Source organism: Hyperolius riggenbachi, chromosome 11 (genome assembly GCF_040937935.1).
Source record: "Hyperolius riggenbachi isolate aHypRig1 chromosome 11, aHypRig1.pri, whole genome shotgun sequence".
NCBI classification, from domain to species: domain Eukaryota; kingdom Metazoa; phylum Chordata; class Amphibia; order Anura; family Hyperoliidae; genus Hyperolius; species Hyperolius riggenbachi.
The window spans coordinates 149,520,475-150,673,907 of record NC_090656.1 but is presented as its reverse complement, the minus strand read 5'-3'; the positions used below and the strand labels follow the sequence as shown (position 1 = coordinate 150,673,907).

General features: G+C 45.0%; 2 protein-coding genes across 17 annotated transcripts; one reads left to right on the top strand and one right to left on the bottom strand.

Moving 5' to 3' along the window:
* Window positions 1-241,274: 241,274 nt before the first annotated feature.
* Window positions 241,275-1,119,535, bottom strand: FLRT1 (fibronectin leucine rich transmembrane protein 1). Of its 16 annotated transcripts, XM_068260000.1 has the most exons (10): window positions 1,119,343-1,119,535; window positions 949,042-949,124; window positions 622,843-623,032; window positions 614,267-614,389; window positions 444,436-445,022; window positions 410,690-410,878; window positions 398,461-398,617; window positions 398,175-398,326; window positions 396,854-396,905; window positions 241,275-243,807 (listed from the first exon to the last, which is right to left on the bottom strand). In XM_068260000.1, exon 10 carries the CDS (start codon window positions 243,746-243,748, stop codon window positions 241,715-241,717), a length of 2,034 nt encoding a protein of 677 aa, XP_068116101.1. In that variant the 5' UTR covers window positions 243,749-243,807; window positions 396,854-396,905; window positions 398,175-398,326; window positions 398,461-398,617; window positions 410,690-410,878; window positions 444,436-445,022; window positions 614,267-614,389; window positions 622,843-623,032; window positions 949,042-949,124; window positions 1,119,343-1,119,535; the 3' UTR covers window positions 241,275-241,714. The 16 variants fall into 16 exon arrangements, with proteins under 16 accessions (XP_068116101.1, XP_068116100.1, XP_068116102.1 ...); XM_068259999.1 differs by lacking the exon at window positions 396,854-396,905; XM_068260001.1 differs by lacking the exons at window positions 396,854-396,905; window positions 398,175-398,326; window positions 398,461-398,617; window positions 410,690-410,878 and adding an exon at window positions 1,025,272-1,025,428.
* Window positions 1,013,630-1,032,152, top strand: LOC137537891 (uncharacterized). The gene is made up of 2 exons (XM_068259835.1): window positions 1,013,630-1,015,322; window positions 1,031,783-1,032,152. The coding sequence occupies exons 1-2, from the start codon at window positions 1,013,656-1,013,658 to the stop codon at window positions 1,032,150-1,032,152; spliced, it is 2,037 nt and encodes a 678-aa protein (XP_068115936.1). The 5' UTR covers window positions 1,013,630-1,013,655.
* Window positions 1,119,536-1,153,433: the final 33,898 nt, after the last annotated feature.

Genomic DNA, 1,153,433 nt, shown 5'->3' with positions numbered 1-1,153,433 from the left:
AGGTAATGGCCCCTAAACTATGTTCTGGGATGAAAAATACAGCTTCAGTGAAATCCGTTTGCAAATCGGAGTGATAGATTAGAATCTAGAGCCAACGGTAAGTTTTCTATGTTAAACCATTACACCATTGAAAAACTGGTTACGTTTGCAATCGAAAGAAAAATGACTATAGTTGAAGAGGTAATGGCCCCTAAACTATGTTCTGGGATGAAAAATACAGTTTCAGTGAAATCCGTTTGCAAATCGGAGTGATAGATTAGAATCTAGAGCCAACGGTACGTTTTCTATGTTAAACCACTACACCATTAAAAAACTGGTTACGTTTGCAATCGAAATAAAAATGACTATAGTTGAAGAGGTAATGGCCCCTAAACTATGTTCTGGGATGAAAAATACAGCTTCAGTAAAATCCGTTTGCAAATCGGAGTGATAGATTAGAATCTAGAGCCAACGGTACGTTTTCTATGTTAAACCATTACACCATTGAAAAACTAGTTACGTTTGCAATCGAAAGAAAAATGACTATAGTTGAAGAGGTAATGGCCCCTAAACTATGTTCTGGGATGAAAAATACAGCTTCAGTGAAATCCGTTTGCAAATCGGAGTGATAGATTAGAATCTAGAGCCAACGGTAAGTTTTCTATGTTAAACCATTACACCATTAAAAAACTGGTTACGTTTGCAATTGAAAGAAAAATGACTATAGTTGAAGAAGTAATGGCCCCTAAACTATGTTCTGGGATGAAAGTTACAGCTTCAGTGAAATCCGTTTGCAAATCGGAGTGATAGATTAGAATCTAGAGCCAACGGTACGTTTTCTATGTTAAACTATTACACCATTGAAAAACTGGTTACGTTTGCAATCGAAAGAAAAATGACTATAGTTGAAGAGGTAATGGCCCCTAAACTATGTTCTGGGATGAAAAATACAGCTTCAGTGAAATCCGTTTGCAAATCGGAGTGATAGATTAGAATCTAGAGCCAACGGTACGTTTTCTATGTTAAACCATTACACCATTGAAAAACTGGTTACGTTTGCAATCGAAAGAAAAATGACTATAGTTGAAGAGGTAATGGCCCCTAAACTATGTTCTGGGATGAAAGTTACAGCTTCAGTGAAATCCGTTTGCAAATCGGAGTGATAGATTAGAATCTAGAGCCAACGGTAAGTTTTCTATGTTAAACCATTACACCATTAAAAACTGGTTACGTTTGCAATCGAAAGAAAAATGACTATAGTTGAAGAGGTAATGGCCCCTAAACTATGTTCTGGGATGAAAGTTACAGCTTCAGTGAAATCCGTTGCAAATCGGAGTGATAGATTAGAATCTAGAGCCAACGGTACGTTTTCTATGTTAAACCATTACACCATTGAAAAACTGGTTACGTTTGCAATCGAAAGAAAAATGACTATAGTTGAAGAGGTAATGGCCCCTAAACTATGTTCTGGGATGAAAGTTACAGCTTCAGTGAAATCCGTTTGCAAATCGGAGTGATAGATTAGAATCTAGAGCCAACGGTAAGTTTTCTATGTTAAACCATTACACCATTGAAAAACTGGTTACGTTTGCAATCGAAAGAAAAATGACTATAGTTGAAGAGGTAATGGCCCCTAAACTATGTTCTGGGATGAAAGTTACAGCTTCAGTGAAATCCGTTTGCAAATCGGAGTGATAGATTAGAATCTAGAGCCAACGGTAAGTTTTCTATGTTAAACCATTACACCATTAAAAACTGGTTACGTTTGCAATCGAAAGAAAAATGACTATAGTTGAAGAGGTAATGGCCCCTAAACTATGTTCTGGGATGAAAGTTACAGCTTTAGTGAAATCCGTTTGCAAATCGGAGTGATAGATTAGAATCTAGAGCCAACGGTACGTTTTCTATGTTAAACCATTACACCATTGAAAAACTGGTTACGTTTGCAATCGAAAGAAAAATGACTATAGTTGAAGAGGTAATGGCCCCTAAACTATGTTCTGGGATGAAAGTTACAGCTTCAGTGAAATCCGTTTGCAAATCGGAGTGATAGATTAGAATCTAGAGCCAACGGTAAGTTTTCTATGTTAAACCATTACACCATTAAAAACTGGTTACGTTTGCAATCGAAAGAAAAATGACTATAGTTGAAGAGGTAATGGCCCCTAAACTATGTTCTGGGATGAAAGTTACAGCTTCAGTGAAATCCGTTTGCAAATCGGAGTGATAGATTAGAATCTAGAGCCAACGGTACGTTTTCTATGTTAAACCATTACACCATTGAAAAACTGGTTACGTTTGCAATCGAAAGAAAAATGACTATAGTTGAAGAGGTAATGGCCCCTAAACTATGTTCTGGGATGATAAATACATCTTCAGTGAAATCCGTTTGCAAATCGGAGTGATAGATTAGAATCTAGAGCCAACGGTAAGTTTTCTATGTTAAACCATTACACCATTGAAAAACTGGTTACGTTTGCAATCGAAAGAAAAATGACTATAGTTGAAGAGGTAATGGCCCCTAAACTATGTTCTGGGATGAAAAATACAGCTTCAGTGAAATCCGTTTGCAAATCGGAGTGATAGATTAGAATCTAGAGCCAACGGTAAGTTTTCTATGTTAAACCATTACACCATTGAAAAACTGGTTACGTTTGCAATCGAAAGAAAAATGACTATAGTTGAAGAGGTAATGGCCCCTAAACTATGTTCTGGGATGAAAAATACAGTTTCAGTGAAATCCGTTTGCAAATCGGAGTGATAGATTAGAATCTATAGCCAACGGTACGTTTTCTATGTTAAACCACTACACCACTGAAAAACTGGTTACGTTTGCAATCGAAAGAAAAATTACTATAGTTGAAGAGGTAATGGCCCCTAAACTATGTTCTGGGATGAAAAATACAGCTTCAGTAAAATCCGTTTGCAAATCGGAGTGATAGATTAGAATCTAGAGCCAACGGTACGTTTTCTATGTTAAACCATTACACCATTGAAAAACTAGTTACGTTTGCAATCGAAAGAAAAATGACTATAGTTGAAGAGGTAATGGCCCCTAAACTATGTTCTGGGATGAAAAATACAGCTTCAGTGAAATCCGTTTGCAAATCGGAGTGATAGATTAGAATCTAGAGCCAACGGTAAGTTTTCTATGTTAAAGCATTACACCATTGAAAAACTGGTTACGTTTGCAATTGAAAGAAAAATGACTATAGTTGAAGAGGTAATGACCCCTAAACTATGTTCTGGGATGAAAGTTACAGCTTCAGTGAAATCCGTTTGCAAATCGGAGTGATAGATTAGAATCTAGAGCCAACGGTACGTTTTCTATGTTAAACCATTACACCATTGAAAAACTGGTTACGTTTGCAATCGAAAGAAAAATGACTATAGTTGAAGAGGTAATAGCCCCTAAACTATGTTCTGGGATGAAAGTTACAGCTTCAGTGAAATCCGTTTGCAAATCGGAGTGATAGATTAGAATCTAGAGCCAACGGTAAGTTTTCTATGTTAAACCATTACACCATTAAAAACTGGTTACGTTTGCAATCGAAAGAAAAATGACTATAGTTGAAGAGGTAATGGCCCCTAAACTATGTTCTGGGATGAAAGTTACAGCTTCAGTGAAATCCGTTTGCAAATCGGAGTGATAGATTAGAATCTAGAGCCAACGGTACGTTTTCTATGTTAAACCATTACACCATTGAAAAACTGGTTACGTTTGCAATCGAAAGAAAAATGACTATAGTTGAAGAGGTAATGGCCCCTAAACTATGTTCTGGGATGATAAATACATCTTCAGTGAAATCCGTTTGCAAATCGGAGTGATAGATTAGAATCTAGAGCCAACGGTAAGTTTTCTATGTTAAACCATTACACCATTGAAAAACTGGTTACGTTTGCAATCGAAAGAAAAATGACTATAGTTGAAGAGGTAATGGCCCCTAAACTATGTTCTGGGATGAAAAATACAGCTTCAGTGAAATCCGTTTGCAAATCGGAGTGATAGATTAGAATCTAGAGCCAACGGTAAGTTTTCTATGTTAAACCATTACACCATTGAAAAACTGGTTACGTTTGCAATCGAAAGAAAAATGACTATAGTTGAAGAGGTAATGGCCCCTAAACTATGTTCTGGGATGAAAAATACAGTTTCAGTGAAATCCGTTTGCAAATCGGAGTGATAGATTAGAATCTAAAGCCAACGGTACGTTTTCTATGTTAAACCACTACACCACTGAAAAACTGGTTACGTTTGCAATCGAAAGAAAAATTACTATAGTTGAAGAGGTAATGGCCCCTAAACTATGTTCTGGGATGAAAAATACAGCTTCAGTAAAATCCGTTTGCAAATCGGAGTGATAGATTAGAATCTAGAGCCAACGGTACGTTTTCTATGTTAAACCATTACACCATTGAAAAACTAGTTACGTTTGCAATCGAAAGAAAAATGACTATAGTTGAAGAGGTAATGGCCCCTAAACTATGTTCTGGGATGAAAAATACAGCTTCAGTGAAATCCGTTTGCAAATCGGAGTGATAGATTAGAATCTAGAGCCAACGGTAAGTTTTCTATGTTAAACCATTACACCATTGAAAAACTGGTTACGTTTGCAATTGAAAGAAAAATGACTATAGTTGAAGAGGTAATGGCCCCTAAACTATGTTCTGGGATGAAAGTTACAGCTTCAGTGAAATCCGTTTGCAAATCGGAGTGATAGATTAGAATCTAGAGCCAACGGTACGTTTTCTATGTTAAACCATTACACCATTGAAAAACTGGTTACGTTTGCAATCGAAAGAAAAATGACTATAGTTGAAGAGGTAATGGCCCCTAAACTATGTTCTGGGATGAAAGTTACAGCTTCAGTGAAATCCGTTTGCAAATCGGAGTGATAGATTAGAATCTAGAGCCAACGGTACGTTTTCTATGTTAAACCATTACACCATTGAAAAACTGGTTACGTTTGCAATCGAAAGAAAAATGACTATAGTTGAAGAGGTAATGGCCCCTAAACTATGTTCTGGGATGAAAGTTACAGCTTCAGTGAAATCCGTTTGCAAATCGGAGTGATAGATTAGAATCTAGAGCCAACGGTACGTTTTCTATGTTAAACCATTACACCATTGAAAAACTGGTTACGTTTGCAATCGAAAGAAAAATGACTATAGTTGAAGAGGTAATGGCCCCTAAACTATGTTCTGGGATGAAAAATACAGCTTCAGTGAAATCCGTTTGCAAATCGGAGTGATAGATTAGAATCTAGAGCCAACGGTAAGTTTTCTATGTTAAACCATTACGCCATTGAAAAACTGGTTACGTTTGCAATCGAAAGAAAAATGACTATAGTTGAAGAGGTAATGGCCCCTAAACTATGTTCTGGGATGAAAGTTACAGCTTCAGTGAAATCCGTTTGCAAATCGGAGTGATAGATTAGAATCTAGAGCCAACGGTACGTTTTATATGTTAAACCATTACACCATTGAAAAACTGGTTACGTTTGCAATCGAAAGAAAAATGACTATAGTTGAAGAGGTAATGGCCCCTAAACTATGTTCTGGGATGAAAGTTACAGCTTCAGTGAAATCCGTTTGCAAATCGGAGTGATAGATTAGAATCTAGAGCCAACGGTACGTTTTCTATGTTAAACCATTACACCATTGAAAAACTGGTTACGTTTGCAATCGAAAGAAAAATGACTATAGTTGAAGAGGTAATGGCCCCTAAACTATGTTCTGGGATGAAAAATACAGCTTCAGTGAAATCCGTTTGCAAATCGGAGTGATAGATTAGAATCTAGAGCCAACGGTAAGTTTTCTATGTTAAACCATTACACCATTGAAAAACTGGTTACGTTTGCAATCGAAAGAAAAATGACTATAGTTGAAGAGGTAATGGCCCCTAAACTATGTTCTGGGATGAAAAATACAGCTTCAGTGAAATCCGTTTGCAAATCGGAGTGATAGATTAGAATCTAGAGCCAACGGTACGTTTTCTATGTTAAACCATTACACCATTGAAAAACTGGTTACGTCTGCAATCGAAAGAAAAATGACTATAGTTGAAGAGGTAATGGCCCCTAAACTATGTTCTGGGATGAAAGTTACAGCTTCAGTGAAATTCGTTTGCAAATCGGAGTGATAGATTAGAATCTAGAGCCAACGGTACGTTTTCTATGTTAAACCATTACACCATTGAAAAACTGGTTACGTTTGCAATCGAAAGAAAAATGACTATAGTTGAAGAGGTAATGGCCCCTAAACTATGTTCTGGGATGAAAAATACAGCTTCAGTGAAATCCGTTTGCAAATCGGAGTGATAGATTAGAATCTAGAGCCAACGGTAAGTTTTCTATGTTAAACCATTACACCATTGAAAAACTGGTTACGTTTGCAATCGAAAGAAAAATGACTATAGTTGAAGAGGTAATGGCCCCTAAACTATGTTCTGGGATGAAAGTTACAGCTTCAGTGAAATCCGTTTGCAAATCGGAGTGATAGATTAGAATCTAGAGCCAACGGTACGTTTTCTATGTTAAACCATTACACCATTGAAAAACTGGTTACGTTTGCAATCGAAAGAAGAATGACTATAGTTGAAGAGGTAATGGCCCCTAAACTATGTTCTGGTATGAAAAATACAGCTTCAGTGAAATCCGTTTGCAAATCGGAGTGATAGATTAGAATCTAGAGCCAACGGTACGTTTTCTATGTTAAACCATTACACCATTGAAAAACTGGTTACGTTTGCAACCGAAAGAAAAATGACTATAGTTGAAGAGGTAATGGCCCCTAAACTATGTTCTGGGATGAAAGTTACAGCTTCAGTGAAATCCGTTTGCAAATCGGAGTGATAGATTAGAATCTAGAGCCAACGGTACGTTTTATATGTTAAACCATTACACCATTGAAAAACTGGTTACGTTTGCAATCGAAAGAAAAATGACTACAGTTGAAGAGGTAATGGCCCCTAAACTATGTTCTGGGATGAAAAATACAGCTTCAGTGAAATCCGTTTGCAAATCGGAGTGATAGATTAGAATCTAGAGCCAACGGTAAGTTTTCTATGTTAAACCATTACACCATTGAAAAACTGGTTACGTTTGCAATCGAAAGAAAAATGACTATAGTTGAAGAGGTAATGGCCCCTAAACTATGTTCTGGGATGAAAGTTACAGCTTCAGTGAAATCCGTTTGCAAATCGGAGTGATAGATTAGAATCTAGAGCCAACGGTACGTTTTATATGTTAAACCATTACACCATTGAAAAACTGGTTACGTTTGCAATCGAAAGAAAAATGACTATAGTTGAAGAGGTAATGGCCCCTAAACTATGTTCTGGGATGAAAAATACAGCTTCAGTGAAATCCGTTTGCAAATCGGAGTGATAGATTAGAATCTAGAGCCAACGGTAAGTTTTCTATGTTAAACCATTACACCATTGAAAAACTGGTTACGTTTGCAATCGAAAGAAAAATGACTATAGTTGAAGAGGTAATGGCCCCTAAACTATGTTCTGGGATGAAAGTTACAGCTTCAGTGAAATCCGTTTGCAAATCGGAGTGATAGATTAGAATCTAGAGCCAACGGTACGTTTTCTATGTTAAACCATTACACCATTGAAAAACTGGTTACGTTTGCAATCGAAAGAAAAATGACTATAGTTGAAGAGGTAATGGCCCCTAAACTATGTTCTGGGATGAAAAATACAGCTTCAGTGAAATCCGTTTGCAAATCGGAGTGATAGATTAGAATCTAGAGCCAACGGTACGTTTTCTATGTTAAACCATTACACCATTGAAAAACTGGTTACGTCTGCAATCGAAAGAAAAATGACTATAGTTGAAGAGGTAATGGCACCTAAACTATGTTCTGGGATGAAAGTTACAGCTTCAGTGAAATCCGTTTGCAAATCGGAGTGATAGATTAGAATCTAGAGCCAACGGTACGTTTTCTATGTTAAACCATTACACCATTGAAAAACTGGTTACGTTTGCAATCGAAAGAAAAATGACTATAGTTGAAGAGGTAATGGCCCCTAAACTATGTTCTGGGATGAAAAATACAGCTTCAGTGAAATCCGTTTGCAAATCGGAGTGATAGATTAGAATCTAGAGCCAACGGTACGTTTTCTATGTTAAACCATTACACCATTGAAAAACTGGTTACGTTTGCAATCAAAAGAAAAACGACTATAGTTGAAGAGGTAATGGCCCCTAAACTATGTTCTGGGATGAAAAATACAGCTTCAGTGAAATCCGTTTGCAAATCGGAGTGATAGATTAGAATCTAGAGCCAACAGTAAGTTTTCTATGTTAAACCATTACTCCATTGAAAAACTGGTTACGTTTGCAATCGAAAGAAAAATGACTATAGTTGAAGAGGTAATGGCCCCTAAACTATGTTCTGGGATGAAAAATACAGCTTCAGTGAAATCCGTTTGCAAATCGGAGTGATAGATTAGAATCTAGAGCCAACGGTACGTTTTCTATGTTAAACCATTACACCATTGAAAAACTGGTTACGTTTGCAATCGAAAGAAAAATGACTATAGTTGAAGAGGTAATGGCCCCTAAACTATGTTCTGGGATGAAAGTTACAGCTTCAGTGAAATCGGTTTGCAAATCGGAGTGATAGATTAGAATCTAGAGCCAACGGTACGTTTTCTATGTTAAACCATTACACCATTGAAAAACTGGTTACGTCTGCAATCGAAAGAAAAATGACTATAGTTGAAGAGGTAATGGCCCCTAAACTATGTTCTGGGATGAAAGTTACAGCTTCAGTGAAATCCGTTTGCAAATAGGAGTGATAGATTAGAATCTAGAGCCAACGGTACGTTTTCTATGTTAAACCATTACACCATTGAAAAACTGGTTACGTTTGCAATCGAAAGAAAAATGACTATAGTTGAAGAGGTAATGGCCCCTAAACTATGTTCTGGGATGAAAAATACAGCTTTAGTGAAATCCGTTTGCAAATCGGAGTGATAGATTAGAATCTAGAGCCAACGGTAAGTTTTCTATGTTAAACCATTACACCATTGAAAAACTGGTTACGTTTGCAATCGAAAGAAAAATGACTATAGTTGAAGAGGTAATGGCCCCTAAACTATGTTCTGGGATGAAAAATACAGCTTCAGTGAAATCCGTTTGCAAATCGGAGTGATAGATTAGAATCTAGAGCCAACGGTACGTTTTCTATGTTAAACCATTACACCATTGAAAAACTGGTTACGTTTGCAATCGAAAGAAAAATGACTATAGTTGAAGAGGTAATGGCCCCTAAACTATGTTCTGGGATGAAAGTTACAGCTTCAGTGAAATCGGTTTGCAAATCGGAGTGATAGATTAGAATCTAGAGCCAACGGTACGTTTTATATGTTAAACCATTACACCATTGAAAAACTGGTTACGTTTGCAATCGAAAGAAAAATGACTATAATTGAAGAGGTAATGGCCCCTAAACTATGTTCTGGGATGAAAAATACAGCTTCAGTGAAATCCGTTTGCAAATCGGAGTGATAGATTAGAATCTAGAGCCAACGGTACGTTTTCTATGTTAAACCATTACACCATTGAAAAACTGGTTACGTCTGCAATCGAAAGAAAAATGACTATAGTTGAAGAGGTAATGGCCCCTAAACTATGTTCTGGGATGCAAGTTACAGCTTCAGTGAAATCCGTTTGCAAATAGGAGTGATAGATTAGAATCTAGAGCCAACGGTACGTTTTCTATGTTAAACCATTACACCATTGAAAAACTGGTTACGTTTGCAATCGAAAGAAAAATGACTATAGTTGAAGAGGTAATGGCCCCTAAACTATGTTCTGGGATGAAAAATACAGCTTTAGTGAAATCCGTTTGCAAATCGGAGTGATAGATTAGAATCTAGAGCCAACGGTAAGTTTTCTATGTTAAACCATTACACCATTGAAAAACTGGTTACGTTTGCAATCGAAAGAAAAATGACTATAGTTGAAGAGGTAATGGCCCCTAAACTATGTTCTGGGATGAAAGTTACAGCTTCAGTGAAATCCGTTTGCAAATCGGAGTGATAGATTAGAATCTAGAGCCAACGGTACGTTTTATATGTTAAACCATTACACCATTGAAAAACTGGTTACGTTTGCAATCGAAAGAAAAATGACTATAGTTGAAGAGGTAATGGCCCCTAAACTATGTTCTGGGATGAAAAATACAGCTTCAGTGAAATCCGTTTGCAAATCGGAGTGATAGATTAGAATCTAGAGCCAACGGTAAGTTTTCTATGTTAAACCATTACACCATTGAAAAACTGGTTACGTTTGCAATCGAAAGAAAAATGACTATAGTTGAAGAGGTAATGGCCCCTAAACTATGTTCTGGGATGAAAGTTACAGCTTCAGTGAAATCCGTTTGCAAATCGGAGTGATAGATTAGAATCTAGAGCCAACGGTACGTTTTCTATGTTAAACCATTACACCATTGAAAAACTGGTTACGTTTGCAATCGAAAGAAAAATGACTATAGTTGAAGAGGTAATGGCCCCTAAACTATGTTCTGGGATGAAAAATACAGCTTCAGTGAAATCCGTTTGCAAATCGGAGTGATAGATTAGAATCTAGAGCCAACGGTACGTTTTCTATGTTAAACCATTACACCATTGAAAAACTGGTTACGTCTGCAATCGAAAGAAAAATGACTATAGTTGAAGAGGTAATGGCACCTAAACTATGTTCTGGGATGAAAGTTACAGCTTCAGTGAAATCCGTTTGCAAATCGGAGTGATAGATTAGAATCTAGAGCCAACGGTACGTTTTCTATGTTAAACCATTACACCATTGAAAAACTGGTTACGTTTGCAATCGAAAGAAAAATGACTATAGTTGAAGAGGTAATGGCCCCTAAACTATGTTCTGGGATGAAAAATACAGCTTCAGTGAAATCCGTTTGCAAATCGGAGTGATAGATTAGAATCTAGAGCCAACGGTACGTTTTCTATGTTAAACCATTACACCATTGAAAAACTGGTTACGTTTGCAATCAAAAGAAAAACGACTATAGTTGAAGAGGTAATGGCCCCTAAACTATGTTCTGGGATGAAAAATACAGCTTCAGTGAAATCCGTTTGCAAATCGGAGTGATAGATTAGAATCTAGAGCCAACAGTAAGTTTTCTATGTTAAACCATTACTCCATTGAAAAACTGGTTACGTTTGCAATCGAAAGAAAAATGACTATAGTTGAAGAGGTAATGGCCCCTAAACTATGTTCTGGGATGAAAAATACAGCTTCAGTGAAATCCGTTTGCAAATCGGAGTGATAGATTAGAATCTAGAGCCAACGGTACGTTTTCTATGTTAAACCATTACACCATTGAAAAACTGGTTACGTTTGCAATCGAAAGAAAAATGACTATAGTTGAAGAGGTAATGGCCCCTAAACTATGTTCTGGGATGAAAGTTACAGCTTCAGTGAAATCGGTTTGCAAATCGGAGTGATAGATTAGAATCTAGAGCCAACGGTACGTTTTCTATGTTAAACCATTACACCATTGAAAAACTGGTTACGTCTGCAATCGAAAGAAAAATGACTATAGTTGAAGAGGTAATGGCCCCTAAACTATGTTCTGGGATGAAAGTTACAGCTTCAGTGAAATCCGTTTGCAAATAGGAGTGATAGATTAGAATCTAGAGCCAACGGTACGTTTTCTATGTTAAACCATTACACCATTGAAAAACTGGTTACGTTTGCAATCGAAAGAAAAATGACTATAGTTGAAGAGGTAATGGCCCCTAAACTATGTTCTGGGATGAAAAATACAGCTTTAGTGAAATCCGTTTGCAAATCGGAGTGATAGATTAGAATCTAGAGCCAACGGTAAGTTTTCTATGTTAAACCATTACACCATTGAAAAACTGGTTACGTTTGCAATCGAAAGAAAAATGACTATAGTTGAAGAGGTAATGGCCCCTAAACTATGTTCTGGGATGAAAAATACAGCTTCAGTGAAATCCGTTTGCAAATCGGAGTGATAGATTAGAATCTAGAGCCAACGGTACGTTTTCTATGTTAAACCATTACACCATTGAAAAACTGGTTACGTTTGCAATCGAAAGAAAAATGACTATAGTTGAAGAGGTAATGGCCCCTAAACTATGTTCTGGGATGAAAGTTACAGCTTCAGTGAAATCGGTTTGCAAATCGGAGTGATAGATTAGAATCTAGAGCCAACGGTACGTTTTATATGTTAAACCATTACACCATTGAAAAACTGGTTACGTTTGCAATCGAAAGAAAAATGACTATAATTGAAGAGGTAATGGCCCCTAAACTATGTTCTGGGATGAAAAATACAGCTTCAGTGAAATCCGTTTGCAAATCGGAGTGATAGATTAGAATCTAGAGCCAACGGTACGTTTTCTATGTTAAACCATTACACCATTGAAAAACTGGTTACGTCTGCAATCGAAAGAAAAATGACTATAGTTGAAGAGGTAATGGCCCCTAAACTATGTTCTGGGATGCAAGTTACAGCTTCAGTGAAATCCGTTTGCAAATAGGAGTGATAGATTAGAATCTAGAGCCAACGGTACGTTTTCTATGTTAAACCATTACACCATTGAAAAACTGGTTACGTTTGCAATCGAAAGAAAAATGACTATAGTTGAAGAGGTAATGGCCCCTAAACTATGTTCTGGGATGAAAAATACAGCTTTAGTGAAATCCGTTTGCAAATCGGAGTGATAGATTAGAATCTAGAGCCAACGGTAAGTTTTCTATGTTAAACCATTACACCATTGAAAAACTGGTTACGTTTGCAATCGAAAGAAAAATGACTATAGTTGAAGAGGTAATGGCCCCTAAACTATGTTCTGGGATGAAAAATACAGCTTCAGTGAAATCCGTTTGCAAATCGGAGTGATAGATTAGAATCTAGAGCCAACGGTACGTTTTCTATGTTAAACCATTACACCATTGAAAAACTGGTTACGTTTGCAATCGAAAGAAAAATGACGGGGGCGCTGTTGCAGTGCCACAGAGTGAGGATGTGTGCTCTGTGAGCTCTGCTTTCCAAGGGCTATCACCGCAAAAATATCAGCTCAATCTGGGACATATATACATCGCTGGAAAGCTTAACTTCTAAGCTATGAGAAGATCGTCATCTGGTTATCCTCTGAGAAGTAAATCAGAAGCTAGACCCCTTCTTTCGCCGCTGAAATTCAAGAGGAGATTCTCTAAAATGGCCGACCAGGCCCAAGCAAAAGCCTCCAGGACCAGCGCTGTTTCCCAACAGGCTCATGCCGCCTACCAGGCACCAAAAGGGGCGGCCGGAAAACAGACAGGCTCACCTCCGCATCGCCCAGCCACCTCACCACCGATGGCCGCCGCTGGGAACTTCAGGCAGCACCCGCAGCAGGTAGGCGCCCACTCCCCAACCCAATCAGCCATGCCAGAGGCCGGAACGGGTCCCTTCACCACACCGCATGGGGCAATGCGAACGGCGGGGGCTAACGCGACCGTTAGTTCGCATGCCCATTCGCCTCCAGCGTCGCATAGAAATTCGCCTCCCTCTCCTTCACAATTCGCATCCACCTCCGCTAACGCGACCAAAAATTCGCATGGAGAGTCGCATAGCGATCCACATACCAATTCGCATGCAGGCATGCAAGGGGAGTTACAAGGCCATGAATTTTCGCATGAAAATACGCATGATGCACCTATCAGAAGCCCCCATGCGAATACATCACACGCAACGAGTACCATGACAAACGAAGAACTACTCGGAGCAATTACTCGCATTTTTAGGTCAGAATTACGCGAGGCGGTAAATGAACTTAACGTTAAAATCGATGACCTAGGAGAGCGAGTCCATCTTCTGGAGGGACAGTCAGATGACCTATTGTCTGCAGTCCAAATCGACAAAGCTCAAATTGACTCTCAAGATGTTCGTATTACCACGGTTGAGGAAAAAATGGAGGACTTGGAGAACAGATGCAGGCGTGCTAACATTAGAATTAGGGGCCTCCCTGAGTCTTACGACGATCTTGAACAAATAGCCGCCAACATGTTTTCTGAGCTACTACCAAACATTGATCCGTCCCTAAGGCGCATAGTGAGAATCCACAGAGCCTTTGCCCGCCCACGAAACCCTGAACTACCCAGGGACATTATTGCTAAAATAGCGTCCGAAGATGCCAGGGACATGATACTGCTAGCAGCTCGCGATCGTGAACATCTACCGGGGGTCCCACAACCGGTCCAGATCTTCGCCGACCTGGCGCCTACTACCATTACTAAGAGAAGGGCGCTGAGACCGTACACGATAGCCCTCCAGAAGGCTCAAATAAGATACCGCTGGAGATTTCCATTTATGATTTCTTTCTCCGTATCTAGCAAACAGTACAACTGTAAAACTCCAGACGAAATGGCCGCAGCTCTGGATGAAGCGAACATCCCATACACATTGCCTCCCCCCAACAATCAGCAGGCGAGACAGCAGAGATCTCCTAGGAGACGAAGAAATTGGGATACGGCCACCCGATCGCACTTCCAGCCACGGGCCCTTGAATTTCACCCCCATGGTCCATCACAAGACGGCTGATAAGCTCTGAGGATACATCACTACATCTTGTAAAATTCCTGCACTGAGCAGGCCTCATCTATTCATGACTATTTGCTTAAGCAAGGAATATGTTGAGGACAACTGGTCCAGTCCCCTTTATGATGCGGGATGGACTCCATAGCGTATAAGTTCCGTTGCAACTTGAAATCATTACTGGGTTTTTGCCGAAGCGCCCCGAAATAGATCCCCCTTTATGATGTGGGGACAAAATTTCTATGGCTATATACACAGTCCGCTTCCTCGGGCATATTATAAGCTCGTGCGACATACATTGGACTTATCTTACACAGCGGGCCTACTTGAGTACACCTGGCCCCCCTTTATGATGTGGGGGCCATGGTTATCGGGAGTTTCCGGAGAAGCCCCCGCAGAACTATCCCAGGAAAAGCTTATCTCCTGTGGACTGATAGTCGCATAAGGTTTTCTGATAAGCATATTCCTTTCTCAACAGGTGGTTATAAATACTGTTCTGTTAGAATTTATTTTGGTTATATGTCCCGGATGGGCTCCACCTTAGCCTAACATTTTATGAACCAGGTGGATAGCCCTGGAGTTATATGCTCCCCCCTACTCCGATGTCCTGGTCGTGGCTCTTTACTATTATGGGCCATGTACCGGATATCTTTTCTGCCCTACTGGGTAGTTTGCTGGCATTTTGCCAGCTTTATCCTAACTTTCTTGTCCTCTCACTTTACATTCGTTTGTCTTATGTTATTATTAAGGTACCACTGATTTCTGCCCTGATGACCAAGCTATACTTGAAAGAGACTTCCACCCTGGATTATGGCTAACAAACCGATTATAGTGTTGTCACACAATCCTAGAGGCCTAAATTCCCCCATGAAGCGTAATAAGGCCTTTAAAGAATATCATAAACATGCCCCGGATATCCTATGCCTTCAGGAGACACACTTCACCCAAAATTCTCACCCCAAATTCTTCCATAGAAATTATCAACGATTTTACATATCCAATTTTTCAACTAAGCGCCGAGGGGTGGCAGTCTTTTTTTCTGATAGCTTCCCATATGAAGTAACTTCTAAGACCATAGATACGGAGGGAACATATGTTATTCTGACAGGTGACTTTCAAGGTAAAGTGTTATGTATTGTGAACGTTTATGCTCCCCCTGAAAAAGCTGCAACCGTTATAACAAAGGTCTCCGACATTCTGCTTACATTGAAATACGATTCCATGATATGGGCCGGAGACTTCAATATAGTTCCCAACGATAACCTTGATCGCACTACCCCGACACGACCCTCCGATGCGAAAAAGCACAAACTCCTTTTTGACAACTTATTTAGACAGCTGTCTCTGGTAGATTCATGGCGGGAGTATAACGGCAACAAACGAGGATATACATACCTCTCAGCACCACACAACTCGTACTCCAGAATCGATTTGATTCTTCTATCGGCCTCTTGTACTCCCCTTATGGCCTACTCCAGACACCTGCTCACCCCGTGGTCAGATCATGACCCCGTGCTCACTGCTCTAACCTCACCTATCCCCCGCTCCCAACCATCACCATGGAGACTCAATGATTCCCTGTTGCTTAATACGGAAATACATGATAAAATAGACACTTGCATCACTAACTATTTTGCTGACAACATCACGCCTGATGTTTCACCAGGCATATGTTGGTTGGCACACAAAACAGTTATAAGAGGGGAAATTATTAAACTTTCTTCAGCCTATAAAAAATCCAAAAACATTATCCAATCTAACTTAGAACACAAAATTCGGACCCTATCCTTAATTAATCAAACCAACCCTACTAGATTTCTCCTAAAACAAATACGGGATACACAATTACAACTAAATATAATCTTAAATACAGAAGCAGAAAAGGCCCTTAGATGGTGTAAGGCCATTTCATACGAGCAGCTAAATAAACCTAACCGATGGCTGGCGAAGAGACTGAGAAATCAGCAGACCCTCAACAAAGTTTTAAGAATTAGGGATTCCAAAGGCTCAGTAACGTCTAATCCAGACAGAATTTATAACACCTTTCAAGACTTTTATAAGAAATTATATGCAGACCAATCCCCCCTCACTAACTCCAAACCACAAACGGATTTCCTAGAAAATAACATGCACTCTACAGTACCCCCAGCAATATCAACTGCTTTAAATAGCGAAATCTCGTTGGAAGAAATACACGAGGCCATCAAAAAACTTAAAAGACCAAAAGCCCCGGGCCCAGATGGCCTTACGGCATCATACTATAAAAAGTTCGAACACCAGTTAGCCCCACATATGCTTAAATTTTTTAATACAATTCTTAAAGGGACTGTCCCCCCCCCAGAATTTTTAGCCTCCTCACTTATTGTCATTCCGAAACCGAATAGGGACCCTCTTCAAGTTAAAAATTATCGCCCCATCTCCCTTCTAGGGATTGATTATAAGATTCTCACCTCAATATTAGCCTCTAGACTTAACCTAGCTCTCCCCCTTCTAATTAATAAAGACCAAGTGGGATTTATCCCTTTTCGCCAGGCATCAGATAATATCCGAAAAATAATAGATATACAACATTACTGTAAACGGCTGAACATCAATCTTGCATTATTAGCACTAGACATGGAAAAGGCCTTCGATTTAGTGAAGTGGCCTTACATGAAGGCAGTTCTGAGAAAATTTGGCTTCTCAGGCAGATTTCTCAATGCGATTAACGCCCTATACTCCACTCCCACAATGACACTTAAAATGCCCTCTCCCAACAAAAGCTCTTTTCCAATATATCGCGGTACCAGACAGGGGTGCCCCTTATCCCCTGGAATTTTCGCACTTATGATGGAACCATTGGCCAACGCCATCAGGCAGTCTCATGATGTTCAAGGTGTTCGTATTGGCAACAAAGAGCATAAAATTAGTCTTTTCGCAGACGATATTTTCCTGACACTGAAATCCCCCCATACCTCTATACCAAATACTTTAAATATTATTCAACATTTCTCATCATTTTCAGGGTTCAAACTCAACCTCGATAAGTCAGATCTTATGCTCACCAGATCCCCATATACAGTAACTTCCAATCTAGCTTCAACACTAGGTATCCAGCCCCAACCCAAACAGATTAAATATCTCGGGATAAATCTTACCCGTGATCCGGTCCTTTTATATGATAACAATTATCCATCCCTATATAGAAAACTTCAGTCTGACCTACAAAATTGGAATGATCTCCCTATCTCACTATCAGGTAGAATTACCGCGTTAAAAATGACACTTCTCCCTCGCCTTTTATACTTATTCAGAGTCCTTCCCATTCCTATTAAGAAATTCGCGATCCATAATCTCCAGAAGCAGATGCAGAAATTTATATGGAAACAGCGCAAACCACGCATCAAATATACCACCCTAACAAGACCCAAAGACAAAGGAGGACTGGGAGCGCCAGACCTCTGGCTCTATTATGTTGCTGCCCATATCACCCAATTAGCAGTGGTCAATGCTGGAACTGTAGCACCATTGTGGGTAGACCTAGAAACACAATTAGTACTACCACTGTCTATGCCAGCTATCATGTGGGCAACTAAAATCCCATACCAAGCCATTAATAAGGTATCCCCCACCTCTGCGCACTCCTTTAAACTCTGGCAGAAACATAGATATGCTTACGGATTGCAAGCCCCAGTATCATGCATGACACATATATTAAGAAATCCAGATTTTCCTCAGGGCCACAACACGAGCTTATTCAAATGGTGGTATAATAAAGGTTTAGTTTTTTTCGGCAAATTTATGAGTGCATTTAAGTTAATGTCTATACCAGCCTTCCATGAAAAGAATATAGTCCCACAGACGGAGCATTTCAGAACCAATCTGATCTTTAACTTTCTAAAATCGCTCGACAAGGACAACGAAACTTTGGTGTATACCCCTTTTGAAGTTAGGTGCAGAGGACGCTCACTAGATAAGGGATTCATCTCTGAAATTTATTCTATCATGATATACCATGATATGACTTCCAAGCTTAAGTGTCAGACAGACTGGGAAAGGGACTGCTCTGTAGACCTATCGGATGCAAAATGGTCACATTGCTTCACACAGTTAACTAAGAACAGTCTCTTCTACTCATCAATAGAGACCTCTATTAAATTACTGCACAGGGTATATTATACCCCCGATAAAATTCACTTAATCTCGGCATCACAACCAGACATGTGCTTTAGAGGTTGCTTGGTCAAGGGCAATATATGGCACATATGGTGGGACTGCCCGAGGGCTATGGCCTACTGGAGGAGAATATGGGACAAGCTGGAATTAATAATCGGCAAATCTATACCATTTGAACCCACCATAGCACTTCTAGGTAACAAACCCACTGGCTTACCTTTTGCTACCCATAAATTCATTCAATTCACTATGGCTCAGGCCAAAAGACACTTAGCGTCAAAGTGGAGGACGTCATCTTTACAAGTAAATGCAGTTTTCCAGTCCCTAAACGATACCATGCAATCAGAGCACATTCTTGCCAAGCTGTATGATAGGATGGACAATTTCTTTAAGATCTGGGATAATTGGATCACATGGCAAGATAACCAAGGTCTCTCTTACACCTTACACTCATTCTAGGCTTCAGGACGTGGACAACACTTATTTGTATCTTATTATGGTCATCAGGGTACCTAGTATTAGGACAAGTACTGTTATTATGTTCAATTAGCAGTTATATGTTTTTCCCCATTCCCCTGTCCCATTATCCCTATTTTTCCCCCTCTGCTCCCCATTGTTAGCCCAGTCCGGGGTCGTTTGGTATGATGTGGAATCCCCACCCACGGCCCTGACTGTCCTGACATTCCTTCTTTCCTCTCCTTTCCTGTATTCCCTTCCTCCCCCATATACACAAAGGAAGATCCACGTGGTTATATATGTTACAGTTTGTTAACCTATGCTGTTTACTAAGGTTTTCCATATGCTATTTTTGATTGCTAACACGCTATCTCCCCCAAGCGGGGTACATGCTGTTGATTGCTGTCATAATTTTTTGTATTGTGCATTTTCCTTTCAATAAACACCCTTGAAACGAAAGAAAAATGACTATAGTTGAAGAGGTAATGGCCCCTAAACTATGTTCTGGGATGAAAAATACAGTTTCAGTGAAATCCGTTTGCAAATCGGAGTGATAGATTAGAATCTAGAGCCAACGGTACGTTTTTTATGTTAAACCACTACACCATTGAAAAACTGGTTACGTTTGCAATCGAAATAAAAATGACTATAGTTGAAGAGGTAATGGCCCCTAAACTATGTTCTGGGATGAAAAATACAGCTTCAGTAAAATCCGTTTGCAAATCGGAGTGATAGATTAGAATCTAGAGCCAACGGTACGTTTTCTATGTTAAACCATTACACCATTGAAAAACTAGTTACGTTTGCAATCGAAAGAAAAATGACTATAGTTGAAGAGGTAATGGCCCCTAAACTATGTTCTGGGATGAAAAATACAGCTTCAGTGAAATCCGTTTGCAAATCGGAGTGATAGATTAGAATCTAGAGCCAACGGTAAGTTTTCTATGTTAAACCATTACACCATTAAAAAACTGGTTAAGTTTGCAATTGAAAGAAAAATGACTATAGTTGAAGAAGTAATGGCCCCTAAACTATGTTCTGGGATGAAAGTTACAGCTTCAGTGAAATCCGTTTGCAAATCGGAGTGATAGATTAGAATCTAGAGCCAACGGTACGTTCTCTATGTTAAACTATTACACCATTGAAAAACTGGTTACGTTTGCAATCGAAAGAAAAATGACTATAGTTGAAGAGGTAATGGCCCCTAAACTATGTTCTGGGATGAAAAATACAGCTTCAGTGAAATCCGTTTGCAAATCGGAGTGATAGATTAGAATCTAGAGCCAACGGTACGTTTTCTATGTTAAACCATTACACCATTGAAAAACTGGTTACGTTTGCAATCGAAAGAAAAATGACTATAGTTGAAGAGGTAATGGCCCCTAAACTATGTTCTGGGATGAAAGTTACAGCTTCAGTGAAATCCGTTTGCAAATCGGAGTGATAGATTAGAATCTAGAGCCAACGGTAAGTTTTCTATGTTAAACCATTACACCATTAAAAACTGGTTACGTTTGCAATCGAAAGAAAAATGACTATAGTTGAAGAGGTAATGGCCCCTAAACTATGTTCTGGGATGAAAAATACAGCTTCAGTGAAATCCGTTTGCAAATCGGAGTGATAGATTAGAATCTAGAGCCAACGGTACGTTTTCTATGTTAAACCATTACACCATTGAAAAACTGGTTACGTTTGCAATCGAAAGAAAAATGACTATAGTTGAAGAGGTAATGGCCCCTAAACTATGTTCTGGGATGAAAGTTACAGCTTCAGTGAAATCGGTTTGCAAATCGGAGTGATAGATTAGAATCTAGAGCCAACGGTACGTTTTATATGTTAAACCATTACACCATTGAAAAACTGGTTACGTTTGCAATCGAAAGAAAAATGACTATAATTGAAGAGGTAATGGCCCCTAAACTATGTTCTGGGATGAAAAATACAGCTTCAGTGAAATCCGTTTGCAAATCGGAGTGATAGATTAGAATCTAGAGCCAACGGTACGTTTTCTATGTTAAACCATTACACCATTGAAAAACTGGTTACGTCTGCAATCGAAAGAAAAATGACTATAGTTGAAGAGGTAATGGCCCCTAAACTATGTTCTGGGATGAAAGTTACAGCTTCAGTGAAATCCGTTTGCAAATAGGAGTGATAGATTAGAATCTAGAGCCAACGGTACGTTTTCTATGTTAAACCATTACACCATTGAAAAACTGGTTACGTTTGCAATCGAAAGAAAAATGACTATAGTTGAAGAGGTAATGGCCCCTAAACTATGTTCTGGGATGAAAAATACAGCTTCAGTGAAATCCGTTTGCAAATCGGAGTGATAGATTAGAATCTAGAGCCAACGGTACGTTTTCTATGTTAAACCATTACACCATTGAAAAACTGGTTACGTTTGCAATCGAAAGAAAAATGACTATAGTTGAAGAGGTAATGGCCCCTAAACTATGTTCTGGGATGAAAGTTACAGCTTCAGTGAAATCGGTTTGCAAATCGGAGTGATAGATTAGAATCTAGAGCCAACGGTACGTTTTATATGTTAAACCATTACACCATTGAAAAACTGGTTACGTTTGCAATCGAAAGAAAAATGACTATAATTGAAGAGGTAATGGCCCCTAAACTATGTTCTGGGATGAAAAATACAGCTTCAGTGAAATCCGTTTGCAAATCGGAGTGATAGATTAGAATCTAGAGCCAACGGTACGTTTTCTATGTTAAACCATTACACCATTGAAAAACTGGTTACGTCTGCAATCGAAAGAAAAATGACTATAGTTGAAGAGGTAATGGCCCCTAAACTATGTTCTGGGATGAAAGTTACAGCTTCAGTGAAATCCGTTTGCAAATAGGAGTGATAGATTAGAATCTAGAGCCAACGGTACGTTTTCTATGTTAAACCATTACACCATTGAAAAACTGGTTACGTTTGCAATCGAAAGAAAAATGACTATAGTTGAAGAGGTAATGGCCCCTAAACTATGTTCTGGGATGAAAAATACAGCTTTAGTGAAATCCGTTTGCAAATCGGAGTGATAGATTAGAATCTAGAGCCAACGGTAAGTTTTCTATGTTAAACCATTACACCATTGAAAAACTGGTTACGTTTGCAATCGAAAGAAAAATGACTATAGTTGAAGAGGTAATGGCCCCTAAACTATGTTCTGGGATGAAAAATACAGCTTCAGTGAAATCCGTTTGCAAATCGGAGTGATAGATTAGAATCTAGAGCCAACGGTACGTTTTCTATGTTAAACCATTACACCATTGAAAAACTGGTTACGTTTGCAATCGAAAGAAAAATGACTATAGTTGAAGAGGTAATGGCCCCTAAACTATGTTCTGGGATGAAAAATACAGTTTCAGTGAAATCCGTTTGCAAATCGGAGTGATAGATTAGAATCTAGAGCCAACGGTACGTTTTTTATGTTAAACCACTACACCATTGAAAAACTGGTTACGTTTGCAATCGAAATAAAAATGACTATAGTTGAAGAGGTAATGGCCCCTAAACTATGTTCTGGGATGAAAAATACAGCTTCAGTAAAATCCGTTTGCAAATCGGAGTGATAGATTAGAATCTAGACCCAACGGTACGTTTTCTATGTTAAACCATTACACCATTGAAAAACTAGTTACGTTTGCAATCGAAAGAAAAATGACTATAGTTGAAGAGGTAATGGCCCCTAAACTATGTTCTGGGATGAAAAATACAGCTTCAGTGAAATCCGTTTGCAAATCGGAGTGATAGATTAGAATCTAGAGCCAACGGTAAGTTTTCTATGTTAAACCATTACACCATTAAAAAACTGGTTACGTTTGCAATTGAAAGAAAAATGACTATAGTTGAAGAAGTAATGGCCCCTAAACTATGTTCTGGGATGAAAGTTACAGCTTCAGTGAAATCCGTTTGCAAATCGGAGTGATAGATTAGAATCTAGAGCCAACGGTACGTTCTCTATGTTAAACTATTACACCATTGAAAAACTGGTTACGTTTGCAATCGAAAGAAAAATGACTATAGTTGAAGAGGTAATGGCCCCTAAACTATGTTCTGGGATGAAAAATACAGCTTCAGTGAAATCCGTTTGCAAATCGGAGTGATAGATTAGAATCTAGAGCCAACGGTACGTTTTCTATGTTAAACCATTACACCATTGAAAAACTGGTTACGTTTGCAATCGAAAGAAAAATGACTATAGTTGAAGAGGTAATGGCCCCTAAACTATGTTCTGGGATGAAAGTTACAGCTTCAGTGAAATCCGTTTGCAAATCGGAGTGATAGATTAGAATCTAGAGCCAACGGTAAGTTTTCTATGTTAAACCATTACACCATTAAAAACTGGTTACGTTTGCAATCGAAAGAAAAATGACTATAGTTGAAGAGGTAATGGCCCCTAAACTATGTTCTGGGATGAAAGTTACAGCTTCAGTGAAATCCGTTTGCAAATAGGAGTGATAGATTAGAATCTAGAGCCAACGGTACGTTTTCTATGTTAAACCATTACACCATTGAAAAACTGGTTACGTTTGCAATCGAAAGAAAAATGACTATAGTTGAAGAGGTAATGGCCCCTAAACTATGTTCTGGGATGAAAAATACAGCTTTAGTGAAATCCGTTTGCAAATCGGAGTGATAGATTAGAATCTAGAGCCAACGGTAAGTTTTCTATGTTAAACCATTACACCATTGAAAAACTGGTTACGTTTGCAATCGAAAGAAAAATGACTATAGTTGAAGAGGTAATGGCCCCTAAACTATGTTCTGGGATGAAAAATACAGCTTCAGTGAAATCCGTTTGCAAATCGGAGTGATAGATTAGAATCTAGAGCCAACGGTACGTTTTCTATGTTAAACCATTACACCATTGAAAAACTGGTTACGTTTGCAATCGAAAGAAAAATGACTATAGTTGAAGAGGTAATGGCCCCTAAACTATGTTCTGGGATGAAAAATACAGTTTCAGTGAAATCCGTTTGCAAATCGGAGTGATAGATTAGAATCTAGAGCCAACGGTACGTTTTTTATGTTAAACCACTACACCATTGAAAAACTGGTTACGTTTGCAATCGAAATAAAAATGACTATAGTTGAAGAGGTAATGGCCCCTAAACTATGTTCTGGGATGAAAAATACAGCTTCAGTAAAATCCGTTTGCAAATCGGAGTGATAGATTAGAATCTAGAGCCAACGGTACGTTTTCTATGTTAAACCATTACACCATTGAAAAACTAGTTACGTTTGCAATCGAAAGAAAAATGACTATAGTTGAAGAGGTAATGGCCCCTAAACTATGTTCTGGGATGAAAAATACAGCTTCAGTAAAATCCGTTTGCAAATCGGAGTGATAGATTAGAATCTAGAGCCAACGGTAAGTTTTCTATGTTAAACCATTACACCATTAAAAAACTGGTTACGTTTGCAATTGAAAGAAAAATGACTATAGTTGAAGAAGTAATGGCCCCTAAACTATGTTCTGGGATGAAAGTTACAGCTTCAGTGAAATCCGTTTGCAAATCGGAGTGATAGATTAGAATCTAGAGCCAACGGTACGTTCTCTATGTTAAACTATTACACCATTGAAAAACTGGTTACGTTTGCTATCGAAAGAAAAATGACTATAGTTGAAGAGGTAATGGCCCCTAAACTATGTTCTGGGATGAAAAATACAGCTTCAGTGAAATCCGTTTGCAAATCGGAGTGATAGATTAGAATCTAGAGCCAACGGTACGTTTTCTATGTTAAACCATTACACCATTGAAAAACTGGTTACGTTTGCAATCGAAAGAAAAATGACTATAGTTGAAGAGGTAATGGCCCCTAAACTATGTTCTGGGATGAAAGTTACAGCTTCAGTGAAATCCGTTTGCAAATCGGAGTGATAGATTAGAATCTAGAGCCAACGGTAAGTTTTCTATGTTAAACCATTACACCATTAAAAACTGGTTACGTTTGCAATCGAAAGAAAAATGACTATAGTTGAAGAGGTAATGGCCCCTAAACTATGTTCTGGGATGAAAGTTACAGCTTCAGTGAAATCCGTTTGCAAATCGGAGTGATAGATTAGAATCTAGAGCCAACGGTACGTTTTCTATGTTAAACCATTACACCATTGAAAAACTGGTTACGTTTGCAATCGAAAGAAAAATGACTATAGTTGAAGAGGTAATGGCCCCTAAACTATGTTCTGGGATGATAAATACATCTTCAGTGAAATCCGTTTGCAAATCGGAGTGATAGATTAGAATCTAGAGCCAACGGTAAGTTTTCTATGTTAAACCATTACACCATTGAAAAACTGGTTACGTTTGCAATCGAAAGAAAAATGACTATAGTTGAAGAGGTAATGGCCCCTAAACTATGTTCTGGGATGAAAAATACAGCTTCAGTGAAATCCGTTTGCAAATCGGAGTGATAGATTAGAATCTAGAGCCAACGGTAAGTTTTCTATGTTAAACCATTACACCATTGAAAAACTGGTTACGTTTGCAATCGAAAGAAAAATGACTATAGTTGAAGAGGTAATGGCCCCTAAACTATGTTCTGGGATGAAAAAAACAGTTTCAGTGAAATCCGTTTGCAAATCGGAGTGATAGATTAGAATCTAGAGCCAACGGTACGTTTTCTATGTTAAACCACTACACCACTGAAAAACTGGTTACGTTTGCAATCGAAAGAAAAATTACTATAGTTGAAGAGGTAATGGCCCCTAAACTATGTTCTGGGATGAAAAATACAGCTTCAGTAAAATCCGTTTGCAAATCGGAGTGATAGATTAGAATCTAGAGCCAACGGTACGTTTTCTATGTTAAACCATTACACCATTGAAAAACTAGTTACGTTTGCAATCGAAAGAAAAATGACTATAGTTGAAGAGGTGATGGCCCCTAAACTATGTTCTGGGATGAAAAATACAGCTTCAGTGAAATCCGTTTGCAAATCGGAGTGATAGATTAGAATCTAGAGCCAACGGTAAGTTTTCTATGTTAAACCATTACACCATTAAAAACTGGTTACGTTTGCAATCGAAAGAAAAATGACTATAGTTGAAGAGGTAATGGCCCCTAAACTATGTTCTGGGATGAAAGTTACAGCTTCAGTGAAATCCGTTTGCAAATCGGAGTGATAGATTAGAATCTAGAGCCAACGGTACGTTTTCTATGTTAAACCATTACACCATTGAAAAACTGGTTACGTTTGCAATCGAAAGAAAAATGACTATAGTTGAAGAGGTAATGGCCCCTAAACTATGTTCTGGGATGATAAATACATCTTCAGTGAAATGCGTTTGCAAATCGGAGTGATAGATTAGAATCTAGAGCCAACGGTAAGTTTTCTATGTTAAACCATTACACCATTGAAAAACTGGTTACGTTTGCAATCGAAAGAAAAATGACTATAGTTGAAGAGGTAATGGCCCCTAAACTATGTTCTGGGATGAAAAATACAGCTTCAGTGAAATCCGTTTGCAAATCGGAGTGATAGATTAGAATCTAGAGCCAACGGTAAGTTTTCTATGTTAAACCATTTCACAATTGAAAAACTGGTTACGTTTGCAATCGAAAGAAAAATGACTATAGTTGAAGAGGTAATGGCCCCTAAACTATGTTCTGGGATGAAAAATACAGTTTCAGTGAAATCCGTTTGCAAATCGGAGTGATAGATTAGAATCTAGAGCCAACGGTACGTTTTCTATGTTAAACCACTACACCACTGAAAAACTGGTTACGTTTGCAATCGAAAGAAAAATTACTATAGTTGAAGAGGTAATGGCCCCTAAACTATGTTCTGGGATGAAAAATACAGCTTCAGTAAAATCCGTTTGCAAATCGGAGTGATAGATTAGAATCTAGAGCCAACGGTACGTTTTCTATGTTAAACCATTACACCATTGAAAAACTAGTTACGTTTGCAATCGAAAGAAAAATGACTATAGTTGAAGAGGTAATGGCCCCTAAACTATGTTCTGGGATGAAAAATACAGCTTCAGTGAAATCCGTTTGCAAATCGGAGTGATAGATTAGAATCTAGAGCCAACGGTAAGTTTTCTATGTTAAACCATTACACCATTAAAAACTGGTTACGTTTGCAATCGAAAGAAAAATGACTATAGTTGAAGAGGTAATGGCCCCTAAACTATGTTCTGGGATGAAAGTTACAGCTTCAGTGAAATCCGTTTGCAAATCGGAGTGATAGATTAGAATCTAGAGCCAACGGTACGTTTTCTATGTTAAACCATTACACCATTGAAAAACTGGTTACGTTTGCAATCGAAAGAAAAATGACTATAGTTGAAGAGGTAATGGCCCCTAAACTATGTTCTGGGATGATAAATACATCTTCAGTGAAATCCGTTTGCAAATCGGAGTGATAGATTAGAATCTAGAGCCAACGGTAAGTTTTCTATGTTAAACCATTACACCATTGAAAAACTGGTTACGTTTGCAATCGAAAGAAAAATGACTATAGTTGAAGAGGTAATGGCCCCTAAACTATGTTCTGGGATGAAAAATACAGCTTCAGTGAAATCCGTTTGCAAATCGGAGTGATAGATTAGAATCTAGAGCCAACGGTAAGTTTTCTATGTTAAACCATTACACCATTGAAAAACTGGTTACGTTTGCAATCGAAAGAAAAATGACTATAGTTGAAGAGGTAATGGCCCCTAAACTATGTTCTGGGATGAAAAAAACAGTTTCAGTGAAATCCGTTTGCAAATCGGAGTGATAGATTAGAATCTAGAGCCAACTGTACGTTTTCTATGTTAAACCACTACACCACTGAAAAACTGGTTACGTTTGCAATCGAAAGAAAAATTACTATAGTTGAAGAGGTAATGGCCCCTAAACTATGTTCTGGGATGAAAAATACAGCTTCAGTAAAATCCGTTTGCAAATCGGAGTGATAGATTAGAATCTAGAGCCAACGGTACGTTTTCTATGTTAAACCATTACACCATTGAAAAACTAGTTACGTTTGCAATCGAAAGAAAAATGACTATAGTTGAAGAGGTAATGGCCCCTAAACTATGTTCTGGGATGAAAAATACAGCTTCAGTGAAATCCGTTTGCAAATCGGAGTGATAGATTACAATCTAGAGCCAACGGTAAGTTTTCTATGTTAAACCATTACACCATTAAAAACTGGTTACGTTTGCAATCGAAAGAAAAATGACTATAGTTGAAGAGGTAATGGCCCCTAAACTATGTTCTGGGATGAAAGTTACAGCTTCAGTGAAATCCGTTTGCAAATCGGAGTGATAGATTAGAATCTAGAGCCAACGGTACGTTTTCTATGTTAAACCATTACACCATTGAAAAACTGGTTACGTTTGCAATCGAAAGAAAAATGACTATAGTTGAAGAGGTAATGGCCCCTAAACTATGTTCTGGGATGATAAATACATCTTCAGTGAAATCCGTTTGCAAATCGGAGTGATAGATTAGAATCTAGAGCCAACGGTAAGTTTTCTATGTTAAACCATTACACCATTGAAAAACTGGTTACGTTTGCAATCGAAAGAAAAATGACTATAGTTGAAGAGGTAATGGCCCCTAAACTATGTTCTGGGATGAAAAATACAGCTTCAGTGAAATCCGTTTGCAAATCGGAGTGATAGATTAGAATCTAGAGCCAACGGTAAGTTTTCTATGTTAAACCATTTCACAATTGAAAAACTGGTTACGTTTGCAATCGAAAGAAAAATGACTATAGTTGAAGAGGTAATGGCCCCTAAACTATGTTCTGGGATGAAAAATACAGTTTCAGTGAAATCCGTTTGCAAATCGGAGTGATAGATTAGAATCTAGAGCCAACGGTACGTTTTCTATGTTAAACCACTACACCACTGAAAAACTGGTTACGTTTGCAATCGAAAGAAAAATTACTATAGTTGAAGAGGTAATGGCCCCTAAACTATGTTCTGGGATGAAAAATACAGCTTCAGTAAAATCCGTTTGCAAATCGGAGTGATAGATTAGAATCTAGAGCCAACGGTACGTTTTCTATGTTAAACCATTACACCATTGAAAAACTAGTTACGTTTGCAATCGAAAGAAAAATGACTATAGTTGAAGAGGTAATGGCCCCTAAACTATGTTCTGGGATGAAAAATACAGCTTCAGTGAAATCCGTTTGCAAATCGGAGTGATAGATTAGAATCTAGAGCCAACGGTAAGTTTTCTATGTTAAACCATTACACCATTAAAAACTGGTTACGTTTGCAATCGAAAGAAAAATGACTATAGTTGAAGAGGTAATGGCCCCTAAACTATGTTCTGGGATGAAAGTTACAGCTTCAGTGAAATCCGTTTGCAAATCGGAGTGATAGATTAGAATCTAGAGCCAACGGTACGTTTTCTATGTTAAACCATTACACCATTGAAAAACTGGTTAAGTTTGCAATCGAAAGAAAAATGACTATAGTTGAAGAGGTAATGGCCCCTAAACTATGTTCTGGGATGATAAATACATCTTCAGTGAAATCCGTTTGCAAATCGGAGTGATAGATTAGAATCTAGAGCCAACGGTAAGTTTTCTATGTTAAACCATTACACCATTGAAAAACTGGTTACGTTTGCAATCGAAAGAAAAATGACTATAGTTGAAGAGGTAATGGCCCCTAAACTATGTTCTGGGATGAAAAATACAGCTTCAGTGAAATCCGTTTGCAAATCGGAGTGATAGATTAGAATCTAGAGCCAACGGTAAGTTTTCTATGTTAAACCATTACACCATTGAAAAACTGGTTACGTTTGCAATCGAAAGAAAAATGACTATAGTTGAAGAGGTAATGGCCCCTAAACTATGTTCTGGGATGAAAAATACAGTTTCAGTGAAATCCGTTTGCAAATCGGAGTGATAGATTAGAATCTAGAGCCAACTGTACGTTTTCTATGTTAAACCACTACACCACTGAAAAACTGGTTACGTTTGCAATCGAAAGAAAAATTACTATAGTTGAAGAGGTAATGGCCCCTAAACTATGTTCTGGGATGAAAAATACAGCTTCAGTAAAATCCGTTTGCAAATCGGAGTGATAGATTAGAATCTAGAGCCAACGGTACGTTTTCTATGTTAAACCATTACACCATTGAAAAACTAGTTACGTTTGCAATCGAAAGAAAAATGACTATAGTTGAAGAGGTAATGGCCCCTAAACTATGTTCTGGGATGAAAGTTACAGCTTCAGTGAAATCCGTTTGCAAATCGGAGTGATAGATTAGAATCTAGAGCCAACGGTACGTTTTCTATGTTAAACCATTACACCATTGAAAAACTGGTTACGTTTGCAATCGAAAGAAGAATGACTATAGTTGAAGAGGTAATGGCCCCTAAACTATGTTCTGGTATGAAAAATACAGCTTCAGTGAAATCCGTTTGCAAATCGGAGTGATAGATTAGAATCTAGAGCCAACGGTACGTTTTCTATGTTAAACCATTACACCATTGAAAAACTGGTTACGTTTGCAATCGAAAGAAAAATGACTATAGTTGAAGAGGTAATGGCCCCTAAACTATGTTCTGGGATGAAAGTTACAGCTTCAGTGAAATCCGTTTGCAAATCGGAGTGATAGATTAGAATCTAGAGCCAACGGTACGTTTTATATGTTAAACCATTACACCATTGAAAAACTGGTTACGTTTGCAATCGAAAGAAAAATGACTATAGTTGAAGAGGTAATGGCCCCTAAACTATGTTCTGGGATGAAAAATACAGCTTCAGTGAAATCCGTTTGCAAATTCGGAGTGATAGATTAGAATCTAGAGCCAACGGTAAGTTTTCTATGTTAAACCATTACACCATTAAAAACTGGTTACGTTTGCAATCGAAAGAAAAATGACTATAGTTGAAGAGGTAATGGCCCCTAAACTATGTTCTGGGATGAAAGTTACAGCTTCAGTGAAATCCGTTTGCAAATCGGAGTGATAGATTAGAATCTAGAGCCAACGGTACATTTTCTATGTTAAACCATTACACCATTGAAAAACTGGTTACGTTTGCAATCGAAAGAAAAATGACTATAGTTGAAGAGGTAATGGCCCCTAAACTATGTTCTGGGATGATAAATACATCTTCAGTGAAATCCGTTTGCAAATCGGAGTGATAGATTAGAATCTAGAGCCAACGGTAAGTTTTTTATGTTAAACCATTACACCATTGAAAAACTGGTTACGTTTGCAATCGAAAGAAAAATGACGATGTTGGGCAGATGCCGTGATTATAATTTCATACTGGACTAAGTAGAGGCCCCACATCTGTTATAGAATGGGCAGCATCCGGCTGCTGTGAGTTTGGGAACAGAGACACCTGAGTGCATCGCACAGTACTTTTGCCTCTGCCAGATGCATTGGATGCCCCATGATTGTTTTATAGTTATCTTGCTAATATGCCATTAGGTTAGACATTCGGTTAATATGTCTGGACTTTTTAGACCTTAACATAGGAAGGTTTATATTGCGGGTTCGCTGTGTTTGGATCCGTGTGGTTATAATTGTTGTTAATTATATTAGATATCTATGCAGTCAGATGTGATACACTGTGGCTGTTCCCCCCTTGTTAGATGGTGCCTGGAGTTAGGCGGGCGCTTTTTGCGCGGGCCCGACCCCAACCACCATCATCGCACGCTTGTGCTGTCCCCCCCCTGATAGGTCAAGAAGACACACGGGGTGCGGTGTGTTTCAGCACCAGCCCCCTCCTTACAATGTTCAGAATAGACAAGAATCCAAGCCAGACTTGTTCAGCTGTCCTTTTAGCTTTCCAATATTTCATGAGAATCTTCCCATTTATTCCACCATGAGCAATAAACCCTGCAACATTGTTACCCATAATGTAAGAGGCCTGAACTCCCCCCATAAACGAAAGAAGGCACTTGTTGAGCTGGCCCGATCTTCCCCAGACGTGATCTGTCTCCAGGAGTCCCACTTCACTAATAAATCATATCCTAAATTCTTTCATCCCAAATATAAAAGAGCATTCTGTTCAAACTACACCCAGAAAAAAAGAGGAGTGGTTATTCTCTTGGCGAACTCGTTTCCTTTTGAGGTAAGCTCTTGCCTCACTGACTCCGAGGGAACACATTGTATTCTCCTTGGTCAGTATCAAAACAAAACACTTTGCATTACAAACATTTACGCCCCCCCCTGACCGGACCACGGAGGTTATTTCCGGAGTATCGGACATTCTTTTAACTTTGAAGTTTGATACTTTGATCTGGGCGGGAGACTTTAATATTACCCCAAACAATAATTTAGACAGAACGCACCCGCAGAGATCAACGGAAGCTAAAAGAGCGAAAGCTATCTTTGAAAAAATACTTAAGCTTCATTCTTTGGTGGACTCCTGGAGGGAGAGCAATGGCAAACAAAGAGGTTACACATATATGTCGGCCCCCCATAATTCATACTCCAGGATCGATTTCATACTTATATCACTCACTAGTCTTCCCTCCCTGATTTACGCCAGAAATCTGCTGTGTCCGTGGTCGGATCATGACCCCCTTCTTATAGCTCTAAATTCATTGACACCTAAAACATCCAGAGCCCCCTGGCGTCTGAATGAGGCCCTTCTATATAATTCAGATATTAGTAGTGGAATCGAGAATACGATCTCTGAATACTTTCGTATAAACGATACAGGAGACATATCCCCGATGACAGTGTGGCTAGCGCATAAGGCGGTAGTGAGAGGTGATCTGATCCAGGCAGCCTCCAAATTCAAGAGAGATAGAAATAAGATTATTTCCGATATTGAATTTAAACTGCATAAGCTTCATATGGTTAACACGCTGCAGCCATCAAGATTCCTTCTAAAACAAATTCAAGATTTGCAATTACAGGCTGATGCCCTTCTCAACTCAGAAACAGAAAAGGCTCTTAGATGGACTGCTGCGGCCTCATACGATCAGCTAAATAAACCTAAAAGATGGCTAGCAGCCAAACTTCGGACCCAACAGACCGTCAACCGAATCCTTAAAATTAGGGGCAAGGATGGAAATGTTACTTCCAATCCAGATACGATATATGAAATATTCTCTGACTATTATAAGGAGTTATATAGCGATAAAGATGATAATACCTACGCTCAGAGCAGACAAAATTTTTTAGACTCCACTATTAAAAAGACCCTGACCGCGGACACAGTTAAGATGTTGAATGCTGACATAACCCAGGAGGAAATTCACTTGGCAATTAAGAAGCTTAAAAGAGCAAAAGCCCCTGGACCCGATGGTTTCTCCCCCATATACTATAAAAAGTACGAGGCCCTTTTATCCCCCCACCTCCAAAAATGCTTTAATTATTTGATGCAGGGAAATATACCCCCCACAGACTTTCTGTCCTCAGCAGTTGTGATGATTCCTAAACCACAAAGAGATTTATTACTCCCCAAAAATTATCGCCCCATATCCCTCCTGGGGGTAGATTATAAATTATTTACGGCTATACTAGCGGAGCGACTTAATAACATCCTGCCGGCTTTAATCCACAGAGACCAGGTTGGTTTTGTGCCAAAAAGGCAAGCCCCTGACAACATCCGTAAGATTGTTACCCTGCAACATTATTGTAAGCAGACCGCCACATGTGTGGCCATCTTGGCTCTTGATATGGAGAAGGCATTTGACCTGATACGATGGCCATACATGGAGGCGGTCCTGCAAAAATATGGGGTGCACGGAAATTATTTGAAGGCCATCTCGGCACTATATTCACGGCCTACTGCCACCCTGAAGATGCCCTCCATCACTAAACGATCATTCTCAATCCAGAGGGGCACACGGCAGGGATGTCCCTTATCGCCGGGATTATTTGCACTTATGATGGAACCTTTGGCAGAAAAGATCCGACGGAACCCCGAAATAGTGGGGGTGAGGGTGGGGTCCAGGGAATATAAAACATCACTATTCGCTGACGATGTCCTCTTGACCCTTACCTCGCCCCATGACTCGATCCCAAAGTTGTTGGAGGAGATTGAAAACTTCTCGCCCTTCTCTGGGTTCCGTTTAAATTTAGATAAATCTGAACTTATGATTTCAAAAATGGACCGGACAGACGCGGCACTTTTGGCCAAGCGATATGGGCTGCAATTTCAATCTCAATTTATCCAATACCTGGGCATCAAGCTAGCAGCGGACCCCTCTAACCTCTATAAATTAAATTATCCCTCAATGTATTCTAGATTGACTCATGATTTGGAGAGCTGGGAGGACTATCCCCTGTCCATGCTCGGACGGATTTCAGCCGTCAGGATGACGCTCCTACCTAGGTTGCTGTACTTATTCCGAACTATCCCCGTAGCTGTAACGAAAGGCCGGTTCAGCACTTGCAAACGCTGATACAAAAGTTTATATGGAGGAAGCGGAAGGCCAGAATAAAATATCTTACGCTAGCCAGGCCCAGAGACCTTGGAGGACTTAATGCTCCACTTTTATTTAATTATTATAAAGCGGCCCAGATAGCTCAGTTAGCAACAGCGAATGCCAACCCACTGATAGCCCCATTATGGGTGGAAATTGAATCACAGCTAGTGTCTCCCCTATCTCTAGCAGGTTTGATGTGGGCCAAGAAGATCCCGATTGCTAAAATTAGGAAGCTCTCCCCAGTCTCAGCCCACTCACTTAGCCTGTGGTCTAAAATTAGATTTGTTATGCGATTGCAATCCACACCCTCGTGTATGACCCAAATATTCCGCAACCCGGACTTTGTACCGGGCCAATCCATGAACCAATTCAAATGGTGGTATACGAAAGGATTTCAGACTGTGGGGAAATTTCTATGTTCTTTCAAAATCTCCACTCCCGCCCAGTTTATTAAGAACCATAGTGTCCCCAGGGAAGAGTTGGGTAGGCTGGACCTAATATTTAAGTATTTGTCCACTCTGGATCCTAAAAGAGAAGTCCTGACGTACTGTCCCTTTGAAGTCAGGTGCAAGAATGGGCCCATGGACAGAGGCTTTATCTCAGAACTATATGCAATCCTCTCTTACCCCACGATTGATGGCAAGCTTAAAGCCCAGATTGATTGGGAGAAGGACAGCGGGATGGAGATTTCTGAGTCCAAGTGGACCCATTGTTGCACATCACTGACACGAGGTTCCTTATTCTATTCGTCTATAGAGACATCATTCAAATTACTCCACAGAATTCACCTCACCCCCGTCAAATTGCATATCTTCAACTCAACGGCCTCTCCATATTGTTTCCGGAAATGCGGACAGATTGGGTCCTTGTGGCACATCTGGTGGGCTTGCCCTAAGGCACACACATTCTGGTCAGGGATCTGGAGTAAAATTCAACTAATCACTGGTATACAATCTGATATGGATCCTTCTGTGATTTTACTAGGTAACCGCCCTAAATCCGTGAAATATGCCACACATAAACTGGTCCAATTCGCACTTTCACAAGCTAGAAGACACCTGGCCTCCAAATGGAAATCAACTGGGCTGTCAGTGGACGAGGTCTTTCGCAATCTTAATAACACCATGACTTCTGAGCATATTAGAGCTAAGATTTTCGATACAACTGAAATTTTTTTTAAAGTATGGGATCCATGGATTGAGAGGCAGGACAATGCCGGCCTTTCATACGTCCTCCACTCCTTCTAGGATAGCTCCATCCCCCGGGTCTCTGACCATATACTTATTGGGTAACGACATACATGCTAGTTTGGCAGTTGAACATGTGAGATATCTCATACTCTATGTCTTTTATAGCTCATTCTGAACACGAAAGCTTATCAAAGTACCGGCTGGGTGGGTGCACGCTCCACCCCCTATGACCTATCCCTCCCCTCCTTCCCCCCCCCACCACCACACCCTTTCCTCCCTATCCTACTGGGTGTACCATTGGCATGATGTGGAGTCCCCACCCATGGTCCATCCTTTCACCCCCTACCCTTCCCCCCCTTAGCCACCCCCTTATTCCCACCCCCCCTACCCCCCTTACTATATTGCAAGTATGTTAAGATGTTTTGGATATATCTTTGTATTATTTGTACGCATTTTTGTATGTTTTTGGCTCTCAAGAAAAACATCTGTTTTATGTGACCCTGATTATCTGTTCTGTAAGATATTCCCCACATGTGGGGAAATTTTGATATTTTGACTCGTTTGTTAACTGAATCATATCTTAATAAACACCCTTGGAACGAAAGAAAAATGACTATAGTTGAAGAGGTAATGGCCCCTAAACTATGTTCTGGGATGAAAAATACAGCTTCAGTGAAATCCGTTTGCAAATCGGAGTGATAGATTAGAATCTAGAGCCAACGGTAAGTTTTCTATGTTAAACCATTACACCATTGAAAAACTGGTTACGTTTGCAATCGAAAGAAAAATGACTATAGTTGAAGAGGTAATGGCCCCTAAACTATGTTCTGGGATGAAAAATACAGTTTCAGTGAAATCCGTTTGCAAATCGGAGTGATAGATTAGAATCTAGAGCCAACGGTACGTTTTCTATGTTAAACCACTACACCACTGAAAAACTGGTTACGTTTGCAATCGAAAGAAAAATTACTATAGTTGAAGAGGTAATGGCCCCTAAACTATGTTCTGGGATGAAAAATACAGCTTCAGTAAAATCCGTTTGCAAATCGGAGTGATAGATTAGAATCTAGAGCCAACGGTACGTTTTCTATGTTAAACCATTACACCATTAAAAAACTAGTTACGTTTGCAATCGAAAGAAAAATGACTATAGTTGAAGAGGTAATGGCCCCTAAACTATGTTCTGGGATGAAAAATACAGCTTCAGTGAAATCCGTTTGCAAATCGGAGTGATAGATTAGAATCTAGAGCCAACGGTAAGTTTTCTATGTTAAACCATTACACCATTGAAAAACTGGTTACGTTTGCAATTGAAAGAAAAATGACTATAGTTGAAGAAGTAATGGCCCCTAAACTATGTTCTGGGATGAAAGTTACAGCTTCAGTGAAATCCGTTTGCAAATCGGAGTGATAGATTAGAATCTAGAGCCAACGGTAAGTTTTCTATGTTAAACCATTACACCATTGAAAAACTGGTTACGTTTGCAATCGAAAGAAAAATGACTATAGTTGAAGAGGTAATGGCCCCTAAACTATGTTCTGGGATGAAAGTTACAGCTTCAGTGAAATCCGTTTGCAAATCGGAGTGATAGATTAGAATCTAGAGCCAACGCTACGTTTTCTATGTTAAACCATTACACCATTGAAAAACTGGTTACGTTTGCAATCAAAAGAAAAATGACTATAGTTGAAGAGGTAATGGCCCCTAAACTATGTTCTGGGATGAAAAATACAGCTTCAGTGAAATCCGTTTGCAAATCGGAGTGATAGATTAGAATCTAGAGCCAACGGTACGTTTTCTATGTTAAACCATTACACCATTGAAAAACTGGTTACGTTTGCAATCGAAAGAAAAATGACTATAGTTGAAGAGGTAATGGCCCCTAAACTATGTTCTGGGATGAAAAATACAGCTTCAGTGAAATCCGTTTGCAAATCGGAGTGATAGATTAGAATCTAGAGCCAACGGTACGTTTTCTATGTTAAACCATTACACCATTGAAAAACTGGTTACGTTTGCAATCGAAAGAAAAATTACTATAGTTGAAGAGGTAATGGCCCCTAAACTATGTTCTGGGATGAAAGTTACAGCTTCAGTGAAATCGGTTTGCAAATCGGAGTGATAGATTAGAATCTAGAGCCAACGGTACGTTTTATATGTTAAACCATTACACCATTGAAAAACTGGTTACGTTTGCAATCGAAAGAAAAATGACTATAGTTGAAGAGGTAATGGCCCCTAAACTATGTTCTGGGATGAAAAATACAGCTTTAGTGAAATCCGTTTGCAAATCGGAGTGATAGATTAGAATCTAGAGCCAACGGTAAGTTTTCTATGTTAAACCATTACACCATTGAAAAACTGGTTACGTTTGCAATCGAAAGAAAAATGACTATAGTTGAAGAGGTAATGGCCCCTAAACTATGTTCTGGGATGAAAAATACAGCTTCAGTGAAATCCGTTTGCAAATCGGAGTGATAGATTAGAATCTAGAGCCAACGGTAAGTTTTCTATGTTAAACCATTACACCATTGAAAAACTGGTTACGTTTGCAATCGAAAGAAAAATGACTATAGTTGAAGAGGTAATGGCCCCTAAACTATGTTCTGGGATGAAAAATACAGTTTCAGTGAAATCCGTTTGCAAATCGGAGTGATAGATTAGAATCTAGAGCCAACGGTACGTTTTCTATGTTAAACCACTACACCATTAAAAAACTGGTTACGTTTGCAATCGAAATAAAAATGACTATAGTTGAAGAGGTAATGGCCCCTAAACTATGTTCTGGGATGAAAAATACAGCTTCAGTAAAATCCGTTTGCAAATCGGAGTGATAGATTAGAATCTAGAGCCAACGGTACGTTTTCTATGTTAAACCATTACACCATTGAAAAACTAGTTACGTTTGCAATCGAAAGAAAAATGACTATAGTTGAAGAGGTAATGGCCCCTAAACTATGTTCTGGGATGAAAAATACAGCTTCAGTGAAATCCGTTTGCAAATCGGAGTGATAGATTAGAATCTAGAGCCAACGGTAAGTTTTCTATGTTAAACCATTACACCATTAAAAAACTGGTTACGTTTGCAATTGAAAGAAAAATGACTATAGTTGAAGAAGTAATGGCCCCTAAACTATGTTCTGGGATGAAAGTTACAGCTTCAGTGAAATCCGTTTGCAAATCGGAGTGATAGATTAGAATCTAGAGCCAACGGTACGTTTTCTATGTTAAACTATTACACCATTGAAAAACTGGTTACGTTTGCAATCGAAAGAAAAATGACTATAGTTGAAGAGGTAATGGCCCCTAAACTATGTTCTGGGATGAAAAATACAGCTTCAGTGAAATCCGTTTGCAAATCGGAGTGATAGATTAGAATCTAGAGCCAACGGTACGTTTTCTATGTTAAACCATTACACCATTGAAAAACTGGTTACGTTTGCAATCGAAAGAAAAATGACTATAGTTGAAGAGGTAATGGCCCCTAAACTATGTTCTGGGATGAAAGTTACAGCTTCAGTGAAATCCGTTTGCAAATCGGAGTGATAGATTAGAATCTAGAGCCAACGGTAAGTTTTCTATGTTAAACCATTACACCATTAAAAACTGGTTACGTTTGCAATCGAAAGAAAAATGACTATAGTTGAAGAGGTATTGGCCCCTAAACTATGTTCTGGGATGAAAGTTACAGCTTCAGTGAAATCCGTTTGCAAATCGGAGTGATAGATTAGAATCTAGAGCCAACGGTACGTTTTCTATGTTAAACCATTACACCATTGAAAAACTGGTTACGTTTGCAATCGAAAGAAAAATGACTATAGTTGAAGAGGTAATGGCCCCTAAACTATGTTCTGGGATGATAAATACATCTTCAGTGAAATCCGTTTGCAAATCGGAGTGATAGATTAGAATCTAGAGCCAACGGTAAGTTTTCTATGTTAAACCATTACACCATTGAAAAACTGGTTACGTTTGCAATCGAAAGAAAAATGACTATAGTTGAAGAGGTAATGGCCCCTAAACTATGTTCTGGGATGAAAAATACAGCTTCAGTGAAATCCGTTTGCAAATCGGAGTGATAGATTAGAATCTAGAGCCAACGGTAAGTTTTCTATGTTAAACCATTACACCATTGAAAAACTGGTTACGTTTGCAATCGAAAGAAAAATGACTATAGTTGAAGAGGTAATGGCCCCTAAACTATGTTCTGGGATGAAAAATACAGTTTCAGTGAAATCCGTTTGCAAATCGGAGTGATAGATTAGAATCTAGAGCCAACGGTACGTTTTCTATGTTAAACCACTACACCACTGAAAAACTGGTTACGTTTGCAATCGAAAGAAAAATTACTATAGTTGAAGAGGTAATGGCCCCTAAACTATGTTCTGGGATGAAAAATACAGCTTCAGTAAAATCCGTTTGCAAATCGGAGTGATAGATTAGAATCTAGAGCCAACGGTACGTTTTCTATGTTAAACCATTACACCATTGAAAAACTAGTTACGTTTGCAATCGAAAGAAAAATGACTATAGTTGAAGAGGTAATGGCCCCTAAACTATGTTCTGGGATGAAAAATACAGCTTCAGTGAAATCCGTTTGCAAATCGGAGTGATAGATTAGAATCTAGAGCCAACGGTAAGTTTTCTATGTTAAACCATTACACCATTGAAAAACTGGTTACGTTTGCAATTGAAAGAAAAATGACTATAGTTGAAGAGGTAATGGCCCCTAAACTATGTTCTGGGATGAAAGTTACAGCTTCAGTGAAATCCGTTTGCAAATCGGAGTGATAGATTAGAATCTAGAGCCAACGGTACGTTTTCTATGTTAAACCATTACACCATTGAAAAACTGGTTACGTTTGCAATCGAAAGAAAAATGACTATAGTTGAAGAGGTAATGGCCCCTAAACTATGTTCTGGGATGAAAGTTACAGCTTCAGTGAAATCCGTTTGCAAATTGGAGTGATAGATTAGAATCTAGAGCCAACGGTACGTTTTCTATGTTAAACCATTACACCATTGAAAAACTGGTTACGTTTGCAATCGAAAGAAAAATGACTATAGTTGAAGAGGTAATGGCCCCTAAACTATGTTCTGGGATGAAAGTTACAGCTTCAGTGAAATCCGTTTGCAAATCGGAGTGATAGATTAGAATCTAGAGCCAACGGTACGTTTTCTATGTTAAACCATTACACCATTGAAAAACTGGTTACGTTTGCAATCGAAAGAAAAATGACTATAGTTGAAGAGGTAATGGCCCCTAAACTATGTTCTGGGATGAAAAATACAGCTTCAGTGAAATCCGTTTGCAAATCGGAGTGATAGATTAGAATCTAGAGCCAACGGTAAGTTTTCTATGTTAAACCATTACACCATTGAAAAACTGGTTACGTTTGCAATCGAAAGAAAAATGACTATAGTTGAAGAGGTAATGGCCCCTAAACTATGTTCTGGGATGAAAGTTACAGCTTCAGTGAAATCCGTTTGCAAATCGCAGTGATAGATTAGAATCTAGAGCCAACGGTACGTTTTATATGTTAAACCATTACACCATTGAAAAACTGGTTACGTTTGCAATCGAAAGAAAAATGACTATAGTTGAAGAGGTAATGGCCCCTAAACTATGTTCTGGGATGAAAAATACAGTTTCAGTGAAATCCGTTTGCAAATCGGAGTGATAGATTAGAATCTAGAGCCAACGGTACGTTTTCTATGTTAAACCACTACACCACTGAAAAACTGGTTACGTTTGCAATCGAAAGAAAAATTACTATAGTTGAAGAGGTAATGGCCCCTAAACTATGTTCTGGGATGAAAAATACAGCTTCAGTAAAATCCGTTTGCAAATCGGAGTGATAGATTAGAATCTAGAGCCAACGGTACGTTTTCTATGTTAAACCATTACACCATTGAAAAACTAGTTACGTTTGCAATCGAAAGAAAAATGACTATAGTTGAAGAGGTAATGGCCCCTAAACTATGTTCTGGGATGAAAAATACAGCTTCAGTGAAATCCGTTTGCAAATCGGAGTGATAGATTAGAATCTAGAGCCAACGGTACGTTTTATATGTTAAACCATTACACCATTGAAAAACTGGTTACGTTTGCAATCGAAAGAAAAATGACTATAGTTGAAGAGGTAATGGCCCCTAAACTATGTTCTGGGATGAAAGTTACAGCTTCAGTGAAATCCGTTTGCAAATCGGAGTGATAGATTAGAATCTAGAGCCAACGGTAAGTTTTCTATGTTAAACCATTACACCATTAAAAACTGGTTACGTTTGCAATCGAAAGAAAAATGACTATAGTTGAAGAGGTAATGGCCCCTAAACTATGTTCTGGGATGAAAGTTACAGCTTCAGTGAAATCCGTTTGCAAATCGGAGTGATAGATTAGAATCTAGAGCCAACGGTACGTTTTCTATGTTAAACCATTACACCATTGAAAAACTGGTTACGTTTGCAATCGAAAGAAAAATGACTATAGTTGAAGAGGTAATGGCCCCTAAACTATGTTCTGGGATGATAAATACATCTTCAGTGAAATCCGTTTGCAAATCGGAGTGATAGATTAGAATCTAGAGCCAACGGTAAGTTTTCTATGTTAAACCATTACACCATTGAAAAACTGGTTACGTTTGCAATCGAAAGAAAAATGACTATAGTTGAAGAGGTAATGGCCCCTAAACTATGTTCTGGGATGAAAAATACAGCTTCAGTGAAATCCGTTTGCAAATCGGAGTGATAGATTAGAATCTAGAGCCAACGGTAAGTTTTCTATGTTAAACCATTACACCATTGAAAAACTGGTTACGTTTGCAATTGAAAGAAAAATGACTATAGTTGAAGAGGTAATGGCCCCTAAACTATGTTCTGGGATGAAAGTTACAGCTTCAGTGAAATCCGTTTGCAAATCGGAGTGATAGATTAGAATCTAGAGCCAACGGTACGTTTTCTATGTTAAACCATTACACCATTGAAAAACTGGTTACGTTTGCAATCGAAAGAAAAATGACTATAGTTGAAGAGGTAATGGCCCCTAAACTATGTTCTGGGATGAAAGTTACAGCTTCAGTGAAATCCGTTTGCAAATCGGAGTGATAGATTAGAATCTAGAGCCAACGGTACGTTTTCTATGTTAAACCATTACACCATTGAAAAACTGGTTACGTTTGCAATCGAAAGAAAAATGACTATAGTTGAAGAGGTAATGGCCCCTAAACTATGTTCTGGGATGAAAGTTACAGCTTCAGTGAAATCCGTTTGCAAATCGGAGTGATAGATTAGAATCTAGAGCCAACGGTACGTTTTCTATGTTAAACCATTACACCATTGAAAAACTGGTTACGTTTGCAATCGAAAGAAAAATGACTATAGTTGAAGAGGTAATGGCCCCTAAACTATGTTCTGGGATGAAAAATACAGCTTCAGTGAAATCCGTTTGCAAATCGGAGTGATAGATTAGAATCTAGAGCCAACGGTAAGTTTTCTATGTTAAACCATTACACCATTGAAAAACTGGTTACGTTTGCAATCGAAAGAAAAATGACTATAGTTGAAGAGGTAATGGCCCCTAAACTATGTTCTGGGATGAAAGTTACAGCTTCAGTGAAATCCGTTTGCAAATCGGAGTGATAGATTAGAATCTAGAGCCAACGGTACGTTTTATATGTTAAACCATTACACCATTGAAAAACTGGTTACGTTTGCAATCGAAAGAAAAATGACTATAGTTGAAGAGGTAATGGCCCCTAAACTATGTTCTGGGATGAAAGTTACAGCTTCAGTGAAATCCGTTTGCAAATCGGAGTGATAGATTAGAATCTAGAGCCAACGGTACGTTTTATATGTTACACCATTACACCATTGAAAAACTGGTTACGTTTGCAATCGAAAGAAAAATGACTATAGTTGAAGAGGTAATGGCCCCTAAACTATGTTCTGGGATGAAAAATACAGCTTCAGTGAAATCCGTTTGCAAATCGGAGTGATAGATTAGAATCTAGAGCCAACGGTAAGTTTTCTATGTTAAACCATTACACCATTGAAAAACTGGTTACGTTTGCAATCGAAAGAAAAATGACTATAGTTGAAGAGGTAATGGCCCCTAAAATATGTTCTGGGATGAAAAATACAGCTTCAGTGAAATCCGTTTGCAAATCGGAGTGATAGATTAGAATCTAGAGCCAACGGTACGTTTTCTATGTTAAACCATTACACCATTGAAAAACTGGTTACGTCTGCAATCGAAAGAAAAATGACTATAGTTGAAGAGGTAATGGCCCCTAAACTATGTTCTGGGATGAAAGTTACAGCTTCAGTGAAATTCGTTTGCAAATCGGAGTGATAGATTAGAATCTAGAGCCAACGGTACGTTTTCTATGTTAAACCATTACACCATTGAAAAACTGGTTACGTTTGCAATCGAAAGAAAAATGACTATAGTTGAAGAGGTAATGGCCCCTAAACTATGTTCTGGGATGAAAAATACAGCTTCAGTGAAATCCGTTTGCAAATCGGAGTGATAGATTAGAATCTAGAGCCAACGGTAAGTTTTCTATGTTAAACCATTACACCATTGAAAAACTGGTTACGTTTGCAATCGAAAGAAAAATGACTATAGTTGAAGAGGTAATGGCCCCTAAACTATGTTCTGGGATGAAAGTTACAGCTTCAGTGAAATCCGTTTGCAAATCGGAGTGATAGATTAGAATCTAGAGCCAACGGTACGTTTTCTATGTTAAACCATTACACCATTGAAAAACTGGTTACGTTTGCAATCGAAAGAAGAATGACTATAGTTGAAGAGGTAATGGCCCCTAAACTATGTTCTGGTATGAAAAATACAGCTTCAGTGAAATCCGTTTGCAAATCGGAGTGATAGATTAGAATCTAGAGCCAACGGTACGTTTTCTATGTTAAACCATTACACCATTGAAAAACTGGTTACGTTTGCAATCGAAAGAAAAATGACTATAGTTGAAGAGGTAATGGCCCCTAAACTATGTTCTGGGATGAAAGTTACAGCTTCAGTGAAATCCGTTTGCAAATCGGAGCGATAGATTAGAATCTAGAGCCAACGGTACGTTTTATATGTTAAACCATTACACCATTGAAAAACTGGTTACGTTTGCAATCGAAAGAAAAATGACTATAGTTGAAGAGGTAATGGCCCCTAAACTATGTTCTGGGATGAAAAATACAGCTTCAGTGAAATCCGTTTGCAAATCGGAGTGATAGATTAGAATCTAGAGCCAACGGTAAGTTTTCTATGTTAAACCATTACACCATTGAAAAACTGGTTACGTTTGCAATCGAAAGAAAAATGACTATAGTTGAAGAGGTAATGGCCCCTAAACTATGTTCTGGGATGAAAGTTACAGCTTCAGTGAAATCCGTTTGCAAATCGGAGTGATAGATTAGAATCTAGAGCCAACGGTACATTTTCTATGTTAAACCATTACACCATTGAAAAACTGGTTACGTTTGCAATCGAAAGAAAAATGACTATAGTTGAAGAGGTAATGGCCCCTAAACTATGTTCTGGGATGAAAAATACAGCTTCAGTGAAATCCGTTTGCAAATCGGAGTGATAGATTAGAATCTAGAGCCAACGGTAAGTTTTCTATGTTAAACCATTACACCATTGAAAAACTGGTTACGTTTGCAATCGAAAGAAAAATGACTATAGTTGAAGAGGTAATGGCCCCTAAACTATGTTCTGGGATGAAAGTTACAGCTTCAGTGAAATCCGTTTGCAAATCGGAGTAATAGATTAGAATCTAGAGCCAACGGTACGTTTTATATGTTAAACCATTACACCATTGAAAAACTGGTTACGTTTGCAATCGAAAGAAAAATGACTATAGTTGAAGAGGTAATGGCCCCTAAACTATGTTCTGGGATGAAAAATACAGCTTCAGTGAAATCCGTTTGCAAATCGGAGTGATAGATTAGAATCTAGAGCCAACGGTAAGTTTTCTATGTTAAACCATTACACCATTGAAAAACTGGTTACGTTTGCAATCGAAAGAAAAATGACTATAGTTGAAGAGGTAATGGCCCCTAAACTATGTTCTGGGATGAAAGTTACAGCTTCAGTGAAATCCGTTTGCAAATCGGAGTGATAGATTAGAATCTAGAGCCAACGGTACGTTTTCTATGTTAAACCATTACACCATTGAAAAACTGGTTACGTTTGCAATCGAAAGAAAAATGACTATAGTTGAAGAGGTAATGGCCCCTAAACTATGTTCTGGGATGAAAAATACAGCTTCAGTGAAATCCGTTTGCAAATCGGAGTGATAGATTAGAATCTAGAGCCAACGGTACGTTTTCTATGTTAAACCATTACACCATTGAAAAACTGGTTACGTCTGCAATCGAAAGAAAAATGACTATAGTTGAAGAGGTAATGGCCCCTAAACTATGTTCTGGGATGAAAGTTACAGCTTCAGTGAAATCCGTTTGCAAATCGGAGTGATAGATTAGAATCTAGAGCCAACGGTACGTTTTCTATGTTAAACCATTACACCATTGAAAAACTGGTTACGTTTGCAATCGAAAGAAAAATGACTATAGTTGAAGAGGTAATGGCCCCTAAACTATGTTCTGGGATGAAAAATACAGCTTCAGTGAAATCCGTTTGCAAATCGGAGTGATAGATTAGAATCTAGAGCCAACGGTACGTTTTCTATGTTAAACCATTACACCATTGAAAAACTGGTTACGTTTGCAATCAAAAGAAAAATGACTATAGTTGAAGAGGTAATGGCCCCTAAACTATGTTCTGGGATGAAAAATACAGCTTCAGTGAAATCCGTTTGCAAATCGGAGTGATAGATTAGAATCTAGAGCCAACGGTACGTTTTCTATGTTAAACCATTACACCATTGAAAAACTAGTTACGTTTGCAATCGAAAGAAAAATGACTATAGTTGAAGAGGTAATGGCCCCTAAACTATGTTCTGGGATGAAAAATACAGCTTCAGTGAAATCTGTTTGAAAATCGGAGTGATAGATTAGAATCTAGAGCCAACGGTAAGTTTTCTATGTTAAACCATTACACCATTGAAAAACTGGTTACGTTTGCAATCGAAAGAAAAATGACTATAGTTGAAGAGGTAATGGCCCCTAAACTATGTTCTGGGATGAAAAATACAGCTTCAGTGAAATCCGTTTGCAAATCGGAGTGATAGATTAGAATCTAGAGCCAACGGTACGTTTTCTATGTTAAACCATTACACCATTGAAAAACTGGTTACGTTTGCAATCGAAAGAAAAATGACTATAGTTGAAGAGGTAATGGCCCCTAAACTATGTTCTGGGATGAAACTTACAGCTTCAGTGAAATCGGTTTGCAAATCGGAGTGATAGATTAGAATCTAGAGCCAACGGTACGTTTTATATGTTAAACCATTACACCATTGAAAAACTGGTTACGTTTGCAATCGAAAGAAAAATGACTATAATTGAAGAGGTAATGGCCCCTAAACTATGTTCTGGGATGAAAAATACAGCTTCAGTGAAATCCGTTTGCAAATCGGAGTGATAGATTAGAATCTAGAGCCAACGGTAAGTTTTCTATGTTAAACCATTACACCATTGAAAAACTGGTTACGTTTGCAATCGAAAGAAAAATGACTATAGTTGAAGAGGTAATGGCCCCTAAACTATGTTCTGGGATGAAAAATACAGCTTCAGTGAAATCCGTTTGCAAATCGGAGTGATAGATTAGAATCTAGAGCCAACGGTAAGTTTTCTATGTTAAACCATTACACCATTGAAAAACTGGTTACGTTTGCAATCGAAAGAAAAATGACTATAGTTGAAGAGGTAATGGCCCCTAAACTATGTTCTGGGATGAAAAATACAGCTTCAGTGAAATCCGTTTGCAAATCGGAGTGATAGATTAGAATCTAGAGCCAACGGTAAGTTTTCTATGTTAAACCATTACACCATTGAAAAACTGGTTACGTTTGCAATCGAAAGAAAAATGACTATAGTTGAAGAGGTAATGGCCCCTAAACTATGTTCTGGGATGAAAAATACAGTTTCAGTGAAATCCGTTTGCAAATCGGAGTGATAGATTAGAATCTAGAGCCAACGGTACGTTTTTTATGTTAAACCACTACACCATTGAAAAACTGGTTACGTTTGCAATCGAAATAAAAATGACTATAGTTGAAGAGGTAATGGCCCCTAAACAATGTTCTGGGATGAAAAATACAGCTTCAGTAAAATCCGTTTGCAAATCGGAGTGATAGATTAGAATCTAGAGCCAACGGTAAGTTTTCTATGTTAAACCATTACACCATTAAAAAACTGGTTACGTTTGCAATTGAAAGAAAAATGACTATAGTTGAAGAAGTAATGGCCCCTAAACTATGTTCTGGGATGAAAGTTACAGCTTCAGTGAAATCCGTTTGCAAATCGGAGTGATAGATTAGAATCTAGAGCCAACGGTACGTTCTCTATGTTAAACTATTACACCATTGAAAAACTGGTTACGTTTGCAATTGAAAGAAAAATGACTATAGTTGAAGAGGTAATGGCCCCTAAACTATGTTCTGGGATGAAAAATACAGCTTCAGTGATATCCGTTTGCAAATCGGAGTGATAGATTAGAATCTAGAGCCAACGGTACGTTTTCTATGTTAAACCATTACACCATTGAAAAACTGGTTACGTTTGCAATCGAAAGAAAAATGACTATAGTTGAAGAGGTAATGGCCCCTAAACTATGTTCTGGGATGAAAGTTACAGCTTCAGTGAAATCCGTTTGCAAATCGGAGTGATAGATTAGAATCTAGAGCCAACGGTACGTTTTCTATGTTAAACCATTACACCATTGAAAAACTGGTTACGTTTGCAATCGAAAGAAAAATGACTATAGTTGAAGAGGTAATGGCCCCTAAACTATGTTCTGGGATGATAAATACATCTTCAGTGAAATCCGTTTGCAAATCGGAGTGATAGATTAGAATCTAGAGCCAACGGTAAGTTTTCTATGTTAAACCATTACACCATTGAAAAACTGGTTACGTTTGCAATCGAAAGAAAAATGACTATAGTTGAAGAGGTAATGGCCCCTAAACTATGTTCTGGGATGAAAAATACAGTTTCAGTGAAATCCGTTTGCAAATCGGAGTGATAGATTAGAATCTAGAGCCAACGGTACGTTTTCTATGTTAAACCACTACACCACTGAAAAACTGGTTACGTTTGCAATCGAAAGAAAAATTACTATAGTTGAAGAGGTAATGGCCCCTAAACTATGTTCTGGGATGAAAAATACAGCTTCAGTAAAATCCGTTTGCAAATCGGAGTGATAGATTAGAATCTAGAGCCAACGGTACGTTTTCTATGTTAAACCATTACACCATTGAAAAACTAGTTACGTTTGCAATCGAAAGAAAAATGACTATAGTTGAAGAGGTAATGGCCCCTAAACTATGTTCTGGGATGAAAAATACAGCTTCAGTGAAATCCGTTTGCAAATCGGAGTGATAGATTAGAATCTAGAGCCAACGGTAAGTTTTCTATGTTAAACCATTACACCATTAAAAACTGGTTACGTTTGCAATCGAAAGAAAAATGACTATAGTTGAAGAGGTAATGGCCCCTAAACTATGTTCTGGGATGAAAGTTACAGCTTCAGTGAAATCCGTTTGCAAATCGGAGTGATAGATTAGAATCTAGAGCCAACGGTACGTTTTCTATGTTAAACCATTACACCATTGAAAAACTGGTTACGTTTGCAATCGAAAGAAAAATGACTATAGTTGAAGAGGTAATGGCCCCTAAACTATGTTCTGGGATGATAAATACATCTTCAGTGAAATCCGTTTGCAAATCGGAGTGATAGATTAGAATCTAGAGCCAACGGTAAGTTTTCTATGTTAAACCATTACACCATTGAAAAACTGGTTACGTTTGCAATCGAAAGAAAAATGACTATAGTTGAAGAGGTAATGGCCCCTAAACTATGTTCTGGGATGAAAAATACAGCTTCAGTGAAATCCGTTTGCAAATCGGAGTGATAGATTAGAATCTAGAGCCAACGGTAAGTTTTCTATGTTAAACCATTTCACAATTGAAAAACTGGTTACGTTTGCAATCGAAAGAAAAATGACTATAGTTGAAGAGGTAATGGCCCCTAAACTATGTTCTGGGATGAAAAATACAGTTTCAGTGAAATCCGTTTGCAAATCGGAGTGATAGATTAGAATCTAGAGCCAACGGTACGTTTTCTATGTTAAACCACTACACCACTGAAAAACTGGTTACGTTTGCAATCGAAAGAAAAATTACTATAGTTGAAGAGGTAATGGCCCCTAAACTATGTTCTGGGATGAAAAATACAGCTTCAGTAAAATCCGTTTGCAAATCGGAGTGATAGATTAGAATCTAGAGCCAACGGTACGTTTTCTATGTTAAACCATTACACCATTGAAAAACTGGTTACGTTTGCAATCGAAAGAAAAATGACTATAGTTGAAGAGGTAATGGCCCCTAAACTATGTTCTGGGATGATAAATACATCTTCAGTGAAATCCGTTTGCAAATCGGAGTGATAGATTAGAATCTAGAGCCAACGGTAAGTTTTCTATGTTAAACCATTACACCATTGAAAAACTGGTTACGTTTGCAATCGAAAGAAAAATGACTATAGTTGAAGAGGTAATGGCCCCTAAACTATGTTCTGGGATGAAAAATACAGCTTCAGTGAAATCCGTTTGCAAATCGGAGTGATAGATTAGAATCTAGAGCCAACGGTAAGTTTTCTATGTTAAACCATTTCACAATTGAAAAACTGGTTACGTTTGCAATCGAAAGAAAAATGACTATAGTTGAAGAGGTAATGGCCCCTAAACTATGTTCTGGGATGAAAAATACAGTTTCAGTGAAATCCGTTTGCAAATCGGAGTGATAGATTAGAATCTAGAGCCAACGGTACGTTTTCTATGTTAAACCACTACACCACTGAAAAACTGGTTACGTTTGCAATCGAAAGAAAAATTACTATAGTTGAAGAGGTAATGGCCCCTAAACTATGTTCTGGGATGAAAAATACAGCTTCAGTAAAATCCGTTTGCAAATCGGAGTGATAGATTAGAATCTAGAGCCAACGGTACGTTTTCTATGTTAAACCATTACACCATTGAAAAACTAGTTATGTTTGCAATCGAAAGAAAAATGACTATAGTTGAAGAGGTAATGGCCCCTAAACTATGTTCTGGGATGAAAAATACAGCTTCAGTGAAATCCGTTTGCAAATCGGAGTGATAGATTAGAATCTAGAGCCAACGGTAAGTTTTCTATGTTAAACCATTACACCATTAAAAACTGGTTACGTTTGCAATCGAAAGAAAAATGACTATAGTTGAAGAGGTAATGGCCCCTAAACTATGTTCTGGGATGAAAGTTACAGCTTCAGTGAAATCCGTTTGCAAATCGGAGTGATAGATTAGAATCTAGAGCCAACGGTACGTTTTCTATGCTAAACCATTACACCATTGAAAAACTGGTTACGTTTGCAATCGAAAGAAAAATGACTATAGTTGAAGAGGTAATGGCCCCTAAACTATGTTCTGGGATGATAAATACATCTTCAGTGAAATCCGTTTGCAAATCGGAGTGATAGATTAGAATCTAGAGCCAACGGTAAGTTTTCTATGTTAAACCATTACACCATTGAAAAACTGGTTACGTTTGCAATCGAAAGAAAAATGACTATAGTTGAAGAGGTAATGGCCCCTAAACTATGTTCTGGGATGAAAAATACAGCTTCAGTGAAATCCGTTTGCAAATCGGAGTGATAGATTAGAATCTAGAGCCAACGGTAAGTTTTCTATGTTAAACCATTACACCATTGAAAAACTGGTTACGTTTGCAATCGAAAGAAAAATGACTATAGTTGAAGAGGTAATGGCCCCTAAACTATGTTCTGGGATGAAAAATACAGTTTCAGTGAAATCCGTTTGCAAATCGGAGTGATAGATTAGAATCTAGAGCCAACTGTACGTTTTCTATGTTAAACCACTACACCACTGAAAAACTGGTTACGTTTGCAATCGAAAGAAAAATTACTATAGTTGAAGAGGTAATGGACCCTAAACTATGTTCTGGGATGAAAAATGCAGCTTCAGTAAAATCCGTTTGCAAATCGGAGTGATAGATTAGAATCTAGAGCCAACGGTACGTTTTCTATGTTAAACCATTACACCATTGAAAAACTAGTTACGTTTGCAATCGAAAGAAAAATGACTATAGTTGAAGAGGTAATGGCCCCTAAACTATGTTCTGGGATGAAAAATACAGCTTCAGTGAAATCCGTTTGCAAATCGGAGTGATAGATTAGAATCTAGAGCCAACGGTAAGTTTTCTATGTTAAACCATTACACCATTGAAAAACTGGTTACGTTTGCAATCGAAAGAAAAATGACTATAGTTGAAGAGGTAATGGCCCCTAAACTATGTTCTGGGATGAAAGTTACAGCTTCAGTGAAATCCGTTTGCAAATCGGAGTAATAGATTAGAATCTAGAGTACGTTTTCTATGTTAAACCATTACACCATTGAAAAACTGGTTACGTTTGCAATCGAAAGAAAAATGACTATAGTTGAAGAGGTAATGGCCCCTAAACTATGTTCTGGGATGAAAGTTACAGCTTCAGTGAAATCCGTTTGCAAATCGGAGTGATAGATTAGAATCTAGAGCCAACGGTACGTTTTCTATGTTAAACCATTACACCATTGAAAAACTGGTTACGTCTGCAATCGAAAGAAAAATGACTATAGTTGAAGAGGTAATGGCCCCTAAACTATGTTCTGGGATGAAAGTTACAGCTTCAGTGAAATCCGTTTGCAAATCGGAGTGATAGATTAGAATCTAGAGCCAACGGTAAGTTTTCTATGTTAAACCATTACACCATTGAAAAACCGGTTACGTTTGCAATCGAAAGAAAAATGACTATAGTTGAAGAGGTAATGGCCCCTAAACTATGTTCTGGGATGAAAAATACAGCTTCAGTGAAATCCGTTTGCAAATCGGAGTGATAGATTAGAATCTAGAGCCAACGGTACGTTTTCTATGTTAAACCATTACACCATTGAAAAACTAGTTACGTTTGCAATCGAAAGAAAAATGACTATAGTTGAAGAGGTAATGGCCCCTAAACTATGTTCTGGGATGAAAAATACAGCTTCAGTGAAATCCGTTTGCAAATCGGAGTGATAGATTAGAATCTAGAGCCAACGGTAAGTTTTCTATGTTAAACCATTACACTATTAAAAACTGGTTACGTTTGCAATCGAAAGAAAAATGACTATAGTTGAAGAGGTAATGGCCCCTAAACTATGTTCTGGGATGAAAGTTACAGCTTCAGTGAAATCCGTTTGCAAATCGGAGTGATAGATTAGAATCTAGAGCCAACGGTACGTTTTCTATGCTAAACCATTACACCATTGAAAAACTGGTTACGTTTGCAATCGAAAGAAAAATGACTATAGTTGAAGAGGTAATGGCCCCTAAACTATGTTCTGGGATGATAAATACATCTTCAGTGAAATCCGTTTGCAAATCGGAGTGATAGATTAGAATCTAGAGCCAACGGTAAGTTTTCTATGTTAAACCATTACACCATTGAAAAACTGGTTACGTTTGCAATCGAAAGAAAAATGACTATAGTTGAAGAGGTAATGGCCCCTAAACTATGTTCTGGGATGAAAAATACAGCTTCAGTGAAATCCGTTTGCAAATCGGAGTGATAGATTAGAATCTAGAGCCAACGGTAAGTTTTCTATGTTAAACCATTACACCATTGAAAAACTGGTTACGTTTGCAATCGAAAGAAAAATGACTATAGTTGAAGAGGTAATGGCCCCTAAACTATGTTCTGGGATGAAAAATACAGTTTCAGTGAAATCCGTTTGCAAATCGGAGTGATAGATTAGAATCTAGAGCCAACTGTACGTTTTCTATGTTAAACCACTACACCACTGAAAAACTGGTTACGTTTGCAATCGAAAGAAAAATTACTATAGTTGAAGAGGTAATGGCCCCTAAACTATGTTCTGGGATGAAAAATACAGCTTCAGTAAAATCCGTTTGCAAATCGGAGTGATAGATTAGAATCTAGAGCCAACGGTACGTTTTCTATGTTAAACCATTACACCATTGAAAAACTAGTTACGTTTGCAATCGAAAGAAAAATGACTATAGTTGAAGAGGTAATGGCCCCTAAACTATGTTCTGGGATGAAAAATACAGCTTCAGTGAAATCCGTTTGCAAATCGGAGTGATAGATTAGAATCTAGAGCCAACGGTAAGTTTTCTATGTTAAACCATTACACCATTGAAAAACTGGTTACGTTTGCAATCGAAAGAAAAATGACTATAGTTGAAGAGGTAATGGCCCCTAAACTATGTTCTGGGATGAAAGTTACAGCTTCAGTGAAATCCGTTTGCAAATCGGAGTGATAGATTAGAATCTAGAGCCAACGCTACGTTTTCTATGTTAAACCATTACACCATTGAAAAACTGGTTACGTTTGCAATAGAAAGAAAAATGACTATAGTTGAAGAGGTAATGGCCCCTAAACTATGTTCTGGGATGAAAAATACAGCTTCAGTGAAATCCGTTTGCAAATCGGAGTAATAGATTAGAATCTAGAGCCAACGGTACGTTTTCTATGTTAAACCATTACACCATTGAAAATCTGGTTACGTTTGCAATCGAAAGAAAAATGACTATAGTTGAAGAGGTAATGGCCCCTAAACTATGTTCTGGGATGAAAGTTACAGCTTCAGTGAAATCCGTTTGCAAATCGGAGTGATAGATTAGAATCTAGAGCCAACGCTACGTTTTCTATGTTAAACCATTACACCATTGAAAAACCGGTTACGTTTGCAATCGAAAGAAAAATGACTATAGTTGAAGAGGTAATGGCCCCTAAACTATGTTCTGGGATGAAAAATACAGCTTCAGTGAAATCCGTTTGCAAATCGGAGTGATAGATTAGAATCTAGAGCCAACGGTACGTTTTCTATGTTAAACCATTACACCATTGAAAAACTGGTTACGTTTGCAATCGAAAGAAAAATGACTATAGTTGAAGAGGTAATGGCCCCTAAACTATGTTCTGGGATGAAAAATACAGCTTCAGTGAAATCCGTTTGCAAATCGGAGTGATAGATTAGAATCTAGAGCCAACGGTAAGTTTTCTATGTTAAACCATTACACCATTGAAAAACTGGTTACGTTTGCAATTGAAAGAAAAATGACTATAGTTGAAGAAGTAATGGCCCCTAAACTATGTTCTGGGATGAAAGTTACAGCTTCAGTGAAATCCGTTTGCAAATCGGAGTGATAGATTAGAATCTAGAGCCAACGGTAAGTTTTCTATGTTAAACCATTACACCATTGAAAAACTGGTTACGTGGGCGCTAGTGAGGCGCTGCAGGGTGAAGACGTGTCCCCTGTGAGCTCCTGCTTTCCAGCCAGACTGTGACTCTCATAGAAGACTGATTGGGGCATGAAGCACCTTCCCTGAAAGAGCTGCACCCCAGCAATGAGCAAATCCTCCCAGCAATACCCTCTGAGAAGTCGTGAGACCGTGAGACCTCTTCATACCCCTCTTAAGTTCAGGAGGAACTTTTCAAAGATGGCCGCCCAGGCCCAACGCGGATCTCCACCACCGCCGCCTCCAGCTACCTCGCCAGACCAGAGACCCATGAGCGAGGCCACCCGGACCTTTAGCAGCCAGGAACCCCCCAGGCAGACATCTTCGCCAGCGTCGCCAACCTCGGGCCTCGCCATTACAGGTATGTCAGCGGAGGAACTGTTGGCGCTAATGCAGCAAATGTTCCGTACGGAACTCCGTGTTGCCGTTACGGAATTGACTCAGCAAATTACGGAAATTGGCCAAAGGGTCAATACGTTAGAGACCCAGGCAGACGAGTTTGTGGGGGCACTTAATGCTGATAGAGCTGTCATAGATGATCATGATGATCGCTTAGATGCCCATGAAGCTAAACTCGAAGACTTGGAGAACCGAAGCAGGCGAGCGAATATCCGCATACGAGGCCTCCCTGAGTCTTGTCCTGATTTTGAGGTGGTGGCAACCAAGCTGTTTGAAACTTTAATCCCACCAGAAGATGCACCAGCATTGCGGATTGTGCGTATACATCGGGCAATAGCTAAGCCCCGCAATCCGGATTTGCCAAGAGATATTATTGCTAAACTCTCTGCGGAGGACTTCCGCGATAAGATTTTACTAGCTGCACGTGACATTGAACATTTGCCCGGAGTACCTGCCTCTGTGCAATTATATGCAGACTTAGCCCCATCTACTATTGCAAAGAGAAGGGATATGCGACCCTATACACTGGCTCTACAAAAGAAAGGTATTAGATACAAATGGGGGTTTCCCTTTCTCCTCTCATTCAAGCTTGGCGGCAAGCTTTATAATTGCAAAACTCCACCGGAAGCAGCGGCAGCACTAAATGAGGCAAATATCCCATACACTCTGCCTCCACCTTTAACTCAAGCCCCTAAAGATCAGAGGCCGCGGAGACCAACTAAGACCTGGAACACTGCAGGAGGATCAAGATTCCGTCCAAGAGCTCTTGCCATTGAGATGGGACAGCCAACCTGAAGGGCAACATTTTAACATTATAGACTCCCCTCATTAAGGTCTGGTTATTCAGTCTAACTTTGTGCTTGAGGGATGGAGGTCCACTTTATGATGATGGACCTCCCTACAACCCCTTCGCTCCCTGACGTACCCACCTCAGGGTGGTTTCATGTTTTGAAGTGGTACGGGCCCCTTTATGATGTTGGGTCCACCACGGAATCCTTACCATGGGATACCAGAATCGGCTCCCTTATGATGCTGAGCCCACTCTCCTGAAGAATGGGATCCCCTCTCTGGAACTGGTCGCCCTGAGCGGATATAGGACATTATATATCCTACTAAAGTTTACATGTTTATGGCTTTTATATCGGTTTATCCCTATGTTCCTTATATGTTTTTAATGTGATATATGCTTTGCAATTGAGTGTTAGTTCTTAGTGTTTTATGCTAATACCAAGCTTAATAGGAAGTTTTGTAAATGCTATGAGTCAATTAACTCTTAAGAAATATATAGCAACCATTATGCTCCCCCAACCAGTCCTTCATTAGCATTTCCCTTTTTTAAGCTATCTCAGGGTCTGGCTTTGGAAATCATAGTTGTCCCCCCTTTACGGATGCTAGTGGGAGAGCCTAGCCCCCTGATTTGGGCTTTCTCGCTCGCATTCATTCTGCACCATTGTGCAGCGTATCCTGTTCAGTATTCATCTAACTTAGATAAAAGAGTTCTGGACCCACCTGGTGAGAAGGGTCCGCCACACGTTTTTCTACCTCCATATAAACCACTTTGTAATAACACACAGGGGGGTCCTGTTCCCCCAGGCGCCGAGATCATGCACCCTAGTTACCAACTACTAGTCATATGGCTACCAGACCACTTAACGTAGTATCGCATAATGTCAGGGGACTTAATTCCCCACAAAAGAGGCAAAAGGCTTTCACCTTTTACACAAAATCCTCTCCTGATATACTGGCAATACAGGAAACTCATTTCTCTAATAAATCGTCTCCAAAATTTTTCCATAAAAATTATACTCGGGTATTCATGTCCAGCTATCATAAAAAACAAAGAGGAGTGGCTACATTTTTGGCTAACTCCTTTCCTTTAGAAGTCTCTACTCATCTTTCCGATGACCAAGGGACTTATAATATTATACTAGGTAAACTCCAGACCGGAGTTCTCTGCATAGTCAACGTTTATGCCCCCCCAAACATGGTCAGGGAAACCATAAATAAGATCTCTGAGATTCTACTAGAATTGAAATTTGATTCCCTGATCTGGTTGGGAGACTTTAACTTAGCCCCTAACGATAGCCTGGATAAGACCATTCCTGCTCGCCCCTCTGACGCCAAGAAAAATAGAGACTACTTTGACAATTTACTAAAACAACACTCGTTAGTGGATTCCTGGCGGGAGTATAATGGTGGTAGGACGGGTTACTCATACTATTCTGCTCCCCACAACTCTTATTCCAGAATCGACTTGATCCTGATATCCTCCAGCTGCGTCTCTAATATGGCCTACTCAAGGCACCTGTTGTGCTCCTGGTCTGATCATGATCCAATAATGATCTCTATGACCTCCCTAATTCCAAAGACCCAAAGGGCCCCGTGGAGGCTTAATGAAACTCTCTTATATAATCCTGAGGTGTGTGGCAAGATTGATGAAGCCTTGGATGCCTATTTCGCGATAAATGATATCCCAGAGACCACTCCTGCAATTTGTTGGATGGCACATAAGGCAGTAACACGAGGGCATTTCATCAAAATTGCCGCCAAACATAAAAGGGAAAGAGGGATTGTGATTTCAAATTTAGAGCACAAAATTGCCACGCTACATAATCTTAACCAAAACAACCCCTCGAGGTATCTTAGCAAACAAATTTACGACCTGAATACGCAGCTGGAGGCGATTTTGAATCGGGAGAGTGAAAAGGCCCTTAGCTGGACCAATGCTAAAGCCTACGATCAGATTAACAGACAGTCAACAGAATAACAAAAATTAGGGACCCCAACAATAAAATAACCTCTAACCCTGATAAAATCTACGAGACCTTTTTGAAATATTATCAACAGCTATACAAAGATAACGACCCAGATAGCGCCCCTGAGGAGAAAGTGAAATTCTTAGACCATACAATCCATAAAACAATATCACCACTAACTCTTACACAACTTAATCAGAACATTACAGCAGAGGAACTGAGACAGGCCATTAAAAAAACTAAAAACGCTAAATCCCCGGGTCCAGATGGTTTAACAGCATTATATTACAAAAAATTTGAACACACCTTAACTCCGTATATGCTTAAATTTTTCAATACTATACTGAAGGGCCATGCCCCTCCTCAAGAATTTCTGGCCTCTTCAATCGTCACGATTCCAAAACCCCAACGAGATCCCCTTCTGGCGAAAAACTATCGACCTATCTCACTATTAGGGGTAGATTACAAATTGTTCACGGCTATCCTAGCCTCCAGGCTTAACAATATCCTACCTGCCCTGGTACACCGCGACCAGGTGGGGTTTATTCCCTTCAGGCAGGCCTCGGACAACATACGTAAAATTGTAAATATACAGCACTTCTCCAGTAGGTCTTCTTCATGTCTGGCTGTTTTGGCCTTGGACATGGAGAAGGCCTTTGATCTCATTAAATGGCCCTACATGATTTCGGTCCTTCAGAAGTTTGGCTTTAGTGGCAATTATCTTAATGCGATCAGAGCACTCTATTCATCTCCTACTGCTTCTCTCAAAATGCCGGCGGTCAGCAGGGTGTCGTTCCCAATTCAGAGGGGCACGAGGCAGGGGTGCCCTCTATCACCTGCAATTTTTGCTCTAATGATAGAACCCCTTGCCGAGATGATTCGTAGAATTCCTGATATCCAGGGAGTCACCATAGGTAAACGAGAGTACAAATTATCTTTGTTTGCGGACGACATCCTGCTGACTCTATATTCACCTAAGACCTCTATTCCGGCCTTGTTGAAAGTTATAGATGAATTTTCCCTTTTCTCAGGTTTTAAATTAAATCTGGACAAATCAGAATTGATGTTGTCCAACACCTCTACTAAAGCTGGACAAAATTTGGCCCAATCTTTTGGCCTACAATATCAACCTAGATATTTAAAGTACCTAGGTATAAATTTAACCATTGATCCGTCCAAATTATACGATCAGAATTACCCCTCAATGATCAGGAAATTGACCAATGACCTAGATATATGGAACAATTACCCCATTTCTCTTCTTGGAAGGGTTACCTCAGTTAGGATGACACTGTTGCCACGTATCCTTTATTTATTTAGAGTTTTGCCTGTCTCAGTTAAAAAGGGCACACTGGGTCGTCTCCAGAGACAAATACAACAATTTATCTGGCGAAAGCGCAAGGCACGCATAAAATATGCAACCCTGGCGAGACCTAGAGACATGGGAGGCCTGAATGCTCCGATCATTATAAATTACTATTATGCAGCTCAGATAGCGCAATTGGCAATGGCAAATTCAAAATTTAATGTTCCCATATGGGTAGAGATAGAGTCGGAGCTCCTCGGTCCTTCCTCTCTCACAGGTTTGATGTGGTCTAGATCAATTCATACTAATGCTATAAGAAAAAAAGCACCAGTTGCTGCTCACTCTTTAGGGCTATGGTCACGCCTGAGATTTCTACATTCCCTACAGTCCCCAACCTCATGTCTGACAAACATATTCAAAAACCCGGAATTTCCAAAGGGTCTCCAAACTCAAAACTTCAAATGGTGGATTAAGAAAGGATATCTCACCTTAGGTAAATTTATGTCCCACTTTAAATTGGCCTCACCGGCACAATTTGGCAAAGAGAACAATGTCCCGTTTGAAGAATTAAATAATATGTCTCTAATATTTAAATTTCTGCAAACCTTGGACAGAGGCAGTGAGATCCTAATCTATACCTCCTTTGAGGCGAAGTGCAAAAATGGTGCCTTGGATAAGGGCCTCATTTCTGACCTATATACGACTATTTGCCATACCAATCTTATTCCTAAACTGAAGGTTCATGAGATGTGGGAGCGAGAGTGCAATATTTCCCTCTCGGAGGAAAGATGGGCCCATTGTTGTTCTATTCTTACGAGAGGATCACTATTCTTCTCATCAATTGAAACCTCCCTAAAACTATTCCATAGAACCTACTTTACTCCTTCTAAATTGCACCAATTTTTCCCTGATACACCTAACCTTTGTTTCAGGCATTGCCACCAGAAAGGAGATCTATGGCACGTTTGGTGGGATTGCCCAATAGTACAGCACTACTGGAAGGCAATTTGGAATAAATTGTGTCTAATGCTAGGCAAACAGATCCCCCTAGACCCGTCTGTTGCCCTCTTAGGAAACAGGCCCAAGTCTGTGTTACACCCTACCCATAAACTAATACAGTTTGTGATGGCGCAAGCCAAGAGACACATTGCCTCTCATTGGAAACAACCCCTCTTGTCTGTGGATGGTATGTTTAGAGACCTCAATAAGACGATGCTATCTGAACATATCAGAGCCAAGGTTTTTGATAGGTTAGAAAATTTCTTTAAAATCTGGGACCCATGGATATTGCATCAAGACAAAGTTGGGCTGAGCTATACCTTACATACATTTGAGTTCCCCTGACTCTATTTGTCTCTTAGGTATTACGAGTAGATTTTGGTGGCCTGGGGTGGGAGTGGTTCCCCTCCCATACGTAATTGAATATTGAGGTAAATTCTGAATAAAAGCATTTTTCTCACCATTCTGCCCCTTATCCCCTTGCTCCCAGCTGTTCCCTTCCTATCCGTGGGCTTGATCCATTGGCATGCTGTGGCTCTGTCCACTCATGGATCATCCCCTATACCCTCCCATTCCCTTTTCCATCCTATTTTTCCCTTTCCTTCTTTCCTTGCCTTTCCCGTTACCCCCCATATCCCCTACTCTGAGCAATTAGAATGCTACGGTTACCTTATTTCATATTATATCAGAGTTTACGATATAATAACCTTGATGTTTTATAGTACCTATTTGAATGTTTTAATTTGCATTACCCCTTGCGTGGGGATATCCTGTTATTCTTGTATGTATACGTTTTACTCTTAATAAAAACCCTTGAAACGAAAGAAAAATGACTATAGTTGAAGAGGTAATGGCCCCTAAACTATGTTCTGGGATGAAAGTTACAGCTTCAGTGAAATCCGTTTGCAAATCGGAGTGATAGATTAGAATCTAGAGCCAACGCTACGTTTTCTATGTTAAACCATTACACCATTGAAAAACTGGTTACGTTTGCAATCAAAAGAAAAATGACTATAGTTGAAGAGGTAATGGCCCCTAAACTATGTTCTGGGATGAAAAATACAGCTTCAGTGAAATCCGTTTGCAAATCGGAGTAATAGATTAGAATCTAGAGCCAACGGTACGTTTTCTATGTTAAACCATTACACCATTGAAAAACTGGTTACGTTTGCAATCGAAAGAAAAATGACTATAGTTGAAGAGGTAATGGCCCCTAAACTATGTTCTGGGATGAAAGTTACAGCTTCAGTGAAATCCGTTTGCAAATCGGAGTGATAGATTAGAATCTAGAGCCAACGCTACGTTTTCTATGTTAAACCATTACACCATTGAAAAACTGGTTACGTTTGCAATCAAAAGAAAAATGACTATAGTTGAAGAGGTAATGGCCCCTAAACTATGTTCTGGGATGAAAAATACAGCTTCAGTGAAATCCGTTTGCAAATCGAAATAATAGATTAGAATCTAGAGCCAACGGTACGTTTTCTATGTTAAACCATTACACCATTGAAAAACTGGTTACGTTTGCAATCGAAAGAAAAATGACTATAGTTGAAGAGGTAATGGCCCCTAAACTATGTTCTGGGATGAAAAATACAGCTTCAGTGAAATCCGTTTGCAAATCGGAGTGATAGATTAGAATCTAGAGCCAACGGTAAGTTTTCTATGTTAAACCATTACACCATTAAAAACTGGTTACGTTTGCAATCGAAAGAAAAATGACTATAGTTGAAGAGGTAATGGCCCCTAAACTATGTTCTGGGATGAAAGTTACAGCTTCAGTGAAATCCGTTTGCAAATCGGAGTGATAGATTAGAATCTAGAGCCAACGGTACGTTTTCTATGTTAAACCATTACACCATTGAAAAACTGGTTACGTTTGCAATCGAAAGAAAAATGACTATAGTTGAAGAGGTAATGGCCCCTAAACTATGTTCTGGGATGATAAATACATCTTCAGTGAAATCCGTTTGCAAATCGGAGTGATAGATTAGAATCTAGAGCCAACGGTAAGTTTTCTATGTTAAACCATTACACCATTGAAAAACTGGTTACGTTTGCAATCGAAAGAAAAATGACTATAGTTGAAGAGGTAATGGCCCCTAAACTATGTTCTGGGATGAAAAATACAGCTTCAGTGAAATCCGTTTGCAAATCGGAGTGATAGATTAGAATCTAGAGCCAACGGTAAGTTTTCTATGTTAAACCATTACACAATTGAAAAACTGGTTACGTTTGCAATCGAAAGAAAAATGACTATAGTTGAAGAGGTAATGGCCCCTAAACTATGTTCTGGGATGAAAAATACAGTTTCAGTGAAATCCGTTTGCAAATCGGAGTGATAGATTAGAATCTAGAGCCAACGGTACGTTTTCTATGTTAAACCACTACACCACTGAAAAACTGGTTACGTTTGCAATCGAAAGAAAAATTACTATAGTTGAAGAGGTAATGGCCCCTAAACTATGTTCTGGGATGAAAAATACAGCTTCAGTAAAATCCGTTTGCAAATCGGAGTGATAGATTAGAATCTAGAGCCAACGGTACGTTTTCTATGTTAAACCATTACACCATTGAAAAACTAGTTACGTTTGCAATCGAAAGAAAAATGACTATAGTTGAAGAGGTAATGGCCCCTAAACTATGTTCTGGGATGAAAAATACAGCTTCAGTGAAATCCGTTTGCAAATCGGAGTGATAGATTAGAATCTAGAGCCAACGGTAAGTTTTCTATGTTAAACCATTACACCATTAAAAACTGGTTACGTTTGCAATCGAAAGAAAAATGACTATAGTTGAAGAGGTAATGGCCCCTAAACTATGTTCTGGGATGAAAGTTACAGCTTCAGTGAAATCCGTTTGCAAATCGGAGTGATAGATTAGAATCTAGAGCCAACGGTACGTTTTCTATGTTAAACCATTACACCATTGAAAAACTGGTTACGTTTGCAATCGAAAGAAAAATGACTATAGTTGAAGAGGTAATGGCCCCTAAACTATGTTCTGGGATGATAAATACATCTTCAGTGAAATCCGTTTGCAAATCGGAGTGATAGATTAGAATCTAGAGCCAACGGTAAGTTTTCTATGTTAAACCATTACACCATTGAAAAACTGGTTACGTTTGCAATCGAAAGAAAAATGACTATAGTTGAAGAGGTAATGGCCCCTAAACTATGTTCAGGGATGAAAAATACAGCTTCAGTGAAATCCGTTTGCAAATCGGAGTGATAGATTAGAATCTAGAGCCAACGGTAAGTTTTCTATGTTAAACCATTACACCATTGAAAAACTGGTTACGTTTGCAATCGAAAGAAAAATGACTATAGTTGAAGAGGTAATGGCCCCTAAACTATGTTCTGGGATGAAAAATACAGTTTCAGTGAAATCCGTTTGCAAATCGGAGTGATAGATTAGAATCTAGAGCCAACTGTACGTTTTCTATGTTAAACCACTACACCACTGAAAAACTGGTTACGTTTGCAATCGAAAGAAAAATTACTATAGTTGAAGAGGTAATGGCCCCTAAACTATGTTCTGGGATGAAAAATACAGCTTCAGTAAAATCCGTTTGCAAATCGGAGTGATAGATTAGAATCTAGAGCCAACGGTACGTTTTCTATGTTAAACCATTACACCATTGAAAAACTAGTTACGTTTGCAATCGAAAGAAAAATGACTATAGTTGAAGAGGTAATGGCCCCTAAACTATGTTCTGGGATGAAAAATACAGCTTCAGTGAAATCCGTTTGCAAATCGGAGTGATAGATTAGAATCTAGAGCCAACGGTAAGTTTTCTATGTTAAACCATTACACCATTGAAAAACTGGTTACGTTTGCAATTGAAAGAAAAATGACTATAGTTGAAGAAGTAATGGCCCCTAAACTATGTTCTGGGATGAAAGTTACAGCTTCAGTGAAATCCGTTTGCAAATCGGAGTGATAGATTAGAATCTAGAGCCAACGGTAAGTTTTCTATGTTAAACCATTACACCATTGAAAAACTGGTTACGTTTGCAATCGAAAGAAAAATGACTATAGTTGAAGAGGTAATGGCCCCTAAACTATGTTCTGGGATGAAAGTTACAGCTTCAGTGAAATCCGTTTGCAAATCGGAGTGATAGATTAGAATCTAGAGCCAATGCTACGTTTTCTATGTTAAACCATTACACCATTGAAAAACTGGTTACGTTTGCAATCAAAAGAAAAATGACTATTGTTGAAGAGGTAATGGCCCCTAAACTATGTTCTGGGATGAAAAATACAGCTTCAGTGAAATCCGTTTGCAAATCGGAGTAATAGATTAGAATCTAGAGCCAACGGTACGTTTTCTATGTTAAACCATTACACCATTGAAAAACTGGTTACGTTTGCAATCGAAAGAAAAATGACTATAGTTGAAGAGGTAATGGCCCCTAAACTATGTTCTGGGATGAAAGTTACAGCTTCAGTGAAATCCGTTTGCAAATCGGAGTGATAGATTAGAATCTAGAGCCAAGGGTACGTTTTCTATGTTAAACCATTACACCATTGAAAAACTGGTTACGTCTGCAATCGAAAGAAAAATGACTATAGTTGAAGAGGTAATGGCCCCTAAACTATGTTCTGGGATGAAAGTTACAGCTTCAGTGAAATCCGTTTGCAAATCGGAGTGATAGATTAGAATCTAGAGCCAACGGTAAGTTTTCTATGTTAAACCATTACACCATTGAAAAACTGGTTACGTTTGCAATCGAAAGAAAAATGACTATAGTTGAAGAGGTAATGGCCCCTAAACTATGTTCTGGGATGAAAAATACAGCTTCAGTGAAATCCGTTTGCAAATCGGAGTGATAGATTAGAATCTAGAGCCAACGGTACGTTTTCTATGTTAAACCATTACACCATTGAAAAACCGGTTACGTTTGCAATCGAAAGAAAAATGACTATAGTTGAAGAGGTAATGGCCCCTAAACTATGTTCTGGGATGAAAGTTACAGCTTCAGTGAAATCCGTTTGCAAATCGGAGTGATAGATTAGAATCTAGAGCCAACGGTACGTTTTCTATGTTAAACCATTACACCATTGAAAAACTGGTTACGTTTGCAATCGAAAGAAAAATGACTATAGTTGAAGAGGTAATGGCCCCTAAACTATGTTCTGGGATGAAAAATACAGCTTCAGTGAAATCCGTTTGCAAATCGGAGTGATAGATTAGAATCTAGAGCCAACGGTAAGTTTTCTATGTTAAACCATTACACCATTGAAAAACTGGTTACGTTTGCAATTGAAAGAAAAATGACTATAGTTGAAGAAGTAATGGCCCCTAAACTATGTTCTGGGATGAAAGTTACAGCTTCAGTGAAATCCGTTTGCAAATCGGAGTGATAGATTAGAATCTAGAGCCAACGGTACGTTTTCTATGTTAAACCATTACACCATTGAAAAACTGGTTACGTTTGCAATCGAAAGAAAAATGACTATAGTTGAAGAGGTAATGGCCCCTAAACTATGTTCTGGGATGAAAGTTACAGCTTCAGTGAAATCCGTTTGCAAATCGGAGTGATAGATTAGAATCTAGAGCCAACGCTACGTTTTCTATGTTAAACCATTACACCATTGAAAAACTGGTTACGTTTGCAATCAAAAGAAAAATGACTATAGTTGAAGAGGTAATGGCCCCTAAACTATGTTCTGGGATGAAAAATACAGCTTCAGTGAAATCCGTTTGCAAATCGGAGTAATAGATTAGAATCTAGAGCCAACGGTACGTTTTCTATGTTAAACCATTACACCATTGAAAAACTGGTTACGTTTGCAATCGAAAGAAAAATGACTATAGTTGAAGAGGTAATGGCCCCTAAACTATGTTCTGGGATGAAAGTTACAGCTTCAGTGAAATCCGTTTGCAAATCGGAGTGATAGATTAGAATCTAGAGCCAACGGTACGTTTTCTATGTTAAACCATTACACCATTGAAAAACTGGTTACGTCTGCAATCGAAAGAAAAATGACTATAGTTGAAGAGGTAATGGCCCCTAAACTATGTTCTGGGATGAAAGTTACAGCTTCAGTGAAATCCGTTTGCAAATCGGAGTGATAGATTAGAATCTAGAGCCAACGGTAAGTTTTCTATGTTAAACCATTACACCATTGAAAAACTGGTTACGTTTGCAATCGAAAGAAAAATGACTATAGTTGAAGAGGTAATGGCCCCTAAACTATGTTCTGGGATGAAAAATACAGCTTCAGTGAAATCCGTTTGCAAATCGGAGTGATAGATTAGAATCTAGAGCCAACGGTACGTTTTCTATGTTAAACCATTACACCATTGAAAAACCGGTTACGTTTGCAATCGAAAGAAAAATGACTATAGTTGAAGAGGTAATGGCCCCTAAACTATGTTCTGGGATGAAAAATACAGCTTCAGTGAAATCCGTTTGCAAATCGGAGTGATAGATTAGAATCTAGAGCCAACGGTACGTTTTCTATGTTAAACCATTACACCATTGAAAAACTGGTTACGTTTGCAATCGAAAGAAAAATGACTATAGTTGAAGAGGTAATGGCCCCTAAACTATGTTCTGGGATGAAAGTTACAGCTTCAGTGAAATCCGTTTTCAAATCGGAGTGATAGATTAGAATCTAGAGCCAACGGTACGTTTTCTATGTTAAACCATTACACCATTGAAAAACTGGTTACGTCTGCAATCGAAAGAAAAATGACTATAGTTGAAGAGGTAATGGCCCCTAAACTATGTTCTGGGATGAAAGTTACAGCTTCAGTGAAATCCGTTTGCAAATCGGAGTGATAGATTAGAATCTAGAGCCAACGGTACGTTTTCTATGTTAAACCATTACACCATTGAAAAACTGGTTACGTTTGCAATCGAAAGAAAAATGACTATAGTTGAAGAGGTAATGGCCCCTAAACTATGTTCTGGGATGAAAAATACAGCTTCAGTGAAATCCGTTTGCAAATCGGAGTGATAGATTAGAATCTAGAGCCAACGGTACGTTTTCTATGTTAAACCATTACACCATTGAAAAACTGGTTACGTTTGCAATCGAAAGAGAAATGACTATAGTTGAAGAGGTAATGGCCCCTAAACTATGTTCTGGGATGAAAGTTACAGCTTCAGTGAAATCCGTTTGCAAATCGGAGTGATAGATTAGAATCTAGAGCCAACGGTACGTTTTCTATGTTAAACCATTACACCATTGAAAAACTGGTTACGTTTGCAATCGAAAGAAAAATGACTATAGTTGAAGAGGTAATGGCCCCTAAACTATGTTCTGGGATGAAAAATACAGCTTCAGTGAAATCCGTTTGCAAATCGGAGTGATAGATTAGAATCTAGAGCCAACGGTAAGTTTTCTATGTTAAACCATTACACCATTGAAACACTGGTTACGTTTGCAATCGAAAGAAAAATGACTATAATTGAAGAGGTAATGGCCCCTAAACTATGTTCTGGGATGAAAAATACAGCTTCAGTGAAATCCGTTTGCAAATCGGAGTGATAGATTAGAATCTAGAGCCAACGGTACGTTTTCTATGTTAAACCATTACACCATTGAAAAACTGGTTACGTCTGCAATCGAAAGAAAAATGACTATAGTTGAAGAGGTAATGGCCCCTAAACTATGTTCTGGGATGAAAGTTACAGCTTCAGTGAAATCCGTTTGCAAATCGGAGTGATAGATTAGAATCTAGAGCCAACGGTACGTTTTCTATGTTAAACCATTAAACCATTGAAAAACTGGTTACGTTTGCAATCGAAAGAAAAATGACTATAGTTGAAGAGGTAATGGCCCCTAAACTATGTTCTGGGATGAAAGTTACAGCTTCAGTGAAATCCGTTTGCAAATCGGAGTGATAGATTAGAATCTAGAGCCAACGGTACGTTTTCTATGTTAAACCATTACACCATTGAAAAACTGGTTACGTTTGCAATCGAAAGAAAAATGACTATAGTTGAAGAGGTAATGGCCCCTAAACTATGTTCTGGGATGAAAGTTACAGCTTCAGTGAAATCCGTTTGCAAATCGGAGTGATAGATTAGAATCTAGAGCCAACGGTACGTTTTCTATGTTAAACCATTACACCATTGAAAAACTGGTTACGTTTGCAATCGAAAGAAAAATGACTATAGTTGAAGAGGTAATGGCCCCTAAACTATGTTCTGGGATGAAAGTTACAGCTTCAGTGAAATCCGTTTGCAAATCGGAGTGATAGATTAGAATCTAGAGCCAACGGTACGTTTTCTATGTTAAACCATTACACCATTGAAAAACTGGTTACGTTTGCAATCGAAAGAAAAATGACTATAGTTGAAGAGGTAATGGCCCCTAAACTATGTTCTGGGATGAAAAATACAGCTTCAGTAAAATCCGTTTGCAAATCGGAGTGATAGATTAGAATCTAGAGCCAACGGTACGTTTTCTATGTTAAACCATTACACCATTGAAAAACTAGTTACGTTTGCAATCGAAAGAAAAATGACTATAGTTGAAGAGGTAATGGCCCCTAAACTATGTTCTGGGATGAAAGTTACAGCTTCAGTGAAATCCGTTTGCAAATCGGAGTGATAGATTAGAATCTAGAGCCAACGGTACGTTTTCTATGTTAAACCATTACACCATTGAAAAACTGGTTACGTTTGCAATCGAAAGAAAAATGACTATAGTTGAAGAGGTAATGGCCCCTAAACTATGTTCTGGGATGAAAAATACAGCTTCAGTGAAATCCGTTTGCAAATCGGAGTGATAGATTAGAATCTAGAGCCAACGGTAAGTTTTCTATGTTAAACCATTACACCATTGAAAAACTGGTTACGTTTGCAATCGAAAGAAAAATGACTATAGTTGAAGAGGTAATGGCCCCTAAACTATGTTCTGGGATGAAAAATACAGCTTCAGTGAAATCCGTTTGCAAATCGGAGTGATAGATTAGAATCTAGAGCCAACGGTAAGTTTTCTATGTTAAACCATTACACCATTGAAAAACTGGTTACGTTTGCAATCGAAAGAAAAATGACTATAGTTGAAGAGGTAATGGCCCCTAAACTATGTTCTGGGATGAAAGTTACAGCTTCAGTGAAATCCGTTTGCAAATCGGAGTGATAGATTAGAATCTAGAGCCAACGCTACGTTTTGTATGTTAAACCATTACACCATTGAAAAACTGGTTACGTTTGCAATCAAAAGAAAAATGACTATAGTTGAAGAGGTAATGGCCCCTAAACTATGTTCTGGGATGAAAAATACAGCTTCAGTGAAATCCGTTTGCAAATCGGAGTGATAGATTAGAATCTAGAGCCAACGGTACGTTTTCTATGTTAAACCATTACACCATTGAAAAACTGGTTACGTTTGCAATCGAAAGAAAAATGACTATAGTTGAAGAGGTAATGGCCCCTAAACTATGTTCTGGGATGAAAGTTACAGCTTCAGTGAAATCCGTTTGCAAATCGGAGTGATAGATTAGAATCTAGAGCCAACGGTACGTTTTCTATGTTAAACCATTACACCATTGAAAAACTGGTTACGTTTGCAATCGAAAGAAAAATGACTATAGTTGAAGAGGTAATGGCCCCTAAACTATGTTCTGGGATGAAAGTTACAGCTTCAGTGAAATCCGTTTGCAAATCGGAGTGATAGATTAGAATCTAGAGCCAACGGTACGTTTTCTATGTTAAACCATTACACCATTGAAAAACTGGTTACGTCTGCAATCGAAAGAAAAATGACTATAGTTGAAGAGGTAATGGCCCCTAAACTATGTTCTGGGATGAAAGTTACAGCTTCAGTGAAATCCGTTTGCAAATCGGAGTGATAGATTAGAATCTAGAGCCAACGGTACGTTTTCTATGTTAAACCATTACACCATTGAAAAACTAGTTACGTTTGCAATCGAAAGAAAAATGACTATAGTTGAAGAGGTAATGGCCCCTAAACTATGTTCTGGGATGAAAAATACAGCTTCAGTGAAATCCGTTTGCAAATCGGAGTGATAGATTAGAATCTAGAGCCAACGGTACGTTTTCTATGTTAAACCATTACACCATTGAAAAACTGGTTACGTTTGTAATCGAAAGAGAAATGACTATAGTTGAAGAGGTAATGGCCCCTAAACTATGTTCTGGGATGAAAGTTACAGCTTCAGTGAAATCCGTTTGCAAATCGGAGTGATAGATTAGAATCTAGAGCCAACGGTACGTTTTCTATGTTAAACCATTACACCATTGAAAAACTGGTTACGTTTGCAATCGAAAGAAAAATGACTATAGTTGAAGAGGTAATGGCCCCTAAACTATGTTCTGGGATGAAAAATACAGCTTCAGTGAAATCCGTTTGCAAATCGGAGTGATAGATTAGAATCTAGAGCCAACGGTAAGTTTTCTATGTTAAACCATTACACCATTGAAAAACTGGTTACATTTGCAATCGAAAGAAAAATGACTATAATTGAAGAGGTAATGGCCCCTAAAACTATGTTCTGGGATGAAAAATACAGCTTCAGTGAAATCCGTTTGCAAATCGGAGTGATAGATTAGAATCTAGAGCCAACGGTACGTTTTCTATGTTAAACCATTACACCGTTGAAAAACTGGTTACGTCTGCAATCGAAAGAAAAATGACTATAGTTGAAGAGGTAATGGCCCCTAAACTATGTTCTGGGATGAAAAATACAGCTTCAGTGAAATCCGTTTGCAAATCGGAGTGATAGATTAGAATCTAGAGCCAACGGTACGTTTTCTATGTTAAACCATTACACCATTGAAAAACTGGTTACGTTTGCAATCGAAAGAAAAATGACTATAGTTGAAGAGGTAATGGCCCCTAAACTATGTTCTGGGATGAAAGTTACAGCTTCAGTGAAATCCGTTTGCAAATCGGAGTGATAGATTAGAATCTAGAGCCAACGGTACGTTTTCTATGTTAAACCATTACACCATTGAAAAACTGGTTACGTTTGCAATCGAAAGAAAAATTACTATAGTTGAAGAGGTAATGGCCCCTAAACTATGTTCTGGGATGAAAGTTACAGCTTCAGTGAAATCCGTTTGCAAATCGGAGTGATAGATTAGAATCTAGAGCCAACGGTACGTTTTCTATGTTAAACCATTACATCATTGAAAAACTGGTTACGTTTGCAATCGAAAGAAAAATGACTATAGTTGAAGAGGTAATGGCCCCTGAACTATGTTCTGGGATGAAAAATACAGCTTCAGTGAAATCCGTTTGCAAATCGGAGTGATAGATTAGAATCTAGAGCCAACGGTAAGTTTTCTATGTTAAACCATTACACCATTGAAAAACTGGTTACGTTTGCAATCGAAAGAAAAATGACTATAGTTGAAGAGGTAATGGCCCCTAAACTATGTTCTGGGATGAAAAATACAGCTTCAGTGAAATCCGTTTGCAAATCGGAGTGATAGATTAGAATCTAGAGCCAACGGTAAGTTTTCTATGTTAAACCATTACACCATTGAAAAACTGGTTACGTTTGCAATCGAAAGAAAAATGACTATAGTTGAAGAGGTAATGGCCCCTAAACTATGTTCTGGGATGAAAGTTACAGCTTCAGTGAAATCCGTTTGCAAATCGGAGTGATAGATTAGAATCTAGAGCCAACGGTACGTTTTATATGTTAAACCATTACACCATTGAAAAACTGGTTACGTTTGCAATCGAAAGAAAAATGACTATAGTTGAAGAGGTAATGGCCCCTAAACTATGTTCTGGGATGAAAAATACAGCTTCAGTGAAATCCGTTTGCAAATCGGAGTGATAGATTAGAATCTAGAGCCAACGGTAAGTTTTCTATGTTAAACCATTACACCATTGAAAAACTGGTTACGTTTGCAATCGAAAGAAAAATGACTATAGTTGAAGAGGTAATGGCCCCTAAACTATGTTCTGGGATGAAAGTTACAGCTTCAGTGAAATCCGTTTGCAAATCGGAGTGATAGATTAGAATCTAGAGCCAACGGTACGTTTTCTATGTTAAACCATTACACCATTGAAAAACTGGTTACGTTTGCAATCGAAAGAAAAATGACTATAGTTGAAGAGGTAATGGCCCCTAAACTATGTTCTGGGATGAAAAATACAGCTTCAGTGAAATCCGTTTGCAAATCGGAGTGATAGATTAGAATCTAGAGCCAACGGTACGTTTTCTATGTTAAACCATTACACCATTGAAAAACTGGTTACGTCTGCAATCGAAAGAAAAATGACTATAGTTGAAGAGGTAATGGCCCCTAAACTATGTTCTGGGATGAAAGTTACAGCTTCAGTGAAATCCGTTTGCAAATCGGAGTGATAGATTAGAATCTAGAGCCAACGGTACGTTTTCTATGTTAAACCATTACACCATTGAAAAACTGGTTACGTTTGCAATCGAAAGAAAAATTACTATAGTTGAAGAGGTAATGGCCCCTAAACTATGTTCTGGGATGAAAAATACAGCTTCAGTAAAATCCGTTTGCAAATCGGAGTGATAGATTAGAATCTAGAGCCAACGGTACGTTTTCTATGTTAAACCATTACACCATTGAAAAACTAGTTACGTTTGCAATCGAAAGAAAAATGACTATAGTTGAAGAGGTAATGGCCCCTAAACTATGTTCTGGGATGAAAAATACAGCTTCAGTGAAATCCGTTTGCAAATTGGAGTGATAGATTAGAATCTAGAGCCAACGGTAAGTTTTCTATGTTAAACCATTACACCATTGAAAAACTGGTTACGTTTGCAATTGAAAGAAAAATGACTATAGTTGAAGAAGTAATGGCCCCTAAACTATGTTCTGGGATGAAAGTTACAGCTTCAGTGAAATCCGTTTGCAAATCGGAGTGATAGATTAGAATCTAGAGCCAACGGTACGTTTTCTATGTTAAACCATTACACCATTGAAAAACTGGTTACGTTTGCAATCGAAAGAAAAATGACTATAGTTGAAGAGGTAATGGCCCCTAAACTATGTTCTGGGATGAAAGTTACAGCTTCAGTGAAATCCGTTTGCAAATCGGAGTGATAGATTAGAATCTAGAGCCAACGGTACGTTTTATATGTTAAACCATTACACCATTGAAAAACTGGTTACGTTTGCAATCGAAAGAAAAATGACTATAGTTGAAGAGGTAATGGCCCCTAACCTATGTTCTGGGATGAAAAATACAGCTTCAGTGAAATCCGTTTGCAAATCGGAGTGATAGATTAGAATCTAGAGCCAACGGTAAGTTTTCTATGTTAAACCATTACACCATTGAAAAACTGGTTACGTTTGCAATCGAAAGAAAAATGACTATAGTTGAAGAGGTAATGGCCCCTAAACTATGTTCTGGGATGAAAGTTACAGCTTCAGTGAAATCCGTTTGCAAATCGGAGTGATAGATTAGAATCTAGAGCCAACGGTACGTTTTCTATGTTAAACCATTACACCATTGAAAAACTGGTTACGTTTGCAATCGAAAGAAAAATGACTATAGTTGAAGAGGTAATGGCCCCTAAACTATGTTCTGGGATGAAAGTTACAGCTTCAGTGAAATCCGTTTGCAAATCGGAGTGATAGATTAGAATCTAGAGCCAACGGTACGTTTTCTATGTTAAACCATTACACCATTGAAAAACTGGTTACGTTTGCAATCGAAAGAAAAATGACTATAGTTGAAGAGGTAATGGCCCCTAAACTATGTTCTGGGATGAAAAATACAGCTTCAGTGAAATCCGTTTGCAAATCGGAGTGATAGATTAGAATCTAGAGCCAACGGTACGTTTTCTATGTTAAACCATTACACCATTGAAAAACTGGTTACGTCTGCAATCGAAAGAAAAATGACTATAGTTGAAGAGGTAATGGCCCCTAAACTATGTTCTGGGATGAAAGTTACAGCTTCAGTGAAATCCGTTTGCAAATCGGAGTGATAGATTAGAATCTAGAGCCAACGGTACGTTTTCTATGTTAAACCATTACACCATTGAAAAACTGGTTACGTTTGCAATCGAAAGAAAAATGACTATAGTTGAAGAGGTAATGGCCCCTAAACTATGTTCTGGGATGAAAGTTACAGCTTCAGTGAAATCCGTTTGCAAATCGGAGTGATAGATTAGAATCTAGAGCCAACGGTACGTTTTCTATGTTAAACCATTACACCATTGAAAAACTGGTTACGTTTGCAATCGAAAGAAAAATGACTATAGTTGAAGAGGTAATGGCCCCTAAACTATGTTCTGGGATGAAAGTTACAGCTTCAGTGAAATCCGTTTGCAAATCGGAGTGATAGATTAGAATCTAGAGCCAACGGTACGTTTTATATGTTAAACCATTACACCATTGAAAAACTGGTTACGTTTGCAATCGAAAGAAAAATGACTATAGTTGAAGAGGTAATGGCCCCTAAACTATGTTCTGGGATGAAAAATACAGCTTCAGTGAAATCCGTTTGCAAATCGGAGTGATAGATTAGAATCTAGAGCCAACGGTAAGTTTTCTATGTTAAACCATTACACCATTGAAAAACTGGTTACGTTTGCAATCGAAAGAAAAATGACTATAGTTGAAGAGGTAATGGCCCCTAAACTATGTTCTGGGATTAAAGTTACAGCTTCAGTGAAATCCGTTTGCAAATCGGAGTGATAGATTAGAATCTAGAGCCAACGGTACGTTTTCTATGTTAAACCATTACACCATTGAAAAACTGGTTACGTTTGCAATCGAAAGAAAAATGACTATAGTTGAAGAGGTAATGGCCCCTAAACTATGTTCTGGGATGAAAAATACAGCTTCAGTGAAATCCGTTTGCAAATCGGAGTGATAGATTAGAATCTAGAGCCAACGGTACGTTTTCTATGTTAAACCATTACACCATTGAAAAACTGGTTACGTCTGCAATCGAAAGAAAAATGACTATAGTTGAAGAGGTAATGGCCCCTAAACTATGTTCTGGGATGAAAGTTACAGCTTCAGTGAAATCCGTTTGCAAATCGGAGTGATAGATTAGAATCTAGAGCCAACGGTACGTTTTCTATGTTAAACCATTACACCATTGAAAAACTGGTTACGTTTGCAATCGAAAGAAAAATGACTATAGTTGAAGAGGTAATGGCCCCTAAACTATGTTCTGGGATGAAAGTTACAGCTTCAGTGAAATCCGTTTGCAAATCGGAGTGATAGATTAGAATCTAGAGCCAACGGTACGTTTTCTATGTTAAACCATTACACCATTGAAAAACTGGTTACGTTTGCAATCGAAAGAAAAATGACTATAGTTGAAGAGGTAATGGCCCCTAAACTATGTTCTGGGATGAAAGTTACAGCTTCAGTGAAATCCGTTTGCAAATCGGAGTGATAGATTAGAATCTAGAGCCAACGGTACGTTTTCTATGTTAAACCATTACACCATTGAAAAACTGGTTACGTCTGCAATCGAAAGAAAAATGACTATAGTTGAAGAGGTAATGGCCCCTAAACTATGTTCTGGGATGAAAGTTACAGCTTCAGTGAAATCCGTTTGCAAATCGGAGTGATAGATTAGAATCTAGAGCCAACGGTACGTTTTCTATGTTAAACCATTACACCATTGAAAAACTGGTTACGTTTGCAATCGAAAGAAAAATTACTATAGTTGAAGAGGTAATGGCCTCTAAACTATGTTCTGGGATGAAAAATACAGCTTCAGTAAAATCCGTTTGCAAATCGGAGTGATAGATTAGAATCTAGAGCCAACGGTACGTTTTCTATGTTAAACCATTACACCATTGAAAAACTAGTTACGTTTGCAATCGAAAGAAAAATGACTATAGTTGAAGAGGTAATGGCCCCTAAACTATGTTCTGGGATGAAAAATACAGCTTCAGTGAAATCCGTTTGCAAATCGGAGTGATAGATTAGAATCTAGAGCCAACGGTACGTTTTCTATGTTAAACCATTACACCATTGAAAAACTGGTTACGTTTGCAATCGAAAGAAAAATGACTATAGTTGAAGAGGTAATGGCCCCTAAACTATGTTCTGGGATGAAAGTTACAGCTTCAGTGAAATCCGTTTGCAAATCGGAGTGATAGATTAGAATCTAGAGCCAACGGTACGTTTTATATGTTAAACCATTACACCATTGAAAAACTGGTTACGTTTGCAATCGAAAGAAAAATGACTATAGTTGAAGAGGTAATGGCCCCTAAACTATGTTCTGGGATGAAAAATACAGCTTCAGTGAAATCCGTTTGCAAATCGGAGTGATAGATTAGAATCTAGAGCCAACGGTAAGTTTTCTATGTTAAACCATTACACCATTGAAAAACTGGTTACGTTTGCAATCGAAAGAAAAATGACTATAGTTGAAGAGGTAATGGCCCCTAAACTATGTTCTGGGATGAAAGTTACAGCTTCAGTGAAATCCGTTTGCAAATCGGAGTGCTAGATTAGAATCTAGAGCCAACGGTACGTTTTCTATGTTAAACCATTACACCATTGAAAAACTGGTTACGTTTGCAATCGAAAGAAAAATGACTATAGTTGAAGAGGTAATGGCCCCTAAACTATGTTCTGGGATTAAAAATACAGCTTCAGTGAAATCCGTTTGCAAATCGGAGTGATAGATTAGAATCTAGAGCCAACGGTACGTTTTCTATGTTAAACCATTACACCATTGAAAAACTGGTTACGTCTGCAATCGAAAGAAAAATGACTATAGTTGAAGAGGTAATGGCCCCTAAACTATGTTCTGGGATGAAAGTTACAGCTTCAGTGAAATCCGTTTGCAAATCGGAGTGATAGATTAGAATCTAGAGCCAACGGTACGTTTTCTATGTTAAACCATTACACCATTGAAAAACTGGTTACGTTTGCAATCGAAAGAAAAATGACTATAGTTGAAGAGGTAATGGCCCCTAAACTATGTTCTGGGATGAAAGTTACAGCTTCAGTGAAATCCGTTTGCAAATCGGAGTGATAGATTAGAATCTAGAGCCAACGGTACGTTTTCTATGTTAAACCATTACACCATTGAAAAACTGGTTACGTTTGCAATCGAAAGAAAAATGACTATAGTTGAAGAGGTAATGGCCCCTAAACTATGTTCTGGGATGAAAGTTACAGCTTCAGTGAAATCCGTTTGCAAATCGGAGTGATAGATTAGAATCTAGAGCCAACGGTAAGTTTTCTATGTTAAACCATTACACCATTGAAAAACTGGTTACGTTTGCAATCGAAAGAAAAATGACTATAGTTGAAGAGGTAATGGCCCCTAAACTATGTTCTGGGATGAAAGTTACAGCTTCAGTGAAATCCGTTTGCAAATCGGAGTGATAGATTAGAATCTAGAGCCAACGGTACGTTTTCTATGTTAAACCATTACACCATTGAAAAACTGGTTACGTTTGCAATCGAAAGAAAAATGACTATAGTTGAAGAGGTAATGGCCCCTAAACTATGTTCTGGGATGAAAAATACAGCTTCAGTGAAATCCGTTTGCAAATCGGAGTGATAGATTAGAATCTAGAGCCAACGGTACGTTTTCTATGTTAAACCATTACACCATTGAAAAACTGGTTACGTCTGCAATCGAAAGAAAAATGACTATAGTTGAAGAGGTAATGGCCCCTAAACTATGTTCTGGGATGAAAGTTACAGCTTCAGTGAAATCCGTTTGCAAATCGGAGTGATAGATTAGAATCTAGAGCCAACGGTACGTTTTCTATGTTAAACCATTACACCATTGAAAAACTGGTTACGTTTGCAATCGAAAGAAAAATGACTATAGTTGAAGAGGTAATGGCCCCTAAACTATGTTCTGGGATGAAAGTTACAGCTTCAGTGAAATCCGTTTGCAAATCGGAGTGATAGATTAGAATCTAGAGCCAACGGTACGTTTTCTATGTTAAACCATTACACCATTGAAAAACTGGTTACGTTTGCAATCGAAAGAAAAATGACTATAGTTGAAGAGGTAATGGCCCCTAAACTATGTTCTGGGATGAAAGTTACAGCTTCAGTGAAATCCGTTTGCAAATCGGAGTGATAGATTAGAATCTAGAGCCAACGGTACGTTTTCTATGTTAAACCATTACACCATTGAAAAACTGGTTACGTCTGCAATCGAAAGAAAAATGACTATAGTTGAAGAGGTAATGGCCCCTAAACTATGTTCTGGGATGAAAGTTACAGCTTCAGTAAAATCCGTTTGCAAATCGGAGTGATAGATTAGAATCTAGAGCCAACGGTACGTTTTCTATGTTAAACCATTACACCATTGAAAAACTGGTTACGTTTGCAATCGAAAGAAAAATTACTATAGTTGAAGAGGTAATGGCCTCTAAACTATGTTCTGGGATGAAAAATACAGCTTCAGTAAAATCCGTTTGCAAATCGGAGTGATAGATTAGAATCTAGAGCCAACGGTACGTTTTCTATGTTAAACCATTACACCATTGAAAAACTAGTTACGTTTGCAATCGAAAGAAAAATGACTATAGTTGAAGAGGTAATGGCCCCTAAACTATGTTCTGGGATGAAAAATACAGCTTCAGTGAAATCCGTTTGCAAATTGGAGTGATAGATTAGAATCTAGAGCCAACGGTAAGTTTTCTATGTTAAACCATTACACCATTGAAAAACTGGTTACGTTTGCAATTGAAAGAAAAATGACTATAGTTGAAGAAGTAATGGCCCCTAAACTATGTTCTGGGATGAAAGTTACAGCTTCAGTGAAATCCGTTTGCAAATCGGAGTGATAGATTAGAATCTAGAGCCAACGGTACGTTTTCTATGTTAAACCATTACACCATTGAAAAACTGGTTACGTTTGCAATCGAAAGAAAAATGACTATAGTTGAAGAGGTAATGGCCCCTAAACTATGTTCTGGGATGAAAGTTACAGCTTCAGTGAAATCCGTTTGCAAATCGGAGTGATAGATTAGAATCTAGAGCCAACGGTACGTTTTCTATGTTAAACCATTACACCATTGAAAAACTGGTTACGTTTGCAATCGAAAGAAAAATGACTATAGTTGAAGAGGTAATGGCCCCTAAACTATGTTCTGGGATGAAAGTTACAGCTTCAGTGAAATCCGTTTGCAAATCGGAGTGATAGATTAGAATCTAGAGCCAACGGTACGTTTTATATGTTAAACCATTACACCATTGAAAAACTGGTTACGTTTGCAATCGAAAGAAAAATGAATATAGTTGAAGAGGTAATGGCCCCTAAACTATGTTCTGGGATGAAAAATACAGCTTCAGTGAAATCCGTTTGCAAATCGGAGTGATAGATTAGAATCTAGAGCCAACGGTAAGTTTTCTATGTTAAACCATTACACCATTGAAAAACTGGTTACGTTTGCAATCGAAAGAAAAATGACTATAGTTGAAGAGGTAATGGCCCCTAAACTATGTTCTGGGATGAAAGTTACAGCTTCAGTGAAATCCGTTTGCAAATCGGAGTGATAGATTAGAATCTAGAGCCAACGGTACGTTTTCTATGTTAAACCATTACACCATTGAAAAACTGGTTACGTTTGCAATCGAAAGAAAAATGACTATAGTTGAAGAGGTAATGGCCCCTAAACTATGTTCTGGGATGAAAAATACAGCTTCAGTGAAATCCGTTTGCAAATCGGAGTGATAGATTAGAATCTAGAGCCAACGGTACGTTTTCTATGTTAAACCATTACACCATTGAAAAACTGGTTACGTCTGCAATCGAAAGAAAAATGACTATAGTTGAAGAGGTAATGGCCTCTAAACTATGTTCTGGGATGAAAGTTACAGCTTCAGTGAAATCCGTTTGCAAATCGGAGTGATAGATTAGAATCTAGAGCCAACGGTACGTTTTCTATGTTAAACCATTACACCATTGAAAAACTGGTTACGTTTGCAATCGAAAGAAAAATGACTATAGTTGAAGAGGTAATGGCCCCTAAACTATGTTCTGGGATGAAAGTTACAGCTTCAGTGAAATCCGTTTGCAAATCGGAGTGATAGATTAGAATCTAGAGCCAACGGTACGTTTTCTATGTTAAACCATTACACCATTGAAAAACTGGTTACGTTTGCAATCGAAAGAAAAATGACTATAGTTGAAGAGGTAATGGCCCCTAAACTATGTTCTGGGATGAAAGTTACAGCTTCAGTGAAATCCGTTTGCAAATCGGAGTGATAGATTAGAATCTAGAGCCAACGGTACGTTTTCTATGTTAAACCATTACACCATTGAAAAACTGGTTACGTCTGCAATCGAAAGAAAAATGACTAAAGTTGAAGAGGTAATGGCCCCTAAACTATGTTCTGGGATGAAAGTTACAGCTTCAGTGAAATCCGTTTGCAAATCGGAGTGATAGATTAGAATCTAGAGCCAACGGTACGTTTTCTATGTTAAACCATTACACCATTGAAAAACTGGTTACGTTTGCAATCGAAAGAAAAATTACTATAGTTGAAGAGGTAATGGCCCCTAAACTATGTTCTGGGATGAAAAATACAGCTTCAGCAAAATCCGTTTGCAAATCGGAGTGATAGATTAGAATCTAGAGCCAACGGTACGTTTTCTATGTTAAACCATTACACCATTGAAAAACTAGTTACGTTTGCAATCGAAAGAAAAATGACTATAGTTGAAGAGGTAATGGCCCCTAAACTATGTTCTGGGATGAAAAATACAGCTTCAGTGAAATCCGTTTGCAAATTGGAGTGATAGATTAGAATCTAGAGCCAACGGTAAGTTTTCTATGTTAAACCATTACACCATTGAAAAACTGGTTACGTTTGCAATTGAAAGAAAAATGACTATAGTTGAAGAAGTAATGGCCCCTAAACTATGTTCTGGGATGAAAGTTACAGCTTCAGTAAAATCCGTTTGCAAATCGGAGTGATAGATTAGAATCTAGAGCCAACGGTACGTTTTCTATGTTAAACCATTACACCATTGAAAAACTGGTTACGTTTGCAATCGAAAGAAAAATGACTATAGTTGAAGAGGTAATGGCCCCTAAACTATGTTCTGGGATGAAAAATACAGCTTCAGTGAAATCCGTTTGCAAATCGGAGTGATAGATTAGAATCTAGAGCCAACGGTAAGTTTTCTATGTTAAACCATTACACCATTGAAAAACTGGTTACGTTTGCAATCGAAAGAAAAATGACTATAGTTGAAGAGGTAATGGCCCCTAAACTATGTTCTGGGATGAAAAATACAGCTTCAGTGAAATCCGTTTGCAAATCGGAGTGATAGATTAGAATCTAGAGCCAACGGTAAGTTTTCTATGTTAAACCATTACACCATTGAAAAACTGGTTACGTTTGCAATCGAAAGAAAAATGACTATAGTTGAAGAGGTAATGGCCCCTAAACTATGTTCTGGGATGAAAGTTACAGCTTCAGTGAAATCCGTTTGCAAATCGGAGTGATAGATTAGAATCTAGAGCCAACGGTACGTTTTATATGTTAAACCATTACACCATTGAAAAACTGGTTACGTTTGCAATCGAAAGAAAAATGACTATAGTTGAAGAGGTAATGGCCCCTAAACTATGTTCTGGGATGAAAAATACAGCTTCAGTGAAATCCGTTTGCAAATCGGAGTGATAGATTAGAATCTAGAGCCAACGGTAAGTTTTCTATGTTAAACCATTACACCATTGAAAAACTGGTTACGTTTGCAATCGAAAGAAAAATGACTATAGTTGAAGAGGTAATGGCCCCTAAACTATGTTCTGGGATGAAAGTTACAGCTTCAGTGAAATCCGTTTGCAAATCGGAGTGATAGATTAGAATCTAGAGCCAACGGTACGTTTTCTATGTTAAACCATTACACCATTGAAAAACTGGTTACGTTTGCAATCGAAAGAAAAATGACTATAGTTGAAGAGGTAATGGCCCCTAAACTATGTTCTGGGATGAAAAATACAGCTTCAGTGAAATCCGTTTGCAAATCGGAGTGATAGATTAGAATCTAGAGCCAACGGTACGTTTTCTATGTTAAACCATTACACCATTGAAAAACTGGTTACGTCTGCAATCGAAAGAAAAATGACTATAGTTGAAGAGGTAATGGCCCCTAAACTATGTTCTGGGATGAAAGTTACAGCTTCAGTGAAATCCGTTTGCAAATCGGAGTGATAGATTAGAATCTAGAGCCAACGGTACGTTTTCTATGTTAAACCATTACACCATTGAAAAACTGGTTACGTTTGCAATCGAAAGAAAAATGACTATAGTTGAAGAGGTAATGGCCCCTAAACTATGTTCTGGGATGAAAGTTACAGCTTCAGTGAAATCCGTTTGCAAATCGGAGTGATAGATTAGAATCTAGAGCCAACGGTACGTTTTCTATGTTAAACCATTACACCATTGAAAAACTGGTTACGTTTGCAATCGAAAGAAAAATCACTATAGTTGAAGAGGTAATGGCCCCTAAACTATGTTCTGGGATGAAAGTTACAGCTTCAGTGAAATCCGTTTGCAAATCGGAGTGATAGATTAGAATCTAGAGCCAACGGTACGTTTTCTATGTTAAACCATTACACCATTGAAAAACTGGTTACGTTTGCAATCGAAAGAAAAATCACTATAGTTGAAGAGGTAATGGCCCCTAAACTATGTTCTGGGATGAAAGTTACAGCTTCAGTGAAATCCGTTTGCAAATCGGAGTGATAGATTAGAATCTAGAGCCAACGGTACGTTTTCTATGTTAAACCCTTACACCATTGAAAAACTGGTTACGTTTGCAATCGAAAGAAAAATGACTATAGTTGAAGAGGTAATGGCCCCTAAACTATGTTCTGGGATGAAAAATACAGCTTCAGTGAAATCCGTTTGCAAATCGGAGTGATAGATTAGAATCTAGAGCCAATGGTAAGTTTTCTATGTTAAACCATTACACCATTGAAAAACTGGTTACGTTTGCAATCGAAAGAAAAATGACTATAATTGAAGAGGTAATGGCCCCTAAACTATGTTCTGGGATGAAAAATACAGCTTCAGTGAAATCCGTTTGCAAATCGGAGTGATAGATTAGAATCTAGAGCCAACGGTACGTTTTCTATGTTAAACCATTACACCATTGAAAAACTGGTTACGTCTGCAATCGAAAGAAAAATGACTATAGTTGAAGAAGTAATGGCCCCTAAACTATGTTCTGGGATGAAAGTTACAGCTTCAGTGAAATCCGTTTGCAAATCGGAGTGATAGATTAGAATCTAGAGCCAACGGTACGTTTTCTATGTTAAACCATTACACCATTGAAAAACTGGTTACGTTTGCAATCGAAAGAAAAATGACTATAGTTGAAGAGGTAATGGCCCCTAAACTATGTTCTGGGATGAAAGTTACAGCTTCAGTGAAATCCGTTTGCAAATCAGAGTGATAGATTAGAATCTAGAGCCAACGGTACGTTTTCTATGTTAAACCATTACACCATTGAAAAACTGGTTACGTTTGCAATCGAAAGAAAAATGACTATAGTTGAAGAGGTAATGGCCCCTAAACTATGTTCTGGGATGAAAAATACAGCTTCAGTAAAATCCGTTTGCAAATCGGAGTGATAGATTAGAATCTAGAGCCAACGGTACGTTTTCTATGTTAAACCATTACACCATTGAAAAACTAGTTACGTTTGCAATCGAAAGAAAAATGACTATAGTTGAAGAGGTAATGGCCCCTAAACTATGTTCTGGGATGAAAAATACAGCTTCAGTGAAATCCGTTTGCAAATTGGAGTGATTGTTAGTGGAAACTAACATCCTCCAAGTGGTAGATAGGTCATGTGTATGCTCATTGTGTATTTGAATCCCATGAGTGGGGTGTGCACTTTTTTGCAGGTAAGCACTCATCTGTTTTTAAGTAGCGCTGTTCATTTCTTTGCTATGTTTGATTGATTTATTTCTGGTCAGCTGCTCCCACTTAATAGTTTTCCTTTGGTGTATATGCAGAGCCTCTGTTTGGGTTCAAGGTGCGTTTGCAGTTTCTGGCGGGGCTCAGCGCATCTCTGAGCTGAGGCCATTCAGAGGTGGCCTGGTGATGCGCTGATCCCACTTTTTTGCGCAATTCTCAATTTTACTGGTAGCACGCCCAGGCTATGCATATGCATAGGTAGAATTTAGTTAGTGTTAGGTCCCCTCCCAAGGAGGAAAGACTTCTTCGATAGTGGGAGGGACGAGTACCTAACAAATTGCAAATTGTTAGTGGAAACTAACATCCTCCAAGTGGTAGACAGGTCATGTGTATGCTCATTGTGTATTTGAATCCCATGAGTGGGGTGTGCACTTTTTTGCAGGTAAGCACTCATCTGTTTTTAAGTAGCGCTGTTCATTTCTTTGCTATGTTTGATTGATTTATTTCTGGTCAGCTGCTCCCACTTAATAGTTTTCCTTTGGTGTATATGCAGAGCCTCTGTTTGGGTTCAAGGTGCGTTTGCAGTTTCTGGGGGGGCTCAGTGCATCTCTGAGCTGAGGCCATTCAGAGGCGGCCTGGTGATGCGCTGATCCCACTTTTTTTGCGCAATTCTCAATTTTACTGGTAGCGCGCCCAGGCTATGCATATGCATAGGTAGAATTTAGTTAGTGTTAGGTCCCCTCCCAAGGAGGAAAGACTTCTTCGATAGTGGGAGGGACGAGTACCTAACAAATTGCAAATTGTTAGTGGAAACTAACATCCTCCAAGTGGTAGACAGGTCATGTGTATGCTCATTGTGTATTTGAATCCCATGAGTGGGGTGTGCACTTTTTTGCAGGTAAGCACTCATCTGTTTTTAAGTAGCGCTGTTCATTTCTTTGCTATGTTTGATTGATTTATTTCTGGTCAGCTGCTCCCACTTAATAGTTTTCCTTTGGTGTATATGCAGAGCCTCTGTTTGGGTTCAAGGTGCGTTTGCAGTTTCTGGGGGGGCTCAGCGCATCTCTGAGCTGAGGCCATTCAGAGGCGGCCTGGTGATGCGCTGATCCCACTTTTTTGCGCAATTCTGTATTTTTAAATTGTTTGAAAGTTTAGATGGTTGTATTTTTAAATTGTTTAAAAGTGTATCCATTCTTCCTCCCCCCAGCCACGAACAATACCATGGGAACGTGGAGCAGCAGAAGCCCCCTGTTGTTCTCTGCTGCTTGTCTTTTGAGGGGTGCTTCTTTTCCTCAGGTGTTCTTGCCATAGCTGTTTGTGCCTTCTCTCCAGGTGCCTTCGTAAAGCACTTGTCCCTACGTGACAGTTGGCCTTTCCACGGCTCAATTTTTGCTGGCAGAGACAACAGATGGCTTTGCTCCGATCTGAGACACACACGTGAAAACATTTCCAAACCGCTGAGCCCCCCTGGGGTGATGGCGCTACGGTGGCATCAGCAGCAGCTGACGTTGAAGGGCATGTGTGCTCCCTGGCCATAGCTGGCGATACATGGCACCGGACACTGCCCCCAGCTGTTTCTGAGGACAAGCTCCCTCTGCTTCTATCATGGAGTCGTCTCCTCCTACTCCTCTCTGACTCCTCCTCTGAACTGTCCCCCTGGTCATCTCCTCTACCGGGAACATATGTGGTATCCGTATAATCGTCATCATAATCCTCCTGGCCAGCTGCGCTTTCCTCAGACACCTCCTCAAGTGCACCAACTTCAGGTGGTCCACCATCATCCCCATCCACACACGTTACGTCCATACTATCGCCACCTAACTCAGATGTATGAGGTGGTGTACCTGCGCCTTCTTGTTGTTGTTGCAGTAGTGGCTGGGAATCAGTGATTTCACCACCACCACCAAATAACTCCTGCGAAGTGTCAAATGCAGCGGATGTGGTGCTTGTTGTAGCGCTGGTGGCTGCGGGATATGAGGTGTTCTGTGTTAGATACTCAATCACCTCCTCACGATTTTGGGAAGTGATGGCACGTGCCTTCTTCTGAGCACTGTATTTTGGGGCAGGTCCGCATGAAATCACAGCAACACCACCTCGCACAGCCACAGACCTGTCGGTGCCTGGTGGCCTTCCTCTGGGTCTGCCTCTACCTCTTCCTCTACCTGGTTTGTCCATTTTGTCCATCTCGGGGGTATGCTATCTATATGCAGTGAGGTGGGTTCTCACTCAACACAACAGGTAGTTAGATGCAGTGAGGTGGCCAGGTGGGTTCACACTCAACACAACAGGTAGTTAGATGCAGTGAGCTGGGTTCACTCAACAGTAAAGGTACTTAAGATGCAGTGAGGTGGGTTCTCACTCAACACAACAGGTAGTTAGATGCAGTGAGGTGGCCAGGTGGGTTCACACTCAACACAACAGGTAGTTAGATGCAGTGAGCTGGGTTCACTCAACAGTAAAGGTACTTAAGATGCAGTGAGGTGGGTTCTCACTCAACACAACAGGTAGTTAGATGCAGTGAGGTGGCCAGGTGGGTTCACACTCAACACAACAGGTAATTAGATGCAGTGAGCTGGGTTCACTCAACAGTAAAGGTACTTAAGATGCAGTGAGGTGGGTTCTCACTCAACACAACAGGTAGTTAGATGCAGTGAGGTGGCCAGGTGGGTTCACACTCAACACAACAGGTAATTAGATGCAGTGAGCTGGGTTCACTCAACACAAGGCTAGGTATATGCAGTGATGAGGTGGGTTAAGTAAACACAACAGGTACTGGGTAGTTAGATGCAGTGAGCTGGGTTCACTCAACAGTAAAGGTACTTAAGATGCAGTGAGGTGGGTTCACACTCAACACAACAGGTAGTTAGATGCAGTGAGGTGGCCAGATGGGTTCACACTCAACACAACAGGTAGTTAGATGCAGTGAGCTGGGTTCACTCAACAGTAAAGGTACTTAAGATGCAGTGAGGTGGGTTCTCACTCAACACAACAGGTAGTTAGATGCAGTGAGGTGGCCAGGTGGGTTCACACTCAACACAACAGGTAGTTAGATGCAGTGAGCTGGGTTCACTCAACAGTAAAGGTACTTAAGATGCAGTGAGGTGGGTTCTCACTCAACACAACAGGTAGTTAGATGCAGTGAGGTGGCCAGGTGGGTTCACACTCAACACAACAGGTAGTTAGATGCAGTGAGCTGGGTTCACTCAACACAACGCTAGGTATATGCAGTGATGATGTGGGTTAAGTAAACACAACATGTACTGAGTAGTTAGATGCAGTGAGCTGGGTTCACTGAACAGTATACAGTAAAGGTACTTAAGATGCAGTGAGGTGGGTTCTCACTCAACACAACAGGTAGTTAGACTTAGATGCAGTGAGCTGGGTTCACTCAACACAACGCTAGGTATTTGCAGTGATGAGGTGGGTTAAGTAAACACAACAGGTACTGGGTAGTTAGATGCAGTGAGCTGGGTTCACTCAACACAAAGCTAGGTATATGCAGTGATGAGGTGGGTTAAGTAAACACAACAGGTACTGGGGTATATGCAGTACTGGGTAGTACAATGTGCAGCTCCCTGTCACACACACAGGCAGTCAGTCACTGAATGTGCTGGGCTGCTGGCAGTGGCACACACACTATCAATTAGCAAGGCTGTGCATGCAACAAAAGTGTCAGAAAAAAAATGTACAGGTTGAGCTCTGAAAAGAGCTGTTGCTGGGTGCTTTAAAAGCAATATTAATCAGTCAGGAACAAGCAAAGCAGCCTAGAACCTAACTAATCTGTCCCTAAGAGAAAAAGTCTGCAGCAGCTGTCCCTTTCCTCTCTCTAGCAGGCACACGAGTGACTGTAATGGCCGCCGGAGGCTGCCTTATATAAGGGGGGGTGGGGCTCCAGGGCTTACTGTAGCCTGAATGGCTACAATGTGCCTGCTGACTGTGATGCAGAGGGTCAAAGTTGACCCTCATAGTGCATTATGGGGCGAATCAGCTGCTCCCACTTAATAGTTTTCCTTTGGTGTATATGCAGAGCCTCTGTTTGGGTTCAAGGTGCGTTTGCAGTTTCTGGGGGGGCTCAGCGCATCTCTGAGCTGAGGCCATTCAGAGGCGGCCTGGTGATGCGCTGATCCCACTTTTTTTGCGCAATTCTCAATTTTACTGGTAGCGCGCCCAGGCTATGCATATGCATAGGTAGAATTGAGTTAGTGTTAGGTCCCCTCCCAAGGAGGAAAGACTTCTTCGATAGTGGGAGTGACGAGTACCTAACAAATTGCAAATTGTTAGTGGAAACTAACATCCTCCAAGTGGTAGACAGGTCATGTGTATGCTCATTGTGTATTTGAATCCCATGAGTGGGGTGTGCACTTTTTTGCAGGTAAGCACTCATCTGTTTTTAAGTAGCGCTGTTCATTTCTTTGCTATGTTTGATTGATTTATTTCTGGTCAGCTGCTCCCACTTAATAGTTTTCCTTTGGTGTATATGCAGAGCCCCTGTTTGGGTTCAAGGTGCGTTTGCAGTTTCTGGGGGGGCTCAGCGCATCTCTGAGCTGAGGCCATTCAGAGGCGGCCTGGTGATGCGCTGATCCCACTTTTTTTGCGCAATTCTCAATTTTACTGGTAGCGCGCCCAGGCTATGCATATGCATAGGTAGAATTTAGTTAGTGTTAGGTCCCCTCCCAAGGAGGAAAGACTTCTTCGATAGTGGGAGGGACGAGTACCTAACAAATTGCAAATTGTTAGTGGAAACTAACATCCTCCAAGTGGTAGACAGGTCATGTGTATGCTCATTGTGTATTTGAATCCCATGAGTGGGGTGTGCACTTTTTTGCAGGTAAGCACTCATCTGTTTTTAAGTAGCGCTGTTCATTTCTTTGCTATGTTTGATTGATTTATTTCTGGTCAGCTGCTCCCACTTAATAGTTTTCCTTTGGTGTATATGCAGAGCCTCTGTTTGGGTTCAAGATGCGTTTGCAGCTTCTGGGGGGGCTCAGCGCATCTCTGAGCTGAGGCCATTCAGAGGCGGCCTGGTGATGCGCTGATCCCACTTTTTTTGCACAATTCTGTATTTTTAAATTGTTTGAAAGTTTAGATGGTTGTATTTTTAAATTGTTTAAAAGTGTATCCATTCTTCCTCCCCCCAGCCACGAACAATACCATGGGAACGTGGAGCAGCAGAAGCCCCCTGTTGTTCTCTGCTGCTTGTCTTTTGAGGGGTGCTTCTTTTCCTCAGGTGTTCTTGCCATAGCTGTTTGTGCCTTCTCTCCAGGTGCCTTCGTAAAGCACTTGTCCCTACGTGACAGTAAAGGTACTTAAGATGCAGTGAGGTGGGTTCTCACTCAACACAACAGGTAGTTAGATGCAGTGAGGTGGCCAGGTGGGTTCACACTCAACACAACAGGTAGTTAGATGCAGTGAGCTGGGTTCACTCAACAGTAAAGGTACTTAAGATGCAGTGAGGTGGGTTCTCACTCAACACAACAGGTAGTTAGATGCAGTGAGGTGGCCAGGTGGGTTCACACTCAACACAACAGGTAATTAGATGCAGTGAGCTGGGTTCACTCAACACAAGGCTAGGTATATGCAGTGATGAGGTGGGTTAAGTAAACACAACAGGTACTGGGTAGTTAGATGCAGTGAGCTGGGTTCACTCAACAGTAAAGGTACTTAAGATGCAGTGAGGTGGGTTCTCACTCAACACAACAGGTAGTTAGATGCAGTGAGGTGGCCAGGTGGGTTCACACTCAACACAACAGGTAGTTAGATGCAGTGAGCTGGGTTCACTCAACAGTAAAGGTACTTAAGATGCAGTGAGGTGGGTTCTCACTCAACACAATAGGTAGTTAGATGCAGTGAGGTGGCCAGGTGGGTTCACACTCAACACAACAGGTAGTTAGATGCAGTGAGCTGGGTTCACTCAACACAACGCTAGGTATATGCAGTGATGATGTGGGTTAAGTAAACACAACAGGTACTGGGTAGTTAGATGCAGTGAGCTGGGTTCACTGAACAGTATACAGTAAAGGTACTTAAGATGCAGTGAGGTGGGTTCTCACTCAACACAACAGGTAGTTAGACTTAGATGCAGTGAGCTGGGTTCACTCAACACAACGCAAGGTATTTGCAGTGATGAGGTGGGTTAAGTAAACACAACAGGTGCTGGGTAGTTAGATGCAGTGAGCTGGGTTCACTCAACACAAAGCTAGGTATATGCAGTGATGAGGTGGGTTAAGTAAACACAACAGGTACTGGGGTATATGCAGTACTGGGTAGTACAATGTGCAGCTCCCTGTCACACACACAGGCAGTCAGTCACTGAATGTGCTGGGCTGCTGGCAGTGGCACACACACTATCAATTAGCAAGGCTGTGCATGCAACAAAAGTGTCAGAAAAAAAATAAAAATGTACAGGTTGAGCTCTGAAAAGAGCTGTTGCTGGGTGCTTTAAAAGCAATATTAATCAGTCAGGAACAAGCAAAGCAGCCTAGAACCTAACTAATCTGTCCCTAAGAGAAAAAGTCTGCAGCAGCTGTCCCTTTCCTCTCTCTAGCAGGCACACGAGTGACTGTAATGGCCGCCGGAGGCTGCCTTATATAAGGGGGGGTGGGGCTCCAGGGCTTACTGTAGCCTGAATGGCTACAATGTGCCTGCTGACTGTGATGCAGAGGGTCAAAGTTGACCCTCATAGTGCATTATGGGGCGAATCGAACTTCCGGAAAAGTTCGCCTGGCGCAGGCGAACACGAACCCCCAATGTTCGCCTGGAACCGTTCGCCGGCGAACCGTTCGGTACACCTCTAAATATGAGGCCAAAGCATCAACTATTTGGTTGGGGTGATATACTTCTGTATTAGTTCTAGGGTCTCTAATTTTAACAATTCTCTGGTATATTCTCCTACCTTTTATCTTTTGGGCCATAGCTTTCCCTGCTTTATTTTTTTCATAATACCATGATTCTTTTAACATAAATTGCCACCTGTCATATGGTACATGCAGTCTGCCAATTCTTGACGAGTTTCCTCTAAAGTAGGGATTAATTCTAATTTATATTTTCCAAAAATATCCAATTCTAACTTTTTGATTTTATTTAAGAGGGAATTCGTTTTTTCTTTAATTTTTTTCTTTTGAATCGAGCCTTGTTTTATAAACACTCCTCTCATGTATGCCTTGTGTGCATTCCATAACACAATTTTTGATACTTCATTATTGTTATTAATTTTAAAGTATTCTTCTAGTTCCTTTTTTATATGGGGAGATGTGTGTTCAGAATTTAGAATGCATTTGTTAAGTCTCCAAATATTTGCGTTTAATTGGGGGTTTTGTAATTGTATTCTAATCAATAATGGGGAATGGTCTGACCATATTCTTGAGCCTATTTCTACTCCTGAGATCCATGGTAGAGTGAACCTATCAGTCAGGCAAAGATCAACTCTGGTAAACGACTTGCGGACAGGAGAATAATATGAATATTGTTTTTCATTGGGGTGTAAGCATCTCCAGGTGTCATAAAGTTCTGATTTGATTAAGGATGATTGAATTGTTGAAGATGCTCTTCTACTTTGGGTGGTTGAATCTATTTGGGGGTCTACTATTGCATTAAAATCGCCTACAATTATTAAACGTCCTTTCGATATATTTTGTATTTTTTTAAGTTTTTATTAATATAATTGGTTTGGTGGAAATTTGGGGCCTATATATTTGCAATGGTTATTTCTTCAGAGTTGATCTTTCCCGTGACTACCACTAATCTACCATCAGGACTACAAATTTTTTTTTCTACAACCATACCCAGGGAGTCTTTAATAGCTATCAAAACTCCACATTTCTTTTTCTTTTGTAAAGTTGAGTGAAATATATTGGCACATTGAAACATTTTTAATTTAGAGGCCCCCAGTTTATTTAGATGTGACTCTTGAACACAAATAATATCTGCATTTTCTTCCTTAATCAGTTTTTGGAGTAAATAACGTTTTCTATAGGAATTCAAACCTCTCACATTAAATGAGATTAGTTTGAGTTCCCTAGCCATTGTCTATATGTAGAATGCTAAACAGTAGGATTAACTTAAGCACATTAACCTCATGAATAGAACAATACACACTTACAGTCCAGAGGATGTATCTGAGCAGATGGTTCCAGTTCTTTGCTATGTTTGCAAAACAAAAGAGAGACAGATCGGAATGCATGTTTAACAAACAATAGTGATCAATGTTCCAAGGGAAACCTAGACATTGGGAATAAAAAGTTAAGGCAGCGACAATAGTAGCATAAACTTTTGCTACTGTCACTAATAAAAACAAAAACAAGAATTTTTAGGGAAGAGTTACGCGATGCGGTGGATGAGCTCTCACAACAGATTCATGACATAGGTCAGAGGGTGGACGCTCTGGAAAGACAAAATGATGACATCATTCTAGCTGTCAATCAAGACAGGAAACAGATAGAAGTACATGACGACAGGCTTGACGCTCATGAAGCTAAGCTAGAGGACCTAGAGAACCGTAGCAGGAGGGCTAATGTAAGAATAAGGGGACTCCCTGAAGCCTTTGAAGATCTCGAAGCAGTGACGGCTAACCTGTTTGGGACTCTCCTTCCTCAGGTGGACCCAACACAATTGAGAGTAGTACGGGTTCACCGTGCCCTAACAAAGCCGAGAAACCCCGAACTTCCTAGGGACATTATCGCCAAGGTTGCATCAGAGGACATACGTGACAAACTCTTGCTGGCAGCTCGGGACCTCACTGCCCTCCCTGGGGTCCCGGCCTCGGTTCAACTCTTTGCGGACCTTGCACCGGCCACTATAGCAAAAAGAAGAGAAATTAGGCCCTACACCTTGGCTCTACAGCAAAAATCCATTCGCTACCGGTGGAGTTTCCCCTTTATGTTAACGTTCAAAATCAATTCAAAGGTATACAATTGCAGACGCCCGGAGGAAGCTGCCCAAGCTCTTAATGAAGCATCCATCCCATTCACCATTCCGAAGCCTCCTCAACCTCCCCCTGGGGAGCAACGGCAGCGAAGGCTTCATAGGACCTGGGATTCCGCAAGAGGATCATCCTTTCGACCTAGAGAGCTCGACATGGATGCTGCTTAAGCTTACACGGAGGCCTACCATTTCATGCTATTACCTCAGGTGAACATATGATTCCCTAATCTCTTTGAACGCTCTTTCCCTTTATGATGTGGAAGGTGCGTCAACACTAAAGTCTTTTCCAGCATTTTTCCGGAGGATCGTACACTGCCTACTCCCTACCTTGTGTAGAGAGTTGGTTTATATGTAAGGCCTACAAGTTATTATAAAGCCTGCTTCGACCCCTTTATGATGTTGGGTTGCAGCGGGCGCAGACTTTCCCCATTGCAATTTCAGCCCTTGTAGTGCCTTTAACCTAACAGTTTCTGAAACATGGTTGTTTTTCCTTAGAATCTTGGCTTCCTCGTTTAGATTGCAAAACTTGATGCAAACTACAGTTGTTACTAATTGGAAGATCCGGGATTTCCCAACAACCTGCAAAATTAAAGCATTTTCCGTTTACATGTTACTTTAATAACTTTCTGATATGTCTGTGTTGACTCCGGTTAACCGAGTCTAATTTAGAGCTATTTTACTAGTTTTATTTTATGCAGTCAGTCGTGATACACTGTTGCTGTTCCCCCACTGGAAATGGCGCTTGGAGTCAGGCGGGCGCTTATAGCGCAGGCCAGGCCTCAACCATTAAGGCACGATTGTGCTACCCTCATTTTTTATATTATTGTTTTTCTAACTTTTGCCGAGCTTATCAATGCTCCTTTATGTGTTTTCACTGGTCTCTATCGTGGAACTGTCTCTCTCCTTCCCTCCGGGACGCCTATCTCTAGGGTTATGGTCATCTCAATATGGGTACAAGGCCATATCACGTAATCTCACATAATGTGCGAGGACTCAACTCCCCTCAAAATAGAGCCAAGGCTTTTAAGGATTATCTTAAACACTCTCCTGACATTTTGTGCCTACAGGAGACTCATTTTTCTACGAATTCTTTCCCCAAACACTTTCACAACAATTACAAACGATTTTATATGTCCAATTTCCACAGAAAACAAAGAGGAGTTTTAACACTCTTGGCCGATTCTTTCCCTATTGAGATCACTAAGCACATAGATGATGCAGAAGGAACATTTCATATTATAATTGGTACTTTTCAGGCTCAATCTCTATGTATTGTTCGAGACACCATTACCAAAATTTCCAACCTATTATTATCCCTACAGTTTGATACATTGATCTGGTCGGGAGACTTTAACCTCTCCCCTAATGACAATCTGGATAGGACGCACCCGTCCCGCCCTTCCGATTCCAAAGTTAACAAAATGTTCTTCGATGATCTCCTTAGACTCCATTCTTTGGTGGACGCTTGGAGGGATCATAATGGAACAAGATGAGGCTATTCATTTTATTCAGCACCTCACAACTCCTATTCCAGGATAGATCTCACTTTGATATCGGTCAGATGTAGTGGTGCTCAAATACCCCTTTTTAAAATTCGAGTTTGGTCGAATTCGAATAGTAAATTATTCGAGGTCAGTCGAATATTCGAGTCGAATAATTTTTACTATTCGATTCGACCTCGGACTTCGAGCTCACTATTCGAGTCGGTATTCGAGCTCATTATTCGAGCTGACTATTCGAATAGGCCTTAAATAGCTTCCAACACTTGTTTTAAGGGTGAATGATGCAAGAAACATCTTTTTTTCCAAGTAACAACAGCAAGTGATTATGTGGGGATGTTCCTTTAAAAAAAAAAAGGTGAAAAGAGAAGTTGTGTCCAGAATTTTGTTCAGTACTGTATATACTTCTTCTTCTTCTTCTTCTTCTTCTTCTTCTTTATCTTCTATCTTCTTCTTCTTCTATATCTTCTTCTTCTATATCTTCTTCTATATCTTCTTCTTCTTCTATATTGTCTTCTTCTTCTTCTTCTTCTTCTTCTTCTTCTTCATCTTCTTCATCATCATCTTCTTCATCTTCTTCATCATCATCTTCTTCTTCTTCTTCATCATCTTCTTCTTCTTCATCTTCTTCATCTTCTTCATCTTCTTCTGCATCTTCTTCATCTTCTTCTTCTTCATCTTCTTCATCTTCTTCTTCATCTTCTTCATCTTCTTCATCTTCTTCTTCTTCTTCATCTTCTTCTTCTTCTCCTTCTTCTTCTTCTTCTTCATCTTCTTCTTCTTCATCTTCTTCATCTTCTTCTTCATTTTCTTCTTCTTCATCTTCTTCTTCTTCTCCTTCTTCTTCTTCTTCTTCATCTTCTTCTTCTTCATCTTCTTCATCTTCTTCTATATCGTCTTCTTCTTCACTTATTTCTCTTTTCAAATTTTTTTTTACAGAAATGCAGCTATTTTTGAGCGTAACAAATAGCTGGTGGCGCACGCATGTTGGAAGCGCCATTGTATGTTCTCCTTGGCAGTGGAAACACACAGACAGCAGGAGGTAAATTCAGCAGCAGGAGGAGGAGGATGAGTGTGTGGCAGCAGGCAGTCAATGAGGCAGGCAGCGTGACATAATAGCCCTGGTACCTAGCGGTGATACCAGGGCTGTAAATAAACACAACAGGAGGTCCCAGACAGCGGTCGTGCAGCCCACATCATGTCCAATACACAACTGGGACAACACAGTTTTCAACCCGGGCACCTCAGAAAAATTAAACCTTTTTTTTTTTTATGGTTTTTTGGTTTTGTTTGTACAACCAATTACACAGATATATAGCTATTGTTTGACGTAATAGCTGGTGGCAGAGTGGCAGCAGAATGTAATTCTGTGTACCCTGGCAGTGGGAAACACAGACCAACAGCAGCAGCAGCAGGAGAAATGGAGGAGTAATGTGAGCAGCTATTGTTTGACGTAATAGCTGGTGGCAGAGTGGCAGCAGAAGGTAATTCTGTGTACCCTGGCAGTGGGAAACACAGACCGACAGCAACAGCAGCAGGAGGAATGGAGGAGTAATGTGAGCAGCTATTGTTTGACGTAATAGCTGGTGGCAGAGTGGCAGCAGAAGGTAATTCTGTGTACCCTGGCAGTGGGAAACACAGACAGACAGCAGCAGCAGGAGGAATGGAGGAGTAGTGTGAGTGTGGCAGCAGGCAGGCAGCGTGACATAATAGCCCTGGTACCTAGCGGTGATACCAAGGCTGTAAATAAACACAACAGGAGGTCCCAGACAGCGGTCGTGCAGCCCACATCGTGTCCAATACACAACTGGGACAACACAGTTTTCAACCCGGGCACCTCAGAAAAATTAAACTTTTTTTTTTTTTTTAGGGTTTTTTGGTTTTGTTTGTACAACCAATTACACAGATATATAGCTATTGTTTGACGTAATAGCTGGTGGCAGAGTGGCAGCAGAATGTAATTCTGTGTACCCTGGCAGTGGGAAACACAGACCGACAGCAGCAGCAGCAGGAGGAATGGAGGAGTAATGTGAGCAGCTATTGTTTGACGTAATAGCTGGTGGCAGAGTGGCAGCAGAAGGTAATTCTGTGTACCCTGGCAGTGGGAAACACAGACCGACAGCAGCAGCAGCAGGAGGAATGGAGGAGTAATGTGAGCAGCTATTGTTTGACGTAATAGCTGGTGGCAGTGTGGCAGCAGAAGGTAATTCTGTGTACCCTGGCAGTGGGAAACACAGACAGACAGCAGCAGCAGGAGGAATGGAGGAGTAGTGTGAGTGTGGCAGCAGGCAGGCAGCGTGACATAATAGCCCTGGTACCTAGCGGTGATACCAGGGCTGTAAATAAACACAACAGGAGGTCCCAGACAGCGGTCGTGCAGCCCACATCGTGTCCAATACACAACTGGGACAACACAGTTTTCAACCCGGGCACCTCAGAAAAATTAAACCTTTTTTTTTTTTTATGGTTTTTTGGTTTTGTTTGTACAACCAATTACACAGATATATAGCTATTGTTTGACGTAATAGCTGGTGGCAGAGTGGCAGCAGAATGTAATTCTGTGTACCCTGGCAGTGGGAAACACAGACCGACAGCAGCAGCAGCAGGAGGAATGGAGGAGTAATGTGAGCAGCTATTGTTTGACGTAATAGCTGGTGGCAGAGTGGCAGCAGAAGGTAATTCTGTGTACCCTGGCAGTGGGAAACACAGACCGACAGCAGCAGCAGCAGGAGGAATGGAGGAGTAATATGAGCAGCTATTGTTTGACGTAATAGCTGGTGGCAGAGTGGCAGCAGAAGGTAATTCTGTGTACCCTGGCAGTGGGAAACACAGACAGACAGCAGCAGCAGGAGGAATGGAGGAGTAGTGTGAGTGTGGCAGCAGGCAGGCAGCGTGACATAATAGCCCTGGTACCTAGCGGTGATACCAAGGCTGTAAATAAACACAACAGGAGGTCCCAGACAGCGGCCGTGCAGCCCACATCGTGTCCAATACACAACTGGGAAAACACAGTTTTCAACCCGGGCACCTCAGAAAAATTAAACCTTTTTTTTTTTTTTTTAATGGTTTTTTGGTTTTGTTTGTACAACCAATTACACAGATATATAGCTATTGTTTGACGTAATAGCTGGTGGCAGAGTGGCAGCAGAATGTAATTCTGCAATTTCTGTGTACCCTGGCAGTGGGAAACACAGACCGACAGCAGCAGCAGCAGGAGGAATGGAGGAGTAATGTGAGCAGCTATTGTTTGACGTAATAGCTGGTGGCAGTGTGGCAGCAGAAGGTAATTCTGTGTACCCTGGCAGTGGGAAACACAGACAGACAGCAGCAGCAGGAGGAATGGAGGAGTAGTGTGAGTGTGGCAGCAGGCAGGCAGCGTGACATAATAGCCCTGGTACCTAGCGGTGATACCAGGGCAGTAAATAAACACAACAGGAGGTCCCAGACAGCGGTCGTGCAGCCCACATCGTGTCCAATACACAACTGGGACAACACAGTTTTCAACCCGGGCACCTCAGAAAAATTAAACCTTTTTTTTTTTTTTATGTTTTTTTGGTTTTGTTTGTACAACCAATTACACAGATATATAGCTATTGTTTGACGTAATAGCTGGTGGCAGAGTGGCAGCAGAATGTAATTCTGCAATTTCTGTGTACCCTGGCAGTGGGAAACACAGACCGACAGCAGCAGCAGCAGGAGGAATGGAGGAGTAATGTGAGCAGCTATTGTTTGACGTAATAGCTGGTGGCAGTGTGGCAGCAGAAGGTAATTCTGTGTACCCTGGCAGTGGGAAACACAGACAGACAGCAGTAGCAGGAGGAATGGAGGAGTAGTGTGAGTGTGGCAGCAGGCAGGCAGCGTGACATAATAGCCCTGGTACCTAGCGGTGATACCGGGGCTGTAAATAAACACAACAGGAGGTCCCAGACAGCGGTCGTGCAGCCCACATCGTGTCCAATACACAACTGGGACAACACAGTTTTCAACCCGGGCACCTCAGAAAAATTAAACCTTTTTTTTTTTTTTAATGGTTTTTTGGTTTTGTTTGTACAACCAATTACACAGATATATAGCTATTGTTTGACATAATAGCTGGTGGCAGAGTGGCAGCAGAATGTAATTCTGTGTACCCTGGCAGTGGGAAACACAGACAGACAGCAGAAGGGCCGTACACAGCAGCCCACTGTAGGTGTAAAATGTGTGGCTGCAGGCGACGTAATAGTCAAACTGAACCAGGCTGGCTTAGTGAGCAGGAGCCAGGAGGTGGTAAAGGGTGGTAAGGCACATTAACGATGGTTCTTAGCCAGTTCATGTCCCCCTCTCGCCGACAACAGGGGCCAGGAACTCGCCTTCCACCCACGCCTGGTTCATCTTGAGAAACGTCAGTCTGTCCACAGACTTGTGAGACAGACGTGAGCGTTTCTCGGGGACCACGCCACCAGCTGCACTGAAGCAGCGCTCGGACAGCACGCTGGAAGGGGGGCAGGACAGCACTTCCAGGGCGTACTGCGCCAGCTCGCTCCAGATCTCCAGGCGCTTGACCCAATACTCCATGGGATCAACAGGGGCATCGCTGTCAAGCCCGCTGTAGGACCCCATGTAGTCAGCCACCATGCGGGTCAGGCGCTGGCTGTGACCGGAGGAGGATGCTGCTGCATCATGCACCTCCTCTCTAGTCACTGCTGCCGGAGCCTCTACAGTCCTGTAGAGCTCGTGGCTGAGAGACAGCAGGTCTGTGGGGCGCTTGTTGCTGGATGCAGGCACCTGCTGCTGCCTCTGTGCTGGCTGCTGGACAGTGGGGGTGGAAGGCTGGGGGAAGGCTTCCTCCAAGCGCTCAACAAGGGCCTGCTGCAAGCTCCTTATTTGTTGCGCTGGGTCTCCTCCTGCAGGTGGCAGGAACTGGCTCAACTTCCCCTTGAGGCGTGGGTCCAACATCATGCTGATCCAGATGTCCTCCCTCTGCTTCATCTGGATCACCCTGGGGTCCTTGTGCAGGCACGCCAGCATGTGCGCTGCCATTGGGAAGAGGCGGGCCACGTGTGCTGGCACATCGACGGCAGTGCTGTCCTCCTCATCCTCCTCCTCTGCCGCCTCATCCTCTCTCCACCCCCGCACCAACTCAGCTGCGCTGTGCTGATCCCCCTCATCAGCAGCAAGGTCAGGGACCTCCACCAAGTCCTCCTCCCCCTCAGAGGTGGACTGTGCAGCTGCTTGCCGCTCCTGCTGGTCCAAGGCTGCCGCTCCCTGTTCCAGCAAAGCATCGAGGGCCCTGTTCAGCAGACAAACCAGGGGCACCCACTCGCAGACCATAGCATGGTCCCTGCTCACCATGTTAGTGGCCTGCAGAAAGGGAGCCAGCACTAAGCACACCTGCTGCATGTGCCTCCAGTCATCATCGGGGACGATGGACGGGATGTTGCTGGTCTTGTCCCTTCTCCGAGCGGCGGAAACAGTGGCCAGGGCAAGGTACTGGTTGACAGCGTGCTTCTGTTCAACCAGACGCTCCAACATCGCCAGGGTGGAGTTCCAGCGAGTCGGAACGTCAAGGATCAGCCGATGGCGTGGCAGCTCCAGCTCCTTTTGCACGTCTTCCAGGCCCGCACAGGCTGCAGCCGAGCGCCGGAAGTGACGCACAACGTTCCTTGCCGTTTCCGGCAGTTCGCCCATCCCCTGGTAGGTGCGCAAGAACTTTTGCACCACCAGGTTCAGCACGTGGGCAAGACAGGGGATGTGGGTCAGGTTTCCCCTGTCTATTGCGGCAACCAGATTGGCCCCATTGTCGGCCACCACCTCTCCGACTCTGAGGCCTCTGGGGGTCAGCCAAATCCTCTCCTGCTCCTGGAGTTTGGCCAACACATGGGTTGCCGTCAGCTTGGTCTTCCCAAGGCTGACCAAGTGCAGCAGCGCTTGGCAGTGGCGGGCCTTCACGCTGCTGCTGAGGCGGGGGGTTTGGCCAGGTGTGCCGGAGGATGGCAGAGGATCGGAGGAACCTGCTGCAGTTCCCCTGACCCTGTGGGGGGGCACCACCCACTGTGTTGCTGCTGCTGTGCCCGCTGCTGCTCTCCCATCCTCACCCCCTTCCACCAAGCTGACCCAGTGGACAGTGAAGGACAGGTAGCGGCCTGTCCCGAAGCGGCTGCTCCAGGAGTCCATGGTGACGTGGACCCTTTCACCAACCGCGTGCTCCAGCCCTTGCTCCACATTGGCCATCACAAAGCGGTGCAGTGCAGGAATGGCCTTGCGGGCGAAGAAGTGTCTGCTGGGGAGCTGCCAGTCTGGGGCTGCGCAAGCAAGCAGCGCACGCATGTCGCTCCCCTCCTGCACAAACGTGTACGGCAGGAGTTGGGAGCACATGGCCCGTGCCAGCAAGCCGTTCAGCTGCCGCACGCGACGGCTGCTGGGAGGCAGAGCCCTAACCACCCCCTGGAAGGACTCACTCAAAAGGCTCTGGCGTGGCCTTTTGCTGGCACGGGAATCAGCAGACACAGCAGAGGAGGCCACTGAGGACTGGCTGCCAGAACAGGCCTCAGTGTCGGCGGCAGGAGTTGCAGAGGGGGGAGGAGCAGTGCGTTTCCGCACTCCTGCTGGTGCTGCTGGAGGAGCAGGAGGGCGGGTGGCTGCTATTGCTGCTGCTGCTGCTGCTGAAGGCTGTGCAGTGATGGGTGTGGTGCAACTGCCAGCACCAGATGCCTTCAGCCTCTGGAACTCCTCATGCTGGTGGAAATGTTTTGCAGCAAGGTGGTTGATGAGCGAGCTCGAGCTGGTGCTGAACTTTAAGGGGTCTGCACCTCTGCTCAACTTCCGCTGACAGTGGTTGCAAGTGGCGTACTTGCTGTACACTGTGGGCATGGTGAAAAAACGCCAGATTGGTGACAAAAACGACCCCCTACGGCATGGAACCGCTGCTGCCTGTCTCCCTGTGGTGGTTGGGGGGGGGCTTGGGTGCGGCTGGTGGTGGTACTGGCAGATGCTGCTGCTGCTGCTGCTGAGCCTGAGACACCAGCAGGCTGTGGGACCTGCCTACTGCTGCCAATGCTTGCAATGATGCGCCTCCTTGCAAGGCCCACAAGCGCATCCTCCTCCTCCTCCTCAGAGCTGCTGAGGACGACATCCCCTGGAGGTGGTGGCACCCAGTCTCTGTCTGTCACCGTGTCATCATCATCCTCCCCCTCCTGAAACATGTCCTGCTGGGATGATGACCCCCCAAACTCCTCTCCTGATGCATGGATGGGCTGCTTGACTGTCGCCACAGTCTTGCTGTCCAATCCCTCATCCCCCAAAGTGCCCATCAGCATCTCCTCCTCAAGATCGCCAACAACAACAGACAATTTACTCATGATGCCTGGGGTCAAAAGACTGCTGAATGACAGGTCGGCGAGTGACGGTGAACTGGCCTCCTCCCCAGGCCCTGCTGGGCGGCTGCTGCGAACAGGGGTGGTGGTGGTGGTGGTGGTGAGGGTGGAGGCCTCGGATGCAGAGCTGATGGCGGGCTGCTCATCCTCCGTCATCAGTTGCACCACAGTGTCTGCATCCTTTTCCTCAATGGGACGTTTCCGACCCGGCTGGAGGAAAATCGGAGCAGGTGCTACACGCTGCTGCTGCTGCTGTGTCTCTGCAGCGTGAGTTGCAGATGCTCCTGCTGGGCGGCGCCCAAGGCGTCCACGGCCAGTGGCTATGGGAGGAATGTTAGCCACTGACGCTGCTGCTGCGGAACTGTGCATGGTGGCACGCCCGCGCCCGCGGCTTGCCACAATGCTGCTCCCTCTCCTCCTGATTCCCTTGCTGCCCTTTCCCTTGCCCAAACCGTGCTGGCTGCCACTTCCAGACATCTTCGATGTTTTGGGCGTAAACACAAAAGTTTTTGAAAAGGGCGGGTGAAAAGTGAGGTACTTTAATGGAGTGGGTTGGTGGGTGAGGTGACTGAGTGAGTGTCCCGACTCTCTAGTACAGTAAGTAAGTAGTAACAGTCAGGAAGTACAACTAGCAGTTACAATAATCAGTAGTAATCACAAGGAAATAGAGTGTGTGTACACTACAGACAGTGAGTGCACGCACGCGCAAACACGCGCAGGAGCTGGCCTATGAACAGAGAGTGAGTGAGTGTCCCTAGTACAGTAAGTAAGTAGTAACAGTCAGGAAGTACAACTAGAAGTTACAATAATCAGTAGTAATCACAAGGAAATAGAGTGTGTGTACACTACAGACAGTGAGTGCACGCACGCGCAAACACGCGCAGGAGCTGGCCTATGAACAGAGAGTGAGTGAGTGTCCCTAGTACAGTAAGTAAGTAGTAACAGTCAGGAAGTACAACTAGAAGTTACAATAATCAGTAGTAATCACAAGGAAATAGAGTGTGTGTACACTACAGACAGTGAGTGCACGCACGCGCACACACGTGCAGGAGCTAGCCTATGAACAGTGACTGAGTGAGTGTCCCTACTACAGTAAGTAAGTAGTAACTGTCAGGAAGTAGAATTTACAATAATCAATCAGTAATCAGAAGGAAATAGAGTGTGTGTACATTACACAGACAGTGAGTGCACACACACACGCAGGAGCTAGTAGCCTATGAACAGTGACAGTGAGTGTCCTAGTACAGTTACAGTATATAACTATTCAGAAGGAAATAGAGTGTGTGTACTACACAGACAGTGAGTGCAAGCACACGCAGGAGCTAGTAGCCTATGAACAGTGACAGTCAGTGAGTGTCCTAGTACAGTTACAGTATATAACTATTCAGAAGGAAATAGAGTGTGTGTACAGAGACAGTGAGTGCAAGCACACACAGGAGCTAGCCTATGAACAGTGACAGTCAGTGAGTGTCCTAGTACAGTTACAGTATATAACTATTCAGAAGGAAATAGAGTGTGTGTACACAGACAGTGAGTGCAAGCACACGCAGAAGCTAGCCTATGAACAGTGACAGTCAGTGAGTGTCCTAGTACAGTTACAGTATATAACTATTCAGAAGGAAATAGAGTGTGTGTACACAGACAGTGAGTGCAAGCACACGCAGGAGCTAGCCTATGAACAGTGACAGTCAGTGAGTGTCCTAGTACAGTTACAGTATATAACTATTCAGAAGGAAATAGAGTGTGTGTACAGTACACAGACAGTGAGTGCAAGCACACGCAGGAGCTAGCCTATGAACAGTGACAGTCAGTGAGTGTCCTAGTACAGTTACAGTATATAACTATTCAGAAGGAAATAGAGTGTGTGTACACAGACAGTGAGTGCAAGCACACGCAGGAGCTAGCCTATGAACAGTGACAGTCAGTGAGTGTCCTAGTACAGTTACAGTATATAACTACAATACAAAATACAATCACTAAGTAGTAGAGGACAGCAGAAATACTGTCTAATACTATCTAATACTGTCTAAATACTAATGAGAAATAAACTAACAGAGGACAGGAGGACAGCTGCCCACACAGGCAAGGCCCTGAGGCCTAAAGCTGTAAGCCTGCAGCAGCTGTCTGAGTCTCTCTCTATGTAACACAAAAGCTACTAACTAAAATACAATGTCTATCTAACTAACAACAATATAGGTGTGTATAGGAGGTGTATGTGAGCAAAAACGCTAGGTAAATGACCACAATAGAGCTCTTGCTAAGCCAAAGCACAAAGGAGCAACTCTCTCTCTATGCAAGTCTCAGGCAAGGACGGAGAAACGGAACATGGCGGCCGCTATTTATAGGGTAGGGGCTGGCCAGGGTCCCCCTCTGTGATTGGCTGCCGTCAGAGGGCCTGGGAGCCCTCTGATTGGCTCTAAGGACATCAATCTGGGCTATGACGCTATTCGAGCTCTGTATTCGAGCTCGAATAGCGCCGTTTGCTCGAATAGCTTGAATAGTGAATGGGCTATTCGCGTTTACTCGAATAGCCCATTCAAATAGCTGCAGCTATTCGGAGCTCGAATACCGAGCTCGAATAGCTGAAAAAGAGCTCGAATATTCGAGCTACTCGAATATTCGAGCTCTGCTGAGCACCACTGGTCAGATGTGCCTCCTCCTTAGCATATTCACGACATCTCCTCTGCCCATGGTCAGATCATGATCCATTACTCACCTCTTTAACCTCTCTGATTCCCAAGTTTCAAAGACCTCCCTGGCGTTTAAATGAGTCTCTAATTATCAATCCCGACACCTACGACCAGATTGAGACATCCCTTACTAATTATTTTAATGAAAACACCACCCCTGAGGTCAACCCAGGAATATGCTGGATGGCCCATAAAACGGTTATCAGGGGGAAATTAATACAAATTTCTTCTAAACTCAGGAGGGAAAAATCGGTCATAACTTCCAATCTTGAGCATAAATTGGCCACTCTCCTTTCCTTAAATCAATCACGACCTTCACGCTTTCTCCAGAAACAGATTAGGGATTTGCAACTCCAACTAGGTGTTATCCTGTCATCTGAAACTGAGAAGGCCTTGAGATGGACAAAAGCCGTCGCATACTCCCAACTTAATAAGGCTAATAGATGGCTGGCAAGGAAGCTACGCAATCAACAAACAATCAATAGGATCCTGAGGATAAGAGGCCCTGACGGTAAGATCACTGCGAACCCTGACAAAATATACTCCACTTTCACTGATTATTATAAATCCCTCTATCATAACGATCTACCCCCTAATAAGGAAAAGGATAGGGAGTCCCTCCTAGACTCAAATATAAAACTAAAGCTGGCCCCCGACACTTTGAAAGTTATGAACAGTGACATATCGTACGAAGAACTTCACGAGGTCATAAAGAAAACCAAAAGAGCCAAAGCCCCGGGTCCGGATGGACTTACCGCCCTTTATTGTAAGAAATTCGAATCCACTTTGGCTCCCCACATGCTTAAATTCTTTAATTACATACTAAAAGGTAACACCCCCCCCCCCCACCCGAATTTCTCTCTTCATTTATAGAAGTCATCCCTAAGCCACAAAGAAACCTTCTCCTCCCGAAAAACTATAGGCCCATATCCCTACTAGGAGTCGATTATAAACTTTTCACTGCAATTCTTGCCAATAGATTAAATAGAATTCTTCCCGCACTGGTCCACAGAGACCAAGTCGGATTCATCCCTACACGTCAGGCTCCAGACAACATCAGGAGAATAATAGACATTCAGCACTATTGCCTCCGAGTCCATACTCGCCTAGCTCTTCTATCACTGGATATGGAAAAGGCCTTCGATAGAATCGATTGGTCATATATGCTGGCAGTATTAAAGAAATATGGATTCTCGGGCAACTTTCTGAATGCTATTACAGCTCTCTACTCTCAACCATCTGCCTCCCTGAAATTGCCATCTACCCTTAGATCCTCTTTCTCGATAGAAAGAGGCACAAGACAGGGGTGCCCCCTGTCCCCGGCTATATTCGCCCTAGTTATTGAGCCTTTGGCGACACAAATCCAAAACTCCCAGGAGGTCCGAGGAGTTCGTATAGGATCCCACGACTATAAATTATGCCTATTCGCGGACGACGTCCTACTAACCTTAACGTCACCACACACATCAATACCAAATGTCTTAAAAATAATCACACAATTCTCGGCCTTCTCAGGATTCAAACTGAACCTCAACAAATCAGAACTAATGCTCACCCAAACCCCTCCCATTGAAGCCCAACAATTAGCGCTATCTCTCGGTTTACAATATAAGCCAAAATTTATTAAATATTTAGGCATCAACCTTTCCCTAAACCCATCTAACCTTTATCAAGACAATTACCCCCTCATGCTTAGAAAACTAGCCACGGACCTTGAGGTTTGGAATGAATATCCTATCTCATTATCAGGTAGGGTGACCTCGGTTAAGATGACCTTGCTCCCTAGGATCTTATATCTTTTTCGCGTTCTTCCAATTCCAGTCAAGAAGGGCCCCATAAAACCCCTACAATCCCTAATACAGGCCTTCATCTAGAGAAAGCGTAAGGCTAGAATAAAGTACACATCCTTGGCTCGTCCCAAAACAGCAGGAGGCCTAAATGCCCCATTGCTTTTTCAATACTATCAAGCTGCTCGTCTATCTCAGTTGGCTCCCATTAATGCCAAAGGCAATGCCCCCCTGTGGGTTGAAATTGAATCCCACCTCTTGTACCCAGGGCCGGTTTAAGCAACAATGGGGCCCCAGGGCAAAATAAACCTGGGGGCCCCCCCCCAACATATACCCCGGAACAAAAATCGGCATTAGGGGACCTTTTTTGCAGCTGGTATAGTCAGGGTGTGAAGCCCCAATCGGTCAGAGCTCCACATTCTGGCTATCCCAGCCTGCATGGGGGGCAAGGGGTTAAAAAGTTTCAGGAGGGGGGACCCCACATAATTAAAAAAAAAAAATTCCCACACTTTAAACATTAAAAAAAATTGGGAAAATAGGAAAAAATGCCAGGGATCTTCATACAGCCATATTGCGGCTGTATAGCGATCCCTGGCCAAAGCGCTGCGGCTGCGTATAGACCCCCTGGAAACCCCATCAGGAAATTTATCGCTCTTTCTTTTGATGCATGTAAAATTACACTACCGTTAGGTTTGCTACTAAAAGTGGCATTTACCGCATTTAAAAGTATATTTTTTTCCTTCTAAACTTTAAAATCAATTTTCTCAAAAACTATAAGGTCTTTTTGAAAAATTATTTTTTCCTCTTATTCCTAATGATCTCCTTAACATATCCTGAAAATTTAGGGTTTCTAGCATTTAAGGTGGATTTGCTATTAATTATTAAAGTCGGCAGGTTTTTAAATGTGTTTTTTTTTTCCTTTGAAACTTTAAAATCGATTTTCTCAAAAACTATAAGGCCGATTTGAAAAAAAATTTTTCCTCTTGTAGCCACTGGGGGCCCCTACAAGCTCTGGGGCCCTGGGGCAGCTGCCTCCTTTGCCTTAATGGTAGCGCCGGCCCTGCTTGTACCCCCTTTCACTGCCAGGTATAATGTGTGCCCGTAAAATCCCCATTAACCAGATAAGGAAACTGTCACCTGTATCCGCCCACTCCATGTCTATATGGGTGAAGCTGAGATTTGCCCACCACCTTCAGTCACCTGTTTCACGGTTGACTCATATCTTTCGCAGTCCTGACTTCAGAGCAGGACAAAATACTCGGCTCTTTTCATGGTGGCTCTATAAAGACCTCATCACATTAAATAAATTTACCTCTGGATTTAAGCTGGCTCCTCGGGGGCAATTTGGAAACGATCAGGATGTCCCGGTGGAGGAGATCCCTCGAATGCAGTTGATTTTTGATTTCTTACAGGTTCTGGATAACTCTAATGACATATTACTGTACACCTCATTCGAGGTTAGATGTAAGAACTGTCCCTTGGATGGTGGCTTAATAACTGATCTGTACGGTGTACTCACCGAACATATATCCTCTAATAAGCTGAAAGTGCAATTGGATTGGGAAAGAGATTGCAACCTTACCCTCTCAGAACCAAAATGGGCCCACTGTTGTTCCTCCTTGACCAAGGGCAGCCTGTTTTTCTCCTCCATTGAGACATCACTTAAGTTGTTCCACCGTGTTTATTATACACCAGTAAAATTACATTTATTCTCACCCCTTAACTCAGATTTGTGTTTCAGGGGATGCCAACAAAGAGGTACCATGTGGCACATATGGTGGGAATGCCCTAAAGTCTATTCTCTCTGGACTACAATATGGTCAAAACTCTCTCTCATGTTGAACATTCAGCTATCCTTAGAACCTGCCACAGCTATCTTGGCCAATCGACCACATTCTATGCCATTTGCAGCCCACAAGTTGGTGCAATACTTTATGGCCCAAACTAAAAGACACATTGCCCATCAATGGAAAACCCCTGACTTATCTGCAGACACGGTACTCCAGGAGATCAACAAAACGATCCTAGCCGAGCATATCAATGCCAAAATTATGGATAGGCTTGATAGTTTTCTTAATGTGTGGACGCCATGGATTGAGTGGCAAGACAACCAAGGTTTGACCTACACTTTACACACGTTTTGAGTTCCTCGCCCCCCGAATGCCTTCTGTCTTACCCATTTTATGTCTATTGTGTTCTGGAGTGGGATAGGATTGAGAGACAGTTCTCTGCAATAGCGGGTTCTCCCCCGGGCCCGCTAGCTTGGGCCCGCGGGACTTATTATGAGCATTAAAAGTTATCGGCATATTGCTATTATTTAAAATTACCCTTATTCCCTCCTTTCCTTCCCTACTTCCTCCGGGTGCCCCCATCGGAATGATGTGGGATTACCACCCATGGTGGCATCCTTGTATCCCCTTCCCCCCACCCCTTCCTTTTCCTTACCCTTAACTTTCCCCCCTTTCCCCTGCGCACTCCTTACCTCATGGCGAAGCAATTGAGTTCCACTTTGCGCTGTTTCATTATATTTTTATTCTGAAACAAATTATGTTTCTAGCAATTATTTCTGTTTCCCCACATGTGGGGTATGTTGTGCATTTGATATTTGTGTAATGCTTATTGCTTCTAATAAACACCCTTGAAACGAAAAACAAAAACAAAAATAAAACAACAAAACAGTTCAGTTTCTGAGGTCCAATTAGGCTCATTCCAGCTGAGCCTAATGACAGACAGTTCCCTTTGGTATACATGTATCCTCAGGGAAAAGTCTTTTGGGGGAAAAAACAGTTGTGGCAAAGCACCACTCATTTTGCAGATCCTGCAGAAGCCTCTGCAGATTTATCTTTCTCCTTCTCTTTCTCCAGTTGTTCATGTGACCATTCCATTTGCTGTTGTTCTTCCTGTTGAGCTCTTTGTGTGGGTCTATCTGGTTTGGGTAGGTTGGCAGGGATGCCCATTTCCTTCAGGAGTTCATAGCCTTCTTCTACGCTCTTTATGACATGTGTGTAACCTTGATTGGTGATCCTCAGGCATGTGGGGAAACCCCACGCATATGGGATGCCTTTCTGTCTGAGGGCAGTAGTTACAGGACCAAAGGTTTTCCTTGCTTTCAATGTAGCCTGTGACAAATCAGCGTACAAAACCAGTTTTGAGAAAGGTTCAGGGAGCTTCTGCCCTTTCCTAGTTGTTGCTAAAAACCTTTCTTTTATATAAAAAAGTGTATTCTGAGAATCACATCTCTGGGCAAATGATCTGCTATGAAGCTTGGTTTAGGGAGTCTATGAACTCGGTCCACTATCAGTTCATTTTCTTTAATGTCAGGCAAAGTAGCTTTAATCATATCTTTCACATAGTCCATCAATGCTTCAGTTTTAACTGTCTCAGGGATCCCTCTAATCTTCACGTTGTTTTGTCTATTTCTGTCCTCTGAGTCAGTCATTTTTTCTTTCAGCCACCTCACTTGCCTGCAGCTCTTTGTGTGAATCCACCAGCTCGTTATACGCTGTTGTAATATCAGCCACTTTCTTTTCTGCCTTGCTAACACGCTGATCAGTTTCCCATGTATGCTGTGACACATGTCCTGCTAAAAGTCTCATGTCTGCTCTGATCTCCGCCATGCTTCCCTGTATGAGTCCGCTGAAGGACATCATAAATTCTTTAAAAACATTTTGGGATATGGGCTCATCGGTGGCTGGGATGTCCGCAAAGGGGTCTTTAATGGCTGATACTGGAGGGGAAAAGTAAGGAACTTGTCCTACCTGAGGTCTGAGAGTTTCTCTCCGGGCTGGCTGAGGCATTTCCTGAGGTGGCTTCAGAGGGCTGCGATCTCTCTTGTTATTGTCATCATCATCATCCCCTTCGCTTTCTTCAAATAAATCTTCATTATTATTCCTGCGATATGGGGTGGATAAAGGAGCATATCTATTTCTTTGTGTTAGAGGAGTGTGTGGAGATGCAAGCTCCGGGTTCTCTGTCTGCTGTGAGCGGTATCCATCTTGTCCAGGCACATGTTGTTGTTCAGAGTGGGCGCCATCTTGCCTGCAGTCCTCACAGTACTCACTCAGCTTTCTGGGGACAGGAGAGCTTTTCTTGTTCTTATAATCCGCTTTTCTCCACTCCATGATGGTCAGCAAGTGTTCACACACGTTTTAAGGTCCTTTTAGAGGCTTCTTAGGCGCTTGTACTCACTGTTTTAGGTGCTTTCAGAGCAGAGCTACAGGCTCACGCTGCCATACTGCTCCGCTTCCAAGCCACGCCCCCTTTCTATGTTAAACCAATACACCATTGAAAAATTGGTTACGTTTGCAATTGAAAGAAAAATGACTATAGTTGAAGAGGTAATGGCCCCTAAACTATGTTCTGGGATGCAATTTACAGCTTCAGTGAAATCCGTTTGCAAATCGGAGTGATAGATTAGAATCTAGAGTCAACAGTAAGTTTTCTATGTAAAACCAATACACCATTGAAAAACTGGTTACGTTTGCAATTGAAGGAAAAATGACTATAGTTGAAGAGGTAATGGCCCCTAAACTATGTTCTGGGATGCAATTTACAGCTTCAGTGAAATCCGTTTGCAAATCGGAGTGATAGATTAGAATCTAGAGCCAACAGTAAGTTTTCTATGTTAAACCAATACACCATTGAAAAACTGGTTACGTTTGCAATTGAAAGAAAAATGACTGGAGTGCGCATGAGCGGCGCCACAGGACACAAGCTGGCACTGTGAGCTCCGCATTGCAGGCGTATATACTGCCGCTATAACGCACAGATCCGGGCATGCTATACACCATCTGAAAGCTAAAGATTCAAGCTATGCAGCGATCCCCCCTGGGATACCCAATTCGCAGCAGAATCAACTACACACCGCTTCGTTCTCCCCTGCGCTTCAATAGGAGATTCAGCAAGATGGCCGCCACAGCACAACAACAAGAGGTAGGCCTCAGCCCGCTACAGACCACGGAGGAAGACTTGGCAAAAAGATCACCACCTGCGCCAGTGCTAGCCTCCCACACCTCCTCCAAACAAGGTACGTTGGCCGCTGAATCGTGGGCTTCCCCCCCCCAAACAGGATCCCGCTGGCTCCCCCGTGCAGACCAGTGACGAACTTTCCCGCCGATGCGTACAAAAGGCCGCATGGCCCCATACCCCATGCGTACAAAACGCTGACCCAACTTTCGCAAAATACGCATCCAACCCATACTCAGACGTACAATCGGACGCATCATACTCCGCAACAACACACGGCTCAGGCGTAACTTTCAAAGCTTCAATACCTACATCAATCCCTGGCCAATGCGTATCTCCAGACGCATCACATGCGACCTTGGCACATGACCCAGGCACTTCCCCTGGACCTGACAATTCTGGGAGAGACCTAGGAGTACTGATAGGCGGGATGTCTGCAGAACAACTGATCACAACCATCACAAAGATCTTCAGAGCTGAACTTAAAACTGAACTGAAATTAGCGGTCACTGAACTCTCCGACCGTATAAGTGAGATTGGAGACAGGGTTGCCACACTTGAAAACCAAGCCGACGACCTCGTACTGGTAACTAATGCTAACACTGCAACGCTGGAGGTCCATGATGAGAGGCTAGATGTGGTGGAAGACAAATTAGAGGACCTTGAGAATAGGAGCCGGAGGGCAAATGTGAGAATAAGAGGTGTCCCAGAAGCAGTAGAAGACCTACGAGCATTGGCAGCAAACCTATTTCATGCTCTTCTACCCCAGATAGACCCCTCCAGACTGGGGGTGGTCAGAATTCACAGGGCATTAGTCCGACCTAGGAATACCGCACTACCGAGAGACATCATCGCAAAGCTCAGCAGCGAAGATATCAGGGATAAAATCTTGCTAGCAGCACGAGACTTACAATGCCTCCCAGATCAACCACAATCCGTGCAACTGTTTGCAGATCTGGCTCCTATAACAATACAAAAGAGGAGAAACATGAAGCCATATACAAGTGCACTACAGCAGGCCTCCATCAGGTACAAGTGGGGGTTCTCTTTTGCCCTCATATTCAGGAAAAACAATAAACAATTTGTATTCAAGACACCTGACGGGGCAGCAGAAGCCTTAACCGAAGCAAATATCCCCTTTGTTGTACCAGACCCAAAGCAACCACAAGAGAGACAATCTCCAAAACCAAGGAGAGAACTACGACAGAACAGGGCATGGTCCTCATCAAGGAACCTCGCTTTGAGAAGAAACTCACCTGACCAAGGCCCAACGGGAGAGTGATTTGTAGGTTTTGTCCTACACTCTTAGCTCATTCATTAACGTTACTTGAATGTTAGGGCACATATATGCCTTCTATATTTCAGGAAAACTATCCTGACCCAGGAGGGTCGTCTTGCGGCTTGTTTATGGATATACCAATATACTACCGTCTTGCTATATCTTTTGCTAGTTAATAACCATTTATTTTTCAGGTCTCTTCATATATGGACTGATATATGATATAAAGATAAGTTTACATATAATGTTTATTCCGTTAGCCATGTTCAACCTTCTGAAAATCTAAGCTAAATATATAGTTCGGATCCGTTTAACCATAGCTATCTTTAAATTTAAGTTAGGCAGTTAAGTCTGCATTTCATGTTGTACTCCACATGAGAAGTGTTTGGTGGCTGATCTTTTATTTATGGACAGCTACCCACTTGCTTTGCTTAGTGACATTCTCTGTGTTCACTAAGGTTCTTTGCCATTGTGAGAATATGAAAAGCCCCAGTTACATTTTGTTGAAACCTACCTATTCACTATGCCCACTCCACCTCTCCCTGGTGACTTTTATGATAGTGCTTCTTTGGGGAAGGCACCAAGAGCTGCAACTTCATTGAACATCTCAGTTAATGGTTTTATTAAAATAAAGCCGAATTTCTTATAATACTCATTTACAAATCCATCCGCTCCTGGTGCCTTATCCTTCTTTAAATCTCTAATGGCCTCCTCTACTTCTTGCTGACGAAAGGGTACATCTATTTGTTTTTTGCTCGAATTCAGACAGGGAGGGTAAGGTGATATCTTTTAAATAATTATCAATCTCTGAATTTGATGGAACATGTGTTTTTGTATTTTTTTCTAGATTATACAGATTCTCATAATATGAGGCCAAAGCATCAACTATTTGGTTGGGGTGATATACTTCTGTATTAGTTCTAGGGTCTCTAATTTTAACAATTCTCTGGTATATTCTCCTACCTTTTATCTTTTGGGCCATAGCTTTCCCTGCTTTATTTTTTTCATAATACCATGATTCTTTTAACATAAATTGCCACCTGTCATATTGTTGGTACATGCAGTCTGCCAATTCTTGACGAGTTTCCTCTAAAGTAGGGATTAATTCTAATTTATTTTTTCCAAAAATATCCAATTCTAATTTTTTGATTTTATTTAAGAGGGAATTAGTTTTTTCTTTGAATTTTTTCTTTTGAATCGAGCCTTGTTTTATAAACACTCCTCTCATGTATGCCTTGTGTGCATTCCATAACACAATTTTGATACTTCATTATTGTTATTAATTTTAAAGTATTCTTCTAGTTCCTTTTTTATGTGGGGAGATGTGTGTTCAGAATTTAGAATGCATTTGTTAAGTCTCCAAATATTTGCGTTTAATTGGGGGTTTTGTAATTGTATTCTAATCAATAATGGGGAATGGTCTGACCATATTCTTGAGCCTATTTCTACTCCTGAGATCCATGGTAGAGTGAACCTATCAGTCAGGCAAAGATCAACTCTGGTAAACGACTTGCGGACAGGAGAATAATATGAATATTGTTTTTCCTTGGGGTGTAAGCATCTCCAGGTGTCATAAAGTTCTGATTTGATTAAGGATGATTGAATTGTTGAAGATGCTCTTCTACTTTAGGTGGTTGAATCTATTTGGGGGTCTACTATAGCATTAAAATCGCCTACAATTATTAAACATCCTTTCGATATATTTTGTATTTTTTTAAGTTTTTATTAATATAATTGGCTTGGTGGAAATTTGGGGCCTATATATTTGCAATGGTTATTTCTTCAGAGTTGATCTTTCCCGTGACTACCACTAATCTACCATCAGGACTACAAAATTTTTTTTCTACAACCATACCCAGGGAGTCTTTAATAGCTATCAAAACTCCACATTTCTTTTTCTTTTGTAAAGTTGAGTGAAATATATTGGCACATTGAAACATTTTTAATTTAGAGGCCCCCAGTTTATTTAGATGTGACTCTTGAACACAAATAATATCTGCATTTTCTTCCTTAATCAGTTTTTGGAGTAAATAACGTTTTCTATAGGAATTCAAACCTCTCACATTTAATGAGATTAGTTTGAGTTCCCTAGCCATTGTCTATATGTAGAATGCTAAACAGTAGGATTAACTTAAGCACATTAACCTCATGAATAGAACAATACACACTTACAGTCCAGAGGATGTATCTGAGCAGATGGTTCCAGTTCTTTGCTATGTTTGCAAAACAAAAGAGAGACAGATCGGAATGCATGTTTAACAAACAATAGTGATCAATGTTCCAAGGGAAACCTAGACATTGGGAATAAAAAGTTAAGGCAGCGACAATAGTAGCATAAACTTTTGCTACTGTCACTAATAAAAACAAAAACAAGAATTTTTAGGGAAGAGTTACGCGATGCGGTGGATGAGCTCTCACAACAGATTCATGACATAGGTCAGAGGGTGGACGCTCTGGAAAGACAAAATGATGACATCATTCTAGCTGTCAATCAAGACAGGAAACAGATAGAAGTACATGACGACAGGCTTGACGCTCATGAAGCTAAGCTAGAGGACCTGGAGAACCGTAGCAGGAGGGCTAATGTAAGAATAAGGGGACTCCCTGAAGCCTTAGAAGATCTCGAAGCAGTGACGGCTAACCTGTTTGGGACTCTCCTTCCTCAGGTGGACCCAACACAATTGAGAGTAGTACGGGTTCACCGTGCCCTAACAAAGCCGAGAAACCCCGAACTTCCTAGGGACATTATCGCCAAGGTTGCATCAGAGGACGTACGTGACAAACTCTTGCTGGCAGCTCGGGACCTCACTGCCCTCCCTGGGGTCCCGGCCTCTGTTCAACTCTTTGCGGACCTTGCACCGGCCACTATAGCAAAAAGAAGAGAAATTAGGCCCTACACCTTGGCTCTACAGCAAAAATCCATTCGCTACCGGTGGGGTTTCCCCTTTATGTTAACGTTCAAAATCAATTCAAAGGTATACAATTGCAGACGCCCGGAGGAAGCTGCCCAAGCTCTTAATGAAGCATCCATCCCATTCACCATTCCGAAGCCTCCTCAACCTCCCCCTGGGGAGCAACGGCAGCGAAGGCTTCGTAGTACCTGGGATTCCGCAAGAGGATCATCCTTTCGACCTAGAGAGCTCGACATGGATGCTGCTTAAGCTTACACGGAGGCCTACCATTTCATGCTATTACCTCAGGTGAACATATGATTCCCTAATCTCTTTGAACGCTCCTTCCCTTTATGATGTGGAAGGTGCGTCAACACTAAAGTCTTTTCCAGCATTTTTCCGGAGGATCGTACACTGCCTACTCCCTACCTTGTGTAGAGAGTTGGTTTATATGTAAGGCCTACAAGTTATTATAAAGCCTGCTTCGACCCCTTTATGATGTTGGGTTGCAGCGGGCGCAGACTTTCCCCATTGCAATTTCAGCCCTTGTAGTGCCTTTAACCTAACAGTTTCTGAAACATGGTTGTTTTTCCTTAGAATCTTGGCTTCCTCGTTTAGATTGCAAAACTTGATGCAAACTACAGTTGTTACTAATTGGAAGATCCGGAATTTCCCAACAACCTGCAAAATTAAAGCATTTTCCGTTTACATGTTACTTGAATAACTGTCTGATATGTCTGTGTTGACTCCGGTTAACCGAGTCTAATTTAGAGCTATTTTACTAGTTGCAGTCAGTCGTGATACACTGTTGCTGTTCCCCCACTGGAAATGGCGCTTGGAGTCAGGCGGGCGCTTATAGCGCAGGCCAGGCCTCAACCACCATTAAGGCACGATTGTGCTACCCTCATTTTTTATATTATTGTTTTTCTAACTCTTGCCAAGCTTATCAATGATCCTTTATGTGTTTTCACTGGTCTCTATCGTGGAACTGTCTCTCTCCTTCCCTCCGGGACGCCTATCTCTAGGGTTATGGTCATCTCAATATGGGTACAAGGCCATATCACGTAATCTCACATAATGTGCGAGGACTCAACTCCCCTCAAAATAGAGCCAAGGCTTTTAAGGATTATCTTAAACACTCTCCTGACATTTTGTGCCTACAGGAGACTCATTTTTCTACGAATTCTTTCCCCAAACACTTTCACAACAATTACAAACGATTTTATATGTCCAATTTCCACAGAAAACAAAGAGGAGTTTTAACACTCTTGGCCGATTCTTTCCCTATTGAGATCACTAAGCACATAGATGATGCAGAAGGAACATTTCATATTATAATTGGTACTTTTCAGGCTCAATCTCTATGTATTGTTAACATGTATGCCCCTCCCTCCCAAGCTCGAGACACCATTACCAAAATTTCCAACCTATTATTATCCCTACAGTTTGATACATTGATCTGGATGACAATCTGGATAGGACGCACCCGTCCCGCCCTTCCGATTCCAAAGTTAACAAAATGTTCTTCGATGATCTCCTTAGACTCCATTCTTTGGTGGACGCTTGGAGGGATCATAATGGAACAAGATGAGGCTATTCATTTTATTCAGCACCTCACAACTCATATTCCAGGATAGATCTCACTTTGATATCGGTCAGATGTGCCTCCTCCTTAGCATATTCACGACATCTCCTCTGCCCATGGTCAGATCATGATCCATTACTCACCTCTTTAACCTCTCTGATTCCCAAGTTTCAAAGACCTCCCTGGCGTTTAAATGAGTCTCTAATTATCAATCCCGACACCTACGACCAGATTGAGACATCCCTTACTAATTATTTTAATGAAAACACCACCCCTGAGGTCAACCCAGGAATATGCTGGATGGCCCATAAAACGGTTATCAGGGGGAAATTAATACAAATTTCTTCTAAACTCAGGAGGGAAAAATCGGTCATAACTTCCAATCTTGAGCATAAATTGGCCACTCTCCTTTCCTTAAATCAATCACGACCTTCACGCTTTCTCCAGAAACAGATTAGGGATTTGCAACTCCAACTAGATGTTATCCTGTCATCTGAAACTGAGAAGGCCTTGAGATGGACAAAAGCCGTCGCATACTCCCAACTTAATAAGGCTAATAGATGGCTGGCAAGGAAGCTACGCAATCAACAAACAATCAATAGGATCCTGAGGATAAGAGGCCCTGACGGTAAGATCACTGCGAACCCTGACAAAATATACTCCACTTTCACTGATTATTATAAATCCCTCTATCATAACGATCTACCCCCTAATAAGGAAAAGGATAGGGAGTCCTTCCTAGACTCAAATATAAAACTAAAGCTGGCCCCCGACACTTTGAAAGTTATGAACAGTGACATATCGTACGAAGAACTTCACGAGGTCATAAAGAAAACCAAAAGAGCCAAAGCCCCGGGTCCGGATGGACTTACCGCCCTTTATTATAAGAAATTCGAATCCACTTTGGCTCCCCACATGCTTAAATTCTTTAATTACATACTAAAAGGTAACACCCCCCCACCCGAATTTCTCTCTTCATTTATAGAAGTCATCCCTAAGCCACAAAGAAACCTTCTCCTCCCGAAAAACTATAGGCCCATATCCCTACTAGGAGTCGATTATAAACTTTTCACTGCAATTCTTGCCAATAGATTAAATAGAATTCTTCCCGCACTGGTCCACAGAGACCAAGTCGGATTCATCCCTACACGTCAGGCTCCAGACAACATCAGAAGAATAATAGACATTCAGCACTATTGCCTCCGAGTCCATACTCGCCTAGCTCTTCTATCACTGGATATGGAAAAGGCCTTCGATAGAATCGATTGGTCATATATGCTGGCAGTATTAAAGAAATATGGATTCTCGGGCAACTTTCTGAATGCTATTACAGCTCTCTACTCTCAACCATCTGCCTCCCTGAAATTGCCATCTACCCTTAGATCCTCTTTCTCGATAGAAAGAGGCACAAGACAGGGGTGCCCCCTGTCCCCGGCTATATTCGCCCTAGTTATTGAGCCTTTGGCGACACAAATCCAAAACTCCCAGGAGGTCCGAGGAGTTCGTATAGGATCCCACGACTATAAATTATGCCTATTCGCGGACGACGTCCTACTAACCTTAACGTCACCACACACATCAATACCAAATGTCTTAAAAATAATCACACAATTCTCTGCCTTCTCAGGATTCAAACTGAACCTCAACAAATCAGAACTAATGCTCACCCAAACCCCTCCCATTGAAGCCCAACAATTAGCGCTATCTCTCGGTTTACAATATAAGCCAAAATTTATTAAATATTTAGGCATCAACCTTTCCCTAAACCCATCTAACCTTTATCAAGACAATTACCCCCTCATGCTTAGAAAACTAGCCACGGATCTTGAGGTTTGGAATGAATATCCTATCTCATTATCAGGTAGGGTGACCTCGGTTAAGATGACCTTGCTCCCTAGGATCTTATATCTTTTTCGCGTTCTTCCAATTCCAGTCAAGAAGGGCCCCATAAAACACCTACAATCCCTAATACAGGCCTTCATCTAGAGAAAGCGTAAGGCTAGAATAAAGTACACATCCTTGGCTCGTCCCAAAACAGCAGGAGGCCTAAATGCCCCATTGCTTTTTCAATACTATCAAGCTGCTCGTCTATCTCAGTTGGCTCCCATTAATGCCAAAGGCAATGCCCCCCTGTGGGTTGAAATTGAATCCCACCTCTTCTTGTACCCCCTTTCACTGCCAGGTATAATGTGTGCCCGTAAAATCCCCATTAACCAGATAAGGAAACTGTCACCTGTATCCGCCCACTCCATGTCTATATGGGTGAAGCTGAGATTTGCCCACCACCTTCAGTCACCTGTTTCACGGTTGACTCATATCTTTCGCAGTCCTGACTTCAGAGCAGGACAAAATACTCGGCTCTTTTCATGGTGGCTCTATAAAGACCTCATCACATTAAATAAATTTACCTCTGGATTTAAGCTGGCTCCTCGGGGGCAATTTGGAAACGATCAGGATGTCCCGGTGGAGGAGATCCCTCGAATGCAGTTGATTTTTGATTTCTTACAGGCTCTGGATAACTCTAATGACATATTACTGTACACCTCATTCGAGGTTAGATGTAAGAACTGTCCCTTGGATGGTGGCTTAATATCTGATCTGTACGGTGTACTTACCGAACATATATCCTCTAATAAGCTGAAAGTGCAATTGGATTGGGAAAGAGATTGCAACCTTACCCTCTCAGAACCAAAATGGGCCCACTGTTGTTCCTCCTTGACCAAGGGCAGCCTGTTTTTCTCCTCCATTGAGACATCACTTAAGTTGTTCCACCGTGTTTATTATACACCAGTAAAATTACATTTATTCTCACCCCTTAACTCAGATTTGTGTTTCAGGGGATGCCAACAAAGAGGTACCATGTGGCACATATGGTGGGAATGCCCTAAAGTCTATTCTCTCTGGACTACAATATGGTCAAAACTCTCTCTCATGTTGAACATTCAGCTATCCTTAGAACCTGCCACAGCTATCTTGGCCAATCGACCACATTCTATGCCATTTGCAGCCCACAAGTTGGTGCAATACTTTATGGCCCAAACTAAAAGGCACATTGCCCATCAATGGAAAACCCCTGACTTATCTGCAGACACGGTACTCCAGGAGATCAACAAAACGATGCTAGCCGAGCATATCAATGCCAAAATTATGGATAGGCTTGATAGTTTTCTTAATGTGTGGACGCCATGGATTGAGTGGCAAGACAACCAAGGTTTGACCTACACTTTACACACGTTTTGAGTTCCTCGCCCCCCGAATGCCTTCTGTCTTACCCATTTTATGTCTATTGTGTTCTGGAGTGGGATAGGATTGAGAGACAGTTCTCTGCAATAGCGGGTTCTCCCCCGGGCCCGCTGGCTTGGGCCCGCGGGACTTATTATGAGCATTAAAAGTTATCGGCATATTGCTATTATTTAAAATTACCCTTATTCCCTCCTTTCCTTCCCTACTTCCTCCGGGTGCCCCCATCGGAATGATGTGGGATTACCACCCATGGTGGCATCCTTGTATCCCCTTCCCCCCACCCCTTCCTTTTCCTTACCCTTAACTTTCCCCCCTTTCCCCTGCGCACTCCTTACCTCATGGCGAAGCAATTGAGTTCCACTTTGCGCTGTTTCATTATATTTTTATTCTGAAACAAATTATGTTTCTAGCAATTATTTCTGTTTCCCCACATGTGGGGTATGTTGTGCATTTGATATTTGTGTAATGCTTATTGCTTCTAATAAACACCCTTGAAACGAAAAACAAAAATAAAACAACAAAACAGTTCAGTTTCTGAGGTCCAATTAGGCTCATTCCAGCTGAGCCTAATGACAGACAGTTCCCTTTGGTATACATGTATCCTCAGGGAAAAGTCTTTTGGGGGAAAAAACAGTTGTGGCAAAGCACCACTCATTTTGCAGATCCTGCAGAAGCCTCTGCAGATTTATCTTTCTCCTTCTCTTTCTCCAGTTGTTCATGTGACCATTCCATTTGCTGCTGTTCTTCCTGTTGAGCTCTTTGTGTGGGTCTATCTGGTTTGGGTAGGTTGGCAGGGATGCCCATTTTCTTCAGGAGTTCATAGCCTTCTTCTACGCTCTTTATGACATGTGTGTAGCCTTGATTGGTGATCCTCAGGCATGTGGGGAAACTCCACGCATATGGGATGCCTTTCTGTCTGAGGGCAGTAGTTACAGGACCAAAGGTTTTCCTTGCTTTCAATGTAGCCTGTGACAAATCAGCGTACAAAACCAGTTTTGAGAAAGGTTCAGGGAGCTTCTGCCCTTTCCTAGTTGTTGCTAAAAACCTTTCTTTTATATGAAAAAAGTGTAATCTGAGAATCACATCTCTGGGCAAATGATCTGCTATGAAGCTTGGTTTAGGGAGTCTATGAACTCGGTCCACTATCAGTTCATTTTCTTTAATGTCAGGCAAAGTAGCTTTAATCATATCTTTCACATAGTCCATCAATGCTTCAGTTTTAACTGTCTCAGGGATCCCTCTAATCTTCACGTTGTTTCGTCTATTTCTGTCCTCTGAGTCAGTCATTTTTTCTTTCAGCCACCTCACTTCTGCCTGCAGCTCTTTGTGTGAATCCACCAGCTCGTTATATGCTGTTGTAATATCAGCCACTTTCTTTTCTGCCTTGCTAACACGCTGATCAGTTTCCCATGTATGCTGTGACACATGTCCTGCTAAAAGTCTCATGTCTGCTCTGATCTCCTCCATGCTGCCCTGTATGAGTCCGCTGAGGGACATCATAAATTCTTTAAAAACATTTTGGGATATGGGCTCATCGGTGGCTGGGATGTCTGCAAAGGGGTCTTTAATGGCTGATACTGGAGGGGAAAAGTAAGGAACTTGTCCTACCTGAGGTCTGAGAGTTTCTCTCCGGGCTGGCTGAGGCATTTCCTGAGGTGGCTTCAGAGGGCTGCGATCTCTCTTGTTATTGTCATCATCATCATCCCCTTCGCTTTCTTCAAATAAATCTTCATTAATATTCCTGCGATATGGGGTGGATAAAGGAGCATATCTATTTCTTTGTGTGAGAGGAGTGTGTGGAGATGCAAGCTCCAGGTTCTCTGTCTGCTGTGAGCGGTATCCATCTTGTCCAGGCACATGTTGTTGTTCAGAGCGGGCGCCATCTTGCCTGCAGTCCTCAAAGTACTCACTCAGCTTTCTGGGGACAGGAGAGCTTTTCTTGTTCTTATAATCCGCTTTTCTCCACTCCATGAGGGTCAGCAAGTGTTCACACACGTTTTAAGGTCCTTTTAGAGGCTTCTTAGGCGCTTGTACTCACTGTTTTAGGTGCTTTCAGAGCAGAGCTACAGGCTCACGCTGCCATACTGCTCCGCTTCCAAGCCACGCCCCCTTTCTATGTTAAACCAATACACCATTGAAAAATTGGTTACGTTTGCAATTGAAAGAAAAATGACTATAGTTGAAGAGGTAATGGCCCCTAAACTATGTTCTGGGATGCAATTTACAGCTTCAGTGAAATCCATTTGCAAATCGGAGTGATAGATTAGAATCTAGAGTCAACAGTAAGTTTTCTATGTAAAACCAATACACCATTGAAAAACTGGTTACGTTGGAAATTGAAAGGAAAATAACTATAATTGAAGAGGTAATGGCCCCTAAACTATGTTCTGGGATGCAATTTACAGCTTCAGTGAAATCCGTTTGCAAATCGGAGTGATAGATTAGAATCTAGAGCTAACAGTAAGTTTTCTATGTTAAACCAATACACCATTGAAAAACTGGTTATGTGTGCAATTGAAGGAAAAATGACTATAGTTGAAGATGTAATGGCCCCTAAACTATGTTCTGGGATGCAATTTACAGCTTCAGTGAAATCCGTTTGCAAATCGGAGTGATAGATTAGAATCTAGAGCCCACAGTAAGTTTTCTATGTTAAACCAATAAACCATTGAAAAACTGGTTATGTTTGCAATTGAAAGAAAAATGACTATAGTTGAAGAGGTAATGGCCCCTAAACTATGTTCTGGGATGAAAGTTACAGCTTCAGTGAAATCCGGTTGCAAATCGGAGTGATAGATTAGAATCTAGAGCCCACAGTAAGTTTTCTATGTTAAACCAATAAACCATTGAAAAACTGGTTATGTTTGCCATTGAAAGAAAAATGACTATAGTTGAAGTGGTAATGGCCCCTAAACTATGTTCTGGGATGAAAGTTACAGCTTCAGTGAAATCCGTTTGCAAATCGGAGTGATAGATTAGAATCTAGAGCCCACAGTAAGTTTTCTATGTTAAACCAATAAACCATTGAAAAACTGGTTATGTTTGCAATTGAAAGAAAAATGACTATAGTTGAAGAGGTAATGGCCCCTAAACTATGTTCTGGGATGCAATTTACAGCTTCAGTGAAATCCGTTTGCAAATCAGAGTGACAGATTAGAATCTAGAGCCAGCAGTACGTTTTCTATGTTAAACCAATACACCATTGAAAACTGGTTACGTTTGCAATTGAAAGAAAAATGACTATAGTTGAAGAGGTAATGGCCCCTAAACTATGTTCTGGGATGCAATTTACAGCTTCAGTGAAATCTGTTTGCAAATCGGAGTGATAGATTAGAATCTAGAGCCAACAGTATATTTTCTATGTTAAACCAATACACCATTGAAAATCTGGTTACGTTTGCAATTGAAAGAAAAATGACTGAGTGCGCATGAGCGGCGCCACAGGACACATGCTGGCACTGTGAGCTCCGCATTGCAGGCGAAAATACTGCCGCTAGATCGCATCAATCCGGACATGCCATACATCGATTGAAAGCTAAGGACTTAAGCTATGCAGCGATCCCTTCGGATATACCCGATCAGAAGTAGAACCAGCTATATCCCTCTTCGTTCTCTGCTGCGCTTTGACAGAAAATTCAGCAAGATGGCGGCCGCACAGGAAGCAGGCCTCAGCCCTTCACAGAGCACAAAGGAGACCACGGAGAAAAGAGCTCCACCTTCACCGGTCCTCGCCGGCTTCCACACACCTCCTCAAGGTATGTCTGCCGATCGGCAGTGGTCCCCTTCACCTGGGCCAAATCTCGCCGAAGCTCCCGCTCAGACCTATGACGGAGGTGAACGCCGATGCGTACAATCGGCCGCATGGTCACAGGGCCCATGCGTACAAACAGCGGAACTAAGAGGCGCAGATTCCGCATCACCCCATCCACAAGGCATACATTTTGACGCATCAGCGGCCACATTATCTCAGGATACAGACGTACTCCTGGACGCAAACTCTGATATTTCAAGCCAGAGTTTAGGAGTACAAATTGGAGGGATGTCGGCTGAACAATTGCTTACAACAATCACAAATATATTCAGAGCAGAACTGAAGACAGAGCTCAAGCTGGCTGTTACAGAACTTGCAGATCACATTAGTGACATTGGAGAAAGGGTAACATCATTAGAGAATCAAGCAGACGACTTAGTACTTGTCTCCAATGCCAACTCTGCGGTAATAGAGAAACACGATGAACGGCTAGATCTTGTGGAAGATAAGCTGGAAGATCTAGAGAATAGGAGCAGAAGGGCTAATGTTAGGATACGAGGCGTCCCAGAAGCTGTGGAAGACTTGACTGCTCTGGCAGCTAATTTGTTTCACGCTCTTCTACCCCAAGTTGATCCATCTAGACTGGGAGTGGTTAGAATCCACAGGGCCTTAGTTCGCCCAAGAAACACCGCCTTGCCTTGGGATATAATAGCTAAGCTCAACTCGGAGGACATCAGGGACAAAATCCTCCTAGCAGCCAGAGATCTCCAGTGCCTCCCTAACCAACCTCAGTCGGTGCAACTCTTTGCTGATTTAGCACCTATAACAATTCAAAAAAGACGGAACATGAAGCCCTTCACAATGGCACTACAACAGGCTTCTATCAGATATAAATGGGGATTCCCCTTTGAACTCATTTTCTGCAAAAACAATAAACAATATGTCTGTAAAACCCTGGAAGGGGCAGCTGAGGCCCTATCTGAAGCAAATATTCCTTTCAAGATCCCGGATCCACAACAGCAACCAGAAACACTGTCCCCAAAGCCTAAAAGGGAACTCAGAAGAAATAGAGCCTGGTCTTCTTCAAGGAATATCCCTCCGAGGCAAGATCCCACTGACTCAACCCCATCTGACACCTGATCTTCAATGGATGACTATCCAGTTTAGCTCTAACTGAAGTCCCTTTATAGTGAAGAGGATAACCATATTTCCTTTTGGCTGATTTCCATCCCGGATTTTTGTTTTTGTTTCTTCCTTCCTTTGAGAAAGGATATTGTGAGTTTTTTCTTCTTCTTTTTCCTCATATAGAGACTACTATATGATGTTCAACAACTTAGCTAAATCCTATAGAGATACCCCTTTTTTTTATTCTATTGATGGAACCTGGACATACGGACTTATGGTCCATTTAACTATCGGTTATAGGTACAAGTTCACTTTGTATAAGTCCATGATTGTTTGCACTTTATTATGATGTTCATGTCTATTTGTAAGGCAGTTAAGCTTGCAACTAATGCTGTACTCCACATGAGAAGTGTATGGTGGCCTGTCTCTTATTTTATGACAGCCACCCTCTTACTCTCCTTAGTGGTGCATGGTAGACCCACTAAGTCTTTAGGCTATAAAGCTCCCCAAAGTAGTCTTTCATTATTATGTTACTTATCCACTTTAGAATTTTTGACCGCCAAGTCCCAATTCTCCTACTTTTCTTATTACAATTGTCATCACCCTATCATTCAGCCCAATTAATATCCTGACACACAACGCCAGAGGTTTAAATTCTCCGGCTAAAAGGAATAAGGCATTTAGGGCCTATACTAAACATTCCCCAGATGTCCTCTGTATCCAGGAGTCTCACTTCTCTCCTAAGAATCCCCCCAAACATTTCCATAAAAAATACAGTAGATCCTTTCTATCGTCTTACAAAAATAGACGTCATGGGGTCATCACCTTATTATCTGATAAGTTTCCAATAGATATCACAGACCATATGGAAGATGAATCAGGGACCTATGTCATTCTTATTGGAACATACGAGTCGAAAACTCTATGCATCGTTAATTTATATGCACCCCCAGAGAACCCTCATCCCCTTATCTCTAAGGTTTCAGAAATTCTACTCACTCTAAAATTTGATAGCCTCATTTGGGTAGGAGACTTTAATGTTTCCCCTAATGATCAAATAGATAGAGCACATATACCTAGGCCATCAATTTTAAAAAAGAACAAAACCCTTTTCCAAGACCACTTTAAGACACATGCTTTAATAGACTCCTGGAGAGAGCACAATGGGGCTAAATGTGGATACTCATGTTTTTCTGCACCACACGACTCATATTCTCGAATTGACTTGATATTAATTCCTTCCCTCTGTGCCTCCTCCGTGGCATACTCTAGAATGATCCATTGCCCATGGTCAGACCATGATTTACTATTGACTGCTATGACAGCACCAATCCCTAAAACATTAAGGGCTCCATGGAGATTTAATTAGTCGCTTCTGATTAATCCAGATATATGCACAAATATTGAAAGCAGCCTGAATGATTATTTTGCTGATCATGCCACGGAGGGCGTTTCTGAAGGGATATGCTGGATGGCCCATAAGGCTGTTATAAGAGGTGAACTTATGAGACTCTCGGCCAAAACTAAGAGAGAGAAAGGGGCTTTTATTACTAACTTAGAGTGGAAAATTACTATGCTTCATACACTAAATCAGAGCAACCCCTCAAGGTATCTTCAGAGACAAATTATGGAATTCCAATTACAGCTTGATACGATTTTGGGTCAGGATGTCAAAAAAGCTATGAGATGGACGGACACCCTTGCCTATGAACAACTAAATAAACCCAATAGATGGTTAGCCAAAAAACTTAGAGCAAAACAAGTCTCAAATAAGATTATTAAAATTCGGGACAACACAGGCAAAATTTCGTCCAACCCAGACAAAATATACCAAACTTTCTTAAATTATTACCAAAAACTTTATAGCAATGAGGACCCAAATTTAGACTCAGCCAAAAAAGAAGTATTTCTAAAAGATAATATAGGGATTAGACTTTCTGAAGACTCGGCAAAGGCCCTGAATGTTCAGATCACTGAGGAAGAGCTACACGACGCCATCAAAAAATTGAAAAGGTCCAAGGCCCCGGGACCGGATGGTTTTCTCTCACTCTATTATAAAAGATTTGAGGCGGGGCGGAGTCAGCCATGAGCGGGTTAAGACGTGCCGGAGCTGAGCTCCCCGCTCTACAAAGCCTTACACCCTAGAAAACACTAGAATGTTCAGATCACTGAGGAAGAGCTACACGACGCCATCAAAAAATTGAAAAGGTCCAAGGCCCCGGGACCGGATGGTTTTCTCTCACTCTATTATAAAAGATTTGAGGCGGGGCGGAGTCAGCCATGAGCGGGTTAAGACGTGCCGGAGCTGAGCTCCCCGCTCTACAAAGCCTTACACCCTAGAAAACACTAGATTATCTCGGCGAAAATACATCAGAGTATGGCTACTGCTTCCAAGAAGAGAAACACGCAAGCAGGAGACCCAAAAAAGGATCCCACGGTACAGCAACCGGTCACCAAATATCTCAGGTCTACGGAAAAGACTCAACCAAAGATGGCAGACACTGCTGCTGTTGCCACCACGAGCGAGAAGGCCTCAGACACTACGCAGCAAGAAGCCACGGCTCGTTCACTGAATGAAATCCGAGACTACCTACACAGCCTGCCTACAAAAAGCGACCTAACAGATCTAGCCGAAAGAATAACAGCCGCACGAGAGCAGACCTGCAGACACTCAGAGCGGAGGTAACAACGCACGATACCAGGTTGGTAGCTCTAGAGGCAGACATGGCAAGCGTAAAAGCGGATCTGGCAAAACTACAGGCAGCGCACTCTCAGCAACAAACACTAAACACGCACCTGAGAGTAGGATTAGAAGATATGCAGAACCGAAGCAGGCGCAATAATATACGCCTGCGAGGCTTGCCCGAATCCGTAACCTCACAACAGCTACTTAGTACCGTTACCGCCATTTTCAACGGCCTTTTGGGAAACAGGGCAGAAGAGGCGATGGAGATAGACAGAATCCATCGTTCCCTCAAATCCATGCCAAAGGAGGGCGACCCGCCGTGTGATGTTATATGTAGGCTGCACTATTTCGGTGTAAAAGAATGCATAATGAAGGCAGCGAGAAATCGAGTAGCAATACACCACGATGGGCATCCACTCACCTTTTTTCAAGACCTGGCACCAAGCACCCTTGCCCAACGCAGAGCCCTACAGCCACTCCTGAAACTTCTGCATGAAAATGAGGCCTCCTACCGTTGGGGGTTTCCATTCCAGGTAATCATCACAAAGGGAGACAAGTCCTTCACCTTGAAAAACCCAGCTGAACTGCCAGACCTGTTTCAGTCCCTGGATCTCCCTGAGGTGGAAGTGCCAGAGTGGATCCCCGAGCAGCTGGCTATAGGCCTTCCACAACGACCGAAAAAGCAGAAGCAAAATCGGAGGAAATCGCACGAGGAAATGTAAGCAAACCATCGACCACCCATATCCCCATCGGATACCAGATAAGTTTATTTTTCCTTTTTATTATACTGGTCTATATTTGCTGGCATAAAAAGGGCTTGGTACCCCCCATACCTACATGAATCATATACAACCCCCTACCAGGAGCCACACTCTATGGAGGCACTATCTTAGGCCTAAACCTGGAGGACCTGACCTTACATGGAGTGATATATGGGGGAATGGTTTAATTATATACGTAAGAGCTCCTACCCGCCGGAACAGCTAAGAGCGATAAAGGGACATTACCTTTAGCATTAGAGCCCATATTCCGCCCGATTTTGCGCACCTATTCGTACACAGGGCTCCAGCATAGGTTGGGTGGGCTAGGGATTACCTGCCTCGCTTTGACTCTAATCTGGAGGTCTCCATACCTGTGGACGACCAACAGGAATCATACAAGGACATTGTGCTCCTGGGTACCTAACACAATATGTGACAGTGCATGAACGGTCTCCGTATCCAAGACGGAAATAGACATGATCAACTATCGCACAACACAGTCAGTGATCCGGAGCATACTTTGAAATGATCATACTTGGCTGTTGGTACTGCGGGATATGACTTTTAGTTTACTGAACTTAGCTACTTGTCCAGCCTATATCTGCCTATTGTTTGCATGCAACTAGAACATATATATAAAAGGCTAGCAAAATGATCTACTGCTGCGCGCTCTGGGTATCTGGGGTATATGGGGGCAAGAGAAGAGGAATCTATAATGTAGTCTCTCAATGCATATAATTATACTTTTGCAACACCTGGATTGTCTGGTGGGGGACAGGGAACTCTCAAATTAGGGGCTTCCTATGTTCAACCATCAGCCCTAGGTTAATTCCATTGCAGAATGCAAACGGTGACCTGAAATCGCTGCCCCCTGTTCTCGGATGGGCTGGAGCATGCAGATGACTGTATGTGCAGTGTAAGATATATCATACACGCTCCGATAGGACATAGGCACCATGTAAAAAGAGATAGCCACAGGATAGTAAGCAAAGAGAAAATCCATTATGGGGAACACTACTGGAAATAATAGGCCATAGGGAAGGGGAAAGATCAGAGGGGGGAGGGGGGGGGATTAAAGGCCCTATACTTATGCTAATTTTCACATACTGCCACGCAAAGCTAGAGAAGATGGGAATACCGGTCTAGGGTGAGAACATGAAAAACCTTACAACGCTAGTGGAGCGGGGAGGGAAGGTTCGGAGAGAAGTCTTGCCTTCAATGGTTCCTTCTTTCCCACATAGGTCAGTCCTTGCGACTGTGAACGCTTATGCTATCACACTCTACAGTACCATGTTACAACGTACGTTATGTAAAATTCTACATAACATGTTCATTGTTTTTACTTCTGTTCAAAAACTTGATTTAAAGTTATACTATGGGTCCAAGTGTATTCCAGCTTCAAATGCCACTAATCGGTTTAACAGATGGCACAAATAAAGGTTCTATCTATAAACACCAGGGGGTTAAATTTACCAGAAAAGAGGACAGCCCTGTTAAATGATGTGTGGAAACAAAGGGCCACGGTAATCTTGCTACAGGAGACACACTTCAGAGGTGAGGATACACCACGTTTAACCAATAAACGCTTCCCACATATATATACGAGCAATTCACCTGACTCAAAAACAAAAGGTGTGGCAATCCTGCTGAGTAACAACCTACCATTAGAAAATGTAGAGGTGCTGGGGGATGGCCGGGGCAGATTCGTCATGATCAAAGGCCTCATACTAGGGCGCAAATATACAATATGCTCTATTTATGCCCCAAACCTGGAACAAACGTCCTTTTTAATACACTTTCTGGACACGTTAGACACCTTTGCTGAGGGTAATGTTATAATCGGAGGAGACATTAATGTCACGCTAAATCCTGAACTGGATTCTTCCCAGGGCAAATCATATTTGTCCTTCTCCAAAATAAATAAGATTAAGAAGGCATTTCATGAAAGGCAGCTAATAGATGTCTGGAGATTGCTCAACCCAACTACCAAAGATTACACATTCTATTCTGGGGTGCACAATTCTTATTCCAGAATAGATGTTATCCTGATATCGCATAACCTCCTTTCAGAAACCCTTAAAGCAGGCATCGGTATAATTTCCTACTCTGATCACGCCCCAGTGGTACTGGATCTCAACTGCGCACACAAAACAAACACACCGTTCAGCTGGAGACTTAATTCTTCAATGCTCTCTGACAAAGACACTGCACGTAAAATAGAGGCAGAAATTGAATCATATTTCCAGCTGAATGTCATGGAAGAAGTGCCAGCTACCACAGTTTGGGAGGCACACAAATGTGTTCTGAGGGGATTTTTAATCCAATTGGGTTCGAGACTAAAGAGAGAAAAAGAAAAAGATCTTACTGAACTACTACGGAAAGTCCATGAACTCGAACGAAGACATAAGCGCTCCGGGGACTCACAGACATTTGAACAGCTGCAAAAGGCTAGGGAGGGGATAAGAACTATAATGAGAGATAAAACGCTAAAGGCGGCCTTTCGATGTAAATCCGCGTTTTATATGTCAGGGAATAAGCCAGGGAAGTTATTGGCCCGGGCCTTAAAACAGCAACAGCAACGGAATTACATCCCCCAAGTTGTAGACTCACGCAACCAAAAACATATACGAAGTGAATCCATTGCAAATACCTTTAAACTGTTTTATCATAAATTATATAACTTGCTACCAGGTCAAACAGATAATCGGAAGGTGACTCATGGGAAGGCTATGAGGGACTATATAAGGGAAGCTGGTATGCCCCAGTTACAACCTGAAATGATACAAGCTTTGGAAGAAGATATCTCCCCGCTAGAAATTGCACAGGTAATTACCCAGATTAAAGCGGGCAAGGCTCCAGGGCCAGACGGCCTGCCGATCGAATATTATAAAAGGTTTAGACATCTTCTGATTCCCCATATGTGCACCGCCTTTAACAACATACTAGACCCAGATAAAGGGGAATTCTTCCCGACCCAGACACTTGAATCCCACATATCAGTTATGCACAAGCAGGGAAAAGACCCAGCAGCTTGTACGAGCTACAGGCCCATCTCTCTGCTAAACCTGGATTTAAAAATCTTCTCAAAAATCCTTGCCAATAGATTGGCAGAGTGGATGGGCCACCTAGTACACTGGGATCAAGTGGGATTCATCCCAAAACGAGAGGGGAGGGATAAAGACATAAAGACATTGAATATTGTGCAGTCGGCCCGGTCAAGCAACACCCCGTTGATGCTGTTATCCACCGACGCTGAAAAAGCGTTTGACCGGGTTGACTGGACATGGATGCTTGAAGTGTTAGGTCACATTGGATTTGGCGGAAAAATGCTAAATGGGGTCCGAGCACTTTACTCCCGCCCTACTGCACGGATAAGAGTTAATGGGATTGTATCAGAGGCCCTACAAATTTCGAACGGAACGAGGCAAGGATGCCCTTTCTCACCGCTCATATTTGCCCTGGCCTTGGAGCCTTTCCTGTGCAAAATTCGTAAAAACAGGGACATCTCTGGTTTCTGCATTAATGGTCAAACTCATAAAATTGCTGCCTACGCAGACGATCTGCTGTTCTATATCTCCAACCCAATGATTACGTTACCCAACTTGCTGTTAGAATTTAATGCCTTCGGTAGTCTCTCACTCTTTAAAATTAACCTATATAAATGTGAGGCGCTCAATATTTCCTTACCAAATGAAACCCAGACCGCCCTGAACACGTCCTTCCCCTTTAAATGGAACAAAGACTATATCACGTACCTGGGCACCAAAATTACCCCGAGATTAGCAGATTTATTCCACAAAAACTTCCCACCCCTATTAGACACTCTCAATGCTGACCTGAAAAACTGGGATCGACCACAATTCTCCTGGATGGGTAGGATAGCGATCATAAAAATGAATGTAATGCCTAGGCTATTATATCTGTTCCAAACCCTCCCTATTTCTATACCCACAGCATTCCTGAGAAAGGTGCAGAGGACATTTAATAGCTACATCTGGAAGGGGAAGCCACCCAGGATAAATAGAAATGTACTGTACAGACCCAAACCTCTAGGAGGACTGGCCGTCCCTGACGTTCAAAGGTATTACCAAGCTGCAGTCCTGACCAGACTGGTCGACTGGCATAGACATGGTCATATCAAACAATGGGTTGGAGTGGAGCAGTCTCTTACTCCGTTCCCCTTGGCGAATCTGCCCTGGTCGTCCCGGGCTCCAAAGACTCACTGGTCAACCTCAGAGCTGGTAGGTAATACCCTGAAGGTGTTCTCCAAAACACGGGCACTGCCCAATTTCTCGCCATGGCCGTCCCCATTAATTCCACTTATAGGCAATCCTGAATTTACAATGGGATGTTCAAATGCCCCTCTTAGAAATTGGAAGCTCAATACACCACTGAGGGCAAAAGATTTCTGTACAGCAAGAGAGTGGCACTCTTTAACCGCTCTGAGAGTTAATGTAGGAGAACCCAGACTTGATTGGTGGGGATACCTACAATCTAGACATCTGCTATACTCACTGGGTGTCCGACCTTCAGATATGCGCGACCTAGCGGAATTTGAGCGGATATGTCAAGCCACTGAGCCCATGGAGAAAACCTTGTCACTTATCTACTCCATGCTTGTTACCCAAGATATGGATAACATACCATATTTTGGTGCCTGGGAAAAAGAACTAAACATCACATTCACTGAAGCCCAGAGGTCAAAAATGTGCATATACGCCCATAAAACATCTACCACGTCGCGAATCCAGGAACTAAACTACAAAATATTAGCGAGATGGTACTACACCCCAGCCAAGCTGGCCAGAATATTTCCTGAAAGAGATTCCTCCTGCTGGAGATGTACAGCTCACACGGGCTCTTTACTCCATATTTTATGGAATTGTCCAGCTTTGACACAATTATGGAAAACAGTGGAAAAATTGATAAAGGAAATGACCAATAGACCTCTGGACTTCAATCCCCAAACCTACTTACTTAATCTAAATAATTGGAGTATGAGGGCCTACAAGGGTTCAGTGGTGCGCCATATACTTAATGCCACCAAAACTATAATTGTAAGGAAATGGGGTACCACAGAACTCCCAACAATGTGCGAACTGGTAAAAGAGTTGGATATAATATATGACCTAGAGCGCATAGTATATAATACACAAGGGAGAGATGAGAAGTTCTTAAAAATTTGGCGCCTCTGGATGGTATACCGATATTCGGAAGAATTTACACAGATGCTGGTCTAAATCCCACTCCCACATAGCACTGACCCCCCTAGGTGTTGAACCATTTTGTGCAAGGAAGGATTATTAGCCTGGAAACCTTGGACCCAATTGGTTTAATGTTCGTTTATACTTTATTGTTTAGAAGTATTATACACACTCAATGCTGTCATGAAAACTCGGGAGCATATACCGTCTCTCATGCTAACGGTAGATACCCACATGACACTACTCTTGAAGCAATCTTCACTGTAGCAAGTCACTAAGGTTTTCTGTGCCTGCTAAACCCGATTTCATGTTGGATTTATATACCTAAGAATTGCATTTGCCTTTAAACTGCTCATCTTTATATCAAGAGCTTCTATTTTCATAAATGAAAGCCACTGCATTTCTAATTGTACACTGTATTAATACTTCAATAAAAGAATTTGAAAAAAAAAAAATAAAAGATTTGAGGCGATACTAAGCCCACATTTATTGACATTTTATAATTCACTTTTAAAAGGTAAGACCCCCCTGGAGTTTCTGGCTTCGGCCATATGCATTATACACAAGCCCCCAAGGGATCCCCTTTTAACGAAGAATTACAGGCCAATCTCTCTGTTAGGAGTAGACTACAAGATCTTCACCTCAATTCTCGCAAACAGATTGAATGTGGTCCTACCGGCTCTTGTCCACAAGGATCAAGTTGGGCTTGTTCCCCAGAGGCAGGCACCTGATAATATTAGAAAAGTCCTGGATGACCAATATCATTGCCTTAAATCTTCACAAACCTTGGCCCTACTCTCTTTAGACATGGAAAAGGCCTTTGATAAGATCAAGTGGACCTACATGCTCTCAGTTCTCCAAAAATTTGTTTTTTGTGGCGAATTTCTCAACGCTATTAAAATATTATATTCCCTCCCCTCAGCATATTTAAAGTTACCCTCATATACCCAAACGAGATTCCCGATATGTAGAGGTACAAGGCAGGGATGTCCTCTATCCCCAGGAATCTTTGCTTTAGTTATAGAGCCCCTAGCTAATAAGATCCGAAGGTCCTCAGAGGTATTAGGTATTAAAATCGGAGCCCGGCAATATAAATTGAATCTATTTGCCAATGATGTCCTCCTTACCCTCTCATCCCCACACACCTCTATCCCAAACCTGCTAAATATAATCCAGGACTTCTCTACTTTCTCGGGCTTTCAGTTGAATAAGGACAAATCGGAGCTGATGATCTCTAAAATGGCTGCCAAGAGTGCTAAGATTTTGGCCGAGTCCTTGGGGTTACAGCACCAGCCAAAATGTATTAAATACCTTGGTATCAACCTTCCAAATAATCCTAATTCACTGTATGATGTAAATTACCCAACTATGTATAGAAAGTTATCTGCAGACCTCGTTACTTGGGCTAAACTTCCATTGTCATTGTTAGGCAAAGTTCACGCAGTAAAGATGACTCTCTTCCCGAGACTCTTATATTCGTTTCGAGTATTACCCATCTTCATAAAAGCGTCTCATGTAAGGGAATTCCAAAAACAGATACACAAGTTTATCTGGTCCAATAAAAAAGCTAGAATTAAATATTTAACTCTGGCCAGGACTAAGGATAAAGGAGGACTGAGACTTCCGGTCCTTTGGACCTACTACAAGGCGGCTAGACTATCCCAGCTGGTCCTAGTAAATACAGGAAATATGTCCCCTCTTTGGGTCGATATTGAAAATAGACTAATTCATCCATTCACTACAGTTGGTGTTATGTGGGCCAGGAAAATCCCAATAAAGAAAATACAGTCACTTTCCCCCGTATTTGGTTTTTCTCTTAGGCTGTGGTTGAATGTCAGATACCTTTATAAATTACAGTCCCCACTTAGCTTAATGTCCTCGCTTTTTGGTAGCCCAGACTTCCTTCCAGGATTAAACGCACATGACTTCTCATGGTGGATCTCTAGGGGATATACGAGATTAAGAAAACTCACATCTGCATTCAAACGGATGAACAAGAGACAATTTTTTGCTGAAAGAGAGGTACCTCCCCAGGAAATTTCAAGAGCTGCACTCATCTTTGACCATATAGATAATATAGATAAAGAGAAAAATGCTAATATATATACACTGTTTGAAACTAGGTGTAGGAATGGTCCTCTAAACAAGGGACTCATTTCAGACATCTATTTCATGCTAACGAGAGATGAATTAGAAGAAAAATTTAAATTCCAGTTAGACTGGGAAAGAGATACTGGCAGGATAATGTCAGCAAGCAAATGGAGCCACTGTTGCTCTACTATGTTGAAAAATAGCTTATTCTATTCATCAATAGAAACTTCTCTCAAACTCCTACATCGAACGTATTATACTCCAACAAGGATTCACGCTTTCTGCCCATCTCAATCAGAATTATGCCCTAGGAGATGCGGTCAAAAGGGAACACTATGGCATATGTGGTGGCAATGCCCAGTTGTAACAGCCTTTTGGCAAAATATTTGGAGACGTACCTCTCTAATGCGTAAAATTAGCTCTCCTCTAGACCCAACCATAGCTCTATTGGGAAATAGACCTCATAAACTTTCACCCACAAGTAACAAACTTTTACACCACGTGATGGCACTAGCAAGGAGACATATAGCCTTTAACTGGAAGTCAAGTCGCCTAGATGATAACCTGTTTTTTCTGAACACATTCTTGCAAAAGGTTCATGATACCCTGGACTCATTTTCTGCCACGTGGTCCCCATGGATAGAGGTACAAAATAATGAGGGACTACAATATGTCTTGCATGTCTTTTGAGAGGATTTTCTACCCTGGTGTTGTTGTGTCTTACCTGTTCTATTCAGTAACAGGTGAATACTGGTACTGGTACTGGTACTGGACGGCATCAAATGTGTAATTCAAGATGTTTTTCTTTTTATGTTTTGGCATGATTGAGAGTCTGCTTATGTTTTAAATTAGCTCTCTCTACCAACCCGCCCATTTCCCCCACCTCTCCCCACACTCACCCCTCTTTTCCCTACCTAGTTATCTTCCTTTTAGATGTGTCTCACACCCATTCTCTCCCTCCCATCCCCTCTCCTTCTCCCCCTCTTTTTCCCTTGCTCTTCCTTTCCCCTGTCCTTTATAAAGTTGGAAACTTGGGTTGATTTTTCAGCCATTTATATGCAAAAATTGTTTAATCTGTGTTATAATATTTTGATGTTCCCCTAAGGGGGCTTTCAATTTGGCATTTCTCTGCTATTATTGTGAACCTGTTTTTCACTTAATAAACACCCTTGAAATGAAAAAAAAAGACTATAGTTGAAGAGTTAATGGCCCCTAAACTATGTTCTGGGATGCAATTTACAGCTTCAGTGAAATCCGTTTGCAAATCGGAGTGGTAGATTAGAATCTAGAGCCAAAAGTAAGTTTTCTATGTTAAACCAATACACCATTGAAAAACTGGTTGCGTTTGCAATTGAAGGAAAAATGACAATAGTTGAAGAGGTAATGGCCCCTAAACTATGTTCTGGGATGCAATTTACAGCTTCAGTGAAATCCGTTTGCAAATCGGAGTGATAGATTAGAATCTAGAGCCAACAGTAAGTTTTCTATGTTAAACCAGTACACCATTGAAAAACTGGTTACGTTTGCAATTGAAAGAAAAATGACTATAGTTGGAGAGGTAATGGCCCCTAAACTATGTTCTGGGATGCAATTTACAGCTTCAGTGAAATCCGTTGGCAAATCGGAGTGATAGATTAGAATCTAGAGCCAACAGTAAGTTTTCTATGTTAAACCAATACACCATTGAAAACTGGTTACGTTTGCAATTGAAAGAAAAATGACTATAGTTGGAGAGGTAATGGCCCCTAAACTATGTTCTGGGATGCAATTTACAGCTTCAGTGAAATCCGTTTGCAAACCGGAGTGATAGATTAGAATCTAGAGCCAACAGTAAGTTTTCTATGTTAAACCAATACACCATTGAAAACTGGTTACGTTTGCAATTGAAAGAAAAATGACTATAGTTGAAGAGGTAATGGCCCCTAAACTATGTTCTGGGATGCAATTTACAGCTTCAGTGAAATCCGTTTGCAAATCGGAGTGATAGATTAGAATCTAGAGCCAACTGTAAGTTTTCTATGTTAAACCAATACACCATTGAAAAACTGGCTACGTTTGCAATTGAAAGAAAAATGACTATAGTTGAAGAGGTAATGGCCCCTAAACTATGATCTGGGATGCAATTTACAGCTTCAGTGAAATCTGTTTGCAAATCGGAGTGATAGATTAGAATCTAGAGCCAACAGTAAGTTTTCTATGTTAAACCAATACACCATTGAAATACTGGTTACATTTGCAATTGAAAGAAAAATGACTATAGTTGAAGAGGTAATGGCCCCTAAACTATGTTCTGGGATGCAATTTACAGCTTCAGTGAAATCCGTTTGCAAATGGGAGTGATAGATTAGAATCTAGAGCCAACAGTACGTTTTCTATGTTAAACCAATACACCATTGAAATACTGGTTACGTTTGCAATTGAAAGAAAAATGACTATAGTTGAAGAGGTAATGGCCCCTAAACTATGTTCTGGGATGCAATTTACAGCTTCAGTGAAATCCTTTTGCAAACCGGAGTGATAGATTAGAATCTACAGCCAACAGTATGTTTTCTATGTTATGTTTGCAATTGAAAGAACATTCTGGTTACGTTTGCAATTGAAAGAACGTTCTGGTTACGTTTGCAATTGAAAGAACATTCTGGTTACGTTTGCAATTGAAAGAAAAATGACTATAGTTGATGAGATAATGGCTCCTAAACTATGTTCTGGGATGCAATTTACAGCTTCAGTGAAATCCGTTTGCAAATCGGAGTGATAGATTAGAATCTAGAGCCAACAGTATGTTTTCTATGTTAAACCAATACACCATTGAAAAACTGGTTACGTTTGCAATTGAAAGAAAAATGACTATAGTTGAAGAGGTAATTGCCCCTAAACTATGTTCTGGGATGCAATTTACAGCTTCAGTAAAATCCGTTTGCAAATCGGAGTGATAGATTAGAATCTAGAGCCAACAGTATGTTTTCTATGCTAAACCAATACACCATTGGAAAACTGGTTACGTTTGCAATTGAAAGAAAAATGACGGGGGCGCTAGTGAGGCACTTACTGGAGAAGATGTGCCTTCAGTGAGCTCCTGCTTCATATCCAGATTGCATTTGATCTCCCCCACGGATCCGGACGGGTGATACCTTGAAACGCAGCTAAAGGCCCCAGGAATGTACAGGAGCCCTCAACAATACCCTTTGAGAAGCCGCAAATCAGCAAGACCCCTGCTTTCTCCACTTCGTTTCAAGAGAATTTTTTCCAAGATGGCCGACAGGGCCTTGTCTGAAAATGCAGCCCAGCTTCTCCCTGCGGCATCCTTGCTCTCCACAGATGAGCCAGCCCACACTGGGGACCGGTACCCTGGACCCCCGCAGGGATCACCACCAGGTTAGTCTCCCAGATCGCCGTATTCTGCACTAGCTGCGTCACAGCCGCCACCGCCACTTATGCATGCCGCTATGCATAGTACACATGAAAATACACATGCCCCATTGCAATCAATGGAGGAAAATACTTATGAAAATACGCATCGCGGACATGCCGGTATGCAACACCATGCGGAAGATACGCGTGAGCATGCGCATCAGACCCCGCCTGGACGTACGCAACAAACTACGCATAGAACACCCGAACGCGTACAATCCCAACAAGAGCGTACGCATCAGAATACGCGTGGTACACATGAGGACACGCATCAGGCCACGCAATTGCAGGGCATGTCAACAGAAGACTTAATGCGTACGATGAGGCGTATTTTTAAGGAGGAATTACGCGAAGCAGTGGATGAACTCTCTCAGCAAATAAATTATATCGGGCAAAGAGTTGATGTCTTGGAGAAGCAAACCGATGATTTAGTTACAGCCATTAATCAAGACAGAAAACAGCTCGACGAACATGATGATAGGCTGGACGCACATGAGGCAAAATGAGAAGATCTGGAGAATCGCAGTAGAAGAGCAAACGTGAGAATCCGAGGACTCCCTGAGTCTTTTGAAGACCCAGAAGCGATAGACATCAATCTTTTTGCAACTCTTCTCCCCCAAGTTGATCCAGCTCATTGGAGGGTGATTCGCATCCACCAGGCCTTAACCAAGCCAAGAAACCCAGATCTTCCGCGTGATGTTATCGCCAAGCTGGCCTCAGAGGATGCGCATGACAAACTTCTGTTGGCGGCAAGGGACCTCACAGCACTCCCAGGAGTCCCGGCTTCAGTTCAACTATATGCCGACCTTGCACCAGCCACTATCGCAAGACGGCGAGAAATGAGACCATACACGTTGGCCCTCCAACAGCATTCCATCAAATACCGATGGGGCTTCCCATTCCTGCTGACCTTCAAGATTAATGGCAAACTATACAATTGCAAGCGGCCGGAGGAGGCGCCTCAGGCCCTCAATGAGACATCTATTCCCTTCTCCATTCCGAAGTCGGGCCAACCACCTCCCAAGACCCAACGCTCTGGGAAACCACGCAGGGTATGGAACACGGCTGGAGGCTCCTCATTTCGCCCACGGCAGCTGGACATGGATGCGGCCTGATGCCCTGAATGGATTCTCTATCCTAATGACCTATAGTGGTTTACAACACCTATCGGTGATCCAAACATGTCAATCCCCTTTATGATGCGGGTGACATGTCATCATGAGCAATTCCCCTAATTGACTCATTGGTTTTGTTTGGCCTCTGCATGCGCCATTACCCTTTGGTTTTGTTTGGCCTCTGCATGCGCCATTACCCTTTATGATGTGGGTGGCGTGAAGGCACAGTCCATTTTTTTGATGAAGCCTTAAGACCCATGGGCAACTTTAGGCCTGGAGTTAGCTTGGCCGGCTGAAATAGGCCTGGCATACTATTTTTGCATTGCCCCTTTATGATGTTGGGCGGATGCCGTGATCGTAACTTCACACAAGACTAAGCTGAGGCCATACATCTGTTTTGGCATGGACGGCATCCTGTTGCTGTGAGTTCATGAACTGTGGCACCTGAGTGCTTCGCACAATACTTTTGCTTCTACTGGACGCATTGGATGCCCCACGGTTGTCTTATAATTACCCTGTTAATGTGCTGTTAGGTTAGATATTTAGTTAATATGTTTGGACTTTTTAGTCCTCAGCATAGGAAGTTTTATATTGCGGGTTCGCTGTGTTCGGATCCGTGTGATTATAATTGATGTAAGTTATATTAGCTATCTTTGCAGTCAGATGTGATACACTGTGGCTGTTCCCCCCTTGTTAGATGGTGCCTGGAGTTAGGCAGGCGCTTTCTGCGCCGGCCCGACCTCAACCACCATCGTTGCACGCTTGTGCTGTTCCTCCCCCGATAGGCCTAGATGACACATGGGGTGTGGTGTGTTTCAACACTAGCCCCTTCCTCAGAATGTTCAGAATAGACAAGAGTCCAAGCCAGACTTTTTCAGCTGTCCTTTTAGTTCTTCAGCATTTTATAAGAGTCTTCCCTTTCATTCCACCATGAGCAATAAACCATGCAACATTGTTACCCATAACGTAAGAGGCCTGAACTCCCCCCATAAACGGAAGAAAGCACTTGTTGAACTGGCCCGATCTTCCCCAGACGTGATCTGCCTCCAGGAGTCTCACTTCATTAATAAATCATATCCTAATTTTTTTCACCATAAATATAAAAGAGTATTCTGTTCAAATTACCACAAAAAAACAGAGGGGAATGGTTACTCTTGCGAATTTGTTTCCCTTTGAGGTAAGCTCCTGTGTTACTGATCCCAAGGGTATGCATTGTATTCTCCTTGGACAATACCAAAATAAAATACTCTGTATCACAAACATTTATGCTCCCCCTGATCGGACCAAGGAGGTTATCTCTGGAGTATCAGACATTCTTTTGACTCTGAAGTTTGATACCTTGGTCTGGGCGGGGGACTTCAATATTACCCCAAACAATAATTTGGACAGAACGCACCCGCAAAGACTAACAGAGGCTAAAAAATCTAAAATCCTCTTTGAAAAAATTCTTAAAGAGAATCTGTATTGTTAAAATCGCACAAAAGTAAACATACCAGTGCATTAGGGGACATCTCCTATTCCCCTCTGTCACAATTTCGCCGCTCCTCGCCACATTAAAAGTGGTTAAAAACAGTTTTTAAAAGTTTGTTTATAAACAAACAAAATGGCCACCAAAACAGGAAGTAGATTGATGTACAGTATGTCCACACATAGAAAATACATCCATACACAAGCAGGCTGTATACAACCTTCCTTTTGAATCTCAAGAGATCATTTGTGTGTTTCTTTCCCCCTGCAGCTATCTTCCACTGAAGTGTCAGGCTGTTTCTTCCTGCAGAGTGCAGACAGCTCTGCCTGTATGTAATTCCTCAGTATGTGAAAGCCCAGCCAGCTCAGAGGAGGATTTATCCAGCTTGTAAAAGATAATAGAGCAGAGTGAAGCTGCACTAATCTAAATAATACACAGGCAGTGTGCAGAGAGGGGCCTGGAGGGGGGAGATGCATCACAGAACCACAACACTGAAGAACTTGGCAGCCATCCAGACACAGGCCTGACAAGTCTGACAAGAGAGAGATAAGTTGATTTATTACAGAGATGGTGATAGTAGAACGTGCTGCAGTAAGTCAGAACACATTAGAATTGCTTTTGGAACTTGTAGGATGATAAAAAACAGGATGCAATTTTTGTTACGGAGTCTCTTTAAGCTTCATTCTTTGGTGGATTCCTGGAGGGAGAGCAACGGCAAGCAAAGGGGTTATACATATATGTCGGCCCCGCACAACTCATACTCCAGAATTGACTTTATACTTATTTCACTCACTAGTCTTCCCTCCTTGATTTACGCCAGAAATCTGCTGTGTCCGTGGTCAGATCACGACCCCCTTCTTATAGCTCTAACCTCACTGACCCCTAAAACATCTAGAGCCCCTTGGCGTCTGAATGAGGCCCTTCTGTATAATTCGGATATTAGCAGCAGAATTGAATACAAGATTTCTGAATACTTTCGTATAAACGATACTGGAGACACATCCCCGACGACGGTGTGGCTCGCGCACAAGGCGGTAGTGAGAGGCGATCTGATTCAGGCTGCTTCCAAATTCAAGAGAGACAGAAGTAAGATCATCTCTGATATCGAATTCAAATTGCATAAGCTTCACATGGTTAAAATGCTGCAACCATCGAGATTTCTTTTAAAACAAATTCAGAACCTGCAATTGCAGGCTGATGCCCTCCTCAATTCAGAGACAGAGAAGGCCCTTAGATGGACTGCAGCTGCTTCATATGACCAGCTAAATAAACCTAAAAGGTGGTTAGCAGCCAAACTTCGGGCCCAACAGACCGTTAATCGAATCCTCAAAATTAGGGGCAGTGATGGAAACATTACTTCCAACCCAGATAAAATATATTAAATATTCTCTGATTATTATAAGGAGTTATATAGCGATAAGGACACTAATGGCTATGCCCAGAGAAGACAAGATTTTTTAGATGACACTATTAAAAAGACCCTGACCACGGACACAGTTAAGATGTTAAATGCTGATATAACTCAGGAGGAAATTCACCTGGCAATTAAGAAGCTTAAAAGGGCAAAGGCCCCCGGACCCGATGGTTTTTCCCCCATATACTAAAAAAAGTATGAGGCCCTTTTATCCCCTCACCTTCAAAAATATTTTAACCATTTGATGAAGGGAAATATGCCCCCCCCCCCCGACTTCCTGGCCTCAGCAGTTGTGATGATTCCCAAGCCCCAAAGAGACTTATTGCTCCCCAAAAACTATCGCCCTATATCCCTCCTGGGGGTTGATTATAAGATATTTACGGCTATACTAGCGGAGCGACTCAATAACATCCTGCTGGCTTTAATCCATAGAGACCAGGTTGGTTTTGTGCCCAAGAGGCAAGCTCCAGATAACATTCGTAAGATAGTTACCTTGCAGCATTATTGTAAGCGAACCGCCACATGTGTGGCCATCCTGGCTCTGGATATGGAAAAGGCATTTGACCTGATACGATGGCCATACATGGAGGTGGTCCTCCAGAAGTACGGATTGCAAGGAAATTATTTGAAGGCCATCTCGGAATTATATTCGCGCCCCACAGCCACCCTGAAGATGCCTTCCACTGTCAGACGCTCATTTTCAATTCAGAGGGGCACGCGGCAAGGATGCCCCTTATCGCCGGGATTATTTGCACTTATAATGGAACCCTTGGCAGAAAGGATCCGGCGGAATCCCGAGATCGTGGGTGTTAGGGTGGGGTCTATGGAATAAAAGATATCACTATTTGCTGATGATATCCTCTTGACCCTCACCTCACCCCACGACTCGATTCCAAAGCTGTTGGAGGAGATAGATAGTTTTTCACCCTTCTCTGGGTTCCGTTTAAACCTAGAAAAATCGGAACTTATGATTTCAGGAATGGACCAGACAGACGCGGCACTTCTGGCCAAGCGACACGGCTTACAATTTCAATCCCAATACATCCAATATTTGGGCATCAAGCTTGCCGCGGACCCTTCTAACCTTTATAAATAAAATTATCCCCCTATGTATTCTAGACTGATTCATGACCTGGAGAGTTGGGAGGACTATCCCTTGTCCATGCTTGGATGGATTTCAGCCATCTGTAACAAAAGGCCCAGTTCAACACCTACAAACATTGATACAAAAGTTTATATGTAGGAAGCGTGAGGCCAGAATAAAATATCTTACGTTAGCTAGGCCCAGAGACCTTGGAGGACTTAATGCCCCACTCTTATTCAATTACTATAAAGCGGCCCAGATAGCTCAGTTAGCAACTGTTAACGCCAACCCACTGATAGCTCCACTTTGGGTGGAAGCTGAATCACAGTTATTGTCTCCCCTATCCCTGGCAGGATTGATGTGGACCAAGAAGATCCCCATTGCCAAAATCAGGAAGCTCTCCCCAATCTCAGCCCATTCGTTCAGTCTGTGGTTTAAAATCAGATTTGTCATGCGGTTACAATCTACACCCTCGTGCATGACCCAAATATTCCGCAACCCAGACTTCGTACCGGGCCAATCCATAAACCAATCTAAATGGTGGTATACCAAGGGATTCCAGACAGTGGGGAAAATTTTTATATTCCTTTAAAATTTCCACCCCCACTCAGTTTATCAAAAGCCATAACGTCCCCAAGGAAGAGTTGGGAAGGTTGGATTTAATATTTAAATACTTGTCCACTCTAGACCCTAAAGGAGAAGTCCTGACCTACTGTCCTTTTGAGGTCAGGTGCAAAAATGGGCCCATGGATAGGGGTTTTATCTCAGAACTATATGCAATCATCTCTTACCCTACAATTGACGGTAAGCTTAAAGCCCAGATTGATTGGGAGAGGGATAGTGGGATGGAGATTTCTGAGACCAAGTGGACCCATTGCTGCACATCACTGACACGGGGTTCCCTTTTCTATTCGTCTATAGAGACATCATTCAAACTACTCCATAGAATACACCTCACCCCCGCCAAACTGCACCTTTTTAATCCATCGTGTTCTCCACATTGCTTCCGGAATTGTGGCCAAATTGGGACTCTTTGGCACATCTGGTGGGCTTGTCCTAAGGCACAAACATTTTGGTCGGGGATCTGGAGTAAGATTCAATTAATCACTAGTATACAATCCAACATGGATCCCTCTGTGATTTTACTGGGTAATCGCCCTAAATCAGTAAAATTTGCCACACATAAATTAGTACAATTCGCACTCTCGCAGGCGAGGAGACACTTAGCCTCTAAATGGAAAACAAATGTACTGTCAGTGGATGAGGTATTTTGCAGCCTGAACAATACTTCAAAACAAAACTTCTGAGCACATTAGAGCTAAGATCTTTAATACAACCGAGATATTCTTTAAAGTCTGGGACCAGTGGATTGAGTGGCAGGACAATGTAGGTCTTTCCTATGTCCTACACTCATTCTAGAATAGCTTCACCTCCCAGGGCTCCGCCTACATATTCAACTGGGTAATGATCTATATGCCATCCCGGCAGCTGAACATACGAGACTCTTCATACTTTATATCATTTATAGTCTATCCTGAAAGTACATGCCTACCTTGGAGCTGGCTGGGCAGGCGCACTCCCCACCCCCTATGACCTATCTTATCCCCTCCTCTCCCCTCCTACCCCTGCCCCACTCCCCCCCCCCCCACCCCACTGGGTGTACCATTTGCATGACGTGGAATTCCCACCCATGGTCCATCCTTTCATCCCTCACCCTCTCCCCCCTTAGCCCCTGCCTTTTCCTATTTCTTCTCCTCCCCATGTCCCATCGCAAGTAGGATCAAGATGGTTTGGTTATGCTTCTGATTCATTTGTATATAATATTCCATGCTTCTGGTTTTTAAGCCAAACATCTGTTCTATATAACTTTGTTTATTTGTTCCAAGAGATACTCCCCACATGTGGGGAACTTTTGATATTTTGGCTCGTTTGTTAACTGAATTATACTTTAATAAACACCCTTGGAACGAAAGAAAAATGACTATAGTTGAAGAGGTAATGGCCCCTAAACTATGTTCTGGGATGTAATTTACAGCTTCAGTGAAATCCGTTTGCAAATCGGAGTGATAGATTAGAATCTAGAGCCAACAGTAAGTTTTCTATGTTAAACCAATACACCATTGAAAAACTGGTTACGTTTCCAATTGAAAGAAAAATGACTATAGTTGAAGAGGTAATGGCCCCTAAACTATGTTCTGGGATGCAATTTACAGCTTTAGGGAAATCTGTTTGCAAATCGGAGTGATAGATTAGAATCTAGAGCCAACAGTAAGTTTTCCCTGTAAAACCAATACACCATTGAAAAACTGGTTACGTTGGAAATTGAAAGAAAAAGAAATATAGTTGAAGAGGTAATGGCCCCTAAACTATGTTCTGGGATGCAATTTTACAGCTTCAGTGAAATCCGTTTGCAAATCGGAGTGATAGATTAGAATCTAGAGCCAACAGTAAGTTTTCTGTGTTAAACCAATACACCATTGAAAAACTGGTTACGTTTGCAATTGAAAGAAAAATGACTATAGTTGAAAAGGTAATAGCCCCTGGGATGGAATTTACAGCTTCAGTGAAATCCATTTGCAAATCGGAGTGATAGATTAGAATCTAGAGCCAACAGTAAGTTTTCTATGTTAAACCAATACACCATTGAAAAACTGGTTACGTTTGCAATTGAAGGAAAAATGACTATAGTTGAAGAGGTAATGGTGCCTAAACTATGTTCTGGGATACAATTTACAGCTTCAGTGAAATCCGTTTGCAAATCGGAATGATAGATTAGAATCTAGAGCCAACAGTAAGTTTTCTATGTTAAACCAATACACCATTGAAAAACTGGTTACGTTTGCAATTGAAGGAAAAATGACTATAGTTGAAGAGGTAATGGCCCCTGGGATGCAATTTACAGCTTCAGTGAAATCCATTTGCAAATCGGAGTGATAGATTAGAATCTAGAGCCAACAGTAAGTTTTCTATGTTAAACCAATACACCATTGAAAAACTGGTTACGTTTGCAATTGAAGGAAAAATGACTATAGTTGAAGAGGTAATGGTGCCTAAACTATGTTCTGGGATACAATTTACAGCTTCAGTAAAATCCGTTTGCAAATCGGAGTGATAGATTAGAATCTAGAGCCAACAGTAAGTTTTCTATGTTAACTTACTGCAAATCTATCTATCATGCAAATCTATCTATCATGAGTGACGTGGTTCACACAGCATGCTGCTCAAAAAAGTAGCAGACCCATGCAGAGTCAGCAAGAGGTCTCCTGATTCACACAGCAATATGCTGCATAAGCCAGCAGACTTCCACATGGAATACACTATCATTCACCCTTGCAAGATCTATTCATTAGTTTTAATACAAAACATAAAGCCAAAGTGCCTTACCTTAGCTCTAGTTTCCTATGTGCTCATGCAAACTCCATTGTTGTGACAAACACATGTGTGTTTGGAATGAAGCATTAAAACATAGAGACCACTCCCATTAGCATGATGCAGGCAGCAGCCGACCCAACCCACATAGCTTGCTGCCTCTCAAGGGATCATGGGATCACTATCAATCCATATTAATGCAAATCTGCCTATCATGAGTGACCTGGTTCACACCGTGCACAGTTCAAACCAGCAGCAACCCCATGCAGAGTCTGCAAGCAATCACCACAAGGTAGCCTGATTCACACAGCAGTATGCTGCTTTTGCCAGCAGACTTCCACATGGAATATACTATCATTAACCCTTGCAAGCTCTATTCAATAATGTAAGTACATAAACCAAAGTACCTTACCTTACCTCTAGTTTCCTAGGTGCTCATGTGGATGCCATTTTCGTAACAAACACATGTGTGTTTGGAATAATGCATTAAGACATGAAGGCCTCTCCCATCAGCATGATGCTGGCAGCAGCCTACCCAATCTACATAGCCTGCCATCTCTCAAGGGATCATGGGATCACTATCAATTCATAGTAGTTCAAATCTATCTATCACGAATGACCTGGTTCACACAGTGCACTGCTTAAACTAGCAATAATCCCAAGCAGAGTCTGCAGGCAGGCAGTCACCACAAGGTAGCCTAATTCACACAGCAATATGCTGCATAAGTCAGCAGACTTCCACATGGAATACTCTTTAATTCACTCTTACAAGCTCTATTTAATAGTACTAGTGCCAAGCATAAAACCAGAGTACTTTACCTTAGCTCTAGTTTCCTATGTGCTCATGCAGACGCTATGATTGTAGCAAATACGTGTTTGAAATGATGCATTAAAACATAAAGACCCCTCCCATTAGCACGGGGAAGACAGTAGGCTATCCAAATTACATGCAAAAATATAGAGCACCAATTCCCAGTTATGGCCAGGTAACATAACATTTAGGGATCAGTCTTATATAGTGGTACATATTTTTCATAACACGTGCATGGGGTTGCTGCTGGTTTGAGCAGCGTGCTGTGTGAACCAGGTTACTCATGATATATAGATTTGCATTAATATGGATTGATAAGAGTTGATTGTTTTTTAGCCATTGGTATGTTTTTTTTAATGAAGTTTGCTGGCTCACCCAGCATTATACTAGGAGAGCTGGGACACTTTTAGTGGATAGAAAGTGATAGTATCACAGTCACTTCTGCGCAGGCCCCTGATAAGACATATTCTGTCAAAACTTGTAGGGCGGAACTAAAGTGAATTTAAGATGGTGGAGAGCTGTGGACAGGGTCGGCGCTACCATTAAGGCAAAGGAGGCAGCTGCCCCAGGGCCCCAGAGCTTGTAGGGGCCCCCAGTGGCTACAAGAGGAAAAAAAATTCAAATCGGCCTTATAGTTTTTGAGAAAATCGATTTTAAAGTTTCAAAGGAAAAAAAAAAGCACATTTAAAAACCTGCCGACTTTAATGGTTAATAGCAAATCCACCTTAAATGCTAGAAACCCTAAATTTGCAGGATATGTTAAGGAGATCATAAGGAATAAGAGGAAAAAATAATTTTTCAAAAAGACCTTATAGTTTTTGAGAAAATTGATTTTAAAGTTTAGAAGGAAAAAAATATACTTTTAAATGCAGTAAATGCCACTTTTAGTAGCAAATCTAACGGTAGTGTAATTTTACATGCATCAAAAGAAAGAGCAATAAATTTCCTGACGGGATTTCCAGGGGGTCTATACGCAGCCGCAGCGCTTTGGCCAGGGATCGCTATACAGCCGCAATATGGCTGTATGAAGATCCCTGGCATTTTTTCCTATTTTCCCAATTTTTTTTTAATGTTTAGAGTGTGGGAATTTTTTTTTTTTTTAATTATGTGGGGTCCCCCCTCCTGAAACTTTTTAACCCCTTGCCCCCCATGCAGGCTGGGATAGCCAGAATGTGGAGCTCTGACCGATTGGGGCTTCACACCCTGACTATACCAGCTGCAAAAAAGGTCCCCTAATGCCGATTTTTGTTCCGGGGTATATGTTGGGGGGGCCCCCAGGTTTATTTTGCCCTGGGGCCCCATTGTTGCTTAAACCGGCCCTGGCTGTGGAAGTTTTGTAGGAGTATCCCTAAGTCGGCCCCAGGCGACTGTAAGAAACGATATGTTTCTATTGGCAACACACCTTTATTCCGGCACCAGCAACTCATTAGTAAGAGCTGCAAACACGACTCTTATCACAGCAAAACAGCATAGGAGATAGAACTTCTTTAGGCGTCTTCCAAGTTCCAAAATGTTTATTTAGTAAACAGATATACAGATACAGTCCTGTAACGAAAAATCCGCAACGCCGGATGGATTGCGGAAATATGGTCGCATCCAATCCGGCAAGCGGACTTTCCAACGCAGGATGCGGAAATTCGTCTGCATCCGCTGCGCAAACCCGTCCGAGCACTCTGCTCCAAACTCACCCGCATGCTGCTCACCAGGGCTCTGCCATCTTGCCTCTAGGGGGCGGGCGCACACAACAGACACGCCTTTATACTCTTAGAAAGCGTGTCAGCTGACCTGGAGGTCAGCTGACATTTTAGCCTGCTCTGATTGGTTGCTGCCTGGGATGGAGACTTCTCTCCCAGGCAGTATATAAGGAAGTGCTTTTCAGTCACACTTCGTCTGTGTTTGCGATACCCTGTGTCAGCACTCAGACCTAGTCAGCCTTGTCTCTAATTTTGTGTTATATATTGGTTTATCGCCAATATATACACATGTTATACTGTTTGATTTATCGTGTATGATTCTGTGCCTGTCTTGACTACTCTTCTGCTTCCTGATTCTGTACTTCGCCAGCCCGTACTGTTATCGACTATTGGTTTGGTTTCCGAATATTCTCTTGTCTCACGTTTCTGTACTGCTGCCGCCTGATCTGTTGCCGAACCTCATTTTGTCTGACCTTTCTCCCTTCAGTGGAACGTCTCCCACTGTAGGGTTCTATCAGAGGCTTGCCTCAGACGACCGCCACTCGCAAACCCTTGCTGCTAGAGGCCGAGACTCCTCCACTCCGTCCTTTGGAGGGTCTCACACACAGGGTTCCCATTCAGAGGTAACCACACCTCTGAGGAATTACGGTGTGGTGGATATTTCCACAGACTTGAATTTACACTGTATATTATTATTGTTGTCTGCTGTTCAAGCTTGCTGGAGGTTGTATCTCTGTGCCCTATAGAGATACTCTATTGTACCAAGCACCCTCTTGCATACAATTGTATCGTGTCACGCTATACTTGCATTATTGGTGATTCTGCAGATCACCATATAATCAGGTATAGCATCTGTATTATTGGTGATACTGCAGATCACCAATAATCAGAATAGCGGTGCTTGCTGACACCAATTGTTAGAAGTCTGTTACATCTTAGCAAAGCAGATTCTTCTGTAGTAAGTCCGTTGTGTTACAGCTTCTTGATTACCATACTGTTGAATGGTAATCAGGTCATCTTCTGTCTATACTATGTTACTGTTCTGCCCCAAGGACATAAAGCTCAGAAATTAAGAGTAAAATGTTCTGCAAAGATGTAATGTGAGTTATTGACATATATGAAAATACGATATATCCTGCATGTATGTTTAGAGTTGATGGTTATAGAGTTATAGCTCACCGAGCCCCCTAGTGGTCAGTCTTTATATTATTAGTAAACTGCAAGGGTTCTTGGGATAGAAAGTTGAACAGCATTGTGGGATTGATTCCACCATTTTAGAACCCTGTCTGTGAACTGTGAGGAAGCACTATCCACCATATCTTCTCTTGTGGCAGCATTCTTGGTGAGTGACTTATTGTTTCTCACACCTAGTTATTGCTACAGCATCTACTCATAACAGAGACACTCTGTAGTATGTTTCTGCATTGTTAGATTACCCTGTGCTGTATTCTTATACTGTCTGTCAGGAGCCTGAATGAGCACATGTATAATGCTAAACTGCAATATTGTTTATTCATGTACTGATTGTTGTAATCATTATATCTACTATGAGAGCCTTATTATACATTCATCTGTTTTCTAGTTTCACCGCCTGTGATTTCAATAAATACAAGACTACTTCAATCAGTCTCACTTATTGGGAGCCAGGAAGGTTTAGCTGCATGTCTTAGCTACACATAGGTCACGTGTGTAGGGACAGAACAGTTACATCTAACTACCATGCCCTGAGGCCTATATAATATATACAGCATACGTTATATCAGATTACTTAAATAAAGGAAAGTAATTAGGGTTCCAGTCAGTAGATAGAGAGCGTGAAAGCAAGAGTGATCTCCGTTGGCCCATCATGAACCTTAACCTCCCTGGCGGTGCATTTGTGTCTGGAATTATGAGTCAAAAGCGGTACATTTTTTTCTAGAATTTTCGGCCTCCAATTCTTAAGTCATAATTTACTAAAATATGACAGAATAAAAGCCTGGTAGACATTCTGCATATAAATAAAAGCATAGAACACAAATTTTGTGAATTAATTAAATTTATGAAGACACTTAAAAATTTTGCAACTGTACAAATAAGAGAGTAGTCAAAATCAGGGCAGAGGTCGATGCAGGCAGCAGGCAGAAAGTAGCCAAAATCAGGGCAAAAATAGGTAACAGTATGGCAGAAGCACTTAGCTCAGAAGCAGTTGGGAACCAAATGGCTATATTGTTACTATCCTGTGCTTTCAAATAAGCTTTTCTGCCATCTCTGCCATGGCAGTCAGGTGACACAGGGGAGAGATCAAATTACATCTTGTGATTAGAGACAAATGAGGCTAAACTCTCTCTACATATACACAAGTACATACAAACATGTACGTACATACACATACGTACAAACATGTACGTACATACACGTACGTACGTATGTACGTACATACATACATATAGGTACATGCATACATGATTGTACATACATACATACACGTACATACATGAATGTACATACATGTATATATATATTACGGTCCTGAACATCGTATCTCACAGCATAGGAGCTCTGTCAGGACAGTGAGTTCTGATCTTCCAGTAGCAAAACACTGGAGGGAAGCTGGACATAGAGACATGGACCTAAAATATATGGTTATAGATTATATTCCAAAACCTAGACGCGGGGGTGACAGGATCTTAATGTTAAAACGCTGTTAAGTTATGTGGATTCACAAGTTAGGTAGCTTACATCCAGGTGGCCTAAATAAGGATTTCGACTTACACCTGTTTCTATAATTTTTCCCTCTCTTAGGGTTATATAAGGAAATTGACTGTAACACTGGTTGAGAGAATACTACTACACGATTTGGATCATGGACTGATTAATGATTAAGGAGATAAGTGTATATGATTAACACTTCCTGTATTATTTGTTTACCACTGCTTGGTGATGGAACTAAGGGGTGGATCCCATTTTGCCATGATGTCATTTCCTGTTGAGGCGGGTATATATATGACCATGCTTTCATTTGTTATTTGGCATTGATAAAGGTCGGGGACGACCGAAACTGTTTGTTATTGCTGTTTGCAAATTTTTGCTCTAAATAAAGAAAAGAGCTGTGTGCTGCAACTCCCTGTCCTTTTTTTGTATACTCTAAGGGGTTTGGGCACCCCCAGTTGCGAACACCTTCAACCTCCAGCTTGTGATAGCTGCTGACCCCCCCTGGACTATGTTTGATTGCCCTGGGTCAGCGTGCTAAACGCCTGATTACATGGAGCCTCCATCTGCTACTCCTACCAGTGGAATATTCTCTTATACTAAAGAGGAGACAACTAAGATACACACTGAAGTGTTGGGTTCCCGTGATTTCCTTACCCAGAGGACCCCTACTGTGAATACTAGAGCTTTGGAAAAGCTCTTAAAACGACAATTAGCGTTGGAGTTACACTGTATCACCTTAGCAGAGTATCACCGGGTCCGCCATATCCCACGTGGCTTGAGGGTGAGACTCACACCAACTCTTTTTGCGGACCCGGAGGAGTATAAGAGTCTGTTTGGACAAATCCTTAATAAGTGCTCGTTTGACATTATCACCTTAACCATCTCACATATCCAAAAGGAGTTACCGGTGTTACAAACACGGACTGCGGAAGTGGAGGCGGAGTTACGTAACATACTCTCGCCAGAGGAGTTCGCTAGCACCAAAGAACGCGTGGAGAAGACGCTCAAGGACCTGCGCTACGTCATTCAGGAACGTAAGCGCACAAAGTTTGAACGCGACCAGGAAGACTATCGTCGCAACGAGGTCTATCACTGGAGCGCGACTGGTGGGCGGACCTGGCGTGCCTCGCGCACTGAACGTGCGCCATCCTCCTCCTCTATCCCAACATCCGGCTCTTCCTCTCCATTAACAGGCCGTTTTTTAGGCCGGGGCCAACGCCGATTCAGGTACCGACCAAGACGGGGCAGAGGCACTACAAACACAGAGCCGGGCGGAAACACAGGAGAGGCCGCTTCAGTACCTCCAACAACACACGATCCTCCGGAACGCCGGGTGACACGCAGCCAAAGACGATGACTACCATAATGAACCTTTCGGATGCACAGTTATCGCAAGATGAGGTATGTGTCCTTGAAAAGGGACTTGGCTTTGCTCCTAAGTCCTCTATGGACACCTTTACTCTTAAACAAGATGTCTATAGACTTTACAGACAGATCAGACTAAAGGCTCATTTCCTATTACGCCCTGCTGTGACTATGTCCTCCACACCTGTCATGTTGAACAGTAAACAGTTTAATTTATTCCCTAAAAGTCGATTTGTTCCCCCAACTACTTATACTGGGGTAGAAATGTTTATTGAGAAAGTGAATGGGGACATTAATCGTTTACTTGATTCAGGAAAAAAGGACTATGTGGGTAATAATTTGAGCCTGGGAGAAAAGACTGCTCTTTATAACTTGAGCCAACGCAGGGACATTACTTTGAAACCTGCAGATAAAGGCGGGGCCCTGGTAGTCATGAACACAAAAGACTATGAAAATGAGATTATGTCGCAATTAGCTGATACAAATGTATATAAAAAACTACCAGGGAACCCCGCCCCTCAATTGAAGACTGCACTACGCAGCATTCTTGATCAAGCAGTATATTCTAAAGTAATTACCAGGGATTTGTCTGATTATCTTTTTGTACCACACCCAATTACACCGGTTATATATGCTCTGCCAAAGGTGCATAAACATGCTACCAGACCACCTGGTCGTCCAATAGTGGCTGGCATCGGGTCAGTGTTTACTCCCTGTGCCACACTATTGGACAAGGTTTTATCACCCCTGGTAAAGAATATACCTTCATACATCAGAGACACCTCTGATTTCCTTGAAAAGATCTCTACATTGAAAATTGATCCTGCTGATGAGACATGGTTAGTAAGTTGGGACGTTTCGTCATTATATACGTCCATACCGCAAAGTGAGGGTATCAAAGCGTGTATTGATTTAATCCAAAACAGTGAAGAGTATAGTATGGCGCAAGTGAGCTTCTTTGAAACTCTATTCCACTTTGTTTTGGATAACAATTATTTCTTGTTTAAAGATGTCTTTTATCTCCAAAAACGGGGTACAGCTATGGGATCCAATGTCGCTCCGTCCTTTGCGGGTGCTTTTATGCACCACTTTGAGAGCACGCATGTGTACGTCAGTGAGGCGTTTTTCAGACACTGTGGGGTCTGGTGGCGCTTCATTGACGACGTGTTTGCCGTGTGGCGGGGCGACATTGGATCCCTAATGGCATTTCATGATGAACTCAATCGGTTTCATCCTAATATTAAATTTGAGATTACCCATGATCGTGAGGAGATAAACTTCTTGGATACTACTATTAGAAAACAGGCTGGTTCCCTCACATCAGATTTTTACAAAAAACCAACTGATCGCAACCAACTCCTACGTTTCGAGAGCTTCCACCCACCTGCTGTCTTCCGTTCCATACTGAGGAGTCAATTACTCCGGGTAGAGAGAATTGTTTCAGATCCTAATAGGATTGAGATGAGAAGACGGCAGATGGTTGCTAAGCTCTCGGAACGTGGATATCCAGATACCTTACTTCAGGCAGAGGCTACTACAATATTATCCGGAGAACAGAGTAGGAGGAATAAAAGTGAATTTGAGGGTCCTCGCCTGCCCTTTGTGTGCCAATTTCATGGACTCTCGGGGAGAGTGATGTCTTGTATCAAGAAACATTGGCACATTTTGGGCAGTGCCTACCCTGCAATTCCGGAATTCCGAACACCGCCAATCCCTGCTTACAGAAGGAATGAAACCTTAGGTAGCAGATTGGTGAGGGCTGATACCCCACCAACACAAACACATACTGAGACCTTTCTGGGTTCAAAAAGGTTGGGGTCATACCCATGCCTCACATGCAGTGAATGTCCCTATGTGATTAAGGGGTCCACATTTGGTGATGGATACAAGATCAAATATTTTCTTACCTGTCAGAGCTCCTATGTTGTCTATTTACTGATTTGCCCCTGTGGGCTGTTTTATGTGGGAGAAACCACTCAAAAGGTACGGGATCGTATCTCACAGCATAGGAGCTCTGTCAGGACAGTGAGTTCTGATCTTCCAGTAGCAAAACACTGGAGGGAAGCTGGACATAGAGACGTGGACCTAAAATATATGGTTATAGATTATATTCCAAAACCTAGACGCGGGGGTGACAGGATCTTAATGTTAAAACGCCGTGAAGTTATGTGGATTCACAAGTTAGGTAGCTTACATCCAGGTGGCCTAAATAAGGATTTCGACTTACACCTGTTTCTATAATTTTTCCCTCTCTTAGGGTTATATAAGGAAATTGACTGTAACACTGGTTGAGAGAATACTACTACGCGATTTGGATCATGGACTGATTAATGATTAAGGAGATAAGTGTATATGATTAACACTTCCTGTATTATTTGTTTACCACTGCTTGGTGATGGAACTAAGTGGTGGATCCCATTTTGCCATGATGTCATTTCCTGTTGGGGCGGGTATATATATATGACCATGCTTTCATTTGTTATTTGGCATTGATAAAGGTCGGGGACGACCGAAACTGTTTGTTATTGCTGTTTGCAAATTCTTGCTCTAAATAAAGAAAAGAGCTGTGTGCTGCAGCTCCCTGTCCTATATATATATATATATATATATATATATATATATATATATATAAATATATATATATATATATATATTTATATATATATATAGTATATTTATATATATATATATATATATATATATACATATATATATATATATATATATATATATATATATATATATAGTGTATATATATATATACATACACACTATATATATATATATATATATATATATATATATATATATATATATATATATATATTACGGTCCTGAACATCTTCAGGTCCACTTTAAAATTTAGCCCCGCCCCCAGCGCGTGACGTCACGACGCCCCTGCCGCCGCCGCTAACTGATTGGCTGCCGGGTCCCCGGAAGAATAGAGGGGACTTGGGGATCCCGGCAGCTGAAAAACTTATAAAAAAGGTTAGAGGGGGAAACCTGGGTCCCGCTGGCAGCGCTGATCGTGCACGGGACCCAGGTAAACACAGCACGCGGCAGATTCTTCACAGCCCGACCTGAGCACGGGCTTACCGCTGTGCACATAGAAATCACAGCCCGTGCTCAGGTCGGGCTTACCGTCAGGGAGGCTATTACTGACCAGTAAAGAGTTAACTGTGTCATCATCTGAACCATCCCCCTAAACCTATAATTTGTTCAGATCCCTCATAGGGTAATGACACACACCTATTCAATTAATATTCCAAGTACTTCTTTACCCTACATACAAGAATGTTATGTTTGGTAAATATGGCCTATGTTGATTGTTCCCGTAGTCTATCTGTCTGGGGCAGTGTAGGCCTAAGCCTTGTACTAGGAACATCTTCTCAGTATCTGCTTGCATCATCTCTTCTGAGAGAAACTCTACTTAAAGGTATACTCTGCGAACAAGCCTTTTACCTAAAACTCAGTCCAAATAACTGAGGCCTACTTAAATTATAACAACCCCCCCAAAAATGGCTTGATCCGCAGATCCCTGCTTCTGAACGCAACAGTACCTGGTGTCTTTTCTTTATGTTTCACTTTTCGATGCTCGTGCTCACACACCTTCTCTGCTCTAGGTGGTTATCCCTGGGAGAGAGGGCAAGACCTCTTGGTCTTCCTGTAACCAGGCTCTCTGAGGATGCCCTACTTCTAAGTCCCTCTATACCACATTCTCAGCATTTTCGGCACTTGCGTATCACTTACACACTTGCATGATCACAGAAAAGTGAAACGTGGTTTGTCTGTTAAACAACAGGGCAGTATAGACTAATGCAATCTCAGAGAGGCAAAAAAATTCTGAAAAATATTTATTGACACATATAGAAAAATATCAAAAACACATGATTCTTCAGTATCACAGTGATTGGTCTTAGGGATACATAAGGTTGATTTGAGTTGACAAATAGTTGTAGCTTTACGGGTATTTCACTTCAAGGCAACGACACATGTTCGTTTCGGGCTTTTATGTAAAATTGTGTGCGCCCTTCATCAGGCCGTGATACCCAATTCTAAAAATGAAGACAATACATGACAACACATTAAAATCACAAAATACAATTCATCAAGTGCAACAAGAGAACTGTCGCACAAGAAAGAGACCACCACCTAAAAAAGTTCATAGCATGTACACCAGGTTCAATCCAAAAACCTACATGCATAGATCAGACCAGAAATTTGTGAAGAAATTATAGAAGAACGTGTCAAAATGAGAATAAGATAGGTAAAGAAAGGGATAAGAACCTAAGAACAAAGTAAACCACAGTAAACCAACTTCCTGGGGACTAGTAAATATCAGTCCCCATATTCATAAGTTGGTCACCAAAAAGAAGTGTAGAGTATATAGTACATAGATTGTGACTGGACCAGAGATTTTGATATAAAAAATGGAAGAGATCAACAAACCTGTGTAGCTCAACCGAAAGGGGGAGACCAATCAGGCAACAAAGGACGAATGCTGGGGGGCGGGGGGGGGGCGTCTGAACTCACCAGACACACAAAATCTAAAGTAAAAAATGTAGAAAAAATGTAGAAAAAATGTATCGAAACTCAGCAAAGCTCATCTCAATATGGTAAAAGTGCCCAAGCATGTAACACACAGCCATGCCTCCTATACACCAAAAAAGGAAGGATCCTGTCATATGTATAGTCAAATAATCAAGTCTTAGTGTAATACTCAACATGTGAGCACACATATAGGCTCACACAGAAACATGGCCCAAAGTCAAACAGCCATAAATGTACAAAGACCAACAGCGTCTCTATATAAATACCTATTTCCGTATATTGTATCTATGCATATTCCTACCTGGGACGACACACATAGATTGTGCATCAAATAAAGAGATCTTAATCATAAGCACAAGCACAATTATGTATGCAGGGTTCCACTAAACTTAAAAACATATAGGTAATGTACACGAAGCTTCATACAACCACTATATACAGCGCAAGGCAGGCCATCGGCATTGAGTATCCATGACAAAAAGAACAGCTAATCAACAAAATGAATAAAAAATAAAAGATATATGAACAGATTTACCTTCCCAACGGCTGGAAACAAATGCTGCAAAGCGGGAACCCAGCTAAAAACGGCATCCCCTGCCATTTAAATATCCCACCAGGCACTGTTGTCTATTAGGGGTCAACCAATCCAGAGCTAGCAAAAGCGGAACCACCCTGGAGCGCATCTCCGGCCCGGACATAAAGTCCACGTGAACAGAGTGGCTCATAAGGAGTAATGGAGAGGACGCTGCCCCCTCTCACCGGAAGCAGAGTCTGACGCTGCTTCCGGTGAGAGGGGGCGGCGTCCTCTCCATTACTCTTTATGAGCCGCTCTGTTCACGTGGACTTTATGTCCGGGCCGGAGATGCGCTCCAGGGTGGTTCCGCTTTTGCTAGCTCTGGATTGGTTGCCCCCTAATAGACAACAGTGCCTGGTGGGATATTTAAATGGCAGGGGATGCCGTTTTTAGCTAGGTTCCCGCTTTGCAGCATTTGTTTCCAGCCGTTGGGAAGGTAAATCTGTTCATATATCTTTTATTTTTTATTCATTTTGTTGATTAGCTGTTCTTTTTGTCATGGATACTCAATGCCGATGGCCTGCCTTGCGCTGTATATAGTGGTTGTATGCAGCTTTGTGTACATTACCTATATGTTTTTAAGTTTAGTGGAACCCTGCATACATAATTGTGCTTGTGCTTATGATTAAGATCTCTTTATTTGATGCACAATCTATGAGTGTCGTCCCAGGTAGGAATATGCATAGATACAATATACGGAAATAGGTATTTATATAGAGACGCTGTTGGTCTTTGTACATTTATGGCTGTTTGACTTTGGGCCATGTTTCTGTGTGAGCCTATATGTGTGCTCACATGTTGAGTATTACACTAAGACTTGATTATTTGACTATACATATGACAGGATCCTTCCTTTTTTGGTGTATAGGAGGCATGGCTGTGTGTTACATGCTTGGGCGCTTTTACCATATTGAGATGAGCTTTGCTGAGTTTCTATACATTTTTTCTACATTATTTCTTCATTTTTCACTTTAGATTTTGTGTGTCTGGTGAGTTCAGACGCCCCCCCCCCCCCCCCCCAGCATTCGGCCTTTGTTGCCTGATTGGTTTCCCCCTTTCGGTTGAGCTACACAGGTTTGTTGATCTCTTCCATTTCTTATATCAAAATCTCTGGTCCAGTCACAATCTATGTACTATATACTCTACACTTCTTTTTGGTGACCAACTTATGAATATGGGGACTGATATTTACTAGTCCCCAGGAAGTTGGTTTACTGTGGTTTACTTTGTTCTTAGGTTCTCATCCATTTCTTTACCTATCATATTCTCATTTTGACACATTCTTCTATAATTTCTTCACAAATTTCTGGTCTGATCTATGCATGTAGGTTTTTGGATTCTTGTGCGACAGTTCTCTTGTTGCACTTGATGAATTGTATTTTGTGATTTTAATGTGTTGTCATGTATTGTCTTCATTTTTAGAATTGGGTATCACGGCCTAATGAAGGGCGCACACAATTTTACATAAAAGCCCGAAACGAACATGTGTCGTTGCCTTGAAGTTAAATACCCGTAAAGCTACAACTATTTGTCAACTCAAATCAACCTTATGTATCCCTAAGACAAATCACTGTGATACTGAAGAATCGTGTCAATAAATATTTTTCAGAATTTTTTTGCCTCTCTGAGATTGCATTAGTCTATATAGTCCTCTTCTAAAGTCATAAATAAGTGTTGGTGGGTAAGGTGGATTACCCTGAAAAAGGACTGTGTTTTTGATCCTTCACAATATAAAGGATTGTACCTCTAGATTTTTTGACAAAGATTATAGAATCCTCCGGGTACTTTTTTTCATTAAAGCTATGCTGTGATTCGAGAATTACTTCTTTGCCCAATTTTTCTTTTTTCATTTTGAGAGTAATATAAATGTCAACAAACGGGCTATCCCCTCTTACAGAGGAAAATGTGCAATCTGGCAATATTTCCATTTTTTCATATTTAGATGAGGATATCAAACGTATTCTGAGTAACGTTGATGGCTGCTGTAAGATCCTAGACGATATTGATAGTACAACCGCTGATTGGAAAGATCTTGAAAGAATTGAGAAATATATTATAGACTTGGAGCTTCATGGACAGACACTTGCTGAATACTACAAAAACAAGAAGATCCCTAGAGGTGTCAGGTCACATATTCGCCCCAATCTCTTTACTGATGACCGTGAGTTCCTGTGTCGGTTTGAGGGTATACTAAACAAATCTTCATTTGATATTATCTTACTGTATGTAGAGTGGATCTATAAGAACTTTAAACTGTGAATTGCAGCTTGCGCCAATTGGTTTAATTCAGCAGCTGATTGGACCAGGCGATCCCCAAAAACCTCAATATTAAATAGTTATGAAAATGTCCACAGCGCTTAAAAGATAAATGTCTTTAATAATCCAAATACATAAAACAATGATAATTGATCCTAGGCCACAAGAAAACTTATAGCACCTTCCCCACTCTAAACAAACATTCAACTCTCACACCACTCGCTCTGTCTCACTGCAGTGAGTGCGTGCAAAAATGCCGTAAAAAATAGGGATCCCAGTAAAGAATCAAAAAAACCAAAGTTCCACAGGCACATGAATAAAAGGTTCAAATTATAGGCGTCGCACTGATTCCAATGCAAGTTCCAGTCAGCCTGCCTGCCCAGCAGTAGCTGACCCAAAGTTCAATCTTCAATCAAATTGGCAATATTGTTGCTCATACGTTACCCTCCTGAATTGGGGCAAGATCACGGCTCCACGTTCTGCCTCAATCCGTCACCCGTTTGGCCAGTTACGTGGTTGCGGAGAGGCTAGTTGTATAGCACTGTCGGGGCTAGATTCCGAATAGATGCGGAAGTGAAACGCTCCACAGCGGTGGATTAGTTTTCAGTGACGTCACTCTAACATGCGGCGCAGGGTTGCTGACGTTTCAAGGGGTACGCCCCTCTTCCTCAGAGCTGTCCATTCGCCGCCAGTCCACCGCTTATGAGCGTCCACTCCTCCTCAGAACTCCGCCCCTTCACCATGGAGATTAATCAGCATATTATGACTTCCTCATTCCTCTATTAGCACGCAGGATAACCCCTCTGCATTACACATAGGTAATCACTGATGTTTGTTTGATACTTGGCATTTACTCAGCATTTCTCCGGCATTCTCAACGTTTCTTAGCATTTTTTCAGCATTTTCTCAGCATTTATATAGCCTTTTTATGGCGTTTTTCGTCAGTTAGTGGAATCGCATTCTTTGTTTAGTGTCATGTTAATGACATAATGTATAGGTGAAAAACCCGCCTATAAATTCATTTATTCCAGTCTAATTCTCACAGGGAGACTGTTCTAATCCTCTTACTTTGTCATAAAATTTGATTGTAACAATAATTGTAAAAATATTTATAAAAATACATATGATCATACTAAAATCCACATGTCCACAATTTTCACAACAATCTTCAAGCACTCCTCCTTCATTTTCAACAGATGGCCTAAAAAACACATTTGATTGGCATCAGCCTAAAAAAGCATACATTTCAAAATCACAATTTAACCCTTTTGGAGTCATAGTATCCATTTTAAAAATCCATGCAGATTCTATACGGGATAATTTTTTGATATAATCCCCTCCTCTCCATTCTCTTTCTACCTTCTCCACACCACAGAAAGAGGAGCCCCGTATTTGGCAGTTATGTACCCTCTTATAATGCATAGATAACGGATGTTTTTCATAACCTCTTGATACATTATAAAGGTGCTCCCCCATTCTTTTCTTCAATGTACGTTTTGTGCGCCCTATATACTGCTTATTGCACGGGCAGCTGATCATATAAATCAACCCCTTAGTGGAGCAAGAAAAATTGCCCTTAATCGGAAATGTTTCTCCAGTATGTAATGAAGTGACCTCCTGTGTCACTCTTAAGCCTCCAGCTGCCTCGCACATCCCACAATCTCCACATCTTCTAAATTTACCTCCCCTACGGTTGGACGGACAAGGGGGGTTGGGCACTGTAGGTGCTATTATTTGCCCCACATTGGTACTCCTCCTGTAAATAATTCTAGGAAACTCCTCCAAATGTTCATTTAATAACTCATCCTCTTTTAGTATTCCCCAATATTTGTTAATAATTTTCTTGACCTTCCCGGCCTGTTCACAGTAATCCATAAGGAGGGCTGGGCAATGATCTAGTCCTGTAACTGGGCCCTTCTTTCCTGTCAAAAGTACCTCTCTGTTCAGCGTATCAGTTTCTTTTAAAGCTGTTTCTAACAGATTATCATCATACCCCTTTTCCCTGAAACGTTCACTTAGGACACCTGTTTCCTGCATGAAATCTTCTGGCCTGGAACAGTTACGTTTAAGACGGAAAAATTGACCTTTAGGTACATTTGTAAGCCACCTGGATAGGTGACAACTGTCAATATTAATAAAACTATTGCAGTCTACTGGCTTGAAAAAGGTTCGCGTATGGAGCAAATCTGCTTCTATAAAGACGGTAAGATCCAAAAAATTAACCGATAATTCGCTATATTCAACCGTAAATCTAAGATTGTACGTGTTAATCCCAATCTCGTTTAAAAAAATCTCCAAAGATGGGGCTCCACCCCTCCAGATAAAAAATACGTCATCAATAAAACGTCGCCAGAATACGAGGCCCGCGCCGGAGCACACAGCCCACCGGTCAAGGGTATACGCCTCCCAGTGGGCCATGTACAGATTAGCAAACGCCGGCGCGAACCTCGTACCCATGGCTGTTCCAGTGCGTTGAAGATAAAATGCGCCATCAAAGTAAAAATAATTATGTTTCAGAATAAACAACATACTTTCTAGTATAAACCTCACTTGTTCGTCTTTCAACCTTTCATCTCTCCGAAGAAAATATTCTGTTGCCAATATGCCCATATCATGCTCTATGACCGTGTATAAAGAACTCACGTCCAGAGTGCATAATATGTCACCTCTAATCCATTCGACCTTCGCCAACTCCCTTAAAAAGTGGCCCGTATCTTTCAGATAGGCCGGGGTTAACACTACCTGTTTTTGTAAAAAACCATCTACATATTTCGAAAGATTGGCAGTCAGAGACCCTATGCCCGATATAATCGGGCGACCGGGAGGGTTTATCAATTGTTTGTGCACCTTGGGGAGGTGGTAATATATTGGTATTCTGGGATTATCGTTCATTAAAAACTCATATTCTTTTCTATTTAATATCCCCACCTCCTTCCCCCTGTCTAATAAATTCTTTAATTCCCTCTTGTATTGATTGGTTGGATCCCCTTTCAGGGATTTATAAGTACCTTTATCTGCAAGTTGCCTCTCGGCCTCAGTCATATAGTCTTCCAACCCCTGAATAACCACCCCACCCCCTTTGTCTGCAGGTCGTATTACTATGGAATCATCTTCTCTCAATAATTTCATAGCCCTTCTCTCTGTATTAGTTAGATTATCCTGTATTCTGTCCTTAGTGTTTATTCTTTTGAGGTCTCTTACAACCATTGTTTCGAAAGTCGTCATAGCTTTGCTATATTCATGGCTGGGAAAAAAATACGATTGTGGTTTTAGATTTGAATGGCAGAAATACGATTCATTATTGGTGCTCTCCGCACCTTTAGCTTGTTTCATGAAATGTTTCTTTAGGCATAATTTCCTCATATACCTTTTTATATCGATAAAAGTACTAAACTTATTGACCTTCGATGAGGGGGCAAACTTCAAACCCTTCCCTAATATAGTGATTTCAGGCTCTGTGAGAACCCTATTACTTAAATTGTAAATCCCCATGGATACAGGATCTATTGTGGGAGAAAGTTTAGAGGATATTACTCTTTTGATTTTTTTGGAGTGCTTACCTCCTCTCCGCCCTCTAACGTGTTTCTGTTTCTTTTGCCCTTCCCTAAAAAAGGCAACATAGTGGTCTGATTTGTTCCCTCTTTATCACTCAATTTCTGTTTTTCTCTGTTCTTACTGCTGCCTCCTAGTGAGCTTCTTGACGGTTTTTCTTTTAATCCTAATATTCCACCAATCTCTTGATTGGGGGAACCCAACATTAAAGTAGTCCTGTAGTCCAGAAATTGGGGTTTGGTTTTTCGTATTTTTGGGGTTTTTGGGCTCGTTGTCTTTTTTGGAAGGGTTCCCACTGACAATGCTGAATATTTATTTTGTAATTTAATTGTATTGGTACTGCTTGCTTTTGGAATAGCCCCCTCTAGATGTTTATCTCTCGGGGGATTCTGTATTACATCTAGTGCCTCCTTCTCTCGTTTGGAGCGGTTTTCTAGAGACACTTCCTCCCTTTGAACTGTCTGAACTTCCAAGGGCTCAGTTCCCGTGGCCTGCAGGCGGGGTACAGACCCAGACGGACCTCCTAAAATATTTACGTCCATCTCGGTCTGCGACCTCACCAAATCACAGGCCAAGTCGAGCTGCACCTCCGGATCCACCTGAGAGGATCCAAAGCTCACAGCTGCGCCCCCAGTTGTCAAACCTGGCGGATTGTTGTTCTCAATTACATCCACCCTGGATGGCAACCCGAGGGCGATATTAGCTGATTGCTCTGTCACCCCCCCAGTGACCCCCTCCCCATCCTTAATCGTAGCTGTCTTTACCGTCTTTATAGAAGCAGATTTGCTCCATACGCGAACCTTTTTCAAGCCAGTAGACTGCAATAGTTTCATTAATATTGACAGTTGTCACCTATCCAGGTGGCTTACAAATGTACCTAAAGGTCAATTTTTCCGTCTTAAACGTAACTGTTCCAGGCCAGAAGATTTCATGCAGGAAACAGGTGTCCTAAGTGAACGTTTCAGGGAAAAGGGGTATGATGATAATCTGTTAGAAACAGCTTTAAAAGAAACTGATACGCTGAACAGAGAGGTACTTTTGACAGGAAAGAAGGGCCCAGTTACAGGACTAGATCATTGCCCAGCCCTCCTTATGGATTACTGTGAACAGGCCGGGAAGGTCAAGAAAATTATTAACAAATATTGGGGAATACTAAAAGAGGATGAGTTATTAAATGAACATTTGGAGGAGTTTCCTAGAATTATTTACAGGAGGAGTACCAATGTGGGGCAAATAATAGCACCTACAGTGCCCAACCCCCCTTGTCCGTCCAACCGTAGGGGAGGTAAATTTAGAAGATGTGGAGATTGTGGGATGTGCGAGGCAGCTGGAGGCTTAAGAGTGACACAGGAGGTCACTTCATTACATACTGGAGAAACATTTCCGATTAAGGGCAATTTTTCTTGCTCCACTAAGGGGTTGATTTATATGATCAGCTGCCCGTGCAATAAGCAGTATATAGGGCGCACAAAACGTACATTGAAGAAAAGAATGGGGGAGCACCTTTATAATGTATCAAGAGGTTATGAAAAACATCCGTTATCTATGCATTATAAGAGGGTACATAACTGCCAAATACGGGGCTCCTCTTTCTGTGGTGTGGAGAAGGTAGAAAGAGAATGGAGAGGAGGGGATTATATCAAAAAATTATCCCGTATAGAATCTGCATGGATTTTTAAAATGGATACTATGACTCCAAAAGGGTTAAATTGTGATTTTGAAATGTATGCTTTTTTAGGCTGATGCCAATCAAATGTGTTTTTTAGGCCATCTGTTGAAAATGAAGGAGGAGTGCTTGAAGATTGTTGTGAAAATTGTGGACATGTGGATTTTAGTATGATCATATGTATTTTTATAAATATTTTTACAATTATTGTTACAATCAAATTTTATGACAAAGTAAGAGGATTAGAACAGTCTCCCTGTGAGAATTAGACTGGAATAAATGAATTTATAGGCGGGTTTTTCACCTATACATTATGTCATTAACATGACACTAAACAAAGAATGCGATTCCACTAACTGACGAAAAACGCCATAAAAAGGCTATATAAATGCTGAGAAAATGCTGAAAAAATGCTAAGAAACGTTGAGAATGCCGGAGAAATGCTGAGTAAATGCCAAGTATCAAACAAACATCAGTGATTACCTATGTGTAATGCAGAGGGGTTATCCTGCGTGCTAATAGAGGAATGAGGAAGTCATAATATGCTGATTAATCTCCATGGTGAAGGGGCGGAGTTCTGAGGAGGAGTGGACGCTCATAAGCGGTGGACTGGCGGCGAATGGACAGCTCTGAGGAAGAGGGGCGTACCCCTTGAAACGTCAGCAACCCTGCGCCGCATGTTAGAGTGACGTCACTGAAAACTAATCCACCGCTGTGGAGCGTTTCACTTCCGCATCTATTCGGAATCTAGCCCCGACAGTGCTATACAACTAGCCTCTCCGCAACCACGTAACTGGCCAAACGGGTGACGGATTGAGGCAGAACGTGGAGCCGTGATCTTGCCCCAATTCAGGAGGGTAACGTATGAGCAACAATATTGCCAATTTGATTGAAGATTGAACTTTGGGTCAGCTACTGCTGGGCAGGCAGGCTGACTGGAACTTGCATTGGAATCAGTGCGACGCCTATAATTTGAACCTTTTATTCATGTGCCTGTGGAACTTTGGTTTTTTTGATTCTTTACTGGGATCCCTATTTTTTACGGCATTTTTGCACGCACTCACTGCAGTGAGACAGAGCGAGTGGTGTGAGAGTTGAATGTTTGTTTAGAGTGGGGAAGGTGCTATAAGTTTTCTTGTGGCCTAGGATCAATTATCATTGTTTTATGTATTTGGATTATTAAAGACATTTATCTTTTAAGCGCTGTGGACATTTTCATAACTATTTAATATTGAGGTTTTTGGGGATCGCCTGGTCCAATCAGCTGCTGAATTAAACCAATTGGCGCAAGCTGCAATTCACAGTTTAAAGTTTTTACTATTTCCTCTAGTACAGCTTTGCAGCCAAATGGAAGGACCCATAGCCATTAGTGCAAATCTATGGCAATACAGACGTGATAGATATTCACGTCTGGAACAATTTTTTGCACAGGATTCACTTACTATTCAAAACAGTGGCTTTGAAGCAGAAACTATCAAGTACCAATGCAGATCTTTAGAGAAATTACTCATGGCAGAAACAAGAAATCTTTGGGAAATTCATACACTTGATCAATATATTCAGAATGACAAATGTCCGGTTGGTTTGGCCCTATACAGAAATTTATCCTTAGATTTGCAATATGGTGATAATCAGAGAGAATGGGACAAGATGTTTCATGGTTTTTCTATGCAGGTTTTGGGGTTCCTATCGGAAGTGCGTAGGATTCAATTACTGGAGTCCGGGGAGGCCATTAGGAAAGCATATACAGATTTAGAACAATATCAGGAATCTGAAGTATATAAGACCATGGAAACTAATATTCAAGTGAGGTTAACATTGCTGGAGGAGGATATTATTAAGAGGAAAACTAAGAAATTTCAACGAGACGGGATGATGAGTGAGAGGGTGGAAGAATCCAACCCCCTGGAGGATATTGTTGAAACAGCTACGATTAAGGATGGGGAGGGGGTCACTGGGGGGGTGACAGAGCAATCAGCTAATATCGCCCTCGGGTTGCCATCCAGGGTGGATGTAATTGAGAACAACAATCCGCCAGGTTTGACAACTGGGGGCGCAGCTGTGAGCTTTGGATCCTCTCAGGTGGATCCGGAGGTGCAGCTCGACTTGGCCTGTGATTTGGTGAGGTCGCAGACCGAGATGGACGTAAATATTTTAGGAGGTCCGTCTGGGTCTGTACCCCGCCTGCAGGCCACGGGAACTGAGCCCTTGGAAGTTCAGACAGTTCAAAGGGAGGAAGTGTCTCTAGAAAACCGCTCCAAACGAGAGAAGGAGGCACTAGATGTAATACAGAATCCCCCGAGAGATAAACATCTAGAGGGGGCTATTCCAAAAGCAAGCAGTACCAATACAATTAAATTACAAAATAAATATTCAGCATTGTCAGTGGGAACCCTTCCAAAAAAGACAACGAGCCCAAAAACCCCAAAAATACGAAAAACCAAACCCCAATTTCTGGACTACAGGACTACTTTAATGTTGGGTTCCCCCAATCAAGAGATTGGTGGAATATTAGGATTAAAAGAAAAACCGTCAAGAAGCTCACTAGGAGGCAGCAGTAAGAACAGAGAAAAACAGAAATTGAGTGATAAAGAGGGAACAAATCAGACCACTATGTTGCCTTTTTTAGGGAAGGGCAAAAGAAACAGAAACACGTTAGAGGGCGGAGAGGAGGTAAGCACTCCAAAAAAATCAAAAGAGTAATATCCTCTAAACTTTCTCCCACAATAGATCCTGTATCCATGGGGATTTACAATTTAAGTAATAGGGTTCTCACAGAGCCTGAAATCACTATATTAGGGAAGGGTTTGAAGTTTGCCCCCTCATCGAAGGTCAATAAGTTTAGTACTTTTATCGATATAAAAAGGTATATGAGGAAATTATGCCTAAAGAAACATTTCATGAAACAAGCTAAAGGTGCGGAGAGCACCAATAATGAATCGTATTTCTGCCATTCAAATCTAAAACCACAATCGTATTTTTTTCCCAGCCATGAATATAGCAAAGCTATGACGACTTTCGAAACAATGGTTGTAAGAGACCTCAAAAGAATAAACACTAAGGACAGAATACAGGATAATCTAACTAATACAGAGAGAAGGGCTATGAAATTATTGAGAGAAGATGATTCCATAGTAATACGACCTGCAGACAAAGGGGGTGGGGTGGTTATTCAGGGGTTGGAAGACTATATGACTGAGGCCGAGAGGCAACTTGCAGATAAAGGTACTTATAAATCCCTGAAAGGGGATCCAACCAATCAATACAAGAGGGAATTAAAGAATTTATTAGACAGGGGGAAGGAGGTGGGGATATTAAATAGAAAAGAATATGAGTTTTTAATGAACGATAATCCCAGAATACCAATATATTACCACCTCCCCAAGGTGCACAAACAATTGATAAACCCTCCCGGTCGCCCGATTATATCGGGCATAGGGTCTCTGACTGCCAATCTTTCGAAATATGTAGATGGTTTTTTACAAAAACAGGTAGTGTTAACCCCGGCCTATCTGAAAGATACGGGCCACTTTTTAAGGGAGTTGGCGAAGGTCGAATGGATTAGAGGTGACATATTATGCACTCTGGACGTGAGTTCTTTATACACGGTCATAGAGCATGATATGGGCATATTGGCAACAGAATATTTTCTTCGGAGAGATGAAAGGTTGAAAGACGAACAAGTGAGGTTTATACTAGAAAGTATGTTGTTTATTCTGAAACATAATTATTTTTACTTTGATGGCGCATTTTATCTTCAACGCACTGGAACAGCCATGGGTACGAGGTTCGCGCCGGCGTTTGCTAATCTGTACATGGCCCACTGGGAGGCGTATACCCTTGACCGGTGGGCTGTGTGCTCCGGCGCGGGCCTCGTATTCTGGCGACGTTTTATTGATGACGTATTTTTTATCTGGAGGGGTGGAGCCCCATCTTTGGAGATTTTTTTAAACGAGATTGGGATTAACACGTACAATCTTAGATTTACGGTTGAATATAGCGAATTATCGGTTAATTTTTTGGATCTTACCGTCTTTATAGAAGCAGATTTGCTCCATACGCGAACCTTTTTCAAGCCAGTAGACTGCAATAGTTTCATTAATATTGACAGTTGTCACCTATCCAGGTGGCTTACAAATGTACCTAAAGGTCAATTTTTCCGTCTTAAACGTAACTGTTCCAGGCCAGAAGATTTCATGCAGGAAACAGGTGTCCTAAGTGAACGTTTCAGGGAAAAGGGGTATGATGATAATCTGTTAGAAACAGCTTTAAAAGAAACTGATACGCTGAACAGAGAGGTACTTTTGACAGGAAAGAAGGGCCCAGTTACAGGACTAGATCATTGCCCAGCCCTCCTTATGGATTACTGTGAACAGGCCGGGAAGGTCAAGAAAATTATTAACAAATATTGGGGAATACTAAAAGAGGATGAGTTATTAAATGAACATTTGGAGGAGTTTCCTAGAATTATTTACAGGAGGAGTACCAATGTGGGGCAAATAATAGCACCTACAGTGCCCAACCCCCCTTGTCCGTCCAACCGTAGGGGAGGTAAATTTAGAAGATGTGGAGATTGTGGGATGTGCGAGGCAGCTGGAGGCTTAAGAGTGACACAGGAGGTCACTTCATTACATACTGGAGAAACATTTCCGATTAAGGGCAATTTTTCTTGCTCCACTAAGGGGTTGATTTATATGATCAGCTGCCCGTGCAATAAGCAGTATATAGGGCGCACAAAACGTACATTGAAGAAAAGAATGGGGGAGCACCTTTATAATGTATCAAGAGGTTATGAAAAACATCCGTTATCTATGCATTATAAGAGGGTACATAACTGCCAAATACGGGGCTCCTCTTTCTGTGGTGTGGAGAAGGTAGAAAGAGAATGGAGAGGAGGGGATTATATCAAAAAATTATCCCGTATAGAATCTGCATGGATTTTTAAAATGGATACTATGACTCCAAAAGGGTTAAATTGTGATTTTGAAATGTATGCTTTTTTAGGCTGATGCCAATCAAATGTGTTTTTTAGGCCATCTGTTGAAAATGAAGGAGGAGTGCTTGAAGATTGTTGTGAAAATTGTGGACATGTGGATTTTAGTATGATCATATGTATTTTTATAAATATTTTTACAATTATTGTTACAATCAAATTTTATGACAAAGTAAGAGGATTAGAACAGTCTCCCTGTGAGAATTAGACTGGAATAAATGAATTTATAGGCGGGTTTTTCACCTATACATTATGTCATTAACATGACACTAAACAAAGAATGCGATTCCACTAACTGACGAAAAACGCCATAAAAAGGCTATATAAATGCTGAGAAAATGCTGAAAAAATGCTAAGAAACGTTGAGAATGCCGGAGAAATGCTGAGTAAATGCCAAGTATCAAACAAACATCAGTGATTACCTATGTGTAATGCAGAGGGGTTATCCTGCGTGCTAATAGAGGAATGAGGAAGTCATAATATGCTGATTAATCTCCATGGTGAAGGGGCGGAGTTCTGAGGAGGAGTGGACGCTCATAAGCGGTGGACTGGCGGCGAATGGACAGCTCTGAGGAAGAGGGGCGTACCCCTTGAAACGTCAGCAACCCTGCGCCGCATGTTAGAGTGACGTCACTGAAAACTAATCCACCGCTGTGGAGCGTTTCACTTCCGCATCTATTCGGAATCTAGCCCCGACAGTGCTATACAACTAGCCTCTCCGCAACCACGTAACTGGCCAAACGGGTGACGGATTGAGGCAGAACGTGGAGCCGTGATCTTGCCCCAATTCAGGAGGGTAACGTATGAGCAACAATATTGCCAATTTGATTGAAGATTGAACTTTGGGTCAGCTACTGCTGGGCAGGCAGGCTGACTGGAACTTGCATTGGAATCAGTGCGACGCCTATAATTTGAACCTTTTATTCATGTGCCTGTGGAACTTTGGTTTTTTTGATTCTTTACTGGGATCCCTATTTTTTACGGCATTTTTGCACGCACTCACTGCAGTGAGACAGAGCGAGTGGTGTGAGAGTTGAATGTTTGTTTAGAGTGGGGAAGGTGCTATAAGTTTTCTTGTGGCCTAGGATCAATTATCATTGTTTTATGTATTTGGATTATTAAAGACATTTATCTTTTAAGCGCTGTGGACATTTTCATAACTGGATCTATAAGAAGCTTTCTGGTTTCAAATCAGAGGCAACTGAAATCCGGAGAAAACTCTGTGAGAAGGCCAATAAGGAGGCTTATGATTTCCAAATAGCATTACTGGAGGACGCCTTGGAAAGATATAAAAAGGAAACCTTACAAAATAAAAAGGAGAAGTACCAGAGAGATTGCCGGGACTATACATCAGGCTACGTATATAGATGGCAACAAAAAAATGCCCCAGTAACCCCAGGAGGGGGGAGGGGTTCACGAAAACCGAGACGCAGATTTCCCAGACAAGATCTAGAACCGCCAAATTCTCCGGCACCATCTACTGGCTCTTCTGCGTCGGAGTCATCTTCTTTTTTAGGGGCAACAGGGCCTTCATCAACTCGGCCCCCCAAGAGACGACAACCGAGGCAGATGCCGAGACGGGAATATTACTTTCGAGACCGCACGTGACCTCTGAGCTACCAGTGAAGGGGTTGGATCTTTCACCAGTGATTAACATCTCTACCCATCAATTGTCCCCTGATGAACTGTCTGTATTATCAAAGGGACCTTCGTTCAGCCCAACGGCCACCCCCGACTTTTTTTCTTTGGATATCGAATTTGAAAAAATCTTTAATCAACTTAGATGGAAAAGCTTTTTCTCTAGACAAACCACTGTTTTAAGGAGCACTCCTAACTTAGCTTTGTATGACGCAAAGGAACTCAATCTTTTTTTTCCCACAGGTAATAGAGCACCTGAAGGTAACGAACAAGTAGAGGCATACATTAAAGTAGTGAAACGAGATATTGCTAAATTGGAGTTAGAATTTAAAAGAGGGCATACTCCCTATGTGAAACACAATCTCATTCGAGCTGAGAAGGAGGCGCTGTTTAATCTTAAGAAAAATTCCTCTATTGTTGTAAAACCAGCTGATAAGGGTGGGGCTGTTGTGGTGATGAATAGAGATGACTATGTGTCAGAAATTTTAAGACAGCTTAATGATGAGAGTGTGTATCGAAAGTTAGATGTGGACCCAACATGTGTGTTTCTGGAGGAGCTTAAAGTTATCTTGTGTGATGCACTGGACAGCAATATTATTGACCAAAAATTATTTGAATATCTCTACAATGACAAACCTGTCACACCAGTCATCTATTGCTTGCCCAAAATCCACAAGAGACTTGATCAACCACCTGGGAGACCCATTGTAGCTGGGTGTGATTCAGTGTTTAGCCATACTGCTATTTTTCTGGATAAGGTACTGAGAAAGTACATGCTCAACCAGAAATCGTACATTAGGCACACATCGGACTTTATTAACCAAATGAGTGAGTTAATTCTACCACATGAGAACTGCTTACTCATTACGCTTGACATTGAGTCACTCTACACATGTATCCCACACACTGAAGGCAAGGCAGCCATACGACAGTCCCTTTTAGGTGACCTTACGGTTGGCGGATTACAGGTTGAATTTATTATGTCCCTTTTAGAGTTGGTACTTGAGAGGAATTTTTTCCTCTTTCAAGATACATTCTATCTTCAACAAAGAGGATCCTCGATGGGTTATAATGTGGCCCCTGTATATGCCAATCTATTTGTGGGGAGGTTCGAGGAGGATTGGGTATACCGCAATGATCTTTTTAAAAAACACGCCTGTATTTGGCGTAGATATATTGATGATATCTTTTTGATCTGGGCGGGGCCCCGATCCTCCTTCGACCTCTTCTACAATGAGCTCCAGGGAGCTTCTACTGCCTTGAAATTTACCTTCAGTGTCGATACGTCACAGATTGCGTTTCTTGATGTGAATGTATGTAGACGGGGTCGGCTATTGTCGTTTGACCTATTCTCTAAACCTACGGACCGCAATACCCTTTTAGACTTCCATAGCTTTCATCCTAGATCTCTAAGAGAGTCATTACCCAAGTCACAGCTTATGCGGGTACGTCGAATTGTTAGCGATGAACAACAAGTAGAAAGACGTATGTCCGGGATGACATCTACATTTATTGATAGACATTACCCTAAAAAATTGGTTGAACGCATCAAAAGAGACGTAATGAAACGTGAACGAACTGAACTGTTGAAAAAATCCCGGAAAAATATGGGTAATGACAAGCAGGAACGTATGATTTTAGCTATGTCCTTTAGTACATTGTCCTCCGGGGTTGCGGATGTGGTCAAGCGACACTGGCCCATCCTGCGGTCTATTAGTGCCGAAATACCGGCATTTAAACAGACACCTATGGTGGCCTATAAGAGGGCGCAGTCGATAAGGGACCATTTAATTAGGGCGGATATGGGATCCTGTAAAGTTGGGACTCAGAGACTTCTGGCACCTGTGCGCAAGGGTACGTTCCCGTGTTTACACTGTTCATGTTGTCAATTAGTCTTAAAGGGGAAAAGTATTAACCACCCCATGAAAGGGTTCCCAGTTAAATTTTCCCATTATGCCACATGTGATACTGAATATGTGGTATATGGTATTAAATGCCCATGTGGCAAGATGTATGTAGGGGAAACCACTCGATCTGTTAAGGAGTGCATTATTGAGCACAGGTCCAGAATCAATGTTGCTCTGAGGTGCAATTTAGATCCATCTCAGATTGATTCCCCGGTGGCCCAGCACATTGTCTCCATGGGCCATTCGGCGAATCAGCTGAGATTCTGCATCCTAGATATTTCCCCCCCCCCCCCCCCAAGAAGGGGTGGAAATAGAGAATTAATTTTACTACATAAAGAGGCCTGCTGGATCAAATTCTTACAGACACTGATTCCAGCTGGACTCAATGCTGAATATAGACCATTATAGATTATCATGCCCATCTGGACACGACTTCATTCTATATGCCTGTCTGCTTGAAATGAACTGTATCTATTTGAAAGTTCTGTGTTGAAATGCTCCTTGTCTCTCTCTTTTACAGCTTCCTTTCTTAGAAGCAATCTGGACCATGGATTATTGATCAATACTACCATCGTGGGCTCATCCGATACCCTGGGGTTCCGGATCTCCATCTTTGGTGTAGGTGCCCAGGCATTTGACATATTACATAGCCTCCATTTTTGGTCTTTTTAGTGTTTGATACTGGTGGGACCTTTATGTGTGATGGGATGGCCTATATTGTGACATTGAAGTAATTTTGACATGTCCCTTTAAACGAGTTTTCTTAGTGATGTTTTTGTTTTTCAATCCCTTTTCTTTTGTTCTACTTATGTAACATTTATGGATATCCCTGTTGTGTCAGCGTTTTGTTTTTATGATTAGATGTTATATGGGACCTTTTTCCCTATATACATACCTCTCTCTGCGCTCCTGCCTGGTTATGAGTGGTTTATTATATAGTACATCCCTATCGGTATCTCTAGCGTATACTTACTTCCTCTTGCGCTCCAGCGTGGTTACGAGCTGCATCTCTATTGGTGCCTGTGGATTTTGACATACTCACTTCCTCCTGCGCCCCAGCGTGGTCACTAGCTGCATTCCTATTGGAGTCGGACATACTTACTTCCTCCTGCGTTCCAGCATGGCCACTAGCCGCATCCCTATTGGTGCTTGGGGAGTCTGACGCTGCTTCCGGTGAGAGGGGGCGGCGTCCTCTCCATTACTCCTTATGGGCCGCTCTGTTCACGTGGACTTTATGTCCGGGCCGGAGATGCGCTCCAGGGTGGTTCAGCTTTTGCTAGCTCTGGATTGGTTGACCCCTAATAGACAACAGTGCCTGGTGGGATATTTAAATGGCAGGGGATGCCGTTTTTAGCTGGGTTCCCGCTGTGCAGCATTTGTTTCCAGCCGTTGGGAAGGTAAATCTGTTTGTATATCTTTTATTTTTTATTCATTTTGTTGATTAGCTGTTCTTTTTGTCATATTCACACTATGGGTCTGAGTATAAAGTCAAGGTGCTTCCTTAGAGTCTAAGACTCAAAATGTACATATTACTCACTTGTGAAAAAGGAAGAAGAACAAGTATATAAAAATATATATCATTTATTATAGATCACTACATATATAAAAAATATAGATTCCATTAAAAACCAGAGCCCTATCTCCTAGCAACCGGGGGGTAAAAACTTGACCAATGCAAACCATATGGCAACAGATGTTCCAAAAAACATTTTAGCTGGAGCTCTCAGCATAAAAATTCAGTTCCATGTGGATCAAGATACTGTTCACAGTTCCCAAAGTAGTTATTAGTCACAGTGAATGGAGGATCCTGGATATTAGATACTTCCGTACGTATTGCAGATAGAACAAACACTTCCGTAAGTATTGCAGATAGAACAAACACTTATTGAGATTGCAATATAAGGATGCTCGCATCAACTTCTACCCAAGCAAAGACATTGCTAGTAGATGTAATGTTCATCAGGTAATTGGCCCCTCATTAGATCTTCAATCATAAATCACAAATGTCCATCAAACATACTGTTTACGTGACCACCGATAACTTAGCTTCAATAGATTGATGTTCAGAGAAATCACTTGCTATAAACATTCAGTGATAAGTCCGCCAGGGCTTAGCCCTTATGCAGGCCTCCGATAATGGGTCAGTCACGTGATGGAGAAACAAAATGGTGTGAGCTCCGTGGTGGGTAGATTTTCCTGCAATATGAGTGCACTCAGCCTATATATATTGGTGTTACAGAGGCAGTCCATCCGCATTCATTGCAAATTGTATATGGTACAGGTATAAGGATACTCATCCATCCAGTGTGGTTTCTTATCAGGATGCTTGGTCAAGGAGTGTCCCCGGGTGGAGATGGGCTTCTAGTAGGCAATGAGCCCTGGTTTGCCGACCGGTTTCTCTGGCAAAGTCGCCAGCATCATCAGGGCAGGCTCATAGGGAGTTCCTGTACATGCGAACGCCGGCCTATAATGGCGCCCGGCGGCCCCAGGGAGCCACGCCGCACCCAGACACGCCCCACGTCACCGCGCCACGCTCACTGCGCACGCCGACGCCTGGAGCGCATCAGGGACGGCATTAGAGACGCGCACCACCCGCAAACGGAACTAGCACCATCTAGCGGCTGAGATGGATATTGCCGCTGTGGAGCTGAAATCAGCTCTTGTGCTTATCCGCAGCGGGACGGCGCGCGACTCAGGGCGGAGATGTAAGTCCACCCTAGTAAGCGCCCCGGGGCCGCCTTGGCCCCATACCTCTGGGGGCCCAGTCACCCATCAAACCGCCATCCCCGGGGCACCACGCGGCTCGGACCAAGGGCCCGGAGGGAGACCACACCAATAGAATTAAATACCTAAAGTATACAAAATACATGCAAACCCTTAGAAAGTTCACTCACATATAGGGAGCATGTCAATAGTACTCTCAGGCGTGGTACTCCCCCCGGCCATCAAGCCGAGCCACACAGACACCCCATACCAGGGAAAGAGGGAGGGGACAAAGGCAAGGACCCCAGGGGGCCATAACGATCACACCACAGGGAACCCACCACATTGTCAATATAGTACTAATAAAATAAAACAAGAAACAGAATACATCCATTATCCTATAAATTCATTAGTTGACTAACATCATGTGCAGCAACCAATTATCATTCACATTTCTAATAAATGGTGACAATAACCTACAACACTATCCCTACATGTGGGCAGTTGTTCTTGGTATACAAATAAATGAAAACCATAAGTCTCGTTCTGGTTGCATCCATGGGGCCAGCGGGGTACCATCCCCGATCCCCCATAAGGGGAGACAGCAGTCCTAGCCATGCAACCGCCAAACCTCAGGCAAGGTGGCACAACAGAGCTTGCCCAAACAGGAGGACAAGATCATCTATTTGTATCTATAAGAAGGGGTTACAGGCAGTGAGATCAGATTCTAAATGACATCTAAAATAGATGTCATCATAAGAATGGAGCATAATCAATGCCTTCATTTAGGCCAGGTGCCCGGAAGGCCTTTAGTTTATATATCCAAAAGGCCTCACACTGGAGAAGCTTGCCATCCCAGTCGCCACCCCTAGGGTCAGAATGCACTCTATCGAGTCCAAAAAACCGTACCCTGGCTGGGTTGGCATTCTGGCATCTGGCAAAGTGCCGAGCCACTGGTGTGTCATGGGATTCACTAATCCCATAAGTATGTTCATAGATGCGTCTTCTGAGGGCTCTGCCCGTCTTGCCCACATAGAAAGCTCCACATGGGCAAGTAAGCAGATAGATAACGCCCTCAGTTCCACAATTGGTATAATGTCTGGTAGTCAAAATTTTGTCTCGGGCTATGGGCCAAGCATACAAATGGAACTCACAAAGACCAAAACCTAATCCCCGCCCACAACCTACACCTTCCCTTCCTAACAAACCCAGTCAGCCTAGACCCACTAAACCTAACACTAACCCCAGAATTCCCAAACCTTTACCCAACCAATCACCCAGCTCATCTATTTCCTCACTGAGTGAAAATAATCTGGGTGGACCTACCCCAGCTCCTAAAAAATTCAAACAATCACTTCAAGATGTTTCACAAACACATTTCAACATTTTTTCACCTAAAAGAAAGGGAGCCCCCTCGGCATCCTCTTTAGAGTCACTTTTATCGACTATATCACAGAATGAACCCTTATCCTCTCCCAATATGAGCTCTCAATCTTCCTTGTCATCTGCAACATCATCCTCTTTTTTAGGAGTGGGCCAGCCAGACCTGAGAGACAGGGGAGGTACACAGAAGACCTCCAAATTGAAGGACAAACAGGGTCATCATCGCAAATGAACCAACCAACATCGTTGAATGCAATATCTGTTACTTACATCACTGATGAATCTTGTGAAAAACAAATTATTAATTTATCTGAATTTGTGGACTCGATAGAGTGCATTCTGACCCTAGGGGTGGCGACTGGGATGGCAAGCTTCTCCAGTGTGAGGCCTTTTGGATATATAAACGAAAGGCCTTCCGGGCACCTGGCCTAAATGAAGGCATTGATTATGCTCCATTCTTATGATGACATCTATTTTAGATGTCATTTAGAATCTGATCTCACTGCCTGTAACCCCTTCTTATAGATACAAATAGATGATCTTGTCCTCCTGTTTGGGCAAGCTCTGTTGTGCCACCTTGCCTGAGGTTTGGCGGTTGCATGGCTAGGACTGCTGTCTCCCCTTATGGGGGATCGGGGATGGTACCCCGCTGGCCCCATGGATGCAACCAGAACGAGACTTATGGTTTTCATTTATTTGTATACCAAGAACAACTGCCCACATGTAGGGATAGTGTTGTAGGTTATTGTCACCATTTATTAGAAATGTGAATGATAATTGGTTGCTGCACATGATGTTAGTCAACTAATGAATTTATAGGATAATGGATGTATTCTGTTTCTTGTTTTATTTTATTAGTACTATATTGACAATGTGGTGGGTTCCCTGTGGTGTGATCGTTATGGCCCCCTGGGGTCCTTGCCTTTGTCCCCTCCCTCTTTCCCTGGTATGGGGTGTCTGTGTGGCTCGGCTTGATGGCCGGGGGGAGTACCACGCCTGAGAGTACTATTGACATGCTCCCTATATGTGAGTGAACTTTCTAAGGGTTTGCATGTATTTTGTATACTTTAGGTATTTAATTCTATTGGTGTGGTCTCCCTCCGGGCCCTTGGTCCGGGCCGCGTGGTGCCCCGGGGATGGCGGTTTGATGGGTGACTGGGCCCCCAGAGGTATGGGGCCAAGGCGGCCCCGGGGCGCTTACTAGGGTGGACTTACATCTCCGCCCTGAGTCGCGCGCCGTCCCGCTGCGGATAAGCACAAGAGCTGATTTCAGCTCCACAGCGGCAATATCCATCTCAGCCGCTAGATGGTGCTAGTTCCGTTTGCGGGTGGTGCGCGTCTCTAATGCCGTCCCCGATGCGCTCCAGGCGTCGGCGTGCGCAGTGAGCGTGACGCGGTGACGTGGGGCGTGTCTGGGTGCGGCGTGGCGCCCTGGGGCCGCCGGGCGCCATTATAGGCCGGCGTTCGCATGTACGGGAACTCCCTATGAGCCTGCCCTGATGATGCTGGCGACTTTGCCAGAGAAACCGGTCGGCAAACCAGGGCTCATTGCCTACTAGAAGCCCATCTCCACCCGGGGACACCCCTTGACCAAGCATCCTGATAAGAAACCACACTGGATGGATGAGTATCCTTATACCTGTACCATATACAATTTGCAATGAATGCGGATGGACTGCCTCTGTAACACCAATATATATAGGCTGAGTGCACTCACATTGCAGGAAAATCTACCCACCACGGAGCCCACACCATTTTGTTTCTCCATCACGTGACTGACCCATTATCGGAGGCCTGCATAAGGGCTAAGCCCTGGCGGACTTATCACTGAATGTTTATAGCAAGTGATTTCTCTGAACATCAATCTATTGAAGCTAAGTTATCGGTGGTCACGTAAACAGTATGTTTGATGGACATTTGTGATTTATGATTGAAGATCTAATGAGGGGCCAATTACCTGATGAACATTACATCTACTAGCAATGTCTTTGCTTGGGTAGAAGTTGTTGCGAGCATCCTTATATTGCAATCTCAATAAGTGTTTGTTCTATCTGCAATACTTACGGAAGTGTTTGTTCTATCTGAAATACGTACGGAACTATCTAATATCCAGGATCCTCCATTCACTGTGACTAATAACTACTTTGGGAACTGTGAACAGTATCTTGATCCACATGGAACTGAATTTTTATGCTGAGAGCTCCAGCTAAAATGTTTTTTGGAACATCTGTTGCCATATGGTTTGCATTGGTCAAGTTTTTACCCCCCGGTTGCTAGGAGATAGGGCTCTGGTTTTTAATGGAATCTATATTTTTTATATATGTAGTGATCTATAATAAATGATATATATTTTTATATACTTGTTCTTCTTCCTTTTTCACAAGTGAGTAGTATGTACATTTTGAGTCTTAGACTCTTAGGAAGCACCTTGACTTTATACTCAGACCCATAGTGTGAATAGTTCTTTGCTAGGGTGGAAGCACCCATTCTTAGGTGGGTCAGATGTGGATCTCTATTAAAGGATTTAGTTTGTTTTGCTATATTGTATATATAGTCTCGTTGGCTGCTCCTGTGGGGCCAGTGGGGGCCCCCCCTTTGGTGGTCGCCATGGCTGCCGCCCTGGGTTGGGATGACATGGTGGAGCGGATACAGGCAGAGAGTACCAGTATACAATCCACACGTAGGATTGAGGTTGAGATCTCTCACTATTTTTTTAAACTACAAAAGCTTTATGAAATTAAATCCAAAAAGTGGTGGGACATCACTTATTTGAATAAATATATAAAAGCCAAATTTGCCCCAATGGGCATGCGTGTCCAAATATTTCCACAATCTAAACAACTGACCCCGGCCTTTCAAGAGAGGTGGGAAATGAACTTTGAGGGCTGTTCCAAGATTATGATGACACTGATGATAGAACTACATCAGGTGGAAATCACCTGTGTTGATGAACAAATTAAAGATTTTAAAACCAAACTGGAACCCTTCAGAGATCACCCATTTTTAGCACAGAGGAAGGATAAACTCAAAAAACATCTGGAGAATTACAATAGGGGTATAGTGGATATGAAAGAAAGGAAATTTGAACGTGATAGATTGGCCTATGCTATGGGCCAAGCATACAAATGGAACTCACAAAGACCAAAACCTAATCCCCGCCCACAACCTACACCTTCCCTTCCTAACAAACCCAGTCAGCCTAGACCCACTAAACCTAACACTAACCCCAGAATTCCCAAACCTTTACCCAACCAATCACCCAGCTCATCTATTTCCTCACTGAGTGAAAATAATCTGGGGGGACCTACCCCAGCTCCTAAAAAATTCAAACAATCACTTCAAGATGTTTCACAAACACATTTCAACATTTTTTCACCTAAAAGAAAGGGAGCCCCCTCGGCATCCTCTTTAGAGTCACTTTTATCGACTATATCACAGAATGAACCCTTATCCTCTCCCAATATGAGCTCTCAATCTTCCTTGTCATCTGCAACATCATCCTCTTTTTTAGGAGTGGGCCAGCCAGACCTGAGAGACAGGGGAGGTACACAGAAGACCTCCAAATTGAAGGACAAACAGGGTCATCATCGCAAATGAACCAACCAACATCGTTGAATGCAATATCTGTTACTTGCATCACTGATGAATCTTGTGAAAAACAAATTATTAATTTATCTGAATTTGCGTTAAATGATGACCATGTTAGAGTCCTCAATTTAGGTTTGGGCTATGCAATTACTACTAATTTGGACAAGTTTGAATTGGTGCGAGATTTACACCTTTTTTGTAGACGTGTGGCACTTAAGGTTATGTTTGGGGGTGACACTGGGGATGTCCCCAGTCTGACCACCCAACAGGATCAACAGGCATTGCGAGATCTGGCTGGCTTACAGGGTGAATGTCTTCCCACAAGTGAGGTTGTTGACAGAGATTTGATCTCATCAGGCTCTGATGTTGATCCACCTGACAGCACCAGAGTCAGACCTAAGTCTCGATTCTTTCCAGCCCTATCGACGGTTCCCTCCTTACAAATTTTGGCTTTATCTGTTATGCGAGATCGTGAAACACTTCCTTTTGACCGTGGACCTAGTCCTAATTTATCCCCTGATTTGCACAGAGCTCTTGATGACCTTTCATCGGCTCCGAATTTGGTGATTAAACCCTCGGACAAGGGCGGCAACATAGTCCTCATGACCAAGGGTCGATATGAACAGATGTGTTATGAGATCTTAAACAATCGTGACTGGTATGAGAGGGTCTCGATGTCGAGGGTGGAGGCCAGCACGGGTGAGTTTAAAAGATTGTTGGATGACAATCTGGCATTAAGTTTGATATCTAGGAAGACACATCGGTTCCTATGGAACCCAAATCCTAGAATTCCCACGTTCTATGCATTACCAAAGACACATAAGTCGGTTACTAGTCCGAGTGGGAGACCTATCATCTCAGGATGTGGCTCCCTAACAGCTAATGCTAGTATTTATGTGGACACGCATCTTCAGCCCCATGTTAGAGCACTCCCCTCATATGTGCGGGACACCTCCCATCTATTAACCATCTTGGATGGCATGAGTGTCCCGCCAGGAGCCTGGTTGGTCACCCTTGATGTCGAGGCCCTCTATTCCAGCATACCGCACGAGGAGGACCTTGAGACCATTAGATCGGTATTAACCAGTCTGCCGATTGATAGCATCCCACATAATATCTTTCTTTTGAAGTTGTTGCGGTTCATTCTGACAAACAATTTTTTTACATTTGACTCCGCCCACTACCTCCAGGTGCAGGGCACAGCGATGGGGACAACATGTGCCCCGTCCTATGCGTGCCTGTACCTGGGGGAGTGGGAAAGATGTATTTTTGCAGATGAAGATCTAAGTGACTTGTTACAATATATACTCACCTGGCATCGTTTTATTGACGACATATTTTTAATATGGACAGGCACAGAGCAAGATCTGACCAGATTGGTGGGACTGCTCGGAGTCAACCTTTTCAATTTAAAATTTACGATGTCTAAGGATCGGTATAGCATCCCGTTTCTAGATGTAACAATCTGAATTGATGAGACTGGTATGCTTCAGACCAAATTATACAGAAAACCCACTGCTGCTAACTCCCTATTACATGCCGGGAGTTTTCACCCTACACACCAGATACGAGGTATTCCGATTGGTCAATACCTTCGTGTACGACGTAATTGTTCTGAGGATCTGGATTTCCAATCCTCAGCAAATGATCTGCAACAACGTTTCAAAGCTAGGGGTTATCCCAAAAGATATCTTAAAAAGGCCTATCACAGAGCGAGTAACACATCGAGATCAGAACTTTTATATAGGTCTACAGAGCCTAGGACTCGATTGGATAGAGGCCTATCTTTCATCACAAAATTCTGTAGTGAACATCATCAGATTAGATCTTTACTTCACAAACATTGGCCCTTGTTAACGGTGGATCCTAAGGTTGCCGCCCTTGTTCCAGAGTCACCTATGCTCACTTTCAAGCGGGCACCGACGATAGGAGATAGGCTGACACGTAGCCACTACCCAGGACAAAGTGGAGCAGGTAAACTATGTAAATGTACGGCATTGGGTACATATCCATGCCATTCTTGCAACCAATGTCGTTACATTCTTGTGGGCAGACAGTGCACCCTGGGAGCCCGAGACAAAATTTTGACTACCAGACATTATACCAATTGTGGAACTGAGGGCGTTATCTATCTGCTTACTTGCCCATGTAGAGCTTTCTATGTGGGCAAGACGGACAGAGCCCTCAGAAGACGCATCTATGAACATACTTATGGGATTAGTGAATCCCATGACACACCAGTGGCTCGGCACTTTGCCAGATGCCAGAATGCCAACCCAGCCAGGGTACAGTTTTTTGGACTCGATAGAGTGCATTCTGACCCTAGGGGTGGCGACTGGGATGGCAAGCTTCTCCAGTGTGAGGCCTTTTGGATATATAAACGAAAGGCCTTCCGGGCACCTGGCCTAAATGAAGGCATTGATTATGCTCCATTCTTATGATGACATCTATTTTAGATGTCATTTAGAATCTGATCTCACTGCCTGTAACCCCTTCTTATAGATACAAATAGATGATCTTGTCCTCCTGTTTGGGCAAGCTCTGTTGTGCCACCTTGCCTGAGGTTTGGCGGTTGCATGGCTAGGACTGCTGTCTCCCCTTATGGGGGATCGGGGATGGTACCCTGCTGGCCCAATGGATGCAACCAGAACGAGACTTATGGTTTTCATTTATTTGTATACCAAGAACAACTGCCCACATGTAGGGATAGTGTTGTAGGTTATTGTCACCATTTATTAGAAATGTGAATGATAATTGGTTGCTGCACATGATGTTAGTCAACTAATGAATATATAGGATAATGGATGTATTCTGATTCTTGTTTTATTTTATTAGTACTATATTGACAATGTGGTGGGTTCCCTGTGGTGTGATCGTTATGGCCCCCTGGGGTCCTTGCCTTTGTCCCCTCCCTCTTTCCCTGGTATGGGGTGTCTGTGTGGCTCGGCTTGATGGCCGGGGGGAGTACCACGCCTGAGAGTACTATTGACATGCTCCCTATATGTGAGTGAACTTTCTAAGGGTTTGCATGTATTTTGTATACTTTAGGTATTTAATTCTATTGGTGTGGTCTCCCTCCGGGCCCTTGGTCCGGGCCGCGTGGTGCCCCGGGGATGGCGGTTTGATGGGTGACTGGGCCCCCAGAGGTATGGGGCCAAGGCGGCCCTGGGGCGCTTACTAGGGTGGACTTACATCTCCGCCCTGAGTCGCACGCCGTCCCGCTGCGGATAAGCACAAGAGCTCCACAGCGGCAATATCCATCTCAGCCGCTAGATGGTGCTAGTTCCGTTTGCGGGTGGTGCGCGTCTCTAATGCCGTCCCCGATGCGCTCCAGGCGTCGGCGTGCGCAGTGAGCGTGACGCGGTGACGTGGGGCGTGTCTGGGTGCGGCGTGGCGCCCTGGGGCCGCCGGGCGCCATTATAGGCCGGCGTTCGCATGTACGGGAACTCCCTATGAGCCTGCCCTGATGATGCTGGCGACTTTGCCAGAGAAACCGGTCGGCAAACCAGGGCTCATTGCCTACTAGAAGCCCATCTCCACCCGGGGACACTCCTTGACCAAGCATCCTGATAAGAAACCACACTGGATGGATGAGTATCCTTATACCTGTACCATATACAATTTGCAATGAATGCGGATGGACTGCCTCTGTAACACCAATATATATAGGCTGAGTGCACTCACATTGCAGGAAAATCTACCCACCACGGAGCCCACACCATTTTGTTTCTCCATCACGTGACTGACCCATTATCGGAGGCCTGCATAAGGGCTAAGCCCTGGCGGACTTATCACTGAATGTTTATAGCAAGTGATTTCTCTGAACATCAATCTATTGAAGCTAAGTTATCGGTGGTCACGTAAACAGTATGTTTGATGGACATTTGTGATTTATGATTGAAGATCTAATGAGGGGCCAATTACCTGACGAACATTACATCTACTAGCAATGTCTTTGCTTGGGTAGAAGTTGATGCGAGCATCCTTATATTGCAATCTCAATAAGTGTTTGTTCTATCTGCAATACTTACGGAAGTGTTTGTTCTATCTGCAATACGTACGGAACTATCTAATATCCAGGATCCTCCATTCACTGTGACTAATAACTACTTTGGGAACTGTGAACAGTATCTTGATCCACATGGAACTGAATTTTTATGCTGAGAGCTCCAGCTAAAATGTTTTTTGGAACATCTGTTGCCATATGGTTTGCATTGGTCAAGTTTTTACCCCCCGGTTGCTAGGAGATAGGGCTCTGGTTTTTAATGGAATCTATATTTTTTATATATGTAGTGATCTATAATAAATGATATATATTTTTATATACTTGTTCTTCTTCCTTTTTCACAAGTGAGTAGTATGTTCTTTTTGTCATGGATACTCAATGCCGATGGCCTGCCTTGCGCTGTATATAGTGGTTGTATGCAGCTTTGTGTACATTACCTATATGTTTTTAAGTTTAGTGGAACCCTGCATACATAATTGTGCTTGTGCTTATGATTAAGATCTCTTTATTTGATGCACAATCTATGTGTGTCGTCCCAGGTAGGAATATGCATAGATACAATATACGGAAATAGGTATTTATATATTATTATTATTATTATTTAGTATTTATATAGCGCCGACATATTACGCAGCGCTGTACAGTGTATATATATCTTGTCACTAACTGTCCCTCAAAGGAGCTCACAATCTAATCCCTACCATTGCCATATGTCTATATTATGTAGTGTAAGTACTGTAGTCTAGGGCCAATTTTAGGGGGAGCCAATTAACTTATCCGTATGTTTTTGGAATGTGGGAGGAAACCGGAGTGCCCGGAGAAAACCCACGCAGACACGGAGAGAACATACAAACTCTTTTGCAGATAGTGCCCTGGCTGGGATTCGAACCAGGGACCCAGTGCTGCAAGGCGAGAGAGCTAACCACTACGCCACCGTGCTGCCCAAATATAGAGACGCTGTTGGTCTTTGTACATTTATGGCTGTTTGACTTTGGGCCATGTTTCTGTGTGAGCCTATATGTGTGCTCACATGTTGAGTATTACACTAAGACTTGATTATTTGACTATACATATGAGTATCTATAAATTTTTTACTTTAGATTTTGTGTGTCTGGTGAGTTCAGACACCCTACCCCCCCCCCCCCCCCAGCATTCGGCCTTTGTTGCCTGATTGGTCTCCCCCTTTCGGTTGAGCTACACAGGTTTGTTGATCTCTTCCATTTTTTATATCAAAATCTCTGGTCCAGTCACAATCTATGTACTATATACTCCACACTTCTTTTTGGTGACCAACTTATGAATATGGGGACTGATATTTACTAGTCCCCAGGAAGTTGGTTTACTGTGGTTTACTTTGTTCTTAGGTTCTTATCCCTTTCTTTACCTATCTTATTCTCATTTTGACACATTCTTCTATAATTTCTTCACAAATTTCTGGTCTGATCTATGCATGTAGGTTTTTGGATTGAACCTGGTGTACATGCTATGAACCTTTTTAGGTGGTGGTCTCTTTCTTGTGCGACAGTTCTTTTGTTGCACTTGATGAATTGTATTTTGTGATTTTAATGTGTTGTCATGTATTGTCTTCATTTTTAGAATTGGGTATCACGGCCTGATGAAGGGCGCACACAATTTTACATAAAAGCCTGAAACGAACATGTGTCGTTGCCTTGAAGTTAAATACCCGTAAAGCTACAACTATTTGTCAACTCAAATCAACCTTATGTATCCCTAAGACAAATCACTGTGATACTGAAGAATCATGTGTTTTTGATATTTTTCTATATGTGTCAATAATATTTTTCAGAATTTTTTTGCCTCTCTGAGATTGCATTAGTCTATATAGTCCTCTTCTAAAGTCATAAATAAGTGTTGGTGGGTAAGGTGGATTACCCTGAAAAAGGACTGTGTTTTTGATCCTTCACAATATAAAGGATTGTACCTCTAGATTTTTTGACAAAAACAACAGAGCAGTGCCAGGTGCCACTGCCTTCTAAAAGAGCACCTTTAAACAATCAGCTCCATCATAGGCACTGCTAAACCTTATACCTGTAACCCTGTATATCCCTTAATTTGAAAATATTAGTTTATGAGATTGTTTATGAGGCACCAATCTCTTAACCGTGTTAATTTGTTTGCGTAATTTCACTCACAAACTCACCTGTATAATGATTCCCAAGATTGCCACCCCCATCACTACAACCAGTGGATGTAGGAAGAAATTTTGAATTGTAGAGGCCCAGTCCGAGTGTCCCTGGAATATCGCCAGAAACCTTTTCCACCAGGTCAGACTGGAACTCACCTGATTATATTTGTGTTCAATCTCTTTAAGATCACCTTGATCATGATGAAATATCACCTCTAGTTTAGCGTTCTGTTTGTTTAACTGTTTTAACAAAGTGTGATCTTGTGTCAAAACCTGTACCCATTTGTCCCATGGCGTGTTTTCCTTTAGGATGGGCACTTCCTGTGGAGCTTTGAACTTTAGAGTTCTCCTAACAATTTGAGGAATAACGTAGTCAAACCTTGATGACTTGATCCATATGGGATCTCCGCTCACACAATATGTTCCCCTTGAAAGATCAACCTTATCGGAACAATTATGAAAATGTAGCATGAATGTGTCATTAGACCTCATGTTTAAAAAAACAAACTTTTCCTTCCTCCACCGGAGATATTGGTTTCTGGTCAGCTGCTCCCACTTAACAGTTTTGCCTTTGGTGTATATGCAGAGCCTCTGTTTGGGTTCAAGGTGCGTTTGTAGTTTCTGGGGGGGCTCAGCGCATCTCTGAGCTGAGGCCATTCAGAGGCGCCCTGGTGATGCGCTGATCCCACTTTTTTGCGGAGATATTGGTTTGGCTTTAGGAGGGATCTTTTGGATGGCAGCTGTACATTCTGTGTTATTGAGCCAGCAGGCTTCCTCACTAAATCGGACTTGCCCTGGCAAACACAGGTACCTCTCTGAGAATTGCCAGCATGATGACAAATCTACTTGTTTCACCTCCCCGTCTAGCACCAAAAAATGTTGACCTCTCAGCTCATGGTGTAAGACATGTGTTGAGGAAACAGGTGTACCCAGGGATACTACTGGAAAAACGACCTGGGTTTCTCCACCGGTAGGAACTAAGAAAGTAGCGGTGCAAAAAAAAACTGTCGCACCCTATCCATTTGTTTATCCACACCTCTCTGTGTCTCCATGCAAAAGATCCTTCCCCCGGAAAATCGACAAATCGCTCCTTGTCAAGTCTCAGCTGTAAAGGAGTTTTACCTCCTGAAAAGGCTTGAGCCATTATCTTAAAATCTGCTGTTAACTCGGTCTGCATTGACAGGCATGCTGTCTCCCATGCAGTACCCTTAGCATGTGCAATCATCTTCAGAAGAATTATTTGAATGTGCCTTTGAGTGTACCCCTGAACTTTATAGGTGTTGTGCGTTAACTGTTCCAAAACCAAGTTCAGATGATGTTGGGTACCCACATTCTGTTGTCCCAATGTGCCTAATTGTTGAATGACCTCTGTCATACCTTCTATGCCTACACTGTTTGCTACCCCCATTCCAGCGCCCATGCCTCCCAAGAGTGTATCTACTAAATCCCAGGAGCTTCTTCTGGCTACACTATTCCTTGTGGAATGTGCCCATGACATAAATGCCTGTACCAGGGTGGCAGTGACAGTGCTGCAGTTAGGGTAGATATTAGATATTACCCACTCTTCTAAGTTAATCTGCCAAGTGATCAATTGAAGCTGGGCCTCCATGATAACTGGAGTCGCCCTCAGTTGATTTAACTGAAAAGGGCCACTTTTTACAACTTGATGTGTATCACATGACGGTAGGTAGGGTTCCTAGGTAGTCACTGGCAGGGTGACTACCTGAGCTTTAGGAGTTGTAGGAACACCCAACCCACTTTTACTGTCATGGGTTCCCCTTCTCATTATGCAAGATCTATTTGGACCTTTAAACTCTAGGGACTGTGGGATGCAAAAACCGTATGTCCATGGTCTTTCATCCTCCCGGACTAAGGGCGCTATTTTTAAACTCCCCTGTTTTAGTCCCATCACCCTTCCATCATAGAGAGTCACCGGGTTCTACTTGATGTATCCCAGGATTCTACCTCTCTACTCCAAAAAGTCCCCTGATCCATTAAACCCACGTCCCATGCTAACCCTTGTGGCCCTCCCCAGAAGAATACGGTTGGTACTCTTTCTTCTGGGAAATTGATTAGCATCTCAATGACAAAAGATGTCCCCAACTGTCCTGATTGGACCTTTGCCCGCTTATGTCCTGAGGCAAAATGCGTACCTTAGGGCGGGAAGAATGTACTCTCTGCCATCTTTCAATTAAGAGTACATCCTCACTTACCCATCTAGCATGAGGATAAGTGCTTGAATAGGGACTGTGTGGTATTGTCTCGTATTGTGACCCGTGTAGTGAGGATGTTACCTGTGTGGACACTCCCTTGCTCGGCATTGCTCTCCCCACCCTCTTGGTCACCTGAAACTGTGGCTGGATCTCGATTTTTACTTCTTGTTTCGAGAACCACAAACCCTCGGCTTTCCAGCCTTTACGTGTGTATAGTTGTCTCAGAGACACTCTCTGTTGGTAGCTCCAGAGTGTGATGTTGTCCCCTGCGTCTCTCCTGTAGGAGAAGTGACGCTTACTGCTCGTTCCTCTCCAATCTAGAACCATCTCACTCTGGATAACCAAGACAAGGTAATCCTGAACAATGCACTCCACCTTTTGTATGTACCCATTGTACTGCAATGTACCTTTTAACAAAACTTTGCATTGGTGCATTGGTTCCGGGAGTGTGACATGCCAGAGCATAGTTGCGCTGCCGTTCACCTCACCCATCCAGCACACCTGACCCTTCATACCTTTCACCAACATTGTGCCAACAAATTTGTTTGCACCTGGCACTAGTGATCTATTCCTCCTTCCCTGCTTGGTCCCCACGTGCCAATCAGAGGGAAGTGGAAGAGGATCAGCCTCTTTTTTTCCAAACATTATCATGCTTGAGCCTGGTGTTCTCATTAACCTCCTTGGGAAAGAAAAACATTAGCAATTTGCATTATGCTTTGCTCAGTCAGTTTTTTTAGTCTCTTTCCGATCTCAGAAATCTCGCTGTTCTCCAAACTCGGATTGGCATCTGGAACCTTTTGCTTATCCGACTGACATCTCTGTCTCGGCTGCTAGCACCTCAGCTTTCTTGCTTGCATATTGCCAAACTCCTGAAATCGAAATACAAACAAATCAATTCTTATTAATGATTTGGGTTTCGCCCTGCAGCTTGTACTCTGTACACTTTAGATTGATCAATATATACCGTAATTGATCTCGTTGCTTTATGGTTCGCATGAACTCTGTTTACTCTTTTTGGTAGACTGGAGCTAAGTACTGACTTAAGTACTTACCTGTTCAAAATATGCTCCCGCAGACTTCCCCTTTGGAAGCTCTCACCTCATTGCAAGCTCTCCCCACATCCCCCCTTCTGTACATACTCGGCCGTAGTATGCACAGAGTACGGATGCCACACACCTGTTGCTGCTTTGCAGGTGAGCCTGCAATGCTCTTACTCATTTTCACATTTACTTACCTAGAACTTCATTGAGCACTACCAGCTCTGCTAGAAGTCCTGTTTGTTGTACCACCTGACCAATGTTTGCCAATGCTACTACCTCCAGACTGCAAGAAATGGCTGCCTCCCCGTAGGAAGGTGTGCTTCGCACTTTAACTACCCAGGGCGCAGGGCTAAGCATTCCAGCTTCATATGCCTGTATGTGGATCCCTGAATGCCCACTTGGTAGGTAGTAAAGTAGATTGAACTTCCGGAGGTTCCTGGGGAGCGATCAGAGTTGTGCTACGTATAGTTGGTGCAGCTCTCAATTTCCGTGCAGGACGGCTAGGATATATGGAGACAAAGTGGGAGAAAGCGCACTCAGTGTGTGGATTATGAAAAGTGGCCAGCCGACCGTAGAATGATCTCACCTCAGTGTAGTGCTGGTTAGCCCATATGGGTGTACTAGCTCGCAGGCTTTGTCCCTTTGAGCCAGGGACCAGGCTCCTGGCAACCGGGATTCCTTCATTCCTCTCCTCTCGCAGCTGTGGATAGCACCACTCGCCTTGCAGTCACCAGCGTTCTGCACTATGCAGGTGCTCAGTGGCCATGGCGGGCGCCAATTGTACGAGTATAATCCCTATATGAAAAGTGTACGGCTCTTGGGCACTACTTTTAGTGGATAGAAGGTGATAGTATCACACTCACGTGTTAGAAAGAAAAAATTTGGTCATAAGACCAGCAGATAAGGGGGGAGGGGTGGTTGTGCTCAGTAAAGAAATGTATGGGAGGGAGCTAGACAAGCTAGTAAATGACGTACACACCTACAGTGGGTTGCAGAAGTATTCGGCCCCCTTGAAGTTTTCCACATTTTGTCACATTACTGCCACAAACATGCATCAATTTTATTGGAATTCCACGTGAAAGACCAATACAAAGTGGTGTACATGTGAGAAGTGGATCGAAAATCATACATCATTCCAAACATTTTTTACAAATAAATAACTGCAAAATGGGGTGTGCGTAATTATTCGGCCCCCTGAGTCAATACTTTGTAGAACCACCTTTTGCTGCAATTACAGCTGCCAGTCTTTTAGGGTATGTCTCTACCAGCTTTGCACATCTGGAGACTGAAATCCTTGCCCATTCTTCTTTGCAAAACAGCTCCAGCTCAGTCAGATTAGATGGACAGCGTTTGTGAACAGCAGTTTTCAGATCTTGCCACAGATTCTCGATTGGATTTAGATCTGGACTTTGACTGGGCCATTCTAACACATAGATGTTTTGTTTTAAACCATTCCATTGTTGCCCTGGCTTTATGTTTAGGGTCATTGTCCTGCTGGAAGGTGAACCTCCGCCCCAGTCTCAAGTCTTTTGCAGTCTCCAAGCTCTCCCAGTATAATACCGGGTGAGCCAGCAAACTTAATAAAAAAAAACATACCAATGGCTAAAAAACAATCAACTCTTATCAATCCATATTAATGCCAGGTGCTCTGGTCAGATGAGACCAAAATGGAACTTTTTGGCCAAAATGCAAAACGGTTTGTGTGGCGGAAAACTAACACTGCACATCACTCTGAACACACCATCCCCACTGTCAAATATGGTGGTGGTAGCATCATGCTCGGGGGGTGCATCTCTTCAGCAGGGACAGGGAAGCTGGTCAGAGTTTATGGGAAAATGAATGGAGCCAAATACAGGGCAAACTTGGAAGAAAACCTCTTGGAGACTGCAAAAGCTTTGAGACTGGGGAGGAGGTTCACCTTCCAGCAGGACAATGACCCTAAACATAAAGCCAGGGCAACAATGGAATGGCTTAAAACAAAACATATCTATGTGTTAGAATGGCCCAGTCAAACTCCAGATTGAAATCCAATCGAGAATCTGTGACAAGATCAGAAAACTGCTGTTCACAAACGCTGTCCATCTAATCTGACTGAGCTGGAGCTGTTTTGCAAAGAAGAATGGTCAAGGATTACAGTCTGAAGATGTACAAAGCTGGTAGAGACATACCCAAAAAGACTGGCAGCTGTAATTGAAGCAAAATTTGGCTCTACAAAGTATTGACTCAGGGGGCCGAATAATTAAGCACACCCCACTTTGCAGTTATTTATTTGTAAAAAATGTTTGGAATCATGTATGATTTTCGATCCACTTCTCACATGTACACCAATTTGTATTGGTCTTTCACGTGGAATTCCAATAAAATTGATTCATCTTTGTGGCAGTAATGTGACAAAATGTGGAAACCGTCAAGGGGGCCGAATACTTTTGCAACACACTGTCTATGCAACTGATGTGGATACCTTTCTACAGCACTTCAGTGATGTCAACACATGTCCTTACACTCCAGCATGCTCTGTTGCACCAAATAGCTAGTATTAGGTGACCTAGACGAACAAGAAGTTAGGACATGCATATGAGTATTGTGATTTTTTTGGAGAGGAATGATTACAATAGTTAGAAAAAGGTATGCACAAATTCCTCCAACTAATTATGTGTGCTGATGTACACGTCTGTAGTTTTGCTATTTTGTAATTAAATTTTGCTAACTGCGTTTGAATAAATACAATGCACTGTGTTCTCCCCAGCTTCTTTTAGGCGGGGGATCCACCCTACTACAATTGGTGACCAACCAGCTGTCAGCGAGTCACCTCCTCACCTCCTCGTATGCTGTAAGCACAGTTGCCCTGCATTTCTAACTTTCCCCACCTGGCTACTTGTTCATGCCACCTGGCTAATATTTAATAGCACCCGGTATTAAAAAAAATCTGGGGAGAACACTGCAATCTTCTTATTTGTAGTATTCAGAACAAAGCGAAGTTTTATTGAACTGTGATTGATTATTTATCCACTTTATTTACTATTGTAGAGTTATATTTTTTCCCATTTTTTTATTTATTTTGTTATCTACAGTTTTTTTTTTTTTGGCTTACTGCAGACAACATTGTGACTGATACTGAGAAACAGAGGTGGGTTCTAACAATGCTATCAGCACACAGAAGTTGAGTCCTGTACTTACTTCACAGGCGCTATTATTATCGCTATTCCTCCTTAAGTTCACAAGGTGTTCTGCTATTACCACATAAATCATCAGTTGCCCCGCCTCCTCCATAACTAACTCACATTTCCGTGACCCATCTCTCTCCGCTGATTGGATGTATGGGACACAGACGGGTAAGGTACATATGGAGTGGACGGTGGATCACCGACACTGACAGCTGCAGATGTAAATGCACGCTTGAGACCCACTGTAAGTCGACCGGGGGGTTTTATGATTTATGGCTTAATACCAGAACACATGATAAACTTAAGCTGGGATCGAGGTAGTAATTGAGGCAGGGCAGTATACACAGAACCACCGTCTGTCTGCAGATAATATTGTTAAAAGACACCTCTTGTTGTCTTAACCTGCTGAGCGGTCTGGACGAGCTCAGCTCGTCCAACACCGCCAGAGGCTGCCGCTCAGGCCCTGCTGGGCCGATTTTAGTCAAATAAAAAGCAGCACACGCAGCCGGCACTTTGCCAGCCGCGTGTGCTGCCTGATCGCCGCCGCTCTGCGGCGATCCGCCGCGAGCAGCGGCGAAAGAGGGTCCCCCCAGCCGCCTGAGCCCAGCGTAGCCGGAACAAAAAGTTCCGGCCAGCGCTAAGGGCTGGATCGGAGGCGGCTGACGTCAGGACGTCGGCTGACGTCGATGACGTCACTCCGCTCGTCGCTATGGCGACGATATAAGCAAAACAAGGAAGGCCGCTCATTGCGGCCTTCCTTGTTTATTCTGGGCGCCGGAGGCGATCGGAAGATCGCCTCCGGAGCGCCCTCTAGTGGGCTTTCATGCAGCCAACTTTCAGTTGGCTGCATGAAATAGTTTTTTTTTTATTTAAAAAAAACCCTCCCGCAGCCACCCTGGCGATTTAATCAGAACGCCAGGGTGGCTAAAATGTGCTGACCTTATTACAAGTACAGGGTTTGCTCCAGTTTAGTAGTAAACCTTTTTGAAAACTGAAAGGAATACTGTAGGAGGGTCGGGGGAAAAGGATTTGAACTCACCGGGGCTTCTAATGGTCCCCCGCAAACAACCTGTGTACGCACAGCCACTCACCGATTCTTCGGCCCCGCCTCCAGTTCAGTTTTTAGAGTTTCAAACTTAAAAGTTTGAAAACCACTGCGACTGCGTTGCCGTTTCCTCGCTCCCGCTGATGTCACCACGAGCGTACTGCGCAGGCACAGACCATACTGGGCCTGTGCAGTGCTCTCCTGGTGACATCAGTGGAAGCGAGTATCCGGCTACTCAGGCGCTGTGGTTTTCAGAATTTACAGTGTGAAATGCAAGAAGTTAACTGGAGTCAGGGGCGAGCATAGGTGAGTGGCTGTTCGGACACAGGATGTCTGCGGGGGACCATTACATGCCCCGGGTGAGTTCAACTCATTTTCCCCCGACCCGCTACAGTATCCCTTTAAAATATCAAAAATTGACTATGAGTCAATTTGTTGTGGATAGTGTTGTGAATACTAATTTGGCTTCCACAGCCCTATGGTGTAAACATGGTGATTTGCCTCTTGCCCTACAGACGTTGTTGAGATACTTATTTACTATTCCTGCTTCAGCTTCCTCAGAGTAATGGCTGGACTTTACTAGCTTGGTGGAAGTAGGGGAGCGCTAACCGTCTGTTACACTAGGCAAACGCAACTCTCCAAAATGGCATTGATCTATTTCCAAATATATCCCTGCTGCAAGCCGCCAATGCGTTCCCAAATGTATTCAGTGATGGTGATTGTTTTGATGTTGTCAGCCTTGAGTACCATGTATCACTGGAGATTTTAGGTTAGCCATCGCTGTATTGCATGTAGTTGCAACGGAGGATAAAGCCTCATTGACACCACACATGTGAAATTATATACAGGGTTATTGTAATCTCTCAATACACCTTTTTGCAACTTTATTGGTACAATAACTCTCTTAATTAAACTGTCATTCAACCTGAAATTTTGCACACTATGTTACATAATCTTTATCACAATCTTTTCTTGTCAGATTTCAGATGTTTTTGGAAAGAATAGAACAGCATACAACTATATCCGACGTTTCCAGGACTGCAGGGTAAAAGTGCGGCGGATGATGGAAAACTACAAAAAGGATGGTATTACATTGAAGTCATGGCAGAAACTGTTAATGAAAACCATTTGCAAGCATCCAGAAATTGGAAAAAGACAAGGTACATGTAGTGTTTTCATAATTTTTAAAGCTCAGGTCAATATTTTCAAACAATTACCATTGTAATCAACGGCTTTAGGTTCCGGGTTTTTTTTTTTTCTTTTTTACATAATTTTTTTTCGTCATTTTTGAGAAATAAGGTAATTGTATCACTCTTCTACCTACAGCATTGCGGATGGTTGTTCCGCCTGACTGATCTGCATGACTACCCACCAAAAATGATTCCCTCTCTTTAATGCTAATTAGACAGCAGAAGCAATTTTGTCAGTGCATCGAGCTACTGTCACTCCTGAAATTTATCTCTGCCCTCCTCCTAAGCTCTGATCTCTCTGCTCTGTTATCTCTGTTGAATGTTAAGATAGATCATCGGTTCCTCCTCCTGTACTGTATCCATCCTGCCAGCATGCACTTCGTGTGTGTGTGCTTGTGTGTGTGTGTGTTTGTTTATGTGTGTGTGTGTCTGTCACAGTGGATGCAGATAATGAAGTAGTGGTCATGAACCTCTGCCCCCGCCAAATAAAGATTCACAATGCTTGAACCTTTCATCATCATGCTTAGCCTGCCTTGCAAAGGATGTCATGACAATATCTCTTAAAATAGTAGCTGATGGCCTGGCCTTGCCTGGGTAAGTATTCGGCTGTTGTTGCCTACCATCTTTTTGTAACCATAACCCAAACAAACTCAATGACCAAGGATTTGGGCTTTGTCTTCAATAATGTGTATACTCCCATCTACATTGACAAATTCACATTTGCTGTGTGTGACTGCCCCTTTCCAGGATTTGAACAGCTATTAGCCAATGACCAACTTGAGCAGGTTTGAGGCATGTGAGATTAGCAATGTAACAATTGTATCAATTTAAATATTCACTTTGAAAATCAACGGGCAATTTTTTTAATTTTTTTTTTTTTTGCTACACACATTACTGTGATTTTTAATTCCAATCACCAATAGACCATCTGTTAAAATTCTGAGATCATCTGTAATTAACAGTGAAGAATAACTGCATTTTATATTTAAAAAAGGATTTTTTTTAATCCATTCACTTCTTGCAACCTTGACACACAGTAACCCGCTTACCTAGTTTGAAAACGTTGTGGTTCCTGGCATCAACATTGTGTGAATGGAAGTAGTTTATCCATCAAAGCAATCTTATTTGCTGTTTGTGACTCTACACCTTTATTTAAAGGGGCACTACAGCAAAAAGCTGTAAAATTTGAAATATGTGCAAACATATACAAATAAGAAGTACATTTTTTCCAGAGTAAAATGAGCCATAAATTACTTTACTCCTATGTTGCTGTCACTTACAGTAGGCAGCAGAAATCTGACAGATGTGACAGGTTTTGGACTAGTCCATCTCTTTATAGGGGATTCTCAGGGATATATTTATTTTCAAAAGCACTTAGTGAATGGCAGTTGCTCTGTCCAACTGCCAAAAAACTGTGTAGCAAGCAGGGAAGCTGGCCAGCATCTTTGTTTAATCCTTTTTTGGGAATATCTCTATAAAGAATAAAAGTCTTGCTGAGAATCCCCTACGAAGAGATGAACTAGTCCAAAACTTGTCACTTGTCAGATTTCTACTGCCTACTGTAAGTGACAGCAACATAGGAGAAAAGTAATGTATGGCTCATTTTACTCACTTAAAAAATGTACTTCTTATTTGTATATGTTTGCACATATTTTAAATTTTACAGTTTTTCGCTGTAGTGCCCCTTTAATTTGAACACCAGTCGATTAATGACCAACTGTGGCAGGGTTGAGGCCTCTGCCATTAACATTGTAGGAATGGCAAAAGTTTCAATACTCCCCTGTACAATCAATAGGTGAACTTTGATTAGCTCTTTTACTCTACCTAATTTCCGGAATTTTGAACCTTAATCATCTGGCGAATAAGTCTGCCAAGTTTACTTGGCACACAAACCAACATCTTTACTGTTAAAAGTAATCTGTTATTTTTTGTGTATATCCAACAATAATCTGTACACTGCATATACAGTGGTTTTTCATGCCATTTGGCACCATTACAGTGTTGCACATGCTGTCATACTCTGGTGAAACATCAAAATGTACAGTCCACTGCGCTCTACCCAGGTCCTACAAGATAAAAAGTTCACATACCTTAAAGAGACTTTGATGAGAAAACAAAATTATGATATTATGATATGTATGTGTAGTACAGCTAAGAAAGAAAACATTAAGATCAGATACATCAGTCTCATTGTTTCCAGTACAGGAAGAGCTAACAAACTCCAATTGTTATCTCTATACAAAAAAGCCATTAAGCTCGACAACTTTCGAAGTCGTGCAGAGGGCTGTCCTCTGACTTTTATTATCTCATGTGTAAGTGAACTATTCACTTTTCCTCTGCCAGAGGAGAGGTCATTAGTCACAGAATGCTTTGAAAGAATCATTTTGAATGCTGAGTGTTGTGTAATCTGCACATATTATAGAATGATGCAATGTTAGAAAAAACACTATATACCTGAAAATAAAAAGATGAGAATATTTTCTTTGCTGCTGCGCGGTTTAATCGCGCATGCGCCGTGCTGTCACGCCGGCCGCCGTCATGACGCGTGGCGGCCGGCGTGTGACGTCATTCGTGACGTATAGGGAAGAAGAAGGCCCGACACTCGCCAGGGAGAAGAGCCAGGAGGCCGGCGTGGGACGTCCCGACCAGGGCTGGGATGGAGAAAGCCCCAGGTAAGTTCAAATTTTATTTTTACTCTGAGCTCGGAGTCACTTTAATGTTCCTACTTGATCGTTGGATGAATCATCTACAGAACCTTCTAATTTCATATCTTCTTTCCTGTAAGAGCATTTTAAAATGTAAGCTAGCATGAAACCGGTATTTACATTTTAGTTCTATATTTTTATTACAGCTAAAGGAAAGAAAATACCAAACAACAGACCAATAGCATCAACATCGTCCACACCCGAAGACGGCTGTAGAGGTGAATTACTTTTGAGATATCATGAACAGTGTGTGGGTAAGGTGAATACAAAGGCGAGAAACATTGAAAAAAGAGATCAGAAATTACAAAATCATATAGAACATCAAAGCAATGACATGAGTTCTTCCACTGCAAACTCAAGAGAGGTCCATGGGGAGACAGCTACAACTCCTAGAAAAAGCACATACAAGCGAGATTTGAGAAAGCAGTTTGCAACCGTAGGCCAGGATAAACAGTCAAATTACTTAAATACAGAAACTGAACAGCAAATAGATTTCAGAACAGTTTCAGCATCTAACAGTGTCAAAATATGCAAAGCAAATAATTATGGGTCAGATGTGGTGTCAAATACTAAAGTACATATTGATTTGGTAACTCCACCCAAACAAACACTGTACCACAACTTGCAAAGTAATAATGTGTTTAGTGGTGAAAAAAATAAAATAACCCCCCGTGACAATATACCAACCCCATCAACAGCAAAGGTTGTACATTACTACAACAGTCCAGGACCGACAAACAGTGTAGAACTAGGAAATGACAGCTACTTACAAGAAAATACAGACGACTTACCTTCAAATTGTGATGACAGTTTACAGTATCAAGACTTTAATCAAGACAATATCAGCATACATACAGTTACCTCTTTAACAACACCACAAAAACCAGAGGAAGGAAATTTTGTTCATGTACAAAGTTCTAATTGGCATAATGCGGTACAGGCCCTAAGAAATAGGGAGGTCAGATTTGTGGAACAAAACATTGAATATTCAGAAAGAACTTTTCTAATGATGTCACTAATGCGAGATTCTCAATATGAGATCCTGCAAAATCAGAAAGAAATGCTCAGATTAATGAAAGGGGAAAGTTAGGATTGGAAACCACTGTCAAACTAAATGTACGTAATGTAACAGAGTCCTACTTCTGTTACCATTGGTATTGGTAAATATTGAGAAACAGTTAATATTGTTAAAGGGACACTGTAGATGGGGTCAGGGTAAAATTAGTTGAAGTTACCCAGGGCTTCTAATGTTCCCCCACAGACATCCTGTGCTCGCGCAGCCAATCTCCAATGCTACTGCCCCACCTCTGGTTCACTTCGGGAATTTCAGACTTTAAACTCTGAAAAACACTGCGCCTGTGTTCCCGTGTCCTCGATCCCGCTGATGGCACCAGGGGCGTACTGCACAGGCCCAGTATGGTCTGTTCCTGTGCTGTGCAATACTGGTGACATAAGGGGAAGCAAGGACACAGCAAGGCAGGCACAGTTGTTTTAAGACTTTTAATTCTGATATTACAGAAGTGAACCGTAGGCGCTGCCAGGGCATCGGTGAGTGGATGCGCAGGCACAGGATGAAAGCGGGCGACCATTAAAAGCCACCGGGTAACTTCAACTCATTTTCCTGCCAACCCACTACAGTATTCCTTTAACTGAGGTTGAATATTTTCCAACGGGTACTTTCGTTACAATCAGAAATTAAAAAGTTGTAATGGACTTCAAAAGATGTAGCCTATATACAACTTTAAAAAAATTAAAGAAAAATCATAAAGTACTAATTTGAAGGCCCACTCCTTTGAACATGTAGTAACAAATACCCAAACACATGTAATACATATGTAAAAAAGTCAATTTGCAAAGTTACTCCCCCCCTTCCCCCCCCCCAAAAAAAAATAAAAGGTTCATACGTTGCTGTCTCCTGCAGTTGGTATTACAGATGGAACAAAAGTGAGTCTTTTTGCCCTAGTACTTTTTCCAAACCGATATCATCGTTTCATCCTCCAATTTTCTTTTGTTTCACACCTATTATTAACCAACATTAAAATAACATATGGTCAGATATTCACCTAAGCAGAATTAATGCTCGGTCTTATTAAGCCTTCCCTCTCCTCTCTCGGTGCACTCAGTGCTGCACTGGCTCCTCCATTTGAATCCACCTTGGAGAGGACTTGCGTAGTCCTCATGAGCCGAGTCCTTCCGAGCACGGCCGGCTCCATACTACGCAAAAGACATTGTGTCATTAGAGGGCGCTCTTACGTCTGCAGTGTACAGCAACCCGTCTTCGGGAGCATTCTGGCTCCAAAAGAATTTCAAAATCAAAAAGCCTTTTTTCACAGAAACGGTTGAATACCGCTACAGGGGAGCAAGCGCAAAGAACAGGAGCAGGAAAGGAGAGTGAAAGCTGTATGGGTCACAGAGCCTCCCTTTCCTTAGGTGATTACCTGACCTTTTTAATTCAATATGTGTTCCCATTACCTTTAAAGAGAACACTGGATGGATTGTAACAGTGTTATCTGAAAAAAGAGGCTACATCTGCATATACTACACACCCTCTGTAGCTATGGCAATCACCTCTAAGTTGCTTCTATGCTCTGGTAATCCACCATCAATCGTAAGCCAAGCTGTCAACAGACAGTGTGTCGCAGCCGGTTGTTGTACTTCTGTAATTTTCAGTCTGCCTGATCCAACACCTCCTCTATAGGCAAGGTCCACGCCTGCTTCCCTTCCCTCTCAGCCGATTGTAGGGAAGGAACGCGGGCAGGGACTGATGCTATGGATGAGGCAGAGGAGAAACAAAACTCACACTAACAGAAGTCATCTGCCTGCTGCGACGGACACGCTGTGTGTCCACAGCTCAGCAGATGATTTCTGGGGCCTTAGCAGAGAGCAGGGGGAAGTTAGGGGGGAGTGGCATAGCAACAGAGGCTGTGCAGTATATGCAGACCCAGTATCTGTGTTCTGATCACATTGTTAGAACCCACCTTGGGTTCTCTGTAATGTTATGTAATATTGTTTTGACAAATTTAGACTCTCTACCTACCCTGTTAGTTAACCATGTTTTAGAAAATGTTGTGCTGTTTAAAAACCATTATGCCTTGTTAAGAATGAGGATGTGTACTGTAGCATTGAAAGAAAACTTAACAGTATTATTCACCTGCACAGACTGTTACGAGAGTGTGAAGCATATATATCAATGTTCCCCAATACTCTCAGCAAGGCCCACCAGCATTTCAAGCTTTCTAGAAATGAACATATGAAGGTAATTGTCAACAATGACATATTATGTACCTCAAGGGTGCATTTCAATACTTTATTCACGCATATATAGTTTTAAATGTGGGCGTTCACTAGATTGAGATGTGAAACAGGACTGTTTATGAAAAGTAGCCTTCCATCTTCTTACTACCATTTTGTGTAAGTGAGAACGCAATTATAACATAGAAAGTTTAGAGAAGTTAAATACTTTATTTTTGATACATTTTTGGATACTTATCCGTTAGCCGGACGTATCCGGCAGCTGGCGCTGTTGTTCCTAATTTCATTCGTACTTAATTCATGTAGTAATATGTGAATGGAAACACAGCAGTTGGCGCTAATTACATTTATACGTAACATAACAATACAGAGTGTAAAGTCAACTAATAGATTGTCTTTTAACTGGACGAAAACTGTCACTTAATTGAATTAAAATGAAGGTGGCGGCGATGTAACAGATGATGCCGCCTTCGTCTGTTTTTCTTCTTCCCCTTTTGCCCTCTCGCTTCGATACAATGTTGGCACCCTGCGGGGAGATGCGTGTCCCCCCAGAGTCGTTCGTCGCGGTAGGGAATGCGGCTTGTTTGCTTGCCACGAACGAATGTGGCGGGAAACGCATTTACCCCCCAGCTGGCAGTGTTCTATACTTGAGAGAGGGCAGAGAGAGGCTGCCACCATTGCCGCCACCTTCATTTTAATTCCATTAAGTGACAGTTCTGGCCACTTGAAAGACAATCTATTAATTGACATTAAACAATGTATTGTTACGTTCCGTAGAAATGTAATTAGCGCCACCTGCCGCGCTTCCATTCGCACACTACTACGTGAAGTAAGTATGAATGAAATTAGGAAAAACAGCGCCGATTGCTGGATGCGCCCGGTTAACGGATAAGTACCCTTTTTTTTTTTTAGTACTGTTAGGCCTCTTGCACACTGCAAGCGATTCCGATTCAGATTTCGCTTTTTAATCAGTTTTTACATCCGATTCAGATTCTGATTTGCAGTTTGCTCCCTGCACACTACAAATCGGAATCTGAATCGGATGTAAAAACTGATTAAAAAGCGGAATCTGAATCGGAATCGCGTGCAGTGTGCAAGAGGCCTTAGAGTGAACAAAAATCTAAACACTCTCATGTATGTTTCCATGCATGTCTGTGAAAAATGTTGTGAAAACACCTACCCAGCTATCAGTTTCAGTCTTCTCTTTTTAGCTACATTTCTAATAGCCCAGGTGAAAATAACAACTGAGCTTTCAATCTGGCTGTGCTTAGGAATCATTACACCTGAGTCATTATAGCAAAAGAAGACTGGATGCTCTGGCAGGGATTTTATCATGGATGATAGTAAGCAACCTGTAAAGGACCAAAATAAACTGAACACTGGGGAAATAGTTTTTATAATATTACCACAGTTATATATTTTAACATGCATGAAGGTTCTTCTTCTCTGAATCAATGTTAGGTGTATTAAAAAAATAGAAGAGGAGAGTACAGAAAAATGATGGTTGCAATTAGACACATTTCAATGATGCTCTTGTTTTCATAACACTGTTGCTATCCAGTTTGGAGTGTACATTTTCCATGTGTGAAACAAGGAAAGTTTGTAATTGTACATTGCAGAAGGCTAACTCTTTTTTTTGTTTTTATACAAAGCAATTTGTTTACATTTCTTGGCTTTTATACCACAAATAGTGTTTTGTTAAATATGTATCTTGTGTAATTTACAATAACTAGCTTGCATGTAAGTATAACTTTTAAATTTGTACGGTTGTTCATAATTAAAACGATTGAATGGTTCATACACAATGTGTCCATTGTTACTTCAATACCTATAGCATGATGTTGCATGTACAAACTAATAATAAATACACATGAATAAATATTGATATTTGACATTAAACTTTACAGACAGTAGTGTATATATTCAGATAATACAATTCCATGTGCCTAAGTGTACAACAGCATTGTAGCCTCATAAGATAACATTCGGACATTATTAGCTTCAGGAAAAAAAAAAATTCGAATTTTATTTTCCTCACATACATGGACACGCTAATTTCAGTTTCATCGGGTAATAGACTTCACATTTTACTAACATCCATGACATTAGTAATGAATAAACAAAAAACAGGGGTGTAAACATGATGTAAGTGATTATCCTGATGGCACAGGCAACCGAGGTGTGTAGTTAAATAGAGAGGTTATGCCTGAAGTATGCCATGACCTGGCTTTAGGCCTCACCTCTCTGGGATTAGTGTGATTGTTGTTCAGATGTTAATAATGTGATAGGTGGTGACATTCCAATAATAAAAATAAAAGAAAAATGTCCTGATGTTAACATCAATAGCGCACAAATATAATGGCAACTGGCAACTGCATCTACAAATGTGGACATGTAATGAATAGTGACATGTCAGCTGCAATGGATAACAGTACCACCGCAGCTGATTCTGGTTCTCTGCATGCCAGTCTCCCCGCACCTCCGGTGTATAGCACGACTAGGACGTGTGTGTGGAATAGCCACATGTTAGTGGCAGTGGATGGTGGGTCCACCGCGGACTTTGATGGATCCCTGCCTGCTCGAGTCTCCATGTCTTGTGCATGTAGCACGCCGAGGATGCGTGTCTCTGCTGTTCTCAAGGGGACATTAGCGCGTGCGCACCGACAGGATCTTTATGCCAGGAGGAGGCGCGTCAGCTGACCGGGTGGTCGTCTGATGTCAGAGGACGCGCTCACCGCTCCTGATTGGACGAGGGCGGTGGGCGTGCCTTGGGGGTCTCCTCCGCTTCTTACGTCATTCTGCTTCACTTAAAATTTGTCTGCTGTTACGAATACTTCATGTTAGCGCTCAGACCTTACTCAGTTCCCTAGTGTGTTCTAACCAGCAGGAGCTGGGAATTCACACTAAGTTAGAATCGGCTTGCTAGCTTATTATTACTAAAAATGTTGATTATCTGTGTATGACTCTGGCTACTTCTGACCAATCGTACTCTCAATGATTCTGTACCTTTGCCTATCTGATCCTGTTGCCAAACTTAGCCTGATTACTGTTCTGTCTCTGTCTCCTGATTTTGTACCTCTGCCCATCTGATTCACTTGCCAACCCGGCCTGATATATGTTTTGCCTCTGTCTGTCGATTCTGTACCTTACCTGTCTGTCTGTTGCCGAATTGATCGGTCTGACCACTCCACTCTCACCATAGAGCCCTTGTCTCTGGTGAGAGGTACAGTACTGGTAGTACCCACCAGCTCCTCTGGTGAGGTATTTGAAAAACTATCAGTACTTACTATTGCACCAATCACTTCACTGAGTGCATTAAAGTGTGACTAGGTCACGTTACTTCTTGGAGTTAATATAGCATTGCTAGCTAACACATCAGTTATCTATATACCTGTATTGTTGTTGATTCTGCAGATCATCATATAGTCAGGTATATATCTCCATTGTAGGTGATACTGCAGATCATCTGATAATCAGAACTCTGTTCTTGGCAACACCGATCGTTACAGTACACTCTTGGATGAATATATGACACATTTGTAAGGAAAAAAAAAATGTTAAGGTGAAAAAGGCAACAAAGATGGCCAGGTAAATAAAAATTAAATGCCTTACACGACCATGTGGAGTACAATACACAATACTGCATTGATCTGTTGTTGGTGTGCACTTTCTGCTCTGAACAATTTGTCATTTTGTATATACTACTAGTACAACAGGTGGATGTATCATGAAAAACTGGGAGTTCACTCATTACTTCAGCTTGTGATTTGCTTACTCCATATTTAACATGCTGTACTTTTCATCAACATAACTATACAATAAAGAAAATTTAGTTTTCACGCATGCAATAAATTGAAATGTGAATGTCATCCTATATAATAAAAGCCCTGTGTCACTGCGTCCAGTAATTTAGCAGCGTCCCTATGTCCCTTGTAATTTGTGCCGGACCTGACAGTTTGTTGTCTGTGGTTCACAGAGGTTTTCATTGTATTATTTAGGAAATAAAAGCTTTTTCCAACTACCAACCAGGCAGCTCCCTGGGCTCGATTCACAAAGCAGTGCTAACTTAGTTATCACACCATAAAAGCCCATAGCATGGCTAAAGTAACTAATGACGCGCTAATTTTTGCGTGCTAAGTTAGCGAGCGCAAACTTTAGCACCGCGCAATACGCGCGCAGCGGCGCACCGGATGCGTCTGAAACGTTGCATTGGGTGCACCTTTAACGTTGCACCGGTGGCACCTCAATTATCGCCCCATGCAACGTTTTACACACATCGGGGCCCCACTTTGCAAGTGACGCTTAAAATTTCTACACGATAAATACAAGCTTTGGCTGTGCTAACTACTTAGCACTATACTTAGCACGCACAAAGCTTTTAAGTGTGCTAACTCACTTAGCACTGCTTTGTGAATCGAGCCCCCTGTATGCATATACTTCAGACAGTGGTGGGGAACGAGCAGGCAGGACGCGTATATGCACGCATTGTTGTGGGGAGTGGTTGTGAACTAAAGCCCGTTTTGTAACGGGCGGTCCTTTGTACTATTAAGCTATAATATACACATACAACATGCAGACAGGTAAAATATACAAGATCATGCACAGTACTGTTCGTTGTCCAACACAAAAATAGAGAAAAAATATTGAGAATTTCAAACCACCAGAAAATGATAATGAAAGGGAGGATCAAACGGCTCACAATGTTGAACACATAGTAAATAACAGTCAAAGTGAATGGTGAATCGATAAGTTCTTGTCGTTTTGATTTTGCACGTGGAAATTTGATGTAGGAGTGGTTGAAAAAAAAAATTTGGATTATTAGTTTGCTGTTATACAGGGTGGGGATGAGCAAGGTAGGAAGTAAAAGAGATTCAGTGGCGGTCACAGACAGCAGTGGGCCCCTGCGCAAAATCCCAATTGCCTGGCCCCATGGCCCGCATAGAAAAAGGTGCGCTGCATCAAAAAACAGTTGTTAACACAACCTACAGGCCACACAGCTTTACGCGGAAAAACATGGGTGTGTCAGTAACCGGATGAGGGCGGAGCTAATTTTCATTTAAAGTGAACACGGGGTGGGTGAAAGTGATTATGGATGCGGCCATATTTATTTCCTGTACAACAATTGTAGTTGCCTGGAAGCCCTGCTGATGTATTTGGCTGCAGTAATGAACTGAATTACAAGAGTAACAATCATGCAGGTAATCTTGTGAGTTCTGACAATATTGTCAGAAACCCCTGACCCTGCTGCATGGTTGTTCAGGGTGTATGGTTGAAATAATATGAGGCATCGGACCAGCACGCCAGCCAGGCAATTTTGATTTCTAAAAAAGAGATAACTACAGCAGCATCAATATTATTCTCACCTCAAGTTCATTTTCAAATTGCAACGCTAAGATAGTGGGCCAAAGTGTTTGTTACCACTTCCTCAGAAAATTAACAAAACTGTGCAGGTTTTCATAAGAAAATACACATAATGTAAGCAGATTTGACAAGACAATACATAAAATCATGTCGTATATTTGAGCTGAAAACACGTTCAATCATGTGTACTAATATGCCCAGAAAATAAATGCAATCATGTGGCAGACCTGCCCAGAACATACACCTGCTAATATACATTACAAAAAAAAAAAATGAACTCACCTGCAGCCTCACACCTCCTGTCCCAGCCTCCGTGACTCGTGCAGCTCCCATGGGTGGGTGGGTATGTAGGTAGCCTGGTGGGTGGCTAGGTAGGTAGCCGGGTGACTACAATCCTCCCTCCCTCACATCAGGGGCCCCCCCTCCCGTGACGCGTGGCGTCAGAACCAGAGGGTGGCAAATATAGTAATTCTACATTGGGTACAGCCGGCACAAGACGTTCTGCCGCCTGGTATAAACTGTCTCCTCTACTCTATATGTCGCTCGCTAACTCCTGGTTCAGTAGCGAGCGACATACAGAGGACAGTAGACAGTGCACACCAGGCATCTGAACCTCTTGCGCCTGCTGAACCCAACGTAGACTTCCTATATTTGCCGCTCTTCCGCCGCATGTGGGCGGGGGCCCCGAGGGGAAGGGGGGGGTGCAAGAGTCGGGGACACCAGAGGAAAAAGGAAATAAAAAAATACCCAGTGAAAATGTATGTGCCCCTGAAGCACTGAGCACTACAGCCCGGAGGATGGCCGATGAGGTCAGCGCGCCCCCATGAGGTGCACATTGGAGTGCAGAAGAGCACAACCTGGCAGCCGGCCTGGCCAGTTCGAGTCGTCCAACAGAGACCACCGGGAGCCTGCGGACTGGCGGCAATGGCAACTCTTGCCTGCCATGGGCTGGAGGAAGCAACAGGTAAGTGGATATGGATTTGTTTTTTTCCCACTCCCTGAACCTTCCCTTTACACATGCAGTGGTCTGAGTGGATAAAAAAGGCTCTGGCCCTTATAAACACTTAACGAGCACCTAACGCCGATAGGTCATAAGTGGTTTTCCATGGAAATGGCTGCTCGTTCCGGCGGACGTTCGATGTCAGTTCACAGTGGGTGTCTCCGTGAACAGACTGCGAGCCACCAATCGCAGCTCGCAGGCTAAATGTGAACAAGCGGGGAAGAAATCCCCAGTGTTTACATCGCACGGTGCTGCTGCGCAGCAGCGCCGTAAAGGAGATTGGCGATCCACGGCCTATGATTGGTAATGCCCATGGGAAGGAGGGGAGGGAAAAAGAGGGAGGTGAAATATCGCTGCGGAGGGGGGCTTTCAGGAGCCCCCCCCCCCGCTACACGCAGATAGCCGCCGGCGATCAGAACCCCCCAGCAGGACATCCCCCTAGTGGGGAAAAAAGAGGGTGAAGTCTGGTCGCCCCGGCTGCAAGGTGAATTGTGCTGTGGGCTGGAGAGCCCACGCAGCACAGATCATGGAAAACAAGCACGGTCCTTAAGTGGGTAAGGGGCGACACAACTGTGGTCCTTAAGTGGTTAAAGATACTCACAATCAGCCAGTGATGAAAGACCAAGTATCTGATTCAAAATGCAGACTGATGAAGGTGACTAGGCAAGACTCCAAGGTACAAAGAATAAAGATTATTTCATGATCCACTTAAAATCCAATCAATCATTTCATTGAAATGAATAATTAATCTTTCTTGAATCAATTCGTTGAAATGAACCAATGTAATGAAATGAACCAAACTTTGATTAACATAAGCATCGTTCAATATCAATAACATAGTGATTTAGTAGTATGGGCTATATCTACTAGGCTAAATACCCGGACAGTGACGTATGGGCAACTGATCATTAATGTATGATTTTAGATCATGAGGAAGATTTTGGAATATGGGGTACGAAACAAGTAATTGCAGACGAATGTATATTATGGGCTATTCTTTATGCTAAGGACTTGGGTAACGTTTTTGAACAATATGCATTTTTCATTGACTAAGTTGGCAAATAAGGGCTACAGTTGTAGCCTGTTTGTAGGCATAATGTATGTGGGAAAAACATTTTTAGGCTACACCGGGCGCTTTCTGTAGCCGAGTTGATGTTACATGGGCTACAACGAACCACTATATGCATCCGAAAATAACAGATGTGGTCTACAAAATAGACTATTTTCATAGCACCGGAGGGACCGTTTATGGGCTACACAAGGAGTACCCTTTTTTGTAGATGGATCGGCTAAAAAAAATTTGTATGTTTTGGTAGCTTAAATTAATATATAAAGGTTACAAAATTTAACTTTTTATAGTGTAAGGTAAGATATATAGGCTACAGAAGAAGCCCTATTACACGCCATATCCATACATGGGCAACAATAAAACCCCATTTCTGTAGCCGAAATTAATAGATATGGGCTACAAAAAAAGATCACTTTTATAAGCGAAGGTATTGTATAGGCTAAACCAGCATAGCCGCCTTTATCACATATGGGCTATAAAACTGGATCCCTTTCATAACCGAAGAGAATATGTATGGGAAAAACCATGCGCCCTGTTTAATAAACGAAGTACAAATATATGGGCTAACAAAACGGATCCCTTTTTTAACCAGTTAAGACAAATGGGCTATCCGGGGGCGTTTGAAGCCCATATTCTATGGGCTACATTACATGCCCTCCATATAGCCGATGTTATGATAACTATAAAAACTCGGGCGCCCTTTTCAACACCTATTTGCCGATATTTTCTAATTTAACATTGAGGTCTATGGAGGCGCCCTTTTCATACAGGCATGCCGGGCGTCCTTTTCAAATAGACCCAGGGCTGCAAGAAATCACGACAGCGCGACCTCGAACAGACCTGCCAGGTGGCCTGCCTCTGGCTCTGCCTTTTGTTTTGTCCATATTGGGGGGGATGAAGTGAAAGGTATGCACTGACTTGACTAATACAATGTACGTTTACACAGGTGCAGTGAACAGGCTGCAGTGACTGGTATTACAAATGTGCTGCTGCCTGTCACACACACACACACAGGTACCCTGAACAGGTGCAATGACTGGTGGTATTAACAATGTGTGCACTCACGTAGGTATAGGTAGGTGCACTGAACAGTGAACAGGTGCAGTGATTGGGATTACAAATGTGCAGCTGCCTGTCACACACACGGACTGCAATGACAGGTGCAATGACTGGTGGTATTAACAATGCGTGCGCTCACGTAGATGCACTGAACAGTGAACAGGTGCAGTGATTGGGATTACAAATGTCCAGCTGCCTGTCACACACACAAGTAGTCACTGAATATGCTGGGCCTGGCAGTGGCACAGTAGGAATTAAGGTGCCAAAGGCCAGCTGCGACTGACTGACAGGGCTGTATATAATGCAAGTGGGCCACACAAAAACAAAAAAATAGATCACAAAAACAACATTAGCTCTCAAAAAGAGCTGTTGGGGGGTGCTTTTTTAGCAATAAGAATCAGCAAGGAGCAAGCTAACAAGCCTACAAGAGCCTAACTAAGCTTTCCCTATAGCTCTCTCTGCAGCAGCTATCCTTTCCCTAATTACTGCAGCCACACGAGTGAGTGAAAAGGCTAAAAATACATATATCCAGGCACATCACCTCTAGTTAGGACATTAAATAAGTTATTAAGGAAAGGGCGGTGCTGAAGGGGGTGTGGCTAGAATACAGCAAAAATCAATTAACCCTTCGCACTCTCGCATGCAAATGTTCAAACAAATGCATTCACAGATTCACTCATCCAGGCACAACAGGTTATCCCTACAGCTAAGTTAAAAGTCGGGGTTTTAATTCACAGAAGAATGCATTCTTATGCTTAGTCACCTATACTGCGCAGAAGTACCCAGGTAAACATAGGTGTCCTAACTCTGGCCCTGTAACATGCATAGTGCAGACATGCAAACACATTCATTGCATCAAACCTATCAATGGATTAGGTGCACACATCCCGACGTCCTCTCCTGGGACAGTGCATCTTACCAATCGCACAAGGGAGCTAACGTTATGTGTCCATGTGCACCATGCACATACACCAGCATAAGCTGTGTGCATGCTGACAAACACATACAGGGGAAGGAGGGAGTGCACTGAATTAGACCCTAGCCACAGGGGTCAGTAACAAGAAAAAAATACATATCTCCAGGCACATCGCCTCTAGTTAGGACATTAAATAAGTTATTAAGGAAAGGGAGGTGCTGAAGGGGGTGTGGCTAGAAAACAGCAAAAATCTATTAACCTTTTAGCACTCTTGCATGCAAATGTTCAAACAAATGCATTCACAGATTCACTGATCCAGGCACAACAGTTATCCCTACAGCTAAGTTAAAAGCCGGGGTTTTAGTTCACAGAAGAATGCATTCTTATGCTTAGTCACCTATACTGCGCAGAAGTACCCAGGTAAACATAGGTGTCCTAACTCTGGCCCTGTAACATGCATAGTGCAGACATGCAAACACATTCATTGCATCAAACCTATCAATGGATTAGGAGCACACATCCCGACGTCCTCTCCTGGGACAGACAGTGCATCTTACCAATTGCATAAGGGAGCTAACGTTATGTGTCCATGTGCACCATGCACATACACCAGCATAAGCTGTGTGCATGCTTACAAACACATACAGGGGAAGGAGGTAGTGCACTGAATTAGACCCTAGCCACAGGGGTCAGTAACAAGAAAAAAATACATATATCCAGGCACATCACCTCTAGTTAGGACATTAAATAAGTTATTAAGGAAAGGGAGGTGCTGAAGGGGGTGTGGCTAGAAAACAGCAAAAATCTATTAACCCTTCGCATTCTCGCATGCAAATGTTCAGACAAATGCATTCACAGATTCACTCATCCAGGCACAACCGTTATCCCTACAGCTAAGTTAATAGCCGGGGTTTTAGTTCACAGAAGAATGCATTCTTATGCTTAGTCACCTATACTGCGCAGAAGTACACAGGTAAACATAGGTGTCCTAACTCTGGCCCTATAACATGCATAGTGCAGACATGCAAACACATTCATTGCATCAAACCTATCAATGGATTAGAAGCACACATCCCGACGTCCTCTCCTGGGACAGACAGTGCATCTTACCATTTGCACAAGGGAGCTAACGTTATGTGTCCATGTCAGTGGTGTACCTAGGGCATTTGGCACCCGGTGCTGGGTATTAAAAGACCCCCCCCTTTAAAAAGGGCGTGGCCACAACCAGCAAAAAATTGGGCGTGGTCATGACCGGATGAGGGCAGAGCTAACTGTAATTTAAAGTATTAGCTAGTATAGTTGCCCCCAGTATAGCTGCCCCCAGTATAGCTAGTATAGTTGCCCCAGTATAGCTAGTATAGCTGCCCCCAGTATAGCTAGTATAGCTGCCCCCAGAGCTGCCCCAGTATAGCTAGTATAGTTGCCCCAGTATAGCTAGTATAGTTGCCCGCAGTATAGTTGCCCGCAGTATAGTTGCCCCCAGTATAGCTAGTATAGTTGCCCCAGTATAGCTGCCCCAAGTATAGCTAGTATAGTTGCCCCAGTATAGCTAGTATAGCTGCCCCCAGAGCTGCCCCAGTATAGCTAGTATAGTTGTCCCAGTATAGCTAGTATAGTTGCCCGCAGTATAGTTGCCCCCAGTATAGCTAGTATAGTTGCCCCAGTATAGCTAGTATAGTTGCCCTAGTATAGCTAGTATAGATGCCCCCAGTATAGCTAGTTTAGTTTCCCCCAGTATAGTTGCCCTAGTATAGCTAGTATAGATGCCCCCAGTATAGTTGCCCCCACTATAGCTAGTATAGTTGCCCCCAGTATAGCTTCCTTCAGTATATCTAGTATAGCTGCCCCCATGTATAGCTAGTATAGTTGCCCCAGTATAGCTAGTATAGATGCCCCCAGTATAGCTAGTTTAGATGCCCCCAGTATAGTTGCCCCCACTATAGCTAGTATAGTTGCTCCCAGTATAGCTAGTATAGCTGCCCCCATTATAGCTAGTATAGCTGCCCCCACTATAGCTAGTATAGATGCCCCCAGTATAGCTAGTATAGTTGCCCCAGTATAGCTAGTATAGATGCCCCCAGTATAGCTAGTTTAGTTGCCCCCAGTATAGTTGCCCCAGTATAGCTAGTATAGATGCCCCCAGTATAGTTTCCCCCACTATAGCTAGTATAGTTGCCCCAGTATAGCTGCCCCCATTATAGCTAGTATAGCTGCCCCCATTATAGCTAGTATAGATGCCCCCAGTATAGCTAGTATAGTTGCCCCGAGTATAGCTAGTATAGCTGACCCCATTATAGCTAGTATAGATGCCCCCAGTATAGCTAGTATAGATGCCCCCGTATAGCTAGTTTAATTGCCCCCCGTATAGCTAGTTTAGTTGCCCCCAGTATAGCTGCTCCAGGAGGGGGGAAGCAGCGCTAGAAGGAGGGGCAATTGGGGCAGCGGCGGGGAGGGGGGAAAGATCCCCCCCTCCCTCACCTGGGACCCCTTCTTCTGCCTCTCTCCCCCTCCAAATAACAGCATAGGCAGCGGGCAACTTACAGGCAGGGCGGGCGGGCAGAGACTACTTACTTTACTTCTGCGTTCCAGCAGCTGGAGCGCTCCGTCGCCGTCACGTGCCTCTTCTCCGCCTCCAATGCTGTGACACGCGTTGGAGGCGGAGAAGAGGCACGTGATGGCGACCCAGCGTTCCAGCTGCTGGAATGCAGAAGTAAAGTGAGTAGTCGTCTCTGCCCGCCCGCCCTGCCTGTAAGTTTCCCGCTGCCCCCGCTGTCATTTAGAGGGGAAGAGAGGCAGAAGGAGGGGACCCAGGTGAGGGAGGGGGGAATCTTTCCCCCCTCCCCGCCGCTATCCCTGTCACCCCTCCTTCCAGCGCTGCTCTTCCCCTCCTGCACTGTTGCAACAATGGGGGGACGTGGCGACACCCCGCTGGCTGGCTGTCACCCGGTGCGCCACGCCCCCCTGCGCCCTATTGTAGGAACGCTACTGGTCCATGTGCACCATGCACATACACCAGCATAAGCTGTGTGCATGCTGACAAACACATACAGGGGAAGGAGGGAGTGCACTGAATTAGACCCTAGCCACAGGGGTCAGTAACAAGAAAAAAATATCGCCTCTAGTTAGGACATTAAATAAGTTATTAAGGAAAGGGAGGTGCTGAAGGGGGTGTGGCTAGAAAACAGCAAAAATCTATTAACCCTTCGCACTCTCGCATGCAAATGTTCAAACAAATGGATTCACAGATTCACTCATCCAGGCACAACCGTTATCCCTACAACTAAGTTAAAAGCCGGGGTTTTAGTTCACAGAAGAATGCATTCTTATGCTTAGTCACCTATACTGCGCAGAAGTACCCAGGTAAACATAGGTGTCCTAACTCTGGCCCTGTAACATGCATAGTGCAGACATGCAAACACATTCATTGCATCAAACCTATCAATGGATTAGGAGCACACATCCTGACATCCTCTCCTGGGACAGACAGTGCATCTTACCAATCGCACAAGGGAGTTAACGTTATGTGTCCATGTGCACCATGCACACACACCAGCATAAGCTGTGTGCATGCTGACAAACACATACAGGGGAAGGAGGGAGTGCACTGAATTAGACACTAGCCACAGGGGTCAGTGACAAGTTAAAAATATCGCCTTTAGTTAGGACATTAAATAAGTTATTAAGGAAAGGGAGGTGCTGAAGGGGGTGTGGCTAGAAAACAGCAAAAATCTATTAACCCTTCGCACTCTCGCATGCAAATGTTCAAACAAATGCATTCACAGATGCACTCATCCAGGCACAACCGTTATCGCTACAGCTAAGTTAAAAGCCGGGGTTTTAGTTCACAGAAGAATGCATTCTTATGCTTAGTCACCTATACTGCGCAGAAGTACCCAGGTAAACATAGGTGTCCTAACTCTGGCCCTGTAACATGCGTAGTGCAGACATGCAAACACATTCATTGCATCAAACCTATCAATGGATTAGGAGCACACATCCCGATGTCCTCTCCTGGGACAGACAGTGCATCTTACCAATCGCATAAGGGAGCTAACGTTATGTGTCCATGTGCACCATGCACATACACCAGCATAAGCTGTGTGCATGCTGATAAACACATACAGGGGAAGGAGGGAGTGCACTGAATTAGACCCTAGCCACAGGGGTCAGTAACAAGAAAAAAATACATATATCCAGGCACATCGCCTCTAGTTAGGACATTAAATAAGTTATTAACCACCCTGGCGTTCTATTGAGATCGCCAGGGCGGCTGCGGGAGGGTTTTATTTAAATTAAAAAAAATCTATTTCATGCAGCCAACTGAAAGTTGGCTGCATGAAAGCCCACTAGAGGGCGCTCCTGGAGCATAATTCCGATCGCCTCCGGCGATCAGAATTAACAAGGAAGGCTGCAATGAGCAGCCTTCCTTGTTTGGCTTTCCTCGTCGCCATGGCGACGAGCGGAGTGACGTCATGGACGTCAGCCGACGTCCTGACGTCAGCCGCCTCCGATCCAGCCCTTAGTGCTGGCCGGAACTATTTGTTCTGGCTGCGCAGGGCTCGGGCGGCTGGGGGGACCCTCTTTCGCCGCTACTCGCGGCGGATCACCGCAGAGCGGCGGCGATCGGGCAGCACACGCGGCTGGCAAAGTGCCGGCTGCATGTGCTGCTTTTTATTTGATTCAAATCGGCCCAGCAGGGCCTGAGCGGCACCCTCTGGCGGTAATGGACGAGCTGAGCTCATCCATACCCCTAAGGTGGTTAAGGAAAGGGAGGTGCTGAAGGGGGTGTGGCTAGAAAACAGCAAAAATCTATTAGCCCTTCGTACTCTTGCATGCAAATGTTCAAACAAATGCATTCACAAATTCGGTCATCCAGGCACAACCGTTATCCCTACAGCTAAGTTAAAAGCCGGGGTTTTAGTTCACAGAAGAATGCATTCTTATGCTTAGTCACCTATACTGCGCAGAAGTACCCAGGTAAGCATAGATGTCCTAACTCTGGCCCTGTAACATGCATAGTGCAGACATGCAAACACATTCATTGCATCAAACCTATCAATGGATTGGGAGCACACATCCCGACGTCCTCTCCTGGGACAGACAGTGCATCTTACCAATCGCACAAGGGAGCTAACGTTATGTGTCCATGTGCACCATGCACATACACCAGCATAAGCTGTGTGCATGCTGACAAACACATACAGGGGAAGAAGGGAGTGCACTGAATTAGACCCTAGCCACAGGGGCCAGTAACAAGAAAAAAATACATATATCCAGGCACATCGCCTCTAGTTAGGAAATTAAATAAGTTATTAAGGAAAGGGAGGTGCTGAAGGGGGTGTGGCTAGAAAACAGCAAAAATCTATTAACCCTTCGCACTCTTGCATGCAAATGTTCAAACAAATGCATTCACAGATTCACTCATCCAGGCACAACCGTTATCCCTACAACTAAGTTAAAAGCCGGTTTTAGTTCACAGAAGAATGCATTCTTATGCTTAGTCACCTATACTGCGCAGAAGTACCCAGGTAAACATAGGTGTCCTAACTCTGGCCCTGTAACATGCATAGTGCAGACATGCAAACACATTCATTGCATCAAACCTATCAATGGATTAGGAGCACACATCCCGATGTCCTCTCCTGGGACAGACAGTGCATCTTACCAATCGCATAAGGGAGCTAACGTTATGTGTCCATGTGCACCATGCACATACACCAGCATAAGCTGTGTGCATGCTGACAAACACATACAGGGGAAGGAGGGAGTGCACTGAATTAGACCCTAGCCACAGGGGTCAGTAACAAGAAAAAAATACATATATCCAGGCACATCGCCTCTAGTTAGGACATTAAATAAGTTATTAACCACCCTGGCATTCTATTGAGATCGCCAGGGCGGCTGCGGGAGGGTTTTTTTTAAATTAAAAAAAATCTATTTCATGCAGCCAACTGAAAGTTGGCTGCATGAAAGCCCACTAGAGGGCGCTCCTGGAGCATAATTCCGATCGCCTCCGGCGATCAGAATTAACAAGGAAGGCTGCAATGAGCAGCCTTCCTTGTTTGGCTTTCCTCGTCGCCATGGCGACGAGCGGAGTGACGTCATGGACGTCAGCCGACGTCCTGACGTCAGCCGCCTCCGATCCAGCCCTTAGCGCTGGCCGGAACTATTTGTTCTGGCTGCGCAGGGCTCGGGCGGCTGGGGGGACCCTCTTTCGCCGCTACTCGCGGCGGATCACCGCAGAGCGGCGGCGATCGGGCAGCACACGCGGCTGGCAAAGTGCCGGCTGCGTGTGCTGCTTTTTATTTGATTCAAATCGGCCCAGCAGGGCCTGAGCGGCACCCTCTGGCGGTAATGGACGAGCTGAGCTCATCCATACCGCTAAGGTGGTTAAGGAAAGGGAGGTGCTGAAGGGGGTGTGGCTAGAAAACAGCAAAAATCTATTAGCCCTTCGTACTCTTGCATGCAAATGTTCAAACAAATGCATTCACAAATTCGGTCATCCAGGCACAACCGTTATCCCTACAGCTAAGTTAAAAGCCGGGGTTTTAGTTCACAGAAGAATGCATTCTTATGCTTAGTCACCTATACTGCGCAGAAGTACCCAGGTAAGCATAGATGTCCTAACTCTGGCCCTGTAACATGCATAGTGCAGACATGCAAACACATTCATTGCATCAAACCTATCAATGGATTGGGAGCACACATCCCGACGTCCTCTCCTGGGACAGACAGTGCATCTTACCAATCGCACAAGGGAGCTAACGTTATGTGTCCATGTGCACCATGCACATACACCAGCATAAGCTGTGTGCATGCTGACAAACACATACAGGGGAAGAAGGGAGTGCACTGAATTAGACCCTAGCCACAGGGGTCAGTAACAAGAAAAAAATACATATATCCAGGCACATCGCCTCTAGTTAGGAAATTAAATAAGTTATTAAAGAAAGGGAGGTGCTGAAGGGGGTGTGGCTAGAAAACAGCAAAAATCTATTAGCCCTTCGCACTCTCGCATGCAAATGTTCAAACAAATGCATTCACAGATGCACTCATCCAGGCACAACCGTTATCCCTACAGCTAAGTTAAAAGCCGGGGTTTTAGTTCACAGAAAAATGCATTCTTATGCTTAGTCACCTATACTGTGCAGAAGTACCCAGGTAAACATAGGTGTCCTAACTCTGGCCCTGTAACATGCATAGTGCAGACATGCAAACACATTCATTGCATCAAACCTATCAATGGATTGGGAGCACACATCCCGACGTCCTCTCCTGGGATAGACAGTGCATCTTACCAATCGCACAAGGGAGCTAACGTTATGTGTCCATGTGCACCATGCACATACACCAGCATAAGCTGTGTGCATGCTGACAAACACATACAGGGGAAGGAGGGAGTGCACTGAATTAGACCCTAGCCACAGGGGTCAGTAACAAGAAAAAAATACATATATCCAGGCACATCGCCTCTAGTTAGGACATTAAATAAGTTATTAAGGAAAGGGAGGTACTGAAGGGGGTGTGGCTAGAAAACAGCAAAAATCTATTAACCCTCTGCACTCTCGCATGCAAATGTTCAAACAAATGGATTCACAGATTCACTCATCCAGGCACAACCGTTATCCCTACAACTAAGTTAAAAGCCGGGGTTTTAGTTCACAGAAGAATGCATTCTTATGCTTAGTCACCTATACTGCGCAGAAGTACCCAGGTAAACATAGGTGTCCTAACTCTGGCCCTGTAACATGCATAGTGCAGACATGCAAACACATTCATTGCATCAAACCTATCAATGGATTAGGAGCAAACATCCTGACCTCCTCTCCTGGGATAGACAGTGCATCTTACCAATCGCACAAGGGAGCTAACGTTATGTGTCCATGTGCACCATGCACATACACCAGCATAAGCTGTGTGCATGCTGACAAACACATACAGGGGAAGGAGGGAGTGCTCTGAATTAGACCCTAGCCACAGGGGTCAGTAACAAGAAAAAAATACATATATCCAGGCACATCGCCTCTAGTTAGGACATTAAATAAGTTATTAAGGAAAGGGAGGTGCTGAAGGGGGTGTGGCTAGAAAACAGCAAAAATCTATTAACCCTTTGCACTCTCGCATGCAAATGTTCAAACAAATGGATTCACAGATTCACTCATCCAGGCACAACCGTTATCCCTACAACTAAGTTAAAAGCCGGGGTTTTAGTTCACAGAAGAATGCATTCTTATGCTTAGTCACCTATACTGCGCAGAAGTACCCAGGTAAACATAGGTGTCCTAACTCTGGCCCTGTAACATGCACAGTGCAGACATGCAAACACATTCATTGCATCAAACCTATCAATGGATTGGGAGCACACATCCCGACGTCCTCTCCTGGGACAGACAGTGCATCTTACCAATCGCACAAGGGAGCTAACGTTATGTGTTCATGTGCACCATGCACATACACCAGCATAAGCTGTGTGCATGCTTACAAACACATACAGGGGAAGGAGGGAGTGCACTGAATTAGACCCTAGCCACAGGGGTCAGTAACAAGAAAAAAATACATATATCCAGGCACATCGCCTCTAGTTAGGACATTAAATAAGTTATTAAGGAAAGGGAGGTGCTGAAGGGGGTGTGGCTAGAAAACAGCAAAAATCTATTAACCCTTTGCACTCTCGCATGCAAATGTTCAAACAAATGGATTCACAGATTCACTCATCCAGGCACAACCGTTATCCCTACAGCTAAGTTAAAAGCCAGGGTTTTAGTTCACAGCAGAATGCATTCTCATGCTTAGTCACCTATACTGCGCAGAAGTACCCAGGTAAACATAGGTGTCCTAACTCTGGCCCTGTAACATGCATAGTGCAGACATGCAAACACATTCATTGCATCAAACCTATCAATGGATTAGGAGCACAAATCCCGACGTCCTCTCCTGGGACCGTGCCTCTTACCAATCGCACAAGGGAGCTAACGTTATGTGTCCATGTGCACCATGCACATACACCAGCATAAGCTGTGTGCATGCTGACAAACACATACAGGGGAAGGAGGGAGTGCACTGAATTAGACCCTAGCCACAGGGGTCAGTAACAAGAAAAAAATACATATATCCAGGCACATCGCCTCTAGTTAGGAAATTAAATAAGTTATTAAGGAAAGGGAGGTGCTGAAGGGGGTTTGGCTAGAAAACAGCAAAAATCTATTAACCCTTCGCACTCTTGCATGCAAATGTTTAAACAAATGCATTCACAGATTCACTCATCCAGGCACAACCGTTATCCCTACAACTAAGTTAAAAGCCAGGGGTTTAGTTCACAGAAAAATGCATTCTTATGCTTAGTCACCTATACTGTGCAGAAGTACCCAGGTAAACATAGGTGTCCTAACTCTGGCCCTGTAACATGCATAGTGCAGACATGCAAACACATTCATTGCATCAAACCTATCAATGGATTGGGAGCACACATCCCGACGTCCTCTCCTGGGATAGACAGTGCATCTTACCAATCGCACAAGGGAGCTAACGTTATGTGTCCATGTGCACCATGCACATACACCAGCATAAGCTGTGTGCATGCTGACAAACACATACAGGGGAAAGAGGGAGTGCACTGAATTAGACCCTAGCCACAGGGGTCAGTAACAAGAAAAAAATACATATATCCAGGCACATCGCCTCTAGTTAGGACATTAAATAAGTTATTAAGGAAAGGGAGGTACTGAAGGGGGTGTGGCTAGAAAACAGCAAAAATCTATTAACCCTTCGCACTCTCGCATGCAAATGTTCAAACAAATGGATTCACAGATTCACTCATCCAGGCACAACCGTTATCCCTACAACTAAGTTAAAAGCCGGGGTTTTAGTTCACAGAAGAATGCATTCTTATGCTTAGTCACCTATACTGCGCAGAAGTACCCAGGTAAACATAGGTGTCCTAACTCTGGCCCTGTAACATGCATAGTGCAGACATGCAAACACATTCATTGCATCAAACCTATCAATGGATTAGGAGCAAACATCCCGACCTCCTCTCCTGGGACAGACAGTGCATCTTACCAATCGCACAAGGGAGCTAACGTTATGTGTCCATGTGCACCATGCACATACACCAGCATAAGCTGTGTGCATGCTGACAAACACATACAGGGGAAGGAGGGAGTGCACTGAATTAGACCCTAGCCACAGGGGTCAGTAACAAGAAAAAAATATATATATCCAGGCACATCGCCTCTAGTTAGGACATTAAATAAGTTATTAAGGAAAGGGAGGTGCTGAAGGGGGTGTGGCTAGAAAACAGCAAAAATCTATTAACCCTTTGCACTCTCGCATGCAAATGTTCAAACAAATGGATTTACAGATTCACTCATCCAGGCACAACCGTTATCCCTACAACTAAGTTAAAAGCCGGGGTTTTAGTTCACAGAAGAATGCATTCTTATGCTTAGTCACCTATACTGCGCAGAAGTACCCAGGTAAACATAGGTGTCCTAACTCTGGCCCTGTAACATGCATAGTGCAGACATGCAAACACATTCATTGCATCAAACCTATCAATGGATTGGGAGCACACATCCCGACGTCCTCTCCTGGGACAGACAGTGCATCTTACCAATCGCACAAGGGAGCTAACGTTATGTGTCCATGTGCACCATGCACATACACCAGCAGAAGCTGTGTGCATGCTTACAAACACATACAGGGGAAGGAGGGAGTGCACTGAATTAGACCCTAGCCACAGGGGTCAGTAACAAGAAAAAAATACATATATCCAGGCACATCGCCTCTAGTCAGGACATTAAATAAGTTATTAAGGAAAGGGAGGTGCTGAAGGGGGTGTGGCTAGAAAGCAGCAAAAATCTATTAACCCTTTGCACTCTCGCATGCAAATGTTCAAACAAATGGATTCACAGATTCACTCATCCAGGCACAACCGTTATCCCTACAGCTAAGTTAAAAGCCAGGGTTTTAGTTCACAGAAGAATGCATTCTCATGCTTAGTCACCTATACTGCGCAGAAGTACCCAGGTAAACATAGGTGTCCTAACTCTGGCCCTGTAACATGCATAGTGCAGACATGCAAACACATTCATTGCATCAAACCTATCAATGGATTAGGAGCACACATCCCGACGTCCTCTCCTGGGACAGACAGTGCATCTTACCAATCGCACAAGGGAGCTAACGTTATGTGTCCATGTGCACCATGCACACACACCAGCATAAGCTGTGTGCATGCTGACAAACACATACAGGGGAAGAAGGGGAGTACATTTGAAATCGGCGCCGATAGACTTGGGCGCAGGATACAGTCGGTAGATGGCTGATCCTGCTTCTGCACAAGTCCAGGCCGTTTTAATTACTATTCCCCCTCCAGGCCGCCATGGATAGTGGGGGCATGAAATAATTCGGTGTTTTTTAAGCAACCTCGGCTCCGTCTTCTGACGGAGTCAACGTTACTTACTGAGCGCTGCAATAGGAATGATTCCTATTGTAGTCTATGGAGGCGCCGGCTGCGCCCAAATCTAGCAGCACTGAAAAGCACTGCTCCAAAGGAGGGAGTGCACTGTCTAATTCAGTGCACTTCCTCCTTCCCCTGTATGTGTTTGTCAGCATGCACACAGCTTATGCTGGTGTATGTGCATGGTGCACATGGACACATAACGTTAGCTCCCTTGTGCGATTGGTAAGTCTGTCCCAGGAGAGGACGTCGGGATGTGTGCTCCTAATTCATTGATAGGTTTGATGCAATGAATGTGTTTGCATGTCTGCACTATGCATGTTACAGGGCCAGAGTTAGGACACCTATGTTTACCTGGGTACTTCTGTGTAGTATAGGTGACTAAGCATAAGAATGCATTCTTCTGTGAACTAAAACCCCGGCTTTTAGCTTAGCTGTAGGGATAACGGTTGTGACTGGATGAGTGAATCTGTGAATGCATTTGTTTGAACATTTGCATGCGAGAGTGCGAAGGGTTAATAGATTTTTGCTGTTTTCTAGCCACACCCCCTTCAGCACCTCCCTTTCCTTAATAAGTTATTTAATGTCCTAACTAGAGGCGATGTGCCTGGATATATGTATTTTTTTCTTGTTACTGAACCCTGTGGCTAGGGTCTAATTCAGTGCAGTCCCTCCTTCCCCTGTATGTGTTTGTCAGCATGCACAAAGCTTATGCTGGTGATCGCACAAGGGAGCTAACGTTATGTGTCGATGTGTACATGGACACATAACGTTAGCTCCCTTGTGCGATTGGTAAGATGCACTGTCTGTCCCAGGAGAGGACGTCGGGATGTGTGCTCCTAATCCATTGATAGGTTTGATGCAATGAATGTGTTTGCATGTCTGCACTATGCATGTTACAGGGCCAGAGTTAGGACACCTATGTTTACCTGGGTACTTCTGCGCAGTATAGGTGACTAAGCATAGGAATGCATTCTTCTGTGAACTAAAACTCCGGCTTTTAACTTAGCTGTAGGGATAACGGTTGTGCCTGGATGAGTGAATCTGTGAATGCATTTGTTTGAACATTTGCATGCGAGAGTGCGAAGGGTTAATAGATTTTTGCTGTTTTCTAGCCACAACCCCTTCAGCACCTCCCTTTCCTTAATAACCTATTTAATGTCCTAACTAGAGGCGATGTGCCTGGATATATGTATTTTTTTCTTGTTACTGACCCCTGTGGCTAGGGTCTAATTCAGTGCACTCCCTCCTTCCCCTGTATGTGTTTGTCAGCATGCACACAGCTTATGCTGGTGTATGTGCATGGTGCACATGGACACATAACGTTAGCTCCCTTGTGCGATTGGTAAGATGCACTGTCTGTCCCAGGAGAGGACGTCGGGATGTGTGCTCCTAATCCATTGTTAGGTTTGATGCAATGAATGTGTTTGCATGTCTGCACTATGCATGTTACAGGGCCAGAGTTAGGACACCTATGTTTACCTGGGTACTTCTGCGCAGTATAGGTGACTAAGCATAAGAATGCATTTTTCTGTGAACTAAAACCCCGGCTTTTAACTTAGCTGTAGGGATAACGGTTGTGCCTGGATGAGTGAATCTGTGAATGCATTTGTTTGAACATTTGCATGCGAGAGTGCGAAGGGTTAATAGATTTTTGAGTGAAAAGGCTGACGCTGCCTGCCTTTTATAAGGGGGTCGGTCTCCAGGAGGGAGTGTAGCCTGATTGGCTACAATGTGCCTGTTGACTGTAATGTAGAGGGTCAAAGTTGACCCTAATCATGCACTATGGAGGCGAATCGAACTTCCGCAAAAGTTTGCGGTTCTCCGTGAACGCGAACCACGGAAGTTCGCCGGGAAACGTTTACCGGCGAACAGTTTGGGCCATCTCTCTCTATATATAGGTTCTTTATAATTTTTTACTTGCGTATTGTTATGGTTATTAGTAGGTTTTCTCCTCCACTTGTTTGTCTCCTTCTTCTTTTTTGTTCTTTACTACCTTTTGGTGGGGTTGTACTATACTCTAACTGTTTTATTTTTATTTGTTGCATCTGTTCTGTCCACTCTGACTCAAAATATTCATATGCTAGACACTAGATGGTGCTGTGGCGGCAAATCTGCACCTTTCTACCAAGTATGGCCTATTCAGGCCACCGTAGTTAGAAGGCTCACAGCACATTAGTGTTGCATAGCAATGCTACGTAGCTGGAGCCGCGTGGCCACGCTGCAGACCGCCCCCACCTCTTCCCTCCCTTCTCTTTGATCGCCGAACATAACAGTATTCAATGGAGCCGCGCTGGTTGTTTTATTAGCTTTGAGGAAGCCGTTGTGCAGCGAATCGCAATAGCTGAGGTAAGGGCTCCTGGGGCCCTTACTGGAGGGATCTTGTTACACCTTCCTTTCATCTGCTCACTCTCACTGTTCCCTGCTTTGGAATACTACATTTGCATACTGTGGTTCTGTCACTTTTCCTGCTTATTTGCACATGGTTTCATTGTTTAGCACTGTACTTTTTATATTGTGTGTATAGTCACCATACTGTGGTGGCTTTTGTTGCACTCCCATTTCTCCTCTTATCTTTTTCAATGCTGTATTGTACTATTTCATTGTTCACCTATGTATTGCAATAGGCAATTATCCGCACTATGCACTTTATATTATTGACACTTTATTCCCTCACTGAGAGTCCTCCATATATTATTTTTATTTGATATAATTCAGGTATTATGCCCTACCTCCTTGATATGTTCAATTTTAAGTGTTTTTATGTGAGTTTTCAATAAAGATATAATATTTCTGGACTATCAGTTTGGTGCGGTTCATTGAGGTGGTCTTTTTCCCAGTTGTTGCAGTCCTTTTTCCACCATTCTGCACACTCTGAGTGATACAATAGGCTATATTATTTACTGATATTTAAGTCATATAATTTACCCTTACCTATTCTTGTGTATTATATATGGGATGTTGCTTACCCATTTTGGAATGTGACAGCACTTCAATAAAAAGAGATTCAAACAGGGGCAGCACAGTGGCGTAGTGGTTAGCTCTCTCGCCTTGCAGCGCTGGGTCCCTGGTTCGAATCCCAGCCAGGGCATTATCTGCAAAGAGTTTGTATGTTCTCTCCGTGTCTGCGTGGGTTTCCTCCGGGCACTCTGGTTTCCTCCCACATTCCAAAAACATACAGATTGGCTCCCCCTAAAAAATTGGCCCTAGACTACAGTACTTACACTACATAATATAGACATATGGCAATGGTAGGGATTAGATTGTGAGCTCCTTTGAGGGACAGTTAGTGACAAGATATATTTATACACTGTACAGTGCTGCGTAATATGTCGGCGCTATATAAATACTAAATAATAATAAATACTAAATAATAATAATAATAATAAACAGTAGAGGCCAAAATCAATCTAGACGATGGTCCTACAATGCATCCAGGGGTAAATCATCTTTTCTGTTTAATAAATCGAAGGATACCCCTGCCAAGAAGCAGGATAAATGATGATTCCCTTCCGGTTGGGGGGAGACTGATGGCCTTTTTTCCAGCCTGGCAAAAGATATCCAGCAGCCAATTTATTCTGGATGTAATCCATAATGGCTACAGGTTGGAATTCAGGTCCACACCTCCTCCCAACCGGTTGATTACAGGGACACTCAGAGACCCGGAGAAGACTCAGGCTTTAATAGACTCTGTAAATACTTTACTTCTGCAGAGGGTAATAGAGCATGTACCTATAGAACAACATATCAGAGGTTTTTACTCAAAGGTGTTAATTATCCGCAAACCTTCAGGAAAGTTTTGCATGATTCTAAACCTGAAGCACTTTTGGATGGAAAGCATTGCCTCAGTGAGAAATTTGTTATGGCCAGATGCTTATATGGTGACGCTAGAACTTCAGGATGCGTATTTGCATGTTCTGATTCATCCGCGGTATCTGAAGTTTCTCCCATTTGCGGTTCGAATAGGCGAGTCGGTCTGTCATTACCAATATTGGGCTCTACCATTCGGGATTTCCTCACCACCGAGAATATTTACAAAGGTTGTGGCCAAGGCAGTGTCTTTCCTCCATCTCTACAATGTGAGGGTTCTTCTGGATGACTTCCTGTTCCTTGCAGATACGGTGGAAGACTAGCAGAAGGATCTCAATTTTTCATTCAGGTCTTGTCAGATCTGAGATGGATCATAAGTAAGGAGAAGTCAAACCTTCTCCCATCTCAGAGCTTGACGTTTCTAGGTCTAAGATGGGATATGATCCACCGGATCCTGAATGGCAGATCCTAAGGGGGCAGGGGCTTTAAGAACTGTAGAAAGCCTAGTACGAGCCGTATTTATGGCAAGTTTTGGAAGGTATGTTGTTCATGGAAGGAAAGAAACAATATAGCTTCAGGTGAGTTATGTTTTATTTTGGATTTTCTCCAGGACGGAGTGGATTTAGGTTTAGCCGTTAGTACCTTGCGTGTGCATGTTTCGGCATTATCAGTTTTTTTTACATAGACCTTTATCATCAGAAATTCATATCAGAAATTTCTTAAGGTCAGTTTCGTGTTCCCAGCCTTCTCGTTCTAAGCTTGTGCCCCCCTGGGATCTGTCTAAAGTTCTTAATTTTTTGACAAGTAGTACATTTGAACCATTAAAAGAGACTTCTTTAAAAAATGTGACCCTTTAGGTAGCTTTTTTAATCGCTGTTACCTCTGCCAGAAGAGTTAGCGATATTCAAGCTTTATCCATTAAGGATCCATATATGACTATTAATGATGACAAAATTATATTTAAACTGGATCCAACTTATTTACCTAAGGTGTCGACAGATTTTCACCGTTCACAGGAAATTGTCCTACCTTCTTTTGTTAATGATCCTAAAAATGTGAAAGAGAGAGTTCTCAGTACTCTAGATGTGAGAAGAGCCATCTTACTGTATCTAGAAAGAACTCAGCCTTGGAGAAAGAGTAGCCAATTGTTACTAGCATTTGCAGGTAAAAGGAAAGGCTTTCAGGTTTCAAAGAATTCTATATCCACATGGATTAGAGAATTGATAGCTTGGGCTTATTGGGAGTCAGGTGTTGATACCCCAATGAGCATCAATGCACACGCTACCAGAGCTATATCTACATCCTGGGCTGCAAGATCGGGAGCATCATTTGAACAAAGATGCAGAGCGGCAACATGATCAAGCCACAGAACATTTGTCAAGCATTACCGAGTGGAACTCCTGTCGAGTTAGGATCAAGCATTCATGCGCAAGGTGCTCCAAGTGGTCATCCCTCCCTAAAAGGTAATTTGTCGCTGGTCTCAGGAGGAGCCGTCCTGGAGGACGATGAGTGAAAAGCCCAGCTACCTACCGGTAGAAGGGTTTCGGCGAGTCCTCCAGGACGGCTACCTTTTTTCCCTACCCTAGATTACAATGTTACTGTATACTGTAAACATATGGGTGTAGTGTGTTCTCTTATCAAACTGATGAGGAGTATATGGGAGGGTCTTATATAGGTGTGCATATTCAAATGTGTTCTGTTGTTTCTGGGTGGGGTGGGATTGATATTCTCTCAGAAGGAGCCATCCTGGAGGACTCGCCAAAACCCTACTACCGGTAGGTAGCTGGGCTTATACAAGCAACAAAAGGAACAAGTCAAGAAAGAAGATAAAATTATTGCCACATTGGGAACAGCTTTCTCATTTTTGTTTGCTTGTTCTGCAACATAAAGTGGCAACTTTATACAATAGTAAAGAAGCTTTAGCACAGATGTGGTGTATTAAGGTGGGGTGGACAACTTAGCCACTTGATGGCAATGACAGAAGAAAGAATTTGTGAATGAAACTTAGCCAACATGATTTCTTTGCTGCTATTCAGTCCATCTCGGAGTCTACAGGAAATGATCAGTATGTATTAAAATGGAAATGTAAACTCCAGACTTGGAAAACATAGTCATGACCACATCAGTTTAATTCAATAACTTATCTCACACCAAAATACCAAATTGCTGGTTATGAATAAGGTCTTACTATTCTTTAATGCAAGGCTGACTATATTTACATTCTGTACAGGTGGAAATACCAAACGCTAACATTTGTAAAGGATCATTATGTATTCACATAATAATACAATTAAATATTATCCTGAATTAATGCATAATGTTCTTAAACAACTGAAATAACTGAATTGCCATGATATCTGTAGTTGATTTCCCAAAAATAATAATAAAGTCCAATATTTTAGTGCACAATTATTACAGAAACAATTGATATATATGTTACGGCCAGAACCCGAAGTGTGGCCACTTCTAGTTCTGGCCGGCCACTTCGGGTTCTGGCCGGCCAATGCGCGAAGTGGCCGCAGCGCAGCGGCCAATGTTAGAAATGGAATGTTTCCTTTTAATATGAATGTAGTTTTCCTGGCCGTCTCTGGCCAAATGTAGCAAAAAAAACCAGTTCGTTCATTGAATGAAATGAAGCCGCCCGGCTTCTGCTCCGCCTCCTCTCCTCCGCCCCTGCCTCTCTCTCTCTCTCTCTCTCTCTATCTTCTTCGGGCAGCCGGCGGGGACACGCGTGTCCCCGAGAGTCGTTCGTGGCGCCAGGAAAGCAGAGCGGGGAGGCTGCAGACATTGCTTCTGCCAGCCCCCGCTCTGCAGGGACGAACGACAGGATTGCCTGCCGCGACGAACGACTCTGGAGGGGACACGCATGTCCCCCGCTGCCAGTGTCGGGGAGAAGAGAGAGAGAGAGAGAGGCAGGGGCGGAGGAGAGGAGGCGGAGCAGAAGCCGGGCGGCTTCATCTCATTCAATGAACGAACTGGTTTTTTTTGCTACATTTGGCCAGAGACGGCCAGGAAAACTACATTCATATTAAAAGGAAACATTCCATTTCTAACATTGGCCGCTGCGCTGTGGCCACTTCGCGCATTGGCCGGCCAGAACCCGAAGTGGCCGGCCAGAACTAGAAGTGGCCACACTTCGGGTTCTGGCCGTAACATATATATATATATATATATATATATATATATATATATATATATATATATATATATATATATATATATATACTGTATAGTAAAAGTACCAGAGGTTGCAGCACACTAGCTCTCTTTTATTTAGGAGAAAATTAAGTTTTGTTTACAGCAACAGTTTCGATCGTCCTCGGTCCTTATCAAGCTGTATCATACAATAAAATCAAACATCAATATATTCCATTTCCCCCGGAAATGACATCATTAGCCCCTCCCACAGGAAGTGAACGAAAAACAAATTGCAAATTGCATTCAAACTCAACAAACATAAAGGTGTATAGCACTCTTATCTGAAAAGATAAAGATAGTGTGCTGCAACTTCTGGTACTTTTGTTTATATTGATGGAGGTGAGGATCCCACCAGTTGCGTGCACCCCTTAACGTGTGCAGTGGTGCTGCCATGCCCTTGTGGACTTTATATATATATAGATATATATATATATATATCGTAGCAGGAAAAAATGTTGCACAGCTGCGCTACACCATTATGGCGCCACCATTCAGTTTAACGTAAAACGCTATTTAATGTTTTCCAACAGCAACATTAGGGTGCATGGCCATTTTCATGCTGGAGAGAGAAATAATGGTACTGGGAAATACACCGCTGATTGTTAAATAGTGTTTTAACACAGTGGTAAGGAAACAGACTGGGATAGTGTTTTGTGCTGGTTCGAATCCAGTCAATGCTACTATTTAACCACTTAAAGAGAGTCTGAAGCGAGAATAAATCTCGCTTCAGACCTCATAGATAGATGAATATAATAAAAACTAAAAATCACTGCAGCAATCAAATAGCACCAAAAGAAAGCTGTATTAGTGACAAGAAAATGAGATAAAATTCATTTAGATAGTAGGTTGTATGACCGAGCAATAAACTGTTAACGCTGCAGTGGTCTGAATGGAAAAAAGTGTCTGGTCCTTAAAGGACTTACGAGGCCAAGTCCATCAAAAAAAATAAAAAAAAGTTAGCTACCTTGCTCAGCTTGTAAGGCACGGAGGACGCCGTCCGCGCCCTCCGTGCCGTTCCGCCTGGTCCCCGCCGCTGCACAGCCCCCCGAACGGTCCCCGACCGCGCGGCCCGGGTCGGGCTCCCCAGCCCTTACCAAGATGGCCAGCGGAGCTGGCCGCGGCTGCGCAGTCCGCATAGCCGCCAGTGCGGCTGCGCAGCTCTAAGGCCAACCCCCCGATCCACGCAACAGTAGCGTGGATCGGGGGGTTGGCCTTAGAGCTGCGCAGCCGCACTCGTGGCTATGCGGACTGCGCAGCCGCGGCCAGCTCCGCCGGCCATCTTGGTACAGGCTGGGGAGCCCAACCCGGGCCGCGCGGTCGGGGACCGTTCGGGGGGCTGTGCAGCGGCGGGGACCAGGCGGAACGGCACGGAGGGCGCGGACGGCGTCCTCCGTGCCTTACAAGCTGAGCGAGGTAGCTAACTTTTTTTTTTTTTTTTTGATGGACTTGGCCTCGTAAGTCCTTTAAGGACCAGACACTTTTTTCCATTCAGACCACTGCAGCTTTAACAGTTTATTGCTCGGTCATACAACCTACTATCTAAATGAATTTTATCTCATTTTCTTGTCACTAATACAGCTTTCTTTTGGTGCTATTTGATTGCTGCAGTGATTTTTAGTTTTTATTATATTCATTAAAAAACACATGAATTTTGTCAAAAAATGATTTTTTTAAGTTTCTGTGCTGACATTTTTCAAATAAAGTAAAATTTCTATATACATTTTTGTCTACATGTATTGTGCTACATGTCTTTGATCAATAAATAGACACTTATTGGATTTTTTTTTGTTTGGGTAAAAGTTACAGTGTTTACAAACTATGGTGCAAAAAGTGAATTTCCCCAGTTTGAAGCATCTCTGACTTTTCTGAGCACCTGTCATGTTTCATGAGGTGCTAGAATTCCAGGATAGTATAAATACCCCCCAAATGACACCATTTTGGAAAGAAGACATCCCAAAGTATTCACTAAGAGGCATGGCGAGTTCATAGAAGATCTTATTTTTTTGGCACAAGTTAGCCGAAAATGAAACTTTGTGACAAAAAAAAGTAAATAAAAAAAAGTTTCCATTTCTGCTAACTTGTGACAAAAAAATGAAATCTGCCAACGACTCACCATGCCCCTCTCTGAATACTTTGGGGTGTCTACTTTACAAAATGGGGTCATTTGTGGGGTGTGTTTACTGTCCTGGCATTTTGGGGGTGCTAAATTGTAAGCACCCCTATAAAGCCTAAAGGTGCTCATAGGACATTGGGCCCCTTAGCGCACCTAGACTAGAAAAAAGTGTCACACATGTGGTATCGCCGTACTCAGGAGAAATAGTATAATGTGTTTTGGGGTGTATTTTTACACATACCCATGTTGGGTGGTAGAAATATCTCTGTAAATTAGAATTTTTTTATTTTTTTTTACACACAATTGTCCATTTTTTCAATTGCCCAGATATTTCTCCCACCCAGCATGGGTATGTGTAAAAATACACTCCAAAACACATTATACTACTTCTCCTGAGTACGGCGATACCACATGTGTGACACTTTTTTTGCAGCCTAGGTGCTCTATGGGGCCCAAAGTCCTATGAGTACCTTTAGGATTTCACAGGTCATTTTGAGGCATTTGGTTTCCAGACTACTCTTCACGGTTTAGGGCCCCTAAAATGCCAGGGCAGTATAGGAACCCCACAAGTGACCCCATTTTAGAAAGACAACACCCCAATGTATTCTGTTAGGAGTATGGTGAGTTCATAGAAGGTTTTATTTTTGTCAAAAGTTAGCGGACATTGATTTTTATTGTTTTTTTTCACAAAGTGTCATTTTCCACTAACTTGTGACAAAAATATAAAACCTTCTATGAACTCACCATACACCTAACAGAATACCTTGGGGTGTCTTCTTTCTAAAATGGGGTCACTTGTGGGGTTCCTATACTGCCCTGGCATATTAGGGGCCTAAAACCGTGAGGAGTAGTCTGGAAACCAAATGCCTCAAAATGACTGTTCAGGGGTATAAGCATATGCAAATTTTGATGACAGGTGGTCTATGAGGGGCTGAATTTTGTGGAACCGTTCATAAGCAGGGTGGTCTCTTAGATGACAGGTTGTATTGGCACTGAAGTGCAGAAAGTGCAGGATGTTCTCAAATCGTGACCTGGACATGGCAGCAGAGAACATGGGTATGTGATGTATCGGGTGCGTAGACCAATAAGACCGCAATACATTATTTTTGACTAGACCCATGTTAAGGAGAAAGCCCAAAAAAATGTTAAGTTTGGAAACTTGGAGTGGTTTCCATCGAAAAGGCTTTGCATGGTAGCTTCTCGGATTGGCGGTTGCATATTGTGTGGTCTCCGCCACAATTAAGTCGTAGAGATCCAGGGTGCAGAACAGATGAAAAAAGTCTAGGGCCGATCCTAGATTATCTGTCTCCACCTGGACTCCCGACTGGGCGGTGAAAAGGGGGCAGTACGGGTGCGGCGGAACCAGGGGATTGCCAATTGGGATTTGCCAGCACCTCTGGGAGACTATGGGTAGTACAGTCCTGTTTTTCTGGTGGCTGCAACTCGGGTCTTAATGCACGTGCGTGTGAGTCTGATCCTGCGCCACCTGCGGTCCAGTGACATGGGGTGTGGTACGCCTGGCTCTAGCTGGGACCTCAACCTCGTCATTGCTATCGGTCAGAGAGCCAGTGCTGTTCACCGGTTCATATTCTGACCCGGATGATTCATCGGATGAGGCTTCCCAATCGCACTCACCCCACTAGGCCAGAATCTCGGCGGCCTCTTCAGCGGAATACCCCTGTTTTGCCATGGTGGACTGCTAAATTTAGGGAGTATTCCTCTGAGACTACCCAGGAAAAAGAGCACCTACCTAGTAAAAGGGAGTACTTGTGAAGTAGAAAGCTGTGGTCACTGAGTTTTGATAAAAAAAAAATCAAAACTGATCTTTACAGCGCCACAGCTATTGTACAGTGTTTTTTGCAGTGATCAGAAAAAAAAATTCTGTCACTGCGGTGGGGCGGGCTGAACGCAAGTGCAGGCGAACGATCAAGCCTGATCGGTTAAACACTGCGTTTTTAGTGTATCCTAGTGACCCTAATATAGATCTGACTACGATCAGTAATGATCACTTACGGATACTATATAGTAGCAATGCTGATTAGCGACAGTGATGATGCTAATCAGCAACTAATTAGTGACTGCGGTGTGGTGGGCTGGGTGCTAACTGATGCTAACTACCCAACGATGGGCCCTAGCTAAATAACTGGCCTAACTGTTAACACTAGTGATACTAAAAATGTGTGTCTTCATTTATCACTGTTTTTAGATCACTAGGATAGTGACAGGGGGATTATTGGGGGGGGGGGGGGGTCTGAGGGTGTGGGGGGGGGGGGGTGATCAGAATCCCGCAGGGGGCAGATTAGGGCCTGATCTGATGGGTAGGAGTGCTAGGGGGTGACAGGTGGTGACAGGAGGTGATTGATTGGTGTCTCAGGGGGTGATTAGAGGGGAGAATAGATGCAATCAATGCAATGGGGAGGGGATCGGGGGGGGGGGGGGTCTGAGGGGTCTCTGAGGGTGTGGGTGGGTGTTTGGGTGCCCGCAAGGGGCAAATTAGGGTCTCATCTGATGGGTAGCAGTGACAGGTGGTGACAGGACGTGATTGATGGGTGATCAGTGGGTGATTAGAGGGAAGAACAGATGTAAACAATGCACTTGGGAGGTGATCTGAGGGCAGGTCTGTGGGCGATCTGAGGGTGTGAGCGGGTGATCAGGTGCCCGCAAGGGGCAAGTTAGGGTCTGATCTGATGGTTGGCAGTGACAGGTGGTGATTGATGGGTGATTGACAGTTGATCAGTGGGTGATTACAGGGGAGAATAGATGTATACAGTACAAAAGGGGGGGGGGTTTGGGGAGGATCTGAGGGTGTGTGTGTGTGGGGGGGTGATCAGGAGCCCCTAGGGGGCTGATTAGAACCTAATCTAAAATATAGCGTTGACAGTGACAGGGAGTGATTGATGGGTGATTGGGTGCAAACAGTGGTCTGAGGAGGTGATCAGGGGGGGGGTCTGAGGGGTGCTGTGGATGATCAGGGGGTGGGATCAGTGTGCTTGGGTGTTTACATTCACAGCTGCCTCCTCCCTTGGTGGTTGCTCGATCACTGGGACCATCAGGGGAGGAGGCAGCCAGTATAATACACTTTGTTAGCTTAACAAAGTGTATTATACATTAGTAACGGCGAGATCGGAGGGTTAACAACCCGCCGGCGCTGCTAAATGGCCGGCGGGTTGATGTTGCGGGTGGGCGGGGCCTAATGCCCGCGGATGCCCGTGCATACGCGATCCCCGGTTAATTAGTCCCCCAGGTGCTGCCACCGATCGGCGTTATGCTGCCCTGGGGGAGCCACCTTGCCGCCGCCCATAGGTAGTGGGCGGTCGGCAAGTGGTTAAATTATTATTTATTGGCAGATGCACTGCTATCTATCTAGTAATAAAATATTAGTTTAAAAATACTTTTATGAAATTAAAGTTTTATGCTGTAAATATCACAACTGCATAACTTTATGCAAGGTTAGAAAGGAAGTGGGAATGCAGAATAAGGATAAGAGACAAGGAATTACTGACTGCAAACTGACGATACTGTAAATAGCGGTAGTGATTAGTCAAAGAGAAGAGATTTCTTTTTGACTAATCACTATCACTATTTATAATTACCGTAGTTTGCAGACAGTAATTCCTTGTCTCTTATCCTTATTCTGTATTCCCACTTCCTTTCTAGCCCTGCATACGTTATGCAGTTGGGTTATTTACAGCACAAAAGTTTTACTTCATAAAAGTATTTTTTAAAGTAATCTTTTATTACTCCATAGATAGCAGCTCATCTCTATCAATTCTCTATCAATTAAACAAGGGGAAAAAAAGTAAAGTGGAACAGATTCAAACCTGCAACAATCATTTACAAGACATTGAACTTACCATTGTGCTATACAACTTCATGTTAGATAGCTCTGATAATACTTTTTTACTGGCTAGTATAAGTAATAGCAATAACACCATCTAGTGTTAAGACTGCCTTTAACAACTTCATAATGCTAAATAGCTTTTTAAAATGTTCAGATACTGGCATAGCATTTTAAGTGAATGGGTTATTTGCGCAAGACTTTAAAATGCTAAATAGCGTTTTAAGCACTTCACCATTTTTTCCTGGCGCCTCTTTTGGCTGCATATATATATATATATATATATATATATATATATATATATATATATATATATATATATATATATATATATATATATTATGAAAGTATTGCACCTTTGCTCCCCTCTACATTTGAGAAAATGTAACAAACCTCCCCCCACATAAAAAAAAATGAAAAAAAAAAACTTTTTTTGTTTACAAAAAACAAAAGTCATATAATGTGCTCAGTGTAAAACAGATGAGTATTAATTGCTGTTCAGAAGTGTCCACACTAAAGCCTCATCTACACAGTACAATTTCCCATAAGACAGCTCTATAAGATAGATCTAGATCTTAGATAGACCTAATAAGAAATTGCCTTGTGTGTAGATGTCCAAATTGTTTCAGATCAATTTTGTGATAGATTTTGCTTTGATAAGTACCCAAAATCTATTGCAACATCTAACGTAATCTGACTGGATCGGTTGAAAATGATCTAATAGATCCGTCTGATAGATCCGATCTGACCGAAAATTGTACCATGTAGATGAGGCTTTAAGACTCAAGTGTTGTAGTGGTAATCCACTAATGTAGTGCTTAAAGGCAGGTCAAGGAAAGTGAACACTCCTCAGGTTCAACCTTGTTTAGGGATTTAGCAAACACAATCAGATGATACCTTAAAGGGATACTGTAGGGGGGTCCGGGGAAAATGAGCTGAACTTACCCGGGGCTTCTAATGGTCCCCCGCAGACATCCTGTGTTGGCGCAGCCACTCCCCAATGCTCTGGCCCCGCCTCCGGTTCACTTCTGGAATTTCTGACTTTAAAGTCAGAAAACCACTGCGCCTGCGTTGCCGTGTCCTCGCTCCCGCTGATGTCACCAGGAGTGTACTGTGCAGACACAGACCATACTGGGCCTGCGCTGTGCGCTCTTGATGACATCAGCGGGATCGAGGACACAGCAACGCAGGCGCAGTGGTTTTCTGACTTTAAAGCCAGAAATTCCAGAAGTGAACCGGAGGCGGGGCCGGAGCATCGGTAAACGGCTGCGCGGGCACAGGATGTCTGCGGGGGACCATTAGGAGCCCCGGGTAAGTTCAGCTCATTTTCCCCCGACCCCCCTACAGTATCCCTTTAAGTAAAGCAGATGGGGTGCTCTTCTCACCTACTCCATTCATATGCTATACATGTAAGATGTGTTATGGTGGGAATACACGATGCGTTTCTGCCATTCGATTCTCCGCTCGATCGTTTTTTTTCTGCTCAATCCGCCACTCGATTCTCTTATGTTCTGCTCGTTTTTCTTATCTTTTTCCATTTACTTCTATCAGAAATCGAGCAGCAAAATGATCAAACGTGAGATTGGACATGTCGGAAATTATCTATCGAACCCATCTATCTGCTGCAAAAATGCATCGTGTATTTCCAGCATTAGATAACAAAGTTGAGAATATTTGACCTGGAGTTTGTTTTTACTAGATTCTGCAATTGTTATTTACAATTTCATGTAATAACAGACTATTCTCTAGCCAGACCACACTGAAAGTAGTATAATCCCTTTTCTGACTCCAGAGTCACAATTCAATTTTTAGACTATATAATTAAAACATAATATAATGCACATGGTGTTGCCAGTGGACCTCAAAGCAGTTAAAGTTTTTTTTTTCATCCTTTGAAAAACTGAACCTTTACTAATGGTCTCTATATACTGTATATTTATATTTTTATTATATGCTGTAAATATATTTATTTTTTGGTATAATCATTTATAGTTATTAGTCAAAAGTGCAAATAAAGTATCTGTGCTGTAAAACTGCAAACCTTACTAAAAATTTGACTTTCAATTTTAAAAATCCTTCTGTTTCAAAAAAGCTGGTTTCCCAAATTGAGAAGGGTCTGCAATGCACTGTCTAATGCTGCATACACACTTGAGATAAGTCTTTGGAAAAGGCAAGATCACAGACCAATTTTACCCCATTCCATGTAGTATGAGAGCCATACTCTACACAGTCTATTCTATGGAGCTGCACTTCCCATCAGATAAAATCTTTGTAAGATGCTGCACACAAAGATGCCCGTACACATTCAAAAGATCGTTATCTGCAAAAGATCTCTTCCTGCAAAAGATCCATTCCTGCAAAATGCATTCATAGTCTATGAGATCTGCAGATCCTCATACACACCTTGTTTAACAGACTTCATCTGCATATCTGGCAATCATCTGCAGATCTGAAAATCCATCCTGGTGGATCTGATCTACAGATGATCTGCAGATGATTGCCTGTTAAACAAGGTCTGCAGATCTCATAGACTATGAATGCATTTTGCAGGAATGGATCTTTTGCAGGAACAGATCTTTTGCAGATAATGATCTTTTGAATGTGTACGGGCATCTGTGTGTGCAGCATCTTGCAAAGATTTTATCTGATGGGGAGTTCAGCTCCATAGAATAGACTGTGTCGAGTATGGCTCTCATACTACATGGAATGGGGTAAAATTGGTCTGTGATCTTGCCTTTTCCAAAGACTTTTATCTCAAGTGTGTATGCAGCATTAGAGACCTGCCATGATTAATCTAGTCATCTGTAGTGTATGATACACCGAGATACTGAAGACGAACTCTATATATTACTATTACACGCTATAAATATCTGCTACAGATATGAGTGTCAATAAAAGTTTCCACAGAGACTGAATAAAAAGTGTATTGTATATACCGTAGTCTATAATTAGTAGCATTTCAACTTTACAACTATTTTTCATCACTGAATGGAAACTAACATTTCAGAAATTCAATTACATTTCATTGTAGTAACTGTAAAAACAAATTTGCAACAAAAATAATCTCAAATTTGCACAATAATTTCCCTTCTTTTCATTTATTTTCACAAGTAATTAAACAACTTGAAAAAGAAAGAAGAGACAAAAAATAAGTTCTATTGGTGACAGATGTTAAACAAACATTCATTGTACCTTGTGTTTGTTGTTGCCCTGAATTAAACAGAAGGGAAAAGAGAACAAGAAAGAAACCCTCTGGTTTTATGTAAATTTTAGACAAGTACTTCCATCTATTAATTCATTTTTCTTGTTCTAAAATTAGTTCAATTACTGTATTACATGTCACCTTCCCTGTGACCCCCATTAACTTGCTGTGTATCTACTACTTTGACTTTTCTTACTTATACTTAGGTGCTGAGATTATATTGGTAATTTTACTCCTCTACAAAATATCCCCTTTCAGTCGTGTTTCCTTTTCTGTCTCACAGCTTAAGTTTATTGATTTGCTACACGTTTTGTTCCCACTTTCTATCATGGACACCATAAGAAACAGAATTTCATTATGGGAAAGTATCTGGTCAGTCCACAAAATAATCATTCATCATGTGTAAGAGTAGTCTGTGTCGGGGATTCCACCATCTCTATATCCCCTATGAGTGCCATAACCTATCGTATGGGTACTTTTGTAAAGACTTGTGCCGTTAGATGGAAATATTGTATGGATTACATACTCCTCCTTGGCTCTGTGCGCGTTTATTGGTAACATTTGAAGGCCTGGACCTCTAATCTCCAATATAGAGTTATCTTTCTTGGTGCCAGACTCAATGTAATCATCCTTTTTACGGCTGCCACGTGTGCAGCCTCTTTCTCTTGTTAACAGCTGTCCTGCCCGATGAACATACCAACAAATAGATGCAAGGATAAGAAAAAGGAAGACAAGTGTTACTGCACCTCCAATTATACCAGCCAGAGGCAGTCCAGCTAGAGCATCTGCATTTTGCTCTCGATTAAGTGTAGTTGTAGGACCATAAATATCCCCTGTCTCTGCCTTGGCGCATACAGGGGACTCATCTGCAAGGTAGTTGTTCCCTGTTTCCATGGTTACCATACAGATTATATAGGTAGATCTAGGCTCCAAGGCAGTAAGCAAATACTCTGTTTTGTCTCCTTGAACTAACGTTTCTGTAATAGAACCAACAGCTGGGCTATGTCCTAATCTCAACCAACTTAATCTAAAGGAACTAGCTGAAACAGAGGATTTCCAGGTAATTCGAATGCTGTCAGCTGTCAGTGGCTTAACATTGATCACCAAAGATTTGGTTGCTGCACCGGTTTCCATAGGGTAGTCCAAATTAGAATCTGGAAGCCGAATACCTGGTCTTTTAGATTTAAGTGTAAAAAGAGAACCTTGGGGTGGGGTTGTGACTGAAGGAACTGCAAGAGTTGCATGTGCAGATGCAGCATTGTTCTGAGGAATCCCGTCAAAGCATTCATCCATTTCATGTGTAATATCTTTAATAGCCATTCCCCGAACTTTGTCAGGACCCTGACACATCAGACCACGTACATTAACAACAGATGCTCTTGCTTTTACCCAGTCTCGCAGCCACATTAAACTGCAGCCACAATACCAAGGATTATTCCTGAGCAGAAGCTGACTCAGGTTCTCAAGGTCATCAAAAAGGCCACGTGGGAGTACAGTAAGATTATTGTTAGACAGATCCAATCTTTGTAGTTGTTTCATTTTAGACAGTGTATTATAGGGGATATGAGTAATAGCATTGTCCTGTAAATACAACTTTTGAAGATGAACACTAGGTAAATTCAGAGGTGGTGCTGCGAGTGAATTTCTAACTAGAGATAGCTCAGTCAGATTTTGAAGGCGAATAAATGTGTCATCAGCGATGCGTTGGTTAGCCAGTAGATTTCCATCAAGTACCAATCTTCGCAAATTAGTAAGTCCTTTGAAAGCATGAAGTGGAATGGTTGAAATGCGGTTATCATCTAGTCTCAGCTCTTCCAAAGTGTGTGGTAAACCATTAGGAATGCTGCTGAGATGGTTGCGTGAAAGGAAAAGCAGTCGAAGTTGCCTTGTATCTAAAAAAGCATCATCTTCGATACTGACAGTTGAGACAGAATTGTCATCTAGGTGAAGTTTTTCAACAAGTGGTATACGAGACAGGGCATCCCGTGTAATACTGCGTATATTGTTATCTTGAAGGTGGAGCTCTTTTAGTGATTGAGGCAAATTGAGTGGGAATTCATCTAAGTCATTTTCATACAGGTAGATTACTCGAACATTTGTCTTGGTTTTCAGTTCAGGTGGCACCCCCGCATTGTTTATCTGGTTATTCTGGAGGTAGAGAGTAGTTGCATCATCTGGAATCTCAGCTGGGATAGAGGTTAATCCTCGGTCATTGCAGTAGATGAAACCATTATCACAACGGCATACATATGGGCAGTTGGTGCTATCTATCACCTCTGTCAAAAATGCAATAAGTCCATAACACAAAAACAACCAATCACGCAAATCTAAGGTAGCTGTGGTCATAGCAACTGTTGTAGCAGCTGCTGTGGATGTGGCAACAGTGGGGGAAGTTGCCGCAGTGCTTGTAGTAGTAGTTGTGGCCACCATGTTGCTGTGTCTTGTTAGTCAAGTCTTTATTGTAGTATTCTAAATAATCTGATTATGTTCTGAAAGAAAAAAAAACACAGATTTAGAATTGTATAAACAATACTTTCATCTAAATTCTTAATGGCTATTTTTCACAAGCTCAAAGTTCAATTTTCAATATTTCTTGAATTCTATATCACTATCCTGACACACATAGGGTCTGATTTACTGTGGTATGTCCAGTGACTGCTGTGGGAATAATATGGTATATGATCCATCAAACTTACACTGCAATTAAAACTTGCTGTTTACCCTAAGGCTACATGGATGGAGTGACTGATATGCCACGGGGCAGCGGGACCACTAAAACTATGAATTTTAGAAAAGCAAAGTTCAATCAAATTAGGCAGGCACTAAGTTTGGTGAACTGGTATAATGTACTACAAGGGGAGGACACTGAAGGAAAATGGCAAGCTTTTAAACTAATTCTCAATCAATATTGTAGTATGTATACCCCATATGGAAACAAAATGTCTAGGAATAAAAAAAGGCCTCTATGGATGAATAGAAAGGTTAGGGATAAAATGAAGAGGAAAAAGAATGCCTATAAGGACCTAAAACAGGAGGGGACCGAGGCTGCAATAAGCAATTATAAGGAGTGCAATACAAATTGTAAAAAATAAATTAGGCTGGCAAAGATCGAAGCTGAAAATCAAATCGCTAGGGATATCAAATCTAACCCAAAAAAGTTTTACAAGTACATCAACTCTAAAAAAAGAAAGGTTGACTGTATAGGACTCCTAAAGGATGAGGGTGGGAACTCAATGGTGGATGACAAAGGTAAGGCAGAGTTATTAAATGCTTTCTTTGCTTCTGTATTCACAAAGGAAACAGCACTGTTGCAAATTACAGAGGCAGAAGAGTCTCAATCTTCTAACTGTAATATTAAATACTTAACGCAGGAAGAAGTGAAGGCAAGACTAAATAAATTAAAAATAGACAAGGCACCTGGCCCGGATGGCATGCATCCTCGGGTCCTAAGGGAATTAAGTTCAGTTATAGATAAACCCCTTTAGCTTATCTTTTGTGACTCTCTTTCAACTGGCAGAGTCCCAGTGGATTGGCGTACAGCCCACGTTTTCCCATTATTTAAGAAGGGCAAAAAATCAGATCCAGGAAATTATAGACCTGTAAGCTTAACATCAGTTGTATGCAAACTATTTGAGGGGTTACTAAGAGATACTATACAAGACTTCATAGTAGAAAATAATCTTATTTCTCAGCATCAACATGGGTTTACTAAAGACAGGTCCTGTTTGACTAACATGCTCAGCTTTTATGAGGTAGTGAACGCTAATATGGATATTGGGAATGCTGTAGATGTGATATACTTGGACTTTGCAAAGGCCTTCGACACTGTTCCCCACAAAAGTCTGGTGCAATAGTTGAGGATGCAAGGACTGGGGAAGAGTCTGTGTGCATGGATAGGGAACTGGCTAATGGACAGAAAACAAAGAGTTGTGGTGAATGGATCGTACTCAAAATGGGAGACTGTTAGCAGTGGGGTCCCACAGGGGTCTGTACTGGGTCCAGTGCTCTTCAATTTATTTATTAATGACCTAGTAGATGCAGTAGTGAGCAATGTTGCTATTTTTGCAGATGATACAAAATTGTGCAGAATCATCAACTCTAGGGAAGATAGTGTCATATTGCAACAGGATGTGGATAGGATGGCTATATGGACACATACATGGCAGATGAAATTCAATGTTGAAAAATGTAAAGTCATGCATTTTGGTCGTACCAATGGTCTAGCACCATACAAAATAAATGGGATACAGTTGGGGACATCAAACTTGGAGAAGGACTTAGGAGTACTCATCGACAACGAGTTAAATAAACGTACTCAATGCCAAGCCGCTGCAGCTAAAGCTAACAAAATTTTGGGATGCATTAAAAGGGAAATAAAAACTCGAGATGCTAGCATAATATTGCCCCTGTTTAACTCTCTAGTAAGGACACATCTGGAATATGGAATTCAGTTCTGGGCACCACATTACAAAAAAGATATTGCAGTTTTAGAGCAGGTGCAGAGACGAGCAACAAAATTGATACGTGGGATGGAAGGTCTCACTTACCAAGAAAGGTTAGATAAACTGGGTTTATTTAGTCTAGAGAAAAGACGCCTTAGAGGGGATCTAATTAACATGTATAAATACATCAGAGGGCAATATAATAGCTTGGCGGATGAGCTTTTTGTCCCTAGGCCTTCTCAAAGGACTAGAGGACATGATCTGCACATGGAGGAAAAACGTTTTAGCCATTTATTTAGGAAAGGGTTCTTTACAGTAAGAGTGATTAAGATGTGGAATGCATTGCCACAGGAAGTCGTTATGGCAATCTCTATACTTGCATTTAAAGGGGGCTTAGATGCTTTCCTTGCGTTGAAAGACATCCATGGCTACAATTACTAGGTAATGCCTAATGATGTTGATCCAGGGATTTTATCTGATTGCCATCTGGAGTCGGGAAGGAATGTTTCCCTTTTGGGGCTAATTGGACCATGCCTTGTAAGGGTTTTTTCACCTTCCTCTGGATCAACAGGGATATGTGAGGGAGCAGGCTGGAGTTGTACTTTGTACTGGTTGAACTCGATGGACGTATGTCTTCTTTCAACCAAAATTACTATGTAACTATGTAACTATGGATGATATTTAATAACTCAGTTGAGGAATTAAAACCTCTTGACATCATTGCATGTATAACATAGATTTAAAGTGAACCGAACATTGTTTTTAACACCCAGGGCAGCTCTATAGCAAATTAAAAATGCATTCTAAAAATGTGGTTTATTATTAAAAAAAACTTTCATTTTACCTCATCTTTTTACATTTAAGGGTTAAAATAGGCACCCCTCCCATCCGTAAAAGGACTTGCGGATGCAGAAGCAAGAAGATGGAAGGCAGATAAGAAATCACCTCATTAGACCACACCTGAGCCTTCCCCACTGTACTTCAAATAGAAAACATTAGTCACACTTGAAGAATTTCACACCTAGCCTGGATAATGGCAGTGGAAAAGTAGCAGGGAGTTGAACTTCTCAAACATGGCAGCCCTTTCAGCTATTTGAAGCCAGGAGCTGCTTAGATCCCTTTAAAAGACACCTGAAGTAAAAGGAATATGGAGGCTGCCATATTTATTGGTGTCCTGCTGAGTTGCCTGGTGTCCTGTTGATATTTCCTGCATCAGTAGCAACCCCATTTCTAGGGCAGTGATAGAGGGGGGAGGCGTGGCCACACTGGAACTCAGCCACAGGGAGGGGGGGTCCAACTTCTCCCTTCCTCTTCCCCGGGGACCCCCTCTGTGCTCCCCCCTCCACTGCAGAGTAACCTCAAAAACAACTCACCTCCTTCCCGACTCCAGGCGCTGTTTACTTGAGCCAGGCTCCTCTGTTTGCAGTGCCGCTTAGCTACTCTCTCTACTTCATCATTAACAGGAAGTAAAAAGAGTAAGCGGCACTCCAGACAGAGGAGCCCAGTTCAAGTGAACATTGTTCAAGTGAACATTGCTTAAGTGAACATTGCCTGGAACCAGGAAGGAGGTGAGTTGTTTTTACAGGATTCTGTTGTGATAACTCTGCAGTGGAGGGGGGAGCAGGGAGGCGGGCCCCAGGGAAAGGTAAAAATTGGGCCCCCCTCCCCGTGGCTGAGTGCTAGTGTGGTTGTGGCTCCCCCTTCCATCACCTATATTGGGGCACCGATACCTAGCTAACCTATACTGGGGGCACCTACAGCTGGTTACTTATACTGGGGTCACTTATGCCTGGCTAACCTATACTGGGAACACCTTGAGCTAGCTACCTATACTGGGGCACCTATGCCTGGCTACCTATACTGGGGGCACCCATGTCTGGCTAACTATACTGAGGGCACCTATGTCTGGCTACCTATACTGGGGGAACCCATACCTGACTACTTATACTGCGATCCATGATTGGCCGGCACACCGCTGCTAATAATCCAAGATGCTTTTATTCCATTATAAAATGCACAATATGACAATTGTTTCGGGGCCGCGGAGGGTCCCCTTCATCAGATACAGTGCAGACATAAACGTGATGTGTGATGCAAACTCAATTAAATAACCTGTGACCCATTCCCAGGCATCAGAAGCACCTCCCCCTCATAATATGCAAATCATTACTAATGCAAACTTATTTGATAAGCATCACCAGGTTAGGCATAAATGTTTACTGACCCATATTTGCTGTATATCCAGCGCTGTCATGATGATATGTCACCTTTGCGATCCAAAGTCACCACTTAGCTGCTGCTTGGAAACAAACTGCATAATTGCAGTCTGTAACTACAAATCTCGCGCCAATCGCCGCCTGCTCGAATGACTCAGCCGTTAGGCTGATCGAGCGAGTCACCGGGTGGTTCACATAGCAACCTGACACACAAGTTGCTGCACCCAATCAGATCGAGGCATGGGTGTGTCTATGCACCATCACCGTCGCTGTGTGGATAGTGCTAACGCAGAAGCCGGACGGAGGTGGGCGTGGTTGAAAAGACAACTCAGCCCACTCAGGCCAACTGGCTCTCGATTGGCTGGGGGGCGCGGCTAAGCGTGCTCTCTCCCTGCCTGCCCGTCTGCGAGTGTTGTAACCAAGGTTACACTCGTAATTTGACAACAGTTTGTGGGACAGTAGAGCGCACAAGGACATACATATAATACCACTAGGAATCCATGCTATCACTACATAGGGCCCTTCCTTGTTCCTGGGTCACTGAAAAGCACATATAGAGTGGGAAAAGTAAGGAGAGAAACGAATAAAAGACACAGAGGGGAGAACACAGACAACACAAACGAAATACAAACAAAGGAGGGGGACAGGGAGAGGAGGAAAAAGGGGGGTAAGGAGATAAGAAAGGAAGGATGCCTAAAGCCCTGTGAAATAAAAACAGTGCAGCATGTAAATATTTCTTAACGCAGACTGGGTGGTCCACATCAAATAATCCCACAAGCTCAACTAACGATAAGGGCAGCATATTATAGCCTAAATCAAGCAAGCATATTACTCCAATACTCAATAACCACTACTCCTAAAAAACAAACAATAGATGTTAGTATATTATAATCATCGATCGTCAAGGAAACAAGTCAATGGGTTAATTTGATTCAAGCCCTTCGGTTGCAATGTTTCTAACGTATAAATCCAGTATGCTTCTCTTTGTAAGAGCAATTTGTCCCTGTCTCCGCCTCTCCTTGGTTTTTTTCACCTGGTCGATTACCAGTCCTCTTAGTTCAGTGACCCGGTGTCCCCTCTCAACAAAGTGTATCGCAACCGGTTTTGTGACATCCAACGGTTTATTTTTCACTTTCGCTTCAATTGCCAGCTTGATGTCACTTCTATGGTGTTGGAATCTGACTTTAAAAGCGCTTGTTGTTTTGCCCACATAGCCCATGCCACATGGGCATTTTAGCATGTATGTGCAATACTCAGTATTGCAATTATAGTAGTCATGCATGTAATATTTCTTTCCACTACTTGGATGCACAAAATATTCTCCTGTAATTAGGGAATTACATACATTACAGTTCTGGCAACGGTAACAACCTTTCCTGTCAGAAAATTTAAACGATGAGCCACGGTATTTCTCATATGGATCAGCTTGAACAAGCATATCCCTCAAGGTTTTGCTGGATCTGTAGGAAAACAGACTACTTATACTGGGGGCGTAGTATAGGTTTGCAAGTCCAGGCGGGGAGCAATTTTTACACCCCGCCCTGTGTGCATTTTAGCCTAGAAACTGCCCAGATCAGTAGTATCTGACTCACACACCTGATATAACAATGCAGCAAATCCAGTCAAACTTTAGTTAGAAACATCATATCTTAGACTTAGGGTCTATGGCTAATAGTATAAAGGCGCGTACACACGCCTGATTTATTCAAATGATGGGTCGTCAGACTCGCCCGCAGGGTGACCGTTCTAGCGACAGTTTTCCTGTGTGTACAGTCTGTCGGCAGGCTGATAAGGCTGGTTTTGACAGGGAAACTGTCGCTAGAACGGCCGCCCCGCGGGCGGGTCTGACGACCCGTCGTTTACTGGAATCTGGTGTGTGTAGGCACCTTTAGAGGCAAGTGATAAGCAGGGAAGTAAGGCAATTTGCATTGTTTGTTTGCAGGTTATAAATAAGACAGCCTCCATATCACATTCACTTCAGGTGTCCCTTAAATGAAATCTGCTACAAAAGAAATTTATGTCTCACAACTGATTAACTTATCTCCATTCATTGCTCGGCGTCCTAAGTCAGAAAATATTTAATATTGTAGGTACAGCGCTTAGTGAATTTCACAAGACTTATTTAACCACTTCAGGATTCTGCGTACGCATAAGTACGCCCCTGAATCCTGAAGCGGTTTCCATGGAAATGGCCGCTCGAATGAGCGGCCGTTCCATGTCAGTTCACGGAGGGTGTCTCGGTGAACACCCTGCGAGCCTCCGATCGCGTCTCGCAGGGTAAATATAAACAGGCGGGGAAGATCTTCCCCGCTGTTTACATACATACGGCGCTGCTGCGCAGCAGCGCCGTGACGGAGATCGGCGATCCCTGGCCTCTGATTGGCCAGGAATCGCCAGCATCTGATAGGCAAAAGCCTATCCGGCGCAGGACGGCTTTCCGTCCTGCGCCGCACACAGAGGACGGGAGAGGGAGGGAAGGAGGCAGAGGGAGGACTAGTGCTGCGGAGGGGTCTTTGAGGAGCCCCCCCCCCCGCTAGGCACAGCAGCACGGCGGCGATCAGACCCCCCCAGCAGGACATCCCCCTAGTGGGGAAAAAAGGGGGGAAGTCTGATCGCCCTGCCTGATTTCTGATCTGTGCTGCGGGCTGAAGAGCCCCCACAGCACAGATCAGCCAAACCACCCGGATCCGGAAGTGGTTAAACTGCTAAAAAGCTCCTCCAGTAGAACTAAAAAACATTATTATCCCTGAAATTTTTTGATAAGCATCTGAGATTAACCCTCTGGGGACCGGCTGCCTAACTCCCCTTAAAGACCAGGGCATTTTACCTTGGTCTTGGTTAAGTGGTCAAAATGCCATATGCCATGATCTGGATTATATCAGATCATATTAAGGTTTGTGAAGTATATTTTTTTAAAATAAATCCAGGACAGGAAAGTTTTATTTTAAATGTTCAATTTCAGGTGTTTACATGAGATTGCAGTGACTCACTAATTTACTAACTTTTCATCCAACTTGACTATGCTCAACTCTGATCCAGATGAGGGTTTCAAATGTTCCCACCTACTATTAGACATATCCAGTCCTGGATATGTACTGGACATAGAGTCCAGTCCAGTATATATACTTAAAGTAGATTATCCCTAAGGCCTCTTTTCCACGTTGTTAAGCAGTTCAGCCTTCCAGCTGTGAGCCCCAAACGCCATTCAGCTTGCAGCCAAATGGAAGCTTTTGTTAACACCACACATATCAAGTCTGACATGCAGCAGCATTACCTGGTGGTGGAAAACTATCTCATGTCAGGTCTGAGCATGACAGCTCAGAACATGAGTACATGAGGGGACTGCTTGTCCACTGCCCGTGCCAAGTGGAGTGCCTAGTCGGTGGATTGGCGCAGCTGACAGGTGGTGAATTCAAAGCCTTCAGCTGCTCGTGGAGGAGGCCTAATAAAGATCCCTAGGAAAGCATGGAGAGGTCTTAGATAATCTGGAAAATAATGTTATTATATTTGTGAAAATAATGTACTATTTTTATTTGCCATATTTTGCATACGTGTACTTATTTATAGAATTTTATTACACACAAAAACATATATAAAAAATAAATTATGCGTGTATTCTATAAAATCTTTAACCATACATATTTTCTTGGGTATAACTTCTCTTAGGGCCCGTTTCCACTAGAACGGTTTCCGCTCCGAATCCGCAGAGTTTCCCTGCACACAAATCGCACGGGGAAACTCTGCCATAGGATACTATGGTGCCACCGGCCGAATCGCTTGCGCTACCGATTCGTCTGAAACTGCCCACAGTTTTTGCGCGGGAGGCTGCGAATCCCATAGCCATGCATGGCAAGGCTTTTGGGATTCGCATACATCAAGTATGACGTCACATATTAATTCACACACCGGTAGCCATGATGACGCGAGGCAGCCGACGTGTGAAGTCATACGTGACGTATGCAGAAGAAGGAGCCGACACTCGGTCCAGTGTCGCCAAGCTTGCGACCGGGAGCCGCCGGGCAGCTATTTCAGCACATGCTTTGGGAGAAGAGCCAGGACGCCGCCGGGGGACCTCCCGACCTACTCTGGGCTACAGAAAGCCCAAGGTGAGTACTAATTTTGTTTTTATTTTGAGCTCAGAGTCCCTTTAAGAACATAATTGTAAAATCAAGTCCATCATTTGACTTACGCAGTAGCTTCCTAGAGTGATCTCAGCTAGGAGATTAGAACCCTTGTCATCGACATTATTCTGGAAATCACATACTGATAATGATATAGCACTTCTCAGGCCCTCTAATGCTAGGTACACATCATACAATTTTATGGCAGATTTACCTGCCAGATCGATTATTTCCAACATGTCCGATCTGAATTTCAATTGATTTTTTTTATTTTCCGATCTTTTTTCAATCCTTTTTTAATCGATTTTCTGTCAAATCTATGAAAATCAATCAAAAAAACGACTGAAAAAAAATAATTTAGAAAACGATTGGAAAATCGATTGGTATTCAGATCAGACAAGTTGGAAATAATCGATCTAGCAGTTAAATCTGCCAGAAAATTGTATGGTATGTACCTAGCATTAGATCTGCACAACATAACTTTTTTCCCAATACATTGGTTCCTTGCCAAAGTAAATCAGCTACTACTATGTTTATTTAGAGAGTTTACAACTTAATTACGTTGAATGGAATGGAAATTTAACTCTTTATATACACTAGCAGAAGGATCAGTATGTCATTGTCTTTTATACAATAATTGCAAACACAGGCAACATTTTCTTGATGCAGCTTAGGAGAAATTCTTAAAGGACAACTGTAACGAGAGTGATATGGAGGCCTCCATATTTATTTCCTTCTAAACAATACCAGTTGCCTAGCTATCCTGCTGATCCTCTGCTTGTAATACTTTTATCCATAGACCGTGAACAAGCATGCAGCATATCAGGACCCATATGCAATTAACTTATTCTCCTGAGTTTTCTTCAAGGAGATATTTTCAAATGTGTCAATAAAATGCCTTTTAGGGCACGTTTCCACTATCGTGAATCCGCATGCGTTGTCTGCATGCGGATTCGCATAGCCAATACAAGTGGATTGCCCTGTTTCCACTTGTCAGTAATCCTGAGAGTTTTTCTGTGCGGGAGAAATCTGCACGGAAGAGCCCTCAAAATTTGCACCCTGCACACCGCTATGCGAATTGCCGCTAATGTATTTAATAGGGAAATCGCATGCGGTTTTGGCATGTGTTTTTTACCGTGAGTTTGCATGCGATTTCACATAGAAACTTATGTTAAATTACACAGGCAGGGACATGGTTAAAATCGCATAAATACTAACCTATGCAAAATCACATGCGAAATCGCGGTAAAAACGCATGTGGAATCGTACCCGCATGCGATTTTGTCAGCGGGGAATCAACGGCGATTCTGCAACGCACAAGTGGAAACGGGCCCTTAAACTACCAGCAAGCAAGACAAAATAAAAGATAATAAAAATGTTGACAGTACTTTTTCACCTAGTATTTGGTACTTTTTCCATTGCAGTACCTTTTCACCTACTTTTTGGTACTTTTTCCATTGCAAAGCTCTGAAAATGTATTCCAAATCGAAGATGAAAAATGATCTCCAGGAGAAAATTCAAGAGAAAAATGTAATTGCATATGACCCTAGAGATGGCCCGAACTATTTGCCCAGCGAATAGTTCTTGGCGAAGAATGGGTGTTCGAGACCGCCCGTCAGGCCAAAACATGGTGAGTTTGAGCCCCCTACACATCACTCCCTCCTGGACCTCCCGCACCCAATAAAAAATACTATTTCTGTGGCTGTTATTGGTGAGAGAAGGGACAGAGCATTACTGCAGATAGGGAAAGTGTTAGGCAGACCATCATAGCCTTTCTAGCTGTTTGTACAGCGTCCTGAGCAGGCAAAGAGCCCTTCTGAGGTCTGGTACTGGTATATAGGTGTACTTACTATTGTGCTTCCACAGTTCTGTGTACCTCACCACATGCACACTAATAGTGCTGCTGCCTGTTACAGTAGGTTGCACATTTACACCCCATCATAAGTGCTATTCTTGTTGTATTTTTATTTTGTTATACCACAGGTCTCATGTCCAGTCACTGTCCAGTGCAGTGTATATTGAGCTGCACGGCGTAGACATGCGCACACTCCTAGTGACTCCTGGTACAGTAGCATGTCAAACATTACACCCCAACCTCATAAGTGCTGTTCTTGTTATATAGAGAGAGTGTGCAGGTGCTCAACATCATCAGTGGGTCATCTCAAAATAAATCCACATCAGCAGCAATGTCCAAACAGGGTACTCTCACCATAAGAGATGGTTGATTGTATGATAAATCAGCATATGCACATATCAACAGTATCCTGTGAGCATGTATCTTCAATCAGAACTGGATCTGGAACTCAAAAAGCAAATATGCATAGCGTAAATCCGTTCAGGAGAGTGTTAGGTTAAATCACACTACCCTGGTAAATCAGCATATGCACATATTAACAGTATCCTGTGAGCACAACTACCCCACAAGTGAACCAAGCATGTGAATCACCCTCCACCAACACATGAATGGTAATAGTAGCCGCTCACCAGATGTAGCTGCTGATCACAGTGTCAGACCAGCATCAGCGCTTTTATAATAGAGATCTTCACAGGCAACCTGCAGATACTGCAACCCTATGAACTTGAAACAAACGCTAACATGGCGTAATACCGTTTTAATAAATAGTTTAAAATTATGCCAGTGCACTCACATTTCCAATGAAAACAATGCGCATTGTACAATAATCAGAATTATATAACAAAAAATGTATATATTATAAATATCCCCAAACTAAGAAAATAGAAGTGACCCTCATCTCGCGTCACATTAAGGTAATGCACATGCATGCCACAATCAGGGCCGGATTTCTGGGAAGGCCACAAAGGTCAAGGCCTAGGTCGATAAAATTCAGCAGGGCGCAGGACTTGGAGAGATAAGAGGTCACATGTCAAAGTAAATCACTTCTGCTTTGCTCTATTCTGCCTGAATTCCAGAGATCCCTTCATCTCTCTCACCGCAGAGTGTGTGTGATGACACTCAGCATCTGTTGCCATCTGAGGATCTTGTCCAGTATAATGAGTGGGGACATACAAGCTACTGTGAGAAGAAAAATATATGTGCTCAAGTAGTAGAACTTTTGAGTTCAGATTAGTTTCTTTATGCAGCACGCATTCACGGACAGGAATTATCAGCTCTCCTCTCCCCCTGACTGATATTTATTACTTGGTCAGAGCTGTTAAAGACCTGAGACGTGTTCAATTTATGGTTTGTTTTTCTTTCCTAGGGAATGACAGCAACATTCTTTGTGTTACAGTTTAACTCTTTCCTGACATGTTTTAGAAGCAGCAAAGCATTGTACTGTGTTAGCCATCAGTGAAAGCAAGATGTTTTGAAACAGAATGACAACTGTATTACATTTATTTATATTTACAAAACAATGTATACATCTCCTGCTGACTGCATATATAGCTGTGTTCCCTAACATCCTGTATACTGGAACAAAGTCTGAAGATGGCTCATTAGCCAAAGGCTCACTGTTTTCTTTTGGTTAGCAAATAAATATCATTCTATTACAAAACTTAAAAAGTTCCTGCTGACTTAAGATCTGTCTTAACTTGCCCTAAGTGCTAAATTGTCACTGTGTAAAGTACACCTGAGCTTATGCTAGGTACACATGATGAAATTTTCTTAGAGATTTACTGTCAGATCGACTATTTCCAACATGTCCAATCTGCTATCCGATAGATTTTCTAATTGATTTTTTCATAGAAATGAACGGAAAATCGATTGAAAAATTGATCGGAAATCAGATCAGACATGTTGGAAATAATCGATCTGACAGTAAATCTGTCAGAATTGCATTGTGTGTACCTAGCATTACACTACATCTATGCCAGTGTGTATAGTTTGGGATCATTCTACTTACCTGGTCTCTGGTTTGGATGGGCTTCTCTCCTTTGCACTGCCCTGTCACCTATTTGTGGCTCTGACTGCAGCTAGTCGCACAGAGGATAAAGAAACAGTGCATACTCTGTCCTCTCTGGCTTCTTGTAATTACGCACTCCTGTATGCATGTGCACAGCAGCCGAAGCTGGGAGTGTTATGGGTATGCGTACTTGAGAAGTGCTGCTCATACATGAGCATCATTTCTGAATTATGCATGCCCAGAACACAATCGGCTGCTGTGCATCCAGGCAGGAGTGCAAAATTACATGAAGTGGCCAGAGCATGCACTGCTTCTTTGTTGAATGGGGGGGGGGGGGCAAAGCAGTAAAACAGAGGGGAGCCCATTTAACCCAGTGATCACTAGTTAGAGTTGGACAGAATGGGGGTGGGGGGCGGTTGGTGACAGCCAGCCTAGGGTGCTGGAAAGTACAAATCCGGCCCTGGCCACTATGCATGCCTACGCTCAGGGGCGTAGCAATAGGCCCTGCAGCGCCTGCGCCCTCGGGGGAGCCCGGCCCCCCCCTGGGGCCCGCTCGGGGCCGTTTTTTGGGGGCTGGAGGGGTGGCAGCATGAGGGGAAAGCCTTGCCCACAGTCGGCGGGGAGAGGGGAAGTTCCCCCCTCTCCCTCACCTCGGGGCTCTCCCCTCTGCGCTCCCCTCCAGCTAGTGAATGTGTGTGGGCAGCGGGCAGCGGGCAGCGGCGGCGGGATACATACCTTCTTCCTTGCGTTCCATCGCCGCCTTCTCGCTCTAGCGGCTGACGTCACTTCCGGAAGCGGAAGTGACGTCAGCCTCTAGAGCGAGAAGGCGGCGATGGAGCGCAAGGAAGAAGGTATGTATCCCGCTGCTGCCCGCTGCCCACTGCCCACACACATTGAAATACTGCAGGGGGATTTTCAGGTGTCTGCTGCCCACATTATGATTTTCAGGTGCCTGCTGCCCACATTACGATTTTCAGGTGTCTGCTGCCCACATTACGATTTTCTGGTGACTGCTGCCCACATTACGATTTTCAGGTGCCTGCTGCCCACATTACGATTTTCAGGTGTCTGCTGCCCACATTACGATTTTCTGGTCACTGCTGCCCACATTGCGATTTTCTGGTCACTGCTGCCCACATTGCGATTTTCAGGTGTCTGCTGCCCACATTACGATTTTCAGGTGCCCGCTGCCCACATTACGATTTTCAGGTGTCTGCTGCCCACATTACGATTTTCTGGTCACTGCTGCCCACATTGCGATTTTCTGGTCGCTGCTGCCCACATTACGATTTTCAGGTGTCTGCTGCCCACATTGCGATTTTCAGGTGCCTGCTGCCCACATTACGATTTTCAGGTGTCTGCTGCCCACATTACGATTTTCTGGTGACTGCTGCCCACATTACGATTTTCAGGTGCCTGCTGCCCACATTACGATTTTCAGGTGTCTGCTGCCCACATTACGATTTTCTGGTCACTGCTGCCCACATTGCGATTTTCTGGTCACTGCTGCCCACATTGCGATTTTCAGGTGTCTGCTGCCCACATTACGATTTTCAGGTGTCTGCTGCCCACATTACGATTTTCAGGTGTCTGCTGCCCACATTGCGATTTTCAGGTGTCTGCTGCCCACATTACGATTTTCAGGTGCCTGCTGCCCACATTACGATTTTCATGTGCCTGCTGCCCACATTACGATTTTCAGGTGTCTGCTGCCCACATTACGATTTTCTGGTCACTGCTGCCCACATTGCGATTTTCTGGTCACTGCTGCCCACATTACGATTTTCAGGTGTCTGCTGCCCACATTGCGATTTTCAGGTGCCTGCTGCCCACATTACGATTTTCAGGTGTCTGCTGCCCACATTACGATTTTCTGGTGACTGCTGCCCACATTACGATTTTCAGGTGCCTGCTGCCCACATTACGATTTTCAGGTGTCTGCTGCCCACATTACGATTTTCTGGTCACTGCTGCCCACATTGCGATTTTCTGGTCACTGCTGCCCACATTGCGATTTTCTGGTCACTGCTGCCCACATTGCGATTTTCAGGTGTCTGCTGCCCACATTACGATTTTCAGGTGCCTGCTGCCCACATTACGATTTTCAGGTGTCTGCTGCCCACATTACGATTTTCTGGTCACTGCTGCCCACATTGCGATTTTCTGGTCACTGCTGCCCACATTACGATTTTCAGGTGTCTGCTGCCCACATTGCGATTTTCAGGTGCCTGCTGCCCACATTACGATTTTCAGGTGTCTGCTGCCCACATTACGATTTTCTGGTGACTGCTGCCCACATTACGATTTTCAGGTGCCTGCTGCCCACATTACGATTTTCAGGTGTCTGCTGCCCACATTACGATTTTCTGGTCACTGCTGCCCACATTGCGATTTTCTGGTCACTGCTGCCCACATTGCGATTTTCAGGTGTCTGCTGCCCACATTACGATTTTCAGGTGTCTGCTGCCCACATTACGATTTTCAGGTGTCTGCTGCCCACATTGCGATTTTCAGGTGTCTGCTGCCCACATTACGATTTTCAGGTGCCTGCTGCCCACATTACGATTTTCAGGTGTCTGCTGCCCACATTACGATTTTCAGGTGTCTGCTGCCCACATTACGATGTTCAGGTGTCTGCTGCCCACATTACGATTTTCTGGTGTCTGCTGCCCACATTACGATTTTCAGGTGTCTGCTGCCCACATTACGATTTTCTGGTGTATGCTGCCCACATTAGGATTTTCTGGTGACTGCTGCCCACATTGCGATTTTCTGGTGACTGTTGCCCACATTGCGATTTTCTGGTGACTGCTGCCCACATAAGGATTTTCTGGTGACTGCTGCCCACATTAGGATTTTCTGGTGTGTGCTGCCCACATTATGATATTCTGGTGACTGACTGCTGCCCACATTAGGATTTTCTGGTGACTGCTGCCCACATTACGATATTCTGGTGACTGCTGCCCACATTAGGATTTTCTGGTGACTGATGCCCACATTGCGATTTTCTGGTGACTGCTGCCCACATGGCGATTTTCTGGTGACTGCTGCCCACATTGCGATTTTCTGGTGAACTCTGCCCACATTACGATATTCTGGTGAACGCTGCCCACATTACGATTGTCTGGTGAATGCTGTCCACGTTACAATTTTCTGGTGACTGCTGCTCACGTTACGATTTTCTGGTGAACTCTGCCCACATTATGATTTTCTGGTGAACTCTGCCCACATTATGATTTTCTGGTGAACGCTGCCCACATTACGATTGTCTGGTGAATGCTGTCCACGTTACAATTTTCTGGTGACTGGTGCCCACATTACGATTTTCTGGTGAACTCTGCCCACATTATGATTTTCTAAAGGCCCACATTACGATTTTCTGGTGAACTCTGCCCACATTACGATTTTCTGGCCCACATTACGATTGTCTGGTAAAATGCTGCCCACTTTACAATTAATTTACAGTGAAACGCTGCCCCATTATGATTATTTGGCACCTATGGGGGGGGGGCTCATCCAAATATTCGCAGGGGGGCCCAGTGATTTCTAGTTACGCCCCTGCCTACGCTAAAAAAAGGGGTGAGAGAAGAAGGGAAAAAAAATTATAATCCCCATATATAGAACCCAGTATGGGAAAAATAATTAATTATACGAAATATGTGATACATAAATTCACTGTACATTTATAATTAAAGTAACTGTGTGCAATAAGTGATCAAATGTATTCCTGAGCCGGAAATTTAGAGTAAATTAAAAATTAAATAAACTAGAAAGATTAAAACATAAGAAAAATAAATGCTAAAATTAATATTAATAACTACAGAAGCTGTATGTGTATCCCAAATGCCTAGCATAAAAACACATTTTAATCATCTGATATATAGCAATTAAGATCCAGCTCCACATTTAACCCACCCAGGACCATGGTTTTAAAGGTGTATCCATTTTGTTTCCATACGGGAAATCTCCTTGATCTTATGGCAACTATGCCATCTTCTGGTTAGCTTCTGTAATGCACAGAAGCGCATAACACTTGGATCCTGTCCATGTTTTTCTGCAAAGTGCTTGGAAAGATTGTGGCTTGTAAAGCCCTTTTTTATATTATTAACATGTTCATTTATCCGACTTTTCAGGGATCTCTTGGTCCTGCCAATATATTGGAGTCCACACAGGCACTCCACAATACACACAACAACAGTGTACTATTGCATGTGATGAACTCCTTGATTTTGTGAGTTTCTCCCGTGACATGCGACACATTTTGTTGTTGTTTTTGAGCCTGTGTAATTTGGCAGGGGTTGCATTTCCTACATGGAAAAAAACCTGATTGTCCCCACATATCTTTATCGTTAGATTTTGGCTCATCAATACACGGTTTAACAAGATATTTCTGCAGATATTTTGGCTCTCCTATAGATAAACTTTGGTGCTAGTGGTATATGAGATTTTAGAATTGGGTCATTTAGCAGAATACTCCAATACCTCTTAATAATCTGATCAACATCCTTGTACTGTACATTAAAATCCAAACAGATTGCATAATCAGCACCTTCCCTTTTTCTCTCGGTTGCACAATTAGTCAGAAGTGTATTCCGATCACACCCTTTAATCCCTTCCATCTCTCTCCTTAAAGGTGTTCGTTGGTGCCCTTTCTCAGTGAACCTTTGAAGTAAAATCTCAGCTTGTGTGGAGTAATCCTGATCATCGGTACAATTTCTTCTAATCCTAGTAAATTGACTCCTGGGGACACTTTTTAACCAGGTTTTATGGTGGCAACTTTTGATCGGAATATATTAATTCCTATCTGTTGTTTTTGTTGCCAATTTAGTGTCCTTCTTCATAATAACCACGTCTAAAAACTCAATTTCAGTTTTGTCCTATTTTGCAGATAACTTGATTCCTCTCTGGTTGTCATTCAACCACAAGATATACTGCTCAAGATCTGGTTCTGGGCCTCTCCATATCCATATCAGGTCATCTATATATCGATGCCATGTGACCACATTCTTACTATTAGGGTGTGCCAATACTTGAATTTCCCAGTCGTCCATAAAAATATTGGCGACACTGGGAGCAAATTTCGCATGGCACATCCCAGCATCTGTAAATAGAATTTGCCACCATACCAAAATTAATTATGAGTAACCAGAGCCGGGACAAGGTCCTTCAGCACCCAAGGCTGAGACAGCAAAGTGCGCCCCTCCATCCCTCCCACCCCAGCCGTCACACAATGATTGCTATTAAACTAAGAGGCGCCCCAGGGCCCCTAACAACCCCAACACCTTAATCTCTAGTTATCTGGCTTGTAGTCACTGCTATGTATGTCCTTTTCTTATTTCTTTGTGCTTCAAACACAATTGGGAATGACAGCTGAATGAATTGTGCGCCCCTCCTACACTGCGCCCTGAGGCTGGAGCTTCTTCAGCCTCTGCCCCGGCCCGGTCCTGCGAGTAAGTGTAAAAGTCAGGAGTGATACAATGAATTCGATTTGTTCTCCCTGAGGGCCTGTTTCACCGTTCTAATAGCTTCAGAGTGTGGGATTATGGTATAAAGAGCTGCTACATCAGCCGTAACCAAAAGGTCATCATTTTGAACTTCCAGAATATTTACTGTTTGTAGAAGCTGTTTTGTGTCTTTTAACAGGAGTGCCAATTTTGAGACCACAGGTTGCAAGAAGCGGTCAATATACTCCCCTACCCTCTGGTTTAAAGACCAAATCCCACTCACGATTGGTCTACCAGGGAGTTGTGATATATCCTTATGTATTTTGGGGTTATCCACTTTTTTGTTTAACGGTCTTGTATTTAGGTTTTTATAGTTGACTTTTAGAGAGGAGCGCCATTAAGCCACTCTTGGCATTAGTTTTGTTTTGGTATTTTGTGGCTCGGCAGCATACTCAGTTTTACAATGGAGATGTTTAATATTCGCAGTAGAGGAATTATAGATTTAGATCGTATTTTCCTCAAGGAGTTCATCACATGCAATAGTACACATGTTTTGTATATTGTGGAGTGCCCGTGTGGACTCCAATATATTGGCAGGACCAAGAGATCCCTGAAAAGTCTGATAAATGAACATGTTAATAATTTCACTTTATATTACTCTATTATATGTAAATACTGGCCGCAATGTTAGCATGATAAGGCTGTGTTTTAAAATTCCCGCTGGCACACAGCGTGACACGCGGAAGTAATTTGCATACAACAAGGTTGATAGTGTCTCCCAGACACGCTGGAGGCCAGCTTCTGATGAGTCATTCGTGACGAAACTAGTAAGGCGGGACCTCTGGCGTGGAGCAAGCTGGGAGACGTGATTGTGTGAGCTGGTCCAGACTGCCAAGGATTTTATAGTACAATGCGCATTGTTTTCATTGGAAATGTGAGTGCACTGGCATAATTTTAAACTATTTAATAAAACTATATTACGCCATGTTAGTGTTTGTTTCAAGTTCATAGGATTGCAGTATCTGCAGGTTGCCTGTGAAGATTTCTATTATAAAAGCGATGATGCTGGTCTGACACTGTGATCAGCAACTACATCTGGTGAGCGGCTACTATTACCATTCATGTGTTGGTGGAGGGTGATTCACATGTTTGGTTCACTTGTGGGGTAGTTGTGCTCACAGGATACTGTTGATATGTGCATATGCTGATTTACCATACAATCAGCTATCTCTTATGGTGAGAGTACCCTGTTTGGACATTGCTGCTGATTTGGATTTATTTTGTGATGACCCACTGATGATGTTGAGCGCCTGCACACTCTCTCTATAAACTGTGTTAGGGTGGATACCCCCCCAAGTGTGTGACGATCCATATCAATTGGACATTTGTTCTATCCACTTTTTTGTTTAACTGTCTTGTATATTAAAGAAAACCTGAACTGAAAATAAAAAGTAAAAATAAACATGCACAAGTCATACTTACCTCCTGTGTAGTCTACTCCTCAATCTCTTTCTCCTTTCCCGCGTCCTGTTTGTCCACTGTGATAAAGAAAATTCACCGTCCTCCATTTTGAAAATGGCCATTACCCCATTACAGTTTCCTGGTCAGCACACTGTTAAACTGTACATCGCCCACTTGAGCCATAGGGAAACATGGACATTACCTGGCACATCAGTTGTCTTCTCAGCTATAACTGACAACAACTGATGTATAACTGACAGCAACATATATATTTCCGTTCTGACAAAATGTTGTCAGAACTGGAAGGGATCATTGTGAGAAGAAAATGGTAAGCTTCTGAGATTAACTGATGGCAAGGTAACTATGTAATGGTCATTGGAAGTTACCTCATGTGTTTATTTTAAATAATTTTACTCAGTTCAGGTTCCCTTTAAGGTTTTTATAGTTGACTTTTAGAGAGGAGCGCCATTAAGCCACTCTTAGCATTAGCTTTTCTTGTTATATTTTGATTTTGTTATATCACAGATCTCTGTGTCCAGTTAAGTGTATATTGAGCTGCACATCACAGACTTGCGCACACTCCTAGAGACTCCTGATACAGTAACACAATACACCTACCACCATAAGTGCTATTCTTGTTGTATTTTGGTTTTGTTATATTACAGATCTCTGCACCCAGTCACTGTCCAGTGCAGTGTATATTGAGCTGCATGTCACAGGCGTGCACACACTTCTAATGACTCCTGGTACAGTAGCACAATACACCCCACATCATAAGTGCTATTCTTGTTGCATTTTGATTGAGCTGCACATCAAAGACGTACATACACTCCAAGTGCCTCCTTTGTACAGTAGTACAATCACACCACCATCCAAAGTGTTATTCTTGTTGTATTTTGATTTTGTTATATCACAGATCTCTGCATCCAGTGCAGTGTATATTGAGCTGTACATAACAGACGTACGCACACTCATAGTGACTCCTGATACAGTAGCACAATACACCCGAGCATCATAAGTGCTATTCTTGTTGTATTTTGATGTTGCTATATCTTAGATCTCTGCATTCATTCACTGTTCAGTGCAGTGTATATTGATATTTAAAAGAAGAAGGAGTGCTCCATAGTGTATTATCATAAGTATAATTTTAATTCACAAGATAGTTTGGTACTCACAAAATTAGCAATGAAATTCACATATCAGCGGTGAGGCCAACAGCTTCACTCCCAGGCAGTGGGTGCACACGTGCTGTGGCCAGGAGCACGGTCTCCAGTAGGTTTGGAACTCATCTCGCGCGTCTCGCTGTGGGGTGTGCGGGGCCTCACTGCTGGCCACAGCGTGTGTGCACCCACTGCCTGGGAGTGAAGTGGTTGGCCTCACCGCTGATATGCAAATTTCACTGCTAATTTTGTGAGTACCAAACTATCTGGTGAATTAAAACTATACTTATGATAATGCACTATGGAGCGCACCTTCTTTTAGATATCTTTCATTTCCCTACATTGGAGCAGCGCATTGCATAACAGATAGTATAAGGAGAAAACTTGTGGAAGTGTTTGTGTGCCTCTGGACTGTGAGCGTAAGGATTCTTCTTTTTTGTTTTGCAGTGTATATTGAGCTGCACATCACAGATGTGCACACACTCCTAGTGACTCCTGGTACAGTAGCACAATACACCCCACCATCATAAGTGCTATTCTTGTTGTATTTTGATTTTGTTATATCACAGATCTCTACATCCAGTCACTGTCCAGAGCAGACTGTCCAGAGCAGACGTGTGCTCACTCCCAGTGGTGGCTGGATGGTGTAATGGTTAAGGGCTCTGCCTCTGACACAGGAGACCTGGGTTCGAATCCCGGCTCTGCCTGTTCAGTAAGCCAGCAGCTATTCAGTAGGAGACCTGAGGCAAGACTCCCTAACACTGCTACTGCCTATAGAGCGCGTCCTAGTGGCTGCAGCTCTGGCGCTTTGAGTCCGCCAGGAGAAAAGCGCGATATAAATGTTCTGTGTTTGTTTGTTGTTGTTTGTAAGTGACTCCTGGTACAGTAGTACAATACACCCCACCATCATAAGTTCTATTCTTGTTGTATTTTGATTTTGTTATATCACTGACCTGTGTGAAATGATCCAGTTCCTCCTCACTGGCAGGGTATTTTCTTTGTATTTTTTAATATTATGTAAAAAACAAATGAAATGCAGAGGCCGGCCACACCACAGGGGTCATGATGGTGTGATTTCCTGTGGTGCTAGAATGATGCCCAGTGTCCAGGGGCCACATACCATGAACTCCCAAAATGCTGAGGAAGTAGTTGATTGGTTTACACAGAAAACCCCATCTTCTACTGCTTCCTCTCGGAACCTTGACACACCTTCCGGAACCTTGACACACCCCACGACTTACCACTCACCCCACCACCACCACTTGCACCACAGCCACTTCACTTGATGTGACAGAGGAGTAATTCCCACATCAGTTTGAGGAAATTAGTGATGTGCAAGCATTATTGCTAGAAGATGAAGGAGATAAGGATGTTTCACCCCATGGAACCTCAGTCAGGTGTCATTACACACATGGATGTAAGGTGTGCATTATTGCCAAAAGATGAAGGCAATAAGGATGTTACACCACCTGATATGTCTCAGTCAGGCGTCATTACACACATGGACATAAGGTGTGATGATGATGATGATGATGATGTAACAGCTGCCTATTGTGAGTTGTAAGAAACAAGTGAAGCAGCTGATGATGTTGATGTGTCCATGGATGTGACGTGGTTGCCCACAAGAAGAGATGAAGAGAGGGAGAGTTCAGATGGGGAGACAGTGAGGAGGAGCGGGGAGCTCATCGCAAGGAGCTAGTGGCACACAGCATGTATCTGCACTTGAGGTCAGTCAGCCAACATGCCTGCCAACTTCTGCTGTTACCGCCACCAGAATGCCATCTTCCCAAAGCTCAGTGTGGAAATTTTTTTGTGTGTATTTCTCTCACAACAGGAAAGCCCTTTGCAACCTGTGCCACAAGATTCTCAGTTATGGGAAGTCCAACACCCACCTAGGTGCCACTGTTTTGAGAAGGCACTTGAGCTCCAAACACCCATACCAATTGGAGCAACACATGAGCATAAGCAGCACCCAAAGTCAAAGCCATCCTCCTCCTGGTCTAGCTTCTTTAGCCACGTCACCCTTTGCTGTCCTTGTCCTTTCACCCTCCACTCCGCCCCTCAGTTCTTGCTCATCTGCCCACACTCAGGTTTCTATCAACGATATTTTTGAGCAGTAGAAGCCAATGTCTCCGAGTCACCCACTTGCCCGGCATGTGACAGCTGGCTTGTCGGAACTGTTAATCCACCAGCTGTTACCACACAAGCTGGTGGACTCTGAGGCCTTTAAAAAAATTGTTGCGATAGTTTTCCAAAAAGGCAATCCCCAACCTGTACCGTAATGTGGAAAGCCAAGTCACCACATCTCTGGAACGTAGTGCTGGGGCAAGGGTCCATCTAACCACTGACCTGGTCTGCAAAGCATGGTCAGGGCGGGTACAGTGGGATGCAAAAGTTTGGGCAACCTTGGTAATCATCATGATTTTCCTGTATAAATCGTTGGTTGTTACGATGAAAATGTCAGTTAAATATATCATATAGGAGACACACACAGTGATATTTGAGAAGTGAAATGAATTTTACTCGATTTACAGAAAGTGCGCAATAAAAAAAAAAAAATAGGCAGGTGCATAAATGTGGGCACTGTTGTCATTTTATTGATTCCAAAACCTTTAGAATTAATTATTGGTACTCAAATTGGCTTAGTAAGCTCAGTGACCCCTGACCTACATACTCAGGTGAATCCAATTATGAGAAAGAGTATTTAAGGGGATCATTTGTAAGTTTCCCTGCTCTTTTAATTTTCTCTGAAGAGTAGCAACACGGGGTATCAAAACAACTCTCAAATGACCTGAAGACAAAGATTGTTCACCATCATCGTTTACGGGAAGGATACAGAAATCTGTCTCAGAGATTTCAGTTGTCTGTTTCCACAGTTAGGAACATATTGAGAAAATGGAAGAACACAGGCTCAGTTCAAGTTAAGGCTCGAAGTGGCAGACCAAGAAAAATCTCGGATAAACAGAAGCCACAAATGGTGAGAACAGTCAGAGTAAACCCACAGACCAGCACCAAAGACCTACAACATCATCTTGCTGCAGATGGAGTCACAGTGCATCGTTCAACCATTCGGTGCACTTTACACAAGGAGATGCTGTATGCGAGAGTGATGCAGAGGAAGCCTCTTCTCCACCCACAGCACAAACAGAGCCGCTTGAGGTATGCTAAAGCACATTTGGACAAGCCAGCACTTATTTTGGAATAAGGTGCTGAGGACTGATAAAACTAAAATTGAGTTATTTGGGCATAACAAGGGGCTTTATGCATGGAGGAAAAACAACACAGCATTCCAAGAAAAACACCTGCTACCTACAGTAAAATATGGTGGTGGTTCCATCATGCTGTGGGGCTGTGTGGCCACTGCAGGGACTGAGAATATTGTCAAAGTTGAGGGACGCATGGATTCCACTCAGTATCAGCAGATTCTGCAGACCAATGTCCTGGAATCAGTGACAAAGCTGAATCTGTGCCGTGTCTGGATCTTTCAACAAGAGAACGACCCTAAACACTGCTCAAAATCCACTAAGGCATTCATGCAGAGGAACAAGTACAATGTTCTGGAATGGCCATCTCAGTCCCCAGACCTGAATATAACTGAAAATCTTTGATGCGAGTTAAAGAGAGCTATCCATGCTCGGAAGCCATCAAACTGAATGAACTAGAGATTTTTTTGTAAAGAGGAATGGTCCAAAATACCTTCAACCAGAATTCAGACTCTTATTGGCACCTACAGTGACTTGCAAAAGTATTCGGCCCCCTTGAAGTTTTCCACATTTTGTCATGTTACTGCCACAAACATGAATCAATTTTATTGGAATTCCATGTGAAAGACCAAAACAAAGTGGTGTACACGTGAGAAGTGGAACGAAAATCATACATGATTCCAAACATTTTTTACAAATCAATAACTGCAAAGTGGGGTGTGCGTAATTATTTGGCCCCCTGAGTCAACACTTTGTAGAACCACCTTTTGCTGCAAATGCAGCTGACAGTCTTTTAGGGTATGTCTCTACCAGCTTTGCACATCTAGAGACTGAAATATTTGCCCATTCTTCTTTGCAAAAGTGCTCCAGCTCAGTCAGATTAGATGGACAGCGTTTGTGAACAGCAATTTTCAGATCTTGCCACAAATTCTCGATTGGATTTAGATCTGGACTTTGACTGGGCCATTCTAACACATGAATATGTTTTGTTTTAAACCATTCCATTGTTGCCCTGGATTTATGTTTAGGGTCATTGTCCTGCTGGAAGGTGAGTTTAGGTGGATGGCCTTGTCTTGGTAGGTTTACAGTTGTGCCATACTCCTTCCATTTCCGAATGATTGCTTGAACAGTGCTCCATGGGATGTTCAAGGCTTTGGAAATCTTTTTGTAGCCTAAGCTTGCTTTAAATTTCTTAATAACTTTATCCCTGACCTGTCTGGTGTGTTCTTTGGACTTCATGGTGTTGTTGCTCCCAATATTCTCTTAGACAACCTCTGAGGCCGTCACAGAGCAGCTGTATTTGTACTGACATTAGATTACACACAGGTGAACTCTATTTAGTCATTAGCACTCATCAGGCAATTTCTATGGGCAACTGACTGCACTCAGACCAAAGGGGGCTGAATAATTACGCACACCCCACTTTGCAGTTATTGATTTGTAGAAAATGTTTAGAATCATGTTTGATTTCCGTTCCACTTCTCACGTGTACACCACTTTGTGTTGGTCTTTCATGTGGAATTCCAATAAAATTGATTCATGTTTGTGGCAGTAATATGACAAAATGTGGAAAACTTTAAGGGGGCTGAATACTTTTGCAAGCCACTGTATAGTAAGCATTTAGAGGCTGTAATTCCTGCAAAAGGAGGATCTGCTAAATATTGATTTCATTTATTGTTTGTGGTGCCCAAATTTATGCACCTGCCTAATTTTGTTTAAACAATTACTGCACACTTTCTGTAAAACCAAAAACTTCATTTTAGTTTTCAAATATCACTGTGTGTGTCTCCTATATGATATAGTTAACTGACATTTTTTATCGTAACAACCAACGACTTATACAGGAAAATCATTACGATTAACAAGGTTGCCCAAACGTTCGCATCCCACTGTATATCACCTTTAATGTACATTGGGTAAACCTGCTGACAAGCATGGGATGCGTGGCTCTGCAGTGGAGTTGGTGAAACCACCACAAATGGCAGACAGGCCTTCTGCCACCTCCTCTTCTCCTCCTACTCCTCCTACTCCTCCTCCATCCTCTTCACTATCGTCCTCGGCTGAGTCTTCCTCTACTGCTGCTGCTGTGCCATCCTCTACAACTGCACAACCCCAGCTCCCCAGGGCCTATTCTTCATCCCAGGTACAATGGTGTCATGCTGTCCAGGAGATGACTTGTCTGAAAACCTAGATTCACACCGGAAAAGCACTCCTGGCTGCTTAGAACTCACAGGTGGATCAGTGGCTATCCCTGCACCAAATGGAGATTGACAAAGTGGTGTGTGACAACGGAAGCAATCTGTTGGTGGCATTGAATTTTGACAAGTTAACACATTTGCCCTGCATGGCACATGTTTTGAATATTATTATACAATGCTTTGTGTCTAAGTACCCAGGTTTACAGGACATCCTCAGATGGTCCAGGAAGGTGTGCGGCCATTTTAGGCATTCTGCAGACGCTTTACAGAGATTCAGTGGTAAAAGACCCTGCCAGTGAGGCGCTTGATTTGTGACAGCCCGACTCATGTTTAAACACCTGCTCAAACAAGGAAAAGCCATCATTGAGTATCTGTCTTACCTGAGTGGTAAGACAGGATCACCGGAGCTGGGGATTTTTTTGCCGCATTACTGGATGCTCATGCGCAATGCCTGCAGGCTCATGCATCCTTTTGAGGAGGTGACAAACCTGGTCAGTCACACTTAAGGCAGCATCAGCGACCTCATCCCATACACATACTTCATGGAGTGTGCTCTGCAAAGAATGCTGGATCAGGCCGTAGATGCAGGAGTCCCAGGGGCCCTGTGGTCACCTTTCATGGACCCTTGGTGTTATTCATGGCTGGGTGGAGGAGGAGACCTTCAATGACATCAGTGAGGATAAGGAATGGGACATGTCTACCTCGACATGCACAAAGTGGTGGAAATGTTACCAAATTACCATAAGTCAGAAAGGATGCAACAGTTGCACAACAGGCTGGAAAGTATGCTTTACACTGCATGTAAGGGTGATGTCACAGCATGATGGGAATCTAACAGGGCAAGAGGTGCCAGTAATCCTCCTCCTCCCACAGCCGTGGTGGCAAGGACAGGATGCTGTTCCGTTGTGATGGTGACATCGGACATGCGTAGTTTCTTTAGTCCAACGCATCGCCACAGCCCTATGGGATCCACCCTCAACCGACAGGTAGTGGACTACCTTGTCTTAACTGCGGATATCAACACTCTCTGAGGAGCGAAGAACCCCTGGACTATTGGGTGTGCAGTCTTGACCTGTGGCCAGAGCTGTCAAAACTTGCCATTAAACTTCTGGCTTGCCCCGCCTCAAGCGTCCTGTCAGAAAGGACCTTTAGCGCAGCAGGAGGGATTGTCACTGACGAGAAGTCACCTAGGTCACCAAAGTGTTGACTACCTGACCTTTTATTAAGATAAATATGGCATGGATCCCGGTTGGTTACTGCATGCCAGAAGACTTGTGACTCAGTCCCCACACAGCTGTCTTTCCTCTTTGCACATTGCATAACTTACTTGACTACCGCAAACATCTGTCCTTCTCCGCCACCACCAACTAGGGTCCAAGAAGCAATGGTTTTCTTTTTTACATTTTCTACAGGTAAATCCTGAATTTTTAAGGCCGCTGCTATAGCAGCGGCTGCTACAACACCTAATTTTTCTGGCATGTAATTGTACGTGCCAAATTTTTCTGTCCTCTGGTGCTACACAGTGGCTGCAACAACAAAAAAAAAAGCCATGTACATGTCAATTCCCCTTTGTGATCGTTGCCTTGTCAGAGTGAAGGGGCTTTCATATCTCAATGAAGCAATGACCATCTTGGCACACCCAAGATGATAAGGTCATTGCTTCATTGTGGACTGACCAAATTCAATCGACTGGATACGTTTTGGCAAAACCTGTTTTTTCTATGGTCACCTCAAGTGATCAATAAAGCCTGCTAGGCCAACACTGGGCCCACACTGCAGAATCATTGTATTTCTGGTCACTTTACTGTCACTAAACTACCTCTACCTGAGCATAGGGGCTGGAAAACTGCCATCGCCTGCACTCTTGCAAAACACTACACAAAGATTGTCACCGAGAGGACTAACATTTATGTCCTGTGGGTGTCAACTATTGTCAAAGCTCTTCATTTGCGGTGCATTAAACAGGGAGTTTGGTCTGTCAGTGTGAAGCGGGCCTAGGCCTTACACTACCTGATCGCCATGTACATACACACGCCACACATTTTGAATTTTTGTCTGTAAACCTGTACCAGGTAGATACATCAATCAGCACAATGTGCATCAAAGGTAAAAAAGCTTTATTGTGAAGGCTTTCATTCATTCGCTAAAATGCAGTTAGCCGTCATCAACATGTATTGCAAGTAAACATACCATACCCTTCTCAGCTTGAAGTTGGGCCGTTGGGGGTGGCGGCCCACCTGACGATTGTTTCACTTGTTAAAGCGTCTTCAGAGGTAGTGTGTCAAAGATCGGGTTAAAAAAAATGCTGCTATATAGTCCTGTCGCAGCTAGCGTGCGTCATCCCATCATACGCCCACCCCTTCCACATACGATCTATGTACGCATAAAAAGCAATGCGTCACACGCGGAAAAAAGATGCATGCCACTCTGGTTATGCCGTATATAAATACAGATAATATGGACAAAAATGCATGAAAGGTCATATAATATGGCAACTCTATCAAGTAAATGCTACTAAAGTACATTGGATAGTATATTAAAAGTATTACACGTATCTATGGGATCAAATCTATAAAGGCACAGTGTCACGATCTTACCTCTAGGGATTCAGTGATGCGGCTCTCCCCGCTGAGACTCCATCACTCAATGACACTTTTGGGTGTTCGCGCCTCTCGCGCACTCGCTGCAGGCCTAGCGACCCTAGCAAAAGAAGCGGGCGCATGCATCCTGTCAGAAAGGAAGGACGGACACGGCTGGGTAAGCATCTGTCCTATACTGCTAGGAAATGAGTGGTAAGTGTCAGCTGACAGTGCTAGTCAGCTGACACATAGGCAGGGCTCTGATTGCCACTCAGGATTGGATGCTTGATGTCTGGCCGGCCACTGATTGGAAAATGCATGCTTTTTAAAGCGGATCCGAGATGAAAAACTAACTATAACAAGTAACTTGTCTATATATCTTAGCTAAAGTTTAGATCGTTTATACAGCTTATCTAGCTGCAAACAGCTTTAATAGAATAAGAATATTTATTCCTGTGATACAATGACAGCAGACATGTTGTTTGTAAACATTACACAGAGGCAGGCTTATCTGCATCTTGAGCAAAGAAAACTAATCCCCCCTCCTACTCCCTCCTCCCCTCTGCCTCTGAAATCTCTGGCTAGTAATACCTCCCCCTCCTCCTGCCCAGACTGAGCTCCCATGAGCCCTGGCTACTGTCTGAAAGTGCCTAGGCTCTCTGAAAAATTGTGGGAGTGGTTTATTTAGTTTATAGGGAATTAGAGCATTAAAACAAAAAAGTATTTGGCTTGAGGAATGCCCTATAAACAATAGGAAAGGAACACAATTATGCAATGAGTAAAAGTTTGTCTCCGATCCACTTTAAACCTGTTGTGTGTACTGACAAATTGCCTGTGATAGCGTTGGTTTACTGACTGCTGGGTGTTATCTTGCCACTGTTTACTGGACTTCCCTTGCCTGCTGCCTGCATTGACCTTAGCCTGTTTCTGGCCCTCTCTTGATCGCTGCCTGGACTGACCTTTGTAATGAGATTGACCTGAGTTGCCTTATGCTTGTCTGTACTGCGTTTGATCGGATTCCTGTGTATGACCTTGGACTGTTGTTGACTATTCTTCTGTGGCTTTGCTGAGTCATTTGTTCTGCTCTACGATCAGCATTTATACCTTGCACCATTAAAGGCCTGGGTGTAACCATAGTCAGGCAGGTGTTACTTCCTCACCTCCTGTTCAAGCGGGGATGTGCCACATAGGGTGAAGATGGTGGATATAGATTGGGGCATAGGTGCTGATCTGCGGGTAAAATAACTTGACAAGCCTCACACACAGAGCTTATTGGTATAGGGGGCTATAAAACATATAGTAACGCCCACATGTATACACTTTAGCAACCATCCAGGCTATATTAATGTGCCAATCCCCTACATCACTAAAGTATACACACAGATAATTAAAACCTACAAGAAGTAAAACATGTTGGGTTTAGTGACCTAGCAAAAAACTATTCTCAATATGGGTAAGTAATTGAGGCTCTAGGGAACAAGACAATTCTAGATGGTCATTTAGACCTAGTGGGCCCATAGCATCACTTCTTATAATCCACATATTTTCCTTTTTCATAAGCAGACGTTCTCTATCTCCCCCTCTGGAAGGTACTGTTAAATAATCTAAACCTGAAACCCACGGGTTCGCGTGTGTGGCAGACGGATGCACACACATGCCCACTAATACGCAGTGGTGTCACAAGAGACCTAGAGACTGTTTTTAAATTTCTCTGTTGAATCTGGACATAAAGGTTTTTGCAAAAATTTTAGTGGAAAGAATTAAGCCTTGGCTGGGTTCGATAATACATTTTGACCAGGTGGGGTTTGTACCTGGGCAGGAGGGGAGAGATAATATATCTAGAGCAATGGCCTTGTTTAAGTGGTCCTCTTTGAAGGGTGTTCCTCTGATGTTGTTATAAACGGATGCAGAGAAGGCGTTCAACAGTATGAATTTGGATTTTATTATGTTGACATTTAAGTATGTGGGATTGTAGTCTAATATTTTAAAGTGGATTGGTTCTCTATATTCTAACCCTACTGCTCGAGTTAGAGCGAATGGAGCCCTGTCGGACGCCTTCTCCCTGTCTAATGGCACAAGGCAGGGTTGCCCCGTCGCCAATTATATTTATTTTGACTTTAGAAGGTTTTTTTTTGCTCTATTAGAAAAGAAGGAAATATTTGTGTTAAAGGGGAACTGAAGTAAGAGGCATAAGGAGGCTGCCATATTTATTTCCTTTTAATCAATACCAGTTGCCTGGCAGCCCTGCTGATCCTCTACCTCTAATACTATTAGCCATAGCCTCTGAAAAAGCATGCAGCAGATCAGGTGTTTCAGACTTTAAAGTCAGATCTGACAAGACTAGCTGCATGCTTGTTTCTGGTGTTATTCAGATACTACTGCAGAGAAATAGACCAGCAGGGCTGCCAGGCAACTGGTATTGATTAAAAGGATATAAATATGGCAGCCTCCATATACCTCTTATTTCAGTTCCCCTTTAAGGTGGGAGAGGTGGAGAATAAGTTGTCGGCTTTTCCAGACAATATTTTGTTTTATGTCTCTGATCCATGTATATCCCTAAAAAATGTACTTGAACAATTTGAGAGATGTTTAAGTAATTTGGCCAAGATGGCGTGCTGAACAGTCTAGCTTTTCAGAGCTCCGTTGCCCGGCTACTGCAATCTATAACCATCGGTTCACTACCAGCCCTTTCTCTGCGCTGTTCCTAACTCTCGGCACAGGCTTAACACCCTGCCTCACTCTAGCTTCAGACACAATGTTCTCTGGAATACCATGTAATCGAACAATATGCTCAATAAATAATTCTGCCAACTCCTTCGAAGAAGGCAATTTACATAGAGGAACGAAATGAGCCATCTTATTGAATCGGCCCACGACTACTCAAATGATGCTCATACCACTGAAAGAAGGCAAATCTACTACAAAATCCATAGCAATATGTGTCCAGGGGACCTGGGCTATAGACAAAGGCATCAGATTCCCTCTAGGGGCGCTCCTAGAGGCCTTACTTCTGGCAAAGATATTGCATTCACCAACAAAGTTTACAATCTATCTTCATAGTTGGCCACCAAACATGACGAGCCAATAGTTCCAGAGTTTTTGTCTCACCAGGATGTCCTGCCAGTTTGGTATCATGAAATTGATGAAGTACCTGTAGACGTAGATGAATTGGTACATAATATACGTCTGACGGTTTCCCAGGTGGGCAATTTTCCTGAAAAGAGGACAATAATTTAGGTAAGTTTAAGGAATTCTGAGTGTCCGTAGCAGCGACCACACAATGTTTGGGAATTATAGAAACTGGAGCCTCAGGCTGCACAACCTCTGAATCAAAACATCTGGACAGAGCATCAGCTTTTACATTTTTACTTCCCGACTTGTAAGTCATAGTAAAATTGAAACGTGAAAAAAATAGTGCCCATCGAGCCTGTCTGGGATTAAGTCTATTCGCTTTTTCCACATACTCAAGGTTCTTATGATCAGTGTACATAGTGACAGGATGCTCAGCGTCCTCCAACCAATGCCTCTATTCCTAAAAAGCCATCTTAACTGCCAAGAGTTCCCTGTTTCCTATATCATAATTACGTTCTGCTGGTAAAAACTTTTTAGAAAAGAAAGCACAAGGGTGCAAATGTCCAGGCTGACCTGAGTACTGAGAAAGAACTGCCCCAACGCTTACTTCAGAGGCATCAACTTCTACACAGAACAGTAATGCGACATTGGAATGCATCAAGATGGGGGCAGAGTAAAAAGCTGTTTTCAAAGAAGCAAAAACCTTGCAGGCCGAAGATGGCCAATTAGAAGGATCAGCCCCTTTTTTTGTGAGATCTGTTATTGGTGCCACCAGAGTGGAATTTATTTTAATGAATTTTCTATAGTAATTGTCAAAGCCCTAAAACTGTTGCAATGCCTTAAGGTCTCCCGGCTGTGGCCACTCCAAAACTACAGAAACTTTATTTTTGTCCATAGGCAAACCAGAGTCTGAAATCACATATCCCAAGAAAGCTACCTCAGTAACCTCAAACATACATTTTTCTAATTTAGCAAATAAAGACTTGGAATAAACTAGGATATCATCCAAATAGACCACCACATATTTGCCCAGAACATCTCTAAATACATTATTGACGAAATCCTGGAAGATGGCTGGGGCATTACAAAGGCCAAAGGGCATCACGAGGTATTCATAATGCCCGTCCCGAGCGTTAAAAGCAGTCTTCCATTCATCCCCCTGTCAAATCCTGATCAAGTTATATGCTCCCCTCAGGTCTAACTTACTGAAGATTTTTGCCCCAGACACTTGAAAAAATAGATCATCAATAAGAGGAAGTGAATATCTGTTCTTTATAGTGATCTTGTTCAAACTTCTGTAGTCAATGCATGGACGTAGTCCACCATCTTTTTTTTTCTAAAAAAACCAACCCTGCCCAGCTGGAGAAGTAGATGGTCGAATAAAACCTTTTTCCAGATTCTCTTCAATATAGTCTTTCATAGCCTGCTTCTCAGGACCAGAAAGACTATATAAATGTCCCCGGGAAGGCATAGTACCAGGCAATAAATCGATGGGGCAGTCATAGGACCTGTGTGGGGGAAATTTATCCGCAGACCAAGGAGAAAAAACATCAGCGAATGATGACATGGCAATTTATCAGACAAGATCTCAACATTATGTAGTGAAATTTTCCTTAAACATCTCTAGGTGCACTGAGTCGACCAGTTAGGAAGCTGACCAGAACACCAATCAATAAGTGGATTGTGTGTCTGCAACCACAGAAGGCCTAAAACCAAGAGACTGGAGGGCATTCTGAGAATGAACAACTGAATTTTCTCAAAATGCAATACTCCAATCTGTAAAGACACTTCCGATGTGATAGCAATAGACTGGCCACTTTGCAGAGGAGAGTCATCAAAAGCTGTGACATAAAGCTTATTCTGTAAAGGCAAGGCTGCAATTCCCAAACTCGCCACAAACTCAGAATCAATGAAATTACCTGCTGCCCCAGAATCAACAAAGGCTTGCGCAGGACTAGAAAAATTATTCCCAAAAATATTAACTGGCAACAGTATCTTTTTTACTGAAAGGGGAGAAACCTGCTCGCCCAAGTGATATTCCCCAGCTACGCCTGGGCGCGGGAGTTTTCCTTCCTGCTTCTTTACAGAACAATTTTGAACAAAATGCCCTTTCTCACCGCAATACATACATAACCACTAATGCCGTCTCCTGAGCTTTTCAGAAGGGGGTAGCTTAGAATACCCCAACTGCATTGGCTCTTCGCCAGAGGACGTAGTAGCACCCCCTACCCGTGAAGCGGCTGACCGCAGGAATCAGCTAACACACTTCAGACACGAATACAGTTTCTAAATGAAAGTGGCAAAAAATAGAGGGACATGTGTGTCTGCTTTTTGTTTATATATATATATACATAAGAAATATGTCAGCTATTATATGCTCGAAAGGACTGCTCAAACTCATGTATACAGAAAATATAAAATAGATTACTTTATTCAACAAATACAAAAAGAGTGCTTAAAAACAACATGGGATGGCCACCCCGCCACAGACAACCATACTCCGCATATACCTACACACATACACACCACGGCCGTGATATTGTGCACGCCAGGGACTGTTCAAGTATCAAGTAAAGCGCTCATAAAGTACAGTCTCCGGACCAGTTCAACAGAAAAAGTATTCCTCCACAATGCAAGGGTTAGTCCTGCAAGCTCGGTTAGTGGTTTCAGCACAGCAAGTCAGGGAAGCAAACAAGCCTTATGCAGTAAGAGCTCGTAGCACAAAAGTGGCAGTCACCACAACAGCTGACATAAGCATTCCCATATGCATGACACAGTCAATGAAATCTCACCACACCGGATCTTAATGGCTGGAGCTGATATTGGAGGCCGCTAGTACTGGCATACGTGTGGTGCGCTGGAACGATGTCCACCAGGAGCGTGGATAGAGCGGAGCGGCCTGAAGCAATGGGTCCTGCCACGAATGCCCAGTTAGCTACGCTGGGCCGGGTGCAAAGCGGATGGAAAGCGCCTGCTGGATCCTGCTGCTAGGTGGCTGGGGCGGTGTGGCGTCCCATGTGGGAGAGGGAAGGCGCTCCCAACAGTTTCGCCAGGCTTCTGGCTTCCTCAGGGGGGCGTGGCTAACACTTCAGACATGCCTCCTTAACCTATAAAGGCAGTTCTGAGCTGTGCGCGTCCTCCTAGAGAGACTGCCAGAAACAACACGTTGACCCACATCTACAGGGGAGCCGGGGATGCAAACATGCTGACTCACGTCTACAGGGGAGCCAGGGATGTGACCGTACGAAGAGGAAGCTTCCTCCAGCTGCTCAGAGCAGCCTCCAGAGTCAACACCAGGTAAGTTTGTTACAATTCCGAACTTTTCAGAAGACACTACTGCTTCTCTGGATAAGGCCATCACGTTGGAAGAAGTACAACTGGCTATCTCTGAATTGAAGCCAAACAAATCCCCTGGCCCTGATGGACTCCCTGCTGAATTTTACCACACTTATTCCAGTCTGCTAGCAGATAAACGCTGCTTATTATTTAACAGGGTTTTGGAGGGAGACGATCTACAATCCTCATTTAATGAAGAAATGATAATAGTAATTTTAAAGCCTAATAAAAACCCTAATGATTGTGGTTTTTAGAGACCCATTTCACTACTTAATTCAGATTAAAAAATCCTTGCAAAAATCCTAGCAAATAGACTGAAAGCTGTCATCACAGAGGTGGTGCATTGTGATCAAACTGGTTTCATGCCAGGGCGCAGCACTGATATCAACATACATAGACTTTTCACTAATATATCTCTACCCCCGCACGAATCCGGTATGCGTACTATTGCTTCATTGGATACAGAAAAAGCTTTTGATTCAGTGGAATGGCCTTATCTATGCCAATTATTGGGTCTTTTTGGGTTTGGTAATCATTTTATAACCTGGGTAAAAGCGCTATATCAGCTCGTATCAAAACTGGTGGCACTATCTCATGTCCTTTTCCGCTATCTCGGGGTACCCGCCAGGGATGCCTGTTATCCCCTTATTTATTTGCACTGGCTATTGAACCACTAGCAATTCTATTAAGAGATACAGCTGCGGTTAAGGGCATATTGGTGGGCTGACTTGTAGAAAAAGTTTCAATGCATGCAGAAGGTACCTTGCTATACCTGGGAGATCCGGAGGCCTCTCTTACAGCAGCTCTTCACTAGAGATGTGGCGAATTGTTCGCCCGGCGAACATCCCTGTAGCTCTTACTACTTACGGGTCGCACTGACCCGGAGTAGTACGCCTGCGCTGCCCGGCAGAGTGCGTCCAAGATCGCGCTCCTGTTGCCGGGCACTCTATGTGCATGAGCGTGACGTCGTTCATGACGTCACGCACACGCGCAGAAAGTGCACAGCAACAGGAGCGCGATCCAGGATGCGCTCCGCCGGGCAGCGCAGGCGTACTACTCCGGGTCAGTGCGACTCGGAAGTAGTAAGAGCCCCAGGGATTTGGAGATGTTCGCCGGCGAACAGTTTGGGAACCGTTCGCCACATCTCTTCTCTTCACATAATAAATACATTTGGAGACTTCTCTGGTCTTAGGGTTAATTGGGGGAAATCCGTACTAATGCCCCTAGACAGTTTTGACACTAATTGTTACCCCAGTCCACTACAATGGGATACACAATTTAAATACCTAGGCATTTACATTACTAAACACTTAACAGATTTCTATAACCTCAACATACAGCCTGCCGTTGACAAATTTAAGCAAAAAACTTTAATATGGAAGACTTAATAGGTAGAATCAATATATTAAAAATGGTATTTTTATCTAAATTTCTATATATCTTCCGTCAAAAGCCAAAAACCATTTCTAAAGCCTTTTTTAAGAAACTGAATTCCTTGATTTCCAGCTTTATATGGGGTAAAAATGTGCCTAGGGTGAGCCTTTCTACTTTGCAACTCCCAGCGGACCAAGGCGGCCTTGCCCTACCCAATATGTATCTTTACTACTGTGCTGCTGTTCTGGTTACCATAAGATGGTGGTTTTCCCAAGACAAGTACAATGCTGCTGTTGCGGTTGAAGCAGCAAGATTGGGCTCACGTGAGAGACTTACCCTGTTGGCTTTTAGAGGGGTTAAATGTGACGCTAGGTGTACAATTCCCATGGCTACCACAGTTAGAACTTGGAAAGATATGCTTAAATATACAGGAGGGGCTGACAAACTGTCTCCCCATACCCCTATCCGGGATAACCCCTTTCTGGCACACTTTTCACAAATTCCGGATCCTGGTATATGGGCTTGCCGGGGTATAAAAGCCATACAACACATAATAGGAGCTGAGGGTCTTCTGTCCTTTAAATATGGTGCTTTAAATATGCTGGCTGTGGCTGCTAGGGCCAATCAGAAGTGTCTGGCAGGCGTGGGTGGGCGGGGTTTGGCACCAAGTTAACCGATCCAGCAGCCAATAGGCTGCTGACAGCTGTGTAAATATAGTTGATGCGCCGAAAACGGCGCACTACGTGGTGATATTCAGGGTGCATGTGCCGATCTAGCATCATGGCAACAGATACAGCAGCCAATAGGCTGCGAGTGGGCGTGTATCACGGTAGGTGCGCCGAAAATGGCACACCCTTGGGTAATAGCAAGGTGCGTGCGCTGATAGAGGCGCACCACTTGGGGACCAATCACGCAGGCACCATAGACACCATTACGGTGGCCTGCCGTGGAAGTGAAGTTTGGAGACGCGCATGCGCAACAAGGACGGCTGACGTCTAGACGGCCCTATTAAAGTGAAGGGACGTCTGGTAGAATCCTTACCAGAAATTCGGCAATAGCACGTATAGCGCCTTTGTACTGATGTGAGGACGCTTGGTGCTTTAAATATGTCCTTATACCAAATACCCCATATGTTAGCATCAATGTCATAAAAAAATCTCTCGGCATCAGTATACTGTGGATTTGTACATGCTTTTATGAATTTGTCTAAATGGCTATAACCACAACTTGTACTGATATGCGACTAACATAACACTTTAATTCCATTTAATTTAATGTATACAATTTTTCTATTACTATTCAGTTCAATTGTACAATGTTTATTGTTGATTTTATGCGGTTTACTAATGATACTTTGATTTCTGATCATGTATTATATATAGATCATTGCTGAGTTGATCACAATCACAAATGCTATTCTCGTTTTTTTCCACATGATGGCAGCAGATTATCCTGGTCTGTTCAGATAAACCATTGTAACCACTGTTACACACCTTCGTTTTGTATTCTCAATCAAATAATGCATATACGAGCGTATGCGCGCGCAGGACAGTGATGGCCGCATAACCTAGCCTCTGCGCTATAATCGGGGCAATTCTTCAGCTTATCACTGGTCACAGCTTCCCCTCCCTCCTGCTTTAACCTGGCATAGCTGTGTGAACCCCTGGGGGTCATTCCAACAACAAAGGCTAACAACAAAAAGCCCATATCAAGCCAGAGAAGAGGTAAATCCTCGGGCTCCGACAAGACACGCGGTACCCAGCAGCCATAACGGACTACCTAGCCGACACGGGTCTAGAAGACTATGGTTCGGACGAAAGCAGAGAACAGTCTGACATCGAGAGACCACCGCCTCGTCCTAAACAGGACTTACTCCTAAAAGTACGGGAGATCGTCCGCAAGGAAATCACTGCCGCAACAAGGCAGCTCAGTAGTGATATTTTGCGGGAGATGAGGATCTTATCACAGCGTACGGCAGGTCTTGAGAGCCGGATGGACAATGCCACAACCGTACTAGAGGGGCATGAAGAAGACATCTACAAACTCCAAAATGAGGTTGACCACTTAAAAATGCAGGCAGAGGACAGCGAAAATTGCTCTAGAAGGGGCTACCTTCGGATCAGAGGAATCCCCGAATCGGTAACTGACTTACCAGGCACTATGACGGCACTACTCCAAGAGTTAGTTCCTGAGATCCCAGTAGAACGCTTGGAGCTGGAACGAGTCCACAGAGCCCTCACTCGGCGTCTAGAAAACAGCCCCCAAGAGACATTATAATGAAGTTTCTTTATTATAAAACCAAAGAAGCAGTTCTTGCAGCTGCGCAGGCCGCTTCCTCACTCAAGTTCCAGGAACACTCCTACCAAGTTTATGGTGACCTTTCCCAAGTGACACTCCTGAGGAGAAAAGAAATGAAACCCTTTCTCCAAGTACTTTGGGACCGTCAAGTTAAATATCGTTGGGGGTTCCCCTTTGCTCTCATCTTCTCCGTGGACAACCAGCAGTTCTCCGCCACATCTATCAGGGAGATCCAAGATCACTTTCAAGTCCTGGACTTCCCAGCTCCAGTCCTGTCTTCTTCTCCGCAGAAACCAGCTTCACCTCCGCCCTCCCAATGAAGCAACCAAAGCGGCCCCTTACTTTTTTCAGAAAGCCCTAAGGAGCAGCGCCAGAAAAAGAGAAGATCCGTTGCTCTTCGTGAACTTTCCTCCCAAGTCTTCCTCCCGGCTACCTGACCAGATAAGTCTCCCTTACTTTAGGATCATACTCCCGATTTAAATCTTTAATCCTTTCCCTGATCTGGGCTCGGTTAACTAGACGGTTTAGCCTTTATCCAAGGCTAGTTACGTTTTTTGTGGCTCCCATATAGGATCAGTTAACTGTTTTTGTTTGATCATTTCGTTGTCTTAACTTTTGATATAATAAAATGGCCACGGACGGACAGTTGGCCTTCCCGCCCTTTCCAGAGTACTCTGTACACCTGTGACATCTGAAAACTCCCGCCCAGTTTGTCACTGTTCAGATGATCCTTCCCCGCCCTTTAGATACTCTTCATACACTTCAGTTCTGGACACTTGTCCTGCGACAGTTCGCATCTACTGCAAGTTGCCTTTGGCTGAATTTAATTTTCCCTCCTCGACAGCTGCTCGGATTTTGCTATAGTTATCCTTTCGTATGTTTATTATTTTACAATCACCTTGCTTATTTCATATGTTTACCCTCGTTTCTGTATGATTAGGGTTCCGTTTTATGCTGATTTACTCAACCTTAATGTTAATTACTGTAGTATGTTAAGTCTCACCATGATCTTTCCTTATAAATGCTACCTTTGTAATGTATATAATCTATAGAGATGTAGCGAATGGTTTTTCGGAAGTTCGATTCGCCCCATAATGCACTATGAGGGTCAACTTTGACCCTCTGCATCACAGTCAGCAGGCACATTGTAGCCATTCAGGCTACACTAAGCCCCGGAGCCCCCCCCCCCCCCCCCTTATATAAGGCAGGCTCGCTGGCCATGACATTCACTCGTGTGCCTGCTGCAAATAGACAGACTAGGGAGAGCTGCTGCAGATTTTTTCTCATAGGGAAAGATTAGTTAGGCTCTTGGCTTGCTCCTGGCTGATTGTTATTGCTAAAATAGCACCCCTCAACAACTCTTTTGAGAGCTAATGTTTTCCTGATGTGTTTTTTTTGTGTGTGTTGCTCACTGACATTATACAGCCCTATCTGTTGCAGCTGGACCTTGGTAATTGTTATTACTGTGCCAGCCAGGCCCTGCTAACTAACTATATTGGGACACCTACCTATGCCTACCTAACTACTGGGGCACCTACTTACCTATACGGGGACACCTACCTACCTATACTAGGGGACCTACCTATGCCTACCTACCTATACTGGGTCTCCTACCTATGCCTAGCTAACTACTGAGGCACCTACCTACCTATACTGGGTCTCCTACCTTTGCCTAGCTAACTACTAAGGCACCTACCTACCTATACTGGGTCTCCTACCTATGCCTAGCTAACTACTGGGACACCTACCTATGCCTACCTACCTATACTGGGTCTCCTACCTATGCCTAGCTAACTACTGAGGCACCTACCTATGCCTACCTATACTGGGACTCCTATCTATGCCTACCTACATACAAGAAGATAATAATGTTGTTGCTTCATTGTGGACAGACCAAATTTGATCAGCTGGACAGTCACTGTTCTATCATTGAGCTACCACAGCCCGGCGACCATATGGGCTGGAAAACTGCCACGGCCTGCACTCTGGCCATGTTGCGCATCAGTCCAGCACGGCCGTCACTACACAAACAGCTGTTTGCGGTGCGTTACACAGTGAGTTTGGTGTGTCAGTGTGAAGCAGAACTCTAATTACACTCCCTGATTGATGTATACCCATGCAAGATGTTTTAAAGCACTTTAGGCCTGCAATTTAGCATTCAATGTGATTTCTGCCCTTAAAACGCTGCTTTGCGTCAAATCCAGATTTTTCCCCGGGACTTTGGGCATGTATCCCACTCCGCCATGCCCCCCTCCAGGTGTAAGACCCCTTGAAACATCTTTTCCATCACTTTTGTGGCCAGCATAATTTTTTCTATTTTTCAAAGTTCGCATCCCCATTGAAGTCTATTGCGGTTTGCGAACCTTTCCGCGAACCGAACTTTCCGTGAAGGTTTGCGAATCGGGTTCGCGAACCGAAAATCAAAGGTTCGCGACATCTCTAATAATCTATAGATATGCTCAGCGAATCTCCCTTAACCTCTCTGCTTTAATACATATGTTACATTATTGTTACACTGTGAATGGAGCTCCGCTGATCTTTTTATCTGCTTTGGAGTCCACTAGAGGGCGCCAAAGACCTATATACGCGTTATGGATGTCTGAAAGCTTTCACCTATGTTAAAGGAATACTATCTATTCACATATTTTTTTCAATTGACACAGGAATTGTTTGGGAAGTGCTGCTAAGTACTGGTGTATACATTTTAGTAGCAACTTCTTTGTTTACTGTTAGCAAAATACATTCAAAGTTTACTGACGCCAAAACTGACGGCTCACTGAGCCATGAGGAGAGGGGAAATTCCCCTCACACTTGATCAGTTAACTCTATGTGTAGCTCTGTGTGTGACAGAGAGAGACAGGACACAGGAGCTGCAGCTGTTGGGAGCTCTGTTTCTGACTGAAGTGTCTAAAGAGAGCAGAGGAAATGTAACTAATTGTCACAGCTTTTTCATATTGTTTTTGCTTTCAGAGTTTGATATGTTTGATATTTGCTGTCTGTAGTCTGATATGCAACTCTGGCTGTGCATTGAAGCAGACACCCCTTCTGCAATTGATTTGTCCCAATATAGCTAAATCCTACCCTCAATAAATTACAGCTTTTGCCTCTGATATTTAACATGAAAAGTAGGAAAATGTTTACACAGCTACTTAGACATTATTTGTAAATTGTCATTTTAGAACACTTGGGTATCGATAGTATTCCTTTAAGTTAAATCAGAACCTCGCTCGGGCTTCTGACAATTAATTCAAACTTTGTTTAAGTTTAAACTCCCTATCCTTTCCATTACCCTACCCATCCCTATCCATATGCCTATACCCCGGTCTCCTGCTAGGAGTCCCCATCACTGGGCCCCTTTTCCCTCTTTCCCTTATTCGTTGCTTGTAAGTTGTGATTTAAAAGGTTTAGACTAAGTCATTATAGGTCCCCTGTCTCGCTATCCACAGGTCCATTTATGTTTTATTTATTGCTAAATTAACTATTTCTATATTGAAGTGTTATAGATGCCTCTCTGTTAACGTGTAGGGGTTTTATGTATTAGGGAGCCTCCACATGGTTTCCCTTTTGTATTTTGCACTCCTTTGATTTAGGTTCACCCTTTTTAGCCTTATCCTTTGCCTCCCTTATGCATTTATTGCTGTACATACAGAGAAGCACCTCATAGCTCTATGTTTGTATAACGGAACCCTGTGTCAGATTACTAATCTTTCGCTCATGCAAAGTAAACTAGAGTTTGCCTAGGTTCCTGGCATTTAGCCTGTATATTACCCAAACCTTTTATCCCCTCCTTTACCCTACCCAACCCTGGCCAGATGCCTATACCTCGGTCTCCTTCATTGAGACCCCGTCACTGGGCCCCTCATCCCTCTCTCCCTTACTTGTTCCCGGCAAAATATGACCTAAAAGGATAAGGCTATGCCATTATAAGACCCCTATCTCATCATTCTCAGGGCTAATACATATCTCGTTTGCTGCAAATTTTGTTATTTCCAAATGGTTGTGTTATAGAATCCTTTCTGCTATTGTTTAAATTGCCTCAATTGTTATGGTGCCTCCATATTTTCTCCTATTTATAGTTCACACACCAATGTTGTGAATTCAGCTATTAATATACTATCCCACACATCTCTTATATAATTGTTATTTATTTAGTGGAGTGCCCCTCACTTCTTATAATTACTGTGTACAGTGATGAGCCCTATTTTACCTCTTTTCCTTCTGTTTTCCTCTCCCCTCCCTATCCATTTGCCCATACCCCGGTCTCTTTGTCTAGAGGCCCCGTCACTGGCCCCCTCCTCCCTCCTTCCCACTCCTCTCTTCTCCCTGTCTAAATCAGCTCTTGATATGTACACTGTGACCCAGGTATAATTTCAATCATAGCTTGATTGCCCCGTACTATGCTCATGCCTCCCTTTTACTCCCTTACTGAGATTGCGATCCTTCTAGGGAATCTGATACCTAGTCACCCTAGGGTGTCTACGTACTTGATTGAGGGTAGCTCTTATGTCAGTTCTATACCGTTTGTTTTCTCTTACTTGCTGCTTACTCTTTTTCCTCTTCTCTTTTCTTTGTCGTTGTTTCTTCTCTTTCCTTTCCCTCTGTCCCATGGTACGAGGAGAGCCCAACGCTTTTACAACTTTAAACCACCATGATTCCCTCAATCAAATTTGCTTCCATTAATGCCCAGGGCCTTAACTCTCCTCTAAAAAGAACCAAAGCATTCCAACAGTTTAACCCTCCTGGCGGTTTGCTAAAAAATCGCCAGGGGGCAGCAAATCTTTTTAAATTTTTTTTTTTTTTTCATGTAGCGAGACAAAGTCTCGCTACATGATAGCCGCTGCTCAGCGGCATCCCCCCAGCCCCTCTGATCGCCGCCGGCGATCGGTGATCAGGAGATCCCGTTCAAAGAACGGGATCTCCTGGAGGGCTTCCCCCGTCGCCATGGCGTCGTGACGTCATAGGGGATTCCGATCCACCCCATAGAGCTGCCTGGCACTGATTGGCCAGGCAGCGCACGGGGTCTGGGGGGGGGGCGGCTGTGGCGCGATGGATAGCGGCGGATCGGCGGGTAGCGGTGGCGATTGGGCACTGCACGCAGCTAGCAAAGTGCTAGCTGCGTGCAGCAAAAAAAAAAATTATGCAAATCCTCCCAGCGGGGCCTGAGCGGTGCCTTCCGGCGGCATAGCCCGAGCTCAGCTCGGGCTTACCGCCAGGAAGGTTAAGAGGCTGAATATTGACATTGTATGTATACAGGAAACACACCTGGTTGCTAACAAGGAGTCAAACTTTCTTCATAAAGACTACAGACAGGTGTTCTTTGCAAGTGCGCAGGTTAAAAAAAGGAGGGTATTAATCGCCTTCAGGAATTCCACAAATGTTACGCTCTCTAAATCTATTGCGGACCCTGAAGGCAGATATATCCTTTTAATTGGCAAAATTCAGGATGCACCAATTTCTATAATGTCATACTATGCTCCCAATGCAATGGGATACCAACCACTGCTTGAACCCATTTTGGGACAGGCAGCCTTCAGGTAATCCTGCATCGGATTCATCACAAAAACAAACGAATAACATTATAGCCGCATTTCAATCCCTCAATTTAATTGATGTGTGGAGAGAGCTTAACCCCCTTAAAAAAGGGTTCACCTTTTATTCCAACCCCCATGCATCCTTCTCACGGATCGACCATTGTTGGGTCTCCTCATCATTGCTGCCTTTAGTTAAAACAGCTGTTATTCACCCTACCCCCTGGTCTGATCATGATATGTACATTATATCCTTCTCATCCTTGATTCAACGCCCTTCCGCGATAAGATGGGTATTGAATCAATATTTACTAACCAATGAGGACACAATTCAATTGATTAAAGCTAAATTAACAGAGTACTTTGAATTGAATGTCCCAGACGACGAACTCTCTGATCTCACCATATGGGAGGCCCATAAGGTGGTAATCAGGGGAATATTGATTCAATTGGCCTCTAAGCACAAAAAATAGAAACAGCAACTACTTCAAAAACTTGAATCCGATTATTAAGAAACACATACTAATTTTCAGAACAATCCAACCCCCAAAAACAGAAGCTTACTTTTAAGCGCAGAGACTGCCCTTAATCTAGGGCTAACCGAGTCTGCTGAAAGGCAACTTTCCAACACCAAACTCAAATTTTTTCTTAAAGGCAATAAGCCAGACACACTCTTGGCCAGACGTCTCCGTCAGTCTGACCTTTCCCACAAACCTATTACTTTACAATCAGAGCAGGATCCACCCTCCTCCAATCCAAACAAAATAGTAGATATTTTCCACCAAAATCTGGAAAAACTCTATATTTCCCCGGATCCCTCTTCCCCTGATCAGTTATCTAGTTTCCTTTCAGAAATTCCCTTTCCGGACCTTCCTGCAGGTTTTAGAGAACTGCTAGAACGTGAAATCTCACTGGCAGAAATCCAGCTGGCAATCAAACAGCTTAAACTGAATAAACAGCCTGGGCCGGATGGATTTAGGGCCATATACTATAAAAAATTAAGTGACGTTCTTGCCCCTAAACTAGTATGCGCTCCTTTCTAGTGACACGGCTGACTTGTCACACAAATAGATATGATCTGTGCAGCTTTCCATTGGCCTGAACACGCTCTCGTCAGACAGTCTTCAGGCCAATGGAAAACTGCAGAGACCAGATCCATTTATGTGGCCGTTGCATCACGTGCAAAACTAGGAATAAGGAGAAGGAGATTGTTCAGTGCTCTGCTCTAATCACACTGAGGAATCAGTCAGGTAGTTATGGGATCTAAGTTAAACAACTACCCTTGCACCTAAAAATGGGTACACAAGTTTTCCGCTTCACTACTTCACTTTATAGAGGGGCAGGGGCAGAGATTGACCATTGTGGGGGGGGGGGGGGGTACTGTTGGTCATGGGGTGGCTAGTTATAGTTGGCCTAGGGCAGTAAAAAGTACAAATCCGGCCCTGATTGCCAGCGGTCACCAAGTTTACCCAATGTGCGGTTTAGGTAATATACCTGCCCTGACTGTGCTTTGCAGTCCAGGTATCAGTGTCAGATGGACCCTTGCCCCAACACTGTGTGCCAGAGATGCGCTGACTTGGCTTTGCACATGATGGTGCAGGTTTACACATACAAATTTAATTTGAGAAAAATACATTAGTTTTGCTTAGTTTTGCAAGACAATGTTGCATCCTGGTAAGTGACACTAACAAGAGAGGCGTTGACTTGGTTGTGCACATGATCGTGCAGAGACCAGAACAATGTTGTCATGGCATATACATTTTATAAAAGAAAAAAGTATTGTTTTTTGGAGAAAAGAGAAAAAATATATATATATATGTTGCAGCTGCAGTGATACTGGCTGACAAGAGACTTGGCTCTGCACATGATGGATGGTACAGTTTCACATACAAAAATGAAAAAAAAAGTGCGTCGTGTACATGGCGATCAGGTAGTGTAAGGGCTGGGGCCGCTTCACATTGACAGACCAAACTCCCCGTTTAACGTATCGCAAACAACCGCAAAGAACATTGTCAATAGTTGACACCCTCAGGACATAAATGTTAGTCCTCTCAGTGGCAATCTTTCTATAGTTTTGGCCGTGCTTGTGCGCAAGTCTGTGGGAGTGCAGGCGATGGCGGTTTTCCAGCCCCTATGGTCGGGCTGAGGTAGTTCAATGATAGTAAAGTGAGCAAAAAACACTGATTCTTCAGTGTGGGCCCACAGGATTAACCTGTACAAAATGCTATCCTACATTGCTTCTTGGACCCTAGTTAGTAATGGCGAAGAAGGACAGCTGTGTGGGTAGTCAAGGTATCCATCTGCCGTGCAAAAAGGAAAGGCAGCGGTGTGGGGACTGCCTCACAAGTCTTCCTGCGTGCAGTAACCCTCCGGGATCTATGCCTCATTCATCTTAATAAAGGTCAGGTAATCAACACTTTGTGGTAACTAAAGTGACTTCTCTTGTCAGTGACAATCCCACCTGATGCGCTGAAGGTACTTTCTGACAGGATGCTTGAGGCAGGGCAAGGCAGAAGTTCAATGGCAAGTTGTGACAGCTCTGGCCACAGGTCAAGCCTGTACGCCCAATAGTCCTGGGGTTTTTCGCTCCTCAGGGTGTCGATATCCACAGTTAAGGCAGTTAGTCCACTACCTGTCTGTCGAGGCGTTCTCTGGATCCCGAAGGGCTGTGGCAATGCATCAGACTAAAAAAACTGTGCATGTCCGATGTCACCAATCACATCGGAACAGCTTCCTGTCCTTGCCGGCGTTGTCCTTAAGCCTTTTTATACAGGGTCCCTCAACAGGCAGGACAGCATGAAAGACCCCACTTTCACAAGGATGTTCCATTCCTCCTCCTTACTGACATCATGGAAGGTCTGTTTTTCCCCCCAGTCACAAGCCCCCTAGGGCGCCTGCTAACTCTTCTTCCTTAGATGACTCCACTCTCTGCGTTGCCGCAGGTACAGCAGGTGTCGACGACCAGGCAGGTTCTGGTGGTGATGGCACCCAAAACTCTTCCTCTTCCTGGTCACGGTCATCTACGGCCTGATCCACCACTCTTCGCAGGCCACACTCCAGGAAGATAGCGTATGGGATGATGTCGCTGATGGGGCCTTTGCTTCAACTCACCAGGTTTGTCACGTCCTCAAAAGGATGGATAAGCCTGCATTGCTCATGAGAGTCCAGTAATGCGGCTAAAAAATCCCCAGCTCTGCACGGCCTGTCCTAGCACAATGCTTGTACAGATACTCATATATTACTTTTTCTTGTTGGAGCAGGTTGTCAAACATTAGCAGGAAGCATGGTTGAATTCCAGCGAGTCGGGCTGTCGCAAATCAAGCACCTCACTGGCAGGTTCTTTTGCCGCTGAACATCTGTAAGGTGCGCCATGGCCATGTAGGAACGCCTGAAATGGCCACACACCTGCCTGGACTGCTTGAGGACCTCCTGTATGTCTGGGTACTTACACACAAAAGCGTTCTGTAATAGGATTTAAAACATGTGCCATGCAAGGCACATGTATCAACTTGCCCAAATTTAATACTGCCAACAGATTGCTTCTGTTCTTACACAACACTTTTCTGATCTTCAGTTGATGCGGGGTGAGCCCCTGATCCACCTCTGATTTCAGAGTGGCCAGAAGTGCTTGTCCGGTGTGACTCTCGGCTTTTAGACAAGTCATCCCCAGGATGGCATGACACCATCACAATCAGAATCAGAATCAATTTATTTTTGCCAAGTGTAACGATCGGTGTCAGCACACAGAGAGAATCTGATTAATGGTGATCTGCAGTATCACCAAGAATACAGATATATACCTGATTATTGATGATCTGCAGAATCACCAACAATCCAAGTATAACTAACCTCTGAACACCTAGATAGTGTGAGTGGTTGGTGCAACAGTAATGACTTTGAGTGGGACCACCCGAGGAGCAGGTGGTCCTTGGCAGTATGGGAAATACCTCCTCTGCACAGTATAGACAGAGCTGTTCTGTTTTTCTGCGATTCTGCTCCACCCTGGACAATTTTGACCGACCAATCTGCATTGGTTCCGGCGGTGGTGAAACAGGTGGAGGAGAGGCGTAGGAAACATATCTCACATTGTTCCTACTCCGAGTCTGTTTCTGGTAGCGTAGACGACGATCAACCCTGACTGCTAATGAAATGGCCTCATCAATAGACTTCGGCTCAGGATGACCCAGCATCAGATCAGAGACCGCGTCTGACAACCCTTACAAAAAACAGTCCAGAAGTGTGAATGACCCCCATCTAGCTGAAACTGCCCATTTCCTGAACTCAGCTGCGTAAATTTCAACCGGATCCTTGCTTTGCCGCAAAGCTTTGAGCTTCCGCTCAGCGGTACAGGCAATGTCCGGATCATCATAAATTATAGCCATAGCTTTAAAAAAATTCCTCAACCGAGGTTAGGGCCTCATGCCCTGTCTGGAGACTATATGCCCAGGTCTGGGAATCCCCTGACAGCAGAGTCTTAATAAATGTGATTCTCTGTGCCACGGTTCCTGATGAATTAGGCCTCAACTCAAAGTACGATAACACTCGATTTCTAAAATTCTGAAAGTCAGATCTGTGACCAGAAAACCTTTCGGGCACAGGAGGAGATCGCACTATATTCACAGCCGTCTGTAGGACTTGTGCAGATCCAGACAAAGCATTGATCTGGGTTTGATGACTGTCCAGCACTTGGATGAAATTTTCCACCGAAGTGGTGAGTGCAACAAGACGGCTGTTAAGTGCGTCCATTTGGTTTTGGTCTGCCGTTCTGTAACGATCGGTGTCAGCACACAGAGAGAATCTGATTATTGGTGATCTGCAGTATCACCAAGAATACAGATATATACCTGATTATTGATGATCTGCAGAATCACCAACAATCCAAGTATAACTAACCTCTGGACACCTAGATAGTGTGAGTGTTTGGTGCAACAGTAATGACTTTGAGTGGGACCACCCGAGGAGCAGGTGGTCCTTGGCAGTATGGGAAATACCTCCCTCTGGGAAGTGCAAAACCTTCCAGCAGCCTGAGACATCCAAAGGGGTGGAGCCCCAGGCTGGATAGCAGGAAGGACCTGTGGCTGAGTGACACCTGGAAGGTGGGTGTCACGAGCAGGTCTGGAGACTAATCTCTCAATGGAGAGAGATAGCTCTCAAGGTCGGGCTAGCCAGGTCGGCAACACACGGACAGACAAGGTACAGAGAAAGAAGGCTGATTCGGTAACCAAGGGCAGGCAGGGTTGGCAACAGGTAATCAGATATGTCGTAGGTACCGAATCAGAAAGCAGAGGAATAGTCAGACATGCAATAGGTCATAACAGATATCAGACAATGCCTAGTCTTGGGTGTGACGTCCGTGGTCTCAACACCCTGGAACTAGTCTGAAGTATAATATGATGGTACACAGTATCCATAGTCTTAGGTGTGAGGTCCGTGGTCTCGACACCCTGGAACTAGTCTGAAGTATAACTGTAACGATCCGCTCAGCTGCCTGCGCAGGCAGGCAGCCTTTTGATCATTATTCAGGTCTGCATGCTGCAGGACTCTGGAAAGAAGACCTTCTGTCAGTTTTGCAGCTTGTGCTTGCTGAGGAATTTGCATACGTTGTCATGCAAATTGCCTGGCCACATTCATTGGAGGCGTGTACTATAAGTACTATGTGTGTCCCACAATGCTTCGCTGCTCATAGAGGTTTGTTCCTGCTGGACTCACCTGGAGTGTCAGCCACTGCTATCTTAGTATAGTTAATTCTTGGGGAGTGCTCCTTGCATTCCTAGTTAGTGCAGTCAGTTTGTGTATAATTTGTCAATAGATAGATCAAACACAGGAGAAAGAAAGACAGGAGTTTAGAGCATGTAAGTCGATAAGACCGTTTCCAGTTGCACCTGGATCAGCAATAGACATTTTTCAGAATCAGATAGAGAGTGATCTGAAGGCTTTGAAATATAAGGAAGTAAAATCTAATTTGAGTAGAGATGATGAGAGAGCTTTGAAGTGGTTCAAGGATAGACCGAATTTAGTGTTGAAAAAGGCAGATAAAGGTGGAGCGTTGGTGGTATGACATCACAACAATACAAAGAAGAAGCGATGAGGCAATTGCAAGATGAAGAGACCTACAAACCCCTAAAGGGAAATCCCACACTAAGATTTATGGGAAGTTTAAGATCACTATTAAGGAGGGGGGTAGAAAAAGGCTTCCTGTCAGAAAAATTAGCGAATGATTTGATACCACAATTCCCCAAACGTCCAATATGGTACCATCTACCTAAGGTGCACAAGTCCCGGACCAGTCCACCGGGACGACCGATAGTCTCCGGTATAGGATCTCTAGCCGAGAGACTGTCTAGGTATCTGGACCATCTCCTGAGGCCATTGCTCTGACTGGTGCCATCCTATCTACAGGACACCCTGGATGTGCTGAGAAGCATAGAAAGGGAACCTTGGAGCGACGGCGATGCAATTGTGATGGTTGACGTGGTCAGCCTGTACAATCGGATTCCCCATAAAGCAGGGGTGGAAGCTGTGAGGTTTTTCCTCCTAAAAGCCAACAAAGATGTAAATTACGCGGATTTCCTATGTGAATGTCTAATGTATGTGCTTACTCACAATGCCTTTACTTTTGACGGAAGGTGGTATTGGCAACAGTCGGGCACAGCCATGGGGACGTCGGTGTCATGCACGTATGCCAATCTTTTTTTGGCTTGGTGGGAGGAGAAGTACGTGTATGCCGCCGATGTCCCACATGGCGGTTGCCTCGGGAGATGGTCTAGATTTGTCGACGATATCCTGGTGTACTGGTCCGGGACCCGTCTTGCTTGGGAGAAATTCTATCAATAATTAAATGATGGAAAAGAAAATATGCAATTTACTTATGAATACAGTACGGAGAAAGTCGTCTATCTGGACCTGGAGCTATTTATCAAGGAAGGGAAGGTATTATCTAAAGGCTATAAGAAACCGATTAGCGGCAATCTTTTACTGCATAAGGAGAGCTACCATCCGGAACACACCTTCAAATCACTCCCATATGGACAGTTCCTAAGACTGAGACGGAATAACACTCAGGAAAAGGACTTTATGGAACAAGCAACCAAACTGAAACTGGATTTAGAGAAAAGAGGTTATGAACCAGAATTATTAGAAGAAGCCCTAGAAAGAGCTTGGAGTAAAGATAGGAGGGAGTTGATAATGAGAAAGAAAGAAAAAAGAGGACAGGGAAAGGCAGGTGACGAGAATAGACTGACTTTCTCTTTTGACTATACCCCCATGCACAAGGAAATAAAACAAAGTATCCTCAAGAATTGGAAGGTGGTCCAGAGAGATCCAGTCCTAAGAGAAATATATAAGCAACCCCCTCTAGTAACTTTTAAAAGAGCATCCACCTTAGGCAATAGGTTAATGCCATCAGAATTTAAAACACCCAAAGAATCTACATGGTTGGAGAAACTGCAACAAAAAGGAAATTACAGATGTGGCCGATGCTCACTGTGCCCACAAATGCAACCAGGAAAATACTTGAAAGTTGGACCCATAGAGAATAGAACCAAGGATTTTATAACCTGTAGAACTAAATATGTGGTCTATATTATCTGGTGCCCCTGCCATAGATTTTACATTGGAATGACAACGAGAGAGATGAGAGAGCGCATTCAGGAACATATTAAATCAGTGAGGACAGGAAGAGGTTGCAGTAGACTGATTGAACACTGTAGAAAAGAACATGATTGGGATGCAACATGTTTATCTTATGCAGGTCTAGAGGTAGTTCCAATCCCAACCAGGGGGGGGCAACAGAGAACAGTGTTTATTGAGGAGAGAAAGTAGGTGGATAGTGAATAGTGATGCTATGGGACCGTTGGGCCTAAATGATCATTTAGATATGCAATGTTTCCTGGATCCATAATCTATGAGAGTTGAGTTTTCTATTATTATTATTTGTTGTCCAATAATACCTTAAGAATTGTTTTTAACAGAGACATTAATGCATAGATAAATGGGAGAATGTGGGGGTTATACACATATCGTTGGTGCGGAAACATCCAGAAAAGGACTAATAAAGTAGATACTATGTGCTAGGAATGCAATAGATTACGCCCCATATACCCCACTATTTTTTGATCCCAAAAAGAATTAAGGAAGATAAGAAAAATACACCGATTAAATAAATATATATGCATTATTGATGATATAGCTTTAACTATATATATTTTAGTGAATAGTTTTTAATCAAATGTTGAAGTAAAGATGTGTTTTTACAAAACTATCAGTAGCTCTAAATGACATATATAGATTTGGTCCTCTCCTGCATGTTTTTTAGCACCATCTTGTGGAAGTATTTGGGACTTGGATAGTTTTTCCTTGAGTCCCAGATATCGTATCTGGACGCACTTTCTCTCCCCTATACGTAGATACGCCTGTTTGCGTCACGTGGTACGTGTGCACGCGACCACGACGCGGACGGGAGTTGGTGCGAGCCAGTGTGGAACGCATTGGCTTCCTGTTGGTACGTACGCGTGACACGCGTCAGTATGTACGCGTGCCCGCGCTTGACGTGGACAGGAAGTGATGCGGAGCGGCGTCACGTGCCCGGAACACGAAACTACGGCTTGCCAGTATAAAGATCCCCGTTATGGGAAGTGTTGTGCGCACGGAGCCTCAGAGGAAGCTCATTGGAGCGAAACGGTCGTCAGGCGGCACGCTGCCACCCCCACATTGCCCCACAGCCAGGACCTCAACAGGGTATGTCAGTTACATTTGCCTGTCTATGAGAAACGTGTATGTTTTATGGATGAAGATTTAAACTGACGTAGTTACAATAAAGAAGAGCCTTGGAGCAGTGCAGGATCGCTTTCTTCTTTTGTTCATTACATAATCTACCTAGTTCATTGATCTGTGCATGCAAGAGGCTATACCCTGCACCCCAATACCGTGTTGGAAACCCAACCCCCCCCCCCCCCCTAAGGCTTTTACCCACAGTGCCAGCCTCTTTGATTCTATCTATTGACTATATTGACTGTGTTTATGGCGTGTGCACGTGGGGGCAGAGGCATGGAGGAGGAGGAAGACTTTACAATAGAAGGTTTGGAGGAGGAGTCCAGTTCCGGCAGTGGTAGTGATTTAGAGGAAGATATTGAAGCTGGAAGAGCCGATGCAGAGAATCTGTTTGATAACCCAGCTACCTCAACCATCAGGAACAAGGCTGTGGGAGCAAGAGTGGTGGAGCTGAAACTGGAGAGGCTCTGTGAGAAAGAGATTAAGGTATTTTGGACAAAAACTACCCTTAGGAAATATAAAAGTAAACAAATTACGGCAAGAGGGTTCAGACTCTACTATGAACCAGCCGAATATCAGAACGATTCAAAGTTTATGGAGAAATGGAGAGAGGCCCATGCGAGACAGGCGGTCATTCTACAAACTATTGTATTGGAACGAACAGAAGAAGAGCATGAGAAGCTCTTAGAAGAGATTAAGAGGTTGAAAGAGCAATACAAATCCTTAGTAGAGGAGGACCGCTATCACAGAACACTGAAAAAGATCGAGAAAAAACAAGTACCCATCCAGGAGGGAATCAAACAAAGGAAAGTAAATAAATACATGAGAGATATGGACGATTACAAACAAGGGACTTTGTTTAATTAGAACACAACTAAACCAAACCTCAGTAGACCAAGAGAGGGACTAGGGAAGAAACCAAGGAGAGGATACTGGACAACAGATACTGAATCAAGTGGAGAGGAGACCAATGGCAAAAATGGAGGAACACTACAAAAACAACAAAATAAGGAGAATAAGGAGTCAAAAAACGACCAGCAAAGAAAAGGATACGCAGGGGGAGGGGCAAGATCAAAAGAGAGAGGAGGGAAGCAAGTCAGTTGGAAGGGAGATCGAGGGGAATGGGATCAAGACAAACAGAGATCCAAGAAAAGGAAGTTCTTCAGGAGGAACAACCCTTAGAAATTATAAATATAAGTGAGGAGCCCCTACCCATAGAGTGTTGTAACCTTTTAAGGAAGGGTCTGAATTTTTCTTGCACACAAAAGTTTGATTTTTGCAATTTTAAAGTGGATCTATATAAGGGAGTGAGGAGAATGAACATTAGAAATCATTTTGAAAAAATAAGACTGCTAAACCAGCATTTAGAAAAAGAATAGCAGAAAAGAATAGGCCCCATAGGTTTCATACCAAGCACAGATTGGAACTCAGAGGATAGAGAAATTTTGAAAACACTGGAGGAACTATGGTCCGAAAGTAATGAGCACGAGGAACAAGAACCAGATCAAACACAGGAGAAAGAAAGACAGGAGTTTAGAGCATGTAAGTCGATAAGACCGTTTCCAGTTGCACCTGGATCAGCAATAGACATTTTTCAGAATCAGATAGAGAGTGATCTGAAGGCTTTGAAATATAAGGAAGTAAAATCTAATTTGAGTAGAGATGATGAGAGAGCTTTGAAGTGGTTCAAGGATAGACCGAATTTAGTGTTGAAAAAGGCAGATAAAGGTGGAGCGTTGGTGGTATGACATCACAACAATACAAAGAAGAAGTGATGAGGCAATTGCAAGATGAAGAGACCTACAAACCCCTAAAGGGAAATCCCACACTAAGATTTATGGGAAGTTTAAGATCACTATTAAGGAGGGGGGTAGAAAAAGGCTTCCTGTCAGAAAAATTAGCGAATGATTTGATACCACAATTCCCCAAACGTCCAATATGGTACCATCTACCTAAGGTGCACAAGTCCTGGACCAGTCCACCGGGACGACCGATAGTCTCCGGTATAGGATCTCTAGCCGAGAGACTGTCTAGGTATCTGGACCATCTCCTGAGGCCATTGCTCCGACTGGTGCCATCCTATCTACAGGACACCCTGGATGTGCTGAGAAGCATAGAAAGGGAACCTTGGAGCGACGGCGATGCAATTGTGACGGTTGACGTGGTCAGCCTGTACAATCGGATTCCCCATAAAGCAGGGGTGGAAGCTGTGAGGTTTTTTCTCCTAAAAGCCAACAAAGATGTAAATTACGCGGATTTCCTATGTGAATGTCTAATGTATGTGCCATTACTTTTGACGGAAGGTGGTATTGGCAACAGTCGGGCACAGCCATGGGGACGTCGGTGTCATGCACGTATGCCAATCTTTTTTTGGCTTGGTGGGATGAGAAGTACGTGTATGCCGCCGATGTCCCACATGGCGGTTGCCTCGGGAGATGGTCTAGATTTGTCGACGATATCCTGGTGTACTGGTCCGGGACCCGTCTTGCTTGGGAGAAATTCTATCAATATTTAAATGATGGAAAAGAAAATATGCAATTTACTTATGAATACAGTACGGAGAAAGTCGTCTATCTGGACCTGGAGCTATTTATCAAGGAAGGGAAGGTATTATCTAAAGGCTATAAGAAACCGATTAGCGGCAATCTTTTACTGCATAAGGAGAGCTACCATCCGGAACACACCTTCAAATCACTCCCATATGGACAGTTCCCAAGACTGAGACGGAATAACACTCAGGAAAAGGACTTTATGGAACAAGCAACCAAACTGAAACTGGATTTAGAGAAAAGAGGTTATGAACCAGAATTATTAGAAGAAGCCCTAGAAAGAGCTTGGAGTAAAGATAGGAGGGAGTTGATAATGAGAAAGAAAGAAAAAAGAGGACAGGGAAAGGCAGGTGACGAGAATAGACTGACTTTCTCTTTTGACTATACCCCCATGCACAAGGAAATAAAACAAAGTATCCTCAAGAATTGGAAGGTGGTCCAGAGAGATCCAGTCCTAAGAGAAATATATAAGCAACCCCCTCTAGTAACTTTTAAAAGAGCATCCACCTTAGGCAATAGGTTAATGCCATCAGAATTTAAAACACCCAAAGAATCTACATGGTTGGAGAAACTGCAACAAAAAGGAAATTACAGATGTGGCCGATGCTCACTGTGCCCACAAATGCAACCAGGAAAATACTTGAAAGTTGGACCCATAGAGAATAGAACCAAGGATTTTATAACCTGTAGAACTAAATATGTGGTCTATATTATCTGGTGCCCCTGCCATAGATTTTACATTGGAATGACAACGAGAGAGATGAGAGAGCGCATTCAGGAACATATTAAATCAGTGAGGACAGGAAGAGGTTGCAGTAGACTGATTGAACACTGTAGAAAAGAACATGATTGGGATGCAACATGTTTATCTTATGCAGGTCTAGAGGTAGTTCCAATCCCAACCAGGGGGGGGCAACAGAGAACAGTGTTTATTGAGGAGAGAAAGTAGGTGGATAGTGAATAGTGATGCTATGGGACCGTTGGGCCTAAATGATCATTTAGATATGCAATGTTTCCTGGATACATAATCTATGAGAGTTGAGTTTTCTATTATTATTATTTGTTGTCCAATAATACCTTAAGAATTGTTTTTAACAGAGACATTAATGCATAGATAAATGGGAGAATGTGGGGGTTATACACATATCGTTGGTGCGGAAACATCCAGAAAAGGACTAATAAAGTAGATACTATGTGCTAGGAATGCAATAGATTACGCCCCATATACCCAACTATTTTTTGATCCCAAAAAGAATTAAGGAAGATAAGAAAAATACACCGATTAAATACATATATATGCATTATTGATGATATAGCTTTAACTATATATATTTTAGTGAATAGTTTTTAATCGAATGTTGAAGTAAAGATGTGTTTTTACAAAACTATCAGTAGCTCTAAATGACATATATAGATTTGGTCCTCTCCTGCATGTTTTTTAGCACCATCTTGTGGAAGTATTTGGGACTTGGATAGTTTTTCCTTGAGTCCCAGATATCGTATCTGGACGCACTTTCTCTCCCCTATACGTAGATACGCCTGTTTGCGTCACGTGGTACGCGTGCACGCGACCACGACGCGGACGGGAGTTGGTGCGAGCCAGTGTGGAACGCATTGGCTTCCTGTTGGTACGTACGCGTGACACGCGTCAGTATGTACGCGTGCCCGCGCTTGACGTGGACAGGAAGTGATGCGGAGCGGCGTCACGTGCCCGGAACACGAAACTACGGCTTGCCAGTATAAAGATCCCCGTTATGGGAAGTGTTGTGCGCACGGAGCCTCAGAGGAAGCTCATTGGAGCGAAACGGTCGTCAGGCGGCCCGCTGCCACCCCCACATTGCCCCACAGCCAGGACCTCAACAGGGTATGTCAGTTACATTTGCCTGTCTATGAGAAACGTGTATGTTTTATGGATGAAGATTTAAACTGACGTAGTTACAATAAAGAAGAGCCTTGGAGCAGTGCAGGATCGCTTTCTTCTTTTGTTCATTACATAATCTACCTAGTTCATTGATCTGTGCATGCAAGAGGCTATACCCTGCACCCCAATACCGTGTTGGAAACCCAACCCCCCCCCCCTAAGGCTTTTACCCACAGTGCCAGCCTCTTTGATTCTATCTATTGACTATATTGACTGTGTTTATGGCGTGTGCACGTGGGGGCAGAGGCATGGAGGAGGAGGAAGACTTTACAATAGAAGGTTTGGAGGAGGAGTCCAGTTCCGGCAGTGGTAGTGATTTAGAGGAAGATATTGAAGCTGGAAGAGCCGATGCAGAGAATCTGTTTGATAACCCAGCTACCTCAACCATCAGGAACAAGGCTGTGGGAGCAAGAGTGGTGGAGCTGAAACTGGAGAGGCTCTGTGAGAAAGAGATTAAGGTATTTTGGACAAAAACTACCCTTAGGAAATATAAAAGTAAACAAATTACGGCAAGAGGGTTCAGACTCTACTATGAACCAGCCGAATATCAGAACGATCCAAAGTTTATGGAGAAATGGAGAGAGGCCCATGCGAGACAGGCGGTCATTCTACAAACTATTGTATTGGAACGAACAGAAGAAGAGCATGAGAAGCTCTTAGAAGAGATTAAGAGGTTGAAAGAGCAATACAAATCCTTAGTAGAGGAGGACCGCTATCACAGAACACTGAAAAAGATCGAGAAAAAACAAGTACCCATCCAGGAGGGAATCAAACAAAGGAAAGTAAATAAATACATGAGAGATATGGACGATTACAAACAAGGGACTTTGTTTAATTAGAACACAACTAAACCAAACCTCAGTAGACCAAGAGAGGGACTAGGGAAGAAACCAAGGAGAGGATACTGGACAACAGATACTGAATCAAGTGGAGAGGAGACCAATGGCAAAAATGGAGGAACACTACAAAAACAACAAAATAAGGAGAATAAGGAGTCAAAAAACGACCAGCAAAGAAAAGGATACGCAGGGGGAGGGGCAAGATCAAAAGAGAGAGGAGGGAAGCAAGTCAGTTGGAAGGGAGATCGAGGGGAATGGGATCAAGACAAACAGAGATCCAAGAAAAGGAAGTTCTTCAGGAGGAACAACCCTTAGAAATTATAAATATAAGTGAGGAGCCCCTACCCATAGAGTGTTGTAACCTTTTAAGGAAGGGTCTGAATTTTTCTTGCACACAAAAGTTTGATTTTTGCAATTTTAAAGTGGATCTATATAAGGGAGTGAGGAGAATGAACATTAGAAATCATTTTGAAAAAATAAGACTGCTAAACCAGCATTTAGAAAAAGAACAGCAGAAAAGAATAGGCCCCATAGGTTTCATATCAAGCACAGATTGGAACTCAGAGGATAGAGAAATTTTGAAAACACTGGAGGAACTATGGTCCGAAAGTAATGAGCACGAGGAACAAGAACCAGATCAAACACAGGAGAAAGAAAGACAGGAGTTTAGAGCATGTAAGTCGATAAGACCGTTTCCAGTTGCACCTGGATCAGCAATAGACATTTTTCAGAATCAGATAGAGAGTGATCTGAAGGCTTTGAAATATAAGGAAGTAAAATCTAATTTGAGTAGAGATGATGAGAGAGCTTTGAAGTGGTTCAAGGATAGACCGAATTTAGTGTTGAAAAGGGCAGATAAAGGTGGAGCGTTGGTGGTATGACATCACAACAATACAAAGAAGAAGTGATGAGGCAATTGCAAGATGAAGAGACCTACAAACCCCTAAAGGGAAATCCCACACTAAGATTTATGGGAAGTTTAAGATCACTATTAAGGAGGGGGGTAGAAAAAGGCTTCCTGTCAGAAAAATTAGCGAATGATTTGATACCACAATTCCCCAAACGTCCAATATGGTACCATCTACCTAAGGTGCACAAGTCCCGGACCAGTCCACCGGGACGACCGATAGTCTCCGGTATAGGATCTCTAGCCGAGAGACTGTCTAGGTATCTGGACCATCTCCTGAGGCCATTGCTCCGACTGGTGCCATCCTATCTACAGGACACCCTGGATGTGCTGAGAAGCATAGAAAGGGAACCTTGGAGCGACGGCGATGCAATTGTGACGGTTGACGTGGTCAGCCTGTACAATCGGATTCCCCATAAAGCAGGGGTGGAAGCTGTGAGGTTTTTTCTCCTAAAAGCCAACAAAGATGTAAATTACGCGGATTTCCTATGTGAATGTCTAATGTATGTGCCATTACTTTTGACGGAAGGTGGTATTGGCAACAGTCGGGCACAGCCATGGGGACGTCGGTGTCATGCACGTATGCCAATCTTTTTTTGGCTTGGTGGGATGAGAAGTACGTGTATGCCGCCGATGTCCCACATGGCGGTTGCCTCGGGAGATGGTCTAGATTTGTCGACGATATCCTGGTGTACTGGTCCGGGACCCGTCTTGCTTGGGAGAAATTCTATCAATATTTAAATGATGGAAAAGAAAATATGCAATTTACTTATGAATACAGTACGGAGAAAGTCGTCTATCTGGACCTGGAGCTATTTATCAAGGAAGGGAAGGTATTATCTAAAGGCTATAAGAAACCGATTAGCGGCAATCTTTTACTGCATAAGGAGAGCTACCATCCGGAACACACCTTCAAATCACTCCCATATGGACAGTTCCCAAGACTGAGACGGAATAACACTCAGGAAAAGGACTTTATGGAACAAGCAACCAAACTGAAACTGGATTTAGAGAAAAGAGGTTATGAACCAGAATTATTAGAAGAAGCCCTAGAAAGAGCTTGGAGTAAAGATAGGAGGGAGTTGATAATGAGAAAGAAAGAAAAAAGAGGACAGGGAAAGGCAGGTGACGAGAATAGACTGACTTTCTCTTTTGACTATACCCCCATGCACAAGGAAATAAAACAAAGTATCCTCAAGAATTGGAAGGTGGTCCAGAGAGATCCAGTCCTAAGAGAAATATATAAGCAACCCCCTCTAGTAACTTTTAAAAGAGCATCCACCTTAGGCAATAGGTTAATGCCATCAGAATTTAAAACACCCAAAGAATCTACATGGTTGGAGAAACTGCAACAAAAAGGAAATTACAGATGTGGCCGATGCTCACTGTGCCCACAAATGCAACCAGGAAAATACTTGAAAGTTGGACCCATAGAGAATAGAACCAAGGATTTTATAACCTGTAGAACTAAATATGTGGTCTATATTATCTGGTGCCCCTGCCATAGATTTTACATTGGAATGACAACGAGAGAGATGAGAGAGCGCATTCAGGAACATATTAAATCAGTGAGGACAGGAAGAGGTTGCAGTAGACTGATTGAACACTGTAGAAAAGAACATGATTGGGATGCAACATGTTTATCTTATGCAGGTCTAGAGGTAGTTCCAATCCCAACCAGGGGGGGCAACAGAGAACAGTGTTTATTGAGGAGAGAAAGTAGGTGGATAGTGAATAGTGATGCTATGGGACCGTTGGGCCTAAATGATCATTTAGATATGCAATGTTTCCTGGATCCATAATCTATGAGAGTTGAGTTTTCTATTATTATTATTTGTTGTCCAATAATACCTTAAGAATTGTTTTTAACAGAGACATTAATGCATAGATAAATGGGAGAATGTGGGGGTTATACACATATCGTTGGTGCGGAAACATCCAGAAAAGGACTAATAAAGTAGATACTATGTGCTAGGAATGCAATAGATTACGCCCCATATACCCCACTATTTTTTGATCCCAAAAAGAATTAAGGAAGATAAGAAAAATACACCGATTAAATAAATATATATGCATTATTGATGATATAGCTTTAACTATATATATTTTAGTGAATAGTTTTTAATCGAATGTTGAAGTAAAGATGTGTTTTTACAAAACTATCAGTAGCTCTAAATGACATATATAGATTTGGTCCTCTCCTGCATGTTTTTTAGCACCATCTTGTGGAAGTATTTGGGACTTGGATAGTTTTTCCTTGAGTCCCAGATATCGTATCTGGACGCACTTTCTCTCCCCTATACGTAGATACGCCTGTTTGCGTCACGTGGTACGCGTGCACGCGACCACGACGCGGACGGGAGTTGGTGCGAGCCAGTGTGGAACGCATTGGCTTCCTGTTGGTACGTACGCGTGACACGCGTCAGTATGTACGCGTGCCCGCGCTTGACGTGGACAGGAAGTGATGCGGAGCGGCGTCACGTGCCCGGAACACGAAACTACGGCTTGCCAGTATAAAGATCCCCGTTATGGGAAGTGTTGTGCGCACGGAGCCTCAGAGGAAGCTCATTTTGTGTCATGAAATGTTATTAATTTCATTGCTTGCACACTGTTAGACATTTATACATTTTAGTCATCATGTTAAATCAAATTGTAATCAGCAGTGCTGTATCTTGTATCCGTGTTCATATTTGATGTATATCATTGCCTGTATCATTATGTATCCCTTGTTTGTTTTCTTACATTGTACAGCGCCACGGAATATGTTGGCGCTTTATAAATAATAATAATAATAATACTTTGCACATGGTGTCTTTATCTGACACCGCACGTGTTCTCTCTGTTCTCACCTTTTCTATTCTTTGTGGTGTTTTTTTCCACCTAGAGGTTTTTATATTTTATATAATTATATATTTTTGTATCATTATATTTATTATTCACTGTATCATCTTGCCTACCGTAAATGGTTAACACTATGCAATTAGCACTTTGACACTTTATTCCCTTTTTTGGGACCCTGTATGGATTATTGTTTATTGACTATGTATTGTTATATGTGCCCTGCCTCCACATACAATTGTTTTTAAGTGTTTTTATGCAACTTAACAATAAAGATGTGATACACAGTGGCTTGCAAAAGTATTCTGCCCCCTTGAAGTTTTCCACATTTTGTCATATTACTGCCGCAAACATGAATCAATTTTATTGGAATTTCACATGAAAGACCAATACAAGGGGCTTGATTTACTAAGAGGTGCTAACCTACTTAACACGTCTAAAGTCTTAAGGCATGCTAACCAGGGTGCTAAGTAGGTTAGCACCGGATTTCTCAATCAGATTGCGCGCAAAGTTTTGCACGCAAAGTTCTATGTGCGCGCTAAGTCCCATAGGCTTTAATGGGCACTTCGCGCGGAGCGCCCTGCTCTCTGTGCAGTGCGCGCGCAAAATTTTGCACGCGGTACTTTGCGCACGATCACTACTTCTCACATTTCAACTGAGTTTAGACGTGCTAAGGGCCAGTGCTAAAGTTAGCACCGTTTTGTAAATCAAGCCCAAGGTGGTGTACACGTGAGAAGTGAAATGAAAATCATACATGATTCCAAACATTTTTTACAAATAAATAACTGCAAAGTGGGGTGTGCGTAATTATTCAGCCCCTTTGGTCTGAGTGCAGTCAGTTACCCATAGACATTGCCTGATGAGTGCTAATGACTAAATAGAGTGCACCTTTGTGTAATCTAATGTCAGTACAAATACAGCTGCTCTGTGATGGCCTCAGAGGTTGCCTAAAAGAATATTGATAGAAACAACACCATGAAGTCCAAAGAACACACCAGACAGGTCAGGGATAAACTTATTGAGAAATTTAAAGCAGGCTTAGGCTACAAAAAGATTTCCAAAGCCTTGAACATCCCACAGAGCACTGTTCAAGCGATCAGTCAGAAATGGAAGGAGTATGGCACAACTGTAAACCTACAAAACTTGTTTAAACTGTAAACAAGGCCGTCCACCTAAACTCACAGGCCGAACAAGGAGAGCGCTGATCAGAAATGCAGTCAAGAGGCCCATGGTGACTCTGGACGAGCTGCAGAGATCTACAGCTCAGGTGGGGAAATCTGTCCATAGGACACTGCACAAAGTTGGCCTTTATGAAAGAGTGGCAAGAAGAAAGCCATTGTTACCAGAAAAGCATAAGAAGTCCCGTTTGCAGTTTGCCACAAGCCCTGTGGGGGATACAGCAAGCATGTTGAAGAAGGCGCTCTGGTCAGATGAGACCAAAATGGAACTTTTTGGCCAAAATACAAAATGCTATGTGTGGCAGAAAACTAACACTGCACATCACTCTGAACACACCATCCCCACTGCCAAATATGGTGGTGGCAGCATCATGCTCTGGGGGTGCTTCTCTTCAGCAGGGACAGGGAAGCTGGTCAGAGTTGATGGGAAGATGGATGGAGCCAAATACAGGACAATCTTGGAAGAAAACCTCTTGGAGTCTGCAAAAGACTTGAGACTGGGGTGGAGGTTCACCTTCCAGCAGGACAACGACCCTAAACATAAAGCCAGGGCAACAATAGAATGGTTTAAAACAAAACATATCCATGTGTTAGAATGGCCCAGCCAAAGTCCAGATCTAAATCCAATCGAGAATCTGTGGCAAGATCTGAAAACTACTGTTCACAAATGCTGTACATCTAATCTGACTGAGCTGGAGCTGTTTTGCAAAGAAGAATGGGCAAGGATTTCAGTCTCTAGATGTGCAAAGCTGGTAGAGACATACCCTAAAAGACTGGCAGCTGTAATTGCAGCAAAAGGTGGTTCTACAAAGTATTGACTCAGGGGGCTGAATAATTACGCACACCCCACTTTGCAGTTATTTATTTGTAAAAAATGTTTGGAATCATGTATGATTTTCGTTCCACTTCTCACGTGTACACCACTTTGTATTGATCTTTCATGTGGAATGCCAATAAAATTGATTCATGCTTGTGGCAGTAATGTGACAAAATGTGGAAAATTTCAAGGGGGCCCGAATACTTTTGCAAGCCACTGTACTTTGGCCTTTATCAGTTTGGTGCGGTTTATTGGTGGTCTTTCCTTCGCTAGTAGTTTGTTTTCCACCATTCTGCACATCCTGAATGTACTTAGAGGCTTTATTGCTTATATTTGTGTTATTTGACCCATGTGGTCTTACCCCCCTATTTTTTGCAATGATGGTGCTTGCCCATACCAGTGTGTCTCTTGAACTAGGACTTTACGATGCCCGTGTGTCTGGCAGTATCTCAGTTGTGTGAGCACTTAGTAAACAAAGGGTCTTATCTGTTTGTAATAACAACCTCTGACACTATTTTGGATGTTTTGTTTCAAGGATGGCAGCATAATGATATGTATTTATGTTTCCTAAAAAATCCATGTATCCCCTTTAATGTTGCATGTATAAAGCTGTTGTATAAGCACACAGGATTCATTCTGATGAAGGCCCAAGGGCCGAAAGCTTACTCTTATACAATACAATACAATAACATTTCTTCAGCGGTTTTCTCCCATAGGACTCAAAGCGCTTAGGCTCTCTCAGATTCAGTAATTGGTAGTAGGATGAAGTATTCACACACAAAGGTTATATTTCTGCAAATGCCAAACAGAACAGGTGGGTTTTCAGTCTGGATTTAAACACGTCCAGGGATGGAGCTGTCCTGATCTGTTGAGGTAAGGGGTTCCAAAACGTAGGGGCAGCATGACAGAAGGCTCTGGGACAAAAAGTTTCCAAGTGGACTCTGGGTATGACTAGATTATTAGAACCTGTGGATCTGAGAATGTGGGGATTGCTACGCAGCTGCAACATATCTTTCATGTATCCAGGGCCCAGATTATTCAGGGATTTAAAAGTCAGTAGGCCGATCTTGAATAGGACCCTCCATTCTATAGGTAGCCAGTGAAGGGAGTGCAGGACTGGCGTTATGTGGCAGTGACGGGGTTGGTTGGTTAGCAGTCTGGCAGCAGTATTCTGTATCAGCTGTAGGCGGTACAAGACCTTTTTTGGAAGGCCAGTGTAGAAAGCATTACAGTAGTCCAGTCGGGATGTAATGAAGGCATGGACTAAGGTTGGCAGATCTTCTGGGGGGATGAGGTGCTTGATGTTTGCAATGTTCTTCAGGTGAAAATAGAATGATTTCACCACAGCAGAGATTTGAGTTCTGAAGTTTAAATCCCCATCAATTAGAACTCCCAGGCTACGCACATGATCAGAGCTGTGTAGATCCGTGCCTCCTATTCCCAGTGGTGAAGACTGCAAGTTAAGTTACATAGTTACATAGTTATTTTGGTTGAAAAAAGACATACGTCCATCGAGTTCAACCAGTACAAAGTACAATTCCAGCCCGTCCCCCACATACCCCTGTTGATCCAGAGGAAGGCAAAAAAAACCCCACAAGGCATGGTCCAATTAGCCCCAAAAGGGAAAAATTCCTTCCTGACTCCAGGTGGCAATCAGATAAAATCCCTGGATCAACATCATTAGGCATAACCTAGTAATTGTAGCCATGGATGTCTTTCAACGCAAGGAAAGCATCTAAGCCCCCTTTAAATGCAGGTATAGAGTTTGCCATAACGACTTCCTGTGGCAATGCATTCCACATCTTAATCACTCTTACTGTAAAGAATCCTTTCCTAAATAAATGGCTAAAACGTTTTTCCTCCATGCGCAGATCATGTCCTCTAGTCCTTGTTGTTTTGTTGTCATGCGCTGCCCTCCGATCAGAAGGACTTCAGTTTTGTCTGCATTCAGTTTCAGCCAGTTGTCATTCATCCATTGCTGTAGTTCACGTAAGCAGGCATTTTTAGTTAGAGTTGGGTCAGTCACACCAGGCTTGAAGGAAAGATATAATTGGGTGTCGTCTGCATAGCAGTGGTATGTTAGGCCATGTTTTTGGATTAGTTTTCCAAGCGGTAACATGTAAATCGTGAAAAGCAGGGGAGAGAGGATTGAGCCCTAGGGCACCCCATACTTAAGTGGTACAGGGGTGGACAGGAAGAGCCCCATAGACACGTTTTGGGTTCTGCCACTCAAGAAGGATTGGGACCACTGAAGAACTATGCCATCAATGCCACAGTATTCCTGTAGCCTGTTTATCAAGATGTCATGGTCAACTGTATCAAAGGCTGCAGAAAGGTCTAGCAGTATGAGGATCAAGCACTCTCCTCTGTCTCTTGCCATGAGCAGGTGGTTGCATATTTGGATGAGGGCAGTTTCCGTGCTGTGGTGTGTCCTTATGCCAGACTGGAATGGGCCATAACTGTTGTTTTGTAGGATTTTGGCTTCTAGCTGGAGGTACACAGCTTTTTCAATTATCTTACCCAGAAAGGGAAGGTTAGAGACAGGTCTGTAGCTGGTCATTGCATCTGGGTCCAGGGAGGGTTTTTTGAGGAGAGGCCTAATGATTGCTTCCTTCAGTAAAGCAGGAAATATCCCTGATTGTAAGGAACAGTTAACAATTTTGAGGAATACCGATACAAACAGGTCGGGGCAGTTCAACATGAACTGTGTTGGGCCAGGATCCAGGATCTGAGCTATATTAGGCTCAGATGCTGTAAGTTGGATGGCGGACCTTATAGCGGAGACTTTGTCTGTAAAGAAATGGGCAAATTGGTTACAGAGGTCCTTTGAAGACTCGATATTAAGTTTTTGACATGCCGGGTTGCAGAGTTTTTCCACTGTGCGGAACAGTTGGGCTGGTTTGTTAACTGCATTTGCAATCTCTTGTGATAGAAAGGATGATTTTTTCCCCATGATTACCATTTGGTAGTTCTTCAAGTGGAGGATTACGGCATGTTTGTCTTCTGAGGACTGAGATTTGCGCCATAGTCTCTCAAGTTTTCGGCCTTGTCTTTTCAGCTCTTTTATAGAGTTATCAAACCACTGTGCATGATGGTGTGGAGTAAGATATTTGGTGCACAGAGTAGTGTTGGGCGAACATCTAGATGTTCGGGTTCGGGCCGAACAGGCCGAACATGGCCGCGATGTTCGGGTGTTCGACCCGAACTCCGAACATAATGGAAGTCAATGGGGACCCGAACTTTTGTGCTTTGTAAAGCCTCCTTACATGCTACATAACCCAAATTTACAGGGTATGTGCACCTTGGGAGTGGGTACAAGAGGAAAAAAAATTAGCAAAAAGAGCTTATAGTTTTTGAGAAAATCGATTTTAAAGTTTCAAAGGGAAAACTGTCTTTTAAATGCGGGAAATGTCTGTTTTCTTTGCACAGGTAACATGCTTTTTGTCGGCATGCAGTCATAAATGTAATACATATAAGAGGTTCCAGGAAAAGGGACCGGTAACGCTAACCCAGCAGCAGCACACGTGATGGAACAAGAGGAGGGTGGCGCAGGAGGAGAAGGCCACGCTTTGAGACACAACAACCCAGGCCTTGCATGAGGACAAGAAGCGTGCGGATAGCAATTTGCATTTTGTCGCCATGCAGTCATAAATGTAATACAGATGAGAGGTTCAATAAACAGGGACCGGAAACGCTAACCCATCACAGATGTTCATTGTTCATGTTACTTGGTTGGGGTCCGGGAGTGTTGCGTAGTCGTTTCCAATCCAGGATTGATTCATTTTAATTTGAGTCAGACGGTCTGCATTTTCTGTGGAGAGGCGGATACGCCGCCGATCTGTGACGATGCCTCCGGCAGCACTGAAACAGCGTTCCGACATAACGCTGGCTGCCGGGCAAGCCAGCACCTCTATTGCGTACATTGCCAGTTTGTGCCAGGTGTCTAGCTTCGATACCCAATAGTTGAAGGGTGCAGATGGATTGTTCAACACAGCTACGCCATCTGACATGTAGTCCTTGACCATCTCCTCCAGGCGATCGGTGTTGGAGGTGGATCTGCACGCTTGCTGTTCTGTGTGCTGCTGCATGGGTGTCAGAAAATTTTCCCACTCCAAGGACACTGCCGATACCATTCCCTTTTGGGCACTAGCTGCGGCTTGTGTTGTTTGCTGCCCTCCTGGTCGTCCTGGGTTTGCGGAAGTCAGTCTGTCGGCGTACAACTGGCTAGAGGAGGGGGAGGATGTCAATCTCCTCTCTAAAGTCTCCACAAGGGCCTGCTGGTATTCTTCCATTTTGACCTGTCTGGCTCTTTCTTCAAGCAGTTTTGGAACATTGTGTTTGTACCGTGGATCCAGAAGGGTATAAACCCAGTAATTGGTGTTGTCCAGAATGCGCACAATGCGTGGGTCGCGTTCAATGCAGTCCTAGGCCGAAGAGGTCATAGCCTAGGGTCCACAAAACCTGTTTATTGGGCAATTTCAATGGTGGCGAGTCTGACGTACATAAATCGCAGCAATGGCCGTTAGCAACGTCTGAATCTCACGAAATGTCTCATGCAGGTAGAAGACATATTGTTAGACTTGGGCTCCAAAGATGGGTTCCCTACATCTCTGCAAACCAGAGTTACAGGGGTCCAAAATTGGTAAAATCCCCCATAGGATTTCATTGGCTCCCTATTTCACTTTCCAAAATCTCACATCTTTTCAAAGGGCAATTACTCAGCAGTGGCAAATTTTCTAGCATTGTAGGGACCCTTAGGGGGAACATGACTGGTGAGTTTCGGGCCCCTAGGCCAAAGAGGTCATAGCCTAGGGTCACAAAAACCTGTTTATTGGGGCTATTTCAATGGTAGTGATGGTGACGTACATAAATCGCAGCAATGGCCGTTAGCAAAGTCTGAATCTCACAAAATGTCTCATGCAGGTAGAAGACATATTGTTAGACTTGGATTCCAAAGATGGGGTCCCTACATCTCTGCAAACCAGAGTTACAGGGGTCCAAAATTGGTAAAATCCCCCATAGGATTTCATTGGCTCCCTATTTCACTTTCCAAAATCTCACATCTTTTCAAAGGGCAATGGCTCAGCAGTACCAAATTTTCTAGCATTGTAGGGACCCTTAGGGGGAACATGACTGGTGAGTTTCGGGCCCCTAGGCCGAAGAGGTCATAGCCTAGGGTCACAAAAACCTGTTTATTGGGGCTATTTCAATGGTAGTGATGGTGACGTACATAAATCGCAGCAATGGCCGTTAGCAAAGTCTGAATCTCACGAAATGTGTCATGCAGGTAGAAGACATATTGTTAGACTTGGATTCCAAAGATGGGGTCCCTACATCTCTGCAAACCAGAGTTACAGGGGTCCAAAATTGGTAAAATCCCCCATAGGATTTCATTGGCTCCCTATTTCACTTTCCAAAATCTCACATCTTTTCAAAGGGCAATGGCTCAGCAGTACCAAATTTTCTAGCATTGTAGGGACCCTTAGGGGGAACATGACTGGTGAGTTTCGGGCCCCTAGGCCGAAGAGGTCATAGCCTAGGGTCACAAAAACCTGTTTATTTGGGCTATTTCAATGGTAGTGATGGTGGCGTACATAAATCTCAGCCATGGCCGTTAGCAACGTCTGAATCTCACGAAATGTCTCATGCAGGTAGAAGACATATTGTTAGACTTAGATTCCAAAGATGGGGTCCCTACATCTCTGCAAACCAGAGTTACAGGGGTCCAAAATTGGTAAAATCCCCCATAGGCTTTCATTGGGCCTCCTATTTACCGTTCCAAAATCTCACACCATTTCAAAGGGCAATGGCTCAGCAGTGGCAAAACTCACCAGTTATGATCCCCCTAAGGGTCCCTACAATGCTAGAAAATTTGGTACTGCTGAGCCATTGCCCTTTGAAAAGATGTGAGATTTTGGAAAGTGAAATAGGGAGCCAATGAAATCCTATGGGGGATTTTACCAATTTTGGACCCCTGTAACTCTGGTTTGCAGAGATGTAGGGACCCCATCTTTGGAATCCAAGTCTAACAATATGTCTTCTACCTGCATGACACATTTCGTGAGATTCAGACTTTGCTAACGGCCATTGCTGCGATTTATGTACGTCACCATCACTACCATTGAAATAGCCCCAATAAACAGGTTTTTGTGACCCTAGGCTATGACCTCTTCGGCCTAGGGGCCCGAAACTCACCAGTCATGTTCCCCCTAAGGGTCCCTACAATGCTAGAAAATTTGGTACTGCTGAGCCATTGCCCTTTGAAAAGATGTGAGATTTTGGAAAGTGAAATAGGGAGCCAATGAAATCCAATGGGGGATTTTACCAATTTTGGACCCCTGTAACTCTGGTTTGCAGAGATGTAGGGACCCCATCTTTGGAATCCAAGTCTAACAATATGTCTACTACCTGCATGAGACATTTCGTGAGATTCAGACTTTGCTAACGGCCATTGCTGCGATTTATGTACGTCACCATCACTACCATTGAAATAGCCCCAATAAACAGGTTTTTGTGACCCTAGGCTATGACCTCTTCGGCCTAGGGGCCCGAAACTCACCAGTCATGTTCCCCCTAAGGGTCCCTACAATGCTAGAAAATTTGGTACTGCTGAGCCATTGCCCTTTGAAAAGATGTGAGATTTTGGAAAGTGAAATAGGGAGCCAATGAAATCCTAAGGGGGATTTTACCAATTTTGGACCCCTGTAACTCTGGTTTGCAGAGATGTAGGGACCCCATCTTTGGAATCCAAGTCTAACAATATGTCTACTACCTGCATGAGACATTTCGTGAGATTCAGACTTTGCTAACGGCCATTGCTGCGATTTATGTACGTCACCATCACTACCATTGAAATAGCCCCAATAAACAGGTTTTTGTGACCCTAGGCTATGACCTCTTCGGCCTAGGGGCCCGAAACTCACCAGTCATGTTCCCCCTAAGGGTCCCTACAATGCTAGAAAATTTGGTACTGCTGAGCCATTGCCCTTTGAAAAGATGTGAGATTTTGGAAAGTGAAATAGGGAGCCAATGAATCCTATGGGGGATTTTACCAATTTTGGACCCCTGTAACTCTGGTTTGCAGAGATGTAGGGACCCCATCTTTGGAATCCAAGTCTAACAATATGTCTACTACCTGCATGAGACATTTCGTGAGATTCAGACTTTGCTAACGGCCATTGCTGCGATTTATGTACGTCACCATCACTACCATTGAAATAGCCCCAATAAACAGGTTTTTGTGACCCTAGGCTATGACCTCTTCGGCCTAGGGGCCCGAAACTCACCAGTCATGTTCCCCCTAAGGGTCCCTACAATGCTAGAAAATTTGCCACTGCTGAGTAATTGCCCTTTGAAAAGATGTGAGATTTTGGAACTGTAAATAGGAGGCCCAATGAAAGCCTATGGGGGATTTTACCAAATTTGGAGCCCTGTAACTCTGGTTTGCAGAGATGTAGGGAACCCATCTTTGGAGCCCAAGTCTAACAATATGTCTTCTACCTGCATGAGACATTTCGTGAGATTCAGACGTTGCTAACGGCCATTGCTGCGATTTATGTACGTCAGAGTCGCCACCATTGAAATTGCCCAATAAACAGGTTTTGTGACCCTAGGCTATGACCTCTTCGGCCTAGGACTGCATTGAACGCGACCCACGCATTGTGCGCATTCTGGACAACACCAATTACTGGGTTTATACCCTTCTGGATCCACGGTACAAACACAATGTTCCAAAACTGCTTGAAGAAAGAGCCAGACAGGTCAAAATGGAAGAATACCAGCAGGCCCTTGTGGAGACTTTAGAGAGGAGATTGACATCCTCCCCCTCCTCTAGCCAGTTGTACGCCGACAGACTGACTTCCGCAAACCCAGGACGACCAGGAGGGCAGCAAACAACACAAGCCGCAGCTAGTGCCCAAAAGGGAATGGTATCGGCAGTGTCCTTGGAGTGGGAAAATTTTCTGACACCCATGCAGCAGCACACAGAACAGCAAGCGTGCAGATCCACCTCCAACACCGATCGCCTGGAGAAGATGGTCAAGGACTACATGTCAGATGGCGTAGCTGTGTTGAACAATCCATCTGCACCCTTCAACTATTGGGTATCGAAGCTAGACACCTGGCACAAACTGGCAATGTACGCAATAGAGGTGCTGGCTTGCCCGGCAGCCAGCGTTATGTCGGAACGCTGTTTCAGTGCTGCCGGAGGCATCGTCACAGATCGGCGGCGTATCCGCCTCTCCACAGAAAATGCAGACCGTCTGACTCAAATTAAAATGAATCAATCCTGGATTGGAAACGACTACGCAACACTCCCGGACCCCAACCAAGTAACATGAACAATGAACATCTGTGATGGGTTAGCGTTTCCGGTCCCTGTTTATTGAACCTCTCATCTGTATTACATTTATGACTGCATGGCGACAAAATGCAAATTGCTATCCGCACGCTTCTTGTCCTCATGCAAGGCCTGGGTTGTTGTGTCTCAAAGCGTGGCCTTCTCCTCCTGCGCCACCCTCCTCTTGTTCCATCACGTGTGCTGCTGCTGGGTTAGCGTTACCGGTCCCTTTTCCTGGAACCTCTTATATGTATTACATTTATGACTGCATGCCGACAAAAAGCATGTTACCTGTGCAAAGAAAACAGACATTTCCCGCATTTAAAAGACAGTTTTCCCTTTGAAACTTTAAAATCGATTTTCTCAAAAACTATAAGCTCTTTTTGCTAAAAATTTTTTTCCTCTTGTACCCACTCCCAAGGTGCACATACCCTGTAAATTTGGGTTATGTAGCATGTAAGGAGGCTTTACAAAGCACGAAAGTTCGGGTCCCCATTGACTTCCATTATGTTCGGAGTTCGGCCATGTTCGGCCCGAACCCAAACACCTAGATGTTCGCCCAACACTACACGTGACCTGTTCGGCCAATCACAGCGCTAGCCGAACGTTCGGGTAACGTTCGGCCATGCGCTCTTAGTTCGGCCATATGGCCGAACAGTTTGGCCGAACACCATCAGGTGTTCGGCCGAACCCGAACATCACCCGAACAGGGTGATGTTCTGCAGAACCCGAACAGTGGCGAACACTGTTCGCCCAACACTAGCACAGAGGAGCAATGGTCTCAAAGGTGGAGGACACACATTTGTTGTATTTAAACACCAGAGTATCAGGGTCCAAGCTGGAGTCAGTCAATTCATCAAAGCTAAGGTTATCTCGGATATGTTGAGGTGTTAGCCCTTTTAAGCAACGATATTTTATTTGATTCTTGAACTGGTGTTTGACAGCTGTTATTGAGAGGGAGAAGTGGATAGTGTGATGGTCTGACCAGGCAACAGGATTAATTTCCACATTGGCTATTGACAGCCCAGTATGGAATATAAGGTCCAGAGTGTGACCTTTCCTGTGAGTAGCAGAGCTGGTTGATTGGAAGAAGCCCAGTTCATATAAGGCATGAGGTAGCTCTATTCCAAATTGTGAAGAGGAGTCATCCACCCATGTATTGAAATCTCCAAGAACAATCCATCTGGGGTGTTCCAGTGTTAAGTTGCATAGGAGATCTACAAATTCCTTAAGGAAGTCCGAGTACTTTTCTGGTGGGCGGTAGATCAGCAATATGTTAATGTTTTTCTCAGCTGAAAGTTGCACCCCCAAGCATTCAAACGAGTCCTACAGTAAGTGGTCTGATTTTCAAAGCTGATCTAAAGCAAAGTGCAACCCATCCACCCCTGCGTACTTTCCTGTTGCAGTATATCACGGAATAGTTTGTTGGCACGGCTGCCGCCAGGGTGGGGCCAACTGGTTCAGAAAGCCAGGTTTCAGTCAGGCAGGCCAGATCAGAAGACTCTATTAGATCATGTATGATTGCTGTTTTGTTGTTTATCGATCTGACGTTACAGAGGACAGCCTTGATGGGGCTACCCCGGGAGCTAGGGTCTGAGATTGAGGACTCCAGGACAGAACAGTCTCCAGATGTGTGGCTGTCATCTCTGCTGGATTGTGCTGGAGCAATTAGGGTTATTTTGGTTCTGCAGTGAAGAACGTCTTTTCCCACGTCCTCTGAATCCTCTTTTTGTCTTTCTGAAGATTCCAACAGACTTAAGTAGAATTATTGTTGATTTGTCAATTGGATAAACATTTCGTGGTTGGTATACAGCGAGAAGTGTCTCTGCTGAATATTGATGTTTACACATTAGAATGGACAAGAGACAGCTCAGGGCTCCTGCAGAGAAAGGCCCTATTTAGAGTCAAGGGGCTTGATTCACAAAGCCGTGCAAACTGTTTAGCACGGGCGTGCTAAACAGTTAGCACGTGAAGTGCCATTCGCGGACTTTTGCGCGCAAAGTGCCGCGATTCGCGCGATTGCGGACTTTTGCGCGCGCAAACTGCTGGCGAATCGCGGAACCTTGCGCGCACAAGAGTCCGCGAACGGCACTTCACGTGCTAAATGTTTAGCACACCCGTGCTAAACAGTTTGCACAGCTTTGTGAATCAAGGAGAGAGAAAAAGGAACAATCGAGAGCCCCCAATAGTGTATTATTGTAGATCAGTTGATATAAAGAATAAATAATAGTAAATTATACTCACAAGTGTGGGTTGCCGAGATTAGGCAACCACTTGTATCACAGACGGGGAGATTAGACCTGTCCCCGCTCAGGTTAAGAAGTCGCTCTCTGTGGAGAAGAAAAGGGTGTCCACACCCATCCACCAGGTGGATAATAGCGTAAATAAAAAAACAGAGGCGCCAATAGAATAAAAATAGTGCCAATTTAAAAACCATAAAATTGCGGGTGGCAATGGTGGACTTGCCAACCCTACAAGCAATAAAGGACCACTTTGTATGGTAAAACAAATTTAATCAATTTAGTACTCCAAATGAAAAAAACAGTTTACAACGCGTTTCACGGGACACAAGCCCGCTTCCTCAGGCAAAAACAATTACAAGCAGGAGCAACCAAGCAGTGATCTGTACTGGCGTGGCACCTCTGAGGTGCAACGCCAGTACAGATCACTGCTTGGTTGCTCCTGCTTGTAATTGTTTTATTTGTAACTAGCCGACCCGCGGCGTAGCATACGCCACATAAGAGGGTAGAGGGCAGGAAGGGGGTATTGGGCACAGTGGCGAGGAGGGGTTGAACCCCCCCCCCCCCTCAACTGGGTCCCCCATGTGCGCTCCCCCTCCTGCTTAAGCACAGTAGCAGCCGCCACTATTAGTAAGAGGCAGCGGGCGGGGATGACTCACCTCTTCCGTGTTCCATCATGCGTTCCACTGTCGTCACTTCCTGCAATGCCACACACTGTATTGGTGTAATTTGCCTTTTTAAAACAAAAGTAAATATGCAATAATTCAGCTATAAGTGAACATGTGTGGTTACCCACAATGCACTGCTACTAAATATGCAAATAATTCCTCTTTACCCTTAGTAAGCCAAGCAAGCATCCAGAACCACTGGTGTATAGCAAGCCTATAGCTTTAAATTTTACACAGCCATATCAAACCCACATGTGACAGCCTGTTTCAGACTTTTGGTCCTCATCTGTACATGGCAAGGATTTATATGGCTATATGAGATAGGGCTTGGACCAGTACAACAGAGTAACTAAGCAGCTCAGGGTGACCCAAACCACTCAGAATGTATAGGGGAATAAAAGGGACCAAAAAGACCTCCTACTAAAAAAAAAAATCAAAGCTTGGTGTAATTTGCCTTCCTAAAACAGAAGAAAATCTGCAATAATTCAGCTATAAGTGAACATTTGTGGTCACCCACAATGCACTGCTACTAAATATGCAAATAATTCCTTTTCACCCTTAGTAAGCCAAGCAAGCATCCAGAACCACTGCTGTATAGCAAGCCTATAGCTTTAAATTTCATACAGCCATATCACACCCACGTATAACAGCCTGTTTCAGACTTTTTATCCTCATCAGTAAATGGCAAGGATTGATATGGCTATATGAGATAGGGCTTGGACCAGTAAAACAGAGTAACAAAGCAGCTCAGGGTGACCCAAACCACTCGGAATGTATAGGTGGATAAAAGGGACCAAAAAGACCTTCTACTAAAAAAAATCAAAGCTTGGTGTAATTTGCCTTCTTAAAACAAAAGAAAATCTGCTATAATTCAGCTATAAGTGAACATTTGTGATTACCCACAATGCACCGCTACTAAATATGCAAATCTTTCCTTTTCACTAGTGTTGTCCGGATCATGAACGATTCGGATCGTTGAATCCGAATCTCTTTTGTGAGTCGAATCATCCAAATCATCAAAATGAGTGATTTGGATCACAAAGGGGGCGGGGCCAGGAGCGGCACGCCCCTCTCTCAGCAGGCAGCGGGGTCCTAGAAGCAGAGCAGAGATGGATCGCTCTGTTGGAGGGGAGCCAGCCTTGCAGGGACAGGTAGATCAGAGAGAGGGGACATCGGTGCCACTGCCAGATATGTGTAGAGCACACATACTGGCTATACTATGCTGCTGATTATAGGCTGTCTGTTCCGTAGTTGTGCACAGTGAACAAATTGGACATTTTTGGCTCAGAAGCACAGCTCAGTAACTTTGTAGACAGCGTGCTGGGCTAGAAGGGCAGGCACTGTGATTGCAGTGCAATATGATCCTCCTGCACTGCTCTAAACAGCTGCACTTCACTTCTGGGAATGCTTTGGGGAATGCTTTCTTTCACTGTGCGACATTTGCATTCAAAGTATACAGATGAACATATACAGGAAATATATGTAAAGCACATGATTGCAGCATGTGGGTATTGTGTGCAAACAAACATTTCTGCTCTCTGCTCGTCCCTCCTCCCTTCTCTGTCCACCATCTCCCCTTCTCTGTCCACCACAGGGAAAGTCCTGTCTTGCTAATCATTTCACCCCCAAATGCTTCCCTAGTAAAATGATCTGAGATTTGGATCAAAGATCCGGATCTTTTCAATGAGCCTATTTGAATCATCCGAATCATTTAAAAAATTCAAACTTCCTATCTCTACTTTTCATACTTGGTCAATCAAGCAAGCCTACAGCTTCAAGTTTTAGACAGCCTATTTCAGACATTAGGACCTCATCAGTACATAGCAGGGATTGATAAGGCTGTATGAGATCGGGCTTGGACCAGAACAACAGAGTAACCAAGCAGCTCAGGGTGACCCAAACTACTAAGAATGTATAGGAGGATAAAGGAGACCAAAAAGCCCTCCTACTAAAAAAAAAGCAAAGCTTGGTGTAATTTCCCTTCTTAAAACAGAAGCAAATCTGCAATAATTCAGCTATAAGTGAACATTTGTGGTTACCCACAATGCACTGCTACTGAATATGCAAATTATCCCTCTTTGCCCTTGGTTTGATATGACACTACTTCTTCTTCTTGCTTGGACCAGCCCCTTCTTCTTGCTTGGACCGGCCCTGGGGGCAGGGCGCTACTTCTTCTTCTTGCTTGAAGGTTGAGGCACTTACTCTATTATATATATAGATTAAAATTTATGTAATTAAAAATTATGTAATTACTGTATTTATTTTGCTTGATGTATACTACCCTGATATCTTTATTATCTCTATTGTGTGTCCTTTCCTGTATTAAAGCCCTGTTTTGTGCCAAGACCAATTCCGGGCAAGACCCAGTCGTGCTTGGCGAAAATAAAAATGATTCTGATTCTACTGCTATTTACTGGAGAACAGCCTAATTAGGACATGGCACACAGTGACAGTGGAGATATTGTCCCAGTTAGGGATGGTCCGCCCATGATACCACCTGAAACACATGCATCAGGCAGTGTCATGCATCAGGTGGCATCCTTCTTCCCTCATTCCCCGGCTACCGCTCATTTACCTTCTTGAAACAAGCGATGGCTGCAGCAGGAAAGTCTGCTTCCTCTCAGACCTCATATAAGCGGCAACCCGCAGTGCCACAGTGAAGAGAGGAGAGCAGTTTCATAGCACCACATATACCAAAAGTTACGCTGCTGGTAAGAGGTCTGAAAGGGAGCAGGCGAAGGGGAGCCGTCAAGACTGTCCTGCTGCAGGAGGCGGCCACCGCTTGTTTCAAGAAGGTAAACAAGCACGGCCAGGGAGGGAGGGGGGCAGGCTGGCTATACTGAGGAAAACTACTTGGCTAAATGATACTGGGGGAACCTACCTGGCTAACCTATACTGGAGAAACCTAACTGGCTAACTTATACTGGGGAAATCTACCTGGCTAACCTATACTGGGGGCATCTATAGCTTATATATAGAGAAGGACCGTGCGCTCCTAACCATAAACTCATACAATATTTATTTACAATGCAGTTCACAGCTTTGTTTGGATCGCCTAATGCCAAAGCATGTGTATCTCTATGTAGTTTACTATTAATATGAAAATGGCATGACGCTCAACAACACAATTTTAAGAGGTAGTGCTTCACACTGCTCAAAATCTTAAAAAGTCTCCAGCTCACATTAATGTCAAAGTCCCATACAGTTTCCCTGACGATAAACCTCAGAGCCTTAAGGAGCGGAGGAGACGCCAAGCAGGAGATTATTTTATGCGCATATATGATGAAAGATTGTAAGTGCACTCGATTTTATATTTTAAGCAATAAAAATGGAATTACGCTATGTCCAGCCTGTTTTGAGTCTGTAGAAGCTGTGCATCCGAGGAGAGGATCTCTATGGATTATATGAAGCGCTCATATGCTGGTCTGTGCTAGGTCAATAAATGCATTTGGTGAAAGGCTTGATTATACATTGTGTGAAGAACTCCCATAAGCTTGAGCACTAACATTTTTACTCCAGCTCTAGGCTAAGTACAGAAAGCTATCAGTAATCAGAAAAAAAAGTACCCTCACTGAGCTGCAACCAAATATCACACTATGGGCTTCATTCACAAAAGGGTGCTAACTTAGTTAGCACGCCTAAAAGCCCCTTAGCACGCCTAAAGCCGTTTAGTACGTGCAAAGTTTCGCGCAAAGGTTAGCGCTGCGCGGTGCGCGCGAAACGTTGCACCGGATGCGACTAACGTTGCACCGAGTGCCTCTAAAACGTTGTGTTAGGAATCCGGCTCTGTGTGGTTGCACCTGCTGGTGGCACTTGGTTTCGGGACTGTGCTAACATCTATCACCAGCAGGTGGCATTGTGCAGCATGTCATGGACATTTCTTTGCCTGCAGTTTCCTGGTTCACCTGCTGGTGGCTCTCTGCATCTGGACAGTAGTAATTCTATCATTCACCAGCAGGTGGCCCTCATGCTATCTATCCTGGACAATTATGCATCATCTGATGGGATTTGCATTTAAGGACTCCACCCGCCTCAGAACCTTGCCAGAACCTCAGTTCAGCTTGGCTGTCCTGATCGCTGTGTTCTGTGCTCCCTGCTCTGAGAAGCTCTGTTCTGATCTGATCTCCTGGTTTATGTTCTTTGCTTACTCTGACTCTGATTTGCCTTGCCCTTGTCTGCTGTTCCGCCTGGTCTGTAAATATTTCTGTATATTGTTGTATAGTTAGTTAGTTAGGATTGCTGTGTTTATGTGGGTTGCACTGTGGGATTTACCATTTGCTAATTTGTATATAATTGCACTGATTGACAATAAAACTGTTTATTTCACATTCATTGGTTTCCGTCTCAGTTCTGCTGCACATTGTGATCTATCAAGTCTGCTGCTAAGAGCAGCCGTAACAGTAGGTTCTGGCCACACACTGATCACAGCAGCAAGCCTGAGTTTTGGAAATGTATCCCAATCAGGTGCAATATTATGCATTGTTAGCAAAGGAAAATGAGTTTTCCTGCAGGAAGTTTTTCTCTGATCATCCCAGAGAATCTTTGCTGGCGTTAGTTGATCTGGTGCATGGCTTTGTAGCCCAAGGAATATTTTGTAGTCAGGAAGTAGAATCTTTAATTAAAATATGGGTAGATTTAGCACTGTCCAATTTGCCTTCAGATGATTTCTCGGCACCCCTACAGCCAGTCCAAATCCAATCATTATTGTATTTATTAGAAGAGGATCCAGTATATTTTGAGGAACAATATTTGGGGAAAGGTAATGAAGCAATGTTGGAGTGTATAGAATCTGCATATTCTCTTGTTTGTCAGGGTTTGTGTATCTATGAAGATGCTCTTACTTTAATCTCTGTCTGGCAAAGACTGCTTTCTGCCTCTTCCACTCCTCAGTCTACTTCCTTACCTTCTTTTTCTGCTGATCAGAGCTTGCAGCACACAGCCTCAGTAAGCCCAGAAAATAATTTGGTCTCTTATACAGCAGGCCCCACAGTTGCTAAAAGAAAGGGGAGATCAAAGCATAAAAGAAAATATGTTCCCACTGCCTCCATTCAGCATGTACTGCCTATTGAACCTGGGTCTGCAACACCTGCAGCACTTGATCTGTCTCCATCCCTGACTATACAATCAGTTGCTCATTTTCCAGTACAGCCTGCAGACTCTTGCCTCCAGATGCCTGCAGACTCTTGCCTCCAGATGCCTGCAGACTCTTGCCTCCAGATGCCTGCAGACTCTTGCCTCCAGATGCCTGCAGACTCTTGCCTCCAGATGCCAGCAGACTCTTGCCTCCAGATGCCTGCAGACTCTTGCCTCCAGATGCCTGCAGACTCTTGCCTCCAGATGCCTGCAGACTCTTGCCTCCAGATGCCTGCAGACTCTTGCCTCCAGATGCCTGCAGACTCTTGCCTCCAGATGCCTGCAGACTCTTGCCTCCAGATGCCTGCAGACTCTTGCCTCCAGATGCCTGCAGACTCTTGCCTCCAGATGCCTGCAGACTTTTGCCTCCAGATGCCTGCAGACTCTTGCCTCCAGATGCCTGCAGACTCTTGCCTCCAGATGCCTGCAGACTCTTGCCTCCAGATGCCTGCAGACTCTTGCACCCAGCCGCATGCAGAACTTTGCATCCAGCCATCTGCAGACACTTGCATGCAGCCTACAGAGACTTTGTTTCAGCCTGCAGAACATTGTACTCATCTTGCAGACGCTTGCATCCAGCCCGCAGACGCTTGCATCCAGCCCGCACAGGCTTGCATCCAGCCCGCACAGGCTTGCATCCAGCCCGCACAGGCTTGCATCCAGCCCGCACAGGCTTGCATCCAGCCCGCACAGGCTTGCATCCAGCCCGCACAGGCCCTGCTCCAACCCGCACAGGCCCTGCTCCAGCCCGCACAGGCCCTGCTCCAGCCCGCACAGGCCCTGCTCCAGCCCGCACAGGCCCTGCTCCAGCCCGCACAGGAAGGTGCTCAGCCAACGGCCCAGCCAGGTGCTCAGCCAACGGCCCAGCCAGGTGCTCAGCCAACGGCCCAGCCAGGTGCTCAGCCAACGGCCCAGCCAGGTGCTCAGCCAACGGCCCAGCCAGGTGCTCAGCCAACGGCCCAGCCAGGTGCTCAGCCAACGGCCCAGCCAGGTGCTCAGCCAACGGCCCAGCCAGGTGCTCAGCCAGCTGTCAACCAGTCTAATGCCCTCCCAACTGCCTACCAGTCTGTTGCCATGCCTGTTGCCAACCAGTCTGTTGCCATGCCTGTTGCCAACCAGTCTGTTGCCATGCCTGCTGCCAACCTGTCTGTTGCCCTGCCTTCTGCCAACCGGTCTGTTGCCCTGCCTGCTGCCAACCGGTCTGTTGCCCTGCCACAAGAGACTTCTGCTTCTGCCGCCCAGCCTCAAGAGACTTCTGCTTATGCTGCCCAGTCTCAAGAGACTTCTGCTTATGCTGCCCAGCCTCAAGAGACTTCTGCTTATGCTGCCCAGCCTCAAGAGACTTCTGCTTATGCTGCCCAGCCTCAAGAGACTTCTGCTGCCCAGCCACAAGAGACTTCTGCTGCCCAGCCACAAGAGACTTCTGCTGCCCAGCCACAAGAGACTTCTGCTGCCCAGCCACAAGAGACTTCTGCTGCCCAGCCACAAGAGACTTCTGCTGCCCAGCCACAAGAGACTTCTGCTGCCCAGCCACAAGAGACTTCTGCTGCCCAGCCACAAGAGACTTCTGCTGCCCAGCCACAAGAGACTTCTGCTGCCCAGCCACAAGAGACTTCTGCTGCCCAGCCAAAAGAGACTTCTGCTGCCCAGCCACAAGAGACTTCTGCTGCCCAGCCACAAGAGACTTCTGCTGCCCAGCCAAAAGAGACTTCTGCTGCCCAGCCACAAGAGACTTCTGCTGCCCAGCCACAAGAGACTTCTGCTGCCCAGCCACAAGATACTTCTGCTGCCCAGCCACAAGAGACTTCTGCTGCCCAGCCACAAGAGACTTCTGCTGCCCAGCCACAAGAGACTTCTGCTGCCCAGCCACAAGAGACTTCTGCTGCCCAGCCACAAGAGTCTTCTGCTGCCCAGCCACAAGAGACTTCTGTTGCCCAGCCACAAGAGTCTTCTGCTTCTGCTGCCCAGCCACAAGAGACTTTTGTTTCTGCTGCCCAGCCACAAGAGACTTTTGTTTCTGCTGCCCAGCCACAAGAGACTTCTGCTGCCCAGCCACAAGAGACTTCTGCTGCCCAGCCACAAGAGACTTCTGCTGCCCAGCCACAAGAGACTTCTGCTGCCCAGCCACAAGAGACTTCTGCTGCCCAGCCACAAGAGACTTCTGCTGCCCAGCCACAAGAGACTTCTGCTGCCCAGCCACAAGAGACTTCTGCTGCCCAGCCACAAGAGACTTCTGCTGCCCAGCCACAAGAGACTTCTGCTGCCCAGCCACAAGAGTCTTCTGCTGCCCAGCCACAAGAGTCTTCTGCTGCCCAGCCACAAGAGACTTCTGCTGCCCAGCCACAAGAGACTTCTGCTGCCCAGCCACAAGAGACTTCTGCTGCCCAGCCACAAGAGTCTTCTGCTGCCCAGCCACAAGAGTCTTCTGCTGCCCAGCCACAAGAGTCTTCTGCTGCCCAGCCACAAGAGTCTTCTGCTGCCCAGCCACAAGAGTCTTCTGCTGCCCAGCCACAAGAGTCTTCTGCTGCCCAGCCACAAGAGTCTTCTGCTGCCCAGCCACAAGAGTCTTCTGCTGCCCAGCCACAAGAGTCTTCTGCTGCCCAGCCACAAGAGACTTCTGTTGCCCAGCCACAAGAGTCTTCTGCTGCCCAGCCACAAGAGACTTCTGTTGCCCAGCCACAAGAGTCTTCTGCTTCTGCTGCCCAGCCACAAGAGACTTCTGCTGCCCAGCCACAAGAGTCTTCTGCTTCTGCTGCCCAGCCACAAGAGACTTTTGTTTCTGCTGTCCAGCCACAGGAGACTTCTGCTGCCCAGCCACAAGAGACTTCTGCTGCCCAGCCACAAGAGACTTTTGTTTCTGCTGCCCAGCCACTAAGGACTTCTGCTGCTGCTGTCCAGCAATTACAGTCTTCCGCTGCTGTTCCTCTGGGTGGTTCCCAGCCTGCTCCTATTCCTGATGGCATCCAGTCTGCTCCTCCTCCTGAGGTGATCCTGCCTGCCGCCCAGCCTGAGGTGATCCTGCCTGCCGCCCAGCCTGAGGTGATCCTGCCTGCCGCCCAGCCTGAGGTGATCCTGCCTGCCGCCCAGCCTGAGGTGATCCTGCCTGCCGCCCAGCCTGAGGCGATCCTGCCGGCCCAGCCTGAGGCAATCCTGCCTGCCGCCCAGCCTGAGGCGATCCGGCCTGCCGCCCAGCCTGGGGTGATCCGGTCTGCTGCCCAGACTGAAGGGATCCAGTTCACTGCTGCCCAGACTGAGGGGATCCAGTTCACTGCCTGGCCTGATGTTCCACCTGTTAGCCTCTTGTCTGTGGTCCTGCCTGACATTTTCCATCCGTCTTCTATTAAGACTTTTCAGTTTCCTGTCATCCAGTTTTCAAATACTCCTGTCACCCAGCCGGATCCGGTAATATTTATTTTTGAATTATTTCCCTCCCTGCCCACCCAGTCTTGGCATTTGCTGCTTATTTTATTTCCTGCTGTTTTTTGTGATTCTGGCGGAGGATTTGTAAGAACATTGTAGAGCGTCCTGAGGCCGCTCCTAAAGGGGGGGGTTATGTTAGGAATCCGGCTCTGTGTGGTTGCACCTGCTGGTGGCACTTGGTTTCGGGACTGTGCTAACATCTATCACCAGCAGGTGGCATTGTGCAGCATGTCATGGACATTTCTTTGCCTGCAGTTTCCTGGTTCACCTGCTGGTGGCTCTCTGCATCTGGACAGTAGTAATTCTATCATTCACCAGCAGGTGGCCCTCATGCTATCTATCCTGGACAATTATGCATCATCTGATGGGATTTGCATTTAAGGACTCCACCCGCCTCAGAACCTTGCCAGAACCTCAGTTCAGCTTGGCTGTCCTGATCGCTGTGTTCTGTGCTCCCTGCTCTGAGAAGCTCTGCTCTGATCTGATCTCCTGGTTTATGTTCTTTGCTTACTCTGACTCTGATTTGCCTTGCCCTTGTCTGCTGTTCCGCCTGGTCTGTAAATATTTCTGTATATTGTTGTATAGTTAGTTAGTTAGGATTGCTGTGTTTATGTGGGTTGCACTGTGGGATTTACCATTTGCTAATTTGTATATAATTGCACTGATTGACAATAAAACTGTTTATTTCACATTCATTGGTTTCCGTCTCAGTTCTGCTGCACATTGTGATCTATCAAGTCTGCTGCTAAGAGCAGCCGTAACACGTTGCACAGGGCGTTTTCGCACGCACTGCGCAGCGCTAACCTTTGAGCGCAATGAATTAAAGTAGGGAAGAATTGTGCGATCCATGGTATAGTTGCCCGCAGTATAGGTACCCAGGCATAGGTGCCCGCAGTATAGGTAGCTAGGTAAAGGTGTCTTCAGTATAGCTAACAAGGTATAGGGGCCTTCACTATAGGTTGCAAGGTATAGGGGCATTCAGTATAGGTTGCAGGGTATAGTGGCCTTCATTATAGGCAGCAGGGTATAGTGGCCTTCAGTATAGGCAGCAGGGTATAGTGGCCTTCAGTATAGGCAGCAGGGTATAGGGGCCTTCAGTATAGGCCGCAGGGTATAGGGGCCTTCAGTATAGGCAGCAGGGTATAGGGGCCTTCAGTATAGGCAGCAGGGTATAGGGGGCTTCAGTATAAGCAGCAGGGTATAGGGGCCTTCAGTATAGGCAGCAGGGTATGGGGGGCTTCAGTATAGGTAGCAGGCTATGGGGGGCTTCAGTATAGGTAGCAGGCTATTGGGGGCCTCAGTATAGGTAGCACGCTATGGGGGACTTCAGTATAGGTAGCAGGCTATGGGGGGATCAGTATAGGTAGCAGGCTATGGGGGGATCAGTATAAGTAGCAGGCTATGGGGGGATCAGTATAGGTAGCAGGCTGGGGGGATCAGTATAGGTAGCAGGCTGGGGGGATCAGTATAGGTAGCAGGCTATGGGGGGATCAGTATAGGTAGCAGGCTGGGGGGATCAGTATAGGTAGCAGGCTATGGGGGGATCAGTATAGGTAGCAGGCTATGGGGGGATCAGTATAGGTAGCAGGCTGGGGGGCTCAGTATAGGTAGCAGGCTGGGGGGCTCAGTATAGGTAGCAGGCTGGGGGGATCAGTATAGGTAGCAGGCTGGGGGGCTCAGTGTAGGTAACAGGCTGGGGGGCTCAGTATAGGTAGCAGGCTGGGGGGCTCAGTATAGGTAGCAGGCTGGGGGGCTCAGTATAGGTAGCAGGCTGGGGGGCTCAGTGTAGGTAGCAGGCTGGGGGGCTCAGTATAGGTAGCAGGCTGGGGGGCTCAGTATAGGTAGCAGGCTGGGGGGCTCAGTGTAGGTAACAGGCTGGGGGGCTCAGTATAGGTAGCAGCTGGGGGGCTCAGTATAGGTAGCAGGCTGGGGGGCTCAGTGTAGGTAACAGGCTGGGGGGCTCAGTATAGGTAGCAGGCTGGGGCACTCAGTATAGGTAGCAGGCTGGGGGGCTCAGTATAGGTAGCAGGCTGGGGGGCTTAGTGTAGGTAGCAGGATGGGGGGCTCAGTATAGGTAGCAGGCTGGGGGACTCAGTATAGGTAGCAGGCTGGGGGGCTCAGTGTAGGTAACAGGCTGGGGGGCTCAGTATAGGTAGCAGGCTGGGGGGATCAGTATAGGTAGCAGGCTGGGGGGATCAGTGTAGGTAGCAGGCTGGGGGGCTCAGTGTAGGTAACAGGCTGGGGGGCTCAGTATAGGTAGCAGGCTGGGGGGCTCAGTGTAGGTAGCAGGCTGGGGGGCTCAGTGTAGGTAGCAGGCTGGGGGGCTCAGTATAGGTAGCAGGCTGGGGGGCTCAGTGTAGGTAGCAGGCTGGGGGGCTCAGTGTAGGTAGCAGGCTGGGGGGCTCAGTGTAGGTAGCAGGCTGGGGGGCTCAGTGTAGGTAGCAGGCTGGGGGGCTCAGTATAGGTAGCAGGCTGGGGGGCTCAGTGTAGGTAGCAGGCTGGGGGGCTCAGTGTTGGTAGCAGGCTGGGGGGCTCAGTGTAGTTAGCAGGCTGGGTGGGCTACCTTACCTACACTGCAGTAGGTAGCTGGGTCATATCCTCCTCCTCCCGCTCCCCGCAGCCTCCTCCGCTCGCCCCCCTGCATAAATAAGCAGAAGCAGCCTCTCACCTCCAGCGTGGAGTGCAGTGCAGCAGACTTCACTTCCTAGTTCCCCCTAGTGGCCGCCTGACCGGCTCTTACTGATGACGTAGTAAGAGCCAGTCACTAGGGGGAATAAGGAAGTCTGCAGGAGGTCTGCCGCTCCGGAGTCCGGGCTCCACGCTGGAGGTGAGAGAGGCTGCTGCTTCTTATTTATGCAGCGGGCGAGCGACACTTGCGAGCGGGGGAAGCGGCGGATGCGCGGCGATGCAGCGTCGGGATTCGGCGGATTCGGCGAGCGGAAAATGGTGTCGGGATTCGAGTCCACGAATCTCGAATATTTCCTAATATTCGAGGGATTCGTGGATTCGCCAGATTCGTCGTCCCATCACTAAATTAAAGCTTTAGTTAGCATGCCCAAAGCTTTTAGGCGTGTTAACTGAATTAGCACCCTTTCGTGAATTAAGCCCTATAGGTGAAGTTGCAAAAGTTCAAATTTTACTATTGTTCCAAAAACACGAACATACATTAAAAACAATTTAAAAAGTCCTCCAAACACTGATTATAATCAGGCATCCTGAAAAATTACCCCTAATATTATATGTCACTTGTAATACACATGATACAATACTCAATAGTTTGCCATATACAGTGGGATGCGAAGGTTTTGGCAACGTTGTTAATCGTCATGATTTTCCTGTATAAATCGTTGGTTGTTACGATGAAAAATGTCAGTTAAATATATCATATAGGAGACACACACAGTAATATTTGAGAAGTGAAATGAAGTTTATTGGATTTACAGGAAGTGTGCAATAATTGTTTAAACAAAATTAGGCAGGTGCATACATTTAGGCACGACAAAAAAAGAAATTAAATCAATATTTAGTAGATATTTGCAGAAATTACAGCCTCTAAACGCTTCCTGTAGGTTCCGATGAGAGTCTGAATTCTGGTTGAAGGTGTTTTTGACCATTCCTCATTACAAAACATCTCTAATTCATTCAGGATTGATAGCTTCCGAGCATGGAAAACTGTCTTTAATTCACACCACAGATTTTCAATTATATTCAGGTCTGGGGACTGAGATGGCCATTCCAGAATGTTATACTTGTTCCTGTGCATGAATACCTTAGTGGATTTTGAGCAGTGTTTAGAGGCGTTGTCTTGTTGAAAGATCCAGCCCCGGCGCAGCTTCAGCTTTGCCACTGATTCATGGACATTGGTCTCCAGAATCTGCTGATACTAAGTGGAATCCATGCGTTCCTCAACTTTGACAAGATTCCCAGTCCCTGCACTGGCCACACAGCCCCACAGCATGATGGAACCACCACATTTTACTGTAGGTAGCAGGTGTTTTTCTTGGAATGCTGTGTTGTTTTTCCTCCATGCATAACAACCCTTCTTAAGCACAAATAACTCAATTTTAGTTTCAGCAGTCCACAGCACCTTATTCCAAAATGAAGCCGGCTTGTCCAAATGTGCTTTAGAATACCTCAAGCGGCTCTGTTTGTGAGGTTTCCTTTGCATACAGCATCTCCTTGTGTAAAGTGCACCAAATGGTTGAACGATGCACAGTGACGTTATCTGTAGAGATGTCGCGAACCTCCGATTTTCGGTTCGCGAACCGGGTTCGCGAACTTTCGCGGAAGGTTCGGTTCGCGGAAAAGTTCGCGAACCGCAATAGACTTCAATGGGGAGGCGAACTTTGAAAAATAGAAAAAATTATGCTGGCCACAAAAGTGATGGAAAAGATGTTTCAAGGGGTCTAACACCTGGAGGGGGGCATGGCGGAGTGGGATACATGCCAAAAGTCCCGGGGGAAAATCTGGATGTGACGCAAAACAGCGTTTTAAGGGCAGAAATCACATTGAATGCTAAATTGCAGGCCTAACGTGCTTTCAAACATCTTGCATGTGTATACATCAAACAGGGAGTGTAATTAGAGTACTGCTTCACACTGACACACCAAACTCACTGTGTAACGCAACGCAAACAGCTGTTTGTGTAGTGACGGCCATGCTGGACTACTGCGCAACATGGCGTGATTGCTCTTCCTCACTCAGTGATGTCAGGTAATGTGTGACTTCCTTCTCAACTTTCCATGGCATTGTTAAAAAGCTTAAGTTTTGTTTTTAAATTACATTTTCTACTTGCTGTGTACTTGTTCAGTACCGCTACAATGAGAATCCTGTGGAGGCGGGAAAGTCTGCCATTGTGACCCCGGGTAATGGCCGGGGAATGAGGGGTTTGAATCCGGTGTGGAGCTTGAGCAACGGCTACCACTACACATCCAAGCAGGGCAGCGGGCAGGCATGAGTGGGGAGCTGGCAGGACCACTATGCTTCAAACAGCATGGTTGCAATTGCGTGCTCTGGTATAGGAAATAGTAATGCTGTACAACAAAAGGAGAGAGAGGAGAGGAGACCGGCACTGCAATCGACTTATTTATTCCATGCTGTAAAAGGTGCATACAAAAAGTCACATTCTCAGTGCAAAATAGTAGACATACCAGGTAGATGAAGCAATATGGGTGACGGTGGGTGCTGGGCACTGTGGGCCTGACGGCCGCTTCGCGCAGACGTGCGCTTCAACTGAGGCTCTAATGCGGGCTGGGTGCTGGCCGGGAGTTAAATACATACCGGGGTCAGCATTCGGCGTGTCCACACCGATAGAAACCGCCCACTTCCTCCTACGGTCTCCAATCCCGTGCTGGAATGCATCTGCACTCCAGCTGGGACTTCCTGGAGGGCGGCACTTCCCCTCTACGGTTGCCTGAGCAGTCCACACTTATTAGGTGGCTGCTGAATGCTATTGCATATAAGCGGCAATCCAAGAGCGGATGTGCGCCATCTTGTGGCCAATGTTGAGAAGGCAGTGCAAATAAGAAAATTGAATAAAACAGCTCCCCACTCAAGATTGTACACCTGCTGCAGTGCCAACCTGCACACCTTTTTTCGCTACAACTTCCTAATCACATAAATAGGTTAGAGCACGCAGCATGTCTATGAGTGTTGCTTAAGACTGCGACATCCACTCAGAATCTGATACTGTAAGTTCGGACAGTGGAGATGAATCGGGAGCGGCTGCAGTAGCAACTGGCAGGAATGACGTCAAGAGCTTCTTCTAGAGCTCTTCATCATCGTCACTATCCAACAAACGGTGGGTGCTAGGGTTGCAGAGACCAGTTTGGAGAGATTGAGCGAGAAGGAGATAAAATTATTCTGGATTGTAATGGCATCACAACAATATAAGGACGACCAGATAACAGCAAGAGGTTTCAGACGGTATGTTGAACAATCTGAACATCAAGAGGACGAGGAATTCATTAAGAGGTGGAAAATGGCCTTCCTAGAGCATGCGGCAGGACCCCAGGACACTGTCTTAGATCGATCTGGACAGGAACATGCCAAAACGGTCAAGGAAATAGAAGCCGTTATACTCCATTACCAGGAGTTGGTGGATCGAACTCAGTATACAAAAACACTGAAGGCTAATAGGCTATGTCTCCAATGTGAATACTTATTATTATTTTTTTTGTGCTTGTATTTCCTCTTGTGTTTTCAACATAGTGCCACTGTACCAGTATTTATAATAATATTTATATTGTCCCTTTATCCAGGAGTTCCCTCTCTCATTCTACCTCTCCCAACTTTTTAATCATAGTAAGCGCAGCTTATCGCTGTCCTTATTTTTAGCCACTACCTCCACTTGACACGCCATTAATGAGTACACAGTCTGCAATATATTTAACAATTCACGTATTACGTGCACCTGATAACGTTATTCTTACACTTAAGTCACCAAGTTGCTATAATATGTTATTCATGTATGAGTTCAGTGTCACATAGGCTGATTCCTGCCCTTAATCACCATATGTTGGATCATGTTTTATTCAATTTTCTTATTTGCACTACCTTCTCAACATTGGCCACAAGATGGCGCACATCCGCTCTCGGATTGCCGCTTATATGCAATAGCATTCAGCAGCCACCTAATAAGTGTGGACTGCTCAGGCAACCGTAGAGGGGAAGTGCCGCCCTCCAGGAAGTCCCAGCTGGAGTGCAGATGCATTCCAGCACGGGATTGGAGACCGTAGGAGGAAGTGGGCGGTTTCTATCGGCGTGGACACGCCGAATGCTGACCCCGGTATGTATTTAACTCCCGGCCAGCACCCAGCCCGCACTAGAGCCTCCGTTGAAGCGCACGTCTGCGCGAAACGGCCGTCAGGCCCACAGTGCCCAGCACCCACCGTCACCCACATTGCTTCATCTACCTGGTATGTCTACTATTTTGCACTGAGAATGTGACTTTTTGTATGCACCTTTTACAGCATGGAATAAATAAGTCGATTGCAGTGCCGGTCTCCTCTCCTCTCTCTCCTTTTGTTGTACAGCATTACTATTTCCTATACCAGAGCACGCAATTGCAACCATGCTGTTTGAAGCATAGTGGTCCTGCCAGCTCCCCACTCAAGATTGTACACCTGCTGCAGTGCCAACCTGCACACCTTTTTTCGCTACAACAACAGGTACTGGGTAGTTAGATGCAGTGAGCTGGGTTCACTGAACAGTAAAGGTACTTAAGATGCAGTGAGGTGGGTTCTCACTCAACACAACAGGTAGTTAGATGCAGTGAGGTGGCCAGGTGGGTTCTCACTCAACACAACAGGTAGTTAGATGCAGTGAGCTGGGTTCACTTAACACAGCGCTAGGTATATGCAGTGATGAGGTGGGTTAGGTAAACACAACAGGTACTGAGTAGTTAGATGCAGTAAGCTGGGTTCACTGAACAGTAAAGGTACTTAAGATGCAGTGAGGTGGGTTCTCACTCAACACAACAGGTAGTTATATGCAGTGAGGTGGCCAGGTGGGTTCTCACTCAACACAACAGGTAGTTAGATGCAGTGAGCTGGGTTCACTGAACAGTAAAGGTACTTAAGATGCAGTGAGGTGGGTTCTCACTCAACACAACAGGTAGTTAGATGCAGTGAGGTGGCCAGGTGGGTTCACACTCAACACAACAGGTAGTTAGATGCAGTGAGCTGGGTTCACTCAACACAACACTAGGTATATGCAGTGATGAGGTGGGTTAAGTAAACACAACAGGTACTGGGTAGTTAGATGCAGTGAGCTGGGTTCACTGAACAGTAAAGGTACTTAAGATGCAGTGAGGTGGGTTCTCACTCAACACAACAGGTAGTTAGATGCATTGAAGTGGCCAGGTGGGTTCTCACTCAACACAACAGGTAGTTAGATGCAGTGAGCTGGGTTCACTCAACACAACGCTAGGTATATGCAGTGATGAGGTGGGTTAGGTAAACACAACAGGTACTGGGTAGTTAGATGCAGTGAGCTGGGTTCACTGAACAGTAAAGGTACTTAAGATGCAGTGAGGTGGGTTCTCACTCAACACAACAGGTAGTTAGATGCAGTGAACTGGGTTCACTCAACACAACGCTAGGTATATGCAGTGATGAGGTGGGTTAAGTAAACACAACAGGTACTGGGTAGTTAGATGCAGTGAGCTGGGTTCCCTCAACACAAAGCTAGGTATATGCAGTGATGAGATGGGTTAAGTAAACACAACAGGTACTGGGGTATAAGCAGTACTGGGTAGTACAATGTGCAGCTCCCTGTCACACACACAGGTAGTCACTGAATGTGCTGGGCTGCTGGCAGTGGCACACACAATAGCAAGGCTGTGCATGCAACAAAAGTGTCAGTTTAACACACAGAAAAAAAATGTACAGGATGAGCTCTGAAAAGAGCTATTGCTGGGTGCTTTGAAAGCAATAATAATCAGTCAGGAGCAAGCAAAGCAGCCTAGAACCTAACTAATCTGTCCCTAGGAGAAAAAGTCTGCAGCAGCTGTCCCTTTCCTCTCTCTAGCAGGCACACGAGTGAGGCTAATGGCCGCCGGACCCTGCCTTATATAAGGGGGGGGGGGGGGGGGGCTCCAGGGCTTAGTGTAGCCTGAATGGCTACAATGTGCCTGCTGACTGTGATGCAGAGGGTCAAAGTTGACCCTCATAGTGCATTATGGGGCGAATCGAACTTCCGCAAAAGTTCGCCTGGTGCAGGCGAACGCGAACCCCCTAAGTTCGCCTGGAACCGTTCGCCAGCGAACCGTTCGCTACATCTCTAGTTATCTGCAGCAAGATGATGTTATAGGTCTTTGGTGCTGGTCTGTGAGTTGAATCTGACTGTTCTCACCATTCATCGCTTCTGTTTATCTGAGATTTTTCTTAGTCTGCCACTTCGAGCCTTAACTTGAACTGAGCCTGTGGTCTTCAATTCCCTCAATATGTTCCTAACTGTGGAAACAGACAGCTGAAATCTCTGAGAAAACTTTCTGTATCCTTCCCGTAAACCATGATGATGAAAAATCTTTGACTTCAGGTCATTTGAGAGTTGTTTTGAGACCCCCATGTTGCTACTCTTCAGAGAAAATTAAAAGAGGATGGAAATTACAATTGACCCCCTTAAAAACTCTTTCTTATAATTGTATTCACCTGTGTATGTAAGTCAGGGGTCACTGAGCTTCCCAAGCCAATTTGAGTTTTGAGTTCCAATAATAAGTTCTAAAGGTTTTGGAATCAATAAAATGACAACAGTGCCCCAATTTATGCACCTGCCTAATTTTATTTAAACAATTATTGCACACTTTCTGTAAATGCAATAAATTTCATTTCACTTCTCAAATATCACTGTGTGTGTCTCCTATATGATATATTTAACTGACATTTTTTAACGTAACCACCAACGATTTATGCAGGAAAATCATGATGATTAACAATGTTGCCCAAACTTTTGCATCCCACTGTATATAAACAACTGTGTTTCATACAAGAGGTGTGTACCTGCACACCATGAGAAAATCAATGCACTATGCCTGGGGGGGAAAAAAGGCCTGTAAAGGGAAAAACGTCCTAAAAAATATAGTGCCACAAAAATATCAGCCACTGGAAGGTGATGTGCAAAAATTCCTAAACAAATGCATATATATATATATATATATATATATATATATATATATGTATATATATATATACATGCAAACATACATACATGCAAATATATATCCCAAAAAACAATCAAAAACGTCTAAGTAGTACAAAGAATTGGCATCATCCAGGCATAGGACATATATAGTATATCAATGCAATAGTTGCAATAATAACAAGAAAGTGCTGAAGATTAGACCTGTAAAGGAGAAAGTGCCCTAAGTGAAATGGCTTACCAGTGAGATTAGAAGGGTACCCAGGAGCGGGGAGCTGTGCCCTACGCGCTCGCAGACGGCGTCTGCTTTAATGGAGGCTGCTAATGTTAAAATCCGCGCGTGTTCATAAAGGGGAAGAAGAAGGCGGGGATTGCTGTGCAACCGTGCGGCCACACATCTAGTTCTGATCTATGGAGCACTGACGTCAGCGCTCCAGAGCGAAACCACATGACTTCTGGGTATGCGACCAAAAGGTCGCACCCGTGTATAAATGTTAAGTTAAGCAGGCATTATATGCAGGATAACTCACCATTACATTATACAATACCAATATGCAACTGCATTAAAGTGTAACAGATATAAATCTATATACAGAAAAAGTACAATATTAAAGAGACACTGAAGCGAAAAAAAAGTATGATATAGTGAATTAGTTGTGTACTATGAATAATTACTAGAAGATTAGCAGCAAAGAAAATATTCTCATACTTTTATTTTCAGGTATATAGTGTCTTTTCTAACATTGCATTATTCTATAATATGTGCAGATTACACAACACTCAGCATTCAAAATGAGTCTTTCAGAGCAGTCTGTGAAGTAATGAACTCTCCTCTGGCAGAGGAAAAGTAAACAGTTCAATTACAGTTGAGATAATAAAAGTCAGATAACAGCCCTCTCCACGACTAACTTAGTCGGAGAGCTTAATAGCTTTTTTGCATAGAGATAACAACTGGAGTTTCTCAACTCTTCTTGTACTGGAAACAATTAGACTGATGTATCTGATCTAAATGTTTTATTTCTTAGCTGTACTACACATACAAATCATAATATCATCATTTTTTTTCGCTTCAGTGTCTCTTTAAATGCAGAATCTATTAAATGCAGAATCCCCAATAGGTTAACATCCATCACAATACATAATATATTACATATAAGGTAGTCTTCTGAGGGCATCTTGTGTTCAGATAGCGGAACTACATCCCAGAAAATCCCAGATAAACTAAACTAAAAATGACTAGTAAAAAAGAAACAAAGGGGAGAGAGAACAATAATGAATATCTCTATATTCCCGAAAAACTATTTGAAAGATATATTTTAAAAAAACATATTCAAAATATATTTAAAAGAATACAAGGATGGCATGCATCTATTATGTGGTGGACCTCATACTCACTAAAGGTCCAACCCTAATTTTAGTGAACTCCTTCAAAAATAGTGAGAAAGTAAGATACACAATAACCAAGGTGATTAACCTCCCTGGCGGTTAATTTTTTTTGCCAAATTGGCAAAAATCCTTTTTTTTTTAAAAAAAAATTTTGTTTCATGTAAAGCTACCAGAGTGGTAGCTACATGAAACACCACTAGAGGGCGCATGTGTCCCTCTAGTGCGATCGTCGCCGGCATCTATAGCAAACAGGGGAACGCGTATATAACGCGTTCCCCTGTTTGGCTTCTCCTGTCGCCATGGCGACAATCGGGATGACGTCATGGACGTCAGCCGACGTCCTGACGTCAGACACCTCCGATCCAGCCCATAGCGCTGCCCGGAACTCATTGGTCCGGGCAGCGCAGGGCTCTGGCGGGGGGGGGCCTCTTTCGCCGCTGCGTGCGGCCGATCGCCGCAGAGCGGCGGCGATCAAGCTGTGCGCGCGGCTAGCAAAGTGCTGGCTGCGCGCACAGCAATTTACAGTATAAAAATCGCCCCACCAGGGGCTGAGATCTCCCCCTGCGCGGCATAGCCCGAGCTCAGCTCGGGCTTACCTCCAGGGAGGTTAATGGCCGGGTGTAATAGAAAGCATAAAGCCAAGCAAGGAAAGTGAGGGGTAATAGTAGGAAGATGGGTGGTACGCAAATACTGATGGAACAAAACAGCATCATTAAACATCAATTAAAAAAACAACCATAATTGTAGTCCTCATTTAAACCACAAGGATGTTGGGTCTTCAATTTATCTATCCACCTAAGTTCCTTCTTAAAGGGATACTGTAGGGGGATCGGGGGAAAATGAGTTGAACTTACCCGGGGCTTCTAATGGTCCCCCGCAGGCATCCTGTGCCCGCGCAGCCGCTCACCGATGCTCCAGCCCCGCCTCCGGTTCACTTCTGTAATTTCTGACTTTAAAGTCAGAAAACCCCTGCGCCTGCGTTGCCGTGTCCTCACTTCCCCTGATGTCACCAGGAGCGTACTGCGCAGGCACAGACCATACTGGGCTTGTGCTATACACTCCTGGTGACATCAGCGGGAACGAGGACACGGCAACGCAGGCGCAGGGGTTTTCTGACTTTAAAGTCAGAAATTACAGAAGTGAACCGGAGGCGGGGCTGGAGCATCGGTGAGCGGCTGCACGGGCACAGGATGACTGCGGGGGACCATTAGAAGCCCCGGGTAAGTTCAACTCATTTTCCCCCGACCCCCCTACAGTATTCCTTTAAGCAATCTCACTACGATGTTTCCTCCCCTCTCATCCAGTCTGACTTGTTCTATGCCTGAGACTTTCCATCCACACATGTTGCCGTTATGGTAGTCTAATGCATGCTCAGCTATAGTAGTCAAAGTTTTTCCCTCTCTTCTGTCTCTCTCTGCTAATCTCACAGTAGACATATGTTTTTGCAGTCTCAAAGTTGGTTCTTTGTTTGGCCTATATACTGTTTTTCACAGGGACATTCTATTAAATATATCACCCCCTTCGTTTGGCAGTTTATGAAATCTCTGATCTCATAACTCTTACTTGTTTTCCTGCTCATAAATTCTTTGGTAGTTCTCATCCAGGGGCAAATGTTACATGATCCACATCTGTGACTGCCTTTTAAGTGTGATCTTCTATTTTGTCTTGAGAAATGACTCTTACTCTGTAAATTCTTGAGGGTAGGGGCCCGCTTTGCTGTTATGCTGGGATGGTCAGTGACCACAGGATCATTCTGAAGAATGCTCCAATGTTTTTTCAAGATTCTGTAGATATAGTTCCAGGCCGTTTTGAAGGGTGTAACAAACCTTGTGACATTATTTGGCTTTTTTGGAGTTGTTAGTAAAAGTTGTTCTCTTGTGTCACCTTGGCTCTCTGCACTGCTGTCTCCAAGCATTTTCTGGGATATCCTCTCTGCCTAAATCTTTTTAGCATATTTTGACTTTCAGATTCAAATGTTTCAGGGGTGGAGCAGTTCCTATTTAAACAAATGAATTGTCTCACTGGAATATTAGTCTTCAATTTCTTTTTATGGTGTGAACCAAAATCCAATACACTATTTGTGGCCGTGGATTTCCTGAAAATGGTGGTCTGAAGTGTATTTCCCGCATCCCTTCTAATCTTTAAATCCAGAAAGTCCACTTCTTCACTTGACATGTTATATGTTAACTTAATATTATAATTATTATTATTCAGTGACTCCAAAAATCCTTGACATGTCTCACTCGAATTACATCTGCCAGTGAGAAGCAGTTTGGAGTCTGTCAGTAAGTAGCAGACGGACACGTACACATTTGTGATTCTCCCTTTGTGTGGATATGGATCATCTTCCTACTATTACCCCTCACTTTCCTTGCTTGGCTTTATGCTTTCTATTACACCCAGACATTAATCACCTTGGTCATTGTGTATCTTACTTTCTCACTATTTTTGAAGGAGTTCACCAAAATTAGGGTTGGACCTTTAGTGAGTATGAGGTCCACCACATAATAGAAGAAGAATGCGCAGAACCCATCTGCACCTAAATATAACTCAGGGAGTCATAGTCAACACTTAAATATATCAAATTTATTAATACTCTTATTAAAAATAAAGAAACATATATAAAAAAAAACATATTTTCTGAAGGTCTGAATAGCTGGGCAGCTGGAGGAAAAATATATTCAACATATATCAGTAATAAACATATACACCCTTCATGCCACCATGCATAATATCATTACAGAAGTACGCCTGTAAAAGTAGAAAGTACAGTTCCACAAGGAATATTTTTTCATAAGCTGAGAAGCAAATATTGTCAACTGGGACTGATCAATCAAAGTCAAGCCAGAATCCTGTCCTGTGGATACAAAATATTTTATCTGCATGCAGTTAGCACAGTTCCCACAGATAATGCTTGTATGATGAATAAGGAGCAGAGAAACTGTCAGCGAAAGGCTGACCTGAAGCAAAAGTTCTTGTTGAAAAAATGCAATATGCTGTAATGTCAGCGAAAGGCTGACCTGAAGCTGAGTTCCTGTTGAGGAGGTGCAATCTGCTGTAGTGTCAGCAAAAGGCTGGCCTATAGTTTCCTTGATGGAAAACAAGCAGTTATGTCCATATTGCAGCATGGAATTCTCGGTGTAGTAGCACAGTATATATATCAATATCCCATTTGCAAGCATCCATAGAACACAAGTGTGCAGTTATACTGCATAACAGCGAAAGGCTGTCTGTAGAAGTATAGTTCAGTTATCAGCAGCATGTATATCCACAAGACTTGAGATACATCACAAATGACATCATGGCAGCATCCACAGGAGCAATAAAACTCAATGTGAGCTGATAAATATGCAGTCCCAATATGAGGCAGGTTTGCAGGCCCCAATGGAAATAAACAAGCTTACGTGTCCATGTGGAAATAAGCCTAAGCCTTGATGAATGCCAGATTTACATGAAGGCAGAAAACTTCAGGTGCCCAGGGTGATGAAGGGATGTCCAGAGAGGTTCCAAAAGCTGCCACAGCCTTTGTCTACCAGTTTCGCCGATTATTGGCTCATCAGGACACAGACCGCCAAATTTGTATGTCAGTGTTAGGTCTCCATGCGCTTACGTCGGAACGCCCAAAGCCGCATCACTTCCGTGGGCGCGGCTCCCGCGCTCCAGCGTGGTTCGTCCAGCCGGAACTTACACAGGGCGCATGCCCAAAGCGCCCCCGCAGTTTAGGCTGGTAGCCTGACAATCCAGAAGTAGGGCGGAGACCGGTGATGGCCTGGATTGGCCGACCCTGTCACGCCCCCTGCCAGGCTAAGTGTCAAAGCGAGGCATACCGCACCAAGGGCAGAAAAAGGGAGGGGGGAGGAAAGGAGGAAAAACAATAGACAAGGGAACAAAACATAAGATGCGGCACGTCCCGCGCACACCCCCGCATGACACAACGAACACTTAAAGGAGAACCCACACTTTAAGAGAAGAAAAACATATATGTAAGAATATATGTCAAAACATTACATTGATTAGACCGCACTATGCAGAGTAAATGATATTTAATCTCAAAATACATTCAAAGTTTATACAAAAAAGAAAAGGAAACTAAAAACAAAACAATAATAATAATATACTATCTAACTATTCGGCCCTCTTGAAGTTTTCCACATTTTGGCATATTACTGCCACAAACCTGAATCAATTTTATTGGAATTCCACGTGAAAGACCAATACAAAGTGGTGTACACGTGAGAAGTGGAATAAAAATCATACATGATTCCAAACATTAAAAAAAACACCAAAAAAACTGCAAAGTGGGGTGTGCATAATTATTCAGCCCCACTTTGTAGAACCACCTTTTGCTGCAATTACAGCTGCCAGTCTTTTAGGGTATGTCTCTACCAGCTTTGCACATCTAGAGACTGAAATCCTTGCCCATTCTTCTTTGCAAAACAGCTCCAGCTCAGTCAGATTAGATGGATAGCGTTTGTGAACTGCAGTTTTCAGCTCTTGCCACAGATTCTCGATTGGATTTAGAGCTGGACTTTGACTGGGCTTTTCTAAAACATGGATATGTTTTGTTTTAAACCATTCCATTGTTGCCCTGGTTTTATGTTTAGGGTCATTGTCCTGCTGTAAGGTGTACCTCCGCCCCAGTCTCAAGTCTTTTGCAGACTCCAAGAAGTTTTCTTCCAAGATTGCCCTGTATTTGGCTCCATCCATCTTCCCATCAACTCTGACCAGCTTCCCTGTCCCTGCTGAAGAGAAGCACTCCCAGAGCATGATGCTGCAACCACCATATTTGACAGTGGGGATGGTGTGTTCAGAGTGATGTGCAGTGTTAGTTTTCCGCCACACATAGCATTTTGCATTTTGGCCAGAAAGTTCAATTTTGGTCTCATCTGACCAGAGCACCTTATACCACATGTTTGCTGTGTCCCCTACATGGCTTGTGGCAAACTGCAAACTGGACTTTTTATGCTTTTTTGTTAACAATGGCTTTCTTCTTGCCACTCTTCCATAAAGGCCAACTTTGTGCAGCGCACAACTAATAGTTGTCCTATGGACAGATTCCCCCACCTGAGCTGTAGATCTCTGCAGCTCGTCCAGAGTCACCATGGGCCTCTTGACTGCATTTCTGATCAGCGCTCTCCTTGTTCGGCCTATGAGTTTAGGTGGAGGGCCTTGTCTTCGTAGGTTTACGGTTGTGCCATACTCCTTCCATTTCTGAATGATCGCTTGAACAGTTCTCCGTGGGATGTTCAAGGCTTTGGAAATCTTTTTGTAGCCTAAGCCTGCTTTAAATTTCTCAATAACTTTATCCCTGACCTGTCTGGTGTGTTCTTTGGACTTCATGGTGTTGTTGCTCCCAATATTCTCTTAAACAACCTCTGAGGTCGTCACAGAGCAGCTGTATTTGTACTGACATTAGATTACACACTGGTGCACACCTATTTAGTCATTAGCACTCATCAGGCAATGTCTATGGGCAACTGACTGCACTCAGACCAAAGGGGGCTGAATAATTACGCACACCCCGCTTTCCAGTTATTTATTTGTAAAAAAAAATGTTTGGAATCCTGTATGATTTTCGTTCTACTTCTCACGTGTACACCACTTTGTATTGGTCTTTCACGTGAAATTCCAATAAAATTAATTCATGTTTGTGGCAGTAATATGACAAAATGTGGAAAACTTCATGGGGGCTGAATACTTTTGCAAACCACTGTATTCAGACCTTCAGAAAATATGTTTTTTTAATATGTTTCTTTATTTTTAATAAGAGTATTAATAAATTTGATATATTTTATAAGTGTTGACTATGACTCATTGAGTTATGTTTGGGTGCAGATGGGTTCTGCGTATTCTTCTTCTACTAATTTTTAACCCTAATTACTCTGAGTCATATTGGTATGTTATATTATTATAGTATTTTGACATTCCATATGATGGATTGGTGTTGGTTAAATCACATACTTTCTCCATCACATAATAGATGCATGCAATCCTTGTATTCTTTTAAATATATTTTTAATATGTTTTTTTAAAAAATAAATCTTTCAAATAGTTTTTCAGGAATATAGAGATACTAGCCGACCCGCGGCGTAGCATACGCCGCATAAGAGGGTAGAGGGCAGGAAGGGGGTATTGGGCACAGTGGCGGGAAGGGGTTGAACCCCCCTCAACTGGGTCCCCCATGTGCGCTCCCCCTCCTGCTTAAGCACAGTAGCAGCCGCCACTATTAGTAAGAAGCAGCGGGCGGGGATGACTCACCTCTTCCGTGTTCCATCGTGCGTTCCACTGTCGTCACTTCCTGCAATGCCACACACTGTATTGGTGTAATTTGCCTTTTTAAAACATAAGTAAATATGCAATAAGTCAGCTATAAGTGAACATGTGTGGTTACCCACAATGCACTGCTACTAAATATGCAAATAATTCCTCTTCACCCTTAGTAAGCCAAGCAAGCATCCAGAACCACTGGTGTATAGCAAGCCTATAGCTTTAAATTTTACACAGCCATATCAAACCCACATGTGACAGCCTATTTCAGACTTTTGGTCCTCATCTGTACATGGCAAGGATTGATATGGCTATATGAGATAGGGCTTGGACCAGTACAACAGAGTAACAAAGCAGCTCAGGGTGACCCAAACCACTCGGAATGTATAGGTGGATAAAAGGGACCAAAAAGACCTTCTACTAAAAAAAATCAAAGCTTGGTGTAATTTGCCTTCTTAAAACAAAAGAAAATCTGCTATAATTCAGCTATAAGTGAACATTTGTGATTACCCACAATGCACCGCTACTAAATATGCAAATCTTTCCTTTTCACTAGTGTTGTCCGGATCATGAACGATTCGGATCGTTGAATCCGAATCTCTTTTGTGAGTCGAATCATCCGAATCATCAAAATGAGTGATTTGGATCGCAAAGGGGCGGGGCCAGGAGCGGCACGCCCCCCTCTCAGCAGGCAGCGGGGTCCTAGAAGCAGAGCAGAGATGGAACGCTCTGTTGGAGGGGAGCCAGCCTTGCAGGGACAGGTAGATCAGAGAGAGGGGACATCGGTGCCACTGCCAGATATATGTAGAGCACACATACTGGCTATACTATGCTGCTGATTATAGGCTGTCTGTTCCATAGTTGTGTAGGACACAAAGTGTATGGAGGAGCACTCACTGGATACGAAGGCGTGCCAATACCTCAGTCCCTGTGCCCCCAGGGACAACCAGTACACTCACAGAAGTAGGTCGGCACCGCCAAAAGTGTAAATAGCTCTTTTAATTAAACATGGCAGCAATAACAGACGCTGTTTCGGGTCTTGAACCCTTTCTCAAATTGCATACAAGCCAGGTCTGGCTTGTATGCAATTTGAGAAAGGGTTCAAGACCCGAAACAGCGTCTGTTATTGCTGCCATGTTTAATTAAAAGAGCTATTTACACTTTTGGCGGTGCCGACCTACTTCTGTGAGGGTTCCGTAGTTGTGCACAGTGAACAAATTGGACATTTTTGGCTCAGAAGCACAGCTCAGTAACTTTGTAGACAGCGTGCTGGGCTAGAAGGGCAGGCACTGTGATTGCAGTGCAATATGATCCTCCTGCACTGCTCTAAACAGCTGCACTTCACTTCTGGGAATGCTTTGGGGAATGCTTTCTTTCACTGTGTGACATTTGCATTCAAAGTATACAGATGAACATATAGGGGAAATATATGTAAAGCATATGATTGCAGCATGTGGGTATTGTGTGCAAACAAACATTTCTGCTCTCTGCTCGTCCCTCCTCCCTTCTCTGTCCACTCCCTGTCCACCATATTCCCTTCTCTATCCACCACAGGGAAAGTCCTGTCTTGCTAATCATTTCACCCCCAAATGCTTCCCTAGTAAAATGATCTGAGATTTGGATCAAAGATCCGGATCTTTTCAATGAGCCTATTTGAATCATCCAAATTATTGCATAAATCCAAACTTCCTATCTCTACTTTTCACCCTTGGTAAATCAAGCAAGCCTATAGCTTCAAGTTTTACACAGCCTATTTCAGACATTAGGTCCTCATGAGTACATAGCAGGGATTGATAAGGCTGTATGAGATAGGGCTTGGACCAGAACAACAGAGTAACCAAGCAGCTCAGGGTGACCCAAACTACTAAGAATGTATAGGAGGATAAAGGAGACCAAAAAGCCCTCCTACTAAAAAAAAGCAAAGCTTGGTGTAATTTTCCTTCTTAAAACAGAAGCAAATCTGCAATAATTCAGCTATAAGTGAACATTTGTGGTTACCCACAATGCACTGCTACTGAATATGCAAATTATCTCTCTTTGCCCTTGGTTTGATATGACACTACTTCTTCTTCTTGCTTGGACCAGCCCCTTCTTCTTGCTTGGACCGGCCCTGGGGGCAGGGCGCTACTTCTTCTTCTTGCTTGAAGGTTGAGGCACTTACTCTATTATATATATAGATTCATTATTTTTCTCTCTCCCCTTTGTTTCTTTTTACTAGTCATTTTTTATTTTTTTTAACTTTTCATCTGAAAGAAATACAAGAATCTGGGATTTTCTGGGATGTAGTTCCGCTATCTGACTACAAAATGCCCTCAGAAGACTATCTTATATGTTATATATTATGTATTGTGATGGATGTTAATCTATTGGGTATTCTGCATTTAATTTTGTACCTTTTCTGTATGTAGATTTATATCTGTTACACTTTAATGCAGTTGCATATTGGTATTGTGTAATTTAATGGCGAGTCATCCTGCATATAATGCCTGCTTAACGTAACATTTATACACTGGTGCAATGTTTTGGTCGCACACCCGGAAGTTATCCTTAGTACGGGATGCAATCTTTTAGTCGCATACCCGGAAGTCATGTGGTTTCGCTCTGGAACGCTGACATCAGCGCTCCATAGACCGGAACTAGACGCAAGGCCACACGATTGCGCAGCGATCCATGCCTTCTTCTTCCTCTTTATAAACACGCGCAGATTTTAACATTAGCAGCCTCCATTGAAGCAGACGCCGTCTGCGAGCGCGTAGGGCACAGCTCCCCTTTCCTGGGTACCCTTCTAATCTCACTGGTAAGCCATTTCACTTAGGGCACTTTCTCCTTTTCAGTTCCACTCTTCAGCACTTTCTTGTTATTATTGCAACTATTGCACTGATATACTATATATGCCCTATTCCTGGATAATGCATATTTTTGCACTACTTAGACGGTTTTGTGTCTGAAACACAGATGTTTATATACAGGTCCTTCTCAAAAAATTTGCATATTGTGATAAAGTTCATTATTTTCTGTAATGTACTGATAAACATTAGACTTTCATATAGTTTAGATTCATTACACACAACTGAAGTAGTTCAAGCCTTTTATTGTTTTAATATTGATGATTTTGGCATACAGCTCATGAAAACCCAAAATTCCTATCTCAAAAAATTAGCATATCATGAAAAGGTTCTCTAAACGAGTTATTAACCTAATCATCTGAATCAACTAATTAACTCTAAACACTGGCAAAAGATTCCTGAGGCTTTTAAAAACTCCCAGCCTGGTTCATTACTCAAAACCGCAATCATGGGTAAGACTGCCGACCTGACTGCTGTCCAGAAGGCCATCATTGACATCCTCAAGCAAGAGGGTAAGACACAGAAATAAATTTCTGAACGAATAGGCTGTTCCCAGAGTGCTGTATCAAGGCACCTCAGTGGGAGGTCTGTGGGAAGGAAAAATTGTGGCAGAAAATGCTTCACAACGAGAAGAAGTGACCGGACCCTGAGGAAGATTGTGGAGAAGGACCGATTCCAGACCTTGGGGGACCTGCAGAAGTAGTGGACTGAGTCTGGAGTAGAAACATCCAGAGCCACTGTGTACAGGCGTGTGCAGGAAATGGGCTACAGGTGCCTCATTCCCCAGGTCAAGCCACTTTTGAACCAAAAACAGTGGCAGAAAGCACCTGACCTGGGCTACAGAGAAGCAGCACTGGACTGTTGCTCAGTGGTCCAAAGTACTTTTTTCAGATGAAAGCAACTTTTGCATGTCATTCGGAAATCAAGGTGCCAGAGTCTGGAGGAAGACTAGGGAGAGGGAAATGCCAAAATGCCTGAAGTCCAGTGTCAAGTACCCACAGTCAGTGATGGTCTGGGGTCCCATGTCAGCTGCTGGTGTTGGTCCACTGTGTTTTATCAAGGGCAGGGTCAATGCATCTAGCTAGCAGGAGATTTTGGAGCACTTCATGCTTCCATCTGCTGAAAAGCTTTATGGAGATGAAGATTTCATTTTTCAGCACGACCTGGCACCTGCTCACAGTACCAAAAACACTGGTAAATGGTTTACTGACCATGGTATTACTGTGCTCAATTGGCCTGCCAAATCTCCTGACCTGAACCCCATAGAGAATCTGTGGGATATTATGAAGAGAAAGTTGAGAGACACAAGACTCAACACTCTGGATGAGCTTAAAGAGACTCCGTAACAAAAATTGCATCCTGTTTTTTATCATCCTACAAGTTCCAAAAGCTATTCCAATGTGCTCTGGCTTACTGCAGCACGTTCTACTATCACCATCTCTGTAATAAATCAACTTATCTCTCTCTTGTCAGACTTGTCAGGCCTGTGTCTGGAAGGCTGCCAAGTTCTTCAGTGTTGTGGTTCTGCTATGAACTCCCCCATCCAGGCCCCTCTCTGCACACTGCCTGTGTGATATTTAGATTAGTGCAGCTTCTCTCTGTTCTATTATCTTTTACAAGCTGGATAAATCCTCCTCTGAGCTGGCTGGGCTTTCACATACTGAGGAATTACATACAGGCACAGCTGTCTGCACTCTGCAGGAATAAATAGCCTGACACTTCAGTGGAAGATAGCTGCAGGGGGAAAGAAACACACAAATGATCTCTTGAGATTCAGAAGTAAGGCTGTATACAGCCTGCTTGTGTATGGATGTATTTTCTATGTGTGGACATACTGTACATCAATCTACTTCCTGTTTTGGTGGCCATTTTGTTTGTTTATAAGCAAACTTTTAAAAACTGTTTTTAACCACTTTTAATGCGGCGAGGAGTGGTGAAATTGTGACAGAGGGTAATAGGAGATGTCCCCTAACGCACTGGTATGTTTACTTTTGTGTGATTTTAACAATACAGATTCTCTTTAAGGCCGCTATCAAAGCATCCTGGGCCTCCATAACACCTGAGCAGTGCCACAGGCCGCCACTTGCCTCCATGCCACACCGCATTGAAGCAGTCATTTCTGCAAAAGGATTCCCAACCAAGTATTGAGTGCATAGCTGAACACAATTATTTGAAGGTTGACTTTTTTTGTTTTAAAAACACTTTTCTTGTATTGGTCGGATGAAATATGCACATTTTTTGAGATAGGAGTTTTGGGTTTTCATCAGAATCAATTTATTCAGAATCAATTTATTTTCGCCAAGTAAGTTTGCACCTACAAGGAATTTGTCTTGGCAGTTGCTTAACAAACACAAACAAAAAACAATACAAGGACAGACAGTGTGAATATTACAAGTTAAGGACATTATAAGTATAGTGGCAGTAAGCAATGTGAGAATTGTTCATGTTTAGTTCTGTGCTGATTACTTTCAGTCCTAGCAGCTCTAACGTGGTTCAGCATTAAGTATGGCTACTGCTTGAGGAAAAAAACTGTTCCTGTGTCTAGAGGTTTTGGTAGCGATTGACCGGAATCTTACTCCTGAAGGCATGCGCTGGAAGATGGAGTAAGCTGGGTGAGAGGGGTCAGAGGCAATTTTGGTCGCTCTCTTTCTGCACCTGCTAGTGTAAAGATCCTGCAGGGAAGGTAAGCTACAGCCAATTATCCTTTCCGCTGATCGGATGATGCGCTGCAGCCTCCCCTTTTCTAATGCTGAGCAGGAGCTGAACCATATAGTCATGGATGATGTTATGGTGGATTCGATAATTGCAGTGTAGAACTGCACCATTAGCTTTTGAGGTAGGCCAAACTTTTTCAGCTGCCGCAGATGGTACATTCTCTGTTGTGCTTTCTTGACAATAGTGGCAGTGTTGTTGTCCCATTTTAAGTCGTTTGAGATCGTGGACCCAAGAAACTTGAATGACTCTACTTGGGTTATTGTGGATCCATTTATGGTTAAGGGGAGGTGCTGGGGGGGAGATCTCCTAAAGTCTATTATCATCTCCATGGTTTTGAGAGCATTTAGTTCTAAGTTGTTGCTGCTGCACCAGGAGGAAAGCTGTCCCACCACATGCCTGTATGCAGACTCATCCCCGTTTTGAATGAGACCAACAACTGTTGTGTCGTCTGCAAACTTCAGAACCTTAACAGATGGATCTGTGGAGATGCAGTCATTGGTGTAAAGTGAGTACAGCAGTGGGGAAAGCACACAGCCCTGGGGTGCACCAGTACTGACTGTCAGAGAGCTTGATGTGAGTTTACCAAGTCTAACACGCTGTCTTCTGTCGGTTAAGAAGTCGGTTATCCATTTGCAGAGGGATTCAGGTATGTGTAGCTGGGAGAGCTTGCTGTGCAGCAGTGATGGAATTATGGTATTAAATGCAGAGCTGAAATCTATAAATAAAATCCTGGTGTAGGTTCCTGGGTTATCTAAATGCTGTAGTACATAATGCATACACATGTTCACGGCATCGCCTGCGGATCTGTTAGGTCTGTAGGCAAATTGCAAAGAGTCCAGCAGGGGATCTGTGATGGATTTCAGATAAGCCATTATCAGTTTTTCAAATGCTTTCATGACCAGTGATGTCAGGGCAACCGGCCTGTAATCATTTAAACATGTAGGTTTTGTTTTTTTTTGAATTGGTACAATAGTTGCGCATTTAAAACAGGCAGGAACAATTGAGAGTTCTAGAGATGCTTTGAATATGTCTGTAAATACAGGCGCTAATTGGTCGGCACAGAGATTCAAGCATTTCGCAGACACAGCGTCTGGTCCCATTGCTTTCCTGGTGTTTTGTTTTTTAAAGAGTCTATTTACATCTGATTGGCATATTGTTAGAGCATGCACATCTGGGGACAGGTTAGCAGATTGTGTCTGGCCTCCTGTGTTGTGTAGTTGCTGAGGCACCGCAGGGGGTGGAGACATTGGCTGGCAGGAAGAGTGTTCAGTTTGCCTGTGGCAGAGATGCAAATTGACTTGTTGTGTTTGGCTTTTGTTAGTAGTGTCAAACCTGCAATAAAATGTATTCAGTTCATCTGCAAGCTGCAGGTTATGTAGTGAGGGGGGAGGAGATTTCTTCCTGTAGCTGGTAATTTCATGTAGAGATTTCCATATTGTGGATGAGTCTGCGTTAGAAAAATTTTCCTCAAGTTTTTGAGAATAATCTTTTTTTGCGGCGGTAATGGCTCTCTGCAGTTTGTATTTCGCAGCTTTGTAGAGGACTTTATCGCCTGTACGATATGCCCTTTCTTTATCGAGGCGCAGCTTCCTAAGATGTGATGTGAACCAGGGTTTATCGTTATTGTACCTGGTGCACTTTTTTGTGGGGATGCAGGACTCTTCACAAAAGGTAATATATGATGTCACAGCGTCAGTGTATTCATTTAGGTCACTGGAGGATTCTTTAAATAAATTCCAGTCAGTTAAATCAAAGCAGCTCTGCAGTTTTTCTCCAGCTTCACTAGTCCATTTCTTAACTGTGGTCACTACAGGTTTGGCAGTTTTTAGTCTTTGGATGTATGTTGGGATAAGCTGTATAACAGCATGATCAGAGTTCCCCAAAGCTGCCCTGCTGACAGAGTGATACGAGTCCTTAGTCATAGTGTAACAGTGATCAAGTGTCTTACCTTCTCTAGTTGCGCTTGTGACATGTTGCCTGTATTTGGGGAGTTCTTTGGAAAGATTAGCATGAGCTGTATGCCAAAATCATAAATAAAAGGCTTGAACTACTTCAGTTGTGTGTAATGAATCTAAAATATATAAAAGTCTAATGTTTATCAGTACATTACAGAAAATAATGAACTTTATCACAATATGCTAATTTTTTTAGAAGGACCTGTATATATGGCAAACCATTGAGTATTTGATCATGTGTATTGCAAGTGACATATAATATTAGGGGTAATTTTTCAGGATGCCTGATTATAATCAGCATTTGGGGAACTTTTAAAATTGTTTTTAATGTATGTTCGTGTTTTTGGAACAATAATACAATTTGTACTTTTACAATTTCACATATAGTGTGATCTTTTGGTTGCAGTGAAAGCACACTGGGTGCGAAATAGGTGTCCGGGAGCACTGGTGATGTGTATATTACCATACAGTATCACACTATTGCTGTGCATTTTATTCTCTCATGTCCCTGTATGAGCACTGAAGATCTGCTGATGAAAAGCACAAGGATATAATGGCAAGGCCACAAACGCATCTGCTGCTCTAAATTGGTCAGCCATATGATCTGGTGAGCGTATATGGTTTTAATGTTTTTTAGATGGTCCTATGAAGATTTTATCATCAAGGGAACTGTATGGGACTTTGACAATAATGTGAACTGGAGACTTCTTACTGTTTTAATATTTTAGGTAGTGTGAAGCACTACCTTTTAGCATTGTGTTGATGAGTACCACGCCATTTTCATATTAATGGCATCTATAGCTTGCTGCCTATACAGGAGATACCTATAACGGGCTACTTACCTATACTGTCACACCACAGCTGTAACATGCAGTGCAAATTGTCGGATGCTGGGCAATGTGTGTGTGTGTGTGTGTCTGGGGGGGGGGGGGGTCTAGAACTGGGCCTAGTCAAGCATTCAGCCATCTTGCCATCTTTTCTCTAGTGGCTCTGGGTTTATGTGATGCCAGAGTGTGCCATTTGTTCCAGCTCCACTCCATGACTGCTTTTGTTATCCTTATTGTATTTGGTATGTTAAAGGTTTACAGAAGTATGTTGCTTGCTGCTGGTAGCTATGAACCTTCATGTTCCCCCCCTTTGTACATCTGAATCAGTTTTTTCTGGATTCATTCTTCTCTGGGATACAGGTGGGTCACAACTAGAGATGGTCCAAACTGTTCATTGGCGAATAGTGCACGACGAAGAATGCTTTTTCGTGTCCACGGCGGCAGGCAAATACACGGCGTGTTTGACCCGCCCCCTCATCATGGAGCCAAACTTTGACCCCTCACTCCAGAGTCAGCAGTCACATGGCAGCCAAACAGCTAGCACTCCCTACCAGACCATAACACCCCCCCCCCCCCATAAAAACGCCAGCACCACAGCAATATTACAGTCTACCTGTAGCTCCTGTGAGTGAGAGCAGGGAGAGAGCTAGACTGTAAATAGGGAAAGCATTAGTTAGGCCTCTGCTCTGTGTCCACACTGAGTTTCTTGCTGTTTGAATAGCATCCTGAACATCCAAAGAGCCCTTCTAAGGGCTGGTAAATAGGTTTTCTTGCTATTGTGATATCACAGTTCTGTGTGTCTGACTGTCCACAGTGCACTGATACAGGGGTGCACTGTGCACAATGCTGCTATTGCAGTACTTTATGTAATACTCTCCTAAGTGATATTTTTATTTTCTTTTGATATTGTTATTTTGCAGTTCTCTGCATCCAGTCACTGTCCTGTGCAGTGACTTTAACCGGTGGATACGGGTGTGCACACTGCTAGTGCTGGCCCAGTACCTTGCACGATACTCTCCTAAGTGCTATTTTTGTTCTCTTTTTATATTGTTAATTTGCAGTTCTCTGCATTCAGTGACTGTCCAGTGCAGTGACTTTAGCTGGTGGACACAGGTATGTACACTGCTAGTGCTGGTCCAGTATTTGGCACAATACCCCTCATCATAAGTGTTTTTTTTTTTGTTCTCTTTTGATACTGTGATATTGCAGTTCTCTGCGTCCAGTAACTTTCCAGTGCAGCGACTTTAGCTGGTGGATACAGGTGTGCACACTGCTAGTGGTGGTACCATACCTTGCACAATACACCTCATCATGTGTTATTTTTGTTCTCTTTTGATATTGTTATTTGCAATCCTCTGTGTCCAGTGCACACGTTAGCTAGCGGTTGGAGATCAGTCTGCAGGTGCACTGACTACATAACCCAATAATCCTTCTCCACAAGTACTGACATCATCTAGTAACTGACCACTACTGCCCCCTGTATTGGTCCTGTGTTGAGAGTGATTGTTGCAGATAGCATTACATAAACCCTATCAGTCACCCGACCTGCGCGGAGTGAAATTTCTTTGTTAAAAAAAAAACAAAAGAAAAAACACCTGAGTGAAACACTACTGGTATAATCTAGTATCCGACCACTACTGCCCCCTGTATTGGTCCAGTATTGTGAGTAATTGTTGCAGATAGCATTACATAAGCCCTATCGGTTACCCAAACTGCGCAGAGTGACAATTACTTTGTGAAAAAACTACCTGAATGAAACACTACTGGTATTATCTAGTATCCGACCACTACTGCCCCCCTGTATTGCTCCTGTATTGGGAATTATTGTTGCAGATAGCATTACATAAACGGTATCGGTCACCCAACCTGCGCGGAGTGTCTTTCAAAAAACAAACAAACAAACAAAAAAAAACAGCTGGTATTATCTTGTATCTGACCACTACTGCCCCCTGCATTGGTCCTGTATTGTGAGTGATAGCAGATAGCATTTCATAAACCCTATTGGTCACCCGACCTGTACGGAGTGAAACAGTTCCTTCTCACTGGCAGGGTATTTTTTAGATATTTTAATGTTGAGAAATAAAAAAATGACAGGCAGAGGCAGGCATCACCATAGAGGGCATAGGGGTTGTGCTGCTGTGATTTCCTGTGGCCCTAAATAATGCCCAGTGTTCAGGGGGCTTGAACGTTGAACTCCCAAAATGCTGAGGAAGTAGTTGACTGGCTTACACAGCAAACCCCATTTTCTACCGATTCTTTTCGGAACCTTGAATCACCATCCTTCTCCTGCTCTGATTCGGGCACCCCGCGACTTATCACTCCCGCCATAACCACCACCACTACTAGCACCACAGGCACTTCACTTGATGTGTCAGAGGAGTTATTTACACATCAGTTTGATAAAATGAGTGATGCGCAAGCATTATTGCCAGAGGATTGAGATAAGGATGTTACACCTGCTATGTCTCAGTCAGGCGACATTACACACAGGTGACGGACAGTGTCATGATGATGTACTCACTGCTGCTGCCTATTGTGAGTTGTCAGATACAAGTGAAGCAGCTGATGATGACGATGTATTGATGGATGTGACATGGGTGCCCACAAGCAGAGATGAAGAGGGGGACAGTTCATAGGGGGAGATAGAGAGAAGGAGGAGTCGAGTTGTAAACAGGGGAAGCTCGCAAGGAGCTAGTGGCAGTGGCAAACAGCATGTATGGGCATCTGGGATCAGCCATCCAATACGCCCGCTGTTACCACCACGACAATGCCATCATCACAAGCTCACCAGTAAAAATTTTGTTTGCGTGTTTGCCACTGACAACAGCAAAGCCATTTGCAACCTGTGCCATAACATTCCAGTTCCCACCTAGGTACAACTGTTTTGCAAAGCCACCTGAGCTACCATCACAAATGACAATGGGAACAATATATGAGCATAAGCAGCACAGCAAGTCAAAGCCACCCTCCTCCTGGTCCAGCTTCTTCAGCCATGTCATCATCTGTTGTCCTTGTCCCTTCTCAACCACCCTCTGCCTCTCACCTTGAGCATTTCCTGCTCATCTGCCCACAGTCAGGTTTCCGTGAAGAACATTTTTAAGCATAAGAAGCCGATGTCTCAGAGTTACCCCCTTGCCCAGCGTCTGACAGCTGGCTTGTTAGAATGCTTAGCCTGCTAGCTGTTACCATTCCTGCTGGAGGCATTTAACAGATTTGTTGCAATTGGGACACCACAGTGGAAGGAACCAGGCAGAAACGTTTTCACCAAAAAGACAATACCGAACCTGTACCTTAATGTGCAGGGCCAAGTCACCGCATCTTTGGCACACAGTGTTGGGGCAAGGGTCCATCTGAGCACTGATACCTGGTCTTCAAAGCACGGTCAGGGCAGGTATATCACCTACAATGCACATAGGGTAAACCTGCTGACGGCTGGGAAGCATGGAATGCGTGGCTCTGCAGTGGCGTTGGTGAAACCACCACGTATTGCAGGCAGGCATGCTGCCACCTCCTCTTCTCTTCCTACTCCTCCTTCATCCTCTTCATCCTCTTCACAATTGTCCTGGGCTAAGTCCTCCTCTGCTGCTGCTGCTGCTGTGCCCTCCTCTACTAAAACTGCACACCCCAGTTCCCTAGGGCCTATTCTACATCCCAGGTATGATGGTGTCACGCCGTCTTGGGGATAACTTGCCTGAAATCCTAGAGTCTCACCGGACAAGCACTTCTGTCCACTCTAAACTCACAGTTCGATCAATGAGTGACCCTGCACCAACTGGAGATTGGAAAAGTGATTTGTGACAACGGAAGCAATCTGTTGTCAGCATTGAATTTGTGCAATTTAACACATGTGCCCTGCATGGCATATGTTCTCAATCTTATTGTCCAATGCTTTGTCTCTAAGTACCCAGGCTTTCATGACGTCCTCAGGCAGTCAAGGAAGGTGTGTGCCCATTTCAGACATTCATACATGGATGGCCATGGCGTGCCTTGCTGATATTCAGCGGTGAAAGAACATGCCAGTGAGACGCTTGATTTGCAACAGCCTGACTCACTGGAATTCCACGCTCATGATGTTTGATGTTTGAACACTTGCTCCAACAAGAACAAGCCAACAATGAACATCTGTATGAACAAGGTGCTAGGACAGGCTCTGCGGAGCTGGGGATTTTTTTTTACGCATTACTGGACGTTCATGCACAATGCCTGCAGGCTCATGTGTCCTTTTAAAGAGGTGACAAACCTGAAGGCAACATCAGTGACCTCATACATACACTTTCTTCCTGGATCATGCCCTGCGAAGAGTGCTGGATCAGGCCGTAGATCAGTGTGACCAGGAAGAGGAAGAGTTGTGGTCACCATCACCACCACCAGAATGAGCCTTGTTGTCACTGCTGTACCTGCGGCAATGCAGAGAAAGGAGTCTGAAGAAGAGGAGACAGAGGAGGAAGGAGGCTTTGTGGAGGTGGAAGACCAACCACCGCAGGAGTCCCAGGGGGCTTGTCGTCACCTTTTGGGGATCCTTGGTATTGTATGTGGCTGGGAGGAGCAGGAGACCTTCTTGTCAGTGTCACCAGTGCTGTAACAAACATTTAATAAAACAAAACAAAACAAAAGAATAATTTTTGGTATGTAAAATGTATATGCCATGACATCATTCTGGCCACTGCTGCAGTGGCTGCAAAAAACCCCAAACTTTTATCAAAATAAAATAACTTTTTGTATGTGTAAACCTGCACCATCATGTGCAGGTCTAAGTCATCACATCTCTTGTCAGTGTCACTCACCACCATGGATGCAACAAACATTTATTTTCTAAAGAAAAAATTAAATTTTGTTTGTAAAATGTATATGCCATGACAACAGCTTTCTGGCCTCTGTTGCAGACGTTCATACACGGACATGGTGCACCTTGCTGAGATTCAGTGGCAAAACATGCCAGTGAGACGCTTGATTTGCAACAGCCACTGCAATTCCACACTCACCATGTTTGAACAAGATCATCAATGAGTATCTGTATGATTTGGGTGCCAGGACAGGCTCTGCGGAGCTGAGGATTTATTTGCTGCCTTACTTGGCACACTTCATAATCTAAAGTTGTTTGCGGTGCGGTAAACACGGAATTTGGTCTGTCAGTGTGAAGCCAGCCTAAGCTTTACATTACCTGATGGACATGTACACATGACAGACGTTTTAAAGAAGCACTTCCACAAATTCCACAAATGTAGGAATGTACTGTGATTTCTGCCCTTTAGAGATTAAAACACGACTCTGCATCAACTACGTAATTTTTGGTGAGACCAGGTCCAGGTGTTAGGCCCCTTGAAACAACAGTTCCATCACTTTTGTGGCCAGAAACAGAACCTCTAGGTTTTAGAATTCGCCTGCCTATTGAAGTCTATGATGGTTTGCCCCTTTGCGAATGGATGCGGCAAGTTCGTGTTCGCGAACCGAAAATTTCATGTTTGCAACATCCCTAGTCACAACTGGTGTGCCCACTTACAGCCTGGGGACATGTAGGTCAATAGACATTGACCTGTGTGATTATAGTTACCATCTAGCTCTTTTTCCAGTGTATCCATGTTCGTATGGTGTCTGGAAATGCAATACCATCAGTCTTTTTGGGGTAATGCTGGCTCCCTGAGCAGAGAAAAGCATTTTCTATTCTGAAAGTGCCTCAGCTGTGCCACTGTTGGAGTCAGCCTACTGCAGGGTGCCCACACTTTTTCGGACTGTGAGCTACTTTGATGACGACCAAGAAGAGGCGATCTACCCCCCCCCCCCCCCACCCCGAGGGGGAAAAACACACACACAGAAAGTAGGGAAAATAGTGAATGAATGAACCAGTGAAGTGTGGTATGTGTGTGAAGTGAGAGAAGTAGAGTGTGACTGTGTAGAGAAGTACTCACTTGGTGAGGAGTGTGACAGCAGGAGCCGTTTGATCCACACAACCCCAGCCAGCGGAAGGAATCTTGTCCCTAAGATTGTGCAAAGGACAAGGTGACATGATCTACGTATAGAGGGAAAAAAAATCACCATCTATTCAGAAGGGGGGAATTTAGCATAATAATTGTTAACCACTTTACCCCCACGCGTACGCATTTCTCCGTCCCTTTTTCCATCCTTTCACCACCAGGGACGGAGAAATGCGTACTTTCCGCGCTCCCACCGCTGCCTGCGCTCTTGCTCACTCTAGCGCGCACTCGCCCGGAGATCAATGAACGGGAAAATCCATTCCCGTTCATTGATCTAAGCCCCGCAATGATCCGCTGCTTCTCCGATAAGCAGCGCGATCATTGTGAAAAAAAAAAAAGTTCCCAGCCTCTTTGTACTTCCTGCAAGTGTCCTTCCGGACGCTTGCAGGTCGCATAAACAAAATGTTACTGTGGCCATCTTGTGGCCAAATAGTAAAACTACACCCTAAAGCATTTTTCACATACAAATAAATTAGTTTTACACACAAAATTAACTCCTCACCTCCCACACTCCCCAATTTTTTTTTTTTTTGTAATTTTTAAAAAAATAATTACAATAAAAAAAAAATACATAAATAGTTACCTTAGGGACTGAACTTTTTAAATATTTATGTCAAGAGGGTATAACACTGTTACTTTATAAGCTATGGGTTTGTAATTAGGGATGGACGCAAAGCTGAAAAAAATGCACCTTTATTTCCAATTAAAATATTGGCGCCAAACATTATGATAGGGGCATAATCTAAACGGTTTTATAACCTGGACAAAAGGGCAAATAAATTTCATGGGTTTTAATTACAGTAGCATGCATTATTTAAAAACTATAAATGCCAAATCTGAAAAATAATAATTTTTTTCCCACATTTTTTCCTATTTTCCCATTAAAACACATTTAGAATAAAATAATTCTTGGCATAATGTCCCACTTAAAGAAAGCCTAATTGGTGGCAAAAAACAAGATATAGTTCATTTCATTGTGATAAGTAATGATAAAGTTATAGACGAATGAATGGAAGGAGCGCTGAAAGGTGAAAATTGCTCTGGTGGTCAAGGGGTAAAACCCCTCAGTTGTGAAGTGGTTAAAATTAGGAATATATTACCATATGAAATAGTTATAGTAAATGCTATATCTGGATTTAAATGGAGCTTGGATGCATTTATTGTGTTAAAGAGAATCTGTACTGTCCGATTTGTACAATAAAAATTATACCAATCGAGTCGCTGTGATCTCCTGGATCCCTCTTTGCCATTTCCACCGTTCCCCGCCGCGATCCTGGCTTTTAACCCACAGTTTTAGGCAGTGTTTACAAACAAAAAACATGGGCGCTAACCAGGAAGTGATGTTTGTGTATATATATATATATATATATATATATATATATATATATTGTGAGAAAACGCGGAAAAACCGCCGCGTGTGCTGAAAGCAAGGCGACTGATTCCGCGTCCAACGCGGCGGTTTGCACGCGTAGGCACGCGTCTGGTAGTGGGGCAGAACGCGGAAAAGCCGCCGCATGTTCTAACAGCAAAGCGGCTGTTTCCGCGTCCAAGGTGGCGGTTTGTACGCAGCAGCGTGCCTTTGGAGTGGCTGGGTCTGTTAGTCCACATGGATGGATGGAGAGCTACGCGCGTGCGGGCCAGAAGTCAGGACCTTTATACCAGCAGGGGAAGTGTCAGCTGATCAGGACGGTCAGCTGATTCCTGCTGGACTCATGATTGGCTGAGTGGCTCGGGCGGGGCAGCAGAGTTCAGCTACTATATATTCTGCTGCTTGTCAGTTGCTGGTTGTCTGCCATTGCAAACACTTTGTGGAAGCATTCAGACCATAGTCAGATCCTTACAGTGTGTTTTAACCAGGTGGACCTGGGAATTCACACTGAGCCAGATTTCCTTGTACTGTTATTATTATTTGTTAGTTCCAGGGTGTTGAGATCAAGGCCTTTACACCCCAGACTAGGAATACTGTGTATCTTCTGTGTATTCTCTAGCATAGTTCCAGGGTGTTGAGATCAAGGCCCTCACACCCAAGACTAGGGAACTGTATTGTCTTTGTGTTATATTCCAGACTAGTTCCAGGGTGTTGATGATCACGGACCTCACACCCAAGACTAGGGAATTGTATTATCATTTATGTTATACTCCAGACTAGTTCCAGGGTGTTGATGATCACGGACCTCACACCCAAGACTAGGGAATTGTATTATCATTTATGTTATATTCCAGACTAGTTCCAGGGTGTTGATGATCACGGAACTCACACCCAAGACTAGGGAATTGTATTATCATTTATGTTATGCTCCAGACTAGTTCCAGGGTGTTGTGACTACGGACCTCACACCCCGGACTAGGATTGTGCTATTACTGTATTACGTTAGCCCAGTTCAGGGCAAAACCTTGCATATTAGCAGCAGGGCTTCCTGCAACCCAGCCTCGGTCCCTCGCCCAGGGGTCCACAGGCTACAGGAATATCACCCGCAGTCAGGGGTGAATTCCTCAGGAGTCTTAGGCCGCCAGCTCCTCTGGTGGTCTCCACTCAAAGTTGTTACTGTTACACCAAACACTCTCACTATTCTGGTGTTCAGAGGTAAGTAATACATTTGTATTATCGCTGATTCTGCAGATCATCGATGATCAGGCGTATATCTGTATTCTTGGTGGTACTGCAGATTGCCAATAATCAGATTCTCTCTGCGTGCTGACACCTATCGTTACATATATATATATATATATATATATATATATATATATACAGGTCCTTCTAAAAAAATTTGCATATTGTGATAAAGTTCATTATTTTCTGTAATGTACTGATAAACAATAGACTTTCATATATTTTAGATTTATTACACACAACTGAAGTAGTTCAAGCCTTTCATTGTTTTAATATTGATGATTTTGGCATACAGCTCATGAAAACCCAAAATTCCTATCTCAAAAAATTTGCATATTTCATCCGACCAATAAAAGAAAAGTGTTTTTAAAACAAAAAAGTCAACCTTCAAATAATTATGTTCAGTTATGCACTCAATACTTGGTCGGGAATCCTTTTGCAGAAATGACTGCTTCAATGCGGCGTGGCATGGAGTCAATCAGCCTGTGGCACTGCTCAGGTGTTATGGAGGCCCAGGATGCTTTGATAGCGGCCTAAAAGGGACTCCGAGCAGTGCAGAAACTATGGAAAGGTGCATATCATTTTAAAGCTCTCTTTCTCCTCTTTCCAATGATATATAAACCGCCGCCCTACGCCTTTTAGTTTTCGCTATTTTCGTGATTGAAATTGACGCGGCTGCGACTTTGATCGCGAAAATAAATAAAAGTAAAAGGCGTAGGGTGACGATTTAGGTGTCGTCAGAAAGAGGAGAAAGAGAGCTTTAAAATGATATCCATCTTTCTATAGTTACATTGTATTACACAGGGCGACTTTTTCCTAAATTCGGCAGCTCCATTCTGCTGATCGAAGTCGCAGCCACGGCAATTTCGATCGCCAAAATAGCGAAAACTAAAAGGCATAGGGCGGTGTTTTGTATATCGCTGGAATGAGGAGAAAGAGAGCTTTAAAATGATATGCATCTTTCTATAGTTTCTGCCCTGCTCGGAGTCCCTTTAAGCTCATACAGAGTGTTGGGTCTTGCGTCTCTCAACGTTCTCTTCACAATATCCCACAGATTCTCTATGGGGTTCAGGTCAGGAGAGTTGGCAGGCCAATTGAGCACAGTAATACCATGGTCAGTAAACCATTTACCAGTGTTTTTGGCACTGTGAGCAGGTGCCAGGTCGTGCTGAAAAATGAAATCTTCATCTCCATAAAGCTTTTTAGCAGATGGAAGCATGAAGTGCTCCAAAATCTCCTGCTAGCTAGATGCATTGACCCTGCCCTTGATAAAACACAGGGGACCAACACCAGCAGCTGACATGGCACCCCAGACCATCACTGACTGTGGGTACTTGACACTGGACTTCAGGCATTTTGGCATTTCCCTCTCCCTAGTCTTCCTCCAGACTCTGGCACCTTGATTTCCGAATGACATGCAAAAGTTGCTTTCATCTGAAAAAAGTACTTTGGACCACTGAGCAACAGTCCAGTGCTGCTTCTCTGTAGCCCAGGTCAGGTGCTTTCTGCCACTGTTTCTGGTTCAAAAGTGGCTTGACCTGGGGAATGAGGCACCTGTAGCCCATTTCCTGCACACGCCTGTACACGGTGGCTCTGGATGTTTCTACTCCAGACTCAGTCCACTGCTTCCGCAGGTCCCCCAAAGTCTGGAATCGGTCCTTCTCCACAAAATTCCTCAGGGTCCGGTCACCTCTTCTCATTGTGCAGCGTTTTCTGCCACACTTTTTCCTTCCCACAGACCTCCCACTGAGGTGCCTTGATACAGCACTCTGGGAACAGCCTATTCGTTCAGAAATTTCTTTCTGTGTCTTACCCACCTGCTTGAGGATGTCAATGATGGCCTTCTGGACAGCAGTCAGGTCGGCAGTGTTACCTATGATTGCGGTTTTGAGTAATGAACCAGGCTGGGAGTTTTTAAAAGCCTCAGGAATCTTTTGCAGGTGTTTAGAGTTAATTAGTTGATTCAGATGATTAGGTTAATAGCTCGTTTAGAGAACCTTTTCATGATATGCTAATTTTTTGAGATAGGAATTTGGGGTTTTCATGAGTCTACTGTTTATCAGTACATTACAGAAAATAATGAACTTTATCACAATATGCTAATTTTTTGAGAAGGACCTGTATATATATATATATATATATATATATATATATATATATATATAAAAATATATATATATATATATATATATATATATAGTATATGTACACATGCACTGATATTTGTGTATGTATGTGTATGTATATCATGTTACAGTATACTAAACATTTTTAGAACACAGTGAATTATCTGCACTCCAGTCTGGGATTCTCGCAGTTTCTCAGCATGTGACAGGCAGCTCCCTCCCCCTCAGCCTCACAAACTGCTTCGCAAACAAGCTGAAACTGAGAGCAGAGTCGCTGTCTGTGAGTAATAAACAAAGCACACAGAGCCTGGAGGGGGCATGCATAACTTGTGTTCAATACAACAGAGGCAGCCCATTCCTCCCTGGGTTTACAAAGCTTGACAAAGAAAAGAAGATTAGATATATTACAGAGACAGTCAACTAGAAAAGGCTGCAGTAATGCAGACCACATTAGAACAGGTATAGGAACTTATAGGATAGAAGAAATAAGGCTGAACATCTCTTTAAAGAACGTCCATCACTAAAATGATTGGGTAATGCCCAACAGCATTGATCCAGTGATTTTATCTGATTGCCATCTGGAGTCAGCAAGGATTTTTTTTCCCCTTAAGACTAATTGGACAAAGCCTTGTGCAGGTTTTTTTTTTTTCTACAAAAGTGAGGGTGCAGTAGAGTGTTAAAACTATAATAATTCTAACACTTGTATAGTGCTTTTCTCCTGTCCGATTAAAAGGGCTTCAGCACTAGAGGTGGGCCGAACGGTTCGCCGGCGAACGGTTCCAGGCGAACTTTCCCGGAAGTTCGATTCGCCCCATAATGCTCTATGAGGGTCAACTTTGACTCTCTGCATCACAGTCAGCAGGCGCATTGTAGCCAATCAGGCTACGCTAAGCCCTGGAGCCCCCCTCCCCCCTTATATAAGGCAGGCTCCGGCGGCCATTAGCCTCACTCGTGTGCCTGCTATAGACAGAATAGGGACAGCTGCTGCAGACTTGTTCTCCTAGGGACAGATTAGTCAGGCTCTTGCCTTCTTAGCTTGCTTAGCTGAATCTTATTGCTATAATAGCGCCCCAGAAAAGCTCTTTTCAGAGCTCATCCTAATGTGATCAATTTTTTTTTTCTGTGTTTGAAACTGACACTTGTGTTGTTGTTTAGACAGCATTGCTTATTCATACTGTGTGTCCCACTGCCAGCAGCAGCAGCACATTCAGTGACTACTACCTGTGTGTGTGATACACTTGCGTTGTTTAGACAGCATTGCTAATTCATACTGTGTGTCCTACTGGCACTGCCAGCAGCAGCAGCAGCAGCACATTCAGTGACTACTACCTGTGTGTGTGATACACTTGCGTTGCTTAGACAGCATTGCTAATTCATAATGTGTGTGTACCACTGCCAGCAGCCCACCAGCATTCAGCAGCACATTCAGTGACACCTGTGTGTGTGACAGGGAGCTGCACATTGTACTACCTACCCAGTACTGCATTTACCTACTACTAGTACCTGTTGTGTTTAGTTAACCCACCTCATCACTGCATACACCTACGTTTGTGTTGAGTGAACCCACCTCGCTGCACATAACTACCTTTTGTGTTGAGTGAACTTGCGTCACTGCATATAACTATCTTTTAAGTTGAATGAACTCACCTCACTGCATATCTACCTTTTCTGTAAAGTGAACTCACCTCACTGCACATAACTACCTTTGGGTTGAGTGAATTCACCTCACTGCATATATAACTACCTTTGGGTTGAGTGAATTCACCTCACTGCATATAGCTACCTTTTATGTTCAGTGAACTCACCTCACTGCATATATAACTACCTTTGGGTTGAGTGAACTCACCTCACTGCACATAGCTACCTTTGGGTTGAGTGAACTCACCTCACTGCACATAGCTACCTTTTGTGTTCAGTGAACTCACCTCACTGCATATATAACTACCTTTGGATTGAGTGAACTCACCTCACTGCACATAGCTACCTTTGGGTTGAGTGAACTCACCTCACTGCACATAGCTACCTTTTGTGTTCAGTGAACTCACCTCACTGCATATATAACTACCTTTGGGTTGAGTGAACTCACCTCACTGCATATATAACTACCTTTTGGTTGAGTGAATTCACCTCACTGCATATAGCTACCTTTTGTGTTCAGTGAACTCACCTCACTGCATATATAACTACCTTTGGGTTGAGTGAACTCACCTCACTGCACATAGCTACCATTTGTGTTCAGTGAACTCACCTCACTGCATATATAACTACCTTTGGGTTGAGTGAAGTCACCTCACTGCATATAGCTACCTTGTGTGTTCAGTGAACTCACCTCACTGCATATATAACTACCTTTGGGTTGAGTGAACTCACCTCACTGCACATAGCTACCTTTGGGTTGAGTGAACTCACCTCACTGCACATAGCTACCTTTTGTGTTCAGTGAACTCACCTCACTGCATATATAACTACCTTTGGGTTGAGTGAACTCACCTCACTGCATATATAACTACCTTTGGGTTGAGTGAACTCACCTCACTGCATATATAACTACCTTTGGGTTTAGTGAACTCACCTCACTGCACATAGCTACCTTTTGTGTTCAGTGAACTCACCTCACTGCATATATAACTACCTTTGGGTTGAGTGAACTCACCTCACTGCATATATAACTACCTTTGGGTTGAGTGAATGGGCTGAAAAGCCACCATCACCTGCACTCTCGTCATGGTGCGCACCAGTCTAGCACGCCCGTCACTACACAAACGGCTGTTTGCAGTCACTGCATACCTTTCACTGCATCTCTGACTGCACATTATACCTGGCAGTCAGTGCATAACTTGCACTTGAATGGATACAGTTTCAAACAATTTAAAAATACAACCATCTACAGTTTAAAACAATTTAAAAATACAACCATCTACATTTTCAAACAATTAAAAAAAATGCCAACAAAAATTGCTCTCCGTAAAACATTCTTGGCAAATGCTTTCGACTTGGTTTGTCTTCCTCTGGCTCAAGGGTCCATCTGACCACAGATGCCTGGTCTGCAAAGCACGGTCAGGGCAGCTACAGCATGGGTCTCAGCAGGCTCCCACTTCGGGCCGGAATCCAACCTTCATTCCCCGCGGTGACAATGTCAGACTTGCCCTCCATAACGGATTCTCGCCGGAGACCAACCTGGTGAATCGCAGTGAAGGCACCATCAGACTTGCTCTCCATAACGGATTCCCGTTAAAGGATTTAAAGTTGATTCATTACAATTAGGGCCTCAAAAGGTCCTCCTGAGTCCTGTATTGTTATTTTTAGTCACTACCTCGGGGCGGGCATGCATGCCTACCTGCCTGCTGCCCTCCTTGCCTGGATGTGTGGTGGTAGCCATTGATCAGGCTCCAACTCCGGAACGCAATACAACCATCTACACTTTCAAACTATTTAAAAATACAACCATCTAAAGTTCCAAACAATTTAAAAATACAACCATCTACATTTTCAAACAATTTAAAAAAATGCCAACAAAAATTGCCCTCCGTAAAACATTCTTGGCAAATGCTTTCGACTTGGTTTGTCTTCCGCTGGCTCAAGAGTCCATCTGACCACAGATGCCTGGTCTGCAAAGCACGGTCAGGGCAGCTACAGCATGGGTCTCAGCAGGCTCCCACTTCGGACCGCAATACAACCTTCATTCCCCGCGGTGACAATGGCATACTTGCCCTCTATAACGAATTCCCGTTAAAGGATTTAAAGTTGATTCATTACAATTAAGGCCGCAAAAGGTCCTGTATTGTTATTTTTGGTCACTACCTCGGGGCGGGCGTGCCTGCCTGCCTGCTGCCCTCCTTGGGTGTGTAGTGGTAGCCGTTGCTCAGGCTCCACACCGGATTCCATCCCTCATTCCCCGGCCTTTACCCGGGGTCACAAATGGCAGACTTGCCCGCCTCCATATGATTCTCGTGAAAGGAATGTGGTGTCATCTTTGTCCGCCATAACTGGTTCTCGTTAAAGGATTTAAAGTACAGTCATTTCAAATACACAGCAGGGCCTCGAAAGTCCTCCTCCTGTATGGTTATTTTTGGTCACTACCTCGGGGCGGGCGTGCATGCCTGTCTGCTGCCCTCCTTGGATGTGTAGCGTTGCTCAGGCTCCACACCGGATTCCATCCCTCATTCCCCGGCCTTTACCCGGGGTCACAAATGGCAGACTTGCCCGCCTCCATATGATTCTCGTGAAAGGAATGTGGTGTCATCTTTGCCCGCCATAAGTGGTTCTCGTTAAAGGATTTAAAGTACATTCATTTCAAATACACAGCAGGGCCTCGAAAGTCCTTCTCCTGTATTGTTATTTTTGGTCACTACCTCGGGGCGGGCGTGCATGCCTGCCTGCTGCCCTCCTTGGATGTGTAGCGTTGCTCAGGCTCCACACCGGATTCCATCCCCCATTCCCCGGCCATTACCCGGGGTCACAATGTCAGACTTGCCCGCCTCCATAGGATTCTCATTGTAGCGGTACTGAATAAGTACACAGCAAGTAGAAAATGTAATTTAAAAAGAAAACGTAAGCTTTTTAACAGTGCCATGGAAAGTTGAGAAGGAAGTCATACATTACCTGACATCACTGAGTGAGGAAGAGCAATCTCGCCATGTTGTGCAGTAGTCCAACACGGCCGTCACAACACACAGCTATTTGCGGTGCGTTACACAGTGAGTTTGGTGTGTCAGTGTGAAGCAATACTCTAATTACACTCCCTGATTGATGTATACACATGCAAGATGTTTTAAAGCACGTTAGGCCTGCAATTTAGCATTCAATGTGATTTCTGTCCTTAAAACGCTGCTTTGCGTCACATCCAGATTTTTCCCCGGGACTTTTGGCATGTATCCCACTCCGCCATGTCCCCCTCCAGGTGTTAGACCCCTTGAAACATCTTTTCCATCACTTTTGTGGCCAGCATAATTTTTTCTATTTTTCAAAGTTCGCCTCCCCATTGAAGTCTATTGCGGTTTGCGAACTTTTCCGCGAACCGAACCTTCCGTGGAAGTTCGTGAACCTAAAATCAGAGGTTCGGTCCATCTCTATTCAGCACTGCAGCAACTATGGCATGCTCAGCAGCAGTGTCTTGCCACGAGACTCCTTAATGAAAAGATAATGGCTTACTGAATAGGAAGAGCCAAGATTTCAAATCCTGGTTTCCTATGTCAGAGGCGGTTCCCTGTATTCAGTACACTACCCAGCCACATACTTATTTTATTGTTTGAACTTGATGGATGTATTTTTTCATACAGAGAGCGTCGCCATGGAGGAGATGACGTCATGCTCAAAAGCACATGCGTGAAGCCTGCAAGAATTATGCCCAGGCAGCCGTAATATGCTGCCTGGGTAAACACAAAGAAAGTGCAAAAGCAAAAGTAATCTTCTTGATAAAAAATACACAATACAATAGATCCCTATTAAATTAGAAAGACAATGAACTGCATAACGACTGCTCCACGCCAATTAGTGTGGATGCAGTGGCAGCCCCAGGACCACCTAACACCAATCAGCGCGCAGTCCTGTTTTGCAGGAGATCGCTTGCCTATCTCTGCTTGAATGACGGAGCTCCGCTCCACCATCAGTCTTCCAGAGGTGATGGCCGCTAGGAGACTGTTAGACGGCAAAACCACTGTCTATTTACTGTGTACAGCGCTGCAATCTATGGCAGCGCTGTACTGGGGACAGCCGTGTCACTCGGCTGTCCCCTGGGGGGGGCTGAAGCCTATGACAGCCGATCACACTGATTGGCTGGTGGGGGGAGGGAGGGAGAGAAAAAAAATAGCTAAATTTGTTTAAAAAATAAATTATTAAACATTGAGCGAGCAATCAGAGCCCACCAACAGAGACCTCTGTTGGTGGGCAGAAAAGGGAGAAATCACTTGTGTGCTGATTTGTGCGGCCCTGCAGCCAAGACTTAAAGCTGCAGTGGCCTAATTAGTAAAAAATGGCCTGGTCACTGAGGGGGTTTAAGCCAGTGGTCCGTAAGTGGTTAAAAAGGGCAAATATAGATAATACAAAAACCATAAGAAATAATTAAAAATACGAGGTACATAATAAATATGAAAATAAATATATAGAAAATGATATACAAATTGTATTAGTAAGAAAAAATAGTTAAAAAATAATGGGAAATAGTCATGATGCATTACTAGAGTGCCGATTCGAGGTCCTTCAAAAGAAACATGAGCACTCTAATAAGTTCATTATAAAGTCATCTTCATCTCTTGATCACGTTTTATTTGGCACGTTTTAGATATTCCCCACCAATCTAGGGAACCATCACGGCTACACCCTACACCTGGCGCATGTGTGTATGTATATACATATATATGTATTCATATATATATATATATAAATATGGCTGGCGCACGCACGGCGGGTGCGTGTGCGGTGAGAAACACAGACCTAGAGCCTGTTTTTAAACGGGCTTAGGTTTGCTAGTATATATATATATATATATATATATATATATATATATATATATACTGTATGTATATATATATATATATATATATCTATATATATATATATATATATATATATGCATTTGTTACTGGACTCCTTTATTCCGCATGCTAATGTCATCTTGACAACTGTGGTGACATCTCATAAATGCATCATGACTATCTCCGATTAGTTTTTAACTATTTTTGTCTTACTGATACAATTTTTAGATAATTTCCTATTTTTCTATTTTCATATTCATTTTGTACATCGTGTTTTTAATTATTTATTATGGTTTTTGTATTATCTACATTTGCCCTTTTTAATTGTCTTTATAATTTAATCGTAATCTATTGTATTGTGTATTTTTTATCAATAAGATTACTTTTGCAAAAGTAATGTCACGTGGTGTTACAGAGAGCATAGTCATGGAGTCACGCTCAAAAGCACATTTGTGAAGCCTGCAAGAATTATGCCCAGTCAGCCATAATGTGCTGCCTAGTTAAACACAAAGCGCACCTAGGCTGCAAAAAAGTGCCACACATGTGGTATCGCTGTACTCAGGAGAAGTAGTATAATATGTTTTGGGGTGTATTTTTACACATACCCATGCTGGGTGGGAGAAATATCTCTGTAAATGGACAATTGTGTGTAAAAAAAAAAATCACAAAATTGTCATTTACTGAGATATTTCTCCCACCCAGCATGGGTATGTGTAAAAATACACTCCAAAACACATTATACTACTTCTCCTGAGTACGGCGATACCACATGTGTGACACTTTTTTGCAGCCTAGGTGCGCTAAGGGGCCCAACATCCTATTCACAGGTCATTTTGAGGCATTTGGTTTCTACACTACTCCTCGCGGTTTAGGGCCCCTAAAATGCCAGGGCAGTATAGGAACCCTAAAAGTGACCCCATTTTAGAAAGAAGACACCCCAAGGTATTCCGTTAGGTGTATGGTGAGTTCATAGAAGATTTTATTTTTTGTTACAAGTTAGTGGAAAATTACACTTTGTGAAAAAAACAATAAAAATCAATTTCTGCAAGCTTTTGACAAAAAATAAAATCTTCTATGAACTCGTCATACACTTAACGGAATACCTTGGGATGTCTTTCTAAAATGGGGTCGCTTGTGGGGTTCCTATACTGCCCTGGCATTTTAGGGGCCCAAAGCCGTGAGGAGTAGTCTGGAAACCAAATGCCTCAAAATGACTGTTCAGGGGTATAAGCATCTGCAAATTTTGATGACAGGTGGTCTATGAGGGGGCAAATTTTGTGGAACCGGTCATAAGCAGGGTGGCCTCTTAGATGACAGGTTGTATTGGCACTGAAGTGCAGGAAGCGCAGGATGTTCTCAAAGTGTGACCTGGACATGGCAGCAGAGAACATGGGCATGTGATGTATTGGGTGCGTAGACCAATAAGACCGCAATACATTCTTTTTGACTAGACCCATGTTAAGGAGAAGGCCCCAAATATGTTACGTTCGGAAACTTGGAGTGGCTTCCACCGAAAAGGCTGGGCATAGTAGCTTCTTTGATTGGCGGTTGCGTATGGTGTGGCATAACGGTTGGTCTCAGCCACAATTAAGTCGTGCCAGCAGAAATCAGAAAAAGAAATTCTGTCACTGCGGTGGGGCGGGTGTGGGTTTGGCCGGGTGATCAGAAGCCCGCAGGGGGCAGATTAGGACCTGATTTGATGGGTAGCAGTGACGGGGTGATTGATGGGTGATCAGTAGGTGATTACAGGGGAGAATATTTGCAAGCAATGCACTGGTGAGTTGATCAGAGGGGGTCTGGGGGGCTATCTGAGGGTGTGGACGGGTGTTTGGGTGCCTGCAGGGGGAAGTTTAGGGTCTGATCTGATGGGTAGCAGTGACAGGTGGTGACAGGGGGTGACGGGGTGATTGATAGGTGATCAGGGTGTGATTAGAGGGGAGAATAGATGCAAGCAATGCACTGGCGAGGTGATCAGGGCTGGGGTCTGAGGGCGTTCTGAGGGTGTGGGGGCGGGTGATTGGGTGCCCGAGGGGAAGATTAGGGTGTGATCTGATGGGTAGCAGTGACATGGGGTGATTGATGGGTGATCATTGAGTGATTAGAGGGGAGAACAGAATATTGCACTGGGGAGGTGATAAGGGGTGGTCTGAGGGCAATCTGAGGGTGTGGGCGGGTGTTTGGGTGCAAGCAGGGGGCAGTTTAGGGTCTGATCTGATGGGTAGCAGTGACAGGTGGTGACAGGGGGTGACTCATAGGTGATCAGGGTGTGATTAGAGGGGAGAATAGATGCAAGCAATGCACTGGCGAGGTGATTAGGGCTGGGGTCTGAGGGCGTTCTGAGGGTGTGGGCAGGTGATTGGGTGCCCAAGAGGCAGATAGGGGTCTGATCTGATGGTTAGCAGTGACAGGTGGTGAAAGGGGGTGATTGATGGGTGATCAGTGGGTGATTAGATGGGAGAACAGATGTAAACAATGCATTTTGGAGGCGATCTGAGGGTGGGTCTGCGGGCGATCTGATGGTGTGGGTGGGTGATCAGATGCACGCAAGGGGCAGGTTAGGGTCTGATCTGATGGGTGGCAGTGACAGGTGGTGATTGATGAGTGATTGACAGGTGATTACAGGGGAGGATAGATGTATACAGCACACAGGGGGGGGGGGTCTGGGGGAGGATCTGAGGGGTGGTGGGTGACCAGGAGCCCCCAGGGGGCAGTTTAGGACCTAATTTAAAAAAATAGCGTTGACAGATAGTGACAGGGAGTGATTGATGGGTGATTAGGGGGGTGATTGGGTGCAAACAGGGGTCTGAGGGGTGGGTGGGGGGGGGTCTGATGGGTGCTGTGGGCGATCAGGGGGCAGGGGGGGCAGAATCAGTGTGTTTGGGTGCAGACTAGGGTGGCTGCAGCCTGCCCTGGTGGTCCCTCGATCACCACCAGGGCAGAAGGCAGCCTGTATAATACGCTTTGTATACATTATAAAGCGTATTATACGCTGTACATGCGGCGATCGAGGGGTTAATAACCCGCCGCCACTTCCGAACGGCCGGCGGGTTACTGCGCCAGGTGGGCGGAGCCAGTTACCGGCGGCATAGACACGCCCAGCTGCTGGTCAGCCGATCGGCTGACAGCGGTCCTTTGGGCCCAGTCTTTGCGTCCGCCATCGGCTGTGGGCGGACGTTATCTGGTTAAACAATACCAGTTGCCTGGCAGTCCTGCTGAACTCTTTAGCTGCAGCAGTGGCTGAATCACACACTTGAAACAAGTTTGGGGCTGCTTTGCTGCGTCAGGCCTTGAAGGATTGATATCATCAAAGGAAAATGAATTCCAAAGTTTATCAAGACATTTTGCAGAACTTAAGGCCATCTGTCCACCACTGAAGCTCGGCAGAAGATGGGTGTTGCAACAGGACAACGACCCAAAACATAGAAGTAAATCAACAACAAAATAGCTTAAACAAAAGAAAATACGCCTTCTGGAGTGACCCAGTCAGAGTCCTGAACTCATCCTGATTGAGATGTAATGGCATGACCTCAAGAAATAAATTTACACCAGACATCCCAAGAATAATGCTGAATTTAAAACAGTTCTGTAAAGAGGAATGGTCAAAAATTACTCCTGACCGTTGTGCATGTCTGATCTGCAACTACAGGAAATGTTTGGTTGAACCTGCCAAAGGAGGTTAAACCAGTTAATAAATCCAAGGATTCACATACTTTTTCCACCTGCACTGTAAATGTTTACACAGTTTAGACACAGGATCAGCAGGAGAGTCAGTAAACTGCTATTACTTTAAAAACAAAAATCCATATTCTTCTCAGTTTAAGTTCCCTTTAAGTGATCTTCTTGTCACTGTATCAATTGGTGGCTTCAAATCACACAACAAAAGACTAATAAGGGAGACTAAGTTCATACACTGGTTCGAAACTATTGATAAAGGTTTAAATATGACCTATTTCCACTACACGCAGATTGGATGCAGAATGGATGCAGAAAAACTGACTCCAATGAAAGCCTATGGGCCTGTTTCCACTAAACGCAATTTTTCTGATGCAGATTTTCCCATAGGCATTCATTGGAGTCAGTTTTTCTGCATCCAATCTGCATCCAATCTGCGTGTAGTGGAAATAGGCCCTTAAGGATTATTTGTGCAGATATGATGGGTTTTATATTCCACTATCCTTTTATTTTTTTCTTTGATATTTTTTTTTTATTTTATTTTTTGTGTCTTAATTCTTGTGATGGTAAGAAGGACTTTAAATTCTACAATTTGCTTTAGCCTACAACAAACATTGTATGTATCCTGACCAAGTTGTGTTTGAATGAGTTACGATGTCTATTACTCAAACTAAAGGTAGCCATACATCTAGTGATGTATGGGCAGATTCGACCAAGAGACAAATCTCTCTCTAAACAAATCTGATAAGAGAAAGATCTGTCTGCTGCCCATACACCACAAGCCAATTTCCGATCGGCTCCATGCACACAGTCAGCAGTTCTGCATGGTTTGCAGTCTCTGATTCGGCTCCAGTTCTGGGGGTGGAGTTTAACAGTTTACCACCATGGAAAAGGAGCTGAGACATTGCCCTGCGGTCTCTGGATCAACATGCAGTAACACAATAGCCAGGGCTAGTAAGAGCGAGCTGGGGGCGGGGCTGAGTATATTACCACACTAGCCTGGGCGGCCCTGATTGTTTGATGAGGAGGTGACCCGTGGTGGGGAAAACAGTCCATGCCAGCTATCTCTCAAATGATCCCGTTATTCTGAACTACTACTCTTCAGCTGGTGACTTCAGGTCCAGGCTAGTTTTCTTGTGGCTTCCCAATCTAATGTGCTGTCCTCTCACCAATGAGTTAATATCAGAAGTGGTAGGAAATAGGAGAAGCCTATTGCAGGTGTATGTAGCAGCAGGTGTATGTAGCAGCTGAAAACACGAGCCAAAGTGTAGCAGTGTGATATCAGTGGATCAGCTGGGAGATGGCAGCCCTCCTGCCTGGTATACACAGGGACACTCTTGGAAGCAGTCATAAGATGAAGCAGTAAATTTGGGTGGAATTTGCGGCCTGGAAAATTCTGTGGTGCACATGTTAAATTACAGCTTTACCGGCTGTGGCTAGTAATTTGTAGCAAAACTTTTAAGTAACTGTGCCAAAACACAATAGCACAGATAGAGTTCTGCTGCAAATCAGTGGAGTTTGGCTACGTATGTGACTGAACCCCATATTGTTGATGATAGCAACAATAGTAGCAGTGGAAATACTGGTTAGTGGCATTTGATAGCAGCGGTGGCAGAGTTAGGTGTAGGTTGGAAGAGGTTAGTGTTAGGCATAGATGGGTGGAGGTTAATTTTGGGTGTAGGTAGGGGGGAGATTAGTACTAGGCATAGAAGCAGGGAAGGTTAGTGTGAGAATAGGATTGCATGGAAGGTTAGTGTGCTAATAGGATAAAATTGGCCAATAGTAGAATATTGGTAACACTACCGATATCCTACTATCAATAACAGGAGATAGAATACCAGTAAGATTACTGATATTCTACCATTGGCAATATCTCATGCCCATTTTTCCATGAGGCGCGTCTAAATGTACGTGTCATAACCACTCCTTTTTTTTACTCATTACCACAGCAGTGACTTTCCCCATACACATATCACCAACAGTATTTCTTGATGTCACTCACAAGCAGTTAACCACAGCAGTAAGAAGAGGCTCACTCAGCAATTACAGACACCCCCTTTCTTATCAGTGACAGATGGCCCTTTTAGTAGTGAAATGGCTCTTTCACACAAAGATGTTGACACCAGCAGCAGGTGGTTTACCCTTTAGTAAAAGTGTCCACCATCCCCAGTAGTCACGTGCTGCTCCCAGAACTGTCACAGGCTGCTCCAGCAGTCACCTGTTCCTTTATACAACATACTGTGTGTCCTTTAATCTCTGACACCACTTGCATGTCCCTCCACCCTTCAGTATCTTCCAGAACCTGCAGGCATCCCCTCAATCTGCCGTTGGTAAATATTCATGGTGGAAATAAAGGTTGCCAATTGCTTATTGGGGTATGCTACAGGCCACCACATATTCATGAAGCTGCAGAACTGCAATTACTACAGCAGATTGAAAAAGCTGCAAGTAAAAATTAGGTCATAGTTATGGGTGACTTCAACTTTCCAGACATTGACTGGAGTATTGAGGCTACCCATTCTGGTAAAAGCAGCAGATTTCTGGCATCACTACAGGACAATTACTTGACTTAAATGGTAACGGCACCAACTAGGGGGAATGCGTTACTGGATCTGATCATTTCTAATAGACCAGATAATGTATCAAATGTGCAGGTTCAAGAACTAGTGGGAAATAGTGATCACAACATGATAACGGTTGATCTGGTGACTGATAGGCCGCGGGGCAGTGGGACCACTAAAACTATGAATTTTAGAAAAGCAAAGTTTAATCAACTCAGGCAGGCACTAAGTTTGGTGAACTGGGATAATGTACTACAAGGGGAGGACACTGAAGGGAATTGGCAAGCTTTTAAGCTTACTCTCAATCAATATTGTAGTATGTATATCCCATATGGAAACAAAATATCTAGGAATAAAAAAGGCCTCTATGTCTATGGATGAATAGAAAGGTTAGAGATAAAATGAAGACTAAAAAGAATGCCTATAACGTCCTAAAACAGGAGGAAACCGAGGCTGCATTAAACAATTATAAGGAGTGCAATAAAAATTGTAAAAAAATGAAATTAGGCTGGCAAAGATTGAAGCTGAAAATCAAATCACTAGGGATATCAAATCTAACCCCAAAAAGTTTTACAAGTACATCAACTCTAAAAAAAGAAAGGTTGACTGTATTGGACTCCTAAATGATGGGGGGGGGGGGGGGGGACTCAATGGTGGATGACCAAGGTAAGGCAGAGTTATTAAATGCTTTCTTTGCTTCTGTCTTCACAAGGGAAACATCACTGTTGCAAATTACAGAGGCAGAAGAGTCTCAATCTTCCAACTGTAATATTAAATACTTAACGCAGGAAGAAGTGAAGGCAAGACTAAATCAATTAAAAATAGACAAGGGACCTGGCCCGGGTGTTATGCATCCTCGGGTCCTAAGAGAATTAAGTTCAGTTATAGATATACCCCTTTATCTTATCTTTTGTGACTCTCTTTCAACTGGCAGAGTCCCAGTGGATTGGCGTACAGCCCACGTTTTCCCATTATTTAATGGGGTTTGTAATAAGTAGTTTTGATGGTTTAATCTCTGAGCAATCTAAATATGTGATGATTAGGATTCTCTGAGTGGCTTGGGCCCAGCTATGATGGGAAGAATAATTATCTATATTGGATGTGACTCGATTGAGATATCAAAGCTATAGATAAATTATATATGTGATATTGATAAGACTGATTGAAAGAAATCTTCTATTATTTAGGTTAGGGTAACAAGGCTGGAGTGGAAATTCTATAGACAATAGGTCTGCTCTCAGGAAGTCTTTGCTTTGAGAAGCAATGGTATGTATAGGATAACCATCCCCCCATAGTGGAATAAGAAGATTGGTCAAACAGATGTTTCTCATTAAGCCACTAGTCCAAAGCAGTACAATGAAGCTGTTAGAATACTGGTTTAAGCCAGAATGGAACGTGCTTTCTCTGGGATATATGAACAGTTAACTAAAGCAGCTAGGTATGGAAGTCAGCAAATAGAAACCATAGCATTATTTAATTAGACCAATCCAGAGATAGGATCGTAATGCATTATGGGAGCCTCCCATTTCATTATGTAAGGAGTTTTAGGCGGGAATGGGCCATTCTTGTCTCTCCCCTTGTCCCTCCACTTTCTTACATTCACACATGCATACAGACACATCTACAGACATGCAGACATACAAGCCAATACAATAAGTTTTTAGTAATATAATTGCAGATTACTCAGCAATCAATTTGTTCATCTTTTGTAATCATTTATAATGTAACTAAGATTTGTACCTTTATTGATTTATTTTTGAATATTCATGGAAGATCAATAATGTTAAATAAACAACCACATCCTTTTAAATGATTTACTCTGGTCTCTGAAAGACTTTGTGTTCAAGTTACAAATCCCTCATTTTAACATTTAATATTTGGTGAGCCAGCCACTCGCAAAATAAGATTTACAAAGAACACAGCTAAATCGCAAATTCGTTTCAAAATCGGGGAACGAGCAAGAAAAGGAAGCGGAGCTGTCTTCTTGTGAAACTCTATTGCGTTGAATCTGAAGCAAGGGATGAGACCAGACCAGAGAGGAGATGATGGTCCTCCATAAGATGTGGGTGATACCAGAAGTCTGTTTGCATAAGGTGACTATGTTTTATTTCCTGTTGAATTGGTTAAAAGTTTTAAAAGTCAGATTCGCGTTATCCAAAATTTATTAAAGATTATTTGTTAGTTAATAAGGGAAATAGTTATTAAAAGGTTGCTAAAATGAATAGCAGGCAAAAGGAATGTTCTTCTCATTCCTATGTAAAATGCCTTATTGGTAGCAGACAGGATGCAGACTTCCTTAATGATGTTTATTTAAAGATGCAGATATTTTTGTCTACAAAGCTGCAAGCTAAATTTGGGAAAAATGGTTTAAATTGAAGCTTTTGATAGTGTAATTGGATCATAGAAGCAAAACTTACCATAATGGCTTCTATAAGTAAAATAAGGATTTTATATTTATTTTTAATTGGCCACTTGTGTAGAAGGAAAGAAAATGTATAGACCATGAATAAGTGACAGTTTATATAAAGAGGAAATATATCTGTAATAGTGGTTTATTAGAAGCACAATAATCCTGAAAGCCAGGGAAAAATAAAATGTTTCTGGTTACCAAAATGACATGCATCAGCAGCAGCAGTAGCAACATGTATCATATGACAGCTATTCTAATTGGAGTGTAAAATCATTGCAGATGTCACATAAAAGTATTTGTATTGCAAGCTATATATGTTATGAAAGTTTTATTCAAATTTCAGAGTTGTTGTTCTAGTTTTCCATTTGAGTTGTGATAAAGAGTATAAAATATAGTCATTAATATAATAATTGATATTAAAAAAATATTAATTAATTAAAATGAGCTTGTTATAATGTTGCATAGGAGAATGAATCACCATAGTTTAATGATAGACATATCTGTTTCTGTATTAGAGGATTGATGAGGATATGGTGATAAGGGTCAGCATTCATAAGTAAGATGTGATTGCTTGTGTCCATAGATGACAGATATATATTTCGACAATCGATTTACACAAAAGTTGGTAAAATAAGTTTTTTTAAGTTATAGGTTTAGTCAGGAGGATATTCTTAGTGAGTTTATGGTGAAATAAAGAGATTTGGTTTAATTTTGATTAAATAAAGCTGAATTGTTGCAAATAACGATTGCATCAATTACCTAAGAATTTGATCTGTAAGGTATAAAATAAATTTGGTAGCTCATGACTATAGTTATTACTTTTAGATGATTTTGACACTTTATAAGGTAAAGATATATTTTTAAAGATAATATATGTGTTCAGTCTAATGTGAGTGATGATTGGAAATATGATCAGAATATATGTGCTGAATGCTCAGTCCCATAAGTGATTGGTCATGAATAAGTATATCCTTATACGTATATATGCATTATTTTTGTTTTTTTTTTACCGGAAGAGAAATGGAAATTTATAAAAATATAATTGAAGAATGGTGACAAATGTTTTCATATCTTTTCCGGTCAGAGGTGTGAAATCAGATGTACCAGTTCAAATTGTTGGTATACAAGGGACTTGGTGTTGGTGTATCAAATATCTGAAATAAAATTGTATACTTTGGTCATTGCTGTAGATTATTGATACAGTAATGTACGCACTGATATTTTAGACTGTACACAATATATTCAAATTCAAGGAAATTTAAAAATTAAACGTTTAAAGGACAACAGGTTAAAGCAGAACTCTGATAAAAGTTATTGTTTGTTTATTTTATATGTGCTTATGTGATAATGTTTTTTATTTCCCCTTTTATGATTTGGTGTACACATGTATTCTATCTCCTTAATTATTAAATTTTGTTTCCTGAGAAGTATGTGAAGAGAATCAGAGATGGTGGTGATTTCTTTCCTTTCTGCAAATTGATGAAAATTGAGGTACAATATTGATTGGGATATTGGATTTAAAAGTAATTCGAGTATCAGTTATTTATAGAAAAGTGGATTTCATGTTTCCTTGAGTTTATTTTGGATACTAGCAATTGGTTACATCAGTTGCAATGTATTTTAGTAAGATGAGGTCATTTTAAATAAAAATTAAAGAAAGGTTTCAAGTTAAGTTTTAGTGACATAGAAATGTTTCAGCAGAAGCTGTTTAGGAAATGCTTTCCTCTGTTTGTATGAGAAACAGTGGCATCTATGTTAAGCGAGAGTAGGGTTAATTAAGAACAGCTGGAGTCATGTAATCTGAAGCCATTTGCTGTCACTCAAACTGCATGAGTAAAGATACGTCAGAAGTTTTTATAAATAATGCATTGATCATTTTTAAGAAATTTAAAGGTATCATTTAGTTACTTGCAACTTACGCACACACACACGGCAGGTAGACTAAGAATGACATATACACATGAGATTAGCATGTTATGTAAACGCACACACACACATATTAACATGCTATTACACATTTACAGAAGAGAATATAACTTTGATGTCCTCACAATAAGTTGTGTAGGAAGATGATGTTGTAGGTTTTTTTTTTTTATTGTTGAGCTTTATTTTAGGTTTGTCTAAGGTTAAGAAACTTATGTTTATTAGATAAACGAGATTTATTAAAGTTCATGGTTTGTGTCCTCATCAAAGGATTGCAATTTAGACAATGTCATATGAGTTTGTTTGTTCAAAGGGGGAACAAAAAGTTTAAAGTTATTTTCTTGAAATAAGATCATTGATACCATATTTTTTAATTGTAGACGTATTTCTAAAGATTGATTGATGAAAAAGGTCACGTGCAGAGATGGCGAAGATTACAAGGCTTTCACATGCTAATGAGCCTATTGAGAGGAGATTCCATGCTTCCATTGATAAAGGGATGAAAGGAAGTTTACAGCCTAAAGACATTGGAGAGCTTTTCCCTCCTTCCTTTTTCATGAACTGTACTGGAAATCTAATCTCTTTACACACATTTAATTCATTTGATACATGTGAAAAAAAGACATTGTCATTTTTTGTTTTGATGTCTTAATGTTCAGTTTATGTTTTGTTTGTTTGTTGGGTTATATGTGATGTTTTCATGAAGTAATGAAAAGTTTAGGAAAAATATTGATAAGAACAGAAAGGGTTTTTAAGGAAAGTTTTTTTTATTCAATAGCTTATAGATCCTTTCATTTTTTTAAAAAAAAATAAGGTAAATTTTTGATTAATGTTTGGAAATTGATATTTTTGATAGAAAGGGGTTTCCATAATATATCTGGTATGCAAAGTTATTTTGAGAGTTTGATCAAAATATTAGAAAAAGAATTTTAGATGGTGCAAAAATCATTGATTATAATGAATGGGTTGTATTAAGAAACTTTGAAATCTGATTTAAGGATAATAAGGTTTTGCCAGAAAGCATAAGGCTAATTAGGTAGCACAATAATATGTAAATCAGATGATGTTAAGGTATTATTATATACAGTGCATCAGTATCATGTCCTTAAATGATACATTTTTTGATTTAATATTTTTAATTTTTATTAATAATGGAAACCATATTTGATTAGGATATGTTTGAAACTTCTAACTATATATTTTATAGATATTTCCAAACAGTAATACAAACTTTTTAAGGAGGTATGACATAATTGAAGAATACAGGTATACATTGATTCATATTGATTTGGGATGGATAAGTGATATGAATTCCACCAAGATGAATGATTAATATTTTAATGATATTAGTAGTTGTAAGGCAATACATCTGATTATTATGTAACATTATTAGGTAATCCAGTTAATTATATACATTATTATGATTGTTTTATAAAAAAGGGTTTTATGATCATTTTAAAATGGAAGAAAAAGTAATGAAATTCAAAGTTTAGATTTGTCATCATGCTTGCATGTTTAGTTTAAGGGTATTAGGTTAATTTTAAGAAGAATCTACCATTTTTGTCAAAGGTAAAGTTTCCTATACAACAAAATGTGAAAGGGTTAACACACTGTTTCAATTACACATGAAAGTACAAAAGCAGTTGCTGTTTAAGTTAAGTCCAGCAAGGCAGAGGTTAAGAGTTTTTTTTCCTCTTAGAGTTCATTCATAAGGAATGTATGAAGAGCATATACATGCAATTAGTTTAAATAAAAGTTATTAATTTGTCTAAAAATTTAGAGGTAGCAAAATTTGAAGGTAATTATTAATGAAAGGTGTCAGAATATGATTGTTAAATTTTGATAATGATTAAAATATACTAAATGTATTTATAGAAGTGAAAGTAATTTTAATATAAGATTTTACTTCTATAAAGGGGGAAATGTAATAAGTAGTTTTGATGGTTTAATCTCTGAGCAATCTAAATATGTGATGATTAGGATTCTCTGAGTGGCTTGGGCCCAGCTATGATGGGAAGAATAATTATCTATATTGGATGTGACTCGATTGAGATATCAAAGCTATAGATAAATTATATATGTGATATTGATAAGACTGATTGAAAGAAATCTTCTATTATTTAGGTTAGGGTAACAAGGCTGGAGTGGAAATTCTATAGACAATAGGTCTGCTCTCAGGAAGTCTTTGCTTTGAGAAGCAATGGTATGTATAGGATAACCATCCCCCCATAGTGGAATAAGAAGATTGGTCAAACAGATGTTTCTCATTAAGCCACTAGTCCAAAGCAGTACAATGAAGCTGTTAGAATACTGGTTTAAGCCAGAATGGAACGTGCTTTCTCTGGGATATATGAACAGTTAACTAAAGCAGCTAGGTATGGAAGTCAGCAAATAGAAACCATAGCATTATTTAATTAGACCAATCCAGAGATAGGATCGTAATGCATTATGGGAGCCTCCCATTTCATTATGTAAGGAGTTTTAGGCGGGAATGGGCCATTCTTGTCTCTCCCCTTGTCCCTCCACTTTCTTACATTCACACATGCATACAGACACATCTACAGACATGCAGACATACAAGCCAATACAATAAGTTTTTAGTAATATAATTGCAGATTACTCAGCAATCAATTTGTTCATCTTTTGTAATCATTTATAATGTAACTAAGATTTGTACCTTTATTGATTTATTTTTGAATATTCATGGAAGATCAATAATGTTAAATAAACAACCACATCCTTTTAAATGATTTACTCTGGTCTCTGAAAGACTTTGTGTTCAAGTTACAAATCCCTCATTTTAACATTTAATAGGGTTCTTCCGCGAATGAGGGAAAAAATAAAAAGTGGTTTATGCATAAACTATTAAACATCCTTCTAAAATAGTGTAAAAAGTTTTTTTTAAAAATGAATGGTTTCATCAATATAAGCTGTATTGTAAATAGTGAACTATGAAGGACTGGGAGACTAATCCATTTGCTAGGGGTGTTTTTTTTTTTACTTTCTTTTACAACCATGACTGCTGCCTACATAGTTTTTAGTGGTATAACCCACTTCTAGCAGGAAAAGCCGTTATAACCCTAACTGCTGAGCTCTGCTGAGCTGCTGAATATGTGTTTACATTGTTACTAGGCAACCAGACCCCTGCAGAGACTCATTTTGTGAAAAGAGTCATAAGCTACTGGGAGAATCAGTCCCATCTACACCATATGATTCTTTGTCAGATTCGATTCAATTTAATTCGATTAATTGATTAGATTTGATTCAATCTGACATGTCCGATTCATGATTCGATTCAATTTGAATCGAATTGAATTGAATCATAGTTACATAGTTATTTTGGTTGAAAAAAGACATACGTCCATCGAGTTCAACCAGTACAAAGTACAACTCCAGCCTGCTCCCTCACATATCCCTGTTGATCCAGAGGAAGGCGAAAAAATCCTTACAAGGCATGGTCCAATTAGCCCCTAAAGGGAAAAATTCCTTCTAACTACTTCCTGTGGCAATGCATTCCACATCTTAATCACTCTTACTGTAAAGAACCCTTTCCTAAATAAATGGCTAAAACATTTTTCCTCCATGCGCAGATCATGTCCTCTAGTCCTTTGAGAAGGCCTAGGGACAAAAAGCTCATCCGCCAAGCTATTATATTGCCCTCTGATGTATTTATACATGTTAATTAAATCTCCTCTAAGGCGTCTTTTCTCTAGACTAAATAAACCCAGTTTATCTAACCTTTCTTGGTAAGCGAGACCTTCCATCCCACGTATCAATTTTGTTGCTCGTCTCTGCACCTGCTCTAAAACTGCAATATCTTTTTTGTAATGTGGTGCCAGAACTGAATTCCATATTCCAGATGTGGCCTTACTAGAGAGTTAAACAGGGGCAGTATTATGCTAGCATCTCGAGTTTTTATTTCCCTTTTAATGCATCCCAATGAATCGGACATGTCAGATTGAATCAAATCATATCAATGAATCGAATCAAATTGAATGGAATCTGACAAAGAATCATGTAGTGTAGATGGGACTGATTCTCCCAGCTGCTTATGACTCTTTTCACAAAACGAGTCTCTGCACCAGGGTCTGGTTGCCTAGCAACAATATAAACACATATTCAGCAGCTCAGCGCAGCTCAGCTATTAGGGATATAACGGCGATTCCTGCTAGAAGTGGGTTATACCACTGAAAACTATGTAGGCAGCAGTTATGGTTGTGAAAAGAAAGTAAAAAAAAAAAACACCCCTAACAAATGGATTAGCTTCCCAGCCGTCATCCGTCACTATTTACAATACATGTTATATTGATGAAACCATTCATTTTTTAAAAAAAACTTTTTACACTATTTTACAAGGATGTTTAATAGTTTATGCATAAACCACTTTTTATTTTTTTTCCTCATTCGTGAAAGAACCCCTTTAAGAAATGCAAAAAATCAGATCCAGGAAATTATAGACCTGTAAGCTTAACATCAGTTGTATGCAAACTAATTGAGGGGTTACTAAGAGATACTATACATGACTTCATAGTAGAAAACAATCTTATTTCTCAGCATCAACATGGGTTTACTAAAGACAGGTCCTGTTTGACTAACATGCTCAGCTTTTATGAGGTAGTTAACACTAGTGTGGATATTGGGAATGCTGTAGATGTGATATACTTGGACTTTGCAAAGGCCTTCGACACTGTTCCCCACAAAAGTCTGGTGCAAAAGTTGACGATGCAAGGACTGGGGAAGAGTCTGTGTGCATGGATAGGGAACTGGCTAATGGACAGAAAACAAAGAGTTGTGGTCAATGGATCATACTCAAAATGGGAGACTGTTAGCAGTGGGGTCCCACAGGGGTCTGTACTGGGTCTAGTGCTCTTCAATTTATTTATTAATGACCTAGTAGATTCAGTAGTGAGCAATGTTGCTATTTTTGCAGATGATACAAAATTGTGCAGAATCATCAACTCTCAGGAAGATAGGGACATATTGCAACAGGATCTGGATAGGATGGCTATATGGGCACATAAATGGCAGATGAAATTCAATGTTGAAAAATGTAAAGTCATGCATTTTGGTCGTACCAATGGTCTAGCACCATACAAAATAAATGGGATACAGTTGGGCACATCAAACTTGGAGAATGACTTAGGAGTACTCATCGACAACAAGTTAAATAATCACACTCAATGCCAAGCCGCTGCAGCTACAACTAACAACATTTTGGGATGTATTAAAAGGGAAATAAAAACTTGAGATGCTAGCATAATATTGCACCTGTTTAACTCTCTAGTAAGGCCACATCTGGAATATGGAATTCAGTTCTGGGCACCACATTACAGGAAAGATATTGCAGTTTTAGAGCAGGTGCAGAGCCGAGCAACAAAATTGATACGTGGGATGGAAGGTCTCATTACCAAGAAAGGTTAGATAAACTGGGTTTATTTAGTCTAGAGAAAAGACGCCTTAGAGGGGATCTAATTAACATGTATAAATACATCAGAGGGCAATATAAAAGCTTGGCGGTTGAGCTTTTTGTCCCTAGGCCTTCTCAAAGGACTAGAGGACATGATCTGCGCATGGAGGAAAAACGTTTGAGCCATTTATTTAGGAAAGGGTTCTTTACAGTAAGAGTGATTAAGATGTGGAATGCATTGCCAAGTCGTTATGGCAAACTCTATACCTGCATTTAACCACTTCGGCCTATCTGGACGAACGTACTCGTCCAGATAGGCTCTGCTGCTGCCTCCCCATGGTGCGCGCGATCGGGCGCTCCCACCGCCTGCCGCTAGCCCACCGATCAGTGAATGGGAATATAATTCCCATTCACCGATCTAACTTCCCCGCAGAAAAACTGACGCTTTCTATTGAGAGAGCGCGGTATTTCTGCCCCCAGGAAACTTCTCTGTCTTCTTTTAGTTCCTGGATGCGAGATTGTTCGCATCCAGGACTATTTTGACTGTGGCCATCTTGTGGCCAAGTAGTAAACTGCACCCACATACATTTTTCAATAAACAATTATTTTATTTTACATTTAAAATTAGCTGTTTCCCTCCCACACCAAAAATTACCCACATACATTTTTTATTAAGAAAAAAAAAATACAATAAAAAAAAAACAAACAACATAATTAGTTACCCAAGGGTCTAAACTTTTTAAATATGCATGTCAAGAGAGTACGTTATTATATTATTTAAAATTATAAGCTTATAACTAGTGATGGACGCAAATTGAAAAAATGCACCTTTATTTCTAAATAAAATATCGGCGCCATACATTGTGATAGGGACATCATTTAAATGGTGTAATAACCGGGACGGATGGGCAAATAAAATACATGAGTTTTAATTACGGTAGCGTATATTAATTTCAAACTATAATGGCCAAAAACTGAGAAATAATGCATTTTTTAATTTCTTTCTTAATCTTCCTGTTAAAATGGATTTAGAAAAAAATAATTCTTAGCAAAATGTACTACCCAAAGAAAGCCTAATTAGTGGCGGAAAAAACAAAATACAGATCAATTAATTGTGATAAGTAGCAATAAAGTTATTGGCGAATGAATGGGAGGTGAACGTTGCTCGGATACATACGATGTTTGACTCCGTAGGCTGAAGTGGTTAAAGGGGGCTTAGATGCTTTCCTTGCGTTGAAAAACATCCATGGCTACAATAACTAGGTAATGCCCAATGATGTTGATCCAGGGATGTTATCAGATTGCCATCTGGAGTCTTAAAGGAATTTTTTTCCCTTTTGGGGCTAATTGGACCATGCCTTGTAAGGGTTTTTCGCCTTCCTCTGGATTTTTTCAACCCAAATAACTATGTAACTATGTAACTATTGAGAAGGGTGTGAATAATTTTGGACTGGACACTTTTTGCTCAAAAGTAAAAGCTGAGAAATTTTTCCCCACAATAATTCTGCTTGTACATCGTCTTATTATCTTTTGGGAGACACCTATGTCATCTCTAGAGATGGCTGGCGAACTGATTCGTGCAAACTTCGGTAGTTTGCGTTGAACCGCGAACTATAGGCAAGTTCAACCCGCCCCCTATACTACATCATTAGGCTCAACCTTGATCCTCTACATCACAGTCAGTAGACATATGGTAGCCAATCAGGCTACACTTCCTCCTGGAGCCCCCCCCCCTCCCCACCTATAAAAGGCAACTGCATCGGCCATTTCCCTCACTCGTGTGGCTGCAGTAATTAGAGAAGGGAGAGCTTGCTGCAGAGAGACATAGGGAAAGCTTAGTTAGGCACTTGTTAGGCTTGTTAGCTTGCTCCTTGCTGATACTTATTGCTTAAAAGCACCCCTCAACAGCTTTTTTGAGAGCTAATGTTGTTCTTGTGATCTATTTTTTTTTGTCTGTGTGTCCCACAGACACTTGCATATACAGCCCTGTCAGTCAGTCGCAGCTGGCCCTTGGTAATTCCTACTATGCCACTGCCAGGCCCAGCACATTCAGTGACTACCTGTTCATGCTACCTGTGTGTGTGACAGCTGCACATTTGTAATACCAATCCCTGCATACCTGTTCAGTGCACCTACCTATGTGACGGCATGCAGTGTTATATACCAGTCACTGCACCTGTTCACGGCACCCGTGTGTGTGACAGCTGCACATTTGTAATACTAATCACTGCATACCTGTTCAGTGCACCTACCTATGTGACCGCATGCAGTGTTATGTACCAGTCACTGCACCTGTTCACGGTACCTGTGTGTGTGACAGCTGCACATTTGTAATACCAATCCCTGCATACCTGTTCAGTGCACCTACCTACGTAACCGCAAGCATTGTTATATTATATACCAGTCACTGCACCTGTTCACGGTACCTGTGTGTGTGACAGCTGCACATTGTAATGATACCAGTCACTGCATGCCTGTTCAGTGCACCTACGTGACCGCACTCAGTGTTATATTATATACCAGTCACTGCATAACTGTTCACAGTACCTGCGTGACCGCACGCTGTTTAATATACCAGTCTGTGAATACCTGTTAACTGCACCTGTGTGACAGCTGCACATTGTATTGTAGTACCAGTCACTGCATACTTTTTACTGCACCTGTGTGACTGCACATTGTATTAGTCAAGTCAGTGCATACCTTTCACTTCATCCCCTCCAATATGGACAAAACAACAGGCAGAGGCATACCCAGAGGCAGGCCACCTGGCATGTCTGTTCTGACATGATTTTGTGCGGCCCTGGACCAAAGTACAGTGCTCAGAAGAAGGAACGTGCCTTCAACTCCCAAGATTGTCAGGACGTGGTTGACTATTTAACACAGAACACCACATCTTCCGCAGCCACCAGCGCTACTACAAGCACCACATCCGCTGCATTTGCAGGAGTTATTTGGTGGGGAAATAACTGATTCAAAGGCATTATTGTTACAACAAGATGAAGGCGCTAAGCAAGTTACACCACCTCATATGTCTGAGTTAGGCGACACTATGCACGTAAGGTGTGAGGAGGAGGAGGATGAAGTACCTGCTGTTGGTACAGTTTTGGAGGTGTCTGATGCAAGCGAAGCTGGGGAGGATAATTATGATGATGATGATGGTTAAGGGCTCTGCCTCTGACACAGGAGAGCTGGGTTCAAATCTCGGCTCTGCCTGTTCGGTAAGCCAGCACCTATTTCAGTAAGGAGTTTCTTGGGCAAGTCTCATTATTATTATTATTATTTATTATTTATTGTATTTATAAAGCGCCAACATATTACGCATCGCTGGACAATAAATATATACAATGATACAATGATGACAGACATAGGGTTATACACATAGAACAAAGTTATACATGCAAATTGTACAAAATACATGATCATGCAATATGGGCTGGTTAGGTAGGCCCAGTAATACAAGTACAGGCTGTCATAGGACAGGAGCACATGATCCTGTAGATTACACTAGGGAGTGGAGGACCCTGCCAGAGGCTTACAATCTAAAGGGAGTGGTGGAAAAACTAGGTGGGGCTGTTAAATATTCCTTAGAGAGTTACTGTGTGGTAGGAGGTGGGTAGGCCACCATAAAGAGGTGGGTTTTGAGGGCTTGCTTGAATGTGTTGAAAGAGGGAGCAAGTCTGATGGGTGGTGGAAGGGCATTCCAGAGGGAGGGGCAGCTCTTGAGAAATCCTGCAGGCGGGCATGGGAGTGTGAAATGCGTGGGGTGGTGAGGCGAAGGTCGTTGGAGGAACAGAGGGGGCGACCTGGTGTATACCTGTGAACAAGCTCCGAGATGTAGGTAGGGCAGGTTTTGTGCACAGATTTATACGCCAGGCATAGAATCTTGAAAGTTATCCTGAAACGGACAGGGAGCCAGTGGAGGGATTCACAAAGGGGAGATGTGGATGCAGAGCGGTGCGAAGAATGGATGAGTCTTGCAGCCGCGTTCATCACTGATTGAAGGTGGGCAGTGCGTATCAGGGGGAGGCCAGAAAGGAGGGAGTTACAGTAATCAAGGCGGGAGATGATGAGGGCATGGATGAGCAGTTTGGTCGTGTCTGGGGTTAAGAAGGGGCGGATCTTGGAGATATTACGGAGGTGTAAATTGCAGGCTCTGGTGATGTTTTGGATGTGTGGGATGAAGGAGAGGTCAGAGTCCAAGGTGACACCCAGACAGCGGGCCTGGGAGGTAGGGAGAATGGTTGTGTTGTCGATTGTGAGGTGGAAATCTGGGAGGGGTGCAGCAGCATGGGGAGGAAAGATCAGGAGCTCAGTTTTGTCTAGGTTAAGCTTTAGGAACCTAGCTGACATCCAGGAGGAAATTGCTGAGAGACACGAGGAGACCTTGTTTATGGTGGTGGATGAGAGATCGGGGGTATGGAGGTAAATCTGAGTGTCATCTGCATAAAGGTGGTAATTGAAGCCCAGGGAGGAGATAAGCTTGCCAATTGAGGAAGTGTATATGGAGAAAAGAAGGGGCCCTAGAACAGAGCCCTGGGGGACCCCAACTGAGAGGGGGGCAGGGGTTGAGGAGGAGCCATTGAGGGAAGTGGTGAAGCAGCGATTAGATAGGTAGGAGGAGATCCAGGCCAAGGCAAGACTATGGATGCCCATGGACTGTAGTGATTGGAGGAGGAGGGAGTGGTCAACAGTGTCAAATGCTGCAGAGATGTCAAGGAGGAGCAGGATGGAATAACTGCCTTTGGCCCTGGCAAGGGTAAGGTCGTTGACCACCTTGGCGAGGGCTGTTTCAGTTGAGTGTGCAGGTCGGAATCCAGACTGTAGGGGGTCAAGTAGGGTATTGGTGTTGATGTATTGGGTAATGCGTTGGTGGACTAGGCGTTCAAGGAGTTTAGAAGCATAGGGAAGGAGGGAGATTGGGCGGTAGTTTGAGGGTAGGGATGGGTCGAGTGAGGGTTTTTTCAGCAGGGGAAGTACAGTGGCCTGTTTGAATGCTTTGGGGAAGATGCCTGTGGAAAGGGAGAGGTTGAACAAGGAGGTGAGGACTGGGGCCAGGTCAGGGAAGTGGGGACGAAGAGTATTCGCGGGTACCGGATCACAGGGAGAGGATGTGGGGGGGGGGGGGGAGCCACTAGCAGCAGGCTGACTTCATCAATGGTGGCAGGAGCAAAAGAGGCGAGGGGTGGATGAGACAGGGGAGCAGCTAGGAAGGAAGGCAAGGGGACAACCTGAGAGGTGTTGGGAAGGGAGGGATGGAGGAGGGAAATTTCATTGCGTATTGTTGCAATTTTAGTGGTGAAGTGGTTGGCAAAGTCGTTGGCTGAGAGGGAGGAGCTGGGAGGGGGAGGAGTGGGGTTGAGGAGGGAATTGAAGGTAGCAAAAAGTTGTCGAGGGTTGGAAGCTTGGGTTCCAATTAGTGCTGCAAAGTACCTTTGTTTAGCCTCAGAGAGGGAAGTGTGGAAGAGTAACAGTTTGGCCTTGTAATCTAGGAAGTCAGAATTGAGATGTGATTTCCTCCATTTCCGTTCGGCTGCTCGAGTTTCTTTCCTGAGGTTACGTGTGTGGGTGTTGTGCCAGGGTTGGGGGTTGGGGGGCTTGTTAGGGCGGAAGATTGAGGGGGCAGCTTGATCTAAAGCAGATGAGAGTGCAAGGTTATATTGTGCAGCCGCTTCATTGGGGCATGTTAGGGTGGGTAGGTGGGAGGAGAGGGAGAGAAGGGGACTTGCTAGGACATTTGGGCTGAGATTACGTAGGTCTCTCTGCCATCGACCAGGCTGAGGGGTGGGGAGAGAAGTTGTTGGTGAGGAGATGGTGAAGGTGAGGAGGTGATGGTCAGAGATAGGGAAAGGTGCGATGTCCAGGTTGCTGAGGGAGGTGGACTTTGAGAATATGAGGTCAAGAGTATGACCAGCGCGGTGGGTGGCGGAATTTGTGTGCTTTAACACTGCTACTGCCTACTGAGTGCGCTCTAGTGGCTGCCTCGCAAGCGCTTTGAGTCCGACAGGAGAAAGGCGCTATACAAATACTGCCATTATTATTATGATTATGATGATATGGAACTCACGTTCCCAATACAGGAGATGAACAGGGGGACAGTTCACAGAGGGAGTCAGAGAGGAGTAGGAGGAGACGAGTTCCTGAAAGAAGCAGGGGGAGCTTGTCGTCAGAAACAGCTGGTGGCAGTGTCCTGCGCCATGTATCGCCACCTATGGACATGCCCTTCAACATCAGCTGCTGACGCCACCATAGTGCCATCACCCTTGGGCTCAGTGGTGTGGAAATTTTTTTGTGGGTCTGTCTCAGATCAGAGCAATGCCATCTGTACTCTCTGCCGCCAAAAATTGAGCCATGGAAAGGCCAACACTCGCGTAGGGACAACTGCCTTATGAAGGCACATGGAGAAAAGGCACAAACTGCAATGGGAAGACCACCTGAGGAAAAGCAGTACACAAAAGCAAAGCCACCCTCCTTCTCCTCTTCCTCCTTCAGGTGCATCATCTTCAGCCGCTTTCTCCCTTGCACCTTCACAATCACAGCCAACCTCCTCCACTCCGCCTCTCACCTTGAGCGGTTCCTACTTCTCTGCCCACAGCCGCAGCCAGATGTCCGTGAGGGAAATCTTTGAGCAGAAGAAGCCAATGTCTGCCAGTCACCCCCTTGCCCGGTGTCTGACAGCTGGCTTGGAACTGTTAGCTCGCCAGCTGTTACCATACCAGCTGGTGGACTCTGAGGCCTTCCGAAAGTTTGTAGCCATTGGGACACCACAGTGGAAGATACCAGGCCACAATTATTTCTCAAAAAAGCGATACCCAAACTGTTATACAAAATAGTAAGCAGCGCTCAATACAAAAATATGTTATGTGGCTATCATAAACATTAAGTGACCAAAGTCCAAATGTAACTGTTAACTCTCAATCCACGAGCGGATCGCTGTAGTGAGATATGTGTATATCTTCAAAAGCAATATTGTAATGTTCTACCAGCGCTCAGTAACAGTTCATCAGATAAATGCTGGCTTAATACCACTTCACAAAACACTATGGGGTCTCCCCCCCCTTCGTAGAGCAACTCACCAGAGGATGCGGCCTAACTGGCCCGATATCGCTTCTGGGGTATATGGCCACCCCACTGCCTCCAACTGGCAACCTCCAACAGCTCACTGTCATCTGGGGATGAAAAAAGAGGCCTCCATAGCGTAAAAGTGTATTTTTATTCTTAAAAAAAAATCAGGCTTGTGCCTTTAAAATGGTCAAACCAATATTGCTACTAGATGACAGTCACTTAAAAAGAATAAGTTACATGTAATGCCCATACAAGTCTTTGCAGGGTTTGCGGAGTATGATCACGCTATGTCCGCACGGGGAAACAATAAAGTGTGTAGTACACTAAGATACCACCGCTCACCGCCCGCAATGCGGCGAATAGGTGACACACCGTGTGAAAAATTAAGTGCAGCGCCAGCCGCATCCAGCTAGCGTTGCGTGTGACATTGTCGCTCCGTAGCTCCGCCCTACACGTTTTGTTGATTACAACTCATCAGGGGCTCAAACTGTACCGTGAAGTTGAAAGGCAAGTGGTGTCATCTCTGGCACACAGCGTTGGGTCAAGGGTCCATCTGACCACGGATGCATGGTCTGCCAAGCATGGTCAGGGCAGGTACATTACTTACACAGCCCATTGGGTCAACCTGGTGACCGCTGGCAAGCAGGGAGTACGTGGCTGTGCAGTGGACCTAGTTGTGACACCTCCATGGCTTGCAGGCAGGCCTCCTGCCACCTCCTCTCCTTCTCCTCCTACTCCCCCTGCTACATCCTCTTCGCTGTTGTCCTCCTCCTCCTTGGCTGAGTGGCAGTTCAACTCTACTGGTGCTGCGATCTCCTCTCCAGCTACACAGCACCAGCTCCCCAGGGCCTATGCTGCATGCCAGGTACAAAGGTGTCACATCATCTTAGACATGTCTTGCCCCAAAGCGGAGAGTCACACTGGAGTAGCTCTCCTGGCTGCTTTTAACAAACAGGTGGATCAGTGGCTGACCCCGCATCAACTGGAGATAGGCAACGTGGTGTGTGACAACGGCAGCAATCTCATTTCGGCTTTGAATTTGGGAACGTTTTCACATGTAACCGGCATGGCACATGTGCTGAATCTAATAATTCAGAGATTTGTGTGTAAGTACCCAGGCTTACAGGACTTCCTGAAGCAGTCCAGGAAGGTGTGTGGGCATTTCAGGCAGTCTTACACGGCCATGGCACGCTTGGCTGATATTCAGCGGAGAAAAAACTTGCCGGTGAGGCGCTTGATTTGCGATAGCCCGACTCGCTGGAATTCAACACTCCTGATGTTTAACCGCCTGCTACAACAGGAGAAAGCCGTCAACCAGTATCTCTACAACTACAGTGAAAGGACATGCTCTGGGGAGATGGGGATGTTCTGTCCGAAGTACTGGACACTCATGCGAAATGCCTGCAGGCTCACGTGGCCATTTGAGGAGGTGACAAACATGGTGAGTCGCAGTGAAGTCGCCATCAGCGACTTGATCCTATATGACAAGACAAATAATATTTATATCGCGCTATTCTCCTGGCAGACTCAAAGCGCCAGAGCAGCAGCCACTAAGGCGTGCTCTATAGGCAGTAGCAGTGTTAGGGAGACTTGCCAAAGGTCCCCTACTGAATAGGTGCTGGCTTACTGAACAAGCAGAGCCGAGATTCAAACCCTTGTCTCCTGCGTCAGAGGCAGAGCCCTTAACTATTACACCATCCAGCCACCACTATGCTTTCTTCCTGGAGTGTGCCATGTGTAGAGTGGTGGATCAAGCTGTGGAGGCGCGTGAACAGGAACAGTTACAGGAACAGGAGAAAGAGTTGTGGGATCAATTCTCAGCAGAATCAGATGTTTCCTTAACACCTGTTGCAGCACAGAGGGTGGAGGAGGAGGAAGAGTCGTGTGAATCCTCGTCATATGATGAGGAAGGTGTTTTTTTCTGAGGAGGAGGCGTAAGAACAACCACAGCAGGCGTCACAGGGGGCTTGTGCTGCTCAACATTCCCGTGATATTCTTCGTGGCTGGGGGGAGGAGGAGAACTTACCGGACATCATTGAGGAAGAGCAAGAGGAGATTGATAGTACGTCTGCATCCAAATTTGTGCAGATGGCGTCTTTTATGCTGTCCAGCCTGTTGAGGGACCCCCGTATAGAAATAAACTCAAGGGGAATGAGCTATACAGGGTGGCCATGCTACTTAGACCCTCGGTATAAGCACAAAGTGGCGGAGATGTTACCAACTCACCTGAAGGCAGAAAGGATTCAGCACTTGCAGAACAAGCTGGCAACTATGCTTTACAGTGTGTTTAAGGGTGATGTCACAGCACAACGGAATAAAGGTACCACTGCCAGTAATCCTTCTCCCATGTCCACGCAGGCAAGGACAGGATGCTCCAGCGATCTCATGGTGATGTCGGACATGCGGACATTCTTTAGTCCAACGCCTCGCCTTAGCCCTTCCGGATCCACCCTCCACCAACACCTCGACCGGCAGGTAGCTGACTACCTGGCCTTAAGTCTAGATGTAGACACTACGAGCAATGATGATCCCCTGGACTACTGGGTGCGCAGGATTGACCTGTGGCCAGAGCTGTCCCAATTTGCCATCCAACTTCTGTCTTGCCCTGCCTCGAGCGTCCTGTCAGAAAGGACCTTCAGCGCAGCTGGAGGCATTGTCACTGAGAAGAGAAGTTGCCTAGGTCAAAAAAGTGTTCAGTGCCTCACCTTTATCAAAATGAATGAAGCATGGATCCCGGAGGGCTACTCCCCGCCCAAAGACTAAGTCAGTCCCCACACACAGCATCTCTGTCTGCAGGTCGCTTGACTGCCTTCTCCGCCACCACCAACAGGGTCCAGGACTCCAGGCGGATTCCTGAACTGCTAGCAGCGACGCTAACAAAACCATTAACAATTTTTTTCTGGTGTGTGTACATGCCTGCTTAATTTTTCTGGCTGCACTGCAGCTGCAACAACAAAACAAAAGGCATGTACATGTGTCAATTCCCCTTCGTGATCGTTACCTTGCCGCGGTGAAGGGGCTTGTGTATCACAATGAAGCAATGACCGCTGGCTATATGAGTGTCTGGGGGGGGGGGGGGGCACACCCAAGATAATAAGGTTGTTGCTTCATTGTAGACAGATCAAATTTGATCAGCTGGACAGTCACTGTTGTTCTGTCATTGAGCTACCTCAGCCCAGCGACCATATGGGATTGAAAACCGCTATCGCCTGCACTCTGACCATGGTGCGCACCAGTCCAGCACGGCGGTAACTACATAAACAGCTGTTTGCGGTGCGTTACACAGTGAGTTTGGTCTGTCAGTGTGAAGCAGTACACTAATTACACTACCTGATTGATATATACACATGCAAGATGTTTTAAAGCACTTTAGGCCTCCAATTTAGCAATAAAATGTGATTTCTGCCCTTAAAACCCTGCTGTGCGTCAAAGCCGGATTTTTCCCTGGGACTTTTGACGTGTATCCCACTCCGCCATGCCCCCCTTCAGGTGTTAGACCCCTTGAAACATCTTTTCCATCACTTTTGTGGCCAGCATAAATGTTTCTAGTTTTCAAAGTACGCATCCCCATTGAAGTCTATTGCGGTTCTCGAAAGTTTGCTTGAACCAAACTATTGTGGAAGTTCGCGTTCGAGGTTCGCGCCATCTCTAGTCATTTCCCATCAAAAAATGACTTTCTGGTTGAATAAAAGTAACTACTAGGGGTATGAATAGTTATGGGCAGCACTGTATATGTAAATCAAACATTATACTGTACATCATCATCAATACATTTCTTATGTGTTCTGAAGACTTCCAATCGTTTCTGTCCTCAAAAGGTGACCTATGTAAAAAATGTCGAATAAATATTGTGTTATAATGTGTCAATATTTATAAACATCTCAAACATCATCATCATATTACCTATTATTTTCCATTATCAGGGTAATGCATTAAATACACATTACATCTATTTGGCATATTTTTAATAAAAACCATATAGTATAATGTATAAGTGCTATTGAGAGCACCATTATGAATAACTACTACAGTAAGGACATGTATTAATATGTGTTACAGTCAAAAGTACAAACATGCCTAATATTCTTCACAACAGTAATGTGTTGGTGGTGCCAATGAACAATTGGAATGAAGTTTGGGGCTGACTGAGGGACATATGCTGGGAATATGCAATACGTTTTTTTGGCAGATAGATGGCTGGATAGATCATTTCTGGCAGGTCCAATCTGATTTTGACCGTTTTTCTGATCGATTTTCTCAAAAAAGCGAATGGAAATCGATCAAAAAACAATCGGCCAGTAAAACTGCCCCCCAAAAACTCATTGTGTATTCCCAGCATTAGTAGACGACTAAGGCTGGGAATACACAATGAGGCAGTTTTTTTTTGGGGGGGGGGGGGGGGGAGGGGGAGGGGGGGCGGCGCTTGGGTTTGTTTATTTCCAAATTTTGTGTAGTGGTAGCGGCTTGTGCGGAACTTTGTGCCGGCCTCAAAGCCACAATTTGGTTGTGAGTTAGTCATTTTGGGATTGGGACATACTGGTTGTTGCCGTGGTGGGTCTCAGCTCCATGACATATTATGTTGGCTTGATGTTTGATGTTAGTGGTTGTGGATGTTTGGGGATTTGATAGGGCATTACTTGAGGGTGGTCAGAATTTGGCACACAATCAGACCTTTGGTTTGTGATAATAATTGATCATGGTCCAAATATTACGTTTCCAGGTTTTGCTCATAGCAGAGAGATGGTTGAGCATTACAGCTATTGTGATACATCAGAGTAGATTGAGTTTGACCATAGTCGCGATTGGATGGAGGTGGTGGTAAAGAATGTGTGTGTAGGGGTCTTAGGCACCGGTAAGGGATCTGCTGATGTATTGACTGTGTCCTTGTTTTGATACTGAATAACAAGGTCTATCATTTCTTCATGGAGTGAGTGCAATTAAGAAAGGGATACAAGCTCTATATATGGGCATAGACTGAAATAAATGTTCTCATGGTCAGTTAAGACATGTTTGGATTCAGATCACCTCTCCAGCAATGTATTAAACACACATAGTATGTTATCATCTGCAACTTTGATAGCAACTGCTCTACCCCGTTGGCTTTGGCTGCTTTTCGCCCGGTTGTTGTGGTCAGTATTGGATGTAGAGGGTTCAGCAGCAAGTTCTGCAGATATTTCTTCTGGGTTATGAGATCTCTCAGTTGCCCCTTCTTCTTGTGTGTTGTCTGGAATGCTGTCCTGAGTGCTGGAAAATATACACAAACACAAAAAAATATATTAAAACACATACTTATTTGTGTAAGTGTGGTGTTATTTTTGCACTCAGTTAACACATTAATAAAGGTGAACATCAAGCATTAAAACTAGATAATTGCGTACCTTCTACCATCAAAACATGGCCGCAGAAAAGGCCATTGGAGTGCACATAAGCTGGCAGTGTTGATACAGCAGAGCTACTCCGTTTTTTTTTCCTTTTTTCTGATTGCATGAACAAAGTTGTCCCTCCCTGAATACCATCTTTCCTTTATTTTCAGTACTGAAAAGAAGATCAAGAGGATAGGTCAAACACCCTCAGACATGAACAATTACAGTCACATAATAAAACATATTAAAATGTTACATAACAAAATTAAATGCATCATACAACACATTAATGATGTTTAATATTTCTCATGGGTGAGTATCCCTTTAAGAAATGTAAATAACTACATACCCCTACATACTTGAGTATAAGCCGACCCGAGTATAAGCTGATCCCCCAACCTTTACCTTACAAAAACTGGAAACATGTTTGACCTGAGTATAAGCTGGGGTGGCAAAAGCCACAACTACAACACCACTCACAGCCATGGCTGCTCACAACCATATATTAGAGAAGCACCATACATTCAGCAGATTGCAATAATAAGACAGAACATAGGCCTACAATGGAATGCAAGGATTCTCACCACTCAGTAGACACTGTTCCTGTATGCCATCCAAGGCTACAACTAAAGATGAGGTTAGTTGGGACCTCTCATGGAAATGTCAAGTGTGTGGTCTCTCTCAGATGATGCACCACTGTGCATATAGTGGGGGCACTGTGGTGGTTACTCAAAGAATAGTGACTTGAGTATAAGCCAAGACCCCCACTGTTGGGCCACCTTTTTGGCCCAAAAATTAGGCTTATACTTGAGTATATATGGTACATTATTCAATTGTTCATTACATAATGTAAAACACAGGGGAAAAATGTATTCTATGACAAGGCAGCATCAATACTATAGTACAAAAAAAAACAAAAAAAACTAATAACAGCATTTCACATTTAAACCACAGTAAGTTAAAAGCTACATAAATACACATTTATTTATGTATTAATATAGCGCCGACATATTATGCAGCGCTGTACAGAGTATATTGTCTTGTCACTAACTGTCCCTCAGAGGGGCTCACAATCTAGTCTCTACCATAGTCTTATGTCTATATTGTGTAGTGTATGTATCATAGTCTAGGGCCAATTTTATGGGGAAGCTGTAACGATTGGTGTCAGCAACCAGAGAGAGAATCTGATTCTTGGCGATCTGCAGTATCCCCAAGAATACAGATATACCTGATTATTGAGGATCTGCAGAATCGTCAATAATCAAATATGTCTAACCTCTAGACACCTGAGAGTGTGAGTGTTTTGGTGCAACAGTAATCTTTGGACCACCGGGGTAGCAGGTGGTCCAATAAGTAGAGAAGACTCTACTGCAGTCAAGGACACCTGGAGAGGGAGTCCCTGACTGATAAGGAGCAGTGTCCCCTCTGTAGAGCAGGGGACCCCTGCGGGAAGGCTGGACACCCTGAGGGGGGGTGAGAGCCAGAAGGTCAGACAGGCCGGGTCGGCAACAGTGTATCAGATATGCAAAATACCAAATCAGAGATCAGAAGAATAGTCAGGAAAGCTATAGGTCATAACAGATATCAGAACAAGGCCTAGTCTGAGGTGTGAGGTCCGTGATCTCAACACCCTGGAACTATGCTAGAGAATAACACAGATGATATACAGTATTCCTAGTCTGGGGTGTGAGGGCCGTGATCTCAACACCCTGGAACTATGCTAGAGAATAACACAGATGATATACAGTATTCCTAGTCTGGGGTGTGAGGGCCGTGATCTCAACACCCTGGAACTATGCTAGAGAATAACACAGATGATATACAGTATTCCTAGTCTGAGGTGTAAGGGCCATGATCTCAACACCCTGGAACTATGCTAGAGAATAACACAGATGATATACAGTAACTGGCTAAGTGTGGATTCCCAGGTCCTCCTGGTTCCACCACACTGAAAGATCTGACTAAGGTCTGAGTGCTAACACATAAGCATTTACAACGCCAGACAACCAGCAACTGAACAGCAGGACATATATATAGTAAAGCGTCCCACAGCGCCGCCCAGCTCCTATCAACCAATCACTGACTGAGCAGGAATCAGCTGACCGCCCTGATCAGCTGATCTTCCTCCTATTGGTATACAGAGCCTGTCCTGCAGCGCGCGCGCGCGTAGCTCTCCATCTGTGTGCACTACTAGGTCCAGACACACCAGACACATGTTGCTGCGGGGAAACCGCCGCACTGGACGCGGAGTCCGCCGCCTTACCGTCAGAACATGCGGCGGCCCCCACACCATTCTTCCCATGTGCACCATTAGTTCCAGATAACCCAGACGCATGCTGACGCGGACAAACCGCCGCATCAGACGCGGAATCAGCCGCCTTACTGTCAGAACATGCGGTGGCTTTTCCGCTGCTCATCACAGAAGCCAATTAACTTATCTGTATGTTTTTGGGATGTGGGAGGAAACAGGAGTGCCCGGAGGAAACCCATGCAGACATGGAGAGACCATACAAACTCCTTGCAGATGTTGACCTAGTTGGGATTTGAACCAGGGGACCCAGCGCTGCAAGGCAAGAGCACTAACCACTATGCCACTGTGCTGCCACAAGATGGCACAAAGTAAGTAAGTAAATGGCAAATTATTTCTGTAGGATGGCTTTCTATGATCATAACTAGAACTATTTCTGTGACAGGAGAAGTGAAGTGTCGGCACTACTGTATTCGTGCTGTGTTTTGAAGGATATGGCATATGACACATACCTCTTCATCCACACTTCTGATATTTTCAGCGTGCTCTGATTAATTAGTAGTTATAACGTGGTGGAAGAAAGGAGGGAGAGACAATCGGCACTGCTGCTGTTACAATTTAATTCAAAGTGCGGTGGGACACATGTACATAATCCAAAACAGTGATCCTTCAAACTGTGGCATCAAAACTTTCAATCAACAATGACACGCAAAACGTACCGATATCTGAGGTGGTGTGGTGACGGTGGGTGCTGGGCACGGATAGCCTTACAGCCATTTCACACAAACATTGTGCTTCTAGGCAGGCTGCGCATAGTTGATTGATTGTTTTGATGCCACAGTTTGAAGGATCACTGTTTTAGATTATGCACATGTGTCCCACCGCACTTTGCATTAAATAGTTACAGCAGCAGTGCCGATTGTCTCTCCTTCCTTTCTTCCACCACGTCAGAGGCGGCCTTAGGGCTTGATTCACAAAGCGGTGCAAAGTGTTTGCACGCCTGTGAAAAGCCCCTTATTACGCCTAAACTCACTTTAGGCATGATAAGAAGAAACTCGCGCGAATTTTGCGCGCGCAAAGTTTTGCGCGCAGCACCCGGCACTTCGCGCGAAGCTCCCATTAAGCCCTATGGGACTTTGCGCGCGCGCGTACGCGCGGTAGCTTCGCGCGAGTTAGAGCACAAAGCGGTGATAACTTTGCTAGTGCAAAGGTTATCACGCCTAAAGTCTTTTAGGCGTGATAACTGAGTTATCACCGCTTTGTGAATCGAGCCCCTAGAGTACGCGGGTCCTGGGGCGAATGTTATGTGCGGGGCCTAGAGACATAAGTGTAGGCCATATACTGTACCACCACACTCACGGGCTTTTAAAGGGAACCTTAATATAAGTAGAAAACAAAACACGAGTTTAACTTACCTGGGGCTTCTACCTGCCCCCTGCAGCTGCCCTGTGCCTGCATTGTCATTGAGCGATGATCGCTCAGCAAACCTCCAGTCCCCCGCAGCGCCCCTCTTTCAGTCGTCACCAGGGCTGTGGAGTCGGAGTCGGGAGTCAGAGTCGCATAATTTTTGTACAAAATCCATAGCCCTGTTAAGTATTAGACTAAGGAGTCGGAGTCGAGGAGTCGGAGTCTGAGCAATTTTGGGTACCCGAAGTTGAAGTTGGAGTCGGAGTCGTGGTTTCAGAAACTGAGGAGTCGGAGTCGGAGTTGGAAGATTTTTGTACCGACTCCACAGCCCTGGTCGTCACTGTCAGTCGTAAGTCACTGTCCACTGCGCAAGTCCACTGCACTGCTGCCGGAGAGACGCGTAGCGAGCGTACTTCACTTGCCCACGACTGGAGTTAGTTACGGGACCTGTACCGGAGCTGCAGGCAGTGGAGGACGGTGGCGTGGCAGCGATCCGTGCGCATGGGGCTGGAGGAAGCCCCAGGTATGTATGAAACTTTTTCTTTCTCCCATCTCTGGTACACTTTAGGAAAAAGTGCTCAGTAGTGGTAATTGCTGTTTAAAAAATAGATGCATATATGCAAGTGCTGCAAGAAGCTAAATCACCACCAGCAGTGAAAGGGTTACACACACACGAAAGAAAGAAAGAGAAATGCTGGCTAGCACAGCAGACAAATGCAGAGGAGAGACAGAAGAGGTGTTGGCTTACCACTGGGAGAGAGCCTGTAGCTGATATCTGTACAAGGGTCTGTGATATCTGCATGGCCAGCAGGGCCGGGCCGAGGCATAGGCTGGAGAGGCTCCAGCCTCAGGGCGCAGTGTAGGAGGGGGCGCACAATTCATTCAGCTGTCATTCCTAATTGTGTTTGAAGCAGAAAGAAATAAGAAAAGGGGATACATGGCAGTGACTGCAAGCCATATAACTAGATATTAAGGTGTTGGGGAGGTTGTGGGCCCTGTGGCACCTCTTAGTCTAATAGCAATCAGTGAGTGACAGCTGGGGTGGGGGGGATGAAGGGGCGCACTTTGGTGTCTCAGCCTTGGGTGCTGGAGGACCTTGTCCCGCCTCTGATGGCCAGCGTACCTGTCTCCTCGCTGGATCTTCAAGAGGAGGCTAATTAGGAGTGACTGATTAGGGGAGAAACGTGACACTCAGTGGGAAAGCTGCAGACACGAACAGGCAGGACTGTCACTGAAATCTACGGCAGCCTTTACTATTTCAAAAGAGCCGCTGCTCTCTCCTTACTGGCTGGCTGGCTCTGCAAGCAGGGGGGCTGGAACTTTGCCATCTAGAAGCCAGTCACAGTCCTGCAAAAGCCAGTCCAAGTATGCGGCAGGAAGGGCATGCAGACGGGAGATGGCATGCCGGGTAGCCTCACTATCTTACTTCCGTTTTCTGCCTGCTTGTTGCCTGAAGCAATTTGCTACCTAAGGAGGCTGAAGCTGCGTCAGGCTGCCTCATAGCCAGACCGACACTGTTAGTATGTGGCAGCGCGGGGCCTCTCCAGACGCGAGGCCTGGGGCGATCACCCCACTTGCCCCCCCCAAAGGCCGGCTCTGCACCACGTTATAACTAGAACTAAACAAAACTGTACACATCCTGCCACAACCAGACAGAAAGCAGACATGCCTGCAGGAAGAATCTCCACCGCTGAGAGGAAGCTAATTCTGACTGTAAGTAGCAATTTTCCACAATTTTATGTTAAAGTGTAGTGGTCTTTTAGGCTGTAAGGTATTTTTATTTGTATAAGCATTTCCCAGCATATTATTGTACATGCAATCCCCCCATTTTTCTGGTTATCCGGGGCCGCACTGGTTGGCTGGCTGCTCCAAGTCACTATTTTCTTAATATGTGTAAGATTGCAAACATATGCATAGACATATTTTCACATCAATTATAAGGGTCTGCGGAGCAATTACAAAAAAGACCCCTCTTGGAACAGCTCCAACGTGATTTACCTTGTTCACATTATAAATCGCCAGCGCTATCGCAAGCACTGAACGATTTATTGAGCTTTTTTTTAAAGCGCTTTTCCCTGTGCTTTGCGCTTAGAAAAGCGCTTTTGTAAGCGCTTTTGCTGAGTGATTATGATTTTCACTTCCTAACGTCAATCAGGAAGTGAACTCTTTGACCCGGAAATGAATAAACACAATGTGGTTATTCATAAAAGCTGCTCATTAAATCGCAATACAAAGAGCTTTTTTAAGCTCTTTGCAATTTCCCTATACCTTCCATTGAGCCATAGCGCTTAGAAAATGGTACATGTAGCACGTTTGCGATTTTAATAAAATCGAAACGCGCACAGTCTTATAGGAAATCATTACACAAGCGCTTTTGGGGAGATTTCTAAAATCAGCAGCGCTTAAAAAAAAATGGAAACACTCATAGTGTGAACAAGCCCTAACCCAGATCATAAATCATTTCTCTGATTTAAAAAGATGGATGCCGGTCTGGGTGGCATTTTGGTAACGCTATGCAAATATATTTACATATATATATGAGTATGGCGCTGAACTAGCTGCCACGGCACACATGAGCTCCCAGCTCTTTGATACTTTGATACTTTGCTTTGCTTCATTTCGCTTCCCTTAGCCAGTTTTTTTTTTTTTTCTAGTATGTAGTTAGTAGTAGTTGTTAGTTTTAGATAGTTTTTAGTTTTTTTCTAGGTAGCCCAGCCACCTACCTCCACCAAGATCGCCACCCGCTACAGCCCCCCCGGGCGTCAGGCTCCCAGCAGCGGCCAAGCATCAGGCAAGACACCGCCGAACCTCCTACAGCAGCCGACTACTTCTTCACGCCGCCAGTGCCCTCCTACAAAGCGGTCCGGGATCCACTCTCGCCGGCGACTCGGGCCCTGCCAGGCCACCCACGCAGCTAGCGTATAGGGAACGGATCTCCCCGCTGCGCAGAGAGTCCTCCCCGGCAAGTCTGACGCTAGCGCCAGCAGCCCTGTCCGGCCACGGCCTCCTGGATATTCCCCCCGGCTGCCGTCCATCACACTCCGCTCGGCCATCACACTCCGCTCGAGGCAGCTCAGGTCAGCTGCGCGGTCTACGCAACCCCAGAGCAGCTGCTGCCCACGTGCTGTCCACGTGCTCCTCCACCAATACAGGCACCACCACCACCAACACATCTGCTGGCGCTGACCATCCACGGCCGGGCACCAGCTCAAGCTCACCCGCACCGGCACCAAGAACGTGAGGAGGCCACCCACGTGGAGCAACCCGGTCTGCAGCTCCACGGATGCCCCTCCGCAGCTGGCCACGTACCTCCAGCCCGGACGCAGTGCTCTAGCCCAGACCGCTCCTCAGCCGACATCTGGCTGTACTTGCGGCCCACCGCCTCCTGCACTTCCAAGGTAGCCGAAACAACATCTCAGGAGGCTACCTCTCACAGCGGATCCGACTTTCCACTGCACCAAGACTCCTGCCACCAGGTGAGACTTCTGGTTCTGGGCCCCGCCACACATTCCGGGGGCCTCTGTTGGAACTGCTGGGTACTGGGGCCGGATCAGCACTGGGATCAGCTGAGTGCACCTATCACTGCCTTTTGCACTGCTGTGGGCATCTAAGGTGCACTGCTGCCAGTTTATGGATTGTGCTGCACTGCTGAAAGGGGCTGTTGGTTGTTTTTAGGTGCGTGCGATGGTGTCCCACTGATGTTATCTGATGTTATCTAGTGCACATTCCTTTGCACCCGGGGCACTCTGCGGTTGGGCTGTTGTTGTACATGCCTCCCACATCTGGGTCACACTGCTGCAAATAGACTGTTATTGCACTCGCCTCCACATCTGCGTCGCACGGCGGATGGACTGTTATTGCACATGCCCCTTACATCTGTGTCACACTGCGGATGGACTGTTATTGCACTCGCCCCTTACGTCTGTGTCACACTGCTGCTGAAGGACCGTTATTGCACTCTCCTCGTACATCTGGGTCGCACTGCTGATGGACTGTTACCACACATGCCCCTTACATCTGTGTCACTGCGGATGGACTGTTATTGCACATGCCCCTTACATCTGTGTCACACTGCTGATGGACTGCTATTGCACATGCCCCTTACATCTGTGTCACACTGCTGATGGACTGTTAATTGCACATGCCCCTTACATCTGTGTCGCACTGCGGATGGACTGTTATTGCACATGCCCCTTACATCTGTGTCACACTGCTGATGGACTGTTATTTGCACATGCCCCTTACATCTGTGCCGCACTGTGGATGGACTGTTACTGCACATGCCCCTTACATCTGTGTCACACTGCTGATGGTCTGTTGCACATGCCCCTTACATCTGTGTCGCACTGCGGATGGACTGTTATTGCACATGCCTCTTACATCTGTGTCACGCTGCTGATGGACTGTTATTGCACATGCCCCTTACATCGGTGTCACACTGCTGATGGACTGTTATTGCACATGCCCCTTACATCTGTGTCACACCACTGATGGACTGTTATTGCACATGCCTCTTACATCTGTGTCACACTGCTGATAGACTGTTATTGCACTCGCCTCTTACATCTGTGTCAACTGCTGATAGACTGTTATTGCACTCGCCTCTTACATCTGTGTCACACTGCTGATAGTCAGTTATCGCACTCGCCTGCACAAGTTTTGCTTACCATCCATGCCCCATATGCTACCCCTCCCCCCTCGTACCACCTACTCCAGAGCTCAGCTCCTGAAATGGGAACATATCACAGTCGCACACCCGGAGGATGGGCTCTTGTACAACTCTGTTGGGAGCCACGTCCAGGAAATCACTGCTTCTGCGCCCTGGCCTCCCTTTAGCCAGCGCCGCAGGGGCTGTCGTTCAGGCGTCCGGGCGAGGCTGAAGAGGAGGGGCCTGCGGTCAGCCATCCCTGCGGTCCTCCTCGCTAACGTCCGCTCCCTCCCCAACAAGCTAGATGAGCTGAGACTCCTCAGCGACAAGAGGGAACTCGGTAACAACACCCCAGTCTTTTGCTTTACTGAAACGTGGCTCCACGACGACATCCCTGAGAGTGCCCTCCAGCTCCCAGGTTTCAGCCTCATCCGAGCAGATTGGGACAGCACCCTCTCTGGGAAGAAGAAAGGGGGTGGCATCTGCTTCTACGTCAGCTCCGCCTGGTGCTCAAACACCTCTGTACTGGCCAAGAAATGCACACCAGAACTTGAACTCCTCCTCATCAATTGCAGGCCAACCTACTCGCCCAGGGAGTTCTCCTCCTACGTCCTCGTGGGTGTGTATATCCCTCCTGATGCAGAGGTAAATGCTGCCCTGCATGATCTCAGTGATACCATCATGCAGTGGGAGACGGCCCTCCCGGACTCGCTGTTCATTATCTTGGGGGATTTTAACAAGGCAAACCTCCGCAAAGAGCTGCCCCGCTTCCATCAGCACATCACCTGCCCCACCAGGAGTGCCAACACCCTCGACCATTGCTACACGGCCCTGAAGGATGCATACAAAGCGACACCGTGGGCAGCCCTAGGCTCATCTGACCACTGCATCATCCACCTGGTACCTACTTATAAAAGGCGCCTGGAAACCTCAAAACCTGTCACTAAGTCCTCCAAAGTGTGGTCAAGTGAGGCTAAACTTCAACTTCAGGCCTGCCTTGACTGCACAGACTGGAAGGCTCTGGAATCGCCTAACCTGGACGAGTGGGCAGACAATGTATCCTCGTACATTAGCTTCTGTGAGGACTCCTGTATCCCAACAAAAACCTTCAAACTGTATCCAAATGATAAACCGTGGTTCTCAAAAAGACTACGACAACTACGTCGTAGCAAAGAAGCCGCACATAAGTCCGGCAACCAGGTGGAATACAAGAAGGCAAGAAACGACCTAAACAGAGAACTGAGGTCCGCTAAGAGGGGCTACGCGGAAAAGCTGGAACAGAACCTCTCCTCAAACGACTCACGAGCCGTGTGGAAGGGACTGAAGGCTGCCACCAACTACAAGCCCCCCCCTCAGCACGCCACACCGAGCTCTGAGCTTGCCGAGAGTCTCAGTGACTTCTACTGCAGATTCGAGAGTCAGCCAGCACCTGCAGGACTCCCACAGCCACCTGCACAATCTGCCACGGTAGCCCTAGGCCCTTACTCACCCCCACCATCAGTGAGGGAGGAGGATGTACTGAAACACTTGCTAAGGCTAAATGCTAGGAAAGCCTCAGGTCCGGACGGTGTGTCGCCAGCCTGCCTGAAAACCTGTGCTCGCCAGCTCGCTCCCACCCTCTCTTCCATCTTCACGAGGTCCCTCCAGGAAGGCAAAGTTCCTGCGTGCTTTAAGAGGTCTGCCATTATCCCGGTCCCCAAAAAGCAGGGCATCCTCGACCTCAACAACTTCAGGCCCGTGGCACTTACATCCGTGATCATGAAAGCTTTTGAAAGCATGGTGCTACCTCTCCTTAAGCACTCTACTGAGGGACTGCTGGACCCGCACCAGTTCGCGTACAGAGCGAACAGGTCCACAAATGACGCCATCAACATCTGCTTGGAGCACGTCTATGATCACCTGGATAGACCGGACTCCTACGCCAGGATCCTCCTACTGGACTTCAGCTCAGCATTCAATACTATCAGCCCTAAAATACTTCAGGACAATCTCGCTGCGCTAGGAGTCCACCCCACCCTACGCCTGTGGATCACGGACTTCCTCACCAACAGGTCCCAGGTCGTTAGGTTAGGCACCATCTCCTCACAACCTAGGATCACCAACACAGGGGCCCCACAAGGCTGTGTCCTGTCGCCGTTCCTGTTCTCTTTGTATACGAACAATTGCAAATCCACTTCGGACTCGGTAAAAGTAATCAAATTTGCCGATGACACGACCATTGTGGGTCTCATCACCAAAAACGATGAGAAGGCGTACAGCCACCAGGTCGAAAGCATATGCAGCTGGTGCAGAGAGAACGGTTTGGTCCTAAACACAGCAAAAACTGTGGAGATGATTGTTGATTTCAGGAGGAGCGCTTCTACCCCGCCTCCAATCCACATGGATGGCATGGAAGTGGAAAGAGTCCCCAGTGTCCGCCTACTGGGCACAACTATCTCCAATGACCTGAGGTGGAACACCAACACGACCTCAACACAGAGGAAAGCCCAACAGAGACTTTTCTTTCTCCGCCAACTGAAAAAGTTCGGTATGGCCCAAAAACTGCTGACAAATTTCTACTCAGCCACGATCGAATCCGTCCTATGCTCTTCCATCCTGGTCTGGTACACCAGCTCCTCCGCCAGCGACAAGCTCAAACTGCAGAGGGTCATCAAATCTGCAGAGAGGATCATCGGAAGATCCCTTCCCACTCTGGACCTCCTCTACCACTCCAGGCTGAACACCAGAGCATTAAAGATCGCCAACGACCCCTCACACCCAGGCTACCGCTTCTTTAATCAGCTCCCCTCGAGCCGGAAGCTCCGGTTCCGATCCATCTACACCAGGACCTCAAGACATAAGAACAGTTTCTTTCCCTCTGCTGTCAACCTCCTGAACTCTCGCCATGGAAATGCCTATCCCCACCCCAAAATACCAAGACGCACTGAGGCACTTTGCACATAGCTCAAGCGTACTTTTTTTGGTTGTTTTTTTATTGTATTGTAACTTATGCCATTGTCTCCCTCTGCATACATGTTCTTTAATGCTCTGTTTTTCTGTATAATGTTCTGTTACTACTGCATGTCCTCTATCTGTAACTACTGTGTACCGTGTATCAGTACCCTGTAAGTGCCAAGCCCAATTCCGGGCACGACCCAGTCGTGCTTGGCGAAATAAAAGTTTCTGATTCTGATTCTGATTCTGATGTCATCTATAACAATTTTTTGCATTTTATATTATAGATCCAAGACCAGGAGAACCAAGAGCGGTCACCATCGGAACCCTCTGCGGATTCTCATAATTCTGCCCCTGACAACCCCCTGACCAACCTGGAACATCCCAGGCAGGAAGGCAGAGGAAGGTGGAGAAGGGTGAGTATACATATTTAACATGGTGCATTTGTACAATATATCTTATTGATATGTGATTAATAATTATTACATAACATGCACATTATGTCTCCACAGACAGGCCTAACCCAAATGTATTGGCAGCAGAAGGCATTGAGGATATGGGGACTCTGCAGGACCTGCATCACTTTCATAAGCTACATATATTGCATATTATGAGGTTTAGAGCTTAAGCCCATAGAGTAAACATAATTTTCTACATCAACAGCACAATGTCGAGATGCAGGTCCTGCGAATCCGGCAGTACCACATCCTACATGCCCTACACAACCTTATACCAGAGGAAGATGAGGAGGAGGAGGATGAGCCTCCAGGGTCTACAAGACCACAATAATTTATATTTTTATATAAAAAAAAGCCATTTATTGGCTATTTAAACATATAATAAAAGTGTGTTAAAAAAAAAATGTTTAAAAGAGCAATTATAATATAACACTACTATACAGCACAACCGTACTGATATATGATTTTTTAATGCTGTGCAGTGCGGTCCGTGGTCCACACCGCATCAGAAATATATATAAAAAAAATACAACAAAATTATGATATTACCTTTATCATGTTGATCTTGTAGTTTCTCCCAATCACGGTAATAGGTTTTGATGATCTTCTCCCAGATGCGAGACTTGCGGCTAGTCTTCTTATAGAACCCGTGTCTTGGATTGTACAATTCGGGATAAGCCTGCACTTTAATTATCAAGCTGTCAATATCAAAGACGTCCTCTTCTTCAATCGCCATAACTGCTGGGCACATGGGGCATAGTGTAGTTCAAAAACCAGCGCCTTTACAATCATGAAACAGGATGCATGTGACACCGAACTATGTGGCTATACATGCACACTGCATTACCATAGGCTAACATGATTTCCAGGTCACCGCTAGAGATGGTCTGAAGTATCCACCCAGCAATACATTGTGGCTAAGAAGGGGTATTCGAGCTCGCCCCCTCGGGCGAATACATAGCATGTTCAATCCACCCCATATACATCATCATTGAGCTAAACTTTGACCCCTTAACTCACAGTCAGCAGACACATGGCAAACCAATCAGTTATCACTCCCTCAACGACCCCCCCTCCCACGGTCCCCTATAAAAACGCCAGTGCGACAGCCATCTTAGACTTATTCTTTAGCTGCTGTTAGACAGAGAAGAGAGAGACCAATTCTGTTAAAATAAGAGTTAGAATGTTAGAGTGGGTTGTATAGTATTCATTTATGTGATGCTCTGAGAGACATCTCAAGCTCACTCCAACCTGAATTATCGCAAATTATTTCTGTTTTAAGAAAGCAAACTTTTGTTTTTCATTTATGAAGCTGTCTGGGCCAGGTGCCTTATTGTGTTTTAAAGAGAAACTCCAACCAAGAATTGAACTTTATCCCAATCAGTAGCTGATCCCCCCTTTTACATGAGAAATAGAATGATTTTCACAAACAGACCATCAGGGGGCGCTGTGTGACTGATTTTGTGCTGAAACCACTCCCACTAGAGGCTCTGAATACCGCGGTACTCCTGGCAAACTGCCACAATGTAACAATGTTCACAGACTGGAAATGGCTGTTTAGAGCTGTCTAACAGCCAGAACATCTAGAAACAGCTACATAACATGCCCACAGTAACAATGTCACCATGTAATACATGTCAGAATGTGAATCTGGGAGAGGAAAGATTTTACAATGAGCAAACACTGACTAAATCATTTATACATAATTATGGTAAAAATGAAGCACTTTTTTTATTACATTATTTTCAGTGGAGTTCCTCTTTAAAGAGGAAATGGTAGAGGCTAATTATTTGTGAGTGAAGGGAGAGTTTAGTTTTTCTAGCTGTGATCTCTGTAGTATGGGTAAAGCAATTGATGAGAGGTAATTATTGATTTGCGCTTCCGTTGGTTGAGGAGTATGCAAATCATTTTCTCGGTTGTACAGTTGCATGTAATAATCTTTAAAAGCGTTAGCAATGCTTTTGTGGTGTAAAATTTTTTGTTTAGTGACCGGATGCAATATAGAATGAATCATGGATTTAGCTTGTCTAATTTTGATCAAGTTCCCTAATAATTTACCTGCTTTGTTACTTCGGGAGTATTTGCAAGCATTAATCTTTTGAAGATTGCGTTCATACTGATACAGCAATAAGGCACGTAGTTCCTGACGTTCATGAAAAAGTTATCTATATATCTTACATAGTTACATAGTTATTTTGGTTGAAAAAAGACATACGTCCATCGAGTTCAACCAGTGAACAAAGTACAACACCAGCCTACTCCCTCACATATCCCTGTTGATCCAGAGGAAGGCGAAAAAACCCTTACAAGGCATGGTCCAATTAGCCCCAAAAGGGAAAAAAAATCCTTCCCGACTCCAGATGGCAATCAGATAACATCCCTGGATCAACATCATTGGGCATTACCTAGTAATTGTAGCCATGGAAGTCTTTCAGTGCAAGGAAAGCATCTAAGCCCCCTTTGAATGCAGGTATAGAGTTTGCCATAACGACTTCCTGTGGCAATGCATTCCACATCTTAATCACTCTTACTGTAAAGAACCCTTTCCTAAATAAATGGCTAAAACGTTTTTCCTCCATGCACAGATCATGTCCTCTAGTCCTCTGAGAAGGCCTAGGGACAAAAAGCTCATCCGCCAAGCTATTATATTGCCCTCTGATGTATTTATACATGTTAATTAGATCCACTCTAAGGCATCTTTTCTCTAGACTAAATAAACCCAGTTTATCTAACCTTTCTTGGTAAGTGAGACCTTCCATCCCACGTATCAATTGTGTTGCTCGTCTCTGCACCTGCTCTAAAACTGCAATATCTTTTTTGTAATGTGGTGCCCAGAACTGAATTCCATATTCCAGATGTGGCCTTACTAGAGAGTTAAACAGGGGCCATATTATGCTAGCATCTCGAGTTTTCATTTCCCTTTTAATGTATCCCGAAATTTTGTTAGCTTTAGCTGCAGCGGATTGGCATGGAGTACGATTAGTTAACTTGTTGTCGAAGAGTACTCCTAAATCTTTCTCCAAGTTTGATGTGTCCAACTGTATCCCATTTATTTTGTATGGTGCTAGACCATTGGTACGACCAAAATGCATGACTTTACATTTTTAAAAATTTAATTTCATCTGCCATGTATGTGCCCATATAGCCATCCTATCCAGATCCTGTTGCAATATGACACTATCTTCCTGAGAGTTGATGATTCTGCCCAATTTTGTATCATCTGCAAAAATAGCAACATTGCTCGCTACTGCATCTACTAGGTCATTAACAAATAAATTGAAGAGCACTGGACCCAGTGCAGACCCCTGTGGGACCCCACTGCTAACAGTCTCCCATTTTGAGTATGATCCATTGACCAAAACTCTTTGTTTTCTGTCCATTAGCCAGTTCCCTATACATGCACACAGACTCTTCCCCAGTCCTTGCATCCTCAACTTTTGCACCAGACTTTTGTGTGGAACATTGTCGAAGGCCTTTGCAAAGTCCAAGTATATCACATCTACAGCATTCCCAATATCCACATTAGCGTTCACTACCTCATAAAAGCTGAGCATGTTAGTCAAACAGGACCTGTCTTTAGTAAACACATGTTGATGCTGAGAAATAAGATTATTTTCTACTATGAAGTCATGTATAGTATCTCTTAGTAACCCCTCAAATACAGTAGTTTGCATACAACTGATGTTAAGCTTACAGGTCTATAATTTCCTGGATCTGATTTTTTGCCCTTCTTAAATAATGGGAAAACGTGGGCTGTACGCCAATCCACGGGGACTCTGCCAGTTGAAAGAGAGTCACAAAAGATAAGATAAAGGCGTTTATCTATAACGGAACTTAATTCCCTTAGGACCCGAGGATGCATGCCATCCGGGCCAGGTGTTCTTGTGTTCTTTTATGTTCTTTTTCTAAATTTTGGATATTGTTAATTAATCCCATATATTTTATTTTCCTTTCTCTGTGTAATTTGGCACTTTGTCTAAGGTATGATCCTCTCATGTAAGCTTTATGGGTAGGCCAAACTGTAGCACTGCTAATTTCAGGTGTTTGATTAATTTAAAAAAAGCTCCTGTAATCTTGTCTGGAAATATTTAATACTAGAGGGATCTCTCAAAATACTTTGATTCATCTTCCATTGTCTGGGTTTGGATATGCCTAAAGCATCTTTGATAGTCATCTGGATTGGGGCGTGGTCAGACCATGTACTGTAATACTTCCTATAGAAGTATCTATAATGTTTTGGAGAAATGACCTGTCGGTTAGAAATAAATCTATCCGTGTGTGGGTTTTATGTACCGCTGAATAATACGAATAGTCTCTTTCTGACGCATGGAAAACTCTCCATGGATCTAAGAGATTGTTCCATCTTATGGTTTTTTCTAATAGTGAGTTAGAAGAGGCCCTAATGGAAGATTAATCTAATGTAGATGCACAAGGGTTGAAATCTCCCCCCAGTATCAAAGATCCCTGTCTGATTCTGTCAATTTTTGTCATTCATTTTTGTAAAAAGTGATGTTGAGAGGAGTTAGGTGCATACAGGGTAACTATGGTGAACATATTGAACATATTACCGTTGATTTGTCCCACAAAGATAATAAACCTGCCCATTTGATCGGTTACTACAGAGACAGGTAAGACTTTTAGACACTGATGAAAGGCAATAAGAACACCTCTCTTCCTTTTTGAAAAAAACACTGTAGTATATCAATGGGAAATTGTGATTATTGCAATATTTAGTAACCTGAGACGTCAGATGAGTTCCTGGGCCATCAATATTTGAGAACAAGAGGTCTGGGCGTCTTTCAATAGTAATCTTCTCTTAAATGGAGAGTTTAAACCCCTGGTGTTGATTGAGGTAATCTTAATTGATGGGGTTTTATCCTGCATTAGGCGCCGTAGTAGAAGAAAGAGGTGGGTTGAAAAGTACCTGTAGAGAACTGAGTATTGCACATATGTTGTGCCAGTTCTTAGGACTTGTTGTACATATAATCAGAAATAGGTATAGCAGAAATAGGTATAGCATATTAACTTTCATAACCACTGACTACAGATGAAAAACTAATTAAACAATATAACTGTAGAATATGAGTTCAGCATTCTACAAAATCCCCTGGGGTATTGCAATATCGTGTACTGCAGAAAAAGGACTAGTAACTTCACTAACTTGGTGAAGTTAGAAGGCTTGTATGAGGAAATTGGCCATACTCAGATTTTAAGTTTCCGGAGCAGTGTATATCCTGCATCAACGGATGAGATGGAGTAATGCTTATTGTTGAGCAAGAAAGTTATTTTAGTTGGGAAGCCCCATTTGCATTGCACCTGGGCTGCTCGGAGTGCTTTTAAGAGCATTAAGTTGCATGTTTCTTCTTTGTTGTAGAGTGACTTGTGATAAGTCCGCGTACAACTGTAGTTTAGCGTAGGGATCAGGGAAGGTTCCCAGTTTCCTTAAGGCCAGCATTAAATGTTCTTTCTCCTGGTAGAACAGAAAATGCACTATGACATCCCCAGGGATGTGTTCAGCAAGATGGGGAGGCTTTGGGAGGTGGTGAACTCTATCAATGGTCAGTTCAATTGGTGAAGCTTCTGGTAGTACTGTTTTAGCCAGGTTTGTCACATAAGCTCTTAGGTCTCCCTGTGCTACGGATTCTGGTATTCCCCTGATTTTCAGGTTATTCCGTCTGGAACGGTCTTCCAGGTCGGAAGCTTTGGATTTCAACCACGAGATATCTTTAGTCTGCTGATCTGAGGTGTCAACCATAATGTTATGTTCGCTAATACTCCTATTTTACGTTCTGAGGTATCCACTCTATCTCCCAGAGATTCTACTTCTTGTTTAAGAGAATTATTCATTAGGGAGAATTGGATCATTAAATCTGCTTTGAATAATAGTAATAGTTCCTTCAGGTATAACTGTGAAACAGCTTGTTCCGTAGCCGGAAAGGCCGTTATGTCTGTGAGCTGTGTGGCTGCTTGTTGTGACATGTTCTGATTTTTATTGTAAAAGTTTTCTTAACTTAAACATACATACATAAAAACATAATAAATAAATAAAGTATGCATGTTCCAATCCAAAAATAACTCATCTTAATCAAAGAAAAATATATAAAAAATATATAAAAATATAGTCCATATGACTACTATACAAATCACACACAAAATATATACACAAATCTATAACTAAGAGGTCTCAGAAAATCATTGGCTTATGAAAACACCTAACCAGAACCATGGGGATTACTCAACCACACTACCATTCATAAGAACAAGACAAGACACCGTAAACCATTACCAAAACACCTACAATACAACATACTCACATAAGACCTCCCCCCCCCCCCAAAAAAAAAAAAAAAAAACACTAACATCTATACCACATTCATACAAACCCTAAACAGGGAACAAACATATAATACCTTGCTATCTAATACCACCAATGCTGGCTGGTTAGTGAAGACTCCAGGGAATCCACAGACCTTTTTAACCACTTTGGCCACTGGGACGTGAGCCTTACGTCCACGGCAGGTGCTGCTACAGCTGCAGTCACATGAGGCTCACGTCCCTGCAGTTTCGGGGGCTGCACGCACAATCATGCGGGCAGAAACCCACGATAACGATGGTCCTGGCAACAGGGGGAAATCCGTGCATGCCCACCGAGAATGATCACTGTTTTTTTTTTAAAAAACAGCGATCATTCTTCAATAGAGCCGCTGTGCTGCGTTCCACTTACTTGTTCCTGCCATTCCCACCGCCGATCGTTCTCGCTGCAGACCACCGTGTTCGCAGGCATCAATGGATCTCTGCGTCACTTCCCTCAGTACTTTCTATAGTGTACTTATTGTATGCGAATAGGAAGTACTGCGCGAGGAAATCTTGTGGCCAAATAGTAAAATTACATCTACATACAAAAGGGAATATTTTCTTTTTTTTTAAAATATGGATTTCAAGAGATGTATATATATAGAAAAGAAACGTGGGTTTGCAGCACACAGATCTTTTTTTATTAGAGCAAAACGTATAGTACAGGCATTGAAAAAGGTCGGGGATGGCCGAAACTGTCTGTCTGTATATCCGTTTTGCTCTAATAAAAAAGGAGCTGTGTGCTGCAAACCCACGTTTCTTTTCTATATTACTTGTGGGGACTGGGCACCCCCAATTGCGTGCACACCACCCCCAGTAAGGGGATCCTGTGATAGCTGCTGACTTCCCTTGGACTCGATATATATATATACAGTGGCTTGCAAAAGTATTCGGCCCCCTTGAAGTTTTCCACATTTTGTCACATTACTGACACAAACATGAATCAACTTTATTGGAATTTCACGTGAAAGACCAATACAAAGTGGTGTACATGTGAGAAGTGGATCGAAAATCATACATCATTCCAAACATTTTTTACAAATAAATAACGGCAAAGTGGGGTGTGCGTAATTATTCGGCCCCCTGAGTCAATACTGTGTAGAACCACCTTTTGCTGCAATTACAGCTGCCAGTCTTTTAGGGTATGTCTCTACCAGCTTTGCACAACTGAAGACTGAAATCCTTGCCCATTCTTCTTTGCAAAACAGCTCCAGCTCAGTCAGATTAGATGGACAGCGTTTGTGAACAGCAGTTTTCAGATCTTGCCACAGATTCTCGATTGGATTTAGATCTGGACTTTGACTGGGCCATCCTAACACATAGGTATGTTTTGTTTTAAACCATTCCATTGTTACCCTGGCTTTATGTTTAGGGTCATTGTCCTGCTGGAAGGTGAACCTCCACCCCAGTCTCAAGTCTTTTGCAGTCTCCAAGAGGTTTTCTTCTAAGTTTGCCCTGTATTTGGCTCCATCCATCTTCCCATCAACTCTGACCAGCTTCCCTGTCCCTACTGAAGAGATGCACCCCCTGAGCATGATGCTGCCACCACCATATTTGACAGTGGGGATGGTGTGTTCAGAGTGATGTGCATTGTTAGTTTTCTGCTACACTATAACGATTGGTGTCAGCAACACAGATTTCTCTGATTATTGGTTATCTGCAGTATCACCAATAATACAGATGCTATACCTGATTATGTAGTGATCTGCAGAATCATCAATAATACTAGTATAGCTTGACACAGGACACCTAGTGTGGTAGAATGTTTGGTGCAACAGTAAAGAAAGGTTATCTCCCGAGGAGCGGGAGATACAGACACTACTGCAGCCAAGGATTCCCTGAAGAGCAGGGAATCGGACTGCACTGCAGCCAGTGGACCCCTGAGGGGTACCTCAGGGGCCACCTGGCCACTGACTGTGCTGAAGCTGACCTCCTTAAGAGGAGGAGATACAAACTGTACTGCAGCCAAGGATTCCCTGATGGATTGGGAATCAGACTGTACTGTAGCCAAGGATTCCCCGATGGACTGGGAATCAGACTGTACTGCAGCCAGTGTACTCCTATGGGCTATAGACCACTGACTGAACTGCAAGATGGTCTTCCTGAGGAGCAGGTGGCCCTTGCAGCTAATGGACACCTGGAGAGTTAGTGTCACGAGTAGTACAGTAAGGCTGATCACCCAAGGAATGAGTGACAGCCAGAAGGGTCAGACAGGACAGGTCGGCAACACACGGGCAGACAAGATACAGAGACAGAAGACTGATTCGGTATCCAGGTACAGGCAAAGTCGGCAACAGGTAGACAGATAGGCAAAGGTACCGAATCAGTAAGCAGGAGAGTGGTCAGGAAAGCCAAAGATCATAACGGGTAACAGTATCTCTCAATCCTAGTCTTAGGTGTGAGGTCCTTGGTCTCAACACCTGGGAACTAGTCTAGTATAAACAATAGCAATATAGCAATCTCCTAGTCTTAGGTGTGAGGTCCTTGGTCTCAACACCTGGGAACTAGTCTAGTAGATGACAGTAGCAATACAGCAATCTCCTAGTCTTAGGTGTGAGGTCCTTGGTCTCAACACCTGGGAATTAGTCTAGTAGATGACAGTAGCAATACAATAATACAATAGAGGCTATCAACGGAATCTGACTAAGTGTGAATTCCCAGCTCCGGCTGGTTCTAACAAACTGTAAGATCTGACTGAGGTCTGAGTGCTCACACGTAAGCATTCGCAACGGCAGACAACTTGCAACTAACAGGCAAGTCCTATATATACCTACAGCGCTCCGCAGCGCCGCCCCAGCCACTCAGCCAATCCGGAGCCTAGCTGGGATCAGCTGATCGGCATGATCAGCTGATTCCCCTTCTGCTAGCATAAAGGTCCTGGCACGCGCGCGCGTAGCTCTCCATCTGTGTGCACCAGAAGGACCAGGCGAACCAGTGACATGTTGCTGCGCGGCAGAGGCCACCGGCTGGAACGCGGAGATAGCCGCCCTGCCGCTTGCCCGCGCAGCGGTATCTCCGCTATTCATTACATAACCCCCCCCCGAGGAGTGGACTCCGGACACTTCCTACCCGGCTTCTCAGGGTGTAAGTCATGAAACTCTTTCTTTAATTCTTCAGCATGCATGCGACAATCCGGCACCCAAGTTCTCTCCTCCAGACCATACCTCTTCCAATGGACCAGATACTGCACAGAATTTTGCACTAAGCGATAATCTAGAATCTTCTCGATCTCATACTCAGGTTGGTCGTCAACCATCACAGGGGAGGGGGGGGGGGAGAGAGGAATCCACGTGCACTGCCGGCTTCAACAGAGATACATGGAATGATCTCACACCTCTCATGCTGGCTGGGAGATCAATCGCATAAGTGACATTATAAATCTTTCTGGTCACTGGGTATGGTCCTACAAATCTAGGTCCTAGTTTAGGTGACGGTTGTTTTAAAGCTGAATGCCGAGTAGATACCCACACCATGTCCCCTGGAGAAAACTTCAACTCTACAGACCGCCTCTTATCTGCCTGTTTCTTCTGAGTCTGGAAGGCTTTCCCCAAATTCCTCTTAACCATTCCCCAAATCTCCCTCAATGCCCTCTGCCAATCCTCCAAGGCCAGAAATGGGGTAGATGCCACAGGTAACGGGGCAAACTTGGGAGATCTTCCCGAAACCACCTGAAACGGGGAAAATCCAGAAGAGGAACTCTTCAGATTGTTATGTGCAAATCCCGCAAATGGCAAAAACTTTACCCAATCGGACTGTGCATCTGCCACATAACATCTGAGAAACTGCTCAAGGGACTGGTTAATTCTCTCGGTCTGACTATTGGTCTGTGGGTGGTAGCCTGATGAAAATAATAGGTCCATACCCAGATGATGGCAAAAGGCTTTCCAAAATTTTGACACAAACTGGACTCCCCGACCTGACACCACATTCTCCGGAATGCCAAGCAGCCAGAAAACGTGCTGGATGAAGAGATCAGCCAACTCCAGGGCCGAGGGGAGTCCTTTCAGAGGAACAAAATGAGCCATCTTACTGAACCTATCTACTACCACCCAAATGACCATCTTGCCCTCAGACCTGGGGAGTTCTCCTACAAAATCCATTGACAAATGAGTCCATGGTTCACTTGGCACTGGTAAGGGTTGTAGTGTACCCACAGGTGCCTGGTGAGAGGGCTTGCTTCTAGCACAGACTGCAGACTCCCTTACAAACTCCTTACAATCTGTTGCTAGCGTAGGCCACCAAGCGCATCTAGCTATCAAATCCTGAGTTTTGGCAGCCCCAGGATGCCCCGCATTTTATGGGAATGGAACAGTTGTAAGAGTTGCAGGCGGAAAGGTAGTGGTACAAACATAACTCCCTCAAGCTTCCCTTCTGGAACTTCCTGTTGAAAAGGACCCAGAGTAGCCGTCCAGTCTTTCCAGGTCTCAGTAGCTGCCAGGACTACTTTCTGAGGTAGGATGGTTTCAGGGGTTGAAGGTTGTACTGTCTCGGGCTCAGAACACCTAGATAAGGCGTCAGCTTCGACGTTCTTACTACCTGGTGTATACGTTATAACAAATCTGAATCTTGAAAAGAATAAAGATCAACGGGCCTGACGAGGACTAAGTCTTTTGGCCCCCTCTATGTATTCCAAGTTCTTATGATCCGTATAAACTGTGATAGTATGCTCTGCCCCTTCCAGGCAATGTCGCTAATCTTCAAAAGCTAGTTTAATGGCCAAAAGCTCTCGGTTGCCAATATCGTAGTTTTTCTCTGCAGGAGAGAACCTACGAGAAAAGTAGGTGCACGGGTGAAGTTTGCCCTGCAAACCAGAGCGTTGAGACAGTACAGCCCCAACCCCAATCTCTGAGGCATCAACCTCCACTATAAAGGGGAAGGTGACATCCACATGTCTCAAAATGGGCGCAGAACAGAACAGTTTTTTCAGTGTAGAAAAAGCAGTGGCGAGTGTCAGCCCCTTTCTTGGTAAGACTGGTGAGGGGTGACACTACCGAGGAGTACCCCTTGATGAATCTCCTGTAGTAATTGGCAAAGCCCAAGAATCTTTGGAGTGCCTTCAAACCTACAGGCTGAGGCCACTCCAAAACCGCAGAGACTTTCTCTGGATCCATGGAAAGACCAGACGTAGAAATAATATAACCCAAAAAGGGAACAGACGTAACCTCGAAGAGGCACTTTTCTAACTTGGCATAGAATGAGTTCTGTCTTAATTTCTTTAACACGAATCTGACATGTTTACGATGTTCTATCAGATTGGGAGAAAAATCAGTATGTCGTCTAGATATACTAGCACGAATTTCCCCAGCACCTCCCTGAAAACCTCATTTATCAACTCCTGGAAGACGGCAGGGGCGTTACACAACCCGAAGGGCATAACCAGATACTCGTAGTGCCGTCTGGCGTGTTGAACGCCGTCTTCCATTCGTCACCATCTCTAATCCATACCAGGTTGTATGCACCTCTTAAATCCAATTTAGAGAAAATTTTGGCATTGGTTACCTGAGCGAACAAATCGTCAATCAAGGGCAATGGGTAACGATTTTTCACTGTAATCTTATTTAAACCTCGGTAGTCAATGCAGGGTCGGAGGACTCCATCTTTTTTCTGTACGAAAAACAATCCTGCCCCAGCTGGTGAGCGAGAAGGGTGGATAAAGCCTTTGGCCAAATTTTCTTTGATGTACTCCTGCATTGCCACTTTCTCAGGTCCTGACAGATTATAGAGGGGACCCCTTGGAGGCATACAACCAGATCTTAAATCAATGGGACAATCGAAAGTACGGTGAGGTGGGAGTTTATCTGCGGATTTGGGACAGAACACGTCAGCGAATTCCGCATACTGTACTGGCACACCTTTAACCTGAATCTTGGTGGCACAAACGGTTACCTTCTCCAAACAGTGATGATGACAATGGGCCGACCAGCTCTTTAGCTGACCTAAAGCCCAGTCAATCTGAGGGGAGTGAAGTTGTAACCATGGCATACCTAGAATAATGGTGGAGGTTGTCATATGCAGGACAAGGAATTGTAAACTCTCTTTGTGTAGCACCCCGACATTACACACCAACAAAGGGGTCTGAGAAAGAGGTTGTCTACTCAGAAAAGGAGAGTCATCTACTGCAGTGACCAAAATCTGTTGGTCTAAAAGGGAGCAAGGGGATCCCCAATCTTTTTACAAAATCATAATCTATGAAGTTAGCCGCAGAACCAGAGTCTATAAAGGCTTCGGTGGGGACAGTCTGACCCTCCCATGTGATAAAGCAGGGAAGGAGCAGACGATTATCGTTTAGAGGTAATACCTCTGACTACACCTAGGCGGCAGCGTTTCCCGACTTTTTAGGACAATTCTGAACCTTGTGATCCTCCTCAGCACAGTATAAACAGAGTCTTTCTGATTTCCTGCGATTCTTTTCCACCTGCGTCAATCTAGAGTGTCCGATTTGCATCGGCTCAGGTGGAGGTGGCGAAGGTGGAGAGGAGGCGTAGGAGACATCTCTTACAGCATTTCTACCCCGGGTCTGCTTTTGATAGCGCAAACGGCGATCTACCCGTACTGCCAAAGAGATTGCCTCGTCAATGGACTTGGGCTCAGGATGTCCTAACATCAAATCAGAAACTGCATCAGATAAACCTGACAAAAAACAGTCTAACAGTGCATATGTTCCCCATCTAGCAGATACAGCCCAGTTCCTGAATTCTGCTGCGTAAACCTCTACCGGATCTTGACCCTGGCGCAGAGTCTTAAGCTTCCGTTCAGCGGTGGAAGCAATATCCGGATCATCACATATAATGGCCATAGCCTTAAAGAATTCCTAAACTGATGATAAAGCCTCATGCTCTGCATGAAGACTATATGCCCATGTTTGTGAGTCCCCTGATAAAAGGGTCTTAATAAATGTAATTCTCTGAGTTTCAGTTCCCGACAGGTTAGGCCTTAACTCAAAATAGGACAACACTCGATTTCTAAAGTTCTGAAAGTCAGATCTATGTCCAGAAAACTTTGCAGGTACAGACATTTGAAGGTCTGTAACTGGAGGGGATCGCACTGCATTCACAGCCGTTTGGAGGACCTGTATTGATCAAAGCGGTGATCTGAGTCTGTTGGCCATCAAGCACCCTGATGAAATTATCCACCGAAGTGGCTAATCCGTCAATTCGGCTGTGGAGTGCATCCATATTGTTTTTGGTCTTCCGTTCTGTAACGATTGGCTTCAGCAACACAGATTTCTCTGATTATTGGTGATCTGCAGTATCACCAATAACACAGATGCTATACCTGATTATGTAGTGATCTACAGAATCACCAATAATACTAGTATAGCTTGACTCAGGACACCTAGTGTGGTAGAGTGTTTGGTGCAACAGTAAAGAAAGGTTATCTCCCGAGGAGCGGGAGATACAGACACTACTGCAGCCAAGGATTCCCTGAAGAGCAGAGAATCGGACTGCACTGCAGTCAGTGGACCCCTGAGGGGTAGGTGGCCACTGACTGTGCTGAAGCTGACCTCCTTAAGAGGAGGAGATACAGACTGTACTGTAGCCAAGGATTCCCCGATGGACTGGGAATCAGACTGTACTGCAGCCAGTGGACTCCTATGGGGTAAAGACCACTGACTGAACTGCAAGATTGTCAGAGACAGAAGACTGATTCAGTATCCAGGTACAGGCTAAGTCGGCAACAGGTAGACAGATAGGCAAAGGTACCGAATCAGTAAGCAGGAGAGTGGTCAGGAAAGCCAGAGATCATAACTGGAGATGGGCCGAACCTCTGATTTTAGGTTCGCGAACCGGGTTCGCAAACTTCCGCGGAAGGTTCGGTTCGCGGAAAAGTTCGCGAACCGCAATAGACTTCAATGGGAAGGCGAACTTTGGAAAATAGAAAAAATTGTGCTGGCCGCAAAAGTGATGGAAAAGATGTTTCAAGGTGTCTAACACCTGGAGGGGGGCATGGCGGAGTGGAATACATGCCAAAAGTCCCGGGGAAAAATCTTGATGTGACACAAAGCAGCGTTTTAAGGGCAGAAATCACATTGAATGCTAAATGGCAGGCCTAACATGCTTTAAAACATCTTGCATGTGTATACATCAATCAGGGAGTGTAATTAGAGTACTGCTTCACACTGAAACACCAAACTCACTGTGTAACGCACCGCAAATAGCTGTTTGTTATGTGTTGTGACGGCTGTGCTGGACTACTGCGCAACATGGCGAGTACATTCATTTCAAATACAATTCATTTCAAATTACGGCAGCTCCGTAAGCTAAATACCAGGAAGTCCTCTGGCCCAGGTGGAGTGTCGTCGATCTGCCTGAGAACCTGTGCTGATCAGTTAGCCCCTGTGCTCACGTCCTTATTCGAACGGTCACTATCAGACGGCGCAGTCCCTTCCTGTTTCAAGCGGTCCGCAATTGTACCAGTCCCCAAAAAACCTGGCAGCACTGAGCACAACAACTTCCAACCAGTGGCCCTAACTTCAAACATCATGAAGCTCCTTGAGCGGCTGGTCCTTGCCCATCTGAAGAGGTACACAGACGCTCACCTCGACCAGCTCCAATTTGCTTATAGGGCAAACAGATCCGTGGAGGACGCCATCAATGCCAGCCTAGCATACATCACGGAGCACCTAGACAATCCTGCCTCCTACGCTAGGATCCTTTTTCTGGATTTTAGCTCAGCGTTCAACACGATCTGCCCAGATATCCTGCTCACTAATCTGGTGCAGCTCGGAGTAGACCCCACCCTTCGAGCGTGGATCAAGGACTTCCTGACAAACAGAACGCAACAGGTGAAGCTCGGCAACTGCTACTCCAGCATCAGAACCACCAATACTGGGGCTCCACAAGGCTGTGTACTGTCACCACTTTTGTTCTCCCTCTATACCAATAATTGCATATCATCCGCCGACTCTGTGAAAGTCATCAAATTTGCAGACGACACCACTATCATTGGCCTAATCGGCAGCAACGGAGAGCATAAATACCGCAGCGAAGTCGAGCGAATCTGTAGCTGGTGCAGGGACAATAACCTAGTACTCAACGCTGCAAAGACTGTTGAACAAGTCGTAGACTTCAGGAGGAACCCTACCCCCCTCCCACCTGTCTTCATTGGGGGTACCGAAGTCTCTAGGGTTACATCCGTGCGGTTCCTCGGCACGACCCTCACTAACAACCTGAAGTGGGGGCTGAACACCTCCAAAATTCAGAAGAAATCGCAGCAGAGGTTGTTCTTCCTGCGCCAACTGAAGAGATTCGGCATGCCCAGAGAACTGATGACCAGCTTCTATACTGCCACTATAGAATCCATCCTCTGCTCCTCAGTCATTGTCTGGTATGCGGGGGCAACGGCCAGCGAAAAACATAAACTGCAGAGAGTCATAACTGACGCAGAGAGAATCATCGGGGCTCCTCTCCCACCACTTGATCTCCTCCACTCCGCTAGGATGATAAAGAGGGCCACTGTGATCTCCCGTGACCCCTCCCACCCAGGCAGTCGCTACTTCAAGCTCCTCCCATTGGGCCGCCGCTACAAAACCACCAGACGTAAGAACACATTCTTCCCCCAAGCGGTCCGGCTGCTGAACTCCAACTTCCCCCCGTCTGGCCCGCCTACGGGACTGCCCTAGCGGGGTCTCTCAGTTCTCGCCGCTGCCCGCCCTCGTCCACGCTGCCTAAGGTCCGTACGGGGGCCACCACCACCACCATCATCATCATCAGCAGTACTATTAGTATTATCATCATTATTATTAGTGCATGGGACTGCTACCGCCCGGCAGGAAGGAACACTAATCTGTCATATATACCATTGCTGCAGTTCTTATTTGTCCGTGCTGTGTGTCTTGTCTTTCTATTGTATGTCTATGCCATGTGTACCACAAATAATTCCGACTATAGCTCATGCTGTATTTGGCGAAATAAATCTGATTCTGATTCTGCTCTTCCTCACTCAGTGATGTCAGGTAATGTATGACTTCCTTCTCAACTTTCAATGGCACTGTTAAAAAGCTTACGTTTTGTTTTTAAATTACATTTTCTACTTGCTGTGTACTTGTTCAGTACCGCTACAATGAGAATCCTATGGAGGCGGGCAAGTCTGACATTGTGACCCCGGGTAAAGGCCGGGGAATGAGGGATGGAATCCGGTGTGGAGCCTGAGCAACGCTACACATCCAAGGAGGGCAGCAGGCAGGCATGCACGCCCGCCCCGAGGTAGTGACCAAAAATAACAATAAAGGAGGAAGACTTTCGAGGCCCTGCTGTGTATTTGAAATGAATGTACTTTAAATCCTTTAACGAGAACCAGTTATGGCGGGCAAAGATGACACCACATTCCTTTCACGGGAATCATATGGAGGCGGGCAAGTCAACCATTTGTGACCCCGGGTAATGGCCGGGGAATGAGGGATGGAATCCGGTGTGGAGCCTGAGCAACGGCTACCACTGCACATCCAAGGAGGGCAGCAGGCAGGCATGCAATACAAGACTTTGAGACCCTAATTGTAATGAATCAACTTTAAATCCTTTAACTAGAATCCGTTATGGGGGGCAAGTCTGGCAATTTTTGTTGGCATTTTTGTAAATTGTTTGAAAATGTAGATGGTTGTATTTTTAAAAAGTTTGAAACTTTAGATGGTTGTATTTTTAAATTGTTTGAAACTTTAGATGGTTGTATTGCGTTACGGAGTTGGAGCCTGATCAACGGCTACCACCACACATCCAGGCAAGGAGGGAAGCAGGCAGGCAGGCATGCACGCCCGCCCCGAGGTAGTGACCAAAAATAACAATACAGGACTCAGGAGGACCTTTTGAGGCCCTAATTGTAATGAATCAACTTTAAATCCTTTAACGGGAATCCGTTATGGAGGGCAAGTCTGATGGTGCCTTCACTGCGATTCACCAGGTTGGTCTCCGGCGAGAATCCGTTATGGAGGGCAAGTCTGCCATTGTCACCGCGGGGAATGAAGGTTGGATTCCGGCCCGAAGTGGGAGCCTGCTGAGACCCATGCTGTAGCTGCCCTGACCGTGCTTTGCAGACCAGGCATCTGTGGTCAGATGGACCCTTGAGCCAGCGGAAGACAAAGCAAGTCGAAAGCATTTGCCAAGAATGTTTTACGGAGGGCAAGTTTTGTTGGCATTTTTTTAAATTGTTTGAAAATGTAGATGGTTGTATTTTTAAATTGTTTGAAACTTTAGATGGTTGTATTTTTAAATTGTTTGAAACTGTATCCATTCAAGTGCAAGTTATGCACTGACTGCCAGGTATAATGTGCAGTCACAGATGCAGTGAAAGGTATGCAGTGACTGCAAACAGCCGTTTGTGTAGTGACGGCCGTGCTGGACTGGTGCGCACCATGACGAGAGTGCAGGTGATGGTGGCTTTTCAACCCATATGCTTGCCCGGCTGATGTAGCTGAATGACAGAACAGTGACTGTCCAGCTGATCAAATTTGGTCTGACCACAATGAAACAACGACCTTATTATCTTTGGTGTGCCACCCCCACCCGAGACACTCATATAGCCGGCGGTCATTGCTTAATTGTGATACGCAAGCCCCTTCACTGCGGCAAGGTAATGATCACGAAGGGGGATGGGCACATGTACATGCCTTTTGTTTTTTGTTGCAGCCGCCTGCAGTTCAACCATAAAAATTAGGCAGGCATGTGCATGCCCAAGAAAAATTAGTATAGCGGCCGCTGCTAGCAGCGGCCTTAAAAATTCTGGAATCCGCCTAGAGTCCTGGACCCTGGTGGTGGTGGCGGAGAAGGCAGTCAAACGGCCTGCAGGCAGAGATGCTGTCTGTGGGGACTGACTTAGTCTTCGGTCGTGCAATAGCCCTCAGGGATCCATGCCTTGTTCATTTTGATAAAGGTCAGGTACTGGACACTGTCATGACTTAGGCGACTTCTCTTCTCAGTGACAATGCCTCCAGCTGCACTGAAGGTCCTTTCTGACAGGACACTTGCGGCAGGGCAAGAGAGAAGTTGTATGGCAAATTGGGACAGCTCTGGCCACAGGTCAAGCATGCGCAGCCAGTAGAGCAAGGGTTCATCCTCGCTGCTCGCAGTCGCAGTGTGTACATCCACACTTAAGACCAGGTAGTCGGCTACCTGCCGGTCCAGGCGTTGGTGGAGGGTGGATCCCGAAGGGCTACTGCGAGGCGTTGGACTAAAGAATGTCCGCATGTCCGACATCACCCCGAGATCGCTGGAGCGGCCTGTACTTGCCTGCGTGGACTGGTGAGGAGGAGGAGGAATACTGCCAGTGGTACCTTTATTGCATTGTACTGTCACATCACCCTTAAATGCATTGTAAAGCATCATTGACAGCTTGTTCTGCAAGTGCTGCATCCTTTCCGCCTTGTGTTTAGTTGGTAACAGGTCTGCCACTTTGTGCCTGTACCAAGGGTCTAGTAGCATGGCCACCCAGTACAGGTCATTCCCCTTGAGGTTTTTGATACGGGGGTCCCTCAACAGGCTGGACAACATGAAAGAGGCCACCTGCACAAAGTCGGATCCAGACGTACTCTCCATCTCCTTTTGCTCTTCCACAGTGACGTCACGCAACTCCTCTTCCTCCCCCCAGCCACGGACAATACCACGGGAACGTGGAGCAGCAGAAGCCCCCTGTGACGGCTGCTGTGGTTGTTCTTCTGCCGCCTCTTCCTCCTCCACAGAAACACCTTCCTCATAATCATCCGAGTCTGACTCCTCTCCTTCCCCACACGACTCCTCTTCTTCCTCCTCCTCCCCCCTCTGTTGTTCCACAGGTGTTGAGGAAACCTGTGGTTCGGCTGAAAATTGGTCCCACGACTCCTCCTGCCGTAGCTGTTCCTGTTCCCGCTCCTCCACAGTTTTATCCACCACTCTACGCACGACACGCTCCAGGAAGTAAGCGTAGGGGATCAAGTCGCTGATGGTGCCTTCAGCGCGACTCACCAGATTGGTCACCTCCTCAAACGGCCGCATGGTCCTGGATGCATTTCGCATCAGTGTCCAGCTGTTGGGCCACAACATCCCCATCTTCCCCGATTGTGTCCTTCTACTGTAGCTGTACAGGTACTGGGTGACTGCTTTCTCCTGGTCTAGCAGGCAAGAGAACATGAGCAGGGTGGAATTCCAGCGAGTCGGGCTATCGCATATCAAGTGTCTCACCGGCAAGTTGTTTTTCCGCTGAATGTCCGCAAGCCGTGCCATGGCCGTATAAGACGCCTGAAATGCCCACACAACTTCCTGGTCTGCTTCAGGACGTCCTCTAAGCCTGGGTACTTTGAGACAAATCTTTGCAAGACCAGATTAAGCACATGTGCCATGCAGGGTACATGTGTCAGCTTTCCGAAATTCAAAGCGGAAAGGAGATTGCTGCAGTTGTCACACACCAGGTTGCCGATCTCCAGCTGGTGCGGGATCAGCCATTGCTCCACCTGTTTGTTAAGAGCAGCCAGGAGAGCTGCTCCAGTGTGACTCTCCGCTTTGAGGCAAGACATGTCTAAAATTGCGTGACACCGTCGTACCTGGCATGCAGCGTAGGCTCTGGGGAGATGGGGCTGTGTAGCTGGAGAGGAAGAGGAGATGGCAGCACCGCTAGAGTTCAACTGACACTCAGCTGAGGAGGAGGAGGTTGACAGCGAAGAGGATGTAGCTGGAGGAGAAGGAGAGGAGGTGGCAGGAGGCCTGCCTGCAAGCCGTGGAGGTGTGAAAAGTCGGTGCGCTGTGCAGCCACGTACTCCCTGCTTGCTGCCATCGGTCACCAGGTTGACCCAATGGGCTGTGTACGTAATGTAGTGGCCCTGCCCATGCTTGGCAGACCAGGCATCCGTGGTCAGGTGGACCCTTGACACAACGCTCTTTGCAATAGATGACACCACTTGCCTCTGAACTGCACGGTACAGTTTGGGTATGGCCTTTCGTGAAAAACAAGTGCGGCCTGGTATCTTCCACTGCGGTGTCCCAATGGCCACAAATTTACGGAAAGCCTCTGACTCCACCAGCTTGTATGGAAATAGCTGGCGAGCTAATAGTTTCGCCACACCAGCTGTCAGACGCCGGGCAAGAGGGTGACTGGCCGAAATTGGCTTCTTCCGCTCAAAGACTTCCTTCACGGACACCTGGCTACTGCTGTGGGCAGAGGAGCAGGAACCGCTCAAGGGCAGAGGCGGTGTGAAGGAGGGTGGCTGTGAAGGTTCAAGGGAGAAAGCGGATGAAGACGATGCACTTGAAGGAGGAAGAGGAGAAGGAGGGTGGCTTGTCTTTTGAGGGGTGCTGCTTTTCCTCAGGTGTTCTTCCCATAGCTGTTTGTGCCTTTTCTCCAGGTGCCTTCATAAGGCACTTGTCCCTACGTGAGTGTTGGCCTTTCCACGGCTCAATTTTTGGAGGCAGAGAGAACAGATGGCTTTGCTCCTATCTGAGGCACACACGTTAAAATATTTCCAAACCGCTGAGCCCCCCTGGGGTGATGGCACTACGGTGGCATCAACAGCTGACCTTGAAGGGCATGTTGGCTGGCTGGCTATAGTTGGCGATACATGGCGCCGGACACTGCCCCCAGCTGTTTCTGAGGACGAGCTCCCTCTGCTTCTATCATGGAGTCGTCTCCTCCTACTTCTCTCTGGCTCCCCCTCTGAACTGTCCCCCTGGTCATCTCCTCTATTGGGTACATACGTGACATCCATATAATCGTCATCATAATCCTCCTGCCCAGCTTCGCTTTCCTCAGACACCTCCTCAACTGCACCAACTTCAGGTGGATCATCATACCCCTCCTCACACATTACGTCCATACTATCGCCACCTAACTCAGACGTATGAGGTGGTGTACCTGCGCCTTCTTCTTGTTGTTGCAGTAGTGGCTGTGAATCAGTGATTTCACCACCACCACCACCACCACCACCAAATAACTCCTGCGAAGTGTCAAATGCAGCGGATGTGGCGCTTGTTGTAGCGCTGGTGTCTGCGGGAGATGAGGTTTTCTGTGTTAAATACTCAAGCACGTCCTCGCAATTTTGGGAAGTGATGGCACGTGCCTTCTTCTGAGCACTGTACTTTGGTCCAGGTCCGCACGAAATCACAGCAACACCACCTCGCACAGACCTGCCAGTGCCAGGTGGCCTTCCTCTGGGTCTGCCTCTACCTCTTCCTCTACCTGGTTAGTCCATTTTGTCCATCTCGGGGGGAAGCTAGGTATATGCAGTGAGGTGAGTTCACTCAACCCAAAGGTAGTTATATATGCAGTGAGGTGAGTTCACTGAACACAAAAGGTAGCTATGTGCAATGAGGTGAGTTCACTCAACCCAAAGGTAGCTATGTGCAGTGAGGTGAGTTCACTCAACCCAAAGGTAGTTATATATGCAGTGAGGTGAGTTCACTGAACACAAAAGGTAGCTATGTGCAGTGAGGTGAGTTCACTCAACCCAAAGGTAGTTATATATGCAGTAAGGTGAGTTCACTGAACACAGAAGGTAGCTATATGCAGTGAGGTGAGTTCACTGAACACAAAAGGTAGCTATATGCAGTGAGGTGAATTCACTGAACACAAAAGGTAGCTATATGCAGTCAGCTGAGTTCACTCAACCCAAAGGTAGTTATATATGCAGTGAGGTGAGTTCACTGAACACAAAAGGTAGCTATGTGCAGTCAGCTGAGTTCACTCAACCCAAAGGTAGTTATACTGTATATGCAGTGAGGTGAGTTCACTCAACCCAAAGGTAGTTATATATGCAGTGAGGTGAGTTCACTGAACACAGAAGGTAGCTATGTGCAGTGAGGTGAGTTCACTCAACCCAAAGGTAGTTATATATGCAGTGAGGTGAGTTCACTGAACACAAAAGGTAGCTATATGCAGTGAGGTGAATTCACTGAACACAAAAGGTAGCTATATGCAGTGAGGTGAATTCACTGAACACAAAAGGTAGCTATATGCAGTGAGGTGAATTCACTGAACACAAAGATAGTTATATATGCAGTGAGGTGAGTTCACTGAACACAGAAGGTAGCTATGTGCATTGAGGTGAGTTCACTCAACCCAAACGTAGTTATATATGCAGTGAGGTGAGTTCACTGAACACAGAAGGTAGCTATATGCAGTCAGCTGAGTTCACTCAACCCAGAGGTAGTTATATATGCAGGAAGGTGAGTTCACTCTACAGAAAAGGTAGATATGCAGTGAAGTGAGTTCACTAAACTTAAAAGGTAGTTATATGCAGTGACGCAAGTTCACTCAACACAAAAGGTAGTTATGTGCAGCGAGGTGGGTTCACTCAACACAAACGTAGGTGTATGCAGTGATGAGGTGGGTTAACTAAACACAACAGGTACTAGTAGTAGGTAAATGCAGTACTGGGTAGGTAGTACAATGTACAGCTCCCTGTCACACACACAGGTGTCACTGAATGTGCTGCTGAATGCTGATGGGCTGCTGGCAGTGGTACACACACATTATGAATTAGCAATGCCGTCTAAACAACACAAGTGTATCACACACACAGGTAGTAGTCACTGAATGTGCTGCTGCTGCTGGCAGTGGGACACACAGTATGAATTAGCAATGCTGTCTAAACAACACAAGTGTATCCCACACACAGGTAGTAGTCACTGAATGTGCTGCTGCTGCTAGCAGTGGGACACACAGTATGAATTAGCAATGCTGTCTAAACAACACAAGTGTATCACACACACAGGTAGTAGTCACTGAATGTGCTGCTGCTGCTGGCAGCGGGACACACAGTATGAATTAGCAATGCTGTCTAAACACCACAAGTGTCAGTTTCAAACACAGAAAAAAAAATTGATCACAGCAGGATGAGCTCTGAAAAGAGCTTTTCTGGGGCGCTATTATAGCAATAAGATTCAGCTAAGCAAGCTAAGAAGGCAAGAGCCTGACTAATCTGTCCCTAGGAGAACAAGTCTGCAGCAGCTGTCCCTATTCTGTCTCTAGTAGGCACACGAGTGAGGCTAATGGCCGCCGCAGCCTGCCTTATATAAGGGGGGTGGGGCTCCAGGGCTTAGCGTAGCCTGATTGGCTACAATGTGCCTGCTGACTGTGATGCAGAGGGTCAAAGTTGACCCTCATAGAGCATTATGGGGTGAATCGAACTTCCGGGAAAGTTCGCCTTCGCCGGCGAAGGCGAACCACGCGATGTTCGCCTGGAACTGTTCGCCGGCGAACCGTTCGGCCCACCTCTAATCATAACGGGTAACAGTATCTCTCAATCCTAGTCTTAGGTGTGAGGTCCTTGGTCTCAACACCTGGGAACTAGTCTAGTATAAACAATAGCAATATAGCAATCTCCTAGTCTTAGGTGTGAGGTCCTTGGTCTCAACACCTGGGAACCAGTCTAGTAGATGACAGTAGCAATACAGCAATCTCCTAGTCTTAGGTGTGAGGTCCTTGGTCTCAACACCTGGGAACTAGTCTAGTAGATGACAGTAGCAATACAATAATACAATAGAGGCTATTAACGGAATCTGACTAAGTGTGAATTCCCAGCTCCGGCTGGTTCTAACACACTGTAAGATCTGACTGAGGTCTGAGTGCTCACACGTAAGCATTCACAATGGCAGACAACTTGCAACTAACAGGCAAGTCATATATATATATACCTACAGCGCTCCGCAGCGCCGCCCCAGCCACTCAGCCAATCCGGAGCCTAGCTGGGATCAGCTGATCGGCATGATCAGCTGATTCCCCTTCTGCTAGCATAAAGGTCCTGTCGCCTGGCGTGCGCGCGCGTAGCTCTCCATCTGTGTGCACTAGAAGGACCAGGCGAACCAGTGACGTGTTGCTGCGCGGCAGAGGCCACCGGCTGGAACGCGGAGATAGCCGCCCTGCCGCTTGCCCGCGCGGCGGTATCTCCGCTATTCATTACACACACATAGCGTTTTGCATTTTGGCCAAAAAGTTCCATTTTGGTCTCATCTGACCAGAGAACCTTCTTCCACATGGTTGCTGTGTCCCCCACATGGCTTGTGGCAAACTGCAAACGGGACTTCTTATGCTTTCTGTTAACAATGCCTTTCTTCTTGCCACTCTTCCAAAAAGGCCAACTTTGTACAGTGCATGACTAATAGTTGTCCTATGGACAGAGTCTCCCACCTGAGCTGTAGATCTCTGCAGCTTGTCCAGAGTCACCATGGGCCTCTTTACTGCATTTCTGATCAGCGCTCTCCTTGTTCGGCCTGTGAGTTTAGGTGGACGGCCTTGTTTACAGTTTAAACAAGTTTTGTAGGTTTACAGTTGTGCCATACTCCTTCCATTTCTGAATGATCGCTTGAACAGTGCTCCGTGGGATGTTGAAGGCTTTGGAAATCTTTTTGTAGCCTAAGCCTGCTTTAAATTTCTCAATAACTTGATCCCTGACCTGTCTTGGACCTGTCTGGTGTGTTCTTTGGACTTCACGGTGTTGTTGCTACCAATATTCTCTTAGACAACCTCTGAGGCCCTCACAGAGCAGCTGTATTTGTACTGACATTAAATTACACACAGGTGCACTCTATTTAGTCATTAGCACTCATCAGGCAATGTCTATAGGCAACTGACTGCACTCAGATCAAAGGGGGCCGAATAATTATGCACACACCACTTTGCAGTTATTTATTTGTAAAACATGTTTGGAATCATGTATGATTTTCTTTCCACTTCTCACGTGTACACCACTTTGTATTGGTCTTTCATGTGGAATTCCAATGAAATTGATTCATGTTTGTGGCAGTAATATGACAAAATGTGGAAAAGTTCAAGGGGGCCGAATACTTTTGCAACCCACTGTATATATAGATATATTATTAAATTACTAGCAGACCCAAGCCTGTTTAAAAATGGGCTCTAGGTCTGTGTTTCTCGCTACCCCGCCGCATGCTAGTGCGCACGCACGCACACCCACCGCGTGTGCACACCCGCCACACAGGTGCGCGTGCACACCAGGCCGCCTGCTCACACACCCGCCCGGCTCCCTGGTCCCGTCCTCCTGTCTCTGTGAGGCTGGGTCTGTGCTGCGCACATGCGCAGTAGCAAAAAACACGGACCCAGCTACACAGAGACAGGAGGCACACACAGGGACACAGGCATTTTATTATAAAGGATGGGCTTCTGATTAGTGATGGATGTAAAACTGAAAAAATGCACCTTTATTTTCAAATAAAATATTGGCAACATACATTGTATTAGGGATATAATTTAAACCAGTGGTCCTCAAACAAAGGCCCACGGGCCGAATGCGGCCCCCCAAGGCTTTTTCACTGGCCCCCAAACACAAAATGTATACCTTATAGATTCGGCCCACTGCACCTTTAAATATCGGTGACCCACATACAGAATAGCAGTGCCACCCATCCACATACGGTAGAAGCCAGCGAGCAGTCATTTGCTGGCTTCCAATTCTGCATCAGGTGACACTGCTGTCCAATTGGACAGCAGGTTGTCACCTGAGTATGTTTCACTGTCTGGTGCACAAAGACGCTCTTCTGGCGCCGCATGACTGAATGGCTGCTGCTGGGAGTTCTCCTCCAGGCATGACTGGGGGGAATCAATACCTAGACACAATGTTTTTCAACATCATTTTATGTATGTTCCGGGCCCCCAGCATTCTGATGTATATTGACTCGGCCCTTGACCGAAAAAGTTTGGGGGCCCCTGATTTAAACATTGCAATAACCAGGACAAATGGGCAAATAAAATGTGTAGCTTTTATCAACAGTATCATGTTTTATTTTAACACTATAATGGCCGAAAACTGAGAAATATTGAATGTTTTTCTATTTTTTTTCTTATTATTCCCATTAAAAATGCATTTAGAATAAAATAATTCTTTGCATAATGTACCACCCAAATGAAGCATAATTGGTGGCAGTAAAAGCAAGGTACAGGTCATGTCATTGTGATAAGTAGTGATTATTGGGGAATGAATAGGAGAAGTGCGGAAATGTGAAAATTCTTCTTTTCCATAAGGTGAAAACAACCCGCGGGCTGAAGTGGTTAAGTGCATGCGCATTACCTTTTTAAGTGCATGCACATTTTTTTTTAGAAATATATAGACCATTTAAAGCAATAGATCTGAATTTTCATTATTTTCATTTTTTTTAATGATTTTTAGTTGCAAAGAGAACACCAGGAGGTTCCACATAGTATGAGTGAAACCTACCAGGGGCTTGATTCACAAAGCGGTGCTAACCTACTTTGCACGTCTAAAGTCTTTAGACGCGCTTACCAGGGTGCTACCTGATTTCTCAATCAGATCGCGCGCTAACTTTGCACGCGTAAAAATTTGAGCGCGCAAAGTTAGCGCGCGATCTGATTGAGAAATTTTTACGCGCACTAAGTCCCATAGGCTTTAATGGGCACTTCGCACGGAGCGCCCTGCGCTCTGTGCAGTACGCGCATAAAGTTTTACGCAAATAAAGTTTTGCGCGCGTAAAGTTTTATGCGCGAAAAACTTGTATAGACGTGCTAAGGGGGTTTTCATAGGTGTCCTTACAGTTAGCACCGCTTTGTGAATCAAGCCCCAGGTGTGATAGGACCTCAACAATTTCAGGCCGGTGGCTCTCACCTCAGTCATCATGAAAGCCTTTGAAAGCTTGGTTTTGCCTTTCCTCAAGCAATCGACCGAGTCCCTGCTGGACCCGTTTCAGTTTGCATATAGAGCAAACAGGTCTACTGACGACGCCATAAATATCTGCCTGGAGCTTGTAAATGAACACCTGGACAGACCTGACTCATACGCCAGGATCCTTCTACTCGACTTTAGCTCTGCGTTTAATACCATCAGCCCCCTAATACTTCAGGAAAATCTCACTGCCCTCGGAGTCCACCCCACCCTCCGCCTCTGGATCACGGACTTCCTAAGTAATAGATCCCAGGCCGTCAAGCTGGACACTATCATCTCCCAACCAAGGACCACCAATACAGGAGCCCCCCAAGGTTGCGTACTGTCGCCGTTCCTATTCTCCCTATACACTAACAATTGCAGGTCCACTGCGGACTCCGTCAAAGTCCTCAAGTTCGCCGACGACACCACCATCGTTGGCCTCATCTCTGGTAATGATGAGCAGGAGTATCGCCATCAGATTGACAGAATTTGCCACTGGTGTAGGGAGAACGGGCTGGTCCTCAACACTACAAAAACGGTCGAGATGATTGTCGATTTTAGGAAACGTGCCACCACCCCACCCCTGATCAGCATTGACGGCACGGTAGTTGAGAACGTCCCCTGTGCACGCCTCCTTGGCACGACAATCTTTAAGGACCTGACATGGAAAGCCAACACTACCTCAACCCATAAAAAAGCCCAGCAGAGGCTATTTTCCCTACGCCAACTAAAGAAGTTCGGTATGGCCCGCGAGCTTCTGACGAGCTTCTACACTGCCACAATTGAATCTGTCCTCTGCTCCTCCATCCTGGTCTGGTATGCTGGATCCACCGCCAGCGACAGACACAAACTGCAGAGGGTCATCAGATCAGCGGAGAGAATCATCGGGAAACCACTCCCCTCTCTTGACCAGGTTTTCAACTCTAGACTGCGCTCCAGAGCTCAAAAAAATCGCTAATGACCCGTCCCACCCAGGTTTCCGCTTCTTTAGTAGGCTCCCCCTAGGCCGGAGATTCCGATCCATCTACACCAGGACCACAAGGCACAAGAACAGTTTCTTCCCCTCAGCCGTAAATTATCTGAACTCTTAGAACTCTTAAATCCCTCCTCATCCTACCGCGACAAGTGGTGTCTGGTAGCACCCAGCCTGACCGCACGGGTGCACACTTCATATATACGTGTTCAAATGTGTCCAAACGCTGTAACTGTACCCTTTATATTGTCTGTCTGCTTACATATATGTATCGTTATGTCCTGCTTGTTCTTACACTAGCCCTGTACTTGCCAAACCCAATTCTGGGCACGGCCCAGCCGTGCTTGGCGAAATAAAAGATTCTGATTTCTGATTTATTGGTACTGTATTGTATAAATGCTGTTTTTATTGAATAAAATATCTACTTATTTTCCAATACAAGATATCTAGCGCTTTCTACTTTCTATTTTATCTGTATATATTTCTGTATATAAAATATAGTGGGTAGGAGGGTTTCCCACTTATTTAGGGGTAGCAGCACATTGAAAATTTGATATCAGCTGCGCCCACTTTTCCCAAGGAAATGGTCAGCACCTCCAACAAAATAGTAGCTCTTTTACTTTAAAACATATCTCTTTATTCAAAAATGTTTAAAAAGATCCATAAAAAGATGAACATGGTATGGGGCTGGATTCCAGCGACAGCCCGCTGTTTCAGACTTCTCAGCCTCTCTTCAGGCCGGACAGGGGACTGTCCGGCCTGAAGAAAGGCTGAGAAGTCTGAAACAGCGGGCTGTCGCTGGAATCCAGCCCCATACCATGTTCATCTCTTTTATGGATCTTTTTCAAATTTTTGAATAAAGAGCTAGGTTTTAAAGTAAAAGAGCTACTACTTTGTTGGAGGTGCTGACCACTTCTCTGGAAATCACTGCTGCCGTCCAAGGGGTACTGAAGGACGGACGGTCTTAGCACTCCATTATTTTTGTTTTTTCTTCCCTTGGAAGCAGTGGGTGCTGATCACATTCGAATTTCCCACTTTTCCGAACAAACGTATTTGCATAAGGGACTTACTCTAAACTTTGTCATCCCTTAGGGTTATTCCGTAACACTAGCTATCTCTTCATTTTTACACTTAGTTATTTTTTTTTTTCTCCTTTCTTTCTTTTTCATTTTTTGTCTAATGACCTCATATTCGTATTTGCTTACATGCAATTGTATTCACCAAGAGGGTGCTTTGATGTTTCACTTTGAGCCATCCGTCTGTCCCCTTTAAGGGTAGGAGTTCTCAAGCCTTGAGCGACATGCTGCATAGGAATCCTTCCTGTTTTTCATAGTAACTGAGGGGCATGTGCCTATGGGACATACACTTGGTTAGCTGGAATGCAGCATAATCACCAATATGGTGTCTGGTAGAATGCATCATACTGCGTACGCTTTTACACCATATGCAAGGAGATACTGATTGGCCAGGAGAGACCGGAAGGAGGATCTCCATTCAATATGAATAGGAGACACCTGTTCTGTGAAGTTGAGTCTATTCCCCCGCCGCAGCCACAACGAGCCCTGACGATACATCTTTCGATGTGAAACACTTGTTGACCGGATGACCCCTGTGTTGGGTGTACCCTGGAATGGGTGAAGTATAAATTGAACATTGTACATGATTTGTTATGCTGTTGGGAACTGGATGATTAAAAGCACACTGGTTGTTGCAATTTTACCTAGTGCCCACATGATTTCTTGAAAAGTTGTGTATCTTGTATAAATGGTTGGAGCCCACTTTGCCAGTTCAGTATTATCTTTCATATGTTTTCACTATGGAAAGACTGAACACGCTTTAGTCTAAAGTAAAGAGGACCAAATCTTTTTTCAAGGTTTGGAGAAACTTTATCAACTGCCACTTCACCAACCTAATGAGTGAATTTACATTAGCCTCATGGTATTGCCTGGAGGACCATGACGGTGTACTCTTGGGAAGCTCAAAGTAACCTCTGCCACACAATCAGGGCCGGATTTAAGCCAGGGCCACATAGGCCATGGCCTAGGGCACCACAGGACCAAGGGACGGGTGGGCAGCAGGCTATATGAGGGAAGGGTCACCTGCCTACCTATACTGGAGGGAGGGGTGGTCATCAGGCTATCTTTACGAAAGGGAGGAGGGTCATCTGGCTTCTTATACTAGAGGGAAGGGGGGAGGGGTCATCAGGCTATCTATACTGGAGGTGTGGGGCGGGGGAAGAGTCATCTGGCTGTCTATAAATAGCGGAAAGGGTCAATGGGCTACTTATACTGGGGGGGGGGGGGGGGGGGAAGGGTCATCTGGATATCTAAATTGGAGGAGGGGACATCTGGTTACCTATACTGAAGGGGGTCGGCTGCTGACAGTGGCCTTGGGCGGTAAAGAGTGCAAATACGGCCCTGCACACAATAGAATCTCAGGTGCATTACAGTGCTATTTTTATGCACAGTGAAACTTGGGGAAGGGTGTTAGAAAGGGATAGGGGGTACAATTTGATTAGTGTCTTGTAATTTTACATTGCAATGAGAACCTGACTATAGTTTATTTCCCATGCAGGGGAAGTCTTTTTTTCCCTTATGTTGCTCCTTGAAGAAAACAATAAAAGCTGTTTGAAAAAAAAAAACCAAAACAAAACAACTGGCTTGGCTGAGCCTCTTACCCTACCCTCGCTGTGTGTGTCCTCCTTGACTTTATAGATGTCTGTGTCACCTGCATTTACTGCTGTACGAAAGCATTACCCATACCTCTGCCTGTATACTTGTGCATGTAGTAGGCAGCCTGGCCAATTTGTCATGCACCACCTTATATCAATCAGTTTATAAGCAAATGTCAAAGAGCATGTTTCAGTCTTGACTTCTGTGTTAATGTTCTTCTGCCCTCATGTGACAATATATGAAGTATAATATGGGCTTGATTCACTAAACCGCGATAACTCATATCACGGCCATTTTTGCGCACATTTTCACGTTTGTTTGCGATCACGCGCAAAAGCGAAAATGCGCACGAAAATGGCCGTGATATGAGTTATCACGGTTTAGTGTATCAAGCCCTATATGTGATCTGCAATGATATAACTAACATTAAAAAACATTAAAATTATCCTTTACTGTTAAGTACAATAGTAAAACATGAACTTTATGTCAACAACTTATTGCCTGCTAGGTAATGCAAACATTAAAGAGACACTGAAGCGAGAAAAAATCTCGCTTCAGAGCTTATATTCAGCAGGGGCATGTGTGCCCCTGCTAAAACGCCGCTATTACGCGGCTAAACGGGGGTCCCTTACCTCCCAAATCCCCTCCGTTGTTCCCGGGGATCTCTTCCGCATAGAGGCAGGGCTAACCGCCGCAGCCCTGCCTCACGCGCGTCTGTCAGCGCGTATCTCCGCCTCTCCCCCGCCCCTCTCAGTCTTCCTTCGCTGAGAGGGGCAGGGGAGAGGCGGCGATGCGCCGCTGATAGACAGCGCAGAGAGGCAGGGCTTCAGCCGTTAGCCCTGCCTCAACAGCAGCAAAATCTACGACCAAGTTGGTCGTAGATTTTGCAGAGGGGGTTTGGGGGGTAAGGGACCCCCGTTTAGCCGCGGGATAGCGGCATTTTAGCAGGGGCACACATGCCCTTGCTGAATATAAGCACTGAAGAGAAATTTATTCTCGCTTCAGTGTCTCTTTAAGTAAGGGCTCAGGCACTTTGAGTTAGTCCATTATTTTTTCTGGTATGGTTTTCGAGGTAACAGTAAATTCGGGCGCCTGAGGCTAGTGGACAAATCGGGCGCCGCCATTCACTCCTATAATAAATATCGTTTAATGGGCGCCCGATAGGAAAAAAGGGCGCCGGAGAAAAATAACGTTTTAAAAGCGGCGCCCGGAGACTTAATGTTTTATTACTGTTTCTCATGATTACACATTATTTAATGATTTATACATTTTTAAATATTATTTTTAAACGAAAAACAGTACAATATTTTTTTTCAAACATTATTTTTAAACGAAAAACAGTACATTTTTTTTTTTTTTTTTTTTTTACATTATTTTTAAACGAAAAAACCAACAGGGGGGTCTTAGGTTTAGGCACCAACAGGGGGGTCTTAGGTTTAGGCACCAACAGGGGGGTCTTAGGTTTAGGCACCAACAGGGGGTCTTAGGTTTAGGCACCAAAAGGGGGGTCTTAGGTTTAGGCACCAACAGGGGGGTCTTAGGTTTAGGCACCAACAGGGGGTCTTAGGTTTAGGCACCAACAGGGGGGTCTTAGGTTTAGGCACCAACAGGGGGGTCTTAGGTTTAGGCACTAACAGGGGGGTCTTAGGTTTAGGCACCAACAGGGGGGTCTTAGGTTTAGGCACTAACAGGGGGGTCTAGGGGTTAGGGGTAGGTACAGGGAGGGTTACTTAGGCACCAACAGGGGGGGTCTAAGGTTTAGGCATCAACAGGGGGGTCTAGGGGTTAGGGGTAGGTACAGGGAGGGTTACTTAGTAATTTTTTTTTTTAAACGTTATTATACGTTTCACTATTTAAACGAAAGATTAACGTTTTTACAATTGCCGATTTAATGCACATTATTTAATGATTTATAACTTTATAAAACATTAATTTTAAACGAAATACAGTACAATACATTTTTAAACGTTATCCATGCTTATCGTTAAAAACCCGGCGCCCTTTTTTCCCAGCGCCCCTTTTTAACGTACGCGTTTTCGAAGCATTGTACAAATGCTGGTACACAGCATAATCTGTGCATAAAGATATTACATTATATGGGAAACTGAGAACAATTCATATACTTATACAAGATAAGATACCATTAATTTATCCAGTAAAGTGATTCTAAAGCACTGAAGTACGTTTGTTGTAATCAGTTAGCTTTATTATCCTCTCTGTGGGATTTGAACTTGTCTTGAAAAAATGTTTTTAAACTGTTGCTTAATTTTTTTTTAATGTTTGTTTGATAACCTCATTATCTTGAGAAAAATAAGACATGATAACAAATTAAGGGCTTGTGTACAACTACCTTTGAATTGTGTGTTAAAGAGAGTCTGAAGCGAGAATAAATCTCGCTTCAGACCTCATAGATAGCAGGGGCATGTGTGCCCCTGCTAAACCGCCGCTATCGCGCCGCTAAACGGGGGTCCCTTCACCCCCAAATCCCCCTCCGTGCAGCGCATCCCCTCTTCCTGGTTGGGGCAGGGCTAACCGCCGCAGCCCTGCCCCACGCGCGTCTGTCAGCGCGTATCTCCGCCTCTCTCCCGCCCCTCTCAGTCTTCCTTCACTGAGAGGGGCGGGGGAGAGGCGGCGATACGCCGCTGATAGAAGCGACTGGAGGCAGGGCTGCAGCCGTTAGCCCTGCCTCCAGGAACGACCAATTCCACGACAAAGTGTTGCGGGGGTGGGTTTGGGGGTGAAGGGACCCCCGTTTAGCGGCGCGACAGCGGCGGTTTAGCAGGGGCACACATGCCCCTGCTAACTATGAGCTCTGAAGCGAGATTTAATCTCGCTTCAGACTCTCTTTAAAGGTAACCTAAACTGAAAGGGATATGGATGTTTCCTTTTAAACAATACCAGTTGCCTGGCAGTCCTGATGATCGCTTTGGCTGTAGTAGTGGCTGAATCACACACCAAAAACAAGCATTCAGATAATTCAGTCTGTCTTCAGTCAGAGCACCTTGATCTACTTGCTTGTTGAGGGGCTGTGGCTAAAAGTATTAGAGACACAGGATCAGCAGGAGAGTCAGGCAACTGGTATTGTTTTATAAGGACAAATCCATATCCCCCTCAGTTTAGGTTCCCTTTAACTACTGTAGTGAAGTTTTCCAAATACTTTATTTTCTATTCTGCAGCGTTTGGAAACCCGAGAACGCAGATGCAATGCATTTGCAGATTACATTTGCCATGTACACTTGCTGTTTTGAATTTGTATCATAAAAAACATCTGTAAGTGTTATATTTACACACAAAATCCCAATTTAAATTACTAGTAGTCTTAGACGTGTATTATCAGGGACAAACAAAATAAGACACTGAACATTTATATTGTGCTTTTCTCCTGGCGGACTCAAAGCTCCAGAGCTGCAGTCAGTATGGCGTGCTCACACTGCTTAGTAGGCAGTAGCAGTGTTAAGCCTGGGACACACCATGCAATTTCACATCAGATAGATTGGTCAAATAGATAATTTCTGACAGGTTTGATCTGATTTCCGAGCGTTTTTGTGATCGACTTGAATAGAAGTGATCAGAAAATCGATCAGAAAAAAAAGTGCTGGCTTACTGAACAGGAAGAGCTGAGATTCAAACCCAGTGTCAGAGGCAGAGCCCTTAACCAATACACCTTCCAGCTAACATTAACAAAATGTCTGTAACTGTCACAAAATTAAGTACTTACGCATACCTTTTACTACAAAACTGAGGGCATCTGTTTCCTTCTGTTGCCTATAGTTGATTCTCCATGTTACTCTTCAGCAATTTGTAAATCCAACAAAGCATGATAAAGATAAGACTGCATCCAAGTGCGAGTACTATCCTTGCACCTTATAGGACTTATTCCATGGTCCACCTTAACAGCTGGGATTGATAAATGTCATCTTTGTTTTGTTTCTGTAGAAAAAAATATATATACTTTCTCCTTTTTATGATAACAAGTGATTTAGGCAGGGCATGGGCAGCAGGCAGCTATGTGCATTGAGTAAGTGTGTTGTGTGGCTGAAGCTGAGAGATGTAGAGACTTTTCACCAGAAAGTTTTCATGAACAAGGTATGAGAGGGTGTAGGAATTTCTTAACCCAATATGAAATCCACAAAAGTTCCAGCTGAGAACATAAAGTAGTATACAAAAATGTCTTTCAGCAGCTGGATAGACTAAAAAAAATGGTGTCTGGAAGAATTGGGAAGCTATCTTCCACCTACGTCCTCATTTTATGATCTTCTACAAAAGCATACCACAACTCCATCTCTAGCTTTCCCGGTTGGTTAATCACTCCTAAAGAAGGGAAAAGAAAAGAAATATCCTTAATAAAACAATTTTCGATATAACATTTATGCAAATGCTAACAAGATTTTTAGAAGTAGGAGAGAGCTTGCTATAGTAAATATGCACCTGCAATTTATAAAACTTTAGTGATGGTCATGTCTAGAAGATCATACAACAAAGAAAAGTCCACGGGCCTCAGACTGTGTCCAATCGATCACGGGGAGTCACAGATTAAGGTAGGAGCGACATCAAGTCTCCAATGCAATATAGTCCCTACACATACAATCCAATCTGCACTCGACCCTTCTGTGATGAATTTCAGCTTTTATTTGCTTTTCAACAGCGGTTATACAGCAACAAGAAAACACAATGTTTCGGGCTGTCTGCCCTTTCTCAAGTGCTCACTAGTCTGAACACCAAAACCTACTCATATAGAACAATCTATACACACACAAACCAACTAATTGGGGGGCGGGCTCCTATATCCTGCAATGTTTTAACCCTATCTGTGCTCAGGACAAGCTACCATCATTATAGGAAGCACAATCTTTGTTCAGGCCGTTTGGGGACAGCGTGCCCAACCTGTCAATCCACCATGCCTCCCGTATGAGCAAGGCATTACGAAATTCCATGCCTTCATGCCTTCATAGTGCTGAACCACCTCCAGCACCTGCCACGGTAATTGACTCACAGAGCTTGATTCACAAAGCCGTGCAAACTGTTTAGCACGGGTATGCTAAACAGTTAGCACGTGAAGTCCCGTTTGCGGACTTTTGCGCGCGCAAAGTGCTGCGATTCGCGCGATCGCGGACTTTTGCACGCGCAATTTGCCCAAATTGCGTGCGCGAAAGTCCGCGATCGCGCGAATCGCGGCACTTTGCGCGCAAAAGTCCGCGAACGGCACTTCACATGCTAACTGTTTAGCATACCCGTGCTAAGCAGTTTGCACGGCTTTGTGAATCAAGCTCACAGAGTGCCCACACTCTATGAAATGCCTTGCAAAGGGATATTCCCTCTTTTTACTCTCTTTCTCCTCACTCTTCTTCAAGGAATCGGGATTGTGTATATTGCTTTTGTGCTCATTGAGCCTAGTTTTGATGTCCCTCGAGGTCTGGCCTACATAGGTCAGACCACAAGGGCACCTGATGCAATAAATGACTTCCTTCGAATCACACCTCGCAATATCTCCTATCGGTATTGGTCTCACCGATCTCGAGCTCTGCACATTGGGCCCTTTTATAACCCCGTTACAATGCTGGCAGCTCAAGCAAGGGAAAGTCCCCTTCCTCTGATTGCCTAAAAATGTTTGACGAGGGAGCTTCAATTTTCCGATATTCGCTGTAACCAAATAATCCTTACTGGACTTACCCTTGCGATATACAAATCTTGATGCATGGCAGATCTGGGCAAGCTGGGGGTCCGCCTCCACCAACGGCCAAAACTGCAAAACAGTATCCCGTAATAGGTCTCTCTCCCTCTATCCCTGCTTAAAAATTCATTCATTTACATTAAACATATTTATACTGCTTGTTGGTACAAATCCAAGTCCCTTGTTTAATACAGATTGTTCAACTGGGATTAGTATTCGACTGGAAATGTTAATGACACGCTTGTTTCTATCACCCAATATATCAGAACTGTTTCTCTGTCCTACGTGCAGTGAGTGAGCATCCAGGCTGGCAGCAACCCCATTTAGTGCTCTTGCAGCGTATGTAGTGTTAGAATCATTATGCAAAATGCTCTCGGCCCCCTGTGCATCACATGTCATACTCTCTGCATCCCCATGTGCCCACCCCGAGCTCTATGCAGTCTTACCAGAGTCTCTTGCGGCGGATGGCTCATGCTGGGTGGCCTGAGCAAACATCGCTAACGGTGGCTGCGGGTGAACGGGCGATTCAGCTGAGGATTCCTTCCTTACTTGGGAGGGAATCCTCAGCCAAATCGCCCGCTCACCCGCAGCCAGTGTTAGCGATGTGTCCTCAGGCCACCCAGCATGAGCATGAACCCAGAATTCCTCACTAAATTGTATGGTATTTAAATAAATGCTCTCACAGATTTGATGCTACTCACTGTGCAATATTTGCATCCTCAAATCGTTGAGATCCAGAACGAAGTTGAAAAATTGACTGCCGAATTATTATCTAAAGACAAACACTTATATCATGCTTTTCTCCTGGCAGACTCAAAGCACCAGAGCAGCCACTAGGACGCGCTCTATAGGCAGTAGCAGTGTTAGGGAGACATGCCTAAGGTCTCCTACTGAATAGGTGCAGGCTTACTGAACAGGCAGAGCCGAGATTCAAACCCAGGTCTCCTGTGTCAGAGGCAGAGCCCTTAACCATTACACTATCCAGCCACTAAGGACACCATGGCTGCATACAACACTTTCAAAGAACAATTGGATGCCACTATAGAGGAGTTGAAGATCAGAGTATACGCTTGGAAGTTAGTGAGAAGATTGACCAGGCAGTTGAGGCAGCACCCACCACCAGTAGAGGGAGCATCTGAATCTGAAGCCAGTGATCCGGAGTATGCTGCCCCTTTTTTCCACAGTCAGGCTGCAGAGCCGAAAGGAGGGAGAGGCAGAGCCAGCGGCGGAAGAGGCCGCGGAAGAGGAGACAGAGGTTCCCAGCGTCCCACGCAAGGAGGGAATCCTCAGCCGAATCGCCCGCTCACCCGCAGCCAGCGTTAGCGACGTGTCATCAGGCCACCCAGCATGAGCCATCCGCCGCAAGAGACTCTGGTGAGACTGCATGGAGCTCGGGGTGGGCGCATGGGGATGCAGAGAGTATGACATGTGATGCACAGGGAGCCGAGAGCATTTTGCATAATGATGCTAACATTACATACGCTGCAAGAACACTAAATGGGGTTGCTGCCAGCCTGGATGCTCACTCACTGCACGTAGGACAGAGAGACAGTTCTGATATATTGGGTGATAGAAACTCTTGATGGCGCCAGATGTGGACGCCACGGCCACAGGGCTCCGGCCGCTTTTCTTTTTTTTTCTCTAATCCCCCCCCAATTGCTCTCACCAACATCCTTCATCCTCCTGGGTGAGATGCGGGGGCCACAGGCGTGCATCGCAGGCTGCCATCAACTATTCGGTCTGCTCTGCCGCAAGGAGACAGTCCACTGCAGTGGGGAAACCAGGATGAGCACCTTGGGGAAGCCCGGAGCAGCATGCGCTCACAAGCATGTGGATCATTCCTCTCTGATCACCGCAGAGGCGCAACTCCGCCGGAACACCGCTCTCTGCATGCACACGAACTGCCAGAGTGTCGGAACATCACAGGGACAGATCAGCTGAGCTGCATCCGCTGCCACCCATGTGGAGCGATCACGGGCCCAGGCACTGAACTGTACTGCTTCACCCTGTCTCAGGCAGGGAACTCGGCATCGTGATCCGCCGCCGCTGCTGCCAGGGAGCCACCTCGGGCAAACATAGGATGCTTCCTTCATCTGACCAGGCCGCAAGGAGAGCTGAGAGAATGGGCACCCCCACCGTTTGCAGGGCAGATCACAACAATCCCTGCCCAGGTCAGCCTAATAGCATTGCTTCTCCTCCACGCCAGACCACCATCTCTGCCCCCTGGTAAGCCTGACCATCCACCGCTGAACTTGCTGGGGTCCTCCTGGCCCCTCAGCTGCCTGCCCCTGCTCCACCAATCAGCCAAGCTGCACAGCCCATGGCGGCCACCAGCTACATTGCACAGCCCGGTGCGGCCACTACCTCCATCTCACAGCCCTGTGCGACCACCATCTCTGCTCCCTGAGAAGCCTGGCCATCCACTGCTGAACTTGCTGGGGTTTTCCTGGCCCCTGGGCTGCCTGTCCCTGCTCCACCAATTGGCCCAGCTGCAAAGCCCCAGGCAGCCACCAGCTCCATTGCACAGCCTTGTTCGGCCACCAGCTATATAGCACAGCCTTGTGCGGCAACCAGCTCCATTGCACAGCCCAGAGCGGCCCTCAGCTCCATGGACGGATTTATACAAATACACCAGAAATGTGAAATGGAAATGATGGCATAGCTTGAATAAACCGAGACGAGTGACACTGACACTGCTCGCATTGACATCAGTGAGGTGGTCCCGAACTGTTTAAAACCTAAAGGTAAAGTTGATCCTCCGCTCATGAGTGACACCCTGGATCTGTTTGAGAAACTGGTTCTTAAAGAGACAGAGAAAGCCGTGAAGAAAAAAACTGGTAGAAGACAATACAACTTGTCCAAAGCAGAACAATCAGCACTGAGGGACTTGAAGGGGGATCCCACTATTATAATTAAAAAATCGGATAAAGGGAGGGCTATAGTTGTACAGGATCGGGTTGATTATATTGGGGAAATCAGGCATACACTTGCTGACACCAATATGTACAGGTTTCTAGCAAGGGACCCCACAATGCAGTATAAACAAGAGATCAATACACTATTGGACAATGCAGTGGACACTGGCATTATAAGTAAGGATGTAGAACTATCATTAAAGAAAGAGTCGCCAAGAACTGATTGGTGATGTGAGGGTGTCGAATGAGATGCTTTTGTTTAGTATGTCACTTTTGGAGTTTAGCCTCTCCCACTCCTAGTTTAGGTTTGGGGATGATTATTATCTGCAGACCCTCGGAGTGGGGGCACCTTATGCACCCACCGTGGCAAATATTGTCATGGCAGACTTTGAAGAACTTCACTTTTTGGGTAGTGAAGCCCCCGGTGGCATCCGAGGGTACTGCAGATTTATTGATGATCTGTTCTTTGGATGGACAGGGTCTGAGGAGGGGTTGCGCTTGTTTTTTGAGGAATTGAACAGGAAACATCCGACGTTAAAATTTAAGATGGAATACAGCCCAGATATTTTACATTTTCTTGACATCGAGATACGGAGGAAAAACAACGGGTTTGAAACTATTTGTATCGCAAGGATACAGACAAAAATGGTTTCTTATTGGCAAGCAGTTGCCATCCGAAACCACTCATTAATGGGCTGCCTAAAAGTCAGTATATGCGATTGCAATGTATTACTAGAGATGTTGCGAACCTCCGATTTTCGGTTCGCGAACCGGGTTCGCGAACTTCCGCGGAAGGTTCGGTTCGCGGAAAAGTTCGCGAACCGCAATAGCCTTCAATGGGGAGGCGAACTTTGAAAAATAGAAAAAATTATGCTGGCCACAAAAGTGATGGAAAAGATGTTTCAAGGGGTCTAACACCTGGAGGGGGGCATGGCGGAGTGGGATACATGCCAAAAGTCCCGGGGAAAATCTGGATGTGACGCAAAGCAGCGTTTTAAGAGCAGAAATCACATTGAATGCTAAATTGCAGGCCTAACGTGCTTTCAAACATCTTGCATGTGTATACATCAATCAGGGAGTGTAATTAGAGTACTGCTTCACACTGACACACCAAACTCACTGTGTAACGCACCGCAAACAGCTGTTTGTGTAGTGACGGCCATGCTGGACTACTGCGCAACAAGGCGAGATTGCTCTTCCTCACTCAGTGATGTCAGGTAATGAGTGACTTCCTTCTCAACTTTCCATAACATTGTTAAAAAGCTTACGTTTTGTTTTTAAATTACATTTTGTACTTGCTGTGTACTTGTTCAGTACCGCTACAATGAGAATCCTGTGGAGGCGGGCAAGTCTGCCATTGTGACCCCGGGTAATGGCCGGGGAATGAGGGGTTTGAATCCGGTGTGGAGCCTGAGCAACGGCTACCACTACACATCCAAGGAGGGCAGCGTGTGTGTATCAGCCGCGGGTGTGTATCAGCGTCCGACACCATCTCCTCCACAGGGCCACCCACGTGTTCGCCGGCCTCCATCTCCATCCGCAGGGCCTCCCACGTACTGCCGGCTGCCACTAGTCACCCGCACGCCGCGGGGGTGTATCAGCGTCCGACACCATCTCCTCCACAGGGCCACCCACGTGTTCGGCCTCCATCTTGACCCGCAGGACCAACACAGCCGAGGGCGACACTGCTGCTCAACCCATCCTGCATTAGCGGTGCCAAGGTCCGGGCCCCAGCCCAGCTGCTGCAGTTCTCCCCCCCCCCCCCCTCCATTTGGATTGGATTTCTGTCTGCCTGCATGCCTCGGCCACACGTGACTTCCCAGACCATGCTGATCCACACATCTGCAGGCCACCCACGTGGCCCCCCCTGTCCAGACACTGCTGCTGCTGTCCTGCATTGATTGATTCCAGCCTCCACATGCCCTGATCTCCGCAGATGGCACTCTCACTCTCACCCCTTAAGGACATCTGGGTCCCCTGTACAACCGCCACTGCCTGCGCGGATCGCAAGGTGAGACTGCCTGTTAATGATATGATGATGATGATGATGATCTGCTAACTAAGGACATGAACTGCCTGCTTAACTGATGAACTGCTGTCGCATAACTGTTGCTGTATTTCTGTTGCTGCCTGCATTACTGTCATGTGCTTTAAATCTGCTGTATACTTTCATATGCTCAACTGCTGTATACTTGTGCCACCTCTCTCATGTGCTGACCTTAGCCCTGCCAACGCCCCACAACCGTGCTGTGCTACGGCGGTGCGGCTGGTGGTCAATCTCTCAACCATCAGGATCCCAGCTAAACCATCCCCACTGCTTGCCAGCACACACTGCACCATCCCTGACTGGGCTCCCTGTCCCTCGACGTGTCCTGCATCCCTGGTATCCGGTGTGCCCCTACCGCCACCCCGGGCCACAGCACTCATAGCCATGGGAACGGAGTCAGCCATACAGCATATCACCATCCTGTCCAGAGAGGAGCTCCTGAAATGGGAACCCCCCGCCAGTAGCAATCTACCAAAGGATAACTCCCTGTGGGGCGCAGTCACTGAACACATCAAATATCTTACAAGAACTGAAGGTGCCACAAACAAACGTTACAGAGGGAGAAGACCCGGTGCACTTGTGAGACTCAAGAGGAAAGGCCTTCGCTCCTCCATCCCTGCCATCCTGCTAGCGAATGTTTGCTCTCTCCCCAACAAAGTGGACGAGCTGCTCCTACTACTTGGCAGCAAATCCACAATCGGCAGGAATACCCCGGTTCTCTGCTTCACGGAGACCTGGCTGAGCGAATGCGTCCCTGATCACTCCCTGCAAGTACCAGGCTACGACCTCCTCCGAGCGGACCGCGACCCTGCGCTCTCGGGGAAAAAGAGGGGTGGGGGCATCTGCTTTTACATTAACTCCACCTGGTGCACCAACACCTCCATCCTCAGCAAGGCCTGCTCCCCAGAAGTAGAGTTCCTAGCTATCATCTGCAGACAGCTGTACTCCCCCAGGGAGTTCTCATCCCTCATTCTTGTCGGAGTCTACATCCCACCCAACGCCAGCACCAAGGATGCTCTGCGAACACTCAGTGACAGCATCTCCCGGTGGGAGACCGCCCACCCAGATGCCCTCTTCATCATCCTGGGCGACTTCAACAATGCAAATCTACGCCAGGAGATGCCCCGCTATAAGCAGCACATCACCTGCCCCACCAGGCTCCATAACACCCTGGACCACTGCTACACAGTCTACAAGGACGCATACAAGGCCACCCAGGGCGCCCCTTTGGGGAACTCCGATCACAATCTAATCCATCTGATCCCAACCTACAGGAGGCTCCTGGAGACTGCTAAGCCCACTGTCAAGTCGGTCAAAAAGTGGACAGAAGAGGCTAAGCTGAAGCTGCAGGAGTGCTTTGATCTCACTGACTGGTCGTCCCTGGAGGCACCCACCCTGGACGAATGGTCAGAGAACGTCACCTCATACATTAGCTTCTGTGAAGAAATGTGCATCCCCTCTAAGACCTTCAAGGCCTTCCCCAATAACAAGCCTTGGTTCAGTGAGAAGCTGCGCCAGCTTCGTAAGCGTAAGGAACAAGCGCACAAGTCCGGCACCACAGAAGAATTCAGGGAGGCCAGGTACGCCCTGAAACGGGAACTGCGAGCTGCAAAGAGAGCTTACTCTGATAAGCTGGGACTCCGACTCCAGTCCAACAACTCGAGGGAGGTATGGCGAGGCCTCAGAGCGGTCACTAACTTCAAACCCCCTCCTCAACAGGTGACCCCGAGCACTCAACTGGCTGAGGAACTCAACGAGTTCTACTGCAGGTTCGAGCAACAGCCCCAGCAGCTCGGGTCCTTGGGGACGATGATGAGACCAGCGGCTCCCTCCGCACCGAGAGACCAAGACATCGATGCACCGGTTGCAGTCCAGGAAGTGGAAGTTCTCAAGCTGCTTCGCAAGCTCAACCCCAGGAAAGCCTCAGGCCCGGATGGTGTTTCAACAAACTGCCTAAGGACCTGTGCAGACCAGCTAGCCCCGGTGTTCACCTCTCTGTTCAGGAAGTCGCTAGCGAAAGGCACAGTCCCCTCCTGTCTCAAGAGGTCCACAATCATTCCGGTCCCCAAAAAGCAAGGCAGCAGAGACCTCAACAACTTCAGACCCGTGGCCCTAACATCCACCATCATGAAGGTCTTGGAACGTCTAGTTCTCGCTCACCTCAAAGGCACCACTGATGCTCTGCTAGACCCACTCCAATTCGCATACAGGGCCAACAGGTCCATAGAGGATGCAATAAATGTCGGCCTGGCATACATCATGGAGCACCTCGACAAGCCTGGCTCCTATGTCAGAGTCCTGTTCCTGGACTTTAGCTCGGCCTTCAACACGATCTGCCCAGACACCCTGGTCGATAATCTGGCGCAACTCGGCGTCGATCCCATGCTTCGGGCATGGATCAAGAGCTTCCTCTCGGACAGGACACAACAGGTCGAGCTCGGCAACTGCTCCTCTAGCGTGAGAACCACCAACACGGGGGCACCTCAAGGGTGTGTACTGTCCCCGCTTCTGTTCTCCTTGTACACAAATAACTGCACCTCCTCCTCGGACTCTGTCAAGGTCATTAAATTTGCTGATGACACTACAATCATTGGCCTTATTGGCAGCAACGGAGAACAAGACTACCGCAGTGAGATAGAGAGAATCTGCAATTGGTGCAAGAACAACAACCTTGTCCTAAATGCAACAAAGACGGTCGAGCTGATCGCTGACTTCAGGAAAAGCCCTCCCATTCGCCCACCAGTCCACATAGGTGAGACCGAAGTCTCCAGAGTTTCATCGGTGTGGTTCCTTGGCACAACCTTGTCGTCTGACCTAAAATGGAAGCTGAACACCATCAAAATTCAGAAGAAGGCACAGCAGAGGCTATTTTTCCTGCGCCAACTCAAAAAATTTGGCATGCCTCGGGAGCTGCTCACCAGCTTCTACACCGCCACCACTGAATCCATACTTTGCTCCTCAGTCATCGTCTGGTATGCCAGCGCATCAGCTAGTGACAGACAAAAACTGCAAAGAGTCATTGGTGAGGCGGAAAGGATCATTGGTTCGCCCCTGCCACCGCTTGAACTCCTTCACAAGGCAAGGATGAAGAAGAGGGCCACCTGGATCTCCCGCGACTCCTCCCACCCTCGCAGCCGCCTCTTTGAGCCCCTCCCATCTGGCCGGCGCTTCCGCACCATCCCATCCAAGACCACCAGGCGCAGGCATTCCTTCTTCCCACAGGCTGTTCTGTTGCTGAACAACACAGACCCCTGACTTCCCACCTTCTAGTCTGCAACCAGCACGTCTGCCTCTGATGCGGCTATTTCACTTCTCCACTGCATCCCTACTCACACTGCCTTTCTACAGCATTACTTTCCGCCTTCTCTCCTGCACTTTCCGCCTCCCTGGCAACTCCGACACTAATACCACTCCGACTGTTATCGTAATGTTATCGTACTGTTTATGCTGCTAGCCTGTTTAAACGTAGTTGTAAATGTACTGTATTGTTAAATGCTGTCAGCATATGTAAATGTAGCCGTGTGTGTAACATGTACAACTGTTGCTGTTGTACGTTGCCTAAGCCATGTGTACCACAAGCAATTCCGAGTACGGCTTCACCGTACTTGGCGAATAAATCCTTCTTGTATCTTGTGTAGGCATGCACGCCCGCCCGCCCCGAGGTAGTGACCAAAAATAACAATACAGGAGGAGGACTTTCGAGGCCCTGCTGTGTATTTGAAATGAATGTACTTTAAATCCTTTAACGAAAACCAGTTATGGCGGGCAAAGATGACACCACATTCCTTTCACGAGAATCATATGGAGGCGGGCAAGTCTGCCATTTGTGACCCCGGGTAATGGCCGGGGAATGAGGGATGGAATCCGGTGTAGAGCCTGAGAAACGGCTACCACTACACATTCAAGGAGGGCAGCAGGCAGGCATACACGCCCGCCCCGAGGTAGTGACCAAAAATAACAATACAGGAGGCGGACTTTCGAGGCTCTGCTGTGTATTTGAAATGAATTAACTTTAAATCCTTTAACGGGAATCCGTTATGGAGGGCAAGTCTGCCATTGTCACTGCGGGGAATAAAGGTTGGATTCCGGCCCGAAGTGGGAGCCTGCTGAGACCCATGCTGTAGCTGCCCTGACCGTGCTTTGCAGACCAGGCATCTGTGGTCAGATGGACCCTTGAGCCAGCAGAAGACAAACTAAGTCGAAAGCATTTGCCAAGAATGTTTTACGGAGGGCAGGTTTTTTTGCCCTTTTTTTAAATTTTTTGAAAATGATAGATGGTTGTATTTTTAAATTGTTTGAAAGTTTAGATGGTTGTATTTTTAAATTGTTTGAAAGTTTAGATGGTTGTATTTTTAAATTGTTTGAAAGTTTAGATGGTTGTATTTTTTAATTGTTTAAAGAGTAACTGTTAGCCCCCAAAGTGAAATTTAAATCTCTACAGCAATGTTTTATTTAGTATTAAAGTGATCCAAAAAGCCAATGCAGAACTTAAAAATCAATATAATTTTGTTACTATGTAGCCTTTTGCCCAAGCTAAGGACGCAAAGCCGCATATCAGATACTGATGAGCATGCAGAGCATGCCTATGTCTGCCCGACCCCCCTCTCCTCCCCAGGACCAGGTGCCGATCTATTCGCACCACAAACAGCTGACCGCTCTGACAGGGAGAGAGAGCGGCAGCACTTCCAGCGCAGCCACGGCAGAGCAGCCGCCGCCGTGCTTCTCTCTCACATGTCTCACATGTGATTTGGCGGCGGCTGCTCTGCGTGGCTGCGCTGGAAGTGCTGCCGCTCTCTCTCCCTGTCAGAGCGGTCAGCTGTTTGTGGTGCGAATAGATCGGCACCTGGTCCTGGGGAGGAGAGGGGGGTCGGGCAGACATAGGCATGCTCTGCATGCTCATCAGTATCTGATATGCGGCTTTGCGTCCTTAGCTTGGGCAAAAGGCTACATAGTAACAAAATTATATTGATTTTTAAGTTCTGCATTGGCTTTTTGGATCACTTTAATACTAAATAAAACATTGCTGTAGAGATTTAAATTTCACTTTGGGGGCTAACAGTTACTCTTTAAAAGTGTATCCATTCTTCCTCCCCCCAGCCACGAACAATACCATGGGAACGTGGAGCAGCAGAAGCCCCCTGTGACGGCTGCCGCGGTTGTTCTCTGCGGCTTGTCTTTTGAGGGGTGCTGCTTTTCCTCATGTGTTCTTGCCATAGCTGTTTGTGCCTTCTCTCCAGGTGCCTTTGTAAAGCACTTGTCCCTACGTGACAGTTGTCCTTTCCACGGCTCAATTTTTGCTGGCAGAGACAACAGATGGCTTTGCTCCGATCTGAGACACACACGTTAAAAAATTTCCAAACCGCTGAGCCCCCCTGGGCTGATGGCGCTACGGTGGCATCAGCAGCTGAGGTTGAAGGGCATGTTGGCTGTCTGGCCATAGCAGGCGATACATGGCGCCGGACACTGCCCCCAGCTGTTTCTGAGGACGAGCTCCCTCTTGTATTGCGTTCCGGAGTTGGAGCCTGATCAACATCTACCACCACACATCCAGGCAAGGAGGGAGGCAGGCAGGCAGGCATGCACGCCCGCCCCGAGGTAGTGACCAAAAATAACAATACAGGACTCAGGAGGACCTTTTGAGGCCCTAATTGAAATGAATTAACTTTAAATCCTTTAACGGGAATCCGTTATGGAGGGCAAGTCTGCCATTGTCACCGCGGGGAATGAAGGTTGGATTCCGGCCCGAAGTGGGAGCCTGCTGAGACCCATGCTGTAGCTGCCCTGACCATGCTTTGCAGACCAGGCATCTGTGGTCAGATGGACCCTTGAGCCAGCGGAAGACAAACCAAGTCGAAAGCATTTGCCAATAATGTTTTACGGAGGGCAAGTTTTTTTGCCCTTTTTTTTAATTTTTTAAAAATGATAGATGGTTGTATTTTTAAATTGTTTGAAAGTTTAGATGGTTGTATTTTTAAATTGTTTAAAAGTGTATCCATTCAAGTGCAAGTTATGCACTGACTGCCAGGTATAATGTGCAGTCACAGATGCAGTGAAAGGTATGCAGTGACTGCAAACAGCCATTTGTGTAGTGACGGCCATGCTGGACTGGTGCGCACCATGACGAGAGTGCAGGTGATGGTGGCTTTTCAGCCCATATGCTCGCCCGGCTGATGTAGCTGAATGACAGAACAGTGACTGTCCAGCTGATCAAATTTGGTCTGACCACAATGAAGCAACGACCTTATTATCTTTTGTGTGCCACCCCACCCGAGACACTCAAATAGCCGGCGGTCATTGCTTCATTGTGATGCGCAAGCCCCTTCACCGCAGCAAGGTAATGATCACGAAGGGGGATGGGCACATGTACACGTACCAGAAAAATTAGTGTAGCGGCCGCTGCTAGCAGCAGCCTTAAAAATTCAGGAATCCGCCTAGAGTCCTGGACCCTGTTGGTAGTGGCGGAGAAGGCAGTCAAGCGGCCTGCAGGCAGAGATGCTGTGTGTGGGGACTGACTTAGTCTTCGGTCGTGCAGTAGCCCTCCGTGATCCATTCCTCATTAATTTTGATAAAGGTCAGGTACTGAACACTGTCGTGACTTAGGCGACTTCTCTTCTCAGTAACTATGCCTCCAGCTGCACTGAAGGTCCTTTCTGACAGGACGCTTGCGGCAGGGCAAGAGAGAAGTTGTATGGCAAATTGGGACAGCTCTGGCCACAGGTCAAGCCTGCGCAACCAGTAGTCCAAGGGTTCATCGTCGCTTTTCGCAGAGTCTACATCCACACTCAAGGCCAGGTAGTCGGCTACCTGCCGGTCCAGGCGTTGGTGGAGGGTGGATCCAGAAGGACTATGGCGAGGAGTTGGACTAAAGAACGTCCGCATGTCCGACATCACCCTGAGATCGCTGGAGCGTCCTGTTCTTGCCTGCGTGGACTTGGGAGGAGGAGGGTTACTGCCAGTGGTACCTTGATTGCGTTGTGCAGCCACATCACCCTTAAATGCATTGTAAAGCATCATCGACAGCTTGTTCTGCAAGTGCTGCATCCTTTCCGCCTTTTGTTGAGTTGCTAAGAGGTCCACCACTTTGTGCTTGTACCGAGGGTCTAGTAGCGTGGCCACCCAGTACAGGTCGTTTGCCTTGAGTTTTTTTATACGGGGGTCCCTCAACAGGCTGGACAACATGAAAGAGGACATCTTCACAAAGCTGGATGCAGACGTACTCACCATCTCCTCTTGCTCTTCCTCAGTGATGGGACGCAACTCCTCTTCCTCCCCCCAGCCACGAACAATACCACAGGAACGTGGAGCAGCAGAAGCCCCCTGTGATGGCTGCCGCGGTTGTTCTCCTTCCGCTGCCTCTTCCTCCTCCACAGAAACACCTTCCTCATCATCACCATCATCAGAGTCTGACTCCTCTCCTTCCCCACACGACTCCTCTTCTTCCTCCTCCTCCCCCTCTCTGTGCTGCCGCCGGTGTTGTGGAGACATCGGGTTCGTGTTTAAATGGCTCCCACGACTCCTGCTGCCCTAACTCTTCTTGTTCACGCTCCTCCACAGCTGTATCCACCACTCTACGCATGGCACGCTCCAGGAAGTAGGCATAAGGGATCAAGTCGCTGATGGTGCCCTCATCGCGACTCACCAGTTTGGTCACCTCCTCAAAGGGCTCCATGACCCTGCATGCATTTCGCATCAGTGTCCAGTTGTTGGGCCACAACATCCCCATCCTTCCAGATTGTGTCCTTGTACTGTAATGTTACAGGTACTGGGTGACGGCTTTCTCCTGGTCTAGCAGGCGAGAGAATATCAGCAGGGTGGAATTCCAGCGAGTCGGGCTATAGCAAATCAGGCGTCTCACCGGCAAGTTGATTCTACGCTGAATCTCCGCAAAGCGTGCCATGGCCTTGTAAGAGCGCCTGAAATGCCCACACAACTTCCTGGCCTGCTTCAGGACATCCTCTAAGCCTGGGTACTTGGACATAAATCTTTGCACGACCAGATTAAGCACATGTGCCATGCAGGGTATGTGTGTCAGCTTTCCCAAATTCAACGCAGCAATGAGATCGCTGCCGTTGTCACACACCACGTTGCCAATCTCAAGCTTGTGCGGGGTCAGCCATTGCTCCACCTGTTTGTTAAGAGCAGCCAGGAGAGCTGCTCCAGTGTGACTCTCCGCTTTCAGGCAAGACATGTCTAACACTGCATGACACCGTCGCACCTGGCATGCAGCATAGGCCCTGGGGTGCTGGGGCTGTGTAGCTGGAGAGGAGATGGCGGCACCAGCCAAGGAGGAGGAGGAGGAGGATAATGACAGCGAAGCGGTGATAGCAGGTGGAGAGGAGGTGGCTGGAGGCCTGCCTGCAAGCCGTGGAGGTGTGACAAGTCGGTCCTCTGCGCAGCCACGTACTCCCTGCTTGCTGCCATCGGTCACCAGGTTGACCCAATGGGCTGTGTATGTAATGTAGTGGCCCTGCCCGTGCCTGGCAGACCAGGCATCCGTGGTCAGGTGGACCCTTGACCCAACGCTGTGTGCCAGAGATGACACCACTTGCCTCTCAACTGCACGGTACAGTTTGGGTATGGCCTTTTGTGAAAAATATTTGCGGCCTGGTATCTTCCACTGCGGTGTACCAATGGCCACAAACTTACGGAAAGCCTCAGACTCCACCAGCTTGTATGGTAATAGCTGGCGAGCTAATAGTTCCGCCACGCCAGCTGTCAGACGCCGGGCAAGAGGGTGACTGGCAGACATTTGCTTCTTCCGCTCAAATACTTCCTTCACGGACAGCTGGGTACTGCTGTGGGCAGAGGAGAAGGAACCGCTGAAGGGAAGAGGCGGTGTGGAGGAGGGTGGCTGTGAAGGTGCAAGGGAGAAAGTGGATGAAGACGAAGCACCTGAAGGAGGAAGAGGAGAAGGAGGGTGGCTTGTCTTTTGAGGGGTGCTGCTTTTCCTCAGGTGTTCTTGCCATAGCTGTTTGTGCCTTCTCTCCAGGTGCCTTCGTAAGGCACTTGTCCCTACGTGAGAGGTGGCCTTTCCACGGCTCAATTTTTGCTGGCAGAGACAAGAGATGGCTTTGCTCCGATCTGAGACACACACGTTAAAAAATTTCCAAACCGCTAAACCCCCTGGGCTGATGGCGCTACGGTGGCATCAGCAGCTGACGTTGAAGGGCATGTTGGCTGTCTGGCCATAGCTGGCGATACATGGCGCCGGACACTGCCCCAAGCTGTTTCTGAAGACGAGCTCCCTCTGCTTCTATCATGGAGTCGTCTCCTCCTAGTCCTCTCTGAATCCTCCTCTGAACTGTCCCCCTGGTCATCTCCTCTACTGGGAACATATGTGGTATCCATATCATCATAATCCTCCTGGCCAGCTGCACTTTCCTCAGAAACCTCCTCAACTGCACCAACTTCATGTGATCCATCATCCACATCCACACACGTTACGTCCATACTATCGCCACCTAACTCAGACGTAGGAGGTGGTGTACCTGCGCCTTCTTGTTGTTGTTGCAGTAGTGGCTGTGAATCGGTGATTTCACCACCACCACCACCAAATAACTCCTGCGAAGTGTCAAATGCAGCGGATGTGGTGTTTGTTGTAGCGCTGGTGGCTGCTGGAGATGAGGTGTTCTGTGTTAAATACTCAATCACCTCCTCATGATTTTGGGAAGTGATGGCACGTGCCTTCTTCTGAGCACTGTATTTTGGGGCAGGTCCGCACGGAAGACCTGCCGGTGCCTGGTGGCCTTCTTCTGGGTCTGCCTCTACCTCTTCCTCTACCTGGTTTGTCCATTTTGTCCATCTCGGGGGCATGCTAGGTATATACAGTGAGCTGGGTTTACTCAACACAACAGGCAGTTATGTGCACTGATGAGGTGGGTTAAGTAAACGCAACAGGTAGTGTTGGGCGAACATCTAGATGTTCGGGTTCGGGCCGAACAGGCCGAACATGGCCGCGATGTTCGGGTGTTCGACCCGAACTCCGAACATAATGGAAGTCAATGGGGACCCGAACTTTTGTGCTTTGTAAAGCCTCCTTACATGCTACATACCCCAAATTTACAGGGTATGTGCACCTTGGGAGTGGGTACAAGAGGAAAAATTTTTTTAGCAAAAAGAGGTTATAGTTTTTGAGAAAATCGATTTTAAAGTTTCAAAGGGAAAACTGTCTTTTAAATGCGGGAAATGTCTGTTTTCTTTGCACAGGTAACATGCTTTTTGTCGGCATGCAGTCATAAATGTAATACATATAAGAGGTTCCAGGAAAAAGGACCGGTAACGCTAACCCAGCAGCAGCACACGTGATGGAACAGGAGGAGGGTGGCGCAGGAGGAGAAGGCCACGCTTTGTGAGACACAACAACCCAGGCCTTGCATGAGGACAAGAAGCGTGCGGATAGCATGCTTTGTACCGCCATGCAGTCATAAATTTAATAAAGATAAGTGGTTCAATAAACAGGGACCACGCGGCAACGCTAACCCAGCAGCAGCAGACGTGATGGAACAGGAGGAGGCGCAGGAGGAGAAGGCCACGCTTTGTGAGACACAACAACCCAGGCCTTGCATGAGGACAAGAAGCGTGCGGATAGCATGCTTTGTACCGCCATGCAGTCATAAATTTAATAAAGATAAGTGGTTCAATAAACAGGGACCACGCGGCAACGCTAACCCAGCAGCAGCAGACGTGATGGAACAGGAGGAGGCGCAGGAGGAGAAGGCCACGCTTTGTGAGACACAACAACCCAGGCCTTGCATGAGGTACCGCCATGCAGTCATAAATGTAATAAAGATAAGTGGTTCAATAAACAGGGACCACGCGGCAACGCTAACCCAGCAGCAGCAGACGTGATGGAACAGGAGGAGGCGCAGGAGGAGAAGGCCACGCTTTGTGAGACACAACAACCCAGGCCTTGCATGAGGACAAGAAGCGTGCGGATAGCATGCTTTGTACCGCCATGCAGTCATAAATGTAATAAAGATAAGTGGTTCAATAAACAGGGACCACGCGGCAACGCTAACCCAGCAGCAGCAGACGTGATGGAACAGGAGGAGGCGCAGGAGGAGAAGGCCACGCTTTGTGAGACACAACAACCCAGGCCTTGCATGAGGACAAGAAGCGTGCGGATAGCATGCTTTGTACCGCCATGCAGTCATAAATTTAATAAAGATAAGTGGTTCAATAAACAGGGACCACGCGGCAACGCTAACCCAGCAGCAGCAGACGTGATGGAACAGGAGGAGGCGCAGGAGGAGAAGGCCACGCTTTGTGAGACACAACAACCCAGGCCTTGCATGAGGTACCGCCATGCAGTCATAAATGTAATAAAGATAAGTGGTTCAATAAACAGGGACCACGCGGCAACGCTAACCCAGCAGCAGCAGACGTGATGGAACAGGAGGAGGCGCAGGAGGAGAAGGCCACGCTTTGTGAGACACAACAACCCAGGCCTTGCATGAGGACAAGAAGCGTGCGGATAGCATGCTTTGTACCGCCATGCAGTCATAAATGTAATAAAGATAAGTGGTTCAATAAACAGGGACCACGCGGCAACGCTAACCAAGCAGCAGCAGACGTGATGGAACAGGAGGAGGCGCAGGAGGAGAAGGCCACGCTTTGTGAGACACAACAACCCAGGCCTTGCATGAGGACAAGAAGCGTGCGGATAGCATGCTTTGTACCGCCATGCAGTCATAAATTTAATAAAGATAAGTGGTTCAATAAACAGGGACCACGCGGCAACGCTAACCCAGCAGCAGCAGACGTGATGGAACAGGAGGAGGCGCAGGAGGAGAAGGCCACGCTTTGTGAGACACAACAACCCAGGCCTTGCATGAGGTACCGCCATGCAGTCATAAATGTAATAAAGATAAGTGGTTCAATAAACAGGGACCGGCAACGCTAACCCAGCAGCAGCAGCAGCACACGTGATGGAACAGGAGCAGGCGCAGGAGGAGAAGGCCACGCTTTGTGAGACACAACAACCCAGGCCTTGCATGAGGACAAAAAGCGTGCGGATATAGCAGCAATGCTTTTTGCCGCCATGCAGTCATAAATGTAATACAGATGAGAGGTTCAATAAACAGGGACCGGTAACGCTACACCATCCCAGATGTTCCTTGGTCATGTTACTTGGTTGGGGTCCTGGAGTGTTGCGTAGTCGTTTCCAATCCAGGATTGATTCATTTTAATTTGAGTCAGACGGTCTGCATTTTCTGTGGAGAGGCGGATACGCCGATCTGTGACGATGCCTCCGGCAGCACTGAAACAGCGTTCCGACATAACGCTGGCTGCCGGGCAAGCCAGCACCTCTATTGCGTACATTGCCAGTTCGTGCCAGGTGTCTAGCTTCGATACCCAATAGTTGAAGGGTGCAGATGGATTGTTCGACACAGCTACGTCATCTGACATGTAGTCCTTGACCATCTTCTCCAGGCGATCGGTGTTGGAGGTGGATCTGCACGCTTCCTGTTCAGTGGGCTGCTGCTGCATGGGTGTCAGAAAATTTTCCCACTCCAAGGACACTGCCGATACCGTTCCCTTTTGGGCACTAGCTGCGGCTTGCGTTGTTTGCTGCCCTCCTGGTCGTCCTGGGTTTGCGGAAGTCAGTCTGTCGGCGTACAACTGGCTAGAGGAGGGGGAGGATGTCAATCTCCTCTCTAAAGTCTGCACAAGGGCCTGCTGGTATTCTTCCATTTTGACCTGTCTGACTCTTTCTTCAAGCAGTTTTGGAACATTGTGTTTGTACCGTGGATCCAGAAGGGTATAAACCCAGTAATTGGTGTTGTCCAGAATGCGCACAATGCGTGGGTCGCGTTCAATGCAGTCTAGCATGAATTGAGCCATGTGTGCAAGAGTCCTACCAGAATCCTCATCATCCTCTTGTGAGCGTTGTGATAGTTGTTGTGATGCATCATAGTCGTCACCTTCCTCCTGGTCTGCTTCTGCTGACCATTCGCGCTGAATTGTGGAAGTCCAACGTGCACCGCTCTGGCCCTCGTCAGTGGTGGCATGAAATTCCTGCTCCAACTCCAGCTGTTCCTCCTCCTCTTCTTCGTCATAGCTGCTGGGGCCAGCGTTCCCTGAGGCGGATGGCCTGATGTTGGTACCATCACGCTGATCGTTTTCTCCTTCAGATTCCCCCAGTTGCATCATGACAGCTGTTTCCTTGATTTTCAACATTGACCTCTTCAGTAAACACAGCAGTGGTATGGTAATGCTGACTGAAGAGTTGTCACTGCTCACAAGCAACGTGGATTGCTCAAAATTTTGGAGGACTTGGCAGAGGTCCAACATGTTGGCCCAATCGGATCCACAGAAGCTTGGCAGCTGGCCGGATGCGCCTCGGTACTGCGCCGTCATGTACTGGACCACTGCACTCTTCTGCTCACAAAAGCGTGCTAGCATGTGCAGCGTAGAATTCCAGCGCGTAGGGACATCACACAGCAAGCGATGGTGGGGGAGATTGAAGCGCTCCTGCATCTTGGCGAGTGCCCCCGAAGCAGTACTGGAATTTCTACAATGTTTGGCCACTCGACGCACCTTCAACAGAAGATCGGCCACGCCTGGGTATGTCCTCAGGAACCGCTGAACTCTTAGGTTCATCACGTGCGCCAGGCAAGGGATGTGTGTCAGCTTAGCCAACCTTAAAGCGCGAATGAGATTACTCCCATTATCACACACAACCATGCCCGGTTTCAAGTCCAGCGGTGCCAGCCACAAATCCGTCTGTTCCTTTATTCCCTTCCAAATTTCCTCCCCTGTGTGCTGCTTATCCCCAAGGCAGATCAGCTTCAGCAACGCTTGCTGACGCATGCCAACAGCTGTGCTGCACTGCTTCCACGATCCTACTGCTGCTGGGTTAGCGTTTCCGGATGAGGTACAGCTTTGAGATGCGTTGGAGGAGAAGGAGTCAGAGAGGTAGGTGCTGCTGTTGTTATCCAGTGGGAGGGACGGCGGTGCAGCTGTTTGCGGCGTGGGCAACACCCGCGCCGTAGCAGGTGAGGAATCGCTGCCAGGCTCCACAAGGTTCACCCAGTGCGCAGTAAGGGAGATGTATCGACCCTGGCCGAACGCACTCGTCCAAGTGTCAGTGGTGAGGTGAACCTTGCAGGCAACGGCATTCTTCAAGCTTCGGGTTATTTTGCTGACCACGTGCTCATGCAACTCAGGCACTGCAGAGCGCGCAAAGTGGTAGCGGCTGGGAACCACGTAACGTGGGATGGCCACTGACATCATGCCCTTGAAGCTGTTTGTCTCCACCACTCGATATGGCAGCATTTCGCAGGCCAGAAGCTTGGCTATGCTGGCTGTTACTGCCACGGCCCGGGGGTCATTTGCTGGCAATTTCCTCTTGCGCTCAAACATCTCCGACACAGACAACTGAACCGTAGCGCTGCACACGGAAGGGCTGTTGGTTGTTGTGTTTGATGAACACTGGGAGACCTCAAGAGCACTACTCCGGAAAGTGACAGTGTCAGCGTCGTCTGATGTTTGTGAATGTTGTGAACCACGCAATGGCTGGGCTACTGCTGCTGCTGAGGCGGGTCTGGTGGTGAGTCTGGTGAACCCAAGGGAGGCAGTGTTGCTGGTACCCTGTCCTGCCGCGTTTGCCCACAGAGTGGGATGTTTGGATAGCATGTGGCGGCTCATGCTGGTGGTGGAGAGGTTGTTAATACTTTTCCCCCTGCTCAGGCGAGTCTTGCACACCTTGCAAATCGCCATGGTAACATCCTCAGTGCAGTCTTCAAAGACAGCCCAGACTTTGGAGCACCTGCCTCCTTGCTGGCGATTTCTGTTTCCTCCTCTTTTGCCTCTCACTCTAACTTCCACGCTTGTGGTGCCTGAAATTGCGCGCCGCCTACCTTGTGGCACAAGGCGAACTCGTGCAGCAGTGGGTTCTTCAACAGACTCATCTGTGCTGCTGCTACGACGGCGATGTTCTCGTTCACAAATAAAATCTGGGTCTCTGTCCACATTGTCCATACCCTCCTCTTCCATCTCCTCAAACTCGTCATATGTCATTGTGGGGGGCCGCCGCCGTGGAGTAGAGCTCCCCAGAACAACCTCTGCGCAGCTCACTCCAACGTCGTCTTCCAGATCTTGTCGGCCGACCTCCTGCAATTGCAACCCCTCCTGCCCAACTTGCTCTGGGATTTGGGTTTCCGAGTCCTCCTCGGACTCGCCTTGTATTTCAGTGCGCGGTGCATTTCCCACAGTTAATGGTTGTGAATCCGGGCACAACATTTCTGGCTGTTCCTCCATTGACCTTTCATAGGTGGAAGTTTGTTGGGCTGGGAATAGCTCCTGCGAATACCCCATTGTGTCCTGAGGTAATTCATAGGACTGGTTATCTGGCAGTTGTGTGCGTGGTGTCGCTGCCGGTTGTGTCAGCTTTGTGCCCACTGGCTCCTTGTAACTGGCTGAGGACTCGGACCTCGTGCGTGATGTGCTGGTGCTGCTTAACCCACTGCTGGACGCTTGAGAGGTCATCCAAGTAATTATCTGGTCCTGTTCTTTTGGATTTGTGAGGGTTGTTGTCCTGGACAACATGGGCGGTATTGAGTGGGTTTTCTTGGGTGCTCCCCTGTGGCCTGTACGTGAACCGTCAGGGGAAACACCTCTTCCCTTGCCCCTTCCTCTTTCACCGGATTTCTTCCTCATTTCACTTATCCTTACAGTACACGCTGACTGGCAGCAGTACAGTGGCAGTACAGAAATGCTATACAGTACCACTATTCCCAGCAGCGACACAGAGCACAATGCTATACAGTGGCGGGTGAGCGGTGTACTACTGTTCCCAGGCCCAGCAGACACAGAGTGGAAGTAAACACAATGCTATATAGTCTGGCTGAGCGGTGTACACGGAGTGGCAGTACACACAATGCTATATAGTCTGGCTAAGCCGTGTACACAGAGTGTCATTAAACACAATGCTATATATAGCGTGGCTGAGCGAGGTGCACAGTGGCAGTACACACAATGCTTTATAGTCAGGCTGAGCCGTGTACACAGAGTGTCAGTAAACAATGGTATATAGTCTGGCTGAGCGGTGTACACAGAGTGGCAGTAAACACAATGCTATATATAGCGTGGTTGAGCGAGGTGCACAGTGGCAGTACACACAATGCTATAGAGCCAGGCTAAGCCGTGTACACAGAGTGTCAGAAAACACAATGCTATATATAGCGTGGCTGAGCGAGGTGCACAGTGGCAGTACACACAATGCTATATTAGTCAGGCTAAGCCGTGTACACAGAGTGTCAGAAAACACAATGCTATATATAGCGTGGCTGAGCGAGGTGCACAGTGGCAGTACACACAATGCTATATTAGTCAGGCTAAGCCGTGTACACAGAGTGTCAGAAAACACAATGCTATATATATAGCGTGGCTGAGCGAGGTGCACAGTGGCAGTACACACAATGCTATATATAGCGTGGCTGAGCGAGGTGCACAGTGGCAGTACACACAATGCTATATATAGCGTGGCTGAGCGAGGTGCACAGTGGCAGTACACACAATGCTATATTAGTCAGGCTAGCCTAAGCCGTGTACACAGAGTGTCAGAAAACACAATGCTATATATATAGCGTGGCTGAGCGAGGTGCACAGTGGCAGTACACACAATGCTATATATAGCGTGGCTGAGCGAGGTGCACAGTGGCAGTACACACAATGCTATATATAGCGTGGCTGAGCGAGGTGCACAGTGGCAGTACACACAATGCTATATTAGTCAGGCTAGCCTAAGCCGTGTACACAGAGTGTCAGAAAACACAATGCTATATATATAGCGTGGCTGAGCGAGGTGCACAGTGGCAGTACACACAATGCTATATATAGCGTGGCTGAGCGAGGTGCACAGTGGCAGTACACACAATGCTATATATAGCGTGGCTGAGCGAGGTGCACAGTGGCAGTACACACAATGCTATATATAGCGTGGCTGAGCGAGGTGCACAGTGGCAGTACACACAATGCTATATATAGCGTGGCTGAGCGAGGTGCACAGTGGCAGTACACACAATGCGATATATAGCGTGGCTGAGCGAGGTGCACAGTGGCAGTACACACAATGCTATATTAGTCAGGCTAGCCTAAGCCGTGTACACAGAGTGTCAGAAAACACAATGCTATATATATAGCGTGGCTGAGCGAGGTACACAGTGGCAGTAAACAATGCTATATATAGTGTGGCTGAGCGAGCGGTGTACTACTGTTCCCAGCAGCGACACACAATGACTGGGGGGGACCCTGGCTAGCGTGGCTGGAGAGCGAACTACCCTGCCTGCCTACCCAAAGCTAAACCCACAGACAAATGGCGGAGATATGACGTGGTTCGGGTATTTATTTACCCGAACCACGTGACCGTTCGGCCAATCAGAGCGCGTTCGGGCCCGAACCACGTGACCCGTTCGGCCAATCACAGCGCTAGCCGAACGTTCGGGGAACGTTCGGCCATGCGCTCTTAGTTCGGCCATGTGGCCGAACGGTTTGGCCGAGCACCGTCAGGTGTTCGGCCGAACTCGAACATCACCCGAACAGGGTGATGTTCTGCAGAACCCGAACAGTGGCGAACACTGTTCGCCCAACACTAGCAACAGGTAGTAGGTATATGCTGTGAGCTGGGTTCACTCAACACAACAGGTAGTAGGTATATGTAGTGAGCTGGGTTCACTCAACACAACAGGTAGTTATGTGCAGTGATGAGGTGGGTTAAGTAAACACAACAGGTAGTAGTAGGATGCAGTGAGCTGGATTCACTCAACACAAAGCTAGGTATATGCAGTGATGAGGTGGGTTAAGTGAACACAACAGGTAGTAGGTACATGCAGTGAGCTGGGTTCACTCAACACAACAGGTAGTTATGTGCAGTGATGAGGTGGGTTAAGTAAACACAACAGGTAGTAGGTATATGCAGTGAGCTGGGTTCACTCAACACAACAGGTAGTAGGTATATGCAGTGAGCTGGGTTCACTCAACACTACAGGTAGTTACAGTGGAGGAAATAATTATTTGACCCCTCACTGATTTTGTAAGTTTGTCCAATGACAAAGAAATGAAAAGTCTCAGAACAGTATCATTTCAATGGTAGGCTTATTTTAACAGTGGCAGATAGCACATCAAAAGGAAAATCGAAAAAATAACCTTAAATAAAAGATAGCAACTGATTTGCATTTCATTGAGTGAAATAAGTTTTTGAACCCTCTAACAATAAAAGACTTAATACTTAGTGGAAAACCCCTTGTTTGCAAGCACAGAGGTCAAACGTTTCTTGTAATTGCACACATTTTAGGAGGAATGTTGGTCCACTCCTCTTTGCAGATCATCTCTAAATCCCTAAGGTTTCGAGGATGTCTCTGTGCAACTCTGAGCTTGAGCTCCCTCCATAGGTTTTCTATTGGATTAAGGTCCAGAGACTGACTAGGCCACTCCATGACCTTAATGTGCTTCTTCTTGAGCCACTCCTTTGTTGCCTTTGCTGTATGTTTTGGGTCAATGTCGTGCTGGAACACCCATCCACGACCCATTTTCAGTTTCCTGGCAGAGGGAAGGAGGTTGTCGTTCAGGATTTCACGATACATGGCTCCGTCCATTTTCCCGTTAATGCCATTAAGTTGTCCTGTGCCCTTAGCAGAAAAACACCCCCAAAGCAAAATGTTTCCACCTCCATGCTTGACGGTGGGGACGTTGTTTTGGGGGTCATAGGCAACATTTTTCTTCCTCCAAACACAGCGAGTTGAGTTAATGCCAAAGAGCTCTATTTTGGTCTCATCAGACCACAGCACCTTCTCCCAGTCACTCACAGAATCATTCAGGTGTTCATTGGCAAACTTCAGATGGGCCTGCACATGTGCCTTCTTGAGCAGGGGGACCTTGCGAACCCTGCAGGATTTTAATCCATTGCGGTGTAATGTGTTTCCAATGGTTTTCTTGGTGACTGTGGTCCCTGCTAATTTGAGGTCATTCACTAACTCCTCCCGTGTAGTTCTAGGATGCTTTTTCACCTTTCTCAGAACCATTGACACCCCACGAGGTGAGATCTTGCGTGGAGCCCCAGAGCGAGGTCGATTGATGGTAATTTTGTGCTCCTTCCATTTTCAAACAATCGCACCAACAGTTGTCACCTTCTCTCCCAGCTTCTTGCTAATGGTTTTGTAGCCCATTCCAGCCTTGTGCAGGTCTACAATTTTGTCTCAGACATCCTTGGACAGCTCTTTGGTCTTTCCCATGTTGGAGAGTTTGGAGTCTGCTTGATTGATTGATTCTGTGGACAGGTGTCTTTTATACAGGTGACTAGTTAAGACAGGTGTCCTTAATGAGGATGACTAATTGAGTAGAAGTGTCTAACCACTCTGTGGGAGCCAGAACTCTTGATGGTTGGTAGGGGTTCAAAAACGTATTTCACTCAATGAAATGCAAATCAGTTGCTATCTTTTATTTAATTTATTTTTTCGATTTTCCTTTTGATGTGCTATCTGCCACTGTTAAAATAAACCTACCATTGAAATGATACTGTTCTGAGACTTTTCATTTCTTTGTCATTGGATAAACTTACAAAATCAGTGAGGGGTCAAATAATTATTTCCTCCACTGTATGTGCAGTGATGAGGTGGGTTAAGAAAACACAACAGGTAGTAGGTATATGCAGTGAACCGGGTTCACTCAACACTACAGGTAGTAGGTGTATGCAGTGAGCTGAGTTCACTCAACACTACAGGTAGTTATGTGCAGTGATGAGGTGGGTTAAGTAAACACAACAGGTAGTAGGTATATGCAGTGAGCTGGGTTCACTCAACACAACAGGTAGTAGGTATATGCAGTAAGCTGGGTTCACTCAACACTACAGGTAGTTATGTGCAGTGATGAGGTGGGTTAAGTAAACACAACAGGTAGTAGTAGGATGCAGTGAGCTGGATTCACTCAACACAAAGCTAGGTATATGCAGTGATGAGGTAGTAGGTATATGCAGTGAGCTGGGTTCACTCAACACAACAGGTAGTAGGTATATGCAGTGAGCTGGGTTCACTCAACACTACAGGTAGTTATGTGCAGTGATGAGGTGGGTTAAGTAAACACAACAGGTAGTAGTAGGATGCAGTGAGCTGGGTTCACTCAACACAAAGCTAGGTATATGCAGTGATGAGGTGGGTTAAGTAAACACAACAGGTAGTAGGTATATGCAGTGAGCTGGGTTCACTCAACACAACAGGTAGTCGATATATGCAGTGAGCTGGGTTCACTCAACACTACAGGTAGTAGGTATATGCAGTGAGCTGGGTTCACTCGACACAACAGGTAGTAGGTATATGCAGTGAGCTGGGTTCACTCAACACTACAGGTAGTTATGTGCAGTGATGAGGTGGGTTAAGTAAACACAACAGGTAGTAGGTATATGCAGTGAGCTGGGTTCACTCAACACAACAGGTAGTAGGTATATGCAGTGAGCTGGGTTCACTCAACACTACAGGTAGTAGGTATATGCAGTGAGCTGGGTTCACTCAACACAACAGGTAGTAGGTATATGCAGTGAGCTGGGTTCACTCAACACAACAGGTAGTAGGTATATGCAGTGAGCTGGGTTCTCTCAACACTACAGGTAGTTATGTGCAGTGATGTGTTGGGTTAATTAAATACAACAGGTAGTAGTTATATGCAGTGAGCTGGGTTCACTCAACACAACAGATAGTAGGTATATGCAGTGAGCTGGGTTCACTCAACACAACAGGTAGTTATGTGCAGTGATGAGGTGGGTTAAGTAAACACAACAGGTAGTAGGTATATGTAGTGAGCTGGGTTCACTCAACACAACAGGTAGTAGGTATATGCAGTGAGCTGGGTTCACTCAACACTACAGGTAGTAGGTATATGCAGTGAGCTGGGTTCACTCAACACAACAGGTAGTAGGTATATGCAGTGAGCTGGGTTCACTCAACACAACAGGTAGTAGGTATATGCAGTGAGCTGGGTTCACTCAACACTACAGGTAGTTATGTGCAGTGATGAGGTGGGTTAAGTAAACACAACAGGTAGTAGTAGGATGCAGTGAGCTGGGTTCACTCAACACAAAGCTAGGTATATGCAGTGATGAGGTGGGTTAAGTAAACACAACAGGTAGTAGGTATATGCAGTGAGCTGGGTTCACTCAACACAACAGGTAGTAGGTATATGCAGTGAGCTGGGTTCACTCAACACTACAGGTAGTTATGTGCAGTGATGAGGTGGGTTAAGTAAACACAACAGGTAGTAGTAGGATGCAGTGAGCTGGGTTCACTCAACACAAAGCTAGGTATATGCAGTGATGAGGTGGGTTAAGTAAACACAACAGGTAGTAGGTATATGCAGTGAGCTGGGTTCACTCAACACTACAGGTAGTTATGTGCAGTGATGAGGTGGGTTAAGTAAACACAACAGGTAGTAGTAGGATGCAGTGAGCTGGATTCACTCAACACAAAGCTAGGTATATGCAGTGATGAGGTGGGTTAAGTAAACACAACAGGTACTGGGGTATATGCAGTACTGGGTAGTACAATGTGCAGCTCCCTGTCACACACACAGGTAGTCACTGAATGTGCTGGGCTGCTGGCAGTGGCACACACACTATCAATTAGCAAGGCTGTGCATGCAACAAAAGTGTCAGTTTGACACACAGAAAAAAAAAAAAGTACAGGATGAGCTCTGACAAGAGCTATTGAGGGGTGCTATAAAAGCAATAACAATCAGCCACGAGCTAGCTAAGCAGCCAAGAACCTAACTAATCTGTCCCTAGAAGAACAAGTCTGCAGCAGCTCTCCCTAGTCTGTCTAATAGCATGTCTTTTTGGACACTCAGAGGAAGAGGAGTTTCCCTTGCTTGAGCTGCCAGCATTGTAGCGAGATTATAAAAGGGCCCAATGTACAGAGCTCGAGATCGGTGAGACCAATACCGATAGGAGATTTTGCAATGTGTGATTCGAAGGGATTCATTTATTGCATCAGGTGCCCTTGTGGTCTGACCAATGTAGGCCAGACCTTGAGGGACATCAAAACTAGGCTGAATGAGCACAAAAGCAATATACGCAATCCCGATTCCTTCAAGAAGAGAGAGGAGAAAGAGGGTAAAAAGAGGAAATATCCCCTTGCAAGGCATTTCATAGAGTGTGGTCACTCTGTGAGTCAATTACGGTGGCAGGTGCTGGAGGTGGTTCAGCACCATGAAGGCATGGAATTTCGTAATGCCTTGCTGAGACGTGAGGCATGGTGGATTGACAGGTTGGGCATGCTATCCCCAACGGCCTAAACAAAGATTTTAGTTTAAAGTGCTTCCTATAATGATTGTAGCTTGTCCTGAGCACAGATAGAGTTAACACATTGCAAGATATAGGAGCCCGCACCCCAATTGGTTGGTGTGGGTGTGTATAGATTGTTCTATATGAGTAGGTTTTGGTGTTCAGACTAGTGAGCACTTGAGAAAGGGCAGACGGGCCGAAACATTGTGCTTTCTTGTTGCTGTATAACCGCTGTAGTTAAAGGAATACTATCGATCTATGCATCTATTTTTAAATGCTGTATGTTGTAGCACACATTAGGACAAGTACTAGGAGCAATTTGATTCCTCACACAGCTGTTCCTCTCAGCTGTAAAATCCTCCGTCAGATTTAGATACAAAATGTATCTAATACTGATGGCTCCCAGAGGGATAGACCATGTCTCTGCACAGGGGAGTTGCTATCAACTCCTCAGTTTATAGTTTAAATATCCCCTTGCTGAAAGAATTTTATTGATATGGTGGTAAGGGGTTAAAGATTCTAGCAATGCGTGTTTATTATCTTTGCTTCTCTTGACTGATAAAGATACTAATAATGCTAATTGTAAACAGTGGTCTGCCCCTCTCAGCAGCTTGTAAAGTGGATGCAGCCTGGAGTGAATCATCATCACAAGCAGGCAGCCAGGCAACCAGTCTGAGTGTAAACACAGACTAGTGTTATAGCTAGTTATATTCCAGCAATATTACAGCTCATTTAGGTTACCTGTTACCACCTCAGATCAGCCTATTTCTCCTCATGTCTCCTGCATGCTGTGAGTGACACAGTGAAATATATTTGTGAGCTGTGTAGGAAATGAATTTTTAAGCAGGGATAGAGGGAGAGAGACCTGGGTGAATAAATAAAGTGCCCCTAGCACTAGTGGTAATGTGTACACTAATATAGAGTATTAAAAAAAGTTGTTTCAATCGATAGTATTCCTTTAAGCAAATAAAAGCTGAAATTCATCACAAAAGGGTCGAGTCCAGATTGGATTGTATGTGCATGTCTAGAAGAACTCACGGATAAGCATGTGATCAGTTTGGTCAGGTGATATACAGGTCTCTGATTTGCTAGTCATTATCATGTGCTAAAGCAGGATGTGATCACAGCAAATCAGAGCTTTGCAAATCCATGAGCTGATCAAACAAATCACATGTTTCTCCATGAGTTTTCCTAGACATGACCATCACTATACAACGTTATCAATGAGTCAATGCTGTAAGTACTACTTAGTATTGTGTTTCATTCAGTACAATACAGTACCACGGATAGATCTAAATAAAGCCCCAACATTACTTCTTAAAGCTCCACAATAATTTATTTTTTTCAGGTAGATGACTTTTTTTTAACAAACTTATAGAGTGAATGGATAATACACCAGGCCTTATTGTGTGTGCATAGACTTTGCATTAGGAGTAGTAGTGTATGTAAAAGAACAATGAAAAATATATTAAAATATTACAGTCTACCAGACAAATAATGCAGTATTACTGGTCACCTTCCATACAGTGTATTGCACAAATGTGCCTTGTAGCAGGCATTAAAGGACACCTGATCTGAGACAGATATGGAGGGTGCCATATATATATTATTTTAAACAATGCCAAATGCCTGGCATCCTGCTGCCCTCTATGGCATCAGTAGTATCTTGGACACACCTGAAAAAACATGTGGTTAATCTTCTCAGACTTCAGGAAAATGACCAATGACATGATTCACGACTAATTAGTTTTTGTAACGATTGGTGTCAGCAAGCACAGATATTCTGATTATTGGTGATCTGCAGTATCACCAATAATACAGATGCTATACCTGATTATATGGTGATCTGCAGAATCGCCAATAATGCAAGTATAGCGTGACACGATACAATCGTATGCAAGAGGGTGCTTGGTACAATAGAGTATCTCTATAGGGCACAGAGATACAACCTCCAGCAAGCTGGAACAGCAGACAACAATAATAATATACAGCGTAAATTCAAGTCTGTGGAAATATCCACCACACCGTAATTCCTCAGGGGTGTGGTTACCTCTGAATGGGAACCCCGTGTGTGAGATCCTCCAAAGGATGGAGTGGAGGAGTCTCGGCCTCTAGCAGCAAGGGTTTGCTAGAGGCGGTCGTCTCAAAGAGGCAAGCCTATGATAGAACCCTACAGTGGGAGGCGTTCCAATGAAGGGAGAAAGGTCAGACAAAATGAGGTTCGGCAACAGATCAGGCGGCAGCAGTACAGAAACGTGAGACAAGAGAATAGTCGGAAACCAAGCCAATAGTCGATAACGGTACGGGCTGGCGAAGTACAGAATCAGGAAGCAAGAGAGTAGTCAAGACAGGCACAGAATCATACACGATAAATCAAACAGTATAATATGTGTATATATTGGCGATAAACCAATATATAACACAATACCAGAGACAAGGCTGACTAGGTACACAGGGTATCACAAACACAGACAAAGTGTAACTGAAAAGCACTTCCTTACATACTGCCTGGGAGAGAAGTCTCCACCGCAGGCAGCAACCAATCAGAGCAGGCTAAAATGTCAGCTAACCTCCAGGTCAGCTGACACGCTTTCTAAGAGTATAAAGGCGTGTCTGGCGTGTGGGCGCCCCCCCTAGAGGCAAGATGGCATAGCCCTGGTGAGCAGCATGCTGGTGAGTTTGGAGCAGAGTGCTCGGACGTGTTTGCGCAGCGGATGCGGACGAATTTCTGCATCCCGCGTTGGAAGGTCCGCTTGCCGGACTGGATGCGACCATATTTGCGTATTTTTCGTTACAGTACCCCTCCCTCTAGGCGTGGACTCCGGACACGTCCCACCTGGCCTGTCAGGATGGAGCTCATGGAACCATCTCCTAAGATTATCAGCATGTAAATCACCTGCTTTGACCCAGGATCTTTCCTCTAGACCGTACCCTCTCCAATGCACCAAATACTGTACTGAACCCTGAACTCGTCTGGAGTCCAAGATCTCCTCAACCTCCCATTCAGGCTCACCATCAACCATGACAGGGTGAGGCGGGAGGGAATCCACCTGAACAGCCGGCTTCAAGAGCGACACATAAAAGGCTTTCCCCACCTTTAGAGAATGCGGTAAACTGAAATTGGATATGGACCAATATACCTGGGCCCCAGTTTCGCGGACGGCTGTCTCAGAGCTATATGACGAGTTGATACCCAAACTTTGTCCCCTGGTTTAAACTCCCACTCCGCAGATCGTCTCTTATCTGCCTGCCTCTTCTGTATGCCAATTCAATTCAATTCACTTTATTGTCATTGTGTAACACAACGAAATTACTTTTCATGACAACCCCACGGTGCATATAGGGAACATAGTGATAGTAACAAGGAAGAGAAGAAATTATACACGTATGCCAGGTATTACAGATGTTTAAACAATTTGTACACAGTGTTAATTATTTCAGAGAGGATTTAGAGTTCATCAAGTTTATGGCGGATGGGAAAAAGCTGTCTTTCAGTCTGTTTGTGTGTGTGCAGATTGATCTAAAACGTTTACCTGATGGAAGGAGCTCAAACAAGGCATTTCCAGGGTGAGTGTTGTCCTTGATAATGTTTTTGGCCTTTCTCACGCTGCGAGTATTATACAAAAGTTCCAGTGATGGTAGTTCAGTGCCAATAATGGTTTCTGCTGTTTTAACAACTCGCTGCAGGGCTTCTCTAGTAGCCTTCGTGCAGCTGTTGTACCAGGCCGTCATGCAATTGGTCAGAACGCTTTCTATAGTGCATCTGTAGAAATTAACCAGCAGCTTCTGTGAGAGGTTAGCGCTTCTTAGTTTTCTCAGAAAGTAGAGGCGTTGTTGTGCTTTGCCAGTTAGAGCTAAAGCATTGTCAGCCCAGGACAGGTTCTCTGCGATGGTGACTCCCAAAAATTTGAAGCTGGAAACTCTCTCCACAGCCTCTGCATTGATCATTAGCGGTAGGTGAGTGGTCTTTTTGGTGGTCCTAAAGTCCAGAATAATTTATTCGGTCTTCTTTGTATTTAATAACAGGTTGTTAATGTCGCACCATGCAGTCAGGTTCCTAACTTCTTCTCTGTATGCAGCTTCCCAGGGCCGGGGCGAGGCAGAAGAGGCTCCAACCTCAAGGTGCAGTGTAGGAGGGGCGCACAACTCATTCAACTATCATTCCCCTATTGTGTTTGTAGCAGAGAGAAATAAGAAAAAGGGAATACATGGCAGTGACTGCAAGCCAGATAACTAGAGATTAGGGTGTTGGGGGCCCTGGGACGCCTCTGAGTCTAATAGTAATCAGTGTGTGATGAATGGGTGAGGGGCACTTTGGTGTCTCAGCCTTGGGTGCTGGAGGACCTTGTCCCGACTCTGCAGCTTCCTCATTGTCTGATATAAGGCCAAAAGCCTTTTTCAAATTTTCTCCGACATTAGCCCAGATCTTCTTGAAGGATTCCTGCCACTTCTCCAGAACAGGGAATGGAGAGGCTGTCACTGGTAAAGGAGAAAATTTGGGAGACTTCCCATTGACTATCTGAAAAGGCGCATAACCAGAGGACTCATTCCTAACATTGTTATGTGCGAACTCAGCGAATGGCAGAAACTCCGCCCACTGGTGTTGAGCAACCGCCACATAACAGCTTAAGAACTGTTCCAAGGACTGATTAATACTCTCCGTCTGACCGTTGGTCTGCAGATGGTAACCTGATGAAAAAGACAACGACATACCCATCCCCTTACAGAAGGCCCGCCAGAATCTCGAGACAAACTGAACCCCTCTGTCCGAGACGACATTTTCCGGAATGCCGTGTAACTTAAAGATTTTTTGAATAAAAAGATCTGCTAATTTTTGAGCAGAAGGGAAACCACTCAAGGACACAAAGTGAGCCATCTTACTGAATCTGTCAGTGACTACCCAAATGACCGTCTTTCCATTGGAAACTGGCAGTTCTCCCACAAAGTCCATGGAAATGTGCGTCCATGGCTCCTGAGGGGAGGGCAGAGACTGTAAAGTTCCAACTGGAGCTAGTCTGGAGGGTTTGCTCCTGGCACAGACGGTACAGGTTTTGACAAATTCTCTGCAATCTGTTTGTAATGATGGCCACCAGACAGACCTACCCAACAAGTATTGGGTTCTGGTGATGCCAGGATGTCCAGCATTCTTGTGTCCATAAAACAACTGTAATACTTTGGGGCGCAAGACACAAGGAATGTTTAGAAACCCTTCTGGTTTCCCTTCTGGGGCTTCTATTTGGAAAGGACTTAGAAGGCTAGCAAGATCTTCAACTATTTCAGTGGCTGCCAGGATGATCTCTTTTGACAAAATACTTTCTGGAGCAGGGGGTGGAGCAGTTTCAGGTTCAAAGCAACGAGAAAGAGCGTCTGCTTTGACGTTCTTACTCCCTGGTGTAAATGTAATTATGAGATTAAAACGGGAGAAAAAGAGGGCCCATCTAGCCTGTCTGGGGGTGAGTCTCTTGGCTTTTTCAATTTATTGTAAATTTTTATGATTCGTGTAAACAGTTATTACATGCTCTGCCCCCTCCAACCAGTGGCGCCACTCCTCGAAAGCAAGCTTGATGGCCAATAATTCCCTGTTTCCAACGTCATAGTTTCTCTGGACAGGCGAGAACTTTCGGGAAAAAAAAGCACAGGGATGAAGCTTGCCTTGAAGTCCTGAACGTTGAGACAATACTGCTCCCACTCCAACCTCCGAGGCATCCACCTCTACTATAAATGGATAAGCAACATCGACATGACGTAATATAGGAGCTGAACAGAATGCTTCTTTCAGAGAGGAAAATGCCGTACATGCTTCCTCTGACCAATGAGTGGCATCAGCCCCTTTTTTTGTCAAATTAGTAAGTGGAGTCACCACACTGAAGAGAAACCCCTGATAAACTTCCTATAATAGTTTGCGAATCCCAAGAACCTCTGCATTTCTTTAAGCCCAGATGGTTGTGGCCAATCCTTCACTGCAGAGACCTTCTTGGGATCCATGGACAATCCTGACGTGGAGATAATGTATCCAAGAAAGGCAATCTCTTTTACCTTGAAAACACATTTCTCCAACTTTGCAAACAATTGATTGTCCCTGAGTTTTTGTAACACATATTTCACATGTTGGTGATGTTCAGTGATATTTTAGAAAATATTAAGATGTCGTCTAAGTAGACGATTACAAAGTGACCCAGTACCTCTCTGAAAATCACAGTAGGCGCTGGGCCTAAAAATCGATACAGCTTCGTGTGTCTCCAACACTGATTGCCTGATGAAGCGGGCATTTGACCCGTGAAACGCGTTGCATGCCTGGAGATTCTATAATAAATTATATTATTCATATATAACGACTTATTGGCTGGTCTTTATATACCTGAGGGTGGTATCCACCAACCCCCCTCCTTTTAAACTGATTTTAGATGGTTTTACTCTAATTTGGCGCCTCTGTTATCACAAATTTCCAATCTGATCTAGTCCACCCTTGGTGGAGGGGTATATCCCCACTTGTTTCCTGTCTATAGAGAGCGACTTCTTAATACCTGAGTGGGGTCAGGTTACAATTCTCCCCACCTGCGCTTCCAGTGGTTGCCTTTGTGGTAACCCAGACTTGTGAGTATATTACTTGTTATTTTAACATTGTTACTCATTTTTTTACATACTACACTATATTGGGCTCTCGGTTTCAATTTTTATATTTTTCCAAGTCTCTGAAAATCTCGTTCACAAACTCCTGAAAAACTGCAGGAGCGTTACACAACCCAAAAGGCATCACCAAATACTCGTAATGCCCCCTGGGAGTGTTGAACGCCGTCTTCCACTCGTCTTCCTCCCTAATTCAGAATAAATTGTAAGCCTCCCTCAGATCTAGCTTTGTGAATACAGAAGCCTCAGAAACTTGTGTGAACAGATCATCAATCAATGGTAGTGGGTAACGATTCTTAATCGTGATCTTATTTAGACCCCTGTAGTCAATACAGGGACGCAAGCCTCCATCTTTTTTCTGAAGGAAAAAGAATCCGGCCCCCGCAGGAGATCTTGAAGGGCGGATAAAACCCTTCTGTAAATTTTCCTGAATGTAATCATCCATGGCCAATTTTTCTGGGGGAGAAAGATTATATAAGTGGCCCCTAGGAGGCATGGTTCCTGGTTTCAAATCTATTGGACAGTCAAAGGGTCTATGAGGGGGTAACTGATCAGCTCCATGGGGACAAAACACATCCAAATATTCTTGATATTGTGGAGGAACTCCTTCCACATAAACCTTGGTAGAACATAAAATTACATTCTGTAGACAATATTGCGAACAGTAAGGAGAACAAATAGTCAACTGCCCATCCCTCCAATCAAACTGAGGAGAATGTAAACGTAACCAAGGTAATCCTAATATCACCGTAGAGGTAGACATTTTTAGCACATAGAACTGTATGACCTCCTTGTGCAGAGCTCCTACTTGAAGCGAGATAGGAGGTGTCTGGCACAGTGGGGACTTTCCTTGCAGAGGAGAATCATCTATTGCTGTAACCTATAAATGTCTTTCTACAGGAAGTATGGGAATATTTAGACTTAAAGCAAAATTCAGATCTAAAAAGTTGGCAGTTGACACAGAATCCACAAATGCTGTGGTAGAAAAGTTTCGCCCTTCCCAATTAATGGAGCAGGGCAATAACATTTTCTCTTGTTTGGGGGGTGAAACTAGTCCGCTTAGGGTGGTACCCCCAACCACACCTAAGCCGAAGAGTTTCCCGACTTCCTACCACAGTTTTGTGCAATGTGACCCTTTTCTCCGCATTACATGCAGAGACCCTCTCTGCGTCTTCTGATTCTCTCAGCCTCAGTGAGGCACCCGTGGCCTAACTGCATAGGCTCCTCAGTCTCAACTGCTGCCGAGCTACTAGTACCTGAAACCCTAGGATACAAAGGATACCTGCCCTTCTTATTGTACCTAAGGCGTCTATCTATTCGGATAGATAGCGTTATGGCTTCATCAAGATCTTTAGGCTCTGGATGGCTAACCATCACGACGGTTACTGCTTCCGACAACCCATCTAGGTATCGATCAAGAAGTGCATATCGCTCCTATGTAGATGATACAGCCCATTTTCTAAACTCTAACGCATAGTCCTCCGCTGTACTGCGTCCCTGTCTAAGGTTTTTAAGTTTACGTTCAGCCGTGGCGGCACTATCCGGATCATCGTAGATGACCGCCATGGCTTTAAAAAACTCTTGGACAGACAAAAGGGCAGGATGATCGTCCGGTAAACCGTAAGCCCAAGTTTGGGAATCTGCGTGCAACAGAGTTTTGACAAGAGTAACCTTCTGGGCCTCTGTTCCTGAGGACACAGGTTTCATGTCAAAATAGGACTGAACTCTGTGGCGGAAGTTCTGAAAATCTGACCTAGAGCCTGAAAACTTCTCGGGAATGTTCATTTTAGGCTCACTAGGAGCCGGGGGAGGTAGGACGTTAAGTGGTGGTTGCAGCCTCCGGTCAGTCTCAGTCAGCTGAGTAATCTGAGCCTGCTGTGCAGTCACAGTAATCTTCAGCTGTTCTAGCTCTGCCCTTACGGTCTGAAGCTGATTGACCACCCCCTCCATCTTACTTCTTTATGGTCTGTGTTTATGTAACGATTGGTGTCAGCAAGCACAGATATTCTGATTATTGGTGATCTGCAGTATCACCAATAATACAGATGCTATACCTGATTATATGGTGATCTGCAGAATCGCCAATAATGCAAGTATAGCATGACACGATACAATCGTATGCAAGAGGGTGCTTGGTACAATAGAGTATCTTTATAGGACACAGAGATACAACCTCCAGCAAGCTGGAACAGCAGACAACAATAATAATATACAGCGTAAATTCAAGTCTGTGGAAATATCCACCACACCGTAATTTCGCAGAGGTGTGGTTACCTCTGAATGGGAACCCCGTGTGTGAGATCCTCCAAAGGATGGAGTGGAGGAGTCTCGGCCTCTAGCAGCAAGGGTTTGCTAGTGGCGGTCGTCTCAAAGAGGCAAGCCTCTGATAGAACCCAACAGTGGGAGAGGTTCCACTGAAGGGAGAAAGGTCAGACAAAATGAGGTTCGGCAACAGATCAGGCGGCAGCAGTACAGAAATGTGAGACAAGAGAATAGTCGGAAACCAAGCCAATAGTCGATAACGGTACGGGCTGGCGAAGTACAGAATCAGGAAGCAAGAGAGTAGTCAAGACAGGCTCAGAATCATACACGATAAATCAAACAGTATAATATGTGTATATATTGGTGATAAACCAATATATAACACAATACAAGAGACAAGGCTGACTAGGTCTGAGTGCTGACACAGGGTATCGCAAACACAGACAAAGGCCTCGATTCATCAACACTTAGCAAATTTGTTAACAACAGTTTGGTAAAATACCGAATTTGTTAACTTCATTTCAGGATTCATCAAAGTTATCTACAGCTGTTAGCGAACATTCGGTAACGATTCGGTAACGATTCGCTAAAACGGAATAAAGTGCAATTCATGAAAAAGAAAGTGGGCGTGGTTTAGCGTTACATTTAGGATTAGTTATCTTCTTCACTGCTCTGTCGTTATTCCTGTCAGATCATTGCTGACAGAGAAGATGGAGCCATTTGAAGTGGTTATGTATCAGCTGAGAGTGATTCAAAGGCGCAGAAGGGCAAGAATAAGGTCTGCAACCATATAAATTTGTAAGAGAATAGATTTATTTGCTATAACACGACATCTGCATTTTTCTTGAATCATCTTGTAAGAGAACACAGGCAGTGTCAGGGTTAACTAATTTGCTAGCTGCACTATAATTTTTTAGAAAAGGCTCCTATCAAATTGTGGGATTGTCCCAACCACTTTCAGAATCCTGGTCCAGGTGTTAAGCCCTATTCAGAATGTTGCTACATAGTGCTCAAAGGACTGCCTTTTACCCACAATTCCATGGGAATCTTATGGCCTTGTGTTAAAGTACCACTGTAAAATGGAAATATCGACACGTTACCGAATGGTTACCGAATTGTTATCGAATTCACACCGAATGAGGAAAAACCTTGATGAATACAACTAGAAATCGCTAAACTTCGAATTCGGTAATTTAACAAACTGGAAAAAGTTATCTCAAAGAGAATGATGAATCGAGGCCCAAGTGTGACTGAAAAGCACTTCCTTATATACTGCCTGGGAGAGAAGTCTCCACCCCAGGCAGCAACCAATCAGAGCAGGCTAAAATGTCAGCTGACCTCCAGGTCAGCTGACACGCTTTCTAAGAGTATAAAGGCGTGTCTGGCGTGTGGGCGCACCCCCTAGAGGCAAGATGGCAGAGCCCTGGTGAGCAGCATGCTGGTGAGTTTGGAGCAGAGTACTCGGACGAGTTTGCGCAGCGGATGCGGACGAATTTCCGCATCCCGCGTTGGAAGGTCCGCTTGCCGGACTGGATGCGACCATATTTCCGCAATCCATCCGGCGTTGCGGATTTTTCGTTACAGTACCCTTCCCTCTAGGCGTGGACTCCGGACACGTCCCACCTGGCCTGTCAGGATGGAGCTCATGGAACCATCTCCTAAGATTATCAGCATGTAAATCACCTGCTTTGACCCAGGATCTTTCCTCTAGACCGTACCCTCTCCAATGCACCAAGTACTGCACTGAACCCTGAACTCGTCTGGAGTCCAAGATCTCCTCAACCTCCCATTCAGGCTCACCATCAACCATGACAGGGTGAGGCGGGAGGGAATCCACCTGAACAGCCGGCTTCAAGAGCGACACATGAAAGGCTTTCCCCACCTTTAGAGAATGCGGTAAACTGACTCTGTAAGTAACACGATTAACCCTTTCGGAAATTGGATATGGACAAATATACCTGGGCTCCAGTTTCGCGGACGGCTGTCTCAGAGCTACAGTGGTGTGAAAAACTATTTGCCCCCTTCCTGATTTCTTATTCTTTTGCATGTTTGTCACACTTAAATGTTTCTGCTCATCAAAAACCGTTAACTATTAGTCAAAGATAACGTAATTGAACACAAAATGCAGTTTTAAATGATGTTTTTTATTATTTAGTGAGAAAAAAGACTCAAAACCTACACGGCCCTGTGTGAAAAAGAAACTGCCCCCTGAACCTAATAACTGGTTGGGCCACCCTTAGCAGCAATAACTGCAATCAAGCGTTTGCGATAACTTGCAACGAGTCTTTTACAGCGCTCTGGAGGAATTTTGGCCCACTCATCTTTGCAGAATTGTTGTAATTCAGCTTTATTTGAGGGTTTTCTAGCATGAACCACCTTTTTAAGGTCATGCCACAACATCTCAATAGGATTCAGGTCAGGACTTTGACTAGGCCTCTCCAAAGTCTTCTTTTTGTTTTTCTTCAGCCATTCAGAGGTGAATTTGCTGGTGTGTTTTGGGTCATTGTCCTGCTGCAGCACCCAAGATCGCTTCAGCTTGAGTTGACGAACAGATGGCCGGACATTCTCCTTCAGGATTTTTTGGCAGACAGTAGAATTCATGGTTCCATCTATCACAGCATGCCTTCCAGGTCCTGAAGCAGCAAAACAACCCCAGACCATCACACTACCACCACCATATTTTACTGTTGGTATGATGTTCTTCTGCTGAAATGCTGTGTTACTTCTACGCCAGATGTAACGGGACACGCACCTTCCAAAAAGTTCAAGTTTTGTCTCGTCGGTCCACAAGGTATTTTCCCAAAAGTCTTGGCAATCATTGAGATTTTTTTTAGCAAAATTGAGACGAGCCTTAATGTTCTTTTTGCTTAAAAGTGGTTTGCGCCTTGGATATCTTCCATGCAGGCCATTTTTGCCCAGTCTCTTTCTTATGGTGGAGTCGTGAACACTGACCTTAATTGAGGCAAGTGAGGCCTGCAGTTCTTTAGATGTTGTCCTGGGGTCTTTTGTGGCCTCTCGGATGAGTTTTCTCTGCGCTCTTGGGGTAATTTTGGTCGGCCGGCCGCTCCTGGGAAGGTTCATCACTGTTCCATGTGTTTGCCATTTGTGGATAATGGCTCTCACTGTGGTTCGCTGGAGTCCCAAAGCTTTAGAAATGGCTTTATGACCTTTACCAGACTGATAGATCTCAATTACAGTACTTTTGTTCTCATTTGTTCCTGAATTTCTTTGGATCTTGGCATGATGTCTAGCTTTTGAGGTGCTTTTGGTCTACTTCTCTGTGTCAGATAGCTCCTATTTAAGTGATTTCTTGATTGAAACAGGTGTGGCAGTAATCAGGCCTGGGGGTGACTACAGAAATTGAACTCAGGTGTAATAAACCACCTTTAAGTTATTTTTTAACAAGGGGGGGGGGGGGGGGGGCAATCACTTTTCACACCGGGCCATGTAGATTTGGAGTTTTATTTTCTCACTAAATAATAAAAACCATCATTTAAAACTGCATTTTGTGTTCAATTAGGTTATCTTTGACTAATAGTTAACGGTTTTTGATGAGCGGAAACATTTAAGTGTGACAAACATGCAAAATAATAAGAAATCAGGAAGGGGGCAAATAGTTTTTCACACCACTGTATATGTTTTTTGTTTTCTGTTTTTTGTCTTTATAGGGGTTGTGGATTTGGATGCCACTGGCGACCGTGGTCTTGTCACCATGGTTGATTATCTACCTCAGGCCGTGGCCACTGGATCTCCAAGCCCTTGTATTATTCAGTTGGTTATATGTATGTATTTGTATATATGTCCAGTGTTGGACTCGTGTAGCTGAATGTTTCTGACATATGGATATATGGATATATGCCTTTTCTGTGTTGACCAGCTGGTCACCTGATATTATGGATATTTTGAATCATGTGGATGTGGCTGCCGTCTGTGTTTCTGTCCCCCCCCCCCTCCGCCTTGGCCCCGCCTTGGGTTTCACCTGCTATTCGCCTCCCAGGTCGTGTTATGCGCTTCCTGGTCGGCATGTTGCCGTGCATATGCGTTCCAGTGGGCTGTCTCCCGCGCGTCCTCGTTGTGCGTCGGTGGGCGTACCCTGCGACATTTGGCCGCTCGATGCGCCCCTGTCGCTCATTGGTGGACGTGGGCGGGTGCGTGGACGGGGGTGGGCGGGTCCGTGACACACGCGGCGGTAGTTATAAACGCCATTATGGCATGCACATTTGTATGTGTCGCTGTCTGCCTTTGAAAAAGCCGCGAGAGGCGGCGAAACATGTCAGGCCTTCATGACAGCCATTAATCCTCTCCGGAGTGTACCCCAGGAGCCGTTAACCTCCATACAGTTCTACTATTTAGACACCAGGATGGTAACTATGGACTGCTGACATGTGCATGAACTGCTATTGATATATCTGTGCATTTATCCATCTGCTACGCTTTGCACCAGGCACCTGCATGGCTTATTGTGCATCAAATATACATCTGTTGCCGTTTTTCCCTGTGATTGGGGGAGATCCTGGACTTTCATGTGTTTGTGTCTACACTGTACCAACCGGGATCCATATGGATTACAAATGCTTGGCCCAACATCCAACACCTGCATTTGCTTAGCATAAGGCTGTGCCATAGTCTGGTGGACATCATCTTCATCGTATATACAAGCAATATATATCTGTGTATTCATCCATCTGCCACACTTTGCACCAGGCACCTGCATGGCTTATTGTGCATCAAATACACACCTGTGGCCGTTTTCCCTGCGATTGGGGGAGATTCTGGACTTTCATGTGTTTGTGCCTACACTGTACCAACTGGGATCCATATGGATTACAAATGCTTGGCTTATAAACATCTAACACCTGCATCTGCTTAACATTAGGCTGTGCAATAGTCTGGTTGACATCAGCTTCATCTTATATGATAGCAATATATATATCCAATTGTGAACTGTGAATTTGTTCCATCCTAACAATATACCATCCTGGTCATACTACTGTATTGGATACTGTACATTCAATTTCGGAAACTGGACTCATTTATGGGGATTGTTTGAGGACTGCAGCCTCATTATTTCTCATTAGGAGGTTACTCTCCGGGGGGATTGATTTACTGGTTTTAGACTTTTCATAGATTGTAGTATGTGTTGATGTGGTAGCTTTTATTCGTATTAGTATATAATAAAGCTTTTTGTAATTTTTCATGCACCCAAGAGCCAACTCTCATTATTTTCTACTTTGTATTTCTATTTCGTTGGCAGGATGCATGAGATTTGATATTACGAATTCATTTTTGATCGCATAGACTATTTAACCACTTAACATCTCAGTCGTTTTCAGCTTATGCATCCGAGCAATGTTCACCTCCCATTCATTAGCCTATAACTTTATCACTACTTATCACAATGAACTGATCTATAGCTTGTTTTTTCCGCCACCAATTAGGCTTTCTTTGGGGGGTACATTTTGCTAAGAGCCACTTTATTGTAAATGCATTTTAACAGGAAGAATAAGAAAAAAAATGAAAAAAATCATTATTTGTCAGTTTTCGGCCATTATAGTTTTAAAAAAATACATGCCTCCATAATTAAAAGCCACGTATTGTTATTGCCCATTTGTCACGGTTATTTCACCATTTAAATTATGTCCCTATCACAATGTATCGCGACAATATTTTATTTGGAAATAAAAGAGCATTTTTTCCGTTTTGCATACATCACTATTTACAAGCTTATAAAAAAAAAAAATAGAGAGAAATATTTCATCTTTACATAGATATTTAAAAAGTTTAGACCCTTAGGTAAATATTTATGTGTTTTTTTTTTATAGTAATGTTTTTGTTTTTTTTTATTAAACATTTTATGTGGGCATTTTTGGGAGGGTGGGATATAAAAGTGTTTTATTTGGGGAAATATTGGTGTAGTGTAATGTTTTTGGATATTTACTTGTAGTTTTACTTTTTGGCCACAAGATGGCAATCTCGATTTTTTTTACATTACGTCACTCTAAGCGTACAATGTAGGCTTAGAGGGACACAGCTTCAGAAAGAGCGAAGCTTCCGAGAGAAGCTGTGGCTTTTTCAGCGGGGGAGAGGAATCAATGATCGGGCTCCATAGCCCGACACATTGATTCCGTGGCTACCGACTCCGCGGCCGGGAGTGCGCGTGCACGCGCGCGATCGGCTGCGGGAGCGCGCCTGTCCTCCTTGACGTTTTTATACGTCAAGGAGGACAAAGTGGTTAATAACTGTCTTGACCATCCTTTTCCCAAAGATTTTTGAGCTATTTTACATATGAAAAAAAATGACATTGGGCTCTATTCATAAAACATTTGCGGGGAAAATAGTCTTGGAGGGAAAATACCGCATCGGTATTTTAGACTTTTGTGTGCTAATTCATAAAAAGTTTACACTTGCGATAATAGGTCGGGGAATTCCCGCACTAAACTGGCGGTGCTGGCTGAGTTGATACATTTTCTCTGTGTTACAGAAGTAGTATAAAGGAGGCAGCCCCAGCATCTCTTTACATGTGAATTTTTGTTTAAATTGCATCTCCTTGCCCTGAATCTGCACTGAATCTGTCTAACAGTTTTTCTAAACAATCTATTTAATTGCTGCAGCTTAGAAGAACTTCAAGAAATGTCACACATGCAGGCTTTCTGATGTGAAATTTATCTGAAAACAGGTACCCAAGGGGTTAAAAAACACAGCCTTGGTATTCCGGGATGCATTTTTTGTTTTGCTCTTACTGCAGCTGCCTGGGAGGTCTGTCTCTCCATTAGCTTTGCTGTTATCCACTGGCTTATCACGTTATCTAAACAGCCGGGTTTCTTCGCTCACATTCCGCCTGCTCTAATCTTTATGAATTTATATAGGATATCATTTTAATCGTGACGAGCGAGAGAATCGAATTTGGGGTGTTTGAGATCTAAGGCCTATGACATTTGAATGGCAAACTGAATGAGAAGCAATAAAATTGTTATTTTCATATACTTTGTACCAAAATAAAACAAAGTAAAAACCCCCCAAAAGTGACAGAATTGAAAAGAAAATACATAGTTACTTTAGGGACTCAGCTTTTCAAATATGTATGCCATGAGTCGTGCGCTGTGTGGCTAGCAAAGCGGTGCACGGACCAAAAAAAAAAAAAAACGCGCTATAAGGCGATTGCGCACACGGGTTTGCTTCCGCGGATATTTCGTTGGCAGAGCTGGCGCATGAGAAAAAACAAAAATGAGTCGCAGGGGCTGGTTCAGCACGGAGGACTTGTGTCAGGATCACGCAGAAATCTTACCACGAGTCGGTGGTTTAATGGCCTCGTCATCCTCCGGTGGTCAGCAGTCCAGATGGGCCTTACCGATGCAGGACGCACGGGACTCCATGACTCTTCAGGAGTCAGCACTTCCGGGTGGTCCGTGTGAAGGAACGCGTACTGACGCGTCATCATGGTGGTTGCCGGTGATAGGAAGAGCGGAAGTACAAGCCGCGACTATGGGCAAACAAAGTACGCATGCGCCATTCCTGGCGGACAAAAGTACGCATGCGTCAAGATGACAGTACGCATGCGCTGGTCTTGGCGGCCGTTAGTACGCATGCGTGGCGCGCAATTCAATTGGAAGGCCAGCCCTCCTCCAGTATAAAAGGCGATGACTCACAGCACTCCACGCTGATTCCTCTGTCAGCTAGTGTGTGAGATAGCCTGAAGCTCTGCTCATTTCCTGATTGATCTTTGATACCAACCCGGCCTGTTTCTAGACTACTCCTGATCTGATCTACCCGGCTTTGACCCTTGGCTCATCTCTGACTCTCCTGGATTGCCGCCTGCCCTGACCTCAGCTTGTTACCGGACCTGAACCTTTGCCGCCTGCCTTGACATCCACTTGTTACCGGACCTGAACCTTTGCCGCCTGCCCTGAACTCAGCTACTATCCGGACCTGGATTCCTCTGTCACAGTCACCCCGGATCTCTAATCCCTCAGTACTACTGGATTCTCATTCAATCATCCAGCCTCCACATCGAGGTGTCATCTGTTCTCCTGACCACTGTTGGAGTCCTTCCTGGGTGCAACCTGGTGGGCACTAGGCAGCTAAGTAGTCCGTAGCCCACTAGGGGTTGCGGCCCATCACCCCCTCCTGGGGTGCTCTGGTGAAGACCCGTGGTCACTTAGACTCTGCACTCGGGAGACTCTCACCGCAGTGGAACGGTCAACGGTACACTATCATAACAACCTGATTACGCAGGTTGAAATTTATCCATTTATTTATGACAAAAGGCATCTTGATTATAAAGATAACTGCATGAACAATGAGGCCTGGGCTGAGATTGCTTCTTTTTTTATGGAAGATGCATGGGACCAATTATTTGAAAAGACCAAGGGAGAGAAAAGTAAGTTATCTCTGATGTTGTTAATAATGTTTTTTGCTTTTTTCCTTAACATATGTAGTGCTTGTTATGTTTAATTGAAGAAGGCAATACTTGTGACGTTAGTATATGCATAATGACTGCAATAGGCCTCAGAACCAGATACACATGTGCGGCATTTACTGCACTGTCTTTTTAACAACCATGCTTATTAATAATGTAATTTGTGACCACTAACAGCAATTGTATGAACACAGATAATGTGTGTTGTAATATATATATATATTTCTTAACCTGCAATGCGGAATAATATGCTATAATGCAATATGCTAACATGTGCCTCTTTAACCTCAACATGGTAATCAATGTCCAATTTATAACACTCAGATACCTACCACTTGTTAGCAAGAATGGCAAAGGTGTTTTTTTAAACATTTCCTTTATTTTTTTAGTACTTTTTAAAAAATATTTTTACTTAACTTACATGATTTGCATTTGTGAAAGGCTTCATAGCATTATAACAAAGGTCAAAGGACTCATCCTCCAGGACGGTGCAGGGATAGGCAGATGCATGGGTGTTAGGCCAATGCCATTGCCCATGGATGTGAAGCTGCCTCTCTAGTAGTTCCATCCACACATGTGTACAGGTGTACAACACTATTTTTGGATGGTGGCCTTGAACTACCTGTATGTACAATGTAGTGCTGCATATGTACCGTATGTCCTGTTGCTAGTAATCTTCACATTTAAATAAATTATTGACATTAATTTATTGGTTTTTTCAGCTGAACAATTGAGGACCCGATGGAAGTCTGTTCGTGATATTTACAAGAAAGATGTGGAGAGACAAAAGCGGGAAGTAAGAAGTGGTGCTGGGGCTAACAAACGCAAACCATACAAATTTGCCAAGTTCTTGGAGTTCCTCAAGCCACATATGACTACTGGAGTGTAAGTATGCACTGATGAAGGGTTAAGCCATGATGATCCCAGTCAAGTATTGCAGGTTGACGCATTGTAGAAAAGGTTGATGAATGTTCCTTTGACATTTGTAGAAGTTTGGGTATAGTAGGCGCAAAGTGTTAGCCTATAGCTGTTGTTAAACAAGTTTATGTTAAATATGGTGAGATTTGACTAAAATAACAAATATGAGGTGCAATTGGCTTTGAGGGGACATTAAATACCTTACACAAGATACTACAGAAACAAAAACAAAAAATTGAAAACCAGCTGACTATAATCAACCAGGTATATACACATATTTTGTAAGGGTCAACACACAAAAACAAGGTAAATTGAATGATATTACACCAAGACATCTCTGCTGACATTCATGGGATGCACCCAGTATGGACAAGGCCTGGCCCTTCAACTCATGAAGACATCAACACACAAAAGAACAAGCAACTCATCCTCCATGGCTATAGTCCTCTCCACAACCCACAAAGCATTGCAGGTAAGACTCCCCTCATATATATGCTACACATTACACACATTTCATCTTTAATAATGTTAATGTGCATTATTTGGTGCAAGGGCTCTTCAAAATCTACAAAAATATAGCTGAAAACCGCAAAACTCCCCCCTCCCCCCCCCAAAAAAAGTATACAAAATGCCCACAAAAAAAGCCCTGCTCACCCAAACGCAGAGAATTGAAAAAAAAAAAACGTGTTAAACGCACAACGCGAATGCTGACATGATCGGAATGCAATGTGAACAAGGCCTTATTTCCAAATAATATATTGGCACCATACTTTGTACTAGGAACATAATTCAAATCTTGTGATAACCAGGACAAATAGGCAGTTAAAATGTGTGGGTTTTATGTTTGGTAGCATTGTTTATATTAAAACTATAGGGGATGGAATTGGAGAAAGGGTGTATTTTTCATTTTTTTCCCTTGTTTTTCCTTCTAACCCAAACTAAAAATACAAGTTTTCAGAAATAAAATCTGTTTTCTAAATTATAATAATAAATAGCAGCCTTTTTTCAGCTGCATGTTGACAAATATAAAATATTTTACATTTATTGGAGAAACCCCTCCCTTCCTTTCATATTGCCGGCAAATAATCCAGTAAACTGGGGTAATAGATGGTGTCCAGCAAAGGAGGAATTGCTAATGGCTGCCACCTGTATAACCCTAGTTATGCAAAGAGGAGGGTGAAAAGCATGCACTGAAATGCTCATAGGCTTGAAGGAGTGTTTATTTATATTTGTATGTGTCAGAGTGGTGCAACTAAATATTTTGAATTAAAAAAATGTTTGGTTTGGGTCCACTTTAAGGACCACGGACTTAAACCCCCTAGTGACCAGGCTATTTTTTTTTTTTTTATAAATTAGGCTACTGCAGCTTTAAGTCCTCGCTGCGGGGTTATACAACTCAGCACACAGCGCTGCCATAGATTGCAGCACTGTACAGAGCAATAGATGGCGGTTTCGCCGTCTAACAGTCTCCTAGTAGCAATCGCCACTGGGAGACTGATGGCGGAGGGGAGCGCAATCTCCTGCAAATCCCCGCCCCAGGACTTTAGGCCGATTAGCATTAGGTGGTCCTGGTGCTGCGTCCACGCCCATCGACGTGATGCGGTTGCCAAGTAGCTAAACTGCATAGAAAGTAAAAAAATTACTGAAAACAAATATCACCTACAAAAAGCCCAATTTGTGGTGAAAAAAACAAGGTATAGATCATTTTATTGTGATAAGTATTGAAAAAGTTATTGGCAAATGAGTGTTGACAGGTGAAAATTGCTCCGTTAGGGTAAAAACCCTTGGGGGTGAAGCCATGCTATGCTAAAAGCAACACAATCCCCCTTCGAGGGATTAGTGGTTAAAGTGTAACTGTCAGGCATAAAATCAAAAATCAATTCTTTATTTGTATCTGGATGCTAGCCAGACAATCCAGAAGTTAAAAATCACTCTTACTTTTCTTCTCCATAAAACATCATTCCTCAGTTTCCCTGGCTCTTATTTGGTACATCTGCCACACAAAGGAAGTTGCAGGGCGTGCTGGGTTTTCTTTTTTCTTCTTAACTTTCCCCTCAGACATAGCTACTGAAACCTAATTGGCTAAAGCCTCTCACCCTTCCGTTTTCCCATCCCACACCTCTGTTCCTCACTGGTTGGCCAATATTTCTCATGCTGGTTGGCCAATATTTCTCATACTGAGATAATGCCCTTTCTACTACTGCAGAGCTGGGTGGGAGTGTCTGTAGACTGGGAGGAGGGCGGGCAATGATACACAGACATACTAAGGGAGGAAATGAGGTCAGGATTGGCTTCAAGATAGACATTGTCAAAATGCAATAGAAAAATCTCTAAAATCAAGATGTGGACAGTGCAAAACATATGTTATGTAAGTAGAGCAAATATTTTTCTATTTATATATGTGTTGTTGTTTTTTTCACGGCTGTGGAGTCGGAGTCGTGGAGTCGGAGTCGTGGAGTCGGGCAATTTTGGATGCCTGGAGTCGGAGTCGAGAAAAAATGCACCGACTCCTAATGAATTTGTAACAGTATATATACAGTAATAGCTGTGCTTAGTCCACAAAAATGAAATAAACCAATCAAAATTAGTTACTTGTGCTGCTTCAATAAAGCAGTCCCCGTATTTTTAAGGTCAGATATACACATCTGATTGTGGCTGTATATATGATGTGTACACAGGAATCTCTTACATATACTAAATAACATCTATGCTGTAAGAATAAAGCCTGATGTGTAGCTGTGTCACTAATAGAGATGGTCAATGAGATGGAAATAATTCCGCACTGATGCTGATTAATGCAAATGTATGCACTCCCTTTGCTGATGAAATAAAATAATTTGATATGTTGTTAAAATTTGGTTTGGTGACTACAAATTAAAGGGTACCTGAGACGGATGAAAAGTAAAGTTTTATACATACCTGGGGCTTCCTCCAGCCCCCTTCAGGCTAATCAGTCCCTCGCTGTCCTCCACCACCCGATCTTCTGCTATGAGTCCTGGTAATTCAGCCAGTCAGCGGTGTCCGGTCGTATGCCGCTCCCACAGCCAGGAACATTCTGCACCTGCGCAATAGTGCTGCACAGGTGTAGTATGCTCCTGGCGGCGGAGTGTGTGCATGCGCACTACGCCCGACTGGCTCAAGTACCTGGACTCATAGCAGAAGATCCAGGTGGTGGAGGAGGACAACGAGGGACTGATTATCCTGAAGGCGGCTGGAGGAAGCCCCAGGTATGTATAAAACTTTAATTTCATCTGTCTCAGGTTTACTTTGTTACACAGTAGTACTATACTCTACATATGCACTCCCCACAGAGCTGCAGGGAATCCACTGAGAATGCTGTGCACATTGAACACAGAGGTGTTGTCTGTCACCCATAAACCTTGTTCAGATTGTGCATGAAGAATGTGTAATAGAGGAAGAATCTCCTCATTCCCCTGCAGAGTACCTGCACATCATTCTTACATGTACCCACACTTACATTGCCTAGGTCCTGATAGATGTTCTTTGTTCCGGTTTGTACCTTTTACAAGTACTCTTACCAAGGACTAGTTTTAGTCTAAAGGGAATAAATATAGTAGTCTACATATCCTTCTCACTTCAGTTGTCTTGTAAAATTCCTAAGCGTTGGCAGTTAAGAGATGAATTTCATGTTACATACTTTTAATCAACAAAATTGTAATATGCAAATTAGTGGAGTCGGAGTCGAGGAGTCGGAGTCGGTGGAATCCTAAACTGAGGAGTCGGAGTCGGTGGATTTTTGGACCGACTCCACAGCCCTGGTTTTTTTCCTGAGATAGTATGGCTGACAGCTCCTCTTTAGGGACATGGTACTTATTAGACCTCAGAGACCTCAAGAAAGCCCTAATCCACATGTGTCGAACTCCAGGCCTGGAGGGCCAGATCCATGCCAGTGTTTAGGATGGACTGAGAAAGAAAGGAATGTGTTCTACCTGATGGAGCACACCTTTCCTGATTCAGACCCATCAATTCATTTGAGCTGTATCAAAAATGTGTGAGGATATCGGCCCTCGTAGGACCGGTTTGACATACCTGCCCTAATCCAACACACATATGGCATACTCCAATAAACCGTTACCAAAGAGAGCGCTCACAAGCATGGCATGTGGAGGAAACCGCTTGCCAACAATGGCAACACAGAGCAAGTGAGGGCAGAAACATGGCGAAATCAGAACTTTGTGTAGCACTTTATATAACATACTGATGCAACATCCACAATGGCTCCCTGCCCCCAATAATACCGAGCCCTATGACAATTTCTGCTCATTACAAGGTATACCGACTCAAAATAACATCACTTGTTTTCAGTAGCTGGAACATCCAAGGGCTGAATGTCTCAGCTTTTGGATCCAAAACAAATGATCCAGACATTGATATTCAAATCCTACTGGAGACATGGACCCGGGCAGAGGATGAGTCTCTTGCACCCATGGGATACAGGGAATTTTCTGTATCTTCACAGAAAAACAATACATGCCTTTTATTTTGTTCTTGCAGCCGCAGTGCAGCCAGAAAAATTAGCCATGTACACGCACCAGAAAAATAATTATTTTTGTTAGCGGCCGCTGCTAGCAGCGGCCTTAGAAATTCAGGAATCCGCCTGGCGTCCGGGATCCTGTTGGTGGTGGTTGAGAAGGCAGTCAAGCGGCCTGCAGGCAGAGATGCTGTGTGGGGACTGACTTAGTCTTGGGGCAGGCAGTCAGACGGCGTGCAGTCAGAGATGCTGTGTGTGGGGACTGACTTAGTCTTGGGGCAGGCAGTCACATGGCGTGCATGCAGAGATGCTGTGTGTGGGGACTGACTTAGTCTTGGGGCGGGCAGTAGCCCTCCGGGATCCATGCCTCATTAATTTTGATAAAGGTGAGGTACTGAACACTTTTGTGACTTAGGCGACTTCTCTTCTCAGTGACAATGCCTCCAGCTGCACTGAAGGTCTTTTCTGACAGGACGCTTGAGGCAGGGCACGACAGAAGTTGGATGGCAAATTGGGACAGCTCTGGCCACAGGTCAAGCCTGCACACCCAGTAGTCCACAGGTTCATCGCTGCTCAGAGTATCTACATCCGCACTTAAGGCCATGTAGTCAGCTACCTGCCGGTCGAGACGTTGGTGGAGGGTGGATCCGGAAGGGCTAAGGCGAGGCGTTGGAGTAAAGAATGTCCGCATGTCCGACATCACCATGAGATCGTTAGTGCAGCCTGTCTTTGCCTGCGTGGACATGGGGGGAGGAGGAAGATTTCTGGCAGTGGCACCTTTATTCCGATGCTGTGACATCACCCTTAAACGCACTGTAAAGCATAGTTGCCAAATGGTGTTTCAAGTGCTGCATCCTTTCAGACTTGTGTTTATTTGGTATCATCTCTGCCACTTTGTGCTGATACCAAGGGTCTAGTAGCGTTGCCACCCAGTACAGGTCATTCCCCTTGAGTTTTTTTTATACGGGGGTCCCTCAACAGGCTGGACAGCATGAAAGACCCCATCTGCACAAAGTTGGATGCCAACGTACTAGTCATCTCTTCTTACTCTTCCTCAGTGATGTCAGGTAAGTTCTCCTCCTCCCCCCAGCCACGAGCAATACCACGGGAAAGGTGAGTAGCACAAGCTCCCTGCGATGCCTACTGCGGTTGTTCTTCCGGCTCCTCCTAAAAAAAAAAAACACCTTCCTCATCTGACTCCTCTTACCCAGATGACTCTTCCTCCTCCCTCTCCTCCCCGATCCTCTGTGCAGCCACAGGTGTTGATGACAAATCTTGTTCTGGTTGTGATGGTTCCCACAACTCTTCCTCCTCTTCCTGTTCACGCTGCTCTACAGCTTGATTCACCACTCTATGCACGGCACGATCCAGGAAGAAAGCATATGGGATCAAGTCACTGATGGCGCCTTCACTGCGACTCACCAGGTTTGTCACCTTCCTAAAATGGACACATGAGCCTGCAGGCATTATGCATGACTTTCCAGTACCTCGGCAAGAAAATCCCCATTTCCCCAGAGCCTGACCTTTGACCGTAGATGTACAGATAGTCGTTGGCGGCTTTCTTCTGTTGTAGCAGGCAGTCAAACACGAGGAGCACTGAATTTCAGCGAGTAGGGCTATCGCAAACCAAGCGCCTCACCGGCAAGTTGTTTCTCTGCTAAATATTGGCCAAGTGCACCATGGCCATGTAGGAACCACTGAAATGCCCACACACCTTCCTGGACTGCTTCAGGACCTCCTGTAAGCCTGAGTACTTGCACACAAATCTTTGGATTATTAGATTCAGGACATGTACCATGCAGGGTACATGTATCAACTTTCCCAAACCCAAAGCCAACAAGAGATTGCTGCCGTTGTCACACACCACGTTGCCGATCTCCAGTTGGTGCGGGGTCAGCCACTGATTCACCTGTTTGTTCAGAGCAGCCAGGAGAGCTGCTCCAGTGTGACTCTCGGCTTTGAGGCAAGACATATCCAAGATGGCGTGACACTGTCGAACCTGGCATGCAGCATAGGCCCTGGGGAGCTGGGGGTGTGTAGTTGGAGAGGAGATTGCAGCACCAGTAGAGTAGCACTGCCACTCAGCTGAGGAGGAGGAGGACAGTGAAGAGGATGTAGCAGGAGGAGTAGGAGGAGAAGGAGAGGAGGTGGCAGCAGGCATGCCTGTAAGCCGTGGAGGTGTCACAACTAGGTCCGTTGTATAGCCACGTTCTCCTTGCTTGCCAGCGGTCACCAGGTTGACCCAATGTGCCGTATAAGACAAAAACCTAGGTTTCAGGGGTGGCAACGTCCAGGTTTCTACCCCTGCAGAGATTGTAAGGGGTGCCGGGAGGCAAGATCTGGAAGGATTACACAAATCAGGGGACACTCTAATGGCAAGGATATTAAGTTCAGGGATTTCATTACATGTAACGATCGGTTTGTAGTGTATGTGGCCTGGTGCCCCTGTGGGTTACAATATGTGGGTAGGATCACCAGACCCCTAAAAGAGAGGATTGGGAAACATTTAAGAAATATAAGGAAGGGAATGATGAGCCACACGCTATCAGCCCACTTCAAAAAGGTACACAATTGCAACCCCTCACTGTTAACCTTCTGTGGGGTGGAAAAAGTCACTAATAATAATAATAATAATAAAATAATTTCTTTTTTTGTATAGCGCTTTTCTCCTGTCGGACTCAAAGCGCTTGTGAGGCAGCCACTAGAGCACACTCAGTAGGCAGTAGCAGTGTTAGGGAGTCTCGCCCAAAGAGCTCCTACTGAATAGGTCCTGGAGAGAAGGAAGTGTCACAGAGGGAAACGAAGTGGATATACCTTTTGAACACCCTGAAACCCAGGGGACTTAAAGCAGATATAGACCTTGTATGTTTTCTAACTAATGATTAAAAATGTATGGAGGGTCACTTCCAAGTCCTAAATCCATGCACTGCTATGATATGGGTGAGGTAGGGATTGGGGTACATGTTGGTAAAAGTGTAAGGTTAAAGTTTATTTATTCTTTATATTTTTTTATTATTTGTTGGGATATTGGGGTGGGGGATGGTGTGATTTAAATAAGGGGGATAACACTAGTAGCCTAAATTAGGCTTCCTTATGATTTAGGACTTGGCGACCACGCTAATGTAAATAATGGAATAAGGTAATAATAAAAGTTTGAACACTATTGTAATAGTGTTGGTATAGTAGAATTGCTGCCAAGATCTATGACAGAATACCCATTTAGATATATAGGGTGCTCTGACGATTTAGGAGTTAAGAATATGTAATTGAGATTGTGTAATGTGTAATAAATAATGAATTATAATGAATTGTGAGAGCTACACCCAGGTTGGCACCCAGAGAGGCTGTATAAAACTAGCTTAGCCTGCTTTAATAACCACTAAATCACTTTGGCCATTCTTGTGAGGGGGTTACTATGGTGAAAGAGAGAGTGGGAACGTTTTGCAGTAGGGGCTGAGTTAGGAATAAGAAGCGGAGCATTTGAATCCCAGTACGCAGGTGTGGCATCAAGGTTGCTAAGGCAACCACACATAAGCGGCGTAGCAATGAGGGGGAATGATGCTGAGCGGTGCGGGCGGAAGCCGCCGGAGAGAAACGGCTGTGACGTCGGGTGCTGTGGGCGGAAACCACTCTGAATGATGTGAATGGTTGCCATGGACGTGGGAAGGTCACTTCCGTTTCCAGGCGGGCAACCATTGGATGAGGGGTATGAGAACTTCCGGGTTAGGGAGGAAGAGGAGGGAAGACGATCTTATCCGCAGAGGGTATATATTTTTCTTAGTAGAAGGCCGTGCATGCTTCTGAGGAGTCGCTATAGGCGACGAAACCGGTAAAGCGCACGTGGCCTACATCAGCAAGTGTGGGGATAGACGTGGATCTGCAGTGGGAGGCAGAGACAGCGCATCAAGATGACCCGGCGGCCAACATTTGGGGTGGAGCCCATAAAAACTCTATGCGACCATACCACAGCTTGGCTTGTAAGTGTGCAATCTTTTTATAATTAAAATAGTTTTACATTTTTACGCTATGGGAGCCTTGGTATGTCTTTTTTTAGATGATAAGGACTAGCAGCAGCAGTTTGGAGCAGAGGACAAATAATCCTGTGTGGCAGGGGGTGGCCAGATGACCCCATAAGCGCTGAAGACCCACTTGACTGAAGGTCATTGTATAACGGTGAGTGGCCACTGCGTGGGGTGTGGTGGTGGTATCTCACTGAAGTGGGCAAAGTAGCCCTCCTGCGTTGAAGAGGATTGCTATCTAGTGTACCTGCTGTGAATGAGAAGGGGCTGCTAGGACTTGAGAGCGCAGCTTGTTTGGAATTATTTGAACTGTGGAAATTATATAGCAGCACACCACCTGTTATTGCATCACCCTTTATTTTATCAGCGCAGTGTTTTTGGTGTTTTACTCCGTATAAGTAATGTACCTGCCCTGACCGTGATTTGCAGACCAGGGGGCATATGCAATTCACTTTTTCTCCATAGTTTTCTCCTAGGTGATATTTTTAAACTTATCAATAAAATGCCTTTTAAGCCACCAGAAAGCAAGAAAATGCTCAAAATAAATTTGATAGTACTTAGTCACCTACTTTTTGATACTTTTTTAGTTGAAAAGTGCTGGAAAGTTATTTAAAATTGAAGATGAAAAATTATCTCCTAGGAGAAAACTCAGGTGAAAAAGAGAATTGCATATGGGCCCAGGAATCCGTGGTCAGATGGACCCTTGACTCAATGCTGTGTGCCAGACACCACTTGCCTTTCAACATCACAGTACAGTTTGGGTATTGCCTTTTTTTGAGAAATAATTGCGGCCTGGTAGCCTAGGAGTTCTAATTGATTGGGATTTAAACTTCAGAACTCACATCTCTGCTGTGGTGAAATCTTCCTATTTTCACCTTAAGAACATCGTAAAAATCAAGCACCTCATCCCCCCAGAAGATCTACCAACTTTAGTTCATGCCTTCATTACCTCCCGACTGGACTACTGCAATGCTCTCTACACTGGCCTTCCAAAAAAGGACTTGTACCGCCTACAGCTGATACAGAATGCTGCTGTCAGACTGCTAACCAACCAACCCCGTCACTGCCACATAACGCCAGTTCTGCGCTCCCTTCACTGGCTACCTATAGAATGGAGGGTCCTATTCAAAATCGGCCTACTGACATTTAAATCACTGAATAATCTGGGCCCTGGATACATGAAAGAAATGTTGCAGCTGCGTAGCAATAATCTAATAATCTAGTCATACCCAGAGTCCACTTGGAAACTTTTGGTCCCAGAGCCTTCTGTCATGCTGCCCCTACGTTTTGGAACTCCTTACCTCAACAGATCAGGACAGCTCCATCCCTGGACGTGTTTAAATCCAGACTGAAAACCCACCTGTTCAGTTTGGCATTTGCAGAAATATAACTTTTGTTAAGGCATCCTACTACCAATTACTGAATCTGAAAAAGCCTAAGCGCTTTGAGTCCTATGGGAGGAAAGCGCTATAGAAATGTTATTGTATTGTATTGTATCTTCCACTGCGGTGTCTCAATCGCCACAAATTTTCAGAAGGCCTCAGAGTCCACCAGCTGGTATGGTAACAGCTGGCAAGCTAACAGTTCCGCCAAGCCAGCTGTCAGACGTTGGGCAAGGGGGTGACTGGCAGACATTGGCTTCTTCCGCTCAAAGATTTCCTTCACGGACACCTGGCTGCTGTGGGCAGGGGAGCAGAAACCGCTCAAGGTGAGAGGCGGAGTGGAAGAGGAAGGCAAGGGATAAAGCGGCTGAAGATGCTGCACCTGAAGGAGGAAGAGGAGGCAGATGGTGGCTTTGCTGATTTGTGCTGCTTTTCCTCAGGTGGTCACCCCATTGCCGTTTGTGCTTTTTCATCATGTGCCTTCGTAAGGCAGTTGTCCCTACGCGGGTCTTGGTCTTTCCACGGCTCAATTTTTGGTGGCAGAGAGTACAGATGGCATCCCTCTCATCTGAGGCAGACACACAAAAAATGTCCATATCGCTGAGCCCTGGGATGATGGCACTGTGGTGGTGGCGGCAGAAGCTGACCTTGAAGGGCATGTTGGTTGGCTGTACATAGGTGGCGATACATGCCGTCGGACACTGCCATGAGCTGTTTCTGATGACGAGCTCCACCTGCTTCTTTCAGCAACTCCTCTCCTCCTACTCCTCTCTGAACCCCCCTCTGAACTGAACTGTCCCCCTGGTCATCATGTCTACTGGGATCCCACGTGACATTTACGGCAGTATCATCATCATCATAATCATACTCCACAGCTTCGCTTGTATCAGACACCTCCAAAACTGCACCAACAACAGGTACTTCATCATCCTCACACCTTACGTCCATACTGATGCCTAACTCAGACATATGAGGTGGTGTAACTTGCTTAGCGCCTTCATCTTGTTGTAACAATAATGGCTGTGAATCAATTAATTCCCCACCAAATAAATCTTGCAGAGTGTCAAATGGAGTGGATGTGGTGCTAGCAGTAGCGCTGATGGCTGCGGAAGATGAGGTGTTCTGTGTTAAATAGTCAACTACGTTCTGAAAATCTTGAGAGTTGATGGCACGTGCCTTCTGAACACTGTACTTTGGTCCAGGGCCGCACAGACCTGCCGGGTGGCCTACATCTGGCTCTGCCTGTTGTTTTATCCATATTGGGGGGGGAGATAAAGTGAAAGGTATGCACTGACTTGACTAATACAATGTGCAGTCACACAGTTGCAGTAAAAGGTATACACTGACTGCTGGTGTAATACAATGTGCAATCACAGATGCAGTGAAAGGTACGCACTGACTGGTATATAAAACAGTGTGCAATCACACAGATGTAGTGAAAGGTATGCAGTGACTGCTGTTAGAACAATGTGCAGTCACACAGGTGCAGTGAAAACGTATGCAGTGACTGCTGGTATAACAATGTGCAGTCACACAGGTGCAGTGAAAATGGATGCAATGACTGCTGGTACATAAAACAGCATGCTGTCACACAGATTCAGTGAAAAGTATACACTAACTGCTGGTATAATAGAATGTGCAGTCACATAGGTGCAGAGAAAGGTATGCAGTGACTACTGGTAGAACAATGTGCAGTCACACAGGTGCAGTGAAAATGGATGTAGTGACTGCTCGTATAACAATGTGCAGTCACACAGGTGCAGTGAAAATGGATGCACTGATTGCTGGTATATAAAACAGCGTGCGGTCACACAGATGCAGTGAAGGGTATGCAGTGATTGGTATTATAATACAATGTGCAGCAGTAACACAGGTGCAGTGAAAAGGTAGGCACTGAATGTGCTGGGCCTGGCACAGTATATCAATTAGCAAGGGCCAGCTGTGACAGACAGGGCTGTATATGTAGTGTCAGAGGGCCACACAAAAAAAAAACCACATCACAAGAACATTAGCTCTCAAAAGAGCTGTTTTGGTGGTGCTTTTCAGCAACAAATATTAGCAAGGAGCAAGCTAACAAGAGCCTAACTAAGCTTTCCCTATCTTTGCAGCAACCTCTCTCCCTTCTCTCACTAAAACAGCAACAGGCAGAGTGAGAAAATGGCCGACGCTGCTGCCTTATATGGGGGGGGGGGGGGGCTCCAGGAGGGAGTGCAGCCTGGTGGGCTGCCATGTGTCTGCTGACTGTGATGTAGAGGGTCAAAGTTTAGCCCAATGATGTAGTATAGGGAGCGTGTCGAACTCGCATAAAGTTCGCGTTTCGGCGTGAACGGGAACTCGCGTTGTTCGCGCGAACAAGTTCACGGTCGAACCGTTCGGGCCATCTCTACAAGGGACATGATTTGGATATAGATGAAAAAAGTTTTTGCCACCTATTTAGAAAGGGGTCATTCACAGTGAGAGTGGTTAAAATCTGGAATATCTTACCTAAGTTATGGCAAACTCTATAACTGCATTTTAAGAGGGCTTGGATGCTTTCCTTGCATTGAAGGGCATCCACGGCTATAATTATTAGGTAATTCCCGGAAGAGTTGATTCAGGGATTTATCTGACTGCCATCTGGAGTCGGGAAGGATTTTTTCCCTTTGAAGGCTAATTGGCCCAGGCCTTGTAAGGTTTTTCAATCTTCTCGTGTATCAACTGGCATATGTGCAGGTTCAGGATGGTAGTTTTTTTTCTTTTCTTACTGGACTTGATAGACTGATGTCTTTTTTCAACCACACTAACTATGTAACTATATAACCTTCACAGTGTCCTTTAATTTGACATTACACATGGTTACTGTTCACATTGAATTGATAACTAGAAAAGTTTGTAAACTAAGTAACTTTCACGCAAAACTCAATTTATCAACAAGTTGAGAGACTGTAAATAAACTACATTCTATCCAGTTCTCCATTGCCTATACAGAACGCCTTTTTATATCTTATGAGAGTACCAATAAAAGATTACTTATTATTGCACAAACACAAGGGGGTCTATTCAGTAAACTGTGGTAAGCAGAATAATGTGCGTAATGTATTACACTCTTCATTGTGCGGAAAAATGACATTGACGCGAAAAAAAAAAAAAAATGTATGATTTAATGCATTGTATGTGTAGTAAGGAAAATTATCTCCCTTACTCTCTCTCCCATTCTTACATGGAACGTAACGCAGTAACATGGTATATCTAATTTTAACGTTTATAACGTTTATTTTCATACCTTATTTGGACAGTTTGGTGTCTTCTATTGGCTGCTAGCAGAGAAGTTGGCCAAAGTATGGTACACTTTAAAGCAATTTCCTGGGTGTAATCCTGGCCTGCGTGAGCAAGTTTCGCAGTAATAGGTGGTTTTTTACCTGCCACCTGGTGTTTTCCTGTCACTGCACACTGTGCAATCTTTGATGTTTCGATTGGGCATATTAGCAATAGAGATGGCCCGAACCTCTGATTTTTGGTTTGCGAACCGGGTTCGTGAACTTCCGCGAAAGGGTCGGTTCGCACAAACTTTCGCGAACCGCAATAGACTTCAATGGGGAGGCAAACTTTGAAAACTAGAAACACTTATGCTGGCCACAACAGTGATGGAAAAGATGTTTCAAGGGGTCTAACACCTGGTGGGGGGCATGGCGGAGTGGGATACACGCCAAAAGTCCCGGGGGAAATCTGGATTTGACGCAAAGCAGCGTTTTAAGGGCAGAAATCACATTGAATGCTAAATTGCAGGCCTAAAGTTCTTTAAAACATCTTGCATGTGTATACATCAATCAGGGAGTATAATTAGAGTACTGCTTCACACTGACACACCAAACTCACTCTGTAACGCACCGCAAACAGCTGTTTGTGTAGTGATGGCCGTGCTGGACTGGTGCGCACCATGGCGCGAGTGCAGGCCGTGGCAGTTTTCAAGCCCATAAGGTTGGCGGGCTGTGGTAGCTCAATGATAGAACAACAGTGACTGTCCAGCTAATCAAATTTGGTCTGTCCACAATGAAGCAATAACCTTATTATCTGTGGTGTGCCACCCCCCGAGACACTCATATAGCCGGCGGTCATTGCTTCATTGTGATATGCAAGCCCCTTCACCGCGCCAAGGTAATGATCACGAAGGGGAATGGGCACATGTACATGCCTTTTGTTTTGTTGTTGCAGCTGCACTGCAGCCAGAAAAATTAGGCAGGCATGTACACGCACCAGAAAAATTAGTATAGCGGCCGCTGCTAGCAGCGGCCTTAAAAATTCAAGAATCCGCCTGGAGTCCTGGACCCTGTTGGTGGTGGCGGAGAAAGAAAGCGGCCTGCAGGCAGAGATGCTGTGTGTGGGGACTGACTTAGTCTTCGGGCGGGCAGTAGCCCTCCGGGATCCATGCCTCATTTATTTTGATAAAGGTGAGGTACTGAACACTTTTGTGACTTAGGCGACTTCTCTTCTCAGTGACAATGCCTCCAGCTGCGCTGAAGGTCCTTTCTGACAGGACGCTTGAGGCAGGGCAAGACAGAAATTGGATGGCAAAATGGGACAGCTCTGGCCACAGGTCAAGACTGCGCACCCAGAAGTCCAAGGGTTCATCGCTGCTCACAGTGTCTACATCCACATTTAAGGCCAGGTAGTCAGCTACCTGCCGGTCCAGGCGTTGGTGGAGGGTGGATCCGGAAGGGCTAAGGCGAGGCGTTTGACTAAAGAATGTCCACATGTCTGACATCACCATGAGATCACTGGAGCGTCCTATCCTTGCCTGCGTGGACATGGGAGAAGGATTACTGGCAGTGGTACCTTTATTGCATTGTGCTGTGACATCACCCTTATACGCATTGTAAAGCATACTTGCCAGCTTGTTCTGCATGTGCTGTATCCTTTCTGCCTTCAGGTGAGGTGGTAACATGTCTGCCACTTTGTGCTTATACCGAGGGTCTAGTAGTGTGGCAACCCAGTACAGCTCATTCCCCTTGAGTTTTTTTATACGGGGTCCCTCAACAGGCTGGTCAGCATGAAAGACGCCATCTGCACAAAGTTGGATCCAGATGTACTCTCTATCTCCTCTTGCTCTTCCTCAGTGACGTCAGGTAAGTCCTCCTCCTCCCCCCTGACACGAACAATACCACGGGAATGTTGAGCAGCACAAGCCCACTGCGACGCCTGCTGCGGTTGTTCTTCTGCCGCTGCCTCCTCCTCCTCCTCCAAAGACACACCTTCCTCATCATCCGAGTCTGACTCCTCTTCCCCACACGACTCTTCCTCCTCTACCTCCTCCTCCCCCCTCTGTGCTACCACAGGTGTTGAGGAAACATCTGGTTTTGATGTAAATTGTTCCCACAACTGTTCCTGCCGTAACGGTTCCTCTTCACGCTCCTCCACAGCTTGATCCACCACTCTACGCACGGCATGCTCCAGGAAGTAAGCGTACAGGATCAAGTCGCTGATGGTGCCTTCACTGCGACTCACCAGGTTGGTCACCTCCTCATACGGCCGCATGAGCCTGCATGCATTTCGCATCAGTGTACAGTTGTCGGGCCACAACATCCCCATCTCCCCAGATTGTGTCCTTCTACTAAAATTGTAGAGGTACTGGATGACGGCTTTCTTCTGTTCTAGCAGGCGAGAGAACATGAACAGGGTCGAAAATCCAGCGAGTCGGGCTATCACATATCAAGCGTCTCACTGGTAAGTTGTTTCTCAGCTGAATGTCCGCAAAGCATGCCATGGCCGTGTTAGACCACCTGAAATGCCCACACAACTTCCTGGCCTGCTTCAGGACGTCCTCTATGTCTGGGTGCTTTGACACAAAGCTTTGAATGACTAGATTCAGCACATGTGCCATGCAGGGTACATGTATCAGCTTTCCCAAATTCAAAGCGGAAAGGAGATTGCTGCCATTGTCACACACCACTTTGCCGATCTCCAGCTGGTGCGGGGTCAGCCACTGATCCACCTGTTTGTTAAGAGTAGCCAGGAGAGCTGCTCGAGTGTGACTCTCCGCTTTGAGGCAAGACATGTCTAAGATGGCGTGACACCGTTGTACCTGGCATGCAGCATAGGCCCTGGGGAGCTGGGGCTGTGTAGCTGGAGAGGAGATCACGGCACCAGCCAAGGAGGAGGAGGATGACGACAGCGAAGAGGATGTAGCAGGTGGAGAGGAGGTGGCAGGAGGCCTGCCTGCAAGCCGTGGAGGTGTCACAAGTTGGTCCGCTGCACAGCCACGTACTCCCTGCTTGCCATCGGTCACCAGGTTGACTCAATGGGCTGTGTAAGTAATGGAGTGACCCTGACCGTGCTTGGCAGACCAGGCATCCGTGGTCAGATGGACTCTTGACCCAATGCTGTGTGCCAGAGATGACACCACTTGCCTCTCCACTTCCCGGTGCAGTTTGGGTATCGCCTTTTTAGAGAAATAATTGTGGCCTGGCATCTTCCACTGCGGTGTCCCAATGGCCACAAATTTACGGAAGGCCTCAGAGTCCACCAGCTTGTATGGTAACAGCTGGCGAACTAACAGTTCCGCCACGCCAGCTGTCAGACGCCGGGCAAGGGGGTGACTGGCAGAAATTGGCTACTTCCGCTCAATGATTTCCTTCATAGACACCTGGCTGCTGTGGGCAGAGGAGCAAGAACCGCTCAAGGTCAGAGGCGGAGTGGAGGAGGGTGGCTGTGAAGGTGCAAGGGAGAAAGCGGCTGAAGATGCTGCACCTGAAGGAGGAAGAGGAGGAGGGTGGCTTTTCTTTTGTGTGCTGCTTTTTCTCAGGTGCTCTTCCCATTGCAGTTTGTGCCTTTTCTCCAGGTGCCTTCGTAAGGCACTTGTCCCTACGTGAGTCTTGGCCTTTCCTCGGCTCAATTTCTGGAGGCATTGAACAGATGGCATTGCTCCGATCTGAGGCAGACACACTAAAAAATTTCCAAATCGCTGAGCCCCCCCTGGGATGATGGCACTATGGTGGCCTCAGCAGCTGACATTGAAGGGCATGTTGGCTGGCTGTCCATAGGTGGCGATACATGGCGCCGGACACTGCCACCAGCTGTTTCTGATGACGAGCTCCCTCTGCTTCTTTCAGGAACTTGTCTCCTCCTACTTCTCTCTGACTCCCCCTCTGAACTGTCCCCCTGTTTATCTCCTCTATTGGGAACATACTGTACGTGGGATCCGTATCATCGTCATCATCATAATCATCCTGCCCAGCTTCGCTTGCCTCAGACACCTCCAAAACTGCATTAACAGCAGGTAATTCATCATCCTCCTCCTCACATGTTACGTCCATAGTGTCGCCTAACTCACACATATGAGGTGGTGTAACTTGCTTAGCGCCTTCATCTTGTTGTTGCAGTAGTGGCTGTGAATCAGTGATTTCACCACCAAATAACTCCTGCGAAGTGTCAATGCAGCGGATGTGGTGCTTGTAGTAGCACTGGTGGCTGCGGGAGATGAGGTGCTCTGCATTAAATAGTCAACCACGTCCTGACAATCTTGGGAGTTGATGGCACGTGCCTTCTTCTGAGCACTGTACTTTGGGCCAGGGCCGCACGAAAATCACATCAACATGACCTTGTACAGACCTGCCGGGTGGCCTTCCTCTGGGTCTGCCTCTACCTCTTCCTCTACCTGGTTTGTCCGCTTTGTCCATATCGGGGGGGATGAAGTGAAAGGTATGCACTGACTTGACTAATACAATGTGCAGTCACACAGGTGCAGTTAACAGGTATGCACGGAGTGCTATATCACACTGCGTGCACTCACGTAGGTAGGTGTATATTACACTGCGTGCACTCACGTAGGTAGGTGTATATCACACTACGTGCACTCACGTAAGTAGGTGGGTGCACTGAACACAAGAGGTAGGTATATGCAGTGATGAGGTGGGTTCACTGAACACAACAGGTAGGTATATGCAGTGATGAGGTGGGTTCACTGAACACAACAGGTAGGTATATGCAGTAATGACTCTGAGGTGGGTTCACTGAACACAACAGGTAGGTATATGCAGTGATGAGGTGGGTTCACTGAACACAACAGGTAGGTATATGCAGTGATGAGGTGGGTTCACTCAACACAACAGGTAGGTATATGCAGTGATGAGGTGGGTGCACTCAACACAACAGGTAGGTATATGCAGTGATGAGGTGGGTTCACTGAACACAAGAGGTAGGTATATGCAGTGATGAGGTGGGTTCACTGAACACAACAGGTAGGTATATGCAGTGATGAGGTGGGTTCACTGAACACAACTGGTAGGTATATGCAGTAATGACTCTGAGGTGGGTTCACTGAACACAACAGGTAGGTATATGCAGTGATGAGGTGGGTTCACTGAACACAACAGGTAGGTATATGCAGTGATGAGGTGGGTTCACTCAACACAACAGGTAGGTATATGCAGTGATGAGGTGGGTGCACTCAACACAACAGGTAGGTATATGCAGTGATGAGGTGGGTTCACTGAACACAACAGGTAGGTATATGCAGTGATGAGGTGGGTTCACTGAACACAACAGGTAGATATATGCAGTGATGAGGTGGGTTCACTCAACACAACAGGTAGGTATATGCAGTGATGAGGTGAGTTCACTCAACACAACAGGTAGGTATATGCAGTGATGAGGTGGGTTCACTGAACACAACAGGTAGGTATATGCAGTGATGAGGTGGGTTCACTCAACACAACAGGTAGGTATATGCAGTGATGAGGTGGGTGCACTGAACACAACAGGTAGGTATATGCAGTGATGAGGTGTGTTCACTCAACACAACAGGTAGGTATATGCAGTGATGAGGTGGGTGCACTCAACACAACAGGTAGGTATATGCAGTGATGAGGTGGGTGCACTCAACACAACAGGTAGGTATATGCAGTGATGAGGTGGGTTCACTGAACACAACAGGTAGGTATATGCAGTGATGAGGTGGGTTCACTGAACACAACAGGTAGGTATATGCAGTGATGAGGTGGGTTCACTCAACACAACAGGTAGGTATATGCAGTGATGAGGTGGGTGCACTCAACACAACAGGTAGGTATATGCAGTAATGGGTATTACAATGTGCACCTGCTGTCACACACACATAGGTAGTCACTGAATGTGCTGGGCCTGGCAGTGGCACACACACAGTATGAATTAGCAAGGCTGTCTTTGCAACACAAGTGTCAGTAGGACACACAGAAAAAAAAATAGATCAGAAGAACAAGATTAGCTCTCAAAAGAGCTGTTGTGGGGTGCTATTTTAGCAATAAGAATCAGCCAGGAGCAAGCTAACAAGCCTATAACAGCCTAACTTATCTTTCCCTATGTGAGTCTGCCAGCAGCTGTCCCTTCTCTCACTATTGCAGGCACACGAGTGCGTGTAATGGCCGGCAGAGCCTGCCTTATATAAGGGGGGAAGTGGTTCCAGGAGAGAGTGTAGCCTGATTGGCTACAATGTGCTTGCTGACTGTGATGTAGAGGGTCAAAGTTGACCCTAATGGTGCACTATGGGGGCGAACCGAACTTCTAAAAAAGTTTGCATTAGATGGCAAAAGCGAACCACCGGAAGTTCGCCTGGAATCGTTCGCCGGCGAACCGTTCGGGCCATCTCTAATTAGCAATAAAATGCTGGATACCATTTAGACACTCCTCCACGTCCAATGAAGAAGGGCGGCCATATCTCCGCTGAGGCCTAGAGGCTCGTTGTTCGCGAACCAACTCAAGAATTAGGTTCTTGCGGTAGCTGATACGATCCTTTGGTTCATGTGGATGCAACTGGTTGTAAATTATGAAGCTATTCACTACTGCCAGCTCCAACAACCAAAAAAAGGTCTTCCTCCACCACTTCAGTGACTTCCTGTTGAAAGAGTAACTACTGGTATAATGATCAAATCGGTCAACCGCTCCCATGTGTTTAGTATATTCTACGACTGCTGTGGGCATCTCAACATTTTTAGTAGAGATGGGACGACGAATCCGGCGAATCCACGAATCCCTCGAATATTGGGAAATATTCGAGATTCGTGGATTCGAATCCCGACGCCATTTTCCACTTTACGAATCCGCCGAATCCCGACGCTGCATCGCCGCGCATCCGCCGCTCGCACTCGTCCTCCTCCGACCCGCGCCTCCTCCGACCGCCCCGCGCCTCCTCCGCCCGGCCGCCCGCATACTTTGTATCAACTCACCCGTCCAGTGGAGCGCAGACAGAGCGGCAGACCTCTCGCTGACTTCCTGGTTCCCTCTAGTGACGGCTTTTACAATGACGTCATCAGTAAAAGCCGGTCCGGCCACTAGAGGGAACCGAGAAGGAAGGACGAGGTCTGCCGCTCTGTCTGCGCTCCACTGGACATGTAAGTTGATACTTATGCAGGGGTGAGCGAGGAGGCACAGGGGACGGAGGAGGCCATGGGGGTGAGCGACACCTACCTACCTACCTACCTACCTACCACTTTACCTACCTACCTGCCACTATACCTACCTAAAGGCCCCCTATACGTACCTACCTACCGGGCACTATACCTACCTACCTACAGGCCCCTATACCTACCTAAAGGCCCCCTATACTACCTACCTACCACTATACCTACCTACCTACAGGCCCCTATACCTACCTAAAGGCCCCCTATATGTACCTACCTACCTAAAGGCCCCTATACCTACCTAAAGGCCTCTATACCTACCTACCTAAAGGCCCCCTATACGTGCCTACCTACCTAAAGGCCCCTATACCTACCTACCTAAAGGCCCCTATACCTACCTACCTATTTACCTACCTATACTTAAGGCCTTATACCCTGCTACCTATACTGAAGGTCCCTTTAACTACCTACCTACCTACAGGACACTATACCTACCTACCTACCGGCCACTATACCTACCTACCTACCTACAGGCCACTATACCTACCTAAAGGCCCCCTATACGTACCTACCTACCTACCTACCTACCTAAAGGCCCCTATACCTACCTTCCTACCTAAAGGCCCCTATACTTACCTACCTACCTACCTAAAGGCCCCTATACCTACCTACAGGCCTCTATACCTACCTACCTACTTAAAGGCCCCCTATACGTGCCTACCTACCTAAAGGCCCCTATACCTACCTACCTAAAGGCCCCTATACCTACCTACCTACATACCTACCTATACTTAAGGCCCTATACCCTGCTACATATACTGAAGGTCCCTTTAACTACCTACCTACCTACAGGACACTATACCTACCTACCTACCGGCCACTATACTTACCTACCTACCTACAGGCCACTATACCTACCTAAAGGCCCCCTATACGTACCTACCTACCTACCTAAAGGCCCCTATAACTACCTACCTAAAGGCCCCTATACCTACCTACCTACATACCTACCTATACTTAAGGCCCTATACCCTGCTACCTATACTGAAGGTCCCTTTACCTACCTAAAGGCCCCTATACCTACCTACATACCTACCTATACTTAAGGCCTCTATATACCCTGTTAACTATACTGAAGGCCCTATACCCTGCTACCTATACTGAAGGTCCCTTTACCTACCTAAAGGCCCCTATACCTACCTACATACCTACCTATACTTAAGGCCTCTATATACCCTGCTACCTATACTGAAGGCCCATATACCCTGCTACCTATACTGAAGGCCCCTATACCCTGCTACCTATACTGAAGGCCTATATACCCTGCTACCTATACTGAAAGCCCATATACCCTGCTACCTATACTGAAGGCCCATATACCCTGCTACCTATACTGAAGGCCCATATACCCTGCTACCTATACTGAAGGCCCATATACCCTGCTACCTATCAGAGGCGGGACAAGGTCCTCCAGCACCCAAGACTGAGACACCAAAGTGCGCCCCTCCATCCCTCCCCCCCAGCCATCACACACTGATTGCTATTAGACTAAGAGGTGCCACAGGGCCCACAACCTCCCCAACACCTTAATATCTAGTTATCTGGCTTGCAGTCACTGCTATGTATCCCCTTGTCTTATTTCTTTCTGCTTCAAACACAATTAGGAATGACAGCTAAATGAATTGTGCGCCCCCTCCTACACTGCGCCCTGAGGCTGGAGCCTCTCCAGCCTATGCCTCGGCCCGGCCCTGCTACCTATACTGAAGGCACATATACCTTGCTACCTATACTGAAGGCCTATATACCCTGCTACCTATACTGAAGGCACATATACCCTGCTATCTATACTGAAGGCCCCTATACCCTGCTACCTATACTGAAGACCCATATACCCTGCTACCTATACTGAAGGCCCATATACCCTGCTACCTATACTGAAGGCACATATACCCTGCTACCTATACTGAAGGCACATATACCCTGCTACCTATACTGAAGGCACATATACCCTGCTACCTATACTGAAGGCCTATATACCCTGCTACCTATACTGAAGGCCCATATACCTTGCTACCTATACTGAAAGCTACCAATATTGAAGGCACCCATACCTAGCTAGCTATACTGAAGGCACCTTTACCTCGCTACCTATACTGCGGGCAACTATACCACGGATCGCACAATTCGTATGTGCAGGATTCGTTAGATTCGGGATTCGAAAGGTTCGAGATATTCGAGAACCTTTTTAGATTCGGATCCGGATTCGGATTCGAAGAAATTGTGGATTCGTCCCATCCCTAATTTTTAGTCACTCTACCTTTCATTCTTCTCTGCTGTGTCGTTGCAGTAGCAAGTGCTAAGCATGTGTATAATACGCTTAAGTTTCCAAGCATGAACTTCACAACTCTTCAGTTTCAATTTTTTTATTTCACTTGGTAGACCTTTACGATTGGGCATGACCGTTCCAGTTATGTGAATTTTTTCTTTTAGTAACTCTTGTGCCAATATGTGACTGGTATAACATCGATCTGTAAATAAATGGTATCCATGTCCAGGAGTAGGGATGGTCGGAATGCCAATTTCCGATTCCGCGGTAAATCCGCATTCCGTCATGTACCGATTACCGATTCCGCTACCAATTTCCGCATTCCAATGCGGAATTTCTGCTGGAAATCGTGGAAATTCCGCCCGACTTTAACATCGATTTTCTCAAAAACTATAAGGTCTTTTTGAAAACTTTTTACTGTAATGTAAAATGCAGGAAACCGGCAGATGCAGATTTTCTGCATTTTACATTACAGTAAAAATCTGCCGACTTTAGCGGTTAATAGCAAAGCCCTCTAAAGTCCTAGAAACACCAAATTTTCAGGGTTTATTAAACCGAGTCTTGTGAACAAGATGCGAAAAAAGTTTTCAAAAAGACCTAATAGTTTTTGAGAAAATCGATGTTAAAGTCGGGTGGCTTGTTTCAGATTTGTACAAAGATGAAGGACAATGCGAGCTGAAAATGGCAAGTCTGGCCTTGGCAAGCTTTCCGTAGTTGCAGATCCATAATACGGTTCAAACGCAAAGAGGTATCCAGTCTCACAATCAGCAATAGAAAACACTCGTAGCCCCCACTTGCTTGTTTTTTGAGGATTGTACATCTTGTACTTTGATCTTCCTTTGAAACTAATTGTGCTTTCTTCAATTACTACATTCCTATGGGGGTACAAAAAGACCTTTTCATCTTTCTTTCATATGCTCTGTCAAGTTCCTGACCTTCCAACCCATAGTTTTAGGGCCCTCATGACCACTGATAGGTGGAGAAACATGTAGCATGCAATGAATCTGACTAAATCGCTCACGAGTAAAAATATCTCCAAAAAAGGGGGTGTAATTGATCCACCGAGTTGAGAAAAAATCCTGGATAGATCCCCTTTCTTGCAGTGCCATCCTAAGAATTACTCCAAAGCATGCCTTTATTTCCTGCATAGTAACATCAGTCCAGCTCCTCCAGATGGATCTGGGTGAAGGAGGTTTATTTTCTAACTTCCTTTTTGCATAATCATTTGTTTCATTAATAATTTCTTGTAATAGGGCCAGTGTAAAAAAAAGCTCAAAAAACCTACTGACAGTTTCTGGAACATTAGCTGCAGGCAGTTGTACCCCTGCATTACACACAGTAAAGGGAAAATTATGCAGCAAGCAGTCACTGGTAGGAGAGAAGCTTGCCCATTTTCTGTAATCACCATCACCCTCCCCACTTTCAGCAGCCTCCCCACTTTCAGTAGTTTCCCCACCTCTATCAGCCTCATCAATACCAGTGTCATCACTGTAGCAATAATCATCATCATCATCAGTGACAGTATAGTCACTGTCATCACCAGAATCCTGCACATCTGATTCTGTGCTGAAAGGGGCGTAGCTAGAAATCATAGGGCCCCATAGCAAAGTTTTGCTTGGGGCCCCCCATCCCAAAAAAGTCATTGGGCACTTTTGTGTCCCTCCCACACACACTAATTTTCAGTAGCCAGAAAGTGCTGTAAAAGATGTCAGTTATATAAATACATAATAATATTATGGAAGGGCATTAGACTTTGACTACCCCATCACAAAAACATACAGATAAGTTAATTGGTTTCCCCACAAAACTGGCCCTAGACTACAATGGATATATGATTATGGTAGGGATTAGATTGTGAGCTGCTCTGAGGAACAGTTAGTGACATGACATATACTCTGTACAGTGCTGCAGAAGATGTCGGCGCTATATAAATTCTAAATAATAATAATAATATCCGGTAACAAAAAGGTTAAGGTTAGGCACAGTGGTTAAGATTACTTACCTTCCCTCCCATTCCCTGTTATTTCCATTTATTTAATTTGACTGCCGGGTAGTTGTCTGTAAGTGCCCTCCCATATTCAGCTACATTCATGCATCATAGTCAGAGCTGTGAATGAGCACATTTTTTCTGATCCTGCGTGAGTTTATGAACCATGCATGCTCAGTCAAGGACTACTCATGCAGGAAAGAAAGAAGACGTGCCCAAGTGGTTACTTTTACTGAGGATGTGTGGTTCATGAACTTGCACATGTGCAGTACAAATGCGTTCATGGCCGAGACTGTGGCCCAGGGGTGTGCATGAAGATAGGAGGGCACTTAGAGATAAAACAATAACAGGTAATGGAAGGGACTCTTTGGAAAGCAGTAAGCTCTTCCACGCATGAGCGGTGCAGTACGGCCACGCGCGCGAATGAATAGGAGTGTAGCAGCGATCTTTTAGAGGTTCCTGGGCAGTGAGGGTGGTTTGGAGGAGGACATGGGAAGCCATAGAGAGTGGCAAGCATCCAGAAGCTTCTCGCACCTGCTTTTCCAGCTCACTTTTAGGGCTCATTCACACTACAGAGCGCATACACAAACGCGATTTCGTGCATGCATTGCCATCGTGCGCCACCGTAAAGAATAAACGTTGTGGTGCCCTAGGAGCACAGACGTTGGCAGCCAACCCATCAGGAGAATGTGTGCGTTGTGCGATTAGATGTTCCCAGAAGCGTTACATCATATTACATCGTAACGCATGGGGAACGTCCACGTGTAATGTGAATGGTAACATGAAAGTCTATGGACTTTCATGTTGCCATGTAGATTGTACACTATGGGCTTGATTCACAAAGCGGTGCTAACTGTTAGCACGCCTGTGAAAACCCTCTTAGCACGTCTAAACAAGCTTTTCGCGCATAAAACTTTACGTGCGCAAAACTTTATGCGCGTAAAACTTTATGCGCGTACTGCACTGAGCACAGGGCGCACCGCGCGAAGTGCCCATTAAAGCCTATGGGACTTAGCCCGCGTAAAACTTTGCGCGCGTAAAAGTTTACGCGCGTAAAGTTAGCGCACGATCTGATTGAGAAATCCGGTGCTAACCTACTTAGCACCCTGGTTAGCGCGTCTAAAGACTTTAGACGTGCTAAGTAGGTTAGCACTGCTTTGTGAATCAAGCCCCATGTGTGTTGCGTCAGAACTGACAGCGCAGCACATAGTGTGAATGAGCCCTTCATCTTTTTTTACATCTCAGGTTCTCGTTAACGTACACTGTTTCAGGAACTTCCACAGGCCCACAGTGAATATGTCCTCCTTCGCGGCTGAAGTGAATGATGGCTCAAACTGATCACTAGTGAACAATTCAGGAGCGTTCTGCGCATATGTACTACTGCCATAGCTCGTTGGCAAGGAAGTAGGTAGATGAACAGGCCTGAACCAGACAATATTCAAATATTTGCTAAGTTAGCACAACACACTCTTAATCACCGCAATTTTTTTCCTTTTTTTAATTAAAAACAGTGAAAATGCATTGTATCTCCCAGGCTCCAGACCCTGTGCTTTTACACACTGTGTGTCTCCAAACTCCCACCTTCCCCTCACATATACAAGTATGTTGCTACCATAGGAGTCTCTGTCTCCCACCCCCCTCTCTCCCTCAGATGACCCCCGCAGCTGGCCGGTCAGCGCTGTACACAGTGAGTGTAACTCACTGATAAGCTCCCTGCTGTCCCGGCTGCTGCTTCTCTCTCTCCGCTGCTCGGACACTGACCTGACAAGTTCAAAAAGACACAGCTATGCCTCCTTCACTGAAGCCTGGTTGGCAGAACTTCCGTGCATGCTGGCTGAATGAATACAGACAGGAGGAAGGGAGGGGGGGCGGCCTTCATGCACGCTGGGGTCTGCCTTTAGCTGAAAGCTGCCGCTGTTGCAGCAGATGATTTGCACATTAGGGGGGCCCAGTGTGGGTCTTCAGGAGGACCCTCAAATTGCTGTAGGGCCCCCTTGTGGCCATGGGCCCCATAGCAGGTGCTACCGTTGCTATGGCGATCCCTACGCCACTGTGTGCTGCTGTCCTCCATAATCAGCTGTGCCACCTCAGCCGCTGTCATTTTCCTTTTACCTGCTGCAGAGGATGCCATTGCTCCGCTCTGTAAGGAATCTGCAAGGAATCTTCGATAAATAACCTGGAAGGGATCTGCAAGAAAGAACCTGCAAGGGATCTGCAAAAAAGAACCTGCAAGGGATTTGCAAGGGATCTGCAAGAAAGAACCTGCAAGGGATCAGCAAGGATTGTTCAAGAAGTAATCTGCCAGGAATCTGCCAGGAAACTGCAAAAAACACCCTGCAGAGAAGCAGCAACAATCAGCAACAAAAATGCGCACTTCTGGTTTAGGGGAGGAGGCAGGGCCGGGACAAGGTCCACCATCAACTGAGGCTGAGCTGCCCAAGTGCGCCCCCCCTTCCCCTACAGGCCGTCTCTGTAAGCTTACTGTTCTCTGATGACTGAACCACATGTGCGTAGTAAGCTTACAGAGACGGCCTATATAAATGCACAATAATAATATGGTAAGGGACATTAGACTATGACTATGGTAGGATTAGATTGTGAGCTGCTCTGAGGGCAGTCAGTGACATGGCTATGTGGCTATGTACTCTGTACAGTGCTGCAGAAGATGTCAGTGCTATATAAATACATAATAATAATATGGGAGGACATTAGACTATGACTATGGTAGGATTAGACTGTGAGCTCCCCTGAGGACAGTCAGTGACATTACTATGTACTCTGTAAAGTGCTGCAGAAGATGTCAGTGCTATATAAATACATAATAATAATATGGTAGGACATTATGCTCTATGACTATGGTAGGATTAGATTGTGAGCTCCTCTGTGGACAGTCAGTGACATGACTATGTACTCTGTAAAAGTGCTGCAGAACATATCAATGCTATATAAATACATAATAATATTAATATGGTAGGCCATTAGACTATGATTATGGCAGAATTAGATTGCGGGCTCCTCTGAGGACAATGACATGACTATGTACTCTGTCTGTAACATGCTGCAGAAGATGTCCATAGTACTACATAAATGTCGAGAGCCTCTACACCTCCATCCCACATGATGGAGGTGTGGAGGCGGTCGACTGGTTTCTGATGATATATTCTGATTTGACTGATTCACAGAGGAAATTTGTAATCTCCCTCTTACAGATTGTGTTGCAACAAAATTATTTTCTATTTGAGGGGCATTTCTATGCGCAGCGCAGAGGAACAGCTATGGGATCGAACGTGGCCCCGTCCTATGCAAATCTTTTTATGGGACAGTATGAAGAGAGTTTCATTTATACTAATACTTTATTTCACCAGCATGCAAAATGCTGGTTTCGTTATATAGACGATATATTTTGCATATGGGCGGGGCCACGTTCATCCTTGGATACATTTATTAAGGAGCTGGGGGAGCGATGTCCAGCTATTGTTCTTACAGCCCATACAGACATGGATAGGGTCCCCTTTTTGGATACAATGGTGTACAGGTCGGGGGAGCGTCTGCTCACCGACCTGTACACCAAACCCACAGATCGTAATTCGATCTTGGAGTTTGGGAGTTTTCATCCGCAACATGTGAAGGATAATATTCCCCTAGGCCAGATAAAAAGGGTGAAAAAAATTGTGTCAGATCCTGTTAAATGTGATCAGAGGGTGGAACAGATGAAAGCAAAGTTTAAGACAAGGGGATATCCAGATAGTCTCCTAAGTAAAGATAAAACTGGAGGACCAAAGAAAGATAATAGGTCTAGGATCCCTTTTGTAAGTACATTTAACAGTCAAAGTCAACAGATTGGACAAATTGTCCGCAAACATTGGAAAATTTTATCTGATTCTTTCCCACAGGTGCAGGAGTTCAGATACCCGCCCCTCATGTCTTTTCGCAGACCACCTACCTTGAGGGATAAAGTAGTCCACACATATAATGAGAAGTTGACAATGGGTAGGAATGGAACTTATCCATGTCTACATTGTCACATGTGTAACAACGTTACAAAAGGAGATTTTTTTGTCCACCCTTCTAGTGGACGGAAGTTTCAGATTAGGGGTCATTTCTCATGCGATTCTAGTTTTGTTGTTTATTTAATTAAATGCCCTTGTGGTCTAGGGTATGTGGGAAAAACCACACAACCATTAAGAGACAGAATTTCTTCACATAAATCAACAATTAGGGGAGACCAGTCTGTGGCATGTCATTTTAAAGAGTGTAGACATGGTGTATCACAACTTAGAGTGCAGGTCATAGACCATGCACCATTGCGCCTGCGCAGAGGGGATCGCCATAAATTATTGTTAAAAAAGGAAGCAATGTGGATTAAAAGATTGGGCACCCTGGGGAGGGGAGGCCTTAATAAGGAGTATGACCTGCTACCGTGTATCTAGGTGTGACAGTATATAATTCTGTGTATTGATCTTTTGTGTATTGATTTTACAATTGTTTTACAGGTGACCGGGACGTATACAGCTGATGGATGTGGCCTCTGGCTTAACCCCCCATCTCCTGGGTATTCGCTGCGTTCTGTGGTGGGTGAGTGCGGATATGTCTCTTGGTCCCCTCTGTTGCTAAATGTAAATATGAGCCGTTTACGTGCAGGCGTGATGGGATTGTAATCCCCGTTTATTCGCATAGCGTCTGGTCGCTAAGCGACCGAGTAGCGCGTATCTGATTGGCTTGACGCGATGGGGCGGACTTGTTGCCTCACGCGTCACGAGGAGTATAGTAAGTGACGTATACGGAAGTAAGGAGGGAGACGGAGGGACTGTCCGCGCTCGCGTGTCTACAGGGCTGACGGCGACAAGAGGTACCTATACATGGATAGTATGAGAGAGGGAGGTGTTTCTCTTGGATGATGTCAGTAAGGGGTGTAGACAGGATGTGATTTGCATGTTATACCTGAGGTTTTCCATCAGGTCCGCCGGCGGCCTCATACGTCTGATTGGCTGCGCTCTGGTCACCTGGTCTCTTTACACGATATATAAGGAAGGATTTTATTGTGATTTAGTGTGGATGACTGGCTATACAGCTTGAGAAAGGGCAGATAGCCCGAAACAGCGGAGCTGTCGCTGATTGCTTGCATGCCATGATTTTTATGGAATTTGAATAAAGAGCTTTTATACTGAAGACGGTGCTGACTCATTGGAATAACATAGTACTACATAAATACATAATAATAATATGGTCAGATATTAAAGACAAAAGACAAACACTTATATAGCGCTTTTCTCCTGGCGGACTCAAAGCGCCAGAGCTGCAGCCACTAGGACGCGCTCTATAGGCAGTAGCAGTGTTAGGGAGACTTGCCTAACGTCTCCTGCTGAATAGGTGCTGGCTTACTGAACAGGCAGAGCCGAGATTCAAACCCAGGTCGCCTGTGACAGAGGCAGAGCCCTTAACCAGCCCTTTAAATTAAATTATGACTATGGTAGGGATTAGATTGTGAGCTCCTGTGAGGACAGTCAGTGACATGACTATGTAGTCTGTAAAGTGCTGCAGAACATGGCAGTGCTATATAAATACATAATTATAATAATAATAATAATAATAATATGGTAGAGAAATTACACTATGACTATGGTAGGATTACAATTTAATCTTTCAGGATAATCAGCAATATTACTCTGCACTCTGTAACATGCTATGGAGGGCATCAGCACTATATAAAAGTGGTCATTAATTATACAATTCTCCAGACGATTGAAAATCTGATTTAATAATAACATTGATCAGAAATGATCTTTTTGGCCCACTAATGGAAGAAAAGCTGGTATTCAATTTGCAGAGATTAATGAAATTAATACGTTTTTTCGGATTGATTCCATCAATTTGATCGAATTGGATATACCGGTAAGCTTTCGTTAGTGGTCCAGGACGATTGATTGTCTGGAGAATTGTATCGGTAATGGTCACTTTAAAGCGGACCTGGACTGTCCTCTCTGCTCTAAAGGATAGGCAACATCATAAGAACATTTAAAGAAAAAAAATATCCTGCAATAAAGCTGCACTGTTTCTACTTCCTGCTTTCATGAAAGAAGACATATTGCTAACATCCTGTGGTTTTCAAATGAGCTTATATGCCTTAACTGCGGTGGCAATCGGGTGGTACAGGGGGGAGGTCAAATTACAACTTGCGATTAGACACAGATGATGTGAAATTAGACAGGCTAAGCTCTCTAAAAACATACAGGGTGCATTTTTCTATGTTTTCCTTTTGTCCTGTGTAAGAGTTCAGGTCCACTTTAAAAGAGAAACATTGATAGGATGCTTTTGGAGAGGGAGATATTTGAGGGAAGGAAAGATAGAGAGAGGCAGAGAGGGGTAGAACATTTCAGGTGCGTACACTCGCACTACCAGAGGCAAAAACGGGTCCGCCAGACTCTCCCGCTAGGTGGTCTTTTAGCCGCTGAGCGGATCGTTCAGAAACAGCCTTATCAGTCCGCCGACAGCGCATACACACGCACTACTGTCGGCTAAAGTCCTCCCAGCGGGAGGGTCCGGCGGACCCTTCGTTGCCGCTGGTAGTGCATGTGTACGCACCTTAAAGAGACTCCGTAACAAAAATTGCATCCTGTTTTTTATCATCCTACAAGTTCCAAAAGCTATTCTAATGTGTTCTGGCTTACTGCAGCACTTTCTGCTATCACAGTCTCTGTAATAAATCAATGTATCTTTCCCTTGTCAGACTTGTCAGTCTGTGTCTGGAAGGCTGCCAAGTTCTTCAGTGTTGTGGTTCTGCTATGAACTCCCCCTTTCAGGCCCCTCTCTGCACACTGCCTGTGTGATATTTAGATTAGTGCAGCTTCTCTCTGCTCTATTATCTTTTACAAGCTGGATAAATCGTCCTCTGAGCTGGCTGGGCTTTCACATACTGAGGAAATTCAGACAAGGGCAAAGCTGTTTGCAGGAAGAAAAGAGCAGCCTGAAACTTCAGTGCATGAGAGATGCAAGGGGAAAGAAACACACAAATGATCTCTTGAGATTCAAAAGGAAGGGTGTATACAGCCTGCTTGTGTATGGATGTATTTTGTATGTGTGGACATACTGTACATCAACCTACTTCCTGTTTTGGTGGCCATTTTGTTTGTTTATAAACAAACTTTATAAAACTGTTTTTAACCACTTTTAATGCAGCGGGGAGCGGCGAAATTGTGACAGAGGGTAATAGGAGATGTCCCCTAACGCACTGGTATGTTTACTTTTGTGCGATTTTAACAATAGAGATTCTCTTTAAGAAATAGGGGGGGGGGGGTTGAGGGGAGATATAGCATGAGAAGGGAGGAAAGGAATGGAGAGTGATAGGGAATAGGAGAGAGACATGGGTATTGGTAACAGAAGCCAGCATCAATCACAGACCTGACTGACACACAGCTCAGTTACTCCCCCCTGTGCTCTCCTTTCACATAGGAGGCCCAGCTCTGGCCTATTAAAACGCTGCTGTTGCTCCTGTTATCTACCTAACAATCCCCACATAATCATGCAGCAGCAAGAGAGAGAGTGAGGAGGGGGGAGAAAGAGAGGAGGATCCCAGCTGGACAATGACTCCAGAGGGGGTGAGTGTATCTGTAGCACATGTAGCAGCAGTATTGGGGAAAGTGATCCAGCTGCAGTGTGTGCTGAACTGTTCTGCTCTGACTTCTCTCTCTTCCTCACCCCCCTTTCTCTGCACAGCTACCTGTCCTGTGGAGTCCGTCTGCCTCCTTCTTAAACTTCCCGGGTCCAGGTCCTCTGTCTCTAGTGCTCAGCCCCGCCCCCTCAGTGTCACACAGAAGAGAGAAGGGGAGGGGCGCTCTGCTGTGTGCAATCATGCACGCAGGAGAGACTGGGGACAGCAGCACACAGCAGCCAGCTGATTGATTACAGGGACAACAGCTGTTCTGCTGCCAGTGTGCGACACCCGCCCCAGCTCTCCTGCCCTCTCACCAAGCGCCTGCCAGCAGCACTGTGCAGGGTAAACACAGCAGGGGTGGTGGACGGCCAGCTAGCCACAACACAGCCCTGCTCCTGGCGCCCCTCCCACACTGCAGTGAGCTCCGCCCCAAGGCTCCAGCCTCTTGAGCCTCTGTGTCGGCCCGGCTCTGGGAGGAGGGTACCACCTGTGTGGGCATGTAGCCTTACATGCCCACTAAACATGGAAAGGGAGATCGGACTTTGCTGGGGGCCAGATGTGCCTGCAAACCGCCGCTGAAATAATGTCCCGCATAGCGGGAGATACGACAGAAACGTGAAATTCGCTATGCGGGACATACGAGTGGAAAGGTTTAATAGAACATTGGTAGCAATTAATAGAGTCCTATATTTTGATTTTGCCGTTATATCACATTGCATCATTCTCTTATATTTTCAGTTTGCAAACTACACTCTGCATTTCAAACTATGAAACAGAACAGAGCTAATGACCCTTTAAATGACTCTGCAGTAAGATCTTATCTGAAGTGGTCTTTCACTGTTTCTTTGATGTATAAGTGCTTCAGAAAATAGCACTGCTCTCTGACTAAATGAGTTGGAAAGCTCAGAGAAGCTCTTTAGCATAGATAACAACTGAGGTTTCTTAACTTTTCCTGTACTGGAAACAATATGAGACTTACAGTGTTGCCCATAATTATTCATACCTCTGGCAAATTTTGACTCAAAGTTACTTTTATTCAACCAGCAAGTAATTTTTTTGATGGGAAATGACATAGGTGTCTCCCAAAAGATAATAAGATGATGTACAAAAGGCATTATTGTGGGGGGAAATAAAATCTCATCTTCTATTTACATTTGAGCAAAAAGTGTCCAGTCCACAAATATTCATACCCTTCTCAATAATCAATAGAAAAGCCTATTACAGCAATCAAACGCTTCTTATAATTGCAGATCAGCTTTTTGCATATCTCCACACATATTTTGCCCATTCATCTTTAGAAATCTTTCAGGTTGGAGGGTCTTCTTGCCATCACCCTGATCTTTAGCTCCTTCCAAGGATTCTCAATTGGATTCAAGTCAGGAATCTGGCTGGGCCACTCCAAAACGTTAATGTTGTTGTCTACTAACCATTTCTTCACCACTTTTGCTGTATGTTACACAAAGGACACAATTTAAAATCCTTACTCTCGTCTACAAAGCTCTCCACTACCTAGCTCCTTCCTATCTTAATCAACTTATTTCCAGATATCATCCTACACGCAACCTCCTCTCTACTAACATTATCCTTCTGTCTTCTTCCCTGGTCACCTCTTCTCACACCCGCTTACAAGACTTCTCTCTATCCTCTCCACTTCTCTGGAACACTCTCCCTCAACACATCCGCCACTCACCCACACTTACTCTTTTGAGGTGCAATGTGAAAACTCACCTCTTCAGGCAAGTATACTCTCCTACCTAGGCCACTTTGCCCACTGACCACCATTTCTACCACCCCATACACTGCTTCCATTTACCTATTGTCCTATACCTTAAACCTTTAGACTGTAAGGCCTTTTGGCAGGAGCTCGCCTCCCCTTTTGTCTCACAATGCTGTTGTAATGCTGGAGGGGTCATACTTTCTGACCACCCAGCACAACAAGGCTAAGAGCTGGATAATGAAAGAGGCTACACAGGCTGCCCAGAGCAACTGCAGCTCTAGGCTTCTGCTAAGACACAATGGCAGCGCAGTGCGATGTTGCGCTGCTCTTGAGATAGCAAACATTCAGACAGATACAAGACAGACTGGAGTGAGGTAGCCAATAGTAACCGCAGCGATGGCTACCTCGCAAGGACATGACTAGGAGGACAGAGGCTGACAGAATGAATGCCTGCTAATCTAGTCACTGCCTCGTTGACAGCAAGCATTCACAAAGACAAGAGTGAGGTAACCAATAGCAACCGCAGAAAAGGCTACCTCGCAAGGACAGGACTAAGAGGACAGCGGCTGACAGAATGAATGCTTGCTAATCTAGTCACTGCCTCAGTGACAGCAAGCATTCACAAAGACAAGAGTGAGGTAACCAGTAGCAACCGCAGCAATGGCTACCTCACAAGGACAGGACTATGCTAGCTAAGCACGGGTGATCACGCTAAGCGCAACCTACTGAAACGTGCTAAAAACTGACTAGCTGAACACAGGATATCAACAGTTCGAGTACATATATATCAGCGGCACTGATATATCACCGTACCACGGATACAAGGAAAATAACAAACGCTGACTAGAATATGTATATATTGGCGATGAACCAATATATAACATAAGCAAGGAAGACTAGCTAGATCTGGACTGGAGCAATACAGCGAACTAACTAGGCAATACAAATTCTCTGCACTAGAAGGAGTACGTATACATGTCCCCATGGGAAATATATAATCGTAGCTCCACAAGATAACTGAACTAGAAAGTAACAAGACAAGGAATATATTTCACAGTATTAAAGGACCCAGTAACAGCTTAGACAGAGCTGAAACTATGACGGGCGAGGTCTAAAAGGGGAGGGAGACTTTTATGCTGGCATCAGCCAATGGATGCAAGCATGCAAATCTCCACACAGCTGAATGGTAATCATTCAATCCTGAGCTGGCTTGGTTACCATTTGCTAGCTGAAAGACTACCTGTACCAAGGCATGCAGTCCTATGCAACAACATGCATGCAGGAAATCCAGGGCTATCTGGCTGCAGTTCAGCTGTAGTAAGCCATTGGTGGAATGATGACAGCATTCTGAGCTGCCCAGAACTGCAGAGCAATTGCACATGACAATGTGACTCATGCACAACCGAATGCAGGCTGACAAGCCAGAACTGTCCGTTTGCGGCTCCACTGCAATGGACAGAACACGCCACAGGAGGAATCCTTACAGCTGTGTAATGGGTGTACATACATCCCACCCCTGTGTAAAATATGTAGCTAATTTGTTCACTGCATCAGCTGTTATCCACTCTTGTTTTGTATTAATTGTTGTATTGTTTATTTTGTATTGATGTACCCTGCATGCTGTTGTACAGTGCAACAGAGGATGCTGGCCCTGTATAAATCAATAATAATAATACTAATGTTCTATTTCTTAGCTGTACTACACATGCAATTCATTATCGGATAAGTTTATTTTCACTTTAGATTCCCTTTAATGCACATTATTCTGCTTATTGCAGTTAAGTGAATATACCCCATAGTGACCATTCTACACACACACACACACACACACACACACACACACAAACACGCACGCACGCACACACACACACACTGCTGTCTGTGCATTGTAATCCCAAGTAGCATCTCAAGCTAATTAAGCATCTTCATAATAACAAGTGCAATTGTCAGATGAACCGGAATACGTGTGTACAAGCAGGGGTTGAGTCCTGCGTGAACGCGGGTGGACGACGCCCACTTACTTTTTCCTCTGTGTGGACGCCGTCCACCCTGGCTTGTGTGGAGGGGAGCAGCGCAGAGAAGGAGAGCTGTGAGGACAGTGGGGAAGGGAGAACGTCCCCCCCCCCTTCCCTCACCTAGGGGCTCTCCTTCCTGGCTCTCCCCTCCGGTATTTTTAAAGTTCGGCGGCTAAAGTGGGCGGAGACTTACCGCCGTTCTTGCAGTCGCAACTCGCAGGGGATGCTCTGCTCTGTGTGCGGCTAGAGCTAGTCTGGTCTTGAGTAGACCAGACTAGCCGTGCACAGAGCAGAGCGTCCCCTGCGAGTTGCGGCTGCAAGAACGGTGGTAAGTCTCCGCCCACTTTAGCCGCCAAACTTTAAAAATACCGGAGGGGAGAGCCAGGAAGGAGAGCCCCTAGGTGAGGGAAGGGGGGGGGGGAGAGACGTCCGCCCTTCCCCGCTGTTCCCACAGCTCTCCTTCTCTGCACTGCTCCCCTCCTGCTGGGGGGGGACACCTGGCTGCCTGGGGACATATACCCCTGCCTAAATATACTGGCACATATCCCCCTGGCTATATATACTGGGCACATATACCCCTGACTACATATACTGGGCACATATCCCCTTGCTACATATACTGGGGACATATACCCCTGGCTACATATACTGGGCACATATCCCCCTGGCTATATATACTGGGCACATATACCCCTGCCTACATATACTGGGGACATGTACCCCTGACTACATATACTGGGCACATATACCCCTGACTACAAATACTGGGCACATATACCCCTGACAACATATACTGGGCACATATCCCCCTGGCTACATATACTGGGCACATATACCCCTGACTACATATACTGGACACATATCCCCCTGGCTACATATACTGGGGACATATACCTCTGACTACATATACTGGGCACATATACCCCTGCCTAAATATACTGGGCACATATCCCCCTGGCTATATATACTGAGGACATATACCCCTGCCTATATATACTGGGCACATATACCCCCTGGCTACATATACTGGGAACAGCTATACACCTGGCTACATTATATACTGGGGACTACTACACATCTGGCTACTTATGGAACATATACAGTACACCTGGCCACTTATTCTGTGGACATCTATACACCTGGCTACCTATTCTGGGGACATTATACACCTGGCTACCTATTCTGGGGACAACTATACTCATGGCTTCTTATACTGGGGACACTTGTAGACCTGGCTACCTATGCTGGGGGTACCTATTTTGGTGGAACTGCTGTCAGATTATCTGCATTTTTGGGGAACCGCTGTTAACAGATTAAGTGTATTTTGGGGAACCGCTGCCAGATTATGTGTATGTTAGGGGAACGGCTGCTGATAGATTTCGCATATTCTGGGGGACTGCTGTCAGATTATGTATGTTTGGGGGGACCACTGCTGCCAGATTACATGTATTTTGGGTGTTACATGTATTTTGGGTGATCCACTGTCAGGTTTCGCGTATTTTGGGGAACTGCTTCCAGATTATGTGTACTGCCACATGGGGCTCGATTCACAAAGCGGTGATAACTCAGTTATCACGCCTAAAAGACTTTAGGCGTGATAACCTTTGCACCAGCAAAGTTATCACCGCTTTGTGCTCTAACTCGCGCGCGCAAAGTCCCATAGGGCTTAATGGGCACTTCGCGCGAAGCACGGTGCACTGCGCGCGTAGCGCAGCGCGCGTAGCACGCAAAACTTTGCGCGCGGGAGTTTAGGCGTGATAAAGGGCTTTTCACAGGCGTGCAAAGTGTTTGCACCGCTTTGTGAATCAGGCCCCTTGTCTATTTTGGGGGAACCACTGCCATATTATCTGTATTTTGGAGGAACTTCTACCAGATTACGTGTCTTTTTGGTGAAATGCTGTCAGATTACATCTATTTTTGGGGGATACACAACGGCAGAGCTCAAACTTCCCCGGCAGACCTTTTACATCACTGCTAAGGTCATGTATATTTGGCCCTACCCATTACCACGCCCATGTTATGCTTGACCATGCCCATTTTTTGACGCGCCACGCTACGCACGGCGCAAAGGTTTTCGGAGTGAGTCCACTCACTTCTTTTCCTAGGACTAGACCTCTGTGTACAAGCATCTATTATGTTAACTGAAGGTGGGGAAAGGGAAGAATAATGAGAGCAGGGTTGTTTTGATACTTGTTAAGCTTTGCAGATTTCTTAATGAGGTGAGAAGTGGGCGAAGCAGACGTGAGGAGACACCAAAGAAGCAAGAACATGTCCATTCAAATGAAAATAAGACATATTACAGGTGCCATATGGCATAGGAAGATGGTGTGTGTGTTGTAAACGCTAGTATTAGCCCAGCGCATATGTATCACAGGTGAGATTAAACTGAGAATGGAAGGTAACGAAAAAAAAAAAGTATGAAGTATGATGCTGTGACAGATAGTGAAAAACTGCTACAGTCAGTTATAATAATATATAGCAGAAACAGCATATACTAATCAAGAAGACTGCTGATGAGTGTGGAAAAACAAACATACCGATAGAAAAATAAGGTGGTGCATCAGGAGGAACATATTAACATACAGAGGAATTCTCTGAAGAGTTCTGTAGAGAACAAATATGGCAAAATGGCAGTGACTGCATAGGACATCAGGTAGTGTTATGTAATGCTTTACAGCAATGACTTATTTCAGATACATAAATGTAACACGGGGAAATAGAAGGGCTTACAGTTTTCCCACCTCTGTAGTTTTACACAGCAAAATGAGTAAATGGTGAATATTAAAAAAAAACATTACAGCCGATTGGCTCCTATAAAAAGCTGTCAGATGAAAAAACACAGAGCAATGAGAAGTAAGTAGCGTGCTCACCGCTGCTATAAATCACAGTGAAAAAACCTTTGTAGACAGGAAAATATATTCATGTAAAGAGAGCAGATACGGTAAATAGAGCTTTCTTTTTTGGTCCAACCATCTTTTGGAATCAGCCTCCCTCCATTTATACACCCATGGCAGAAGTAAAGCATTGTACAGGATCTTCTCAAAAAATTAGCATATTGTGATAAAGTTCATTATTTTCTGTAATGTACTGATAAACATTATGCTTGGAAGAACAAAGAGAAATCGAGAGCCCGATATGGTGTAGTATTGTTAAGTTGGTTGTGGTTAAAAGCAAAATATTTAGATATACTCACAAACATGGGTTACCCATAGGCAACCACTTCAAGTGCAGGTGGGGAGTATTAGAACCTGACCCCACTCAGGTTTTTAAGATGTCACTCTCTGTAGATAGGAAACGGGGTAGCACCCCTCCACCGAAGGTGGACTCAAGATTTCAGCAAGGCTTGGTGTACAGAGGCGCCAGAGTAGAATAAAAACGTTTAAAAACCGTCTAAAAGAGGGGGATGTTCAGGTGGACTTACTTCCCTCAAAATATAAAACTCAATTGAGTCACAATATATCAATACAAATTTTTTTTATTGAACTCCACTTAGTGCAACGCGTTTCGCAGGTGTGGTCCTGCTTCATCAGGCAAACAGGAGTATAACTCAATGGATCTAGATGCAGAATGTGACTCAATTGAGTTTTATATTTTTGAGGGAGGTAAGTCCACCTGATCATCCCCCTCTTTTAGACGGTTTTTAAACGTTTTTATTCTACTCTGGCGCCTCTGTACACCAAGCCTTGCTGATAAACATTAGACTTTCATATATTTTAGATTCAAATACACACAACTGAAGTAGTTCAAGCCTTTTATTGTTTTAATATTGATGATTTTGGAATACAGCTCATGAAACCCCACATTTCCTATCTCAAAAAATTAGCATATTTCATCCGACCAATAAAAGAAAAGTGTTTTTAAAACAAAAAAAGTCAACCTTCAAATAATTATGTTCAGTTATGCACTCAATACTTGGTCGGGAATCCTTTTGCAGAAATGACTGCTTCAATGCAGCGTGGCATGGATGCAATCAGCCTGTGGCACTGCTCAGGTGTTATGGAGGCCCAGGATGCTTCGATAGCGGCCTTAAGCTCATCCAGAGTGTTGAGTCTTGCGTCTCTCAACTTTCTCTTCACAATATCCCACAGATTCTCTATGGGGTTCAGGTCAGGTGAGTTGGCAGGCCAATTGAGCACAGTAATACCATGGTCAGTAAGCCATTTACCAGTGGTTTTGGCACTGTGAGCAGGTGCCAGGTCATGCTGAAAAATGAAATCTTCATCTCCATAAAGCTTTTCAGCAGATGGAAGCATGAACCTACTTTTGAACCAGTGGCAGAAGCGCCTGACCTGGGCTACAGAGAAGCAGCACTGGACTGTTGCTCAGTGGTCCAAAGTACTTTTTTCGGATGAAAGCAACTTTTACATGTCATTCGGAAATCAAGGTGCCAGAGTCTGGAGGAAGACTGGGGAGAGGGAAATGCCAAAATGCCTGAAGTCCAGTATCAAGTACCCACAGTCAGTGATGGTCTGGGGTGCCATGTCAGCTGCTGGTGTTGGTCCACTGTGTTTTATCAAGGGCAGGGTCAATGAAGCTAGCTGTCAGGAGATTTTGGAGCACTTCATGCTTCCATCTGCTGAAAAGCTTTATGGAGAAGAAGATTTCATTTTTCAGCACGACCTGGCACCTGCTCACAGTGCCAAAACCACTGGTAAATGGTTTACTGACCATGGTATTACTGTGCTCAATTGGCCTGCCAACTCTCCTGACCTGAACCCCATAGAGAAAAAGAGCGAGCACAGAAGAGAGAATTAATATACTGTATATTGGCTAGGTTTAACGGATAAACATATTAGAGAAAATAAGGGATTTAGTTGACACACTGACAATTAATAGCATGTGATACTATTTCAGTAATCATGACAGAAAAAAATAAAAATCTTTGTACTTCAGGTCCTATTATGCACTCAAAATAACTAAATACAGCTGGTTTATTAAACAAAATTGTTAGTGAAAAGCAAAGAATTGAAGCTGTGTGTTTGTCATGATCGCTTCTGCAGCATGTACTGCTGGCTGCAGAGGTACTGCAGCCAAGCAGTTCTGATTCCTTTACATGCAGTTGCTAGCATAGTTCTGCATGCATTGCTTGTGATTGTCTGTCAGCTAGGGAATGGTAATCAAGCCAGCCTGCTTGTGACTGATTACCATTCACCTGTGTGGAGATTTGCATCCCTGCTCTCATTGGATGACTTCAGTATAAAGGTGTAATGATCCGCTCAGCTGGCTGCACAGGCAGACAGCTGTTTGACCATTCCTCTAGTCTGTGGGCTGCAGGTCTCTGGAAGAGAGACCCGTCTTTCCTTTGAAAGTTTCTGACCTGCTCTGCTGCTGAGGAATTTGCATACATTTGTTATGCAAATCACCTAGCTGCCTCCTTTGAAGGCTGGCAGTATAAAAGCCATGTTTTCCCAGAATCCTTTGCTAGTCATCCTTTCATGGTTTGTTACTGAGAAACACTCCTTGAGTGTCAGCCTTCCCTGTTGGTTTGTTAAATTTATCTTAGAGTAATTCTTGGGACTGCACTAGACAGCTTCTCTAGTGCAGTTAGATTGTTTATCTGTTTTGTCTGTGTTGCCTCTCTGCTGCAATTGTCCTGTCGCCAGCGGTGGTCTACAGGAAATCGTTCTGTCTGTCTGGGGGTTCTAACCAGAGCAGCAGTTGCAACTGGTAGCCCCTTCTGTTCATCTGTCTTACTTGGATCGCACTAGCCTCTAGCGGTAGCGGCTGTGGATCCTTCTGATCTGCATTCTTGGAGGGTAAGCTGGAGCAGCGGTTGCTACTGGCTATCTCATCTGTCTGTCGTGCTTGGATCGCACTAGCCTCTAGCGGCAGCGGCTGTGGATCCTTCTGATCTGTGATCCTGTTCCTGTACCCGGATCGCACTCGCTCTTGCAGAAGAGCGGTGGATCTTATCTCTCATATTCCTGTTTTCTGTTCGACTGTCTTGTCTGATCCGAACGCTTGCTGTAGTCTCGGTGAGGTAACCATTTAGCAAGCATTCCCGTTTTCTCTTTTCGTGTTTGTCTGTCATTGGTTAGTCAGGGTGGCGTGCTTGTCTCTGTTGTGCTTTTCATGCGGAGACCACGCCGTAAACGCGTTCGCTGTTGCGAATGAGTGCGGTGTTTGCGTTTAGCTAGCGTTTGTTGTTTTCATTATTTTCTCATTGTTGTTTGCTGTGCCTTTGCTCCTCTCGTGCTCTGTCCTTTTCTGTCTGGTGTCTGTTGGCAATCGCCATTCTTTGCGATTGCGTTCTTGCTTTTGTTTCTGCTCATGTGTGTTTACCGTCGCTGGGTGGCGACTAGATTGATGGGCACACATTCATCCTGTATCTGTGCTCTTTCTCTTTAAGGGCTGTTCAGCCCTGCATTGCCTTAGATCTGTACAGTTCCCATCTGGCGTCTGTGGCCGTGCAGTGGCTGTGCTCGTCTGCACTCCACAAGTGCCATCTGCCGGTAGGAATTGCCCTCTGCTGGTGCATTGCACCTAGCCTGGGTTCACTTAATTATACGCTTGTGGAGGGTTTCCGCTGTGTCATCGCGCATTTTGTGTGCTGACCACGAAAACAATTCCACAAACGCTACAAAAGGCTTGCTTCCTGCAAGCGTGCTCCGCCCATCATAGTTTCAGTCAGTCTAGGCTGTTACTGGGTCTCTGAACACTGTGAAATTTAGTTCCTTGTATTGTTACTCTCTAGTTCAGTTTCTTGTGGAGTTACGTTACATATTTCCCACGGGGACATATATACGTACTCCTTCTAGTATAGAGTTGTAGTATTGTATTGCCTAGCTTAGTTGCTGTATTGCTTCAGATCTAGCTAGTCTTCCTGATTTAGGTTATATATTGGTTTATCGCCAATATATACATATTCTAGTCAGCGTTTGTTATTTTGCTAGGCTTGCGTCATATATTGGTTCATTGCCAATATATACGCATACTAGCGTGTTTGTTATTTTCCATATTGCGTTTGCGGATTATTGTATCACATTGATAGCTGTAATTGTAAATTTTTTGTGATACTATTGTGTGAATTATCTGTGCTCTTGTACTCTGCTTTCTGGGTTGCGCCAATCTCCTGCGAAGGAGCGGCAAATCCTTCCAGTCCTGTTCTTGCGAAGTAAGCCATCGCTTCGGTCGCGATTGGCTGCTTCATTCCAGTCTGTCCTGTCTGTGGATGCTTGCTGTCACTGTGGCAGTGACTAGTTTAGCAAGCATTCATTCTGTCTAGTCTTGTGGGTTGCGCAATCTCCTGCGAAGGAGTAGCGAACCTTTCCAGTCCTGTCCTTGTGAGGTAGCCATTGCTGCAGCTGCTATTGGCTACCTCACTCCAGTCTGTCTTATATCTGTCTGTATGTTTGCTATCGCAAAAGTAGCGCAACATCGCACTGCGCTGCCATTGCGTATTATCGGAAGCCCAGAGCTGCAGTTGCTCTGGGCAGCCTGTGTGGCCTCTTCTATTATCCTGCTCTTAGCCTAGTTGCGCTGGGTGGTCAGAAAGTATGCCCCCCCCGCATTACAGTATTCTTGAAGCATCCAATCAATGTGATAAGGATTTCCTTTTTTCCCCCTAGTACTTGCAATGAATTTTAGCGATCATCTTCATTTATTGAATCAAATCCCCCCCTTAAGAAAAACAAAACGCAATTGCACTACGGACACTTTTTGTATTTACACATTGCACACTAATGATACAATTTGCTGAACGATCGTTTATAAACGATCGGCAATGATTGTTTGTGACCACTAATGGAAAAAAAAACATCTTCTATCCAATTTGATCAGATCATTAATAATAATAAAATTTGTATTGTCATTTTCACCCTGTAGGCACAAAGCATTGTGACCCAGCATTCTGCAGTCTCAGGGAAAGAGGTGGGTTTTTAGCCTAATGCACTCTAATGCACGGCATGCTTCCTGTATGGCATGTGACATACAGGAACCAGGAAGTATGCTGTGCACAAGACCCGGCAGACAGCGAGAGAGGATGGACAGCGTTGAACTCGTGTTGGAAGGTATGTCCAACGCTGCCAATGCTGTGGCCCGCACACACCGGAACTTGGGGAAAGTTTGAAGCCGCTACTTCAAGCTTCCCCAATGTGGAATTGGCGTCATCGTGAAATTCACCGCTTTGATGATTCCGAAATCATGATCTTAATTGCGATTTTGTTTTTTTCGTTTTTTTCAATTTTTTTTCAGCTCAGTACAGCCAACGGGTGCAGCCCAAAAGCTTTTTGGTTCCAACCACCGTGTCTTTGTGCGACACAGAAAAGGTGAACGGATGGTCTCTACATGCCTGGTTCCCACCGTGAAGCATGGAGGAGGTGTGATTGTGTTGTTTTTGGTTATGTACTATACTTCCACGTGTTAATTCATAGTTTGGATGCCTTCACTGTGAATCTACAATGTTCAAAGTCATCAAAATAAAGAAAACTCTTTAAGTGAGAAGGTGTGTCCAAACTTTTGGTCTGTACTGTATATTGGGGGCTACCTGCCTCATGCCACTAACTGCTCTCAGGAATTCCTGCATCGTATCAGTGACCAGGGATGGGCTTCCAAATCGGACGCCACTCCAAATCATGCTTACAATGAGGCTTAATTGCCTCAGGTGTGTGCATGGGAGACAGAGGGTTAAGTACCCAGAAGTCCGCCGGCTTCTATGTCTTGCACGTGACTAATGGGGCGAGTTCCATGACTCACTACTGCGCACTTCCTTCTTGAAAGAGAAATTGCGCTGTAGTGAGTCGTGGAACGCGTCCCATTGGACACGTGCAAGGCGTGGGATACATAGAAGCCTGCAGACTTCTGCATAAGTAACCCGCTGTCTCCCATGCACACACCTGAGGCAATTAAGCCTGATTTTAATCATGATTTCGAGTGGCTTCCGATTTCAAACTAGCTATACTGGGCACTGTCCTAGCTATACTGGGCACTGTACTAGCTATACTGGGCACTGTACTAGCTATACTGGGGCTATACTAGTCATACTGGCAGGGCCGGATTTCCCATAAGGCACTGTAGGCACGTGCCTACAGGCGCCTTTAAGTGGGAGGGGCGGGTCCCATAATGCCCCCCTGGCGAGATACAAGGTGCAGCTGTTGTGTTCCCTTCCCACCGATAAAGATTTCCTCCTACCGCGCTCCTTTCCGCCTCAGACACAGGTGTCTCCATGCTGTGCGCCTTTCTCCTCTGTCCCTCTGATGTAGGAAGCAGGCAGCGGCGCTCTGTCCCTCCGGTGGCTCTGGATTACAGTGACGGCAATCTTGTGTAGTGTTTCTTTAAAGAGACTCCGTAACAAAAATTTCATCCTGTTTTTTATCATCCTACAAGTTCCAAAAGCTATTCTAATGTGTTCTGGCTTACTGCAACACTTTGTACTATCACAGTCTCTGTAATAAATCAATGTATCTTTCCCTTGTCAGACTTGTCAGCCTGTGTCTGGAAGGGTGCCAAGTTCTTCAGTGTTGTGGTTCTGCTATGCACTCCCCCCTCAGGGGGGAAAGAAACACACAAATGATCTCTTGAGATTCAAAAGGAAGTCTGTATACAGCCTGCTTGTGTATGGATGTATTTTCTATGTGTGGACATACTGTACATCAACCTACTTCCTGTTTTGGTGGCCATTTTGTTTGCTTATAAACAAACTTTTTAAAACTGTTTTTAACCACTTTTAATGCGGCGAGGAGCGGCGAAATTGTGACAGAGGGTAATAGGAGATGTCCCCTAACGCACTGGTATGTTTACTTTTGTGCGATTTTAACAATACAGATTCTCTTTAAGGGCCCTTGCTTGATGAGGTCATCAAGTCAGGACCCTTTCAGGCTTTCACTACAGAAGGTCGCCGCCGGTGCATACAGAACCGCTGCCAGCAGGTCAGAGGGCGAGTGGCGTGCACTTTCCTGCATCCTACATCAGAGGGAGAATGGAGCACAGCACAGGACACCTGCGTCTGAGGCAGAGAGGAGGCTTGTACTCACACCCTGCAGAGTTTGCATTCAGACGATCACACTCCTGCCTGGTGCATGCTATTACAGGTGATTTCTGCATACACATTATACCTGTGTTGCCAACCGTCCGTAAAAATACGGACTGTCAGTAAAAATCCTCTTAAAAAACAGCTGTCCGTACTGCCCGTATTTCCTGCCTGCTCGTCCGTCCAAATGCCCATAAATTCATCAAATCGCTTTTGCGTATGCGCGCCATGCTCGCTCTGTTCCAATCCACACTCCCTCAGTCTCTCTCCTCCTCTCCTGAGTCCTGTCCAATGACAGATCGCCTTTTTAGCACCAGCGCCTCTGCTGCCCAATAAGAGAGGAGCAGCTATGTGATGCAGGCAGCGTGGCCCAACCAGTCACGGACATGGACGGAGGTCGCAGCCCAGAGCTCACTAACTTGAGCCCAGACCAGCTCCAGCAGTGGCCTCTGCCGCCAGGGAAACAAACGGCCACACCACACCATATCACTAGTCTCTGTGAGAGAGGCACCGCCACCATTATACTGAGGTGAGCAGGCACGTGCAGAGGGGGGTGCTGTGGGTGCTTAAGCACCCACCTTTGTGTGACCCACAATGGCAGTGCCCACTGACCTCTAGGGCCCATGTGGCTGCACGCACCCCAGCTTTTCTCTTCATCCCTCATCTTTTCTCCAGCGCACAGTGTGCAGGAGAAGCAGGACTAACAAGCTGACAGCTAGAAGGGGGAGGCGAAGACAAGCCAGCTACAGCACTCGCAGTGTGCTCTGTAGCTGCGATGTTACAGCATGTCAGCTGGACACGAGATTAGAGCCTGGCAGGAGAAGAGGAGGAACCGAGAGACATGCTGGAGGGAGTGTGGGGTAAGGAATGCAGAGACTGGAGGAGGAAGCCTGCTCTCCCAAGAGGTCCCGATGAGTCCCCAGCTCTAGCATCAACACAAGACAGGAGCACATCGCTAATCACAGCTGCTGATTAGTGCGACAGTCACCTAGCCCTCCCCCCAGTTCAGCTCAGTCTCCTTATCTCACACTATATAGCCCCCTTGGAAGCCAGAAAATGTGCTCACGCAGCCTCTTCAGCCAGCACTGTCCTGCTTAGCCCACCCCCTCTACACACTTCTACAGCCAGCTCAGTGAGGAGACCTCCAAATCGTGAAGAAGGCAGTCTGTAGGTAATAATGTTTAAATTGCACACATAGTAAATATTTCCTTCTTTGCATTTTATTTTCTGAACTAGAAGTTCTGCCTTTATATGTACAGTATTTATTACAGCCTAAACTCACCATTTTAAAGTGAGTCTGAAGCGAAGTAAAAACAAAACAAAACACAGAAACAGATACTTACCTAATGAGAGGGAAGGCTCTGAGTCCTATACAGCCTTCCCATTCTTCCTATGGTCCCCGCATTCCAGCGCTAGATCCCCCGTAAGCAGTCTCTAACTGATGGGTCAGAGACTGCTCACTTCTGCCATTGTGGGAGACTTCGGAAGTCTTCGGGAGCCCGAGTGCTACCCAAGACAGACCACTTCATACTGCGCAAACGCACAAGGACACATTCTTGTGCACTTGGGCATGTGCAGTACGGAGCGACTGTCTACGGGAGCACTCGGCTCCCAAAGATTGCCGAAGCCTCCCACAGCAGTGGAAGTTAGCAGTTTCTGACCCATCAGTTAGAGACTGCTTACAGGGGATATAGCACTGGAATGTGGGCACCATAGGAAGAATGGGAAGGCTCTATAGGTTGTGAGCCTTCCCTCTCATTAGATAAGTATCTGTTTCTGTAGTTTTTTTTTTTACTTCGCTTCAGACTCACTTTAAAGAGTACCTGAACAATGCATAAATGTATGAGCTGGCCATACGTGGGTCTTCCTCATTGCCCCCATAAGCTCCATGTCCCTCATCTTCACATGTCACTGCCGGGCAAGGGGGTCACCACTTTGTGGTTGGTACTGTGCATTTAGGGGTGGGGGGGAGAGGTCCCTTTTTCAAATATGAGCACCCCCCATTTAAGGTCCCTCTGCACGGCCCTGGAGGTGAGTGAACGGGGCAACCTGGAGCTGGGGAGCTGTGGGGGACTAGTCACTTGTTGTAGTGCCAGAGCCAGGCAGTCAGACAGAGGAGCATGCTGCTGGGACTTGCCTTGTACAGACCCCCCCCCCCCCCCAGTCATTCTAACAGTGCAAGACAGTCACAAAGCATGGCATGCTGGTCCACCACCATAATACTGAGATGAGGGACAGTGAGTGAACGGGGCAACCTGGGGCTTTCTGTGTCACTGAGCTGCTTGCATCCTATCCAGTCACACACAGTGCTCCCTCTTCTATAAACAACACAGGCACACGGCTGGAACTTAAAGTGGATCTGAACTCTTGCTCAGGACAGAAGGAAAACATAGAGAAATGCACCCTGTATGTATTTAGAGAGTTTAGCCTGTCTAATTCCCCCTCATCTGTGTCTAATCACAAGTTGTAATCTGATCTCTCCCCTGTGTCACATGACAGCCACAGAGTCCAACTCCACAGCCCTGGCTATATAAATACTAAAAATAATGATGATGCCCAGAGCTTAGCGCTACCCACAACTCTACTTAAAACTGCGCTTTTGACTCCGCCCCCAACTCCGCCCCCCGTCCGTCCAAAATTTTGGGTGTCCTGCTTTTTTGGGCCTTTTGTCCGTAAAAAAATAGAAATTAGGTTGGCAACCCTGCATTATACCTCGTGGGGAGCGCACTGCAGAGTGCAGGGCACTGGGTGACTGAGTTTATTCCTATTCCTCTAGGCTCCAGTCATCCTCCCTTCTAACCCCCCTCCTCCTAGACAGTGCGCTCCTGGACAGAGTACTTCATTTGACCTCCTTCGGTAAGCTGACACCTTAGCACAAGAGCAGGAGACTGTTTTCACTTTCTAGAGGGCACATTCTTTCTCACTTTCTAGAGGGCACATTCTTTCTCACATGGTTCCTCTTTCTCCCCTCACATCCCTACTCAACTTTTTATTTCCTACACATACACACACAAGGTGCTTTCTTTATGAGATGATTGAGTTCTGCTTTTTCACTTTGGTTTTGGTTTTATTTCTGCATCAGCACTTGTTTCATTTGTATTGCTGCTACCAGGTACAATAGCACTTTTATATAAACAATTGCACTTTTTAACTGACTGTTAGAATGTCTTCCAACGCACATGGCTCTTTATTTAGAATACAGCTGCCTTTGTGCATGGTATAGTTTTGTCAATAGTTATGTATTATGTTAAGAGGGTACATTAAATTCGTTTGGCTACTGGTGATATATTAATTGATTTCTCTGGCACACCTTGGGAGTCACCTGTGTGCATTTGTGTCAGAGGTGTGTGCATTTGTGTCAGAGGTGTGTGCGTTTGTGTCAGAGGTGTGTGCGTTTGTGTCAGAGGTGTGTGCGTTTGTGTCAAAAGGTGTGTGCGTTTGTGTCAGAGGTGTGTGCTTTTGTGTCAGAGGTGTGTGCTTTTGTGTCAGAGGTGTGTGCGTTTGTGTCAGAGGTGTGTGCGTTTGTGTCAGAGGTGTGTGCGTTTGTGTCAAAAGGTGTGTGCGTTTGTGTCAGAGGTGTGTGCTTTTGTGTCAGAGGTGTGTGCTTTTGTGTCAGAGGTGTGTGTGTTTGTGTCAGAGGTGCGTGCGAACGTGTTTGTGTCAGAGGTGCGTGCGAACGTGTTTGTGTTAGAGGTGCGTGCGTGCGAACATGTTTGGCTATCATTCATAAAGCATTTCCGCATGCGAAAATGCTTAAAACAGCTGACTTTACCGACCACTCAGCAAAGTCAGCATTCATAAAGCCTCTTTCCGCATGGAAAAATGACACTACCGAGCAGAGTGATAAATCACCGCCTTGTGCGGTGATTATCGGTACAAATGTAGCAAAATGTTCATTCATAAAGATCACCGCAAGCGGTGTGAGGTCGGGAAGTTCCGCTCCCTCTGATGTGGCGATACCAATGTAAATGAATGGAGACACACAGACCTCCCAGGCAGCAGCAGCAGAGCGGAACACGGAGAAATGTATCAACTCGGCAGCTTCCGTGTCTCCGCAAGCCTACCGCCTGTCTACCGCCAGCTTAGCTCGGGGAATCTCCGCACTGCTTCCGCACACGGATACATCTTTATGAATGCCCACCCAGAAGTCTAAAAATCCGCCAGCGGTGTTTTCCCGCACTGATTCTATTTACCGACAGCCTGTTCATGAATGATAGCCTTTGTGTCAGAGGTGTGTCTGTGCGTGTGAACGTGTTTGTGTCAGAGGTGTGTCTGTGCGTGTGAACGTGTTTGTGTCAGAGGTGTGTCTGTGCGTGTGAATGTGTTTGTGTCAGAGGTGTGTCTGTGTGCGTGAGTGTGTTTGTGTCAGAGGTGTGTGTGTGTGCGCGTGCGTGAGTGTGTTTGCATCAGAGGTGTGTGCGTGCAAATGTATTTGTGTCAGAGGTGTGTGTCAGCTGCAGCAGAGGGCTGATACAGTGTAATATTGGTGGGGGTGCAGGCTGCAGCAGAGGGCTGATATAGTGTAATATTGGTGGGGGTGCAGGCTGCAGCAGAGGGCTGATATAGTGTAATATTGGTGGGGGTGCAGGCTGCAGCAGAGGGGTGATATAGTGTAATATTGGTGGAGGTGCAGGCTGCAGCAGAGGGGTGATATAGTGTAATATTGGTGGGGGTGCAGGCTGCAGCAGAGGGGTAATATTGGTGGGGGTGCAGGCTGCAGCAGTGGGGTGATATAGTGTAATATTGGTGGAGTGCAGGCTGCAGCAAAGGGGTAATATTGGTGGGGGTGCAGGCTGCAGCAGAGGGGTGATATAGTGTAATATTGGTGGGGGTGCAGGCTGCAGCAGAGGGGTAATATTGGTGGGGGTGCACGCTGCAGCAAAGGGGTGATATAGTGTAATATTGGTGGGGGTGCAGGCTGCAGCAGAGGGGTGATATAGTGTAATATTGGAGGGGGTGCAGGCTGCAGCAGAAGGGTAATATTGGTGGGGGTGCAGGCTGCAGCAGAGGGGTTATATAGTGTAATATTGTTTGGGGTGCAGGGTGCAGCAGAGGGGTGATATAGTGTAATATTGTTTGGGGTGCAGGGTGCAGCAGAGGGGTGATATAGTGTAATATTGGTGGGGGTGCAGGCTGCCGCAGAAGGGTAATATTGGTGGGGATGCAGGCTGCAGCAGAGGGGTGATATAGTGTAATATTGTTGGGGGTGCAGCAGAGGGGTGATATAATGTAATATTGGTGGGGGTGCAGGCTGCAGCAGAGGGGTGATATAGTGTAATATTGGTGGGGGTGCAGCAGAGGGGTGATATAGTGTAATATTGGTGGGGGTGCAGGCTGCAGCAGAGGGGTGATATAGTGTAATATTGGTGGGGGTGCAGGTTGCAGCAGAGGAAAATGCATTTGAAACATGCATGCGTTTTTTTAATGTGTTTTTTTTTTTTTTTTAATACAGCAGTGGGCTCAGGCCCTCAGTGACCTGATTAAGAGATTAGCGTTCAGTATATTTTTTACTTGGGGGTGTGGTCTGTTGAGGGGTGGAGTTTAGGGCGCCAGAAGGCCTGTGCCTACAGGCTCCTGAGTTGTAAATCCGGCCCTGCATACTGGGCACTGTACTAGCTATACTGGGGCTATACTAGCTATGCTGTGCACTGTACTAGCTATGCTGTGCACAGTACTAGCTATGCTGGGCACTGTACTAGCTATGCTGGGCACTGTACTAGCTATGCTGGGTACTGTACTAGCTATACTGGGCACTGTACTAGCTATACTGGGCACTATACTAGCCATACTGGGGCTATACTAGCCATACTGGGGCTATACTAGCTATACTGGGCACTGTACTAGCTATACTGGGGCTATACTAGCTTTACTGGGCACTATACTGGGGCCATACTGGGCACTGTACTAGCTATACTGGGGCACTATACTAGCTATACTGGGGCACTATAATAGCTATACTGGCGTTATACTAGCTATAGTGGGCACTGTACTAGCTATAGTGAGCACTGTACTAGCTATACTGGGGCACTATACTAGCTACACTGGGGTTATACTAGCTATAGTGGGCACTGTACTAGCTACAGTGAGCACTGTACTAGCTATACTGGGGCACTATACTAGCTATACTGGGGCACTATAATAGCTACATTGGGGTTATACTAGCTATAGTGGGCACTGTACTAGCTATAGTGGGCACTGTACTAGCTATAGTGGGCACTGTACTAGCTATACTGGGGCTATACTAGCTATACTGGGGCTATACTAGCTATACTGGGCACTGTACTAGCTATACTGGGGCTATACTAGCTATACTGGGCACTGTAATAGCTATACTGGGCACTGTACTAGCTATACTGGGCGCTGTACTAGCTATACTGGGGCTATACTAGGCACTGTACTAGCTATACTGGGGCTATACTAGCCATACTGGGCACTGTACTAGCTATACTGGGGCTATTCTAGGCACTGTATTAGCTATACTGGGGCTATACTAGCCATACTGGGGCTATACTAGCCATACTGGGGCTATACTAGGCACTGTACTAGCTATACTGGGGCTATACTAGCCATACTGGGCACTGTACTAGCTATACTGGGGCTATTCTAGGCACTGTACTAGCTATACTGGGGCTATACAAGCTATACTGGGGCTATACTAGCCATACTGGGCACTGTACTAGCTATACTGGGGCTATACTAGCTATACTGGGGCTATACTAGCTATGCTGTGCACTGTACTAGCTATACTAGGCGCTGTACTAGCTATACTGGGCGCTGTACTAGCTATACTGGGTGCTGTACTAGCTATACTGGGCGCTGTACTAGCTATACTGGGGCTATACTAGTTATACTGGGGCTATACTAGGCACTGTACTAGCTATACTAGGGGCTATACTAGCCATACTGGGGCTATACTAGCCATACTGGGCACTGTACTAGCTATACTGGGGCTATACTAGGCACTGTACTAGCTATACTGGGGCTATACTAGCCATACTGGGCACTGTACTAGCTATACTGGGGCTATACTAGCCATACTGGGCACTGTACTAGCTATACTGGGGCTATACTAGCCATACTGGGCACTGTACTAGCCATACTGGGCACTACACTAGCCATACTGGGGCAACTATGCCAGCTATGCCCCCCCCCCCCCCCCCCACACACACACACGACACCGTCCACCAGGACGCGCACACTCCAAAACACCCCCCTTCCCCCGCGGTCCCCGAATAAAAATTTGGTCACATAGTGGTCCCCGGGCCGGAAAAGGTTGGGGGGACCCCTGTATTACGGTTTTCAAAAACACTGTCGAATGCTGGGTATACACGGCAGTTTCTTTCCTTATCAATCGAGCCGCTGATGGCTCAATTGATAATATCCGACAGGTCCGATGACCTGCCGGATAGATTCCCCGCTCAATCGATCCTAGTGGGAATCGATCTGCGCGGACGAGCGGGGATGCGCTGGCTCGATCCGGCGTATAATTGGATCCGTGTATGCCCAGCATAAAACAGCACTGTATTCTAACTAGCCATACTGGGGCATTAGAATAAAGATCTGCAGCTGTCAGGTAAGCAGTAAAGAAAGAAGGGGGAGAGAAACACTTGATTTACAATGAAAGATAGCACTGTCAAAAACAGATTACAGTGTGTAAATCACAAGGACAGCAGAGCAAGCTGAGAGGATAGCCCTGACAGCAAAGGAATGAGGATAGAACTGACGACCGAGGATAGTTCTGTCAGCAGAGGAGAGACAAAATACAGAGCAGAAAAATGACAGGCTGGAAAACACAGGCAGACACTGCATACACAGTCGCAGCCAGATGACATCACTGTAACTGTACACTACCAGAAGCTAATTTGCATGCTGCACAGTGATTGGAGGAAGGAGCTGCTGGAGGAAGTAGGAAATCAGCTGGATGGCACTGTAAACTTGCCAACCAACATGTGGCTGCGCAGTCTACTAGCAATGCAGTAACATAAACAGGAAAATTGAATACTTACCTTCCGGTAATTTTCCTTTCCTGGAACAGAAGATGGCGGCATACAGATTGGTTTAGCTCCGCCCCCTGAACCCGATAGGACAGCCCAGTTTATAAATTAAAAGAACCCGCCCCCCCCCCCGCCATTCTCATGAAAATCAGTCCTCGAATGGACGAGAGGGAGGGATTCGTATGTCGCCATCTTCTGTTCCAGGAAAGGAAAATTACCGGAAGGTAAGTATTCAATTTTCCTGTTTCCTGGACAGAGATGTCGGCATACAGATGGGATATACAAAATCAGACAGAGAGGGAGGGAAAATGCATAAACACACAATTTATTTACATGCTGAAAGAACAGCTTTTCCAAAGTTAATGGACGTCAAAGATGCAGGATTGACATGGTAATGTCTCAAGAAAGTATGTGGTGAGGACCAACTGGCTGCCTTGCAGATAATGTCCATAGATACTTTCGAGAAAGCGGCCCATGAGGCTGCTACCCCTCTGGTCGAGTGCGCATGCACCTCTTTTGGCACCTCTAGTCCCTTTGCTCTGTAACTAAGCTGAATCATTTTGACTAACCAGTTTGCCAGAGTTCTAGCAGTTGTTGCTCCACCTTTCCTTGGACCCTGGATGTTGACAAATAGCCTATCTGAATTCCTAAAAGATTCAGTTGCTTTTAAGTATGCTTTTATAGAACTGCCTTCATCTAATGGATGCAAATCCTGATTTTCCAGGAAGGTTGGTAAAGTCAGTTCTTGATTGATATGATAAGAAGACGCCACTTTAGGAATATGACTTAATACAGGCCTAATAACAACCCTGTCCGGATAGAACTGTAACAGGTTCTCAGTACATCCTAAGGCCTGCAAATCTGACACCCTCTTAGCCGAGGAAATGGCCACCAGAAAAATAGTCTTTAGAGTTATATTCCAAAGATTAGACATCTCGATAGGGTGAAAAGGAGGCTTTGATAACACCTCTAACACTATACATAGGTCCCATTGTGGAAAGAAGGATTTTCTTGGAGGCCTTATTTTCTGTACTGCTTGAATAAACTGTACAGTCAATGGATTTACTGCCCATTTATGGCTAGTTAAAGGAATACTTAAGTCAAAAAAAAAAATGACATTTACTCACCTGGGGCATCCCTCAGCACCCCGAAGCTGGATGGTGCCCTCGCAGCCCCGCTCCGATCGTCCTGTCCCCGCCGGCGGCTACTTCCGGTTCGCAGTAGCAGCATAGAGAGTGATAGCAGCGGCTGGGAACGCGGAAAATCAGCCGCGTTCCCAGCCTGTCGGCGGCTGTCGCCGAACCGGAAGTAGCCGCCGGCGGGGACAGGATGATCGGAGCGGGGCTGCGAGGGCACCATCCAGCTTCGGGGTGCTGAGGGATGCCCCAGGTTAGTAAATGTCATTTTTTTTTTTTACTTAAGTATTCCTTTAAAGCAGAAGGGGCCGAAACTTGCACCTTGATTGCTGAAAGGCTTAAGTTCATATCTACTCCCGTTTGCAGAAAGGCAAGCACATCTTGCACCCTGGGAGTCAACATGTCAAATTTATTGACTGTTGCAAAGTCTGCAAATTTTGACCATATCCTGTGATATGTAGAATTGGTTGACACTTTTCTAGCCTTCAATAAAGTCGACGCAACTTCTGCCGAACATCCTAATTCCAAGAATTTCCTCCTTTCAATTTCCATGCCATCAAATCTAGACTGCTCATGTTCGGGTATAACAGATCCTCCTGGTGAAGTAGATTCGGTAGCTTCGGAAGCTCTATCGGCTCCTCCATGCTCATTTCCAATAGCAGAGTGAACCAGGGTCTCCGTGGCCAATTTGGCACTATAAGGATGATCATGCAGTCTTCCGATCTCAGCCTCTGCAAAAACTTCAGGATTAGGGGAAATGGGGGGAACGCATAGCCTAGACTGAAGTTCCACTGACACGTAAGACAGTCCGTCCCCTCCGCTGCCGGGTGGTAATATCTTGAAAAGAACCTCCGGACCTTGCGATTTTCTACCGTGGCAAACAGGTCCAGGCGAGGCACTCCCCACTTCTGCACAATCAACTGGAACACTTCGCTGCACAGAGTCCACTCGTGTGGATCTGAAAACTTCCTGCTCAACTGGTCTGCAAGGGTATTCTGTATTCCTGGCAGATGAACTGCAGTCAGATCTGATAAGTATTTCTGAGCCCATGACATCACATGTGCCGTCTCTTGCAAAAGGGCTTGACTTCTCGTACCCCCCTGCCTCCTTATGTAACACACTGCTGATACATTGTCTATTTGGAGAATCACCGACTTCCCCACGATCAGGTGCTGAAACGACTTCATAGCCAGAAACGCTGCTCTTAATTCCAGAATGTTCGAGGGAGTCTGAACTGGAGCAAGTCTCCATCTCTGCTGCACACGGCTGTCTCCGCAATGGGCTCCCCATCCTGTCAGGCTGGCATCTGATGTTATCACCACTGGCACCATTGGTTGTATTTGATGACACAACCTCAGGTTTTCTTCTGACCTCCACCAATGAAGCGAATTGCTGACATGCGCAGGAAGAATCAACTTTTGAAACATATCTCTCTTGTTCCAATGCTTCAGGAAGAATATTTGTAACGGCCTCAGATGCCAGTGCGCCCACTTTACCATCGGTATTGTTGAAGAAAATGTTCCCAATAGGCTCAGGCAATCTCTGGAAGACAGGCATCTTCTGGAGAGCAATGATCTGACTCTCTGTTGAATTGCTAAGATCTTCTGATCCGGAAGGCAAACTCTGTTTTGACAAGTGATAAACCTGGCTCCCAGAAATATCATGTCCCTTGAAGGAGTCAACTGGCTCTTCTGAAAGTTTATTATCCACCCGAGTTCTTGCAGGGTGTCCAGCAGTATCTTTTGATGTTGTATCAGAATTGGCAACTTTTGATTTACTAGTAGGATGTCGTCTAGGTAATGGAAGACTCTCAGACCTCTCCGTCTGAGAGTTGCTATTACTGGTAGGAGTACTTTTGTGAATGTCCTTGGTGCTGTAGAGAGACCAAACGGAAGGCTTTGGAACTGCCAATGCTTTCCGTTCACTGCAAACCTGAGGTACTTTTGGAAACTGGATTTGATTGGAATGTGAAGATACGCATCTGACAGGTCGACTGTTGTCATCCAATCGTTTACTTTCAACACTTTTATAATGGTCTGCAGGGATTCCATCTTGAATCGACGGACCTTTATATGTTTGTTTAGAAACTTCAAGTCCATAACCGGTCTCCATCCTCCTGAAGTTTTTGGTACCATAAATAGAGGGGAATACACCCCCAAGAACAGTTTCTTCTCTGGAACTGGAATGATAGCCCTTGATGATGCTAGTGAGTCTACATAGTCTAGAAGAAGCTGAGATTTCCTCCTGCTCTGAGGCAACCTTGTTTGAACATACTTTGAGCTCGGAGGTGGCTTTTTGAACCTCCAGAAGTGACCCTTTCTTAAAGTTTTCGAAACCCATGCTTCCCCGATGACATCCACCCAGACGGTCCAGAAAGATCGTAATCTCGCCCCCACTGGAACTGCCTGAGCGGACGCACCCTCAGAAAGGCTTTGGGTTCTGACTTGTTCCTGGTGCCGGCTTGGATCTGGCTGTTTTAAGAAAGGATGATTGTGTACCTTTCCAGTTTTTATTAAATTGCTTGGAAGGCTTGTATGAACGAGCTTGCTGAAATCTGTTAGATGACTGTCTCCTTTTTCCCTGCTGACGAAAGGGTCTCGATTTTCTATCCTGAGGCAATAACCCTGATTTCCCTCCAGTCACTTTTGCAATGGCTGAATCCATTTCTGCCCCAAACAAATGTTTCCCGTCAAATGGAATCTTGCACCAGTTATTTCGTGACGACTGGTCTGCTAACCACGGTTTCAGCCATAAGGCTCTTTTTGCCGTGACACTATGTAACATGGAACGGGCAGACGATCTGATGGTATCAATTGCAGCTTCGCCAATAAAATAACTCGCTAGTTTCAGCTCATCTAGGGCCTTGATGATGTCCTGCTTGTCTGTGTCTGAATTAAGCGCCACTTCAATATTTTCCACCCATACTTTAATAGCTTTTGCCAGGGATGTCAATGCCACCGCCGGTTTACAAGCTGAACCTACTGCTAGAAACGCTTTCTTAATGTTTGTGTCGATTTTCCTGTCCAAAGGGTTGGAAAATGAAACTGCATCATCATCCATTGGGAGGGTCACATGCTTCGCCAACCTCATTATGGAAGCGTCAATCAAAGGGGCAGTGTCCATAATTTTTGATCTATTAGCTAAAGATGGCTTTTGCTCAACTTTTCCCCATTCCTTAAGAAAAATGTCCTTTATGACCTTCATAAAAGGAAAGTTTGTTGGATGTTTATCAAGATGGGGATAGTATTTATCTGGTTCTTTGGCTGTGTCCTCATCCTCCTCCCAGGCTATAGCTGCCCGAATTTGCGCCACAAAAGCTGGGATCAGGGAAAAATCAAAGCCAACTGGTGGTAGACCTCCTACCGCCATGCTGTCCTCAGATTGAACCTGTGCTGAAGATGAAGGCGGCTGTGCCGCTGCCAGCTTCTCGAAAGTTTCTTGAACTGCTTCTAATATGACACCCAAGTGCTCAACCCCTTAATAGAGAAAAGAGTGACAATCGACACTCTTTTACCTGTCCTGTGATGCAGTATCTTGCATATGTTGTCACCTTATCCAGAAGTAGTACCTCTGCCCTGGCTGGGAATGGATTGAAGAAAATCCAAGTCTGGAGCTCCAACACCGTGCCAGTCTCCGCTTTGGGGGAGCACATCAGCGCTTATCACCAAGGGTAGGAGGAAGACCCTGCCGCATATATAAACCCCATTTAGAGGTCGCAATGCTCGCGCTGCCTGACCAGGAGAGGCTGAACCCGATCAGAAAAAGGTACGCCCAGACTTTTTTAAAAAATAAAAAACGGCGCACAAAGAGTAAAAAAGAAGAGAAAAACCTGATAAATAAATTGAATAGAAGAAAAAAAACTGAACTGTCCATTCGAGGACAGGAATAGAGAATGGCGGGGGGGCGGGTTCTTTTAATTTATAAACTGGGCTGTCCTATCGGGTTCAGGGGGCGGAGCTAAACCCATCTGTATGCCGACATCTCTGTCCAGGAAATAAGGACATCTGACAGGTATAGTACAGCAAACATACCCTTTATTTATTAAAGCAGTATTAAGCAACACATCAAATATTTTTTATAGTATCAAATGTTCAGGTCACTTCCTCTTTAAAGCTGTCCAGAGAAGCAGCCTCTCCCACTGATTGTGGAAGTGACTTCCATAGAGAAGGGACTGCATAGGAAAAAGACTCAAGCACCAAATGTTTTTAAGGGGATCCTGGGAATAACCAAATGTGTCTTATTGGCAGACCTGAGGGTGTGTGGAGGAGCATATATTTCCAGTAGCTCCGCTATGTACTTGGGTCCCATGTGGTTTGGAGCCTTGAATGTCAGCAGGCAGATCTTAAAATGGATTCTCCATTTTACTGGCAGTCAGTGAAGAGTTTGCCATACTGGGGAGATGTGTGAACTGCGGTAGGCATTGGCTAGGAGTCTGGATTTTTGAGATTGATCCTGTCAATCTGATCGGAATGGTTAGGAGATTTTAGTCCATTAGTTGTCCCAAATGATCATTTCCAATCATTCATACGAAGAATCATTCACAAACAATTGTTCAGTAAATTATATCGTTAGTGGCAATCTTTAGGCTCAGAGAGTGAGATTTTGATTGGCTGAAATGATTGGCTTTGGATGGATGTAACAATTGACTGAAAATAAGGATACACAGAAAAGTCCTTCCCTGCCCAACAGGTGGTTGATAATCCTGTGGGCTCAATTCACAAAGCATTATCACATTCGGTAATACTGAAAACAGCTGATTTTACCAATCACCTTCCCAGGTTCCAATTCGCTAAACCCATCACCGCAAAGAAAATAAAAATTACCGACTACTGAGGTAAATTACCGACTTGTGCGGTAATTGCCTCAAGAAATGTCAAGAAATTTCAATTCCCAAAGATTTCAGCATTAAGTTTCGGTAATTTTCTCCAGCTCACAGCAGCCGATAACTTGCTCTCACCATGCTGTCTCTGTGCGGTAGATTTGACAGACAGCTTTTGGAGAGCCAGGCAGCCAAAAGGGAGAGCCACACAGACCTGCTTCTCACTCTGATTTGAAATGAAGGGTAATCGGGTGGGACTTTCAGTGTAGCAAAGCAGAGGAGGGAAATTTTCAAAAGGCATCCATGTAGATGTGTTCATTTGTATTGTAGCATACATAAGAGCTTCCCTTGGTGGCTGCAGCACATCTAAAGGGATAACAGGGTTGCACTGTAGGGAACATTTCTGAATCCTACACACAGCTCCCCTGCCTGCCCGATGACCTGCTATATGCTGGTAAGTCACACTTACAGAGCAGGGGTTAGTGAATTGAGGCATGTTTGTTCGGTAAATTACCAAACTTCTGCCTCATGAGGGAAAACTTTAGTGAATTTGGAAAAAAGTGTCAAATACAGAATGAGGTATTTTACCGAAGATAATTGTTTTACCAACCTGCCCGCCCTTTGTGAATAGAGCCCTATGTCATATTCCTGTAAGAAAACAGGCTAACAATAGTGTATTACCTCAGTAACAGGGCTGTGGAGTCGGTGCAAGAATAGAGATGGCCCGAACGATTCGCTGGCGAACGGTTCCCGGCAAACTTCCGATGGTTCGCGTTCGCCGTTGAAGGCGAACTTTTCCGGAAGTTCGGTTCGCCCCCATAGTGCACCATTACAGTCAACTTTGACCCTCTACATCACAGTCAGCAGGCACATTGTAGCCAATCAGGCTACACTCTCTCCTGGAGCCACTCCCCCCTTTATATAAAGCAGGCTCTGCCGGCCATTACACTCACTCGTGTGCCTGCAATAGTGAGAGAAGGGACAGCTGCTGGCAGACTCTCATAGGGAAAGATTAGTTAGGCTGTTGTAGGCTTGTTAGCTTGCTCCTTGCTGATTCTTATTGCTAAAATAGCACCACACAACAGCTCTTTTGAGAGCCAATCTTGTTCTTGTGATCTTTTTTTCCTGTGAGTCCCACTGACACTTGTGTTGCATAGACAGCCTTGCTAATTCATACTGTGTGTGTGCCACTGCCAGGCCCAGCACATTCAGTGACTACCTGTGAGTGTGACAGCAGGTGCACATTGTAATACCCATTACTGCATATACCTACCTGTTGTGTTGAGTGCACCCACCTCATCACTGCATATACCTACCTGTTGTGTTGAGTGCACCCACCTCATCACTACATATACCTACCTGTTGTGTTCAGTGAACCCAACTCATCACTGCATATACCTACCTGTTGTGTTCAATGAACCCACCTCATCACTGCATATACCTACCTGTTGTGTTCAGTGCACCCACTTCATCACTGCATATGCCTACCTGTTGTGTTGAGTGAACCCACCTCATCACTGCATATACCTACCTGTTGTTGTGTTCAGTGAACCCACTTCATCACTGCATATACCTACCTGTTGTGTTCAGTGCACCCACTTCATCACTGCATATACCTACCTGTTGTGTTCAGTAAACCCACCTCATCACTGCATATACCTACCTGTTGTGTTGAGTGCACCCACCTCATCACTGCATATACCTACCTGTTGTTGTGTTCAGTGAACCCACCTCATCACTGCATACACCTACCTGTTGTGTTGAGTGAACCCACCTCATCACTGCATATACCTACCTGTTGTGCTCAGTGAATCCACCTTATCACTGCATATACCTACCTGTTGTGTTCAGTGCACCCACCTCATCACTGCAAATACCTACCTGTTGTATTGAGTGAACCCACCTCATCACTGCATATACCTACCTGTTGTGTGCAGTGAACCCACCTCATCACTACATATACCTACCTGTTGTGTTCAATGCACCCACATTCATACGTGAGTGCACCCAGTGTGACATACCACTCCGTGCATACCTGTTAACTGCACCTGTGTGACTGCACATTGTATTAGTCAAGTCAGTGAATACCTTTCACTTCATCCCCCCTGATATGGACATAACGGACAAACCAGGTAGAGGCAGAGCCAGAGGAAGGCCACCCGGCAGGTCTGTGCGAGGTCGTGTTGATGTGATTTCGTGCGGCCCTGGCCCAAAGTACAGTGCTCAGAAGAAGGCACTTGCCATCAACTCCCAAGATTGTCAGGACGTGGTTGACTATTTAACACAGAACACCTCATCTTCTGCAGCCACCAGCGCTACTACAAGCACCACATCCACTGCATTTGACACTTTGCAGGAGTTATTTGGCGGTTAAATCACTGATTCACAGCCACTATTGCAACAACAAGATGAAGGCGCTAAGCAAGTTACACCACCTCATATGTGTGAGTTAGGCTACACTATGGACGTAACGTGTGAGGAGGAGAATGATGAAGTACCTGCTGTTGGTGCAGTTTTGAAGGTGTCTGAGGCAAGCGAAGCTGGGCAGGATGATTATGATGATACGGATCCCACATGGGTTCCTAAGAGACAAGATGACAAAGGGGACAGTTCAGAGGGGGAGTCAGAGAGGAGTAGGAAAAGACAAGTTCCTGAAAGAAGCAGGGGGAGCTCGTCGTCAGAAACAGCTGGTGGCAGCGCCATGTATCGCCACCTGTGGACAGCCAGCCAACATGCCCTTCAACGTCAGCTGCTGAGGCCACCATAGTGTCATCACCCCAGGGGGGCTCACGGGTTTGGAAATTTTTTAGTGTGTCTGCCTCAGATCGGAGCAATGCCATCTGTTCTCTCTGCCTCCAGAAATTGAAGTGGAAAGGCCAACACTCAGGTAGGGACAAGTGCCTTACGAAGGCACCTGGAGAAAAGGCACAAACTGCAATGGGAAGAGCACCTGAGCAAAAGCAGCACACGAAAGAAAAGCTACCCTCCTTCTCCTCTTCCTCCTTCAGGTGCAGCATCTTCAGCCGCTTTCTCCCTTGCATCTTCACAGCCACTCTCCTCCACTCTGCCTCTGACCTTGAGCGGTTCCTGCTCCTCTGCCCACAGCAGCCAGGTGTCCGTGAAGGAAATCTTTGAGCGGAAGAAGCCAATTTCTGCCAGTCACCCCCTTGCCCGGCGTCTGACAGCTGGCGTGGCGGAACTGTTAGCTCGCCAGCTGTTACCATACAAGCTGGTGGACTCTGAGGCCTTCCGTAAATTTGTGGCCATTGGGATACCGCAGTGGAAGATGCCAGGCCACAATTATTTCTCTAAAAAGGCGATACCCAAACTGCACCATGAAGTGGAGAGGCAAGTGGTGTCATCTCTGGAACACAGCATTGGGTCAATGGTCCACCTGACCACGGATGCCTGGTCTGCCAAGCACGGTCAGGGCCGCTACATTACTTACACAGCCCATTGGGTCAACCTGGTGACCGATGGCAAGCAGGGAGTACGTGGCTGTGCAGCGGACCAACTTGTGACACCTCCACGGCTTGCAGGCAGGCCTCCTGCCACCTCCTCTCCGCCTGCTACATCCTCTTCGCTGTCGTCATCATTCTCCTCCTCCTTGGCTGGTGCCGCAATCTCCTCTCCAGCTATACAGCCCCATCTCCCCAGGGCCTATGCTGCATGCCAGGTACGACGATGTAACGCCATCTTAGACATGTCTTGCCTCAAAGCGGAGAGTCACACTGGAGCAGCTCTCCTGGCTGCTTTTAACAAACAGGTGGATCAGTGGCTGACCCCGCACCAGCTGGAGATCGGCAACGTGGTGTGTGACAACGGCAGCAATCTCCATTCAGCTTTGAATTTGGGAAAGCTGACACATGTACCCTGCGTGGCACATGTGCTGAATCTAGTCATTCAAAGATTTGTGTCAAAGTACCCAGGCTTAGAGGACGTCCTGAAGCAGGCCATGAAGGTGTGTGGGCATTTCAGGCGGTCTTACACGGCCATGGCACACTTTGCCGATATTCAGCAGACAAACAAGTTGCCGGTGAGACCCCTGATTTGCGATAGCCCGACTCGCTGGAATTAAACCCTCCTTATGTTCTCTCGCCTGCTAGAACAGGAGAAAGCCGTCACCCAGTACCTCAACAACTACAGTAGAAGGACACACTCTGGGGAGATGGGGATGTTCTGGCCCAACAACTGGACACTCATGCGAAATGCATGCAGGCTCATGCGGCCGTTTGAGGAGTTGACCAACCTGGTGAGTCGCAGTGAAGGCACCATCAGCGACTTGATCCCGTACGCTTACTTCCTGGAGGAAGAGCAAGAGGAGATGGATAGTACTTCTGGATCCAGATGGCGATGCTGTCCAACCTGTTGAGGGACCCCCGTATAAAAAAACTCAAGGGGAATGAGCTGTACTGGGTGGCCATGCTACTAGACCCTCGGTATAGGCACAAAGTGGCAGAGATGTTTCCAAATCACATGAAAGCAGAAAGTATGCAGCACTTGCAGAACAAGCTGGCAACTATGCTTTACAATGCGTTTAAGGGTGATGTCACAGCACAACGCAATAAAGGTACCACTGCCAGTAATCCTTCTCCCATGTCCACGCAGGCAAGGACAGGACGCTCCAGGGATCTCATGGTGATGTCAGACATGCAGACATTCTTTAGTCCGACGCCTTGCCTTAGCCCTTCTGGATCCACCCTCCACTAACGCCTGGACCGGCAGGTAGCCGACTACCTGGGCTTAAGTGTGGATGTAGACACTGTGAATAGCGATGAACCCTTGGACTACTGGGTGCGCAGGCTTGACCTGTGACCAGAGCTGTCCCAATTTGCCATCCTCAAGCTGTCTTGCCCTGCCTCAAGCGTCCTGTCAGAAAGGACCTTCAGCGCAGCTGGAGGCATTGTCACTGAGAAGAAAAGTCGCCCAAGTCACAAAAGTGTTCACTACCTCACCTTTATCAAAATGGACGAGGCATGGATCCCAGAGGGCTATTGCCCGCCCCAAGACTAAGTCAGTCCCCACACACAGCATCTCTGCCTGCACGCCGTGTGACCGCCTGCCCCAAGACTAAGTCCGTCCCCACAAACAGCATCTCTGCCCGCAGGCCGCTTGACTGCCTTCTCCACCACCACCAACAGGGTCCAGGACTCCGGGTAGATTCCTGAATTCGCTATAATAATTTTTCTGGTGCGTGTACATGCCTGCCTAATTTTTTGGGCTGTACTGCAGCTGCAACAACAAAACAAAAGGCATGTACATGTGCCAATTCCCCTTCGTGATCATTACCTTGCGGGGCTTGCGTATCACAATGAAGCAATAACCGCCGGCTATATGAGTGTCTTGGGGGGGAGGGCACACCCACGATAATAAGGTCGTTGCTTCATTGTGGACAGACCAAATTTGATCAGCTGGACAGTCACTGTTCTGTCATTCAGCTACCGCAAGCCCGGCGACCATATGGGCTGGAAAGCCGCCATCACCTGCACTCTCGTCATGGTGCGCACCAGTCCAGCACGGTCGTCACTACACAAACAGCTGTTTGCAGTCACTGCATACCTTTCACTGCATCTTTGACTGCACATTGTATTATACCTGGCAGTCAGTGCATACCTTTCACTTGGATGGATGGCAGACTTGCCCTCCATAACAGATTCTCTTTAAAGGATTTAAAGTTGATTCATCTCATATACACTTGGTAATCAAGATGGCGCCGGGTGAGGACGCCACGGCCACAGGGCTCCGGTCTTCTTCTCTCTCTTTCCCCTAACTCCCCCTCTGGCGACCTCCCGACCACCTCCACCCACCTGGTAATGATGCAGGGGCCACGGAGGAGCCTCGCGGGCTGAGGGAGGATCGGGAGGTAGCGTGCTGCGGGGTGGGGATCGCTGTCAGGGGAGCCGGGACGCTCTGGAGCCAGGGGACGCCGCACGCAGTGCCGCCTTCACGCTGCGTATGTTCCGCCTCTCTTACCGGGGACCACACGGAGAGGGGCAGCGGCGGCTCCACACTGCCCTCTGCCGATCTTGAATGTCTGAAGGGCTGCCGCCTGGGAAGAGGCTGCCACGTGCTCCTGCTGCCATCACCAGCCACGTGCTCCTGCTGCCACCACCAGCTGTCCAGGGCGCCAGAGACCTCCCCATCACCGGGCGGCTGACCCGACATATGCAGCTCAGGATTGCTGGGGTTTCCGGTCCCCCTCCACCACGGGTTGCCCAGGGACCAGCAAGGGAACAAGGGACACCCTCCACATGCAGAGGAGGCCTGACTGCAGCGGCTCCCCCAGTCACCATGGGAACGACCACGCTGCCACCATGTTAATGGAGGGCCTGTAAATGGAGGGCCTGTGGCTGCTCCATCGCAGCCACAGAGAAGATATGCTGCCCCTGGCCTGTCCATCACTGCTGCCCAGCCAGGGTGCCCCCCCCCGGCCCTATGTCCACCATTGCTGCCCAGCCGAGGCGCCCCCGGCCTCGTGTCCACCACTGCTGCCCAGCCAGGGTGCCCCCCTGGCCCTATGTCCACCAATGCTGCCCAGCCAAGGGCCCACTGGCCTCATGTCCACCCCTGCTGGCCTCATGTACATCCCTGCTGCCCAGCCAGGGTGGCCCCAGGTCCCACGTCCACCACTGCTGCCCAGCAATGGTGTCCCCTGGCACCACAGGGCCCCCACTGCGTCTGCACCCTCATTACCCAGCCGTGCAGACTTTGAAATTAGGAGCGCTTCTCCTCGAGCAACCTGGCTCAAGTGAACTCTGCTGTCTGCCTCCATCATGATCCCCCCCCCCCCTCAGCTTCCTTTCTACTTTTCGCGGACAATCGGTAGCACCTGTCTAGTTGGGAGCGTGTCGCTGTGTAGCGTCCAGTGCCGAAAATGGCAGCGCTCATATCAGCTCTCAGGCTGCTCCTCCAGTCCCACTCTTTTTCTGTTCCTGCTATCAGTGTATGTTGCTATGTTTGTATTACGTTAATTGTACGTGTATGCTGTAATGCTCTGTTTGTATTACGTTAACTGTACGGGTATGCTGTAATGCTCCCTGTTTTTGCTTTTGTTTTTGCTTTTATTGTTTATACGTATGTACCATGCTTAACTGTATACGACGCTCTGCTTAAATGTACGCACAAACTGTAATGTTGTCCTATGTATGCTTGTCCAATGTCTACGTTTGTACCATGCTTAACCGTGCTATTTTTCTTGTTTTTCATCAACGACCCTGTATGCGCCAAAACCAATTCCGGGTACAATCCACCGTTGTACTTGGCGAAATAAATTCTAATTCTGATACAGCAGGGCTTTGAAAGTCCTCTTGTATTGTTATTTTTGGTCACTACCTCGGGACGTGCATGCCATGCCTGCTGCCTTCCTTGGATGTGTGGTAGCCGTTCCTGCTCCTTTGCCCACAGCGTGCCTGCTGCCTTCCTTGGATGTATGGTGGTGGTCGTTCCTGCTCCTTTGCCCACAGCGTGCCTACTGCCTTCCTTGGATGTGTGGTGGTGGTAGCTGTTTCTTAGGCTCCCACTCCAGACTGGAATCGAACCAGGATTCCCCGGCCATTACCCGTGGTCACCATGGTACTGAGAAAGTACCATCGAACATTTCACACAGTTGAATGAATGGCAGACTTGCCCTCCATAACACATTCTTGGCAAATGCTTTTGATTTGGTTCGTCTTGCGCTGGGTCAAGGGTCCATCTGACCACAGATGCCAGGTCTGCAAAGCACGATCAGGGCAGGTACATTACTTATACAGCAAATGGGTCCTTACTTAGGATGTGTGGTGGTGGTAGCCGGTTCTCAGGCTCCCACTCCGGACCGGAATCGAACCCTGATTCCTCGGCCATTACCCGTGGTCACTCACAATGGCAGACTTGCCCTCCATAACAGATTCTCGTTACAGGTACTGAACAGCCAGCAGAAAATGTAATTTAAAAAAAAATGTAAGCTTTAACAATGGTAGAGAAAGAACCATCAACAGTTGATAAGGCAGTCAGGCATTACCTGATATCACTGAGGTAGAGCAATCTCGCCATGGTGCACACCAGTCCAGCACGGCCATCACAACACAAACAGCTGTTTGTGTTGCGTTACACGGTGAGTTTGGTGTGTCAGTGTGAAGCAGTACTCTAATTACACTCCCTGATTGATGTATACACATGCAAGATGTTTTAAAGCACTTTAGGCCTGCAATTTAGCATTCAATGTGATTTCTGCCCTTAAAACGATGCTTTGCATCAAATCCAGATTTTCCATCTGGACTTTTGGCGTCTATCCCACTCATCCATGCAAAAACTCAGATGTTAGACCCCTTGAAACATCTTTTCCATCACTTTTAAGGCCAACATAAATGTTTCTAGTTTTCGAAAGTTCGCCTCTCCATTGAAGTCTATTGCGGTTCGCAAAAGTTCGCACGAACCGAACTTTTGTGGAAGTGGTTCAGGCCATCTCTAATTATAAGGAGTGCAATAAAAGTTGTACAAAATAAATTAAGCTGGCAAATATTGAAACGGAAAATCAAATCGCTAGGGATATCAAATCTAACCCAACTCTAAAAAAAGAAAGGTTGACTGTATTGGACTCCTAAAGAATGAGGGTGGCAGCTCAATGGTGGATGACCAAGGTAAGGCAGAGTTATTAAATACTTTCTTTGCTTGTACAAATTACAGATGCAGAAAAGTCTCAATCTTACAATTGTAATATTAAATACTTAACACGGGAAGAAGTGAAGGCAAGACTAAATGAATTAAAAATAGTCAAGGCATCTGGCCCGGATGGCATGCATCCTCGGGTCCTAAGGGAATTAAGTTCCGTTATAGATAAACCCTTTATCTTATCTTTTGTGACTCTCTTTCAACTGTCAGAGTCCTAGTGGATTGGTGTACAGCCCACGTTTTCCCATTACTTAAGAAGGGCAAAAAATCAGATCCAGGAAATTATAGACCTGTAAACTTAACATCAGTTGTATGCAAACTATTTGAGGGGTTACTAAGATACTATACATGACTTCATAGTAGAAAACAATCTTATTTCTCAGCATCAACATGGGTTTACTAAAGACAGGTCCTGTTTGACTAACATGGTCAGCTTTTATGAGGTAGTGAACGCTAATGTGGATATTGGGAATGATGTAGATGCATAGATGCAGGGTTGGACTGGGACACTAAGGGCCCACCAAGGAAATTTCAGCCTGGGGCCCACCCCCTCTCCTCCGCCACCCCCCCCCCCCCCATACTCTATAAATCTTGCATGACTTTATGGCAGGGAATAGATTGTGAGCACTTCTGAGGACAGAAAAATAAATGGGTGTCACCAAGCACTGGAACATCGGCGTGGTCATGATGAGTCATGGGCAGACTTTATGGTAGGGAATAGATTGTGAGCACTTCTGAGGACAGAGAAATAAATGGGTGTCACCACGCACTGGAACATCGGCGTGGTCATGATGAGTCATGGGCAGACTTAAAAAAAAAAAACACAAAATAAGTAGCGGTGTTATTCACAGAGATTAGGTCCGACCAGATACATTTTAGATAAAACATTCAAGTAGTCAAATGGCAGCAGATTTTCTGACAAAATGCAATCAGATTGGCGGCAGATATCCCCCCACAAAATGCAGTCAGGTTGGCCGCAGATAGCCCCACAAAATGCAATCAGGTTGGCGGCAGATACCCCCACAAAATGCAATGAGGTTGGCGGCAGTCCCTGGCTCCCTCTCCACTTTCCTGGCTGTGGCTGGGCCTAGGCTCAGTGGACTGAGTGAGCCTCCCCTCCCCGTCCCCCCAACACTACACACACACAATTTGTGACACAAAGGAGCCCACCGTGTGTGCACCTGACCTGAGGGCAGCTGAGGCTGACGGGCAGCGTGGCAGGTCCTGGCGGGCGGCGGCAGCCGTCCAACAGTGTGTGGCTGCGAGCGGCTGCCTCTCCCTCAGGGTCCTCAGAGTGTCCAGGCTAGGGCCAGGCGTTCCCCCTGCGGCGTCTCCAGCCAGGCCTCTGTCAGTCTGTCTGGCGCCAGGCGGCGGCGTGATGCGGTGCGGATGGAGGCGGAGCTTGTTGCCAGAATGATGATGCCTGCCTCTTCTTATTGGCCTCCGGCGGTGTGCACGGCTAGCGTGATGACATCACTGGCGCAGGCCTGGCCGCAATGGGCATCCGCAGAAAATTTCCGGGGAGGGGGGGGGAGGTGGGGAAGAATCGGGGCGCTTAAATTCTCAGTGAAGTTGTGCGGCGCGCCGAAAAACATGAGGGTTACGTTGATTCAGCTTTTCCCATAGTCTCGCAGTTAGCAATCATGTGACCCCCAACAAGACAAATTCAGCAATCATGAGGCACCCAACAAATCATGAGGCCCCCAACAAGACACATTCAGCAATCACAATGCCCCCAACAAGACACATTCAGCAATCATGAGGCCCCCCAACAAATCATGAGGCTCCCAACAAGACACATTCAGCAATCTTGAGTCCCCCAACAAATCATAAGGCCCCCAACAAGACAAATTCGGCAATTATGATGCACCCAACAAGACAAATTCAGCAATCATGAGGCCCCCAACAAATCATGAGGCCCCCAACAAGACATTCAGCAATCTTGAGGCCCCCCAAAAAATCATGAGGCCCCCAACAAGACAAATTCAGCAATCATGAGGCCCCCAACAAGACAAATTCAGCAGTCATGAGGCACATAGACAGCATTTCACATAAATAGGCAGAATGCCCCCTTAATATGGTAGGCACCTCTCACCTGGCTTCTCAAGTCTCCTCTACTGGCTGCTGTGCCTGGCAATACTGTTTTTGGCTGGATTGGGGATGATGTGTGGGCTGAAAGGCCTTGCGGTGATGCTGTAATTGGGCTGGCTGGCGGTGATTCTGTGGCTGGGTTGGCTGGCGGTGATGCTGGGCTGTGCTTGGCTGGTTTAAAGAGACTCCGTAACAAAAATTGCATCCTGTTTTTTATCATCCTACAAGTTCCAAAAGCTATTCTAATGTGTTCTGGCTTACTGCAGCACGTTCTACTATCACCATCTCTGTAATAAATCAACTTATCTCTCTCTTGTCAGACTTGTCAGCCTGTGTCTGGAAGGCTGCCAAGTTCTTCAGTGTTGTGGTTCTGTGATGCATCTCCCCCCTCCAGGACCCTCTCTGCACTATTTAGATTAGGGCAGCTTCTCTCTTATCTTTTACAAGCTGGATAAATCCTCCTCTGAGCTGGCTGGGCTTTCACATACTGAGGAATTACATACAGGCAGAGCTGTCTGCACTCTGCAGGAAGAAACAGCCTGACACTTCAGTGGAAGATAGCTGCAGGGGGAAAGAAACACACAACTGATCTCTTGAGATTCAAAAGGAATGCTGTATACAGCCTGCTTGTGTATGAATGTATTTTCTATGTGTGGACATACTGTACATCAACCTACTTTCTGTTTTGGTGGCCATTTTGTTTGTTTATAAACAAACTTTTTAAAACTGTTTTTAACCACTTTTAATGCGGCGAGGAGCGGCGAAATTGTGACAGAGGGTAATAGGAGATGTCCCCTAACGCACTGATATGTTTACTTTTGTGCGATTTTAACAATACAGATTCTCTTTAAGTAAATGCTGGCCTGACTGGTGGTGATGCTGTGGCCTTTTTGACAGTGATTCTGGGCTGGTTGGCTGGTGGTGATGCTGGGCTGGCTGGTTTGGGCAGCTTCTTTCATGGACTCGTCTCCTCCTACTCCTCTCTGGCTCCCCCTCTGAACTGTCCCCCTGGTCATCTCCTCTATTGGGAACATCCGTGGCATCCGTATAATCGTCATCATAAACCTCCTGCCCAGCTTCGCTTTCCTCAGACACCTTCACAACTGCACCAACATCAGGTGCTTCATCATCCCCCTCCTCACACGTTACGTCCATACTATCGCCACCTAACTCAGACATATGAGGTGTTGTAACTTGCTTAGCGCCTTCATCCTCAGAAACAGCTGGGGGCAGTGTCCGGCACCATGTATAGCCAGCTATGGCCAGCCAGCCAACACGCCCTTCAAGGTCAGCATAGTGCCATCATCCCAGGGGGGCCCAGCGGTTTGGAAATTTTTTAACGTGTGTACCTCAGATCGGAGCAACGCCATCTGTTCTCTCTGCCTCCAAAAATTGAGCCGTGGAAAGGCCAACACTCACGTAGGGACAAGTGCCTTACGGAGGCACCTGGAGAAAAGGCACAAACAGCAATGGGAAGAACACCTGAGGAAAAAAAGCAGCACCCAAAAGACAAGCCACCCTCCTTCTCCTCTTCCTCCTTCAGGTGCATCATCTTCAACCACTATCTCCCTTGCACCTTCACAGCCACCCTCCTCCACACCGCCTCTGCCCTTGAGCGGTTCCTGCTCCTCTGCCCACAGCAATAGCCAGGTGTCCGTGAAGGAAGTCTTTGAGCGAAAGAAGCCAATTTCTGCCAGTCACCCTCTTGCCCGGCGTCTGACAGCTGGCGTGGTGGAACTATTAGCTCGCCAGCTATTACCATACAAGCTGGTGGAGTCAGAGGCTTTCGGTAAATTTGTGGTCATTGGACACCGCAGTGGAAGATACCAAGCCACAATTATTTTTCACAAAAGGCCATACCCAAACTGTACCGTGCAGTTGAGAGGCAAGTGGTGTCATCTCTTGCGAAGAGCGTTGGGTCAAGGGTTCACCTGACCAAGGATGCCTGGTCTGCCAAGCACGGGTAGGGCTGCTACATTACGTACACAGCCCATTGGGTCAACCTGGTGACCGATGGCAAGCATGGAGTACGTGACTGCGCAGCGGACCAACTTGTGACACCTCCACGTCTTGCAGGCAGGCCTCCTTCCACCTCCTCTCCTTCTCCTCCTGCTACATCCTCTTCGTTGTCATCCTCCTCCTCCTCCTTGGCTGAGTGGCAGTTCAACTCTAGTGGTGCTGCCATCTCCTCCTCTCCAGCTTCACAGCCCCATGTCCCTAGAGCCTACGCTGCATGTCAGGTACGAAGGTGTCACGCCATTTTAGACATGTCTTGCCTCAAAGCGGAGAGTCACACTGGACCAGCAAAGTGGTGTGTGACAACGGCAGCAATCTCCTTTCCGCTTTGAATTTGGGAAAGCTGACACATGTACCCTGCATGGCACATGTGCTGAATCTGGTCGTGCAAAGATTTGTGTCAAAGTACCCAGGCTTAGAGGACGTCCTGAAGCAGGCCAGGAAATTGTGTGGGCATTTCAGGAGGTCTTACACGGCCATGGCACGCTTTGCGGACATTCAGCGGAGAAACAACTTGCCGGTGAGACGCCTCATTTGCAATAGCCCGACTCGCTGGAATTCCACCCTGCTCATGTTCTCTCGCCTGCTAGACCAGGAGAAAGCCGTCACCCAGTACCTGTACAATTACAGTAGAAGGACACAATCTGGGAAGATGGGGATGTTCTGACCACCGAACTGGACACTGATGCGAAATGCATGCAGGCTCATGCAGCCGTTTGAGGAAGTGACCAACCTGGTGAGTCACGCTGAAGGCACCATCAGCGACTTGATACTCTACGCTTACTTCCTGGAGCGTGCCGTGCATAGAGTGGTGGATCAAGCTGTGGAGGAGCGTGAAGAAGAACAGTTACGGCAGGAGGAGTCGTGGGAGAAATTTTCATCCGAACCAGATGTTTCCTCAACACCTGCAGCAGCACAGAGGGGGGAGAAGGAGGAAGAAGAGGAGTCGTGTGGGGAAGGAGAGGAGTCAGACTCGGATGAGGAAGGTGTTTCTGTGGAGGTGGTAGAGGCAACGGCAGAAGAACAACCGCAGCAGCCGTCAGAGGGGGCTTGTGCTGCTCCATGTTCCCGTGGTATTGTTCGTGGCTGCGGGGAGGAAGAGGACTTGCGTGACGTCACTCAGGAAGAGCAAGACGAGATGGAGAGTACGTCTGGATCCAACTTTGTGCAGAACGCCTCTTTCATGTTGTCTAGCCTATTGAGGGACCCCCGTATCAAAAAACTCAAGGGGAATGCCCTGTATTGGTTGGCCACACTACTAGACCCTCGGTACAGGCACAAAGTGGCGGACCTGTTACCAACTCAACAGAAGGCGGAAAGGATGCAGCACTTGCAGAACAAGCTGGCAATGATGCTTTACAATGCATTTAAGGATGATGTGACAGCACAACGCAATAAAGGTACCACTGGCAGTAATCCTCCTCCTCCCAAGTCCACGCAGGCAAGGACAGGATGCTCCAAGGTGATGTTGGACATGCGAACATTCTTTAGTCCAACGCCTCGCCGTAGCCCTTCCGGATCCACCCTCCACCAACGCCTGGACTGGCAGGTAGCCGACTACCTGGCCTTAATGTAACGATTGGCCATGCAGATCGTGGTCGTGACTGGAACTAGACTGGCAGATCCACGATCTCTGCATGGCAATCGTTTTGGTTTAAACAAACTGAAAGATCACAATTGAAATACTGACGTCTGCACAACAGAGTAGAATAATAAATGTGTTTATTTACAAGAATGCACATACACATACAACCAATATGCATGCAATCGTACAAGGTGACCACTGTGACCCAATTTCACCCTGACTAACTAACTAACTAATATTTACAGTGAATATACAAGGGCACAGGTCACACAATATATACATATACCAAATATCAGCACACAGGAATCTGGATCACACAAAATATACAGTGACACACACAATATGAGAATATATACAATAATACAATATATACAGACACGTCTCAGCAGAATCAGCACACGGAAGAATAGTCGTACAAGCCAAGATCAATAACCAGAGAATACAAGGTACAAAGGCAGAAGACAGAGAATAGTCAGACTAGCAAGGATCAAATACCAGGAGTACAGAATATCAGAGCAGAGTTCAGGAGCACAGGACTGGATGGCCAGAGTCACAACTGCAGCGAGCAGACAAACGGAATGACCTAGCAATGTGCTGCTAGGAAGTCCGGCCTTAAATAAGCAGCACATTGCTCAGGTGACTGGCCAGAATCTCCCTCAGTTCCATCTGCTGGTGAGCCGAGGAATTGCCCCTCTCCCAGCAATATGAGAGCCATCTGCTGGTAGACAGCGGAAGTCCACCTCAGTGCTGCCACCAGCAGGATGACACAGGCACAGATCCTCACACTTAACTGTGGATGTAGACACTGCGAGCAGCGACGATGAACCCTTGAACTACTGGGTGCGCAGGCTTGACCTGTGGCCAGAGCTGTCCGAATTTGCCATCCAACTTCTCTCTTGCCCTGCCACAAGCGTCCTGTCAGAAAGGACCTTCAGTGCAGCTGGAGGCATTGTCACTGAGCAGAGAAATCGCTTAAGTCACAAAAGTGTTCAGTACCTCACCTTTATCAAAATTAATGAGGCATGGATCCCGGAGGGCTACTGCCTCAGTCCCCACACACAGCATCTCTGCCTGCAGGCCGCTTGCCTTTTCCGCCACCACCAACAGGGTCCAGTACTCTAGGCGGATTCATTAATTTTTGCAGCGGCTGCTATACTGATTTTTCTGGTGCGTGTACATGCCTGCCTAATTTTTCTGGCTGCACTGCGGGCGGCTGCAACAAAAAAACAAAAGGCATGTACATGTGCCCATCCCCCTTCGTGAATATTACCTTGCTGCGGTGAAGGGGCTTGCGTATTACAATGAAGCAATGACCGCCGGCTATATGAGTGTCTCGGGTGGGGGTGGCACACCAAAGATAATAAGGTCGTTGCTTCATTGTGGTCAGACCAAATTTGATCAGCTGGACAGTAACTGTTGTTCTATCATTGAGCTACCACAGTATGGGCTGGAAAACCACCACAGCCTGCACTCTGGCCATGTTGCGCACCAGTCCAGCACGGCAGTCACTACGCAAACAGCTGTTTGCGGTGCGTTACACAGTGAGTTTGGTGTATCAATGTGAAGCAGTACTCTAATTACACTCTCTGATTGATGTATACATATGCAAGATGTTTTAAAGCACTTTAGGCCTGCAATTTAGCATTCAATGTGATTTCTGCCCTTAAAGGGGAACTGAAGAGAGAGGTATATGGAGGCTGTCATGTTTATTTCCTTTTAATCAATACCAGTTTCCTGGCAGCCCTGCTGGTCTATTTCTCTGCAGTAGTATCTGATTAAAACCAGAAACAAGCATGTAGCTAGTCTTGTCAGATCAGACTTATAAGTCTGAACCACTGAAACACCTGATCTGCTGCATGCTTGTTCAGGGGCTATGGATAATAGTATTAGAGGCAGAGGATCAGCAGGGCTGCCAGGCAACTGGTATTGTCTAAAAGGAAATAAACATGACAGCCTCCATATACCTCTCTCTTCAGCTCCCCTTTAAAACGCTGCTTTGCATCCAATCCAGATTTTTCCCTGGGACTTTTGGCGTCTAGACCCCTTGAAACATCTTTTCCATCACTTTTGTGGCCAGCATAATTTTTTCTATTTTTCAAAGTTCGCCTCCCCATTGAAGTCCATTGCGGTTCGCAAACTTTTGCGCGAACCGAACCTTCCGCGGAAGTTCGCGAAAGCGGTTCGCGAACCGAAAATCGGAGGTTCGTGACATCTCTAGAGCCCAGGTCCAGAACAGTGGTTTTCTTTATATTAACTTTAAAATTAGAGCAGTGGCTGAAGGATTCTACTAATTTAACCGCCCTTGTTATTGAAATGGCTGGGTCTGAGACAGTCAGCAGTAAATCATCTGGGTAAGCAAGTATTTTTATTTCATTCTGGCAAGTCTTTAAACCTTTTATCAAAGGGTCTCTCTGTACATTGTACTGTGCCAGTGTGCAATTACTTTACTGTGCGTAGTAGTGTTGAGCCGAAATTTTCGAAATTTCCTGTTTCCTTAATTACGGACGCAAATTTTGCCACTACGACACCAATTCATAATTTCGTAATTGCCATACAAACCGTAATTCAGAATTCTGTAAACGAAATTTCAGTTTCGCAATTCCGCGTTTCGTCACAAATTCGTGTTTAACACGAAATTTAGTAATTTCATGTTTTCTAAAGAAACAAAGTTATTTTAGTTTTGAAAATTAACGTAATTTTGTTTCTAATAGTAATTATGCACATTTAGTTAATGACTAAACTCAGGAAAGTAACTCATTGATTGCAATTACTAATGATGCAAAGGCCCCTGCACATGATGTTGCTTTAAATGTATCATCAGGAGGCTATATCTGCAGCTACTTCTAAGACAGGTGTTCTTTGCCATGGTGCACTTATCTGTCATGTTAAGACACTTGGTTTTGGTCCTTGCAATATCTAATAATGCAAAGGTCCCTGCACTTGCTGTCACTTTAAATGCATCAGGAGGCTCTACCTGCAGCCACTTCTAAGATAGGTGCTCTTTGTCAAGATGCACTTAGTGGTCATGCATGCTGAAATTGAAGCTAACCAGCCAGTGAATTGATCTACTGAAGTTATTTGCCAGTGTGCAGTTACTTTACTGTGTGTAAAATCCTGGCTCTTCCTACTCAGTAAGCCAGCACCTATTCAGTAAGGAGTTCATTGGGCAAGACTCCCTAACACTGCTACTGCCTACTGAGTGCGCTCTAGTGGGTGCCTCGCAAGCGCTTTGAGTCCGACAGGAGAAAAGCGCTATACAAAAAAAGGAATTATTATTATTATTACTGTATAGGGTATTTGCACTGTGTGCGCATTTTTTGTTATTTTTCTTTTCTGTCTGTTATATTCTGTCTGTCCCCACACACATATTATTGACAGTATAAAGCAGCACACTTTTCACCTTCAAATATTGTGCATAGAGAATGTCTGCCTGGGGCCGTGGCAGGAGAGGGAGTGCCATCGCCGCATCTGGGACTGGCCCAACACCAGGGAGAGGGCGCTCAGCTGTAGGGGATGCAGCAGAGAGGCGTCCATCAGTAGCACAGCGGACGCCGTAGGCAAAAATTTTCAGCAACTTGGGTCGTCGTGTGGCAATTCAGGAGAGGCACTGTTCACAGGCACTGTTGGAGACGATGACTGAGGACCAGACCATTATTACTTGTTCCCAGACCTCTGCTGTGACCAGCACTCCGAGCGGCAGCCAACGCCCCCCACTTGCTGTGACATCCACAGCAGCAGCCAGTGGTCAGCAGCCATCCTGGACGAGAGCATTCTGTCCCTCAGTCCAGCGTCTGGGAGAGTCTTGATGGCTGCCATTGAGGAGATCATGGGGCCAGATGTGGAGGAGGTTGTGCTCGGGCCAGCACAACTAGATTTGGAGGATTAATGAAGAGGTTTGTGTCTGGGGATGTTGGTGCGGAATAGGTGGTTGGGGGGTCAGGAGACGATCTGTTTCTTGACGACAAGGATAATTGGCAGGACTGTTCTTATGCACCTGAGGTCTCCAAAGGCAGCTCGGAGGAGGAGGAGGCAAAGTGTAAAGCAGAGGCAGGTCCGGCCGTAGGCGTGAGGAAGGAGCCACTTGCCGCTGCTTCAGCCGGCAGCAGCAGCACCACCACCACACAACCCCCAACCAGAGGAAGAGCCGCCACACGCTGTTCGCACTGTAGGGGGCAGTTTACATCCCCAATATGGATTTTTTTTCCATGTGTCCACCCTGGATGAAAGCTATGCAGTGTGTCCAAGATGGGTACCTCATCCCTCCAGGCCCACCTGAAGAGCCATCACTGTAATGATTTTGCAGAATTTAAGAGGCTGAAAGACCAGGAAGGGGGTGGTCAGAGCTGGAGACCCACCATGTGGCATTCAGGAGAAGCATCAGCAGCAGCAGAATCATCCCTCCCTCAAGGTTGTCAAGCCACTGTAGCAGCACAAAAATGCACTTCTCCCTCCAGTGCGCCCTCAGCAGCTCACGCCACAGACATGCCACAGGCATTGAGGCTGGTGAGGCCAGAATCAGAATCAGAATCTTTATTTTCGCCAAGCACGACTGGGCCGTGCCTGGAATTGGGCTTGGCACGTACAGGGTACTGATACAGGATATAGATACAGATACAGGACAAGTCAAACAGTCAGAAAGGAACAGAACCTAGTTACAACACAAAAAAACACAAAAAACACTCAAATACTCAAACACTCAAAAAAAAGTCAGCTTGAGCTAGGGTGTCGTCTATCCACGTGCAGAGTGGCTCAGTGCGGACATGGTGTTGTGGTGTGGGGATGGACAGTTACGAGGAGAGAGTTCAAAGGTTGACAGCCGAGGGAAAGAAACTGTTTTTATGCCTTGAGGTTTTGGTGAAGATGGACCGGAGCCTCCGGCTCGAGGGGAGCTGACTAAAGAAGCGATGGCCTGGGTGTGAGGGATCGCTAGTGATCTTTAATGCTCTGGAGTACAGCCTGGGCCATGCCAAACTTTTTTAGTTGGCGGAGAAAGAAAAGTCGCTGTTGGGCTTTCCTCTGTGTGGAGGCAGTGTTGGCCTTCCACCTCAGGTCATTGGAGATGGTTGTGCCCAGAAGGCGAACGCTGGGGACTCTTTCCACCTCCTTGCCATCGATGCAGATTGGAGGCGGGGTGGAGGCGCATCTCCTGAAATCAACAATCATCTCCACAGTTTTCGCTGTGTTTAGGACCAATCCGTTCTCTCTGCACCAGTGACAGACACCTTCGACCTGGTGGCGGTACTCCTTCTCATCGTTATTGGTGATGAGACCGACAATGGTCGTGTCGTCAGCGAATTTGATTACTTTTACAGAGTCTGACGTGGATTTGCAGTTGTTCGTATATAGAGAGAACAGAAATGGCGACAGGACGCAGCCTTGTGGGGCTCCTGTGTTGGTGATCCTAGGTTGTGAGGAGATAGTGCTCAGCCTAACAACCTGGGACCTGTTGGAGAAGAAGTCCGTGATCCACAGTCGTAGGGTGGGGTGGACTCCTATCGCGGCAAGATTGTCTTGCAGTATTCTGGGGCTGATGGTATTGAATGCAGAGCTGAAGTCCAGTAGGAGGATCCTGGCCTAGGAGTCTGGTCTGTCCAGGTGATCATAGACGCGCTCCAAGCAGATGTTAATGGCATCGTCAGTGGACCTGTTCGCTCTGTACGCAAACTGTAGCACTGTGTGGGTCTAGCAGTCCCTCCCGTGGAGTGCTTAAGGAGGGGGGGCACCATGCTTTCAAAAGCTTTCATGATCATGGATGTAAGTGCCACGGGCCTGAAGTTGTTAAGGTCGAGGATTCCCTGCTTTTTGGGGACAGGGATAATGGTGGACCTCTTGAAGCACACGGGTACTTTGCCTCCCTGGAGGGACCTCGTGAAGATGGAAGAGAGGGTGGGAGCAAGCTGACGAGAGCAAGTTTTCAGGCAGGCTTTCCTAGCATTTAGTCTTAGCAAGTGTTTCAGCACATCCGCCTCACTCAATGACAGTGGGGGCAAGTTTGGGCCCAGGGCGTCAATGTCAAAGGATTGTGCAGGCGGCTGTGGGAGTCCTGCAGGTGTTGGCTGGTTCTCAAATCTGCAGTAGAAGTCGCTGAGACTCTCTGTAAGCTCATAGCTGGGTGTAGCATGCTGAGGGGGAAGCTTGTAGTTGGTGACAGCCTTAAGCCCTTTCCATACAGCTCGTGAGTCGTTTGAGGAGAGGTTCTCATTGCAGCTTTTCCGCGTAGCGCTTCTTTTCAGTCCTAAGTTCCCTGTTTAGGTCGTTTCTTGCTCTCTTGTAGTCCTCCTGGTTACCGGACTTGTGTGCGGCTTCTTTGCTGAGTCGCAGTTGTCGTAGTCTTTTTGAGAACCACGGTTTATCGTTTGGATATAGGTTGAAGGATTTTGTAGGGATGCAGGAGTTCTCGCAGAAGCCAATGTACGAGGATACGTTGTCTGCCCACTCGTCCAGGTTAGGCGATTCCAGAGCCTTTCAGTCTGTGCAGTCCAAACAGGCCTGAAGTTGTAGTTTGGCCTCACTTGACCACACCTTGAAGGATTTGGTGACCGGTTTGGAGGTTTCCAGGCGCCTTTTGTAAGTAGGTATCAGGTGGATGATGCAGTGGTCAGATGAGCCTAGTGCTGCCCACGGTGTCGCTTTGTATGCATCTTTGAGGACCAGCCAGTCCTCATTGGCCTCCTCTGCTCCCTCCTCACCTTCCCCTGCAGGACAAAGGCAGACCCTGCTGAGTGACAGCTTTCAAGGTTTGACTGCACCTGGGACAGCTCAAGCACATCCCCTGCCTGATCCTTGTCCTGAATTTGGTTGTGCAGCGCTTCCTGTGCTCCTACCCGGGGATGGACCAGCTGCTGGAAGAAGCGCGTAGGATGGTGTACCATTTCCGCTGCTCTGCAACTGCCTCTGCAACCCTGGCCAACATGCAGCAGGCCATGGGCCTGCCATCACACCGCCTGATCATAGATGTCCCAACTCGCTGGAACTTGACCCTGGCGATGTTGAAGCGGCTGTGGCAGCACATCCTGTGCTACCACAGCCGCTCCAACATCGCCTCACACATGTACCTGTGAAGTGTCATCCTGACACTTCACAGGTACATGTGTGAGGCAAAGGTCTACGACAGCACCACCAACCTGCAGGTGATCTCCGCAGTTCAGTGGAAACACATGCAGCAAGTGTGCCTGGCCTTGGCTCCCTTCCTGCAGGAAACCAAGATGATGAGCCAGGCACGGGCATCCGTCTGTGAGTGGGAGCCCCTGGTTTGCCTGCTGGACAGGGCGCTGCATGATCTGATAGAACAGGGGAGGCAGCCCTAAGCCAGCTGGATCAGGAGCAGTTGGCAGCATAATCCAGCTCACAGGAGGAGGATGAAAACTTAGAGGTAGTGGAGGAGGAGTTGGAGGTCCCTAACCTGGATGCTGATAGGGAGCAGCAGAGCACCGCTGCCGTTGTGCAGGGTGGTGCTTTCAGGAGGACACGGCGCAGGAAGAGGACAGGCATGTCCTCTTTGAGGACGATGACGAATATGTGGCTACCAATGCCAGCCTCTTTTTCCATGGCTGTGCACATGTTGCGCTGCCTTTGCAGGGACCCCCGGGTGATCCAGATGCGTGAAAGGGACCCCCGGGTGATCCAAATGCGTGAAACATCTGGATCACTTTGATCCTGGACCCACGTGTGAAGGGGAAGCTGGGACACTTCATGCCGCAATCCAGCACCGAGCGCCGCACAAGGGAGTTGCAGGAGGCCCTTGTGCGCAGACTGCAGGAAGCATTCCCCCAGCCTTCCATCCCCGTTGTTACTGTTCTGCCAACCCAGCAACAGGTGCCTGCAACCACCAGAAGCAGCATCCGGCGCCCCGGAGACCTGCTGAGCCTAGCGAAGAGCCTGTATGCAGAGGAGCTGCCCAGAGCAGAGGTGCCAGCCACAGCATCCTCCACCAACCAGCAGCAGCGACTGACCAGCATGGTGTCTGACTACATGGGGTCATTCAGCGGGCTTGACACCGACAGGCCCATGGACCCCATGGAGTACTGGGTCAAGAGACTGGAAATCTGGAGGGAGCTTACCCAGTACACCCTAAAAGTCCTGTCCTGCCCCCCCTTTCAGGGTCCTCTCCGAGAGATACTTCAGTGTGTCCAGTGGCGTGGTCACCGAGAAGCGCTCTCTGTTGTCCCATAACTCTGTGGACAAACTCACCTTCCTGAAAATTAACCAGGCTTGGGTGGAAGGTGAGTTCCTGGCCCCTGCTGTGGGCGACAGGGGGACATAAAGTGGATGCCTGGGAATATGAATAATGCCTGCCTTTCCAATGCAAGATACAACCTAGTACTCCTAATCGGCCTGGTTCATTAAATCTGTTTTCCGTGGTGACATCCGTCATGTCCCATGGCCTCATATGCTGCTGCTGCTGACACACGCTGCTCCTCCTGCTGCAGCATTTTCCCTACTGCAGTCTGTGTACCCACCGCCAGGGTCCACGGATGGCGGATGCATATAATTATTGGGCAGCATTATCATGCTGTGGTGCCACCAGTGAAGTACCATGCCTTTCTGTGCTGCTGCTGAGTCCTTAATCCTCCTCCTGCTGCTGCTGATGTTGTATTTAACTACTAAAGTCTGTGTTCCCACCGTCAGGGTCCACGGATACTTACAATTTTTGGGCACAATTATTCTCATGCTGTGGTGCCACCAGTGAGGTGCCATGCCTTTCTGTGCTGCTGCTGAGTCCTTCTCCTGCTGCCGCTGATGTTGTATTTAACTACTAAAGTCTGTGTTCCCACCACCAGGGTCCACGGATACTTACAATTTTTGGGCACAATTATTCTCTGTGCCACCAGTGAGGTGCCATGCCTTTCTGTGCTACTGCTGAGTCCTTAGTCCTCCACCTGCTGCCGCTGATGTTGTATTTAACTACAAAAGTCTGTTTTACCACTGCCAGGGTCCACGGATACTTACAATTTTTGGGCACAATTATTCCCGTGCTGTGGTGCCACCAGTGAGGTGCCATGCCTTTCTGTGCTGCTGCTGAGTCCTTAGTTTTTCTCCTGCTGCCGCTGATATTGTATTTAACTACTAAAGTTTGTGTTCCCACCCCCAGGGTCCACGGATACTTACATTTTTTGGGCACAATTATTGTGCTGTGGTGCCACCAGTGATGTTCCATAGTCTTCTGTGCTGCTGCTGAGTCCTTAGTCCTCCTCCTGCTGCTGCTGATGTTGTATTTAACTACTGAAGTCTGTGTTCCCACCGCCAGGGTCCACGGATACTTACAATTTGTGGGCACAATTATCTTGCTGTGGTGCCACCAGTGAGCTGCCATACTCTTCTTCTGTGCTGCCGCAGAGTGCTGCTTAGTCTTCCTGCTGCCGCCTCTGATGTCGTATTTAACGACAAGAGCAGTCTGTGGATCCACGGATACTACAATTTTTGGGCTCATTTATCGTCCTGTGGTGCCACCAGTGAGCTGCCATACTCTTCTTCTGTGCTGCCACAGAGCGCTGCTTAGTCCTCCGGCTGCTGCCTCTGATGTCGTATTTAACGACAGCAGTCTGGGTACCCACCTACAGGGTGTAACGATCTGCTCAGCTGGCTGCATGGGCAGACAGCTGTTTGGCCATTCTTTAGGTCTGCGAGCTGCAGGTCTCTGGAAAAGAGACCTGTCTCTGCTTTTCAAGTTTCAGAGTTGTTCTGCTGAGGAATTTGCAAATTGCCTAGCTGCCTCCTTTGAAGGCTGGCAGTATAAATACTATGTTCTCCCAGAGTCCTTTGCTGGTCATTTTCATGGTTTGTTACTGATGAACTCTCCTAGAGTATCAGCCCTGTTTGATTGTTTAAGTTTATCTTAGAGTGATTCCTGGTGACTGCACTAGGCAGCTCTTCTAGTGCAGTCAGGTTGCATTATCTGTTTTGCCTCTCTGCTGCGATTGTCCTGTCGCCAGCGGCTGTCGACAGGAAATCGTTCTGTCTGTCTGGGAATGTAGGCCAGAGCTGTGGTTGCTACTGGCTGCTCCATCTGTCTGGATCGCACTTGCCCTAGTGGTAGTGGCGGTGCCTCCTTCTGTATTCTGCCTTAGGGGTGCTAACCAGAGCAGCGGTTGCTACTGGTAGCCCCTTCTGTTTATCTGTCTGGATCGCACTCGCCCTAGTGGTAGTGGCAGTGCCTCCTTCTGTATTCTGCCTTAGGGGTGCTAGCCAGAGCAGCGGTTGCTACTGGTAACCCCATCTGTTTGTCTGTCTGTATCGCATCCGCTCTAGCGGTAGCAGCGGTGGTTCCTTTTGATCTCTGTCTGGGAGTGTAGGCCAGAGCTGCAGTTGCTGCTGGCTGCTCCTTCTCTCTGTCTTGTCTGATACGAACGCTTGCTGTAGTCTCGGTGAGGTAACCGTTTAGCAAGCGATCGCGTTCTCTATTTCGTGTGGTGTGTTATTGGTTAGTTAGGGTAGCACACTTATCACTGGGCGCCTAACGCGTGGTGATCGTGCTTAAACGCGTTCGCTGTTGCGAATGAGTGCGGTGTTCGCGTTTAGCTAGCGTTTGTTATTTTCTTTATCTTCTGATTGTAGTTTGCTGTGCCTTTGCTACTCTCGTGCTCTGTTTTGTTCAGCCTTGTGTCACTTCTGGCAATCGCCTCTCTCCTGCGATTGCGTTCCCGCTTTGTTTCTATGGATGTGTGTTCACCGTCGCTGGGTGGCGACTAGATTGGGGAACGCACATTTAGTCTGTCTCTGTGCTCTCTCTCTTAGAGGGCTATCGTGCCCTACTGTAATAGCTAGCGGAACCGCCGCCAGAACGCACATGGCGGCGGGTTCCGTATCACAAGCGGGAGCGTTCGCTTCTCGGCCGGCGGGCGGAGTAGGGCAGGCAGCGGAGTCCGTGAGCTCGGCGGACTCCGCCGCACGGTCACTGCCTGGGAGGTCATCCGCTCCGTCGCCGGCTCACTGTCTCCGCCTTACGCGCGAGGAGACAGGAACTTTATGCATCCAGAAGGGGAGTCAGTTGACCAGGCCGGTCAGCAGACTCCAGCAGCTCCTTGGATTGGCTGGGGCTTTGGGGCGGCGCTGGGCAGCTCTTTGGCTACATATAGGACTTGCTTGTCAGTAGCAAGTTGTCTGCTGTCGTGAATACTTCTGTGTTAGCGCTCAGACCTTAGACTAGATCCCAGGTGTCGAAATCAAGGACTTCACACCTCAGATTAGGATTGTATTGTATTGTTTACCTGTTTACAGACTCTGAATCAGCCTTCTGTTTCTGTACCTTGCCAGCCCGCTCCGTTACCGACTATTGGCTTGGTTTCTGACTATTCTCTCGTCTCACGTCTCTGTACTGCTGCTGCCCGTACTGTTGCCGAACCTCTGCCTGTCTGACCTTTCTCCCTTCAGTGGAACGTCTCCCACTGTAGGGTTCTCTCTGAGGCTTGCCTCTCCGAGACGCTTGCCCTAGCAGACCGTTACTGCTAGAGGCCGAGAATCTCCCTCTGCCTTATTGGGGGATCTCATACTCGGGGTTCCCATTCAGAGGTAACCACACCTCTGAGGAATCGCGGATATTTCCACTACGTTGTGTATTTTTACTGCATTGATTATTATCACATTTATTCGTCTGTCGATTACCCTGTTTTGAACAGCTCACATTATAAGCAATTCCGCAGATTGCTATATAATCGGGTCTGTCCTTGTATTATTGGTGATTCTGCAGATCCCCAATAATCAAGGTGCTGGGTGTGACACTGATCCCGTCTTATCGTTTCAGGCGCTACATCTGTAGTGAGCCTTCCGCTGATTTACCATCAGGAAGATACTGATTACTTTGCTCGTATATCTGCAGTAGTGGTTGTACTGCAGATAATCACGTAATCAGATCCCCGTGCTCTAGCTGACAGATTGTCACAGAACAGCAGACCAGACATTATGGACGCATTGCGCAGCCAGGTTGAAGCTTTAACCACCTCTGTAAACAACCTCATTGTGGTGGTTAATACTCAACAGACCCAAATCACTCAACTATCAGGGTCTGTGCAGATCCTCCAAACAGCTGTTAACACAATACAATCCCCTTCTGTCACAGATCTTCGTATGTCAGTACCTGAGAAATTTTCAGGGCACAGGGCGGACTTTCAGAACTTTTGCAACCGAGTGTTGTCCTATTTTGAATTGAGACCTACCTTATCAGGTTCCGAGCAACAAAGGGTGACTTTTATAAAGACACTATTGTCAGGGGACTCACAGACCTGGGCATATAGTCTCCCACCTGAAGATGAGGCCTTATCTTCAGTCCAGCAATTTTTCAAGACAATGGCCATAATATATGATGATCCGGATATTTCGATCACTGCTGAGAGGAAACTCAAAACTCTCAAGCAGGGTCGGAATTCAGTTGAGGTCTATGCAGCAGAATTTAGAAAATGGGCTGTGTCGGCTAGGTGGGGGTCATACGCGTTGTTGGATTGCTTCCTTTCAGGCCTGTCAGATGCAGTCTCCGAATTGATGTTAGGACATCCGGAGCCAAAGTCAATTGATGCTGCTATTGAGCTGGCCGTGCGAGTGGACGGCCGGTTACGCTATCAGCGTCAATCACGTGGGAAGACTGCAGTAAGGTCTCTTTCCTATGCTGCCTCTTCACTTACCTCGTCGACAGACGAGCCGATGCAGATCGGACATTCCCGGTTAACACAAGCAGAGAAGGAACGCAGAAGGGTTGAGAGGCTGTGTCTGTATTGTGCTGAGGAGGGTCGGGTCACATGGTACAAAATTGCCCCAAGAAGTCGGGAAACGCTACCACCTAGGTGTAGTTAGGGGTAATACCCTAGGCGAGCAGATTCTACCTCTAAATAATAATCACTTACTTCTTCCTTGTTCTATTTCCTGGGGAGATCAGACCACATGCACAGAGGCCTTCATAGACTCGGGTTCTGCGGCCAACTTTATAGACTCCGAGTTTGTGAAAGGGCTGGGAATTCCATTACACTTTTTAGATCGACAAGTAGTGGTCACCGCAGTTGATGACTCCCCATTACAATACAGACAACCCCTCTCTCAGACCCCGATGTTGTCATGCACGATAGGGGTTTTACACAAAGAAAGTCTACAGTTTCTTCTTGTACTGCGCATGGCAACCTCTACCGTTATTCTCGGTATGCCCTGGTTGCAATTGCACTCCCCGCAGATAGACTGGGCTTCAGTTCCGTTACAGAGTTGGTCACCTTACTGTCATCGTCATTGTTTGGGAAAAGTTGCTATTTGCGCCACTAAGGTAGAGGTTAAAGGGGTGCCGGTACAATACACTGAATTTGCTGACGTGTTCTGTCCTAAGTCCGCTGATAAACTCCCACCTCATCGGAGTTTCGACTGTCCCATAGATTTGAGATCTGGTTGTATGCCCCCTAGAGGGCATCTCTATAATTTGTCAGGGCCTGAAAGACTGGCAATGCAGGAGTACATTAATGAAAATCTGGCAAAAGGTTTCATCCGTCCCTCCCGGTCACCGGCCGGGGCGGGGGTTTTTTTCGTACAAAAGAAAGGCGGTGGTCTTAGGCCTTGTATTGATTACCGAGGTCTAAATAAGATCACCGTAAAGAATCGCTATTCGTTGCCTCTGATAGACGATCTTTTTGCTCAGGTTACCAATGCCAGTATCTTTTCAAAATTGGACTTACGTGGGGCATACAACCTGATACGCATCAGGAACGGTGACGAATGGAAGACGGCCTTCAACACGCCCGACGGGCATTACGAATATCTAGTTATGCCCTTCGGGTTGTGTAACGCCCCTGCCGTCTTCCAGGAGTTGATCAACGAGGTCTTTAGGGAGGTGCTGGGGAAATTTGTGCTAGTTTATCTAGATCAGGGGTAGGGAACCTATGGCTCGGGAGCCAGATGTGGCTCTTTTGATGGCTACATCTGGCTCACAGACAAATCAGTAGGAGTTGATTCACTGAGCTACACTGCACAGCTTAGTGTGACAGCGCAAGTAACATTTTCAATGTAGGCACACTACTGCTGTAGCATGCAGTACTAACTTACTCGTGCTCCTCCCAAAAGGAACAGCTGCTCCAATTGTCCCACTCTGGACCCTGTCAGGTCCAGTGACTTTGTAGGAAGAAATCCCTGTACTTTGGTCCAATAGGCTGCCTGTCACTTGACAGGCAACCTATTGGGACAAAGGGCGGAGATCTCATCCTACAAAGTGAATCAACCCCTAATTCTGGGCATACACGGTGTTTGTCTCCCTTATCAATCGAGCCGCTGACGGCTCGATTGATAATATACAACAGGTCCGTTGACCTGCCGGATAGATTCCCCACTCGATCCCCGCTGGCAGACAATAGCGGGGAATCGAGCGGCTGATAAGGAGGGCCGGCGGGGACGAGCGGGGATCGATCCGAGCGGGGATGCGCCGGCATTGAGCTGCTGGCTCGATCCAGCGCATAATTGTAGCAGTGTATGCCCGGCATAAGTCGGCTAGCTAGTTGTACAAGCTGTTAGTTGGTATTTCTCCTGTCATGCTCTCGGGGAAACTGCTGATGTTGATGAAACCCAAGAGAAGCTGAAGATATGTCCGACACTTCTGCTGACCAGCGGATCAACTGTATACACATTACCATAGCAACAGGGACAGCCCTCTGCTGCGCATGCGCACTGTGCCAGTTTGAAACATACTGTATGGCTCTCATGGAATTACATTTTAAAATATGTGGCGTTTATGGCTCTCTCAGCCAAAAAGGTTCCTGACCCCTGATCTAGATGATATACTGATTTTTCCCCCAAACCTTACCGAACATCGTAAACATGTCAAGTTTGTGTTAAAGAAGTTAAGACAGAATTCACTGAATGCAAAACTAGATGTCGATGAAACCCAAGAGAAGCTGAAGATATGTCCGACACTTCTGCTGACTAGCGGATCAACTGTATACACATTACCATAGCAACAGGGACAGCCCTCTGCTGCGCATGCGCACTGTGCCAGTTTGAAACATACTGTATGGCTCTCATGGAATTACATTTTAAAATATGTGGCGTTTATGGCTCTCTCAGCCAAAAAGGTTCCTGACCCCTGATCTAGATGATATACTGATTTTTTCCCCAAACCTTACCGAACATCGTAAACATGTCAAGTTTGTGTTAAAGAAGTTAAGACAGAATTCACTGTATGCAAAACTAGAGAAGTGCCTCTTTGAAGTCACTAAGATGCCTTTTCTGGGATACATTATTTCCACTTCAGGTCTCTCTATGGACTCAGAAAAGGTCTCTGCTGTCCTGGAATGGCCTCAACCGGTGGGCTTGTGTCATGATCGCTGCTGCAGCAGGTATTGCTGGAAGTAGTAGTGCTGCAGCTCAGGCAGTTCTGATCTCTTTTCATGCAAGCTGCATAGCTTTGTCTGCCTTTCCCTGCTGTCAGCTTGTGACTGATTATCATTCACCTGTGTGGGAATCTGCATGTCTGCTCCCATTGGATGACCTCAGTATAAAGATCTGCTTCCTGCAGGACTCCTCGGGTTATCATAGCTTCAGTTTAAGCCTGTCTTGCTGTTGCTTCAGCCCCCGATCGTGTTTCTTGTTCTAAAGATACTTTGCTGGTCTTGCATCATATATTGGTTCATAGCCAATATATATGCATACCAGCACGTTTATTATTTTCCTTGTATTCGTGTTACGTTGATACATCAGTGTCGCTGATGTATACGTACACAAACTGTTTATATCCTGTGTTCAGTTAGTCAGCTTTCCAGCACGTTTTGGTAGTTTGCACGTATCGTGATCACCCGTGCTGAGTTAGTTATACTGCTCCTGGTTCTGTTTGTGGATTGCGTTCATCTCTGCGAAGAGATAATGAATCCTTCTGAATACTGTTCTGTTACCATTTGTGGATTGCGTTCATCTCTGCGAAGAGATAGCGAATCCTTCTGAGTCCTGTTCCCTGTATTGCTCCAGTCCTAGTCAGTGTTCCTGCTTATGTCATATATCGGTTCATTGCCGATATATACATAGGTTAGTCAGACGTTACAAATAGTTTCATTGATAGCTGTAATTGTAATACGCTAGGAAAACATACTTATTGTATATTTGTCTGTGTTACGTTCATCTATCTTGATCCTGCTATTTCCTGACTATCCTGTCCTGTCTTCGTGAGGCACGCCATCGCTGTAACGCATTGGCTGCCTCATTCCTGTCTGTCTTGTTGTGGACGCTTGCTGTCACTAAGTAGCGGCTAGCTAGCAAGCGTTCATTCTGTCTACTTGTCCTGATCTCCTCAGTTCTGGTTTATGCGCTCAGCACTACCTTGCGCTGAGACGTTATCACGAAAGCATTGTTTGTGGCTGTTCGGATCTGCACCGGCTCTGTGCGCCACAATCTCCTATTGGAGTCAGTCCTCCCCTCCACTATACTAGGGATAGCCTGTTTCCTTGTGCTAGTGTGTGTACCTCCTTCACGTCAGCTCATGCGTTGCATGCTGACTGTGGAGAATACACCACCAAGCCTTACATTATGATAACCCCATTACCAATCCCCATTATGGGGGGGATTCCCAGAAAGTATGACACTGTTAATTATGGTTCCTGTTCCTTTAAGAAATTTGAAGAACTTAACTCTGAAACAGAAAATGAGTTTTTCTCTGAATGTGCCAGGTTCCTGGCCAATCCCGATCACCAAGCGACTCCTGTTTCAACCTGGGCACTCCAGCTAAGTTATATTTTGTTTAAAGGGGAATTGTTTCAGTGGGCATTTGATGTCCTCAATCATACCAATTTGAAAGAGAGACCGCTGGAATTTCTAGCGTTTGTGATCCATAACTGGCTGCGCAAAACTAATTTGCCTTACCCTTTTAATGAACTCCTGGCAGCAGGCCAATCAGCTGCTCCTACAATTGCTTGCAAAAATGATCAGCAAGCAGAGAGTATTGCTGATAATTTTCCTGCAGCTTTGAATAAATCACCAAAGGCAGCAGGGTCTAAGGCCAAACGCAAACGTTATAAGAAACGTGTCCGATCTGCAGAATCGTTACCTTTAGCGACTGCGCATCAGACCTGTAATGAGATTCTGCCATTAACGGATAATGAAATGCAATTGTCTTTCAGGGGAGTTAAATGGACTTATGAAACTACTAATGAACTTTCATCCCTGGCTAGGGAAAATAAAGATTTCTGTTTAAAAGAATTATCTGAGTATGATTATGAGGAGATATTACAAAGTATTGAACAAATCAACTTATTTGTGAAGCAAGGGAAGTTTGCATACACTACAGTTCAACACTTGCTACAGGTATTGGAGATTCTTAAGAATAAGGAATCTGCCAATCACCTGCTAATTAACCCAATACATGTCCCTGCCACAATCATATCTGCAAACTGTGATCAGCCTGAATGTTCAGCTAAATATGCATGGGATCCCCCATTCAAGAAGAGAGAGATGGAAGCCCTGGTCTGTGAATGGAAGAATGATTCAAGTTCATTTTGTCAATTTTACAGTGCAAAAAGTGAAATGGTATTGAATGCATGCATTAAGTCAGCCTATAACCTAATAGAGACTGGTGTGTGTAGGTATGACTGTGTGGCTCCTTTGATTGATGTGTGGGAACTGATTTTGGATGATTTTTATGTGACTCCGAATTCGCAAATTTGACGTTCTGACCCGCCTGCTTCAGCACCTTTGGCTGATTCAGCAGGTGATTCGGAGCTCTTTTTGTGTGAAATTGAAGTTCCTGCAATTCCACCCTGTACCATGGATAACTCAGTGTTACTTACCAGTAAAACAGAAGCCACTGATACATTCTTAACCTTGCCCTGCGCAAATTTCTCAGCAGAGAATCCAGAGGTCCTGCTGACTTCCGAGTCCAGCCTAGCCAGTACTCATGACTCTTTGTTCAGTGAAACAGACATCAGAAAAATCTTGCCTGCCTCTGCAAACACTTCTGCAGAAATTACCTGTGTTAATAAAGTTCAACTCCTGTCTGATCCAGCAGATGTCAATAGATGCATTACATTATCTTCTGAGTCCCAGCAATCCTGTCTAGAAACCTCAGAACCCCAGCATCTGAATTTCCCAATTTTACAATTGAATGGTGATTCAGATGCGCAAACATTGTGTCTTGATCTTCCTGTTTCTACACCTCGCTCTAGTTTCGTGAATAGCTCAGAGCATCTGCTATGTGAACCTGAAATCTCAGAATTATTACCTTGTTCAGAAAATGTTCCAGTAAATTTGCCCTGTATCGTGAATAGCTCAGAGCATCTGCTATGTGAACCTGAAATCGCAGACTTATTACCTTGTTCAGAAAATGTTCCAGTAAATTTGCCCTGTACCATGAATTCTGCAGTAGATCTCTCCTATGAAGCTCAGGTCACAGAATCCTTATGCTGTCCAGCAGGTGCTTCCATGGTTTTGCCCTGCAATATGGACTGTTCAGTGATCCTGTCCAGTGAAGCTGGAGTCGCAGAGTCCTATGCTTCACCCAGTACTTTGGATACTTCAAACCCTCTAGCAGAAGACTCTGAGGCACTGCTTACCTCAGTGGGTGTTGAAGCAATATTCACTTGTTTAGCAGCTGTCTTAGAATTAAAGTCCACTCTAAATAAACTTGATGAATCTTTGTCTGATGAAGCAGAAGTCATTGAAATATTGTCCTCGTCAGCAACTGTCTTAGATACCTTGCCCTGTACACAGTCTGTTTTAACCAATGTTGTTGAGTCCCTCTCCAGTGTTGTAACAGCCGAGGAACTCCAGTCCTGTCCTCTGAATGTTTCAGTAGTCTTGCCCTGTAACATGGATAATTCTGATTCTCTGGTCAAAATAACAGAAGTCTCAGAATTTCAGTCTAATTTAGTAAGTGTTCCTGAAAACCTGCCTGGTATCTTGGAAAATTCTGATTCTCTGGCCGGTGTGGCAGAGATTCCGGAGTTCCCTTCCTGTCCAGGGAATTCCTCAGATTTGCCCAGTTCAGTGGGGGATGCTGTAATATTGACTTGTTTTGCAGCTACTTTGGAGCCCCAATCCCAGGTACTAGATGAGTCTCTGTCCAGTCCAGAGGAAGTTGTGGAATCCCTATCTAGCTCAGTTCATACATCAGAACACTTGTCCTGTCTTGTTTATGCCCCTGAACCTGATTTGTTACTAACCTTGCTAGAATCAGCGACATCCAAGTCTGTTCCTGCATTCTTTAGTGAGAGTCCAGTGCTTGTGAAGTCTAGTCATGATGAATTTTTGTCCAGTCCTGGTTTCGGTCTTATCTTGGCTGGCCCTGAGGTTCACAGTTCCTTGACATGCCCAGAGGTTTCTCTTGTGCCAGTGTGCCCAGATGTGCTTTGTGTGCCAGAATGCCCAAGTGTGTCTAAGGTGTTAGCGTACTCAGATGCTTCCTTAGGGGAGACATGTTCTGATGTTGCCAGTCTGCCTGCATGCCCAGAGATGGTTCTGGTCCCTGAAAGCCCTGATCTTGATGTTTGTCCTTGTAACCCTGACTCAGGAATTGCCATAGGTTCCATGGGGATTCTTGATAGTTCTCCATGTGAGCCTAAAGGGCGTTCTGACCTTTTGGGATCTCTTTGGAGCTTTAAAGTGTTCTGGGAGATCTCTGAGGAAGCTTGTCCTGGTACCTTGGACTGGTTCAACAGTGGGTTTTGTGTTGGTAAAGACAGTTCCGGTGGGCATTGCAAAGGCTTTGGCATTTTTGGACGGTCCCTGGAAGGCAGTGGGTATCGCTCAGAGAGCTTCGGGGGGCTTTCTTCTGGAAATCATGGTTCTGATGGGTGTCACACTGAGACTTGTAGTACTGATGGGCATGGTTCTGTAGGTTCTGGTTCTGATGGGTCCAGTCTTGTGATGACTGATTCTGGAATTTGGTCTTGCCTGGCTGTCCCGGTCATCATGAATTATCAGTTAGGTTGTCTCCTTGGGAATGTCAGTTTTGAGAGGTGTCTGGTATCCGCCTTTAAGGGCGGGGGTACTGTCATGATCGCTGCTGCAGCAGGTATTGCTGGAAGTAGTAGTGCTGCAGCTCAGGCAGTTCTGATCTCTTTCCATGCAAGCTGCATAGCTTTGTCTGCCTTTCCCTGCTGTCAGCTTGTGACTGATTATCATTCACCTGTGTGGGAATCTGCATGTCTGCTCCCATTGGATGACCTCAGTATAAAGATCTGCTTCCTGCAACACTCCTCGGGTTATCATAGCTTCAGTTTAAGCCTGTCTTGCTGTTGCTTCAGCCCCCGATCGTGTTTCTTGTTCTAAAGATACTTTGCTGGTCTTGCATCATATATTGGTTCATAGCCAATATATATGCATACCAGCACGTTTATTATTTTCCTTGTATTCGTGTTACGTTGATACATCAGTGTCGCTGATGTATACGTACACGAACTGTTTATATCCTGTGTTCAGTTAGTCAGCTTTCCAGCACGTTTTGGTAGTTTGCGCGTATCGTGATCACCCGTGCTGAGTTAGTTATACTGCTCCTGGTTCTGTTTGTGGATTGCGTTCATCTCTGCGAAGAGATAACGAATCCTTCTGAATCCTGTTCTGTTACCATTTGTGGATTGCGTTCATCTCTGCGAAGAGATAGCGAATCCTTCTGAGTCCTGTTCCCTGTATTGCTCCAGTCCTAGTCAGTGTTCCTGCTTATGTCATATATCGGTTCATTGCCGATATATACATATGTTAGTCAGACGTTACAAATAGTTTCATTGATAGCTGTAATTGTAATACGCTAGGAAAACATACTTGTTGTATATTTGTCTGTGTTACGTTCATCTATCTTGATCCTGCTATTTCCTGACTATCCTGTCCTGTCTTCGTGAGGCACGCCATCGCTGTAACGCATTGGCTGCCTCATTCCTGTCTGTCTTGTTGTGAACGCTTGCTGTCACTAAGTAGCGGCTAGCTAGCAAGCGTTCATTCTGTCTACTTGTCCTGATCTCCTAAGTTCTGGTTTATGCGCTCAGCGCTACCTTGCGCTGAGACGTTATCACGAAAGCATTGTTTGTGGCTGTTCGGATCTGCACCGGCTCTGTGTGCCACAATCTCCTATTGGAGTCAGTCCTCCCCTCCACTATACTAGGGATAGCCTGTTTCCTTGTGCTAGTGTGTGTACCTCCTTCACGTCAGCTCATGCGTTGCATGCTGACTGTGGAGAATACACCACCAAGCCTTACAGCTTGAAGGCACTTCAGAGATTCCTTGGCTTTGCCAACTACTACAGGAAATTCATCAAGGGGTTTTCCTCGGTAGTGGCCCCCCTTACCAGTCTTACCAAGAAGGGGGCTGATCCATATCATTGGACGTCGGAGGCCCAGGCAGCCTTCGATTTCCTGAAGAAATTATTCTGCTCCGCACCCATTCTGAGACACGCAGATGTAACTCTTCCTTTCATTCTGGAGGTAGATGCATCAGAAGTTGGGGTGGGAGCTGTGCTGTCTCAGCGTTCAGGGCCTCAGGGTAAACTGCACCCATGTGCTTTCTTTTCCCGTAGATTCTCTCCTGCTGAGAGAAACTACAACATTGGTAATCGGGAGTTGTTGGCCATTAAGTTGGCCTTTGAGGAGTGGCGCCATTGGCTGGAGGGGGCAGAACACACTATCACAGTCTACACAGATCACAAGAACTTGGAGTATATTGAAGGAGCCAAGAGGCTCAGCCCCCGACAAGCTCGTTGGTCTTTTTTTTTTTCTAGGTTCAGATTTGTGATTACGTTTACCCCGGGTAGTAAAAATGCCAAGGCTGATGCGCTCTCTAGGTGCTTTGAACCTGAAACAGTCCAAAGGTCAGTTCCGGAGACCATATTACCACAGAAAATAGTTTTGGCAGCTACTGATTCATGGGAGAACTGGGCTGTTACGCTGGGTGCCTATCAGCAGGACATTCCTGAGGGAAAACCTGAAGGGGTTATGTTTGTTCCACTTCCTTTCCGCCTCCAACTATTACAATTATTTCACTGTCATAAGAATGCTGGGCATCCTGGGGCAGCCCGAACTCAGGATTTACTAGCCCGATGTGTATGGTGGCCTTCTTTGGCACTGGACTGTAGGGAGTTTGTGAGGGAGTGCTCTGTCTGTGCCAAGAGCAAGCCCTCCCGCCAGGCACCTGTGCATACTTTGCAACCCCTACCAGTACCAAACGAACCTTGGACCCACTTGTCCATGGATATTGTGGGTGAACTTCCCAGGTCAGAAGGAAAAACGGTCATTTGGGTGGTAGTCGATAGGTTCAGCAAGATGGCTCATTTTGTCCTACTGAAAGGACTCCCCTCGGCCCAAGAGATAGCGGATCTCTTTATTCAACACGTTTTCCGGCTGCATGGCATTCCGGAGAATGTGGTGTCAGATTGGGGAGTCCAATTTGTTTCAAAATTTTGGAGAGCTTTTTGCCGTCAGTTGGGCATGGACCTATCGTTCTCTTCAGGCTACCACCCACAGACCAATGGCCAGACAGAAAGGGTTAACCAGTCCCTGGAACAATTCCTCAGGTGCTATGTGGCAGATGTTCAGTCAGATTGGGTCAAATTCCTGCCGTTTGCGGAATTTGCACACAATAATCTGAAGAGCTCCTCCACGGGTTTTTCACCATTTCAGGTGGTATCTGGGAAATCTCCGAAGTTTGCTCCGCTACCCGTGGTATCCACTCCTTTCCCGGACTTGGAGGATTGGCAGAAGGCCTTAAAAGAGATATGAATTCTGGTCCAGAATAACCTGGGTAAAGCATTTAGGGCACAAAAGAAACAGGCAGACAAGAGACGATCTATAGAATGGAGCTTTGCTCCAGGGGACATGGCTTGGGTTTCTACACGACATTTGGCGTTGAAACAACCATCACCTAAGTTGGGTCCCTGTTTTATTGGCCCATACCCTGTTTCTAAAAAGATAAATGCAGTCACATATGTAATTGACATCCCCGCCAGTATGAGAGGGGTAAGGTCATTCCATGTTTCTTTATTGAAACCTGCGGCGCATGCGAGTTCCTCCCCCCCCCCCCTGTGATGGTTAAAAATCAACCCGAATATGAGGTCGAGAGGATTCTGGATTCTCGTCGGATTCAGAATTCCATACAATATTTGGTCCATTGGAAGGGATATGGGCTAGAGGAGAGGTCTTGGGTACCAGAGGCTCACATGCATGCCGAGGAGTTAAAGAGAAAATTTCACGAGTCACACCCTGGGAGACCGGGTGGGAGATGTCCGGAGTCCACTCCTCGGGGGGGGTAACAGTAATAGCTAGTAGAACCGCCGCCAGAACGCACATGGCGACGGGTTCCGCATCACAAGCGGGAGCCTTCGCTTCTCGGCCGGCGGGCGGAGTAGGGCAGGCGGCGGAGTCCGCCGTGAGCTCGGCGGACTCCGCCGCACGGTCACTGCCTGGGAGGTCATCCGCTCCGTCGCCGGCTCACTGTCTCCGCCTTACGCGCGCACGCGTGAGGAGACAGGAACTTTATGCATCCAGAAGGGGAGTCAGCTGACTAGGCCGGTCAGCTGACTCCAGCAGCTCCTTGGATTGGCTGGGGCTCTGGGGCGGCGCTGGGCAGCTCTTTGGCTACATATAGGACTTCCTTGTCAGTAGCAAGTTGTCTGCTGTCGTGAATACTTCTGTGTTAGCGCTCAGACCTTAGACTAGATCTCAGGTGTAAAAATCAAGGACTTCACACCTCAGATTAGGATTGTATTGTATTGTTTACCTGTGTATGACTCTATGTAAAGAGAAGAACCGAGAGCCAAAATATAGTGTAGTAGGTTATGGTAATGGAAAAATTAAAGAAGAGTACAATGATATACTCACAAACACGGGTTACCTCCAGGTAACCACTATATAAGCAGGTGAGGAGATTAGCCTGTCCTCACTCAGGAATAAGAAGTCGCTCTCTGTGGATAGGAAAAAGATGGGGTATCCCCCTCCACCAAGGGTGGATATTCAATATGATGAGAACAGAGGCGCCAAAAGAATAAAAACAGTACTTAAAAGGTTTAAAAAATGCTTAGGAGGCAGTGGTGGACTTACCTCCTGCAAGCAGACACAACAAGCTGTGTATTTGGAACAAAATAAATTTATTGGTACACTCCAGGGGGTAGTCGCAACATGTTTCGCAGGCAGAACCTGCTTCTTTAGGCAATGGTAAACGGAGTACACAACTGGGGACAAGAGGCATAATTGATGTATATTCCCAGACATATGCATAGGTAAGTATAACAGACAAAATGTTGGTAATACGTGCATAGGTAAGTATAACAGATAAATAGCAACCTATGTATAGGCAAGTATAGCAGATACAAAAAAAAACAATGTACTCGTGCGCTCACTTAATTAATGTCCCAATATAACTATTGTTTAGATAGCTGATGAAACTGGGGATAAGTTCGTGGTCACCCTTCCAAATAAAGATGAGGTCATCGATATAACGTTTGTAAAAAATGATGTTGTCTGTGAAAGGGTTATTGTGGTGTAATTTTTGGAGTTCTAGGAGGCCCATGGATAGGTTTGCATAAGAAGGAGCGAACGAGGAACCCATCGCTGTTCCATTGGTCTGGTGGTAGACTTTGTCTGTGAATGTGAACACGTTATTTTGCAACCCATATTTTCGACCCACCATCACACGAACACCAGTCATTACCTTCAGAAGAGCCCCTAACTTACGCAATCTACTGGCACCCAGTCATTTCAAAACACCATCAATACAAGAACCCCAACAACCCCGACATAGACAGCTCAGACCAGGATGCTCGCCATGTAATAACACCAGATGTAAAGCTTGTCCATTCATCCAGACCACCGCCTCCTATTTTTCCAACACCACAAAATTACAATATCATATTAGAAACCATATAACTTGCACCTCTAAGTACGTCATCTACATTATCTCCAGTCCTTGTCACCTTCAGTACGTGGGCCGCACCACCCAACCAGCACGGAGTCGAATCGGACAACATAAAAGAAACATACTCAAAAACTTCACCCTGCACAGTGTATCCAGACACTTTGGCACCCATCACAATAATGACCCCACCCTGTTTCAGATCACACTCATCGAATGCATTGACCAATCACAACCGGACGCTTTCAATAAACTTAGAGCGCGAGAAATGTTCTGGATCCAAATACTGAGGACCCTCGTTCCGGAAGGCTTCAACGAAATTCTTGAGAAAATATATTAATCACAATATAACAGGAAAAGTTTTTTAATCGGTCGCCTCTTTTATCATTCTTGTCAGTCACCATGGTCCTATATGTACTCGTTGTATACTAGTACTAGCCAATATTATGATGTTTTAATGTTTTCCACTCTTAACAAATATGATATGTAAAGGGCTTTTTTTTATTGTCACACTCATACCTAATATGTTGTAGATTTCCTTGTTCTATCCGGACCTGCATCACAATATATTTATATATTTATTTATTTAGTGATTCCAAAATACTGGTAGAAATACGTTTAGCAAGATTGTCTTTTAATTACTTGAAAATTTTAATCCCGGGACTTTCTATGTTGTGATTTTATTGATTTGACATTCCTTTTATACATTTTAAATGCACAACTGTATTTTACTCTATATAAACAGAAACATGTTTTATATAAATGCTGTTGTTTAAAATCACCCACTAGATGGCACCATAACACTACCTTCTATATCTATTAGATACATTTTAACCACAAGGTCCCCAAAGCAGGCCATCAAAATAAATAAATCAAGCCGGCATAAGACTAACTTGGATCAAGCTGTGCACCAGTGATTTATTTCGCTATTATTGCACCCATATAACCCTTTTTCCTCTCCATAGCAGCGAGATTCACCGCGTTAGCCAGCCCTTCCCAATTCAAACATGGCCGAAACGACATCTGACGCATGCGCAGTGCACACGCGTGACGTCACAGGGGATACCTCCGCCGCTGTGAGTGCGCCGCCCCGATTATGACGGCAAGACTCTGCGCCCATTCTCTATCCACCACATCATCCAGTTGCGACAAAAATTATCGCACTGGACGCGGGGCACAGATTTATTGTTCCCGTGAGGTGGGAAATCAGGAGCCGGCCCCCACTCTCTGATAGGTTCAGGAACGCCACTCTGCCATATTTAAACAGCAGGTCCGGGACACCATGGTAACGAGGCGCCAGGTGTTACCCAGACTCAATGCTGGTAAGTGAAACTTGTTCATTACTCCATATTGCCGCAATGCAGATTTAGATAATGTTATACAATATTCTCCCTACTATCCTCTGCCTGTTCCCACATGGACCCTCACACTAGGTAACCCCCCCCCATCTTCCGTCTCCCCCACACCCCATAGCGAGTCTAATTGTGTTAACCCTCTCTCTCCACACATCTCATACCCCTAACATACCATTCTACACACCTATGCTCCCCTGTTTCGCCCCCCCTATTCTTTATATAAACACCTATATACAATTTATACCCCCTCATTCACAGAGCGAAATGTGTATATATACATACATGTGTCTATGCACTTAAAAATAATGAAATTCCCCACCCCTTCCATGGCCCCTCACTATCATCCTAATTTTTCACAGAATACCTCACTCCGCTTCCCCATAGCAGCAATAAACAACGCTTGAACGACTCAAACACTACATATACCAGTGTATACATATATTTTTACCACCTTATATCTGCTATACTTGCCTATACATAGGTTACTATTTATCTGTTACTATTTATCTGTTATACTTACCTATGCACATATTACCACCATTTTATCTGTTATACTTACCTATGCATATGTCTGGGAATATACATCAATTATGCCTCTTGTCCCCAGTTGTGTACTCCGTTTACCATTGCCTGAAGAAGCAGGTTCTGCCTGCGAAACGCGTTGCGACTACCCCCCGGAGTGTACCAATAAATTTATTTTGTTCCAAATACACAGCTTGTTGTGTCTGCTTGCAGGAGGTAAGTCCACCACTGCCTCCCTAAGCATTTTTTAAACCTTTTAAGTACTGTTTTTATTCTTTTGGCGCCTCTGTTCTCGTCATATGTGTATGACTCTGGCTATCCCTGACTATCCTTAAAGGGATACTGTAGGGGGGTCAGGGGAAAATGAGTTGAACTTACCCGGGGCTTCTAACGGTCCCCCGCAGACATCCTGTGTTGGCGCAGCCACTCACCGATGCTCCGGCCCCGCCTCCGGTTCACTTCTGGAATTTCAGACTTTAATGCACGCCTGCATTGCCGTGTCCTCGATCCCGCTGATGTCACCAAGATCGCACAGCGCAGGCCCAGTATGGTCTGTGTCTGCGCAGTACACTCCTGGTGACATCAGCGGGAGCGAGACGGGCGTGCAGGCGCAGTGGTTTTCTGACTTTAAAGTCAGAAATTCCAGAAGTGAACTGGAGGCGGGGCCGGAGCATCGGTGAGTGGCTGCGCCAACACAGGATGTCTGTGGGAGACCATTAGAAGCCCCGGGTAAGTTCAACTCATTTTCCCCCGACCCCCTACAGTATCCCTTTAACTCTAAATTGCTATTGTACTTCTGCCTATCTGATTCAAGTTGCCAACCCTGTCTGTTTACCGACTCTGAATCAGCCTTCTGTTTCTGTACCTTGCCAGCCCGCTCCATTACCGACTATTGGCTTGGTTTCTGACTATCCTCTCGTCTCACGTCTCTGTACCGCTGCTGCCCGTACTGTTGCCGAATCTCTGCCTGTCTGACCTTTCTCCCTTTAGTGGAATGTCTCCCACTGTAGGGTTCTCTCTGAGGCTTGCCTCTCCGAGACGCTTGCCCTAGCAGACCCTTACTGCTAGAGGCTGAGAATCTCCCTCTGCCTTATTGGGGGATCTCACACTCGGGGTTCCCATTCAGAGGTAACCACACCTCTGAGGAATCGCCGGGTGGTGGATATTTCCACTACGTTGTGTATTTTTACTGCATTGATTATTATCACATTTATTCGTGTGTCGATTACCCTGTTTTGAACAGCCCGCATTATAAGCAATTCCGCAGATTGCTATATAATCGGGTCTGTCCTTGTATTATTGGTGATGCTGCGGATCCCCAATAATCAAGGTGCTGGGTGTGACACTGATCCCGTCTGATCGTTTCAGGCGCTACATCTGTAGTGAGCCTTCCGCTGATTTACCATCAGGAAGATACTGATTACTTTGCTCTTATATCTGCAGTAGTGGTTGTACTGCAGATAATCACGTAATCAGATCCCCGTGCTCTAGCTGACAGATTGTCACACCTACATTGCCTTCATTCGTACAATTCCCATCTGGCATCTGTGGCCGTGCAGAGGCTGTGCTCGTCTGCACTCCACAGCTCCATCTGCCAGTGGGAATTGCCCTCTACTGGTGCATTGCATCCAAGCTGGGTACTATCTAATTATACGCTTGTGGAGGATTTCCGCTGTGTCAGCGCGCATCTTGTGCGCTGACCACGGAAATAGAAACCCGCAAACGTTACACAGGGTCCACGGATGCTACAATTTTTGGGCTGATTTATCGTGCTGTGGTGCCAGAAGTGAGGTGCCATACTCTTCTCCTGTGCTGCCACAGAGTGCTGCTTAGTGCTCCTGCTGCCGCCTCTGTTGTCGTATTTAATGACAAGAGCAGTCTGTGTACCCACCAACCGGGACCACGGATGCTACAATTTTTGGGCTGATTTATCGTGCTGTGGTGCCACCAGCGAGGTGCCATACTCTCCTTCTGTGCTACCGCAGAGTGCTGCTTAGTCTTCCTGCTGCCGCCTCTACTGTTGTATTTAATGACAGCAGTCTGTGTACCCACTAACAGGGTCCACGGATGCTAACATTTTTGGGCTAATTTATCGTGCTGTGGTGCCACCAGTGAGGTGCCATAATCTTCTTCTGTGCTGCCGCAGACCGCTGCTTAGTTCTCCTGCTGCTGCCTCTGATGTTGTATTTAACGACAGCATAGTAGTAGCAGTAGAGTATTGTACCATGTTAGCCATCAGTAAAAGCAAGACGTTTTAAAGAAGTTTTAGTTCATCCTGATTTAAAACTTCTTGCTTTTAACGACAGCAGTTTGTGTTCCCACCGACAGGGTCCACGGACAGCTCTGCTGCCATGTCATTTATTGCTATCGCTGCAAAAAAAAAACCAAAAAAACATCTCTGGGTGTTTTTGTGGTGTTGTTCACTCATCCTCCTCCAGTAGTACCGCCACCAGGTGCCATTGGGACTCTTCACCTGCCTGCATGGTTGTAGTTTGCTAGGGACTCTGTGGTTGCTTAAAGTGTATTTCCTTGTTTAAAACCAATTATATTACCAATTAATAGCCCCATTTAAAGAGTTAGTTTAACTTTAAAATCGATTTTCTCAAAGACCAAAAGTTATTTTTGAAGAATTGTTTTGCTTTAAGTTGTAGCCACTTCTCACCCTTATAATCCATGCAATTTTGAGGATTGTATGGTGGCTTTGCTATTAACGTGCTATTAAGTGAAATTACTAAATACTGGAACTCAAATTGGCTTGGTAAGCTCAGTGACCGCTAACGCTAACCTACATACACAGGTGAATCCAATTATAAGAAAGAGTATTTAAGGGGGTCAGTTGTACGTTTCCCTCCTCTTTTAATTTTCTCTGAAGAGTAGAAACATGATGGTCTCAAAACAACTCGCAAATGACCTGAAGAAAAAGACTGTTCACCATCATGGTTTAGGGGTGTTATTAGGATATTGGAGTTGTGCATTGCACTTTACAAGCAATGCACAAGACCTTTCCATCAAATAGAAAGTCACTGTTCTGGAAATTACTGAAATGACAATGCCAGGGATAAATGAATAAAAGCAGTTTATTAATAGTGCAAGGAACATAAATAACAGTGTAATCAGTAGTGTACTTTAACCTTATGTACAACAACAGAAATAAATGCAAAGATATCCAAAAAGCAACACAATATAATATTCATGCAGGCAAGTGTATTCAACAGGCATACACATGCAATTCGGGATATAAACAATTAGACTACCCTGCATAAGGTATACATGCAGAGCAACCCAGTGTATATACAAATGCGTGCACACGGATCCCGGAAACTGAATAATATATACAATAGATATTTACAATATATTTACAAGACAATTTGCAGTACACAGGGGAAAGGCAAACGGGAGGTCATATAAGCAAGACATATACCAAGAGAACAGATCATACAATGTAGTTCAGGGGTGCCCAATAGGTCGATCGCGATCTACCGGTAGATCGCGACCACCGCATCACTTAACATTTTGTGCCCGGCAGCTGCGTAACGTGGCCAGGCAGCTGAGTCCCGTCAAATTATGTTGCTGGCCAATAGGGAAGTGGGGGAGGAGAGAGGCAGCGTGGCCACAACGTCATGGCTGGGGGCGGCATCGTGCACAATGCATTCACGTATGCTGCCAGCCGCCCCCTGCCAGTGTAATGACAGTGACGCAGGCTCCTACTGCGCATGCGGAGCTGCACAACGTGCGGGGCTGCACTATCTGTTGTTACACCGGAGCGTTCCTTCAGCCGTTGCTGCCCTCCAGTTAGCCACAGAAGGAGACACAGATTCCTGGCTACCTACACTGAAGGAACAGATCCCTGGCTACCTACACTGAAGAAACAGATCCCTGGCTACCTACACTGGAGGAACAGATCCCTGGCTACCTACACTGAAGGAACAGATCCCTGGCTACCTACACTGAAGAAACAGATCCCTGTCTACCTACACTGTAAGGAACAGATCCCTGGCTACCTACACTGAAGGAACAGATCCCTGGCTACCTACACTGAAGGAACAGATCCCTGGCTACCTACACTGAAGAAACAGATCCCTGGCTACCTACACTGAAGAAACAGATCCCTGGCTACCTACACTGAAGGAACAGATCCCTGGCTACCTACCCTGAAGGCGCAGATATCTGGCTACCTATACTGAAGGCATCTATACCTAGCTACCTATACTGGAGGTAAACGGGGGGAGGGGGGGAGTGTCGGTAGATTTCCTGGACTCTGCCAACTTTAAAGTAGCTCATGAGCCAAAAAAGTGTGGGCAGCCCTGATGCAGTTGCTAGGCAAAAAAGGCAATCTACAAAGAACAAGTTACAAGGATCTCAGGAAACCAGGACAGGCTAGCACACAGGCTAAGCAGCAACAATGAACTAGCACTGGACTATTGCTCAGGTTTGTTTTATATGCTGATAGAGGACAGGTCTTCTCCCAGCAATAGTCTGTAAACATACACAGTTCCTGAAATAGTGAGCCCTCTGCTGGTGGGCAGGGAGAAGTTCTTGTTGTAAGATCTCAGAAGAAAACATTGACATCTGCTGGTGGAATGGAGGAAGTTCATACTAGCAGTTCACAATGTCATCAGCAGATACAGATCGTGACAAGGAGAAGGATACAGTAAGCTGTCTCATAGATTTCAGCTGTTTCCACAGTTGAGGAAATGAAAGACCACAGGCTCAGATCAAGTTAAGGCTCGAAGTGACAGAGCAAGAAAAATTTTGGATATACAGAAGCGACGTATGGTGAGAACAGTCAGAGTCAACCCACAGGCCAGCACCAAAGACCTACAACATCATCTTGCTGCAGATGGAGTCACTGTGCATCGTTTAACCATTTGGCGCACTTTACACAAGGAGATGCTGTATGCGAGTGTGATGCAGAGGAAGCCTTTTCTCCACTCACAGCACAAACAGAGCTGCTTAAGGTATGCTAAAGCACATTGGTATTTAGTCCATTTGAATAACTATACCTTGAGAGCCTCCTACCCTCCTTTAATTTATGTAAGTACACTCCCTTAGAGGATTGTACTGGTCCTAGACCTCCTCGAAGGTCTAAAGATCCCCCTTTTTTGTTTTGGAGCTGCAACCGCCATATTATCTCCTCACAAAGGCCGAGTGGGGACGGCACTTCCCCACATGCCAGTACGAGTGGTTGCCTTGCTTGCAACCTACCTTTGTGAGTATATATAGCTCTTTCTATATATCACCAACTCAGATCTGACAATACTACACGAAATTGGGCTCACGCTGTCTCTGTGTTTTTTCTCGCCCCTTTAAGATTGACAGTTAATATGGAGTTTCATCACACTTTAAAGGACAACTGAAGTGAAAAGATTATGGAGGCTGCCATATTTATTTCCTTTTAAACAATACCAGTTCAAACACTATCCGAGTAGAATACCAGGGAAATAAATATGTGCACTGAGCCCCGAAGGACAAGCCCTATAGGTATAAAAGAATGCAAGCAGTGTATACCTTGCAAATCATGTATTGCATTACATAATAGTAAAAAATGGGATATAGACAGTCTGTATCCCCTGGTAGAGTCCTGTCATATATAATGCAAGGCTTCTAAAGATGGGGGGGGGCATACTTTGACTTGGTGGGGGGTGCACGTTGCGATATGATTACTGTATATATGTATAGCACTCTTTGATAAAGCCGTGAGGTGAAATATGTTAGGGAACCAGTATACAGCACTTTGTAAATAGCACCAGCACTGCATGTTATTGTAAGTTTTCTATCATTCAGTGGGCACATCTCGGAGGGCTCTACAATAGGTGCTTTAGGGGCAGACTACATAGCCATACCCCAACAGTACCATCCCTCCACTTGTGCTCTATTGGTATTGTCCTGCAGGTTTTTGATGGTGGAATAGCTACACCAGTCTCCTTAGATATATATAGGAAATACTGGGGGATAAGCAAAGACCTCCATCATCTTTAGAAGCCTTGCATTATATATGACAGGACTCTACCAGGGGATACAGACTGTCTATATCCCATTTTTTACTATTATGTAATGCAATACATGATTTGCAAGGTATACACTGCTTGCATTCTTTTATACCTATAGGGCTTGTCCTTCGGGACTCAGTGCACAAAAAATACCAGTTGCCTGGCAGCCCTGTTGCTCTATTTGGCTGCAGGAGTGTTTGAATAACATCAGAAACAAGCATGTGGCTAATCTTGTCAGATCTGACAATAATGTTAGAAACACCTGATCAGCTGTATGCTTGTTCAGCGTCTATGGCTTAAAGCAGGGGTGCCCACACTTTTTCGGTTCGCGAGATACTTTAAAAACCGCCGAGCCCCGGAGATCTACCTCACCCCCCCCACATACAGTGTCTCGTAGCCACCGCCCCCTCCCCCCCCCCCCCCCCCACACACACACCCACACCATATCCCAGCATAGATAGGCATGGTTCTGCACAGAGAAAAAGTAATTCCTGCCTGTCCCAGATTCAGGCTATACAGCAGGAAGTTAACCTCCAGTAGACACTCACAGAACTGCTGCTACCATATTACCAGCATCTGAGCAGCTCCCAACCCGTTATAAATATAAAACAATTCATTTGCACTTTAGAACAGAGTCCCTGTGCTATTTACAGGATAATTGTTTACAGTAGCTCTGCTCTAGTTTCAGCCGAAAATCACACTCTCCTTTCCTGCTTCACACCTAATTACTCATCAACCCCCCATGCCTTTGCCTGGGGAACAGCTTCCCCCTTCTCCCATCCCTCCTGTGACCCGATGCTGTTTTCCTGGAAGGGTGACCAAGTTATTAGAGGCATTGCTGACAGCTGAAAGATGCGTGCTTTGCAATAGGCTGACAGCTGCAAGCAGCAGAGGCAGGACTCAGAGAAACATGGCACTGCGAGCAGCACTACTGACCTAAGGAGGCGCTTTCTCTGCTCTCTGCTAGCCGGGAACTCTCTCTACTACAGACCGGCAATCCAGGAAGAGACTCTGCGCAAGACAAGTGGCCTCGAGGGGAGGAGACGCTGTAAATTTCTCTCAGCCTGGAGGGGAGGAGATGCTGTATCCTCATTTGCTCATTTCTCCTTCAGCCATGCCTCCCCTTCAGCCGCGCCTTTCCCTTCTCCTCTCTCCTCACTGATGCTGCCTTGGCAGCAAAATCTGACAGCCCCAGCTGCAGAATTAGACAAGTCGCGGCCAGGCGGCCGCGATCTACTCTACAGGTGGTTGCAATCTACCGGTAGATCGCGATCGACTTATTGGGCAGCCCTGGCTTGAAGTATTAGAGGCAGAGTGTCAGCAGGTAGAGATGTAGCGAACAGTTTCGCCGGCGAACGGTTCCAGGCGAACGTCGGTGGTTCGCATTCGCCATGCAAAGGCGAACTTTTGCGGAAGTTCGATTCGCCCCATAATGCTCTATGGAGCAGAACTTTGACCCTCTACATCACAGTCAGCAGGCATATTGTTGCCAATCAGACTGCACTCATGCCTAGAGCCCCCCCCCCCTTATAAAAGGCAAGGTCCTTGTGCCATTTTACTCACTCGTCTGTCTACACTAATTACTCTGCTAGGGAGAGTTTAATTAGGCTCTTGTATATTACTCACTACCTCCTACCCATTCCCTCCTACCGGAGGGTCTCATCTGCCAGGGAATTATAGTATTTCAAAAGCCAGCTTACATACCGTGGCTGGGAATTGAACCCAGGTCTCACTGTGTGGTGGGAAAGTACCTTAACCACTGTACAACCAACACTACTAACTGAAGCTAGCCTAGCATGTAACATTCTGCTCAATCCAAGAGAAACATTAGGTTGCTTAAAGGGAACCTTAACTGAGAATGATATGGATGTTTCTTGTTAAACAATACCAGTTGCCTGGCAGTCCAGCTGATCTCTGTGGCTGCAATAGTGGCTGAATCACACCCTGAAACAAGCATGCAGCTAATCCAGTCTGACTTCAGTCAGAGCACCTGATCTGCATGCTTGTTCAAGGGCTGCGGCTAAAAGTATTAGAGACACAGGATCAGAAGGCGATTCAGGCAGCTAGTATTATTTTAAAAGGAAAAATCCATATCCTTCTCAGTTTAAGTTCCCTTTAAGGATTTGTAGCATAAAAGCCAACTCACATTGGCTGGGAATTGAACCCAGGTCTCACTGTGTGGTGGGCAAGTACCTTAACCGCTGTACCACCAACACTACTAACTGAAGCTAGCCTAGCATGTACAATTTCTGCTCAATCCAAGAGAAAAATTAGACAAGACAAATAACATTTATATCACGCTTTTTTCCTGGTGGACTCAAAGCACCAGAGCTGCAGCCACTAGGACACACTCTATAGGCAGTAGCAGTGTTAGGAAGACTTGCCTAAGGTCTCCTACTGAACAGGTGCTGGCTTACTGAACAGACAGAGCCGAGATTCGAACCCTGGTCTGCTGTGTCAGAGGCAGAGCCCTTAACCATTACACCACCCAGCTACTGCTTAAGGAGTTGTAGCCAGGCATGGCCTTGCCTTTTGTGTTCAACAGTTGTCCAAAGAGAATCCCAGATTTGTAGCATAAAAGCCAACTCACATTGGCTGGGAATTGAACCCAGGTCTCACTGTGTGGTGGGCAAGTACCTTAACCGCTGTACCACCAACACTACTAACTGAAGCTAGCCTAGCATGTACAATTTCTGCTCAATCCAAGAGAAAATTTAGACAAGACAAATAACATTTATATCACGCTTTTTTCCTGGTGGACTCAAAGCACCAGAGCTGCAGCCACTAGGACACACTCTATAGGCAGTAGCAGTGTTAGGAAGACTTGCCTAAGGTCTCCTACTGAACAGGTGCTGGCTTACTGAAAAGACAGAGCCGAGATTCGAACCCTGGTCTGCTGTGTCAGAGGCAGAGCCCTTAACCATTACACCACCCAGCTACTGCTTAAGGAGTTGTAGCCAGGCATGGCCTTGCCTTTTGTGTTCAACAGTTGTCCAAAGAGAATCCCAGATAGCCAGGTAGATTCATCTCTCTCTCTCTCTCTCTTGTATTTTTGAGCATAAATGGATTGAGCATAAATGGTACATGCTAGGCTGGCTTCAGCATGTAGTGTTGGTGGTACAGTTCCTGGCTATCTGGGGTTCTCTTTGGACAACTGTTGAACACAAAAGGCAAGGCCATGCCTGGCTACAAATCCTTAAACAGAGGCTGGATGGTGTAATGGTTTAGGGCTCTGACACAGGAGACCAGGGTTCGAATCTTGGCTCTGTCTGTTCAGTAGGCCAGCACCTATTCAGAAGGAGACCTTAGGCAAGTCTTTCTAACACTGCTACTGCCTATAGAGTGTGCCCTAGTGGCTGCAGCTCTGGTGCTTTGAGTCTGCCAGGAGAAAAGCGTGATATAAATGTTATTTGTCTTGTCTAATTTTTCTCTTGGATTGAGCAGAAATGGTACATGCTAGGCTAGCTTCAGTTAGTAGTGTTGGTGGTACAGCGGTTAAGGTACTTGCCCACCACACAGTGAGTCCTGGGTAGAATTCCCAGCCATGGTATGTAAGCTGGCTTTTGAAATACTAGAATTCCCTGGCAGATGAGACCCTCCTCCCTCCGGTAGGAGGGAGAGCAGGCCTGTAATTGAAAATTGACCTCAAAATAGGGGTTTATGTGAAATCTAGATTTTTGCCTGGGACTTTTGATGTGTATTTCATTCATCATGTCTGCCTCCAGGTATTAGATCCCTTGAAACATGTTTTCTATCATTTTTCCAGCCGGTAGAATTTTTTCTATTTTTCAAAGTTCGCCTCCCCATTGAAGTCTATTGCGGTTGGCGAACTTTTTTGCGAACCGAACCTTTCGCGGAGGTTCGCGAACAGGGTTAGCGAACCGAAAATCGGAGGTTTGCGACATCACTATCAGCAGGATAGCCAGGCAACTGGTATTATTTAAAATGAAATAAAAATGGCAGCCTCCATATCTCTCTTGTTACAGTTGTCCTTGAATGGGGTTTAGATGCTTTCATTGCTTTGAAAGATATCCATGGCTATAATTACTAGGTAATCCCAGGCAGTGTAGATTTATTTATTTTTATTTATTTACGGTAAGTATTTATATAGCGCCAACATATTACGCAGCGCTGTACAGAGTATATTGTCTTGTCACCAACCATCCCTCAGTGAAACTCACAATTTAATCCCTACTATAGTCAAATGTCTATATCATAGTCTAGGGCCAATTTAGGGGGAAGCCAACTAACATACCTGTATGTTTTTGGGATGTTGGAGGAAAGCAGAGTGCCCAGAGGAAACCCACACAGACACAGGGAGAATATACTTCTTGTAGATGTTGATCTGGCTGGGATTCAAACCAAGGACCCAGTGTTGCAAGGCAAGAGCGCTAACCACTACGCCACCATGCTGCCAGATCCAGGGATTTTATCTGATTGCCATTACAGTCGGGAAGGAATGTTTTTCCCTTTTAGAGCTAATTGGTCCAAGCCTTGTAGGGGTTTTTCGCATTCCTCTGCATCGACTGAGATATGTGAGGGTGTAGGCTAATGTTATACCTTATCTTATGGTTGAACTCAAAAGACATAAGTCTTTTGTCAACTCCTACTTTTTCAACTATGTAACTATTTAAGTGCAGCCATTACCTCCTCAGATATAAAATGCAGCCATTACCCCACAGATATGAAATGTAACCAATACCCTTACAGAAATAAGATGCAGCCATTACCCTCTACAGATATGAAGAGCAGCCATTACTCTCACAGATATGAAGTGCAGCCATTATCCCTACAGTTAAGAAATGCAGCCATTACCCCACAGATATGTGGGCTTTGTGCAGTATCATCCCCCCCACACACACACACAAATTGCCTCCTGATTGCATTGGTGCTCAGTGGTGTGCAGGATAAATATACTTACCATCCTCGGGATATGCTCGTCTTCTCCACCATGTTCCTCGCTGAATCCTCTTTGGGCCTCTATGCTGCCTCTCTCCTGCTGCCTCATCATCTTCTCCTCTGCCATGTTCCTCGCTGAATCCTCTCACTTTCCTCTTATACTGCCACTGCTGACAGGGGTGTAGCAACAATTCACTGAGCCCCATAGCAAATTTTGAGGTTGGGCCCCCCAATCCCCCATCCCCCCGGATAACCGACTTCATCCCCCTTCTTCCCCAGTACTGTACATACTGGAGGAAGCAGAGATCAGCATACACTGCAGCTAGTTTACTCTTAGTACAGGCAGAGAGTAACTGCTTATACTGTACATACTGGAGGTAGCAAATATTAGCACACACTGAAGCTAGTATACTCTCAGTACAGGCACAGAGTAACAGCTTATACTGTACATATTGGAGGGAGCAGAGATCAGCACACACTGCATCTAGTTTACTCTCTGTACAGGCACAGAGTAACTGCTTATACTGTACATACTGGTGTTAGCAAAGATCAGCACACACTGCAGCTAGTATACTATCAGTACAGGCATAGAGTATCAGCTTATACTGTACATACTGGAGGTAGCAGAGATCAGCACACACTGTGACTAGTGTACCATCAGTACAGGCACAGAGTAACAGCTTATACTGTACATATTGGAGGTAGCAGAAATCAGCACACACTGCAGCTAGTTTACTCTCAGTACAGGCACAGAGTAACTGCTTATACTGTACATACTGGTGTTAGCAAAGATCAGCACACACTGCAGCTAGTATACTATCAGTACAGGCATAGAGTATCAGCTTATACTGTACATACTGGAGGTAGCAGAGATCTGCACATGCTGAAGCTAGCTTACTATCAGTATAGGCACAGAGCAACAGCTTATACTGGAGGTAGCAGAGATCAATGCACACTGCAGCTGGCTTACTATTAGTATAGGCACAGAGTAACAGCTTATACTGTACATACTGGAGGTAGCAGAGCTCAACACATGTTGTAGCTAGATAACTATTAGTACAGGCATAGAGTATCACCGTATAGTGTACATACTGGAGGTAGCAGGAATAGTAGCTAGATCTGTGCCCCCTGACCCCCCCTTCATCTGCAGTATAATAGCTAGATGTGTCCCCTAATCCACCCCCACTGTAGTAGCTAGAAGTGTCCCAACTAGAGATGGCCCGAACCTCCGATTTTTTCCGAACCGCAATAGACTTCAATGGGGAGGCGAACGTTGAAAACTAGAAACACTTGTGCTGGCCAGAAAAGTGATGGAAAAGATATTTCAAGGGGTCTAACATCTGAGTTTTTGCATGGATGAGTGGGATAGACGCCAAAAGTCCCGTGGGAAAAATCTGGATTTGACGCAAAGCAGCGTTTTAAGGGCAGAAATCACCTTAAATGCTAAATTGCAGGCCTAAAGTGCTTTAAAACATCTTGCATGTGTATACATTAATTAGGGAGTGTAGAGTACTGCTTCCCACTGACACACCAAACTCACCATGTAATGCACCGCAAACAGCTGTTTGTGTAGTGACGGGTATGCTGGACTGGTGCGCACCATGGCGCGAGTGCAGGCCGTGGCGGTTTTCAAGCCCATATGGTCGCCGGGCTGTGGTAGCTCAATGATAGAACAGTGACTGTCCAGCTGATCAAATTTGGTCTGTCCACAATGAAGCAACGACTTTATTATCTTGGGTGTGCCCTCACTCATATAGCCGTTGGTCATTGCTTCATTGTTTCATTGTGATACGCAAGCCCCTTCACCGCGGCAAGGTAATGATCACGAAGGGGAATTGGCACATGTACATGCCTTTTGTTTTGTTGTTGCAGCTGCAGTGCAGCCAGAAAAATTAGGCAGGCATGTACATGCACCAGAAAAAGTAGTATAGCGGCCGCTGCTAGCAGCAGACTTAAAAATTCAGGAATCCACCTGGAGTCCTGGACCCTGTGGGTGGTGGCGGAGAAGGCAGTCAAGCGGACTGCGGGCAGAGGTGCTGTGTGGGGACCAACTTAGTCTTGGGGCAGGCAGCCAGTCACACGGCGTGCAGGCAGAGATGCTGTGTGTGGGGACTGACTTAGTGTTCGGGCGGGCAGCAGCCCTCCGGGATCCATGTCTCATTCATTTTGATAAAGGTGAGGTACTGAACACATTTATGACTTAGGCGACTTCTCTTCTCAGTGACAATGCCTCCAGCTGCGCTGAAGGTCCTTTCTGACATGATGTTTGAGGCAGGGCAAGACAGAGGTTGGATGGCAAATTGGGACAGCTCTGGCCACAGGTCAAGCCTGCGCACCCAGTAATCCAAGGGTTCATCGCTGCTCACAGTGTCTACATCCACACTTAAGGCCAGGTAGTCGGCTACCTGCCGGTCCAGGCGTTGGTGGAGCGTGGATCCGGAAGGGCTAAGACGAGGCGTTGGACTAAAGAATGTCCGCATGTCCGACATCACCATGAGATCGCTGGAGCATCCTGTCCTTGCCTGCGTGGACATGCAAGAAGGATTACTGGCAGTGGTACCTTTATTGCGTTGTGCTGTGACATCACCCTTAAACGCATTGTAAAGCATAGTTGCCAGCTTTTTCTGCAAGTGCTGCATCCTTTCTGCCTTCAGGTGAGTTGGTAACATCTCCGCCACTTTGTGCCTATACCGAGGGTCTAATAGCGTGGCCAACCAGTACAGCTCATTCCCCATGAGTTTTTTTTATACGGGCAGGGCCGTATCTATTAAGAGGCACCCGTGGGCCAGTGCCATGGGCGGGTCCCCGGGGGAGCGGCCACCTATAGTTAATTTATTTATAATTTTTTTTTTTTTAAATTATTTTAAATTTGTTTTATTTTTTTTTCGGGGTGTGGTGGCGGGGAGGGGGGTAGCGTGTGTGAGCACGCACACACATGGAGGGGAAATCGCTCCACCTCCTCCCTCCAGTAGAGTGGCAGCAGCCGGCCGGGACGTCATCCTGTTCTCTGCATGCCGCTGGTGTGGTCTAGTTAGTGACGTCACTAGACCAGGCGGTGGCATGCAGAGTTTCCCTCGCGCGTCGGACTAGGTAAGGTATTTGTAGTCAAGTTTCTGGTCAAATCTGCTGACATTATTGCTTGTATTTCTGATCAAATCTGCTGACATTATTGCTTGTATTTCTGATCAAATCTGCTGACATTATTGCTTGTATTTCTGATCAAATCTGCTGACATTATTGCTCGTATTTCTGATCAAATCTGCTGATATTATTGCTCATATTTCTGATCAAATCTGCTGACATTATTGCTCGTATTTCTGATCAAATCTGCTGACATTATTGCTCGCATTTCTGATCAAATCTGCTGACATTATTGCACGTATTTCTGATCAAATCTGCTGACATTATTGCACGTATTTCTGATCAAATCTGCTGACATTATTGCTCGTATTTCTGATCAAATCTGCTGACATTATTGCACGTATTTCTGATCAAATCTGCTGACATTATTGCACGTATTTCTGATCAAATCTGCTGACATTATTGCTCGTATTTCTGATCAAATCTGCTGACATTATTGCACGTATTTCTGATCAAATCTGCTGACATTTCTCGTATTTCTGATCAAATCTGCTGACATTATTGCACGTATTTCTGATCAAATCTGCTGACATTATTGCTCGTATTTCTGATCAAATCTGCTGACATTATTGCACGTATTTCTGATCAAATCTGCTGACATTATTGCTCGTATTTCTGATCAAATCTGCTGACATTATTGCACGTATTTCTGATCAAATCTGCTGACATTATTGCTTGTATTTCTGGTCAAATCTGCTGACAATATTGCTCGTATTTCTGGTCAAATCTGCTGACATTTCTCGTATTTCTGATCAAATCTGCTGACATTATTGCATGTATTTCTGATCAAATCTGCTGACATTATTGCATGTATTTCTGGTCAAATCTGCTGACATTATTGCTCATATTTCTGATCAAATCTGCTGACATTATTCCTCGTATTTCTGATCAAATCTGCTGACATTATTGCACGTATTTCTGATCAAATCTGCTGACATTATTGCTCGTATTTCTGATCAAATCTGCTGACATTACTGCACGTATTACTGGTCAAATCTGCTGACATGATTGGGCAAATATGCTGACATGATTACATGTATTTTCTGGTCAAATCTGCCACGATTTAATATATTTTCTGGTCTAATCTGCCACGATTAAATATATTTTCTGGGCAAATGTGCCACGATTGAATATATTTTCTGGGCAAATCTGCTCACATTACGTGTATTTTCTTGAGAAAACCTGCACAATTATGTGAATTTTCTGGGGAAAGGGTGACCAAAACTTGGGCCCACTGTCTTTGCGTTGCACTTTTAAAGGGAACCCGATGTGAGAATAATATTGAGGCTGCCATATTTATCTCCTTTTAATCAATACCAGTTGCCTGGCTGCCGTGCTGGTCCTCTGCCTCTAATTCTTTCAACCATAGACCCTGAACAAGTATGCAGCAGGTCGGGGGTTTCTGACAATATTGTCAGAACTGACAAGATTAGCTGCATGCTTGTTTCTGGTGTAATTCAGTTCACTACTGCAGCCAAATAGATCAGCAGGGCTGCCAGGCAACTAGTGTTGTTTAAAAGGAAATAAATATGGCAGCCTCCATATCACTCTCACCGCGGGTTCACTTTAAATTACAGTTAGCTCCACCATCACCTGGTCATGGCCACGCCCATTTTTTTGCGGTTATAGCCACAAAAATTGGTCCAGCACCTGCATGGCACCCCCCCCCCCCCCATCAAAAAAACCTGGAGCCACCACTGACTGTACTTATACTAATTATTTATATAGCGCCAACATATTACGCAGCGCTGTACACAGTATGCATTGTCTTGTCACTAACTGTCCCACAGTGGGGCTCACAATCTAATCCCTACCATAGTCATATTTTTAGGGGAAGCCAATTAACTTATCTGTATCGTATGTTGTTAGGATGTGGGAGGAAACCAGAGTGTCTTAAGGAAACCCACACAGACACAGGGAGAACATAAAAACTCCTTGCAGATGTTGAGCTGGCTGGGATTTGAACCGGGAACCCACCGCTGCAAGGCAAGAGCGCTAACCACTACGCCACCAGGCTGCCATACTACCTTACTATATTGTACTGCCATCTTCAACAGTACTTCACAGAGTACGTAGTCATGTCACTGACTATCCTCTGAGGAGCTTACAATCTAATTCTGCCATAGTCTAATGTCCTACCATATTATTATGTATTTATATAGCACTGGCATCTTCTGCAGCACTTTGCAGAGAACAGTCATGTTACTGACTTTTCTCAGGGGAGCTCACAATCTAATACCTACCACTATTTTGTGCGAGAGAACACTGGCTAATGTGTGTTTTAGATTTTTTTTGGGGGGGAGGGGGGGACATTTCCTACTTACTTTTTTAGGGTCACTTTACTCATACCCGGGGAGAAAACATGGCCCCACCGACTTTGGGTTGCCCTCTTAGGAAAATTTTAATTGACCACACCCACTGTGTTATGGACACGCCCACTGCATTCTGTGGCCACGCCCATTTTCGCTGGGGGGGGGCGTCTGAGGGGGCGCCGTAGGTTTGGGGTGCCTAGGGGAGCCCAAACCCTAAATACAGCCCTGTATACGGGGGGTCCCTCAACAAGCTGGACAGCATGAAAGACGCCATCTGCACAAAGTTGGATCCCCATGTACTATCCATCTCCTCTTGCTCAGTGACGTCAGGTAAGTCCTCCTCTCCCCAGCCACGAACAATACCATGGTAACGTTGAGCAGCACAAGACCCCTGCGACGCCTGCTGCGGTTGTTTTTCTGCCGCCACCTCCTCTTCCAAAGAAACACCTTCCTCATCTTCCGAGTCTGACTTCTCTCCCCCACACGACTTTTCCTCCTTCTCCTCCTCCTCCTCCCCCCTCTGTGCTGCCGCAGGTGTTGAGGAAACATCTGGTTCTGATGAGAATTGATCCCACAATGCTTCCTCCTGTAACTGTTCCTTTTCACGCTCCTCCACAGCTTGATCCACCACTCTACGCACGGCACGCTCCAGGAAGTAAGCGTAGGGTATCAAGTCGCTGATGTTGCCTTCACTGCGACTCACTAGGTTGGTCACTTCCACAGACAGCCGCATGAGCCTGCATGCATTTCGCATGAGCTTCCAGTTGTTGGGCCAAAACATTCCCATCTCCCCAGAGTGTGTCCTTCTACTGTAGTTGTAGAGGTACTGGAGGACGGCTTTCTCCTATTCTAGCAGGTGAGAGAACATAAGGAGGGTCAAATTCCAGTGAGTCAGAAATCAGGCGTCTCACCGACAACTTGTTGTTCCGCTGAATATCGGCAAAGTTTTAATGTCCACAAAGCGTGCCATGGCCGTGTAAGACCGTCTGAAATGCCCACACAACTTCCTGGCCTGCTTCAGGACGTCCTCTAAGCCTGGGTACTTTGACACAAATATTTAAATGACTAGATTCAGCACATGTGCCATGCAGGTTACATGTATCAGCATTCCCAAATTAAAAGCAGAAATGAGATTGCTGCCGTTGTCACACACCACGTTGCCGATCTCCAGCTGGTGCGGGGTCAGCCACTGATCCACCTGTTAAGAGCAGCCAGGAGAGCTGCTCCAGTGTGACTCTCCGCTTTTAGGCAAGACATGTCTAAGATGGCTGACATCGTCGTACCTGGCATGCAGCATAGGCCCTGGGGAGCTGGGGCTGTGTAGCTGGGGAGGAGATCGCAGCACCACTAGAGTTGAACTGCCACTCAGCCAAGGAGGAGGAGGAGGACGACAGCGAAAAGGATGTAGCAGGAGGAGAGGAGGTGGCAGCAGGCCTGCCTGCAAGCCTTGGAGGTGTCACTAGGTCCACTGCACACCCACGTACTCCCTGCTTGCCAGCGGTCACCAGGATGACCCAATGGACTGTGTAAGTGTTGCACCTGCCCTGGCCGTGCTTGGCAGACCAGGCATCCGTGGTCAGATGAACCCTTGACCTAAAACTGTGTGCCAGAGATGACACCACTTGCCTCTCAACTTCACGGTACAGTTTGGGTTTCGCATTTTTAGAGAAATAATTGCGGCCTGGTGTCTTCAACTGCAGTGTCCCAATGGCCACAAATTTACGGAAGGCCTCAGAGTCTACCAGCTGGTATAGTAACAGCTGGCGAGCTAACAGTTCCGCCAAGCCAGCTGTCAGACGCCAAGCAAGGGGGTGACTGGAAAAAATTGGCATCTTCCGCTCAAAGATTTCCTTCACAGACAACTGGCTGCAGTGGGCAGAGGAGCAGGAACCACTCAAGGTCAGAGGTGGAGTGGAGGAGGGTGGCTGTGAAGGTGCAATTGAGAAAGCAGCTGAAGATGCTGCACCTGAAGGAGGAAGAGGAGAAGGAGGGTGGCTTTTCTTTTGTGTGCTGCTTTTGTTCAGGTGCTCTTCCCATTGCAATTTGTGTCTTTTCTGCATGTGCCTTTGTAAGGCAGTTGTCCCTACGTGGGTGTTGGCCTTTCCACGGCTCAATTTTTGGAGGCAGAGAGAACAGATGGCATTGCTCTGATCTGAGGCAGACACAGTAAAAAATTTCCAAACCGCTGAGCCTCCCTGGGGTGATGGCTCTATGGTGGCCTCAGCAGCTGACCTTGAAGGGCATGTTGGCTGGCTGTCCATAGGTGGCAATACATGGCGCCGGACACTGCCAGCAGCTGTTTCTCACGACGAGCTCCCCCTGCTTTTTTCAGCAACTCGTCTCCTCCTACTCCTCTCTGACTCCCCCTCTGAACTGTCCCCCTGTTCATCTCCTCTATTGGGAACCCACGTGGCATCCGTATCATCGTCATCATCATAATCATCCTGCCCAGCTTCGTTTGCCTCAGACACCTCCAAAACTGCACCAACAGCAGGTACTTCATCATCCTCCTCTTCACACATTACGTCCATAGTGTCGCCTAACTCAGACATATGAGGTGGTGTAACTTGCTTAGCGCCTTCATCTGGTTGTAATAATAATGGCTGTGCATCAGTGATTTCCTCACCAAATAACTCCTGTGAACTGTCAAATGCAGCGGAAGTGGTGCTTGTAGTAGCACTGGTGGCTGCGGAAGATGAGGTGTTCTGTGTTAAATAGTCAACCACGTCCTGACATTCTTGGGAGTTGATGGGACGTGCCTTCTTCTGAGCACTGTACTTTGGTCCAGGGCCGCACGAAATCACATCAGCATGACCTCCCACAGACCTGCCGGGTGGCCTTCCTCTGGGTCTGCCTCTACCTCTGCCTCTACCTGTTTTGTCCATTTTGTCCATATTGGCGGGGATAAAGTGAAAGGTATGCACTGACTTGACTAATACAATGTGCAGTCACACAGGTGCAGTTAACAGGTATGCACGGAGTGCTATATCACACTGCATGCACTCACATAGGTAGGTGGGTGCACTGAACACAACAGGTAGGTATATGCAGTGATGGGTATTACAAATGTGCACCTGTTACGCACACGTACCGTGAACAGGTACAGTGACTGGTGGTATTAAATGTCACACTGCATGCGCTCACGTAGGTAGGTGGGTGCACTGAAGTGAACAACAGGTAGGTATATGCAGTGATGGGTATTACAATGTGCACCTGTCACACACAGACAGGTACCGGACAGGCACAGTGACACTGCGTGCACTCACGTAGGTAGATGGGTGATGGGTATTACAAATCTGCACTTGGCACAGTTGTAATTATACCACCAAGGGGCCAAAGGCCAGCTGCGACTGACTGACAGGGCTGTATATAATGCAAGTGGGCACACACAAAAAAAATAGATCACAATATTAGCTCTCAAAAGAGCTGTTGAGGGGTGCTTTTTTAGCAATAAGAATCAGCAAGGAGCAAGCTAACAAGCCTCCAAGAGCCTAACTAAGCTTTCCATATAGGTCTCTGCACAGCAGCTCCCCTTCTCTAATTACTGCAGGCACACGAGTGAGTCCAATGCCTGATGCTGCCTGCCTTTTAATAAGGAGGGGTGGGGCTCCTGGAGGGAGTGTAGCCTGATTGGCTACAATGTGCCTGCTGACTGTGATGTAGTGGGTCAAAGTTGACACTAATGATGCACTATTGGGGCGAATTCTTCTGGAAAATTTTGCGGTTCTCTGCGAATGCGAACCACGGAAGTTTGCCGGGAACCGTTCGCGGGCGAACCGTTTGGGCCATCTCTAGTCCCAACCGCCTCCCCTCCAGTGTGGTAGCTCCTCCACCCTGTTTCAGCATTATTGAGCTGCAAAGTGGGGAGGACAGGGAGGCAGCACACACACCTTCTCCTTGTTGTTTCAAGGGCTGCAGGTCCCGTCTCTCTTCTCTGTAGTGTAGCTCTGCACTTCCTGCTTCTGACATCGGTCACTAGAGCCCAAACGGAGGAGCAGGAAGTTCAGAGCAGCTACACTACAGAGGAGACAGGCGAAACTGCATTGCCTGGAACAAGGTAGAGGTGAGTGAGTGGTTGCCTGCCTACTGTTGCCTATTACCACTGCTGCTAGTGGAAGAGCTGCAGCTGTCAGCCTGTGAATGTAAATTCCATCCACAGGCTGCTAGCTGCAGCTCTCCCACTAGCAGCAGTGGTAATAGGCTAATAGCCACTTCAGGCAGCCTCCGTCTGCCCAGTAACAGCTGAGCCGCAGTCCTCTTCCTCTGCCCGTCATCAGCCAGAGTCAGAACGCCACTCCTCCTTCCTCCCTGGCCGGATCTACAGAGTAATTGTTCGATCCGGCCACCGGCCAGGGAGGTATCAATCCGCCAGGAAGGGGGGGCCTGGCTTTGTTATAAATATATATCTATATATCTATCTATATATATATATATATATATATATATATATATATATATATTTAAAAAAAAGTCGTCTCAGCTGCAGGCCCCCTGTGGCATAGGGCCGGGGGCAGGCTCCATTGCAATTGCTACTGTTGCTATGGCGATTGCTATGCCACTGGCTGCTGATCTCTTCAAATGTGACAGAAGGAGCATAAATCTCTAATAAGAGGGATTGGTGATACGCTGAAGATTGGATTAATCCGCCAGTTACATCAACGATAGTGGGACTACTTTGACCCAATAAAAAGAGGGGAGGCAGGACTGTTTTGTCCTGCAGAAGTGGCAAAACACAGTGCTGCTGTAGAGTATTAATACAAGGCTGGGGTAAAAGATTCAGTGGATGCATCCAAAAGATATAACCTCAGTATTGCTGAGTACATTAGAGCAAAGCAAAACTTCTTACTTGTAAATGGGAGTAACTGGCACGCTGCAGCAAACTCTTAGATACTTCAGGTAAATAATTTGCAAACACAACTAATTTGTTACCATACACAATGAGCGATTTCTGTGCCCTATAAGATTTCAGAACCTTAGATTTGACAGTAAATTCCATGTAATGAGCAATAACTACATAAGGTCTGCACGCCCTTGAGAGCACCTGTCAGAACTAACACTTCTGGAGGGGCGTGGTTTGACGCTCAAGAGAGATGGCTGCTTGAGTGTAGAGCTCCTGAACCAGACACCGCTATTTCTTCCTGCTCCGTCCCAACCACTCATCCCTAACCACTATGGACCGCAGGACCCGAGGCCAAAACACCTCCAGGACCAGTAACAACCCCCGCCCGCAATCTGGGAGAAGCTTACCGGAGTTGTTCCGCTCCCAATCTGCACGCAAGGCCCCAGCCTCTGCTTCCAAGATGGCGGCGCCCCACAGTCCTTCGCCCGATGGCTCCCTCACATCCAGGGAATCCTCTGACCGTGAGTGCCCTAAAACACCCAAAAAAAGGGACACAGTCACGTACTCTCACCTAAGAGACTTCGCAGAAGACATTAAATCAACATTCACTAACGCCATTGCGGAAGTTCGTGAAGACATGGCCGCCACTGCGGAACGCATATCCACTATTGAAAAGACAGGGGCAAAAAGAGACACTAGGATTAAATAATTATCCAGAGCCTCCCAGATACACAACACTAGGCTAATCGCCCACCAAAGACACTTGGAAGACCTTGATAACAGGGGACGACGCAATAATATCAGAGTACGGGGAATCCCAGAGTCAATCCCTGCTGACCAGGTCTCCTCGGCCTTAACGTCTGTCTTTAATGAGCTGCTTGCTAGGCCCAAAGAACAGCCTATAGATTTTGTGAGAGCCCACCGAGCTCTTAAACCTCCCGGGAACGACTCAGACCCTCCTCGAGACATTATATGCTGCCTCTCATCTTTTCAACTGAAGGAGGATATAATGAAAGCCGCACGCTCGCAGGATGATATACTTTTTAATGACTCCCACATAGCCCTTTATCAAGATCTTTCCCCACTAACTCTACAGCAAAGAAAGGCACTAAAGCCACTTCTGCAACTACTGGTGGAGAAGAACTACAAATACCGCTGGCGCTTCCCCTTCGCGCTTTCCGTAACGGACAGTGGCAACACTACTTTTCTCCGCACACCAGCAGACCTGGATGATTTTTGTGCCACCCTGAATATAACTGTTCCTGATCTACCGCTGTGGTATGCTGAATTTAAAACGCAAGGGTCAGATTCTCTTTCTAGCTTTGAGACCCCAGACACACGCTCCAGACCTCCATCTTCCAAAAAATCCAAACAGGGTAACAAGACCCCCGCTAAAGCTGTCATTCTGGATATTGCTGCAGATCTTGGATGCGCTACGCTAGAGGAAGACTGAACCTTTTCTAGATATACCATAGGAATTCCTTCTATCTGATAATCCCACATTGATGATTATCCCACAACTACAGATTGCTACTTCAACATTGTTTCTGGCCCCCTCATATTGTTGAGGCTGTTTATGCTACTTACTTACTATACCTGTAGTCCTCCGCACCAAAGAGTCAATGTGTATATGTATTATGTATACTTGTTGTAGCTACTTGAATTTATGTTTTACCTTTATATATGTTGATTACAGTTTCTATCTATAATTGGTGAACTCCCCCCACCTTTAAACCTCCCCCCCTACCCTCACTCCTTCCCCCCTACCAATCCCTTCCCCCTCCCCTCCCCCCCATTCCCTCTCCCCTCCCCCCTCATTCCTCCCCCCTTTTTCCCTCCTTCCCTTCTCTCACACCCATTTCCCCTCCCCCCTTCCCTACTCCCCCCCCCTCTCCCCACCCCCCAGGTCCCTACCCCCCCCCCCCCCCCCCAAAGTTCACCAGCTTGCAAGCAAGGTTCACTGAAAGGCAAATCATTGTCTCTTTGTTATGATTAGTACTTAGTGGTTGGGAATACACTGACTGTAGACACGTTTCCTACAGCTCAATGTGTATGTTTGCTTTTATCATGTCTGGTTCATCTCTTGACTAGCTATCCTCGTTATTTCTTTTTGGTAGCTCAAGTTCCCAATCTCTCGGAAGTGATCTTGCTCACCTCCACCCCAGAGACTGGTTCTTTGACAACCTCTCACCTTAGAATAGTGAGTATTCGAGCTTTCTCTCTTAAGAAATCTCGACTTACCCACGTGAGTCTAACCTAATTAATATTTCTCACTGTTTTACTAAATTTACTCTTTTGTTTTCTCCTTTAAAGCTACTTTCAAATAAGAGCACTACAAGGGTTTTTCCCTTTCTCCCCACCTCTCCCTCCCACCCCTCCTCCCTACTTCCCGCCCTTACCCACTCTTTCTCCACCCTCCCACCTCCCTTCCCTATCTCCCTTGACTTCCACCTCTTACTGCTTATACATAATGCTTGATCTTTGGCTACCTATAAGCTTTCTACTTGCGCTAGTGATACAAAGCTAAACAATGCCTCCTCAAACTAATGAAAGGACTCAACAATGGAAACTCCTCTCCTATAATGCTAATCGATTAAATATACCACAAAAGAGATCCAATTTTCTGAATTATATCCGGAAAGAGGGCGTTACTTTCGCTTTCTTCCAAGAAACCCATTTTTGCAAAAAAAACAATCCCTAAATTCTACGACAAGCATTACCCACTATACTTTCATGCCCCCTCTCCATTAGACAAGACAAAAGGAGTTTCCATATTGATCCATAGATCTGTAAACTTTCAATTAATCTCTAAATTGGAAGACCCAGAAGGGAGATACCTATTCATACATGGGAAAACGCAAGATCGAGATATTACCCTGGCCAACATATACGCTCCAAACACGGGACAGGTTAATTTTTTCAGAAAAGTAACCGACTCTCTCCTTGCTTTCTACCAAGGCTCTCTATTCCTAGGAGGTGACCTTAATGTCCCTTTAAACCCCCTACTAGACACATCCATTGGCACTTCTTCCATCAAATTCAGAGATATCAAAAAAATAAGGGAACAACTAGATAGGCTATCTTTAGTTGATGCCTGGCATCTCCTCCATCCAGATGATAAAGATTTTTCCTTCTACTCAGGTCTCCATAGACGATATTCTTGCCTAGACTACCTCTTTGTCCAGCAGAGAGACACGGCATTGGTACTCAAAGCTAATATAGGCATTTTAAATCTAGCTGATCATGCCCCAGTCTCACTTCTCTTAAAGCCACCATTTACCATACCCAAATCCTTCTGCTGGAGATTAAACCCTTTTATACTTTCAGAAGAGACCCATTTAAAGGAAATAAAACACCACATCATGGAATATTTCCACCTAAACAAATCCCCGGATCAGTCAGCCCTTTTGGTATGGGAGGCGCATAAGCCATACATAAGAGGTCAACTGATTCGTATAGGAGCTAGAATCAAGAGAGAAAAACAAGCTCACATTGATCTACTACACTCCAAAATTAAAACATTGGAGTCAAAGCATAAAGCATCTCTACTTGCTCCTCTCCTAGACGAAATCAGCTCTCTACGCAAACAACTCCAAAAACTTCTCTCATATCAAACTAAGAGGAAATTCCTACTATCACGGGGAATATTCTATGAACATGCTAATAAATCAGGGGCCCTTCTAGCTCGAGCTTTGCAGGAAAAAACTGCTAACATGCAGGTAAAATCCCTAATCAATCCCAAACAAGAGAAAAAAATATCTTCCAAAGAGATTGCTGAGGAATTCAAAAATTTCTATCATAATTTGTATAATCACCCTATCCCCTCCAGTGATTCCCACGCACCTCTATCCAGGTCACAAGCTATCTCTCAATTCTTGGCCAAATATGGTCTGAACAAACTAAACCTTGAAGAGAGATCTAACCTAAACTCCCCAATATCCAAAGACGAAATTTTAGAAGCAATTAAAACACTAAAAGCTAACAAAAGTCCTGGGCCTGATGGCTTTACAGCACAATTCTACAAAGTATACGCAGAGATATTATCACCACACTTTATTTCTGCATTCAATGAAGTGACAGCCGACATTACCCCTCTCTAAACAACTACTTGAAGCACACATCACAGTGATACATAAACCAGACAAGGACCCACAGTCCTGCTCGGGCTACAGACCCATTTCTCTTCTAAATACGGACATAAAACTGTTCGCGAAAATTCTAGCCACACGAATCTTACCCTTACTATCTTCCAGAATACACCCTGACCAAGTAGGATTCATGTTGGATAGAGAGGCCAAGGATGGAACCATGAGAGCACTTGGAATCCATACCTGGATGACGCGGCACTCGGTGGAGGGAATTTTTCTCTCCACCGATGCCGAAAAAGCCTTCGATAGGGTATCCTGGGATTTTATCCAGGCCTCTCTCCTCCACATGGATCTAGGCTCACAGATGACAAACTGGATCTCACTTTTATACTCAAATCCATCCGCTAAAATTAAAGTAAACGGCCTACTCTCAGCCCCCTTTGATCTGTCTAATGGCTCGAGACAGGGATGTCCCCTGTCCCCACTAATCTTTATAATGATTCTAGAACCCTTGCTTAATTGGATACGATCTGACCAATCCATAAAGGGTGTGAACGTGAAAGATGCAGAACATAAAGTATCAGCTTTTGCTGATGACCTTTTATTTTTTCTAACTAAGCCATCCACTTCTGTCCCAGCCCTACTAGAAAAACTAAAATACTTTGGATCTTTGACTAATTATAAGGTTAACCTTTCTAAATCCTATGCAATGAACATATCCTTAAAGCCAGCAACTTTGACAACCATAAAACCATTATTCCCTTTGCAATGGGCCAATACTTCAATCAGATACCTAGGAATACAGATTCCAATCAATCTCTCTAAACTATTTGATCTAAACTATGCCCCTCTCTTCAAAAAAATTCAATCAGACCTGGATAGATGGCACTTACACCCATGCTTATCCTGGTTCGGGAGACTAGCCTCCATCAAAATGAATGTCCTACCTAGGATCCTATACATCAGCCAGACAGTTCCCATTTCTATCCCTCAACAGTCATTCACTAAAATACAGTCAGCTATCAATAGCTTCGTATGGGGAAAGAAACCTGCCCGCATTAAACATACTTTACTAGCCTTTGACAAATTGGAAGGCGGACTAAATTACCCACTACTCTATAAATATCACCAAGCAGCCATTCTTAGCAGAATACCGGAATGGTGTTTCCCAGGCTCCACCAAGCGATGGATTCAAATAGAGCAAGCCTTCTCCAATACCCCGCTACCAGGACTACCCTGGATTTTAAATAAAGATATTCCTAAAACAGCCCTCTCCCACCCCCTAATCTTGTCCACGATTCAAACTTTTCGCTCCTTCACAATTAAAGGTTCCCTATCATCTTCTCCAGGACCACTCACCCCAATATTGAACAATCCCCAATTTACACCAGGACTAGATCCGAATTTCCTCACACATGCCGGTCCTATCACCATACGCCTGAAGGATGTGTCTAGTAGGGGCTCATGCAAACCAAAGAATCAGGTTGAAGCACTGTTTAATGGGAAAAATATCTCATCATGGTCCTTTTTACAACTCCAAAGTTTTGTCTCTTCTTTAGCCAGGAAATACAAAATTGACAGGCCCCTCACCAATTTTGAAACATTGACTCTTGCAACGACCCCCCACAGACATGTGATATCATGGGTGTACAAAACTTTGTTAAGCCTGAACTTACCTGATAAATTCCCCGCTCAAAGAAAATGGGAACAAAAGCTAGGATGCTCCTTTACTGATGACCAATGGACTCAGATCTTAACAAATAACCTCAAAGGTTCTTCTAATGTCAATACACAGGAACTAGGTTACAAACTAATCTCCCACTGGTATAACACTCCCGAAAAACTACACCACATGGGTATCCTCAACAAAGATCTGTGCTGGAGATGTGGAGCGGAAGGCGGAGACCTGCTACACATCTTCTGGTCCTGTCCGAAAATACAGAAATACTGGAAGAAGATCCATACTTGGGCCCAAAAGATCTCCTCCATCTCTGTCAAATATTCCCCTGAAGTCTACCTACTCCATCTGGTTCCAATTTCGGCTAAAAACTATAAAAAAGGTATTCTCCTACACCTCATAAATGTGGCTAGAGCCTTAATTCCCTGCCTTTGGAAATCTGATAAAATTCCTTCAATAGCACAATGGTGGTCTAGAATAAATAGGGTTGCAGAAATGGAGGAGATCATCTCTGCCGCACATGACAGGCCTGATCAATACACCAAAACATGGGCTCTCTGGCAGGATTTTAAAAACACACCTGAGTACAAATCTACGTTGTAAAACTTGTGACATCCCATTGGATTCTCCTTCCTCTCCAACACAACATTCTATGATGTGGAGATCCCCCCCCCCATCCCTTTAACCCCCCCCCCCCCTCCACACCCTCCCCTCCCACTCCCATCCTCTCCCTCCCAAATGCCGGCAAATATCCAGCCACCTGCCTATTGATAATCCCATATTAATCCCTGGTACCTCAAAATATTGCTTTAGAGTGAGTAATATACCTAATCTTGAGCACTACTCATACCATATGTATTTAAAGACCCCTACAGATTCCCCTGGACAAGACACCACCTAAACTACAATTGCGTTCTCTTTTTGAATATTTTAGCAATCTCCTAACCAAACGAAAAACACTATATTGCATCTCTCTAAGATCCTTACCTTCTCCAACACACCTAATTCGCTGTTCTTCCTTTCAAAGATGGAAATGTGATATTATGTACACTTACCATAATTCTTGTCCAGATGTTTTCATGCACCTGTTATCTACTATTTTACTGCAGTGTATAAAGCTTATGAATCTGTACCGATTTAACTATGTCATTGCTTGTCAACCTACAACTGTTACTTAAGTTTGCATTTAATAAAGCTTAATTGTGAAGAACTAACACTTCTGGTATCGGCTCAGCACATATTTCTATAAGAACACTAGGCTTCACAGACTGCCTGGCCAAAAAAAGCCAGGTTTTTCTAGGCCGTCAACCTTATCCGCCAAAATCAATTTATTTATTTTTTTGCCCTGCATGTCAGTGCATTTTTGTTAATCCAATGCAATCGTACATGTTTCCAACTCATCTAACCCCCATCCATGTGTATTCAACGGGGCTGTAAGGGGTGCCAATTACATAACTTGGAATCTGGAATGATGGTAGACAGGACCTATTCAAAAATGAAGTAATTTCCACTGCCAGCTTCTTATAATGAATCAATAGTTTCTTACCACAATTCACGTGGGGAGCATTGTCCTTGCTGGCAGACTCCAGATGTGTCTAAGGCACCATTGTAAGGTAAGACTTGGAGTCGGCCTCTAGGAGTCACGTTTAGCTTTCTGTGGCAGGCCACAAATGTATCTATTTTGAAGGTGGGCAGAGGTGTAGGGAGCAAAAGAGGGAGCAAAAGAGGAAGCAGGATTATCTGCAAGGATTCAGGTGGATTGTAGCGAGATGGGCCAGAGCTCTTGTCCTTGCATCTTTCACATGAGGCACCTGAACTGGAAGTCCAACTGGTATTGTTTAAAGGAAAATAAATATGGAAGCCTCCATATCCCTCTCACTTCAGGTGTCCTCTAAAGGAAAAGATGGCACACCACTGGCCAGTGGTCTTTTGCCTCTTCCTTTGTTCACTAGCAGATCATTAACTGGGTCAGACAATCTGGTAGCGGCTTTGGCATTAGCTATCCAGGACTCATTACCCTGAGCTCTCTGCAACCATGAGTTCATTTCTATTGCATTGCACAGGATAAATTGAACTGGAACAGAAGTTGTGCTTCTTTAAGAGTACTTCTAGTATACTTAGGAGCACAAATCAATGTAATGAATCTTCTCCAAATAAAACCCCAATATAGGTTTGGCAAATAAATTGGAATAAATATTGCCTGTTCACCAAAAAAGTCCAAGAATGGTAAAGCCCATTCCTGTCGCAAATCCAGGCTATCCCCACTGTTTTGTCACAGCCCGCGTATCAGACCACGGCTTCCAGCTGGGGTGTAATGCAGCGATGCAGTGGGGGCGGCCACAGAGCTCCAGAGTTCTCTTCAGCTTTCAGGTGAAAACTGCTTGTTTTTTTTTTTCAACTTGGGGTGGGGTAAAAATTATGGTCACTTTCTGACAAATGGGTGATTTATATCCCCATTCATTCCAAAAACCTATATTAGGGTACTATTTGGGGAATATTAATTGCATTGATTTTTTTTAAACTGGAGGTACTGTTTAAGTCCAGGAAAAAGATGTGTGGACCCTGGTAAGCTGAGTAAGACAAGCTACAATGGTTAGACTTAATAATAGATGATTTTTGAGGCTCCAGCAGAAATGATTAGCTCCGTGAACTGAATGGTAGACTTCTCAAATGTAAATTTTTTGGGGCACTGTGTAAAGTCCATTAATTTTATTTTGTTTTGGATGCATGATCTGGGCTCTTCAAAATATATAAAATGATCAGGGTGTTATTGAGATACAGTACACAACAACAAACTGATTAATAAAATCTCGGAAGATGTTACAAATGAACTGTTTGAAGGTGGCACCAGCAATACATAGGCCAAAAGGCCTCATGGTATGTTTAAATTGTCCAAAATAAATGTGAAAGGCCATTTTCTACTATTTAATTTACACAATCCAATTTGTAATCTCTCTGCAGGTAAAAAAAGGCTAACCTTACACACAGAAACCGTTCAGAAAAGAGTGCCAAATGGTACACTATTTATAACTGTGATGTTTGTAGATTTCCTGGTAGTTTAGGAAGGGTTGCAGAGGCATCACATCTATGAAAAAGATTTGGGTACAGGCAGGTGAGGCTAGGAGCCCAACCTTTTTTAAGGTTCTCATCTATGCTATCTTTTAAAATGACTTGTGTGAGTTTAGACAAAGGAAAAATGCACCAAAATGCACCTTACTTGTGAATGCCCAGTCCAGAAGCGATTGTATGAGGCAGAAGCGTGGCCATTTGAAACATATTTGGTAAGCTGTTGAATATGTTTAGCGGGACCCAGCACTGGATACGGGCTATCCAGAGTCTTCCCACTGATGTATCTCATTTTAACCATTGTTCACTTCAGGTATGCTTTAAGTTTTTCTTCCAGGGCCCTGCAAGGACAAAGGGAGATAAATATGAGCTGCTAAGTCTGCAGCAAAGTCAGTGTGGATTTGGAGGAAGGCTTCCTCAACCCGTACACCAGCCATTCAGGCCAAAGCAAACAAAGCCAAATGTTACTTGGGTGTTTTTATTCACCAGGGGTTTTGGCTGTAGGGAGTTCTTCATCACAATAGTATGGCTCTTATGTACAGCCTTGCCTTGGTACAACAATCAGAGCCAGAGAAAAGTAGGTAAGTCTTTTCTTTACCTTGGTAGCGACCAGCATCTAATTGGATGCCTACCGATCACTGGGTCTGACTCAGCAACAGCAATATAAAAAGCTGTGGATAGGGGCTTAATAAAAACAAAATCATTTGAAAAGCGTTTTACTAATGTATTTGAATGGGATGGAGCACACCAGAGTGATGTGCTTTGTTCCCTCTCAGCTGCAGGCCCCCAGTGGCATAGGGCCGGGGGCGGGCTCCATTGCACTTGCTACTGTTGCTATGGTGATTGCTATGCCACTGGCCACTGATCTCTTCAAATGCGACAGAAGGAGCATAAATCTCTAATAGGAGAACATGTTTCGAACTCCAGGCCTGGAGGGCCAGATCCATGCCAGTGTTTAGGATGGACTGAGAAAGAAAGGAATGTGTTCTACCTGATGGACCACACCTTGCCTGATTCAGACCCATCAATTCATTTGAGCTGTATCAAAAATGTGTGAGGATCTCGGCCCTTGTAGGACCCGATTGACATACCTGAATAAGAAGTGCACTGCAGAAGTGACAAAACACAGTGCTGCTGTAGAGTAATAATACAAGGAAGGGGTAAAAGACTTAGTGCATGCATCCAAAAGATATAACCTCAGTATTGCTGAGTACATTAGAGCAGGGGTCCCCAACCTTTTTAAGCCCGGGGCCCACTATCCTGACCAAACTTTTCTCTGGGGCCCCCCCGGGGGGAGGGGGGCTTGGTTAGTGGCGGCGGCAGCCCCCCCTCTTTTCCCTGATTTTGAGTGTAGTATATAGGTAAGTAGGTATCTAGGTATAGTTGCCCCCAGTATAGGTAGCTAACACAGTTGCCCCTGTATAAGGACTATAGTTGCCTCAGTATAGTTAGTTAGGTAGTATAGTTACCCCAATATAGTTAGTATAGTTACCCCAGTATAGTTAGTACAGTTACCCCAGTATAGCAAGTACAGTTACCCCAGTATAGCAAGTACAGTTACCACACTATAGCTAGTACAGTTACCACAGTATAGCAAGTACAGTTACCACAATATAGCAAGTACAGTTACCACAGTATAGCTAGTACAGTTACCACAGTATAGCTAGAACAGTTACCACAGTATAGCAAGTACAGTTAGCCCAGTATAGCAAGTACAGTTGCCACAGTATAGCAAGTACAGTTAGCCCAGTATAGCAAGTACAGTTAGCCCAGTATAGCAAGTACAGTTAGCCCAGTATAGCAAGTACAGTTAGCCCAGTATAGCAAGTACAGTTAGCCCAGTGTAGCCAGTACAGTTAGCCCAGTAGTTACCCCAGTATAGCTGCCCCAGTGTAGCTAGCAGAGGTGCCCTCTCCCCCCCACGGCCGCCGCTCCTGTTACCTTATGAGCGGGCGTCCGCTTCCTTCCTTATACTCCTCCAGCCTCGGCTCTCCTCTTCGCAGCATGTCGTATTACAGCAGCGCTTCCTGCGCGGCTGCTGTAAGGAGGGAAGGAGGTGGGGTAGCGGCTTCCTGTAGCGGCGATACGCATCACCGTTACTATGGGAACCGCTGTCCCGGCTCCCTTGGCTCCTTACAGCAGCCGTGCAGGAAGCGCTGCTGTAATACGACATGCTGCGAAGAGGAGAGTCGCGGCTGAAGGAATATAAGGCGGCCGCCCGCTCATAAGGTAACAGGAGCGGCGGCAGCGGGGGGAGAGGGAGAAGCCGCGGCCCCCCAGAAATCTGCCCAAGGACCCCCAGGGGGCCACGGCCCCCAGGTTGGGGACCCATGCATTAGAGCAAAGCAAAACTTCTTACTTGTAAATGGGAGTAACTGGCACACTGCAACAAACTCTTAGATACTTCAGGTAAATTATTTGCAAACACAACTAATTTGTTGTCATACACAATGAGCGATTTCTGTGCCCTATAAGATTTCAGAATCTGAGATTTGTCAGCAAAATCCATATAATGAGCAATAACTACACAAGGTCTGCACGCCTTTGAGAGCGCCTGTCAGAACTAACACTTCTGGTATCGGCTCAGCACATATTTCTATGAGAACACCAGGCTTCACAGACTGGTCGGCCCAAAAAAAGTCATGTTTTTCTAGGTCCTCAACCTTATCTGCCAAAATCATTTTTTTTTTTTGCCCTGCATGTCAGTGAATTTTTGTTAATCCAATGCACTCGTACATGTTTCCAGCTCGTCTACCTCCCATCTATGTGTATTCAACTGGGCGGTAATGGGTGACAATTACATAACTGTGGAATCTGTAATGATGGCCGACAGGACCTATTCAAAAATAAAGCAATCTCCACTGCCAGCTTCTTATAATGAATCCAGAGTTTCTTAGCACAATCCATGTAGGGAGCATTGTCCTTGCTGGCAGACTCCAGATCTGTCTAATGCTGGGTACACACGATGCGTTTCCGGGTCGAAATGCGCTGCTCGATTCGATTATGTCCAAGCATTTCCGAGCGCATTTCGATTATTTTTAGGTCGAATGACGTGCAGTATGGCAAATCATCCTAACGATCCATCGAAACGTGAATCGGACATGTCGGAAATAATTTAATCGACGAGAATCGAGCGGCGCATCGAACGCGGAAACGCATCGTGTGTACCCAGCATAAGGCACCATCTTAAGGTGAGACTTGGAGTCGGCCTCTAGGAGTCACGTTTAGCTCTCTGTAGCCATGCCACAAATGTATCCATTTTGAAGGTGGGCAGAGGTGTAGGGAGCAGTGATGAGCGAAAATGCAAAAATTCTTTTCGATGAATTTTTGCCGAAAAAAGCACTAATTTCTTTTCGACAGGTGAATTTGCGATCAAATATTTCTGCGTTAATTTTCGCCTAATGTCCGTTATTTTCGCGTTAATTTGCAAAGCCCCCTTACAAGCTAGAATCACCAAATTAACAGAGTATGTTAAGGAGAAAAGTGGGTATAAGGGGAACAAATATTTTTTCAAAAAGACCTTATAGTTTTGGAGAAAATCAATTTTAAAGTTACACCTCAATATACATAGTAATTTTAATAAAAAAAACTAATATTTTATCAAGTGCACATGTCAGTATTATTTATTACAGAGGCAGAGGGAAGCAGCAGCTCGGTCAGAGTGACCATCACCCCCATAAGGCAAGAGAAGCAGGCAGTGGTACGTATCCCATAAAATGACAGTGGTGGGGGGAGCAGCGGCTCGGTCATAGTCACCATCACCCCCATAAGACAGGTCCAGGAGAAGCAGGCAGTGTACATATCCTATAAAATGACAGTGGCGGCGCTAGCAGTGGGTCAGTCAGAGTGACCATCAGAAGAATATGGAGGCTGTCATAATTATTTCCTTTGAAACAATACCAGTTGCCTGGCTATCTTGCTAATCCTCTGCCTCTAATACTTTTCGCCATAGACACAAAACAAGCATGCAGCAGATCAGGTCTTTCTGACATTATTTTCAGATCTGACAAGATTAGCTGCATGCATGTTTCTGGTGTGATTCAGACACTACTGCAGCCAAACAGACCAGAAGGGCTGCCAAGCAACTAGTTTTGTTTTAAAAGAAATACATTTGGCAGCCTCCATATACCTCTCACTACAGTTCTCTTTTAAAAAAAGACTTTTGTTTTAGAATACAACTACAATCCAGCCTGCTGTAAATTTTATTTGTGGAGATTTTCAAACCACAAACACACAATAGGCTTAAAATAAATGAGCAGTAGCTAGCTAAGCTCTCTCTACACCTATCACATCCACTAACTTTTCCCAACAGAGGCTGGTGTGTCAGAGACATAGCTAGTATTATACTCAGGGGGCTGTCTGTTGTCTGATTGGTTGTAGTTATATGGTTCCTGGGTCAATTGTGCTGCTAAGAATCATGGGAGGCCTAATATGGGGAGAGAAGGCATTACTTCCTAACAATTTTTGATGCTAAGCACATGTCGAATATAACAATTATTTTCGAAATTTCGCATGTCCCCTTTAATTTTCGCTACCGGTCTAAAACGCAAATATTTCTGAAGATTTTTGTGAAAATTCAGCGAATTCGAAAACGGGATTTTCGATGCGAAAATGACTTGGGCGAAAATTCGCAAACAACACTGGTAGGGAGTAAAAGAGCAGGCAGGATGGCAGATGGAGCAGATTATCTGCAAGGATTCAGGTGGATTGCACCGAGATGAGCCAGAGCTCTTGTCCTTGCATCTTTCACATGAGGCACCTGAACTGGAAGCCCAACTGGTATTGTTTAACCACTTCAGCCTTTAGTGTTTTTTTCACCTTATGCATCCGAGCAATTTTCACCTCCCATTCATTCACCAATAACATTATCGCTACCAATCCCAATGAAATTATCTGTATCTTTTTTTCCGCCACCAATCAGGCTTTCTTTGGGTGGTACATTTTGCTAAGAACTATTTTATTCTAAATGCATTTTAATGGGAATATTAAGAAAAAATGGAAAAAAAACATTATTTGTCAATTTTGGACCATTATAGCTTTAAAATAATACATGCTACCATTATTAAAACCCACATATTTTATTTGCTCATTTGTCCCATTTATTACACCATTTTAATTATGTCCCTATTACAATGTATAGCGCCAATATTTTATTTGGAAATAAAGGTGCATTTTTTCAGTTTTGCATCCATCACTATTTACAAGCTTATAATTTTTAAAAAATATTAGAAATATAACCTCTTGACATGCATATTAAAAAAAGTTCAGACCCTTATTTATGTTTTTTTTTATTGTAATTTTATTTGAGTATTTTTGGGTGTCTGGACGTTAATTTTAAATGTAAAAATGTCTATTCATTTAAAAAAAAATGTATGTAGATGTAGTTTTACTATTTGGCCACAAGATGGCCACAGTCATTTTTTTTTTTTGCTTCCTGTAAGCATACTTACAGGAAGTGAAGAGGGGATGTGTAACAGAACGATTGCAGCTTCTCCATAGAAGCCAGCGATCATTCTAACGGGACTTAGATCAATGAATGGGAACTGCATTCCTATTTATTGATCTTCGGGCTAATGGGCGGCCCACGCACCCAGGCAGTTGCGGCCCTGCGAACCCCCTGGCTCAGTTTTTTCATGGACGTAGCTCCTACGTCCAGCATGCATATTTGGATGTAGGAGCTACGTCCTAAATGCTAAAGCAGTTAACCCTCCTGGCAGTATGAAAAATTCCGCCAGGAGGCAGCGCGGCAGTTTTTTTTTTTTTTAAATCATGTAGCGAGCCCAGGGCTCGCTACATGATAGCCGCTGCTCAGCGGCATCCCCCCGCCCGCTTCGATCGCCTTCGGCGATCTCCGATCAGGAAATCCGGTTCAAAGAACGGGATTTCCTGGAGGGCTTCCCCCGTCGCCATGGCGGGATGGTGGGATGACGTCAGCGACGTCGTGATGTCATTGGGAGTCCCGATCCACCCCTCGGCGCTGCCTGGCACTGATTGGCCAGGCAGCGTACGGGGTCTGGGGGGGCCCGCGCGCCGCAACGTATAGCGGCGATCGGGCGCGGGGCGGCGGCGATCAGTGTGCTGGCGCAGCTAGCAAAGTGCTAGCTGCGTCCAGCAAAAAAAAAAAATTAAGAAAATCGGCCCAGCAGGGCTGGAGAAAACCTCCTGCGCGGCTTACCCCGAACTACGTTTGGGGTAACCGCCAGGAAGGTTAAGGGAACATAAATATGAGGCACCTGAACTGGAAGTCCAACTGGTGTTGTTTAAAGGAAAATAAATATGGAAGCCTCCATATCCCTCTCACTTCAGGTGTCCTCGAAAGGAAAAGGTGGCACACCACTGGCCAGTGGTCTTTTGTCTCTTCCTTTATTCACTAACAGATCATTAACTGGGTCAGACAACCTGGTAAAGGCTTTGGCATTAGCTATCCAGGACTCATTACCCTGAGCTCTCTGCAACCATAGATTCATTTCTATTGCATTGCATAGGCTGAATTGAACTGGAACAGAAGTTGTGCTTCTTTAAGAGTACTTCTAGTCTATTAGAAGTACAAATCAATGTGATTAATCTCCAAATAAAACCCCACTATAAGTTTGGCAAATAAATTGGAATAAATATTGCCTGTTCACCAAAAAAGACCAAGAATGGTAAAGCCCATTCCTGTCGCAAATCCAGGCTATCCCCACTGTTTTGTCAAAGCCCGCAGCTTCCAAGCTGGGGTGTAATGCAGCGACGCAGTGGTGGTGGCCACAGAGCTCCAGAGTTCTCTTCAGGATTCAGGTGAAAACTGCTGTTTTTTTTTTTTTCAACAAAAAATGATGGTCACTTTCTGACAAATGGGTGATTTATATCCCCATTCATTTGCCAAACCCATATTAGGGTACTATTTGGGGAATATTAACCACTTGAGGACCACAATCTTTTCGCCCCTTAAAGACCAGAGCCTTTTTCTCCATTCAGACCACTGCAGCTTTCACGGTTTATTGCTCGGTCATACAACCTACCACCTAAAGGAATTTTACCTCCTTTTCTTGTCACTAATACAGCATTCTGTTGCTGCTATTTGATTGCTGCTGCGAGTTTTAGTTTTTATTATATTCATCAAAAAAGACATGAATTTTGGCAAAAAAATGACTTTTTTAACTTGCTGTGCTGACATTTTTCAAATAAAGTAAAATTTCCTATACATTTGAGCGCGAAAGTTATTCTGCTACATGTCTTTGATAAAAAAAAAACCATTCAGTGTATATTTATTGGATTGGGTAAAAGTTATAGCGTTTACAAACTATGGTGCCAAAAGTGAATTTTCCCATTTTCAAGCATCTCTGACTTTTCTGCGCACCTGTCAGGTTTCATGAGGGGCTAAAATTCCAGGATAGTACAAATACCCCCCAAATGACCCCATTTTGGAAAGAAGACATCCCAAAGTATTCAGTGAGAGGCATGGTGAGTTCATAGAAGATTTTATTTTTTGTCACAAGTTAGCGGAAAATGACACTTTCTGACAAAAAAAAGAAAAAAAAAAGTTTCCATTTCTTCTAACTTGCGACAAAAAAAAATGAAATCTGCCACGGACTCACTATGCTCCTCTCTAAATACCTTGAAGTGTCTACTTTCCAAAATGGGGTCATTTGTGGGGTGTGTTCACTGTCCTGGCATTTTGGGGGGTGCCTAATTGTAAGCACCCCTGTAAAGCCTAAAGATGCTCATTGGACTTTTGGCCCCTTAGCGCAGTTAGGCTGCAAAAAAGTGCCACACATGTGGTATTGCCGTACTCAGGAGAAGTAGTATAATGTGTTTTGGGGTGTATTTTTACACATACCCATGCTGGGTGGGAGAAATATCTCCGTAAATGACAATTGTTTTATTTTTTTTACACACAATTGTCTATTTATAGAGATATTTCTCCCACTCAGCATGGGTATGTGGAAAAATACACCCCAAAACACATTATACTACTTCTCCTGAGTACGGCGATACCACATGTGTGGCACTTTTTTGCACCCTAACTGCGCTAAGGGGCCCAAAGTTCAATGAGTACCTTTAGGATTTCACAGGTCATTTTGAGAAATTTCGTTTCAAGACTACTCCTCACGGTTTAGAGCCCCTAAAATGCCAGGACAGTATAGGAACCCCACAAATTACCCCATTTTAGAAAGAAGACACCCCAAGGTATTCCGTTAGGAGGATGGTGAGTTCATAGAAGATTTTTTTTTTTTGTCACAAGTTAGCGGAAATTGATTTTAATTGTTTTTTTCACAAAGTGTCATTTTCCGCTAACTTGTGACAAAAAATAAAATCTTCTATGAACTCACCATACTCCTAACGGAATACCTTGGGGTGTCTTCTTTCTAAAATGGGGTCATTTGTGGGGTTCCTATACTGCCCTGGCATTTTAGGGGCCCTAAACCGTGAGGAGTAGTCTTGAAACCAAATGTCGCAAAATGACCTGTGAAATCCTAAAGGTACTCATTGGACTTTGGGCCTCTTAGCGCACTTAGGGTGCAAAAAAGTGCCACACATGTGGTACCGCTGTGCTCAGAAGAAGTAGTATAATGTGTTTTGGGGTGTATTTTTCCACATACCCATGCTGAGTGGGAGAAATATCTCTATAAATAGACAATTGTGTGTAAAAAAAATAAAACAATTGTCATTTACGGAGATATTTCTCCCACCCAGCATGGGTATGTGTAAAAATACACCCCAAAACACATTATACTACTTCTCCTGAGTACGGCAATACCACATGTGTGGCACTTTTTTGCAGCCTAACTGCGCTAAGGGGCCAAAAGTCCAATGAGCATCTTTAGGCTTTACAGGGGTGCTTACAATTAGGCACCCCCCAAAATGCCAGGACAGTGAACACACCCCACAAATGACCCCATTTTGGAAAGTAGACACTTCAAGGTATTTAGAGAGGAGCATAGTGAGTCCGTGGCAGATTTCATTTTTTTTTGTCGCAAGTTAGAAGAAATGGAAGTAGTATAATGTGTTTTGGGGTGTATTTTTACACATACCCATGCTGGGTGGGAGAAATATCTCTGTAAATGACAATTGTTTGATTTTTTTTACACACAATTGTCCTTTTACAGAGATATTTCTTCCACCCAGCATGGGTATGTGTAAAAATACACCCCAAAACACAATATACTACTTCTTCTGAGTACGGCGATACCACATGTGTGACACTTTTTTGCAACCTAGGTGCGCTAAGGGGCCTAACGTCCTATTCACAGGTCATTTTGAGGCATTTGGATTCTCGAAACCCTGCTCACGGTTTAGGGCCCCTAAAATGCCAGGGCAGTATAGGAACCCCACAAGTGACCCCATTTTAGAAAGAAGACACCCCAAGGTATTCTGTTAGGAGTATGGTGAGTTCATAGAAGATTTTTTTTTGTCACAAGTTAGCGGAAAAAAACAATACATATCAATTTCCGCTAACTTGTGACAAAAAATAAAATCTTCTATGAACTCATCATACACCTAACAGAATACCTTGGGGTGTCTTCTTTCTAAAATGGGGTCACTTGTGGGGTTCCTATACTGCCCTGGCATTTTAGGGGCCCTAAACCGTGAGGAGTAGTCTTGAACCCAAATGTCTCAAAATGACCTGTGAAATCCTAAAGGTACTCATTGGACTTTGGGCCCCTTAGCACAGTTAGGCTGCAAAAAAGTGTCACACATGTGGTATCGCCATACTCAGAAGAAGTAGTATAATGTGTTTTGTGGTGTATTTTTACATATAACCATGCTGGGTGGGAGAAATATCTCTGTAAATGTCACATTTTTGATTTTTTTTACACACAATTGTCCATTTACAGAGAGATTTCTCCCACCCAGCATGGGTATGTGTAAAAATATACCACAAAACACATTATACTACTTCTCCTGAGTATGGCGATACCACATGTGTGACACTTTTTTGCAGCCTAGGTGCGCTAAGGGGCCCAACGTCCTATTCACAGGTCATTTTGAGGCATTTGTTTTCTAGACTACTCCTCACGGTTTAGGGCCCCTAAAATGCCAGGGCAGTATAGGAACCCCACAAGTGACCCCATTTTAGAAAGAAGACACCCCAAGGTATTCCGTTAGGGGTATGGTGAGTTCATAGAAGATTTTATTTTTTGTCACAAGTTAGTGAAAAATGACACTTTGTGAAAAAAACAATAAAAATCTAATTTCCGCTAACTTTTGACAAAAAATAAAATCTTCTATGAACTCATCATATACCTAACAGAATACCTTGGGGTGTCTTCTTTCTAAAATGGGGTCACTTGTGGGGTTCCTATACTGCCCTGGCATTTTACGGGCCCAAAACTGTGAGTAGTCTGGAAACCAAATTTCTCAAAATGACTGATCAGGGGTATAAGCATCTGCAAATTTTGATGACAGGTGGTCTATGAGGGGGCAAATTTTGTGGAACCGGTCATAAGCAGGGTGGCCTCTTAGATGACAGGATGTTTTGGGCCTGATCTGATGGATAGGAGTGCTAGGGGGGTGACAGGAGGTGATTGATGGGTGTCTCAGGGGGCGGTTAGAGGGGAAAATAGATGCAATCAATGCACTGGGGAGGTGATCGGAAGGGGGTCTGAGGGGGATCTGAGGGTTTGAGCGAGTGATCAGGAGCCCACACGGGGCAAATTAGGGCCTGATCTGATGGGTAGGTGTGCTAGGGGGTGACAGGAGGTGATTGATGGGTGTCCCAAGGTGTGATTAGAGGGGGGAAATAGATGCAAGCAATGCACTAGCGAGGTGATCAGGGCTGGGGTCTGAGGACGTTCTGAGGTGTGGGCGGGTGATTTGGTGCCCGCAAGGGGCAGATTAGGGTCTAATCTGATGGGTAACCGTGACAGGTGGTGATATGGGGTGATTGATGGGTAATTAGTGGGTGTTTAGAGGAGAGAAGAGATGTAAACACTGCACTTGGGAGGTGATCTGATGTCGGATCTGCGGGCGATCTATTGGTGTGGGTGGGTGATCAGATTGCCCGCAAGGGGCAAGTTAGGGGCTGATTGATGGGTGGCAGTGACAGGGGGTGATTGATGGGTGGCAGTGACAGGGGGTGATTGATAGGTGATTGACAGGTGATCAGTGGGTTATTACAGGGAATAACAGATGTAAATATTGCACTGGCGAATTGATAAGGGGGGGTCTGAGGGCAATCTGAGTGTGTGGGCGGGTGATTGGGTGCCAGCAAGGGGCAGATTAGGGTCTAATCTGATGGGTAACAGTGACAGGTGGTGATAGGGGGTGATTGATGGGTAATTAGTGGGTGTTTAGAGGAGAGAAGAGATGTAAACACTGCACTTGGGAGGTGATCTGATGTCGGATCTGCGGGCGATCTATTGGTGTGGGTGGGTGATCAGATTGCCCGCAAGGGGCAGGTTAGGGGCTGATTGATGGGTGGCAGTGACAGGGGGTGATTGATGGGTGGCAGTGACAGGGGGTGATTGATAGGTGATTGACAGGTGATCAGTGGGTTATTACAGGGAATAACAGATGTAAATATTGCACTGGCGAATTGATAAAGGGGGGTCTGAGGGCAATCTGAGCATGTGGGCGGGTGATTGGGTGCCCGCAAGGGGTAGATTAGGGTCTAATCTGATGGGTAACAGTGACAGGTGGTGATAGGGGGTGATTGATAGGTGATTGATGGGTAATTAGTGGGTGTTTAGAGGAGAGAAGAGATGTAAACACTGCACTTGGGAGGTGATGTGATGTCGGATCTGCGGGCGATCTATTGGTGTGGGTGGGTGATCAGATTGCCCGCAAGGGGCAGGTTAGGGGCTGATTGATGGGTAGCAGTGACAGGGGGTGATTGACTGGTGATTGACGGGTGATTGACAGGTGATCAGGGGGGATAGATGCATACAGTACACGGGGGGGGGGGGGTCTGGGGAGAATCTGAGGGGTGGGGGGTGATCAGGAGGGGGCAGTGGGCAGGGAGGGGGGATAAAAAAAAAATAGCGTTGACAGATAGTGACAGGGAGTGATTGATGGGTGATTAGGGGGGTGACTGGGTGCAAACAGTGGTCTGGGGGGTGGGCAGGGGGGGGTCTGAGGGGTGCTGTGGGCGATCAGGGGGCGGGGGGGGGGGAATCAGTGTGCTTGGGTGCAGACTAGGGTGGCTGCAGCCTGCCCTGGTGGTCCCTCGGACACTGGGACCACCAGGGCAGGAGGCAGCCAGTATAATAGGCTTTGTATACATTACAAAGCCTATTATACATATGTGCAGCGGCGATCCGGGTGCTAGTAACCCGCCGGCGCTTCCGAACGGCCGGCGGGTTACTACGAGCGGTGGGCGGAGCCAGTCCCCGGCGGCTGATCGCGTCACGAATGACGCGATCGCCGCATAGCCACTCCCGCAGCCGCCCCCGCCGATGGGCGTATTGCGGTCGTTTGGGCCCAGTCTTTGCCGCCGCCCATCGGCTGGGGGCGGTCGGCAAGTGGTTAAATGCATTGATTTTTTTTTTTATTTTTTTTTTTACACTGGAGGTACTATTTAAGTCCAGGAAAATGTGTGGACTCTGGTAAGCTGAGTAAGACAAGCTACAATGGTTAGAATTAATAATAGATCATTTTAAGGCTCCAGCAGAAATGATTAGCTCCGTGAACTGAATGGTAGGCTTCTCAAATGTAAATTTATTGGTGCAACGTGTAAAGTCCATGAGTTTTATTTTGTTTTGGAGCATTGATCTGGGCTCTTCAAAAGATATAAAATGATCAGGATGTTATTGAGATACAGTACACAACAACAAACTGATTAATAAAATATCGTAAGATGTTACAAATTAATTGTTTGAAGGTGGCACCAGCAATACATAGGCCAAAAGGCCTCATGGTATGTTTAAATTGTCCAAAATAAATGTGAAAGGTCATTTTCTACTATTTAATTTCCACAATCCAATGTGTAATCCCTCTGCAGGTAAAAAAAGGCTAACCTCACACACAGAAACCATTCAGAAAAGAGTGCCAAATGGTACACTATTTATAACTGTGATGTTTGTAGATTTCCTGGTAGTTTAGGAAGGGTTGCAGAGGCATCACATCTATGAAAAAGATTCAGGCACAAGCAGGTGAAGCTAGGATCCCAACCTTTTTTAAGGTTCTCATCTATGTTATCTTTTAAACTGAGTTGTGTGAGTTTAGACAAAGGAAAAATGCACCAAAATGCACCTTACTTGTGAATGCCCAGTCCAGAAGCGATTATATTAGGGAGAAGCGTGGCCATTTGAAACATATTTGGTAAGCTGTTGAATATGTTTAGCAGGACCCAGCACTGTATACAGATATTAAAATATAAATAAAATATCCAGATATTAAAAATAGTTACTAAAACTAAAAGTATTGTGCCAGGAGTAATATAGCATCAAGCTGCTACCCTAGTTTTGGATATTCCTCACACCAAGAAGCAAAATAAAGTAAACAAGAATCTAGGGTGCACTAATGGATTATTACAACCATCATTACTCTCAATAAATGTATTATCAATAAACAACACAATCAATATGTAAAATATATAGAATATAAATACAAATATACAGTAAAATAGCAGGATCCTGCTTCACTCAAATCCACAACACATCCACACAAACTCGCTGCAGCACAACCTGGGGATAAAGTATGAAGCTCCTAATAGCATGTAGCGGCCCCCTGCTGAAAATGCAATCAAGCTGTATGTTGCCTGGTGCTTAGCCCACAAGCACTGGCTAGGTGTTTTAATGGTGAAGAGTAATGGAAAGTTCCAAGTATATTCCGCTCAATACATTAAGAGCAAAGGTTCTTTCAAGATAATATAAAAGCACTGTTTTGTAGTACAGGCGATTGGAGCTTACCACTTCCGCCGCAGACACAGATGGTTCATGGGATCCTCCAGGACCGCTCAATCCCGGTAGCCCCGGCCGGCGGCTAAGCGGGAGAGTATGCGTCAGCAGACCTTGTCCTGGAACGCAGATTTCCGCGCTCCACGCCAGAACAGCAAGCGCCATTGGAATCAGATTGGTGGTGATGTCACTCTGCATTTCAGAATCTAAACGGCATCCTTCATCAGAGCTGGGTCACAGAGGAAGATGGAACATTCTTAAAAGAGCGCTAGTCAATCCCATACACTATAGTTTGTAATTAGCATCCAGTTCATTACTATTGATAACACAGGATCCTCCTGTGATGATAAGCAAAGTGCATTTATATGCACAAGCATTCTGAGGGGGGTTTCAACTAAATTAATACATCGCTGCAGAGTTTATTCTACAATCAAATCAAATAATAGGTAGAAATATTAAAAAATAATAAAAATAAAAAAATAAAATACAAAATAATAAATACAAAATAATATTCCAACACGCTTGCATAACATACACTCACCATTTCAAAAAGCCCTAAAGAAATAATACTATATGATAACAAGATATTGCAGAGAACAATTCAGTGCCTAAAAAGGAATTTTCTGCAGTGCACAATGCCAAACCACCAAATTCCCTGATAAAAATGTTTCAGTGAATTATAATACATTACTGTTGTTTGTAAATTGTGTTTTGCTGCTGTGGCTTGTGCATTGCGGTTCATTTGATATCTAGCAGAAAGTGTCAGGTTTTTTTTCTCTTTTTCCCTCTAGTTTGCTTAGCAGCAGGCAGGCAATTCGCTAGGGGGAGGGATTAGCTGTAACAGGAGGTATTTGGACAGCTTCAGGACTCAGTACCTGAGCTTGCTCAGTCTGTGGCTTGCTCACTAAGTGGCTTTCGACACAAGTGGCATAGGCGTTGAAAACAGGCATTAGAACACAGGCACAAAGAAAGAGGCGAGAGGAAGCAGGTAAGGACTAAAAAAAAAAGAAAAAAAACCTTCAACCAATATTGCAGTGTTTTGCATTGTTTAGAATGTGCTAGGCACGTTGTGGTGTAGTCCTCATCTTTTACCACCACAGTTTGCTTTAAATAATTTTTCCAAACACAATAGTCATCATGTTGGACTATGCAGTACAGTGTACATCCTGCAACATGTATGCATGCCTTGATCAGCTGATTGAGGGTGTTTACTGTTGCCCTGGGTGTGTGCGTGTTGCTCAGTTAGAGGCAGAAGTAACAGAGCTAAATAAGCATCTCGCAACACTGAGACGCATACACAACATGGAGAAAAGCTTGGATCTCACGATCCAGACGCTGGATGGAACCGGTGAAGATGAGGTGGGTGGAGTACAGTCGGAGCAAGAAGCAGAGGTAGCCGCTAGTTGGGTCACAGTTAGAAGGGGTAGGGGAAAAAGTGGCAGGGAGGCTAGTCCCGAGTTGTCCCTCCCTAATAAGTATGCTTGTTTGCGTAATATTGGGGAGGATGATTGTGGAGTAGCAATGCTGCAGCAGGATGTGCCCCTTAGCAACCAAGGGGCAAAATGCTGCAACGAGAAAGGGAATAGGAGTGCAGCTAAGGCTAGACATGTACTGGTGGTAGGGGAATCAATTATTAGGCGCACAGATAGGGTAATCTGTCGAAGAAACCGTGAATGCCGTACAGTCTGTTGCCTCCCGGGTGCTCAGGTTCGGCATGTAGCAGAAAGAATTGACAGATTATTGGGTGGGGCTGGGGAAGACCCGGCTGTCATGGTACACATTGGCACCAATGACAAAGTTAGTGGGAGATGGAAGGTCCTCAAAAATGATTTTCAGGTACTTGGAGATAAACTTAAAGCAAGGACCTCCAAGGTGGTGTTCTCTGAAATACTGCCAGTGCCACGTGCTACTTCTGAGAGACAGAGGGAGCTTAGGGAGTTAAATAAGTGGCTGAGAAATTGGTGTAGGAAGGAGGGGTTTGGGTTCCTGGAGAACTGGGCAGACTTTGCAGTTGGCTACAGGTTCTACAGCAGGGATGGGCTGCACCTTAATGGGGAGGGTGCAGCTGCATTGGGGGAGAGGATGGCTAAACGGTTGGAGGAGATTTTAAACTAGGATCTGGGGGGAGGCGGAAGGATAAAGTCTCAATACGCAGACAAGATAAGGTAAAAAGACAGTGGGAGCCTAACATTATTGGGGGTGGAGAGGGGGTGGGGACAGTGTAAAGATTAAGGAGGTTGGTAAAACTTCAAGTAGCCCATTTCATGTAAACAAAATTGGTAAATGTGGTGGTAAAAATATAAAGTGCATGGTAACCAATGCTCGGAGCCTTGCAAATAAAATAGATGAACTAGAGTTCTGTGATGATCCGCTCAGCTGGCTGCACAGGCAGACAGCTGTTTGTCCATTCCTCTAGTCTGTGGGCTGCAGGTCTCTGGAACAGAGACCTGTCTTTTCATTGCAAGTTTCTGTTCTGTTCTCTTGCTGGGGAATTTGCATACATTCGTTATGCAAATCCTCTACCTGCCTTCTTTGATGACTGGCACTATAAGAGCTTTATGTTTCCCAGAAGGCTTTGCTGGTCATTTCCCTTCCTTGCTCAGTTCCTGATGGACACTGCTGGAGTGTCAGCCATTGCTATCTAGTATAGTTAATTCCTGGGGGTTGCTTTTGGCTCCCCTTCTAGCCCAGTCAGGTTGTATTATCTGTATTGCCTGTTCTGTCTTGTCTTGCCTGTTTGCCATTGTCCTGTCCCTATGGTGGTTGACAGGAAATGGTTCTGATCTATGTTCTTGGAGTATAGCTGGTGCAGCGGTTGCTACCAGCTATCTCTTCTGTTCTGTTTCCTGGGATCGCGCTAGCTACTTTGTGCTAGCGCTGGGGATCCTTCTGTTCTGTTTCCTGGGATCGCGCTAGCTACTTTGTGCGAGCGCTGGGGATCCTTCTGTTCTGTCTTGTCGGTCGCGATTGCGCTGTCACCAACGGCGGTTGATAGCGAATCGTTTTGTCTTGCTGAGATCGCACTAGCCGCTAGCGTTAGCGGCTGTGGATCTTTCTGATCTATGTTCCTGCTTGGATCACACTTGCTCTGGCGGAAGAGCGGTGGATCCTTCCTGCCTAGTTCTTGTTTTTTGTGTGTCTGTCTTGTCCGCTGCGCTTGCTACAGGCTCGGTGAGGTAACCGTTAAGCAAGCGCTCGCGTCCCCTGTTTCATGTTTGTCTGTTTATGGTTAGTTAGGCGTGCTTGTCTCTATTGTGCTTATCACGTGGAGATCGCGCATAACCGCTTGCACTGTTGCGAATGAGTGCGGTGTTCGCGGTTAGCTAGCGGTTGTTGTTTTTCCGTATCTCCTTATTGTATTTGCTGTGCCTTTGGTACCCTTGTATTCTATTCTGTTCTGCCTTGTGTCACGTCTCGCGATCGCACCTCTCGCGATCGCGCTCCTATTTCGTATCTGCTGTTGTGTGTGCGCGGTCGCGGAGTGGCGACTGGATTGGCGCACACACATACAACCTATCCCTTTTGCTCAATCTCATTCACTATCGCCTCTCTTGCGATTGCATTCTGCGCTTCGTACAATTCCTGTCTGGCACTTGTGGAGGTACAGAGGATTGGTTCCTCTGCACTCCCCAGCGCCATCTGCCGACAGGAATTTCCCTCTACAGGTGCGTAGCACCTTTTGCTGGGTTCCTGCAAATTATACGCTTGTGGAGGATCTCGGCCGAGTCAGCGCACGCGTTGTGCGCTGATCACGGGGAAAGTTCCACAATCGTGACAAGTTCTTTCTGAATGACAAAGGCTATGACATTGTGGGAATAACCAAGACATGGATGGATGAAAGCCATGACTGGATAGCTAATTTAGAGGGATACAATGTGATTAGGAAGGATAGAACAGGGAAAAAAGGTGGAGGGGTTTGTCTCTTTGTTAAGAATTATTTTACAGCTGTCCTCAACGATGAGATGGAGGAAGATTGCGAAGATGTGGAGTCCGTTTGGGTAAATATTCATGGTGGAAATAAAAGTTGCCAATTGCTTATTGGGATATGCTACAGGCCACCTCATATTAATGAAGCTGCAGAACTGCGATTACTACAGCAGAGTGAAAAACCTGCAAGTGAAAATGTGGTCATAGTTATGGGCGACTTCAACTTTCCAGACATTGACTGGGGTATTGAGGCTACCCATTCTGGTAAAAGCAGCAGATTTCTGGCAGCACTACAGGACAATTACTTGACTCAAATGGTAACGGAAAAAACTAGCGGAAATGCGTTACTGGATCTGATCATTTCTAATAGACCAGATAATGTATCAAATGTGCAGGTTCAGGAACATTTGGGAAATAGTGATCACAACATGATAACGTTTGATCTGGTGACTGATAGGCCACGGGTCAGCGGGACCACTAAAACTATGAATTTTAGAAAAGCAAAGTTCAATCAACTTAGGCAGGCACTAAGTTTGGTGAACTGGGATAATGCACTACAAGGGGATGGACACTGAAGGGAAATGGCAAGCTTTTAAACTTATTCTCAATCAATATTGTAGTATGTATATCCCATATGGAAACAAAATGTCTAGGAATAAAAAAGGCATATATAGATGAATAGAAAGGTTAGAGACAAAATGAAGAGGAAAAAGAATGCCTACAAGGTCCTAAAACAGGAGGGGACCGAGGCTACACTAATAAAAATTGTAAAAAAGAAATTAGGCTGGCAAAGATCGAAGCTGAAAATCAAATCGCTAGGGATATCAAATCTAACCCATAAAAGTTTTACAAGTACATCAATTCTAAAAAAAGAAAGGTTGACTGTATAGGACTCCTAAAGGATGAGGGTGGGAACTCAATGGTGGATGATCAAGGAAAGGCAGGGTTATTAAATGCTTTCTTTGCTTCTGTCTTCACAAAGGAAACAGCACTGTTGCAAATTACAGATGCAGAAGAGTCTCAATCTTCCAACTGTAATATTAAATATTTAACGCAGGAAGAAGTGAAGGCAATACTAAATAAATTAAAAATAGACAAGGCACCTGGCCCGGATGGCATGCATCCTCGGGTCCTAAGGGAATTAAGTTCAGTTATAGATAAACCCCTTTATCTTATCTTTTGTGACTCTCTTTCAACTGGTAGAGTCCCAGTGGATTGGCGTACAGCCCACATTATCCCATTATTTAAGAAGGGCAAAAAATCGGATCCAGGAAATTATAGACCTGTAAGCTTAACATCAGTTGTATGCAAACTATTTGAGGGGTTACTAAGAGATACTATACATAACTTCATAGTAGAAAATAATCTTATTTCTCAGCATCAACATGGGTTTACTAAAGACAGGTCCTGTTTGACTAACATGCTCAGCTTTAATGAGGTAGCGTTCACTACCTCATTAAAGCTGAGCATGTGGATATTGGGAATGCTGTAGATGTGATATACTTGGACTTTGCAAAGGCCTTCAACACTGTCCCACACAAAAGTCTGGTGCAAAAGTTGAGGATGCAAGGACTGGGGAAGAGTCTGTGTGCATGGATAGGGAAATGGCTAATGGACAGAAAACAAAGGGTTGTGGTCAATGGATCATACTCAAAATGGGAGACTGTTAGCAGTGGGGTCCCACAGGGGTCTGTACTGGGTCCAGTGCTCTTCAATTTATTTATTAATGACCTAGTAGATGCAGTAGTGAGCAATGTTGCTATTTTTGCAGACGATACAAAATTGTGCAGAATCATCAACTCCCAGGAAGATAGTGTCATATTGCAACAGGATCTGGATGGGATGGCTATATGGGCACATACATGGCAGATGAAATTCAATGTTGAAAAATGTAAAGTCATGCATTTTGGTCGTACCAATGGTCTAGCACCATACAAAATAAATGGGATACAGCTGGGGACATCAAACTTGGAGAAGGACTGGAGTACTCATCGACAACAAGCTAAATAATCGCACTCAATGCCAAGCCGCTGCAGCTAAAGCTAACAAAATTTTGGGATGCATTAAAAGGGAAATAAAAACTCGAGATGCTAGCATAATATTTCCCCTGTTTAACTCTCTAGGCCACATCTGGAATATGGAATTCAGTTCTGGGCACCACATTACAAAAAAGATATTGCAGTTTTAGAGCAGTTGCAGAGACGGGCAACAAAATTGATACGTGGGATGGAAGGTCTCACTTACCAAGAAAGGTTAGATAAACTGGGTTTATTTAGTCTAGAGAAAAGACGCCTTAGAGGGGATCTAATTAACATGTATAAATACATCAGAGGGCAATATAATAGCTTGGCGGCTGAGCTTTTTGTCCCTAGGCCTTCTCAAAGGACTAAAGGACATGATCTGCGCATGGAGGAAAAACGTTTTAGCCATTTATTTAGGAAAGGGTTCTTTACAGTAAGAGTGATTAAGATGTGGAATGCATTGCCACAGGAAGTCGTTATGGCAAACTCTGTACCTGCATTTAAAGGGGGCTTAGATGCTTTCTTTGCGTTGAAAGACATCAATGACTACAATTACTAGGTAATGCTTAATGATGTTGATCCAGGGATTTCATCTGATTGCCATCTGGAGTCGGGAAGGAATTTTTTTCTCTTTTAGGGCTAATTGGACCATGCCTTGTAAGGGTTTTTTCGCCTTCCACTGGATCAACAGGGATATTTCAGGGAGCAGGCTGGTGTTGTACTTTGTTCTCTGGTTGAACTCGATGGACGTATGTCTTTTTTTCAACCAAAATAACTATGTAACCATATACGGGTGAAGCATGTATTTCAACTTTGGAATTTACCATCAAACACTTTTAGAAACAGTAGACAATGTCACTAAAACAAGTCCCTTAATCAACAATTTCTATACTCCCAAGAAATGTATTCAGAGAACCATACCAGTGAAGCATATATTTCAATTTTGGATTTTCTTAGTTTTTTTGATGATAGTCTATATAGTTTAAGTTTTCTTATTCGTCACACTTCCTTTTAATTATCTGATATAAAGGATAATAGTCTGAAAAACTGAATATATATATATATATATATATATATATATATATATATATATATATATATATATATATATATATATATATACACACACACACAGTGGGATGTGAAAGTTTGGGCAATCTGGTTAATCTACAAATTTCCTCTGTGGAGGGGATTAGAATTATAAAACTTAACTTTTATTAGTAAACATTCATAAAAAATCCTTTTGCTGCCTATTAAAACATATCACCTCTCTGTAAAGATGAATTAACTATGGGTACATTATAAGTATTAAGAGTGAGCCAAAAACACAAAAGGAATACATCAGTGGCGAGACATTTTGTGAAAGTACATGGTGGGGATCCAGCCCTAATATGGTGAGTTCATAGAAGATTTTATTTTTTTGTCACTAGTGGAAAATGACACTTTGTGAAAAAAAACAATAAAAATCAATTTCCGCTAACTTGTGACAAAAAATAAATTCTTCTATGAACTCACCATACTCCTAACGGAATAGCTTGGGGTGTCTTCTTTCTAAAATGGGGTCACTTGTGGGGTTCCTACTGCACTGGCATTTTAGGGGCCCTAAAGCGTGAGGAGTAGTCTAGAAACCAAATGCCTCAAAATGACCTATGAAATCCTAAAGGTACTCATAGCACGTTGGGCCCCTTAGCGCACCTAGGCTGCAAAAAAAGTGTCACACATGTGGTATCGCCGTACTCAGGAGAAGTAGTATAATGTGTTTCGGGGTGTATTTTTACACATACCCATGCTGGGTGGGAGAAATCTCTCTGTAAATGGACAATTGTGTGTGAAAAAATCAAAAGCATCTCATTTACAGAGATATTTCTCCCACCCAGAATGGGTATGTGTAAAAATTCACCCCAAAACACATTATACTATTTCTTGGCGACACCACGTGTGACCCCTTTTTGCAGCCTAGGTGGGCTAAGGGGCCCAAAGTCCTATGAGCACCTTTAGGCTTTACAGGGGTGCTTAAAATTTAGCACCCCTCAAAATGCCAGGACAGTAAACACACCCCACAAATGACCCCATTTTGGAAAGTAGACACCCTAAAGTATTCAGAGAGGGGCATGGTGAGTCCGTGGCAGATTTCATTTTTTTTGTCACAAGTTAGCAGAAATGGAAACTTTTTTTTTTGTCACAAAGTGTCATTTTCCGCTAACTTGTGACAAAAAATAAAACCTTCTGTGAACTCACTATGCCTCTTAGTGAATACTTTGGGATGTCTTCTTTCCAAAATGGGGTCATTTGGGGGGTATTTATACTATCCTGGGATTTTAGCACCTCATGAAACATGACAGGTGCTCAGAAAAGTCAGAGATGCTTCAAAATGGGAAAATTCTTTTGGCACCATAGTTTGTAAACGCTATAACTTTTACCCAAACCAATAAATATACACTGAATGTTTTTTTTATCAAAGACATGTAGCAGAATAAATTTGGACAAAAATGTATACAGAAATTTTACTTTATTTGAAAAATGTCAGCACAGAAAGTAAAAAAAATCATTTTTTTGTCAAAATTCATGTCTTTTTTGATTAATATAATAAAAACTAAAAATCGCAGCAGCAATCAAATAGCACCAAAAAAAAGCTGTATTAATGACAAGAAAAGGAGGTAAAATTCATTTACATAGCAGGTTGTATGTAGAGATGAGCGTAATGACGTAATTACGATTTCGCGAAATTTCGCGTAATTAGTGTAATTACGATTATGGCCGTAACCACATAATCGTAATGAAGAAGGATTTCGCGAAATTTCGCGTAAGCGTAATTTTCGCATTACAGTGGGTATTACGAAATTAATGCGTATGGCCATGCTCCCAAGCGGAAAAGTTGACGCATGGATCAATGTTAGGTAGCCGCCGACTTTAAGGGTTAATAGCAAAGCCCCCTTAAATGCTAAGAGCCTCAAATTTGGAGAATATTTTAAGGAGATCAGGAGGAATAAGAGGAAAAATTTTTTTTTCAAAAAGACCTTATAGTTTTTGAGAAAATCGATGTTAAAGTTTCAAAGTAAAAATGTATACAGTTAAAAACCCACCGACTTTAACGGTTAATAGCAAAGCCTGCTTAAAGTTTAGGAACACCAAATTCCTAGGGTATATTAAGGGGAACAGTGGGAATAAGAGGAAACATTTTTTTTCAAAAAGACCTTATAGTTTTTGAGAAAATCGATTTTTAAGTTTCAAGGGCAAAAATGTCTTTTAAATGCGGAAAATGTCAGGTTTTTTTTGCACAGGTAACAATAGTGTATTATTTTCATAGATTTCCCCAAGTGGGAAGAGTTTTACTTACTTCGTTCTGAGTGTGGGAAATATAAAAAAAAATGACGTGGGGTCCCCTCTCCCAGACCTCTTTAACCCCTTGTCCCCCATGCAGGCTGGGATAGCCAGAATGCGGAGCACCGGCCGCGTGGGGCTCCGCACCCTGACTATACCAGCCCGCATGGTCCATGGATTGGGGGGTCTCGGAAGGGGAGGGGCAGCCAAGCTTTCCCCTCCCCCTCCGAGCCCTTGTCCAATCCAAGGACAAGGGGCTCTTCTCCACCTCCGATGGGCGGTGGAGGTGGAGGCCGCGATTTCCTGGGGGGGGTTCATGGTGGAATCTGGGAGTCCCCTTTAAAAAGGGGTCCCCCAGATGCCCACCCCCCCTCCCAGGAGAAATGAGTATAGAGGTACTTGTACCCCTTACCCATTTCCTTTAAGAGTTAAAAGTAAATAAACACACAAACACTTAGAAAAAGTATTTTAATTGAACAAAAAACATAACCACGAAAAAAGTCCTTTAATATTCTTAATTAACCATTAATACTTACCTGTCCCTTTAAATAAATGATCCCTCGCAATATCCTCGGAAATGTTCTATCAGTTACAATGTAACAAAGTTATTACAATGTAACAACTTTGTTACATTGTAACTACGCCGCATCCGACGTCACTCGCCGCTCAGCCGCCGCATACGCATCCGTGCAGGACGCTAAGTCCCCGCTGGCCCCCGCTGTCCACCCCGCCCACATCTGTCACCCACATGTCACCCACATGTGGGTGACATGTGGGAGAGGCGGGGAGGGCAGCGGAGCCGGCGGAACTTAGCGTCCTGCACGGATCAAATCAGAAGGAACCCCATTGGTCTGCTAAGGACCAATGGGGCTCCTTGGAGCCCAAATACAAAGATGCTTAGAGAGCTCTGAGCTATATAGCTCAGAGCTCTGTCGGGTCCGTGCGGCGGCTGAGCGGCGAGTGACGTCGGGTGCGGCGTAGTTACAATGTAACAAAGTTGTTACATTGTAATAACTTTGTTACATTGTAACTGATAGAACATTTCCGAGAATATTGCGAGGGATCATTTATTTAAAGGGACAGGTAAGTATTAATGGTTAATTAAGAATATTAAAGGACTTTTTTCGTGGTTATGTTTTTTGTTCAATTAAAATACTTTTTCTAAGTGTTTGTGTGTTTATTTACTTTTAACTCTTAAAGGAAATGGGTAAGGGGTACAAGTACCTCTATACTCATTTCTCCTGGGAGGGGGGTGGGCATCTGGGGGACCCCTTTTTAAAGGGGACTCCCAGATTCCACCATGAACCCCCCCAGGAAATCGCGGCCTCCACCTCCACCGCCCATCGGAGGTGGAGAAGAGCCCCATGTCCTTGGATTGGACAAGGGCTCGGAGGGGGAGGGGAAAGCTTGGCTGCCCCTCCCCTTCCGAGACCCCCCAATCCATGGACCATGCGGGCTGGTATAGTCAGGGTGCGGAGCCCCACGCGGCCGGTGCTCCGCATTCTGGCTATCCCAGCCTGCATGGGGGACAAGGAGTTAAAGGGGTCTGGGAGGGGGGACCCCACGTCGTTTTTTTTTTATATTTCCCACACTCAGAATGAAGTAAGTAAAACTCTTCCCACTTGGGGGAATCTATGAAAATAATACACTATTGTTATCTGTGCAAAAAAAACGGACATTTTCCGCATTTAAAAGACATTTTTGCCCTTGAAACTTAAAAATCGATTTTCTCAAAAACTATAAGGTCTTTTTGAAAAAAAATGTTTTCCTCTTATTCCCACTGATCCCCTTAATATGCCCTCCTAGGAATTTGGTGTTCCTAAACTTTAAGCAGGCTTTGCTATTAACCGTTAAAGTCAGCGGGTTTCTAAATGTATACATTTTTACTTTGAAACTTTAACATCGATTTTCTCAAAAACTATAAGGTCTTTTTGAAAAAAAAAAATTTCCTCTTATTCCTCCTGATCTCCTTAATATATTCTCCAAATTTGAGGCTCTTAGCATTTAAGGGGGCTTTGCTATTAACCCTTAAAGTCGGCGGCTTTTTTATATTATACGAAGCGTTATGGTTTAACGCGAAATTACGGTAGCGTTTAATGCGAAATTACGGCATGAACGAAATGCGAAATTACGCGTTGAAAATTACGCTTACGGTATTTTCAATTACGATTTTAATGGCAATTACGCTACCGTAATTTCGCATCGTAATCGCAAATTTCGCATGCGTAATTATAGTAATGCGAAATTACGAAAATTTCGGCTCAACTCTAGTTGTATGACAGAGCAATAAGCCGTTAAAGCTGCAGTGGTCTGAATGGAATAAAAGGCTACGATCCTTAAGGGGTGAAAAGACTGCGGTCCTCAAGTGGTTAATGGTTCCTATATTGCTGCATAAGTGAGAGAACTGCACTATACTGGTGGTTGCGAGGTATGAGGGATTGTCCCCATGTGCATTTATGAAGCAGTGATTTTCCTTGTGGCAATACACATATAAGATATAATTGTTGGTTTTTAACAATTACAGCGCTCAGCAAGTGCGCTGGATGTTTAAATGTGCAGCGTGCATTTTTGCATGTTTATTAAATTAATTTTGTTCTTATGCTCAATTAAGCGAGGTTTTAAAGTTGTTAAATAAAGTTTATGGTTTTAAGTACCGCCCCGTGGCAACCGGTAGCGAAGGGCGGACTCTCCATTGTGTACTAAACACAGCTGTCTCGCCATGTCCGTCACCTGAAGAAGGCGTGGTTTGCTAACATGCAGGCAGACACGTGGCTACTGTTTACATCGGCGGAGTACGTACTGAGAGCGCCTCCTCCATCTATCTGATGGGATCTGAGTGCCACACTGTCATTCCCGTGACGTCAGCAGCTCGCCGAGACCCGGAAGTCCGAGCTGCAGCCCGGGTCTCGGCGTTCTGCCGCTCGAATTTTACGCAGGGGTCGCCAACCACTGCTGGTCCGTGGGATGTTTGCAGTTGGGCCGCGAGTTTATCCTCTTGACCCCCCCCCCCCCCCGGCCGCTGCTGTTACCTTAGTTGGCAAGCTTCCTTATATTCTGCGCTCATGCTTGTATTATTGCGATTTTGTGATGAGCAGGAAGCAGGAGAGCGGTTCCCATAGTAACGGTGATACACATCGCCGCAACAGGAAGCCGCTCTCCTGCTTCCTTCTCATCACAGCAGCCGCCGGGCGGGCTGCTGGGAATCACAATAATACAAGCATGAGCGCAGAATATAAGGAAGCTTGCCGGCTAAGGTAACAGCGGCGGCGGGGAGGGGGAGCCGGCTATACTGGGGCACTACCTACCCATACTAGGGCGCTATACTGGGCACTATACTAGCCATACTGGGCACTATACTAGCTATACTGGGCACTATACTAGCCATACTGGGCACTAAACTAGCCATACTGGGCACTATACTAGCTATACTGGGCACTATACTAGCCATACTGGGCACTATACTAGCTATACTGGGCACTATACTAGCTATAATGGGCACTTTACTAGCTATACTGGGGCGCTACCTACCCATACTGGGCACTATATTAGCTATACTGCGGCACTACCTACCCATACTGGGACTATACTAGCTATACTGGCCACTATACTAGCTATACTGGGACACTATACTAGCCATACTGGGACACTATGCTAGCTATACTGGGGCACTATACTAGCTATACTGGTGGGGTAACTATACTAGCCATACTGGGGCAACTAAACTCCCTATACTGGGGCAACTATGCTAGCTTTGCCGCCGCTCCCCAGCTCCCCCCCTTCCCCCCGTAACCCGTTGCGCACGACAATGTCCACTAGGACGCGCACTCCCGTGCCCCCCCCCCCCACGGTCCCCGGAGAAAAATGTTGTCAGAAAGTGGTTACCTGGCCGGAAAAGGTTGGGGATCCCTGTTTGACAGTACCCCCTCCCCTAGGAGTGGACTCTGGACACTCCAACCTGGGTTTACCAGGATTTTTCTCATAAAACTCCTAAATTGCTAAATCAGCATGAACCTGTTGAGCAGGAACTCAAGATCTCTCTTCTGGTCCATATCCCTTCCAGTCAATTAAGAATTGTAATGAATTTCTCAGAATATGGGAATCAAGAATTCTCTCAACTTCAAATTCTTGCTCACCATCAACTTCCACGGGTGGAGGGGGTGGGTCCGAAGTGTTATAATTAACTGCAGACTTCAACAGAGAAACACGAAAAGAGTTAACCCCTCTAATGGATTTGGGCAATTTGACTCGATAAGTAACCCGGTTAATCTTTTACATATGGACCAATAAATCTGGGTCCCAGCTTAGCAGAAGGCTGGCGTAATGGAATGTGACGGGTCGAGACCCATACCAAATCCCCGGGCATGAATTAATCCTCAACAGTTCGGTGCATATCAGAAAACAATTTCTGAGTATTTACAGCATTCCTAATGTTATTCTGCACTTGTTTCCAAATTTGATTACACCTTGAGGACCCTTCTTCTAACTCTGAAAATTGGAAATACCAGAAAGTGCATTGAACTTAGGGTTTGAACCATAAATGATCTGGAAAGGAGACATCTTAGTGGAACTATCAATTATTATTTATTTATTATTTATATAGCGCCGACATCTTCCACAGCGCTGTACAGAGTATATAGTCTAGTCACTAACTGTCCCTCAGAGGAGCTCACAATCTAATCCCTACCACAGTCCTATGTCTATGTATGTATCATGTAGTGTATGTATGTCTAGGGCCAATTTAGGGGTAAGCCAATTGACTTATTTGTATGTTTTTGGGATGTGGGAGAAAAACAGTGTGCCCGGAGGAAACCCATGCAGACACGGGAAGAATATACAAACTCATTGCAGATGTTGACCTGGCTGGGATTCTAACCAGGGACCCAGTGCTGCAAGGCGAGAGCGCTAACCACTACACCACCGTGCTATTAATCTGATTGTTCATTGCAAATTCAGCAAAAGGAAAAAACTTAACCCATTCTTCTTGACAGTCTGAAACAAAACATCTCAAATATTGTTACAAAGACTGAATCATTCTTTCAGTCTGTCCATTGGATTCAGGATGAAAACCAGAAGAAAATGACAAAAAAACTCCTAATTTGTCACAAAAAGCACGCCAGAACTGGGAAACAAATTGCAACCCTCTATCAGATTCACTACCCAAATGACAGTTTTACCCTGGGAAACTGGAAGATCAACCACAAAATCCATGGATACATGTGACCAGGGTTTTTCAGGAATGGGTAAGGGCCAGGGCCGCGCTTGGGCGGGTGTGGCGGGTGCATTGCACCCAGGCGCCTGTGCCGACCGGCCGCCGCTCCCCCGCTCTAGTCGCCGCTCCCTCCCTCCCTCTAGCCATCAGACCTCCATCAGGCGGCGGCGCGGCGACCAATAGTGCGGGCGCTAGGACTCAGCGCCCGCACTGATATGCGGAAGTGACATCACTTCCGCATATAGAGCGAGTGCGTCCGGTGCCTGCTCTTACTGGTCGGGTCGCCCGCTGATCGAGGTCTGACACGCTGCAAGGTAATGCGGGAAGCGGCGGCGGCTGGGGGGGGGGATCCCTGTCACTCACTAGCTAAAAGGGCTCCCCGTCACTCACTGCCTAAAGGGGCACCCTGTCTGTCACTGCCTAAAGGGGCTCCCTGTTACTCACTGCCTAAAGGGGCTCCCTGTCACTCACTAGCTAAAGGGGGTCCCTGTCACTCACTAGCTAAAGGGGCTCCCTGTCACTCACTAGCTAAAGGGGCTCCCTGTCACTCACTAGCTAAAGGGGCTCCCTGTCACTCACTGCCTAAAGGGGCTCCCTGTCACTCACTGCCTAAAGGGGATCCCTGTCACTCACTGCCTAAAGGGGCACCCTGTCTGTCACTGCCTAAAGGGGGTCCCTGTCACTCACTAGCTAAAGGGGCTCCCTGTCACTCACTAGCTAAAGGGGCTCCCTGTCACTCACTAGCTAAAGGGGCTCCCTGTTACTCACTGCCTAAAGGGGCTCCCTGTCACTCACTAGCTAAAGGGGGTCCCTGTCACTCACTAGCTAAAGGGGCTCCCTGTCACTCACTAGCTAAAGGGGCTCCCTGTCACTCACTAGCTAAAGGGGCTCCCTGTCACTCACTGCCTAAAGGGGCTCCCTGTCACTCACTGCCTAAAGGGGATCCCTGTCACTCACTGCCTAAAGGGGATCCCTGTCACTCATTGCCTAAAGGGCTTATTATGTGCATTTACTGGTGAAAAGCTGTCTCTTATTATGTGCATTTACTGGTGAAAATCTGTCTCTTATTATGTGCATTTACTGGTGAAAACCTGTCTCTCATTATGTGCATTTACTGGTGAAAATCTGTCTCTCATTATGTGCATTTACTGGTGAAAAGCTGTCTCTCATTATGTGCATTTACTGGGGAAAAGCTGTCTCTTATTATGTGCATTTACTGGGGAAAAGCTGTCTCTTATTATGTGCATTTGCTGGTGAAAAGCGGTTTCTTATTATGTGCATTTACTGGTGAAAAGCGGTCTCTTATTATGTGCATTTACTGGTGAAAAGCAGTCTCTTATTATGTGCATTTACTGGGGAAAAGCTGTCTCTCATTATGTGCATTTACTGATGAAAGGCTGTCTGTCATTACGTGCATTTACTGGTGAAACGGCGCATTTAGTGGGGAAATTTTGTCAGTAAAAATAATCTTTGTCAGTAAAAAATAACATGAAAGGTTGGCAACACTGGCAGGCTGCGCAGCGCAACGGGAAAGATACAGGCAGCCCACCTCACGCTTGGGCTTGGCGGGGGGAGGAGCCGACGACAGCGAGTGAGAGTAGGGTGGCCGCAGGCAGCCATAAATACGCAGTGTGTGACTGCGTCGCACTCGCAGAACCTCTCAGCCTGCGTCAGTCCAGAGACTAGCAGACTCACAGGCAGCCAAAGCCAGCCAGGAGCAAGCCAATGGAAGAGGGGTAGGAATAGGGTATCACATGCATGCGTAAAGAGGTGGAAGGTGTGGGTGTGATTAGGCAGGACATGAGTGTGGTTATGTGGTTGGGCGCGGTTAATTTAACCACTCCCATAGGCGCCAGAGAATATCTTGCACCCAGGTGCCAGGCACCCCAGGCTCACCCCTGGTAAGAACAACAAAATACCTTGAGGTGCGACACGTGCAACCTTACTTCAGGCACAGACAGAACATGATTTTACAAAAGTATCAACGTTTTTACTAAGAGAGGACCACCAAACATCCCGTCTGAAAAGCTCAATAGTCTTCTTAACCCCAGGATGACCTGCAGATTTATTCTCATGAAATTGTTTAAAAACCTGTTCTCTATAATCACAAGGAATAAACAATTTCCCAGGTGGCTTATTCTGAGGTGCCTGGTCTTGCACTTTGAGCATTTGGTTGGATAGGTCAGGTGACAATTTACAAACAGAAATGATGCATTTCTTAGGAATTATAAGTACAGGATCCATACTGTAATTCTCTTTCTCAAAACATCTTGACAAGGCATCAGCCTTAATGTTTTTTTGAACCAGGTTTATAAGTACCGTAAGATAAAAATTGAACCTGCAAAAAAGAACAATGCCCAGCGGGCTTGTTGAGAATTCAATCTCTTGGCATTTTCAATGTATTAAAGATTCTTGTGATCAGTATAAATTGTCACAGGACTCTGATCCTTCCAACTACTGGTAATCCTGAGAAATTACACTCTTGTGCTTTTTTTTTCTCAAAAATTTTCTCCTACTTAAAGACATTTTGACATCTGAAACAGGAAGTTACTAGCCATTAAATTGGCCCTAGAAGAGTGGAGACACTCTTCTAGGGCCACATTTTCTCCTACTTAGGGCCCTTTTCCACCTGCAATTGCTAGCGTTCATGCTGAACGCTAGCGATTGCTGAATCGCAAAACCGGCGATTCCCCCGACGATTGCGGCCGCGATTTTGCTATGCTATGCACTGCATAGCAGAATCGCGGCAATTATCGCTCCGCCGCACGTTCGCGTTCCCGACAAAAGCGAATTGCGGTAGTGGAAATGACCTACCGCGATTCCTATGTTAAAAAGCAAACCGTAGCGATTGTAAAATCGCTAGCGGTTTGCGGTTTTGCGATTCAGCCAGCGCAAACGCGCTGGTGGAAAAGGGCCCTGAAAGACATTTTGACATCTGAAACAGGAAGTTACTAGCCATTAAATTGGTCCTAGAAGAGTGGAGACACTCTTCTAGGGCCAATTTCATGGCTAGTAACTTCCTGTTTCAGATGTCAAAATGTCTTTAAAGAGTAACTGTCAGGCTGCAGAAGCTAATTTAAACCTCTATTCTCCTGTGTTAAACAGTTTAGAAGGAAGCTCAAAAGCCATTAGTGAAGATAAACATCTCAGTTACCTTTGATGTGTGCTTATCTTAAAGTCTGTTATAGACCCATAAAGACGCAAGCCGCAGCTAAACTGCAAAGCATTCTGGGGCCCTCCCCTCGGCTGCTAATGAGACGGTACAGGAGCTTCTAATCAGTCCAGCGCGAAACACTGATAAATCTCGGGGCAGAGTTTCACTGCAGGAGTCAGCTATTGTTCCTAGCCACATGGCTCATTAATATTCACTGCACACCGTGTTGTTCAAGAACGAGCTTATCTGTGATCAGAAGCAGGCAGGACATGACGACACATTTGGCTTCACAAACATGGAGCCTGCCATGAGCTGTCAGGAGCATCTATCTCTGCATATACTATATACAAATTCTGTGAAATCCAAACGTGGACAGTGAAATGCATATGTAATGTAAGTACAGCCAATCTTTAGCTACTGATATATGTGTTTATTTTCTCTGAGACCCTATACCTAACAGCTCCTCTTTAAGTAGGAGAAAATTTTCGAGAAAAAAAAGCACAAGAGTGTAATTTCTCAGGATTACCAGTAAACTGTGACAAGACTGCTCCAACTCCCACTTCAGATGCATCAATCTCAACAATAAAAGACTTTTGGACATCAGAATAAATTAAAACTGGCGCTGAACAAAAGGTCTGTTTTAATTCCTCAAACGCCATTACAGCCTTGGAGCTCCTATTGGAAGGATATGCCCCTTTTTTTGTGAGATCCGTAAGTGGAGCGACTTTAGTAGAGAAATTGCTAATGAACTTCCTATAAAAATATGCAAAGCCTAAAAAACGTTGCAAGGCTTTAAGACTGTTAGGCTGAGGCCATTCTAACACTGCTTTGACTTTCTCCTGATCCATAGTCAAACCGGTATCAGCAATCACATAACCCAGAAATGTGACTTGTCTTACTTCAAAGATACATTTTTCCAATTTAGCATACAATCGGTTCTCCCTTAACTTCGTTAATACTTTTTTCACATGATCACAATGTTCAGACAAGGAAGAGGAAAAAATGTGTATATCGTCAAGATAAACAATCATGAATTTTCCAAGGTACTCACGAAATATACAAAAAACAAATCATCAATCAAAGGCAATGAATATCGATATTTTATAGTTATTTTGTTTAACCCTCTGTAATCAATACAAGGTCTTAAACCACCATCTTTTTTCTCCACAAAAAAGAGCACAGCTGGTGAGGAAGAGGTTCTGATGAACCCCTTCTGAAAAGTATCCTGGATATACTCCCTCATGGCCTTCTCCTCAGGCCTGGTCAAATTATACAGATGACCACGAGGGGGCATACTGCAAGAAAAAAGATCAATGGTGCAATCATAAGGCCTATGAGGTGGTAATTCATCTGCCTCCTTTGGAGAAAATACATCTGCAAATTCCTGATAAACACAAGTTAATTTTTTCTCAATGAGCTTAGTACAGCATAACACCACTCTTTGTAAATATTCATCTTCACATTGAGTAGACCAACTGACTAGTCCGCCAACTAAACACTGGATTATGTCTCTTTAACCATGCTAACCTTAAAACAATAGAATAAGAGGGTAATTTAAAACAATGGAACTTCATTGTTTCATAATGCAGGGGCCCTACTTGTAGGGTAACTTCAGAAGTCAACCTTAACCCTTGACCTTGTTGTAATACAGAATCATCAACAGCATAAATGCATATTGATTCAAACACTGCAGTTGTCTGAATGGGTAACCAAGCAGCTTAGGGTGACCCAAACTACTAGGAATGTATAGGGGGATGAAAGGAACCAAAAAGCCCTCCTACTAAAAAAAGCAAAGCTTGGTGTAATTGCCTTCTTAAAACAGAAGGAAATTTGCAATAATTCAGTTATAAATGAACATTTGTGGTTACCCACAATGCACACCTACTAAATATGCAAATTATCCCTTTCCGCCCTTGTTAAGCCAAGCAAGCATCCAGAACCGCTGGTTTATAGCAAGCCTATAGCTTTAAGTTTTACACAGCCATATCAAACCCACATGTAGACAGTCTGTTTCGGACTTTTGGTCCTCATCAGTACATGGCAGGGATTGATAAGGCTGTATACTTAAAGCTATAGGCTTGCTATAAACCAGCGGTTCTGGATGCTTGCTTGGCTTAACAAGGGCGGAAAGGGATAATTTGCATATTTAGTAGGTGTGCATTGTGGGTAACCACAAATGTTCATTTATAACTGAATTATTGCAAATTTCCTTCTGTTTTAAGAAGGCAATTACACCAAGCTTTGCTTTTTTTAGTAGGAGGGCTTTTTGGTTCCTTTCATCCCCCTATACATTCCTAGTAGTTTGGGTCACCCTAAGCTGCTTGGTTACTCTGTTGTACTCGACCAAGCCCTATTTCATACAGCCTTATCAATCCCTGCCATGTACTGATGAGGACCAAAAGTCCGAAACAGACTGTCTACATGTGGGTTTGATATGGCTGTGTAAAACTTAAAGCTATAGGCTTGCTATAAACCAGCGGTTCTGGATGCTTGCTTGGCTTAACAAGGGCGGAAAGGGATAATTTGCATATTTAGTAGGTGTGCATTGTGGGTAACCACAAATGTTCATTTATAACTGAATTATTGCAAATTTCCTTCTGTTTTAAGAAGGCAATTACACCAAGCTTGTCTGAATGGATAATTTCTCAGCCAATGAAATATCCATGAAATTGCCCACAGCTCCACAATCGAAAAAGGCTTGACAGCTGTGTACAATTTCATCTCTGAAAATAAAGACAGGTAACATAATGAGATTACTTTCATGAGAGAAACACTGATCACTTAACTGAGTTATCTAAATCCCAGTTAAGTGCTGTAGTTTTCTGACCTCTTTGTTTTATTGGGGCATGAATGAACGACATGACCAGGTTCCCCACAATAGAAACACAATCTTTCTACTCTCCTACAATTTCTTTCTGCTTAAGAAAGCTTAGAGAAGCCTAACTGCATGGGTTCAGGCTCAGACCTAGCAGGAATGTTGGATGGAGGAATTGGAGGAAGTAGTGGTTTTGGAGGAACCCAATCTGACTTTTGAGAAGCCAGTCTCTCCATTTGTCTTTCTTTGATGTCTGTCAATCTGAATGGCAAGACTAATTAGTTCATTCAAGGTGCTTGGAATTCCTACCCGAGCAATTTCATCTTTGAGTTGTTCTGAAAGTCCAGTTTTAAACTGGTTCTTTAAAGCAGCATCATTCCATTGAGTATCTGCAGCCCAACATCTGAACTCTGTAACGCATTCCTCTACTGGACGTTTCCTTTTGCCATAAGGCCCTGAGAGCTGTTTCAGCAGCATCTTCCAATCCAGAATCATCATACAGTTCAGACAAAGCCTCAAATAAAGCAGTGGTACTAGCAATTGCACTATGTTGTTGATCAACAAGTTGTAGCGCCCAGGCCTGGGGATCACACTGTAATAATGAAATTATGGCTCCAACCCTAGTGGTCTCACTGGCATAAGTTCTGGGCATCATTTGAAAATGTACAGGGGTTGGACAAAATAATGGAAGCACCTTAAAAATCAACAAAATATATGGTAATATGGTGTAGGTCCACCTTTTGCAGCAATTACAGCCTCAATTCTTTGAGGAATTGATTCGTACAAATTGTGAATTGTTTCCAAAGGAATTTTAGCCGATAGCAGTGGAAATCGACTTCTTACTTGAATCTCTTAAAACAACCATAAATGCTCAATAATGTTGAGGTCTGGGGATTGTGGTGGCCAGATGAGATGCTCAACTTCATTAGAATGTTCCTCGTGCCATTCTTTAACAATTCTAGCTGTATGGATTGGGGCATTATCATCTTGAAAGATGGCATTCCCCTCCAGAAACAGTTCTTGAACCATAGGATGAACTTGGTCGCCCAAAATTCCGAAATAGTCTCGGCTGTTAAGTCTTCCATGAAGGGAAATCATTGGCCCGGTGGATTTCCAAGAAATAGCACCCCAGATCATCACAGAACCCCCGCCATGTTTTACAGTTGGGAGAAGGCAGTCTGGATGAAATGCTTCTTTCGACTGTCTCCAAACGTACAATCGGCCGGAGGTTGGAATTAAGGTAAATGATGATTCATCAAAGAAAATCAATTTTTCCACTGCTCGAGGGACCAATTCTGGTGTTCTCTACACCACTCTAAACGCTTTGAAACATTTGTCTTTGAGAGCACAGGTTTTCTAACTGCAGTTCTTCCGCCAAATCCAGATTTGTGCAGCTCCCAACAAACAGTTTTTGTGGAAACTGGGTTCTGTAGGTGTTCATTCAGCTCTGCAGTGATTTTAGGAGCCGTGGTCTTGCAAGCTTTTCCAACAATTCGATTTAGAGTCTTGACGGTCTCTTTCAGACAACTTCAACGTTCGGTCACAACTGTGCTTTGCTGAGGATGTTTTCCTTCTCTTTCAAAGGCAGTCATTACTTTTGAGACAGTACCTCTTGAAATGCCAAGCATTCAGGCAGTTTTTGTTACAGTAGTGTCTGCCATACGAGCGCCAACAATTTGGCCTCTTTAAAAGTCTGAGAGATCTGCCATTTTTTATAAATTATAACCAACTTTGGTTTAAATATCTATAAAAAACAAGTATTTTAATTAAACATATCAAATAACAAAAATAATAAACAAAAAAAATGTAACATGTCAAGTTTTGGTTGCTTAAAACATATTCAAACATTATGAGGCCAAAATGTTAGGTGTTTCCATTATTTTGGTACACTGAAGTAGGAAATTGCACCCGGCACCCGGCTGTTTATCTTGAGGGTTGGCTCCTCTGCAGGAGCTTTTATACGTAATGACAATGCTTCACTTAATCCACACACTCCTCCATAGGCTGTAAAGGTCATAACATGAGACGTGCAGCAAGTACAGTAGTGCAGAGCACAACTAAAGGACATACAGCACACAAGGAGATAACTGTGCACCTGTCTCTTTAAGACCTTTTATTCAGTAGACAGCATACAGCCACGAATACAACAGTTTGACAAGTAGTAGAGATGCATCAAACCTGGGTGGTGGAGGGTGTCTTGGTGAGCTGGGAAGGGTGACCAGGGGGTGAACAGGACGGCACTACAGCCGTTTCACGCCGAAACTGGCGCTTGCTCACGTGCAGTGTCCTTAGAGAGACAGCGCCGTGCGGCTCCCTTCATAGGACCTTCAGGCCGCGCCTCTGGCGCTGTCTCATTGGCTGGAGTGTGCAAGGAAAAGGTCAAATGTGAAGGGGCGGGGATCCGTTATCATGCGGCTAAAAATCCGCATGGCATATTAAATAACATTGCTGGGATGCGTGCTTGATGCGTACATAAATTTGGGAAAAGTGATTGATGCGTACAAAATTGTGGCATGAGTGCATTGCATACAAAAATACAAAACATGAACTGTAAATCTTTGGAAACTTGCAAAAGAGCCCATAAAGGGCTTAAAGTGATAGACATCTTTCATGACACATGTGACTTAGTGCATACATAGACATTGTGCATAATAAAGTGCACCCCTAAGCATCAGCATTATTGCATAACGTAGCTACTGTTAATACTTAATCCCGTTTAAAATCATGCTTTTATTCTCGCATATTAAAAAACAAAGAAGCCCCCTTGACACCGCCCTCAAACCTACCCCATTAAAAGAAAGGGGGAGGTTGGGGGTAACAGAGCGAGTCCAATAACCTATCAGGGTGCTGTCACCCTATTGGACACCACCATATCACCTCCAGCCGGGGAGATGAAAATAACCCAAAACACTTAAGAAGGTTAATAAGATTCCTCGTTTTAATAAACGAAGGATCAACAGGTATAAAACATCCCTATTTACATACTGCTCATAGGGTCAACAGATCAAACAGAGAGCTAAAGAAGCGAAACAGGAGATCAGGAGCCTCACCGAGACAGTGCAAAATAGCAATCTTACACCGATAGAGAGATAGAGGAGCCCCAGAAAAAGAGAACAACCCCCAAAGGGGCGTCCGGAGAGTACCTTAAATTAGTGGGATAGGAAGAGGAAAAATGGCCCCCAAGGACCTGGATCTATACCGATAGAAAATACTGGGGTCTAAGGCTGGTTGTCAGATCCAACTTTATTCACAGCAGGCCATGTTGGCCATACTAGGCATAGAGAATCGACTATAGCTGAAGTTTATTAACTCCGCTGTCCCTGTACCATAACGTCCAGAGTACCATGGATCGAGCAAGGAGGTTCCGGTATAATACCCTATCCTCCTGGGCAGAGGCAGAGGTTCCAGAGTAGCAAACAGTCCAGGACACTTTCCAGAGATGGCGTGGTCTTTGACAAGCCAATGTTGGTCCAGGCAGCGTTCATGCAAGTCCGTGTCCAAAGCAGAGGTCAATCCAGGCAGCTAGCAGGCATAGTCCAGGTACAGCAGCAAGGTTGGCAACAGGTTATCCAGTAGATATAAGCGTAATCAGGATGCAAGGCAGTGGTTATCAACAGGAATCAATCAGAGGCTAAACGTAGTCAGAGTACAAGGCAGAGTCGGCAACAGGAATCAATCAGAGGTTAATGTGGTCAGGATACAAGGCAGAGTCGGCAACAGGAATCAATCAGAGGTTAAACGTGGTCAGGATACAAGGCAGATATCAGCAACAAGAATCAATGAGACAGTGAGCGCAAACCCAGCAGGTCAAAGCTAATACTATCACGGGCGAAGACCGGGAGCGCTCAGTAAGTTTAAATACAAGGACTAACCAATCAACATTAAGCAGAGTTGAAAATAACGCAATCAGCGTTCAGTGTGTCAGCTAGTCAGCTGACACACAGGCAGACACGTGGCCACTGTTTACATCGGCGGAGCGCGTACTGAGAGCGTGTCCTCCACCTGTCCAATGGGATCTGAGCGCCACCCTGCGTTACAGTGACGTCAGTGCCTCGCCGAGACCCAGAAGTCCGAGTTGCAGCCCGGGTCTCGGCGTTCTGCCGCTGTTATTTTACAGTTATGTTTTATATCCAATAGCTTTCCTAATTGGAATAATATTGTAGAACAGAGGGGAGGTCCACAACAATGTCTCCACGAGAAAATCTTTATTCAGGACATATCCTTAATACAGCCAAAACCTAGCAGCTGACATGTTTCGGACCAAGGTCCTTAATCATAGCTGCTTTACAAAACTTAGTGTCAGACTTAAAAAGGGAGACGGGGCAATTAGGGGAGGGGCTGGAACCACCCAATTGGGGGAGGAACAAACTCTGTGTAATGTACGGGGCAGCTGCGGCGAACAGCACCGCCGCCGCAGCTGCCTCCATGCGGCCATCTGTTCCTCCAGCGTCCAGGACGCCGAGGACGGAGCCGTCGTTCTTGCCGGGGGTCGCCTTAGCGCGCAGGCGCGCGCACAGACGGGACCTTTATGCGGGGAGGAAGCCCGTCAGCTGACTTGCTGGTCAGCTGACGTGAGAGGAGACCCACGGCACCCAGGATTGGCTGATGAGAGGGGGGCGTGCCAATGAGGTTTCCTCTGCTTCATAAGCCTCCGGGCTTCATTGTGACTTTATCTGTTGTCGTGAATACTAGCGTGTTAGCGCTCAGACCTTAGGCTAATTCCCTGGTGTTGATGCTAAGGATTTCACACCAAGACTAGGCTATTGCTACTGTATTGATCTCCTGTGTATGACTCTTAGCGATTTCTCTGACTCTGATCCTGCTTTCTGATTCTGTACTTTCGCCTATCTGCCTGCCTGTTGCTGAACCTCTGCCTGATTACCGATTACTCTCTTGTCTCACGATTCTGTACCGATACGTACCTTCCTGTTGCTGAACCTCTGCCTGATTACCGATTACTCCCTTGTCTCACAATTCTGTACTGATATTTACCTCTCTGTTGCCGAACCTTGCCTACCTGACTATTCTACTCACCAGTGGGCCCTCGCCACTGGTGAGGTGTTACTACGCCAGCTCCGCTGGTAAAAGCAGTTCTACTAGGCTTAGTTCAGCCTTAATTACTTGCTCGTTAGGTAACCTGTCATTGTAGTATTTCTGTGTCTCGCAGGCTGCGCTCCAGTCTGACTCACCCACCCCTTGGGTGTTCATTTGCGTGCAGTATATTCTGAATCACCTGCTCCTCGGGAGATTCAGCTTCATTAGTATTGTTCCTCCAGCTTGCTGGAGGTGGTACGTTAGTGCACGCTTAGTGTACTGTTTATTCCTCACCAGCCCCTCTGGTGAGGTCTCATTAACCATTAAAGTTACGGTTGCTTATACATATCTTCTGGTCATGCTCTCATATTATATCGTTCTGGTGTGCTGTACTGAATATAATCAATACCATACTCCAAGTTACCCTTATCTTAGATCCTGCCTTGATGCTATTGGGCCAATTTGGAGAGACATCCCTAACCAAACATAAACAGTTACTTATTCGGGTGTTATGCTTTCAAGCCAGGAAGCAAATACTCCTACACTGGAAGCAGTCCTCTGTACCTACCCTGGGTACGTGGGCCAAATCGGTCAACAAGCTTCTACCCCTATATAAAACCACTTACCTGAACAGGAAGTGCCCTAAAAATACCATAAAATCTGAGGTATTTGGGAAGAAAAAATACTAGACTCTACAAGTTCCAGCTTCATCCCAATCCTAATTTCAATGTGAGAAAAAGAATATCCAGGAGCCACTTCGCCATCTCAATCTTCAATAAAAGTTTCAACCTTTAATTCAAATCTTCCAATAAAAGAGGCATGGTATACTATAAAAGACATGTAACAGCAATACTTATCAATCTGAGGTAGTGCAGGAGGTGCGGAGGCTGGTCGACGATCATTTTGCCCCTCTATGAGGGCTTTCTCGAGACCGTATGACCCCACAAGCCTGCTCACACTTGTATATACCGAAAGCCACACCCTCATTCAACCCCCTTCCCCCAATGGCAGCGCTTACCTTCATCGGGCTCACCTGTAACTCATAAATCAATCACCGCTGATGGAACTTCCCGTGCGTCCATGCTTCCGCCTGCCATTGCTGGAACGCATGGACTTCCGCTTTTACTATTCTCTCCATCATATAGCACATTCCCATTTATCAACAGGCGTCCACATGACGTAAGGCGCAGCCTGCGTGTTGCATGCGCCCTGGCACCATCCCGCTGGTGTAACTTCCCATACGTCCATGCTTCCGCGTACCATTGCCGGAACGCATGGACTTCCGCTTGTACTATTTTATCCGTCGTATGGCGTATACCGTCAGGCGTCCATATGATGCCAGGCGTAACTTACATATCACGTGAGCCCTTGTCAGAACCACTGCCATCTTGTGGGGGTGGCTTGTACTGCCCTATATACAATACTCATGGACACCTAGAGACATCTAATGGCCTTTTTGTATAAGACATCAATACCAACATATTTGTACTTCTAATACAGGGTCTGCAAATCGCATTTAGGCCTTCAGTAGACACAAGTGATACAGTTAGGAGCACACAAAACGAAACAGTTAAAAACAATAGATAGTCATCATATCAATTACATCCATGTAATTTGCCAACCTCTTTATGGGGCATTGGGAGCTCGAGCAGGTTTTTTCCGGGAGGGGTTGGGGTGCCGCTCGGGTCCGCCTCTGGGCCAGATACATAGACGATATCCTAGTGATCTGGGCAGGAAGTAAGAGAGAATTTCAAGATTGGATTGATGTCCTAAATCAGAATGATATCAACTTGCATCTGACATGTAATTGGGGAGATCTGGAGTTGGAATTTTTGGATTTGAAACTGAAAGTGGTGGACAACAAGATTACTACAAGTACTTATATAAAAACCACAGCCTCCAACATGGTGTTACATGGAGAGAGCTATCACCCGACGAAATTAAAAAACAGCTTGCCATACAGTCAGATGGTTCGTATGAAACGTAACAACACGAGTGAAGCTTTGGGACAAGGACAGGTTATGGAAGTTAAAAGTAGATTCAGAGCCCGTGGATACAAGGAGGAGGTTTTAAACTCTGCAGTGGCCAGGGTGGAAAGGGCAGGCCTTCTGAAAAAAAAAGAAAAAAGTAGACAAAATTGTTTCTTTATGCATTTTTCACATTCGCCCCTAGGAGAACATATCGCAGGAGCGATCAGACGGAACTGGGGCCTCCTATAAACGGACCCCCTCCTTAGGGACAAATGTTCTCAACCACCGTGTATCTCGTTTACAAGATGTAAAAACCTCAGGGACCACTTAGTAAAAAGTGAATATAGAACTGAACAGACCAGAACATGGTTGAATCGATTAAGGACCTTGGGGAACTTCATATGTAATAGATGCATGTACTGCAGATATCTTAAACGAGGAAGGAGTTTTACATTCTTGAATAATACTTATAAGATACAGCACTTATTTAATTGTTGGACAGAAATGGTGGTATATGCGGTGGCTTGCCCATGCAATCTCCTGTATATAGGAAAGACGACTAGAGCAATGGGAGAAACAACAACAACAAATAACATTTGTAAAGCGCTTTTCTCCCGTGGGACTCAAAGCGCATAAGCATGGCTCCGACCATCGTGGTACAGAGGAAGAATTTTATAAATCTGGAAATGCCAGGCTAAACAGGTGGCTTTTCAGTCTGGATTTGAATAGCTCCAGGGATGGTGCTGTCTTTACTGGGTGAGGTAGGGAGTTCCAAAGAGTAGGGGCAGCATGACAGAAGGCTCTGTCTCCAGATTTTTTGAGGTGCACTCTGGGAGTGACCAAGTTTATAGAATTTGCTGATCTGAGGTTGTGAGAGGTGTGGTGCAGCTTCAGCAAGTCCTTCATGTATCCAGGGCCCAGATTGTGCAGGGATTTGAATGTCAGCAGTCCAATCTTGAAGAGTATTCTCCATTCTACTGGTAGCCAGTGCAGTGAGCGAAGGATCGGTGTAATGTGACAGTGGCGAGGCTGGTTTGTTAGCAATCTGGCAGCAGCATTCTGCACTAATTGCAGGTGACGCAGGTCCTTTTTGGGGAGGCCAGCATAAAGGGCATTGCAGTAGTCCAGCCGTGATGTGATGAAGGCGTGGACTAGGGTTTGAAGAACCTCTGGGGGAATCAGATGTTTAATCTTTGCAATGTTCTTCAGATGAAAGAAGGAAGATTTAACTACAGATGAAATTTGGTTTCTGAAACTCAATTCCCCATCGATTAGTACGCCAAGGCTGCGCACAAGGTTGGAGCTGTTTATGTCTGAATTCCCAATCCTGATTGGTGTTGCTTTAGGATAGAGAAAGGTTTTCAGAACATTTTAGATCCATAGAGAATGGGAGGGGTGCCAAGAGGCTAATTGATCATGTTAGGAACCAACATGGGGGTAACCCAGAATGTCTGAGCTTCTTTGGTATTGATAAGTATATCGAGACTAGGAGAGGGGGTTGCAATGGAGATGAAAGACTGCTACAATCAGAAAGTAGATGGATAATTAAATTAGGTACAGAAGGCCCATCTGGCTTTAATGATAAGATAGATATGGGAATATTTCTGTGATAAAATCTGATGACACGGTGAACATATGGACTTGGTGGGGATGGATGATCCCACCCCCTTGATCCATGGTGAGTGTCCACTATCTACTATAGAAATCAATGTAAATATGAGGTTGTAATATTATTGGGAACCTATGATATGGAGATCTAGAGTAGGGTTGGTTTTATTCTGACTCCCCTAGTATCAAGTATTGAGGTTCAATCAAGTAAATTGTTTGTTTCAATAATCTATATAGTGTGTGTTGTTGGACTGATGATTATGAGTGATGATGGTCTGGAGCGTCTCTTTTTCTCCGGTACTGCCCTCATTGAGGTCATATTTGTATATAACTCCTGCAAAACATGGATGTAATTGATATGATGACTATCTGTTGTTTTTAACGGTTTCGTTTTGTGTGCTCTTAACTGTATCACTTGTGTCTACTGAAGGCCTAAATGCGATTTGCAGACCCTGTGTTGGAAGTACAAATATGTTGGTATTGATGTCTTATACAAAAAGGCCACTAGATGTCTCTGGTGTCCATGAGTATTGTATATAGGGCAGTACAAGCCACCCCCACAAGATGGCAGTGGTTCTGACAAGGGCTCACGTGATATGTAAGTTACGCCTGGCGTCATATGGACGCCTGACGGTATACGCCATACGACGGATAAAATAGTACAAGCGGAAGTCCATGCGTTCCGGCAATGGTACGCGTAAGCATGGACGTATGGGAAGTTACACCAGCGGAATGGTGCCAGGGCGCATGCAACACGCAGGCTGCACCTTACGTCATGTGGACGCCTGTTGATAAATGGGAATGTGCTATATGACGGAGAGAATAGTAAAAGCGGACGTCCATGCGTTCCAGCAATGGCAGGCGGAAGCATGGACGCACGGGAAGTTCCATCAGTGGTGATTGATTTATGAGTTACAGGTGAGCCCGATGAAGGTAAGCACTGCCATTGGTGGAAGGGGGTTGAATGAGGGTGTGGCTTTCGGTATATACAAGTGTGAGCAGGCTTGAGGGGTCATACGGTCTCGAGAAAGCCCTCATAGAGGGGCGAAACGATCGTCGACCAGCCTCCGCACCTCCTGCACTACCTCAGATTGATAAGTATTGCTGTTACATGTCTTTTATAGTATACCATGCCTCTTTTATTGGAAGATTTGAATTAAAGGTTGAAACTTTTATTGAAGATTGAGATGGCGAAGTGGCTCCTGGATATTCTTTTTCTCACATTGAAATTATGAAAGTATACTGCTTTTCATCCGGATGTTGCCCCGTTGTATGAAATGTATTGAGGAGGTATAAGGCATTTGTGTGCACTCACTCTGCTATCTTCTTTACTGATTGACTGTTCATCCCAATCCTAGATTGACCCCCTGATTGCTTCTAAAAACACTGGGGGGGGGGGCGCTGTGGGGAAGCGGGGGGGGGGGCGGGGGACAGACTACTCTCTTTTCTCACTATATCTATTTTCTTTTCCTTCTTTACTCTTCTTCTTTTGGCTATACATGTTCACTGGAGTGGCACAGCTGCTCTAAAAGTTTATCCGCTTATACCTGGTGATTCTAATATGTTTGTTGCAATGGAACAGTTATTGTGCCTCTCCACATTGTCTGTGTTTTGTTCTGTATTGTTACAAAATTTTCAATAACGTTTAACTGTTAAAAAAAAAGTTACGGTTGCACCCAAAACACTTACACTCTATTAGGTGTCCAGAGGTTAGCCATACTTCTGATTCTTCATGATTCTGCAGATCACTAATAATCAGGTATACATCTGTATTGTTGGTGATACTGCAGATCATCAATAATCAGATACTCTCTGTGTGCTGACACCAACCGTTACACTCCGGTCCTAATGCTCCCTACCTCACCAATCAATAGTAAAATATGACAAAGATAAAATCAGACATCAAAATTAAAAATGTATAAGGAGCAAAAACAGTTGTGCAAGCCGACGGGCTCCAACGCTAGGTAGCATCCTCTCTCCTAGCCTTTTTTGCTCCCAGACTGGCTCTACCACTTGGCTAACCATGACAGGTTCTTTTAAATGTGCTCTCCCTTCTTGCAAGTATTGTGTCTTGCACAGAAGGACACAATGTATAGAGTCTCTTGCAAATGGTCACAGGTCCCAGATGAAACATTTTATCAACTGCAATACCAAGAATGTGATTTATCTGGTGAACTGTGATGTTTGTGCTCTGCAATATGTAGGGTGTACCATCAGGGTTTGGGTTTGGCTGCCTGTGGTCCAACACTGTCTATCGCGGCACAGTGAAGCGGCTACTTCGACTCTACATTTGATTTCCTGCTTTAACTAGCTCCTGTGTTAAATGGACTCATATTTTCAGCTTTCTAGCCACTACCATTGATTTTAATGGCTAATAAGGAGCAATGAAGCCTTAGGAGCAATACACACAGCTCCGTCCATGCTGGACAGGACATGCTCAAATATGTCACCAAAACGAATGTGGATTACTGCACTAAACCACAGAGACGTCAGCCAGCTCACCTGGAGGACTCTTGCCTCGGGAGGTCCGGTGGAGGATATGCTGCTGCTGTGCGGGTGCCAGACTGTCGTGCAGGGGTGCTGCTGGTTGCGCCCCTACCCGCCGGGACAGTGGAGACGCTGCAAGAGATCATGTACCGGCCGGGAATGCCGAGAGCTGGACCGGAAGTGACGTCCGTGGAAGTACTGGCGGAAGAAAGTGACGTCAATCGGCATCACTCCTCATGGCATGGACTCACTTCGGAAAACCTTGCGCGGCATAGTCGGGAGCCTGGAGCACAGCGAAAAGACTCTGCTATGGCCCCTTTTGCCGAGCCTCCGCCGTTAAAGGCGCATTCACAACCTGGTGAGGGAGTGCGCCCGCATTGCCGCAATTTTGTCAAAGGCTTTATGGAGGATTTGGACCGGGGGATTAGAGCTTCTAAACAGGTAAAAGGGCTCTCCCTCCATTTCCCCATTACCTCCACTGACTTTCATGCCTGCACTCATGCGCCTGATGTTCTAAATCTACAGGACACTGACACTCTGTTCAAAGCCTCAGACATTGACCTGGCCTTGGTACAATGTAGTCCACAGGACATGAACTATTTGCCACAACAATATACTGCAGATGGTCCTGTCTCAGGTCCCAGATGAAACATTTTATCAACTGCAATACCAAGAATGTGATTTATCTGGTGACCTGTGACGTTTGTGCTCTGCAATATGTAGGGTGTACTACCAGGCCCCTTAAAGAGAATCTGTACTCTAAAATTTTTACAGCAAAAAGCATACCATTCTATTCATTATATTCTCCTGGGCCCCTCTGTGCTGTTTCTGCCACTCTCTGCTGCAATCCTGGCTTGTAATTAACAGTTTTAGGCAGTGTTTACAAACAAACTAACTAGCTTGTGATAGGCTCACATAAGCAGAGTGTGTGAGTCATACAGAGCCTGCAGGGGGCCTGCAGAGGGTGTGTATCGCTTCTATCCAATCACAAGTAGCCCTGCACATTCCACACATTCCAGCCTTAACCCGACAGAGCCGACAGAAGAAAACAGATTAGATCATCTAACAGAGATAACACAGCCACTGTGCAATTAGGAAAGGCTGCAGTAAGCCAGAGCACATTAGAACAGGCAAAGGAACTTATAGGATAGAAGAACTAAGGCTGAAAATTGTGTTACAGAGTCTCTTTAAGGCCCGCATTTCTGAACATTATCTGGGTGCGGGGTGGGCCACCTCCAACATATCAAATGTAGTCAAACATTATCGTACAGTTCATCAAGGTGACATGTCTGGGTTCTCTTTTCAGGGCATAGAAAGAATTTCTTCTACCAAAAAGAGGAGGGGATATACAGGCGATGATCCGCAAACGAGAGGCCCTTTGGATTTTTTGTCTGGGAACCAGGGCCACCAAGGACTCAATGCCAGATGGGATGTAGCCTTGGTTACAGGTTAGGGACCATTATAATTGTTGATTTATTCTGTAACCCTTTACCTTCCGAAACATTGCCCTTATCCTGCCAGCATGTACAGGCTAATTCATTCATTTTGTATTCTCTTTCCAGGTATTAATTTGCAGCTGTGTAGTCTGATGTTGTTAATATGTATCATCTCAGATTTTTGCACAACTGTTTTTGCTCCTTATACATTTTTAATTTTGATGTCTGATTTTATCTTTGTCATATTTTACTATTGATTGGTGAGGTAGGGAGCATTAGGCGGAGCAGAGGACCGGAGTTTGTTCCTCCCCCAATTGGGTGGTCCCAGCCCCGCCCCTAATTGTCCCTTCTCCCTTTTTAAGTCTGACACTAAGTTTTGTAAAGCAGCTATGATTAAGGACCTTGGTCCGAAACATGTCAGTTGCTCAGTTTTGTGGAGATTTTCTCGTGGAGACATTGTTGCGGACCTCCCCTTTATTCTACATTGATTGGGTTTGGCTGCCTGTGGTTCAGCACTGTCTATCGTGGCACAGTGAAGCGGTTACTTCGACTCTACATTTGGGTTAATATTGTGTTGAATAGTTTAGGAATATGCCAGTTCTAAGGATGGAGATCAACCCACTGTGAATGCATTTGCGAATATGTTCATGTCAGAATTGCAGAGGCGAATAGCTATCCCATAATACCTTTAAACTTAAGGTCAGCTTGGTTGGAATGGCATCTGCCTGTGTATGTGACTTTCTCCATCTACACACGATTCTCGAATTGCATCTGCCTGTGTATGTGACTTTCTCCATCTACACATGATTTTCGAATTGCATCTGCCTGTGTATGTGACTTTCTCCATCTACACACGATTCTCGAATTGCATCTGCCTGTGTATGTGACTTTCTCCATCTACACACGATTCTCGAATTGCATCTGCCTGTATATGTGACTTTCTCCATCTACACACAATCTTGAATTGCACCTGCCTGTGTATGTGATTTGATTATTTCTTCTGATCTGCTCTTACTATAGTATCTATATCTAAATTGCTTGTATTTACCTGTACCCTCCCCCCTCCCCCTATTGTTATCCTACTGTCTGCTCGATTCACACCTTCTCATCCACCCAGCTCTAAGTATTTGCATAGTCCACCCCCATGCAGGTCAACTTCCTGTCCAGTTCACAGCTGATTGTAGTGGAGGCTAATGCTATCTAGATCAATCTTATTCAAACACTAGGGCTGTGTGAAAGTACATAAGGATGCTGTGTAGTCGGCTTTGACGATTGTCGGCTCGCGTTTTAAGGATCGCTTTAAGGATATACTATATCGAATTTACCAGAATTCACCAGCAATACAGCAGCATTAAGCAGTCACTGAGGTATTGCATTATTTATAACTTTAAACACTGCTAAAACATCTCGCCCTACACAAACAATCCCTCCCTACTCTCAAACTCCATGACTCCTTCACCTTTCTGCACGCCCTTTCCTCCCCTTCCTCCACTACCTACATATTACAATATGCTCTTCCTCCACCTGCTCCTTCACCACCTACTCTTCACTAAGGTCACCTTATCTAACTCTAGCCTCCCATTTTGCCCTCCACCCCCACGCATCTCCCATACCACTCTAGCACTGACTCCCTGCACACCCCACTCCAAACAGGTCTCCACCCCCCTCACAGTACAGTACTTCCCGCACCCACCCTCACTCCCTCTCCTCCCTCATTCCCGTCAAGACCTCTCACAAACACACCACCCATCTCTCCTGCGGCCTCTGGAATGCTAGATCAATTCGTAATAAACTCACTGAAATCCATGACCTTTTCCTTTCCAACTTTTCCTCTCCAACTTTCCTCTCCAACTCTTTGCCCTCACAGAGACATGGCTCACCCCCTCTGACTCTGCTGCAGCAGCGGCCCTCTCTTATGGGGGCTTCACCTCAGTCACACCCCCAGACCAGAAAATAGGTCTGTGGGAGGGGTGGGTCTGCTCCTCTCCCCATCCTGCACTTTCCATGTCCTCACGCCACCCCCTTCCCTAAACTTTACCTCCTTTGAGACACATGTTATCCGCCTCTACCATCCCCTTCCGGCAGTCATCGCAGTCCTTTACCGCCCCCCATCCACCTCCATTAAACAATTCCTGGACAACCTGGCCTCTTGGCTCCCACACATCCTCTCCTCTGACCTCCCCACCATCTTACTTGGCGACGTCAACATCCCCATGGACAGTCCTTACTCCCCTGAAGCCTCTCAACTGCTCTCCCTCACTATTTCCCTTGGCCTCTCCCAACACACCAATTCCTCCACCCACTGCGCTGGCCACACTCTTGACCTGATTTTCTTAAAATCCGCCACCCTCCCCAACCTGGACATCACACCCTTTCCCCTCTCCGACCATCACCTTCTCACTTTCTCGATCTCCCCATCATGCTCCCCCCACCCTCCACCTCCCACAGGTCGTTGGCAGAGATCTGCGTAACCTAGACCCAACTGCACTAGCCAACCCCCTCCACTCCCTCACATCCACCCTCCCAAAGTTTAACTGCCCAAACCAAGCTGTGGCCCAATACAACCAGGCCCTTTTAGCAGCCCTAGACATTGCTGCATCCCCCACATTCCGCCCCAGCCGTCCCATCAACCCCCAGCCCTGGCACAATGCACACACTCGCAACCTCCAAAACCAGACACGCGCCTATGAACGCAAATGGAGGAAATCTCGCCTCAATTCTGACTTCTTGGAGTACAAGGCCAACCTGCAGCTGTTCTATTCCGCATTAACTGATGCTAAACAAAAATACTTTGCTGCCCTGATCGGATCCCAAGCCTCCAACCCTCAGCGCCTCTTTGCCACCTTCAACTCCCTCCTTAACCCCACCACTCCTCCCCCCACCTCCACCCTCTCAGCCACTGATCTGTCCACCCACTTTACTGACAAAATAGCCAGCATCCGACGGGAAATCTCATGCCTCCACTCCACCACTTCTTCCTCTCCCACCAACACCTCTCTCCCACCCCACCCACCACTCACTGCCTTTACTCCTATCACAGAGGATGAAGTCAGCTGTCTCCTAGTCACTTCTCCTGCCACCTCCAGCCCCCTAGACCCTGTGCCATCCAACTGCCTCCGTCCTCACTTCCCTGTTCTGGCTCCTGTCCTCACCTCTCTGTTTAACCTCTCCCTCTCCACAGCCACCTTCCCCTCTGACTTCAAACAGGCCACTGTACTTCCCCTACTTAAAAAGCCCTCACTAGACCCCTCACTTCCATCCAGCTACCGCCCTATCTCCCTACTCCTTTTAGCATCTAAACTCCTGGAGCGTCTAGTCCACCAACGCATGACCAATTACCTTGACTCCAACTCCCTGTTTGACCCCCTACAATCAGGATTTCGTCCAGCCCACTCCACCGAGACTACACTCACCAAGGTCGTCAATGACCTCACGCTTGCCACGGCTGCTATTTCCACTTACGCAACATCTCCAAGATCCGGCCTTTCCTGACCCCAGACACTGCCAAACTCCTTGTCCATGCCCTCATCATCTCCCGCCTGGACTACTGCAACTCCCTCCTGTCAGGCCTCCCTCAAAACCGCATAGCCCCCCTACAATCCATCATGAACGCAGCAGCCAGACTCATCTACTACTCCCACCGCTCTGTCTCCACGACTCCCCTACGCAAATCCCTTTATTGGCTTCCAATTCACTTCAGAATTAGCTTCAAGATCCTATATTTGGCCTACAAATCCATACACAAGTCCTGCCCAACCTACATCTTTGATCTGGTCAGCAGATATACACCTGGCCGCCCACTTCGCTCCTCCAACAACCTCCTCTTAACCACCCCACGCATCTCACACTCCCATGCACGACTGCAGGACTTCACTAGAGCTGCCCCCATCCTGTGGAACTCTCTCCCACTGCCCATCAGGCTCGCTCCCACCTTCAAAAAAGCACTCAAAACTCACTTCTTCAAGGAGGCCTACATCAACTCAACACTGTCCTAATCCTTTCTGCCAATAACTTCTTGCTGCACCCCCTTTTGTTTCACCAACCTCTCCCTCTAGATTGTAAGCCTTTGGCAGGGCCCTCTCCCTTTGTGTATCATACTTGACTGTGTGCACTTTACCCAGAATTTGGAACTTGTAATTTTTACCACTACCACTCCAGTTTATGATCTGGCATTGTACTACTGTCTGAATTGTGTTGTGTATCTTTTGCTATTACCTGTTTTGTTGTATCTATTGTCTATTACCTGTATTGTACTGTCACACCTGTTGTCATTGTCTGTAATCCTATTTATTGTACAGCGCTGCGTAATATGTTGGCACTATATACATCTAATAAATAATAATATAGACTGTTCACCTGGCAAGTTCGTCCATCACGAGTCAGCTCCAGGCCTGATATTTACCACCTTCAAAATGAAGTCTAACTACTCAAGTGCTCAAGTGGCTTGTAGAACGTGCTGTAGATATGCTTGCCTGCACTGATGCATGTTTGTTATTTAAAAAGAGTCTTCAGTCCAGCTGTGGAAAGGGAGAGCACATCTTCCATTCCACAATCAATGAAGACAGGATGACTTTTATTAAAATTAATCAGACGTGCATCTTGGTGGACTTTAGCTGTAACCTTGAGCTTTCCAGCTTCTTTCTGCCTCTGTTCTGTGGTCTGCCAAATGTATTATGAAGATGTTACCTTCCATTAACCTCTGCCTGTGCTCTACCTAATTTATTCTTCTTACAACAAGGGATCCTTCTATGTGCTCCTGCTCAAGAACACTCTACCTACAGGCATGGGTCCATTTTTAGGAAGATCACTTCAAGACTAAAGCATCTTTTGCCACTGCTCTCTGACTTACCCAATTTTTGTTAAACAGGATCTCAAAGGGCCTTTTGACTACGAGGCCTGTAAAATTATTATTATTATTTTTTACATTTCTTTATTTGATATTTATATAGTACTGACATCTTATACAGTGGTTTAAAAAGTATACTAGTCTTGTTAGAGGGGCTCAGAGTCTGATCCTTACCATAGGCATATGTTTCTATGGCCAATTTTGGGGGAAGCCAAAAAAATATATGTATGTTTTTGGAATGTGTGGGGTAACCCGATTGCATAGTGAAAACTCATGGAAAAAAACATATGAAAACCATGCAGATTGTGCCCTGGCCCAGATTTGAACCAATGAGCCACTGCAATCCAAAATTGCTATCCACTGCTATCATAAAAAAAGAAAAGAAAAGCGCACAACATTGCATATTTGCCAGTTTCTGCTCAGAGAAGCATTTTAATTTGACTAGCAAGTCCTTAAAGGGAACCTAAACTATACATTCCTAGCAGTTTGGGTCACCCTGAGCTGCTTGGTTACTCTGTTGTACTCGTCCAAGCCCTATTTCATACAGCTTTATCAATCCCTGCCATGTACTGATGAGGACCAAAAGTCTGAAACAGGCTGTCTACATGTGGGTTTGATAAGGCTGTGTAAAACTTAAAGCTATAAGCTTGCTATACACAAGCAGTTCTGGATGCTTGCTTGGCTTAACAAGGGTGAAAAGGGATTATTTGCATATTCAGTAGAGCATTGTGGGTAACCACAAATGTTCACTTATAACTGAATTATTGCAAATTTCCTTCTGTTTTAAGAAGGCAAATTACACCAAGCTTTGCTTTTTTAGTAGGAGGGCTTTTTGGTTCCTTTTATCCCCCTATACATTCCTAGCAGTTTGGGTCACCCTGAGCTGCTTGGTTACTCTGTTAAACTGAGAAGGGTATGGAGTTTTTCTTTTAACATAATACCAGTTGCCTGACTCTCCTGCTGATCCTGTGTCTCTAATACTTTTAGCCACAGCCCCTGAACAAGCATGGAGATCAGGTTCTCTGACTGAAGTCAGACTGGATTAGCTGCATATACTGGTAGGTGAACAGAGGCACCAGTAGAATAAAAGTATATACACATTTTAAAAAATTGCTGGGAGGAAGTGGTGGACTTGCCCCCGTTAAAGCAGACACCAAGGACTGTGATTAAATAAATAAATACACATTTATTGAAGATACCCCAAGGAAGCAACGCGTTTCGCGGGCACAGCACACTTCTTCAGGCAATAAACAGGGGATAAACAACTGTAAACAAAAAAACAGAAGACAGAGACATTGCTATAAAAGTTGCCCTACAAACTTGCATACGTATTTACTATTAGTGTAATAAGTATAGTATTGTAAAATTAGTGCTCACTATTTTAGTATGGTTTGGAATAAACTACAAGCAATGTGTGATTGGAGTCTGGAGTAAACTGCAAGACTATGTGAGGGGAATAGGTAAGTTTGCAGTGGTAAACGGTGAATAATTAAAAAGGATCAAATTAGAAGGTAGGGAGTGGGGTAGGTTATAGTTAGCAAAGGGGAATATTAACAAAGGTAGAGAATAAATTAAGTAGAAAATAAATTATAAACTTACTGTAACGATTGGTGTCAGCTAACAGATTTTCTAATTATTGGTGATCTGCAGTATCACCAATAATACAGATGCTATACCTGATTATGTGGTGATCTGCAGAATCACCAATAATGCTAGTATAGCCAGATCCAAGATTACCAATGTAAGATAGTGTTTGGTGTAACAGTAATTAGGATGAGCGGGTTCACCCGAGGAGCGGGTGACCCAGACAGTACTGCAGCCGGTGCTCACTATTGGGCAGGTGAGTCAGACCGTGCTGCAGCCGAGAGTGTTGGAAGCACAAACGCAAGTAGAAGATAATACAACCAGAGCTGAACAACTGATCACCTGTGGAGCAGGTGATTCAGGTAGTACTGCAGCCTAGTAGTGTTTGGTGCACAGCACAAGGAGGAGTAATACAATTAGTATTGTGCACAGCCTTGGAGTACTAATCGATGGGGATTTGAGTTTCAGAAACCAAATTTCATCTGTAGTTAAATCTTCCTTCTTTCATCTGAAGAACATTGCAAAGATTAAACATCTGATTCCCCCAGAGGATCTTCAAACCCTAGTCCACGCCTTCATCACATCACGGCTGGACTACTGCAATGCCCTTTATGCTGGCCTCCCCAAAAAGGACCTGCGTCACCTGCAATTAGTGCAGAATGCTGCTGCCAGATTGCTAACAAACCAGCCTCGCCACTGTCACATTACACCGATCCTTCGCTCACTGCACTGGCTACCAGTAGAATGGAGAATACTCTTCAAGATTCGACTGCTGACATTCAAATCCCTGCACAATCTGGGCCCTGGATACATGAAGGACCTGCTGAAGCTGCACCACACCTCTCACAACCTCAGATCAGCAAGTTCTATAAACTTGGTCACTCCCAGAGTGCACCTCAAAAAATCTGGAGATAGAGACTTCTGTCATGCTGCCCCTACTCTTTGGAAATCCCTGCCACACCCAGTAAAGACAGCACCATCCCTGGAGCTATTCAAATCCAGACTGAAAAGCCACCTGTTTAGCCTGGCATTTCCAGATTTATAAAATTCTTCCTCTGTACCACGATGGTCGGAGCCATGCTTATGCGCTTTGAGTCCCATGGGAGAAAAACGCTTTACAAATGTTATTTGTTGTTGTTGTAGTACTGCACTAACGATCCCCTGTGGAACAGGTCATACGAACTGTATTGCAGCCTAAACGTAGTTGATACAGAAGGTACTGCTGCCTAAGTGTAGGCAATACAGACAGTACTGCAGCCTAGGAGTAGATGATACACACAGTGCTACGGCCTAGGAGTTGGTAATACAGACGGTACTGTAGTCTAGGTGTGGATGATACAGACAGTACTGCAGCCTAGGAGTAGATGATACAGACAGTACTGCAGCCTAGGAGTAGATGATACAGACAGTCATTTCCCTCACAAGTGGCTAGACCCACTGGTGCGGGTAGCGAGGTCAGACAGGAAGAGTAGGCAACGAGCGGACAGGTACAGTACAGAAATGGAAGACTGATTCAGCATCAATAACAAGCAGGGTCGGCAACGTGAATCAGATGGCTGAGGTACAGAATCGACAAACAGGAGGATAGTCAGAGTAAGCAGAAAGTCATAACAAATAAACAATGCAATTAGTACTTTAAGCTATCAACAGAAGTGTGGATCCCCGGCTCCGGCCGGTTCTAGCACACTTTGGGATCTGACTAGGGTCTGAGCGCTAACACGATAGCATTTGCAACAGCAGACGAGGAGCTACTGACATGCCTGTCCTATATATACCCAACCATGCTCCACAGCGCCGCCCCAGTCACTCAGCCAATCCGGACGCTGGCTGGAATCAGCTGACCGCGCGTCAGCTGACTCCCCTCCTAGATGCATAAAGGTCCTGTCGCTTGGCTCGCAAGTGCGTAGGCCTTAATCTGTGAGCAATAGAAGGACCAGGCAAAGTCTCAGCATGTAACCGCGCGGCAGAGGCCGCTGGCTGATACGCGGAGATAGCCGCCATGCCGCTTGTCTCTGCGGCGGTATCTCTGCTATCTATTACACTTACCAGCAATTCTGTTATAGCAAGCAGAGTGCCTATGTACTGTTGTGAGGTCGCCTGTTGCTTTAAATGCATTAGTGCTAGCAGATCTGGCCAATCCTATTATAACAGAATGGCTGGTAAGTTTATAATTTATTTTCTACTTAATTTATTCTCTACCTTTGTTAATAGTCCCCTTTGCTAACTATAACCTACCCACTCCCTACCTTCTAATTTGATCCTTTTTAATTATTCACCGTTTACCACTGCAAACTCACCTATTCCCCTCACATAGTCTTGCAGTTTACTCCAGACTCCAATCACACATTGCTTGTAGTTTATCCCAAACCATACTAAAATAGTGAGCACTAATTTTACAATACTATACTTATTACACTAATAGTAAATACGTATGCAAGTTTGTAGGGCAACTTTTACAGCAATGTCTCTGTCTTCTGTTTTTTTGTTTACAATTGTTTATCCCCTGTTTATTGCCTAAAGAAGTGGGCTGTGCATGCGAAACGCGTTGCATCCTTGGTGTATCTTCAATAAACGTGTATTTATTTATTTAGTCACAGTCCTTGGTGTCTGCTTTAACGGAGGCAAGTCCACCACTTCCTCCCAGCAATTTTTTAAAATTTTTATGTACTTTTATTCTACTGGCGCCTCTGTTCACCTACCAGTATATTCAAGTCCACCCCAGGTGGAGGGGTTATCTACCCTTTTTCTCCTATCTACAGAGAGCGACTTCTTAATCCTGAGTGAGGACAGGTCTAATCTCCTCACCTGCCTATTGAGTGGTTACCTGATTGGTAACCCATGTTTGTGAGTATTACCATCTTACTGTCTCAATTATTCAATCTGTCTTGACATACTACACCATATTGGGCTCTCGATTTCTCTTCAATTGGATTAGCTGCATGCGTGTTTCAGGTGTGTGATTCAGCCACTACAGCTGCCAAAGAGATCAGCAGGACTGTCAAGCAACTGGTATTGTTTAAAAGGAATCACACATTGCTTGTAGTTTATCCCAAACCATACTAAAATAGTGAGCACTAATTTTACAATACTATACTTATTACACTAATAGTAAATACATATGCAAGTTTGTAGGGCAACTTTTACAGCAATGTCTCTGTCTTCTGTTTTTTTGTTTACAGTTGTTTATCCCCTGTTTATTGCCTAAAGAAGTGGGCTGTGCACGCGAAACGCGTTGCATCCTTGGGGTATCTTCAATAAATGTGTATTTATTTATTTAATCACAGTCCTTGGTGTCTGCTTTAACGGAGGCAAGTCCACCACTTCCTCCCAGCAATTTTTTAAAACACTACAGCTGCCAAAGAGATCAGCAGGACTGTCAAGCAACTGGTATTGTTTAAAAGGAAACATCCATTTTGCAAGGTCAGGTATTAAAAATAAATAAACACAACTGTGTTGTGTGTTATATTAAAGACCAACTATAAACATTTCATAGGTTTCTAGGGTCTTAACTGGAAAATATATCAAATTTATGGAAAAAGTATTTGCAGTGTTAATACTTCTTCATAACTTCTGCAATTCACTGTCATGCTAGGCATCAGCTTCTATGCTACATTTTGATTGACATCTGATTGAGATTGATCTATTTCTGATTATTGAACTACACAGTACTCCTCTATAACAGTCTTTGATATCAACTATACTTTTTATTCCAGATATCTGCAAATTTGCATGTAAATCTTCAGTTGTGCCACTTTTACTTCTGGTGAATAGAGCACTGGGAGCACAGACACCGAGAAGTATTGGTGAAGTATAGCCAGATAGTGGGAGAGGTTATATCAGCCGAATAATATACTCCCAAGTGTGGATTGTTAAAGGCGATCCCCAGATACCACCGTGAACCTTCATGGCGCACTTCCTCCTGGGCACCAGAGGTGGGGAAGAACCCCTTGTCCATGGATTGGACAAGGGCTCTGGGGGAGAGTGGGAGGTTTCGAAATGAGGTCCAGGCATCTGCATTATGGCTATCCCAGTCTGCATGGGTGACAAGGGATTAAAGAGGCTTGGGATGGGAGATCCCACATATATAGGTACAAGGATTGTGGCAACAAATTGTAGCCGCTATTATAGCAGGCAACAGATTAATACTGTGCGCGCCAGGTTTCTTTACAGCTGCTAAAATCAATAGGGGAGATGGCCATGCCCATTTAACTACTTTTGACCAGCAGTCTCTGCCCCATTAACCACTTTCCAGCCATCTATTGCCCATGGGCAGTGGGAGAGTGGCAGGCACAGGACCCTGTAATGCTGATTGGCGCCATTGGGGTCCCGCAAGACTAGCAGGGAACGAGTGCTCATATGAGCGCCTGTTCACTGCAGAGGGACACAGGAGGCTGCCATGACCAGCCTGCCACCCAGGATCGAAACTTGCAGGTTTTAGATATTCTTAATTTTTATGATCCGTGAAGACAAGGATTGAATGTTGCGCTCCTTTCAGCAAGTACCTCCATTCCTCGAAAGAAGCCTTGATAGCCAACAGTTCTTGATCTGCAATATCATAATTCCTATTGCCAGGGCTGTATTTACCATAAAGCACTGTAGGCAAGTGCCTACAGGCGCCTGATGATGGAAAGGTGGCTCCCTCCCCTCCGCAAGTGCCTCTCTCTCTCCTTCCCTATGCAGAGTCCGGAGCGGACTATGACTATGAGAGGTTATCCACCCGGGTCTCTGCATTCCACTGATGAGATCTCCCTTCAGTCGGAAGCACCTCTGGCTACTTAATATTAAGGGGCACCTTTAGCTACCTATGACAGGCACGAGAACTAAGAGAGAAGTGACAGCTGGACCAGCCAGCACACTTGCAGTGCGGTTCGGCAGGTGTTTGTAAGTTCATGGTGTGCAAAGTCTAAAGTGCCAGGACATTTGTGCCTATAGGTTCCTGTGAGGTAAATTCTGGCCTGCCTATCGGACAAATTTAGTTTTTTTGTTGTTGTTTTTCTTTAAGATTCTTTATTTATTATTATTATCTATTTTCCATACATTATAAAGACATAATAAGAAACAGAGAATTCCTTCCTTTACATCAAAGCATACATGTTCAGCAACAGTATTATCTTTTATACAACAACACAATGTTCACATTTAAGGAGGGATAGGTTGCACATTTAGGAGAGGATGTAGGTTGGCCAGTCATCCCTCCGCTATAACAGCTTCCTCTTATACTCTAATCTTTTATCATACCCTTTTTATGTCTCCACCTGGCCTGGTTTTCTTCCTATTTGACTATGAATACTAAAAATAGGAAGGGGAAAAAAAGAGAAAAGAAAAAGAAAAAGGGAGAACAAAGAACAAAATAAGAAATGTCTCTCTCCCCACTGAGGCGCCAGCCCCTGGTACTCACACGTCTCTCCATCTCCAACGCGTAAAGCGGACCCAAACCAAAAATGTTTTTAATTCAAAATATTTAGTTGCACCACTCTGACACATACAAAGATAAATAAACATTCCTTCAAGCCTATGAGCATTTCAGTGCATGCTTTTCACCCTTCTATTTCATAACTAGGGTTATACAGGTGGCAGCCATTTTTGCCGGACACCACCTACTCCAGCATTTTGCCGGATTCTGTCCTGGCAATATGAAAGGAAGGGAGGGGTTCCTCCAATAAATGTAAAATATTTTATATTTGTCATCATGCCGCTGAAAAAAGGCTGCTATTTATTAGTTTGATTTAGAAAATAGATTTTATTTCTGAAATCTCGTATTTTTAATTTGGGTCCTTTTTTTCTTTTTCACTTTAAGGTTTCTGCACCTTTTTATTTTCATTATCATTACCCACTAGGCCTCGTCTAACAATCTCCCGTATTCCGCAGTTTCAATAAATTCTTCCCACTCCCCCCAAATTTGCCTACTCTGCCCCGCTTTACCTCTAGCAACTTATATTAATTCTTCCATTTGGTGAACATAGGCTATCTCCTTGAACCATTTCGATATTGTGGGGACCCTCTCCATTTTCCAGTGCCTACCTACTAAAAGTTGAGCCATCCAGCCACCAATCAGAAGCCCTATGTTGTAAAGCCACCACGTTCCTCCACTGTGAGTCTGAGAATGTCCTTTCAAGATCTGATTCCCATTTAGTTCTATATAATGCCATGTAGTCCCTATTAGTCTTAGACAGTCATATATTTGGGAGAGTGCCCCTTAAACTCTACCTTCTTTAGTACATAGCTCCTCGAAATAGGTAGCCCCCCTGCTGAACTTCTGCAACCTACCTTGTGACAGCACAAAACTGGTTCAGACTCCATATATCTAGGTTAGAGAGTTGTGTTTGTTCTGCTATCTCTGTGCGTGATTTCCATTTCCCTCCCCCCATCAGTGTTCCCGCTTGGATCCGGCCCCAATCCCTCCAGTGCGGGAAATTCCTTTTATTCCAGCCAGGAGCAAAATCAGGGTTCTCAAGGATTGGCATTAATAGAGAGGGGTGCGAGGAGATAGCCTCCTCATTTCTATAATTTAGCCCAAATTGATAGTGTATGGTTTATTAGTGTATTAGATATCGGCAAATGTTTCAGGGGATGCTTCAACCAAGGAATATTTACTAATGAGGATTCCAGCATGGTCTGTTCGATTTTCGACCCACTGCTTGTAATAGGAATATTTCAGCCAGTCAACTATCCAATTTAACACTGCTGCTATATAATATAATTTGGGATCTGCAAGTCCCCCCTTTTAGGTTGCACCATTAATTCAAATGTAATTCTTGATGGTTTAGCTGCCAAGGTAAACTCTCTGAATAACCTCTTTAACTCAATATAAAAAAAAAAAAGAGTTAGGCACTGGGATAGGTAAGGTCTGATATCCGTACAATAAGCGAGACATCACTTTATTCTTCAGTACAGTGCTGCCCAACTGGCGGCCCGCGGGCCGCACCCATCCCGCCAGGCCTCCTGCTGCGCCCCCCCCTGCCGCCTGCTCCATGCGGTGGCAGCGCAACTTTAAAAAAAGAAAAAAGACCTTTCCCCCATGCTGCGGCTGCAGACTATAGTTACAGCCTCCCCCCTCGTTGTCCCCCGTGCTGCTGCCTCTAACACACTTCAGATCGGCGGCAGCAGAAGATAGGAACCAGCCACACCGGCGCATGGCAGCCGCACGGGTGACTTTAAGTTCTGGACGTGACCGATGATGTCACTTCCTGCATTCAAATTAACCGCGCGGCTGCTATGCGCCGGTCTGACTGGATCCGATCTCCTGCTGCCGATCTGAGGTGAGTTACAGGCGGCAGCACGGGGGACAACGAGGGGGTCGGGGGACAACGGGGGGGGGGGCGTAAATATTTTAGAAAATCTGCGGCCAATCTGGTTGTACTGTGTGGGGAATCTGCTATCACTCTAATTGCATTTTGTGGGGAAATCTGCCTCTATTTTTTTTCCCGGGAGGGGGGGGGGTTTCGATCGGTTGTGTCGGCCCTCCACCGTGTGGTCTGAAAAAAATACGGCCCTCCATGCCCGCGAAGTTGGACAGCACTGTTCTATATCATTACCAAGGTGCATAAAAGACTCACAAGTTCCCCAGGATGCCACGAAAATAGTTGAAGAATTGCCGTTGTATGTTAAGGACACTGGTGAAGTCCTGAAGGCCATCGACGGTTTTGCAGTGAGTGAAGACAAGAGTATAGACGTAGAGGGACTTTACACCTCAATACCTCACGAGGTTGGCTTGGCAGCGGTGGCCTTCTACTTGAGGAAAATTTTTCCCGATTCACTGTTACACAATGAATTCATTGTTGAGGCTTTGGAACTTTCGTTGGAATTTAATTGTTTTATGTTTGATGGGCGATTCTACCGTCAGGCCAGGGGCACCTCGATGCGTGCCTCCATTTCGGGCTGTGAGAGCATCAGGACTTGTACCCTATGGACCTCTTCCAGGAGCACATTCAGCTCTGGTTGAGGTTCATAGATGACGTGCTCCTGGTCTGGCGGGGAACCAAAGAATCCTTAAAGAAGTTCGTTGACCAGTTGGGGGTCAATATGAGGAATGTTTCCTTCACATATGTATGGCACAACAGTGAAATTTCATTTCTAGACTTAAAAATCAAAAAGGAGGGTTTAATTTTGGCAACTAGCACCTATAGGAAGCCTACAGCAGGTAACACTCTGCTTCACTTTCGGAGTCACCACCTCATGTGTCAAAAACGCACAATTTCGAGGGGGCAATTCCATAGATTGCGCAGGAATTGTGCTTGGGATGCTGACTTTGAAGTTGAGGCAGCGGATTTAAGGGTGCGATTAGAAGCCAGAGGATACCCCACTGAAGTGGTGGAACAGGAAAGAGATAGACTCAGGTCATCTCCCAGAGAACAGATATTATGGAAACAAAAATTTAAGAAGACAAAACAGAATGAGAAGAAAAAAGATCCTTTGAGGTTTGTCACAACTTATGGAACCCACTGGTACAATTTACAAGACCTCTTGCAGAGGCATTGGCATGTAATGACGCTTGATGAAAAAATAAAAAAGTAGTGGGGGAGAGACGATCATATATGACAGCCAGGAAAGCCAATAATCTAAAATCGTTATTAGTAAGGTCTGAATATATGAGCAAAAAAACTGAGACATAATTACAGGGTTACCCTAGGACTAGGGGCATGTTTAGTTACGTAAATTGTAAGGTCTGCAAGTACGCAGAACGAACAAAAACCTTTTGTAATGCTAGTTGCAAAAAAGTGTATGATATTAGACATCTAATAACATGTGCAACTGAAAGGGTAATTTACTGTATTGAATGTCCATGTGGACTCTTCTATATTGGAAAGACCAAAAGAAGGTTGGGATCACGTATAGGTGAGCACATACAAAATATTGAGGAAGCTGATAAAGATAGCCCTTTGGGAACACATTTTAAGGATTTCCATGGAGGTTCCACAAAAGGCCTCCGTTTCAAGTAGATCATTAACTTATTTTGGTTCCTGGACGTAGAAACTACGTCCAGGAACCATGCGCGCTACCGCGGCCGATCGCGCGCGTGCACGCGCTCCCGGCCGCGGATTCGGTAGCCAGGCAATCAGTGAATCGGGCTACGGTGCACGATCACTGATTCCTCTCCCCCGCTGAAAAAGCGACAGCTTCTCTCGGAAGCTGCGCCTTTTCTGGCTGTTCCCTTCCCAATGTGTCACTCTAAGCGTGTGTTACGCTTAGAGTGACGTCATGTAAACAAACTCATGGCCGCCATCTTGTGGCCAAAAAGTAATACTACAACTGAAAATAAAAAAAAATGAAAATCAACACACATTTACATTACAAACCTATTGTTTACCTCCCACCCTCCCAAAACTACCCAAATAAAATGTTTACTATAAAAAAAAACAACATTACAATAAAAAAAAAACATGTAAATATTTACCTAAGGGTCTAAACTTTTTAAATATCAATGTAAAGATGAAATATTTCTATATTTTTTTTTATTTTAAACTTGTAAATAGTAATAGATGCAAAACGGAAAAAATGCACCTTTATTTCCAAATAAAATATTGTCGCCATACATTGTGATAGGGACATAATTTTAACGGTGTAATAACCGGGACATAATTAATACGCAAGTTTTAATTATGGAGGCATGTATTATTTTAAAACTATAATGGCTGAAAACTGAGTAATAATGAATTTTTCCATTTTTTTCTTATTCTTCCTGCTAAAATGCATTTACAGTAAAGTGGCTCTTAGCAAAATGTACCCCCCAAAGAAAGCCTAATTGGTGGCGGAAAAAACAAGATATAGATCAGTTCATTGTGATAAGTAGTGATAAAGTTATAGGCTAATGAATGGGAGGTGAACATTTCTCATGTGAAAACGACGGAACCTGAATGGGTTAAGTAAATGCTCCCAAGAAGGGGAGGAGACATAGAGAATGAGCTTTATAAAATTGAAGCGACCTGGATATATCGACTTGGGACTTTGATTCCAAAGGGAGTCAACTCTGACCTAAATTTGGCTTACTTTTTGGAATAAATTGGATACTAATCAAAATTGTATGTGAGGAGAGATGTTCATCATGGAGGAAAAATGTAGATGTTTTTTGGACTGACTATACCAACTTTGGGAGACATCCAGAAACTATTGCTGACTCTGCTCTTGATTTAATCCACTGTGTGATTGTGGCTTCCCATATATATATGAAAACCGCTATCAGCTAAAATGGGAAGTGAGGATAGTTGTCCTTTGATAAAAGGAATGGACAAGAGAAGAATACTCACTAATTGACTATTTCATTGGACTGACTGTCCCTAACTAAGTGTACATTAAGTAGAAGGAGGTAAACACCCAACAGACACAGATTGACCAGTTGTCTGAGACGGTGTGCACTTTACAAACTCCCAATGCACTAGTGTCATCCCCTATTGTTATGGAACCACGGATACCTCTCCCTGAAGGTTTTTCAGGGCATAGGTCTGATTTCCGAAGTTTTAAAAATCGTTGCCTTTCCTATTTTGAGTTACGGCCTGCCTCTTCAGGTTCAGAGAGTCAGAGAGTTACTTTTATAAAGACGTTATTATCTGGAGATTCACAGACATGGGCCTACAGTCTCCCCACTGGTCATGAGGCTTTAAATTCAGTGCAGGAATTCTTTAAAACTATGGCAATTATATATGACGATCCCGATTTAGCAGTGAGCGCAGAGAGGAAGTTAAACACTCTCAGACTGTAGCATAATACTGTTGAAACATACGCTGCAGAATTTAGAAGGTGGGTGGTGTCGACCAGATGGGGACAGTTTGCCCTTTTAGATTGTTTTTTATCAGGATTATATGACGCTGTTGCCGATCTTATGTTGAGTCACCCAGAACCCAAATCTGTGGATGATGCAATCTCATTAGCTGTAAGGATAGATCGACGAGTTCGCTATCAAAGGCAAACTCAAGGTAGAGCGCCAGTGAGATCTAACCCCATCACGTTCTCTGCTCCAACTCCTTCTCTTCCTCAAGATGAGCCGATGCAAATCAGACAATGTAAATTGACTGAGGCAGAGAAAACTAGGAGACGTACTGAGAGACTCTGCCTGTACTGTGCTGAGAAAGGTCACATTGTCCTCAGAAGGCGGAAAACTGTATCGCCTAGGTGTAGTTGGAGGTACTACCCTAGGCTAACCTATGTTACCTCTAAAAGAAAATCGGTTACTGCTCCCGTGCTCTATCACCTGGGACGATCAAGTCCAATCTACCCAGGCCTTTATAGACTCGGGTTCCGCAGCCAATTTTATGGACTATGATTTTGCTGTTAAGTTTGGTTTTCCCCTTGTTTCCTTGAGTCGTAGAATTTTTGTTACTGCAGTGGACAATTCACCACTGCAGGGGAAACAACCTCTTTCACAGACTCCTGTATTGTTATGTCAGGTGGGGGCACTGCATAAAGAACAGATACAGTTCTTTGTTCTCAAAATGGCTACTTCCACAGTGATCCTTGGTATGCCGTGGTTGCAAAAGCACTCCCCTCAGATCGACTGTAGTTCCGGACTGTTGCTGAGCTGGTCCTCCTTTTGCCATCATCATTGTATGGAGAAAGTCACGGTTTGCGCTACCAAGGTTCAAATGGAAGGTTTGCCTGCTCAGTACTCTGATTTTTCTGATGTATTTTGTCCCAAAGCGGCAGACAAAGTTCCTGGACATCGGAGTTTTGACTGCCCCATTGAGTTAAGACCAGGTTGTATGCCCCCTAGAGGTCACTTGTATAACCTTTCAGGGCCTGAAAAGCTTGCTATGCAGGAGTATATTAAGGAAAACTTGGCCAAAGGATTTATCCGTCCTTCTAAGTCTGCGGACGGAGCAGGATTCTTTTTCGTACAGAAGGACGGTGGCCTTCGGCCATGTATCGATTACAGAGAGTTGAACAAAATTACTGTAAAAAATCGTTACCCTCTCCCCTTAATTGACAATTTATTCTCTCAGGTTACGGATGCATGTATCTTCTCTAAACTTGATCTGAGAGGGGCATACAACCTGGTAAGGATAAGGGAGGGTGATGAATGGAAGACAGTGTTTAACACACCCGACGGGCACTACGAGTATCTTGTCATGCCCTTCGGGTTGTGTAATGCTCCAGCCGTCTTCCAGGAGCTAATCAATGAGGTTTTCAGAGAAGTCCTGGGGCCATTCGTCCTCATATATTTGGACGATATACTCATTTTTCCCCCAATTTGACTGAACACAGAAAACATATGAGATTTGTGCTAAAGAAACTCAGGCAGAATTCTTTATATGCAAAATTAGAAAAGTGTCTTTTTGAAGTGTCTGAGGTTCCTTTTCTGGGATACATTATCTCTACCGCTGGACTTTCTATGGATCCAAACAAAGTTTTTGCCGTTCTGGAGTGGCCACAGCCCTTGGAACTGAAGGCACTCCAGAGATTTCTTGGCTTCGCCAATTATTACAGAAAGTTTATCAAGGGATTTTCTTCTGTGGTTTCACCCCTCACGGAGCTTACCAAAAAGGGGGCTGATACCTATAATTGGTCAGTCTACAATCAGGCCTGCTAAGCATAGGCTTATCAGGCTTACTATATAAATGCAACTCTAAGTCGATTAGACCTTGGTCGATTTATGCACCGGTATTTCAAAGTACACCGGTTTCTAAGTACAAAGAGAACGACCGAATTAGACCAGAATTAAGACCTTCATCATGCTCCTCTACCCTCAATCTACTTCTCTGGACTGACATCATGTTTATGTGCTTCAGGTATGATCTGCGCTTCTGTGAACTTTTGTTTTTACTGCAATCCTTCTGTGAACGCAATCTAACTCTTATGGTATGATCTGCGCTTCTGTGAACTTTCGTTTTTACTGCAATCCTTCTGTGAACGCAATCTAACTCTTATGGTATGATCTGCGCTTCTGTGAACTTTCGTTTTTACTGCAATCCTTCTGTGAACGCAATCTAACTCTTATGGTATGATCTGTGCTTCTGTGAACTTTCGTTTTTACAGCAATCCTTCTGTGAACACAATCTAACTCTTATGGTATGATCTGCGCTTCTGTGAATTTTCATTTTCATACTCTGAAGTGCTGTAATACTTTGCATTTTACTATAGCTAAGTGACTGGCTTTGTATATTCCATGAATTAGTCTGCTCTCCTCTGGCTCCATGCTAATTTGGCCCCTATAGCACCTTTTTTTGGCACCTATAGACAATTGAGCAGCTTCCTGCTTAATTACCTGAGTTGTACTGTGATCTTCTACAGGCTAAGCTCAGTCCCTCACCTGCATCAGTCAGTCTACCATGAGGCCTGCTAAGCATAGGCTTATCAGGCTTACTATATAAATGCAACTCTAAGTCGATTAGACCTTGGTCGATTTATGCACCGGTATTTCAAAGTACACCGGTTTCTAAGTACAAAGAGAACGACCAAATTAGACCAGAATTAAGCCAGAAGAGACCAGAAGGAACAGGCACAAGACTTTAGCAATCTGATTCACAGTTAGTGCAATAATGTTGTCCCTGCTCTTCTTGATTAGCCTGCTTTCCCCTGCTATTCTCAAATCTGTACACTCACTGCATCATCCTGCTGTCAGCAACACTCTCTACATTTCTCCCTCTCTTTTATCATCTCCACAGGTTGCTTCTCACGAAACTTTCTTATTCATACAACCGCGCTATACATTTCATGCTCCAACTACCCATAAATCTAAATCCCACCCTATCCTCCGCTCTCTCTGCCTCCTACTACTCCTTGCTGCAGGTGACATTTCACCAAACCCCGGACCCTCTCTGCCGGCTCGTTCCTCACTCTTGCACACTAATCGCACTGCAAACAGCCAACCACATGCACACCGAAACTGCCACAACCTTATTAATATTCCTCTTCTCCCCCCTCCTCCACCACCTATCTCTGCTGCTCTCTGGAATGCCCGCTCAGAGGAGTGGAGATGGAGTTTGATGTCTGCGTGGAAAACACACTACGGATTTTTGCAATTTTATCTGTAAAGTATGTTGCAAATTCTTTAGCTGATAAGCATGAAGAAGGAGGAGGAGGGGGTGGATGGAGAAGGGAGTTGAAAGTACTGAACAGGCGCTTTGGATTGTGCATGTGGGAAGATATGAGGGAGGAGAAGTATGATTGTTTTGCAGAAGAGAGAGCGGTTTTAAACTTGTTCAACTCTTTTTTGTAAGTAATGAAATCCTCATTAGTATTAGTTTTTCTCCAACGGCGTTCAGCTACCCTAGAGCACCCCTTTAGCTGTTTAGTAGCTTTGGTCAGCCAGGGTTGGCGACTGACACGGTGTGGGCGGACATTGGTGAGGGGTGCGATTGCATCCATGACTTGCGCGAATGAGCAGTAATAGTGTGCAGCTGCTGAGTCAGGGTCAGTGAATGGTTGTGTGAGGAGAGGTGCCAAGGCATCAGAGACAGATTGCATGTCTATGTTGCGGTAGCTCCTGCGTGTATACAGTGGCTTGCAAAAGTATTCGGCCCCCTTGAAGTTTTCCACATTTTGTCACATTACTGCCACAAACATGAATCAATTTTATTCGAATTCCACGTGAAAGACCAATACAAAGTGGTGTACATGTGAGAAGTGGATCGAAAATCATACATAATTCCAAACATTTTTTACAAGTAAATAACTGCAAAGTGGGGTGTGCGTAATTATTCGCCCCCCTGAGTCAATACTTTGTAGAACCACCTTTTGCTGCAATTACAGCTGCCAGTCTTTTAGGGTATGTCTCTACCAGCTTTGCACATCTAGAGACTGAAATCCTTGCCCATTCTTCTTTGCAAAACAGCTCCAGCTCAGTCAGATTAGATGGACAGCGTTTGTGAACAGCAGATTTCAGATCTTGCCACAGATTCTCGATTGTATTTAGATCTGGACTTTGACTGGGCCATTCTAACACATAGATATGTTTTGTTTTAAACCATTCCATTGTTGCCCTAGCTTTATGTTTAGGGTCGTTGTCCTGCTGGAAGGTGAACCTCCGCCCCAGTCTCAAGTCTTTTGCAGTCTCCAAGAGGTTTTCTTCCAAGTGTGCCCTGTATTTGGCTCCATCCATCTTCCCATCAACTCTGACCAGCTTCCCTGTCCCTGCTGAAGAGATGCACCCCCGAGCATAATGCTGCCACCTCCATATTTGACAGGGGGGATGGTGTGTTCAGAGTGATGCGCAGTGTTAGTTTTCTGCCACACATAGCGTTTTGCATTTTAGCCAAAAAGTTCCATTTTGGTCTCATCTGACCAGAGCACCTTCTTCCACGTGGTTGATGTGTCCCCCGCATGGCTTGTGGCAAACTCCAAATGGGACTTCTTATGCTTTCTGTTAACAATGCCTTTCTTCTTGCCACTCTTCCATAAAGGCCAACTTTGTACAGTGCATGACTAATAGTTGCCTTATGGACAGAGTCTCCCACCTGAGCTGTAGATCTCTGCAGCTCTTCCAGAGTCACCATGGGCCTGTTGACTGCATTTCTGATCAGCGCTCTCCTTGTTCGGCCTGTGAGTTAAGGTGGATGGCCTTGTCTTGATAGGTTTACAGTTGTGCCATACTCCTTCCATTTCTGAATGATTGCTTGAACAGTGCTCCGTGGGATGTTCAAGGCTTTGGAAATCTTTTTGTAGCCTATGCCTGCTTTAAATTTCTCAATAACTTGATCCCTGACGTGCCTTGTGTGTTCTTTGGACTTCATGGTGTTGTTGATCCCAATATTCTATTAGACAACCTCTGAGGCCGTCACAGAGCAGCTGTATTTGTACTGACATTAGATTACACACAGGTGCACTCTATTTAGTCATTAGCACTCATCAGGCAATGTCTATAGGCAACTGACTGCACTCAGATCAAAGGGGGCCGAATAATTATGCACACACCACTTTGCAGTTATTTATTTGTAAAAAATGTTTGGAATCATTTATGATTTTCGTTCCACTTCTAACGTGTACACTACTTTGTGTTGGTCTTTCATGTGGAATTCCAATAAAATTGATTCATGTTTGTGGCAGTAATATGACAAAATGTGGAAAACTTCAAGGGGGCCAAATTCTTTTGCAACCCACTGTACTGTATACTTCCCCACCTCTTGTTTCCACCCCATTCCTTTAGATTGTAAGCTCGCAAGGGCAGGGCTCTCACCCTTTTGTGTCATGGAATGTTATTAATTGCTTGCACACTGTTAGACATTTATACATTTTAGTCATCATGTTAAATCAAATTGTAATCAGCAGTGCTGTATCTTGTATCAGTGTTCATATTTGATGTATATCATTGTCTGTATCATTATGTATCCCTTGTTTGTTTTCTTACATTGTACAGCGCCACAGAATATGTTGGCGCTTTATAAATAAATATAAATAAATAAATAATAATAATAATAATTGGTCACCTGAAGCTCATTCGGCCTTTTCCTCACTGAAACAATTGTTTTGCTCCACCCCCATTTTACGTCATGTGGATGTCTCTTATCCTTTCATTGTTGAGGTAGATGCATCAGAGATCGGGGTTGGGGCTGTACTGTCTCAACACTCCGGTCTACAGGGCAGATTACACCCATGTGCATTTTTCTCTCTGAAGTTTTCTGCCGCCGAGAGAAATTATGACATTGGAAATCGAGAATTGCTGGCCATCAAACTCGCGTTTGAAGAGTGGCGACATTGGCTCGAGGGGACAGAACACACTATTACGGTCTATACTGACCACAAGAATTTAGAGTATATTGAGGGGGCCAAACGTCTCAGTCCTAGACAGGCTCGTTGGTCGTTATTTTTCTCGAGATTCAGATTCATTATTACCTACAAACCAGGTAGTAAGAACATCAAGGCAGATGCATTATTTAGATGTTTTGAGCCCGAGACAGTACAGCCACCAACCCCTGAGAACATCCTTCCCGAGAAAGTTGTCCGTGCAGCTACAGAAACTTGGGAGGATTGGTCGTCCACTTTGAGCCCCTATCAGCAAGACGTTCCCGAAGGGAGACCAGAAGGGGTTCTGTTTGTGCCACTGCAATTCCGTTTGAAAATTCTTAATGTATTTCATGCTCATAAGAATGCAGGGCATCCAGGGGTTGCTAGGACACAGGAATTGTTGGACAGATGCGTCTTGTGGCCATCTATAGTCTCAGATTGTAGGGACTTTGTCAGAGATTGTTCAGTCTGTGCCAGGAATAAGCCGTCCAGACAGGCTCCTGTAGGTACGCTTCAGTCATTGCCTGTACCTGAGCAACCATGGACCCATCTGTCCATGGACTTTGTGGGTGAACTGCCTAGATCTGAGGGTAAAACGATCATTTGGGTGGTAGTCGATAGGTTCAGCAAAATGGCTCACTTCATTCCATTGGACGGACTCCCCTTAGCCCAAGAACTGGCAGAACTCTTCATCCAGCATATTTTCCGGTTGCATGGGATACCGGAAAATATAGTGTCAGATAGGGGAGTCCAGTTCGTGACCAAGTTTTGGAAGGCATTTTGTCATCATCTTGGTATGAACCTATCATTTTCCTCCGGCTACCACCCACAGACGAATGGTCAGACTGAAAGGGTTAACCAGTCCCTTGAACAGTTCCTAAGGTGTTATGTGGCAGATGCCTAGTTGGATTGGGTTAAGTTCCTACCGTTTGCAGAATTTGCGCACAATAACCTGAAGAGTTCCTCTTCAGGTTTCTCCCCATTCCAGGTGGTTACGGGAAGATCACCAAAATTCTCGCCATTACCTGTGGTGTCATCTCCCTTTCCTGCCTTGGAAGATTGGCAAGGAGCTTTGAGGGAGATTTGGGTCTTGGTCAAAAAGAACCAAGAAAAGGCCTTTCAGTTCCAGAAAAAAATAGGCAGATAAGAGACGGTCTGCAGAATGGGATTTTGCTCCAGGAGACATGGTGTGGGTCTCTACCAGACATTTGACCATAAAACAACCCTCAGCTAAATTGGGCCCCAGATTTATAGGCTCATACCCGGTGTCCAAGAAGATTAATAATGTCACTTAAGTCATTGCATTACCCTCCAACATGAGAGGTGTAAACTCATTTCATGTGTCTCTGTTAAAACCGGCTGTGCATGTGGATTCCTCCCCCCCCGCCCCCTGTGGTGATTGATGGTGAGCCTGAATATGAGATTGAGCAGATTTTGGATTCTCGGTGGGTGCGCAACTCAGTACAGTACCTGGTGCATTGGAAAGGGTATGGGCCTGAAGAAAGGTCTTGGGTGCCAGGTCATCGTATGCATGCTGAGGAACTTAGGAAGAGGTTCCATGAGTTGCATCCAGAAAAGTCATGTAAATCGTGTCCGGAGTCCACGCCTCAAGGGGGGGTATTGTAATAAACATGGAGGAAGCAGCTGCGGGCAGTCTGGCGTCCTCCGCAGCTGCCTCCATTCCTCTGCCTAGCATGTCACCCGTGCCTCTTCATCCAGCATATTTTCCGGTTGCATGGGATACCGGAAAATATAGTGTCAGATAGGGGAGTCCAGTTCGTGACCAAGTTTTGGAAGGCATTTTGTCATCATCTTGGTATGACCCTATCATTTTCCTCCGGCTACCACCCACAGACGAATGGTCAGACTGAAAGGGTTAACCAGTCCCTTGAACAGTTCCTAAGGTGTTATGTGGCAGATGCCTAGTTGGATTGGGTTAAGTTCCTACCGTTTGCAGAATTTGCGCACAATAACCTGAAGAGTTCCTCTTCAGGTTTCTCCCCATTCCAGGTGGTTACGGGAAGATCACCCAAATTCTCGCCATTACCTGTGGTGTCATCTCCCTTTCCTGCCTTGGAAGATTGGCAAGGAGCTTTGAGGGAGATTTGGGTCTTGGTCAAAAAGAACCAAGAAAAGGCCTTTCAGTTCCAGAAAGAAACAGGCAGATAAGAGACGGTCTGCAGAATGGGATTTTGCTCCAGGAGACATGGTGTGGGTCTCTACCAGACATTTGACCATAAAACAACCCTCAGCTAAATTGGGCCCCAGATTTATAGGCTCATACCCGGTGTCCAAGAAGATTAATAATGTCACTTAAGTCATTGCATTACCCTCCAACATGAGAGGTGTTAACTCATTTCATGTGTCTCTGTTAAAACCGGCTGTGCATGTGGATTCCTCCCCCCCCCCCCCCCCGCCCCCTGTGGTGATTGATGGTGAGCCTGAATATGAGATTGAGCAGATTTTGGATTCTCGGTGGGTGCGCAACTCAGTACAGTACCTGGTGCATTGGAAAGGGTATGGGCCTGAAGAAAGGTCTTGGGTGCCAGGTCATCGTATGCATGCTGAGGAACTTAGGAAGAGGTTCCATGAGTTGCATCCAGAAAAGTCATGTAAATCGTGTCCGGAGTCCACGCCTCAAGGGGGGGTATTGTAATAAACATGGAGGAAGCAGCTGCGGGCAGTCTGGCGTCCTCCGCAGCTGCCTCCATTCCTCTGCCTAGCATGTCACCCGTGCCTCTTCATCCAGCATATTTTCCGGTTGCATGGGATACCGGAAAATATAGTGTCAGATAGGGGAGTCCAGTTCGTGACCAAGTTTTGGAAGGCATTTTGTCATCATCTTGGTATGAACCTATCATTTTCCTCCGGCTACCACCCACAGACGAATGGTCAGACTGAAAGGGTTAACCAGTCCCTTGAACAGTTCCTAAGGTGTTATGTGGCAGATGCCTAGTTGGATTGGGTTAAGTTCCTACCGTTTGCAGAATTTGCGCACAATAACCTGAAGAGTTCCTCTTCAGGTTTCTCCCCATTCCAGGTGGTTACGGGAAGATCACCCAAATTCTCGCCATTACCTGTGGTGTCATCTCCCTTTCCTGCCTTGGAAGATTGGCAAGGAGCTTTGAGGGAGATTTGGGTCTTGGTCAAAAAGAACCAAGAAAAGGCCTTTCAGTTCCAGAAAAAAACAGGCAGATAAGAGACGGTCTGCAGAATGGGATTTTGCTCCAGGAGACATGGTGTGGGTCTCTACCAGACATTTGACCATAAAACAACCCTCAGCTAAATTGGGCCCCAGATTTATAGGCTCATACCCGGTGTCCAAGAAGATTAATAATGTCACTTGAGTCATTGCATTACCCTCCAACATGAGAGGTGTAAACTCATTTCATGTGTCTCTGTTAAAACCGGCTGTGCATGTGGATTCCTCCCCCCCCCCCCCCCCCGCCCCCTGTGGTGATTGATGGTGAGCCTGAATATGAGATTGAGCAGATTTTGGATTCTCGGTGGGTGCGCAACTCAGTACAGTACCTGGTGCATTGGAAAGGGTATGGGCCTGAAGAAAGGTCTTGGGTGCCAGGTCATCGTATGCATGCTGAGGAACTTAGGAAGAGGTTCCATGAGTTGCATCCAGAAAAGTCATGTAAATCGTGTCCGGAGTCCACGCCTCAAGGGGGGGGTATTGTAATAAACATGGAGGAAGCAGCTGCGGGCAGTCTGGCGTCCTCCGCAGCTGCCTCCATTCCTCTGCCTAGCATGTCACCCGTGCCTCCGGCGTCTAGCACGCTGAGGACGGGTTTGTCAGCTGCACATAGGGTTGCATTGTCGCGTGCGCGCGCGCACAGACAGGACCTTTATGCGGGGAGGAGGCGTGTCAGCTGACCAGATGGTCGGCTGACGTCAGAGGAGACGTTCGCCGCTCCTCATTGGCTCAGAGGAGTGGGCGTGCCAATTGGGTCTCCTCTGCTTCTTAAGCCTCTCGGCTTCTCTCGAAAACTGTCTGTTGTTGCGAATACTACGTGTTAGCGCTCAGACCTTAGATAGTTCCGGTGTGCTTTGATCCGGGAGGAAACCGGGATTTCACACTAGATAGGAATATTATTGTTTATATTACTCTTTATTGATACCTGTGTATGACTCTGGCTTGCTTCTGACCTCTCTCGTTTACTGTCTCTGTACTTCTGCCCATCTGATCCTGTTGCCGACTTTGCCTGTATAACCACCTTCCTATTGCTATCTGATTCTGTACCGTTACTACCTGTCTGTTGCCGACCTTGCCTGTCTGACCTCGCCTCCCCACCAGAGAGCCCTGATCTCTGGTGAGGGCCTCTGTACTGATAGTACCCACCAGCTCCTCTGGTGAGGTATAGCTGAATCTATCAAGTACTACTGTTGCACCAAGCACTATACATTGTATACCTTCTGTGTGTTGCTATACTTGTATTATTGGTGATTCTGCAGATCACTACATAATCAAGTATAGTGTCTGGATTATTGGTGATACTGCAGATCACTCAATAATCACACATCTGTTTTGCTGACACCAATCGTTACAATATCGCTACTGTCTGAAGCTATCACCAATCGTTACAGTTAATAGTTACTGACTGTACAGGCCAGCATCCGTTGTGATCTGTGACAGTCATCTGCCCGACCCTATTGATTGATTACGTCTGACCGTGTGTGACCGACTTTAATTGTCACTCACTGTCTGCCACACACTTAGTTATTGTGTAGTACAGTAGCGATTTATAGTTAGTTGCGTACTACTACTGTCACTACTACTACTACTCGTTCAGTTAATTTCCACTGTTAATCTGTGAGTTTATTAGTTTCTGTACTGTGTAATAGTTACTTCACAGGCCAGCATCCGTTGTTATCTGTGACTCTCATTTGCCCGACCCTATTGATTGCGTCCGACCGTGTGTGACCGACTTTAATTGTCACTCGCTGTCTGCCACACGACTTAGTTATTGTGTAGTACGGTAGCGATTTTTAGTTAGTTGCGTACTACTACTACCACTACTACTCGTTCTGTTAATTTCTACTGTTAATCTGTGAATTTATTAGTTTCTGTACTGTGTAATAGTTACTTCACAGGCCAGCATCCGTTGTGATCTGTGACTGTCATTTGCCCGACCCTGTTGATTGATTGCGTCCGACCATGTGTGACTGACTTTAATTGTCACTCACTGTCTGCCACACGACTTAGTTATTGTGTAGTACAGTAGCGATTTATAGTTAGTTGCGTACTACTACTACCACTACTACTACTACTCTTACTACTCGTTCATTTAATTTCTACTGTTAATCTGTGAGTTTATTAGTTTCTGTACTGTGTAATAGTTACTTCACAGGCCAGCATCCATTGTGATCTGTGACTGTCATTGGCCCTACCCTGTTGATTGATTGCGTCCGACCCTGTTGATTGATTGCGTACTACTACTACCACTACTACTCGTTCTGTTAATTTCTACTGTTAATCTGTGAATTTATTAGTTTCTGTACTGTGTAATAGTTACTTCACAGGCCAGCATCCATTGTGATCTGTGACTGTCATTGGCCCTACCCTGTTGATTGATTGCGTCCGACCATGTGTGACCGACTTTAATTGTCACTCAATGTCTGCCACACGACTTAGTTATTCTGTAGTACACTAGCAATTTATAGTTAGTTGCGTACTACTACTACCACTACTACTACTACTACTTGTTCAGTTAATTTCTACTGTTAATCTGTGAGTTTATTCGTTTCTTTACTGTGTAATAGTTACTTCACAGGCCAGCATCCGTTGTTATCTGTGACTGTCATTTGCCCGACCCTATTGATTGCTGTCAGGAACCAGCCCGTGGCGCGCCTGCGTATACGGTTCCTGACTGCGGGTTTGACCAGATCAAGCGGGGGACAGCCTTATTGAAGCTACAAACAAGGCTGTGACCCCTAAAAAGCTTCTTACTGCCACTACTAGCGGTTTGCTAGACACGTCCACTCGGCTGTCGAGTGCTCAGCACGCAATCCACGTTTTCGTATTCGGGTCAGCTTTGCGCTTTAGGCCGAATACGGGAACGCCACGCACACACACGCACTGTTGCAATCTTACACTGTAGTGAAGCAAAACCACTAACAGTCGTTCTGAACGATACTGTTAGCTACTCTGCTGTCGAGCTACTCGCACTGGCGTTTTCGTACGTTGGGTCAGCTGCGCGCTTTAGGCCAACGTATGACAAACGCCCCCACACAATGCAATTACAATCTCATACGGTAGGGTTGCGCAAACGTACAATTAGGCATGGATTTATACACAGTTGCACTTCAGTCTCTTCTAGGCTATGAGTGTTAGTTTAGTACAGCAGAAGTCAAACTTATTTAAATAACAATTTAATATTCCAGAAAAAAACATGGAACAATGCAGAACAGAATATAAGTTACAAAATTAAGAGTTTACAAAGATCCACACAAAGCGATTTGCTTACCAAAATAACAGGGATCCAGATAGAAGACCCTTGGACTTTTGTGGACGGACACAGTCTGGTTGGACCAGGAGCCCACTTAGCTTGGGCCGGGAGTCCAGCTGCAGTTACCGTCAGGAGGGGACTGATTTTAGGTATCTGTCCCCTGCTTTTTATAATGGAATATTTGCCTTGAGGCTGCAACTAGTTTTAATTACATCCTCAGACATAATTTGATTCCCAGGGATCTAACATCCACATGTGAAAAGTGTATTATAGCACACACATAACAAAAGACTGGCTAGCAGACAATCCCATATGATACAGTGGTACACAGCAGACATAAAAATGGGAAAATGAAAATATACTACTGTATTATCCTTAACAGCATCAGCACCCCAATATATCACCACACTTCCGCCGTTAACTTGGTGCAAGGCAGATGATCTTCCCAGATCATCCTGCCAGCGCCTACACTGTTGTTTCTGCTTCACGAGACAGCCCATCCACATTCCCATAATTGCTCCCCTTCCTATGTTGAATAGTGAAGCTATATTGTTGGAGAACTAAGCTCCATCTCAGCAATTTGCCATTGTCACCAGAAACCTGATGTAACCAACTGAGAGGGTTGTGGTCGGTGACGACCGTGAATACGCGACCGTAGAGATAGTGCTGCAGCTTTTGTAGGGCCCATACAATTGCCAAGCACTCCTTCTCTATGGTGGAGTAAGCTACCTCCCGGGGTATCAGCTTCCGAATTAAATACAGAATCAGATGTTCTTCCCCAGTTTGGTTTACCTGGCTTAAAGAGAACCCGAGGCGGGGTTCTGGGAATAAAATCCCCATACAGAGGCTGGGTCTGTCTATAGAGCCCAGCCTCTGTTGCTATATAGATCGCCCCTAATCGCCCCCTGCACTCTACAATACCCCATAAATCACAGCCCGCTGTGCGCGCTGTGTTTACCTCGCTCCTGTCACTCTAGCCGCTCCCCCCACCTCCTGCATCGCTCCGTTCCCGCCTGCGTCCTTTCCCTCCAATCAGCGGCGAGGGAAGGGACGTGGGCAGGACCATAGCAATGCAGGAAGCGGGGGAGCGGCGAGACTGACAGAAGAGAGGAAAACACAGCACGCTCTGACAAGCTGCGTGTCAGCAGCGCGGCTGTGTTTAGGGGGGTATTGCAGAGCGCGGGGGGGGGGGCTTAGGGGCGAACTATATAGCAACAGAGGGTGGGCTATGTATGGGGATTTTATTCTCAGAACCCAGCCTCGGGTTCTCTTTCACACAGAACCTAGGCCAAAGGCTGAGGTGTCCGTCTGGACTACAAACCGTCGGCTGAAGTCTGGCACTTGCAACACGGGAGGGCTGGCTAGGGCCCACTTCAGAGCTGTGAATGACTGTTCACATTCTGGCGTCCAGAGAATCTGCTTGGGCAGCTTCTTTTTGGTGAGATCTGTCAATGGCTTGGCGAGGGCACTGTAGTTGGGGACAAACTTTCTATAGTACCCAACAGTTCCTAGGAAGGACTGAATCTGTTTCTTCGTTTGGGGGGTGGGCCAGGACACAATGGCATCTACCTTCCCAGTATCTGGACGAATCTCTCCCCCCCCACCACATGTCCCAGGTACTGTACCTGTTTCATACCTATCTGACACTTGCTAGGCTTGACTGTTAGTCCTGCTGCAGTGATGCGTCCCAAAACCTGTGACAGCTGCGCTAAGTGGTCTTTCCAGTTGGCGCTAAACACGGCGATGTCATCTAGGTAGGCGACAGCGCAGTGTTCCAAACCTTCCAGGAGACTATTTACAACCCTTTGGAAGGTGGCTGGGGCGTTAAGGCATCACATTAAACTCAAACAGACCTGAGGGGGTGATAAAGGCAGACCTCTCCCGTGCCTCAGCTGTTAGAGGGACCTGCCAGTATCCCCGACTCAAATCCACGATTGTTAGATATTGCGCGCCAGCTAGCTTATCTAACAATTCGTCGACCCTTGGCATTGGGTAAGCATCTGACGCAGTTATCAAATTTAGTTTTCGATAATCTACACAGAACCGAGTGGTCTGGTCCCGTTCGGGTACTAGCACTACAGGTGATGCCAATGCGCTGTGCGACCGTTGGATCACCCCTAGTGACAGCATTTCCTCAATCTCCTTGCTGATGTGGGCCTGAACCTCAGGGGAGACTCTATATGCTGACTGTCTAACCGGCTTTTTATTTCCGGTGTCAACATGGTGTACAGCCAGGCTGGTCAGACCAGGGCAGGCTGTAAAGGTACCACGGTAAAGGGTCAGCACATCAGATAGGCCAGCCTGCTGCTCTGCTGTCAACTCCGGATTGATCTGCACCTCGGTAACAGAGTCCTTTTCCTGGGTGGAGGCCAGGATGTCAACCAGGGCCTCTGCTTCACCGTCCGGTAGCAAACTGCAGACAGGGAGAGCGCAAGCGGTTCTATCATGATGTTCCTTTAACATATTGACATGGTACGTTTTCAGCTGCTTACCTCGGTCATCCAGCGCGACCAGATAGGTCACATCACTAATCTTCCTATGTATGGTATAGGGCCCATCCCAAGCGGCCTGCAGCTTATTCTGTCGCATCGGGTTTAGGACCCATACTTTGCGACCTACGTCATAAACTCTCTCCCTAGCCCCGCGGTCATACCACTGCTTCTGGGTGGCCTGGGCTTGAGTAAGATTCTCTCGCACTAACCCCACCAGGGTGTCCATCTTTTCCCGGAACTTTAGAACGTATTCCACTATGGAGACCCCGGGACCCATATCCTGCCCCTCCCAGACCTCTCGAATGAGATCGAGGGGTCTGCGTACCCTTCTCCCATATCAGAGCTCAAAGAGCGAGAACCCGGTGGATGCCTGGGGCACCTCACGATAAGCAAACAGTAAGTGGGGCAGGTATCGCTCCCAGTCTCTCCCTTGCGATTCAATAAACACCCTTAGCATCTGTTTCAGAGTCCCATTGAACCGCTCACATAACCCATTTGTCTGGGGGTGGTAAGGGCTGGCCATGATGTGTTCTACCTGCATTTGCTTACAGCGGCATTCCATTAGGCGCGACATGAATTGTGGGCCGTGATCGGTGAGCATTTCGCGGGGAAAACCGACCCGTGAGAAAATGCGCACCAATGCGTCCGCAACCTTGTCTGCCCATATGGAGCTCAGGGCTACAGCTTCAGGGTAGCGAGTGGCATAATCTACCACCGTAAGAATGAAACGTTTCCCTGTGCTGCTGGGTATTGCTAGAGGCCCAATTATGTCAACAGCAACCCTTTGGAAGGGCTCCTCTATTATGGGTAAGGGCCTCAGTGGGGCTTTGTCTGTGTCACCTGCTTTGCCGACCCGCTGACATGCGACACAAGACCGGCAAAAATCGGCAATGTCTGTCCCCATGTGGGGCTAATAAAAATTGTGGGCAAGCCGGGAATTGGTCTTGCAGATTCTCAAGTGACCAGCCAGGGGCACCCTTATGTGCTATTCTTAATAGCTGCCCCCTGTACCTGTGGGGAACAATCAACTGCCGGTCTGCCTCCTCCACTTCAGACGGCTCAGAGGGAATAACCTCTCTGTACAGTCTGCCTTACTCCCAGTACACCCTCACTCTGTCACCCTCAACCGGTGCCCTGTCCACCAGACCGCTGAGCTCTTCCAGGCTGCTATCAAGTCGTACAGCCTCGGAAAACTCAGCGCTGTCAGCCACAGGCACCAGGGAGGTGGCAAACTGAGAGGCCTCTGGGTCCTCAGAGCCAGGCTCTGAATTGGAAGAGCCCGACCCAGTGACATCAGCCCCTTCAGTGGACAATTCGTCTGCTGCAGCCCGGTGAGCACTGCGGGTCACCACTGCAGCTGACGGAGGGTTCACTGTACACATGTCATTATGCAACACATCACATATTACATCAACATTATCTGCATTCATGGTAACAACGTGTCCCCCTCCAAGCCTGGGAACTGGAGACTCACTAGGGCTGGCTCCTAGTACACAGTCTGTAGCCCCTGGGGCCTCACCAGCACTCCCCACTTGCACAGCATTATCAAACAGTACCTTGCAAGAGTCCTGAACTTCTGGTGGGGATGCAGGCTCCACGGGGATTGGAGTAGGCTCATACCGGGCCACTAACCGTCCCAGGTCTGTACCCAACAAAACGTTCGTCGGGATGGCATCCGTTACCCCCACTTCTTTCATTCCAATGCCGGCCCCCCAATCGAGGTGGACCAAGGCGGTGGGTATGGCGGGGGTGACACCCCCAACTCCTTTGTCACCCATAGTCTTGCCAGGAATGTACTCCTCGGGGTTCACAAGCTGGGGGTGCACTAGAGTCACCTCTGCTCCAGTGTCTCTCAGACCGGTGGTAACTGTATCCCCAACCGTGACAGATTGCAGATTCTCTGCATAGCTACCTGCATTCCTGGTGGCACACATGGCATTCCGGGCCCCGCCAGAGTTTGGGGCTTCCTTCTTCTTATCTGGGCATGTAGCACTGATATGACCCGATTTGTTACAGGCAAAACATCTCCGAGTGTCAAAGGTGGCTGTTTTACCTCCAGGAGTCTGCGGTGCTTGTCTTTGCTGGGTGCTCAGAGGAGAAGGTCTCGCAGTCTTTTCTCCCTTCCAGCTGGGTGCCGTAGTCCTCCGAAAATCAGATGCTCGATTGGACGTGTAGGCATCAGCGACTTTCGCGGCCTCATCCACGGGCTTCGGCTCTCGGTCCCGTACAAACTGCCCGGACCTCAACAGGACAAGTGTGGAGGAACTGGTCTTTTATTATCAGTTCCTGCAGGGCATCAAAGGTTTCAACAGCCAGTCCTTTTACCCACTGCTGGAAGGCAGTGCGCAGGTTGCACGCATGATCCAGGTAACTGTCATTAGGACCTCGCTGCACTGTCCTGAAACGTTTGCGATACACCTCTGGCGTGAGGTGGTATCGCGCAATGATGTCTTTCTTAATTGCCTCAAAGTCTGTTTTTTCCTCCTGGGGGAGACTCACAAACGCCTCCAGGGCCTTGCCTCTCAGCCTTGGTGTGAGGTATCTTGCCCACTGCTCACGGGGCACCCCATACTGACGACAAGTCCTTTTAAACCCCTGTAGGAAAGTGTCTATGTCAGAGTCCTTGTCCATAGCAGGGAATTTATCCAGGGGGATTCTGTGGACTTGCTCACCTTCGCGTTCTGAGGGTCTAGCAGACCGGTTCTGCTGCTGAAGTTTAGCCAGCTCCAGCTGGTGTTGCCATTCAGCTCTTCCCTCCTCTGCCCGGAGTCTGTCCCTCTCAGCCTGGAGTCACTGTGCAGCTTGTTCCCTCTGGGCTTGTCGTATTTGCCTCTCTGCTTGCCGATGTTCCAGGATCAGCTTTAGGCGCAGTTCGGGCTCAGCCGAACCTAGTAGCTGTAGGTCGACTTCCAGAGATGTTATCTCCGTGTTCGGCGGATCATCCAGGACATCATCTCCACTCGCATCCTGTGGCGGGAGCGATTCCTCTTCTGGCATGTCGTGAGCTGCATCCGCTGGCATTGAAGCACGGGCTTGCTCTGCCTCATCATACTCCTTGAGGGCACGAACTAACTGCTCCTTAGTCTGGCCGCTCACCATCTCGATGCCTTTGTGCTCACACAGGTTAAGCAGTATTTCTTTGCTTTGCCTTGCATAGCTGGATGCTTTCTGAGCCATCGTGTTGCAAAATAAAAAGAAAAAAGGGGGAAGGGAAAGCAAAATACCAAGTGTGTATCTTTGGGGGAAAAAAAAGTATATAGATTCTGCACTGAGTAGACTTCTGTAGGCTAGTCGCTTCTAGCAAGCTTCCCGCCTTTAGTACTCAGAATAGCGAGCTAAACTGCGTACTAATGTACTAAACGTTCCCACCACTGCCAGCCAATTATGTCAGGAACTGGCCCGTGGCACGCCTGTGTATACAGTTCCCGACTGCAGGTTTGACCAGATCAAGCGGGGGACAGCCTTATTCAGGCTACAAACAAGGCTGTGACCCCTAAAAAGCTTCTTACTGCCACTACTAGCGGTTTGCTAGACACGTCCACTCGGCTGTCGAGTGCTCAGCACGCAATCCGCGTTTTCGTATTCGGGTCAGCTTTGCGCTTTAGGCCGAATACGGGAACGCCACGCACACACACGCACTGTTGCAATCTTACACTGTAGTGAAGCAAGACCACTAACAGTCGTTCCGAACGATACTGTTAGCTACTCTGCTGTCGAGCTACTCGCACTGGCGTTTTCGTACGTTGGGTCAGCTGCGCGCTTTAAGCCAACGTATGACAAACGCCCCCACACACAATGCAATTATAATCTCATACGGTAGGGTTGCTCAAACGTACAATTAGGCATGGATTTATACACAGTTGCACTTCAGTCTCTTCTAGGCTATGAGTGTTAGTTTAGTACAGCAGAAGTCAAACTTATTTAAATAACAATTTAATATTCCAGAAAAAACATGGAACAATGCAGAACAGAATATGTACAAAAGATTACAAAAAAATAAAATAAAAAGTTACAAAATTAAGAGTTTACAAAGATCCACACAAAGCGATTTGCTTACCAAAATAACAGGGATCCAGATAGAAGAACCTTGGACTTTTGTGGACGGACACAGTCTGGTTGGACCAGGAGCCCACTTAGCTTGGGCCGGAAGTCCAGCTGCAGCTACTGTCAGGAGGGGACTGATTTTAGGTATTTGTCCCCTGCTTTTTATAATGGAATATTTGCCTTGAGGCTGCAAGCCTGTTTGGACAGGAGGAACTAGTTTTAATTACATCCTCAGACATAATTTGATTCCCAGAGATCTAACATCCACATGTGAAAAGTGTATTATAGCACACACACAACAAAAGACTTCCTTAACATCCAATTTCCCCAGGTTAAAATATATTTTAGTACATAAATGAAAAGACTTCCCTAACATCCAATTTCCCCAGGTTAAAGTGTATTTTAGCACATACATGAAAAGACTTCCCTAACATCCAATTTCCCCAGGTTAAAGTGTATTTTAGCACATACATGAAAAGACTTCCCTAGTCCAAGTTACAGGTGACAAACACATTGTTGACAGTATTTCCTAGCCGATCAAAGGTAAGGATACGGCTGCTCTTGGCCTGAATAGCCATCTCCTAATTAGAGGCTAGGTAGACAGTCCCTAATTGCAGAGATTTCCCATCTCCCAATTAGGAGCAGACAATGGCCATTGAATGCAGGGTCAATTTACATGATATAACGACCTCCAGGAAGCTGCCAGCCTTCAAAGCCAGACTGGCTAGCAGACAATCCCATATGATAGAGTGGTACACAGCAGACATAAAAATGGGAAAATGAAAATATACTACTGTATTATCCTTAACAGCATCATAACCCCAATATATCACCACAATTGCGTCCGACCGTGTGTGACCGACTTTAATTGTCACTCGCTGTCTGCAACACAACTTAGTTATTGTGTAGTACAGTAGCGATTTATAGTTAGTTGCGTACTACTACTGCCACTACTACTACTACTACCACTACTACTACTCGTTCAGTTAATTTCTACTGTTAATCTGTGAGTTTATTAGTTTCTGTACTGTGTAATAGTTACTTCACAGGCCAGCATCCGTTGTGATCTGTGACTGTCATATGCCCGACCCTGTTGATTGATTGCGTCCGACCGTGTGTGACCGACTTTAATTGTCACTCACTGTCTGCCACACGACTTAGTTATTGTGTAGTACACTAGCAATTTATAGTTAGTTGCGTACTACTACTACCACTACTACTACTACTACTCGTTCAGTTAATTTCTACTGTTAATCTGTGAGGTTATTAGTTTCTGTACTGTGTAATAGTTACTTCACAGGCCAGCTGTAATGATCCGCTCAGCTGCCTGCGCAGGCAGGCAGCTTTTTGACCACTGTTCAGGTCTGCATTCTGCAGGTCTCTGGAAGAGAGACCTTTTGTCAGTTTTGCAGCTTGCTGCTGCTAGGGAATTTGCATGCGTTGGTCATGCAAATTTCCTAGCCACATCCTCTGGAGGTTTGTACTATAAATACCATGTGATATCACAGACCTGGGCTGGTCATAAGGGTTAGTCCTGTGAAACACTCCTGGAGTGTCAGCCTTGCTCATTGTTTAAAGATTAGCTTAGAGTAATTCCTGGGACTGCACTAGGCAGATTCCCTAGTGCAGTTAGGATTGCATATCTGTTTGTTTATCTGTTGCGATTGTTCTGTCCCAGCGGTGGTCGACAGGAAGTCGTTCTGATCTTTGTTCTTGGAGTATAGCTGGAGCAGCGGTTGCTACCAGCTATCTCATCTAATCTGTCTTGCCTGGATCGCACTCGCCTTGCGCTAGTGCTGTGGATCCGTCTCTCTCACTTGTTTCTGTTTTCGTGTATCTGTCTTGTCTGCTACGAACGCTTGCTGGAGGCTCAGTGAGGTAACCGTTAAGCAAGCGCTCGCGTCCTCTGTTTCATGTTTGTCTGTCGGTGGTTAGTTAGGCGTGCTTGTCTCTGTTGTGCTTAACACGCGGAGACCGCGCATAAACGCGTGCACTGTTGCGAATGAGTGCGGTGTTCGCATTTAGTTAGCGTTTGTTGTTTTCCTTATCTTCTCATTGTATGATTTGCTGTGCCTTTGCTACTCTCGTGCTCTGCCTTGCTGTAGCCTTGTGTCACCTCTGGCAATCGCCTCTCCCGCGATTGCGTTCCTACTTCGTATCTGCTGTTGTGTATGCATCGTCGCGGGTTGGCGACTAGTTTGGTGCATACACATACAATTTGTCCCTTTGCTCAATCTCTTTTTTTTTTTTTTAGACATCAGCCTTAATAATTGAGTAGACTGGCCAGTTTAATCGATAACGTCAACCCCTTTCCAGGCTACAAGTTTGTACTTTGCATCATGGTCTGCTTCAAGAAAACTATTTTTCCTCCTTTATTTCCATCTCATTCACTGATTTTTATACAAAAATTTAAGATACAAGCATGTGTCCCCAGCCCCTCCCCCTCCCCGAGCCCACCTCCCTCACCCCTCACTTTTTATTCATAAATAAGGTATATCGTAAAATTAAGCCTATTAGATCAATTTGCTTTCATCAAAACATGCCAATATTAGAAAAAGGGAGCGAGGAAAAGTGAACAAAAAACTGGACAAGAAAAAACAAACAAACAAAACAAAACAAAACAAAAAAACAAAAAAAAACACAATATAATAATGTTCAGTCCGGTCCACCGAGCAGGTACACGAGAGGGGGACACCAGTCCACCGTAGTATCGGAACACTTGCGAACAGAGCGTTTATTATGCACAACGCCAGGGGTCGAACCCCCCCCCCATAGCTTCGACAGTACCCTATTCATCTAGCGGGAGGGTCGGGGCCATTTCCCCACCATAGGATGTAGTCCGTTTAAACTCCATCCACCCGGTCCAAGTGCTATAGTATTGTTCTGCCCTACCCCTGCTAGAGAGGGTTAAATCCTCCATCTGCTGAGTGACATCTATCTCCGCAAACCAATCCCTAATAGTCGGAGGATGAGTCCTCTTCCAACACACTGCAATAAGAGACTTTGCAGCATTCAAGAGATGTCTAACCAGAGAGTTTTTATACTTCTTCAAAGGCCACTCATTATTATGCAACAAGAAAAACGTAGGGTCCTCTGGGGGACAAACTCCTGTTTATTCTTTTATGTACTTTCCAACCTCTATCCAAAATTTTCTACAATGCCAATAAATATGTAATAGAGTACCTCTCTCCTCCCCACATCTCCAACAAAGTGGGGAAAGGGTTGGGAACATTTTATTAAGTCTGTCCGGCGTATAATACCACCTTGTAAAAACCTTATAGTTTGACTCCTGAATTCTAGAGGAAATTGATGTTTTATGTGCCAAAGCCTTAATTTTCTGCCATTGTCCGTCCAAAAAGGTGGTCCCGAGCTCTTGTTCCCACTTACTACGAATATGTTGGGTTGGGTCCTCCTCCTCTCTCAAAAGGGAATAGATAAGGGAAATGGTTCCCCGTATAGGGCCCTTTCCCTGACAGATCTTCTCAAACTGCGTTAAGGATCTATCTATAACCTGTCTTTTCCCTATTGATTGTATATAGTGTTTAAACTGGTTGTGACTCCAGACATCCAATCTTATGGCTTCCTTACCCAAATTCATAGCTACTTGTGGCAAAGAGGCCCATCCGCCCTCACTAAAGAAATATCTAGCTTGCAACATCTTAGTAGTTCTCCATTGACCAAAGCTAGAGTGGCTTAACCCCAGAGGAAAGTGTGGATTTCCCAGGAGAGGCAATAGTGGTGTGGGCCATGGAGAAATTCTTTCCCTATTCCTATATTTAGAGAAAATATATATTGTATGGTTAATCAAGGCTGCAGCAGGGTGGGCTATACTATGCTTCTCTGCTATCCATGGAATATTCTCCATGGAGCAACCAGCAATCTCTTGCTCCATCGCCACCCACCCCTTACTCTGTGGGTGCCTGTGCCAATCCACCACACGAGTGAGCACTGCTGCCACATAATATAACTTTGGGTCCGGTACAGCCATACCACCTTTCTCCTTTGAGGCTGTCTGAAGATTATATCGTAACCTAGATCTCTTCCTCCTCCAGATAAACAGCGTAAATTCACGCACCACCTGTTTAAAAAAACTGGCAGGCACTGGAATTGGCAGTGCCTGAAAGAGGTAAAGAAGCCTAGGCATTATTATTATTATTATTTATAAAGCGCCAACATATTCCGTGGCGCTGTACAATGTAAGAAAACAAACAAGGGATACATAATGATACAGACAATGATATACATGAAAATATGAACACTGATACAAGATACAGCACTGCTGATTACAATTTGATTTAACAGGATGACTAAAATGTATAAATTTCTAACAGTGTGCAAGCAATTGAATTAATAACATTCCATGACACAAAATGATGAGAGCCCTGCCCTTGCGAGCTTACAATCTAAAGGAATGGGGTGGAAACAAGAGGTGGGGGAAGTATACAGTATATGTACGGCAGTGCGTAATTAGGTTATTTAGTGGGTGCATGGCCTAAGCTAGAGAATATGCTTGTCGGAAAAGGTGGGTTTTGAGGGAGCGTTTAAAGATTTCAAAGGTGGGAGAGTGGCGGATGTGTTGTGGAAGGGCATTCCAGAGGAGGGGTGAGGCACGTGAGAAGTCTTGTACACGTGAATGTGAGGAGGTAATTGTAGAAGAGGATAGAAGAAGCTCGTGTGCAGATCTGAGATTGCGGTTGGGTTGGTATCTGGAGACTAGTGAGGAGATGTACAGGGGAGAGAGATTGTGGAGAGCTTTGTAGGTTATGGTTAAGAGTTTGAACTGAATCCTCTCATTAATTGGTAGCCAGTGAAGAGCTTGACAGAGAGGGTCAGCAGAGGAAGAGCGAGAGGAGAGATGAATGAGTCGAGCAGCAGAGTTCAGTACAGAATTGAGCATCACTGACATTTTAACTATACTCGATCTTCCAAACCAAGAGAAGGAAGGACGATCCCAATTCACAAAGTCCTTTCTAATCTGCTCTAGAGCAGGCTTAAAATTTTGGGTAAATAGATCTTGGAGGCTAGAGGTAATGTTCACACCTAAGTACTTTAAAGCCTTAGCTGGCCATTTGAAGGAGAAACTTTCCTTAATTCCCGCGTGAACCTGAGGAGGCAGCTGGATTCCAAGAGCTTGACTCTTCTCATAGTTTATTTTAAAATTAGATAGTTGCCCGTATTTCTCGAATTCACTCATTAAATTTGGAAGGGTGATGTCCGGATTAGATATGAAAAAGAGCAGGTCGTCCGCATACGCGGCTAACTTATGTACTGATCTTGGGAATGAGAGTCCCGTGATTCCAGGGTTAGCCCTTACGCTGCACAAAAAGGGCTCCACTGAAAGTGCAAAAATTAATGGGGATAAGGGACACCCCTGGCGTGTCCCGTTTTTAATCCAGATTTGATCCGACACTACTCCGTTGGCCCTAACACTAGCACTAGGCCTAGTGTATAGGGCCATTACACGTGACCACATCTTTTCAGCCAGGCCGATGTACCTAAGGGTCTCTGAAATGAAGTCCCAGTCCACCCGGTCAAATGCCTTCTCAGCATCCGTTGACAGTAACATGACCGGAAGGGACTGGGACCTCGCCCAATTAATAGAGTTCAGGACCCGAATCGTGTTGTCTCTAGCCTCACGCCCCAGAATAAAGCCTGTCTGGTCTACATGTATAAGTTTTTGAAGCAGAGGGGCCATCCTATCTGCCAAAACCTTAGCATATAATTTAGTGTCTACGTTCAACAAAGCTATGGAACGGTAGCTCTGACACTGAGTTGGATCCTTTCCTTCTTTGGGAATTACTGATATGAAAGCTTCTAACATTGAAGCTGGGGTAGAAGTCCTACTCTGCTTTAACTCACACATTTCATTGAATACCGACACCATATAAGGGAGCAGGACGTCAGACCAAGTCTTGTAATATTCTATGTTAAACCCATCGGGTCCTGGAGCTTTTCCAGAGGGTGTCCGGGAAAGCGCTACCTTAAGTTCAGATATTGTAATTGGTTCTTCCAACCGCATAATTTCTTCACTTGTCAATCTCGGCATCCCAGATTGTCCAAGATATTCCTGAATTCTTGTGGTCTTAGCCACTTTATCTTCTTCGCTTATGGGTACAGATATATTGTAAAGGGCATCATAATAATCTTTAAAAGCGTTTGTTATCTCCTCAAATCTATTATATCTAGTAGCATTCTTCCCCACTATACATGGGATATAACTTAAACCTTGTTGTTTTTTCAGGGCTCTTGCCAGACAAGCACCACTCTTGTTCCCGTGCTCATAATAGACACGCTTACATTTAAGGGCCATGTATTTCACCTTATTGAATAACAATGCTTTAAGTTCTTCTCTCTTATTAAACAATTCCTGGCGCGCCGAGTTCGAGAGCGAAACCTTATGGGCAGACTCCAAACCATCAATATCTTTTAGTAGTTCTTGAATTTTACCTTCTCTCTTTTTCTTAATCCTAGCTCCCTCCTTTATTAGAATCCCCCTGATATAACACTTGTGGGCTTCCCACAGCGTAGTAGAGGGTATTTCTTCACTCACATTATATTTAAATTAATCCTTAATTTCCTGTGTGACAGTTTCTACCACTGAAACATTTTTCAGTAGTGAACTATTTAGTCTCCACATATGGGAGCCTTTCCCACCTAGTGCTAGATCAAAGGTGATAATGACTGGTGCGTGGTCTGATAATGTCATATTCCCGATCTGCACCGCAGTGGATGAAGAAAGAAGACTATGTGACACAAAAAAATAATCTATCCTACTATATACGTTATGGGGGTGTGAGTAAAACGTATAGTCTCGTCCCTTAGGATTATAGGCTCTCCATGCGTCCACTAGTTGATATTTTTGTATAAGTGTCTTACATTTTCTGACCATGCTCAGAGGCTGCCTAGAGCAACCTGATGACGTGTCCATATGTGGGTCTACTGCAAAGTTTAGGTCTCCTCCCATTATGAGGCCTCCTTCTGCAAATTCTCCCATCTTACTCAAAAAGGATCCCAAAAAACTAACCTGTCCCTTATTGGGCGCATAGAATGTACCGATTGTGAACATGCGACCCATATATTTACCTTTAATAACAACATATCGCCCCAAAGGATCTCGTAGTTCTTGAATGTCTGAGAATGGGGTACCTCTAGAAATCAAAATTGCGGTTCCTCTTACTTTAGTAGGTTGAGGATCACTGTAAAAGGCAGTAGGGAAATCTCTATTTATTAACTTGGGCATCTTGGTGTGCTTGAAGTGTGTTTCTTGCAAGCATATAATATTTACACCTTCCTTCCGCAGCAATCTCAAGAGGGTTGACCTTTTTTCGGGGATGTTGAGACCCCTGGCATTTAATGTCAACACCCTGAGTGACACCTCCTCCAACCCAGCAGGCCACTGCCCCCCCACTCACCCCGGCACTGCGGACCTTGACCAGCAAACAAAAACAAAAAAAAGAAAGAAAAAATAAAAAAAAAAGAAACAAAGCAAAAAAAAGAATTATAAAAAAAAATTCAGTACAACAAGAACAAGATACCACTCCCAGTGGTTAGCACTAGAGTGAAAATTCACTCTGTGCTGAAAAAAGACATTCCAGTCGAGGCCAAAACAGTTGGCCTCATCATCCCCGCCTGGAGTTGTCGTGGGGAACAAAGACATGGCACTCCTTGATGGACTAACAGAGCGCGCCACCTCCCCCCGTCCGGATCCCTGCCATCCATGAGTCATATCAAAACAGATTTCCCCCCCCCCCCCCCCCCAAAGAAAAAAAAAGTTAGAGTAGCTAAGAACTGGGTCAGAGAAAAAAAAAAAAAAAAAGTTATATATATTCCTGATGAGGTCCTGCTTCCATTAGACCACCCCAACTCTCGATCCCCCCCCCCCTGCGCTGCACCCCAATGCGCAACCACCTTCCACAGCGCACTCTACACCAAAAATGCTAATCACCAGCATCGCTACATAATGTAGCTAATTACCTCGCACTAACTCGTGTCTCCCGGTGTACTCACACTCCCCAATCACCCACCCCTTCAAATTCCCCCGAACTGATCGACATCGTTAACATATGTCAGTGCAGTTTCTAGGCTAAAATGCACCCAGGGCGAGGGTGTAAAAATTTCGCCCCCCCCCCCCTAGGTTAGATAGGTAGGTGCCTCTCAGTATAGGTTAGATTAGGTAGGTGCCCCCTAGTATAGGCTAGATTAGACAGGTGCCCCCCAGAATAGGTTAGATTAGGTAGCTGCCCCCCAGTATAGGTTAGATAAGGTAGCTGCCCCCCCAGTATAGGTTAGGTAGGTGCCCCCCAGTATAGGTTAGGTAGGTGCCCCCCAGTATAGGTTAGATAGGTAGCTGCCCCCCAGTATAGGTTAGATTAGGTAGCTGCCCCCCAGTGTAGGTTAGATAGGTAGCTGCCCCCCCAGTGTTGGTTATATTAGGTAGCTGCCCCCCAGTGTAGGTTAGATAGGTAGCTGCCCCCCAGTGTAGGTTAGATAGGTAGCTGCCCCCCAGCGTAGGTTAGATTAGGTAGGTGCCCCCCAGTGTAGTTAGATAGGTAGCTGCCCCCCAGCGTAGGTTAGATTAGGTAGCTGCCCCCAGTATAGGTTAGATAGGTAGCTGCCCCCCAGCGTAGGTTAGATTAGGTAGCTGCCCCCAGTATAGGTTAGATAGGTAGCTGCCCCCCAGTGTAGGTTAGATTAGGTAGGTGCCCCCCAGTGTAGGTTAGATAGGTAGGTGCCCCCAGCGTAGGTTAGATGAGCAGCTGCCCCCCAGCGTAGGTTAGATTAGGTAGGTGCCCCCAGAATAGGTTAGATAGGTAGATGCCCCCAATAATGGAGGGGGGAGCCGCGGGGAGGGCAGCCCGACCTCTCCCTCCCTCTCCTCTCCCGGGCGCCCTCCGTGCTCCCCCCTCAGATGCAGAGTTCGTGAGCAGCAGGGAAGCGCTGTTTACAACTCACCGGCTGCCTGGCTCCAAGCGCTGCTCTCTCGCCGCTGGTCTCCTCTCTCTGTATACATACTGATACACGCTGCTTCCGGCTACAGGAAGCAGCGTGTATCAGTACGTATACAGAGAGAGAGAGAGGAGACCAGCGGCGAGAGAGCAGCGCTTGGAGCCAGGCAGCCGGTGAGTTGTAAACAGCGCTTCCCTGCTGCTCACGAGGAGGGGGAAAAAAAAAAGGGGGCCCCCGAGAGGCAAGGCAGGCGGCCCCAGCGCCAAGGCCCGCGTACCCTGGCCCCACGTGCCCCCCCTCCCAAACCCCCAATAAACTGTGCTCCTACCATCTGTTCCAAAGAAAAGGGGGAGGAGAGAGAGGAAAAAAAAAAAAAAAAAAGAACACAGAAGGAACCCCCACAAAAAAAAACAAAAAAACTGTAAGTTATTTGACCCATTGTCACGTTCTGTAACAATCGGTGGGAACAGAGAGTGTCCGATCACCGGTGATCTGCAGTATCACCGGAAATACAGATATATACCAAATTATTAGTGACCTGCAGTCTCACCGATATTCCGATATACTAACTAACCTCTGTCCACCTGAGTAGTGTAGTGTTTGGTGCAAACAGTAATTAGCGCACTGCTCCGTGGCAAGGGCCCACAGAGCACAGACTTCCGTCCAGCGGCAAGGGCCCGCTGGCGGGGATGGTCGTACAAGCAAGGTTCGGCAACAGAGATCAGAGACACGAGGTACCAAGACAATAGGCAAGAGAATAACGAGGATACAGCAAGGTTGGCAACGGAAAATCAGATAGGCAAAGGTACAAAAGGATCGAGAGAAAATTCGAGGTCAAGAACAGGCAAAAGGTCAAAGGCACAGGTAAATACAATGGTATATTTCTTCCAGTACTTATATATTGGCTTAACCAATATATAAGTATACTGTGGATCCGAGAGCTAACACAGGAGTGTGATCGCTACAGCGGACAAGGAGTACTGGCAGTCTGCTGCTTAAATGCAGGCTGTCAACCCAGCAACCCCCACCCCCCAGATGACGTCAGAGAAGAGGCGGGAGTGTTCCAGCAAGGCTGATCAGGAGAGCCTCCTCCTTAGGGCATAAAGGGCATGACGATCCGTGCGTGAGCGTGCCGCCCTGCCCTGCTGTGACAACATGCGGCTGGAACGCTGGCCGGCGGCGACAGCCGAGGCGGACCGGAAGTTCGGAGTCCCGGTGACGTCAGCCCCGAGAGCGGCGTTCGTGCCGCAAGCCGCGGTGAGGGTAAGTCCATGCCTGACATTACCCCTCCCCTGAGGCGTGGTCTCCGAACGCGCTAATGAAGGCCTATCAGGATGAGAGTCGTGAAACTCCTGTATGAGTTCCTGTGCGTGGAATCGATGTGCTGGTACCCAGGACCTCTCCTCAGGGCCATATCCTCTCCAATGAACCAGATATTGGAGAGAATTCCGAACAAAACGAGAATCCAGAATTCTCTCGATTTCATACTCAGGTTCGCCGTCCACAATAACGGGGGGAGGGTAAGGGTCCATATGTACCGCGGGCTTTAATAAAGACACATGAAATGTTCTTACCCCACGCATAGATTGGGGTAACGTCACCTGATAAGATACTCTATTGACCTTTTTGGCTATAGGATATGGACCTATAAATTTAGGTCCCAGTTTCGCTGATGGCTGCCGCAAGGCGATATGCCGAGTAGAGATCCAGACAAGATCTCTGGGAGAGAACTCCCACTCGGGTGAACGCCTTCGGTCAGCCTGTCGTTTCTGGAGAGAAACTGTTTTTTTCAAATTAGCGTTTACTTTCTTCCAAAGAGATCTTAGCGACTCCTGCCACGCTTCCAAGGCAGGAAAAGAGGAAGTACTGACAGGAAGGGGAGAGAACCTTGGAGATCTTCCAATTACAATCTGAAAGTGTGAAAACCCCGAGGAAGAACTCCGAAGATTGTTATGGGCGAATTCGGAATATGGTAAGTATTGGACCCATTCCGTTTGATTGTCCGCCACATAACACCGGAGATACTGTTCCAGTGACTGGTTCACCCTCTCTGTCTGACCATTGGTCTGGGGGTGAAAACCGGACGAAAAGGAGAGGGTGATCCCTAGTACCCTGCAAAATTCCTTCCAGAATTCTGAGACAAACTGCACCCCCCTATCAGACACTATGTTCTCAGGAACCCCATGAAGGCGAAGAACATGGATCACAAAAAGATCTGCCAGTTCTTTAGCGGAGGGAAATTTCCTCAAAGGCACGAAATGAGCCATCTTAGAAAATCGATCAACAATAACCCAAATCACCGTGTTACCATCCGAAGGAGGCAATTCTCCCACGAAATCCATGGATACATGAGTCCAGGGCTCGGAGGGTATGGGCAGAGGCTGGAGGGTACCCACCGGAGATACTCGTGAGGGTTTGCTCCGTGAGCATACTGCACAAGAGACAACAAACTCTTCGGCGTCACTCCTCCAAGTGGGCCACCAGACACTTCTAGATAGCAACTCTCTGGTTCTAGCTACTCCAGGATGACCAGCTAGTTTAAATGAATGAAAGAGCTGCAGTACCTGTAATCTGAATTGTAAAGGCACAAACATGAGCTCAGGAGGTTTTCCTGCCGGACTGTCCAATTGATGAGGAAGAAGGGCAGAAGCAAGATCCTCAATAGTGTCTATATTGGCTAACACAACTTTCTCAGATAAAATTGGATCTGGTTCAGAGGGTAGTACTGATTCTATGTCAAAACATCGGGAAAGAGCATCTGCCTTGATATTTTTACTTCCAGGTTTGAACGTGATAATGAAGTCAAACCTAGAAAAAAACAAGGACCAACGTGCCTGTCTGGGATTTAATCTCTTAGCCCCCTTCAGATACTCCAGGTTCTTATGATCCGTATAAACCGTGATCACATGTTCCGCTCCCTCAAGCCAGTGTCGCCACTCCTCGAAAGCCAACTTCACTGCCAGTAATTCCCTGTTCCCGATATCATAATTCCTTTCCGCCTCAGAAAATTTTTTTGAGAAGAAAGCACAGGGATGGAGTCTCCCTTGTGACCCGGAGTACTGCGACAAGACTGCCCCAGCACCAATTTCAGATGCGTCTACCTCCACGATAAAGGGCCTGGAAGAATCGACATGGTGCAGAATGGGGGCGGAACAGAAGGCTGATTTTAGACTTTGGAACGCAGAGATGGCCTCGGAAGACCAGTTGATAGTATTAGCCCCTTTTTTTGTCATGTCAGTAAGAGGAGCTATCAGAGAGGCATACCCTTTTATGAATTTTCTGTAATAATTAGAAAAACCCAAAAATCATTGTAAAGCCTTCAGACCAATCGGTTGAGGCCAGTTCAAAACTGCCGTGACTTTACTGTTATCCATTGATAACCCGGAACTGGAGATTATATAGCCGAGAAATGGGACCTCAGTGACTTCAAACAAACATTTCTCCAATTTGGCATATAATGAATTTTCGCGTAATTTAAGCAAAACATACTGAACCTGAGACCTATGTTCTTTGATGTTATGAGAAAAGATCAGAATGTCGTCCAAATAGACAACCACAAACTTCCCCACTACATCCCTGAAAATATCATTAACCAGCTCTTGGAAGACAGCGGGAGCATTACACAGACCAAAAGGCATGACCATATATTCGTAATGCCCGTCCTGAGTGTTGAACGCTGTCTTCCATTCGTCACCCTGTCTAATCCTGACCAGATTGTAGGCTCCCCTGAGATCTAACTTAGTAAATATCTGAGCACCGGTGACCTGAGTAAAGAGATCATCAATCAGAGGAAGCGGGTAACGGTTTTTAATCGTGATGGCGTTGAGAGCTCTGTAGTCGATGCAGGGACGCAGACCACCATCTTTTTTCTTCACAAAGAAGAACCCTGCCCCGGCGGGTGACCTAGAGGGGCGGATGAACCCCTTATCTAAGTTCTCCCGGATGTAATCCCTCATAGCTACTTTCTCGGGGCCAGTAAGGTTATAAAGGTGACCCCTGGGGGGCATGGTTCCGGGTCTGAGTTCAATCGGGCAGTCATATGGTCTGTGAGGTGGTAGCGAATCAGCAGACCGGGGACAAAAAACATCGGCATAAGATATGTAATGCTGAGGAAGACCCTGAGGAGCTAAGTGAGCAGAACGAAGAGGGGTGTTAGATATACAGTGCTTCTGACAGTAGGATGACCAGGACAGCAACTGCCCAGAAGCCCAATCAATCTGTGGAGAATGCAGATGTAGCCAGGGTAAGCCCAAAATAATAGAGCATGACGGCATCTTGATGAGATAAAATCGTAGTTTTTCGCAGTGTAAAACCCCCACGGTACAAGTTAACTCAGGTGTGACAGAGACAGGTTGACTGTCCTGTAATGGTGAATCATCAATGGCGGTGACTATGATACGTTTTTCTAAAGGGATCACTGGTATGCCTAACTTAAGTGCCAGATTTAAATCCATGAAATTGGCTGCAGCACCCGTATCAATAAAAGCCTGTAGTAAATTATCTTGTTTGTCCCAAGAAATGGAAATGGGCAATAAGACCTTATCTCTGGGAGGTACAGAATTCTCGCCTAGGGTAGTACCCCCGACCAACCCTAGGCGGAGAAGTTTTCCGCCTTCTTGGTACAAACGGACGCGATATGACCTTTCTCCCCACAATATAGGCACAGACCCTCCTTTCTCCTTCTCAATTTCTCTGTCTCAGATAGTTTGGAGTGGCCTAACTGCATGGGCTCGTCAGTGGAAGAGGAACTAGGAAGACTCGTGGAAGGCTGAAACCGCATGATGGGTCGCTGTCTGGCCGACCTGTGAAAGCGTACCCTGCGGTCTATCTTAATTGCAAGACTTATAGCCTCATCCAAGGTTCTGGGTTCAGGGTGGCTTAACATCAATTCCGACACGGAATCAGCCAACCCAGTCAAGAACCTATCCAGAAGAGACTGTGCCTCCCACCTGGTGGAGAATGACCATTTGCGGAATTCCGCAGCATAAGTCTCAACGGAGTTCTGACCCTGTCTGAGTCTTTTCAGTTTCCTCTCAGCCGTGGCGGAAATATCTGGATCGTCATATACGACCGCCATGGCTTCAAAAAACTTTTCAACAGAGGTAAGGGCCTCATGACCTAAGGGTAAACTGTAGGCCCAGGTCTGCGAATCACCCTGAAGGAGGGTCTTTATGAGCGTGACCCTTTGTAATTCAGAACCAGAGGAAGTGGGACGCATCAGAAAATATGACTGACAACGATCCCGGAAATTACGGAAATCAGAACGTTCCCCTGAAAACGGTATGGGCAACGGCATCTTAGGTTCGACAGGTAATATAGGAGCGGGATTAACTGGCGCCGGCAAGTTTTGCACAACCTCTGCTAGTCGGTTGAGCTGGACCTGTTGGTCTTTTACGGTCTGGCTCAATTGAGTAACGACTGTCGTCAAGGTATTAACCTGCTGGACCAGAGCTTCCATATTGTATGGTCCGCTGTACTGTCACGTTCTGTAACAATCGGTGGGAACAGAGAGTGTCCGATCACCGGTGATCTGCAGTATCACCGGAAATACAGATATATACCAAATTATTAGTGACCTGCAGTCTCACCGATAATCCGATATACTAACTAACCTCTGTCCACCTGAGTAGTGTAGTGTTTGGTGCAAACAGTAATTAGCGCACTGCTCCGTGGCAAGGGCCCACAGAGCACAGACTTCCGTCCAGCGGCAAGGGCCCGCTGGCGGGGATGGTCGTACAAGCAAGGTTCGGCAACAGAGATCAGAGACACGAGGTACCAAGACAATAGGCAAGAGAATAACGAGGATACAGCAAGGTTGGCAACGGAAAATCAGATAGGCAAAGGTACAAAAGGATCGAGAGAAAATTCGAGGTCAAGAACAGGCAAAAGGTCAAAGGCACAGGTAAATACAATGGTATATTTCTTCCAGTACTTATATATTGGCTTAACCAATATATAAGTATACTGTGGATCCGAGAGCTAACACAGGAGTGTGATCGCTACAGCGGACAAGGAGTACTGGCAGTCTGCTGCTTAAATGCAGGCTGTCAACCCAGCAACCCCCACCCCCCAGATGACGTCAGAGAAGAGGCGGGAGTGTTCCAGCAAGGCTGATCAGGAGAGCCTCCTCCTTAGGGCATAAAGGGCATGACGATCCGTGCGTGAGCGTGCCGCCCTGCCCTGCTGTGACAACATGCGGCTGGAACGCTGGCCGGCGGCGACAGCCGAGGCGGACCGGAAGTTCGGAGTCCCGGTGACGTCAGCCCCGAGAGCGGCGTTCGTGCCGCAAGCCGCGGTGGGGGTAAGTCCATGCCTGACACCCATATTTTCCAACCCAGCTACCTTATCCCATCCTAGGCTGTTTTAACCACATAGATCTCCCCGTGCCCCCCTTTATTATTGCCATTTAATTTTTCTCTCCTTTTATATCTCGCGGGCTGTGTGACACCTTAATGTCAAGAGAGGCAGTCCACTCGGTCCATTATCGATTCTGTAGGCTTTCTAGACCTTTTTCCTTTCCTCCACCTCTTCCTCCCCTGCCTCCCCCCTCTCTCTCCTCAGACTCTCTTCCTTCCTCGGGGTTCATATATCAAGATTGAATCAGGGTCCCAATCTGGGACTTCCACTGAGGGGATACTCATTGAACTGAAGAGGGCCTGTAACTCCCTGGGATGTCGCAGGGTAAATGAATGCGGGCCCTTTTTGACTTCCAAAGCGAATGGAAATCGACATCGGTACGCTATGCCCTCCGCTTGCAACACTTGCAGCAAAGGGCGTAAAGCCCTCCTTTGTATAAGAGTTGATGGCGCTAGGTCTTGGAACAAAGTTACTGTAGAACCCTCATATGATATTGCTGCCTGTTGTCTTGCTGCCTTCATAATTGCTTCTTTCTCGCTGAAATAATGGACCCTACATATAATGTCACGTGGAAGCTCCGTTCCTTTTGGAGCTGAGCCGAGTGCCCTGTGAAAGCGATCCAAAGTTATTTGTTGTTCAGGAGGTCTATTCAGCAAAGCATTAAAGATATGTTGTAAAACGTCCTGCAGCTCCTCTGGCTTTACCGTTTTTGAGAGACCCCTAACTCTAATATTATGCCTTCTGGAGCGGTTTTGTATGTCTTCAAGCTGCAATCTCAGGGTTTCATTTATCTTGCTCTGCCTTACCCCTGCTTCTTTCAGCAGTTGAACTTCCCTTCTTATTTCCTTCAAATCTGTTTCTACCCGCTCGACTCTATTACTCACTGCCCCAATTTCTGTTTTCAAGTCAGATAGCTCAGCTTTTGTGGCAGTGAGAATCCTTTCTGTGTGCAGGTCAAGATCCTGCTTTGTAGGCATAGTTTTAAGAAACTTCCAAACCTCCTCCATACTAGCACTGCTTTTTTTGGTCTGCTGAGGTTGGGGGGACGCCATCTGGGATGCTGTTTTAAAAGCTTCCTTGTCCCCCTGAGTCCCCCTATCCGAGGGAAGGAAGAAATCCGAAGCTGCACGCTGCAGGGTTTTTGAATTATCCTCCACAGCAACTTTCTTTTTACTCCCCCCCGCCATCAGGTGTGGGTCACACTCCAGCTCTGGACCCTCAATATTGATCTACTGCACCTTATTGACCTTTCTTCACCCACCGTATAGACAGGTAAACTGACCGCAAGATTCCTCAGTATGGGGTCACAGGATGAGTTAGCATGCAGTAATTTTACAGTACCTTACCCTCCGTGGTCCCAAGATGGGCTTTCAGCAGAGCTGCTGCAGTATACAATACCTCCTTCAATGTTTATGGGATAGTGGAATGTAGGAAAGGTTTCTCGCAGAGTTCCCTAGCCACACACAAGCTCCGCTGCCTCTCCTCCACACCTCCACTGCCGAGATCACTTCGCAGACAGCAGACAGACTCCGTGATTCACTGCCACTCTGTGACAGGCTCCGTGATTCACTGCCAGAGCGAACTTCTCATTAGCGCAGCTCGGACTTCACAGGACACCAGCTAACACTGCCTCCTCCTCACTTCCGCCGGGGGACAGCTCGCAACAAATACATCTGAACCAGGCTCACAGAGAGGAACGACGAGGTTTCACAGCACCAGCATCTCCGGAAATCCTCTCCAACCAAGCCGCACGAGGGGGAGACCTCAGGTCAGGCTACTCTACAAGAGAACGCCAGCGTGCAGGGATCCCGGATCGGAGGTATACACAGCGCGCTACCTCACGCCGCCATGTCTTGACTCCTCGTCCCTTTGCTCAATCTCATTCGCAATCGCTTCTGAGGTGATTGCGTTCTCACTTGGTTTCCTTTGTTGTGTGTCCGCCGTCGCAGATTGGCGGCTAGATTGGTGGACATACATACATTCCTCATCTGTGCTTATTCGGTCTTGTGTCGCTGTTAGCAATCACCATCTCTGGCGATTGCCTTCTCACTTTATCTTCCTGGTTGTGTGTTCACCGTCGCAGGGTGGCGACTAGATTGGTGGACACGCATACTCTCTGTCACTTTGCTCTCTCTCTTTCAGGGCTATCTTGCCCTGCGTTTCTTCCCTTCGTGCAATTCCTGTCTTGCGTCTGTGGCAGGGCAGAGGAGCTGTTCCTCTACACTCCACAGCCCCACCTGCCGACAGGAATTTCCCTCTACAGGTGCATTGCACCTTTTGCTGGGTTCCCTCAAATTACACGCTTGTGGAGGATTTCCGCAGTGTCAGCGCACGTCTTGTGCGCTGATCACGGAGAGTATTCCACAATCGTTACACCAGCATCCGTTGTGATCTGTAACTATAATTTGCCCAACCCTATTGATTGATTGCGTCCGACCGTGTGTGACCGACTTTAATTGTCACTCACTGTCTGCCACACGACTTAGTTATTGTGTAGTACACTAGCGATTTATAGTTAGTTGCGTACTACTACTACCACTACTACTACTACTACTACTACTCGTTCAGTTAATGTCTACTGTTAATCTGTGAGTGTGATGGATAGCGGAGAAACCGCCCCGACTTTTGACAGTCAGGCGGCGGTTTCCGCGCACAAGGCGGCGGTTTCCGCGCACAGAGTTTCCCCACAGCAACATGTGTCTGGTTTGGCTGGACCCAGTAGTGCACACAGATGGAGAGCTACGCGCGCGCCGCAAGACAGGCTCTTTATACCAATAGGAGAAGGGTCAGCTGATCGAGGCGATCAGCTGATCCCAGCTAAGTTGTTGATTGGTTGATGGGAGCTGGGTGGCGCTGGAGAGCGCTCCACTATATATATCCCCTGCTGTTCAGTTGCTCGTTGTCTGGTGTTGCGAATACCTATGTGTTAGCACTCAGACCTAGTCAGATCTTTCAGTGTGGTGGAACCAGGAGGACCTGGGAATCCACACTTAGCCAGTTTACTGTGTATTATCTGTGTTATTCCTTAGACCAGTTCCAGGGTGTAGAGACCACGGACCTCACACCTCAGACTAGGAATACTGTGTATCATCTGTGTTATTCCTTAGACCAGTTCCAGGGTGTAGAGACCACGGACCTCACACCCCAGACTAGGAATACTGTGTATCATCTGTATTATTTCTTAGACCAGTTCCAGGGTGTAGAGACCACGGACCTCACACCCAGACTAGGCATTGTTTGATATCTGTTATGACGTTTTGCTTTCCTGACCACACCTTTTGATCTCTGATTCGGTACCTTGCATTTCTGATATTCCGTTGCCAAACCCCGCTTGCCTTGGATACCGAATCAGCTTACTGTTTTGTACTTTATCTGTCAGTGTGTTACCGACCCGGCCTGTCCGACCTTTCTGGCTGTCACCCACCCCTTGGGTGTTCAGCCTCCCTGCAGGGGCCCTCTGCCTCTCAGAGGGGGCACTGCTGCTAAATCAGTCAAGGTCTCCTTTCCCTGGAGTCTTTGTCTGCAGTAGAGTCTGTCTCTACTCATTGGACCACCTGCTACCCCGGTGGTCCAATTTCTACTGTTACACCAAACACTCACACACTTCAGGTGTCCAGAGGTTAGCAATATATCTGATTATCGGTGATACTGCAGATCATCAATAATCAGGTATATATCTGCATTCTTGGTGATACTGCAGATCGCCAATAATCAGATTCTCTCTGCGTGCTGACACCGATCGTTACAGAACGCCAGACCAAACCAATATGGACGCACTTAGCAGTCGTCTTGACACACTCACCACTTCGGTGGAAAACCTCATCAGAGTGATGGACGGTCAGCAGGCCCAGATCTCTGCTTTATCTGGGTCACTACAAGTCCTTCAGACGACTGTACATACAGTGCGATCCCCTCCAGTTACAGACTTGAGAATGTCTGTACCAGAAAAGTTTTCTGACCATAGATCTGACTTTCAGAATTTTAAGAATCGTGTGATGTCATATTTTGAACTGAGGCCTAACCTTTCAGGGATAGAGGCACAGAGAATTGTCTTTATTAAAACCTTACTCTCAGGAGATGCTCAAACCTGGGCGTATAACTTAGAGTCAGGGCATGAAGCACTCAGGTCAGTTGAGGAGTTTTTCAAATCCATGGCCATAATCTATGATGATCCAGACATTTCCTCTACCGCAGAACGGAAGTTGAAAACCTTGCGCCAGGGCAAGGATCCTGTGGAGGTTTATGCTGCGGAGTTCAGGAAGTGGTCGGTATTGGCCAGGTGGGGGGCTTTTGCGTTGTTAGATTGTTTCTTATCGGGGTTATCAGACGCAGTCTCTGGGTTGATGTTGGGATATCCTGAACCTAAAACCATTGAGGAAGCAATCTCTTTGGCAGTACGGGTTGATCGTAGGTTACGATATCAAAGACAAACCCGTGGTAGGGATCGAGTCAGTTATGTCTCCTATACCACTTCTCCACCAGCCTCACCGCCACCTGAGCCAATGCAAATTGGTCAGTCCAAATTAACGCGGGCAGAGAAGAATCGCAGGGAAACGGAGCAGCTCTGTTTGTACTGTGCAGAGGAGGGTCATAGAGTACAGAATTGCCCCAAGAAGTCGGGAAACGCTGCCGCCTAGGAGTAGTCAGAGGTAATACCCTAGGCGTGCAGTCTTTACCTCTACATGACAATCGTCGGCTACTTCCCTGTTCTGTCACATGGGAGGGTCAGACTGTTTCCACTGAAGCTTTCATTGATTCCGGTTCAGCGGCTAATTTTATTGATTTCAATTTTGCTAAAAAATTGTGAATACCCATGCTCCCTTTGGATCAACCGATCCGGGTCACTGCTGTGGATGACTCTCCTCTGCAGAGTAGGCACCCTTTATCTCGTACTCCTAATTTGCAACTCACAGTGGGGGTTTTACATGGGGAACGTCTGCAATTTCTGGTTCTGCATATGGCAACCTCTACCATCATTCTTGGCATGCCCTGGTTACAAGTTCACTCGCCTCAGATCGACTGGGTCTCAGGTCAGCTAACGAGCTGGTCATCCCATTGCTATCATCATTGTTTAGCGAAAGTAACCATGGGTAATACCAACATTCAGGTTGAAGGTGTACCTAAACAATACGCAGAATTTGCCGACGTCTTCTGTCCTAAGTCAGCGGACAAGTTTCCCCCCCACCGTGCCTTCGATTGTCCCATTGATCTGAGATCTGGTTGTATGCCACCCAGGGGTCATCTTTATAACCTATCTGGGCCAGAGAAACTAGCTATGCAGGAATACATCAAGGAAAATTTGGCGAAAGAGTTCATCCGTCCCTCTCGCTCACCGGCAGGGGCAGGGTTCTTTTTTGTAAAGAAAAAAGACGGAGGCCTCCGTCCTTGTATTGATTATCGGGGCCTGAATAAAATCACAGTGAAAAACCGCTACCCTTTGCCATTGATTGACGATTTGTCCACGCAGGTGACCAATGCCAAGATTTTTTCCAAGCTAGATCTCAGGGGTGCATACAATCTAGTCCGTATCAGAGATGGAGACGAATGGAAGACGGCCTTCAACACGCCCGACGGGCATTACGAGTACCTGGTGATGCCCTTCGGGTTGTGCAACGCACCGGCCGTCTTCCAGGAGTTAATCAATGAGGTGTTCAGGGAGGTGTTGGGGAAGTTTGTTCTGGTTTACTTGGACGATATACTGATCTTTTCGTCCAGTCTCTCGGAACATCGCCAACATGTCAAATGGGTGCTGAAAAAGTTAAGACAGAATCAATCAACTTTATGCCAAACTGGAGAAATGCCTGTTCGAGGAAGAGTCAGTAGCCTTTTTGGGGTACATTATCTCCACTTCTGGTCTCTCGATGGACCCAGGGAAAGTTTCTGCTGTCCTGGAGTGGCCTCAGCCTGTGGGGCTGAAGGCACTTCAGAGATTCCTGGGATTTGCTAATTACTACAGAAGGTTTATTAAGGGGTACTCCACTATCATTTCCCCTCTCACCAGTCTCACCAGGAAAGGGGCTGACACTCACCACTGGTCACCAGAGGCTCATGTGGCCTTTTCGACTTTAAAGAAACTGTTTTGTTCTGCCCTGATACTGAGGCATGTTGATGTCGCCTTTCCCTTCATCGTAGAGGTTGATACCTCAGAGGTGGGGGTGCGAGCTGTGTTGTCTCAGAGGTCAGGGTTGCAAGGCAAGTTGCACCCATGTGCCTACTTTTCTCGCAGATTTTCACCCGCTGAGAAAAACTATGACATTGGCAACCGGGAGCTCCTGGCCATCAAGTTGGCGTTTGAGGAATGACGACGATGGTTAGAGGGTGCAGAACATATTATCACAGTTTATACAGATCACAAGAATTTGGAGTATATTGAGGGGGCTAAGAGACTTAGTCCTCGCCAGGCCCGATGGTCCCTGTTTTTTGCCAGATTCAGATTTGCAATCACGTATACTCCCGGAAGTAAGAATGTTAAAGCCGATGCTCTTTCCAGGTGCTTTGAGCCCGAGTCAGTGCAGGCTGCAGCCCCTGAAACCATCCTACCCCCAAAGGTAGTTCTGGCAGCCACTGAGACATGGACAGATTGGATAGCCACGTTGAGTCCCTACCAACAAGATGTTCCAGAGAGAAAACCTGAGGGGGTCATGTTTGTGCCATTACCTTTCCGCTTACAAATCCTGCAATTCTTTCATTCTCACAAGAATGCTGGTCATCCTGGAGCCACCAGAACCCAGGATCTAGTAGGTAGATGTGCCTGGTGGCCTACTTTGGTTACAGATTGCAAGGAATTTGTAAGAGAGTGTGCAGTATGTGCAAGGAGTAAACCCTCTCGTCAGGCCCCCGTTGGCACTTTACAGCCTTTGCCAGTTCCCAATGAACCCTGGACTCATATTTCCATGGATTTTGTGGGTGAACTCCCTCGGTCTGAAGGCAAGTCAGTCATTTGGGTGGTAGTGGACCGTTTCAGTAAGATGACACACTTTGTCCCTCTGAAAGGACTCCCCCCGGCCCAGGAATTGGCTGATCTCTTCATCCTGCACATTTTCCGGCTGCATTGCATTCCGGAAAATGTAGTGTCAGATCGGGGAGTCCAATTTGTTTCCAAATTTTGGAGGGCCTTTTGCCATCAATTGGACATGGAACTCGCATTCTCATCAGGCTATCACCCACAGACCAACGGTCAGACCGAGAGAGTCAACCAATCGCTGGAACAATTCCTCAGGTGTTATGTTGCCGATGCGCAAACTGATTGGGTAAAGTTTTTGCCATTCGCAGAGTTTGCGCACAACAACCTGAAGAGCTCTTCTTCTGGGTTCCCCATTCCAGGTGGTGTCAGGGAGGTCACCTAAGTTTACTCCTTTGCGGTCGCATCTACTCCCTTCCCTGCTCTGGAGGACTGGCAAAGGGCTCTGAAAGAAATTTGGGGAATGGTCAAAAGAAATTTAGGGAAAGCTTTCCAAAACCAGAAGAAGCAGGCCGATAAACATCGGTCAGTAGAGTGGACGTTCTCCCGGGGAGATTTGGTGTGAGTGTCCACTCGTCATTTGGCCCTAAAGCAATTGTCACCCAAGCTGGGCCCTAAGTTTATAGGACCTTTTCCAGTGGCCAAGAAAATCAATAAAGTCACGTATGCCATTGATCTCCCACCCAGCATGAAAGGTGTGAGATCATTCCATGTGTCCCTGTTCAAGCCAGCAGTTCAGGTGGACTTCTCCCCCCCCCTCCCTGTGTTGGTGGATGACCAACCAGAGTATGAGATTGAAAAGATTCTGGATTCTCGCCTGGTGCAGAATTCTGTGCAGTATCTGGTCCACTGGAAGGGGTATGGCATAGAGGAAAGATCTTGGGTGCCAGATTGCCGCATGCATGCGGAAGAATTAAAGAAAGAGTTCCATGACTTACATACTGGGAAGCCCGGTGGAAAGTGTCCGGAGTCCACTCCTCGGGGGGGAGGTACTGTGATGGATAGCGGAGAAACCGCCGCGCCTTCTGACAGTCAGGCGGCGGTTTCCGCGCACAAGGCGGCGGTTTCCGCGCACAGAGTGGCGGTTTCCCCACAGCAACATGTGTCTGGTTTGGCTGGACCCAGTAGTGCACACAGATGGATAGCTACGCGCGCCGCAAGACAGGCTCTTTATACCAATAGGAGAAGGGTCAGCTGATCGAAGCGATCAGCTGATCCCAGCTAAGTTGCTGATTGGTTGATGGGAGCTGGGTGGCGCTGGAGAGCGCTCCACTATATATATATCTCTTGCTGTTCAGTTGCTGGTTGTCTGGCGTTGCAAATACCTATGTGTTAGCACTCAGACCTAGTCAGATCTTTCAGTGTGGTGGAACCAGGAGGACCTGGGAATCCACACTTAGCCAGTTTACTGTGTATCATCTGTGTTATTCCTTAGACCAGTTCCAGGGTGTAGAGACCACGGACCTCACACCTCAGACTAGGAATACTGTGTATCATCTGTGTTATTCCTTAGACCAGTTCCAGGGTGTAGAGACCACGGACCTCACACCCCAGACTAGGAATACTGTGTATCATCTGTATTATTTCTTAGACCAGTTCCAGGGTGTTGAGACCAAGGACCTCACACCCAGACTAGGGAACTTGTGTACCATCTGTGTTATTTCCTAGGCTAGTTCCAGGGTGTAGAGACCACGGACCTCACACCCAGACTAGGCATTGTTTGATATCTGTTATAACGTATTGCTTTCCTGACCACTCCTTTTGATCTCTGATTCGGTACCTTGCATTTCTGATATTCCGTTGCCAAACCCCGCTTGCCTTGGATACCGAATCAGCTTACTGTTTTGTACTTTATCTGTCAGTGTGTTACCGACCCGGCCTGTCCGACCTTTCTGGCTGTCACCCACCCCTTGGGTGTTCAGCCTCCCTGCAGGGGCCCTCTGCCTCTCAGAGGGGGCACTGCTGCTAAATCAGTCAAGGTCTCCTTTCCCTGGAGTCTTTGTCTGCAGTAGAGTCTGTCTCTACTCATTGGACCACCTGCTACCCCAGTGGTCCAATTTCTACTGTTACACCAAACACTCACACGCTTCAGGTGTCCAGAGGTTAGCAATATATCTGATTATCGGTGATACTGCAGATCATCAATAATCAGGTATATATCTGCATTCTTGGTGATACTGCAGATCGCCAATAATCAGATTCTCTCTGCATGCTGACACCGATCGTTACAGTGAGTTTATTAGTTTCTCTACTGTGTAATAGTTACTTCACAGGCCAGCATCCGTTGTGATCTGTGACAGTCATCTGCCGACCCTATTGATTGATTGTGTCCGACCGTGAGTGACCGACTTTAATTGTCACTCACTGTCTGCCACACGACTTAGTTATTGTGTAGTACACTAGTGATTTATAGTTAGTTGCGTACTACTACTGTCACTACTACTACTTGTGCAGTTAATTTCTACGGTTAGTCTGTGAGTTTATTAGCTTCTGTACTGAGTAATAGTTACTTCACAGGCCAGCATCCGTTGTGATCTATGACTGTCCTTTGCCCGACCCTATTGATTGATTGCGTCCGACCGTGTGTGCCCGACTTTAATTGTCACTCACTGTCTGCCACACAACTTAGTTATTGTGTAGTACAGTAGCGATTTATAGTTAGTTGCGTAATACTACTACCACTACTACTACTACTACTACTACTACTACTCGTTCAGTTAATTTCTACTGTTAATCTGTGAGTTTATTAGTTTCTGTACTGTGTAATAGTTACTTCACAGGCCAGCATCCGTTGTGATCTGTGACAGTCATCTGCCCGACCCTATTGATTGATTGCGTCCGACTGTGTGTGACCGACTTTAATTGTCACTCACTGTCTGCCACATGACTTAGTTATTGTGTAGTACACTAGGGATTTATAGTTAGTTGCTACTACCACTACTGCTACTACTACTACTACTACTACTACTACTACTACTACTACTACTACTCGTTCAGTTAATTTCTACTGTTAATCTGTGCGTTTATTAGTTTCTGTACTGTGTAATAGTCACTTCACAGGCCAGCATCCGTTGTGATCTGTGACAGTCATCTGCCCGACCCTATTGATTGATTGCGTCCGACTGTGTGTGACCGACTTTAATTGTCACTCACTGTCTGCCACATGACTTAGTTATTGTGTAGTACACTAGGGATTTATAGTTAGTTGCTACTACCACTACTACTACTACTACTACTACTACTACTACTACTACTACTACTACTACTACTACTACTACTACTACTACTACTACTCGTTCAGTTAATTTCTACTGTTAATCTGTGCGTTTATTAGTTTCTGTACTGTGTAATAGTCACTTCACAGGCCAGCATCCGTTGTGATCTGTGACAGTCATCTGTCTGACGCTATTGATTGATTGCATCCGACTGTGTGTAACCGACTTTAATTGTCACTCACTGTCTGCCACACGACTTAGTTATTGTGTAGTACACTAGCGTTTTATAGTTAGTTGCGTACTACTACTGCCACTACTACTACTACTTGTTCAGTTAATTTCTACTGTTAATCTGTGAGTTTATTAGTTTCTGTACTGTGTAATAGTAACTTCACAGGCCAGCATCCGTTGTGATCTGTGACTATCATCTGCCCGACCCTATTGATTGATTGCGTCCGACCGTGTGTGACCGACTTTAATTGTCACTCACTGTTTGCCACACGACTTAGTTATTGTGTAGTACACTAGCGTTTTATAGTTAGTTGCGTACTACTACTGCCACTACTACTACTACTCGTTCAGTTAATTTCTACTGTTAATCTGTGAGTTTATTAGTTTCTGTACTGTGTAATAGTAACTTCACAGGCCAGCATCCGTTGTGATCTGTGACTATCATCTGCCCGACCCTATTGATTGATTGCGCCCGACCGTGTGTGACCGACTTTAATTGTCACTCACTGTCTGTCACACGACTTAGTTATTGTGTAGTACACTAGCGATTTATAGTTAGCTGCGTACTACTACTGCCACTACTACTACTACTACTCGTTCAGTTAATTTCTACTGTTAATCTGTGAGTTTATTAGTTTCTGTACTGTGTAATAGTTACTTCACAGGCCAGCATCCGTTGTGATCTGTGACAGTCATCTGCCCGCCCCATTGATTGATTGCGTCCGACCGTGTGTGACCGCCTTTAATTGTCACTCACTGTCTGCCACACGATTTAGTTATAGTGTAGTACACTAGCGATTTATAGTTAGTTGCGTACTACTACTACCACTACTACTACTATACGCTGACCATACGTCCCGCTTTACCTGGGGCGCGTCCCGCATTCGGGGTCCGCTGTCCCAGGCAGCATGAGGTCCCGGGGAAACGTCCCGCTTTCAGCTGTGGGACGTCCCGGCCTCGGGACTCTAGCCAGCGTAATGAATTAACTGGTTGCGCCGTCTAATAGACGCCGAGCCAGTTCATAGCCCGCAGCCCAGCTCCAGCCTCCTCAGTCTTCCTCTTCTGGCAGAGCAGGGCTACGGGAAGATGGCTGCCGAAGCCCTGTACTGGAGACTATTTGTGTCTCCAGTACAGGGCTTTGGGCGCCATCTTGCCGTAGCCCTGCTCTGCCTGTCAGCGTGGGAGATGTGCTGCAGGAGGATCGTCCGGGGAGCGTCGCACCAGAGGAGTCTTCTGTTAGGTGAGTAAATAATTTTTTTCCCCAGGTGTTGCCCACAATGCGTTTATTTTGTGCTGTCATGTTGCCCACAATGCGTTTATTTTGTGCTGTCATGTTGCCCGCAATCCGTTTATTTTGTGCTGACATAATGCCCGCAATGCGTTTATTTTGTGCTGAAATGTTGCCCGCAATGCGTTTATTTTGTGCTGAAATGTTGCCCGCAATGTGTTTATTTTGTGCTGAAATGTTGCCCGTAATGCGTTTATTTTGTGCTGACATGTTGCCCACAATGCGTTTATTTTGTGCTGAAATGTTGCCCGCAATGCGTTTATTTTGTGCTGAAATGTTGTCCGCAATGCGTTTATTTTGTGCTGAAATGTTGCCCACAATGCGTTTATTTTGTGCTGACACGTTGCCCACATTGAGTTTATTTTCTGGTGTCTGGGGTAACTGTTGCTGCATTTGTTATTTAATGGTCATAGTTGGCTATGTTTGCTGCTTTGGGGTTATGGTATACTATTAAATAGCATCACACAGCTTCTGCACACCCATGATGCGAAACCTCGTTTGACTACATCATGGCATAAACACTGCTTTCTTATCCCTCGCTGTTACATCATTGTTAGCTCCGCCCATACAATTTAATCGCCACGCCCATTTTTCGGCGCAGCGCAGCCCCCTATTTTTTGGCGCATCCTCCCCCCCTTCCCCCAACCATCCCAGGTTGAACCGACAAAAATCTGGTCACTCTAACTACTACTACTCGTTCAGTTAATTTCCACTGTTAGTCTGTGAGCTTATTAGCTTCTGTACTGTGTAATAAATAATAGTTACTTCACAGGCCAGCATCCGTTGTGATCTGTGACTGTCATCTGCCCGACCCTATTGATTGATTGCGTCTGACCGCGTGTGACCGACTTTAATTGTCACTGTCTGTCACACGAGTTAGTTAGTGAGTACTGTAGACTACACTACTGTTAGTAGTACTACTACTATTTAAATAAAATAAAAAAACCTTTCATTGTTTGTTGTCACTCAGTCACCACCAGTCACCACCAACTCAGAGTCTTTATTAAAGTTTACACCCTTTCCCGTCCTTTTCTACGCATATTTTTTTTTTAATTGTATTTCTATAATTGTACAATGACTGGCAGAGGTAGAGGGCGAGGCACCACCAGGAGAGGCAGTGGCATTGCAGCAGCAGGTCTGTGACTGGTCCGCCGCCAACCACTGACCGCAGAGTTGTGGAGGAGGGAGCAGAGGCGCAACAGCAGCATGTTGCGCCCATCTTTGAGACGGGTCGTCGCCCCCGGCCCATTGCTGAGAGTCAGGTGCAGGCTGTGGTGGACAAGATGGCGGAGCAGCAAGTCACCGTTTCCAGTCAGACCTCCAGCACCAGCCAGACCAGTGTCACCACCACCAGCACTCCGGTCCGCACCAGGCCTCCACCACCGCTTGAGGTCATGATGACCCCAGAGACCAGCCTGCCCTCACTGAGCTCTTTGTTAACCCCAGGGACTGCGAGCGTTTTCAGGGATGTTGTGGAGCAGTTTGAGGATCAGATGATGGGGACATGCAAGGAGGAGGAGGAGTTTGAGGTGGAGGAGTTTGTTGTTGGCACTGATGAGGAGGGGCGTGATGCAGGGGATGTTGGGATAGAGGAGTTGGTTGAGGCGGGCTCAGAGGAGATGTTTGGGGATGATAATGATGATGTGCTGGATCCTCCCTATGTGCCACCAGTACCACCAGCACAGTTGCTTGAAGGCAGCTCGTCATCGGAGGAGGAGGCGTCTCCGGCGCAGAGGTGTGGCAGCAGCAAGGCGACCAGCACAGGGCGTGGAAGGCAGGAGCCACAGCCTGCTGCTTCAGCCACTACCACCACCCGCAGCAAACCTCCTCCAAGCAAACAGAAAAAAGCACAACCCTCCAAGGGCCCAAAAAATCCCCAGCCCTCAAGGTCGAAGGGCAATTTGAAGTCCCCAGTCTGGCGGTTCTTCACTAAGTGCAAAGTGGACAAGACCCGTGCAATTTGCCACAGTTGCGGTGTCAGTCTCAGCAGAGGTCGCAATCTCAACAAGTTGAATACCTCGTGCCTGCAGACCCACTTAGAGAGCAAACATTTTGATGAGTACAGTGAGTTTCTGAAGGTGAAGGACAGTGGCACAGGCAATGGTCAGAGCCAGACACCCACTGCACAGACTTCAGCAGCAGCAGCAGCAGCATCCTACCCTCCTGCCCATCCAGCAGCAGCAGTAGGAGCACAGCAGCAACTCACTGTTCCACCCCCAGGCAGCCAGTCCTCAGTGGCCTCATCAGCTCCCACGCGGGGTCAGGGGAGAAGCAGCAGCTCCTACCGCCAAGCGACCCCGCCTCAACAACAGTGTGAAGGCCCGCCATCGCCAAGCGCTGCTGGAGATGAAAAGCCTGGGGATGAACAGCAGCCGACGTGCTCCGCTACCTGAGGGAGCAGGAGAAGACGTGGCTAACCCCCAGAGGCCTCCGAGTCGGATTGGTGTTGTCCAACAATGCCGCCAACCTGCTGGCTGCCATTAGCAGGGGAGACTTGACCCACGTCCCCTGCTTGGCCAACATCCTCAACCTGGTGGTGCAGAAGTTCATGCGCACCTACCAGGGGATGGAGGAGCTGTTGGAAGCGGCGCGGAAAATTGTGCGCACTTTCCGCCGCTCGGCTGCTGCGGCAGCAAACCTGGTAGAGGTCCAGCAGCGCGAGGGCCTGCCACAACACCGCCTTGTCATTGATGTGCCAACTTGCTGGAACTCCACCCTGGCAATGTTGGAGTGGCAGGTTGAGCAGAGGAGGGCTGTCAACTGCCACATCATCGAGGGCACTCTCGCCGGCACCACCAAACTACAGCTTCTCTCCAACGCACAGTGGGGGCAGATGCAGCAGGTCTGCTTGGTGTTGGCTCCCTTCCTGCAGGGAACCAACCTGGTCAGCAAACAACGGGCATCCCTCTGCCAGTGGGTGCCCTTTGTTTGTCTGCTGGACAAGGCACTTGGTGATTTGGGAGAGGAGGCCCTGAAGCAGCTGGAACAGCAGCCGCCTGCGCAGTCCACTTCTGCGCATGTATTTGAGTCCTTGGAGGAGGATGAGGAGGAGTTGGAGATGCTGGACGTTGCTGCTGAGAGGGAACAGCGGAACGCAGCGGCAGTGGTGCGAGGGTGGAGAGAGGAGGAAGAGGCTCAGGGGCCAGAGGAGGAGGAGGACGCTGACCCTGATGTCTCTGCTGGCCTGCGCAGACCCCAGGGTCAAGAAGATGCAAGCGAGGGAGGACGCCTGCATAAGCATGATCCTGGACCCACGGCTGAGGGGGAGGTGGGCTCAGTTTCTGCCTGCTGGAGGCAGCGAACAAGGGAGTTGCAGGAGATCTTTGTTTGGCGATTGGAGGAAGCCTTCCCCCAGCCTTCCACCCCCTCTGTCCCTGTCCAGCCAGCACAGCAGCCGGTGCCTGCAGCCAGCAGCAGTGTCAGGTGCCCAGGAGACCTGCTATCATTGACGAAGGCGCTCTACATGACGGTAAAGCAGCCGAGAGAGGAGGTGCGTGCAGTAGCCACCTCCTCTCAAAGTCACAGCAAGCACATGACCCGGATGGTGGCCGACTACATGGGGTCCTTCAGTGGGCTTGACAATGGCAGCGAGGAGCCTGTGGACCCCATGGAGTACTGGGTGGAGCGCTTGCACATCTAGAGTGAGCTGGCGCAGTACGCCCTGGAAGTTCTGTCTTGCCCCCCTTCCAGTGTGCTGTCCGAGAGGTGCTTCAGTGCGGCCGGTGGCGTGGTCACCGAGAAGCGCTCTTGTCTGTCCACAGAGGGTGTGGACAAACTGACATTTTTGAAGATCAACTAAGCCTGGATTGAAGGCACGTTCCAGGCACCTGTTGTCGGCAAGAGGAGGACATGAGGTTCGTGGGAATTATTTACCTTCAGTCCCTGGGTCCTGATAATTTGGCCTGATTTTTTTTAGTTGCTGTGGTACTAATGCTAGGTACCATGGCCCGTGACATGCCTGCTGCTGCCACACGCCACTCCTCCTCCTGCTGCTGCTGTATTTATTTATATACTTATTGTATTTATAAAGCGCCAACATATTACGCAGCGCTGATTTTCATCCTCCTGCTGTCTGTGTTCCCACCTCCAGGGTCCACAGAATACATTACCAGCTGCCAAACGTCACTCCTCCTCCTGCTGCTGCTGTATTTATTTATTTATTTTATTTATAAAGCACCAACATATTATGCAGCGCTGATTTTCATCCTCCTGCTGTCTGTGTTCCCACCGCCAGGGTCCACAGAATACATTGCCTGCTGCCAAACATCACTCCTCCTCCTGCTGCTGCTGTATTTATCCTCCTGCTGTCTGTGTTCCCACCGCCATGGTCCACAGAATTATGCGCTGCTGCCATGTGCCACTAGCTATTACGCCACTACAATAGCTATATACTGTTGTAAAAAAAAATAAATTCTGAGGTATCTGGGTTGAAAACTGTGCTGTCCCAGTTGTGCATTGGACACAATGTGGGCTTCACGACTGCTGTCCGCAACCTCCTGCTCTTGGTGTTTATTTACAGCCGTGCTACCAACGCTAGGTACCATGGCCCCGTTACATTGCCTGCTGCCAAACGTCACTCATCCTCCTCCTGCTCCTCCTGCTGCTGCTGTATTTAACTTCCTGCTGTCTGTAGTCCCACCGCCAGGGTCCACAGAATTATGCACTGCTGCCATGCGCCACTAGCTATTACGCCACAAATTTAGCTATGCTGGTGTTGAACAAATTTTTTTTACAACAGTAGAGTTCTGTAAGGGAAAACATTAAGTTGGGTACAAGAGGAAGAATATGAACACAAAACAAAGAAAAAAAGATGGTGGTGGTGAAGAAGAAGAAGAAGAACCAGGTGAAGAAGAAGAATCAGGTAAAGAAGAAGAAGAACCAGGTGAAGAAGAAGAAGAACCAGGTGCAGAAGAAGAAGAACCAGGTGAAGAAGAAGAAGAACCAAGTGAAGAAGAACCAAGTGAAGAAGAAGAAGAACCAGGTGAAGAAGAAGAAGAAGAACCAGGTGAAGAAGAAGAAGAACCAGGTGAAGAAAAAGAAGAAGAACCAGGTGAAGAAGAAGAACCAGGTGACGGAGAAGAAGAAGAACCAGGTGCAGAAGAAGAAGAACCAGGTGAACAAGAACTAGGTGATGATGAAGAAGAAGAAGAACCAGATGATTGAAGAAGAAAAAGAAGAACCAGATGATAAAGAAGAAGAACCAGATGATGATGAAGAAGAACCTGGTGAAGAAGAAGATGAAAAATCAATTGACGATGAACCAGAAGAAGAAGAACAAGGTGAAGAAGAAGAAGAACTTGAAGAACCACAGGCAAGTGAAGAAGAAGATGATGAAGATGATAGTAATGATTGATGACGAGAAAGAAGATGGTAAAACAGAAAAAGAAGACGGTGAAGAAAAAGATGGAGAGAACAAAAAGAAGACGGTGAAGAAGAATATGCAGAAAAAAAGTTTTCCATCAAATTTTCTTTTTTTTTTTTTAATTACAGCTATTTAAATGTGATTTAAATGTGAAGGCCATCCGAATTCGTGAACACAAATTCTTCCCGGACTTAGTTGCCGATCACTAATCGAATTCGAATCGAATTCGGTGATCGCGATCGAATTTGAATCCGAATTTGCCCAGAACCCAAATTCGAATGTACTCGAATTGAATTTGGCTTTCAAGACTAGTGCCAGGCCACATGATATGGTATACTCAAAGACTATTGCAGAGAGTTTGAGCGATCGCTTATTGAGGCCTCTTTGGTGTGCGTCCATCATCATTGGTGGCCAAGACGATTTTCATAGGCTTACGCTGGGTAATCGTTGTTGAGCAATTACCTGATGTGGATTAGTGGTTACATGAAGGAGCGCTCCTTTCCACACTAGCAAGGTTTTAGATGTTTTTATGATTGTGGGGGTAAATCATGCTGTTTGACCATTGATTTTTGTATGACAATTAACTTATTTTTGACAAGCACAAGTTGAATCACCAGAGCTTTTTATATATAATATACATAGAATAAAAGTTTGTTCACGTAAGCTGTGATTTTATATTCCTTACTCCCCCATCCTCAGACCCGACACATCCTTATTTTTTCTCACTGTCCTCAGAAAAGGTTACAAGGTTAGAGTAAACAGCAGGCGTGATAATGGAAACCACTGCCTTGTACCATTAGCAATTTCAAAAGGGTTTGAGAGGGTACCATTCACCTTAAAGAGACTCTGTAACAAATTTTTCAGCCTTAGTTCTTCTATCCTATAAGTTCCTATGCCTGTTCTAATCTGCTCTGGCTTACTGCAGTCTTTCCTAACTGCACTGTCTCTGTAATAAATCAATGTATCTTTCCTCTGTCCTGTTTGTCGGGCTAAGGCTTGATTGTGTGGAATGTGCAGGGCTGCTTGTGATTGGTAGAAGCGATACACACCCTCTGCAGGCCCCCTGCACACTCTGAATGACTCACACACTATGCTTAGCTGAGCCTATTAGAAGCTGGTTAGTTTGTTTGTAAACACTGCCTAAAACTGTTAATTACAAGCCAGGATTGCAGCAGAGAGTGGCAGAAACAGCACAGAGGGGCACAGGAGAAAATAATGAATAGAATGGTATGCTTTTTATTGTAAGAATATTAGAGTACAGATTCTCTTTAACTCTTGCTGTTGGGCAAATGTACAAAGCCATGATCCATTATTGCATCCACTCCCCTAATCCAATTTGCTGCAATATTGCTTGTATAAAGTCGAACTTGTTGAATGCTTTTTCGGCATCAGTTGACAACACTACGACAGACACGGGCGTCCGCACATCGGGCAAATTGGGCCCTGGATGCCCGCTGCCCCCCTCCCCCCGCTGTCAGACCTCGATCAGCCGCCAGGCGACTAATAGTGCGGGCGCTAGGACCTAGCACACCGCACTGATATGCGGAAGTGACATCACTTCCGCATATAGTGCGTGGTGCGTCCGTGCGCCTGCTCTAACTGGTCAGGTCGCTGGCTGAATCTGATGTCTGACAAGTGAACGGTGAGGGGGGCGCCTGTCACTTCCTAACCTGGAGGGGTCCCTGTCACTTCCTACCCTGGGGGGCACCTGTCGCTACCTAATCTGGGGGTCCCTGTCACTTCCTAACCTGGTGGGCACTTGTCACTACCTAATCTGGGGGTCCCTGTCACTTCCTAACCTGGGGGTGGCACCTGCCGCTACCTAATCTGGGGGTCCCTATCACTTCCTAACCTGGGGGGCACCTGTCACTACCTAACCTGAGGGTCCCTGTCACTTCCTAACCTGGGGGGGCACCTGTCGCTACCTAATCTGGGGGCACCTGTCACTACCAAACCTGGGGGGGGCACCTGTCGCTACCTAACCTGGGGGGGCACATGTCGCTACCTAATCTGGGGGTCCCTGTCACTACCTAACCTGTAGAGTGTTGTACCGTGTTAGCCATGAGTAAAAGCAAGGAGTTTTGAATCAGGATGATACCATTTATTGGCTAACTTAGAGATGGATAAACAGTGAGCTTTCGGCTTATAAAAAGCCTTTGTCGGACTGGTTCTTGACAAACACTGAAAAACACAGCTTATATACACTGACATACAGAGGAGAAACATTCTTTAGCAAACATAAATGTAATTAGATGCCTCAACTGTTACTGAGGAGGCTTTCCCAGGCATCCTGGCTAAATTGATAAGATCAACAGTTCCCTCAATGTGACATGAAGCAGATTCTGGTGATGAGGAGACATCGTAAATTCTGCGTTCAAATTGTAAGTGGGCTGGTTACATGCACCATTAATTCTAAGCTTGAGAGAATTGTGGCATTTAAGAAGATGGTAAAACAGAAAAAGAAGACGGTGAAGAAAAAGATGGAGAGAACAAAAAGAAGACGGTGAAGACGGTGAAGAAGAATATGCAGAAAAAAAGTTTTCCATCAAATTTTCTTTTGTTTTTTTTTTATTACAGCTAATTAAATGTTATTTAAATGTGAAGGCCATCCGAATTCGTGAACACAAATTTTTCCCGGACTTAGTTGCCGATCACTAATCGAATTCGAATCGAATTCGGTGATCGCGATCGAATTTGAATCCGAATTTGCCCAGAACCCAAATTCGAATGTACTCGAATTGAATTTGGCTTTCAAGACTAGTGCCAGGCCACATGATATGGTATACTCAAAGACTATTGCAGAGAGTTTGAGCGATCGCTTATTGAGGCCTCTTTGGTGTGCGTCCATCATCATTGGTGGCCAAGACGATTTTCATAGGCTTACGCTGGGTAATCGTTGTTGAGCAATTACCTGATGTGGATTAGTGGTTACATGAAGGAGCGCTCCTTTCCACACTAGCAAGGTTTTAGATGTTTTTATGATTGTGGGGGTAAATCATGCTGTTTGACCATTGATTTTTGTATGACAATAAACTTATTTTTGACAAGCACAAGTTGAATCACCAGAGCTTTTTATATATAATATACATAGAATAAAAGTTTGTTCACGTAAGCTGTGATTTTATATTCCTTACTCCCCCATCCTCAGACCCGACACATCCTTATTTTTTCTCACTGTCCTCAGAAAAAGGCTGCAAGGCCGAAAGCTTGTTCATTCTTATTCATTTGTAGTTAGCCAATAAATGGTATCATCCTGATTTTAAACTTCTTGCTTCCTCAGAAAAGGTTACAAGGTTAGAGTAAACAGCAGGCGTGATAATGGACACCCCTGCCTTGTACCATTAGCAATTTCAAAAGGGTTTGAGAGGGTACCATTCACCTTAACTCTTGCTGTTGGGCAAATGTACAAAGCCATGATCCATTATTGCATCCACTCCCCTAATCCAATTTGCTGCAATATTGCTTGTATAAAGTCGAACTTGTTGAATGCTTTTTCGGCATCAGTTGACAACACTACGACAGACACGGGCGTCCGCACATCGGGCAAATTGGGGCCCTGGATGCCCGCTGCCCCCCCCCCCCCCCCCCGGCCGCTGCCAGACCTCGATCAGCCGCCAGGCGACCAATAGTGCGGGCGCTAGGACCTAGCACACCGCACTGATATGCGGAAGTGACATCACTACCGCATATAGTGCATGGTACGTCCGTGCGCCCGCTCTAACTGGTCGGGTCGCTGGCTGAATCTGATGTCTGACAAGTGAACGGTGAGGGGGGCGCCTGTCACTTCCTAACCTGGAGGAGTCCCTGTCACTTCCTACCCTGGGGGCACCTGTCGCTACCTAATCTGGGGGTCCCTGTCACTTCCTAACCTGGTTGGCACTTGTCACTACCTAATCTGGGGTCCCTGTCACTTCCTAACCTGGGGGTGGCACCTGCCGCTACCTAATCTGGGGGTCCCTGTCAACTGGAGGTCCCCTCAACTGTTACTGAGGAGGCTTTCCCAGGCATCCTGGCTAAATTGATAAGATCAACAGTTCCCTCAATGTGACATGAAGCAGATTCTGGTGATGGGGAGACATCGTAAATTCTGAGTTCAAATTGTAAGTGGGCTGGTTACATGCACCATTAATTCTAAGCTTGAGAGAATTGTGGCATTTAAAACCAGCACATGAAAGCAAATAAAATGAATAGTGACAATAAACACCATCTTACACAGCATATGGCACACAAAATGAATGAAAAGATAGAGAAATTTAAGAATTGTGGCATTTAAACCCCATCGTACCAGCACAAGAAGTCCTTGTTTAATGGGTCTCAGCCATTTGAGGATTGTATCCCTGTTTAATGAAATTCTTCCTCAGGTAAACCTGGTGTTTGTCTCTGTCATCCCTGTCAGAACAGATCTGATTGCATCGCATTGCCTGGCTGTAAATTATGGAATTCTTTGTATGTTTGGGGTGGAAACTGTCATACCTGAGGTATGTGGGACGATCCGTCGGTTTGCGGTACATGGACATTTGTAGGCTGTTCTCTCTGATGTATATGGTGGTATCAAGAAAGTTAATCTCCCTGTGAGAGTAGCTCAGTTTCAGTTTGATTGTGGGATGGAAGGCATTGAAGTTCCTGTGAAATTGGATAAGATCCTCCTCACTTGCATACCAGATGATCAAGATGTCGTCCTGATGATCAAGATGGGACCTGTAAACACATCCATTCCACTGACAGGATACTAATACCAGGTACACAACAGGAATACAAAGTACAAGGCACCTTTTCCTGCGACTGATCTAATGTGGTATACCTGATCATGTGTGCAAAATGCCCCAATGGAATTTATGTGGGAGAAACAAGTCAACCACTGCGTGATCGCATGACACACCACAGATTCACTATTAACAGCAGAAAAAGGGATATTACAAAATATTCTGATCTACTAATACCAACACACTTTTGTTTACCTGGACACAGTTTAAGCGATTTTCGCGTCACTGTATTAATGGGTGGCTTCAAATCGGGAAACATGAGACTAACACAAGAAACAAAGTTTATACATTGGTTCAAAACTGTAGAAGATGGTTTAAACAAGGACTCTAACTTCTTGTGCTGGTACGATGGGTTTTAAATGCCACAATTCTTTTAATTTAAATGTTTCTATCTTTTCATTCATTTTGTGTGCCATATGCTGTGTAAGATGGTTTTTACTGTCACTATTCATTTTATTTAGCTTCATTTGGCTTTTTATAAGCCAAAATCTCACTACCTAACCTGGGGGGGCACCTGTCACTACCTAATCTGGGGGTCCCTGTCACTTCCTAACCTGGGGGGGCACCTGTCTCAACCTAATCTGGGGGTCCCTGTCACTACCTAACCTGGGGGGGCACCTGTCACTACCTAATCTGGGGGTCCCTGTCACTTCCTAACCTGGGGGGAACCTGTCGCTACCTAATCTGGGGGTCCCTGTCACTACCTAACCTGGGGGACACCTGTCACTACCTAATCTGGGGGTCCCTGTCACTTCCTAACCTGGGGGGGCACCTGTCGCTACCTAATCTGGGGGTCCCTGTCACTACCTAACCTGGGGGGCACCTGTCACTACCTAACGAAGGGGGGGCTCTTTTCACTACCTAACCTGGGGGGGCACCTGTCACTACCTAATCTGAGGGCCCCTGTCACTACCTAACCTGGGGGGCACCTGTCACTACCTAACTGGGGGTCCCTTTCACTTCCTAACCTGGGGGCATCTGTCACTACCTAACCTGGGGTCCCTGTCACTTCCTAACCCGGGGGTCCCTGTCACTCACTACCTAACCTGGGGGTCCCTGGGGGTCCCTGTCACTCACTAACTAACCTGGGGGTCCCTGTCACTTCCTAACCTGGGGGTCCCTGTCACTACCTAACCTGGGGGTCCTTGTCACTTCCTAACCTGGGGGGCACCTGTCACTACCTAACGAAGGGGGGGCTCTTTTCACTACCTAACCTGGGGGGGCACCTGTCACTACCTAATCTGAGGGCCCTTGTCACTACCTAACCTGGGGGGGCACCTGTCACTACCTAATCTGGGGGTCCCTGTCACTTCCTAACCTGGGGGGAACCTGTCTCTACCTAATCTGGAGGTCCCTGTCACTACCTAACCTGGGGGGCACCTGTCATTACCTAATCTGGAGGTTCCTGCCACTTCCTAATCTGGGGGGCACTTGTCGCTACCTAATCTGGGGGTCCCTGTTACTACTTAACCTGGGGGGGCACCTGTCGCTACCTAATTTGGTGGTCCCTGTCACTACCTAACCTGGGGGGCTCCTGTCACTACCTAACTTGGGGGGGCACCTGTCACTACCTAACTGGGAGTCCTTGTCACTACCTAACCTGGGGGCACCTGTCACTACCTAACCTGGGGGTCCCTGTCACTACCTAACCTGGGGGGGCACCTGTCACTACCTAACTGGGGGTCCCTGTCACTACCTAACCTGGGGGTCCCTGTCCCTACCTAACCTGGGGTCCCTGTCACTTCCTAACCTGGGGGTCCCTGTCACTCACTACCTAACCTGGAGGTCCCTGTCACTACCTAACCTGGGGGTCCCTGTCACTTCCTAACCAGGGGGTCCTTGTCACTGGGGGTCCCTGTCACTCACTACCTAACCTGGGGGTCCCTGTCATTTCCTAACCTGGGGGTCCCTGTCACTACCTAACCTGGGGGTCCCTGTCACTTCCTAACCTGGGGGGCACCTGTCACTACTTAACCAGGGGGGGCTCTTGTCACTACCTAACCTGGGGTCCCTGTCACTACCTAACCCGGGGGTCCCTGTCACTACCTAACCTGGGGGCTCCTGTCACTACCTAAACTGGGGGGGCACCTGTCACTGCCTGAGCTGGGGGGCTCCTGTCACTGCCTGAGCTGGGAGGCTCCTGTCACTGCCTGAGCTGGGGAGCTCCTGTCACTACTAAACTGGGGGGCTCCTGTCACTACCTATAATGGGGGGCTCCTGGCGCTATGTAAACTGGGGGGCTCCTGGCACTACGTAAACTATCCAGGCCAGCCAGCCCAGCATCACCCCCAGCCAACCAGCCCAGAATCACTGTCAAAAAGGCCACAGCATCACCACCAGTCGGGCCAGCATTTACTTCAACCAGCCAAGCCTGGTCACAGCATCACCGCCAGCCAGCCCGGCCACAGCATCACCGCCAGCCAGCCCGGTCACAGCATCACCGCCAACAAGCCCGACCACAGCATCACCGCCAGCCAGCCCGGCCACAGCATCACCACAAGGCCTTTCAGCCCACACATCATCCCCAGTCCAGCCAAAAACAGTTTTGCCAGGCACAGCAGCCAGTAGAGGAGAATTCAGAAGCCAGCTAATAGCGAGACTATGGGAAAAGCTGAAAAGTACTACAAAAAAAGAATACATTTTTCAGGAGTAGGATGGATGAAATTGTTTATCTTCACAGTTTATTTTCAACTTGGATTTTCCATAATGTTCATGTATGAGTTAAAACGTTTGTATTGACCTCCCCACCATCATACTCGGGGAATTCAACATACCTATTGAAGAGCCTAACTCCACTGCTGCCAAAAAGCTACTCTCCCTCACCAAATCCCTTGGTCTCTCTCAGCACACAAATTCCCCCACCCACCGTGCTGGTCATACTCTTGACCTCGTATTTTCAAAGTCCACCTCCCTCAGCAACCTGGACATAGCACCTTTCCCTATCTCCGACCATCACCTCCTCACCTTCACCATTTCCCCATCATCCACTTCTCTCCCCACCCCTCAGCCTGGTCGATGGCAGAGAGACCTACGTAATCTCAGCCCAAATGTCCTAGCAAGTCCCCTTCTCTCCCTCTCCTCCCACCTACCCACCCTCACATGCCCGAATAAAGCGACTGCACAATATTACCTTGCCCTCTCATCTGCTTTAGATCAAGCTGCCCCCTTAATCTTCCGCCCTAACAAGCCCCCCAACCTTGGCACAACACCCAAACACGTAACCTCTGGCAAGAAACTTGAGCAGCCGAATGGAAATGGAGGAAATCACGTCTCAATTCTGACTTCCTAGATTACAAACCCAAACTGTCACTCTTCCACACTGTCCTCTCTGAGGCTAAACAAAGGTACTTTGCAGCACTGATTGGAACCCAAGCTTCCAACCCTCGACGGCTTTTTGCTATCTTTAATTCCCTCCTCAACCCCACTCCTCCCCCCCCCAGCTCCTCCCTCTCAGCCAACGCCTTTGCCAACCACTTCACCACTAAAATTGCAACAATACGCAATTCAATTTTCCTCCTCCATCCCTCCCTTCCCAACGCCTTTCAGGTTGTCCCCTTGCCTTCCTTCCTAGCTGCTCCCCTGTCTCATCCACCCCTCACCTCCTTTGCTCCTGCCACCATTGATGAAGTCAGCCTGCTGCTAGCGGCTCCCCCCCCACCACCAGTGCACAACAACAGTGTGGCCACCACCCAGGGTAAATCGCAACACAGGCTTTGATTCCTTTGCAACAGGGGGTTAAACCAATTTATTTAAAAAACATTGCACAAAAATATAAAAACAACAACTTACATTTGAGGGTCCATGCACACTGGACCCTCCTTGCATACAATCGCTTATAAGGTATCTTTCCTCGAGTGTTCACTTCAGTGCACCTTATTCAACAACCTTGTAGGTATTTCCAGGAGATATAAGTAGCCCATCGCTCCTTCCCAACCGGGTTTCGGCAATGCACCGTCATCAGCCCTTGCGCCCTGATGGCGGCGCATTGCCAAAACCCGGTTGGGAAGGAGAGCCTGAAGAAGGGGGTAAAAGTCTCTCCGCCATGATTTTTGCAAATAATTTTAAATCTATGTTCAGCAGAGAAATAAGTCTATAACTCGAACATGCTGAGGGGTCCTTCCCCATCTTATGAATTACTGCTATACGGGACTCCAATTAATCTCTGCTAAACTTCTAGCCTTTACTCCCTTCCCCCATCAGTGAATTCATTGCTCTTATCCAATAGGAGCCCAATACATCCTTATATTGCTTATAATAATCCATGGTAAACCTTTACCAGATCCCCCCAGGTAGGCAAAGTCCCTGCTTGCTTCAAGAGGTCGATCATCATCCCTGTACCCAAGAAGCAGGGAGTCACCGACCTAAACAACTTCAGACCTGTGGCTCTCACTTCCGTCATTATGAAAACTTTTGAGAGCATGGTTATGTCCCTTCTAAAAGTCTCAACAGAGCCCCTGTTAGACCCACACCAGTTTGCATACAGAGCGAACAGGTCCACCGACGATGCCATTAACATCTGCCTGGAATCAGTCTACGAGCATCTGGATAGAGTGAACTCATACGCCAGGATCCTCCTCCTTGACTTTAGCTCAGCGTTTAACACCATCAGCCCTAAAATACTTCAGGAGAACCTTGTTGCGCTCAATGTCCACCCCTCCCTGCGCCTGTGGATCACGGACTTCCTCACAAACAGATCCCAAGTCGTCAAGCTAGGTGCCATCCTCTCTCAGCCAAGGACCACCAACACAGGGGCCCCACAAGGCTGCGTCCTGTCACCAATCCTGTTCTCCTTGTATACAAACAACATGCGAATCCACTGAAAGCTCTGTCAAAGTTATCAAATTTGCGGATGACACCACCATTGTCGGCCTCATCACCAACAACGATGAGGAGGCTTACCGTCACCAGTCACCACCGCAAAAACTGTTGAGCTGATTATAGACTTTAGAAAGCGCGCCCCCACACCTCCAATCCATATAGAAGGCACGGAAGTTGCACGAGTCCCCTGCGCTCTTCTCCTGGGCACAACCATTTCCAACGACCTGAAGTGGAAGGCCAACACTACCTCCATCCAGAGGAAAGTCCAGCAGAGACTATTCTTCCTCCGCCAACTGAGGAAATTCGAGATGGACCAGAAACTCCCGACAAGCTTCTACTCAGCCACAATTGAATCTGTCCTGTGCTCTTCCATCCTGGTCTGGTACGCTGGCTCCTCTGCCAGTGATAGACACAAGCTACAGAGGGTCATCAAATCGGTGGAAAGAATCATTGGAAATCCTCTCCCCCCTCTGGACCTCCTCTACAACACCAGACTGAGCTCTAGAGCATTGTGGATCGCTAACGATCCCTCACACCCAGGCTTCCGTTTCTTCAGTCGGCGCTGTTCAGGCCAGAGGTATCGGTCCATCTACACCAAGACCTCTAGACACAGGAGCAGTCTCTTCCCCTCAGCGGTCAAATCACTGAACTCTCTTGACTCACTCCCATCCCCTACCACCACCAGAACCGTCCCTTAAGCATGTCTGCACGGCAGATCTCCATATTTACTGTGAACAGGGGTTTTCTCTGCTATGTATCACTGTATTGAATTTGTTTGATGTGTGCTACCCTATTATCTCTGTTGTCTGTCCTTTCCTGTACCTGCTTGTGCCAAGCCCAATTCCGGACACAACCAAGTCGTGTTTGGCGGTAAAATAAATTATTCTTAATCTGATCTGGTCCTGGAGATTTGCCAGTAGGCATCTGTGCGACTGCCTTAATGAATGCCACCAATGACAGTGGTTCTTCCATTTTGTCTGCCTCTGTGTAACGATCGGTGAAGCACAGAGAGGATCTGATTACCAGTGATCTGCAGAATCACTGGGAATACTGATGTATACCAGATTATACGTGATCTGCAGTATCACTGATAATCCGATATACTAGCTAACCTCTGATCACCTGAGTAGAGTGTAGTGTTTGGTGTAACAGTAACACTTTGAGGACTAGGCCTCAGTGCAGCAAGGAGTACTGCACAGCTTCCTTCCGCAGACCTGAGCTCTCCAAGACGGGAGGAGTCAGACTGACAGTAGGAAGGATAGTCTGAAAGTGACCCTCAGGAGGAAGGGTCGCTAACAGAGCGAGGAACCGCCTCTAACGGTAAGGTCGGTTCTCGAGGTCGGACTAGCCAGGTAGTACACACACGGACAGATAAAGTACAAGATCAGGAGGAAAAGGCGGAGTCAAAGTACAGGCAGGGTTCAGCAACGGGGTATCAGATATATCGGGGTACAAAATCAGGAGGCAGAAGCAGAGTCAAGGAACGAGCCGGGGTTCGGCAACAGAGTATCAGAAATATCGAGGTACAAGATCAGAGTTCAAAAGGGTAGTCAAGGCAGGCAAAAGTCATAACAAATAATTACAATCAAACTAGTACTTTAGCTATCAACAGAATCTAGCTAAGTGTAGGATTACAGCTCCAGCTGGTCTCGGCACACTTGCGGATCTGACTACGGATCTGGGTGCTCCCACATATGTGATCGCACGCCAGACCAAGAGCAAGTGAACAACCAGCAGTATATATACTCTAGGACCTTTCCAGGACCTCCCTAATTGCTGGTCCAATGAGAGCAGTGGAATTTGTCAGCTGACCCAGCTGGTCAGCCGACACCCTTCTAACTGCTATTTAAACTCTGCCTCTGTGCTCGCGCGCGTGTAAGTCTGAATCTTGGTGGACTATCAGTCCCAGCCACACCAGTACTGTCATGCAATGTATCTAGTGTGGGGGCCGCCTCTGATGCGGATTCCGCCGTTACCAATGCGGATTCCGCCGCTCTGCCTAAGCGGCATGCGGCGGTTTTTCCGCGTTGTGACGCGCTGCTGAACGCGGAAACAGCCGCCTCATTGTGAGAGTTGGCGGCTCTTCCGCGTTTCCTCACAGTACCCCCCCCCCGAGAAGTGGACTCCGGACAACTCCCACCAGGTTTCTCTGGATGTGAGGCATGACATTCTCTCCTTAATTCTTCTGCATGCATGCGCGTCCCCGGTACCCATTGCCTCTCCTCAATGCCGTACCCTTTCCAGTGTACGAGATATTGTACTGAGTTTTGCACAACACGTGAATCTAAAATCTTTTCTACCTCATATTCAGGTTGGTCATCTACCAACACAGGGGGAGGAGGAGCGGAACCCACCTGGACCGCAGGTTTGAGTAGGGACACATGAAACGACCTTACGCCCCGCATGCTGGCAGGAAGATCAATGGCGTAAGTCACGTTATTGATTCTTTTAGTCACTGGGAATGGACCCACAAACCTGGGACCCAGTTTGGTAGAAGGCTGCTTCAGGGTCAAGTGACGTGTGGACACCCAGACTAACTCCCCTGGCTGAAACTTCCATTCCACGGATCGTCTTTTGTCTGCTTGACCCTTCTGACTCTGGAACGCCTTCTGCAAATTCCCCTTAACAATTCCCCAATTGTCCCTAAGTGATCTCTGCCAATCCTCCAGTGCTGGAAATGGGGATGACACGACTGGAAAAGGGGAAAATTTGGGTGATCTCCCTGTCACAATCTGGAATGGAGAGAACCCAGATGAGGAATTCTTCAAATTATTTTGTGCAAATTCCGCGAAGGGCAAAAATTTTACCCAGTCAGTCTGTGCTTCCGCAACGTAACATCTTAGGAATTGTTCCAAAGACTGGTTGATACGTTACGTCTGCCCATTAGTCTGTGGGTGGTAGCCTGACGAAAAAGACAACTTCATGCCCATTTGGCGGCAAAATGCCCTCCAGAAACCAGAGACAAATTGGACTCCCCTATCCGACACAATGTCTTCCGGAATGCCATGCAGCCGGAAGACGTGAATGATGAACAACTCGGCCAGTTCCTGAGCCGAGGGGAGTCCTTTCAGGGGCACAAAATGGGCCATCTTGCTAAAACAGTCGACTACCACCCAAATGACCGACATTCCTTCAGACCTGGGCAATTCTCCCACAAAATCCATGGACAAGTGGGTCCATGGCTCACTCGGGGTGGGCAAAGGCTGCAGCTTACCTACAGATGCCAGCCGGGAGGGTTTACTCTTGGCACAGACCGCACACTCCCTGACATACTCTTTGCAATCTGTTGCCAAAGAAGGCCACCAAGCACACCTGGCAATCAGATCCTGCGTTCTAGCAGCTCCAGGATGACCAGCATTCTTATGGGCGTGAAAGAGGTGCAGGATTTGTAAACGAAAGGGCAAAGGGATAAACATAACCCCTTCGGGTTTTCCCTCAGGAACGTCCTGCTGAAATGGACCCAAAACCTCCGTCCAATCCTCCCAAGTCTCTGTTGCGGCTAACACTAGTTCCCGCGGGATGATAGACTCAGGAGCGGGTGGCTGTGCCGTTTCTGGTTCAAAACACCTGGAGAGGGCATCTGCCTTGACGTTTTTGCTGCCTGGGGTGTACGTGATTATAAACCTAAACCTTGTAAAAAACAAAGACCATCGGGCCTGACGGGGACTCAATCTCTTCGCCCCCTCGATGTATTCCAAGTTCTTATGGTCGGTGTAAACTGTGATCGTGTGTTCTGCCCCCTCTAACCATTGGCGCCACTCCTCAAATGCCAACTTTATAGCCAGAAGTTCCCGGTTGCCTATATCATAATTTTTTTCTGCAGGTGAAAACCTGCGGGAAAAATAAGCACATGGGTGTAATCTGCCCTGCAACCCAGACCGTTGCGACAACACCGCCCCCACCCCAACTTCTGAGGCATCAACCTCCACAATGAAGGGAAAGGACGTGTCAACATGCCTCAAAATTGGTGCTGAGCAAAATAATTTTTTCAATAAAGCAAATGCCGCCACGGCTTCAGGAGACCAGTGGTTGGTATCCGCCCCTTTTTTTCGTGAGACTGGTAAGGGGGGAAACTAAAGTGGAGTATCCCTTAATGAACCTCCTGTAATAGTTCGCGAACCCCAAAAATCTCTGCAGGGCCTTCAACCCCACTGGCTGTGGCCACTCCAACACGGCTGTGACCTTGGCAGGATCCATTGAGAGGCCCGAGGTGGAAATTACGTATCCCAGAAACGTGACCGTGGTCACTTCAAATATACACTTTTCCACCTTCGCGTAGAGCCTATTCTGTCTTAATTTGTTTAGGACAAATTTTACGTGAACCCTGTGTTCGGAGAGGTTATTGGAATAAATTAGTATGTCATCGAGGTATACCAACACGAATCTACCCAAAACCTCCCGGAATACCTCATTGATTAATTCTTGGAAGACGGCTGGCGCATTGCACAACCCGAAGGGCATCACTAGGTACTCGTAATGCCCGTCGGGTGTGTTGAAGGCCATCTTCCACTCATCACCCTCTCTGATGCGGATTAGATTGTATGCCCCCCTCAGATCCAATTTAGAGAAGATCTTTGCGGCTGTGACTTGCGTAAATAAATCGTCTATCAAGGGTAACGGATAGCGATTTTTTATCGTGATCTTATTGAGGCCCCGATAATCAATACAAGGTCGGGGTCTGTGACAGTGGGCGATCCCGTTGCAGAGGGGAATCGTCTACTGCCGTGACCTGAATGGGGGGACTCACTGGAGTGAGGGGAATACCCAACCCCTGAGCAAATTCAAGATCCATAAAATTAGCCGCTGAGCCAGAATCAACAAACGCTTCAGTGGCTACGGACTTATTCTCCCATGTGATAGTACAGGGGAGAAGCAATTTTTTCTCTTTAAGGGGTGAAATTGTGTGCCTAGGGTGTCACCCCCCACTATTCCTAGGCAAACTCGTTTCCCGACTTGTTAGGGCAGTTTCGCACCCTATGCCCTGCTGCTGCACAATACAGGCACAGCTGTTCCGTCATTCTCCGCCGTCGCTCCACCTGGGTCAACTTCGAACGACCAATCTGCATTGGTTCGGGCGGAGGCAAGGCCGGAGAGGGTGAGACAGGCGGAGAAGGTGTTACTAGGGGTGTAGCGGATGGTGCCGCGTAAGATGTCACCCTGACGCGGTGACTACCCCTAACCTGCTTCTGATGGCGTAACCTACGATCAAGTCGAATGGCCGATGATATGGCCTCATCGACTGTCTTGGGCTCGGGTACAGTTAACATTAGATCAGAGACTTCCTCCGACAACCCAGACAGGAAGTAATCCATCAGAGCAAAGTTATCGAATCTAGCGGTAACTGACCACCTACGGAACTCTGCCGCATAATCCTCGACCGAGCCTCTGCCTTGCCGCAAAAGTTTGAGCTTCCGCTCAGAGGACGCGGCAAGGTCAGGGTCGTCATAAATTATGGCCATGGCCTTAAAGAATTCCTCCACCGAGGTCAGGGCAATATTGGTAGAAGGCAGGTTGTATGCCCATGACTGGGAGTCACCAGCCAGCAAAGTTTTAATAAAGGTGACCCGTTGGGTCTCAGTCCCCGAGGATCGGGGTCTCAATTCAAAATACGATAACACTCTACTCCTGAAATTCCGAAAGTCAGATTTGTGGCCGGAAAATTTATCAGGTACAGGCATGCGAATGTCGTCACTAGGAGGGGATCGCACTGAATCAACTGACGTCTGGAGGGTTCGCACTGAGCCTGATAAGACATCAATCATAGTCTTGTGGCTACCCAACACTTGGTTGATGTTTTCCACCGAAGTGGCAAGTGCGCCCAGACGGTCAGTGTGTGCTTCCATTTGCATTTTTTGGGTCTGGCGTTCTGTAACGATCGGTGAACCACAGAGAGGATCTGATTACCAGTGATCTGCAGAATCACTGGGAATACAGATGTATACCAGATTATACGTGATCTGCAGTATCACTGATAATCCGATATACTAGCTAACCTCTGATCACCTGAGTAGAGTGTAGTGTTTGGTGTAACAGTAACACTTTGAGGACTAGGCCTCAGTGCAGCAAGGAGTACTGCACAGATTCCTTCCGCAGACCTGAGCTCTCCAAGACGGGAGGAGTCAGACTGACAGTAGGAAGGATAGTCTGAAAGTGACCCTCAGGAGGAAGGGTCGCTAACAGAGCGAGGAACCGCCTCTAACGGTAAGGTCGGTTCTCGAGGTCGGACTAGCCAGGTAGTACACACACGGACAGATAAAGTACAAGATCAGGAGGCAAAGGCGGAGTCAAAGTACAGGCAGGGTTCAGCAACGGGGTATCAGATATATCGGGGTACAAAATCAGGAGGCAGAAGCAGAGTCAAGGAACGAGCCGGGGTTCGGCAACAGAGTATCAGAAATATCGAGGTACAAGATCAGAGTTCAAAAGGGTAGTCAAGGCAGGCAAAAGTCATAACAAATAATTACAATCAAACTAGTACTTTAGCTATCAACAGAATCTAGCTAAGTGTAGGATTACAGCTCCAGCTGGTCCCGGCACACTTGCGGATCTGACTACGGATCTGGGTGCTCCCACATATGTGATCGCACGCCAGACCAAGAGCAAGTGAACAACCAGCAGTATATATACTCTAGGACCTTTCCAGGACCTCCCTAATTGCTGGTCCAATGAGAGCAGTGGAATTTGTCAGCTCACCCAGCTGGTCAGCCGACACCCTTCTAACTGCTATTTAAACTCTGCCTCTGTGCTCGCGCGCGTGTAAGTCTGAATCTTGGTGGACTATCAGTCCCAGCCACACCAGTACTGTCATGCAATGTATCTAGTGCGGGGGCCGCCTCTGATGCGGATTCCGCCGTAACCAATGCGGATTCCGCCGCTCTGCCTAAGCGGCATGCGGAAACAGCCGCCTCATTGTGAGAGACGGCGGCTCTTCCGCGTTTCCTCACACTCTGTCTGTGTTATTTTTGGCATCACTTATGTATTCCATCATCTTCTCCCATTTCTTCCTTTGAGACCTTCCCCCTCTGACCCCTGTAATCTATACAGCTTCTCATAGTATCTCTTAAATGTCTCTGCAATTAATTCACTTTTATAAAGTTTACCCTACCCTAGTTTATCGACTGTTCCTTAGTGCCCTGGCTACCATTTTATGTCCCTTATTCCCATACTTGTAGAACATTCTACAGCACCTTTCCATATTATATTTTGCTTTATCGAACAAGAATGTTTTAAGTTTTTCCCTCGCAACCAGTAGTTCCCCTAATTTTTCTATCGCCAACATACTCTTATGTTGTCCCTCTAATCTACTTTTTTTTTTTTTTGTAACACTATTTTTATTTTCTAATATGAGCATAATAACAAGAAATCATACAGGCCTTCATGTATACATTTGTGCAAGAGATATCAAAGGCTTGTGTATCATACACATACAGTATTATCGGAAGTCATCACATATACATTATCTGAGTTTAAGTCCAGGTAGAAGTCAGAGGAAAAACATATAGGTAACATTATCGGTCCATAGACTCAGATAATTGAGTCATAGGACTTTAGGCGATAAATTGAGTCTCTTGCCATCATCTGCAGAAAGTATGTAGAATGTCAATATAGTTTCATCAGATGGTGATATTGTGGGACTGGAAATAAAGAAAGGCTTCACATACTCCTGCTATTTAGGTTGTTTTTGAGTACAAAAGGCCTTCTGAAAACCATGTAATAATAGTAGAATAAAACGAGAAAAGGTAGAAAAACAATAAGTAATAAGAACAACAACAACATTTAAAAACATACTGAATCTATATGTCATAGAGGTTGAGAGCCAGGATATATCTGAAATCTTTGTATGAGTAAAATTAATATAAAGGGCCTAGTGGATCTCCAGGCCAATCTTTAAAGAGACTCTGTAACTTTAAAAAGATCCCCTGGGGGGTACTCACCTCGGGTGGGGGAAGCCTCCGGATCCTAATGAGGCTTCCACGCCGTCCTGCGTCCCACGGGGTCTCGCTGCAGCCCTCTGAACAGCCGGTGACAGGCCCGACTGTAATTCCAATATTTAGACAAATAAGACAAGACAAATAACATTTATATTGCGCTTTTCTCCTTGCGGACTCAAAGCGCCAGAGCAGAGCAGCAGCCACTAGGGCGCGCTCTATTGGCAGTAGCAGTGTAAGGGAGACTTGCCAAAGGTCTCCTACTGAATTAGTGCTGGCTTACTGAACAGGCAGAGCCGAGATTCGAACCCTGGTCTCCTGTGTCAGAGGCAGAGCCCTTAACCATTACACCATCAGCCAGTGCTATTTACCTTTGCTGGCTCCAGCGGGGGCACTGTGGCTGCATTCGGCTCGGAAATAGACGGAAATACCCGATCTCCGTCGGGTCCGCTCTACTGCGCAGGCGGCGGAGACTTGCGCCTGCACAGTAGAGCAGACCCGACGGCGATCGGGTATTTCCGCCTACTTCGGAGCCGACAGCCGTCAGATCGCCTGCGCAGGAGCCAGGAAGGTAAATATTACGTCACGGCTGTACGGAGGGCTGCAGCGAGACCCCCGAGGGACGCAGGACGGCGTGGGAAGCCACATTAGGATCCTGAGGCTTCCCTCACCCGAGGTGAGTACCCTCCAGGGGACGTTTTGCCGTTACAGTTCCTCTTTAAGTAATATCATTGTATTTAAAGAGCTACTCTATTTGCCCATCATGGGGGCTTATGATCTGTGGTAGTGTACACCCATGGATCCCAAACCTTATGGAAATTTATCTCAGTATCTCTAAGTGTAGCTTTCATTTGTTCCATAGTTTTAGTCCAGGCTATTTTGTTTTTAACTTCAAGAATGGTTGGTGGTGCTATATTTTACCAGGCTGTGGCTATTGAGAGCCTTGTGGCTGTCAGGATATGGGTTATAAGCCTAGAGGTATGTTTATTAGTATTTGGGGGGGGGGGGGGGGGCTTACCTAATAACATCAATAGAGGGTCCATAGGGACTAAAGTGTCTGTGATGGAAAGAATTAGGGTTTGAACTTGTTGCCATAGAGGCGAGATCAATGGACAGTGCCAAAAGATATGTTCTAGGGTTCCTTTCTAATCACACCCTCTCCAGCATAGTTCAGATGTGCCCGGATATCAGCGAGATAGGAATTTATTTCTTGTGCGGTTGGTTGGTGTATCCGGGCATAAGTTAAGATTATAAAAACTGCCATAGTAGCCAGCCATAGCGTTGGCAATATCCTGGGGGGAGGAGGGGGGTGAAGAATTTGTTTGGAATGTGGGTGATGGAGGTGGGTTATTTTTTGTTTTACTCTCATGCCTTTAACCTTAAGGGCTAGCTTCTTGCTAGCCTTGTTGTTATCAAAATACGAGGTGAGACGAAGTCTTGCTGACCATTTATCATATTCCTCATACAATAAGTTCCTAAGGTCATGCCTGATAGGGATCAGACATTGAGTCGGTAGGAAGTGGATTGGAGGTCTTGCTCTAAAGCTGATATCTGCGATAGGAAGGAGTCTAGATGTATATGTTTCTGTTTCTTATGGAAGGAAGCTAAATTTAGACATATCCCTCTAATGTAAGCATTATGGGTGACCCAAATCGAGAGTTTGGAGATATCTGGGGTTGAATTAAAGTCAAAATAGTTCCTGTAACTATTTCTTGTTTTATTTGTGTCACGTACTAGGTTGAATTATGAGTTAATTATGGAGGCGATAATTCTCTATGGTCTGCACAATCCAACGGAGGGGGTGATTTCCAGTACTATGCTAACTGGAGCATGATTGGACCAGGACCTAACACTCATGCTCGGAATGATAGTAAGGGGAGCACAAATTTGTCTAGGCCTATTCTAGACAAGGAATGGTGGACCGAGGAGTAGAATGTGAAGCTTCTGCTTCTTGGTTTTAGTAAGCGCCAATAACTCAGTCATAACTCTGCTGCTTTGAGGGCTTTTTTAATGTAGGGGGGTGCGATACAAAAAATAAAATAAATAAATAATAAGTCTGGAAAGGCCTCAAAGTAGCCACAAACTACAAGACTCCCCTCAACATGCGATCCCTAGCACTGAACTGACCGAGGTACTAAACAAGTTCTACTGCAGAGTAAAGGGAATTTAACCTATTGCCGACCGTGTCACGCCGATGGGCGTGTTCGTGACAGCAGCCCCAGGACCGCCTAATGCCAATTGGCGTAAAGTCCTGGAGCTCTGTATTGCGGGCAATCGCGCGCGCATCTCCCTGCATCCCTTACGCAGGCCTCCATCCGCTGGCCAATTAGCAGCGCCGGCGGGCTTTGAATTACCGATCTGCCCAATAGAAGAGTATAATACAGGTTGTGTAGTAAACAACCTGTATTATACTGGCTGCCTCCTCCTCTGGTGGTCATAGCGTTCCAGGATCGACCACCAGAGAGGACGGCAGCCCTGCATGTGAGTTCCCCACACTGATCCTGCTGATTTCCCGCCTACAATTGCCCTGCTCACCCCTCACTGCCCCCTCACTGGCCTTGACAGGCATATGACTGAGGTCTGATTGACATCTGGTCACCTGTCACCAGCTCTGATTGAGGTCTCAGTGACATCTGATTGAAGTCTGAGTGACATCTAATCGTCTGTGCACTGTTGATTGACATCTGGTCTCCTGTCACCAGCTCTGTTTGGCCTTTGATCATCTCTGATTGCCCTGTGATTGATATCTGTTTACATTGCTTGGCATCTGACAGCTGCAGTGTGATTGACATCTGGTCGCCTGACACCAGCTCTGATTGAGGTCTGAGTGACATCTGTTTGAGGTCTGAGTGACATCTAATCGTCTGTGCACTGTTGATTGACATTTGATCGCCTGTCACCAGCTCTGTTTGGCCTTTGATAATCTCTGATTGTCCTGTGATTGATCTCTGTTTACATTGTTTGGCATCTGACAGCTGCAGTGTGATTGACATTTGATCACCTGTAATCAGCTCTGATTGAGGTCTGAGTGACATCTGATCGTCTGTGCACTGTTGATTGACATCTGATCGCCTGTTTTCACTCCTATTGGCATCTGATTGTCTCTGATCACCACTGATTGACTGCTGTTTACATCGTTTGGCATCTGTCAGCTGTAGTGTGATTGACATTTGATCGCCTGTAATCAGCTCTGATTGAGGTCAGATGTCATTAAGACCTCAATCAGATGTCACTCAGACCTCAATCAGAGCTGATTACAGGTGATCAAATGTCAATCACACTGCAGCTGTCAGATGCCAAACAATGTAAACAGAGATCAATCACAGGGCAATCAGAGATGATCAAAGGCCAAACAGAGCTGGTGACAGGTGATCAAATGTCAATCAACAGTGCACAGACGATTAGATGTCACTAAGACCTCAATCAGATGTCACTAAAAATCGTCTGTGCGCTGTTGATTGACATCTGATCGCCTGTTTGCACTCTGATTGGCATCTGGTCGTCTTTGATTAAGCTCAACCTTAATCCAGCAAGGACTACAGAAATAACAATTGACTAAATAAAGAACCCTCCCAAACTACACCTGGCCTCCACAGAAGGCACTAAAGACACTAGGATACCCAATGTTCTTAGGCTCCACATATTCCAACAATCTGAGATGAGAAGAGAACACCATCAAAACCCCAAAAAGTCCAACCTTGTGTGTTCTTTGTGCAGTAACTAAGGAAATTTGGCATGTTACAGGACCTACTGACCAGCTTCTACTCTACCACCATCAACAGAAGGGTCATCAGCACTACAGAAAGAATCATTGGATCACTCCTGCCATTGCTAGGCCTTCTCTTCACCTCCAGACTGAGAACCAAGGCCATCAGGATAGCGAACAACCCCTCACACCCTGGCATACACTACCTCAACCTTCTCCTATCAGGTCACCGTTACACCAGAACCCCACCAGGACTTCCAGACACAGAAAGTTATTCTACTCCTCAATACAAGATCCCCTACAAACCATCTGTTATGTGAGTCTTTCCATATCAATATAAAACCTCCACTGGACTAGTGTGCATCTCCTCTAACCATTGTAATCTTAATTAACCAATTCATATCCTAACTACAGTATATTCATGTCATTGCAACTGGCTTCTGAAAACCACATGACGTGAATATAAGTTTTCCCCTTTATAAGAGCACAGCGTGCGTGCTAGCACGCACCTGGGCTCATCAACCCCCCTCCCTCTAACCACACTAAGCCTGGATGCCTTCCCGGGGTCAGATCCCCCCACCCCACGCCCGATCCCCTGTAATGACACCCCCCTCCTCCATGCTGCGATCGGGCAGCATGGGGAATTACAAAGAAGATTTCCCACCTAATCTTCTTCCTGCGCGGCGATCGGCTCCCCTCCATTCAGTACAGCTGACAGCCTCTATGTGCAGAATGGATCGGGTCCCGGCTTAATGACGTCATCAAGCCGGGACCCGATCCACTCTGCACATAGAGGCTGTCAGCGGTACTGAACGGAGGGGAGCCGATCGCCGCAGCCGCAGGAACAAGATTAGGTGAGAGATCTTCTTTGTAATTCCCCTCGCTGCCCGATCGCAGCATGGAGGGGGGGGGGGGGGCGGGAGAATCATTAAAGAGACACCACCACGCTGTTGGGGGGGGAGGGAAGGAGAGCAACACAAGAGGGATTAACAGGGGGGGGGGGGTAAAGGGGCACACACACCTAGCTATGGAGGGGGGGGAGGGAATAGACACATCCAGCCAGCTTTGGGGGGGAGAGGGGTGTGAGTAGCCAAATATATACATCTGGCTAGCTGGGGGGGAGGGGTACTAAGGTCTGGCTAGGGGGGGATATCCAGAGGAACATTTGACCAACTATGGGGGAGGGAGGCATATGTAGGAGCACATCTGTCTAACTGGGGGGGATGATCAGATTATAAAGGAGGAAAAAATAACTAAATAAAAGACGGACACAAAATGAAAAAATGCATTTTATTTCCAAATAATTTGTTGTCATCATACATTGTACTAGGATTGAAATTTAAATGGTAAAATAACCAGGGCAAATGGAAAAGTAAAATGTGTGGGTTTAACTTACAGCAGCAACTTTTATTTACAAACTATAATGGCTGAAAACTGGGAAATAATGACATTTTTTTACCCCTTGTTCCCTTTAAAATGCATAGAAAATAATATAATTCTTAGCAAAAAGTACCACCCAAAGAAAGCCTAATTGGTGGCGGAAAAAACAAGGTATAGATCATTTATGTATGATAAGTAGTGATAAAGTTATTGGCAAACAAATGGAAGGAGTGTGAAATGTAGAAAATTGTTCTGTTTTTTTAGGAGGAAAACCCCAGAGACGCGAAGTGGTTAATAAAGTAAAATTTGTCTTAGTTTTTACATTAACATTTATTGTCTATCAAATTGCACTAATTTTAAGCCTGTCTGTGCCAAACACAATTCCAGGTACGACAACTTTTTTTTTTTTTTTTTAACTATCCTAAAATATTTAAAAACTGAACTCTGCTTCTGTTTTCGCTGAATAAACCTTTCTCACCCTGTACTCATTAGATAGAACAAAGCCAGGATCTAAATACGCTACCCACTGCTCTACTTTCAGCCATTTGGCAAGGGAAAACCAAATGGCTCCTAGAATACAGGAGCCTGTAAGGGCCCGTTTCCACTAGGGCGAATTCGCATGCGTGGCCTGCATGCGAATTCGCATAGGCAATGAAAGTGGATGGGACTGTTTCCACTTGTCAGGATTTCTGAGCGTTTTTCTGTGCAGGATTTTTCTGCACGGTAGAGCCTGCAGAATTCGCCTGCGTGAGGAATGCAGGCGATTCGCACATAATGCATTTAATAGGGAAAACGCACATGCGTTTTTTGCCGCGATTTCGCGTGCGAATTCGCATGAAAAGTAATGCAAATTGAACCAGGCAGTGACATGGTTAAATTCGCATATACCCTGCCTATGCGAAATCGCATGCGAAATCGCGGCAAAAATCGCCCGCGGAATCGCATCCGCATGCGATTTCGTCAGCGGTGGAATCCCGGTGATTCGCACCGCACTAGTGGAAACGGGCCCTAAATGTGACATTCCTAGAGTTTGATACTTAGAAAGGGAGAGAGATCGGAATCCCATAGATCCTTCCCAGCCCTCTCTCCGTCCTTTAGTTCCAGGGCCAGGCCCTGGTCCTCAGGCAGCCCTTGGAAGTACTCATGTACTTCTGAAGAGGAGCAGATCTGTACTGCACACACAAGTTGGGTTTGCACATGTGCATTATGGATGCTCCCTTCTTTGGAAGTACTTGGGGATGTAAGTACTTCTGAAATTGCCTCTAGTCGCGTAACTTCACTGGGGGACATCGGTAGAAAGAGGAAAGTGAGTGAGGACTGGGAAGGCTCTATGGGAGAGCCTTCTCTCTCCATATGTGAGTATCAAAAAATGTTTCTCTTTGTGCGCAGCTTCACGTTTACTTAAACACTTAAGGACCAAAGGCTTTAACCCCCATCCCCCCCCCCCCTCCAGTGACCAGGCTATTATTTACAAATTAGGGCTCTGCAGCTTTAATGGCTTGCTGCAGAGCCACACAACCGAGCACACAAATATATCCCCCCCCCCCCTTTTCTGCCCACCAACAGAGCCTTCTGTTGTGGGCTCTGATCACGGCTGGGTTAGTTATTTTGTTATTTGTTTGTTTTTTTTAAATAACATTTCTTATTGTTTTTTTTCCCAGCTTCCCTCCCCCTGCCTGCCAATGACAACGATCAGCTGTCATAGGCATCAGCCTATGAGAGCTGATCGCTCCTGAGAATCTCTAGGGGACAGCCGAGAGACACGGCTGTCCCCAGTACAGTGCTGCAGTAGATCGCAGCGCTGTCCAATGTAAATAAATGGCAGTTTCACCGTCTAACAGTCTCCTATCAGTGATCGCCGATGGGAGACTGATGTCAGAGCGGAGCTGCGTCATTAAAGCGGAGATGCTCACACATCGGCGCACGCAATCTTCTGCAAAACCCCGCCCCAGGACTTGACGCCTTTCGGTGTTAGGCACTCCTGGGGCTGCCACCCTCCCTACATCGATTGGCGTTAGGCGGTCGGGAGGGGGTTAAAGCATTTCCTGTAAGCAAAAATCCAGCACTGTTTTGTTTAATGGCCCATACTCACGAGGGACTTTTGTCGCCTCAACACGCGGCGCGCGCGTGTTGCGGCGACAGGTCGCCCGTGAGTATGGGCCGTCGCACGCGCGCGCACCCCGAACTGTCGCCCGCCGCTCTTGTCGCCATGCGATTGAAAGTTTCAATCGCATGGCAACAGTCGCCGCCGCACCTCCGCCGCAACTGTCGCTAGTCCGCGTGAGTACGCGGACTAGCGACAGCAACCTCAATAGAGGTGAATGAAGCTTCCGGCGGGGGGAGGAGGAACGTCGGCGACAGCTTCCGTCTCGCCGCTGGTCCCTCTTCCGCGTGTGTACACGGAGGGACCTGGAGAGAAGCTGTCGCCGGCCTGTCGCTAGCACGCTCACGTGTGCTGGCGACAGGCCACTTCTGCAGCCCGTGAGTACGGGCCATAAGTGTATGTAGTTATGATGTAGCTCAGCACAGCGTGCTTTCACACTGTATTCATCAATCATTAATGTGGGTTTTTTGTTGTTGTTCATCAATCACCAGCAGGAAATAGAGCCAGCTCTTAGAGGTGAAGGTAGATATATTAATAGTATGCTTTGTTCTAAAAATTTAATTCATAAAGTGCTCTCATTGCAGACTGCACTGCTCTGATCCCTTGAGGAACAGAGCCTTTTTTTTTTTTTTTTGCACTTCCTGATCACTGTCATTGGCTCGCAGTAACCAGGAGCGAATGAAAACAGCTTCTGACCAATGTACGGAACTCAGCTTTCTTTAGACAGCTAAGTTGTGTGCCGGCGGGGACGCAATGTTGCATCCTGGGCGGCGTTAAAAACGATACTGCAACAGGCTTAGGCAGCCACAAGTGCTGTTTTATTTTAACTGCACGAGGTCCCGAACCGGTTAAGGAAGACACAGATTTATACTTTATCTCTTTGTCCATACAAACAAACATTGTGTTTGTCATAACATATTCCAAAGTGTATCTGCCGGGGGTTAAATCTCACAGCAGGTAAACTGATGCATTAAGTGCATCAGTTTTCGGTGTGACCTGAAATTGCATTAATGAGACTAAAGGGAATGTATGTCGGATAGTGTGCAAAATGTAAATGCAGCTCCTCTCATTTGTTCTGTCTTTTTCTGTTCCTTGAGCCAAAACTTGCTTCCTGTCAGACCTCCGTCTGTTACTCCATCTGGAAGTTTCAAGTGTTTTTTACGTTAATTAAAAAAAATCCTATTGACAAACCTGTTATCTCTGACACAATGAATGCCTTTGATCAGCAAACAGCTGACATATTGTCCATTTAAGTGCACATAGATTTAATGTATACCTTTTATGACCCTCTAAGTGCTTACACCTATATTTAAACCTCCATATATTACTTTCTTTTTTACATTCTTACACCATTCAATTCTGAAAATTAATTTATCTCACTTAGGCCAACCTGTATATTTCTGGCATACAGAGTTTATAGTTAAGATCCTGTACACAGTCATAGTTTATAAGGTATATTTATAAAACAATATTATTTGTTAACCACTCACTGGACACATAAATCAAACATCTTAATGGATTAGGAGTGAAGCAACGTATTTGTTGGTGTGAGAAGGGGGCAGAGGGGAATATATATATATCTGGCAAGTGTTGGAGATAATTAATTAATATTGATTGATAAGACAAGGGCACTAAGGCAGGAGCAGGAGAGAGAGAGAGAAAGAGAGAGAAAGCGAAGTAACAACTAGTGCTTTGCTGATGTTTTACAGTGGTTTGCAAAAGTATTCAGTCCCCTTGAAGTTTTCCACATTTTGTCATATTACTGCCACAAACATGAATCAATTTTTTTGGAATTCCACGTGAAAGACCAATACAAAGTGGTGTACACGTGAGAAGTGGAACGAAAATCATACAGGATTTAATTTTTTATTTTTTTTTACAAATAACTGGAAAGTGGGGTGTGCGTAATTATTCAGCCCACTTTGGTCTGAGTGCAGTCAGTTGCCCATAGACATTACCTGATGAGTGCTAATGACTAAATAGAGTGCACTTGTGTGTAATCTAATGTTAGTACAAATACAGCTGCTCTGTGACGACCTCAGGGGTTGTTTAACCTTCTTAGCGGTAACCCCGAGCTGAGCTCGGGGTAAGCCGCCGCGGAGGATATCTCAGCCCCTGGTGGGGCGATTCCTGTCCTGTAAATTGCTGTACGCGCAGCCAGCATTTTGCTAGCTGAGCGTCCAGCTCGATCGCCGCCGCTCTGCGGCGATCGTCCGCACGCAGCGGCGGAAGAGGGCCCCCCCGCCAGAGCCCTGCGCAGCCCCGACCAATCAGTCCCGGGCAGCGCAAAGGGCTGGATCAGATGGGGCTGACGTCAGGACGTTGGCTGACGTCCATGACGTCATTCCGATCGTCGCCATGGCGACAGGAGAAGCCAAACAGGAGATCGCGTTCTATACGCGATCTCCTGTTTACTTTTGTAGCCGGCGGCGATCGGACTAGAGGGACACATGCACCCTCTAGTGGTGTTTTATGTAGCTACCACTCAGGTAGCTACATGAAACAAAAAAATAATTTTTTTTAAAAGTGCAATGCAGCCTCCTTGGCGGAAAAATTGAACCGCCAAGGAGGTTAAGAGAATATTGGGAGCAACAACACCATGAAATCCAAAGAACACACCAGACAGGTCAGGGATATAGTTATTGAGAAATTTAAAGCAGGCTTAGGGTACAAAAAGATTTCCAAAGCGTTGAACATCCCACGGAGCACTGTTCAAGCGATCATTCAGAAATGGAAGGAGTATGGCACAACCGTAAACCTACCAAGACAAGGCTGTCCACCTAAACTCAAAGGCCGAACAAGGAGAGCGCTGATCAGAAATGCAGTCAACAGGCCCATGGTGACTCTGGACGAGCTGCAGAGATCTAAAGCTCAGGTGAGGGAATCTGTCCATAGGACAACTATTAGTTGTGCACTGCACAAAGTTGGCCTTTATGGAAGAGTGGCAAGAAGAAAGCCATTGCCAACAGAAAAGCATAAGAAGTCCAGTTTGCAGTTTGCCACAAGCCATGTAGGGGACACAGCAAGCATGGAATAATGTGCTCTGGTCAGATGTGACCAAAATGGAACTTTTTGGCCAAAATGCAAAACGCTATGTGTGGCGAAAAACTAACACTGCACATTACTCTGAACACACCATCCCCACCAGGGGCGCCTGGAGGCACAGGCACTACAGGCAACCGCCTGGGGCGGCATGTCTGTCACTAGGCGCTGGCCACCTTCACATTCATTAATCTCCCCATTTTGCAGGCTTGTGCACTGCAGGGCTCACCGCTCTCTGGCTCCCAGCGTCCTGCATAATTGCACAGCCTTCACTCTCCCCCTTCTTCCCCCGCTGGCCAATAGAGACAAAGCAAACACGCTCTGCCTCTCCTCTAAGGCCACCCCTTTCTGGCTTCCATAACAGCCACAGGCGCAGAGCAGTGTCTGAACTGCCTGCCTGTGGCCTCAAACTCAGCCCCCCGCCAGCCAGAAGTTCGGGGTTCCAGTCTGGCTACATTACCCAGCATGCCTCCTGTATCCCCATACATGGGTGGCAGAGGAGAGGTGACTAGGGGCTGAGATGCAGCTTGCAGCAGGGGAGACATGAGGAGTCAGGATGGCCTACACTGTGAGGAGGAGAATGAGCAGGCAGTCACAGGTGTGTGAACAGAGGCAGCAGGCGTAATGTTACTGCACAATGCACTGTTTTAGTTGTGATTTGTGCACGGATGGATCTGCTGTCAGTTAGCATGGCCTGCAGCGACCAAGCGTAGTGGTGGAGTGGAGGGCCCCCCTGATAGGAGCTAGCTTGGGAAGTTTAGGGGTTAATGTAAAGGGGGAGTAGTTTTAGTTGTGGCCGGGAGCTCGCTTGATTGCGGGGATTGAAGGGGTGGAGCGGAAGAGGAAGTGACGTCGGCGGAGAGAGGCCAGACGCACGGGGGCATAGAGGAGATAGGACGCGTTTCCACCTCTCTCCTGCGGTGATAGTGCGTCATGGCGGACCCCATCGAAGAGCTAATACAGCGGGTAAGGAGTGAGGCGGAGGCCCGGGGGCCACAGTGGGTAGCCATCCAGATGTCCATAATCTGTCTGTTTCTCACTACCTGCTGCCTGGCTGCGCACTTCGGACTGCTTGTTTTGGGCTGCTTGCCTGGGCTTTTGAGGCTGCTTGCCTGGTGCTTAGGGCTGCCTGCCTGGGACTGAACTGAACTGCTTTTGAGGCTGCTTGCCTGGTGCTTAGGGCTGCCTGCCTGGGACTGAACTGTGTACGCAACATGTGCTCCACTAATCTGCCTCTTGCCTCCTGTCTGACCGACCTGCATACACTCAGGGAAACAAGCCTGTAGCTCCAGTATGCCATGCTCCATCACTCCACGCTGGCATCCGTCCACTCCTCACGCCTGCGGTCGTGGCCCGCCCACGTCGCCCCCCGCCACACGCACGACCTTCACCAGGGAGCAGCTCCTAGACTGGATGCCACGTGGCCCCTCGCCCCCTGAAGCCATGCTCCTATCCAACCAGGTCTGGGACCACATCCGGCAAGTCCTAGATCCCGCCCTGAGACCACAAGCAGGCCGGCGGCGGAGAGGATGCCGTGCAGGGGCCCGCGTGAGGCTGAGAAAGAAGGGAATTCGTTCAGCCATCCCCTCAGTCCTCCTAGGCAATGTCCAATCCCTTCCCAACAAACTGGATGAACTGCACCTACTCTGCGACAGGAAGGACCTCAGCAGAAACACTCCAGCCCTCTGCTTCACAGAAACATGGCTACATGAGGACATCCCCGAGAGCGCCCTCCTTCTCCCGGACTACAACCTCATCCGAGCAGACCGAGACCCTGTCCTTTCCGGGAAGAAAAGAGGGGGAGGCATCTGCTTCTACATCAGCTCCTCATGGTGCCCCCCCCCGTCAGTTCTTGACAAGAAATGCTCCCCAGACCTGGAACTCCTAATAATTAACTGCAGGCCGCCATACTCGCCGCGCGAGTTCTCCTCGTATGTCCTTGCCGGAGTATACATCCCTCCGGATGCCGATGTCAAATCTGCTCTGCTAGCCCTTAATGAGACCATCTCGCAGTGGGAGACATCCCTCCCGGACTCTCTGTTCATCATCGCTGGGGACTTCAACAGGGCTAACCTCCGACAGGAGATGCCACGCTATAACCAACATGTAGCCTGCCCTACCAGAGGCCAGAACACTCTTGACCACTGTTACACAGCCCTGAAGGCTGCTTACAAGGCGGTCCCATGGGCGGCTCTCGGCTCCTCGGACCACTGCCTCGTCCACCTTATTCCCACCTACAAGAGGCGACTGGAATCAGCTAATCCGACAATCAAGTCCGTCAAAGTGTGGTCCGACGAGGCCAAGCTAAAACTGCAAGCCTGCTTTGATTGCACGGACTGGAAGTCCCTAGAAACGCCAGACCTGGATGAATGGGCAGATAACGTCGCTTCATACATCAGTTTCTGCGAGGACTCTTGCGTACCAACAAAATCGTTCAAGGTGTACCCGAACAACAAGCCATGGTTCACTAACAAGCTTCGCCGACTGCGGAAAAGCAAGGAAGCTGCACACAAGTCCGGCAACCAGGAGGACTACAGGAGAGCGAGAAATGACCTCAACCGGGAGCTGAGGGCAGCCAAAAAGGAGTACGCCGAAAAAGTGGAACAACACCTGCGATCTATGGACTCTAGGGCTGTTTGGAAGGGGCTGAAGGCTGTCACTAATTACAAGCCCCAACCTAAACATGCAGCACCCAGCCTAAAACTCGCAGAAGAACTTAGCAGTTTCTACTGCAGGTTTGAGAACCAGGCACGGGAAGGGCGTCTGATACCAACCACCCCCGCTCTAGGCCCTGTGAGCAACATCCCGAACCAGTTGGCAGTGAGCGAGGCCGACGTCCTGCGACTCCTATCAACGCTAAACGCCAGGAAAGCCTCCGGCCCCGACGGCGTATCTCCAGCCTGCCTGAAAACCTGTGCCCAACAACTTGCTCCTACCCTCTGCGACATCTTCACCAAGTCACTGCAGGAAAGCAAGGTTCCCACCTGCTTCAAGTTGTCAACCATCGTACCTGTTCCAAAAAAGCAGGGGGTCGCGGACCTCAACAATTTCAGGCCTGTGGCCCTGACGTCTGTCATTATGAAAACCCTGGAGCGGGTGGTCCTAGCCTACCTCAAGCTCTCCACCTCGCCCCTACTCGACCCCTTCCAGTTCGCCTACAGAGCAAACAGGTCTACCGATGACGCAATCAATATCTGCTTGGAGCTCATCAATGACCACCTCGACAGGCCAAACACTTATGTCAGAATCCTTCTCCTAGACTTTAGCTCGGCTTTCAATACCATCTGCCCACGCATACTTCAAGAAGACCTAGCTGCACTTGGTGTTCACTCTAGTCTACGCCTGTGGATCACGGACTTTCTCACCAACAGGTCCCAAGTGGTCAGGCTGAGCAACATCCGCTCCCAAGTAGTGACAACGAACACAGGGGCTCCTCAAGGCTGCGTGCTGTCTCCGCTACTGTTCTCCCTCTACACAAACAATTGCAGATCGGAGGCAGACTCAGTCAAGGTCATCAAGTTTGCAGATGACACTACCATTGTCGGCCTTGTCACTAAGGATAACATCCAGGAGTACTGTCAGCAGGTGGAGAGAATTTGCAACTGGTGCAAGGATAACAGGCTGGTGCTGAACACAGCAAAGACCGTCGAGCTAATCATTGACTTCAGGAGGTCTGCTCCCTCCCCACCTCCAATCTATATTGATGGCACCGAGGTGGCCAGAGTGCCCTGCGCCCGCCTTCTGGGCACTACTATCTCCAACGACCTCAGTTGGAAGTCCAATATCACTGTCATCCAACGGAAAGCACAGCAGAGACTTTATTTCCTACGGCAGCTGAGGAAGGTTGGCATGACCCAAGAGATTCTGACCAGCTTCTACTCCGCCACCATCGAGTCAATCCTCTGCTCTTCCATCCTGGTCTGGTATGCTGGCGCCACCGCCAGTGACAAGCTCAAACTACAGAGGGTCATCAGGTCGGCGGAGAGGATCATCGGGTGCCCCCTCCACTCACTTGAACTACTGCACAACAAGAGACTGAAATCCAGGGCATTGAGGATTGCCAGTGATCCCTCGCACCCAGGCCACTGTTACTTCAGTGTGCTCCCCCTGGGCCGAAGACTTCGGGCCATCCCCACAAAGACTGCGAGACATAGGAACTCCTTCTTCCCATCGGCTGTCAGCCACTTGAACTCACTCCACATACTCCCATCTGTGCAAGACCAACAAGCGGGGGGCGGGCTGCGACACTCCCGTTCGGTCAACTGAAGCAACAACCTCACAAGGCCAACAAGGCTAACCGCTGGTCAGCCCAAGGCCACAAATGAACTGTGATGTATGTAATTTTTCTGGTCAGCTCAAGGCCACAAATGAACGGTGATGTATGTAATTTTTTCTGACGCAAATTGGATGCAAATGTAATGTAATCTATCCCTGCTGCTATGCACTCTTCTCTGTTTTCTTCCTGAGCTATATGTATGTGCCAAAAATAATTCCGGGCATGGTTGCTCATGCTTGGCGAAATAAATGATTCTGATTCTGATTCTGATTCTGATTCTGATGTCCACAATGGCAGTGGGCCGACCAACACCCCGCAGCAGCTCCCGCGCGACCCGACCGCCAGATAGGCTGAGCCCCGCCGCGTCACCGCGCACCAACAGGCGGGCGGGGAGCCCCATACAAGCACCGCCAGCTCCCTCTTCCAAGCGGCCATCCAAGCAAGGGAAGGGCCAGGCACACAAGGCGGCAGCCAGACAAGATGGGGCAGAGAGACCAGGGACATCAGGCGAGGCTGCACACCTTGTGCCCCATGGGGGGATAGCGGAGGAACCTCCTCAGCCCGCGCCGGCGGCCCCCAGCAACGCGGCGCAATCATCACGGGCTGCCAACCAGCACAGGCCCCAGGATTCACCCGGACAGGCTGCGGGTCATGCGGTCACAACTGGGCCTAGCCAGGCGCAGGCCAGACGCACCACACAAAAGGCAAAGCCCAAGGGAAAAGGAGGCAAGTCGGCCCAAAAAACGGCTAGAGCCAACCCCCAAGACAGCAGATCAGGCAGCCGAGGGAGCAGCGGCTCGCGCAACCAGAGCGTGCGGAGCCAGACACCACCGTCTAGCAACAGATCTTCAAGCAGGCACAGTGGCGTGGTTACCCCCAGTTCTGCCAGTCATTCGGGACGTGGCACGGAATCACCAAACGAGGAGGCTTCATCCCAATCGGAGGAAGATGTCGACAGAGGGGATCCAGGTCGATCCAGGGCTTCGGCTGGTCGGGACGGACGTCCGGCGCAGCCAGGTGAGACAAGTCTTACTTATTCCCTTCCAGTTAATCGCAATGATGGGGGTTTGAGCGGGTCGATACCAACTCCACCGAGTGGGTTGGTAGTGGCCCCGCCTCAGAGCGACAGTTCCATGACGCCGGCACTGTCGCTTGTGAATACATTATTGTTGGGAATTAGGGATGCGCTTCAGGGGGGGGGGAGCCAGCAATGTGGCATCTCCCACGACGGCCTGGGTAACTCCGGCGGGCATAGCCCCGTCAACAGGGCCCAGTATAATGCTCCACGCTCAATTGGGGGCATCTTTGCCCTCGGTAGCAGTACCGGCTTCAGTTTCAGTGGTGGCAGCTAATCCGTCACCGGGGGGGCCCGCTGTGGCGGGCAGTAATGAAGTGGAGTCAGTGAGGTTGTCGGACTCGGCAAAGAGCGAGCTGTACCTTTGCCTCGAAGCCTCATTGGGTACGCACTTAAAGAAGGAGGTGAAAGAAAAAATTTGGAGGGGTGAATACGAAGAAATTTTTTCTTTATTGCAGCTTTCCAAATTTAATCTTGACGAGGAAAGCCTGATGAGAGTAGGAAGGAAGATGAGGAGCGCAGGCGATACAGGCTTATTCCGCGCACCCACCAGAATTGGTCGCAAGCGTTCGCCATTATGGCAAGTGTAATAGGGGAAAAACAACCCGAATGTTGTTCGGCGTTGTTTGGCTACCAGGACAGCATAGCAGAAGCTCACAGATCATACGGAGGCAATTCTTGGCTCCGCTATGATGAGGAATTTCGCCAACGAAAAGCTGTACGCCCGGAGATTTGCTGGGATCATAAGGATGTCATCCTCTGGATGAAACTTATGATTCCGGCCAGTAAGGGATCCCAGTCCTTTCAAGGGGGGGCCAGCAACTACAGTAGTTCGGGGCAGCTGGCCCACAAACGCCCAGGAGTGTGCTGGAAATTTAATGACAGCACCTGTAAATTCGGCAGTTCCTGCCGTTTTAAGCATGAATGTGCCCACTGCGGTGGTGGACATTCAGGGTCCCGTTGCTATAAGCAGAATAAGAGCAGGAGTGGAGAGCCTTCCGGTAAGAGGGAAGACTCCAGTGATGCTGCAAAAGATGGAGCGGCACCTAAATAGGTACCCAGATACTGAGGCGTCAAAATTTCTACGTAAGGGGTTTGCAGAGGGTTTTCAGATTCCCAGTACAGGGGCCTTCCGACCCTCCCCGCCCTTTCGAAATCTACAATCAGCGACCGCCCATCCAGACGTCGTGTCCGCAAAATTGCACAAGGAAGTGAGGCTTGGCCGGATGTCTCATCCCAGGGGTAGGTCCGTTAATGATGGTATTGACCCCGGGGATGTGGCAGTAGCCTACACGTCATTTGACGTGGCGGTGAGGTGGGTTAGGCGCCTGGGCCAAGGTGCCCTACTGGCGAAGACCGATGTAGAGTCAGCCTTCCGTTTGCTTCCAGTTCATAAAGACAGTTTCCACCTTTTGGGCTGTTTTTGGAATAACAAGTATTACATAGATTGCTGCTTGCCCATGGGCTGCTCCATCTCCTGCTCTTATTTCGAAAAATTTAGCTCATTTATAGAATGGGTGGTGAAGGAGGAGTCCGGGTGTAGTTCAGTCATACACTACCTGGATGACCTCCTTTTTATGGGCAAGGGTGACTCTTCCACGTGCGAGTACCTGTTGGCGACTATGCGTCAGATTTGCGCAAGCTTTGGAATTCCTCTAGCGGAGGAAAAAACGGAGGGGCCCCAGACTGAAATCAAATTTTTAGGCATTACAATAGATTCAATAGCAATGGAATGTCGGTTGCCGCCAGACAAGATTGAGGATTTACAAGAAGCCATTGCAGTAGCATTGTCTCAAAAAAAGATCTCGCTGCGCATGCTGCAGTCGTTGCTTGGAAAACTCAATTTTGCCTGCAGGATTATCCCTATGGGCCGAATCCTCTGTAGAAAGTTAGCCTTGGCAACCGCTGGGGTTTCTTCCCCACACCATCGGGTGCGCCTTCGTAGGGAACACAAGGACGACCTGCGTATGTGGCAGGTCTTCCTTTCCGAGTTTAACGGTCGGTCGGTATGGTTGGATGAGAGCATCCAGAATCACGATCTGGAACTCTTTACTGACACATCGGGTGCCCACGGGTACGGGGCGTTTTTCGCAGGCGATTGGAGTGCAGCGGAATGGCCTGAGGATTGGAAACAGGCAGGGTTCACGCGGAATCTGTTACTCCTTGAATTGTTTCCGATAGTGGTGTCGGTTTTGATTTGGGGTCCCCGCTTGTCTAACAAGCGAATAAAATTCAACTGCGACAATTTGGGGGTTGTCATGGCTATCAATCAGGTGTCAGCATCTTCCCCACCGGTGATCCGGCTGTTGCGACATTTGGTTTTGCTATGCTTACGGCAAAATATGTTTATATATGCGGCGCATCTGCCTGGAACCGAGAATGACGTAGCAGATGCGCTTTCTCGATTTCAGTGGCAACGGTTCAGGAGTCACGTCCCTGGAGCAGCGCAATCCGGAATTCGTTGCCCACAGGAATTATGGGAGGTCCCCTTTGCAAGATAGAGGAGTGGATGTCGCAGGCCTTGGCCGATGGAACTTGGTCATCTTATTCGTCTGTATGGGACCAGTGGGATAAGCTGTCGGCTCAGGAGGGCTGGTCATCCCCAGGGGCAGACAAGTTGTGTCAGCTTCTGCACTTCATGGTAGAAAATGGCGCGGCGGGGGTATCACCCTCGGCTATGGCCAAGAAGATGACCGCGCTGGCGTTTTTGTTTAAAATAAGGGGGGAAGTTGACATCACAAAGGATTTCAGAGTTAAGCTTGCGTTGCGGGGTTTTAGGAACAACCCAGTTAGAAGGGACGCTCATCGTCCTATCACATTTGAACTCCTCAATGCTCTTGTTTTAGTATTGCCGGGGATCTGCAGTTCAGAATTTGAAGTGGCATTATTTAAAGCAGCTTTCGTGCTAGCCTTCTTTGGGGCCTTTCGCATTAGTGAATTGGTTAGTCCCAACAAAGTGACAGCGACAGGTATATTGGAAAGAGAGGTCGTGGTGTTAGAAAGATCGGTAGAGATTTTTCTACGCCGGTCAAAAACCGATCAGGTAGGGAAGGGGAGGGTTATCACTTTGCAGTGTAAAACAGGGTCCCCTATTTGCCCGGTAAGAGCACTGGCCCAGTTTGCGGGGGTGCGCCCAAATCCTTGCCCATCATTCCTTTGTCATTTGGATGGGGCCCCCCTGACTAAATTTCAATTTGTAGCAGTACTGCGAAAAGGCCTGAAGAGGGTGGGGGTTCCCCCGCTAGAGTATGCATCACACTCCTTTCGCATAGGAGCTGCGACGGAGGCGGCCCGATGGGGCTTAGATGAAGGTATGATTAAAAGGATCGGACGGTGGGAGTCGGACAGATTTCGTTCATACGTTCGCCCCCACCTAGTTTAAGTATGTTTGTTTGTCAGTGGCGGTTGGTTTGGTTTTTGTGTTCTTTTCTTTTATTTCTTTTGCAGATGGCCCCCCGCCTCTCGTTTGGATTGTAGGACACTCGTACGTGGCACGAGGTGCCAGGAGAGCGCGAGCACGACCGGAAGGGAAATAGTTGGGCTTCCCTAGATCCCAGGCTTGTATCAGGTGGATTGGTGTGCCGGGAATGATGTGGCCCAGAGTGCTCCCTGAGTTTCGCCAGTTCGTGAGCTGGGATCAAGCGCCGGATGTATTAGTTCTTCATGCGGGGGGCAAAGATTTGGCCTCTCGCACTACGAGGCAAATCATCAAGGAAATTAAGGTTGATTTCATGACGATCAGGTCCGAGTTCCCGGCCACGGTGATAGTCTGGTCTGAGGTCATAGCCAGAAATTGTTGGAGGTTCGCCAGGTCCGTTGGCCGCGTCAACAGGGCCAGGAAAAAACTTAATAGGGAAATTTCTCGTTTTGTTATTAACAACGGGGGGGGGGGGGGGGGGGGTGGCGCTTCGCCACTTGGAATTGGAGTCCGACACTGCGTCATTTTTGAATAGGGATGGGGTTAACCTCAATGACATTGGGACTGATTTATGGACCCTGGCCTTGAGTGATGGGATTCAGAGGGCCCTACAGATTTGGGCCTCACGGGCGTAAGGTTTCACGCCCGTGGGGTGAGGCAGGGTGTAGGGCTCCGGAAATGGTTACAATTTAGGATGGTGGGGGCAATTAAAGTTCCTCCCATCTCGGTTTGAAGGTAACGAAGGGTGTCTTCTAAGAAAATGGCGATAAGGCATGCAGCTGTCCCTGAGCCGGTTTACGCGGCGGGCCGGCAGATTGCAGGCTGCATGCCAATATGGTCTTCCCGGAGCTCTTGCCCTAACTTGTTTTTACAGTTATTGTTGAACAATAAGAGTTAAAGTTTTAAACAGCATATTTATGTTAACAAGAAAGAAGGGCTGCATTGGCCTTAATAAAAATAATCCAACGTCAAGAAGCAGTCCTTGTTTCTGTTACTTAGGTATAAAGGGGGGGGGGGGGGATCATTCCTTTTGTCACTTTTGTTAAGCTATGCACTATCAAGTCAGTTCTGTCTGTGTGACGTCATTAAAGGTGAAATCAGCACTAGTATACTCATTAGAGGCAGCAAGGGATGAAGGCAGCAAAAAAACAGGAGATGTTATCTCACTTTTACTGTGATGTCCTCCTGGCTAAGAATGCAGGCTGTGATTTCAGGGATCCCAGACTCATGACTTAAGCTACATACACACGGGCTACAACTGTCGCCGCAACCACGTGGCACGCGCGTGTTGCGGCGACAGGTCGCCCGTATGTATGGCGCACACTCCCCGAACCGTCGCTACTCAGAGCTGTCGCCGGGTGATTGGTACGGCCAATCGCCTGGCGACAGTTGCCGCCGCAACTTCGCCACAACTGTCGCTAGTCCGCGTGTGTATGCGGACTAGCGACAGCAACCAATAGACAGTAGCAGGATGTGGAGTCGGAGTCGTGGAGTCGGAGTCGTGGAGTCGGGCAATTTTGGGTGCCTGGAGTCGGAGTCGGGAAAAAATGCACCGACTCCGACTCCTAATGAATTTGTAACTGTAATTAAAATAGAAAATATGATAAAATGTTCTATTTCTCAGATAATAGTCATTAAAAATAATGTATATATACAGTATATATACAGTAATAGCTGTGCTTAGTCCACAAAAATGAAATAAACCAATCAAAATTAGTTACTTGTGCTGCTTCAATAAAGCAGTCCCCGTATTTTTAAGGTCAGATATACATATCTGATTGTGACTGTATATATGATGTGTACACAGGAATCTCTTATATTTACTAAATAACATCTATGCTGTAAGAATGAAGCCTGATGTGTAGCTGTGTCACTAATAGAGATGGTCAACAAGATGGAAATAATTCTGCATTGATGCTGATTTATGCAAATGTATGCACTCCCTTTGCTGATGAAATAAAATAATTTGATATGTTATTAAAATTTGGTTTGGTGACTACAAATTAAAGGGTAACTGAGACGGATGAAAAGTAAAGTTTTATACATACCTGGGGCTTCCTCCAGCCCCCTTCAGGCTAATCAGTCCCTCACTGTCCTCCACCACCCGGATCTTCTGCTATGAGTCCTGGTAATTCAGCCAGTCAGCGCTGTCCGGCCGCATGCCGCTCCCACAGCCAGGAACATTCTGCACCTGTGCAATAGTGCTGCACAGGTGTAGTATGCACCTGGCAGCGGAGTGTGTGCATGCGCACTACGTCTGACTGGCTCAAGTCCCTGGACTCATAACAGAAGATCCAGGTGGTGGAGGAGGACAACGAGGGACTGATTATCCTGAAGGCGGCTGGAGGAAGCCCCAGGTATGTATAAAACTTTAATTTCATCTGTCTCAGGTTTACTTTGTTACACAGTAGTACTATACTCTACATATGCACTCCCCACAGAGCTGCAGGGAATCCACTGAGAATGCTGTGCACATTGAACACAGAGGTGTTGTCTGTTTACAATCTCCTCATTCCCCTGCAGAATACCTGCACATCATTCTTACATGTACCCACACTTACATTGCCTAGGGCCTGATAGATGTTCTTTGTTCCGGTTGGTACCTTTTACAAGTACTCTTACCAAGGACTAGTTTTAGTCTAAAGGGAATAAATATAGTAGTCAACATATCCTTCTCACTTCAGTTGTCTTGTAAAATTCCTAAGCGTTGGCAGTTATGAGACGAATTTCATGTTGCATACTTTTAATCAACAAAATTGTAATATGCAAATTAGAGGAGTCGGAGTCGTGGAGTCGGAGTCGGTGGAATCCTAAACTGAGGAGTCGGAGTCGGTGGATTTTTGGACCGACTCCACAGCCCTGGACAGTAGACGGAGTTTCCGGCGGGGGGAGGAACGTCGGCGACAGCTTCCGTCGCATCACTAATCCCTCTTCCGCCGTGTGTATGTGGAGGAACCTGGCTCGATTGATAATATCCGACAGGCCCGATGACCGCGTGGATCCATTCCCCACTCGATACCCGCGGGCGGACAATAGGAATCTAGCGGAAGATAAGGAAGCGCCTGCGGGGACGAGCGGTAATCGTTCCGGGCGGCCGCGAGGACGAGCGGGGACGTGGCAGGAGTCGATCCGGCGGCTAATTGAGCCGCCGGATCGCTCCGTGTATTCCCAGCATTAGAAGAAGAAATCCAGGCACCAAGTTTCCAAGCCCTGTCTCTTTCCCCACACCCACCCCACCTGTCTGCACTGTGGAAAGTTACTGGAAGTTGGTACCTGCGTATGGTGTGCGGGGACATGGTATCTGCGTTTGATGTGCAGGGGACATGGTAACCGCGTTTGATGTGCGGGGGACATGGTATCCGCATTTGATGTGTGGGGGACATGGTATCTGCGTTTGATGAGCGGGGGACATTGTACCTGCGTTTGATGTGCGGGGGACATGGTATGTGCATTTGATGTGCGGGGGACATGGTATGTGCGTTTGATATGTGGGGGACATGGTACCTGCGTTTGATGTGCGGGGGACATGCTACCTGCGTTTGATGTGCGGGGGACATGCTACCTGCGTTTGATGTGCGGGGGATATGGTATCCGCGTTTGATGTGCAGGGGACATGGTATCCGCGTTTGATGTGCGGGAGACATGGTATGTGCGTTTGATGTGCGGGGGACATGGTATGTGCGTTTGATGTGCGGGGGACATGGTATGTGTGTTTAATGTGCGGGGGACATGATATGTGTGTTTGATGTGCGGGGGACATGGTACATAGTTATTTGGGTTGAAAAAAGACATACGTCCATCGAGTTCAACCAGAGAACAAAGTACAACACCAGCCTGCTCCCTCACATATCCCTGTTGATCCAGAGGAAGGCGAAAAACCTTTACAAGGCATGGTATAATTAGCCCTAAAAGGGAAAAAAATCCTTCCCGACTCCAGATGGCAATCAGATAAAATCCCTGAATCAACATCATTAGGCATTACCTAGTAATTGTAGCCATGGATGTCTTTCAACGCAAGGAAAGCATCTAAGCCCCCTTTAAATGCAGGTATAGTGTAACGATTGTGGAATTCTCTCCGTGATCAGAGCACAAGACGTGTGCGCTGACACTGCGGAAATCCTCTTGCGTCGCATCACTAATCCCTCTTCCGCCGTGTGTATGCGGAGGAACCTGGCTCGATTGATAATATCCGACAGGCCCGATGACCGCGTGGATCCATTCCCCGCTCGATACCCGCGGGCGGACAATAGGAATCTAGCGGAAGATAAGGAAGCGCCTGCGGGGACGAGCGGTAATCGTTCCGGGCGGCCGCGAGGACGAGCGGGGACGTGGCAGGAGTCGATCCGGCGGCTAATTGAGCCGCCGGATCGCTCCGTGTATTCCCAGCATTAGAAGAAGAAATCCAGGCACCAAGTTTCCAAGCCCTGTCTCTTTCCCCACACCCACCCCACCTGTCTGCACTGTGGAAAGTTACTGGAAGTTGGTACCTGCGTACGGTGTGCGGGGACATGGTATCTGCGTTTGATGTGCAGGGGACATGGTATCCGCGTTTGATGTGCGGGGGACATGGTATCCGCATTTGATGTGTGGGGGACATGGTATCTGCGTTTGATGAGCGGGGGACATTGTACCTGCGTTTGATGTGTGGGGGACATGGTATGTGCATTTGATGTGCGGGGGACATGGTATGTGCGTTTGATATGTGGGGGACATGGTACCTGCGTTTGATGTGCGGGGGACATGCTACCTGCGTTTGATGTGCGGGGGACATGCTACCTGCGTTTGATGTGCGGGGGATATGGTATCCGCGTTTGATGTGCAGGGGACATGGTATCCGCGTTTGATGTGCGGGAGACATGGTATGTGCGTTTGATGTGCGGGGGACATGGTATGTGCGTTTGATGTGCGGGGGACATGGTATCCGTGTTTGATGTGCGGGGGACATGGTAAGTGTGTTTGATGTGCAGGGGACATGGTATCCGCGTTTGATGTGCGGGGGACATGGTATGTGCGTTTGATGTGCGGGGGACATGGTATGTGTGTTTAATGTGCGGGGGACATGATATGTGTGTTTGATGTGCGGGGGACATGGTACATAGTTATTTGGGTTGAAAAAAGACATACGTCCATCGAGTTCAACCAGAGAACAAAGTACAACACCAGCCTGCTCCCTCACATATCCCTGTTGATCCAGAGGAAGGCGAAAAACCCTTACAAGGCATGGTATAATTAGCCCTAAAAGGGAAAAAAATTCCTTCCCGACTCCAGATGGCAATCAGATAAAATCCCTGAATCAACATCATTAGGCATTACCTAGTAATTGTAGCCATGGATGTCTTTCAACGCAAGGAAAGCATCTAAGCCCCCTTTAAATGCAGGTATAGTGTAACGATTGTGGAATTCTCTCCGTGATCAGAGCACAAGACGTGTGCGCTGACACTGCGGAAATCCTACACAAACGTATAATTTGCGGAAACCCAGCAGAAGGTGCAATGCACCTGTAGAGGGAAATTCCTGTCGACAGGGGGAGCTGTGGAGTGCAGAGGAACAGCTCCTCTGCCCTACCACACACGCCAGACAGGAATTGCAGGAAGGGACGGAACGCAATCGCAAGAGAGGCGATTGAGAATGAGCACGGTGACAGATTGCATGTGTGTGCACCAAACTAGTCGCCAACCCGCGACGGTGCACACACCACAGCAGATATGAAGTAGGAACGCGATCGCGAGAGGTGCGATCGCCAGACATGACACAAGGTTACAGCAAGGCAGAGCACGAGAGTAGCAAAGGCACAGCAAATCATACAATGAGGAGATACGGAAAATAACAAACGCTAGCTAAACTCGAACACCGCACTCATTCGCAACAGTGCACGCGATCTCCACGTGATAAGCACAATAGAGACAAACACGCCTAACTAAACACAGACAGACAAACATGAAACAAAGGACGCGAGCGCTTGCTTAACGGTTACCTCACCGAGCCTCCAGCAAGCGTTCGTAGCAGACAAGACAGACACACGAAAACATGAATAAGCGAACGATAGGATCCACAGCACTAGCGAAAGTGGCTAGCGCTATCCAGGAAGACAGAACAGAAGGATCCACAGCGCTAGCGCAAGATGCTAGTGCGATCCAGGTACAGAGTAGCAGAACAGAAGGATCCACAGCACTAGCGCAGGATGCTAGTGCGATCCAAGTACAGAGTAGCAGAACAGAAGGATCCACAGCACTAGCGCAGGATGCTAGTGAGATCTAGGTACAGAGTAGCAGAACAGAAGGATCCACAGCACTAGCGCAGGATGCTAGTGCGATCCAGGTACAGAGTAGCAGAACAGAAGGATCCACAGCACTAGCGCAAGATGCTAGTGCGATCCAGGGAAACAGATCAGAAGGGGCTACCAATAACAGCCGCTGTTCCGGTTAGCACCCAGACACACAGAACGATTTCCTGTCGACCACCGCTGGGACAGGACAATCGCAACAGACAAACAAAACAGATAAGCAATCCTAACTGCACTAAGGAAACCTGCCCAGTGCAGTTTCCAGGGATTACTATAGGCTAATCTTCAACAAAGAGCAAGGCTGACACTCCCGGCGAGTGTCACACAGGATCTAACTCTTATGATCAGCCAAGTACTGTGGGATCACATGGTATATATAGAGCAAGCCTACAAAGGATGTGGCTAGGCAATTTGCATGACAAACGTATGCAAATTCCTGAGCAGCAGCAAGCTGAAAAACTGACAAAAGGTCTCTCTTCCAGAGACCTGCAGAATGCAGACCTGAACAATGGTCAAAAAGCTGCCTGCCTGCACAGGCAGCTGAGCAGATCATTACATATAGGGTTTGTCATAACTACTTCCTGTGGCAATGCATTCCACATCTTATTCACTCTTACTGTAAAGAACCCTTTCCTAAATAAATGGCTAAAACGTTTTTCCTCCATGCGCAGATCATGTCCTCTAGTCCTTTGGGAAGTCCTTTGAGAAGGCCTAGGGACAAGAAGCTCATCCATCAAGCTTTTATATTGCCCTCTGATGTATTTATACATGTTAATTAGATCCCCTCTAAGGCATCTTTTCTCTAGACTAAATAAACCCAGTTTATCTAACCTTTTTTGGTAAGTGAGACCTTCCATCCCATGTATCAATTTTGTTGCTCGTCTCTGCACCTGCTCTAAAACTGCAATATCTTTCCTGTAATGTGGTGCCCAGAACTGAATTCCATATTCCAGATGTGGCCTTACTAAAGAGTTAAACAGGGGCAATATTATGCTAGCATCTCGAGTTTTTAATTCCCTTTTAATGCATCCCAAAATTTTGTTAGCTTTAGCTGCAGCGGCTTAGCATTGAGTGCGATTATTTAACTTGTTGCCGATGAGTACTCCTAAGTCCTTTTCTATGTTTGATGTCCCCAACTGTATTCCATTTATTTTGTATGGTGCTAGACCAATGGTATGACCAAAATGCATGACTTTACATTTTTCAACATTGAATTTCATCTGCCATTTATGTGCCCATATAGTCATCCTATCCAGATCCTGTTGCAGTATGTCCCTATCTTCCTGAGAATTGATGATTCTGCACAATCTTGTATCATCTGCAAAAATAGCAACATTGCTCACTACTGAATTTACTAGGTCATTAATAAATAAACTGAAGAGCACTGGACCCAGTACAGACCCCTGTGGGACCCCACTGCTAACAGTCTCCCATTTTGAGTATGATCCATTGACTACAACTCTTTGTTTTCTGTACATTAGCCAGTTCCCTATCCATGCACACAGACTCTTCCCCAGTCCTTGCATCCTCAACTTTTGCACCAGACTTTTGTGTATATCACATCTACAGCATTCCCAATATCCACATTAGCGTTCACTACCCATGTTGATGCTGAGAAATAAGATTGTTTTCTACTATGAAGTCATGTATAGTATATCTTAGTAACCCCTCAAATAGTTTGTATACAACTGATGTTAAGCTTACAGGTGTATAATTTCCTGGATCTGATTTTTTGCCTTTCTTAAATAATGGGAACACGTGGGCTGTACGCCAATCCACTGGGACTCTGCGAGTTGAAAGAGAGTCACAAAAGATAAGATAAAGGGGTTTATCAATAACTGAACTTAATTCCCTTAGGACCCGAGGATGCATGCCATCCGGGCCAGGTGCCTTGTCTATTTTTAATTTATTTAGTCTTGCCTTCACTTCTTCCTGCGTTAAGTATTTAATATTACAGTTGGAAGATTGAGACTTTTCTGCCTCTGTAATTTGCAACAGTGATGTTTCCCTTGTGAAGACAGAAGCAAAGAAAGCATTTAATGACTCTGCCTTACTTTGGTCATCCACCATTGAGTCCCCCCCCCCCCCCCCCCCCCTCATCCTCTAGGAGTCCAATACAGTCAACCTTTCTTTTTTTAGAGTTGATGTACCTGTAAAACTTTTTTGGGTTAGATTTGATATCCCTAGCGATTTGATTTTCAGCTTCAATCTTTGCCAGCCTAATAACTTTTTTACAATTTTTATTGCACTCCTTAAATGGTAACTGCGTTTGATGTGTGGGGGACATGGTATGTGCGTTTGATGTGCGGGGACATGGTATCCGCGTTTGATGTGCAGGGGACATGGTATCCGCGTTTGATGTGCAGGGGACATGGTACCTGTGTTTGATGTGCGGGGGACATGGTACCTGCGTTTGATGTGCGGGGGACATGGTACCTGCGTTTGATGTGCGGGGGACATGGTACCTGCGTTTGGTGTGCGGGGGACATGGTAACTGCATTTGATGTGCGGGCGACATGGTAGGTGCGTTTGATGTGCGGGGGACATGGTAACTGCGTTTGATGTGCAGGGGACATGGTATGTGCGTTTGGTGTGCGGGGGACACGGTAACTGCATTTGATGTGCAGGGGATGGTATCTGCGTTTGATGAGCGGGGGACAGGGTATCTGCGCTTGATGTGTGCATCTGATGTGTGGGAGACACGATATTTGCGTTTTATCAGTGTGTGAGTGTATGTGGGGGGGGGGGGCAAAAGTTTTCTCGCCTGGAATGACAAAATAGCTAGAGGCGCCCCTGATCCCCACTGTCAAATATGTTGGTGGCAGCATCATGCTCTGGAGATGCTTCTCTTCAGCAGGGACAGGGAAGTTGGTCAGAGTTGATGGGAAGATGGATGGAGCCAAATACAGGGCAATTGGAAGAAAACCTCTTGGAGTCTGCAAAAGACTTGAGACTGGGGCGGAGGTTCACCTTCCAGCAGGACAACGACCCTAAACATAAAACTAGGGCAACAATGGAATGGTTTAAAACAAAACATATTCATGTGTTAGAATGGCCCAGTCAAAGTCCAGATCTAAATCCAATCGAGAATCTGTGGCAAGATCTGAAAACTGCTGTTCACAAACGCAGCCCATCTAATCTGACTGAGCTGGAGCTGTTTTGCAAAGAAGAATGGGCAAGGATTTAAGTCTCTAGATGTGCAAAGCTGGTAGAGACATACCCTAAAAGACTGGCAGCTGTAATTGCAGCAAGAGGTGGTTCTACAAAGTATTGACTCAGGGGGCTGAATAATTATGCACACCCCACTTTGCAGTTTTTTTAGTTTTTTTTTTAAATGTTTGGAATCATGTATGATTTTCGTTCCACTTCTCACGTGTACATCACTTTGTATTGGTCTTTCACGTGGAATTCCAAAAAAATGGATTCATGTTTGTGGCAGTAATGTGACAAAATGTGGAAAACTTCAAGGGGGCTGAATACTTTTGCAAACCACTGTATATGGGCTGCTCTCCCTGGACCTACCTAGCAGAATTTAGAGAGGGCAACTTGTAGAAAAACAAAGCCATAAATAAGATAAAGAAAGGAGAAAGGTTTTCTCAACTAGCTTACTATGGACTTTTTGCGTTACAGAGCACCAAGCTCTTTCAAATGTATAGCTACCCAGCTCTAATGCACTTGGCACTACAAACAAAATTTTAAGTGCACAGCTTGAGCCCAAACAAGATGAAGAAATTGTGTAAACTGGTAATCTGATGAGTTGGTTGGCACTTGGGGTTGATATAATGAAGACATGCTGTATTAAGGTCAACCACAGTTTGCTTCAATATATTAGGAATAAACAGTGCCATGGTGACTTACTGAATATCACGCCCTCATTTCAGTGCTAGAGTCTAAAGTTGCGTACACATCAGGGGCGTTCCTAGGGTCCTTGGAGATTGGTGGCACCTGGGGGCACTAGGTGGGGGCTATGTGTGGCAAAAAATGGGCGTGATCATGCAGTGAGTGGGCGTGGCCATGGGTGGGGCCAATCGTACATTAGATTAGGACAGTGGTGGCGAACTTTTTGGAGGCCCAAACTGCAACCCACAAGTCACTTATCTATTGCAAAGTGGCAACAGCAATTTAAACTAAATACTATACAAACGTTTTAACACATACATGAACATTATGGAAAATCCAAGTTGAAAAACTGAAAAGATAAACAATTTCATCCATCCTACTCCTGAAAAAATATATTCATTTTTTAGAACCTCCCAGTTTTATTTTCTGTTTTAAAAAGCTAAAAAAGTAGGTTTAATGCTATTGTCTCATATGATGATGCAGCTTTTCCCATAGTCTCGCAGTTAGCAATCATGTGACCCCCAACAAGACAAATTCAGCAATCATGAGGCCCCTTTCAAGACAAATTCAGAAATCATGAGGCCCCCAACAAGACAAATTCAGCAATCATGAGGCCCCCAACATGACAAAGTCAGCAAGCGTGAGGCCCCCAACAAGACAAATTCAGCAATCATGAGGCCCCCAACAAATCATGAGGCACCCAACAAGACAAATTCAGCAATCTTGAGGCCCTCAACAAGACAAATTCAGCAATCATGAGGCCCCCAACAAGACAAATTCAGCAGTCATGAGGCACATAAATAGACAGCATTTCACATAAATAGGCAGAATGCCCCCTTAATATGGTAGACACCTCTCACCTGGCTTCTGAATTCTCCTCTACTGGCTGCTGTACCTGGCAATACTGTTTTTGGCTGGATTGGGGATGATGTGTGAGCTGAAAGGCCTGGCAGTGATGCCGTGGCCTGGCTGGCGGTGATGCTGTAGCCGATGTTGTGGCTGGGTTGGCTGGCAGTGATGCTGGGCTGTGCTTGGCTGGTTGAAGTAAATGCTGGCCTGACTGGTGGTGATGCTGTGGCCTTTTTGATAGTGATTCTGGGCTGGTTGGCTGGTGGTGATGCTGGGCTGGCTGGCCTGGATAGTTTAGGTAGCGACAGGTGCCCCCTAGTTAAGGTAGCACCTGGAGTACCCCAGTTTAGGTAGTGACAGGAGCCCCCCAGTTCAGTTAGTGACAGGAGCCCCCCAGTGTAGGCAGTGACAGGAGCCCCCAGTTTAGGTAGTGACAGGCACCCCCCAGTTAGGTAGTGACAGGCACCCCCCAGTTAGGTAGTGACAGGCACCCCCCAGTTAGGTAGTGACAGGAACCCCCCAGTTAGGTAGTGAGTGACAGCAGGGACCCCCAGCTGGGTAGTGAGTGACAGCAGGGACCCCAGTTAGATAGTGAGTGACAGCAGGGACCCCCGTTTAGATAGTGAGTGACAGCAGGGACCCCCGTTTAGATAGTGAGTGACAGCAGGGACCCCCATTAGGTAGTGAGTGACAGCAGGGACCCCCATTAGGTAGTGAGTGACAGCAGGGACCCCCATTAGGTAGTGAGTGACAGCAGGGACCCCCATTAGGTAGTGAGTGACAGCAGGGACCCCCGTTAGGTAGTGAGTGACAGCAGGGACCCCCGTTAGGTAGTGAGTGACAGCAGGGACCCCCGTTAGGTAGTGAGTGACAGCAGGGACCCCCGTTAGATAGTGAGTGACAGCAGGGACCCCCAGTTAGATAGTGGTCCGCAAGCTGCCAGTGGGCGACTGGAGCAGCAGTGAGTGACAATGAGGGCACAGGATGGCTGCATGGGGCTGGTAGAAGCCCCAGGTAAGTGAAACTCATTTTTTTATTTTGCTTGGACATTCCCTTTAAGTTTAACTACTTTCTTTGAATTCCCCCCTTACTGTGCAAAGTGGAAAGAATAGGTTGACCTCTTAAAAGAAAAAATGGATGACATAATCACTGATAACTTGCAGCAGATGCAATACAAAATACTATTCAGATGGTAGTGAAGATCATCATGCTCAAGAAGGCTCTCCCCTCTTTATAACTGGCTATGTTGGAGGTGCAAGGGAGAGGTTAACTCCCATATTACTCTTACAATTCATATGTGGTGGAGCTGTTTCATAATCAAAAATGTATGGTGTGAACTGATTTGCTTTGGTCAACATTTTGTGGTTAGCAGCTTTAGTTCTCTGTGATCCAGAGCAGTGTAGCTGCTTCCTTAGGTGTTCTGCTCCTTGAAGTTACCCAGCTAGTGCCCCCAAAAGTCCTTTTCAGAACTGATCCTGCTGTTGCATTTTTGGTAACTTTTTCTGCAGTGCGTTATACATGTGCACATTGCAGCTTTCGTTTATTTCTTGACTTCACTGTCTTAAAATAAATAAAAAAATAGTTATCACTAACATCATTATCATTTCCATCGCTTACATTTGCTAGCTCACAGTAGGCAGTGATCTGGGTACTGTTGCCTGAGTGCTGATCATCAGGTTTAAATTCCTCCCCTCCTTCATCCATGGGTAAATAACTCCTCTGAGCAATCAATTTGAGGGGTTGTGGTGGTGAAGGTGGTGTTGGGGTTGGCCACAGTAGAGGAGGATGAAGAGGGTGTGGTAACATTGGCAGCAGAAGAGGTAGAATAAGTGTAATGCTGAGTGAGCCAATCAACTACCTCTTCTGCATGCATTCTGGGAACGAAAAAGGCCCTTTTGCAGAGTGGCACATATGCCACGTTCACGGTATGTCTCATAACCACGACCCCTACTATCTCTGCAGTTTGGCCTGCTTTTGCTTGTCATGTGTCTTATAACAGTGAATTGCAGTGCTTTTTGTCACAACTGTCATTGACAATATACAGGTCCTTCTCAAAAAATTAGCATATTGTGATAAAGTTCATTATTTTCTGTAATGTACTGATAAACATTAGACTTTCATTTATTTTAGATTAATTACACACAACTGAAGTAGTTCAAGCCTTTTATTGTTTTAATATTGATGATTTTGGCATGCAGCTCATGAAAACCCAAAATTCCTATCTAAAAAAATTAGCATATCGTGAAAAGGTTCTCTAAACGAGCTATTAACCTAATCATCTGAATCAACTAATTAACTCTAAACACCTGCAAAAGATTCCTGAGGCTTTTAAAAACTCCCAGCCTGGTTCATTACTGAAAACCGCAATCATGGGTAAGATTGCCGACCTGACTGCTGTCCAGAAGGCCATAATTGACACCCTCAAGCAAGAGGGTAAGACATAGAAAGACATTTCTGAATGAATAGGCTGTTCCCAGAGTGCTGTATCAAGGCACCTCAGTGGGAAGTCTGTGGGAAGGAAAAAGTGTGGAAGAAAACGCTGCACAACGAGAAGAGGTGACCGGACCCTGAGGAAGATTGTGGAGAAGGACCGATTCCAGACATTGGGGAACCTGCGGAAGCAGTGGACTGAGTCTGGAGTAGAAACATCCAGAGCCACCGTGTACAGGCGTGTGCAGGAAATGGGCTACAGGTGCCGCATTCCCCAGGTCAAGCCACTTTTGAACCAGAAACAGCGGGCAGAAGCGCCTGACCTGGGCTACAGAGAAGCAGCACTGGACTATTGCTCAGTGGTCCAAAGTACTTTTTTCGGATGAAAGCAACTTTTGCATGTCATTCGGAAATCATGGTGCCAGAGTCTGGAGGAAGACTGGGGAGAGGGAAATGCCAAAATGCCTGAAGTCCAGTGTCAAGTACCCACAGTCAGTGATGGTCTGGGGTGCCATGTTAGCTGCTGGTGTTGGTCCACTGTGTTTTATCAAGGGCAGGGTCAATGCAGCTAGCTATCAGGAGATTTTGGAGCACTTCATGCTTCCATCTGCTGAAAAGCTTTAGGGAGATGAAGATTTCATTTTTCAGCACGACCTGGCACCTGCTCACAGTGCCAAAATCACTGGTAAATGGTTTACTGACCATGGTATTACTGTGCTCAATTGGCCTGCCAACTCTCCTGACCTGAACCCCATAAAGAATCTGTGGGATATTGTGAAGAGAAAGATGAGAGACGCAAGACCCAACACTCTGGATGAGCTTAAGGCCGCTATCGAAGCATCCTGGGCCTCCATAACACCTGAGCAGTGCCACAGGCTGATTGCCTCCATGCCACACCTCATTGAAGCAGTCATTTCTGCAAAAGGATTCCCGGCCAAGTATTGAGTGCATAACTGAACATAATTATTTGAAGGTTGACTTTATTTGTTTTAAAAAAACTTTTCTTTTATTGGTCGGATGAAATATGCTAATTTTTTGAGATAGGAATATTGGGCTTTTATGAGCTGTATGCCAAAATCATCAATATTAAAACAATAAAAGGCTTGAGCTACTTCAGTTGTGTGTAAAATATATGAAAGTCTAATGTTTATCAGTACATTACAGAAAATAATGAACTTTATCACAATATGCACATTTTTTGAGAAGGACCTGTATATACAGTGTATACAGTGGCTTGCAAAAGTATTCAGCCCCCTTGAAGTTTTTCACATTTTGTCACATTACTGCCACAAACATGAATCAATTTTATTGGAATTCCACGTGAAAGACCAATACAAAGTGGTGTACACGTGAGAAGTGGAACGAAAATCATACATGATTCCAAACATTTTTTACAAATAAATAACTACAAAGTGGGGTCTGCATAATTATTCAGCCCCCCTGAGTCAATACATTGTAGAACCACCTTTTGCTGAAATTGCCAGTCTTTTAGGGTATGTCTCTACCAGCTTTGCACATCTAGAGACTGAAATCCTTGCCCATTCTTCTTTGCAAAACAGCTCCAGCTCAGTCAGATAGATGGGCAGTGTTTGTGAACAACAGTTTTCAGATCTTGCCACAGATTCTCGATTGGATTTAGGTCATGACTTTGACTGGGCCATTCTAACACATGGATATGTTTTGTTTTAAACCATTCCATTGTTGCCCTGGCTTTATGTTTAGGGTCGTTGTCCTGCTGGAAGGTGAACCTCCGCCACAGTCTCAAGTCTTTTGCAGACTCCAAGAGGTATTCTTCCAAGATTGCCCTGTATTTGGCTCCATCCATTTTCCCATCAACTATTACCAGCTTCCCTGTCTCTGCTGAAGAGAAGCACCCCCAGAGCATGATATTGTCACCACCATATTTGACAGTGGGGATGGTGTGTTCAGAGTGATGTGCAGTGTTAGTTTTACGCCACACATAGCATTTTGCATTTTGGCCAAAAAGTTCAGTTTTGGTCTCATCTGACCAGAGCACCTTCTTCCACATGTTTGCTGTGTCCCCACATGGCTTGTGGCAAACTGCAAACAGGACTTCTTATGCTTTTCTGTTAACAATGACTTTCTTCTTGCCACTCTTCCATAAAGGCCAACTTTGTGCAGTGCATGACTAATAGTTGTCCTATGGACAGATTCCCCCACCTGAGCTGTAGATCTCTGCAGCTCGTCCAGAGTCACCATGGGCCTGTTGACTGCATTTCTGATCAGCGCTCTCCTTGTTTGGCCTGTGAGTTTAGGTGGACGGCCGTGTCTTGGTAGGTTTACAGTTGTGCCATACTCCTTCCATTTCTGAATGATCGTTTGAATCAGAATCAGAATCAAAATCCTTTATTTCGCCAAGCATAACAGGGTTATACTCGGAATTGGATTTAGCACGATACATCGCTCAAAAAAAAAAAAAAAGAAAGAAGACATACATAAAGGGTACACAGCATGCAGGAACAGTGCTCCGTGGGATGTTTAACGCTTTGGAAATCTTTTTGTACCCTAAGCCTGCTGTAAATTTCTCAATAACTTTATCCCTGGCCTGTCTGGTGTGTTCTTTGGACTTCATGGTGTTGTTGCTCCCAATATTCTCTTAGACAACATCTGAGGTCGTCACAGAGCAGCTGTATTTTTACTGACATTAGATTACACACAGGTGCACTCTATTTAGTCATTAGCACTCATCAGGCAATGTCTATGGGCAACTGACTGCACTCAGACCAAAGGGGGCTAAATAATTACGCACACCCCACTTTGTAGTTATTGATTTGTAAAACATGTTTGGAATCATGTATGATTTTCATTCCCCTTCTCACATGTACACCACTTTGTATTGATATTTCATGTGGAATTCCAATAAAATTGATTCATGTTTGTGGCAGTAATGTGACAAAATGTGGAAAGCTTCAAGGGGGCCGAATACTTTTGCAAGCCACTGTATATATATATATATATATATTTTTTTTCCTTAAATATGGCAGTGAAGTCAACACAACACCACAAGAAGCTGTTGTTGCAGTGAGGGAGTGGAAATACAACACTGCACACTAACATTAATACAGTGATTAATACAATAATTAATAACACAGGCTGGAGGCCTGGTGGAGGTGGGCTCTGGCTGGAGGCCTTTTGGTGGTGGCTTAACGTGCCAGCTGGAGGCCTGGAAGTGGTAGGCTGAGGCTCTCGCTAGAGGCCTGGTGGTGGTAGCGCTAGAGGCCTGGTGGTGGTAGCTTTAGCTGGAGGCCTGGTGGTGGTGGGCATATCTGTAACCTAAAGGCTGTGCAGCTATGCTGCAGGCTACTTTGTGTCTGTAACTGTCTCTTTGACCAGCTACACCATCTGAAAAAGGGGGCAGAGATTTTACCATTGTTAAACTGCCTAGTAGCTCTGCTCTCTGCCCTAACCCCTTCTTCAGCCTACATGGTGACTCTTTAACCCATGGCAAGGTTGCCAACCTAATTGTTCCTAGGCAAAAGCATAAAAACCTCTTGCTATCCAATCTTTTTTTAAGATTTTTTTTTTATTATTTTCAACAAGGTTTTTTGAGAAAACGGAATACAGAGATATAACACATATGCTATTAAATCATTGTAACATCAAGGATCATAAACATACTAGCTGACCTAAGCCCGTTTAAAAATGGGCTCTAGGTCTCTTCACTCCGCCACCACCACCGCCAGTCAGTGCACGCGCGCGCGCACATGCCCACCGCGCGCACCCATCTCCCCTGCTCCCTGGTCCATCATCCTGTTCAAACGGTCTGTACTGCACACATGCGCAGTACAAAAAACCCACGGACACACAGCCAGGGACAGGAAGGATGACGCCGGAATAGTTAGGGATTATTATAGAGGATGCAGCTACCCAGTGCTGCATTAATATAACACATACAGTATTCTGACACAATATGCATTATAAAGATCTCATGGTAGTAGCAGTAGGGTATTGTACCATGTTAGCCATCAGTAAAAACAAGAAGTTTTAAATCAGGATGATACCATTTATTGGCTAACTAAAAATGAATAAAAATAAGCAAGTTTTCGGCCTTGCAGCCTTCGTCGGACTTATATACTGTTAGTTTGCAGGCTGGTGGTACAGACAGCTATATACATGCAACATCAAAAGGGAAAACAGATGTTTTTTTCAAGCATAAATACATGTCATTAAGATGCCTTAATTCAAACAGACCGTCTAAATGGGGTTAGAGGTTGTTAGCTGAGATAAGGATCCTTGTTTACTCCATGCTCACAGACCTGAGATTAGGATTGACCCAGAGGTATCGTAAATTCTTAGTTCACAAGTTCTGCTACAATGGCTGAGAAAGTTCAAATATCATCAGCCTCATACCAATATAAACAGTTGTTGTCCTTATTCAAACCCTTCTCCACAGCTTTGAACCAATTTATAAATTTTGTTTCTGCTATTAATCGATCATTTGACGTTTTGAAGCCACCCTTCAGGGCAGTGACACAAAGATCATCCGTGCTGTGTCCGTTGGACTGAAAGTGTGTAGCAACTTGGAGTCCAGATTTGGTATCATTAATAGTGTGCCTGTGTCCATTCATACGTTTGCGCAGAGTTTGTCCAGTTTCTCCCACGTGTGAGAAACTGGACAAACTCTGCGCAAACGTATGAAATAAGTTTAAGCTGAGATAAGGAATAAAATCTTCTATGAACCCACCATATTCCTAACGGAATACCTTGGGGTGTCTTCTTTCTAAAATGGGGTCATTTGTGGGGTTCCTATACTGCCCTGGCATTTTAGGGGCCCTAAACCGTGAGGAGTAGTCTTGAAACTCATTGGACTTTGGGCCCCTTAGCGCAGTTAGGGTGCAAAAAAGTGCCACACATGTGGTATCGCCGTACTCAGGAGAAGTAGTATAATGATATTTCTCCCACCCAGCATGGGTATGTGTAAAAATACACCCCAAAACACATTATACTACTTCTCCTGAGTACGGCAATACCACATGTGTGGCACTTTTTTTGCAGCCTAACTGCGCTAAGGTGCCCAAAGTCCAATGAGCACCTTTAGGCTTTACAGGGGTGCTTACAATTAGGCACCCCCCAAAATGCCAGGACAGTAAACACACCCCACAAATGACCCCATTTTGGAAAGTAGACACTTCAAGGTATTCAGAGAGGAGCATAGTGAGTCTGTGGCAGATTTCATTTTTTTTTTGTCGCAAGTTAGCAGAAATGGAATTTTTTTATTTTTTTGTCACAAAGTGTCATTTTCCGCTAACTTGTGACAAAAAATAAAATCTTCTATGAATTCACCATGCCTCTCAGTGAATACTTTGGGATGTCTTCTTTCCAAAATGGGGTCATTTGGGGGGTATTTATACTATCCTGGAATTTTAGCACCTCATGAAACATGACAGGTGCTCAGAAAAGTCAGAGACGCTTCAAAATGGGAAAATTCACTTTTGGCACCATAGTTTGTAAACACTATAACTTTTACCCAAACCAATAAATATACACGGAATGTTTTTGTTTTGTTTTTATCAAAGACATGTAGCACATAAATTTGGACAAAAATGTATACAGAAATTTTACTTTATTTGAAAAATGTCAGCACAGAAAGTAAAAAAAAAATCATTTTTTTGACAAAATTCATGTCTTTTTTGATGAATATAATAAAAACTAAAACTCACAGCAGCAATCAAATAGCACCAAAAGAAAGCTGTATTAGTGACAAGAAAAGGAGGTAAAACTCATTTAGATAGTACGTTGTATGACCGAGCAATAAACCGTGAAAGCTGCAGTGGTCTGAATGGAGAAAAAGGCTCTGGTCCTTAAAGGGATACTGTAGGGGGGTCAGGGGAAAATGAGTTGAACTTACCCGGGGCTTCTAACGGTCCCCCGCAGACATCCTGTGTTGACGCAGCCACTCACCGATGCTCTGGCCCCGCCTCCGGTTCACTTCTGGAATTTCAGACTTTAAAGTCTGAAAACCACTGCGCCTGCGTTGCCGTGTCCTCGATCCCGCTGATGTCATCAAGAGCGCACAGCGCAGGCCCAGTATGGTCTGTGTCTGCACAGTACACTCCTGGTGACATCAGCGGGAGCAAGGACACGGGCGTGCAGGCGCAGTGGTTTTCTGACTTTAAAGTCAGAAATTCCAGAAGTGAACTGGAGGCGGGGCCGGAGCATCGGTGAGTGGCTGCGCCAACACAGGATGTCTGCGGGGGACCATTAGAAGCCCCGGGTAAGTTCAGCTCATTTTCCCCCGACTCCCCTACAGTATCCCTTTAAGGTGCAAATAGACTGTGGTCCTTAAAGCAGTAGGATCAGCAATACTATGCCAGGGAAAAACACATATATAAGTAGATAAATGATCTAATTACATAACACATGTATTGTACTGTCCACGTTTTGATTTTAGTGAATGTTATATAGTAAATTACGAGAATTCTGTTCCTGGTGGGGGCCATGTCTTTTGCCCACAGTTAAGGCTAACTCGTGATGTCATTTCTGCCCTTTACTTTTTTTCTTGTCTCCTCCAATCGCTGAGTCGCCTCAGCCTTGCTTGTAAACACAAGTGAGTAGGGGATCAGGTTTCAGATAAGAAGCTGGCAGGGAAATAAAGGGAAGAGGAGGAATAGATTATAAATAAAAAGAACCCCCAGCATGCAATTCTTTGGCACGACTACTAAAGGGCCAGTGTTCCTTAAATATGTGATGACTCCAAATCATACCAGCAGAAAAAGTTTTGAAAGTTTTGAATGCAGGCTTAGCATCTTTATCACTTAATACACTCAGACCAGTTGCTGTTGAAATTTGACTTTTATGGTGACGATACCGCTTTAAGTGGTTAAGATGCCTTAATTCAAACAGACCATCTAAATGGGGTTAGAGGTTGTTAGCTGAGATAAGGATCCTTGTTTACTCCATGCTCACAGACCTGTGATTAGGATTGACCCAGAGGTATCGTAAATTCTTAGTTCACAAGTTCTGCTAGAATGGCTGAGAAAGTTCAAATATCATCAGCCTCATACCAATATAAACAGTTGTTGTCCTTATTCAAACCCTTCTCCGCAGCTTTGAAACAATTTATAAATTTTGTTTCTGCTATTAATCTATCATTTGACGTTTTGAAGCCACCATTTTATTTTTTGTCACAAGTTAGCGGAAATTGATTTTTTTTCACAAAGTGTCATTTTCCGCTAACTTGTGACAAAAAATACAATCTTCTATGGACTCACCATACTCCTAACGGAATACCTTTGGGTGTCTTCTTTCTAAAATGGGGTCATTTGTGGGGTTCCTATACTGCTCTGGCATTTAGGGGCCCTAAACCGTGAGGAGTAGTCTTGAAACCAAATGTCGCAAAATGACCTGTGAAATCCTAAAGGTACTCATTGGACTTTGGGCCCCTTAGCGCACTTAGGGTGCAAAAAAGTGCCACACATGTGGCACCGCCGTACTCAGGAGAAGTAGTATAATGTGTTTTGGGGTGTATTTTTACATATACCCATGCTGGGTGGGAAAAATATCTCTGTAAATGGAATTTTTTAGATATTTTTACACACAATTGTCCATTTACAGAGAGATTTCTCCCACCCAGCATGGGTATGTGTAAAATACACCCCAAAACACATTATACTACTTCTCCTGAGTACGGCGATACCACATGTGTGACACTTTTTTGCAGCCTAGGTGCGCTAAGGGGCCCAACGTCCTATTCACAGGTCATTTTGAGGCATTTGGTTTCTAGACTACTCCTCACGGTTTAGGGCCCCTAAAATGCCTGGGCAGTATAGGAACCCCACAAGTGACCCCATTTTAGAAGGAAGACACCACAAGGTATTCTGTTAGGAGTATGGTGAGTTCATAGAAGATTTTTTTTTGTCACCAGTTAGCGGAAATTGACACTTTGTGAAAAAAAAACAATAAAAATCAATTGCCGCTAACTTGTGACAAAATATAAAATCTTCTATGAACTCGTCATACACCTAATGGAATACCTTGGGGTGTCTTCATTCTAAAATTGTGTCACTTGTGGGGTTCCTATACTGCCCTGGCATTTTAGGGGCCCTAAACCGTGAGGAATAGTCTTGAACCCAAATGTCTCAAAATGACCTGTGAAATCCTAAAGGTACTCATTGGACTTTGGGCCCCTTAGCGCAGTTAGGCTGCAAAAAAGTGCCACACATGTGGTACTGCCATACTCAGAAGAAGTAGTATAATGTGTTTTGTGGTGTATTTTTACATATACCCATGCTGGGTGGGAGAAATATTTTAGGGGCCCAAAACCGTGAGTAGTCTGGAAACCAAATGTCTCAAAATGACTGTTCAGGGGTATAAGCATCTGCAAATTTTGATGACAGGTGGTCTATGAGGGGGCGAATTTTGTGGAACCGATCATAAGCAGGGTGGCCTCTTATATGACAGGTTGTATTGGGCCTGATCTGATGGATAGGAGTGCTAGGGGGGTGACCAGAGGTGACTGATGGGTGTCTCAGGGGGTGGTTAGTGGGGAAAATAGATGCAATCAACGCACTGGGGAGGTGATCGGAAGGGGGTCTAAGGGGGATCTGAGGGTATGGCCGAGTGATCAGGAGCCCACACGGGGCAAATTAGGGCCTGATCTGATGGGTAGGTGTGCTAGGGGTGACAGGTGGTGACAGGAGGTGATTGATGGGTGTCTCAAGGTGTGATTAGAGAGGGGAATAGATGCAAGCAATGCACTGGCCAGGTGATCAGGGCTGGGGTCTGAGGGCGTTCTGAGGGTGTGGGCGGGTGATTGGGTGCCCTAGGGGCAGATAGGGGTCTGATCTGATTGGTAGCAGTGACAGGTGGTGACAGGGGGTGACTGATGGGTGATCAGTGGGTGATTAGATAGAAGAACAGATGTAAACAATGCACTTTGGAGGTGATCTGAGGGTAGGTCTGCGGGCGATCTGATGGTGTGGGAGGGTGATCAGATGCCCGTAAGAGGCAGGTTAGGGTCTTATCTGATTGGAGGCAGTGATTGACGGGTGATTGACACGTGATTACAGGGGAGAATAGATGTATACAGTACACAGGGGGGGGGAGGTCAGGGGGGTCTGAGGTCGTTCTGCGGGTGTGGGCGGGTGATTGGGTGCCCTAGGGGCAGATAGGGGTCTGATCTGATTGGTAGCAGTGACAGGTGGTGACAGGGGGTGATTGATGGGTGATCAGATGGCAGAACAGATGTAAACAATGCACTTTGGAGGTAATCTGAGGGTAGGTCTGCGGGCGATCTGATGGTGTGGGAGAGTGATCAAATGCCCGTAAGAGGCAGGTTAGGGTCTGATCTGATGGGAGGCAGTGACAGTTGGTGACGGGGTGAGTGACGGGGTGATTGACGGGTGACTGACAGGTGATTACAGGGGAGAATAGATGTATACAGTACACAGGGGGGGAGGTCTGGGGAGGTCTGAGGTCGTTCTGAGGGTGTGGGAGGGTGATTGGGTGCCCTAGGGGCAGATAGGGGTCTGATCTGATTGGTAGCAGTGACAGGTGGTGACAAAGGGTGATTGATGGGTGATTGATGGGTGATCAGTGGGTGATTAGATGGAAAAACAGATGTAAACATTGCACTTTGGAGGTGATCTGAGGGTAGGTCTGCGGACGATCTGATGGTGTGGGAGGGTGATCAAATGCCCGTAAGAGGCAGGTTAGGGTCTGATCTGACGGGAGGCAGTGACAGGTGGTGACGGGGTGATTGACAGGTGACTGACAGGTGATTACAGGGGAGAATAGATGTATACAGTACACGGGGGGGGGGGGGGGGTCTGGTGGGTCTGAGGTAGTTTTGAGAGTGTGGGCGGGTGATTGGGTGCCCTAGGGGCAGATAGGGGTCTGATCTGATTGGTAGCAGTGACGGGTGATTGATGGGTGATCAGATGGCAGAACAGATGTAAACAATGCACATTGGAGGTAATCTGAGGGTAGGTCTGCGGGTGATCTGATGGTGTGGGAGGGTGATCAGATGCCCGTAAGAGGCAGGTTAGGGTCTTATCTGATTGGAGGCAGTGATTGACGGGTGATTGACGGGTGATTGACACGTGATTACAGGGGAGAATAGATGTATACAGTACACAGGGGGGGAGGTCTGGGGGGGTCTGAGGTCGTTCTGCGGGTGTGGTCGGGTGATTGGGTGCCCTAGGGGCAGATAGGGGTCTGATCTGATTGGTAGCAGTGACAGGGGTGATTGATGGGTGATCAGATGGCAGAACAGATGTAAACAATGCACATTGGAGGTAATCTGAGGGTAGGTCTGCGGGCGATCTGATGGTGTGGGAGGGTGATCAAATGCCCGTAAGAGGCAGGTTAGGGTCTGATCTGATGGGAGGCAGTGACAGGTGGTGACAGGGTGATTGGCGGGTGACTGACAGGTGATTACAGGGGAGAATAGATGTATACAGTACACAGTTTGCACTTTCTGAAGAAGGGGACCCGCCGTGGCCCCGAAACAATTGTCAAGTTTACACGTGCTTATGGAGCAATAAATTGAGAAAAATTTCTATTTGGTGTGCTGACCTGGACTTTTCTACCCTGCTATACAGTACACAGGGGGGGGGAGGTCTGGGGGAGTCTGAGGTCGTTCTGAGGGTGTGGGAGGGTGATTGGGTGCCCTAGGGGCAGATAGGGGTCTGATCTGATTGGTAGCAGTGACAGGTGGTGACAGGGGGTGATTGATGGGTGATTGATGGGTGATCAGTACACTGGCGAGGTGATTACAGGGGAGAATAGATGTATACAGTACACAGGGGGGGGGAGGTCTGGGGGGGTCTGAGGTCATTCTGAGGGTGTGGGAGGGTGATTGGGTGCCCTAGGGGCAGATAGGGGTCTGATCTGATTGGTAGCAGTGACAGGTGGTGACAGGGGGTGATTGATGGGTGATCAGTGGGTGATTAGATGGAAGAACAGATGTAAACAATGCACTTTGGAGGTGATCTGAGGGTAGGTCTGTGGGCGATCTGATGGTGTGGGAGGGTGATCAGATGCCCGTAAGAGGCAGGTTAGGGTCTTATCTGAATGGAGGCAGTGATTGACGGGTGATTGACGGGTGATTGACACGTGATTACAGGGGAGAATAGATGTATACAGCACACAGGGGGGGGGAGGTCTGGGGGAGTCTGAGGTCGTTCTGAGGGTGTGGGAGGGTGATTGGGTGCCCTAGGGGCAGATAGGGGTCTGATCTGATTGGTAGCAGTGACAGGTGGTGACAGGGGGTGATTGATGGGTGATTGATGGGTGATCAGTACACTGGCGAGGTGATTACAGGGGAGAATAGATGTATACAGTACACAGGGGGGGGGGGGGGGTCTGAGGTCATTCTGAGGGTGTGGGAGAGTGATTGGGTGCCCTAGGGGCAGATAGGGGTCTGATCTGATTGGTAGCAGTGACAGGTGGTGACAGGGGGTGAGTGATGGGTGATTGATGGGTGATCAGTGGGTGATTAGATGGAAGAACAGATGTAAACAATGCACTTTGGAGGTGATCTGAGGGTAGGTCTGTGGGCGATCTGATGGTGTGGGAGGGTGATCAGATGCCCGTAAGAGGCAGGTTAGGGTCTTATCTGAATGGAGGCAGTGATTGACGGGTGATTGACGGGTGATTGACACGTGATTACAGGGGAGAATAGATGTATACAGTACACAGGGGGGGAGGTCTGGGGGGGTCTGAGGTCGTTCTGCGGGTGTGGTCGGGTGATTGGGTGCCCTAGGGGCAGATAGGGGTCTGATCTGATTGGTAGCAGTGACAGGGGTGATTGATGGGTGATCAGATGGCAGAACAGATGTAAACAATGCATTTTGGAGGTAATCTGAGGGTAGGTCTGCGGGCGATCTGATGGTGTGGGAGGGTGATCAAATGCCCGTAAGAGGCAGGTTAGGGTCTGATCTGATGGGAGGCAGTGACAGGTGGTGACGGGGTGATTGACGGGTGACTGACAGGTGATTACAGGGGAGAATAGATGTATACAGTACACAGGGGGGGAGGTCTGGGGGAGTCTGAGGTTGTTCTGAGGGTGTGGGAGGGTGATTGGGTGCCCTAGGGGCAGATAGGGGTCTGATCTGATTGGTAGCAGTGACAGGTGGTGACAGGGGGTGATTGATGGGTGATCAGTGGGTGATTAGATGGAAGAACAGATGTAAACAATGCACTTTGGAGGTGATCTGAGGGTAGGTCTGCGGGCGATCTGATGGTGTGGGAGGGTGATCAGATGCCCGTAAGAGGCAGGTTAGGGTCTTATCTGATTGGAGGCAGTGATTGACGGGTGATTGACAGGTGATTACAGGGGAGAATAGATGTATACAGTAAACGGGGGGGGGGGGAGGTCTAGGGGGTCTGAGGTCATTCTGAGGGTGTGGGCGGGTGATTGGGTGCCCTAGGGGCAGATAGGTGTCTGATCTGATTGGTAGCAGTGACAGGTGGTGACAGGGGGTGATTGATGGGTGATCAGTAGGTGATTACAGGGGGGAATATTTGCAAGCAATGCACTGGCGAGTTGATCAGAGGGGGTCTGAGGGGCTATCTGAGGGTGTGGACGGGTGTTTGGGTGCCCGCAGGGGGCAGTTTAGGGTCTGATCTGATGGGTAGCAGTGACAGGTGGTGACAGGGGGTGACGGGTGATTGATAGGTGATCAGGGTGTGATTAGAGGGGAGAATAGATGCAAGCAATGCACTGGCGAGGTGATCAGGGCTGGGGTCTGAGGGCGTTCTGAGGGTGTGGGGGCGGGTGATTGGGTGCCCAAGGGGAAGATTAGGGTGTGATCTGATGGGTAGCAGTGACAGGTGGTGACAGGGGGTGATTGATGGGTGATTTATGGGTGATCAGTGAGTGATTAGAGGGGAGAAAAGATGTAAATATTGCACTGGGGAGGTGATAAGGGGTGGTCTGAGGGCAATCTGAGGGTGTGGGTGGGTGTTTGGGTGCCAGCAGGGTGCAGTTTAGGGTCTGATCTGATGGGTAGCAGTGACAGGTGGTGACAGGGGGTGACGGGGCGATTGCTAGGGGATCAGGGTGTAATTAGAGGGGAGAATAGATGCAAGCAATGCACTGGTGAGGTGATCAGGGCTGGGGTCTGAGGGCGTTCTGAGGGTGTGGGCGGGTGATTGGGTACCCAAGGGGCAGATAAGGGTGTGATCTGATGGGTACCAGTGACAGGGGGTGATTGATGGGTGATCATTGAGTGATTAGAGGGGAGAACAGATGTAAATATTGTACTGAGGGCAATCTGAGGGTGTCGGCGGGTGTTTGGGCGCCTGCAGGGGGCAATTTAGGGTCTGATCTGATGGGTAGCAGTGACAGGTGGTGACAGGGGGTGACTCATAGGTGATCAGGGTGTGATTAGAGGGGAGAATAGATGCAAGCAATGCACTGGCGAGGTGATTAGGGCTGGGGTCTGAGGGCGTTCTGAGGGTGTGGGCGGGTGATTGGGTGCCCAAGGGGCAGATAGGGGTCTGATCTGATGGTTAGCAGTGACAGGTGGTGACAGGGGGTGATTGATGGGTGGTCAGTGGGTGATTAGATGGCAGAACAGATGTAAACAATGCACTAGGGTATGTCTGCAGGCGATCTGATGGTGTGGGAGGGTGATCAGATGCCCGTAAGAGGCAGGTTAGGGTCTGATCTGATAGGTGGCAGTGACAGGTGGTGATTGACGGGTGAATGACAGGTGATTGACAGGTGATTACAGGGGAGAATAGATGTATACAGTACACAGGGGGGGGAGGTCAGGGGGGTCTGAGGTCGTTCTGCGGGTGTGGGCGGGTGATTGGGTGCCCTAGGGGCAGATAGGGGTCTGATCTGATTGGTAGCAGTGACAGGTGGTGACAGGGGGTGATTGATGGGTGATCAGATGGCAGAACAGATGTAAACAATGCACTTTGGAGGTAATCTGAGGGTAGGTCTGCGGGCGATCTGATGGTGTGGGAGAGTGATCAAATGCCCGTAAGAGGCAGGTTAGGGTCTGATCTGATGGGAGGCAGTGACAGTTGGTGACGGGGTGAGTGACGGGGTGATTGACGGGTGACTGACAGGTGATTACAGGGGAGAATAGATGTATACAGTACACAGGGGGGGAGGTCTGGGGAGGTCTGAGGTCGTTCTGAGGGTGTGGGAGGGTGATTGGGTGCCCTAGGGGCAGATAGGGGTCTGATCTGATTGGTAGCAGTGACAGGTGGTGACAAAGGGTGATTGATGGGTGATTGATGGGTGATCAGTGGGTGATTAGATGGAAAAACAGATGTAAACATTGCACTTTGGAGGTGATCTGAGGGTAGGTCTGCGGACGATCTGATGGTGTGGGAGGGTGATCAAATGCCCGTAAGAGGCAGGTTAGGGTCTGATCTGACGGGAGGCAGTGACAGGTGGTGACGGGGTGATTGACAGGTGACTGACAGGTGATTACAGGGGAGAATAGATGTATACAGTACACGGGGGGGGGGGGTCTGGTGGGTCTGAGGTAGTTCTGAGAGTGTGGGCGGGTGATTGGGTGCCCTAGGGGCAGATAGGGGTCTGATCTGATTGGTAGCAGTGACGGGTGATTGATCAGATCAGATGGCAGAACAGATGTAAACAATGCACATTGGAGGTAATCTGAGGGTAGGTCTGCGGGCGATCTGATGGTGTGGGAGGGTGATCAGATGCCCGTAAGAGGCAGGTTAGGGTCTTATCTGATTGGAGGCAGTGATTGACGGGTGATTGACGGGTGATTGACACGTGATTACAGGGGAGAATAGATGTATACAGTACACAGGGGGGGAGGTCTGGGGGGGTCTGAGGTCGTTCTGCGGGTGTGGTCGGGTGATTGGGTGCCCTAGGGGCAGATAGGGGTCTGATCTGATTGGTAGCAGTGACAGGGGTGATTGATGGGTGATCAGATGGCAGAACAGATGTAAACAATGCATTTTGGAGGTAATCTGAGGGTAGGTCTGCGGGCGATCTGATGGTGTGGGAGGGTGATCAAATGCCCGTAAGAGGCAGGTTAGGGTCTGATCTGATGGGAGGCAGTGACAGGTGGTGACGGGGTGATTGACGGGTGACTGACAGGTGATTACAGGGGAGAATAGATGTATACAGTACACAGGGGGGGAGGTCTGGGGGAGTCTGAGGTTGTTCTGAGGGTGTGGGAGGGTGATTGGGTGCCCTAGGGGCAGATAGGGGTCTGATCTGATTGGTAGCAGTGACAGGTGGTGACAGGGGGTGATTGATGGGTGATCAGTGGGTGATTAGATGGAAGAACAGATGTAAACAATGCACTTTGGAGGTGATCTGAGGGTAGGTCTGCGGGCGATCTGATGGTGTGGGAGGGTGATCAGATGCCCGTAAGAGGCAGGTTAGGGTCTTATCTGATTGGAGGCAGTGATTGACGGGTGATTGACAGGTGATTACAGGGGAGAATAGATGTATACAGTAAACGGGGGGGGGGGGAGGTCTAGGGGGTCTGAGGTCATTCTGAGGGTGTGGGCGGGTGATTGGGTGCCCTAGGGGCAGATAGGTGTCTGATCTGATTGGTAGCAGTGACAGGTGGTGACAGGGGTGATTGATGGGTGATCAGTAGGTGATTACAGGGGGGAATATTTGCAAGCAATGCACTGGCGAGTTGATCAGAGGGGGTCTGAGGGGCTATCCGAGGGTGTGGACGGGTGTTTGGGTGCCCGCAGGGGGCAGTTTAGGGTCTGATCTGATGGGTAGCAGTGACAGGTGGTGACAGGGGGTGACGGGTGATTGATAGGTGATCAGGGTGTGATTAGAGGGGAGAATAGATGCAAGCAATGCACTGGCGAGGTGATCAGGGCTGGGGTCTGAGGGCGTTCTGAGGGTGTGGGGGCGGGTGATTGGGTGCCCAAGGGGAAGATTAGGGTGTGATCTGATGGGTAGCAGTGACAGGTGGTGACAGGGGGTGATTGATGGGTGATTTATGGGTGATCAGTGAGTGATTAGAGGGGAGAAAAGATGTAAATATTGCACTGGGGAGGTGATAAGGGGTGGTCTGAGGGCAATCTGAGGGTGTGGGTGGGTGTTTGGGTGCCAGCAGGGTGCAGTTTAGGGTCTGATCTGATGGGTAGCAGTGACAGGTGGTGACAGGGGGTGACGGGGCGATTGCTAGGGGATCAGGGTGTAATTAGAGGGGAGAATAGATGCAAGCAATGCACTGGTGAGGTGATCAGGGCTGGGGTCTGAGGGCGTTCTGAGGGTGTGGGCGGGTGATTGGGTACCCAAGGGGCAGATAAGGGTGTGATCTGATGGGTACCAGTGACAGGGGGTGATTGATGGGTGATCATTGAGTGATTAGAGGGGAGAACAGATGTAAATATTGTACTGAGGGCAATCTGAGGGTGTCGGCGGGTGTTTGGGCGCCTGCAGGGGGCAATTTAGGGTCTGATCTGATGGGTAGCAGTGACAGGTGGTGACAGGGGGTGACTCATAGGTGATCAGGGTGTGATTAGAGGGGAGAATAGATGCAAGCAATGCACTGGCGAGGTGATTAGGGCTGGGGTCTGAGGGCGTTCTGAGGGTGTGGGCGGGTGATTGGGTGCCCAAGGGGCAGATAGGGGTCTGATCTGATGGTTAGCAGTGACAGGTGGTGACAGGGGGTGATTGATGGGTGGTCAGTGGGTGATTAGATGGCAGAACAGATGTAAACAATGCACTAGGGTAGGTCTGCAGGCGATCTGATGGTGTGGGAGGGTGATCAGATGCCCGTAAGAGGCAGGTTAGGGTCTGATCTGATAGGTGGCAGTGACAGGTGGTGATTGACGGGTGAATGACAGGTGATTGACAGGTGATTACAGGGGAGAATAGATGTATACAGTAAACGGGGGGGGGGGAGGTCTAGGGGGTCTGAGGTCATTCTGAGGGTGTGGGCGGGTGATTGGGTGCCCTAGGGGCAGATAGGTGTCTGATCTGATTGGTAGCAGTGACAGGTGGTGACAGGGGTGATTGATGGGTGATCAGTAGGTGATTACAGGGGGGAATATTTGCAAGCAATGCACTGGCGAGTTGATCAGAGGGGGTCTGAGGGGCTATCCGAGGGTGTGGACGGGTGTTTGGGTGCCCGCAGGGGGCAGTTTAGGGTCTGATCTGATGGGTAGCAGTGACAGGTGGTGACAGGGGGTGACGGGTGATTGATAGGTGATCAGGGTGTGATTAGAGGGGAGAATAGATGCAAGCAATGCACTGGCGAGGTGATCAGGGCTGGGGTCTGAGGGCGTTCTGAGGGTGTGGGGGCGGGTGATTGGGTGCCCAAGGGGAAGATTAGGGTGTGATCTGATGGGTAGCAGTGACAGGTGGTGACAGGGGGTGATTGATGGGTGATTTATGGGTGATCAGTGAGTGATTAGAGGGGAGAAAAGATGTAAATATTGCACTGGGGAGGTGATAAGGGGTGGTCTGAGGGCAATCTGAGGGTGTGGGTGGGTGTTTGGGTGCCAGCAGGGTGCAGTTTAGGGTCTGATCTGATGGGTAGCAGTGACAGGTGGTGACAGGGGGTGACGGGGCGATTGCTAGGGGATCAGGGTGTAATTAGAGGGGAGAATAGATGCAAGCAATGCACTGGTGAGGTGATCAGGGCTGGGGTCTGAGGGCGTTCTGAGGGTGTGGGCGGGTGATTGGGTACCCAAGGGGCAGATAAGGGTGTGATCTGATGGGTACCAGTGACAGGGGGTGATTGATGGGTGATCATTGAGTGATTAGAGGGGAGAACAGATGTAAATATTGTACTGAGGGCAATCTGAGGGTGTCGGCGGGTGTTTGGGCGCCTGCAGGGGGCAATTTAGGGTCTGATCTGATGGGTAGCAGTGACAGGTGGTGACAGGGGGTGACTCATAGGTGATCAGGGTGTGATTAGAGGGGAGAATAGATGCAAGCAATGCACTGGCGAGGTGATTAGGGCTGGGGTCTGAGGGCGTTCTGAGGGTGTGGGCGGGTGATTGGGTGCCCAAGGGGCAGATAGGGGTCTGATCTGATGGTTAGCAGTGACAGGTGGTGACAGGGGGTGATTGATGGGTGGTCAGTGGGTGATTAGATGGCAGAACAGATGTAAACAATGCACTAGGGTAGGTCTGCAGGCGATCTGATGGTGTGGGAGGGTGATCAGATGCCCGTAAGAGGCAGGTTAGGGTCTGATCTGATAGGTGGCAGTGACAGGTGGTGATTGACGGGTGAATGACAGGTGATTGACAGGTGATTACAGGGGAGGATAGATGTATACAGTACAGGGTTGGGGGGGGGGGGTGCTAGGGGGGTTTGGGGAGGATCTGAGAGTGTGGAGGGTGATCAGGAGCCCCCAGGGGGCAGTTTAGGGACCAATCTAAAAAATAGTGTTGACAGATAGTGACAGGGAGTGATTGATGGGTGATTGGGTGCAAACAGGGGTCTAAGGGGTGGGCAGGGGGGTCTGAGGGGTGCTGTTGGCGATCAGAGGGAAGGGGGGGCAGATCAGTGTGCTTGGGTGCTTACCTGGGGGGCTGCAGCCTGCCCTGGTGGTCCCTCAATCACTGGGACCACCAGGGCAGGAGGCAGCCTGTATAATACGCTTTGTATACATTACAAAGCGTATTACTGTATACGCTTTGCATGCGGCGATCTGAAGGCTAGTAACCCGCCATCGCTTCCGAACGGCCGGCGCAAGGGGGCGGCGCCTGTCACCGGCACCTGATCGCGTCACGCGTGAAGCGATCGGCGCATAACCACGCCCACCGCCGATGGGCGTATTGTGGTTGTTTGGGCCCAGCCCTTGCTGCCACCTGTTTTCCCTTTTGATGTTGCATGTATATAGCTGTCTGTACCACCAGCCTGCAAACTAACAGGATGTAAGCCCGACGAAAGATCTCATAAGTGCATACTGCCTATGAAGGGGCTGCAAACAAGGCCAACAAAGGCTAAACTTAGAACTTGTGGCTGTGAAATTAGTCACACGGCTGCCCTGTGTGTGTGATTCAAGGCCTCCATGTCCTCCCTAAAATGAAAGGAGTCTGGAGGCCAGAAATCTCTGCGGCCATAGGGATCAATCACCTAGGGTTCCTACATGCATTAGGCTACAGAGCTTGTGGCATACTGCCCCACACCAATTCTACTCCGGTTGAACCGGTGACAACCTTATGTAATCCACAGAAAAACTAAGAAAATAACAGGGAAAGCAAAAAGATCAGAAAGAAGAAAAAAGGTCGGATTATAAGAGGCTTCACTAGTGGATTCCCGAAAATCAGAGGGGCCTCCACCATCCAATCTTTTTTACAGACAGGGTAGAGTCAATAGCGTGTCCTGTGAAGAAGTTTAAAGGAAACATCCAAGAACAAAAAAAAAAAAGATCCACTTACCTGGGGCTTCCTCCAGCCCGTGCCCTCTCTGCAGTTCCGGAGGCTCCCAGTCATCTCCGCTGCAGAACCCAACCTCGCCAGGTCGTGTTCCGGGTTGGCGTCTTATGCGGTCCACCGCGCGGCTCACGTGGTCCGGCGACGTCATCAGGACAGTACCTCGCAGGCGCAGTAGTTCTGATGACGTCAGCCGGACCACGCGACCTGCGCAGTGGAGCGCAGAAGGCATCGACCCGGAACCTGACCTGGTGAGGTCAGGTTCTGCAGAGGAGAACACCAGGAGCCTCAGCTGCCACAGGCTGGAGGAAGCCCCAGGTAAGTGCATTTTTTTATTTTTTTTGCTTGGACACTTACTTTAAACTATGAGCTTGGTCACAATTAATAGTTTTTTTTACAACTGCCTGCATAACCTGCCCTGAGTGCAACACATATGCAACAATGATAAGGTAGCAAATGCAGCACAAATGCAGCACCGATTACGCTTCAGATTACAAATGCAGCACTGATTACACTCCAGATGAAAATGCAGCACCAATTACACTCCACGTGACAAATGCAGAACTGATTATACTCCAGATGACAAATGCAGAACCAATTGCTCTCCAGATGACAAATTCAACACCAATTACACTACAGATGCCAAATGCAGCACTGATTACACTCCAGATGACAAATGCAACACAGATTACACTCCAGATGACAAATGAAGCACCATTTACACTCCAAATGACAAATGCAGAACCAATTACACTCCCGGTGACAAATGCAACACTAATTACACTCCAGGTGACAAATTCTGTTTCAATACAAGTTTACTGTAAAAGCATGGGCAGTGTTCTCCCCAGAATTATTTTCCAGCCGGGTGGCATGAAATAGTAGCCGGGTGGCAGGAAAAAGTAGCCGGGTGGGGCGAGATGAAAATGCAGGGCAACTCTACTTACAGCATAGGAGGCGGTGAGGAGGTGAGCCGATGACAGCCGGGTGGTCACCAAATCTAGCCGGGTGGAGCACCCGGCTAAAAGAGCCTGGGGAGAACACTGATGGGTAAAACAGATTTGCAAGCCAAGTGAAAGAATAACATGGTTCCACATAACAGCATTACAATTTATAACAAGACTATAACTGGAAGGATTAATTTGTAGCTCAAGAAAAAAAAATCGAGTGTGATTATATTGGATGCTATATAATGAGGCGGTCACAAAACTCAAATGCCACATTTGAGATATAAGGCACAAATGTAAGTACAATATAAGATAACAAGAAAAAAACGTATTTAGCGTGAATAGAACATATTATGTTTTAGAACATAATCTTAGATAGAGTATGATATTTTATCAGTCACAGAGAGAAATAAAAGTCCCTTTGGTATCAGATCCATCTAGTGCTATTCAAGAGGAAGAAGGTCAAGTTATGTTGTAGCTTTCATAGGGAGCCTCCTATCACTAGGTATCTCCAGCATACATTACGTGTAGAAGGGAATATTTTGTTTATGATAAACAAAAGTTTGCTTTCTTAAAACAGAAAGAATTTGCGATAATTCAGGTTAGAGTGAGCTCGAGATGTCTCCCAGGCATCACTGCTGAATATATGCAAATTAACCATTGTACCCTTAGAAGCTAAACACACCTCCAGAACCGCTGGAATGCAATGATGTGTCAGCTTGTTAATTTGTACAGAGCCATAATAATCCAACATGCATACAGACTGTTTCGGATTTTTTTTTTTTTTTTTTACCTCAGCATAGCCCAAACCCTTCCAACCCCAAACGGAAGGCGAGCTGAACTTTAATCAGTAATTTTACATCATGAATAATCCTGATGTTTTACCAGAATGTTAGCATCATAGGTATTTTACTTTTTAATAAAAACAGAGTTTTAGAAACAAAATGAATTAAACATATGAAAACAGATCATACGCATTGTCTCAGCATTAGCATACCACTGAGAATCCTTCATGAAATACTCTCTCAATCTCTGATATAACCAACCTGGCATAGTTTTAAACTTAGCAGTTTCCTTGAAGTCCACCTTAAACACAATCTGCAAAACATCAGCCTTCCTTTGTGCATATTCCTCAGCTGATAGTGAGTCATACCACTCATCCACAAGATTCACAAAAAAATACAAGTCCCTTGCCGTTGGGTTTGAACCCCACCTATTAAAATTTGGACGCCACTCAACTTTCATCCCTTTTTTAAGCCCTGCTGGACAGTAACACATCAAATGCCCCACACTGTTGCAATTTTCACATTTAGCATTCCTCTCATACTCTCTGGATACAGCTTTCTTTAGAGGACCCAACGGACTCAAAGGTGGTGTATCATCCTGACTAGAGGCCCCCCCCCCCAACTTCTCCTGAATCCGGCAACCCTCTCAAAACCTCATAGGGACTCGGGGACAGCAGCACCTCTGGAGCACTCCCCTCCTCCAGCTTTAACTTTTTAGCCACTCTTACAGACTCACTGTGTTGTCTCTCCACTGTCTGCTTCCTCTGTGCAGGCGTAAGCTGACTTTACTGTTTCCAAAACCATGTTCAGATGATGCTGGGTACCCACATTCTGCTGTCCCAATGTGCCTATAAGGTTCAGGGGTACACTCAAAGGCACATTCAAACAATTTTCAAAAAGATGATTGCACATGGTAAGACTGAGTTAACCGCAGATTTCAAGATTATAGCTCAAGCTTTATCAGAAGGTAAACTTCCTTTACAACTGAGACTTGACAAGGAGAGATTTATCGATTTTCCTGGGGAGAGATCTTTTTCATGTCTTACACCATGACCTGAGAGGTCAGCATTTTGTGGTGCTCAATGGAGAAGTGAAACAAGTGGACTTGTCATCATGCTGGCGATCTGCAGATAAGTACCTGTGTTTGCCAGGACAAGTCAGATTTAGTGATGAAGCCTGCTGGCTTAATAGCACCGAATGCACAGCGGCCATTCAAAATATCCGCCCTGAAGCTAAACCAATATTTCCAGTGGCTGAAGGAAAAGTTTGTTTTTTTAAACATGATGTCCACGGAAATATTCATTGTACATTTTCATAATTGTTCAGACAAGTTTGATCTTACAAGGGGGACGTATTGTATAACACACCATGGTATAAATGGGTACAGGTTTTGACACAAGACAACACTTAGTTAAAAAGGTTAAACAAACATAACACTAAACTAGAGGTGATATTTCACCATGATCAAGGAGAGCTGACAGAGGTTCAACACAAATATAACCAGGTGAGTTCCAGTCTGACCCGGTGGAGAAGGTTTCTGGCAATATTCCAGGAGCATTCAGACTGGGCCTCCGCAGTTCAAACCTTTTTCCTGCACCCACTGGTCGTAGTGAGGATTACAATCATATGCATCATTACACAGGTGAGTTTGTGTTTAAAATTACGCAAACAAATAAACATGGTTAGAGGATTGGTGTCAAGTACATAACCTCACAAGCCTATATTTTCAAGCTAAGCCACATAATACAAGGTTTCAGCGGTGCCTATGGGACAGAGCTGATTGTATAAAGGTGGTTTTCTAGAAGACCCCTAGCACTGCTCCATCGCTTTGGGTACAAACAAGTTTCACTTTTCCATGGTCAAGTGGAGTATGTAAGGGATACGCCTGTGACAAGAATGCTGAGCGGAGAATGGGATGAGAGCTTAGAAGTAGGGCTTTCCCAGAGGGACAAGAAGTCTTGCTCTCCCTCCCAGGGGCATTCACTTAGAGCAGAGAGAGTGTGTTTGGAAACGAGCATGGAATGGTGAAACATAACAAAAACAGGCTCATAGGTACCGTCTGCACTCTAATGGAGAAACCCGCATCTCAAATCATTTCAGGGGGGCTGTTAGAATGTAAGTATATTTGAATTCTAGCCTCAGGTACTGGAGTCTAGTAAACTTGAGATACAGGGTCTCTTTAAGCAGAGTTTCTCAGAGAGAAATGATGCAGTTAGTTACCCGGAACATGTGCCTCTAGAAGACCACATAAGGGGTTATCAGGTCGAACTGTACCTGCGGTTAGACGACGGTAACGGTAACCAAAGCCGATATTTAGAAAACATTGCATTCTTTATAACTGAATTCCATATTCCAGATGTGGCCTTACTAGAGAGTTAAACAGGGGCAATATTATGCTAGCATCTCGAGTTTTTATTTCCCTTTTAATGCATCCCAAAATTTTGTTAGCTTTAGCTGCAGCGGCTTGGCATTGAGTACGATTATTTAACTTGTTGTCGATGAGTACTCCTAAGTCCTTCTCCAAGTTTGATGTCCCCAACTGTATCCCATTTATTTTGTATGGTGCTAGACCATTGGTACGACCAAAATGCATCGCCCCCATACTTTTTAATAGAACTGAAGAAAGGAATTTCCCTGTAAAAATCACCACTGTCATATGATAATTCCTTGATCAAAAGAACAAAGAACCAATTCCATGCAATTATATTCAAAAAGTTACAAAAGTTTATTTGATAGCCAAAAACTTTAAAAACAATTAAAATTATAACAAGGACCGAACAGCCCATGTCATTCCACCACAGGGGATACTACAGATACAGCAAGGACAAGACCTCTCCAGCAGGGGCTGCAATAGCCCATACAGGAGTATGACCCGGTTCATACAGTAGACATACAGCATGCAATAATTATAGTGTACACAAAAGTGCTAGATAAAAGTAACAACCATCAGTTATTAAATAATAAATAGTAGTAAAGTGCAACAATATTTATATAATAGGAATACAGGTTAATGAGCCCCAATGCAATGGCAGTAAAAATGCTAGGGTATGATAATGCCTGCTGTATGAACATACAAACCCATAAGAGAAAATGAGGGCTGGAGAAGAGTCCATGCAACGATAATTCCTTAATGCATAGCATGGCTAAAACAGCCACTTCATCAGAAGGATCTGTGTGAATGACATGGGAGAGTTCCCCTAGATCATCTAAATACAATCCCAGGAGCAGCTACACTCGCAGGTAAACACCTGCAGCTGTAGCTAGTAGCTAGTGGAGTGACCAACAGCATTCCACTCTGTACTCATCACATGACCGGGTGCAGGTCAGCTGCCCGTCATGTATAGGGAAGCAAAGCAGTCCTTGCACATTCCAACTTTATTAGAATACACCAGCTGGAGTGGCAGTACAGCAGCACCTGTGGCCAGAGGCCGAAGTGCATTTATAGTTTCTAAAGGATATGTAATAAGAGCCGGGGGCAGGCCAATCCAGGCAGGAAGGGAGGACAAGTGTCCAAGGAGGAAGGGGGAGGGCATATCTAACATTGCAGAAAGCTAATCTGCTATACCATTTCCTTCTACAAGCAAGGACAAATGTATCATTTTGCATAATTGAATACTTGCAGAGAGTTTAAAGAGGAACTGTAACCTGCTCACCGCCTGTGTATAGACCACATCCATATTGTAGGGAAAAACCTGTTTTTTATTTGTATTTGAATTATTTTTATTTTGTTTTTGCCCCTTTAATGCTTTAGCCACGCCCACCAGGAGGACTTGGTCCACTGATGTATATTAATTAGCCCTTACCCCCATTGCATCATGGGTAGGGACATGGGGAAACGTCACAAGATGCTCCTGTGAAAGCAAAAGAAAAAAAACGGATTTCAGCGTCATCAAGACTGGACACCTATTCCCTGCAGTGCGGAGGCAGGGGAGAACTGGTCTGGGCAATGTCAGGGGGGCAGACTGCACAGCTGCCTGTGTAATTAGCCCAGGCTGCTCCAGCTATCTATGTGTGTGAGAGCTCCATGTCTGCTCCCCTCCCTCTCCCCCCTGCATGGTTTGTTACGTTTGTCTTCAGCCTTGCTTTCAGCACAGGCCAAACTGCACAGTAAGAGGAGGGGGTGGGGGACTTAGAATATGCTGCAGACTGCAGTTTACTTTGGGCAACATAAACTCACCCTCTTCATTTATTTGGAGTAGTCCTGCCACCAAACACCCTCTCTACCTCTCCTCTCCCAAAGTTAGAGAATATGACAGGCTGTGAGTGTGACTCTCACTGCCTGTGTGTGTAGCCAGCCAGCATCCTGGGGCAGAAAGTAAGTACTTTCCCTAAACTAAGCTGCAATTAAGATAAGATGAAGAGCTGCTGGGGATGTGGGCTGCTGGGGATGGGGGCTGCTGCTGTGCTGAACACTGCTTGTCTATGTTTGTATGGAAATGTGACACAGCAAGACTGCAGTCCTGGGGAGGGCTTCACCTTTCCTCACAGTCACACTCTCCTTCATTTCCCTTTTCCATATCGTGTGCTCTATTTCCTTCATCCCCAGCTTGTGTTCCCACTTTTTTTCATTTCCATCCGGCACTGTTTCACTTTCTTCCCAATCTCATCTCTTTCTCTCTCTCTCTCTCTCTCTCTCTCTCTCTCTCACCCCCTTTTTGCTTCATCCTCTCTTCAATTCCCTCTACTTTCTTTTTCTTTCCTCCTAATCCTCCCCTTTCTCATTCTCTTTCTAATGGTCGCCGGTACAATCCTCTGGACGATTGATTATTTCCGATTATCATTCTGATCAATCAGAAATGATCAGTTGGAACAAGTAACTGATGAAAAACAGCTAATTAATCTGAATAGATTGAGAGGATTCATTCCATTAGGGCTCGTTCACACTTGAGCAGGAATCGCGCGATTCCTGCTCACTGCAAACTGCTAGCGGTTTTTAAAAACCGCTAGCCCATGTAATTATATGTCAGTGTTCTCACTGCTGCGATCGCAGCGTTTTGCGGTTAGCGTTAACTGCAAACGTGTTACCTGCAGCGGTTTGCCAGCGATTCAGGAGCAATTGCGATTAGCATGTATAGAACCGCTAATCGCGATCGCTTCTAAAACGCTACTTCTTCCAGTGATTTTTTTTTTCACGTTTAACACAGAAAAATCACTCCCATAAACCGCTAGCGGTGATTGCTAGTGTTTTGCGATAGATGTGAACGGGGCCTTACTCTGATTGGATTGGTTAGCAGTTTTCCTGTTGTCGGTGGGCCTGACTGATAGTTTATGATTGATCATAATGATGATCGAAAAGGTTCAGTCGTTTGGCGAATTGTATCATTAATGGCCACCTTAATTCTCCCTTCTCTTGCTCTCCTCCCTTTCCTCTCCTATATTGCCTTTCCCTTCGTTCTCTCCACTCTTTCCTATCTCCCCCCTCTACTATCCTCCCCTCTCCAATGCTGGGCATACTCGACTCGATTCTCCCGCTCGATCGATTTCCCGCTTGATTCCGCAGGCGATTCTCTTATCTTCTGCTCGTTTTTTTTATCTTTTTACATTATCCTCAATGCGGAATCGAGCGGCGAAACAATCGGCCAGGAGATTGCATGTGTTGGAAATTATCTATTAACCTCCCTGGCGTTCTATTAAAATCGCCAGGGAGGCTGCGGGAGGGTTTTTTTTAAATTAAAAAAAAAGTATTTCATGCAGCCAACTGAAAGTTGGCTGCATGAAAGCCCACTAGAGGGCGCTCCGGAAGCGTACTTTCGATCGCCTCCGGCAATCGAAAGTAACAAGATAGGCCGCAATGAGCGGCCTATCTTGTTTCGCTTTCCTCGTCGCCATGGCGACGAGCGGAGTGACGTCATGGACGTCAGTCGACGTCCTGACGTCAGAGCCGCCCGATCCAGCCCCTAGCGCCGGCCGGAACTGTTTGTTCCGGCTGCGCTGGGCTCGGGCGGCTGGGGGGACCCTCTTTCGCCGCTGCACGCGGCGGATCGCCGCGGAGCAGCGGCGATCGGGCAGCACACGCGGCTGGCAAAGTGCCGGCTGCGTGTGCTGCTTTTTACAGAATCAAAATCGGCCCAGCAGGGCCTGAGCGGCGACCTCCGGCGGCATACCCCGAGCTCAGCTCGGGATTACCGCCAAGGAGGTTAAGCCATCTAAATGGCTTAAAATCAAGCCGTGTATTCCCAGCATAAGAGCACTTAAATGATGGGTCATCCTAAAGTTGGCCATACACTGATAGATTTGCAGCAGATTCGACCATCAGATAGATTTTTGTCAGATGCCTGTCAAGTCGTATGTGACAGGAATCTATCTGATGTGTGCCACACACTAGGAACAGATTTCCAATAGATTTTAGAATTAAATCTATTGGAAATTGATCTAAATGCATTAGTGGACCATTAGATCCAATGCAACTCTATACCAGCAGCAGATTGATCAAGTTTTTCCATCCTGTCAGATAGATCAAATCCATCTAAATTGGCCACAAATGGATAGATAGAATTGATAGAATCGATTTCTGATGGATCGATTCTATAGAATCGATCGATCGATGGCTGAAATCGACCAGTGTACGGGCACCTTAATTGTTAACAGGTAATTTATATTCTGTTGACATCTTATGCCGCCCTTTACAGAGTATATAATAATGTCTATATAATAATGTCTATATCCTCAGAGGATCTCACAATCTAATCCCTACCATATTCATAGTCTAATGTCCTATCATATTATTTTGTATTTCTATAGCACTGTCATCTTCTGTAGCACTTTACAGACTATATAGTCATGTCACTGTCCTCAGAGGAGCTCACAATCTAATCCCTACCATAGTCCTAGTCTAATGTCCTACCATATTATTTTGTATTTATATAGCACTGTCATCTTCTGCAGCACTTTACAGAGTACATAGTCATGTCACTGACTGTCCTCAGAGGAGCTCACAATCTAATCCTACCATAGACATAGTGTAATGTCCTACCATATTATTAGTATGTATTTATATATAGCACTGACATCTCCTGCAGCACATTACAGAGTACATAGTCATGTCACTGACTGTCCTCAGAGGAGCTCACAATCTAATCCTACCATAGTCATAGTGTAATGTCCTACCATATTATTATTACGTATTTATATATAGCACTGACATCTTCTGCAGCACTTTACAGAGTACAGTCATGTCACTGACTGTCCTCAGAAGAGCTCACAATCGAATCCTGTCATAGTCTAATGTCCTCCCATATTATTAAAGCTAATGGGAACCCACCTTACAAAAAATAAAAGTCAGATACTCACCTAAGGAGAGGGAAGGCTCGGTCCTAATGAGCCTCCCCTCTCCCGGTCCCGCTCAGCAGTATTCGACCATTTCGGTCAAATACCGGCACTTCCGCCGCCGAAGGGAGGTTTCGGAAGACTTTGGGAGCACTCGGGCTCTCAAAGACGGGCCGCTCCATAATACGCATGCGCGAGCGCCGTCATAGACGCACTTGCGCGTGTCTATGACGTACTCGTGCGTGCGCAGTGTGGAGCCGCCGGCCTTCGGGAGCCCTAGTGCTCTCAAAGACTTCCAAAGTCCCCGCGGCGGCGGATTTGACCGGAGGATCAACCGGGCACCGGGAGAGGAGAGGGTAGGCTCATTAGGACTCAGAGCCTTCCCTCTCTTTAGGTGATCATCTCACTTTTTTTTTCTACAGATGGGGTTACATTAGCTTTAATATTTATTTGTATAGCACGGACATCTTCTTCAGCACTTTACAGAGAACATAGTCATGTCGCTGACTCTCCCCAGAAGAAACTCATGATCTAATCCCTACTATAGTCTAATGTCCGACCTTATTGTAATGTATAAATGCACACACTGGGGGTTACTTTTATACAATTATGTATTTGTATAGCACTGACATCTTCTGCAGCATTTTTTTCTGAAAGCCTAATCATGTTACTGACTAAGAGGAGCTCACAATCTAATACTACTGTCACGGAACAGCCGTGAGCAACGCAGGTGAATCTGGAGAATTCACAGTCGATTTCCTGATCACTCCCTGTCGAATCTGTGCAGTCGTGCAAGCGATCAGAAAATGACTCCTTTGTGTTTTTAAAACCAGAGATCTGTTCCCCTGTGAGCAAAGCATTCCCCTCCCCCCTCAGGAATGCCCCCCCCCCCCCTCAGGAATGTCACACTGGCCACATTCCCTGCAGGGACCAGCTCATTCCCCCTACAGCCAGATGTCTCCATGAAAAGGGCTAGGAAGCTGGCTCCCCAGGGGGGCCCTGAGGAAGCCAGACTCTCCGGCACCGACCAGGGCAGACCTGAAGGCATGTGATGTATGGCTTCTTGTCGATTATATGGCGACTGTATGAATGGCACAGCTATAAAATTCATATAGTCTTATTCGGTAAAATCTGGCCATCGTGCTGATATGAAATTCATCGCGATAGCCCGTCCGGTTATTGATGTATGACCCTTCTCAAGAACTGGGTCCGCTACACTAGCCATGTCTGATGTCATGTTAATCTGTATTTTCCGACAAGTATGAATCTGTTATCCACCTAAATATGACTTGTATCGTTTGTAAGTTACGGCATTTTATAAGTTTAAACCTAAAATCTCTCAGAGGGAATGAACCGTCATTGGTGGGTAATTCAGAGGGGGCCAGCATTGCCACACCCCCAAACCAGCTTCATCAAAAGTATCTGCGAGGGGCTCTTCCCTCAGTCCTCCAAATTCCATCTGTATGAGAACGTCTGCTGCCAGCCAGAGGACACATGGTTGGCGGCCATCTTGCTGAACTTTGAATTTTGCTCTGAAGCAAAGAACTTTGCGGAACTTGAAACCAAGGACTTGATAATTTTCCCACAAAAGGACATTTTCCATGAAACTAAGTATTTTTTCTCCCTTTCTTTTATTTTTCATACTGGCTATTAATGTTTCAATAATTGTTGATTTTAATAATTGTCTGTATATATTAATTATTTATATTGCCCGTGAATAAAGACTTTATCAATGTCATTCACTGTTCCGCTACCCTGCTTCTCAGCCGCACAAACTGAACCAGACTTCTGAAGAGACGCTACTGTTGTTACTAGCCAGACAGAATAGAGTGTGTTTAACCGTTTTTATTTGCAGAAATAGTTTGAGAAATAGTCAGTCAGTTGGGTCCACTGGCCCATACCAGTGGTGGTGGCAGATACCCTGAGATAGTGTGTAAGTTGTAATCACCGTAACCTCACAGGCTCCCTTCTGGTCGGGCTGCTGCCCAAATTTCTGTTGGTTCTGCGCAGAGATCGCGACCGCAGCTTGCATGGTCTGTGTGCTGAAACTGATTGGAAGGCAATTTGCGGTCAGACCACTAGGGCTCCTGTGACACCTACCACCACTCTTTGTGGGAGAGAACACTGGCGAATGTGTTTTTATGGTAAGAACATTTCCTACTTGCTTGTTTAACCTCTTGAGGACCAGAGGTTTATACCCCCCTTATGACCAGGCCATTTTTTACAATTCAGCACTTCACAACTTTAAAGGTGTTCATACATTGGGCGACTTTGCGGCCGATTAACCATCCAATTTCGATTATTATAATTGAATGAAAATCGGTGCCGCCAAGTGCAGTGTTCTCCCTAGGCACTTTTAGCCGGGAGTTCCACCCAGCTAGTTTTGGTGAGCACCTGGCTGTCATCGGCTCACCACTTCCTATTCTGTAAGCAGAGGTGCACATAGAAGCACCAGCCCTGCATTTTCTCATCTCACCCCACCCAGCTACTTTTTCATGCCACCCGGCTGGAAAAAAAATTCTGGGGACATCACTGAAGTGCATGCCCGACTGACAAAGCAACCAATTTCGTGACAGAAATTGGTCACATGGTTAATCGCGCAAGCTGCAAAATGTTGGGCCGAAGTTGGTTGGTCAGGTGCGCAGCGGTACAGTGGACGATTTTGGAACAAACGACGAAACCCCGCAGCTGCCGCCACATTGTATAAATGTAACCCCCAGTGTGTGCATTTATACATTACCTTTTCGGTATCAGCCTCCACGAGGTTTATGTCCATCTCTCCTGGTTCCACATACACTCATATCCGCTAGTGGTGCATAGCATCTGACGTCAGATGCTATGCACCGCTAACGTGTACGCATGTATGCGGCTGTTACCCGACATGGACGGTCACCGTGCGGAGGCTGCTACAGGACAAGTAATGTATAAATGGACACACGGAGGAACACATTTATACATTGAGGGGCAACGGCGGTGCGGACGAGGCGGGCTCAGCCGATACCCTGAAGATTTCATGCTGGAATCGGCCTGTAGTGTATGGACGGCTTCGACAAGAGACAAATTTATCTCTAATCAGATTCGATTAGAGATAAATGTGTCTCTGTCGAATCTGCCCACAATTGTCAGGTCTATGGAAACCTTAAAGGGACACTTAAGTCAAACAAAAAAAATGAGTTTTACTCATCTGGGGCTTCCAATAGCCCCCTGCAGCTGTCCGGTGCCCTCGCCGTCTCCCTCCAATCCTCCTGGACCTGCCGGCAACCACTTCCTGTTTCGGTGACAGGAGCTGAAAGGCTGGGGACGCGAGTGATTCTTCACGTTCCCAGACACATTAGCACCCTCTTTGCTGCTATATGGTATATGATATATGCTATAGCAGCATAGATGGCGCTATTGTGGCCAGGAATGCGAAAAATCACTCGCGTCCCCATCCTGTCAGCTCCTGTCACCGAAACAGGAAGTGGCTGCCGGTGGGGCCAGGAGGATCAGAGGGAGACGGCGAGGGCACCGGACAGCTGCAGGGGGCTATTGGAAGCCCCAGGTGAGTAAAACTCATTTTTTTTGTTTGACTTAAGTGTCCCTTTAACAGTTTTTATGCTTGTTTTTCACATGAAAATTTGTGTTACGTTTTGAAAACTGCCTAGCAACAAGCAGGAAACAGGAAGACAGGCAAAAGGAAATGATGCTGTGTGTGCTGGTTAAATTCGCGTTCAGAAACGTAAATTTCCACGTTTGTAACGCAAATATAACGCAAATGTATGTGGCCCCACTAACTTACATTAGTCGCAATTCACATCCAGATTGCCTCAGAATGCGAAAAAAATGCAGCATACATCCAGATTTTTTCTGCACCACATTGCGTGAAAAATTCACATTGGATGGATATTGCTCCATTCACAATAGTGTTGCATTTTGGATGCAGGAATCCACATCCAGAATTCACATTTAGTGGATATAGACCATTACTGAAATTGTTTTACACCTACTCCATTGTATTCACATGTACAAGCAATGCAAATCAAATTATCTATATATGTCAATTGCACTACATTTTTCATACTATCCTATCACGTCCACCTTCTTTCCTCCTACTCTGTTCAGCTAAAACTTTATTATTCACTACTTCGCATCATTCTCTGTCTGCTTATCATTACACATGTGCATTTTACACTTCCTGGGCTTCTGCAAATGATATCAGTTAGAGTAAAAAAAAAACAGTTGGGGGAGGACGGTGTAACAACCTTCACTGTGGGCCTGTTTTCAACTGCCGGGATGAAGAGGAAAAAAACTTGCTAATTCTGCCAGAAGTAAACATGGATCAGCCCACACTGCATTTGGCATTTTTACAGCACCTGGCTGTCAGGTGCTGTAAAGGTTTATTAGTGACTTCTTCTTATCTATACACCTAAATCACTCTTATAGCCTCTGTTTTAAACAATCCTTCTTTATCTTTACAGTTCCTCTTTAAGGGAGAGGGAGGGGAAAGGGGGTGCTATCTATCGCTGCAGAAGATTAATTCACTCTATTCACACTGCCATTCCATTTTACAAGCAAGGATAAATGCATAATTTTGCGTGATTAGTTGTTTTAACTTCCAATTGTAATTTTAAATACTTACCACAGGAAGAAGTGAAGGCAAGACTAAATAGGTTAAAAATAGATAAGGCACCTAGCCCGGATGGCATGCATCCTTGGGCCCTAAGGGAATCAAGTTCAGTTATCGATAAACCCCTTTATTTGGTGACTCTCTTTAAACTGGCAGAGTTCCAATAGATTGGCGTACAGCCCACGCTTTCCCATTATTTAAGAAGGACAAAAAAAATCAGATCCGGGAAATTATAGACCTGTAAGCTTAAGGTGAACCTCCAGACTAAAATTCTACTCAGCAGCATTAAAAAGTCTTGGTGTTTCTTTAACAGTTTCACAACATCAGAACTTTGTTTTTTCTACCCAAGCCTCATTTTTAGCTGCACAGATGAAAACTGCCTGGGCATTTTTCCCCTGGTGCTGTGCAAAGCATGATGGTACACAAACCTAAAGGATTATTAGGAACACCATACTAATACGGTGTTTGACCCCTTTTCACCTTCAGAACCTTAATTCTAAGTGGCATTGATTCAACAAGGTGCTGAAAGCATTCTTTGGAAATGTTGGCCCATATTGATAGGATAGCATCTTGCAGTTGATGGAGATTTGTGGGATGCACATCCAGGGCACGAAGCTCCCGTTCCATCACATCCCAAAGATGCTCTATTGGGTTGAGATCTGGTGACTGTGGGGGCTATTTTAGTACAGTGAACTCATTGTCATGTTCAAGAAACCTGTAAGAAGTCAGCAGGCCGCCGCCAACGGCCCTGCCGCTTACTCACAGTTGTTGCTGTCCCTGCTGCTGACTCACATGCGTGCAGGGCGGCAGGTGGAGGACGCGTCTCAGTGCATACTCCGCCTATGCAAACAGTAGCCACGTGTCTCCCTGCGTGTTAGCTGATTAGCTGAGCTCCGGTTGGTCAGGCCTTGTATTTGAACCTGGTGAGCGCTCCAGTCTGTGCCCGTGATAGTCTCTGCTGGGCTTGTTGCTGAGACTGCTCTCACACCAAGTGCTTGTCTTGCTGCCAACTTGTGTCTATCTCTTGACTAAGCTTCTTTCAGATTGGATTACCTGTTAGCGACCCGGCTTGAACCTGACCACGCTTCTCTATTGGATTACCTGTTACTGACTCTGGCCTGTTTAACCAAGTATCTAAGTGATTATACTTCAGCCAATATCTGCTATCTTGTCATCGTCTGGATTGCCTCAGCCTATGGGCCTCAGGTGACTATTAAGTATACTGTGTTTGCATTGCTCATTGCTATGTTTGGTGATTGCTGTCTGTCAGTTTGTATGCTACATCTGCCTGAACGGTATTGTAGTTTGTATTAGGCAGGAGTTTACGCAGGCGTTAGGGCTGGGTTAAAGGTCAATCATATGGGCATATGGTCTGACTCATAGCAGGTGACCAGACAAGCCTGACAAAACCAATTTGGAATGATTTGAGCTTTGTGACATGGTTCATTGTCCTGCTGGAAGTAGCAATTAGAGGATGGGTACATGGTGGTCATGAATGGATGGAAATTGTCAGAAAAAATGCTTAGATAGCCCGTGGCATTTAAACGATGCCCAATTGGCAATGAGGGGCCTAAAGTGTGCCAAGAAAAAATTCCCCACACCATTACATCACCACCACCAGCCTGGTAACAAGGCACGATGGATCCATGTTCTCATTCTGTTTACGCCAAATTCTGACTCTATCGAGACTCATCAGACCAGGCAAAAAATTTTCAGTCTTCAACTATCCAATTTTGATGAGCTCATGAAAATTGTAGCCTCTTTTTCCTATTTGTAGTGGAGATGAGTGGTACCCGGTGGGGTCTTCTGCTGTTGTAGCCCATCCGCGTGTTGTGGCGTGTTGTGGCTTCAAAAATGCTTTGCTGCATACCTCGGTTGTAATGAGTGGTTATTTCAGTCAACATTGCTCTTCTATCAGCTTGAATCAGTCGGTCTATTGTTCACTGACCTTTAGCATCAACAAGGCATTTTCGCCCACAGGACCGCCGCATACTGGATGTTTTTCCCTTTTCACACCATTCTTTGTAAACCCTAGAAATGGTTGTGTGTGAAAATCCCAGTAACTGAGCAGATTGTGAAATACTCAGACTGGCCCATCTGGCACCAACAACCATGCCGCGCTCAAAATTGCTTAAATCACCTTTCTTTCCCATTCTGACATTCAGTTTGGAGTTCAGGAGATTGTCTTGACCAGGACCACACCCCTAAATGCATTGAAGCAACTGCCATGTAATTGGTTGATTAGATAACTGCATTCATGAGAAATGAACAAAAAGATGGCTGCCCCCATGAAAAAGATGGCTTCCCCCATGAAACCACAAACATTTGCCTTTTCTATTAACCTCCTTAGCGGTAACCCCGTGCTGGACACGGGGTAAGCCGCCGGAGGGTGCCGCTCAGGCCCTGCTGGGCCGATTTACATAATTTTTTTTTTTGCTGGACGCAGCTAGCACTTTGCTAGCTGCGCCAGCACACTGATCGCCGCCGGCCCGCGCCCCATCGCCGCTATCTGTTGCGGCGCGCCCCCCCAGACCCCGTGCGCTGCCTGGCCAATCAGTGCCAGGCAGCGCAGAGGGGTGGATCGGGACTCCCAATGACGTCCCGACGTCGCTGACGTCAGTGACGTCATCCCGCCCCGTCGCCATGGCGACGGGGGAAGCCCTCCAGGAAATCCCGTTCTTTGAACGGGATTTCCTGATCGGAGATCGCCGAAGGCGATCGAAGCGGGCGGGGGGATGCCGCTGAGCAGCGGCTATCATGTAGCGATCCCTGGGCTCGCTACATGATTTAAAAAAAAAAAAAAAAAACTGCTGCGCTGCCCCCTGGCGGAATTTTTCATACCGCCAGGGGGGTTAAAACAGGGTGGGTAAGAGATTATATTATCTATCTATTTTAATTAACATAACTAATGTAACTTAATGACAGTATGTTTGTTTAGGGTGAAGTTTCCCTCTAACATCAATTGAATGCAAACTATTTGAGGTGTTACTAAGAGATACTGAACTAATAGTCTTTCCACCATCCCTGTCCACCCCTTTGCCTGATATTACAATAAATGTTAACAACACGTCTATAACATCAGTTCCCAAAGCCTGGTGCTTGGGGGTAATATTTGATTCTTCTCTCTCATTTACTCCTCACATTAACTCCCTAACCAGCTCCTGCCATTTCCAACTGAAAAACATAGCACGTATCCGACCTTTTCTCTCCCATGACACAACCAAAATGTTAGTACATGCTCTTATTATATCTCGATTGGACTATTGCAATATATTGCTTGGTGGACTTCCAACTAACCGACTAACACCGCTCAATTCTGTACTGAACTCTGCTGCTCGACTCATTCATCTCTCCTCTCGCTCTTCCTCCGCTGACCCTCTCTGTCAAGCTCTTCACTGGCTACCAATTAATGAAAGGATTCAGTTCAAACTCTTAACCCTAACCTACAAAGCTCTCCACAATCTCTCTCCCCTGTACATCTCCTCACTAGTCTCCAGATACCAACCCAACCGCAATCTCAGATCTGCACATGAGCTTCTTCTATCCTCTTCTACAATTACCTCCTCACATTCACGTGTACAAGACTTCTCACGTGCCTCACCCCTCCTTTGGAATGCCCTTCCACAACACATCCGACACTCTCCCACCTTTGAAATCTTTAAACGCTCCCTCAAAACCCACCTTTTCCGACAAGCATATTCTCTAGCTTAGGCCATGCACCCACTAAATAACCTAATTACGCACTGCCTGTACATATACTGTATACATCCCCACCTCTTGTTTCCACCCCATTCCTTTAGATTGTAAGCTCGCCGGGGCAGGGCTCTCACCCTTTTATGTCATGGACTGTTATTAATTTAATTGCTTGCACACTGTTAGACATTTATACATTTTAGTCATCATGTTAAATCAAATTGTAATCAGCAGTGCTGTATCTTGTATCAGTGTTTATATTTGATGTATATCATTGTCTGTATCATTATGTATCCCTTGTTTGTTTTCTTACATTGTACAGTGCCACGGAATATGTTGGCGCTTTATAAATAAATAATAATAATAATAATACTATACAATACTTCATAGTAGAAAATAATCTTATTTCTCAGCATCAGCATGGGTTTACTAAGGACAAGTCCTGTTTGACTAACATGCTCAGCTTTTATGAGGTAGTGAACGCTAATGTGGATATTGGGAATACTTGGACTGTGCAAAGGCCTTCGACACTGTTACCCACAAAAGTGTGGTGCAAAAGTTGAGGATGCAAGGACTGGGGAAGAGTCTGTGTGCATGGATAAGGAACTGGCTAATGGACAGAAAACAATGAGTTGTGGTGAATGGATCTTATTCAAAATGGGTGATTGTTAGCAGTGGGGTCCCACAGGGGTCAGTACTGGGTCCAGTGCTCTTCAATTTATTTAATAATGACCTAGTAGATGCAGTAGAAAGCAATGTTGCCATTTTTGCAGATGATACAAAATTGTGCAGAATCATCAACTCATCAATAGTGACATATTGCAACAGGATCTGGATAGGATGGCTATATGTGCACATAAATGGCAGATGAAATTCAATGTTGAAAAATGTAAAGTCATGCATTTTGGTCGTACCAATGGTCTAGCACAGCGGTGGCGAACCTATGGCACGCGTGCCGGGCCCGGCACGCGTACCCTAATCTGCTGGCACGCCACCACTGCTTATGAACTGGCCGCAGCGACTACTAGACGCCGCCGCGCCAGTTCATAGCCCGCAGCCCCGCAGTCTCCCGGGAGGCAGACCAGGGCTACGGCAAGATGGCTGCCGCCCCGAAGTCCTGTACTGGAGACTGTTTGTGTCTCCAGTACAGGGCTTCAGCGGCAGCCATCTTCCCATAGCCCTGCACTCTGCCTGTCAGCGGCAGCGCGGGAGACTCAGCTGCAGAAGATCCGGGGAAGATGCACGCCAGAGCCCAGCCGAGAGGGAAGACTTCTGTCAGGTGAGTACATTACTTTTTTTTGCAGGTGAAATGCGGCCCACTGTGTTGTTTTCTGCTAAAATGTTTCCCACGTTGTGTTTATTTACTCTGAAATGCTGCCCACTGCTATGTTTTCTGGTGAATTGTGGCCCACTGCGTATGTTTTCTGGTGAATTGTGGCCCACTGCATTTATTTTCTGGTGAATTGTGGCCCACTGCGTTTATTTACAGTGAAATGCTGCCCACTGCGTATGTTTTCTGGTGAATTGTGGCCCACTGCGTATGTTTTCTGGTGAAATGTGGCCCACTGTGTATGTTTTCTGGTGAATTGTGGCCCACTGCGTTTATTTTCTGGTGAATTGTGGCCCACTGCGTTTATTTTCTGGTGAATTGTGGCCCACTGCGTTTATTTACAGTGAAATGCTGCCCACTGCGTTTGTTTTCTGGTGAAATGTGGCCCACTGCGTATGTTTTCTGGTGAAATGCTGCCCGCTGCGTTTGTTTTCTGGTGAAATGTGGCCCACTGCGTTTGTTTACTGGTGAAATGCGGCCCGCTGCGTTTGTTTTCTGGTGAAATGCTGCCCGCTGCGTTTGTTTTCTGGTGAAATGCTGCCCGCTGCGTTTGTTTTCTGGTGAAATGCTGCCCGCTGCATTTGTTTTCTGGTGAAATGCTGCACGCTGCGTTTGTTTTCTGGTGAAACGCTGCCCACTGCGTTTGTTTTCTGGTGAAATGCTGCTCGCTGCGTTTGTTTTCTAGTGAAATGTGGCCCACTGCTTTTGTTTTCTGGTGAAATGTGGCCCACTGCGTTTATTTTCTCTTGAAATGTGGCCCACTGCGTCTATTTACTAGACGCCGCCGCGCCAGTTCATAGCCCGCAGCCCCGCAGTCTCCCGGGAGGCAGACCAGGGCTATGGCAAGATGGCTGTCGTCCCGAAGCCCTGTACTGGAGACTGTTTGTGTCTCCAGTACAGGGCTTCGCGGCAGCCATCTTCCCATAGCCCTGCACTCTGCCTGTCAGCGGCAGCGCGGGAGACTCAGCTGCAGAAGATCCGGGGAAGATGCACGCCAGAGCCCAGCCGAGAGGGAAGACTTCTGTCAGGTGAGTACATTACTTTTTTTTGCAGGTGAAATGCTGCACGCTGCGTTTGTTTTCTGGTGAAATGCTGCCCACTGCGTTTGTTTTCTGGTGAAATGCTGCTCGCTGCGTTTGTTTTCTAGTGAAATGTGGCCCACTGCGTTTGTTTTCTGGTGAAATGTGGCCCACTGCATTTATTTTCTCTTGAAATGTGGCCCACTGCGTCTATTTACTAGACGCCGCCGCGCCAGTTCATAGCCCGCAGCCCCGCAGTCTCCCGGGAGGCAGACCAGGGCTACGGCAAGATGGCTGTCGTCCCGAAGCCCTGTACTGGAGACTGTTTGTGTCTCCAGTACAGGGCTTCGCGGCAGCCATCTTCCCATAGCCCTGCACTCTGCCTGTCAGCGGCAGCGCGGGAGACTCAGCTGCAGAAGATCCGGGGAAGATGCACGCCAGAGCCCAGCCGAGAGGGAAGACTTCTGTCAGGTGAGTACATTACTTTTTTTTGCAGGTGAAATGCTGCACGCTGCGTTTGTTTTCTGGTGAAATGCTGCCCACTGCGTTTGTTTTCTGGTGAAATGCTGCTCGCTGCGTTTGTTTTCTAGTGAAATGTGGCCCACTGCGTTTGTTTTCTGGTGAAATGTGGCCCACTGCGTTTATTTTCTCTTGAAATGTGGCCCACTGCGTCTATTTACTAGACGCCGCCGCGCCAGTTCATAGCCCGCAGCCCCGCAGTCTCCCGGGAGGCAGACCAGGGCTACGGCAAGATGGCTGTCGTCCCGAAGCCCTGTACTGGAGACTGTTTGTGTCTCCAGTACAGGGCTTCGCGGCAGCCATCTTCCCATAGCCCTGCACTCTGCCTGTCAGCGGCAGCGCGGGAGACTCAGCTGCAGAAGATCCGGGGAAGATGCACGCCAGAGCCCAGCCGAGAGGGAAGACTTCTGTCAGGTGAGTACATTACTTTTTTTTGCAGGTGAAATGCGGCCCACTGTGTTGTTTTCTGCTAAAATGTTTCCCACATTGTGTTTATTTACTATGAAATGCTGCCCACTGCTATGTTTTCTGGTGAATTGTGGCCCACTGAGTATGTTTTCTGGTGAATTGTGGCCCACTGCATTTATTTTCTGGTGAATTGTGGCCCACTGCGTTTATTTACAGTGAAATGCTGCACACTGCGTATGTTTTCTGGTGAATTGTGGCCCAGTGCATATGTTTTCTGGTGAAATGTGACCCACTGTGTATGTTTTCTGGTGAATTGTGGCCCACTGCGTTTATTTTCTGGTGAATTGTGGCCCACTGCGTTTATTTTCTGGTGAATTGTGGCCCACTGCGTTTATTTACAGTGAAATGCTGCCCACTGCGTTTGTTTTCTGGTGAAATGTGGCCCACTGCGTATGTTTTCTGGTGAAATGCTGCCCGCTGCGTTTGTTTTCTGGTGAAATGTGGCCCACTGCGTTTGTTTTCTGGTGAAATGCTGCCCGCTGTGTTTGTTTTCTGGTGAAATGCTGCCCGCTCCGTTTGTTTTCTGGTGAAATGCTGCCCGCTGCATTTGTTTTCTGGTGAAATGCTGCCCGCTGCGTTTGTTTTCTGGTGAAATGCTGCCCGCTGCATTTGTTTTCTGGTGAAATGCTGCACGCTGCGTTTGTTTTCTGGTGAAATGCTGCCCATTGCGTTTGTTTTCTGGTGAAATGCTGCTCGCTGCGTTTGTTTTCTAGTGAAATGTGGCCCACTGCGTTTGTTTTCTGGTGAAATGTGGCCCACTGCGTTTATTTTCTCTTGAAATGTGGCCCACTGCGTCTATTTTCTGGTGAAATGTGGCCCACTGCGTCTATTTTCTGGTGAAATGTGGCCCACTGCGTCTATTTTCTGGTGAAATGTGGCCCACTGCGTCTATTTTCTGGTGAACTGTGGCCCACTGCGTTTGTTTTCTGGTGAAATGTGGCCCACATTGCATGATTTTCTGCTGAAATGTTGCACACATTGCGTTTATTTTCTGGTGTCTGGGGTAACTGTTGCTGCATTTATTATTAAGGGCTCATTCACACTACAGAACGTATGCACGAATGCAATTTCATGCATGCGCTGCCATTGCACAGTGATCGCACGGAATGCACATTGTGATCGCACGAATGTAATTTCATGCATGCGCTGCCATTGCACAGTGATCGCACGGAATGCACATTGTGGTGCGCTAAAGCGTGAACGTCGGCAGCTGTACCCATCGGGGAAACGTATGCGTTGTGCGTTAAAATGTTCCCAGATGTGTTACAACGTAACGCATGGTAACGCACACCTGTAGTGTGAATGGTAACATGGAAGTCTATTGACTTTCATGTTACCATATGAATCTTACATTATGTGCGTTGCGTCAAAACTGACAGCGCAGCACATAGTGTGAATGAGCCCTTAATGGTCATAGTTGGCTATATTTGCGGGTATACTAATAAATAGCATCACACAGTTTCTGCACACCCATGATGCGAATCCTCGTTTCACCACATCATGGCGGAAACACTGCTTTCTTTTGCCTCACTGTTACATCATTACGTTAGCTCCGCCCATACAATATCATGACCACGCCCATTTTTGCCATGGTCCCTCCCCCCCATTGGCACTCGGAGATAAATAAGTCGATGTTAGGTCGCAGTTTGGGCACTCGGCCTCTGAAAGGTTAGCCATCACTGGTCTAGCACCATACAAAATAAACTGGATACAGATGGGGACATCAAACTTGGAGAAGGACTTAAGAATACTCATCGACAACAAGTTAAATAATTGATTATGTATAACACTGATACGCGCTAAATTCATATAACACTTTATTAAAATATATAAAAGATTTGGATCACTCTCCACACACTCTCATTAACCAGTCATACTCCAGAGAGGCCTCTCCACTTGCACTATCTACCTCCTACCACTAAAAAACAATTCAAAATTCTCTTTAGGGGGATTTGCGTTCAAAAAGCTACCATATTCTTCCTTTACTTCATACAGTTCTGCTGAGTATGTAAATTTTCCTTATTGTCAGTTTCTCCAATTCAGGGATCGATTCCCATGTATACAGTTCATTCAGATCAGCAGCATTAATACACTCACGTGCCTCCTTATGCTGTATATACCACTCTATTGAAGTCCTTTTCGGGTCCTGGCCAGTTATCCTGTCCCTGTCTGGGTCTCACCAGACTCCGTATCCCCAGACTTGTCTCCTATGCCCGCCGCTTGCCGGACCAGCGTCTTCATGCGGCATACGTCACTTCCGCATAGAAATTACGGAAGGACGCCCGCCGTGTAGTCAGTCTCTCGGCTTCTCGCGTGCTCTGCTTTGCGGTGACGTCACCTTTGTAGGCTATTGGGATTTTTGCTGGCGGTTGTTGCGCGCTGACAATCCGCTCCTTCCAATACCTTTGCACATTCGTGTGGGCAGTTAGTTTACTTCTGCTGTAACCTCTACGCGTTTCAGCCGATAAATCGTCGGCCTTCTTCAGGAGGATTTGAAATACATTTGAAAATTTGAAAAACATTTCAAATCCTCCTGAAGAAGGCCGACGATTTATCGGCTGAAACGCGTAGAGGTTACAGCAGAAGTAAACTAACTGCCCACACGAATCTGCAAAGGTATTGGAAGGAGCGGATTGTCAGCGCGCAACAACCGCCAGCAAAAATCCCAATAGCCTACAAAGGTGACGTCACCGCAAAGCAGAGCACGCGAGAAGCCGAGAGACTGACTACACGGCGGGCGTCCTTCCGTAATTTCTATGCGGAAGTGACGTATGCCGCATAAAGACGCTGGTCCGGCAAGCGGCGGGCATAGGAGACAAGTCTGGGGATACGGAGTCTGGTGAGACCCAGACAGGGACAGGATAACTGGCCAGGACCCGAAAAGGACTTCAATAGAGTGGTATATACAGCATAAGGAGGCACGTGAGTGTATTAATGCTGCTGATCTGAATGAACTGTATACATGGGAATCGATCCCTGAATTGGAGAAACTGACAATAAGGAAAATTTACATACTCAGCAGAACTGTATGAAGTAAAGGAAGAATATGGTAGCTTTTTGAACGCAAATCCCCCTAAAGAGAATTTTGAATTGTTTTTTAGTGGTAGGAGGTAGATAGTGCAAGTGGAGAGGCCTCTCTGGAGTATGACTGGTTAATGAGAGTGTGTGGAGAGTGATCCAAATCTTTTATATATTTTAATAAAGTGTTATATGAATTTAGCGCGTATCAGTGTTATACATAATTGATATTTCTTTATTGAGGGTCTAGGGATTCCCTCCACGGAATACGCAGCTTATTATTGAGGGAACTAATTCCAGCGCCAGACGGTGTGTTTTTTGCATTATTAAGTTAAATAATTGTATTCAATACCAAGCCGCTGCAGCTAAAGCAAATAAAATTTTGGGATGTTTTAAAAAGAGAAATAAAAATGTGGGGTGCTAGCATAATATTGCCCCTGCTTAACTTTTTAGTAAGGCCGCGTCTGGAATATGGAATTCAGTTTTGGCCCCACATTACAGGAAATATATTGCAATTTCAGGTCAGGTACAGAGACGAGCAACAAAATTGATATGAGGGGTGGAAGGCCTCACTTACCAAGAAAGGTTAGACAAACTGTGTTTATTTAGTCTGGAGAAAAGAGGCAATCTAATTAACATGTATAAATACATCAGAGGGCAATATAAAAGCTTGGCGGACGAACGTATTCTCCCTAGGCTTTTATAAACGACTAGGGGATATGATCTGCACATGGAGGAAAAACGCTTTAGCCATATGTTAGGAAAGGGTTCTTTACAGTAAAATGTGGAATGCAGTGCCATAGGAAGTAGTTATGGCAAATTCTATATTAGCGTTTAAAGGGGGCTTAGATGCTTTCCTTGCGTTGAAAAACATCCATGGCTATAATTACTAGGTAATGCCTCGTGATGTTGATCCAGGGATTTTATCTGATTGCCAGTTGGGAAGGAATTTTTTCCCTTTTGGGGGCTAATTGGACCATGCCTTGTAAGGGTTTTTCACCTACCTCTGGATCAACAGGGATATGTGAGGGTGCAGGCTGGTGTTGTATTTTATTTTCTGGATGAGCTCAATGGACGTGTGTCTTTTTTCAAACCAAATAACTATGTAACTTCAGCATTCTCATCGATTAACCCAACAACTCTGTCGTGACACAGTTACTTTCCATAGCTAACTCGCTTGCCTTGTACAACACACCAACACCGCCATCCACTCTGCAGGTCACACTTCTGACATTTATACTCACTAAATCCACCACCCTAACAGACCTGGGATACACACCCTTCCCACCCTCAGACAACAACCTTCTCACCTTCAAACTCCTCACAGAAGGCACCTCCAAAACACTTGCCCACCCATCTGGTCGATGACGCTCCTCTCCTCCTCTCTCCCCACCCAAACGTGTCCTAATCTTGCTCAGTATCATCAAATCCTCTAATTGGCCTTAGAGGATGCTGCTCGCCCAACATTTTTAGCCGCAACCGCCCCCCAAATCCGCAGCCCTTGAGCACCACCCATACTCGCAACCTCCAAAGGGCGACATGCACCACTGAACGTAAATGGAGGAAAAACTAACTATAACAAGTAACTTGTCTATATATCTTATCTAAAGTTTAGATAGTTTACAAAGCAAATCTAGCTGCAAACGGCTTCAATAGAATATGATTATTTCTTCCTATGATACAATGACAGCAGCCATGATGTTTGTAAACATTACTCACAGGCAAGCTTATCTGCATCCTTTGCACTCAGCCTGTGAAAAAACTTAATCCCCTCCTTCTCCCTCCTCCCCTCTGCCTCTGAAATCTCTGGCTAGTAATACCTCCACCTCCTCCTGCCCAGATTGAGCTCCCATGAGCCCTTGCTAATGTCTGAAAATGCCAAGGCTCTCTGGAGAAGCTGTGGGCGAGGCATGTTTAGTTTATAGGGAATCAAAGTATTTAAACTAAAACAAAAAAAATATTTGGCTTGAGGAATGCCCTATAAACAATAGGAAAGGAACACAATTATGCAATGAGTAAAAGTTCATCTCAGATCCACTTTAACCTGGATTTCCTAGAGTACAACGCTAACCAGCTGCATTTCCACACTGCTCTTGCCAATGCAAGGCAGTAATACTTTACCAAACTCATCGGAGCTCAAATTCACAAATGCCTGACCTAGTACCTCAATGCCAATTCCCTACTGAACCTACTGCAATCTGGATTTCAGCTTGCCCACTCAACCAAAACAGCTCTTACCAAAGTGGCCAATGACCACGCTATAGCTAAAGAGGAAGGCAAATACTCCATTCTCCTCCTCCTTGACCTTTCAGCAGCATTTGGCACAGTGGACCTTCCTCTACTCCTCCAGTCTATGGGCATTCATGACCTTGCCCTGGCCTGGTTCTCATCCTACCTCTCCAACCACTCCTTCAGGACCTCCTTCAATGAGTCCTTCCCCCCCCCCACCATCTCTCAGTGGGAGTCCCCCAAGGTTCGGTCCTTGGCCCCCTACTGTTCTCCCTACACCTATCCTCCATTGGCAAAGTTATCTCCTCCAAGGGTTTTAACTATCATCTGTATGCAGATGACACCCAGATCTACTTCCACAACCCTGACCTATCAACCACTACCATGAACAAGGTCTCCTGCTGCCTATCAGCCATCTCCACCTGGATGTGCGCTAGATTCCTGAAACTAAACCTGGACAAGAGGGAATTTATGATTTTCGCACCCCGGCCCTCATTGAACCTCCCAGATGTGAATGTCACTGTTAACCACACTACCATTTGCCCTACCTCTCAAGCTCGCTGTCTGGGTGTCACCCTGGACTCCGCACTCTCCTTCACCCCCTTCTCCTTCACCCCCTCATCCAAAACCTCACAAAGTCCTGTAAACTCCACCTCTGCAACATCTCCAAAATCCGTCCTTTCCTGACCTCTGCCACCACCAAGCTCCTCATCCATGCCCTGATAATTTCCCGCCTTGACTACTGCAATGCCCTTCTGTCTGTTCTCCCTATGACCCAAATTGCACCACTGCAATCCATAATGAATGCGGCACCCAGAATTATCCACTTCTCCCATCGCTCCACTATGGCGGCTCCCCTCCCCTGTGAATCCCTCCACTGGCTTCCTATCCAGTCAAGAATCAGATTCAAGATACTGTGTCTGGACTACAAATCTGTCCACAAAACCTGCCCAATGTACATTTCCAATCTTACTCAGAGGTACACACCTAGCCACTCACTCCAGTCCTCCAATGAACTTCGCCTGACCACCCCCCGCATCACCCAGTCCAATGCACGTCTCCAGGGCTTCTTCTCAAGAGCTGCTCCAACATTATGGAACTCCCTACCTCCCCCATTAGGACCGCACCATCCTTCCAAATCTTTAAGAAGGCCCTTAGAATGCACCTTTTGACCCTGGTCTATCCACCTCACTGGTGCTCTAAGCCCGCAGATGAAGGCTGAACTCTTGAAGGCTGAATTCTGGTCCAATACCTTTAGTGTCCCTACCTCTCCCTCTAGATTGTAGCCTTTCGGCAGGGTCCTCCTCTTTGTGTCTCCTACCTGATCATGCACCTCCATTAAAGTTCACCCGTCCTATGGATCGGAGTGAACTCAACTTGCCTAATCTTCATGCACCCTCCAGTGACTAAGCATTTCCTCTACTCATACTGTGGTGCGTGATCTGGCTTGCGTGTATTCCTGTATTGTCTTGTTGCGGTATGTCACCCCTAAATATTGTCTGTAACCATAACTAATGTCCAGCGCTGCATAATATGTTGTTGCTTTATTAAGACAATAAGAAAAATATTTTTTAATTAATAAATAAAATAAACATAGAGAAATAACAGGACCTCTTGAATGTCCCAAATTTGCAGTGATCACCCAAGAACTGGTCTGGGAGAGGCACCCTTGGTTTGGGAATGGGAGATAGCCCCGGGGTGGGAGGAATGCCCAGGACAGGAATGGGCGGAGAAGTTAACTCAGGGGAAGTGGACAAAACTCAGATGCACTCCTCCAACAGCAGGATGTGCTGCTGCTAATTCTAAATTGTGGAGCAAACTGAAAAGGTGTTCAATGGGAGTTTCCTCCCCAGCAGGATTAACATTTTGTTATGTACTGTCAAGGTCCAGTTGATCTCAGCACCAGTGATTGATATGGGCACTCCTAGGGCATGGTCTAATTGAGCATGGGTCTTCACCAGTGCACCCCGCAAGGAATAATGGGCCATCACCCCTAATGGGTGGTGGATTACTTTTCTCCCTTGTGCACCGGGTCATGACTCCTAGGACTGCCCCACCAAAGACAAGAAGAGCAGGAGGGGTTAACCCTGTCATAAGGGATAGAGGATTAGGATCGATGGGACAGGACTGACTGACTGACAGGACTGATGACAAGATTGACATGACGGCACTGACAGGACTGGTGTGATTGGACCAATGACAGGACTGATGTGACAGGACTGACTAACAGCAATGGTGTGACTAGTCTGGTATGACAGGACTGATGACAGAACTGACGTGACAGGAATAACTGATAAATATGTCAAAATGTTATATTACTGCTAATTTTTAAACTATGGGCTTGTAAATAGTAACAGATGCAAAACTGAAAAACTGCACCTTTATTTTCAAATAAAATATTGGCACCATACATTGTACTATGGAAATATTTAAAATGTTGCAATAACCGGGACAAATGGGCAGATAAAATTTGTAGGTTTTAATTACAGTAGCATGTATTATTTTAAAACTATAATGGCTGAAAACTGAGAAATAATGATTTTTTTTTCAGTGCAGTTAGAATAAAATAATAATAACAATAACAATTATTATTATATTTTTAATAACTATAATACAATAATTCTTAGCAAAAAGAAGCCCAAAAAGAAACAAAACAAGATATACCGTAGATTGTTTCAATGTGATAAGTAGTAATAAAGTTAGAGGTGACTGAATGGAAGAAGCGCTGACAGGTGAAAATTGCTCTGCTTTTTAAGGGGAAAAACAATTGGAGGTGAAATGGTCAAGTACAAAATACTTATATATGGATTATATGGATTATTTTAGCAGAAAAAGTAATAATTAATAATTACCAAGAACATTTCTTCTAGAGTAAAATGAGCCATAAATTAATTTTCTCGTATGTTGCTGTCACGTACAGTAGGTAGTAGAAATCTGGCATTACCGACAGGTTTTGGGTTAGTCCATTTCTTCATGGGGGATTCTAAGCATGACCTTTATTCTTTATAAAGAAATTTCCTAAACAAAAAATTATACAAAGATGCTGGCCAGCCTCCCTGCTCGCTGCACACTTTTTTTGCAGTTGGACGGAGCAACTGCCATTCACTAAGTGCTTTTAAAAATAAAGAAGACCCTGAGAACCCCCATGAGAAGATGGGATACTCCAAAATCTGTTGGTAATGTCAGATTTCTACTACTTACTGTAAGTGACTGCAACATAGAAGAAAAGTAATTTATGTGTAACAATTCTGTCAGCGGGATTCCAAATTTCTGATTAGGTGGTGATCTGCAGTATCACCAATAATACAGATACTATATCTGATTATTTGATGATCTGCAGAATCATCAATAATACAGATATAGTAAGCAAGAGGTGTAAAAGATGTGACAGAAGTCTCTAGCTTTATTGCACAAAGTGTAGTGATTGGTGCAAACAGTAAGTTACTGATAGAACCTCATCGTTAACCTCACCAGTGGCGAGGGAGGTTATAGACAGAACCTCAACGGTAACATCACCAGTGGCGAGGGCCCACTGGTGAGTGAGAGTGGTCAGACAGATCAGGTAGGCAACAGACGGGCAGATAAGGTACAGAATCGGAAGGCAGGCTCGGAGTGAAGTTCAGGCAGAAGTCGGCAACAAGATCAGATGGCCAGAGGTACAGAATCACAAGGCAGAGAGAGTAGTTAGAGCAAGCAAAGAGTCATACACAGATAAATACAATTGGTATGTTTTTCACTACTGATTACAGCTATCAAAGGTCTGAGCGCTAACACTAAGTATTCGCAACAACAGACAATGATCTACTGACAGTTTGAGTCTTTTATGCTAGCAGACAATCCTACAGCCCGTCCAGACCAGTCTGACCAATCAGGAACGAAGGAGCTAACTCAATGACGTCAGCCAACCCGCAGGTCAGCTGACGCGCCTCCTCAAACAATAAAGGTCCTGCCGCTGGGCGCGTGCAGAGAGACCTGCGCGCGGCGTCCTGCAAGTCTGTGTGGCGGGGATAGCAGCGGCGGTAACGCCACTTTCCGTCACAGCGGTATCCCCGCCACTCGTTACAGTACCCCCCTCCCTTGAGGAGTGGACTCCGAATACCCTTTATGTGGCTTCTCAGGATGTGATTCATGAAACTTCTGTCTCAATTCCTCAGCATAAAGGCAACGCGCCGGAACCCATGACCTTTCTTCTGGCCCATACCCCCTCCAATGGAAAAGGTACTGCAGTGAATTTCGCACCCACCGAGAATCTAAGATCTCCTCAACATCAAACTCACGCTCCCCGTCAATCATTACAGGCGGGGGGGGGGGGGGGGGGGAGAGGAATCCACATGCACAGCAGGTTTCAATAAAGATACATAAAATGATCTGACCCCTTTCATACTAGCTGGTAGAGCCTCTCTATAGGTTACCTTATTAATTTTCTCAGACACCGGGTATGGGCCAATGAATCTGGGTCCCAGTTTAGATGAGGGTTGCCTCAAAGCAAGGTGACGTGTAGAAACCCACACCATGTCACCTGGTACAAAATCCCATTCCAAAGAACGTTTTTTGTCTGCCTGCTTCTTTTGAACTTTAAAGGCTGTTTCTGAATTGCCCTTTATCAAGGTCCACATGCTTTTCAACGATCCTTGCCAATCCTCCAGAGCGGGAAAGGGAGCGGCTACCACCGGTAAAGGAGAAAACCTAGATGATCTCCCTGTGACCACCTGAAAAGGAGAGAACCCTGAGGATGTGTTCTTGAGATTATTGTGTGCAAATTCTGCAAATGGGAGGAATTTAACCCATTCCTGTTGAGAATCTGACACATAGCATCGAAGGAACTGCTCCAAGGATTGGTTAACTCTCTCCATTTGCCCATTAGTTTGTGGATGGTATCCAGGTGAAAATGATAATTCCATCCTCATATGTTGGCAAAATGCCCACCAGAATTTTGATACAAATTGAACTCCCCTATCTGACACCTCACTTTCAGGAATACCGTGTAAACGGAAGACAAGATGCACAAAGAGATCCGCCAATTCTTGAGCAGGCAGGAGACCTTCCAATGGAACAAAGTGGGCCATTTTACTGAAACGGTCTACCACTACCCAAATAACTGTCATGCCTTCAGACCGGGGAAGTTCACCAATGAAGTCCATGGATATGTGCGTCCATGGCTCCTCAAGTGTAGGTAATGGCTGCAAAGTTCCTGCAGGAGCCTGTCTGGAAGGCTTGTTTTTAGCACAAACAGTGCCAGCCTTTACAAAATCCTTGCAGTCAAATCCTATTGATGGCCACCAAACACATCTAGACAATAACTCTTGTGTTATCACAACACCCAGATCTCCTGCATTTTTATGGCCATGACACATCTGTAAAATTTGAAGCCGTAACTGCAGGGATACAAATAATACTCTGTAACGAAAAATCCGCAACGCCGGATGGATTGCGGAAAAATGGTCGCATCCAGTCCGGCAAGCGGACCTTCCAACGTGGAATGCGGAAATTCGTCCGCATCCGCTGCGCAAACCCATCCGAGCACGCTGCTTCAAACTCACCAGCATGCTGCTCACCAGTGCTCTGCCATCTTGCCTCTAGGGGGTGCGCGCGCGAGCCAGACACGCCTTTTATACTCTTAGAAAGCGTGTCAGCTGACCTGGAGGTCAGCTGACATTTTATCCTGCTCTGATTGGTTGCTGCCTGGGGTGGAGACTTCTATATAAGGAATATAAGGAAGTGCTTCAGTCACACTTCGTCTGTGTTTGCGATACCCTGTGTCAGCACTCAGTCCTAGTCAGCCTTGTCTCTGATATTGTGTTATATATTGGTTTATCGCCAATATATACACATATTATACTGTTTGATTTATCGTGAATGATTCTGTGCCTGTCTTGACTACTCTTCTGCTTCCTGATTCTGTACTTCGCCAGCCCGTACCGTTATCGACTATTGGCTTGGTTTCCGACTATTCTCTTGTCTCACGTTTCTGTACTGCTGCCGCCTGATCTGTTGCCGAACCTCATTTTGTCTGACCTTTCTCCCTTCAGTGGAACGTCTCCCACTGTAGGGTTCTATAAGAGGCTTGCCTCTTTGAGACGACCGCCACTAGCAAACCCTTGCTGCTAGAGACCGAGACTTCTCCACTCCGTCCTTTGGAGGATCTCACACACAGGGTTCCCATTCAGAGGTAACCACACCTCTGAGGAATTTCGGTGTGGTGGATATTTCCACAGACTTGAATTTACGCTGTATATTATTATTGTTGTCTGCTGTTCCAGCTTGCTGGAGGTTGTATCTCTGTGCCCTATAGAGATACTCTATTGTACCAAGCACCCTCTTGCATACGATTGTATCGTGTCACGCTATACTTGCATTATTGGTGATTCTGCAGATCACCATATAATCAGGTATAGCATCTGTATTATTGGTGATACTGCAGATCACCAATAATCAGAATAGCTGTACTTACTGACACCAATCGTTACATAAACACAGACCAGAAAGAAGTAAGATGGAGGAGGTGGTAAATCAGCTTCAGACCGTAAGGGCAGGAGTAGAACAGCTGAAGATTACTGTGACTGCACAGCAGGCTCAGATTACTCAGCTGACTGAGACTGTCCGGAGGCTGCAACCGCCACTTAACGTTCTACCTCCCCTGGCTCCTAGTGAGCCTAAAATGAATATTCCTGAGAGATTTTCAGGCGCAAGGGCAGATTTCCAGAACTTCCGCCACAGAGTGTTATCTTACTTTCAGATGAGACCTGTGTCCTCGGGAATCGAGGCTCAGAAGGTTACTCTCATCAAGACTCTCTTACATGCAGACTCCCAGACTTGGGCTTATGGCTTACCTGATGAGCATCCTGCCCTTTCTTCTGTCCAGGAGTTTTTTAAGGCCATGGCGGTCATTTACGATGATCCGGACAGTGCCACGACGGCTGAGCGTAAACTTAAAAGCCTTAGACAGGGACGCAGTACAGCAGAGAAGTATGTGTCAGAGTTCAGGAAGTGGGCAGTCTCCTCTAGATGGGAGCAGTATGTACTCCTGGATAGATACCTAGATGGGTTATCAGAGGAAGTCACTGACGTGATGGTTAGTCACCCAGAACCCAAAGACCTAGATGAGGCTATATCACTATCCATTAAAATAGATAGACGTTTGCGGTACAATAAGAAGGGCAGATACCCTATGTACTCCAGGGCTTTAGGTGCTTGTAGCTCGGCAGCAGTGGAGACTGAGGAGCCTATGCAGCTAGGCCACAGACGCCTTACGGAGGCTGAGAGGTCAAGAAGACGCAAAGAGGGTCTCTGCATGTACTGCGGAGAGAAGGGCCACATTGCACAAAACTGTGGTAGGAAGTCGGAAAACTCCTTAGCTTAGGTGTGGTTGGGGGTACCACCCTAAGCGGAGTAGTTTCACCCCCTAAACAAGAAAAAATATTATTGCCCTGCTACTTAAACTGGGAAGGGCAGAACTTTCCTACCACAGCATTTGTGGATTCTGGGTCGACTGCTAATTTTTTAGATTTAAGTTTTGATTTAGGTTTAAATATCCCTGTACTTCCGGTAGAAAAACATTTGTATGTTACAGCAATCGACGACACTCCTTTGCAGGGAAAGTCCCCACTGTGCCAGACTCCTCCTCTCTCGCTGCAAGTAGGAGCCTTGCATAAGGAGATCATTCAGTTTTTTTGTTTTAAAGATGTCTACCTCTACGGTGATATTAGGGTTACCTTGGTTACGATTACATTCTCCTCAGTTTGATTGGGGGAATGGGCAGTTGATTACTTGGCCACCTTATTGCTCACAGCAGTGTTTACAGAGAATAGTCTTGTGTTCTACTAAGGTTCAAGTGGAAGGAGTACCTCCACAATATCAGGAATATTCCGATGTCTTTTGTCCCAAGACAGCAGATCAATTACCCCCCCATAGACCTTTTGACTGTCCTATTGATTTGAAGCCAGGAACCATGCCTTCCAGGGGTCACCTATACAACCTCTCATCCCCAGAAAAATTGGCCATGGATGAGTACATCCAGGAAAATTTACAGAAAGGATTCATCTGCCCTTCGAGATCTCCTGCAGGGGCGGGATTCTTTTTCGTTCAGAAAAAGGATGGAGGTTTGCGCCCCTGTATCGACTACAGGGATCTAAATAAGATCACGATTAAAAATCGGTATCCACTACCGTTAATCGATGATTTATTTACACAGGTTTCCGAGGCTTCTGTCCTCACGAAGTTAGATTTAAGAGGGGCCTACAATTTGATCCGTCTCAGGGAAGAAGATGAATGGAAGACTGCATTCAACACTCCCAAGGGGCATTACGAATACTTGGTGATGCCCTTTGGGTTGTGTAACGCTCCTGCAGTTTTCCAGGAGTTTGTGAATGAAATCTTCAGGGAGGTACTGGGTCACTTTGTAATCGTATACTTGGATGACATCCTAATATTTTCTAAAAATCTCACTGAACATCGTCAACATGTTAAGTTTGTGCTGAAAAAACTTAGAGAGAATCAATTATTCACTAAGTTAGAAAAATGCGTTTTTGAAGTAAAGGAGATTGCCTTTCTGTGCTACGTTATCTCCACTACAGGGTTGTCCATGGACCCCAAGAAGGTCTCTGCTGTAAGGGAATAGCCACAACCATCTGGGCTTAAAGCACTTCAGAGATTCTTGGGATTCGCAAACTACTACAGAAAGTTTATCAAGGGGTTCTCTTCTGTGGTATCGCCACTTACTAACTTGACTAAGAAAGGGGCTGATGCCTCTCATTGGTCCAAAGAAGCATGTGCAGCATTTTCCTCTCTAAAAGAAACTTTTTGTTCTGCTCCCATATTACGTCATGTAGATGTTGCTTATCCATTCATAGTGGAGGTGGATGCCTCGGAGGTTGGAGTGGGAGCAGTGTTGTCTCAACGTTTAGGACTTCAGGACAAACTTCATCCCTGTGCTTTCTTTTTTAGAAAATTCTCCCCTGCCCAGAGAAATTATGATGTTGGGAACAGGGAAATGTTGGCCATTAAGCTTGCTTTTGAGGAATGGCGCCATTGGTTAGAGGGGGCTGAGCATGTAATAACTGTATATACAGATCATAAAAACCTACAGTACATCGAAAAGGCTAAAAGACTCACCCCCAGACAAGCTAGATGGGCTCTCTTTTTCTCCCATTTTAATTTTATTATTACGTTTACACCAGGGATTAAGAACGTTAAAGCAGACGCCCTTTCTCGTTGTTTTGAACCTGAGACTGCTCCATCTCCTTCCCCAGAGATTTCTGTCAAAAGAGATCATCCTGGCAGCCACTGAAATTGTTGAGGATCTTGTTAGCCTCTTAAGCCCTTTCCAGTTGGAAGTCCCAGAGGGGAAACCAGAAGGGGTTCTATATGTTCCTTGTCTCTTGCGTCCCAAAGTATTGCAGTTGTTTCATGAACACAAGAATGCTGGACATCCTGGCATTACCAGAACCCAGGAATTATTGTGTAGATCTGTCTGGTGGCCATCGTTACAATCAGATTGCAGGGAATTTGTTAAAACCTGTACCATCTGCGCCAGGAGCAAACCCTCCCGACTAGCTCCAGTCGGAACTTTACAGTCTCTGCCCTCCCCTCAGGAGCCATGGACGCACATTTCCATGGACTTTGTAGGAGAACTTACGGTTTCCAACGGGAAGACTGTCATATGGGTAGTCAGTGATAGATTCAGTAAGATGGCCCACTTTGTGGCTTTGAGTGGTTTCCCTACTGCTCAAAAGTTGGCAGATCTTTTTATTCAAAACATCTTTAAATTACACGGTATTCCGGAAAATGTGGTCTCGGACAGAGGGGTCCAGTTTGTCTCCAGGTTCTGGCGGGCCTTCTGTAAGGGGATGGGTATGTCATTGTCCTTTTCATCAGGTTACCATCCGCAGACCAACGGTCAGACGGAAAGGATCAATCAGTCCTTGGAACAGTTCCTGAGATGTTATGTGGCAGACGCCCAACATCAGTGGGCGGATTTTTTACCATTTGCAGAATTCGCACATAACAATCTCAGGAATGAGTCCTCTGGTTACGCGCCTTTTCAGATAGTCCATGGGAAGTTCCCCAAATTTTCTCCCTTGCCAGTGATGGCATCTCCATTCCCTGTTCTGGAGGAGTGGCAGGAATCTTTTAAGAGGATTTGGGCTAAGGTCGGGGAAAATCTAAATAAGGCTTTTTGCATACAGAAGAGGCAGGCAGATAAGAAAAGATCTCCGGAGTGGGAGTTTAAACCAGGGGACAAGGTTTGGGTGTCAACTCGGCATATAGCTCTGAGACAGCCGTCCGCGAAACTGGCGCCCAGGTATATTGGACCATATCCAATTTCTGAAAGGGTTAATCGCGTGTCTTACAGAGTCAGTTTACCGCATTCCCTAAAGGTGGGAAAAACCTTTCATGTGTCGCTCTTGAAGCCGGCTGTCCAGGTGGATTCCCTCCCTTCTCGCCCGGTCATGGTTGATGGTGAGCCCGAGTGGGAAGTTGAGGAGATTTTGGACTCCAGGCGAGTTCAGGGCTCAGTACAGTACTTGGTGCATTGGAGAGGGTATGGTCCAGAGGAAAGAGCCTGGGTCAAAACAGGCGATTTACATGCAGATAATCTTAGGAGACGGTTTCATGAGCTTCATCCTGACAGGCCGGTTGGGACGTGTCCGGAGTCCACGCCTAGAGGGAGGGGTACTGTAACGAAAAATCCGCAACGCCGGATGGATTGCGGAAAAATGGTCGCATCCAGTCCGGCAAGCGGACCTTCCAACGCGGAATGCGGAAATTCGTCCGCATCCGCTGCGCAAACCCGTACCGAGCACGCTGCTTCAAACTCACCAGCATGCTGCTCACCAGGGCTCTGCCATCTTGCCTCTAGGGGGTGCGCGCGCGAGCCAGACACGCCTTTATACTCTTAGAAAGCGTGTCAGCTGACCTGGAGGTCAGCTGACATTTTAGCCTGCTCTGATTGGTTGCTGCCTGGGGTGGAGACTTCTCTCCCAGGCAGTATATATGGAAGTGCTTTTCAGACACACTTCGTCTGTGTTTGCGATACCCTGTGTCAGCACTCAGACCTAGTCAGCCTTGTCTCTGATATTGTGTTATATATTGGTTTATCGCCAATATATACACATATTATACTGTTTGATTTATCGTGAATGATTCTGTGCCTGTCTTGACTACTCTTCTGCTTCCTGATTCTGTACTTCGCCAGCCTGTACCGTTATCGACTATTGGCTTGGTTTCCGACTATTCTCACATTTCTGTACTGCTGCCGTCTGATCTGTTGCCGAACCTCATTTTGTCTGACCTTTCTCCCTTCAATGGAACGTTTCCCACTGTAGGGTTCTATAAGAGGCTTGCCTCTTTGAGACGACCGCACTAGCAAACCCTTGCTGCTAGAGGCCGAGACTCCTGCACTCCATCCTTTGGAGGATCTCACACACAGGGTTCCCATTCAGAGGTAACCACACCTCTGAGGAATTTCGGTGTGGTGGATATTTCCACAGACTTGAATTTACGCTGTATATTATTATTGTTGTCTGCTGTTCCAGCTTGCTGGAGGTTGTATCTCTGTGCCCTATAGAGATACTCTATTGTACCAAGCACCCTCTTGCATACGATTGTATCGTGTCACGCTATACTTGCATTATTGGTGATTCTGCAGATCACCATATAATCAGGTATGGCATCTGTATTATTGGTGATACTGCAGATCACCAATAATCAGAATAGCTGTACTTACTGACACCAATCGTTACATACTCCTTCAGGTTTTCCCTCTGGGGAATCCTGCTGAAATGACTCAAGAATGGCCATCAAATTCTCTTTAGTCTCTGTGGCAACCAGCACAACATTGTCTGGCAAGATATTCACGGGGTCTGAGGGTTGAGCAGTCTCGGGTACGAAACACCTGGATAAGGCATCGGCCTTCACGTTTTTGTTTCCTGGTTTATATGTAATTATAAATCTGAACCTAGAGAAGAACAGAGACCAGCGAGCTTGTCTGGGGTTGAGTCTTTTAGCCCCCTCAATGTACTTTAGGCTCTTATGATCTGTGTACACTGTAATCATATGCTCAGCTCCCTCCAACCAATGACGCCACTCCTCGAAAGCTAGTTTAATAGCCAAGAGCTCTCTGTTCCCGATATCATAATTATTTTCTGCAGGAGAAAACTTGCGGGAAAAGAATGCACACGAGTGTAGACGGCCCTGATAACCCGAATGCTGAGATAGGACCGCCCCCACCCCTATCTCAGAGGCATCCACCTCCACAATAAAGGGACAGCTGACATCTACACGACGAAGAATAGGGGCAGAGCAAAACAAGTTTTTCAACAATGAAAAGGCTGATTGAGCCTCTTCTGACCAATGGTAAGTGTCAGCCCCTTTCTTAGTGAGGTCAGTAAGTGGGGACACCACCGAGGAGAACCCCTAATAAATTTCCTGTAATAATTACCGAATCCCAGAAATCTTTGGAGTGCCTTTAACCCGATGGGCTGAGGCCATCCCAGCACTGCCGAGACCTTTTTGGGGTCCATGGTCAAACTTGAGGTAGAAATTATGCTTGATCCTTTGCTTAAAGAAAAATGGCCCACAATTTGGTTAAACAGTTGGAAAGTCCAGGATCCTGGGCCACAGCTTGTCCAGTTCAAGGCTATCACTAGATGGCACCTATACGTTGTCAGTATTCTCAGAGTGGGGCAAAATGTTGGAGATGTGGCCAGGGGGGGGGGGGGTACAGCTACACACATGTGGTGGTCCTGCCCTGTTATTAAACCTTTTTGGCAGGAAATAATAGATTTTTCAAGTACCTTGTTGAAAGGTTGTTTTAAGCTAACAGCTTCGGAAGCTATCCTCAGTTTTGCTGATAGATATGATGGCATAGGTTGCTGTCTTATAAAAGAAATTGGAACAGTTGTAGCCAAATCTATGATAGCTTTGGGCTGGAAAAGCTCTACTCCACCAACATTGATTGAATGGATTAACAAGATGAACACATTGTATGATTGTGGGGAAAACTTGTGGAACCATCTTGTTGAAAATTTGGAGGAGTCCACTTAGAGGGGCAGGGTTTAATTAATTGATCATAGTGATCTGAGGTATACCCTTGGTAGAGATGGGGTAGGCACGTATAAGACAGGGAACGAGTGATGAATGTGGTAGATGTGAGTGGGAGTTGAAGGTACAAGTGCGAAGGATGTTAGATGAGAGAGGAGAGATGGATATGTTGTAGAATAGTGGAGACGGTTGTGATGTGATGAATGCAGTAGATGTGTGTGGGAATGTGTAGGAGTGAGGAGTATGTTAGATGGAGGAATGGAGATGGATCTACTATATTATAGCGAGGCCAAGGCTATGGTATTTGAAGTGAAGGGATGGGGGAGGTGTTCTTTCCACTGCGTTATAAAGGTATAAATAAAGATTATTTAATTTTAGAAAAAGGTATACTGCATTACAAACTATGATGAAAGCACCTCTCAGCTCAAGTGTGTGGTAAATAAGCTGTTATGCGGATGAGCTTTTTGTCCCTAGGCCTTCTCAAAGGACTAGAGGACATGATCTGCACATGGAGGAAAAACGTTTTAGCCATTTATTTAGGAAAGGGTTCTTTACAGTAAGAGTGATTAAGATGTGGAATGCATTGCCACAGGAAGTCGTTATGGCAAACTCTATACCTGCATTTAAAGGGGGCTTAGATGCTTTCCTTGCGTTGAAAGACATCCATGGCTACAATTACTAGGTAATGCCTAATGATGTTGATCCAGGGATTTTATCTGATTGCCATCTGGAGTCGGGAAGGAATTTTTCCCTTTAGGGGCTAATTGGACCATGCCTTGTAAGGGTTTTTTCGCCTTCCTCTGGATCAACAGGGATATGTGAGGGAGCAGGCTGGTGTTGTACTTTATACTGGTTGAACTCGATGGACGTATGTCTTTTTTCAACCAAAATAACTATGTAACTATGTAACTATGTGCGCTGAGTTTGAAGAGAAGGGAAAAAAAATTATGTACCCCAGAAAGATAAGTAAGATAAGTAGTTTATTCGCCAAGTACGTCCGAGCCGTACTCGGAATTGCTTTTGCTACACATGGCTTAGTTAAAGAAGAAGCACTCCACATTGGCGGAGTACTGTACATACATTACAGTACATGCTACAATTTTAGAACATAGACAAAAGGTACCTCAGTTACTTCGAAGTTGCATTTCTCGAGTTTAGCATACAGACTGTTCTGTCTGAGTTTCTGCAAGACAAATCTAACATGTTCCCGATGTTCCGATACACTCTTAGAATAGATCAGAATGTCATCTAAATATACTAAAACAAAATGGCCCAATACTTCCCTAAAAATCTCATTAACAAGTTCTTGAAAGACAGCAGGAGCATTACACAACCCGAGGTATTCGTAATGCCCATCGGGTGTGTTAAATGCCGTCTTCCACTCGTTACCCTTTCGGATACAAACAAGATTATATGACCCTCGTAGGTCCAATTTTGAGAAAACACTGGCATTGGTGATTTGTGAAAACAAATCGTCAATCAGAGGAAGCGGATAACGATTTTTTTATGGTAATTTTGTTCAATTCCCTGTAATCGATACAGGGCCGTAATCCACCATCCTTCTTCTGAACAAAAGTGGCTGAAGTGGCGATAGTTCCCTGCGTCCGCCTCCTGGGCACCACCATCTCAAACGACCTGAGATGGAAGGCTAACACTAGCTCCACCGTGGCAAAGGCCCAGAAAAGGCTCTTCTTCCTCCGTCAGCTGAAAAAGTTTGGCATGCCCCATCAGGTCCTCACAAGATTCTACTCTGCCACCACAGAATCTATACTCTGCTCTTCCATCCTGGTCTGGCACGCTGGTTCCTCCGTCAGCGACAGACAAAAACTCCAGAGGGTCATTAGATCAGCAGAGAGAATCATCGGGAAACCCCTCCCTCCACTTGATCTACTCTACAACTCGAGATTACACACTAGGGCGCTGAAGATAGCCATGGACCCCTCACATCCGGGCCACTGCTACTTCAGTCGCCTGCGTTCAGGGTGAAGATTCCGGGTTATCCCCACCAGGACCACGAGGCATAGGAACTCATTTTTCCCTTCAGCAGTCAATCTCCTGAACTCCACCCACGTCCCACCACCACCCCATCCTTCTTAGGTGCGCAGACGTACTTGGGACTTACGGGCCGAGCCCTCATAGCCTGCCTCCACTTTCTGTTGTATCATGCTAAATGCTATCTGTTGTATCTTGTTAAATGCTTTATCATGTATGTCTCTTGTTTAGTGCACTATTTCTCATGTCCTTGTAGATGTTGAGCTCTGTATGTGCCAAACCCAATTCCAGGCATGATCCTGTCATGCTTGGCGAAATAAATGATTCTGATTCTGATTCTGATTCTGAACAAAAAAGAATCCTGCCCCTGCTGGGGACTTGGAAGGCCGAATAAAGCCTTTAGCCAGATTCTCAGCGGTTTCATAGCGGTTTTCTCTGGACCTGAAAGGTTATATATATATGACCTCTGGGGGCATGGTACCAGGCCTCAGTTTAATAGGGCAATCAAAACTCCGGTGTGGAGGGAGTTTGTCTGCCGATTTGGGACAGAACACATCTGAAAAATCAGAAAACTGAGATGGTACACCTTCTACATGAATCTTGGTAGCACACACAGTAACTCTCTCCATACAATGATGATGACAATATGGAGACCAGCTTAACAGTTGGCCAGAACGCCAGTCTATCTGAGGAGAGTGTTTTCTCAACCAAGGCATACCAAGAATCACTGTAGAAGTGGCCATTTTTAACACAGAAATTTGATTTTTTTTCCTGTGGAGCACTCCCACATGACATGAAAGAACAGGAGTCTGAGAGAGAGGATGTCTACCCTGTAAAGGAGAGTCATAAATTGCAGTAACAAAAATTTGTCTGTCCAATGGAATATTAGGAATACCCCATTTACGGGCGAAATCAAGATCAATAAAATTAGCTGCCGAGCCAGAATCTATAAATGCTTGGGTAGATATAACTTGATCTCCCCAAGTTATGGAACAAGGAAGTAATAGTCTTTCATCAGGTAGAGGTAAAACTGACTCGCCTAGCGTAGTACCTCTAACTACACCTAGTAGGAGGAGTTTTCCGCCTTTCTTGGACAATTTTGTACCACATGACATCTTCTTCTCCTGTTCTGAAACTGAGTCTGACAGGCCTGTCAAAAAAAACAATCTAGTAGAGCAAATTGTCCCCATCTAGCTGAAACTGCCCACCTCCTAAACTCTGCAGCATAAGTTTTGACAGTATTATGTCCCTGACAAAGAGTTTTAAACTTTCTTTCAGCTGTAACCGCAATATCGGGGTCGTCATAAATTACTGCTATATAATCAAAAAAAACCCTGAACAGAAGATAGTGCTTCATGACCATCAGGTAGACTGTAAGCCCAAGTCTGGGAGTCTCCAGATAATAGAGTTTTGATAAAGGTGACCTTCTGTAGTTCTGAACCAGAAGATATGGGCCGCAACTCAAAATAAGACATGCAACGATTTTTAAAGTTCCCGAAATCTGACCTGTGAATCTCTCTGGGAGAGGTACTCTCAGCTCCGTAGCAGGAGGGGATTGCACTGGTAATGTAGGGCTCAGTAAGGCACGCACCGCTTCAGACAATTGATTAAGTTGCGTCTGTTGCGCATTGACCATAGCAGTCAGATTGGTCACTGCCGCGGTCAGAGCCCGGACCTGATTACACAGTGCATCCATAATATTGGTCTATTGTTATGTAACAATTCTGTCAGCGGGATTCCAAATTTCTGATTATGTGGTGATCTGCAGTATCACCAATCATACAGATACTATATCTGATTACCTGGACCAACTAAACATATGCTGAAATGCCCTGACCTGCTTGGTCCAGCATTTCACAAAATAGTAAATTGCTCTCTGCAAGCAGGGAGGTTTCCTACCTCTCTAAAAGAAGGAATCATCAAGCCCCTTCTTAAAAAACCTTCCATGGATCCAGATGCTATGAGCAGCTACAGACCTGTCTCCAACCTCCCCTTCTTAGGTAAAGTTATTGAAAAGGCTGTCTATCTGCAACTTGAAACCAGGCTGTCAGTAAACAACATCCTGGACTCTCTACAATCTGGCTTTAAGAAACACCACAGCTGCGAAACAGCCCTCATCCAAGTCTGCAACGATCTGCTCATGGCAAGGGACAGAGGGGAATGCTCCATCCTAATCCTGTTGGATCTCTCAGCTGCTTTTGATACAGTTGACCATGAAATCCTGCTTAACAGACTGCAGGAGTACTGTGGCATCAGTGGATCAGTCCTCCAGTGGTTCAGATCATTCCTGACTGACAGAACACAGAGAGTATCCCTAGGACCTATAATGTCCAAACCTGCACCTCTACAATTCGGAGTGCCACAAGGATCAATCCTATCCCCTCTGCTGTTTGCAATCTACATGTTGCCACTCGGTACACTTATCCAACGACATGGCCTGACGTACCACTGCTACGCCGATGACACACAGCTATACCTGTCCTTCAAACCTGGTGGAACAGACCCTACCCCAAAAATAAACTCTTGCTTAACTGAGCTTCAGGCATGGATGAATGATATCTGGTTGAAACTGAATGCTGACAAAACTGAGGTCCTGTTTGTCCAAAGCCAGTGCTCGCCATCAAAACAGCTCTATCCTAAAGCAACACCAATCAGGATTGGGAATTCAGACATAAACAGCTCCAACCTTGTGCGCAGCCTTGGCGTACTAATCGATGGGGAATTGAGTTTCAGAAACCAAATTTCATCTGTAGTTAAATCTTCCTTCTTTCATCTGAAGAACATTGCAAAGATTAAACATCTGATTCCCCCAGAGGATCTTCAAACCCTAGTCCACGCCTTCATCACATCACGGCTGGACTACTGCAATGCCCTTTATGCTGGCCTCCCCAAAAAAGACCTGCGCCGCCTGCAATTAGTGCAGAATGCTGCTGCCAGATTGCTAACAAACCAGCCTCGCTACTGTCACATTACACCGATCCTTCGCTCACTGCACTGGCTACCAGTAGAATGGAGAATACTCTTCAAGATTGGACTGCTGACATTCAAATCCCTGCACAATCTGGGCCCTGGATACATGAAGGACTTGCTGAAGCTGCACCACACCTCTCACAACCTCAGATCAGCAAGTTCTATAAACTTGGTCACTCCCAGAGTGCACCTCAAAAAATCTGGAGACAGAGCCTTCTGTCATGCTGCCCCTACTCTTTGGAACTCCCTACCACACCCAGTAAAGACAGCACCATCCCTGGAGCTATTCAAATCCAGACTGAAAAGCCACCTGTTTAGCCTGGCATTTCCAGATTTATAAAATTCTTCCTCTGTACCACGATGGTCGGAGCCATGCTTATGCGCTTTGAGTCCCACGGGAGAAAAGCGCTTTACAAATGTTATTTGTTGTTGTTGTTGTTGTTGATTATTTGATGATCTGCAGAATCATCAATAATACAGATATAGTAAGCAAGAGGCGTAAAAGACGTGACAGAAGTCTCTAGCTTTATTGCACAAAGTGTAGTGATTGGTGCAAACAGTAAGTTATTGATAGAACCTCAGCGGTAACCTCACCGGTGGCGAGGGAAGTTATAGACAAAAGCTCAACGGTAACCTCACCAGTGGTGAGGGCCCACTGGTGAGTGAGAGTGGTCAGACAGATCAGGTAGGCAACAGACGGGTAGATAAGGTACAGAATCGGAAGGCAGGCTCGGAGTGAAGTTCAGGCAGAAGTCGGCAACAAGATCAGATGGGCAAAGGTACAGAATCACAAGGCAGAGAGAGTAGTTAGAGCAAGCAAAGAGTCATACACAGATAAAAGCAAGAAGTTTTAAATCAGGATGATACCATTTATTGGCTAACTACAAATGAATAAGAATAAACAAGCTTTCGGCCTTGCAGCCTTCGTCAGGTTTACATCCTGTTAGTTTGTAAACCTGACAAAGGCTGCAAGGCCGAAAGCTTGTTTATTCTTATTCATTTGTAGTTAGCCAATAAATGGTATCATCCTGATTTAAAACTTCTTGCTTTTACTGATGGCTAACACGGTACAATACCCTACTGCTACTAATACACAGATAAATACAATTGGTATGTTTTTCATTACTGATTACAGCTATCAAAGGTCTGAGCGCTAACACGAAGTATTCGCAACCACAGAGGATTTACTGACAGCTTGAGTCTTTTATGCTAGCAGACAATCCTACAGCCCGCCCAGACCAGTCTGACCAATCAGGAACGAGGAGCTAGCTCAATAACGTCAGCCGACCCGCAGGTCAGCTGACGCGCCTCCTCAAACAATAAAAGTCCTGCCGCTGGGCGCGCGCGTGTAGCCCTGATTCTATGCACGGCGGAGAGACCTGCGCGCGGCGTCCTGCAAGTCTGAGTGGCGGGGATAGCAGCGGCGGTAACGCCACTCTCCGTCACAGCGGTATCCCCGCCGCTCGTTACATTATGGCTCATTTTCCTCTGGAAGAAACATATTTCTTATTTGTGTATGTTTGCATGTATTTATATTTTAAGATTTTTGCGACAGAGGTCCTTTAAGGAGGTAGGGCTACACACTGGAAGCCGGCGGACACAGGCCTCGGTAATGTGGATGCATAAATAGATCTGGGAGGATCCGGAGAATATGTCCAAAATTATATTATAATGTATTTATCTATCACTGACATCTTCCGCGGTGCCTTACATAATGTAGTCATGTCACTAACTGTTCCTCAAAGGAGTTCACAGTCTAATCCCTACTATAATCATTCACTGACTTAAAGAAGAACTCCACTGAAAATAATGTAATAAAAAAAGTGCTTCATTTCTACAATAATTATGTATAAATGATTTAGTCAGTGTTTGCCCATTGTAAAATCTTTTAAATCCCTGATTTACATTCTTGGTGACATTTTTACTGTTGGCAGGTGATGTAGCTGCTGCATTTTTTGTGGCAGTTGGAAAACAGCTGTAAACAGTTATTTCCCACAATGCAACAAGGTTCACAGACAGGAAACTGCCAGGAGTACCACGGTCCTCAGAGTTTCTTGTGGGAGGGGTTTCACCACAATATCAGTCATACAGCGCCCCCTGAAGGTCTGTTTGTGAGAAGGAATATATTTCTCATGTAAAAGGGGGTATCAGCTACTGATTGGGATAAAGTTAAATTCTTGGTTGGAGTTTCTCTTTAAAAGGAACCCGAAATGAGAGACACATGGATACCCTTGTATACATACACACTCCAGGGAGATTTGGCTTTTTGCTAAAAGTTCTCACTTATCCTTATTCATATTGTCAATATCTTTTGATTGCAAACATAATGTTTAAATGTAATACATAATGTGAGGGTGGAAATCAATGCTGGCAAGTGGTATCTTAGATATCACTGTTTCTTTTACCTATTAGGTAAGAAGAGAGTTAAAAAAATGTCAATTTCTTCCTATTCACACATGCACGCTTAGATTATCTGAGGTGTTGTTTGAGCATGGATTTAAAATTGCACATTTCATGCAAGATTGAATGAGCAATTTGCAGCATTCTGGCGTGAAAAAATAAATACACCACATGCACACACCCATATATAGTGGGAGTTTAGCTCGATAGATAGAGAGTAGCGATAGCATGGAAGTGCAAAAATACCAGCAAGTCAATCTGGGTTAAAAAAAAAAAAAACTTCTCGGCAAAAAATGTCCTGAAGAAAGAAAATATACCATACTTGGTATTTAGCAGGGAATGCAGTCATACAAGGTACAAAGCATTTGGCTTCTGTACCAACCCTCACCTCGGGTTATCTTTAGGGTTACTGTCATATAACCTCTGTTTTCTATTCAGCAGCCTTACTGCCACTGGCTCTTGAGTGATACCCTGTCATGGGTGTATTGGCAGTCTTTTCTCTCTCCCTTATCCACGTCACTCCTGGATCCCCAGGATCCAATTATCTCCAACACCTCAGCAGTTTCTCTGATACATTATACTCAGCAGCCTCTGTGCTGAAAAGCCCACTGCTTTCTGAGAGATGCAGTCTTTTTTGCAAATGCCCCAGATGAGCTGATTACTCCTGCTGGTGCTAAGAACCGATCTACATTTGCAGGACTGGCGTGCAAGGCCCACGCTTACACAACAGTCCACAACAGTGGAGTTGCTAACTTGTACTAGCAATCATCCAGGACCTTTTACTTCAAACACTGACCAATGTCTAGCTTACTTTTCATTTACATCTTAATATACACTTTATATTCATAAATACTCAATTATAAGCCGACCAGAGTATAGGCCGACCCGAAAGAATTATTGTACTGGTTGAACTTGATGGACGTATGTCTTTTTTCAACCAAAATAACTATATGTAACTATATGTAGAGTATAAGCTGAGGGTAGGAAATGGACACCTACTGAGGATTTCCTTGTTCCAGAGTGAGCATGCATTAGCTTTGGACTGTACTGAGTAGTGCAACGCTATTACCTGTACTGCTTATGTTTTCAAATGTAATGCATTTACATTATCTACCATTTAAAGGGACTCCGAGCAGTGCAGAAACTATGGAAAGATGCACATCATTTTAAAGCTCTCTTTCTCCTCTTTCCAATGATATATAAACCACCACCCTACGTCTTTTAGTTTTCGCTATTTTCGCGATTGAAATTGCCGCGGCCGCGATTTCGATCGCGAAAATAGAGAAAACTAAAAGGCGTAGGGCAACGATGTAGGTGTCGTCAGAAAGAGGAGAAAGAGAGCTTTAAAATGATATCCATCAAGCCATAGTTATATTGTATTACACAGGGCGACTTTTTGTCAAAGTCAGCAGCTGCATTCAGCAGAATGGAGCTGCTGACACTGGGGAAAGTGTCGTCCTGTGTAATACAATATAACTATGGCTTGATGGATATCATTTTAAAGCTCTCTTTCTCCTCTTTCTGACGACACCTACATCGTTGCCCTACACCTTTTAGTTTTCTCTATTTTCGCGATCGAAATCGCGGTCGCGGCAATTTCAATCGCGAAAATAGCAAAAACTAAAAGACGTAGGGTGGTGGTTTATATATCATTGGAAAGAAGAGAAAGAGAGCTTTAAAATGATATGCATCTTTCCATAGTTTCTGCACTGCTCGGAGTCCCTTTAAACAGTATTACAAAATATGTTGCTGCCATACAAATCAATCAGACAAAAATTAACTATATTATTTGTTACTCGTTACTTTTTACCTACAATTTTGCAAATTTTTCCATGGAGCTTTACAAGTGATCAAAGTGGCTGGATAGTGTACTGGTTAAGGGCACTGCCTTTGACATAGCAGACCAGGGTTTGAATCCTGGGTAGGGTCAGTACCTATTCAGTAAAGAGTTCAAGGCAAGACTCCCTAACACAGCAGGGTGGCTTCTTGAGTGCGTCCCAGTGAGCATTTTCAGTCCTACAGGAGAAAAGTGCTATACGAATGTTTGGATTATTATTATAAAACATGAGGAGTATCAACTGGGAGGGAGACGCCACCCCAAAAATAGATGGTAGTGGATGAACGGTACATCTATATTATATGACTAAAAATAATAAAAATGTCTTACCTCAAAAAGAAGGGGCAGGGGGCGCATGCGCGACGTCATAGCGAGCGGATGCAGCTTTGCTGAGCTCCGTCTCGCTGGATGAGATAACCCGGCTTTTCACTGGCTAACCTGCGCTGAAGATTCCCGGCTTCCCTCTGATCAATGCCCTAGATGTCTGGGAGAACGACCAGGAGCACGAAGTCCGGCCTGAAGCCCCTTGTGTCCCAGAGCATTATCCCGGAGCTGTTTGGGCCTAAACAGACGCCATTGCGCGTTTCCAAGATGGCGTCCGCCCCTAAGAAAGCAACTGCGGAGAACTCAGATCCGAGCTCCCCGACTGGCTCGCAGGCCTCGCTGATGGAGGAAATTAACCTGGACCAGCTATACAAGAACATTAAAATGATGTTCCGAAAGGAACTATCTGCTGCGGTGAGTCATCTCTCAGCCAAGATCGATGAAATAGGGGAGAGGGTTGATCATCTTGAGAAGCAGTCAGACGAATTGGCAGATGCGAGGGAGGCGGACAAGGCCAGGATAGATGCCCAGGACATTAAAATAGACACGATGGAGCTCAAGATGGAAGATCTTGAAAATAGATCACGTAGAGCCAACATTAGAATTAGGGGGGTATTATTATTATTTATTATTATTATTTATTTATAAAGCGCCAACATATTCCGTGGCGCTGTACAATGTAAGAAAACAAACAAGGGATACATAATGATACAGACAATGATATCTGAGGATGTTACGGATCTCAAGAATATGGCTATGAAACTTTTCACAGAACTTTTACAGCAGAAACCCCAGGAGGAATTACATATTGTCCGCATATATAGAGCCTTCAATAAACCCCATAACACGGATCTTCCGAAAGATATTGTCCTAAAGTTTCTCCACGAGGAAACTAGAGATGCAGTATTACTAGCGGCCCGAGACATGGCCACTCTTCCTGGTCTTTCCGAGTCAGTTAAGCTTTTTGCTGACCTCTTACCCCTTACTCTCGCTAGACGCAGAGAAATGAGGCCCTATACAGAGATCCTTTCTAAAGAAAGCCTCCGCTACAGATGGGGGTTTCCTTTTGCCCTCCAGTTTCAATTCAACAACAGAGCTCACGTCTGCAGATCCCTGGAGGAAGCTAAGAAAGCCTTTACTATCTGCGGCTTCGATTTACCACCTATCTCTGACCCCCCCTCTCCCTTCACGGGAACCGAAACCAACCAGAGCCTGGTCTGAGGTAAAGAATAGGAAGAAGCTCAGGCAACGACAGGCTCCTGATCTCCCTTCTACATCGCAGGAAACATGAGACTGTTCTCTGATATGCTCTAATGGAATTTTTGCAGACTCTTTTTCTCCTGGAGCTAACTGTGGAACTCACCCTTAGCTGGGAATCATCTTTATTTTTGCTCCTTTTGAGGTGGTCCATTCTGGTACCACTGATTTTTAGTTTATAGCCGGTGATCTCAGGACGTTTTTCATAAGTATATTGTGGTTATCCACCAAGTTACGTCTTTGTGTTGCTCCCTGAAAATGTGGTTGGCTGTTCTGGTCATCCCTTTGGGCTGTCCAGCTCCCCTAACCTCTGAAGGAGATTTGGATCTCCATTTGCCTCTATGTGTCCTTGCTTACATTTTAGGTACGAGGGAAAAATTTAGCTGTACGGGGTTTGCAGTATTGTGTTTTCTAGGTGGTGGGAGGGTGAGGGAGAGAAGATGGGGGGGGGGGGCTAGAGGGAATATTTGAGCTTGTTTTATATGAATCATAATGGTTAAGATACTTTCTCACAATGTGAGAGGATTTAACATCCCCTCTAAGAGGGGGAAGGTTTTCCAGAGCTATCTACATCATAAACCTGACATCATAGCATTGCAGGAGACTCACTTTACTGAAGCTTCTTATCCCAAATTTTTCCACTCTCAATATAAGAGATGCTTCCTATCCTCTTCACCTAATAAAAAAGTTAAAGGAGTCGTCACTCTAATTCATAACTCCTGCCCTATTCAAATAACAGAAACATATAAGGATGGCTCTGGAACCTTCCTCATTCTTCTAGGTAAATTGCACTCTGAAACAGTATGTATTGTCAATCTATATGCTCACCCAGCTAATCCAGTACAATCATTTATTGCTTGTGCCCAGAAGATTCTCTCTCTTAATTTTAGAACTATCTTCTGGTCAGGAGATTTCAACTTACTTTTCAATTGCCTGTTAGATTCATCTAGTCACTCTGGAGATAGATTAACTAAAGCACAGAAATCTAAATTGACCCACTATATTAGGTTTTGGCCTTGTCAGACACTTGGAGGGAATTTAATGGACCTAACCGAGGCTACACATATTATTCTCCTCAGCATAGAACTCACTCACGTATTGATGCCATTCTCACATCCTCAGTAACCCTACCCAATTTAATTTATGCAAGACATGTACCAGTTTCTTGGTCGGACCACGACTTTGTTCTGGCTGCATTTGAAGATGCTATTTCTTTACGTTTTGCTAGAACTTGGAGGCTTAACCACCTTAGCGGTATGGACGAGCTCAGCTCGTCCATTACTGCCAGAGGGTGCCGCTCAGGCCCTGCTGGGCCGATTTTGATGAAATAAAAAGCAGCACACGCAGCCGGCACTTTGCCAGCAGCGTGTGCTGCCTGATCGCCGCCGCTCTGCGGCGATCCGCCGCAAGCAGCGGCGAAAGAGGGTCCCCCCAGCCGCCTGAGCCCTGCGCAGCCGGAACAAATAGTTCTGGCCAGCGCTAAGGGCTGGATCGGAGGCGGCTGACGTCAGGACGTCGGCTGACGTCCATGACGTCACTCCGCTCGTCGACATGGCGACGAAGTAAGCAAAACACGGAAGGCCGCTCACTGCGGCCTTCCGTGTTACTTCTGGCCGCCGGAGGCGATCAGAAGAACGCCTTCGGAGCGCCCTCTAGTGGGCTTTCATGCAGCCAACTTTCAGTTGGCTGCATGAAATAGTTTTTTTTTTATTTAAAAAAAACCCTCCCGCAGCCGCCCTGGCGATCTTAATAGAAGGCCAGGGTGGTTAATAAAGCTTTTCTTTATGACGCTTCAAATGTAAATCAAATCACTGATCATCTATCGGACTACTAGGCTGAATGATTCCTCAGAGATCAAGCCTGATGTCCTTTGGTGTGCCCACAAGGCATCTGTTCGAGGTGAAATAATAAAATTAACCTCCCAGCAGAAACGCAAACGTACAGAAATTCAATACAGTTTAGAAACAAAGTTAAATCGCTTAAATAGAGCATTTCAGAGCTCTCCTACACCCTATCTTCGTAATCTGATATCTGATACCAAGCTTCAGCTAGACATGGTCCTCTCAAATGTGACTGAAAAACAATTAAGGTGGACTAGATCCAAATTTCATAAATATTTAAACAAACCAGATAAATGGCTTGCCATTAAACTGAGAGCTCAACAACAAATAAATAGAGTGCATAAAGTAAGGCTGGATTCTGGTAGGGAGACTACTGATCCTACATTAATATACAAAACGTTCCATGCGTTCTATCATAAGCTTTATAATCCACCCCAGACGCCCACTGAGGAGGAAGCCTCTGCTTTCCTAACTGGCGTTAATCTTCCTTTCCTAACAGATAATTCTAGAAAACTCCTTAATTCTGCTATTTCAGAGGAGGAAATTCTAGAGGCCATAAAAAAACTTAAATCTGGGAAGGCGCCAGGCCCAGATGGACTTTCTGGCCTCTACTATTAAAAGTTTAAATATCTTTTAGTACCCTACTTGAAGAGACTGTATGGCTCAATTATGAAAGGACACGGTACCCTTCCTGAGTTTTTAGCTGCTCAGATAGCAGTCATCCCCAAATAAAGTCAAGATTCACTGTCGCCTAAAAACTACAGGCCTATTTATTTGCTCAACATCGATTATAAGCTCCTTACCTCAGTTCTTGTAGCTAGGCTTAATACATTCCTTCCTGATTTGGTCCACAGGGACCAAGTGGGCTTTGTCCCATCTCGCCAGGCCACGGATAATGTCCGCAGAATTATTGACATTATTACTCATGCAAATCTACATTCTAATAAATTAGCAGTAGTGGCCTTAGATATTGAAAAGGCATTTGATAGCCTACAATGGCCTTATATGCTAGCTGCACTCAAAAAATTTGGAATTACGGGTGACTTTCTTTCAGCCATACAGGTTCTCTATTCATTTCCCTCAGCAACACTTAAAATTCCCTCCCCAACCCAAATTCCAATACCCATAACTAGAGGAACTAGGCAGGGATGCCCACTTTCCCCAGCCCTCTTTGCCCTTGCGATAGAGCCCCTAGCCCAAATGATCAGGAAAACTCCTGAGATTATGGGTTATGTAGTGGGAAAGAAAGAATATAAGTCTGCTTTTTTTACAGATGACCTAGCTTTAATAATTTCAGAGCCTCAGATTTCCCTTCGATGTGTATTTCATCTTATGGACGCATTTGGGAATATCTCAGGCCTACGCCTTAATTTGAAGAAGTCTGAGATGTTAGCTTGTAATTATTCTAAGCATCAGGCTAAATCGTTGGCTACCAAATTTAACCTACAGTATTGCGAACATTATATAAAATATTTAGGTGTGAAGATCACCAGCTCATATTCTGACTTGTTTAAATACAACTATGGCTCAATGATTCCTAGTTTGCGGGGTTTGTTGAAAGAGTGGCATCAGTACTCGATATCCTGGCTGGGGAGAATAAACTCGGTTCGTATGACTTTGCTACCAAAAATACTGTACCTATTTAGGACCCTTCCATGCCTGGTTAAAAAATCTGACCTTCATAGGCTCCAATTAGATATCTTTGGCTTCATTTGGGCAAATAAGAGACCTAGAGTTCAACGTGCCAACATGTTTCAACCCAGGATTAAGGGAGGCTTATCGTTGCCAAATTTATTTGGCTACTATAGGGCAGCCCAATTGGCCCAGGTTGTTCCTATTTTTGCTGGGCTTAGAGCTCCATTGTGGGTGGATTTGGAGGCATCCTTGTGCGATCCATCTAAGCTACAGTCCTTGGTTTGGTCCTCGATTCTCTTGCCATCTCTCTCTAAACAGGTTCTCCCCTCAACTTTCCTAACACTTCAGTTGTGGAAAAGAACTAGGAAGCATTTGAAGCTATCCTCCAGTCCTTCATCTTTAACATCTATATTAGGGAACCCCGACTTTCCCCCTGGTCATCTTCAAGATTTCTCCTGGACCTCCCATAAAATATGACTAATTTATCAGCTTTTTGGCCAGGTGGCAGATTGCTCACCTGTCGAGAGGTCCTGGAAAAAGCAGAGCTTTCACCGAAATATTCATACCAAATTACTCAAATCCTCAATTTTTTCCAATCAATTATCCCCCGTGGCTACACCACTCAGACTACCTATTTTGAAACTTGGATAACTAATTCACCCCTGGAAGGTGGACTTATCTCTCAACTCTATGCCACTATCTTAGAACATAGCTCCTCAGGAATTGAGCAGATCAAACATTTTTGGACCACGGAATTTCAGGTTTCCCTGGACCAAGAGGACTGGCTGGAGTGCTTCACTACCCTTACGAAGGGAAGTTTATATTATACCCTGATAGAGACAAATATCAAAGTATTCCATAGGGCCTACATTACCCCATATTGTTTACATAAGGCTAACTTAAACCCTTCCGTGTTATGCTTCAGAGGATGTGGAGGAACTGGCACGTTCTCTCATATGTGGGGGACGTGTCCTCTAGTCTCATCCTACTGGAATAAAGTTGCAACATTAATTCATAGAGTTACTTCTCTTACGGTAGGACTAGATCCAGCAATTTTAATCTTGGGTCACAAACCTTTGCATTTTACCCACCAGGCCCATAAACTGGTCCAATATATCGCTATGGGAGCCAAATCATATCTAGCGGCCAATTGGAAGTCTTCTGCCCTACTAATTAGACCCCTTATTAACAGAATTCATCAATTAATGATCTATGAAAGAATGTTGGCTATCTCCTCGGACAGAGCAGACCACTTCCAAAAGACGTGGGACCCTTGGATACAATATGCGGATAATGTGGGCCTTCATTATACTATGTACTTTAGCTGATCTCCAAATTCAAGGGACTGCATTTTCAGATTGCTATCTCTCTCCTTCCTATGGTTAACTCGAACCTCCCATCCCCAATTCATATAATCAGCCATCTCCTCTCAAATCCTTCCTACACCTCCTTCTTATAAATATATTGATAGTTAACCCCATTGCCGTTAAGTTACCTACCTCACAATACTCTAATATTGGCTTTCCTTTAGTGGAACAGGAAGGGTAACGGCTAGGACTTTCCTGGCTTAGGTTGCTGACCTGTCCACTTATTGTTAGCAATAACTATGGCTCAATAATTGGTTTAGAAAATATAAACTGTAGATACCACATCCCAGGATGCCCCAGACTCATTTTCTTGGATGAAACGCTGTATATGTAACGAAAAGTTTTGCATGCCTTCCTAGATTTCTCTTTTCATACACTTCTGGAGTGGCTACCTTTTATTGGTCTATGTCCACCAATTGTTTGGCTTTTTGCTATTATATTGTATATCCCACTTGGGATTGTTTGTAACTATTTTGCTATCTTCAATAAAACTGTTTGATACTAAAAAGAAGGGGCAATGCCAATTTAAATCAAAAGATGTATTACTGATGTATTATCAAGAAGTTTTAAATCAGGATGACACCATTGATGTATTATCATAATAAATAAATACATATTACTGGTAAATAAACAATATAGATGATAACATGTTTTGTGGAGCACAGTCTACTTCCTCAGATCAGATACAAAACAGTGTCTTTAAACTGTAGACAGTAAGTTTGGAGTGCCTAAAAAAAGCCTGTGGCAAGGTTTGCTGTGTCTGTCAGCGTAGTGTCCAGAGCATGGAGGAGCTAACAGGAGACAGGCCAGTACATCAGGAGACATAAATGAGGCCATAGAAGGCGTACGAGAGATAACGGCGCCGGAGACTTGGGCTGCCGCACAAGTCCGGGCCGTGTTAATTACTATTCCCCCTCCAGGCCGCCATGGATAGTGGGGGAATGAAATAATTCGGCTTTCAGCAATTGCTGGAAGCCGAATTATTGTTTTAAAAGCAACTTCAGCTCCGTCTTCTGACGGCGCTGAAGTTACTCCCTGTGCCTGCTATAGCCGTAGTTCCTATTGCGGCCTATGGTGGCGCCGGCTGCGCCCAAGTCTCCTGCGCTGCTGCGCCCAAGTCTCCAGTGCTGGATTCAGCGTGTTCGCATAGGAGGGCAATCCCAGCAGCAGGACCACTACCGCCTACTTTGCACAAGGAGGAAGAGGAGTAACAATGATAGAACCCTGCAAAATGACCTCCAGCGTGTCCGCTCAAACGGGCAGAAACAGACTCCATGAGAATGGTATGAGGGCCTGACGTCCACAGGTGGGGGTTGTGCTTACAGCCCAAAACTGTGCAGGACATTTGGCCTTTGCCAGAGAACACCAAGATTAGAAAATTGCCACTGGCGCCCTGTGCTCTTCACAGATGAAAGGGTTCACACTGAGCACATGTGACAGACATGACAGTCTGGAGACGCTGTTGAGAACATTCTGCTACCTGCAACATCCTGCAGCATGGCCGGGTTGGCAGTGGGTCAGTAATGGTGTGGGGTGGCATTTCTTTGGGGGGCCGCACAGCCCTTCATGTGCTCACCAGAGGTAGCCTGACTGCCATTAGGTACCTAGATGAGATCCTCAGACTCCTTGTGAGACCATATGTTGGTCCGGTTGGCCCTGGGTTCCACCTAATGCAAGGCAATGCTATACCTCAAGTGGCTGGAGTGTGTCAGCAGTTCCACAGACCTGAGTCCAATTTAGCACATTTGGGACATCATGTCTCGCTTCAGGCTTTAGTCTAGGTCTGGGAAGAGATGCCTCAGGAGACCATCTGCAACCTCATCAGGAGCATGCCCAGGCATTGTAGCAAGGTCCTATACGAATCAGCTAAAAATAGCGCTAATAGATTTGGGCGCGGCTATATTTCTAATGTTAATTATCGTTTTTGTAAATTTACACTCAATTTTGCATATGTGTGCCGCAAGTGCCTAAAATCGATATTTTACATGTATCGATAAAGTAAACTCGTTAATGTTCCTAATTTTGTTGTAGTCGGTAATATCGGTAATTGTAGATCTAGATTGTAAGCCTTTGGGCAGGGTCCTCCACCTTTTGTGTCCTACCTGATCATGCACCTCCGTTACTGTGCACCCATGCTATGCATTTGAGTGAACCTAACTTGCCTAATCTCCATGCTCCCCTCCAGTGACTGACTAAGCATTACCTTGTACTCATACTGTGCTGTGTGATCTGGTTTTCTTGTATTCCTGTATTGTCATATTGCTGTTTGTCACCCGTAAATATTGTCTGTAACCTAAATTAATGTCCAGCGCTGCGTAATATGTTGGCGCTTTATAAATACAATAAATAATAATAATAATTTAAAGTTTATGATAATATATCAGAACGAATATCATAACGCTAAATAGAGAAAAACGAAGTGAGTCATAACGATAACTTAAAAAGTCTATTGGTGTAATAATGGTAAATGAACATGGTTTAATGATGGAATGTAAGCAAATTCTGGCCAAATACAGATAATTTTGTAATTACGAAAATATAACATTCACTGTACGGATGTAATAACGATATTTGCCATTTCTATTGTACGATAATATATGAAGTATTTACGATAATTTAGGGTTAGACACCACCAGGGGGGTGATTAGGGTTAGGCACCACCAGGGGAGTTTTAGGGTTAGGCACTACCAGGGGAGTTTTAGGGTTAGGCACTATCAGGGGAGTTTTAGGGTTAGGCACCACCAGCGGAGTTTTAGGTTTAGGCACCACCAGGGGAGTTTTAGGGTTGGGCACCATCAGGGGGGTGGTTAGGGTTAGGCCCCACCAGGGGGTGGTTAGGGTTAGGCACCACCAGGGGGGGTTAGGGTTAGGCACCACCAGGGGAGTTTTAAGGTTAGGCACCACCAGGGGGTGGTTAGGGTTAGGTACCACTAGGGGGGTCTAGGGGTTAGGGATAGGTACAGGGAGGGTTCTGTGTCAGAGTAGGGTTAGGTATACTTAGGGTTAGCCACCACCATTGGGGGTTAGGGTTAGGCACCACCAGGGGGGTGGTTAGGGTTAGGCACCACCAAGGGAGGGTCCTGTGTGAGAGTAGGGTTGGGTTAAGCTGTGTTGTTGAATTACATTACGATATTTAACGTTATTATATTTTCGTTTTCAACTCACATCTGTTTTAAAACTGTAATAATAATAATAGGAATGATCGATTTTACATTACAAATACCGTTAAATTATCGATATTTCTAAATCACAACATTTTTCTTTTTCCAATAAATCGCGCCTAAATGTGACCGACTTTTTTAAATGTACGCATCCTACAGGCATGTGGAGGCCAGACACACTCCTGAGCCTCATTTTTGTCTTGTTTTAAGGACATTGCTGCAAAGTTGGATTAGCCTCTGCGTTTTTTCCACTTTAATTTTGAATGTGACTCCAACTCTAGACCTCCATGGGTTGATAATTTTGATTTCCATTGATAATTTTTTTGTGATTTTGTTGTCAGCACATTTAACTATGTAAAGAAGGAAGTATTTAATAAAAATATTTCGTTCATTCAGATCTAGGATGTCTTATTTTTACATAGTTACATAGTTTGTTTAGTTGAAAAAAGACACCCATCTGTCAAGTCTAACCAGAAAATAAATAAATAAATAAATAAAATAATAATAATAAATAAAAAAACAAAACAAAAAAAAACACCAACCTGAATCTGCACATATCTCAGTTGATCCAGGGGAAGGCAAAAAACCTTACAAGGCCTGGGCCAAATAGCCTTAACCACTTCTCAACCACAGGGGTTTTCACCTAAAAACCACAGCAATTTTCACATTTCAGGGAGGCAAGGGTTAATTGGCTTAATGGGGGGTATAATTTATTGAAAAAAAAAAACCTCACTAACGCTCATCACTCACTAATGCTGTTCTAGTTCCTCTCACGAGTGACTGATACAATGTTTATACACATTCTAAAGGAATGAGCACTGCCATTGGCTTTGGCAGTGCTCATTCAAACTTGCAAGCACTTTGATTGGCTTTGTGAACACATGTTCACATCAGCCAATCATGGATCAGTGGGTGACCGACGCTGTGACTCAGGTTAATTTTAAAGGGGCGTAGATAAGCGTGGCACAGGTTGTCAAAAGGTTAAAAGGGAAAAATTCCTTCCCGACTCCAGATGGCAGTCAGATAAATCGCTGGATAAAATCTTTTCCTGGGACTAACCTAATAATTATATCCGTGGATGCCCTTCAACGCAAGGAAAACATCCAAGCCCTCTTTAAATGCAGATATAGAGTTTTCCATAACTACTTCCTGAGGTGGGATGTTCCAGATTTTCACCACTCTCACTTTGAAGTACCCCTTTCTAAATAAATGACAAAAATGTTTTTTTCCTTCATGCGCAAATCATGTCCTCTTGTCCACTGTACAACCCTAGTGACTGGATAGTGTACTGGTTAAGAACTCTGCTTTGAACATGGGGAACCAGAGTTCAAATCCCGGCTAGGGTCAGTACCTATTCAGTAAGAAGTCTTTGGCCAAGACTTCCTAACACTGCAAGGTGGCCCCTTAGTGGCTGCAGCTCTTCAGTGCTTTGAATCCAACAGGAGAAAAGCGCTATACAAATATTAGGATTATTATCCTATGCCAAGGTTTTGCATTGCCCTCTGATGTATTTACATATGTTAATCAGGTCACCTTAGTCATCTTTTTTTTCCAAGCTAAAAAGACCTGTTTGTCCAACCTTTCTTGGTAAGTGAGATCTTACATCCTTCTGATTAAATTTAGTTGCCCGTCTTTGTACCCGTTCCAGAAGGTCAATGTCTTTCTATAGTGTGGTGCCCAAAACTATATTTCATACTCCAGATGTGGCCTCACAAATGATTTACACAGAGTGAGTAGTATACTAGCATCTGGAGATATTATTTCCCTTTTTATGCATCCCAGAATTGTATTTGCTTTAGCTACTGCTGCTTGGCATTGTATATGATTACCTAACTTACCTAACTTGTTATCAACCAGTATTCCTAAGTCCTTCTCCAAGTCTGATGTTCCCAACTGTATGCCATTTATTTTTTACTAGCTGATGGCCCGGCGTTGCCCGGGTATGGCTCCCCCCACTTTCCACACCCAGCACACAATTACTCAATGACCTAGTTTGTGAGCTTTGCGGTCTTTGGCATCAATAATTTGCATTGAAATGAAACAAATATGATTGGCTGTTTGTGGCTCCACCCCCTTTTCTGAATTTGAACCTCAGTCAACCAATGACCAATTGTACCAGGTCTGAGGCTTGTGCCATTAAAAGTGCAAGAATGGCAACAATTAAATATTCCCCTTGAAAATCAATAGGTGAATTGTGATAGGCTCCACCCACTTTTCTGAATATTAATCCCAGTCACCCAGTGACAACTGTGCAAAGTTTGAGAACCCTACCATTAACAGTTTAAAAATGGAACCAGTTTACATTTTCCCAGTGAAATTTGTATTTGTCTCTGCGCACTTTTTGGTTATGAGGATAAAAAGTATCCTATATGTTATTCCAGGTAATGTACTATGTGTGGGCCAAATTTCATTCAAATCCGTTCAGCTATTGTTGCGTGATTGAGTAACAAACAGCCAAACATCCATACATCCAAACTTTTGCATTTATAATATTCATGAGATGATGATCTACCATCCAAGGTGTGTAACTTTACATAGTTACATAGTTATTTGGCTTAAAAAAAAGACATCCATCCATCGAGGTCAACCAGAAAATAAAGTACATGTATGTGAACTGCAAATGCATTAAAACGCACGCAAAATGCTTAAAAAGGGCTTCTGTGGTTAAAAAAAAAACGAACGCAGCAAAAACACACACAAAACACTAGCCTGCTCCTTCATATATCCCTCTTGATCCAGAGGAAGGCCAAAAACCCTTACAAGGCACAGTCCAATTAGCCCAAAAAAAGGGAAAAATAATCCTTCTCAACTCCAGATGGCAATCAGATAAAATGCCTGGATCAACACTACAGGGCATTACCTAGTAATTATAGCCATGGATGTCGTTCAAAGCAAGAAAAGCATCTAAGCCCCCTTTAAACGCAGATATAGAATTTGCCATAACTACATTCTGTAGCAATGCATTCCACATTTTGATGACTCTTACTGTAAAGAACCCTTTCCTTAATAAATGGCTAAAATGTTTTTCCTCCATGCGCAGATCATGTCCCCTAGTCCTTTGTAAACGTCTAGGGTCAAAAATCGAATCTGCCAAGCTTTTATATTGCCCTCTGACGTATTTATACATGTTAATTAGATCTCTTCTAAGGCACCTTTTCTTCAGACTAGATAAACCCAGTTCATCTAACCTCTCTTGCTATGAGAGACCTTCCATCCCTCGTATCAATTTTGTTGCTCGTCTCTGCACCTGCTCTAAAACTGTAATATCTTTCCTGTAATGTGGTGCCCAGAACTGAATTCCATATTCCAGATGTGGCCTTACTAGTTTTTATTTCCCTTTTTAAAACATCCAAAAATTGTATTTGCTTTAGCTGCAGCGGCTAGGCATTGAATGTGATTATTTAACTTGTTGTCGATGAGTACTCCTAAGTTCTTCTCCAAGTTTGATGTCCCCATCTCTATCCGGTTTATTCTGTATGGTGCTAGACCATTGATGCAACCAAAATGCATGACTTTACATTTTAAATTTTTAGGACCATTGTAGTCCCTTACACACTCCAATGAGTTCTGGGTCACCATGAGCTTGCTGGTTAGTCTGTACCTTTACATTTTTCAACATTGAATTTCATCTGCCATTTATTCACCCATATAGCCATTCTATCCAGATCCTATTGCAATATGTCACTATACTCCTGAGAGTTGATGATTCTGCACAATTTTGTATCATCTGCAAAAAATAGCAACATTGCTTTCTACTGAATATACTAGGTCATTAATAAACTGACCCCTGTGGGACCCCACTGCTAACAGTCACCCATTTTGAATAAGATCTATTGACCACAACTCTTTGTTTTCTGTCCATTAGCCAATTTCCTATCCATTTTGTAACGATTGGTGTCAGTAACACAGATATTTCTGATTATTGGTGATCTGCAGTATCACCAATAATACAGATGCTATACCTGATTATACGGTGATCTGCAGAATCACCAATAATACTAGTATAGCCTGACACGTGACAACCAGTGGAGGATCGTGTTTAGGTGTAACCGTAATACAGATGAAGGAGCCTACCCGAGCAGTGGGTGACCAAGCCTGCAGCTGATGCTCACCTAATGGCGGGGTGAGTCAGACAGTACTGCAGGCAAGAAGGCTAAAGTGGATGATACAATAATGCTGGAAAACTGATCACCTATAGATCAAGTGATTCAGAGCGTACTGCAGCCCGGTAGTGTTTGGTGCACAGTATAAGGGGAGAACCACAGTAGAGCTGAACTCAGGCTCTCATGAAAGACAGATAGAGCGGACTGTCTTGCAGCCTAGGAGTAGTTGATACAATTGGTACTGCAGCCCGGTTTGATTCAGGCGTTACTGCAGCCTAAGCTTGAGTGAGACAGACAGTACTGCAGCCTAGCAAGTGACACAGACAGTACTGCGGCCTAGGATACCTGAGGAGCAGGTATCCTGACTAGAAGGCAGTATCCTACACCTAGAAGATTGGTGCAGGAAACTGATTTCCCTCACTGGTGGCACGGCCCACCAGTGCGGGTAGAGTGGTCAGACAGGCAGAGTTTGGCAACGAGCGGACAGACAAAGTACAGAATCGGAAGACTGATTCAACGTCAGGGACAGGCTGGGTCGGCATCGTGAATCAGATAGACAGAGGTACAGAATCGACAAACGGAAGAATAGTCAGAGGAAGCAATAGGTCATAACAAATAAACAATGCACTAGTACTTTAAAGCTATCAATAGAATCTAGCTAAGTGTGAATTCCCAGCTCTGGCTGGTTCTAACACACTTGCCAGTTCTATATATACCCAGCAAGCTCCACAGCGCCGCCCCCATCCCTCAGCCAATCTGGATGCCCGCTGGAGTCAGCTGACCGCAGGATCAGCTGACTGCCCTCTTAGCTGCATAAAGGTCCTGTTGCTCTGCTCGCGCGTAGCCCTTAACCTGTGAACAACGGAAGTACCAGAAATAACTTGAGCATTTAACCGCGCGGCGGAGGCCGCCGGCTGATACGCGGAGATAGCCACCATGTCGCTAGTCTCTGCGGCGGCATCTCCGCTATTCTTTACAGTACCCCCCCCCCCCCTGAGGAGTGGACTCCGGACACTTACCACCCGGCTTCTCCGGGTGCAATTTATGAAATTCTTTCCTCAACTCTTCAGCATGCATGTGACAACTCGGCACCCAAGTTCTCTCCTCCAGTCCATATCCTTTCCAATGGACCAGGTACTGCACAGAATTCTGTACTAATCGAGAATCCGAAATCTTCGATCTCATACTCGGGTTGATCATCAACCATCACAGGGGGGGGGGGAGGAATCCACGTGCACAGCAGGCTTCAAAAGAGACACATGGAACAGTCTCACACCTCTCATGCTGGCTGGGAGATCAATTGCATATGTAATAAATCTAGGTCCTAACTTGGGTGACGGTTATTTCAATGCCAAATGCCGAGTCGAAAACCACACCATGTCCCCTGGGGAAAACTTCCACTCGACAGAGCGTCTCTTGTCTGCCTGTTTCTTCTGGAACTGAAACGCCTTCCCCAAATTCCTCTTAACTGAACCCCAAATCTCCTTTATTGCCCTTTGCCAATCCTCCAGAGCCGGGAAAGGGGAGGATGCCACCGATAAAGGAGAAAACTTGGGAGATTTTCCTGATACCACCTGAAACGGGGAAAACCTTGAAGAGGAACTCCTCAGGTTATTATGTACAAACTCCGCGAACGGCAGGAACTTCACCCAATCTGATTGTGCATCTGCCACATAACACCTGAGGAATTGTTCAAGGGACTGGTTAACTCTTTCCGTCTGGCGATTGGTCTATGGATGGTAGCCTGATGAGAAAGATAGGTCCATTGTAACGATCGGTGTAACACAGAGAGGGTCTGATTACCGGTGATCTGCAGTATCACCGAGAATACAGATATATACCCGATTATTGATGATCTGCAGTATCACAGATAATCAGATATATCTCTAACCTCTGGACACCTGAGTAATGAGAGTATTTGGTGTAACAGGAATACTTTGAGGAATGCACCTGAGGAGCAGGTGCCCAGCAGTAAGGAGTACTGTACAGAACACGTTCCTTCCGCAAGCTTGAACCTCTCCCGAGGGAGGGGTCAGGCTAAGAGGAGGAAGGACAGAGTGTAAATGACACCAAGGAAGGATGTCACTCCCAGGTCTGTGAGCTATCTCTTGACTGAGGAGATAACTCTCGAGGTCGGACAAGCCGGGTCGGCAACAGACAGACAGATCAGGGACAGAGACAGGAGACAGATGAGGAATCCTAAGACAAGCAGAGTTCAGTAACAGAGTATCAGATATAGCGAAGTACCTAATCAGAGATCAGAAGAGTAGTCAGGAAAGCAGAAGGTCATAACAAATAATCAACAATGCCTAGTCTTGGGTGTGAGCTCCTTGATTGTCAACACCCTGGAACTAGTCCGAGAATAACTAGATGTTAAGCTAATTCCTAGTCTGAGGTGTGAGGTCCCTGATCATCAACACCTAGGAACTGGTCTAGATAATAACAAAGATAATATACAGTTTTCCCTAGACTGAGGTGTGAGGTCTTTGATCATCAACACCTAGGAACTGGTCTAGATAATAACACAGATAAAATATCACAGATACTGACAAGGTCTGAGTGCTACCACGTAGTGATCGCAACGCCAGACACCAGAGAAATGACCAGCACCCAGTGTATATATACACCAGCGGCCTCCAGCGCCTCCCCTAAGTGCTGGACCAATGAAACCTGATAGAATTGTCAGCTGATCGGCGGGATCAGCTGACACCCTTCTGACTGCCATAAAGGCTCTGCCTCTCAGCGCGCGCGCGTCATTCTGAACCTGTGTGGACTATCCGTCCCAGCCACACCAGACATGTGTTGTAATGCGTCTGTTGGTTTGAACGCGGGGCCAGCCGCACCGCTGTCAGAGCATGCGGCGGTTTCCCCACGTTCGGCCATACTGCTAGTGGCAAGCTCATGCGTGCAAACCTCCACGTCGGACGCGGAATCCGCCGCCTTGTTCACTGGGCATGCGGCGGTTTCTCCGCGCTCCGTCAGACTAGTGGATGCAGGTCCATGCGCGCAAGCTGTCATGTTGAACGCGGAATCAGCCGCCTTACTCTGAATACTTGCGGCGGCTTTTCCGCGTTTTCTCACCTCCATACCCAACTGATGGCAAAAGGCTCTCCAAAATTTTTACACAAACTGGACTCCCCTATCTGACACCACATTCTCCGGAATGCCATGCAGCCGGAAGATGTGCTGAATGAAGAGATCAGCTAATTCTTGGGCCGAGGGGAGTCCTTTCAGAGGGACGAAATAAGCCATCTTGCTGAACCTATCTACTACCACCCAAATGACCGTTTTACCCTCAGACCTAGGGAGTTCCCCTACAAAGTCCATTGACAAATGAGTCCACGGCTTATTTGGCACTGATAGAGATTGTAACGTGCCAACTGGAGCCTGGCGGGAGGGTTTGTTTCTAGCACAAACTGGACATTCTCTCACAAACTCCTTACAATCAGATGCCAGCGAAGGCCACCATGCACATCTAGCTAAAAGATCCTGAGTTCGAGTAGCCCCTGGGTGCCCAGCATTCTTATGGGTATGGAATAATTGTAAGAGTTGTAGTCGGAAGGGAAGTGGCACAAACATCACCCCGTCAGGTTTCCCCTCTGGGATATCTTGTTGATACGGAGCCAGGGTAGCTACCCAGTCCTCCCAGGTCTCGGTAGCAGCCAACACTACCTTCTGTGGTAGAATGGACTCAGGAGTTGTGGGCTGGGCTGTCTCAGGCTCAAAACACCTAGACAGAGCGTCAGCTTTAACGTTCTTGCTCCCTGGTGTGTAAGTGATAATAAATCTGAACCTTGAAAAGAATAAAGACCAACGGGCCTGTCGAGGACTAAGCCTCTTGGCCCCTTCGATGTACTCCAGGTTCTTACGATCTGTATAAACCGTAATTGTATGTTCTGCCCCTTCCAGCCAATGGCGCCATTCTTCAAAGGCTAATTTGATGGCCAAAAGCTCCCGATTACCAATATCGTAGTTCCTCTCTGCAGGAGAGAACCTACGTGAAAAGAAAGCACATGGGTGCAGCTTGCCCTGAAGACCAGAACACTGAGACAGCACAGCCCCAACCCCTATTTCAGACGCATCGACTTCCACAATAAAGGGGAAGGTGACGTCCACATGTCTCAGGATGGGAGTGGAGCAAAACAATTTTTTCAAAGTGGCAAAGGCTGCTTGAGCCTCTTCCGACCAATGATATGGGTCAGCCCCTTTCTTGGTAAGACTAGTGAGGGGTGACACTGCCGAGGAGAAACCCTTGATGAACTTCCTGTAGAAGTTGGCAAAACCAAGGAATCCATGCCTTCAGACCCACAGGTTGAGGCCACTCCAAAACAGCAGAGACTTTCTCGGGATCCATCAAAAGTCCGGAAGTGGAAATGATGTATCCCAAGAATGGCACTCCTGTGACTTCAAAGAGGCATTTTTCCAACTTCGCATAAAGCGAATTTTGCCCTAATTTTTTTTAGAAGAATTTGACATGCTTTCGATGTTCTGTCAGGTTAGCTGAGAAAATTAGTATATCATCCAGATACACAAGTACAAATTTTCCCAAGACCTCCCGGAAAACTTAATTAATTAACTCCTGGAAGACGGCAGGGGCATTACACAACCCGAAGGGCATAACTAGATATTTGTAATGCCCGTCGGGCGTGTTGAACGCCGTCTTCCATTCGTCACCATCTCTAATACGTACAAGGTTGTATGCCCCACGCAGGTCTAGTTTGGAAAAGATACTGGCATTGGTAACTTGCGTAAACAAATCGTCTATCAAAGGTAATGGGTATCGATTTTTCACCGTGATTTTGTTTAGAGCGCTGTAGTCAATACAGGGCCTAAGACCTCCATCCTTCTTCTGTACAAAAAAGAATCCAGCCCCAGCCGGTGAACGGGACGGACGAATAAAGCCTTTGGCTAAATTCTCTTTAATGTATTCTTGCATTGCCAGTTTCTCAGGGCCAGACAAATTGTAAAGATGGCCTCTAGGGGGCATACAACCAGCTCTTAATTCTATAGGACAATCATAACTCCTGTGAGGCAGAAGTTTATCCGCAGACTTGGGGCAGAATACATCCGCAAACTCTGCGTACTGAACTGGTACCCCTTTTACCTGAATCTTGGTAGCACAAACAGCAACCCTCTCCAAACAATGATGACGACAATGGGTAGACCAGCTTTGTAGCTGACCTGACGCCCAGTCGATCTGAGGGGAGTGGAGTTGCAACCAGGGCATACCAAGTATGATGGTAGAGGTGGCCATATGCAGGACAAAAAATTGTAATTCCTCCTTATGTAAGACCCCTATGTTACAAGTCAGTAAGGGAGTCTGAGAAAGAGGTTGTCTACACTGTAGCGGAGAGTCATCAACTGCTGTGACCACAATCTGCCGGTCTAAAGGGAGCAGTGGAATCCCCAATTTTTTTACGAAATTTAAGTCTATAAAATTGGCTGCAGAACCAGAGTCTACGAAGGCCTCTGTAGCCGTGGCCTGACCCTCCCAAGTGATGGAGCAGGGAAGGAGTAAACGATTATTGTTTAGAGGTATTGACTGCTCGCCTAGGGTATTACCTCTGACTACTCCTAGGCGGCAGCGTTTCTCGACTTCTTAGGACAGTTCTGGACCACATGACCCTGCTCCGCACAGTATAGACACAGTCCCTCTGACTTCCTGCGATTCTTTTCCACTTGCGTCAATCTAGAATGTCCGATTTGCATCGGCTCGTCTGGAGATGACGAGGGTGGAGAGGAGGCATAGGAGACTGATCTTACAACAACCCTCCCATGGGTCTGTTTCTGATATCGTAGACGGCGATCTACTCGCAGCGCCAGAGACATCGCATCGTCTATGGACTTGGGCTCGGGATGTCCCAACATCAGATCAGAGACCGCATCTGATAATCCTGACAGAAAACAGTCTAGTAATGCATACGTTCCCCATCTAGCTGATACAGCCCACTTCCCAAACTCTGCCGCATAAATCTCTACCGGATCACGACCCTGCCTGAGGGTCTTTAACTTCCTCTCAGCAGTAATTGCCACGTCCGGATCGTCATATATTACGGCCATAGCTTTAAAAAATTTCTGAACCGAAGATAATGCCTGATGATCTGACTGAAGACTATATGCCCATGTCTGTGAGTCTACTGTCAACAGAGTTTTAATAAACGTTATCCTCTGGCTCTCTGTTCCAGATAAGTTAGGCCTCAGCTCAAAATAGGACAACGCACGATTCCTGAAATTCTAAAAATCTGATCTATGCCCTGAGAACTTCTCAGGTACTGCCATGCGTAAATCAGTAACTGGAGGGGATCGCACTGTATCGACAGCCGTTTGAAGTGTCCTGACTGTCCCAGACAGTTGAGTAATCTGAGTCTGTTGGGTATGAATCACCCCGGTGAGGTTATTCACCGCGGTAATCAGGACTTCAGCCTGGCTGCGTAGTGCGTCCATAGTGTTTGGTCTGCTGTTCTGTAACGATTGGTGTCAGCAACACAGATATTTCTGATTATTGGTGATCTGCAGTATCACCAAAAATACAGATGCTATACCTGATTATATGGTGATCTGCAGAATCACCAATTATACTAGTATAGCCTGACACGTGACAACCAGTGGAGGATCATGTTTAGGTGTAACCGTAATACAGATGAAGGAGCCTACCCGAGGAGCGGGTGACCCAGCCTGCAGCTGATGCTCACCTAATGGCGGGGTGAGTCAGACAGTACTGCAGGCAAGAAGGCTAAAGTGGATGATACAATAATGCTGGAAAACTGATCACCTATAGATCAAGTGATTCAGAGTGTACTGCAGCCCGGTAGTGTTTGGTGCACAGTATAAGGGGAGAACCACAGTAGAGCTGAACTCAGGCTCTCATGAAGGACAGATAAAGCGGACTGTCTTGCAGCCTAGGAGTAGTTGATACAATTGGTACTGCAGCCCGGTTTGATTCAGGCGTTACTGCAGCCTAAGCTTGAGTGAGACAGACAGTACTGCAGCCTAGCAAGTGACACAGACAGTACTGCGGCCTAGGATACCTGAGGAGCAGGTATCCTGACTAGAAGGCAGTATCCTACACCTAGGAGATTGGTGCAGGAAACTGATTTCCCTCACTGGTGGCACGGCCCACCAGTGCGGGTAGAGTGGTCAGACAGGCAGAGTTTGGCAACGAGCGGACAGACAAAGTACAGAATCGGAAGACTGATTCAACGTCAGGGACAGGCTGGGTCGGCAATGTGAATCAGATAGACAGAGGTACAGAATCGACAAACGGAAGAATAGTCAGAGGAAGCAATAGGTCATAACAAATAAACAATGCACTAGTACTTTAAAGCTATCAATAGAATTCCCAGCTCCGGCTTGTTCTAACACACTTTGGGAACTGACTGAGGTCTGAGAGCTAACACAATAAAGCATACGCAACAGCAGACGCGGAGCTACTGACAGGCCGGCTCTATATATACCCAGCAAGCTCCACAGCGCCGCCCCCATCCCTCAGCCAATCCAGGTGCCCGCTGGAGTCAGCTGACCGCAGGATCAGCTGACTCCCCTCTTAGCTGCATAAAGGTCCTGTTGCTCAGCTCGCGCGCGCGTAGACCTTAACCTGTGAGCAATAGAAAGACCAGGCATAACTTGAGCATTCAACCGCGCAGCGGAGGCCGCCGGCTGATACGCGGAGAAAGCCGCCATGCCGCTAGTCTCTGCGGCGGCATCTCCGCTATTCTTTACACATTTACATCTCTCAACATCAAATCTCATCTGCCACATATGGCCATGTTGTCAAGGTCCTGTTGGTCACTATCTGTCTTAGTGTTGATATTTTTGCATTATTTTGTCTCTTCTGCAAAGATGGCTACATTACTCTGTATTCCGTCTACTAGATCATTACCAAATAAATTGAAAATATTTGGACCAAGTACTGACCCCTGTGGTACCCCACTGCTATCAGTTTCCCATTTTGAGTATGTTCGGTTTACAACCGCTCTTTGCCTTCTATCCCTTAAAGTGTAACTGTCGGGCATAAAATCAAAAAATCAATTCTTTATTTTTATCTGGTAAACAAGTAATAAGGATGCTAACCAGGTAATACAAAAGTTAAAATCACTATTACTTTTTTTGTTGATAAATGATCATTCCCCAGGTACCTGACTCTTATTTGGTACACACAAAATTTGGAAGTTGCAGGGCATGCTGGGTTGTCCTTTTTTGTTTCTATACTTCCCCCTCAGACTTAACTAATGCAGCCTGATTGGCTGAAGCCTCTTTCCCTCCTGTTTTTGCCTCCCACACCTCTGTTCCTTTCTGATCGGCCAGTATTTCTCATGCTGAGACAATGCACTTTCTATAGTGGAGGCATACACAATCAGGCAGAGGAGAGCAAGGGAGGAAATTACATCAGCACTGGCTTCAAAATAGCCACACTTAAAATGGGAAATGTTAAGAAGGATTTCTTGTTTTTTTACTGTACATAAATCACTAAAATAAACCATGGACAGTGCAATACATATGTTATGAGCAAGTATTTATCTACTTGTATATGTAGTTTTTTTCTGAGATAGTATGGATGACAGCGCCTCTCTAACCAGTTCTCTATCCACATACACACATTTTCTTCTAGTCCCTGTAACCTCAGCTTCTGCACCAGGCTACAGTGTCAAAAGCCTTTGCAAAGTCAGCGCTGCGTAATATGTTGGTGCTTTATAAATACAATAAATAAATAAACAAGTCCAAGTACACTACATCTATTGCTTACTCAAGATGTAAATTTTGTGTTCTTTTTATTTTTTTTTGAGCAGTGAATATTAATTGAGAGCACCAACATATTCTGTGGCGCTGACAAATAATGTTGACTTTGTTGCAGCAGTGTAACATTCCATATATCTATGCAACACATATTACATATATATGTGATGCTTACTGGATACACTGTTTTACTTCAGTTCCTATGCCCCAATCTCCTCTGCAGTCTTCACCTTGTGTGGCATGTCCCCGTTCAAGAAGAGTGTGTTGTCACAGCACATGGCTACACCCAGGCCTTGATTTGCACAAGGTATAGGAACTGATGTGGCAAGACAGAGGTACCAACAGAACCACACTGAGAAGCAAGACAGTCCTGGTCAGCAACAGGTGATCAGGCAAACGCGGTACAGAATCACAAAACATAGTAAATCCAATAACAGTCCAGGGGTCATACACGGTAGATCAGAATATAACGGTACCAAGGGATGAGACAGTGATAGGTTGAGAACAGTTCCTAAAGTTGGTCCAAGTCTCTGACCAGATGGTTTCTCCCCCCCCCCCCCCCAGAAGATTGGCTTCCTTTTACCATAGTATATACTCATTGTGCTGGAGTTATAATAGTCATACTCAAGGCCGGATTTGTACATTTTACCTCCCAAGGCCCACTGTCACCAGCCGACCCCTGACCAACAGCATCTCAACCAAAGATCCCCCAACTTACACACACATTTTCCCCGACACTATAGGTAACCAGATGACCTCACCTAACCCTCCTTCATTTTAGGTAGCCTGATTAAAACCACCCCCACTCCTACCTTGCAATATAGGTAGCCAGGTAACCCCCTGCAGTATAGGTAGCCAGGTGACCCACACCCCCATATAGTATGGGTAGCCACCCCCTTGTGTAGTATACATAGCCAGACCCCCTGTGTAGCATAGGTAGTAACCAGTCCCCCTGCTTAGTATCAGTAGTTAGCCCACTTTCCCCTGCAGTATAGGTAGTAGCCAGCCACCTTTTGTAGTATAGGTAGTAGCCGACCCCCCTGTGTAAAGTATAGGTAGTAACCAGCGTCCCTATGTAGTATAGGTAATAGCCAGCTCCCATGTGTAGTATACAGTAGGTAGTAGCCAGCCAGCCCCCCCCCCCCCCCCTTCCCCAGTATAGATAGCAGCCAGCCCCCTGTCTAAATTAGGTAGTATATAGTAGGGCTGCACGATTTTGGGTAAAAATCAAAATTGCGATTTTTCTCTTAGAAATTGAGATTTCGATTTATTCACGATTTTTTTTTTCAAACCAAGCTTTAGCGAGGGGCGGGGTCAGGAGCCTAGCTATGGCGGGCTCTGTCAGAAAAAATTGCCGTGCATTTGCATTGCATTTCAGGCAATGCACATTTATAAAGCCTGAAGCCCTCTATGATGACCCCTCGGCTGAAAGTGAACCTTAAGTGAACAAAATAAATTGCGTTTTACTTACCTGGGGCTTACCTCAGCCCCCTGCAGCTGATCGGTGCCCAGGACGAGTCGCTCTGATGCTCCGGGTCCCGCTAGCGGCCACTTCCGGTGATCAGCTGCAGGGGGCTGAGGTAAGCCCCAGGTGAGTAAAACGCAATTTATTTTGTTCACTTAAGGGAACAAATGTGCGGCTAATGTGGTAGTACTAATGTGCGGCGTACGGGACTCTTACGAGCCGGGCAGCGGGGGGCGGATCCACAGAAGCAGTGCATATTCATGATAGCTAATGAGCCGGGCAGCGGAGGGGCGAATCCAGTCCGAAGCGGCACACACAGCTTCACCAATCACTGGATAGCGATGGTATGACGGCAGCGGTAGGCGGAGCTGTACAGAGCATACAGCTCCGCCTACCGCCTCCGTCATTCCATTGCTTTCCAGCGATTGGAGAAGCCCTGTGCTGCTCTGGACTGGACTCGCCCCCCCTCCCCCGGCTCATTAACATATGAAATATGCACTACGGCGTCTCTCCTCGGCGCGTAGCGGTAGGCAGGCCATGCGGCCAAGCACGGGCACAGCGGGCACTAAAAACCGAAAACCGCCGGATACTGACGATCCCCAGATCGTCTTTACAGGAACCGCGGTTTCGGTTTAAAACCGGAAAATCGTGCAGCCCTAGTATATAGGAAGCAGCCAGCTCCCCAGTGTAGCATAGATTGTATCCAGCCCCAGCCCCCCTTGTAGAATAGCTATTAGCTACCCCCTTCTGTAGCAGAGATAGCAGCAAGCCCCTCCCCCCCACCCCCTTCACCATGTAGTATAAGTAGTCAGGCCCCCAAAGGATAGGCAATAGCTTTTCCCCCTGAGATGAGGTGTCACTTACCTCTCCTGGCTCAGAAATCACTGCAGCGCTGATGGTGGGCAGCTATAGACCTTCTGCAGAGTTGCAAGCGGAAGGAGTATACAGTAGGTAGTAGCTTTTACCACTGAGCTGTGCAATCAATCACCACTTCTGGCTGCAACCGAGTCCCCTGCAACACTGAAGCTTCCTCTTCCCCTCAGCTGCTGCTTCGTATCTCTCCTCCACCCGGCATCTCTCACACGTAATGCATGAATCGGCAAATCACTTGTGAGAGATGACGGGTGGAGGAGAGACACGCAGCGGCAGTTGAGGAGAAGAGAAAGTTTCAGTGTTGCAGGGGACTCTGTTCCAGCCAGAAGTGGTGATTGATTGCACAGCTCAGCGGTAAAAGCTACTAACTATACTCCTTCTGCTCGCAACTCTGCAGGAGGTCTGTAGCCGCCCACCGCAATGTGACAGCGGTAAAAATGCAGGGCAGCTGCGGACCGAGTCTATATGCTGGTGAATGGCTGATAACTGCTCAAGTGTCGGCGCCTTGTGTCTGCTGCCGCCATAGATCCTGGTCTAGTTGGCCTTGCCACAAATCCAGCCCTGGTGATACTGGTACTATACTGCATATGTTGTGGGAATGCCCAATAGTCACAAAATGTTGGGCAAAAATAGAACTTATTCTCTGTTCCTTATTACCTTCACATTTTAAACTCTTTTCTCAAACAGCATCATTATAATGTAGCCTAGAAGACATATTAATATCTGCACTGCAACTTATCACTGCTTCTTGTAAATTCCCTATGGATAATCCTATCAACCTTAGTCATTGTCAGCAATAACATGCACTTAGAAAACGTAACCGCTTCAGCCTGTAGTGTTTTTTCACCTTATGCATCCGAGCAATTTTCACCTCCCATTCATTCACCAATAACTTTATCACCACTTATCACAATGAAATCATCTATATCTTGTTTTTTTCCGCCACCAGTTTAGGCTTTCTTTGGGTGGTACATTTTGCTAAGAATTATTTATTCCTAAATGTATTTTAACGGGAATACCGTATTAAGAAAAAAATGGAAAAAAATCATTATTTCTCAGTTTTCGCCCATTATAGCTTTAAAATAATACATGCTACCATAATTTAAACCCACGCATTTTATTTGCCCATTTGTCCCGGTTATTACACCATTTAAATTATGTCCCTATCATAATGCATGGTGCCAATATTTTATCACTATTTACAAGCTCATAATTTAAAAAAATAATAGTAATATACCCTCTTGACATGCATATTAAAAAAGTTCAGACCCTTAGGTAACTATTTATGTTTTTTTGTTTGTTTGTTTTAATTGTAATATTTTTTTTTATTTGGGTATTTTTGGGAGAGTGTGGGAGGTAAACAGTTAATTCATAATTGTAATTATATGTTTGTTTCTTTACAAATTACATGTAAATGTAGTTTTACTCAGTCTTTTTTTTTTCATCCTGTAAACGAGCGATCACACTTGAATGTGAAGGGAGAATGTGAATTTCTTTTTTCTTCAGAAAGATTGCAGCTTCTCATAGAAGCCATCGGTCTTTCTAACAGGGAATTAGATCAATGAATGGGAACTGCGTTCCCATTTATTGATCTCCGGGCTAACGAGAGGCAGCACGGAAGTGGTCAGGTACACGCGATCGGCTGTGGGAGTGCACGGAAGCAGCCTTTTGGACATAGCAAAACTGCGGTGACTGCGGTTTGTTGGGCTGGGTGTTAACTGATGCCAACTACCTAACAAAGGGGCCTAGCTAACTAACTGGCCTAACTGTTAATACAGAGAGGGGGTCAGTGGGTGATCAGGAGCCCGCAGGGGGCTGAAAAGGGCCTGATCAGATGGGTGTCAGTCACAGGAAGCTGGAAGGAGGCTATCAGAGGGTGATAAAAGGCTGTTTATAGGCCTTACAGAGTTGAGATCACAAGTAAACAATAGCAGGGCGGTGATGGGGGTGGTGATCATTGAGGGGGGATCAGGGGGTGATTAGGAGCCTGAAGAGGGCTGATTAGGGCCTGATCTGATGGATGAGAGTGGCAGGTGGTGATTAGAAGACACCCCAAGGTGTTCAGTGAGGGGTATAGTGAGTTCATAGAAGATTTTATTTTTTGTTACAAGTTAGTGGAAAATGGCACTTTGTGAGAAAAAACATTAAAAAAAAACATTTCCACTAACTTGTGACAAAAAATAAAGTCTTCCATGAGCTCACCATACCTTGGGGTGTCTTCTTTCCAAAATGGGGTTACTTGTGGGGTTCCTATACTGCCCTGGCATTTTAGGGGCTCTAAATCGTGAGGAGTAGTCTGGAAACCAAATGCATAAAAATGACCTGTGAAATCCTAAAGGAACTCATTAGACTTTGGGCCCCTTTGCACAACTAGGCTGCAAAAAAGTGTCACACGTGGTATTGCCGTACTCAGGAGAAGTAGTATAATGTGTTTTGGGATGTTTTACACATACCCATGTCAGGTGGAAGAAATATCTCTGTAAATGGACAATTTAGTGTAAAAAAAACAAAAAATCGAAAAAATTGTCCTACATACAATACAGAAAAACAAAAGTTTGCTTTCCTAAAACAGAAAGAATTTGCGATATTTCAGGTTGGAGTGAGCTTGAGATGACTCCCAGAGCAACACTGCTGAATATATGCAAATTAACCATTGTGCCCTTAGAAGCTAAACACACCTCCAGAACCGCTGGAATGCAATGATGTGTCAGCTTGTTAATTTGTACAGAGCCATAATAATCCAACATGCATACAGACTGTTTCGGATTGTTTGATCCTCATCAGTGCATGGCATGGATTAATTTGGCTCTGTGGAGTAGGGCTTGTGAATCCGAGAGGCACAGACTAACCAGCAAGCTCATGGTGACCCAGAACTCATTGGAGTGTGTAAGGGACTACAATGGTCCTAAAATCCCCCTTACTAAGATGTTAAGAAAAACAAAAGTTTGCTTTCCTAAAACAGAAAGAATTTGCGATATTTCAGGTTGGAGTGAGCTTGAGATGTCTCCCAGAGCAACACTGCTGAATATATGCAAATTAACCATTGTGCCCTTAGAAGCTAAACACACCTCCAGAACCGCTGGAATGCAATGATGTGTCAGCTTGTTAATTTGTACAGAGCCATAATAATCCAACATGCATACAGACTGTTTCGGATTGTTTGATCCTCATCAGTGCATGGCATGGATTAATTTGGCTCTATGGAGTAGGGCTTGTGAATCCGAGAGGCACAGACTAACCAGCAAGCTCATGGTGACCCAGAACTCATTGGAGTGTGTAAGGGACTACAATGGTCCTAAAAGCCCCCTTACTAAGATGTTAAGAAAAACAAAAGTTTGCTTTCCTAAAACAGAAAGAATTTGCGATATTTCAGGTTGGAGTGAGCTTGAGATGTCTCCCAGAGCATCGCTGCTGAATACATGCAAATTAACCATTGTACCCTTAAAAGCTAAACACACCTCCAGAACCGCTGGAATGCAATGATGTATCAGCTTGTTAATTTGTACAGAGCCATAATAATCCAACATGCATACAGACTGTTTCGGATTGTTTGATCCTCATCAATGCATGGCATGGATTAATTTGGCTCTATGGAGTAGGGCTTGTGAATCCGAGAGGCACAGACTAACCAGCAAGCTCATGGTGACGCAGAACTCATTGGAGTGTGTAAGGGACTACAATGGTCCTAAAAGCCCCCTTACTAAGATGTTAAGAAAAACAAAAGTTTGCTTTCCTAAAACAGAAAAAAATTTGCGATATTTCAGGTTGGAGTGAGCTTGAGATGTCTCCCAGAGCAACACTGCTGAATATATGCAAATTAACCATTGTTACCATACAATACAGAGAAATGTCGTACAGCGATACCACATGTGTGACACTTTTTGCTGCCTAGCTGCACAAAGGGGCCCAAAGCCCAATGAGCTTCTTTAGGCTTTATAGGGGTGCTCACAATTTATCCCTCCCAATACCAGAGCAGTACAAGTACCCCACAAGTGACCCAATATTGGAAGAAAGTAGACACCCCAAGGTATTCACTGAGGGGCATGGTGAGTCCATGGCAGATTTCATTTTTTTTGTCACAAGTTAGCAGAGATGGAAACACTTTTTTTATTATATATTTTTGTCACAAAGTGTCAACTTCTGCTAACTTGTGACAAAAAATAAAATCTTCTATGAACTCACCATGCCCCTCAGTGAATACCGTGGGTGTCTTATATCCAAAATAAGGTCATTTGGGGGGTATTTATACTATCCTGGCATTCTAGCACCTCAAGAAACATGACAGGTGCTCAGAAAAGTCAGAGCTGCTTCAAACTGTGTAAATTCACTTTTTTGTACCATAGTTTGTAAACGCTATAACTTTTACCCAAACCAATAAATATACGCTTATTGGATTATTTTTTTTATCAAAGCATGTAGCACAACAAATTTGGACAAAAACGTGTCTAGAAATTTTACTTTATTTGAAAAATTTAACACAGAAAGTAAAAAATATAATTTTTTACAAAATTCCTGTTTTTTGATGAATATAATAAAAATGTAAAATCTCAGACTGAATCAAATAGCACGGAAAAAAAGATGTACTAGTGACAAGAGAAGGAGGTAAAATTTGTTTGGTTAGTAAGTTGTATGACTGAGCAATAAACCGTTAAAGCCGTGCAGTGCAGAATTGTAAAAAATGGCCTGGTCACTAGGGGGGTTTAAAGGAGTTATCAGGCAAATTTCGTAAAATGAGGTTTACTCACCTGGGGCTTTCTCCAGCCCCTTGCAGCAGACTGTCCCATGCCGACCGCTCTGCTACCCGCCGCTGTCCCGGTCTCGCTGCACGGTGCAAAGGCACAGTAGTTCTGTCAAAATCCAAGTACCCAGCAGAAAATGAGCAATAAAGCAAAGTGAGCAATAATAAGCACACCCAGTAGCTAGACTAGCTAACGCTATCACGGCTAAGGAATGAATGACCCAGACAGGTTGTTTAAATACAGGCAGCATCCAATCAGTGGCTGTCCACTCACACTGCGCACCAATCACACCACAAGGAGAATCCTACCTAAGTGTCAGCTGACTAGGAACGTCCACTGACACTAAATCTTCAGCTTTCTCAGCGAATAGAACGGACGCTTATCAAGACACGACCATCTTCTTTGAAGACCATGAAGTACGCTCGCTCCCCTGTTGCCATGGACGCTGTTGCCATGGGTAGCTATGCGGGTGTGAATGTGCGCAGTACCCAGAAGCACGAGTGCCAGAATGATTCCCGGAGGAGACGGCCGCCTCGCTGGATCCCGGAGGTAAGTCCTTACCAAGCTCCTATACAAAGAGTTTTAGTTGTGCTTAACGTTTTGCGATCTGCTAGCGATCAGATCGCAAAGCGCTGGAAGTGGAAAGGGCCCTTACTGGACTATCAATACCTTCTAAACAAGGACAGTGTTTTCTAACATTTGATATTCTGTGTCTGTCAACATGGCCCTCCGCAATTGTGTGTTGGGAGTGAGTGCAGGTCTAAATCTGGAATGTGGAGTAAGGAGCTAAAGTTCAAAGTCGACGCTAGGACCAGTCTCAGTATTTTTTTTTATACCCGCAATACATTTGCCTGTATTTTCAGTATTTAAGAATCCTACTACCCTACAACATAGATAAGGAACTAAATAGAAATCCAAATACAGGTAAAGTTGAGGCCAAAATGATTAGCCCCCCCCCCCCCCCCCCCAGAAATTATGGAACATTTTCCTAAGCTTCTTCCCAATGTTTGCAGCATTAATGAAACTTGATATAATCAAACATTTACCAGTGCTGTTTAGTAGATTTTGGTACATTTTTGTAATATAAAATACATTTTTAGGTTTACTTTATATCAAATACAGGTAGTCCCGACTTACGAATGCCCGGCTTATGAACAACCCGCCGATACGAATGGCATGGATTCTCTGTTTCCATGGGGACAAGTACATTTTTTTTTCAAATTAGACTTGTAGTTTTTGAGAAAATCGATTTTAAAAAAATCAAAGAAAAAATGGCTTTTAAACTTGTATAAACAGGTACGAAGGGCAGAGGTGACACAGAGGGGGACACTGGAGGCACAGGGGTCACAGAGGAGGTACGGGGACAGAGAGGGCACAATATTCCGACTTAAGAACAGATTCAGGTTAAGAACTAACCTATAGTCCCTATCTCGTTCGTTAACCGGGGACTACCTGTATAGTAAAAATGGGGTGGTCAAAAAATATAAGCCCCATGTGAATGTTTGTTTCAAAACACACATACCGTATATACTCGAGTAAAAGCCAACCCGAGTATACACCTACCCTCTACCCAACTTTTACCTAAAAACAGGGAAAAATCATTGGCCCGAGTGTAAATTGAGGGTAGAATATGCAGCACCTACTAAGGACCTCCTAGGGCTCTCTGATTACTAACCCGGGGCTCTGACCCCAGCATCTTCAGCTGACAATATACAGTTTAACTACTGGCTCTTCTTCCTGGATCTCACATCTTGCTACTGCACTCTGTGCAATGCATATATGTGATCGGGCCCATAAGAAATAATTGGAAATGCCTCTCTATGTGTTGTGGATGCCCTGTAAAAAGCATTGCAGCTTCACACAGATGACATCTGCAATATTAGGTTGAGCCAGGAGTATGTAGTATTCTGAGTGACTCAGAGCTGTATGGCTGATAAGGTTGTGTTATCCAAACAAGACAGAATCCAAAATCAGCAGATCAGCCAGGCAAATAACATTTTAAAAATGTGTCAGCTATGAGTACATAGGACAGAGTAACCAAGCAGCTCAGGGTGACCCAAACTACAAGGAATGTATAGGGGGGATAAAAGGAACCAAAAAGCCCTCCTACTAAAAAAGTAAAGCTTGGTGTAATTGCCTTCTTAAAACAGAAGGAAATTTGCAACAATTCAGTAAAAGTGAACATTTGTGGTTACCCACAATGCACTACCACTAAATATGCAAATTATCCCTTTTCACCCTTGGTAAGCAAAGCAAGCATCCAGAACTGCTGGTGTATAGCAAGCCTATAGCTTTAAGTTTTACACAACTATATCAAGCTCACATGCAGACAGCCTGTTTCGGACTTTTGGTCCTCATCAGTACATGGCAGGGATTGATAAGGCTGTATGAAATAGGGCTTGGACCAGTACAACAGAGTAACCAAGCAGCTCAGGGTGACCCAAACTACTAGGAATGTATAGGGGGATAAAAGGAACCAAAAAGCCCTCCTACTAAAAAAGCAAAGCTTGGTGTAATTGCCTTCTTAAAACAGAAGGAAATTTGCAATAATTCAGTAAAAGTGAACATTTGTGGTTACCCACAATGCACTACCTGGTAGTTCTGGATGCTTGCTTTGCTTACCAAGGGAGAAAAGGGATAATTTGCATATTTAGTGGTAGTGCATTGTGGGTAACCACAAATGTTCACTTATAACTGAATTATTGCAAATTTCCTTCTGTTTTAAGAAGGCAATTACACCATGAGTATATACGGTACTCCTACTTGCAAGCTGGAAATAGATTAGGTGAAGCCCCTACGAAAGCCTTAGTTCAGTCTTGGCAAATTCCGATTAAACCAAACGTTGCTGTATTTAGGCTCATCACTTATTGCAGCGTTAGCTGTACTATTGGCCACAAGACAATTCTGCATCTTTTTAATTTTAAAATGTATTTGATAAGAATTTTTATGTGGAAGCAACAACAAAAAATGAGTGGCACATCACAGCCCAATTGAAGTTTGCCCATGAACATTTGAAAAATAAAGATGAGTTCAGTGCTTTGGTCTGATGAGACTAAACTGGAACAGTTTGGGCACATGGATATTGCTTATGTTAGGTCAGTGATCTGCAAACTTGGTTCTCCAGCTGTTTAGGAACTATAAGTCCCACAATGCATTGCGGGAGTCTGATAGCCACAGTCATGATTCATAAAGGCAAATGCATTGTGGGACTTGTAGTTCCTTAAAGGATATGTGAGATGACGTGACATGATGAGATAGACATGGGTATGTACAGTGCCTAGCACACTAATAACTATGCTGTATTCCTTTTTTTCGTTCTCTGCCTGAAAGAGTTAAATATCAAGTATGTAAGTGGCTGACTCAGGCCTGACTCAGACAGGAAGTGACTACAGTGTGACTCTCACTGTTAAGAAATTTCAACTATAAAACACTTTCCTAGCAGAAAATGGCTTTTGAGAGCAGGAAAGAGATAAAAAGTGTCAACAGTTCATAGTTTTTAGCTCTAGCATACATCAATGAATGTATCATTGAGCAAAAACAATAAAACAGTTAAAACTTAAAAAGTAGATTTAAACATAAAATAAAACTGTGGAATATCTTAAAAAGTCATTTTTAGGAGAAGGAAGATAGATACAATCGTTTATTTCATTAGTTTATTTTCGCTTCGGGTGTCCTTTAACAGCTGGAGAGCCAAGTTTGCAGATCACTGTGTTAGGCGAAGATAGGGATAGGCCTTCAACCCTAGGAACACAGTTCCTGCTGTTAAACATGGGGGGGGGGGGTGGGTGGGAAGCATCATGCTGTGAGGCTGTCTTGCAGCCTCAGGCACAGGGAGCCTTATTTGGGTGCATGGTATCATGAAAAAACAGGCTGGCATATGTATCAACAAAACACCAAAATTCCTGTGGATTCCAAAAGTGTAAATATGTAATTTATTAAGCATACCAAAAAACTACATAATTAAGAGATACTATACATGACTTCATAGTAGAAAATAATCTTATTTCTCAGCATCAACATGGGTTTACTAAAGACAGGTCCTGTTTGACTAACATGCTCAGCTTTTATGAGGTAGTGAATGCTTATAAGGATATTGGGAATGCTGTAGATGTGATGTACTTGGACTTTGCAAAGGCCTTCGACACTGTTCCCCACAAAAGTCTGGTGCAAAAGTTGAGGATGCAAGGACTGGGGAAGAGTCTGTGTGCATGGATAGGGAACTGGCTAATGAACAGAAAACGAAGAGTTGTGGTCAATGGATCATACTCAAAATGGGAGAATGTTAGCAGTGGGGTCCCACAGGGGTCTGTACTGGGTCTAGTGCTCTTCAATTTATTTATTAGTTTCAAATAGTTTTATTGGGTTGACAAAAACCCATTACAAAATACAGCAATTGTTCTTTTACCCCTATCGGGGCTGTGCTAAATACAAACATAGTAGTATAAAACAGGTAAACAGGTATTACACATGCACTCTGTTTTGGTGCGGAGTGTTGTACAGGAAAGCAGAGGAGGCAACAATGAGAATTTTGTGAACGTGAGGTCATTACATAGGTTCATAGCGTAAATGCACAGGAGCGCAATCCCAATAAGGTTGAAGCACTCAACCATGGCTGCCACGTCTTAATAAATACATCAAAGGTATCATTTATGATAGCTAATATCCTTTCAGAGATCATAATGTCAAGTATTATGTTATCAGTTAGATTGATGGATAGTGTTGGCTGCATCCACTGTTTGGCTATATGTGATCTAGCAGCCTTTGCTACATGTTGTGCTAACCTATGATAGGGATGCTTCCATTTTGGGGGTTTATCGCCAAAAAGGAGCATACAGGGATCTGGAGCCAGGGAAGTCCCCAACACGGTGTTTATTAATAAAGTAACCTCCCCCAATATTTCTGCACCACTGGGCAAAACCACTGTATGTGCTTAATATCTCCTTCCTCACCACACTTTCTAAAGCATAGATTTGATTTGGTTGGGTCCATGCCATGTAATTGGAATGGCGTAATGTATGCTCGGTGGAGGACCTTATAATTGGTTTCAATGTGGGAGAAGTAGTTACTACCCTTAGAGAGGGTGGTACAACATTTGGACCATCTTTCCAGGGTGAGTTCAACTCCCAGTTCCGTTTCCCATGTTAACATTGGCTTGAGTTTTTGGAGTGTAAGAGGCTGTGAAAGAGTGGAATACAATAATGATATAAGGCCTCCTTCTAATGGTCTAAGGTCACACCAGGCCTCATAAGCTGAGCGTTGTGGGATGAGAGAGTTGGTTGGACCCATGGATTTAAGAAAGTGATAAATCTGCATTGCTGCCAGGTATTCCGAGGGGGGAAATTCCATTTTGGCTTTAAATTGGTCCCAAGATGGAAGTTTGTCACTTATAAACAAATGTTTGATGTGGGTAATCCCCTTATCTTTCCACCATCTGAACGCCCGCAGGTCCAGTCCTGGCTTAAACATAGGGTTATTATACAGCGGGAGGAGAGATGGGATTTTCGACTGCGGTTGCTTTCTAAATCTAAGGGGTCGCCATAAGGAAAGCAGTTCCAACATAAGCAGGGTGCACCAAGATATAGGCCTCAATTCACTAAGATCATGCTAGAGATAATAAGGCAAGAGAAAACTTACCTCCACACGTGAGAGAGTTATCTTACCTCTTCATTCCTTAAGTTACCTCTCCTGTAGTTAATTTACCTCCTCTGTAGTTAATTTACCTCCTCTGTAGTTATTTTCACATGCAGCTAATTAACAGCCTGTCTTTAACTCTGGAGTGTGATGATCCGCTCAGCTGGCTGCACAGGCAGACAGCTGTTTGTCCATTCCTCTAGTCTGTGGGCTGCAGGTCTCTGGAACAGAGACCTGTCTTTCCATTGCAAGTTTCTGGTCTGTTCTCTTGCTGGGGAATTTGCATACATTCGTTATGCAAATCCCCTACCTGCCTTCTTTGATGACTGGCACTATAAGAGCTTTATGTTTCCCAGAAGGCTTTGCTGGTCATTTCCTTTCCATGATCTGTTCCTGATGGACACTGCTGGAGTGTCAGCCATTGCTATCTAGTATAGTTAATTCCTGGGGGTTGCTTTAGGCTCCCCTTCTAGCCCAGTCAGGTTGTATTATCTGTATTGCCTGTTCTGTCTTGTCTTGCCTGTTGCCATTGTCCTGTCCCAAAGGTGGTCGACAGGAAATGGTTCTGATCTCTGTTCTTGGAGTATAGCTGGTGCAGCGGTTGCTACCAGCTATCTCTTCTGTTCTGTCTCCTGGGATCGCGCTGGCTACTTTTCGCTAGCGCTGGGGATCCTATCTCTCGCTTGTCCCTGTTTTCGTGTGTCTGTCTTGTCTGCTACGCTTGCTGGAGGCTCGGTGAGGTAACCGTTAAGCAAGCGCTCGCGTCCTCTGTTTCATGTTTGTCTGTCGATGGTTAGTTAGGCGTGCTTGTCTCTATTGTGCTTATCACGTGGAGACCGCGCATAACCGCGTGCACTGTTGCGAATGAGTGCGGTGTTCGCGGTTAGCTAGCGTTTGTTGTTTTCCGTATCTCCTTATTGTATTATTTGCTGTGCCTTTGCTACCCTCATATTCTATTCTGATCTGCCTTGTGTCACGTCTGGCGATCGCACCTCTCGCGATCGCGTTCCTATTTCATATCTGCTGTTGTGTGTGCGCGGTCGCGGGGTGGCGACTGGATTGGCGCACAAACATACAACCTGTCCCTTTGCTCAATCTCATTCGCAATCGCCTCTCTCCCTACCACAGTTTTGCCGGCATCCAGCTTCCTCAGTGGGTGTAGCCTCACTCACGTCAAGCTGCGCTTACATCACAAATATCAACCAATCACTGCGAAGCCAGACTGAAGGGGGAGGGAGCTTCAACATCACGCCGAGCCTGCCTAATCATGTAGGGGGAGGGCAAGGCATGTGACGCGAACACAGTGTCGGCATTGACATTTTGTGGCTGAGTATGCAGAAATCTGCTCATAATCTAAGTTTAGGTCCTTGCTGGGTCTTTCAACAAGACAATGACCCAAAGCATACATCTAAATTAGTCCAAAACTCTCTCAAGGATAAAAAAATCAAGATTCTGGGGTGGCCCGCACACAGCTCAGACCTCAGTCCTATTAAGAATGTGTGGTGGGTGCTCAAAGTAAATGTCCGTGCTTGGTTATGCAATTTGTACCAGCTGCAATGGAAGAATGGGTCAAAATCCCTAAGGAGATCCATGCCAACCTAGTAAAGAACTATTCGAGATTGCTGTCAGTTGTGGCTCAGAAAGGGTACACTATTGACTATTAATGGCCTGGGGCTAAACATTTTAAATGTCTAATTGTTGTCCTTTCTTGTTTCAACTCTCAGTTGATAGTTGATCAAAGTATCAATAAGATATCCTAATTAAATTTTGTGGACATTGTTTTTTTTTTTATAGTGTACCGTATATACTCGCATATAAGCCGACCTGCGTATAAGCCGAGGTACCCACTTTCCCCTCAGAAACCAGGAAAAAGTGATTGACTCACGTATAAGCCCCCTACCCAGTACTAGACTTGCACTGGACTTGCCCCCAGTGAAAAGCCAGCTCCCCTCCCCATAGCCTAATGTGCCCCAAGTATTATCATCAGTAGTCTCAAGATGCCACTAGATGGCATCATAGATATGAGAGACAGCGATTGCCACACATGAAGAATCCCTAATCACTGCACTGCTGACACACTTGCACGCATCGCTCCACAAGCCAGGGGACACAGGTAGTCTTGAGCAGTGCACTCTGCACACCATGTTGCAGGGGATGGGGGGCACAGACATAGCAGGGAGCCAGCTGGCAAAAGCAGGATCACTAGTGAAAGATCCTTAAGTTCCTCTACCAGTAACAAAACCTGCTCCACCATCCGTTCTGCTCCACTAACCCACATATAAGCCGAGGGGGGTAACTTTTCAGCACATTTTTTTATGCTGAAAAATTAGACTTATACCCGAGTATATACAGTATTTGTTTCCAAAATAACAGAGTAACCAAGCAGCTCAGGGTGGCCCAAACCACTAGGAATGTATAGGGGGATAAAAGAGACCAAAAAGCCCTCCTACTAATAAGCAATGCTTGGTGGAATTTGCCTTCTTAAAACAGAAGGAAATTTACAATAATTCAGCTATAAGTGAGCATTTGTGGATACCCACAATGCACCACTACTGAATATGCAAACAATCCCTTTTCGCCCTTGGTAAGCAAAGCAAGCATCCAGAACCGCTGGTGTATAGCAAGCCTATAGCTCTAAATATTACACAGCCACATCAACCCCACATGTAGACAGCCTGTTTCGGGCTTTTGGCCCTTATCAGTACATGGTAGGGATTGATATGGCTGTATTGGATAGGGCTTGGACCAGTACAACAGAGTAACCAAGCAGCTCAGGGTGACCAAAACCACTAGGAATGTATAGGGGGATAAACACTTGCTAATGGTCATTTTCGTGGAGATATCAAGAATGTTGTCTATTTTCATAGGGGGGGGGGGTAATAATTTTGGCCTCAACTGTATGTGCCAACTTCATAAAAGGTTTGTAAGGTTGAAAGAAGACAAAAACTTAGTACAGGTTTGTTACTGAAGCTCCTTACCAATATAAATAGCAACCAGGGCTGTGGAGTCGGAGTCTAGGAGTCGGAGCAATTTTGGGTACTTGGAGGCGGCGGTTTCAATAAACTAGTAGTAGTCGGAGTCTGATGATTTTTGAAACAAATCCATAGCCTTTGTAACAATTAGACTAAGGAGTTGGAGTCAAAGCAATTTTGGGTACCTGGAGTCAGAGTCGGTGGTTTCATAAAATGAGAAGTCGGAGTCGGATGATTTTTGTACCAACTCCACAGACCTGATAGCAACAGCAATATGCAGCTGCAGATCACAACCAATTATACATGGATTATCGTGCAGACTACCTAAAGATGATTTCTGTTTGGTTCCAAAAATTTGCTCAATACTAGATTGTTCTTTTCATGTAATGAGAAAACTCCATGCATGCACTATACATGCACATTTATATAATGCAACTGCTCTTACTACACAGACACACATCAGCTGGAAGTGATCCTCCCTAGTCTTACATAGTCATTCACAAATTGTGCAGTATGTGGAGGCAGTGTTTGAGTGTTCTGTACAGGTTAAGTATAAAGATAAGCCTGAACTCCTAGCCTATAAGTGCACTGAATAGTCCCATGCTAAGTACCTCTGCCATTAAATGTTTACTTTAAATGGCAGGTGCACATACTATGCATTTTAAATTAGTTAATTATATATTCAGTATATTGTCCTGTCTGGTTTTGATATTCTGTGTCATGCCCATCTTGTTAATTTCCTACAAGACTTTTCTCTTTCTCCAGGACAAATCATTTGCTCTCTCCTCTGTTTACTTCATCTCTTATCAACCTCCACACATATTTCTACCCTGTCTTCTCACACTCTCTCCCTCCCTCCTTTTTGCTTCCTACATTGCACACATCTTTCTTCCTTTATTACACACATGCTCTGTCACCTTTTCTGACACATCTCTCATCACATACACACGTGCGCACACAATCTGTATTTTAATCAGAAATAATCTTTTCATACCTCAAATTCCCTCTACTGCTCACTCCAGAGCCACAGTCTGTTCAGTGACTCCATTTTCTTTCTTTACCATGCCTCTTTCTGTCTGCATTTCTATCTGCCTGTCTTGTGTCTCCATGATTCTTTATTTTACTATGTCTCATTGCTTCTCTAACACTCCTTGCGTGTTCAGGCTCTTATGTCTCTCTCATTACATTACTAATTTTTTTTTCATTTCTGTGCTGTAACTTATTTATTCAACACAGAAAAGAATATATACAGTCTAAAACTGACCATTTAGAGTGCCTGGCCTGTTCTTTTGAATTTACATTAAAACAAAAAATGAAAACTGAGCTCTGAGATGTTTTTATTCATTTGTTTCTATTAGGTCAAGACCACCCCATACTTGTATGTAATACTTGTTATGATGTACACCTTTCAGTAGTGTACATTTAAAAGCAGGGGCTTTTCTAGGTTCCTGGGAGATTTGGGGCATCCCTGGGCACCAAAATGTAATGATTGTGCGTTACGCACAGAGCGCTGCAGCAAAAAAATGGGCGTGATCATATCATGGAAAGTGGGCATGGTCATAGGTGGGGCCAAATGTACATGAACATACCAGGACGTTAATATATTCAATAGGCAGTATTTCATATAAATAAGCCCTCACCTGGCTTCTGTCTTGTCTTCAGCTGGCTGGCCTGTGTGCTGTACTCGGCTGGCGGTTATGCTGTGCTGGAATTGCTGGCGGTGATGCTGTGGCCTGGCTGGTGGTGAAGCTGTGCCGGCCTGGCTGGTGGTGATGCTGAGCTGGCCTGGATTTGCTGGGTGAACGCTTTGCTGTACAGTACTGGGGCCCGGAGGCTTTGCTTTGCTGGGGGCTTTGCTAGGCTGAGGGGTTTGCTTTGCTGGGGGCTGTGCTTTGCTGGGCTGAGGCCCGGGCTTTACTTTGCTGGTCTGGGGGCTTTGCTTTGCTGAGGGCTTTGCTTTTCAGGGCTGGAAGCTTTGCTTTGCTGGACTGAGACCCAGGGGCTTTGCTTTTCTGGGACAGGTGGCTTTGCTTTGCTGGGCCCAGGGGATTTGCTTTGCTGGGGCCCGGGGCTTTGCTTTGCTGGGCTCGGAGGCTTTGCTTTGCTGGGCTGGGGCCCGGGGGCTCTGCTACTCTGTCACTAATAGAGATGGTCAATGAGATGCAAATAATTCTGCATTGATGATGGTTTATGCAAACTGTAGAGGTCGTCGGGGCTGGGTGCTGGATGGGAGGTATATATCTCCAGTGTTTGGACTGTGGTCCCTTTAAAACCTTGTGTGGCCCTAGGAAAGGAGTCCGGATTTTTGTAGAAGCAAGCAATTGCTGCTTGTGTGTTTTTTCTTTTCAGGGCCGGACTCCTGGGATGGGAGGGAAGGAAGGGCGGGCCTTCCCATCCCACCTAGGTACAAACCTGGTTGTCAGTGGGGCTGAGAAAGCCTCACTAATGTTATGTGGATGAGATGCTAATTATGCATAAGAAGCAGCCTCACAGGCAGTCTGGGAGAAGGTGTTTGGAGGAGTAGGATGTCACCTACTGGATCTCCTGTGAAGGAGGATTGGTGATCACTTGCTGGATGCAAAACCACACTGTGGACTGCTGTGAGTGTGGCTTTGGCCTGTTGGAAATATACTTGCTTTGAACAAACTGGACTTTTTACTACAAAAGCTGATGTAAGCTTACTGTTTATTTTCCTCATTACTGCTGAAAGTAAGCTGTTTATGTTCTGCTGCTAAAATAAACTGACTTTATTGTGTACATCTGTGTACTGCGTGCTGGCTGCAACCCTCTAAACTTCACAACTGGTGCTCAGATGCGAGCAGCGCAGTACTGCAGGAAAAAGTTCAGTTTAAAAACTGACATTTAAAGGGCTAGTCCCCCTGCTTGCATGATGGAGGAAATAGTGAAGCAGTTGACCCTAGCAACTGTGCAGCTTCAGCAGAGCATGGTGACTCAGCAGGCGAGCATGGTGACTCAACATCAAGCAACAGAAGCCCTGCAAGAGGCCACAGAAGCGGAGGCCAAAATGCTGGTTGAGGCTGTGCAGCAGATGGCCAAGGGGAGAGAAGCAGCAGGAGTTGCCCCTAGCAACCAAGCGATGGTGAGAGCCAGTCACTTTCTGCCAAAGTTGACGCTGGAAGCCTTTCTTCAAACATTTGAAAGGACAGCAGAGCGGGAAGGATGGTCGAAAGACAGATGGGTTGATCTCCTTGCACTGTTCCTGACGAGAGAACCCCAAAAGGCCTACTACGATCTCACCCCGGCAGACGCTCTGGACTATGATCGGTTAAAGGCAGAGATCCTGGCCTGGCTAGGTGTGACCACAGCGGTTCGGGCCCAGCGGGTGTACAGGTGGCAATACCTGATGGATCGTCCAGCCAGATCACAGATGCATGACCTCGTCCATCTGGCAACAAAGTAGCTGCAACCAGAGGTTCTCACAGGTCCACAGATGGTGGAGCGATTTGTGCTGGACAGGTTCCTGCGTGCCCTGTGCCAGTGGATCTACAGCAGTGGGTCAGCCATGCAGACCCCAAGACAGCGGAGCAGCTGGTAGAGATGGGGGAGAGATACACCGCAGTGGAGGGTCTGCTTTCTCCAAAGGGCCAGGCGGGCCCCATCTCGTCCCGTGATGCAAGGTCTCATTCTGGAAAGGGTGCTTCACGGAACCCCGGAACCAGCACCTCCAGCAACAGGGTAGTATCCCCCAACAGCCGCTCAGGGGCTGCCACCTGCTGTTGTGGTATCTCGGAGGGGAGGTGCAATCCAGTGTTGGCGATGTTCTGCCTGGGGCCATACCAGAGCCCAGTGTCCGCTGCAGGAGGAACCCATGCAATGTGATATGCTACGGAGGGTTTTTTTGCCCAGGAGGTATGCCTGGCTGAACGCCAGGAAAATTTCATTTGCACCGTTAGTGTGAACCAGGCACCTGCTCAAGCCTTGCTGGACTCAGGCAGTATGGTGACCATGTTGCACTGGTGGGGAACATTGACACAGTGCTAAAGCCACTCAAGGTTGTGTGCATTCATGGAGACACAAAGACATATCCTGTGGTGCCGGTATCGATTGCAACTGACTGTGGGACAATTACTCACGCCGTCGGAGTGGTAAGAAACTTGATGTGTCAAGTAATATTGGGACGAGACTTTCCACTGTTTTGGGAACTATGGGAGAATGTGAAAGGGAAATTGTTTAAGGTTGCTGAAAATACTCCCTCTCCAATAGAAGCTGATATACAATGTCTGGATGAATTTGTCCCAGAAAATGTATTATTGCAAAGTTGATGATGATGTATTGTTGCAAGTTGATGGAAATGTGACTGATCATCCATGTCTGGACCCTGAGCAGGTTGCTGAGGGGGGGAGGATGATTCCCCATTACAGGTTATGTTGGGCGAGGATGATGAGGAATCTTCCCCCCAATCTATGCTCCCCGACCTGAATGTGTCAAGAGGGACTTTCATCAATGCGCAGATGCGGGATACAACGCTATAACATGCTAGAGAGCAGGTAACTGTGGTGAACGGAGTGTCCCAGGAACCTGGGGCTGAGGAGAGATTTCCTTATTTTGCAGTCAATGGGGATCTGTTATATCGAGTTTCAAAAGTTAGAGACGAAGTTGTAGAACAGCTGTTAGTACCCCAATCCTTCCGGAGGATGGTGCTAGACTTAGCGCACAACAAAGCATTGGGAGGCCACCTAGGGGCCGAGAAAACGGAGGCGCGGATAATTGACAGGTTTTATTGGCCTGGTTTAAAGGCCTAAGTAAAGAACTATTGCGCTTCCTGCCCAACCTGACAGTTGACTGAGCCGAAGTCCTTTGGTGCCCTTACCAATAATAGAGGTTCCATTTGAACGTATTGCCATGGATATAGTGGGCCCCTTGGTAAAATCTGCCAGGGGGCACCAATATATCCTGGTAATACTCGATTATGTCACTCGTTACCCTGAAGCATTTCCTTTGAGGAAACCGACGTCCAAAGCTATCGCCCGCGAATTGTTCAATATGTTCACTCGGACGGGTTTTCCCAAGGAAATCCTCACGGACCAGGGGACTCCATTTATGTCCAAGGTTATGGCTGATGTGTGTAAACTATTCCAGATTAAGCAGATGAGAACATCTGTCTATCATCCTGGGAAAGTGAGTCCAGCCCCCATAAAAGCGTGGTGGAACATGTTTTCCAGTTACAAGAACGCATTGCCAAGGTAATGCCCCTTGTCAAGGAACACCTACTGGCAGCTCAAGAGGCACAGAGTCGGGCACAGAGTCGGGTATACAACCGCTCAGCGAGAATCAGACAGTTTAAGATAGGGGACAGAGTGGCAGTGTTAATCCCCACCGTGGAGAGTAAATTCTTGGCCAGGTGGCAAGGACCATTCGAGATTGTCGAGAAAGTAGGGGAGGTGAACTACAAGGTCCATCAGCCTGGGAAACGGAAACCCTATCAATTGTATCATGTCAATTTGTTGAAACCCTGGAAAGAGAGAGAGACTGATCCGGTTATGGTGGGTGTGAGTGTGGTCCCACAAGTCGGAATTGAGAATGTGAAAATAGCTCCCACTCTCTCTAAATCACAGGTCCAACAGGTGAAGGAGTTTCTCCAGAGAAACAAAGGAATTTTTTTCTGATTTGCCAGGACTCACAAATATGATTGAACATAACGTGATTACTGAGCCCAGGACTAAAGTGTTTATTATGCCCTATCACATTCCGGAGGCCCGCAGGAAGGCCGTATCGGAAGAAGTCAAACGGATGTTGGAATTGGATGTTATTGAGGAATCACAAAGTGAATGGTCAAGTCCGATTGTGTTGGTACCGAAGCCCAACGGGACTTTGCGATTCTGCAATGACTTCCGGAAGTTAAATAAAGTGTCCAAATTTGACGGATACTCGATGCCCCGGGTAGACGAGCTGATTGAGAGGTTAGGCCCTGCCTGTTACATCACAACCTTAGATCTGACCAAGGGGTATTGGCAAATACCCCATGAGGAAACAGCATTTTCCACGCCCGAGGGGCACTTTCAATACAAACGGATGCCGTTTGGATTGCAGACTGCCCCTGCAACCTTTCAGAGAGTCATGGACAGGTTGCTTCGTCCGCACCAAAAATATGCATCTGTCTATTTAGACGACGTTATTTTTAGTTCGGACTGGGAGTCCCATCTTCCAAAGGTGCAAGCAGTCCTGGATGCGCTGAAGAAAGGGGGTTTTACAGTGAACCCCGAGAAATGTGCCCTAGGTATGGAGGAAGCGAAGTACTTGGGGTACATTGTCGGAAGAGGGTTGGTAAAACCCCAAATTAATAAAGTGGAGGCAATTCAGGAATGGCCCCGCCCCCTTAGTAAGAAACAGGTTTGCGCTTTCCTGGGCATAGTGGGATACTACAGACGTTTTATTCCCAATTTTTCTACCCTGGCGGCTCCCTTAACTGACTTGATGAAGGTCCGTAAGTCTGTAATGATACAGTGGACAGCAGAAACAGAAAAAGCATTTGTGGAATTGAAGTCTGCTTTGTGTCATCATCCTGTCCTGGTAGCCCCAGATTTCACCCGGAGTTTGTAGTGCAGACAGATGCCTCAGATGTAGGGTTGGGGGCGGTGCCATCACAGGTGATTGATGGAGAAGAACATCCCATAGTTTTTCTCAGTCGGAAGCTGACGGCCGCTGAGAAAAACTATGCAGTGGTTGAGAGGGAATATTTGGCCATAAAATGGGCTCTGGCCTCCCTGCGTTATTATTTGTTGGGCAGGAAGTTCAGGCTCATTTCTGACCATGCACCTCTGACCTGGATGAAGAGAAATAAAGGTACGAATGCCAGAGTGTCCCGGTGGTTTCTCTCTCTCCAGGAGTTTAACTTTGTGGTGGAACACAGGCCTGGTAAAGTGCACCAAAACGCAGATGCCCTTTCCAAAGTCCACTGTTTGGTGGGTCCAAGTGCCTCCACCTCCTCGGGGTTGAGGCAGAGGGCGGGATATGTAGAGGTCATCGGGACTGGGTGCTGGATGGGAGGTATATATCTCCAGTGTTTGGACTGTGGTCCCTTTAAAACCTTGTGTGGTCCTAGGAAAGGAGTCCGGATTTTTGTAGAAGCAAGCAATTGCTGCTTGTGTGTTTTTTCTTTTCAGGGCCGGACTCCTGGGATGGGAGGGAAGGAAGGGCGGGCCTTCCCATCCCACCTAGGTACACACCTCGTTGTCAGTGGGGCTGAGAAAGCCTCACTAATGTTATGTGGATGAGATGCTAATTATGCATAAGAAGCAGCCTCACAGGCGGTCTGGGAGAAGGTGTTTGGAGGAGTAGGATGTCACCTACTTGATCTCCTGCGAAGGAGGATTGGTGATCACTTGCTGGATGCCAAACCACACTGTGGACTGCTGTGAGTGTGGCTTTGGCCTGTTGGAAATATACTTGCTTTAAACAAACTGGACTTTTTACTACAAAAGCTGACGTAAGCTTACTGTTTATTTTCCTCATTACTGCTGAAACTAAGCTGTTTATGTTTTGCTGCTAAAAAAAAAACGGACTTTATTTTGTACATCTGTGTACTGCCTGCTGGCTGCGACCCCTCTAAACTTCACAAAACGTATGCACTCCTTTTTCTCATGAAATCAAATAATTTGATATATTGTTAAATTTTGGTTTGGTGACTAAAGGTTACGTGAGACGGATAAAAAAAAAAAAGTTTTGGGGGCGCATGCGCGGCGCGCTTGAGGACGGAAGCAGCCGTATGTAGCTCCGTATCACCGCAGCTCTAAAAATGCCTAATGCAGGGGCTTGTGAGCACTTAAATCGATAATTTAATATGCAACCCCTGCAGAATGCTTAAAAACAAGAAGAGAATCGAGAGCCCAATATGGTGCAGTATTGTCAGGTAAAATGAAGAGTTCAATACAATTTTATGTGTATATACTCACAAACACGGGTTACCCATAGACAACCACTTTAAATGCAGGTGGGGAGCATTAGGACCTGACCCCACAAGTCGCTCTCTGTAGACAGTAGATGGGGATGCACCCCTCCACCCAGGGTGGACTAGAAGATCAGCAAAAGCTCGGTATACAGAGGCGCCAAAGTAGAGTAAAACGTTTTAAAAACCGTTTAAAAGCAGAGGGGGATGTTAGGGTGGACTTACCTCCCTCTTACAAAAAAGAAAACTCACTTGAGTCTCGATAAAACAGAATTGACAAATAATTTATTCAGCTCCACAAATGCAACGCGTTTCGCGGGCGTGACCCCGCTTCCTCAGGCAAAAATGGGAGCACAACTCAGTGGGTCAAGCAGTAGGTTTGAGCGCCCCTGCAGAAAGCAGCTGTGCATGTCTAGGAGGAAGAAACAAACTGATCCGACCTGGAAACAACGAACGGTGAGAGACTATCTACTCAGACCGCTTTCAGCCATCATGAGCTCACAAGATGGCCGCGGCTCACCCACTTCTTCGCAGGACTCACTTCCAGATCCAGACCCAGACTGGTCACAGGCAAAACCGGGTCGTGAGAAAAACCTCTCTAAACAAGATTTAATGGATGGCTTGGATAGCATGTATAAAAGACTAGCCGGTAAGTTCCAATCGGAACTACGTAGAGTGGAGGCCTCACTGACACACAAGATTTCCACACTGGGAACCCGGGTTGATAGGCTGGAAACTAAGCATGACAATCTACTGATCGCTCACAAAGAGCTGCAGGAAGAACACGCTACTTTAGCAGACACGGTAAAAAGCCTACAATCCCAATCGGAGGACTTCGATAACCGCACAAGACGAAATAATCTTCGGGTGAGGGGTCTCCTGGAAACATTTCAAGAAATTATACCACGATGTGAGTAAAATCTTTGCTACCCTTCTCCCAGATACACCAACGGAGGGATTTACATGTGACCGAATACACCGAGCGCTTAGGCCGCAACCAGGCCCAGACTTACCACCACGTGACATAATCCTCTGTATGAAAGACTTTCTGATCAAAGATGGGTGGTAGGCCAGAGTGAAATGGTGAGTTCGTCTTCTTGAAGATGTTCAAGGAGGGGGCTGCCCTAATAGGTGGAGCTAGGGAGTTCCATAATGTTGGAGCAGCTCTTGAGAAGTCCTGGAAGCGTGCATGGGACTGGGTGATGCGGGGGGCAGTCGGGCGAATTCATTCGAGGAGGTTTTGTGGACAGATTTGTAGGTCAGACACAGTATCTTGAATCTGATTCTGGACTGGATAGGAATCCAGTGGAGGGATTCACGGAGGGGAGCCGCCGTGGTGTAACGATGGTAGGAGTGGATAATTCTGGATGCCACATTCATTGTGGACTGCAGCGGGGCTATTCGGGTCATAGGGAGACCAGACAGAAGGGCATTGCCTTAGTCAAGGCGGAAAATTATGAGGGCAAAATTGGTGGTGGCAGAGGCCAGGAAAGAGCGGATTTTTCAGATGTTACGGAGGTGGAAGTTTCAGGACTTTGTGAGGTTTTGGATATTTTGAGTGAAGGAGAGTGCGGAGTCCAGGGTGACACCCAGACAGCGGGCTTGAGAGGTAGGGCGGCGAATGGTAGTGTGGTTAACAATGACATGCACTTCTGAGAGGTTCGGGGATGGCCGGGGTGGGAAGATCATAAATTCCGTTTTGTCTAGATTTAGTTTCAGGAACCAAGCAGACATCCAGGAGGAGATGGCTGATAGGCAGGAGGAGACCTTGTCCATGGTGGTGGGGGATATGTCAAGGGTGTGGAGGTAGATCTGGGTGTCATCAGCATAGAGATGATAGTTAAAACCCATGGAGGAGATAACCTTGCCAATGGACGATGTGTATAGGGAGAACAGTAGGGGGCCAAGGACCGAGCCTTGGGGGACTCCCACTGAGAGGTGGTTGGCAGTGGATGAGGACTCATTGAAGGAGGATGTGAAGGAGCGGTTGGAGAGGTAGGATGAAAGCCAAGTCAGGACGAGGTCGTGAATGCCCATAGACTGGAGGGACTGGAGGAGTAGGGGATGATCTACAGTGTCAAAAGCTGCTGAAAGGTCGAGGAGGAGGAGAATGGAGTATTTACCTTCAGCTTTAGCTAAGGCAAGGTCATTGACCACTTTGGTGAGAGCTGTTTCGGTTGAGTGGGCAGGCCGAAATCCAGATTGCAGTGGGTCTAGCAGTGAGTTGGCATTGAGGTACTGGGTCACGCGTTTGTGAACCAGACGCAGGACATGAGTGGTATCCTTCAAATAGGATGGGACAAATGTTAGGAGGGGTCTAAGGACATGGTCGAGGTACTTAGAAAGGGACTCAGTTACTGAACCCCTCCCGGAGACAATGGGCCTGCCCAGGGGGTCCTTGTGGACCTTGGGCAAGAAATAAATCACTGGCTTCGTAGGATAGGGTAGGAATATATCTTCTCCCAACTTTTCATCTAGAAATCCTAACTAATCCCTTTCTAAGAAGATTCCCTAGTTGATTTTGGTAGTGGTGGGTAGGGTCCGCCTCTAATCTAAGATAGGTATCAGTGTCCCCCAATTGTCTCATGGCCTCTTTGATATAGCTGGTGGTGGACATAACAACTATATTGCCACCTTTGTCCGCTTTTTTGACGGTCAAGTCCCGGCGGGATTTTAGCCATTTTAAGGCCCGCCATTCTGTAGCAGTTAGATTCCTTTTGCCTAGGGGATATATCAAGGCTTTTATCTCCCTTAACACCTGTTTTTGAAAGATGTCTAATGCCGAGCCCAACATGGGCGGAAAGGGGGCAACAGACGTGCAGGCCCGATATGTACGGGCCAGCAGCTCTGTCACCATACCCATCCCCCTCGTCCAGGCCACCATTCTCAGACAGCAATGACTGTAAGTCCACCAAAGCGATTACATCTCTTGGATGTGGATTTGGAAAAAAACCCAGGTTTCCAACAGGATTAGAGGGAATTCTTGCTTCATCAGATCCATACATTCGATAAATGTTCATCTTTCTCACATTTTTGTATAGGTCAATTTCGAACCGTGTGTAATCAAAGTTCCTTGTAGTCATAAAATTCAAACCTTTGGACAGCACATCAACACATGCCGTTGGCAATTCTATGTCGGATAGATTCAACACCTGTAGAGTCCCAGACCGAACACTATCAGCCTGCACTATCGGGAGGGGGGGTCAACCCCTTCCACGACACTCGTCTTGCACATTCTGACCCTAGGTTTTCTCCTTCCCCTCCTTGGTTTTCTAAAGGGATGTTTTTTGGTTTAGCTTCTCGTTTTTCACCTTCTGAGTCTGATCCAGACTCAGAGGTCCAGTGTCCTTTTTTAGGTTTGCGGGGTCTTCTTCTTTTGGGATAGTTTTTAGGTTTAAAGTCCTGCTGGACCAGTCAAACTTACAACCTGTTTTAAAGAGAATCTGTATTGTTAAAATCGCACAAAAGTAAACATACCAGTATGTTAGGGGACATCTCTTATTCCCCTCTGTCACAATTTTGCCGCTCCCCACCGCATTAAAAGTGGTCAAAAACTGTTTTAAAAAGTTTGTTTATAAACAAACAAAATGGCCACCAAAACAGGAAGTAGGTTGATGTACAGTATGTCCACACATAGAAAATACATCCATACACAAGCAGGCTGTTTACAGCTTTCCTTTTGAATCTCAAGAGATCATTTGTGTGTTTCTTTCCCCCTGCAGCTCTCATGCACTGAAGTGTCAGGCTGTGAGGCTGATTGTTTCTTTCTGCACACAGCTCTGCCAGTGTTTATAATTGCTCAGTATGTGAAAGCCAAGCCAGCTCAGAGGATTTATCCAGCTTGCAAAAGATAATAGAGCAGAGAGAAGCTGCCCTAATCTAAATAACACACAGGCAGTGTGCATAGAGGGGCCAGGCAGTGTGCATAGAGGTATAGGAACTTGTAGGATGGTAAAAAACAGGATGACATTTTGGTTACAGAGTCTCTTTAAAGTCCTCCTGATCTCTCAGGTATTTGTTACGTTTCCTCTCTTTGACTTCCCTTTGAACCGGGTTTGTCAACCTTATTCACAATTTTCTCCTGTTCTGCAATTTTGTACAGTTTATCTTTTATATCTTCTAGCTCACCAGATACCTTGTCATGTTCCTGTTCTGAATGTTCTAGGGCCAAGCCCGTTAACGTTTCAGCAAATGCAAGGTGGGCAGCCTTCCACTTATCTACGAAAGCGAGATCATCACTGTACTCAGCAGGAGGTCTATAGTTACCAAAACCTCGAGGTATAGCCCTTCTCCTTATATCTTTTGAATGAAGCAATGGTCCAGAATAATCGAACCTCCTTCTCAGAGACCTTCCACAACTTGTGCTCAAGCCGCCTGGTATGAAGGTCTCTATGCAAGGGTGTTGCACTATTGTCATCTGAAAAATATGTTTCCCAATCGGACCTTTCAGACTGAAAGGTGTCACTAGGGTCCGCTTCGCCAGTAACTAACATAGGCTCTGATCCCTCTTGTGACTGTGTCTGTTGCATTGGTGCACAGAACGTGGAACATAGATTTGCTGAATTACAATTCACAGTAGATACAGTAGTTCATGCACACAAACAGTCCTCTTGAGAAAACTCCAAAAAATTCAAAAAACACAGCTCTTGCAACTCCTTTGTGCCTCCACATATGAGACAAAGTCAGCAATTCCAGTAAAATGCACACATCTGTGTTTAACGATCTTCAACAGATAAGACAATATTCAGCAATACATCTCCCTCTCCAGGTGCACCCAGCATAGAGACCCCTTTGGTCGACAATTGTTTCGCATTAAGCATGCATCTTCTTGGACCATCTGAAATCTCAGCAGCGAGGGACAGGGCTCCACTCTGCTAAACAAACGCTTCCCTTTTAAAGCACTTCCGGTGCGCTCACATGAGCCCTACGGCCAATCAGTCTGCTCTATCTGCATGACGCGGCTCCATGCATACAAAAATACGCACGCGCACGTCACACGTACAAACCGCAGCGTCCCACGGCTGGACAATGCGTTCCAATGGACGCATCCTCCCCACGTAGGATCAATTATGCTGCAGCTTGAAGTGGCAAAAGACTTTGCAACTAGATGGAACTGGTGATCCACCAGAGGGAGCAAACAGGCAGGAGGACGTCCCACATTGCATTTATATGCCATGTGACATGTTTATGGGCAGAGTTACTATAGCAGTAATGGTCACATTACTACAAAATTATAAAGGTTTGCTACACTTCTGTACTTGGAGATTTGGTAGGTACAGATTTTATCCATAGAAAATATATGGATCAAATAAAGTAGTACTGTATAATCCTGATTAAACTATACAAAAACTTGCACCAACTTTAACAATATAAAGTACTGAAAAGGTGCACTAGACCTCAAGTAGCCCCAACAGTGCATGTTTTGTGGAAATCCACAGAGATAGTTAATGAACTGTGCTGAGACACTAATTACCTCACCTGTGAATGTTTGTGGTTTTTTTGCAAAACATGCACTGTTGCGGGTACTTGAGGACTGAGTTGAGAAACCCTGCACTATAGTAGCTGAACGCTGCTGAAAAAAAAAAACAGACAAAAACCACAAATGAGGACTTCTTTTCATACAAAAAAAAAGTTTTTTCATACAAAAAAAAAAAAGTCTCAAGTGACCAAGTCTCGCCTCCGGGGGTGTTGGCCCCCCCGTCGCCTCTCTGGCTATCAGATGTTGTCCGGCGTCTGCTCAGCTCTCTCCTCCAGTATGCTTGATGTAAGGGGGTAAAAAACAAACAGAGGGCCCGCCTCTACTAGTGCATTACTTCTTTTATTTGACGCGTCCAATAGTGCAGCTGAGTGGCGTCACGGAAGTGATCCCCGGCACGGCGGCGTAATCAGCAGCAGCGGCGTGGATGTTAGTAGTGGCCGGCGGGAGGCAGCCACCCGGGAGCTAAGTCCCCAAGCCTGCCATTTTTGTATCCATCCAGCTGCTTAAACTTATATATGCTGCTGAGTGTTTTTTTATAACTTTTTTAAAAAATAAAAGAAGTAATGCACTAGTAGAGGCGGGCCCTCTGCTTGTTTTTTACCCCCTTACATCAAGCATACTGGAGGAGAGAGCTGAGCAGACGCCGGACAACATCTGATAGCCAGAGAGGCGACGGGGGGGCCAACACCCCCGGAGGCGAGACTTGGTCACTTGAGACCTTTGGATCTGGTGAGTCTGTACCCGTAAGGGGATTTACACTTTCGAATATATTGAGTGTGAATGCTGTAGAGGAAGGGAGAGCGCAGAGTTCAACTTACATACAAACTTTTATCCAGAGCAACCTGGCTTACTTTGCAAAACTCCCATAAGCACTTTTTGGATTTGTCGATTGGACAGTGTGATTGCGCAGATTAGTGTAATCAAGTGGACTGGCCATTAGAGGCATAGAATTGTGTTTATCTATACCGAGCTTAATCATTGCTTTTTTTGTGAGCGCTGAATCTGTTTTTATATCATTTTTTATGTTACCCTTAAGAATAAGTACTTTGAGATCTTGCATGCTGTCTCCTGGTTCACAGAAGTGTTGGTCCACTGGTGTGTGCATTTTAAACTCATTAATTTTAAAGCAGTGATGGTTCATTCTTGTGCGCAGTTTTTGTCCTGTTTCTCCTAAATAGATTCCTCTTGAGGGGCAGTTCATGCAGCGTATCATGTATACATTGGATGACTCACAGGAAAATGGGTCTTGTATTTGATGATATTTCTCTGAGTTTGGTATTTGTATTTGGCTTGTGCACAAGATATAAGGGCAGGTCTTACACCTTGTGTTATTGCAGGGTAATGTGCCTGGAGTTTCTGGTGTAGATAATGCACTTCTGATAATCATTTGTCTCGAATTGGGAGGTTGTCTGAAAGCAAGCAGTGGCAAATCCCATTCATTAATCTAAGTCCCGTGTCCATGATCACTGGCATCAATGAGATGCCGCAATCATTTGCAACTTCCAAAGTAACAACACGTCCACGCATTACTTCCAGTTAGCATACTTATTGTACGCTAATAGGAAATAATGTGCAAGGAAATAGTGGCCAAATAGTAAAATTATACCTACATTCATTTATTTTAATAAAAAAGACCCATCTATACATTTAAAATTAACCCCTTACCTCCCACACTCTCCCACGGTTACTAAAATAAATGACATGCATATGAAAAAAATACATAAATAGTTACTTTAGGGACTGAACTTTTTTAATATGTATGTCAAAAGGATATATTAAAGTCATTTTTTAAATTATGGGATTGTAATTAGTGATGGATGCAAAATTGAAAAAAATGCATCTTTATTGCCAAATAAAATATTGGTGCCATACATTGTACAAGGGAAATATTGTAAAGGTTTTAATAACCAGGACAAATGGGCAAATAAAATGTATGGGTGTAATGCTGGGGGGGGTCATACTTTCTGACCACCCAGCACAACAAGGCTAAGAGCTGGATAATGGAAGAGGCTATACAGGCTACACAGGCTAAATTAATCTATGTCTCGTGCGCTCACTCCTTACAATATAACAATTAGCATACATACAAAATTACTTTCTAACATACAATAGAAGAGTCCCTCTTAAAGTCCAAAGACTATTTTACGTGTCCATGGATCGCTGCACCAGTCATCAAGCATCAGATGTGTGTAACAGTATTCCTTTTGCGATGCTGCGCTCACATGTAATTGAATCTTCATACAGTTGTGTCACTCAAATAAAAAAGAAAAATAAAAACATAGCATAATACTGTATTGCAACAATGCCACATCCCTCACACCCAGTGCCAGGAATTTGATCGTGAGCTCTGCCCAATTATCCACCACGGGTCACCAGGTCACACAGGTCCTCACCATGTAGTATGGCCGCCAACCACAGACAGCAACTTTAGCACCTTTACACTTTACAACCCGTGCAAGTTTCCTCAGGCTTAACACCACCACCAGCATGCGTGGCCTCTCACCTTCTGTTTTGCTGCCCAAATTATAAGACAGCAACTGCACTTAAACACCCAGCGGATCTCTCACTGCCAGCCTCGAGTAGATGATTCCATAGGAACAGGAGTCTCACATCAGCCTAATAACTGAGAAGCTCCACATAGTGTAAAACCATTCGCTTTAATAAAATATTTAAAAGTAGTGCACTCACAAGTTTCCAATAAAATCAAGCATTTCAGTACAATCCTCCACGCCAGCTCAGTCCGCCCGTAGCTCCGCCCTACGCGTTTCGTGCAAGCGCACTCATCAGGGGCTTGAGGCGCATGACCAGCCAGCGTCTTAAAATACTCTTACTTCCCTCCCATCATCCAATAGCCAGTTTCCCTTTCTCAAGATGGCCGCCGGAATACTTCCGCCCTGCACCATCCCTCTCAACAGCCTATGAGAAATTGCCATGTCAGCAAGGGTCAGCCCCGTCACTGCAGTCCGCCCGCTGCACTTCCATTGGGAGGCCAGCCACGGCTATTCACGCCCAGGGTTCCGCCCCCAAACATCATCTCATGGCTAGTGATTCAACATGCCGATAATCCAAGCCAATCATAGCGCTGGATTATCGGCATGTTGAAATCACTAGCCATGAGATGATGTTTGGGGGCGGAACCCTGGGCGTGAATAGCCGTGGCTGGCCTCCCAATGGAAGTGCAGTGGGCGGACTGCAGTGACGGGGCTGACCCTTGCTGACATGGCAATTTCTCATAGGCTGTTGAGAGGGATGGTGCAGGGCGGAAGTATTCCGGCGGCCATCTTGAGAAAGGGAAACTGGCTATTGGATGATGGGAGGGAAGTAAGAGTATTTTAAGACGCTGGCTGGTCATGCGCCTCAAGCCCCTGATGAGTGCGCGTGCACGAAACGCGTAGGGCGGAGCTACGGGCGGACTGAGCTGGCGTGGAGGATTGTACTGAAATGCTTGATTTTATTGGAAACTTGTGAGTGCACTACTTTTAAATATTTTATTAAAGCGAATGGTTTTACACTATGTGGAGCTTCTCAGTTATTAGGCTGATGTGAGACTCCTGTTCCTATGGAATCATCTACTCGAGGCTGGCAGTGAGAGATCCGTTGGGTGTTTGAGTGCAGTTGCTGTCTTATAATTTGGGCAGCAAAACAGAAGGTGAGAGGCCACGCATGCTGGTGGTGGTGTTAAGCCTGAGGAAACTTGCACGGGTTGTAAAGTGTAAAGGTGCTAAAGTTGCTGTCTGTGGTTGGCGGCCATACTACATGGTGAGGACCTGTGTGACCTGGTGACCCGTGGTGGATAATTGGGCAGAGCTCACGATCAAATTCCTGGCACTGGGTGTGAGGGATGTGGCATTGTTGCAATACAGTATTATGCTATGTTTTTATTTTTCTTTTTTATTTGAGTGACACAACTGTATGAAGATTCAATTACATGTGAGCGCAGCATCGCAAAAGGAATAAGGCTACACAGGCTGCCCAGAGCAACTGCAGCTCTGGGCTTCCGATATCACTACAAATAAGACGCAATGGCAGCGCAGTGCGATGTTGTGCTGCTCTTGCGATAGCAAACATTCAGACAGATACAAGACAGGACTATAGATTGGAGTGTAACTAGTAGCAACCGCAGCTCACAGTCACGTCCACAAATAGAGGAAGAAGACTAACAAAAGTCACCAGCAAGCATCCACACATGCAAGACTACAGGAAAGAACGTAACTAATAGTAACACAACTATGCTAGCTAAGCACAGGTGATCACGATAAGCGCAACCTACCGAAACGTGCTAAACACTGACTAGCTAAACACGGAATATCAACAGTTCGAGTGGTACTGATATATCACTGTAGCACGAATACAAGGAAAATAACAAACGCTGACTAGAATATGTATATATTGGCGATGAACCAATATATAACATAAGCAAGGGAGACTAGCTAGATCTGGAGCAATACAGCAAACTAAGCTAGGCAATGCAAACAATACAAAATCTCTGCACTAGAAGGAGTACGTATATTTGTCCCCGTGGGAAATATATAATCGTAGCTCCACAAGATAACTGAATTAGAAAGTAGCAAGACAAGGAAATTTTATTCACAGTATCAAAGTACCCAGTAACAGCATAGACAGAGCTGAAACTATGACGGGCGTGGTCTAAAAGGGGAGGCAGACTTTTATGCTGGCAACAGCCAATGGATGCAAGCATGCAAATCTCCACACAGTTAAATGGTAATCATATATCCTGAGCTGGCCTAATTACCATTTGCTAGCTGAAAGACTATCATAGCAAATGCATGCAGTACTATGCAACAACATGCATGCGGGAAATCCAGGGCTATCTGGCTGCAGTTCAGCTGTAGTAAGCCATTGGTGGAATGATGACAGCATTCTGAGCTGCTCAGAACTGCAGAGCAATTTCAAATGACAATGTGACTCTTTGCGAATGCACAACCGAATGCAGGCTGACAAGCCAGAACTGTCTGTTTGCGGCTCCACCGCAATGGACAGAGCACGCCAGAGAAGGAATCCTTTCAGTACCCCCCTTCCTTTAAAGGCGGCTTCCAGACGCCTATAGAAACCGGCACAATTCTCCCGAGCCACCCAAACCAAAATACCAGATGCGGAAAATCCAGAAAACTGATCTGACTGATAACTCATGAAGGTCGGGACAGCCCGACAAGATCAAATTCCAGAATTAGTCTCATCAAGACTAGACCAATCGGAACCAGAACCTACAGAACGATGCCCATCAGTACTACAAGCCCCAGTGTGATACCCATCAGAACCCTGATTTCCAGGAAAAAGCCCCCCCGAAACGCTGAGCGATACCCACCACCTTCCAGGGACTGTCCAAAAATGCCAAACCTTTTCCAATGCCCACCGGAACTGTCCTTACCAACACAATACCCACTGTTGAACCAGTCCAAGGCACCAGGACAAGTTTCCTCAGAAATCTCCCAGAACACTTTGAAGCTCCATAGAGATCCCAAGAGGTTAGAACGCCCTTTAGGCTCGCATGGATAACTATCAAGAACCCCTATGGAACCTAGGGCAATTCCAGAGTCAGGGTTACAAGGACAAACATCAAGATCAGGGCTTTCAGGGACCAAAACCATCTCTGGGCATGTAGGCAGACTGGCAATATCAGAACATATCTCCACTAAAGAAGCATCTGAGTATGCTGACACATTAGACACACTTGGGCATTCTGGCACACAGAGTACATCTGCGCACACTGGCACAAGAGAAACTTCTGGGCATGTCAAGAAACTGTGGACCTCAGAGTCAGTCACGATAGGACCGAAACCAGGACTGGGCAGAAAATCATCATGACTAGACTTCACAGCTACTGGACTCTCACTAAAGAATGCAGAATCAGACTTAGATGTCACTGATTCTAGCAAGGTTATTAACAAATCATGTTCAGGGGCATTAACAGGAGAGGACAAATCTTCTGATGTATGCACCGAACTAGATAGGGGTTCCACAACTTCCTCTGGACTGGACAGCGACTCATCTAGTACACTGGATTGGAGCTCCAAAAGAGCTGCAAAACAAGTCAGTATTGCAGCAACCCCCACTGAACTGGGCAAAACAGAGGAACTCACTGGACAGGAAGGGGACTCTGGAACCTCTGCCACACCGGCCAGAGAACCAGAATTTTCCAAGATACAAGGCATGGTTTCAGGAACAATCACTAAACGGACTGAAATTCTGAGACTTCTATTATTTTTACCAGAGAGTCAGAATTATCCATGTTGCAAGGCAAGACTTCTGAAACATTCAGAGGACAGGGCTGGAGTTCCCCGGCTGCTACAACATCAGACAGCGACTCCACAACCTTAGTAAAATCAGACTGTGTACAGGGCAATGTATCCAAAATACCCGCTGATGAGGATTATGCTTCACTGGACAAAGATTCATCAAGTTTTATTAGAGTGGACTGTAATTCTAAGACAGCTGTTAAACAGGTGAATATTACTGAAACACCAACTGAGGTAAGCAGTGCCTCTGAGTCCTCTGCTAAAGATACTGAAGCATCCAAAGTACTGGGTAAAGCATAAGACTCTGCGACCTCAGCTTCACTGGACAGGATCATTGAACAGTCCATGTTGCAGGGCAGAACCATGGAAGCACCTGCTGGACAGCATAATGATTCTGTGACCTGAGCTTCATTTAACAGATCTACTGCGTAATTCATGGCACAGGGCGAATTCACTGGAACATCCTCTGGACAAGGCAATGACTCTGTGATTTCAGGTTCACACAACAGATGCTCTGAACCATTCACGGAACCAGAGCAAGGTGTTGAATCAGGAAGATCAGGGCACAATGTTTGTGCATCTGAACCACCGTTCTTCAACAGTAAAATTGGAAAATTCAGATGCTGGGGTTCTAAGGTTACTAAACAGGATTGCTGAGACTCAGGAACGGATGTAGTGCATCTATTGGTGTCTGCTGGATCATATGGTTTGCAGGATGCAGAAAACAAATCAGTAGGAATTTGTTTGTATGTTTTCGCAAAACGTTTTGCGATTAATTTAACAAATTCCAGGGGGTCATCAAAAACCTCCTCATTTTCATCAGCAACTTCCTCAGCCCAAGTTCTCATCTGGCTATCAAGCAGGTATAAGACAATAAACCTGGACTGTTGAAATGTTGTAGCTGATCTGAAAAAAGAACATGAATTCAAAATTTTGCAATTCTGCAAGAAAGTCAGAAAAGACTTCTTGCCTCCATTATAACAAGTTAGAGAAGCAAGGTGTGCATCTCTTCTTGGTTGTAGGGAAACAAGGCTAGCAAGTGATGTCATTAGTAGGGGCAAAACAGAATTAGCATTTTTCTTTACAGAAGGTAATTGCTTAGGGATTCTCAGCATCACAGGACCAAAAATGGAAAGCCTTAAAGAGACACTGAAGCGAAAAAAAAAATTATGATATTATGATTTGTTTGTGTAGTACAGCTAAGAAATAAAACATTAAGATGAGATACATCAGTCTAATTGTTTCCAGTACAGGAAGAGTTGAGAAACTCCAGTTATCTCTATGCAAACAAGCCATTAAGCTCTCCGACTAAGTTAGTCGGAGAGGGCTGTTATCTGACTTTTATTATCTCAACTGTAAGTGAACTGTTTACTTTTTCTCTGCTAGAGGAGAGGTCATTACTTCACAGACTGCTCTGAAAGAATCATTTTGAATGCTGAGTGTTGTGTAATCTGCACATATTATAGAATAATGCAATGTTAGAAAAAACACTATATACCTGAAAATAAAAGTATGAGAATATTTTCTTTGCTGCTAATCTTCTAGTAATTATTCATAGTACACAACCAATTCATTATATCATTTTTTTTTCGCTTCAGTGTCTCTTTGAGTTAGTGTGACTACACAAATGATTGGTTGCTATGGACAACGGAGAGACCGAATTGACATTAGTTACTGAGTGTTTTTCATACTGACTCCCCGAGCGATCATTCAAGATCTCATTCCATGCATCAATTAACGGAATCACAAAGTCATGCACACACACATTCATTTCAATCAAAGAAGAAGCAGACTCAATGCATGCATGCAAAACCATGTCGCTTTTTGCAGTGTAAAATTCATAGAAATATTCTTGATCTTTCTCCAATTCATAAATCAACGCTTCAATTTCCCATTTTTCAAACGGAGAATCCCATTCATTCTTGTCAGGAACTAAACAATTATTCTGGGTATAATTTACAGTTAGACCAGTCTGCAGGAAGCTAGCTGGAGTGGACTTGGCTTGGTTCACTCCTGACAGAGAATTAACTTGATTAACTGGATCATTACTAGGATATTTCCTATTCTTAAGAATGTCCAGGACTTGTAACAAGTGTTGAACTGCAGAATATGCAAATTTTCCTTGCTGCACAAACAATTTGATTTGCTCAATACTCTGTAATATTTCCTTATAAGAATATTCAGACAATTCTTTTAAACAAAAATCTTTATTCTCCCTGGCTAGCAAGGAAAGTTCATTGGTAGTTTCATAGGTCCATTTGACTCCCATGAATGAAAATTGCATTTCATTATCTGCTAATGACAGAGTCTGGTGCATAGTTTTATGCAAGACTTTAGACTTTGCTGCATACGGATTGCTTTTAAATGCTACTGAAGGAACATTTGAGCTCAGTAAGAGCATATGGCAATGGAGATATACCTAACCAGTTATGAATCACAAAAGCTATGAATTCTAAAGGTTTTACTCTAAAATTAGAGTGCTTCAAAACATCAATTGCCCAATCAAAAAGTCTACCTTTGAACAGAATGTAAACAATCTGATCAGCCCAGGTAGAAAATGCTGAAGTCTGAAAATCTGGATTTAACAAGAATCTAACCAATTCTGGTATAAATGTGCTTACCATTTCACAGTCAAGCTTTTCAAATCTTTTAAAAGACAGGGAACCATAACACACGGTGTCAGAGGCCTCCTCCATGTGATTTTGTGTTTTGCCCGTCATAATGTTATTCTGGGGGTCATACTTTCTGACCAACCAGCACAACAAGGCTAAGCTGGATAATGGAAGAGGCTACACAGACTGCCCAGAGCAACTGCAGCTCTGGGCTTCCGATATCGCTACAAATAATATGCAATGGCAGCGCAGTGCAATGTTGCACTGCTCTTGCGATAGCAAACATTTAGACAGATACAAGACAGTACTATGGATTGGAGCGTAATTAGTAGCAACCGCAGCTCACAGTCACGTCCACAGAAGCAGAGCAAGCAGACTAACACAAGTCACCAGCAAGCATCCACACATGCAAGACTACAGGAAAGAACGTAACTAATAGTAACACAAATATGCTAGCTAAGCACAGGTGATCACGATAAGCGCAACCTACCAAAACGTGCTAAACACTAACTAGCTAAACACAAGATATCAACAGTTTGAGTACGTATATCTCACCGTATATATATATATATATATATATATATATATATATATATATATATATACGTATGATATATCACCGTAGCACGAATACAAGGAAAATAACAAACGCTGAGTAGAATATGTATATATTGGGGATGAACCAATATTTAACATAAGCAAGGGAGACTAGCTAGATCTGGAGCAATATAGCGAGCTAAGCTAGGCAATACAAACAATACAAAATCTTTGCACTAGAAGGAGTACGTATATATGTCCCCGTGGGAAATATATAATCGTAGCTTCCCAAGATAACTGAACTAGAAAGTAGCAAGACAAGGAAATATTATTCACAGTATCAAAGGACCTGTTAGAATGTAAGTATACATGAATTCTAGGCCTCAGGTACTGAAGTCTAAAGACTTGAGATACAGGGTCTCTTTAAGCAGAGTTTCTCGGAGAGAAATGATACAGTCATGTACTGGGAATATGTTCCTTTGTAGAAGGCCACAGGTCTAATTGTCCCCGACAGGCAGACCACGGGAACATTAAACATAGGCCATATTTATCAACATGGGATTCTTTGCGACTAGGGGAAAGGGGCTCATAGAATATTAATCAAGTAGGTGTGTATCATGACACCATAAGGGGTCTGAGCCAATTGTCGGTGTGAAGGTATGGCTCAGATGATGTCAGAATTTAACTCTTTGATGTTCATATAAAGAGGGAGCACGGAGGGAAAAGGGTACTGTACTCTACTTTACAGCTATCCGGCTCTCTATGCTTCCTAGTTAGAATACTAGCTTCCTTTATGTATGCTGTAAATATATGTGATGTACATAGGACATAGGAAAGACTATTTATACTTTGAAGAAATCAAACTGTAACACAAGATGCTTAATAAACCCCTTTGAAAGGTGAAGAAGGCTGTCTCCGCTCTATCTCCTATATGCTGTCGCTGTGAGTTGCAGCTCTGATGAGTTGCTGGTGCCGGAGCTAAAGGTGATTTATTACAGGACCCAGTAACAGCTTAGACATAGCTGAAACTATGACGGGCGCGGTCTAAAAGGGGAGGCAGACTTTTATGCTGGCATCAGCCAATGAATGCAAGCATGCAAAGCTCCACACAGCTGAATGGTAATCATTCAATTGTGAGCTGGCCTGATTACCATTTGCTAGCTGAAAGACTTTCATAACAAATGCATGCAGTACTATGCAACTATGCAACAACATGCATGCAGGAAATCCAGGGCTATCTGGCTGCAGTTCAGCTGTAGTAAGCCATTGGTGGAATGATGACAGCATTCTGAGCTGCCCAGAACTGCAGAGCAATTGCAAATGACAATGTGACTCATTGCGAATGCACAACCGAATGCAGGCTGACAAGCCAGAACTGTCCGTTTGCGGCTCCACCGCAATGGACAGAACACGCCACAGTTGGCTGATGGTGCAATGGTTAAGGGCTCTGCCTCTGACACAGGAGACCAGGGTTCGAATCTCGGCTCTGCCTGTTAAGTAAGCCAGCACTAATTCAGTAGGAGACCTTTGGCAAGTCTCCCTTACACTGCTACTGCCAATAGAGCGTGCCCTAGTGGCTGCTGCTCTGCTCTGGCGCTTTGAGTCCGCAAGGAGAAAAGCGCAATATAAATGTTATTTGTCTTGTCATAATAATAATAATAATAATAATGGCAGTATTTGTATAGCGCCTTTCTCCTGTCGGACTCAAAGCGCTTGCGAGGCAGCCACTAGAGCGCACTCAGTAGGCAGTAGCAGTGTTAGGGAGACTTGCCTAAGGTCTCCTGCTGAATAGGTGCTGGCTTACTGAACAGGCAGAGCCAAGATTCGAACCCAGGTCTCCTGTGTCAGAGGCAGAGCCCTTAACCATTACTCTATCCAGTAGGCTGATCTGTAAAAATCATTTAGAATGCTGAGTAGTGTGTAAACTGCAAATATTAGTGAATGATGCAATGTTATATAAAAAAAAACTATATAACTGAAAATAAAAATATGAGAATATTTTCGTTGCTGCTAATGTTCTAGTAATTATCCGTACTACACAACCAATTATATCATATTTTTTTTTATGCTTCAGTGTCTCTTTAAGCCCTGTACACACATTAGATCTATAAAAGTTGTTTGACATGAACAACAAACTACAAAAAATGTGCCCAAATGACAAACAACAAATATTGGGTATTCTGTCTGATCCAACTGCTGGATTAATTCAGACAACCATTGGGCAGTACCGTGCAGTCGGCTGGAGTACAATGTTGTTCAAACGACAGTTTCAGAGCATGCGTGAATATCCTGTGAAATGCCACTTCCACTTGCACACACAGTATTTGATACTGCCGATTATGCTTAATAGTTTGGAATACCCCTGTGTATGAACAACACAGTTTAACAACACATTCCTTGTCTTGTCTTGTCACAGGAGGAATCCTTACAATGGGCTTTAATTACGATAGCATGTATTATTTTAAACTATAATGGCTTATTTTAAACTGATAAATAATGTTTTTTTCCATTAAAATGCATTTAGAATAAAATATTTCTTAGCAAAATGCACCACTCAAAGAAAGCCTAATTGGTGGCGTAAAAAACAAGATATAGATTGTTTCATTGTAATAAGTAGTAATAAAGCAAATGAATGTAAGGAGCGCTGAAAGGTGGAAATTGCTCTGGTACAGAAGGGTAAAACCCCTCAGTAGTGAAGTGGTTAATGCAGCATACAAAAACCAGAATCAGAATCTTTTATTTCGCCAAGCTCAACTGGGTCGTGCCCGGAATTGGTTTTGGCAGGTACAGGGCTAGTGTGAAACAGGACATACATACAGACAAACAACACAATAGTTTGATTTTAGTGTGAAACAGGACATACATACAGACAAACAACACAATAATTTATTTAAACATAGCAAAACATTGAGATGGCCGCTAATTTTGTCCAGTGTGAGGAGAGTCCATAGAGTTCAAAGAGTTGACAGCCGAAGGAAAGAAGCTGTTTCTGTGCCTTGTCGTCCTGGTGTAGATGGACCGGAATCTCTGTCCCGAGGGAAGCTGGCTGAAGAAGCGGAAGCCCGGGTGAGATGGGTCCTTGATGATCCTCAGAGCTCTGGAGCGCAGTCTGGAGTTAAAAAGATGTTGCAGGGAGGGAAGAGATTTCCCAATGATCCTTTCCGCTGATAGTTACATAGTTACATTAGTTTGAGTCTGTCGTTGGCAGAGGAGCCAGCATACCAGACCAAGATGGAGGAGCAGAGGACAAATTCAATTGTGGCGGTGTAGAAACTCGTCAGAAGTTCCTGGGCCATGCCGAACTTCTTTCGTTTTTTTCTGGGGGGAGGTTGTGTTGGCTTTCCAAGTCCGGTCCTTGGAAATTGTAGTGCCTAGGAGGCGTGCACAGGGGACGCTTACCACTTCCGTGCCATCAATACAGATTGGAGGTGGGGTGGGAGCATGCCTTCTAAAGTCAACAATCAGCTCAACGTTTTTTCCAGTGTTGAGGACTAGGTCATTCTCCCTACACCACTGGCAAATTCTGTCAACCTGGTGGCGGTACTCCTGCTCATCATTCCCATAGATGAGGCCCACTATAGTGGTGTCATCAGCAAACTTGATAACTTTGACAGAGTTCGCCGTGGACCTGCAGTTGTTTGTATAAAGGGAGAACAGGAACAGCGACGGCACACATCCTTGAGGGGCCCCTGTGTTGGTAGTCCTAGGTGATAGTGTCCAGCTTAACGGCCTGGGATCGGTTACTTAGGAAGTGCGTGATCCACAGGCATAGGCAAACAGGTCCTGATGTTAAAAATAGGACTTGCTTCCACTTTTTTTCAAAAGGATCCATTTGCTGTGTTACAGTAAACTGAACAAAAAAGTCCCGACCTGCTGCATTTTTTAAGAGATGGGATGCTGGTGAAAGCAATGAAATCCAATGCAAAACATATCATTTGTTCCCACGGTGCATGCAAAACACATGGTAAAACATATTTCACAACTTCCTGCTCCTCCACCCAGCACCATCTTTGCAGAGTTCCTGTTCCTCCTCGTTTGACTTCGGAGTACACAGCAAGAATGAGCACCATGTGCTATTTCAGCGTGGAGGACCTAATTTTCTCTGTGCAAGAGCACTCAGGAGCTCTATGACAAGTGTCATCCAGAGCACAAGGACTAGCAACACACCAGAAGAGTCTTGGAGTCCATAACAAAGCAGTACAGTACAGAACTATAATTCCTTGCCACAGAGGCAGAAGTCTGCTGGCTGCCACTGCCAATCGCACTGCTACTCTAACCTGCTGGCTGCCACTCACGCTGTTTACCACAGTCATTTCCACTGTTTCTCCAACCTGCCACTCGCACTGCTGATCACACTTTTGTTATGTGCATTTGTGACCTGATTTACATGCTGTATGTACATTTTAGTTCTTTTTTTGGACTTGAGCTGCATTAAAAACTTCATAATATAGTCATAGTAAAAACATGCAAAAGAGAGAGTGCTCTGAGTGACAAATAATTAAGAGCATCCACCCTGCCAAGGACAGGTCTCACCTGTTCAGAAATGGCTGCTCGTAGGACACAGCCTCTGATAGCGTTTGTCCCTTTAGGGGCCAGGGACCAGGCTCACGATCCAGCTCCAGGCGGGGAATCCGGAGGGCCACCAGGGAGTCACGGTCTCAGTTTGGACACTTCCAGGGAGGCTGTAGGCAGGCCAAACGTTAGATCCTGGCGCACGCTCACCTTGCGAGAGCAAAACGGGAGTGAGCGGCGTCTATGCGATGTCAGTAGCGTACTGAGTAGTATTGTGCGGCTAGCAGATATAACCGCTGACTTGCCGCAAATAAAATAGAGAGTGGTGAGGTAGTAAGGTATAAAAGGGGGGCTTATTTATTAGTAAAAACAACGCGTTTCTCAGAGAAAACGTTCTCTGTTTCATCAGGCTAATATAAACCAAGATGGCGGCATCTCTTTTTAAAGGAAATGCTAAACATTGGTTCTTTGGGTTCGCGGGGGGGTGCTGGCTCTTGGCGCGGCCGTCGCCATCGCCGTTCCTCGTAGCTGCAAGTAGAAGGCATCCAAGAAAGTAAAATAGTTAGTTGTAAGGATTATCTCGATGGAATCCAAAATAAATTGTTTCTGACTGGGTGGCATTAGTGGATCGCCTGCCAAATAGTACTCGACAGCCTTAAGGCCCAAGTCATGTGGAATATTCGTATAGAGGGCACACACGTCTAGTGTGGCCCATCTATACGAATCCAGTTTCCACTCTAACTGATGAAGAGTGTTAAGGGTATGAGTAGTATCTTTAAGATACGAGGGGAGCTGGGTCACATATTTCTGGAGATGTACATCAACATAATGTGACAGACCACTGGTAATTGATTCCATACCAGCAATGATAGGTCTGCCCGGTGGGTTAGTGCTACATTTGTGCACTTTTGGCAGGTGGTAAAAAAAACGGAATTTTTGGAGTTTGTATATTAAGATACCGGTATTCATCATTATTCAAAATTCCGTCATCAAAACCTCGTTTTATATGATCCCTGTAGTTGTTGAGGAAAAGATCTGTAGGGTCAAAAGTAAGTTGTTTATAGTATGTGGGATCGCTAAGGAGGCGTGTTGCTTCACCCACATAATCCTGTCTATCTTGTATGATAATCCCCCCCCCTCCCCCTCCTCCCTCCTCCCTCCTTGTCGGCCTCTCTAATTACAATAGTATCATTATTGCCTAATAATTTAATGGCCCTCTTTTCCATTCTAGTCAGATTGGTTTTTTTGACAGGTTTATTTGATAATTTCAGAATTTCTGAGGTAACCATATTGCAAAAGGTTTCCACTTGTGCACCCTTGTATTGGGTTGGATAAAATTTAGACTTATTTTTAAGAGAAGTGGATATAGGTTTTTCTAGCAGAGTGTCTACAAGGCTATCAACATTGCTCTGTGTATTGGATGGTACCCCATTATGGTGACTGATTATTGGGAAATTTTAATATTACTTTCCTCTTAAGATCGAGTAATTTAAATTAAGAAGATCCTTTCTAAAAAACCTTACTGCTATATATACAACTTTCAATTGTTTTATTCAGTGATCTTTATAGTATTGTGATAAAGGAGCAGTTTTCTAACTCCCCCTTCTCATTTACATACTCCACCTAGTGGAAGTTACATCATTAGCACCACCTTTATGACCTCACACTATTTTGCATAGTACTGCCCATGTAATGTGGATTGGCCAATCCCAAAGAACTAATGTTTAGCATTTCCTATAAAAAGAGATGCCGCCATCTTGTTTTATATTAGCCTGATGAAACAGAGAACGTTTTCTCTGAGAAACGCATTGTTTTTACTAATAAGTAAGCCCCCCTTTTATACCTTACTACCTCACCACTCTCTATTTTATTTGCGGCAAGTCAGCGGTTATATCTGCTAGCCGCACAATACTACTCAGTATGCTACTGACATCGCATAGACGCCGCTCACTCCCGTTTGGTCTCGCAAGGTGAGCGTGCGCCAGGATCTAATGTTTGGCCTGCCTACAGCCTCCCTGGAAGTGTCCAAACTGAGACCGTGACTCCCTGGTGGCCCTCCGGATTCCCCGCCTGGAGCTGGATCGTGAGCCTGGTCCCTGGCCCCTAAAGGGACAAACGCTATCAGAGGCTGTGTCCTACGAGCAGCCATTTCTGAACAGGTGAGACCTGTCCTTGGCAGGGTGGATGCTCTTAATTATTTGTCACTCAGAGCGCTCTCTCTTTTGCATGTTTTTACTTTCTCTAGTGAATACTGAGAGCTGCCTAAGGAGGATTGCCAGATCACACCAACAGGGAACTGTCTACATTCCCGATTTGCATTGCTCATAATATAGTCATAGACCTTGTCCAAGTTCAAATAAATTTCAGTCTAATCCATCTTGACGGAGCCAATGTTCTTGTCAAATTGCCAGAAGCACTGACTGTATTTAGTCTGTATTTGCAGATCAGTCCATGTCTGTTTGAGCACACACAGCAGGAGCGGGATAGAGATGGCCTGAACCTCCGATATTTCGGAACAGTCTTGCGAGTGCCTCATGTATGTCTGGGGACTGTATTTGATCATCGCTGGCAGGATGCCATTGGTACAGCTGGCCGTCTTACATTTTATCAGCTTTATGCTTTCTCTTATTTCCTGCACTGTGATTGGTGTATCCAGAGGATTTTGAAAGTCCTTGATTGTCTCCTCCATGTCCTTCAGTTTTGCGACTATTTGTTTCTGGTCCAGGGTTTGGGCATTTTCTGGGATGTCTTTGTAGAGGTCCCTGAAGTAGTGGAGCCGGATGTGGCCATTTTGGATATGAAGAGGGCTCTTCTTTGGTATTGTGCCAATATGGTTCCAGGTCTCCCAGAATAGGTTGTCCTGGAGGGAGTCCTCCAGCAGTCAAAGTTTGTGGGAGATGTGGCTCTGTTTTTTCCGCCTGAGGGTGTCTTTGTATTGCCTATGTAGGTGATCATGGGCTTCCCTCAGGTCCTGGTTGTTGGGGTCTCTGTGCTTTTGATTAGATGCTGCCCTTAGAGAATTACGTAGAGCTTTGCATTCACTGTCAAACAATTTTTGGGACTTTTTATTTGTTGATCTCTTGAAGTTAGTCTGCTTGAAGCCAGCTAGTACTGCCATGGTATATAAGATGTTACTGAAGTCCTTCACTGCATGGCTGACACCCTGTTGGTTTGGTTCATATAGGTTAGTATGAAAGTTTGTCAGCAGTTCTTGGATGTTGGCAGTGTTGGTCATATTGGTGTATTCGGTGGCAGGCTGTTTGGGCCATTTGAAGGATGACGGCAGCTTGTAGAGGCCAGTCTGGTGAGGCTGCTGTGTGGTTGGTTTATTAGTGGATTTCAGGTACAGCAAGATTTGGTTGTGGTCTGACAGGTGTGTTTCTACCACACTACTGCCTATGTGTGAGTTCATAGTAAATCTTCCAAGAGAGTCACCCCTGGTTCGCCCATTCATTATGTATTGGCTGATGCTCTGGCACAGGTTCAACAGGGCTTTAGCACTTTTGTTTACTGTCTTGCCATAGCTATGTCTTGCTGTCTGCATTGGTTCGGGGTCATAGCTCTCTTCTCCAAGAATGTATGCGTTTCCCTCAGAGGTCAGATAGTCCTGTTCTGGCGTTGAGGTCTCCATAGATGAGCACTCTGCCCTGAGACTGGAAGTGGCTGACTTCTCTTTGTAGGATCTCATAGATATCAGGTTTGTAGTAAGTGGACTCTGTTGGGGGGATATATGTTGCACACAGGTACATGTCAGACTGAAAGGTGAGGATGGAGCTGTTTATTTTGATCCAGATGTGGCTGTCTCCTCGTTTGATTGCTTTAATGTGCTCTGTAAGCTCCTCCTTGTATCATATTAGTATGCCTCCTAAACAATGATCCTGTTTAATGTTCTTGCTTTTCTGTGAAGATACAGAATACTCCCTGTATCCCATGGGTGCAAGAGATTCATCCTCTGCCCGGGTTCATGTCTCCTGAAGGATTTGAATATCAATGTTTTCAAGTCTCTTTTTAATCACTTCACCACTGAGGGGTTTTACCCCCTGACCACCAGAGCAATTTTCACCTTTCAGCGCTCCGTCCATTCATTCGTCTATAACTTTATTATTACTTATCGCAATGAAATGAATTATATCTTGTTTTTTCCGCCACCAATTAGGCTTTCTTTAGGTGGGACATTATGCCAAGAATTATTTTATTCTAAATGTGTTTTAATGGGGAAAATAGGAAAAAATGTGGGAAAAATTATTATTTTCAGTTTTCGGCCATTATAGTTTTTAAATAATGCATGCTACTGTAATTAAAACACATGAAATTTATTTGCCCATTATTCCCGATTATAAAACCGTTTAAATTATGTCCTTATCAAAATGTTTGGCCCCAATATTTTATTTGGAAATAAAGGTGCATTTTTTTCAGTTTTGCGTCCATCCCTAATTACAAGCCCGTAGTTTATAAAGTAACAGTGTTATACCCTCTTGACATAAATATTTAAAAAGTTCAGTCCCTAAGGTAACTATTTATGTTTTTTTTATTGTATATATATATTTTTTTTTTAAATTACAAAAAAAAATTGGGGAGTGTGGGAGGTAATGAGTTAATTTATTATGTAAAACAATGTATTTGTATGTGTAAAATGCATTAGGGTGTAGTTTACTATTTGGACACAAGCTGGCCACAGTGAGTATGTTTACATGCGACCTGTAAGCGACCGGAAGGACGCTTACAGGAAGCAGTAGGAGGCTGGGAGACTCACAATGATCGCGCTGTTTCTGAAAGAAGCAGCAGATCATTGCGGGGGCTTAGATCAACGAACGGGAATGGATTTTCCCGTTCATTGATCTCCGGGCAAGCGGGCGGCGGCGTGCACGAGCGGCGGGTGCGCGCGCACGAGCGGCAGTAGCGCGGACAGCGGCGGGAGCGCGGAAGGTACGGATTTCTCCGTCCATGGTTTTTTAGGAGGGAAAAAAGGGACGGAGAAATTCGTACCGCCGGGGGTAAAGTGGTTAAAGTCTGGATCATTTGTTTTTGATCCAAAAGCTGAGGCATTCAGCCCTTAGATGTTCCAGCTACTGATAACAAGTGATGTCATTTTAATGTATATATATCTTGTATTGAGCAGAGATTGTCAGAGGACTCAAAATTATTGGGGTGTCACATCAGTATCTATATATATAATAGAGTAAGTGCCTCAACCTTCAAGCAAGAAGAAGAAGTAGCGCCCTGCCCCCAGGGCCGGTCCAAGCAAGAAGAAGAAGTAGTGTCGTATCAAACCAAGGGCAAAGAGGGATAATTTGCATATTCAGTAGCAGTGCATTGTGGAATGATTGCAGATTTGCTTCTGTTTTAAGAAGGAAAATTATACCAAGCTTTGCTTTTTTTTAGTAGGAGGGCTTTTTGGTCTCCTTTATCCTCCTATACATTCTTAGTAGTTTGGGTCACCCTGAGCTGCTTGGTTACTCTGTTGTTCTGGTCCAAGCCCTATCTCATACAGCCTTATCAATCCCTGCTATGTACTGATAAGGACCTAATGTCTGAAATAGGCTGTGTAAAACTTGAAGCTGTAGGCTTGCTTGATTTACCAAGTATGAAAAGTAGAGATAGGAAGTTTGAATTTATTCAATGATTCCGATGATTCAAATAGGCTCATTGAAAAGATCCTGATCTTTGATCCAAATCTCAGATCATTTTACTAGGGAAGCATTTGGGGGTGAAATGATTAGCAAGACAGGACTTTCCCTGTGGTGGACAGAGAAGGGGAGATGGTGGACAGGGAGTGGACAGAGAAGGGAGGAGGGACGAGCAGAGAGCAGAAATGTTTGTTTGCACACAATACCCACATGCTGCAATCATATGCTTTACATATATTTCCCCTATATGTTCATCTGTATACTTTGAATGCAAATGTCGCACAGTGAAAGAAAGCATTCCCCAAAGCATTCCCAGAAGTGAAGTGCAGCTGTTTAGAGCAGTGCAGGAGGATCATATTGCACTGCAATCACAGTGCCTGCCTTTCTAGCCCAGCATGCTGTCTACAAAGTTACTGAGCTGTGCTTCTGAGCCAAAAATGTCCAATTTGTTCACTGTGCACAACTACGGAACAGACAGCCTATAATCAGCAGCATAGTATAGCCAGTATGTGTGCTCTACACATATCTGGCAGTGGCACCGATGTCCCCTCTCTCTGATCTACCTGTCCCTGCAAGGCTGGCTCCCCTCCAACAGAGCGATCCATCTCTGCTCTGCTTCTAGGACCCCGCTGCCTGCTGAGAGGGGGGCGTGCCGCTCCTGGCCCCGCCCCCTTTGCGATCCAAATCACTCATTTTGATGATTCGGATGATTCGACTCACAAAAGAGATTCGGATTCAACGATCCGAATCGTTCATGATCCGGACAACACTAGTGAAAAGGAAACATTTGCATATTTAGTAGCGGTGCATTGTGGGTAATCACAAATGTTCACTTATAGCTGAATTATAGCAGATTTTCTTCTGTTTTAGGAAGGCAAATTACACCAAGCTTTGATTTTTTTTTTAGTAGGAGGTCTTTTTGGTCCCTTTTATCCCCCTATACATTCTGAGTGGTTTGGGTCACCCTGAGCTGCTTGGTTACTCTGTTGTACTGGTCCAAGCCCTATCTCATATAGCCATATCAATCCTTGCCATGTACAGATGAGGCCCAAATGTCTGAAACAGGCTGTCACATGTGGGTTTGATATGGCTGTGTGATATTTAAAGCTATAGGCTTGCTATACACCAGTGGTTCTGGATGCTTGATTGGCTTACTAAGGGTGAAGAGGAATTATTTGCATATTTAGTAGCAGTGCATTGTGTGTAACCACAAATGTTCACTTATAGCTGAATTATTGCATATTTACTTCTGTTTTAAAAATGCAAATTACACCAATACAGTGTGTGGCATTGCAGGAAGTGACGACAGTGGAACGCACGATGGAACACGGAAGAGGTGAGTCATCCCCGCCCGCTGCCTCTTACTAATAGTGGCGGCTGCTACTGTGCTTAAGCAGGAGGGGGAGCGCACATGGGGGACCCAGTTGAGGGGGGAGGGGTTCAACCCCTCCCCGCCACTGTGCCCAATACCCCCTTCCTGCCCTCTACCCTCTTATGCGGCGTATGCTACGCCGCGGGTCGGCTAGTTAATCATAAAATAGAGGTAGGAAACAAGGCCCTTCTTCTGAGGAGAATCCTTGCAAATTACTTTGAAGTATGTATATTGGTAACCAGATACTGGGGATGGAAGGGATTGACAAAATGAAATACTGTATATAGTGGAGCGCTCTCCAGCGCCGCCTAGCTCCCATCAACCAATCACTAGCTGAGCAGAAGTCAGCTGACCGCCCTGATCAGCTGATCTTCCTCCTATTGGTATAAAGAGCCTGTCTTGCAGCGCGCACGCGCGTAGCTCTCCATCTGTGTGCACTACTAGGTCCAGAAACCCCAGAGGCATGTTGCTGCAGGGATACCGCTGCACTGAACGTGGAATCCGCCGCCTCACCGTTGGAACACGCGGCGGCCCCCACGCCATTCTTCCCATGCGCACCATTAGTTCCAGACGCATGCTGACGCGGACAAACCGCCGCATCAGATGCGGAATCAGCCGCCTTGCTGTCAGCACATGCGGCGGCTTTTCCGCTATTCATCACACTAGGCTTACAGGACTAGAAGATTGGAGGTGCCCGTAGTGTCAAGAGTTGTCTATTATTTAAATAGTATTATATTGACCTAGTGGAAAGCGTGCTCAGTCCTGGGCACCGTGGATGTATGGTGCAGGGACGGCGCAGGATTTTTACCCGTGTCAGACCTACAATGTACATCCACAGCGCCCAGGACTGAGAACGCTTTCCACTAGGCACTTTTATTGACCTGAGGAAGTGGCATTGGCCGAGAAATGCGTGGTCAAGTGTTTGTAAAAAAATTTTAAAAAAATAAATAAGAAGCCTTTATCCATATTTCGACTCAAAATATTACTTCTCTAAAGTAGGAGAACGTTTATCTTTTCTGTATCTGTATGAGCATGGTGCTAGGACAGGCCGTGCAGAGCTGGGGATTTTTTTGCAACGTTACAGGACACTCATACCCAATGCCTGCACGCTCATGCGTCCTTTTGAGGAGATGACAAACCTGGTGAGTCGCAGCGAAGGCACCATCAGTGACCTCACCCCATATGCTTTCTTCCTGGAGTGTGCCCTGTGAAGAGTGCTGGATAAGGCCATAGATGAGCGTGACCAGGAAGAGGAACAGTTGTAAGCGCCATCACCACAAGAACCAGCCTTGTCGTCGACACCTGCTGTACCTGCGGCAACACAGAGAGAGGAGTCGTCTGAAGAAGACGAGTCAGAGGAGGAAGGTGGCTTTGAGGAGGTGGAAGACCAACTGCAGCAGGCGTCCCAGGGGGCTTATGAAAATCCAGTATCAGAAAGAAGGAATCCGCACAACAGTCTTCAGGAACAAAGCAGCAAGTTTATTGTCCCATCACACACACATGCAATGTACCGTAATGTGGAGAAAGAAGAAGAAGATCCGACCAAATGGCCAATGATAATTTTGGGGCCCCTGCGGTCCCCTTTGTCAAGGCATAGGACAGAAAAAAACATGTACATGCGAATTCCTCCTTTCTGATACTTGAGTTCTACTGCCTTGGAATCCTGCACCAGCTGATCCACACACTAAGGTGTGCATTTGTTTGTTTTCTTTTTCCAGGGGGCTTGAGGTCACATTTCGTGTACCTTTGGTGTTGCACGTGGCTGGGGGGAGGAACAGACCTTCCATGGCGTCAGTGAGAACGAGGAATGGTACATGGCTATCCAACCTTGTGCAAATGGGGTCTTTCATGCTGTCCTGCCTGTTGAGGGACCCCCGTATAGAAAGGCTTAAGGACAACGACCTGTACTGGGTGGCAACGCTGTTATATCCTCGGTATAAGCACAAAAAGGCGGAAATGTTACCAAATTACCAGAAGGCAGAAAGGATGCACCAGTTGCACAACAAGCTGGCAAGTATGCTTTACACTGTGTTTCTGGGTGATGTCACAGCACGACGGAATCCTCCTCCTCCCACGGCCACGTTGGCAAGGACAGGGCATAGTTCTGATGTGTTGTAATGTCGGACATGCGCAGTTCCTATTGTCCAAAACAATCACCACAGCCCTTCGGGATCCACCCTCAGAGAACGCCTTGACCAACAGGTAGCAGACTGCCTGGCCTTACCTGCGGATATCGACACTCGGAGGAGCGAAGAACCCCTGGACTATTGGGTGTTCAGGCTTGACCTGTGGCCAGAGCTGTCACAATTTGCGATCAAACATCTGGCTTGCTCTGCCTCAATCGTCCTGTCAGAAAGGACCTTCAGCGCAGCAGGAGGGATTGTCACTGAGAAGAGAAGTAGCTTAAGTCACCAAAGTGTTGACTACATGATCTTTATTAAGAGGAATGAGGCATGGATCCCAGAGGGTTACTGCACGGAGGAAGACTTGTGAGTTAGTAGCCTCTGCTACATAGGCTGCAACAAAACTAATTTTATTTTTTCTCAAATTAAGTTTGTATGTGTAAACCTGCTTGAGATACAAAAGTGACATGAATGTCTGATTGATTGATAAGATTGGTGTCCGCGATATATAGGTTAGCTTCTTTTAGAAGTACTGGATAAATACTGGCAGTTATTTTAATTCAAAATAACATGTTTTTTCATTCTCATGGCCAACTGACCATGAGAATGTTGCTATCTACAACACTAGTCAAAATATGAGATGTTGTGTGAAATTCTTACATAAGCAACAATAGTCAGACGTGTTCTGTGATGCTTCTAAAGCACGTTGTGATCACACAGTCATGTGTCTTGTCTGCACAGGTGCACTGATACAAGCACATGCTGATCACACACCCTTCTCTGCACAGGCGCATTGATGAAACATGTTCTACGCCTTCGTAGTTATTTAATTCTGTCTATATAAAGGAGGGAAAATACTTTCGAGTTGGGACTCTCGAAGGACAAGCAGATATGCCGTCGCCAGGTATTTCCCCTCCGAGGTCGCTGAGGTCCCCCGATCTTCTCTGGGTGATGCAGCATTACTTGGTAAGAAATAATATTGATGCTCACTAATTACTCAAATACAATGTAACTATGATTCTGCAAGCCTAGATAATTATTATAACAGGATTGTAGCTCAATAAATATTACTATTGAACCTTTCCTCATGTTTTGCTGCAATTCATTTTACCCACTACGGTGGTGAGCGAAGTTAGAGGGTTTAAAAACCCTTCCTGTGAGGCAAAACACTGCTCCATCATGGGCAAAGCCGAGTCAGCACATCTCTGGCACACAGTGTGAGGGCAAGGGTCCATCTGACACTGATAACTAGTCTGCAAAGCACGGTCAGGGCAGGTATATTACCTATACCACACATTGGGCAAGCCTCCACTGCGTGGCTCTGCATTGGAGTTGATGACACCATCACAAATGGCAGGCAGGCCACCTGTTGCCCGCTGGCAAGCCTCCACTGCTTGGCTCTGCATTGGAGTTGGTGACACCACCACGAATGGCTGGCAGGCCTGCTGCCAGCTTGCCACCTGCTGACTGCTGGCAACCCTCCACTGTGTGGCTCTGCATTGGAGTTGGTGGCACAGCCATGAATGGCAGGTAGGCCTGCTGCCACTTCCTCTTCTTCTCCTCCCACTCCATCATCCTCTTTGCTATCATCCTAGGCTGAATCCTCCTCTGCTGCTGTTGCACCCTCATCTATTACAAGTGCACACCCCCAGTTCCTTTTTATGAATAACAATAACATTTTCTTCTCAAATTAAATTTGTATGTGTAAACCTGCACATACAAGTGCAGAGCCAAGTAACCGCCTCTCATGGCCTTTGCTACACGCTCACGCTGGTCTGTTCAGTTGAGCGCGTATGCAGCACCACACATCATGGCTGCATGGTCGCATAACTAGTTAGCATGGTGGAGTTCACATAGAAGCAAAAAAAAAAAAAATAAGAATTAGGTTGTACACCGGGTCCATCATACACTTCTACCAATAACTTCCCAGCTGTCTCTCGCAAGGCTGCATGGTCGTGTAAGTAGTTAGCATGGAGAAGTTCACAAAGAAACCAAAAAAAAAATAAAAAAGAAAAAGAATTAGGTAGTACATTGGGTCCAACTTACACTTCTACCAATGACTTCCCATGTGTCTCTCGCGTGGCTGAATAGTCACGTAACTAGTTAGCATGGAGGAGTTCACCAATAGGCAAAAAAAAAAATCAGGCTGTACACTGAGCCAGTCAGCTTGGTGCCATTATAAAGTTCCACTTACAACTTCCCATCCTAAAACATGGCCTCTGCTAAAACATGGCCTCTGCTAAAGGCCTTACAGACCTGTTAGCACTCAATGTCGGTAAACGTGATTGTTTTTGTGTTTGTTGTTTGGTCTATCAGTGTGAAGCGGGCATAACCCTTACACTACCTGATCCATGTGTACATACTCTGGACATTTTAAAGCAGCACTTTATTCCACAAATGTAGGAATGTAATGGGATTTCTGCCCTTTAGCGATTAAAACTCGACTCTGCATCAACTACGTCATTTTTTGTGGGACTTTTGGCTTGGATCCCCCTCTGCCATGCCAGTCCAGGTGTTAGGCCCCTTGAAACAACTTTTCCATCACTTTTGTGCCCAGAAACAGTCCCTGTAGGTTTTAGAATTTGCCTGCCCATTAAAGTCTATGGAGGCTCGCACGGTTCGCCAAACTTTTGCAGAGATTCGGATTAGAAATTTGCAAACCCAAAATTTAATATTCGGCCCATCTCTACTGACAAATTCCTTCAAAATATAATGTCTAAAGCCAAGAGGGTTCTAACCCACAACTGGCTCATACAACTACCCACTTGAGATGTCTACGACTTCATGTCTGAGATTATGCTGGTGGTAAACATCTCTGCTAAAATCGTTGATGATATGCAGGGATTCTATAATACATGGACTCCGTGGATTGTGAAGCTTGAGCATCTCCTGCATACTACATAAATTCTAATTGATATTTGACCCTAGATCCATGCTCAGAATTGTACACCTATGATGATATTGAGCAAACATTGTTGTTACCTTTGTGCCATGTTCTAATTTCTTTCTGTTGATACTACAGGATATTGTTACAGCCCATGCGTGGCGTTTATAAGGGCATTATATTATATTGATTGGGACCCTAGAGGGTAAACCTATTACACTGCTCAATGCTTATGTACTAAATATTATCAGATCTCATTTCTTATGGCCTTACTGAAGAAGAAACTGGAAAAAGTGGCTGCAGGTTCTTTCATACTGGGAGGTGACTTCAACCTGGCTTTCTCTTCGGTCGTGGATAGGTCAACACTTTCTAGCCCTGATGCACCTCATTCCCAAGAGAATAAAATCCAAACTATTTTGGGCTTTCTTACAAAAATATAAGCTTTTAGATCTATGGCATGTTGCCAATCCTAAAAAGATAGACTATACATTCTTTTCTTCCCCACACGCCATTCTCCATTCATATCTGGACTATTTTTTTGTGGGGTCAGTGGTAGTTTCTCTGCTGGAAGATGCCAATATTCAACCAATAGCTTGGTCGGATCACCAGGGGGTTTCCAAAAGCTTATGCTGGAATCATACACCTCATAAACCAATGTTTTGGAAATTAAATGAATCATTTTTAAAGGATAAACAGTTTTTATCCAATACTATGAGGGACTTGAATCTATTCTTTCAGAAAAAATTAGAATATGTGAAGTCTTTGGGTCTCTTTAAAGCGGAAGGAGCAACATGAAAATATAAGAATTCCATTCGTTTTCAGCAATTACAAAAATCTTTGATAGAGGCTGTAGCTAAATGTAATTCCAATTCAAGCCACGCTCTAATCCAGATATTCTTATGTCCATAAACAGGAGGAATTGGAATCCCCTGTAGAAACAAACTTCACATAGCTGGGCGGAGTTTGGAGTCACGTGGGACGCAATCCAGGAAGCAGGTTGAGCAGAGCGGTGACTGAAGCGTGTAGCGGGATCCGACCGCGGCGGTGGCTGTCACAATCAGATAAGCGTTTTGTTTTTATATCTCTAGTACGCAGATTGTATGTAGGTTTTAGCCATTAAAGAGAACCTGAGGTGGGTTTGAAGAATGTGATCTGCATACAGAGGCTGGATCTGCCTATACAGCCCAGCCTCCGTTGGTATCCCAAACCCCCCTAAGGTCCCCCTGCACTCTGCAATCCCTCATAAATCACAGCCTCGCTGTCGACACACAGCGTCTCTATAGTGTCAGTCTGCTGCTCTCCCCACCTCCTGCAGAACTCCGGTCCCCGCCTGCCTCCCTTCCCTCCCCGCTGATTAGAGGGAAGGGAGGGGGCAGGGACCGGAGCTCTGCAGGAGGCGAGTGAGCAGCCGAGACTGACACTACAGATGTAAACACAGCCAGCACAGCGCGGCTGTGATTTATGTCTGATTGCAGAGTGCAGGGGGACCTTAGGGGGATTTGGGATACCGACAGAGGCTGGGCTGTATAGGCAGATCCAGCCTCTGTATGCAGATCACATTCTTCAAACCCACCTCGGGTTCTCTTTAAAAATATCTTACGGTTTTACACTATGGAAGTTCTGCTTTGTATCTTTTAAAAGGATCTTGGTTTTAAGGTGTTATGCCCAGGTGGTTGGAGGGCTGATATGCTTATAGAACAAGAGGGAACGCGGTGAGTGTAACGCACTAAGGTGGAGTGTACCCCATTTGAGTGCTCCTGGTGGAGGCACTACATATCTGTCCTGGAGTGGCCGCAGGGTGTTTTAATTTATAGACAGTATTGTGCTATGTGAAGTTTGTTTCTACAGGGAAATTCAATTCCTCCTGTTTATGGACATAAGGATATCTGTATTAGAGCACGGCTTGAATTGGAATTGAACTCAGATTGGAGAATATATGTGTTCTTTAGGAGCAAGCGCACCCATTATCTAAAGGAACTGGTGACAATTGTCATTTTATTACTGTGCTGTGGAGCGCAACTTTTTAACCGTTGGTTATTGAAATTTATAGCTAAATTTAAAGAGACTCCGTAACAAAAGTTGCATCCTGTTTTTTATCATCCTACATGTTCCAAAAGCTATTCTAATGTGTTCTGGCTAACTGCAGCACTTTCTACTATGACAGTCTCTGTAATAAATCAATGTATCTTTCCCCTGTCAGACTTGTCGGCCTGTGTCTGGAAGGCTGCCAAGTTCTTCAGTGTTGTGGTTCTGCTATGAACTCACCCTTTCTGGCCCCTCTATGCACACTGCCTGTGTGTTATTTAGATAAGAGAGAAGAGAGAAGCTGCTTTAATCAGCTGGATAAATCGTCCTCTGAGCTGGCTGGGCTTTCACATACTGAGGAATTACAAACAAGGGCAAAGCTGTTTGCAAGAAGAAAAGAGCAACCTGAAACTTCAGTGCATGGGGAAAAGAAACACACAAATGATCTCTTGAGATTCAAAAGGAATGCTGTATACAGCCTGCTTATGTATGGATGTATTTTCTATGTGTGGACATACTGTACATCAACCTACTTCCTGTTTTGGTGGCCATTTTGTTTGTTTACAAACAAACTTTTTAAAACTGTTTTTAACCACTTTTAATGCGGCGAGGAGCGGCGAAATTGTGACAGAGGGTAATAGGAGATGTCCCCTAACGCACTGGTATGTTTACTTTGGAGCGATTTTAACAATACAGATTCTCTTTAAGAAGAATTCTACCAATGAAAATTATACATTGATGCAAACAGCTAAAAAAACATACTTTTTTTTCTGATCATGCAGCTTAATAAGAGTCTGAGATGGACTAGGCACCTTTTTTTGAAAGAGGAAATAAACCCCACACTATTTTGGCAAGAATGCTGAATTCTAAGAGTTGAAAGAGTTCTGTTTATTCCATGAAAGATGAAATTGGCCAGGTTCACTATGACCCTGGAAAAGTGGCCTCTATATTCACTGAATAGGAATTGTATAACCTTCCAAATCCTTCCTCAGACTTTCATCATAGGCATAAAAACTAGAACTTGTAATCATCCCTAAATCTCCCCAAAATTCAACCTAATCATCTGTTACAATTAAACACCCTGTTTGACTCAGAGGAGGTTCTGGAGGTTCTAAAATCCCTACCAGCCTCTAAGGCTCCGGGCCCTGATGGCCTTCCTTACCCTTATTATAAAACTTTTAGTTCATCCCTGGTCCCCTATGTAATCAGTTGAGCTAATAAAATTATGGAAGGCAGACAGCTTCCCCATTCCATTCTAAAATCACTGATAACTGGCATACCAAAAGAAAGGAAGGACCACTAACTCCCCCAAAGTTACAAGCCAATTTCTCTACTTAATTCCGCCCTAAACATTATAACGAACATACTGGCCAACCGGCTGAATCCCATTTTAGTCCATTTACTTAAAAAATGACCAAGTGGGTTTTATACTAGGTCAGCAAATTGGAGATAATACTAGGAGGGCAATAAACTTGCTTGAACTGATGAGGGCCTCTCAAAGACCTTTTCTCTTCCTAAGTCTGGGCGCAAAGAAGGCCTTTGACAGGCTGGCCTGGTCTTTCTTGTTTGAAGTCTTTCATCATCAGAGCTTTACGAGACCTTTTACCCAGATGCTACGAGCTCTATATTCTGCTCCATCATCGGTTATAAAGCTTCCCCTTGCTTCTCTGCATTTCTTCCTTATAGCTTATTTCTGCTCCTTTTGCTTTAAGTATAGAGCCCCTGACAGCGGCCACTAGACTCCAGATGGACGTTAAAGGCATTTCCTTAAGAACAGAGGAATATACATAATTATGATTTGCGGACTATGTCCTCTTAACTCTTGCCACGAACACTTTCTTTCCAGCGCAGGAGACTTGGGCGCAGCAGTGAGTAACTTCAGCACCATCAGAAGACGGAGATAAAGTTACTTAAAAAACACTATAATTCGGCCTCCAGCAATTGCTGGAAGCCAAATTATTTCATTCCCCACCATCCATGGCGGCCTAGAGGGGGAATAGTATTTAACCTGGATGGGAATTTGTGCAGGAGCAGGATCAGCCCTACCAGCTGTATCCTGTGCCCAAGTCTCCTGCGCCGATTCCTCTCATACGCCTCTTGCCAACCCCATAACATCCTTACCATCACTACACAAAATTCTGATGGAATTAGAAACCCTATCGGGTTTTAAATTAAACCATAATTAAACGGAGGCATCCCTATTGGTATCCTGCAATCTGATTTAGCAGCCCTGAAATAATCTTATCCTAATCAGTGGAAAACACAATCCCTTTAGTACTTAGGAATTAATTTAACCGCCTCTTATGCGACTTCACATAAGCAAAACTTCTTTATAGTGATTCAGAAAATAATACAAAATTTGCGTAAGTGGGCTCATTATAAAATCTCCTGGATAGGAAGGATTTATTCCTTAAAAATGTATATTCTCCCAAGACTCCTTTACCTATTTGAGACCCTACCAGTGAAAACCTTGAGTGCTCAATTCCCCACTCTTCAGAAAGAGTTTAAACATTTTGTATGGAACCATAAGCGACCTAGGATTCCCCTCTCAGTTCTGACTGATACATGGAAAAAAGGCGGTTTAAACTTCCTGAATTTGGCTTTGTATTATCAGGTGGCTCACCTGAGACAGTTGAAAGAGTGGTCCACTTTGAAGGTACATAATAAATAGATGTTAATTGAAGCCCGCTCTGTTCAACCAATCTCATTGGCCTCCCAAGATATGGTCAAATTGTATGCCTAAACTCCAAAGACATGCATTCCAATCCTGCCCTCTATTAATTTCACTTTAGACACATGGAGAAACACTTCTAATAAGGCAATGTTGATATCCCTCTTACAACCCTTTCTGGGGAACCCTCATTTCCCTCTGGGTTAATCCCAAACTTTATGAAATGGTGGTATGGGTTAGGATTTTTTAATTTTAAGTATTGGGTGAAACCTGTCTCATGCCAATTTATAGATTACTGTACTGTAGAGAATAAAAGGCCCAGCATCCCCAATTAAGATGGGAATACAACCAGGTAGGCAATTTTCTGAGATCCTGTTGTCCTTCACAAAAATATCCTCCACAAATTACCTTATTTGAGGAACTATGCTTACAACAAGGTTATCAAAAGGGACTTTTATCACAAATATATACCTTTCTCCTAACTAGATCCTACTTTCTACAACTGTAAGGATCCCTCCTGTAACGTATTCTGTCCGTTGCAGTGGAGCTGCAAATGGACAGTTCTGACTTTTCTGCTTGCATTCGGTTGTGCATTTGCAATGGGTCTCATTGTCATTTGCAATCGCTCTGCAGTTCTGGGCAGCTCAGGATGCTGTCATCATTCCACCAATTGCTTGTTGCAGCTGAGCTGCGGCCAGATAGCCCTGGATTTCCTGCATGCATGTTGTTACATAATACTGCATGTATTTCTTATGGGGGTCCTTTGCATTTACAGCCAGCTAGCAAATGGTAATTAAGCCAGATCAGGATTGAGTGATTACCATTCAGCTGTGTGGAGATTTGCATACCTGCATCCACTGGCTGATGCCAGCATAAAAGTCTGCCGCCCATTTCATACCCCGCCCGTCATAGTGGTCAGTACGCTGATCTACTGGGCACCTTGTTACTCTGTATAGTTCTGTTACTGTGTATTTATTTATTTATTTATTATTTATTTATTTATTGTATTTATAAAGCGCCAACATATTACGCAGCGCTGAACATTAATTTAGGTTACAGACAATATTTAGGGGTGACATACAGCAATATGACAATACACGAATACAAGAAAACCAGATCACACACCATAGTATGAGTACCAGGTAATGCTTAGTCAGTCACTGGATGGAGCATGTATGTGGCTGGATAGTGTACAGGTTAAGGGCTCTGCCTTTGACATGGGAGACCAGGGTTCGAATCCTGGCTAGGTCAAGTACCTATTCAGTAAGGAGTTCAAGGCAAGACTCCCTAACACTGCAGGGTGGCCTCTTGAGCGCGTCCCAGTGGCTGCAGCTCTTGAGCGCTTTGAGTCCGACAGGAGAGAAGCGCTATACAAATGTTCTGATTATTATTATTATTATTAGATTAGGCAAGTTAGGTTCACTCAGATGCATAGCATGGGTTCACAGTAATGGAGGTGCAAGATCAGGTAGGACACAAAAGGAGGAGGACCCTGCCCAAAGGCTTGCAATCTAGAGGGAGAGGTAAGGACACGAATGGTAGGGGACCAGAGTTCAGCTGTAGGTTTAGAGCACTTGTGAGGGGTAGTAGGCCAGAGTGAAAAGGTGAGTTTTGAGGGCTTTCTTGAAGATGTTGAATGAGGGGGCTGCCCTAATGGGTGGAGGTAGGGAGTTCCATAGTGTTGGAGCAGCTCTTGAGAAGTCCATGAGGCGTGCATGGGACTGGGTGATGCGGGGGCGGTTAGGCGAAGTTCATTGGAAGAGCGGAGTGAGCGGCTAGGTGTGTACCTCTGAGTAAGATCGGAAATGTAGGTTGGACAGGTTTTGTGGACAGATTTGTAGGTCAGACACAGTATCTTGAATCTGATTCTGGACTGGATAGGAAGCCAGTGGAGGGATGTGTAACGATCGGTGTAACACAGAGAGGGTCTGATTACCGGTGAACTGCAGTATCACCGAGAATACAGAATATACCCGATTATTGGTGATCTGCAGTATCACCGATAATCAGATATATCTACTAACCTCTGGACACCAGGGATAACAAGTGAGTGTTGATAAACAGAATACTTTGAGTACTACACAGAGATGTGTTCCTTCTGATGGCCTAGACTCTCCCGAGGGAGGAGCTAGGCTGGAAGTAGGAAGGACAGAGCATGAGTGACACCAGTGAGAGGGTGTCACTAACAGGTCTGGGAACTGCCTCTAACAGTAAGGCCAGTTCTCGAGGTCGGGCAAGCCAGGTCGTTTAACACACAGACAGATAAGGTACAGATTCAGGAGACAGATAGGGAATCCAATGAACAGGCAGGGTTTGGCAACGGAGTATCAGAATAGCAAGGTACAGAATCAGGAGGCAAATACAGAGTCCAGGAACGAGCAGAGTTTTGGCAACAGGATATCAGAAATAGCAAGGTACAGAATCAGAGTTCAGAGGAATAGTCAGGCAGGCAGAAGGTCATAACAAATAATACAGTTCAATATTCCTAATGCTAAGGTGTGAGTTCCGTGATCATCAACACCTTTGGAAACTGCTAGAACACAGATACAGACAAGGTCTGAGTGCTACCACGTAGTGATCGCAACGGCAGACACCAGAGAAATGACCAGCATCCGGTATATATACCACAGCGCTCATCAGCGCCACCCCTAAGTGCTGGACCAATGGAAGGTGGTGAAAATGTCAGCTGACCCGCTTGGTCAGCTGACTCTTCTCTGGCTGTCATATAAGCTCTGCCTCTCAGCGCGCGCGCGTGTCATTCTGAACCTGTGTGGACTATCAGTCCCATCCACACCAGACATGTCTTGCAATGTATCCGCGGTTTCCCCGCGTCCAACCACAATGTCAGTAGTATTGCTATGCGCGCAATCCGCTGCATCCAACGCGGACTCCACCGCTCTGCCCATGCGGCATGCGGCAGTTTCTTCGCGTTGTGCCGCCATGTTAGACGCGGAAACAGCCGCCTCACTCTGAGCACTTGCGGCGGCTTTTCCACGTTTCCTCACAGTACCCCCCCCCTGAGGAGTGGACTCCGGACAGCTCCTACCAGGCTTCTCAGGATGCAACGCGTGGAGCTCCCTTCTTAACCACTTAAGGACCGGGGTATTTTCTTCTGATCGGTGCTGCGTGGACTCTCCAGCCCGCAGCACCGATCAGGAAATAGCCAGGGCGATCAGACTTCCCCCCTTTTTTCCCCACTAGGGGGATGTCCTGCAGGGGGGGGTCTGATCGCCGCCGGCTACCCACACTTTCCGGGGGAGGCTCTTCAAAGCCCCCCTCCGGAGCGCTTTCCGCCCTCCCCGGCTTTCCCTCCCTCTCCCTTACCCTGTGAGTGGTGCAGGACGGAGTTCCGTCCTGCGCCTGATAGGATAGGCTTCTGCCTATCAGATGCCGGCGATCCCCGGCCAATCAGAGGCCGGGGATCACCGATCTACGTCACGGCGCTGCTGCGCAGCAGCGCCGTGTGATGTAAACAGCGGGGATTTCTTCCCCGGATGTTTACATTATGCGTGCGAGCCGCGATCGGCGGCTCGCACACTGTTCACGGAGACAGTCTCCGTGAACTGGCATGGACCGTTTCCATGCTATACCACTAACGACCCGCCGACGCCTATCGTCGTTAGGCGGTCGTTAAGTGGTTAATTTGTCAGCATGCATGCGACATTCTGGTACCCATGATCTCTCCTCAATACCATACCCTTTCCAATGAACCAGATATTGCACTGAGTTCTGAACTATGCGTGAGTCTAAAATCTTCTCTACTTCGTACTCAGGTTGGTCATCTATCATCACAGGAGCCACATGGACTGCTGGTTTAAGCAGGGACACATGAAAGGATCTCACGCCACGCATACTGGCAGGAAGATCAATGGCATAAGTAACATCGTTGATCTTTCTAGTTACTGGAAACGGACCCACATACCTGGGCCCCAACTTGGCTGAGGGCTGTTTTAAGGTCAAGTGACGTGTGGACACCCAGACTAAGTCTCCTGGTTGAAACCTCCACTCTAAGGAACGTTTTTTGTCAGCTCGACCTTTTTGACTTTGAAACGCCTTCTCCAAATTATTTTTCACGATCCACCACATGTCTTTAAATGAACTTTGCCAGGTCTCCAGAGCTGGAAACGGAGTGGAGGCGACTGGCAATGGGGAGAATTTAGGCAACTTCCCGATCACTATCTGAAATAGACAAAATCCCGAGGAAGAACTTTTCAAATTATTGTGCGCAAATTCTGCGAAGGGCAAAAACTTGACCCAATCATTTTGCGCTTCTGCAACGTAACACCTCAAAAACTGTTTCAATGATTGATTGACTCTTTCAGTCTGACCATTGGTCTGTGGGTGGTAGCCCGACGAAAATGACAGTTCCATGCCCATTTGGTGACAAAATGCCCTCCAAAATCTTGAAACAAATTGGACTCCCCGATCTGACACTATGTTTTCCGGAATGCCATGCAATCGGAAAACGTGGCTGATGAACAAATCGGCCAACTCCTGGGCCGAGGGGAGTCCTTTTAAGGGCACAAAATGGGCCATTTTACTAAAGCGGTCGACTACCACCCAAATGACCGACATGCCCTCAGACCTGGGAAGCTCACCCACAAAATCCATGGACAAGTGGGTCCACGGCTCACTCGGGATAAGCAAGGGCTGCAACGTTCCCACAGGTGCCAGCCGGGAGGGCTTACTCTTTGCACACACCGCACACTCTCGAACATACTCCTTGCAATCTGTTGCCAGAGAAGGCCACCAAGCGCACCTGGCAACAAGATCCTGTGTTCTGGAGGCCCCAGGGTGTCCCGCATTTTTGTGTGAGTGGAACATCTGTAAAATCTGAAGATGGAATGGCAGTGGTATAAACATAACCCCTTTGGGCTTCCCCTCCGGGACGTCCTGCTGAAAGGGACCTAAAGTCTCTGTCCAATATTCCCAAGTCTCAGTTGTTGCCAGTACCAGTTTCTGTGGGACAATGGTTTCTGGGGCGGAGGGCTGTGCTGTCTCCGGCTCAAAGCATCTGGACAGGGCATCTGCCTTAATGTTTTTGCTACCTGGAGTGTACGTAATTATAAATCTGAACCACGAGAAGAACAATGACCATCGAGCATGACGGGGGCTTAATCTCTTAGCTCCCTCGATGTATTCCAAATTTTTGTGATCAGTGTAAACTGTAATCGTATGTTCTGCTCCTTCCAACCAATGACGCCATTCTTCAAAGGCCAATTTGATGGTCAGGAGCTCCCTGTTGCCTATATCGTAGTTTCTCTCTGCCGGAGAGAACCTACGAGAAAAATAGGCACATGGGTGCAATCTATCCTGCAACCCTGACCGCTGGGACAGCACAGCCCCTACCCCGACCTCCGAGGCGTCCACCTCAACAATAAAGGGATAGGAGGTGTCAACATGTCTTAGGATGGGTGCAGAGCAAAACAAATCTTTCAAAGTGGAGAATGCATGCAAAGCCTCTGAAGACCAGTGGGTAGTATCTGCCCCTTTTTTAGTGAGACTGGTGAGGGGTGCAATGACAGTGGAGTACCCCTTTATGAACCTTCTATAGTAATTGGCAAAGCCTAAAAATCTCTGAAGATATTTTAACCCCACTGGTTGAGGCCATTCCAACACAGCAGAGACCTTGGCAGGATCCATAGACAGGCCCGAGGTGGAAATTATGTACCCTAAAAAGGTGACAGATGTTACCTCGAAGATGCACTTCTCCAATTTAGCGTAAAGCATGTTTTGCCTTAGTTTGTCCAATACAAACTTGACGTGTGTCCTGTGCTCAGAGAGGTTGTTTGAAAAAATAAGTATATCATCTAGGTATACTAACACGAATTTGCCCAACACCTCCCTAAATACCTCATTAATTAGTTCCTGGAAGACTAGGTACTCGTAAAGCCCGTCGGGCGTGTTAAAGGCCGTCTTCCATTCATCGCCCTTTCTAATCCGCACCAGGTTGTATGCACCCCGTAAATCCAACTTTGAAAAGATCTTAGCGTCGGTAACCTGTGTAAACAAGTCATCTATCAGGGGCAAAGGGTAGCGATTCTTCACTGTGATTTTATTCAGGCCCCGGTAATCAATACATGGTCGCAGGCCTCCGTCTTTTTTCTTAACAAAAAAGAACCTGGCGCCAGCGGGCGACTGGGAAGGGCGAATGAACCCCTTGGCTAAATTTTCACAAATGTACTCCTGCATGGCCACTTTCTCTGGCCCAGACAAATTGTAAAGATGACCCCTAGGGGGCATACAACCAGATCGGAGATCGATAGGGCAATCAAACGGGCGATGTGGAGGTAATTTATCAGCAGCCTTGGGACAAAACACATCGGAATACTCGGAATATTGTACTGGCACACCCTCCAAATGAATCCTGGTCTGACCCAGTGTCACCCTCCCTAAACACTGCTGAAAACAATGAGTTGACCAGCTAGTTAGCTGACCAGTAGCCCAATTGATCTGTGGAGAGTGAAGGTGCAACCATGGCATGCCAAGGAGGACTGTGGAGGTGGTCATGTGTAACAAAAAAAAATGCAGTTTCTCCTTATGTAGCACCCCTATAGTGACTTCCACCTCTGGTGTCTGAGACAGCGGATGATTACTTTGCAGGGGGGAATCATCTACTGCCGTAACCTGAATGGGTGGTTTTACCGGGGTGAGCGGAATACCCAATTTCTTTGCAAATTCGAAATCCATAAAATTAGCTGCAGAGCCTGAATCATCAAAAGCCTCAGAAACCTCAGTTTTATCTTTCCACGTAACCGTAAAAGGAAGAAGTAACCGTTTATCCTCTAGGGGTAAAAGTCGCGCGCCTAGGGTGTTACCCCCTACAACTCCTAGGTGGTAGCGTTTACCGACTTGTTAGGACAATTACGTGCTCTATGACCCCCCTCTGCGCAGTAAAGACACAGCCGCTCAGACATTCTACGTCTTCGCTCCACTTGGGATAGTTTCGACCGACCAATTTGCATTGGTTCGGGTGGAGGCGAGACGGGAGGAGGTGGAGTTACTGGAGGCGCAGCGTAGGACACCATTCTTACATGACTAGTACTCCCGGGTCTGTTTCTGATAGCGCAGCCTGCAGTCGACTCGAATGGCCGATGAAATGGCCTCATCGACTGTTTTAGGTTCAGGCAGACTTAACATGAGATCTGAGACCTCATCTGACAACCCTGATAAGAAACAATCTAAGAGGGCATAGGTGTCCCACCTGGCTGAAACTGACCACCTCCTAAATTCGGCTGCGTAATCTTCGACCGGACCCTTGCCCTGACGTAAAAGTTTGAGCTTCCGCTCAGAAGTCGCAGCAAGGTCTGGGTCGTCGTAAATTACTGCCATAGCTTTAAAAAAATTCATCCACTGATGAGAGAGCTAAGTCTCCGGTGGGCAAACTGTACGCCCACGTCTGAGAATCGCCTGATAACAAAGTCTTAATGAATGTGACCCTTTGGGCCACAGTTCCAGAAGATCGGGGTCTCAACTCAAAGTAAAATAACACTCTACTTCTAAAATTTCGGAAATCAGATCTGTGACCAGAAAATTTCTCAGGTACAGGCAAACGTATGTCAGAACTAGGAGGGGATCGCACCTCATCCACTGCTGTCTGGAGGGTTTGTAAAGAACCAGACAAGGCTTCAATCATAGTCTTGTGACTACCCAGCACTTGGTTGATGTTTTCCACCTAAGTGGCAAGTGCGCCCAGACGGTCAGTGTGTGCGTCCATTTGAATTTTTGGTCTGCCGTTCTGTTAACGATCAGTGTAACACAGAGAGGGTCTGATTACCTGTGAACTGCAGTATCACCGAGAATACAGAATATACCCGATTATAGGTGATCTGCAGTATCACCGATAATCAGATATATCTACTAACCTCTGGACACCAGGGATAACAAGTGAGTGTTGATAAACAGAATACTTTGAGTACTACACAGAGATGTGTTCCTTCCGATGGCCTAGACTCTGCCAAGGGAGAAGCTAGGCTGGAAGTAAGAAGGACAGAGCGTGAGTGACACCAGTGAGAGGGTGTCACTAACAGGTCTGGGAACTGCCTCTAACAGTAAGGCCAGTTCTCGAGGTCGGGCAAGCCAGGTCGTTTAACACACAGACAGATAAGGTCTGTACCTTATTATTCAGGAGACAGATAGAGAATCCAATGAACAGGCAGGACTCAAATATATTGGTAGGTGAACAGAGGCGCCAGAAGGATAAAAGTACATAAAATTTTAAAAAAAATTGCTGGGAGGAAGTGGTGGACTCGCCTCCGTTAAAGCAGACACCAAGGACTGTAAATATATAGATATACACCTTTATTGAAAATACCCCAAAGATGCAACGCGTTTCGCGGGCACAGCCCACTTCTTCAGGCAATGTGAGGTGCTCTGCTTGCTATAACTGAATTGCTGTTGTTTATCCCCTGCTTATTGCCTGAAGAAGTGGGCTGTGCCTGCGAAACGCGTTGCATCTTTGGGGTATTTTCAATAAATGTGTATATCTATATATTTACAGTCCTTGGTGTCTGCTTTAACAGAGGCGAGTCCACCACTTCCTCCCGGCAATTTTTTTTTTAATTTTATGTACTTTTATCCTTCTGGCGCCTCTGTTCACCTACCAATATATTTGAGTCCACCCCAGGTGGAGGGGTGATCTACCCCCTTTCTTCCTATCTACAGAGAGCGACTTCTTAATCCTGAGTGAGGACAGGTCTAATCTCCTCACCTGCCTAATGAGTGGTTACCTAGGTGGTAACCCGTGTTTGTGAGTATTACCATCTCACTGTTTCATTTATCCAATCAATTTTGACATACAACACCATATTGGGCTCTCGATTTCTCTTTAACTTTAATGAACAGGCAGGGTTTGGCAACGGAGTATCAGAATAGCAAGGTACAGAATCAGGAGGCAAATACAGAGTCCAGGAACGAGCAGAGTTTTGGCAACAGGATATCAGAAATAGCAAGTTACAGAATCAGAGTTCAGAGGAATAGTCAGGCAGGCAGAAGGTCATAACAAATAATACAGTTCAATATTCCTAATGCTAAGGTGTGAGTTCCGTGATCATCATCACCTTTGGAAACTATGCTAGAACACAGATACAGACAAGGTCTGAGTGCTACCACGTAGTAATTGCAACGGCAGACACCAGAGAAATGACCAGCATCCAGTATATATATACCACAGCGCTCATCAGCGCCACCCCTAAGTGCTGGACCAATGGAAGGTGGTGAAAATGTCAGCTGACCCGCTTGGTCAGCTGACTCTTCTCTGGCTGTCATATAAGCGCTGCCTCTCAGCGCGTGCGCGTGTCATTCTGAACCTGTGTGGACAGGGCCGGGCCGAGGCATAGGCTGGAGAGGCTCCAGCCTCAGGGCGCAGTGTAGGAGGGGGTGCACAATTCATTCAGCTGTCATTCCTAATTGTGTATGAAGCAGAAAGAAATAAGAAAAGGGGATACATAGCAATGACTGCAAGCCCCCCCCCCCCCCCCCCCCCCCCAGCATTACAACAACCTAGCCATGCTTACAGGAAAAAAGTGGGAAACTACACTGTCTCTGACTATTTTATCAGAGGATTGGGATTCCATACCGGATAATGCAAAACATTCAGCTATGTGTATTTAGATAATGGAAAATATATATGCAAAATATTTTTTTTTTTCTAAATATTATTTTTACAATGTTTGACTTCCTCTATTTTAGCCTACATGCCAAGTCCAAGAACAGGATCCTGGCGTAGGAGTCCAATCTTTCTAGGTGTTCTGTGATGTATGGCAAACCGAAATTTATAGCATCCTCTACTGACCTATTCACCCTGTAGGCAAATTAATGTGGGTCGAGGAGGGAATTTGTAGACCGCTTCAGGAGGACAAGAATCAGTCACTCAAAGATCTTCATGATGATTGGGATTAGAGATACTGGTCTGTAGTTATTGAGTTCTGTATTTTCCAGCTTTTTGCGTACTCGAATAACTGTTGACCTCTTAAAGTATGAGGGGAACTTGTCATCCATTAGGGACCTTTTGTAAATGGAGGTGGGGATAGCCTGCTTGTTTACAGTTGCAGTGAAGCATAAATACTGCATGATTCACCGTATTACATTGTGCACGTTATGTACAATGCAACTTTTCCCCTTTGTTAAGTTGCGTACCCTGTAAAAACAGTATTGCAATGACCCAGTGTGAACCAAGCCTTATTGGGTGTTGCTTACTAGTGTTAATTGTAATGGGTAGTGTTGCTTTCCTAAATTTTTGTCAGTTATAATTTTGATTGCAATAAAGATTTTGTGGATATTCTTAATTTTGTGTACTTTCTGCAAGTATGCACAATTACGTTCAAAGAATTGCCGGGCTTATGAAAACACATTTTCACATAAAGTAAAAGGCATGAGAAAACAAATCTTTGCACACGAGGAAACACATTTTCGCACAAGTGCTTTCAAGTCTATGTGCATGAGAAAACATTTTCGCATAAGAGAAAATAAAATTTCCATAAATGCACTGAAGTCTACAGGCAAAACAAAAGTAGTATTTAGGAGAAATGATGTGTCCTTGCAAAATTATGCATCATAATTATGATTATGTGCAAAATTAATTTTGCAGTAGTTTGACATTTCACATTACACTTTCACATCAGAATGAAATTTCGATTATGCAAAATTCAAACACAACACTACTGCTCATTTTGGGTTGTTGCCCAATTGCAAATGGATTAATTGAGGGTAAAACCTGTAACTCGTAAAACCCCAGCCCCTGATGAGTCATTTATGATGTAACCGGTAGGGCGGAGCCTCGGAGCGTTGGTGTAAGAGCTGTTCTCGGAGCCTGCGGCGGTGAGGACGTCCTATGGACTTTTATATATGCACATAAAAGTTTTATGTAATTTGAGTGCACTACTGTACTGTGTTTTATATATTAAACGGTATTATGCTATGGTCGCTTGTCTTTTGAGTCTTTAAGGAGCATCATCGCAGGAAAAGCTCAAGACTGCTTTTATACAAGTGATTGTGGCTGGTCTGTTGCTGGGTCAGCAAATACATTTGGTGAGCGTGTTATCTTACTATTGCACACTGAGGAAATCTATCACGCAGTGGGTGCATGGTGGTGATAGCACTGGTGAGGGGTGTAAGTTTCACTAAGAAGTAACTGGATTACGCTATGTGTACCCCTTTTTTGTGTTTTTGAGCTACTATTAGGAAGAAGCATAAGGGATCGTGAGAATTCTATGTGCTATCAAGCTGTCTTTGCTGATCATAACCAATCAGCATTTGGATCTGGTAAGCGTACCTCATATTGTCTAACAGGATTTAAGTGGGAGAAGCATTAATATTGTGGACTTTTTTTGCTGGACTGTTTTGATTTGGATCTTGATTGCATTTGTATTTTGGTGTTTTTTACTGATTACTGATAGGTGTTGAGCGCTTTACTAGTTTAAACATTTTGGGTTGTTGCCCAAGTGCAAATGGATTAATTGAGGGTAAAACCCGTAACTTGCATCTTTGTATTTTTCTGGTTGAACTCAAACCCGCATTCCCATTGCTCCCTCTGGTCCTAACCCAATCCCAATTGGGCAAAAATATAAACTCAAGTACGTAAAATGTGCATTTAGGAGTTGCCCAAGGTAGTGATTTGTATGAATAGAAATAAATAATAAAAGTTAAGTATAACACTTACCTAGCAAATTTGTATGAATCAAGTATGTAATTTTAGAGGGTAATGCCTTTTGCGGATCTTGACGAATTCCTAAGGTATCGTGCCTGAAAGAAGTTGTGCCATACCGTGAGGCAAAAAACAAATGCAAATATATCTTCATGTATACAAACATAGATATGAATTATTATTATTATTATTATTATTGATTTATAAAGCCAACATATTTGTGGCACTGTAAAAAGTAAGAAACAAACATGGGGTACATAATAATGCAGACATAATAATAATAATAATAATAATAATAATAATAATATACACAATTGGTGATAAAATGCAGAATCGATACAAAATACAGAATTGGTAATGACAGTGGCAAAAGTAACATGATGAAAAAAATGTATAATAAATTCCAAGACACAAAAGGGGGAGAGTGCCCTGCCCTTGCAAGCTTACAATCTAAAGGAATAGGGGGGGAATAAAAGGTGAGGTAGTATACAATAAACATACTTAGAGGCAGTGGCCCATATGCAATTCACTTTTTCACCTGAGTTTTCTCCTAGGAGATAATTTTTCATCTTCAAATTAAAATAACTTTCCAGCACTTTTCAACGAGAAAATTATCAAAAAGTAAATGAAAAAGGATTATTAAAATTATTTTGAGCATTTCCTTGCTTTCTGATGGCTTAAAATGCATGTTATTGACAAATTTAAAAATAACACCCAGGAGAAAACTCAGGTGAAAAAGAGAATTGCATATGGGCCAGTGTGTTTTAGGATATCTAGAAGGAGTGCAACTTGGTTTTAGGACAAATGGGAAGTGGCCTAACTTAGAGTGTATGCTTGTCGGGGGAAAAAAAGTGAGTTTTGAGAGAGCGTTCAAAGGTAACAAAGGCTGGAGAGGGACGGATGTGTTGTGGGAGGGCATTCCGGAGGAGGGGTGAAACATGTGCAAAATCTTGCGAGGAGGTAATTCTAGAGGAGGATAACAGCAGGTCATGTGCAGATGTGAGATTACAACTGGGTTGGTATCTGGAAAGGAGATGTACAGGGGAAAGATGTGCAGAGCTTTGTAGGTAAGGGTTAGGAGTTTAACCATTTCTGCCGCCCGGACCTGAAGCTCACGTCCAGGCGGCTGCTCTGCTGCGGTGCCGTGCTTCAGCATGCTCCTGCATGTGATCGCGGGTGCGCCCACGTGCCCCCGTGGTGACCCCGGTAGCCCTGGGATCAGTGAACGGGAACATGGTTCCCAATCACCGATCCGTGTCCCCAGCAGAAAAAACGAAGCGCTCTTACAAGAGGCTTCAGTCTTTCTGCAAATAAAAATTTCCGCATCCCCCTTGTGCATCCGCTAAGCGAGAAGCACAAGAAGGGGAAAAATAACTGAAGGTTATAGTAAACTACACTTAAATAGTAAAACTACATCTATATATTTTTACATTACAATTTACACATATAATAACATTAAAAATTAACTGTTTATTTCCCACACCAAAATATTACCCAAATAAAAATTTTAATGGAACAAAAAAAATTACAATTAAAAAAAAAAGGCATAAATAGTTACCTAAGGGTCTGAACTTTTTAAATATGCATTTGAAGGGGGTATACTACGAACATTTTTTTTTAATTATAAGCTTGTAAATAGTGATGGACGCAAAATGGAAAAAATGCACCTTTATTTCCAAATAAAATATTGGTGCCATACATTGTGATAGGGACAATATTTAAATGGTGTCATAACCGAGACAAATAAAATACATAGGTTTTAATTATGGTAGCGTGGATTATTTTAAAGCTATAATGGCCAAAACCTGAGAAATATTGAATTTTTTCCATTTTTTTTCTTATTAATCCTGTTAAAATGCAATTATAAAAAATAATTCTTAGCAAAATGTACCCCCCAAAGAAAGCCTAATTAGTGGCGGAAAAAACAAGATATAGATCAAAAATCTGGTTAATAGGAGATAATACACAAATATGTTGCAATAATACATTTCAAAATCATTTTGAAATACAAAGTAAATCTAATAGAAACATACAATGTTGTTTTCAATTCAAAGAACAAAGTTTCAGAATAAAATATATACAACTGGTAGAATATAATACATGAGAACTCGTTTACAGCTTTCATAACTTCAGTAAAAAAAAATCATGTGAATGCAAAATTGAAACAGAATTAAGACTGAAATTTTAAGTATATTCATAGGACCTTAGTTGTCTGAGCATTTAGAGGTGTTCCTCAAACTCCTTTAAAAAATATACATACTGTATATAACATTTAAAATTCGAAATAGAGGTTAAGGAGTGGAATCTTGCAAAATGTGCAGTGTCAGTAGCACTTTACTATGTGTTGTTGATAATAAAGATAAGAGGTACTAGATGACTGTAGGAAATATGAGAAGACTTAAAGGATACACCCGGCAATTAAAATAAAAACAGTTTTACTCACCTGGGGTTTCTTCCAGCCCCTAGAAGTCTGTTTGGTCCCAATGCCTGGTTCCGCTCTGAGCCAGGCCTCTTCTCTCCCCTTTATAAGATTGCAACCCACAGCAGGGTCAGGATCCTCTGTACATGTGTGGGCGTGCCTCTCGTGATTACGCTCCCACCGCTGTGAGTTTTCTGCGCTTGCGCAGATAAGAGAGAATTAAACTGCGCAAGCGCACAGTGCTCCCGATGACGGGAGCATGCACATAAGATGCGCTAAAGATCCGGTTGCTATCTAACAGAGGGGAGAGCGAAAGCCTGACTCAAAGCAGAACTATGCCCTGGGACCTAACAGACTTCTAAGAGCTGAAAGAACCCCGAGGTGAGTAGAACTTTTTTTTAATTGCCAGATGTATCCTTTAAACCAGTGTTCCCCAACTCTGTCCTCAAGGCCCACCAAAACTGCATGTTTTGTGGATATCCAAAGAGGTAGTTAATCAGCTCTTCTGAGACACTAATTAACCCACCTGTGCATGTTTGTGGTTTCCTGCAAAACATGTACTGTTTGGTGGGCCTTGAGGATAGAGTTGGGGAACTCTGTTTTAAACAGATACCGGTCAAGTACAGGCCAAGGGTCAAGGAATTTTGTCTCTACTAGAAGTGTTAAATAAATCATAAATAGTAAGCAGTATAAAAATTAACAATTTCACAAAGATAATGTATCCCAATATAATATAAATTAAACTCTTGACCACTGAGGGGCCCCTTTAAGACCAGAGCAATTTTCACCTGTCAGCTCTCCTCCCTTTCTTTCGCCAATAACTTAATCACTACTAATCAAAACAAAATGATCTATATCTTGTTTTTTTCGCCACCGATTAGGCTTTCTTTGAGAGGTACATTATGCCAAGAATTATTTTATTCTAAATGCATTTTAATGGGAATAATAAGAAAAAAAATGCCCCGGTTATTGCATCATTTAAAATATTTCCCTAGTACAATGTAGGAGGGCCAATATTTTATTTGGAAATAAAGGTGCATTTTTCACCTTCACTAATCACTAATCACCATCACTAATTGCAAGCCCATATATAAAAAAATAACAGTAATATACCCTCTTGACATACATATTTAAAAAAAAGTTCAGTTCCTAAGGTAACAATTTATGTAATTTTTAATGTCCTTTTTTTAATGCAAAAAAAAAATGTGGGTACTACGGGAGAGTGTGTGAGGGAAGGAGTTAATTTTAAATGTAAGAGAGCAGTCCGGCCAGCCTCCGCTGAAGACGAATAATAACAGCCCTGGGGCTTCAAGTGAAGTTTCACAGGTGATGATTAGTGGTTAATGTAATTGTAATAAATAGTCAGAAATATATACAGGTAGTCCCCAACTTACGAACGACCCGCCGATACGAATGGCATGGATTCTGTGTTTCCATGGGAACAAGTAAAAAAACAATTCAAATTGGACTTGTAGTTTTTGTGAAAATTGATTTTAAAAAATTCTAAGAAAAAAATAGCTTTTAAACTTGTATAAGCAGGTACAGAGGGCAGAGGTGACACAGAGGGGGACACTGCAGGCACAAGGGGCACATAGGAGGTACAGGGGACAGAGATGCACAATGTTCCGACTTAAGAACCGATTCAGGTTAAGAACGAACCTACCTATCTCGTTCGTTAACCAGGGACTTTCCTGTATATACAGTATATATATACTATACTATACTATATATATATTTTACGTTATAAGTTTTTTTTATTGAAAATTTTCATTTTTAAGGGGAATACAACAGTACATTGAGAAAGCCAACCAGGGCAACAAGGGGCAAGGGACATACATTCCAAATTTAAACATCAGATATGATCAGTAACGTGGGGTAGGGGAAAAGGAAAACAATAATAGAAACAAGGAAAGCATGAGTACAGCTGACTTGTCAGTGCAGCCGGTAGCTTCAGCATATCTTCTTCATGTCACACAGTTCAAAATCTCCTCTCTGATGTCCTCTAGTGATGCATCTCATTAGTGCGCCACTGGAGGAGTAAGAGAAAAGACGCTGTGACTGTGCAACATGGAGAAGACATGCTGATGTTCCCGCGGCACTGACAGGAGTTGTACCTGTGCCTTGTGCTCCACACCGTATAGCATATGGGAAGGTGAGGTTACCTAATCCAGGGAGCACATCTGCCTATCAATACTAGGGAGGGGAGGCTACCTTCCATGGGGGGTCACATCTGGCTATCTATACTATGGGTGGAGGCTACCTAACCTTGGTGGAACATCTGGCTATTTATACTAGGGCGGAGGCTATCTAACATTTCTAACACAGGGGGCACACCTGGGTATCTATACTAGAGGGGGAGCTAACTAACACTGAAGCACACAATTACTAATACTCGGGGCAACCTGAGGGGTGGGACGATGCACTTAGGAATCTTTGCTTCCAGTGCTAGAGAACATCTGTTAGGACCAGATCCCAAATCTTGAGGATATGCATCTGATGAATGGGTGAGCGAAGGGGACTACCTTTCAGCCCTTTAAATGAAAATGAGGATCTTTAAACAGGAGTACCGCATTAGACAAGAGAAGGTTTTGAAATCTATTGTTGCAATGACATAAATAATGCTGCAGCTGGGATAGCTGGGTTGCTAAGTAATACAGCTGGCAATTTGGAAGAGCTAAGCCACCGAGGTGTTTGGGGTTTTGTAAAGTTAGCAGAGAGGGATGTTTTTTGCCTTTACCCCAAATAAATAAACTAGTATGTGAATGAAGCTTTGCATTTACATTCTGATTGGAATTTCCATAGTAGAATGCCATACTATATAGGGATCTTTAGGGAGGAGTATCATTTTAAATAAGTTCTCCCTGCTGGCAGCATTAACAGGAAGGGTATTCCAGGCCATTAACTAAAACAATCAGAATCAGAAATAGGTTTATTCGCCAAGCACAACTGGGTCATGTCTGGAATTGGGTTTGGCACAAAGAAACCGCTCAGATGGGAAGACATTAAACATTAAGACATTTTCTGACTTTAAACAACAATAGTAGTGATCCAGAACAGATGAGTCAGAGATAAAGTCAATAATACAAATAGCATTTTTAAACACGGTATGGAATAGGAGGCTGGAGCACCAATAGCAGCAGCTTACGCATTGCATTACTCGACAAGATACATGCTCCAATCCACCGGCAAACCTTCAGCAGGACGCTCTATCCCCACACATAGTGGAAGTTCAGAGTGCGGCTAACAAACTTGCATACACTGCCTCCAGGCACTACATTCAGCAAGACCCAGTGAGCAGCCATCTATGGAGATCAGCTGGTGTGACCGATCCTGTTTGAAAGCACCACTGCTGCCTGCATCCCCAGCATAGAGAGGGACAATGCTGGACTGCTGACAGACCCATACGGGCTAGACAGTCAGTCCTAAAAGTGAGATCATTCCCCAGCAGGCTTGCCAGGGACAACTGTTACCCTTCTGAGTGTGCTCTCCTCTTTCTCCTCCCATACCCCTCACCCCTTGTCTATACGAATCACCCGGCTTGAGGGAGTAATCGCCTATGGCTACAATGATGGAGTGGGGGGTAGAGAGAGTTCAAGAGGTTGACAGCGGAGGGGAAGAAAGAGTTCCTATGCTTAGCGGTCCTGGTAGAGATGGCCCAAAACCTCCTTCCATATGGGAGTTGGCTGAAGATGTGAGGGGTCATTTGCAATCCTCTGTGCCTGAGATCACAGTTTGGAGTTGAGGAGGTTGAGCGGTGGGAGGGGTTTCACAATTATTCTCTCTGCTGACTTGATAACCCTCTATAGCTTACATCGGTTGCTGTTTGGGGAGCCAGCATACCATACCAGAATGTATGAGCATAGAACAGATTCTATGGTGGCAGTGTAGAAGCATGACAGAAGCTCCTGGGCCACGCCCAACTTCCTCAGTTGGCGAAGGAAGAAGTCTTTGTTGGGTCTTCCTCTGAGTGTTGGCGGTATTTGCCGCTGGAGATGTGAGTTCTTAGGAAGCGAACCTCAGTGTCATCAATAAAGATTGGAGGTGGAGGGGAGGGCATGCTTCCAGAAGTCTATAATCATCTTGTTGGTTTTAGCCGTGTTGTGGACCAGCCTGCTTTCCTTGCACCAGAGGCATATTTTGTTGACCTGCTGACGATAGACCTGCTCGTCATTCTTGGTTATAAGGCCAACGATGGTGAATCATAAGCAAATTTGATGACATTGACAGAGTCTGCTGTGGATTTGCAGTTATTGGTGTAGAAGGAAAACAGATTGGGTGACAGGACACAGCCCTGTAGGGCACCTGTTTTGGTAACCCTTGGTTGGGAGGAGACATTACCCAACTTTACGACTTGGAATCTGTTGGTCAGGCAATCTGTGATCCAGAGTTGTAGGGTCGGATGGACCTTGAGTGCTGCAAGGTCATTCTGAAGGATGCGGGGGCGGATTGTATTAAACACCAGCTGAAGTCCAGTAGGAGGATTCTGGCATATGAGTCCGGTTTGTCCAGGTGGTCACCAATGAGCTCCAGGCAGATGTTGATGGCATCATCAGTGGACCTGTTTGTTCTGTACACAAACTGGAATGGATCCAGTTGGGGCAGTGTGGAGTGTATGAAGTCAGACAGGACAACCCTTTCCAAGGTCTTCTTGATAACAGAGGTAAGGGTCAAGGGCCTGTAGTTATTGAGGTTGGAGATGCCCTGCTTCTTGGGCACCGGAATGATGGTGGACCTCTTGAAGCACTCAGGGACTCTGCCCTCTTGTAGGGACTTGGCATAGATGGAGATGAGGACAGGAGCTAGCTGCTGTGAGCATGTTTTTAGGCAGGACAGTGACATGCCGTCCGGGCCGGGGGCTTTCCTGGGGTTCACTGTAGCCAGGTGACGTTGGACCACACACTTGGAGGGGGTGAGCTTGGTCTTGGTGCAGCATTGGGTTTTGATGGGTGGGCGGATGGTGCTGAGTGCTCAGTTGGTGCTTAACCACTTCACCACTGAGGGGTTTTACCCCTTGAACACCAGAGCAATTTTCACCTTTCAGTGCTCCTTCCATTCATTCATCTATAACTTTACTATTAATTATCGCAATGAAATGAACTATATCTTGTTTTTTTCGCCACCAATTAGGCTTTCTTGAGGTGGGACATTATGCCAAGAATTATTTTATTCTAAATGTGTTTTAATGGGAAAATAGGAAAAATGTGGGTGTGACAATCTGTCAGCCAGAGCACGGATATCTGATTACGTGATAATCTGCAGTACCAACACTAATGCAGATATATATGAACAAAGTAATCAGTATCTTCCTGATAGTAAGTCAGCAGAAGGCTCACTACCGAAGTTAGTGCCTTTAACGATCAGACAAGATCAGTGTCACCCCCAGGACCTTGATTATTGGGGATCCGCAGAATCACCAATAATATAAGGACAGACCCGATTATATAGCAATCTGCGGAATTGCTAATAATGCGGGCTGATCAAAACAGGGTAGTAGGCACACGAATAATGCGGTAACAATAAATGCAGTGTAAACTCACAACGTAGTGGAAATGTCCACTACACGGCGATTACTCAGAGGTGTGGTTACCTCTGAATGGGAACCCCGTGTGTGAGATCCTTCAATGGGGCAGAGAAGGAGTCTCGGCCTCTAGCAGTAACGGTCTGCTAGGACAAGCGTCTCGGAGAGGCAAGCCTCAGAGATAACCCTACAGTGGGAGACGTTCCACTGAAGGGAGAAATGTCAGACAAATAAAGGTTCGGCAACAGTACAGGCGGCGACAGTACAGAAACGTGAGACGAGAGAATAGTCTGAAACCAAGCCAATAGTCGATAACGGTACGAGCTAGTAAAGTACAGAAACAGAAGGCTGATTCAGAGTCGGTAAACAAGCAGGGTCAGCAACTTGAATCAGATAGGCAGAAGTACAATAACAATTAGAGTAAAGGATAGTCAGGTATAGCCAGAGTCATACACAGGTAAATAATCAAATACAATCCTAATCTGAGGTGTGAAGTCCTTGGTTTCGACACCTGGGATCTAGCCTAAGGTCTGAGCGCTAACACAGACGTATTCACGACAGCAGACAACTTGCTACTGACAAACAAGTCCTATATGTAGTCAGAGAGCTGCCCAGCGCCGCCCCAGAGCCCCAGCCAATCCAAGGACTTGCTGGAGTCAGCTGACCGGCCTGGTCAGCTGACTCCCCTTCTAGAGACATAAAGTTCCTGTCTCCTCGCGCGTGCGCGTGTAAGGCAGAGACTCTGAACCGGCGAGGGAGCGGACGACCCTCCAGGCAGCAACTGTGCGGCGGAGTCCGCCAAGCTTACGGACTCCTCCGCCTGCACTACTCCTATAATAAACACAAACTGCGCCTGCCAAAGTACAAACGGGTGCAATAGCATATGCTTCAATCGAGTGTTCGCTATCACAAGTCCTTGAATATCAGTCTATAGTGCTGTGACAGCGCTCCTCTTCTTTTCTACAATTTAAACATAGAAAAAACAATCGCACATAGTGCATTACTGTGAATCACAAAGTACAGTTCCCCACACGTGCATAAGTGCTCAATTGTGCATCACTTGTGGTCTCTACAGCCCCTCCACACTAGCAGCTCACCAGATTGACACCACCTCACAGTCCAGGTGGGTCTAGCGCTTAGCCTATAGAGCGGCCAACTCCAATGACACTTCCACGATAGTTTAGTTCACAATTGGATGATCCATATTTAATGACAAGTTCCACATGAAAAACATATAAGAACACACATAGCATAAAACCGTTGGGCTAAAAGTTATGGCCTGCGCAATATCAGCGCACTCACTTGTGTAGGAAGATAACAGGCATTTCAGGCATTGCAGCCTAGCAATAAAGCTTCTCTGCTGGCGGTGTCGGCGTCCCGAACTTCCCCGCTCCTCGTGGCAGCCTGTCTCCTGACCTTCCAGATCCCAGTGACGTCAACGCTCCTGGTCACGCCCGACGCGTTTCGTCCAATGGACTCATCAGGGGCTGACGTCACTAGGGCGCTGACGTCTTTTATACTGAGGGCTAGCTCTATTGTGTAGTCTATGGGTGCCTAGGCATCCACTACTTCCTTATTATGACGTCATCAGTGGCCGTCTGGAACACGGCCCTATCTGATGACTAAAACCTGTGATGAGGGTTAATGCCATCTTGTGGCCAGATTACTAACTTCCACCCTTTTGGCTGAAGAAAATCTTACAGTCTAAAACAGTGCCATCTTGTGGCCATTTAGCTAACTTATTAAAGCTAGGTTTGCCAGTATATCAACTCATGATTGAACATAAGGGTGGAACACCCTTGTTTAAGAATATATTTTATATTTTAAAAAGTCCCAATGTTCCAGTTTTTTCTTGTTTTTTCTGGTTCAATGATTTTCATTATCTTTTTCATTCGGAATAAAAAATCTTGTTAATAAAAAACAATAACCAAAAACTAAAAAAGACACATTTAAGATTTAATAGAAATCAACTCCTCCATCCTGCCTATTAATTTCAACATGGGGGACTGGTTAAAGGTGGCCACTATCACCATCCCTATGATACTCAAGGGGTCGACAAAGCCCAGATGAAAGGGGGCTTTGCACAAGGAGCTCAATATCTTTGCTTCTATTACTTACATGTTTCCATTAAGGATCTTCTACTTGAGGCACCTTGTTGTTTAATTGGGCAATAGCTGTTTATTCCTGGGCTGCAATACCTTGCCCTCTAATTACAGACAACAGTCACAAAAAGATTCCTTTAAGCCCAAATATCAACACCTCCTCAGTTTACATGCTGCAGTGCCTCCATTGGCACCCGCCTACTGAGTGAGAATGCTGTGTATCTCCTCCCCATCATATACTGTGCCCTTAATTGGCCTCTATGTCCCCTCCCCTTAGCTAGTGTGGTATTGTAAACAAGTGTGTGACCCCCACTTTAAATATACAAAGGAGCCACAGGATTCTCAGTGTTCAAAAATTCATACATCATTTGTAATAAAACAATTTAAATCAAAATCTACATTGAGTCCCCTCGGGGACAGTGATCGCATATTAAATATCCATCTCCCCTCCGCTTGGGAGATGTCCCTCACTACACTCGAACCTCTCCACCTCTTAACATGTGACTCTACCCCCATAAACTTCAGTCCAGCGGGGTCTCTATTGTGATGTGTTTTAAAGTGATTGGAAACACTATGTGTGGCCAGTCCTTTAATTATGTTTGCCACATGTTCCCCTATCCTTTTGTGTAATGATCGGGTGGTGCGCCCCACATATTCTAGCCCACAAGGGCATATCAAAACATATATCACCCCCTTACTGCGGCACGTGATGCATTGTTTTATCCTGTGTTGGTAACCTGTGTTTTTTGCAGTGAGAGTGTCCCCTCTACATGGCTGTGCCTCTCTACAGCCTCTGCAATCCCGGCAGGGAAAGAAGGTTGGCCGTATTTACCTTCGGGGTGTCCTGGAAGCTGGGAACTAGCTTCGACCTAAGATTGGGCGCCTTCCGGTATATAAATCCAGGTTTTTTTGGGAGTGCCCTCCCCAGCGTCCCATCCAGTTGCAGAATGCGCCAGTGTTTCATAATAATCGACTCAACATCTCTGTATTGATGGCTATAGTCAAGCAGTAGATCAAATTCTCTGCTCCTGCCTCCTGATGGCTTTCTGTTTTGTAATAGGTCAGACTGTTCCATCCTGGATACTTCATTCACTACGGCCTGTAAATGCGCAGGGTTGTATCCCTTATCCACAAACCGCTGGACCAGAACTTGGCTCTGTTCTCTAAAATCATACAGGTTGGTGCAGTTCCTCCTGATCCTCATTATCTGTCCCTTTGGGATATTATTCAACCATCTACTGTGGTGACAACTGCCTTTAGGGATATACCCATTTTTGTCTGTAGACTTAAAGAAGGTTTTGGTCACTAGTTTGTTATCCTGTTTGATGATTGTCAGGTCTAAGAATTCCACCTGCTTAGCTGCCTGACAGAACGTTATTTTGATGGGTGACCAGTGGTTATTAGCTATTTTGCAGAATTCATTGAGTTCCTCACTCGTACCCCTCCATATAAAGAACAGATCGTCAATAAATCTGTTCCAGCTGATGATGTTCACAGCTTGGGCCTTACTTAATATTTCTTGTTCCCATTTTCCCATATAAATGTTAGCCAACGAAGGGGCAAACTTTGCCCCTATGGCACATCCCGTTAGCTGTAAATAGTGATCTTGATCGTACCAGAAGTAATTATGCGAGAGCGCAAATTTTAACAGTTCCATAATAAACCCTATCTGCTCCACTTTCAGATCAGTATCCACCTGCACAGTGCCTGTTCTACTGCTTCCATCCCACTGAGATGGGGAATGACCGTGTATAAAGACGTTACGTCTCCTGTAACCAGTATATCATTTTGTTCAATAGATATATGTTGCATCTTTTGTAATAGATCTTTTGTATCTTTTAAAAGAAATGGTAGTTTAGCCACTGCTTCTTGGAGAAACCAGTCCACATATTCTCCCACTCTTTGTGTCAAGGATCCCACCCCACTCACAATGGGCCTCCCCGGAGGATGGACCTGGTTCTTATGGATCTTGGGGTTATAGTAGATTACCGGAAGTCTCGGGTTTGTGGGCATAAGATATTTGAATTCGTTTGTGGAGATAAAAGTTTCTCGTTCCCCCCTCATTAGAATCTCCTTTAGCTGTTGTTTAAATTCAATGGTGGGGTTTTTTCTCAGTTTTTTGTATGTAGTTGGATCAGCCAGTAGTCGGTTCATTTCCGTTTTATACTGACTACCATTCAGCACCACCAGGCCTCCCCCTTTGTCAGCGGGTTTTAATATGAGATCTTTAGTTTCCACCAGTTCCCTAATCTGTTGATCAATCATTTTGCTATTTTTCAGCCTTTTGACTTCCAGCACATCCAGGTCTCGAAGTACCGCTCTTTTGAAAGTTTCAATGGTGCTGTCTTTGGCATTATCCTGAGGATTAAATAATGATTTATTTTTGAGGGTAGTATGAATGTAATGTTGAGGTGGTGGGTTGACTTTGGGTATAAGGCCGGTTTTATTCATGAAATACTTTTTTTGATTGAGTTTTCTCACATATTTGTTTATTCCCAGGTATGTCTCAAATTTATTCAAACTTTTTGGGGGTGCATAGTTCAGACCCTTATCAAGTAATTTTAATTGTTGTTTGGTTAGGGGTATCCCACTTAGATTGAAGATACCTCCCCCTATCTCTGCCTTTTTCTGTCTATCTCTTCGTCCTCCTCGAACCCCTCTCCTGTTCTTTTTTGCCCTCCTTCCCATTCCTCCTCCTGGTAATCTCTCTGATAATCCCATCTCTCTCTCTGACCTGTCCCTAAAAAACGGTCATTGTACTCAGTGAGTTCCTGATACCGATTTGATAGGGGTAGTGCTGTGTGACCTCTATTATCTCCGCCCCTATTTACAGCTAACGGGATGTGCCATGGGGGCAAAGTTTGCCCCTTCGTTGGCTAACATTTATATGGGAAAATGGGAACAAGAAATATTAAGTAAGGCCCAAGCTGTGAACATCATCAGCTGGAACAGATTTATTGACGATCTGTTCTTTATATGGAGGGGTACGAGTGAGGAACTCAATGAATTCTGCAAAATAGCTAATAACCACTGGTCACCTATCAAAATAACGTTCTGTCAGGCAGCTAAGCAGGTGGAATTCTTAGACCTGACAATCATCAAACAGGATAACAAACTAGTGACCAAAACCTTCTTTAAGTCTACAGACAAAAATGGGTATATCCCTAAAGGCAGTTGTCACCACAGTAGATGGTTGAATAATATCCCAAAGGGACAGATAATGAGGATCAGGAGGAACTGCACCAACCTGTATGATTTTAGAGAACAGAGCCAAGTTCTGGTCCAGCGGTTTGTGGATAAGGGATACAACCCTGCGCATTTACAGGCCGTAGTGAATGAAGTATCCAGGATGGAACAGTCTGACCTATTACAAAACAGAAAGCCATCAGGAGGCAGGAGCAGAGAATTTGATCTACTGCTTGACTATAGCCATCAATACAGAGATGTTGAGTCGATTATTATGAAACACTGGCGCATTCTGCAACTGGATGGGACGCTGGGGAGGGCACTCCCAAAAAAACCTGGATTTATATACCGGAAGGCGCCCAATCTTAGGTCGAAGCTAGTTCCCAGCTTCCAGGACACCCCGAAGGTAAATACGGCCAACCTCCTGGGTCAAAGGGGCTTCTTTCCCTGCCGGGATTGCAGAGGCTGTAGAGAGGCACAGCCATGTAGAGGGGACACTCTCACTGCAAAAAACACAGGTTACCAACACAGGATAAAACAATGCATCACGTGCCGCAGTAAGGGGGTGATATATGTTTTGATATGCCCTTGTGGGCTAGAATATGTGGGGCGCACCACCCGATCATTACACAAAAGGATAGGGGAACATGTGGCAAACATAATTAAAGGACTGGCCACACATAGTGTTTCCAATCACTTTAAAACACATCACAATAGAGACCCCGCTGGACTGAAGTTTATGGGGGTAGAGTCACATGTTAAGAGGTGGAGAGGTTCGAGTGTAGTGAGGGACATCTCCCAAGCGGAGGGGAGATGGATATTTAATATGCGATCACTGTCCCCGAGGGGACTCAATGTAGATTTTGATTTAAATTGTTTTATTACAAATGATGTATGAATTTTTGAACACTGAGAATCCTGTGGCTCCTTTGTATATTTAAAGTGGGGGTCACACACTTGTTTACAATACCACACTAGCTAAGGGGAGGGGACATAGAGGCCAATTAAGGGCACAGTATATGATGGGGAGGAGATACACAGCATTCTCACTCAGTAGGCGGGTGCCAATGGAGGCACTGCAGCATGTAAACTGAGGAGGTGTTGATATTTGGGCTTAAAGGAATCTTTTTGTGACTGTTGTCTGTAATTAGAGGGCAAGGTATTGCAGCCCAGGAATAAACAGCTATTGCCCAATTAAACAACAAGGTGCCTCAAGTAGAAGATCCTTAATGGAAACATGTAAGTAATAGAAGCAAAGATATTGAGCTCCTTGTGCAAAGCCCCCTTTCATCTGGGCTTTGTCGACCCCTTGAGTATCATAGGGATGGTGATAGTGGCCACCTTTAACCAGTCCCCCATGTTGAAATTAATAGGCAGGATGGAGGAGTTGATTTCTATTAAATCTTAAATGTGTCTTTTTTAGTTTTTGGTTATTGTTTTTTATTAACAAGATTTTTTATTCCGAATGAAAAAGATAATGAAAATCATTGAACCAGAAAAAACAAGAAAAAACTGGAACATTGGGACTTTTTAAAATATAAAATATATTCTTAAACAAGGGTGTTCCACCCTTATGTTCAATCATGAGTTGATATACTGGCAAACCTAGCTTTAATAAGTTAGCTAAATGGCCACAAGATGGCACTGTTTTAGACTGTAAGATTTTCTTCAGCCAAAAGGGTGGAAGTTAGTAATCTGGCCACAAGATGGCATTAACCCTCATCACAGGTTTTAGTCATCAGATAGGGCCGTGTTCCAGACGGCCACTGATGACGTCATAATAAGGAAGTAGTGGATGCCTAGGCACCCATAGACTACACAATAGAGCTAGCCCTCAGTATAAAAGACGTCAGCGCCCTAGTGACGTCAGCCCCTGATGAGTCCATTGGACGAAACGCGTCGGGCGTGACCAGGAGCGTTGACGTCACTGGGATCTGGAAGGTCAGGAGACAGGCTGCCACGAGGAGCGGGGAAGTTCGGGACGCCGACACCGCCAGCAGAGAAGCTTTATTGCTAGGCTGCAATGCCTGAAATGCCTGTTATCTTCCTACACAAGTGAGTGCGCTGATATTGCGCAGGCCATAACTTTTAGCCCAACGGTTTTATGCTATGTGTGTTCTTATATGTTTTTCATGTGGAACTTGTCATTAAATATGGATCATCCAATTGTGAACTAAACTATCGTGGAAGTGTCATTGGAGTTGGCCGCTCTATAGGCTAAGCGCTAGACCCACCTGGACTGTGAGGTGGTGTCAATCTGGTGAGCTGCTAGTGTGGAGGGGCTGTAGAGACCACGAGTGTTGCACAATTGAGCACTTATGCACGTGTGGGGAACTGTACTTTGTGATTCACAGTAATGCACTATGTGCGATTGTTTTTTCTATGTTTAAATTGTAGAAAAGAAGAGGAGCGCTGTCACAGCACTATAGACTGATATTCAAGGACTTGTGATAGCGAACACTCGATTGAAGCATATGCTATTGCACCCGTTTGTACTTTGGCAGGCGCAGTTTGTGTTTATTATAGGAGTAGTGCAGGCGGAGGAGTCCGTAAGCTTGGCGGACTCCGCCGCACAGTTGCTGCCTGGAGGGTCGTCCGCTCCCTCGCCGGTTCAGAGTCTCTGCCTTACACGCGCACGCGCGAGGAGACAGGAACTTTATGTCTCTAGAAGGGGAGTCAGCTGACCAGGCCGGTCAGCTGACTCCAGCAGGTCCTTGGATTGGCTGAGGCTCTGGGGTGGCGCTGGGCAGCTCTCTGACTACATATAGGACTTGTTTGTCAGTAGCAAGTTGTCTGCTGTCGTGAATACGTCTGTGTTAGCGCTCAGACCTTAGGCTAGATCCCAGGTGTCGAAACCAAGGACTTCACACCTCAGATTAGGATTGTATTTGATTATTTACCTGTGTATGACTCTGGCTATACCTGACTATCCCTTACTCTAATTGTTATTGTACTTCTGCCTATCTGATTCAAGTTGCTGACCCTGCTTGTTTACCGACTCTGAATCAGCCTTCTGTTTCTGTACTTTACTAGCTCGTACCGTTATCGACTATTGGCTTGGTTTCAGACTATTCTCTCGTCTCACGTTTCTGTACTGTCGCCGCCTGTACTGTTGCCGAACCTTTATTTGTCTGACATTTCTCCCTTCAGTGGAACGTCTCCCACTGTAGGGTTATCTCTGAGGCTTGCCTCTCTGAGACGCTTGTCCTAGCAGACCGTTACTGCTAGAGGCCGAGACTCCTTCTCTGCCCCATTGAAGGATCTCACACACGGGGTTCCCATTCAGAGGTAACCACACCTCTGAGTAATCGCCGTGTAGTGGACATTTCCACTACGTTGTGAGTTTACACTGCATTTATTGTTACCGCATTATTCGTGTGCCTACTACCCTGTTTTGATCAGCCCGCATTATTAGCAATTCCGCAGATTGCTATATAATCGGGTCTGTCCTTATATTATTGGTGATTCTGCGGATCCCCAATAATCAAGGTCCTGGGGGTGACACTGATCTTGTCTGATCGTTACAGGCACTAACTTCGGTAGTGAGCCTTCTGCTGACTTACTATCAGGAAGATACTGATTACTTTGTTCATATATATCTGCATTAGTGTTGGTACTGCAGATTATCACGTAATCAGATATCCGTGCTCTGGCTGACAGATTGTCACACCCACATTTTTCCTATTTTCCCATTAAAACACATTTAGAATAAAATAATTCTTGGCATAATGTCCCACCTCAAGAAAGCCTAATTGGTGGCGAAAAAAACAAGATATAGTTCATTTCATTGCGATAATTAATAGTAAAGTTATAGATGAATGAATGGAAGGAGCACTGAAAGGTGAAAATTGCTCTGGTGTTCAAGGGGTAAAACCCCTCAGTGGTGAAGTGGTTAAGCACCAACTGAGCACTCAGCACCATCCGCCCACCCATCAAAACCCAATGCTGCACCAAGACCAAGCTCACCCCCTCCAAGTGTGTGGTCCAACGTCACCTGGCTACAGTGAACCCCAGGAAAGCCCCCGGCCCGGACGGCATGTCACTGTCCTGCCTAAAAACATGCTCACAGCAGCTAGCTCCTGTCCTCATCTCCAACTTGTCATTAAATATGGATCATCCAATTGTGAACTAAACTATCGTGGAAGTGTCATTGGAGTTGGCCGCTCTATAGGCTAAGCGCTAGACCCACCTGGACTGTGAGGTGGTGTCAATCTGGTGAGCTGCTAGTGTGGAGGGGCTGTAGAGACCACGAGTGATGCACAATTGAGCACTTATGCACGTGTGGGGAACTGTACTTTGTGATTCACAGTAATGCACTATGTGCGATTGTTTTTTCTATGTTTAAATTGTAGAAAAGAAGAGGAGCGCTGTCACAGCACTATAGCCTGCACTACTCCGCCCGCCGGCAAGGATGCGGAGGCTACAACTTGTGATGCGGAACCCGCCGCCACGTGCGTTCTGGCGGCGGTTCCGCTACCTATTACAGAACCCCCCCACCCGAGGAGTGGACTCCGGACATCTCCCACCCGGTCTCCCAGGGTGCAACTCGTGAAATTCTCTGAAATAACTCCTCGGCATGCATGCGAGCCTCCGGCACCCAAGACCTCTCCTCTAGCCCATATCCCTTCCAGTGGACCAAATATTGTATGGATTTCTGAACCCGACGAGAGTCCAAAATCCTCTCGACCTCATATTCGGGTTGGTCTTCAACCATCACAGGGGGGGTGGGGGGGCGGGGAGGAACTCGCATGAACTGCAGGTTTCAATAAAGGAACATGGAATGACCTTACCCCTCTTATACTGGCGGGGAGGTCAACTACATATCAGAATCAGAATCAGAATTTATTTCGCCAAGCACGGTTAGACCGTGCCCGGAATTGGATTTGGCACATAATTTGGCACAGAGATAGTAATACAACAGACAAGATGCTACAGAGTAGTACAACAGAACAAGAGCAATGCAACAGAACAGGAGTAATACAACATATGCAGTAGCGCGATTGCGGGTCTAGCAGGAATAGCAGTGTGTGACAGAAGATAATAGTCCTAGTACAACCAGGCAAGGCGGTAAACAAGAGCAGCCGCAGCCGAAGTCAGGTATTAGTCCGTAGGCGGCAGCGGGGTGAGGGGTCAGTGGAATGGGCAGAGTTCAAGAGTCTAACGGCTGTGGGGAAAAAAGTGTTCATGCGCCTGGTAGTCTTAGCAGGGATGGACCAGAACCTCCGGCCTAGTTTGAGACGGCTGAAAAAACTGTGACCAGGGTGAGAGGGGTCGCCCACAATTTTCAGTGCTCTATTACGCAGTCTGGTGTTGTAGATGAGATCTAGAGGGGGGAGGGGTTTTCCAATAATCCTCTCCGCTGAGATGATGACCCTCTGGAGTTTATATCTGTCGCTGGCGGTGCAGCTAGCGAACCAGACCAGAATGGATGAGCAGAGGACCGACTCGATTGTAGCAGAGTAGAAGGACCTCAGAAGTTCATGGGCCATACCAAACTTATTTAATTGGCGAAGAAAGAAGAGTCTTTGTTGTGCCTTCCTCTGGGTTGCAGTAGTGTTTGCCCTCCAGGTCAGGTCATCAGAGATGGTTGTACCCAGGAGGCGAACGCTGGGAACCCTAGTGACCTCAGTGCCCTCAATATATATTGGGGGAGGAATACTGGCGTGCTTCCTGAAATCAATGACCATCTCCACTGTTTTGGCAGTGTTAAGAACTAGCCCATTCTCATTGCACCAATTGCAGATTCTGTCTACCTCCTTGCGGTAAGCCTGCTCATCGTTCTCACTAACAAGGCCAACAATTGTGGTGTCGTCCGCAAATTTGATGATTTTGACAGAGTCATCTGTGGATATGCAGTTATTCGTGTATAGAGAAAACAGAAATGGTGACAAGACGCAGCCCTGAGGGGCTCCAATGTTGGTCACTCTGGGTCTGGAGAATATGTTGCCCAGCTTAAAGGGAATGTCCAAGCAAAATAAAAAAATGAGTTTCACTTACCTGGGGCTTCTACCAGCCCCATGCAGCCATCCTGTGCCCTCGTAGTCACTCACTGCTGCTCCAGTCCCCCACTGGCAGCTTGCCGACCTCGGAGGTCGGCGGGACACATTGCGTACATTTTTACGCATTCCCGCTAGTGCAGGAACATTAACACATACATTTTTACGCGTTACTGGTTCAATGCGTAAAAATTTACGCATTGAACCAGTAACGCGTAAAGATGTATGTGTTGATGTCCCTGCACTAGCGGGAATGCGTAAAAATGTACACAATGCGTCCCGCCGACCTCTGAGGTCGGCAAGCTTCCAGCGGGGGACTGGAGCAGCATTGAGTGACTACGAGGGCACAGGATGGCTGCATGGGGCTGGTAGAAGCCCCAGGTAAGTGAAACTCATTTTTTTATTTTGCTTGAACCTTCCCTTTAACAACCTGGGACCTGTTCGAGAGGAAGTCTATGATCCAGAGGCCAAGGGTTGGATGGACATTTAGCTCTGTGAGATTGTCATGCAGAATCCGGGGACAGATGGTATTAAAGGCCGAGCTGAAGTCCAGGAGAAGAATTCTAGCGTATGAGTTCGGCCTGTCGAGGTGGTCAGTGATAAACTCCAGGCCGATGTTAATAGCATCGTCAGTGGACCTGTTTGTCCTGTACGCGAACTGGAGAGGGTCCAGTCGGTCCAGGGTAGCGTCCTTGAGCAGCGCCAGGACCACTCTTTCAAAGGTCTTCATGACCACTGATGTTAGCGCCACGGGCCTGAAGTTGTTTAGGTCAGAAGCCCCGGGCTTTTTCGGGACAGGAATGATGATGGATGCCTTGAAGCAAGTAGGGACTTTCCCTTCGGTGAGGGACCTGGCAAAGATGGAGGTCAGGACGGGGGCCAGCTGACGTGAGCAGGACTTCAGACATGCAGGTGACACACCATCAGGGCCCGATGCTTTCCTGGCATTCAAGGAAGACAACAGGTGCAGAACATCGGCCTCGGATACTGTCGGGGACGAGCATGTGCTCCAGCTAGGTTCAATGCTCTCAGAGGCAGAGGGGCAGAGGGAGTTGACTGCCCCCCAGAGGTACCCGGAACCTCAAACCTACAATAAAAGTTACTGAGATCCTCGGCTAGCTTGGGGCAGGAGTTAGCCTGTTGGGGTGGAGGCTTATAGCTGGTGGCAGCCTTCAGGCCCTTCCAGACAGCCCGCGGGTCGTTTGAGCGGAGATTGCTCTGAATCCTTTCAGCATATGACCGTTTTGCGGAGCGCAGTTCCTTGTTGAGGGAGTTCCTTGCTGCCCTGAAGTCCTCCAGGGAGCCAGACTTGTGGGCGGCTTCCTTGCACTTCCGCAGTTGGCGCAGCCTGTTCGAGAACCACGGTTTGTCATTAGGGTAAATCTTAAAGGACTTGTTGGGTACACACGATTCCTCACAGAAGCTGATGTAGGATGAAACAGCATCAGCCCACTCATCTAGGTCGGGTGATTCCAGCGCCTTCCAGTCCGTGCAGTCAAAACACGCCTGGAGTTGGAGTTTGGCTTCGTTAGACCACACTTTAGTGGACTTCAGGACTGGTTTCGCTGTCTCCAGGCGCCGTCTGTAGATTGGAACCAGATGGATGAGGCAGTGGTCAGAGGAACCGAGAGCTGCCCACGAGACGGCCTAGTTAGCATCTTTTAGAGGCGTATAACAGTGGTCTAGAGTGCTTGCATTTCTGGTGGGGCAGACCACGTGCTCTAGGTAGCGTGGAAGCTCATGCCGGAGATTGGCTTTGTTGAAGTCGCCCATGATGATAAACAGAGAGTCTGGAAGGGACGTCTCCCACTGCGTTATGGTGTCGCTGAGGTCATGTTGAGCAGATTTGACGTCGGCGTCAGGAGGAATGTACACGCCCCCGATGACGTAGGATGTGAACTCTCTGGGGTTCGAGGTTGGGGGTGCACTTTTTGGCTAGCAATGATGTGCTTGGGCTCCATGCAGAGCTGACATAGAAACAGATTCCCCCACCTTTCTTTTTCCCCGAGAGGGAGGGATCGCGGTCTGCACGTATAATGTTGAAGCCTGGGAGGAGGAGGGCGTTGTCTGGGATGTCCTCCTGCAACCACGTTTCCGTGAAGCACATGACTGGGGTGTTGTTGCCGAGCTCCCTTTTGTTACTGAGAAGGCGAAGTTCGTCCAGCTTGTTAGGGAGGGAGCGGACGTTTGCCAGGAGGACGGAAGGAATGGCTGAGCGCAGACCCCTTTTTCTCAACCTGGCAAGAACTCCCGTGCGGCAACCCCTACGGCGCTGACCAGAGCGGACCGGTGGGTAATAGCTGGTGATTTTTTGGATGTGGTTCCAGATGGAATTGTAGAGGAGACCACCGTCAGGGAGGGAGCAGCAGCAGGATTCCCAGAGGGTGAGCTGCGTCCTGGTGTAGGCAGTGCGGGCATGAGGTGTGGTGAAGGGGGGTAAAGGGCAGCCATACCGATGTGGGGCACTCTGATGTGGGGGGGGGGGGCTCGGTGAGGGTACCGACAGACAGTGGGGGCAGCAGGCAGGCAATGGACACCTTCCCAGAATCAAGGCAACAGAGGGGGCAGCAGGCAGGCCAAGTGGCAGAGAGAGAAGCAGGCAGGTAATGGTGGGCAGTGGGTCACCAGCACAGGCCAAGAGAAGGTAAGCAGCAATTACCTTTGGGGATCCAGGAAGTCACGTGGTGCCAGATGGGGGCCCTTTAACCCAGGAGCCCCGGCAGGTGATGGCAGAGGGCGACCCTTTAAGTTCCTGGAACGGCAAGCCGGCAGCAGTGGAGACTCTGTGCTTCTCCTTGGAGTAAATGAAGACAGCAGCAGCAGGCCTGACCGAGGCGAGCAGGAGGGAGCAGCAGCTGGTGGATGACCAGTAACAGTCAGCGTGGGAGCCAGCATAGCCTGGGTCGTGTAGTGGGAAGGAGCTGCAGTGTGCAGACCAAGTCTCCTACCCCGTGTCTCCTTCCCCAGGTCTCTTTCCCTCAGCACGGCCGGTTGCAGGCGAAGGGGTGGCGCGGTCTAGCAGGCGGCAGCAGCGGCAAACGATGAGGGACCAAGGGAGCCGACACCAGATGGCAGGGGCCCCCCATGTGGTGAGCATGAGGGGGCTGACGGCGGTGTTGTCCGGATCTTCACTGGCAGCAGCAGCGGCGGAGGAGCGGAGAAACCAGCCTGGGATGACAGGTGTTGTCCGGATCTTCACTGGCGGCAGCAGCGGCGGAGGAGCGGAGAAGCCAGGCTCGGATGGCAGGGGCCTCGCCACGTGGAGGGCATGTGGAGGCTGTCGGCAGTGGAAGCTCCCGCGGTGGAGGGTCAGCAGCCGGAGATTGGAACTGGGTCAGGATACGGCACCCCTGGAGCGCTTGACGCCGTTCTGCAGCCGGTTGGTTGGATGGCTGCAACAGAGCTGGGTCGTGCCGGAGAGCTGCGGCAGCTGGAGGGAAGCGGCTTAGGGTGACTGCATCTATCTTTTTAGAAACAGGGTACGGGCCAATAAATCGGGGACCCAACTTAGGTGACGGTTGTTTCAATGCCAAATGTCGTGTAGAAACCCAAACCATGTCCCCTGGTGAAAAGCTCCATTCTATAGATCGTCTCTTGTCTGTGTGAGAAAACGCGGAAAAGCCGCCGCATGTGCCAAGAGCAAGGCGGCTGATTCCGCGTCCAACGCGGCGGTTTGCATGCATAGACACGCGTCTGGTAGTATGGTGGAATGCGGAAAAGCCGCCGCATGTCCTGACAGCACAGCGGCTGTTTCCGCGTCCAACGCGGCGGTTTGCATGCAGCAGTGTGCGCTTGGTGTGGCTGGGTCTGTTAGTGCACATAGGCAGATGGAGAGCTACGCGCGGGCGGGCCTGAACTCAGGACCTTTATACCAGCAGGGGAAGTGTCAGCTGATCAGGAAGATCAGCTGATTCCTGCAGGACTCATGATTGGCTGAATGGCTCGGGCGGGGCGGCAGAGTCCAGCAACTATATATTCTGCTGCTTGTCAGTTGCTGGTTGTCTGCCATTTCTAACACTTACATGAAGGCACTCAGACCTTAGCTAGACCCGACAGTGTGCCAGAACCAGCTGGAGCTGGGAATCCACACTGAGTCAGATTCTTGATAGCTTAAAGTACTAATTGAATTGTATTATTTGTTAGACCAGTTCCAGGGTGTTGAGATCAAGGCCCTCACATCCAAGACTAGGGAACTGTATTATCATTTATGTTATACTCCAGACTAGTTCCAGGGAGTTGATGATCACGGAACTCACACCCAAGACTAGGGAATTGTATTATCATTTATGTTATGCTCCAGACTAGTTCCAGGGTGTTGTGACTACGGACCTCACACCCCAGACTAGGATTGTGCTATTACTGTGTTACGTTAGCCCAGTTCAGGGCAAAACCTTACATATTAGCAGCAGGGCTCCCTGCAACCCAGCCTTGGTCCCTCGCTCAGGGGTCCACAGGCTACAGGAATATCACCCACCGCTCAGGGGTGAATTCCTCAGGAGTATAGGCCGCCAGCTCCTCTGGTGGTCTTTACTCAGAGTTGTTACTGTTGCACCAAAGGTTAGAAATATCTGATTATTGACGATTCCGCAGATCCTCAATAATCGGGTATATCTGTATTCTTGGGGATACTGCGGATCACCAAGGATCAGATTCTCTCTCTGGTTGCTGACACCGATCGTTACAGAATGGCAGACCCAACCCAAACGGACGCACTGTATAGCCATGTTAAAGTCCTGACCACCGTGGTAAACCAACTTTCCGCTGCAGTTTTGAACCAACAGACCCAGATATGTCAGATATTTGGAGCTATTCAGGAACTTCAATCAGCTGTGAACTCAGTGCGATCTCCTCTAGTTACGGACATCCGTATGTCCGTGCCTGAAAAATTTTCTGGCGACAGATCTGACTTTCGGAACTTTAGAAATAGAGTGTTATCATACTTTGAGTTAAGGCCTAATTCGTCTGGAACCGAGGCACAGAGAATTACGTTCATTAAGACTCTGTTGTCAGGGGATTCCCAGACCTGGGCATATGGTCTTCCTATTGGGCATCAGGCCCTGACCTCGGTCGATGAATTTTTTAAGGTTATGGCTATGATTTACGATGACACAGACATCGCCTCGACTTCTGAACGGAAGCTCAGGCTTCTGCGTCAGGGCAAAGGTCCGGTGGAGAATTATGCTGCAGAGTTCAGAAGGTGGGCAGTCTCGGCTAGATGGGACGCATTCGCCCTCCTAGACTGTTTTTTGGCCGGATTGTCAGATACTATTCATGAGGTAATGATAGGCCATCCTGAGCCCGAATCATTGGATGAGGCAATCTCTTTGGCCATACAGATAGATCGCCGTTTGCGCCACCAGAGACAGGTTCGTGGTAGAGTGGCCAGAAGGTCTATCTTACACGACTCTTCTCGGTCTCCCTCACCTCCAGGCGAACCTATGCAGATTGGGTACACAAGGTTGAGTATGGGGGAAAAGAGTCGCAGGAGCCCAAAGAGGAATGCCTTACATGGTTCCACTAGGCCAGACAAATGCTATCGCCTAGGATTGGTCAAAACCATAGGTGAACAGGGTTCATCCCTGAACGATGGTCGGCTGATCCTTCCTTGTTCGGTTACGTGGGAAGGTCGGACCAAGTCCGCAGAAGCCATGGTGGACTCAAGTTCATCAGTGAACCTCATAGATTATGATTTTGCCAAAAGTCTGGAGATAAAGTTGTCTGCACCCGACTGGCAGATTTCGGTCACTGCAGTGGATGACTCTCCATTGCGCAGTGCCCAGTTTCATTCCCAGACCCCCCTACTGTCATGTTGTTTAGGGGCATTGCATGAAGAGAGTTTACAGTTCCTGGTCCTGCCGATGAAAGGCTCTGCTGTTGTTCTCGGTATGCCCTGGTTGCAACTTCACTCTCCGCGGATTGACTGGGCTTCAGGACAGCTGCTGAACTGGTCAGCCCATTGTCATAAGCACTGTTTGAAGAAGGGTGAGGTGGATAAAACCAAGATACAGGTCGCAGGAGAGGCAGGACAGGGTACAGGGATTTTTAATGGTTCCGGTTCCTCACGGTTACCTCTCATGCATAAATCTGATAGCAAAAGCCCCAAAGCAGACGCTTTAGACAGGGGTTTTGGGCCCAAAACCAATCTACCACCGAAAAAACAGGCTGACAAGAAATAATTTTCTGTGTCCCTGCCCGGGTCAGCGCTGCATGTGGATTCCACTCCCTCCCTTCCTGGGTTGATTGATGGCCGGCCTGAGTATGAGATAAAGAGGAAATTCTCTAACTTACATCCTGGAAAGCCAGGAAGGAGATGACCGGAGTCCACTCCTCGGGGGGGGGGGGGGGGGGGGTACTGTGAGAAAACGCGGAAAAGCCGCCGCATGTGCCAAGAGCAAGGCGGCTGATTCCGCATCCAACGCGGCGGTTTGCATGCATAGACACGCGTCTGGTAGTATGGTGGAATGCGGAAAAGCCGCCGCATGTCCTGACAGCAAAGCGGCTGTTTCCGCGTCCCACGCGTCGGTTTGCATGCAGCAGCGTGCGCTTGGTGTGGCTGGGTCTGTTAGTGCACATAGGCAGATGGAGAGCTATGCGCGCGCGGGCCTGAACTCAGGACCTTTATACCAGCAGGGGAAGTGTCAGCTGATCAGGAAGATCAGCTGATTCCTGCAGGACCCATGATTGGCTGAATGGCTCGGGCGGGGCGGCAGAGTCCAACAACTATATATTTTGCTGCTTGTCAGTTGCTGGTTGTCTGCTATTGCTAACACTTACGTGAAGGCACTCAGACCAGCTAGACCCGACAGTGTGCCAGAACCGGCTGGAGCTGGGAATCCACACTGAGTCAGATTCTTGATAGCTTAAAGTACTAATTGAATTGTATTATTTGTTAGACCAATTCCAGGGTGTTGAGATCAAGGCCCTCACACCCCAGACTAGGAATACTGTGTATCTTCTGTGTATTCTCTAGCATAGTTCCAGGGTGTTTAGATCAAGGCCCTCACATCCAAGACTAGGGAACTGTATTATCATTTATGTTATACTCCAGACTAGTTCCAGGGTGTTGATGATCATGGAACTCACACCCAAGACTAGGGAATTGTATTATCATTTATGTTATGCTCCAGACTAGTTCCACCCACCGCTCAGGGGTGAATTCCTCAGGAGTATAGGCCGCCAGCTCCTCTGGTGGTCTTTACTCAGAGTTGTTACTGTTGCACCAAACACTTACACTCTCTCCGGTGTCTAGAGGTTAGACATATCTGATTATTGACGATTCCGCAGATCCTCAATAATCGGGTATATCTGTATTCTTAGGGATACTGCGGATCGCCAAGGATCAGATTCTCTCTCTGGTTGCTGACACCGATCGTTACAGTCTGCCTGTTTCTTTTGTGCCCGAAATGCTTTACCCAGGTTATTCTTGACCAGAGTCCATATTTCCTTTAAGGCCTTCTGCCAATCCTCCAAAGCCGGGAAAGGAGTGGATATCACGGGTAGCGGAGCAAACTTCGGAGACTTCCCAGATACCACCTGAAATGGTGAAAAGCCCGTGGAGGAGCTTTTCAGATTATTGTGTGCAAATTCCGCAAATGGCAAGAATTTGACCCAATCTGACTGGGCATCTGCCACATAGCACCTGAGGAATTGTTCCAGGGACTGGTTAACTCTTTTTGTCTGGCCATTGGTCTGTGGGTGGCTCTCCAAAATTTCGAAACAAATTGTCCTTTCAGTGGGACAAAATGAGCTATCTTACTGAACCTATCGACTACCACCCAAATGACCGTCTTTCCTTCTGACCTGGGAAGTTCGCCCACAAAATCCATGGACACGTGGGTCCAAGGTTCGTTTGGTACTGGTAGGGGTTGTAAAGTACCCACAGGTGCCTGGTGGAAGGGCTTACTCTTGGCACAGACAGAGCACTCCCTCACAAACTCCTTACAGTCCAGTGCCAGAGAAGGCTACCATACACATCGGGCTAGCAAATCCTGTGTTCGGGCTGCCCCAGGATGCCTAGCATTCTTATGACAGTGAAATAATTGTAATAGTTGGAGGCAAAAAGGTAGTGGAACAAACATAACCCCCTCAGGTTTCCCCTCAGGGATGTCCTGCTGATAGGCACCCAGAGTAACAGCCCAGTTCTCCCACGAATCCGTAGCTGCCAAAACCACTTTCTGTGGTAATATGGTCTCCGGGACTGACTTTTGCGCTGTTTCAGGTTCAAAGCACCTAGAGAGCGCATCAGCCTTGACATTTTTGCTACCCGGTGTAAACGTAATCACAAATCTGAACCTAGAAAAAAATAAAGACCAGCGAGCTTGTCGGGGGGCTCCTTCAATGTACTCTAAGTTCTTGTGGTCTGTGTAAACCGTGATAGTGTGTTCTGCCCCCTCCAGCCAATGGCGCCACTCCTCAAAGACCAACTTAATGGCCAACAACTCCCGATTACCAATATCATAGTTTCTCTCAGCTGGAGAGAATCTACGGGAAAAGAAGGCACATGGGTGCAGTTTACCTTGAAGACCTGAACGCTGAGACAGCACAGCTCCAACCCCAATCTCCGATGCATCTAACTCCAGAATGAAAGGAAGAGTTACATCTACGTGTCTCAGAATGGGTGCAGAGCAGAATAATTTCTTTAGGGTATCGAAGGCTGCCTGGGCCTCCGACGTCCAATTATATGGATCAGCCCCCTTCTTGGTAAGACTGGTAAGGGGGGCCACTACCGAGGAAAACCCCTTGATGAATTTCCTGTAGTAGTTGGCAAAGCCAAGAAATCTCTGAAGTGCCTTCAAGCCCACCGGTTGAGGCCACTCCAAGACAGCAGAGACCTTTTCTGGGTCCATAGAGAGACCTGAAGTGGAAATAATGTACCCCAGAAAAGGAATCTTAGTGACTTCAAAGAGGCACTTCTCTAGTTTTGCATACAGCGAATTCTGTCTTAATTTCTTTAACACAAACTTGACATGTTTACGATGTTCGGTAAGGTTTGGAGAAAAAATCAGTATATCATCTAGATAAACTAGCACAAATTTCCCCAGCACCTCCCTGAAGACCTCGTTGATCAACTCCTGGAAGACGGCAGGGGCGTTACACAACCCGAAGGGCATAACTAGATATTCGTAATGCCCGTCGGGCGTGTTGAAGGCCGTCTTCTTTTCGTCACCGTCCCTGATGCGTATCAGGTTGTATGCCCCACGTAAGTCCAATTTTGAAAAGATACTGGCATTGGTAACCTGAGCAAAAAGATCGTCTATCAGAGGCAAAGGATAGCGATTCTTTACGGTGATCTTGTTTAGACCTCGGTAATCAATACAAGGCCTAAGACCACCGTCTTTCTTTTGTACGAAAAAAACCCCGCCCCAGCCGGTGACCGGAAGGGACGGATGAAACTCTTCGCCAGATTTTCTTTAATGTACTCCCGCATTGCCAGCTTTTCAGGCCCTGACAAATTATAGAGATGACCTCTAGGGGGCATACCACCAGATATAAAGTCTATGGGACAGTCGAAACTCCGATGTGGTGGGAGTTTATCAGCGGACCTAGGACAGAACACGTCAGCAAATTCAGCGTATTGTGTCGGCACACCTTTAACCTCTACCTTAGTGGCACAAATAGCAACTCTTCACAAACAATGACGATGACAGTAAGACGACCAACTCAGTAACTGACCTGAAGCCCAGTCTATCTGCGGGGAGTGAAGTTGCAACCAGGGCATACCGAGGATAATGGTAGAGGTTGCCATGCGCAATACAAGAAACTGTAATCTTTCTTTGTGTAAAACTCCTATCGTACATGACAACATCGGGGTCTGAGAGAGGGGTTGTCTGTGTAATGGAGAGTCATCAACTGCGGTGACCACTACTTGTCGATCTAAAAGGTGTAATGGAATTCCCAGCCCCTTCACAAACTCGTAGTCTATAAAGTTGGCCGCAGAACCTGAGTCTATGAAAGCCTCAGTGCATGTGGTCTGATCTCCCCAGGAAATAAAACAAGGAAGGAGTAAACGATTATCATTTAGAGGTAGAATCTGCTTGCCTAGGAGGGTATTACCCCTAACTACACCTAGGTGGCAGTGTTTCCCGACTTCTTGGGGCAATTTTGTACAATGTGACCCTTCTCTTCACAATACAGGCACAGCCTCTCAGCCCTTCTGCATTCCTTCTCTGCTTGTGTCAACCGGGAGTGTCCGATCTGCATTGGCTCGTCTGTTGGGGAGGTAAGTGAAGAGGCAGCATAGGATAGAGACCTTACTGCATTCTTCCCACGTGATTGACGCTGATAGCGTAATTGGCGGTCCACTCGCATGGCCAACGCAATAGCATCATCAATTGACTTAGGCTTAGGATGTCCCAACATTAACTCGGAGACTGCGTCTGACAGGCCTGAAAGGAAGCAATCTAACAACGCGTATGACCCCCACCTAGCCGACACAGCCCACTTTCTAAATTCTGCCGCATAGATCTGAACTGAATTCCGAACCTGCTTGAGGGTTTTGAGTTTCCTCTCAGCAGTGATCGAAATATCCGGATCATCATATATTATGGCCATTGCCTTGAAAAATTCCTGAACTGAAGATAAGGCCTCATCTTCAGGTGGGAGACTATATGCCCAGGTTTGCGAGTCCCCTGATAATAGTGTCTGATAATAGTGTCTTTATAAAAGTCACCCTTTGTTGCTCGGAACCTGATAAGTTAGGTCTCAACTCAAAATAGGACAATACTCGGTTGCGAAAGTTCTGCCCTGAAAATTTCTCAGGTACTGACATACGAAGATCTGTGACAGAAGGGGATTGCATTGCGTTAACAGCCGTTTGGAGGACCTGCACAGACCCAGACAGTTGAGTGATCTGGGTCTGTTGAGTATTAACCACCCCAATGAGGTTATTTACTGAGGTGGTTAGAGCCTCAACCTGGCTGCGTAATGCGTCCATAATGTCTGGTCTGCTGTTCTGTGACAATCTGTCAGCCAGAGCACGGATATCTGATTACATAATAATCTGCAGTACAAACACTAATGCAGATATATATGAACAAAGTAATCAGTATCTTCCTGATAGTAAATCAGCGTAAGGCTCACTACCGAAGTTAGTGCCTGTAACGATCAGACAAGATCAGTGTCACCCCCAGGACCTTGATTATTGGGGATCCGCAGAATCACCAATAATACAAGGACAGACCCGATTATATAGCAATCTGCGGAATTGCTAATAATGCGGGCTGATCAAAACAGGGAAGTAGACACACGAATAATGCGGTAACAATAAATGCAGTATAAACTCACAACGTAGTGGAAATGTCCACCACACGGCGATTCCTCAGAGGTGTGGCTACCTCTGAATGGGAACCCCGTGTGTGAGATCCTTCAATGGGGCAGAGAAGGAGTCTCGGGCCTCTGGCAGTAACGGTCTGCTAGGGCAAGCATCTCGGAGAGGCAAGCCTCAGAGATAACCCTACAGTGGGAGACGTTCCACTGAAGGGAGAAAGGTCAGACAAATAAAGGTTCGGCAACAGTACAGGCGGCGACAGTACAGAAACGTGAGACGAGAGAATAGTCTGAAACCAAGCCAATAGTCGATAACGGTACGGGCTGGTAAAGTACAGAAACAGACGGCTGATTCAGAGTCGGTAAACAGGCAGGGTCGGCAACTTGAATCAGATAGGCAGAAGTACAATAACAATTAGAGTAAAGGATAGTCAGGGATAGCCAGAGTCATACACAGGTAAATAATCAAATACAATCCTAATCTGAGGTGTTAAGTCCTTGGTTTCGACACCTGGGATCTAGCCTAAGGTCTGAGCGCTAACACAGGTCAGACAAGTAAGTCCTATATGTAGCCAGAGAGCTGCCCAGCGCCGCCCCAGAGCCCCAGCCAATCCAAGGACCTGCTGGAGTCAGCTGACCGGCCTGGTCAGCTGACTCCCCTTCTAGAGGCATAAAGTTCCTGTCTCCTCGCGCGTGCGCGCGTAAGGCGGAGACTCTGAGCTGGTGAGGGAGCGGACGACCCTCCAGGCAGCAACTGTGTGGCGGAGTCCGCCGAGCTTACGGACTCCTCCGCCTGCACTACTCCGCCCGCCGGCAAGGATGCGGAGGCTACCGCTTGTGATGCGGAACCCGCCGCCACGTGCGTTTTGGCGGCGGTTCCGCTGCCCAATACAGTGGGAAAAAATTATTATTTTTCAGTTTTCGGCCATTATAGTTTTTAAGTAATGCATGCTACTGTAATTAAAACCCATGAAATGTATTTGCCCATTTGTCCCGGTTATAAAAACATTTAAATCATGTCCCTATCACAATGTTTGGCGCCAATATTTTATTTAGAAATAAAGGTGCATTTTTTTCAGTTTTGCATCCATCCCTAATTACAAGCCCGTAGTTTATAAAGTAACAGTGTTATACCCTCTTGACATAAATATTTCAAAAGTTCAGTCTCTAAGGTAACTATTTATGTTTTTTTTTTTTATTGTATTTTTTTTTTTTTTATTACAAAGAAAAAAATTGGGGCGTGTGGGAGGTAATGAGTTAATTTATTGTGTAAAACTAATGTATTTCTATATGTAAAATGCTTTAAGGTGTAGTTTTACTATTTGGCCACAAGATGGCCACAGTGAGTTTGTTTACATGCAAAGGACGCTTACAGGAAGCACTACGAGGCTGGGCAGATCACAATGATCGCGCTGTTTCTCAAAGAAGCAGCAGATCATTGCGGGGGCTTAGATCAACGAACGGGAATGGATTTTCCCGTTCATTGGTCTCCGGGCGAGCGGGCGGCGACATGCACGAGCGGCGGGAGCGCGGAAGGTACGGATTTCTCCGTCCCTTGGTTTTTTAGGGGGGGTAAAGTGGTTAAACAATGTGCATGACTCAACAAAGCGGACAAGTTTAGGTCAAGATAATCAAGAGGTGACCTGTAAACTTGGACTCCCAGATATGTGATTACGTTGAACCACTCCAATTGTGTAGAAACTTCTTCTAGTGTCAGTGAGAACACATCCAGAGTTAGGACATGGGATTTCGTCCAATTAACCTTAAGGCCTGAATATGACCTCCAGAATATGACCTTCAGAGACCTACATACAGCCATAAACGTACTGAAAGAGAGCACCCCTGGTGAGTACCACGAGAAAGACTTAAAAGGTTAGATACCCAATTGTTTATCCGTATTTTAGCTAAAGAATCTTTATGTAAAACTTTTACCCAGGTGTAAAAGCGGGGATCAAGAACGGCAAACAAATACTGTAATTCCACTCTACAGAACCAAGGGCATTGGCATTTGTCTAGAGCATACATGTCAAACTCTGCCCCGCGGGCCAAATTTGGCCCTCAAGTGGTTTCCCCACTTTGCATTATGTTTGGCCCACTCTAGAGCACAAGAGAAGCTATATTGGAGGTGAAGCCCCAGAACACCAGGAAGGCCATATGGGGAAAAAAGGGGGAAAGCACTAAACAATAGGGAACTGTATAGGGGATGCTGGGGGTCTCTAGACACCAGGGAACTGTATAGGGAAGGGAGGACCTCTAGACACCAGAGAACTTTATAAGAGAGGAAGGTAGCCAGTAGACATTGAGGTTAGCCCTCGACTAGGCCCCAGTATACAATTTTGGCCCGTGACTAGGTCGCAGTGTACGATTGTGGCCCACTTTGTATTTGAGTTTGACACCCCTGGTCTAGAGACACAACCACTCTAAAGAAAAACATTTTTTGGGATCAGCCTGGAGATTAAAAAATAACAACCTTAGGCTGATAGCAGTTGTCTGATCTGGAATTACCCTGGTCTGGTCTAAGTGGACAAGGGAACAAACAAGCAAGATTTAGTCTCCTAGCTTGCTACCAATATTTTAATGTTAGTCTGTAACAGAGAAATGCTGCTGCAGACACCCGAAAAATGCATATCCAGCTTATTCCCGTGCACATTTGTTTGGCATGTGTTGTCCTTGAGAAAGAGACGCTGTTCTCTCAAAATGTTGGAATATTTTATATGCAGCAATGAAGACCATTCACTCTGATTATATATTGATTTTCCGGTAGCCATTGGCCTGAGGACCCAGGAACCATTGGGCCACACTCTATGCTGTGCCTCACCTGCCCTACCCATATTTTAAACAGTAAATGAGATGATAGGACTCACATTTGGCTGAGTGTTTATTTGGTCTTAAAATTAATGTGATTAACGCCTGCTGCATGGGGTAAGGAAAGTCAGAAGAAAGGTTTCATTGTAAAGATAGAGAAATTTAGGGGCCAAAGTTGCACTATATGACTGGTAGAGCTCAATAGGGATACCATCAGTGTCAGGTGGCAGAGGATGAAATGGATTCCTCAATTGCTAAAACTGATAATGGATTTTTTTAAAGTAATTTTTATTCAAGACAGGAATCATCCATACAAGACAGGAATCATCCCCCCCCCCCCCTCCCGGCAACAGGCATCATTATTAAAACATAAGAAAGAAAATAAACAGAAATCCCTGCTAGGTACTTGATAATGGAATTCCCTCACTCCCTTCTCCTCCCCCCCCCCCCATTCTGGAGGTTCGCTTGCTCTGTCTTCATGATTCATTGCTTGCTATGCCTACTCTGATCAATTTCTGTGACAAGTTCCATTATATAAGCCTAAAAAAGGCGGTTAAACCAGTGGGCTACAAGGGAAAAAGAGGCCAATCCTGGTATTTCTGCACTGAATCTGATGTCAGAAATGGATTGGATATATCACAATGGTACATGCTAGGCTGGCTTCAGCATGTAGCATTGTAGTGTGTTGTGTTGGTGGTATAAGGTTAGGATAGCAGCCTACAGAGCGGTAGGCCTGGGTTCTATTCCTGGCCAATGTGAGTTAGCTTTTGACATACTACAAATCCTTAAGCAATATTCTCTTGGATATATCACAATGGTACATGCTAGGCTGGCTTCAGCATGTAGCATCGTAGTGTGTTGTGTTGGTGGTATAATGGTTAGGATAGCAGCCTACAGAGCGGTAGGCCTGGGTTCTATTCCTGGCCAATGTGAGTTAGCTTTTGACATACTACAAATCCTTAAGCAATTTTCTCTTGGATATATCATAATGGTACATGCTAGGCTGGCTTCAGCATGTAGTGTTGGTGGTGGTATAGTGGTGAAGTGAGCTACCTACCACACACTCAGACCTGGGTTCAATTCCCAGCCAGGGTATGTAAGCTGGCTTTTGAAATCCTACAATTCCCTGGAAGACAAGATTCTCCTCCCTCCGGGAGGAGGGAGTGAGGGAGGAGGGGAGTAATATAAGGAATAACAATCAGCTAGGAACAAGCCTACAAGAGCCTAACTAAACTCTCCCTAGCAGAGTCTGGCAGCAGCTGTCCCTTAACTAATTACTGAAGGTGAGTGAGTAAAACAACAGGAGAACCTTGTCTTTTATAAGGGGGGGGTGGGACTCCAGGAGTGAGTGCTGTCTGATTGGCGACAATGTGCCTGCTGACTGTGATGTAGAGGGTCAAAGTTCTGCTTAATGGAGCATTATGGGGGCGAATTGAACTTCCGCAAAAGTTTGCCTTCGCCGGCGAACGCGAACCACCTAAAGTTCGCCTGGAACCGTTCACGGGTGAACCGTTCGGACCATCTCTAATTGTGATAGCCAGGAAAAATTGGCAAAAACAGTGTGGGTTTCATCTACAGTAGCATTGTTTATTTAAATTAGTGTCTATTAAACTATAGGGGATGGAATTTTTCCCTTGTGTTTTCCTTTTACAATGCATAGAAAATAAAGTAATTACAGAAAACAAGGATCACTCACAAAAAGTCTTATTTCTGGCAAAAAAATGAATAGAGAGGAGCACTAAAAAGTAAAAATAGCTCTAGATGGGAAGGGTAAAAAACCCTGTTGGGTGAAGCAGTTAAATACTCAGTTTTAAAACCTGCTCACTGAGAATAAGAAATCAAATAGAATAGAGACTAGGGTAGGGTTAATGTTCAAGTAACACAGCTGTGCTAGGCAAGACAGTGATGATGTACTACATGAACCCTTACCCTCTAAGAAGCGGTATTCCACTGTATATGATTTGCTGTGTTTCCCAATTGCATGTAAATTGCAAAATGCAAGGACATCAGCAAAATAATGAAAATAACAGGAACTTTTTAATTACTAGTGTGAAGCGATTGAAATGTGTTTTTGCCTGGTCGTAAAAAGTCCTGCATGCTACATTTTTCTGCATTTTCTCCTTGTGTTCCTAGCATCCAGTAAAAATAGCATCAAAATTGCAGTGTAGAATCAGAACAAAATTGCATAAAAATCACAGTTGCATTTTGCGATATGTAGTGGAAGCAGCCCTTCAAGGCAGTAAAAATGCCTGGCACAACTTTTGTTGCCACTTCTGCAAAATAGTGTCATTGACATGCTATTTGAAACATAATATGCCCTCTGCGGCTGTGTTAGGAAGAAGGATTCTGCTTCATGCTTTCTAATTAGACAGATAACAAGAGTGCGAGAGTAAGGGAGGAGTAAAGAGTTGGAAGGAAGGAAGGAAAGACAAGCGTGGAAAAAATGAAGAAAAACAAAAAATGTATACAGTCAGACAGCTGATAAGTATGAGTTCTCAGTAAACTGTGCATGCTGAGTCCTCCCCATGGTTACGGATTCTTGGGACGTAGCCTCCAGAGACAGCCATCTCATAGAAACACAGGTGAGGTCTGATGAAATCAGAAGGACCCAAGAGTAATAACTTGGCAGCGTATGTTGATACTACCTTTACAAAGCAACTATCAGCTAAATAATACTTGAATAAACATGTTGCTGAAATTTTACTAAGAAGAGACTCAATAGCATTAAATGTATAAGATGATGAGTTTTAATATTATTTTAAGGTATTTCTAGAGAATAATCAAAATGCAAAATCTCACTGACTTTGTTATTGCCATTAGTAGGTAACTGTACAGCTTGTAAGACCATGGTAAAGCAGCAATAAATAAGAAATAAAAAAAAGAAAAATGACAAAAAAGAAATAGTGTATTTACTTAATCAAATGTCTTAAAAATACTCCATCTGTTTTGTGACACACAGTTTGTGATATAGTAATTCAAAGATCCTATGAAGTAAATATCGAAGGAGGAAATAGAAATACACATATTTATTGTCTTTTAATATATGAACTGGGCTGCTATGCTACAACCACCATGGACACAGCAAGCAAAAAACTGTGCCTGGGGCCAAGAGGTCTTTAAATCCAAACAAAGCAGCTCTTCATGTTATTTTACCAGCTGTGTGCTCACAACTCAAAATGTTGTATGCAGAATAAAGCTACCTTTTCCCTCCTTCCTATTTACTTAATCTACTAGGTTAACCAAAACAATTGATAAAGAAATATGCCCCCCATTTTATGAAATGTGCTATTGCTGGGTACACACACAATAACGAGATCGATTTTCCAAATTTATCACTGGAAAATAAATCCGTTATTGATCAGGAGCAGTTTGGACATGTACACATGATTCAGCTTTCTGTCACATTACCTGTTGATTGGATGGGCATAGGAACAGGAAATGGCTATAGTAAGATAAGACCGCAGGGAACACACTACATGCGTTTTTGCGCATTTTGCCACGAACGGCAAAACTCGCACGATTTTAACGGCTATTGAAATTAATAGCCTAGCTCAGGAAACGCTGCGCCGCATGCGTTTGTGCGCGTTTGCGTTCGCGTTTTTTTCCGCATTTTGTACCCGCACAGTTTTCTGCTTTTTCCCGCACATTGCATGGCACTACATGCCATGCAAGCGCATAAACGCGAAAACGCACGCGGAAAAACGCACGCGTTAGGCACGACCGCAAAACCCGACGGAAACCTGGGAAACGCAGGGGAAAACGGCCCTGCAAGTGTCTTCCCTGCCTGTAAGTTTACAAGGGAATGACTCTATCCCTTTTGTGTCTTAAAACATGCTGTATGTTTTGTTAACCACCATTCAATTCTAACTGTAACTTACATTGTATATAGGTGGACATAACGATTACCGAAGTTCCAGTATGCCCGGTTGATGAAAAGTGGCTGATTTATGTAAAATCGACCAACTTTGCTGATGGAAGCAGTGGTGCTCGGATACCCCCCGATCACGGATTTGACTAAATCCGGCCACGACGGAATCCAAATCCGGCCAAGCCATGATCGTGATCGGATTTGAAATGGACTTACAAATTAGACGTCGATTTTTGCCGTGATTGCCGGTAAAATCCATGATCACGGCCATGATGACGGAAGTGGCTTTAACATTCATAGCAAAGCCCCCATACATGCTACAATATCCAAAATTGCATGGATTATAAAGGTGAGTAGTGGATACAACTTAAAAAATGCAAAAAGAACTTTTAGTTTTTGAGAAAATCGATTTTAAAGTGATCCTTAAGTCAAATGGAAAAAATGAGATTTACTCACCTGGGGCTTCCCTCAGCCCCCAGCAGCCGATCGGTGCCCTCGCAGCTCCGCTCCGATGTCCCAGGACCCGCCGGCGAGCACTTCCGGTTCGGGCCGTCACCGGCCGACAGGCATGGGAACGCGAGTGATTGTTCGCGTTCCCAGCCTGTATATCTCCCCCTATGCTGCTATAGCGGCCAGGCGGGTCCTGGGACATCGGAGCGGAGCTGCGAGGGCACCGATCGGCTGCTGGGGGCTGAGGGAAGCCCCAAGTGAGTAAATCTCATTTTTTCCATTTGACTCAAGGTTCACTTTAAAGTTAAATTAACAACAACAACAACAAATAACATTTGTAAAGCGCTTTTCTCCCGTGGGACTCAAAGCGCATAAGCATGGCTCAGACCATCGTGGTACAGAGGAAGAAATTTTATAAGTCTGGAAATGCCAGGCTAAACAGGTAGCTTTTCAGTCTGGATTTGAATAGCTCCAGGGATGGTGCTGTCTTTACTGGGTGTGGTAGGGAGTTCCAGAGAGTAGGGGCAGCATGGCAGAAGGCTCTATCTCCAGATTTTTTGAGGTGCACTCTGGGAGTGACCAAGTTTACAGAACTTGCTGATCTGAGGTTGTGAGAGGTGTGGTGCAGCTTTAGCAAGTCCTTCATGTATCCAGGGCCCAGACTGTGCAGGGATTTGAATGTCAGTAGTCCAATCTTGAAGAGTATTCTCCATTCTACTGGTAGCCAGTGCAGTGAGCGAAGGATCGGTGTAATGTGACAGTGGCGAGGCTGGTTTGTTAGCAATCTGGCAGCAGAATTCTGCACTAATTGCAGGCGACGCAGGTCCTTTTTGGGGAGGCCAACATAAAGGGCATTGCAGTAGTCCAGTCGTGATGTGATGAAGGCGTGGACTAGGGTTGGAAGATCTTCTGGGGGAATCAGATGTTTAATCTTTGCAATGTTCTACAGATGAAAGAAGGAGGATTTAACTACAGATGAAATTTGGTTTCTGAAACTCAATTCCCCATCGATTAGTACGCCAAGGCTGCGCACAAGGTTGGAGCTGTTTATGTCTGAATTCCCAATCCTGATAGGTGTTGCTTTAGGATAGAGCTGTTTTGATGGCGGGCACTGGCCATGGACAAACAGGACCTCAGTTTTGTCAGCATTCAGTTTCAACCAGTTATCATTCATCCATGCCTGTAGCTCAGCTAAGCAAGAGTTTATTTTTGGGGTAGGGTCTGTTCCACCAGGTTTGAAGGACAGGTATAGCTGTGTGTCATCGGCGTAGCAGTGGTACGTCAGGCCATGTCGTTGGATAAGTGTGCCGAGTGGCAACATGTAGATTGCAAACAGCAGAGGGGATAGGATTGATCCTTGTGGCACTCCGAATTGTAGAGGTGCAGGTTTGGACATTATAGGTCCTAGGGATACTCTCTGTGTTCTGTCAGTCAGGAATGATCTGAACCACTGGAGGACTGATCCACTGATGCCACAGTACTCCTGCAGTCTGTTAAGCAGGATTTCATGGTCAACTGTATCAAAAGCCGCTGAGAGATCCAACAGGATTAGGATGGAGCATTCCCCTCTGTCCCTTGCCATGAGCAGATCGTTGCAGACTTGGATGAGGGCTGTTTCACAGCTGTGGTGTTTCTTAAAGCCAGATTGTAGAGGGTCCAGGATGTTGTTTACTGACAGCCTGGTTTCAAGTTGCAGATAGACAGCCTTTTCAATAACTTTACCTAAGAAGGGGAGGTTGGAGACAGGTCTGTAGCTGCTCATAGCATCTGGATCCATGGAAGGTTTTTTAAGAAGGGGCTTGATGATTACTTCTTTTAGAGAGGTAGGAACCCTCCCTGCTTGCAGAGAGCAATTTACTATTTTGTGAAATGCTGGACCAAGCAGGTCAGGGCATTTCAGCATATGTTTAATTGGTCCAGGTCGCAGGTTGTCTGGCGGAGGCGACGGAGGATGTCTGAGATCTCTTCCTCACTCATACTTTTGAAGTCAGTCCAGGGTGTTAGGTTGTTTTTGCAGTTATTTCCAGGAGTTGCATGAGTCTTGGGTGCTGTGGATTGAATGAGAGACCGAATAGAGGATACTTTGTCAGCAAAGTAGCAAGCAAATTTCTCACATAGCTCCTTTGAGGGAGTTATAGTAGGTTTTAGACAGGATGGATTACATAGTCTATCAACTGTGCGGAATAGTTGGGCTGGCCTGTTGGCGGCCTTTGCGATCTCCTGTGATAGGTAGAAGGATTTTTTCTTGGTGATCGCATTTTGGTAGTTTTCCAGGTGAGAGACAAGGGTGTGTTTATCTTTTGAATTCTGGGATTTTTGCCACTTCCTTTCTAGTCTGCGCACTTCTTTCTTCATGTCCTTTAGTGAGCTGTCAAACCACCGTGCATGGTGAAGTGGTGTAGACCGTTTAATGCGAACTGGAGCAAGGGCGTCATAGGCAGATGACACTGCATGGTTGTACATCAGGGCCATGGAGTCTGGGTCTGCGCAATGATTGGTTAATGCATCGAAGTTGAGGGTATTCTGAACGTGCTGGGGTTAGACATCTTTCAGTGAACGGTATTTTATGAGTTCTTTCCCTCTGTGTTTTATCGCTGGTGCTGTCAGAGAGAAGTGGATGGTGTGGTGGTCTGACCATACCACTGGGTTTATATCCATGTGTGATATTAAAAGTCCGGAATGAAATATAAGATCCAGGGTGTGCCCTTTCTTGTGGGTGGGGAGGTTGACAGCCTGAGAGAGACCCAGTTCATTCATTATGAGAAGTAGTTCACTTCCTAGGTGGGAGTCGTGATCATCCACCCATGCATTGAAGTCTCCCAGGATGATCCATCTAGGGTGTTCCACTGTTAGGCAGGATAAGAGTTCAGATATTTCCTTAAGAAATTAACACTTTAAATGCGGCTATTAATTGGTAATAATTGGTTTTAAACAGGTAAATACACTTTAAGCAATCACAGAGTCCCCAAGCAGAGTCCCTAGCAAACTACAACCATGCAGGTGATGAGTCCAAATGGCACCTGGCAGTGGTACCACTGGAGGTGGAAGAGTGGAGGGCACCACAAAAACACCCAGAGTTTTTTTTGTATTTTTTTTTTTTTTTTTTTCAGCGACAGCAATGAAATGGCAGCAGAGCTGTCCGTGGCGCTGGCGGTGTGAACATAGACTTTAGTAGTGAATTACAACATTAGCGGAATCCAGAGGATGACTAAGCAGTCAGCAGCAGCACAAAAGAAGACTATGGCACCTCACTGGTGGTACCACAGCATGATAATGCTGCCCAAAAATGATATGCATCCATGGACCCTGCCGGTGGGAACACAGACTGCAGTAGGGAATTACAATATCAACAGAAGCAGGAGAAAGACTAAGCAGTAAGCGGCAGCACAGGAGAAGACTATGGCACCTCACTAGTGGTACCAAAACATAATAATGCTGCCCAAAAATGATATGCATCCGTGGACCCTGCCATTGGGAACACAGACTTTAGTAGGTCAATGCCAAGGCAGGAGGAGCAGCATGTGTCAGCAGCAGCATATGAAGTCATGGCACATGACGGGTGAGACCACAGCAAACAATTGAATGAACCAGGCAAATTAGGAGTAGGTTGTAAGTTGCGTTGGAAAGGCAGGCATTATTCAAATTCCAAGCCACTTAATGTTCCCCAGTCGCCAACGGCAGGGGCCAGGAACTCACCTTCCACCCACGCCTGGTTAATTTTGAGGAAGGTGAGTTTGTCCACAGAGTTGTCGGACAGCCGAGAGTGCTTCTCGGTGACCACGCCACCGGCCGCACTGAAGCATCTCTCGGAGAGGACACTGGAAGGGGAGCAGGACAGGACTTCCAGGGCGTACTGGGCAAGCTCCCTCCAGATCTCCAGTCTCTTGACCCAGTACTCCATGGGGTCCACGGGCTTGTCTGTGTCAAGCCCGGTGAATGACCCCATGTAGTCAAACACCATGCTGGTCAGTTGCTGGTGCTGGTTGGAGGAGGATGCTGTGGCTGGCACCTGTGCTCTGGGTAGCTCCCCTGCATACAGGCTCTTCGTTAGGCTCAGCAAATCTGTGGGGCGTCGATGCTGCTGCTGCTGGGTTAGCAGAACAGCAACAGTGGGGGTGAAAGGCTGGGGGAATGCTTCCTGCAGGGCCCTCTGCAACTCCCTTGTGCGTCGCTCGGTGGTGGATGGCGACATGACCTCTACCAGCTTCCCCTTCAGATGCCGGTCCAGGATCAAGGTGATCCAGATGTCCTCCCTTTCACAGATCCGGATGACCTGGGGGTCCTGCGAAGGCAGCGCAACATATGCACAGCCATGGGGAAGAGGCCGGCATTGGCAGACACGTCTCTGTCATTGTCGTCGTCCGAGAAGACATCCCTGTCCTCATTTCCCTGCACAGTGTCTTCCTGAAACCATCACCACCGCACAACGGCAACGGCGCTCTGCTGCTCCCCCTCAGCATCCAGGTTAGAGACCTCCAACTCCTCTTCCACTACCTGACAGTCGTCCTCCTCCTGTGAGCTGGACTTTGCTGCCAACTGCTCTTGATCCAGCTGTGCCAGGGCTGCCTCCTCCTCTGCCATCAGATCACACAGCACCCTGTCCAGCATGCAAACCAGGGGCACCCATTCGCAGACGGATGCCCACTCCCGGCTCACCATGTTGGTTGCTTGCAGGAAGGGAACCAAGACCAGACACACTTGCTGCATGTAGTCCACTGAGCTGCGGAGATCGGCTGCAGGTTGGTGGAGCCGGAGACGTTTCCATCACAGATGTACCTGGTGACGGCCTTCCTCTGTTTGCACAGCCACTGCAACAGTGCCAGGGTCTAGTTCCAGCAAGTTGGGACATCTATGATCAGGCATTGTGATGGCAGGCCCTCACGCTGCTGCACGTGGGCCAGGGTTGCAGAGGCAGTTTTGGAGCGGCGGAAATGGCGCACCAGCTTCCAGCAGCTGGTCCATCCCCGGGAAGTTGTGCAGGAAGCTCTGCACCACCAAATTGAGGACATGGGCCAAGCAGGGAAAGTGCTTGAGTTTTCCCAGGTGCAGTGTGGCCACCAGGGTGGACCCATTATAGGACGCCACGTAACCGACTTTGATGCCTCTCTGGGGTCAGCCACCTCTGCTTCTGCTCCCTGAGGGTGGCCAGGATGTGGGTGGCTGTCAGTTTCTCCTTTCCCAGGCTGACCAATTTCAGCAGTGCTTGGCAGTGGCGAGGCTTGGCACTGCTGCTGAGGTGGGCTTGCTTGCGGGTTGTGGAGGGAATGAAATCAGAGGAGCCTGCTGCATCCCCCCCTGATCCCGCATGGTGGAACCACCAGCTTGCCTGCTGCTGTGCCAGCTGCTGCAACATTCTTCTCATCCCCCCTTCCAGCAATGTCACCCAGTGCGCAGTAATGAACAGGTAGCGGCCTGTCCCAAATCGGCTGCTCCACGAGTCCATGGTGATATGGACCCGCTCACCCACGGCGTAGTCGAGCGAACAGGCCACGTTTCCCACCCCAAACTCATGCAGTGGTAGGATGGCGGTCCTTGCACAGTAGTGGCAGCTGGGGATTTGCCATTCTGGGATCCCAAACTGGAGCAGCATGCGCATATCACTACCCTCCTGCACCAGGAAGAACGGAAGGAGCTGGGAACACATCGCCTGGGCCAGCAAGCCATTTAGCTTCTGGTTTGTGCCTGTGGCCAGGAGGCAGAGGCTTGCTCAAACTGTGAAAGCTGTCGCTCAGCAGGTTCTGCTGATGTCCTGCACGGGAAGCTGAGGAGGGAGCACTGGAGGAAGCAGAGAATGGGTGCTGAAAATGGGTGCCACTCACTGTCTTGCTGATGGACGCTTCTCTGCTGCATCCTCTACAGCTGAGCGCCCTCTCCCTGGTGGTGGACAAGTCCCAGACGTGGCACTCCCTCTCCTGCCACGACCCCTGCCAGCCATTCTCTATGCACAAGATTTGAAGGCGGAAAGTGTGCTGCTTTTTACTGTCAATAATAGGTGTGTGGGGACAGACGGAATATAACAGGGGGCTTTATGTATTGATTTTTTTTTTAAACAGAAAAAAAAAAAAAGAATGTGCAGATGACGCAAATACTGAATACAGTAATAGAGCATGAAAATCAGTGAACACCTGGCTGCCTGCACTACGCACAGCAAAGTAACTGCACGCTGGCACAGTACAAGGTCACTGACTACGCTGAGTGACTGACTACAACTAACTTACATTGATCACTGGCTAATTAGCTAAATACCATCAAATACAGTAATAGAGCACGAAAATTAGTGAACACCGGTCTGCCTGCACTACGCACAACAAGGTGACTGCATGCTGGCACAGTAAATTTGCTGGCACGGCAATTTTTTTGCATCACTGACTACACTGACTACACTGAGTGACTACAACTAACTTGATAACTCACTGCCACTGGCTGGCTAAATACCAGTATCAAATACAGAAATAGAGCAGTAAAATCAGTGAACACCTGCCTGCAGCCCTGCACTAAGCTGTACACTGTCATTGATGACTACACTGACTACAACTAACTCTAGTTAATCACTGGCAAGCTAGCTAAATGCAAGTATCAAATACAGTAATAGAGCAATGAAATGAGGGAGAACACTGTGTTTTACACAAAAAAATGCTCTTGCTTTCTCAAATATGACCTGGAGATGCCCTCTCAGTGCGTGCCACAGGGTCTAGCAAGGACGGAGCTCTGTAATGGCCACCACTTTATATAAAAGAGGGGAGGGCAGAGCCCTATGATTGATTGCTAGGGCCTACATTTGGGGCCTCTGATTGGCCCAGGGACCTAATTTCGCCAATCACGGATTTACGATCACGAGCCGGATTTCCGTGACCATGGCAGTTTTCCGTGATTGAACCCCGTGATCGCTGTCCGATCACGGATTCGGATCACAATGTCGTATAGTGAAAAATCGTTCGTGAATCATGGCTATTCCATGATCACGGGGTCGTGATGAGCATCACTGGATGGAGGAGGATGAGAGATATTGGTTAATCGCACAGGAATCGGCTACTCATCACATATCATTTGATTGCTGAATCAATTTTTGCCTTCAGAGCATAGAGGCTCAACATTGGTTACATCGATTAGTGAAGGTGAATCACATAGGATAATACTTGTAGTTTGTGAGACACTATTTGATTGACTTCCAATCAACCACACTGAAGTTGATTGCCCCAAAAAGTTTATTGCTTAGTCCAGTGCTGTCCAACTTCGCGGGCATGGAGGGCCGTTTTTTTTCCAGACCACATGGTGGAGGGCCGGCAGACCTCCCCCCACCCCGGGGGAAAAGAAAAAAATCTAGCAGCAGTATCCCCACAAAATGCAATTGGAGTGCTAGCAGATTTTAACACAAAGTGCAACCAGATTGGCAGCAGATTCTCCACAAAATACAGTCGGATTGGCCCCAGATTTCACCACAAAATGCAGTCAGATTGTCCACAGATTTCTCCACAAAATGAACTAAAATTAGCTGCAGATTTCACCACAAAATGCAGTCAGATTGGCTGCAGATTTCACCACAAAATGCACAAAGATTGGCTGCAGATTTCACCACAAAAATGCACAACGATTGGCCGCAGATTTCTCCACAAAATGCACAAAGATTGGCCGCAGATTTCTCCACAAAATACACAAAGATTGGCCGCAGATTTCACCACAAAATGCACAAAGATTGGCCGCAGATTTCACCACAAAAATGCACAAAGATTGGCCGCAGATTTCACCACAAAATGCACAAAGATTGGCCGCAGATTTCACCACAAAAATGCACAAAGATTGGCCGCAGATTTCTCCACAAAATGCACAAAGATTGGCCGCAGATTTCTCCACAAAATGCACAAAGATTGGCCGCAGATTTCACCACAAAATGCACAATGATTGGCCGCAGATTTCTCCAGAAAATGCACAAAGATTGGCTACAGATTTTACCACAAAATGCACAATGATTGGCCACAGATTTCTCCACAAAATGCACAATGATTGGCCGCAGATTTCTCCAGAAAATGCACAAAGATTGGCTACAGATTTCACCACAAAATGCACAATGATTGGCCGCAGATTTCTCCACAAAATGCATGATTGGCCACAGATTTCTCCACAAAATGCACAAAGATTGGTCGCAGATTTCTCCACAAAATGCACAATGTTTGGCCGCAGATTTCTCCACAAAATGCACAATGATTGGCCGCAGATTTCTCCACAAAATGCACAAAGATTGGCTACAGATTTCACCACAAAATGAACAAAGATTGGCCACAGATTTCCCCACAAAATACACATGATTTGGCAGGATTTCATACATACACATAATCTGGGATTGGTCCTGCAAAATACTTTTAAAAGCATTTTCCCTCACCTGATCTGGTAGTATTAATCTCCCCTCACAAGAGGATCAGGCAGAGTTTTCCCCTAAAGAAAACCCATAAAGCAGAGTTCCCCTTTAATAAAATGTTCCTCCTTAATAAAAAATACACAGCAAGGGTGCTTCTTACACGGAGACACTCATATGGATGTAGTACATACCTGGCAAGCAGCTGTAGCAGCATAGTGCTCATGTCACTGGTCACAGTGGCCAGCTATACAGACTAGCATTGTTTTCAAAGGGGAATTCAGAGCAGCAGAAAGGGTCACACAGATATTCAGAGAACACCTCACCGCTCCTTCCTAAAGCACAGACCTGCCGCCTTCTTGCTCAATCACTGTTCTCCTTTTTACTTCCACCATTTTCTGTAGCTTGGTTAACGGGTTCCGTCTTCACAACTTCAGCACTGCTGCACACCCGAGAATGGCTGGACCTTGGCCACCTCTCCCGGAGTAAAGAGCGATGTCCAGAGACCTGCCTTACTGCAGCCAGTTTAGCTGCGGAATTTCCACGGGCTTCTTGAAATAAGCTTTGACTGCATTGCAACTCCAAAACGGCCGCAATTTCCATCAGTGACATCACAACCCCATGCCCGCCCCCTGTTCCAGTCAGACTGAGAGCGTGCTTGACCAATAGAGGCCGCTGTATACAGTACACTTCCGCTCCGGCCTGTGTCGCTATTCTTCCGTGTGGGGGGAGGGAGACAGCTGCTGCCTGTGGCCACTTCAATTAAAATCATACACGCACACCACAGACACGGAGCTAGCGGCAGGCGGGCCACAGCAGGAGGCCTGGTGGACAGCACTGGCTTAGTCAATTGAACCAAAATCGCTAGATGTATGGCTACGTTATCACTACTATATTATGCATTAATGTCTGTATTGTCATGTGTATCAATGTCGATATATTATGTACCTTTGCTTGTTTCTTGCATTGTACAGTGCCATGAAAGATGATTATGCTATATACATCATTATCAATAATAGCGAGATATGAAGTTTGCAGGATCAAATGTAGAGCTCTGATCCTGAGGAAGATGGCCGCTGATCATTGTTGATCTAATCCTGAAGCGCACCCAGAGACCCTTCTACAAACTGCTCGCCAGCAATTTTTGTAAAGGCTATCCACCTATTCCACCAGACACCGCTGTAAAGCGCAAGGTGGAACGCAGGAAGGACTATGAGTGCGCTGTGAGGAAGTGACGTCACTAGCCGGCAATTGTTTGATCTGAAAGCCGCGGTTAGCGGAGTGTCTTCGCAAAATCCATAATACAGTACACCGGATGGGGCCCGCACGAGTGGAGGGAGCTCACCAGAGGTTGTGAGTTACATATATTTTATGCACGAGCATGGAGTTCTACATGAGCTCTACATGATTATAGTTACTGCATGTGAACGACAGCAATATGAGCATTGGCACATATGACGCATATGATTGGTTTGTAATATATGGAATAACAGAATTGAAGATCTATTCAGTGAATTGGAACTGTGTTAGGGATCAATACTGATCGCAGTTTTCTTTTTTAGTGTAGCCTTTTTAGCATATATTTTTAAAGCAATTTTTTGGCATCCAACATAGGTCACTTTATAAGGGTGATTCAGGTAGCTCCTGATCTGTGTGTGGTGTGTGAGAACTTTTGATGTTACATATGAGCATAATTCTTTTTATCCTGGAGTATTGCAATATGTATATGTTTTAACCTTGATGAATGAGTATTGTTTAAAAAATAGCAAAAATTTGTATGTAATAAATAGCTTAAATTTGGATTTTTTACATATTCAGCGCCACTCTCGATTGTTTTATTGTATTTCTTTTTATCTGGAGTGGGTAAGGGGGAATTCTGGCTTCTGAGGATTTGGCAGCAGGAAGTTTTTTTGTTTTTTTTCTCAGGTTTGCAGTGCCTTCAAAGCTTGATTCTATTGATATAAGAAAAGCATAAACTGTAAACTGTAGGTGAAGTGGTGCGCCAAGGGACTGTTGTCATGAATGATACGGAAGTCGAGACGATTAGCGATTCTGTATTGTTCTGCAAAGCAGAGCAGAATGTCACTTTCTGTTTAAATGTACAAGAAGTTCATTTTTATCCCCCTCTCTCTTCTTTGGCTCCCCCATCACCCACACTGAATGAAAGCAGACCCTCACCCACATCACAAGTAGCTCTTTCACACCTACGTGAGAGGAAATGGTCATTCCACTAGTAACCAAAGATTGCACTGAAAGGCAGTTAAATCTTCCCGCCGAAATTTGAGTTTGAACAATAGCAAAACTTCCTTTATTAATAATCCAAGTGTTTATCACAGATAAAAGACAAATATATTTTCCGGTTCCTAAAAATCAGCCTAATAGCTAATCCAATTTATAGCCGTCCAGCTGCCAGGGAAACTGAACTATTTATCACTTGCAGATCACACGTGCTAATCTGCCGTTGTTTGGTGTCATTCGATAAAGCATAGTTGGCTGGTTCCAAATCTGGCCACAGATCCTCGGTAAGGCAATCTGGGGAGGAACCGCAAAGACTAATAAAAAATGCTGTACTTTCTGCTTGTCACCTAGGGGCTGCCCCTGTGCTGACCAGGGGGTAAACACACCTACTTTCCAGGTAAAGCCAGCCCAAAACTAAGATCCTATAACAATAACAATAATATTTATATAGCGCTTTTCTCCCTGGGGACTCAAAGCGCTGTGACCCTGCATTATGCAGTCTCAAAGGCTAGGGAAAAGAGGTGAGTTTTTAGCCTTTTTTTAAAGCTGTCCAGAGAGGGAGCCTCTCGTACTGATTGTGGAAGTGAGTTCCATAGAGTAGGGGCTGCGTAGGAAAAGGCCCGAGCACCAAATGTTAAGTGTATCCTGGGAATAATCAGCTTCATCTTGTTAGCAGAGTGGAGGGTGCGTGGAGGGGCATAAAGTTCCAATAGATCCGCTATGTATTTGGGTCCCATGTGGTGTAGAGCCTTGAATGTCAGCAGGCAGATCTTAAAATTGATTCTCCATTTTACTGGCAACCAGTGAAGAGTTTGCAGTACTGGGGTGATGTGTGAGCTGCGGGGGGCATTGGCTAGGAGTCTGGCTGCAGCATTCTGTACTAGCTGTAAGGGGCGCAGAACCTTTTCTGTAGATCCGATGAACAGGGCGTTGCAGTAGTCTAGGCGGGAGGATACAAATGCATGAACCAGGGCAGGTAGGTCTTCAGCTGGGATAAGGTATTTGATTTTCGCTATATTTCTTAGATGGAAGAAGGAAGACTTGACGACAGCTGATATCTGCTGTTTGAGTTTTAGATTTCCATCCAGGATCACCCCAAGGTTTCGCACAGAGTCTTTATACTGTACAGTATCTCCCCCAATTGCTAGTTTGAGGTGGTGAGCGTTTTGAACTTTATCCAACATGTGTGGACCACCTACCACCAACACCTCTGTTTTGTCAGAGTTCAGCCTCAGCCAGCTGGTGTTCATCCAATTTTGTAAATCCACTAGACACGCATTTATGGATGCTGATGGGTCTTGGGTGCCAGGCTTGAAGGACAGATACAGTTGTGTGTCATCTGCATAACAATGGTATCCTAGGCCATAGTTCTGGATTATTTTGCCCAGTGGGAGCATGTAGACTGCAAAGAGTAATGGTGATAGCACAGAACCCTGTGGAACTCCATAGGGAAGTGGCACTGGATTAGAGTAGTGTGTGCCCAGACATAGTTGCTGTGTCCTGCCAGATAGGAAGGTCTGAAACCAGCTAAGAACAGTACCCCTTAGGCCACAGTAATTCTTCAGTCGCTGGATTAGTATTTCATGATCCACAGTATCAAATGCTGCAGACAAGTCAAGAAGAATCAAAAGTGAGCAATCACCCTTGTCCCTTGCAGTAAGTAGATCATTCATTACTCGGACTAACGCCGTTTCAGTGCTGTGCCTTTTCCTGAATCCTGACTGAAAAGTATCAAAGATGTTGTTATCTGTAAGCCTGACTTCCAGCTGGTTGGCGACTACTTTCTCGATAACTTTTGATAGGAATGGTAAGTTCGCCACAGGTCTGTAGTTGGTTACAGAATCAGGATCTAGTGATGGTTTCTTCAAGAGGGGTTTTATGATTGCTTTCTTTAGTTCTTCTGGGAAAAGTCCACTTTGCAAGGAGAACTGAGTGATTTTGTGAACTGCTGGCCTGATCAGCTCTGGGCACTGCATTAAGGATCCAGTTGGGCCAGGATCCAGGTCGCAGGTAGTGGGGCGGAGACTTTGAATGAGAATTCCAAAATCTTCTTCACTCAAAGTGTCAAAGACTTGCCATGGTGGTACGGTAGTAGGCAGATGCAAAGTCCAGTGGTCAATTGATGTTGGTGTAATGCTGGCACGGATGGTAGACACCTTGTTTGTGAAGAAGGCAGAGAATTCTTCACACCTTTCCCTGGAGAATGTGGTTGGGGCTTTTAGGCAGGAAGGATTGCAGAGTGATTCCACTGTGTGGAAGAGTTGACCAGCTCTGTTGTTGGCTGTAGATATTTTGTGCGAGATAAAGTCTGATTTTTTCTTGGTTATTGCTTGTTGGTATTGTCTGAGGTGTTGAATTAGGCTAAATTTGTGCTCCTCAGACCCTGATTTATGCCACTGTCTTTCAAGTCTGCGCCCTTTCTTTCTTAGATCCATGATGATTTTGTCAAACCAATTAGCTTTCTGCTTGGGTGATGTTCAATAGTAAACTGTATTATGTGATGTTCTGACCACACCACTGGGGTTACTGTTATGTTACTAATGTCCATTCCAAGGTGGAACAGTAAGTCTAGCGTATGCCCTCCTCTGTGGGTAGCAGATTTTACAACTTGTGTGAAGCCTAGTCCACCCATGAGATTTATTAGTTCATTTGCATTTTGTGATTGAGATGCTGACCCATTCCTACAGAAGTTCTGAGAATTCCTGTAGGAATGGGTCAGCATCTCCGGGGGGACGATAAACCACTACAATTTTGAAGCCTTTACCAGCTGAGATCTGGGCACCTATACATTCAAAAGACTTTGTTGAGTCAACATTCAGGGCTCTGAGCTGCAGAGTTGTTTTGCCACAAATTGCTACACCTCCTCCTCTGCGGTCTCGTCTTCCCTCACTTAGGACTGAGTAATTGTATGGAATGGTTGCTTCCAATGTGGGGCCCGCATTGGCATCAATCCAGGTTTCAGTGATGCATGGAAAATCGCATGTCTGAATAAGGTCCGCAATAATGGCTGACTTATTGTTTATAGAGCGGGCATTGCAGAGCAATGCGGTGACTGCATGGGGCTTAGTATTGGCGACTGGGTTTACATGCCGGGGTGTTACTGCATCTCTGACTAGGGACATGGTAACTTCTGCTACTTTCAGTCTCTGATTTCCAGTACACATCACTGGAGATCGCTGGAAAGTTCTTTCCCTTGAATGGGCCTGGGTCCCTGAAGTTGGACTGAGTCTGAGTGTGGCATTTTTTATGGGCCTGGCCACCTTTTTTTCCTCTGTGCGTTTTATTTAAAATCCCTAGAGATTGCAGCAAATTAGCTTGTTTTTTCCCAATGTGAGATGCAGCTCTTGATGGCCTGAGAGATAGTAAAACGCTGGCTGTATAGATTAACATTGCTCTTTGGGAAGGAATGGGTTAAGTAAGCTCTTCCTTTGATTGTTGTTGTTTATCAGTGGGGGTAGACAAAAGCAAACTGCTGGCCTTGTGAATCTAATAGGAGAGGTGTGAAAATTCCATTGATATGCAGAAACATGGGGCCTACTAAGGTTCACTTAGAAAGGCAATGGAGTCAATATAATTTCAGCCTCTGAATGCATTTAAGTATTTGTACAGTCTGCAAAAAACGGATTGCCAGCTGGAAGATATTACTGGTGTTTGGGGAAGGAGGATGAATTCTCTTACCTTGGGAAGAGGACTTGGGAAGGTAGGAGATCTGCTTGCTGTGTTGCCTGGACATGCTTTTTTGATGTGTTGGTTTGTTTGAAGCTGTGGACCTCATGAGTATCCTGGTGGAGAAATCCTATCCCATTGTGTGCCCTTGTAGGAGTAGAGAAGGCTTTTGTTTGTTTGTGTGGATTATCAGCTTCCCAATCCCATGCAGGACTCCAAAACCAAGGTCAGCTACACAGGACTTTGATGGTGAGTACAATCCAGCTTGTAACTTATCCATCCATAATCTTCCACGTTTCCCAGAAGGTTCCAGTTGTAGCCAGAGATTTCATGGTGCGAAATCTCTAAGTATTTTTGTTCCTTCTGTGCATATATGTGATTAATGCTTCCCAGAGCCGCGACAAGGTGTGGAGCAGGTAAAAAGAGAGGCTGCCATCTTGAGCGCGCTCAGATGAACTATAAAACTATATACAGATGAACTATAAAAGTTGGGGCAGTAACAAAAACTGTCCATGCATGCGTTCCAGGAGGACCGAACGCATGCTTTGTTTCAAGGACTTTTTGATATCAATGCCTGAATTTGAACTGGACTTTATTTCATTCAATATCTCACAAGGACTGCTAAGTTAAGTAAACTTTTCACAATTGTTCCCTTTTATCTTAAGCTTTGTGTTTATATGTTAATTAGTGTATGTAAATGTGTGTAATGCATTTTTGTTATTAAAACGTTTAAAAAAACGTTTAACGGTTATGACCTGTTCCTGAACATACACAATCGTACTTACTCCTCTGAAAACTTTACCTTGTGTTCTATAGTATTTTGCATTTACAACCCGTATGCTTGAATCGGGCACAGATAGACAGATCTGGCGCCGATCCCTGCATACAGCTAAGGGTAAAGTTACATTGTTCTCAGTGTGTTCAAATAGTTACAGTCATGCGCTGACTCGCACATGGTGGCAAGCATTTGAATTGTATGTATGTGGTGAATCCTTTGGAGTCAGAGCGCTCCTCTCGGCTAGTCGGTTCATAGATTGTGAATCGACATATGGATCATCTATGCGCAAATTGACAGCGAGACCGAGTTTCTAAATCTGAACGGTTGACCCAATCCAGGATCGGCCCTTGTGGTTCTTGACAACTGTGGCATCCACTTATTCTGAGTCTAGAAAGCAAATAGCTCCTTCTGCAGGTACCAAAGCCCCACCAGCCACAGGCACAAAGTGTGCATGCAATGGAGCTAGGAGCAGCAGGCAATGCACAGTATGAGAGACATATTTGAGGTAATGAGAGGAGCACACAGGCAGCCCGGGAGCTAGAAGATTGGTGTTTATGGAAATGGGGAAGCAGCCAGGACCGTGGTCAGAAATGATAGGCCCCATACAGAGCAAGCCTACTGGACCCCATCCCTCCCCCTTAAAGATTTCCCTGGTAGTCCCAACCACATACAGATATCGGCAGCAGAAAGAGATTCACCAGCAAGTAACCACTCACCTCCCCCCGTTCTTGGGGCGATCACAGTGCACCTTTTCATTGCACTGCAGCCAAACTCCTCTGTAGCATGTACTAGGGCCTGACTTGACATCAACTAGACTAAAGGAGGTCAGCTGCAGAACTGCCCACAGGAGAGGTGCAATTGCCACTGTAAGGTGGAGAGGCAGTTTCTATGACAAATAACTGAAAGAACGAGAGGAAGTAAATTCTCCTCTACCCCCAAAAACTGGTAAAGGTAATGAGATTCACAGCATGTATGGGTAAGAGGAGATATTTGTGACATAGGTGTGGGCTGAGTCAAATAATGGACATAGCCAGGGCCGGGCCGAGGCATAGGCTGGAGAGGCTCCAGCCTCAGGGCGCAGTGTAGGAGGGGGCGCAAAATTCATTCAGTTGTCATTCCTAATTGTGTTTGAAGCAGAAAGAAATAAGAAAAGGGGATACATGGCAGTGACTGCAAGCCAGATAACTAGATATTAAGGTGTTGGGGAGGTTGTGGGCCCTGTGGCACCTCTTAGTCTAATAGCAATCAGTGTGTGACAGCTGGGGTGGGAGGGATGGAGGGGGCGCACGTTGGTGTCTCAGCCTTGGGTGCTGGAGGACCTTGTCCCTGCTCTGGACATAGCATAAAACGTTGCAGAATAATAGGTACAACAGGCAAACTCCAATAAATATAATTGAAGATACAATCAGAAAAGAATAATAAGGAGATATTACAATAACATTTATACTTTACGTACTATAGGCGGGTATTACTTACAAGCAGCAGATAATACAAATCACAATTAAATGATAATAATTACAAGCAAATACCATAGTGATAGTTATTTTGTAATCACAGTCTGGTTTTAATAGCTAGATTTTAGTCCATACAACCAATTTTAAAATTACTGGCAATTCCCTTGTAGACAAATAACATGGCATGTTCTCAGAAATAATAAGCAGCACACCCCTTACATAATATTTAAGGAGGCATAGCCCCCAAACAATTATGCATTTACATACTTCTGAATAATTTGATGCAGCATTAGGTGTACATGACTCCCTAAATATACCCCAAATACCATCATTAGGCAAAGTGTACCACTAAATAAAGCAGCATTTTTCCACAACAAATTATTATGTATTACTATTATCGATTTATATAGCGCCAGCATCTTCCATGATGCTGTACAACACCATACAGTGTAAAACAATACAAAATAAACAATACAACAGTTAATACAAGACAATGGTGGATTACAGCTGATGCAGCGAACAAATCAACTACATATTTTTATACAGGGTGAGAGGTATGCACACAAATTACACAGCATTGTGAGACAAAAGGGGTTAGAGAGCCCTGGCCAAAAGGCCTTACAGTCTAAAGGTTTCAGGATAGGTCAGTAAGTGTAGAAATGGTGGTCAGTGGGCGAAGAATCCTAGGTAGGAGAGTATGCTTGCCTGAAGAGGTGAGTTTTCAGATTGTACCTAAAAACAGAGTATGGCCTGGTGCACACCAGAGGAGTTTTTCTGAGCGTTTTAATTTTTTTAAATCTGCTGCTAATGTTATCCTATGTGTCTGTGCACACTGGAGCAATGAGGTTTTGTAAAAAAAAAACATAGCATTACATTGGGAAGAGCTTTTAGAGGTTTCAAAAGCTCTTCCCAATGTAATGCTATGGGTTTTTTTTTACAAAACCTCATTGCTCCAGTGTGCACAGACACATAGGATAACATTAGCAGCAGATTTAAAAACTCAAAACGCTCAGAAAAACTCCTCTGGTGTGCACCAGGCCTAAGTGTGGGTGAGTGGCAAGTGTGTAAAGGGAGAGTCTTCCAGAGGAGGGGAGTGGATCAAGATCAGTCTTGAAAGCGGGAGTGAGAAGAGGTGACAAGAGAAGAAGACAGGAGAATATTGTTAGTAGAGCGGAGATTGCATGTAGGATGGTATCTGGAAATAAGTTTATTTAGATAGGAAGGATCTAGGTAGTGGAGAGCTTTGTAGGCGAGAATTAGGATTTTAAATTGTATCCTTTGTGTAACTGACTGCCAGTGAAGTGATTGACAGAAGGGGACTGGGCTGGAGAAGCAGGAGGAGAGGTGGATGACTCGTGCAGCAGAGTTCATGATGACTTTAGCAGGGCTAAACGGTTGGCAGGGAGGCCGCAGAGCAGAGAGTTGCAATAGTCTAGTCGTGAAAAAATCAGGGCATGCACCAAAAGTTTGGTTGTGCCCTGCAGGGCTGTGGAGTCGGAGTCGAGGCAATTTTTGGGTACCTAGAGTCGGAGTCGGGAGAAAATGCACCGACTCCGACTCTTAATGAATTTAAACTGTAATTAAAATAGAAAATATGATACAATGTTCTATTTCTCAGATAATAGTCATCATAAATAATTTATAAACACAGCAATAGCTGTGCTTAGTCCACAAAAATGAAATAAACCAATCAAAAAATAGTTACTTGTGCTGCTTTAATAAAGCAGTCCCCGTAGTTTTAAAGTCAGATATACATATCTGATTGTGACTGTACAGTATATATGATCTGTACACAGGAATCTTATATATATATATATATATATGCATATATATATATATATATATATATATATATATATATATATATATATATATATATATATGTATATATATATATATATATATATATATATATATATATATATATATATATATATATATATATATATATACATATACAGTGGGTTGCAAAATTATTCGGCCCCCTTGAAGTTTTCCACATTTTGTCACATTACTGCCACAAACATGTATCAATTTTATTGGAATTCCACCTGAAAGACCAATACAAAGGGCTTGATCCACAAAGCAGTGCTAACCTACTTAGCACGTCTAAAGTAGACGTGCTAACCAGGGTGCTAAGTAGGTTAGCACCGGATTTCTCAATCAGATCGCGCGCAAAGTGTTGCGCGCGTAAAGTTCTATGCGCGCGCTAAGTCCCATAGGCTTTAATGGGCACTTCGCGCGGAGCGCCCTGCGAAGTGCGCGCATAAAGTTTTATGCGCATAAAGTTTTGTGCGCGAAAAGCTAGTTTAGACGTGCTAAGGGGGTTTTCACAGGCGTGCTAACAGTTAGCACCGCTTTGTGAATCAAGCCCAAAGTGGTGTACACGTGAGAAGTGGATCGAAAATCATACATCATTCCAAACATTTTTTACAAATAAATAACTGCAAAGTGGGGTGTGCGTAATTATTCGGCCCCCTGAGTCAATACTTTGTAGAACCACCTTTTGCTGCAATTACAGCTGCCAGTCTTTTAGGGTATGTCTCTACCAGCTTTGCACATCTAGAGACTGAAATCCTTGCCCATTCTTCTTTGCAAAACAGCTCCAGCTCAGTCAGATTAGATGGACAGCGTTTGTGAACAGCAGTTTTCAGATCTTGCCACAGATTCTCGATTGGATTTAGATCTGGACTTTGACTGGGCCATTCTAACACATAGATATGTTTTGTTTTACACCATTCCATTGTTGCCCTGGCTTTATGTTTAGGGTCATTGTCCTGCTGGAAGGTTAACCTCCGCCCCAGTCTCAAGTCTTTTGCAGTCTCCAAGAGGTTTTCTTCCAAGTTTTCCCTGTATTTGGCTTCATCCATCTTCCCATCAACTCTGACCTGTTTCCCTGTCCCTGCTGAAGAGATGCACCCCCTGAGCATGATGCTGCCACCACCATATTTGACAGTGGGGATGGTGTGTTCAGAGTAATGTGCAGTGTTAGTTTTCCGCCACACATAGCGTTTTGCATTTTGGCCAAAAAGTTCCATTTTGGTCTCATCTGACCAGAGCACCTTCTTCCACATGGTTGATGTGTCCCCCACATGGCTTGTGGCAAACTGCAAACGGGACTTCTTATGCTTTCTTCTTGCCACTCTTCCATAAAGGCCAACTTTGTACAGTGCATGACTAATACCGTATATACTCGCAAGCAAGCCGAATTTTTGACCCCCCAAAAGTGGGCCAAAAGTTGGGGGGTCGGCTTGCTTGCGAGTCATGTTTGCTCCTTATACCCCCCCCCTCCGCCGCCGCCGCCGCTATTAGCTTACCCGGCGGCTTCCCATATCCCTCCCTCCGTCTCCTGCACTGGCTTGTAAATAGTTCGCAGCAGCTCGCCCCACGGCGGCTGCTGTGTGATGACGGAGGAAGCTGTAGGCAGAGCGGTTCCCATAGCAACGGCGATACACATCGCCCGTACAGGAAGCCGCTCTGCCTACAGCTTCCTCCGTCATCACACAGCAGCCGCCGTGGGGCGAGCTGCTGCGAACTATTTACAAGCCAGTGCAGGAGACGGAGGGAGGGATATGGGAAGCCGCCGGGTAAGCTAATAATAGCAGCAGCAGCAGCAGCAGCAGCGGCGGCGGGCGGGGGGGGGGGGGGTCGGGACACTATCTACCTATACTGAGCACTATACTAGCTATACTGGGCACTATCTACTTACATTGGGGCACTATACTAGCTATACCGGGGCATTATAATAGCTATACTGGGGCACTATTCTAGCTATACTGGGCCCTATACTAGCTATACTGAACACTATACTGGCTATACTGAACACTATACTAGCTATACTGAACACTATACTAGCTATACTGAACACTATGCTAGCTATACTGAGCACTATGCTAGCTATACTGGGGGCACTTTACTAGCTATACTGTGGCACTTTACTAGCTATACTGTGGCACTTTACTAGCTATACTGTGGCACTTTACTAGCTATACTGAGCACTATACTAGCTATACTGAGCACTACCTACCTATACTGAGCACTATACTAGGGCACTATACTAACTATACTGGGCACTATACTAGCTATACTGAGCACTATACTAGCTATACTGGGCACTTTACTAGCTATACAGGGCACTACCTACCCATAATGGACACTATACTAGCTATACTGGGACACACATGAGGGAATCACACGGCCAGCATTTCCTACCCCCGGCTTACATGAGGGTCAATCATTTTTTTCTGTTTTTTCAGTTAAAAGTGGGGGGGTCGGCTTATATGCGGGTCGGCTTGCTTGCGAGTATATACGGTAGTTGTCCTATGGACAGATTCCCCCACCTGAGCTGTAGATCTCTGCAGCTCGTCCAGAGTCACCATGGGCCTCTTGACTGCATTTCTGATCAGCGCTCTCCTTGTTCGGCCTGTGAGTTTAAGTGGATGGCCTTGTCTTGGTAGGTTTACAGTTGTGCCATACTCCTTCCATTTCTGAATGATCGCTTGAACAGTGCTCCGTGGGATGTTCAAGGCTTTGGAAATCTTTTTGTAGACTAAACCTGCTTTAAATTTCTCAATAACTTGATCCCTGACCTGTCTTGTGTGTTCTTTGGACTTCACGGTAATGTTGCTCCCAATATTCTCTTAGGGCTCTTTCACATCAGAGCTTGCGTTGGAGAACGCTCAAAGCATACGTTTTGTTGTATGCGTTTTGATATGCGTTGCACTGCAGTGAGTGTGCGTTTTTAATCCGTTTTCAATGCGTTACAGGACATAGAAAAACGCAGGTAATTTTTTTTCTTTTAGTTTTCAACTTTCTACATTGTTCCTCTGTTGCATTCTGGGACTGATTGCCTGCGTTAACGGATTAAAAACGCACATAGTGTGCGTTTTACATTGACTAACATTGTAACGCATAAAGCTAGCGTCGGCCGAAAAACTGCGCCTGGGTGCAGTGTAACGCAACGCACAAAAAGGCTGCGTTATATGTGAAAGCTAAAATGAAAGTCTATGGACTTTCATTTCACCTTGGGTAACGCAAACTTTACCCTTTGCGTTGAAACGCAGAAAATCTGCCCTAATGTGAAAGAGCCCTTAGACAACCTCTGAGGCCCTCACAGAGCAGCTGTATTTGTACTGACATTAGATTACACACAGGTGCACTCTATTTAGTTATTAACACTTATCAGGCAATGTCTATAGGCAACTGACTGCACTCAGATCAAAGGGGGCCGAATAATTATGCACACACCACTTTGCAGTTATTTATTAGTAAAAAATGTTTGGAATCATGTATGATTTTCGTTCCACTTCTCACGTGTACACCACTTTGTGTTGGTCTTTCATGTGGAATTCCAATAAAATTGATTCATGTTTGTGGCAGTAATATGACAAAATGTGGAAAACTTCAAGGGGGCCGAATACTTTTGCAACCCACTGTATATACTAAATAACATCTAAATAACATCTATGCTGCAAGAATAAAGCCTGATGTGTAGCTGTGTCACTAATAGAGATGGTCAATGAGATGGAAATAATTCTGTGTTGATGCTGGTTTATGCAAATGTATGCTCTCCCTTTGCTCATGAAATCAAATATGTTGTTAAAATTTAGTTTGGTGACTAGGGATTAAAGGGTACCTGAGACAGATGAAAAGAAAAGTTTTATACATATTTGGGGCTTCCTCCAGCCCCCTTCAGGCTAATCCAGTCGCTGTCCTCTTCTGCCACCTGGATCTTCTGCTATGAGTCCCGGTAATTCAGGCAGTCAGCGCAGTTCGGCCGCGTGCCGCTCCCACAGCCAGGAGCATTGTGCACCTGCGCAATAGTGCTGTGCAGGTGTAGTACGTTCCCAGCAGTGGAGTATGTGCATGCGCACTATGCCCAACTGGCTCAAGTACCTGGACCCATAGCAGAAGATCCAGGTGGCGGAGGACGACAGCGAGGGACTGATTAGCCTGAAGGGGGCCGGAGGACGCCCCAGGTATGTATAAAACTTTATTTTCATCTGTCTCAGGTTTATTTTGTTACACAGAAGTACTATACATATTCACTCTCCACAGAACTGCAGGGAATCCACTGAGAATGTTGTGCACTTTGAACAGAGGTGTTGTCTATCACCCAGAAACCTGGTTCAGATTGTACATGAAGAAAGTGTAATAGAGGAAGAATCCCCTCACTCCCCTGCAGAGTACCTGCACATTACTTTTACATGTACCCACAGTCACATTGCATAGGGCCTGATATATGTTCTTTGTTCCTGTCTTCTACAAGTACTCTTATCAAGGACTAGTTTTAGTCTATGACTAAAAGTAGTAGAGGCAGAAGATCAGCCGGCTAGCCAGGTAACTGGTGTTTTTTAACTACTTCCCGACCGCCGTATAGACAAATGGCGGCCGGGAAGCAGACGCCGCAAGGACCGCCGTATTGACAAAATGCGGCGGTCCTTGTTTGGGCATGGGCGGAGCGATCGCGTCATCCGTGACGCGATCCTCCGCCTCCGCCTGTCGCCGCTCACTCGCCGCAACATCCCGCCGGCCATACGGAAGCGCCGGCGGGATGTTAACCCGACGATCGCCGCATACAAAGTGTATAATACACTTTGTAATGTTTACAAAGTGTATTATACAGGCTGCCTCCTGCCCTGGTGGTCCCAGTGTCCGAGGGACCACCAGGGCAGGCTGCAGCCACCCTAGTCTGCACCAAGCACACTGATTTTCTCCCCCCCCCCCGCCCCAGATCGCCCACAGCACCCATCAGACCCCCCCCCTGCCCACCCCCCAGACCCCTGTTTGCACCCAATCACCCCCCTAATCACCCATCAATCACTCCCTGTCACTATCTGTCAACGCTATTTTTTTTTAATACCCCCCCCCCTGCCCCCTGCTCCCTCCTGATCACCCCCCAACCCCCCAGATTCTCCCCAGACCCCCCCCCAGACCACCCCCCCAATGTACTGTATGCATCTATCCCCCCTGATCACCTGTCAATCACCTGTCAATCACCCGTCAATCACCCATCAATCACCCCCTGTCACTGCCACCCATCAATCAGCCCCTAACCTGCCCCTTGCGGGCAATCTGATCACCCCCCCACACCAATAGATCGCCCGCAGATCCGACATCAGATCACCTCCCAAATCCATTGTTTACATCTATTCTCTCCTCTAAACACACACTAATTACCCATCAATCACCCATCAATCACCCCCTATCACCACCTGTCACTTTTACCTATCAGATCAGACCCTAATCTGCCCCTTGCGGGCACCCAATCACCCGCCCACACGCTCAGATTGCCCTCAGACCCCCCCTTATCAATTCACCAGTGCATTCATTACATCTGTTCTTCCCTGTAATAACCCACTGATCACCTGTCAATCACCTGCCAATCACCTATCACCCATCAATCACCCCCTGTCACCCCCTGTCACTGCCACCCATCAATCAGCCCCTAACCTGCCCCTTGCGGGCAATCTGATCACCCACCCACACCATTAGATCGCCCGCAAACCCGCCGTCAGATTACCTCCCAAATGTATTGTTTACATCTGTTATCTTCTCTAAACACCCACTAATTACCCATCAATCACCCATCAATCACCCCCTATCACTGTTACCTATCAGATCAGACCCTAATCTGCCCCTTGCGGGCACCCAATCACCCGCCTACACGCTCAGATTACCCTCAGACCCCCCCTTATCAATTCGCCAGGGCATTATTTACATCTATCCTTCCCTGTAATAACCCACTGATCACCTGTCAATCACCTGCCAATCACCTATCACCCATCAATCACCCCCTGTCACCCCCTGTCACTGCCACCCAACAATCAGCCCCTAACCTGCCCCTTGCGGGCAATCTGATTACCCACCCACACCAATAGATCGCCCGCAGATCCGACATCAGATCACCACCCAAGCGCAGCGTTTACTCTCCTCTAAACACCCACTAATTACCCATCAATCACCCATAAATCACCCCCTATCACCACCTGTCACTGTTACCCATCAGATCAGACCCTAATCTGCCCCTTGCGGGCACCCAATCACCCGCCTACTCGCTCAGATTACCCTCAGACCCCCCCTTATCAATTCGCCAGTGCAATATTTACATCTGTTCTCCCCTGTAATAACCCACTGATTACCTGTCAATCACCTGTCAATCACCTATCAATCACCCATCAATCACCCCCTGTCACTGCCACCCATCAATCACCCCCTGTCACTGCCACCCATCAATCACCCGCTGTCACTGCCACCCATCAATCAGCCCCTAACCTGCCCCTTGCGGGCAATCTGATCACCCACCCACACCAATAGATCGCTCGCAGATCCGACGTCCGATCACCTCCCAAGTGCAGTGTTTACATCTGTTCTCTACCCTAAACACCCACTAATTACCCATCAATCACCCCCTGTCACTGCTACCTATCAGATTAGACCCCTATCTGCCCCTAGGGCACTCAATCACCCGCCCACACCCTCAGAATGCCCTCAGACCCCAGCCCTGATCACCTCGCCAGTGCATTGCTTGCATCTATTCCCCCCTCTAATCACACCTTGAGACACCCATCAATCACCTCCTGTCACCCCCTAGCACACCTACCCATCAGATCAGGCCCTAATTTGCCCCGTGTGGGCTCCTGATCACTCGGCCAAACCCTCAGATCCCCCTCAGACCCCCTTCCGATCACCTCCCCAGTGCATTGATTGCATCTATTTTCCCCTCTAACCACCCCCTGAGACACCCATCAATCACCTCCTGTCACCCCCCTAGCACTCCTATCCATCAGATCAGGCCCAATACAACCTGTCATCTAAAAGGCCACCCTGCTTGTGGTGATATATTGGGGTGCTGATGATGTTAGGAATAAAGGAATATATTCTTTCATTTTTCTGCCTGTGTTCCGTGTAAGTCTGCCAGAAGGGAGCTGTTACCTTGAGTTGCTTGGGGCCAGGAAATGGGTGATTGTCTTGACCATGAGGTGCTTTGAGTCTGTATGCAGTTCCTCTGAGAGTGCTAATGGGATTATCTGCCTGGCTGTTTGAACTCAGGAGATGGCCCATTGTCTCAATACACTAAGCCAGAGGACCAGTGTCTGGAGACTAACACAGGAACCTCTGAAATGTACATGACAGGCTATTAGAAATGGGTGAAGTCCTTTTGATACCATTTTTTACCTGTGGAAATTGAATATCTCTGGAAGCAGGGGGCTGGGACATTAGCATACAGTTCCTCTGGACAGCCAGAAAACAGGTAATTAGGAAACACTTAATCAGACAGTTGCTTTGAAGCAGATCACACAGGACATCCTGCTGCAATGTGAAAGCCTTAATCAATTGTCACCTGTAACCTGGGGAGATGGGAGGTTAACAAAGTCTTTTGTTGTATAGGACACTGTTCACATGTGGATGTCAGATCTCTGGGAAATCAAATTATGTCTGAGGATGTTATTAAATCTAGCTTCCCCCCGTCCACACAGGCTTACAGCCTCCAGGCGTATTTCATAGTATAAAACCGCAGCTGGGATAGCCACAACTTGTAGTTCTTGGAGGTAGCTCACACGGCTAGAACTAACCTGGTTCCTGACCAGAAGTGCGTACCGCCCGCAACAACACCAGATCGATACGCTGGTACGTTTATTTCCCGTTTATTTTGGTAAGCAAAATCGCTTTGTGTGTTATCTTTGTACATTTTATCTTGTAACTAGTTTTACTTTGTTTTTTTGTAATCTTTTTGTATATATTCAGTTTTGCACTGTTCTATGTTTTTCTAGAATATTAAATTATTATTTAATAAGTTTGACTTCTGCCGTACTAAACTAACACTCATAGCCTAGAAGAGACTGAAGTGTAACCGTGTATAAGTTCATGCCTAATTGTACGCTTGAGCAACACTACCGTAGGAAATTGTAATTGCATTGTGTGTGGGGGCGTTTGTCATACGTTGGCCTAAGCGCGCAGCTGACCCAACGTACGAACAACGCCAGTGCGAGTAGCTAACAGTATCGTTCGGAACGACTGTTAGTGGGTCTTTGCTTCACGACAGTGTAAGATTGCAACTGTGTGTGTGTGTGGGTGCGTGGCGTTCCCGTAGTTGGCCTAAGCGCAAAGCTGACCCAAATACGAAAACGCGGAGTGCGCGCTGAGGACTCGACAGCAGAGTGGAAGTGTCTAGCAACGCTAGTGGTGGCAGTGAGAGGTGTTTTGAGGGGTTCCAGCCTTGTTTGTAGCTTAAATAAGGCTGTTCCCCGCTTAATCTGGTCAAACCCGCAGTCGGGAACCGTATACGCAGGCGTGCCGCGGGCCGGTTCCTGACATAACTGGCTGGCAGTGGTGGCATCGTTTAGTACATTAGTACGCAGTTTAGCTCGCTATTCTGAGTACTAAAGGCTGGAAGCTTGCTAGAAGCAACTAGCCTACAGAAGTCTACTCAGTGCAGAATCTATATACGTTTTTTTTTTTGTTCAAAGATACACACTTGGTGTTTGCTTTCCCTCCCCCCCTTTTTTTTTTTCTTTTTATTTTGTGCAACACGATGGCTCAGAAAGCATCCAGCTATGCAAGGCAAAACAAAGAGATACTACTCAACCTGTGTGAGCACAAAGGCATCGAGACGGTGAGCGGCCAGACTAAGGAGCAGTTAGTTCGTGCGCTCGAGGAGCATGATGAGGCAGAACGAGCCCGTGCTTCAACGTCAGCAGATGCAGCTCACGACACGCCAGAGGAGGAATCGCTCCCGCCACAGGATGCGAGTGGAGACGATGTCCTGGATGATCCACCTAACACGGAGATGACATCTCTGGAAGCCGACCTACAGCTACTAGGTTCGGCTGAGCCCGAACTGCGCCTAAAGCTGATTCTGGAACATCGGCAAGCAGAGAGGGAACAAGCTGCCCAGCGACTCCAGGCCGAGAGGGACAGACTCCGGGCAGAGGAGGGAAGAGCTGAACGGCAACACCAGCTGGAGCTGGCTAAACTTCAGCAGCAGAACCGGTCTGCTGGACCCGCAGAACGCGAAGGTGAGCGAGTCCACAGAATCCCCCTGGATAAGTTCCCCGCTATGGACAAGGACTCTGACATAGACACTTTCCTACAGGGGTTTGAAAGGACTTGTCGGCAGTATGGGGTGCCCCGTGAGCAGTGGGCAAGATACCTCACACCAGGGCTGAGAGGCAAGGCCCTGGAGGCGTTTGTGCGTCTCCCCCAGGAGGAAGAAACAGACTTTGAGGCAATTAAGAAAGCCATCATTGCGCGATACCACCTCACGCCAGAGGTGTATCGCAAACGTTTCAGGACAGTGCAGCGAGGTCCTAATGACAGTTACCTGGATCATGCTTGCAACCTGCGCACTGCCTTCCAGCAGTGGGTAAAAGGACTGGCTGTTGAAACCTTTGATGCCCTGCAGGAACTGATAATAAAAGACCAGTTCCTCCACACTTGCCCTGTTGAGGTCCGGCAGTTTGTACGGGACCGAGAGCCAAAGACCGTGGATGAGGCCGCGAAAGTTGCTGATGCCTACACGTCCAATCGAGCATCTGATTTTCGGAGGACTACGGCGCCCAGCTGGAAGGGAGAAAAGCCTGCGAGACCTTCTCCTCTGAGCACCCAGCGAAGCCAGGTCCCGCAGCCGCCTGGAGGTAGAACAGCCACCGTTGACACTCGGAGATGTTTTGCCTGTAACAAACCGGGTCACATCAGTGCTACGTGCCCAGAAAAGAAGAAGGAAGCCCCAAACTCTGGCGGGGCCCGGAATGCGTTGTGTGCCACCAGGAATGCAGGTAGCTATGCAGAGAATCTGCAACCTGTCACGGTTGGGGATACGGTTACCACCGGTCTAAGAGACACTGGAGCAGAGGTGACTCTAGTGCACCCCCAGCTTGTGAACCCTGAGGAGTACATTCCTGGCAAGACTATGGCTGTCAAAGGAGTTGGGGGTGTCACCCCCGCCATACCCACCGCCTTGGTCCACCTGGATTGGGGGGCCGGCAGCGGAATGAAAGAAGTGGGGGTAACGGATGCCATCCCCACAAACGTTTTGTTGGGTACTGACCTGGGACGGTTAGTGGCCCGGTATGAGCCTACTCCACACCCCATGGGGCCTGCACCCCCAGCAGAAGTTCAGGACTCTTGCAAGGTACTGTGTGATAATGCTGTGCAAGCGGGGAGTGCTGGTGAGGCCCCAGGGGCTACGGACTGTGTACTAGGAGCCAGCCCTAGTGAGTCTCCAGTACCCAGGCCTGGAGGAGGACATGTTGTTACCATGAATGCAGATAATGTTGATGTAAAATGTGATGTGTTGCATAATGACATGTGTACCGTGAACGTTCCGTCAGCTGCAGTGGTGACCCGCAGTGCTCACCGGGCTGCAGCAGACGAATTGTCCACTGAAGGGGCTGATGTCACTGGGTCGGGCTCTTCCACTTCAGAGCCTGGCTCTGAGAACCCAGAGGCCTCTCAGTTTGCCACCTCCCTGGTGCCTGTGGCCGACAGCGCTGAGTTCTCCGAGGCTGTGCGACTTGATAGCAGCCTGGAAGAGCTCAGGAGTCTGGCGGACAGGGCACCGGTGGAGGGCGACAGAGTGAGGGTGTACTGGGAACACGGCAGACTGTACAGAGAGGTTATTCCCTCTGAGCCGTCTGAAGTGGAGGAGGCCGACCGGCAGTTGATTGTTCCTCACAGGTACAGGGAGCAGCTATTGAGAATAGCACATGAGGTGCCCCTGGCTGGTCACTTGGGGATCCGCAAGACCAAATCCCGGCTTGCCCACAATTTTTATTGGCCCCACATGGGGACAGATATTGCTGATTTTTGCCGGTCTTGTGTCGCCTGTCAGCGGGTCGGCAAAGCAGGTGACACCGACAAAGCCCCACTGAGGCCCTTACCCATAATAGAGGAGCCCTTCCAAAGGGTTGCTGTTGACATAATTGGGCCTCTAGCGGTACCCAGCAGCACAGGGAAACGTTTCATTCTTACGGTGGTAGATTATGCCACTCGCTACCCTGAAGCTGTAGCCCTGAGCTCCATACGGGCAGACAAGGTTGCGGACGCATTGGTGCGCATTTTCTCACGGGTCGGTTTTCCCCGCGAAATGCTCACCGATCACGGCCCGCAATTCATGTCGCGCCTAATGGAATGCCTCTGTAAGCAGATGCAGGTAGAACACATCATGGCCAGCCCTTACCACCCCCAGACAAATGGGTTATGTGAGCGGTTTAATGGTACTCTAAAACAGATGCTAAGGGTGTTTGTTGAATCGCAAGGGAGAGACTGGGAGCGATACCTGCCCCACTTACTGTTTGCTTATCGTGAGGTGCCCCAGGCATCCACCGGGTTCTCGCCCTTTGAGCTATTATATGGGAGGAGGGTACGCGGACCCCTCGATCTCATTCGAGAGGTCTGGGAGGGGCAGGATATGGGCCCCGGGGTCTCCATAGTGGAATACGTTCTGAAGTTCCGGGAAAAGATGGACACCCTGGTGGGGTTAGTGCGAGAGAATCTGACTCAAGCCCAGGCCACCCAGAAGCAGTGGTATGACCACGGGGCTAGGGAGAGAGTTTATGAGGTAGGTCGCAAGGTATGGGTCCTAAACCCGATGCGACAGAATAAGCTGCAGGCCGCTTGGGATGGGCCCTATACCATACATAGGAAGATTAGTGATGTGACCTATGTGGTCGCGCTGGATGACCGAGGTAAGCAGCTGAAAACATACCATGTAAATATGTTAAAGGAACATCATGCTAGAACCGCTTGCGCTCTCCCTGTCTGCAGTTTGCTACCGGACGGTGAAGCAGAGGCTCTGGTTGACATCCTGGCATCCACCCAGGAAACCGACTCTGTTACCGAGGTGCAGATCAATCCGGAGTTGACAGCAGAGCAGCAGGCTGGGCTATCTGATGTGCTGACCCTTTACCGTGGTACCTTTACAGCCCGCCCTGGTCTGACCAGCCTGGCTGTACACCATGTTGACACCGGAAATAACAAGCCGGTTAGACAGTCAGCCTATAGAGTCTCCCCTGAGGTTCAGGCCCACATCAGCAAGGAGATTGAGGAAATGCTGTCACTAGGGGTGATCCAACGGTCGCACAGCGCATGGGCATCACCTGTAGTGCTAGTACCCAAACGGGACCAGACCACTCGGTTCTGTGTAGATTATCGAAAACTAAATTTGATAACTGCATCAGATGCTTACCCAATGCCGAGGGTCGACGAATTGTTAGATAAGCTAGCTGGCGCGCAATATCTAACAATCGTGGATTTGAGTCGGGGATACTGGCAGGTCCCTCTAACAGCTGAGGCACGGGAGAGGTCTGCCTTTATCACCCCCTCAGGTCTGTTTGAGTTTAATGTGATGCCTTTTGGGATGAAAAACGCCCCAGCCACCTTCCAAAGGGTTGTAAATGGTCTCCTGGAAGGTTTGGAACACTGCGCTGTCGCCTACCTAGATGACATCGCCGTGTTTAGCGCCAACTGGAACGACCACTTAGCGCAGCTGTCACAGGTTTTGGGGCGCATCACTGCAGCAGGACTAACAGTCAAGCCTAGCAAGTGTCAGATAGGCATGAAACAGGTACAGTACCTGGGACATGTGGTGGGGGGGGGAGAGCTTCGTCCAGATACTGGGAAGGTAGATGCCATTGTGTCCTGGCCCACCCCCCACACGAAGAAGCAGATTCAGTCCTTCTTAGGGACTGCGGGGTACTATAGAAAGTTTGTGCCCAGCTACAGTGCCCTCGCCAAGCCCTTGACAGACCTCACAAAAAAGAAGCTGCCCAAGCAGATTCTCTGGACACCAGAATGTGAACAGTCATTCACAGCTCTGAAGAGGGCCCTAGCCAGCCCTCCCGTGTTGCAAGCGCCAGACTTCAGCCGACGGTTTGTAGTCCAGACGGACGCCTCAGCCTTTGGCCTAGGTGCTGTATTAAGCCAGGTAAACCAAACTGGGGAAGAACATCCGATTCTGTACTTAAGTCGGAAGCTGCTACCCCGGGAGGTAGCTTACGCCACCATAGAGAAGGAGTGCTTGGCAATTGTATGGGCCCTACAAAAGCTGCAGCACTATCTCTACGGTCGTGTATTCACCGTCGTAACCGACCACAACCCTCTTAGTTGGTTACATCGGGTTTCTGGGGACAATGGAAAACTGCTGAGATGGAGCTTAGTTCTCCAACAATATAGCTTCACCATTCAACATAGGAAGGGGAGCAATCATGGGAATGCTGATGGACTGTCCCGTCAAGCAGAACCAACAATGTAGGTGCTGGCAGGATAATCTGGGAAGATCATCTGCCTTGCCCCATTCTAAAGAGGGGAGTTGTGGTGATATATTGGGGTGCTGATGATGTTAGGAATAAAGGAATATATTCTTTCATTTTTCTGCCTGTGTTCCGTGTAAGTCTGCCAGAAGGGAGCTGTTACCTTGAGTTGCTTGGGGCCAGGAAATGGGTGATTGTCTTGACCATGAGGTGCTTTGAGTCTGTATGCAGTTCCTCTGAGAGTGCTAATGGGATTATCTGCCTGGCTGTTTGAACTCAGGAGATGGCCCATTGTCTCAATACACTAAGCCAGAGGACCAGTGTCTGGAGACTAACACAGGAACCTCTGAAATGTACATGACAGGCTATTAGAAATGGGTGAAGTCCTTTTGATACCATTTTTTACCTGTGGAAATTGAATATCTCTGGAAGCAGGGGGCTGGGACATTAGCATACAGTTCCTCTGGACAGCCAGAAAACAGGTAATTAGGAAACACTTAATCAGACAGTTGCTTTGAAGCAGATCACACAGGACATCCTGCTGCAATGTGAAAGCCTTAATCAATTGTCACCTGTAACCTGGGGAGATGGGAGGTTAACAAAGTCTTTTGTTGTATAGGACACTGTTCACATGTGGATGTCAGATCTCTGGGAAATCAAATTATGTCTGAGGATGTTATTAAATCTAGCTTCCCCCCGTCCACACAGGCTTACAGCCTCCAGGCGTATTTCATAGTATAAAACCGCAGCTGGGATAGCCACAACTTGTAGTTCTTGGAGGTAGCTCACACGGCTAGAACTAACCTGGTTCCTGACCAGAAGTGCGTACCGCCCGCAACAACACCAGATCGATACGCTGGTACGTTTATTTCCCGTTTATTTTGGTAAGCAAAATCGCTTTGTGTGTTATCTTTGTACATTTTATCTTGTAACTAGTTTTACTTTGTTTTTTTGTAATCTTTTTGTATATATTCAGTTTTGCACTGTTCTATGTTTTTCTAGAATATTAAATTATTATTTAATAAGTTTGACTTCTGCCGTACTAAACTAACACTCATAGCCTAGAAGAGACTGAAGTGTAACCGTGTATAAGTTCATGCCTAATTGTACGCTTGAGCAACACTACCGTAGGAAATTGTAATTGCATTGTGTGTGGGGGCGTTTGTCATACGTTGGCCTAAGCGCGCAGCTGACCCAACGTACGAACAACGCCAGTGCGAGTAGCTAACAGTATCGTTCGGAACGACTGTTAGTGGGTCTTTGCTTCACGACAGTGTAAGATTGCAACTGTGTGTGTGTGTGGGTGCGTGGCGTTCCCGTAGTTGGCCTAAGCGCAAAGCTGACCCAAATACGAAAACGCGGAGTGCGCGCTGAGGACTCGACAGCAGAGTGGAAGTGTCTAGCAACGCTAGTGGTGGCAGTGAGAGGTGTTTTGAGGGGTTCCAGCCTTGTTTGTAGCTTAAATAAGGCTGTTCCCCGCTTAATCTGGTCAAACCCGCAGTCGGGAACCGTATACGCAGGCGTGCCGCGGGCCGGTTCCTGACACTGCTTATGACCGGTTCCACAAAATTCGCCCCCTCATAGACCACCTGTCATCAAAATCTGCAGATGCTTATACCCCTGAACAGTCATTTTGAGACATTTGGTTTCCAGACTACTCACGGTTTTGGGCCCGTAAAATGCCAGGGCGGTATAGGAACCCCACAAGTGTCCCCATTTTAGAAAAAAAGACACCCCAAGGTATTTTGTTAGGTGTATGACGAGTTCATAGAAGATTTTATTTTTTGTCAAAAGTTAGCGGAAATTGATTTTTATTGGGTTTTTTTCCACAAAGTGTCACTTTCCGCTAACTTTTGACAAAAAATAAAATCTTCTATGAACTCACCATACTCCTAACAGAATACCTTGGGGTGTCTTCTTTCTAAAATGGGGTCACTTGTGGGGTTCCTATACTGCCCTGGCATTTTAGGGGCCCTAAACCGCGAGGAGTAGTCTAGAAAACAAATGCCTCAAAATGACCTGTGAATAGGACGTTGGGCCCCTTAGCGCACCTAGGCTGCAAAAAAGTGTCACACATGTGGTACCGACGTACTCAGGAAAAGTAGTATAATGTGTTTTGGGGTGTATTTTTACACATACCCATGCTGGGTGGGAGAAATTTCTATGTAAATGGACAATTGTGTGTAAAAAAATCAAACAATTGTCATTTACAGAGATATTTCTCCCACTTAGCATGGGTATGTGTAAAAATACACCCCAAAACGCATTATACTACTTCTCCTGAGTACGGCGGTACCACATGTGTGGCACTTTTTTACACCCTAAGTACGCTAAGGGGCCCAAAGTCCAATGAGTACCTTTAGGATTTCACAGGTCATTTTGCGACATTTGGTTTCAAGACTACTCCTCACGGTTTAGGGCCCCTAAAATGCCAGGGCAGTATAGGAACCCCACAAATGATCCCATTCTAGAAAGAAGACACCCCAAGGTATTCCGTACGGAGTATGGTGAGTTCATAGAAGATTTTATTTTTTGTCACAAGTTAGCGGAAAATGACACTTTGTGAAAAAAAACTATTAAAATCAATTTCCGCTAACTTGTGACAAAAAAATAAAAACTTCTATGAACTCACCATACTCCTAACGGAATACCTTGGGGTGTCTTCTTTCTAAAATGGGGTCATTAGTGGGGTTCCTATACTGCCCTGGCATTTTAGGGGCCCTAAACCGCGAGGAGTAGTCTTGAAACAAAAATGACCTGTGAAATCCTAAAGGTACTCATTGGACTTTGGGCCCCTTAGTGCAGTTAGGGTGCAAAAAAGTGCCACACATGTGGCATCGCCGTACTCGGGAGAAGTAGTATAATGTGTTTTGGGGTGTATTTTTACACATACCCATGCTGGGTGGGAGAAATACCTCTGTAAATGACAATCTTTTGATTTTTTTTACACACAATTGTCCATTTACAGAGGTATTTCTCCCACCCAGCATGGGTATGTGTAAAAATACACCCCAAAACACATTGTACTACTTCTCCCGAGTATGGCGATACCACATGTGTGGCACTTTTTTGCACCCTAACTGCGCTAAAGGGCCCAAAGTCCAATGAGTACCTTTAGGATTTTACAGGTCATTTTGAGAAATTTCGTTTCAAGACTACTCCTCACGGTTTAGGGCCCCTAAAATGCCAGGGCAGTATAGGAACCCCACAAATGACCCCATTTTAGAAAGAAGACACCCCAAGGTATTCCGTTAGTAGTATGGCGAGTTCATAGAAGATTTTATTTCTTGTCACAAGTTAGCGGAAATTGATTTTAATTGTGTTTTTTCACAAAGTGTCATTTTCCGCTAACTTTTGACAAAAAATAAAATCTTCTATGAACTCACCATACTCCTAACGGAATACCTTGGGGTGTCTTCTTTCTAAAATAGGGTCATTAGTGGGGTTCCTATACTGCCCTGGCATTTTAGGGGCCCTAAACCGTGAGGAGTAGTCTTGAAACGAAATTTCTCAAAATGACCTGTGAAATCCTAAAGGTACTCATTGGACTTTGGACCCTTTAGCGCAGTTAGGGTGCAAAAAAGTGCCACACATGTGGTATCGCCGTACTCAGGAGAAGTAGTATAATGTGTTTTGTGGTGTATTTTTACACATACCCATGCTGAGTGGGAGAAAGATCTCTGTAAATGGACAATTGTGTGTGTAAAAAAAATTAACAAATTGTCCATTTACAGAGATATTTCTCCCACCCAGCATGGGTATGTGTAAAAATACACCCCAAAACACATTATACTACTTCTCCTGAGTACGGCAATACCACATGTGTGGCACTTTTTTGCAGCCTAACTGCGCTAAGGGGTCCAAAGTCCAATGAGCACCTTTAGGCTTTACAGGGGTGCTTACAATTTAGCACCCCCCAAAATGTCAGGACAGTAAACACACCCCACAAATGACCCATTTTGGAAAGTAGACCCTTCAAGGTATTCAGAGAGAGGCATGGTGAGTCCGTGGCAGATTTCATTTTTTTTTGTCGCAAGTTAGAAGAAATGGAAACTTTTTTTTTTTTTTTTTTTTCTCACAAAGTGTCATTTTCCGCTTACTTGTGACAAAAAATAATATCTTCTATGAACTCACTATGCCTCTCAGTGAATACTTTGGGATGTCTTCTTTCCAAAATGGGGTCATTTGGGGGGTATTTATACTATCCTGGAATTCTAGCCCCTCATGAAACATGACAGGGGGTCAGAAAAGTCAGAGATGCTTGAAAATGGGAAAATTCACTTTTTGCACCATAGTTTGTAAACGCTATAACTTTTACCCAAACCAATAAATATACACTGAATGGGTTTTTTTTTTATCAAAAACATGTTTGTCCACATTTTTCGCGCTGCATGTATACAGAAATTTTACTTTATTTGAAAAATGTCAGCACAGAAAGTTAAAAAAATCATTTTTTTGCCAAAATTCATGTCTTTTTTGATGAATATAATAAAAAGTAAAAATCGCAGGAGCAATCAAATAGCATCAAAAGAAAGCTTTATTAGTGACAAGAAAAGGAGCCAAAATTCATTTACGTGGTAGGTTGTATGAGCGAGCAATAAACCGTGAAAGCTGCAGTGGTCTGAATGGAAAAAAAGTGGCCGGTCCTTAAGGGGTAGAAAGCCCTAGGTCCTCAAGTGGTTAAAAGGGAATAAATATGGCAGCTTCCATATCCCTCTAACTTCAGTTGTATTTTAAAATTCCTAAGCGTTGTCAGTTAAGAGATGCATTTCATGTTACATACTTTCAATCAACAAAATTGTAATATGCAAATTAGAGGAGTCGGAGTCGAGGAGTCAGTGGATTTTTGTACCGACTCCACAGCCCTGGTGCCCTTTTGTGAGAAAAGTGAGGATGCAGCAGATGTCTTTTAGGCGGGGGCGAAAAGAAATAGATAGTTTGTCAATGTGTGGTTTGGATAAAAAAACTTGAGTGTAGTATTACACCTAGACAGTGAGCCTGGGGAACAGGTGTTTTTGAAATGCCATAAACAGAAATAGTGATGTCAGACGGCGGCATTGAATTGTGAGGTAGGAAGATTCATACTTGTCCATATTGAGTTTTAAAGAAAACAGGAAGACATGAAGAAGGCAATTGCATTGAGATAGTCAGGGACACGAGCTGTTAAAGTATCCAAGTCAGGTGCTGAAATGTAGATCTGGGTATCATCAGCATATGGGTGATACAGGAAGCCAAATGGACTGATGAGCAGACCAAGACCATAGGTGTAGATACAGTGGGATGCAAAAGGTTGGGCAACCTTGTTAATTAGCATGATTTTCCTGTATAAATCGTTAGTTGTTACGATAAAAAAATTCAGTTAAACATACAGTATCATATAGGAGACACACACAGTGATATTTGAGAAGTGAAATTAAGTTTATTGATTTACCAGAAAGTGCGCAATAATTGTTTAAATCAAATTAGGCAGGTGCATAAATGTAGGCACTGTTGTCATTTAATGGATTCCAAAACCTTTAGAACTAATTATTGGAACTCAAATTGGCCTGGTAAGCTCAGTGACCCCTGACCTACATACACAGGTGAATCCAATTATGAGAAAGAGTATTTAAGGGGGTCAATTGTAAGTTTCCCTCTTCTTTTAATTTTCTCTGAAGAGTAGCAACATGGGTGTCTCAAAACAACTCTCAAATGACCTGAAGACAGAGATTGTTCACCATCACGGTTTAGGAGAAGGATACAGAAAGCTATCTCAGAGATTTCAGCTGTCTGTTTACTCATTAGGAACATATTGAAGAAATGGAAGACCACAGGCTCAGTTCAAGTTAAAGAGACTCCGTAACAAAAATTGCATCCTGTTTTTTATCATCCTACAAGTTCCAAAAGCTATTCTAATGTGTTCTGGCTTACTGCAGCACTTTCTACTATCACTGTCTCTGTAATAAATCAATGTATCTTTCCCCTGTCAGACTTGTCGGCCTGTGTCTGGAAGGCTGCCAAGTTCTTCAGTGTTGTGGTTCTGCTATGAACTCCCCCTTCCAGGCCCCTCTCTGCACACTGCCTGTGTGTTATTTAGGATTAGAGCAGATTCTCTTCTCTCTTATCTTTTACAAGCTGCATAAATCGTTCTCTGAGCTGGCTGGGCTTTCACATACTGAAGAATTACAGACAAGGGCAAAGCTGTTTGCAGGAAGAAACAAGCAGCCTGAAACATCAGTGCATGAGAACAGGGGGAAAGAAACACACAAATGATCTCTTGAGATTCAAAAGGAAGGCTGTATACAGCCTGCTTGTGTATGGATGTATTTTCTATGTGTGGACATGCTGTACATCAACCTACTTCCTGTTTTGGTGGCCATTTTGTTTGTTTATAAACAAACCTTTTAAAACTGTTTTTAACCACTTTTAATGCTGCGAGGAGCGGCGAAATTGTGTCAGAGGGTAATAGGAGATGTCCCCTAACGCACTGGTATGTTTACTTTTGTGCGATTTTAACAATACAGATTCTCTTTAAGGCTCGAAGTGGCAGACCAAAAAAAATCTCGGATAGACAGAAGCAACAAATGGTGATAACAGTCAGTCAACCCACAGACCAGCACCAAAGACCTACAACATCATCTTGCTGCAGATGGAGTCGCTGTGCATCATTCAAGCATTCTGTGCACTTTACACAAGGAGATGCTGTATGCAAGAGTGATGCAGACGAAGTCTTTTTTCTGCCCACAGCACAAACAGAGCTGCTTGAGGTATGCTAAAGGACATTTGGACAAGCCAGCTTCATTTTGGAATAAGGTGCTGTGGACTGATGAAACTAAAATTGAGTTACTTGGGCATAACAAGCAGCTTTATGCATGGAGGAAAAACAACACAGCATTCCAAGAAAAACACCTGCTACCTACAGTAAAATATGGTGGTGGTTCCATCATGCTGTGCGGCTGTGTGGCCAGTGCAGGAACTGGGTATCTTGTCAACGTTGAGGGACGCATGGATTCCACTCAGTATTAGCAGATTCTGGAGACAAATGTCCAGGAATCAGTGACCAAGCTGAAAGACTACCTAAAGCCAAAAAAAGTTTGAACAGCAATACATATATGCAATCTATGCACTGTGTACAGTTAGATAAACATCAAAAGTTTACATCTGGTATATTGCAGTGCATAGAATAGACTCACATTTAGATCTGCTCAGCTTTGTGCCTCCCCTCCAGCATTTGTCCTCCCCTCCAGTCTTCTGCCCTCCCCTTTGTGTAACTATGTCTGGGAAATCCCGTGCAGATAGGAAGGACTGATGACATCTTAGATAACCTCCTGCAGACGTCTCTAAATCATCTCTCTCCCCGCTGTGCAGCCACCAGCCTCTCTCTGCCTTTTCCCTGTGTAATTAAGCCTGTCACTCCCCGCTGTGCAGCTGCTTCAGCCTGTGTTCCTGGTCTCTCACTCGTGAGATGATGCAGAAGTTTACCATGCATCATCTCTCGAGATTTTGCAAATTGAGCCATTCGTGGGTCGGGCTCTGTAAGTGGGATTGCCAGTGATGTCAGCAATCCCACAATGCTGTGCGAGCTGGCCAGGCAAAAGAAGAAAAATCGCCAGGGGCAAAATTGACAGGGGGGAGTGACTTATGAATGAATTGATTGATTGCAGTAACATGTGGTAAGAATTAGATATTATTTTTATCACAAATCTATATATTTTACTGAGTTAGGTTATTTCATGATAAGTTATATCTTAGCTTTTGAGTCTCTTGAAGCTGCGCTGGGGCTGGATCTTTCAACAAGACAGCGACCCTAAACACTGCTCAAAATCCACTAAGGCATTCATGCAGAGGAACAAGTACAATGTTCTGGAATGGCCATCTCAGTCCCCAGACATGAATATAATTAAAAGTCTGTGGTATGAGTTAAAGCTGCCCATGCTCGGAAGCCATCAAACCTGAATGAACTAGAGATGTTCTGTAAAGAGGAATGGTCTAAAATACCTTCAACCAGAATCCAGACTCTCACTGGAACCTACAGGAAGTGTTTAGAGGTTGTAATTTCTGCAAAAGGAGGATGTACTAAATATTGATTTCATTTCTTTTTAATTTATGCACCTGCCTAATTTTGTTTAAACAATTATTGCACACTTTCTGTAAATCCAATAAACTTAATTTACTTAAAATACAGCAGAGGTCATCAGAGGGCAATATAAAAGCTTGGCAGATGAGCTTTTTGTCCCTAGGCCTTCTCAAAGGACTAGAGGACATGATCTGCGCATGGAGGAAAACCGTTTTAGCCATTTATTTAGGAAAGGGTTCTTTACAGTAAGAGTGATTAAAATGTGGAATGCATTGCCACAGGAAGTAGTTATGGCAAATTCTATACCTGCATTTTAAGGGGGCTTAGATGCTTTCCTTGCGTTGAAAGACATCCATGGCTACAATTACTGGGTAATAAAAGTTCTAAAGATGATATTTGCTTCAATCTCCTTATTTTCCTCTTTGCCTTAAAGAGAGTCTAAAGCCTTCTAAAAATGCTCTTTTTATTTGACAGTTATCTAGAGCAATATCAGCATAGCTAAAACGCCGCATTCCCGCGGCACAACAATGTAATTAAACCCCAAATCCCCGGGGCAAAATGCGAGGATCGTTTCCTGGTAGAGGCAGAGCTTTGTGCAGTAGCTCTGCCTCTACTCGTGTCAATCTCCGCCTCTCCCCGCCCCTCTCAGTCCTCTTTCACTGAGGGGGCGGGGAGAGTCAGAGATCCGCGTAGAGATTGTAGCTAATGGAGGAAGAGCTACAGCGCTAAGCTCTGCCTCCCCGGGCGACAACATCCACAACCCGAAAATAAAAAGAGCATTTTTAGAAGGCTCTCTTTAAGTACAAGATTAAGCTCACCAGAAAAGATGGCTGACCAATTACAGACAGCATTAATCATAAGAATATCTAATTCCCATAGGGGTCCACTTTCAAGGTCCTTTCTTTCACATAGGTATAGGGAAATCCTCCTTTTGCGTTGTATACATGCAAGAAAAACAATATCTCCATAGCTATACTGTACATATAAATCTGTGTTTTACATTCCCTGCACCTGTGTCACTGTGTAAGTGCACTCTCCACCACCAAATGACAGCAAGATTGCGCTCACCGGACAAGATGGCTGACCATTCACAGACAGCAAAAGGGCATGTGTACAGCAGTATCTCATCTCCTCCACACGTCCTGGTTCCTTCAATGCTCACGATTAAAATACATAGAAAAGAACAAGGCCAGATATACCATAGCGTGATCCTGTTGTATATGGTAAAATAGCCCCTTTCTTGTGAAATCATGTGAAAATCACTCATCACCAGTGCTGAAAATTGATTCGCATAATATGAGATTGCGCTCACCGCAGAGAAATGCTGACCCCTTACAGACTAGCTTCAAAATATTCTGCGGTGGGCATTGGCTGCACATAACCTTCACTTTATACCTTTAAACAAACTCCAAAACAGAGATCCATAGCGTAAAAATGTTTAATATACTCCAAGATTAAAAGCGTGTACACTTACAAACATCCAGATATAATGCGCATATAGAACAGTCTTTCCACGTGTAAATTTTCAGCGTCTCCCTTCCTGCTCTGGCCAAGCTCTGAAGTAGTGGGAAAGATGAGTTGATGAGGTTGGATAGGGAACAGCATCTAGTGAAGATTAGATTGAGTGTGAGGTCGTCAACATGGGTTGCAGTGGTGGGCCAAAGGGTGAGGTCAAAGGAGGTGGTAAGTGACAGGAACCTGGAGGCGCTGGAGGTGTTAGTGTAGATGGGGATGTTGAAGTCCCCTATGATGACTGAGCGAATGGACAGGAACAGAGGAAGCCATGCCGTTAAGTAGTCTAGGAAAAGGCTGACTGGACCTGGGGGGGCAATAGACTACAGAAATTTGAAGGTGAAAGGGGGAATAGACTCGGACTGAGTGGACTTCAAAGGCAGCACATGAGAACAACTAACTGGTGCATGCACGACTCGGCACCAAGCATGCTCAGTGAAAGGAAGCACTCAAGCAAAGTGAAAAAAAAGCTGTGCACAAGCGCTTCCTTTTAATTGGCTTATGTGGTTTGTAGCCGTGCATGCCTAGTTCACTTGCACGGGAGAAGATGAGCCAGGAATTCTCAAGACCCTTCTCCTTAGGCATCCACCTAATAAGGTAGTATATAACTTTTTTTTGCTTAATTAGGGGTATACCTTATCAGCACACTCCCACCCCCACAAACATTTAAGATCTCTTCTCCACATACATTTAATAACAGGGGTGCCCACACTTTTTAAACTTGAAAGCTACTTTGAAAATTACCAAGCCCGGGAGATCTACCAACATTTAAAATGCTAAACTTTGCAAATCCCCCTTCCTGACCCACTGCAGCATGATTGGTCAGCTGCAGAATCCCCACCACCACCACCACATTATCAAGCAGACTTTCCTCACCCCAGTATAGGTAGCCAAGCATGGGTGCCCCCATTATAGGTTAGCCAGGCATGGGTGCCCCCAGTTTAGGTTAGCCAGGCACTGGTGTCCCCAGTATAGGTTAGCCAGGCATGGCTGCTCCCAGTATAGGTATCCAGGCATAGGTGTCCAGTGTTCTCCCCAGGCTGTTTTAGCCGGGTGCTCCACCCGGCTAGATTTGGTGACCACCCGGCTGTCATTGGCTCACCTCCTCACTTCCTCCTATGCTGTAAGCACAGTTGCCCTGCATTTTCAACTCGCCCCACCCGGCTACTATTTCATGCCACCCGGCTACTATTTCATGCCACCCGGCTGGAAAAAAATTCTGGGGAGAACACTGGTGTCCCCAGTATAGGTTAGCCAGTCTTGGGTGCCACCAGTATAGGTTAGCCAGGCATAGGTGCCCCCAGTATAGGTTAGCTAGGCTTTGGTGCCCCCAGTATAGGTTAGCCAGTCATAGGTGCCCCTAAAATAGGTTAGCCAAGCATAGGTGTCCCCAGTATAGGTTAGCAAGGCATAGGTGCCCCCAGAATAGGTTAGCCAGGCATGGTTGCCCCCAGGATAGGTTACCCAGGCATAGGTGCCCCCAGAATAGGTTAGCCAAGCATCTACCAACATTTAAAATGATAAACTTTGCATATCCCTTCCATCGCAGCATGATTGGGAAGCTGCAGAACCCCCTTCCCCATCCTTTAAAACACAATAAGGTAGATGCAGATTCCTTCCCACCTACCACCACATTATGAAGCAGACTTTCCTCACCCCAGTATAGGTAGCCAGGTATAGGTGCCCCAAATATAGGTGGCCACGCATGGGTGCCCCCAGTATAGGTTAGTCAGCCAGGCATAGGTGCCCCAGTATAGGTTAGCAAGGCATAGGTGCCCCCAGTATAGGTTAACAGGGCATAGGTGCCCCCAGTATAGGTTAGCTAGGCTTGGGTGACCCCAGTATAGGTTAGCAAGCATAGGTACCCCCAGTATAAATTAGCCAGGAATAGGTGCCCCATTATAGGTTAGGAAAGGCATAGGCGCCCCCAGAATAGGTTAGCCAGGCTTGAGTGCCCCAGTATAGATTAGCAGGGCATGGGTGCCCCCAGAATAGGTTAGCCAGGTTTGGGTGCCCCCACTATAGGTTAGCCAAGCATGGGTGCCCCCAGTATAGGTTAGCCAGGCATAGGTGCCCCCATTATAGGTTAGCAAGGCATAGGTGCCCCAGAATAGGTTAGCCAGGCTTGAGTGCCCCCAGTATAGATTAGCAGGGCATGGGTGCCCCCAGAATAGGTTAGCCAGGTTTGGGTGCCCCCAGTATAGGTCAGCCAGGCTTGGGTGCCCCAGGTACAAATTAGCTAGGAAACATCGTGCACCCAGTATAGGTAGTCAGGTATGCCCCAAGACCCCTTCCACCGGCCACCACTCATTTACTTGACCAAGCGGGGGCCTCCATCCTCCGCCTCAGCGGGATCCCCCTTGCTGGCGCTGCAACCCCGGTGTGGAGATCTCAAAACAGCAACGACCCACAGTGGAGAGAAGAGGGGTGTCCTAACAACAGTGCATATACAAGAAATGCTTACTGTAGTTGCTAGGCCACGCTCTCCTCTCCATTGTGGGTCGCCGCTGTTCTGAGGTATTCCGCGCCGGGCATGCAGCACCAGCGAGGGGGATCCTAGTGTGGTGGAGGAGGGAGGATGCTGCTTGGTCAGACAAGCGACAGCCAGGGAGGAAGGCAGCCGAGAAGGAAGAGGAGGAAGGTCCGCCCAAGCTCTCTCTTGCCACACCTCTCCCTTCCCCTCCTCTGACAGGCTGTGTGCTGCACCGCATAGGGCAGCATAGCAGCACAATTAGATGGTACACCAGCGCTGCACAGTCAGCGTCCGGCGCACTACTTTAAAAATCCTGACCGCAATCCCAGCAGTCCTTCACAATCTACGCCAGATGCTCTCTCCCCCCCCCCCCCCCCCCCACACACACACACACACAGACATTTAATAAGGCACTTTTCCCCCTAAACACACACACATTTAATAATTTGGTCTGCTTACAAATTTATCAATGGGCTCTCTGTCTTCCTTCCTCCTCCAGAAGTTGGTATATTCCAGTATCCAATGAAGTGAGGGAGAGAAACCAAAAACCACAGAAGGACAGCAAGGGAGGTAGGGCTGGGTAAGTGACAATGCACAGCTGCCATAATTTGCCCTCTGCAGCTCCCCTCTCACTTTGGAACTACAGCCAGTCACCCAGCTCGCCCACTTGCAGAAAGTCATTCCCTGGCTGCGGTCCATGTGGCACTGCCACGGTTTAGGCCCCAGAATCTCCTCGAACCCCATACACCTGTCTACCCTGTGATGCCCCAATGGCGGTACTGAAAGCAGTCAATGAGAAGTCGGGGTGTTCAAAGTTGCCAGCAAGTTGTCATAGAGACCAAAGCCTGCGTGAACCAGAGGAGAGGTAAGTACAGCAGGAATCCTTCCAATAATACCTAGCAAGCTTGTCACTCTATGGAAGAGGTACAGAGACAGTACCCAGCACAAGATTGGATGCCTGCTACATTAACAAAAGTATAGTTATAACACTCGTTTTTGTGCAAGACCAGGGTGGCTGGATTTACATATTTTGCATGTTTTATGCGACTGATGCATCCATTCTAGCATAGCATATGTGACTGACTACAGCACATTTTGAGGCTTTGTCAGTAAGTGTAGCTGGAAGTATATGCTGGGACTTGGAATGTAGAATATGACAAGACACATATTCAACCGTGAGGACTATAGGAGGGTGAGAAACAACATTAACCAATTAATTGAGAGTTGCCAAGAGCGATTTTGCTAAGAGGATGAAACAAAATCTCTGCTCAAATGACTCATTAGCTATATGGAAAGAACTAAAAGCCTCTCCCCATCACGTTCCACCTAGCATAGAACTAACCGAGTAACTCAGTAAAATCTACTGCAGGTTCGAGAGCCAGATTGCACCTGTGGGGCATCTGACGCCGTCTGCCTCCCCATTGGCCCCTGAGGACTATGTCTGGAGTCTAGGTTCACCCCATCCAGTTGTGGGCGAGACCAATGTTATGCACCACCTGTTGACACGGAACGCCAGGAAAGCCTGTGGCCCTGATGGTGTGTCTCTAACCTGTCTGAAAAGTTGTTCATGGCAACTTGCTCCCATCCTCACCGCCATCTACAACAAGTCACCTCAGGAGGACAAAGTCCTCAATTGCTTCAAGAGGCCCACCATCATCCCGATCCACAAAAAACAGGAAATCTCTGACCTCCTCAATTTTAGGCATGTGGCCCGTACATCCATTATTATGAAGGATTGAAAGAGTGGTCCTATCCTTCTTGAAGCTCTCCACCATGCCCCTTCTCGACCCATTCAAGTTTGTGTACAGAGAAAATAGGTCCACAGATGACACCATTAATATCTGCTTGGAGCTCATTAGCGATCACCTGGACAGACCGGACTCATACGCCAGAATCCTCCTTCTGGACTTTAGTTCAACTTTTAACACCATCTGCCCTTGCATACTTCAGGAAGAACTGGCAGCACTTGGGTCAATCCCACCCTACACCTATGAACCATGGACCTCCTAAACTGCAGATCCCAAATTGTCAAGCTGGGTGACATCTTGTAACGATTGTGGAATCGTCTCCGTGGTCAGCGCACCAGACGTGCGCTGACACGGCGGATTTCCTCCACAAGCGTATAAATTTGCAGGCACCCAGCAAAAGGTGCTACGCACCTGTAGAGGGAAATTCCTGTCGGCAGATGGCACTGGGGAGTGCAGAGGAACCAATCCTCTGTACCTCCACAAATGCCAGACAGGAATTGTACGAAGTGCAGAACGCAATCGCAAGAGAGGCGATTGTGAATGAGAACGAGCAAAGGGACAGGTTGTATGTGTGTGCGCCAATCCAGTCGCCACCCAGCGACCGCGCAGACACAACAGCAGATATGAAATAGGAACGCGATCGCGGGAGGTGCGATCGCCAGACGTGACACAAGGCAGATCAGAACAGAATACGAGGGTAGCAAAGGCACAGCAATAATACAATGAGAAGATGCGGAAAATAACAAACGCTAGCTAACCGCGAACACCGCACTCATTCGCAACAGTGCACGCGGTTATGCGCGGTCTCCACGTGATAAGCACAATAGAGACAAGCACGCCTAACTAACCATCGACAGACAAACATGAAACAGAGGACGCGAACGCTTGCTTAACGGTTACCTCACCGAGCCTCCAGCAAGCGGTCGTAGCAGACAAGACAGACACACGAAAACAGGGACAAGCGAGAGATAGGATCCACAGCACTAGCGAAAAGTGGCCAGCGCGATCCAGGTACAGAGTAGCAGAACAGAAGGATCCACAGCACTAGCGGAAAGTGGCTAGCGCGATCCCAGGAGACAGAACAGAAGGATCCACAGCGCTAGCGAAAAGTAGCTAGCGCGATCCCAGGAGACAGAACAGAAGAGATAGTTGGTAGCAACCGCTGCACCAGCTATACTCCAAGAACAGAGATCAGAACCATTTCCTGTCGACCACAGCTAACAGGACAACAGCAACAGAACAAACAAACAGATAAACAATCCTAACTGCACTATGGAATCTGCCTAGCACAGTTTCCAGGAATTACTCTCAGCTGATCTTCAAACCAAGAGCATGGCTGTCACTCTCCAGAGTGTTTCACAGGAAGACTCCTTATGAACAGCAAAGCATTGTGGGACACACATAGTACTTATAGTACACGCCTCCAATGAATGTGGCCAGGCAATTTGCATGACAACGTATGCAAATTCCTCAGCAAGCACAAGCTGCAAAACTGACAGAAGCTCTTCTTTCCAGAGTCCTGCAGCATGCAAACCTACACAATGGTCAAAAAGCTGCCTGCCTGCACAGGCAGCTGAGCAAATCATCACACATCTCCTCACAACCAAGATTCACTAACATGGGTGCACTACAAGGCTGCGTCCTGTCTCCTTTGCTGTTCTCACTTCCTGTAAGCTTAACATCAGTTGTATGCAAACTATTTTAGGGGTTACTAAGAAATACTATACAAGACTTCATAGTAGAAAATAATCTTATTCCTCAGCATCAGCATGGGTTTTCTAAAGACAGGTCCTGTTTGACTAACATGCTCGGCTGTTATGAGGTAGTGAACGCTAATGTGGATATTGGGAATGCTGTAGATGTGATATACTTGGACTTTGCAAAGGCCTCCGACACTGTTCCCCACAAAAGTCTGGTGCAAAAGTTGAGGATGCAAGGACTGGGGAAGAGTCTGTGTGCATGGATAGGGAACTGGCTAATGGACAGAAAACAAAGAGTTGTGGTCAATGGATCATACTCAAAATGGGTGACTGTTAGCAGTGGGGTCCCACAGGGGTCTGTACTGGGTCCAGAGCTCTTCAATGTATTTATTAATGACCTAGTAGATGCAGTAGAAAGCAATGTTGCTATTTTTGCTGATGATACAAAATTGTGCTGAATCATTAACTCTCAGGAAGATAGTGACATATTGCAACAGGATATGGATAGGATGGCTATATGGGCACATAAATGGCAGATAAAATTCAATGTTGAAAAATGTAAAGTCATGCATTTTGGTCATACCAATGGTCTAGCACCATACAAAATAAACGGGATACAGATGGGGACATCAAACTTAGAGAAGGACTCAGGAGTACTCATCGACAACAAGTTAAATAATCGTATTCAATGGCAAGCCGCTGCAGGTAAAGCTAATAAAATTTTGGGATGCATTAAAAGGGAAATAAAAACTCGAGATGCTAGCATAATATTGCCCCTGTTTAACTCTCTAGTAAGGCCCCATCTGGAATATGGAATTCAGTTCTGGGCACCACATTACAGGAAAGATATTGTAGTTTTAGAGCAGGTGCAGAGATGAGCAACAAAATTGATACGAGGGATGGAACATCTCACTTACCAAGAAAGGTTAGATAAACTGGGTTTATTTAGTCTAGAGAAAAGACGCCTTAGAGGGTATCTAATTAACATGTATAAATACATCAGAGGGCAATGTAAAAGCTTGGCAGTTGAGCTTTTTGTCCCTAGGCCTTCACAAAGGACTAGAGGACATGATCTGCGAATGTAGGAAAAAATGTTTTAGCCATTTATTTAGGAAAGGTTTGTTTACAGTAAGTGATTAAGATGTGGAATGCATTGCTACAGGAAGTAGTTATGGGAAATTCTATACCTGCATTTAAAGGGGGCTTAGATGCTTTCCTTGCGTTGAAAGACATCCATGGCTATAATTACTAGGTAATGCCCAGTGGTGTTAATCCAGGGATTTTATCTGATTGCCTTCTGTAGTCGGGAAGGAATTTTTCCCTTTTGGGGCTAATTGGACCATGCCTTGTAAGGGGTTTTCACCTTCCTCTGGATCAACAGGGATATGTGAGGGAGCAGGCTGGTGTTGTACTTTGTTTTCTGGTTGAACTCGATGGACGTATGCCTTTTTTTCAACCCAAATAACTATGTAACTATGTAATGAACAAAAAAATGCCCTAGGACCTATTTTCCCGGACCGTTGTGCCCAGCGAACCGGAAACAGAAAGTTTTGCAGCTACATCGAAACAAATAGAAAAGTGACAGTTTACAGCACACTGGCTGTAAAAACTGACAGTTTTTACCTGGTCCTGATGGCCGGATCCATATGGCCGGTTCCATGAAAAAACTCAAATGTGAACCGAGCCAAACTCCGCTACAACAAGAGAATGTGTGCATCACCAAGTGAAACCTGACATATCTAGCTGCAAACTTAGCCTAATCTGCTCAATTTAGAGGCACAACTAGTGCAAATTTGCATTTGCTTGCCAGAATATGCAGGGTCTTACAACTAACTACACCACAAAATGTTTGCCCTGGGTGGATTAGTCCACACAAAATACTGTGCATTGCACATTAACGGGACGGGCGTGGGGCTACCCGCGGTGCCCCTGTTAATGTGCTAAATTTTGCGCGGACTAACCCCTGCATTTTGCGGTTAAATTAGTTTTAACACCATGCATATACCGGCATGCAAGAGCAAATGCAAATTTGCACAAGCTGTGCTTCTTTATCAGGTTCCATTTGGTGAGGCACACATCTTCTTGTTGTTGGCAAAATATTAACTCGTACCTAATTAATTAACCTTTTGTGTCACCTATATTTAGCCTTAAGAGTAGTGGACACCTGTGGCTGTTGTCCGTAGTGATCGGATGCGATCACTAGGGTGACAGCTCCGGGACTCAACACTATACAGATGCATTGCTCTGCTGTTGCCTAGCAATGTATCTGTACAGCATTGGGATCCCCAAACTGTGCGCCATAGCGATCAAATCAAGTCGCTACAAAAGCTGGCGATAATTATATGCCACATTCTCAACTTGTGATGAAATATAGCATGTATGGTATCATTTTAACCGGGAGAAGACAAGTAATATATTTTGAGATGTTTTATAACTGTGGCAATTGTCATGTGAAATTTGAAGAGTTAAATATGAAAAAAATAGTATTTTCTGCACTTTCTGCATGTCTATTTTTTGCCTATAAAATGAAATAATCCTTGAAAACAATTATTACGCAAATAAATCCTAGATTGTCTGGAAAAAAAATACATGCGTATCACTTTAGTGTCACAATTAATATTAATAATAAAAAAATGTTATTGCTGCATCAATACTGATAGGCTAAAATTGTACGGATTATTATAGGGGTAAAACCCCAGAATGCGAAGTGGTTAAGGGGAAAACCGGCCTGGATGCAAAGTGTTTAGAGCAAACAAAAGTGGTGTTAAAGGACGTCCTTGCTGCATGCCATTCCTAATTGTAAAAAAAGATGGGACAGCTGAGGGAAGCTTAACTGAGTTGGTAGGGTTCAAATAAAGGAATCTTCGTCCCACATACCTCAGGTATGACAGTTTCCACCCCAAAAATATAAATAATTCCATAATTTACAGCCAGGCAATAAGATGCAATCGGCTCTGTTCTGACAGGGATGACAGAGACAAACACCTGGGTTACCTGAAGAAGAATTCCATTAAACAGGGATACAATCCTCTAATGGCTGAGACTCAAATCAAGAATGCTAACAACATCCCTAGGACTCAGCTCCTGGAGTACAAGCAAAACCAGGAAGAGAGCCGTCTCCCACTGGTAGTCACCTACAACCCACGCCTGGAAATCTTAAGAAAGATTGCAAAAGAACTTCATCCTGTTCTACACAAGGATCAGAGACTGAAAAAGATATTCCCTGAACCTCCCCTCCTAGCATTCCGACAGCCACCCAATCTTAAAGGGAACATTAACCGTAGAGCAAAAACAATTTTCACTTACCTGGGGCTTTCCCAAGCCTCCTGCAGCCGTCCTGTTCCCGCGCAGCTCCTCCACTGTCCTCCGGTCCCCCGACGCAGCTTAGTTTCGTGTTCGGCCGACTGCCAGTCGTCCTCCGGCAACGCGTCCTATTCTTCCGTATTCCCCGCCGTAAAAACGCGTCATGCGCATGACACGCTTTACGGCGGGGAATGCGGAAGAATAGGACACGTTGCCGGAGGGCAACTGGCAGTCGGCCGAAAACGAAACTAAGCCACGGCAGGGGACCGGAAGACACTGGAGGAGCTGCGCAGGCACAGGACGGCTGCAGGAGGCTTGGGAAAGCCCCAGGTAAGTGAAACTTGTTTTTGCTCCACGGTTAAGGTTCCCTTTAAGCAGATGATGGTGAGGAGTGCCTTAAATAGGCCAGAACAGAATGGAAGATGAGGGGCCTGTAAACACATCCATTCCACAGACAGGATACTAATACCAGGTACACTGAGTGCGCTCTAGTGGCTGCCTCGCAAGCGCTTTGAGTCCGACAGGAGAAAGGCGCTATACAAATACTGCAATTATTATTCAAAACACCTTATTAATTTAAGGAATGGCCCTGTAAAACCCTGATGGCCTTCTTTACATCAATACTTAGAATCAGAGAAGACCTTCAAGAGTTCCTCAGGACCTCAATAAAAATTGATAGTCTTTCTCATGTTGTCGCCAACATGTCAGCCCTGGATAAAGCCAACCTGATCGTTATTATTTAAGCTGACCGAGATCGAGTTAAGACGATTGGCCATAACCTTGGTAACAATCATCAAGTGTTAGGCTTGGTGGTGTATTCTCCACAGTCAGCATGCAACGCATGAGCTGACGTGAAGGAGGTACACACACTAGCACAAGGAAACAGGCTATCCCTAGTATAGTGGAGGGGAGGACTGACTCCAATAGGAGATTGTGGCGCACAGAGCCGGTGCAGATCCGACAGCCACAAACAATACTTTCGCTATAACGTCTCAGCGCAAAGTAGCGCTGAGCGCATAAACCAGAACTGAGGAGATCAGGACAGGTAGACAGAATGAACGCTTGCTAGCTAGCCGCTACTTAGTGACAGCAAGCGTCCACAACAAGACAGACAGGAATGAGGCAGCCAATGCGTTTGCAGCGATGGCGTGCCTCACAAAGACAGGACAGGATAGTCAGGAAATAGCAGGATCAAGATAGATGAACGTAACACAGACAAAAATACAATAAGTATGTTTTCCTAGCGTATTACAATTACAGCTATCAATGAAACTATTTGTAACGTCTGACTAACATATGTATATATCGGCAATGAACCGATATATGACATAAGCAGGAACACTGACTAGGACTGGAGCAATACAGGGAACAGGACTCAGAAGGATTCGCTATCTCTTCGCAGAGATGAACGCAATCCACAAACAGTAACAGAACAGGATTCAGAAGGATTCGTTATCTCTTCGCAGAGATGAACGCAATCCACAAACGGTAACAGAACAGGATTCAGAAGGATTCGTTATCTCTTCGCAGAGATGAACGCAATCCACAAACAGAACCAGGAGCAGGATAACTAACTCAGCACGGGTGATCACGATACGCGCAAACTACCAAAACGTGCTGGAAAGCTGACTAACTGAACACAGGATATAAACAGTTCGTGTACGTATACATCAGCGACACTGATGTATCAACGTAACACGAATACAAGGAAAATAATAAACGTGCTGGTATGCATATATATTGGCAATGAACCAATATATGATGCAAGACCAGCAAAGTATCTTTAAAACAAGAAACACGATCTGGGGCTGAAGCAACAGCAAGACAGGCTTAAACTGAAGCTATGATAGCCCAAGGAGCCCTGCAGGAATCAGATCTTTATACTGAGGTCATCCAATGGGAGCAGACATGCAGATTCCCACACAGGTGAATAATAATCAGTCACAAGCTGACAGCAGGAAAAGGCAGACAAAGCTATGCAGCTTGCATGGAAAGAGATCAGAACTGCCTGAGCTGCAGCACTACTACTGCCAGCAGTACCTGCTGCAGAAGCGATCATAACAGTACCCCCACCCTTAAAGGCGGATACTAGACGCCTTTCAAAACTGACATTCCCAAGGAAACAACCTAACTTATTATTTATGATGACCGGGACAGCCCGGCAAGACCAAAATCCAGAATCAGTCATCACAAGACTGGACCCATCAGAACCAGAACCTACAGAACCATGCCCATCAGCACTACAAGCCCCAGTGTGATACCCATCAGAACCATGATTTCTAGAAGAAAGCCCCCCAAAGCTCTCTGAGCGATACCCACTGCCTTCCAGGGACCGTCCAAAAATGCCAAAGCCTTTGCAATGCCCACCGGAACTGTCTTTACCAACACAAAACCCACTGTTGAACCAATCCAAGGTACCAGGACAAGTTTCCTCAGAGATCTCCCAGAACACTTTGAAGTTCCACAGAGATCCCAAAAGGTCAGAACGCCCTTTAGGCTCACATGGAGAACTATCAAGAACCCCTATGGAACCTAGGGCAATTCCCGAGACAGGGTTACAAGGACAAATATCAAGATCAGGGCTTTCAAGGACCAGAACCATCTCTGGGCATGCAGGCAGACTGGCAACATCAGAACATGTCTCTCCTACGGAAGCATCTGAGCACGCTAACACCTTAGACACACTTGGGCATTCTGGCACACAAAGCCCATCTGGGCACACTGGCACAAGAGAAACCTCTGGGCATGTCAAGGAACTGTGAGCCTCAGGGTCAGCCAAGATAGGACCAAAACCAGGACTGGCCAAAGAAAATCCATCATGACTAGACTTCGCAACTACTGGACTCTCACAAAAGAATGCAGGATCAGACTTAGATGTCGCTGATTTCAGCAAGGTTATTAACAAATCAGGTTCAGGGGCACTAATAAGACAGGACAACTCTTCTGATGTATGCACTGAACTAGATAGGGACTCCACAACTTCCTCTGGACTGGACAGAGACTCATCTAATACACTGGATTGGAGCTCATGAGGGGCTGCAGAACAAGTCAATATTGCAGAAACCCCCACTGGACTAGGCAAAACTGAGGGATTCACTGGACAGGAAGGGGACTCTGGAACTTCTGCCACACCGGCCAGAGAACCAGAATTTTTCAGGATACAGGGCTGGGTTTCAGGAACACTAATCAAACCGGACTGAAATTCTGAGATCTCTATTACCCCTTCCAGAGAATCAGAATCATCCATGTTACAGGGCAAGACTTCTGAAGCATTCAGAGGACAGGGCTGAAGTTCCCTGGCTACAGTAATATCAGAGAGGGACTCAACATCTTTAGCTAAATCAGACTGTGTATAGGGCAAGGTATCAAAAACGCTTGCTGACAAAGACAATGTTTCAATGGCTTCTGCTTCACTGGGCAGATATTCATCAAGTTTTACTAGAGCAGACTGTAATTCCAAAACAGCTGCTAAACAAGTGAATATTACTGCAACACCAACTGAAGTAAGCAGTGCCTCAGACTCCTCTGCTAGAGGGTCTGAAGTATCCAAAGTACAGGGTGAAGCATGAGACTCTCCGACCACAGCTTCACTGGACAGGATCACTGAATAGTCCATATTACAGGGCAAAACCATTGAAGCACCTGCTGGACAGTACAACGATTATGTGACCTGAGCTTCATTGGAGAGATCTACTGCACAATTCATGGTACAGGGCAAATTTACTGGAACATTTTCTGAACAAGGCAATAATTCTGTGATTTCGGGTTCACATAGCAAATGCTCTGAGCTATTCACGAAACTAGAGGGAGGTGTAGAAACAGGAAGATCAAGACACAATGTTTGCACATCTGAATCACTATTCAATTGTAAAATTGGGAAATTCAGATGCTGGGGTTCTGAGGTTTCTAGACAGGATTGCTGGGACTCAGAAACTAATGTAGTGCATCTATTGGCATCTGCTGGATCAGACAGGAGTTGAACTTTATTAACACAGGTAAATTCTACAGAAGTGTTTGCAGAGGCAGGCAAAGATTTTCTGATGTCTGTTTCACTGAACAAAGACTCGTGGGTACTAGCTAGGCTGGACTCAGAAGTCAGCAGGACCTCTGGAACCTCTGCTGATAAATTTATGCAGGGCAAGGTTAAGGAAATATCAGTAGCTTCTGTTTTACTGGGAAGTAACACTGAGTTATCCATGGTACAGGGTGGAATTACAGGAACATTAACTGGACAAGGCAGGGACTCAGGAACTGAAGAAGTGGGACAGTCTCCAACAGGGTACTTTCCCTGGTATCAACTGACTGAATCACATAAAAATCATCCAAAATCATTTCCCACACATCGATCAACGGAGCCACAAAATCATACCCACACACACCAGTTTTTATTAGGTTATAGGCAGACTTAATGTATGCATTCAATACTGATTCACTTTTTGCACTGTAGAATTGACAAAATGAACTTGAATCACGCAGCAGCTGATTGACCTGCTTCCAAGAGCTCGTTAAGAGGAAAAGGCAATGGATCTATGCGTAACCAATTGTGAATCACAAAAGCTATAAATTGCAAAGGACTTTGTCTAAACTGAGTGTGATCTAAAACATCGATTGCCCAATCAAAAAGCTTGCCCTTAAAAAGAGCGCAAACGATCCAATCAGACCAGGTAGAAATTGCAGAAGCCTGAAAGTCGGGATTGGCCAAAACCTTAACCAATTCTGGTATAAATGTGTCTGTAATTTCAGGGCCAAGCTTTTCAAATTTCTTAAAGGAGCAGGACCCCTGACAAATAGTGTCATAATTTCTGGAAATCCCCCCCACAATGGGGATTGGTAATGGGGTTATCATAATGTTAGGCTTGGTGGTGTATTCTCCACAGTCAGCATGCAACGCATGAGCTGACGTGAAGGAGGTACACACACTAGTACAAGGAAACAGGCTATCCCTAGTATAGTGGAGGGGAGGACTGACTCCAATAGGAGATTGTGGCGCACAGAGCCGGTGCAGATCCGACAGCCACAAACAATACTTTTGCTATAACGTCTCAGCGCAAAGTAGTGCTGAGCGCATAAACCAGAACTGAAGAGATCAGGACAGGTAGACAGAATGAACGCTTGCTAGCTAGCCGCTACTTAGTGACAGCAAGCGTCCACAACAAGACAGACTGGAATGAGGCAGCCAATGCGTTTGCAGCGATGGCGTGCCTCACAAAGACAGGACAGGATAGTCAGGAAATAGCAGGATCAAGATAGATGAACGTAACACAGACAAAAATACAATAAGTATGTTTTCCTAGCGTATTACAATTACAGCTATCAATGAAACTATTTGTAACGTCTGACTAACATATGTATATATCGGCAATGAACCGATATATGACATAAGCAGGAACGCTGACTAGGACTGGAGCAATACAGGGAACAGGACTCAGAAGGATTCGCTATCTCTTCGCAGAGATGAACGCAATCCACAAACAGTAACAGAACAGGATTCAGAAGGATTTGTTATCTTTTCGCAGAGATGAACGCAATCCACAAACGGTAACAGAACAGGATTCAGAAGGATTCGTCATCTCTTCGCAGAGATGAACGCAATCCACAAACAGAACCAGGAGCAGGATAACTAACTCAGCACGGGTGATCACGATACGCGCAAACTACCAAAACGTGCTGGAAAGCTGACTAACTGAACACAGGATATAAACAGTTTGTGTACGTATACATCAGCGACACTGATGTATCAACGTAACACGAATACAAGGAAAATAATAAATGTGCTGGTATGCATATATATTGGCAATGAACCAATATATGATGCAAGACCAGCAAAGTATCTTTAGAACAAGAAACACGATCTGGGGCTGAAGCAACAGCAAGACAGGCTTAAACTGAAGTTATGATAGCCCAAGGAGCCCTGCAGGAAGCAGATCTTTATACTGAGGTCATCCAATGGGAGCAGACATGCAGATTCCCACACAGGTGAATAATAATCAGTCACATGCTGACAGCAGGAAAAGGCAGACAAAGCTATGCAGCTTGCATGGAAAGAGATCAGAACTGCCTGAGCTGCAGCACTACTACTGCCAGCAGTACCTGCTGCAGAAGCGATCATAACATCAAGTCTGAGTTCAACAAGGATATAGAGCTATAGCTTTGTGGAAAGGACCACTTCCCTTCCTTATGGATTATAGTGATCAATGACCTTTAAAAAAGAATTGTTTCCCTTTGCATTAAGTTTATTACCTACAGAAATGAGGTGTGAGATTAATATTCCTTTAAATACCATATAACAGTTATACAATAGACATACATTCGGTGCAGGGACTTTAGAGGAGGGTAACTGCTTAAAGTGGACCTGAACTCAGAGCTTCCTTTCTGCTCTAAAAGATAAGAAACAGCATAATAACCTTTAAAGAAAAAAACTCTTTTTGTTACAGCCCACAGAACTCCTGCAATAAATCTGCAGTGTGTCCAGTTCCTGCTTTCATGGAAGCAGACAAAGGGTTAACAACGAAAGAAAAGGACACCGAGAGCCCGATATGGTGTAGTATGCAAAATAAATGAGGTATATTAAGGTAAGTAATTATTATACTCACAAAACTGTGTCACCATAAGGCAACCACTATACAGGCAGGTAAGGAAATTAGACCTGTCCTCACTCAGGATTAAGATGTCGCTCTCTGTAGATCAGAAGAAGAAAGGGGATAAAAACCCCTCCACCAGGGGTCGACACAAGTACTTTAAAGAAGAACAGAGGCGCCAACAGGATAAAACGTACTAAAAACTTTAAAAATCTCAAAGGAGGAAGTGGTGGGCTTACCTCCCCGAAGCAAACATGAAACTGTCGTTCATTCAAAACAGAGGCGCTGAGCGTGATCTAGAGACAACACTGTTGTGTACTCCTTATCGTTATTGCCTGAAGAAGCAGGATTGTACCTGCGAAACGCGTTGCTTTTGTCTATCTGGATAAATGTTTCTGTTTTGAATAAACAACAGTTTCATGTCTGCTTCGGGGAGGTAAGTCCACCACTTCCTCCTTTGAGGTTTTTAAAGTTTTTAGTACGTTTTATCCTGTTGGCACCTCTGTTCTCCTTTAAAGGGTTAACATTGTATGTTTACAAATTAGCTGAGGCTCCCGAGATTCCAGTGTTGACACAGCTGTGAGATCAAATTACAATTGTGATTACTTGCAACTGAGGGGGAATTAGACAAGCTCTTCACTCTAAACTCAAACAGGCTGTGTTAATCTGTGTTTTCCGTATGTACCGTGCATGAGTTTCAGGTACTTTTTAAAGGCCTTGCCACCTCCTCCATTGTAAAAGTTGCATATAGCTCTGAAAATTAAGGGAGAGAAAATTTTGGTGAAGCCAAATTTACCCTGGAGATATGTTGCAAAAAGTGCTATCCCTGTCTTGATGCAGGAGGTTACAGAGCTTGGTGTAGTTGTCTGTGAAAATCTGGGCAGTTACTCTTGGATCGTAATGAACTGTGCACTTAGAATCTTTCATGGAATATATTTGAGTCAGAGCATTCTTTGGATTGAGTTTACGGGCTAATATTATGGGGGGTTTATTGCCCCTTTTCAAAAAAAAGCCGTCAAGTTTAACACAGATGTTTTCCAAGCTGTATGGACTGGATGGCTTTAATTTATTGCTTAATTGCTTTATTTAAGCAAAGTTCTCAGTACTACAGCTGAATTAAAAGGATTCTTAGGCCTTAGAGAGCATTCCATATAACTTGATTATGGCTAGTCAGTATTTTTTCCAAGGGCCTTCAGATTACAAATAGGCAGTGCGCCACCCACATCATGCCAAGGACCCCACTGATGGTATGTTTTCCCTCATAAGTTTCAATACAAATTATTTATCTTGGAGAAGGGTTTTGCTGAGCCTCCAATGAAGTGGCCTATGAGGGGTATGATCCCAATTAAGATCTATGGTTACTCCCTGATGATTTGGGCTGTATACATGCATTTGCATGCATACGGTGCGTATCATGCCCACATTTATGTGACTGCTGTGGGACCCCACTGCTAACAGTCACCCATTCCGAATGTGATTCATTGACCACAACTATTTGCTTTCTGTGTAATTGTCAGTTCCTTATCCTTGCACACAGATTCTTCCCCACTCCTTATATCCCCAATTTTTGAACCAGACTTTTGTTTGGAACAGTACTGAAGGCATCTGCAATGTCCATGTCACATCTACAGCATTCCCAATATCCAAATTAGCATTTATCACCTCATTAGGTAATGTGCTGTGCTTAGTAAACCCATGTTGATGCTGAGAAATTAGATTATTCTCTGCAATTAAGTCTTGTATAGCACTTTAATTTAAAAAAAAAAGGTTTTATTTTAACTTTTAGACCCCTTCAGAGTCTATGTGGTCTCTTGCTGTCCTTTTGATCTGCGCCACCGTGACCCTGTCACTCCATGCAATTTCCCACACACACCTCATCATTCGTGTTACTGCAGTAGGAAGAATTCTGGGCCTGTGCAGTTCCCAAAACTTGTAACTGCGCAGATGCACACTGCCACCTGGCTATGGGAGCACAATCAAGTAGGCGGGCAACCAGGGCAGCACATGCGCAGTAGTCCCTGACTGGCTCACCGGAGCTAGCAGTGGCAGAGCTGGGATCGGGAGGACATAGAAGGACCAGATAGACTGCAGGGGTCTGGAAAAAGCCCCAGGTAAGTAAAAATCTACTTTTACTTTCACTTAAAGGACGACTATCAAAGTTAGCTAAAGTTCTAAATGCCACACATACTGTAGTTTCAGTGATTGCTAGCAAATAGCAATAAAAAAGGCTTTTTTTTTTTCATTTTTTTCATTTGTGTGAAGAAAATATGACAGAGAAGAGTCACTGTGGGCACACACTGTGCCCAGCACATCCAGCATACAGAGACAGACCTCACTAACAGTAAAACTATGAGTAAAATGAGTTCACAATGATAGAAAGGAGAAATATAACTTCAGTTAATTTCAATATGTGTCATCACCTACAGCTCTGTGTGTTCCTGTCTGTGTGTGTCTCTCTCTGCCACACAGTGTAAAGTAAACAGTTTACAGTCAGGGAGAAGTGAAACCTACCTACATGTTACAGCTCTGCCTCCCCTCCCCATGTTGCCAACACAATTATTACATTAAGCTGGGTAAACAAAGCTATTTTTTTCACACAGGCTGTGCTGAGAGACCTCTAATAAGCTTCTAGTGTTGCTGGCTAAAAGCTCTATAGAAATGTGGGTTTTACAGAAAAACTGTTTCTTTGATAGTTGTTCTTTAGGCTTTATTTTTTTTGCCCTTCTTAAATAATGGGAAAATGTGGGCTGTACGCAAGTCTATAGGGTGTATGTATATGTATGCCGCCGGTGAGTTGGACACAGGATGAGCCGAATGATGGGTCACCCTGCTGCCGCTCAACTTCCCAGCGGCATTAAATATTATTCCCCCTCTAGGGTCCAGCAATTGCTGATGACCCAAATTACTCGCTGCAGACTATAGCAATACTGCTATAGCAGCGCACAACTCAGGCACTATAGTTGGCCGCGCACGGTGCCAAAACCACCGGCTCCATTTTTTTGGAACAATCCCACTTAAAGAGAGTCACAAAAGATAAGATAAATATCGATAACTTAACTTAAAGTGTACCTGAGACCAAAAAAATAAATAAATAAAATTAAACATACCTGGTGTTTCCTCCAGCCCCCTTCAGGCCGTTGCCTCTCTCCCATTCTCCTCAATCCTCTGCTTTCCATTCTAGTAAATCCTTCAGTCCGCAAGTCTTGCACATGTGCAGCCGCACGTGCCCCCACCGAACGATGAGGATGCACGCACACAGCCAAGCCACGCATGTGTATTACGCAGCGACTGACGGATTTACCGAGATGGAAAGCATAGGATTGAGGCAGCCTAGGAGGACAGCAAGGGAGTATGTGGCCTGAAGGGGGCTGGAGGATGCCCCAGGTACATATAAATTATTTTTTTGTAAGTCTCAGACTTCCTTTAATACCCTTAGCATCCAAGGGTGTATGCCAACATTGCATAATTCTCTAATATTTGCAGTTTACAAATGGCACTCTGTATTTCAAACTATGAAACAGAGGAAAGCTAATGACCTTTTGAACTTGCCTGCAGTAAAACCTTAAAGAGGAGCTGTGGAGATATATTGGGGTGCTGATGATGTTAGGAATACAGGAACATACTTCTTTCATTTTTCTGTCTACTAAGGGCCTGATTCACAAAGCGGTGCTAACAGTTAGCACCCTGGTGAAAAGCCCTTTATCATGCCTAAACTCAGTTTAGGCATGATAAGTTTAGGTGTGATAAGTTTAGGTGTGATAAGTTTAGGCATGATAAGTTTAGGTGTGATAAGTTTAGGCATGATAAGTTTAAGCGCCAACTGCGTTAGCACCGCAGTGCACAGCTGATCAAAAGTTTTACACTAGCAAAGTCTGGTGTACTTCGTATAAAGTTTAATGGCGCTGCTTTGCGTGCGGGACTTTGCAAGCGATCTAAACTTATCTAAACTTAGCATGCCTAAACTTATCACACCTAAACTTATCATGCCTAAACTTATCACACCTAAACTGGCTTTTCACCAGAGTGGTGCAATGGTTATCATGCCTAAAGTCTCTAACTGGGTTAGCACCGCTTTGTGAATCGAGCCCCTAGGGCTCGATTCACAAAGCGGTGCTAACCCAGTTAGAGACTTTAGGCATGATAACCATTGCACCACTCTGGTGAAAAGCCAGTTTAGGTGTGATAAGTTTAGGCATGATAAGTTTAGGTGTGATAAGTTTAGGCATGCTAAGTTTAGATAAGTTTAGATCGCTTGCAAAGTCCCGCACGCAAAGCAGCGCCATTAAACTTTATACGAAGTACACCAGACTTTGCTAGCGTAAAACTTTTGATCAGCTGTGCACCGCGGTGCTAACGCAGTTGGCTCTTAAACTTATCATGCCTAAACTTATCACACCTAAACTTATCATGTCTAAACTTATCACACCTAAACTTATCACACCTAAACTTATCATGCCTAAACTGAGTTTAGGCATGATAAAGGGCTTTTCACCAGGGTGCTAACTGTTAGCACTGCTTTGTGAATCAGGCCCCTAGTCTGCTAACAGCTAGGCTGGCTCTTGAAGGTGTCACCTAGCTCCAGGAAACGGTTAATGGGAGCCTGTATGTACATGTAAATTCTGTATGCCTGTTACAAGCAATTCTGGCTTTGGGGAAAGCTGTGTGTACTATAGGACAATAGGAAGGGCTTTGGAGTCTGTATGCAGTTCCTCTGAGAGTGAGTAACTGCTAATTGGGTTGTCTGCATAGGTTCTAAACTCTTTGACATGGAGACACCCAATTGTCCCAAAAGACAATCGGACTAATTGAATCTGCTAACTTCATAGGCTATCAGGAAACTCTGTAATTTACTTCACACAGGACATCCTGCTGCAATGTGAAAGCCTTAATCAATTGTCACCTGTAACCTGGGGAGATTAGAGGTTAGGGAAATCTTTTCATGTATGTGGGCTATAGTACATTTTTTCCCATATGGATATTAGATCTCTGGAAATTCAATTATGACTGAGATTTAATTAAAAACTAGTTCCTCCCCTCCCCAAGGAAGTTGCAGCCTCCAGGCGTATCTTACAGTATAAAACCGTAGCTAGGATAGCCACAACTTGTAGTTCTTGGAGGTAGCTCACACGGCTAGAACTAACCTGGTTCCTGACCAGAAGTGCGTACCTCCCGCAACAACGCCAGATCGGTACGCTGGTACGTTTATTTCCCGTTTATTTTGGTAAGCAAAATCGCTTTGTGTGTTATCTTTGTAACCTCTTATTTTTGTAACTTTTATCTTGTAACTTTTTTACTTTGTTTTTTGTAATCTTTTGTATATATTCTGTTCTGCAGTGTTCCATGTTTTTCTGGAATATTAAATTATTATTTAATAAGCTTGACTTCTGCCGTACTAAACTACCACTCATAGCCTAGAGGAGACTGCAGTGTAGCTGTGTATAAGTCCGTGCCTAATTGTATGCTTGAGCAACACTACCATATGAAATTGTAATTGCATTGTGTATTAGGGCGTTTGTCATACGTTGGCCTAAAGCGCGCAGCTGACCCAACGTACGAAATGCCAGTGCGAGTAGCTAACAGTATCGTTCGGAACGACTGTTAGTGGTTAAGCGGCACTATAGTGTAAGATTGCAACGGTGTGTGTGGCGCTCTCGTATTTGGCCTAAGCGCAGAGCTGACCCAAATACGAAAACGCAGATTGCGTATTGAGCACTCGATAGCTGAGTGAACGTGTTTAGCAACGCTAGTGGTGGCAGTGAGAAGTGTTTGAGGGGTTTCAGCCTTGTTTGTAGCTTAAATAAGGCTGTTACCCGCTTAATCTGGTCAAACCCGCAGTCGGGAACCGTATACGCAGGCGTGCCGCGGGCCAGTTCCTGACAGGAGCTGTTAGGTATAGGGTCTCAGAGAAAAAAACCACATATATCAGTAGCTAAATATTGGCCGTACTTACATTACATATGCATTTCACTGTCCACGTTTGGATTTCACATAATTTTTATATAGTATTTGCAGAGATTGATGCTCCTGACAGCTCATGGCAGGTTCCATGTTTGACTGTCTTGTATGAAGCCAATTGTGATGTAATATCCTCCCTTACCCTGCTTCCTGATGATTCAACTCACAAAAAAGACCAGGATCAAAGATCCTAATGGTTCATGATCCGGTCAACACTACTGTGCAGTGAATATTAATTAGCCATGTGGCTAGGAACAATAGCGGACTCCTGCAGTATACTCTAAGGATGTGAACAGCACATTGATTTTTCAGTGCTGTGAGCTGGGCTGCAAGATACAAGCTGCTGTAACATGAGCCTGTAACTTCTCACTGCGAAAGCAACCTTAGGGCGGGATAGGGGAATGAAGGGGAGGACCAAGGGAGTGCAGTAGGGAGAAGAAGCAGCCCCAGCATGCTTTGCAGTATCTGTTATGCGGCCTGCTGGCCTCCTTAGGAGCTTGGGAATAAAGAGGCTTGCTATTCAGCAAAAATCAAAGTAAGAGAGATTTTTAACTTCAGTATTGCCTTTTTGGCTTCCTTCTAAACTGTTTAACACAGGAGAATAGAGGTTTAAATTAGCTTTTGCAGCCTGACAGTTACTTTTTAAACAAACAAGAAACAGTGAGAGACAGGTTGAGATACGTGCCTCAGAAAACAGCACTGTAGCCAGCCAAGCTTGGTCAGAGAGCTCAGAGAAGCCCTTTTGCATAAATAACTGAAGTTTCTTAACTATTCCTGTACTGGAAACAATATGAAACTCATATCTGTGCTACTAATGTGCTATTTCATAGCTGTACTAGTAGTAGAAATGTTTCTGTACTGTGTTAGCCAAACAAATTATGTAGGTAGAGAAAACAAAGTCTTGTAAAAGTAATACATTTTAATGGCTAACTGATAAAGCTAAATGATTTATAATTTATTTATTTATTTATTGTATTTATAAAGCGCCAACATATTACGCAGCGCTGAACATTAGTTTAGGTTAAAAGCAAGAAGTTTTAAATCAGGATGATACCATTTATTGGCTAACTAAAAATGAATAAAAATAAGCAAGCTTTCGGCCTTGCAGCCTTTGTCGGGCTTATATCCTGTTCTGTAGTTTAGGTTACACACAATATTTAGGGGTGACATACAGTAAAATGACAATACATGAATACAAGAAAGACTAGAGCATGCAGCACAGTATGAGTACCAGGTAATGCTTAGTCAGTCAGGGAAGCATGGAGATTAGGCAAGTTAGGTTAACTCAGATGCATAGCATGGGTTCACAGTAATGGAGGTGCATGGTCATGTAGGACACAAAAGGAGGAGGACCCTGCCCAAAGGCTTACAATCTAGAGGGAGAGGTAGGGACACGAAAGGTAGCGGACCAGAGTTCAGCTGTGGGTTTAGAGCACTTGTGAGGGGTAGTAAGCCAGAGTGAAAAGGTGAGTTTTGGGCCATCACTAACCTTCACATCGTAAGTCCTTTAAGAAGGCAAACTTCTGCTTTGCATAGTATTTTAATAAGAGGTCTTTGGCCCTTTTTAGCCCATTACACACTCCTAGGAGTTTTGGTTCAAATGAGCTTGTAAGGGGTTTCTTGATTTCCTCTGGAACAACAAGGATATGTGAGGATGTAGGCTAGTGTTTTATTTTCAGGTTGAGCTCAATGGATGTATGTCTTTTTTCAACACAAATAACTATATAACTATGGGGGATTCTCAGCATGGGCTTTATCCTCTATAATAAAAGCCCTGTGTCCGTGCCTCCCGTCTCTGTGTAGCGTTTTCCATGGTTTTGGCCACTGCGCATGTGCGCAGCACGGACCCAGAGACAGGAGGCTGGGGACAGGGCCAGGGAGTCGAGCGGGCGGCCGGATGTGTGGCGGGTGAGCGGGCGGCGGTCACGAGCGGCGGTGGGTGAGCGGGCAGCGGCAGGTGAGCGGGCGCGTGCGCCCAGGAACACAGACCTAGAGCCCGTTTTTATACGGCTTAGGTCTACTATTTCTTTATAAAGACAATCCCTGAAAAGGATTTATACCTGTACAAAGATTCTGGCCAGCCTCCCTGCTGGCTTCACACTTTTTTGGCAGTTGGACAGAGCAACTGTCAGATTTCTACCACTTACTATAAGTGACAGCATCATAGGAGAAAGGTAATGTATGGCTCATTTTACTCTGGAAGAAATGTACTTCTTATTTGAAAGTGTTTACATGTATTTTACATTTTACTATTTTTGTAATACTGGTCCTTTAAAACAGAAGGTATTTGCGATTATTGAAGTTGGAGTAGCATATAGGCCCCATAGTGCATCATGTCCTTTTGTTGTCCCTGAAAGCTAAACACACCTCCAGAACTGCTTAAATGCAATGATGTGTCCAATTGTACAAAGCCACAATAATCCAATCTCAATGGAGTAGGACTTGAAACACCCAGAATAGATTGCCCAGCAAGCTCATTTGAACCAAAACTCCTAGGAGTGTGTAATGGGCTAAAAAGGGCCAAAGACCTCTTATTAAAATACTATGCAAAGCAGAAGTTTGCCTTCTTAAAGGACTTACGATGTGAAGGTTAGTGATGGCCCAAACCTCCGATTTTCGGTTTGCGAACTTCCACAAAAGTTTGGTTCGTGCGAACTTTCGCGAACCGCAATAGACTTCAATGGGGAGGCGAACTTTGAAAACTAGAAACACTTATGCTGGCCAGAAAACTGATGAAAAAGATGTTTCAAGGGGTCTAACACCTGGAGAGGGGCATGGCAGAGTGGAATACACACCAAAAGTCCCGGGAAAAAATCTGGATTTGACGCAAAGCAGCGTTTTAAGGGCAGAAATCACATTGAATGCTAAATTGCATGCCTAAAGTGCTTTAAAACATCTTGCATGTGTATACATCAATCAGGGAGTGCAATTAGAGTACAGCTTCACACTGACACACTAAACTCACTGTGTAACAAACTGCAAACAGCTGTTTGTGTAGTGACGGCCGTGCTGGACTGGTGCGCACCATGGCCAGAGTGCAGGCCGTGGCGGTTTTGAAGCCAATATGGTCGCCGGCCTTAAAAATTCAGGAATCCACCTGGAGTCCTGGACCCTGTTGGTGGTGGTGGAGAAGGCAGTCAAGCGGCCTGTGGGCAGAGGTGCTTTGTGAGGAGTGACTTAGTCTTGGGGAAGGCAGTCACATGGCGTGCAGGCAGAAATGCTGTGTGTGGGGACAGACTTAGGGACAGACTTAGGGGCGGGCAGTAGACTTCCGGGATCCATGCCTTATTAATTTTGATAAAGGTGAGATACTAAACACTTTTGTGACTTAGGCGACTTCTCTTCTCAGTGACAATGCCTCCAGCTGTGCTGAAGGTCCTTTCTGATAGGACGCTTGAGGCAGGGCAAGAAAGAAGTTGGATGGCAAATTGGGACAGCTCAGGCCACAGGTCAAGCCTGCGCACCCAGTAGTCCAAGGGTTCATCGCTGCTCACAGTGTCTACATCCATTGGACTAAAGTTGGACTAAAGATTGTCCGCATGTCCGACATCACCATCAGATCGCTGGAGCGTCCTGTCCTTGCCTGCGTGGACATGAGAGAAGGATTACTTGCAGTGGTACCTTTATTGCGTTGTGCTGTGACACCACCCTTAAAGAGACACTGAAGCGAAAAAAAATATATGATATAATAAATTGGTTGTGTAATATGAATAATTACTAGAAGATTAGCAGCAAAGAAAATATTCTCATATTTTTATTTTCAGGTATATAGTGTTTTTCTAACATTGCATCATTCTCTAATATGTGCAAATTACACAACACTCGGCATTCAAAATGATTCCTTCAGAGCAGTCTGTGAACTAATGACCTCTCCTCTGCCAGAGATAATAAAAGTCAGAAAACAGCCCTCTCCACGACTTTGAAAGTCGTAGAGATAATGGCTTTTTTGTATAGAGATAACAACTGGAGTTTCTTAACTCTTCCTGTACTGGAAACAATTAGACTGATGTATCTGATCTTAATGTTTTATTTCTTAGCTGTACTACACATACAAATCATGATATCATAGTTTTTTTTCGCTTCAGTGTCTCTTTAAACGCATTGTAAAGCATAGTTGTCAGCTTGTTCTGCAAGTGCTGCATCCTTTCTGCCTTCAGGTGAGTTGGTAACATGAGTTGGTAACACTTTGTGCCTATACCGAGGGTCTAGTAGCGTGGCCACCCAGTACAGCTCATTCCCCTTGAGTTTTTTTATACGGGGGTCCCTCAACAGGCTGGACAGCATGAAAGATGCCATCTGCACAAAGCTGGATCCAGACTTACTATCCATCTCCTCTTGCTTTTCCTCAGTGACGTCAGGTAAGTCCTCCTCCTCCCCCCAGCCACGAACAATACCACGGGAAAGTTGAGCAGCACAAGCCCCCTGCAACGCCTGCTGCAGTTGTTCTTCTGCCGCCTCCTCCTCCTCCAAAGAAACACCTTCCTCATCATCCGAGTCTGGCTCCTCTTCCCCACACGACTCTTCCTCCTCCTCCCCCTCTGTGCTGCCGCAGGTGTTGAGGAAACATCTGTTTCTGATGAGAATTTATCCCACAACGCTTCCTCCCGTAACTGTTCCTCTTCACGCTCCTCCACAGCTTGATCCAACACTCTACGCACGGCACGCTCTAGGAAGTAAGTGTACGGGATCAAGTCGCTGATGGTGCCTTTACTGTGACACACCAGGTTGGTCACCTCCTCAAACGGCCGCATGAGCCTGCATGCATTTCGCATCAGTGTCCAGTTGTTGGGCCACAACATCCCCATCTGCCCAGATTGTGTCCTTCTACTGAAATTGTAGAGGTACTGGGTGACAGCTTTCTCCTGTTCTAGCAGGCGAGAGAACATAAGGAGGGTCGAATTCCAGCAAGTTGGGCTATCACAAATGAAGTGTCTCACTACTTGTTTCTCCGCTGAATCTCGGCAAAGTGTGCCATAGCCGTGTAAGGCCGCTTGAAATGCCCACACAACTTCCTGGCCTGCTTCAGGATGTCCTTTAAAGCCTGGATACTTTGACAAAATGTTTGAATGACTACATTCAGCACATGTGCCATGCAGGGTACATGTGTCAGCTTTCCCAAATTCACAGCAGAAATGAGATTGCTGCCGTTGTCACACACCATGTTGCCGATCTCCAGCTGGTGCGTGGTCAGCCACTGATCCACCTGTTTGTTAAGAGCAGCCAGGAGAGCTGGTCCAGTGTGACACTCCACTTTGAGGCAAGACATGTCTAAGATGGCGTGACACCGTCGTACCTGGCATGCAACAAAGGCCCTGGGGAGCTGGGGCTGTGTAGCTGGAGAGGAGATAGCAGCACCAGTAGAATTGAACTGCCACTCAGCCAAGGAGGAGGAGGATGACGACAGCGAAGAGGATGTAACAGGAGGAGAGGAGGTGGCAGGAGGCCTGCCTGCAAGCCGTGGAGGTGTCACAAGTTGGTCCGCTGCACAGCCACGTACTCCCTGCTTGCCATCGGTCACCAGGTTGACCCAATGGGCTGTGTAAGTAATGTACCTGCCCTGACTGTGCTTGGCAGACCAGGCATCCGTGGTCAGGTGGACCCTTGACCCAACGCTGTGTGCCAGAGATGACACCACTTGCCTCTCAACTTCATGGTACAGTTTGGGTATCGCCTTTTTAGAGAAATAATTGCGGCCTGGCATCTTCCACTGCGGTGTCCCAATGGCCACAAATTTACGGAAGGCCTCAGAGTCCACCAGCTGGCGAGCTAACAGTTCCGCCAAGCCAGCTGTCAGACGCCGGGCAAGTGGGTGACTGAAGGAAATCTTTGAGTGGAAGAAGCCAATTTCTGCCACAGACACCTGGCTGCTGTGGGCAGAGGAGAAGGAACCACTCAAGGGCAGAGGCGGAGTGGAAGAGGGTGGCTGTGAAGGTGCAAGGGAGAAATCGGCTGAAGATGATGCACCTGAAGGAGGAAGAGTAGAAAGAGGGTGGCTTTTCTTTTGTGTGCTGCTTTTGCTCAGGTGCTCTTCCCATTGCAGTTTGTGCCTTTTCTCCATGTGCCTTCGTAAGGCACTTGTCCCTACGTGGGTGTTGGCCTTTCCACGGCTCAATTTTCAGAGGCAGAGAGAACAGATGGCATTGCTCCGATCTGAGGCAGACACACTAAAAAATTTCCAAACCGCTGAGCCCCCCCTGGGTTGATGGCACTATGGTGGCATCAGCAGCTGACGTTGAAAGGCATGTTGGCTGGCTGTACATAGGTGGCGATACATGCTGCCGGACACTGCCACCAGCTGTTTCTGACGACGAGCTCCCCCTGCTTCTTTCAGGAACTCCTCTCCTCCTACTCCTCTCTGACTCCCCCTCTGAACTGTCCCCCTGTTCATCTCCTCTATTGGGAACATACGTGGGATCCGTATCATCGTCATCATCATAATTATCCTGCCCAGCTTTGTTTGCCTCAGACACCTCCAAAACTGCACCTACATCAGGTACTTCATCATCCCCCTCCGCACACGTTATGTCCATAGTGTCGCCTAACTCAGACATATTAGGTGGTGTAACTTGCTTAGTGCCTTCATCTGGTTGTAACAATAATGGCTGTGCATCAGTGATTACCCCACCAAATAACTCCTGCGAACTGTGAAATGTAGCAGATGTGGTACTTGGAGTAGCACTGGTGGCTGCGGAAGATGAGGTGTTCTGTGTTAAATAGTCAACCACGACCTGACAATCTTGGGAGTTGATGGGACGTGCCTTCTTCTGAGCACTGTACTTTGGTCCAGGGCTGCACGAAATCACATCACCACGACCTCGCACAGACCTGCCGAGTGGCCTTCCTTTGGGTCTGCCTCTACCTCTGCCTCTACCTGTTTTGTCCATTTTGGCCATATCGGGGGGGATGAAGTAAAAGGTATGCACTGACTTGAGTAATACAATGCGCAGTCACACAGGTGCAATTAACAGGTATGCATGGAGTGGTATATCACACTGCGTGCGCTCACGTAGTTGGGTGGGTGCACAGTGAACAACAGGTAGGTATATGCAGTGGGTATTACAATGTGCACCTGTCACACACAGACAGGTACCGGAAAGGCACAGTGACACCGCGTGCGCTCATGTAGGTGGGTGGGTGCACTGAAGTGAACAACAGGTAGTAGTAGGTATATGCAGTGATGGGTATTACAATGTGCACCTGTCACACACAGACAGGTACCGGACAGAGACAGTGACACTGCGTGCGCTCACGTAGGTGGGTGGGTGCACTGAAGTGTACAACAGGTAGTAGGTATATGCAGTGATGGGTATTACAATGTGCACCAGTCACACACAGACAGGTACCGGACAGGTACAGTGACACTGCGTGCGCTCACGTGGGTGGGTGCACTGAAGTGAACAACAGGTAGTAGAAGGTATATGCAGTGATGGGTATTACAATGTGCACCTGTCACACACAGATGGGTACCGGACAGGCACAGTGACACTGCGTGCACTCACGTAGGTGGGTGCACAGTGAACAACAGGTAGGTATATGCAGTGGGTATTACAATGTGCACCTGTCACACACAGACAGGTACCGGACAGGCACAGTGACACTGCGTGCGCTCACGTAGGTGGGTGGGTGCACTGAAGTGAACAACAGGTAGTAGTAGGTATATGCAGTGATGGGTAATACAACGTGCACCTGTCACACACAGACGGGTACCGAACAGGCAGTGACACTGCGTGCGCTCACATAGGTGGGTGCACAGTGAACAACAGGTAGGTATATGCAGTGGGTATTACAATGTGCACCAGTCACACACACAGGTAGTAGTCACTGAATGTGCTGGGCCTGGCAGTGGCACACACAGTAGGAATTACCAAGGCTGTCTATGCAACACAAGTGTCAGTGGGACACACACACACACACACACACACACACACACACACACACACACACACACACACACACACACAAAATAGATAACAAGAACAAGATTAGGTCTCAAAAGAGCTGTTGTGGGGTGCAAGGAGCAAGCTAAGAAGCCTACAAGAGCCTAACTAAGCTTTCCCTATGAGAGTCTGCAGCAGCTACAGTGGCTTGCAAAAGTATTTGGCCCCCTTGAAGTTTTCCACATTTTGTCACATTACTGCCACAAACATAAATCAATTTTATTGGAATTTCACAAGAAAGACCAATACAAAGTGGTGTATATGTCAGAAGTGGAATGAAAATCATACATGATTCCAAACATTTTTTAGAAATAAATAACCACAAAGTGGGGTGTGCATAATTATTCAGCCCCCTTTGGTCTGAGTGCAGACAGTTGCCCATAGACATTGCCTGATAAGTGCTAATGACTAAATAGAGTGCACCTGTGTGTAATATAATGTCAGTACAAATACAGCTGCTCTGTGACGGCCTCAGAGGTTGTCTAAGAGAATATTAGGAGCAACAACACCATGAAGTCCAAAGAACACACCAGACAGGTCAGGGATAAAGTTATTGAGAAATTTAAAGCAGGCTTAGACTACAAAAAGATTTCCAAAGCCTTGAACATCCCACGGAGCACTGTTCAAGCAATCATTCAGAAATAGAAGGAGTATGGCACAACTGTAAACCTACCGAGACAAGGCCATCCACCTAAACTCACAGGCCGAACAAGGAGAGCGCTGATTAGAAATGCAGTTAAGAGGCCCATGGTGACTCTGGACGAGCTGCAGAGATCTACAGCTCAGGTGGGGGAATCTGTCCAAAGGACAACTATTAGTCGTGCACTGCACAAAGTTGGCCTTTATGGAAGAGTGGCAGGAAGAAAGCCGTTGTTAACAGAAAAGCATAAGAAGTCCCGTTTGCAGTTTGCCACAAGCCATGTGGGAGACACAGCAAACATGTGGAAGAAGGCGCTCTGGTCAGATGAGACCAAAATGGAACATTTTGGCCAAAATGCAAAACTCTATGTGTGGTGGAAAACTAACACTGCACATCACTCTGAACGCACCATCCCCACTGTCAAATATGGTGGTGGCAGCATCATGCTCTGGGGGTTCATCTCTTCAGCAGGGACAGGGAAGCTGGTCAGAGTTGATGGGAAGATGGATGGAGCCAAATACAGGGCAATCTTGGAAGAAAACCTCTTGGAGTCTGCAAAAGACTTGAGACTGGGGCGGTGGTTCACCTTCCAGCAGGACAACAACCCTAAACATAAAGCCAGGGCAACAATGGAATGGTTTAAAACAAAACATATTCATGTGTTAGAATGGCCCAGCAAAAGTCCAGATCTAAATCCAATCGAGAATGTGTGGCAAGATCTGAAAATTGCTGTTCACAAATGCTGTCCATTTAATCTGACTGAGCTGGAGCTGTTTTGCAAAGAAGAATGGGCAAGGATTTCAGTCTCTAGATGTGTAAAGCTGGTAAAGATATACCCTAAAAGACTGGCAGCTGGAATTGCAGCAAAAGGTGGTTCTACAAACTATTGACTCAGGGGGCTAAATAATTATGCACAGCCCACTTTGCAGTTATTTATTTGTAAAAAATGTTTGGAATCGTGTATGAGTTTTGTTCCACTTCTTTCGTGTACACCACTTTGTATTGGTCTTTCATGTGGAATTCCAATAAAATGTTTGTGGCAGTAATGTGACAAAATGTGGAAAACTTCAAGAGGGCCGAATACTTTTGCAAGCCACTGTAGTTATAAGATTATTTTAGTTACAGAAACAAAAACATTCTTGTTTATGCTAGAAGCATCTTTCAAATGTCATGGTTGTAGATAAGCGTACTGAAGACTGGAAAGAAACACGTTTAAAAGTCACATTACTGCAGCATCATATATACACATTTGCTCAGTTATTACACATAAATATTATTAATCTAAATATTAATAATCAATACAGTCCTTATAAAGAAAGAAATAGTTATTATTTATTGTATTTATAAAGCGCCAATATATTACTTTTTGTTAAACCCCATATTAGTTATTGTTAAACCCCATAATTACAAATAATAGAATTTAATACTTTGAAATTGTAACAACTAGTAGCTCAGCGGCTGCTGACACGCAGGGGGTGTCTGCAGCCGCTTCCTTCCCTGGCTCGCAAGCATTCTCCGTTCCCTCGGCGTCTGGCACGCCAGGAACGGTCGGTTCTCTGACTCACAGGAGGTCTGTCTCGTGCGGGCGCGCACGGAGACAGGACCTTTATGCTAGCAGAAGGCACGTCAGCTGACCTGCGGGTCGGCTGACGTCAGGGATGACTCTCGCCGCTCAGATTGGCGGAAATCTGAGGTCGGAGTGGCTGAGAGTCTCCCTCTTCCTCATAAGCCTTCACTTGTCATTCGGTCTTGGTCTGCTGTCGTGAATACTTACGTGTTAGCGCTCAGACCTTAGACTAGATCCCAGGTGCTGAAACCAAGGACTTCACACCTAGACTAGGAATTGCTATATTGTTGTTGATTACCTGTGTATGATTCTGGCTAAATCTCTGACCTTGCTTCCTGTTTAACGTTTCTGTACTTCTGCCTATTTGACTAGTTGCTGAACCTCTGCCTGTTACCCGTTATCCCTTTGCCTCACGATTCTGTACTGATACTTACCTCTCTGTTGCCGAACCTTGCCTGTCTGACCACTCTGTCCTCACCAGTGGGCTTAGCCTCTGGTGAGGGATTCTTAGTATTGAATCACCTGCTCCCCAGGTGATTCTTACTTGCAGTATTGTTTGTAACACCTGCTCCTCAGGTGTCCACTAGACTGCAGTATAGTCTTAATCACCTGCTCCTCAGGTGATCAGTAGTTGCAGTATTGTTTGTAACACCTGCTCCTCAGGTGTCCACTAGACTGCAGTATAGTCTTAATCACCTGCTCATCAGGTGATCATTAGTTGCAGTATTGTTTGTATCACCTGGTCCCCAGGTGATCACTAGGTTGCAGTATAGTCTGAATCACCCGCTCCTCGGGAGATTCCATCAGCATCACCAGTTGCTGGGGCTTGTTCTCTGTTACACTGTCTGTGTACTGATTGTACCTCACCAGCCCCTCGGGTGAGGTCTCGCCAAATTACTAAGTTACAGTCTGTGTATTATAGTAACTTACCAGTCCCTCTGGTAAGGTCTTGCAAACCTAATAAAGTTACGGTTGCACCAAGCACTACACTCTTAGCACCCTTTTAGCTATACTAGTATTATTGGTGATTCTGCAGATCACCACATAATCAGGTATAGCGTCTTTATTATTGGTGATTCTGCAGATCACCATATAATCAGACATCTGAGTTGCTACACCCAACCGTTACAGAAATACAGTTAAATGCTGGATTCTGCCAGTGATGCTTTGGGCCAGTGAAACATTCTTATAAGATTGTTTTAGTTTTAGAAGATTGTTGACATGTTACAAGGCCGTCTCAGCTAGCTGAACACTCGTAGCTGATAACATACGGTATGCTATGTTTTGGGAACAGGCCTCATAAAATATAAAACAAAAAGGTGTTTTCCCAATAAGTTAAAGATGTTAAAATGGTGACATCTGGCGGTTGAAAATATTATATTTATATCTTCTTAAGAAAGGCAAATATGTAGAAAATGATTTTATATTATTACATTTTAATATGCAATTAATCTTAGACGATTAATTGTTTTAAGAAGAATTATATAATAAGCTTTATATTTAAATAAGTATATTAGAAGCCCTGTATGTTTCAATAAGCCTTAAATTGCTGAAGACTCTTCACAGTGTTACAGTGTCAGCCTGACCAATCTTATGTCTGGGAAAGGACAGACACATTCCAAACTAATTAGCAGAAGGACACATTATCAGAAATGCGTCATAAATGATATTGTTTACTGTTTGGAAGTTCAATGTCTGGGGCAAAAAAAGTCAACCAGCAGACAAGATGGCTGGTGACATCCGTTTTTAATTAACGGCATCAGAAATGACCTAATCAGAATTTATAAACAATAATATTATGATTTAGGTATTCAAAACATGATAAAGCATTGACACACGGAAGCTTTAGCCAATCAGAACCTAGGATTCAGGGAAATTCCAGATTAGGCAGCCATATTGCATCCAATCCCTATAAAAGTAGGAGCTGAAAGCTCATAATTTGCACTAGCCTTCCAATCTCCTGAGAAGATACACGAGGCAGAAGCTACCTTCCCACACGTGGTTCTAGATACTGAAGAGATGACAGAGAAAGGGTAATATGCTTAATATTCTGGTGATTTACTTTATTAATTTTTCAGCATTAAGTTCTGTTAAGATGTTAGCAAGAAGTTTTTTTAGAAGCTATTTTTTATGCTATTTCTTTAAGAAGATTACTACAAGTTTTACACAGCTACTAGATACACAGCTATTGATACAGATGAGACTACTATTGATCCTATTCTACATAACACAACTGTTACAGTGGGTTGCAAAAGCATTCGGCCCCCTTGAAGTTTACCACATTTTGTCACATTACTGCCACAAACATGCATCAATTTTATTGGAATTCCATGTGAAAGACCAATACAAAGTGGTGTACACATGAGAAGTGGAACGAAAATCATACATGATTCCGAACATTTTTTACAAATCAATAACTGCAAAGTGGGGTGTGCGTAATTATTCGGCCCCGAGTCAATACTTTGTAGAACCACCTTTTGCTGCAATTACAGCTGCCAGTCTCTTAGGGTATGTCTCTACCAGCTTTGCACATCTAGAGACTGAAATCCTTGCCCATTCTTCTTTGCAAAACAGCTCCAGCTCAGTCAGATTAGATGGACAGCAATTGTGAACAGCAGTTTTCATTCCTTGCAGCAGATTCTTGATTGGATTTAGATCTGGACTTTGACTGGGCCATTTTAACACATAAATATGTTTTGTTTTAAACCATTCCATTGTTGCCCTGGCTTTATGTTTAGTTTTGTTGTCTTGCTGGAAGGTGAACCTCCGCCCCAGTCTCAAGTCTTTTGCAGACTCCAAGAGGTTTTCTTCCAAGATTGCCCTGTATTTGGCTCCAGCCATCTTCCCATCAACTCTGACCAGCTTCCCTGTCCCTGTTGAAGAGATGCACCCCCTGAGCATGATGCTGCCACCACCATATTTGACAGTGGGGATGGTGTGTTCAGAGTGATGTGCAGTGTTAGTTTTCCGCCACACATAGCGTTTTGCATTTTGGCCAAAAAGTTCAATTTTGGTCTCATCGGACCAGAGCACCTTCTTCCACATGGTTGCTGTGTCCCCCACATGGCTTGTGGCAAACTGCAAACGGGACTTCTTATGCTTTCTGTTAACAATGCCTTTCTTCTTGCCACTCTTCCATAAGGCCAACTTTGTACAGTTCAAGACAAAATGGACCCCAAACCAGTATAGCTGCACTCAAAAAGAGAATTTTTATTGCACTAATAAGCTACCCACTATAGGAACTGCAGCTATAAATAGCAGGTGTTGTGGTGCCGGCTATTTTTATATTTATAGAGGCTACATTTATTGCTAGAGGCCTGCAGCGGGGGTTACCCGCAATGCGGGTCGGGTAGCGAGTTGCAGGTACTGGGGGTGCGGGTCAGGTAGCGAGTTGCGGGTCGGGTGCGGGTAGCGGTTCTGCAGGTGCGGGTCACGGGTAGTCAAAACAAGCATAAGATAATTCTGTATCTTTTGCCTTTCCAAAATCTGTGATGAATTCTGGCACCAGAATACTTTCTTGCTGGCTTGTTTACTGCTTCTCATCTTTAATTATAGCAGACTCCTTCCTCCTCTCAAGCTGACACCTCCCCACCCCTCATACTAGTGCATATAACTGGGAACATGCCAGTGTGAAAGAGGAAAAGGTGTCATAGGAAAGCTCTATCTGTTAGTGACTGGGGATATTTGAAAGGATAAGAGCTAGAAAATGTTCTGGCATGTTCTCTAAAGCTGGAGGGAGGAGGCAGAGCAGCACATGGCAGGCAGAGAAGCACATGCCACATGTGACAAGATCTGCTGACACAGTGTAGCTGCATCCACAGCCATCTAGCACACACAGGTATGTGTTTGCTGAATATGACAAGAATAATTAAATACAGGATTTTATTATCATACAGATGCAAGACAATGGGGCAGATTTATCAACACAAGTGCATGCAAAATGGAGGGACATTTGATGTGTGTGTTGTTGTTTTTTTTTTTTTTTTGGTTGTGATAAATCTGCTCCAGTTAACTTTGATTAGAGATGTGGCGAACGGTTCCCGAACCGTTCTCCAGCGAACATCTCCAAATCCCTGGGGCTTATACTACTTCCGAGTCGCACTGACGCCTGCGCTGCCCGGCGGAACGCATCCTAGATCGCGCTCCTGTTGCCGGGCACTTTCTGCGCGTGTGCGTGACGTTATGAACGATGTCACGCTCATGCGCAGAGAGTGCCCGGCAACAGGAGCGCGATCGAGGATGCGCTCTGCCGGGCAGCGCAGGCGTACTACTCCGTGTCAGTGCGACACGGAAGTAGTAAAAGCCCCAGAGATGTTCGCCACATCTCTAACTTTGATTCTGATTGGTAAGTCCTGAGTAGGTGTGCATATACAATATATTTGTTCTCCCTGCTTAAAAGCCTTGTTGTACTTTTATGCAATCCTGATTTTCTTAATGAATTACCGTTTACTTTACTGTTGAGCTACTGTAATAAAGAAAAGATAATGTAGGGTGTATAAACACATTCAATTTGGATTGGCCAATTATCTTAGCTGAGCTTCAGGAGTGGATGAATAATAATTGGCTAAAACTTAATGCTGACAAAACTGAGGTTCTTGTTATCAAGGGCCAGGGCTGAACAGCAAAGCAGCCCAAGTCTCAACCAACACCGCTAAGGATAGGGTGCTCAGACCTAAACAACTCAGACTGTGTGCGCAGCCTGGGAGTACTGATTGATGGGAAATTAAGCTTCAGGAATCAAATCTCAGCTGTTGTGAAACGTTCCTTCTTTCACCTAAGGAATATTGCAAGGATTAAACACCTAATTCCTTCAGAGGATCTTCCAACCCTAGTTCATGCCTTCGTCACATCAAGGTTAGACTACTGCAATGTCCTCTACACAGGCCTGCATAAGAAAGACTTACGTCGCCTGCAATTAGTACAGAATGCCGCCGCAAGGCTGTTAACGAGCCAACCCCGCCATTGCCACATAACACCAACCCTGAGCTCACTCCACTGGCTACCGATAAAATGGAGAATTCTGTTTAAGATTGGCTTACTGACATTCAAATCCTTGCACAATCTGGGCCCTGGATACCTGAAGGACTTGTTGCAACTACATCACACCCCCCACAATCTTAGATCAAAAGGACGTAACACCTTGGTCACCCCCAGAGTCCACCTCAAAACCTTTGGAGACAGAGCTTTTTGTCATGCTGCCCCTACACTTTGGAACTCCCTACCACACCCAATCAGTACAGCTCCATCCCTGGAAGCATTTAAGTCTAAACTGAAAACCTACCTCTTCAGTCTGGCATTCATGAACATCTGACTATCTCCTCTGTAACACAACCCAGCCTACAACCCTGTATTAATCTGAGACACAGCTATGCGCTTTGAGTCCTATGGGAGAAAAGCGCTTTACAAATGTTATTGTATTGTATTGTATTATTGTATCTTTCAATTTTACATCTCCCATGTAGTATGAGAGATTACCTACTCAATTTGCTCATAGTCGTTAGAGCCGCACAACGCAAAGCAATCGCACACACTCGTATCCACGTTGTTACAAGACAAGATCATTTTGGCACATAATATTCTTCTCAAGCCTACACATTTTTGCACAGGAAGATCTGCCAAGCATCTTCATTCAGCAGTAGCTCATCATTAACCACTTCAGCCTTCAGTCGTTTTCACTTTATGCATCCGAGCAATTTTCACCTTCCATTCATTAGCCTATAACTTTATCACTACTTATCACAATGAACTGATCTATATCTTGTTTTTTCCGCCACCAATTAGGCTTTCTTTGGGGGGTACATTTTGCTAAGAGCCACTTTACTGTAAATGCATTTTAACAGAAAGAATAAGAAAAAAACGGAAAAAATTCATTATTTCTCAGTTTTCAGCCATTATAGTTTTAAAATAATACATGCCTCCATAATTAAAACTCATGTTCCATATGGGATATACATACTACAAAATTGATTGAGAATAAGTTTAAAAGCTTGCCATTTCCCTTCAGTGTCCTCCCCTTGTAGTACATTATCCCAGTTCACCAAACTTAGTGCCTGCCTAATTTGATTAAACTTAGCTTTTCTAAAATTCATAGTTTTAGTGGTCCCGCTGCCCCGTGGCCTATCAGTCACCAGATCAAACATTATCATGTTGTGATCACTATTTCCCAAATGTTCTTGAACCTGCACATTTGATACATTATCTGGTATTTTAGAAATGATCAGATCCAGCAACGCATTCCCACTAGTTGGTTCCGTTACCATTTGAGTCAAGTAATTGTCCTGTAGTGCTGCCAGAAATCTGCTGCTTTTACCAGAATGGGTAGCCTTAATACCCCAGTCAATGTCTGGAAAGTTAAATTCGCCCATAACTATGACCTCATTTTTACTTGCAGCTTTTTCGATTTGCTGTAGTAATCGCGGTTCTGCAGCTTTATTAATATAAGGTGGTCTGTAGCATACCCCAATAAGCAATTGGCAACTTTTATTTCCACCATGAATATTTACCCAAACGGACTCCACATCTTCGCAATCTTCCTCCATCTCATCGTTGAGGACAGCTGTAAAAGAATTCTTAAAGTGAACCTAAAGTCACTTAAAAAAAACGAGATTAACTCACCTGGGGCTTCCCTCAGCCCCCTGCAGACGATCAGTGCCCTCGCAGCTCCGCTCCGATGTCCCAGGACCCGCCGGCGAGCACTTCCGGTTTGGCCGTCACCGGCCGACAGGGATGGGAACGCGAGTGATTGTTCGCGTTCCCAGCCTGTATATCGCCCCCTATGCTGCTATTGCGGCCAGGAGGTCGCAATAGCAGCATAGGGGGCGATATACAGGCTGGGAACGCGAACAATAACTCGCATTCCCATCCCTGTCGGCCGGTGACGGCCAAACCGGAAGTGCTCGCCGGCGGGTCCTGGGACATCGGAGCGGAGCTGCGAGGGCACCGATCGTCTGCAGGGGGCTGAGGGAAGCCCCAGGTGAGTTAATCTCGTTTTTTTTAAGTGACTTTAGGTTCACTTTAACAAAGAAACAAGCCCCTCCACCTTTTTTTCCCTGTTCTATCCCTCCTAAACACATTGTATCCTTTTAAATTAGCTATCCAGTCATGGCTTTCATGCATCCATGTCTCGGTTATTCCCACAATGTCATAGCCTTTGTCATTCAGAATGAACTCTAGTTCATCTATTTTATTTGCAAGGCTCCGAGCATTGGTTACCATGCACTTTATATTTTTACCACCACATTTACCAATTTTGTTTACATGAAATGGACTACTTGAAGTTTTACCAACCTCCTTAATCTTTACACTGTCCCCACCCCCCTCTCCACCCCCTATAATGTTAGGCTCCCACTGTCTTTTTACCTTATCTTGTCTACATATTGAGACTTTATCTTCCCGCCTCCCCCCAGATCCTAGTTTAAAATCTCCTCCAACCGTTTAGCCATCTTTTCCCCCAATGCAGCTGCACCCTCTCCATTAAGGTGCAGCCCATCCTTGCTGTAGAACCTGTAGCTGACTGCAAAGTCTGCCCAGTTCTCCAGGAACCCAAACCCTTCCTTCCTACACCAATTTCTCAGCCACTTATTTAACTCCCTAAGCTCCCTCTGTCTCTCAGATGTAGCACGTGACACTGGCAGTATTTCAGAGAACACCACCTTGGAGGTCCTTGCTTTAAGTTTATCTCCAAGTACCTGAAAATCATTTTTGAGGACCTTCCATCTCCCACTAACTTTGTCATTGGTGCCAATGTGTACCATGACAGCTGGATCTTCCCCAGCTCCACCCAATAATCTGTCAATTCTTTCCGCTACATGCCGAACCCGAGCACCCGGGAGGCAACAGACTGTACGGCATTCACGGTTTCTTCGACAGATTACCCTATCTGTGCACCTAATAATTGAATCCCCTACCACCAGTACCTGTCTAGCCTTAGCTGCACTCCTATTCCCTTTCTCGTTACAGCAGTCTGCCCCTTGGTTGCTAAGGAGCACATCCTGCTGCAGCATTGCTACTCCAGAATCATCCTCCCCAATATTATGCAAACATGCATACTTATTAGTGAGGGACAACTCGGGACTAGCCTCCCTGCCACTTTTTCCCCTACCCCTTCTAACTGTGACCCAACTAGCGGCTACCTCTGCTTCTTGCTCCGGCTTTACTCCACCCACCTCATCTTCACCGGTTCCATCCAGTGTCTGGATCGTGAGATCCAAGTTCATCTCCATGTTGTGTATGCGTCTCAGTGTTGCGAGATGCTTATTTAGCTCTGCGACTTCCGCCTCTAACTGAGCAACACGCACACACCCAGGGCAACAGTAAACACCCTCAATCCGCTGATCAAGGCATGCATACATGTCGCAGGATGTACACTGTACTGCATTGTCCAACATGATGACTATTGTATGGGGAAAAATTATTTAAAGTAAACTGTGGCGGTAAAAGATGAAACGGGAGGCCACATCTGGAATATGGAATTCAGTTCTGGGCACCAGATTACAAAAAAGATATTGCAGTTTTAGAGCAGGTGCAGAGACGAGCAACAAAATTGATACGTGAGATGGAAGGTCTCGCTTACCAAGAAAGGTTAGATAAACTGGGTTTATTTAGTCTAGAGAAAAGACGCCTTAGAGGAGATCTAATTAACATGTATAAGTACATCAGAGGGCAATATAATAGCTTGGCGGATGAGCTTTTTGTCCCTAGGCCTTCTCAAAGGACTAGAGGACATGATCTGCGCATGGAGGAAAAACGTTTTAGCCATTTATTTAGGAAAGGGTTCTTTACAGTAAGAGTGATTAAGATGTGGAATGCATTGCCACAGGAAGTCGTTATGGCAAACTCTATACCTGCATTTAAAGGGGGCTTAGATGCTTTCCTTGCGTTGAAAGACATCCATGGCTACAATTACTAGGTTATGCCTAATGATGTTGATCCAGGGATTTTATCTGATTGCCATCTGGAGTCAGGAAGGAATTTTTCCCTCTTGGGGCTAATTGGATCATGCCTTGTAAGGGTTTTTTCGCCTTCCTCTGGATCAACAGGGATATGTGAGGGAGCAGCCTGGTGTTGTACTTTGTACTGGTTGAACTCGATGGACGTATGTCTTTTTTTCAACCAAAATAACTATGTAACTATGTAAGAGTGAGTGAAGTTTGGGAGTGAGTGCAGCTGGGGTGGAAGAGGGGGAGGGGTGGAGGAGGGGAGGAGGGGGAGTGAGTGAAGTTGGGGTGGAGGAGGGGGAGTGAGTAAAGTTGGGGAGGAGGAGGGGAAGGGGAGGAGGGGGAGGGGAGAGGGAGTGAGTGAAGCTGGGGTGGAGTCCTCAAAACTTAAACGTGTTAGCACATTCTAACCAATGCAAAAAACCGCAATATTGGTTGAAGGGGTTTTTTTTCTTTTTGTTTTTTTTCTTTTTTTAGTCCTTACCTGCTTCCTCTCACCTTTCTCTTTGTGCCTGTGTTGTAACGCCTGTTTTTAACGCCTATGCCACTTGTGTCGAAGCCACTTAGTGAGCAAGCCACAGACTGAGCAAGTTCACTACTGAGTCCTGAAGCTGACCAAATACCTCCTGTTACAGCTAATCCCTCCCCCTAGCTAAATTACCTAGCACACTAGAGAAAAAAAATGTACTTTTAAAAATTAATACTTGCTGCTAGATATCTGATGAACCGCAATCCACAAGCCACCAGATATCAAAGTAGCAAAACACAATTTACAAACAACAACAATATAATATAATCAGAGCTCATAATTCCCAGCAGTGAAGTGAAACAGCCCTCCACCAAGATTAGGGCTTTGGCCTACACTTCCTGTTTAATTTATCACCTGTGTTACATATCCCATAAAATGACAGTGGTGGGGGAACCAAGGGCTCGGTCAGCATGACCATCACCCCCATAAGTCAGGAGAAGCAGGCAGTGTACATATCCCATAAAATAACAGTGGTGGGGGGAGCAGCGGCTCGGTCAGTGTGACCATCACCCCCATAGGTCCAGAAAAAGCAAGCAGTGTACATATCTCATAAAATGACAGTGGTGAGGGGAACAACGGCTCGGTCAGAGTGACCATCATCCCCCATAAGGCAGGAGAAGCAGGCAGTGTACATATCCCATAAAATGACAGTGGTGAAGGAAGCAGCGACTCGGTCAGTGTGACCATCACCCTCATAAATCGGGAGAAGCAGGCAGCGATACAAATAAAAAAAAATCCAGAGGCAGATAGGAACATCCGCTTGGACACAGTGACCATGCTTAAAGGACAACTGTAGTGGGAGGTATATGGAGGCTGACAAATGTATTTCTTTAAAACAAAATCAGTTGCCTGGCAGCCCTGTTGGTCTATTTGGCTGCAGTAGTATCTGAATCAAACTAGAAACAAGCATGCAGCTAATCTTGTCAAAAATATGACACAAATATCAGAAACACCTGATCTGCTGCATGCTTGTTCAGGGTCTATGGCTAAAAGTATTAGAGGCAGAGGATCAGCGGGATAGCCAGGGAACTGGTATTGCTTAAAAGGAAATAAATATGGCAGCCTCCATATACCTCTCACTGCAGTTGTCCTTTGAAAGACAACTGTGGTGAGACGAATATGAAGGCTGCCATATTTATTTCCTTTGAAACAATGCCAGTTGCCTGGCTATCTCGCTAATCCTCTGCCTCGCCCTCTAATACCTTTAGCCATAGACCCTGAACAAGCATGCAGCAGATCAGGTGTTTCTGACATTATTGACAGATCTGACAAGATTATGTGCATCCTTGTTTCTGATGTAATTCAGATGCTACTGCAGCCAAATTGATCTGCAGGACTGCCAGGCAACTGGTATTGTTTAACAGGAAATAAATATGGCAGCCTCCATATACCTCTCACGTCAGTTGTCCTTTAACCCTCTGGGGATAACACAAGATATTTTTATGATAATTTCAAGCTTTCAAATATATATTTGTAAAATATCAAAATGTCCAGTAGTGAAATGTTCAAGTTACACAGCTAGTCCCTACTATCTGCAGTGGGAGTTTTGTACAGGATTCATTTAATTTTATAAATGTCAGTATGTCAACAGAATTTGTCGACAGCCTTGTGTGCTTGTCTGTTACCACCCCTCCGGCGGCACTGAAGGCTCGCTCTGAAAGTACACTGGATGGCAGACAACTCATAACCTCCAGTGCAAATTCTGCAAGCTCCTGAGAGTGGTCAAACCTGGACAACCAGAATTACATTGGATCTTCAATTTCTATGGAGTCAGGACTTCTGTATGTCATATAATCCACCACCAAATGTTCCAGTCGTTGTTAGTGGGAACTGACACTGTCATGTGTTTGACTGACTTGGTGTGACTGGAAGAAATCTCTCCAAACCTGCATAAAATTTCCACCATGGCTGATGCTGGAACTACTGACTGCTCTTTGATGTGTGTTTGTAGAATGGCTCTCTGTGGGTTCTGGCTGTGGAAAGGCTTCTATGAGTTTTTTCTTTAGTATTGAAGTTAATTGATTAATCCTTTGTTTACGCTGGCTGGGATCAATAAATTCTGGCAATTTGTCCTTGTAGCGAGGATCTAAGAGGGTTGCAATCCAATAATCATCCCTATCTTTAATTTTCTTTATCCGGGGGCCTTGCTTTAAACAGCATATCATGTGAGCTGCCATATTGAAAACAGGCCCTTTGTCCACCTGTTCCTCTTCAGGACTCATACAAACATCCTCATCCTCCTCTGCATTTTCCAGTTGCTCCTCTTCCTCCTCCCATCCGCGGACAACTGCCTCCCCCAGTGCCTGCCCTGCCTCTTCTTCTTTAATATCCTGCTGTAAATCTTCATCCACTCCAGACACTACTCTTCCACTTTCACTATCCTCTGCATCCTCTGCCAGGTCCATCAGCTTCCCTAGTGTCCTATCTAACATGAATACAAGTGGTATCACATCATTGAATCCAGCTTTGTCTCGGCTAACAAACCGTGTTGCTTCCTCAAATAGTGCAAGAACCTCGCAAAGGTGACGTAGTTGCTGCCATTGATGACCATTTATATAACCAAGATTTGCAGTTGAAGATCTACTGTCCTCCTCCAACAAATAATTCCTCACTGCCCTATGCTGCTCACACAAGCGCTCCACCATATAGAGAGTGGAGTTCCAACGTGTAGCTGTGTCACAAATCAGCTTGTTGGGGGGAAGACTGTACTGCCTTTGCATTTGTGCAAGTGAAGCAGCAGCAGTGGCTGAATGCCTAAAATGACTGCACATCTTACAAACTGTGTTTAGTAGATCAGACATGCCAGGGTACGTTTTTTACATTTTTTGAACAATGAAATTCAAAATATGGGCAAAGCAAGGCACATGTGTTAAGCTTCCAAGACGAACTGCTGACACCATGTTTGCACCATTATCGCTAACCATGAGGCCAACTTTCAATTGATGAGTGGTAAGCCATTTGTCCTCTTGTGAATGTAGTGCGGTTAGAATTTCTTGCCCTGTGTGACTTTTTCCCTTTAAGACAAACCAACTGAAGTAAGGTTTGGCATCTGCAATGTTGCATCATTCCATAAGTTGGCTGTACTTACTGGAGGGTTCAGATTTATCTGTAGAACAAGTAGAGGCTGCATGGATGGAGGAAGATGATGCAGAGTCTTCAATAATAGTGGAGGAGGTTGAGGTTGAAGAAGATGAACCTGAGGCCTGTCTCCTCTTAAGTACCGTGGGTGGTACCACTACCTCTAATGGTGCTCCACTTGCTGCACCCTTATCACTGCGCATGAGTGTAACCCAGTGGGCAGTGAAAAAAATATAGCGACCTTGACCATGCCTACTGGTCCATGCATCTGTTGCAATATGTACCCTGCCTCCAACAGCGTGATCAAGTGAAAGATAAATGTTTCTTACAATGTGTTGTGAAAAATAGTGCCGGCTGGGGATACGCCAGTTTGGCATAGCATAGCTCATGAGATCACGAAAAGCTGCAGAATCAACTAAACGATATGGCAGGAGATGCACTGCTAAAAGTTTGGCAAGTAGTTTATTTAACTTTTGAACCTGTGGATGGTTGGGAGCAAGTGGCTTCCTACGTTCGAGCACCTCAGAGATCGATGGCTGGAGTTTTTTTTTATTATTTGAGGACTTCTGGAAGTGAAGGAGCTGAGTGCAGGCTGACACTGTCTGGGAGACTCTGAGGAATGGTCAGTATTATAAGATCTAGAGGTATAAGATGATTGGGAGTGATGATAATAATCATCAGCAGCAGCATGACGACAAAATGAAGAGTTAGAACTTGGGGTCAACAATAGTATTTGTAGGTTGAGGATCATTACATGGTTCACTGTCCTGGGTATTTTTGTGTTGTTCCCACTGTAAACGATGGTGCAGAACCATGTGAGTTGCAAGAGCTGTTGTACCCAAACGAGTCCCAAGCTGACCTCTCTTCACTTTTCTACGGCAAAGACAACATAATGCTAATGATTCGTCATTTTCATTACAGCAAAAAAAATCCCATACCAGTGACTTTCTTCCAGATCCCTTTTTTGATTGTCCAGAAACATGGGTTTTTACCGCCTGCTGTGTGCCACTGCCTGATGCTCGATGTGAGTTTTTACCTCTTTGCTTCCTGCTAGCATGAGAAATATCTAGCTCCTTCCTTTTACGTGGGGGTTGCTGTAAATCATCATCATCACTATCATAGGTAGTGTCTGATTGATGTGGCACCCACAATCTGTCGATATCCTCTCCAGACTCATAATCTACTTCAATGTTTAAGGCAACATCACAAATTGATTGATTGTCTTCTTCAACTTGACATGCCACTTCCTCCTCACTGGCTACCAGTGGCCTACACAATTGGTTTGCTCTACTACTTGTGGGACCTTGTACTGCTGGGTGTCTGACAGTAGATCAAGATACATCCATTTCTACTTCACTTACATGTTCTGTATCCTTCCCTAAAAAGTACTCCTCCTGACTGGACACATATCACAATTTTCAGTATTTGATGTTTCATTAACATCACCCCTGTCTTTGCAAAGGACAGGTGATTCCAATGAGGGAATTTTGAGGTGTCTGCAGTAATTGTCAGAGCACTCTGCGTCTGCACTGTCTGCGGTAACATTTGCTGACAAGTTGCTTTGTTCCTCTATGCATCCAGCTTGTCAATGTGATTGTGAAGATGTAGTGGCCTGGGTAAGCCAGTCTGTCAGTACTTCAGCCCGAGTTTCATTCATAGTCTGGCCAAGCCTAAACATTTAACACACAGAGCGGGTTTGGTTGTCTCTCCTTCCCTAAATACTTTTACCAAGGTTTGCTGCACCTGCTGCTGCCAAGGTTCTCCCCCTGCCACTTCCACATGCAACTTTTTCATTTTTGCCTCTGCCTCTCATTTTATCCAATTATATGTAGTACACTATTCTCTGTATTATAACTGCAAATACTTTAATTGTCTACACAGAATGATGTACAGAATATGTCACGCTTGCAGTATGTTGTGGTGTGCCACTTGGTCACAAGCTTGGCCACTCACAATCACAAGCTTCAATACACAGTAAGGCCTCGTTCACATCTGCTGCGCTGAAAAACGTGTTAAAGCGCATGGTAAAAACGCATGCTCTTGTGCGCGCTTTAGTCCGCGTTTCTATGCGTTGCGCTGCGCTTCTTTAAAGCACGTTTTGCTTACTGTAGCAGCAGGAGTTGTCAATAAAACTTTGTTTTTGCATGTAAATGTATTTTTTTCTCCAATTAGGGGTAAAAAACGCATGCGCTTCTATGCGCTTGTACGCGCTTCTATGCGCTAAAAAAGCGGACCCATTCACTTGCATTGCTGTGCGCTTTACAGCTCAACGCACAGAAATGCATGCAACGCTACGTTTCTGTAACGCTGCTCAGCGCAGCGCATAGATGTGAACCAGCTACATTTAGTTACATGGAAAAATGAATACCTTGCTGATCGCACAGGGCAGTGCGCTGTGGAAAGCCCACAGAAACGGCCCTGATGTGAACGAGGCCTGACAGTATGCACTGCTGCTTTAAAAAAAAAAAAAAAACACAGAAAAAATAGTGTTAAAAAAGTTTACGGTTAAGGAATAGATGGACTATGCAGTTTGCAGCCTGCTAAAGTGGCTCGTGTTTTTGGATAGGGCTGGTTCAGACGGGCGTTTTTGTGGCGTTTAACGCAGCGTTTCAGATGCAGCGTTTTTTGGGATCTACTGCCATCCCATGCAAGTAAATGGGAGCGTTTAGAGCTGGCTTTTGCAGGCTTTCATGAAAGCCTGGCGGTAGATCCCGGCGTTGCGTCTAGTCTCGAAAAGCAACATGCTGCTTTCAGAGGCGGTAAATGCCAGGAACAATAGCAGAGACCAGAACTGCTAGCCTTGAATGCTTCCCAAAAGCCTTCAAAAGCTAGCTTTTAAACGCTGGAGTTTGAACGCAATGCCAAGTTAAAGCTCAGCAGACACCCGTGTGAACCAGCCCTAATGGAGATCTCAAACACCAAAGAAACTCATCAAAAGAGAAATGCAGAATACTGTGTGCTTTGTCTTTGCACAGATTATTATTATTTATTGTATATATAAAGCGCCAACATATTACGCAGCACTGCACAATAGATAAATGGGTTAACATACAAGGTAGAACATACAGGAAACTCACAACAAAACAAGATCATGCAAATTATTTGATTTGATAACAATAGTGTCATAGGTCAAAATAGAGACTGTTCTAGTCCACGAGAGGGGCGATTGTCAGTAAGATTGCATAATCAAGCTGGAAACACTAAGGAGGAGGGCCCTGCCAGAGGCTTACAATCTAAAGGGTGGGGGTGGAGACAATAGGTGATGTACTACTACAGATGTACTACTACTGATATGATATCAAGTATGTAGCTTGCACTGTAGCACAGACACACACAACAGTATACAGTGAAAAGTGACAGTAACACTATATCACTCCTGCTTCTACATAAAATCCACTGAGCACAGAAAAAATTGTCTTAAAAAAGTCTTTTGTTTTAGAATAATACAAGTACAATCTAGCCTGCTGTAGCTTGTATTTGTGGAGATTTTCAAACCACAAACACACAGTAGAATGCAAAAACATGAGCACTAGCTAGCTAATCTCTCTTTACACCTATCACACATCCACTAACTCTTCCCAACAGAGGCTGGTGTTTCAGAGAGCTATTCTTATACTCAGGGGGCTGTCTGTTGTTTGATTGGCTGCAGTTATCTGGTTTCTGGGTCACTTGTGCTGCTAAGAATCATGGGAGGCCTAATATGGGAAGAGAAGAAATTACTTCCTATCAATTTTCGCCTTATCACGCAAAGCACATTTCGAACATAGCAGTTCATTTCGAAATTTGCTATTTCGCTGAAAATATGGCACTTTTTCTTTGAATTCACCATATAGGCGAAAACGCAAAAATTTAAGCTAATTTTCGTGAAAATTCGGCAAAAGCGAAAACGGGGTTTTCGATGCGAAAATGACTGTCGAAAATCCGCAAGCAACACTGGTTCTAACAGATGTAATTGCACTTTGGGTGCATACACACACACACAATTTTGATTGGCCCTCATACTACATGGAGAATCAAGATTGTGTGTGTATATGCACTCTTAAATCAGAAAATTATTTATATAAGCCTGGACGCAGTGTCTATGCCTTGCAACTCATAGCTGCAGCGGTGGAAGTGTCACCCTGGCCACCACAATGCATTCATGGAGATGTATTACATTAATGTGCCTACATGTCCTGTGATTACATTAATGTACTACATCTCCCAGTGTGCATTGCAGTGGCCAGGGGGACGGGACACTTCCACTAGATGTAGTGTAGATGGGGGCAGCCTACAGCATACAGAGACAGGGATATGGGTGCTTTGCTCTGCTATTTGTTGTTTGAGCAGGGCTGTTACTTCTAGGTTTTTATCGATTTAAATAAGAGTAAAAAAAAAAAAAAAAATCTTTAAAACACATCTTTGGTTTTGGTTTGGTAAAAAAGGTTTTATTTACTTTACAGCTCCCCAATATTGCTTTAAATGTGTACTTCAGAAGAAAATGGAAACCGTGGGTCTCGGGTTTGTGGGTGTGGGTCGGGTGCGGGTATCAAATTCAGCTGAAAGCGGGTTGCGGGTCGGGTGCGGGTAGCGGGTCTGCGGGTCGGGTATGAAAAATTGGGCCCACACAGGCCTCTATTTATAGCAGCTTTTTCTATAGTGAGCAGTCCTGCCGGTCACTATTTTATCGTGTGATTTTGGCACCCAAATTACAGTTATAGCCGATATTAGTGGCGTTTTACATGGTGCCTATGGTGGCACCCAAATGTATCCGCGCGCACTGCATCCAATGTGAGCCCTTACTATTGCTCCTGCCACCTCAGAACACAGATGTGAGGTATCAGAAAACTGCTGTGAGAGAGAGACAGTTAGAGAGAGGCCACACTTGTGTCTGCAGAAAACACTGGTGTTTCCCATGGTCAATTTTTTGCGTAACTTTCGCGCTGTTGAGCATGCGCCATTCACCATAGACTGCCAGCACCTACTAACAGTCTTTTGGAATAGTATGCATCACATGAGTTTACTTGTTACTTGTTTTTATGAATGATGACTGTTATGGCTGTAACAGTCGTCATTCAAATATAAGTTAACTACCGACGTGAAGATGGATCAGCATCTTTAACCCGATCCATCTTCACTACCATGGTAACAAAGGCATGAACAATCGTTTAATTGCGATAAAATTATCACAGTGGGCAATGGGGATGGATTAGTGTGATCAGTCGCTGAGTGATCCGTCATGACAGTCGCAAACAAACACAGAACATTTATATTGCGCTTTTCTCCTGGCAGACTCAAAGCGCCAGAGCTGCAGCCACTAGAACGCACTCTACAGGCAGTAGCAGTGTTAGGAAGATTTGCCCAAGGTCTCCTACTGAATAAGTGCTGGTTTACTAAACAGGCAGAGCCAAGATTCAAACCCAGGTCTCCTGTGTCAGAGGCAGAGCCCTCAACCATTATACTATCCAGCCACTGCAAACACTGCATGTCGCTGAACATCATGTGACTAATTTTCCTTAAACGATTTTACGTGATATTGCAAAAACAATCATTCATAGTGAAACAGCACCGTCGCAAAAAAAAAAGTCGCCGCAAACGTTGCATCGTGGATATGGACTTTCAGGCACACTGATTGGTTCAGGGACCTCATTATTATTATTATTATTATTATTTAGTATTTATATAGCGCCGACATATTATGCAGCGCTGTACAGTGTATATATATATATCTTGTCACTAACTGTCCCTCAAAGGAGCTCACAATCTAATCCCTACCATTGCCATATGTCTATATTATGTAGTGTAAGTACTGTAGTCTAGGGCCAATTTTTTAGGGGGAGCCAATTAACTTATCCGTATGTTTTTGGAATGTGGGAGGAAACCGGAGTGCCCGGAGGAAACCCACGCAGACACGGAGAGAACATACAAACTCTTTGCAGATAGTGCCCTGGCTGGGATTCGAACCAGGGACCCAGTGCTGCAAGGCGAGAGAGCTAACCACTACGCCACCGTGCTGCCCATGATCCCTTACAGCAATCATTGCCTTGGGGGGACAAAAACAATAGAAATGGCCCAAACTGTTCGCTTGCGAACACTACATAGGGAATGACCTCAGGGTCACTTCTGTGTTCGCAAGTTCCCGCAATACTAATTGAAAAAGATTTATACTGTGCTCCAATAGACAAGATTCAATCGCCAGGGGGTCGCAGTAAGAACAAGGCCACTTCACCTTTATGCACTCGATTTCACTGAAAACACTGCACATTCAAACACCCTGTAAAAAGTTAAAAACCATTGCCTTTAAAAGCTACAAAATGCACCCCATGCTGCAGTCCTGGGGGTAGTGCCACCACCGATATAAGGGATAAGAGTCCCCCCGTTGTGGATGCACTTACCAGAAGCGCATCTTGTATAATTGCATATCACAAAAGGTACCGGCCAGCCAAGGAGCAACCTTCGTGTCAAGCAGATTCACTTTAATAAAACAATTGTGCAGGGATACAGTTCGGAACATACACTCCAGCCGCGGACACAATAAGAGCTGCACGTTACCAACCCGTTCCTTCTGCTTCCTTCTGTGACGTCAGCGCGCACACCTCCGACTCCGCCCATCTCGTGCATGTCCCGTGCTGCCCCCGGGAAAGCATCTGTGCAGTATTGCGGAAGCTTGCGAACACGGACGTGACCCTGAGGCCATTCCCTAGGTAGGGTTTGCAAGTGAACAGTTTGGGCCATCTCTAACAAACAACTTTTTTTATTATTATTGTTTTTGTATTTTTTATTTTTACCTTTACTATTTTTTATTTTTTCTCACAATAAACTTATTTTTTATTTTTACCACCTAAATTTTTTTTATTTTTTTTTTATTTTATTTTTTTTACAATGAACACTGTTTCTTTCAGAGACAGTGTTCATTGAGGGCTGGGAGGACATTGATTGGCCAAGGGATCACATGATCCTTTGGACCAATCACTGCAGCCACAAGGGTAAAGGGATAACATGATCCCTTTGCCCAATCAGTGTGTAGGTCTGCTGTCACGTGCAGGTGCGCGCACGTGCATTTACAGGAAGTAAATACTTCCTGTATGGCAGCGTTAGTCTATGAGCGCTGTTACTCTTGTAACAGCGATCACTGCAGCTTCGAGGGGCACCGATCAGGTAGGTAGTGCGGCGCACGATCGGCAGCAGTGGTGATTTAAGTGAAGGACGTAGCTGCTACGTCATGGCGTCCCTAACAACACACCTTTTGGACGTAGCAACTACGTCCTTTCTTCATAACTGGTTAAAGGGCACACGAGGCGAAAATAAACTAATGAAATAAACGATTGTATCTTCCTTCCTTCTTCCTTCTCTGAAAATGACTTTTTAAGATATTTCACAGTTTTATTTTATGTTTAAATCTACTTTTTAAGTTGTAACTTTTTTATTGTTTTTGCTCAATGATACATTCATTGAAGTATGCCAGAGCTAAAATGTATACATGATTGACCATTTTTTTATCTCTTTCCTGCTCTCAGAAGCCATTTTTCAGTCAGGACTGAGTCAGCCACTTACATACCTGATATTTAACTCTTTCAGGCAGAGAAAGAAAAAAAGGAACACATCATAATAATTTGTGTGCTAGGCACTGTACATAGCCATGTCTATCTCATCATGGCACATGGCACCTCGGGTATCCTTTAACCACTTGAGGCCCGTAGGCTTTACCCCCCTTAAAGAGACACTGAAGCGAAAAAATATATATGATATAATGAATTGGTTGTGTACTATGAATAATTACTTGAAGATTAGCAGCAAAGAAAATATTATCACATTTTTATTTTCAGGTATATAGTGTTTTTTCTAACATTGCATCTCTCTATAATATGTGCAGATTACACAACACTCAGCATTCAAAATGAGTCTTTCAGAGCAGTCTGTGAAGTAATGACCTCTCCTCTAGCAGAGGAAAAGTAAATAGTCCAGGAACAGTTGAGATAATAAAAGTCAGATAACAGCCCTCTCCACGACTAACTTAGTCAGAGAGCTTAATGGCTTGTTTGCATAGAGATAACAACTGGAGTTTCTCAACTCTTCCTGTACTGGAAACAATTAGACTGATGTATCTGATCTTAATGTTTTTTTTCTTAGCTGTACTACACATACAAATCATAATATCATCATTTTTTTTCGCTTCAGTGTCTCTTTAAGGACCAGACCCTTTTTTTCCATTCAGACCACTTCAGTTTTCATGGTTTATTGCTCGCTAATACAACCTACCACCTAAATGAATTTTGGCTCGTTTTCTTGTCACTTATAAAGCTTTCTTTTGGTGCTATTTGATTGCTGCTGCGATTTTTACTTTTTATTATATTCATCAAAAAAGACATGAATTTTGTCAAAAAAATGATTTTTTTAACTTTCTGTGCTGACAATTTTCAAATAAAGTAAAATTTCTGTATACATGCAGCATGAAAAATGTGGACAAACATGTTTTTGATAAAAAAAAAAACCCATTCAGCCGAAATTTATTGGATTGGGTAAAAGTTATAGCGTTTACAAACTATGGTGCAAAACGTGAATGTTCCCATTTTGAAGCATCTCTGACTTTTTTGACCACCTGGCATGTTTCATGAGGGGCTAGAATTCCAGGATAGTATAAATTACCCCCCAAATGTCCCCATTTTGGAAAGAAGACATCCCAAAGTATTCACTGAGAGGCATGGTGAGTTCATAGAAGATTTTATTTTTTGTCACAAGTTAGCGGAAAATGACACTTTGTGACAAAAAAAAGTTTCCATTTCTTCTAACTTGCGACAAAAAAAATGAAATCTGCCACGGACTCACCGTGCCCCTCTCTGAATACCTTGAAGTGTCTACTTTCCAAAATGGGGTCATTTGTGGGGTGTGTTTACTGTCCTCGCATTTTGGGGGGTGCTAATTTGTAAGCACCCCTGTAAAGCCTAAAGGTGCTCATTGGACTTTGGGCCCTTAGCGCAGTTAGGCTGCAAAAAAGTGCCACGCATGTGGTATTGCCGTACTCAGGAGAAGTAGTATAATGTGTTTTGGGGTGTATTTATACACATACCCATGCTGGGTGGGAGAAATAAAGAAGTAAATGACAATTGTTTGATTTTTTTTTACACACAATTGTCCATTTACAGAGATATTTCACCCACTCAGCATGGGTATGTGTAAAAATACACCACAAAACACATTATACTACTTCTCCTAAGTACGGCGATACCACATGTGTGGCACTTTTTTGCACCCTAACTGCGCTAAGGGGCCCAAAGTCCAATGAGTACCTTTAGGATTTCACAGGTCATTTTTGTTTCAAGACTACTCCTCACGGTTTAGGGCCCCTAAAATGCCAGGGCAGTATAGGAAACCCACAAATGACCCCATTCTAGAAAGAAGACACCCCAAGGTATTCCGTTAGGAGTATGGTGAGTTCATAGAAGATTTTATTTTTTGTCACATGTTAGCGGAAATTGATTTTAATTGTTTTTTTTTCACAAAGTGTCATTTTCCGCTTACTTGTGACAAAAAAATAAAATCTTCTATGAACTCACCATACTCCTAACGGAATACCTTTGGGTGTCTTCTTTCTAGAATAGGGTCCTTTGTGGGTTTCCTATACTGCCCTGGCATTTTAGGGGCCCTAAACCGTGAGGAGTAGTCTTGAAACCAAATGTCGCAAAATGACCTGTGAAATCCTAAAGGTACTCATTGGACTTTGGGCCCCTTAGCGTACTTAGGGTGTAAAAAATTGCCACACATGTGGTACCGCCGTACTCAGGAGAAGTAGTATAATGTGTTTTGTGGTGTATTTTTACACATACCCATGCTGGGTGGGAGAAATATCTCTGTAAATGACAATTGTTTGATTTTTTTTACACACAATTGTCCATTTACAAAGAGATTTCTCCCACCCAGCATGGGTATGTGTAAAAATACACCCCAAAACACATTATACTACTTCTCCTGAGTACGGCGATACCACATATGTGACACTTTTTTGCAGCCTAGGTGCGCTAAGGGGCCCAACGTTCTATTCACAGGTCATTTTGAGGCATTTGTTTTCTAGACTACTCCTCACGGTTTAGGGCCCCTAAAATGCCAGGGCAGTATAGGAACCCCACAAGTGACCCCATTTTAGAAAGAAGACACCCCAAGGTATTCCGTTAGGTGTATGGCGAGTTCATAGACGATTTTATTTTTTGTCACAAGTTAGTGAAAAATGACACTTTGTGGAAAAAAAAAACAATAAAAATCAATTTCCGCTAACTTTTGACAAAAAATAAAATCTTCTATGAACTCGTCATACACCTAACAGAATACCTTGGGGTGTCTTTTCTAAAATGGGGTCACTTGTGGGGTTCCTATACCGCCCTGGCATTTTACGGGCCCAAAACCGTGAGTAGTCTGGAAACCAAATGTTTTAAAATGACTGTTCAGGGGTATAAGCATCTGCAAATTTTGATGACAGGTGGTCTATGAGGGGGCGAATTTTGTGGAACCGGTCATAAGCAGGGTGGCCTTTTAGATGACAGGTTGTATTGGGCCTGATCTGATGGATAGGAGTGCTAGGGGGGGTGACAGGAGGTGATTGATGGGTGTCTCAGGGGGTGGTTAGAGGGGAAAATAGTTTAATCAATGCACTGGGGAGGTGATCGGAAGGGGGTCGGAGGGGGATCTGAGGGTTTGGCCGAGTGATCAGAAGCCCACACGGGGCAAATTAGGGCCTGATCTGATGGGTAGGTGTGCTAGGGGGTGACAGGTGGTGACAGGAGGTGATTGATGGGTGTCTCAAGGTGTGATTAGAGGGGGGAATAGATGCAAGCAATGCACTGGCGAGGTGATCAGGGCTGGGGTCTGAGAGCGTTCTGAGGGTGTGGGCGAGTAATTGAGTGCCCTAGGGGCAGATAGGGGTCTAATCTGATAGCAGTGACAGGGGGTGATTGATGGGTAATTAGTGGGTGTTTAGGGTAGAGAACAGATGTAAACAATGCACTTGGGAGGTGATCTGACGTCGGATCTGCGGGCGATCTATTGGTGTGGGTGGATGATCAGATTGCCCGCAAGGGGCAGGTTAGGGGCTGATTGATGGGTGGCAGTGACAGGGGGTGATTGATGAGTGGCAGTGACAGGGGGTGATTGATGGGTGATTGACAGGTGATCAGTGGGTTATTACAGGGAAGAACAGATGTAAATAATGCACTGGCAAATTGATAAGGGGGGGTCTGAGGGCAATCTGAGCGTGTAGGTGGTTGATTGGGTGCCCGCAAGGGGCAGAATAGGGTCTGATCTGTGGAAAGAATTATTAAGATTTATAATTAATCACAAGGTATATTTTTTATATTGTCACGTGGCTATAAGAACCACATTCATATAATCAGACCAGTGTGTTAGACCAGTGTTTCTCAACATTTTATAAGTGTGTACCCCTTTTAAAACCCTGTACTCATCGAGTACCCCCTAGCATAGTAGATATTATCACAAGTACCCCTTGGCAAATATATATTTAATCGTAGTACATGATAATTGGTTCTAAAAAATGTGCAAGCATGTATTATTGCTTTTAATTAGCTAAAATACTAATTTGATGTTTAAATTAGAATTATAATTTTCTAAATCTCTAAATTTGTTATTCTTGGTTAAGTATATCAAGCCCAAGTACCCCCTGGACCCATCAGAAGTACCCCCTGGGGTACGCGTACCGCATGTTGAGAACCTAGGTGTTAGAGTGACACTTTAAATAAATGATCACCAGCCCCACCCCCACCAAACCGGCCACACCCCACCCCCACCATTCCCGCCCCACCAGATCCATCCCCCCCCCCCCCCCACCTATGCCGCACAGCCAGTTTGCTTGGGCATCTGCGTATCATTGTCCAAAGCTGCACCACCCTGGCCCCCTGCACCTTTGGATTTTTTTACATCTGCACAGTGACTTTTCCGCAGAGGAATTAACAAATCTTTGCGGATCTGTTCTATGTACACAGGAGGGAATAAACCGACAACTAAGCTGGTCTTACAGTAGTGAGCTGAAGAACATCGTAGAATAGATAAGCTTCTTTCTACGTCTTTGCTCAAGCTGTGTGTTTTATCGCTTTCCCTACGCCAGCCTGTTATATGGGATTCCGTCCCCCACTGTTCTTACTGACAGTCTGTATGCTTTCCCATCATGCATACGTTTGCGGCTTAATGGCGTCCGCAGGGTTAGGTGTCAGCAACTGAGGAGCCCACCCGTCCCACAGAATTGTTTCTATATTCCATGGATGTTCTCCGGGCCCCCATAACACTGGCCATTCCCATGTGTGCAACATCACAGTCCCCTCATCTCCCATGGCAACGACTTGGCAGTTCTGACGTCTACAACTACAGCTCCTTCTGCTGACTTGCAGTCTAATACTTTACTCACAGGTCGCTCTGTACACTGCTGACCTACTAACCTTCCTTTGACTGACTCTGTTCAATTGATTTGTGGTTATGACACATGAGTCTTACATGTGTCAACAGGAGGGATGGTGGCTAAATTAAAATAAAACTACATGGGAATATTTGAGCTATTGTAAGAGGGCGCACATGGGCCTTCCGGGTCCATATTAATTACAGATCCAGAGCCACAGCTTACTACGAACATTTACATGAAGCTTCGGTGGTTTTGAAATAAAAGAAATGTTGTTTGCATCTTGGTCATGAAGAGTGCTTAGCGGTCATTTCCTTTTAAAACAGTAGCCAGATCCAATCTGTTCTTGATAGTTAGCACCACGGGGAAAAGAGGGGCAGAAATTTGAGATCCTGAGGCGACGGGAACATTTGCTTGAGCCTCAGTGCGACCACGATCTCAAAGGCTGTGGGAAGATATTAGAAGATTCTTCCTAAGGCACAGGTGTAGTTCTTTATCTTGAACCATGGTGAAAAGGAGATAAAAAAGGGGGAACAGATACCTAAAAGGCTACATAGGGGAAGTTGGGTTAAAACCATAACATTTTAAAGGGAAAAAGAAGAAGAAGAGCCCTGGAATGACAATGACAATGACTGAACGACCTCCATTGAACAGCAACGACAGGATAGACAAACAGACTACTGATCCATCCCCACCGAACAGTATTAACAAGATGGACGTGAATAGTAACAAGGTTCTAGTGACCGGTAGAATTTTTGGACTACTTTGGCAATTTTCACTGCAAACTAAAAATGAATGTGTTTGACTGTATTATATGTGCAGCTGCTAGACCGCAGATTGTTCTGGTACCAGTAGTGGCGAGTGGATCTGAGTTAGAATGTATGTTACAAAGTATAAGTGTGAATCAACCACGGAACTGTACCACAGAGAGAGCCCGTATGAAGGTACCAAGCACCCCACAGCGTGCATTTGCTACAGCCAGCAATATTATGTGCTATAATAGGTCTGCCCCCAGTAACCATCCAATGACTAAGTATTGTGGAGAAATAGTGGAGGTAACAAATGATAAAGGGTTGAGCCTAGGAACAAAATGGCAGTTAGAAGATACTTGGTGGACTTGTGAACCTAACAAAGCAGAATCATCATTGCCACCAGAATGGAAAGGGTTGTGTGCCCCTGTCTGGATGATAGAACATGTAACTATATTGCCCTATAAGTCTTTTAAAATTTTGGTGGATAGAAAGGTACACCGGAGTAAAAGAGAGGCACCAAAAGGGAGTTTAGACCCATATGTGTATATTGATGCGATAGGGGTCCCCGGAGGGGTGCCAGATGAGTTCAAGGCTAGGAACCAAATTGCTGCAGGGTTCGAGTCAATTTTCCTATGGCCAACAGTTAACAAAAATGTGGATTGGATTAATTATATTTACTACAATCAGCAAAGATTTGTTAATTATACTAGAGATTCTATCGAAGGTTTGGCAGAGCAACTGAAAGCAACATCATTAACAGCATTGCAGAATAGAATTGTATTAGATATGCTATTGGCAGAAAAAGGGGGTGTATGTGAATTTTTGGGGGAACAATGTTGTACCTACATTCCAGATAATACGTCCCCTGATAGAAAAGTGACAGTGGCTCTTCAGCAGTTAAAAGACCTATCTGAAGAGCTGAAACGAAACTCAGGTGTTTCAAACCCAATAACAGACTGGTTACAGAACTGGTTTGGAAGCTGGACCTCATTTTTTCAGAGTTTTGGTATCGCATTCCTAACTGTTCTGATGGTTCTGTTCCTGCTAGCCTGCTGTATTTTCCCAATGCTAAGAACATTTTTTGCAAGATTGATAAACACATGAGTACTACTATGTATGCAGCCTTGGCGCAACATGATGAAGAATCATACGGTGATCTGGGAGGAGATTATGATGGCATGCTGGAGGGGGATGGCCAGGCCAACGTGTGAGGCAATTATTCCAGCTCACGGCCAGAGTCTGATTTTCTTTTTTTTTGGTCATTTCACTTCTATGCCCTGACTTGCTGTAGTGCATACCCATTTGCAGTAAAGGGGAATAGAGTGTAGTGGAGACACATTTGCAGATACCCGAGGCTTAACCACTTCCCGACCGCCCACTACACAGGGGCGGCGGGGAAGTGGAGCCCTTCAGGACGGCCTCACCCACAGAGGCGGCGGTCCATTAAAGGGCATGGGCGGAGCGATCGCGTCATCCGTGACGCGATCCTCCGCCCGGGATCGAAGCACGGGCATTTTGTCTCCGCTCGCCGGCCACTTAGCAGAGCCGGCGAGCGGAGGAATCCGCATGATCAGCCAATCAGGATGTATAAGGCACTTTGTTAGGTAAACAAAGTGCCTTATACGTGCTTCCTCCTCGCCTCGTGGTCTCATTGTTGCAGAGACCACCAGCGAGGAGGAAGCCTTTTGTGAGTAGTACAGCACACGTGTTTTTTTTGGCCTACAGCCCCCCTGATCTCCCACCCCAGGCCTCATACCCCCCCTGATCACCCCAGCAGACCCCTGCCCAGCACCCTTGCACCCATTTAAAACCCCCACCCCCCCACCTATCACTAACTAGCGACGCTATCCCCTGTGTTAGGTCCCTAACTGCCTCCTAGTCACCCCTGATCCCCCCCCCCTACCTTTAGATCACCCCCACACCCCATCCCAGACTACCCCCCTGTATACTGTATACATCTGTATACAGCTACATTACCCTCTGATCCCCCTCTGATCCCCCTCTGATCACCTGTCTATCACCTGTCCATCAGCCCTCAGCACCCCCACCCATCAGAGCAGACCCTAACTGCCCCGCGGGGGTAACCGATCACCTGCCCAGGCCCTCGATTGCCCTCATACCCCCCTTCTGATTACATCCCCTGCTGTTTGTTTACATCTGTCCTCCCCAGCAATCACTAACTGATCTTTGATCAGTAACCCCCTGTGTCTGCCTCTCATCAGATCAGGACTCAGTCTGCCCCGTGCAGGCTCCTGATCAACCCCCCACCCCCTCAAATCGCCCTCAGACCCCCCCCCCCTAATCACCGTCCAAGTGCATTGTATTTGACTGTGCTGCGCTTGTATTCGATTGTGCTGCGCTTGTATTCAATTGTGCTGTAATTGTATTTGATTGTCCCGTGATCGGCTTCGATTGCCCCGTGATTGTTTGATTGCCTGAGACCCCACTTCCTGCCACACCCAACCCCACCCTCCCCCCCCACACCCAACCCCACCCTCCCCCCCACCACCTCCAACCACCACCTTCCGAGTGCATCAGATTTGCTTGTGCTGTGATTGGAGTCGATTGTGCTGTAATTGTATTTGATTGTCCCGTGATCGACTTCGATTGCCCCGTGATTGTTTGATTGCCTGAGACCCCACTTCCCGCCACACCCAATCCCACCCTCCCCCCATCACCTTCCGAGTGCATCAGATTTGATTGTGCTGTGATTGGAGTCGATTGTGCTGTAATTGTATTTGATTGTCCCGTGATTGTTTGATTGCCTCTGAGACCCCACTTCCCACCAACCGCAATACCTCTCAAATACTCCCTTTTTGCTAGGTAGGTGCTCTTTTTTTCTGGGTAGTCTCGGAGGAAAACCCCATAAATTTAGCAATCCAAAATGGCAAGAAGGGGGCTTTCCGATGACGAGGTATACAGGTACATGGACCAGTCGGATGAGTTCTTTTGGGAAGAATCATCCGTCGAATCTTCCGGGTCCGAATTTGAACCTGTAGAAAGCAGTGGTTCCCTGACCGATACTGATGACGAGGCTATGGTCCCGGCTAGAGCCAGGCGTACCAGACCCCAAGTCGTTAGACCGCAGGTGGCGCAGGATCCGCCTCAAGGGCAGCAGGGTGGTGCTAGCGCTGTTGATAGTTTTCTTGGTGAGGCAGGCACCAGCAGCGCAGCATCTCCTGGACTTAGTGCCAGTGCTTCCGTAGACCCTGGCGAAGTGGTGAGCGTCAGCATGGAAGTTGAAACTGGTACGGTGGCAAGTGCAGTAGTACCCCCGTCGCAGCCACCAAGAAGAAGACGGGCCCGTAGTACCCATAGACTCCCAGAGGTGCTGGCACAACCAGATTGGCAACCCCCTGATTCCGCCGCACCCGTAGTGCCCCCTTTCACCGCCCAGTCTGGAGTCCAGGTGGCGACAGCTCATCTAGGAACGGCCCTAGACTTTTTGCAGCTGTTCATCACCCAGGTTCTCCTGGACTTAATTGTGGTTGAGACCAATCGTAAAGCCACACAATTCATCACCGAGCACCCGGAGAGCATGTATGCCCAGCCTTTCGGGTGGAAACCAGTCCAAGTTTCCGACATTAAAATCTTTTTGGCCCTTATCCTTCACTTGGGACTAATGAAACAAAATGTATTGCGGGCGTATTGGTCTACGAACCCAGTACATCATGTTCCCTTGTACCCTGCTGCCATGTCCAGGACACGATTTGAGTCCATCCTGCGCTTCCTGCACTTCAACGACGACAAAACCTGTCATGAAAGGGGAGACCCTGCTTATGACCGGCTCCACAAAATTCGGCCCCTCATAGACCACCTGTCCACAACATTTGCAGATGCTTATATCCCTGAACAGAACATCTGCGTAGACGAGTCCCTCTTACGCTTTACCGGGCGCCTTGGCATCAAACAGTACATCCCAAGCAAGCGCGCCCGGTATGGGGTGAAACTGTATAAGCTCTGTGAAAGGGCCACAGGCTATACATGTCGTTTTAGGGTCTATGAGGGAAAAGACTCAAAATTGGAGCCGGTCGGATGCCCTGACTACCTGGGGAGCAGTGGAAAGGTTGTGTGGGACTTGGTGTCACCCTTGTTCCAGAAGGGGTACCATCTTTTTGTGGACAATTATTACACAAGTGTGGCCCTCTTTCAGCACTTAAAGTTAGAAGGAATCCGATGCTGTGGCACTGCGCGGCCTAGTCGCCAGGGCTTCCCCCAACGGCTCGTTACCACCAGACTTGAACGGGGGCAGAGGGCCGCCTTGCGTACTGAAGACCTGCGGTGAAATGGAGGGACAAGAGGGACGTTTACTTTCTGTCCACCATTCACACAGACACGACAGTCCAAATTCAACGGGCAACTGCGGTCATTGAAAAGCCCCTTGTCGTCCACGAATATAATGTCAACATGGGAGGGGTGGACTTCAATGACCAGAGGTTAGCGCCCTATTTAGTTACCCGGAAAACAAGACGCTGGTATAAGAAAGTGTCTTTTTATCTGATTCAATTGGCGGTTTACAACAGCTTTGTTCTCTACAGTAAGGCTGGGAGAACTGGATCTTTCCTCCAATTTCAGGAACAGATCATTCTGGACATCCTGTATCCAGGTGGTGCCAGGCCCCCCCCCCCCCCAGATGCAACTAGCCGACTGCATGGAAGGCATTACGCCTATCAGCTTCCGTGTGCCCCAGGTCAACGCATCCGAAGAAAACGTTGCCGTGTCTGCAGCAGGGCTGGAACAAGGAGTGACACCGTTTATTATTGTCCCCGCTGTCCTGACCAGCCTGGCCTATGCGTAGGGCCGTGTTTTGAGAGGTACCACGAGCAGGTACACTATTAGAACCTAGGGAACTCCAGACACAGGAGTAGGCACACACTCGGTGGTCTTTTGCACATTGTCGCAGGGAGAGGAGAGGTAAGCTTGAAGACCAAACGGGTAAGCATAAAAGTGGGAAGAAGGATCGGTTTCCATGCTTGATATTGCTGATCTGTCCTGGGTTGGCGATATAAGACGGCATGTTTGAATTTCCCTTGAGTGTGGACACCCCCGGTTTATATGTGATTTGGGCCTATGATGATGCTTTAATGCCACACAGAGTCATCTATATTGGCAGGCATATTGCTGTATCCTACAGGCATAATGCTGTATACTAAAGTTCTGAGGCCCAGTCACATAAGTTGGTGGCTCACCCTGAGTGCAGGGTGGCACAAGGTGTGTCTCTCTCCTGAGGTTATCACTGCCATTGATGTGGAGCAAGGTATGTTTGCCGTTCATTTTTCCTTTCAGCCCAGAGTGCATTACTTGTATACCCAATATAAGGAGTATAGCAGAAACTCCTAATACTGGCCATACATGTAATGATTGCAGAGACCCTAAAATGCCAGGACAGACTCCACAAATGACCCCATTTTGGAAAGAGGACACCCTAAAGTATTATGTGAGGTGCACGGTGAGTTCATAAAATATTTTAGTTTTTGTCACAAGTTAGTAGAATTTTTTTTTTTATTTATTTTTTTAACAAAGTGTCATTTTCCGTTTACTTGTGACAAAAAATAAAATTTTCAATGACCTCACCATTACCCTCATGGAATACCTTGTTGTGTATTCTTTCCAAAATGGGGTCATTTGTGGGGTTTGTTAACTGTCCTGGCAAGTGGGCGGGGTGCTAAATTGTGAGCACCCTGTAAAGCCTAAAGGGCTTACACATACCCATGCTGGGTGGGAGAAATACCTCTGTAAATGACAATCTTTTGATTTTTTACACACAATTGTCCATTTACAGAGTTATTTCTCCCACCCAGCATGGGTATGTGTAAAAATACACCCCAAAACACATTGTACTACTTCTCCCGAGTACGGCGATACCACATGTGTGGCACTTTTTTGCACCCTAACTGCGCTAAAGGGCCCAAAGTCCAATGAGTACCTTTAGGATTTCACAGGTCATTTTGCGGAATTTGATTTCCAGACTACTCCTCACGGTTTAGGGCCCCTAAAATGCCAGGGCAGTATAGGAACCCCACAAATGACCCCATTTTAGAAAGAAGACACCCCAAGGTATTCCGTTAGTAGCATAGCGAGTTCATAGAAGATTTTATTTTTTGTCAAAAGTTAGTGGAAAATTGATTTTTATTGTTTTTTTCACAAAGTGTCATTTTCCACTAACTTTTGACAAAAAATAAAATCTTCTATGAACTCGCTATGCTACTAACGGAATACCTTGGGGTGTCTTCTTTCTAAAATGGGGTCATTTGTGGGGTTCCTATACTGCCCTGGCATTTTAGGGGCCCTAAACCGTGAGGAGTAGTCTGGAAATCAAATTCCGCAAAATTACCTGTGAAAGCCTAAAGGTGCTCATTGGACTTTGGGCCCTTTAGCGCAGTTAGGGTGCAAAAAAGTGCCACACATGTGGTATCACCGTACTCGGGAGAAGTAGTACAATGTGTTTTGGGGTGAATTTTTACACATACCCATGCTGGGTGGGAGAAATATCTCTGTAAATGGACAATTGTGTGTAAAAAAATCAAAAGATTGTCATTTACAGAGGTATTTCTCCCACCCAGCATAGGTATGTGTAAAAATACACCCCAAAACACATTGTACTACTTCTCCCGAGTACGGCGATACCACATGTGTGGCACTTTTTTGCACCCTAACTGCGCTAAAGGGCCCAAAGTCCAATGAGCACCTTTAGGCTTTCACAGGTCATTTTGCGGAATTTGATTTCCAGACTACTCCTCACGGTTTAGGGCCCCTAAAATGCCAGGGCAGTATAGGAACCCCACAAATGACCCCATTTTAGAAAGAAGACACCCCAAGGTATTCCGTTAGTAGCATAGCGAGTTCATAGAAGATTTTATTTTTTGTCAAAAGTTAGTGGAAAATGACACTTTGTGAAAAAAACAATAAAAATCAATTTTCCGCTAACTTTTGACAAAAAATAAAATCTTCTATGAACTCGCTATGCTACTAACGGAATACCTTGGGGTGTCTTCTTTCTAAAATGGGGTCATTTGTGGGGTTCCTATACTGCCCTGGCATTTTAGGGGCCCTAAACCGTGAGGAGTAGTCTGGAAATCAAATTCCGCAAAATGACCTGTGAAATCCTAAAGGTACTCATTGGACTTTGGGCCCTTTAGCGCAGTTAGGGTGCAAAAAAGTGCCACACATGTGGTATCGCCGTACTCAGGAGAAGTAGTATAATGTGTTTTGGGGTGTATTTTTACACATACCCATGCTGAGTGGGAGAAAGATCTCTGTAAATGGACAATTGTGTGTAAAAAAAATTAACAAATTGTCATTTACAGAGATATTTCTCCCACCCAGCATGGGTATGTGTAAAAATACACCCCAAAACACATTATACTACTTCTCCTGAGTACGGCAATACCACATGTGTGGCACTTTTTTGCAGCCTAACTGCGCTAAGGGGTCCAAAGTCCAATGAGCACCTTTAGGCTTTACAGGGGTGCTTACAATTTAGCACCCCCCAAAATGTCAGGACAGTAAACACACCCCACAAATGATCCCATTTTGGAAAGTAGACCCTTCAAGGTATTCAGAGAGGGGCATGGTGAGTCCGTGGCAGATTTCATTTTTTTTTGTCGCAAGTTAGAAGAAATGGAAACTTTTTTTTTTTTTTTCTCACAAAGTGTCATTTTCCGCTTACTTGTGACAAAAAATAATATCTTCTATGAACTCACTATGCCTCTCAGTGAATACTTTGGGATGTCTTCTTTCCAAAATGGGGTCATTTGGGGGGTATTTATACTATCCTGGAATTCTAGCCCCTCATGAAACATGACAGGGGGTCAGAAAAGTCAGAGATGCTTGAAAATGGGAAAATTCACTTTTTGCACCATAGTTTGTAAACGCTATAACTTTTACCCAAACCAATAAATATACACTGAATGGGTTTTTTTTTATCAAAAACATGTTTGTCCACATTTTTCGCGCTGCATGTATACAGAAATTTTACTTTATTTGAAAACTGTCAGCACAGAAAGTTAAAAAAATCATTTTTTTGCCAAAATTCATGTCTTTTTTGATGAATATAATAAAAAGTAAAAATCGCAGGAGCAATTAAGTAGCACCAAAAGAAAGCTTTATTAGTGACAAGAAAAGGAGCCAAAATTCATTTAGGTGGTAGGTTGTATGAGCGAGCAATAAACCGTGAAAGCTGCAGTGGTCTGAATGGAAAAAAAGTGGCCGGTCCTTAAGGGGTAGAAAGCCCTAGGTCCTCAAGTGGTTAAAGAGAACCCGAGGTGGGTTTGAAGAATATTATCTGCATACAGAGGCTGGATCTGCCTATACAGCCCAGCCTCTGTTGCTATCCCAAACCCCCCTAAGGTCCCCCTGCACTCTGCAATCTCTCATAAATCACAGCCACGCTGCTGACAAACAGCTTGTCAGAGCTGGCTGTGTTTATCTCTATAGTGTCAGTCTGCTGCTCTCCCCGCCTCCTGCAGAACTCCAGTCCCTGCCTGCATCCCTTCCCTCCCTGCTGATTGGAGGGAAGGGACGGGGGCAGGGACCGGAGCTATGCAGGAGGCGGGGGAGCAGCTGAGACTGACACTACAGATGTAAACACAGCCTCACAGCACGGCTGTGATTTATGAGGGATTGCAGAGTGCAGGGGGACCGTAGTGGGGTTTGGGATAGCAACAGAGGCTGGGCTGTATAGGCAGATCCAGCCTCTGTATGCAGATAACATTCTTTAAACACACCTCGGGTTCTCTTTAAAGAGAATCTGTACTCTAATATTCTTACAATAAAAAGCATACCATTCTATTCATTATTTTCTCCTGTGCCCCTCTGTGCTGTTTCTGCCACTCTCTGCTGCAATCCTGGCTTGTAATTAACAGTTTTAGGCAGTGTTTACAAACAAACTAACCAGCTTCTAATAGGCTCAGCTAAGCATAGTGTGTGAGTCATTCAAAGTATGCAGGGGGCCTGCAGAGGGTGTGTATCGCTTCTACCAATCACAAGCAGCCCTGCACATTCCACACAATCAAGCTTTAGCCCGACAAACAGGACAGAGGAAAGATACATTGATTTATTACAGAGATAGTGCAGTTAGGAAAGGCTGCAGTAAGCCAGAGCAGATTAGAACAGGCATAGGAACTTATAGGATAGAAGAACTAAGGCTGAAAAATTTGTTACAGAGTCTCTTTAAGCAAGCATAAGCACAGAAATGTGAATGTAAATATTCTTTTTATACATATATGTAATCGATCCACAGTATTAATTATAAACAGGAGGGAAATGTGGAAATAATTATTAAGATTTATAATTAATCACATGGTATATTTTTTATATTGTCACGTGGCTATAAGAACCACATTCATATATTCAGACCAGTGTGACACTTTAAATAAATGATTATTATTATTACCTTAAGAGTTATCACAATATCACTGAATATATGTTATATATGTTTTGAACCATTTACTGTGCACAGCTTATTGTGTCCTTTGCAGTGGAATTCCAGTTTTCCAGAGGACAAAAGAGCAATCTGAAAGGGCAGTTTGAACCAGTTCTCCGAGGGCAGGCCTGACTTTGAGAAACGAAACAAGAAACTGACTTCAGAAGACTTCCTCCAAAGTTGACTTTCACTTTCATGGAGGACAGAGAGAAGTCAAGTAACCCCGCCCAAAAAGGAGGACTGAGTCACCTTGATATGATGCTGATTGGACACTTACCAGAAAGAACTGCCTGAAAGGAGGAATATTTGATCATATTAATTAGGGTTTAAAATACTCTGCACACCAGGGAAACTCCACTTTCTCCTGCTGAGCTGAGCTGTGTTAGCTGCAATTTCTATATGCTGGCATGTGAGAAAGTCCTCGGCTGAGTAAATAAAGATTTCTATGTTTTTGGCAAATATGGAGAAGTCTCATTGAGTAAGTTAATTTTCCTTTGACAGATCTGATGGGTAACAGTGACAGGTGGTGATAGGGGGTGATTGATGGGTGATTAGTGGGTGTGTAGGGTAGAGAACAGATGTAAACAATGCACTTGGGAGGTGATCTGACGTCGGATCTGCGGGCGATCTATTGGTGTGGGTGGATGATCAGATTGCCCGCAAGGGGCAGGTTAGGGACTGATTGATGGGTGGCAGTGACAGGGGGTGATTGATGGGTGATTGACAGGTGATCAGTGGGTTATTACAGGGGGGATAGAGGCATACAGTACACAGGGGGGGGGGGGGGTCTGGGGAGAATCTGAGGGGTGGGGGGGGTGATCAGGAGGGAGCAGAGGGCAGTTTAGGGAATAAAAAAAATGTGTCGACAGATAGTGACAGGGAGTGATTGATGGGTGATTAGGGGGGTGATTGGGTGCAAACAGGGGTCTGGGGGGTGGGCAGGGGGGGGCTGAGGGGTGCTGTGAGCGATCAGGGGGCAGGGGTGGGGGAAATCAGTGTGCTTGGGTGCAGACTAGGGTGGCTGAAGCCTGCCCTGGTGGTCCCTCGGACACTGGGACCACCAGGGCAGGAGGCAGCCTGTATAATAGGCTTTGTATACATTACAAAGCCTATTATACGCACGGATCGGCGGAGATTTGTATTCCTCCGCCCGCCGGCGGTGCTAAGTGGCCGGCGAGCTGGAGGCTAAATCCCCGGCCATCGATCCCCGGCGGAGGATCGCGTCACGGATGACGCGATCGCTCCGCCCATGCCCCTACAAGGACCGCCGCCTCTGTGCATGTGGCGGTCCTTGCGGGATCCACTTTCCGGCCGCCCCTGCGCAGTGGGCGGTCGGGAAGTGGTAAAATATTAGAGCTTTGTTTTTTCCTCTTGCTGTACATACATTTTTTTTTTTGCACCTTGATGACCTTCTGGCTATTGAACTCTGGCATGTTTGACAGCCACCCTCTGTAATCTGACCTATGGCATTGCTGACAACCACTCTCTGGAATCTGACCCCTGGCATGGCTGACAACCATTCTCTGGAATCTGACCCCTGGCATGGCTGACGACCACTCTCTGGAATCTGACCCCAGCATAGCTGACATCCCCTCTTTGTAATCTGACCTCTGGCATTACTATTGACTACCCTCTGTCCTCTGGCATTGATACTGAACACCCTCTGACCCCTGGCATGGCTGCGGAACACACTCTTACTTCTGACATGGGTGTCGAACACCCTCTGACCTCTGCATTGCTTAAGATCAACTTCTGGCTTCCACATTTCTACAGCTTCTACAGTGGTGAGTACCAATGTGTTTGTGTTTATGTTACATAGTTACATAGTTATTTTGGTTGAAAAAAGACATACGTCCATCGAGTTCAACCAGTATATGTTTAGAGACCTTGCTGTACTCCCATGTGGTATGAGAGCTTGCCTATACAATCTGTTCATAGTATTCACAATCTGTTAGCCCTCATATTATATGCATTGTTCTCCCCAGGCTCTTTTTGCCGGTTACTCCCCCTGGCTAGTTTTGGTGAGTACCCGGCTGTCATCGTCTCACCACCTCATCTGTTGTAAGCAGAGTTGTGCAGGAAAGTGCTGGCCTTCCATTCTATTATCTCGCCCCACCCGGATACTTTTTCATGCCACCCGGCTGGAAAAAAATTCCGGGGAGATCACTGTATATGGATGTGGTAAAATTGGCCATCATTGGCCAATCAAAATACAATATGTGTACCAAGTTTGATTCTAACAGCTGTCTACTAAAAAGAAATTGTATAAGCCCTTGGTATGCTTTGCTAAAGCCTGGTACACACTTTCAATTATTATTGGCCGATCACAGACCAAATTTACCACCGCTATGTAGTATGAGGGTTTACCTACATAATCTGCAGATAATGTTCAGCATCTGTTGATTCTCATACTACATGGAGGTGTTAAAATTGGTCAGTGATTGGCCAATCATTATTGAAAGTGTGTACCAGGCTTAAAAAAAGAATGACTCTTATGTGAGAAAACTGGCCTTGAAAAAGCAGTTGGTGCTACTTGCTTTTAACTGAATGCCCCAAAAGCTATCCGATTTTGTATATGGTGTACCATGTTAACAGTGACAAGCGAGTGAATAGCATTTATGGTGTTTGAGGGCTTAGGGCTATGTCATGTGAATTTTTGAGGGACCAAAGTGAAAAAAAGGTAAAAAAAACAGCATTTGCAAGTTGTCATGCCATTTCAGCAAAACCACATTTGTCCAAATGTTACAAAATATGTATATCTCAGTCGGCCTGGGTCTCTAGCTTTCAGAATGTTGACATTTGTGACCTGTATTGAATGTTCTGAGACTCCAGGGGCTTTGCTAAGGATGATGGCCGTATTACTTTTGGTACAAAAAATGGCCTTGAAAAGTCAGCTGGTGCTACCTGTCATGGATGAGCCGTGAAAAAATGCAATCAGCTTTCTGCATGATTGTGATTAACATTCTACCTAGTGGTAACCCCGTGCTGAGCTCGGGGTAGGAAATTCTGGCTGATAGTGGTAATCCCGAGCTCAGCACGGGGCATGGAAATACCTGATGTGGCTGCCATTTTGGAGTCCCGCGCGCGATTGGGGCTGCGCAGCCGGACTCCTGATCTCTCTCCTGCTCTCCCCGGCTGTCAGTGTCCTTCTTCAGCCGCCAGGATCCCCATAGCCCCGCTCTTATTCCGGGGATTCGGCGGCCAATCAGATCAGCGGCGTTGCAGCGTTCTAACGTCAGGGCGGCGAGACGTAGGAGGGGGGTATTGCGAAAATTTTGAATACTGCAGCCTGATTGGCTAAATTTATGAATGAATAGATACAAATGCTTCAAATGCATTTGTATCCAGTGTAGTGTAGCCATTTTGTTCCTGCTGCTCCTGAAGCAAGTGCATTGAGCTTTGTGATCTGCTGATCTGCCTTTTTTTCTGGATTACCTGTGTACCAATTTTTGCTTGGATTTTGACTACTCTCTTTGCCTGCTGCCTGTACCGACCTCTGCCTGGATTTTGACTACTTTCTTTGCCTACTGCCTGTACCAACCTCTGCCAGGATTTTGACTACTCTCTTTGCCTGCTGCCTGTACCAACTTCTTCCTAGATTTTGACTACTCTCTTTGCCTGCCATCTCTGCCTGGATATGATTACTCTCTGCCTGTGAACTGCTATGGCGTCAGCCTCAAGCCGTCTCACACCAGAAGTGCTGATGGAGTTCGAGGACAGCGATAGTGATCTGCTGTCGCTGGCGGACTCCACTGACAGTGACGCACCTGGTAACATGTCGTCTGACTCGGGTAGCAAGAGTGACGGTGACTCCATCACCACCAACACCGAGGTTAGTGCTGCTCGGGTTTGGTGCCCGATTGACACTACTCAGGCCACGCCATCGCCCCCCACGTTTCCCTTTTACTGGGGAGCCCAACCTGAAGATGGAGTGCGAGTACACACCCTTGGCCTACTCGCAGTTTTTTTTCCATGAGGCGGTCATTGAGAAGATCGTGGTGGAGACAAACCGCTACGCCACGCAAGAACTGGCTGCTCCACGAGGGCCGTTTTGCAGGAGCAGGGCGTGGGAGCCGATCACCAAGGAGGACTTGTGGCTCTTCCTTGGACTAATTAGTCTGCAGGGGGTGGTGGGGAAGCCCCTGCAGAAGTGGTATTGGTCTACAAACAAGATCATAGCTACCCTCTTCTTTGGCACGGTAATGTCTGAATACCGCTTTGGACTGATACTGAAATATCTTCACTTTTCAGACAACACTACCTTTGATGAGTCCACCCACCCTGCGCCAAAGCTGAAGAAAATTTGGGAGGTATATCAGCTGGTGGTGGAAAAGTTCAGGAACACTTATGTACCTGAGAGGGACATTAGTGTGGATGAAAGCCTGATGGCCTACAAGGGGAGACTGTCCTGGATACAGTATACTGCATCGAAGAGGGCCCATTTTGGTGTGAAATCGCATTTGCTATGCGAGGCAGCAACAGGGTATATATGGAATGCCATTCTGTATACCAGGAAAGGGACACAATTCAACCCTGCTTTCAGGCAGGGAACACACTTGACTTTCAGTTTTCCGCACGTGTTTTTCTGCATACTTTTTCTGCACACTAAGTGTGTTTCCATGCAGGAAAACGCGCACGTTTTTTCACAGCAGCTGATGTAATTGATGGAGAAAACTGACAATATGTGCAGAATCAGGATGCAGAATGTCAGTTTTTTTTCTGCGCGCGAACAACACAGTAAGTGTGCACTAGCACATTGAGTAACATGAGTTCTCAGTTTTTCTGTGCAGAAAACGTGCAAGAAAACAGTCAAGTGTGTTCCCTGCCTCAAGGACTATGGACTGGCGATGTCATCAGTGCTGTCTTTTTTTTTTTTAAACTCGTTTTATTAAACAAATATCACTGAATACATATGTATATACATATCAAGTACAGGATGCGAATAAAAGTATTACTAATGCAAGAATGAGCATCTGGTCTGACAAAAGGAGAAAAATCTACAAATTACAAAGTATACGGTCCATGGAGACCCAGTTTCAGTGATATAACAGAACAAATAAACATAAACAACCAAACTTCCACCTATGAATCAAAGTGTTATTCTTATACATGTTTGTCTGTATTCCAGAAACCAGAGAGTGCTTAAAGGATTTGTCTGTATAATGGGATCAGGTTTAATCATGAGATACCGTCAAGGGACTGTCCAGCCACAGGCTCCATATTCTTTAGAACTTAGCAATAGCTCCTCTATTTTTATATGTAATGTTTTCCAAGCTAAGATTGTGATTCATTAGAGATTTCCAACATTTTAGGAAGGGAGGGATTAAGCCAGTTGAGGACAATTGTTTTACTAGCAAAGAAGCATGCCTTTCTGATAATGGGTCTGAGGTCCTTAGACCATGTCTCTTCGTCTAGTATTCCAAGTAGGGCAACACTGGGATTGGGAGAGATGCTTTGCCCCAGAACCAACTCCAATATCACAAATACATCATTCCAGAATGTGGTCAATTTGGGACACTGCCAAATCATGTGCCAAAAATCAGCAGCATAAGCTGAACATCTGGGACAGGAGTCAGCAGTGGTCCTACCCATTTTAAGTAACCTCATGGGGGATAGATATACCTGATGAAGGAGAAATAGTTGAATAGTTCTGTCATTTGCTGCAACTGAGACTTGACGGGGAAGTATCAGTGCTGTCTTTGATGGAGCTGTTGCTGAACAAAGGTTACTGTGTGACCACAGATAACTTTTACAGTTCCCCGCAACTGTTTGAATTCTTGATAAAAAATAAAACAGATGCCAACAGCACTGTTAGGCTTAACAGGCAAGAGATGCCAACAACTTTCGCTAAACTAAAACTCAAAATTGGGGACATTGTGGCTTGGCAGAAAGGAAAAATGATGGCTCTCCGCCTGCGGGACAAGTAGGATGTGTGTGCCCTCAGCCCAGTCCATGACCCCTCAACCGTCTCCACAAGAACAAGAGGGAGTAAAGTCGTCGACAAGCCGCAAGTCATCCTGGACTATAACCACACAATGGGTGGGGTGGACAGAGCCAACCAAGCAATGACGTTCTACCCCACAGTATGCAAGCAACAGAAAAAATACTATAAAAAATATTTAGACATCTGCTTGCACAGTCTTTTTGGAATGCGTACATTCTGTACAAAATGTGCAGTGACAGGCCACCAACGCATGCAGACTTCATCTGGAAAGTTTGCGAATGCATCTGTATGAAGTACCAGGCCTCATCATCAGATGTCAGAGTTGGGTGTCGTGCATCCTATGTAGTCAATCCTGAGCGCCTAACTAGCTGTCACTTTATGGACTACATACCGTCAACTCCCCAAAAAAATGCGCCAACCAGGAAGTGTGTGGTTTGCTGCAGCAAAACCGATGCCAAAGGGAAAAAATCTGTAAGGAATCCTGAATGTACTGCCCTGACTGTAATGTCGGCCTGTGTGCAGTTCCCTGTTTCAAGATATACCACACACGGGAGGTGTATTAGTTATATTCTGTAATCTGCTGTCTTATTTGTACAGTTTTGCTATCTTTTCAGTTTATTGATAAATCTAATTATTTCAACAAATTTGTGTTGCAGTCTTTTATTTATATGCAGAATGTCTACCAGGCCTTTATTCCGATATATTTTGGTAAGTTATGACTTAAGAATTGGAGGTTTAAAATTCTTGAACAAAAAGTACCGCTTTTGAATTATTGCGGACAGAAATGTACCGCCAGGGAGGCGGTGTGTGTGTGGTTATAAATGAATCTGACAGGACTCTATCTAAGGCTCCCTGCACACTGCATGCGATTCCGATTCTGATTTTTAATCAGTTTTTACATCCGACTCTGATTTCTAATCGTTACTGCATGCTGCATTATTTTTCCCCTTTTTCGGCTGATTGTATTCAGGGAAAATCAGAATTGCAAATCGGAATCGCAAAATGGATTTGCAGTGTACAGGGAGTCTGATGTGTGCCATACACATGGAACAGATTTCCAATAGATTTTAGAATGAAATCTATTGGAAGTCTATCTAAATGCATTATTGGACCATTAGATCCAATGCAACTCTATGGGCCATCGATCTGCAGATCGACCTAGATTTTCCATCCTGTCAGATAGATGAAATCGATTGAAATCCTCTGCAAATCGAGCGATCGATAGATTTTTTCTATATTCTATAGAATTGGTCGATCGATGGCTGAAATCGATCAGTGTATGGGCCCCTTTACCTACAAAGGGATGTCAGGAAATCCATAGCAGGGGGCCTATTAAAAAACTAGGAAACACTCCAGCACCAGCCCCAGCATGACTCCTAGTGTTAGCAGGACATGTTGGAAGTCATACCTAGTCATTTTGGTAAGATTTTAGCAAAAGGCCACTGACTATCTCTACCGTAATAACACATTCAAACGCAGATTAAATTGTGCACGATTTAAGATATCGTGGAAGTTCATAGCTCTTTCCAAAGCTGAGATATTAATTTTGGTGCAACTAATTGGGCTAGGCTATTGGTCTTTGCTCTCTATGAGACCACCCGTATCCACTGTGTATCAATATGTTATCAGCATAAATATGCCATTTATCATTTTTGAATTACAACGTTCCACAGTTTAAACCTAAAATCTCCCTCCAAGGAGGCGAACTGTGATTGGTTTGTAAACCGGAGGGGGCAGGTTTCATTCCACCACAAAACTAGCTTCACTTAAACCAAGATGCATGCAGGGAGGAACAGAAATTACGGAAGAACAGAAAGTGACTAAAAGTCACTTTATTAGGTTAATAAAGCAACTTTTTCAATCCTTTGATATAGGTCATGGTAAGCGTTGCCTAGCAACCATGTGACTTCTCAGCCCTTCTTGCAGCCGCCAGCCACTAGCGACACTGAGACGGCCTGACACCTTTTCTTCCGCTGTGGATTCCCTCCAAGGAGACCAACGATCGCGTCTAGCTACACCTTGTCTCCCATCCTGCATCCTGGACTCCTCACTGACGTCTGGAGCCTGCTGCTGACTGGAGAGCGTGGTCCCCGGCTGCCATCTAAGAGGGACGCAAGCTGACTTAGGCTGATCCTTACCGGCAGCCAATATATTCCAGATGAGACTTGTCCTGGATAGGACAGTGTTTTTCGAAAAAAAAGTCACATAGGCCTCAATTCATAAAGCATTACCGCATACAGCAATGCAGAAAACAGCTCACTTTACCGAGCACTTAGAAAAATGCCAATTCAAGGCTGTTGCCGCATGAAAAGCTAAAATTACCGAGCAGTGAGGTAAATTACTGACTTGTGCGGTAAATACTTCAACAAATGTCATCAGTAAATAGAATAAAGATGGAGGGCGCTTATAGAGGATATATATATATATATATATATATATATATATATATATATATATATATATATACATATATATATATGAAAGGAGGTTATGTTGGGGATATTCAGTTTGTCACAATAAAAAGAGCTGTAATTGCAGCTGATGCATCAAAAAAGTCCTTGGACAGAAACCTTATGGTGCAAGTAGGTATTTATCAAAGCTCTAGTGAGCATGCACACGATAAAGCCACTAGTTGCCTCAATTGTCTCGATTATACCAGCATGCATACAATGAGCATGCATTCAATTAGCATGTGTACAATAGAGGCACTAGTAGCTACAGTTGTCTCAATTAGACCAGCAGTTTGTTATACATAAATCCAATTCCACATTAATAATTGAAGAGTTACTCCAAAGGTGTCACAATATGCAAGTTTTTATTTATAAACATCAAATGTCCAGGAATAGTGACCTTAAGAGCAGTGTTAAAATCATATGTTCAAAAATAATGTAAAAATTAAGATCTAAGGTACCTAAGGTACCTAAGGTACAAGCAGGTCAGTGTTCTCCCCAGGATTTTTTTCCAGCCGGGTGGCATGAAAAAGTTGCCGGGTGGATCGGCACGGGGAAATTTGGCGGTATGGAAAATTAATTATGCACTAATTATGTCCTACACATGCGCCCATGTGTACGCTGGCAACCACGTGGGGCATGTGTATGGATGATGGACACAGCCTGGAGCTAGCGGTGCACACAGACAGGTAAAGTGTAGGGGTGTGGGCACATTGCACACTTAGGGGGTGGCGGCGAATGCGGATACTTACAGGCTTGACAGTAGTGTCCGTGCACGATGACAGCCTCTATGCGCGCCTCTGCAGACTGTCGGCTTAGCCTCGGGTGCTGGTCCCTCCTCTTACTACCGCTGAGCCAATGACTGCACGAACTCGCCTGGAAGCGCGAGAGCTTGTGCACAGAGCTGTGCAGATTCGGGAGCAGCGTGCGCGATAGCCGGCCACACGGTGATGACAGCTGGGAACGCAGCCAGCCGGGCGGTAATTGATTTTACCAGGGCTGCCCACCTGTTTGATCCTGGGGAGAACACTGCATTGGTATATCTGTGGTTCAGGTATGCACACAGCATTGATGACATCTTATTTTGAATACATTGCTATGACAGCATGTCAGTATCATCAAGCTGTGCATGTAGCTTCTCACAGCTCCACTGACTCATCTGCTGCTCCAGTCACGAGATCCATAGCAGCCTGGACCCAACCCCCCGAGTGACCCAGCCATACTTCGAGTGCAACCCTGACCCCCTCTGCCAAATGCCGACTGCCAAGCGGAATCGTGCTGACACAATCTCAGCTCAGTGAGCTGATGTGTTAATGTCCCGCCCCCTCTACTCGTTCCCCGAGTTTTCAAACATCCCCCGGCAGAGCAGAGTAGCCATTTACCAGCAGCGTGTCCGTCCCCCTCCTGCACATACAGGCTCTATTAGCAGAGAAGCTTTCACTCACCGCTTCTCGCAGTTCGGATTCCCCTGCTTTGCCTGTCACCGGCTCTCCGTGCTGACAGAATCTCAGCTCAGTGAGCTGATGTGTTAGATGTCCCGCCCCCTCTCCTCGTCCCCACGAGTTTTCAAACATTCCCCAGCAGAGCAGAGTAGCAAAGTAGTCGTTTACCAGCACCGTGTCCGTCCCCCTCCGGCGCATACAGGCTCTATTGGCAAAGAAGCTTTCACTCACCGCTCCTCGCCGTTCGGGTTCCCCTGCTCTGCCTGTCACCGGCTCACATCTATGTCGCTATGCAGTGGCGCCTCGCCACTAGAGGGCATCATAGGTATGAGCCGGTGACAGGCAAGCAGGGGATCTCCGAACGGCGAGGAGCGGTGAGTTAAAGCTAGCTTCTGCCGCACACTCTAATAGAGCCTGTATGTGCAGGAAAGGGACGGACACGCTACGCTATGGGTAACGACTACTTTGCTACTCTGCAGCGCTGCTCTGTGCAGATTCGGAAGCAGCGCTGGTTTTTTTGCTAGGTAACCAAGTGCGATAGCTGGTCACGTGGTGATGGCAGCTGGGAATGCAGCCAGCAGGGCGGTAATTGATTTTACCCGTGCGGCCCGCCCACTTGATTGATCCTGGGGAGAACACTGCAGGTATTTATAATCGCTCTAGTGAGCATGCATACAATAGAGACACCAGTAGCTACAATTGTCTTCACCTAGACCAGCATGCAAACAAATAGCATGCATTCAATTAGTGTGCATACAATAGAGCCACTTGTAGCCACAACTGTCTCAATTAGACCAGCAGTTGGTTATACATAAATCCACTTACACCTTAAAGTGAATGGGAACCGCATTTTTAAAAAAAAATGAAGCAAATACTTAGCTTAGGAGAGGGAAGGCTCTGGGTCATATAGAGCCTTACCTCTCTTCTCTCGGTGCCCTCTATCCTGTGCTGGCTCCCCCCCCGTTCCAAACCCACACCAAAAGGGTATTTGGAAGTCTTCGGGAGCCGTGTCCTCCCCAAGACGTGTGGCTCCATACTGCACAGGCGTGAGCATGCAAGAAAGCGTGCTTGCGCAGGTGCAGTACAGGGCCGCCCTTCTTCAGGAGCACCCGGGCTCCCTGAAGACTTCTGAAGCCTCCTTCGGCCAAGTAAAGCAGTATTTGACTAAATTAGTCAAATAATGCTACCGGGCGAACCAGCACTAGAATGAGGGGACCAGGAGAGAAGCCGGAAGGCTCTATAGGACCCAGAGCCTTCCCTCTCCTTGAGTAAGTATCTGTCTCATTTTTTTAAATGCGGTTCCCATTCACTTTAATAATTGAAGAGTTACTCCAAAAGTATCACAATATGCAAACTTTTAATTATAAACATCAAATGTCCAGGAATAGTGTCCTTAAAGATAACTGTCAGGCTGCAGAAGCTAATTTAAACCTCTATTCTCCTGTGTTAAACAGTTTAGAAGGAAGCTCAAAAGCCATTAGTGAAGATAAACATTTCAGTTACCTTTGATGTGTGCTTATCTTAAAGTCTGTTATAGACCCATAAAGACGCAAGCCGCAGCTAAACTGCAAAGCATTCTGGGGCCCTCCCCTCGGCTGCTAATGAGACGGTACAGGAGCTTCTATTCAGTCCAGCGCGAAACACTGATAAATCTCGGGGCAGAGTTTCACTGCAGGAGTCAGCTATTGTTCCTAGCCACATGGCTCATTAATATTCACTGCACACCGTGTTGTTCAAGAACGAGCTTATCTGTGATCAGAAGCAGGCAGGACATGACGACACATTTGGCTTCACAAACATGGAGCCTGCCATGAGCTGTCAGGAGCATCTATCTCTGCATATACTATATACAAATTCTGTGAAATCCAAACGTGGACAGTGAAATGCATATGTAATGTAAGTACAGCCAATCTTTAGCTACTGATATATGTGTTTATTTTCTCTGAGACCCTATACCTAACAGCTCCTCTTTAAGAGCAATATTGGAATCATACGTTCAAAAAGTGTAAAAATTGAGATCCTGTATATATATATATATATATATATATATATATATATATATATATATAAATATATATATATATAGATAGATATAGATCCATTACCCATAAGCTCAATACATTCATACAATCAATCACACATAGGCCATCCAGTGTGCATAAAACCGCTATCAAAAAGCACAATAAAAAGTTCACACAAAAAAAAGTACCAAAAAGTAGATTATTCTTATTTCTGTATGTTCAGCAGGTGAGACCAAAAATAGGATCCAATATGTTCACCAAAAAACAGGTATCTTAAGCATCCAGTTATTAACAACTTCCTATTAGGTTGTACCATGTATATAATTATATACTCACGCTCCCCAGGAGCTTGTAGCGATGAGTAGATAAAAGTTTATTTGAGTTAGAGCTCCGGCTGGCAGCTCAATAACTCACTCCGTCCTTTGATAAAGGCGGCCGAGCCCGTTGAAACGCGTTAGCCCCGATAGATCTTCCTGCGCTGAAGTTCTAGAGAGGTACTGACAAGTGGATTGCTGGTACAACGCTAAATAAACCTATACTTATACACTCGATCCCAGTACCGCTCTGAGGTCCAGCAGCTGGCGTATCCAGACGGGGGTTCCGGATGTATAACACCCCCCTGAGACTACTGTACCTTTAAAAAAAAATCCCTGAAATCACTGAAGCGGGCAAGCTGGTAAAGGCTTGCCTCCTGCAGGGACTGTGGGAAAAACTCAGCTCTTTCACTATTGTAAAGACTGCATGTAGACAGCTACACAAGGTATTTCACAGGTTGAAAAGTTTTGACAGTCCCTAAACTCCAGGAGGGCTGCCTGCAGCTTGTGTGAGGGGCTGACCATCCCTTACATCCTCCACACCCCTATGGATGGTATACCTATATCATTCCCCTATTCCCACAATCCTCCCCCCACTATGTTGTTAATGTTTTGTTTTTGCTTTGGCAATGCTAAATGTATTTGGTCCTGCCAATAAAGCTTTTTTGGATTTGGCTGGCAGGGACAGGAGACACATTACATGCAAGTAGCCTGTGTGATGTGGGACTGCAATACAGATACTCTCTCTGCATTCACTATTGTTTTCCTCCTTCCCCTAGTGCTGGCTGGAAGGGGAGCAATTTCCCCCCAGGCAGCCTTTCATTAAGAGATTTGTGTCTGGTGTATTCAGGTGAAACACTAGGCTAACTGATAAAAGTGCAAATAGAGGGCAGGCAAGCTGGTAAATATACACAGCATGATGCAGAGCTTGCCTGGAGGGTCCGTGGGCAAACATCTGTCTGGTCTCTCCTCATTGTTATAATGACTGCATGTGTGGATAAGGTGTTAAACAAGGTGAAAAGTTTTTGACAGTCTCAAGACTCCAGGGGCCATATGCAATTCACTTTTTCACCTGAGTTTTCTCCTAGGAGATAATTTTTCATCTTCTATTTAAAACGACTTTCCAGCATTTTTCAACTAAAAAAGTACCAAAAAGTAATTGAAAAAGTACTATCAAAATAATTTTGAGTATTTTCTTGCTTGGTGATGGCTTAAATGCATTTTATTGACAAATTTAAAAATATCACCTAGGAGAAAACTCAGGTGAAAAAGTGAATTGCATATGGCCCCAGGAGGGCTTCTTTCTGCAATACAGATAAGTTCTCTGCTCCATCTCAGGCTATTCTCAATTTCTCCACTCCTCTCTCTGGGCTAGTGCAACGCCAAAATCACAATAGCAATTGCTAGCAATTAGTGAGTGCAATTTTGTGAAGCGATTTTCAGAGCGATTTCTGAATGAATTGCTCAAAAAAATGCTACATGCAGTATAACTGCGATTTTGAAAAAATCACAACACTGCTGTGAGAACACTGTCATAGGGTAAAATTAGCCAAGCGCTTTTCAAATCACTGTCGATTTGAAAAAAGCTCAGAAGCCCTCTTGATGTGCACCAGCCCTCCCTCATTCACCTTTGTTTCCCTCTTCCCCTAGAGCTGGCTGTGTCTTCTTGTGTAATACAGGAAAGCTAAATAAAAGTGAAATCCTGGTGAGGCAAATTATTATTATTTAGTATTTAAATAGCGCCGCCATCTTCCGCAGATGCATATAACCCTGCATCATATGGCTATCGCTTGCGCTATGTGACACTATGTGGCATATTCCACTGAATTGTCCAAACTAAGTCTATCTGCCGTTCCTCTCTCGGGGAGTTGTTCCAGCGCTGTCCCCCGTTCAAATTTGCTGCTACCAGAAGCCCTCAGAAACACTCGTGTCCTTGAGTACTTCCAAAGACAGGCAGCCCTGTAATACGCCAGTGCACTTTTGTGCATGGGCAGTATGGAGCTACCTGTCTTCGGAAGCACTCGGGGACATAACTGCTTCTGGACCTTTCAGGAATCCCCCCCTTAAAAATCCTGCGTTTGCCACTGAGTGGCGGTTCACATCCGGTGACCTCACCTGCTTCCAGCGTCCAGTTGTAGGTAGGTAACCGCCACAGTGCGGTTTGTGGAGCTGTGTATAGGTTTATTTAGCGTTGTACCAGAAATCCACTTGTCAGTACCTCTCTAGAACTTCAGCGCAGGAAGATCTATTGGGGCTAGAGCTGTGACAATTAAATACAATGTTAATTGTTAGACTAATAGACAGATTCAGAGCTTTTTTAGTTAGGCCCGGTTCACACTGCACGCGTTTCCAGACGCGTTTTGGAAACGCGTGCAGGTGGCCGACACGCACGACATCAGACAGTGCATAGAGTGCACTGTCTGACAGTGGCGTAGGGCCTGCGGTCGCAACGGTCGCCGTGGGGACCGGGCCCAGCTCCTGAAGAGGCGGGGGAGGGGCCCATGTCTGTTTGGACTAGTGCTGACCGTGCGTGCTATTGGGAGGGGGGAGCCGCAGCCGCGGGGAGGGCAGCCCGACCTCTCCCTCCCTTCCTCTCCCCGCCCCCCCCTCAGATGCAGAGTGAGCGGCGCATGGAAGCGCTGTAGGCAGAACTCACCTCCGTCCCTGCGTTCCAAGCGCCGCTGATCTCCTCCCGCTGTATAGATGCTGATACACACTGCTTCCGGCTAAACAGGAAGCAGTGTGTAACAACATCTATACAGCGGGAGGAGATCAGCGGTGCAGGAACGGAGGTGAGTTCTGCCTACAGCGCTTCCGTGCGCCGCTCACTCTGCATCTGTGGGGGGGGGGCCTTGGGGAGAGGAAGGGAGGGAGAGGTCGGGCTGCCCTCCCCGCGGCTGCGGCTCCCCCCTCCATATACAGAACCTACCTACCTATCCTATCCTGGGGGGCAGCTACCTATCTATCCTATCCTGGGGGGCAGCTACCTACCTAACCTATCTTGGGGGGGGGGCAACTACCTAATCTATCCTGGGGGGCAGCTACCTAATCTATCCTGGGGGGGCAGCTACTTATTGTATCCTGGGGGGGGGCAGTTACCTAACCTATCCTGGGGGGGCAGCTACCTAATCTATCCTAGGGGGGCAGCTACCTACCTAACCTATCCTGGGGGGGGCAGCTACCTAATCTAACCTATCCTGGGGGGCAGCTACCTACCTAACCTATCCTGGGGGGCAGCTACCTATCTAACCTATACTGGGGGGGGGGCAGCTACCTACCTAACCTATCCTGGGAGGGGCAGCTACCTAATCTAACCTATCCTGGGGGGGGCAGCTACCTACCTAACCTATCCTGGGGGGCAGCTACCTACCTAACCTATCCTGGGGGGAGCAGCTACCTAATATAACCTATCCTGGGGGGGGGGGCAGCTACCTAATCTATCTTGGGGGGGCAGCTACCTAACCTATCCTGGGGGGGCAGCTACCTACCTAACCTATCCTGGGGGGGGCAGCTACCTACCTAACCTATCCAGGGGGGGCAGCTACCTAATCTAACCTATCCTGGCGGGCAGCTACCTAATTTAACCTATCCTGGGGGGGCAGCTACCTAATCTATCCTGGGGGGCAGCTACCTAATCTATCCTGGGGGGCAGCTACCTAATCTAACCTATACTGGGGGGCACCTACCTAATCTAACCTATACTGGGGGGCACCTACCTAATCTAACCTATACTGGGGGGCAGCTACCTATCTAACCTATACTGGGGGGCAGCTACCTCATCTAACCTTATACTGGGGGGCACCTACCTCATCTAACCTATACTGGGGGGCAGCTACCTCATCTAACCTATACTGGGGCCAGCTACCTAATCTAACCTATACTGGGGGGCACCTACCTATCTAACCTATACTGGGGGCACTTACTTATCTAACCTGTATTCGGGGCACCTAGCTAGCCTATACAGGTGGCAACTATACTGGCTACCTATATTGGAGGCACCTACCTAACTAACATATACTGGGGGCACCTACCTATCTAACCTATGCTGGGGACAACTATTCTGGCTACCTATATTAGAGACACCCACCTAGCTAACCTGTACTGGGGGCACCTATCTATCTAACGTATACCGGCGGCGCCTGCCTATCTAACCTATACTGGGGGCAACTATACTGGCTACCTATGCTGGAGGCACCTACCTGGCTAACCTATACCGGGGGCAACTATACTGGCTTACCTATGCCTGGCTACCTATACTGGGGGGACCTATAGCTGGCTATAGGGATTCGGATATGTGTGTGCGTCGGGTGTTGCCGGGGGAGGGGGGGCTGTTGTTGCCGGGGGGGCTGTTGTTGCCGGGGGGGGGGGTGGGCCCACATCCAGATTCCGCATCGGGGCCCAGAGGTTTGTAGCTACGCCACTGGCCATATCAATTGTGATGTATAGAGTGTTTGGGGGGCCCCAATGTAAAACTTGCATCGGGGCCCACAGCTCCTTAGCTACGCCACTGCTGTCTGATGTTCACACTGCATGCGTTCCGGACCTGTGCGTTCCGGGAACGCATGCTGCACGCATTTTTTGCCAAAACGCGTGGCTGTCCCATTCACTTTTCAGTGATGGGATCAGCCACGCAACGCATACAAACGCGTATGGCGTGCGTTCGTACGCGTTGCGTTCCGCGTGCGTGCCCGTCCGCGTTTGTAATGTGAATGCGGCCTTACATAGTTATTTGGGTTGAAAAAAGACATACATTCATCCAGTTCAACCAGAGAACAAAGTACAACACCAGCCTGCTCCCTCACATATCCCTGTTGATCCAGAGGAAGGCGAAAAACCCTTACAAGGCATGGTCCAATTAGCCCCACAGTGAAAATATTCCTTCCCGACTCCAGATGGCAATCAGATAAAATCCCTGGAGCAACATCACTGGGCATTACCTAGTAATTGTAGCCATGGAAGTCTTTCAATGCAAGGAAAGAATGTAAGCCCCCTTTAAATGCAGGTATAGAATTTGCCATAACTTCTTCCTGTGGCAATGCATTCCACATCTTAATCACTGTTACTGTAAACAACCCTTTCCTAAATAAATGGCTAAAACGTTTTTCCTCCATGCGCACATCATGTCCTCTAGTCCTTTGAGAAGGCCTAGGGACAAAAATCTCATCCGCCAAGCTTTTACAGTGGCTTGCAAAAGTATTCGGCCCCCTTGAAGTTTTCCACATTTTGTCACATTACTGCCACAAACATGCATCAATTTTATTGGAATTCCACATGAAAGACCAATACAAAGTGGGGTACAAGTGAGAAGTGGAATGGAAATCATACATGATTCCAAACATTTTTTTACAAATAAATAACTGCAAAGTCAGGTGTGCATAATTATTCAGCCACCTGAGTCAATACTTTGTAGAACCACCTTTTGCTGCAATTACAGCTGCCAGTCTTTTAGGGTATGTCTCTACTAGCTTTGCACATCTAGAGACTGAAATCCTTGCCCATTCTTCTTTGCAAAACAGCTCCAGCTCAGTCAGATTAGATGGACAGCGTTTGTGAACAGCAATTTTTTAGATTTTGCCACAGAATCTCGATTGGATTTAGATCTGGACCCTGACTGGGCCATTCTAACACATGGATATGTTTTGATTTAAACCATTCCATTGTTGCCCTGGCTTTATGTTTAGGGTCGTTGTCCTGCTGGAAGGTGAACCTCCGCCCCAGGCTCAAGTCTTTTGCAGACTCCAAGAGGTTTTCTTCCAAGATTGCCCTGTATTTGGCTCCATCCATCTTTCCATCAACTCTGACCAGCTTCCCTGTCCTAGCTGAAGAGAAGCACCCCCAAAGCATGATGCTGCCACCACCATATTTGTCAGTGGGGATGGTGTGTTCCGAGTGATGTGCAGTGTTAGTTTTCATCCACACATAGCGTTTTGCATTTTGGCCAAAAAGTTCAATTTTGGTCTCATCTGACCAGAGCACCTTCTTCGTCGTTTGCTGTGTCCCCTACATGGCTTGTGGCAAACTGTAAATGGGATTTCTTATGCTTTTCTGTTGGCAATAGCTTTCTTCTTGCCACTCTTCCATAAAGGCCAACTTTGTGCAGTGCACGACTAATAGTTGTCCTATGGACAGATTCCCCCACCTGAGCTGTAGATCTCTGCAGTTCGTCCAGAGTCACCATGGGCCGGAGGTGATCAGAATTACGGACCGGGAGCGCCCTCTAGTGGGCTTTCATGCAGTCAACTTTCAGTTGGCTGCATGGACTAGTTTTTTTTTTTTATTTAAAAAAAACCCTCCCGCAGCCGCCCTGGCGATCTTAATAGAACGCCAGGGTGGTTAAGATCAGATACATCAGTGTAATTGTTTCCAGCACAGAAAGGGCTGAGAAACTCCAGTTGTTATCTCTATGCAAACAAGCCATTAAGCTCTCCGACTAAGTTAGTCGTGGAGAGGGCTGTTATCTGACTTTTATTATCTCAACTGTTCCTGGACTATTTACTTTTCCTCTGCTAGAGGAGAGGTCATTACTTCACAGACTGCTCTGAAAGACTCATTTTGAATGCTGAGTGTTGTGTAATCTGCACATATTATAGAATGATGCAATGTTAGAAAAAACACTATATACCTGAAAATAAAAGTATGAGAATATTTTCTTTGCTGCTAATCTTCTAGTAATTATTCATAGTACACAACCAATTCACTATATCATATTTTTTTTTCGCTTCAGTGTCTCTTTAAACATGTTAATTAGATGCCCTCTAAGGCTTCTTTTCTCTAGACTAAATAAAACCAGTTTATCTAACCTTTCTTGGTAAGTGAAAAGTAAGACCTTTCATTCCTTGTATCAATTTTGTTGCTCGTCTCTGCACCTGCTCCAAAACTGCTTTCTGTACAAAATGTGCAGTGACAGGCCACTAGAGAGTTAAACAATATTATGCTAGCATCTCGAGTTTTTATTTCCCTTTTAATGCATCCCAAAATTTTATTCGCTTTAGCTGCAGCGGCTTGGCATTGAATACGATTATTTAACTTGTTGTCGATGAGTACTCTTAAAGAGACTCTGTAACAAATTGTTTATCTTTATTTCTTCTATGCTATAAGTTCCTATGCCTTTTCTAATGTGGTCTGGCTTACTGCAGCTTTTCCTAATTGCACAGTAGCTGTGTTATCTCTGTTATATGATCTAATCTTCTCTCTATAGTCGGCACAGTCAGGCTGAGGCAGTCAGACTGGAATGTGCAGGGCTGCTTGTGATTAGCTAGAAGCTGTACACACCCCCTGCAGGCTCTGTGTGACTAACACACTCTGCTTAGCTGAGCCTATTAGAAGCTGGTTAGTTTGTTTGTAAACACTGCCTAAAACTGGCAATTACAAGCCAGGTTTGCAGCAGAGAATGGCAGAAACAGCACAGAGGGGACCAGGAGCACATAATGAATAGAATGGTATGCTTTTTATTGTAAGAATTTCAGAGTACAGATTCTCTTTAAGTCCTTCTCCAAGTTTGATGTCCCCAACTGTATCCCATTTATTTTGTATGGTGCTAGACCATTGGTATGACCAAAATGCATGACTTTACATTTTTCAACATTGAATTTAATCTGCCATTTATGTGCCCATATAGCCATCCTATCCAGATCCTGCTGCAATATGTCACTATCTTCCTCAGAGTTGAAGATTCTGCAAATGTTGTATCATCTGCAAAAATAGCAACATTGCTTTCTACTGCATCTACTAGGTCATTAATAATTAAATTGATTAGCACTGGACCCAGTACAGACCACTGTGGGACCCCACTGCTAACAGTCACCCATTTTGAGTATGATCCATTGACCACAACTCTTTGTTTTCTGTCCATTAGCCAGTTCCCTATCCATGCAAACAGCTTAAACAGTTTATGATTATTTATACCTGTGATACAATGAGGGCAGCCATGTTCTGTTTGTCACATTACACACAGGCAAGCTCATCTCCCTTCTCCTACTCCCTCCTCCCCTCTGCCTCTGAAATCTCTGGCTAGTAACCTCCTCTTCCTCCTGCCCAGACTGAGCTCCCATAAGCCCTTGCTACTAAGGCTGAGAGTGCCAACGCTCTCTGGAGAAGCTGTAGGCGAGGCTTGTTTAGTTTATAGGGAATTAGAGTATTAACCACCTTAGCGGTATGGACGAGCTCAGCTCGTCCATTACCACCGCGGTGGATTGCTCAGCCCCTGGTGGGTCTTTCTTTACAATTTTTTTTTAACACGCAGCTAGCACTTTGCTAGCTGCATGTTTAGTTCGATCGCCTCCGCTCACCGGCGATCCGCCACTACACGAAGAGGGCCCCCCCAGACCCTCATGACGTCATTCCGATCGTCGCCATGGCGACTAGGGAAGCCCTAACAGGAAATCCAGTTCAGAGCTGGATTTCCTGTTGGTTATGATCGCCCGTGGCGATCGGAGGGGTGGAAGGGAAGCCGCAGGGATGGGGGAATCATGTAGCTAGCGATAGGTTAAAAAAAAAAAACACCCGCTGCCGATTGCCGCAAAAAAATAAACTGCCAAGGTGGTTAAAACAAAATAAAAAAAGTATTTGGCTTGAGGAATGCCCTATAAGCTATATGCAAGGAACACAATTATACAATGAGTAAACGTTTATCTCAGATCCACTTTCAGTTAAGACGAGATCTCTAAAGTTAACATTTCAATCCTTAAAATAACTACAGAATTCTAAAGTTAAAGACAGGCTGTTAATTACCGGTAACTACATGTGAAAATAACTACAGAGGAGATGTAGAAGATAACAGAGCACAGCAACACCCAGAATTTATTGCAACTTGCCTCGGTCGATCGGGCAGCACCCTGGATAGTCACTAGCTTGAAGGAAGAGGACCGGCACCGTCGTCTTCAAATAGCTCTTTTTATTTCAATATACCTGTAACGGTTATGGAATTATCTCCGTGGGCAGCGCACAACATGTACGCTGACACTGCGGAACCCTCCACAAGCGCTTGGATAAGGGAACCCAGATTTGGTGCAAATGCACCTGTAGAGAGGAATTCCAACCAGCAGATGGAGGTGTGGAGTACAGAGGAACACGGTCTCTGTACAACCACAGATGCCAGTTGGAGATAGAACGAAGTGAAGCAATACAGGGCAAGAAAGCCACTCGAGAGAGAGTGAGCACAGAGACAGAATGTATGTATGTCCACCAATCTAGTCGCCACCCGGCGACGGTTGATATACAACAAGCAAAGACCAAAGTGAGAAAGCAATCGCAAGAATGGCGATTGCTAACAGAGATACAAGACTGAGTAAAGACAGATCATAGAATGAATAAAGACAGAACCAATTAGCAAACTGCAATTCAACACGAAGGAACTGACAGGACTAGCTAAACGCGTTCACCACACGTTAAGCGCAATAGCGACAAAGCGCGTTCAAGGCACGGTCACCGCGCGTTAAGCGCAACAGCGACAAAGCGTACCAACCCTAACTAACTATTGAACACAGAACAAAAAGACAAAGGGATGGCGAGAACGCTTTGCTAATCGGTTGCCTAACACCAGACAACAGCAAGCGTTCACACCAGACAAAAGCTCTGGCCCACACTCCAGGAACATAGGTCAGAAGGATCCACCGCCTCTACCGCTAGGGCAAATGCGATCCAGACAGACAGAGCGATTCACTATCAGCCGCCGTTGGAGAAAGTGCAATCGCAACAGATAAGACAAGACAGAACTAGGCATTACAGATAATAAACAACCTGACTGCGCCAGAAGGAATGCTAAGTGCACTCCCAAGGAAAAACTACTCTAAGACAATATTTAGCAAACAATTAGCAGAGGGGCTGAAACTCAAGGTAAGTCCAGTAGAACCAAACCTTTATGACCAGCAGGGAATTCTGGGAGGAAATGACATTTATACTGCAAGCCTTCAAGAGAGGCAGAGCTATCAATAACCAGATAAGTGAATGCAAATCCCTCACCAGAACAGCAAGTCTGAAACTTGCAGAGTGAAAACAGGTCTCCTTTCCAGGGACCTGCAGCATACAGACCTGAAAAATTGTCAAAAAGCTGCCTGCCTGTGCAGGCAGCAGAGCAGATCATTACAATACCATCATATAGCAAACATCTGCAACACTCCTTTTTCAAGCAAGGCTATATGTGGTCTGACATCAAAAAGACAAACTGACAGTCTTATATAGTCCACTGTGTTAAACAGCATCCAATCATAGCATTATATTCAAACTGACCAATCACTGTAAGATTCAAATTGGAGAACCTGATGGGGAAATTATGCTGCTACACACTGATAGGTCATGGGGAGGGCGGGGCCACAGCTCCTGCGGCCCTGCCCACCTAGCTAACCACCAATGCAGTGCAATGCTAAAAGCCGTCACACCACATCCAATGTGAACATACCATTAAAATATCATTGCATCGCGTTGGTATGCAACATTATTGTCCATTGCAATGGAAATTCAGTGTGAAAGGACCCTTAATCATGCAAAGCACAAACTGACTACTGACTTTATTTTTCAATCTTATACAAGCAGACATGTGCCAATAACCAAACAGTTGTGACATGCAGTTAAAGTAATTGGAAGACTGTGCTACATTTACATTTAACTGTTATAATGCTTGGTACAAACCATGCAATTTCTTTTCAGACCGATGGGTCGAATCAATAATTTCAGGTCTAATCTGATTTCTAATCCTTTTTCTGATTGGTTTTGTACAGAAGTGATCAGAAAATCGATTAGAAAAACAAGCGGATCTGTCGGAAATTATCGATTTAACTCATTGATCTGATGGAAAATTGCATGGTGTGTACTAGGCATAAGAGGTGTGATGTAAATTGCTGACATCCAGTATACCATGTGAGGTGAGACTGTGTGAGCCACACTGTAATTCATTAGCACACTGATAGAGGGTCTGAGTTCACATCTGTCTCATAGCCTGAAATGCATATAGTGTATCTTATAATTAAGCCTAGCATCTTCTATCAATCAGTAAACCCATTTAGGTACCGCATATCTGATGCCTGGTACACACCATGCAATTATCCATCAGATTGATGGGTCAAATAGATAATTTCCAACAGGTCCAATCAGGTTTCCAACTACTTTTTCTGATCGATTTTGTAAAAAAAAGTGATCGGAAAATAGACCAGAAAATGATAGGACCTGCCGGGAATTATTCCCCCCCCCCCCCCTCCTCCCCTTTTTTCTCCCTCCCCGCTTCTTCTCATTCTCCTTTTCCCTCCCTCTTTCCCCCCCTTTCCCCCACCCCGGTTGTTCGGGGGTTTGTATTTATTAAGAATCAGTAGGTTGGCCCTACTACAATGTGTCATTTTAAATGTATTTTATGTGTATGCATGTGTATATTTGTACTATACGCTGGAGTCCGCTCCTCTCCTAACAGCGGTAATCCCCTTTAAAAACGTTAGTCACCTGTGTAGGTGTGGTGGATAGTGGCTGTGGTCTCCAGGTATTTAAGACCTCTTGTGATGTGTCACAACAGCTACGACTAAGGACCCGGTAGGGTCAGAAACGCGTCAACAGCTTGTATGCTGTTCTATTTTTGCTATTTTTCTACAATGATTTAATAAAAAGGACTGGTTTTACTCCATGGAAGGTGTGTGGAGAAATCTTTTTGATCATCTTTACTGCCGGGAATTATTGATTCAACCCATCAATCGGATAGGAAATTGCATTGTGTGTAACAGGCATGAGAGGTACTGTCAGGCTCATTTGAGCTATGTCTGGCAGATTCTATCCAATAGTAGTATTTTCCGTTATGTAATCAAACTCCTCCTCAAAATATACAGCTTACCAGTAATACGCACGTATGATAAGTACATACATGATAAGTACAAGTAGGTACTGCTCGCACAAAAACACAGAAGTGGCTGAGAATTGCAGTACACTACATCAGCAATCTACAGTTACTGGAGAAGCAGCAATATTAGGTTTAACGCGTTGTATCAGCATCACATCACGGTTTGTCACACACTGGCTGCCACACAACCACCAATACTAGCAAGGAGCCCAGAATACAGGGGCATACTGGCACACGCACAAGAGCTGTACCCACCGTTCTTGGAAATCTATAATTACGCAAGCATTGAACAGATCTTTCGTACATAAATGGATAGCAGCGCGAACACTGAAGGTAGCACTTACACATTGGTGAGAAAATATGACAAAACACCTGGCACATTCAGACCCACCTGGTGAAAACAGACACCCTATTCCATCTCACCTGCTTTCCGCAGCTAGTCCTGTGGGTAACGTTCAGCGATATCTGGTGGGTTTTCCAGACACAAGACAGGCGTTGGCGATGCAGCGCACCAAACCGAAATCCCACTGCTTTTCTATCTACGAGGGCCACAATCGCTTGCGGAGATGTTGTGGCGGAGACAGCAAGAGATCACCGTGGTACTGCCGCTGGAGGAGGGGAGGGGCCTGTACGAGAAGCGGGGGGGGGGGGGGGGGGGGACTGAGTGTACACTGTGCAGGAGAAGGAGGGAGGAGAAAGGGGTGCAGAGGATGGAGAGACCTGGAAAACGGAAGATCGTTTACCTGTACAAGCTTGTTAAAGCCTCAGACATAGTTATTATTAGTCTATAACGTGCTCCCCTTATTGCATGTGCAGAAAAATTATCATTTTACCATGTATTATGCTCGTTGACGATTAACAGCAGCCAACCATGGAGCACTATAGCAGCCATGTCACTTGTATTTTATTACTATTTTTTTTATTATTTTTTTTTTATTATTATTATTTTACAACTGACATAGAAAGCGTTGTGGCAAAGCTGGAAGCATTGCTTCTTAATAAAGATCACACAAATTCCTTGGATGCGAAGGGGGAGCCAAGACCCTCTGTAAGTTACTGTAACATGTTCATACTATTTGCTGAATGTTACCTTATGAAACTAATAGCACTAACAAAGAGAGCATAAATAGGATTTAAACAGTTTACAATTATCACCAATAGGAAGTTGGGTATTTCTATTTCAGAGAGGACTGAGCACCTGAAGTTAAAAAAAAAAAAAAAAAACCAGAACCCTCCATATAAGGGAGGTTCATGATAGAGCGTGTCATTTGGGTTAGCGTCATTTTACCTACCTATGGGGAACTGTTCATCTGGCCATAGGAAACCCCATCTTCTCAACAAAACCATCCACAGCTGCCACATTTTTAACTTGCTGACAAAGTCTTGTGCATGCTGGCAGCAATGCATGCATCCCTGAATGTGAGAACAGAGATTTTCTCACCTCCACAAACTACCTCTCTAGCCAGGCCTGGTTTTACATCACAGTAGCCTATAGGTACAGATGTCCTGGCACCCTAAACCTCGCCATCCATGAACCTACCCCTGCAAACCTAAAAGAGTGCTGGCTGTCCCAGCTGTCACTTTTCCCTTACTTTCCATGCCTGTCATAGGTAGCTACAGGTGTCTCTTAGCATTAGGTAGCCAGAGGTACCCTCAGTTTTAAGAAGCTAGTGGTGCCCCTGACTGAAGGGAGATCTCGTCAATGGAATGCCGAGAGCTGGATGAGTAACCTCTCATTTACACTCTGCTCAGGACTCTGCATAGGAAAGGAAGGAGGGAGGCACTAAAGAAGGGAAGTGAACCGCCTTTCTATCATCATGGGCCTGTAGTCATGTGCCTACAGTGCCTTATGGTAAATCTGACCGTGATCCATGCATTGCTGCAGGCATGTACGCACACATTCGCTGGGAAGTTCATAATTCTGTACAGCTGAGGTCCATGGAGAATATGGTGGCTGTCTTTCAGACGAGAGGCCAAAGGAGCAGCACCTCTTAGGTAAGTACAAGGCTGGGACAAGATTTTCTAGCAGAGATGCCAAAATGAGTACCTTCCCCAAATATGGCCTCCTCAGTATAGGTAGTAAATGGGCATCCACTATTATGCCATCCCCCCAGTATAGGAAGGCTAAGTATAGAGAGCAGAGAGTGCCCCTAAGTATAGGTAGCTGGAGTCTCTCACATTGTCCCTCACCCAGAGGACCCCCTTAAAGAGAACCCGAGGTGGGTTTGAAGAATATTATCTGCATACAGAGGCTGGATCTGCCTATACAGCCCAGCCTCTGTTGCTATCCCAAACCCCCCTAAGGTCCCCCTGCACTCTGCAATCCATCATAAATCACAGCCACGCTGCTGACAAACAGCTTGTCAGAGCTGGCTGTGTTTATCTCTATAGTGTCAGTCTGCTGCTCTCCCCGCCTCCTGCAGAACTCCAGTCCCCGCCTGCATCCCTTCCCTCCCTGCTGATTGGAGGGAAGGGACGGGGGCAGGGACCGGAGCTATGCAGGAGGCGGGGGAGCAGCTAAGACTGACACTACAGATGTAAACACAGCCTCACAGCACGGCTTATGTGATTTATGAGGGATTGCAAAATGCAGAGGGACCTTAGTGGGGTTTGGGATAGCAACAGAGGCAGGGCTGTATAGGCAGATCCAGCCTCTGTATGCAGATAACATTCTTTAAACACACCTCGGGTTCTCTTTAAGTATAGATAGCCAGAGCCATAGGCAAGTTTAGGGAGGGTTTCAGAGTGCCCAGAATCCTCCTTACACCGGGGTTGGTGCAGTGTTTGGGGACAGGCTCAAGTTGAGACACCAGAATGTCTGCAGGCATCCTGCCGCACACAGCACTGTACTGCTGGCTGCACTATGTGCAGCCACGCCCTCTTTTTTTCTGGCTACAGTTCACTTTAGATGTAGCAGCAGCATGTGTACAGAGCATGGAGCATCTCTGGTGAACTTGGAAGAGCACAAAAGCCAAGTAGGAGAACAGCACTGTGCCCCTGCTGTGTGCTAGTAAAAAGGAAGTCAGGACCTTGCAGAAGGCTTCACTTTCCCCTTCATTATAGATGTCGGCTGTGCTCATTATTACCTGTATTCACTGTAACCTCAAACTGAAAATGCTGCAAAGGCCATTGGATACACATAGTGATGCTTACAATCAGCTGACTTCTATAGTGATAGGAAAAGAAGCACTGAGGGAGGTCTTGACGAATAAGCCATCTGAATACTGAATCCTGGTCTCAGGCTCATGTGATAGCCCTCTTAAAGGAAACCTGAGATTTATGGGGGTATTTATACTTACCAGGGGCTTTCTTCAGCCCTATAAGGTGTATGGGCTCACTCGCCATCCTCTCTAGCCACTCCGTTGTCTTGTAATCCCCCAAGTAATCTGGCCTGCCACACTCATGCACATATGCGGCACGGCCACGTGGAATGCTCCAAGGGACGGAAGCGCAGTGAGGGTACATGCATGGCCGGGCCACGCACGCGCAGAAGTCATCTAATATTCCGGCATTCCCATAATACATGGATCAGGGTTATCTTCTGTTTCTGGCATCTCCATCATCTCCTGTCCACTCTCGGGAAACTCTTCCCAAGCCTCTCAGTGAGTTTCCCAAGCCTCTCAGGGGTATATTACCATCTTGTTAGTAATTTAACCACTTTTTCAACTAATGCAACAATCTAGTTCTTTATTAGCAAAGCTCCTGGAGTGTAAGAACCTTCAATACATGTCATAAATGTTATCATACTGAAAACTAGAGACCCAGGCCTACTCAGATATACATATTTTGTAACATTTGGACTTATGCGGTTTTGCTGAAATTGCACCATATCTTTAAAAATTTTATTTTTTTACAGTTTCTTTTTACTTTAGCACTAAAAACAGTCACATGACAAAGGCCTCAGCTGTCAAAGTCCCCAAATTCTATTCTCTCAGTTGTCACTCTTAAAATGATACCCTATATACATAATCAGATAGCTTTTTGGGCACAAAGCACAGCAGACTGTTAACCACAACAACTGGCGATCGGTGTTAACACGTGTCACCAGCAGCTAACAGGCTAACACAACGAGATTGTTAGTACCACATTCCAAAAGGCTGTAGGTTTAAGCCCCTCTGCCAATGTCAAGGCCAATTTCCTAGAGGGGTCCCTACACGACACTAACCATGGATGCGTGTCTTTAACAAGGCACATCTAATAACAGCATACTTACTTGAGGTTGCTCGTAGGGGCATAAGCCAAACTTGTGTGCACAATTGTCCAAATGTCCAACATTGGATAAGAAGACAAAGAGCAAACGTACTTGAGGTTGCCCATAGGGGGAGTAAGCCAACCTCGTATCCACAATTGGACATACGTCTGATATTGAATTAAAAGCCTGAGGGGGTGGTCGTAATTTATACCAGAGATCAAAAGCTGGAAGATCATCAGAGTGTGATAAAAATGGGTCCAGTATAATTAAAATCTTAATAATTAAGGACTGAGTGATAGACCTCAAAACATGGTTTAAGGCATAGTCCTGGTTTGGAACATTTTGGGCAGTAGTAACGGCTGTCCTTTATTTATTTATTTATTTATTTATTGTATTTCTAAAGCGCCAACATATTACTTAGCGCATATTACGCAGTCCTTTCTGCTCTTGTGTTTCATACACACCCTGCATTTTTTTCTGTGGATATTGTTTTATTGGATTAGTGGGGATTGGTTCCAAGAAAATGCTTGTTGCGAATCCTAATAATGTCTTCAGAGGAATGTGGGTCTGTGGTTACGGGAGTGTAGCCAGATTCATAAAGCAGGGACAGGATGACCTGCTCCTGGAATTTGAGAAACCTGGCCCTGTTGCCTGCTTTATTAAACAGGACATAGGCATTATGTAAGGCCATCTGCAGTAAATAAAATGCAAGTTTTTTGTACCAGGCCTTCTGTTTACGTTCAAGTAAGTTAGGTGCCAGCTTCTGGTCCGCCAGGTCCACAGCTCCCATGTACTTGTTATAGCGGGTGACTGCCACTGGTTTCACCACTACTTCCCTGCGGGACCTCACTGTTGTTGCCACAGTGTGTATTGTAGACAAAAACATTACATCTCTCTTGTCTTTGTACTTTAAAGGAGTCATCAGGGAATATATAATAAAATAAGTGCTACTTACCGGGGGCTTCCTTCAGCTCCAAGCTCCCAACATGTCCCTCGCCGCAGTTTTTCCCACAGCCGTTCGCCGCAGCTCACTCCCGGTCCCCGGCGATGACGTCAGGGCGACCTCCAGGTCGGCCTGTACTGCTCTTGCACAAGCAGTGCTGTCAATCACCGCCACGTGGGCCGGCCGGTCCGGAGCAGACTGCGCAGGCGCTGGAGTAGTATTACATTTTCCCTGATGACTCCTTTAAGGCAAGAAGCTCACCGCTGCAACAGCTGAATGACTCACCCCTGGTTAGTTGTTTATGACCTGTTGTGGCAGGCCTCTTCTATTTGCCCTCACTGTACCACAGGCTACAGTCTGGAAAATGTACAAAATTTTGAAGAGAGGAACGCTTGAATAATAATTATCCATGTATAAGTGGGAGCCCTGGTGGCTTTTCTCGCTGGAACTCGTACGGTGGGCATCCGGCAGACTGGAACAGGCTGTCCTTTTCCTCATAGATGTGAAAGGTATAAATATAGCCAATTCCTACTCTCACACAGTTTGCAGATTTTGACTTCATATCTGGCCTGTTTGTTTGGAATGTATTGTTTAATTGCTAGCCTGCCATAGGGATTCGTCTACGGTGAGCTGACGCTCTGGCAAATAAACGTCAGCAAACTGCTGGTTGAGATGAGTTAGCAGAGGCTGTAACTTGAAAAGCCGGTCAAAGGCTGGGTCCTCACACGGGAGCATGTCTGCATTATTGTTGAAATGCAGGAAGCTGAGCAGCATCTCATACCTCAGTCTTGGCATTATGGCACAATACATGGGTGTATCAAAATTTGGCTGTGTGGTCCAGTAGTGCCTTAGTTGGTTAGTTAGTTAGTCCCATGTTTAATGTCATGCCCAAAAAGACCTTTATCTCCGCAGGGTTTGTGGGGATCCATCTGGCTGACGAGACAGTTGTATTAGCTGTTCTGCATTGCTCCGCATACAAGTTGGTTTGATCGGAAATGAGCTGCAACAGGGAGTCCGTCAAGAACAACTGATAGAAATTAAGTGGTGTGAAATGTTCCGCAGTCCCTTTTATGCAACTTCTTCCTGTAAAGGGGGGTACGTTAGGGGCTTCCATGGCAGACGGTGACCACTGGGGGTGCAGCAAGTCCTCTGGCACTGGCTGTCTCTGCGACACTCTTGCTGCTGTTTGCCTGCCATCCCTCTGTCTGCTGGGTTGGGGTATTGACCTCTCATCTTCTGAGGAGTCACTGTCATTGGATATCACAGGAACAGTGCTCCAAGCCTGCACCTCTGCTCTAGGCCGTTGGGACGGTGATGATCCACCAGAGTCGAAATTACTTTCAGAGTCACTCTCATCCAGTGACTCTGAGCCTTCCAGTGGAAGCCACTCTGCGTCGGACACGTCCGTCATGTCCGACTCCTCCACTGCCTCCTGTGTCTCCAATTTCTCCCCTCCGCTATCCTTATGTCGCCTCTTCTGCGCTGTATAGCCTCTACGACGTGTTTAATTGCAAAGTTAGCCAAATAGCTCGGTTCAAATCTATAAAGGCGGGTAGGAAAGAAAAGTTAGCCCTCTCCTACAAAAACTTACAATTTCATAAATATAGTAACAAAATGAGTAAGATGTTAAGAAACTTGGCCAGAGGTCCGAGAGACTACCACATTATCTCACTGTTAAAAGATCATACAGGATCACTTACCCATGACCCTCGTTCTATAAATAACATTTTCCAAAATGTTTACTCCTCCCTTTACTCAAATTCCCAGACACATATAGATCAAGAAAAAGCCAAACTAATTATAAAAGAGGCCAAGCTCCCATTTTTAAATGAAAAAGGTTTAGAACTACTTAACGCCCCCATATCTCAGGAAGAGATTATGGCCACAATTACAAATCTCCATAACGGTAAAGTTCCAGGACCAGATGGTCTAAGCGCAGAATTTTACAAATTATTAAAATCTGAGATAGCACCAAACCTAACTCTAGTTTTCAACTCAATTCTGCAAACAGGACTAGTCCCTCAATCTTCCAATAATGCATATATTAAAGTTCTCCCCAAACAAGGAAAAAACCCTCTACTACCAGAATCATATAGACCTATATCATTAATGAATCAGGACATTAAACTATTAACAAAAATTATGGCTGATAGACTAGCTTATATCCTACCCCACCTTATAGGCCCACATCACACAGGTTTCATAAAGCGCAGATCAGCACTTATGCAAAATTATACCCTAAAACATCTAAAGACCTTGCAATTATATCACTTGACGCCGAAAAGGCTTTTGACAATGTAAAATGGAGTTGGTTACGGTTGGTTCTGGCTCAAATGAAATTCTCAGGCCCCTTTCTAAATGTAATCTTATCTCTTCAAACCACCCCGACTGCCCAAATCTATACCCCGGGTTTTTTTGTCTCCACGCTTCAATTTATATAAAGGCACACGACAAGGATGCCCACTTTCACCTCTTCTGTTCAACATAGCAATTGAACCACTGGCCACAATTTTAGAAAATAGAATTACAGGCATAAAAATAGGATCCACCACTCTCACCCAGGCCTTGTTTGCAGACGATCTTTTACTGTTTATGTCAAAACCCAACTTACAACTCCAATATGTGTTTGATATACTTGAGGAACTGGGAGAACTGAGTGGCTTTAAAGTAAACATGACAAAAAGTGAGCTACTGATGCTGTCTTCTAGACCCACAATTTTCCCCCCAAATTTTATAGACAGGAGTAAAAATAGCCTCAAAAATCAAATATTTAGGCATTAATATATCCAGAGACTCTTCAGCTATATACACATTGAATTACCCTCCACTTTTACAAAAGTTGAAACAGCAATTGGTAAATTGGGAACATTTACCCATCAATCTTTTAGGGGGAGAACAGCTCTGATTCGCTCAGTAACATTTGGAAAGCTGCTGTATCCTTTACTCTTAAAGAGACTCTGTAACAAAATTTTGAGCCTTATTTCTTCTATCCTATAAGTTCCTATACCTGTTCTAATGTGCTCTGGCTTACTGCAGCCTTTTCTAGTTGCACTGTCTCTGTAATAAATCTTATCTTCTTTCCTCTGTCGACTCTATCGGGCTCAGACTGGAATGTGTGGAATGTGCAGCACTGCTTGTGATAGGCGGAAGCTTTACACACCCTCTCCAAGCTCTCCTCTCAGCCTATCACACTCTGGTTAGCAGCCATGTCTTTTGTTTTTAAACACTACCTAAAACTGGCAATTACAAGCCAGGATTGCAGCAGGGAGTGGCAGAAACAGCACAGAGGGACCCAGGAGAACATAATGAATAGAAAGGTATGCTTTTTATTGTAAGAATTTTAGATTACATATTCTCTTTAAAGCACTCTGATGTTAAAGACTTGGAACAAGCTATAACATGATTCTTATGTGTGAGGATCTATGTGGTAATGATGATATGTACGGTAATATGCAGAACATAGCAGCCATATTGCATCTCGTGGAAGCCATATTTTCACCTTTTCTGAGTGTGTCATATGTGTATGTCTGCTCAAAGCCAGCTGGCTTCAGGGTAATTGGACGCCTGGCTGCTAATGTGAGTGTTGGTATGTATATGTACATTAACTGCATTCGATTAGGGACTGTCTACCTAGCCTCTAATTAGGAGATGGCTAATTAGGACAATAGGCAGCCATGTCCTTACCTTTGATTTGCTATGAAATACTGTATCATTTGTGTATGTCTGCTAAAAGCTAGTCTGGCTTTGGGGGAAGCTGTGATTGTCTGTATGTCAATGAAACTACATTTGCATTCACGTGGAGGAAAAAACCAAAAGAAAACCCACCTGTTCACGATCACCCTAATAGAAGCCCTACCCACCAATACCACCAATGCTTTTGAGACATTGCGGCATAGGGAGATGTACTGGATCCAAATTCTGAAGACCTTAGTACCCTTGGGGTTAAATGAGGTTCTTGAGAAAATCTTCTGATCCAACCTCCCACATAATTCTATAAAAACCTGATTTTTAGTACTCACAATTTTTTTACAATTTTTTTACAATTTTAATGGTCCTCTCTTTTACTTATTCAATTTATGATCTTAACTCCACCCATCTAATCTGTTTAATAATATTTTATATATTTTTTTATATATATTTTTATAATTTTTTGCTATGTTAACTTGTGTTTGATTCCTATGTTGTTTTTATCAAATTCAGAGCACTTATTACAATTTTTCCAGCATTGCTATTTGCACATAACCTGGGCAATCATATATACTTTCACCACTAGATGGTGACACTGTTACCTGATTACCACAAAAAAATGGTGTTAATGTATATACTCTTCCAGTGTAATATGATATTTAATTTAAAAAATTTTAACAACTAATACTGGATGTTAACTTGGCTGGGAATAGAACCAGGGACCCAGCACTTGCAGGGCGAGAGTGCTAGCCACTAGGCTACCGTGCTTTCTTAATGTCCATGTATGCATTCCTGCCTCATGACCACTTCCAGGTGTGCCTCTATTGACACACCTTGCTGACATGGCAGTTTTTGATTGGTTCATTAGGATCAATTAGTGCAACTACACTCCCTATATAAGCAGAGCCTCCTCATACATCTACACAGAGGCGCTCACTTCTGCATCTAGACCCATTGAGGTAAGTCACTCTTGCTGGTGTTGAAATTTTATTTTTATTTTTTTATATCAATATAGACTGTTAGCAATTTTTCTTGCAAGTTAGCTCTAGGGCCATAAAATAGTACTATATGTTATACTCACTAAACTGACTATCCTTTAATCTAGAAGCGGATGAACTTTAACATATCAATGGACAATTATGGAGATTTACTAACTTTTGTTTACATTTTGGATTCTTGTGGATATTTTATGATTAATTAGATGCGATTTTTAGACATAGAGCGAGTTTTACTACACTGCGAACAAAAATGTTACAATTTTACCATGTCTTCTCATGTTTTTATACTGCGCCTTTACTTTAAGCTATTTCTATGGGTCATTATGTTTGTATATATTTCTGTTTGTTTTATAGTTATACTCCTGTTTGCCTGATGAAGCAGGACCACACCTGCGAAACGCGTTGCACTAAGTGGAGTTAAATAAAACGTTTTTTTGTATTGCTATATTGTGACTCAATTGAGTTCTATATTTTTGAGGGAGGTAAGTCCACCTGAACATCCCCCTCTTTTAGACGTTTTTTAAACATTTTTATTCTACTCTGGCACCTCTGTACACCAAGCCTTGCTGAAATACATTTGCATTCAGTTCCTCTGGATACAGGTAATTAGGTAACGACCCTCTATTCTGTCCTGGATCTTGCATTGCTTTGACCTTTGTGTCTATGTAAACAAGCCAAACTACAATCCAGACTAAATGAGTCTGGACAGTTGGAAGCTAACACAGGAACATTTGAAGTTTACAAAGGACAGCCTGCTGGAAGTGCGTGAAGTGTTTTGAAGTCTATGTGTATAAACAGGAAAAGCTTTGAAGTGGCATGTCATAGCCAGCAAGGGTGTGCTGTCACACCTGAGGAAATTGATTTATTCCTGGATCTGGACATTTGAGTGGCCCCGGGCCACAAATTTTGCTATAAAACATCAGCTAGGATAGTCACAACTTGGCTGTCCCAAATATGAAAATGCGGACTGCGTGCAGATCACTCGACAGCAGAGTTGGAATCGTTGAAGTGTCTAGCAGCAGCTAGTGGTGGCAGTGAAAAGTGCTTTAAAGGGCCAACAGCCTTGTTGTAGCTTGAATAAGGCTGCTTCCCTCTCGATCTGGTCAAACCCGAAGTCGGGAACCGTATCTGCAGGCTTGCCGCAGTGGCCGGTTCCTGACATTATGGTCCGCAAAAAAAACACGGATCGCACTGCGAAAACTAAAATTATTACACACAATCGGCGGATTAAATATACCCAATGTCAGATTATACAATTTATCTTGCCTCTTCAGGCATGTTAGAGATTGGATTTGTGGATCTCAGCAGTTTTCCAATACTCCGCTAGAACAATCATTCACAGATCCTTGGTCACTCCCAGCATTATTGCATACATCCTATAAATCACTACCAAGTAAAAGTCAGTGGAATTTTTCGAGACACATGGGTGGCATGGAAGGAAATACTCAAATTATTTGGTCTGTCTACCCAAATTTCAAAATGCATGCCCTTCTGGGTACACCCAGGGTTTTCAGCTAGTTTATCCCACAAAGGTTTTGGGGTCTGGGAAGACAAATTAGGTCAATTCTTTCATTTGTCCAATAGTAGATGGAAATCCTTTGAAGAGATCCGAAACGAGTACAATTTGCCTAGACATAATTATCTCTACTATGCACAAGTCCGTTCATTTGTAACTACCACCTTAAAGGATTTATCTAGTGAACTCTCAATAAATGAGTTTGATTCCTTCCTAGCTCCGAACATGCATAGACTTCCCTTGTCCACCATACAAAGTAGGCTTTTGACCATGACCAGTGAAAAAGCATCATTGGGAATATTCTCACTATGGCAAAACGATATTACTGATGACCAAATTTCTAAAAAAAAATCATTGATGGCCTATTTCTCCTATAGACAACATATCAAAAATGAAAATTGGAGAGAATCTCACTACAAAACTATACATAGAGCAAAATATGCTTTCAATCTAAAATACAAGACTCCTCCTGCAAATTATGCCCCTTATTGCCCAAAGTGCAAATACCCAAGTGCTGGTCTGTTTCACTGCTTGTGGTCCTGTCTTGTTATCGCTTTCTATTGGTCACAAGTTTTGTCTTTCATTAAAACCATTACAGGCAAAGATATTCGACTAGTTCCTTAAACTTTACTGTTTCATTATATGTGCCCTCCGGAACAACAGGCATCTACAACTGACAACCCCTAAAGACCACCTGTCCGCTTTTTGCCATATTACCCTAGCAGCAGCAAAAAAAGTTTTGCACAAGTGCATCTACCCTGCAAATCCTACAGTTTGGGATGTACAACAAGAACTTATACATCTTTTTACTCTGGACAGGATGGACACTATGAAACATAAAGAAAAACATGCTAATTCTTTTTTTAGAAAATGGAAAGGCTTTATTGTACATACTTGCAACCAAACGGAAATCCGAGAAATAATGGAACTATTTTGCTATACCACCTGGTACGCGACTAATGATCTCTCTCAGGTTCACTGGGTAAACTAAACTGCTGGTAATATTTGTATTTTGCTCTTGGGCTATTACAAGTATGCAGCTGGGGGCCCTTGGCCCCTAGGAAAAGGGGGGGGGGGGGGTAAGGTTTCCTTATAGGCGGGAAAAAACAAGTTACTTGTCATGTTGTTATTACTCAGGGAAATGGGAGGACTGTCTTTGCAGTCCACCCTGAAACATGTATATGTTATATATCTCTGCTCATGATTTCAATAAAATATTATATATAAAAAAAAGACAGGTAGGGCAGGTGAAAAGAAAAAAAAGGGGGGGGTTTGATTAGGGAAAAATAGGAAAAATAATGTACTTAGGCAAAATATACATAAATTATATAGATGTCGAAAAAAAATCATTTTGGGTTTGAAAAAAGTGGGGAAAAGGGATTAACTGGGTACACCAATGGTCACAATGGGTTAACCATTTGAGGACGCTGTATCTCTGGCCCCCTCAGGTCTATAAAAAAAACCCAAGCTGAGATCATAGTGATTGGCTGCTGCAATGACAGAGTGGCGCGAGCGGCGAGAGCGAGCGGAACATGCTGAAAGTGATTGAAATGTATTCCCTGCTCGCCATATCCTGTCCCTCGAATGGTTATTGGGAAGAGTTGGGGAGATGAGCAAGTTGGAGACAGCGCACTGACGCGTTGAGAAGCGCGGCCGGACTCGCCCCCTCACCAGGAAGTAATGTGTGGGATGCCGCGCGTGTTGCGGCGGCGTCCCTGATACACAGCTTGGCTGAACTCCTGCTGAGAAATCCAGGATAGTGAGGACACAGAGCGGCTTGGATGGCAGAGCTAATCGGCTGACAGAGAGAGACTCGGAGGAGCAAGGAGGAGGGGAGGCTGAAGATAGCCTGCCGCTGTTTACAGGGAGCATCTCACATTAGAGCATAGAGGTGGTGAGAATATATGTGCATTGGTGGATGTCAAGAAGTGTCTACAGCAGACTGTGTATATATATTGGTGCGATTGGCCAGAAGATTTGACTTGGAGGATATATGTTGCAAGTTGCTACATAATGATGGTCCTAAGAAATTGATAACAGCAGACTGTGTGTAACCTGGTGCGATTGGCCAGTAGATACGTGCAGCAAGTGGCTATATATTGGTGGTCATAAGAAATTGATAAAAACAGATTGTGTATGTGACCTGGTGTGATTGGCCAGAAGATTTGTTCCATACGATATGTGGTGCAAGCTGTTACATATTGGTGGTCGTTAGTAATTGTTTAAAGGTAGAATGTGTATATAACCTGGTGCGATTGGCCAGAAGATTTGTTCTATAAAAATAAGTGTTGCAAATTGCTACATATTGGTGGTTGCAAGAAATTATTAAATCAGTAAATTGTGTGTGTATCCTGGTGCGATTGACCACAAGACTTTGCTACTATGACACGTGGGAAATCGAAAGGGAAGACTAATAGCTGCTCGCAAACAGGGAACATACAAAGTTTTATGGAGGTGAAATCTAATAAATCTGGTGGAAGTGGAGAAAGAATGGAGGAGACTACTAGTGAATCCCCTGGGGAAGATGGTGGAATTGGTAATGGTGTGTATCTACCAAAAGCCCTGCAAGGAAAAGGAAAACTCTGTCTGGTGAATAGTTAGAGGAGGAGGAGGAAAATTGGAAGGATCGGATGAGGTCTCTTCCCACTTTGTCTGATATGGAAGGTTTGGTTGAACGTTTAGAAAAATCGTTCCATAGAGAAATGATGGAGATTAAAAATAAAGTGATGAGTATTAGTCAAAGAGCTGTGGAGGGTAGGGCAGAAAAGATGGAGCAAACTGTCTCTGAAGTTTCTTCCCAAATTAATTTGCATAATAAAAAATTTGATGAGATGATGTCCCAATTGGACGATTACAAGAATCGGAATCGCAGACAAAATATCAGAATAAAAGGGCTGTCTGAAAATGTTAATGCAGCTGATTTGAAAGAGTCAACCGCTGCTATAGTTTGTCCTCAAGAACAAGGCTAGAAGGAATACTACCAGTCACCAACGTGGTGCTGGCAGAATCTAACTATCAGGATCAGAAGGACTTCACTGACCCCCGCAGCTCAGCAAACGTACAACAGACAGGACAATACAGAGTAAGGCATTATACATTTACAATAACAACTTTCACAGCATAGACCCAACGACAACTCAGAGAGCTGAACGCTATGTTGGGCGGGGTCAGAAATGGGAGGCAGACTTTTAAGCTGGCATCAGTCAATGGATGCAAGCATGCACATTTCCACACAGCTGAATCATAATCACTCGATCCTGAGCTGGTTTGATTACCATTTGCTAGCTGGCTGTGAATGCAAAGGACTCCCATAAGAAATACATGCAGTATTATGTAACAACATGCATGCAGGAAATCCAGCGCTATCTGGCCGCAGCTCAGCTGCAACAAGCAATTGGTGGAATGATGACAGCATCCTGAGCTGCCCAGAACTGCAGAGCGATTGCAAATGACCATGAGACTTATTGCGAATGCACAACCGAATGCAAGCAGATAAGCTAGAACTGTCTGTTTGCAGCTCCACTGCAATGGACAGAATGTGCTACAGGAGGGATCCTTACAGATACTCAGCTCCTTCTAGACATTTACTGGTGTGTTTACAAACATGGTGAAGTCAAGAGAATGGTCCAGGAAGACAAGAGAAGAGGTGATTTCTCTTCACAGGAAGGGAAATGGCTATAAGAAGATTGCAAAGATGTTAAACATACCAAGAGACACCATAGGAAGCGTCATTCGCAAATTCAAGGCAAAGGGCACTGTTGAAATGCTACCTAGTCGTGGCGGAAAGAAGATGCTGACTTCGACTGCTGTGCGCTACCTGAAGCGCAAAGTGGAGAAAAGTCCCTGTGTGACTGCTGAGGAACTGAAAAAAGATGTCAGATGCGGGTACTGAAGTTTCAGCTTAGACAAAAAGGGGCACACTGCGTCATGAAGGCCCCCTTGCTGTCTCCAAAGAATAAGAAGAGTCGATTGCAGTATGCTAAAAGTCATGTGGACAAACCACAAAAGTTTTGGGATAGTGTTCTGTGGACTGATGAAACAAAATTAGAACTGTTTGGGTCTATGGATCAACGCTGTGTTTGGAGGAGGAAGAACAAGGCCTATGAAGAAAAGAACACCTTGCCTACTGTGAAGCATGGTGGGGGTTAATCATGCTTTGGGGCTGTTTTGCATCTGCAGGTACAGGGAAGATTCAGCGTGTGCAAGGTACCATGAATTCTCTTCAGTACCAGGAGATATTGGATGAAAATGTGATGCAGTCCGTCACAAAACTGAGGCTTGGGAGACATTGGACCTTTCAACAGGACAATGATCCCAAGCATACCTCCAAGTCCACTAGAGCATGGTTGCAGATTAAAGGCTGGAACATTTTGGAGTGGCCATCACAGTCACCAGACTTAAATCCGATTGAGAACCTCTGGTGGGACTTAAAGAAAGCAGTTGCAGCACGCAAGCCTAAGAATGTGACTGAACTGGAGGCTTTTGCCCATGAAGAATGGGCTAAGATACCTGTAGATTGCTGCAAGACACTTGTGTCAAGCTATGCTTCACGTTTAAAAGCTGTTATAGCTGGAAAAGGATGTTGTACTAAGTACTAAGAATGAATGTCACTTGGGGGTTGAATAATAGTGATAATGATGTGAGCACAGAAAAGACATTTGTGGTTATTTCATTATAAATGTTGTGTTATATTTGTCTGACTTATAAGTGCCTCTTTGATTTAATTGTAAACAAGATAACTGAAATGATCAAAATCAATGTCAACCTGGCCAAAACGCTCAATTTCAGTGGGGGTTGAATAATTTTGAAAACAACTGTAAGCTGCCGTTCACATCACACTTCCAGCACACCCGACCCTTCATACCTTTCACCAACATTGTGCTATGAAACTTGTTTCCACCTGGCACTTGTGATCCTTTCCTCCTTCCCTGTTCGATCCATTCTGGCCAATCAGAGGGAAGTGCAAAAGGATCAGTACCTTTTTCTCCAAACATTAACATGCTTGGGCCTTGTGTTCTCATTAACCCCTTACTGTCCATAAGAATGTCCTCTCCTCTGTCTCCTAGGACGAAAAGGCAACCTAGGATCAACATCAGCACGGTACTCTTCATTATGAGAGCACCTCCTTGGGAAAGAAAAACATTAGCAATTTGCATTATGCTTTGCTCAGTCAGGTTTTTTAGTCTCTTTCTGATCTCGGAAATCTCGCTGTTCTCCGAACCAGAATTGGCCTTTGGAAACTTTCGCTTATCCGACTGACACGTCTGTCTCTGTCTCTGCTGTCAGCAATTCAGCTTTCTCGATTTCATATTGCCAAACTCCTGAAACCGAAATACAAACAAATCAATTCTTACTAATGATTTGCCTTTCTCCCTGTGGCCTTTTACCTTGTACACCTTAGATTAATCAATGTATTCCATAATTTATCTTGTTTCTTTATAGTTCTCTTGAAATTTGTTTACTCTTTTTGGTAGAATGGAGCTAAACTCCTCTCCACTATCTTATGTACATTGTCATAAGTACTTACCTTTTTAAAAAATATCCCCCGGACTTCACCTTTGGAAGCTCTTTCCCTTTGTCATCTCCCCTTACATACTCGGCCGCAGTATGTACTGAGTACGGATGCCACACTTTTGTTGCTGCTACCTGCAGACTGCTTTCCAGCTGAGCCTGCAATGCTCTTATGCTGGGGATACACAGTACGTTTCTGTACCGTGTATCGACCAGCTGATCCGGCCAGCTGATAATATTCAGCTGGCCCGATCAAGCTGCTAGACCCCCGCCCGCTCGATCCCCGCCGGCGGACAATGGCAGGGAATCGAGTGCTGATAAGGAAGCACCGGCGGGGACGAGCGGTAATCGATCCGCGCGGACGAGCGGGGACTAATCAGCCGCCGGATCGACTCGTGTATTGCAGGCATTAGCCATTTTCGTTTACTTAGCTAGAAGTCCTGTTTGTTGTAACCTCTGACCAATGTTTGCCAATGTTACTACCTCCATACTTGCCCAAACAATGGCTACCCCCCTGTAGCAAGGTGTGCTTTTCACTTTAACTACACCGGGTTCAGGGTTCCGCATGCCAGCTTAATATGCCTGCATGAGAATCTCTGAATGCCCACTAGATAGGTAGTCCTATGGTAAACATTTTACTGATACACTGTGACTCTGTAAATGGCAATTCCTTGCATCTTTTTAATTGTCCCTTGAACTGCTTTTAGTTCTGTTCTTTGTGCTGAACTTGGTAGGAGCTGGAAAAAATATATTTGACCAATCAGTGGATGAGGAAAAAAAACACACAAACAGCCCAGCCTCGACCTCTTTGTCAATCTTTCAATACCTAGTCAATAATATGCCCATGACAGAACTATAAAGCCCAACAACTGACTGTGGCCAGTATGCAGTGTAAGTGTAACCCACACAAACAGATATCAATAACAGATACAGTAGCAAGCTATGTCCAGCTTATGATAGACAGTGTCCTGGCTTGCTTGCAATAGTTAGAAGAGTACAGTAGAACTACAAAGCCCAGCAACTGACTGTGGACTGTATGCAGTGTGTGTAACCCAGACAAACAGATATCAATAACAGATGAACAATAAAAACAAAAAGGAAGGCTATTCAAAGCAAGGTAATTGTGTAGGCAATGGGAAAAAAATGATGCTGGTTGTTCCCAACTCTTAAAGAAAGACGAGCTTATCACACAGCTGAATGGAAGTGTAATGTCAGGCTTGGCAAGTTATCAGCTCACAGTTCAGCTCCTATAGGGCAATCTATCTCCACCTTCTTCACCGTGTGGCACGTCCCCACTTCAACGGGAGGTGAGGAAGCAACACCTGCCCGACTTTGGTTACACCCAGGCCTTGTAGGTTCAAGGTATAGGAGCTGAACGTAGAGTGAACTATGTAACTCACCAGAACCTAACAGGAGATAAGCAGAGTCCAGTAACAATCCAAGGTCATACATGTACAATCAGAAGTATTGAGGTACACAAGGAGCAGGCGAAATCAAGGTCAGGTAATCCTAGGTCGGTCCAGGCAGAGATCAGAGAATAGTCAGGGATCAGGCGGAAGATCGGTTCAGGCGGCAGGCAGAGAGTAGTCAGATTCCAGGCAGATGGAACAAGTGCCCCTGATCAAGTGATAAGTTTACACTACATAATTAAGTCTTAGACACTTCGCATAAAGATATAAATAAAAATTTGTTTTAGTGACAGTACTATATGGTTTATTTGCAGTACACTTCTGTGGTTACTCCCTTCTCCGAATATGCAATTTATATTATATTTTATGTAATCATTAGGATGCAATTTTATGCGTACACACAGAAAATCCAACTCGCAGCCAATTTTTTTTTTCCCCCACAATAAATATGGCAGCAGAAGGGAATGTGCCCTTAGATGACACTTAGATGACCCACTCACACATAGCCTATCAACACAAAACAGGCAGAGGGAATCCGCCCACATCATCCCTAACCACGCCCCCTGGATGATGCTGTCTTCCGCCCCTCATTACTCAGGAAAAACTTCACTATATAAGAAGCAGACACAGCGCCCGCTCCGTGCAGAGGCGCTGTACTTGGCTACACAACTTCTGAGGTAGGATCCTCTATTATATGAAACATATTGCAGATATCTATATTGTTTTATTTAAGAGCATAAACATCTTATTGGGCAGAAACAAAGATAAGATCTGTGTTATGGTTGCTATCAGGTGATTACTATCAGGATCCCTATCAGGTGATTTGTGGATTGAATTGAAGCATTTAATTGATTGTATAGGCTATCTTTCATAGATGACCCCAATAATGCTGGATACACACGTTGAGATTTCCCGTTCGATTTCCGGGATCGAACGGATCGAATCGATTATTTCCAACATGCTCGATTCGGATTTCGATCGTTTCTGCCGTCGATTTGCATGTTAAGTATGCCAAATCGACGGCAGAAACGATCGAAATCCGAATCGAGCATGTTGGAAATAATCGATTCGATCCGTTCGATCCCGGAAATCGAACGGGAAATCTCAACGTGTGTATCCAGCATAAGATACAACTACTCTAATGTGATTTTTTCATGCACACTTGCATGTGTGGGTGCACGCTTGTAATTATGTATGTGTATAATTGTCATCATTATCGCATATGGAGATGGGGTTACTAAATTATATTGTAACATACGGTATGTGCGCATATATATTGATGCATATATATTGATGTGGCATTCAACTTGGGAGAATACTGTATATGCAGAGCGCTGTTCTCCTGGGTCTAATATATACAGCGTACTACAAATCTTTTCTATAGGTACACTGACATTTACCAAGCAAGGAAGACATACAGATGTTATGTCCAATAATGTATTTATTTCACGTTGTCATATAGGGCACAGTACATAAATGGATTACGAGTTTTGGAGTTCATAATCTGCATTTGATATTTTTTAGAGTTTTTTCTTATATAAACATTGGAACATAATAAATCTGCTAGTGTAGGCAGATGTTATTTTATTATATGTTGTTGTTTTAGTTTACAGTTACTCCTATCTTTATTATTGCCTGAGTAAGCGGGCTAGAGACCCGCGAAACACGTTGCATTTGTTCTGGAGTACGAAATAAATCTTGTTTAAACCACACATAGTGGTTGTGTTTGGTTTTGGAGAGGTAAGTCCACCCTTGCCCCCCAACTTTTATCTGTTTTTACCTATGATCAATTTTTACTCTGCTGGCGCCTCTGTTTCCATTGCAATTATTGTTATCCACCTTGTGGATGGGTGAACAACAATTCTTTCATTCTACAGAGAGCGACTTTTTAGCCTGAGTGGGGACAGGCCTAATATCCCCATAAGTGCTTTAAGTGGTTGCCTGAACCCGACAACCCATACTTGTGAGTATATTTCTTATTGCTGCTACCTTGGCATTCCTTTATCATCAATAATACACTATTGGGGCTCTCGATTGTGTTTTTCCTTTCTTTTACAAATTCCAGGCAGAGGTCGGTTCACAGGTAATCAATAGGCAGTAAATCACACCCAGCAAAAGCACACAGCCAAATCTATCACGGGCAATGACAGAAAGCACTCAGCAGGCTTAAATACTTCATGCAACCAATCAGTGGTCGACCACATGCACACAGCAGCCAATCACACGCAGGCAATAATCCTGTTTAAGTGTCAGCTGAAGAGATCAGCTAACACAGGTAGCAAGCAATACATGACTGACTAACCACTCAGACCAGGGTTCAATCCCAGGCCAGGGTCAGCATTTGTTATTTTATATTTATTAAATAAACCCCTGCCTAAGTGTCAGCTGACTATCCTGTCAGCTGACGCCTCAGACCATACTGCGGCCGAGAGGAGTGAGACATCCGCCCACCAGTATGCGCAGAGCAATCCCCAGTGCACGCATCACCAGCGGAGGATGGCCGTCGACATACGGAAGTGAAGGACCCGAAGCGACTCTCGCATTACGGGAACCTCCAGGTCAGTTCCTAACAGTACCCCCCCTCTGAGGAGTGGGCTCCGAACACTCAACACCTAGTTTATCTGGATTCTTAGAATGAAAATCTTTATGTGAAGAAACGCAGAAAAGCCGCCGCATGGATGCAGGATAAGACGGCTGTTTCCGCAGCTGGCATAGCGGAACGTGGAGAAACCGCCGCGTCTGACGTGGCGGTTTGTACGCATAGGCCTGCTTCTCTCAGTAAGGCGGAATGCGGAGGAAACGCAGCACGCTCAGACAGTGTGGCGGCGGATTCCGCATCCCATACAGCAACAACATTACAACACATGACTGGTGTGGCTGGGACTGATAGTCCACACTGGTTTAGGAGGACGCGTGCACGTGCAGAGAGGCAGGGCCTTTATGGCAGTCAGAGGAGGGTCAGCTGACCAGGCCGGTCAGCTGACAATTGCAGCAACTTTCATTGGTCCAGCACTTAGGGGAGGCGCTGCAGAGCACTGGTGTATATATACTGGATGCTGGTCATTTTTCTGGCTTCTGGCGTTGCGATCACTACATGGTAGCACTCAGACCTTGTCAGTATCTGTGTTCTAGCATAGTTTCCAAAGGTGTTGACGATCACGGACCTCACACCTTAGCGTTAGGAATATTGAACTGTATTATCTGTTATGACCTTCTGCCTGCCTGACTATCCTCCTGAACTCTGATTCTGTACCTTGCTATTTCTGATATCCTGTTGCCAAACTCTGCTTGTTCCTGGACTCTGTATTTGCTTCCTGATTCTGTACCTTGCTATTTCTGATACTCCGTTGCCAAACCCTGCCTGTTCATTGGATTCCGTATCTGTCTCCTGAATCTGTACCTTATCTGTCTGTGTGTTAACGACCTGGCTTGCCTGACCTCGAGAACTGGCCTTACTGTTAGAGGCAGTTCCCAGACCTGTTAGTGACACCCTCTCACTAGTGTCACTCACGCTCTGTCCTTCCTACTCTCAGCCTAGCTCCTCCCCCGGGAGAGTCTAGGCCTCCGGAAGGAACATACTCCTGTGCAGTACTCTCCGTATTGCTGTTGCACTTAACACTCACTTGTTATCTCAGGTGTCCAGAGGTTAGTAGATATATCTGATTATCGGTGATACTGCAGATCATCAATAATCGGGTATATTCTGTATTCTCGGTGATACTGCAGTTCACCGGTAATCAGACCCTCTCTGTGTTAAACCGATCGTTACAGAATGCCAGACCAAAAATACAAATGGACGCACACCGTCTGGGCGCACTTGCCACTTCGGTGGACAACATCAATCAAGTGCTGGGGAGTCACAAGACTATGATTGAAGCCTTGTATGGTTCTTTACAAACCCTCCAGACAGCAGTAGATGAGGTGCGATCCCCTCCTAGTTCTGATATACGTTTACCCGTACCTGAGAAATGTTCTGGTCACAGATCTGACTTCCGAAATTTTAGAAGTAGAGTGTTATCTTATTTTGAGTTGAGACCCCGATCTTCTGGAACAGTGGCCCAAAGGGTCACACGTTGTTATCTGGTGATTCTCAGACATGGGCGTACAGTTTGCCCACCGCAGACTTGGCCCTCACTTCAGTGGACGAATTTTTTAAAGCTATGGCAGTAATTTATGACGACCCAGACCTTGCTGCGACTTCTGAGCGGAAGCTCAAGCTTTTGCGTCAAGGCAAGGGTCCGGTCAAGGATTACGCAGCAGAATTTAGGGGGTGGTCAGTTTCAGCCAGGTGGGACACGTATGCCCTCTTAGATTGCTTTTTATCGGGACTGTCGAGGTCTCAAATCTCATGCTAAGTCTGCCTGAACCTAAGACAGTCGATGAGGCCATTTCATCGGCCATTCGAGTCGACCGCAGGCTGCGCTATCAGAAACAGACCCGGGGTAGTAGTCAGATAAAGATGGTGTCCTACGCTGCGCCTCCAGTAACTCCACCTCCTCCTGTCTCGCCTCCACCCGAACCTATGCAAATTGGTCGGTCAAAACTATCCCAAGTGGAGCGAAGACGTAGGATGTCTTAGCAGCTGTGCCTTTACTGTGCAGAGGGGGGTCATAGAGTACGTAATTGTCCCAATAAGTCGGGAAACGCTACCGCCTAGGAGTTGTAGGGGGTAACACCCTAGGCGCGCGTCTCTTACCCCTAGAAGATAAATGGTTACTTCTTCCTTGTACTGTTACATGGGAAGATAAATCCGAGGTTTCCGAGGCCTTTGTTGATTTAGGCTCTGCAGCAAATTTTATGGATTTTGAATTTGCAAAGAATTTAGGTATTCCGATCACCCCGGTGAAACCATCCATTCAGGTTACGGCAGTAGATGATTCCCCCTTGCAAAGTAATCATTCGCTGTCTCAGACACCAGAGGTGGAAGTCACTATAGGGGTACTACACAACGAAAGATTACAGTTTTTTGTATTACACATGACCACCTCCACAGTCATCCTTGGCATGCCATGGTTGCACCTTCACTCTCCACAGATCGATTGGACCACTGGGCAGTTAACCAGCTGGTCACCTCATTGTTTCCAGCAGTGTTTAGGGAAGGTGACATTAGGCCAGACCAGGATTCATTTGGAGGGGGTTCCAGTACAATATTCAGAGTATTCTGATGTGTTCTGTCCCAAGGCTGCTGACAAGTTACCGCCACATTAGGAAAGGGTTCTTTACAGTAAGAGTGGTTAAGATGTGGAATGCATTGCCACAGGAAGTCGTTATGGCAAACTCTATACCTGCATTTAAAGGGGGCTTAGATGCTTTCCTTGCGTTGAATGACATCCATGGCTACAATTACTAGGTTATGCCTAATGATGTTGATCCAGGGATTTTATCTGATTGCCATCTGGAGTCAGGAAGGAATTTTTCCCATTTGGGGCTAATTGGACCATGCCTGGTGGGGTTTTTTTCGCCTTCCTCTGGATCAACAGGGGTATGTGGGGGACGGGCTGGAGTTGTACTTTGTACTGGTTGAACTCGATGGACGTATGTCTTTTTACAGCCAAAATAACTATGTAACTATGTAACATCGCCCGTTTGATTGCCCCATCGATCTTCGATCTGGTTGTATGCCCCCAAGGGGTCATCTTTACAATTTGTCTGGGCCAGAGAAAGTGGCCATGCAAGAGTACATTCGTGAGAATTTAGCCAAGGGGTTCATTCGACCTTCCTGGTCGCCCGCTGGCGCAGGGTTCTTTTTTGTTAAAAAGAAAGACGGAGGTCTGCGGCCATGCATAGATTACCGGGGCCTGAATAAAATCACGGTAAAGAATCGCTACCCCTTGCCCCTGATAGATGACCTGTTTACACAAGTTACCAACGCTAAAATCTTTTCAAAATTAGATTTACGGGGTGCATACAACCTGGTGCGGATTAGAAAGGGCGATGAATGGAAGACGGCCTTTAACACGCCCGACGGGCACTACGAGTACCTGGTGATGCCCTTCGGGCTGTGTAACGCCCCGGCCGTCTTCCAAGAACTAATTAATGAGGTATTCAGAGAGGTGTTGGGCAAATTCGTGTTAGTATACCTTGATGATATACTTATTTTTTCAAACAACCTCTCTGAGCACAGGACACACGTCCGAATTGTATTGGACAAACTAAGGCAGAACATGCTTTACGCTAAATTGGAGAAATGCATCTTCGAGGTAACATCTGTCACCTTTTTAGGGTACATAATTTCCACCTCGGGCCTGTCGATGGACCCTGCCAAGGTCTCTGCTGTGCTGGAGTGGCCTCAACCTGTGGGGTTAAAATCTCTTCAGAGATTCTTGGGCTTTGCCAATTACTATAGAAGGTTCATAAAGGGGTATTCTACTGTCATTGCACCCCTCACTAGTCTCACTAAAAAAGGGGCAGATACCACCCACTGGTCTCCAGAAGCTTTGCAAGCGTTCTCCACGTTAAAAGACTTGTTTTGCTCTGCACCCATCCTAAGACACGTCGACACTTCCTACCCCTTTATTGTTGAGGTGGACATCTCAGAGGTCAAGGTAGGGGCTGTGCTGTCGCAGCGATCAGGGTTGCAGGGTAGATTACACCCATGCGCCTATTTTTCTCGTAGGTTCTCTCCGGCAGAGAGAAACTACGACATAGGCAACAGGGAGCTCCTGGCCATCAAGTTAGCCTTTGAGGAATGGCGTCATTGGTTGGAAGGAACAGAACATACGATCACAGTTTTCACTGATCACAAAAATTTGGAATACATCGAGGGAGCTAAAAGATTAAGCCCCCATCAGGCTCGATGGTCTTTGTTTTTCTCGAGGTTCAGATTTATAATTACGTACACTCCAGGTAGCAAGAACATTAAGGCAGATGCCCTGTCCAGATGTTTTGAGCCAGAGACAGCACAGCCCTCTACCCCAGAGACCATTGTTCCGCAGAAACTGATTCTAGCAACAACTGAGACATGGAAAGACTGGACGGAGACCTTAGGGCCCTTTCAGCAGGATGCCCCGGAGGGGAAGCCTGAAGGGGTTATGTTTATACCACTGCCATTCCGTCTTCAGATCTTACAAATGTTCCATTCACACAAAAATGCGGGACACCCTGGGGCCTCCAGAACACAGGATCTGGTTGCCAGGTGCGCTTGGTGGCCTTCTCTGGCAACGGATTGCAAGGAGTATGTTAGAGAGTGTGCAGTGTGTGCAAAAAGTAAGCCCTCCCGGCTGGCACCTGTGGGAACGTTGCAGCCCTTACCCACTCCGAGTGATCCGTGGACCCACCTGTCCATGGATTTTGTGGGTGAGCTTCCCAGGTCTGAGGGCATGTCGGCCATTTGGGTGGTAGTCGACCGCTTTAGTAAAATGGCCCATTTTGTGCCCTTAAAAGGACTCCCCTCGGCCCAGGAGTTGGCCGATTTGTTCATCATCCACGTTTTCCGATTGCATGGCATTCTGGAAAAAATTGTGTCAGATCGGGGATTCCAATTTGTTTTGAGATTTTGGAGGGCATTCTGTCACAGATTTTGGAGGGCATGGAACTGTCATTTTCGTCAGGCTACCACCCACAGACCAATGGTCAGACTGAGAGGGTCAACCAATCATTAGAACAATTTTTGAGGTGTTACGTTGCAGAAACGCAAAACGATTGGGTCAAGTTTTTGCCCTTCGCAGAATTTGCGCACAATAATTTGAAAAGTTCTTCCACGAGATTCTGTCCATTTCAGATAGTTACTGGGAAGCTGCCCAAATTTTCCCCATTGCCAATCGCTTCCACTCCGTTTTCAGCTCTGGAGGCCTGGCAAAAGTCATTTAAGGACATGTGGGGGATTGTGGAAAATAATTTGGAGAAAGTGTTTCAAAGTCAGAAAGGTCAAGCTGACAAAAAACTGTGAAGAAACGCAGAAAAGCCGACGCATGGATGCAGGATAAGGCGGCTGTTTCCGCGGCTGGCATAGCGGAACGCGGAGAAACCGCCGCGTCTGACGCGGCAGTTTGTATGCATAGGCCTGCTTCTCTCAGTAAGGCGAAATGCGGAGGAAAAGCCGCACACTCATATAGCGTGGCAGCGGATTCCGCATCCCAGACAGCAACAACATTACAACACATGACTGGTGTGGCTGGGACTGATAGTCCACACTGGTTTAGGAGGACGCGTGCGCGCGCAGAGAGGCAGGGCCTTTATGGCAGTCAGAGGAGGGTCAGCTGACCAGGCCGGTCAGCTGACAATTGCAGCAACTTTCATTGGTCCAGCACTTAGGGGAGGCGCTGGAGAGCACTGGTGTATATATATACTGGATGCTGGTCATTTCTCTGGCGTCTGGCGTTGCGATCACTACGTGGTAGCACTCAGACCTTGTCAGTATCTGTGTTCTAGCATAGTTTCCAAAGGTGTTGACGATCACGGACCTCACACCTTAGCGTTAGGAATATTGAACTGTATTATCTGTTATGACCTTTTGCCTGCCTGACTATCCTCCTGAACTCTGATTCTCTACCTTGCTATTTCTGATATCCTGTTGCCAAACTCTGCTCGTTCCTGGACTCTGTATTTGCCTCCTGATTCTGTACCTTGCTATTTCTGATACTCCGTTGCCAAACCCTGCCTGTTCATTGGATTCCGTATCTGTCTCCTGAATCTGTACCTTATCTGTCTGTGTGTTAACGACCTGGCTTGCCCGACCTCGAGAATTGGCCTTACTGTTAGAGGCAGTTCCCAGACCTGTTAGTGACACCCTCTCACTGGTGTCACTCACGCTCTGTCCTTCCTACTCTCAGCCTAGCTCCTCCCCCGGGAGAGTCTAGGCCTCCGGAAGGAACATACTCCTGTGCAGTACTCTCCGTATTGCTGTTGCACTTAACACTCACTTGTTATCTCAGGTGTCCAGAGGTTAGTAGATATATCTGATTATCGGTGATACTGCAGATCATCAATAATCGGGTATATTCTGTATTCTCGGTGATACTGCAGTTCACCGGTAATCAGACCCTCTCTGTGTTACACCGATCGTTACACTTTAACCAAATCATCTGCATGAACTTGACGAGCAGGTACCCAACATCTCTCCTCTGGTCCATACCCTTTCCAATCAATAAGGTATTGAAGGGAATTCCTAACTTTATAAGAATCCAGAATATGTTCTACTTCATATTCAGGACTACCATCTACCTCAATGGGTGGAGGTGGGGAAGAGGTGGAAATGGCATCACTGGCAGATTTTAACAAAGACACATGAAAAGAGTTGACTATTCTCAGAGACTGAGGTAAGTCACTATTTTTTTCAAGGATAGGATATGGACCGATAAATCTGGGACCCAGCCAGTGGCGTACCTAGGGCATTTGACACCCGGTGCTGGGTATTATAAGACCCCCCCCCCCCCCCCCCCCCCCAAAAAAAAAAAGTAAAGGGGAAAAAATGGGTGGCGCTATAACATGACCGGATGAGGGCGGAGCTAACTGTAATTTGCCGTGAACCCGGGTGAGAGTGATATGGAGGCTGCCATATTTATTTCCTTTTAAACAATACTAGTTGCCCTGCTGATCTATTTGGCTGCAGTAGTGAACTGAATCACACCAGAAACAAGCATGCTTGTTCAGGGTCTGTGGTTGAAAGAATTAGAGGCAGAGGACCAGCACGGCAGCCAGGCAACTGGTATTGCTTAAAAGGAGATAAATATGGCAGCCTCAATATTATTCTCACCTCGGGTTCCCTTTAAAAGTGCAACGCAAAGACAGTGGACCCAAGTTTTGGTGACCCTTTCCCCAGAAAATTCACATAATTGTGCAGGTTTTCTCAAGAAAATACACGTAATGTGTGCAGATTTGCCCAGAGAATACGTTCAATCATGTCGGCAGATTTGCCCAGAGAATACGTTCAATCATGTCTGCAGATTTGCCCAGAGAATACGTTCAATCATGTCTGCAGATTTGCCCAGAAAATACATGCAATCATGTCTGCAGATTTGCCCAGAGAATACGTTCAATCATGTCGGCAGATTTGCCCAGAAAATACATGCAATCATGTCGGCAGATTTGCCCAGAAAATACATGCAATCATGTCGGCAGATTTGCCCAGAAAATACATGCAATCATGTAGCAGATTTGACCAGAAAATACATGCAATCGTGTGGCAGACCTGTCCAGAAAACACTTCAATCGTGTAGCAGACCTGGCCAGAACATAAACGCTACCCCTGGCTGCTCAATAAATAAAAAAAAAAAAACATTTACTCACCTGCAGCAGAACTCCTGTTCCGGCCTCCGTCCAGTGCGCAGCTCCCACGATCCTCTGCAGCCAGCAACTCCCAAAGTCTCCAGAGCAGGGCTTCGGACATTTTACTATAGCCCTGCTCTGCCGCTGCGGTGAACTGATACGGCATCTATCAGATGCCGAAAGTCAGTTCACGCTGGGGGGTGCTTGGAGATTTTTAAGGGGTGCTTCAGCACCCAAAGCACCCCCCCTCGGTGCCGCCACTGCCCCCAGTATAGGTAGCTAGCAGTTGCCCCCAGTATAGGTAGCTAGTTGCCCCCAGTGAAGGTAGTATAGTTGCCCCAATATAGCTAGTATAGTTGCCCCCAGGATAGGCAGATAGCTGCTGCCCCCAATGTAGGTAGTGTTGGTGCCCCCAGTGTAGCTAGTATAGTGGCCCCCGTACAGCTGCCCTCCAGTATAGCTAGTATAGTGGCTCCCATAGTTGCCCCAGTATAGCTAGTATAGTGGCCCACAGTTTAGTTGTATAGTTGCCTCCATTGTAGCTGGTATGGTCCCCCCCCAGTATAGGTAATATAGTGGCCCCCATAGATGCCCCCAGTGTAGCTAGTATAGTGGCCCCCCGTTTAGCTGTCCCCAGTATAGTGGCCCCAGTATAGCTAGTATAGTGGCCCCCAGTATAGCTAGTATAGTGGCCCCCAGTTTAGGTAGTATAGTGGCCCCCAGTTTAGGTAGTATAGTGCCCCCCCCCCCCCGTGTAGCTAGAAGGAGGGGTCCCCTCCTTCTGCCTCTCTTCTCCCCCCCAAAAATGCGGGCCGGGGGCAGTGGGCAGCGAGCAGGCTGGCGCGGAGAATACTCACGTTACTTCCGCGTATCAGCCTGGAACCCTGCGTCGCCGTCACGTGCCTCTACTGCGCCTCCAATGATTGGAGGCGCAGAAGAGGCATGTGATGGCGACGCAGCGTTCCAGGCTGATACGCGGAAGTAACGTGAGTATTCTCCGCGCCAGCCTGCTCGCTGCCCACTGCCCCCGGCCCGCTGCCCGCATTTTTGGGGGGAGAAGAGAGGCAGAAGGAGGGGGACCCAGGTGAGGGAGGGGGGGGGATATTTCCACCCTCCCCACCGCTATCCCTGCTGTCACCCCTCCTCCTAGCGCTGCTCTTCCCCTCCTTAGTCAGGTGTAGGGGGGTCGTGGCGACACCCCCCTGGCTGTCTGGCACCCGGTGTGCCACACCCCCCTGCGCCCTTAGGTAGGAACGCTACTGGACCCAGCATAGAAGAATGTTGACGTAAAGGAATATTCTTAGTGTAAATCCAAACTAGATCTCCCGGTCAGCAAAATCTTTTTTTTTTTTTTTACTAGCGATCTCCAAATTTTCTTTAACTTTATTCCATATGGATGACATGTAATTCAATCATTCTTCCAAAACAGGGAAATTAGATGATGACCCAGACAATGATGCAAATTTAGGGTGACAACCAGTAACGACTTGAAAAGGTGACATACCGGTGGAGGAGCTAACCAGATTATTGAATGCAAATTCCGCAAATGGAATGTAATCAGCCCATTCCAACTGATTCTCAGAAACATAACAACGTAAATATTGCTCAAGGGTCTGGTTAGTCCTCTCAGCCATTAGATTCTGGATGAAACCCAGAAGAGAAAGACAGAGAAATGCCCATGCTGGCACAGAAACAATGCCAGAACTGAGCCACAGATTGTACCCCCCTGTCAGAGACAATGGTTTCAGGTTTACCATGTAAACGAAAGACATGTTTAATGAACAACTCAGCCAATTCTTTGGCCGAAGGCAATTTAACTAAGGTGATAAAGTGAGCCATCTTACTAAACCGGTCTATCACTACCCAGATTACCGTAAAACCTTGGGATGGAGGTAAATCTACTATGAAATCCATAGATAAATCTGTCCAAGGTTTACTGGGGATGAGAAGCAGAAGTAAAGATCCACTAGGAGCCGATCTGGGGGCACATACAGTACAAGCTTTGACAAATGCCTTAGCATTATTTATCATTAAGGGCCACCAGACAAGACGGGATAACAATTCCAGGGTCTTCTTTTGACCAGGATGACCAACACTTTTAGACTCATGGAGTTGTGGTGGAACAAATAAGGGATGGGCTGGCTGTCCCGGTGGTGGATCATCTTGAAAAGTTTTCAAGAGACTGGATAAATCCTCTGACAATGTGGACCTAGACAAGGCTGCAATAATATACTGAGAAGGAAGGATTGGTTCAGGAGCTTCTACCTTGGAAGAATTGACTTCAAAATTACAGGATAAAGCATCAGTTTTGGTGTTCTTTGAGCCTGGCTTGTAAGTTATAATGAAATTAAACCGTGAGAAAAATAAAGTCCAACGTGCTTGACGAGGATTCAGCCTTTTGGCATTTTCTATATACCGTATATACTCGGCTATAAGTCGAGAACTTTAGGACTGACTCACAGGTTAAAGTGGGGGGGGTCACCTTATATGCGAGTCAGTCCTAAATCTCTCCACTTACAGCCAGTATTGGGGGGCCGCTTCCCTTTCTCCCCCTCCCAGCAGTTGAAGCTCTTAGCTTCTTTGTCTCCGTCCTGCCACCCACCACAACCGAAATAGTGTGTGAATCTGTCTCCGTTTCCCCCTCCCACGGTAATACAATGTTGTGTGCCCAAACACCATTCCCATCCCTCACCGCTCTAGCGCTGCTTCCTCTTGCGTAATGCAATGTAGCACACCCGAACGTGGAAGTCGCGTCCGTCGCCACTCTAGTCCTGCAGCCTCTCGCATCCTCTTCTCACGGTGGTCTGCATGGTGTACCTCGATGCCATGTGACATCGGGAATGGAAGGTAAGCCATACATGTAGGTAAGCCACGAATGTAAGTACAGCGCGAGCAGAGGATGTAGCGCTAGAGTAGTGAATGACGGGACTTCCGTGTTCGTCCGCACTACAATGTATTATGCACCGTAAGTTAATACAGCGCTAGAGTGGTGAGTGACAGGACATCTGTGTTTGGGCACACTACATTGTATTATGGTGGGAAGGGGGAAACGGAGATAGAGACACATACTATTTAGGTTGTGGTGGGTGGGAGGAAGGAGCCAAGAAAGCTAATGGCTTCAGTGTTGCGGGGAGGGGGGTTTACATGGTGTGTGGGGGGAGGGGGCGGCAAAGATATGCAGGACCACGTTAGGTGTTGGGAGGGAGATTAGGCAAGCTGGCAACTGGCTCTGTGGGTAGGGGGGTTTACACGGGGGGGGGGGGGGGGGCAGCAGCACCTCTTTAGATAGTGGTGGGTGGGAGGGGGTTCAAAAGAGGATAGGGTTAATGGCTGCATATTGGGGGCATGGAGGAGTTATTGGCTACACTTGGGTACTAGGAGAGGTAAATAGCTACAATATTTTTTATAGTGCAGCCATTAACTCCTTTCTGGTCCTCAAGGGCAACCATAAACTTTGCTGGATAGACTAATATTTGAGTTATTAAAAATTTCCAGTTTAAGAGGGTCAAATATTGGGGTCGACTTATACACGGAGTCGACTTATATCCGAGTATATACGGTACTCCAAATTTTTATGGTTGGAGTATACAGTGACTGGGAGAGAAGATCCTTCCAACCAATGTCTCCATTCTTCGAATGCCCATTTAACTGCCAGTAATTCTCTGTTGCCAATATCATAATTCTGTTAAGCAAAAGAGAATTTCTTGGAAAAGGGCTAGAGCACACCAGAGCGGTTCTGGAGCGTTTCTTAAAATGCTTGCAGGGGGAAAACAGCTTGGCTAATGAAAGTGAGTTGGCTGGTAGAGCGAGTGGTTTTTTTCCACAAACACAAACTTAGGGGCTGCAGCAATTTTTAGATTTCTGAAGTATAGGAAAGTGGAAAACTGCTCTGAAAAATGCTAGATCAGAGCGGTTTTCCAGGAGTTTGTTACAGAAGCTGTTCAGTAACAGCTTTACTGTAACAAGATTTGTAATCTGCTACACAAAACCGCTCCAAAACCGCTAGGCATGTTTAGAAAACGTCTCTAAACATGCCTAGAATCACTCTGAAATCTGCTTCAAAAACCTCTAGCATTTTGCAGATCTGCTAGAGGTTTTTGGTGTGCACTGGGCCAAAGAAAACACAAGGATGCAATCTCTCCAGTTTGCCTGCAGACTGGGAAAGCACTGCCCCCACCCCTCGCTCAGAAGCATCAACTTCCACAACAAATGGGTATTGAATGTCAGGATGGATTAAAACGGGTGCAGTACAGAAGGCCTGTTTTAAATCCTGAAAATCTTTAATTGCTTGTAAAGATCACTGAGAAGGGTCAGCATTTTTTTTTTTGTAAGGTCAGTCAATGACGCTACCTTAATAGAAAAATCCTTAATGAATTTTCTATAAAAATTAGCAAACCCCAGAAACCTTTGAAGTGCTTTGAGATCCTGAGGTTGAGGCCACTCTAGAACTGCAGATAACTTGGATGGGTCCATGGACAATCCAGAGTCAGAGATAACATAACCTAAAAAGGAAACTGTGAGAGATCGCGGAAAAGCCGCCGCATGTGCTACTGAGCAGGCGGCTGACTCCGCGTCCAGTGCGGCGGTTTGCACGCGGAAGCGTGTGTTTGGTAGCAGGGCAGAACGCGGAAAAGCCGCCGCATGCAACAACAGTAAGGTGGCTGGTTCCGCGTCCAGCGCGGCGGTTTGCACGCGGCAGCGTGTGTCTGGTGTGGCTGAGTCTGCTAGTGCACATAGGCTTAGGAATACACGCGCGCGCGCTGAGAGGCAGAATTCTTATACTAAGCAGGAAGAGTCAGCTAACCACGCCAATCAGCTGACTCCAGAGCAGGATACTATTGGTTGAGCAATTAGGGGTGGTGCTGGAGAGCATTACTCCATATATAGTTCCTGCTGGTCACTTGCTAGTTGTCTGCCGTTGCGATCACTACGTGGAAGCACTCAGACCTAGTCAGATCCTTCAGTGTGTTTGACACACTTAGCCAGATTATTTGAATTGTATTTTGTTTTTGCTTAAGCTAGTTCCAGGGTGTAGAGACCAAGGACCTCACACCCAGCTTAGGGAACTGTGTTATCATCTGTGTTATACCTCAAGCTAGTTCCAGGGTGTAGAGACCAAGGACCTCACACCCAGCTTAGGGAACTGTGTTATATCTGTGTTATTCTTCAGACTAGTTCCAGGGTGCTGAGACTACGGACCTCGCACCCAGTCTAGGGAACTGTATTATCATCTGTGTATACTCCAGACTAGTTCCGGGATGCTGAGACCAAGGACCTCGCACCCAGATTAGGCATTGTTTGATATATGTTATGACTTATAGCTTTCCTGAATACTCATCTGTCTTTTGATTCGGTACCTCGCATATCTGATATTCTGTTGCCAGACCCTGCTTGACTTGGATACCGAATCAGCCTTCTGTCTTTGTACTTTATCTGTCAGTGTGTTGCCGACCCGGCGTGCCCGACCTTGAGAGCTATCTCTCTCCTTAAGAGATAGTCTCCAGATCAGATAGTGACTGTAATGATCCGCTCAGCTGGATGCACTGGCAGACAGCTGTTTGACCATTCCTCTAGTCTGTGGGCTGCAGGTCTCTGCAAGAGAGACCTGTTTTTCCATTACAAGTTTCTGGTCTGTTCTGCTGCTGAGGAATTTGCATACACTCGTTATGCAAATCCCTTACCTGCCTCCTTTGATGACTGGCAGTATAAAGAGCCATGTTTCTCAGAGTCCTTTGCTGGTCATAAGAGTTAGTTCCTGTGTAACACTCGCCTGGAGTGTCAGCCTTGCTCTTTGTTTGAAGATTAGCCTAGAGTAATTCCTGGAACTGCACTAGGCAGTTTCCCTAGTGCAGATAGGATTGCATATCTGTTTTGTTTGTCTGTTGCGATTGTCCTGTCCCAGCGGTGGTTGACAGGAAATCGTTCTGTGTGTCTGGGTGCTAACCGGAACAGCGGTTGTTACTGGTAGCCCCTTCTGATCTGTCTTCCTGGATCGCACTAGCCTCTTTCGCTAGTGCTGTGGATCCTATCTCTCGCTTGTTCATGTTTTCGT

Bases quoted from the DNA above. Each gene is read 5' to 3' on its own strand.
- LOC137537891 (XM_068259835.1), top strand. From the start codon at position 1,013,656: ATGGCTCAGAAAGCATCCAGCTATGCAAGGCAAAACAAAGAGATACTA. The intron at 1,015,323-1,031,782 runs AGGAGCCAGCCC...AATCTACTGCAG, and splicing joins GGGGCTACGGACTGTGTACT to GTTCGAGAGCCAGATTGCAC.
- FLRT1 (XM_068260004.1), bottom strand. From the start codon at position 243,748: ATGGTGGCCACAACTACTACTACAAGCACTGCGGCAACTTCCCCCACT.